The sequence below is a fragment of the Suncus etruscus genome, chromosome 8, assembly GCF_024139225.1.
Source record: "Suncus etruscus isolate mSunEtr1 chromosome 8, mSunEtr1.pri.cur, whole genome shotgun sequence".
Lineage (NCBI taxonomy): Eukaryota > Metazoa > Chordata > Mammalia > Eulipotyphla > Soricidae > Suncus > Suncus etruscus.
In genome coordinates, this window is record NC_064855.1 from 24,174,220 (window position 1) to 25,218,316 (window position 1,044,097).

A 1,044,097-nucleotide genomic window follows, 5' to 3' on the forward strand; every position below is an offset into this window, starting at 1 on the left:
GGCAAATCCCCTACCTCCATGCTAACTCTCCGGCCCCTTCTTTTTTTTATTTATTTTGGGGGGGGGGTCTTTTTTGGGGTCACACCTGGCAGTTCTCAGGGTCACTCCTCGCTCTACGCCCAGAAATCACTCCTGGCAGGCTCAGGGGACCATGTGGGATGCCGGGATTCGAACCACCGTCCTTTTCTGCATGCCAAGGCAAATCCCCTACCTCCATGCTATCTCTCCGGCCCCTTCTTTTTTTATTTTTTATTTTATTTTAATTTTTGGGGGGGTCACACCCGGCAGCGCTCAGGTTTTCCTCCTGGCTCCACACTCAGAAATTGCTCCCTGGCAGGCTCAGGAAGGGGGGAACCCTATGGGATGCCATACGGGATTCGAACCACCATCCTTTTCTGCATGCCAAGACACCCTACCATCCTTTTCTGCATGCCAAGACACGCCCTACCTCCATGCTATCTCTCCATCCCCCCCCCCAACCCTTTTCCTAAACAGCCCCAGCCAACACCTCTGCCATCTGACTTGTTTCTTTGTCCTGGCACCTCTGCCCTTGGTCCGACTCAGTCTTTGTCCCACCTTTTGAGGAAGATAAGATTAGTCCCTTGTCCCCACCCTGCAGGCCAAATTCTGTTGGACAGACAGGTGGTGATGGTCACATGGTGGGCTGACCCCCAGGCCACAATGGGCTGGGTGAGCCCACATAGGAGCAATGCAGAGTGTCCCCCATAGCACCTGGCACCAGCCCTGGGACTGCTGATGCCCCACCTCCATGCAATTCTCTCTGACCCCTGTCTCTCTCTTCTTCATCTAGGTCTTGGGGTGCCAGATCTGTCATCCAGAGGCGCCCTTTCCCCTCTTACCCCCACCAGTATCTGTATGAATGACACAAATGAGCAAATGAATACACAGGAGAGGAGTGTTCGCTCTTAATATGTCCACTGGCCTATGCCTGCCTACCTGAACACACAGGTATAATAGAGTAAATATGGTGGAGGCAATGAATCTGAGGGGAAAGGTGATTTGGGGCCCACACCTGGCTGTGCTCTCTTGGCTTATTCCTTCCTGGCTCTGAGCACAAGGGATCACACCTGGCGGGGCCCTCAGGAGAATATTATTCCGTGCAGAGGGCGGAGCCACCTTAGCCAAGTACAAAGACACAAAGTAAAAAGATTCTGGCCCAGAACCTAATTTCTTCAATTTACCCTATTTAAAGTGGTCGCATAACTGAATGTGTGTGTGTGGGGGGGGAGAGGCATGTTAAAATAAACTTCTTGACAATTCATTATTTGTGGTCTGTATACCTATTACATATGCCTACCTACCCAAGGTCACAGAACAATTTCCTGGTGAAAAGTAGTTTGGAGTGTGAAAAGATCAAGATCCTAAAATCAAAACCCCAAACTTTAGCTCGTCAGATTAAAAGCTGTTAAGAAGAGAAAATATAATGTTGGTGGCTGGCGCTGGCGATCAACGGTAAGATGCTTTTCTTTTTTTTTTTTTTTTTTTTTTTTTTTGGGGCCGGGCGGTGGCGCTAAAGGTAAGGTGCCTGCCTTGCCTGCGCTAGCCTTGGACGGACCGCGGTTCGATCCCCCGGTGTCCCATATGGTCCCCCAAGCCAGGAGCAACTTCTGAGCACATAGCCAGGAGTAACCCCTGAGCGTTACCGGGTGTGGCCCAAAAACCAAAAACAAAAAAAAAAAAAAAAAAAAAAAAGATGCTTTTCTTACATAGATTTGGCCCTGGCTTCAATCCAAAGCTACCGCCCTCTCCCACATATGCACCATATATAGGGACAAGAGAGAGAGAGCAGAGTGGGTAAGGCACTTGCCTTGCACTTGGTTGACCGGGGTTCGATCCCCAGCACCACATGTGCTTCCCCAAGACCTGCCAGGAGTGGTCCTTGAGCACAAAGCCAGGAATAAGCACTGTATTGTGTAGACAGACCAAAGACCCAAGTAATTTATATGCAGACCAATAGTATACCTGGTCTCGTGCATGTTTTTGGGTTGTGTTCATATGTTCCTCTTATGGTTTGGGTTTTACATGTTTTGCCACCACTAGAAAGAGAAGCAAAAGGTTATTTAGGAAGCTTTCATATATTGAATTGATACCATCTGACACCTTTACAGCGGATTTGATAGAGGACAATCTGGGCATGATTAAACAACTCCATGATTCACAGCCTCAATACCTGAAATGTCAGGGTGGAATATTAGCATTGGAATCAGTCATATAGAGCAGCTTATTTTACCGCAGAAATGAGAAAATGAGGCTCAGGGAGGCAGCTTGGCCAGTCACTGCTGGGTCTGAATAAAGGTCTAATTCAGGATAAATGATCCTCCGGGGTTTCAGTCAAGCTCACCTTCTTTCTTATTCTCCCACTAAATAGATGCACAATAGTTAAAATTGTCCTTGGGTGGAAAAGAGAGCCAAGGCAGAGTTTTAGAGGAGCGTCCCTAATACGTGGGGCTAAAGTAGCAAGGAAGGTTTTTATTCCAACTCCCCCTAGTGGTATTTTAGTGGTATTTTATTTAACTACAATGGCAAGAACTGGTACCTGAGATTTTTCAAAGACCCTGAACTCTTGTCTTTTTCTATCTCTGTCTGTCTCTTTTTTCTCCTTTCTCTCTCTCATTCTTGTTTCATATCTATATTCACACAAATAATTACTTCATTAAATAACTGCTCACTTTGTTTATCTGGAGAAACAACTTTATCTTGCCTAATTATTGTCAAGCAGAAGAAACAAAAATTAGCAGCTATTGACCAACCATAACACTTCTTACTTATGCTATCACTTGGAGACTTCATCTAATTAGACTTTTATTTCTTAACTCTGTAATACTCTTCTGTTACTCAATGGTTTTATCTAAATCATTTTAAAATTATCTTAATTTATACAACATATAAGATAAGGGCAGACTATTATGTAATGGAATTTACAGACTTTCTATATTGTTTCAAGTCAGCCCCTGAAGAGGTTGACTGATGGAGGGATGGAGGATGAGGTCTTTCCCCTCCAGCTCGGAGCACGCGTCTGCCACCCCGTCCAGCCGACGGTTCTGAGGTGAAACGGCGGGTAAACAGCTCACAGACAGTCAGGTTTGTAGAAATATTAGCTTTATTTGGTGGACAAGACTGAAGTCCAAAGTCTCAGCCTTAGTTCCAGCAAAAAGCCTCTCGCCTTCCACAGACCTTTGTTTGTTTTTTTAATTTGTTTTTATTTTTAATTATGAGAACAAAGATGCAAAGAAAGAGGACAAGGTAAAGTTACAGTGGAAGGACAATCACTCATAACATAATTCTCACAAGAAGTCCCCTTGCTGATATCTTAACTTTGAACTTTCAGCCAAAGAACATTAAGATGAGTAAAACAGAATCCATGTACAATTACTTTGTCCCTCAAGTCCCCAGATTGTAACACATTATAATATATCTTAACAGCACACAAGGCAATCTAAAGCCATAAAACTTATGTAACTCCTTAAACATTAGAGGCATAGTATTTTTTACATTTCCATGTACATGCATATTAGCTTAAGTTAACCTCAAAATTTTTTTTTTTTTTGTGGTTTTTGGGTCACACCCGGCAGTGCTCAGGGGTTACTCCTGGCTCCATGCTCAGAAATTGCTCCTGGCAGGCACAGGGGACCATATGGGACGCTGGGATTCCAACCGATGACCTCTTGCATGAAAGGCAAACGCTTTACCTCCATGCTATCTCTCCAGCCCCGTTAACCTCAAATTTTAAGTGGTTTTTTTTTTTTAAGGATTAGCGTCAAAGGAGCACAGTAAAAACGGTGTTAGAGTGGTAATTGTTGTTTGCATAGGCCCACCAAAATATGAGGGGAATGGAAAGAAATAACCTTGGCCTAAATACAAAGAGACCCAACCCCTGAAGTTTCCTGGCATAAGACCAACTCTAGGCTCCAGGCAAGCCAGATCGTCCAATCCAAGACATTGTACAGACCCTTGTTTTTATCCCCCAGAATCAGGTACAACCCAATGGTGGGATCAGATACCACCCAATGGTGGAAGCAGAATCAGGTACCACCCTAGGGTGGGGGCAGAATGCCAGGTCACACCCTAGGGTAGGCCACAATCACCGATCAGGGTAGGGTCAGTAACATAATAATCCCATAAAATATTTACATACACAACACTATATGAACTCAGTTTCTTTTTTGTCTGTTTTTTTTGTTTTGTTTTGGGGCCACACTCAATGATGCTGGAGGGATCTCAGGTTTCCCCACGCATGTTCTCCAACACCTTGAATCACCTATCCAGCCTACAAACTCAATTTCTTACTTGAATTAAATCTGAAGTAAATCATTTGGGTGTTTTTTTACTGTGCCAAAATTATCTAGCAGCTACAGCAAAAAAAGTGTGTCTTACTGGGTTTTTGCTCAGTGAACTGCTGCTTATAAAACATAAATATTGGGGCCAGGGAACAGCAGGTAGGGAGCTTGCCTTGCATACTGCCAACCAGATTTTGATTCTTGGGGTCCCCTATACCAGAATACTGCCAGGAGTAATTCCTGAGTGCAGAGTCAGAAGTAACCCCTGAATATCGCTGTCCAAAAATAAATAAAAGGGGAAATGAAATATCCTGCAGATTCTCTCATCTTGACAATGAGGTCACCTCAATATTAATATCCTAGCTTTGTCACAGCTTCTAATAGCTTCCTCTTCCTCTTTCCTTTTGAGTTAGGTGCCTTAACATATTCAAGATCAGGCTGCTGGTGGTCTCCAGCAACTTTCAGGGAAAAAGATCACTTCATCAACTGTCTGTCTACATTGTACTGGCAAATTCAAAGAATGCAACTTGCAGTGCTAAGCTTGAACCAACCAGTAACAAATGTGAGGGCTAGACAGAGCCTCAAAGGTTTCTGTGCTGATGGGGAACTAGTGTCCTCTCCGCTTTCACTTGAACTTGCCCTCTCAGACCTTCTTTCTGTTCCTGTAGCTTAGAGGGGTGATAATCTGGAATCTACTCACAAAGACCATCTTGGACTAGCAGGACATCTTATTCTTTTAACCCTCTGAATGAATTTTTATATTCAATGAACTTTGAACAGTGTACTTTTTTGGTTTGGATTTTGGTTTTGGGGCCACACCTGGGTCTATATTAGGGATCATTCCTGGTGAGCTCAAGGGACCATGTGTGATGCCAGGAATTAATCTGGGTCACCATGTTCAAGGCTTAAACACTATACTATCACTCTGACCCCCCAAATAACATATCTAAACAAGGGGACTACAACTATTCATATTATTTTATTCTTTTCTCTTTCATTGGGCACTCCCATCACTGTTTCTTTTTCCAGAGTTCAATCCCCAGTCAACTGCATGCAAGACAAACACCCTGCCAGCTGTGCTATCTCTCTGGCCCATTTGTTTTGATATTGGAGGTGCCATATTCAGTAGTGCTCAGAGCTTACTTTTGGCTCTGCATTCAGAGATCACTCCCAGTCATGCTCCAGGTCCCAAATGGGGTTCAGGGGATCAAACCTAGGTCAGCCATATGCTAGGCATGTGCCTTACCTCTGTACGATCTCTCTGGCCCTCTTTTTTTTTTTTTTTTTTTTTTTTTGGTTTTTGGGTCACACCGGTGGTGCTCAGAAGTTACTCCTGGCTGTCTGCTCAGAAATAGCTCCTGGCAGGCACGGGGGACCATATGGGACACCGGGATTCGAACCAACCACCTTTGGTCCCGGATCGGCTGCTTGCAAGGCAAACGCCGCTGTGCTATCTCTCCGGGCCCATCATTTCTTTTTAATGTTTTCTTTCTTCTTCTTTTCTTGTTGGAAATTGAGCCCAGGACCTTCTACATGAGATATGTGAGATCCACCAGTGAGCCACATCTCTGATCAGTTTTCTTTCATAAAAAAAAACTTATTTCACAAAAGTAGAGAAACTAGCACAGTGAAATACCATATCTGACCTTGCAGATTTCCAGTGCTGCACTTAGAACAACCTGCCATATATTTCTTGGTGTGAAACGACACTAACAGATTCCTTTATAGGGTTGGCAGTGCTGCATTCCTTCAGAAGACACAGAGGAGAGCTTCACCCTTGCTTTCCTCTCTTCTGGTCACAACACACACTCCTTGTGGGTGGATGACACACGTTTTCTCCACTTCCCAAATAGCACATTGCACCTCCCCTTCCATTCAGTCTCCTCTTGTCTTCATGTTGTTATTATTGTTGTTTTGTTTTATTATTAATATTACTACTTGTTTGTTTGGGGGCACACCCAGAACTAGTCCCCTCTCTGTGCTTAGATTGTGGAATAGGATCACCCACCTTCTGGCCCCCTTCTTTCATGTGCCTGAACCTTACTCATTTGTCTCCTCTTGGTTTAATTACCACTTCCTCCAGAAAGCTTTCCCTGAACTCTGGATGCTGGCTCATAGGACTATTGCCTGACAGTGCCCTCTCCTTACAGGAATCACACAAACCTGCAATTGTTTGGTACTTGCTGGCCTTCTCTGTAATTGGCCCCTATTGGATGCCAGGGATCCCAGCTGTCTCACTTTACTTTGCACACTACTAGGTGCCCTGCCCTATCCAAGCTGTGAAGCAGATCTGTGTGCATTGGAGAAAATTTTTCCAAACTGAACAAGATCCCTCTTATCCTTACTGCATTCATCTAAGCTATTAGTTGGCAGTAACTTGCTATGGCAGCACTGAAATTACCTAGAATATACGGTAATGAATTTGTTAATATAAGACCCTAATAAGAAATGAGCATATCTAATAATATAAAAGCCTGAGCAGTTTATCAAGATAATCTTTTGAAGGGAAAAATAAGGGAGAGAATGTATATACATATACATGTGTATACATACATATGGCTGTAGGTAGAGTAAGAGAAGCTATTATTTTTTTCTAATTAATAATTAACAAGTAATCTAAGTAATCTAAAATCTAAAACAATCCTAATAGATGAGGTAAATAGATCTCAGGGCCAAGAGAGATAATACAGCTGGTAAGACACTTGTTTTGCATGTGATTATTGACCCTGGTTTGATCTCCATACTGCATATGGTCCCCTGAGCACAAAGTCAGGAACAACCTCTGAGTACCACCATCCCTATCCAAAAAGAAAAGAAAAGAAAAGAAAACAGAACTCAAGTGAGAAAAGTCAGGACTTGGGGAACACTCACAAGCAATCACAATAAGCCATTAATCACATATATTTTATCAAAATAAGGGCCTGAGCAATAACACAGCTCAGAGAGCATTTACCTTGAATACAGCCTACCCAGCTTCTATCCCTAGCATCCTATGTGGTCCCCATGCCTGCCAGAAGTGATTTCTGAACTCAGAGCTAGGAGCACTTGTCATGTGTGGCCCAAAACAAAAACAAAAACAAAACCTAAATCGAAGATTGCCAATCCATACACTTAATGAATATGGAATTGATATACTGATCCTAAGAGGCAAATGGAGAAGAAAAATAAAGTCATTAGTAAAGTGAGTTGGGTTTCCCCGAACCCTGTGCTCACCAAGCAGGCTAACTGCTAAGCTCTGAAGGGTCATAGTGGCTGGTAGGTTCTAAAGGGGCCCCCACACTTCCCCAAACTGATCAAGGTTGTTTAAGATGGTTAAAATGCTTGAGCTGGGCCAGAACAATAGTATAGTGGGTAGAGCACTTGCCTTGCACACAGTTGACCAGATTTGATCCCTGGTCTCCCAAATTCTCCAGGAGTGATCTTTGAGCATGGAGTCAGAAATAAGCCCTGAGACCAGGACCAGGTGTGCCCCTCCCCCCAAAAATTAAAAAAAAAAAAAAACAACTTTCAAAACTGTTTGTGAAATGCTTTCCACAGGATACTCGCTTTCATCCTGAGTCTGGATTGGGAGGGGCTGCCCTCATGACTAATGTTTCCGACATTGGCAAGTTGGTCCCGAATTTCCTGGGGAAATCACTTTTCTGGTTACACCTCACTTAAGGGAATTAAGTTCATCCTGCCTCACTGCACCTGGGGAGGACTCCGGGCAGCATTTGCCTCTACCTGGCATTTTGAACCCAGGCCAACTGGTTTTGCTTCCTGGCTGAATAAACCCAGCCATGAAGAGATCAACTGACTGGTGATCCTCATAAGTCACTGGAGCTGGGTGAGGGCTTGGGGAGCCTCTAGACAAGAACTGACAAGCCCATTGGAATTTTCCATAATGTCCTTCCTGGAAGAGCTCCTTATTCCAGGTGCAAATTTGTGGGCATTCTGCAAAAATCTAGATACCCAGGATGCCACATGCGTTGTGGTTACACCTGGAGGGCCAGCAGTAAACTCAGGGCCCTTCCGGGTACATGCCACATTCTATAAGGAAATTTGCCTTCATGTGTTCTACTTTTGACATTAGCACCCCAAAGGTCCCTACAAAATAGTCTCTCAGTCTTCCTGCCTGTGCCTGCTCCCAAAACTTCATGATCATGGGAATGACTTTGAATTTGGCTGCATCACTTACCCAGTTACTTAAGATCCTCTGCTTTTAAGGAGCCTTGAGAGATGTGGGGGTGGCCACACATCTGGGTTTTGTTTTGTTTTGGGGTCACACCCAGATGTGCTTAGGTTCACTCTTGGCTCTGAGTTCAGGGATCACTCCTGGTAGTGTTGAGGGTTCATATGGAACATCAGGGATCAAACACTGGACTGCTGCTTGCAAGGCAAGCTCTAGGTAAGTGCCCTACCCTCTTTCTATCTTTCTTTCTTCTGGAGGGGCACACCTGGAAGTGCTCAGGATTACTCCTGGCTCTGCACTCAGGAATTACTCATGTTGGGGCTTAGAGGACCAAGAGGATGCCAAGGATTGAATCTGGGTCAGCTATATTTAAGGTAAGAACCCTACCCACCCATCATACTATCCTATCCCAGGAGTTCATCTATTTTTGGAGCTGAATAGTATTCCAGTGTGTGTGACAATCATATTTCATTATTTATTATTATTTGAGGCAGAAGCTTGCTGAGAGGTAAAGAGCTTGAGGTCACTGGTGCACAGTTACTTAATATGAAGTGGTGAGAGGAGAAGGGGAAAAAAGCAAGAAGGCCAAACAGGAGTAAGTCCATTTATGTGCAGTTTCAGGTGACTGGTGCTGAAGAGAAAAATGAAATACCTGAGTCTCAAGGCTCTGGGAGATAGCTTGGAGCCCAAGCATTTGCCTAGCCTGCCACAGTCTCAAGGTGACACCTGAACCCTAAGCACAGCTGGGAACACCTTGGCATTCCCTGCCCATCTCCAGGTAGCCAACAACACTGAGCAGCACCAAGTACTGCTGGGAATGGTCTCTGGGTTTCCTGCACCTTCCCCATCTGCACTCCAACTGTCCAAAGATAGTGGGCCAATAAGGCCCTCAGTTCTGTACCACACATAGTCAAGAGGGGGCCGTGATGGCCAGAGATGGAACTCAGGACAGCAGGGTAAAACATTGGCAAATAAACACAAGCCAAATATAATAATTATAATGGCAATTAAAAAAAATATATATATATGACACAGATCTGTATTGACTTTGCTTATGTCCCATTAAGATACGATAATGTTCACACCACTGAGGCTGGCACACATCACAAAGAACAAGAACAGGGGCCAGAGAGATAGCATGGAGGTAAGGTGCAGAAGGTCAGTGGTTCAAATCCCAGCATCCCATATGGTGCCCTGGGCCTGCCAGGAGTGATTTCTGAGCATAGAGCCAGGAGTAACCCCTGAGAGCTGCCAGGTGTAAACCCCCCCAAAAAAAACAAAGAATAAGAATAATCAGTGCTGGTGGGGATGTGGAGAGAAAGGAATTTCATTGCTGTTGGGAATGCTGTCTAGGCCAGCCTTTATGGAAAACAAGGAGATTCCTCAAAAAACTGAAAATTGAGCTCCCATATGATCCAGCTATACCACTCCTAGGGAAATACCCTAGGAACACAAAAATACATTTCAAAAATCCCTTCCGCATACCTATATTTACTGCAGTGTTATTACAATAGCCAGATTATGGAAACAACCAAGATGCCCTTCAACAAATGAATGACTAAAGAAACTGTGGTACATATACACGATGGAATATTATGCAGCTGTCAGGAGAGATGAGGTCATGAAATTTTCCTATATGTGGATGTACATGGAATCTATTATGCTGAGTGAAATAAGTCAGAGGAAGAGAGATAGACACAGAATAGTCTCACTCATCTATGAGTTTTAAGAAAAATAAAAGACATTTTTGCAATAATCCTCAGAGACAAAGAGAGGAGGGCTGGAAGGATCGGCTCACAATCTGGAGCTCACCACAAAGAGTAGTGAGTGCAGTTAGGGAAATAACTACACTAAAAACTATCATGACAATCTTAATGAGTGAGAGAAGTAGAATGTCTGTCTCAGGGACCGGAGAGATAGCATGGAGGTATGGTGTTATGCCTTTCATGCAGAAGGATGGTGGTTCGAATCCTGGCATCCCATATGGTCCCCTGTGCCTGCCAGGGACGATTTCTGAGCATAGAGCCAAGAGTAACCCCTGAGTGCTGCAGATGAGACCCAAAAAAACAAACAAACAAAAAGAATGCCTGTCTCAAATACAGGCAGGGATTGGGAAGGAGGGAGGGGGGCATTGGTGATGGGAATGTTGCACTGGTGAAGAGGGGTGTTCTGTTTATGACTGAAACCCAACTACAAACATGTTTGTAATCATGTTGCTTAAATAAAGATTTTATATATAAAAATGATATGACAATGTTGGTGATTCCATCCATTTTGCTGTGACAAAGACTGGACAGGGCAGTGGACCCAAGTGGAGAGCTCCCCTAGTATATTCTTACTCAGGCCTTCCAGACTTGTATCCCAGGACAAACTTTTCTGGGGTGTGGACCCTCACATTCTCTCACTCTGTGTAAAAAATCCCTCCTCAGAAACTTCTGAGCCCAAGAGAGAGGAGGCTGTCCTCTTTCCAATCTTGGATTTCAACCCTGGACACAAGTTTACACCTTTGACATTAGGAGGCAATTCTCTTCCAAGTGGGCAGGTGTCCTGTGTTCCCTCCCGCCCACTTGCCGGGGCCCAGCAGGGCAGAGTGATTGAGCTTGAGTATTCTTTGTTCCTCTTTCTCCCCTGACTAAGCTTTGTACCTCTCATCTACCTCTGCCCACTTGGACTTCAGTGATCAGAAACGACCTCAGATCAAGACCCCAAGAAGAGGATGTTCTGTTTGCCTCACACAGGCTTTGGTCCTGGCTATTATTAGAACCAAGATTATGCATGGCTAAATTTCTATGTCTACAACCCATTTCCCACCCTGTCTGGAGCTGCAGAAAACTAAGAGTCTGACGGACAGAATACAAGGGCCAGGCATTTGGCTTTCATCTGGCTTCCATATGGTCGACCCCAGTTCGATCCCTGGTATGCATATGATTTCTCGAGAACCTTTAGGAATATTCCCTAAGTATAAAGCCTTCAGTAAGCCTTGGTCACTGTCAACCTCCCAACACCCCCCCCCCCCACACTTCAAAACAAACAACAAACCTTCCAGGAAGATCCTGAATGACATTAGCTTCTTAAACTTCTGACCCTCATCTGCTGGGTCCTAACAAAAGAATGCACATCTTCCAGGCCCTCCTCGTGGCTTTGCTTACCTAACACCCCCTTCTGCATCCTTGGGGAAAGGACTCTTAAGCCAGGAGTGAGCCACAGGCATTGTGGGATGTGGCCCCCAAACAAAGAAAGTTGGAGAAGGACTGATAACACATGTATCTCACAAGGCCCTGGGCTCAATCCATGACACCACAGTTTTTGTTTTGTTTTTTGTTCTGGAGCCACATCTTTTGGTGCTTAGGGATCAATCCTGGTAGTGCTCCAAGGACCATAGTTCAAAGGGTTGGGCACATGCTTTAGGAGTAAAAGGCTTGAGTTTGATCCCTAGTACTACACACACACACACACACACACACACACACACACACACACACACATACACACACACACACACACACACACACACACACACATATATATATATATATATATATATATATATATATATATATATATGTAAGTATGTATATAAATCCATCCCCAAAACACACTTAAGAAAGGTGGGAGCAACCTTCAAGCAACATGGGGGCAGGATAAACCCCATGTGCTCTGAGTGTGATTTAGCAACAGAACCAATGAGGAATACACAGTTGTGCATCTGACACCTGAAAGCCTACAGGGTGCTGTGAGCAATGATCTAGTACACTGCTCCCCCAGTGAAAATGCAAGCCTGTTCCTCGGAATGCAGCAATGACCTCCCTCCCCATCCTAGTCCTGTACCCTGCGACATCCAACATTTAGATGAAAACTTTCTACCTTGTGCCCGAGGCATGAGGCAGAACCCAGATCACTCCCTTCCAGTCCAGATGTGGTGGGGATGGCAGCAGAGACCATTCTGCAGTGGACAAGACCTACAAGTCCTTCCATGGGTCTTCGGGTGACCCCGAGGAATCCATAGAAAACCCAGGGAAAAACTCAATACCCTTCTAGATGACCCCTCCACTGAAAACATTCCTCTCTTCTAGTGCAGGGCACCCCTTCTCTCTCTATTCTGGGATCCAGAGAGTCACCCCACACTGGAAGTGGTTCCTCCTCAATGCTCCAGGGAACTTCTGGCATGGCTGATGGTTCCAGGCTGCTCCACCTGACTCCTCTTCATCTCCTGCCATGGGGCACAGATCAGCTCATCAAGAACCAAGAGGCGAGACGTGCTCAACCCTTCACCACGGCCCCAGAGAAATGGGAGACCTGGTTTCCCAGGAGCGGGTATGCCGGCCCCCACAGTCCAATCCTCCCCTATATAAGTGGGTGTCTCGAGACCTCCTGTCTTCAGCTCCTCAGTGAACAAGACACAACTTCCCAAATGAACAAGACGTTCCTGCTGGGTCTTTCTGCCCTGCTCTGCTGCTTCAGAGGTGCCCGCTAGGTTGAGCCCCGTGGGGCATGAGTCCTTCTGGGCTTCCATATCCTGTCACTTCCAAGAGTGACAGGAGTGGGTCTGAGCAGTGGGGAAACCCAAGGAGTAGATGGGGGGGCTGTAAAGCCTCTCTGCTCAGTGTGTGCCTTTCTCCTCATCAGCAATATCTGGGTCTTTTTCCAGACATGACTGTGAGTAGAAATGGGGGACAGGGGAAAGGGAGAGGAGGGAGGAGGACCTAGAGGACCCCGGGATGACCTTGAATTGCAGCACTTCAGGCAAGATAGGGGTCAGACAGGGCCACTGCTTAGCTGGTAAGGCTGGAGTGAATGTAAGGGAAAGAGAGAAGATCTAAGACTGTCCTGGGGGTGCAGGCCACACACACACACACACACACACACACACACACACACACACACACACACACCTAAGAAAGCTTAAGTTATAGTAGGCCCCAGAAAAAGAAGGTGAAGCCCCGAACAAACAGACCTTTTTTCTTTCTCCTAGGTTACATTCTCTGGGGGTGGGCAAGGGAGTCTTGGAGGCCCTGCTGGATGAAGAGACCCGTAGAACCCTGAAAGAGTTAATAGAGCTGGGGAGGAGCAGAAAAATGGGGTGGCTGGTGTGCAAAGTGCCTGAGGGTGGCTGGCATTGCAGTGTTCAGCAGTGGCAGCTCTGTGCAGAGCTAACTCTCAGGCAAAGGTACGGGTGCCAGCTCAAAAGGCTACGGTAATGCTTTGCATGCGGAACCCTGGGTTGGAGCCCTGACACTGAACATGGCTGAGAGTAAAGGAGATGTGACCCGAAAGACAAAAACTAAAGAAAAATTATAGTTTTTTGTTTTTGTTTTTGTTTTGTTTTGCCAGCGTAGACCCGGAAGAACATCTACATATTAAGGAAGGTAAATATTTTGGTGAGTATGAAGAGGACCTGATCCACCTTGAGTTTCTTGTCTTGGTTTGTCTCATGATGCCATTTCTTTCCGATCCTACTTTCCATTTCCAGCCCCAAACTCCCAGAATCTTCACTCAGCTTCTCTCTGGACTTAGCTGCAGCCCAGCCTCTTTTTGGGCTTAGGGACAGGCAAACTGAAGACACAAAGAGAGAAAGGACAAAGACCAGAGAGAGACAGGCAGATAGAGGACAGAGAGAGAGAGAGGCAGAGAGAGAGAGACAGAGAGAGAGAGACAGAGAGAGAGGGCAGAGAGAGGGACAGGCAAACAGAAGATAGAGAGAAATACAGAGAACAAAGAGACAGGCAGAGAGACAGGCAGACAAGATAGAAAGACAGAACAGAGAGACAGGATAGAGAGAGAATAGAAAGAGAAAACACAGAGAGAGAGAAGACAGAGAGAGGAGAGAGAGATAGCTGACCACTCTGGCCAGGACTCTCTGCTGAGGCCGGAGGCATAGAGCTGACTTCAACAAAGCAGGGAGTGGAGGGTCAGGCCTGCAGTTGCTCTCCCTGCCAACTCTCTCTCTCTCAGAAATCATCCAGTGTCGCTTGTGCCACATCCAGTTTCCCGGAGAAAAGTGCTCCCGAGGTCGAGGAGTATGCACAGGGACCAAAGAAGATGCCTGCATCACTGGGAAGATTTTTAAGAGTAAGTTGAGGGGGCTGGGACTGAGTGCAACAAGGTAGCCTGCAGGAGCCAGGCACATTAGTCCAGGAATGAGACTGGAAACAGGGAGGGACTATGGATGGCCCAGTGGTGAGTACAGGTTTTGATAAGTGGGAGGCCCTGGGTTCATCCTCTGCATGGTAAGGTGTTCTAAGTACATCTGGGAGTGGCCTATGATCCCGGAGCACTACCAGGTGTGGCCACACACACACACACACACACACACACACACAATATATGTGTGCGTGTGTGGGAGGAAAGAGAGTATAGCAGATAAAGCGATCTTGCACACTCCTGACCCAGGTTCAATTTTAGCTACTCCATATGGGCTCCTGAGCCCACCAAGGATGAACCTGAGTGCAGAGCCAGGAGTAAGCCCTGAGCAGCCCCAGATGTGGGCCAAAAACAAACAAAGATGGTGGTGGTCACTAAGTGGTCCCAGGGCAGATTGCCATAGGACAGTATCCAAAGTCTGGACAAACATGGGAGATTGAATTAAGGTGTAATATGTAGAGTCGAACAGTTGATTGGAGGTGGGAGTGGAGAAAGATACCTCCCTGTTCTTGTCTCTACCTAGAGTTCTCTGGGAATGACTTTAAATTGTGGCAGCAGGGGCCAGAGAGGCCTACAGCAGGTAAGTACTATCTCTTAGTAATAATATGTACTGAAAAGTGATCTTACCAAGTTATCAGAAATTATCCCAGTGTGTGGGGTTATTTTATAAGTTTAATCAACAGATATGAGTCCATGAAACCTAATGGTAACATTCTGACATGATTTCTCCACTTTGTCCCTCCCCTTGGCAAACTTCACTCTTACTCAAATCAGTGTTAAGATCTTCAATGGAAATAGAAACTGAGATGCTGGCCAGCCTGAAATTTCCACTGTAGTTTCCTGCTTCAATAATTTTTTATTTATTATTATTATTATTATTATTATTGGTTTTGGGGCACATACCATGGCTCTGCACTCAGAAATCAAACCTGGCAGGCTCAGGGGACCATATTGATGCCAAGGATCTAACCTAGGCCCAGCCCAGGTCATCCGCATGTAAGGCAAACGCCCTACCGCTGTACTATGGCTCTGGCCCCACAAGAATTCACAAGAATTTTTGTTTGTTTGTTTTGGGTCACATCCGGCAGCACTCAGGGGCTACTCCTTGTTCTATACTCAGATATCGCTCCCGGCAGGCTCAGAGGACCATATCGGATGCCGGGATTCGAAATACCATTCTTCTGCATACAAGGCAAAAGCCCTATCGTTTGCTCTCTCTCCAGCCCCCACAAGAATTATTTTTTAAATAAAGAATGCTCTTGCGGCCCCCTTATGCGCTGATAACGCCAAGTGGCATTATTCCTTGTTTGCATGGGCACATTAAAATGGAAAATACTATACATACAAATAAGTTCTTATCTAATAGAGATAGGAACACACAAATCTTGTGGTGCAATGGGACCTGACACCCTGAACATTGACATGATGACCTAGCACAGGCCTCAGAGGTTTGGGCATTTTCCAGTCACCTCTGAACCAGGGAAGCCATCTACAAAACATCCAAAGTTGTCTATGACATCACCTGGAAGCAATCCTCTACCAGGGAAGACCCTACTGCTGCTCTGACATCGATTTACTCAAAAGAGTCTTCCCTTAACACTGAGAAGATTTAAGCAACAACAACGACATGCGTACTGGACAGGGCTTTCTGCATTGCCCTTTAATTGTGAGTTGAAATTAGATGCTGCTCTGCACCATACTGACTTCAATGTAGGATATACAGATTCCAGGACCTTCAATACAGAAACATGATACCAACACCAGAGACTGTGAAAAATATAACTGTATGGGCACTACAGACAATGACCAGGATTGGACAAACTAGTTTGCCTGGAACCTAGAAATGCTCTTATGTCGGGAAACTTCAGGGGTAGGGTCTCCTTGTACTTAGGCCAAAGTTTTCCTTTCCATGACCCCCATACTTTGGTGGGCCCATGCAAACGATAATTGCCACTCTAACATTGTTTTTACAGTACTCCTTTGACTTTAAACCTTTAAGAAACCACTAGTAAAAATATCTGGAACTGCAAAAAAAAAAAATGGTTTACAATAGTGTTAACATATATGCTTTTAGTTACACTAGCATTCTGGGCGATAAAGGAGGGAGATAAGGGATATATGATTGGGAACAGGAATGAAGGAGGACAACACTGGTGGTGGAAAGGCCCTCATTTATTGTCCCTGTGTACCTTAAATATCACTGTGTAAGATTTGTAATTCACTTTGGCCACAATAAAAATTAAAAAAAAAAAAAGAATGCCACCATTGATTTGAGGAGATAAGTCCAGCTTGTAAAATATTTTAATAAATAGAGCCTTGAACCATACAAGGCTGTTTTTCTAGATGGGTGTGGATGGAAAAAAGTTTTCCTTTGTAGAAGCCTTTTTGTGGATGTGTTTCTCCTTCCTTTCGTAGATGATGGGACTCTCTGGCTGACCTTCATGGGTTGTGAAAAGAACTGTGCTAACGTGAATGATGTCAGATGGAGTGTCTTTCTGGTGAACTTCCAGTGCTGCCGGAGCCATGACTTGTGCAACGAAGATCTCTAAATATGACTGACTCTTCTATAGCTCTAATCTTTGAGCCACATTGAAAGGCTTTTTCACCATGAGTGTCTTTCTTTGAAAACACATATCAGGGGCTGGGAGCCTGTACAGTAGTAAGGTGTTTGCCTGGCATGCAGCTGATCTCAGTTCAATTCTCAGCACTACATATAATCCCCTAAGCACCTCCAGGAGTGACCTCTGAGCACAGAGATAGGAGTAAACTCAGAGCACTGCTAAGTGTGGCCATTAAACAAAACAAGCAATTTCAGAAATCAAATGCAGTTTTCTACCTGCTGAGTATATAAGGACAAAGGCCTCAAGTTTTTAAAATTTCTATTGCACTTCTCTACATTTTTTCACAATTCTATAATACTCAGGATAAAATATTTTATCTAATAATTCCATTATCTTCATCATCAACAGATATTGCCACCACGATTTAAAGGAAATTAAATCAGAAGGCCTGCTAAGGCTGACCAGACTTCAAAGAGAGGTGGTTTCCCTGATTAGTGAGGGTGGTATTTCTCAAGCTTAGCTTAGTGATAAGTTGCAAACATTTATTTGGCCAAATAAAAATATCCCTTCTGCTGTGCTAAGTTCTGTTAATAAGATAGATATATTTTACATTGCAAAGAAACAAATGTGAGCCTTTTTTACACAACACCAACAACAAAAAAAAAACCCTATGACTGGCAAAAATCCTGCTTATATGTTCCTTGTATTTTTCAATAAAGTAGAATTCTGATTCTCCCGTACAACTGAGTATGGCCTCTGTTATTCATAATTCGCTGAATCTGTGACACACTTTCCTGAGGGACCCCCTAGAATTTCCTGACATGTCTGGACCAAGAAGACCATGGCAACAGGTATGCTTCTGTTTTACTTCTGAAAAGTAAATAAATTACTTTTCTCCTGAATGAGAAACACATTTTCAGACTGAAGTAATAGTACATAGGGAAGGGCCAACCCCAGTTTTGATCTCCTGCATCTCACAAGGCCCCTAAGCATCTGGCAGGAGTAATTCCTGAATGCAAAGCCTGGAGTAACCCCCGAGCATTACTGGCTCAAACAAAACCCCACCATATTTTCTTAAATCTTCATTTGTCACACAAATGATATTATATTCCCAGAATGTTGAAGCATATGATATATACCTCAGGGAGACTATACTCATTGGTCTGTCAAACAGCTAAGTTGACAAGTTCATCTCCAAGACCTGAACAGGATTTTTCATCCGTGTTCGGTAAGAATTAAAGCTTTCATTGGTTTCAGTTCAGTGTTGACTTCAAATGGGTTGGGGTCAAGAGCTCTTTTCTCTGTAATGACATGATCCCTACTTCATTGAGCATTTAGCAGATTTTGAAATAAAAGAACTTTGCAAATAGAGCTATTTCTCTGTATTTTTTTCAGTCTAGATGTCAGGTGCTGATATGCTGATGTTGCACTTGGTGAATATTCATGGCAGAGCAGTTAGTGAACAGGGAAACTAGATTTATATTTTGAAATCTACAGATCCCAAAACATTATATTCACCTGATAGATGACTAAACACCATGCTGGTATCTACTGTTTAAGCAAAGTCTTTCTGGGATGGAGCAATATACAGTAGACATGGTGCTTGTCTTGCAAGCAACCAGCCTCAGTTCAATGCCCAGCACCATATTTGGTCTCCTGAACAGTCCAGGAGTATTTTAGAGCCCAGATTTACAAATAAACTTTAAGTAACTCCAAGTAATTAACTTTAAGTAATTGGTTGTGTCAAAAAGTAAGATCAAAAAGCAAAACAGAACCCATAAACTACTCGCAAACTCACAAAGAAAGAGAAAGTTAATAAGCCTAATTAGTAATAAAAAGGGGGTGGAGAGGGGACTGGAGAGATAGCACAGCAGTAGGGTGTTTGCCTTACATGCAGCTGTCCAGGACAGATGGTGATTCGAATCCAGGCATCCCATACGGTTTCCTATGCTTGGCAGGAGAAATTTCTGAGTGCAGAGCCAAAAGTAACCCCTGAACACCGCCGGGTGTTCAAAAGTCAAAAAAGGGGTGGGGAATTACTATAGAAACTACAAAAATTCAAAAATAATCAGAGATTACTTTTAGAAACTCTATGCTACAAAATAAGAGAACCTGGAAGAAACGGATAAATTTTTAGACTCCTATAAACTCCCAGTGTTGAGCCAGGATGATCTGGCATATCTCAACTGACCTATAACTACTGAGAAAATGAGAATGGTAATAAAAAACTTATCCTCCCTCCAAAAAGAAGCCTGGGCTACATGAATTCACAAGTGAATTTTTTAAAACCTTTCATAGAAACATACTGTCAATCCTTTTCGAGCTCTTTCAAGAAATTGAAGAAACATAAATACTCCCAAATAGTTTTTATGAAGCTAACATCACCCTGATACCAAAACCAGACAGAGATGCCACAAAACAAGAGAAACAATAGATTGGTATAGTAAAGTGGCAAGCTACAAAATTAGTACATAAAAATCCATGGTGTTTTTATATGTAAACAATGTATCACCAGAGTCATAGCACAGCTGTAGGGCACTTGCCTTTCATGTGTTCAACCTGGGACAATCTTGGGTTCAATCCTCGGCATCCCATATGGTACCCCAAACCTGCCAGGAGTGATTTCTAAGTACAGAGCCAAGAATAACCCCTGAGCACCACCAAGTGTGTGGAAAGAAAGAAAAGAAAAGAAAAGAAAGAAAGAAAGAAAGGAAGGAAGGAAGGAAGGAAGGAAGGAAGGAAGGAAGGAAGGAAGGAAGGAAGGAAGGAAGGAAGGAAGGAAGGAAGGAAGGAAGGAAGGAAGGAAGGAAGGAAGAAAGGAAGAAAGAAAGAAAGAAAGAAAGAAAGAAAGAAAGAAAGAAAGAGAGAGAGAGAAATAGAGAACGAAAGAAAGAAAGAAAGAAAGAGAGAAGAAAGAAAGAAAGAAAGAAAGAAAGAAAGAAAGAAAGAAAGAAAGAAAGAAAGAAAGAAAGAAAGAAAGAAAGAAAGAAAGAAAGAAAGAAGGAAGGAAGGAAGGAAGGAAGGAGAGAGAAAGAAAGAAAGAAAGAAAGAAAGAAAGAGAAAGAAAGAAAGAAAGAAAGAAAGAAAGAAAGAAAGAAAGAAAGAAGGAAGGAAGGAAGGAAGGAGAGAGAGAAATAAAAAGAAAGAAAGAAAGAAAGAAAGAAAGAAGGAAGGAAGGAAGGAGAGAGAGAAAGAAAGAAAGAAAGAGAGAAAGAAAGAGAAAGAAAGCGAGAGAAAGAAGGAAAGAAGGAAGGAAGGAAGGAAGGAAGGAAGGAAGGAAGGAAGGAAGGAAGGAAGGAAGGAAGGAAGGAAGGAAGGAAAAAATGTCTTATGAAAAGGAATGTTCTAAGCAGATTGGTTCATTATAGGAGTAAGGGCAGTCAAGTTAGTTTCAGTATATATGTCTTAAATCTAGAGCATTCAAATGGCAACATTCAACTGAATCCTTGATTTGTTTGCCAATCACATTGTTCTCCTAAAAATCATACTCTTAGAACTGTTCAATACTGAGAATTTCACTTATTTATCTTTAAAAGTGTTTTTCATCATAACCCAGAACTGGAGGAGAATTATGGAAGTTAAAGATTTTTGTTTGTGTTTTGTTTGCAGGTGATCCACAGTGGAGCTCAAGGATTACTCCTGATTCTGCATTCAGGAATCACTTCTGGTGGACACAAGGGACTATATGAGATGTTGTGGATAGAGTCCAGATCAGCTGCATGCAGGAAAAGAGCCCGACCTATTATGCTGTCTCTCTGGCCCCTAAAAATTAAAGTTTTAACTAGTATTGTTTTTCTTGTATATGTCCTCACTTCAATTGGTTGCTGAGTAAGAGGTAGAATATACAGAAAAGGTTGACCAACTGGCCAAAAAGAAATAGATTTTATAAGACTGCCATCCACATTTCTCTCTCACATACATGTATGGTTTTCCCCATCCAAATCATTACAACCAGCACCTCAGTGTTTGAAAGCTTCCTATCTTCCCTCTAAAAGACTGGCAACACAGATCTAAAACAATGTTCTACCAATATTACTTGCCAAACGTGAAGACTACAAATTGACCCTTTAGCCAAATACTTGAGACCAAGTATACTATATTCTTTTCATAATTTTATACATAAAATGTCACCTTACATGCTTATAAAATAATCTACATGTTGTTGTTGTTGTTGTTGTTTTGTTTTGGGGCCACACCCGTCGTTGCTCAGGGGTTACTCCTGGCTGTCTGCTCAGAAATAGCTCCTGGCAGGCACAGGGGACCATATGGGACACCGGGATTTGAACCAGCCACCTTTGGTCCTGGATCGGCTGCTTGCAAGGCAAATGCCGCTGTGCTATCTCTCCGGGCCCAAAATAATCTACATGTTCATATTTGAATACAGCTAACATACTTTAAGCCTTGAATTATCTGTCTTCGTAAGGAGTTATAAAACCTTAATTAAATAATACAACTGAATGATCTGTAAACTAGAAACTATCATTCTAAATTATAACTTCACTTTGCAATCAGTAACGTAACAGGTCTTCCTCCTTCTCCCACCCAGCATTATGTTCCAGGGCATCCAATAGAAGTCTTCTCAATGGCATGCTGGTTCTTTCCTTTGGCACATTTTGGCCTTAATCCAAATCCTCCTCCAAACCCTCTCTCCATACATCTTTTTGAGATAACCAGCTTGGAAACCAAGCAAAAAAAAAAATGCCACTGATGAAGGTTGAATACATTGTATGATCATAACTCAATTATGAACAACTTTATCTGTGAAAAACATATATTATGAACAACTTTGTAACCAGGGAATTTAAATAAAAACAACAACAAACAAACAAAAAATACTGTCTTTCTTTGTCTTTGCAAAGACTGACTCCTGGAGGCAGTCACTGTACAAAATGCTTAAGGTATATCCACAAAGTTCCTAATATGCTCATCTCAGAACTGCCAAGGCATACCTAAGCTTTTAGGGGGGCTCAGCCCACCAGATGTATCCTCAGATTTTCCTGGTGGGTAGAACAAATTTAACCCCCATGGGGTTCCTCAAAAGGCCCTCTGTGAGCCCTTTTATCCCCTGTGTGGATGGTTGAGGAATTTCCAAAGAGATGCCTGGCATTACATTTTCAGCCAGTATTTGACTATCTCTCCTTTGTATATATCAGGCAAAATAATAGCCTCTATCAAATAATTTGGCTTAGAAATTCCAGCACCAAAGTTTATTTGAGAATCCCTTTTTCTGGATATAGCCAGCCCTAAAAGCAAAGACAATTTTTCTCTCTTTTTCAAATATGTCCTTTGCAGCTACAATTTCTGGTAATCAAGGGCATAACCAGAATGCAGATCTTGACTATTGACCCTCCTTTAGAAATAAGGAAGCTCATTCTTGGGAATTTGGCTCCTCCCTTCACTTAATCTCTAAAACAAGAGTCCAGCCTAGAAAGATCAAGTTTCTAGATATTTTCTACTTCCTCCTAATCCTTGAGTGTAATCTTCTCTCTTGTAATTTAGAAATTTTACAGTCACACCCATAGCTTAGGTATTGTTACTGTTATACTATGCTTTGTGATTATAATTGTTCTTTATTTCTGGCTAATTTTACCCCTATAAATTCCCCTGCTCAAAAAATTAAACTTGTTGCACTCTGCTAGAAGAAGTGTTGACCCCACATACTCTGTGTGGTTTCATTATTTCATATTTTATATTTGGCTGCTCGTGCTTCCACTTTCTTCTCGTGAAGTACTATGACCCATGAGAATTGCTGAGACGCAACACGTCTGCAGCACAGAACGACTCATTTTGGGGGGGGGAATTGAGTGTTCTTTTTTGTGGGGGACACACTCAGGAATTACTCCTGGCTTTGTGCTCAGGAATCACTCTTGGTGTTTGGGGTACTATATGAGGTATCAGGATCTACCCAGGTCAGCTGTGTGTGAGGTAAATGCTTTATCCACTGTACTATCTTGCCTGCTCCTTCAACAGAATTTTAAAGTAGTATAGATACATATATACAACTAGAGTTTATTTTGCTTCTTTTTACATTTTTAATAATATCTTTATTTAATCACTATAATTATAAGCATGTTTGTATTTGGGTTTCAGTTATAAAAAAAAAAAAAAGAACACCCCTTCACCAGTGCATCCTTCCCACCACCAATGATCTCTCATTTCCCTCTTCCTCCACCCACTGCCTGTATTCGAGACAGGCGCTCTACTTCTCTCATTCAGTACCATTGTCATGATAGTTGTTAGCATAGTTATTTCTCTAACTGCACTCACCATACTTTGTGGGCCGGTCCTTCCAGCTCTCATCTCTATTGTCTCTGGGTATTATTACAATAGTGTCTTTTATTTTTCTTAAATCCCATAGATGAGTGAGACTATTCTGTGTCTATCTCTCTCCTTATGACTTATTTTGTTCAGCATAATAGTTTCCATGCCCATTCATGTATAGGAAAATTTCATGACTTCATTTTCCCTGAAGGCTGCATAGTCTTCTGTTGTGTATATGTACCACAGTTTCTTTAGCCACTGGGTTGTTTCCAGTCATTTTTGTATTGTGTTTTTGTGTTCCTAAGGTATAAACTTAGGAGTGGTATAGCTGGATCATATGGAAGCTCAATTTCTAGTTTTTTTGAGGAATCTCCATATTGTTTTTCATAAAGGCTGGATTAGACAACATTTCCATCATCAGTGAATGAGAGTTTCTTTCTCCCCACATCCCCACCAGCACTGATAGGTCTTTGTTCTTTATAATGTGTGCCAGTCTCTGTGGTGTGAGATGGTACCTCATTGTTGTTTTGATTTGCATTTCCCTGATGATTAGTGATGTGGAGCATTTTTTTCATGTACCTTTCGGCCATTTGTATTTCTTCTTTGAGGAAGTGTCTATTCATTTCTTCTCCCCATTTTTTGATGAGGTTAGATTTTTTTTCTTATTAAGTCCTGTTAATACCTTGTATGTCATAGATATTAGCCCCTTATCTGATGGGTATTGGGTGAATAATTTCTCCCATTCTGTGGATGGCCTTTGTATCCTAGTCACTGTTTCCTTTGAGGTGCAGAAGCTTCTCAACTTAATATATTCTCATCTGTTTATCCTGCTTGTACTTGTTTGAAGAGTGCTATTTCCTCCTTGAAGATGCCTTTAGTCTCAATGTCATGGACTGTTTTACCTATGTGGTCTATATACCTTATGGTTTTGAGTCTGATATCAAAGTCTTTAATCCATTTGTATTTGACCTTTGTGTATGAGATTAGAGATTAGATGAAGGTCAGAGTTTGCTTTTTTTGCATGTTGCTGACCAGTTGTTTCAACACCACTTGTTGAAGAGGCCTTCTTGATCCATTTTGCTTTTCTTGTCCCTTTATCAAAGATTAATTGATTGTGTGTCTAGGGACCCATTCTCTGAATATGCAGGTTGATTCTTTTGATCTGAGGTTCTGTCTTTCTTCCAAAACTATACTGTTTTAATGACTATTGCTTTGTAGTACAATTTGAAGTTGGGGAAGGTGATGCCTCCCATATTCTTTTTCCTAAGGGTTGCTCTGGCTATTTGTGGGAGTTTATAATTCCAAATGAATTTCAGGAGTGTCTGATCTACTTCTTTCAAGAATGTCATGGGTATCTTTGAAGGAATTGCATTAAATCTGTACAAATGCTTCGGGGAGTATTGCCATTTTATTTTATTTTGGATTTTGGGCCACACTTGGCTGTGCTCAGGGTTTATTCCTGGTTTTTCATATCACTTCTAGATATGGCTCCTAGGGACCATATGGAATGCCGGGGATCAAACCCAGATTTTTCTTGGGTTGGCCGTGTGCAAGACAAACACCCTGCCTCTGTGCTATTGCTCCGGCTCAGAATATTGCTATTTTAATGATGCTAATCCTCCCAATCCATGAGCAGGATATATGTCTCCATTTCTTTGTGTCTTCTTTTATTTCTTGAAGCGGTGTTTTGTAGTTTTCTTTGTATAGGTTCTTTACATCTTTAGTTAAGTTGACTCCAAGGTATTTGAATTTATGTGGCACTAATGTGAATGAAATATTTTTTTAAATTCTATTTCTTCTCTATCATTATTTCTGTATAAGAAGGCCATTGAGGGGCAGGAGAGATAGCATGGAGGTAAGGCATTTGCCTTGCATGCAGAAGGTCAGTGGTTCGAATCCCGGCATCCCATATGGTCCCCGGAGCCTGCCAGAAGCGCTTTCTGAGCATAGAGCCAGGAGTAAGCCCTGAGCGCTGCTGGGTGTGACCCAAAACCCAACCGCCCCCCCCCCACAAAAAAAAGAAGGCTATTGAGGGAACGATGGTACATGGTGCAGCGGTAGGGCTTTTGCCTTGTACATGGCTGACCCAGGACTGACCACAGTTTGATCTCCCAACATCTCATATGGTCCCCCAAGCTAGGAGCAATTTCTGAGCACAGAGCCAGGAGTAAACCCTGAGCATTACCAGGTGTGGCCCAAAAACAAACAAACTAAAAAGGCCATTAATTTTTGCGTGTTAATTTTGTAGCCTGCCACTTTCCTATATGAATCTATTGTTTTTAGAAGCTTTTTGGTAAAGTCTTTAGGGTTTCTAAATATAGTAGCATGTCATCTGCAAACAGTGAGAGAGAGCTTGACTTCTTCCGTTTTTCTTTTTGCAAGCACACATTAGGAAAGAAGAAGGGGCCTACATAAAATAGCTAAATGATTCAGCTTTTAAATTAGTAAATGATCAACAAAATGAACCAAAAATAGAGAGGCAGAAGGAAATAACAAAGCTTAGACCAGAAATCAATGAAGTGGAAACCCAAAAAACAATTTGAAAGATCAAAGAAAGCGAAAGTTGGTTCTTTGAAAAAATAAACAAGAGTTGATAAACCACTGGCAAAGCTCACAAAGAAAGGGAGAAAAAGAAACTTAATAAGCTGGATCAGAAATAAAAATGGGGAGATTACTACAGTTTCTACAGAGAGTCAAAGAGTAATCAGAGACTTCTTTGAGAAATGCTATACCCCCAAATATGAGAATCTGGAATAAATGAATAAATTCTTGAACTATTATAATCTTCATGGTTGAATCAGGATTATCTAGTATATCTAAACAGACCCATCACTATTAAGAAAATTAAAATTGTAATCAAAAGTCTTCCCAAAAACAAAAGTGCAGGCCCAGATAGATTCACTAATGAATTCTTTCAAACCTTTCTTTTTTTTTAATTTTTTATTTTTAATTATGAGAACAATGATGCAAAGAGGACAAGGTAAAGTTACAGTGGAAGGACAATCGCCCATAAACAGAGTTCTCAAAAGAAATCCCCTTGATGACGCCTAAATATTGAACTTACAGTCAAAGAACATTAAGAAAAATAAGACAGAACCCATGTACAATTACTTTGTCCACAAGTCCCCAGATTGTAGTACATTATAACATTTCTTAGCAGTACACAAAGCAATCTAAAGCCATGAAATTTATGTGACTCCTTAAACATTGAAGGCATAGTATTTTTTTTATAATCTTTCAAACCTTTCAAGAGGAACTATATCAATACTTTTCAGGCTCTTTCAGGAAACTGAAGAAACAGAAACACTCCCAAATAGTTTTTATGAAGCTAACATCATCCTGATACCAAAACCAGACAGAGATGCTGCAGAAAAAGAAAACTACAGACCAAATATCCCTGATGAGCACAGACTCTCAACAAAAGATTCTCAACAAAATTCTAGTAAATAGGATACAATGCCTCATCAAGAAGATCATACACATGATCAAGTAGGTTTTATTCCAGGAATGCAAAGATGGTTTAACATATATGAATCTATCAACACACTACACCATATCAACAAAAGAAAAAATAAAAACCATTATGATAGGACCCGGAGAGATAGCACAGCGGCGTTTGCCTTGCAAGCAGCCGATCCAGGACCAAAGGTGGTTGGTTCGAATCCCGGTGTCCCATATGGTCCCCCGTGCCTGCCAGGAGCTATTTCTGAGCAGACAACCAGGAGTAACCCCTGAGCACCGCCGGGTGTGACCCAAAAAAAACAAAAAAAACAAAAAAACATTATGATCATATCAATAGATGTAGAAAACGTATTCAATAAGGTCCATCACCCACTCATAATAAAAACTCTCAACATGATGAGAATGGAAGAAACTTTTCTCGGTATTGTCAAAGCCATCTACCACAAGCCAATAGCAAATATTATTCTCAATGGAGATAAACTGAAAGCCTTTCCTCTAAAATCTGTTACAAGACTTCCCCCTTTCACCACTTCTATTTAACATAGTACTGAAATACTTGGCATAGCAATTAGGCAAGAAAAAAATATAAATATATCAAGGGCATCCAGATAAAAAATTAATGGAAGATTCTTAATTTCTCTGACCAGAGTATTATCAATTCCCTGATAGATGAGGGCCCTTAGAGTGAAAGAAAGAAAGAAAGAAAGAAAGAAAGAAAGAAAGAAAGAAAGAAAGAAAGAAAGAAAGAAAGAAAGAAAGAAAGAAAGAAAGAAAGAAAGAAAGAAAGGAAGGAAGGAAGGAAGGAAGGAAGGAAGGAAGGAAGGAAGGAAGGAAGGAAGGAAGGAAGGAAGGAAGGAGGAAGGAAGGAAGGAAGGAAGAAGGAAGGAAGGAAGGAAGGAAGGAAGGAAGAAAGAAAGAAAGAAAGAAGGAAGGAAGGAAGAAAGAAAGAAAGAACGAAAGAAAGAAAGAAAGAAAGAAAGAAAGAAAGAAAGAAGGAAGGAAGAAAGAAAGAAAGAAAGAAAGAACGAAAGAAAGAAAGAAAGAAAGAAAGAAAGAAAGAAAGAAAGAAAGAAAGAAAGAAAGAAAGAAAGAAAGAAAGAAAGAAGGAAGGAAGGAAGGAAGGAAGGAAGAACGAACGAAAGAAAGAAAGAAGGAAGGAAGGAAGGAAGGAAGGAAGGAAGGAAGAAAGAAAGAAAGAAAGAAAGAAAGAAAGAAAGAAAGAAAGAAAGAAAGAAAGAAAGAAAGAAAGAAAGAAAGAAAGAAAGAAAGAAAGAAAGAAAGAAAGAAAGAAAGAAAGAAAGAAAGAAAGAAAGAAAGAAAGAAAGAAAGAAAGAAAGAAAGAAAGAAAGAAAGAAAGAAAGAAAGAAAGAAAGAAAGAAAGAAAGAAGTTATGGGTGAATGGTCCATTTTTGTCTCAGATTAGATGTCGAATATGAAGACATCCAAGAAGTAAACAAGTTTAGTTAGAGAGCTGACAGAGAGAAAGGTGCAGATAAAGATCTGAGGGCTCTTAACATAAATTGCAAGAACTGCTGGTGCCCCAGGGAATGCCCTGCAACTAGAGTCCTATATAGTCTTTTATCTGCCACCCTCCAGGAGGAAGACAATCTTCAAAGATTTTACCTTAGTTTATTCTTTTCTCACAAATCCCCTTACTAAAGGTTAAAAAAAAAAAAAATCAAACCCTGGGCGGGAGCCATAGCACAGTAGTAGAGCATTTACCTTGCATGAGGCCAATGGGTGTGACACCCACCCCCCAAAAAAAAAGCCAAACCCTTAGGCTTATGAAGTATTAGGTAGGAATTTGTAGGTATTTGTTTGTCATCTGCCCTTTTTCCTCTGACTGATTACTCCTTGGCAATAAATATCCTTGGAGGACAGTCAGAGCTCACTGCCCACAAGATAGTTAGCCTCTGACCCCTTGATGTCACTCTAATGTTTGGGTCTTTTTTGTAATCCTCAGGGTGACCCTGCTTTAGGCCCATGCACCTGGAGCCACACTCCAGCAGCTAGTTCTTCATGTTCTTCACTCTCTTATGTGTGACCCATCAGCTGAGCAATTTGTCCGATTTAATCATTGCTCTGCTCTTGCAGCACATGGTACTTTATACAATGCATGAATGTTCTTCAAAAATTATCTAAAACCAGGGCTGGAGAGATAGCATGGAGGTAAGGCGTTTGCCTTGCATGCAGAAGGTCACTGGTTCGAATCCCGGCATCTCATGTGGTCCCCCAAGACTGCCAGGAGCGATTTCTGAGCATAGAGCCAGGAGTGACCCCTGAGAGCTGCCAGGTGTGACCCAAAAACCAAACCAAAAAAAAAAAAAATCTGAAACCAAACTATGAACATGCTTGTAACCATGGTACTTAAATAAATATATCATTAAAAAATTATGTGTTGAATATATGACCCAATCTCAAAGAAGTTGCACTGGCTCAAGAATGTTAAAAGTGGGGCTGGAGAGATAGCATGGAGGTAAGGCATTTGCCTTTCATGCAGAAGGTCATCAGTTCGAATCCCAGTATCCCATATGGTCCCCCGTGCCTGCCAGGAGCAATTTCTGAGCCTGGAGCCAGGAATAACCCCTGAGCACTGCCGGGTGTGACCCAAAAACCGCAAAAAAAAAAAAAAAGAATGTTAAAAGTATCACCTGGAGGCAATCCTCTACCAGGGAAGACCCTACAACTGCTCTGACATCGATCTACTCAAAAGAGACTTCCCTTAACATTGAGAAGACTTAACAAGAACAATGACCTGCTTACTGGACAGGGCTTGCTGTATTGCCCCTTAATTGTGAGGTGAAACTAGAGGATACTCCACAACAACCTGACTTCAATGTAGGATGTGCAGATTCCAGGATCTTTAATACAGAAACCTGATGCCAACAATAGGACTGCGTGAAAAATAAAACTGTATTGGCACTGCAGACAATGACTTGGATTAAATAAACTAGTTTGCCTGGAGCCTAGAGTTGGTCTTATGCCAGGAAACTTGTATTTAGACCAAGGCTATTCCTTTCTATGACTCCTCTATTTTGGTGGGCCTGTGGAAACAATATTTGCCACTCTAACATAGTTTTTACTGTGTCCTTTTGACTAATCCTTAAAAAAAACCTCTTAAACTTTTGATGTTAACTTAAACTAATATGTATGTGCATGAATATATAAAAATACTATGCCTTCAAAGTTAAGGAGTCACATAAATCTCATGGCTTTAGGTTGCTTTGTGTACTGCTAAGAAATGTTATAATGTACTACAATCTGGGGACTTGTGGACAAAGTAATTGTACATGGGTTCTGCCTTATTTTTCTTAATGTTCTTTGACTATAAGTTCAATATTTAGGCATCATCAAGGGGATTTCTTCTGAGAACTCTGTTTATGGGCGATTGTCCTTCCACTGTAACTTTACCTTGTCCTCTTTGCATCATTGTTCTCATAATTAAAAATTAAAAATTAAAAAAAAAGAATATTAAAAGTGTGATCCCTGTGACCTGAGTGTAGCTCAGTAGTACACCATTTGCCTTATATATGTGAGACCCTGAGTTTGATCCCTGGTACAGAAAAGTAGGATTCCTAGAATCAGGGAGTCTAGTTTAGAGTACACATGCTATTTGTCGCTAGACATGTATATAAACCCCATTATTTGTTAATGACCATTCTGCTCTGCTGTGGGTGGAGAGAATGATCTTGAAGTCCCAGAAGAAACTGTGGGACTGGCTCTCCTTAGGCATGAAACGTAGAATGAGGAAGATTTTCTCCCTGTAGCTGAGAAATCTCTGATTGCTGTTCCCAGACCTTTATTCCTGTACAGGGACTTTGGGTCAGCATGGATAAACGTCTCTTGTTCATCTTCTCCTACTTTTGCTTCATTGTGGGTGAGTCTCTGCCTGAAGACTGGGCTTCAAAGATAGGATCTAGGAACCCATCAAGTACCATGGGGTATAGGAAGGGAAATCAGTATCAGAGCTTCCTCTGCATCAGGGAGATGGTTCAGAAGGCTGGAACATTTTTGGAACACTGTTGGAGTGTTCTTTACCCAGCAGTGCATGACCCGCAGTGTTCAGCTTCGTGTGACTGCAAGAAAGAAAAGAAGAAAGGGAAAGAGAGAGGGAGGAAGGAAAGAAGAAAAAGGAAAGGGAAGGAGGGAGAGGAAAAAAGAGGGCCAGAGAAATTAATGGGGAGGAAGGAAGGAAGAAATTTCTGGGTTAGAGAGACAGAACAGTGGGCAGGCCACTTGTCCACTAACCTGAGCTTCAATATCTGGCACCACACTTGATTCCCTGAGCCCCACCAAAAGTAATTTCTGAGTATAGAGTAAAGAGTAAGCCCTGAGTACTGCCAGGTATGACTCTAAAAAAAAAAAAAAAATAGAAATTCAATGTTCTTTAAGCCTTCATTGCTTATTCTCCAGGTTCTGCTCTAGCTTTCCAGGTTCTGCTCATGTTCTGGCACTCTGCACCAGGGCTTCAAGCCTCTATGGCCCTTTCCTCATAACTGCTTCCAATTTTTTTCCCTACCATTCCCATAACTCAAACCATGGCATTTTCTTAGATCCTACATTCCCCTTAATTCATCTGTATTGCACTTTTTGAGAAAGCTGGTACATCAATTGCGAATAATTTTGCAGGTTATTTTTTTGTTTTGTTTTGTTTTGAGTTTTTTTTTGGGGGGGGCACACCCGGCGATGCTCAGGAGTTACTCCTGGCTGTCTGCTCAGAAATAGCTCCTGACAGGCACGGGGGACCATATGGGACACCGGGATTCGAACCAACCACCTTTGGTCCTGGATCGGCTGTTTGCAAGGCAAACACCGCTGTGCTATCTCTCCGGGCCCTTTGTTTTGGTTTTTGGGTCACACCCTGCAGCACTCAGGGGCTACTCCTGGCTCTATGCTTAGAAATCGCCCCCAGCAGGCTTAGGGGACCATATGGGATGCTGGGATTCAAACCACTATCATTCTCCATGTAAGGCAAATGCCCTACTGCTGTGCTTTCTCTCCAGCCCCAGGTTATTGTTATTTATTTATATTATTATCACTTGTATTGCCACAAGTGATAAATAACCTAGTCTCTCTTTACTGGGAATCTTCATTAAAACAATTGATTGTAGGAGAATAGGATGGTTTGGAATCAGATTTTTCATTTTTAAAATAGTTCAGACACTGTTTGCTTATTTTTATTTTGTTTTGGGGTCACATCTGGAGGTACTCAGGGTTACTTCTGGCTCTGCAGTCAGGAGTAACTCAGTGCACTCCTACTGAGGAGGAGGACCTCCATATGCTTGGAGGACCATATGAAATGCCAGAGAACAAACCTGGATTGGGCATGTGCAAGGCAAGAAACTTATCCATTATTCTATTTCTCCAGGCCTGCAGTCTCCATTACATTCTCTGTATCTGTCATTACTCGCCTGAGAAAAAGGGTGTTTCTGTTTAGACTTTTAGACTCAGATACACAGTGAGAGAAACGTCCCCCAATGATCCAGTCAGTAAATTCTACTTTCCTTTCTCACTTGCATCAAAGAAAGGGTTGGCTTGTTTTCCAATGAAACCTATATTTTGATTAACTCATCCCTCTGACAGTGCCATTGTGCTCTAATTCATGAGATTGCCACTGAGATTTTCCTTGAAGTTCAAAATAACAAAGTATATAAAAACAAGATCAAAGCAGCAAATGTCAGAAGGCCCCTTATAGTAATTCTAGTGTGGGAAAAATATTTGAAAGCATTCACTCTATTCCTACATACCTATCTGAAGTATTTCATAGTAGCTAGACAAGCATTAGCAAAACCATTTAACTTTAGTCAATATTTTTTTGCTTTTTGGGCCACTCCCAGTTGTGCTCAGGGCTTGGAGGACCATGTGGGATGCTGAAGATCAAACTTGGGTTGGCTGCATGAAAGGCAAGCACCTTACCCTGGTTCTTTACCCAGAAAGGCATGGTCCTCGGTGTTCAGCTTAGTGTGACTGCAAAGGAAGAAAGGAATTAAGGAAGAAAAGAAGGAAAGAAAGAAGGGAAGGAATGAGGAAGGAAGGAAATAGGAAAGGAGGAAGGGAAGGAGCTACTGCATTATTGCTGGGTCCCAAAGCCATTTCTTGGTGGATGCAAATGTGTTTTTTTTTTGGGGGGGGTCACACCCAGCAGCACTCAGGAGCTACTCCTGGCTCTACACTCAGAAATTGCTCCTGGCAGGGACCATATGGGATGTTGGGATTCGAACCACCATCCTTCTGCATGCAAGGCAAATGCCTTACCTCCATGCTATCTCTCTGGTCCACAAATATTTGGTTTATATTAGATTAAAAGGCTGAAGTTGGGGGCCAGAGAGATAGCATGGAGGTAAGGTGTTTGCCTTTCATGCAGAAGGTCATTGGTTAGAATCCGGGCATCCACATGGTCCCCCGAGCCTGCCAGGAGCGATTTCTGAGCATATAGCTTGGAGTAACCCCTGTGCGCTGCCGGGTGTGACCCAAAAACCAAAAAAAAAAAAAAAAAGGCTGAAGTTGTTGGTCCCCCCAAGCCAGGGGCAATTTCTGAGCGCTTAACCAGGAGTAACCTCTGAGCATCAAACGGGTGTGGCCCAAAAAACAAAAAAACAAAAACAAAACAAAAAGCTAAAGTTGTGGGGCTGAAGAGATAGCATGCCTTTTATACAGAAGGTCATCCGTTCAAATTCTGGCATCTCAAATGGTTTCCCGACCCTGCCAGGAAAAACCCCTGAGTGCTGCTCCGTGTAAACTCTCCCCGCCCCCCCCCCCAAAAAAAAAAACAAAAGGGCTGAAGTTGGGAACAGGATCCTTTTAGTTCTTGATGGAATTTTTCTGGGATTCACAGAAAGTGAATTGACCCACCACCTGCTATTTATTACCCCCATCACCTTTTTTTTTTTTTTTTTTTAAGTTTTTGGGTCTCCCCTTTCACACTCAGGGGTTACTCTTGGCTAAACGCTCAGAAATCTGTCCTAGTTTGGGGACCATATAGGATGCTGGGGAATTGAATTGCGGTCCGTCCTAGGTCAGCCGCATGCAAGGCAAACGCCCTACCGCTGTGCCATCACCCCGGCCCCTCTATCCATTTTTGAGCCTAGATACTTTGGCTCCTTCTGTGACCTCCTTCTGAGATCTCTCCAGTTCTGTATTCTCCAGCAGTGACCCCGCTCAGATGCATAACATGCCACCTTCACACAGAGGCAGACCGCTGTCGAAGGGGCTTTGGAATCTGTACTACTCAGAAACATGAGAAATGTATGACCTTAAAAATATCCCAGGGTGAGTTCCATGGAGAAGGGTGTGGTGGTGGGGATGGGATAGAGAGGCCTAATCTCTTTAGACAACTCTAAGAAGAAGACTAAAGGAAATGTGCCAACTATGGTGCCTGCCCTTGAGTACAGTCCCTATACTTGCAGACAGATGAGATTTGGGGAAACCGAGACAGGAGACAAGAGGAGATCCCACAATATTATGCTGTTTTTACCTGCTGTTGTGATAACCATGTAACCATGGTCAATTGTGCTCCAAAAGCATTACTAAGTACGTTTACCTAATTTTATTTTATTTTATTTTTATATTTTATTTTTCAACTAACTTTTATTACAGTAAAAGGTCATAACTTTTTGTTTTTGATTTTTGGTTTTTGGGGCCTCACCCAGTAATGCTCAGGGTTTACTTCTGGCTATGCGCTCAGAAATTGCTCCTGGCGTAGGGGACCATATGGGATGCCTTACCGCTCCATACTACCACTTCAGCCCCAAAAGGTCATAACTTTTAATTGACTGTCACTTGTTGGTGTTTATCTCTTTTGTAACTAATTTAAACTCAATCAGAGATCTGTATGAGTAACTGCTCACAGTACAGATCAGGCTTGATATTGTTTGTGGGTTTAGGCAGCTGTCTAGAAGTGTATCCCCAGGGTGAAGCGGCCGCTACTGTATTTCCAAAAAATGAATCAAACTGATGTGATCTCTGGAGACAGCACAGCAGTGGATGCTTACCTTCAAGCAGAACAAAGGAGGAAGCAGCTAAGCAGAGCTGAGGATGAACAGGAAGGCAGAGAAAGATCTGCCAGAGATGGGTGGAGGCCACCTCACCTGGCCTTGGTCCTTGTGGAACCAAGGAAGATCCATCCTGATGCTTAATGGCACTTTTTACGAACAAGACTAGAGTCAGGATTGATTTGTCTTGAAACAACTTAGGCCACTAACTTCTTTTTCTTATTTCTCTTTTTGGGGGAGGCACACTGACTGTGCTCAGGGCTTATTGGTGGTTTTGCACTCAGGGGTCACTACTGGCACAGCTTAGGAGACCATGTAAGATACTGGGGATCAAACCTGGGGTTTGGCCACATGCTAAGCAAGCTTTAACTGTCTTATTCTCTGTTTCCTTCTTATTATAGGTGGTATACTGCTGCTATCTTATATGGTATGTCAGAAATTCTGCAAAGACATGTCCTATGATTTCAACAACAGGACCTATGATCATAAATGCTGTGAAGAAGATTTCTGTAACTATCAGTTCTGAGATCTGATGTTGGCATGTTATTTCCTTACATGCTGCTGGCCCTTGATGTTCTGCCCTTTTCATCCCTGTACCTCCCTACTTGTTATTTTTGCTAGTGCCTCCAGCTTGGTTCCTGCCTAAGCCAGAACTCTCTGAAAAGCTGCCTTTTTTTTTCCATTCTAGGGACTGTTATTACCATACTCTAAGAGCCTTGCTGTCAGAGTCTCAGTTCACAACTTTGGGTATAGTTCAGTCCAGTACAAGCCAGACTATCATGGAACCTTATAATTAAATCAGATAGTTGAAGTGAATTAGAAGTCCATCAACTGAAAATTCACGGTTACAATTTTAAGTTTTCTTTAGTTTCTACCTTCTACTCCCTTTATTGTTTCTGTTTCTTGTGATGCTTGCCAGGGCTTGTTGCTGGGTTGTAGTGCTCATACACACCTGATCATGCTGTGCCCATGGTCCCAAACAGCAGAACCTAGGATGCACTCAAGCATGTGGGGGTGGTGCCAGGGATCAAACTCTTGGCTTCAGTGGCTTCACATTTACAAGACAAGCACTCTACCTCTGAATCATCCCCCAACTCATTTTACCCAAAACTTTAATTCATTGTTACAAGAAACATTTGAAAACAACCCAGATGCCCGACAACACAAGTAGCTAAAGATGAGTAGCTAAAGAAGTTGTGGTACATATAAATTGCGGTACATATACACAATGGAATACTACGCAGTCATCAGGAAAAATGAAGTCATGAAATTTTCCTATACATGAATGGACATGGAAACTATTCTGCTGAGTGAAATAAGACAGAGGGAGAGAATGATCTGTGGAATTTAAGAAAAATAAAAGACATTGTTCCACAAAGACTGACTTCATCATAAGTCCCACCTCAGGATCCGTGCAGATACAGAGACCTCTAGACACAGAGGTCTGAGTGTATCACACAGGACAGGGCAGAAGTCTTCCACACACCACAAAAGCACCACCGGGAAAATAAATGAGCCTGAGCAGAGTCTATAGTTGATCCCATGACAATATACTCCAAGGACGGAGAAACCCCATATTTCTTAGGCCAAGTGAATTCCTCTTTGAATGACCCCAATATTTACTGTGCCAGGGCAGGAGGGAAAAAACAAAAATAAAAAAAGTACAAAACCTCGGTTATTTTTTTTATATATATATTATTTTTTATCTTCATTTTTTATTATTATTATTATTTTTATTTACCTACCTATCTTTGGTAGATTTCTCTGTTTGGGTGTGATTATTGAAATTGTTGTCCCCAGTTATACTTTTTTTTTTTCTCTTCTTTTCTTTCCTTTCTTTATGTGCTATGCCATGTTTCTTATTTCAAGACCATAGCGGTTTTCGTTTTGATTTGTTTTTGTTTGTTTCTTTTTTGTTTTTGTTTTTGTTTGTCTGTTTTTCTTTGTTTTTTTTTTTCACTTGCTTGTTTTTTTGTGGTGCTAATCGATATAGCCGGAATCCTCACTGGATATTTGACACTGCTTTTGGTACGGGGGGAGTGTTTCACCTTCTTTATCTCCTTGATCTCTCAAAGCGTTGATGAGAGCCCCTAGAAGGATTCCGCACATTTGCGGCATATTAGTCTCTTACCCCAGCTTATTTCTTTTCTCTTTTTCAAACAAAACCATGCATCTTGAACTAACTAGTCCTACCTCCAGTTAGAGGGGGAAATAAGGGAGACATCAAGACCAAACAGGTGCAAGACTACTAGGTAGTGGGTCAGATACAGAGGGGACCACATATTCTAGCCGCCCTGAGGGTGAGGGAAGAGGAAATGGGAGGGAGGACAAAAATGGAGGTATAGGTAAAGACAATCTGGTGATGGGAATCCCCCTTGCTTTTATGTAAATATGTACCTAAAATAATATTGTCAACAATATGTAAGCCACGATGATCAAAATAAAAATCATATTAAAAAAAAAAAAGACATTGTTGTAATAATACCCAGAGACAATAGAGATGAGAGCTGGAAGGACCAGATCATGATATGAAGCTTACCACAAAGAGTGTTGAGTGCAGTTAGAGAAATAACTACTCTAACACCTTTCATGACAATTGTAGTGAGTGAGAGAAATAGAATGCGTGTCTCAAAGACAAGCGGGGGGGAGGGGGGGGGGAGGAGGGAGATAATGTTACCTTTGTTACACTGGTGAAGGGAGGGTGTTCTTTTCTATAACTAAAACCCAACTACAAACATATTTGTAATTATAATGCTTAAATAAATATATTATTAAAATAATTGTGCAGCATATTAAAATGTATATATATATATTTAAGGCAAACTGAATTTTAGAAAAACACAAATACTGTAATTTTTTATTTTTTTTGGTTTTTGGGTCACACTGGCAGCAATCAGGGGTTACTCCTGGCTCTACGCTCAGAAATTGCTCCTGGCAAGCTCGGGGGACCATGTGGGATGCCTGGATTCCCACCACCGTCCTTCTGCTTGCAAGGCAAACACTTTACCTCCATGCTATCTCTCCGGCCCCAGTAGATCCATTTTTTGAGTTGAAGTAAATTACTTTATCTTTTTCTTGGGGATGACAGTACCAAGATTCAAACCCAGGGCCCTGCATATGCAAGGAAAATATTTAACTGCCGAGACACATCCCTGGGCTTATTTTAACCATTTAATTAAAATATATTTCAAATATAATAAAAAGTACAAACCTTACTTATATAGCAATTAAAATAGACCATTTGCTTAGTATTATAGCCAGGAGTAATTTCTGTGAGCAGAGTCAGGAGTAAGCCCTTAGCACATTCATTCGGTGCAGCCCCCCCAAACCAAAACATAAAATAGAGTGAATAATAATTTAAGGCCTATTTCTTGTCATTGCAAAGATTATAGTTTTCTTAGAAAAACTGCAGTAGGGATGGGGGTGGGGTGGGGAGGTGGGAGATTTGGGACATTGGTGATGGGAATGTTGCACTGGTGAAGGGGGATGTTCTTTACATGACTGAAACCCAACTACAATCATATTTGTAATCAAGGTGTTTAAATAAAGATATTAAAAATATATCACCTGGGGATCCTATGGGACCTTGAAAAAAAAAAAAGAAAGAAAAGAAAAACTGCAGTGGAGATCCAAAAACTTTCTTTGAAAGTTCTTTTTGAAAACTGCTCAGAGATTTTTCCTGGCTTGTGCTCAGGGATCACTTCTGTCATGACTTTCTCCATAAAAAAAGACCCTGGGTTCTATCTGAAAAGTTGTTCCTACACTGCATGTTAGGCAACCTTTGATCAACGCTGGTCATGAATCCCAAGCTCCATGCAATTCAAGTTTTTCTCTGATTGATTATCCAGGAAACTCTGAACATTCCACTCAAAATAAAAGCTAAAGACATTTTAAAATACACCCATTTACATTGAAATAAATAAAACCTCATTTATCTAGAAAGAAGTAAAATTCCTGGAGCCAAAGCCATAGTACAGAAGGTAGAGCATTTGCCTTGCACCTGGCCGACCTGGATTTGATCCTAAGGATCCCATAGGGTCCCCGAGAAAAGCCAGCAGTAATTTCTGAGTACAGAGTCAGGAGAAACCCTTAAGTACCACCAAATGTGCCCCCCTCAAAAAAAAAAAAAAAAACAACCAAAACCAAGAAGTAAAATTTCCTATATACCCTGAATCTGAGGAATGCAATGCAAATATTTTGCCTTAATATTTTATATAATATTTTCATAAAATATTCTTACTAGAAAGATCTCACAAAAAAAGAAAGATCTCACATACCAGAATTACTCAATACTGTAATAATATTCTGACTTTTCACTGTGAAATATGCACCCTTATTCTGGTGTTTCATTATCCCTTTGGACAAAGAATATATGGGATAGAATTGGGCAGAAAGATTGAGGAGCTGGGTTTTTGGTTAACCCTCTTTATTTATTTAATTTTGATTATATTTTTCCTTGGCCACACCTGACAGTGCTCAGGAATTATTCCTGGCAGTGCTTGGGGGACCATATAAAGTGCTGGGGATTGACTTGGTTTGGCTGTGTGCAAGGCAAGTGCCCTATTCACTGTACCATCCTTGGCTCCTGGGCTATCCCTTTTTTTTTTTTTTTTTTTTTGGTTTTTGGGTCACACCTGGAGGTGCTCAGGGGCTACTCCTGGCTGTCTGCTCAGAAATAGCTCCTGGCAGGCACAGGGGACCATATGGGACACCGGGATTCGAACCAACCACCTTAGGTTCTGGATCGGCTGCTTGCAAGGCAAACACCACTGTGCTATCTCTCCGGGCAGGCTATCCCATTTTAATGCTAATATCTAAAACTACTTTCTACACTTAACAAGATGCTTTAGCTTTCTGCTTAGCCTTTAATATACTGCCTGCCAAGAGCTTAGTATGAGACCACCCCCACAAACACACACACACACACACACACACACACACACACACACACACACACACACACACACACATTGGCCATGAAGCTAGAGGCCTCCTCTTCTTTCAACACACAACACAGCTGTTCTGGCCTCACTGGGGCCACTGCTCTTCCCACAAGCAAAGCAGCCGTACTGGTCAATATGTTTTTTCCTCTTCATTAGTTCTCAGCCCTCTCTAACTTCTCCTAAGGAATAGAATCTGCGCTGTCTTCTTTCCACCACTGTCTTCTCAACAGCTCTTTCTTCTCCTTGGTGTTCTCTCCTAGATGGGTAGAACTTGAGGATGGGGGTGGGAGGACATGCTGTTCCCTATAGTGCACTAACCAGCCAGAGACACACCTATTCCTATCTCTTCTCTCCACAGAAGTGGGGAAGGAGACTGGATTGAAATCAATGAAGCACTGTAATCAGCCTAGCCCTAGGCAGGTGTGCAAAGCTGCAAGGTAGGGAACCACTGTGAGCATAGGATGCAGGGACCATTAGAATAAAAAACAGATCTACATCCCACCCCAAGGAAGTCACCCATCTTTAGCAATGCCTTGAACTACAACCTCAAGCAAGCACTCCCCCGAGGACTGCTCAGCATCAGAACTGAGAGCTGAATGCTCTGGTCCCAGGTGAGTTAGAGAGAGACCAGGACTTCCTTTAACACAGGGCACTTCGAGAGCCCTCAGACAGGCAGGACAAAGAAGGGGTGGCTAGAGTTCACACAGGTGTCTTCTCCACCACATCTAAGTGCTTTGCTCCTAGGACTGTACAGGTGATCTGTACACCCACTTCACATCCTGGCTCCTTTTAACGGTCAGGGACAACATTGATCGCTTTACCAGCATTCCAGCCTTGGAACGGTACCCTGCTTGCATAGATCTCAGTCCAAAAACTCTTTATCCCTCTGCAACCCAATCAGCCTCCTACACAGCCCATTTGCCCACTTTCACTCTGCTCCTTTGTTAGTTTTGTGGGGTACCTGATGAGCAAATACGTGAAACCTCCCTGCTGGGCAGAGAATCTCCATAGTCCAGTGTCTTTGTTCTTTATGCAGAAACAAGACTGAGTTAAAACTTCCCCAGGGGCCCGGAGAGATAGCATGATGGTAGGGCGTTTGTCTTGCATGCAGAAGGACGGTGGTTTGAATCCCGGCGTCCCATATGGTCCCCCGAGCCTGGCAGGAGCGATTTCTGAGCCTAGAGCCAGGAGTAACCCCTGAGCGGTGCCAGGTGTGACCAAAAACCAAAACAAAAAAGGTCCCAAACAATGTCTTCTCAGTTTTCAGGACTGGTATTCTGTCTGACAGGTGAAAATAGGAAGGAAATAAACTTGAAATCTATACTGATTCCCAGTCACTACTTGTCATTTTCTCAACTTCTAGTCCCTGCCTGGTTTCAAACTTCTCAACATTGTAAAAAATATCACCCGTGGAACAAATAACTCCTTCCAAAGGACACCTCTAACTTTTTCTAGGAGCCTCCATACTGAGGATTTTCCTGGACACGAATGTCATTCGCACACTCAAACTTGGTCAAATGAGATATGCCAATAAACCAAAGGTGCATATCTTGGGATGCAGAGGAAATTTGTGAACCTGTAAAAACCCAGGCAGTTAAGAGTTGAAATACCAACCACACTAATTGTGCCACTGGTAAGAATTGATTGTTTTGTTTTTTTCTTTCACTGCAACATTGAACAAAACAACTGTATTTAAGCTTTAATGTAGCTCCTTCCTAAGACAATTATATTAACACTTTTTTCAAAAATCAGTTTGAGAAAGTGTCTAATTTTCTGAATTAGTGAAAAATAGCATATAATTGCTAACAGCAGGGTCTCTAGTGTTAGAGAGATATTGAATAAATCTTATGGTGCCAATGCAAATTCATTTTCTTTGTTGTTTTTTGTTGTTGTTGTTGCTGTTGTTTTGTTTATTTGGGTCACACCTAGTGGCACTCAGGGTCCTAGTTCTGCACTCAGAAATCATTCCTGGCAGTGCTCAGGGGACAATAAGGGATGCCAGGGTTAGAACCTGGGTCGGCCACGTGCAAGGAAAATGTCCTACCTGCTGTGCTCTGGTCCTGCAAATTTCTTTTGCTTTAAAAAATTTCAATCATTATAAGACCCAATTTCTATAGAGGGGTAATAGAAATTAGAGCAGCACCTCAATTTACATTTTAGAAATATCAGTTAGATGCTGGATATTGCTTGGCACAAAGAAAATGATAAAAAAAAAAAAGTATGTGGTGTGTTCTGGGTCACAGAACAAAAAATGCTGAATTATTATTATTATTTTTTGGTTTTTGGGTCACACCCGGCAGCGCTCAGGGGTTACTCCTGGCTCTAGGCTCAGAAATTGCTCCTGCCAGGCTCGGGGGACCATATGGGATGCTGGGATTCAAACCACCGTCCTTCCACATGCAAGGCAAACACCTTACCTCCATGCTATCTCTCCAGTCCCAATGCTGAATTATTTTACACATACATAAAGAATGATAAAGGAGAAATTTTCATAGTTAAAGAGTTTGTTTTGTGACAGTTATTTTATCTTATGCTTGAGATAGGAGTGATGCCTTTATTAATGTTTTCACCTAACTGAGCAAATTGTCAGAAATGCCATATCTAAAAAGGTATTATAAAGCACTGTTTTCAACACTGACATCTCTGACTAATTTAGTAGTAGGTTATTTAAATTATTTTTCCTTTAATTTTTAAGTTACTGAAATACTCTTTTATTCAGAAAAAAATGAACAAAAATGTCAAATACCTATTGAGACTGTTGCAGGAGACATTTGGTGAAATGGCCTTTATTTTAATATGTCTCTTGCTTTTTAGATTCCCAGGCCACATATGTCTATCTTTTCTTTCAAATCCTCATGAATATTCCAAATAACTGTTTTAAGTTTCCTGTCTGTTAATTCCAGTAACTGAATTTTGCAAGGTTTTTAATAATTATTCTCATAAATTTTCTCCAAAATTTATTTTTATAGGTTTATAAATAAACACATCCCAGAAAAGATATGACTCACATTTTAAAACTGGACACCTGATAATATATTAAAGATCCATATAAGGTGCTTGTTTTTTAGATGGTCAACTCAAATTTAATCCCCCTCATCTCATATGGTCATCAGAGCCCCACCAGGAGTGATTCCTGAGCCAGGAGTATAGTCTGAGACTTGAGTACAGCTAGGCATGACTCAAATAAATAAATATAAATAAAGACATAGGTCTCAGAATTTGGGAAGAGCTTCAGAGTAACTTTACAGTCATGAAGAATGTGAAAGCCTTAGTGAGGCAGAGGAGAAAAGCTCTAGATGCTCCCCAAATTCTTCGTTCAAAACTTAAGAACTAATTGGCGGGCCCGGAGAGATAGCACAGCGGTGTTTGCCTTGCAAGCAGCCCATCCAGGACCTAAGGTGGTTGGTTCGAATCCCGGTGTCCCACATGGTCCCCCGTGCCTGCCAGGAGCTATTTCTGAGTAGACAGCCAGGAGTAACTCCTGAGCACCGCCGGGTGTGGCCCAAAAAAAAAAAAAAAAAAAAAAAAAGAACTAATTGGCTCATCCTGGTCCTTTGCTGCCAGGCTTGTGTGTGGCATATAACTGGGCTGCGCCATCCATAGGATTGTAATAATCTCCTCTGCCTCACTAAGGCTTTCACATTCTTCATGACTGTAAAGGAATCACTCCTGGTGCTGCTAGGTGTGCCCCCCCACCAAAACCAAAAGAAAAATAAAATAAAAGATAGGAAAAGTTTGCTGCTCTAGGCCAATGAGCAAATTTGGAATGGCTCCAACAGTGGGAATATGGAAAACAGTTAAAAGGAGTGAGTTGTCTTTGTGTCCTTTTATGTTTGTTTTTTACTTTGGGGCCACATCCAGTGATGCTCAGAGTTACTCCTGACTCTATGCTCAGGAATTTTTCCTGGCAGTCTTGAGGGAACCATGTGGGATGCTAGGGATAGAACCTGGGTTGGTTGTGCACAAGTCAAATGCCCTACTTACTGGAATAACTCTTCAGACACCGTCCTTTTTTCCTCCTAAGTCTGTTAAGCCCCAGTTGGGAATTCCTCAAGAAACACTCTGTTCTCAGACACTTAAAAAGATAGAAAGGATGCCAAGTACTCATGCAGAAGAGTGACTGGTTTATTTTACATATTTCACAAGGTATAAGTATAGAAGAAAGGCTGGGTGGTACATCACAGAAGGGAATGAGCTGAGTGAATTTATCTCTGGGGATTTTGTTGGCTGGGCCACAGGGATGCTATTCTAACACCAATGCTACTTTTTCCCAGCCTATTTGGTTTACTGTTACTCCCCTCTTCTCTTTCCACCATGTTTAGCTTTCTGTTCCCTAACACCTGGTTATTTATAACTGCATCTCATACAGGACAGTTGGCAATGAGAGTATGCTATGTCTAAATAATCTATAGTTTTCAACCACCATGACATCTGCTTTTTTTTGGGTGGGGGTGCCACACCTGGTGGTGCTCAGGAGTTACTTCTGGCTGTCTGCTCAGAAACAGCTCCTGGCAGGCATGGGGGACCATATGGGACATATGGGATTCAAACCAACCACCTTAGGTCCTGGATCAGCTGCTTGCAAGGCAAACGCCGCTGGACATCTGCTTTTTATTGATATCTGCTCCTTTCTTTAAAGAAAAGAAACTAATTCCCCTGCAGGTATTCATCCCAACATAGTCACCTATGTCAGTTAGAACCTACTGTAATAATTCATGCCACTTGTCTCTCCAATCTTAGTTTTCACAAACTGGAATGCCCTTAATTCCCCATTGCTACTTGTGCCTAACACACACACACCTTTTTTTAACCTGAGATTCCCCTAAGAGCTCTACTAGAGAAAAGTGTGTTTTATCTTTCCAGCAAGTTAAAAAACTAGAGTAAGTGATCATCTACCTACATAACCCATAGGCAAAAAAGAGTGTCAGGAAGTGTCATTACTAATCCACATAGATTCCCAAACCAGAGAGGTGGCTATATAAGTGAGATGTTCACAAAATTCTCATATAAGTTCAAAATTATTTTGACCTAGATCTTAGCCTGTCCATAGAAGAAATAATAATGAATTTGAATCTCTCCTTTATTCATGGCAACACCAGGATAAGAAAACCAATCTTCTGTCAGATGTGAGCAAAGATATTTCCAAAATTTCAGGCTCATTTCATCATGAACATCCCTCTGTTTTTTCCTCCTCTGACTGTTGCTTTTTTTTTCACGAATAGCTTGTTTGATCACTGTAACTGCTGATTAGAAGAGAAGGGTGAATACAGGTTTTGGGGAGTCCAAGAGAGAGGGTAAGTTAAACTCCATCAGGAAGGTTGCAATAGTTTTCATGTTTGCAACAGATGACTTCTGTCCTCTTGTTAAAATTTAAAAAGTTCATGTCCTCACAGTTTGTCATACATGACAATTTTGAAAAATGGTACATACTCCGCCCTAAGGAAGCAAAAGAGAGGGAATCCCACTGTAATTGTTCTATTTATTCTCCCATCACAATCCTATTGAGCTTCTCTTCAGATGCTCATTGGGTAGACCCAAATGAGTTACAAGGGTTAATTACTAATTCTGAGATTGGAGTTTTTCTCTGGCTGTTAAGGGACATCGACCCCTATTTTGAGGAAACGACCATCTCTGTCATCTCCTCTACATACCACTCCACTCACCCAGCCTGGTGGAGAGCAACCACCCTCTTGAAGAGAAGGGGGTAGTTGCTTCCCACTCACTCTGTACCCCACACTACCTCTTACTGTAAGTATGTAAATATTCTCCACAGCACACGACTGTTTATACTTCAGGTCGCAGAACTTCATGCCTCTATAGCATAACCCAAGATGGTAGATGTCACATTCAAAACACATTATGGACTCTGATAAACACAGAAAAAGACATGTCAATGATGCATTCTGGAGAAGGGTTGGGAAAATTAACTTGTACAGATATAAGTCAAAGGTTGTATCAACTTCAAAAGGTCAGAGTCCCTGTAAAAATTATCCCTGAGCCTCATAATAATCCCTTAATAGATGACTTTGTAATAGCAGAGACAAGAGAGCAAAGAAGAGGTCTTTAGCCTCCTTACTCTAGAAAATGGACTGGTCTGGAAGGAGAGAAAACTCAGATATCTTACATGCACTCAACCTCAGTTCTATCTCTGGCATCCCTGAGCACTGCCAGAAATTATTTCTGAATGAATAGCTAGGAGTAACTCTGAGCATAGCTGGGAGTGCCCCCCCCCCAAATGAAAGAAAAAAAACTCGTAAAATTTCATGATAATAATGGATTATAGTACTCTCTGAAAGAGAGGTTTATATCTAGACAAATTTGTGTTTATCAAAGAATGGCCATGGTCATACCTCTTATATGTAAATGAAATGCACCTGTCAAGAGAAGAAAAGTTCTTGTCATAATAATTACACATTAATCTGACTAAGCCCCAAGCCAATTTTGAATGCTTCCCCTCCATCAACATCTGTTCATATGAACAAACAACCAGCCACCCTACTATCTCCAGCTGGACTTACCCTTACATGTGTAGGTCAGAAAGATAATTCCCAGCAGAAATAGAACAGACATCTTGGAACTAGTAGGAAGTGCAAGTGTTCTGTGAAAGGTGCTGGCACCTCTCCTACTGTGATCTGTCCTTGAACTATTCAAGCATATAGCCAATGAAAGCTCAGAACAAAGAGTATCTCAATGTTCCCAGAACCAAGTTACTGAGACTCCTATGCTCCTCTAAGCATTTATCTAAGGTAAATGCTTCTAGATCCTTTGCTCTCCCCTCCCCTCCCTTTCTCTCCCCCTCTTTCTCTCCCTTCCCTCCACTTCTTCCTTTTCTTTTCTCCTCTCTTCTCTCCTGTCCTCTATGTTAGATGGATAATCTTGAGCTCTACAGGTAGTCCTATTTCTCTTCCACAGGTTAGTTTCAGAATTTTTTTAGAAAAGGAATTTGAATACTGTACTTTTTAGATCTCTATACTAAGTTACTCTCCTCATTCTTATCTTTGATTTGCCATTGTCTCATAAAGATGAAAGCACCAGGAACTAGGTTCAGGTATAGTCTGAAATTGGGAAAATATTGGAGTACCCCAGCTGTGATATAGGAAAGAGAAGCATCAAGAAAATGGTGAGCACTGGGGGTACTTATATATAGTTTGCCTTCAGGTACTATTAACAGTTTGACTTGTGTGTGTGTGTGTGTGTGTGTGTGTGTGTGTGTGTGTGTGTGTGTGTGTGTTAGGTCATACTTAACTGTGCTCAGGGATCATTCTCAGCCAAGCTTGGAGAACTATATCTAGTGCCAGGGATCTAAGCTGGTCAGCCACGTGCAAGGCAAGCACCCTATCAGGTATACTATTATTCCAGCCTCTAACAGTATCTCTCTTTATGAAATCATTACCAAACACACAGCAAATGCCAATATTCCGGGGAGAAAAAGAGACCAAATGAAGTAGTATACAAACCAACAGCTTCATAGAGGTTTAAAATGGGTTAAAAGGGCCACAACACATGGAACATGACTATTTATGAGGGCCCTGGGGAACAATATTCTAATTTGCCAGCCTGACCAGGTTAGACTTTTATGGAGAAGGGATGAAAAGGACTTTGATGGCTGACCAGGAATTAGCACGGAGTAGATGCAAGGTCTTGAAGAACAGCAAACATCAAAATACAGAAGTCTAACAACATGAACAAGCTGTAATGGAAGCAGGTGGCATGGTTGTTGAGGCTGGTGAGAACAAGAGTGACCATGAAACTCAGCACACAGAGTGACATCTTATTAAGGTGATAGTATCTGAGAAAGTGATCCAAGTGAACAGCATGTGAGTCATGATGCTTAGATGGCTTGGTCTTGAACATGCAGGATTAAATTTCTTGCCACTGTTGGAAAATAGAAACATGTTCAAGAGTTCTTATCCTTAAGATAGAAGAATCGGGGCCGAGAGATAGCATGGATAGCAAGGCATTTGCCTTGCATTCAGAAGGTCGGTGGTTGGAATCCCGGCGTCCCATACGGTCCCCTGAGCCTGCCAGGAACGACTTCTGAGCATAGAGTCAGGAGTAACCCCTGAGCCCTGCTGGGTGTGATCCCCCAAAACAAAACAAAACAAAACAAAAAAAGATTGAAGAATAGAAAAAAAAAAAAACACCTCATTCCTTTATGCTGATACTGAGTTCTAAAATGATCATTTCCATTAAATTGAACTTAAGTTTCTCACACAGAGCAGCTCAACTCTTGGCTCTATTGCTTGGCAGCTACAGTTGAGGGAGTTATGGATGTTGAGAATGATTTTTGTATTAAAGGATTAAATTCAGAATTCTACAATTATTCTTCAAACAAGGAGGTTTTAGGGATGCCAATACTGTGCAGTTGGAAATCTGTGTAGATTTCTGACTACTAATAGCTAATGACTAGAAATCTTAGCAAGAACATAAGAAGTTGGGGCCGAAGAGATAGCATGGAGATTAGGCGTTTGCCTTTCATGCAGTAGGTCGGTGGTTCGAATCTTGGCATCCCATATGGTCCCCTGAGCCTGCCAGGAGAGATTTCTGAGCATACAGTCAGGAGTAACCCCTGAGCGCTGCCGGATGTGACTCAAAAACAAAAACAAAAAAAAATGAACATAAGTAGTTGACTAAAACCTACATTATTTGTTGTATTAAGATAATCATGAGGGACCGGAGAGATAGCATGGAGGTAAGGCGTTTGCCTTTCGTGCAGGAGGTCATCGGTTCGAATACCGGCGTCCCATATGGTCCCCCGTGCCTGCCAGGAGCAATTTCTGAGCCTGGAGCCAGGAATAACCCCTGAGCACTGCCGGGTGTGATCCAAAAACCACAAAAAAAAAAAAAAAAAAAAAAAAAAAGAAAAGATAATCATGAGGGATAAAAGTTCATTTATGGGTGTCAGAGCAGCGGCATAATTGGTAGGGCATTTGCCTTGCACGTGCTGACCTAGGACGAACCATAGTTCAATCCCCCAGCGTCCCATATGGTCCCCCAAGCCAGGAGCAATTTCTGAGCGCATAGCCAGGAGTAATCCCTTAGCATCATTGGGTGTGACCCAAAAACCAAAAAAAAAATTTTTTTTTTCATAGTTGTGTCAGCCCAGTAGTATCACTGGAAATCAGATGAGAAAGTTCCATAGTAATTTACCAAGCACTGTAAGCCTAACCAGTAACACAGAAGGCTCAAATAGCATCAACTGCAGCCTAGTAAATCCTCAGACATTGTTTTTTGTAACGCTATGGAGAGATAGAACAATTATTTCAAATTGACTCTGATTTAAGCTTTGATAATTCCATTTGCCTTTGTGCTGTAACAAATTAATATGAAAGAAATTTGATTGTGTCTACAAGGGGACAGAGAAAATGAGGAGGGAAAATGCAGACACTGGAAAAGGCCATACTGGTGGTGGGATTGGTGTTTGAACATTTAATGTTGTAACAACTTTATTATGTATAACATGGTAAATCTTGAGATTATATTAAAAAAATTTTAAGGAAAAGTTGTGATACAAAAGAAAACTAAAGACTAGATATATAATAGTATTAAGGAAATATATATTTCAAATAACTGTATTGTGGTTGTACTTTTTAAGTCCTTTATTTGGGGCTAAAGGGATAGCACAGTGATAGGGCATTTGCCTTGCATGTGGTCGATACAAGATAGATCAGCATTCGATCCTCAACATCTCATATGGTCCCAAGCCTGCCAGGAGTCATTTCTGAGTGCAGGCCCAGGAGTAAACCCTGAGTACTGCCAGATGTGGTACAAAAACCAAAAACAAAAACAAAGAAAGTCCTTTATTTTATAGAAACATTACATAATTATATATACATATATATATTTTTTGCTTTGTTTTTGGGCCTCACCTGGTAGTGCTCAGGATTATTACTCCTGGTTCTGTGGTCAGAAGTTCTAATGTCCATGCTTGGGGGACCATATAGTATGCTGGGCAATGAACCCAGTTTGGCTGTCTGCAAGGTTCTACCCACGGTACTATCATTCTGACCACAAATTTCAGATACTCGATGTCTGCTGAAAAATAATGTAAGAGACTTGTGGCTAATCATACATAGGTAACAAGACAAGACTCCATAATTCTCTCTGGGCTCTAAGTTAGGAGAGTATCATGAGCTTTTATTATATACAGGTTTGTTGGGGGAGTCTTTAGTTTTTATTAATGAGAAGGGAAAATGGGGGCCCTGGAGAAGGCCATACTGGTGGTGGGATTGGTGTTTGAACATTTAATTATTTTTAGAGAAAACTTTCATATTCTGCATTTTACAAGTTTGGGCTAATTTAAGTTTTCATGACTAAATTTCAGAGATTTCAGGGGGTCATGACAATGATTAAAATCTAGTTTAAGGGCTGGATAGATAGTATATAGCAGGTAGGGTACTTACCCTGAACATTACCAATCTGGGTTCACTCCAGCACCACATATGGTCCCTGGAGCCTTCAGGAATAATTCCTGAGCATACAGCCAGGAGTAAATCACAGGATCAGCTGCCTACCTTACCCCCCAAAAAGATACATTAAAATAAATTAAATCAGGTCTAGATACATTTGGAGGATGGGCCGGAGCGGTGGTGCAAGTGGTAGGGCATCTGCCTTGCACACGTTAACCTAGGATGAACTGTGGTTCGATCCCCTGATGTCCCATATGGTCCCCTGAGCCAGGAACAATTTCTTTTTTTTTTTTTTTTTTTTTTTTGTGGTTTTTTTGAGTCACACCCGGCAGTGCTCAGGGGTTTTTCCTGGCTCCGTGCTCAGAAATTGCTCCTGGCATGCACGGGGGACCATATGGGACGCCGGGATTTGAACCGATGACCTTCTGCCTTACCTCCATGCTATCTCTCCGGCCCCGCCAGGAACAATTTCTGAGCACATAGCCAAGAGTAATCCCTGAGTGTCACCGGGTGTGACTCAAAAAAAAAAATTGGATGAAGTGAACTACCAAAACACAAGGTTAAGCTTACTACAAGATAATAAATATGACAGGAGACAGATTCTTTAAGTTGTTGCATAGAATAAAGGCTTTTAAAGATAAAATTTTAATGTAAGGGATAAGAAATTCATCAGAATGTGTATCTGCAAAGTGTTTTGAGTGAGTCAAGCAATAGAGAAGAAAAATTACAGTATCTTCCTTAGAAACAAGTTTAGGGGCTGGAGACATAAAACAGTGGTTGCATAGCCTTGCAAGGGTGGCAGACCCACAGTCAAGCTGGGTTTGATCCCCAGCACCCCATGTGATTCCCCGAGCCTGCCAGGTGTGATTGGGTCCAAAAACCCAACCAACCCACCCCTACCCCAAGAAACAAATCTAAGGGACTGATTGATCATTCAGTGCCAAAGAAAAAGTCATGAGGTCAAAGATGGTCACAGCTGAAATGAGATATTTGTCCTTGAGAACAGAAAACAACCGTGTCCACTAGAGATGTGTCTAGATGTGTTTCTGCTCTGAGACAGAAGGATAGGGTCATTCAAATTGGCACAAATTGTGATTCTCAGCTTATTCTGTTTCTCCCCATTCCCCCTGCTCCAAAGTGCCTTAGAGGCAGAGCAAAAGTCTGATATAGGGGCCAGAGAGAGAGAGCTTGGAGGTTAGGCGTTTGCCTTGCATGCAGAAGGATTGTGGTTCGAATCCCAGCATCCCATATGGTCCCCGAGCCTGCCAGGAGTGATTTCTGAGCATAGAGCCAGGAGTGACCCCTGAGCACTGTTGGGAGTGACCCCAAAACAAAAACAAAACAAAACAAAAAGTCTGATATACAGAAGGAAATGTGAGATCCAAGTTTTTGAAGAGAATATTAGACGTTGCTTTCTCCCCCACAAACCTAGTCCTGGATGTAACAGTAGGAAACTAAAGTCAGTGACCGGTCCCTGTCTGTTTTTTCTTGGGGGGGTTGGGGTGGGGATGGGGGACACCATGCTTAGAACTAGGAGCCAGGCCAGTGATAAGGATGTTGAATTGGGGGTCTCCTCTTTCTTAGGCCTCCACCTCAGGAATTATCGAATTGCTGGCAGTTTAGTGAAGATACACCCCACCCCTCTCCCTTTCGGTCACACCAGGGGGTTGAGGTGGGTGGACAGGCTATGAGGGGCCACAAGGGGCTTCCCAGAGGTAAAACTCACACTCCAGTCCTTGGAGCCATCGATTGGCTCGCCCAGCCAGAATTAGGATTTTAGAGCAAGACTGTGCAGAGCTGAAGCCTAGTAAGTCTCTAGCAGTCTCTCAAGAAGCCTGAGGCCTAACAGTCTCTAGAAGTCTTTCTAGAGGCCTGAACAAGGATGCAAGGATGCAGCCTGCCTTTACTAAGGTCAATCTAAAAGGTCATGCTCACATCACTAAGGGAGGCACTGTGACAAGCCAAAGAGAACACCTGACGCCAGCAACCTTGGAAGAAAAACATATTTTAGACAGGGCATATTCTAGACACATCCAAGCCAAAGGAAACACTGATGACAGTAACCTTGGGAGAAAAAACATATTTTAGACAGAACATATTCTAAACGTATCCCATGGGTTGGGAGAAGCAATTTTTGTTATCTATGTAGCCAGGTACTAGGGGGGAGTTAGTTATGTTAGGGGATCATTGTTAATTATGTAGCTGGACGACCTGAGGAATCATGGGGACAAAAACTTACGCTGTTATCTGTGTAACCAAAGGCCTTGAGAAGTTTGCTCAGACAAAATGTTTGCTCTATACTTCTTTTTACTTCTCTTTGTTTGCCACTCCTGCCATGTATGATATATGATGAATGATCTGCCCTCTTTACAATAAACCATTTTCTTTGTGTGTCTTGTGCGCTCTTTGTATGTTCTAAACCCATACTCCTTCCACATGTGTGGTGTCCCTGCAGGGGCAGGGAGGCCACACAAGACGACATGACATGAAGGAGGCAGGACAGGCAAGGAGGGACAGAGACCGACTCCACAGAGATGGAGGGGGCGTCACTCTGCCCCTTCCGAAGCCCAGTGACCTCGCAGTGAGGTATTCAGGGTCCTCTCATCCCCCCTCAAAGTTATTTTTTTATTTTATATATATTGTTTTGAGTCACACCCGACAGGATCAGGAGCTACTCTTGGCTCTACGCTCCTGGCAGGCTCAGGGGACCATATGGGATGCCAGGATTCGAACCACCGTCCTTCTGCATGCAAGACAAACACCTTACCTCCATGCCATCTCTCCGCCCCCCTCCCCGCCCCACAGGTTAACTGGCCGAATCCCGGGCTACTTCCCGCCCGCAGAAGTGGACGGGCCAAAGGGAATATACACCAATCAAAATCTACCATTGTGACACGCATCATCCTCTAGACCAATAGGAGGGCCGGTGGGTGGGGCCGAGGGATCTGTTTGGTGCTTGGGATTTAAATCTCCGCCGCCCGACAGTTAACGACACTCGGCGCCGCGTGCGGTCTGCGCCTGCGCTCTTCTGCGCGGAGCTGGGGCTGCGGCTCGGAGCTGGCTAGCGTCTGGCCTGTTGTTGGGCGAGGGGAGCCGAGCCGACCTCGCCGGGCCGGTAAGCGGGCTGAGGGTGGATGGCTCGGCACGCTGGGTCGGTGGAGGAGAAGAGCTCGGGTTCTGAATTGCAATTCCTCTGGGCGCGCGGCGTCCTCAGCCTCTCGGCGTTCCTGCTGCACCCCAAATACTGTGTAAATACTCTTAAATGCTGCACCCCAAATATTGTGTAAATATGCTTAAATGCTGCACCCCAAATACTGTGTAAATACTGCTTAAATGCTGCACCCCAAATACTGTGTAAATACTCTTAAATGCTGCACCCCAAATATTGTGTAAATATGCTTAAATGCTGCACCCCAAAATCTGTGTAAATACTGCTTAAATGCTGCACCCCAAATACTGTGTAAATACTCTTAAATGCTGCACCCCAAATACTGTGTAAATACTGCTTAAATGATGCACCTCAAATACTGTAAATACTACTTAAATCCTGCACCCCAAATACTGCTTAATGCCGCACCCCTTGAGTGCTCGAACCCCCCCCCCCCCCAGGAGGCTTCAGTGGAGCCATTGCCCCTGGGATTATTGTTGTACAGAGCCAGGGCGCTAAGGCGAAAGGCGCCCCCTCAGTGGCCTCCTCGGGGAGACCCTAAGAGCTTGCCTCCCTGCAGGCTGGAGTCTTTGTTGTCAAATGAGATGTTTTTCCTTCTTGGTTACGCCCACCCCCCCTTTTTTTTTTTTTTTAAAGAAAACTTCTTTTGTTCTGTTGTTTAGGTGCTTGAAATCGCAAAGCCCAGTTGGAGGAACTGAGTTCTTGACACCTGACCCAGTTTAAAAATCCTTGCACAGGCTTCGCCCCCACCCAGTTGCAGTCTAACCCACATCTGGGCTCCGGTGCTTTTGCTTCTAGCTTCTCCCTAAGAGTAATGATGATCGACTTTAAAATGGTTAAGAGGGCCGGAGTGATGATTGCACAGTGGTAGGGCGTTTGCCTCTGCACATCGACTACCCTGGACGGACCTGGGTTCGAATCCCATAATGGTCCCCCGGGCCTGTCAAGAGCGATTTCAGGGCGCAGAGCTAGCACTAACCCGAGCTCCGGCGGGTGTGGTCCCAAAACAAAACAAAAAACATAAAAAAAAAAAATGGGTAAGAACTTGACGGGCTGTAGTAAAGTTAATATTTTAATATTTCCAAACACTTATCTCGATACCTTCAAGAAGAAATAAATGGGAGTGTGCCACAATTTAAATGCCGTGTTAACCATTCAAGCCAATCCCATTTAAAAAACAAAACAAGGGCCCGGAGAGATAGCACAGTGGTGTTTGCCTTGCAAGCAGCCGATCCAGGACCAAAGGTGGTTGGTTCAAATCCCGGTGTCCCATATGGTCCCCCGTGCCTGCCAGGAGCTATTTCTGAGCAGACAGCCAGGAGTAATCCCTGAGCATAGCCGGGTGTGGCCCCAAAACCAAAAAAAAACAAAACAAAACAAAACCTTGGTTTTAAGTGTTGTGAACCTTCCTTGCTTCGTCTCTGACCTTACTTTAATAGGAAGTTTTGTGTATTACAGTGAATTTTTAAATTATTTACTACTCACAAAATAGGGCTCCTACCCTCTGTAGTATCTCTTCATCCCCTGGGTATGACTTTTGAGTATGTTTTATGTATGCATTACCTATTTAGAGTTGATATTTTGTTCGTTTGTTTTTGGGCCAACTCCTGGTGACGCTCAGGGGTTACCCCTGACAATGCACTCAGAAATCACTCCTGGCTTTTGGGGGACCACATGGGATGCTGGGGATCGAACCGAGGTTCATCCTGGGTCAGCCGTATGCAAGGCAAACTCCCTACTGCTCTGGCCCCAGGAGAGTTGATATTTTAAATATATTTTTGGCCAGAGTGATAGTACAGGATGGGCAGGATGTTTGACTTGCACTGGCCCACCCACGTTTGATTCCCTGGCACCCAAGATGCCAGGCACCACCAGAGTCAGGAGTAAGCCCTGAGCATCACCAGGTATGGCCCCCAAACCAAAAGACGAATAAGTGAATTTTGGGGTTTTGGGCCACAACCTGAAAGGCTCAGGGATCACTTCTGGGGGGAGGGGTGTGTTGTTTTGGAGACTGAAATCTATGTTTATGCATGCAAGGAAGTGGGAAGTGTCCTTCCCACTGTACTATATCTCTGGTCCTAATAAGTGATTTCTTACTTTTTAACTGGAAAACTAAATTCCAGTCAAGGTACATTGGAACAAGGTAGAGAGTTGAATTCTTCAGTTTGTCCTTAAACGTGTGAGTATATTCTAAATGTGTATTCACTGTGCTCAGCGATTTATTTTTGGGTCACAGCTAAGCAATGCTCAAAGCTTACTTCTGGTTCAGAAATTACTCCTAGTGGTACTTTGGGGACTATATGGGATGCTGGGAATTGAACCTAGATCTGCACAAACAAGGCGAACACCCTACCTACTGTCCAATCATCCCTCCACAATTGTGGCTTTTAAATTTTCAGAAAAATTCTTCAGTATCCTCTCTAAATTAAAACTTAAAATTTGGGCCCGGAGGGGCCGGACGGTGGCGATAGAGGTAAGGTGCCTGCCTTGCCTGCGCTAGCCTTGGATGGACAGCGGTTCCCCGGTGTCCCATATGGTCCCTCAAGCCAGGAACGACTTCTGAGAGCATAGCCAGGAGTAACCCCTGAGCATCACCGGGTGTGGCCCAAAAAACAAACAAACAAAAAAAAAATTTGGGGCCCGGAGAGATAGCACAGCGGCGTTTGCCTTGCAAGCAGCCGATCCAGGACCACAGGTGGTTGGTTCGAATCCCGGTGTCTCATATGGTCCCCCGTGCCTGCCAGGAGCTATTTCTGAGCAGACAGCCAGGAGTAACTCCTGAGCACCGCGGGGTGTGGGCCCCCCCCCAAAAAAAAAACCTTAAAATTTGGGTCTCCTGTTTTTCTTTTCATTTTTACAAATAAAACTAAACTGTGGGGCTGGAGAGATAGTACATTGAGTACTGGGATTTGGCCATACCCAGCAATGATTAAGTATCTGTTACTCCTGATTTGGGTTACTATGAGGTACCAGGAATCAGACTTCATGCAAAGCATGTGTTCAGCACTTTAAGCTACTATTCTAGTCCTAAGAACTTTAAATTTTATTTTTGTACAACCCCTAAACCCTCCTTGGTGCTCAGGAGCTGTGCTTGGAGGTTATTCTTGAAGCTCGGAGGACTGTGCACTGTACTGAACCTGGTTTGCATTTAAATCATACTCTCAAACTCTTGAGCCATAAATGCAAACTTAATAAAAATAAGCTACTGGTCAATTGTTTAAGAAATTCTCTAAATGTCTTTATTTAGATACAGAATTTATCTAAATTACCGAAATAGAAAAAAATGTCTGTAGCTCTCTACCACTAGCAGTTGCCTGCTAGTGAATTCTCTGTGATTAACTGATGCTTTTAACTTCTGTTTCAACACAGGCTCTTTTTGTTGGTTTCTCCAAAATTGTATTTTCTTCCCCTAGAGTCTCTTCGCAGTCCCTCTTGGCTTTTGCCTCTTCATAAAATAAATGTGGGTGCTCTATACGCCCCCTTTGTACAAAATGCTGGATCCGGGATTCTAATCCTTGGCATTTAGGACGCTCCATTAGGGGTTTGTATGTGCGCATTTTCACTCCTTCTACAAATGCACTGGTCTGTTTTATGACAGGGGGTGTAATACTTCTCCATTCTACTTCTCCGTCCATCTTTGGTCCTGTAACATACACAATCATTACTTTACCCTGACAGAATTACCACCAAACTTAAAAAAAAAAATCCCCAAACTGAACTTTATATAATGTTAGTTCTGGCCTCTAGTTTTACTCTTGATTTCCTTGTCATACCTGTCCCACAGGATACTGCAACCGACTCCAGTCCTTGTAGCATACTGTACAACATGTGAGTTTTAACAGCGTGACTGGCCCATAGTTGTTGTAGGTGGGTAACATTGAACTCCTGAACCTCCTGGTCATAGATCCACTTGATGTTTTCAAACTTACAGTCATATAAGACTAGAGGGAATTCTACAGCCATACTATAAAGATAAGAACAATATAAGAAGTCATACCAGGGCTGGAGCAATAGTACAATGGGTAAGGCGTTTGCCTTGTACGTGACTGACCCAGGTTTGATCCCTGGCATCTCATTTGGTCCCAAGCCTACCAGGAGTGATTCCTGAGTAGAGTCAGAAAGTAACCCCTAAGGGGCTGGGGCGGTGGTGCAGTGGTAGAGCATTGGCCTTGCATGTGACTGACCTAGGACTGACCTCAGTTTGATCCCCCGGTGTCCCATAGGCCCCTCAAGCCAGGAGCAATTTCTGAGCCCCTAGCCAGGAGAACCCCCTGAGTGTCACCAGGTGTGACCCAAAAACAAAACAAAACAAACAAAAAAGGTAACCCCTGAACATTGCCAGTTATGGCCCAAAACCAAAAGGATAAAAAAACCATAATTAACAGTTCTTTAAAAATATTTTGTCAATATTGAGTATGTTAGCTAAAGAGATACATGGACCATCTCTAACCTAGTTGGAAGCCATGCAAGAGTTTCTACTTTAGAATAACAAGTCACCTAAAATGAGCTCACTTGGCTTTACTGTATTGTTATAGAAAGCAAGCCAGGGACAGGAGAGAGTACAGAGGTAGGTGCTCTTTAAGGTTACTTGCCGTATTGGTGGCCAACCCCCACTTGATGTTGGCACTACATATGGTCCCGCCAGGTGTGGCACCAAAACCAAAAAGGAAAAGAAGGCCATCTGTTGATGTTTTTCTTGTGGTCTATTTTGTATGGAATGAATTATTTGTTCCATCTGATGTCATTCTTCTCTCAGAAAATGACTTTCTGCCTTTCCCACTACTTGAAAAATCGTAAACTAGTAAAAACCTAAAGGGCACAACTTCTGTAATACAAGAAAGACAAGATTTACTATGAATAATTTGTTCCCTCTTTAAATTCACCAGAACCACAATGCAATTTCTGGGGACGGTTATAAAAATGAATGTTATGGGTGCCTGAATGATAGCACCAAGGTAGGACATTTGTCTTACAAGTGGCTGACCCAGGACAGGCCTGGGTTCAATCCCTGCATCCCAAGCCTGCCAGGAGTAACCCCTGAGCACTGCCAGGTGTGGCCTTCCCCCTACCCCCCAAAAAGGGGAAAGAGATCTATTTTTAAGAGACTTAGTCCAACACTCGTTTTCTTTCCTTGTGGAATGAACAATGAGAAAAGAAAATTGAGAAACTCACTATGTTTTTAAATTTCCTTCCTTGCTATTCCCTTTACTGTTGTTGGTATGTGATTGCACATAAGCCTGCTTGTGACTTACTGAGGTTTGCATTCTTTTGTTTGTTTGGTTTTGGGGCCACACCTGGTATTGCTCAGGTAACAGGTTTGATGTTGCTCAGGGGACCACAGACAGTGCTAGGATAGAATCCAGTTGGCTGCATGCAAGGTACCACCTTATCTGCTATATTTATTTGTCTGGCCTTGAGGTTTGCATTCTGAATGAGGAACATATGATCTTTTGTGTTTATTTGCAGTGGTTACACTTGTTGTCACATCTGTTTGTGATAAGGATACACGCATGGCAGCAAGACAACCAGAAATAACTTGTGGCCATAGTGGATCCGAGCAGAACCTCAAGGGTCATACTTGGCACCAAATGGCTCTATTTACAAGGCGAATGTTCTTAACACTCTACAAACTAGATGTAAAGTTTCATGAGAATCACTGTTAGTTACTTAAATAGTTGTGGAGAGAGGAAGAAATGTGTATTTCACTAGTCATTATAGAATATATTAAAAAAATTCTAAGGGTAATAACTTAGAATTAACTTTTGGTTTGATTTTGCCCCCTCCCCCCCCCTTTTTTAAAACTTACCTGTATTGAGGTTTCTGGGGATTTTTTCTTATATTCAGCAGCTCATCAATAATGTCTGGCTTCTCCAATCCTTGGCCAATCAGAAAGAGAATAGCCATCATACAGCGGACTTGATGATAAAGGAATGCCTGGCCAATCACTTCAAACTGACATATCTGGAAAGGTTCTTGCTGTATCTCATCACCCAGGCTGTGGCCTAGGAGCTGAACTTGAGCAGACAGAATAGTCCTCTGAAAATTTATCACTCCATTGGCTACATCCATCTTACACAAGTTTCTAAAATCGTGTGTGCCAACATACTTCTGAGCAGCACAATTCATGGTTCCAATGTCTAAATCAGCACGTGGGAAAAAATAGCGGTAAGTCCGCTCAAGACAGCTGAATCTAGCACTGAAACTTGGGTCTACAGGGGCCCAGGCTAGTACCCAGATGTCTGGAGGGAGCACCCGGTTGAGAATGTGGGTATAGCGGATCTCTTTAGCAGCATCACTGACTTCATCTTTCAGATTAGAATTCTCTGTATCCCTGCTCTGTGGAAAGTGAGAACGAAGGTCAAGAGAAATTACCTGTGGAAATAGAGACCATGTTTTAGAAATGTAATGATCCAAATCTGTACACCTAGTGTACTCCCTGTGTGGAAAACCTGGTTACTGATCCTTACCTGCCCAAAGGCACTAACGCCTTTGTCTGTTCGTCCACACCGGTGATAGTTGGAGGTCTGTCTGCTTTCAACAAGTCGGGTCTTGGTTAGAGCCTCAAATAGCTTCTCTTCAATGGTATTGCTTGTATTTTCCTGACTGGCAAAGCCATGGTACCCCCAGCCCAGATAGGCGATTTTTAGGGCTATATGCCTCCGACCATAAGCACTGAAATCAAATGCACGCTTGGCTTTTCCAGTTCTTGAAAAACTTTCTCTAACCTTTGAGTCTTTGTTACTGGCTTGTTCTCTTTTAAGTCTTTCTACCTCCTGTTCCAGTTCTTGAATTCTTTTTTGGAGTTTCTCAGTATGGGTTCTGTCTATGTCATTTTCAGCCATAGTAACACAACCACAGGTGTAAAGTAGTCTTCTAGATCGGCTCTACCTAAAAAGACAGTAGAAAGATTTTAAAAAGCTGATGGAATTTTTTTTTTTAGTGATATCAATATTATTCCATTGTGTCCAAATAGTATTTAATACTTGGTTTAATGCTAAAGGACTTTGGCTTCTGCCCAGATACAAAAAGCATTTACTTTATTTTGGACTGAATATCTCCTTGTCCTTTCCTTTCTCCCATCCTTCCTGGTCAGCTTAAAGGAAGAAAAAAAAACAAAAAAACAAAAAAACACCAACAACGAAAAAACTCCAGTAAGCACTTTTGGTTTTGTGGGGATCATAAAAGTGTGAGAAAGTCGTGCTAAGGATTAAACCAGACATATACTCCAGCCCTTTACCTTATTCCTAGTCCCTTCAGCAAGTACTGCTATGGATTTTTTTTTTTTTTTTTTTGAGTAATTAGAATTGAGGCAAACAGTGCTGGAGGTCACTAAGGCTGTATCCCCAGCAGGGCTCAGGGGGCTGTGTAGAGCTAGGTATGAAACCCAGGGTCTCATGGATACAAGGCATGTGTTTTAGCAAAAATCTGAGCTATCTCCTGCCCCCATGAAATCTTTTTTTTTCCAACCCTCCACCACCATGAAATCTTTCCATATGAAACATATTTGTCCACTCTTGAGCTTCTGATACTTTACAATGTTTTAAGCAAAATCTGTGGCATATATACTATTAATATTTGATTCTATTTACAGAGGCTAGCCTGACTGAAGAAAGTTGTCACTGATAACTTCATATTGGAAGTAGAACCCGGACACAAGACTTCCACATAAACAGTTTCTGATGGCAGAAAGAAGGTAATTAACATTGTGATCCTTAAAAAAAAATCCATCTACATTGATGAAAGATCCTCCACACTTAGTCTAGATGAGGTCATTTAGATGTCAGTGCTAAAATTCCTGCTATTTTTCAATAATGGAGGTTAGTAGTATGTTGATAAACTTGGAACAGTGGAAAACAATCCATAATGGTTTTCATAATCCATAATAATTAATTCTTAGGGATGATCATCTACACAGTGCTCTAAGGCTCTCAACTTAATAGCTGATTGAGTCTTCCTCCCCCTTTCCACTTTACCTATAGCAGATGAAATGTTTAAATGTAATTATTAAAACCAGAAGAAGAAAACATTGAATAAATTTCTCTTTTTCTTTTTGGGCCATACCTGCATCTGGCATAGCTCAGGGATTATTCTGGTGGGAATCCGGGTATTCCCATGGGGTGATGTGTTCAAATCTGGGTGGGCCACATTCTTTTAAAATTTTGGAACGGGAAAAGGAATGTCCTAAGTGAGGCACTGTAGCCAGAAAATATAGAAAATAGGGCCGGAGCGATAGCATAGCAATAACGCGTTTGCTTGCAAGCAGCCGACTCAGGACCAAAGGTGGTTCAAATCCCAGCATCCCATATGGTCCACATGCCTGCCAGGAGCGATTTCTGAGCAGATAGCCAGGAGTCACCACTGAATGCCGCTGGGTGTGGCCCAAAAACAAAACAAAAGAAAAATATATAACTACATAAAAATAAAAATGTTTATCCACAAAATTAAGGCAGAAGGCAAGTTCCAAACTAAAGAGGCAAACTTACGGTATTGCCAAAGCAATAGCACATTTGCCTTGCATTCAGTTGACTTGGGACAGACCCCAGTTCAATCTCCAGTATCCCATGTGGTCCCCTGAGCCTGCTAGGATTTCTGAATGCAGAGCCAGAGTAACCCCTGAGCACTGCCAGGTGCGGCCCCCAAACCAGCCAACCAATAAAGAGATCAAATTCACTTTCAAGTGTTTCATAATTCAATCTTTTTGTGTTTTTGTTTTTTTTTTTTTGCAAGGCAAGCACCTTATCAAAACCCTGTCTCTTCATTGGGAATATATTCAGTATCAAAAGTGGATACACAAAATTGTAACTTTTGATTCATCTCTCATTTATGGATATTTAACACATACATATGTTGGTGCAGGTATCTAAAAATAAGACATTCCATTCAATATATATAACATTAAATTTTAACAATAGGATATACACTGAAATTATCAATCAGATTGGCTAGATTATGTCTTATCCATACAGTTTTTTGGTTTGTTTTTAATTCTGTTGGTTTTGTTTTGTTTTGTTTTTGGGTAACACGCCATGGTGCTCAGGGGTTACTCCTGGCTCTGCGCTCAGAAATCACTCCTGGCAGGCATGGGGACCGTATGGGATACGAGGATTTGAACCACTGTCCATCCTGGGTCAGCTGTGTGCAAGGCAAACACCCTATCACTGTGCTAACTCTCTGGCCTGATTCTGTGGGTTAATAAGGAATCTGAATGAAATAGGCTTGCTCATTCTGACAGATAGGTTACTGAGATAATCTTTAAGGTTCAGAAGAGTTGTATAATATGCTCCTTTATCATAGTTTAATTAATACAGAAAATTACTATAACAAACTGCATTTTAAGTTAAAAATGGGAATGGCGGGGCCGGAGAGATAGCATGGAGGTAAGGCATTTGCCTTTCATGCAGAAGGTCATCGATTGGAATCCCGGCGTCCCATATGGTCCCCTGTGCCTGCCAGGAGCAATTTCTGAGCATGGAGCCAGAGTAACCCCTGAGCACTGCCAGGTGTGACCCAAAAGCCACAAAAAAAAAAAAAAAAAAAAAAAAAGGGAATGGCAATCTACAGTAAAACTTCATGTGCAAGTAATAATATAGTTTTTTGTTTTGTTTTGTTTGCCATTGGGCCACATGCAGTGGTGCTCAGAGGTTATTCCTGGCTCTGAGCTCAGAAATTGCCCTGGCAATTTCTTGGGGGACCATATGGGATGCTGGGATAGAACCCAGGTTGACTGCGTGCAAGGCAAACGCCCTACTGCTGTGCTATCTCTCCGGCCCCACAAAATAGTTTTGTTTTTTGGTTTTTGGGCCACACCCGGTGACGCTCGAGTTACTCCTGGCTGTGTGCTCAGAATTGCCCTGGCTTGGACCATATGGGATGCCAGGAGACTGAACCACGGTCAATCCTAGGTTTGTGTACGCAAGGCAGACACCTTATCGCTTGCGCCACTGCTTTGGTCCCAATACAGTATTTTAAAGAAAGACACATGCATAATGGGCAGGAGAATAAATTATCTTAGCTTCAACTTGAAAACAAGAATGGGGTTGGTTATCTGACTAGTTGAACAGGTACTAAAAATTAGTGACAGTGTATTGAGATAAACAGATTTTGCTAAACAACTTTAAATGAAAAATTACTTAAATATAAAGTGTTTGCATACATATATAGTTTGTTGTGGGTATGAGAGCAAATACTAATGTTAAATTGCTTTAGGTTAAGTCTTGTTTTCTTTTGGGTCACACCTGGCAGCTCTCAGGGGTTTCTCCTGGGTCTGTGCTCAGAAATCGCTCCTGGCAGGCTCAGGGGACCATATGGGATGCCGGGATTTGAACCACCGTCCATCTGCATGCAAGGCAAACACTCTACCTTTATGCTATCTCTCCAGCCTCTAGGTTAAGTCTTTATGAGGCTGGAGAAGATATTACAGATGGTAGGGTGCCTGCCTTGCACAAGGTCAACCCAAGTTTGATCCCTGGTATCCCTAACCTTTTATTTTGCCTGCTTGTACATCTCAGTGAAGAGGAGTTAAGAGTACCTGTCACACAGTTTGTGAACACTTATGTGAATGAATAAATGTTACCCACATAGAACCTCCCTGGATACATAAAATGCCCCTTTGGTTTCAGCTGCATAACTAGGAAGTACCATGAGCCCACACAGTCTGAAACTTACTGCCAGAATGCGCTTTCCCTCTCCCGAGAGCTACTAAATGTGGCAAGAACTACTAGGCAGTAGAAAGCAGGAATATAGAATCTGAAAATGAAAGCAGGTAATGGACTCCTAGAGCTGACTTAACTGTTTACACACTGTCCTATACTGATGCTTTTGGGGGGAAGGATTAGGCCATACCTGGTGACACTCAGGCATTACTTCTGGCTCTGCACTCAGAAATCACTCCTAGGAGTTTTGGGGGACCACCTGGGATGCTGGGGATCGAACCTGGGTCAGCCACATGTAAGGTGAACACCCTACCTACCTACTACAGCCCCTCTGGTCTATATTTTACTAAAAAAAAAAAAAATATATATATATATATATATATATATGTGTGTGTGTGTGTGTATTATATATATATATATTTATAGTTGTCTAGTCATTTTTTATTTGTCACAGACAGAAGGAATGAACAATATAGAGCTGGAATTGGACTCGAAAACTGACCAGTGTTTTCTCTTACAGGTCCTACAGTGTAGGGGATGCAATGGAAGAACTCATAGGACATGATAGAGAAAAATGGAACAAAATGGATCTAGAGGAACAAATGTTAGCAGCTGCTACAGCTTTTACCCGTATCTGTGCAAGGCAGGGTGAGGGAGATGTTAGGAGAGAAGCTCGTTCTGTCCAATATGATCCCTACAGTAAAGCTTCAGTCGCCCCAGGAAATAGATCCAGACTTCCTGTGCAAATGCAGTACTCACGTATTGAAAATAACCTCACTCCAGAAATGGGCTCAGAGGCCTCCCAGCGACTCCGCAAGCCAGTGATGAAGAGAAAGGTTCTGCGGAGGCAGCCAGATGGGGAAGTCCTAGTAACAGACGAGTCTGTTTACAGTGAATCAGAGACAGGTACAGAAAGTGGAGGTGATCTCTGGGACTTAAGAGAAAGGCTGATGAATCTGCAGTCCCAGGAAGATACAGAATCCTCAGCTGATGAGTCAGAAAAATTCAGTCTGCCACATGAATACCAAGAAATTTCTCAAGACCAGTTCCTTCACGATCTACGGAAAGGAATGCCCTCTCCAGCTTATGAACAAGACCTGATTGTTGCCAGCCGACCCAAGTCCGTTATTCTCCCGAGACTGGATCAGTTAAGCCAAAACCGGGGCAAGGTAGACCGGGTAGCCCGCTATTTTGAGTACAAACGGGAATGGGACTCCATGAGGTTACCTGGTGAAGATCACAGAAAGGAGCTGCGTTGGGGTGTCCGAGAGCAGATGCTTTATCGAGAACCCCAATCTAAGCCTCAGCACATATATGTTCCAAACAATTACCAGGTACCGACTGAGAAGAAAAGATCTGCGCTTCGCTGGGGTATTCGTTGTGACCTTGCAAATGGTATCATGCCCAGGAAGCTGCCCTTCTCCTTTTCTCCTTCCTAAGTCTTCTTTTTTTCTAAGTCTTTTCTACCTGTTCATTCTACGGGCTGGCTTGGGTAAACTGATTCTTTGTATTTCACTATTTAAAAATTTCAGGAAATAGACTTGTTTATTCAAATAATAAACTTCAGGACTTGTAGAGTAAGAATTTCACACATACTTGTTTTTTTCCCTAATTATATATTATGTGGATATCCGACACCACTGAACTATCAAATTGCCACATTCATACCCAACAACTGCAAGAGAAGTGATGCCCAAAGAAGAAAAGCAGACTTGATTAATAAGAAGGATTGTTGTTCCATAATCTTTTTACCCTTGGCCAATGTGATTTGCTGTTTTTATTAGTGATTCTGTTAATGTTTTGGGATGACACCCGGCAGCACTCAGGTTACTCCTGGCTCTGCACTCAGAAATCATTCCTGGCAGGCTTGGGGTACCATATGGGATTCTGAGGATCTAAACTGGGTCAGCCATGTGCAAGGCAAATGCCTTACCAGCATTCTATTGCTCTGCCCCCGACTGTTTTAAAAATTGCTGAGTGTTAAGCATATTTATTAAGGGATTTTAGATATTCATGTACTTGACCTTATTTTTACTTCCAATTACATCCTTTATATTCTATCGCCAAATAATGAAAACCAAAGGATAAAAAAAACACACATAAATCTGGAGGCAGGAGAGATGACAGTACAATAGGTAAGGCACTTTGCAGATGGCTGAGGGTTGGCTCTATGTTCAGAGATCACTCCTAATGGTGCTCAGGCTATCATATGGGGTGCTGAGGATTGAACCCAGGTTGCCCATTTGCAAGGCTAAATATACCTGCTGTACTATTCCAGCCCTCTTTAAGAATTATTTTAACAAGGTATTGCACTCTATTTGTGGATAACGTGCTTTATAAATATTTTCCCATCATGACTTTGTAAGAAATCATGCCTTCTATTCATTCTAGTTTGGGGGGTCACACTGGCAACACTCAGGTATTACTCCTGGGTGCTCTGCACTTGGCAGTTATTACTAGTGGTGCTCCCAGGGACCATATGGGATGCCGAGAATCAAAACTGGGTCAGGCACATACAGATCATGATGCAGTCAGTATCTTAGCCACTGCACTATCTCCTGAGCTCTTACCTTCCACTTGAAAGCGATACCTACTTTGTATAGTATTTGTACTTCAAACTACTCTCTGGAGTCAGATGTAGACATAAACCTAAATGGGCCACATGCCTATTTGGTTACAATACAAAGTATGAGTTTCCCTCACCTTTAATCAGATGTTTCCTTCTAGTGGTTCTAATTAAAATATGGAATTGCTCAGTTTTTAGCATTTTTACTAAAAATCCTTCCTCAAAGAAAAATGGCTTTGACTGTGACAAATTTCCTCTCCTCTCCACCCAATATTTACGTATCACTGCAATCTGCTCCATACTAGTGGAGTGATAAGACGTCAGATTATCAGTAGTAGTGAATTTTGGGATGGTTATGGAAAATATACAAATCATAGAGAACAAGTTCAGAAATACACACATACAGAGCAAAGAGGAAAATAAGCAGAAATGGCTAGTCACATTACTAGATAGTAATTTTTTTTTTTTTTTTTTTTGGTTTTTGGGCCACACCCGGCGGTGCTCAGGGGTTACTCTTGGCTGTCTGCTCAGAAATAGCTCCTGGCAGGCACGGGGGACCATATAGGACACCGGGATTCAAACCAACCACCTTTGGTCCTGGATCGGCTGCTGGCAAGGCAAACGCCGCTGTGCTATCTCTCCAGGCCCTAGATAGTAATTTTTAAAAATAGTTTTTCTGGGGGCCAGAGAGATAGCACAGTGGTAAGGCATTTACCTTGCACGTGGCCAACACAGGATGGATCCCTGTTAAGAATCCTGGCATCCCATATGGTCCCCTGAACCTGCCAGGAGTAACTCCTGTGTGCCACCAGGTTCAGGGGACCATATGGGAAAAAAAAAGTGGTTTTTTTTGTTTGTTTTGTTTTCTTAGAAAGATAGTAAAGCAGGTAAGGTGTCTTGCATACAGCTGATGCAGATGTGGTCTCTGGCATTCCGGGCACTGCCAGAAGTAATTTTTGAGTGCAGAGCCAGGAGTAAACTAGAGCGTCGCTGGATATGGCTCCAAAACAAAAAAGCAACGGAACAAAAGAAAAATAAAATCATGTTTGATGGGGGTGTTGGATGTTGGTGGGGAGTTGGATGGCTCAACTGACAACACAGGCTTTGTGAAGTACAAAACTGGGTTGATTCCAAACACCGGATCTTACGCTAGCTCCTCCAAAACACATCTAGACCGGCTCCACAGCCTGGTGCCAGGTGTTTTCCCCCCATAAGAAAAATTAAGAGCTTTGTTAGAAGTAATCCTTGTGTGAAGGGCCAGGAGTTAAACTTAGGCTTTGCAGAGTGTGGGCCCCTCCCCGAAAAGAAGTAGTCTAAACCCCATATTCAAGCAAAAACACTGGCTGATATCTCTCTCTCTCTATTTTTTTTTTTGTTTTGTTTTGTTTTGTTTTTTTGGTTTTTGGGTTACACCGGCAGTGCTCAGGGGCTACTCCTAGCTCTACGCTCAGAAATCACCCCTGGCAGGCACGGGGGACCATATGGGATGCAGGGATTCGAACCGCCATCCTTCTGCTCCTTCTGCAAGAAAGGCAAACGCCTTACCTCCATGCTATCTCTCCAGCCCCTGGCTGATATCTCTTTAATATGGATCTCAGTTCATTATTAAAGTCTACACTCATAGTTCAAACCTTATATCTTCTTTTGCGAAGACTGGGCCGCCAGTAGGTCGACTTCTGCATGTAGTTTAACATTCAGCAGCACTGGCTTCGATTTACTAACAGGCCCACAAAAGATAAGCGGGAGAGGAGGACGTTTTATAGCAAACGGAAGGCTTGAGCTTGACTCCTGACTCAGTAAGGCACTTCCTCCAGTAGATTTTTTAATGTCTCAAGGTAAAATGCACACAAACCCACAGGTACCATCACCTCCTAGAAGGTCTCCAATTGACTGCCTGGAGGAAATTCATGAAAATTCAGAAGTATCAACCAGAAACTTTACAATGTTTCGTCTCGAAAATCTTAGGACTCTCTTGAGCAATGGAAAAGTATCTCCAAAGTAATTTGAGAAACGTGGCCAATGGCCCTCGGGTCCTGATATTTAGCTTTATGACCAAACCTTGCGGTCCTGGAACCCTCGAATCGAATTAAATGAGTTTAATTAAATCTAATTAAATTAAATAGAATTAAATAGCAAAACACACACACACACACACACACACAAAAAAAACAAATAAAGCCATGCCAATCTCATCTTGGTTTCCACTGCTGTCAGGAGCTCCAAAAAGTACCAAAGTCCTACTGGGGAGCTAGGGGAGGGAGGGCAGGAAGGGCAGGAAGGGCCAAAGCGATAGAAAACGGGGAGGGAGTTTGCCTTGCTTGCATACAGCATCCCATAGGGTCCCCCTTGTGCCTGCCAGGAGCGATTTCTGAGTGCAGAGCCAGGAGTAACCCCTGAGCATCACCTTGTGGTCCACGAACCAAAATAAAATAATGCAAAAAAAAAAAGTCCTAAAATTCTAGTTCCGTAGGCCACTTTCTGCGTTCCTGAAAAGATGAAGGTCTGGGGAGGAGGTGGAGGGAGCGAGAGAGAACCGTCCAACCATTCGATCGTTCGTCCAGTCCCCTTTCTAGGAACCCACAAAAGAAGTCTCCAAAAAGACTCCATCCTTACCTTCCGGTCGTCGGGCGCGCTGACTCCGAGACCGGAAGTCATCATCTTCCGTCGCCGGCGCTCGCCCGAGGCCTCATGGGATATGTAGTTCGTTCTGTGGGAAATGAAGTTTACGCGCCAGGGGAGGGGAGAGGGGAGGGAGAGGGAAAAACCCAAACCAGAGGGGCCAGAGCGATAGCACAGCGGCAGGGCGTTTGCCTTACAGACCCGACACGAACCCGGGTTCTATTCCCAGCATCCCATCTGGTCCTCCGAGCCTGCCAGGAGCGATTTCTTTTCTTTTCTTTTTTTTTTTTTTTGGTTTTTGGGTCACACCCGGCAGTGCTCAGGGGTTATTCCTGGCTCCAGGCTCAGAAATTGCTCCTGGCAGACACGGGGGACCATATGGGACGCCGGGATTCGAACCAATGACCTCTGCATGAAAGGCAAACGCCTTACCTCCATACTATCTCTCCGGCTCCCCAGAAGCGATTTCTGAGCGCAGAGCCAGGAGGAACCTCTGAGCGCCGCCGGTGTGACCCCCATCATAAAACAAAACAAAACAAACAAACAAAACCCCAAAAAAACATAACCAATCAAGCCATGCCAACCTCATCTCTGTCTCCAGTGCGACCATCATTTCCCTAGCTCCGACCGAACAGAATCTGACCTCTAGAGCCTGTGGAGGCGCCAGAATAAATTCTGATCTGCTCAACTAATATAAAAAAAGATAATGTTGCACGTGTCTGCTAGCCTTAGAGGAAAACTAAGACGAGAAAACGTGGCTTGATTTCATACCTACGTCAGTAAAAAAAAAAAAAAAGGCACCAACGAGAGAGAGAGAGAGAGAGAGAGAGAGAGAGAGAGAGAGAGAGAGAGAGAAGATGAAGAAGGAGAAGGAGAAGGAGAGGGAGGAGGAGAAGAAAGAAGAAGAAAAGAGGAGAGGAGAGAGAAGAAAAAAGAAGAAAAGAGAAGAGAGAGACAGAGGAGAGAGAAGAAAGAAGATGAAGATGAAGAAGAGGAGAGGAGAGAGAGAAGGAAGAAGAAGAAGAAAAGAGGAGAGGAGAGAGACAAAGGGGAGAAAGGAAAGAAGAAAAGAGGAGAAAAGAAGAAAGAGGAAAGAGAAGAAAGAAGAAAAGAGGAGAGGAGAGGAGAGAGAAGAAAAAAGAAGAGAAGAGGAAAGAGACAGAGGAGAGAGAGAAGAAGAAAAGAGGAGAGGAGAGAGAAGAAAAGAAGAAGAAGAAGAAGAAGAAAAGAAGAGGAGAAGAGAGACAAAGGGGAGAGAGAGAAGAAAGAAGAAAGGAGAGAAAAAAGAGGAGAGGAGAGAGGAGGAGAAGAAAAGAAGAGAAGAGAAGAAGAAAAAGAAGAAGAGAAGAAGAAGAAGAAGAAGAAGAAGAAGAAGAAGAAGAAGAAGAAGAAGAAGAAGAAGAAGAAGAAGAAGAAGAAGAAGAAGAAGAAGAAGAAGAAGAAGAAGGAGAAGGAGAAGGAGAAGGAGAAGGAGGAGGAGGAGAAGGAGAAGAAGAAGAAGAAGAAGAAGAAGAAGAAGAAGAAGAAGAAGAAGAAGAAGAAGAAGAAGAAGAGAGAAGAGAGAAGAGAGAAGAGAGGAGAGAAGATTGCTATTACAATTGACATGTGAAAGGAATACAATAACTTCGAAACAAATCCAGCGCCCACAAAGTGACAAACCTGGTGCTGCTTCAGCACCACGGAGAGATCATGATCCAGCGTTTGTGTTTTGTAACTCCGTTCGTGATTTCAGTGAGAAAATTCTGTGGGGCTGGACTCAGCACAGCAGTAGGGCGTTTGCCTTGCAAGCGGGCCGACCCAGGACAGACGGTGGTTCGAATCCGGGCATCCCATCTGGTCCCCCGTGCCTGCCAGGAGTGATGATTTCTGGGTACAGAGCCAGGAGTAACCCCTGAGCGCCGCCGGGTGTGACACAAAAACAAAAACAAAAGAAAATTCTGTGTGTGTGTGTGTGTGTGTGTGTGTGTGTGTGTGTGTGTGTGTGAGAGAGAGAGAGAGAGACAGACAGACAGACAGACAGACAGACAGACAGACAGACAGACAGAGAAGAGAGTGTTGGAAGCTGGGATGTATGTATACCGGTTCACAACCAAGTGGGGAGATGGTACCTCAAGAGAGCCAGTTTTCTCAGAATACATATCAAGTGAAATGAAAGAAAGTAAGCCGGTATGTGGAAAGACCACAGGTACGCACGTAGGAAATAAGCGGAGAAATTTCAACTCTTACGTCCTGCTCACACCGTCGCATTCCAATTCATCCCATAAAACCCAACCACGTCGGCCGTCTCCCTCCCCATACACCCGCTTTTCCTATCGCCGCTTCTGGCCTTGCTACGCCCAGGTCTTGATTGGAGCCAGGATTCTGTCTGCTTTTTCTGGCGTTGGGTGGGGAAAAAGAAGAAGAAGACTCGGCCCCTGCAGAACTGCCTGGGCAGGAGTGCACGGTGGTGCAAGGAAGGGAGGACTCTATTGTCTTGATATAAATGAATGAGTCCTAGAGTTGGTAGGAGGATGGATGGTGAGCAACCCTTCAGAACTGCCAGACCAGAGGGAGGCTGCAGGAGCCTCCCGGAAAGGCTTCACCACTCCCACACCAACTCTAGGACTCATTAATTAAGTATAATATCTATCTATCTATCTATCTATCTATCTATCTATCTATCTATCTATCTATCTATCTATCTAATTGCTCTTGGCAATTGCTCCTGGTAGGCTGGGGGACCATTTGGGATGCCAGGATTTAAACCACCATTTGTCCTACATTGGCTGTGTATGCAAGGCAAATGCCCTCTCTGGCCCCAGAATTGCACTTTTTTTTTTTTTTTTTTTTTTTTTTTGGCTTTTGGGTCACACCCGGCGGTGCTCAGGGGTTACTCCTGGCTGTCTGCTCAGAAATAGCTCCTGGCAGGCACGGGGGACCATATGGGACACAGGGATTCGAACCAACCACCTTGGGTCCTGGATCGGCTGCTTGAAAGGCAAACGCCGCTGTGCTATCTCTCCAGGCCCAGAATTGCACTTTCTTAACAAGACTTTATTTTTGACTTATCTTGAATACATTGAACATTGGCACAGAGAACCAGGATTCTGCCGCCCTGGTTCCCAGAATCAAACCTGTGCCACTGAGCAAATGTTTCTATTTGGAGGTGACTGCAGTAGGTGGTGCTGGCATATAGCTTGAGATTTCCAAAGTGAGGCAGGAGCAGGAGGACAGATAAGGGAAAATCCTGGAAAACTAGAGCAGAAAACTGAGCATGGATGCAAATGGATATCCATTCTTTCTTCCTTGACAGAATTTTTTTTTTTTGTTTTTTTTTTTGGGCCACACCCGTTTGATGCTCAGGGGTTACTCCTGGCTAAGCGCTCAGAAATCGCCTCTGGCTTGGGGGGACCATATGGGACGCCGGGGGATCGAACCACGGTCCTTCCTTGGCTAGCCCTTGCAAGGCAGACACCTTACCTCTAGCACCACCTAGCCGGCCCCTCCCTGACAGAATTTGAAAGAGTTTCCATTGTGTTTGTGCCCCTTCTTTTACTTGTGATGTGGTGTTTGTATGGTGGTCGAGGTGAATCCTGCGTAAACCAGCACTCGCTGTTCCTTTTCTTACCTTGGCACTCAGACTTAAGTAACTGTCACCGACCCTCTTGCATTCCTCCATAGGCAAAGAGCTCCATCTCACTGTCCCCAATTCTTGATGGCCATTGTAGAGCATTAAGGAGACCCATGCTCAACCTCGTTGTATTGCAAGGGCCGTGTCTTCATTAAATCTCTTCATTTGGGGGGGGGGTTGGGTCACACCTGGCAGTGCTCAGGGTCACTCTTGGCTCTACACTCAGAAATCGCTCCTGGCAGGCGTGGGGACTATATGGGATGCCAAGATTTGAACCACCATCCTTCTACATGTAAGGCAAACACCTTACCTCCATGCTATCTTTCCGGCCCTAACTTTTCATTTTTGTCATACTTCTTGGTCAAGTTCTTTCTTTCTTGCTTTTAAGGCTGCATGTATATTATAGCACAGAAGTACTTAATCCTTAAAATGGGCATACTCATGTTTTTGTTGTTAATATTATAGGTTTTAAAAAATAGTACTTCCTGGAAGATTATATGCACCCCCCCCTACCTCCAATATCCTTCTTGGGGGTTGGCGTTTGCTATGGGGTGAGCTCAGACCTCACACATACACATACAAGATGGTTGCTCAACCATGAGTCCCATTCCTCCTCTTACTACCTTTCTGTAGGTATCTTTCTCACAGATCACATTGTCTTGGAATGTAGTTTCCTAGAAAGAAGATAGCTCAAGCCATTGCAGTGCTTGGGCCAAGTACAAGCTTTGCTGTGGGAGTCTGGATTTGGTCTCTCATCACATGGTGCCCTAAACACATCTTGCATTGACCCCAAACACAGAGCTGGGAGTAGCCCCTGATATGGGTGTGACCCAGATACCAAAAATTTACACATGTACCTTTTGTTTTTTAATTTTATTTTTATTTGGGTCATACCCAGTGATGTTCAGTAGTTATTCCTACTTTTTTTGGGGGGGGGAGGGGAGTGTCACACCTGGCAGCGCTCAGGGATTACTCCTGGCTCTACACTCAGAAATCGCTCCTGGCAGGCTTGGGGGACCATATGGGATGCCGGGATATGAACCACCGACTTTCTGCATGCAAGGCAAACGCCCTACCTCCATGCTATCTCTCCTGCCCCATCTCTTTCCCTCCCTCCCCCTCCCTCCCTTCCTCCTTCTCTTCCTTCCTTCCTTCCCCCTTCCTTCTGTTCTTCCTTCTCTCCCTCCCTCCTTCCTTTTCTCCCTCCTCCTCCTTCCCTCCCTCCTTCCTTCCTTTTCTCCCTCCCTCCTTCCTTTTCTCCTTCTCCCTCCCTCCTTCCATTCTTTCCTCCCTCCCTTCCTCCCTCCCTCCCTTCCTTCCCTTCCTTCCTTCCTTCCTTCCCCTTCCTTCTGTTCTTCCTTCTCTCTCTCCCTCCTTCCTTTTCTCCTCCTCCCTCCCTCGTTCCCTTCCCCTTCCTTCTGTTTTTCCTTCTCTCCCTCCCTCCTTCCTTTTCTCCTCCTCCCTCCCTCCTTCCCTTCCTTCCTCCCTCCCTCCCTCCCTTCCCTTCCCTTCCTTCCTTCCTTCCCCTTCCTTCTGTTCTTCCTTCTCTCCCTCCCTCCTTCCTTTTCTCCCTCCTCCTCCTTCCCTCCCTCTTTCCTTCCTTTTCTCTCTCCCTCCTTCCTTTTCTCCTCCCTCCCTCCCTCCCTCCCTCCCTCCCTCCCTCCCTCCCTTCCTCCCTTCCTTCCTTCCTTCCTTCCTTCCTTCCTTCCTTCCTTCCTTCCTTCCTTCCTTCCTTCCTTCCTTCCTTCCTTCCTTCCTTCCTTCCTTCCTCCCACACCTGGCAGCACTCAGGGGTTCCTTCTAGCAGGTTCAGGAGATCATATGGGATGCTTGGATTCGAACCACCGTCCTTCTGCATGCAAGGCAAACCCCTACCTCCGTGCTCTCTGCAGCCCCACATTAATTAATATAGTAAAACAACAGGACTCTGCCATCACCGCAGCCCTGCAGAGGCACGAACTAACGCTTGGCTGGGCGGGGCCAGCAAGGGGAGTGGGGGACCAGCCATCTAGGCGCTCAGCGGAGGAGCGGGGGTCGGGGGCGGGGTCGCTGCGCGGCTCAGCCCCGCCCCGCCCAGTAAACCACGCCCACCAAGGCCATGCTTCCCTCCCCGCACCTGCGCACTGAGCCCGGTGGGCGGGCGCACGGCGGCTCGAGCCGAAAGCCCATTGGCTGCCGTTGCGGCCGGATCTGCCTCGCGCCTGGGGTGTGATGCGCACACGTGCCGGGGGCTAGAACCGCGCTCCTTGGCACTCCACCGCGATGGCGTCGTTACTTTGGGCCGGCGACGCCGGGGCAGCAGACAGCGAGCGGCTTAACGGCCATGTAACCGCCGCCCGGCCGGGGGAGGGCGAAAAAGGCGGGAAGGAGAGCCGCCAGCCATCCCTGGGTGGAGAGAGATGGAAATGGGGTGGAGTGGGGAGAGGAGGGGAAGGAGAAGAGCCCCGCCAGTGGTGCAGGGGTGATGTGAAACTAGGATGAAGATTTGGAACTAGGCCTCAGGCGAGGGGACACCCCTCCACCGGCCCCCCAAACCCCCTGCTGCAGCGCAGAGCTTTGGTTTGAAAGGGCTAGTGAAGATAGATCTACTTGCAAGGCCTTGGAGGGCAAGCAGCTCCCAATTCCCAGGGGGACCCTCACTCCCCTCTCCCCACAATGGACGCCCATTACATGGATCCCCATCTGGTCTCTCCATCAATGGCTTTTCCCATCCCTCATCTTTTATATCGCCTTGTGACTCCCCCCCCCCCCCCAAGACTGTCCTTTTGGCCTTGCAACTTCCTTCACTTGCAGGCCCATCAGAAAGTCTCCCCCATTTTTTTAGAGGAGACTTTTTTTTTTTTTTTTTTTTTAGGTTGAATGCATTCAACCCTGGAGATCTAGTTCTGAAAAAGGAATGCTAGTCAACGCTAATTTTTTTTTTGCAAAGGATAAGAGGATTCGGGTGGGTTTCCCCCAGTCTCTACTCTTAGGAGGAAGGAGCTTTTGTTTGGGCTGCTAGATGGATCGCTCACTTTTCCTAATATTTGGTTGCCGTTTGTGTCTTCATAGTTTGCAAACCTTATCCACCCCCGGAAGGCTCTTCCGGCTATTAAGAGTACGGTCGCCTCAAATGTAGGTGAGTTTCTGCTAAGAATCAAGCAGATTAGCTTCGATTAATTAAAAAAAAAAAACAACAACTTTAGGGCCGGAGCTATATAGAGCACAGTGGGTAAGGCGTTGCTTTGCACACAACCAACGTAGGACGGATGGTGGTTGGAATCCCGGCATCCCATATGGTTTCCTGAGCCTGGTTAGGGGTGATTTCTGAGCACGGAGCCAGGATTAACCCCTGAGCAACACCGGGTGTGACCCCCCCCCAAAAAAAAACACCCCAAAAAGCTTTGCTTTCTGGTGCCTCTGGTTACTGAATACCTTTAACTCCTTTCCTTTAACATCCTGTGTCTCCACTACCTTCCAGTCCTTTTAGTCACTCCCCAGGCAATGCTCACTGTAAAGTCAGAAAAGAAATTAGGATAATGTGCCACAGTTCACTGCTTTTATCTTTACTGTATTATGGTTTTTTTTATCTTCTATCCCTTTAGATAATTTTGTTAATCACATAGAAGATGAAGACGATGATGTGGGTAGGTAGATCATTTTAATTCACGTTGTATCTACTAGCATGGTCCATCTGAAAGAATGGTTTTTGCTTTAAATGGAAAACTATTCCTTTTAAGTAGTTGATATCTGAAGAATTACTAATTCAGGGTGGGGAATACTCTAGAATAAGTTAAAGGTTAGTAGGAATGGCTTAAGAACATTCATCTTGGGGGCCAGAGAGATAGCACAGCAGTAAGGCATTTGCCTTGCATGCAGAAGGACAATGGTTCAAATCCGGGCATCCCATATGGTCCCCTGATTCTGCTGGGGGCTGATTTCTGAGCATAGAGCCAGAAGTAGCCCCTGAGCACTACCAGGTGTGACCCAAAATAAAAATAAAAAAAAAAAAAGAACGTTCATCTAGCAAGAAAATTAGATCAGGTTCTAAATATTAAGAGCCAGGAGTAGCCCCTGAGTGCTGCCAGGTGTGACCCAAAATAAAAAAAAAAAAAAAAAAAGAACGTTCATCTGGCAAGAAAATTAGGTCAGGTGGCAATGATGAGACGACCTTTATTTAAAAAAAAAAGTTTCATTCTTGTGTCATTATTTCTAGAACCTTCCCTTGGAAGATGAATATAGAGCAGTTGTTTAATATACAACGTCTTCAGGAAGACTGATTTTATGCCTGGAATATCCCTTGTTATTTTTTTTCCTTTGTAGTGGACTTGGCAGCAAATTCACTCTTAAACAAGCTAATCCGGCAGTCGTTAGTTGAATCTAGTCACCAAGTCGAAGTCTTACAAAAAGATCCCAGCTCTCCACTCTACTCGGTGAAAACGTTTGAAGAACTTCGTCTGTGAGTATTTTTGCCAGTGATAAGAAACAAAGATGTCCTTTGTGTCCTGGTATTCTGTACTAAATTGAGATGTGCATGGTTGGCTTACAACTAAAGCATAGCTCATGGAGGAACACTATTTTAGCATTCAGATGTTTGTTTACGATATTCTGATGAATATTTACGATGGTAAAATATTTTTAGCTTCTGATATTAAGGGAGATACTCAAGTCAGACACTGCCATCATTGCTATTCTCCATACAGAATTCAGATCCAATGATTATATGACCTATATACTACCCACTCCCAGCTTTAGATGTGACAAGCATTCACCTTCCTACATGTATTTTGTTTGCAATGAAATGAAATGAGTCGTATTCCCAAATGGGCTTGCATTTTTTAGGAAGTTGTCAATTGCTTTGAAGAAAATGTATTTTAACAGGGAGAGTTTCACAGATGAACTTAGTTAGGTGAAGAGAAAATTACATTTTCTAAATGTTAAGAAGCCTGCTTGATTAATAATTGACTGACAGGGCCTGAATGATTCCTGAATGTCAGGCCCTGCATTTGATCTCTAGCACTACCAAAAAAATGTATACCCACTAAATAGTTGGATGCTAGAAAACTAGCAATTAATCTACCATTTAAACATATCCACAATATGTATGCCATTGAAGATGGGAGGCATTCTCTTGGGCCTTACTTAATATCCTTTCTACCAGCTAACATGAAACCCAAGAAGAATATTTTAAAATACTGGCTCTGAAGGATGAGATAATTTCTTCTCCTAGCATTATTATAAAGATCATTATATTAGGCTTTTAACTTTTTTGTTTGTTTATTTTTGGGTCACACCCACCGGTGCTCAGGGGTTACTCCTGGCTCTATGCTCAGAAATCGCTCCTGGCAGGCTCGGGGGACCATATGGGATGCCGGGATTCGAACCACTGACCTTCTGCATGAAAGGCAGAAGGCCTTACCTCAATGCTATCTCTCCAGACCCAGCTTTTAAGTTTTACTTAGCCTAAGTATATAGTGTATAAGGCCCACCTATCAATGGCATTATTGCATATGTTTGGAAGTTGAAGTGTAAACAAAATTTCTAAATACTATTTTTTGGAGTCCTCTAAAGCAGAGCTCAGTGGGCCCAGGGGTCACTTGGGGTGATACTTGCCACCAGCTTGATGGTTCAGTAGTGATGGTTCAGCTAGATGATTGTACCAGAGAAGCCATATCTGGTGACACTTGCAAACCAAGCAGTGTTGGAGATAATTCATGTCCTTGTCTATTTCAATCCAGGTATTGCTGATACCTGAGCCTTCTCCCCAGCCTTCTTTACTACTTTCGAAGCTCAGTTGCGAAATGGCTTAATTTTGAAATGCACATTCAAGATCATGTTTCTAGGGTTACTTAATAATCATAGGCTTTTAAGTGTTTGGTTTTGCTTTCTTTGATAGGAAGGAAGAGTTGCTAAAAGGTATCTATGCAATGGGATTTAATAGACCATCCAAAATCCAAGAGATGGCTCTCCCTATGATGCTGGCACATCCGTGAGTTTCCTAGGTAGTCCTGTTTCCAATTTGATTCATTTCTGTCTTTTGCATTCAGTTTATGCTCAGTGACACCCTCTTCTCTACAGACCCCAGAACCTCATAGCCCAGAGCCAGTCTGGAACAGGGAAAACAGCTGCTTTTGTCCTGGCCATGTTAAGCAGAGTTAATGCCTTGGAATTGTTCCCACAGGTAAGAGGGATGGGCATGCTTGCAGTGCAGATGCTGTTTCAGTCGCCGATGATATCGTTGTAGTGGCATGTTTACTGTGATATGTGATACATTGATAGGATACTGTGATGTTTAGACATTCATAAAATCACAGCGCAGCAGTGTGAGACATAGATGGGAAGTGCAGAGTTGAACTAGTTCCAGCCTCACGATCTCCACTTAACCCACCTACTTTCTTAGTCAAATTAGTAAGTCATTGTAAGTATTTTTTTCTATAGAAAACATCTATAAAGAAAGATATCATAGTCATTTTGTTCATCCTTGAATTTTAATAGTGTCTGGCTTGTAAACCCACTCATTAAATACTGAGTGAATGATTAAATACTTGCTTCATAGGATTATTATGAAGATTTAATGAAATGGGTGTTTTTAGCACTGTGTTTGGCATAAAGTAGGCATTTAATAATGATAGCAATATAGCTGTAAGACTAGCAGAGCTAGTGGCTGTATTTTAGCGCAAGAGGTAAAACGATGAGAGGAAAATGGGGAATTTAAGGTCATGAAAATCAGAGTTAGCTTGTCATTCTAGTCCAGCTTCCATGTGGAAAGTATCTGGTTATCTGTTTTGTTTTGAAATATCGAAAGAGTTTGGTGGTTTTCTCTGTGTGTAACATGGGGTTGGATCAAATGGGAATTATTCTGGAACTAGATGTAATTGCAGTAAGAGGTGTTGGGGATTGTACTCAAGCTGTGATTTGTCTTGATTTCACTCTCCTCTGACCCAGCCTTCCTGCATTCAGTCCTTTCCTCCACCAAAAGAGCAGAACCTGTAACCTGAGTTTCTGTATAAGCCTTTAGAGATGAGTGTATAAAAGTTATTCACAATTTAATGTTCACCTTAGATCTCCCAGCTGCTAAATTTTATTCCATGTAAATAGACATCAGGCCAGTGGCCAATGCTTGTCTCAGTTTAGAGTCTATGCCTTGGTCTATGGATAAAGACCTTGGTTTCCTGCTACTGCTAAACAAGAAATCAGTAAGTGAACATACACAAAGACCTAGTTTATTTGCTTGTGGTTTACTTTTTGAGTCACACCCAGCCATGCTCAGGGCATATTCCTGGTGGGTTTGAGGGAATCATGTATGGTTTTGAGGATTGAACCTAGGTTGACCAGGTGCAAGGCAAGCATCAACCCGCTCGCTGTACTATCACTCTGGTCCCATCCAGTATCATTTTTGTGCCTCTCCCTGCTCAAAACTTAGTTTCCTTTCAAATTTGAATGCTGACTCTTAGAACTTTTCCTTATCACTTCTCCATCTGTCTTTACAGTGCCTCTGCCTCGCTCCTACTTATGAGTTGGCTCTGCAAACTGGCAGTGTGGTTGAGCGGATGGGAAAATTCTGTGTGGATGTTCAAGTGATGTATGCCATTCGAGGAAATCGAAGTATGTACCAGTAAGCCAGTCTTGGCTGTTTAAATCCTGACTTCACCACCACCAAGCATGTAATATAACTTCTCTAAAATGGAAAATAGAATAGCGTTACAGTGTTGCTAGACTGAAACAAAGTGAAAAGTTCTGTGTTCGATGCCTCGCACCTAATAAGGACCCAGTAAATGTTTGCATCATGTCCACATTTTGCAAGATAATGGTGTAGTAGATTCTTCTCTTTAAAATGCAGTTATTGGGGGCCGGAGAGATAGCATGGAGGTAAGGCGTTTGCCTTTCATGCAGGAGGTCATTGGTTCGAATCCCGGCGCCCCATATGGTCCCCCGTGCCTGCCAGGAGCAATTTCTGAGCCTGGAGCCAGGAATAACCCCTGAGCACTGCCGGGTGTGACCCAAAAACCCACAAAAAATAAAAAATAAAAAAAAATAAAATGCAGTTATTATTGTTTTAGATTGTATACTAAAAGTATAAAAAAAAGCAAAAAAATACTGAAAATAAATTAAAAGATGAAAGTGAAAGCTGTTTTTCTTGAACTCTAAAAACCTATTTGGAGAGGGATCGAACCCAGGGGATTGCACTTCACACTAAGCAAGCTGAAGTATATCAGGCCATAAATGTCATTTTATTTATTTATTTTTTTGGCCACAAAAAAAGCAGAGCTTCCTGGCTTTGTGCTCAGAAATTACTCCTGGCAGGCTCAGGGTACCATAGGGGATGCTAGGAATTGAACCCAGATTGGCTGCAGGGAAGACAAACAACCTACCTACTGTGCTATCTGGCCCCATAAGTACCTATAGATACTTTGTTTTTGGGCCACACCGGGTGATGCTCAGGGGTTACTCCTGGCTATGCACTCAGAAATTGCTCCTGGCTTGGGGATCATATGGGACGCCGGGGATCAGACCAAGGATCGTCCTGGGTCAGCTGCATGCAAAGCAAATGCTGTACCACTGCACTATCACTCCAGCTCCTAAAAGATACTTTCATGAACAGCTTTTGCTTTTTTTTTTTAGTTCATATACACATATGAATATAAGTGATTTATTTGTTTATAGATGTGGGAGATCATTTTCTCCTATACTGTTCAAAAATGTGTTTTTGAGATCTTTCTGTGCTAATACATAGAGATAACCTACATCATTCTCGACTAATTGCAAAATAGTTCATAATTTATTGGTAGATGTTTTGGTGATTTTTCCATTAAAAAAGAGCGTGGAGGTAGGGCATTTGCCTTGCATGCATAAGGATGCTGGTTCAAATCCCAGGATCCATATGGTCCCCAGAACCTGCCAGGAGCTATTTCTAAGCGAAGAGCCAGGAGTAACCCCTAAGCGCTGCCGGGTGTGACCCAAAAACCAAAAGAAAGAAAGAAAGAAAATATGGACAGAAAGACTTCTGCAAGGCAACTTTTGGGGTGATAGGACTTCCCAAGAAATTCTCAGGGGCCTCCTCCATTGATATTTGTAGAGTATTACACAGAGCCTAATAGCACACATGCTTTTTTTTTTCTTGATAGACAAAGCATTCATCTTGTTTTTTCTCCCTTAGAGCTCACATCTTGTTTTTTCCTTAAAATAGTACATGTCCTATTTTTCCCTTAAATAGAGCAATTACCCTATTTTTCTCCTTTTACTATTTTCCTCCTAACCTGACAGACACATTATAAGACACATTATAAATATCCCATTCCCACCTGAAATAAAGGGTTGTTGGAGTCATTGCTCCAGCCTGAAATGGCTAATGGAAGGTTTTGAATCTGTAAGCTCTCAACTTGCCCAGGATCGAACTTCACCAGCCTTATTTACTTAGCCAGCCTCATTTACTCTACTTACTTAGCTATGCCTCATGACAGCAGGTTTAGTGCTCAGACCCAGGAATACAGTGCTGCTCAGAAGTCTTGAGGAGGTCATGCAGAATTGAGGGTCAAATTGCTCTTCTTGCTTGCAAAACAAAGCACTACTCTATCTAGTTTCCTTTCCCCCAAGGTGACTTTCCTGGACATGGGACAGAACCAAAATATACAGCTACTAGAAACTTGAAACTATAATGCTGCAAAATAAAAATACAAATCCCCAAGGACCTTCAGAGTTTATGCTTGGAGAAACATAAAATGGCTTAGTTTACTTTAGAATCTTGTTGCATTGCCTAGAATGGTGAACTCTTAGAGGCATCTAAAGGAGTCCTTTAAACTCTTTTTCTCCCCAGTTCCCAGAGGCACAGATATCACCAAACAGATCATAATTGGCACTCCAGGTACTGTCCTAGATTGGTGTTTCAAGAGAAAATTAATTGATTTGACTAAGATTCGTGTGTTTGTCCTGGATGAAGCAGATGTAATGATTGACACGCAAGGTTTCTCAGATCAAAGCATTCGAATTCAGAGGTAATATTTGTGTTCACCCTTTCTTCTAGATCTTTCATTTAGATGAGAAATTTTGTCTGTCTGCTACTTCTGGTTATCTGTATTGCTTATTTTTTCCTGAACTTCTAATCAAGCACCAAGCCACTGGGCTAGGTCATCAGCCTCATTTTTCTTGAACTTTTCTCCCAAGTTCCTCCCTACATGCAGTTGGATTCTGGCTTGGTTATTCTCCAGCCCAAGGGCTCCTGTTGTTCTGTCTTCTCACCTTTCCTTATTGACTGGCTCCAAAAGTCTGTGTTCTAGGTCTTTCTCTTGATTTCTGGTGCACTCCAGAATGCTAGATTATTCTCTCTCTCCCTCTCTCCCTCCCCCTCCCTCTCCATCTCCCTCCCTCTCCCTCTCCCTCCCTCTCTCCCTCTCCCTCTCTCCCTCTCCGTCTCTCCGTCTCTCCGTCTCTCCGTCTCTCCGTCTCTCCCTCTCTCCCTCTCCCTCTCCCTCTCCCTCTCACTCACTCTCTCTCTCTCTCTCTCTCTCTCACTCTCACTCTCACCCTTCTCTTTTGTCTGTCCTCTTCTCTCTCTCCTCTCTCTCTCTTTGGTTTTTGGGTCACACCCAGCAGCGCTCAGGGGTTACTCCTGACTTCATGCTCAGAAATCACTCCTGGCAGGCTCGGGGGACCATATGGGATGTCGGGATTCGAACCAATGACCTTCTGCATGAAAGGTAAATGCCTTACCTCCATGCTATCTCTCCGGCCCCAGATTATTTTTTCTTAATGGTTTCCTCTAAAACAAGTGTGCAGATAATTTATTTTCCAACCCTTACATGTCTAGAAAACTTGTAGTGTATCCATGGATTTGATCCTTTGATAATTGACCTCATAACCTCCAAGCAAATGTTGAAAATAGAAAGTTTTCAATACAATATTCTCAGTTTTCAGTATTTTTCTGCTACAAAACTTAATGGCATCTTGATTCCTAAACTTTTGCCCGTAATTGAATTTCTTTCTGGAAGCTTTGGGAATCTTTTTTCTCCACAGGATTCTGAGCCTGTCAGCAATGTGACTTGCTTGACACTAGACACTAGATACATAGATGGTGTTTTGTGTTCTCAGATACTGTATCTGCCAAAAAGGGTGTGTGTGTTTGGCTACACCTGGCAGTGCTCATGGCTTACACCTGGCTCTGCAATTGGGAATCACTCTTGGCAGGACTTGGGGGGCTTATATTTCCTAGAAAAGTATCCCCGAGTATGCCTGATGTACCATTCTTCCTCTGGCTCTGTGTTCTCTGAGACTTGCAGGCCAAAGATCTCTCATTAATTGCCTGTAGCTACCACTTCTCTCTACAGATCCCAACTGTCAGAGTGTGCTGGAATACCCACCTCCCAGTCACTCCACTTCCCAGGTTCCCAAATGATAGAAGTATCTTTTCCACCCCATGTCTCTGCAGTGGCTTCTCTGCTTATCCTGTGAATAGTGTCTTTACAGCAGGGTTTTTCAACCTTTTTGTGCAAAGGTACACATTTTTCATGAAAAAAAAAATTACGAGGCACACCACCACTAGAAAATATATATATATATATATAAAGTAATTCTCATGCATAGGAATCAAATAAACACCAATAAATTATTTTATAATACTTTATTATGAAATAATCTAATGATTGGTCTATTTGTGATCCGAAGCTGCATGTTACGGATGAAATTGGAATTTTTCCCACGGCACACCAGACTATCTCATGGCACACTAGTATGTCACGGCAGAGTGGTTGAAAAACGCTGCTCTACAGAAACACATGTGTGGACTGTGGAGGTCTGTAAGATTGTTGTTGTGAAAAGGGCATCAGATGATCAAGGGCTCAGATGGAACACAGTGTCCAGGATTCACTAGACTATTGATTGCTAGTATTTCCTGCCAGAACTAGCAGCTGAGTATCTGTCTTTGGAAGCAGTAGGATATCTTTCTGGTCTATTATTTCAAAGCATCAGCTTTTCTATTAAATTGTAATATCTAAAGAAAATGTTACAAATCCTGAGTGAATCACCTAAAGAATTATTACCAAGGGGCTGTGTTCATGGCCTAGGTCAAGAAAGACAACAGTAGCAACTGGATGTCCCTTCCAAGCCCTTTCCAAGACCTTACTCAGCCGCCTGAGGAGTAGCTGCCATCTTGACTGCTGGTTCCACTACATGCTGTGTGTTTCCAAACTTTTTATGACTTGACCCCCCCCTTTTTTTTTGACATTTTTTAGGGCATCGTACACTTTTCATGTTGCATCATTTTCTGTTTCTTGCCCTCTTACTTATATCCAGTGTCTTCTCTTTCTACATAAAGTGGCTACTGGTACTTTTCTCCCAAGAAACAGTACACCTTGCTGTCAAAGAACCGGCCTGTGCCCTTCATCCACACAGATCATCATCTGGATAACACTCGGCCCAATGTCCTGCCCCTCCTGAGACTCGCCCCATCTTCCTATCTAAGCTTTAAACTTGAGCTTTCTGTTAGTTTTCCATTACTTTCCTAAACTTATGGTGATCCCGAGGGGGCCAGACTCATGACTGGCCAGGAGGTTTAGCGTGGTGATATAGGAGCCCCTTCCAAGGCCTTGGTGGCTGAGTGTCGCTATGCTGCCTGCAGTGCTTTGTAAGGCATGGAAACTAACAGACTTCTTCCCCTCTTTTGGCCCAGAGCTTTGCCCTCTGAATGCCAGATGCTCCTCTTCTCAGCGACCTTCGAAGACTCTGTGTGGCAGTTTGCAGAGCGCATCATTCCTGATCACAACGTTATCAAGTTACGGAAAGAGGAGTTGACCCTAAACAACATCCGACAGTATTATGTGTTATGCGAGAACAGGAACGACAAGTATCAGGCTCTGTGCAATATCTATGGTGGCATCACTATTGGTCAGGCCATAATCTTCTGTCAGGTGCTTGGCTTCCCTGCAGGCGGTGGGTGGATGGGTGTGTGTGTGTGGGGGGATGTCTACTAATGTCCCATCAGCCAGGCACTCTGCTCAGTACTTTTTCTATGTTTGGTTAGCCCAGCTCCAAATACAATGAAATTCAGAATGATGCGCCTCATGAGTGAAGTTCAGTGTTGGACTGGCATTGCAGCAGACATTATAAGGGCATCTTTGTATGGTTGGGTGTGCTGTTGTCATGTCCCTGTTTGGGTTGTCTAAAGGGTTCCTAGAGGTGCCCTTTATTCAGCTCAAGGTACTTGCAATGTTCAGAGCCATCACTTGATATTAATATCACCATACTTTCATTTACATACACATATTTTTGGCTGACATTTTTCATACTTACATGGTCCAGTCACTGAAACCAAATTGTAGAATAAAGCTCGGCTCTGCCCTGAACTAACCATGTGACTTTGAACATATTAGTTAATAGCTTTAAGCTTGAAGGGTGGATCTTACTCATTCATTCATTTATTATTTTTTAGTGGTCCTGAGGATAGACTCCTAGGCCTCCCACTTTAAAAGCAAAATTTTGGAGCCATGTTTGGGTCACATCTGGCACTGCTCAGGGCTTGCTCCTGGTTTGTAGCTCAGGGATTATCCCTGAGCTTGGTGACAGTTCTGAAGATTGAATCTGAGTCACCTGTGTGCCAGCCAACTGCCTTAACTTCTAAAGTATTCCTCCAGCTGTTGCTTTTCCAAAATGCAATGCAGTCATTACTACACCCAGCCATGAGAGCAGGTAATCACTGTGCTCATGTTCGAGGAGTGCCCAGCACCCAGTTGCACTTAGCACCCTCAGTTCTCATCATACCTCTCTTGTCATGCCACCACTGGGAAGTGAGTGGAGTCTTCTGCTGCTGGGGGTGGTGAAAGGATGTGCCCCTTAGGCTGAGGAGCTCAAGCAGAGGAAGGGCTCTGTGCCACATTCTAAGATTCCAACAGAGCTGAGAGGTGGACAGAGATAGCCCTAACCCTCTCCTAGCACTCCATCTGCACACACAGCTGCTCGCCTTTAACTCCGATCGCTTTGTGAGCTTCATCTTTTCCATACAGACACGTCGGAATGCCAAGTGGTTGACTGTGGAGATGATGCAGGATGGCCACCAAGTGTCCTTGCTCAGTGGGGAGCTGAGTGTGGACCAGCGAGCCTCCATCATTCAGAGGTTTCGAGATGGGAAAGAAAAAGTTCTTATAACGACCAATGTCTGCGCTCGAGGTGCGTATGTGAGGTGATGGAGAAGGGAGTGTGAGTGGGGCTATGTAGGGATGTGCAGTTTGCACACACAACTCTACTCTGCACAGTTCAGTAAGCTATAATCATGTAGCCCCATAGCTGTCGCCATAACCCCAACAAAAGATTCTAGCTGACCCCAGCCTGGCCTTGAACTTCATGTGGTCTCTTCTTTACCAACTGCCTCGGTACTGCTGACCACCACTCTCTGTACTCTTGTCTTTCATAATGGTATAAAAATCAGATCAAGTAGAGGGTAGCCTTATTCCTTCCCACCCTATTTACCATGATGTTTTAGAGTTTGTCAGTGTTTGTCCCTCAGATCTGTCATTAAAGCCATCTTGATGATGACTTTAATCAACACTGTCTTCCATTGACAAGGTATATCCCAGTTGGTCCATCATTTTACAAGACAGAACCCTGCATTGGTCACACTCTGGTGCTATTTTGAATCAATGGTAATAAAATGTGTAGGTCTTGTATGGACATTTTTTTTATTCCTCAGACAAATATCTCAATGTAGAACTTGAGGGTCATATGCTAAGTGTATATTTATCTTTATAAGAAACAACAAAACTGGGCCCGGAGAGATAGCACTGCGGCGTTTGCATTGCAAATAGCCGATCCAGGACCAAAGGTGGTTGGTTCGAATCCCGGTGTCCCATATGGTCCCCCGTGCCTGCTAGGAGCTATTTCTGAGCAGACAGCCAGGAGTAACCCCTGAGCACCGCCGGGTGTGGCTCCCCCACCCCAAAAAAAAAGAACAAAACTTTCCCAAGTGGCAGCATCATTTTTATTTCGCCTCTCTGTGGGAGAGTTCCCATTGCTTTTCATTGTTGCCAGCAAGGTGCATTTTGCTGCCTTTTAAATTTTAGCCGCTCTATTAGATGCATGAAGTAATTCATATTTGCAACTTTATTCTTTAATGGCTGACTTCATCTCTGGGGTGTATTTTTTTTATTTTAAAAATGCTCACCAGGCGAGGGAATGCCTCTTTCTTCCTCCCTCCCTCCCTCCCTCCCTCCCTCCCTCCCTCCTCCCTTTCTTCCTACCCTAAGAGAAGGAAACAAAATTTCCTGCTGCCTCTCGAATCTTTACTCAGGATCACACTCATGCCTTAATTTCTGAGTCATTCTCAGCACCTGTCACTGAGCACCCTCCTTCCATAGGATAGAGGAGCCTGGAAAGGGGTTCTGCTACTAGGACACCTAACGTTCTAGCTCCTGATGTTATCAGCTCTAGCCACTAGGGCCTTCTACATTGGTGGAAATGTCCTTCTCTTTGCTGTCCAGCTGGTAGCCTGTGCCTGTAGGTGCCTAGTGTGACTTTAGTTGAACTAAGGTTTATTGATTTGGAGCCACACCTGACTGTGCTCAAAGCTTACTTTATGGCTCTGCTCAAGGGACCATATGCAGTACCAGGGAATAAATTGGGTCAAATGCATGCAAGGCAGTGGCTTTAACCCCTGCACTATCTCTCTGGACCAAGGAACTGAAAAATTCAGAATAAGTAAAAATTGAGTTTTTACGCGAATTGTCATAAATGGTGTTCAGTATAGTAATAATGAGTTTCGGTTATCTCCTGGAGCAAAGGAGAGCACAGAATCCAAGAATAGAACAGGGAAGGACAAGAATTGTTTTCTGAAGAGCTTGTTGGCGTTGGGGGACAGAGACATAGGAGGATTACAGGATTCCTAGAAAGCATCGAAAGTGAAGATAGTAACTCAGGTTGATATGAATTTATAGTTTTCCTGGGAAATGGCAAGATGGTGTGACTAGAGTTATATTGTGGATCAGAGGAAAAGATGAGACTTTAGGTGATTGGGAACTTGCTTGAACTTTCTCCATTTGGGCAGTTATGCTCTGAATACAGTGCCCTGAACATCCCCCACCACACACACTGTACAGACCTAGACGACTTTGCAATTGACACTCATCCAGATCATAGATGCATTCCATAAACAACCCCACTGACTGTTTGATGTCCAGTCTGATGTGTTCTAAGCCATGTCCATCAAGTGAGAATTGCATTGGCATGTGAGTGAGTTCGTCTGAGCAGAAGCGGCAGTTCCCTTCATTGTCTTTCCTCTTCCAGGGATTGATGTGAAGCAGGTCACGATCGTTGTGAATTTTGATCTCCCCGTAAACCAAGCTCAAGAGCCAGTCTATGAGATCTACCTACATCGCATAGGGCGGACTGGACGCTTTGGGAAAAAAGGCCTGGCCTTTAACATGATTGAAGTGGATAAGCTGCCTCTGCTTATGAAGATCCAGGATCACTTTAGTAAGTATCCAGCCCATTGACTGCCAGAGTTTATAGTGATGATGCATGATAGTGATGATCCAGGGCTCGGACAGGCCAGGTGGGATCCTATGTCCCTCTCAGGAGGCAGTTGGCCAAAGGATAGGATATGAGAGAAGTGAAGAATTCCGACTCTCAGTGCTACTGTGTTCTGAGATCTGAAACAGATATTCACATCCTACCTTGAGTGAAGAAATAAGGTGTCAGAAGGTTCTGTTCTTGCCCTGCCTTGTCTTCTTGTTTCCTCTTCTGCTGTCCTGGAAGCCCTGAGTGCAGAGTCCTTTACCCCCCTCCAGCCCCATCTACATAGGGTGGGCTCTGCCCTGGAAAACACAGGATACCTCATTTCCCCAGAACCTCCTGGTGTGACTGGGGCAGAGGAAGAATACAAATGGGAGGGCATGTCTGCTGCCTCTCAGGACTGCGGGAAGCAATGGCCCCTTTGCCACTTAGCTCTGGTGTGTGATGTGCTGTACGAGGTTTGCACACTGACAGTGATCTCTCCAGGGAGGCATGCTGATGTCAGAGTAACTGCAGGGATGGGCTGGAGCAGCAGGGGGATGCCCACTTCCTCCTGCCTTAGCCGTCCCCTTTCAGTCTCTCCTTGCTTGCACCTAGACACAGGCTTTTCATTTCCTGGTGCTTTGGGTGCTGTTTCCTTCACATCTGCCACCTGGCCCAATGCTCTCCCTTCTCCATTTAGACATTCCAGGAAGGTGGAGTGCAGTTCTGTTTTAGCCCTGTGATTAGCCTGGCTCCTTTCTCTTTTTTCTCTCCTTGTAGATAGCAACATTAAGCAGCTTGACCCTCAAGACATGGATGAAATTGAAAAGATTGAATATTGAAGAAATAACTGTTATTTTTGAAATACCCTAGTTTGTGAGAATGTCCTAATGGGGTTTGAAGGTAACTTTTTATGTTGAGCCTCTGTGAAACTGTTATATATGGCAGAATAAATGTCTTGATACCCTAAGTTTTAAGACTTGAGGTCTTTTCAAAAGCAAATTGATGTAAAGCACATTATTTCTTTGAATAAAAAAAGTGAAATCATTACATATTCTGCTCTTTCTTACAGGAAAAGTATCTTGATTAGGGGGGTGGGTAGGGGTATTTGAGATAGGTTTGGATTAGGCAGTGAACGCAGTGAGTAGCTTACAAAGCCAGGAGGTGGCAGTAGAGCTTTACTGTTTGGGGATTTTGAGCCAGCACAGAGGGAGTGTTCCACTTGCCTTTCTAGTCCTCTCTCCCAGGCACATCATGTCTTATGCATTGCTTTGGGGGTGAACCCAGATAGGAACCATATAAAAAAGTTTGGAACAGAGGGAACATTTTCAATTACAACAGATATTTCAAAGTATTTTTCTCTTGGGTTCCAACATCTTCAAATAAGAGATTTATGGGCCCGGAGAGATAGCACAGCGGCGTTTGCCTTGCAAGCAGCCGATCCAGGACCAAAGGTGGTTGGTTCGAATCCCGGTGTCCCATATGGTCCCCCGTGCCTGCCGGGAGCTATTTCTGAGCAGACAGCCAGGAGTAACCCCTGAGCAACGCTGGGTGTGGCCCAAAAACAAAAAAAAAATTAATCTCTGGTCATTTTACTAATCTGAAAATATGGGTTTATTTAAGCATCACTTTTTTTTTTTCATTTAATTTTTTTGCCATATCAAAAACTCTCAGGAGTTATTCCTGGTAGGCTTGCTTTCCTGCTACATCTGCCTCTCTCTCTCTCTGGGCTACCATCACTTGTGAAATCCTTTCCTGTCAGTCCCCTCACCACCTGTGACCACCAATAAGGTACTCAGCGAATATTTGCTTTTGTAAATTCTCTTTTTCTTGTTGCTTCTTCCAGTACTGCCCCCCACCTGGCCAACCCTGATGTTTCTATCCTGTATATTTTGTTTTGTGGCGCCAGGGATCAAGTCCAGGCCTCATAAATGCAAAGCAGGTACTCTCCCACTGAACCTTATTCTACTTCTGATTCTGTGAGAGGCCCCGAATGAATAAGCTTAGAAGGCGTCTTAAGATACTTGTTCTCTGACCCAGCTGAGCATTGACTTAGATTTTTCCTAATCATCTAAACTTTGAATTGTCTTAAATAAATGGTCCCTGCTTCCCTTTCAGAACTCCCGTAGACTTCCACGAACCAACATGATTCCCATCTGACAACTTCCCACAGGCTCTGCAAACAGTGCTCATTCCTCTTGCCTACTCTTTCCCCCCCTCTTCACTTCCCTTTGTCTGGCCATCTAGGATGTAGTGAAGCCATCCTGTGTGGTGTGTATGCCCCAGCTGTCTTCACACCAGCTGTTCAACTTGGCAAGTCAACAGTTCTGAGTCTTTTGCAGGAACTGTTAACCCTTATCAGAACTATGAGCCAGTGCACATTGCCCGGCCTGGCCCAGTTCATCTTTCTCAAATTTTCAAACGCTGCCCTCCCCAGGATTAAGTCAATGAAAAACCATGGACTAGCTCAGTGATTCAGGGCCACTGGGAGCTGGCTAGTCAGCTGTGTGTTACTTGGCATCTAATACTAAACCCGATCCTCTAGGTTTCTCTTGGCCAGCTTCCTGCTGCCAGCAATGGAAATTCTTGCTGCTGGCAGGCAGGGCTGGGATTGTCAAGGATTGGTGAGCACTTAGTCCCCCCTGCATGCTCTGCCATTGCTGTTTGGTCCTGTTAGTAAGAGGAAAGCAAACACGTCAGTTATCTGCTAGGGTCTCTGACAGCCCTTCTCAAGAAACCTTATTGCTTTCAGTCCTCAAAATGGGTTACCCTGCCCAGCAGTACTCCATCCCCAAGAGAGCAGCCAGCAATCTCTGCACATGTGATTCATGGTGGAAAATCTTAGTTGATTGCCAGGCCCAGGGGCTGGGTGAGGAGTACCTTTCCAGACATGGGGGAGAAAAGCGTTCATGTCCAGCCTGGTTTTGCTCCAGGTCCTCTTCGAGACTCAATTCCCCACCCTTTGCTTGCAGTTGGAACCCAGAGAAAGAGTACTTGCGTTAGCATGGCCAACATGGTAGGGCAGAGAAAATCACGGGCATACACTGCATATATATGGGCCCCTTTGCTCCTTCCCCTGTTCTATGCAAACCCAGATCTGCAGAGCTGCTGGCCAGCTATGGGGCCAATAGTAGTTTCATTCTGCTCAAATCCTGATGCCTGGCTACAAGTCTTGCCCCTTCCAGAGAGTCTTTCTGTCTTGTCAAAGACCATACTAGCACTGCAGTCAAGGATTGCCAAATACCACGGCACTAGAAGCTGCAGAGAAGACAGCTGCCTCTCCAGGAAAAATCCAAAAGGAACTCTGCTTCATTCTCTCCTTGCTACTACTGCTGCTTGCTGATCCCTGATCCCAGTGCAGCTGTTGGAGTCAGTCCTGGGTCTCAAAGAAGGAGACGGCCAGCTGGGCTCTATCCTGGCTTTGCTGTGGGCCTTGCCCTCTGGGCAGGATGACAGGCGCTGTCTCTGCCCTGGTTGTTTTCCCACACCTTTAGAGACTGGAAAGCTGAGATCAGGTGCCAACAGAGGTGTTCGTGCTCCTTGCAAACATATATGTGGCATCTAGTTTTCAATTAACTGAAATTTCTCACCCATTATTTTGAGTGATTTCTTAGGATTAGAAATGTTAAGTTGGGGGGGCCAGAAAGATAGCACAGTGGTGTTTGCCTTGCAAGCAGCCGATCCAGGACCTAAGGTGGTTGGTTCAAATATCGGCGTCCCATATGGTCCCCCATGCATGCCAGGAGCTATTTCTGAGCAGATAGCTAGGAGTAACCCCTGAGCACTGCCAGGTGTGGCCCCCCCCAAACAAAAAACAAAAGAAATGTTAAGTTGGGGCTGGAGAGATAGCATGGAGGTAGGGCATTTGCCTTGCATACAGAAGGACGGTGGTTCAAATCCCTGCATCCCATATGGTCCCCCGAGCCTACCAGGAGCGATTTCTGAGTGTAGAACCAGAAGTAACCTCTGGATGTGACCCAAAAACCAAAAAAAAAAAAAAAAAAAAAAAAAAAAAAAGTTAGCATCTGAGGTTCTAAAATAAAAAAACGCTTTTTGCCCTTTTGCCAGATAGTGCCAAACTGCTTCAAGAATTTATGACTAAAAAAAAAAAAAAAAAAATAAGAACAAAAAATTTTTTTATGACTATCAGGAAACTGGGGAAATTGGTGGCAAGAAATAAACACTGGTGAAGGGATAGGTTTTAGAATATTGCATGACTGAAACTTAACCATCAACAACTTTTTAACCCAATTTTATGGTGATTCAACTTAAAAAAAATCGATGACTACTGAGGCCAAAGGTAAGGTACTCTAGTCTTGCATGTAGTGGACGGAAGTTAAATCCCCAGCATCCCATATAGTCCCATGGTCATCACCAGGAGCCAGGAGTAATCCCTGAGTATTGTCACATGTTGTCTCAGACAAAACAAAATAACTCAAAAGAATCTATGACTACACTCCACCAATTTCACCTTGTCTTACTAGTAAGCAAGGAATATTTTTGTTTTTAATATTTGCTTGGTAACTTTCTATTTTATTTTTATCTCAAAATTTCAAACTAGCTCAAATCAGGAGTATGTGTTTTATTGTTTGAAAAGCATCTGCTGTGTTATTTGCCTGTGTGTCTTAAGAAGGGAATCTTGTCCTTTTCACGCTGTGTGAAGCATACATGTGGGTTGATTGGCTCAAATAAAGATGGGAACTTCTATTTTTTTAAACTGAAAAGTATTTTCCCAGATTGCCTGTTTCATTTACTTGAGAACTTTTTCAAACAAAATAATATACTTTCATGGTGAAATAGATCCCTATGTGTGTGAGTTTGTGGTTCTCAGATGTGAGTGGTATTCCTAAATGCTAATCAGCTTAATTCTTGGTGGTCATTGCAACATTATCTTCTAAAAGATATCTTTCCAAAATTTATTCTAGTGTGAGGTATATCAAATGGGTCATATTTTCCTTATTTTAAAAAGATCATAACTCTACTACCATTTGTTGAGATTTTTTTTCCACTTTTTTTTTTGGTTTTTGGACCACATCCGTTTGATGCTCAGGGGTTACTCCTGGCTAAGTGCTCAGAAATCGTCCCTGGCTTGGGGGGACCATATGGGACGTCAGAGGATTGAAATGCTGTCCTTCCTTGGCTAGCGCTTGAGACACCTTACCTCTAGCACCACCTCGCTGGCCCTCTTTTTTCCACTTTCTGATACAGCCTTTCTCATATTAAATTTTTTTTTTGGTTTGGTTTTTTTGGGCCACACCGGCAGTGCTCAGGGGTCACTCCTGGCTGTCTGCTCCGAAATAGCTCCTGGCAGGCCCGATGGACCATATGGGACACCGGGATTCAAACCAACCACCTTTGGTCCTGGATCGGCTGCTTGCAAGGCAAACTCCGCTGTGCTATCTCTCTGGGCCCTAAATTTCTATATACTGGAATGCATATAATAGTTTTTTTTTTTTTGTTTTTGGGCCACACCCAGCGTTGCTCAGGGGTTACTCCTGGCTGTCTGCTCAGAAATAGCTCCTGGCAGGCACGGGGAACCATATGGGACACCGGGATTCGAACCAACCACCTTTGGTCCTGGATTGGCTGTTTGCAAGGCAAACACCACTGTGCTATCTCTCCGGGCCCCATATAATAGGTTTTAAGGAAGCTACTTTATTCCAGTTTATTCAACAGTATTATAATGTTAATTATTTTATATATAAAATATACACAAATATATAATGGTTTGGGGCCACACCTAGCAGTACTCAGGGCTGTGATTAGGGCTTACTCTGAGTGGGCTTGGGGAATTATATGGGATGCCAGGGATCAAACCTAGGTCAGTTAGGCATTTGACATAAGTCAAATGCCCTACCTGCTATATTATCATTCTGGTACCTATATAATATGTTTTAAGCCAGGGACCTATTTCCCTTTCTTGACTATACTATTCTCAGATTTGTTTGTTTGGGGTCACATTTAGTATTGCTCAGAGTTCTCAAATGTGAGAACCTGGTTCTGAGCTCAGGGAACTATTTGTTGTGAGGGGGACCAAATCAGGGTCAGCTGCTTACCAGGTAAGTGCCTAACCTCCTCTGTCCTTCTGGCCTCACATTCTCAAATTTAAAAAAATCAATCCATCATTACTAGTTTTATTCTAGATTTATTTTACATTGTTTAGGGGTCATTCCTGGCAGTGCTTGGAGAACCACGCAATGCTAGGGATCAAGCCTAGGGCTCCCCATTCAAAACATGTCCTCCAGACCTTTGAGCCATCTCTCAGGCCCAAGATTAAATTTCAGATCCATTTGATCAAGTTCCTGAAAATTCAGTGGACCTTATCCCTTTTACAAAGATTAATTTTGGGAGGAATTAATAACTGTATTCCCTAGTGTTGAAATACCTGATAGGTCTTTTCTGTCTCAAAATAGTCAGGAGGAGACTTTGGATCAATAGCATGAAGGAAGAGGAACTGCCTGTTCTGGGAGGGTGAGACTTTTGGGGTTCTCCTCAGGGCTATCTCAGGCTGGATCCCCCAATGAGCTGACTTGCCTGCCAGAGAATGAGGGAGGAATTCTAGCCAGCAGAGAGTTCAGGAGAGGGAACAACCAAACCAAGACAAAGTCCCTCCACTCTCCCTCATGTCCCATCCAGCTAGAGATGCCTTTCCTTTGGTCCATCATGTTGGGGATCCCACAATCATATTCGTCTGCTCCCAGGGGGGAAAGTCAGGCCCTTCCCCACCACCCCCACTCCTTGCTCAGCTCCAGTGCCCAACTGGTGCCTCATCCCACTCACCTCACAGAAGGGACAGAACATGTACCTATCCCCAACTTCTGTATCCACCTATACCTGCAGGAGCACACAGGCACACAGAAAGGATCTGCTTTCTGGCCACTTTGGATGAAGTTGACCCTGTTGTATACTCTCTTAGACGGTGGGGAGAAAAAGGACCCAGAGTGATATGATAGCATTACTGGAAAGGCATTTGCTTTACATGCAGTCAATCTAGGTTTAATCCCTAGCACCCATATGGTTCTGATTCTGCCAGGAGTCGTGTAGAATAAGCTGAAATAAGCTCTGAGCATCACTGAATATTGCCAAAAAAAAAAAAATTAGAAGCCCACACCCCCAAATGTAGAAGAGAATGGCTCAAGTGCTTTTCACAATTCTAATTCTAGAAAGCTGTCCAGGAAGTGAGACATTTGCCTTGCATGAGGTTGCCTCATAGGTGACCCCCAGTTTGAATCCCTGGCACCATATATGGTCCCCTGAGCACAACCAGAGGTCACTCCTGAGCACAGAGCCAGGAATAGTTAGTGAGCACTCCCTGGATATGCTTCCCTCCAAAAGTCAGTGTATGCAGTCAAGTGTGCCACTGTGTATGTGTATGTACATATGTTTCTGTGTGTGCACGCGTGAGCACTGTGACAATCCCCTGAGCAAGCCAACAGAGCTCTGACCCCTGAGAACAGTTTGCCAGCACAAGGAGGACAGTGGTCCTAACCAGCGCCACCTCAGTCACAATCAAGGCCACCAAGGAAGGGAAGGCAAGGGGGATATGAAGTCTGCACACACAGTTTGGGGGTCACCATCTACCATGCTGTCGGAGAACCTGTGGTGGAAGAAGGCAATTTTAAAAGATTCAGAAGAAGAGACCAGAGATATAGTGCAACAGGCAGGGCTATTGTCTTTCACACGGCCAATCCAGGTTTGATCCTCAGCATCCCATATGTCTCCAAGCACCACCAGTAGTGACTCTTGAGCATTGCCGGTTTGGCCCCCCAAACCAAAACTTTGAAAGCAATCAGTGAAAGGAGAAGTAGGGGGAAAGGCCCAGATCTCCCTGTCTCCTCCCTAGGGCCCCTTGATTGAGGTTAGGCTTCTTTTTTTTTTTTTTTTTTTTTTTGGTTTTTGGGCCACACCCTGTGACGCTCAGGGGTTACTCCTGGCTATGCGCTCAGAAGTTGCTCCTGGCTTCTTGGGGGACCATATGGGACGCCGGGGGATCGAACCACGGTCCGTCCTAGGCTAGCGCAGGCAAGGCAGGCACCTTACTCCAGCCCACCGCCCGGCCCCGGTTAGGCTTCTTTTATGTCAGAGATTGTTGCCCCTACTCTAGAGCTAGAGTTATGAACAAATTTCTGGTCCTCCTGCAGTGCCAGCTCAGAGTCAGACCAAAATGCTACCAGGCCCACAGCCTGTTAAGGAAAAGCTCAGCTGAAAAGCCAGCATGCTTCCTGGAAGAATTTTTATGAGTCTAAAGTGTTGACAAGTTTGTCGTTCCTCACTCTACTACGCCTCTGCCTGTCCCCGTCCATTCTGAGCCCTTTGCCCTGCTCAGTTTAGGAGGGGACAGCCCCAGGTTTGGTCCAAGGGACCTGGCAGGGTTCCTTGGCTGTGAGAGATTTACACCCCCGTTCTCTGGCACAGACTAGAGTGAGATCACTTAAAACACCCAATCAATGATTCACTTGAGCCCATCAAAATGGAGCTTGCCCCCAGCTGGAGTCCACTGGGACCCCCGAGGCCACGTTTGTGTCTCGTCAGGGGTGCTGAGCTCAGCTGTTCTTTTAAAATAAATGTCTGTCTGAGCTCATTAAAAGCTGGAGGGCAGGAGCAGAAGGCCCTGGAATATGCTTGGTGGAAACATCCCGTCAGGGAAAGGCCCATAGTAAGGAGTTGGAGCTCGTTTACCTGCTTGCTTCTCTCTCACAATGACCTTGGGACATGGACAGGTGGGCCTGCAGCCCCTTTTGGGTCTGCCTAAGCTCCTGAAGGGCGGGTTGGGATTGTCCAGTTGAGTGAAGTCATGTCTTTTTTCTTCTATGCTGTTTACTTCCCACTCAGACAGGCCCATTAAGGCAGGGTGTTCTTAAAGGAAAAAAGAAAAATGAAAAGAAAAAAGGAAAAAGAAATTTAAAAGAAAAAAGAAAAATGACCCATAAAAGGAACATTGGTCCCCGTCCTGGGTGAGCTTCTGGGGCTAAGTCCAGAAAGTTCCTCCTTCTGGCCTAAGTTGGGATTCAGGGTCCAATCACAGCTTTGTCATAATTCAAAGGGTGACAGCTGCCACCAGGGAAGGATCACACCTCCTGGCCACCCATGAGGGAACCTGAGCCTGCCCTTCTCAAGGGGACCTAAGACCCTTTTGGTCCCCAGGGAAGGACAGGTGTGGAAGGACAGCACCTCCCAGAAGCAATGTCTGCATGCAGGTGTGTGTGGTGTGCAGGAAGGGAAGGTGTGTGTGTGTGTGTGTGTGTGTGTGTGTGTGTGTGTTGTGGATGGAATTTGGGGTTTGAAAATAACTGCCCTAGGCTAAGTGTGGGCATTAGACCTTTTCCTGGGAGAGAAGGAGTAAGAAAGGGGAAGGAAAGGAGGAAAAAGAAGATAGAGAGAAGGCAAGGGAAGGAATAAGGGAGGGAAGGAAACAGAAGGAGGTGGAGAAAGGAAGGGTGGAAGAAAGAGGCAAGGAGAGAAGATAGAGGGAGAGAGATATTTCGTAAACACAGAAGCAGAGCAGTGCTCTGCCCCCCATGCAGAAGAGCTAGATTTGATGCAGACTTGACTGGGTTTTTTAAGTGGAGGAGGCTTGCTCCCAAACAGTGCTCTTGGGGGCATAAGGTCCATTCCCAGTGATATTCAGACAGACCAGCAGAGTAGGAGGTTCCAAGACTACACTCGGCAGTGCTTAGTGGACCATGCTGTTCTTGGGATCAAGCTCTGGGCCCTGAGCATAATTTCAGAGTTCAGGCCTTTCTTCTGAATAACACCTGAAAGGGGTTGGTGTTGGCACAGCTAAGGGATGTAAGAGGAACTGGGTATTTCTGAGTTTGAAACTGCTCGTGCTGCAGAATGAGTTTAAGGTGATTTGTGTTTTGGGGCCACACCTGGAGGTTTTCAGCTATTCACTGCTCTGAGCTGAGGGTGGGTCATTCCCTTTGGTGCTGAGACCAAGCATTGTTGAGAACTGAGCTCAGAGCTCTTGTACGCACAGCCTGTTCTTCAGCCCTTCGAACCTCCTTCCTATCCTCACAGGGTACGTGTTTTGGAAGAGGCTCAGGAACCATGGGGATCAAGAAGGAGAAAGAAGGAACTAAAAGGCAGAACCTGTTCTTAGCTGGAGATTTTCCCCATTTCCCCCCCACAAGAACAAACCCCTCCTAGTGCTGGCCCTGCCCTGCTGACAAGTCAGGTCACATGTAGCTAATTAGGAGGAGCCTGGTCTGGGGATGATAAACGGGGCTTCTCATTTCCATGAAGGTTTTCACAGATTATTGGAAACAGCTGTGCCTGGGCGGATGGCTGTGGAGGCCAGAGCTTGGGGGCGGGGTGCAGATGGGGAACACCTGTTAGGAGGCTAATGGGATGGGGGCGGGGAGGGAAATTTTTGCCGCCAGAGTTCTAGTCCAGCTCTTGTCTAGGATGCTGGTTTTTGACGGGGGTACAAACGATTCTAGAAGCGAGTTTCCTGTGTCCAGTGGACTCAGTGGAATAACTTATAAAGGCCCACGGAGGCGCCTGCCATGACTTTTCACATGTAATACCATGAAATTCCTCTTACTAGGTATTTCCTCAATTGTGGTTAAATAGGCATAAGGTAAAATGGACAATCTTAGCTGTGTGTGTGTGTGTGTGTGTGTGTGTGTGTGTGTGTGTGTGTGTGTGTGTGTGTGTGTGTGTGTCCTAGGATCACACAGACAGAGCAAATGCCCCCTGAGCTGCCTCCCCACATCATTTAAAAGAGCTCAGTCTGCAGTGTGAAATCAGTGATATGGTTGGTTTCCCCGCCATCCTCAGATCTTTTCATCTTCCTCACCTGAAATCCGGGCCCATCCTCAACTCCTCATCCTGCTTCCATCCCTGTCACTATTGCAAACACTCTTCTTTCTGTTCCTCTGGCTTCAATTACCCTGTTTCTTTAAGTAGAGTCAGATGGAAAATAGCCTTTGTGTTTCTGTAACTTATTCTCTCTATCTACAGCCTTACATTACATGGATATATGCATAGTATTCAACCCAGGAATAATTTTTCCACTACCAATATTTCTGGTTTGTGGTCTTTCCATACTGAAGTTTGTTGTTGCTGCTATTTTTTTTTTTTTTTTGGTTTTGGGTCACACCCGGCAGCGCTCAGGGGTTCCTCCTGGCTCTATGCTCAGAAATCGCTCCTGGCAGGCTCCGGGGACCATATGAGATGCTGGGATTCGAACCACCATCCTTCTGCATACAAAGCAAACACCCTATTGCCTTGGTATCTCTCTAGCCCCCATGCTGCTACCTTTTTTTTTTAAAAAAAATAAATTCCCACAATTACATATCAGGATCAACAAGGAGTCTTTAAAATTTTATTGTCTCTTTTTTGGTGGAGGTAACCCACTGGGGCTTGAGGTTGCTCCTAGCAGAGCTCTGGGGACTGAACCTAGGGCTGAACTGCAAAGATGTGATAACAACGCAGTCCATGCAGTTGCTTCTTTTTGGGGGGAGCGGGGTGTCATACATGGTGGTGCTCAGGGGTTACTCCTGGCTCTGCACTTAGAAATTGCTCCTGGCAGGCACGAGGGACCATATGGGATATCTGGATTCGAGCCACAGTCTCTCCTGGACCGGCTGCTTGCTAGGCAAATGCCCTACTGCTATGCTATCTCTCCGACTCTTCAAGCAGGCCGGAGAAATATTTACAATCTTCAGGCCTTGCTATTTTCCTTCAGGCTCTCACCCCTGGGCACCCCCTTCTTAAGTGTTGTTCTGAGCAAGAACAACTACATCATACTTTCAAACCAGCATTTTTCCTGAGCAGCCTTCCAGAAATGTTTTGGCCACATGGATTTTCTACTCTATGACTTTCGAGGTGAATATTTCTTTCTGGTTGATGTAGAGAGGGTCTGACTCTGTGTATATTATTATAGTCTTTTTTTTTTGAGGGTTTTGGACCATTCATTGGTGCTCCTGGCTTGGTGCTCAGAGGTGGTCCCCATAATCTCCACCATATAGCATCACTCCCTTCCCAGTGCTACTAAGACCAACTCTTTATTTACTGTATACATTGAAATCTTTCAGTCTATAATTTGTCTCTGGCTTTGTATACATATCTTTTATCCTTCCAAAATGTAAACATTTTATGTCTACCTTCTTTTCTCTATTGCTTCTGGATTTTGGCTATAAAAATCTCCAACCCTAAACTGTATATTCTGACATTATTTTCCTACCCGAAAGTACTTTTAAATATTTAAATTGTTTTAAATCTTGTTTAAAATTGTTTTAAATATTTTCTAATGAAACTGTTTAAATATAGAAAATTATGTTTAAATTACCTTAACTGTTTAAATTTAAATACAATTAAATCTTTTTGTCTTTTTTAAATGTAGGTGTTTTTTTTTTAACTTTTTTTGGCCATTCCCGGAGATAGTTAGGGGTCACTCCTGGTTCTGCACTCAGAAATTGATCCTGCAGGCTTGGGGGACCATATAGAATGCCGGGGATCGAATCCGGGTCAGCCACATGCAAGGCAAATGCCCTATCTCTGTGCTATTGCTCTGGCCCTAAATTTAGGATTAATAACATGTGAAGTATAAAACTTAAACCGTCTTTGTTTTTAGAGACATATGATCAGTTATACCTATACAATTTATTAAATAAATGATCTATTCTCCCACTATCTTGAAAGATCACCTTATCATCTATCCAATAAATTATATGGAATATAGTTCTGAAATGGTTCAATATCTGTCTCAGAGCTCTATTAGTCTTGTCTTTTAACCTTTATGCAACTAAATTTATAGTAAGCTTCATTAAAGTCATTTCTTTGGCTTTTTCTTTGTAGTTTTTGGGCCACACCTGGTGGTACTCAGGGCTTACTCCTGGGTTTGTAATCACTCCTGACCTTGCTCATGGGACCACATGTGGTACGGGGATTGGATTGGGGTCAGCCACATGCAAGACAAGCACCTTAACCCTATATTATCTTTCTGACCCAGGCCATTCTCACCTAATAGTGCTTTGCTGATGTTTTCCTTATCCCATCATACAAATGCTTTCCAGCTGTCAGTCTGTGGATGTCAGTAAGTTGAAGTAGGAGTGAGATAGGAGAGGGGCCTCACCAGGAGAATTTTGTCCCAGGCACCCAGACAGAGGCTAAAGATAGCAGTTAAGTACCGACTGTGTGTGCATCCCTAATACTGGAGCTGCGGGACCAGTCTCCCTTGGGCAGAGAATGGCCCTTCTGGTTCTCGCTCCTCTTCTGCAGACCTCCTTCTTCTACTTTGCCAAAGAGCTTTGAGAGAAAAGCTGCAGGATAAAGGAGTAAGGAACATTTGTCTTTTCCTGCTGGTGGCTGTGAGTTCACAAGGTCACCTCAACACATCTTTACCCCCTTTTAGCAGCTGCCCAACCTGAATGGGAAACAGCAGCTGAATCTGGTTTTCAGTTTTCCCAGCACTTGACGTTTCCTCCTTGCCCCCCAAAATAGGCACAGCAAGGGCTCAGTCATTTCTGCCTCCTCCAGATATGCTCCCAACCTCTGACTCCTTCCTGAATTAGTGATCCCAGGGCAGACAGAACTAGCTGCTGTTCCCTCCCTGCCCTCTCTAGAGTCTCTTACTCTTCATACCTACCTACCAATTCTTTAAACATCTTTATTTATTTATTTGGGGGAGTTTGGGGAGCCACATCTGATGGTGCTCAGAGGCTTCCCTGTCTCTCTGCTCAGGAGTGGCCCCGGCAGTGTTCAGGGGACCACATGTGGTACTGGGGAATTAAACCAGGCCTAGGTGGATGCTAGGCAAGCACCTCCTCTCTTATACTATCTCTCCAGCCTTCTTTTAAAAACATACAGACAAGGAACTGGAGAGATAGCATAGAGGTAAGGCATTTGTCTTGCATGCAGAAGGTCGGTAGTTCGAATTCTGACATCCCTATGGTCCCCCGAGCCTGCCAGGAGCAATTTCTGAGCGTAGAGCCAGGAGGAACCCCTGAGCGCTGCTGGATGTGACCCCCCAAAAAACCCAAAAAACAAAACATTTTTTTGGTTTGGGGGCACACCTTATAATGCTTACGAATACTCTGGGCGCTGTGCTCAGGGACTATACATGGTGCCAGGAGTGAACATAGAGCTCCTGTCTACAGAGCATGCCTCGGCCTGTTGAGCTATTTCTGGTATCTCTTGTCTTATTACACTTTTTCTTGTTTGTTTTTATTTTTAATTTTTTATTTCTTTTTAATTAATTAATTAATTAATTAATTTTAATTATTTATTATTATTATTATTATTATTTGGCTTTTGGGTCACACCCAGCAGCGCTCGGGGGTTACTCCTGGCTCTATGCTCAGAAATTGCTCCTGGCAGGCTTGGGGGACCATATGGGATGCCGGGATTCAAACCGTCGTCCTCTGCATGCAAGCAAATGCCTTACCTCAATGCTATCCCTCTGGCCCCAATTTTTCCTATTTCTTTTTTTTTTTTTTTTTTTGGTTTTTGGGTCACACCCAGCAGTGCTCAGGGGTTATTCCTGGCTCCAGGCTCAGAAATTGCTCCTGGCAAGCATGGGGGACCATATGGGACGCCGGGATTCGAACCGATGACCTCCTGTATGAAAGGCAAACACCTTACCTCCATGCTATCTCTCCGGCCCCTTATTTTTTATTATTATTTTTTTTTTTTTTTTTTTGGTTTTTCGGCCGCACCCGGTAACGCTCAGGGGTTACTCCTGGCTATGTGCTCAGAAGTTGCTCCTGGCTTGGGGGACCATATGGGACACTGGGGGGATCGAACCGCGGTCCGTCCAAGGCTAGCGCAGGCAAGGCAGGCACCTTACCTTTAGCGCCACCGCCCGGCCTATTTCTAATAACAATAAGGTTTTTTTATTGACATACTTGAGGGACTAAAGTTTGCAAGGATATGAAGGTTGTTGGTAGACAGCTCCCCTCCCTCATGCATCCCCAATATGTGTCTACTTGCTTCCAAAGAGCTGGTGACAATGGCCATGTAACCAAGCATCTCCTAAGAACTCTCCCTGGAGTTTTGGAAACTCCCACCTTGCTGCACCAAGAATGCAGCCATGACTGAAAATGAGGAGGCAAGAGGTTTCTTGGTTCCTGGGTTCTCCCATATCCCCAAAGCCAGGCCCACTAAGGCCTTGTTCCCCCAAACAGGCCCCAAGGCAGGGGCCTTTTTCTGCTCGTAGAAGCCCTTTGCTGATACAGGAACCTGCCTCCAGTCTCTAGAGGCCTGGAACCATTATGGTGGGAGTGCACCACCAGCCATTCCAAAATGGTCTTTATTTTTGGCCACACCCAGCGGTGCTCAGGGGTTACTCCTGGCTGTTTGCTCAGAAATAGCTCCTGTCAGGCATGGGGGACAATATGGGACACCAGGATTCAAACCAACTACCTTTGGTCCTGGATCGGCTGCTTGCAAGGCAAACGCCACTGTGCTATCTCTCCGGGCCCCCAAAATGGTCTTCTCATCCATCCTTGTGTCACGTCTTGGGCTCCATCTGGCTTAATAATTATAGTAGCAATACCAGGAGTTACAGCAGGCTGGGACATCTAAAGGTGCAAGAATATTAATTTTTTTTTTTTTTTTTTGGTTTTTGGGCCACACCCGGCAGTGCTCAGGGGTTACTCCTGGCTGTCTGCTCAGAAATAGCTCCTGGCAGGCACGGGGGACCATACGGGACACCGGGATTTGAACCAACCACCTTTGGTCCTGGATCGGCTGCTTGCAAGGCAAACACCACTGTGCTATCTCTCCGGGCCCAAGAATATTAATTTTTTTTATAATCCAATTTAGCTATTATTTTTTGGCCTCCCAAGTGGTATTCAGAGAGCCCCTCTTGGCAGTTCTTAGCCAACTGGGCCCGTGTTTCAATGAAAATGTGGTCCGATGATGCCAGAACCACCAGCACCTCTCTACCACACCCCCAGTAGTTCTTGTGGTCCCCTGTCTATTTGTGATGCTGAAAAATAGATGTGAGTTCATGCCCCCACTCCTGTGTCATCTACTAGCACTCATTTTATTTTTAACGTTCTGGGGGTGTACAACTGGCAGTATTCGGGCTTTTCCTGGCAGTGCTCAGAGGACCTTGTGGAGTCAGGAGCATAAGTGAGATCCCTGCATCAGAGCATGGATTCCCTCTGAGTCTTCTTCCCACCCGTTGGTCCCTTTGTCATCCAGACTTTCCCACAATCCAGGAGGTTTTTAAGGTACCCAAGCTAGTGAGAGGCTCTGACTGGAGGTCTCTCTTGGCCACTGGAGATCATGTCCTTGTCCAAGCTTTGGCAGGGGGCAGGGGGCTGTGACAGTGATAGCTTCCCTGCTCTTGGTGACCTGGAGACCACTGACCTCACCTCCTGCAATTTTTAAGGGAGGTGGGTACACAGATAGCAAAGTAGAGGAACATCAGCTCCATCTTTGCCCAGGAACTGAACGCCCCTAGGGGCCAGCAGAGCTTGGTCTAGTTCACTTCTACAGAAGTACTGGGGTGTCAACCAGACTTCTCCCATCTTAGCTCTGAAGACTTCAGGCGTGTGGGTCAGAACTCAACCACAATGGGCCACCCACTGATGAAGGTAGGTCAGGGGTCAGCTTTGACCTATGACCTGCTATTCCTTGATTGGTGGCCCTAGCTTGACTGGACCCCAAGTCTGCCCTCCCCAGAGTGCCCCCTGCTTTATTCTTTCCCTGGTGCTTTTAGATGGGCAACCGTAGCCAGCTCTGACAGCCCCAAAAGCATTGCCGATAGATGTTCCCATTCCATGTTAAATGATAAAGAGCAAAGAAACAGGGGTGAATGGGGCACTATGAGCCTAGCTGTGAGAGGGCTCAGAGATAAGGCAGCTGGAAGGTACCAGGGAAACTAGTCCTGGCCCTGTCTGTGGCCATGCCTCCTAGCCTCAGCCTCCCTGTCTCCCCTTTGTCCTCCATTCAAGCTCTCCTGCTTTCATCCCCCTCTTTAGCCTTCCTCATTTCCTCCCTGGTCTCCAAGGAGCAGTTTACAAAGTGACTAAGCAGTGACCCAGCTGGACCCTCAGCCCCTCTTGTCCTTTCTACCCTTCCCTCGTACAGCTGAAGGCAGTGGGAACCCATTTCCTCTCCTGGCCTGGGCCATCTACTGCCAGGGTCTCCGGGGTGATGGTCCGTGTCCGGACACAAGGAAAAGTCATTTAATTCCCCAGACTCTACTCTGGCCAGCTGTTTCTGTCCATCCACGCTCTGTTCCTCCAAATGGCTGCCTGGGTGTCAGATCTGGGGTGGACTAAAGTCTGAAAGGGAGGGTTGCAAGTAGGTGAAAAATCAGTGTTGTGAGTGGGAGACAGAAAGACAAAGGAAACAAAGATTACCTGACCCCAAGTTTATCAAGTGTCCCAGCTCTGGCATGCTGCTGTGCAAGAGATAGAAGGTTCTGGAAAGCAGGAAAGGCAGGAGTCCTGGTGCTGGTGATAAGTCCTCCTTTTTTTACTTGTCTATACCCAGTGGTACTTAGAGTTTACTCCTGGCTCTGTGCTCAGGAATCACTCCTGGTAGGCTTGAGGGACCACATGAGATGTTGAGGGTGGAACTCAGATCAGATGTGTGCAAGGCCAACTCTATCCGCTGTGTTATTGCTCCAGCACCTCTTTTTTTTTTTATGGGGCAGGAATCAAATCCAGCATCTCCCTGATGCCAGGCACTACTGCGTGAGTGGGAGCAGAGAAACCTGTTGGGGCAGGTCACGGGGTGAGGCAGGGATGACTTGGACCCCTGAGAGCTGATGCCTGCAGCCCCAAGATGTGTAGGTGTCCAGACCCAGCCTCCCTAATCTTCTCCACTCCAGTCCCATCCTATCCACCCTGCCAGATCCATGTCACTTTTGCACTAGGAACCCCATGACTGACCCTCCCAGCCTCTAGGGTCAGCAAGTACCACTGCTTGGTGCTCGAAGAGCATGCCTTGCTCTCTCTCTCTCTCTCTCTCTCTCTCTCTCTCTCTCTCCTCTTTGTTGTCTTTTCCCTGTTTTAGTTTGTTTGGTTTGTTTTGGGGCCACACCCAGTGGCGCTCAGGGGTTACTCCTGGCTCTTAGCTCAGAAATCACTCCTGGAAGGCTCTGAGGACTATATAGATTGCTGGGTATTGAACCCGGGTCCATCCTGGGCCAACAGCATGCAAGGCAAACACCCTACCACTGTGCTATCACTCCAACCCCTCTCTCTTTCCCTGTGAGAGAAACTTTCACTTATCTACCAAGACAAAGTTCCCTTGCTGGACTGACTGCCCCAAAGCCTGAGGGAGTTTTTCTTGGCCTAACACAGTGGTTCTCAAATAGTGGGGCATGCACCCCAGAGGGGGCATGAGGCTCTGTAAAGGGGGGTGGGTTTGATTTCGGCAAACACTGTCATAACAAGCTAAGCTCTGTGTTTATGTCTCTGTATGTCTCTGGAGCTGAGAGTTGCTGTGTCCTGCTTCAAACCCCGCTTCAAAAAGCTATGCATTGCAAAATGTGCTCATTGTAGCCATTAATCCAGACATCACCTCTGATTGAAAAATCAACTCAAATTATTTTATATATTTTTGTTTTGCAGGTTAAAGTTTTTTTTTAATGAAGATACTATTTACAGTCGTGTAGGGGGAGGCATGAAAAATGTTTTCTTCTTCCTAGGGGGGCATGACAGAAAATAATTGAGAAGCACTAGCCTAACATAACCTGGGATTGTTTGCTTGGTGCTGGAGTCCATCCTTTCCTTGGCACGTGGGGGCCCCAGAGAGGGATGAAGGACTGCATGTGGGCCAGATCAGTGAGACTTGTGTGATTGAGGCAAGACATAAGGAGGGAGGTTTGGCCAAACATGCCTCCTCTGTGGGTCCTGTTGAGCCTTGATTCTCTCTCTCTGGGGAACCCCACAGAGGTCCCACTTGGTGGGTCATGGCCTCTGCAGGGGAGCAGCCCCTCATGCTGAATCAGAGAGGCAAGAGCCCAGCCTCCTCTCGCGCTGAGCTGGCTCATGGGCAGCAGCAGTCACTGGACAGAGGTGGCTTCTCGCTGGTCCCAGAAGGTGTGGTTGGCTGAGAGACTGTGCCAGTGAGGGCTGGGTAGTCCAGTCCATTCTCCCACTTGCAGTGGGGATCCCAGACCCGAACTTGTGGCTCAAGCCAGGTGAATGCGAACCCTTGAAATGAGAAGATAGAGCTGCAAGGTGAGGCGTTCTGGACTGCAGAAGATGGTCCTGGCCAAGAGGTATGAGTGGGAGGCCCTGGGGTCCAGCCCATCTAAGCACCACTGTGGACCCACCAGTGCCCTCAAATACTGCTGGATATAACCCGAACAACAATGAAAATTAAAGGTTTTGGGCTTTTGTTTGTTTGAGGGCCACACCTGGCACTGCTCAGAGCTTACTCAGCCTCGGCATTTAGGGATAACTCCTGGAGAGGCTCAGGGCGCCATATAGGATTCAGGGGATAGAACCTGGGTCAGCTGAGTGCAAGGCTAATGCCCTACCTGCTATACTATCACTTCAGCCCAGAAAAGTGGTTGTTTTTGTTTTTTGTCACACTCAAGATGCTCAGTTGATTACACCTGACTCTGCATTCAGGAATTAATCCTGAAAGTGTTTGGGGGACCATATAGGATGCTGGAGATGGAACCTGGGGTCAGCCTTAAATTCCCATACCTACTGTACTGTCACTCTGGACCTCTAAATTTTTTATTATCTTTTTGTTTTTGGATCACATCTGGTGGTGCTCAGGGTTATTCCTGGCTCTATGCCCAGAAATTGCTCCTAGCAGGGTCAGGGGACCATATGGGATACTGGTAATTTAACCTGGGTTGACTATGTACAAGGCAAATGCCTTTATCTGCCATGCTATTGCTCTGGGCCCTGTTTGGTTTTTTTTTGTTTGTTTGTTTGTTTTTAAGCTAGTCAAATTGAGCAATGGGGGGTTATATACCAACTTTTGTGGTACTAACATTAATAAGTTCTGATAAACCACTGCCATTGGACCAGCCTTTTTTTTTTTTTTTTTTTTTGGTTTTTGGGCCACACCCGGCAGTGCTCAGGGGTTACTCCTGGCTGTCTGCTCAGAAATAGCTCATGGCAGGCATGGGGAACCATATGGGACATTGGGATTCGAACCAACCACCTTTGGTCCTGGATCAGCTGCTTGCAAGGCAAACGCCGCTGTGCTATCTCTCCGCCCCCCCCTTTTTAAAAATTAAGGGGCTTTTTTCTTAGATCTGTGCATCCCATAAAAATACTATATGAACTGGCACGAATGATATTTATAGCAGGGAGGGGTTTGCCTGGAATGCAGCCAACCCAAGTTGGATCCCTGGCATCTCATATAGTCAGTCCCCTGAGCCCACTAGGAGTGATTCCTGAGCGAAGAGCTAGGAGTTACCTCTGAATACCATCAGATGTGGCCCCAAACCAAACCAAACCAAACCAAACCAAAATGACATAAACTCTACATATCACTTAAAATTTTCTAGGAGTCACATGAAAATAAGTAGAAAGAAACATGAAATATTTTATTTTCCTTGACAAATCTAAGAAATTATCATTTCAACAGGTAAAGAAGCATTGCCACCTGGTCCCTACCACTTAGTGTGGGGCAAGTCAGAATCTCATTCTGTGCATTCTGGCCAGGGCTACAGCCTGTTGAGAGGCTGAGGGGTCCCCACTGAGGTCTTCTCATCTGAAAATTGCTTCTCAGGCAAGAAACTGCTGGTTCTCTAGGCCCAAATTCCCACGAGGCTGGAGGTCAGAGGTCTCTGTCTCTCATTGCCTCCATTTGCCTTTGTTCCGGGGTTTCTCTTTGACCATTTTTTCTTGCCAAACTAAAAGAATTCGCTATTGAAGGAAGAAATGTGAGAGAGACAGAGTGGGGGTGGGTCTCACAAACCGATTTACATCTTGGTCTTCATGCAGGCCTCCAGGTGGCTGGCTGCAGCCCCAAATGCTCTCCTAAATGCTGCCCAGCTTCCTTGTTCCTCAGTCAGGGGTCCGGAAATTCCATCAGCAAGACTCAGGGACACCTGATCCTCCACCCATAAATACTGACACTAGCCTGGCTGGCCTGAGGGGAGTGGGTGGGGGTAGCATGAGGGAGAAGGAGGCTAGGCCAGGTGCTGGCGGGGTGGGGTGGGGTGGAGGAGCAGGCTAAGGCTGAGGGAGTCCAGGCGGGCCCCACTACCTACCCCTATAGGGGGAGCAGAGAAAGAGGGGGAGGCATAGAGGGGAGACACAAGTAGTGGACATTGGTATTCTTGGTAACCCTCAGCATAGGAAGGGAGCTGAGAGAGACCTAGGCACCAGAGAAACTCAGGGAGCTGAGAGAGGAGGTCCATGCTCCAGGGAAGCTCAGAGCCAGCCCCTGTCTTCCTTCCCTATTGCCTCAGAGGCTGGCCAGACCCCAACTCCAGCCTGTCCCCCATAACATCCTTCTATTTCCAGCCTGTACCCTTGTCCCTCACCCATCTCCTTTCTTGGCCCCGGTGTCCCTAGAGAATGCTGCAGCTGGAAGTAGGGAATACCAGCTGGCAATGCTGAACCGGGAGAGGTCAAATGCTGTCCCCTCAGGGAATCATCCCCTGCTCATCTCCTCTAGCCAGGACCCCAGGGACAGTAGGTGGCATCAGGTACTGCAGGATCCACACTTATCAAGAGGGGCCCAGCTGTGTGTACAGGTACCCCCACTGATTCCCTCCATGGCAGTACCCACAGTGCATGCCCCCCAGTGTCATGGGCAGCAGGTAGCAGAGTATCCTGCTAGACTCCTAGTGGGTGAGGCCTGGGGCCCCTGGGCAACATGGGGAATAGACCTTGCAGCCATGGCCCTTATGGAATCTGTTGGGATCCCCTGTGTGCAGCCTCAGAAACTGGCAGGCCTATGAGTTTGGGATGGGTTGCGTGAGGGTGAATGTGGTGCCCCTCAGGCTTCAGATCAGACAACTCTTCCCGGATCTACAGATGAAGCTCGGCTTTGATACTCCATTCAGGGCAGCAAGGCCCAACCTGGTTCACCCTCCCACACTCGCCCCAGAGCACTGAGTGCTAAGGAACCAGAGTGCATGTGTCACCCCACCCTAGGCCTACTCTCAAGTTTCCATCCTCCCCCTGACATAAGGGGGTGCTGGCAGGAGGTGCCGCTGCATTGAATGCCAGGGGCCAGAACATGGCAGATTCTTGTGTTGCAGTGGTCAGGCACATGGGAGACAGTGATTCATGATATGGAGCCCAAGAGCCGGGGCTGGTGTCTGCAGGCCTGGACCCAGAGGTCCTCTACATCTTCCATGTCCTGGCCCTGAACCACGTCATGGCCCAACACCCCTGGAAGGGAAGGACACCAGGCATGGGCGGTCACCACTTCACTCCATCCTTGAGGCTACTTGCTTCAACTTCCTTCTTTTTTTTTTTTTTTTGGTTTTTGGGTCACACCCCGCAGCGCTCAGGGATTACTCTTGGCTCTATGATTACAAATCGCTCCTGGCAGGTTCAGGGGTCCATATGGGATGCCGGGATTCGAACCACCAATCTTCTGCACGCAAGGCAAACGCCTTACCTCCATGCTATCTCTCTGGCCCCAACTTCCATCTTCTTACATTGCTTTATTTCTGCTGAGCACCTTCTCCTCAGGGATGCCCATATGGAGTTTCTTCCTGTGAGGCTCCAAGATCCTGGGCCTTGGGATCAGAGATGGAGTTCAGAGGAAACAAAAGAGGAGGTTGGGTATGCTAGAGATGAAATAAGAGATGAAGGCCGTCTCTGTCTTTTGCTATCCTCTCTTTGTAGGCCTGGAGGCCTCCACCACGACCCAGGGTCCACTCCTGCCAGAGGACCACAGAGACTCCAGTAAACATCATTACAGTGACGGCACTGTGAGACCCAGATGGGGTACTCAAGAAGGGTCTGCTGAGGGTTCCAGGCTGTCCATGATGCCTGACTACCAAGGGAATGAAATCACCAGCTGCTTCTGCCCACAGAACATTCGGGGCTCATCCATGTGTCTTGCCCAGGAGCCCTCAATAAAGCAGATGTGGTGATCTTTTCAATGGCAAATGCCAGGGGAGAGGTGGACCCAGGGCCCCAAGGCTCAGGAAGGAATCTCAGGATGAGGCTCTTCAGGCCACTGTAGTGAGTGGCTTCTCTGAGAGCATTTTACTTCCAAAACTCAACTCTGTCCCCCAAGGAGGCGGCCAGCACCGATAGTGGTAGCAGCTGGGTGGGCTGGGGACTGGGCCTGCCTTTTCCCTTTGGTTTAGACTCAGTGTGAAGTCTTCCGAACCAAAGGGACAAAGTGTTCTAGACTCCAGCATCGGAGCCAGCAGTCAAAGCCGAGGCGCCACACACAGCCTCTGGCCACCAGGCCCTGGGTGGGGTGACAGGAGCTGGCTGACTGAGGACTGTAGCTGTTTCAGAACCCAGTGCCAACAGTCAGCATGACTCATTGGCTCCAAGCGCGTGTCTGAAATCTGGGTAAAGCACAAACAGGCGCTTGTGGGGCAGACTAGAATTGGGGACTCAGAGCGGCTTCCATAGGGGATCCAAATGAGAAGAAACAGCAGGAGGACCAACAGATGGTCCTGCGAGGAAGAGGGAAGTGGCACATGAGAAGGAAAAGCAACAAAAGTGAGAAGAAGCATCTGGGTCACAGAACTTTCACCCTCACTAGAAAAGGATCAGAGGTCCTGGCAGGAAAGACCATTTGAATGGGGAAAATAGAAAAAAGGTTCCATTCAGAGCATTAGATGGGAGAACAGGAGCCGAGTCTCCTCAGGGCAGACACAGTGGGTGTCAGGGATACCTCAAGTTTATGAAGTTGTTTTAGTTCTTCGGTAAAAGTAACCCTTTGTTGGGGTGGGGGGATCCTTCCAGTCTCTTCAGGCTTCTCTCCAGAGATGCTTCAGAGGTCTGCCTGCCCACACCACCCCTTGGTCAAGAATTGCCAGAAAGCGGGAACCCCTGCATCTCCACAGGTAGAACTGGAGGGGTTAACTCCCCTCTGGGACAGGAACTGGGGTTCAGGGGAGTGATCAAGATGGAGACTCCCAGGAATGTGCAGAGTGAGGCACACCCCCACACCTTCCCCAGCTAGACGGAACCAACAGGGATATGTGAGCATTTCGCAATTCCACGGGCAGCACCCGAGTACGCAGAATTTTCTTTTTAATATAAAATATCATATAAAACCCGTCAAAGCTACATCTTTTAAAATATGTACAATTCAAAATGTAAAAATACAGCTTTCAAGGACATAAAACATACTTTTCAATATGATCCAGAAAACATGCTTTGAAAGAGCAAACCCAGTTAAGCCCCAGGGATAAGATGAACTTTTCCGGGAAGCCCTGGGGTGGGGGGGTCATCTCAGAGCCAATGACTGGCCATTCACAGACCCCCAATAGAATGCTTTAAAAAAAAAAGCTGAAAGGTATTGAAACAGGCCCATGTGATGGAAGAGAGGAGTGAAGGTCATGCTTCTGGGCAGGATCTCAGAGTTCTAGGAGGAGAAGGAGCATGAGAGACTTAGAAGATCCATGAGGAAGGAATAGTTCAGGTAGGGGTGTGAGGAAGGGGAGATGGGGAGCCAGGTGGTCCCAAAGCCCAAGCCTCAGAGAGCTTTGGACAGCCCAGTTAGTGCCTCCTGGGTGCAGAGCTGTGTCTGCAGAGGACAGGAGCCACCAGCCTTGGCCTGGGTCCATCCAGCATGAACCACAGAGCTCTTGGAGAACAGTGTGGAAAAAATGGAAGGAGCTCCAGATGAGCCCGGTTTCAAAGTCAGGCTCTGTGGCTCGCCCTGGGTCTTGGGGACTTTTAAAACCTGCTTTGGGTTAATGAAAGTGAGATGCCCTGCACAGTGCCTGGGACACAGCCGCTTGGCACAAGTGATGGTGCCACCTCACACCACTGTGCGGCTTCCTAGGGAAGGACGTCAGCAGGGCATCTGCTTCTGGCGACTGTGCAAGATATGGAAGCTCAGCTCAACTTGTATCCACTTAGGGAGAACTCACAAGTCCTTGATATAAAGGCTATAATATATATTTATATATCTCAATATATAAAGGCATTTTTATAAATAAAATACAATAAAAAGGATAACACTTAAAACAGCGTTACTATGAAAATATAAATAAAGCGGTCCATAAAGAGACTGCCCTCAAGGTACTGTCATTTTCTCTTCCTAGTGGACAATTCTGATATTCAAACTCAATCTTAAAAAAAAAAATTAAACAGTTTCTGACTCATGAGACCTCCACCTCAGCTTCCTGAATCGAGGTGACTGCCTAAAAGGTCCCCCATTTCTTCCAGGGATCTTGGGGAAGCTTGGACACCACAGCACTGGCGCACATGACAAACTCTCCCATGCTGTGCCTTGGACTTTCCTTGGTGAGCCACAGAGGTGATGGGTGCACTGGTGCTCTCCGGAATAAACTACATCTGAACAACATGGAGACTAAATCCAGACTACGTCAGGCTTGGACATCAGGAAGAAGCACATGGTTCAGGGCACCCGAATACTTGGCTGTACAATGACCCAGCTGACAGTGAACACATTTCATCTGACAGTTCAATTTCTGAAATATATAGGCAGAGGCCAGTGAGTTCAGTGGCGTTCAGGGAGAAAGTTGATTAATGGAGTATTCAAGTCAATTTCATTGCAATTTCTGGGAAACTGTAAAACACAAAAACCAAAACACAAGAACATTTTTTTCATTTAAACTGGATGGACTTGATTCTACATAAAAAGAATTGTTTTCTCTTTTCTTTCCCCGAAAGGGACAAAAATCCAAAAGAGAACAGTGATCCATTAAAGCTTGACTCAAGCTATTAAACACACTCTCAGTGTGTGTTTTTTTTTTTCTTCCAATATGCGGAGAAGAGTAGGTTTCTCAAGGCTGCATGGATATTCATGTTCCCCGTGGTTTCCGTACCTCTTGAGAGGGACAACATTGTGAAAACAACTGCTGGTTCCCAACTCTACCCCATTCCTACAAATTAAGTCCTTTCTGGCTCATCTGGAAGTGAGCAAAATGCCCAGATGTGGCACCAAGAACAGGACTCTCTACAATGGGTAGAGCATATGCCATGATGGGCCTCTCGTGTTCCCCTTTCTCAAGTTGTTCCTTTCTAACTTTGCTTCATTCCTACTCTTAGAAATAGGCACACAGAGTCCCATGCAACCATTGTATGAGGGACTCCAGTTCTAAAGGAGAAGGGTTTGGAAACATTCTCTTCTCTTGGTCCAGAGCATTTTCTGTGCATTGTAATGACTTCAATCATGTTGGTGAAGCTGCTTAGGAAGTGTGCCTAGAAAATGGAATGGAGCTTGTCCTCATGGGCAGAGTGAGCTAGCAGGTAGCACCACACTTATAAAAGACACTCATCACATTCCTAAGATCGGCCTTTAGAAACAGCAAGTTACAGCCGTGGCTGATTTCAACTACAAACTCTCAGAAAGTCTGCTAAGACAACTGAAAGGCAGTCTTCCAATGGGAAACCTGAACAGCCGAGGAGATCAAGTCCCACTTGGCTGAGTCTGCCCCAGAGCTGACTCCTGGCAGGAGGAATTCCTACTGTTAAGGGGGGTGTCCCTGGAATACAAGGAAAGATACCCCTTCCTCCCCATGACTGGAACTATGTAGGACTGTTTCCTACTGAGGGTAAAGAGGAAATAGGGATAAGAGTTGTAGGATACATTCAAATGACATCACTACTACAAAAAATAAATAATGGGTCTCTGGAATTTGAACTGTAGTCCTTTACACAGTCCATCCTCAGCTCTGTTCTGGACAGTGACTGGCTTGAATCGGGAACTGGCTTGCTGTCTGCACATCCTCAGGTTTCCTGGGGTTGGTGAAGGGCGCCCGAAGGGGTATCTAAAGGAACATCAGGAGACCATGTCTTTTCTGTACAGTCCTTTGAAACGACAGGCAGAATTAGGCGATTCCAACTTAACATTTTATTCTCCGTTTCTGAATGGCCACAATTGTCTTCTGAAAAACATAAAGATTTGGGGAAGCATTATGAAATGATCAAGGTTGACTTTTTTTTTTATAAAAATCTTTAACTTTGAGTAATAAATAAGTTAAAAATATACAAAAGTAGAGCCAGGTAATGTTCCGGAAATGAGGGAGATAGATTAAGTGGTTTAAGATAAAGCCAAACTCTCACGAACAGTTATATAAGTTGATGTGTTAAAGTAAATTCTTTAATGCCCCAAATCTTTTTTTTTTTGTTTTTTGTTTTTGTGTCACACTTGGTGGCGCTCAGGGGTTACTCCTGTCTCTATTCTCAGAAATTGCTCCTGGCAGGCTCAGGGGACCATATGGGATGCTGGGATGCAAACCACTGTCCTTCTGCATGCAAGGCAAATGTCTTACCTTCATGCTATCTCTCCAGCCCCAGCCCCGAATCTTTTTTCAAAATACAGTAATATAGAGCCGGTGAGGTGGTGCTAGAGGTAAGGTGTCTGCCTTGCAAGCGCTAGCCAAGGAAAGACCGCGGTTCGATCCCCGGCGTCCCATATGGTCCCCCCAAGCCAGGGGCAATTTCTGAGCGCTTAGCCAGGAGTAACCCCTGAGCATCAAATGGGTGTGGCCGAAAAAATCAAAAACAAAAAAACCTTAGGGGTGGTGAGGTGGCGCTAGAGGTAAGGTGCCTGCCTTGCAAGTACTAGCCAAGGAAAGATCGTGACCACAATTTGATTCCCCGGTGTCCCATATGGTCTCCCCAAGCCAGGGGCAATTTCTGAGCACTTAGTGAGGTGTAAATCTGAGCATCAAACAGGGATGGCCTGAAAAACCAAAACTAAAAAAATATGAAATATCTTTATTTAAGCACCATGATTGTAAACATGTTTGTGGTTGAGTTTCAATCATAAAAAGAGTACCCCCTTTTAGCAGTGCACATTCCTACCACCAATGGCCCCATCTTTTTCCTCCCCCATTTCCTGCCTGTATTACCATGCTGTTTTAATGATTATTGTTTTGTAGTACAATTTACATTGGGGAAAGTGATGCCTCTCATCTTCTTTTTCCTAGGGTTGCTTTAGCTATTCATGGGTGTTTATTGTTCCAAATAAATTTCAGGAGTGTTTGATCCACTACTTTGAAGAATGTCATGGAGGAACTACATTAAATCTATACAATGCTTTGGAGAGTATTGCCATTTTAATGATGTTAATCCTCCCAATTCATGAGCAGCATACAGGTTTCCATTTCCATGTGTCCACTTATTTCTTGAAGCAGTGCTTTGTAGTTTTCTTTATAGAGGTCTTTCACCTCTTTATTAAGTTGACTCCAAGGTATGAGAGTTTCTCTGGCACTAATGTGAATGGGATTTTTTTTTAATGCCCATTTCTTGCTGTTTTGATAACTATTGCTTTGTAATACAGTTTAAAATTGGGGCAAGTATGCCAAATGTTTTGGAATAAAGACAGACCCTCAGATCAGTGGAATTGGCTTGAGTACTCAGAGAATGTTTCCCACACATACAATCACCTAATTTTTGATAAAGGAGCAAGAAATCCTAAATGGAGCAAGGAAAGCCTCTTCAACAAGTGGTGTTGGCACAACTGGTTAGCCACTTGCAAAGAAAAGCAACCTCAGATCCCCAGCTAACACCATGTACCAAGATAAACTCCAAATGGATTCAAGACCTTGATATCAGATCTGAAACCATAGGGTAAATAGAACAACACATAGGTAAAACACTCCATGACATTGAAACTAAAAGGATCTTTAAGGAGGAAACAGCACTCTCAAAACAAGTGGAAGCAGAGATAAACAGATGGGAATATATTATGCTGAGAAGCTTCTGCACCTCAAAGGAAATAGTGCCCAGGATACCAGAGCCACCCACTGAGTGGGAGAAACTATTCACCCAATACCCATCAGATAAGGAGCTAATCTCCAAAATATACAAGGCACTGACAGAACTTTATAAGAAAAAACATCTAACCTATCAAAAAATAGGGAGAAGAAATGAACAGACACTTTGATAAAAAAGAAATACAAATGGCCAAAAGGCACATGAAAAAAATGCTCCACATCACTAATCATCAGAGAAATGCAAATCAAAACAACTATGAGGTACCATCTCATGCCACAGAGATTGGCGCACATTACAAAGAATGAGAACAAGCAGTGCTGGAGGGGATGTGGAGAGAAAGGAACTCTTACTCACTGCTAGTGGGAATGCCATCTAGTCCAATCTTTATGAAAAACAATATGGAGATTCTGCAAAAAACTGGAAATTGAGCTCCCATACGATCCGGCTATACCACTTCTAGGGATATATCCTAAGAACACAAAATTCCAATACAAAAATCCCTTCCTCACACTTATATTCACTGCTGCACTATTTACAATAGCCAGACTCTGAAAACAACCAAGATACCCTTCAACAGATGAATGGCTAAAGAAACTTTGGTACATATACACAATGGAATATTATGCAGCTGTCAGGAAAGATGAAATCATGAAATTTTCCTATACATGGATGTACATGGAATCTATTATGCTGAGTGAAATAAGTCAGAGGGAGAGAGATAGAAGCAGAATAGTCTCACTCATCTATGGGTTTTGAGAAAAATAAAAGACATTTTTGCAATAATTCTTAGAGACAAAAAAAGACAGGAGGGCTGAAAAGTCCAGCTCATGACATGAAGCTCACCACAAAGAGTGATGAGTGCAGTTAGAGAAATAACTACATTGAGAATTATCATAACAATGTGAATGAATGCGGGAAGTAGAAAGCCTGTCTAGAGTACAGGCGGGGGTGGGGTGGGGAGGAGGGAGATTTGGGACGTTGGTGACGGGAATGTTGCACTGGTGAAGAGGGGTGTTCTTTACATGACTGAAACCCAACTACAATCATATTTGTAATCAAGGTATTTAAATAAATATATTAATAAAAAATTCATGGAGAAAGAAAAAAATGTTGTGAAGATGGCTCAGAGGGCAGAATGCATGTACTGTAATATGGAATATTGTACCATGACTCTCCGAACCACTGGAAGGAATCCCCAAGCAGTGAGCCAGGAGTATCCATCCTGCTGAGTACCTTTGGATATGACCCCCAACAAAACACAAAATAAAAACACCAAAAACACAATCAAAAGGGGCTAGCAGGAAATGATCAATGAGATCAATGAGAATCAAATCAAATCAAATGAGAATAAAATCATCAATCACAGTTGTCGTGTGGATCAAAAAGCAGGATCCATCAAACATGCATGCAGGAAATGCACATCTGATATCAAGACAAACACACATGAATAGCGAAAGACTGGATATTGATAGCTAAAAACAGAGAGGAAAAAACAAGGACTACTCTATAGGATAGAGACACTATAGTTTATATACTCAAAGGAAACTACTCAGCTATTAAACAAGGATGAAGCTGGGCCAGAGCAATAGCACAGTGGTAGAACAGCATTTGCCTTGCACATGGCCAAGCCAGGATGGATCTGGTTTTGATTTCCTGCATCCCATATGGTCCCCCGAGCCTGCCATGAGTGATTTCTGAGCACAGAGCCAGGAGTAACCTAAGCACCACTGCCGGGTGTGGCCCCACCCCAACCCCCTGTTGCTTTTGAAATAACATGAATAGAACCTGGATTGATTAGGATATGTTATTTTTCAGGAAGTAGAAAATCATACTCATATGAGGAATATAACCAAAGTAAACAAATGGGTCAAATACAAGAGAAATAACTCTAGAATGCCTGGGGAGGTCTATGGCAGGGATACTGTAATGTCTGAAACTGGTAGTGGGGGTGGATGGTGTGGTTGGTCACACACACATACACACACACACACACACACACACACACACACACACACACTGTGGTTGGTCACACACAGAGCAAAGCTTTGAAGGGAAATCAAAGGAATCGAATTCAGAGGCGCACAATGCGTCCCTTACCCAGGTCACACTCTGCCATATCTTCCAAGCTATCAGAGCGGATCTCATGTCTGCTGTACTGACAGCAAGTCTGTTGAATGGGTCTTGGTGCCACTTCATCATCCTGGACTTGTTCCTCAGGTGCCTGGCCACAGGTGGGGACCTCAGGGGCCAGACATCCAGGCATCTTCAAGTGAGCCAGTGGCTTCATTTCCAGACCTTCCTGAGGACAAGGTGCTTCCACTGGGACCACAGCAAGGGGGCTGCTGTTGAAAGTGCTACTGGCTTTGGTGAAACACCTGCAAGACAGATACACAGTTTGTGGAGAAATTAATAAATGACACACACAGCAATTTAAACACACCGGAAGATCTTAATTATTTTTAAATAACCAAATGATTCACTATGATTTTAAATACCAAGATGGCAAACAGTCTTGGTTTTTTTGTTTGTTTGTTTTGTTTTTGGGTCACAGCCGGCGGTGCTCAGGGGTTACTCCTGGCTGTCTGCTCAGAAATAGCTCCTGGCAGGCACGGGGGACCATATGGGACACCGGGATTTGAACCAACCACCTTTGGTCCTGGATCGGCTGCTTGCAAGGCAAACGCCGCTGTGCTCTCTTCGTCCGGGCCCCAAACAGTCTTGTTTGATTGGTTTCCCAAGTCCAGGCATATGTGTTTCCCATACCACCAACAAGCAATTAATTCTCAGACCCCAGCTGGATGTTTGAGAATCCAACTCAGGTCTTGTACTATCTCCCTGTGAATAGGAAGTGGGTGCAGTTTGTTAAGGTGACTGTTGCCAAACATGTATCTTCTGACCAAGTGGCTCCCATGCCCTCCACCTCCACAAAAGGACTTTAAGTCTCTAGCTGTTTACAGAACTCAGAGGAATGCTGACTAGATCACTGATGGGGGAGAAGAGGAATATAACCAGGATGTCTGGAGAAGAGAAACCCTGGCTTCTCCTAGTTCTGTGCTCAGAAATTGCTCCTGACAGGCATGGGGAACCATATGGGATGCCAGGATTTGAACCACCATCCGTCCTGGGTCTTCTGCATGCAAGACAAATGACCTACCACTGTGCTATGTCTCTGGCAGTATATATATATATAATTTTTTTGTTTTTTTTGGTCACACCCAGCAGCGCTCAGGAGTTCCTCCTGGCTCTACACTCAGAAATCGCTCCTGGTAGGCTCGGGGGACCATATGGGATGCCGGGATTCGGGATTCGAACCACTGACCTTCTGCATGCAAGGCAAACGCTTTACCTCCATGCTATCTCTCCGGCCCCTTGAATATATTTTTAATGACTACCTTACAATTACTGTCTGCACACTGTTTTATTCAGGGTCTGTTTCTATTACTTATTTGAGTGAGGTTCATATACATGATTATCAGAGGTGCTACTTCCTAACTGTGTTGCCTACCCAGGATTGCACCCCTTTGTTGTGGTATATACACAGACCTAGTTGTTGTGTGGTGGGAACTGCTTGTAGACAGTGCAGTTACTAGGCACAAGCAGTAGGTTTAACAGGATCATGAAGGCACATGTGACAGTACCAGGGACTGAACTTGTGACCCTATGTTTGTAAAGCAAAAGTCTAAGCCACTGAGCTGGACCTTTTTGTGTGTGTATGTGTGTGTGTGTGTGTGTGTGTGTGTGTATGTGTGTGACCACATCCTCTACCTTACCACAAAAGTTCCTTATAATCTTCTTATAAATAATAAAATCACACAATTAAAGTAAGATACAATTGAAACATGATCTCAAAAGGCAAAGCACTTAAGAATGAAGCTTTAGGGGCCTGAGAGATAGCATGGAGGTAAGATGTTTGCCTTTCATGCAGAAGGACAGTAGTTTGAGTCCTGGCATCCCATATGGTCCCCCATGCCTGCCAGGGGCGATTTCTGAGCATAGAGCCAGGAGTAACCCCTGAACACTGCTGGGTGTAATTAAAAAAAAAAAGAATGAAGCTTTAAATGATGGCATTTTCCAAAGGCTTCATTTGCCTTAGTCTACTGTCCACAGTTGTCTCAGACTTTACATTAACAAAATCCTGAATAAAACACACAGAAGAAAAAAAATACCATATATATCTACTTGGCGGCAAAGGTCACTGAGAAGAAACAGGAAGAAAAGGACATATAATTAAGAGACATATCCACACAAGAGAAATAACTTTATAAAACTCAACAAATCACATAGCCTTAAAATACAATATATTTCCCTCCAGCCCTTAGAAGAAACAGTACAAGGATACAACATTCAAAATCCAAGATTTATTCATTTATAGCATTAATTGCTAGCACTTATTAGCACTGAGCATTCATTTCAATTCTGTCCTTTTCATTTCTGGCATTCTACTAATGGATGTATTTTCTTTAGTTTCTCTCCAGTGCATTTTCTTTTTTGTTTTTTGGTTTTTGGGTCACAGCCGGCGGTGCTCAGGGGTTACTCCTGGCTGTCTGCTCAGAAATACCTCCTGGCAGGCACGGGGGACCATATAGGACACCGGGATTCAAACCAACCACCTTTGGTCCTGGATCAGCTGCTTGCAAGGCAAACGCCGCTGTGCTATCTCTCCGGGCCCTCTCCATTGCATTTTCAGACAGAATTTCCTAGTTAATAAACTGACTCCTCTCCACAGTCTGGTCTGTGTCGATCCAATAGGTTTTCTATTCCAGCTGTACTTTTTTTGTTGTTTGTTTTATGGGCCACACCTGGTGACACTCAGGGGTTACTCCTGGCTATGCACTCAGAAATCTCTCCTGGCTTGGGGGACCAGATGGGACTCTGGGGGATTGAACCGCAGTCCATCCTAGGCTAGCTCGGGCAAGCCAGATGCCTTATTGCTTGTGTCACTGCTCTGGCCCCTCCAGCTGTACTTTTTAGCTTTAAAATTTACTTGGTTCTTTTCTATAGTTTGTATTTCTTTGCTGGAATATGCACAGGTAAACCATTTCTTCCTTTAAATCCCTGAATAGATTTATAATGACTGCTTTAAAATTATTATTTGCTCACTGTGACACCTGGGTCATCTCATGGTCTACTTCTGTTGACTCTTTTCTTTTGCTGTTATCACATCTTCAGATTTCTTCACAGCAGAGTCATTTTTCTTGCTGCACCCCCTGTCCCCACTTTCTAATTGTCATATTAGCTTTCATTTAAACTCAATCTATCCTATGACACCTTTTTATTTAAGGAAGGGGGCACACCTGGCTGTACTCAGGAATCACTTCTGGTGGTGCTTTGGGAAGCATATTTGCTGAACCTTACATCTGAGCATGCAAAGTAAGTAACTTATTATTGTTCTGTTTCTCAAGTCCAATACTTTCTATTTTAGACATTTACTCCAAACCAGAAAATGCTCTAAGGTAAAAAGTCTATAAACATATGTCATCCACTGTCATTCAAGGTTATACCTATCAGTTTCTGTCTAGTCTCCCTCTCCAGAACTTTAAACTCTCCAGATTTCCTTATTACTTGCAAAGATGATGATACTATTCAACTTCTAACAAAAGCTGTACCTCAAATATATATATATTAATTTCTAAAACTGAAAGTAAGAAAAATTTGGAGAATACACTTTGCTTTGGACAAGTATGGTTGAAAACATAGTATTGATCAAAGTAGGTTGGTGATGGAATACAAATAGAATTCTTTGGATTTCCCATCCTTGAAACAGAGAAGGAATGTCCTCGAGTCACATGAAAATAAGTGAAAGGAAGGTGAGGCAACTGATACTAGCAGCTCTGTAGGTTTGACTTATTTGAAAGATCAAATGCTGAGAATGAAGATCTGAGCCTGAAAGAGAATAAGATAACTGTAAATTTACAAAAACTCTTCAATTTAAATAAATCGAATTTAAATTTCAAATAGAGAAGCATACTCACTATACTTTTAGTGGAGTTTGGAGATCAGGTGATCTGAAAGGAAAGGAAAACATGTTGAGTATTCAGTTGAGTGCATTATTACCTAATAAGATTATAATTTTTAACTTTTAATAATATTAACATGTAGTATTATGTACCTGATTTAAATAAAAACCTAATTGTTCCCATGCATGCTTTATAGAAGTATCAAGCAAGAAACAGTAGTAGTGAAGAAGTGTGAGGAAGCCCAAACCAAAGCTCTAAGACTAAAAGGATCATGCTTCCAGGAGAGTATGACATCCCTAACTTGTTCTGTTACTTATATCCCTAAATGTTGAGCTTTAACATTTTCCTGGAGATGCCATCAAGGGTGAGCACTTAGAGCCACTAAAAAATGTCCATGTTGAGAGTAGTTAGTCAGAAGGAGAGAGGCAGATACAGAATGATTTCTCTCATGTATGGGATACAAGGAAATGAAGTGGGGATATAACAAGTGCCCAAAGCCAGCAGGAACTGAGTACTGGTCTTCAGTAGGAAGCTTACATAGAAAGGTAGGGAAGGTTGTTGGGGTGGCTATCTGGACAAAAGTGGAAGGAAATGAACGCTGGGGGAGAAAGTGGTACTGGATCTGCTGTGCATAAAAACCTACATTAGTATTATAAACCATGGTGTCTAAAATAAAAATTAAAAAAAAAAGAATAATATTGAAAAGATCTATGCTGGGGCCAGAGAGATAGCATGGAGGAAGGGTGTTTGCCTTGCATGCAGAAGGACGCTGGTTTGAATCTCAGCATCCCATATGGTCCCCAGAGCCTGCCAGGAGCGATCTCTGAACGTAGAGGCAGGAGTAACCCCTGAGCGCTGCCGGGTGTGATCCAAAAACCAAATACCAAAAAAAGAAAAAAAAGAAAAGATCTATGCTATCAGTCTTTTATAGTTTCTAGTTTTGTCTTTTCACTACCTTGATACCTAGGGAAACCCCAATCCCTTGGATGTACTCAATTTTGAGAATCCACAGTCTCTAACTAACTAGAGTAGTCATCTAAACAGTGAGGCAAGTTTGGAAGGAAAAAAGGCCTTTCTGAATTCAAACTACCACTAACAATCATTTACTGAACAACATCCAATTATATAAGTAGTCTTATCTAGAAGAACCCTTTATTTATTTATTTATTTATTTATTTATTTATTATAAAAGTCTTTTCTAGGGGTCAAAGCTATGGTGCAGAGGTAGGGCATTTACCTTGCATGCGGCTGACTCAGGACAGATTGTGATTTGATACCCGGGCTTCCCATATGGTGCCCCAAGCCAGGAACATTTTCTGAGTATATGGCCAGGAATAACCCTTGAGCGACATCAGGTGTGCTGTGACCCCCCCCCCAAAAAAAAGTCTTTTCTAAATGCCTATCTATGTCAGACACTTGTAGGCACTAAAAATACAGAAAAGCTCCAGCTCCCACACCAGAATGGATGGGCAGATGAACATGGGGCTACAATAAAATGTAGATGTTTATATAATAAAAAGTAAGAGCCTCTAGGAGCATTTCAACTTTGATAGGTTAGAGAGAGGTCGCTGACAGAACAGAGCACTTCCCATATTACCACCTAGAGACCAAAGTATGTTTTTCCCAGACTCTTTCATAGACAACTATCTTATACTCATCAACTGGACAGCAATAAAATTGTGATTTCCCAAAACTCAGATATTTTTCTAGTTAGGGGAGTCTATATTCCTACCATAATTTTTTTTTTGGAAAATATTTTGAAATTAATTCCTGATCTCTGACTAGAAATGAATTGTCTGTTGCGGAACAATTCTTCTAAGAACTAAAGACAATAAAAGCCTTTTATTTTAAAACCACTGATGTTATCAGGGATCTACCAAAACATTTGCATAGCTGATACTTCAGAGCAGGTAAATGTAAAAGTGGGTCTCAGCACTTTTCCTGTTGAGGCATTTGCCTGATGATGATGAAATTAAACACTGAGATGCTGATCCAAGAGCAGTAGCTTCAGAAACTGAGCAGGATTTCTGGCAGTTTCCTGGGGCTGGGAAGAGAGAAGCTAGAATCTGCCAAAGAATATAGACTCAGAAAACAACCAAGGGGTTAGTTGGGACCCTTGTTACATTATAAACACAATGGAGAGACAGAAATAGAAATAGACAGGCCTTTACAGTGTCTGAAAACTCAGCACTAAGTCTGCTACACCCATGACTGCACGGTTATGACCGCTAAAGGTGAAAGAAAATATTTTCTGGAGGAAGAAAAACACCTCCAGAGTCTGTGAGTTTTTATACACAATGTCTAAAATTCAATTAAAAAAATTACTAGAGGGGCTAGAGCGATAGCACAGCGGTAGGGTGGTTGCCTTGCATGTGGCTGACCAGGACGGACCTGGGTTCAATCCCCGTTGTCCCATATGATCCTCCAAACCAGGATCGATTTCTGAGCACATAGCCAGAAGTAATCCCTTAGCATCACTGAGTGTGGCCCCAAGCCCCCCACAAAAAATCAGTAGGCATATTAGGAGATAGAAACAAGAAAAAAAACCAAATGATGCAAATGCTGAATAGGGAGGCTGAATTCTGTAAGAGAATCAGACAAAGACATGCAAGGAAACTGGTGACAACACAGAGAATACTAGCAGTAAATTGGAATCTATAGTAATAATTTAGAATTTCTAAATTAAAACACAGAATAACCTAATGACTCAGACACGGGTTAAGAGCAAATGGGCGGAAACAGTGTAAGTTATAACAAACATAAACTGTATCTTTGCGCAGCCTTCAGGCTGAAGCACAGATCAAAAGATGAAAAAGGTAGTTTAAGGGGCACAGTGAAAAAGCTCAAAGTTGTACAACTGGAGTTTCTCTGAAGGAGAGAAAGAGAGAACAGGACAATTATCTTAGATAACAGCAAAGAAATTTCTAATACCAATAAATGCTTAAGTCAGGGATGAAAGAAGTCTATAAACCCTATATTAAGTAAATATAAAGAGAATATCATCTTAATGGAATACTGAAAGCAAAATACAAAATAAAGGAGCAGACATAGTGCAGGGGTTAAGTGCTTGCTTTGCACACAGCTGACTCTGGTCTGGTCCTTTGTACCTGTGCACTAGAAAAGAATGATTACTGAGCAAAGCCAGGAGTAGCTCCTGAACACTACTACATGTGATCCTAAATATAAAACCAAAATGGAAAGAATAAAAGCAGCCAGAAGAAAAAGACCTTGCCGCCTTCCAAGGAATAAGGAATAACAGCCATACAGATGATTTTTCAACAGGAACAACAGAAGCAATAAAATAATGGAACATTATCTTTAAAGTCAAAAATGTAAACTGCCAATATTGATTTCAGTACACAGTAAAAAATTGTTTAAAAGGGAAGATGAATTGAAGGCAGTTTAGACCAGAAAACTGGTAAAACTTGTCATCTTCATACCTGGACTGTGAGAAATACTGAGACTTTTTTTTTTTTTTTTTTTTTTTTAGGGTTGAAGGAAAATGAATAGCAACAGGAAGAAAAGAAATAAAAGAAAGCCTGTCTAGAGTACAGGTCAGTGTGGGGCGGGGAGGAAGGACACTAGGGATATTGGTTATGAGAATGTTGCACTGGTGAAGGATTTATATATATATATATATATATTAAAAAAGTAAAAAAAAGAAAAAATAAGGCCTCCCAATTCTTACCACAGGCTGTATACACTGTGTATACACTGCTGTATAGAAAGAGGAGGTACAGTAAATGCACCCCATATACACCTAAACCCAGGCCCTTTGCCTGGTCTGTATTGTGAATTGGAGACAAAAAAAAAAAAAAAAGAAGTAAGAAAAAAAAAAAAAAGAATGTAATCAGCACTGGCTATAAAACCTTAACTTAGGGAGTAGGAGAAATAGTATAGGTAAGGCGCTTGCCTTGCAAGTGCCCAAGTTCACTTTGATCCTTGGCACTGCATATGGCCTTGGAGCCTTTCCAGGACTGAGCCCTGAGTGCAGAGAAAGAGTAGGAGCATGGCCAGGTATGGCCTCACCACTGCTAACCCAACTCAGTATTTCATCTTATAGGATTTTGGGTCCGGAACAATAGCACAGCAAGGAAAACGTTTGCCTTGCATGTGGCCAACAAGGGTTTGATCCCTGGCATCTCATCTAGTTTCTTGAGCCTGCCAGGAGTAACCCCTGCTGGTTGTGGCCCAAAAACCAAAACCAAACCAAACAAACAAAAAAAAAACCCAAAATCATCATAGGATTTCAAATACTTTTGCAATATTAAATTATACAATAAAGGTAACTTAAGGAAATGCAGTTAAAATGTTCTAAATTACTTCTTGTCTAACAAGTGACAAAACTGTATTAGAGTAATAAAATCATAATGTCCAAAACCAAGCACATTGTAACTTTAATCTAGAAGGACCTCAAAATATTGAATATCAAAACATTCAATTTGTATAGGCATTGTCTTAAACACGTTAATTTACTATCAGGAAGAAGCAATGAAGACTAGTTCAATCTCTAGACAGATAACCGATTTTCCTCAGTATGAAGGTAAAGCATTTATATTAAAGTGAGAATTAATGGGTCCACTTACCACCTGAGACCTTCACATCACAGCGGTAGTTAGTCCTGTTCCTGATCCACTTCAGCTCTAGCCAGGTTTCCTTTTATCTACTGGCTTCAAATTGTAGCTGATTTAAATTTCAATCTTCTGGAGGACACTGGTTGGCCTCAATTTTCTCTTCTCTTCTCTTTCTCTCTTTCTTGGCTTCACTTGGCAGTACTCAGGGCTTATTTTTGGCTCTCTGCTCACTCAGGGGTCATTCTTGGTAGCTTGGGAGGCCAGGTGGGATTCTTGGAATCAAACCTATGCTGGCCATGTGCATGGAAAGCTCCTTGCCTGCTATACTATATTTCTCCAGCCCATGTTGTCAGCCTTTTGAGACACCTCTTAGACCAAAGAGACACTACATAACCAGACACTAACAAAATGCCCATCGTGATGCTGGACAGAAAATTAGTGAGCTTCTGGCTTGATGCCCCTTTTCCCTACATTTGTATAAATACAAGGGTCCTAGAAACCTAAAAGAGAAAACAACGTATCAGGTTAGAAAGAAGAGGCTTGATTTGAAAGAAATAAAAATTAAGGTGAAAAAAACATATTACTTGCCAGAATTTAGAATCTCAGATGCTCCCTAAAAACAAAGGATTATTATTAATAACTTATTAATGTAAATTTAACATGAATAAAATTTTATAATGTTGGCATAAGATAATACTCACCTGCAGATGAGATGTCTTCAATTCTATTTATTTTTTTTTCTTCTCATTTCTTCATTTTTAAAGCAAAGGATGAGATTTTTCCAATAGAATTTATAGATAGCAGCTCAGTTTGCTCAGAAAGCACTTTTGTGAACATAAGTGTATAGGAAAGTACATGGTGGTAGGCAGAGGGGAATTATAGGAATGGATGAGACAGAGTTGGGGGGGAAGGGCTGGGCCAGTCAGAAGTGGGGGGACCAGTCTGGTAATCTTGTCATATGATTTGGATGCTGGGAGTGAATACAAGATGAAACAATTGTGCGTTTTAAGAGAACTTAAGCTTATTTAGCAAGAGAAAAATAGATTTTTTTGTACCTCTCTTTAGAACCTGTTTCAAACAAAAAAAATTCTCATGTTGCTTCTTTTCACTCTGCAATGTGTGACTGGCAGTTCAGAAAAGCAGATCTGACAGTGAAGGTCACAATTTGAGTCTGACTGGTAGAGTGATTTTCTTTCCCCACCCCATTTTAACAGATCAGTCAGGCTGCTTTAATATTTTTAAATACGTTATATGATGAATTATTATCACTAAAAATTAAACAAATATCCACAAATAACTAATTGATGTTAATTTTAGTTTGGTGTCCATGTCTGCTAAGTGTCAGTGTACAAATGTACAAATGATTTTAGGAGGAGTGGGTAGGGTACTTGCATTGTATGTAGCCAACCGGGGTTCATGTCTCTCAAGCACCACCAGGAATGATTCCTGAGTTTGGGGTCAAAAATAACCACTGAGCATCATGGGATATGTCCACATCCCTCCAAAAAAGATTTTAGGTGCTGGAGAGATTGTACAGTGGCTAGGGAACTTGCCTTGTACACAGCAGACCTGGATTCAATTCTTGGCACCATATATGGTTCCCTGAACCCACTAGGAGTGATCCCTGAGCTCAGAGCTAGAAAAAATCCCTGTGGCTCAAAACCCTAAATAAATAAATAAATAAACAAACAAATAAATAGGGCTGGAGAGTTGGCACAGTGGCAGGGCTTTTACCTTGCACATGGTGGACCCAGGACGGACCTGTGTTCGATTCCAGGCATCCCATATGGTCCCCTGAGCCTGATAGGAGCGATTTCTTTTCTTTTCTTTTTTTAATTATTTAAAAAATACGGAACGCTTCATGAATTTGCGTGTCATCCTTGCGCAGGGGCCATGCTAATCTTCTCTGTATCGTTCCAATTTTAGTATATGTGCTGCTAAAGTGAGCACCCAGGAGTGATTCTGAGTGCTCAGATTTCTGAGCGAAGTACCCCTGAGTGCTGCTGGATGTGACCAAACAAACAACCCACACCAAAACCCAAAAAAAAGCCCAAATAAATAAAAAGAGACTTTACCTTTTCAAATGAATTTGAAATTTACCTGGGGGATTATATGCTCAGATACAAGTATAGGACATAGTCTCACAGTCCTACTTTCTCTCTCTCTTCCTGTCTCTCATATATCTGTATATATGTGTATACAAGTATATAAATACTTGGTATATAATACCTATACATATATATTTAAAAATATATAGGACTAGAGAGATAATTAGTCTGGAGCATATACTTTGCATGTAAAATAAGTGGATTTGATTTCCAGCACCAGATGGTTCCTAGAGCATTGAGTCAGAAATAGCCTGAATATTGCCAAGTGTGGCCCAAAAAACAAACTACTGCCCCAAATAAAAAAAGGAATATAAGAATATAGTACCTGTTCCAAATATAACTGGTTATATACTGTAAGTCTCCACTGAGCTCTAAAATTGGCTCTGAAACTACCTTTGTTCAATTTAGGTCTAAAAACTTTTAGGCAAAGCTGAGAGGTGGGTCTGTAGCCTAATTGTCTGCCTGGAACACGAAGCACATGTTCAGCTCTACTCTCTGTGGTCTGGGGCACCACAAGCCATTACCAGCCTCACTGTAGTCAGGGATAAAATAGTGCACATAAAGGGTGCATCTCACTGGGACAAGAGCAGTTCCACCCATACCTGGCATTCATACATTCATGTATGAATCAAAAACTAATGGGACCCAGGTTGAACACCACAGGCACACATATGAGGGACCTGAAATCAGCACTGGCAGAAGGTGGAAAAATTAAACAACTAAAAAGCTTTCCAAAGTACAACAGGAGGGGCCAGGAGTGTGGCCCAGAAGTAAAGCACATGCACTGAATGCATGAGATCTGGGTTTGCTCTCTAGCACAGAAAAAAAAAAATAAAATCAAAAAATATTTTTAGGTAATGTATCCCTAAAATATAGTGGCATTTACACTCAGAAGCCAGTCACCTCAATAAATATGCACACACATATATATAGCAACTCTTAGTAAATGGAACTTTGTGCGTCTTGTTACAAATAAACTCTGTCGTGGTCGATAGCTCAAAGGGCTAGTGTGAATGCTTGCATGCAACCCTAGTTCAGTCTGGAGCACCAAGTGAGCAAAGTGGCAGCTTCTTCCACGCCTACTCCACCCAAATAAATACAACTTTACACAGAAATCCATGCTGTGGTGCGTGGATCAGGAGGGCTGGGACCTGTTTGATTTGTTGAGGAGAAGAGACCTCTCTGACCATCTCTAAGACAGAAAACTGAGCTTCACAATGTCCTGAGAATAACAGAGTCTAATCTCTTGACAACTGAATGTAGGACATGCAAACTGGAATGATGCCTAGTATTGTTTTGGGAAGAATGTGGAGAGCCAGATTCAGCCTCAAACATACTTTAGACGTTGTCAGTAAAATCATACAGCCACTCTGAAATATTTTCTAGAGAAGTATTCCATTTTTAACATGTAGCTGAATGTTTATTAAGCATGATTATGTGAGGAATAATTGATTAGATGCTATACGAATTTTGCACTGCCTTTAAAAAAATATTATCTGGTAGGGCAAGATAATAAAACACAAGCTCTCCATGGATCTCTGGCTGTGCAACACTTCTTTTTATGGGTATGTCCTTGAGACTTCTGAAACAGTCACATTTTGGTGGTGGTTTGTCTTACTATTTGTCAGTTCCGTGTTTCTTCTTGCTGCTCAGTCTCTGTCCCTTAGGGACAAGGTCTTGAATCTGAGTTGCTTCAGGGTCACTATGCAATAGAACTAGGGTGACAATTCCTGTTCTCGCTCACTGCACGCTTTTATGTTTGTTTGCTTTTTGGGCCACATCTGGTGGGGCCCAGGGGACCATATGAAATGCTGGGGATCGAACCTGAGTTGGCTACATATAAGGCAAACACTCTACCCACTGTACTATTGCTCTGATCCCTCACTGCAAATGCAAAGTCAGATGCTGAAACTACCCTGTTGTGGAGCATAAACTATTTTCTGAGAATTAGTTCATTTGTGATCATCACATAATAAATACCAACTGACAACAAATACTGAACAATACAAATACTGAACAAACAACAAATACTGAACAAATACAGACACGTATCTCACCCACAAGAGCTCAAGCAAGATCCTAACCACCCAACCTCTTGGCTAAAGGCCTCATTCCAGAACGAAAGCAAGAAAGGTAAACACCCGCCCCCCATACACACCAGAAGGGACTGATCAACTTAGAAAATGAGACTCAGTGCTCCGAATTCTTTTTTCCCCCCATAAGAAATGGGGCAGATTACCATAGGGGGAGGAAGATAAGACTTTTGAGTTTTCTGTTTTCTCCTTCAGTTTAAGAGCTAGCTCTGAAGTAACTATGTGAACGGGAATAAAAAGGGAGCTGAGTCAACAAATTTATGTGCTGGAGGAAAGAGGTTAGTGTACTAACTATTTTCTTAGCAGTTTTCATATTTACACCAACTGGGCTGATCAAATCTTCAGGCCTGAAAGTATAATTGTTGTGGCATTGTTTCTATGCACATCTTTTTTTGAGATCAGTGGGAAGTTGTAAGTTGGTAAAAAAAAAAAAAAAACACAACTCAACAATACAGACTTTTTTTCTTATTATGCAAGGACTTGAAAAGCAGCTGTAATACCTGTGTTTTTGAGAGCACAATTCCCAATAGTCACATTATCCTCTAGACAATTAACCATAGAACCCTTGTACCATTCTCCCCATTGGATTATATACATTTTTCCAAGCTGACTCTTACTTGGCTATTTCCTGTACAATCTCAGTATCTCAAAGACTCCTAAGGTTGTTTTTTATTCCTTCTTGACCTCCCAGTTAATTCATCTGTAAATTTCATCAGTGTCCTCGCTTCTCGCTTACAAATTATCTAGACTGATGGTAAACCGGCCAGATTTAATGTCAATCCTGTCCCACTAACCTAGCCAAGCAACTGACAGACTCCACTTGATTACAAATCCAGAGCTACACTATTATTCCCTTTGAAGCTGAGAAGAGGGTAGAAAGCTTTGGATCTATTTGATTAGAGTCTGCTTAATTCTTGGGCTAGGAATTTAGCTTAGTGAGTAGAGTGAATAATAGGTTTGTATGAAGCTCAGAGTTTGAGCCTTGATATCTCTCTCTGTCTCTCTGTCTCTCTCTCTCTCTGTCTCTCTCTGTCTCTCTCTCTCTCTCTCTCTCTCTCTCTCACACACACACACACACACACACACACACACACACACCCCAACTGCTTAACTCTTAAAAGCTGAAAAGCATTGAAATGAACCCAACAATCAATGCCTGTGGTTCATTTAGTGCAAACACAGGACCCTCTATCCACTCTTACTCCCTGCTCTCAAATGTTCACACCATGCTATGGTTCTGACCAAAGGCAACATTTTTCTGAATGGACAGTTATTACAGAAATGGAGGGATGATAAAAAGAAGATAAGGTTGGCAACAGTCAATTTCTTTTAGTTTATTTTTTGTTTGTTTGCTTTTGTTTGTGCCACATCTGGTGAGGCTCAAGTTGTACTCCAGAATCTGTACTCAGGGATCACTTTTAGCATATTTAGGGGATCCTATGGGGTACCAGAATTGGACCTAGGTCAGTTGTATGCAAGCAAGTGTTTACCTGCTGTAGTCTAGCCCCTGACTTGTTTTTTCAAAGACTATCCCAAGAAGGAAGCAGAGAAAGAATTATGGAAGTACATTTCCTTAAAGACTTCTGTAGTTTTGAGTGGGGATCAATAGTTACCAGCAAAAAAGAGAGTTTCAGGGGGACCCCCCAGGGGTCTCGAGTGAAGCACCTTAAAGGCATCTGGATACTTTCTTTTCATCTTTTTTTTTATTTGTTTGCTCGTTTGTTTTTGGACCACACTCAGCTAAGCTCAAGACTTACTCCTGGCTCTGTGCATATAGAAATCACTCTTGGTGGGGCTTAGGGAACCATAAAGGAATGCTATGGATCAAATCCACCAGGTCAGCCATGTGCAAGGCAAAGTGCCCTACCTGCTGCAGTATCTCTTCAGCCTAGTAATTGTATCATTTTTGTAAACTGCACCTCCTACATCCCTCATACAAGCCCCAGCCTGTGCTACCATCCCACTGCACCCTTCTCATCTGGCCTCACTACAACTTTTGCCATTTGGGGGGGCTCTGGGGAGGTGATGCCTATTCTCCATTTCAAAGATGAAAGAGCTAGAAGCTGTGAATGTGATGATTAAAATTTCAATGGCTGAGGGGGGCCAAAGCAATAGTTCAATAAATAGGACATTTGCCTTGCAGACGACCACCCAGGGTTCCATTCTGGGCATCCCATAAGGTCCTTAGAGCACTGCCAGGAGTAATTATTGAGCATAGAGCCAGGAGTAACAAATGAACATTGCTGGGTGTGGCCCCCAAACTCCCTCCTCCCCAATTTTTTTCCATGGTTGAGGAGAGATACTTATTGATATTCATCTGAATGATTATTTTGTGTCAACTCCCATAATAGGTGCTGGGAGCCAGATGAGGCCTGGGAGGTAATGCAGACAAGCAGAGACCTGTCTGCCAAAGGCCAGTTCCCAGGCAGGAGGTAGGAGCCATGGTGGAAGAGAAGTCTTTTTTTTTCTCAAGCTAGAGAAGAGCTACCTATGGCCCCAGGTAAAAGAAAAACTCCAAACAGAAAATGCAAGAAGTCACTAACTTAAAAAATCAATAGGAATACACTAGACCACTGCATTAAGGGAAAAACCATACATAGTAAAATCCACAGATACTGGCCCCCATACAAACAAAGAGATGCTAATGGCTTTTAAATGACAATAATTCTTCTTCTTAATAAAAATAACTGTTATTACTTTTAGTTTTTAGGCCACACTGCTGTGCTCAGGGATCACTCTTAGAGAGGTTCAGAGGACCATAGGTGGTATGGGAATGGAGTTTGGCTGTGTGCAAGAAAAATGCTACTTACTGTCCAATTTTCCAGTTCCTAAGTCATTTTAAGAAAATGAGAATTTTTTTGTGAACTAAAGGTAAACCTAATCAGAAAGACACGATTAGCAGCCAAGCAATAAAAATCTGTATGTTGGTGCGATCTTCCTTTTGCCAGCAAAGAATAGAGTTTCAGAGATACAATATTCTTACAGTCATAGATTTAAGCAAAGGCACCATGTATGCCTATTAATTTTTACAACATAGGCCTTCTTGTAATACCATTCAAATGTATCTTGTTTATGTTTTTTTTTTTTTTAGGGCCACACACATACAAGCCAGTGTACTCTTGCTGCCACCCCCCAGTCACACAACCCTCATGTCCAGACCCAGAAATGAGTGCCAAGGCATCATGGCTGGGAAGAATATCATGGAGTCAGGCTGGTGGTTCCTTCATTCATGCCATTTTACTCTGTCTACGTGATTTTGGTCTTCCTGGTCTATCTTGGGGGCCCAATGGAGGTCATACAGCCTTCAATTGAGAAACGCAATGGAGTTAGGCAATACCATTGATTTGTGTTAAATCTAGCCACTTACCACTTACCAGGAACCATCTTTATCAGTACTGTTGCCTTTTCCTAACAAATGTGGTCACATCTACACTATGCTCAGGAGAAAACTATGACTTCAGGGATGAAGACAGCCTTACACATGGCTGACCCTGGATGATCCCCAGCACCCTTATAGTCCCATGAGCCCAACCAAGAGTGATCCCTGAGCACAGAGCCAGAGTAAGCCCTGGATACCACCTCAAGGTGACTCAATCAATACCTTTAAATTTGGTTATGAGCCTATAGAAGTTTACAAACACAACAGGCAAATCTTAGTGCAGCAGATTCTCAAATAAGGTCCCTTCATTCAGCCATGCTACTCTGACACTGATGAGTAAACACTGATTCCTGGCTAGGGCCTCGTCCGTGGCATTTGTACACTGTTCTTTGGGGTTTCCTCTGGGCTCATTTCCCGAGATGTGCGGCTGACTCATGGGCATTTCTCCAGCACTGCAACAGTAGTATGTCAGCGTATGCATGTATGTCTGTGGGTGTATGCATGTGTGAGCATGTCAGGGAGTGCATATGTGTGATTATCATAGGTGTGACCATGTTTGTTCGAGTGTATGAACATGAATGTGTGTACACAGGTGTACCTGTCGGCAATATGCCCTGTGTAACATGTCCTGAATTCGTCCCCTCTGTTCCTTGAGCTGTTGGTATAGGTTCAAACCACTGAAGAAGAATCAGTGGGTTGGGAAATAAATACTAATGACTATTTAATATTTAAAGTGTTTTGAGGTTTGCTTTCCAAGTTGGGGATTTCTTGTAACCGAAACTATGCCTAAGGAACTTATTTCTTGTTTACAGCAATTAACTGAAAGTTAAATTGGTGTTTTATGTATCATTTCACTTAAAATTGCAGTTTCCAAGAACACATCCAAGATCCTAAGTGAGGACTTATAAAATAGGCATTTGCTCTAGCTAATCTAGAAATTCTAAAGTGGTCAAAAAAAATAAAATCTCCAGGAAGTGTCACTGTTTTTGTTCTGCAATTTTCCCAACACATGCTGAAACAATGTGCAGTTGACACAAATAACTTGGGTGGGGGAACTGTAGAAAATCTGAGTACATTAAAAGTATGTAACATTTTATAACAGCATCAAATTTGCAATTCACCACAAAAGATTAAACCAAATAAAATCTATTGGAACAACAACAACAAAAAGAAAATCTGAGTACAATTCACAGTCAGAGATCTGATCTGCAAGGTCGCAATGTGGGAAGGAGCCACCAGCCCATCATTGCCTGAATCCACGTATGTACAGACATTGACATACAAATATGCCCGTGGGCCTCCCTGTTCTAACCTTGCTGGGTAACAACTGTATTTTTTTCTTCTTTCGGTTTTTGGGTCACAACTGGCTGTGCTCAGGGGTTATTCCTGGGCTCTATGCTCAGAAATCACTTCTGGCAGGCTCTGGGGACCATATGGATGCTGGGATTCAAACTACCATCTTTCTGCATGGAAGGCAAATGCCCTACCTCCATGCTATCTCTCTGGCCCCGACAACTGTATTTTTAATTCTAGAGATGATTTGATCTTTTATCAAGTTCTGGTTTTAGAAACTCCCTGAAAAATCTCTTATATTAATAATTTAAAAAATACATAAAGGTGAAAGCCCATTTTCCATAAAAAATATCCTGTACATATTTTAGTTATTTTAAGTACCAACTATAATACAATTTTAAAATAGTAGAGTTTGGGGTTGGAGCCATAGCACAGCGGTAAGGCATTTATCTTGCATGTAGCAACACAGGATGGACCCCCAGTTCAATTCCCAGCATCCCATATGCCCCGACCCCAAACCTGCCAGATCAATTTCTGAGCAAAGAGGCCAGGAATAACCCGAGTGCCGATAAAAAATAGTAGAGTTTTAGAGCTGGGAAGAACTTTTGAGACCTGTAATTCAATACTATCTTATGTAAAAGGAAGAACTAAAATTTCTGGTGGGCAATTTTTTAATATAGCAAAAAAGTTGACCATCAGAATTAATTTATATAAAGCTAGCACAATAACCTTCTGAGTATTTTTTCAGAATTAAATACACACAACCACCATAAAGTCCCATGTCTACAAATTATATTTAAAATGTAAAAGCCCCCCCCCCAAAATAAAAGATTTTTCTATAAAATTACTCTAAATTTTTAAAACTTCTCAAAATAATATTGACTAGCTCAGTAAGAAAAGTTTGGCAACACTGCTAAGGAACAATACTATCGGTATATATCTGATTTTTTTCTTCTCTCTAAAATTCAAACATAATCTCATTCACAGGTGAGAAAATGCAAAGTCTGTATCCAGAGAATTACTCTACAGATTTTTAAAACATCAAACTTCTTAATGTTATTTCCATGAGAAACAAAGTTTTTAATGCTGTCATTAAAGAAACCAAGGTGAAAAGTATAAAACAGCCCAGGATTTATGGCACAGCTGAGGGGAAAAGTGAAAGGAGTTACATAGCCCTCTTCTACAACCAGCATAGTCCCAAGCTTACCTGTTGTTGTTCCGACAGTTCCGACAATTAATACATTCCAGTGGGTCTGTCTGGGGCACTGCAGTGTATATGCTTCCACCCTATATAAAAGGAAGCATAGGGAATAAAAAGAAAGCAGGTAAGATTCAAATCCCACTCATCCAATTAGCCCATGTCTCCAAAAGCTGCCAAAGGTAAATGTCTACATGATTGGGGTTCTTTTTGGAAAGGTTAGGGAACATCTGGCAGTGCTCAGGGGATGCTTCTGATGGTGCTTGGGGACCATGTGGTGCTGAAGATCAAATCTGCACCTTGAATAATCTGTCAAGCACATGAATATGTGGTATATTTTAACCTGCTCCCTGAGCAATATTTGGCTTATCACAATTTACCCATATTTATAAATGAGTTCTGAACAAAATTAAAACAGCTCTCCTAAATCTGAGCTGTGTATTTTTTTCTATGCCCCCTTTCAGCATTTTAAACCATATGGGCCCCAAATAACTCCTATACATCATAATCTCCTACTGATTTTGACTTTTCTATCAGTAGGGAAAGAATCTTATATGGTGGTGCCAGTTGGAGAAACAGGGTGGAAATCTGAATGATGTCACATGATAAACCCATCTTCATTTTCCTGTAATTATTATGATTAGTCTATTTGTTTGACTATTACTAAGTATTAAAGCATATTCTATTATTCCAGATGGAACAGATTTTCAGCCAGCAATGAGATGAGGGGTGCATTAATATTTTGATGTTGCTTTTGGCGGCTGCTGCCTGGCAATTAAGGGAAGTGCCCAGAATAACACATACCTCATACCAGAATGTTCACTTGACAGATATAAAGGCAAGAGATTTTTTCGAAACTGAAGTTAAGGCTTGAGGGAGCCGTGTGATGAGAGGGAACACAGCAGCGCTGTTTCTGATAAGGGTAGACAAGGCCCCACCACTCTTGACCTAGGCAGGAATTTAATGCTACGGAAATGCCAAGCAAGCAGCTATTTTTTTCCCCCAGAACACTTTCCATTTCTCCTCAGCTCAAACTAATAGCAAGAAGTGAAGCAAATCAAAAGTACTGAAAAGTTCCCTGGACATTTCTGATCCAACCAGCAGCAGGAACTTTCCAGAAAACATCAAGAGAAAGATTGTCCCATATTGTACTCATAAACTGTACTCAGTTCATGATGTTAATGTTAATTCCAGAGGCTCTGAAAATAGAGCAAATGGTCTACAGGACAACAATCTAGATGAATCGTGAAACACAGTGAAATTAATCCAGTGGCTTTTATAAATTTTATAAATAAAATCACCAGGATTAAAAAAAAATCTGTTTACTCACACTTAGAAGACTAAGAAAAAAAACAAAACCAAAACCACACCAAAGCCAACATAATCTCTGAATTGGGGCTCCTAAAGGGACAATGACTATATAAAGAGCAACCTATCATTCAAAATAACAACTTAAAATACTGTATTAAAATATTAAAATGGTGCTCACTTCAGCAGCACTTATACTAAAATTGGAACGATACAGAGAAGATTAATATGGCCCCTGTGCAAGGATGACACGCAAATTCATGAAGCGTTCCATATTTTAAAAAAATACTAAAACAAACATCGAACCTATTCTTTCTTACAGAAATAGCACAGGCTGTTCAAACTGCAAAGTCTTCTCCGTTAGTTTCTAGCACAGTGTTAGAAGTTTAGACTAGGATGATGACAAGAGAAGTTTAGAGTGTCTTTCTACACAAAATAATTAAATCATCACACTCTTAGTAATGACATGCACTAAGGCAGGGAAATGTTTTATTTATAGTATAATAAAGCTAGGACATATGACGTCCTAAGAGTTCTAGCTTTAAGATAGCAATGTATACCATGGTTTTGTTCTCTAAAATGTTGTTAAAATATTATAAACTCAAAATATTCAAAACTTCTAGTGGGATCAGGAGCACAGACCTCATAGACTCCAGGACTCAGGTGTAACCCTTCTGTACTACCAGGCATAGCCCTGGAGGCCCTGAGCACAGCTGGCATGACCATGTGGTCCTCCAGCACTGCTGATTCCTAGCACAGAGCTGTTCATCTCTGCTAACTGAGTACCACTGGGAGTAGCCCCCAAGCACGTGGGTTAAATGGACTGGAAGTGACGCTCATCCTGGTGGTCAGACTGCTCGAGAAAACCCTCAACCCCCACCAAAACCTAAATGTCCCCCCCCCAATCTTTTTTATTTTTAGCACATAGGTGTTATGGCAAATATAGATGGAATCAGAACAATGACAAAAACTCAACAAGTACTAATCTGATCAGCTGCACAAATCATCTACTAGATCAAAAAAGAAAAAAAAAAAAAAACCAAAAACTAAGAAAGCAAACTTTGTAGCCCAGGAAACCTCTTTAGCCAGCTGACAAAACATGCTAAAACAACTGAAACTTCTGGGCTCGTTTCAAAAACAAAATGATTAGCTGGTCAGCTTGAAATAGGCTTCTCACTCCTGTGGCTAGAGAACAGGAATACTTATAAAATGCCAAAGTTGGGGCTGGACAGATAGCATGGAGGTAAGGTGTTTGCTTTGCATGTAGAAGGTCAGTGGTTTGAATCCCAGCATCCCATATGGTCCCCTGAGCCTGCCAGGAGCGATTTCTGAGCATAGAGCCAGGAGTAATCCCTGAGCGCTGCTGGGTGTGACCCGAAAACAAAACAAAACAAAACAACAATAAAAAAAAGTCAAAGTTGTATAGATAACTGTGACAAGCAGGTGGGTTAAAGGGACTGGAAGCGACACTCATCCTGGTGGTCAGACACAAATTTGAACTGGATCAGTCATGCCTCCAGGAGTGGGATTAGTGACCGGCAAAGCCCAGCGATTTAATTTAGATTTTCACTTGGAGGCATTGCTTGGGCTTGATGAATCTGATCTTGACAATTAGAAACAAATCTCAGTGCCACCTGCAAACACTGGAGACAGGCCGCTGCTATTAGGACATACACACGCCAACTTGCTGTGTACCTACCACCTCTGTTTCATTCCTAACTTGCTTCCCACAGCTTTGTGATCTGTCTGGTACCCTGAAGCAACTGAGCTTTCTGACTCCTTGCTAATAGAACCCAAAGGCAAATATTAGATTTTTTTTCTTTTTTAGTTCAGGATCAATAACTGAGTCAGTACCTATTCCTGGTATTCCAGTGTCAGTGCTAACTAACTTAAAAATACCAATAAAATGGATTAATCCAGTCATAGTCATATGGCTGTCTAATCTTAGGTGTATAAAGATATGTCTGGATCAAGGGCTTGCCAGTGATACACACTTGCCCATCCCAGCTGGACTTATGAGGTTTCTATATGGAACAAGGTCAAGAACACCACCCTGTCTAAGAACATGTAGGTTATGGCAACTTGGCACTTTGGGGCTCAGGAAAGGATGTTACTTATGACTAAGTCTCTTCACATTCATCAGATGAGGAGGTTCTAATAACTAAGATGTTATTAATCTTACTGTAATAATGAAATCTCTTACATTCACCAAATGATGAGGATGTTCAAAGCCCATGTGTGTCCTGCTGAGGGAGTTTGTGTGGCTGGCGTAAAGACTTCCATTTATGGTCCCATTCATGATCCCATTGACTCCATTAGGAACCTTGTGGTGAAGATGAGAGCAGCCATTGCTGAGGCCCCCATTGCTCCGGAAGCTTCCATGAACATTTCCATTGATGTGGTTGGTGCCAGGCAAAGTGGTGAATTCTACCATCTGCCCGTTCAGATCTGACCCTTGGTAGAGATATCCTGGTGGGTCATATTCTGTTGAGCGAGAACAGAGAAGAATGATATTCTTGCTTAGGAAGTATTATTTATGAACCACTAAGGAACTACTCAAGACATGAAAGCAAAACATTCCCAACGTATTCACTTAGTCTCCTTCTTGTGAGATATTCAGTGAAAGTGATTTCTTTTCCAGGGTGTTGGTAGCTGGGACTCTGAGTTAATTAGGACTCTGTTCATGGAAAGAAAAATTAACCAGAGAGAAATGGCTCAAAAGAGAGTGAATAAATTGTGCTAGCTGAAACTACTATCAAAGTACTGGCAATGGTAAGTAAAAGTGTTTTAAACTCCCACATACCTCAAGGATCTTAAAGAAACTGTTTGAAACAGCAAAAACATTATTTCTTCATGGAAAGAGAGCATGGTATAAATTTCTGGCCTTGTTAGGAAGAACATTTCAAGCACTAACTAGCATTTCAAGCAAGTTGGCTTGCTCAACTCTGACTCTCCATCGAGCTCTTTGCTCACCACCAGGAAGGTGTGGGGTAGGTACAAAAGTGACAGAAAAGTCAGCTCAATTTCTTCCTTTTTTTTTTCTTTTTTTTTTGGTTTTTGGGCCACACCTGGCATTGCTCAGGGGTTACTCCTGGCTGTCTGCTCAGAAATAGCTCCTGGCAGGCACGGGGGACCATATGGGACACCAGGATTCGAACCAACCACCTTTGGTCCTGGATCGGCTGCTTGCAAGGCAAACGCCGCTGTGCTATCTCTCCGGGCCCCTATTTCTTCCACTTTAAAGCTTTGAGACAGCTGCCTCAAAATTCTAATTTCCAATAGACACAGCCAGCAGATATAGTTAGCTAAAGTAAGAAATCCCCAAAAAAGAATAGCAGTTAAAGCTGCCCAGATTTGTGCTTTCAATTTGAACAACTCTTCAGGGACCCTTACGGTCCTCAGACTGGGTGAAGCACATCTATTCCTCCTGTTGAGCTCTGTGCCCAGAGGGGCTCCTGCAAAAATGATGCCTAACTTCTGATATGAGCCAACACTGGATCATTAAGAGCAGAATCTTCGACATTGGCCACTGCATTGGCCCAGCACAGTGCCTGACACACAGAAGGTAACCCAGGAGTATCTTCTGAATGAACAGTGGGACAAGCACTGGCATTCCCATTTCTGAATCATTAGCAAGTTACCAAGAAAAATGTCTTTGACCAGCTTCCTTTTGTTTGGATAATCCAGTATCTACTCTCACAATGGAAGCCAGTTGATAGTAGTCTCTATTTGGAAAGGGTCCAGTCAAACAATTGCCCACCCCTCACCAATCTCCCTGGCCCCTTTCCTGGGAAGCCCCCAGTCCTAAAAGGGAAGTCATGTAATCCAAAAGGCACCCTATATATGAACTGACTGGTAGCCACTAAGGATTTCCCATCCTGCTGGGGGGCTGCTTTTTCTTTTTGATTTATGGGCCACTCCAGGCTATGTTCATGACTTAGTCATGTGCTCAGCGATCACTCCTGGTGGGAATCAGGGGACCACATGTGGAGCTAGGGCTGGAACCTGGATTGACCACAGGGCCAGGCAAGCATCTTTCCCATCAGACTGTTGTTCTGGCTCCCCCTTTGCTTCTTTCATCTCATATTCTAAACACCCAAGGGGAATTTTAGAGAGAGAATGAGGACCCTGCTTGATCTGACTATCCTGTTTCAGAACCGAAGTTCAGACAGGTAGCAAAGGTAGAAAAGGAGGTGGGGATCTGTCTCAAAACCTTAAAACATGGGGCCGGAGAGATAGCATGGAGGTAAGGTGCTTGCCTTGCATGCAGGATAGTGGTTCAAATCCCGGCATCCCATTGGATCCCCTGAGCCTGCCAGGAGTGATTTCTGAGTGTAGATCCAGGAGTAATCTCTGAGTGCCCCTGGGTATGACCCCAAAACAAAAACAAACAAATGAACAGCAACAACAAAAAAAGGCCTTAAAGTAGCGCAATTACCAGGAAGGCAAGGCCAACCAGGAGATGTCAGGCACAGAAATAAGACCATGGTGGCCCAGTTGTTTGTCACTCGGTGACAGTACCTTGGAAAATTCTTCACATCCTTTCTCCCCATCTTGCCTTTCTCAGTACCAATTCTGAGGCATATGCTCCACAGGCCCTGCTGCTTTGGTGGTCTGGCACCACTAGACTTTCCCAGCACTAAGTCAGCTATTTACTTAGAGACCTGCTCAGCTGGGGCCTTGCTGTTTATTTCTCCTGGGCATGTGACACTCCACCAGTTCTAGCTGGCAGGAAAACTGTTGGAAAAAACACCTCTTCTGAGTATGTAAGTGTCTAGTGGGCTTTATACCAGGACACCAAACTGTGAAAGTGCTTGCAATCAATATTCATTCTGACACTATTTCTCCCCCATAACCACAACTTTAGGAAAAGCAAAGAAAGTGTTGGGAATAGGACTCACTCTGAATGGTGCTCTGCTGCCGGCTCTTCCACAGGCACATGGCAATGAAAACCATGAGGATGAGGACCATGATGCCCAACACACAGCCCACAATCAGATACAGCATGTCACTACTTCGGGCAGGGCTGGTGGCAGGCCCTGCGTGCCCGCCACCTCCAGAGGCGCTCGGAGGGGTGCTCAAATCTTTGACGGGATACTCAGAAGCTCCGGGAACACGTTTCACTTGTGGGAATAAAAAGGAAAACATGATGAGAGATTGGATATGGAACCTGAACAGTTTACTCTCTAAAGAGGGCTGGCAAAGGATACGAGCCAGCTTGTTTACACTTGTTACTGAGCTGATCAGACCACTAGTGAGTCACATAAAGGGCCCCAAAGCTAAAAAATCTGATGTGCCAATATTTTTTGCCCACAAGTAATATAGAAGTCACAATATCAGAGAAACAGAGGTACTGATCTAACGCAAACTGCTGGATGATTATCTACTCAACTGTACTTGTGGAGAACTCCCCAAGAGCAGTTAATCTTATTTAAAACAAACAAACAAATAACTATACCAATTCAATTTTTTTTTAAATTTTGTGCCACACTTGGCAGTGCTCAGGGTTGGCTCTGTGCTCAGAGATCACTCCTGGTGAGCTCAAGGGATCATATCGGGTGGGGTCCAGGGATAGAACTAAGTTGGCTGAGTGCAAGTCAAACACCATTTCCGCCATCCCTACAGTTCATCTTACGAATGGGGGAAGAACTGTCGATTCTGTCTGCTCTGCTTAGAGTTGAGTAAAGCTTAATACTGCTTACTTATATTCCAATAATGTGATAAATATTAGAAGATAAGTTTTTGAACTATCAGAATTATTTATTATCCCCCAAACCTCAAGTATAACATTAAATATTTCAAAACCCCCAAACCTTGAAAGTTCATGTAGATACAAAAATTTTCATCTAACTTACTGATATTTTGGATAAAAGCAATACCAAATGCTACGAACAGGGAGGGCTCAAATGCTATTCTTGAGTGGTAGAAGGTTCCGTGGTACAAGCTTTGCATGCAGGAGGGCTGGGTTTGATCCCTAGTACCACATGGTCCCCTGAACACCACCAAGGATGCTGGTCAGGGCTTGATTCCCAAACCGAAACCACTCAAAACAACCCCCACAATCCTCATTGTCTATTTCCAAACAACATACTCTTTGGGCACTAAGTCCCCAGTTTTCAACCTTTTTCCATCTGTGGACCAGAGCCAGTCTATATACACTAGTCCAAAGACCAGAGGTTGAAAACCAGTGCTCCAAATTATACTGAGGAGAGACAGAGCTGACTTGCAGCTCTGACTCAGAACCAGCAGGTCTTGTCTGACACCCCAGTTCTACCACCTGTCCACAGAGACATGATCTTCCCCTTCACCAACCAGTTTCTGCAGTAGGAACTGGCATTCTATAAGAACTCAATAAGTCCATCCATCACAAAACATTTCAAATAGGGCCTGACCCATGGCACAATTTTGGCACCACTATAATCTGCAATCATCCTAGATTTCCTGTTTGGGTACCCACTGAACCCTGAGAGCAAAGTGGTCTTTGAAAAGATCTACTTTCGTGCCCTTTATTTTGGGGTCCAATTTTCCAGCAACTTGGACTACACCACAGCTCAAACAGAGCCATGCTGGGCGGAAGGGAAGCTGTCTTTGAAAGGAAGGGTGTGGATGGATACTTGACTGGGCTCGCAGGAAGGAAACTTCGCCTGCAGGTGGTAGGCTGGATTACACGATGCTAAGGTGCTGCCAGTTCTAAAGAAAACAAACAAGTTTCTGGGGGGTAAGATGGATGTTGTTGATCTTATAAAGTAAGAGGGCAAATTTACTCAAAGGGAAGAGCTTCAGTTTTATTCACTCAATTTGCTCTACTGGTATGGTTTCCAACTTCTTGCTAAAGGTGAGAATGGAAGACCAAGGCTGTGTGGTTATTGGGTGGGTGAGACACACCCATCAAACACCAAAAACTGATGCTAAGGGGGTCTGAAATAGGATCAGATACAAAATAAGGGAGAACCAAAAAAAAAAAAAAAACAAACAAACAAAAAACCTGGAACTCTCCAATCTTTAGTTAGTAGAAATGGCTGGACTTCAGCAATTCAGTCATTCATGAAAACCTTATCAAACTGTAAATGAATCCTGGGTCACACAAGTATCCTAAATATTAACAGTTAATCTAGAGAGGTAAAGCAGAGTCAAGAAGATTGACTTAGAATCAGCATTTGCTAATTAACTCTTACATATAAACAAAGTTATCAAATGTCATATATATGTGCTACTAAAGAAGCCATTTTAAGTATGAGCATCTATCCTTAAAATTCAGTTCTTTAGTTTCCTAATTATCACATCAATCTCAAGCACTGGTCCATATATATTTCTTTTCTCTTCATGGAAAAAAGAAAAAAGAGAAGGAACTTACTAATAATCCTATTAGAAATGAATGAATGTTTGTGTTAACGATTTTTTAGACAGTGTTCTAGCCAACATTTTGTAATGCTGCTGGGTTATTCTAAGCATCTGTACGTAGGAAGTGTTCCTATCTCCTTGGCTGAAGAAGCATCACTGTATTTCAGGCAGTGCTGGGGGAAAAGCAGGAATTCACTCCCTCTCCTACCTTTTGTTTCACAGATCATCACATTGCTAAACTCGCTCTCTCCTCCATCATTGAAGCACTGCATTTTAATATCATAGGAAGTTTCTGGCTGCAGGTGACCAATCATGTGCCACTGTTTTGAACCTAGGAAGAAAAAAATAAAGGTGAGTCTTGCCTATTATACAACACATGTGATGATAGCTTCAAATGAGATTGGAGGGCTGGAGTGATAGGACAATGGAGAGGGCACTAGCCTTGCAAGAACTGGAGCTCAAGTCCCACATGCACTGAGGTCGATCCCTGGCATTGCAAGTAATTTTGGCCCACACTGTAGGAAGTGTGTGTGCACAGTACAGAAGGGTATATCCCCAGCAAGCACCCCAATTAAAGAGATGTGCATTGTCCACAGCCAGCAGGAAAACCGTGACAGGTATATATATGAGCACTGTAGTGGCTCCAGCAAGTACCAAGGGCATAAATTGTGCTTCAACTAAGAGGCAAGCACCAAATGAAAGGTGTGCAAACTTTGATGAGCACAAGTATATGAGCAACACAATCTGTAGGGCAACTCACGGTGGGCACCACAGCCAGTAACACAGCTAGGTGCTTGTTAACACATAGTCACTGTAACAACAGTGACAGGATAGCAATAGAATGAAGGAGCGACAGGGCAAAGGAGGAAGGGGCAGAACTGTAAGCCCTTACCCACTAGGCAATCTTTCTGCCCCATCATTTACAGGTTTTGTTGTTACTGTTGCTGTTGATTTGTTTTTGGGGGGCCACACCCAGTGATGCTCAAGGGTTAATCTTGGCTTTGTGCTCAGGAATCACTCCTGGTGGTGCTCAGGGAACTATAAGGGTTACAGTGCCCCACTGTACTATTGCTCCAGCCTATATTTACAATTTAATTTTATTTTTATTTCTTGGTTTTTGGGCCACATCCGGCAGCGCTCAGGGGTTATTCCTGGCTCTACGCTCAGAAATCACTCCTGGCAGGCTTGGTGGACCATATTGGGATGCCGAGATTCGAACCACCGTCCTTCTGCATGCAAGGCAAATGCCCACCTCCATGCTATCTCTCCAGCCCCTACAACTGATTTTTAAATCAATTGAAGATCCTGATGCATGAAAAAATAAAATGACTTAGAAAATTCTTTTGACTATCATGTAACAACTTAATTGCTTTCCCTCCCCCACTCTAAATTTTAAATGATTTTGAATTGTTGATATACATAAGTTATCTAAAACTTTACTTTAAAGAAAACTTTACATCAAAGGGGAAATACTTTTGTTTCTGGGTTTGGGAAAACAGAACCACGGTTTTCAACTGCTACAGAAGAATTTAGATGTATAAACTTGAAAATAAGGAATAAGCAAATTACACAGCACAGTGAAAACCACTTAAACATGGAGCTGCTCTTTGTATTATGTTTATCAACCAGTGTTGATAAACTGATGCTACGACACCATCCAGAAAGTCCTTGCTGTCAAGAAGCCTGAACACTGAAGTCAAATCATAATGAGATCTTACATGACTAATCAGCATTAACTCAAGGAGAATGTGATTCAAACATCACAGGAAAGCAGTGAAGGCCTGAAACTAGGACATCTAGTATGAAACCGTTTCAGACTCAGGTGACAAAAAGACCCTGAAGCAAGCTTTCTTCCCTCAGCCAGAATTCAATCCAATTTATTCCTGAGGAAGAAACTTCCACCTTCTCTAAACACCCCCCAACAAAAACAGTGAGTGTATTTTGTGAGAGAACCTTATGTAAGGACCTATGAATCTTCTTCCACTACTTTCCTTTTAACTGTCTCTCTCCCTTCTCCATCTGATGACCCCAAAATATCTGAGCTGTCATAAGGGCTCTGTCACTCAATCCTGTCACATTTCCCTGCAGCTTGGTTATCCCCAAACAGCCCTTGGTTCTATCTAGGCCCCATCACTCATCCAACAAATACTAAATTCTACGGTAGGAGTTGGGGGGGTATGGGGTAGGGATAGAGAAGTGGGCAAAAAAGGATCCTTTGCCCACAAACAGGTCAACTTTAAGAGGTAAGCTTTAAGCAAATGATTTTTTTTGTTTGTTTGTTTATTTGGGTCACACCTGGCAGCACTCAGGGGTTACTCCTGGCTCTACACTCAGAAATCACGCCTGGCAGGCACAGGGGACCATATGGGATGCTGGGATTCGAACCACTGTCCTTCTGTATGCAAGGCAAACGCCTTACCTCCATGTTATCTCTCTGGCCCAAGCAAATGATTTTCTACATACATATGAGGAGAAAGGAACCTCGATAAAGATTCAGGATAGAAACACAAGAGGAATTAGGAAGGCCCACAGATAGGCAAGAACTACTTCAATACACAGGAGACAGAAAGAAGGAAGGGACATGGCAGAGACAAGGAGAAGTACAGAGGCTCAGAATATAGGCTGGGGATCAGCAGAGTTCACACACCATATGCAAAATTCTAGATGACATTTCAAATGCGGTACATAAAGGCATCAGCCACTGGCTCAGATGGTTTTGTTGTTGTTGTTGTTGTTGTTTGTTTCCACAAATTTCAGTTCCTCAGCTATATATCTAAAAGCAGCTGAGCCAGAGAGATAGCACAGCGGTAGAGTGTCTGCCTTGCATGTGACCGACCTGGGACGAACCTAGGTTCAAACCCCAGCATTCCATATGGTCCCCGGAGCACAAAGCCAGGAGTAACCTCTCAACACTGCTGGGTGTGGCCCCCCCCCCAAAAAAAAAAAGCAGCCAACACTTCAGAATGGGGCCTTTCTAGTACAAACTTACACAGAACATAGAACTAAGACATTCATTTCTCAAATATAATTACAAATTTTGTGTGCTTTTATATTCAAGTAACTATTTATTTAAACAAAACAGAAGACGAATCTCCCCCCCCACACAGTTTTGTAATGGTTCCTATAACCAAAAATGTAAAGTACTCTATATGAAAAATATAAAAAAATAATTATCTTTGGTAAAAACTCAGAACAGTATCACACACATCTCTTCATTTTCACTCAACCTTAACCTAGATGTTTTTCCTAAGACTTAGCCGCCTCGTGCCTCCTATGTTCCTTTAAGAAGACCTCAGCTTGCCAATGGGACTTACCTTCCACAGTATCCCTCTTGTAGTCACTGTCATTGTCACTGTCTGTTGGTCGGTAATAGATATAAAATCCTTGAATGGGAGTGTTATTGTTAACTGATGGAATGTACTAGAAAAAAAGAAATTGAAGATTTGTCAAACACAAAAATAATCACATCCGTTTGACTTATCTACAAAAAATAAAGCAGTGTACTCAGGAAGGTCCAAGGTATAAAAGTACGTGTAGTTTCTTTGTTTGTTTGTTTGGTTTTTGTTTGTGGGTCACATCTGGCAGCGCTCAAGGGTTCCTCCTGGCTCTACGCTCAGAAATCGCTTCTGGCAGGCTCAGGGGACCATATGGGATGCCGGGATTCGAACCAATGACCTTCTGCATGCAAGGCAAACACCTTACCTCCATGCTATATCTCCGGCCCCATTTTTTTCTTTTTCTTTTTTCTTTTCCCCACCCCCAAGTACATGTACTTTGATAAGAATAAATCACAAAGTGGCAATTCAGTTAACACTGAATGGGAGTTGCAGAGACAGGCATTTTATTTTTAATGTTCCCCAGTTTATAATATGTCTTTTTAGACAAAGATCTGGGCCCTTCACTCCCACCAATGCAAAGTTAAAATGTGGCTGTTCACACGAGCACATCCCAAGCAAAGGAAATTGAGGGTTCTGAGGCCAAACTGGAAAATGTCCTCGCTGTGGGAGAGGGCTTGACTCACCGTCCACTTCAGCATGATCTGTGTGTCACTCACAGCTTCAGTGTATGCAATGTGCGGCCCGGCTATGGGACGGTTTGAGAAACGATTGGGGAACCCCGCCACCTGGTAAGGACGAGATGCCGAACTCCGAAAACTCTCACCGTAATGGTTGATAGCAATGACCCTAAATTTGTATGTTGAACCTGGAGAAAAAAGAAGGGGAAAAAATTGGACTAAAAATGTCTTTCATAAGAATATGGAAGGTAAAATATTCACACAATGACCTGTGGTTGATTATCATCATCTACTATGATGATAATAGTGTTATTTGAAACAAAACTGGTGTGCCAGCAGATTCCACCCACACAAGAGCATGAACCCACTGGAGTAGCTGCTTGGCGCTGAGATCAAGATGGTGAGACCTGGTGAGAAGGGGCTGGGCAAACATCATGAGGGTGAGTGAGGCATGGCAGGGAGGGAGCACTCAGAAAAGAGCACAAGCACACAAACTCATCTGTTCCTAGAACCATCCTATACAATACTGGGGTACTTCTCAGAGCCCCACAATCAGTCCCCTTCCTTTAGAAAGAAACTACCAAATTCAAGCTTAACTCAATGAATACATTTACCATATTTTCCAGCATATAAGTCGACTTTTGAAACGAAAAAAAGTCAACCGAAAATCGGGGGTCGTCTTATACTCCGAGTACATCCCGAAAATTGTTTCGATATGCCGCTAAAAGAAAATCTTCTGGATATTGCCACAAAATGAATTTTCCAACTCGATCCTGTACCAATCACTGCAAGGCTGCTCCAACCGCCTCTCTGACTCAGCCAATCCAAGTAGGCTTTTGATGCATGCAAATTAGACAATGTTCTGCACCAATCACCGAAAGCCTGCTCGGACCGCCTCTCTAACAGCCAATCTAAGCAGGCTTTTTATCCATGCAAATTATACAATGTTCTGTACCCGAATCTACACTGTAAAAAGCCTGCTCAGATTGGCAAGAGTCAGAGAGGAAGTCTAAAATTAGGGGGTCGTCTTATACACCCGGTGGTCTTATACACCGGAAAATATGGTAAGAGCAGGCACTGGGGAGCTGGAGTGATAGTACAGCGGGTAGGGCTTTACCTTGTACACAGCTAACCTGGGTTTGATCTTTGGCATCATCCTATTTGGTCTCCCAAGCCAACCAGGCGTAATTCTTGAGTACAGGGACAGGGGAAAAAAAATCCCTGATACTGCCAGGTGTGGCCCCCAAACAAAACAAAGCAAAAAGAACAGATATATATGTCTGTTATAAGAACAGACAGGAGATATATGATCAGATGTGACTGATTCTACCAAAAACAGGTAAGAGGAAGTTAATTTACTTATTTATATTTAATTGAGTTAGAATCTGGAATTTATAATACTATTAGTGATGCTTCCTCCTACCCAGGATTCCAACACCACACCCAACAGCAGTGTGCACTCTAGAGGCAGACAATTTGTCCACAGACAATTTCTGTGGACAGCATATTCAGAACTGCACAATAATGACAACTAAATCTAAAGATTCCAATGGAATTTAAAAGTTATTTCCAAAATAGCTCAAAAACAAGTCACTGGCCTTCAACTTCTAAAGACAATGTTTTCCATCTGTGAACCACTCCTTAGTGTTGCCCATATTTTTTGAAGTTGCCACTGGACCTTTGTGCTCCCCCATTTCCTGGCTCTGCCTCCATGTTCCTGAGCCCAAACACCACTTTGCACGTGAGCACAGGCTTCAGTTCCCATATGATGTTTAAAAGCTCAAAAGGGGGGATCCTAAAACCAGACAGAGGGGGAAAATAAGAGCCTTCACTTGAGACAGCTACTACCCTCCAATGCTATTTACCCGCTAACAGAAAATCTCAAGATAATGAATGAGTGGGGGTTTCCTCTATGTCAAATTGACAGAGAAGTAGTTGACAGGTAGTTCTTTGGCTAGGAATGCTGTTCAGGGGTAAAGCACCTGTCTTGTATATGTACAGCCCTGGGTTGACTCCCAAAACCACCAAAACCAAAGAAATAACTAAGACACACACATTATATATACAGACACACATTCATAGCCAAACACATACACAAAAGGTGTCACCAATACATCATTCTCAACTGCAAATAAGTGAACACAGCTAAAAACCAGAATAAGAAAGAATGAACTCTAAAGGATGAAGATTTCCACATGGCAGTTATACGACAACTGAGTCTCTCTGAAGCATCTTCCTGATATCAGAAAACACATCTGATACAACAGAGGGGGCTCACAATGGCGCCAGCCTAGATTGCAGTGAAAGGAGAGGAATGGTAATACTAAGAAACAAAAATGCTGGCTCTTTGGTTGGGTGGATTTCAGGGTGATATTTAGTCAACATGTCAGAAAAAAGAAAGGATGCTGAGAAATGTCTTGAAGTCAGCTCTAAGTGGGGATGAAGAAAAAGCCTATGGATTCCTACCTGGTTCTAGACTACGGACTTCCACAGAGAGCTTGGAGGGAGGGATGTCCTCAGCTGCCACCAGCCAGTCGCTGGTCCTCATGCGCTTATATTCCACCTTGAAGGCAGTGATGGGTGAGCCCCCATTTGCCCGAGGGATCCACGTGACATAGACAGAAGTTTCGGAAGCCATGGAAATAGTAGGTCTGTCGGGGGCCTCAGGAACTGAAAACAGAAACATTTATATCAATAACTCGGTGTTGCAGACAAGAATGATTCAAATAAAACTAACAGGGCCTTGCTTTCTTTGTGTTTATTCACCCAACTTTTGGCTTGACTTGAATAATATAACTTTCTGTAAGCAGCAGTGAGACAGCCCCCAAAAGGAAATAAAAGAAGGAAACACGCAGTAATCTACTAACTTGATTGTTAGCTGTGAAAATGGACATAATGAGGATGACTGTATGGCCGTTTTGAATACATGGCTCTAGAGGTGATTATTAAGTCATTATTTCTTGGTGATCTGGGTCTGGCTGCGGCTATGATTTGTATAGTAAGTGTCAAGAACAATATATTATCTTTGCTAAACTTGTAATTTTGCTATCTAAGCTACACAGCCCCACACGGCCCACCTCTGTATATGAGCAGTGACTATAACACTCTGTCTTAATGCACTTCAAGGCTTCAAAACCAGATTCCAAAAAAGCAGAGACAAGTGGTAAAGATTTGGGAGCTGACAGTGTCCGTGACACTGACAGGAGCTTGAGAGAATGCTCTGTAGAAGGAAAGTAAGGAGGAAGACCTGAAGTTCAAGAAGGAAAAATGTTTTCTGAAAGTAAATAAAGGGCTCCAAGAGTCAGTATCTTCCAGTGTTCCACTGTGGAATTACCAAGGGGATGGGACACACCGGCCTACAGATATCCTTTGGAATAGGTGGCAGGTGGGAATGTCAAGAGTAAGTTCACAGCATCACACCAGGACCCTAGTCCTTGGACAGATAAAATGACCCTGCCTGGGTGAAGCTCCACTCAGACCCCCAAGAACTAAAACACTGCAGAGGCCCAAGGCTGCCAGGGCAAGGGGGCTGCAAGCTGCAGAGGCCCACCAGTAGGAACACTGGTAGCTGCGGCAGGCCCATCCCAGGCCAGCAAATTGCTCTTCTGCTTGACACTAGATCACTTGTCAATTTTATACCTGTGAGCCTATTTGGGACACAATAATAATACCATTTCTAGAGCTTGAATGTTTTAAGGACCCATTCTGGGCTATGATTAAATGTGAGAGTGATGAGTCACTGACAGCATTCTACCCTATCTGTCTCACCTGCACTAGTTCCCCAAGCAACACCCTTGTCTCAATACTTCTTCAACCTACAATACAGATACCTCCGAGAGAAGAAAGCAATGCTGCATTGGGATGGAGAACATGGTGGCACTGGAAAACAAATTGCTAAGTGGACAGAAAGAGGAAGGCATTCGAGGTAGACAACTTGGAGTGATACTTACTTTATTCCTTTCAGGTTAGAAAGCAATGGAAACAGAACAGATAGAACAGTTAGTGAATATCTCTCTCTTTTTTACCTCTAAATACTAGAAGAGGAAATATCTTTCTATGGGGACTTCCAGGAGGTTAGAAGTCATTAAAGAAACATGACACCAAATAGGTAAAAAAAAATAAAGGTTATTTGGGTGCGGGACTCAAAGAGCTGGAGTGCATGCTTGACATCTGATCTGACACACTATACAGTTCCCCAAGTACCTTCCCACTTAGTTTGATAGCCCCCTGCACTGCTAGGGGTCCCTCCTCCCACAAAGAAGAAAGTCCCCCGCAGAAAAGAATCTCTTCATTCTAAACAGTACATGGTATTTTGTAAGAACATCATCTGAGGGCAGTACCCACTTTCAGGGTGATCCCAGATAAAATTTGTGAACTTCTGGAGGTACTGTTTCCTCTTAATCTGTAACCGAAATCTGCCACCCTTGTCACAGGGTTGGTGTGAGAGGAAGTAAGTTCCTTCTTAATTCTGCTTGGATCACTCCAAACTCACAATTCCCAATCACCTTCAAGTTCTCCATCTCCTGGAAACTAGGCCCCAGGTGCCCAAGTAACTGTATTTTTGGCTCTCCCTAAAAGTGGCTCGAGCCTCCCTAGTCTGACAATCCTCACTTTCCCCCTCCCCTCGTCCCCTTCTGTCATTTCTCCCTCTTTTGCTTAAATCCTCTAGTTCTTAATAGACATTAAGGGAAAGGTCAGACATTTTTTGAGGGAGAGGGTCACACCCGGCACTTCAGGTGTTACTTCTGGCTCTGTGCTCAGAAATCACTTCTGGCAGACTTGAGAAACCATATGAAATGTTGAGTTCGAACCCGGGTCAGCCATGTGCAAGGCAAACACCCTACCCACTATGCTGTTGCTCTGGCTCCTGAAAGGTCAGATCTTTTAAGTGCATGCCAGAGGTAACCCCTTTCCTTCCCACTTCTCTAAATAATATCACAACCATAACAACCAGTTCAGGGACAACAAACGTCTGATATCTAAATAACAGAATTGTCCTCCAGCCTTGGCAATAAGAAGCGGCGTTGCCTGGAAGGTCTTTTCTAACTCTGCCATACAGTAGTTCTTGTCTTTGAGGTTTGGCTCCTCTCTTCACCCCGTGCTGCCTTCATTCTAAGAGATTAAGAGTCTTCTCGTGCTGTTGGCTAATGAGTCTCTCTGTTCTACAATACTGAAAGTTCTAAGTGGTCTGTATTATCCCCTCTACTAACAATGCTGTGCCAGCTAGTTATTGGGTCCCTGCTGCTCCAGCATTTGGTACAGCATCAGCCACAGTGTATTAAACAGATGGTAACCATTTCTTTTCGGGATGTCAATCTGATTTTCACAAAGTTGGTCCATCTGTAAGTAACCTGGAGCCACTGCAATGTTGCTCAAAGGGCAAGACCATACAAAAGAGTTGGAAATGCTACAGAGACGGAGGGTACCCCAGGTTCTAGGAACTAAGGATCTCATCTTTATTTTTATAGGTTCCCTTGAAACTCTTAAAGGTCAGCTATAAAATTTAAGTCATCCCTAGGTATTTTAAGTTATCAGAATCACACACAAATAACTGTAAAGTTCTAACTGAAAAATTGGTAAGAGTCCATTTTATTTATTTATTTTTTTGGTCTTTGGGCCACACCCAGCGGTGCTCAGGGGTTACTTCTCTGGCTGTCTGCTCAGAAATAGCTCCTGACAGGCACGGGGGACCATATGGGACACCGGGATTCGAACCAACCACCTTTGGTCCTGGATCGGCTGCTTGCAAGGCAAACGCCGCTGTGCTATCTCTCCGGGCCCAAGAGTCCATTTTCTTAAGAGTACGTTTTAAATAGGAAAAAAAAGTCTTTGGAAAATTTTACAGATGTGATTTCCAAGAATTGTAAGACCGACAAGTTATAATAGTAAAACTGAGATTTTTATAGTGTGTAATACATAAAAAACTTCTGGGCTGGAAAAATAGCACAGCAGGTAGGGAATTTGGCTTGCATGTAGTCAATCTGGGTTCCATCCCTGGCATCCCTAGCACTGCCAGGAATGACCCTGGACCCAGGAGTAAACCCTGAGCGGCCCATAAACAAATAAGCAAAAACAAACAACCCCCCCCAACCTTATTATGAGAATCAACTTGCATTTTGATATCCCTCTCTCTCCCTCTCCATTTCCCCCTACACATTCAAGGCTTTCAGTGTCTAAAAAGGGGTCTCAAACTCATGGCCTGAGGGCCGTTTGCAGCCCTCCGTACAACATTTTGTGACCCCGCCCTAGAGGAATCTTTTTTTGTTTTGTTTTGTTTTAGTTGTTTGGGTCACACCCCCAATGTTCAAGGCTTATACTGACTTTGCACTCAAGGGTCACCCCGACTTTGCCTCCTGCAGCCCCCAGGTAAATTGAGTTTGAGACCCCTGGAGTATGAATGTGCCCACAGATGGAAAAATGGATTGAAACACATGGAATATCACTTCACTAGGACAATGAATGCTTTCCATTGGTAACAATGAACCATGAGGGTATTATGCTTAGTGAAAAAATAAATCAGAGACAACTATCACACAATTTCATTTATATGTGGAATCAAAACAAATAAAATTAAGACATAGGACAACAAAAAGTTTGTTGTTGCCAGAGGAGTGTAAAATGGTTATAGGAACGTATCAAGAAGTACAAATGTCCAGTTATAAAACACAAGTCCCAGAGATGTAATGTACAGCCTGGAGACCATAATCGATAGCACGGTATTGCAACTTAGACGCTGCTAATCAGAAAAGATAGTAAGCAGATTTAAATTGTGGAGATCATTCCACAATGTAAACCTGAAATTAAAATAATGTTGCATTTCAGGTAGATGTCAATTTTCTTTTAAAGGAAATTTCATACAGACATAGAAGATGCATGTGCATATTATATAATTTCATTTCCTTGCAGGGAGAAAACAGAAAAATCCCATTTTTTAGTTAAACTTATTACCAGAACATACTGAGTCCAGGTTTATGGTCATGAATATCATTCATGGCCCCATGGATTTAAATTCAAGCATTAAAAATAACTGAATGTATAGAAGGGCCTTGCACACAGCTGACAAAGGTTTGATCCCTGAAATCCCTTATGGTCCCCCATACACTGCCAGGAGTAATTCCTGACTCAGTGCAGAGCCAGGAGTAACCTCAGAGTACTACTGAGAGTGACCCAAAAAGCAAAAATAGGGGATGAGGGAGGTCAAACAGGACATCAAAGAGCTATCTGGCCGAAGACTGAATAATGGCCAAATACTTTGTCCCACTTCCCCACATAATATGAAACAGAACAGTCACATCTGGAAAGAAAAGGAATAAAAGAAGGGAGAGGAGGAAGAGGAGTGCAGGGAGCTCCCTCCCTTTACCTCCACTGTGACGGGACGGGTCTGGAAGAATCACTCCAAAGCTCTCAGCAGCCTCGGGGACCACAGGGTGCTTCGGGAAGCCCACAGGTGGAGAGGACACTTGAGTGTTTTTTGATGATGCTGTTTTTTCTAAAAGGTGAAAAATTTTAAAGGAAGAAAAGATATTTTAAAACCCCAAAGTACTTAGGTCTACTGAACTTATTTATCTGTAGTGTCTATGTCTAAGAAATACTCTGAATATGCTTAGGATATAGTTAGTCAAAAACTGACTTAAAATTTACTTTGGCTTTTTCTAGCAAGTATCTGTGAAGTATTTCTTTCTATTTTGTTTGTTTTTGTTTTTGGTCATACCCGGCAGCACTGAGGGGTTAGTCCTGGTTCTACACTCAGAAATCACCCCCGGCAGGCTCGGGGGACCATATGGGATGCCAGGATTCAAACCATCGTCCTTCTGCATGCAAGGCAAATGCCTTACCTCCATGCTATCTCTTCGGCGCTGTGAAGTCTTTATCAGATTAGTTTTATTCATAGGAACAAGAACACTAGCTACAAACTAAAGTGACTAGAGGCTTTCCAGTGATTTATCCATTGGACCTCCTACTCTACATACTTCATCCTAAAACATAAAAGTCACCATTTATGCTTCTGTTAAATATCTTCACAGGAAGATTGTCATGTTCAGCTTTAAAATTTCAGAAGGCAAAAAGTGAAATTGGGTGATAATTTAAAAATTAAAATACAGGACTAATTATCAGGACTTTTAGGTCAGACTGTAAATATGGTGAATTATTAAAATTAACTCAAAAATACACTTTAAATCCTTGAGGGCTAGATAGATAGTAAAGAGATTAAGGTACATGCATGCCATCTGCTGACCCAGCTACGTGGGCCACTGCAAATAACCCCCCCAAGAAACCTACAGGATGATCCCGAGCACAGAGCCTGAATGTGGGCTGAACACCTCCAACTACCCCTTGTACAAGTGTACTTGTGACATGCTCTGCACATGGGAACCTTGGGTTCTCCCCAATACTCCTTGAACCCTAGGCACTGATGGGTGCAGCTCCCAAAATACTCATGATTTCCCCAGCAGTTGGAGTATTTGGGTTGGTCTCTTTCCAAAACTAATAAAATTTTCTTCTCAATCAGGCCACACTAAAATACTTTCCCACACTCTTCATACCTCTGGTCATGGAAGTCCTTTTCTGCCTTTACACCCAAATTAAAGTGGCATCTTTCCCCACTGATCCTTGCATGCATTCCAGAGAGGGAAAAGCCTTTCATTGTCCTCTGTTGGCATGTTCTCTGCATGTCCTTCAAGTTACTGGCCATATTCTGGTTTCTGCGTATACCCTCGTCCTTCAGCTGCCTGTCCCTGACTCTACAGCCTGAACCATTACTGTAAATAACTCAGCACATCCCTGGGCTCCTCTGCTCAAAAAGCTCTAAGACGTCCAAATGCCCCAGAGCTGAAGTTGACAAGGAATTGAGAGATGGATGCTAGTCTCTCTGGGCTCCCACAACTGGCTCATTTACTCTGGCCCTGTTACGGTGGACTCCTTCATGAGCTAGAGTACCCCTGCAGACCCTCTACCAGAATCTTTACACTCATCTTCTCAGGAGATTCTTTCTCCAGAGAGACATATGATTGTACACTCTCCCTCTAAGTTCTGCTCTGCTATCAACTCTTCATGGAGGCCTTCCCTAACTAAAATAAAATGGAAGCTCTAGCAGGATAAGGAGTCTTGTTCCATGGTCTAAAAGGGCCAATGCATAAAGACATTTAAGTAAATATTAGCTAGACTGGAATGATGGTTGCTTATGGAAATTTAGGTAATTCTCTGAACAAAATGGAAGCTCCATTAGAATGGATTTTTTCTTGGTCATGTCCATGTTCATCACTACCTTTTGATGAATGTATTTCATAGGATCCTCCACATCCCCAGTGGATACTCTGCAGCACAGAGACTGAAAGGTGGCTCACAGGGAGATGGTCCTTACCTTTGCTGGTACGAAAGGTGAGCATTGCTGGCTGCCCTTCACCCACGGTGCTTCGGGCCACCATCAAGACTTCATAGAGACTAGAAGGCTCCAGCTCAGACAAATGGAGCTCATTCTCGCTTCCTGGGACTCGAACTGTGTGCCAGCTGCCCACTACTCCTGTTCCATCATCCAGCTGTTCAGGAGGGGAGAAACCATCAGAGAGAGAGAACAGGAACCTTCCATTCAAATGGAGTAAAAACAATTAGTTATTCAAAGCTGAATTAATTTCAGGTCATGACAGAAAACTATAAGTAAAAGAGACAAAATATGTCCTTCCATTGCAGGAGGAGATGAGTGGCAAGACCACAGGGACTTATACCATGAAAAGACCTTGGGCTCTGCCATTTCCATTAGTGCAGGGTCTCAAGCAAGTCCTCTTCCCTTTCAGAATTTCCATTACTTGTCATTAAAACAATGCTCCTTCCTTACTGACCTTAATAGGAGAATGGAATTGGTTTACCCTGAATAATATAATGCACTAATAAAAGTATGCAATACAAAAATTATAAATGATGACATTTGCAAGTGTATGAAATATATCCATATATTATTCATTTCCAGAGTTCTTGCCTCACTGCCTTGAAATGTTTGATATGTGTCTGAGGAAAAAAAGCTCCAATCTGTTAAGTCTTGATTAATGGAACTGAGAGAGAAGTGTCCATGTAGAAAAGAACAGCCACAAGGCTTGCTCTGTCTAGAATCACTGGGTTAGGGGCCGGGAAGGTGGCGCTGGAGATAAGGTGTCTGCCTTGCAAGCGCTACCAAGGAACGGACCGCGGTTCGATCCCCCGGCGTCCCATATGGTCCCCCCAAGCCAGGGGCGATTTCTGAGCACATAGCCAGGAGTAACCCCTGAGCGTCAAACGGGTGTGGCCCAAAAACCAAAAAAAAAAAAAAAAAAAAAAACATAGAATCACTGGGTTAGAAACACTGCATGAACTTTCAAACAACACCATGCTCATTTTTCATATATTTAAAATATTACTATTAGGGACCAGAGAAATAGTAGAACAGGTAGAGATTTTCCTTACATGTGGCTGACCCAGGTTTGATTCCCAGCACCCATTATGGTTCCTGAGCACTACCAGGAGTAACTCCAGAATTGATGGTGAGAAGTAACCCCTGAACATTACCAGGTGTGGCCCCAAACCATCTTTAATCATGTCTATATTACTATTAAATGCTAGCTACCAAAATACCTAGGCCAAAAAAAGTTTATATATATTTTTATATATGACTTTCTCTTTCCCATTCCATTTAGTCCTTAACTAAGTAAATAAAGAAAGAAAGTGGTGGGGTTTTTCCCCCTCTCATTTTCATTTAATCTTTAGAAGGCAATGTAGTAGAAAACATCATCAAAAATCAGTAGAGGACCTAGGTTTACCTAAATAAATGACCCAATAGAGTAAGACTCTACTACAATAAAGATGACATCTTGAAATGCAAATCATTTTGTGCCCTTGTTTCTAATCAGAAGTTACAGTATTGCTCTCAGAGAGGAAAAGGCTTAAATTTTGTAAAAGCAATTTCTAAAGAGACAGGACATTTTACCTTCCGATACTTCACAAAATAGGCATTAATGGGGTGTCCACCATCCTTCCCTGCCCGCCAGACCAGGCTGTAGGTGTCTGGTGTGTGGGTCTGGGGGGGACTCAGAATGATGGGAGCATCAGGGACCGAGGTGCCTGCAGCTGTCTTCTCTGAGGATGCTGCCTGTACTGGGAGAGAGCCCGGGAAAGCAGTTTCAGAACCATCTCTGTCGTCATTCTCGGTGGCACTAGAAGCTGTGGCCGTGTCTGCTTTTGTATTTGTTTCAAAGGGAACTGTGGAGAGAGGGAAGAAGGGACAGCTTAGGGAATATCACTATCCTGTTGCCTGCTAAAAGTTGCTTCACGGACAATTGGGGCTCGTGGCACGATGGGATCCCTGAAGCAACATTTCCCTGTGGAGCCTTTAGCAGTGACTTCTTCAGGAAGAAGGAAGGAGTGGTGGATTCACGGAGAAACCCAGTCTGTGGCCCAGCAAAGTGGCTTCAAGGGAGTTATTTCCTCTTGCTTATACTGGTGGTTCCCATTTTACTCTAACAATAAGCTAGTTTAACCTACACAGATTTTTAAGTTAAAAAACTTTATGCGGGGATAGAGCCATAGCACTGTGGGCAGGGCGTTTGCCTTGTATGCAGCCAACCTGGGTTCGACCCCCAGCATCCCATATGGTTCCTCAAGCCTGCCAGGAGTAATTTCTAGCACATAGCCAGAATAACCCCTTAGTAACCTCGGAGCACCACTTGGTGTGGCAAAACAAAACAAAAAAACAGAAAAAGTTGTGCTCCAGTTCCTACTAGAAAGTGGAATCTAATGGACCAACCATGCATGCATAAGATCTCTAAGAGGCCTCTTGCTGCCTGGAGTGTGGACCAAAAGGCCTGGCCCTCCTACATATGTGTCACCACTAACTAGTAGCAGGAAAGCTTGGAATGGGAAGAGAGACAGAAAGACACACACACACAAACACACACACCTTTTCTAGCCCTCACCTCCTACATATGTGTCACCACTAACTAGTAGCAGGAAAGCTTGGAATGGGAAGAGAGACAGAAAGACACACACACACACACACACACACACACACACACACACACACACACACACACACACACACACACACCTTTTCTAGCCCTCACAAAGGAGCTATATAAGGTGCAAAGTTACCTGGATGTGCCAGCGCCAGTTACCACCAAGAGGAACTGATAAGAGACCCAGGTACTGTGAAAGCATCAAGCTTGCCCAGTCATAAAACTAATGAGGTGCCTCCTTAAAGACAGTAGATTTCCATGGGCACTGAGCAATGTTGGGGATTTGGAAAAGGGATGTAAGTCAAGTAAGTTTGAGAATCTCTGTGCTAAATAATAAACATAATCTCATTTAATTCTCAAAACAATGTTTGTAGAGCTAGCTCCAGTTCCCAGATGAAGAAATCAAGAATTCTGAGAGAGGAAGTGACAATAACTGGCAGAGGAATGCTGGTAATACTGCTCTTGGTGGGGGAAATGAAGTGGGAAATAGAGTGATCCCATATGGTCCCCCAAGCAATGTTAGAATTAATTTCTGAGCTCAAAACCCGGGAGTAACCTCTGAGCATTGCTGCGCGTTGTCCAACACTCCCACAAGAGAGAAATCTGGGGTTGGGGAGCAAATTCAAAGGGCAATAGCACAAACTTGACATATAGGAGCCTCAACTTCGATCCTGAGTGGGGCCTCAAAACAAAAAGCAATTAAAAATGCCAACATATTAAGTAAAATAGTACTTAAAAAACAACAGGTTTGGTTTCTCTAAAGCAATGGTCCTCAAACTTTTTAAATAGGGGGCCAGTTCACTGTCCCTCAGACCCTTGGAGGGCTGATAGTAAAAACAAAAACTATGAACAAATTCTTATGCACACTGCATATATCTTATTTTGAAGTGAAGAAACAAAATGGGAACAAATACAATAAGTGACCAGTGGGTCATAGTTTGTGGACCACTGCTCTAAAGCATCATTAATCCTGGTACCAAAATTGTCTCCTAGGGGCAAAGCGATAGCACAGTGAGTAGAGTGTTTGCCTTGCATAGAGCTGACCCAGGTTTGATTCCCGGCATCCTATATGGTCTGCAAGCCTGCCAGCACTGATCCCTAAGTGCAGAGCCAGAAATAACCCCTGAATGCCGCTGGGTGTGGTACAAGAACAAAAAAAAAAAAAAGAAAAAAAACTGTCTTCTATTTTTGACTACTTTCAAGGAGGGGAGCAGAGGAAATGAAGTGGTACTTTCTTTTCCGCAGTGAAGTCAGTTCCCTGGTGGAAGGCGGGTGTGTAGCTTGGGTAATGTCTGCTGTTTAGGAGAGAACCAGTCAACAAATGGAGAATCATGTAAGGTCAGTTTTATGTTTGTTTAAAGGAGAGAAGGGTGTCCCAGAAGCATCTCTCAGCTCAAAAAAACAAGAAGCTAGTGAGAAAATAATACAAATGAAAACTCATTAAGTCCACGAAGACAACTTCAAAATATTGATCCTGGCACGGCTGTGTTTGTATAGTGAGTCAGACATGGGCTGGGTGCAAGGCCATCACTGGATCCTCCTACTGCAAGAACAGATCAGGAGCTGTGGGTCCAGAGAATGAGAAAGACACTCATAGGTTCCTTCAGGGACCCTCTAGGCAGGTTCCCTATGCCCTGTCCCCGTGAAGGGGCAACTGACTGAAGAAGCATCTAAAATACACATGACTTAGTTTCTACAAGAGCCTGAGAAAAATTTTATCCAACAGTCTGTGTCAAAAGTCTAAACAGAAAAATCCTTCTTTCATTACTTGGCCTGCAGTGAACTGCTCTCTAATTTTTAAAGGAGGCTCAATAATATGTCATGTACTTGAAAGACACTAGAAAGTTCTTCAGTGCACTTTCACATTTTTTTATTGACTAACTTTTTTTATGTAGGCAACGTGGTTTATGAGGCTTTTAACAGTAACTTCTTGCCATTTAATGTTCTATCTCCAAATGCACCATCAGTTTCAGTGCATCCTCCATCAACGTTCTAGCTTCCCTTCCTCTATACATCCTCCTCCTTAGCAAACTAATTATTTTATTTTATTTTATTTGGTTTTGGGGCCATACTTAGTGATGCTCAGGGGTTACTCCTGGCTATGTGCTCAGAAATCACTCCTGGCTTGGGGGACCATATGGGACGCCAGGGGGATCTAACCACGGTCTGTCCTAGGTCAGCTGCATGCAAGACAAACACCTTACCACTGAGCCACCACTCCAGCTCCAGCAAATTCATTTTTTAAAAAAATGTACAGTGTGGGTTACCTATTTATAACTGTGTACTCTCACATATACACCAGCATATATATGATGTATATATATAATGTATATGTATGTATATTTGAAAGAATGTCTATGAAATAGACATTTGGCATTTTTAAGGTAAGATATTTTTTTCCTATGAATTGAAGCAGAGACTGATATAAACCTCTGTAGGTATTTGAACTCTGCTGGTGTGGCCAGAGAGAATGAACTCAGGCAGAACCAGTCTAGGAATTAAGATGTTCTGGAACCTCAGCTCTGTGATCTGGAAGGGTGCTCTAGGCACCAGGAGCATAGCCCTTGTGACATCTCTGACCTTTGGGACCCTAGGACTCAGACAGAGAGACACATGAAGCCCTCAATGACAGAGGTCTAAAGAAGAGAGTTATGGGGCACTGGTGAAAGGATGTGGACATGGGGCAGGTGGGTGCAGCATCTATAAGCACAACACGAGTGTTACACTACCAAGGACCAGGAGTCCATGATGAAAAATTAGGAAGCAACTGGGGCTAGAGTGATAGCACAGTGGGTAAGGCATTTGCCTTGCACACAGATGATCCAGGTTCAATCCCTGGATTGAACTCCCTGCCAGGAGTGATTTCTGATAGAGCTATGAGTAAATCCTAAGCACTGTCAGGTGTGGCCCAAAAAACTAAACCAAATAAAAATGATAAAACAAGGGGTAACTGAAATAATATCAAATAAAAATAAGGGAGAGACATAGGTAGATGCCAAGACTAAGGACAATACTTGTTTATGATACTCACGTGGCAAAAGGGGAGATCGTTACCCCTTAATTTTTGTGGAATGCTGCAGGAAATGCCTGCAGATGTAAGGTTTGCATATGAAGTCATTTCAAATTAATTTGAACAGTACTGATATTTTATATTTGTGTGTTCCAAAAACTATAGTTTTTATATCATCACCAAAAATCAGTGCAAATTAAGAATTCATATTACATCTCCATTAAAAAATTTATTTTGAGGGCCAGAGTGATAGCACAGTGATAGCGCATGTGACGTATATGCGGATAGACCTGGGTTCAATCCCTGGCATCCCATATGGTCTCCTGAGCCTGTCAGGAGTGATTTGTGAGTGCAGAACCAGAAGTAACCCCTGAGCAATGCTGGGTGTGACCCAAAATAAAAAAAATTATTTTGAGTGTTGGAGATAATACAGGGGTTAAGGCACTTGCCTTATATATACCAGCTCTGGTTCCCAGCACTGCACAGGGCTCCCCTAAACCTCATCAGGAGTGATTCCTGAACACAGAGCCAGGAGCAAACCCTGAGCAATAAGGGGTGTGGCCTCCGAAACTCAAAATCAAAACTAAATAGGGCCCGGAGAGATAGCACAGCTGCATTTGCCTTGCAAGCAGCCGATTCAGGACCAAAGGTGGTTGGTTCGAATCCCGGTGTCCCATATGGTCCCCCGTGCCTGCCAGGAGCTATTTCTGAGCAGACAGCCAGGAGTAATCCCTGAGCAACGCTGGGTGTGGCCCAAAATCAAAAAAAAAAAATCAAAACTAAATAAACTTGAATAAGATAGAGAAACTATATTAGATACTTCTTATGCTTACTCGTTGATAGTTCCTTTATGTCTCTTCACTCTGACTCAAACCCTTTAGAGTTTGAATACCAAAATAATCAAAACGCAAACTGCAGAATACATGCAGTGACATTTTCAGTACCCTGAAAGTCAGTGGCATTAGTCCTCTGCAAAAGAAGTTGTATCTTAGGTTTCCTCCCAAATGAAAGCTTCTGGGGCCAGAGTGATAGAGCAGTGGTAAGGTATCTTCTTGTAGGCGGCTCAACCAGGACGGACCTTGGTTTGATCCCCGGCGACCCATATGGTCCTTCAAGCCAGGTGTGATTTCTGACTACATAGCCAGGAGTAACCCCTGAGCATCACCTGGTGTGGCCCCAAAACAAAACACACACACACACACACACACACACACACACACACACACACCAATCTTAGAGATAAAAACTGAGTTCAAATAAAGCCCAATACGTAAAAATACAGTTTTACATTTCACCACTTTGGGAAAAAAGCAGAAAGAGAGAAAGAGGTTGCTTTCATCATCGGTCTATTAAGATAAGAGATTTGGACACACACAAGAGAACTGTTCACTGGGCATAAAATACTACCAGCAACTCACCAACGGTGAGGACAGCATGGGCCTGCGTGGAGCCATGTTCGTTGCTGGCTTCGCAGGTGAACCTTCCAGCATGCTCCGGAGTGACAGCCTGGATGTACAGGGAGCTCGAGCCAGCCCGGGACATGATGAAGTAGATGGGCTCCAGGTCGAAGCCCCCAGGTCTTCCTGAGTGTGATTTTCGAGATTTAGATCTCAGGACCTGAGCTGGATGGCTGGTTATCAATCCCTGCCGGTCATACCAACGAATGACAGGAACAGGCACGCCAGTGGCGTTGCAGGACAAAGTAACAAAGTCTCCATCTACCACCTTTGTGTTTGCGGGTGCTGTGATTATAACCGGCTTGAGTCCACCATCTATGAGGGAAAAAGGAACTGTCTAGTATTTACTAATGCAACATAAATTTGTTCTCTGGCACGAATATGCTCATTGACATGGGTATGCAGGAGTCAGAGGCATCTTTTCTGATGTTTCTAAGCAGTACTTTACAAGCAGCAACATCAGCTCACTGAAATTAGAGTTCCACAAGGCACACGGGTCAGAGCCCTAATAACCATAGTATCATCATCATCCTCATCTGAGATTTTGCTTTCCATGATTTTGTTTTAGGAAGTAACACTTCCTCTGAAAATGTTATGGACAACTAGATACTCTAAAACTATATCCATAGAACATTTATTTTTCTTTTGGGTATTTAGGGTTACATCAGGCTGTGCTCTGGATCAAAGCATAGGAGTTGGTGCTGTTGCTGCTCTGGGGACCACATAGTACTGGGGATGGAACCAGGGTCAGTCTCATGCAAGGCAAGTACATTATTCCTGAGCACAAAGCCAGGAGCAAGTCTTGAGCATAGTAGGGTATTATAAACAAACAAACAAACCACAATTTTTTAAAGTTAGGCAAGAGCAATAATAGTACAGCAGGTAGGTCTTTTGTCTTGCATGTGGTTGACCTGCATTCAATCCCCAGTATCCCATATGGTCCTCTGAGCCACTGCCAGGAGTAATCCCCTGAGCACAGAGCCTAAGAGTAAGCCCAGAACATCGCTGACTGAGGCCCCAAACTCGAAAAATAATTTTTTTAATAAAAAGTAAACCCCTCGTGCCAGAGAGATAGCATGGAGGTAAGGTGTTTGCCTTTCATGCAAAAGGTCATAGGTTCAAATCCCAGCATCCCATATGGTTCCCTGAGCCTGCCAGGAGCTATTTCTGAGCATGGAGCCAGGAGTAACCCCTGAGCGCTGCCGGGTGTGACCCAAAAAAAAACTAAACAAAAACAAAAACAAAAAAAAGTAAACCCCTCTAGGAAATTGCCTTTGTATGTTGTAGAAGGGAGAGTCTTTCCTTCTTTTCTGATGCTTATCCTGTGTCAAATGATTGAAATGGGAATCTTCCTTGGGGGTCCACAGTGCTGCCTCGGTCAAGCCTGTGCATACAGATGTCTTTTGGCAGAGTCTGTTCTTTTCTGAAAATCTATTTTTCTGTTTCTGTGCTCGTGTGGCACTGCCTCTATTTCTGTAGATTGTTGATGCATTTTCCAAACTTTACTAAGGAAAGTCCCCTGTTGGCTTCTTCACAAGTTTCCCTAACTACTCTTGGCCTTTGCCTCATCCATATAAATTTTAGAGTCAGTATGTCAAGGTTCTCAAAATACTTTTTATGGAGTATTAATTGGAATTGTGCAAATATATAGTACATTTGTGAAAGACCTTACACCTATAATACTCAATTCTCAGTCCAAGAACCTGGTCTAAGAACTTGGATCATTTTAAAGTTACCCATGAAAAAATGGGAGATACTTTGAAAGACAGTTTGTCTGTTAGACAGTTGTAAGGGTAAATTTTATGTCAAAGGACCAGGTTGGAAGTGGTGCCCTAAGAGCAGGGTGTCCCAGGGAAGATTAGCATATGAATTTGGTGGGTTGAGCAGAGCAGATGGCCTCCACCGGAGTGGGTAGGCCAAAGTCAATCTGTTGAGTGTCCCTGAATGAACAAAAGTGCAGAGGAAGGAGACTTCTGTCTGCTCAGACACTGACCATCAGAGCTCATGAGTCCTCCAGTCTTGGCTCAGGTTAAGGTGTGTGCCCTTGAGTCCTCCAGTCTTGGGGGCTCTAGGTTAAGGTGTGTGCCCTCAGAAATCTCTCAACCCCACTCCACATTGACCCCCCTAAACAACTGAATGAACATCATAGGCCCACCCTTTCCAGCAGACAGTAGACATGAAGCATCGCCAGTGCTAGAGCGGATCTCCTGTGTATTTCTCATTCTACCTACTCGGCTTTTTCTCTGGAGACAACTGGCACACGCAGTGGCTGACAGAATGCACCTGACCGCTGACCAGAGAGGGCCTTCCTCACCCATCTGCTACATGCAGTCACAGCTATTCGAATAAAGTACCGCACACTACAGGGGATTCTCATCAGAGAAGGGCTCAAATTTGAAACTCATTTCTTTCCTTCTTTTACACAAACCTTTTATTTATTTTATTTTTCTTGTTTCTTGCTGGTGACAATTTCTAGTACAACAAAAGAAAATAAGGAAAAAATTTTAAAGGCAAATGATCTTCCATTTCACCATGCATGTTTTTATTAAACATATATATATATATGTATATATGTATGTATATATATGTATGTATGTGTATATATATATATATATATATATATATATATTATATATATATATATATTTAATTTGTGAGAGTCAAGGGATTCTCCAGTTCAGTTCTTGGAGTGGCTCCCAGCAATTCTCGGGGGTTGGGGGTTTCCTAAATTATTCATTTATCCCACCTTATAAAAGTTTCTTTCTATTTCTCTTCCTCTAAGCATGCCTAACATGATTCCTGCAAGTACATAAAATGTTTTTTAATTCCACTGGGATAATAACATTGTCTTTCTCCTTTATTCAATATATAGAACAAATATATAGAATAAATGACACTTTCAATTTTCTGACTGATTCTAGTGTTAAATCTTAGGGCATATTTCCTTTTTCATATGTTGATTGGTTTATAATAATTTTATTTATGATTTTTTTTTATCTATCTTCATAAATAAGTTTAGTCTTTAGTTTTCCCTTTTTTTTTTTTTTTGTTTGGTTTTTGGTTTTGGTTTTTGGGCCACACCCTGTGTATGCTCAGGTGTCACTCCTGGCTATCTGCTCAGAAATAGCTCCTGGCAGACATGGGGGACCATAATGGGACACCAGGATTCGAACCAACCACCTTAGGTCCCTGGGTCAACTGCTTGCAAGACAAACGCAGCTACAGTGCTATCTCTCTCCGACCCCCTAGCCTTTCCTTTCTTATGTCATTTTTCTTTGATACTTTTAATGTACTACACTGGACGCAATATCTAAGATGTAGGCTAAATAAAAAATTTCCAGGTAAAGAGAACTACTTACCACTTGCATAATAAATATAAGCACATATTATTATTAACTGCATATACATATTTGGGGTAATATTTTTTGTTTGGTTATTTTTTGGGTCACACCCGGCAGCCCTCAGGGGCTACTCCTGGCACTACGCTCAGAAACCGCTCCTGGCAGGCTCAGGGGACTATATGGGATGTCAGGATTCAAACCACCACCATCCTTCTGCATGTAAGGCAAATGCCCTACCTCCCTTCTATCTCTCTGGCCCCTGGGGTAATATTTTTATGCACGTACAAAGATTTTCAAGAAACCAATTTAAACAAATTTTAATGAGCAATTTGGATGATTAGGAACACAAATTATTTTTCTGCCCAAGACAGCCAAGAATACGCCAATCGAACATAATCTCTAGGGCCCAAAACCCGGTAAGGGCCCCACCCAATAAGGTGGATGCTGATTCCTGCCTCGTAATTGGGCACAGGAGAGCCCTTATAAAGGACTACTGCCTTGCTCCTTGTCTGCTTTACTGCCCAAGACAGCCAAGAACATAATCTCCAGGGCCCAAATCTGTTAAGGGCCCCACCCAATAAGGTGGAGCCAGAGGAGCGCAGCCATTCCTTCTGCATCTTCTAACCCACAAACCCCAGGACAGCACATAGTAAAAACCACTATATAAGTGTTGCAATGAAGAAACAATGCATGACAACACCATGCAGAGAGAATAAAGATGACCTGAAAAGCCTCTGAGATAAGGCATTTAAAGTATTAATATGGAGGATGCTCAAAGAACTCAAAGCAAGCATAGTTCAAGCTGAACAGACCACAGTGATAAAAGTCAGAAAACTCCAAACTCAAACAACAGATCTGAAAAACTTAGTAGATGAAATAAAAACCTCAATGGAAAGCCCTTTCAAGGGAGTAACAGCAGCTGAGGATGGGGTCAGTGAGCCAGAGGATGAGATATAGAACAACTCCATACAGCAGAAGAGATTGGAAAAGAACCTTAAAGCAAATGATCAGACAATGAATAAACTACTCAAAAAAAAAGACTCAAAAAGTCTTTGATAAACTCAACAGAAACAACATAAGGATCATTGGAGTCCCAGGAGGAAGTGTGAGAAGAGGAGGAAGTGGAGTAAGAGGAAGAAGAAGAGGAAGAATAAATAAGAAGAGAAAGGAAAAGCAGAAGATGGAAGAAGTGGAGGAAGAAGAGGAAGAAGAAAAAAAGAAGAAAAAGGATAAGAGGAGAAGAGGAAGAAGAAAAAAAGAAGAGGAGGAGAAAAAGAGGAAGTAGAAGAGGAGGAAGAAGAAGAGGAAGAAGAGAAAAAGGAAAAAAAAGAAAAATAGACTGAAAAAAATTTTTTTTATTTTTTGGGGTCACACCCTGCAGCGGTCCAGGGGTTCCTCCCGGCTCTATGCTCAGAATCGATCCTGACAGGCTTGAGGGACCATACGGGATGCTGGGGATTCAAACCACCAACCTTCTGCATGCAAGGTAAATGCCCTTACCACTGTGGCTAGCTCTCCAGGCCCTGAAGATTTATTTTTAATTTCTCTTCTTATAATAGTGTCTTTGTTTAAACACTGTGATTATAAACATGTCTGTAGTTGGGTTTCAGTTAAAAAATAAAAAAATTAAAATTTTTTTAAAAAAGAAACACAAATTAGAGGTTTCTGTTATATATCTTAAACCATAAGTTTAAAAAATTGTTTTTATTTTAATGAGTGGGGTAAAAATCAGATTGATTCTTCATGGAAATGTCTACCTGCAACCTGAAAGGAACATGGGAGATAAACACAGTTCTGTATGGCAATGGTTTATTTCCTTTTAGCAAAAGTAACTGTTCTTTACTAAGAGCTGCGCCTGCTTGAGGGAGATATGCAGTGCTGGGGACTGAACTCAGGGCTGCATAGATGCCAGGCAGAGAGAACACAGGGATTAAGGTATTTGCCTTGCATGCAGCCAACTCTGGTTTGATCCCTGGCTATAAAAGGCCCAGAGATCACCTCCAGATATGGCAAACCCTCTCACACCCTCACTCCACCCATATTTTTAGCTACAACAAAAGCCATAAAGTATAACTTTCTGAGATCACATGTTCTAAAAGCCTACCTTTTACAACTTTGAGTCTCCCAGTCGACTGCATAAATCCAAGCCCATTATCCGCGACACATTGATACAACCCAGAATCTTCTGTGGTAACACCACTGATTTTCAGCCCACTTCCTGCCATCAGGTGCCGTGGAGAAGAATGAACAGGTTGTGCGTTATGAAACCATGTGCGGTTGGGGGCTGGGTTCCCACGAACATCACACGTAAATTGTACTGTGGAGCCCAGACCCACTGTCTGGTCCTGCAGCCCTTTAGAAACAGAAGCAGGTTCTGAAAATAAAACATACCAGTGAGACTCTAGTTCTCAAGATATATTTTTAAAATTATCACTCACACCATAAAAAAAATATCTCTACCAATACCTGGTCAAAACCAAATGGTATTTGTTGATTCACACTATCACAGTGCTGTGATTTTTTGTTGTTGTTGTTGTTTTTGGACCCACCCAGTGATGCTCAAGGGTTACTCCTAGTTACATGCTCAGAAATTGCTTCTGGCAGGCATGGGAAGACCATCTGGGACATCAGGATTCAAGCCACCTTCCATCCTGGATTGGCTGCATGCAAGGTAAACACCCTACCGCTGTGCTATGGCTCCAGCCCCTGTGCTGATTATTAAGAAAAAATTAAAAAGTGCATTTCAGGGGCCGGAGAGATAGCATGGAGGTAAGACATTTGCCTTTCATGCAGGAGATCATTGGTTCGAATCACGGCGTCCCATATAGTCCCCCGTGCCTACCAGGAGCAATTTCTGAGCCTGGAGCCAGGAATAACCCCCTGAGCACTGCCGGATGTGACCCCAAAAACCACACACACACACACACACACACACAGTGCATTTCAACTTTCCTCTACTAGAGCCAACCATATGTCACGAATATGCCATCAATTATTTTTATAAACTCTCCATGATTTATATGCATGCACGCATACAAATTCTCTTGAGCTTCTCTTAGCAGTTGTCTCAGACACTTGACTTGAAATAAAAGGAGTGTCTTCACTGGATTTCACACTGCACAGAGCCAAAACAGACAGTACTTATTCATAATTCTTCTTAGGATCAAGGCTGCTTTCCTATTAGGTAAACAAAAAAATGTCCTAAGGTATCTCTATCCATTAAGTCCATTTTTTTTCTAAAAAAGTGAATCATTTGGGGGCCGGAGAGATAGCACAGCGGTTAAGGCGTTTTGCCTTAGACACAGAAGGACGGTGGTTTGAATCCCGGCATCCCATATGATCCCCTGAGCCTGCCAGGAGTGATTTCTGAGCATAGAGCCAGGAGTAACCCCTGAGCGCTGCTGGGTGTGACCCAAAAACCAAAAAAAAAAAAAAAAGTGAATCAATTATTTAAATTTAAAGCATAAGTCCATATTTAATTACAACTATCATTAAACTTCATTTGGGAGGGACTGGAGAGATAACAGAGTGGTAGGACTTTTGCGTTGCACACAGCCAATTCAGGATGAAAGGTGGTTCGAACCCCTGCTTCCCATATGGTCCCTCGAGCCTGTCAGGAGCGATTTCTGAGTGCAGAGCCAAGAGTAATCCCTGAGCTCAAAAACAAAATAAACAAACAAAAAACCAACTTCATTTTGGGGAGCCACAACCAGTATTACAGGTGTCTGACCCAGGGCTACTCGATGCTTAGAGATGGCTGCCAGTGGTGCTCAAGAGAACCTCAGAGTACAGTTGGGAACTGCACCTTACACTCCCACTAAGCATGTGCTCCAGCCCTTTGAGCCCATCTCCTCAACCCGAGCACAAAATTTTAAAATTTATTTGCCCATATTGTTAGTATAGTAATTCTAAAGTAATCCCCACTAGGCCACTGATGTAAATAAATGCATGCAGAAAATTTATGGACACTTTACTATGATCACTTACTATCCAAGTGATATCCCTATTTTTCATGAATCTGTTTTGATAAAAGAAAACATCTGATATTGCCACACTTGATAGTAGAGATAGATGGAAGAAAAGTGATTTTGAGATAAAGGGTATGTGTAGATATGAGGGTAGAGATAATGCCAATTTTTCATGAGCCAGTAATAGATAATGTTTTCCTAAAAGGGGAAAATCTGACGATGAATTTTTTTTGAGATGACATTTCTAGATGTTAGGTTACAGTTACTATAACACTGATATTATCCAGAACCCTTTCATCCTATTGATTTCCAGTCTGCTTCTTCCATGTCATAAAGAAGGAAGAGCAAGCTCTACATTCTGAAACCAGGGAATGAGGTTCCTGAAACCATCCCACCCCTCTCACCTCCACATAAATAGTGGCAATTCCACACTTCCTCAGAAAAATGAAGTTTGTTGGGACTGGAGGGATGGTATATGAGTTTAAGGCATATGTTTGTTTTTAACTTTACGTTTTTTTGGGCTACTCCCCCTAAGGTGCTCAGTGGTTACTCCTGGCTCTGTACTCAAAGATCTCTACTGGCAGTTTTTGGGATGCTGGGGGTCAAACAGAGTCAGCTGCATTCAAGTATAGACATACCTGATGTACTATCACTGATTTCCAGGCATGGAAATCATTTACATGATGCACTGAACTCAGTTGATCCCACACACCACATGGTCCCCTGAGCATCACCATCTATGTCCTTAGGTATTTCTGGGTGTGGCTCTGGAGGGCCCCAAGCTCCACCAGGATGAGTTGGTTACCCCTGGCATCATAGGACCTGGTAGCACCACATTCTCTAGTCTTCACTTTTGGAACACCAACCCATTTGGCTGAGGACCACTGAAAAGGAATCCCCCCCAGTTCCCTAAGAACTGTATAAGAGGGCCCCCCACCACACTCCCCCCAAAATAGAGAGGAGACATCAAGACACTTCCTATTCTATACTCACCGTTCCCAAAGAGACTGTCCAGAGCATGAGTGAGACCATGACAAACATGACAAACAAGACAAAACACATCTTACCCAGCACATGAACTGTGTAAGTCGCATGCCTGGCCTCTCCAGACCCATTTCCCAACAGGCAGGAATAGTTTCCAGCATCCCTGGGGTTGATCCGGTCTATTGTGAGGTGTGTGTGTAGCCTTCTCCAGTGGCTGCCCAATGTCACAGCCTGTCCATCCTTCAGCCAGTGCACTGGAGGGGCAGGCACCCCACTCACCACACACTCCAGCGTGACTGTGCTCTGAGCAACAACAGCTAACGCTTGGGCAAGGGTGGGGTGGAGAATATGAGAATTATCCAGAGAAGGACCTACAAAGAGAAGGAAAAACACATGTTTGTGATGATTATGAATATACCTCCCATCTGCTGCCGGGCAAAGCTAGTTGCCCTCCCACCTTCCCACTGATGCTTTTTTTTTTTTTTTTTTTTTTTTTTGGTTTTCGGGCCACACTTGGTGATGCTCAGAGGTTACTCCTGGCTATGCCCTCAGAAATCGCTCCTGACTTGGGAGACCATATGGGACGCTGGGGATTGACCCGTGGTCCCTCCTATGTTAGCGCGTGCAAGGAAGATGCCCTAATACTTGTGCCACCGCTCCGACTCCCCATTGATGCTTTTAACAGGACAAGGTGCTTTTAACAGTTCAGACCTTTCTAGTGCAGTATTAAAATAAAAAGTCTTGTGTGATCCTTTAAAGCTATATTTTTTTCTTTAAAGCTACTTTTGAACTAGCAGCTTGGAAATAGATTTCTCAACAAGCTCAGAGACTTTATTATTCTCTACAAATCAATGCTACCTCAATGACTATCACCTACAACTTAGCTATACAACTTTTATCATTGCTAAATGAAAGAGAACAGATATGTTTTCTTCCTGATACAGCTACCAATTTCATTACCACTGGTAGAAAGGCTCTATAAGGCTATATGGTTTCTCCAAACCTTGTTTTTACTGAGCAAAGGGAATATAAATGAATTCCAACCTGTCATTCTTTTTTTTTTTTTTTTTTTTTTTTTTTGGGTTTTTGGGCCACACCCGGCGGTGCTCAGGGGTTACTCCTGGCTGTCTGCTCAGAAATGGCAGGCACGGGGGGACCATATGGGACACCGGGATTCGAAACTAAGCACCTTTGGTCCTGGATTGGCTGCTTGCAAGGCAAACACCACTGTGCTATCTCTCCGGGCCCCAACTTGTCATTCTTGAGCAAAATTTCTTTCTAAAAAGTCACTTTGTTATAAGAACATGAAAAAAAAATACTATTTTATACTGCATTCATGTATTTACTCTTTTATAAGACTTTCTTCTGATAAACAGAATCTGGAACAGCAATGAAACTGATTGCCCAACTTTCTATCAGAAACACTTCCGAGGAGTCTTCCTTGGTACCTTTCTCCCAAATACTTACGACTCACAAGGAGCTTTCGGCCAACAGGTTCAAGTTTTAATTCATGTGTGACAGGATTGAAAGCTGCACATTTGTATGATCCCTTGTCCTCCAAGGACACATTCAAAATTTGAAGATTTCCTGATGGAAGGATTAAGTAATTCTCTAAAGAAAAAAAGAGAAGGCATTTATGGTTTTTTCTGCTGAAAGAGGACCAGCACAAAATAAATAAGCCACAAAGAAAATCATTCAATAAAGGAAAGTCAAGAAGGAAAAGAGTAAAAAGGTCTCGAATCTCGAGAGAGATGCCAAACTGAAGAAAATTCCAGGTACATGGGTTTGGGGGGCTACAATCTCTAGGGCTTTCTTGGATTGGGAATGAGGAGAGGCTCCCTTACTAAGGGAAGGTCTCTAGCAATATCAACAGACCAGCTTCATGGCTTACCACTGGTCATGAAAGAGAAGCCAAGCCAAAGAACTGTTCCAACTCTACAGGCCCTGGAGTGAGAGGTCAGATACATATCCACATGATACCCTTCAAATTCCACATTAATTATAGCCCAGTAGGAATACAGAAAATTAGGAGGCAAACAGCATAGAAGCCCACCAAGCTCAGTGAGCAAAAATCAGTAACACAGAAAGCTCAACTAGCAACGAACAACTCAGTAAATCCCTCAATGACTTTAAAGAGTCCGTTGTGAGATATAATAATTTTAGTAAATTTTTTTTTACTGAACTATTTTTTTAATAATTCCATTTACTATTTTGTTGTAGCAAAGCAATATGAAACCAATTTATTTTGTGCCTGCCTAGGAGGTAGGTTAGGGGTGGGTGGGAAATGGGGGACAATGGTAGATAGAAAGTCATGGTGGTGGTGGGATTGGTGTTGAAACATGAATGACCAAAATAACTCTGTTATGAACAACTCTGTAAACCAGTGTTTAAATAAAGTTAGAAAAAAGTGTAAGTTTTTTGCACAGAAGCCCTCCTTATCTATGGCTTGACTACTCCTCAGTTTCATTCATACCTTCAGTCAACAGCAGTCCAAAGATAGCATACACAATTTTATTTTAGTTGGAATTCCACACCTGGCAGAACTTGGTAGCTATTCCTGGTTCTGGGCCCTGCTGCATATAAAGCCTATGCTCATCCTGTTGAATATCTCCTCCAGCACAACAATACATTTTGAGACAGATACACATTTACATAACTTTTTATTTTAATTTTTGGGTCACACCAGGCAGCACTCAGGGGTTACTCCTGGCTCTATGCTCAGAAATCGCCCCTGGCAGGCACAGGGACCATATGGGATGCTGGGATTCAAACTACCATCCTTCTGCATGAAAGACAAATGCCTTACTTCCATGCTATCTCTCTGGTCCCTACATAATTTTTATTACATTTATTCTTGTGTATTATTAGTTGTTGTTCATCTCTCACTATGCCTTACTTATAAATTTTTTTTGGTGGGGTGGGGGCATAAAGTTGAGGGGTTGGGCCACTCCCAGCTATACCCAGCTGTGCTCAGAGTTTACTCCTGGTTCTGTGCTCAGGGATCACTGCTGGGAGTGCTGGAGGGACCATATATTACACAGGGATTGAATCAGGGTCAACAGCATGCAAGGCAATGAGCTTAAAAAATTGTACTATCTCTCTGACCCATAAATTCATCTTTATTATGGCATGTGTATTTAGGAAAATATAGCTCCAGAGGGTCTCATATTGTCAACAATCTCAGGCATCCATTGGGATCTTTCTTAGCAAAGGTTAAAGAAACTACTACACTAGAATAACTAAATGAAATCCATCAGAAACATTTTGGTGACAGATTGTTACTGTGAAGAACATTGAAAGCATGAGAAAGGTATCTTAGAAAGATAAAATGATGTTACGCAACTACCTTAAACCAGTCTCTTCCAAGAGATCTAATCATTCTGTCTGTCTACCCCGATCCTCTGAGTCCCTGAGTTTTCTACAGAGAGATCTTCCCTCCAGCCAATGCTGATGCAGGCACAGGAAGCCAGCAATAAAGAGAGTAAAGGCACAGCTCTCTGGCAGCTGGTCTTTCAGAGCACAATCTGGGGGCAGCAGGGAAATGGGGTATATAAACATGCAGAAGCAAATACGTAGAGTATGAGCTACTTTACACATGAGTATACATGAAGATGAGGGTTGGACAGTAGCTCAAGGAGTTGAGCTTGTGCTTTGCACACAGGAAGCCCAGTTGGTATCTGGCAATGCATGGTTCACCCAACATTGCTGGGAATAATCCACAAGCACAGAGCTGAGAGGAGCCCCAGTGACTGCGAGGTGTGCCACCCAACCATATTTTATTTAAAATATTAAAATAGATAAATAAAAAGTAAAGCTAAGTAAAGGGGTTAGAGAGCCTTAAGGCCTATGATGGTACATGGTGGGGGAAGAGGGTCGTAAGAGCTGAATGAGGCAGGATGGATTAGGATGGTGGCTCTGACTGAATAATTTCTATTTTTGGTAATTATTTGTGCATTGTCACTTTCCACTTTAGTCTCTTCCACTTCTGGGAAGAGAAAACCATGTGTTTGGGGGATTTCTATCTCTGCTGACCATGGTTACCAGAGCACAGTGGTGAGTGGTCCCCTGGCACTGCTCGGTGGATGTCACATGATGGCCAAGAAGAATCTTACCTGTAGAATGTCTCAGCCACCTGCCCCGAACTTTAAAGCGCACCTCAGCCTTGGGGTTACTCCTTGGAATCTGGCAGCCAATGAAACCAGTGCTTTTTTCTTCTGCTGTAATAACATGCTTTATGGAGGAACCAAAGTCACCTAAAACTAGAATAAATCAGACAGGTAAGTCACAAAATGGCCATTCAAACTCTTCTTTTTTTTTTTTTTTTTTTTTTTTTTTTGGTTTTTGGGCCACACCCGTTTGACGCTCAGGGGTTACTCCTGGCTATGTGCTCAGAAATCGCCCCTGGCTTGGGGGGACCATATGGGACGCCGGGGGATCGAACCGCGGTCCGTTCCTTGGCTAGCGCTTGTAAGGCAGACACCTTTAGCTCTAGCGCCACCTTCCCGGCCCCCATTCAAACTCTTCTTCCCAGAGAAAATCGAAACGCTGGAAGCAACATCTGCAGCCTGGACATCTGAGTGGCCAAGCCCATTTTCACCAGCAGTGTGACCTTTAGCCCCAGGAAGCAGCTGTGAGGCCGGAAGTCAGTACTCCCAGGAGGACTGGGGAAGGGCACTGCTCCTTAAACATCTGGGAGAGCTAGAAAGCCTAATTGTTCCTATCCTGTCCGGACAATGCATTTGCAATCTAGCCCCACGCCGCAGCTCACTTCACAGTTCATCTTTCCTCAGCTGGTAGCTAATTCAAACTGCGATGATAATACAGTTAATGGATGTGGATCTGGGCCACTGCAACACAGAGTAGCACACTCCTGAATTTTCCTAATGCACTGACTTGGTATCGGTGTGCCTCGGCCACAGATGGAGCGAGCCTGGCAGGGCTCTTTATTTTCCCTGACACAGGGTGCGATCAGCCGCCCACCACTCAGAATCCAGCCCTCCAGCGTGTGGCTTAGAGCTATCCATGGGTCACAGCCCTACAAAAACATTTACTCTTCTCAGTTATGACAAACTCACTCCTCCTGGGGAATCCAGATTCGTTCTGTAAATAGGGGCGCCCTTACAAAGACGGTTTCCATTACTGGAAGCCATCACACTTTGAAAGGCAGATGGCTCAAACTTACTAGGAAAACCACGCATTCCAGATTTTCCATAAGCTCAATGCTCAACATTCCTTTCTTTACAGTCATTTCCCCGTTCCAGCCCCCCCCCCCCACTCCTTTAGCCTGGTTCCAATTAAATAAATTAAAATCACTCAGTAATCAAGATAAATAAAACAATTTGATGGGAAAGAACGATAAAGGACTGTTTGAAATAACCGAGTGTCAAAGTACACAACAGCTTTTTTGGTGGTTGGTGGTGGTTGAAAACCAAGAATTTTTCAAGGCTCACCAAAGACAGTCCACATTAGATAGTTGTCCCGTACAACAAATCGCTTCCATGCCCATGTGATAGATGAAGGCATTAGGAGAGGTTACAGGGTTCAATTTCCCGAGGTGTACATAGCAGGAGTCAAGGTTGGGATAAAAACCCCGATAAGACCTACTCCCAAACTCAGGCTCCCCCCAGTATTCAATTATACAAGGAGTAATTCCAGGAGAAAAAAAAAAGTGATCGGCAAAGAAATGAAACTCACCAGCTGTGGAGACCATTGCGGGGCGACTTATAATTGCACCAACACTATTATTGGCAACACACTGGTAGGAACCCACGAGGGAGGGGCTAAGGGAAAGAAGAGTCAACGTCCCTTGATGAATCTTAATCTGGTCCATGTTTCTATCTAATCTGCTTCCATTATGCAGCCAAGAGATGTGAGTGGTCACAGGTCCAGCCGAGCAGCGTAGCTCTACAGTTCCACTGAGTTTCTGGATGGCTGACAGTGGCTCAGAAATAAAATAAGGTGCCAAGTCTGCAAGAGAACATTCCCCATGTGCAAAGCGGTGGGGACGTGGGAGAGAAGGAGAGAGAGAGAGAAAGAGGACATTAAGTACATTTCTTTCGAAGCTCCATAACCAAAGGCAATTCTTACTAACTTCATCTATAAATGTTATGGTTCTTAGTGCTTGCAAAATTCTAGAAACAGAGCCAAGTAATAGCACAGCCGTATGGCTTTTGCCTTGCACACAGACGAGCCAGGACACACCCGGGTTTGATCCCAGGCATCCCATATTCTTAGGTTACTGATTCTACCCTAATTAATATTTGTACTCCAACCTAGGGTGTAATCTGGTAATGGTATATTGGATTATTCCCTACTTCCTAATCTTCTTCCACCATAGGGTGGGACCTGATTCTTGTCAATAAAAGCAGGGGTCTGAGGAAAAAAACAAACATATGATCCCCCAAGCCTGCCAGGAGTGATTTCTGAGCCAGGAGTAACACCTAAGTAACACCTAAGCACTGCCAGCTGTGCCCCCCCCCCCCCAAAAAAAAAAAGTTCTAGAAACATTCTTATTAAGTCTACTTTGGGAAAACAAAATAAGCAAAATGTTGAATTAGGACTTAGCAATTAGGGTAAAACAGAGGAAAACTTCTCTCTTATTAGACAAAATAATGTATAGAGAAGAAATACAAACTGCTCTTTTAGTAAAGTAGCTTCTAAAAAATAAAATTTAAAGGCTAGAAAGACAGTACGGTAAATCTGGACTTGCCTTGCATTTGGCCAACCTGGGTTTGATTCCCAGCACCCTTGTATAGTTCCCTAAGTCTCACCAGAAGTGACCCCTGAGCACAAAGCCAGGAGTAAACCCTGAGAACCACTAGGTGTGGTCCAAAAAGAAATGGAAATTATTACACATTCAATGTTTCTCAAGAAAGGAGAAGCAGAAGGATGGCAAGTCAAACAGAAATATATGCTTTGGGGAATACAAAGCTAAAAAGGATATTGATTTTAATATTTTCATTTGGAGTTTGGAGTAATTATGGCTATTCCCCCAGGAGTTTGGGTGGAGTTTTTACACTAAAGTATCAAAACAGATCCAGGAATACTGTGGATGTGATGACATAAATAGTTAAAAGGAAAAAACAAAAACAAAAACAAATGTTCTTCACTGAATATTGTTGTTGTTCAGTAAAACAAAAATAAAAGCCACTAAAATAGACACTTAGTCATTTTAGTAATGGGGGGTGGTAGTTATGACATACCTAGCAGTGTTCAGGACTTACTCCTGATACTGTACCCGAGATCACTACTAGGATGTTGGGGTAACATGCAGAGTGTAAAAGATAGATCAGAGGCCAGTTGCACACAATGCAAACAACTAACCCCCCATCCTATCTCTTTAATACCTTTAACAAAGTTTTTTTGTTGTTTTGTCTTTTTTGGGGGCAGGGGGAGGTGGGACCACACCCAGCAGTGCTCAGGGCTAACTCCTGACTCTTCACTCCTGGTGGTGCTCAGAGGACCAGAGAGGGTGCCTGGGTCAGCTTTATACAAGACATTTACCCTACCTGTGCACTATCATGCCACTCCCTTTAACAGAGTATTGAGGGGGCACACTTGGCAGCACAAGAATAATATGTTTGTTAAACCTTTTACATCAACTTTACACAAATCTAAAATAAAAAGAAATGTGTGTGAACCATGTCCTAGGTTTGGCCTTAGAGCCACATTTAACAATAAACACATTTCAGCTTTTCAGCAGTCCGCAGAGGGAGATGATACACCAGGCAGAGTCGTAAGGGGAAGCAGACTTGGGCATCTCTCCTCAAGCTGAGTATCATCACATGCTGATTCCAAAATTTCTCTATGAGGGGATGTAGTCAACATTTCATTCCCACAACAATGTCCAAATTGTTATTTCCTTTATGTAAAAAATCATGCTAGGAATACATCTTTGTATTTTTGGCACATCCAGTAGTACTCAGGGCTTATTCCTAGTTCTACGCTCAAGGAACACTCCTGGCAGGTTCTGGGGACCATATAGGGTGTCAGGGATTGAATCCAGGCCTGTTATATGCCCTACCCAATGTACCATTGTTCTAGTCCCAGGAAAATAATTTTAAAGACAGCAAAAGAATGAGGAGAGTGCATGCTGACTCCCAAGAAGCAATATTTCATGGCCATGAAATGAAGGAAAGTTTTACAAATTTAAAAACTTAGGCAGCGAATTTTTAAAAAAAATATGTCTTGGTCCCGGAGAGATAGCACAGTGGCGTTTGCCTTGCAAGCAGCCGATCCAGGACCAAAGGTGGTTGGTTCGAATCCCGGTGTCCCATATGGTCCCCCGTGCCTGCCAGGAGCTATTTCTGAGCAGACAGCCAGGAGTAACCCCTGAGCAATGCCGGGTGTGGCCCAAAAAACAAAAACAAAAACAAAAAAATATGTCTTCAAAACCATTCCTAGGAGCAAAGCATTATGTTTGGGCTTTGTTTCTATTCTAAGAACAGGAAAGGCAAAGCTTTGGCCAAATCCCTATACTCACCTGAATGCATGGAAGAACACTGGAGGGTCAAGATGACGAAGAGCACAGTCTGCAGGAGCCCAGGGGCTGAATGCATAGCGTCAGATTACAGAAGTGGGCAAGCCAGACTTCCAGAGCAGGGTCCAGGCCTTGGTTCACTGAAAGAAAAGAAAGGAACAGCTGAACCATTTAAGAACTGAAACCTTCATTCTCCAGAGCCATGCAGTGAGCATCAGGGCTCCATCACTGGAACACTCCGCAGAGCATGTCCAATACCAGGCACTTAATGATCTACAGCTCTCCAAGGTACAAACTTATCTCCAAACACTGAAACTCAAGACATTGTCCTTAGTCTTCCAAGGCAGGACACCTCTGAGTGAGTGCACAGACTCTGTCCTTCCAAATGAACACATTCATCTGCTTTTTGTACATTTGCTTATGCACCTCTCATGCAGCTGAGACTCAACACAATCTCACCACACACCTCCTCCATGTCTCCTCCAGCAAGTCATAACAGGAGTTAGTATTATAGAGTTCTGTAACACCCCAGATGGTGTTTCTGCTATATTCATTTACTCTTCACCCAGAAGTAATAAATGGCAATAGTTGAGGTGCTGGGACACTAGTGGTGGTGGAGGAGCGTAACTTTGTACACCTAAATTACACTCTTGAACACTGTTGTGACCATGGTAAATTTTTTTTTTTGTTTGTTTCTGGGCCACATTCAGTGACATTCAGGGGTTACTCCTGGCTATGTGCTCAGAAATCACTCCTGGCTTGGGGAACCATGTGGGACACCAGGATTCACCATTCTAGCCTCACCAGGAGTAATTTCTGAGCACAGAGCCAGGAGTAACCCTAAGCGCCACCAGGTGTGGCCCAAAACCCAAAATCAAAAAAATAAATAAATAAATAAAAATAAAGAACCCAAACTGCGTGATTTTTTCAATGAACAAACTGACATGCATGCAGAAACTCCCTGCCACTCTCCAGTCCCTCTATCCAAATTCCTGCAAGAAGTACATATTGAATGCTTGTCCCAGACTAGGACAACTCTAGAAATCCATCCATAAAAGAATTGAAGTACATAAACAAATACAGACACAAAGGTCCAGTCTACATGGTGAGAGAGAAATGAGACAAGAGAAGAAAATTTGGAGCATCAGTGCTTTCTGTGCCACCCTCCAGACTGGCTCATGTTCTCCCTCGACACTGCCCCTACACTGGGATACCCACCATCCATGACCCTCATTTCTGTTCCGAAACTTAGCTTGTTCCAGAATGCATCAGATTAATTTTGCGTGATTAAATTCTAATACTATGGGGGAAATTAGGCATGTTTCTTAGAGTTAAAAGGAACATCTTAAGAGCCAATCATCTCACTTTTTCCTGTTTATTCCAACTACATTTCTCTTTTATTGTCTTTTTCAATTTGTAAAAAAAATAAATAAATAAATCCTGGGGTCAGAAAGGTGGTGCAAATGGTAAGGCATCTGTCTGCCTTGCCCGCGCTAGCCTAAGACAGACTGTGGTTCGATCCCCCAGAATCCCCCAAGCCTGGAGCGATTTCTGAGCACATAGCCGGGAGTAACCCTGAGTGTCACCGGGTATGGTCCAAAAACAAAAACAAACAAACCAAAAAAATAAAACCCTCAGTAAATGCCCACTAGCTACCAGATACCATGCAGGACTAAAGATGCAAAAAGGAATGACTATGTCTGCAATTTCTCTTACACTTCTGGGCCCTGCCTCCATAGGAAACACAGAATCCAGAACTACAGAAATGACATTTTAGAAATGAAACTTTTTTGTTTTGTTTTACTTTGGGTGCATATCTGGTAGTACTTGGAGAAGTATGCAGTGTGGGGAATTGAACTGAGGCATTTTGCATGCTATAAATAGATATTCCAGTCCTTTACGGTAGCTTCCTAGCCCCAAAACAGAAATTTAAATTTTTTAATTAAAATTTTTTTAATTTTATCATACCACTGATAATATTGGGTAATAAGATAGAGTAAGGCACCTTTGGTATGGCTTTTAATACAGCAAGCCCTCTCTCTCTCTCTCTCTCTCTCTCTCTCTCTCTCTCTCTCTCTCTCTCTCTCTCTCTCTCGGCCTATTTTCTTCTAGGAACCCTAAAATCTACTGGCTGCAAACATGGGGTGTCAAGGTTAACCAGTTGATCAGACTATTTGATTCATGGACTGCATTTAACCTCTTCAACAGATGGGAAGGGCTATTCTGGCAGCATACCATTGGCAGGCACCACCATGTGGAAATCTTGGGTTTATTTGAACTCTCACTTGGTTCAAGGATAAGAACTGACAGTAGTGGTAAGCAGTCAAGGCAAGGTAAACATTCAAAGAACTTGTTAACAGTAGACACTTTTCCTGAGAGAATGAAGACACAAATGAGTGTTTCTCCCTTGGAGTTTGCCAAATCTTTCCTTAACTATTTATTTACCAAGAAGCAGTGAAACAAACCGGTTTCCCTGGTCAACTTTAATCCTAACACATGACCTACCCAACTACTGTACTTTAAAATGTCATATCTTGATATTGCTGCCTCAGAATATTCTTCTCTACCAGTTACTCTGAGCTGCTGTCAGCTGATGGGAGGACTGCAAAGAAATTAGAGCTGTAACAGACTCAAGTTCTCATGCTGTTGACTCAGCGTGGATTTAGTCCTGGCATGTCTGCTCCATTTGGTTAGAGAATTATGGTCCATGAGGACAAGGACCTGGTTCTATTGCCAAGTGGGTCGGGTAGCTTAAAATTCTACTCAACAGCCACCAACAGCAACCCAAGTCCAACTTCTCAGGAAACATGACTGACCACAGGATTAACAGGATAAATGCTGCATAAACAAAGACACTTCCATTGGAACCACAAGAAAACTATTCAGAGGATGTCATTTTCAAAAAGATGATATTTGTCAAGGCCGCAACAATACAGCATGTAGGGCACTTACTTTAATACTATTGAACCAGCTTTAACCCCTGCTACCCTTTATGGTCCCCAAGCCCAACCAGAAGTGGTTCTTAAGCTTAGAGCCAGGAGTAAGCCCTGAGCACTGCCAACAATGGCTCCCTCAAATCTATCTGTCTAAGGAAATGCTTAATATTATTAGTGGAATTACTATATAACTATATATGTATATGTTTCTATAGATAGCAAATTATTTCACTTATTTTTTTTTTTTTGTAGTTTTTGGGTCACACCCGGCAGTGCTCAGGGGTTATTCCTGGATCCAGGCTCAGAAATTGCTCCTGGCAGGCACGGGGGACCATATGGGACGCCGGGATTTGAACCGATGACCTCCTGCATGAAAGGCAAACGCCTTACCTCCATGCTATTTCTCTGGCCCCTATTTCACTTATTTATAGATAATTCTTAAAGTACTTGCCACTCTTATCATTAGATACAGAAATGAAGAGACAAATGTGAAATTTCCCTGCATTGCCCAAGCAAACAAACTATTTTTTTTGGCCAATTAAGTTTACCACAACCGAACACAGTTGCAGCTGCCCTCCACACAGGTGTGTGGCTTAGCACATATGTCCTTTCCTGCCTATAAAACTGTACCTTGGCAAGAGTGAAACCACCTCATTTCCCCTGCAGGGAAGCGGCTATCCGACCCTCTTCTTACTGGTCTGGAAACAGTGACCAGGGAAGGGTCCAGGAAAACAAAAAAGCCCAGCTGCCCACCGTGCTTGCCAAAGGCCATCTGGCCTCTGCTCTAGTAGAATCCACTGTGAGATGGTCTCAGAGAGTAAGCAATGAATTCTCATGGAAAGAAGATGAAATATGGGATGTGTTTGGGCTCTTCACACTGGACAAGTCAGCATTCATTCTTTTATTCATTCTCTTTTGCACACTCTCTCTTTTCCCCCTCCTCTGTCCCTTTCCTCAAAACTTCCAAATAAAATCTGTTTTTATTTTAAAAAACAAAAAAGTATCAGGTAGAGGAGAAATGGATTTGTATCACATTGTCATATTTTAGAACTCAGTATGTCTCTCAGATTTTTAAATTTTAAAAGATATTTCAGAAAAAATGGAGGGGGAGTAAAAAAAATAAAAATAAAATAAATCAAAGATATTTCAAAAAATATTTTTAAAGCAGGCCAGAGAGACAGCGCACTGGTAGGGTGTTTGCTTTGCAAGCAGCCAATCTAGGACCTATGGTGGTTCGAATCCCAGCATCCCCTATGTCCCCTGTGTCTGCCAGGAGCGATTTCTAAGCAGAGAGCCAGGAGAAACCCGAGCGCCGCCATGTGTGATCCAAGACACACACACACCCGCAAAAAAAAAAAAAAAAAAAAAGATATTTTTAAAGCACCCTATGGCATCTACAATGCAGGCAAGAGTTTTTAAAAACCTGAGTTCTTTTTCCCACATATCACACGATGTAAATAAACATTACTTTTAAGAGTAGAAAATCGTGAACAGAAGGTCCTACACTCAATTAAAAAGCTGACATTCAGGATAAGGAGCTCCTCAGAAAGTATGTGCTGACTTTGCAACAGGAACCCTGGGCTCAATCCCCTGCACTATGTGATCCCTTAAGCACTGAGCTAGGAGTAGTCTCAGAGCACCAACAGGCAAGGGCCCTAACAAAAACCACCCAAAGAAACAATTAAAAAAAAAAACCCGGGGGAGTCCAGCAGGAGGAGGTTTGGCAGGCCCACGCCATGCCGGAGGCCTGCTTGACCAGGCCTAGTGGGAGTGCGGGACTTGGGTGACCCCAGCACCCCTCTACCGCCTTGCTCCAGATCTCCAGGGCTTCCCCGGGCCACATGCCTGGGCAAGCCGGTGAGTTGGGTCCCTTGGTGGAGCTTGAAGGTACCCTAGGCCTTCCCCCATTACCCATGCAGCTCCTTAGGGAGGGTCTGGGTGGGGCTCTGAACTTCTGGTCTCCCAGCTTCTTGAAGGATCTCTCCTTCCTGGGAGCCGGGAGTCTAGCAGGAGGAGGTTTGGCTGGCACTGGTAATCTCTGTCCAGTCTATATTTTCAACAGCCACCAACAGCAACCCAAGTCCAACTTCTCAGGAAACATGACTGACCACAGGATTAACAGGATAAAACAAGAAACATTAATAGTACTCTCACAAGAAACATTAATAGTACTCACTATCATTGAATTATGTTTTTATGTATGCAGAATGTCCATTTTGTACTCTGCCCTTTTGCATACCCCTTCATAAGTTCATATTTCTCTTTAACTTCTTTAACTCCTATCATCATTACTCCTTTTTTACCCTTTGTAACTTAAGTACTGTTGAGTCCTAAGTCACAGACCAAAGTGGTGCCCTGGAGTTAACACCTACCCAACTATTTTAAAAGGCATAAAAAGGACACATATCTTTTCAACATTTTATGGGTGTTTTCTTTGATGGCTATAACTTTTGCTGAATACTTTCTTATACAGTGATGATCCCCCCCCCCATGTTTTTTATCTTCTCTTTGTGAACTGCTCAATATGGAATTTGGTGTGAAAGAATCCCTCAGTTTAATACTTATGTTTGAACCAAGTCATGGGTCTTGTTGGAAATGTTCTTATGCCCCCATATATCTGATAGCACCACGTGGCTTTATATCTTGTTTGCGTAGGCACACTAACATGGGAAAATACTATACATACCAATAAGTTCTTATCTAATAGAAATGGGAACACAAATCTTGTAGTGCAATGAGACCTTACACCCTGAACATTGACATAAAGACCTGGCACAGGCCTCAGAAGAATGGGCATTCTCCATTTACCCCCTGATCTACAGAAGACATTTACAAAACATCCAAGGTTGTATATAACATCACCCGGAGGCATTCCTGTACCAGGGAAGACCCTACAGCTGCTCTGACATCGATCTACTCAAAAGAGACACCCCTTAACACTGAGAAGACAACAAGAACAATGACCTGCTTACTGGACAGGGCTTGCTGTATTGCCCCTTAATGGTGAGGTTTGTCTATAACATCACCTGGAAGCAATCCTCTACCACGGAAGACCCTACCACTGCTCAGACATCGTCCTGCTCAAAGGAGACTTCCCTTAACACTGAGAAGACTTAACAACAACAACCTGCTTACAGGACAGGGCTTCCTGCATTGCCCTTTCATGGTGAGGTGAAACGAGAAGGCACTCCACATCATGACTTCAATGTAGGACATGCAGATTCCAGAATCTTTAATACAGAAACATGATACCAACAACAGAGACTGTGTGATAAGTGTGTTGGCGCTACGGACAATGTCTTGGATCGAACGATAACTTGCCTGAGGCCTAGAGCTGGTCTTATGCCAGGAAACTTCAGGGGTAGGATCTCTTTGTATTTAGGCCAAGGTTATTCCTTTCCATGCCTCTCATATTTTGGTGGGCCTATGCAAACAACAATTGCCACTCTAACACCGTTTTTACTGTGCTTCTTTGACTCTAATCCTTAAAACGCACCCACTTAAAATTTGAGGTTACCTTAAGCTAATATGCATGTACATGGAAATGTAAAAAATACTATGCCTCTAATGTTTAAGGAGTTATGTAAGTTTGATGGCTTTAGATTGCCTTGTGTGCTGTTAAGAAATATTATAATGTGCTACAATCTGGGAACTTGAGGGACAAAGTAATTGCACATGGATTCTGTTTTATTTATCTTAACTTTCTTTGGCTGAAAGTTCAAAGTTAAGATATCAGCAAGGGGACTTCTCCTGAGAATTATGTTATGGGTGATTGTCCTTCCACTGTAACTTTACCTTATCCTCTTTCTTTGCATCTTTTGTTCTCATAATTCAAAATAAAAAAATTATAAAAAAAAAAAAAAAACCCGGACCCAGAGAGATAGCACATTGGCGTTTGCCTTGCAAGCAGCTGATCCAGGACCAAAGGTGGTTGGTTCGAATCCCGGTGTCCTATATGGTCCCCCGTGCCTGCCAGGAGCTATTTCTGAGCAGACAGCCAGGAGTAACCCCTTAGCATCGTCGGTGTGGCCCCAAAAACAAAACAAAAAAAACAAAAAACAAAAAACAAAAAAACCCATACATCCAATAGAGAAATATTGAACATATACAAATGTAGGAAAAAGAAATGTGACAATTTTGGCACCTAAGTTATCTTTAGATACTATCAAATTTTGATGCATTTCCTTTATATATATTCATATAATAAATTATAACACATGTGCAGTATATTTTTAAAGCTTGCCTTATTAAATAATGAACATTGTATTTACTAAAGCATCCCTTTATTAAAACTATAATTTATAGAGCTGCATATGCTTTGCAAATTTCCTATGCTATTTAGAAGGTACTTAGCTTACTAAAAATATTGTAATAAAGCACCGTGATTTACAAAGTTAACTTCCTAGTTGAGTTTCAGACATACAGTGTCCCAGCACTGATCCCACCAGTGTCAAATTCCCTCCACCAGTGTCTCCCATAGCTTTCCATCCCCCAGACTGCCATCTTGCCAGGCACCATTTTAAGTTCAGTTGTTAAAGTTTGTGTCTTAGGATTTCAGTGTTGTTGCCTCGTGGTTTGGGTATTTAGTTCTATCATTACATGACCCCTGCCCCCATCCATGTTACTTTTCATCTGTCTTATTCCTCTCCACTCCATTCTATTTCTTTTCTTTCCCTACTCTATAGGAAGTACTTAAATTACTTAGTTGACACTTTATTGGCATATTTCCTAGCATTCAAAATATTAAAGTACCAACCACTCATTCATAGCAACAATTTATTCTCCCTACATTACCCACAAAGTGTATAAATACCTCTATATCCCTAAACTACTAGAGAGAGTACAGTGACCCAAGGGAACTGGCTCTGATGGGTCTCACTCTTTTACATTCCCAGTGGATTCTGGCAGGCACCATTGGTTGGCTCTGTGAACAGCAGAACCATTAGGCCTTATCTAAGATGCTGGTCTCAGAAGAAATCAGCTTGGCTTGGTATTTTTTTGTTGGGGGGGGGGGGTTTTCATCTACTTTCTTCCTGCCCTCACAAGAGATCCTGAAGCAACACAATCACATTAACTTTCCCATTAGTTCTGAGAGGCTAACTGTCTGAGATAAACTTAGTGGATATTCTGCTCCCACAAAACCACCTGATATGCAGCCTCTCCAAGTGAAGATGGGGTACAGGAAACAAAAAATGAAATTGTGCCAGCTACCTAAATGTACAAGTAAGAGGCCAAATAAGAGACACATTGTAAAGCCTGGGAAGGACCCCCCAATTCTGCTGATTTGAGGGCTCCTCCTGAAGCCCTGGCTTGAGATCATTAAAGAAAAGCTGGTAGTATCTGGAGTTACCTTCTGGAAGCTTCTTCCTCCCGACTGGCCATCTGTCTGGTACTAGGGACTGGACTTCATGTACCCCCAGGCTCCGGAGCATTTGTATTGGCAAAGGAAATTGAAGGATGTCTCGGAATAAGAAAGGAAATACTTCCCTAACATTTACTTAACTTATTGTTCAGGTTGTGAACCTAATGCTTTTATAACCCCCTTTCAACATGCTGCCAGAATAATCCTTTGGGGAAAAGTCTTTCCTGAATTTCTAGATTCAGTTCCTTTGTTTTCGAAGCAAGGCCTCTGCTTTCCCAGGGGTGATGGAAGCTAGCTCCAAATTATCCCCTCCCTGCATTCCTATATCAAACATTCTTACACTTCTCTTTTGGGCTTAGGGAATAACTGTAATTAATTTGCAAGCCAAAACTGCTTCAGAGTCAGTATCATTCTTCAAAATAAAAAATACCTTAACTCAATTTCCTCTAAAGAAATCCTGAAAGCATTTTATTGAAAAAAAAAAAAAAGAACTGGTTCTGTGTGAATTTTTAATTTTCTTTCATAAAGTGAACAGTCGGTCCCTATTTTCAAATGGTCAACTTCAAAACATGTTATTTCTCAATAGTTAATTTGTTTTAGTTTTAAAAAAAAAGACAACTGGATTTTCTCTAGTAACTAGAGCGAAACCTAAGCCTGCTTTAAAATGACTAAATATTGGGCCGAGAGTTAGAGAGGTCTTGACCCCAGCCCCCCATATGGTTCCTTGAGTCCCTGACAGAAGTAATCCTTGAGCACAAAGATGAGAATAAGCCCAGAGTATAGCAGGATACTATATTTGGCCCCCAAACAATAATATGTAAGAAAAAAATATATTAAGATGAATTCAGAACAATTTCAAGCAGGGAAGTTAGATTCATGTCTCTTTTTTTGGGGGAGTAGGGTTTTTCCCAATGATGCTGTGGCAAAAACCTGGGATTACCACAAGAAAAGTATGTGCTTAAGTCTCTGAGCTATCTTTCCTGCCCCAAACACACTTTTTTTTTTAATTATCTTGGCTTTAATCATATCCAATCATAAATCTCCTATCATTCTGAATAATGGACTAAATCCATTAATACAGTAACATCATTTCCTGCACAGACTTCCCCATAGCACTCAGCTTGTTTCCAGGAAATAATTCAATCAAGTAACTCTTTTGAGTGTCTACTCTGGACAAGCCCTTGCTTGGCGGAGGAGGAATACATAGTCCTGGACACTCGCTGGCTGCAGCCACACATTGAACAGGGAGTGGGATACTGAAATGAAGGAATGTGTCCAAGTGCAGAGAGAATAAAAAGTGCTGAAATAGCCTGAAGCAAAGAAAAAACACCACTGAGTGAATAGAAAGTGGATGCTTGCACGCTGGGCCCACTCAGGAGTGATGCTTTTCCAGTGACTTTGGCTGTACACGAAACAGATGGGACATGTGCTGGGGGGCAGTGGAGAAAACCCTCAGCCACAGATGCGGCCGACACAATGGCCGCCCACACAGCAACGCTTCCATACAAGAGCTCCCACTTCTGGGGATGGCTTGAGTGAGACAACTTCTTCATTGTTGCCTAAAGCTAAGGAGAAGTGCTTCTATAAAGACACAAAGTCAGAATCAGTTTCTCTCTCTCTCTCTCTCTCTCTCTCTCTCTCTCTCTCTCTCTCTCTCTCTCTCTCTCTCTCTCTCTCTCTCCCTCCCTCCCTCCCTCCCTCCTTCCCTTCTTCCCTCCCTCCCTCCCTCCCTCCCTCCCTCCCTCTCTCTCTCTCTCTCTCTCTCTCTCTCTCTCTCTCTCTCTCTCTCTCTCTCATCCCCATTCACAGGACACTTCAATTCTTTGCCAGCAAAATACCATGGAGGGCCAAGGAGCTAGCTCCAATGGCTAGAGTGTGAACTTTTGCCTTTTGCAGCCCGGGTTCAAGCCCTGACCCTGCATGGTCCCCTGAGCATTGCCAAGTACCCACCTCAGGAAGAGAAAAATATTCTATGAAAAAATGAGACAGCCCAATTGATACTGAGGACCCCCGCAATGCTGTGTGAGAGGCAGATGATGCACGCTCCTCTACTCCATGGCCGCCAGCCTACCCAAGGGAATCATTCTGAGATCCCCTATTGAAAATACATGGAAACAGAGAGCTGTGAAGCAGACAGATACTTCCTGTGGGAAGCAGTCCTCCTTCTTCACACTCAAAGGAGGTTTCTGCAGAGGCTGCCTGACCCTGTTTGTGTTCCTCCTCTGCTGTTAGGCAGAGAAGGCTCATGGCATCATACAGAAGAACAACCCAATTGGATTTCCCTTCAGTGAACTGCCCATCACGTCCACAAATGTGACTTCAATGCTCAGCTGACTTATCTTCTGGTGAACTTAGATTCACTGGTATCCACCATGTTTTGTCCCACCAAAGCCATGGGATTGTTTTTGCTGTGGGCAAGCTCTAGGGATAGGAAAGTCTTGGGGTAGTAGGTATTGTGGGGTAGATGGGAAGGAAAGACAGGTGAACAGCAGGAGGTGAGTGGGAGTGGCAGAAGAAACTGAAGGGGCCCACCTCAGCACTGAGGAAGGCTCTATCTAAGAAAAGATGAATGGAGGTGACAACTAGGTTTGGAGGAGCAGTGTGTGGGGAGGAAGGAAAAGCAAAGGGCAAGGGGGAATCTCATGGAGGGGAGAGAGAATTGCAGGGCACTAAAGCAAGAAAGGGCTGGAGAGAACAGGGGGTCAAAGTGGAAAGAGATGAGGCCATGCTAAAGAGGAGAGGTCAGAACACAAAGTGGCTTCTGAACAGCACTGGGAAAAGATCCAATTTGTGTCTTTGAAAAATTAGGCCGCAGTAGTGGCACAGCGGTAGGGCATTTGCCCTACATACGCTGACCTAGGCCAGACCGTGGTATGGTCCCCCAAGCCAGAAGCGATTTCTGAGCAAAATGGCCAGGAGTAACCCCTGAGTGTCACTGGGTATGGCCTAAAAACCAAATAAAAAAGAAGAGAAAGAAGAAAAATCACTTATGCTGCCCCATAAGGAATGATTAGAGTAAAGAAGGGGAGAAGACTTGAGAAAGAGGACAGAGATGATGCTGCAGAAATAATCAGTGATCCATGGAGATGTCCCACTTTTAAAGCAACGGGCATATTTACAAGAGAGCTGCAAGTCAGAATTGCTAGGACCTGGCAAGTAAATTATTTAGACTGCAAAAGAAGATAGAGTTCAGACAGCTTTGGAATCCATTATCTGTCCCTCTACTCTAATTCCCCAATGCTCAGGCCATAAATAAAGGAATTGGGGCAGCTGTCCAGAGTGGACAAGCGAGGGAGGGAGTGGCAGGTGCGGGTATGACCGAGGCAGGAAATCCGTGAGAAGCAGAGTTTTACAGACTTCACTGTTCCGGGGACTGAGAGGGGATCCTACAATGTGGCAGGAAGAAGTGAGAGTTTCAGCGAGTGCTCAGTTTCAGCAGGGGGTAAGGAGAGAGGCCTGAAGCGCTGGAGACTCTTTAGGGGCAAAGAGCAGACAGAATAGTCAATCCTCTGTAAAGGGGTAGAAATCTTCATTCAAAAAAGCTCATATTGTCAATACTATGAATCTAACAATTCCTAAACAAGAGGGAAAAAAATTTTTTTAAAGAAATGGTTTAGCAGGAACAAAATCAGATACTAACCAACTTCCTGAAACTGAGTTCAAACTTTCAAAAGATTTCACACCATATACCTTTCAAAGGTACTACAGTTTGGGGTAGACACACTGGCTGACTCCTTCCTGATCCCCAAAGCCTTTGATCAGGAACTGTCTTCCTGAGGTCCCCATGGCATCTGAAAAATAAGAGGAACAGCTGGCATCCTTCAGTCAACTCACCAGAGGAGTGGGAGGGTACAGGGGCCTCATGAAGACAGCCAAGGTCAGGAAATGTGCTCTTTTAAGTGCTATTGTCACCAATAAACCATCTATCTTATCATGAGTATATCATTGCTCAGGGGTGGTGGAATTGACCAAGACCTGGCAAATCTTATAAAAACAGAGCTACTAAAAAACAACAACAACAACAACAACAAACAAACAAACAAAAAGAGAGCTACTGGGGATCAAGCAAACACCAGGTCCCATCAACAACCCGGGGTGGCACTTCCTTCTTCCTAGGATCCTGGGCTGCAACCTGACTTGGCCCAAGGGATGGACTTGTTAACAAACATGGACAGGAACACACTTCCGGGCCCTTCCCCCAGGCCTTCCCAGTCTCCAAGCAAACCCATGGACCGTGTGGCCTATGAACACGTTTCCTTTCACTGAAGACTGCCAAAAGCAGGGGAAGAAAATGGAAGTGACTTGGAGTTATGGCACTAAAAAAAAAGGCCAAATGAGCAAAGAAATAATCAACTCCACATGAGCCATGTCAGCTCCAGCACAATGAAAGGGCCCAAGACTAACCCCAGGAAAGGTCACTCAGATCAAAGGTCACAAGCAGAAAAAGGCCAGAGCAAGGGGCTGTCCGCAGCAAGAGGCATCAATGTGGTCCTAATTACACAGCCAAGGAGAAGGGATCTGAGCCAGAGCAGAGTAAGGTTCTAGCCACAATATTGGTGAGTTAAAAATAAAAAGTCAAGTGTTCCTGTTCTACTCTCTTTCAAAGGGACTATTTCTTCCTGCTTCTAGAGCACAGGAAACCAAGAATTATGGAGATAAAGATAATTCTGGCATCCGTAGTAAGCAGCACAGAAGCATAACTTACGTTTGAAATCACAGCTGCATACAAACAGGGAAATTCTAAAAAATGAATCAGAAGAGATAATTCAAAAGACAAAATGCAGCAAGTTCCAAGGGGATCGCTTTTGCAAGCATCGGGAGTTCCTATGGAAAAATAACAGGCATAGATTTGACTACAAATCAAATGTGAAGAGCAAAAATTTTTTCAGTTTGCAGAGACTTGACTAAACTTGAACTATATGAACAATTGGCTAACCCTGTTTTTAGAAGATGAAAAGGCAGAATGTGAAAACAGAGGGAAAGAGCTTGAGATAAGTATAAGTGTCAGGTAATAAAACTAATACAGTTGTTAATAAGCCCAGGGCTTTGTGTAGGCCTTCCCAAATGAAACTAATTTTCCCTGGCAGTTACAAAAGACTCATGGGGTTTGCTCTATTTCATTTTAATAACAAGGAAATAAAGACCTCAAGGAGACACTCATTTCCATAAAATATAGCCGAATGTCATCAAACATTGAGGAAAACACAAAGTAGGAAAAAGACAGTCCATCTCAGAAAAATAGCCCTCGCAGAAAGAAAATAAGTTGTCAGAAAGACTTAACTTGCACAAAGTTGTCTGGATACTGGGACTCTGCAACAGTGATTTTTTTTTCTGTTACCTGCTGAGGAGGGTATTTCACAGAAGCCTGGAACATAGCTATGTTCATTTCCAAGTACCTTATTCTACCCTTAAACATAAAATAACTGGAGATGTCTAGATTTCTTAGACATGCACCCTGGCTTCATTCAGACTAGGGATGGGAACAAGGTAGGCACAGCTCGTGTCCTCAAAACTAGAGTGACTATGCTTTGACAATGGAACTCTTCAAACATGGTCATCAGGTGCCACACCAATCACAGTTCAGGAGCAGATGGCACAGAATCACCTCCACACAACTGCTAAGTTTCAAGAGGGTGAAAATATACACAGGCCTGTATGAAGAAAACTTGCCCTCCCTACCAGCCACCCCCTAACTCCAACAGGCAGTTAAAATGGAAAGATAAGCTACAATACCCTGATAAACTGAAAATAGAAAAACAAAGCAATTAAGGGGACGGTATCTTTGTAAGCAATGCTCAACAGAGTGTGAAGTTTCCATCCAATTGGGAGAAAGGCCACTTTGGCATGAGGTCAGCCTGCCTACCCGAAATGAAGCAGTGCTTGCTGGAACAACTCTGCTAAGCTGAGTAAGTACAAAACAACAGCTGCTGATTGTGACACTACACTGGGCAAAAGGAAAGGAAAAGACTGAAAGACACAATCCAAGGACATTCTGGGACAGGATATCCAACAGACAGTTAAACACTCTGGAAAACCCATAGCAGCAAGCAGACCCAGCCTGGAAGACAGGTAAGCGGTTTCCAGTGATGTCCCCTGTGCAAAACTTTTCTGAAAATTCTTTGATAATTCTTTTCAGTATCTAGAAGCCAGGCATAATAATTCTCCTGGCCACGTTATGATTACAATGGAATCTTCACCCCATATGATCATCACTCTGACATTACCAACCAATGAATTAAGGGGGAAAAAAATCAAAAATACTAATTTTTAAAAGCAATTTTAATTGCTTTTTAATTTTTAAAGATGTTTTAAAATTTTAATTCCAAAAGAAAAGCAAATTTCTGAGGTCCTGCTCAAAGTTCTTCTCCAGCATAGGGCAGGCCTGCTTCTGCTGATGTCCCCCTGCCCCCCACAGCCACTTCTTTCACCAATGTCAATTATTTCAATACACAACATGAGGTGGGGGGTGCTTTTTGGTGAGATTTTGAAGTTATGATTTGGTTCTTACGTATGACCATCTTAAAAACACTGCTTTGCATGTGGAGGCTTGAGTAGAAATGACAGCTGCATACAAACAGGCAATTCTAAAATGTGAATCGGAATATATTATTCAAAAGACAAAATGCAGCAAGTTTCCAAGGGAACCTTTTTTGCAAACCATTTTAAGAAAGTTGTTAGTTGGATCCTCAATATTTCTTCTAAATTTTTAATATCCTAAAATTTCTTTATTCTGGAGGATGATGAGTGGAGTTAGAATCTACAGCTTAGGGGCTGGAGAGATAGCACAGCGGTAGAGCGTTTGCCTTGCATGAAGCCGATTCAGGACAGACAGCGGTTCATATCCCGGCATCACATATGGTCCCCTGTGCCTTCCAGGAGTGATTTCTGAATACAGAGCCAGGAGTAACCCGAGTGCTGCCAGGTGTGACCCAAAAAAAGGGGGGGGGCTGGAGAGATAGCACAAGGCGTTTGCCTTGCACACAGCCAACATAGGATGGACCCTGGCTTAAATCCCGGCATCCCATATGGTCCCAAACCTGCCAAGAGCGATTTTGAGCACTGAGTCAGGAATAACTCTTGAATGCTGCCAAAAAAAAAAAAAAAAAAAAAAGAAATCTACAGCTTGAAATCACAGAAAATTATTTCTTGTTCACTTAAGTCTTAGACAATAAAAATGTAGTGAGGGGGCAAGGAGACCTGAGGGGCAGAAGCATTTTATGCTGGATGCTGCAGGTCTGAGATCAGTGAGTTCAAGCTCAGGGTGACCCTGCACCACCCACTTGCCAAAGTGCAATTCCAGTGGTTTTGTTACGTGGGATCCCTACAAGCAAGTGTACAACCACTGGGAGCACTGGGTGTCAGCACACCAGAAGGAAAGTGAGACCCCCAAGGAGCAGGGATACAAGCAACACAACCATATGCTGTGGTGGCAGAGGCTTCTGGTCACCACAGCAGCAACCAGAAAGGAAGTGGGGAGGGCAAGGGAATGTGGAAGAAATAGAAACATATTTTAAAATGTATTGAGCTGCGGCCAGAGAGATAGCACAGTGGGTAGGGCACATGACATGTATGTGGCTGACCCAAGTTTGAATTCTGGCATGATTTTAGTACACAGAGCCAGCATCACTGGTGTGACCTCTCCATAATGTATTGAGTATCTGTATTTAAGAAAACATGGTAGGGACAAGGAAGGAAGGGGAAGAGTAAAGTTACACCATAAACTTGGGGTAAGGAGACCTTGATGTCATTTCGGGAATCCCACTTCATCAGCTCTTAGAATACATAGAAGCAATAGCATTTATACCTTTTTTAAGTTCTTTTGAAGCATGGTAGAAACCCTAGGGTGTGTGTGTATGTGTGTGTGTATGTGTGTGTGTGTGTGTGTATCAGCTCTTAGAATACATAGAAGCGATAGCATTTATACCTTTTTTAAGTTCTTTTGAAGCATGATAGAAACCCTAGGGTGTGTGTGTGTGTGTGTGTGTGTGTGTGTGTGTGTGTGTGTGTGTTCAGGAGTATTGTCAGGGGTCACCTCTGTTGCTTTCCTAGGGGAACAAGGTGAATCTAGCCTCTACTCCAGGCCTCCCACATGCAAAGCATGTGCTCCAGCCTGAATCATCTCCCCCTGTCCCAGGAGAATATTTAGAATTTTTATTCTAAATATGTATATTCTAAATAACATTTTGTATTATATTTTATATTCTAAATAAAATTTAAGCATTTAAATATCTAATAATTAAAAATGTTTTCAAGAGTGTTTTCAGTTCATCGTTGGTGGTCTAAGTGGATGTATTTCTTTTTCCTCCAGAACATTCATCAGGTAGAACATTTAGTAATTTGTGTGGCTGAAGTTCTGTCTCCACCTTTTCTGTCCAGCTTTCAACCTCACAAGGGCTACATGTGGGAGAAAAATCTATCTGAGCCCTCTTCCATGCTTTCTGCCTCATCTCTGCAAATTCCTGAAACGACTGCTAATGAACAAGGAAAGGGGGAAAAACAGCAAAGGAATCCAAAGTCAACAAAACTGCAGCTCAAAAAATTAAGTTAAAAGCATATAATTCAGCACTTGAGTTTGCAAGCAAAAAAAAAAAAAGTGTTTGTGTTTGCTCAAAAAAAAAAAAAATAAGCCAGATTGAAGGAGGAAAAAAATAATGAGAGAAGATTAGTATACAATTTCATTGTAAGCTGTCCTTCATTTGCTATGCAAGTGAAGAAATGAGAGAAATTTTCCAAGCAAATGTTCTTGCCAGGAGAAAACGCCATCTACCTGATTGCAGTCCAGGTCTCCTGCAGAATGCTGAGAATTTTGGGAACACTTTCAGCTGCAAAAGACCTGGCTCCTTGTGAATTGGTCTTTCCAAAAGGACCGTTACTAATGGCGGGTGGGGAATCCTAACATTCCCAACTTGAAAACTAGTCAATTATCAAACTTTCCAAGAATTTAAGCTACAGCATTTCAGAGTTCCACATAATCAGCTCCTTTTTTTCCTCCTAGAGTCCCTGCCAACCTGCGTGAGTACCTTTGGGCCCAGGAGGCAGGTGTGGGTGTTCCACAGTATCAGATATTAGTTTGTTTGTTTGAATTACATTCTTTGCTTGAGCTGCCTCAGGCTACAAATAAAACATACTACTAATTAAAACAACCAACAGCAGTACCAATAAAACATCTAAAAAGCAGCTTTTAGACTGAGAGAGAGTTTTTAAGTTCTTGCCTCTTGACCTTGGAATATGGGAATGATGAAACTAAGTGAGACAGTTGCCGTTTCTGTTGGACAAGGATGGAAAGTCCACTTGGGCCTGTGGACAGAGAGAGAAACACTACTTGACACTGATGCCTCATAACTACTTGAGCTCAAATGGAGATAGAGAAAATTTAGCATATAAAAAAGTCAAAGAAATGCATTCATGGGGCTGGAGAGATTGCATGGAGGTAAGGAATTTGCCTTGCATGCAGAAGGATGGTGGTTCGAATCCCGGCATCCCATATGGTCCCCAGGCCTGCCGGGAGCAATTTCTGAGCATAGAGCCAGGAGTAACCCCTGAATGCTACCGGGTGTGACCCAAAAACCAAAAAAAAGAAGAAAAAAAAAAGAGAAATGCATTCAATATGAATAATTGTATAATTTGATTAATTAATTATAATTTAATTCACGTGAAGGCTCTCAAATGTTTTTTATTTGGGGGGGGGGTTGGGTCACACCCGGCAGCGCTCAGGGGCCACGCCTGGCTCCACGCTCAGAAATCGCTCCTGGCAGGCTCGGGGAACCATATGGGATGCCGGATTTGAACCAATGACCTTCTGCATGAAAGGCAAACGCCTTACCTCCATGCTATCTCTCTGGCCCCTGGGTTTTAAATATTAACATTCCAAGAAATTTTTCCTGAAAGTTACTATAAAGTAACTTGTTCAGCTTGGTTTCAGGAAGAATAGTCACCATGCAAGAATTGAAATAAAAGAGGAAGAGGGGCTGCAAAGAGAAAAGATCTGTTATCTATTATTGTCAATTCATTATAGAACAAAAAGGCAAAATAAAATAATTCCAGACTAAATTTGGCTTTAGGCAATCATTAAATGTCTTTTGGTTGGGTGCTTCTCATTTTACTCCAAATAAAATAGATGTCTCTCCTTTATTATTTTGTTTTCTTTTTTTTTTTGGTTTTTGGTTTTTGGGCCACACCCGGCAGTGCTCAGGGGTTACTCCTGGCTGTCTGTTCAGAAATAGCACCTGGCAGGCACGGGGGACCATATGGGACACTGGGATTCGAACCAACCACCTTTGGTCCTGGATCGGCTGCTTGCAAGGCAAACGCCAATGTGCTATCTCTCCGGGCCCTTGTTTTCTTATTTTACTTTGAGGTTATACGTGCCTGTGCTCAGGGCTCACTTACACCTGGCTCTGCACTTAGAATCATGCCAAGTAGTATTTGAGGAATTATATGCAGTGCAGGAGATTGATCTGGGATTAGTTATAGGCAAAGCAAGTGCCGAACCCTCTGTACTATCTCTCTGGCCTTTCAGAATACATTTTTTAAGTGACTGGCCCCAAAGAATGAAACGGCAATTAAAAACAAGTTCATTATTTGAAAGAACTATCACATGTTTAAAACAATGAAATATAAAATAAGTAAAAGTACTTTTCTACTACCATGCTCAACACTGACAACCTCCACATTTTAAAGTATTATTTAAAGGACCATGAAGATGCTAGAAGAATTATGGCATTTCCCTTATATGCAGGTGATCCAAATTTGACCCTGGAGCACAAGCCAGAGCAGGATCTGCACACCAATGAATATGGAAAAAAAATTATTTGACAGTTGTATTTGTTTTGTATTTACTTGGCAAATTTTAGTTTTATAAGAAACTCACATCTAGTTCATAATAAAGGGGATTATAATAAAATGACTTCATCAACATTCAAAGTTCATAAGGTATTTTCTCTTGGGGCCAGAGCGATAGCACAGCAGTAGGGTGTTTGTCTTGCACGTGGCTGACCCAGGACGGACCTGGGTTTGATCCCTGGCTCCCATATGGTCCCCCAAACCAGGAGTGATCTCTGAGCGCATAGCCAGGAGTAACGCCTATCGCCAGGTGTGGCCCAAAAACAAACAAACCAAAAAAATATTTCCTCTTAAAAAAAAATCAAGTTACTCAAATATGAGTAGTAAACCCATTAGACAAGATACAGAAACTTAGGTTACTAACTAAACAAGCACACAGCTATTTCTTTTTTATTTTTTTGGTTTTTGGTTTTTGGGCCTCACCCGGTGATGCTCAGGGGTTACTCCTGGCTATGTGCTCAGATTCTCTGAAAACCTGTATACCTGTGAAAAAATGACAATAATAAAGCCAACCTGTAGGGTAGGAGATTTAGATGGAGTTATTCCCACCCTAAAAATAATTTTAATTTAAAAATGAAAAGGAAGGGATCTCTAAAAGAAAGAGGGCAGTAGGCCCAGTTATATTCTGATTCCACAACTCCGGAGCCTTTTCCACTACTAACTCTCCATTGGCAACTTGAGGGCTTGCACACTCCTCCAGGCTCCACAAGGGAACAAAACAGGGCCCAGGGCTGTGGCCCTCTGTTCAGTGAAAGTCTATTTGCAAAAGTCAAGAAATGGAACCAATCTGGGGCTAATACAGAAAACTTACCCACTGGGACGCTGCAGCAATCCACTGCAGTGGAAACCAGTTTGCTAGCATTTGGGCCATGCAGCTATTTTACCATCATTCTCAGACCCCACAGCACAGGCAGATGAGACACAGGCAGAGGAAGACAAGTTCTTGTGCCCCATAAAGGACCCAGGAGAGGGCCTAGGGTTTTGCAGACTCCATGCAGATTGGCTGATCCCTAGTCCTGTAAGACTCATAAATTCTAACTTTGACCCCTAAACACTGGGGCTCCAGAGCCTCTTCTGGCTCACTCCTTAGGATAATTACCTCAAATTTCCAAGTGAGGACCCCCATTAATTCTCAATAAAATAGTTTCATTAGTCTGGAAGCTCGTGATGCTAAAATATCTTCCAGCCCTCTACTCATTTCTATTAAGCAGGATGTGATTGGGAAAAAAACAACATCATTAAAAAAAATAAGAAATGGTCTTTAGGGCTCGGAGAGATAGCACAGCGGTGTTTGCCTTGCAAGCAGCCGATCCAGGACCAAGGTGGTTGGTTCAAATCCCGGTGTCCCATATGGTCCCCCGTGCCTGCCAGGAGCTATTTCTGAGCAGACAGCCAGGAGTAACCCCTGAGCATCACCAGGTGTGCCCCCCCCAAAAAAACAAAACAAAAAAAGAATGGTCTTTAGTTGGACCCCACTATGTGTAAGGTTTGAAGTGTAAGCAAGAGTAGTCAAAGCAATAGTACAGTGGGCAGGACACTTGCCTAGCATGCAGCCAACCGTTTTTTGATCCCCAACATCCCATATGGTGCCCTGAGCACTGCCAGGAGTAATTCCAAAGTACAGAACCCTAAGTACAGTAACCCCTGAGCACCAATAGATGTGGCCCTCAAACCAAATAAATAAATGAAAAATAAAGTGCTAACAAAAACATTTGACACATTGCCAATTACATACAACATTAATTTTGTGGTAGGATGGTATTGTTTTGATAGTAATAAGGAAAATACAATACAGCAAAGAGGTTGTAGCAATATTCAATAGGCCAGTTGCCCAGACACAACTGACTAATCATTTTTGTACAGATTAGAAGCAAAGTGATAGAGGGCCGGAGAGATAGCGCAGCAGAAGGGCATTTGCCTTGCACACAGCCAATTCAGGATAGATGGCGGTTTGAAAACCGGCATTCCATATGGTCCCTGTGCCTGCCAAGAGCAATTTCTGTGTGCAGAGCCAGGAGTAAACCCTGAGCACCACTGGGTATAACCCCCCCAAATAAAAAAAAAAAAAAAGGCAAAGGGATCAAAATGCTTTCAATCAAAGCAGAAGAGTTTCAAATAACTCAGTATCATTAGAAAACAGGAGAATTCCAACAGGTTAAATATTCCAAATCCTGGCAGAGAGATAGTATAGGGCTTAAGCCACTTGCCTTGCACACAGCCAACCTGGACTCAGCCCCCAGCACCCTATATGGTCCCCCAAGTCTGCCAGGAGTCAGCCCTGAGCATAGAGCCAGAGTAAGCCCTGAGTTAGGTATAGCCCAAAAGTCAGAAACAAAGAAAAATTCATAATCTACTAATTATAATTAATATAATTATAAAATATCAATAATTTAATCATAATAGCCAAGTAACCTATTGATATAAAATGTATATCACTATATAATTGATATAAAATCTATTGAAGTCAGAAAGATAGTACAGAGTTAAAGCACTTGCCTTGCACACACTTAACAGACCCTGATTTGATCCTGGGTATCATCACGAGGTGGCCCCATGAGCACCACTGGGGCAGCCCTGGTAGAGCCCAGTATTGTAGACCCAAGCAGTGCCCCTCGGGGCAGCACAGTGAACTGCAGCAGAGAATCCTGGGAGTGTTTTCTGAGCTTCCTGATCACCATTTGGGAGGATCCCCCCCCAAAATATATATATATTAACTTAATAATAACAACTTAATAATTTAATATATTAAAACTATATGATTATAACCCAGAAATAAACATACTAGAGATTCACTATGATAGATACTGTTCTAGAATTGACTTATATATGATAACTAGAGATCTAAACAAGTATTCAATCTTGTTCAGTTTTTCTCCTCAAATTAAAAGGAAAAAACTTGCTGACAAGCCTCATCAATCATTAAGAGAACCTCATTCTGATATTATATAAGCTCTGTCAACTTTAATCAAATTGCTTGCCAGATCATAGATAAGTAATGACTTACTTGGGTTAAGCCCGGCCAGAGTTTTCCTTCTGTAGCATATACATCTCCGAAGTGAAAATAAACAGCCTCACACCTCTTACTGGGAGCTGGACTCTGTTGCTCTTAAACTCAAGCTTCGCCAGAAAGGAGGAGGAGGGGAAATTTTGCCTTTAAGATGACCTCTTTTTCTTTTTTCCTTTCTCAAAGTGGTCATCAAAACCATCTTAGACTACTTTGCTTAAACAGTTAACTATTTTGATATAGACCAGCATAATGTAAGTTAACTATAACTGAAGGCTTTAGTTCTGATATTTTGTTTTAGTCAACATTACATACAGATATAAGAGAAGAGAAATAGTTAACAATTGACAAGAGTAATATTACAAATAGCTCAAGGGTCACCCCTGGCAGAACTTGGGGAACCAGGTACAATAATGGGGATCAAGACAGAGTCAGCCACATGGGAAGTTAGCTCCTAAGCCCCTGAACCCGCCCCACCCCCCCAAAAAAGAAAAAACAGGGCTAGAGTGATAGTGCAGTGGTAGGGTATTTGCCTTGCATGCAGCCGACCCAGGACAGACCTGGGTTCAATCCCAGGCGTCCCAAACGGTCCTCTGAGCCAGGAGCAATTTCTGAGTGCATTGCCAGGAGTAACCCTTGAGTGTCACCGGGTGTGTCCCAAAAACCAAATAAAAAAAAAAAACCTAACACATTGTGGGGGCCAGAGCAATAGCAGGTAGGTTATTTGCCTTGCACAAAGCAGGCCAGGATTCGAGTCCTGGTACTCTAGATTGTTCCCCCCAGGTCCTCAAACTTTTTAAACAGGGGGCCAGTTCACTGTCCCTCAGACCATTGGAGGGTCTGACTATAGTAAAAACAAAACTTATGAACGAATTCTTATGCACACTGCATATATCTTATTTTGCAATGAAGAAACAAAACAGATACAAATACAATATGTGGCCCGCGAGCAATAGTTTGAGGACCATTGCCCCAGAGCCTTTCCAGGAGTGATCCCTGAGCGCAGAGCAGGAGTTAGCTCTGTTCACTGAAAAAAAATAAATAAACCAAACAAAACAAAACAAAAATCCCCAAACCCAAAAAGCCCACAGTGGCTGCTGCCATGGTAACACACAAAAGTAAAATTATTTTAAGGCCTAACCACCATGACAATAGCTCTTTTAAAATTACATCCTTAAACACAAAAGAAATGACAAATAATGACAATTGTGTTTGCTAGTCTAATAGGAAGGCCACAGTTAACAACCCATCCTATAATGACTCAAAATTGGTTTTGCTTAGCCAGTCAATTTTTTTTTAAAACTTTAGCTCTAAAATATACAATGAAAATTATTTGAAAGATCTGCATAGGTCTATAAATGATCAATGCAATTTGATTTGAAGAGCAATATAACCTAAAATCCAATAAAGTTTCAAACAAGGTGGCGAGAGCTTAGAGTTAGAAACTAAGGGTAAAAAGTTTGATGTCTCATTTATTTTCATTTCACAAGGAACTTTCACTATAACTTCAATAACTAGAAATCGAAACACTGGTTTAGAGATTGGAATCACCTTAATCAGATTAGAAATGATTTGGAAAAAAAAATGCTCTTAGGTAGAGATGTGCATTTAGAAGGAGGTGAAAAGAATATTTTAACTTGTTCAAAATATAATCCTCCTTAGCATAGAACAAAATTTGTTAACACTTTTGGGCAAGCATCCGTATTACTTAATGAAAGAAAATGTAAAATGACCTTTCTTAAAAGGTGACCACAATAAGTCAGGTGCATTCATAGCAATAAAACAGTCACAGTATGAGAGAAAACTTCATTAGCATCTATACCAGGGCCACATGTTGAGCAAGAAGCTGGATTCAGGGCCCGGAGAGATAGCACAGCGGTGTTTGCCTCGCAAAGCAGCCGATCCAGGGACCAAAGGTGGTTGGTTCGAATCCCGGTGTTCCATATGGTTCCCCGTGCCTGCCAGGAGCTATTTCTGAGCAGACAGCCAGGAGTGACCCCTGAGCACTGCCAGGTTGTGGCCAAAAAAAAAAAAAGAAGAAGCTGGATTCAAGTGGTAGAGAACATCCAGTGCATATGTGAGATCCGAAGTCTATTCCTAAATGCATGCATACACACACATTCCCTTCTCTCTCTCTCTCTCTCTCTCTCTTCCTCTCTCTCTCTCTCTCTCTCTCCTCTCTCTCTCTCTCTCTCTCACACACACACACACACACACACACACCACACACACCACACGCATGCACGCACCTTTTAAGAACTAGCAACATCAGTATTGACTCATCCAAAGCCAAATACCAATAAAAAAGCTGGTGTTAGATATTTCATCAAATCATGGTAAGGCTAATTTCACAAGGGTAAAGAGAGTCAGACAGGGTAAGTACTAAATTCCATCAGGACCAATTTGAAAGGCAAGAAATCATTACTTTACTGGTGTTTTATGCAGAGTGATAAATAAAACTGTTCCCACAAACCTATACTGTCAAATTCATAATCACATTCCATCATTCCCTCAAATCATCACCATAGCGAGCCAATAATGCCATTGAATTCCATTTTATTGGGTGGGATGGCGGGCCTAGAGATTGCACTCAAGGCCTCATACATGCGCACTGCTGGCCCCTAACTCCATCTAGTAGATGAAAATTGCTCATACCTACTCTCAGAGACACAAGGAACAGTGCAGAACTGTTCAAAAATGGGCAGTTAGAATAACTGAACAGGAGGTGAGAAACAGGCAGTGTGCCTTTCCAGCTCTGTTCGCCCCTAATTATTATTGCTGTTACTCACTGTGTTGTTATTTAGTGACACACACACCCTGAGGCCAAAACCATGAAAATAAGCCAAAATTAATGGGCAAGAAAAATGTTTTATCCCTAGCCTCTGATGCTATTCTTTTCTTTCTTGCTGAATAAAAGGGGGCTGCCAAGCTCTGAGGTCACTAGAGAAATTTCATGGCCAAATAAAGGGAGCATTTGATCCATTTATCCATTACACATTCATCCCCCATGCCAACTTTACCTCTGACCAGGTCCGCATGTACAATGACAGAACATCTATCAAATCATGATAAAATAAAGAAAACCTCATTTTTATTTGGATACTTTACAAAACTGATAACTGTCAGAGACCTCTGAGAGGAGAAAGAAGCCAGAGCACACATTTTTCGACAAGTACAACCCCCAGGAGAATCCCTTTAACGCTGAGTATTGAAAACAATTAAAACAAAACATAGCAACAACTCTTGGGGCTCTAAATCAGAGCTTCCTCAAATAGGGTTAGGTTCGCCATCCCCTTTTTTGACCATCAAACCCTGGAAATCAATCTTAAGGCAACAATAGAAACTCTCAACTACACCTAAGCGTTACTGCAGCCCCATCAGTCAAGCATCATCCCTGGAGGGGGAAGTGTTGTCTATATTGGGAAAACAAAATATAATGCCACACAGATACACTATAATCACATAAAACTGTCAGAATAGTGAAAATCTGTGGCAAGCCTTCCAGCAAAGATGTGACAGTGGACATCCCAGTCTTTGCAGCATTGAACCATTTGTTTTGTTTTGATTTGTTTTGTTTTTCCATTATCTCTCAAGCTCTCTTTCACCTTCCTTACTAAAAGCTGTGGTAACTGCTGACCTGCAAAGGAAAGTCCTTGAGTTCTCTGGACTTGGGAATTGGGTTTGTTTTTTCTTTAATTTTCTTTGGTTTTGTTTGGGGCCCATGCCCAGTGGTGCTCAGACTGTTAGTCTGGTGGTGCTCAGGGGACCCCAGGTCAGGCATCAAATTGTGCAGAGCTCTGCAGACTTTGAGGCTTCTCCCTGTGCCCTGTGCCCCAGTTTTTTAAAAGCCAATTAGTGAGTTTAAATCCATCTATGGGGACCAGAGGGATAGTACAGTGGTAGGGCATTTGCCTTGCATGTAGCTGATCCAGGAAAGACGGTGATTCTAATCCTGGCATCCCATATGGTCCCCAGTGCCTGCCAGGAGTGATTCCTGGGTGTGGTTTAGCAACCCACAACTTGGTGTGGTTCAATAGCATCATCACCACCATTTTTTATTCTAGCCATATTACCCTACTGACTGGCCCTCAATTAGCCCCAATTTGAAGCACTGTTTAGGACACAGATTAGGGAAGACCAGTGGGTTTGTAGGGGGTCCTCAATGCAAAGACAAGAGTGAGAAGGCCAGTTAGATACAAGAAGTCCATGGCCCTTATACTACCATGAAGGTATGATAGACACAGACACCAGTGTTCACTGCTGCTGGAAACAGCTGGGCAGAGGCAAGAATAAAAAGAAGCCCATAGTGGCTACGGCACCAAGCAGAGAAGAGCCCACTCCTGGAGATGTGGTTGTGGGTGGGTGGGGAGCTCAGCCCCCAGAAAATGTCGATTTAAAGGAGAACAGACATACAGTCTGGCCTGTAGTTGAGGAGCATGATTATTAAGGTAGAGTGTAGGAGAGGAATGGTGGAGGCTGCCTAGTGCAGTGAGATTAAGCAGAGTAAGTGAAAGGCAAGGTATGTGATGGTCTAACAATACTCTGAATGAAATGGTGATCAGCTTGGGGGACAGGACAACTGCTGGGTTACCCTGAGGGTGGTGAGGGTGTGGGCACACACATAAACACTGAACAGCACCAATGCCATAGACCTTTCTTCATGAGAAAACAGAAAAGACTTGGGTTAATGAGGACTGTGCCATCCAATCGTCTCAAATATCAATGATGAATAACGGTAGCCTCTATTGATAATTAATTGTAAACTCCAGAAGAAGTCCTCTAGTAATCACTGGTTCTTGGCATTCATCCTCTCCCTGAGTAAATCTCCCCTCCTGAAATTCCAGTGAGAATGTTCGGGTGGAGAGGAGCCGGCTGGGCCAATACATGGCCTCAAGGAAATGCTCAGCTGTGTACCTAACAGAAAGAGAGCAAACACAAGGCTCATAAAGTGCCATCGCCTCGCAGACAGACTCAAGATAATGGAAACACCTGTTTTTGTCTTGAGAAATCCAGAAGAAATATTTGATAACAAGCTAATGACAAACTAAGAATCACATTTGAAGTGGAAAAGGGCAGGGCAGTAGAAGCGGCCCTCATCTCTAAACTATGGCTGGGCCCCGAGAGGCAGTAGAATCGCGGCCTCATCTCTAAGCTATGGCTGGGCCCCGAGAGACAACATAAGGACCATGATGCTCCCCTTGCAAGCAGTTGATGGCAGCTGGTCTGCCTAGCCTCTATGAGGTGCCCCAGACCTCTGGGAGTGACAACCCCAATCACAGAGCACAGAATGAAGTCTGGTGTCTGAATTGCGGTGGGTGGTGTCCCAAACATTCCCACCCACTCATCCCCCCCCCAAAATAAAGTAGGGCTGGTTTTGAGAAATAAAAAAACTATTCAAAGATAGTTAGGGAACCTTTTAACACTTTTTTTTTTTAATTTTCTGTTTGGTTTGAGGGACACATCTGACAATGCTCAGGGCTAGAATATGCTCTGCAATCAGAATCATTTCTGGTGGTGTTGGGGGGACTATATTAGGTTTTGGGGATCAAATGCAGGTCAGCTGTTGCATAGGCAAGCACAAAATTCTGTACATGTATTTCCAGGCCCCTTTTGGATACATTTTCTATCACCACATATTAAGTCAGGGGTAGCTATGAAATGTGGTCATCCGGGGCCGGAGAGATAGCATGGAAGTAAGGCATTTTGCCTTACATGCAGAAGGACGGTGGTTCGAATCCCGGTCATCCCATATAGTACCCCGAGCCTGGCCAGGAGCGATTTCTAAGCATAGAGCCAGGAGTAACCCCTGAGCGCTGCCGGGGTGTGACCCAAAAACCAAAAAAATAAAATAAAATAAAATAAAATAAAAAAGAAATGTGGTCATCCCACAGAAGTCTCTGAAGCTGATTTTAAGAAGGCAAAGACTACAAAGACCTTTTGGATGTCCATGGCTCATTGTCTCACTCAGGGAATACATTCTACAATGTCTGTTGAAAATACCACTAGGACACGTCCTCGCTTAACAAGATCCTGTCTTGAGAAGATCATTCCAAGCATAAAGCAGCTCTGTATGGAAGACAGTTCCATCTTCTGAAACAAATCTGCATTTTTAGCATCCCTAAGGAACAAAACACGAATCATATATCACTTTATCAGCTCGCTCCACTCCCATATAAATCTTGGCCAGCAGTGGTGTGATTTCAGAAGAAAAGGGAGCAACTCACCCCCTCTGGCATCCAAGGGAGCCCAGCCCTGCACAGGGCTGTCCGTGAAAAATGACCTGGTGTCACGAAGCTATGAATAATAAGATTTAATAAAATTCCAAACCCTGAACAAAACAAGGTCTCTGAAGAGAGAAGTGGCTTGTGTTCAAGCAGAGAAAATCCTTCATCAACATTTCCCAGAACAGAAAATATAAGCTATTAATCTCAACCACAACCTCTCAAAAAAAATTTTTTTTTAAAGTACTGAATCATCAACATGATCTTGTGTTCTTGTTCCATGGTTCTGTGAAATAAATTCTATTTCTTATGTTAGGGAAATGCAATAAACAAACTAAACACACAGGCAATGCCTGATAGCAACTGCTAAGGTTAGCAGCCAAAAGTCTTCTCTCTGATATATGCGCACAGTCCCACTCTTCACATTTTTCCTGGAGCCTAACATCCTCGCTCTATTTTCATCCATTTTTGGCATATTTTTGTGGCTTCCTTACTTCCTTTCCTTGTAAAACAACACACACACATACACACATGAATGCAGTTATCAAAGCTCTTGGTTTATGGAAAGCTGGCTGAAGGAAATATTACTTTCAATCCAATTTTAATAATAAAAATTAAGTCAGGGCTATTTTTCTAAAACAGTCACTAAGATTAAATTTTCTAACAATTTTAGGAAGAAATGCTATTTCCTCCCCCCCCCCCCCCCCCCCCGCTCAATGATCATGTGTACAGAACATGCAGGAGAGAACAGAGCGATAGCACTGAGTGATAATAGGGTGCTTGCCTTGCACGCTGCCAACCTGGAACAGACCTAGACAATTCCTGGAATCCCATATGGTCCCCCCAAACCTGCCAAGAGTGATATATGAGCACAGAGCCAGGAGTAACCCTCTGAGCGCTGCCACTGGGTGTGGCTCAAAATCCAAACCAAAAAATAAAATAAAATAAACTGCAACAGATTTCAAAGGACATTATACAAATTTAAGAAGTCTAACTTACTACTCTATACATACTCATAGCTGGATCTCACAGGCATAATGAGCAGGGCAAGAAATCAGATATAGGGTGTAGAATGTTTGCCTTGTTTCTGGCTAACCTGGGTTCAATCCCAGTACCTCATAGGATCACCAGAGCATCTCCAGAAATGATCCCTGAGCGCAGAGCCAAGAGTAAATTCTGAGGATCACCAGGGGGTAGCCCAAAAAAATCAAAACCAAACAAAATCAGATATAAAAGAGCACCTACTCTATGAGCCCTTTTTTATATTTTGACAAGAAGCGAAACTAATCTCTGGTGACTAACCAGAAAAGCTGTAGCCCTCAGGGGCAGCAGCAGGAATCTGCCAAGGTGAAGGCAGAGTTCTCTGTCTTCATAAAAGCACGATTACCATAGGTATATGCCTAAGCAGAACCTTCACCAATTATTCATTTCCTGCATTTAACTTTCTACTTGTGCCCACTCATATCTCAGCTGGGGAAAAAGGCAAAATACAGTCTCAAAGTATTTCTTAAGATTCAACTGCTGCAAAATTAAAAAAAAAAAAAAAAAAAAAAACCTGCAGCAAAACCAGATTACAACACTAATCATGCCAAACCCATCTAGAAATCCCTCCTGGATCAAAATCGCAGACTAACATGTACAGGAGATAAAAATGACATGTATAGAGGTTTTACCATATGCCAACTGCTCTATTTTCATTATCTCATTTAATCCCCACAACAGAGGGTTGGAGAGATTTTTGTTATTATCCCCATTTTCTGGATGAGGAAACCCAAGGCTTAGATCAAGATCACCACTCAAGCTCACATGGAAAAAGAGATGTCCTCTTTTAGAAGAGCTAAAAGCAAGCTCTATATCAACATCTTTATTCTCTATGTGCATTATGATAGTGTACAGATAAAATTCGCCACACAGCAACCTTTAAACAGAACACACAACCTAAGGTCAATAATGAAACCTGTATTTTCCCCTCCTCCCGAGTTAGATGTAAGGCAGGAATTTCACGGTTCCTTTATTCTCTGATTAAAACACACATCACAGGCTCTTAAGAATCGAAGTTCCTCCTTACATTCCAACTGATATGTTGCAGAACAAAATGCTCTTCTAAATGATATCTGACCACTGAAATACATCACACAGCAAAGGGACAAGATAACTGTAAGCCAAGGAAGCACGGGATTCATAACATTCAGGTTAGTCCAATGCATTTGAGTGATCTTTTCAGTTTAGTTATCTACTAGGTCAAGTCTGGAATTAAGGTGAGAAAAAAATTAGACATATTCTCTAGGTGGCTTATTAATTTTCTAACACTGTATTGCACAGAGAATTGGGTAATGGACTGCAGGGTCCAGGCTGAAAAGAACTGTGATACACAGTATGATTTAATCAGGAACAAAATAGATCAAGATAACATAGAAATTCTGCACTGGGAAAGCTAAAGCACTGAAAGTCATATTCATTTCTAACAGTTCTGCAAAGAGAATTAACTAAATACACCATAAACTTAGACCTGTTTTTTTCTTAGAAAGTTTTCCAGAAACAAACTGGGCTAATGCTTGAGAAAATGTCAGTGTCCACAATTTATTTGTCAGGGAGCAGGGGCATGGAGATGGAGGGAGGGAGGCAGGGGAGAAAGACAAACTAATGCTTCCCAAAGATTTTACAGAAATTGTTGTTAGGCACATTTCACTAACTGTGGCTGCTAGCAATTTGCAAAGTGAGTGCCTTGCAAATCAAAAAAAATTCTTAAAAGAAAAAAAAAAACCACCTTGAATGAATTTAAATTCTGCAATACAGATGCAACAAAAATCAACAAAATTCTAAAGAACACAAGTCCAGTAAGACATGCCCAGCTCAAGAAACATTTCATCCCTGCAGAACAATCTGCTGTGTTTGAGGTCTGATTTTGCTCTCCATTTAAGAAGTTATGAAAACAATGCATGGTGCTTCCCAGCTGAGACTCCCTGTAACCCAATTTTACATTTATACCAAGAGATCATTCAAAGCAGACTTACCAAGCCAACAACGTGTGTATGTTTGTGTCTCAGGGGAAAGTCGAGTAGTGTCTTTTCTGTCCTCACAGTGCTGTGCACTTCAGTACAAAAATCCTCCTCCCAGTCCTGCCTGCAAAGTCCTGACTAGCAATGCCTTTGGGTTGGGCTTTTCTCTTACAAGATAAGCTGTTAAGTCATGCCTTGATTTTAGATCTGCTAACATATGGAGTGTTCTTATGTAGCCTCTCTCCACCCCCACAGCCACCCCCCCCCCATCAATGCTCGGCTCCACTCTCTCCCCACACACACATCCACACATACAAAAAAGGCACTGCAGGGCAGAAATTCCTCAGGTGCTCGCTAATGGAATTCCCAGGGTCTTGGAGCCGCTTCGGGGATCAAGAGATCTCATAGCCCCTGCTGAGGTAAGGAGCAGTGAGTCTGTTCTATTTAATCAAATACAGAATGAATTTTCAGCTCTATTCACTAGCTTGTCTCCAGGGCTCTCAAAAGGCACCAGGCAGCTCGAATCACACACATGTGGCTCTTTTAGGCAAGTATAATTAGTTTGATTTTAAAAAGCCACATTAATAATATCACCTCAGGACCATTATTCAGGGGACAGACGACAATGATACTGTATGTTTTAAACCTGACAATGGGGGGAAAAGAGTGCAAACAATGCGTGGAAACTTGAAGGGTTGGAAAAAAAATGCAACAAACCAGTTTTTCATTTCATTGTAATCTAATATTTCTAAAAGCGACATCAAGCACATGCATATACCTTCTCTTTAAAAAAAAAAAATTCCTTGAAGAAACTCAGCAAAACCCTCCTCCCCATTCTATGGAAAGTGAACCAAGGACCTTATACCCCAGAACAAAACATACAAGTGGAATGTTTATAAATAAAGGAGATGTTTACATACAATATTAAAACCTCAATGAAAACAATAAAAGTCTCTCCTTCAACAGCAGTCCGCCGATTTTTTTAAAAGTGCCAATCAAAATACCATGTGAAACCAAGTCCAATTAGTTGTTATTAAATAGTAAGATTATATATCTAAATAGAGACTACCTGATAGGCAGCTCAGCAGCTCCTCTTCACACAGCACATGCTAATAGCAAAGGTGATGGTTAACATAATTACATGCTACAAAAAACACATTTTTCAATTAGTGCTTTATAATTTCCTATCCCCGGCCTGATTACACGAAGAGGTTTAATTCCTAAACGCGTTTTCCCCAGTCGCCTTAGAAAACAATCACCAAATGTTTTAGCTACACCTTTGCCAAAGAAACCATTAGTGAAGTTTTTTTCTTCAACTTCTGCTTTGGCCAAAACTAGAAATGAAATTGTACCCTCCCCCAAGGAAAAAAAAAAAGAAAATTAAGGAAGCATAAGGAAAAAGAAGGGAAAAAAACGAGAGACAGGTGGAAGATGGAGTTGGTCCATTTTACCTGGCGCTTTAGAGGGAAGCCCAGAGACAACAGCTCCCCTTTCTGCACAAAGCTTCTATGTATGCCTTGAGGATGGGTAGGGGGAGTAGGAAGGGGGGGTGTCCCGTCTTAAAGTGAACTTAGTTCCTTTCCTGCAAAACCAAGCCACCTGCCACGCAGGCCAGGTGTAAGACTGATTTAGAAGTTAAGCTCCATCAGTGTGCTCAGGGTCCTCAGGGTGCTATGTGCTCCTCAGCTGCCTGGTCAGAACTGTTTTAAGAACTTTCCTTGGAAGAAGAGGTTGATGAGAAGTACAACCATCAATCAAAGCATCCCAAGTGAGTTACTGCACAAACAATAGCCCTGTACCTCTCCTAACTGATTTTCCTGGTTGACTAAACTATTCAAACAAAGATGGATTTCCCAAATACTCCATCTGAGTATTTGTACAAAAGTTAAACAATATACACTTGTGTGTCTTTTATAGAAGTATAAATGTTTCTGCTCTGCACGCTGCCAAACACACACCCCAGGCACGTCTTTACAAAATGAAACAGGTTTTCTCCATCCTTCTCATATAACTTAGCGTATGAGGCCATTTATTTCCACATGTGCATAGCAGAAACGACAGTTTTTGGAGCCTCTCTGGGTTCCTAAAGAATGCTTTCTAGTTAAGGGCTAATTTTAAATTGCCAGAGTCTGTCTGCTGCTCTTTCATCTTGTGCTAAAAGTTGAATTCTCCACGCACACGCACGCATGTACACACTCAACTAAAATGGATGAACTGCCAAAAAGGAGCTAGAAAATGTCACTGATTCTTTAAGGGTTTATGTGCCCACTAAATTTCCCTGCCACCTCTGCACCTTTGCTGCTAGACACTGTCCCTTAGACAAGCCAAACGTCAGTGGGGACCGGCAAGTGCGTGATCTCAGTGAGGCACAGACTAACAAACAAGTCGTCACCTTCATCTTTACTGGCCATCAGCCTGGGAATCATGCGCACGTTACCTTTCACTGCACCCCCTCTTTCTTAAGCACAGAGAGGCTTGACTTTCAGTCCAGGAAGAGCCCTAAACTCCAGCTCCCCACTGCAATGTAGGCTGGCCCTTAAAACATCTGCAAGACCTTTGCAGGCCAGGGGCAGGCAGGCATTGGGGTTTTGGGGGGTAGTCCTCCTCCACCTGATGTGTGTATGGGGTGTGTATTGGGGTTTGGGGGGGGGACACACATTCCGTTGGTAAAGCCCTCCTCCACCTGGGGTGTGTGTGTGTGTGTGTGTGTGTGTGTGTATTGGCTGGCCCATGAAACACCTGGTTTGGGGGGACACACACTCCGTTGGTAAAGCCCTCCTCCACCTGGTGTGTGTGTGTGTGTGTGTGTGTGTGTGTGTGTGTTGGCTGGCCCATGAAACACCTGCACACACTCCGTTGGTAAAGCCCTCCTCCACCTGGTGTGTGTGTGTGTGTGTGTGTGTGTGTGTGTGTGTGTGTGTGTGTTGGCTGGCCCATGAAACACCTGCAGGCCCGGGGCAGGAGTTGGGGTGGGGGACGACGACACACACTCTGTTGGTCGAGCCCTCCTCCACCTGTGTGTGTGTGTGTGTGTGTGTGTGTCTATTCCAGAGAACAATGACAAAACGAGCGCAACAGTGGGTCTAACCCCCTTGGGTGATTTATGACTCCGAGTCCCAACAAGATGTTGAGAGAGAGAAAGAAAGCAACAAAGGTCGAGAAGCTGCTAAAGGCTGGACGGGACTCAAGAGCACGCTGCGATCCATGCCTGTCTTTAGGGCTGGGCAGAAAAAGGCTTTTCCCCGGAGGAGGAAAAAAATGCAACTCCTGGGAAAATGCTGGAAAGGAAGGCAGGCTCAGGGGGTCCGGGGCGCCCCGGAGTAAAGCATACATTGTGCCAGAAACGTCTGGGGCTTCTCCCAGCGCATAAATCAATCACTGTCTCTCCCTCATCCTCGGGGTGGAGGGAATGGAGGCTGAGGACAGGAGGCGAAGGGACCCTCAATCCCTCAGGCTGCATGCACCTCACCTGCCCTGGCCTTGGGGGGTCATTGTCAAAGGGCTCCCGTTGAGCCACTGACAGACCTCCAGCCGCCTCCTCCTCCATGCACGAGGTGGCTCCAAGCCTGGAGGGTGTGGAGGCTCCCCAAGGGCCTGCACTGCGCCCCCCAAACTCCAGCTCCTCAATCGCATGCCCCCCCACCAGCACCCCCATTCCCAGCCAGCCCCGCACCTCTCACGCAACGCGGCTGGGGGAGCCCCAAGACGTCCGGCACGGCTGCAGGCAGGCAGGCTCCGCGAGCCACCCCAGATCATGCCCTGCGCTCCATGCACCGGGCGGGCGGGTGGACGCGGGGTCCGGGGTTGCTCCTTGCACCGAGCCGGGCGCCTGGGCTGGGTTGCGAGTCCCGGGACCCGCAGAGCAGGGGGGGGCGGAGTCACCTGGCGCGCTCCCGCGACCGCGCCTGTGCGCGTGCGCGTGCCAGTGCGCGTCCCCGGCTAGGCGGACGCGGCGCGCCGGGCGGCGAGAAGCACGCGAGCTGCGGGCGGGTTGAGTGAGGGAAGCGGCCGCCGAGGACGCAGCTCTCCCCGACGGCCCGCGCCGCCTCGCCGCAGGGTGCGCGCGCAGCTGCCAGATCAGCCACGGGAGGGGTGTGTGTGGAAGGAATGGACCGTACCATTCTGCAAAAGGGGGAGCGCGTCAGCTTGGGCTTGCTTCTCGGACCCTGGCCTCTCGCTCTCGCAGAGGTCAACCTCAGAAGCCTCGTTTATTAATGGGGATATGTAGATATAGGCGTTCTGAGGCACCATAGAGGTTCCCCAGATGGCCCGCATTTCTGTCTTGTCGTCGTGACCTCCCCTGCTCTTGAGGCACTTCGGCTCGCCCAGGGCCCGCCCCTCGCGCCTCTACCTTAGAGCCCCCAGTCTGCAACTAAACTAGTCGCTCCTGTCCTGAGGCCTCACCTGGCTCCCTCAGCCTCTGCTCTTCCTCTTTCCTTGCTCAAACGCTCAGCCTTCACCTTGGGGGCCTCCATTCACCCAGAAGCTCCAAGCAGAGCTTTTCAGGGGCTTGGGGGTGCTTACGTCCATCCCCACCCCTGGAAAACCTTAAGCCTCAAGGCTTCTCTGCTGTGCTTACAGAGTTGAGTTCACTTCAGTTGTTCAATCAGCAAAAAATGCAAAATTGATTTGTGCCCCCATCCACCCAGAAGCCCCAAGCAGAGCTTTTCAGGGACTTTTCAGGGTGCTTAGGCCCACCCTCACCCCTGGAAAGCCCTAAGCCCCAAGGTTTCTCCAGCTGTGCTTATAGAGTTGAGTTCACTTCAGTTGTTCAAACAGCAAAAAAATGCGACACTGATTTGTGTTTTGAAAGGTGGTTGTGAGGCCTAACGACACACCTAAAACACACCTGCCACTCGGTCCTTGCTGTAATTATTGTTATTAGCAGTGAACGCCTTTCCTCTTAAACTTATCTCATTATCTGCTATTAGTTTCATTACAAAAAAAAAACGAGCCCTGATGCTACCTGAAGTTGCGAACACTCCATGCTGACATGTGCTGGAGAAATTTGCAGTTCCTTATGGCCCCCTTGCCACTCCTTAATTTTTTTTTTTAACTCGAGTTTCACAGTTGCTTTTTGAAAGCCCTACAGAATTCACCCTCTAGCTTTGCTTTTCTAGTGAGATCCAGGTCTCGATGAAGGCTTTAGGGGCCTAAGGAAGTTAGGATTGGAAGTTAAAAAAAGAATTCTGGCTCCAGTTTGTTCTCCATTGTTCCCTGTTTTCACTTATTCAAACCAAGCATCTGTTTGTTACCGGCTTCAGGAATGATTTTTTCCCCCCTTGGGCAATTAAGCAAGGAAAGTTGAGGTGAAAAGAGAGCTCTGTGTGGACGTGAGGGGGAGGATTTTGCAGACTCTGGTGCCCACCGCCTCCATTCTCCTCCACCTGGGATCCTGGCAAAATCCACCAGCAAATCCTAAAGAACCTCTCAAATACCACTGTGTCTGCTGATGCTCAGAATCAGACCTGCAAAACAATCCTAGTGTTCTCCTATGTCGTTTACTCCCTTTCTGCCTTGTTTGGAAAATGGCGGAAACGGCTGTTCACTAATGAACCACTTGCTTATTCAACATTTCTTATTAAAGCTATTGAACTTTAATATGTCTGCGAACTTTAATATAACTTTAATAGTTGGCAGAGCTCAGTGGGCAGGAGCACACATTTTGCACAAACAGGAACCCAACTTTGAACCCTGGAACCATATGACTATCCCCATCCTCTTCATGAAGCACCACCAGGTGTAGCACTGGAAGTCTCCCAAGCAGCCCCTGATCATGCTTTATATAACCAACATCATATCCCAGGCCTGACATTGAATGGCCTGGCCCAGTTGGTCATATCTCTGGGAGGGGACCCTCAGCTCCCAGAGCACTGCTTAGGAAGGTCTTCCTCCATCCCCCGCAAAAAAAAAAAAAAATATATATATATATATGTATATATATGTTTATATATACATACATATATGTATATATATGTTTATATATGTATATATATATGTATATGTTGTACTACTTTCTGCCACTGCTAGGCAAAGTGGTGCCTAGGGAAATATGAGCTAGTCATCAGCGATGTCACAGGCCTACGGTGATACAGACACATAAATGGGAAAATGCCTGAACTGTTGGGCAGTTCGGTCCTGGGAGAGCTTGGGGTGCTAAAGGACATGGCTCTTAGTCCTGTCTGGATTGGGGGTAGAAGGGTGAAGTAACATCCCAGAAAAGTGGCCCATGCACTTCACTGTAAAGGATAATAGAGGTTGCCAAGTCATGGGGACAGTCTAAGCTGAAGGGACATGGGAGTATAAGGCAGTGCCCAGAGAGGTGACTCTTTCCAGCTCAGGTGTGGGGCCAGGAATAGATCAGGTCAAGGAAGGCCCCACAGAAAGAAACTGATGCTAGACCCTAGGTCATTTCAAGAGGGGGTGATTCAGGGCTTCTAGTAGTGGTTGAAATGCTCAGATTTGTGCTTAGAAAGATCAGCAGTGGTGAGGAGAGATTTGAGGGAGTCACACTGAAGGGTTTAAAAAAAACTATGTAGTGGGGACCAGAGAGATAGCATGGAGATAAGGCATTTGCCTTTCATGCAGAAAGTCAGTGGTTCGAATCCCGACATCCCATATGGTCCCCTGAACCTGCCAGGACCAATTTCTGAGCATAAAGCCAGGAGTAACCCCTGAGCGCTGCCAGGTGTGACCCCCCAAAAAACAACAACAACAAAAAAAAAAAACTGTGTGGGGGCTGGAGAGATAGCACAGCGGTAGGATGTTTGCGTTCCACACAACCAATCCAGGATGGACAGAGGTTTGAACCCCAGTATCCCATATGGTCCCTCATGCCTAACAGGAGCGATTTCTGAGCACAGAGCCAGGAGTAACTCCTAATGCCACCAGGTGTGACCCACCCCCCAAAAAAAAGAGCTGTGTGGGCTACCGAGAGTCTAAAAGTAAAGGTACTGCTGGACCTAGAGTTGATCTAGGTCATGGCCTGAAGGTTCCAGAGCACCTCTGGATGGTCCTGAAGTTTCAGTACTGATCCCAGGTACCACAGGGGCCACTCATTCTTGGGTCTTTACATGCAGCCTTTGTTGGTCAACAATTGCTGGAAGGGACTCCAGGATTTTCTTCAGCACCACTTGAGAGTCCTCCACCCCACCCACCCCCCAAAAATAATAGAAGCTGAAACAGCCAAGGCAATTTAAGAGATCGAGATACTGACCTTGGACTATAGCGAGCCAAACAGACAAGAGGTAAATATAAGCATATGGACAGCATACGGCAGGTGAAGAAAAAAGAAGAGGTGGAACTCAAGATGACATCATCCCTCTGGCTAAAATGGCTGTAGGTCCTGCCCATACCCGTAGGGTCCTCCAAGAAGAAACTGGTCCCTGGCTGGAGAGACAGTGTCAAGGGGGCATAATGGGCTCCATTTTGAAGCTTACATTAGGTGGGCCTTCCAGATTGGACATCATATGACAAATGGGACTTTGGCAGTCGTGGCATCCAGCAGGCTGATCCCATGACATAGAAGAAAGGTGGAACTCTAACAGTATGACCCCAAGGAAGTTCCCAAATTCATTCCTGAGCCTGCAGTAATAACTCCTGAGCTCAAGGTATGGCATTCAGAGGAGGCTGAAGGTGAGCCTGGAACCATCATTAGCAAAGACAGTATAGAAAAGCAGAGGTGGGACATCACTTCCAGGAGTGTGAGTCTGCTGGGGTCTGGCTGAGGTCGAAGACCATGAGTTGAAAGCGATAGACTTGGCCTGCTCCTGTGCTTTCAACAGGTAAGTGTCGCCTCTGGGTCTAGAATAAAGGTGGGAACGCATCCCACCAAATTTTTCAGGGGAACACACAGGAGAATACAGAGTATGAGTAAGAAAATGGTTTAAGTCATCCATTCTATAAACCTGGCTATGAGGTAAAAAAGGGTTGAATGGGATATCAGAGCAAGAAAGAGATACCTGTGAAGTGAAAGAAATGGACAACATAGAACATGAATGAAAGCACCAAGAGATCATGTGAGGTGATTGCCATTTGCAGAGAGGAACATTTTCATCTGGTGTGCTGATAGCACTGGAAGATGCAGTTCAGGGACTGAAGGTTATGAGATGCATGTCCCTGGGCACAGAAGAACTTGGCAGGTCAAGACGTTGAGGGGTTGGAAAGGATGTGAAAAGCAACTCCAAGAACCAAGAGTCCAATCCACAGGAACCAGATGGGAAAGGTGAACAGATATGCAGGGATCAGGGAGTCCTTTCAATGCAGGCTTGATCTGCCGGTTCTCTACTGAATATATATTAAAAGGATTCTCAGAGAACATGGTAGATGAAGAACCATCTTTATTTTTGTTGTTGTTGTTTATAATTACTTTATTTAAGCACTGTGGTTACAAATTGTTCATAATTGAATTTTTGGCATAGAATGTATACCGCCCTTCACCAATGCACTGTTCCTGCCACAAATGTCCTCAGTTTCCCTCCACCCACCTACTCACTTCTGTTTTTGGTTTTTTTGTTTTGTTTTGTTTTTCGGGTGACACACGTTTGATGTTCAGGGGTTACTTCTGGCTAAGCGCTCAGAAATTGCCCCTGGTTTGGGGGGACCATATGGGACGCCAGGGGATCGAACCGCAGTCCTTCCTTGGCTAGTGCTTGCAAGGCAGACATCTTACCGCTAGCGCCACCTCACGGGCCCATCTACTCACTTCTTTGATCAAGATCCCATCTCCTCTTGTGACTTCATTCCCTTCAACTCTTGGAGTTGCAAGTTCATCATAGAGCCAAAATGATTTGAAAATATCTCAAAAGGTACTGATTTATTCTATGTTCATAGTGTCTGGGGGACCTGGCGTGAGTGGTTACTGAGATAGTGTACCTGGAGCAACTTATACTTGGCACATAGCAAACATCAAATAAAAGTTAAATATGATAGTAAGAAGCTAGGCTCTTATAGGCTATGGGCCAATTATTACATTCACCATTTGTCCTATATTTAAAGGAGGATGATGGGCTAGAGAGATGGCACAGTGGATAAAGCATTTATCCTGGATTTGATTCCTGACACCACATAGGGTCCCCTGAGCACTTTCAGTTCAGGAGTAATCTCTGAGCACAGAGTCACATCCCTGGCTGTGACCCAAGCCCCAAAATAAATAAATACATTAAATAAAATAAGAGAAGGCCACTGAGGCTTGGTAACATAAGGATTTTAATGAGGACCCCAGTTTGGCTGGCCTCAGGAGTCAGACTTACAGCAGAAACATGAAGATTCCAATGAGAATCCTCCCTCCGGGGCCGGCGAGGTGGCGCTAGAGGTAAGGTCTCTGCTTTGCAAGTGCTAGCCAAGGATCAGGACCGCGGTTCGATCCCCCGGCGTCCCATATGGTCCCCCAAGCCAGGGGCAATTTCTGAGCGCTTAGCCAGGAGTAACCCCTGAGCATCAAACGGGTGTGGCCAAAAAACAAACAAACAAACAAACAAAAAAAAAGAGAATCCTCCCTCCATCAGCCTCCGCCCAAGGAGGATACCCGACTTACACCAGGCCCTCCAGCTCTTCAAGCTGCCCCCTTGTGACTTCAGACTCTCATGCCCCACACAAAGAATATTTTTATAAGCTTCACCAACAAACTTCAAAAGGTGCCTGTCAAGATGGTAGACTGGTAGGTGGAGGGGGCTATGAGAGGAACCCTAGGGACACTGGTAGAGGGAAGTTGACATTGGTGATGGGATCTGTGTTGGAGCACTGTATGTCTGAAATTCAACTAGGAATAACGTTGTAAATCATGGTGCTTTAATAACATTTAAAATGATTTTTTAATCAATTGAAAACATTGTTTGGGGGGTCGGAGAGATAGCATGAAGGTAAGGCATTTGCCTTGCATGCAGAAGGACAGTGGTTTGAATTCCGGCAACCCATATGGTCCCCCGAGCCTGCCAGGAGCAATTTCTGAGTGTAGAACCAGGAGTAACCCCTGAGCACTGCCAAGTGTGACCCAAAAACCAAAAACCAACCAACCAAACAAACAAAACAAAAACATTGCTTTGAACCTTTTTTTTTTTTTTTTTTGCATTTTTTTGGGTCACACCGGGGTTACTCCTGGCTATGCTCAGAAATTGCTCCTGGCTTGGGGAACCATATGGGACCCAGGGGATTGAACCGCAGTCTGTCCTAGGTTAGAGTGTGCAAGGCAAACACCCAACTGCTTGCACCACCACTCCTGCCTCTGTTTTGTACCTTTTAAGAGTAAAGCACTCAATTCACGAGCATAAGGCAGAGCTGGAGGGAAAGTATAGTGAGTATGGTATCTGCCTTGCATGTGGTTGACCTGGGCTCAATCCCAAGCACCCCCATATGGTCTTCTGAACAAGTCAGACCAAACCAAACAGAAGCATAAGGAATTGCTGGTTTATACACAGCTCTAACCCTCCAGAGAGTCCCTTGGTCTGTAATGCTGGGATCCTTGGCTACCTCAGCCCCTATCATGCCCCTGACACTGGTCACTGTTCTACTCTTTGAAGCTGGGCAGCAACTCCCCAACTTCAGTGGGAAATCCCAAGTGCTGGTGTGGTCTCCCTGGAATGGGAACAGCATCTGGGAGGGACAGATTCTAGTCCTTCCTCCCAACAATGGACTGTCCGGAGACATGATTCCCAGATAGCCTGTCTGAGGACATCCATAATGACCAACCAGGAGTACTGTTGGGTGAGCAGCTCTGTCACCTCTAGCTTGGTGGCACAGGTGGCCAGCAGTGTCAGACTTCACTGGGAATTTGTCCCTAACTGCTCTTCCCCATTTGCTCATATCTTCTGGCTTCAATATACTGTTCTCATACTGTTTGCTCTGGGGCCGAGCAATAGCTCAGCGGTAAGGTATTTGCCCTGCACGTGGTCAACACGAGACATACTCCAGTTTGAATCCCATCATCCCATATGGCCCCCCCACCCCGAGCCTGCCAGGAGAGACTTCTGAATGCAGAGCCAGGAGTAACACCTGAGCACTGACAGGTATGACCCATAAACAAAAAACAAACAAACAAAAAACCCAGCAAACCTTTGTTTGCTCTAAACAGAGAAACTTAGAATGAAGCTCTAGATAAGTGGGACCTGAATCTACACAAAACCAGTTCTAGTGTCTTCAATACTGGGCAGATGCAAGGCTTGGGGTGCTGCAAAGCCCAGGTCTGAGGACCAGCGCAGATCTTAGCAACTGTCCTCCCTTCCTTGGGTTCTCACTTATGAAAGTATCAGTCACACCTGCGCTGTATCTTCTTCTGTTAATGTGGAAAGGCAAAGTGGAACAAACTACAGGGAGGAAAATTCGACAGTGTTTATCCAAAGGGAGCAGGTTTTGACCCTTTGATTCAGTAGCGTCAGCTTTAAAATTTATGTGCCAGACAGTCTCTCACTCCTGTGAAATGTCAGGTAGAAAGCCCATTCCTGTCAGTGTTGTTTATAACAGATGAAAATAACCCTGGCTGGGGAGTGTCACCATTTGGAATTAGAACCGCACCATGGAATACTATGCAGCAAAACAACTGAATGCTTTGTGAGATGCTCTCACTTCAGTGTGAAATCTGACAGAGAGTAGATGGGTGGATTCCAGAGGCAGGCTCCCAACTTTCAGTGACACTGTGAATAACTTTGAGAATGCCAGGACAGTGTGAGGATTCTGATGATTGCTACCTGCTGAAAGCTGTGCATTTGAAAGCGTAGATCCTGAAAATCTTACCGCTCACACTAAAATCAACACAATGGCATCTGTTGATTATATCTGAGCATAATCTCCAGGGCACATTGGCAGGTGGAAAAAATATGTAAGGCACAGGCATGTCCTGTTTTCTAAGACAGAAATTAAGATTCTATTTGCTGAAATTATGGGTTTGGATATTTGGTTTGGTCTGGTAAAAAGAACCATTAACAGAGCCCACAGGGGCTGGAGAAATAATACAGAATTAAGGCAGGACATGCATATATCTGACCCTGGTTCCATCCCTGCACATGCTTCCCTATGCACTGTCATGTGTGGCCTTGGAGGCCCGAAGAGTGCTGAGTGGATAATCACCAGCATGACAGGATTCAAACATGTAAGTGCTCATGCCTTATATTAAACCATAGGCCCATGTTGGCCAAGTATCCCTGAAAGGACCCCAGACCTCCGAATCCCCCCCAAATAAAGGTTTAAGTATTGACTTTACAACTAGCTTGGTGGCAGATGATACCTGAGGATAGAGAAACAGGGAATAGGGATGATGGACCAGAGTGATAATACAGTGGGTAGGGCACTTCAATTTTCTGGTTTGATTACCAGGTGTACCCCCACCACCAAAAAAATTAAGAAAAAAAGGGGGGGCCAGTGAGGTCGCGCTAGAGGTAAGGTGTCTGCCTTGCAAACGCTAGCCAAGGACCGCGGTTTGATCCCCTGGTGTCCCATATGGTCCCCCCAAGCCAGGGGCAATTCCTAAGTGCTTAGCCAGGAGTAACCCCTGAGCATCAAATGGGTGTGGCCCGAAAAACAAAAAAAAAAATTAAAAATAAAAAAAAGAGAAGGGATGAGATGAAACTTTATAGTTCTATGGAAGAGCACATGCATTGCATGTGTGAAACTCTTGGTTCAATCCCCAGCACTGCAAACAAAGCAAATAAAAACCAAAAAAGAAATGCAAACTTTGGAACGTCTAATTAAAATGTTTGAACATATGCATCTGAATGGATGATAATCTTTACACTAATTATTTTGTTTTATTTTGTGTGTGGTAGGAACCACAAACCCCAGGCCTTATGCTTATATAACACATGCTTTACCACTGAGTTACTTTGCCATTCCAAGCCCAAATATATTTATTTTTCAAATTCTTATAGATTGAAGTATTCATTTTCCCTTTCTCTTTGTTGCTGTTATTGTTGCTGTGACTGGGAGTTGCACACCAGGAAATGGCCTTCCCACTCTTCTGCTATGGTGCTCCACAGGACTACTCACTTTAATTCTGGTCCTCACAAATGCTCAGGCTACAGTGCTCACCAGGAGTCGCACACTGCAGCTAAGTGTGAATCCCTCTGGTGGTGGTACATGGGATCATGCTCTGTATTGTGGTTTCAAGGATTCCAAACAACATGTAGGGTGATCTAAGGATCAATCTTGCAAGCTCAGACCAGTGAGGCAGGTGCCCTACCACTCTTGTTACTCTTGCAGGCTCAGGGAACCAACCATATGCAATGGTGGGAATTTAATTCAGGTCAACTGCTGTCTAAGCACTTTATCCACTATACTATTTTCTGGCCCCTATTTTTATTCCTAAACCATACAAACAGATCTTGTTCAAAACAATAAGGATTTAATATGGAGGAAAAAAAAAAAACCTCCCCAAGAATCTAAAAGATAGTACAATGGGGTAGGGCATTTGCTTTGCATGCTGCTGACCCAATATCCTATATGGTCCCCCAAACACTGGCAGGAGTAATTCCTGAGTACCATCAGGTGTGGCCCCAAAACAAATGTGCCCCCTTTTATGGCTTGAATGAGCTCATGCGCATTAAATACAGAACACACAGAGGAATTTGGCCAATAACTTCCTGTTGAAGTGGAGGAGGAAAGGTTTCCAGAAGGAGGAACACTTTTCTTCAGCCTAGTAGTTGAGCAAACTCAGTAATAAGTGGTAAGGTGGGGATCATACCCAAAAGGGCAGTGGGAGGGACAGTGAGATCAAATGCTGAAGACAGGTTTGCCTTGGTTCTGGACAGTAAATCAAATAGAGCAGAGATGGGGTACAGTGAAAAGATGAACTTAACAAATCAGAGTCCTAAGAGGAGGACTTGAGTTGTAGATGGGAACTTGGGACTTTATTCTTTGGGGTCACACTAATAATTAATCTTCCTATTTGTACAATATCTTATGGCCTATGAAAATTTAAGTGTAGAAGAAACTCAAATCTTATTATGGATTTGATAACAACCCAAGTGAATGTTATGTGCCTCTAACATTTTCTTGGGCTAGAAATGACCCCCAGGTGTGGCAAAGATCAAAAGGTATCCATCCCTCTTAGCAAAAGTAAGAGGAATCAGAATTGGTCATTACATTACCAAGATGGCTGAGTTGGTTGTGGGGTTTTCAAATGAAAGAGTCAATTTCACATGTTTTACTCCTGGTCATGGCTTTGGATTTTATTTAATCTTATTTATGTAAGAAAACACATTGATCAAGTTAAAAATGAAAAGGGGAAAGAGGAAAATGACCATTTAAAAGTCAATTGATTTCATTCTCTGCTGAGAGGTTCCAAAGTTCAAAACAACAACTAAATCTCCACAAGAAGTTGGAGCCCGAGGGCTAAACAATAACAGAGGTTGCTTGTCTCCATTTGGATGATTTCCAAATTTATGCAACAAAGTTCCCCTTAAATGTGCAGGAAGTGCTGATTATTTATGATGTAATTTAATATTGACATGTCATTAAATGTCCTGACCCTCCCCAAACCTTTGGAATTTTACATCTTCTGATTCCAGGAGACCTCCTTTCCAGTCTAGAAGGTTGATAATCCACAGTTCTACTCTGCAATACATTTTTGTCTTTCAAAAAGAAATTCCAAAAGGTTGACTGTATTCTCACTGTCTTGTACATTTCCTGAAGTGTGATTGGAAGGATTTCACGGAGAGACAGATTTCTATGGCCTTTTTTTATGCTGAGCAGGCTAAGCCCGGAGACTCACTGCTTAAACCCATTACACACAGATCACCTAACTCTGACTGGGTTTGTGATGCCAGATTAATTTACCCACACACCAGCTCAGGAGAAAATGACTTTACACATCTTTGCACTAGCCAAGAATGTGAAGATTGCTTTACAGAAAGAGAGAGAGAGAGAGAGAGAGACAGGTCTAGAGTTCACAAATAAGAATAGTTTACTTCTAGTCACTCAGTTACATGCCGCAAAGGGACACTATATGGAAAAGCCTAACCTGGAAGAAAGCACACGTTTTGGGAGGATATTTGCAAAAGGGAGCAGCTAACGAATGAGTTATTTGAGGTTGGATGGTCTCATAGAAATAGCACCGAAGATGAGGATTGGGAAACCTGGCCAGCGTAATTTATTCCCAGGGCCCTCATTATTTTCTTGTCTGCTCTGTGAACTTGAGCCAATCACTTCGTCTCAACTAGAGAATTTCCCTTCCTCCTCTTGGGGAGGGAAACTGAACGATAGTTTCAAGGGCTGGCACTGCTTGAGCAAATTCTGCCAACTTTGATGGCTCTAGCAGAGATTGGCACAAAAAGATATTGACATCACATCTTAGCTGCAAGTGGGACTTGGTTTGCCATTCCTTGGGACAACTAACTAGCAAAAGGAGGTTTATGCAAGAGCTGAAGTCTTATGTCTGTCCCATGCTTTATAATCTGAATGAACATGGACAAGTTTTCTCAGCAAATTAGGGGTACATATACTCCAGGACTGAGGGTTCCAGGCATCTCCTGTTCCTAATATAGAGGCCAATACAGAACACTCAAGTGATTGCCAGGTTGTTTTAGACACCCATAGTCTTTATTAGGTCCTTGTCAGGTATGAACAAGCCTTATAGCACCAACAAGAAAGGTTCTTTAAATTAGTGTCCAACTGGATTGGAGGGGACCAACTCAGCAGTTGAGCACTTGTCTTGACTGCATGAGGCTTCGGTTTCCATTCCAGACTAGCAAAATAAATAAATTAGTGGCCCAGGAGGAGATGTTTCATAGATTTGGAGTACACACTTTTTATGTGGTAGCCCTGGGTTCAATCCCACCATTTCATGATGCCCCAAGCACCACTTGGGGTGGCCCCTGAGCACTACCAGTACTTACCATGCTTCATGCCTTTGTTCTTTCCTTGTTCTTTGTTGCTTCCTTAATAACAGAGATAACATTATTTTCTTGGACTGATGCACAGATTAAATAAAATAATGCATGTAACTGATTGACCCAGAAAGCAAAAACTTAATCAAGAATAACAATGACAAGTTTTAAATTTTTTTTGTTTGTTTTTGGGTCACACCCGACAGTGCCCAGGGGTTACTCCTGGCTCTATGCTCAGAAAACACTCTTGGCAGGCTCGGGGGACCATATGGGATGCCGGGATTCGAACCACTGTCCCTCTGCATGCAAGGCAAATGCCTTACCTCCATGCTATCTCTCCGGCCCAAGTTTTAATTTTCTCTTCTACCACCTCAGGGTTCAAATCACTATGATTCTCCTTTTCCTATAGACCAACATCTTCTCTGTTATTTTCCTGAAAGAGAACTGAGCAAACATCCCTTACTGATTTGTGTTCGAGCTTCATCACAGCTCTAGAGATTGCCCTGAGTCCACATGGCTGACTCCTCCAGAATGACAGAAATGTAGAAGACCATCGTAAGGATTAGAAAAGATCATGGTAGATGTGACATGGTCCTTGTTAACAGAGCAAATGTGTGTGTGTGTGTGTGTGTGTGTGTGTGTGTGTGTGTGTATGTGTGTGTGTGTACTGAGCTTAAGCTATCTATAATGACAAGGAAATTTCACTGATTGTTTATTCTCCCATGTTTTCGACATGTTCCCTCTATGGGGTTGGGGGATAAACCAAGCAGCAGAGCACAGGACCTCAAGGACCTGCTTCAGTCTTCAACATCAGCTGCCACCACCCATCAGCACAAGTCCTTTCTGTCTCTTCCTCTCATCGCCTCCACCTTGCCAGACTCTCATACCACCTACCTCTTTTGGCTCCGGGGATGCTGGGTACTCCCTGCTATCTGCTTGGATACAGGATGGAGGGAAGGCTGGATTAGGACCGGGGGAAGACACCAAGAAAAGAGGTGGGCCCACAGACGCTTGCCTTGAACTACATGCCTCATTGCCAATTTGTATCCAGATTTTGGTGCACATTTGTAGTGGAGAGCTCACAAGGAGAGAGAGACAGACACAGAGAGACAGAGAGCAAGGGTCTGGAAGTTATATATCTGAAGGGAGATGTTTATGAGGGTTGGTGGAAATTAAGAATATTGTCGCTTCTGTTCCATTTTAAAGCATTCCTCATTCATATTCTTGTCTCTTGGCCACAGGGGACAATGAGCAGATAGCTGGGGGGGGGGGTGGTGGTAGTGGAAGACAGAGACAGAGATTCTCTCTGGGTTTCTCCAAGCTGGAGAGCCAAACCAGCTATGGGCTTATCAAACATGTTCTCAAGAGAATGACTTCTGTCCATGGTGTTCATAATGGAGAACAGCTTCTTCATTTGTTTGGGGGTCACCCCCAGTGGTTCTTTTGGGTGGGAGGTAGACATGCAGTGCCAGGACTTAAACCTGGGGCTGCAGGCCACAAAGTCTGTGTTCAGGCCTTGCCGAGCATATCCTTGACTGGACCAGAACTTTATAACTGGTTCTCCCAACAAGCCAGGAGGCCCAGTCGCAGGAGCAGACTCAGGTGCAGAAACAGACCCCTAAAGAGAGATTCTGGATTTGGGGACCCTTTGTCTCTCCCACCTGTCAACCCCAGCTTGCTTCTAGCTTTGTTCCTTGTGGTCTGTAGGCCTGACTCAATGCACTATCTCTGTAGACCCCCTAATCCAAAGATCACCCTAGTGACAATCATGCTTCAGGCACCAAAGCCAGCATGCATTCACGCACACATGTACACATAGTGCACATACATAGTGGCCCCAAGCTCCAGAAGAAGCATGTACAGACCTGTCAAAGAGCCCTCCACAGGGCCCTTCCCATCACAGATGTCCCTGCACTCAGGAACAACCCCTTTCACCCTCCCTATTGTATTAATTCCATGCATTTGTCCAAAGCTCTGAAGCAAAACCATGGAGCCAATTAGCTCCTCATGCAGCCCAGTTCCTGCACAAAAGGCTCCCACCTTGATGAAGGGGCTGTGTCTGAGGAAGCTGTGTGTGCCCCCAGGCTCCCCTGTGCTCCCTCAGAGTCCAGGGAGGTGATAGTGTAGTCTTTACACAGAAGACCTAGTAGCATGGAGGTGGGGGTGCCAGGACTCTGGGTCTGCTCCTGTGGAATACAAGATCTGTGCCATCTCTGATGGCACCTTAGAGAACGAGAGGGTCTCTAACACAGGAAGCATTTCAAGACCCTGCAAGGCTTCTTATCTGCAAGCCCTGCCTGTGGCCTGCAACCTGGTCTCACTGTCTCAGCAGCTCAACAGATGCAACCTTGAGTTTGCTCTGGGTCCTTCTTCTTATGCACATTTCAAAGGCTGCCCTGGAAGTGGCCCTATAGGGCAAGCATTTGAGAAAATGCTTCTGATAGCTGAAGGATGTGGCTCTCTCTCTCTCTCTCTCTCTCTCTCTCTCTCTCTCTCTCTCTCTCTCTCTCTCTCTCTCTCTCTCTCTCTCTCTCTCGCTTGCTCGCTCTCCTTTTTCTCTGTTTCTCTATCTACCCTGAAACCATCAAAATTACTTTGGATATCAGTTTTAATCTTTTTTTGCTAATTCTTACATGTTATTCATTGACACTAAGAACCGAGAGGAAACTGGCAGTGATCTCTAAGTGATTGCCTCCTGTTTTGCTGCTTTCCTTGGAGAAACTGAGCAGGATCCCCTCCCACCACCACTTTTATGAGCAAAGGCCCAGACAAGTCAACAAATGCTTCACAAGCCCTTTCCATGTGTTTCAAGCTAGCTGGGCCACTAGAGAAACACTACTTTTTGTCTTTGGGACAGTTGGTCTTTTATTTCTGCTTAAGTCTTGGAGTCATACCCAGAAGTGCTCAGGGCTGACTCCTGGCTCTGTACTCAAAGATCACCCCTGGCCATAATCAGGGAACCATATTCAGTTCCAGGGACTGAATCCGATTTGACCACATGCAAGGCAAGTGTTTTACCTGCTGTATTTTCTCGATGGCCCAAACACCTGTCTTTTGAATGAGATAATTATGTGCTAAGGGCCCTGAGCAGTAGCCTAGCACTCCAACGTTGGAGCACTGGCTTCACATTCAGGAGGCCTAGGTTTGACCATCAATGCATGCTGTCCTCTGAGCACTACCGGGAGGAACTTCCCAGTAGCGCTTATTGGATTTATTGGACCTGTTGTGGTCCAATAACAAACAAGCAAAATGCATCTATGTCTAATCAACTACCACCTAGGCACAGAGTGCCAACACTCTCCAGAAACATGTGACACTGCTCTGATGTACTAGGAATTCTTCCACTATATCTGGGGAAAGGCTCAGAGAGCCCAGTGTGACAATGTTAGAGAGATTAGAGCTAGCCTCTGGGCAAGCAGCTGGACTTCAGAATCCACACCTTTAACCGCAGTTTTAAAAGGCATCTTCCCAAATGTAAAAATGCCATACAAGGCACTGAATAAACACTCATTTGTTATGGTGGAGACAGAGATCTGGGTTTAAGGGACAAGCAAGTGAGGTTTCTGAGGAAGAGAACCACATAGAGGACTGGCCTGAATGGTCACCAGCAGCAGCAGGACGTGGGCTACTGTGGGTCACCTGAGCTGCAAGACAAGCTTCGTCCAGCCTAAGAGTAAGGCAGGCGAGTCAGTGGACAGTTGCCAAATGACAGAAACCATCGGTGCTCCCTCCAGGTTGGCGTGAATATCCGAACAATGTCTCGCACGTAGTAAGCATCACATAAGTGTTGGCTGGGCCGTTACCATTATTGTTTTTGGCTGAACTGCTTGACTTGGGACTGGCTAGCGTTAGGGAGTGGGGGCCTGGCTTATATTATGGTGTCTTAGGTCAGGCATTGAAACACACTGAAAAGCTTTGTTCCTGGCAAAGCAACACTCTGCTCTCATTTCCACCCCACTTATAAATTCTGCAATGGAAAAAGCAGGGCCGGCCCTTAGGGAACTCACAGTAAGGACTCCAGCCACCCCCAGCTGCCCACCCCCACCCTCCAGTTACTCTTAAGCTGTTGGCAGAAGACCTTCAGGCCACCCGGTCCCACCTGGATGTGGCGGTGCCCTGAATAAGCGGGTGATCTCAGGGGGTCCTTTTTGACCCAAGAGAGGGTCTGAGTCTGTGATCCTATAAACAGACCCCTCAGCCCGTGCAAAGCAGGGGAGTTTTCTGTGTATTGTTCTTTGTTCTGAAAAAGCCAGAGCTGTCTGTGGAATGTTAGAGCTGTCACTTGCCCGAGTAACGTAACTCTGTTACCCAGCCGATTCGCAAAGCAAAGCAAGGTCTATGTCTCCAGAGTCAGGGTTTATTTAATAGTCACAACCCTGGCAGTTTTTTGATGGATGAAAATGTTTTGCAAACAGAGCCTGGTCCTGTCTTCTCCATGCTCCTTTCCCCTGCCAAAGGCAGAGGTTGGCAGAAGCAGAGCTAAACTAGTCGAGCTGCCCAGATACTATCTCCCTTTCCTTGTAACTCAAAACATTTATTTTGCAGCAAGTGAATGCAAAATAGAAAGAAGTCCAAGATTTGGGGCATATGCGTCCTGCCCCAGCGCACTACCTGGATGAATAGCTTTCTGCTTTTTGTACTCCCACTCCCACATCTCATAAAAATCCACCTGAGACATAGGCCACAAAGGAGCGAGCTCTAGGGATCAGAGACTAGTCCAGGAATTAAGGTGCTTGCCTGGTTCAATATTCAGCACTGTAAATGGTCCCCCGAGCACTGCTCGGAGTGATTTCTGAGCACAGAGGCAGTCGGATTAAGCTATAAGCACTGCTAGTGTGGACCAGAAACACACATGCAAGCACATTCTAGAATCAATTAAAAAAAATTCAGCCATGCCCCCCAAAGTTAGGAAAATTGCTGAGGGGACTAGCTTTTGTAGGCAAGCCCCGTCTGAGTGATTCCTGCCCCCCTTGCCTTTGCTGATAGACTTAAAGATGGGTGGAAGGGTGCCCCTAGAGCAGACCCAGTTTGGGGCCCACCCAGCAGCCTGGGCAAATTTAGCAGCACTTTGCTGGGACATGCCTGGCAGCCTGCAGCCATATGATGCCACCGTGAGCTCTGCCACCAGGAAGAAGATTTGAGGCAGATGCTGTGTTCAGGGAGCTGCTGCCTGGGGTAAAATCCCAGCTCATCCTCAGTATGTGGCCCCAACAAGTTCTTTCATTTTCATATCTGCGAAGTGGAGATTATAACAGCTGCCCCCCCTCCCGGCTGCTGTGAAGAGCTAAAAGTGCAGCACCCCAAGCCCTGCTATGCTATTGTCATGCTCTTCTGTCGGTGGAGTCTGTATTTGAGGCCTCTCTCTACACAGGAGTCCTTGAGACCTGATCTTGGCCCCCTCTTGCCTTGGCTGGACTGTGGGTCTCCCCAGGAACACTTTCCTTCCTCTCCCAAACACTCCAATGCCAGGTCTACCTGCAGCCCCTCCAGTTCTTCCCTAGTCTCCTGTCACTGACACAAGCACTCTCTGCCCCTTGTCTCTGTTCCTGTCTGTTATTTCAGTGAGAAGGGGAGATGACTCAAAGGATAGCACATGCCTAGCATGAGACCCCAAGTCTGACCCGGTACCATCCAGGTCCCCTGTCCCAGGTACCACCAGTTGTTACCCTGGTGACCCTGACTGCTGCCAATGGTTGCCACATTATTAGGAGTGGACCCTGTTTTGAAAAGAAAAGGAAAGAAATGCAATCATTGTCCAGAGTCTTCCTCTGAGGAAAGGACTCACTGGTGTCCAAGAGATTTTCCACCTTCTAGAATGGTCCCACCCTGGAAATGTCCACCTAGTTCACGTTTTCATCTAACCGGGTTATTGACACTTGGAACCTGGGCATCTTGCTGCTGGGGGCCTGGCGAGAAAGGTGGGACTGTCTGATGCATTGTAGGACTTTGAGGAACACTACTGAATGCCATCAACCAGGGGCCGAAAATTGACTCTTGTTCTCCCTGTTGGGGTAACCTCCAAATATCTTCAGACTTGGCCATGTCCCCTCGGGGAAGAATGTCAGAGATAGTAAATACAGTCTTGTAGAGATGTATTTTATCTGGCAGCCTTGCTTGGGGAGAGAGTCACCACAGGTGATGAGTTCAGAGTCAGGAAGGAAGCACCCCTCAAGTGCTATGCACCCCCAAGTCTCCCCAACCCTGCTCATGTAGAGCAGGGAAGAAAGACCATTTGTACTCCCAGTCTGTGAAGAGATGGGGTGCCCTACCAGGCGCCAGGCTCAGAAAGAGCTTGTTACTTCCCCTTTGGGGTTGCCATGCCCAATCCTGGGCCATCAGCTCTAAGTCGGGGCCAGACCAAACAGTGTACCTCTCCGCGGCACACAGTTCTATACGCTTCTCTTAGTGAAGGCCAAGGGAGGTGAGGGAGGCCAAGGGATGGAAGGAGCCACCGGGGTACTGGGTCTCGCCTCCCACAGCTCGGTAGCCCACGCCCAGGGCTGGAGACAAAGGCGGCGCGGGCTGCTTCCCCAGCTCCCACTGGAGTCCTGCCCTCTTGGCCGCCCCGAGCCTTATTAACAGACCTCAGCTGCTGCCCAAAGCCCTTACCTCACCGGAGAGGGCTCTATTTGCATGAGAATGCCCTCTTTGGGGGAATTATTGCTTAATTAAAGAACAGCAATCACTTTAATTAGCATGTCTCCTTGCGCCCGCACTTTCATGGATTCAAATGAGCTGCTCATTAGATATTGGCACATGGACAAGTCCGGGACCTCTGGCTGCAAAGGGAGGCTCCTTGGGCAGGGGGCCCCAGCCAGGACCTGGGGGTGGGAGGCCCAGCCTTGTCAAGAGCACAACCCCGCTTTGTGAGGACCAAAGCAGACAGGGACTGGGCCAGCACCCAGCGTGGCACCCAGGGAGGCCTGGCAACGCAACTAAAGACCCCTTCCAGCCTCTTGGTTCTTAACCCTCAGCTGGCTGCCCCGTGCCACCGTCTTCCGCCCAGCTTAGGGATTTCTTCTATCCTTTCTCTCACTCCAATCACACACACACACATACACACACACACACACACACACACACACACACAACAGAAACCCCAATTTATCTCAGCATCTCATTGCCACTTCTGGGGTGAAATTTTTTCTTTTAACTGGTAGTCGAGATTGGGGGGTGGCAATAGTGCATAAAGTAAAACAAAGACAAAGATGAAAGCGCCACCATCCTGGTCTGGACTGAACTCTTGCCCCAAACTACACAGAGAACCTTCTAACCACCTCCACATTCAGAAAGTGGATCCAGCAGCCAGTCTCAGATCCCTCAGGATATTCCTAGAAACAGGAAACCCCCAGGTCTCTAGGGCTTCTGCTTCCTCCACTCCCCCTTCCCGGGTGATTGCGACAGTTAATATTTTATAGGCCTCTGAATAAGCACATTCTGTAGATTCCAAGTTAGGGCAGCCTAACTCAACCTTGCCATTTCTCTTGATCTCTAGTAAAGGGGCACTGGCCTCTCCTCCAGAAAAAGCATCTCCCAAATACCTTTCCATTTTCCTCCCTGGTAGCCAATGGAACTGAAATCTGTGGAATCTCCCTTCCCAGGCAATAACCACCCCCCCCCACACACACACATACACATATGTGTGCACATATTCTTCACCCCCAAGGATCAGATCTGTATTTATGATGTAAACAAAGGGAAAATCTGACATTGAAAAAGGGGTATGCTGAAAAAGGGGTACGGTAGTGCCCTGAGACCTCACTTTTTTTTTTTTGGGCCACACCCAGCGGTGCTCAGGGGTTACTCCTGGCCGTCTGCTCAGAAATAGCTCCTGGCAGGCACGGGGGACCATATGGGACACCGGGATTCGAACCAACCACCTTTGGTCCTGGATCAGCTGCTTGCAAGGCAAACACCGCTGTGCTATCTCTCCGGCCCGAGACCTCACTTTTTATGAAGTTGTTTAGCAACCTCAGACTGAAGCATCCCTTTTGCACATTTGCTTGGAATCCTCCAGAGGAGAAAGAATCACCCCAGATCTCCTGGCCTCGAGAGGTCAAGCCCAGAGCCCCCTACCCTCATTTCCAGCTACCATTTCCTGTCTGTGCCCTCTGGTGCCCTATCTGAGTAAACCCAGACACCTTTAGAACCTTTGAATAGGGGAGGGCAAGAAATAGGGAACTGGGAGCTCAAACCTGAAGGATGAAGGAGGGTATAAGTATGAAGTAGGGGTGCCTGGGGAGAGAGGGTCTTGCCCACCTCTGTGCCACCCCCCCCTTGTGGAAAGAGTAGCCAACAAAATCAAAGGTAAATCCAATTCCTGGCAGGAAGCTGAGGCTGAAAACCAGAGGCAGCACAGTGCCTCAAAGGGAGACACCCAAACAAGAGAATGGCTCTTAATCTCCAGAGAAAGCTGAGAACGGGCTGGGGGCTCTGTCCCGGGGTGTCTGCTGGCTTTGTTTCACCGGCCCCGGCAGAGCAGACCGCGGCCCATATTGAACGGCTGGCACTCGAGACATAGACCCCGAGGGGCGGCTGCCAAGTGGGAGTCCCCAAGCCGGCAGCGCTCTCCTCCCTCCCGAGCTTGCAGTAATGAGGCGAAGGGCCAGGACTTCCAGCCGCTGGGTCAAAAGGTTTCTTATTAGACAAACAGCGGGGGGCAGGCGCCTCCCACTCGGGGTTGAACTAGGAATTAGGAACTTCCAGAAAGAGGTGCCCGGGGAAACCAGGAAGACTCCACAGTCTCCTGGCTCACCAGCCCCGCTGCAGATCCTGGATTGAGCATGTGCCCCCCCACCCCATCTTTTCACAGCTCCACGAAGGAGGATTGGGGAGCCAGAGGAAGTCATGATAGGTGGTCCCTTTTTGTCATTTCCCAGGATAATGGAACCTGGGTGCCCTCAGTATTAGGCACAGGGACATATTGGAGGGAGGGTCCTCCTTTCCTCACAGGATGCCTGTCTTGTACAGGCCTCTCAACCGCCTACAGCCTGGGAAACAGTGCCTAGACACAGGAGCTGGGGATGAGACCCAGGCTGACTAAGGGACCCTCCTCTTTGCTCCCACACGTCCCTTCATCGTTGTTCTTTTTTTTTTTTTTTTACTTAATTTCTTGATAGGTAATAGGGTCATGGTAGAAACCAGGGTGGGGATTGCCCAAGGCATTTGCAAAATTCTGTGGTTGTGGGGAAAGAGGCACACAGCTCTTCAGGTCAGAGACTGCAGAGTGGGGACCCACACAGGTTTATTCAACGAGGCACCCATAAATGAAAGGCCTTTGAAAATGCCGGAGCAATAGTGCTCAAGTATGCAAGTGTGCCAAGTGCTTGCCTTGCATGTTGCTGACCTGCTGATCTTGGCGTCACATATGGTCCCCTGAGCACCACCAGGAGTGATTCCTGGGTGCAGTTCATCTCTGGGTGTGACCAAAAAAGGCATTCTTATTCTTGCCCCACTTGTCCACAGAGGAACTGAGGCAGCTGGCAGAGATGCACCTAATAAAATACATATAAATAGAAAGGGGATGGAAGGACAAAGTACAGGAAAAGAAATCAAAATTGTGGAAGACAGGCAAGTGTGCACAGAGATAAAATTCTACGTCTTCACTGCTGGTGGACTTCAGACGGAAACGTCTAGAAAAGGAGTGTGTGTGTGTGTGTGTGTGAGAGAGAGAGAGAGAGAGAGATGAGAGAGATGAGAGAGAGAGAGAGGACGAGAGAGAGAGAGAGAGACGAGATGAGAGGAGAGAGAGAGAGATCTAATATCTTTATGCTCATCGCTCTTTACTAGAATAAAGGAGCTATACTAGCTTTTCAGGTTAAGCAACATTTTCCAGCTGCAGATTTTAGAAAAAACTTCTTGCAATGAATCAATGAATGAGCGTCATATAGGAAGTACTGACCAGACAGATACTGATAGGCTTCCTACAGTCAAACACTCCTAGGCACTGATGCTGGATTAGTTCAGAAATACATAAGATGCTGTGAGAAAAAAATATGAGCACCCCAAGGCAGGCTGTGCAGATCTAGGGGAAAAGCTGCCCCACAGGAGGAGAGGGGCTTGTGTTGTACTTTCTGCACAGGTCGTCTGGTCTTGTTTTGGGGGGTCCCAGAAACAGGCTTAAATGTAAAGAGTCAGGAGCGTCAGGAGAGAACTGAAGCACTCTCTGTGCACACTGAGGCCTGGTTTCCATCTGTAGCATGTATGGGCCCTTGAATGATATCAAACAGGTACAGCTCTGGGGGCCCCTGAGCACTGACCCATCAGATCAGCACTTCAGGAGTCAAATACTATTGGGATGGTCCTGGGCTTTTGAGCACTGCTGGGAGGCCCCCACGAAGAAAGATTTCAATGTCATGGTGTACGTTAAGGATATGCTCTCAGGAAATGTGTCCAGACAAAAGACAGGAAAGGAGAAGATGCCACCAGATAGTGGCTATTGGGCTGTTTGCTGCTGAGAGGAATGAGAGTTTCTCTCGCACTGGAGATTGTGGGGTTACGCAAAGTCTCAGTGCCCCCCTACTTGAGTCCAGATACTAGTTTCCTCTCTCCAGGCTGGGGAATATTGATGGCCAGGCATGGCAGAAGGCATGAATGTGAGCAGAAGCAGGTCCCAGCATGCAAAGAAAGCCCTGGGCAAAGAGGTGCAGGTGCTGGCACTGGATGCAGCCCAGTGGGCCCAGAGCTGAGTAGGCCGAGGAGGAATGGGCAGCAAGGGGTGTTCCTACTCTTCAGACTAGGCACTCTGGGCTGGAGTATTAGCACAGCAGAGAGGAAGCTTCCTTGTGTGGCTGACACCAGGTTTGATCCTGGTATCCATATGATCCCCAAACCCACCAGGAAGTGATCCGTTGAACCACGAGCCGCAAGAGTCAGCCACTGAGCATTGTGTGTAGCCCAAAACCAAGAAATAAACAGATTAGGGATCCCAGGTGACACCCTAGCAGAAACAGCACTGTCAGCTCTTGCTTAGACCTCCAAAGCCTTTATGTATGAACACAAAGGCTTCAAATTCTTGCCCCCTTGTCCACCAGAAGAACGAGGCAACTGGCAAAAAAGCTGCACTTAATAAAATACATGTAAATAGGGAGTTGGGGAAGACAATAAACAAAAGAAAGAAAAGAAAAAATTCACGTAAATAAAAAGGGGGTGGAAGGGAAAAGTACAGAGAATAAATCAAAATAGTGGAAGACAGGCACGTATGCAAAGAGACGAAGTTCTAGATCCTTCACTGATGGTGGTTTCTCATAGTTTCCTAGACAGTGGTTGGCAACCGTTTTTTCAACTGGAGCCCAAATCTCGCCAAAACCACGAATTGAAATTTATTTGAGAGCACACAAGCGCCGCGCACGGACAAGAGGCTAGGAGCAGAGTCTGACCCCTGGAGTGGCCGCTCTGGCACACAGAAGAGCCACATTAAAAGTGTAAAGAGGCCACATGTCCTAGGAGAACCTAGGACCTGTCTCACCCTGTCAGACACTTACTAGGCACTAATATGCCCACTTTAGTTGCACCAGTGGACTTCCTTGTCCCCAATCCCCACTCCCTTTCTGGTGGATGTCACCACATCTGGACTAGCAACTGCCCCTTTGAGCAGCATGGCTTGTGATGCTAAGAATTCTAGCTGTCGGCCGGCCCGGAGAGATAGCACAGTGGTGTTTGCCTTGCAAGCAGCTGATCCAGGACCAAAGGTGGTAGGTTCGAATCCCGGTGTCCCATATGGTACCTAACGTGCCTGCCAGGAGCTATTTCTGAGCACCACAGCCCAGGAGTAACCCCTGAGCACCGCGGGTGGTGACCCAGAAACCAAAAAAAACAAAAACAAAAAAAAAGAATTCTAGCTGTCTTACGCTAAGAATTCGAGGTGAAGTGGAACCCCAACAGTTCTCACACACTGTCAGTGCTGAAAATATGTTTCTCAGCACTAACTGCCTCCAGCTAGACAATCTTACATGTCTTCTCTTATCTTTCAGTGGGTAATGGGGCCATTCCCATGGGTCAGACAATGCAAAGGTCCAAGAAATTAGATGTTTCTCCGTCTTGTGATGGCTGGGATTCTCCAGAGCCTCCAGATAGTGCTTGGAGGCCTCCAGGGCTGCATTCAATGATGCAACATTTGAGGTTCGGGTTTGTGTGCCAGGGATTAGACTGAATCCCTGTACTATCCCAGGCCCTCTAGATCTTCACATCGACCAAGATTTCTAGTAGGAAACAATTCTTGGTTCTTACTTCTTTCCTCGTGGTGCTGGCATTCAAAGCCAGAGTCATACACACAAGAGGCAGGTGCTCATTTACTGACCCATAGCCTTGGGACTTGACTCTTGGATTTTACATGATTCAAATCGTTCCTTCTTCAGCCCCAGAAAGGCTGTTGAAAAACCCCCAAAGAATATTACATGAAGATTCATAATATTCAAAAAATGTTCCCTTCCTCTTCAGAACAAGTGCAGTTACTAAATCAAGCCTATATCTTTCCTTCTGTCCCCCTGAGATTGCATTTATCCTTTTCTGCAAATACGCTTCTGGAGATTTCCAATCCCCAAGTTTGTTGAATTCACCTTGACATGTGCCCAAAGTGCAAGGAAAAATGATATGAACTAAGATCTCACATCTTGGAGAGATTCGACAATGCTTTTGGGCCATAAGTGACCATGATCACCTGCTTTAAAGTCCACTGTGAGAGACAGCAGAAAGCATGAGGTGCATCACACAGCAGCATTGGAATATTGTGTTCCTCCCAAAGCAAGGACTGAGGACCAAGTGTGCAATCACCACAAGCAGGTGTGCAGCCCCAGGGTGATGATCCCTAGTCATCACAACAGCAATAAAGAAAAAAGATGAGGGAAATTAATGAATAATTTAGATACTAGTTAAAAATAACAAATGTTTACATTTTTGGAGGGGCCCATACTCCCAGTTTGGGGGATTGGGAATAAGGAAGAACCAGGGTCTCACTCATGTCAGACATGGTGCTTTGTAGCTGAGCCACAACAGCAGTCAAAAACTTAGAGTTTATGGATCCAGAGTGATAGTCAAAGAGGAAGGCACTTGCCTTGCACACAGATGACTCAGCTTCCAGACCTGATTACCACTTATAGTTTTCCTTGAGCAAAGCCAATAATGACTTCTGAGCACAGAGCCAAGAGTAAATCCTGAGCACAATCAACGTCTGGCCCAAACCACTATACCCCAACTACTTTTTATCATAAAATGTCATAAAAATATCAAAAACTCTATACTATAGACCTGATAAGTTACTTGTCTGTTGTATTACTCATTTTTTTTTCACTAAACCTCTTTAATAAAGGGTATCCTGTTTTGCACATGAGCCATAACTTGTTTGAAAACTGGGTGGACTCCCTTGAAATGTTGAGTAGATAATACCCCTTGGAATATGTGGATACCATTTTGAAAAGTTTGAGCCACAAAGAATGATCAGAATTACCCAAATCTTTACAATGTCCAGAGGGGAATGTTGTGGGAGACTGCTCTAGCCTGCACAAAATGGATGCTATCAACCTTAGCCTCTATCTCTGTGGATAGTTCCACTGAGCTGCATACGTGACTGTCAGCAGGTTCTTAGCCCATGAGAAAATAGGAAATCTTGCAACAACATAGCCCCTTGTACTAACCACAGGGCCATGAAGCCAGGGACAAGATGTAGATAATATTTTCTTATATGTCTCTGATTCTGGTCAAGCTAAAGGTTGCTAGGATCAGTTATTGAGTCATTGAGCCATGCCTCCCCCTTTTTTCTTTCCCACCTCCTTTGGGCTGTGCTTAACAAGACACACTCTATCCTTTTTCCCTTTTTGGCCAAATACCTGTAGTAAGCATATAATTGGTGAAAAGCTTGTTTGAATTGACCAATGCTTGTATGCCCCATAAGTTTAATGTTTAGTACCTTTATTCATTTTTGGTTATGTGCCTATGCTTGGAATATAATTGGATAAGATGGTTTGAAATGACAAATAGTTTTTGAAACATACTTCCCCTTGTGTAAAAATATATATATAAGCGCTTGCCTGCTTAATAAATTGCCTTTGATCAGATAAAAGACTTAGGCCTTCTTTCTAACCTCTACAGATTTTTCCCATAGATATTTCGGATCGGGTCGGCTTCAGTGAACCCACGAATAAGTTGCGGCATTCATCCCCTTCACCCTGCTGGCCGGGGTCCCCAGAAAGCCACAGAATGTGGCCAATAAACTCAGAAAAATCCCCCAACCACACCAACAAATCTTCGACATGGTAGAACATTTAACTTGGAGCCATATTTTGCTCTATGAGAAAACCTCATGGTGATGTGCTCTGAGATTGCTAATTAATCTGATCTATTGCATTATCTTCTGTGACTCTGTGAAATAGCACAGTTTGGGAGAATGATATGTACCAAAGAAAAGAATTCTGTCTTACAAACATTAAGTCTCTTATTGAGAATGGCCAGATACCTGGTCCCCAGTCAGACCACCAACTCTTCTCCTGAATCATGTACACTAGATTGTGTATCACATATCCATTCCATGAAATATTCAACACTAGATAATCTTAAAGCAGATGATTAGGATATATAAATTTCAAATTTAAAAATTTAAAGATAAGAAGAGAATGGAGAGAGAAAAAGTAAAGGAGGGAAGATGGTCAAAGGACCATGTATTAGGATACCCAGATATAATCTCAGCACCCAAAACAAAAGAAGAAAGAAGAGAACAAAGAGAAAGGAAAAATAAAAGAGAAAATAAAGGATGCAGAGAAGTGGACAAGGGTGAAGGATTAAGATTATAATATTGTATGCCTGAAACTCTATAATATATAAAATATATAAATAAAAATAAAATAAAAACTTTGTAGCTTTGTGATTCACAGTGATGGAAATAATTTTAAAATAATATTAAATATTTTAAAATAAAATGAAATAAATTTTTATAAAAGGAAAACAAAAATAAATATACTGTCTTATTCTGGTCTAGTATGTGATTACAATAGTATTCTGGTTTAGACTGTTCTAAATTGCTATTTTCTCTTCCAAGGAAGGATTTCTGTGGACATTGATTCTCATGTGGTAGCCGAGTGCAAAGGAACATCAGCCAGGGATTGGGGCTTTTGGGTTTCCTGTCCTCTCGGTCAGGCGGATGAAAGGCTAGTGAAAACCTCAGAGGACTTGATATTGGCTTTTACCCTTTCCTTCACAACCATAAAGAAAAGCTTGGCCTGAGTTGGAGGTGACTGTGTTCGAAACACACATGCAATGTTGGCCTGGGAAACACAAAATTTCAATTTTCTAAAAAAAAGTTCATGATTTTATCAAATATAATTTTTTCTTAAAAACAAAAAATGACACTCTATATCATCAATACTACTCTCTTCCACCAAAAACAAAACTCATGAAAACAGCAGAGTTGAGTAGAATGAAAACTAACAGGACACAGTGAGGCCTGCCTTAGAAAACATGTGTGAGTTGTGGGACACCAACTGGGTACTGAGCCTGAACCCAGCTTGAACTAGGTGGCACCCAGTTCCTCTGACAAGCCTCCTTACTATCACTGATGGACAGATACAGTCTGGAGACTCCCACAGTTCTCAGAAGGGTCACATCTTGTAAACTTAATTTAGGTCAAGATGAAGGTAGTCTGGCCTAAGGGAATCTTCTCTTTTCTGACTGAACATTGGTGAAATCAATTGCCCTTTTCTGTTTCATCCTTTGAAAACAAAGGATCATCCACCTTCCCTCCCAGGCTGTAAGAGAGCACATGCCAAGGTCCGATTGTTTTCTGAGAAGAGTCTGGTAAAAGAAACCACGATTTTCATCACCAGCAAGGCAGTCATTATAGAGTGAGGAATAAACTAGACTTTCCACGATGGTCAGAATGTGGCCAAGTACAAGACTTTAACCCTGAAGCTAACAGAATGGTATAAGGCAATGTTACTTTAAGAAGTTTTCTTCAAGTTTTTCAAAGAGAAATACTTGTATTAAGTAATGCTTTAATATCTTGTTTTGTTTGGGGGTACCTCCCCGGAGATGCTGAGGACTGCCAGGGCTACACCCAGTGGTGCTATGGAGGCCATTTGGTGCTGGGGATTGAACTGGAACCTTTGCCAGGCAAGTGTCCAGGCCTCTGATCTGTCAGCCAGATCCAACACTGTAATGCTTTGATACCAATATTTGTCAAGAACTATCATATGAAGTTATTGTAGTAAATCTACATTTTTGAAAACTTTTAATAATGCTGTTCATTGTGCTGTTTATTTGGTATCTTTATATTTATTACAAGTGATTTAGATGCTTCTAGGACAAATTGTTTTTGAATCTTTGAATAAAAAGTTTTCCTATTTCAGCTTGCTTTTATCAATAAGCACCAATTTATTTCATTTTTGTTATAGTTGCCAGGAAGCCCAGCACTAAAGTAAAATATTAATCAGAGCTTTTGTTTTCCTCTTCCTCCCCTATATGGCCTTTAATTCCAGCTCCAGCTTTATCTCCATGTGCACATTCGGCATCACTGTTATTTCTACAGTTGCTGCAGCTGAGTGATGTCGAATAATGGCTCTGTGCATTTTACCTGAGGAAGGACGGAAGGAAGGAAGGAAGGAAGGAAGGAAGGAAGGAAGGAAGGAAGGAAGGAAGGAAGGAAGAAGGAAGGAAGGAAGAAAGAAAGAAAGAAAGAAAGAAAGAAAGAAAGAAAGAAAGAAAGAAGAAAAAGAAAGAAAGAAAGAAGAAAGAAGAAAGAAAAGAAAGAAAGAAAAGAAAGAAAGAAAGAAAGAAAAGAAGAAAGAAAGAAAGAAAGAAGAAAGAAAAGAAAGAAAGTAAGAAAGAAAGAAAGAAGAAAAGAAAGAAAGAAAAGAAAGAAAGAAAGAAAAGAAGAAATGAAAGAAAGAAGAAATGAAGAAAGAAAGAAAGAAAAGAAAGAAAGAAAGAAAGAAAGAAAGAAAAAAGAAAAAAGAAAGAAAGAAAGAAAGAAAAAGAAAGAAAGAAAGAAAGAAAGAGAAAGAAAGAAAAAGAAAGAAAAAGAAAGAAAAAAGAAAGAAAAGAAAGAAAGAAGAGAAAGAAAAAAGAAAGAAAAGAAAGAAAGAAAGAAAGACGAAAAAAGAAAGAAAGAAAAGAAAGAAAGAAAAAAGAAGAAAGAAAGAAGAGGGTGGGAAGGAGGAAGGAAAGAAGGAAGGAAAGCGGAAAAAGTAAGGTACGGAGGGGAGGGAGGAAGGAAGAAAGAAAGAAGGAGGGATCGGAGGAAAGAGGGAACAAAGGAAGGAGGGAGGAAGGTTAGAGAAAGGAAGGAGGAAAGGAAGGAGGGAGGGAGAAAGGAAGAGGGAAGAAAAGAGGAAGGGGAGAGCATGTGGTCTGTAAGTCTCTGAGCACTGTTGGGTGAGGTCTTTGTGGTCTCTAACTCTCCTGGGCTTGAGTTTTAGCACTAGCCCTTCCTCCTGCTCTTATACTGAACAACTGGTCTAGTTGGCTAAATATCAAGGGAGTAGATTCTGGGGGCTCTGAGCATTGCTCAGATACACACACACACACACACACACACACACACACACACACACACACACACACGAAATATACATCTTGACCCGCCCAATAATTCCTGCTTTTTCATATCCTCTTCAACTCTTTTTATTAAGCTTTACTTCTATATTTCTAAATGGCCAGCTCATATTACTACTTAATTTGTCGGTGTTAGGTTTTCCCCAATTCCCTTAAAGCAGGTGTTTTTAAAAAAGAGAATTTTTTTCAAATCTCCCTGCCTTTAGCTTCCCTACCCCACACAGCCTGCCCTTTCCCTCATATAATCTAATTCAATTCAGTCTATATCTTTTTGTGGATAGAGAAGCATCCTTCATAGGTAAATTGCAAGTAGATGGTGATTCTTTATCTGCTAAATTTCCCTCCTTCAGTTAAAAATCAATTTGGTTTTGGGGCCAGAGCAATAATACAGCAGTAAGGCATGACCTTGCATAAAGTCAACACAGGACGGATCCTGGTTTGAATCCTGGCATTCCATATGGTACCTTGAGCCTGCCAGGAGTGACTTCTGAGCACAGAGCCAAGAGTAACCACTGAGCACCACTGGGTATAACCCCAAAAAACCCAAAAATAATTAATTTGGTTTTGTTTACATTGGCCTGCCCAAACAAGATCACCAGGCAATGATAGCAATTAAGGACACTTGTAGGAGTTTTACCTGTCTCCTTTTCTTGAAGAGCTTGGTCCTGGGGCCTTGAGTGGACTGTGTGGATGGGGGTTCTCTAGACCCTTCACTTTTATGGTTCTCTCTCCCTTGGAGTCATCTTTTATCTTAATTTATACTCCCCATTGAGAGTAGAGCCTATTCTTCCCAAGACAAAGTACATGAAAGACAGGATTTGGTGACAGCATGTCTGAAAAAGTCTTCATTCTGCTCTCACCCTTGATTGAGAATAGAAGATTCTTGATTGGAAGTAGTTACCTTTTTTCTGTTGACTTCCAATATTGCTGAGTGTCTACTGCACTTGAGACTCCCTTGTATGAACCTGATTATACACAGTGACAGTTTAAGATGGTGGTTCTAGGGCCAGCAAGATTGTACAGTAGGTAGGGTATTTGCCTGGCATGCAGCTGACCTGGTTCGTTCCCAGATTTCCTAGAACTTGATGCCAGAAGTGATCTCTGAGCACAGAGGCAAGAATTAGGCCTAAACACAGCTGGATGTGCCTCCAAAGCAAAACAAAAAAGATGATGCTTTGGTACCCAAAGTTCTGAGGCTCTAAAAGTGATATTCATTTGTAGATACTGTGCTGAGAGTTTTGAAATTTGATTTTTCTCAGGTTAACAATATATATTTGGGGCCGGAGAGATAGCATGGAGGTAGGGCATTTGCCTTGCATCCAGAAGGATGGTGGTTCGAATCCCGGCATCCCATATGGTTTCCCCTGCCCCCCAACCCTGAGCCTGCCAGGAGCGATTTCTGAGAGCTGAGCCAGGAGTAACCCAGGAGTAACCCCTGAGCACTGCCAGGTGTGACCCAAAAATCAAAACAACAAACAAAAATATATATTTGATACTCCCTCCTAATGTTGCACAAGTAAACAACCATTCTATGTTGTATTTGTTTGTTTGTTTGGTCAGGACCATACCAGGCAATGCCTAGGAATCACGAAGGCTCTGTGCCAAGGGTCACTCCTGATAAAATTTAGGACCATATGGGGTGATGGGAATCAAACATACGAGGCAAGCACCCTTCTTTACACCCAGTCATTCTGTTTTCTACCTTTTATGCATATTTAACAAACTGGAAGCTATTTTACACTTTATTATAACATAGACTTTGTGTTCAATTATTTTTCTCAGCTGGACTAATATATCTGTTCTGAGCTCATTTAAAATAGGCCAGATTAAGCTATGATATTCAGTAGCTGAGGGGTATTAAATGCATTTTCAGCTCAATATAGTTTGCTCTTACAATAAAATTATTGAAACATGATCCCACTATGTCAAGGAAGATATACATTCTGTAAGATCTTCCTTTTGTAATATGCCAGAACTTCATGGCACTGTACCTTTGTTCAGGTTTTTTGTTTGTTTGTTTTAAATTTTGGGTCACACCCGGCAGTGCTCAGGGGTTATTCCTGATTCTGCACTCGGAAGTCGCTCCTAGCAGACTAGGATGGGATGTTGAGACTTGAACCACCGTCCATCCTGGGTTGGCTATGTGCAAGGCAAACACCTTACTGCTGTGCTATCTCTCTGGCCTTGTTCAGGTTTTTTTAAAAGTCACTGTCTAAATTGAAAATCAGAAAGACTATTTCATGGTAGGTAGCTTGCCACAAAGAGCAGATAGTGCAGTTAGAGTAAAGAAGGTCTAATATGGAAAGGACATTCATGGCACCCCTTTCTTTTGCAGAAGTAGAAACCACATGTCACAAAAGAAAAGAGAGGGAAGAGAGTGAGAGAGAAAGAGAAAGTGAGGTAAAATGCTTGTCCCAGAGATAGGCACGAGAGAAACTATTGACATTAGTGGCAAAAAATGCACACTGGTAAAGATGATTATACATTGTTGACTGTAACTCAATCATGAACAACTTTATCTGTGGAAAAAAATGTATTATGAACAACCTTGTAACCATGGTGTTTAAATTGTAAAAGTAATTTAAATTGAAAAAAATTCTATAAAAATAAAAATATTGTTATTTTAGAAAGTTAATTAGATAGGTAAATTATTATTTTTTTTGTTTTTTTGGGCCACACCCATTTGATGCTCAGGGGTTACTCCTGGCTAAGCGCTCAGAAATTGGCGCTGGCTTGGGGGGACCATATGGGATGCCGGGGGATCGAACCTCGGTCCTTCCTTGGCTAGTGCTTGCAAGGCAGGCACCTTACCTCTAGCGCCACCTCTCTGGCCCCAAGTAAATTATTTTTTAAAAAGTCACTATCTTATCAGGGAATTAAGTGGGCTCTGAAAATCTATGTCTTTAAGAAGAGGGAGAAAGGGATTGGCCTTAGCTCAGCGGTTACTTCAGCAAGCTTGGCCTTACCATCATCTTTGATGGTTTGAGACCCGCGGGTGCTTCCAGTCCTTTAAAAAGAAAAAGAAAAAAAAAAAAAATAAGAAGAGACGGGGCTGGGCGGTGGCGCTAAAGGTAAGGTGCCTGCCTTGTCTGCGCTAGCCTTGGACCGCGGTTCGATCCCCTGGTGTCCCATATGGTCCCCCAAGCCAGGAGCAACTTCTGAGCACATAGCCAGGAGTAACACCTGAGCGTTACCGGGTGTGGCCCAAAAACCAAAAAAAAAAAAAAAAATAAGAAGAGGAGGAAGAAAGGGGCACGTGATATAGCTGTTAGAGCAGGCCTCTGGATGGATCATTGGTTAGAAACAAACAAACAAAAAAGACTGGGGAGGGATCAGGAGCATGCTTAGAGAAAGAAAACCTGCTTTGCTTGTGAAACTGTTTCAATTTCTAGTACTGCAAGGAAAAAGATACTGGGGACATTTTTGGGGGGGAAGTGATGTTTAAACTCCATTTTATTTATTCGGTTTTAGTAATTCTTTTATTTTGAATGCTTTTTTCAATTTTTGATGATGCTTAAGGGTTACTCCTGGCTCTGCACTCACAAACTGTGTTTGACAACATTCCTATTTTAATTTATATTTTAAAACATTTTGTGGGGGAGAGGGACATCCTTCGTTGTTTTGTTTTTTTTTTTCTGTTTTTTTTTTTTTTTTTTGTCTTTTGGAGAGGGACATCCTTAGTAGGACTGGCTCTGTGCTCAGAGATCATCCCTAGGGTGCTGGGGAGACCATATGTGACATATAGGATTAAACTGAGATCAGCCTTATGCCAGGCAAGTGCCTTAAGCCCTGTACTATCTCCTTAGCCCAAAATCCCATGTTATACGATGGAAAATAGGAGCCCACAAAGATTGATGGTGAAACCCATCCTAAGAGCAAATGCAGAAGTGGAATCACACTCACTGCAACTCTGGAGTGGGAAAGCCTGAATTAAAGAGAGGGAGGGATCAAGTGTGGAACTTGTGGGGAGACGAGGGTACCCAGAAAAAGTAGGAGAGTAGAAAAAGGATAAGAATCCAGGAATATGGGGCCCAGAGAGATAGCACAGCGGCATTTGCCTTGCAAGCAGCCGATCCAGGACCAAAGGTGGTTGGTTCGAATCCTGGTGTCCCATATGGTCCCCCGTGCCTGCCAGGAGCTATTTCTGAGCAGACAGCCAGGAGTAACCCCTGAGCACTGCCGGGTATGACCCAAAAACAAAAAAAAAAAGAATCCAGGAATATTAAGTGGTCAGGACAGGTAAGTCTGAATACTGTGAACTGAGTGAAGAACTTTATAGACTTTTGGGTTTGAGTTCATGGAGGGAAGTGAACACTTAACTAAACACAAAGTCCCTAAGTCTCTGACTGTCCCTTTGTAGTCACTGTGGGTATCCTGGCTGCTGAGGGAACCATTAGTGGATCCCATATGTCCTCTTGGAGCAGACAGCAGGCTTCCTCTGGGATTGCAAGAACCAAGTCACATTGGGGAAATGGAGGCATTTGTTCAGGGACCTGGTTTCCATTTCAGAGAGATTTATTTGTATCTGAGACTCTTCATTTCCCATTTCCACTGAAACTTCTGATTCCTTTCATGTTCCAGAAGACCCAGGCCTGTCCCTTCCTAGTTTAACCGTTCTTGGCCTCCACGCTGGGTCCCAGGTGGAGTGTCAGATTCAGTGAGTCACCCTCTCCATCACTCTGTGCAGCTGGTGGCCTCCCCCACCTTACCCTGCAGCAGGACAGGGCAGACACTGGAGTCTAGAATGGATCTAAATACCACTCATCTGTGGTCAGAGAAAGAGTACAGTCAGGAGAGCACTTGCCTTGCATAGCAGCTGACCCGAGTTCTAGCCCAGTACCTCACATGGTCCCCTGAACCTCATCAGGAGTGATCTCTGAAAGCAGAGCAAGGAGTAAGCACTGACCTCTGGAGTGGTGTGGCCCAAAATTAAAATAATAATAATAATAATAAATAAATAAATAAATATCGGGGCCAGAGAGGTAGCGCAGTGGAAAGGCATTTTGCCTTGCGCGCGTCTAACCTAGGACGGACCACAGTTCGATCCCCTGGCGTCCCATATGGTTCCCCAAGCCAGGACCGATTTCTGAGTGCATAATCAAGAATACTCCTGAGTGTCACCAGGTGTGGCCCAAAATAAAAATAAATATAATAGGGGCCGGAGAAATAGTACAGCGGTGTTTGCCTTGTAATCAGCTGATCCAGGAGCTAAGGTGCTTGGTTCGAATCCCGGCGTCCCATATGGTCCCCGTGCCTGCCAGGAGTTCTTTTTTTGTTTGTTTGTTTGTTTTTTGTTTTTTTGGGCCACACCCGGCGGTGCTCAGGAGTTACTCCTGGCTGTCGGCTCAGAAATAGCTCCTGGCAGGCACAGGAGACCATATGGGACACCGAGATTCGAACCAACCACCTTTGGTCCTGGATCGGCTGCTTGCAAAGCAAACACCGCTGTGCTATCTCTCCGGGCCCACCAGGAGCTATTTCTGAGCAGATAGCCAAGAGTAACCCCGGAGTGCCGCCGGATGTGGCCCAAACCCCCCCCCCCAAAAAAATAAATAAAAATAATAAAAATAAATACCACCTATTTTCTTTCTTTCTTTTTTTTCTTTTTTTCTTTTTTTGGCCTTTTTTGGGGGGAGGGAGGCCACACCTGGTATGCAAGGCAAATGCCCTACCACTTGCTCCACCCCTCTGGCCCTACCACCTATTTTCTTGTTTGGGATCATGTGCAAGTTGTATAAATTCTATTTAAGAGGAGGGTGGTAATCACACCCAGTGGTGTTCAGGACCTGCTCTGGGCTCAGGGTTCATTCCTGGTGGGGCTTGAGTCAGGACTGAACCAAATGCCCTAGTCGCTGTACTATTGTTCCAGCCCAGGTTGTTTAATCTCTTTATTCTGCATATTGCTAACTTACTGAATAAGAACATTTCCATTCTCTCTTCAAAGAATTCTTTCATTGGGCAGGGGAATAGTTCAAGTTCAAGATGTGTGCAAAGACCTAGCTTCAATCCCAAATTCTGCCTCTCCCCTTTCTGCCCATCTTCTGCCTCCTCCTCCCCAGAATCTCTGGAAATGACCCTACAAACACAGAAAAAGAAACTGAGAAATAGTTCTGGATCACAGGCTTTGCATATGAAAGCCCCAGATTCTAACTCCCACAACACAAGGTCGCCTAGGCACCATTGGGTATGGTACCAAAATCTAAACCCAAATTCAAATAAACACGTGAAAGATAGAAAAATGGACTGAAATATGGCTCAAAGGGCTGGAGCACACTTGTATTCAGGAGGCCCAGGTTTAATTCCTATGGTCTTTTGAGCACTTCTGGAAGTAGTTTCCAGCATAGCAGGTATGGTCTCAAACTGAATATATATACACATAAAGAGAGATAATAGAGATGTAAAGAATAGATAGAGGAATGGATAGGTAGGTAGATAGATAGATAGATAGATAGATAGATAGATAGATAGATAGATAGATAGATAGATAGATAATGTTCCTTATATGGTTTCTTATATATCTTTTTCTCAGAGAGGGAACCCACATACAACTGTGAAAACATACAAAGGTTAGTGACCTCTTGCTCCTTTATTGCATCCTGATGTCAAGGCTGATTCCCACCCTGGCTTCTCCTGCCTCTGTTCTTTCTTGAATCTCAATTTTCCTCAGGGCTTCTGGAGCACCATCCTCTCTCCTCCCTTCTGGAAGGATGGCAGCACTGAGAATAACTCATATGGCTTCCGGTACTTTGGCCAAACCTCAGATGCGTGGCCTGGCCAAGGCTACAGTTATAGATTACTGGTTCACTTCCTGTGTCCTTGGGAAAGGCAAATGAGGCTGTTTTTCTGCTCCAGAACCAAGAAAGAAGCCCAGGCAGTCTTCTGCAAAGGTGATGATTCTAAAGAGGAAGTACAAGGTTATGAGAAAGATTTCTCTTTTTAGAGTACAAAGTAATTTAGAGAGATAAAGAATTTGTGTGGAGCTGGGAGATGACTCAGTGACTAAAATGATTGCTTTGCAAGCACAAGGCCATGAGTTTGATCCTTCATACCAGTTGAGGTGACACAACAAGGTGTGTGATGCTTTGCAACTAAAGAGCATGATCCTCAGTGAGGTTCACACCAAGCATGTGTGTGCAATTTCCTGACTAGAGAACATAAAAAATTTGGGATTTATAAGGGGCTGGGTGCAGAGAGACAGAACAGAGATTAAGGCATTTGGAGTCAGCCTTGGTTCAAACCCTGTCACCACATATGATCTTCTGAGCACTGAGAGAGGTCATTTCTGAGCCCAGAGCCAGGAATAACTCCTGAGTATTGCCAAGTATGGCCCAAATTCTGTAACAATGAATTAAAAATATAGGGTTGGGGTGATTTATTTCTTTTGGGGGGGGTGTTTGGGCCACACCTGGCATTGCTCAGGGGTCACTCCTGGCTGTCTGCTCAGAAATAGCTCCTGGCAGGCACGGAGAACCATATGGGACACCAGGATTCAAACCAACCACCTTTGGTCCTGGATCGGCTGCTTGCAAGACAAACACCGCTGTGCTATCTCTCCAGGCCCGTGATTTATTTCTATTCACCTGTGTTGCCAGACTCTTAAAGCTAAAGAATAGGGGTCGAAGTGGTGGCGCAAGTGGTAAGTCCTTGCTCATGCTAGCCTAGGACGGACCATGGTTCAATCCCCTGGCATCCTATATAGTCCCCCAAGCCAGGAGCGATACCTGAGTGCATAACCAGGAATCACCCCTGAGCATCACTGGGTGTGACTCCCAAACAAAATATAGGGCCAGAGAGCTAGCATGAGGATTAAGGTACACGTCTTGCATACACCTGACCTCATTTTGATCCCTGTCATTTCATGGTCAGTCCCTGGAACATTACTAGGTCTGGTACCTGACCACCACCATAGCCCCAGACAGGCTTTGGCCTACTGAATACCATGTAAGAAACAACCTCTCACCTCCACCAAAGAAGAATTTCTCCTTACTGATTATTAGGTTTTGTTTTGGGGACACACCAGTGGTGCTCTGGTATTTTTCCTGGCTCAGGAATCACTTTTATACTCAAAGATCACTCCTGGAAATCTCAGGGGACATGTGGGATGCCTGGAATAGGACCTGGGTCTGTCACATGCAAAGCAAACACCCTACCGATGTACTATTGCTCCAGCCCAGAAATACTTTCTCTTGATTAATAAAAAAAATCAATAAAGGAATGAAATAAAGCCATACAAAAATATAACTAAGTTATACACTTTCTACTAGAAGGATGTTGGAAGAAACACAACAAGTGGGGGCCAGGTTGGACCCTGCCTTCTCCTCAGGCCACTCTCATGCTTATCCTCTCAGTGCAGGAAGGAGGCCCTGAGCCTTAGAATAAGCTCTGTCAATGCAGCACCCATGGCAGTGGGCACTCACATGTTTCATGAGTGTCGTGACCCCGCACTTATTCTCCACCAGGTGAGGGATTGGTAGGCTCAGTGTGGAGTCGAAGTGCACTCACCACCACCCCCAATCTCCTTCCAGCCACTCCTTCTCATTTATATTTATTCATTTTTGTTTTGGATCATACCCAGAAGTGCTCAGGGCTTACTCTTGGTTCTATACTTAGGAATCACTCTTGGAGAAGAACAGAGGATCATATGAGGTGTCATGGATAGAATCTAGGTTGATCATGTGCAAAGCAAGTGCCCTACCTGCTTTACTATCTCTCCAGCCCCAATTTATAATCTTTTCCTTTGTTTTGTTTTTGCACTACACCCAGCTGTACTCAGGAACTTAATCCTAATTCTACACTCAGGGTTCACTCCTAGCAGTGCTCCGGGGACAATAGGGATGCCAGGAATTGAACTCAGGTTGCCTATATGCAAGGTGATCTCTCTACTCATTGTATTATCTCTCTGGCCCCTATATTTTTTTGGGGGGGTTTACACCCGGCAGTGCTCAGGGGTTACTCCTGGCTCTACACTCAAAAATTGCTCCTGGTAGGCTCGGGAGACCATATGGGATGCTGGGATTCGAACCACCATCCTGCATGCAAGGCAAATGCCCTACCTCCTTGCTATCTCTCTGGCCCTATCATATTCATTTTCAACACAAAAGCAGTACTGATAGCTTTGGTGCCTCTGGGAAGCAGTGACACACTTTTAGCTCACAGCAGCGATAGAGGGCAGGGGGGCATAAGCATGTCTGTTCCCCACAGCCCTTGCCTCCTTACACTAGTTAGTCCAATTCCAGGGAGTGAGGAGGCATGTCCAAGACTCTGGTCCCACATGGTGAGGGGAAATTCACCCCTGGGTTCCCTGTCATCGCCTCCTGACACTTCAGGCCCTGAGTGCAGACCACTCTCTGCCTTTGGTGACCCTGCGTGCCTTTCTCTTCCCTTCTCCCCCATTTCTTGAACAGAGCAAAAGACCACCTCCTTCCCAGGTCTGCCAGACTGGGGTCAGCTGGGGCTGGTCAGCTACTGACTCTGCCACTGGTGACACCCAGGAAGGCAGGAAATACAAGGAGGGGAGGGGAGAGCATAAGGGATAATTGGGAGGGCAGAAAGGGGCAAGTCCCAGGACCCCACACGCACAGCTGCCCCCACGACCTGGCTGCTGTGACTGAAGGAAGTGGGCAAGGAGACAGGACTTGGGAAAGAAACAAACCCCCTCCCAAACATTGTTCATCTCCTAAGCGGGGTACAAGCCATTTCTGGGCTGTTGTGGTCAGTTCTGGGCTGCCCACTACCCTCCAGCTGGACTCAGGCTCTATGTCTCCATCTCCATGTCTCACCAGCCCTGGGAGCACCAGCTGCAATGGGCAAGATGCACTGGGCCAACTAGGTGGCACCTGGGGTCAGGTCTGTGTGTGCGGGAAAGGGAATGGACTGGGACTCTCTGCCGCCACCAAGGGCCACAGCGGGCCGGGCTGGTGGGGCCAGACAGCTTGGGGATGCGCAGCTCCCCCCCAGGCAGGGCGGGATATCAAAGCGGCCAGCGCGGGGCATGTCAGCGCCTTTGTGAGTCGCCTCCCATCAATGCATGAAAGCCTCGCTGTACAAACCGCATTCGCCTCGCTCCGGCCTGCATTCCGGATTGGCCACGGCCTGGCCCCAGCTGCATTCCTGGGCTCGGGGAGGCAGAGGGGGCCTGGCCTCTTTGTTCTCCCCAAATCAGTCTCCGCACCATGACTGGCTGATCACATTACCCAGCGGAGGGTAGCCTGGTAGGAGTGACCCCCTCTCAGCAGGCCCTCCCCCGCCCCTCTTCACTCGGCTTCTTACCTGAGCCCCTCTGGAAGAACCCCCAATAAACTGGGTCCTTCCAAAGAGCAGGTGTCTGCCCTGAGCCCAGGGCTGACCGGACCTGCAGGATTCCCTGTTAGTTCTGGTCACAGTGCTCAGACCTGCTCTTTGGCTGCATTCTCCGTCATCTCATGCTGAGATTTCAAAGTTCCCTTCAAAGTGCTCTCTGCTGCGACCCGGAGCACTCCTACCTGGCAGGAACCCAACCCAGTTTGATCCCCAGCACCTCCTGATCCCCAGACATTGTTTGCTGTGTGTGGCTCTCCAGCCCCCCTGAGTTGAGCCAGCCTTGCCCCGGCAGTTCCCAGCATGGCAGAACCTGAGCATCTCAAGGTGGAGGTCAATGGCCTGATGGCTGCATATCACCCCTTAGTTCCTCTGATCTTGCTTGGGAAATTTCTAAAGAAATAATAAATAAGAAGACATCTGTCATCGGCCTATGTAAGCTACTGCCCGCCTAGCAGGAAAGGGGAGCTTTTCTACCTCTCACTCTTATCAGCCCCCATAAGGCAAATTTGGACCTCTGATCTGCCTGGTTTGAACCCTGGCTCTGCCAGATAATTTGTGTGAACAGGGATGACTTACTTAGCCCCTCTGAGCCCTGAGGACAGAAAGATCATAGTGCACCATGGCACTTGAAAGATGCATGGCTCAGGTTTCCTGGCCTGCTCTCTCTTCATCCTCCTGGACCAGGGGCCTGGAGACCAGACTTCGCTCCAGCAATGTAGCTGTGACCTCGCTCGGAATTCCTGCCGCAACAGGAGTGAGCGCCAGACACGAGCAAGCGATGCTGTGTTGGTGGGAATCTTTGAGCTTTATCTCTGTCCCCACAGCAAACTTTCTCACACTCCAGGACAGTGCTTCTGCGTGTCAGTGAATGCATATGAAAGAGAAACCAGCGGGAGTCTCAGCAGAGTGGCCTGGCGGCTCATCCATCTCAGCTACATGCATGTTCTCCACTTGCCATGTGTGAAGAAAATGGAGGAGCCCCAGGAGCACTGGATAGGGGACACCACAGTCCCAGGAAGGGCACCGAAGCCTAAACCTGAGATCTGGAGTCCCCAGGGAAGCAGAGGGGGGGCACAGCTCTGAGTCCTACTGGGAGTAAATGGGAGGGGGTGAATTTCCATATCTGCAGAAACAACCTAAAGCAGCTTCTAAGAAAACCAGAAAGCCACTGGGGGATCATGGGCAGAGGAAGGAGGTAACCCCGAGTGACTGGATGGAGAAAAGAAGGTGACACTGGGGTGAAGAGAGTTCAGGCAGCTGTGGGTGGGTTCTACAGCTTGTTAAACATTCCAGGTAGCCTAGTTTTACAAATAAGAGAAGGGAGGTTTGGAGACACTAAGTCATCTGAGGTCACAAAGCAAGTGAACAGCAGAGTCAGGATTCAAAACAGTAGGTCAGGGGTCCAAGTGAGCCTTCTTGGCACTAGGCATTGGAAAGAGAGGACGGGAGGACCACCCCAGAACAAGTGGGCAGAAGTTTGAGATGTTTAAGACTACAAGCCTGGGGCCAGAGTGACAGTACTATAGTAGATAGGGCACTTCCCTCGTATGCAACCAATCTGGGTTCAATCCCTGGCATTCCATATGGCCCCCCAAACTTTCAAGGGATGATCTCTGAGCACAGAGCTAGGAATAAGCCCTGAACACCACTGGGTGTAGCCATAAGACAAAACAAAGCAAACAAGCAAGCGAGCAAAAACAAAACCAAACAGAAAGCTACAAAGACTGTCCTTCAAACCCTATTTAAAACTGGGGGCCTGGGGCCAGAGAGATAGCATGGAGGTAAGGCGTTTGCCTTTCATGCAGGAGGTCATCGGTTCGAATCCCGGCGCCCCATATGGTCCCCTGTGCCTGCCAGGAGCAATTTCTGAGCCTGGAGCCAGAAATAACCCCTGAGCACTGCCGGGTGTGACCCAAAAACCACAAAAAAAAAAAAACAAAAAAAACAAAAAAAAAAAACTGGGGGCCTGGGGCTGGAGAGAGAGCACAGTGGTAAAGCTTTTGCCTTGCATGCAGAAGAACGGTGGTTCTAATCCTGGCATCCCATATTGTCCCTCGAGCCTGCTGGGGGTGATTTCTGAGCATAGAGCCAGGAGTAGGTTCTGAACGCTGCTGGGTGTGACCCAAAAACAAAAACAAAAAAAAAAAACAAAAACAAACAAACAAACAAAAAAACTGGGGGCCTGATTGTCCTGGGAGGACACCAAGCATGTGCCTCTGTATTACCACAATACCTGAAACCCCAAACAGGCCCCACCCCTAGCCCCCAACACAGCCACAGGATTCATCCTGCTTCTAGGATTTCTTTGCTCCTTCTCACCCCGAGACAGGAACTGCTTGGGAGAACTTTTGTCTTCTAAACATATTGAATCCATTCAATTCCTGATTAACTTTGCTGCCCTGTGTTGAACTAACTGGCAAGCTCAGCTTTAGACAGCAGCAAATAGCACGGCTGAAGTGATTTTGTTTCAGTCAAGGCAACAAGATGGGAGTATTTAATTGTCTGGTCTGAGAATTTTATTGAGCACAAGTGACTAAACCACAGCGCTGGCCTTGGGGAGAGGAGTTAAGTCTTGTAGAAGAATCAGACAGAAAGACAACAAATCACACAGGAGAATGGCAATACCATGCCTGGGTAGCCACAGGGCTGCCCACTGCCCACTACAAAGGTGCCCTCGGGAGGCGTCTGGATGGAGCATTCACGACACCTATCCCCACCCATGTGTGTTCACTGGGGTGTGAGCGGATTAGATGAGATCATGAGGATGGGCCCTAAAGATGCTATCAGCACCTTTCTAAGGAGAGAGGCAGGACAACTCTTCCCACTTTTTCCTGCACAGTCCCTCTGTGCATGGAAACATGCTCACGCATGTGACACACAGCACAGCAGTTGGGCTGTGTGAAGGGGGAGAGATGGAGCCAAGAGGACTCATATCTCCATCTTATTTCTAGCCTCCAGAAAGATCTTGCTGCTCAGCCCTTGGGTCTGTACTGAGCAGACAGTCTGTTCTCATGTCCCCCAGAGCTTTTCCCAGCTGTGTCCTGTAGCTTTTGTGTGATCAGCCACCATGGTCACATGATACGCTGGAGGATCCCACCTTCTGCAGGCAGCCCCTTCTTCTCTGATAGGGGCCACACCAGCTATTGGGACATTACCTGCATTGCCCCACCCAACATTGCTCACATGTCCTGCCACTGAGTCCCAGCCCTGGTCCTCAGAAGTCCCTTCTTACCCTTACAGACAGTGGGAGTCTGGTAACAGTTTCCCTTCCTGGTCTCCATAAGCCTAGGCTAGTGGGGACACATTATACCCAAAGACCACCCCTTCACCACCAAGTCATAGGCTATGACTTGGCCTTGTTTCTTGGCCAAGGCTCCTCACTGGCTGCTTGAAAGGTTTCTGAGACTTGTTTCCATAGAAAGTCAAGGATAAGGTCCCAATTGATAAAAATCACTGTTGGCATTTGAAGCTGCAGAGAAACTGACCTGAGTATGAAACTCACGGCCTCTATGTGGGTTTCATCAGCACTTCCAAGGGGCCAGAATCATAGTACTACGAGGCCCAGGTTTGATCTTCAGCATCCCATATGATCCCTGAGCCCCGAAAGAAGTGATTACTGAGCGCAGAGCCAAGAGTAATTCCTGAGCATCACTGGGTGTGGCCTCAAATCAAAGAAAAATACCACTTGGGACAGAGTAATAGCACAGGTGGGTAGAGCATGCCTTGCATGCAGCTGACCCAGGTTTTAATTCCTGGCATCCGATATGGTCCTCCAAACCTGCTAGAAGTGATTTCTGAGAGCAGATCCAGGAATAATCCTTGAGTGCCACTGGATGTGGCCCAAAAACAAACAAATTATTCAAGGCATCTAAGTTTCAGGACTGCCTGCAGGGACTAGGAATCACCAGGCAGAGACCCTCGCCCCACTGGCTATAAAGACATATACAGGGGATCCTGCTTACTCCTCAAAAACCCTAAGTAGGGAAGGAAGGTTAGGTTAGGGTGACACTTTAGTCCCCGCTCCTTCTGTTCAGGGCCTTCTTGGGACATGAGAAGAATCCCATCATCTGTACCCCTCCCTGATTGCTCCTGTCTTCCGGGATAGTGGGATGCAGTGGAAACGGGACCTGGCAGGACAGACATGTTTCCTCCAAGTCCCATTAGCCTGGGGACAGTTGCCCAGGGTATCAGGTTTCAGGAGAAAAAGAAATCTCAACAGGATCAAACTCCAGGCCACTGGGGATCCCCATTCCTACCTGCTCCCATCCCAAGAGTGGAAAAGACCAAACCAGGTTGTGCACCCGCCACTGTCCTCCCTCTCATCGCCCAGTGGAGTCTCATTGTTGCTTCTGGTTCCCTCCAGCTGACAATGTCCGGTCGTGCTTTGCAGAACAGTCTTGCCTCTGCTTTGGTCCAGCTATTGTCCATCAGTCTCAGGATCAGCCCCTTCCCGAACACCGAGCCTCAAGCCAGTGGCCAGTGGCCCAAGCCACATCAACCCCTGTGTTTGCTGTCCTGGGCTCTGGACCATGACACCACATGTTTATTCTCATGGCCCTTCAATTAAGAATTACATCACCTTCAACCCACACAAACTCCAGGCCCTGTCCCTCCCAAAATGCTGGGAGGGTCTCACAAAATGCTGTCTTCCCTCAAGGCTGTTTGAAGTTACAAAAGTTCTTGGGCTCTGTCCTTAAATGTATCTATGGAAACGCTCATATATGATTATAGATCCCACATGAATTACCTTGTTGACCATCATGTTTTAATCAAACTGATTTCCTTTGCAGACCTAGATGATATTTTCAACAGCACATGGTTTCCCACCTTTAATCTTTTAAAATTATAGTTTGCATAAACATGGTTACAATAGTGTTTAAGTTTATGGTGTTGATGTGTCAGACTCTTCACTCCTCCAAATTGCTCAAAACCCACCACACTATCCTGAAGTGCTCATGATCAGTTATAATCTAAGGCCAAGGACTTGCACTGTTCTATACTGTCTCTTCCTGTACAACATGACTTTGAGAAGAGGTTTTCAGCTGTTTCTTGGCTCTGGAAGGTTAGACCTCAGCATATGCCACATAGGGTCATGGAAAAGATGTCAGGAGGGTCCAGAACCACAGTATAGATATGCCTTGCACTTGGCTATCCCAGGTTCAACTTTCAGCACCCTATATAGTCCCCTGAGTACTGCCAGGAGTGGTTCCTGGGCCCAGAGCCAAGAGTAAGCTGTGAGCACACCAGGTATAGTCTAAAAAGAAAAATAAAGGAAAAAAGAAAATTGGAAACAGAGCAGAGGGGAGGAGAAGAATGTGGAGGGAAAATGGAGGGGAAGGGATTGATGGGAGGGGAGGAGAAAAGATGGGAGGGAAGGGGAAGAGAGGAGGAGAAGTAAGAAGAGGAGAGGAGACAAAGGGAGAGAAAGGAAAGGGCAGGAAGGGGAGAGGCAGGAAGAATGGAAGGAGGAGATTTGAGTTGTTGGGACATCAAGGCTCAAACCCCAACTCTGATGCTTCATTACTGAACAAAGAGGTCATCAAGGGAAACCTGTGTCACCTCGGTTTCCTCATCTGCACCATCACCTCATTCTGGAGAAGGAGAATACATAGTGGCCCTGTGAATGATGCTGCTTACCAGGACGCAACAGCGACAACTATCACTGAAGTCACAGCATCTTGGATCCTTTCCTGCTTCCATATTTCTCTACAGAATCCAGTGGGGACAATGGCCCATTGCCCGTGGCCCTGGGTACAGGACATGAGCCCACATTGCTGGGTCTTACTGTGTCCTCTGCCGGCCGTGTCCTGCTTTTGTTAATAAAAAACAAATGGGTCGCTGTGCTCTGAGCTGTGCCACAGCCCAAATCCACATTCCTGAGGTGGCATGGGGGACACACCAGGGGAGGCCAAGGGTCTGGGGGGAGCACCCCACCCTGCCCTGCAGCACAGCCCTTTCTGTCATGGGGTACTGGGTTTCACAGGGCGGGGCAGGCACACCACCAAAGGTTGAGTCATAGGGAAAGGAACTGGACTTGGTCTGTGGCCTGCGAGGAGCCTAAGGCTTGCGCAACAGGGTAGTGCCAAATTCTGTTGGCACCACTGTAGTGGATGACTGAGTCCCTGTCTGTGGACCTGGGCCCCATCTTGACTGCCCTTTAGTTATGGCTGTTCCCCAGTCAATAATTCCAGGACCCCACTTTTACCTTTACCCCACCCCTGCCCCAGGCAGGGTTAGCAAGAAGATGGCTCCAGGGGTCCCAGAATAGGCTGTGAAGGTTCATTGACTGAGTCTTGCCCGGCCCCAAAGCAACTTGCCCTCAAGCACACTGCTGTCCCCACTGCGGCTTCCATCATTGTCCCCTCATCACTGGTCCTACATTAGTGCTCCCTCTATGCTCCTCTGCCTGTGTCCTGAGGGCACAGTGGGAGGAGGAAGCGCTGACCTCTGGGGTTCCTTGCTAACCCAGGGTTGCTTCTACATCTTCTGGAGAGAAACATCCATCCTAGTGGCTGCCCTGGAGAGGCACTTGAGCAGGAGGGGGTGGTGGGTTCATTGAGTCATTATCCCCACACTTCAGGGTCCCTACTCACCCCCTGGTTGTTTCAACTCCCATCTCACCCAAGCTCCACCCAGCACCAGCTCTTCCCCCTAGCAGGCCCCCAACCCAAACAAGAAGCACATGCAGGTAGGGAGGGTTTGGGGGACCCTCAGGGAAGAGTGAACTCCATCCATCACCTCCCATATGAGTGCAGACCCTTCTCCAACACACATTCTTTCCTATAGTCCCAGGGTCTGATAGCTCTGACTGAGTTCAAAGGGTCCTGACACCAGGAAGTGGAAGCTGGGGGCCACTGAGTCTAGAGGGTCCTGACCCAAGAGGGTGGATGCTGGAAGACCCCACACACACACACACATCCAGAGGGACCCACCATGGGAAGATGCCAACATCCTCCGAGATGCCATGGAAGCACGAGCTCACTGCCCTCTCTGAAACCCATCCATGGGGATCTGAGCCTACAGGAGTTGGGGGGCTGGGTGGGGGCATTCCCCACTGCACAGCAGTTTCTGTATCTCCTTCACACCTCCTAACTCCTCTAAGGGACTTCCCCTTCCTGAAGGACACTCTAGATTCAGCACCATTTCTGGCCTACCTCACCTGTGTGCGGGTGGAAAAGGTGGCTGGAAAGGCCCCTAAGAAGCTTGGGAGAGCAGCAAGAAGGTGCAGGCCTGGGCGCACAGGGCCCAGCGGGAAGTCAGGGCTCAGGAGGGGAAGGACACTCTTTGCCTGCTCACTGTGTCTGTCCCAGACTGCAGCCAGACTGTTCCTGTCAACACCTTCCTGTGACTTGGATCTCCTCTTTCTGACAATCTCTGCCTAGGACCTTGGTCTCCCTAAGTTATGACAAGGTTCTAGCTACAGACAGCACGGATACACAGAAAGTCAGGGTCCACCTCTCTGGTTTGGAAGTTCCCAGTTACTTGCCCTCTGGCCTGCTCCTCAGGGACTGAATCACTTAATACCCCCAGGAACCTACTTTTCTTCACCTCCTTTAAGAGGACCCATAGAGAGTGCCCCCTCTGTTACATATGGACTATTCAGTGTTTCTGAGTTGGTCCAGCACTATCCTTGGGTGGCATTGTCTACTCTGAGGAAGACTCAAATTTGTGTGCTGGAGCTCAGGCTTGCCTTTCCATAGATGCCTTCACATGTTGGTCTGGAGGGGTGTGGGAAGCCTAGCTGAGCCTTCTGGCCACCACCGTCCAGCTTTCTGCCTTTCTTCCCATTCTTAAGGGGCAACCCCAGGATGGCCAGGAGGGGCTGAGGGAGGCCAGCGGAGGACCAAGAAGGACCAAGACAGACTTGGGAGCAGCTACGTCCCGAAAGGAGACAGACAGGCCAGAGACAGAGACAAAGGCACAAAGACAGAGAGATGGAGAGAAGCTGAGAGGCCCAAATTGACACCACATGGCCATAGGCTGGACCCCTGGGCTCTGCAAATAGTCAGCTTCGTGCTGAGTCCGTCACCATGGTGACAAACAAGCAGGAAATATTCCAGATAACTGGAACTGCGGTGGGAACATGTGTTTCAGATAAAACCTCCCCGGCCCCCCAGGGCCCGTCATGTGACTGGGGAGAAGCCTGGTTTGTGCATCACCATCCCAGCAACCTGGGCTAGAGACTTGGGGGTCAGACCGTGTCCTGGAGGCCATCCAGTCAGTTCCATCCTGCCTGGCACCCCTCCTAGGGGGTTGTCAGGAAGGGTTTCAGGGGACATTCCCATGAGGTCCCAGCTAGGCCTGCTGGTCCCTGCTTGGACACTTGTCAGGCCCCTCCAGTTCCCCAGGCCTTGGCAGGAGTCACAGGGCACAGCTAGCTCTGACTTATCTCTCAAGTGGGAGCACTTGGCATCCCAAGAAGCTGGGCCTCTAAGTGGCGCCTGGCCGCCTGGCTCAGGCAGTGGGGAGTGGATGGGCCAAGCCATCGGGGTGAGGCCACAGGCAAGTTCATGCGAGGAAACAAACGGCGTGCTGCCTTGCTAAGGACAGGCCCAGATTGGCCTCCACACCCACTTCCCCGTGATTTCGGAGAAATGGTCAGCAACAGAGAGGAGCTTGGGAATGAGCCACCTGGACCCAGGGCCCTGGACTTGGTTTGGAGCCACCCGGGGATGCCGGAGCCAGGCCTTGACGGGATGGCCCTTCGGCCTAGAGTCCTGAGAGTACAGAGCTGGGCAGGGCTTTTGCTGTCCAGATCTAAGTGAGAACAGCACACTGGAAGCTCAGCCAGCAAGTGCGCCCCCAAGGCCTGATTCCAGGGAGAATGGTGGGAAGGTGGTGGGCACAACCCTCCAGTGCTGAGGCCTTTGGAATTGGCATGATTTTTCCTGCTCTTTGTGAGTTTCTGTGTGGCTGAACCAACAGAAGAAGCTGTGTGTGTACATGTGTGTAGATATATATGTGTGTGTGTATGGGAGTCTGAGTATGTGTAAATATGTGAATCTGTGTGAATATGCATGAGTTGTGTATAAGTGCTAGTGTTAGAGGTAGAAGTAGATGGTGAGGAAAGAAGGACAAGATGTAGTGGTTCTGGGCCTAGCCATTCTGCCTTTTCCAAACACTGAGAAAATACTTGGGCTCAGGGGACTCAGAAGGCTGGAGTTGGGACAAAGTATCCTGCTTCCCCTTTCTCACTATGGGCCTTCAGAGGTGCCTAGTGCACTATAAATTATAGGGGTGCCTTCCCCAGAAGTGGGAGCCCAGGCTCCCTTTCCTCCTCCAGACCCTCTGGCATCTCAGCATTTCAAGTATGGACACAACATGGAGGCCCCAAGCCTTCCTAAAAGATTTTGGGATATATGGCCCTATGACTCCAGGGCAAGGCAGAGTACAGGCAGCCACTGTCCTCTGCCTGCCAGCATAGAGACCCCGTGGGCTGAGTATGGCCTTCTTGCTGTCCCTTTTGGCTGGTACCGAAGCCAGAACACCAACCCTGGCTGCCAGCCAAACCACTTGGGCAGCCATCGCTCTTCCAGAGCATCCCAAAAGGGACACAGAGGGGCAACAGGGAGGGAAGAACCACCCTGAAATACTGCAGCTCTAGCTTCTGAGAAGCAAGGCCTTTATGGGCTACAGGGGAGACAGAGCCAGGTGAGGGACACCAGGAAGCCTCAGCTTGACCCCCACAACAGGAGTCGAAGAGTCACATGAGAGCATATGGTCCCCTAAGTCAGGAGCGATTTCTGAGAGCACAGCCAGGAGAAGCACACTCCCTGAGCATCACCGGGTGTGGCCGAAAAACAAAAAAAGAAAATAGGGATAAAAAGGGATAGACATTTAGATCCCATAGCAGAGTACCCACTTTGAGGCACCAGGTTCCATTCATGGCTCTGCTGGATGTGACCTCCTCCCCCACTCAAAAAATGTATATATCAAATAAAGAGAATGACACTGACTTCAAGAGGGTAACTGCAATTGTGAGCATGAGATCATAGCATAATGGCTGCTATAGTGTGTGTAGAGCATGGCTTGGCACTTACTGGAAAGTGCTTGGTGATAAGTATCATCCTAATTAAACAGTTAATGCCTATCTCATGCCCAGCTCTGTGCTTTCGGGAGGAGACACAAAGATGAGATGGTGTAGGCACTGTTGAGAAGTTTAAGCAAAGAGGAGGGTGGAGTCCCCACTGCCTACCATTTATGATATAGCTAGATGGCCAATTCCTTCTGAATTGTCCCCTCCAGGGACATGAGGAGTGACACATCCTAACTTGCATGTTCAAACCCACCAGGAGAAATCAGGAAAATCTTCCAGGAAGCAGCAGTACATGGGCTGCTCCTAAAAAGACACATAGGAACTTTCCTGGCACACAGACAAATAGAGAAAGGGCAGCACAGGCAGGGAAGGAGCAAGGACAAAGACTCTGGGCCTGGACTAACCTGGCTGGCTCAGGCAGTCTGAACAATGAGGCGCAGTGTTGGTGCTGCTGGAGGAGGAGGAGTGGGAAGGAGAGAGTAGGCCGGCTGACAGACAGAAACCAGACCAGAAAGGATTTTTGTATGCTTTGCTGAAGAATTTAGATTTTTATCCCAAGAGTGATGAGAAGCCACTGAAGAATTTTAAGTAAGAGAATGATGGACAAGATTTGTTTCATTAAAATGTCTCTCGTCAAACAAGAAGCAAACAAAAATGCTATTTCTGGGGCTGGAGCCTTGGTGCAAGCAGTAAGGCATTTGCCTTGCACATGGCTAACTTAGGACGGACCACGGTTTAATCCCCTGGTGTCCCATATGTTTCCTCAAGCCAGGAGCAATTTCTGAACTCATAGCCAGGAGTAACCCCTGAGCATCACCGGGTGTGGCCCCCCCGCCCAAAAAAAATGTTATTTATTCTTTGGGGTTTGAGGGATATTTTATGGGCAATATTGGCCTAGGTTTGATTTCCAGCACCACAGATGATCCCCTGAGCACTACTAGGAGTGATCCCTAAGCACAGAGCCAGGAGTAAGTCATGAGCACTGTCAGGTGTAGTTAATAGTAATAACAAAATATATCTCTTGTGACGCTGTGGATTGTGCCTGGTCAAGACTGGTGGAGTCTGGGGGCTGGGGATAGTAGAGTGGTCAGGGTGAATGTCTACATGTAGCTGGCCCAGGTTCAATCCTTAGCACCATGTGACCTCCTGAGCTGGATGCTGCCCAGAAATCGTGGCACTGAGGATCCCAGCAACACCATATTCTCAGGCCCAAACATAGAATGGCCAGTCCACTTGGCCAAGAATGACTAGGAAATGCCCCCAGGATCCCTGAGTATCACTTGGGAGCCTCCAAGTTAAAAAGATTGAGGTTCCCATTGGCAGTCTTAGCAATTTTTATTAGGAAGCAGAACCATGGGCTGGAAGAGAGCTCAGTGTTGAGCCTCTGCCTTGAGGGTGTAAGGCCCCCAGGTCAGTACTGGCAGTGTGCACTGACCCCCCCTCCTCTTAGCAAGAGCACTGTGTCACTAGATCCGAGTGTCAAACCTCTAGACCCCCGTGAAATGCCAGTAGTGAACCCTAATTTTAAAAACACACAAGGGGGCGGAGAGATAGCACAGCAGTAGGGCATTTGCCTTGCAAGTGGCCAACCCAGGACCAATGGTGGTTTGAATCCCGGCATCCCATATGGTCCCCTGCACCTGCCAGGAGCGATTTCTGAGTGCATAGCCAGGAGTAACACTTGAGCGCCGCCGGTTGTGGCCCAAAAACAAACAAGCAAACAAACAAACAAAAAAGAAATGGTGGTGCCCTTCTTCAAGGTGGGCTCTTCAGAAGGGTCAGCAGCCTGAAGGGTGAAGGGACCCAGCTAAGCAGTCCTACATGGGTCTTAGAGACTTAATGCCTGCTGCAGGCCAGAGTCCTGGTGAAGTCAAGAACATGAGGCCTATAGCTCAGCCGGAAGTGGGCCTGGCAGGATTTTCTTGAAGTGACTATTTTGTCTCAGCCAATTTACCAAAAGGTGGAAAAAAAGAAACAAAGACAAAAACCAGACTATCAATGAAACTATTCCCATCATGTATCATTAGGAGACAGACACTTGTATGTGAATGACGTGTTCCTCTCACTAGAAACTTTGTTGGAAAAATTCAATTTTTTGGGTGACATGTCCTCTTTGAGACACTCCAGGGCAATAAGTGTGATGTCCACATCCTGAATTGCTGAACACAGTCTGCTCAATCACCACCATAACAGCTTCAGGAACAAAATAGTAAGGAGTGGTATCATGGAAACCTGGGTATGGATCTACCAGGGCACCAGTTTGAGGCTAAAATGATCCTGATGAGAGACAGGGAGGTAGCTCACTGGCGAGGCCCTGAATTCACATCCCACCACTGGGAATGATCCTTGAGTACCATCAAATATGTATGCACCCCCTCAAAAAAAAAAAAAAAAAGCCCTGTAGAGGATTAGTGATAAGTGGTCCCAAAACTTTGGGTGTGGTGGGGAGGTAATCTGGGATGTGAAGTTGTGTTTCTGAAACTTAATTCTATAAGCCAATAGCAAACCACTGAAACCAAAACCTGGCCCTGACTAGTTAAGTGGGAAAGCCTAGTACTGTAAGCAATGTCAGCAAGGACTCCAAGAGAGTAACTCGGGTCAGATGATGGTTCAGTTTAGTGGTGAGCGCCTACCTTCCAAGGGCAAAACCCCGAGTTCAATCTTGGCCCCCAAGCACTGCTGGGTGTGACCCCACACTTATAAATAAATCAATAAATAAAACATTAAGGGGTCTAGATTGATAGTTCAAAAGGGTAGGGCTCTAACCTTACATGCAGATGACACAGATTCACTCCTCAGCATCCCATATAGTCCCTGAGCCCAGCCAGGAATGATCCCTGAGTTCAGAGCTAGGAATAAGCCCTGAGTATCACTGAGTATGGCTCAAAACAATAAAGAAATTAAGAAAGGATTTTTAAAAAAGAAAGAATGAAAAAGACATTAAGTGAAGCTACACTTTTTTTATTTTTGTGCTGCACTCAAAAACGTGGAAGGAAGGAAGGAAGGAAGGAAGGAAGGAAGGAAGGAAGGAAGGAAGGAAGGAAGGAAGGAAGGAAGGAAGGAAGGAAGGAAGGAAGGAAGGAAGGAAGGAAGGAAGGAAGGAAGGAAGGAAGGAAGGAAGGAAGGAAGGAAGGAAGGAAGGAAGAAGGAAGGAAGGAACTAAAGAAGAAAGGAAGGATAGAAGAAAAGGTAGGAAGGAAGGAAGGAAGGAAGGAAGGAAGGAAGGAAGGAAGGAAGGAAGGAAGGAAGGAAGGAAGGAAGGAAGGAAGGAATGTCTGAGGGCTTACTCCTGGCTCTACTTAGGGATCATTCCTAGCCGGCTTGAGGGATTATATGGGGTGTTAGGGACAGAACCCAGGTCAACTACATGCAAGGGCCCTACCCACTGCACTATCTGCCTGACCCTTTCAGACACTTTAGTATTATGAAGCTTGAGAAAGGTGTCTCAGGGGCTGATACAGGGAGTAAGCCAATACACATACACATACAAAATACACATAGCCAATTCCAGTTCTATGCCAGCACCGAAGATTGTCCTGAGCCTCTTTAGTAGTGATCCCTGATCATGCACCAGAAGTAAGCCCTGAACACAGCTAGGTGTGGCCCTAACCTTCCCCACTCCAATAAAGGGTTTCTGGAGGTCAGAGAGATAGTATAGTAGTTAGTACAAGTCAGATTGCATTACATGCAGCTAACCCCAGTTTGATTCTCAACACCACATGGTGCCCTGAGCATTGCATGAAATGACTCCTAGTACAGAGCCAGAGAAGACTCCAGCACTGCCAGGATTGGCCTCAACCCCCAGCAGAGAATAGCTTAGTTCTAGGACAGCTCAGTGAGAGCAGAACCTGTGTTGTAAGTTGAGGTCATAAGTTCAATGCTGGTGCATTGGAGTATGTGCCCCAGCCCTCTGAGCCATCTCCCTGCACTCCACTAGCCCAGGGCCAGGATGAAGAGGAAAGAACAGGGCAAAGAGAGCAGAGGGTCTGGAAAATGGTAGGAGCGAGCAGCAATGGCTCCTGGAACTGTAGCATGAAGAGGGTGAGAGGGAGCCAGCCAAGGTCCTCAAAGACAAAGCTGCTACTCTGGAACTCTCCGTGAGCTGGAAGGAGCAGGAGCCAGAACAGCTGTCCCACAGATGGGGAAGAGGCTTTCAACCTGCAGTTTATATTCTAGGAAGAAAATCCTCTTGCTCTCTCTGCTCACACCCCTTCTGGATGAGGGGAATTTCTGTGAGGTTTGGAAAAATAAACAGACTCTAACCATAACTGTCTGAAAGTGCTAAATTACCAGGAAGACATAATGGATTAGGAGTACAAATTAAGCCTAGAGGGTGGTGGCCTGCACTCTGGGGAGCTGAGAATGACCCCCAGAAGGCCTGTCTCCTTCTCTGGGATGAATTGCCTTTGCAGGGCAGCTTGTCTATGGGAGAAAGTCATTGGCCATTCAGTCAAGTTTCTGAGGAGATGAGGCTTAGATTTGTGGGGGAAGGGGTACAGTAAAAGCTCTGAAAAAATCAGCCCCCTTCCCAAATTAAGTTGATGGTGAAACTTTTATTCCAGGGGCCGGAGAGATGGCACAGTGGTAGGGCTTTTGCCTTGTGTGTAGTCGACCTGGGAGGGACCTGGTTCCCATGTGGTCCCCCAGCCTGCCAGGAATGATCTCTGAATGCAGAGTCAGGAGTGACCCCTGAGTGCCACCGGGTGTGGCCCAGAAACCAATCAATCAATCAATCAGTAAATAAATAAATAAATAAATATTCTTTTTAAAAAAGAAACTTTCACTCTAATCAAAAGCTGGAGGAGGGCCAGAGAGATAGCATGAGGCAAGGTGTTTGCCTTGCATGCAGAAGGACGGTGATTTGAATCCCGGCATCCCATATGGTCCCCCAAGCCTGCCAGGAGCCATTTCTGAACATAGAGCCAGGAGGAACCACTGAGCGCTGCCGGGTTTGACCCAAAAAACAAAAAACAAAAAAAGCTGGAAGAAATGTTCTTGCTTTAAAAGGGTGACATTTATCCCTTGTTTGGGGGTGGAGTAAAGGAGCTAAAGACTAAAAACTCTGCTCAGGACATGAAGCTCACCACAAAGAGTGATGAGTGCTGTTAGAGAAATAACTACATTGAGAACTATCCTTACACAGTAATCACGGTGTTTAAATAAAGATAAAAAAAAAAAGACTAAAAACTCAGGGAGGGAGCCAGAGAGACAAAACAATGGGCAAGGCACATGTCCTGCCAGTACTGGGGATGGATCTCCAGTACTGCACATGGTCCTCTGAGTACCAGGAGCGACCTTTTAGCACAGAGCCAGGACTAAGCCTTTAGCACTACTAGGTGTGGCCCAAAAAACAATAATCCCAAACTGGGTGGGGGATAAAGGTTGAGCTAAGACATCCTGGGAAGGTGTCCCAGTCTTCCACTTCCCAAAGGAAGAAACTGAGCTCAGTGCAGGCCACTGCCTGCCAAGCTCCTCCCTTCTCTGGGAGTGACACTGGTGAAAGCTTCAGTCTTCCCCCAGGCCTTCAAGAGAATGCTCTACCTGCAGAGAGCTCTGCTAAGGACCCCATTCCCCCCTAAATTGGCAGGACATTGGCAAAGTCTGCCTGGTTCCAGTCTGGAGGTCATACTGACCCCTGTTCTGTGCTACTCTGGAAAGACAGGGAGGTTCCAATTCTCACCCATGAACCTCAAATAACCCACATTTGAAACAAGCTGAGGATCCACCACTTAGCTACAGCTACCTGAAAGGCTGATCTGAGGACCCACTATACCAGGCTGTGATGCCAATGACATCATGCCAGCAACCTGGGGAAGCCCTGGCCCATGATGCCTTCCTGCCCACCCTGGGGTACCCATAGCTCAGAGCCCACACACTTGTCATTGTTGCTCCTTTCCAGACATTAGAAGGGGCTGGTGGAGCCCCTTGGACATGGTCAACATACACCCCTGGACTCCACCTCTCCCTGGGTCTCATCTCTTCCTGGGTCCCACCTCTTCCTGCAGGTACAACTCTAGCCTCTGGATGCACTTTTGCAGAAGAATGACCCCCATCTCCCACCTCCTATTCAAGCCAGGACTATCTGTGCTCGCAAAAGAAGAAATGAAGGGAAGGCATGGGAAATATATGCTCCCCAAAGGGTGAACTCCCTCCTCCTTAGCATATCCTAAATTATCAGCCTTTACAGCCAGGCCACCAGTCTTCTGCCTGATCTGCAAGAGCCTGGATTTACCCTTAACTGTGACAAGGGGCCGGGAAACGCTCAAAGGGCTTTGCATGCAAAAGCCCAGGTTCCATTCTTAGGAAAAACAAGGGGGCTACAAACAGTTTCTTTTTGTGCTCCTAAAGATTAAATTTGAGGGGGCCGGTGAGGTGGCGCTAGAGGTAAGGTGTCTGCCTTGCAAGCGCTAGTCAAGGAAGGATCGAGGTTCGATTGGCGTCCCATATGGTCCCCCCAAGCCAGGGGTGATTTCTGAGCGCTTGGCCAGGAGTAACCCCTGAGCATCAAACGGGTGTGGCTGGAAAAAAAACAAAAACAAACAAACAAACAAAAAAACAAAAAAGATTAAATTTGAGAAGACACATGAAGGATTACAACCCCGAGAAGCACCTGACCTCCACTCCACCATCCCTCACCTCCTACTCCCCTCAGTTTCTCAAGTGAGGACAGGCCCAGGCCAGCTCTGAGAGGGGGGTACACCTCCCTCACCCTGCAGTCAGAAAGAGTAGGCTCTTATCTCTCCACCTGAGCTGTGGTGAAGGGGGCCCCAGCAGAGGAGCCTAGAGCTGTCTCCTCCTCCATTTGTCTAAAACTGGGGGTGAGGGGGGCACTTGGCAAGGAGCCACCCCTCCAAATGCCGAAGGTGAAATCCATCACCAGGGCCCTGGGTTGAGATAAGATGCAGGAGCATAAATCAGGCTTCCCTGAGATAAGAAGTCAGCCTGGGGCCCCAAAAATGCAGGGTTTCTGCCAGCTGCCCACTCCTGCTGAGCTGCAAAGCAGAGAGCAATGTGAGACTCCGACTCAGGGCAGAGAAGGCAGTGACTGCCTCTCCCCACCTGGGCACAAGACCCAGATCTGGGGATCTCAGCTTAGGGGTCACTCAAGAAAGTCACATGTTTGAGTATCAGACCACTGGGGTTTTGTTTTGGGGGGACAGATGTTGCAATGCTCAGGAGAGTCACACCTAGGTGATCTGAGAACCACAAGGGGAGCCAGGGGTCAAACCAGGGCAGCACCCTCTCTGCTGTGCTATCTCTCCATCCCCTCAAATCCTGGATTTTTTTTTGGGGGGGGGGGGTCATACCAGCAGCGCTCAGGGGTTGCTCCTGGCTCCACACTCAGAAATCAGGGGACCAGATAGGATGCCGGGATTTGAACCAATGACCTTCTGCATGCAAGGCAAGCACCTTACCTCCATGCTATCTCTCCGGCCCCAAATCCTGGTTCTTTTGTTTTTGTTTTTGTTTTTTTTTGTTTTTTGGGCCACACCCGGTAACACTCAGGGGTTACTCCTGGCTATGTGCTCAGAAGTTGCTCCTGGCTTGGGGGACCATATGGGACACCGGGGGATCGAACCGCGGTCCGTCCAAGGCTAGCGCAGGCAAGGCAGGCACCTTACCTTTAGCGCCACCGCCCAGCCCCAAATCCTGGTTCTTAAACCCACTGGGTAATAGGGTTTTTGCAGTGCTGGGATCAAACCCAGTCCATGCTCATCTTCTGCTGCATAATATTGCACAATCTGCCCTCTCTGGGGCTCCGGTTTCCAACAGGGCTATCACACGCATGCTGCTCTAGAGAACTGTTTTTTCCAGGATCACCCTGTTCCCTTCCTGTGTTGCTGCACGAACAGGGAATGGGCACACACCTCTTTGATATGCCAGAGATCACCCTTGTGGCACTGGGATTCCCATTGGCAAGAACAGCACTGCTAGTATTGCACATACATGGCATGTGAGGTGGAACTGGAAATAATGCTCAGGACCTTGTTCTGGCTTCAAGGAGTGTCACCGAAGGAAGTTTCCTTCTCTGGGGAGTGGCAGGGAGGAAAGATAATAATAACATAGCAGGGGCCCTCTGTGTGGACACATCTGTCACTCAAAATCTTTCTTTAAAAGATTCTCCCCTTCCCTTCATTGTTGTCATGTGACACAGGCTGTGGTGTGCCCAGGGAAATGCACAGTCAGTCTGCGCTCTTTTAGCTGTGGTGCTGGGACAAGACTTGAGGCCACCACGCTGGTCATCCATCCTGCTGGCCAGGCCCTCACCATGTGCTTGTTTTGCTTCTCACTTCCTAGCCATGCTGCTCGAACATCATTAAGTTATGGTACTCACCTGCTCACACCCTCTGTGGCAATTGTGCCTGGAAATATCATATAGTGCCAGGGGTCACAGAGAGCAGAACTACTGGATGGTGGGAGTATAGGTAGTGAGCAAAGGGACTAGACTCAAAACTGAAGCTTGCAGGGCAGATATTCTCAGTCATCCGCCGCCTTCCACATCTGCACAGGAGAGGTCTCTCCTCTCCTCAGCTTCAGCATTTGCTTTCATTAGCAACAAAGACATCAGTATTTGTGCTGGTTTGGGGCAACTTTATTCTCTTGGTCCCTGATTTAAAGGTGCTGACAATTGGATGAGTGGGGATGCTTGGGAAAGTTAAGGAGTCTGACCTCAATACTGCAGATACCGAGCACAGGGTAATGATGGCTCCTGAAGGATGGGGATGCGGAACAGGCAAGTACCAAAAGTCTCTGAGAGGTAGGTCAGAGCACTTGGATAGACCAAGGCCATGGACAAAGGGAGCCTTCAGAGCCACAGTAACAAGAATTTGGCAGACCAGACAAGAAAAGAGAGTGTAAGTGCTCAGTTTCTCCTCAGCTCAGCCTCTTGCTGGCCATGTAGGGCATCAGCACCTTGTCTATGCCTTGCCTTGGTTGTCTTGTTTGGAACAAGAAAGTCCGTTCAGCAGGTTTCAAGTCTTCATGTCCTGATGCAGGAAGCTGTCAGCACGCTTCATGCACATGTTGAACATAGTTCTCTGTGGTTGGAGAGATGGAGTGCTGTTACTGGAAGGGATGTGGGTGGAGCTGGCCAGGGACCTGGAATCTCTTTTTCTCTGTCTTGTGATTGCTTTCCTCCTGCCCCCATTTATGCTCAGGGGTATCAGAGAAAGAGTCCCTTGAGCCACTACCCTTTCTTGGCCTAAAACTGACAGCAAGAAGCAGACAGCTGAGAAGATCCGGGACTGACAGAACATGAGTGGATAGACAAATATACAAGATTAACTAGTCCCATTGTATACACAAGAGGCTTTGCTAACACTTGGCCAATTAGCAAACTAATCTAAACAGCCACTGCCTCTGTGGCTCCCTCGCTCACTCTAGCAGCTGTCAGGCACTTGCTGCTGCTCCTCCCGGGAAGCTCCGCTCTGGGCTTCCAGCTCCCTACTTGAATCTCAAGGGCTCTTCAAGAGCAAAGAATGGTGGCAGCTTCCATTTTCTGAGCCTCCCAGCCCCCACCCCCACCCCGGGGAGACCTGTCATTGCTGTGTCCAATATTCCTTCCAAGGCCCCACCTGTAAGAACCCTTACCCAGGGTCCCAAACAGGGACCTCAGAGCACGTCCCACATAGGCTGTTGTGATGTCCAGGTATTATGATGTCCTGACTAATGGCAGAGAATGGAAGTGGACACTGTCCTAGGGGGTGAGATGAGATGAGATTTCAGATAGCAACACCCCCCCACATCCAGAGTATAGCTTGGTGACATCCCAAGGTAGTGCTTCACTTCAGAACACAAGCAGTAAGGGTGAGGAGACAGTACAGGAAATAAGGCCACACACAACTAACCCCAGTTCCATCCCTGGTACCACACATATATAGTCCCTCGATTACTGTCAGGAATAAACTTTTTTTTTGGTTTTTGGTTTTTGGGTCACACCCGGTGGTGCTCAGGGGTTACTCCTGGCTGTCTGCTCAGAAATAGCTCCTGGCAGGCACGGGGGACCATATGGGACACTGGGATTCGAACCAACCACCTTTGGTCCTGGATCGGCTGCTTGCAAGGCAAACGCCGCTGTGCTATGGCAGGAATAAACTTAGTGTACAGAGCAAGGGATAGACTCTGACTACAGCCAGGTGTGGTTCCAAAATCCAATCTCTCCCCCACCCAAAAAAGAAGTATGATATAATAAACTTGTGTTATTCTAAACCCCTGAGGTTTACCTTCATTTGCTCTACAAAAATAGAGATCAGCCAATTTTATTGCTGCATAGCACTTGGCAGAGTCGGAATCAGGGTGAGTGGATGCAGGACAGCAGCAGGGAAGTCAGCAGGCTCTGCAGAAGGCCTGGCGGGAGGACCCCAGAAGAGAATCCTTCCAAGCCTCTATCTTTCCTCTCTTCATCTCCCTCTGACACTTCTCCCCCACTCCAGGCCTCACCACCTCACTCTGCATCTGGTTCCTGTATTTAGTCAGACCCTCTCAATTTTATGCCTTAAAAAAAAAGCTCTCTGAAATATCTGACCCTAGTGAGCTGGAATCATTTCTGATGGAAAGCAGCCTTGTGCACAGCCTCTTCCCGCCCTGCTGAGGAATGTGGTTGCTGCAGAGATTAAAACAGACCTGCAGGCATCTGAGAGTGGGGCTGGTGGCTCTTGCCAGGAATGACCTCAATCTGCACAGCAGGGGCTCCTACCTGTGAGCTTGCCCCAATTCTACAGCTCCCCAAACCCTTCACTGCACTGGAGATCCTGAGTCCCAACTTCTCATTGTAGGCTGATAAGGAAGGAAGACTGCTGTTTAGGGGTCTTTGTCCAAGTGGCTCCAAGTGGCTTGGCAGAATCAGGCACCTTCCAGGGACATCCCATCTTCATTTCTCTCTCTCTCTACCCATCCTCAACTCCATCCTCCTCCTGCAGGCAATGGAGAGGGGTTCATGCAAGTTGGAGGCGGCAGTGCCTCTGAAGATGGTGCCCTTTCGGAAAAATCAAAAAAAGAAGCTCCCTGGATAGACTGCTCCCTGCACAGCTCAGCTTCCATACTGGCCTTGGAGTCAGTCAAGCCCTATTCGGATCCTGCTGCTGCTGGACTATCAACTTCCTGAGAGACCCAGGCCAGCTCAAGGGGCTGAGAACATGCTTCGCATATGAGAGACCCAGGTTGGATTCCCATACTGCAAGGTCCCCTAAGCAATGCCAGGAGTGACTTTCAAGCACAGAGCCTGGAGTAGCCCCCCAAGGACCACTGAGTATGCCTCCCAGGCTCCCCCTAAAAAAGCAAAAGAAACTCAGAGCATGAGTTTCTAGAGTTGACCCTGGCCAACATGCTCTCTCTCCATGCACTGGAAATCTAGACATAATATTCGACTCCCCAAAACTTAATTGCCCGCTGCAGACTGGAAACCTGCCTGTGGAGCCTTGGTGTAGATGGGTAAATATTCCGAGTACTCTGTTCTAGATTTATATTCCCAGTCACGTAGGATGGAGAAAAGTTCCTGGGCTCTGAAAAAGGCCAGGTCACGTTGCACTTGGCCCTCTATGTCCCCTCCCACCAGGCACTGCTGGGGATCCCCTCCCCCAGAGAAAATGGTATGAAAAAAGATCCTAACATGCTGGTTTGCATTTACCAAACCTTCAAGTTTATGTCACCAGGTCCCTAGAAAAAATGCTGACAGCTGCAAATAAGGTTCATCCCAGTCTGAAGGATTTATCCACAGAACTCTCCCAACTACCCTAAACAGCCTTAGGGAGTAACCACAATACTCATCAGTCATCAATCATCAATAGCATTGATGCCTAGCCCCTTCCTGCATGCTTTACTCTAAGATAAATCTGTTTCTCACAGGAATCCCACATTCATTTAACAGATGAATAAACTAAGGCCCAGAGCATAGAGATCATAGCCAGGGAACAAGTTGTAAAATGGGGGAACTAAAGCCAGTTCTGTCCACTCATGGCCCCACTCTCCACTGCCCCTCACTGAGCTCTTGTTTTGTACCTCAACTATATGATTTGTATGCACACACGTGCTTGAATGTGGTGCTGGGTTTTATACATGCAAGCCAGAGGCTCTAATGCTGAGTCGCCTTCATAGGTCACTCTACTAATGATGTGGATCTGAATTGACTGCTCTATGGCCCAAATCTGCTCCCTTGTCCTTTGGATTCAGGGCCACTGGGACCTAACTGGTTCCTGATCTTCCAGTTAAGGGACAGAGTGGGAAAGCCCAGTTCTGGTAGTGGTGAAGGGTGCATGAGTAGGTCCCCTCACTTTTTCATGATGTAATGTAAAAGCGATTAACTGAAAGGCCTTTGGGGGGCACTTTTTGCTCTCTCAATTGTTTGCAGCCTGCACCCGTGAGGGACCTTTTCTGCATTTTTGCTCCACTAGTTATGAGGTTTGAAGCTTGGGTTGGAAGTGGGAAGCATCCACCCTCCCGCAACTTCATACCAATCGGCCCTCTCCTCTGGGCCTTTGTCTAGCCTCCTGCGAATATTACAGTGACCTATTGGGGGTTGGGGTTCTTGGCCCTGCCCCTGCAGCTCTCTGGCCAGTGGCTCCTGCCCTGCCTTGTTCCCAGCACAAGCGGACACTCCAGACTCTGAGTTCCCTCTCTGGGGAGACCCGGCCTGCAGCTGTTCACAGCTGTCCTGCTACTCAGGTAGCAGCAGGAATGGGCAGCATTTCAGCTGCTTCCGGCTCCCTGGGGCTCAGCACACATTCTTGCCAAGAGATGAGGCACCCCAACTCGGCCAGGCAACTATTGACTGCATTCAAACTCCCCATGCACCAAATACACAGGGGTCTCTGCTTCCAGGCCCAAGACAGGAGTACAGTTCTTTGTCAGAAACCTTCAGTTCCTTGGCCTCCACGGTCTCTGCCCCCAGATCCTTATAATACTGCTGTCTCCCCAGCCAAAGTGTTGCATCTGAGTCCTGGACCCCACTTTCCACTGTGTCCCCCAGTCTGAGAGCTATCCCCTGAGACTTTAAGGGTTTTTCCTCTCCCATGTGCCCTGTTACTTTTACAAATATATATATATATATATATATATATTATATATATATTATATATGTAAATATGTGTATTTACATATATATATGTTTTTTTGGGTCACACCCGGTAGGTTACTCCTGGCTCTATGCTCAGAAATGGCTCCTGGCAGGTTCCGAGGGATTTGAACCACTGTTTGTCCTGGGTCTGCCGCATGCAAGGCAAACACTCTACTGCTGTGCTATCTCTCCGACCCCACTTTTACAAATATTTTTAAACTATTGACCAAAATTTACCTGTGTTTGTATCAAGGATGTATTTCCAGAGTGGCTGGAAATGGCTTCTCCTTCTCTCCACCAACACCACTTTTCTGTGGTGGCAGTGTACCAGGCACACCGTGCTGGGTTGCAGTGGGGGGTTAGAGTCCCACATTTCTTGAGCCACACTCAGGATGTTCAGGGGCAATAAGGGTGTGTGTGGAGTGGGACTCACCACATCGCACTCTCAAGCAGGCATTTTAGCCCCTGGGCCATCCCTGAACCCTCCTAAGAGGTCAGTAGGTATGTGACTGTTTCACCCCAATGAACTCAGTCTAATGTCAGGCTCCTCTCCTGGGTGCCTTGCAGACATAGAGTTCCTTGCTCTATCCTCACCCAACATTTCTGCCTGGCCAGGACAGGTCTCCTCCCCTTCCATGCTTCTCCTCCCCTCTCTTCCTCTTTAAAAGGTGTGGTTGAAGGGACTGTAGTGATAGCCTTGCATAAGGCTGAGTCAAGTTCAGTCCCCCACATCCCATAAGGTCCCTGAGTGATTTCTGAGCACAGAGCAAGAAGTATTGCTTGAGCACAGCAGGGTGTGACCCCAAAACAAAACAAAATGTGCAGTGTGGCTGAAGGTTCAGGTTCAGTATTTGAGTAAGGAAAGATGGAGCAGTAGGGTGTCACCAAGCCACTCCCAGCACTACTCTGGAGCCATGCTACCAGCTAACCACTTCTCAGCCCTTCCTCTGTCTTTTTTTTTTGGAGGGAAGTTTACTTGGTGACAACCAGGGATTACTCCTGGCTATGCGCTCAGAAATCCCTTCTGGCTTGGGGGACCATCTGGGATGCTGGGGATCAAACCCAGGTCCGTCCTGGATCAGGTGCGTGCAAGGCAAATGCTCTACCACTGTGCTCCGGCCCTCCTCTGTCCTTTTTAAATTTATTTTGTCTTTTGGCCACATCTGATGGTGCTCAGTGCTTACTCTGTACTCAGGAATCTCTCATTGGAGATGGAGGGGGAGGGGGTCATATGGTGTGTCAGGGATCAAACTACATGCAAGGCAAGAGCCCTATCTGCTATACTAGTTCTCTAGCCCCCTACCCCCATCCTGCTGGCCCTGGGTTAGAGTGTCATTGGCTCTCAGGAAGCCCCACCTAAAAGCTAACAGCCGCCTGAGCTTTTCCTTTTGGGGGGAAGCCTGGGAAGGTGCCAAGATCTAGTCCTGCTACCCAGATTGGGTTGGGAGAGGGGTGTGAATTTTCATGGGGACTGTTCCCAAGTGCATGAGTGGACACCAGGTTTCACTTGGCATCAGATACCGGCAACTTCTCAGACTCAAGCCAAATCCCCAGCAGCCCAAGGGATTTCAGCTCAGGGGCACCAGGGACTGTGTAAGGACAGTGGTCAGGCTGGACCCACCAGTTCTACCAAGGTGAGAGGAGACCAGGCAAGTATCTCTGGAGCACCCCAGCACTGGTCTGGGTTGTTCTCTGTGCAGATGAGAAACAATGTGCAGAGCAGAGTTGACAGCGTTCATGTTTTCCTCCAACACCCCCTCTCACATTCCTGGCAGGCCCCCCTTTTATTAATGTGGCACCCTTCCCAGGACATTTTATGGGCCCGTGTGTTTTCACTTAGGCCCTGATTGGGTTTGATCTGTCTCTCCGCATGAAGAACCTTTAGATCTTGTTCAAGGCCTCCGGATACCCCGCCCCCAGCCGGGACTCGGTGGGGCCAAGGAGGGCTCCTGGGCTCATCTCTTAACCCAGTGCCTGCCTTCAGGTCATACCCCATTGGAACCCCAAAGAATGTGACCCAGGGGGCTGAGTCACCCCAACCTGAAATGCTTATGGCTTGGGCCCAAAAAGCAAAGTTGCCCCCCATCTCCAGGGCACGGGGCCATGCATCTGCCAGGACCAAGGATTTTCACAGGAAAGTGCCTGAGGGCTGACAGCCCCTACACTGAGTAGTCTGAAATGGGGTGCAGGGGAGCAGATTTTACAGAGTCCACTGCTAAAAGCCCGCTGTGCCTTTGGAGAGCTGGCTTGGGGGTGTTGTGGAGGAAGATGCCCAGTTATATTCAGGAAGATGGCTATACTCCTTCCCCCTACCTTTGGGTCCATTCCCAAGGTGCTGGGGTGGAGTGTGGGTGACTGTGAGGGGCTTCCTCTCACCATCAAGCTTTGTCTCATTGTCTGCCTAAATCTTGGCTGCCCTGGCCCTGCCTCCCTCACATACCAACAGCCATGTTGTGACCCTGAGACACTGTCCTTGCCACTCACAGGGTATCCCCAAGGAGTGGAGGCGGTCATGTCTGCAAGGCTTGGAGATGAGAACCTGCATGCCAGAACATGTTTCTGACCATACTGCCCCCCAGAGTGCGCCCAGATTCGCCAAGAAGCTCAGAGCCCCAGGGAAAGAAAAGGCAGCCGTGGGGCCTTTTCCCAAGGGCAACCCAAGCCCCACTAGGCTTGTGAGGGTTCGTTCTAACAGGTATTGCACATCTGGTTCGCAGATGGAGGGCAGGCATGATACAACTGTCTTCCAGATGGGAGGGCGCCTGCCACCCCAAGTGGGACCCACTTTTAGCTGCTCCAGCCAAGGCAATATGGGGCATACCCAGCTCCCTGCCTTCTTCATGAGGGGAAGACATGTATGTCCTGGGCCCGGGGTGCCTTGCCTTCTGACATAGGCTGACCACACCTTCATCATCCCCATCACTTCTAATATCTCCCCAATACAATATGCACACACACAATAAACACACAGCACACATGAATAAAACAGAACACATGGACACCCATAACATACATATATCACTGTGCTTGTAATTGCACATGAGCACATGCCACATGTGTGTATGCACAATGTGGGTGTGCGCACACACCATGCATATAAGTACACACATGATGACACTTCTAGGGGAGCAGAAGAAAACATTAAACAGCTACAGTAGCCATACTGCATGTTGCTCCACATGAGTTCCGGGAGACAGGAAAGCACGTTCCTTCGGGCAAAGTGTGGGGAGGCAGGGGACACCCCAGGCTCTCCCTAACTCAGGTGCAGTGTTTGCTCTGACCCTCAGCTCAGCCCTGCTAGAGGGTGGCTCTGCCTTGCCTGGGGAGGACAGTTATGCTGACATGCCTCTCTGCCTCATTCCTCTGCTTTTGGTGTCAGATTAGACAGACTCCTGCTTTCTGCAACTCATGTGCACTGGCAGAAGGACAGAGCACACAGAATGACCCACCAGCCCCTTTTCTCTCTCTCCTCATGGGCTCCTTGTCCAAGCCTCAGCTCCATGCTCTCTGACTTTCCTGTACTGGCAACACAGGACCCCAGTTCACTGAACATGGAGGTTTTTTGGTTAGTTTTTGTTTGTTTGGGGGGCTACATCCAACTGTGTGCAAGGGTTACTTTTAGCTCCACACCTAGGAATCACTCAAAAATCCTGGCAGGCTCTGGGGACCATATGGGGTGCAGGAGATCAAATCTGGGTCAGCCACATGCAAGGCAAGCACCCTAACTGCTCCAACCCCTGAACATGAAGTTTTACTTTGTAAACTATTTCAGGGGCTGTTTATGCAGTGTTTAAGGGGCATAGGAGTAATTCCTGGTGGCCTGATCTTTTAGGTCAGAGGGTTTAGTACGTGGTGGTGTGGGGCTGCTTAGGCCCAGCTATGTGTGGGTGTCACCAAGGCTACACCCAGCAGTGTTGGGGGACCATGTGGTATTAGGGATTGGATTGTGGATATTGCACATGCTAGCTAGTGTGCATCCCCAAATCTAAGCTCTTCCCCAAACATGGAGCTTTACTTCAAGCCCCACAGCCAACACAACACAAAGTTGTGCTTTTTTCATTTCTAATTTTTTTTGGGGGGAGGGGCTCAAGGGCTACTCCTGAATCAAAGTTCAGGACTCACCTTTTTTTGTTTGTTATTGTTTTTGGGCCACACCTGGTGGCAATCAGGATTTACTCCTGGCTCTGCTCTCAGAAATTGGTCCTGACAGGCTTGGGGGACCATATGGGATTCTGGAGATTGAACTGGGTCGATCCCGGGTGAGCTGCATGCAAGGCAAATGCCCTACCACTGTGCTGTTGCTTCTGCCCCTCAGGTCTCGCCTTAATGGTGCTTGGGGACATTACAGTGACAGAGACCAAAACCAGGGCTCCTACATGCAGAGCCCAGGCTCTAGTTGTCCCATTCCAATTTCCCTTTCCTTCTCTGTTGTGGGATGAACAGCTCTGCCATTTGCATATATCCCCACATACCCTCCCCATACACTTTCTCCTGACACCAGGATCCCAAATACAGAGCCTCAGACAGTGCCCTGGTTACATGTAGGGTGCCAATTAGCAGATTAAGACTACCAATCATGAAAAATAAAATTAATTAATTAATTAATTAAAAAAAGACTTCCAATTATGGAACAGGATATGGGGTCACTGGATGGGACTCCGCTAATCACAAACTGGGGGGTTTTCAGAGAGATAATATTGTGGATAGGGTGCTTGCTTTGCACATGTCTGACTCAAGTTATATATCTAGCACTTCATATGTTCCACCAAGTCTTCCAGGAATGATCCCTAGCAGGAATAAGCCTTGAGCACCACTGGATGCAACTTCCCTAAAAGAATGGGTATGGAAAAAAAAAAAAAAAAGAATGGGTGTGGGGGGTACACTGGGAGAGATGGGTCAAGTAGTAGAGCATATATCTTGCCTAAGCTTGATCCTGATGCCAAATTACCTCCTCCCAGCATTGCCAGGCATGGCTCTATTCCCCCTCCATTGGGTGTGCCCCTTTGAAAGAAAGAGAAGGAAACAGTGATGAATTCAATCATCCCAAGGTTCTTTCCAGACTCAAGGCCTTTCCCCTGGACCTCCTCCCTTCTGGTCCCCACCTCTTTTCCCAAAATGCTAACTACAGAGCTCTGTGATCCCTATCCTCTGTGGAGTCTCCTCCAGCTGCCTCTTCACTTGCAAAACCAGCCATGTGGCCATTGGTGCCATGAGAGCTTCCATCCTGACCATGTAACCATCCAAGGAAGTGTCTTAGTGGTAGGGGTCAGGGATGCTCACTATTGAGGACCAGGCAGATGGCCTGTATATGAAGCTGCACAGGCAATCCTAGGTTGTGTAGTTCCCCCTGAACACCTTCTGGGGTGACCTTGAGCCCTGAGCTATGAGTAGCCCATGAGTGCTGTTGAGTATGGACCCAAATTCAAAAGAAATAACTTTTTAGTGTTTGTTCATTTGTTTTGCTTTTGGGTCATATCCAGGGAAGCTCAGGGTTTACTCCTTGTAGTGGATGGGGAACCATATGGGTTCAATCAAGGATTGAACCTGGGCTGACTGAGTGCAAGCCTACTGCCCTACTCACTGTACTATCACTTCAGCACACCTAAAAAATTAGTTTTTGTTTTGTTTTGTTTTATTTATTGGGCCATATCTGACAGTGCTCAGGGATTACTCCCGGCTCTGTGCTCTGGTATTACTTCTGCTGGGTTTGGGGGAAACATTTGGTATGCCAGGGATTGAACCCAGGTTGACTATGTGCAAGGCAAACACCCTACCCACCGCTTTATCACCCCTCCCCAATTTTTTATTTTATTTGGGGGGGACTTGGGGCCATACCCAGTGGCGCTCAGGGGTTACTCCTGGCTCTGCACTTAGAAAACACTCCTGGCAGGCTCAGGAGACCATATGGGATGCCAAGGATCAAACTCGGGTCTGTCCTGGGTTGGCTGCATGCAAGGCAAATGCCCTATTGCTGTGTTATCGCTCCAGCCTCCCAATTGTTTTGGTTTTGTTTGTTTGTTTGTTTTTGGGCCACACCCAGCAGTGCTCAGGGGTTACTCCTGGCTGTCTGCTCAGAAATAGCTCCTGGCAGGCACGGGGGACCATATGGGACACCGGGATTCGAACCAACCACCTTTGGTCCTGAATAGGCTGCTTGCACGGCAAACGCCACTGTGCTATCTCTCTGGGCCCCCAATTGTTTTTTTTTTTTTAAAAGAAACACATTTGTCACTGAGCTTCAAAGAGTGAGGATCCTAGTTCTTGTTCCTTGGCTAGGCCAAATGGGGCACAAGGACTACCATAAATGGCAGGGAACTAGTGGAGCCAGCAGAGACTGTCAGAGAAGGAGAGGAGAAGGAATAGTGGGGCTTAGGGGCACGGGGCAGGGCCAAGGCTGTTGGATCTGTGAGCAAGAAACAAGTAGCATTCAAAGATGATGCAGAGGACCACATTCACCCGCACTGCCCACCTGGTGTCTGGCTTTGAGTGCACCCTACTCAGGACAGGATATTGGGTGCTTTAGGAAGTCATGGCCAGGAGGGGCTTGTGGAGAAGGAGAAAACCCTCTACATCTACTGCACACACTCACACACTTGCACACATACATGCACAGACATACTCACACACGCCAGGCTCAACCTCAGCAGGCAGATGGCTGTGAATTGTGTGGGGCGTAGAGCGCTGCGTTGGCCGAGAGCCACATTCCAGAGCAGCATCTGTTTCATCTCAAGCCCACGAAGTCTGCGCTTCCAAGTGGAGCCAGAGAGAAAACCTTGGCGCGAGCTGCACATTTCTGAGGGGAGGTGGGGTCGGGGCAGCTCGTGCAAAGCTGGGTCCCAAATTTATGACGCTCTCATTTCCAACTCCCAACTCTTCAAGGATCCTTCCCAGGAGAAAGGGGGGTACTTGATTGACGCCAATCCAGGTCTTTCTCATGGACCCGGAGTCCCTCCAATCCCCCAACCTCTCCCTGACGCCTTTGCCTGCGCTCACATTCCTTGTAAATCCGTGTCCACGACCCAGGGCCATATGGAATATGGGGAGAGAAAGCAGGTGACGCCTGATCTCACCATCCCTTAAAGAGTGTGAGGGTCCCCCCACCAGCTCAGAAAGGGCAGTTTGTCTGGGCTTCCACATCTGGAGGGGATGTGTAGAAAAATCTAGAGTTGGATGGAGAGATTATAGTAGACAAAGCTGGAATAGCTTGAAAGCAGCTACAAAAGGTTCCAGAGCTAGGGGCTGATGAGGTAGTATAGTGGATATAAAGGGAGGGAAGGAAAGGGGGGGGGGAGAAATTAAAGAAAAAAAGAGTGAGAAAAAGTCAGAGAGAGAAAGAAAAAGAGAAATAAAGGAAGAGAGAATGGCTGGAGAGATAGCACAGCAGTAGGGCTTTTGCCTTGCATGCAGATTTAAACAGACAGTGGTTCAAATCCTGGCATCCCATATGGTCCCCCAAGCTTGCCAGGAGCGACTTCTGAGTGCAGACCCAGGAATAACCCCTAAGCACCGCCGGGTGTGACCCCAAAACAAAAAAAAAAAAAAAAAAAAAAACAGGACTAGAGAAAAAGGAAGGCAGGAAAATAGAAACAACACAAGAAAGGGAGGGAGGCCAGAAGGGAGAGAGAGGAAGGGAAGGAGAGAGGAAAGTAGAATAGAAGGTAGGGAAGGAAGAAGGGAAGAAGGAAGTGAAGGAGTGAGGAAGGGATGAAGGAAGGCAGAAAGAAATAGAGGGAAGGAGGAGGAAAAGAAGAAAGAAAGGAAGGAAGGTGAGGAAGGAAGGAGTTCCCAAGATGGAAAGAGCCTGGCAGGGGTCTTCTCCAGTTGGGGAGTGAGGCAGGAGGAAGGGCAGGTTCTGGGGGTTCTGCTCTGTAGGAAATAACCTGTGATGTACTGAGCTCATTCAGCTCCAGTAAGCAACATTTGTCCCCTTCATGTTCTGCCCCCCTGAATTAGCGGAGCCACATCCCTGACTGTCTTTGGGAAGTAGTGGATAGGCCAGGAGGCTGCACCCTGATTCCAGCAGGGGAGCCTGGCAGCCCCCAAGAGGAAGTTCAAAAATAGAAAGATAGGGGCCGGGAAGGTGGCGCTAGAGGTAAGGTGTCTGCCTTGCAAGCGCTAGCGTTGGACGGACCGCGGTTCGATCCCCCGGCATCCCATATGGTTCCCCCAAGCCAGGGGCGATTTCTGAGCGCATAGCCAGGAGTAACTCCTGAGCGTCAAACGGGTGTGGCCCAAAAACCAAAAAAAAAAAAAAAAAAAAAAAAAAAGAAAGATAGTCTTGCACACAGCTGACCCTGGTTCAATTCCTGGCACTCTGAGATCCCAAACTCCCGCCCCTGACTGAGCACTGCCACATGTGACCCCAAGTCCCCTTCCAAACAAACCCATCCTGATTTTACTAGAACTGAGGGTTTTTAGTTCCTTTATCTCCGAGAGCAGGTGGATTTTTTCTGTTTTCTGGCTCTGTGCTGGAAAAACCAAGTGGTACCAGATCTGAAGCCGAGATTTCTACATGCAAAACAGCCCTTTGAGCCAGCTCCCCAGGAACTCTAAAGTAGCCTCAGAGAACCAAGAGGCAGAAGGCAGGGCATATGTGACTTCACATCTAGCAGGTTGGGACATTCTGGGAGTCCAGGGGCCACTGCAGTAGTACTCAGCCCAATGGGCTGAATGGCTCAGTGCTTGAATCCAGAGGACTGCAGGCCTTTTCAGAGCCATCCTGGGGTGCTTAGGGGATCATATAGTAGCATAGATTGCACAGGCACAGTAGGTGCCCTGACCCCTGTGAGCTCCTTAGCCTCCCATGGAGGACTTGGGGTTCAGTTTCCTCTCTGCACCAACTCCACATACTCATTCACTTCAGTTATTGAGGAAAGATATTCAAGAAAAATATGGGATGCATGGACACTCTCAAGGGTGGGGGGCAGAAACAGACTGAAACTCAAATAAAGAGGGCAAAGACAGATTGCACCTCGAATTCAAAGCTGCTTGGCCAGAGACTTCACTAAGGGGGGCAGGTGTAGAAAGGAGTGTCAGAGGGACCTCAAGATAGTGAGGGAAGGGAACAAGGTAATGAAGCCACCAAAGCTTCAAATGGAGCTGGAGAGACAGTACAGCAAGAAGGGTACTTGCTTTGCATATGGTGGACATAGATAGATTCAATCCATGACGCCCCATAGTGTCCCTCGAGGAGTGATTTCTGAATACAGGCCTGGAGTAAGCCCTGAGCACTACCAAGCATGACACCCCCCCAAAAAAAATAAGATTAAAATGGGGGTGGTTTAACTTGAGGCCTTTCCCAGGAGGCTAGATATTCCTACTCGAGGTCTCGGGCCTCTCCCGGAGCTTTTGAGCTATGCCTGCTTGAAACTATGGGGCCTGTGCCCAATTCTGCACAGAAGTTAGGGAGCACTGCATGGTCTCTCCTCTTCCCCTTCTAAAGCCAGGAAGAAGCCTGAGGTTCTCCCTATTCCCTGGCAATCTTATCCTGCCCTTACTTGGTCCCTGAGCTCTAAGACACCCAGGGACCCTCTCTGACCCCCAGTTCTAGCACAAGAGCTTTTCAGAGGGCAGGAAGCCAAAGGAGTCCTGGAACTAGGAAGATGGTCTGAGGCATTTGTGAAGGTGAAGGACCTGCACCCACAACCCAGCCCCCTCCTTCGTATACTCCCTCATATAGAGCTGAGGACTGGGCGACATTCTGCACCCCGTCCCCTGCACACATTCACAAGTTTAGGGCCTGAAAATATAGGGTTGATTGCAGGTCTATGGGGCATCAGGTTGGCCTGGCCCGGCTCAGCCCAGCCCTGAGGTTTAATAAACTCCAAGAGAGGCTTTCAAAGCCCACTTGATCTTCCCCATCAGGCAGCCCCTGTCTCCCTTTCAGAGCCGCGGGGCTGGAAAGAGAAAACCGCTCAATGAACAAGGCATCCAGAAAGCCGAGCCGCGGGGCACCTTCTATGAATTTCTGATGAGCGCCTGACTCCTGGGTCCCGGCCCAGAGCAGTCAGGGATGTTAGTTTAAGTCATTTCGCATGGTTCACTGGCTCTCTGAGGGCAGCTTGTCTCTGGCCTGGCCTCTCTAACAAGCTCTTTTTACTAGGCCTTCTCTGAGCAGAGACCTCAGACAATAGCTGCATTCAAGGGGCAGGGCCCCTACCAGGGCCATCTAGCCCGGCCTGGCCTGTGCCTGCCCACCTGAACCGCCCATGCTGGCCCCACAGGTACCAGGCAACCTCGAAAGAGCTTCCTCCCTTCCTCCTCCTCCTCTCTCTCTCTCCTCTCTCTCTCCTTCATCCCTCCCTCTCTCTTTCATCCTCCCTTCATCTTTCCTCTTATTCCCCCTCTTCCCTTTCTCCTTCCTTACTTCTATCCTCTCTTCCTTCTTCCCTCCCTCCTCCCTTCTTCCATTCTCTCTCTTCTTCCCTTCTTCCTTCCTTTCTTCTTTCCACCACAAAGAGAAGATCCCACCACCTTCCTTCCACATACAGGAGTCCTCCTGTCTCTGCACCTCTTTCCCTCCATTGTCCCCCTCCCACAGGGCCATGAGGATTACACTTCCAATCTTCCCCTAAAGGTAATAGGCCTGAAGGGGTCCCCCAGACAGGCTCATTCATCAGCCTCTGGCCCAAACAAATAAAAAAGCAAAGTGTCCCCGTGGCCCACTCAGTGCTGGGTGAATGAGAGCTTCGCCTTGACTTTGGAGCCTGGAGGATGACCTTTGACCTGGTCACCACTCCACTAACATTTCATTCTTAAGGACCCAACAGCAATAAAGGGCTTGCCTTTGGGCTCCTATGTCTATCCTGTGTCCCACAAACTCCTTCCTCTACCTTCTCTGTCTCCCCTACTTCCCACCAGCCACATTGCCCCCATGTAACTTTCCTCCAGATTTAAGGGGTGATTATTTCCAGGTGATCAGAATTACCTCTTCCCTCCCTTTCTTTCCCTTTTTTCCCTCTCTTCCTCTTCTCTTCTCTCCCTCCCCTCCTCTGTTCTTTTCTTCTTTTATCCCTTCTTTTTAACCACCATGTGATGCCGTCTCTGTTCGTGGGTCTGTACCCCAGGAGAGTGGGGGTCTACCCCAACATTTGCTAACCCTCATGCACTCACTAACAGGTACTCATCACTAGGCACAACCAGTTTTTGAGGCAAGGTCCAAATGTTGGGGCCACCTCAAGTCTTGCTGCTTGAATTCCTCTGCTGCAGAGTAGACAGGGCCCCCTATGGATGAGGGCGCTCCCCAGCCTCACTACACGGGTCCTTGGGATCCATGCCCCAAGCTCTGCAGTGGGTGGGGGGGGGGGGAAAGCAGGATGCTCTTCTGGCTCTGCTCAAGAAAGCAAATCAGGGACAGGAGGAGGAAAAGGAGGAGGCCACATCTGGTGGGAGAGAGGCACAGTGGGGCCAGCTGCAGCAACCCCCCCAGGGATAGAGAAGGGAAGGAGGGAAGAAGGAAGAGCTGGTGTTGTTCAGAGGCCCTGTGGGCAATGAGAGAGAAAGTGTTGGTGGTGGGTGGTAGTAAGGCAGCAAATAAGTGCAGGCATGGCAAAAGAAGAAGAGATACAGATTCCAGTCACGCAAGGCAGGACAAAGAGCAAAGAAGCCCTGGAAGGGACAGATGAGAGCCCTGCATTGGCAGAGGCCGCACAGCTGGAGTGCAGGTGCTGGTCCCAGACATCAGAGACCCCCAAAGGCACTTCCAGCCTCCAGCCTGAGCTGGGGACCCCAACCATGGGGGAGCTAAGGAAGGACACCCCCCTGGTGGATTGAGGGGGGACCCTCTTTTCTCTGCAAGATGGATTGGTAGAAAGTCGTTGCAGGCCTACAGGAAATGGTCCGGCCTGTTCCTTGGGCTCCTCTGCAAATTCTGCTTTTCCTCCCTGCCTGTACTTCACTCTGGCTGTGCCCTGCTCCGTGCCAGGGACCTTCATTCTCTCAGGGACTCCAGGGCCCACTTTATGTGCAGGAACTGGGCTCCACTCTGCTCCCAAAGGGATTTTTTTTTTTTTTTTTTTTTTGGTTTTTGGTTTTTGGGCCACACCTGGCGGCGCTCAGGGGTTACTCCTGGCTGTCTGCTCAGAAATAGCTCCTGGCGGGCACAGAGAACCAAATGGGACACCAGGATTCGAACCAACCACCTTCCCAAAGGGATTTTCAATCTGGGGATAAATGTATTGAGTTTGAGGGTCCCATCTGCAGGGGAACATGGGGAAATTCAACGTCCCCCACCAGGCACCCCAGAGACATGGCCAGGCAGGGGATTGTCGAACCAAGGGAAACTCTGGCTCTCTAAGGAGACAGAGAAGGGTCTCCACCCTCTCAGTCCTGCTCCTACCTCTTAATTGGAACCAAATGTCATGGTTCTGTGGGTGCAAGGGGAACCCATGCCCATCCCCCACCAGGCCCAGTGCCTGCAGGTGTCTGAGGAATGCTAATAGCCTGGTGCATTTGCTTCCCATTAGCCCCCCTTTTCTGCTCAGACCTCCCCACCCCTCCACATGCACATTTCATCAGCCAATTACCATGACCCAACCCTTTGGGTCAGGCAGTCTCTGGCACCCTAACTAACTGTGCACAGATGCAGGGCCTGTGCCCCAAGGCCCCTGAAGAGGGGCATGTCGGAGAGGCACCTTATTGTGGTCATTCTTGAGCCACACCCAGCGGTGCTCAAGGATCACTCCTAGTGGGGCTCAGGGGACTGGAAGGAATCAAATCCTGATTAGCTGTAAAGGCAAATACCCTCCTCTGACCCTCAGGCACATCAACTCATTTCCTGAGAGAGGTGGAAGCCTCCTAGGACACTGTGGAGAAGCTTGAAGTCCCCAGGGGTCTCAGAGACACAAAACAGACTAGATGTGACTGATGGGACAGACCAGGGCAGGGTCCTCCAAAATGTCAAATTCATAGATATGAACCCTGAACTAAGGATCACTGGATACAAAAGGGAATACTGGTGTAGAAATGACTCAGATGGGCAGAAGCCAATCTCCTCTCTCTCTCTCTCTCTCTCTCTCTCTCTCTCTCCCTCCCCTCTCTTTATCCCTCCCCCCCCCCCTCTTTTTCCCTCCTCCCCAAGGAGTGCTCAGGAGATGCAGGGCCTAACCAGAGATTCCCAGTCAAGCAGGCCACAGTTCAGTGCAGGCCCAAGGTGCTGATCAGGCCCCAGGTGATGCTGGGCTCCAGGACTGCACCCAGCAATGCTCGAGGAGCCATGGGTACTAGGAGCTGAGCCTGGGCCAGCAGTGTGCCAGGCATGCTGGGTCAGCCTCCAGTGTTTCCTCTGTGCCTCAAACCAGTGAGGCCCTCATATGTGGCCCCTCACATGCCAGCCTGTCCTTAGGGTGCAGCCCCACCAGAGCTTTATGGTCAGAGGTGAGCTGCACCTCCCTGCACTGTCCCTCCACACAGTGGCAGTGTTTCTGACAAGCAGGTGTCACCATTAGTGTCCTGTGCAAGTTTCCTAGGTGTCACTGTTGTTGTGAAGGTATGGACAATTGTCAGCATCATTGTCCATACTGGCTTATCTGCCAGTATCTTCCTCAGAAAATACTAACGTTCCTCGACCAACTGCTTCATGAAGGGGCATCATCTTGCTTCCATGCTGGGCAACTATTGCCTCATCATCTCACAGTCCTTCTGTAGTCCCTTTGTATGTCACTTGGATTTTCTCCTGCCTTTTCTCCTTCCACTGTACCAAATCTGCTGTTTGACACATCCATCTCTATGACTGTCTTTTTTACTTCTAGAAAGTTCTATTGACTTGATTTAAAAACCACATTTGTGGAGCCAGAGAGATAGCACAGTGGTAGGGTGTCTACCTTGCATGTGGCCAACCCAGGAGGGATCTGGTTTGATTCCCTCAGAATCCCATATAGTCTCCTGAACCTGCCAGGAGCAGTTTCTGAATACAGAGCCAGGAGGAATCCCTGAGCACCACTGAGTATGGCCCAAAAAACCAATCAATCAATCAATCAATAAATAAATAAGTAAAGTTTAAAAATAAAACACATTTGTCTTTTCTCTTTCCAAATATCCTTTCCTGGGTGATCTTGCCCATCTCTGGGGTGTGACAATGCAAAGCAGGGAACCAAGTGAAAGGAAAACCAACCTTTGACTCTGCCCCAGGATGGCTTCCCTGGAGAGCTGGGGCAGGGGATGGGATGACAGCTCCAATACACTGGAAGCCATTAGTTCTTTGGTGGCAGGTTGCTGTGGTGCCACACATTTTAAAGAAGGTGAGAGTGTTGGAGAGACAGTACAGCAGGTCAAATGACTGATTTGCACAAGCCAACCTAGTTTGACCCTTGGTACCATATATAATTCTCTAAGCCCACCCAAAGCGTGGATCCAGGAGTAAGTCCTGAGCACTGTTGGATGTGAACAAAGAACAAGCAAAATAAATAAGTAAATAAAATAAACTAGAGGTGGAATTGTGCTCCTTAGACATAGACAGTCTTATTAACCAACGTTACCTCAATAATAAAACATGTATATGTGTATAGATTCTATTTTCTTCTCGTTCGCATTCCTTTCTCATCTTTTTAGTCATCTCAAGCATTTTGTTTTTAAAGTCTCCTTCAGTCTATGGTAACCTTTTCTGTTATTATGACACTAAACAAATCTAATGCACTGTCTGCATCTCCCTAGATAGATGCACTGTTTCCGCTGTGCTCTGTGATCTCTGATGCTGTTCACACAACTTCTAAGGGGTTCAGTTTTGCTGTGAGAATATGGTGGTTCAGGGCCACATACCCCCAAAAAGAATGCATCTTCTTCTCCTGGTACCCATGATTTTACTGGTTGAGGATCAGGTGTACATTATTTTACTGCTTGGGGAGCAAATTTCCTTTTTTTTTTTTTTTTTTTTTTGGTTTTTGGGTCACACCCGGCGATGCTCAGGGGTTACTCCTGGCTGTCTGCTCAGAAATAGCTCCTGGCAGGCACGGGGGACCGTATGGGACACCGGGATTTGAACCAACCACCTTTGGTCCTGGATCGGCTGCTTGCAAGGCAAACGCTGCTGTGCTATCTCTCCGGGCCCTTGTTTTTTTTTGTTTTGTTTTTTGTTTTGTTTTGTTTTTTCGGGCCACACCCATTTGATGCTCAGGGGTTATTCCTGGCTACAAGCTCAGAAATTGCCCCTGGCTTAGGAGGACCATATGGGACACCGGGGGATCGAACCATGGTCCTTTCCTTGGCTAGCACTTGCAAGGCAGACACCTTACTTCTAGCACCACCTCGTCGGCCCCAATTTTCCTTTTTTTGATGGAATGTTTTGGTTTGGGGCCACACCCAGTGGTACCCAGGGACTACTCTCTGCAAGGTGCTTGGAAGGTCACTGTTGAGGAGCAGTGGAGTGGAGTGGAGCAGTGGAGGTATCTTGCCTATAGTGTTGGGGATCAAATTAGGCGACCTCTGCATGCAGTTCATATATGCAGTTTCTTTTCCTTTTTTTCCCTCTCAGTGTTGGGGTTCATTGAAACAAGACCCTCACTCATACCTGGTCTAGCCATGAGCTCTGCACTGGCCCATGGGGTTCCACCTGCCAGCTGAGCTTCCAGCCCCTCCAGAGGTCCCTGCTTTCTCATCTGCAGGCTTGGCCCTTCAGAAAGGGCAGGACTACCCTGGCAGTTTGTGCCCCACCCCGAGGTGAGGCAGTGAGTCTCGTGGGTAGTCACAGGGGAGGCCAGATGACACAGTGACCCCAGCCTAGGGTCGTGGACGCTCCATCTGCCTCCAGCTCTAGGGGTTTCCTGAGCCTTGCAAAGGGGACCCTGACTCTTAATGAGCCTCTCAAGCTGGTTCAGAAACAATGAATGAAAACCAGCTGGAGGCTGCCCTCCGACCCAGCTAATGACTTGTTTATTATCAGAGCAGCAGTGCGTCATATAAGGGAGTTTCAAAGTGTCACTGATTGGCACAGGGCCAGTAAATAGCACCATATAAATCTGACGGCACTTCCACAGGGCTAGGCCCATGGCCTGGGCCCAGCTTAGGCCAAGTAGAAGGTGCTGGTTCGGGGCCGGAGAGATAGCATGGAGGTAAGGTGTTTGCCTTTCATGCAGAAAGTCATCAGTTCAAATCCCGGCGTCCCATATGGTCCCCCGTGCCTGCCAGGAGCAATTTCTGAGCATGGAGCCAGGAATAACCCCTGAGCACCGCCGGGTGTGACCCAAAAACTAAAAAAAAAAAAAAAAAAAAAAAAAAAGAAGGTGCTGGTTCTCTTTGGGGGGGGCGGGCAAGCAACCTGCTCACTTCCGGCTTCTGCCCAGGACTTTGCTATATGGGACTATGGGAAGGAAAGGATGAGGCACTCCTGTGAAGTTTAGGGGGCTCGGGGCCAACCCCAGTGATGTTGAGGGCCCATGTTCAGGCCTGAAATGTGATTCTACTGAGGCGGTACATTTCTGGGGTCACCAGGGGTCACTCCAGTGGTCTTGGGGCCACTTTCTAGGTTGCACCCAATGGTCCTCTGGGTACTGTGTGGTTCTGGGAATCAAATTCAGATCCTGGAGCTTGCAAAGCACGTGGCCTTGACCACATGTGACCTGGACTTCCTGGCCCCCATGTCTCCAGTTGGGGGAGCACTTGGGTCCACATTTGACAGTATTCAGTGGTCACCCCAGCTCTGCACTCCAGAATCACTCCTGGTAGTGCCCAGGGGAACCATTTGGGATATTGGTGTCAAAATTGGATCAGCTGCATGCATAGCAAGTGCCCAACTATCACTCTGGCCCATGTCTCTATTTTGTATTTATATAAACTGTGCAATTAAATTTCAAAACTTTTTAGAAATTGACTTATATGATCTAGATTTTGGACAGAAGGACCCATCATGGAGTTTTCCTCTTAGCCTTGTAAACGGAGTCCTGCCTCTCTTCTTGTTCTTCTAATATCCCTAGAGCCTTGGGATCCTTCCAGAAACTCTCAACATGTGTCTCCTTTCAGAGGGGAATATATTTGCCCACTGAAACACACTCACTCATAAAGAATGAGACCCAGGCCCTGGAGACAAAGGTGTCCAGTTGTGGTACAGAAGATGAGATAAACATGATCCGGCGCATGCTCTTTTGACAGAGCTCACAGAGTCCTGGGCCTGATCACCACCATTCTCTAGTGTGTGTGGGTGGGGGGAGTCAGAAAGTTTTCTGTCACTCTGCTAGCAGCACTAGAACCCATGCCTTTCTGATGGCACTTTGATTCTAAACCAGTCCACAGTTGCTTCTAGGAAGAGCTGGGACCCTTCGTATCTGTGGTCTGCCGCGAGTTTCTGTGAAGAGTTTTTTCCCCCAGAGTGGCCTTTGCACTGCATTTCAGGTAAGCAGAAACTGGCCTACGAACCTTGGCTTATAGATAAATCACTGCTGGGGGGACGTTAAGTTTACAGAGCTCCATGGATGAAGATCACCAGGAGAAGCTTCCAAAGAAGTGACCACTGTCCTTCACTGTCCTTTGTCAGCTTACCAGCAGTCCCTGCTCAGCCCTAAGCACTCCCACTCTGTCAATGGCTAGTCATTCTGAGGATGAGGCAATGCTATCCAGAGGCCCCTTCCTAGTGGGCATCTGTGCAGACAAGCTTCCAGGAGCAGCCGGCCATCACATCAGACAGAAGTGATTGGAATAATAAGAGAGAGGCCCCAAGATTCAGCTAATGAGGCTTCACAGGGAGCATGGTCTTGGGCAGAGCAGCTGGAGCCAGCAATCCCCAGGACTGTTTCTTAGGGGACAAAGCAGGCTCTGCTCCCTGCACTGAGGTCAAATTGAAGGTGAGCGGGAAATGCCAGGCAATTTAGGAAGTGAGGAAATAGCAGTGTAACAAGCTGCCTCTGCCCCAACATGGTGCTTTGCACCAAGCCTAGCACCCACCTGAGTTAGTCCCACCTGAGCTTCCATGAAAGTGAGCACCATGGTGGACATGAGCACAGGAGGACATTCTCCTAATGGACAATAGTCCAGGGAAACATTCTCTGATAGACCAGAGTCCAGGCAACATTCACTTGATGTACGGGTCCAGGAAACGTCCATGCTGATGGTTAAGAGCCCAGAAAAGTCTCATTGTCCCTAGATGGAGCAAGGCCCATGGAAGGACTGTGATGACCAATTCTTGAGTTTTTCCAAACATCCCACCTGCCTGTGTTCATGCCCAGCTTCTTGCCCCTCAGATGGCAGATGTTCAGGGGCTGGACACCTTGAGATATGGCAGCAGTCATGTGTATCCCCATCCCCACTGCACCACCCGGGGGAGCCTGGAACTTCCTGCCTTCGGTGCCACTGCAGTGGGGGCTGGTGACACAGCTGGGCCCAAACAATAAAGGCTAGGCCTGAGCATGAACCCTCCCAGTCCAGTGGGCCAGCACCACAAAGAGCACTGTGGAGTGCCCTGTCCCCCAAACAAGGTGGAGAGTCTAGAGTCAAAAAGGTGGGACTCTCTGCACAGATCCCACAAAGTACAGAAAGTGTTGAGGAGGAATTGTCCAGTCCAGTGGTGCCCCAGAATGAAATGTAGGAGGCCTGTTCCTGTCCCCAACCCTAGCTTCTCCAGGGGAAGCACCTCACTTCTGTGCCCTCTGCCTGACTGTGCTCTGCAAAGAGGGGGAACCCAGAGAAGTATCTGGAGCTGCTGCAAACCTGAGTCCATCCATCAGGGCCCCCAATCCTGCTCCCCATTCCTGCCACTCTTATCCCTCCTCTGCCTTGAGCCTAAGAAGGATGAGCTGCATCCCCCCACCCCCGTCCCCTTTCTCTCTGCTAACAGGCTCCTTCCCACCCGGTGACCTGAGCCCCAGGGGTCAAGCTCAGAGTAAGAGATGAGAACTGGGACTGACACAGTAATATGGGGGGGGGGGGTCTGCATGTGACTTAAATGACTCCTTTCCCTGCCCAGAACTGCCCCCACCCTCTGCCCAGGCTCCCCTCAGGGCAGGGTCTGTGCAGGTCCCCCTGTAGTCCCCTAGGTACACTCAGACCAGGTCCCTTAGAAAGGCCTAGTCCAGTTCTGCTGTTGCCCCCTCAGTTCCTGCAGCTGGGGAGGGGGGCACAGTAGGATCAGTCTATACTGACCTCAAGTGTAGTGGGGTCCTACCTGTGCCCTGGGAGGGTGGGCTGGGAGTTGGGAGCTTGGCTGTGCCCCACTTCACAGAAGGAAAAACCAGGAACAAAATAATGCATATTTCAGGCTTGGACAAGGGTCCCTGGGGATCCACAGGGCCGATGGTCAGTACTTGCCACAGGCTCTGGAACCTTTCCCTACCCTGGACCTGTCAGTAGGTGAGACTCAGCCCTGAAAAATGGTCCCCAGAAACCTTCCATTCTCTGGCCACTCCCCTCAGAGGGTTGCCTCCCAAGACGGACCCTTAGGGGTGCTGTGAACTCGTGAATGTTGGTGGATGTAGCTTGGGCAGTGAATCCTACTGGTTAGCACTTGGAAGTGAGCGGGAATTCTGTGCCTCAGTTTCCCTTTCAAGGTGAGAGCTGGGGAAGGAGCACAGAGTCTTGCCTTTCAAGTGTGGGACCCCTGTGTGAGCCCCAACACTGCCTTGTTCCCAGCACTTCTGCACATGATCCTCCTGCCTCAGCACCAGCACTGACCCATCCAGTTGGTATCCCCAGGAACAACCCCAGGATCCCTGAGCGGGGAAGGCCCCCAGAAATTAGGTGTGGGACCTCTTGCTGTGTTGGTGGCCAGGACAAGTGTACTCATCATGCAAGGCACTGGGGTACAGGAGAGAGGGGTGACAATGAAAGGTGCAGGGTGGCCAGGTCTCTTCTGGGGTCCCCTCGGGCATGTCTCTCCCTCCATCTTTTCTCAAGAGCAAGAATCCACACTTGGCAAGCTGGGGTCCTCTGGGTTTTGCCCCACTGCTGTTTGGTGCCCAAAACCTCTTTCCAGTATACTCTCATGGTGAGCATTCGGGTTCTGGAGTCCTTGGAGCACCACTATTGCAGTCCTTACAGCTGACTCTGGGGAAAATGTCAGGGTCCCTCTGCATCAGTTCCAAGCTCCCTGGAATGTTTGAGAACTGCGGGGCTTGCAATGAGGAGGATGATAGGTGGATTCAAATCTAGGGCCTGCTGCCCTGAAGCCCTGTGGCCACACTCATTCCTGACCAAACTACCCTCTTGTTGGGCTGTGGGGGATGAGGCCTCAGCTTCCCAGGAGCTTTCCACACACATATACCACAGGAGGGATGGATCCTGCATGCTCCCCATTTTGGGTCCTACAGGTGAACCTGAGTCCTGAGACATGTACGGGGGCAGCCTCAGGGCCCAGGAGATAAGGCAGTGGGAGAGAAGTAAGGAGGGGTGCAGATTTCAGACTCATTACCCGACAGCCCCAACCCCGTTCTGAGCTCAGCACAATTAAGGCCCTTAATCCGGAATGAAAAGCGAATTTTGTGCTCTTCCCGATGCCTCTAATCAGGCCCGACCTGCTCCTGTTTGCTACACAAAGATTCAATTAAACTCTCCTGGAGGTTCCAGTAATTGGGCCCCACAGGGGGTGGTTCTCACAGAGACAGTGCACCTCCAGCTTCCATCAGTTAGCCTGGAGGTGAGGCAGAAGATAGGGGGAAAGGGAGCCCCCAGACACTGCAGGTTTGTCCTAATGGTGAGGAAACATATCCCCTGAACCTTGCACCCACAAATTCTAGTAGTCCCTGTTTGGCCTCAAGAGGAAATGAGCCACCTATGCCATCAGCCCTCAGGCCTGCCTGGTTGCTGCTCAGATGCAACCTGACTGTGTCCCCTGTCACAGCAGTTCCCAGCAGTCAGCACCCCTCATTTAAAGTCAGAACCCCTGTAGCAGAGTGCTCAGGCTCAGTTACCTGGGAGACCCAGGTTCAAGGCCCGGTTTGTGTGTAGTTCCCCCAGTACTGCCAGGAGAGAGCACTGAACACCAAGCTGGGAATAACCCCTACACCTCCAGGTGTGACTCCCTAGGCCCCTCAAATCCTACAGACCCTCCCTTCTGAGAAGACTCACCGGGGTTGGGCAAGTTCCCAGGCCACTGTGAGACAGCGGAGTCCCAGAGACAGACAAACTGGTAGCCTTCTCTCCAGCCCCTTCTCTACCACATCGAGACTGAAATGGAGGCTAGAGCCCCTGGAGGCTCCCACAACTCCCCTCTGACAGATTCTGGGAACCACTTGCCCCCTAAAACACTTTCTCTTGCCAATGTTGAAGACATCAGAGACTCAAGCCTCCAGGATTACAGAGGGAAAGACTTGCCCTGGGTGGGATTCCTATTTTTTTTTTTTTTTGGTTTTTGGGCCACACCCGGCGGTGCTCAGGGGTTACTCCTGGCTGTCTGCTCAATAAATAGCTCCTGGGAGGCACGGGGGACCATATAGGACACCGGGATTTGAACCAACCACCTTTGGTCCTGGATCGGCTGCTTGCAAGGCAAACACCGCTGTGCTATTTCTCCGGGCCCTGGGTGGGATCCCTATGCTGCAAAGGAGAGGAAAGGAAGGAAGGAGAAAGAAAAGAGAAGAGGGGAGGGATAGGAGGCTGGAGCTTCCAAGGGAAGCTGCAGGAGGGGGTTTGTCAAGGATTTATGAGTCTCTGGCTTCTAGTAAAAACAGCTTCTGGCCTCCTACTGGGAGATGCCCTTTTTCTAGGAGCCCCAACCCTGGGCTGCAGGCCTGGGCTTCCCTTGCCATGGTTTTACTTAGTGTGTGGAAGAGAGCACAGAGCCACACAGAGCCCAAGAGTCAGTTCGTAATCCAAGGGTAAGACCAGGGGTGTCCCCTGACATACTCATGGGTGCTCCCTGCCCCCTGGGCTCTCATGGCCCTGACCAGGTCTACTTGTCCATTGCTGTGCTGGGATGGTGGCCCATCAACTTGAGCACCACTGTCTTTTAGTTTTAGTATTTTGATTTGGGCCCATGCACAGTGGTACTGGGGCCTACTTCTGGTTCTACACTTAGGAGTCACTCATGGTGGGCTCAGGGAACTGTATGTGTTATTGGGGATGAAACTATGGAAAGCAAGTGCCTTTACCCATTTTCCTATCACTCCGCCCTCTCCCCCACCTTTGGTTTTGGGGCCACACCCTGTGGCACTCAGGCTTACACTGCACTCAGGAATCACTCCTGGCAATGCTCAGGGGACCATATGGGATGCTGGGAATAGAGCCTGCAAGGTAAGTGCCCTACCCACTGTGCTATCTCTCAGGCCCCTTTTAATAAAGGAATGAAAAGCCCTTAGAAGTATTCAAACCATCTACTATCACTCGGCACTGTCTCAGTTGCAAGATAGTCTTTTCCTTGGTGAGAGAAAAACAATTGCAGGGAGAGAAATAGCCATCTGCATATTCATTCCAGACAGGCACATGCTCTCCCTGCACTCTCTTCCAGCCCACATCCCTGTAGGCTGGGCTCCTTTCGGTGGTCACAGAGGGTTAGTGAGGAAAAGGCAGGTGATTCTCACAGTCCCTTAAAGAAGGTGGTACTCACCTTTTTTTGGGGGGGGCACACCCGACAGCTCTAAAGGGTTACTCCTGCTTTGCGCTCAGAAATCACTCCTGGCAGGTTAAGGGGACCATATGAGATGCAGGAAATTGAACCTGGGTCTGTCCCAGGTTGTCTGCATGCAAGGCAAGCACCCTACCTCTGTGCTATCACTCCAGCCCCAAGATATTCACCTTTTGTGTGATTCTAACCCATTCTTAGCAAGGCTCACTGGGTTTGTGAATTAGTTAGTGGCCTTTGACCAAAAGGACCTTTGTGTCCTTGGAATCTGGAACCTGGAATGGTGGACAGTGTGTTGGCATGTAGGCCTGTTGAATCATCAGTGAGAAAATGAATGTTCGGGGCCAAAGAGATAGCATGGAGGTAGGCATTTGCCTTTCATGCAGAAGAATGGTGGGTTCAAATCCCGGCATCCCATATGGTCCAGTCCCCTGTGCCTGCCAGGAGCGATTTCTGGGCATAGAGCCAGCAGTAACCCCTGAATGCTGCTGGTTGTGACCCAAAAAACAAAACAAAAAAAAGAATGTTCATGTACTTGGAAGATGCCTGAGAGCCACGCATGTGCCACCACCAGCTATCCTCCCTTTGTGTCCCACTTCATCCCAAACCCATGGGCAGGGCACACCCAACAGCCTGAGGCCCGCACTCTTAGGAGAGTCACTTCGCTCTGTGCCCAGCCGCCAACATCAACAGCAACAGGGAGATGGAAAACAGAAAGTCGCTCAGTGCCCAGATGAGGCTCCCGCCTCTGTAATGCTGCTAATGAGTCCCAGCTCAGAGTGTTCGAGAATGTGTCTAAAATTAGCTGTTTTCAATTGAGCAAGAGGGAAAAGGACTCAAGTCAGTCTCTGCTGGGAGCCCAGGAAATGCCAGGAAAAGAAAAAAAGAAAAAGCAACATCTGGAGGAAAGCACCCAAGAGAAGATGCTGGGGTACGTGACTCAGCACCTTCAGAGGTTGACTGTCCCGAAGTCTGTGTAACTTCTAGCTGGATCTGGGGTCCTACTGGGAAGCAGCAGTTGGCGTCTGTCTCCGGCCAACTTGCCGCCTCCACCAGTGTTATTTTGGTTCCCGTCTCCCGTCACTGGAGACGTTGGATGCCTCATAGGTGAACCCCACCCTTGGCAAACTTCCTGAGCATCCCTGCCCAGGAGAGGTGACTTGTCTGTTCCTTCGCTTATCAACCCTCTGGCCATCCCAGAGCAGAGTGGCACACAGTAAGGGAGAGACCCCCAGAAAGACTTTCTCTGGTACCTGGCATGACTGCCTGTGATACTAACCCCAGCGCATCTTTCTCCCAACGGCCCTCTTCTGAGACAGCTCCTGGCTCAGAAAGAGGGTTCCTGAGCCGCCAAAGGAAGTGCCAGTGATGTTCTCAAGACTCTTCAAGCTCAGGCTTCTTGCTGCACCTGACACTACGTGCTTCTTCCCAACAAGAGTGAGGGGCTGGGAGATAGTGTGAAGGGTTGTAGCTCAGGCTTCACGTGCAGAGGCTCGGGTTCTGTCACCCAGCATGGAGCTGAGAGCAGCAGCATAAGCTTTGCTGGATGTGGTCCCAAAAGCAAACAGAAAAGGAGAGTGAGACAGAGAAGCTGCAGCTTGGCCACAGAACATTCGTTTCACTTGCAAGAGGCCCAAGGTTCCAGCTCCAGCACCATGAAATGACTAGAAATAAGTTGAGAGTGAACGTGCCTGCTGAGGCTGCCTTTGTTCTGTTCATCTGGTATCTGGGTTTCCCCAGATCCATCTGGATCCATCTCCAGCTTTGCCCCACCTCCAGGGAGAGAATCATCATTTCTTATCTGCTCCCATCACCACACACACACACACACACACACACACACACACACACACACACACACACACACACACACACACACACACCCCACATACACAGAGTGGAAAGAAATTGGACATTAAAAATCTTTTCAAAACCTTTTCAAAACCAGCATCTCCATGACTCAAGAGTGCTCAGATGGGAAACATGGAAACATGTGACTCTCATTTTCTTTCTGCTACTCAAGGGCACTGCTGGGATCCATGTGATCTGGAGCAAAGGATGCCTGCTTTTCACCCAGCACCACACGGATCCTATACTGGGGAACACAGCTGGTGGCTGCAATAGGAAAGTGACAGTGCCCCCAAACCAGCTCTGTGCTGGCCACTTTCCCCTGCTTTTCAATCTCCCCTCAGACAGAAAAGTAAAGCTCAGGTTCCCAGGCCACAGAGGATATTCTGGAACTCAGAGCTCAGTGACCACAGGGAGGCCACAGTACTGCTAAGACACTGGGGTCCTGGGGCTTCTTTCACTCCAGAGAGAAGCTGAGCTGCAGGGCTCAAGAGACATGGACCTTGTTCAAGCCTGGACACCTCACTGTGGAGATGCAGCATTGGGGTGCTCCCGGAAATCCTCGTTTCTCACACAGAGACACTGTCCAGGCACCAAAGCCCTGATGCCACTCATCCTGATTATCTTTTTTATTGTATGGGGGACTCCCAAGCAATTCTTAGAGGGTAACAGGAGCCACTTCCATATGTACTTGGTCAATCAGCCCTTTAATGATTGATTCTGGGGTATCATGCAATGCTGAGGATCAAACCTGGGACCTTATGCATGCAAGGTATGTGAGTCAGGCCCTCTAGCTCTTGTTCCGCCTTTGATTATCATTCTTTCTGTTGTTTGGTTTTTGGGCTACACCTGGCATTGCTCAGGGGTTACTCCTAGCTCTAGACTCAGAAATCGCTCCTGGCATGCTCAGGGGACCATATTGGATGCTGGGAATTAAATCCGGATCTATCTCAGGTCGTTTGCATGCAAAGCAAATGCCCTACTGTTGTGCTATTGCTCTGGTCCCTTGAACATCATTCTTTTGTGTGTGTGTGTGTGTGTGTGTGTGTGTGTGTGTGTGTGTGTGTGTGTGTGTGTGTGTGTTTTGGGTCACATCTGGTGGCACTCAGGGGTTACTCCTGGCTGTGTGCTCAGAAGTTACTCCTGGCAGGCTCAGGGACCATTTGGGATGCCGGGATTAAAATCGGTGTCCATCCATATTGGCCGTATGCAAGGCAAAACGCCTTACCGCTGTGCTATCACTCCGGCTTCATTGAATATCATTCTTAAAGCCCTTCTGATACAAGCTTGATGGTCACAGTCCAGCATCTTGGCAGGACGCGATACCCCGTGACCAATGACCCCACAGCAGAAGAAAGCGTGTGGGCTGCGTAGCACCCAGAAGGGGCTGCCCCGAGCTCTCTTCCTTCCTAATAACATTTGTCCAAGCAGTGGACTCCAAGTGTTAGGAGAGTTGGGGAGAGATGGTCTGAAATAATGAAGGTTTGGCCAAAGATAGTACAGCAGGAAAGGCACTTGCCCAGAGGTAAGTAATAGACCTGGGTTGGATCCTCACCACCACATCTGACCCCTGAGGCCCACCAGAGTGATCTTGAGTGCAGAGTAGGGGCCAGGAATAAGCCCTGAACACGAGTTGTGATCCCCTCGAAACAAAACAAAAAGACGATGGGGGAAAATGTGTCTTAAAAGGCTGGCACATAGGTTTTGCATACGGGAGGCCTATTTGATCCCAGCACCCCAGGGAGACTCTTGATGCCAGTGCTTGTGGGACCTTTACCTAAAGCATTTCCAAACTCTCTGGTTGGTGCTCTAGTCATCTCTGTGCTGTCACCGCCTCTCAGTGGGAAGTGCTGGTAGCCCTGTGTGAAATGAACTGAAACACTTCAAGCACGAAGGACTCTGTCCAGGGCAACCCTGAGCACTAAACCAGGAGTTTACCCAGCATCACCAGGTGTGGTCCCCAAACAAAATATACAAGTGTTGGAGAGATGGTACAATGGATAAGGCCTTTGCCTTGCATGCAGCCAACCTGGTTTGATCCCCAACACCCCATAAGGTCTTCTGACCCTTACCAGGAGTGATCCCTGAATGCAGAGCCATGGTGTAAGCCCTGAGACTGCTGAGTGTGGCCTCAAAATAAAAAGCAAAACTCAAGCAAACAAGGAGCTCAAGGATGCTGCCTTGACCTGCTGAGGGCCTTTGAAACTTGGAACTGGAGCCATTTCACATACCAGTCCTGGGGCCGTTGGTAAGTTCTTTGAGCTCTGCTCCAGCTGTAATGTGCAGGTGAGCACATCTTGCTGGGGTCTGTGGTGGTCCTCATCCCAACCTGATGCCTCTGCTAGCTCCATTTCCTTGGCCTCCAAGATGGATGATGCTCAACCAAGGTGAGTTTAAGAATCACCAATAAGGGGCAGGAGAGATAGCATGAAGGTAAGGTGTTTGCCTTTCATGCAGGAGGTCATGGGTTCGAATCCCGTCGTCCCATATGGTCCCCATGCCAGGAGCAATTTCTGAGCCTGGAGCCAGGAATAACCCCTGAGCACTGCCGGGTGTGACCCAAAAACCACAACAACAACAACAACAAAAAAGAATCACCAATAAGGGGCCAGAGAGATAGCACAATGGCGTTTGCCTTGCAAGCAGCCAACCCAGGACATAAGGTGGTTGGTTCGAATCCCGGCATCCTATATGGTCCCCCATGCCTGCCAGGAGCTATTTCTGAGCAGATAGCCAGGAGTAACCCCTGAGCACTGTCGGGTGTGACCCAAAAAATAAATAAATAAATAAATAAAATAAAATAAAATTGCCAATAGGGGCCAGAGTGATAGCACAGTGGTAGGTAGACTTTTTCCTTGCACAGGGTCAACTTCAGAATGAATTCCCAGGTTCAATTCCCGGCATCCCATATGGTCCCCAAGCTTGCCAGGAATAATTTCGGAGCACAAAACTCGGAATAACCACTGAGCACCAATTCAGTATTTGCCTACTGCTCTGTCCAGCCCTGTGGAAACTTCCCGGGGGAGCCCATTTCTACCTTGCCTCATCACTGCCAGCTAGACACTGGCATCTGTTGTTAGAAGTCGGTTTAGATATCAGCTCTCTGAGATCATGACATGTCCCCTTTCTGCTCCCCAGACTCCTGTCAGGGGGAACAAAGATGCCCATATCCAGTGATCCCTGGCCTCCTTACCCCCAGCCCCCACTCTGAGGATCCCCAGACTGCAGTGGGTCCCTTCTAGGTCAGGAGGCAGCCTCCCTGGCATCCCCTAGGTGAGGTTTGTGGGCATGGCTGCCCAAAGCTCTGAAGCTCCTGCCTGGCTAGAATAGGCACAGGGTGAAATCAAAGCCAGGGCAGGTGCAGTGGTGTGGACAATACCTGAGGGGACAGTTTGGGGACAGCCCCAGTGGTGACAACCTTGTCCCCGCCCCAGTTCCCATCTATGGGGGAACAGGAGGATGGTGCAGCCCCCTACACACATGGCAGCGCCTAGATGCCTGGAACAAAGCAGCCAGGGCCCCCCACTCCCCTGCCAAGCTGACCCAAGGCAACCTAATAACAGGGCAGGCTGAGTGAGTGCCGAGTGACAAACACGGGCCAAGCAGGACCAGGCAAAGAGACCCCACAACAGCCCGGAGACCCTCGTGACTCTGGATTCAGGGCTGGGCCCTCGTCTACTCTCTGAGTGTCACCATAATCTCCCAACCCCAATCCTCCAAGCATTCTCAGTCTCTTCTGAGTGGCTTTAGGGGCTCCCAGGGTGCTTCTGGGTCTTTCTCCCTGCGCAGTGAGACTGACCCCAGCTTTCCTCTTCCTACTGGGATGCACAACAGCTGCACTTCATTGCTGCGATTCCCCAAGTCAGACACTTGTGAATTCAGCATGGACCCAGCTGAGACATAGGAGCGGGGCTCAAATACCAGACCCCTTCACAGGTCCTGAACCCCTTTTCTGGAGACCCAACCTGCCCCAAAAGGCAAGACCCCCGGGCCTGAGGTGGCAGAATGAGGCTCCTGTCTCCACAAATCTGGGTTTGTGGGAGGCTGAGCCTTCTGGCAGCTAGAAGAGGTGGGGGATTCTTCTGATAGATCTCGGAGTCCTGAGAACGAGGCAGAGTAAAAGCTCAGAGAACCTCTCAGGCCTGCCTCTCAGTCCTGCTGCTGACCACATGGTGTCTGCTCCCACGTGGGGGACAATCTTTTCCCTCACAGGCAGCACCCAAAACTGACCAGGGAATGTCAATTCTTCTAGGGACCTAAACTCCGGGACTGAGAGGAGACTATTGTTCCAGTCAGGAACATGGGACAGGAAGACCAGAGAGAAAGTTCTTGAAAATCCTGTAACTTTAGACAGGAAAAAGGCCAGATACCCCAACTGGCCCAGGAAGAGCTGACCGTAGGTCAGGCCTCGGGGGCGTGCATTATGAGTGCACATATGAGTACACGTGTGTGTAGGCATGTATACTTGTGTGAATGTGTGTGCTTATGAGTGAATGTGTGAGACTTGGGGGGGGGGGGGCGGGTTCACAGATCAAGATGGCCCTGCCCATCTCCCCAATAGGCCTGGGTGCATCCTGGGGGTACATCCTGCCTGGCCATGACCTGTTTGGGATGTAGTGAATCGCATCATGAACGAAACTATGCCCATATAATGTGAAGAATGTTCTTTATTAAAGCCAGATTTGGGGTACTGACATTCTTTATGAATTATAGAGTTGAGAGTCCTCTCAGCCCCTACCGAGGCCCCAGGTGGCAGGGTTCAGGCCAAAGACCTCTGAGAACTTGGTGCTTCCAGCAAGGCCCAAGACCCTCAGAATCTGCCATACCCCAGAGGCAGCCCCAGGACACCTGCCCCCACCCAGACAGGCTGGAGATATAAGAAGCCCCCCTGCCCCAGGACAGATGAAAGGCTCATGATGAGAGCTGGCGGCTCATTGCCCTGACAGGGGGATTGTCTCTGTACCTCACCTCCAGCTCCCTCCTGACCTCCCGGCTCACATCAAAGGGTTCCCTTTCCTCCGGTGCCCCCTGAATGGGCCTAGGTCATCTCTCTTCGCTCCCGGATACTGTTGCTGACAGACAGATGGGAGGGACTCGGGGTGCTGAAAGAGGGCTCCTGAGCTCAGGCCTTGCTGCACCTCACAGCCCCCACAGGTCTCACTGGGTCTGGAGGTCCCAAGCATGCTGAGAAGCCTGGAGGGCCAGAGGCCTGGGGGTAGGGAAGGGATGTACCAAGCCACAAGGCACCCAACCAGCAAATCTCAGGGGCAGACCGTTTTGCACCCCACCCCACCCCCATGGAGGCTCCAGGACCATCCAGAACCACCCAGCCACCTTCTGATCCAGAGGCAGCTTTGCTTTTCTGTAACTGCCTCTGCTAGAGTGACAGAAGCTGGGCAGGAGCTGGACATTTCAGCAGGGCAGAGAAGCGCATGGGGACATGCAGATCAGCAGCTTCAGCAGCTAATAATACTGATTCCACTCCACATGGATCTCTAACGAGATGGAAAGGAATCTGGTTTTACTGCACATTCCCACTGTCTCCCTCTCTTGCCTGCTACCTACTGCCACCAACACTCCATATTTTTTGGTTTTAGGGTCATACCCGGCAGCACTCAGGGATTACTCATTGCTCTATGCTCAGAAATTGCTCCTGGCAGGTTTGGGGGACCATATGGGATGCCGGGATTTGAACCACCATCCTTCTGCATGTAAGGCAAATGCCCTACGTTCCGGCCCCCAACACTCTAGGTTTGCTATTGGGGTGAAATTGAGAAACTGGGGTGCAGGGTTATCTCTTGAACTTTTTTTTTTTTTGGTTGTGGGGCCACATCTGGCAGTGCTCAGGGCTCCTGGTAGTGCTGGGGGATCACATGAGGTGTCAGGGATCAAACCCTGGGTTGGCCGCGTGCAAAGAAAGCGTCCTCCCAGCTGTACTATCTCACTTGAATTCCACTCAGTGGGTCAGCACGAGGGAGGAAAACATAGGGCATTGCTGCCACCAGCTGACAACACCAGAAGCTACAGTTATCCCTCGCCCAGCCAACTCCTGTTCTGCAGCGGCCCCTGCCGCCCGTCCCCCGTAGTGCAGGAACTATGAAGTGCTCCCAGACTCTGGTTCCCTCCCACCATCATCAGCCCCAAATATAAGTCAATGCCAGTCAGTCAGTACTTTCCAAAGGTCACACTTTGTGTCTGTAACCTTGAGAAAAGCAGTTTACTTGAAGTAGAAACAGCTTGATCGCTGGGCCCGACTGTTTATCTGTGGAAACTATGAAACCAGAGGCAATATGGAAAGGGGTATTGGGCTGAGGGCTGCAGCCCTGGTGCAGAGAACCCCAAAGGTGGTACCCTGGGATTTCTTCATTAATGGCTTTCAACTTAGCCCCGAGGTGGACCAAGCCAGCACCATCAGCAGAGAGAGCTGGTGGCTACTTGAGCAAGGAGCCCCAAAACTGGGCCTCCTGTCCCAGAATCACTGTGCTAGGCTGCCCCTACCACCACCTACAGTGAGCTAGGTCCACCACCACCACCCACGACCACCTAGGAAAATCAGGGTATGCTGGGCTCCCCATGTGTGTGGAGTGATGGCTTGTGGCACTCACTGAGAAAGCAGGAGCAGGGGATCAGTGATGTCAGGGATGGAACCGAGAATCCACCTACCATCCCTGCCCTCCAAAACAGTCGAATTCCTTTTCTCCTGGGGGCCGATGCTGGGGTCAAGCGCAGATGACACATGAGGTGCTGGGCTCAAAGCTGAGGCCCCATCAGTCTGATGTGTATATGTGGGTGTTTAATTTTTTAATGTGACTTGCCACAAATGATGAACAGTCATACCAAAGAGAAAGAAGGAGAAAATAACAGTAAAAATGTGATTGAATTGCCAATTCACTGGGAGCTCACACCTAAGTGTTCTCACACTGCACAGCCAGAGAATCTGTCCTTGGCTTTCCCAGAAGGTCCCTGTGATGTGAAGAAGAGCTTGTCTGCACCCCAGTAAGGGGGCATTAAGCACGAAGTAAGGGGGCTCCTTTCTGTACCACATATCCACACAGTCTCCTTCCTAGATCTGGACCATTAGGTGTAAAGTTCCTGAGTCCATGTTCAGAGCTTCAGTATCCTTTCCTGGGTGTCCCAGAGACGAGTTGGGGAGGCACTGGGGGGCGGGGCGGCTCTTCCCAGCCCAGCTGAAGCTCCAAGGAATCCCTCTCAAACTGGCATCCTCACTAGGTGCCCCCTAAACACCGTCCCCCACCTGCTCCTGCTGTGGTTGCTCCAAGCCCAGGCGGTGCAGGGATCGGGTGAAGAAGCGTGGGGGCTGGCACAACAGGCTGAGTTCGCGGCCCTGAGCACCCAGGCCGGGCAGGAGGAGCTGGCGGGCATGCAGGTGCAGGGGCAGGTGGCGAGCCTTGGACTGTGACAGGCCCAGCTTCTTCAAGGTGCCGGCTGGTAGCTTCTGCACTCGGGAGGTGGGGGTGGGGAAAAAAAGAGAGACAAATGATTAACCCTGGGTCTCCCCACTCAGCATGCACAACCTCAAGGACCGCCCCATAGGCTCCCTGTGAGTGAACAGGTAGTGAACTGTCTACATGCAGCAAGGCTGCAGATCCTGGAGCCCTGCAGATTTGTTCACTTTGCTCCCCACCTGTCTGCCAGTTCTGCCCTGCCCGCACTATCTCCAGCCTCCATGTGGTTGTATCTTGGATGAAAGAGGGGAAACTGTCGGAAGGGGGCATCTGTGTAATACAGCAACCTCCAGCCCCATAAATGTGGGATGTGATCTGCCAGCTCCACACCCCAAATTCCTTATGGCTTTGCTCTATTTCCCAGACAGACAGGGGCCCAAGGCTGCTGAGTGGCTGGTGTTGCCGAGTATACAAGGGAAGGGAGAGGTCATGTCTCTGCTGATCTGAGATTCAGTGAGAACAGTGCCTGATGCCTAAAGAGCCCAGAAGGCAGGTCTGCACAAAGCAGCCTCGATGGAAATGCAAAGAAAAGTTCTCAGAACTGGAGACAGTTCAGGGGGGAAGGTGCAGACTTATATCCTATCCCCTGAGCACAGAGCTACGAGTAGCCCCAGAACTCTGTTGGCTATGGCCCCAAAAGAGTACGAATCTGAAACAGGCTGGTTGTTAGTTGGGCGATGTCAGCCACAGTATTTCCTGGAGCCAAAAACCACCCAAGAAACTCAGGGAGCCCAGTAGACTTCCCTTACTGGTCCTGGCAGAGATCTAGGCAGAGAGCAAGTGTGAAAAAGTGGGAGTGGCTCACTGAAAATTGCTGCCTCCAGGCTGTAACCAGGGGCAGAGCCGACTCAGACTACATAGGGGAAAAGGCTGAATGACCTCACCACTGGCATCCAGCAGGCTCCATTAGCTATACCTGGGGCGCTAGGCGATTCCAATGTGAGTACTTGTGATCGCCAAGGATGGGGCAATCCAGCCCGAAGGCCAGGTGGACACGAAGCTGGTGTTTGATTCCTGGAGAGAGAGAAAGAGAAATCCCAAGTGGCACAGAAGCAGCCCAACTGGATTCACAGCTCCCTGAAGCTTGTAGCACTGAAGTACTGGCTTCTGGACCTTGCCAACTGCCTCCCACTGACACAGAAGCCAGAGATAGTCAGGACTGGTGCAGCCTGCTCAGCTTTGCTTCCTTTAAAAAAATTGAATCATATGAATTATAAAGTTTCAAAATTATTATTATTTTTTTTAGGACTGACTTCTGGCTCCACGCTTAGGGATCATTCCTAGAGGTACTCAAGGGACCATATGGGATGTCAGGCACTGAACCTGGATCGAGCATGTGCAAGGCAGATGCCCTCCCTGCTGTGCTATCACTCTGGCCCTGAGTTGCAAAATTATTCTTTTTTTTTTTTTTTTTTTGATTTTTGGGCCACACCCAGTAATGCTCAGGGGTTACTCCTGGCTATGTGCTCAGAAGTTGCTCCTGGCTTGGGGGACCATATGGGACACCGGGGGATCGAACTGCGGTCCGTCCAAGGCTAGCGCAGGCAAGGCAGGCACCTTACCTTTAGCGCGCCACCGCCCGGCCCCACAAAATTATTCTTTTTTTTTTTTTTTTTTTGTGGTTTTTTGGGTCACACCCGGCTCAGGGGATACTTCTGGCTCCATGCTCAGAAATTGCTCCTGGCAGGCACGGGGGACCATATGGGACACCGGGATTCGAACTGATGACCTTCTGCATGAAAGGCAAACGCCTTACCTCCATGCTATCTCTCCGGCCCACACAAAATTATTCTTAATCAAGTTCCAGGGTTACGATGATGTTAGATTACCCATCCCTATCAGTGCTCACATCCCTCCACCAAAGAGCCAGATTCCCTCCGATTCCCATCCCATCTCTCTGCAGGCACTTTATTTTTTCTTTTCTTCTTTCCCTTTGGGTACTTTGGTTTACTCCTTTGCTGAGAGGGCGCCATGCACACTTTGCCTCCGTTCAGTCTATAAAGCTAGAAAAATAGCACAGTGGGTATGGTGTTTGCCTTGTATGCAGCTGACTCGGGTTCGATCCCTGGCGTCCCTGAACCTGTCAGGAGTAACTTCTGAGCGCAGAGCCAGGAGTAACTGAGTGTCGCCGGATGTGCCCCCAGAACAAAACAGACCCCAGTAAGTCCAGAGTGGTTGTGTCCATCTATCATGGTTGTAGTGGCATTCTTTGCCCTATCTCCCCCACTCTCCCCACCCTACCATACACTGTAGGGAGCTTCTAACTAAAGGCCCATTCTCTGGCCCTCAATTCTAGTATCTTCAAGCATTAGTTACTACTCTAGTATGTTCCTTTGTCCCATAAATGTCAGCTCTGAGAAATGATTCTACTTCATGGCCCTGAGCAGTGCTCTGTGACTCGCTGATCACTGTGGTGAAAAATGGACAACAGACTTTTGGCTATTTAATGAAGAACCTAGGCCCTGGGTCTCACTTAGTATACCCTCACCCACCTCCAGCTCATTCTGCTTCCCCCTGCCTTTGTCTCACTTGGGTACCAACACACCATTTCCTCCTTCCTCCCTTCAGCCCTGGGGACTTCCAGTCAGCTTCAGGTCTCTATGAATCTGACTTCACTTAGGGTAATCCACAAGACATCCTTTGCAGGAGAGATAGGATAGTGAGTGCTTGACTTACATGAAGTATACCTGGCATCTCAGATGGTCCCTTGAGCCCATGAGTAGTAATTTCTAAATGCAGAGACAAGAGTAAGCCCTGAGGGGCCGGAGAGATAGCATGGAGGTAAGGCGTTTGCCTTTCATGCAAAAGGTCATCGGTTCAAATCCTGGCGTCCCATATGGTTCCCTGTGCCTGCCAGGAGCAATTTCTGAGCATGGAGCCAGGAGTAACCCCTGAGCACTGCCAGGTGTGACCCAAAAACCACACACACACACACACACACACACACACACACACACACACACACACACACACACACACACACACACACACACACACACAAAAAGAGTAAGCCCTGAGACTAAAACAAAATAAAATATCAAAAAGATAAAAAGAGGGGGCGGGAGAGATAGCATGGAGGTAGGGCGTTTGCCTTGCATGTAGAAGGACTGTGGTTCGAATCCTGAGGTCCCCCGAGGCTTCCAGGAGCGGTTTCTGAGCGGTTTCTGAGCGTAGAGCCAGGAGTAACCTCTGAGTGCTGATGGGTGTGACCCCGCAAAAATAAAAGAAAAAAGGAAAAAAAACGGGACAGAGTGATAGCACATCGGTAAGGCGTTTGCCTTGCACGTGGCTGATCCAGGATGGACCTTGGTTCGATCCCCGGCATCCTATATGATCTCCCAAGCTAGGAACAATTTCTGAGTGCGGGAGTAACTCCTGAGCGTCACCAGGTGTGCCCCCCCCCCCAAAAAAAAAAGATAAAATGACAAAAATATCCTTTGCTGATGTCCAGGGAACTTCATGTTTAGGGTCTCCAAGGGCTGTTCATGGGACAGCCTGTGTGAATCTGGACAGTCCTAAGATTAGACAGTCTACAATCTGGTGCACACCACAAAAACACACGTATACAGTGTGTATGTAGCTTTACGTATATGCACACATACATACATGTGTGTATATGGCAAACCATATATTTTGTTTATCCATTCATCTACTAATGAACATCTAGGTTGTGGTCAACAGGCAAATAAGCATTTGATAGATTGAGAATAGTGAATCTGCAAACAGTGATGATGCTTCTGGGGTACACTGGAAAGACTTGAGGGACTACATGGTAATTCTACTTTCATTTTCTTTGTTTTTCAGCCATACCCAGTGGTGCTCAGGGTTTATCCCTGGCTTTGGCTCAGGGATCACTCCTGGTGGTGCAAGGGGGACCATAAGGGCTGCCAGGGATTAAATCCTGGTCAGCCATGTGCCTGGCAAGTGCCCTCCATACTACTCCAGCCCACTATTTATATTTTGGAGGAACCACTTTGCAAGTTTTTAAGTAGACGTGTTGTTAAGATTCTTCTGTTACTCACTATTTTCACTACAGCTGTGCACAACCCGTCTGAGAGGCACAAGCAAAACAGGTCAGCAGCCGCCCTTTGTCCCATAGTCTTTGCTTATTCCTGCCACCCTACATAGCTTGCCTGTCCTTGCCAAACCGTGGTCCTCTCATCCCATCAACCACTGTGGTCCTCACCATTCACCCTTCTGCTGTTGTTTTCCTCACCCCCTCATCCCGTCCCATGCAGTCCTCATCCATTCCTTATCCCCCACCCTGTGGTCATCATCCTCTCGATCCTCTGTGGTTCTCATCATCCATCCAACCGTACACTATGGTACTTGTCCATCTCCCCATGCCCTGTCGTCATCATCTATTCTCCCATTTGCTGTGGTCCTCATCCATCCATCCCATCCCCCGTGGCCCTCATCCATCCCTCTATCCCTAGTGGTGCTCATTGATCCTCCCAACACCTATGGTCCTCATCCACACACCCCATGTCCACAATCTACTGTGGTCCTTATCCATCCCCCTGTACCTTGTCATCCTCATCCATGTCCCAATCCCCTATGGTTCTCATCTATCTCCTAGTCTATAGCACTCATCTTTCTTCCTGCCCCCTGTGGTCCTTATCCATCCCTGGTCCTCCTTGGTTCTCATCCACCTCCCCTTCCCCCATGGTCCTCATCAATTCCCCCTATTCCCATGGTCCTCATCCATCTCCCCATCCTTGTGGTCCTCACTATGCCCTCATTCCTTTGGTTTTCATTCATTTGTCCCCTGGATCCTCATCTATCCCCCCAATCCCAGTAGTCCTCCTCCATCCCTGTGTCCCATGTGGCCTTCTCTTTTCTAACTAGGGGAATCCCCAATGAGAATACATAGAGGTGCTTGGTCTCTCCCTCCCACGAAGATAGGTGGAGTGTTCTTACCAGTGACAGGTTGCAGCTCTAAGAGGGCAGAGGAGATGCTACTGCTCAGCACCTGATACTGTGTGACGGCTGGGTGAGCTCCCCGGCTGCTCCGCTGTCGCACCAACCTGTCGCCGTCCATACGGAAGCTGGGGGATAGCATCATCTAATGCCAAAGAAGCAGTGGTCAGTGCCCGGGACCTGGGAGGAGGGGCCTGGCCCACAGAGGTACTCACCCACCTTATGGTGCTGCTGCTGGCCGTGCACTTCCTTCTCAATGATGGGGATGTCCACGACGCCTGCAGGGGGTACTGGGGTGTGCACAGTGATGGCCCTAAACCAGACACATAAATGGAGCCACAGTGAGGGGCCACCACACGTGCGACCCAGACTCTGTAGATGTGTTTCAGCTCAAGTCTGGCCAATCTTTACTCAAGCTAAAGGGATCCAAGGACCTCAAAATTTGGCTGGGACTTGACATGGTTTCTACAAACTCTCCTGTTTCCCTACAAAAGGAATCCAAGTGAGGAATGGAATATGGGAATCCCTGGTTGGAAAATTACACTAACAACACAGGGTTTCGTTTCTTTTTCTTTTTCTTTTTTTTTTTTGGCCACCCCCAGTGATGCATGGCCTCACCCAGTTCTCTCATCAGTCCTTCTGTCCCCATTTTTCATTATGAAGGAAATAGCTGGAAGCTGAGAGTGGCTGATATTACTCCATGGGGAAACACAACTGAGAGGGAGCACAGGTCTCCCTTTCTGAGCACTTAGCTATGAAGCTGAACTTCCTTTGCCAGCCCTGATTTCTTAGAATGGTGGGTGGCCCTTAAATGAAACTCAATATCTGTGGATTTTCTTTTATTGTTTTTTAAGCAGAAATGCCCAAGTCCCACCCCCGCTTCACTTGTGAATCATAGGCTCAGGGGGCGAGTCTCTCTAGATCACAATATTTCTGCACAACCTGTAATACAAAAAGAAATAATACCCAACATGTAAAAGAAAATATTTGGGCCAGAGAGATAGGACAAGGATGAAGGTGCTTGCCTTACAGGCAAACCTGAAGTAACAGTCAATAAAAAAAGTGGGCAAAAGAAAGTCTGCTCAGAGAAAGGGAAATTTATACAGCCAGTAAATATGGAAAGTCCTTATCACTGATCTACAGGGAAACAGAAAATAAAATTGCAGGATGCAGCCTGAAGACTCTTCAGCATAGCCAGCATTGCAGGGCCAGGAAGAGCCCATCACATGAGCTGACAGCTTATCTACCCCTGTTTCTGCCTCTTCCAGATCAATCATAGAGCCTCCTCCTGGGTCCTTGTTCATCTGTCAGAGAATCACTCAGCAGGAGACAAAAATGCCCAGAGAGAGCCTGTCACATGCTTAGAGTAAGTGCTCATACCTTGCACAGGAAGGCCTGGGCTTGCTCTCCAAGACTGGAGAGGAACTGAGACTCTCTCCCCGTTCCCCACTTTGCACACCATACAAACAAGCCACACACACATGACCTTTCAATGTTCTGGCAGAAAAACACTGTGACTACTAAGTACTTTGAATGCACGTGTTGCCTATACTCATAGATCTGAGTAGCACCTTCAATGAAGAGGCCATTCTGCTGGACGGCTAGTGCCCTCATTCCTGCCCCTCTACCATGGACATACCAGTACTTCTTCTCTACCTGCCGTGTTCTAAACAGCTCTTGGACTTCATGCGCCATTTCTTTTTCCCAGGCCAACACCATCACACCAGTGGTTTCTTTGTCCAGTCGATGGCACAAATGTAGAGGTTCTGCCTTGTGGCCACGAAGTATCTTTGCCAGAACAGGCAGCACATCAGAGATGCAGATTTGGACTCCAGGGCCACCTACGAAGGGAAAGGCCAGAGGCTGGAGTAATCAAGGAAAGATTCTCACCAAAAACTCAAAACGGGAAAAGGTTCTTCCTGGATTAACCACTACAACTGGGCCGGGCGGTGGCGCAAGAGGTAAGTTGCCTGCCTTGCCTGCGCTAGCCTTGGACGGACCGCGGTTCGATCCCCCGGTGTCCCATATGGTCCCCCGAGCCAGGAGCGACTTCTGAGCGCATAGCCAGGAGTAACCCCTGAGCGTTACTGGGTGTGGCCCAAAAACAAAAAAAAAAAAAAAAAAAAAAAAACCACTACAACTTTCTAGGGGCCGGAGCAGTACAACTTTCTAGGATCTTACTAGTAGCATGTGATTTGGGAACTGGCCCAGAGGTGTGGCCTCAGAGCATATGCCACAAAGAAATTTCAAGTTCCCACCCCCAGCTATTAGCTCAAAATGCACTTTAACAAGATGCCTCTGGGGCTGGAGAGATAGCATGAAGGTAAGGCATTTGCCTTTCATGCAGAAGATCATTGGTTCAAACCCTGGCATCCCCTACGGTCCCCCGAGCCTGCCAGGAGCGATTTCTGAGCCTGGAGCTAGGAGGAACCCCTCAGCGCTGCCGGGTGTGACACAAAAACAAAACAAACAAACAAAAAAAAATCAAGATGCCTCTGTTCTCATTCACATATTCAAGTTTGAGAAGCACCATCCGAGGGCACATGCCTTATTTCTCCAACACGCAAAGAAAACTACTTATATAATCCCCAAAACTTGACCATCAAAATAAAGAGTTCTCACTTTATAAACTAAGGCTCAGAAGTGTGCCAAGTAAACCCTGGAGAAAAGCACCAGAACACAAGGTCACTTGAGGCACTAGAATTAAAAGGACCAGTTTGAGGTGAGTCACTTCTAGCATCAAACACATGTTCCAGACTAGCCACTGGACCTCACAAAGTATTTCATCTTCCACATTCACTTTCCTCATCTGCAAAATATAAATATCTAGAAAATAGTGATCTCATAGAGAATGTGAAGGCATGAAACTATGGTGACAGGCAAAAGAGAAAATCAGGTGAAGCATTTGCAACATCTGATTGAAGTCCTTGACTTTATGCACAGCTTTCTCTATAACGCCTTCCCAGCTTTCTTCTTAGCTAAACGTGCCTCTCAGCTAGCAAAGCCCTTGCCACAATCAAGCTTTTCTGCCAGCAATATGCCAGCAATCTTGCCCATGTTGTCTCTCACAACATGCAATATTTATTCAAAACCAACTGAGGAGCTGCAGAGGGAACACTGTGATTAAGGTTCCAGTCTTACATGCAGCCAAGCCCAATCTGATCCCTGACACCTCGTGGTCCCTTGAGCATTGCATAGTGTTTCCTCCTCCACTTACCAAAATAAATCCAAAATCAATTGAGTGTCCAACAGGTTGAACGTAAGTTTTGCATGTGAAAGGTTCAAGTTTTATCCCAAGGATACCTTGGTCCACCAAGAGCTTGAACTCTAAGCACTAAGCTAGAAGTGACTTTAAATAATACTATGGGGGGCTGGAGTGATAGCATAGCAGTAGGGCGTTTGCCTTGTATGCAGCCAGCCCAGGATGGATCCAGGTCGGATCCCTGGCACCCCACATAGTCCCCAGAACCTGCCAGAATCGATTTCTAAGTGGAGAGCCAGGGCTGCTGGGTGTACCCCCCAAAAAAAACCATGTAAATAATATTATGGCTGGCCCAAAATAAAAAAATATATATATAAATAAATATGTGCTTATTAAAAATAGTTAAATATATAATTTAAAATAAATTATATAAATTCTTTTTTTGGGTTTTGGGTCACACCCGGCAGTGCTCAGGGTTACTCCTGGCTCCATACTCAGAAATCACTCCTGGCAAGCTCGGGGGACCATATGGGGCGCCGGGATTCGAACCTATGACCTTCTGCATGAAAGGCAAACGCCTTACCTCCATCTTATCTTACCTATCTCTCCGGCCCCATAAATTCTAAGGGCTCTGGGATGTTGTTACTCCAATACACATCTTGGGGGATGAAGACAGGACATAACTCAGTGGTAATCAGGGGCAATGCCTGAAGGGTCATTTATGGTGCCAGGGATTTGAACCTGAACAACCACATGCTAGGCAAGCATCTTCACCTCTGTATTAACTCTCTAGCTCCTAAACTTTTGTTTCCCATTAATTGTTGCTTTCCTTTTTCACAGGTTTCAACACCAACAGCCTGCTGAATGTAAATGTAGCCCTGTAGCAGAGCTCACCATGTCCTCCAGAAATAACAGTCTGCCAGTTTTGAAAAGGAATGATTTCACTTTGTCCTCCTAGTACATTATATAGGCTGTACCCACAAACACTGAATCCCTGAGTGAACGCTCGTTCGAAAAGCTTCAGAGAGACCCACAACTACCATGTCAAGAGTGCCCTATTTGCAGCAGAGCTGCAGCAGCATCCTGCCCTTTCACCCACCCGTGAACTCCTTACCGTGCACGGGAACGCCATAGGGCTTATTGATGACCACAAGGTTCTTGTCCTGGTGGATAATCCCTCGACTCAGGGCCTTCGCGAGAACATTGGGGTGGACACGCTGCAGCTGCTGAGTGAATCGCACTAGTTCTTTCACTCTCCGTGTAACGGGATTTGCCGGCACCTACAAGGAAACGAGAGGTGGGGAAGGTCCTGGGAAGTCAGGGTGGTCCTCAAAACACTGGGTAAGGAATTTGGATAGGAGCTAGGCATTATCTATTGTTGTAATATTGTTTTTGCCTGTCATCCCACCTGGATCTTCCAGGTGGGGGTGATTAAGGAATGAAATAAAAAGCTTGTTGGGGAGGCATAGGGAGCTCTTTTGCCAGAACTGACGGCTTGTTCAGTTTGCTTTTTGGAGCTGGCTGCAACTGACAAAAGACTTTCTTTGCTGAACCTTTGGTCCCCTAATCTTTTGCATTCGTTGATTATTTACTCCGGACATTATTATCAAAGTCTCCCCCAAAAGGGGGGACGGAAGAATGGGATTCAATTTATCTTTTTGGGAATCATTCTTTGACTTGGAGACCATCAACAAGGGGTTTGACATCCCCCCACAATCTATATCAATAGCATTACTCATCTATGGGGTTTAAGAAAAATAAGACATTTTGTAATAATTATCAGAGATAATAGAGATGAGGGCTGGAAGGTCCAGCTCACGATAGGAAGCTCACCACAAAGAGTGGTGAGTGCAGTTAGAGAAGTAACTACACTGACAACTAACATAACAAGGTGAATGAATGAGAGAAGTAGAAAGCTTATCTCAAATACAGGCGAGTGGGTAGTAGGGAGGTGGGAAATTTGGGGCATTGGTGATGGGAATGTTACACTGGTGAAGGGGGGGGGGTGTTCTTTATATGACTGAAACCCAACTACAATCCTGTTTGTAATCAAATTGTATTAATAAAGAAAAAAGACTTTCTTCTTTCCTGAATAATCAGAGTTTCTGAGTCACCACACACACAGTATTTAGTTTCGAGCTGGGTGGGTGTCGAGCCTACCGAGACCCTTCTTTCCCATTTCCCCACAATAAGTGTCAGCAGGCTCAGCCCACCCAACTCACTCGCTACCTCCAAGGGGGTAGTGGCTCTTCCAGAACTCACCGACTCTTTGGCCTTCTGCTCCTGTTTCTGGCTTCGAAGTCTCTCTGCCAATTTCTGGGCACTGAGAAGAGTAGAAGCAGCAGCGGCGGAACAGAACGACTTGGCAGCGAGAGCGCCGAGACTCTCCCAACGCTTCCCAGCCACCCGGACCCAGACGTCCATCACGCCCCATATGGGCGCCGCCATGTTGCCGGGAAGGCGTGGGCTAGGCGCGATCACGTGGTGCGAATTCAGCCAGTCACCGTTGTCCGGGGTGGGACCCTAGGGTCACGTGGTAACGGGTGGGCGGGGCCTGGCTCGAGTCACGTGGGGCGGCGCGCGCGCGGAGTGCGGCTGCGCGGGCCGGTAAGCTGCTGCTGCTGTTGCTGCTGTTGCTGCTGGTGCGGTGGTGGCGGTTGGTTGGAGGCGACCCCGGGCGGTGAGTATATGTCTAGGTCGGGAAGCCCAGCGCTGATGTTCGGGCATTTGGGGTTGGGGAGCATCGTCCTGAGAGGTCGCTGCTACCTCTTTAGGGAACGGTTCCCGCAGGTGAAGCCCTCCCCGCCCCCCCATCGCCCACCTGGACGCTCTCATCAGTTTTTGGCCTACCAGATTGTGTGTCCCCAGGGCAGGGCGACCCAGGCCCTGAGCTGTCATGTCCCCTCTGCCTGACTTTTGGGGGTGCACACATCTCGCCTGGGCATCCCTCCCTCAGCTCCCGACCTCTTTTGTTTCCTTCCCCTGGTCACCTGCCCTCCTTCTTCAGGGATGCTGGGGGCCTGGTCCAGTATCCTGGGACCCCAACCTGTGCCCCCTCATAATCAGAGGCAGTCCTCCCCATTCTTAGCCTTCCCCTCTCTCAGCCTTCCCCTCTCTTGGCTTCTCCTCGTACCCCTTCTCTTCCCTTCTCACTCTCACGAAGACAAAGACCAAGTACGTAGGACGCACCCCCACGGACCTTCCCTTCGCCCTTCATTTTTCTATGCCTCCCTCTCCCTCCCCGGAGTTTTGCAAATGCTCCCCCAAAACCTTTCTGGGTCTCTTGCCAGGTGTTGTGCGACCCAACTGCCTGCCGAACTGACTCCCCTCTGGTTTCATGAGACGCGAGGTGTGGGGGTGGGAGAGGTTGAGAAGCGAAACATCTGGGGGTTTGGAGGGGTTATGATATCTTAGGACCCTTCTATCTGTCGTTGGCCTAGAAGCAACTTTGTGCTCCGGTGCTGATTGCAGACAAAGCGATGTTGTTTCTTTTGTTTTGTTTAGTCTTTTTAAGATGGCTTAGAGTGAAGGCTGGAGTAATTTATGGCATTGGGTCTGTCTGCACGAACCCCTCCTGAAAGGGGTGAGTGGGAAAGAACTGTGTTGAATGTGGCCGGGGAAATGGGATTCACCTAGAGAAGACTTCGGGTGGGAGAGCTTGGAGAACCAGGCATCTCTGGAATCTTGCAAGAGGAACTGTGAAAAGGAACCAGGCAGTGGTGTTGCGGCCTTTGATGGTCCGTGAAGTCTTCCTGGGTAGCCAAGGGAAGGCAGCCAGCACGGTGGTGGTATTTCTTCTAGTGCTCATCTTTTCCTTCTGCCCTTTCTTGGAGTTTGGATTGTTCAAGTCAAGATGAACTACTGTTGGCCGCTGCTGTGAAACTCTGAGTCCCTTAAAGCTCATTCTTCCCCCACCTTTTTTTTATTATTATTTTTTATTTGATTGCTGCAGATAACAAACCCAGGGCCTCATGAATGCAAAGTGTGTGCCTTATCACCAGATAACATCTCTGCCCTCTCTGTTTATTTATTTTTTTTTGGGTCACACCCGGCAGTGCTCAGGGGTTACTCCTGGCTCTATGCTCAGAAATTACCACCAACAGGCACAGGGGACCATATGGGATGCTGGAATTCGAACCAACGACCTTCTGCATGAAAGGCAAATGCCTTACCTCTATGCTATCTCTCTGGTCCCCTCTCTGTTTATTTTTAAGCCCTAGATCTGGCACACAATCACCTGAATGGGTGGCTGAAGAGTGCTGTAGACCAATGTGAGGTGTGTCTGAGCATTTTGAATGGTCTTATTTCTGCTGGGTTTTGACCTGTAGAATAATAAAGGTATTTGTGGAGTGGAAGGAAAGCTTGTGGATGATGGCAGATTGTTGGAAGGCAACTGTACCAGATTCCTAAAGATGAACTCCCACTCTGCTTGTTCCCCTATGCCACCGCTTATAAATCCACTGCTAGAACATTGAGTGATCCTTAAAGGTCAGACAGTTTCGCACCAGAAAAATGACAACCTCTCAGTGGGCTGCTCTAGACCCAGACTCTGATCTCACCAGTTAAATGGTTGCTCATATGGCTAATCAGGCTTCCTGGTCTGTGAACCTCCTTTTTCAGGCCTTTTGGACCTCGGGCCTTTGGTTCAGAGCATCATGCTGAACATAAGCCTGACTGGGATTTAGGACTTGGTAGGTTCATTCCAGATCAGGCTTCCTGGTCTGTGAACCTCCTTTTTCAGGCCTTTTGGACCTTGGGCCTTTGGTTCAGAGCATCATGCTGAACATAAGCCTGACTGGGATTTAGGACTTGGTAGGTTCATTCCTGCCTTCACTGACTGGTTCATTGTTGCTTTCCAGAAGTGACATCTATCTGTTCCTGCCGAATGGGCCTTCTGTGACAGGAAACAGACAGAAGAACCAACTCAGATGTCATTGTTACTTTATGGTCTTAGGTTTCAAACTTGCCCCAGGCACATACTACAGTGCTGGGAAAAAAAAAAGGCAGCCATTTATTTCCCCTGGAACTTCTCTCTGTCTCTGTCTCTCTTCTCTCTCCTCTCTCCTCTCTTTCTCTCCTCCTCTTCTCTCCTCTTCCTCCTCTGCTCCTCCCCATCCCCAAGGATGTTTCAAAGTAGCCCAGGCAGACAATCCTTTGCCAACCAAACAATAGTTTCAAAGCTAGAGTAGGACAGGTGGCACAGCAGTTGAAGTGCTCCTCTTGTATGGAGCAGACCCGGGTTCAATTCCCAGACCCTGCCAGGAATGATTCCTGAGTGTAGAGCTGCCAGAACCACACCCAGTGGCAGCCTTTTAAAGTTTTACCTGTTGGAATGTTGTAAGAGAATTAGAAAAAGTCAGAGTTGGTGTGTTTTTGGTATTGCAGTACAGTATAGGCACAGAGGGTCCTGCTCCTTTTATTTATCACCTATAAGTCTAGTCACTTGAAGAAATATAACTACTTGACAAATACACAAATGAATGTGAATTGGAAGTTTTTTTTTTTTTTTCATTTTTAGATAGAATCCTATTAGAGGTTATTCTTTTTCCCACTTCTTCACCAATCTCTAAACTTTTTGTCTGAACTGCTTTGTTGGTGTAAGGAAGAAAATTATAGTGGTGATGTCTAGTGGTGTTTTGGGTTTTTTTTCCCCTTTTATACAGATTACAAAAATGGCTTATTCTGGAAGATTTTGGTGTGCTCCCAAATAGCCACCTAAATGATCAATCATTTGATAATTAGTTTTTAAATATATTTCCCAGTGCAAAAACAAGACCATCTTTTATTTTATACAAGGGCTAATACGGGAGCAGTGTGTAAATAACTCTCAAGTAATGATTTGCTAGTTGCCTATTAACCAGCAATTGTTTTCCTAAAGAGCAGGAAGTACTTGAGCCCTATTTTATGGTTTTACGGGGATTCAAAGGAGAAACCTGCAGTAATTCTCTGGCCTTGGTCTTTAGAAAGTTGCAGCAGTCAGGAGCCTGGAAGTCTGCAGGCCAGCTCTTGCTCAGCTGCAAAAAACTTTGGGCTTCTGCTTAATTTTGTCTTTTTATTTTATTTTTGTTTTTGGGCTGCACACCTGGCTCTGCACTCAGAAATTACTCCTGGCAGGCTTGGGAAACCATATAAGATGCCCCGGGGGGTTGAACCCGGGTCAGCTGTGTGTAAGGCAAATGTCCTACCTGCTGTGCTATTGCTCTGATCCTTATTTTGTCTTTTAAGAAAAGGTTTTTATAACTCTAAGCTACTACTGTTTGAAGATTTCCACTGACAATTAAATATTGCCTTTTTAAAATTTTTTTGTCCATACTCACCAGTACTCAAGGCTTACTCATGGCTCTGTACTCAGTTGTATTCCTGTTGGCGTTTGGGGGACGATATGTAGTACCAGAGATCATCAATACCTGCCCAACCTGTGTACTATCTCTCTGCACCCAGTATTGTACTTTTTTTTTTTTTTTTTTTTTTTGGTTTTTGTTTTTTGGGCCACACCCGGCGGTGCTCAGGGGTTACTCCTGGCTGTCTGCTCAGAAATAGCTCCTGGCAGGCACGGGGGACCATATGGGACACCGGGATTCGAACCAACCACCTTTGGTCCTGGATCGACTGCTTGCAAGGCAAACGCCGCTGTGCTATCTCTCTGGGCCCCAGTATTGTACTTTCTTAACAAGACTTTATTTTTGACTTGTCTTGAATACATTGAACATTGGCACAGAGTACCAGGATTCTACCCTGGTTCCCAGAATCAAACCTGTGCCACTGAACAATCATTTCTATTTGGAGGTGACTGCACTGGGTGGTGCTGGCATATAGCTTGAGATTTCCAAAGTGAGGCAGGAGCAGGAGGGCAGATAAGGGAAAATCCTGGAAAACCACGGCAGAAAACTGAAGATAGATGTACGTAGAGGATTTCCATTCTTTCTTCTGTGACAGCATTTGAAAGTTTCCGTTGTGCTTGTGCCCATTCTTTCACTGGTGATGAGGTTGGTGTTTGTGTGGTGGTCCAGGCGAGTCCTACGTAAACCAGCACTTGCTAGTTGCCGATTAACCAGCAATTGTTTCCCTAAAGAGCAGGAAGTGCTTGAGTACTTTATTTTTCTTACCTTGGTATTCAGACTTAAGTAACTGGCACTGACCCTCTTGCACCCCTCCATAGGGCAAAGAGCTCCACCTCACTGTCCCCGACCCTTGCTGGCATTAGGGGACCTTCAAGGAGACCCATGCTCAGCCTCGGTGTATTGCAAGGGCCATGTCTTCATTTAATCTCTCATTAGTTTCTTGATCACAGCCTTTCAGCCCTTGACCTAGTCTGTTGGTAAAGAGTTCTGAGCCTCACAGATGGATTTTTTTTTTCTCAAAAGTCTGGGAAAGTTGTTCCCTGAGAACAGGACTCAAATGCCAATGCCATAAGGCTCTGGCACTCTGAGGCCAAAGGCAAGCTTGTGCCTGTTTCAGGATGCTTTACAGTCGCTTATTTAATGTTTTCCATTGTACATGCGCTGTGGGAAATAGAGTCACATCAGAGTAGGGGCTGTCACAGTTCTGCTTCTTGGATGCTTTTCTTTTTTTGTTTGTTTTGTTTTTGATGTTGTTTTTTTTGGCCACACCTGGCATGCTAGGGGTTAGTCCTGGCTTTTGGCGCAGAAATCGCTCCTGGCTGGCTGGAATTCGGGGTTCGAACTCAGGTCCCTGGCCGAGTGCAAGGCAAACACCTTATTGCTGTGCTAGGGCCCCCTTCTTGTATATTTTGAAAATGACAGCTTCTATGTCTTTTTTCTTCTTTTATTTATTTATTTTGTTTTTGGGGCCACACTCGGCAGTGCTCAGGAGTTACTCTGTGCTCAGAAATCGCTCCTGGTAGGTTTGGGGGTTGATATAAATCGCTGGGGATTGAACCCTGCGTCCATCCCAAGTCATCTGAATGCAGTGACCTCTGCCGCTGACTATTGCTCCTGCCCCTATGTCTTTCTTCTTATTGTGCATTTTTCCTAATTGTAGATTTCAGGCTTAGGTTTGCTTATATAGAGACTAATGAGCTCCTATGGATACTAAGATTCCTAGGGCCTCCGCCATCCCTTGCCTGTGGGGTGCTTTTGAATGAGATCTCTGGTAGAGCAGAAACCCTGGGATCTAGTCTATGAAAGAGACAGTCTTGTTTACACTGTGACTCTCTCACAAAGTATTTATTACACCTAAAATAACAACCTTCATCATCCTGCCCCTAGGCAGGATGGCTTTCTATTGCACTGTTTTTTCTTTCTTTCTTTCTTTCTTTCTTTCTTTCTTTCTTTCTTTCTTTCTTTCTTTCTTTCTTTCTTTCTTTCTTTCTTTCTTTCTTTCTTTCTTTCTTTCTTTCTTTCTTTCTTTCTTTCTTTCCTTCCTTCCTTCCTTCCTTCCTTCCTTCCTTCCTTCCTTCCTTCCTTCCTTTCTTTTCCTCTTTCTTTCCCTCCCTCCCTCCCTCCCTCCTTCCCTCCCTCCCTCCCTCCCTCCCTCCTTCCTTCCTCCCTCCTTCCTTCCTTCCTTCCTTCCTTCCTTCCTTCCTTCCTTCCTTCCTTCCTTCCTTCCTTCCTTCCTTCCTTCCTTCCTTTTTCCCAGTTGATTGGTTTGACTTTAGAGCTAAATGGCACATTTCAGGAATTAAAGGGCTTCATTCTCCCCAAGAGCCAGGGACCTGTAGGGCCTACAACACTGGCTGAGTTGACTCCAGGCTGGCTCTCCCAGCTGCTCTTCCTCATGCTGGCAATGTCACTTGAACCCTTCACTGTGCTTCTCTCCCCTTCTCTCTCCCTCCAGCTTCTGTGAGGATGAGCACTCTGCAGAGCCAGGGTTTACTCTCAGTACACAGGCACCTGTGTACTTTTTTTCTATTGAAAGAATCTTTGAATAACAGTTGAGAAGTATTGACTGAGATGTAGCTTAGTATAGAGCAAATGCCTCATGTGTATGACCCCTGGCACTACCTTTCCTCTGTCCCCCAAAGGTTGGGGCCCTTCTGTTTCTCACCTATAAAAGAACAACTAGATTTCTGCAATACAGTATTAGTGGAAAGTGAAGCCATCTGATATGTCTTAGAAAGTACATGAACCTAGGGCAGAAGCCTAGGACAGCGAGTAGGGTGCTTCCTTGCACATGGCTGATCCATGTTTGATTCATGGCACCTCATATGGTCCCCCAAGCCTGCCAGGAGTGATCCCTGAGCGCAGAGCCAGAAGTCAGCCATGAGTACCTCTGGGTGTGCCCACCCCAAACAATAACAAATAAAGGATGTGAGCCTAGAAAGCAGAGAAAGGGCTGGGAAGTTGAACAGGGAATGTGGCTCTTTCTTGCACGCACCTGGGCCCAGTTTAATCTCCAGCACTCCATGTTCCCAGAGCATCTCTGCATATGGCCCTGCCTGCAGTACCTCTGGTGTGATCTGGTAATCCAGAGCCTGCCTCTTACTGTGGGACCTTCACATCGAACCACCAGCCTGGTTGGCAAAGAATCTCTAGGAAGACTCCTAGCCCTTCTCAACACTACTTGGGAGGCCTCCCCAAACGTGAAATGGTCATCTTGTCAGAGCATTTCCAAAGTGGCAACAGCAGGATGATATGATGGTGGCGTGGGGAGGAGAATGTATATTGGAAGAGTGTGCGTGGAAACCATGTTACCATGAACAGTGGAAAATGGAGGGACAGACCATGTGGTTGGATAAAAGTCAAAGGGTGTTAGGTCTCAGGCTCCCTTGCGAAATTTAAGAAGCTCTCTGAAGCTCACAGCTACTTAAGTTGAAAGTACCCATTTCTGAAACAGGCATCAGTAGGTTAAAGCCGGGGTTGATTGCTCCTGGGTGCTGTTTGCCCACAGAGCCCTGTGGCAGAGGGAGGGATATAAGCTCTTTTAGGTTTTCAGGCTAACCTGCCCTGAGTTAGCTGATAAACAAACACACCAGTTCCTCCTGTGTCGAGGCTGCCCCTCCCTGTGACCTAGTCCATGTCTCCCTGACTTGGTGAGTGATGAGATTCACCTACAGAATTCTTCAGAAATTTGAGTTCTAGAGGTCAGAGAGATAGTACAGCGGGTAAGGCATTCGCATGCATGTGGCCAACTACAGTTCAAGCCCCGGAACCCCATATGGCCCCCCCAATCTCTCCAGGAATGAGATCTTGGAGCACAGAATCAGGAGAAAGCCCTGAGATTGAATGTAGCCCAGAAGCAAACCAACAGAAAAAGGGAAAGGGAACCTGGAGAAGGGTCCTGGCAGGAAATAATCTAAACCAGGGTGTGAGAGGGGGGGGGAAGGAGAGAGAAAGAGAGAGCAAGAAAGAGAGGAGAGAGGAGGGAGGACAGAGAGAAAAAAAAAGAGAGAAACAAAGAAAGTATCCTGAGCCAGGCCCACCCAGTTGCTTGAGACATTTAAAACAATCTCTGTATTTGGGCAAAACCAAGTTGTAAACAAACAGATACCAGAAACCAGGGATGATCTTTATTTTCAGTGAAGCAAGGTGTAATCTAACTCACACATGTCAGGCTGTGGTGCTCTCACATGTGAGCTGGGGATCACCTGCTTGTGGACATTCTGTTGTTCTGTGGTACTTCCGGGGTTGCTTGGGGAGGAGGGGCTTCTTGCAGTGCTTGGGATCCGGGCACTTGGACCATCAGGGTTGCACCTGGCACAGGTGGTGGTACCAATGATCAAACTCCACTTTGATGCTTGCAGGGCAGAAGCTCTGAGCCAGGGAGGGCCCCCCTGCTTCCCATATTTGTCACATTCTTACAGTAATATTTTTGTTTCCTCACAAGTATTGTTTCCCTTTCTGGAAACCTGATCCTGCAGGCTTGGCCACTCCCCATCCCTCTCTAACAAGGAGAGTTTGTTCTCTTCATCCAATTTTCTCTCCCCTGCTTTCCCCTCCATGATGTATGCTGGCTGTGCCAGGGCCCTGGGACCACTGCCTAGGGAAGTGAGGTATTCAAGAGTTGGAGGTGAGCTGCTTCCTCCTCTTTCAGGGTTTTGTTTTGGGTCTGAGCAGAGCTTCAGTCTCTCAGCTCTTCCACACATCAAAGGGAATAGGTTTCACTTCAGTTTTTATTGGGGAAAAAAGAACATCCTGAGAAGACTGTGAAGTTGGTTTAAGGTAACGGGCACTTTGCCCAAGTGTCTTTCGATTCTTAGTTCCCGGCTCAGAATGGATCCAGGAGCTTGCAGGCTGAGGTCTAGGGCTGTGTTGAGCCACTAGCTCTTGAGTTTGGGCCCTTGAAACAATAAGAAGGAGTGAGCACTTACCAGGAAAACTCACCAGGTTGCTTTAGCACTCAGAGGCCTCTAGTCCATGATAAGAAATAGAATAGGTCATTGAACTGTCCTTTGACCTGTGAGGGCTTTTATGAACCTTGGAGTTTTGAGAGAAGATAACACTGAAGTCTCTCTCTCTCTCTCTCTCTCTCTCTCTCTCTCTCTCTCTCTTCTCTTCTTTCTCTCTCTCCTCTCTCTCCCCTCTCTCTCATCTCTCTCTCCTCTCTCTCCCCTCTCTCTCTCATATCTCTCTCTCTCTCTCTCTCTCTCTCTCTCTCTCTCTCTCTCGTGCTCAGAGGTTACTCCTGGCTCTGGCCCACATTGAAGTCTTTGAAAATTTCAATATGCAGTTGTAGACATCATATGTAACCATTCCACCCTGTTTTAAAGTCAAACAGCATAATCTTTTAAAAGCTTCATGTGATAGCTGTACCCCACTTTTTTTACACCCAACTCCCAAAATGTGTGGCATGAAATCTTTAAGGTTGATGCAGTGAGTGAAGTGAGATATATCTGAGTCACAGGCCAGGGAAAGCTACCATTTGAGTAGCTTTGGGTTGTATCAGCATTTAGTTGGTATTTTAGAATATAATTGGTGGATGGGGCACATGAAGTAAATGGTTGACACCCTGGTTGCCCCGTACTCTATTCAACATTGAGGAAAGGGCAGAGGAAGAGAAGCTGTTTTCAGATAGCAGGAGAACAGGATTTCAGAGCTGTGAAGCTGGAGCCAGACACAGAGGAAAAGGACTGTGTGCCCAGGAAGGGTGTTTACCTTCCTCTTCTTTTTTTGTTTTTATTTTTGTTTTTTGGGCCATACCCGTTTGATGCTCAGAGGTTACTCCTGGCTAAACGCTCACCAATTGCCCCTGGCTTGGGGGGACCATGTGGGACACCGGGGGATCGAACTGCGGTCCTTCCTTGGCTAGCGCTTGCAAGTACCTTCCTCTTCTTCAAGTATCCTCTAAGACCTGCAGCTTCCCTGGGCCTCGCTTGTGTGTTTGGGTTGCACCATGGCACCGAATGCCTGCACATCCTAAATGGACACACTTCCATGGAGAGGGCCCGAGCACCAGGTCCTGCTCACCACAAGGGGGTTGGAGGTTGGAGGTCAGAGGTCTCTGTATGTGTATCTCCACCATCCAGCCCTGAAGTCAGCAAGAGATTCTGCTGCTCTGCCTCAATTCTTGGTGATGAGCCAGGGTGTGTTGCAGAAGATGCAGCATCTATAATGAAAAAGGGCAAATGCCCCTGGTGTCAGTGAAGCTGAACTAGAAGCAGTTCCAGGAATATTATTTATTTGGGGGGGGGGCATCTCAAGCAGTACTGGAGGTTGTTTTGGAATTAAAGCAGGTCAGTGCATGGACCTGTGGGTACGGTGCTGCTTGCTTAGTAACGCTCTTACCACAAAACCTGGCCTTTAACATAATGGAATAGGAAAGTTCAATGATATGTATGTAGCTATTAGCATTCCTGTTATGTAAAACTCTGCAGACATTTGGGGAAATCCTCAAACCGGATACAAGTGCACCAAGTTCAACATCTCTGGCCACATGATACAGAACAGATCTGTAGACTTTACATCGGACTGTGTGCTGTGGTATCTTTTCATGCAGAAAGGAAGGAGGAAACAAAAGAGAAGACTACTCCAAAGCAGGCGAGGGTTTTTATATATATATATATTATATTATATATATTATATATATATATATAGCCTCAGCCATCATCAGTAAGTAGTCACAAAATGTATGTTCAGCATAAAGAAGCTGTCAAGCCTGAGTTGTTTATCCTGTGCGGCAGCACTGGAGATCAAACCCAGGGTCTTGTTTGTGTATACAAGCAAATACTCTTGCACTGTGCCTCATTCCCCACACAATCAGGCTCTAACAACTCAAAATGTCTACTGATCTCTTAGACCTTCATTGAACAGACTGCAGCATACTCAGCCAGATAGGAAGTGTTTGCACTTTAATCTCTGTGTAAACACTTAACAAGAACTGTGGGCCTGGGAGTAGATGATAAGAAAGACAAGCCCTGTATACTCCCTAGAATAGTACTTGTGCGTAGGGAAGAAGTCCAGAATGCTCAGATAAAGTCAAGTGAAGAACCAGAGCCTACATGAAACACTGGGCAGCAGGATCTGGCTGTAGCAGGCACTGTGAAATCTGAGGCTCAGGCATGGGCAGAGAGTGGAGGAGGATGTGTGTAAAGTGGGTTTGTGCTGTGGGTTTGTGAATGCCGGGCAGGAGGAGGCAGAGATGTATTGTAGACAATAGGAGGCATCAGATCTTGTAGCCAGGAGATGCTTCCTTTTATCAAATGCAGGGAGAAGCAGTGAATCATTTAAAACCAAGGCTGGATATAATTTGCAGCTTGAAATCGCATTTGCTACAACATAAACTTATCTCTCTAGTGTAAAGTCCTTTTTCAGTTCTAAATACTGTTGAATTTGAGTCAATTGCCAGGAAGAATTCTTGCATGTGTGAAAGCTGGAATATAAGGGACTTGCCTTGAATGCAGCAAGGGCTATCTATCCCCAGCATTGCGTAGTCCCAAGCTTCACTGGGCAGCCCTGGAGACCCCAAGCAGAAAGTGCTGGGGTGAGTGAGTGAACCTTAGAACCTCAGCCCAAACCACAGTGTTTCTTTAGGTTCTCATATTGAACACTTGGCCCAGAGTTCCTGGGAAGTAAACCACCTTCCACCCCCTGAGCCTAAAACAACCAGAGAAATATTGTGTTCTTGAAGGGTCTGGGGATGTCAGAGTGAACACTGCCACCGGGTGTACCTCTGTATGGCAATACCCACTTGGAAGGGGAAGGATACAGGGAAGGGAGAGTACACCGTCAAATTCTTTTTACATCTTAGATATCAGAAACTTGAGCTATAAAAAAAAAAAAACAACCAAAGAAATGTTGGGTTACTCCTAAACCTTAGCCCCAAGCAGCTCGCTCTGCAGTGAGATCACCACTCTTGGTGACATGGCATGGAATTCGGCTGTCACACCCACTTCTTAAGGGGATCTTTCCTTTTCCTTTGGTTCCTCACAAACAAAAGGGCTTTTTATAGGCCTTGTGTTAAAAATAGTCATGGGGTTTTCCCTTAGTTGGAAATGCAGCTTCTGTTGCTCAATCACCACTTCCTTGCATTTGAGTTCATTCTTTCGGTAAAGGTCTGCATGCTAGTATGAGCCAAGCACTGCTCTAGGATCTTCGGGTAACATTGAGGTACAGTGTGCCCATGTTGGAAAACTTACATTCCAGTGGGAAGAGACAGATGACCAATAGTAAACAGAAGTAGCACGTTTATTGCATGAAGAACAGAACCAGATGTGATCAGTGTATTGTTAGAGAGTGTCTGCCTGGAAAGTCAGGAGCAGTAGAGTCAGTGCAGAGAGCTGATAGTGTGATTTGGGCAGTAGTAGCTTGGTTGTAATTTCCCAACTCTCCTCTCTCCTCCTGCCAATCCTTTGCTGTTGTTGCCATGATCCAAGGGTATTGGGGGTCACACTGTGGTGCTTACTGAGGTGTGTTCCCCGGGGCTTGCACACAGCAGACGCAAGTGGTTGCAAGTGTCATCGCAGCACTGGCCTCACCACCATCCACCTTCCTGGCTGAGGTGCTCAAACACCTCTTCCAGCTGTGATGCAGCTGAACCCTTCCTGGCAATGGGGACAGGCTTACGTTAAGCACTCATGGTCAGTGGGGCAGCGGGGCTGCTGTGATGCGGCTGAACCCTTCCTGGCAATGGGGACAGGCTTACGTTAAGCACTCATGGTCAGTGGGGCAGCGGGGCTTGAACCTGTGACCTTATGTGTCACCTTGGTCCCCACGGCTCAGGTTAGTGTCATGTCACATTAAGGTTAGTGCAGCCACTCAGGAGATGGTAGACAGGAATAAGCACAGAGGGAGGAAAAGCCTCAAGGCCGGTGCAGAGCTAGGCCTGTTGGGGGCAACAAAGAGACCAACATGGCCAGAGGGGAGAAGAACCTCAACTTTCTAAAAAGGGCTTCTCCAGTCACTCTTTTTTGTTGTTTTTGTTGTTGTTGGTGGTGGTTTTTTCGGACCACACCCATTTGATGCTCAGGGGTTACTCCTGGCTAAGCGCTCAGAAATTGCCCCTGGCTTGGGGGGGGACCATATGGGACGCTGGGGGATCGAACCGCGGTCCTTCCTTGGCTAGCCCTTGCAAGGCAGACACCTTACCTCTAGTGCCACCTCGCTGGCCCCTGTTGTTGTTGTTTGTTATTTTGGGCCACACTTGGTGACACTCAGGTTACTCCTGGCTATGTGCTCAGAAATTGCTCCTGGGGCTGGAGAGATAGCTTGGAGGTAGGGCATTTGCCTTACATCCAGAAGGATGGTGGTTCAAATCCCAGCATCCCATATGGTCCCCCGTGCCTGCCAAAGGCGATTTCTGAGCACAGAGCCAGGAGTAACCTCTGAGTGCTGCTGGGTATGACCCAAAAAACAACAACAAAAAAAGAAATTGCTCCTGGTTTAGGGGACCATATTGGATGCCGGGGATCAAACCCGCTGCCCCACTGACCATCCTGAGCAGCTCTGTGTAAAGCAAATGCCCTACCCCTGTGCTATTGCTCCGGCCCCACTCCAATAAATTTTTAAAAACCAGTAAATGTCCGACCCTGCAGTCATCTGTGAATACCAGGCTCATTTCACCTTCAGTTAAGTAATTTAAAGGTAACACATTTAGTTCATGGGCAGCTGTCAAACCAAGTGAGGTGCCCTTTTTCATGGTACCTCATGAAAAAGGAAAATCATGCTTCTATTCTAGTTTATAGATCTCCCAGCTTAAAGACAAAAGGCCTTTTGTTTAATAGAACAGGCCCTAGTTTAGGGAAATCCCTCTATGAGAGTAGTCTGAGTTGTCTCTCTTATTTCTTCTAAGCTCAATAGCTCTGTTACTTGAGTCCACTGGTTTTTTTGTTTGTTTTCTTTTTAAACACTTAGCCCCTTGTCCGGCACCCCACTTGTCATCTTTTTTTGTTTTGTTTTGTTTTTGGGTCGCACCCAGCAGTGCTCAGGGGTTACTCCTGGCTCTATGCTCAGGGGACCATAGTGGATGCCGGGATTCGAACCAAATGCCTTACCTTCACGCTATCTCTCCGGCCCCTGAGTTCCCATTCTTTAGTTAGTACATTGTTCGTGTACAAGCTGGGTTGCAGTGCAGCCAATATGATTATAGGGCCAGGGTCTGCTGAGACCATCTGCAGTGCCCATGGCCAGCTCTGAGGTTCAGAGGCTTCACTGCAGGTCCACCTCAGGTTGGCCTTTAACACTGTTTGCTGGTTGGTTCTTTGACCCAGTGGGATTTTCCATGTGTTCCATGGGTTTCCAGTCTTCTGTTAGGCATGCTGTTCGTTGAGGCTAGTCAGGGACTAACATGGTAAGACTGCCGAAGCACTATGCTATGCAGAGCAGCATGTTGGTCCGCATTCCCTGTGTTGCCAATAGCATGGCGCTATTGGATTGAGTCTTGTCATTGAGTCACAGGCTTAGTTTCATCAATGACTGGCCTTATCAGTCATGGTATTTTGCCTTTGAGCTCTCTCCTGGTTATTGTTTCTGTGTCTCTGAAACTGAAGCAGAGGTCTGGTCACTAAAAAAAGAGGCCCCAAGACATGGGTCTTCTAGCTGAACAACCTGTTTTATTTTCATAGTGGAAAGTGTTTTCAGGTGTGTCTGCTTGTCTGCTTGTCCTGCAGAAGCACTGTGGAAACATGCAGATTCTCCACACCCCACTCCGTCTTAGGAGTATTTCAGAATAACCCCCAAATGGAGTCCCCACCACATTTTTCTCCAAGAAGAGTTTTAGCTGTTCAGGCCCCCACCCTAATTTTGTTGTGTTGCCACCCTAATAAGGCAAGACTTAGCATTTTGTGGCTGGACTTTAGTAGCTGCTGGATATTGACAGAAAGTAGAGTGTATTCAAAAGCAGTCTTATTCCAAAATCCTCCTTTAGTCTAGTGATTTGAGTTTAAGCATCATTAAGTGATCTGAGTAGAGTGTCTCTTGACATTCCTTGTTGTGTCTGCTTCAGATAGTGTGCACCCAGCCATGAACTCAAAAGTAGGAAGTTCATGAGGCTCAAGTGATTTCTTCTTATCATAGTGGTGCAGAACAGGCTCCTTTCCTTTTTGTTAACTTTAATAATAATTGTTTAGAGGCCAGAGAGAATACAGAAGGTAAGGCTTTTTGTTTTTCCTTTGCTTGCAGCAACTCTTGGTTCAATCTTTATCTCCACATCTGGTCCCCTAATCATCAACAGAAGAATTATAAATCATCTGGACACAGCTGGGAGTAGACCCAACACACACACACACTCTCTCTCTCTCCTTCCTTCCTTCCTTCCTTCCCTCCCTCTGCCTCCCTCTCTCCTTCTCTCTCCCTCTCCCTCTCATTAACAGGGTACAAGGAACCATCTTAAGGGTAATGCCTGTCTTGCCTCTGAGATCCTGGATTTCATTCCCGGCAAAAATTGTGAAAACCGATCTGCTTTGAATTTTTTATGCTGCTCTTGGTTTTGGTGTTAATGGGTTTTAGGATCATGTGGCTACTTCTGGAGTAGAGTCTCCTGAGATGTTTAACTTGGTGTGAATTGTCATCACTGTTGGAGTTTTAGAACAAAACATTTTTCCAGAGTTCATGTTTTTTTTTGGGGGGGGGGGAGTCACACCCGGTGGCATTCAGGGGTTACTCTTGCTCTACGCTCAGAAATAGCTCCTGGCAGGCTTGGGGGACCATATGGGCTGCCAGGAATTGAACCACCATCCGTCCTGGGTTTACCACATGCAAGGCAAGCACCCTGCTGCTGTGCTATCTCTCTGACCCCAGTTTTAAAACTTTCTTTTCCCCAACTGGTCAAATTTAGTTCTGTTGAAATCAGAAATTCTGAGAAAATTAGAAAGGAGTGGGATGAATGGAACATCAAGCATTTCTATTTTATTGGAACAAAAAATATCTGCATTCCTGGGGCCAGAGCAGTAATACAGTATGGGAGCAGAGTAGTAGTACAGACAGTGGTGTTTGCCTTCCATGAGTCTGACATGGGTTCGATCCCTAACACCACATATCCACCAAGGGTGGACCTCAAGCAAAGAGCCAGGAGTAAGCCCTGAGCACCGTGATGTGTGATCCAAATATTCCCCCCACCAAAAGTCTGCAGTTATTTAAAGCTTGTTACCTCATGGAGAGTCCCCGGATTCTCCATGTGGGTCACCCCTGGTATTGCCCTCGCTTAGGTGAACCTGCATTCACTCCAGTATGCAGTGTGTCCTCATTGGCATGAGAAAAAGGCAGCTGAGGGCCCTAGCATGTGTGACTCAATGTGCTTTCATGGCAGGAACTTTGGACTCACAAACATGAAATCTTGTTCTTGAGGCTTGATCTTCATGAATATGTCCTGTGTCGAAAGTATCTGCCTGATTATGCTGCTTAAAATATGCAAACACTTGTATGAAATGTGTATAAAATCTCCTTCCTTAGCCACTTGTATTGTTATTTTCAGGGTAGACCTTCTCAGAAGCTTCACAGGAGAGAAAGCAGTGGCAGAGAAGGAATTTCTCAATCTTGGCACGGTAAAATGCAACTTCCCTCACCATTTTTCAATTCCAGTCCAGTTTTCATGGGGATGTTCCATTGTTCCCTACGGGTTGTGGGACTCTGGTTTTCTCGTTAGAGATTACAGAGAGGAGCTGTCCGTGAGCTCTTGTGCCTTCTGTGGGGACTGACTAGAAGAGTGTGGAGTACACCCCTTGATCCATGAAGGTTTTTACGAGCCTGGCCTCACACTGTTCCCATCTGTGTCATTGTCACCTGGTGAAGTGCCAAGAGTATGTGCTGTCATCCTAGCATCTTATCAGTGACTGCTTGAAAGCAAGTATTTTCAGAAAGGTGTGTGACTTGAAAGATCTTCTGACAAAAGATAAAGGAAACTGCTCAAGATGCACCCAATGCTGGCTGTGCATGCTAGGGCCCCTTTTTTCCAGTGTGGTCGGAAGGAAAAGGAGGAAACACATTCTACTCTTGCATGGGAGGACCTAGCTTTTATTTGCGAGTGGAGTCTGACAGACCCAGGGTGAAACTTTTCATTTGCTGGACAATTGCCTCTATATCATGTCCCAGGACCTGCCAGTCCTTTCCCAGCCCCGCAGCTCTGTAGCCCAAATGCATTGGAATGAGCCCCAAAGCCTCAGCTAGGGGGGCTTTATCTTCCAAGTCAAAGGATGACTATCTTATTCTTTGAACAAAATGAAGTGAACACTTTTCCAGGTGTCTTCATTCCCTTGCTTTTAAAAAGAAGGCTAGAGGTAGTGGCCAGCCCCAGCTGATTGCAGCAAAGCCAGTTGCTACTCCTTGAAAGAGAAACGCCATTTCTTAGATTCCTCTGGTGTTGAGCATTTTGATTTCCAGGAGAAAGAACGTCATCCTCTTGACCATTGGGTATACGCCTAGCCCAGCCTCTAGCAGACTCAGCGCCCAGGACTGCCCTGGCCCACGGGAAGTGGTGGGGAGGGAGGGAGGGAGGCAGGCAGTATAGATGATGTATTGGTTTACAGGGCATGTTTTTGTTTTTGTTTGTTTTGGGGGCTACATCCAGTGATGCTCAGGCTATGCACTGAGAAATCGCTCCTGGCTTGGGGGAACATATGGGATGCCAGGGGATCGAACTGTGGTCTGTCCTAGGCTAGCGCCAGCAAGGCAGACACCTTACCGATCCACACCACCACTCCAGCCCCAGGTCATATATTCGATACCTTCAGTGAATGGATTTAGATGTTTTACACCAGGAAGGACTTTCTCAGTATCACTGCAGCTGTGCCTTCCATCTCGCTTAGCATTCAAGACAGTGAGCTCAGAATCCAAGGGGGCTGGGGTACCCTGTGCCTGATTCCCTCCACCTTGGGCTAAATGAACTCAATGAGATTCTGTGACCACCTGCTTTGTAAGGTGGCACCGTTCTCATTTACACATTCTTTTCAGTTAAAAGCAAATATAATCGGGGGTGGGGGGTGGGGGGAATGTCATACTGTGAGCTTGCTGGTTTTTTTTTTTTGATTTTTGTCTTTGGGCCATACCCGGAGATGCTCAGGGATTACTCCTGGCTCTGTGCCCAGAAATCACTCCTGGCTTGTGGGACCATATGGGACACCAGGGATCAAACTCAGGTTCATCCTGGGTCAGCTGCGTGCAAGGCAAAAGCCCTACTGCTGTGCTATCACTTCAGCCCGTGAGCTTGTTTGGTTTATTCCAGCCACCCATCTACCAAAGTATGTCACTCTGAGTTCCCTGGAGCTTGTGGGTTTTTTAAACTAAGGAAGACAAAGAGGTGAGTTTGAAGGCGGACTGGGAGAGGGGGTTTGCTGTTCCCAGAGGAAGGCTTCAGGTGTAGTCTGCAGGCAGTGAGACTGCTGTCACTATGCATCATGAGTCCCCCCTCCCCCCCATCTCCCAGCAGAGGGCCCGTGATGGCATTTCCACAGCACTGCCAATCTTTCTCATTCCCTTTCCACATTTGCTCATGGATCTTTCCTAAACACGTGCCTTGATGTTTCCCTCTTCCTTGTCCACCAGGCACCAAGCATTCTGATGCAGTCCTGATTTGGGACAGATTCCAGAGGAGAAGTATTTTATTCTTATTGAGGACTTGGGTTTTACATGTTGGTAACAAGGCCACCGTTACTTTTTTAACATGTACTTAAGTGTCTGAGTTTTTAGTCTGCTGGACTCTCTTGGCCTTGAAGGATCTCTCTAGTTCAGCAGCATTTGGAGCAATGAGGTGGCAGAAGAGCACTTTGAATCCACAGTATGCAGCAAGTCTCACTAACAGAACCCTCAGATGGAGATTGCCAGAGTAAAGATGGCTGGAGCTCCCTCGTCCTTGCATCCTCAACACTCTGCCACTTTCCTAGTCAGCTTGGAAGTGTTTTTGTTTTCTGGTTTTTGTTTGTATTTTTTTGTTTTTGTTTTTGGGTCACACCCCACAGTGCTCAGGGTATACTCCTGGCTCTATGCTCAGAAATCACTCCTGGCATGCTTGGGGACCATATGGGATGCCAGGATTCAAACCACCGTCCTTCTGCATGCTATCTCTTCGGCCCCAGCTTGGAAGTGTTTTAACACTCACTGCATAAACGTCATTGTAAACCGCAAAACCTCAGTTAGTTAAAGGCATAAAAAGAGTACTAGCTGAATTTCATTGGGGATGAATGCTAACGAGGGGTCTTTTCTGAACATGCTCTGGAAAGAACAAAGTGTGTTTATGCTTCAATGCCATGATGGTGAGATCATTTCCCCTCTAGCATCCAGTGATGGAATAAAAGGTATATTAAAGGCTGCATCTCTGCTCTGATATGATGTGGTCATGCTCAGTTACTTCTTGCTTGGCTCCTCTTCCCAGAGCAGCTCCTAGTGCCGTCAGCCACAGTGAATCCCCTGGGATGTTGGAGATGGCACCATCCTGTAAAATTGCCTCTGTAAGTGAAAAATTCAGAAAGTTTATATAGAGTTCAGGCTCTGATCGAAATGGAATCCAGCAGAAATTATCTTACCAGTTTTCAGCAGAAAATGACCCAAATGGTCTAGTGTTCTGGTGGCAGCATGGTGGGAAGAAATTTGATAGCTGCTGAGTTTAGGCTGTTGCACAGCAGAGCACCACATAGGCAGCAGTATCTAAACATCTCAGCAGCATCGCTTCCAGAGACCTTCCCTTCCCTTCCCTTCCCTTCCCTTCCCTTCCCTTCCCTTCCCTTCCCTTCACTTCACTTCCCTTCCCTTCCCTTCCCTTCCCTTCCCTTCCCTTCCCTTCCCTTCCCTTCCCTTCCCTTCCCTTCCCTTCCCTTCCCTTCCCTTCCCTTCCCTCCCCTTCCCTTCCCTTCCCTTCCCTCCCCTCCCTTCCCCTCCCCTCCCCTCCCCTCCCCTCCCCTCCCCCCCTCTCCCCTCCCCCCCCTCCCCTCCCTCCCTCCCCCTCCCCCTCCCCTCCCCTCCCCTCCCCCTCCCCTCCCCTCCCCTCCCCTCCCCTCCCCTCCCCTCCCCTCCCCTCCCCTTCCCCTCCTTCCTTCCTTCCTTCCTTCCTTCCTTCCTTCCTTCCTTCCTTCCTTCCTTCCTTCCTTCCTTCCTTCCTTCCTTCCTTCCTTCCTTCCTTCCTTCCTTCCTTCCTCACTGCTGCTCAGGGGTTACTCCTGGCTCTACTCTCAGAAATCACTCCTGGAGGTGGCGTCTTAAAAAAAAATTCAGAAGGGGCCGGGCGGTGGCGCTAAAGGTAAGGTGCCTGCCTTGCCTGTGCTAGTCTTGGACGGACCGCGGTTCGATCCCCCGGTGTCCCATATGGTCCCCCAAGCCAGGAGCAACTTCTGAGCACATAGCCAGGAGTAACCCCTGAGCATCAAAAGGGTGTGGCCCAAAAACCAAAAAAAAAAAAAAAAAATTCAGAAAAGAAAAAAAATAATCACTCCTGGCAGGCTCAGGGGACCGTATGGGATGCTGGGATTCGAACCACATCCCTCTGCATGCAAGGCAGATGCCCTACCTTCATGCTTTCTCTCCGGCCCTAGGGACTTGCTTTCTAATTCATAGGAGCATCCTTCACTTTTGTTTTTGTTTTGGGGCCACACCCAGGAGTGCTCAGGGGTTACTTCTGGCTCTACACAGGAATTGTTCCTTGAAGATTTGATGGACCATATTGGAATGCCAGGGTTTGAACTGGAGTTGGTTGCATGCTAGGCAAGGCCCTGTCCCCTGTGTTCTCCTCTCTCTCCAGCCCTCCTTCTTATCATTTTAGACTGTGAGGTTTTTTTTTTTTTGTTTTGGTTTTTGGTTTTTGGGCCACACCCATTTGACGCTCAGGGGTTACTCCTGGCTATACGCTCAGAAATTGCCCCTGGCTTGGGGGGACCATATGGGACGCCGGGGGATCGAACCACTGTCCGTCCTATGGTAGCGCTTGCAAGGCAGACACCTTACCTCTAGCGCCACCTTCCCGGCCCCTAGACTGTGAGTTTTTGTTGTTTGCTTTTAAAGGCTGAGGTTGGGGTCAGAGAGATTGTTGTACAGAAGGTTGGACATAACTAGCAACTCATATGATCCAGGCCACTGCATATTGTCTCATGAGCACCCCCCAGGTGTGGCCCAACTCTTCAGTTTTTAAAATGAGGGGTCAAGACAGCAGCTTGAGTGGTGGCCTACCTTCCTAGTGAAGGCCCTCAGTTGGCAGCTTCCGGGGGTGCCACATGGCACCCAAGCCCTACTGGATGCCACCACTGTAAAAGTACCTCTGATAAAATCAGCCTGAGAAGCTAATCCTTGGCAGGTTTTAAGGTAGTAATGGTGAGTCTAGATATGGGTGAGAGATGTAGGCTGCCTTGGTTTGAATTTTGTGCTCTTGTTGCCTTGATTTTATTGTTGAAACAGTAATGATAGGCTTCATCAGGATTTGAAGATAACTTGAGTCGATATTTGTAAATGGTTCCTAGAATGTGATGTGCACTGTACAAGTTTATAAATGAAAACTCTGGTTCAGTAGTAGCTGAGTTTGGAATTTTTTTGTTTTTGTTTTTTGGGCCACACCCGTTTGACGCTCAGGGGTTACTCCTGGCTATGTGCTCAGAAATCGCCCCTGGCTTGGGGGGACCATATGGGACGTCGGGGGATCGAACCGCGGTCCGTTCTTGGCTAGCGCTTGTAAGGCAGACACCTTACCTCTAGCGCCACCTTCCCGGTCCCTGAGTTTGGAATTTAATAGACTTGAAACTAGGTGACTCCCCACACACTTTCTTTTTACTCAGTACACAGTGCTTTTTACATGTGTGCTTTTGGGGGCCCAGACTTCCTGCCTGGAACCAGAATGGGGTTTGAGCCCATAGTCCACCCTCCTGTAGAACCACCGGGATGCTTATCTCATGGAAAAGCAGCAATTTCTAGGCCCCACAAACTGGTGGTAAAGAGTCATTGCTCAGGAGACTATATCGGATATTGACATTGGTTTTAAGGATTGGGAAGTGGGGTTAGTTGTGAGAGTGAGAAGTTTTTAGAAACAGGCACTATGTTGGGACCAGAGAGATAGCACAGCAGTAGGGCATTTGCCTTGCACGAGGCCAATCTAGGATGAACTGTGGTTCGAATCCTGGCATCCCATATGGTCCCATGTGCCTGCCAGGAGCAACTTTGAGTGCAGAGCCAGAAGTAAACCCTGAGCACCTCCAGGTGTGACCCAAAAACCAAAAATACCAAAAAAAGTAGGGGCCAGAGAGATAGCACAGCGGCGTTTGCCTTACAAGCAGCCGATCCAGGACCAAAGGTGGTTGGTTCGAATCCCGGTGTCCCATGTGGTCCCCCATGCCTGCCAGGAGCTATTTCTGAGCAGATAGCCAGGAGTAACCCCTGAGCACCGCCAGGTGTGGCCCAAAAAGAAAACAAACAAAAAAGTGTAGTAGGCATCGTGCCTTGCTTTTCAGGTTCCTTTTATTTTATTTTACAGTTTCTTCCCTTAAGCTTGGATCATGAATGCAGCTCTGGCTCTAGGAGACAGCTCTGAAACATGGTTAGGTCCTCAACTTGCTAGAACTCATGCGTGTGCTCTCTGTACGGTGTGTGTCATAGTGCTAACCGTGGCTCATGGTGTTTGATCTGTTGCAGAAACTGAATGGCTTCTACAGGGAGCCAGGACTCTGACATAGACTCAAGGTTCGGATTCTTCAGTGATGGCGCACCCCCCACCAAAAAGCCCAGGTAAGGAGGGAGGCCACTGAGGACAGAGTGAATGCCCATCAGTGTTCAGGAAGGAAATTAGGGATTCAATCAGTAGCTCAGTGTTCACTAAGATTGACAATCGTATAACAGTCGGGTTTGATGTTGATTTTTTTGATTCATAAACATTTGAATGGGGGGGGGGGTGTTGGGTCACACCTGGCCGTGCTCAGCTCAGAAGTCACTCCTGGCAGGCACGGGGAACCATATGGGATGCCAGGAATTGAACCATTGTCCGTCCTGGATAGGCTGCTTGCGAGGCAAATGCCCTACTGCTGTGCTATGTCTCCAGCCTCAACATTTATGATTTTGGGATCAGAACTTCAAGGCTGCTAATGCCTCAGTCCTCCTCACTCTGAACTTAGTTGTTTCTTCTCACTTTTTAAACTTGGCTTTTTCAGTACTGCCTTGTCCTGCTATTTCTTTGTCTTTCTTCATCTCTTTCTAAAAGAGGAAGATAAAGGGGTTGGCTTGTTCTCCTGGTCTGTGCCCTGAGAGTGACAGCCATCACATATACCACACACACACACACCCCCAATCCTCACACACACCACACATATGCTCCACTCACTTCTAGATACACACGATTCCCATCCACACCACCCACACACACCTCAGTACGCATACTCCTCACACTGACCTGGATGCCTCAATTTTGCTGAAATCAGCTTTTTGTACCCCCCCCCCTTTTTTTTTTTTTTTTTTTTTTACTGATTGAATTGTTTCCCTCTTCATGTTCCTCCAGCCTGCCTTTCTGGCAGCAGAAAGAAACTTCTAGACCTGCTGACATAGCAGCTGGCCAGTTTAAGTGAAATCACCCTCTGAACCGGGCCAGCAGCTGTGCTGAGATTTGCCGGTTCCTGCTCCATTCCCTTGAGAATTCTTTTCCCTCTCCAAGTCTGGCTCCTCTCTTCCTGGGAACTGCTGTCCTCTCTTCTGGAATACTCTTAACTCTGCTGGAAAATATCCTCATGGAGCCCTGAGTCTCCTTAGTAAGGATGCATAAGAGTAAAGGTTTTCCTCGGGCCTGAGAGATAGCATGGAGGTAGGGTATTTGCTTGCATGCAGAAGGACGATGGTTCGAATCCCGGCATCCCATATGGTCTCCCGAGCCTGTCAGGAGCGATTTCTGAGTGTAGAGCCAGGAGTAACTCCTGAGCACTATCAGGTGTGACCCAAAAATCAGAAAGAAAAAAAAAGAAAATGCCTTTATGCTCCTGGATATGTTCATGATATGATTTGAGTGTGGATATGTAAGTAAATAATTTTCTTTGGGATGAGGAAGTTTTTGCCATGCTGGTGTGTGTGTGTGTGTGTGTGTGTTTGGGATGAGGAAGTTGTGGATATGTAAGTAAATAATTTTCTTTGGGATGAGGAAGTTCCTGCCATGCTGGCGTGTGTGTGTGTGTGTGTGTGTGTGTGTGTGTGTGTGTGTGTGTGTGTGTGTGTGTGTGTGTGTGTGTGATGAGGAAGTTCCTGCCATGCTGGTGTGTGTGTGTGTAAGTTCCTGCCATGCTGGCGTGTGTGTATGTGTGTGTGTGTGTGTATGTGTCCTTAGTTCTCTTCAGGATTTATAGATGTCATGTTTTGGTTTGTTTTCTTTGGTGTGTGTGTGTGTGTGTGTATATCTCTTCTTAGTTCTCTTCAGAACTTACATGTCATGTTTTGGTTTGTTTTCTTTGGTGTGGGGGCAGCTTCCCATATGGTTCTGGGGACCACCAGGTCTAAACTCTATATACTGTCCAGGAGCTCCTGCAATGCTACAGTTGGACCTGGCCTCAGGCATGCAGGCTTGGCATGCACTCCAGTCCTGAGCCATCTCCCTGACCTTCATGAGTGTCAATATTTATTTGTGTATTTGATTTGGGTCTTACCCAGTGGTGCTCAGGACTTAACTCCTGGCTCTCTCTGCTCAGAGATCACTCTAAGTGGTATTTAGGGGAACATATGGGGTGCTGAGATCAATCAAACCCAGGTTGGCTACATGCAAGGTCAATATCCTCCCCGCTGTACTATCTCTCTACCCTCCATAAGTGCCAACTATTTTTTGCTTGTTTATTTTTGTTTTTCAGCCACACCTTCTGCACTCAGGGATTACTCCTGGCCTGCACTCAGAAATCTCTCCTGGCAGGCTCGGGATCATATGGGATGCTAGGGCTCGAACCTGGGTTCGTCCCGGGTTGGCCACATGCAAAGCAAACGCCCTACTGCAATGCTATCACTCCAGCCCCATAAGTGCCAACTTAAAAAAAAAAAAAAAAAAACCTTTGTGAAAATATCATTGTTTATTCTGTTTCATTATTTTATTTTATTGTAAACCTCATATTGGGTGCTTTGCTCAAATGTTCAGGCAGCCTCTATCTATTCTGTTGGAGGGGAATTGCCAAAGGAGCCCCCTGAAGTGGTTGTGAGCACCAGTCAGTGAAAGATCTTCCTGCCAGGACCCTGGTGTCCAGTCCCTGACTGCTTTGGTGGATTTGCCTCCTTTAAAGAAGATAAGTTAGTGGTGTGAGGAACCAGAAATGAAACTCAGCTGGTGACATTTCCCTTTTCATCCAGTAGTTATAATATAGGAAAAGCTGTGCTTCTGGTCTCCACAGGGTGAAGGGAAACACTCGAGGCTCTTCAGCTGTGTCCAGTGAGCAGAGAGAGTCTCCCAGCCCCATCCACAGTTCCATGAGCTGTTGAGAAATGCCTTGTGGCGTCTGTGTGTGCTTCAACACCGTGAGCCGAAACTTTATTGTTTACTTCTGATATCCAGACTCAGTCTTAAATGTAGATTAAACGTGGGCTGTCAGGGCCTGTTTATTCATAGATGTAGCCTCCCCTATGTCTGGGACTTTCTAAAGTTGTTGAAGGAAAGTACAGGGATGGGATACCTGCACCTCCTGGGAAGGCTGTTCTCTAGGTGTTTCCACACAGATTTTCTATGGCTCAGTACTAGTTTTTTTTTTTTTTTTTTTTTAAATTTGGGTCACACCCGGTGGTGCTCAGTAATCGCTCCTGGCAGGCACAGGGGACCATATGGGATGCCGGGATTAGAACAATCCAACCATCTGTCCTGGATCAGCTGCATGCAAGGCAAATGCCCTACTGCTGTGCTATCTCTCCAGCCCCTTGTTTTTGTTTTTTGGACAAAAATGACTTTTTGTTACTCCCCCTTACCTCCCAGTGTCTTAGGAGTAAAAGCAAAAAATAAAGTGATAAACATCTCAAACAGATTTTAATTTTGTCTTGAGAATGAAGGGTGGGGGGTTTAAGCTTGTCCAAATGTAAGTTGAACTTTGTTTTCTCAGAGAAACTTCAGGATAGGACTCCATCTTACCATGGGAAGAAAGCAATGTTTTCACTTTCTTGTCAACATCCTTTATTTGAACAGCTATCTCATTAGTTATTTGCAGTGTGAGGCACCTGTGCTTTCTGATCCTGTTGGCTACTTTTTTTTTTCTTGCCTAAAATATATTTACAATAAAATCTAAGACAAGTTGCCTCTCACATTTGGTTCTCTTATGCTCAACTTTCTTTTTTTTTTCACTTTTCTATTTAGACCGTTGTGAATTACAAGTCCTTCATAGTTGGATTTCAACCAGAGTGATAGTTGAATTAGGGCCATTCCCACCACCAGTGTTGACCTCTCTCCACCAAAGTTCCCAGCATGCATCCCAGACCTCCATCCTTAGTCCCCTGGCCTGTCATTGTAACAGGTCCATTTTATGTTTAGATGATTGTAGTTTGGGTCTCTTGAGTCTTATCCTTGACTTTGTCTTACATTCAATTTTTGTCTCATTCAGTTTCATCTTAATAATGTTTACAGAAACTTGGTCTTAAAATTTTTATTGGCAATTCTTTCCTATCCACTTTCACATGTCTCAGCAACCAGCATTTTATTTGCATGGAATTCTTTCCTCTCTGGGATCCAAATCAAACATATGCTTCAGGAATTTTATTTTGTCTTAAAATATAATTTAGTTAGGAGAACTCAGCTGAAATGTGAGATAACTGGGCCATTTCCTAATTCTAATGGGCTTTCTTAGATTGAGAGCACTTTGGAAGAGAAAATGATTCCATATCCCATTTTAATATTCTGGAAATAGTTTTGTTTTCAAAACTATTTTTCAGCAAGCACTAGCACAATTTTCTGTTCTTTTTTTTTGGGGGTGGGGGCATGTAAACCCAGTGGTACTCAGGGGTTACTCCTGGCTATGTGCTCAGAAATCACTCCTGGCTTGGGGGACCATATTGGATGCCAGGAAATTGAACTGCCGTTTGTCCTAGGTTAGCTCGTGCAAGGCACGAGCCACCACTTGCGCCACCACTCTGGCCCCAATTTTCTGTTCTGTTTTTGTTTTTGTTTTCCCCATCTTAGGGTTGAAGCCACAACAAGTTTTTTGTTTTGTTTTGTTATTTTGTTTGGGGAGGGGTCACATCTGACAATGCTCAGGTCTTACTCCTAACTCTGCACTTACGGATCATGCCTGGAGGAGCTTGGGGAACCATATGCAGTGCCAAGGATTGAACATGCAAGGCTAGCACCCTGCCTACTGTTCTGTCACTCAGGCCCCTATTCCTTTTGTTTAAACTACTTGAGAGAGTAGTGTGGAACTGGCACTTATTTGCAAGTATGAATGTCAGAGCTGGAAATTATCTTTCTGTGACTATTGGGAGCTCCAGATCCTCTCGTTCCACTTTTTCAGAAAACTGCTTCCAAGCTTAAAAATAAAGAAGCCCCAGGAGCTCGTGCTGGTGATCGGAACAGGAATTAGCGCTGCCGTCGCACCCCAGGTTCCGGCCCTGAAATCCTGGAAGGGCTTGATTCAGGCCTTACTGGACGCTGCCATTGACTTTGATCTTCTAGAAGATGAGGAGAGCAGGAAATTCCAGAAGTGTCTCCATGAAGACAAGAACCTTGTCCATGTCGCCCATGACCTCATCCAGAAACTCTCTCCTGTGAGTACTCTGTGTGCTGCCCGTCATGAGGAGATGTATGTCTAACCTGGAGATTTGCAGGACATTGCATTCTTCTGCAGAGTTTGTTTGTGGCTTCTGTTTGAAATCATTCATTGCAGGGTTTGTGTGCACATTGATAAAGATGCTGCTGCTGGATCTACATTCCTACCGGTGCTATGGTTTTTGGTTTTGTTTTTTGGGAGGTAGTTTGTTTTAATTGTTTTGGGACCATAACCAGCTGTGCACAGGGGTAAATCCTATCTCTGCACTCAGAAATAATTATTGGTAGACTTGGGTTCCATGTAGGATCCCGGGGATTGGATCAAACCTGGGTTGGCTGCATGCATGTAAGGCAAACGCCCTACCTGCTGCATTGTCATTGCGTCTACACTGTGGTTTTCACGCACTGTTCCATCACACTTATTCTCCCCCCTGGTGCCTTCCATGTAATCTCAGGAAGATCACTAACAAATTCTTACCCCTTGTAAGGAGGAAGCCATGTCTGTTTTGTTGTTATTTTGGAGGAGGGGGGAATTTGGTTTAGAGGCTATACCCTGAGCTGCTCAAGACTTTCTCCTGACTGCATTCAGGGATCACTCCGGAAGGGATTCAGGGGAATTTTGGGGTGCTGGGTCATGCAAGGCAAGCACTCTAGCCATTATGATTATCTCTAGCAAGGCCACACACAATCAGTTTTTAATTTTTCTTTTTTTTTCTTTTTCTTTTTTTTTTTTTTGGTTTTTGGGTCACACCCGGCATTGCTCAGGGGTTACTCCTGGCTGTCTACTCAGAAATAGCTCCTGGCAGGCACGGGGGACCATATGGGACACCGGGATTCGAACCAACCACCTTTGGTCCTGGATCAGTCATTTGCAAGGCAAACGCCGCTGTGCTATCTCTCCGGGCCCTAATTTTTCTTTTAAAAGCAAGTCATTTAACCTATTTATAAAGAAGTTTATCATTTATCAAAAATGAGTTTTAGTTCTGTTTAGTTCCACTGAGTTGTTTTTAGATTTTGAAGAAAAATAAGAAATTGTCTATTAAATCAAGTAAAGATGTAAAATGTTTCACTGTAGTCCAATATAGGCAAGATAATCTAAGAACTTTCCAAGATGCAAGTGGTTGCTATTAGTATATTATACTGTGATGTTATGCCTTAGTGAATATTTATGTTTATTTTATTTATTTGGGGTTTGGAGCAGGGCCACACCTGGCGATGTTCAGGGATTTGTCCTGGCTCTACTCAGATATTACTCCTAGTGATGGGTGGGGAACCATATGAGATGTTGGGGAACAAATTAAGACCAGCCACAGAAAGGCAAGCATTTTACTCTCATGGTACTAGCTCACTGGCTCCAGATTTTTTGAGTTTTGGGGAGGGAGACCTCATCCAGCTGTGTTCAGTGCTTACTCCTGACTCTGCACTCAGGAACCACTCCTGATAGGACTGGGGGACCATATGGGTGCAGGGGCTCAAAACAGGTCAACAGCATGCAAGGCAAACTTTCTACCTGCTGTACTATCTCTCTGGTCCCCACAGGTTTAATAAAAGAATAATGGAAATAGCATTTTAATTCACTTTATAAAGCTGTGAGGTTCTTCAAGCCCGAATTCTCTCTTGAAGACTTATCTCACTTGTCGGTTTCTCTTTGCTTATTTCCACTCTAGAAGCTTCTGGATTTCATATGTAGTTACAATTTTCCCCTTTCTCTTTAGGTTTGCTAGTAGAAATTCTTAGAAGGTAGTGTAGATAGTACCCTTGAAGTGTTTGGGCTTTTGATAGAACCATGTTAGGGGTTGTTTGGTTTATTATTATCTTCCCCTTATGGCCCAGTAGTATCATATGACACTGTTCTTTTCCCATGGGCTCATTAAAATCAGAAAATATTAGATACTAAGAGGAGTTGTTATCCATTAGGAATGAAAACTCAATAATTTCTTTCTACAAGGACCTTCCACCCTGATCATTTCCACAGTGACTTGACTTAGGACATTGGCCTAAGTCACTTGGACATTGTCCAATTTCCCCTGAACCTTGGGTCTGGCACGGTTCTCTGCACCTACACCAGGAATCGACCCTCTACCAGTACTGACCCTGGATCTGCACCGACTTGACATAGCCCAGGCTCTGCTCTCAACATCAAGAAAAGTTCCAGAGATCAGTCTCTCCCAACCCTGCAGAGGATGGGACAGACCCCTTTCTACCAGGATAGTCCTACAGAGAATGAGAGACCCAAGGCCACCTACCGGCTGATCATGTTGACTTGACCTTCACATCTTTACATCAGCCAAGCCTGAGTAACCTTGATGTGACTGGGATCATAAAGGCAGATTGGCCTAGGGAAATTGGAGATCATCTAGGAATGAATGGAACTTGGCACTTACTTGCCCAAGGATGGGCTAGCACACTAACCTGACAGAGAAAGCTGTGTTTGACACATTTCCTCTTCATCTCTCCTTAGTTGTTGTTAGTTGGTTGTTTTGTTTTGTTTTTTTGAGTTGGTGGGTTTGGGTTTTGGATCACATCCATAGGTGCTCAGGGGTTACTCCTGACTGAGCTCAGAAATTGCGCTTAGGGGCCAGAATGATGGCTCAGGTGGTAGAGTGTTTGCCTTGCGCATGCTAACCTAGGACAGACCACAGTTCGATCCTTGGCATCCCATATGGTCCCCTGAGCCAGGAGCAATTCCTGAGTGCAAAGTCAAGAGTAACCCTTGAGGGGCTGGGCGGTGGCGCTAAAGGTAAGGTGCCTGCCTTGCCTGCGCTAGCCTTGGACGGACCGCGGTTCGATCCCCCGGTGTCCCATATGGTCCCCCAAGCCAGGAGCAACTTCTGAGCACATAGCCAGGAGTAACCCCTGAGCATTACCGGGTGTGGCCCCAAAAAAAAAAGAGTAACCCTTGAGCATCACCAGGTGTGGCCCAAAAAACAAACAAAAAGAGAAATCACTCCTGGCAGGCTCCGGGGATCATAAGGGATGCTGGGAATCGAACTCAAGTCTGTCCTGTTTTGGCTACGTCGTATGTAAGGCAAATGCCATATTGCTGTGCTATCTCTCCAGTCCCTCTCCTTAGATCTTTCTAAGCAGGTTTTGGTCATTAAACACTACCTTGCTTTACTGTTTTCTGTGAGAGAAAGGCAAGAGACCCAGAATACCTGTAACATAGTGTCTTCAACTCAGGCACTGTTTCCAGGATAACTGACTGGTACAAGGGTCAAAGGAGCTGGAATAGGCTCAATCTACCTGAGCTATACCTATGAGGAGGATCGTTAGCAGCATACAAGGCCCTGCAACCACCCCCACTGTCTTCTCAGAAGTTCCTCATAATGGTGTTAGGCCTTCATCATGCACACTTCCCTCAGGACAGCTGCGTCAGAGGCTGAAATAAACCAAGTCTTCCCCTTTCTTGACAAAATTAATACATAAATACAATTTTACCTTACTTTTATCTAACATCAGGAATCAGAGACTAGAGAGAAGTACATGGGAATTAGCCCATGACTTGATTCCGGCACCCCATATTGTCCCAAAGGCCCCCGCTGGGAGTAGTAAGCCCTGGGCACTGCTGGGTGTAGCCAAAAAAATAAAAAATAGAATACTTAACCCCTGCAGCTGTGAATAGTGTGGATTTGTTAGGGAAGCCACAGGCTCCAAAACTAGGACCTGGAGAGACACGGGTCTGGATCAAACATCTATGCAGGAATAATCCACAACAGTGAAAGGGTGCAAGAATGATTCAGGAATTCCAACACTCAAGCCAGGAATCCCACCACACAAGCCTTCTGCTCCTAAGAAGGAATGCAGCTTAGTAGAGGAAGACTGAAGAATGAGCCCCTGCCTTCCTGAATTCAACCCGGGCTTTTATTAGCAATAACCAGACCACACACTAGAGTGGAAAGGAATACCAAGTAGGGAGGGACCCAGTAATCTAATCACCAGAGGCAAACCCTAGGGTGGAGTATGAATACTGAATAGGACAGGACTCAGTAATCTAACATGTATTGTACACAGTAAGACTGTTGGAAGCACTGGCCAAATTTTTTCAAAAGATATAGTAGTCACAGGACCTCTGCCTTACATTATATTTAAAATTTAACTCTGAAGGATTAGTCATCTAAAGAGAAGGGCTCTAGACTTAGTGCTGAGTGTCAGCTTATGCTTGTGAGTCCCTGGGTCAAAACAGATAAACCAAATAGAGGGACTGTTATTGTAACAATTTGGAGGAAACATGCGTGTCTAGAGGGTGGGGCTTTTGAAGCACAGCAATAAAAGGTTGAAAGAAAAACAACAGCTCACTCAAGTTATGAGCTGTTAGATTTAAAAAAAACCAGCCCCTTGGGGCCAGAGCGATAGGGCCGACCTGGAACAGGCTCTGAATTTGATCCCCGGCATCCCATATCGTCCCCAAGCCTGCCTGGAACGATTCCTGAGCTCAGAGCCAGGAGTTACTCCTGAGCGCCGCCAAATGTGGTCCCCCTCCAAAAAAAAAATCAAACAAACAAACAAACAAACAAAAACAGCCCCATTCCAGTGAAGGCTTCCAGGAGGTGACACTATGATGGTGTTTGAGGTCTTGTTTCCAGACTAGAGAACTGTCCATGTCAATGGTAAAAGGTGAAAACTGCCTCTGTAAAATGGCAAAATGAGGAACACAGATGCTTCTCCAAGGGCAGCATACAAGTGGCCACTGAGCCACGAACAGTTCTGGGGATGTCAGGAGTTGGTAGGAAGTTTCCAAATAATGTCACAGCCCCAGAGAGCTGGGTCACATCTCACATAAAATAGGATGAAGACATAGGCCACTTCATACACAGTGGGCAGTGACATGATATGGGGCCTTGGGTGAAACTGCCTGGCAGCTTCTCTAACATGTAGCCAGAGTTACCCTGTAACCTGACAAGGGTGCCCATCATGTTGTGTGCCCTGGGCCACTATTTTTTTTAAGCTTTATTGATTGATTGATTGGGTCTGGGCCACACCCAGAGGCACTTAGGGATCACTCCTGGCTCTGCACTCAAAAATTGCCCCTGGCAGGCTTGTGGATCCCATGAAATGCCTGGTATCGAACTGGGTCCCTCCTGGTTGGGGCTGCATACAAGGCAAAATGCCCTACCACTGTTCAATCTCTCCAACCCCGCTGGGCCACTATTAACTTCCTGCCTCTGAAAATCCTCTATTCTGGACATTTTACCCCAGTGGATCATAAAACAATATGTGGTTGCCCCAGGCAGGGTAGAGGAGAGTGGACAGGAGGATGGTAGTTGAAGGACGGGTTTTTATGAGCCAATCTATGTTTTCAGACAGTGATTATGGTGAGGGTTGCACACCTCTAAATCACTTCAAATAGATGAGCTGTAAATCATGCTAATTATATTTAATTAAGCTTTATTAATATAAGGGTAAATAAGGCTTTACTTAAAAATAAAGTCCAGTCTGGAGAAAATAGCTCTATGTACTGGAGCACAACCTGCATGTAGAAGGGAGGGCCCAGGGTCCATCCTCAGCTCTGCATTGTCTCCTGACTGCTGAGCTAGGCTTGCTCAAGAGTACTGCCAGGCAAGGCCCTCAAAACCAAGACAGAAATAAGTGTAGATTCATTGTTTAAAAAAAAAAAATAATAATAACATTACAAGTAAGGGTGAAAAGGTTCAAGTACCAATGCTAGGAAGTGAGCAGAGTAAGAGGGGCAATATCTGATAGAAAATATGCAATGACAGGGAGAAAAGATCGGTGTGGTCTGTCATCTTGCACTTAGAGACGTTTTGGGTTGTTGTTGTTGTTATTGTTGCAGTGTCAGACTCTGACCCAAGTCTTCCACTTGCAAGAAGAAGAAATCTTTGGACCAGAGAGATAGCATGGAGGTAGGATGTTTGCCTTGCATGCAAAAGGACGGTAGTTCAAATCCCAGAATCCCATATGGTCCCCCCGAGCCTGCCAGGAGCGATTTCTGAGTGTAGAGTTAGGAGTAACACCTGAGCGAAGCCAGGTATGACCTAAAACAAAACGAAAAAAGAAGAAGAAATCTTTCACCCATGTACAATTACACAGGGTCATGTATGTCTTGGTCTTTTTGGAAAACCAAGATCCACTGAGTTACTTGTTTCTCCCAATGTTGACATGTTTCACTGAAATTGCATTCTTTGATATTACCCACCAGTCCTGATCTATGTTGAGAATCTGCCAAAGGGTATGGAAGCTGCCAAACTCATATTGGCAAAGAAAAGTGATCTGCAATTCTGTCTGAAAGCTCCAATTTTCATCACTGGCAGCAGTGACAGCAAACATCATTTGATTCCTTGGAACTGATGGACTCCACGTTATTTTTGCAAAAACATCTAAAGAATAGTCACTTCTGAATAGATGTGGCTTGCCTGTCAGCCATTTTTATTTTTCAGGTAGAAATGATTGTTTGGGGCCGGAGACATGGCATTGGAGGTACAGGCTTATGCCTTTCATGCAGAAGGACTGTGGTTCGATCCTGGCATCCCAAATGGTCCCCTGAGCCTGCCAGGAGCAATTTCTGAGCATAGAGCCAGGAGTAATCCTGAGCGATGCTGGGTGTGTGACCAAAAAAAAAAAAAAAGAAAGAAAGAAATGATGTAATGATGTTTGGTGAAAAGACAATGGTTCAGTTCAGTTTTACAGCTCAAGTAATCAGCATGTGAATAGCTCAGCACAATAGCAAGGAGAGATAGTTCAATGGAAAAGGCATCTGCCTTGCATGCCTCTGACCCAGTTTCACTCCCTAACAGCACAGATGGTTCCCAGAACCATCCAGGAATAATTCCTGAGTGCAGAGCCAGGATCCTTGAGCACTGCCAGGTATGGCCTCCAGACAAACAGAAACAAAAACCAAACAAACAAACAAAAGCAGCAAATGATTTGCTTCAGGACTACTATCATACTCCAGATCTGTCCTGTTTCATAGAGTGTTAAAAGGAAGCATGCTCAGGGTCAGGAGTTAAGTCTCCTGCTTTGCTGTGGGTTCACTCCCCAGCACCACAAAGAGGGGATGAGGTATGCACTCCAAGTTCAGTTTTCAAACTTCAGTATGAGTTTTGCCATTCATTAAGAATAGTACTTTGGGGGCCGGAGAGATAGCACAGCAACAGGGCATTTGCCTTACACAGGGCCAACTCAGGACCAACATTGGTTCAATTCCTGGCATCCCACATGGTCACCTGAGCCTGCCAGGGGCGATTTTTGAGCACAAAGCCAGGAGTAACCCCTGAATGTCACAGGGTGGTGGCCCAAAAACAAACAAAAAAAAGAGCTGCACTATGAAGGGCAGAGAGATAGCACAGGAATTAAGGCAACTTGCCTTGCTCAAGGTTTACCTCAGTCCAGTTCCTGGCACATGAATATTGAGAAGAGTGACCATTGAGCCTAGAGTTAGGAGTAGTCTTTGAGTACCATTGAGTGTGGCCCAAGTCCTCTTATCCACCCAACCCAAAATAAGAATCTTCAGAAGAGGAAGAACAGTGGGCCCTTGCTCTCAGGCTTGGATGGTGATGGGGAGGGGGGGTCTCTCATGGATTCCCAGTGGTGCTTCCTTTTTTTTTTTTTTTTTTTTGTGGGGACCACGTGTGAATCCCAATGCACATGGTCCCCAAGTACTCACCAGGTGTGGCCCTGGAGTTCCCCAGTAACACAGTGGTGACCTCACCATCCTGAGCTGTCATGAACTGACAGCTGAGTATATTGCCAGAAGTTGACCTCTGGGCCCTGGGCGCAGCTTAGGAAGCCCAATAAAATGAAACAAAATACCCTTGGTGAAGAAAGTCAAGATATGGCTTATTTTTGCTCTGTGTGGGATCAGCAGGATGGGGGGTTACAGGACAGAAGGAAATGAAGTAAGCACTGCCTCTGTTATGCCTTAGAGGAGAGTCCAAACATTGGTGCTTGCGGGTTGGCCAGTCTTCAACCGTGGAGTCTCAGGTTTGTTTTCATCCTTTGTCTTTACTAAAATAGGCCATTGGTGGGAAATTGTTATCTGGTTTAAGGCTTGCAGTTAACAGCCTCTCTCCTTCCTCTAATTAATGTGCATGATAGACTCAAGAGAGGAGCAGGTCCCCAGCATGCCCTTTCTTACCTCTTTGGAAGGCCAGATGAGCCTTCCCCACCCATTTGCAGAAATGGGTAATGATTAAGCAGGGTTGGCAGACAGTGTGGCCCCACTGTGTGTATAGAGTGCCAGAAGGACATAAAAGCAACGTCAGATACTCTCCGAGCACCATCTCTTAAGGGCTACTTTAAACCTCTCTCCATGTGTGGGTTCATACACATTGCAGAAGTCACTGATTGTACAGAGGTTCACACACATCACTGTCTCTCCCCAAACTACCACCTCTACCACCCAGAAGCCACCGGCTGCAAATATTTTTCCTATCCCCTCTAGTACTGGTTTTTGCAGAAGCAAGACAGGACTCTGTTTCTTATCATATTGCCCCATGATGAAGATAGTGTCTGAGACAGTACTAATCTGCACTTGCTGGTTCTCCTGAACTGTGTCCTGGCTTTATAAGACTGACTTTCTCATGGGGGTATGTGGGCTTGTCCCAGTCTCTGAGTGTCACTGGCAGCTGAGCAGCTATAACCTTGTACACATCATTTAATTTGTTTGCTATCTGATATATAGGGGGTATGTTCCTGGAAAGGGGATTGCAGAACTGGAGGCCAAAGGAGTTGATATTCTTTTTTTTTTTTTTTTTTTTTTTTTTTTTTTTGGTTTTTTGGGTCACAACCAGCAGCGCTCAGGGGGTTACTCTCTGGCTCTATGCTCAGAATCACTCCTGGCAGGCTCGGGGGACCCATAATGGGATGCCGGGATTTGAACCAATGACCTTCTGCATGAAAGGCAAACGCCTTACCTCCATGCTATCTCTCCTGCCCCAAATGGGTGATATTCTTGATAGACAGTCAAGGGCAACCATGTGTATTTTTTTTCAATAACAAACCTAGAAAAGTGCCTGATGGTCAAGCGTCCTTGGCTATTTCTGTAAATCATGCACTGAGTAGAACCATTCCTTTCTCTGTGTGTCCCATCTGATGGTCGCTCTAACTGTTGTGTTTGGAGTCCAGGTCAGTAGCCTATGGGATTTGGTCATGTGAACAAAGGCCCAATACACATTTTAGCTACATAAATTGGGGGCTATACCCCAGACTTAGCACTCGAGAAGGATGCTTGGTCCTCCCTGCCTGTGAGTAGCCATGCAATGGCATTTGCGGGGGCATTGAAAGAACGGGTAAGTGGGGCCAGCAAGGTGGCGCTAGAGGTAAGGTGTCTGCCTTGCAAGCGCTAGCCAAGGAAAGGACCACGGTTCGATCCCCCGGCGTCCCATATGGTCCCCCCCAAACCAGGGGCAATTTCTGAATGCATAGCCAGGAGTAACCCCTGAGCATCTAACGGGTGTTGACCGAAAAACCAAAAAAAAAAAAAAAAAAAAAGAACGGGTAAGTTCTGGCAGAGAAGTGGCCTCACCTTGCTCACCTTTCTGCTCAAGTTTCCACTCTGAAAATACTGTCTGGTAAGGTAGAAGGAAATATTTGACAGTTTTATGAACTGCCTTGAGAAGTTTGGAATGCACTTGGAAAATACAGTGTGTTTTATAAATCTGCTTCCGTGGCTCTATGGAAATAGATCTATATCTCACTGTTGGGAAGATACACAAAGGAAACCAGGAAGGTAGGGGCCTGCTTTGAAGGCAAACAGAAAGAGCTGGAAACTATCCAGTTTGAGAAGGAAATGCCAGGAGTTTCAGAACTAATTTTGGGGCTGGCAGTACAAAGCAGGCTGGAATACCCGCTTTGCACACAGAAGACCAGAATTCAGACCCTAGCACTCTCATTTCCTGTCCCTCATAGTCCCCAAATACCTCCAGGAGTAATACCATTCAGTACAGAGCTGACAGTGCCCATGAGTGTGGCTCCAAAACCAGAACAAAAAGTAGAACCAACTCTTGCCTTGATGTCTTGGCTATTATCTAATGGCATGGGATCAACTAGGGATCAGATATTTGTCTCAGCTCATTCCAGGAACCACTTTGCCTTGTAAGGTATAAAGCCCAGCTTCCCACCTGGTATTGGTCTTATATTTTCCCTTAGTTATCAAAGATGTTTACATATGTTCAAAATGCAGCTACATGGGGCCAGAGAAAGAGCACTGCAGTAGGGCATTTGTCTTGTATGCAGCTGACCTGAATTGGACCCAGGTTCGGTCCCTGGCATCCATATGGTCCCCTGAGCCTGCTAGTAGCAATTTCTGAGCACAGAGCCAGGAGTAACCCCTGAGCGTTGCTAAGTGTGGACCCAAAACCAAAAAACCTTAAAAGCATGGGCCAGATGGGGCTGGAGAGATAGCACAGCAGTGTTTGCCTTGCAAGTAGCTGATCCAGGACCTAAGGTGGTTGGTTCGAATCCCGGCATCCCATATGGTCCCCCATGCCTGCCGGGAGCTATTTCTGAGCCGAAAGCCAGGAGTAACCCCTGAGCAACGCCAGGTGTGACCCAAAAACCAACCAACCAAACAAACAAACAAAAAAAGCAGGGGCCAGAGAGATGGCATGGAGGTAGGGCATGCCTTGCATGCAGAAGGATGGTGGTTCGAATCCCGGCATCCCATATGGTCCCCCAAGCATGCCAGGAGTGATTTCTGAGCATAGAGCCAGGAGTAACCCCTGAGCGCTGCCGGGTGTGACCCAAAAACAAACAAAACAAACAAAACTAAAAGCAGCTATAGAGGTAGGGCTAACAGTTGCTAATATAAGAAAAAGACAGTTTATTTAGAACTGATTAGTGTTATTATGGATAATAGCATAAGGTCAGTTTTTCACAATCTTTATGATAGATTGCTTTCTTCTGAGCAAATAGTAAAGAAGTTGCATTGCATTGTCCAGGGATAAAATGGGCAGAGGTAGCTTTTCCTAAATCCATACATACCTTGGGTTGGGAAGAGATGCTAAGGGATCTTTAGTTTTATCTCCCCCCCCCCCCCGCCCCCATTGTTGCCCAGATGCAAAATGAAGAGGTTTCTCCCTGGCTCCTAGTGGGCAGCACCACTTTCTCCTTCAATGTTCCTTTAGGGCTGAGATTATTTGCATCCCAACAATAGCACAATAGGTAGGGTGTTTGCCTTAAACACTGCCAACCTTTAATTTTTGAGCTCAGTCAGAAGTAACCCCTGGGCCCGGAGAGATAGCACAGCGGCATGCAAGCAGCCGATCCAGGACCAAAGGTGGTTGGTTCGAATCCCGGTGTCCCATATGGTCCCCCGTGCCTGCCAGGAGCTATTTCTGAGCAGACAGCCAGGAGTAACCCCTGAGCACCGCCAGGTGTGGCCCAAAAACCAAAAAAAAAAAAGAAGTAACCCCTGAATGCAGCCAGATATGAAAAACAAACAAACAGTATACATACATATAAGAGCCCAGAGAGGTGGCTCAGAGGGCTAGAGTGTACTGCAGCCTGAGCCCCTTTCTAACTCTACATGCACTTCCTCTTGCAACACACTATCGAAAAAGAAAGCTCGAGGCGGGTGAGGTGGCGCTAGAGGTAAGGTGTCTGCCTTGCAAGCGCTAGCCAAGGAAGGACCGCAGTTCGATCCCCCAGCGTCCCATATGTCCCAAGGGGCAATTTCTAAGCGCTAGCCAGGAGTAACCCCTGAGTATCAAACGGGTGTGGCCCGAAAGACCAAAAATTTAAAAAAAAAAAAAAAAAGAAAGAAAGCTCATTTAGAGAGCTTAATTTGCTTGCTTTGTGATACTCCATCCTGAACACTCACACTGTGCTGGACATTATGTGTATATACTTGGCACATTTTATCCTGTCCTGATGATAATCCCATGTGGTAGGTAATAATTTCACCCTTATTTAAAGTCCAGTGTATTCACAAATTTACTATGACTGTAATTATAACAAATGATCTAGCAAAACACCAAAGATTTACTTTTCTCTTTTCAATCCCTCCCCAGCGTACGAGTAATGTTAGATCCACGTTTTTTAAGGACTGTTTATATGAAGTATTTAACGACTTGGAGTCAAAGATGGAAGATTCGGGAAAACAGCTACTTCAATCTGTTCTCCACCTGATGGAAAATGGAGCTCTGGTATTAACTACAAATTTTGATAATCTCCTGGAACTGTATGCTGCAGATCAGGGGAAACAACTGGAATCTCTTGACCTTACTGATGAAAAAAAGGTAAGAGAAAGAGAAAAAGCCCAAGGCTTCTTCAAGCTAGGACAGTCCATACCCCAGATGCACTTTTTCTTAAACGTTGGTGTTTATATACTGGGAGGAAAAGGAGTAGAGAAGTTGGGGAACTCTTGTACTACAGTGGGTTCCCAACCTCTCCATTATCCTAAAGATGATCTGTGTCATTCACTGTGTATTAACTTTATGTGAGAAACAAACTTCCAACTTGGAATAGATTCCATTTATGTGATTTCCGTTTTGTTTGCTGGCTCTTAAATAGTCACAGGAACAGTCACTCCCTTTGAACAGCTCCGTCATCAGCTTCTTTTCATCTAAGGACTAAGTGCCTGGCACATAATAGGCTATTGGTAAATATTTTAGTGCTAGAATATACAAGATCTTAAAACTCACTACTGCAACCACTTCCAGGCCATTTCCGACTCATTCACTCTTTGGAAATCAGACCTAGCTCCAGAAGCCAAAGAACTCGCTTGGCACTAGGCATCCATCTAACTGGATGCTTTATTTTCCTTCTTGTTTTCTTCTTGGAGTCTTGAGATTAGGTATTTTGAAGCCACAGTCAGGGTGATATGGAAATATTTAGGTGTTGAATGAGATGTGGAGTGGCAGATCTATCTGAATTCTGAGTCTCTGTGTCTTTGGCCCCTTTCCTGATCCCTGCCTTCCCTTCCAAGTGCCATCTGAACACACCTGTACTATCTCCACTCTAGGGAAGTAGAACTGGGAATCTTGGTGACTGTTCTTATCATTGTCTCGAGTGACAATCCTCAGTTGTGGCCTTTTAAAGAACTCAGAGGTGTCTAAAGAGTGTAATGCTGGGGCTGGTGAGGTGGCGCTAGAGGCAAGGTGTCTGCCTTGCAAGCGCTAGCCAGGAAGGACTGCGGTTTGATCCCCCGGTGTCCTATATGGTCCCCCCAAGCCAGGGGCAATTTCTGAGCGCTTAGCCAGGAGTAACCCCTGAGCATCAAACGGGTGTGGCCCCTCAAAAAAAAAAAAAAAAGACCTCACCACTGTTCATAGCAACAAGACCATATGAGACGTTGGGGGATCGAACTGCAGTCCTTCCTTGACTAGCGCTTGCAAGACAGACACCTTACCTCTAGCGCCACCTTGCTGGCCCCAGTGGTGAGGTCTTGTTTTGATGGTTTATTTTATTTTATTTTATTTTATTGGTTTTTTTTTTTTTGGTTTTTTTTTTTTTTTTTTTTGGTTTTTGGGTCACACCCGGCAGCACTCAGGTTATTCCTGGCTCTATGCTCAGAAATCGCTCCTGGCAGGCTCAGGAGACCATATGGGATGCTGGGATTCGAACCACCATCCTTCTGCATGCAAGGCAAATGCCCTACCTCCATGCTATCTCTCCAGCCCCTTGATGGTTCTTTTCTATTTTTTTTTTTTTTTGTGTGTTTGGGTCACACCCGGCGGTGTTCAGGGGTTATTACTCCTGGCCGTCTGCTCAGAAATAGCTCCTGGCAGGCACGGGGGACCATATGGAACACCGGGATTCGAACCAACCATCTTAGGTTGGATCGGCTGCTTGCAAGGCAAACACCACTGTGCTATCTCTCCGGGCCCTGATGGTTATTTTCAAGGAGAAACCATAAGGCTGGTGGCCATCCACACGAATAGTCAGGCATGGACTTGCCTGTTAGTACACAGTGGACAGTAGAGCAGAAGCCCATCCTTAGAAGCCTGCCGGGATGCTGCCTACTTGTTTGAGCTGTTTGTGCCATGCAGGTCCTCGAGTGGGCTCAAGAGAAGCGGAAGCTGAGCGTGCTCCACATCCATGGGGTCTACACCAACCCCAGCGGCATTGTCCTCCATCCCGCCGGCTACCAGAATGTGCTCAGGAACACTGAAGTGATGGTGAGTGGCGCCTGGGTGTCTCTGTGTGTCTGAAGTGTTTGCTCTCCCTCGACCCCCCCTGTGCTCTGGCATGGCTGCATCTTTGCCTTCCTGGGTAGGCAGGTGGCAGGGTTAACCTTCCCTGTGCCAGAAACTACATCTGTGGCTTTTTACTAGAACCTGATTCTCTGAGGAATACTATGGAGATAGTGATGGACTTGCAGTGAATTCATGTACTTAAACTGCAAAAGTCTAGAAAAAAGAGGAAGATTTGTGAATGCTTACTTACTGTGATGGGCTCTGGGCTCACAGATTAGAAAAATGAATTGTTAAGACTCAGATAGCTGGGGCCGGGCTGTGGCGCAAGAGGTAAGGTGCCTGCCTTGCCTGCGCTAGCCTTGGACGGACCACAGTTCGATCCCCCGGTGTCCCATATGGTCCCCCAAGCCAGGAGCAACTTCTGAGCGCATAGCCAGGAGTAACCCCTGAGCGTCAACAGGTGTGGCCCAAAAACCAAAAAAAAAAAAAAGACTCAGATAGCCAGTGTCAATGCAGAGAAAGATTTGAGTGTTGGGCCTAGAAGCGGAAGACCTCACCCAGTGAGATGAGCCCCTCAGAGACACAGCCCCCCACTGGAATCCTGGTCATTGGTTGTCACCATCCCCTCCCTGCATCCCTGCCAACTGGGGGTAGGTTGCATGTATGCTTGTCTTTGTGGGGTTATTAACATGTGATTTCTCTTCCTGCAAGAGAGAGATTCAGAAACTCTATGAAACCAAGTCGTTTCTCTTCCTGGGCTGTGGCTGGACTGTGGACGATACCACTTTTCAAGCCCTTTTCCTTGAAGCAGTCAAGCATAAATCTGACTTAGAGCACTTCATGCTGGTCCGGAGAGGAGACGTCGACGAGTTCAAGAAGCTTAGAGAAAACATGCTGGACAAAGGGATCAAGGTCATCTCTTATGGGAGTGAATATGCTGATCTTCCTGAGTATTTCAAGCGGCTGACGTGTGAGATCTCCACTAGGGGTAGAACAGGTAAGAGATTCTGAGGGGCCAGAGAGACAGCATGGAGGTATAGGGTGTTTACCATGCATGCAGAAGGACGGTGGTTCGAATCCCAGCATCCCATATGGTCCCCCAAGCCTGCCAGGAGAGATTTCTGAGTCTAGAGCCAGGAGTAACCCCTAAGCGCTGCCGGGTGTGACCCAAAAAGAAAACAAAAAAAAAAGATTCTGAGGCCCCACCCCAGGGTCAGTGAGTACCCTCAGTTTTCTGTGACTCTATGACTGCTCAGGTCCTGGCATCCTCGCCAGATGCTTAAGGGAGAGCATAGCCTGGCTGCAGGTTAGACCAGGGCCCTGTAGATGGCAGGAAAGTGGACATGGGTGCCCCAGCAGCTCAGCAGCAAGGTCAAATAACAAAATAGTCAGCCCCACAGTTATCCATGAAACACAGCATTTAAGTTTCAGAATAAATAGCTCAGTTTGGAATTAAGCACTAAAAACAGAAATAGATTCATGTAGTGCCAGTGGGATGATAATATTAGTAAAGCATTTCTGAATTTGGAATATGTTCGACATTTTAACATCTGTGGCCCAGAAACCCGATATAGCATAGACATTTCCTCGAGAAAAGTAATTGGACAGTTACCCACATACCCATTTGCACAAAGATAGACACATGAATGTTAATATGTGGCATACATACATCATGGCAAAAGACTGAAATAGTCTAAATGTCCAGTTAACAGATTCTGGGTACACCCACATGTGCATTACTGATGAAGTACAGTGAAGCCTTTAAAAGAAAAGTATGTTTCTTGCTCGTGAAGACACATGGCTGAAAACTAGCATGTTTCTGAGATGCGCCCACAGCCATCCCCACCAGCTGTTCATGTCCTTGCTGAAGCCCTTTGGCGTCTACTGGGCTTTACACTGCTTTCAGTTCTGCTTCCATTTAGCACTTCACCTCTGGGATATCTTGTGGTTTTCAGAGGACCACACATGACAGTGCTCAGGGGCTACTCCTGGTTCAGTGCTCAGGTTTTTCGGGAACTATGTGGTGCCAGGAATCAAACCCAGAGTCTCACATGCAAGACAGGTGCTCTGCCACTAAGCCATATCCTATCCATTGTAGGTTTTTTATAAAAAGCACAAAAGGGATTAAAGGTTCATTTTATTAGTGACTCCATGAAAGTTCCCAACAGCCTTATAAAAAATGTCTTGGTATTGAATGGATTGAAGAGTATATGTAGAAACCTTTCAGTGGGACTGGGGAGATAGTGTAGAAGGCGGGGGTGGGGGGTGGGGGGGGGCTTGCCTTACATGCAGACTCAGGTTAGATTCCCCCAACACCACATATGTCCCTGGGCGCCTCTAACAGTGATCCTTGAACATAGAGCCAGGAGTAAATCCTGAGCATTGCTAAGTGCAGCTCTGACACCAAAACAAAAACCTTTCAGTGAATAAAGCTACTCCCAAGGTATGGCCAATTTTCACTCATTCACCAGTGCCAGAGAAATTGCTGTTTTACTCGAGTGTGTTCTTGAAAACTTCTATGTTGGGATGTGGCCAGAGTCAAAGGATTAGACTTCTGCATCCACAAGGATTTAATCCCTAGCACCACCTAGGCCACCATCACTTGCTGGACTGAGATGGGAGGTCCCCCACCCGCCCAAAAAGAAAGTTCTATACAGTATGAATTTTCATATCCACTTGAATGCATCTAGGAGGCCCTTTAGAGGTAATCTAATATATAAAGAACGTTTCCTCAAAGTTTCCTTTCCAAATCAGATTGTTTCCCATAGAATTCTGCTCTGAGAAAAATTGACCGTGGAGATTAGTGATAATCACTGTGACATGTCCTGTGACTGTGCTTAAAAGGACCAAGATTTGTCGAATGGCATCACCATAACCAAAGGCAGAATTCCGAGACTAGCCTCTTTGATTTGTCTATGGAGTCAGCTTTTCTCCCTGGGGGATGTTTACTGCTGTGTTCCCTGTTTCATACTCACGCTGGACTTTTCAACAGGCTTTTTGGGGCAGATTCTCTTTTCTTTAGAAAGACAATAACCAGGGACCTGAAATCACAGTACAGTAAGTAAGGTGTTTACTTGCAGCGGACTTGGGTTCAATCCCCAGCCTCACGTATGGCCCCCAAGTACTGCCAGGAGTGACTCCTGAGTGCAGTACCAGGAATAACTCCTGAGCATCACTGGGTATGGCCATTCCACCCACCCCCCAAAAAAAATCACCAAAAATAATACAAAGGCAAATGACTAAGTATGGCCATTGTGTCTCACTTCCCAGTCCCATAGAATCCTCAAACTCTTCTGTTTCCTCCACATAGTGCTGGAGATCAAACTAAGGACCTCATACATGTTAGAACATGGAGGACAAATGCACTGTCACATCCCCAGCCCTTCTTCCTTGTTTTGAGATCAACACAGGGAGGACCTCAAGTTATAAACAATAGAATAGTTCTGGGCATCTGTTCTTGCACTGACTTCCTTGAGAAAACCATTGAAGTATTATTACAGGGTGATACTCCTTTTGTTTATTTGTTTTTAGGTCACACCTGGCCGAACTCAGGGGTTACTCCTGGCTCTGCACCAACAAAATGCTCTTGGCAGGCTCGGGGAACCATATGGGATGCTGGGGATCATACCTGGGTCTTCTGTGTGCAATGCAAACGCCCTACCGCTGTGCTATCCTTCCGGCCCCACTAGTCCAGTTCTGAGTCTTTCTTTCCATATATAGTTAGTACCTTTTTTCCACACCACTATCTCAGTGCTGACCCAAAAGCACTTCTGCAAAAAGACTCATTTTGGTTTGGGTAGTGATCCTCCAAGCTCAAGTTACTTACTCCCAAACTCAGGGGTCACTTCTAGCAGGACTTAGGACTCCATATCAGATGTCGGGGATCAAACCCAAATTGGTCACGGGCCAGGCAAGCACGCTGTCCACTATTATCCGTCTGGCCCCATGCATAATATACCGTTTCCTCACCATTCAGTAGCCTAACCACAAAATGTTGGTGACGAATGTGTATTTGAAATGTGGTTTGTATAATTGAGGGACAGAATTTGTTTTCAACCTAATCGGCCACAGGATGGCAGGCACTGGATGGACAGTGTGGATCTAGTGCATTTAGTCTGGGATGATTCACTTTCCTGCTGGTTAGATTTGTTTACTTGTATGCCATGCACCATCCTTGATCAGCTGGAGCCCCCCCCATATTGGGCCACACCCAGTAATTAATCATAGCTCTGCACTTGGTAATCACTCCTGGTGGTATTTGGGGACCATATGTTATGCAGAGGATCAAACTCAGGTTGGCCATATGCAAGATAAGTACCTGATGTACTTTCTCTTGGGCCCCTTGAATCCTTTTTTGACCTGAGCTTAGGGAGGGTTGAGAGCAGGCACGTTTTACCCTGTTAATATGTTTGGTGCCTGAGCATTCAAGGACCATCTTCCTTCTCTGGGATGTGTCTAGTACCCTGCAGGATGTTCCAGGGCTTCTTGCCCTCCTAGTCTTAGACTTGTGCTCTCTGTCTCCCCCTGGAGCTGGCTTCCTTTTCATGACTGGTTCAGTCTGACACTGAAGTCTGTTTCCTTCCACAGGGATGATGAGAGACAGCCAGCTGAATGGCTCATCCATTGCACACAGCGAAAGAAGAGGTAGGCCATGTCCTAGTCTTGCCATCGCCTTGGCAGCAGAAAGTGTTATTTAGTTAACACCTGGAAGAATGATTTACCTCTAAAAACATGTCTCCTGTGGGGTTTTCTTATTAAATTCTGCAGCTCTTCTGAGACGTGTTGCACTCTGTGAGCTTAAGCTGGGCTTTAGTATAGTGAGTTTTAGAGGTTTACGCCTCTTCTGTGACCGTCTTTTTCAATCTCTCTCACCCCACAGACTGTAGCACATGAGGGAGTTACAGAAAAGGCCATCGGAGCCCAAGCTGGAAGGCCCTGCCTTGGACAGTGTTTAACAAGTACATCTGCAGAACCCAACGCAGCTTCTAGGAGTACCAAAACCCAGTGGTGGAAAGTTGGGGAGACAGGGGGCTGGTTCCAGCTCAGTCTTTGTGCCCATTGTTTTTGATATCCTGTGTGTTCCCGTTCAAAGAAATCCCAGAGCCAGGCATGGGCCCCACATGCAGCCAATGCACCCAGGCTGGCTGTGCTGTACCCAGTTGGCACCATGATCTTCCTGCTGACTGCCCACTGCTCTACACAAGGACATGAACTTGGGGCCCAGGCGCTGAGGGACCCCAGGGCCTGCTGCGGTTTTGTACTCTACACTTGGTTTTTCAGCTGAGCTCATGGCTTTTTTTAAAACATGACTTGAAGCTCTAGTTTTCTAGCTCTTTTACAGTGTACAGTATTTTACATAATTGTGTTGTATTAAAAGCTTGTTCATTTACTTCCCAGAACACTGGCTTCACTTCTAGGGTCATTCTAAGCAAAAGCAACTTACCAGCCAAGTTACCCAAAGGCTTCATGTTTGTCGTTCTGTTGGAAGTTTTAAACGTTCTGTTCTTTCCCTTGCTCACCAGATGCCCCAAAGCATTCCTTCCAGGAGCCCTAAAACCAACCAGTGTTCAGTGAGATCTTAGATTTCTAAAATCTGTATAAAGTAACTCCGAGGCCTACGAAGCAATTTACGTATGAAATTTATTTTCTTATATAAATTATGTGTTTCTCTGGGCAGACAGCCATCATCTTATCGCACTAAGAGCACATCTGTAATACCAAGCCACAGGACAATCTGAACAGAGGTTCATATTCTTCAATATAGCACTTGTCTACCAGGCACTGGAGAGGACGAGGAAGCCAGGGGCTGCTCGCAAGGTGAAGTGAGGCGGCACAGGGCAACACGCAGGCCCCCCCAACCGCTCTTGTCTCCTGGGATGGGGTAGCGGTAGGCGCATGGAGGGGGGACCAAGCCCAGGGCGACACTGAGGCGCAGAGTTCCCCTTACCTCAGCTCTCGCTCGTCTGTAACACATCACTCTGGACTAACTGATGCTTTGGGGTAAACAACGAGGTTGGGGATCATGAGAATTAGCAGCAATTAAGAACAGGTTGTACACGTCACGGGGTGGTAGATATCCTCTTGGCCACAGGGACCTGAAAGCTTTGTGTCCTAAAAAGGGGCTGCTCGAGACCCCGGGCCCACTCTGGGGAGTGGAGCTGGGACCACAAGCCGCTTGACCTGCTTACACGTCCCTGCAGCACCCGAGTTATAAGAGCTAGTGTTGGATCTTCCAACCATTGGTCGAAGCTGCGAGGAGACCAAGGGTGTAGGCAGAGAGAAGGGAATGCCTACGTTGGGGGCCGGGGGGGGGGGGCAGTGATTGTAACATGATTAGGCGCCATCCTTGCAGGCGCAGGTGGGACAGAGAGGCAGGCGCTCCCCTCACACACTGCCTTTGCAATACAACAAAGACAAGTTGCTCACATACTCTAAAGCACATTCTTGATAGAGGAATCGGGGCTTTGGGGGAAAGCAACGATTTGGTATTGGGCAGGAGCCACATTAAGCCTTCATGAGGGCAGCAACCACAGCCTTGGCATTGAGGCTGCGTAGATCACAGTAGGTCTGCCCTGTGCCCACAAATACGATGGGTTTGCTCGTGATGTAGGTCATGGAAATAGCAGCTCCCACCTGTAGTGGAGAGAAGAGGTCCATCAATCCAGCTGTTCCTGGTCATGACACAGATGCCACAGCCGCCCGCTCCGCCTCCAAGCTCCCTGTCCTCCTATACCATCCCTAGTTACCTTGTCATCGATGGTATCAAATTTGGTAAGGACAATGCCATCAATGAGCCGAGGTGTTTGAGCCATAGAATGGTCAGCCAAAGCTCTGTTGAACTTGACCTAGGGAGGAGAACTGATATGAGGGGGCAGCAGAGCCAACACTGGGGATGGAAGGAAAGGGGGCCCAGCCCTTACCAGCTGGTCCACAGCCTCATTGCCCACTAATGCCTCGCCCACAAACAGCACCAAGTCGGGCGTGTTGACAGTGATGAGCTTAGCCAGGGCAGTCATCAGAGGTGCATTGTCTTGCATGCGGCCAGCAGTGTCCACCAGCACCACATCAAAGCCTTGGTTACGTGCTAGAGAGAGAAAGTGGTCAACCGTGAACCCCCAGGCCTCACTTATTCCCCTGCCTCTCAAGACCTCCCAGCCTTGGGTTCCAGGCTGGCAGCAAGGTCCAGGTGAACAGCCGGCCCTGCCCTTGGCCTTTGGGCCTGCTCAAGAGAAAGGACATGGTAAAAAGGAACCTGAGGGAAATAGGGCTGGAGCCCCAAATGGAGCCCAGTCAGTCTCAAATCCTTGTTCCCTGAGAGAGATTTGGTGTTCCAGAACCCTGACTCTGCCAGTTCCACAGGAGCCTCAGAAGGAAGGGTTCCAGATAAGCACCAGCTGGCCGAGGCACATAGTTACCGAAAGCAATGGCCTCCATTGCGATGCCAGCAGCATCCTTGCCGTAGCCCTTTTCGAACAGCTGCACCATGGTGCGGCCTCCATGGCTCTCGGGCGGGTGCAGGGCACTCAGACGCCGGGTATGTGTGCGCAGCTGCTCCACAGCCCCTGCACGGAAGGTGTCGCAGGCCGCGATGAGGACACTGAAGCCGTTCTCGAGCAACCAAAAGGAGATCTACGAGAGCCAAGAGTGCCCTGGAATCTGATGCCAAAGACCAAGAGGAGCCGGGCTAGCAGGAGTATGGGCAGACGGCAAAACTGACCTTGGCGAGATTGGTAGACTTCCCCACTCCATTCACACCACAGAAGGTGACAACATAAGGGCGCTGGTGGCGCTGGGCATCCATGATGTCCCGGAGCATGTCCACACGGCGCTGGGGCTGCAGGATCTGCACCAGGGACTCCTGCAGTGCTTGCTTTACCGTAGAAGTCACCGCTGAGACGAGGAGACACAACTGAGTCTCCATGAGGTCCCAAGGGCAGACCCCCCCCCCCCCAGAAGACCCAACCCTGGTGTGAGCTAACAGGATCCGCTGATCCGAGAAGCCTGTCAGGGAGTGCACCCACTCTGCTCCTGTTGTCCACGCCATACAGAAGCTCACTCAATCCTAACCACCCAAATCCAAAGGGTATCTATCATAGGTAAAAGTTTGGGAGCCTGACCCATGCCCCACGCCTGGTCAGACTGGGTCCATGTGCCCACAATACTTACTGCTAAATGTCCCCATCACCTTCCCTTCCAGTTTGCTGGCCACAGACTCACAGAGCTGCAAGGCAATGTCTGCCGCCACATTCTTAGCTGAAGAAAGGGGGGACACAGGTGAGCCAATGCAGCAGCGCCACCAATTCAGGATCAGTCCCCCACAACCCTGAGCCCAGCTGTGCCTTAGACTCACCAATGAGGTGGTCACGCATCTTGTCTAGCACGGATTCCATGTCTTTACGGCTCAAGCTCTTGGAGCCCACCAGGCCTTTCAGCATCCCAAACATGCCGCCCAGAGTCCCCTTGGTAGCGCTGCAGGCACAAATAGCCACCAGGGTACAAGTCAGCCTCTGCCATCAGACTACATGCCACCCTCCAGCCACCCTCCTCAACGGATTCTACCGAGGTTTGGCAGTGTTCTGAACGGCCACTTCATCCTCTGAGCTGCTGCAGTCCAAATCCTGGAGTTGCCCCCCAGGTCCAGTCCCTCGGATCTGGAATGAGGGAAAGGTAGACAGTCAGGAATGTTCCCAAGAGTAAGCCCAGGTTCTACTCCAATGGCCTTACTCTATCTCCTGGACTTGGGAACTCTCATCCCTCAGAATCCAAGGTATTGCCCTGCTTTCTGGGTAGGGGCCTGGGTGTCACACCTGGTAGTGCTCAAGAGACCACTGGGGGTGCCCGGAGCTTGAATCCAGCCTGCATGTAAGGAAGGTACTCATCCCTGTCACCCTGACATCTCCAATTCTTCCCATTTCTTTTCTTCTTCTTTTTTTTTTTTTTTTGGTTTTTGGGTCACACCCTCAGGAGTTACTCCTGGCTCTACACTCAGGAATCACTCCTGGCTGCTCAGGGGACCATATGGGGTGCCGAGATTCGAACCACCGACCTTCTGCAGGCAAGGCAAATGCCTTACCTTCATGCTATCTCTCCAGCCCTTTCGTCCCATTTCTTATTGATATGACCTTGACCCTGGTCTCAGGTGCCTCTTACCAAGCTAATGTCCTCAGGTGGAGCGACCTCAGGAGTTCCATTGGTGGTAGGGGCGCTATAGTCCAGGACTTCATTGGCACTGCCACCCAGAGCCCACACACGTGGGGCTTTCTTGCCTTTCTCCTTTGGAGCATCTGACTTTGTGGACTTGCTGCTGAAAGTTAGGGGACAGTTAGCAGGGAGGAAACACCCTCCCAGGAGCCTGAGACCAGCCCTCCTCCACTCCTACACAGCCTGAGGAAGAGGACTGACCCAAAAGCCAGAGCCTCACCTTGACTTGTCCGTGCCACGCCCGTGCTTCTGTATAAACTCTTCTCTCTTTCTGCGAATTAGCTCCTCCTTGGAAAGTTCTACCCCATTCTCAGACCCAGCTGACTTTTCTGTTGGGGCTGCTTTGCTCGTAGCCAAAGGGCCATCAACATCTGTCAGAAAAGAAAGAGAAAGGTACAAATTCCAACAAAGGTGATGGGAGAAATATCTTGGGGATCACAGGACCAGGAGAAGGGAGCAGGGAGAGGTGAGCCTGGGGGAAGAAAAGCAATGACAAAGGGACCCCTTCAGTTCACTGTGTCCCACCACTTCAGACCTACACATGACAGATGTGCATACTCACTTTCCTTCTTGGCCCCCTTGCTCTTTTTGTTGTTCTTTGCTTTCTCCTTGGGCTTTTCATTCGGTCTCTCAATCATGGATTTCACAGGTTTTTTGGCCTTTTCAGAATCTTCATATTTCTTCATGGTGGTGGGAGCACGGATCTTACTGCTCTCCTCTGCTTCCCTAAAAGGAAAGGAAACGGATCAGAGTCCCAAGAAAGGACAATTCAAGCCACTAAAGTCAGGACTCTCTTCTCACTCGTCTCCTCCCTCTTGTGCCGCCCAAGAGAAGGAAAGGTGAGCAACAAGCCTCAGAAACGGAGGATTCTATGGGGCCGAAGTGGCAGCACAGTAGGGAGGGCATTTGCCTTTCAAGGAGCTAACCATGGTTCGATTCCCATCATTCCAGATGGTCCTTCAAGCCTGCCAGGAGTGAGCCCTGAGCACCAACAGGTGTGCCCCCCCCCATGAAACTGATGGGGGCAGAGGGGCCTCTCACCGCAGGAGCCGCAGGAAATCATTTTGGAAATCAAAAGTGCCATTTAGGAGACTTAATGCACTTTGCTGCTGGATCTCTGTGCGATACTTATCCCTAAAGAGCCGGTGCACGTCATCTATCAACTTGTCAACATACGTCAGCGTAAGAATCTTCTGAAAACCAACCTGTGTGAGGAAACAGCCAAAGGATCCGCTGACAGACAGGCCCAGGACAGAAGGGCACCAACTCACCCCTGGGCCTTGAGCCTGCAGGCTCAGCACCTGGCAGCTGTCCCTGACCCAGAACGGCCAAGGAGCTTCTTCCCTTTCCCCTCCACCTTATGTTCACGGGCACAGGCAACCGGGTTTCTCATGCCTATCAGGACACACAGTGCTAAACACATAATCTGTCCCCTCTCCAATGCCCCCAACTCACCACAAACACCAGCTCAAACTGGTTATCTAGCTTATACTTGAGTGTGAGCGCCTCATGGGTGAAGGAGTTGTTCCCTCCCCTTTCCTGGAAAAAGAAAATAACACGGAGTTTCAGTTCGGGCATCTCAGGGCAACCCTGACGGGATCCTAGATGAACTTAAGAATGAATCTGGAGGCCGGAGAGATAGCATAGAGGTAAGGCGTTTGCCTTGCATGCAGAAGGTTGGTAGTTCAAATCCCGGCATCCCATATGGTCCCCCGAGCCTGCTAGGGGCGATTTCTGAGCCTAGAGCAGGAGTAACCCCTGAGCACCACCCAACATCCCCCAAAGAGAATGAAACTGGCACCTCCCCAAAAGTCAGACCTGTCTCCAGTAATACGGGGATGATGACTGGGCCCTTGCTCCCTGGACTTCCACCAGGGAGAAAAAGAGCTAGTAGTCTTGTGGCAGAAGAGAGGAATGAGAGGGGAGGACAGACAGACAGACAGACAGACACACAGCCAAAGAAAGTCGTTCTGTTGTAAACAGCTACTACCAGTTGTCAGCCCGCCACCGCTTTTCGGAGGCGTTTCCCCCCCATTCATCCAATCCGGCCCAGCAGCACCCAGGGATTCGTGAACGGAGGGGACGTGGGTCTAGAGAGGCGCCCGAGCCCGGCTAGAGGCCCCCACTCCAGAAAGCCCAGAGGGAAGAAGAGGGCGCCCCAAAGTTGCAGGACGGAGCAGAGGGGAGTGGACGAGACAGCGGCCAGGCCTCGGTGGTTCGATCTCGGGGGGGGGGGGAGATCGGCCAGTCAGTCCGGAGTTGGGGACCCCCCACCCCCGCGGAGGCAATACCTGCAGCAGCACGGAACGAATCAACGCGTTAACGGGCCCGGTGCACGAGTCGCTCACGCCCTGGAAGCACCAGAGCACCAGCCCGCCCTTGGAGAAGATGGTGAAGAAGTCGAGCATGGCGGCGGCTGGACAAATGGGGCAAAAAAAAAAGACTCCGGGCCCGGCTCCGTTCGGGGAAACTCTCAGGCCGAGACCGCCGCCGCTTCCTGCTGCGCCAGGCGCGGGACACGTCACACCGGCGGCCCCGGAAACTCACTCGGCCGCACTTCCGCTCGGAGCTGCGGGGGTTCCCTGCCCGCTCCCCACTCCCTCCCTCCTCTGAGGGCGCGCTGGAATGACGCTGGCCAATGGCGATGTGGGAAAACGTTTTTGGGCGGGGCTCCGGGTGGCTTCGCGACCAATCACGGAGAGAGGCGTGGCTGCAGCGCGCATTGACCAATGGGCGCGCTCATCAGAACTGCCTTGCGGCGCGGGGATGTGACGTAAAGCGGCGGGGCTGGTCTCCACTTATGGAACATGTTGCTGAGGGCTCTCCGCGGCGCGGAGCTGTGACGTCATAGCGGCGGGGTTGGTCTCCACCAATGGAACATGCAAAGAATTGCCGGCGGCGCCGGGCTATGACGTCGTAGCGGCGGGGGCTGGTCTCCACTTATGGAACATGCTGCGGAGGGCGCTGCGGTGCGTCTCGAGCCGGGGCTTCTTGAGCCGGGGCTTAGGTACTCGCCGAGGAGACACTACTTGGGGTAAATTTGAGGGCAGCGGAGGTTGTCATGCTTCTGGGGTGCTTCTCGTCTCTGGCTATGTGACTTTGAGAACTCTGGACCCCGGCCCCATGCCGGAGTGATAAGGACTGTCTGTGCTTGGAAAGGAGGGCCGGGCGTGCTTCAAAGGACTTTCAGTGCTTCCGTTTGCATCCACAGTAATAGAGCCCTCCAGATCCCTGGTTGCATGGTGTGTGTGTGAGTGTGTGTGTGTGTGTGTGTGTGTGTGTGTGTGTGTAATGCAGCGACTAGTGCTGTGTATCCCTAAAGGAGAAGCAAGAGAGGACGCAACATCATACCCTTGCAATGCCTCAAGTGCAGCTGCAAAAGAAGGCTTAGAGACAGACGTCAGTTCAAAACTGGCTAAGAGTCGAACCTGGGAATGCCCCTCCCTGCACTGCTCATTGCTGGAATTAGTCTTAAGAGTAGAAGTGGGGGCCGGGCGGTGGCGCTGGAGGTAAGGTGCCTGCCTTGCCTGCGCTAGCCTAGGACGGACCGCGGTTCGATCCCCCGGCGTCCCATATGGTCCCCCAAGAAGCCAGGAGCAACTTCTGAGCGCATAGCCAGGAGTAACCCCTGAGCGTCACGGGGTGGGCCCAAAAACCAAAAAAAAAAAAAAAAAAAAAAAAAAAAAAAAAAAAAAAAAAAAAAGAGTAGAAGTGGTGGAACCGGTGGAAATTGAAATCCGCTTGAAGGATAATGCTTCCTGGCTCAGGGAAAATGTGTTTTAGGCACTGAAGAACTGAGCAATGGTTAGGAAGAATAAATATTATTCTTTTATGCAAAGAACTAGTGAAAGCTAGTTAGTGGGCAGTAATCGTGGCTAGGTAAATATAGCACTGATCCATAGAGGAAACCTAGATCAGAGAAAGATTTTTTTTCTTTTTTTTTTTTGGAGGGGGGGCCATACCCGGCAGCGCTCAGGGGTTACTCCTGACTCTACGCTCAGCAATCACTCCTGGCAGGCTCGGGGGACCATATGGGATCCTGGGATTCGAACCACTGACCTTATGCATGCAAGGCAAACGCTCCACCTCCATGCCATCTCTCCAGCCCCCAGAGAAAGATTTTAAGGCTGTTGTAGAGAATTTGAACTTTGTTTTGTTTTTTTTCTGTAACATTAACCATTGAACCCAAATTATCACATACAAGGTATGGGCTGAACCACTGGATCATATCAACCCTATCCCCCAAATAGAGAATAATGGAAGGACTGAGGATATGATTCAACTGGCAGGCACAGCATTTACCTTGCATGTACAGGGTCCTGGATCCATCCATCCCTGCCATTCTGTGACTCCTGAACACCCTCTGATGTGGTTATTACCCTCCCCCCCCCATCCCAGAATAAAATATAGGTACAGGGGCTAGAGCTACAGCACACAAGGGGGAGGGCATTTGCCTTGCACAGTGCCAGCCAGGGTTTGAGCTCAGCATCCTATATGGTTGTCAGAACACTGCCAGGAGTAGTTTCTGAGCACAGAGCTCAGACACCTGACTGCTGTTGTGTGTGGCCCCAAAACTAAAAGAATAAAATAAAATACGCCGGGCCCGGAGAGATAGCACAGCGGCGTTTGCCTTGCAAGCAGCCGATCCAGGACCAAAGGTGGTTGGTTCGAATCCCGGTGTCCCATATGGTCCCCCGTGCCTGCCAGGAGACAGCCAGGAGTAACCCCTGAGCACCGCCAGGTGTGGCCCAAAAAACAAAAAAAAAAAAAAAAGAAAGAAAAAAAAATACGCCATAACTATAAATATCCATGGTATAATGGAAAGCCATTTGAAAATATTAAATTAAATTAAATGTCATTAAATGAATACTTGAGAAAGATTCTAGCTATGTTATAGAAGGTAGATCAATAATACAGGGGTTAAGGAACTTGCCTTAAATTTAGCCGACTCTAGTTTAATCCCCAGCACTGAATATAGTCATATAGTTTCATAAACACCATCAGAAGTGTCACCTGAGGACAGAGTCAGGAGTAAGTCATGAGTGGCCACAAAAACCCCTACTCTTCCCCTCTAAAATAAAGTTTGAAAGTGGCAAGAGGAAAATTAGAACAGTTAGGAGATTTTTGTGTTAATATAGGAGAGAGATTATGGTGGTTTGATCTGGAATAGAAGTGGCAGAAACAGAAAATAAAAGGTACAATTTGGACTAGAAAGAAAACTCAAATTACTGGAGTACACAGGTAGGGCCAGTTTGGTCCCCTACAATGTTTGCCCCCTGACTGTGTAGTCCCATGGTATCTGAGCCAGAAAGGAAGCACAAAAGTCGAGGAATGGGTTTACAGGCACAGTCAATGTAGGAAATATTCACTGCAGAGCTGGATCTTGCTGCATGAGAAGGATGCATAGCTGGAATTCTACTGGGTGCAGTTGGCTGTGGGGGTCAGAATGATGGTAGGGACTATCCACCCTTTCCTGTGCATCTTTCCGGAACCCCCCTCCATAATCTGCTGTCCCTCTTTGACTGTTACTGTGTCTCACAGACTGGGATGGAAGGATATCAGAGATTAAGAAGAAGATCCGGTCCACCCTTCCTGGAGGGGCCTTGGAACACCTGTATGACACCAACCACCTGCCCCCTGAACACTCGGATGTGGTGATTGTGGGGGGTGGAGTGATGGGCCTGTCTGTGGCCTATTGGCTGAAAAAGCTGGAGAAACAGCGTGGTGCCATTCAGATACTCATCGTGGAGCGGGACCCCACGGTAAGGCGGGAGTGGTGGGGGAGACGTGTGGGGACAGGGCCTGCACGGGCTGGTTAAAGAGACAGGAAAGGTCACAAATTCTGCACCATGTTGAGAAATTATCCCAGGTGCTTTCTCAAGCTAGAGCCATTGACATAGGTTTTTGGCTTTTGAAAGCAAATTTCACAACTTTCGTTTGCTCGAGATGGACTGTCCAGCCGAGAGAGGCTGCATGTCAGCAGTGTACCCTGCAGATAGTTGTCTCTGCCCTCTTGGTTCTTCTGTGGCTTTGCCCTCAGGTTGTTTCTGTTTTTCTCTGTTATCTGCCACCAAACTTGTACTTTTTTTTTTTTTTTTTTTTGGGTTTTTGGGGTCATATCCAGCGGTGCTCAGGGGTTACTGCTGGCTCTGCACTGAGAAATCACTCTTGGCAGACTAGGGGGACTATATGGGATACCTGAGATTGAACCTGGACCGGCCATGGGTGCTATCGCTTCAGCCCCACACTTGTCCATTCGTGTTTGTTTGTTTTTTTTTTTTTTTTGGTGTTTGGGTCACACCTGGCGGAGCTCAGGGATTACTCCTGTCTCTGTGCTCAGAAATCGCTCCAGGATTTGAACCACCATCTGTCCTGGAATGGCTTTGTGCAAGGCAAACATCCTTCCACTGTGCTATCCAGCCCCCACACTCGTTCATTCTTAAAGGGGTTCATTGCCAGCCCTTTGTGCTACCTGTCCATTGCCCCCCTTGAACCTCCAAGCCAGCCCTTTTTGGTAGCAACCCCTTCTGTGCTCTGGCAGGAATTTTAAGAACCCCTGGACCACCATAAAGCTTCTTGAGTACATACGTAAGAAGAAGGGTCCAGAAGAATGGCTAAGTGGTTTATGGGTATGTGTCTCTGTGTCCCCCAAGACACTGAGCACCTCTCTCTGTTCTCAGTACTCCCAGGCCTCCACTGGACTCTCTGCGGGTGGAATTCGCCAGCAGTTCTCCTTGCCCGAAAATATTCAGCTCTCGCTCTTCTCCAGCGACTTTCTTCGGAACATCAATGTACATGCATGAGGTTGGGGTGGGGGACCCCCTCTAGCCAGGTATGGGCAGAAGGGCTTAATTCTTAGCAGGAACCCTGAAGAAAAATCTGTCCCAGGCTGTATCCCCAAAAACACCTCTGCCCTTTAGGCTGTTCTGAGGTGCTGTTCTGTGCATACAGGAGCATCTGGCTGTGGTGGATGCCCCCCCACTGGACCTCCAATTCCACCCTTTAGGTTACCTCCTACTGGCCTCAGAGAGAGAAGCTGCACTCATGGAGAGGAATGTGAAAGTTCAGAGGTGGGTGTGCATGAGGGGCACATGCACACATGCATGCAGTAATCCCACAATGAGGGGCTATTTCTGCTGTCAGCATTGTGACCCCCAGGAGTGGCACCAGCTCCCCTACGCCCTATCTAAGTGCAAGGGCTGGAGGCACTGCCACGGTGGGCTTGCCAGATCCTAAGAAACTCCTTGGAATAACTCACAGGCCTGCAAACCCTATCCCTGGGGCGGAACTGGGAACCTGCTGGCTCTTTCTGTAAACCCAGGAGCTCAGGCCCCCTGGGTCTCTGTCACTGCCCTCGGCCCTGATGCAGAAAGGAGACTGTAGAGTGGGCTTGGCGTCTTCCCAAAAGCCCATCACCCCACTGGAGTGATGCCTGGGTCTTGGCAAATGGTATCTTTACTGCACATCCCCACATATCTCACTGGTCACATTGACACCCTGACCACTGAGAACACCCCTGTTTTACATGTGGGGAAACTGAGGCCCAGGGAAGTGGTGGCACCAGGATTTAACGCAGCAGTCTGACTTCAAGTGTGTACTTTAGGGAACAGTGTCCAGGTGAGACAGGTGCACCACTCTGAGGCTCTGTACAGAAAGGTGCCAGTATATGTGGCCATTGGGACCCCAGGGGGTAGGAGAGGAACATGGGGCCCAATGCTGAGACCTGACCAGGTGATTTGGTCTGCATCATTCAGCTAAGGGGAAGCCAGGGCGAGGGGAAAGAACTGTAACAGTTGGGGCCACTTCACTCAGACCCCACCCTCTCCCGCTCCTGCTGACCACACATGCCTTCCTCTAGGCAGGAAGGAGCCAAGATCTGTCTGATGTCTCCTGAGCAGCTCGGGGCCAAGTTCCCCTGGATTAACACACAGGGGGTGGCCTTGGCATCCTATGGTGAGACCCAGGGAGATGCGCCCCTGCTTCCCTCCCCCCGCACCCCTGCTTGCTCTTTTCTGGGGCTTCATTTCCAACATGAAACCTGCTTCTACAGTGTTGGGACAGTTGGGGTACAGGGCAGGCCCATGCCCTCCTAATGTGCCTCCTTTTTTCCTTGCAGGCATGGAGGGTGAAGGCTGGTTCGACCCCTGGAGTCTGCTTCAGGGCCTACGGCGAAAGTTGCAGTCGATGGGCGTCCGCTTCTACCAGGGAGAGGTGACGCGTGAGTGAGGCATAGGGCCCTTAACTTGGGTCACGTCCCAGCTTTCCTACACACACACACACACACACACACACACACACACACACACACACGTTTATTCACTGGCTCTTGTCCTGCATGCGTACACACGCACACACACACGAACACACACACACGCACACACACGTCTGGGATCACATACACAGTTGGGTCACATCCCGGCTCTCGTCCTGCACACACACACGCACACACACACACACACACACACACACACACACACATTTGTTCACTGTCTGGGATGGCCCCTGGCACCCTCTGCCATGATGGCTTCATGACTTCTCTGTCTTTTCTTTCTTTGCTGACTCTCCTGTCCTTGGCAGGTTTCGTGTCTTCCAGTAACCACATGCAGACCATAGACGGGGATGAGCTGAATTTGGAGCGGATCTATGAAGTACATGTAAGTGCTCAGCCTTACCCACTACTGGTCTGGATGAATAAAGGCACAGGGAGAAGCCACCCCATCCCCACACCATGTGCCCACAGGTGAAGATGAACCATAGTCTGGAGTACCAGCCTGTAGAGTGTGCCATCGTTGTCAACTCAGCCGGAGCCTGGTCAGGGCATGTGGCAGAGCTGGCCGGCATCGGGCAAGGGCCACCTGGGACCCTGCAGGGCACCAGGCTGCCTGTGGAGCCAAGGAAAAGGTGAGGGGAGGTGTTCTGGGAGGAGAGAGCAGCGCTCCCAGCCCGTCTACTTGCACACACCCTGGCCTTCTGCAGGTTCGTGTACTTCTGGCACTGCCCCCAAGGCCCTGGCCTGGAAGCCCCCTTTGTCGCTGACACTAGTGGTGCCTATTTCCGACGGGAGGGACTTGGCCACAACTACCTGGGTGGCCGGAGCCCCACAGAGGTGGGTGAAAGGGGGTGGAGTGCCGGTAACACCCACAAGAGGGCCTGACCCAAGGGCATGAATGGGGACCACTTTTCTGGGCTCTGAAGAAGGGACCACTTGGTCCCCTCTGCTGGTAGCCCAGGTAGCTCACATTTTGTCTGCTCTGTTCATCACCCCAGGAGGAGGAGCCCGACCCGGGGAACCTGGACGTGGACCATGATTTCTTCCAAGACAAGGTGTGGCCTCCACTGGCCCAGAGGGTGCCGGCATTTGAGACTCTGAAGGTAACACAGGAGTAGGACTCGAAAAGGGCACCCTTGGCGCCCGCAGCTGTGGGACCCTGGTGGTACCAGAGTCCCGGGCCACTAACCCTGGGTCCATATTCACGCAGGTGCAGAGGGCCTGGGCTGGCTACTATGACTACAACACCTTCGACCAGAACGGCGTGGTGGGCCCCCACCCGCTTGTCACCAACATGTACTTTGCCACCGGCTTCAGTGGCCACGGGCTCCAGCAGGCACCAGCCGTGGGGCGCGCTGTGGCTGAGATGGTGCTAGAGGGTAACTTCCAGACCATTGACCTCAGCGCCTTCCTCTTCAGCCGCTTCTACTTGGGAGAGAAGGTGTTAGAGCACAATATAATCTGAGCTGGTGAGACTGGCAGCAGCTCCCTGTACACATTTTTCCTCCTCCCTTCTTTATCCTCCTCTCCTTTGCCCTCCTCCTCCTTCTCTTCTTCCTTTCCTCCATCCTCCTCGTCCATCTTCTTCCTTCCTCCTCTCTATCCTCTCCTCATCTGTTCTTCTCTCCCTTTTCCACCCTCTTCTTCTCCTCCTCCTGTCTCCACCATTCTTCTTTCCTTCCATCTCCCTCTTCCACCTCCTCCTCTTTTTTCCTTATGTTCCTCCTTCATGTCTTCTTTTACCATTCTTCTCTCCTTCAGCCTCCTCATCTTCTCCAACCTCTTCTCCTCCCTCCAGGTGGGTTCTGCTGCATCCCCGGGCCAGCGTGGTGTCCCCTGAAACTGTTCCTGTGACCCAGGTCAACCAAAAGTTGACCAAAAGTTGCACTAAAAGTGCAAGAACAGACCCAGACCCAGAGTCTGGCTAAGACCACCCCACAGTGGTCCCACAAAATACCAGGAGGTGGGGGATGGAGCAAGAATACAGCAAGAGGGCACTTGCCTTGCAAGTGGCTGTCCCAGGTTCAATCCCCAGCTTCATATGGACTCCCGAGCACTGTCAGGAGTGATTCCTGAGTGCTGAGCCAGGAATAAGCCCTGAGCATCACCATGTGTGGCACAAAAACCAAAAAAAAAAACAAACCAAAAACCAAAAAAAAACACTTTTCGGTCTCCATGACTCAGCTCTGCTTTCTGGTGCCCCCCCCCCCCCCCCAGTCAGGAATATTGCCTGGGCCCCTGAGCAGAGAACTCAGATACCAGGATGAACTCAGACATCTCATCCTGAACCCTGCCCACTCTGATCCGTCAGTCAATAAATGTGCTGCTCACTTTTCAGTCTCTTCTGTGCCCATGTTTTCCTCCACAGCTGCTGTCAGAATCACCGTGATATAGCTATGGGCTTGAGTACAGCCTTCTGGGACCTGCAGAAGTTCTGGAGCAAGGGAGGGGGGCATGGAAAGCCAGTGCCATGTTCCAGGCTTCTGCAGACTTTGTCATCGAGGCCAGGGCTTAGCCCACTGGCCTGGTCAATACTTGTTCAGCCCCTGCCCTGTGCTCCTAGGCCTGCCACACCTAGAGGCGGCAGGAGCAGGCACAGGCCTGCAGGTAGACTCTGCTCCATTCTTCCATGCTCTGGAGCAGACCCACTTCATTCACACACCTCCAAGCAGAAGAGTCACACTTGAGAGCAAACCTACTTCACTCACATATCCCTTCCCATGGGTGGTCACAGTTGAGCACTGAATTTTTCATTTATTATTGGGTGGCTCCCCGTGGTGCTCATGAGATGAAGGCCACTCCTGGAAACTCCACTCCCAGGACTGTGGGCCACTCAGGAGGTGAAAGAGCCTCTTGCCCCCATGGTTAGTCTAAGTCAGCACCAGCCAACACAGCCCTCAGCCGTGCTCATCACAATTGCTGCCTGGACCACTCTGACTTACTTTTCTGTGACATTTATTTTGGGAAGTGAGAGGAGAGAGAGAGAGAGCTGTGTGCTCAGGAGTGCGCAATGTATCCATCTCAGAGGTACATGGACCCCTGGGATGGAGAGACGTACACTTCTCAGGCAGAGGAGTGACCACTGCCCAGGATAAGACCATATCCCCATGTGCTCCAGCAGCTGTGCCCTCGGAGGACCCAGCAACCTCTGCTTCCAGGGCCACCTGCCAGCCAGGCCCCAGATTGCCTGGTAGGAGTCTCTCATCCAAGCTTCTCATTTTCTGCCCCAGTGGACTCAGCAGGTTTAGAGGAGATGCTTTCCTTGGCGCTTGGGTTAAGGCAATGCTTCTCAAATAGTGGGGCGACACCCCCCCCCCCCGGCTTCGTACAGGGGGCCGCATTTGACCTCAGTAAACACTGTCCTAACAAGCTAAGTCCCGTGTTTATGTCTTTGTCTCTGGAGCTGAGAGTTGCTGTGTCCTGCTTTGAAAAGCTATGCATTGCAAAACGTGCTCATTGTTGCCATTAATCCAGACATCACCTCTGATTAAAAAAATCAGCTGAGGGGTTGGAGAGAGAGCATGGAGGTAAGGCGGTTGCCTTTCATGCAGACGGTCATTGGTTCGAATCACGGCATCCCACATGGTCCCTGGAGCCTGCCAGGTTTCTGAGCCTGGAGCCAGGAGTAATTCCTGAGTGCTGCTGGTGTGACCCAAAATCCAAAAACAAACAAACAAAAAAACAGCTCAAATTGTTTATATATATTTTTGTTATGCAGGTTCAATTTTTTTTTAATAAAGATACTATTTTTTTTTTGGGGGGGGGCCACACCCGGCAGTGCTCAGGGGTTACTCCTGGCTGTCTGCTCAGAAATAGCTCCTGGCAGGCACGGGGGACCATATGGGACACCGGGATTTAAACCAACCACCTTTGGTCCTGGATTGGCTGCTTGCAAGGCAAACACTGCTGTGCTATCTCTCCGGGCCCTTAAAGATACTATTTACAGTCGCACAGGAGGGCACAAAAAATGTTTTCTTCTTCCTAGAGGGCATGACAGAAAATAATTGAGAAGCACTGGGTTAAGGGGATAAAGTGAAGACAGCAGAGAGTAGTGTGTAGGGCATCACCTTACATCAGCAGACCCGAGTTCGATTCCCAGCCACACACAAAGGGTGCCCTGACCCCTTCCAGTTGTAATGCCTGACCTCAGAGCCGGGAATAAGCCCTAAACGTTTTAAGTGAATTACAATCAGAGTCTTCCGTCTCAGCTGATTTCAAGGAGCTTAGAGGAACTTGCAGACTCCAGCCCCTCTCCAAGGGCAGCCCTTGCCCAGGGCTGGAGACCTAGCACCTACCCAGCTCTGGGCGGGCACGGAGGAGGGACCTTGGGCCCGGCTTAGACTCTTCCGGGGAGGCCGAGCCTGCCCCATCGGGCAGGGCCCGTCGCCCAACTTCCCCTTGCCGGGGTGGACAGCCGAAGCGGAGTCCGCGCCCACCTCTGCGCCTACACTTGCCACTGCGCCCCAGAAGGTCCAGCCCCCAGTCCCGCCACAGGCAAGTGAGCTCCGGGTCTGAGCTCCCAGGATGGGATGGGGGGCGTGCTGGGGTGCATCTTCCTGTGCTGCGCCGGCTTTGGGGGCAGCAAGAACCCCTCTTGGTTGGGCAAGAATTCTCCATTCCATGCCCTCAGCGCTTCTTCTCTCAGTCTCTCCTGTTTCTTCCAAACTCTAAAGCAACCTTTCTTCAGGTTAAAGCAATCTTTCTTCAGGTTAGACCCGCCGTTTTTGCAGTGCCAAGTACAGGATGAAGGACGTGTGTGGTGGGGGTGTTTGGAGCACCCTCAATCGGAGACAACTCCAGGGGCCACCCCACAGGTCAGGGCTGCTCTCAGAGAAATCATAGCTGGTGGTTCTAGAAAGTAGATTTGTGGGGTTTTGATTTTTTTTTTTTTTTTGCTTTTGGTTTTTTCAAAGCTGAAATACAGGGATTAGAGCTGGGCAGTGGGCATGCAACTGACCCTGTTTCATCCCCAGCACTCCATAGGGTCCCCTGAGCACTGCCAGATGTGATCCTGAGTACAGAGCCAGAAGTAAGCACTGAACACAGTGGGTTGGGGCCCACTTTTATTCCAGCTTTCTCTGTCTCTCTGTCTCTTTCTCTCTGTCTTTCTGTCTCTCATATGTACGAGTGCCTTGATTCACTCCCTGGGACCACAAAAATGAAATGAGTAAACAATATCCCACCATCCTTTTTCTTCTACCTCTTTCCTCCCCCCTCCCCGCCAGCTTCCCCCAACAGCTTCCCTTTGCTCTGCTCTGTGTTCACTGTTTTGTTTTGTTTTTTTCTTTGTGCTGCTCATCATTTTTATCTCCTTAGATTGCACACATGGGTGAAATCAGCCAATATTGTCTTTTCCTTATGACTTATTTCACTTTACCTCGAGCTAATCTCCTGAACTAACCTGCCATCCTGCTTGCAAATGGCAAGATTTCATCATGTTTTTAGAGCTGAGCAGTATTCCATTTAGAATTGCATCCCACCGCCTGGAGAGATAGCACAACGGCGTTTGCCTTGCAAGCAGCCGATCCAGGACCAAAGGTGGTTGGTTCGAATCCCGGTGTCCCATATGGTCCCCCGTGCCTGCTAGGAGCTATTTCTGAGCAGACAGCCAGGAGTAACCCCTGAGCACTGCCGGGTATGACCCAAAAAAAAAAACAAAAAAAAAACAAAAAAAAAAAAAAAAAAGAAAGAATTGCATCCCACCTTGGCCTGGAGCAATAGTACAGTAGGTAGGGAACTTGCCATGCATGCAGCTGACCTGGTTCTATCCCTCCACACTATAAGGTCTCCTGAGCCTACCAGGAGTGATCCCCGAGCTCAGAGCCAGAAGTAAAGTCTGAGCACTGCCAGGAGTGGCCCCTAAACAAAATAATAAATAAATACACTACACCTTTATCAAGTAACTTTCAATAAGAACTTTGTTTCCTCAAAACTGTTTATTGGAAATAACAGTGCAGGCAACACAGGGAAGATATATATTTTTCACGTTGTTTTCATATTTATACTAGATACCCAGAGGTTGATTTCTGGATATCGTATTGTAGTTTTAGCTTCTGTTTATTGGGGGGCCTCCACACCAGGTCCTGTGAAGTTTTGCTGCCACTGCTAGTGATGCTTTGTCAAATCACTCCAGGTGGCACAATGGCTGGCCTGAGGATGTGATGCTGTTGGGATACCAGAGACCACCTGGGCCACCCCAGAGATACTCATGGCCTCCCTGATCACACATCAATGTTTTTTTTTTTTTGGTTTTTGGGCCACACCCGGTGATGCTCAGGGGTTACTCCTGGCTATGCGCTCAGAAGTCGCTCCTGGCTTGGGGGACCATATGGGATGCCGGGGGATCGAACCGCGGTCCGTCCTAGGCTAGCGCAGGCAAGGCAGGCACCTTACCTCTAGCACCACCGCCCGGCCCCCACACATCAATGTTTTGAGGGTCATGCAATGTCAGGGATCAAACCAGTGATTATTGTGTTATTGCCCACCTCACCGCCTTTAATATTTTTGGGGTTTTTTTTGGTGGGGGGGTCACACCCGGCCATGCTCAGGGGTAACGCCTGGCTCTATGCTCAGAAATCGCTCCTGGCAGGCTCGGGGACCATATGGGATGCTGGGATTCGAACCACTATCCTTCTGCATGCAAAGCAAATGCCTTACCTCTATGCTATCTCTCTGGCCCCGTAATGTTTTTATTAACTCACAATGAGATCGAGTTAAAAAGTTGTTGATGCTTGAATTTCAGTCATGTGATGTTTCAGTCCTTCTACCAGTACATTTCCCTCCATCGAATTTCTCCAGTTTTCTTCCCATCCTCCCCCACCCCCATCCTCACTCCCGTCTCTGTCTCTGTCTCTGTATCTCTCTCTCCCCCCCCTCTCCTTCCCTCTCTCCCTCCCTCCCTCTCCTCTTTTTTCCTTTTAGGCACTGTGGTTTGCAAAACTATTGTTGAGAGGGTACTATGCATATCACTTCACCCACTTTCAGCACCCAGTTCTCCAGAGTGATCATTTCTCACTATCATTGTCATAGTGGTCCTTTCTCCGTCCTAAATGCACTGCCCTCTTTGTTTGCCCCCTTCTTTATATCTATTTTCAACTCACATTTCTTTCTTTCTTTATTTTTGTCCTTTACTCTCCTTCCTTTCCCTGCTCCTTCATCTAGGCCCACAGGCATCGCTGTAACATTCTTTCACACAAGAATTTACCAGGGATTAGACTTGGTTTGGGTTTGTTTTGGGGCCCCACCTGAAAGCATCTGGGGGCTTTTCCTGACTGTGCTTGGAGGTTGTTACTGGTGTTGCACAGGGGATCATGCAGTGCTGGAATGGAATGTGGGGCTCCCACATGCACTCTGCCTATCATGCATCTCTTGGGCCCCTGAGTCTCTGAGTGGCGTTTTATACTTGGTAGTGAGGTCATCGTTGTGGTAGTGAGCAGTAGATTTATGTCTCATGGGTATGGAAAGATGTCCTGTAGAGAGGGGAACATTTCTTCCTAAATCCTCTGGACACTTACTCAGAGACACAGAATGTTTTCAGGTCATGGTCACTGTCGTGTGTGTGTGTGTGTGTGTGTGTGTGTGTGTGTGTGTTTTGGGGGAGGGAGCATACCCAATGGTGCTCAGGGTTAATCCTTGCTCTATGCTCAAGGGTCATTCCTGCCAGTGCTCAGAGGATCATATAGGGTGCAAGGGATCAAATCTGGGTCAGCTGCATGCAAGGCAAGAGTCCTGCCTGCTGTTCTATCACTTTGGCCCTCTGTGTGTATTTGTGTCTGTGTGTGTTTGTGTGTCTGTGTGTTCCAGTCTCTATACATATGGCCAGTTTTCCAAAGTGCTTTAACCATTTTACTCACCCCCTATCAATCTGAATTCCTCTTGCCCCTCCCTTCCAGTACTCCCCAGGGCCAAGGCTACCTCTCTGCCTTGTATTAAGCACCAAGAGTAGGGCTGCACAGAGCTTCACATTTGCATTTTCCCCATTACACATGAACAAAAGTTCTTCATTTTCATGTTATCCAGTTTGTTGTCCCCCTCTTTCTCCTGCTATGACTGTGTAGTGTTACTTATGTTCAGTTAAAACTTTAGCTATCCTTGGGCCCGGAGAGATAGCACAGCGGTGTTTGCCTTGCAAGCAGCCAATCCAGGACCTAAGGTGGTTGGTTCAAATCCCGGTGTCCCATATGGTCCCCCGTGCCTGCCAGGAGCTATTTCTGAGCAGACAGCCAGGAGTAACCCCTGAGCACTGCCGGGTGTGGCCCAAAAACCAAAAAAAAACTTTAGCTATCCTAAGATGGGTCCAGGGTGGTGGGAATGGGTGAAAGGGGGTATGGAAAGAGAAATCAGTGGATAAGGCACTTGCCTTGCATGTGATCAACCCAGGTTTGATCCCCAGCTTTACATGGGGTCTCCCAAGCACCACAGGAATGATAATAGTGAATTAAATAAGTTCAGAGGCTATCAGGCATATCATCATACTATAGTTCACAAGATTTGTTATTTTTGTTTTTGGGTGCCAGAAATAGAACTTGTGCCTCAAATAGAGTTATGTTCTACCCTAGCCAACAAGACTGTATTTCAGATTGTTGAGAGGATAGATTTGGATTATGGACTATACCCAGCTCTACTCCCCTGAGCAAATCTTTGGGGACCATCTGGTAATAGGGATTGAACTGGGGTGAGCCTCATGCAAGGCAAGTACCCTAAGCATTGTATTATATCTCTAGCCTGGGAGTAGATTTTAGCAGTTCATCATGTTTGAAAATAAGTGTTTCCCTATGTTAACTGGACTCTTTTGTGTAGTCATTTCACACTACAAAAAAATCTCAAATAATTATGTTAGAACATTTAAATTATGGGAGCAGAGAGATAGTATAGTGAGTAGGGCACTTGCCTTTATGTGGGCAACCCAGATTTGATCCCTGGCAGTCCACATGGTCCCCAACTACTTCCAGAAGTATTTGAGTGCAGAGCCTGGAGTAACCCTTGAACACTGCTAGATGTGGCCCATAAATAATTTTTTTTGAAGTTTTGGGGTTTTGAATCACACCCAACAGTGTTCCTGGGCCAGGCAATACCAGGGATTGAACCTGGGCCTCCTCCTATGTGTCTGCCTGCAGGGCATGTGCTATACCTATTGCCTCTTTTTTTTTTTTTGGCCATTAAGTTATTTTATTTTATTTTATTTTACTTTTGGTTGTGGGGCCCCACCTGGTGTTGTTCAGGGCTTATTCCTAGCTCTATGTTCAGGTTTGGAGGATCAAATGGGGAACCACAGTCGAACCTGGGTTCACCACATGCAAGGATATACCGTTACCCAGGCCCCACCCAGCTATCAATCTCCACTGTTTCCTTTGTTGTTGTTGTTGTTGTTGTTATTTGTTTTGGGGCTATACCTGGTGGTGTTCAGAGGTTATTCCTGGTTCTTCACTCAGAAATTGTTCCTGGCAGGCTCAGGGGACCATATGGGATACCAGAAACTGAACCCGGGTCTGTCCCGGATTGGCCACATGCAAGGCAAATGCCCTACCGCTGTGCTATTTCTCCGGCCCACCTCCACTGTTTTCTAAGTTGTTTTGCCATGCATCATTTTCACCTGATGAAAATTATCACCTGGAATCTTCACAGAATACACAGAATCCTTTGTGGTGATCATTTCACACTACAAAGAAATCTCAAATCAGATAAAGGTACTAGTGGTGAATAATAAAGGAGATTAAAAAGCTTTTCCAAGGCCACAGCTAAGAGAAGGTGAGACTCCTGTAAGATACCCTGGGTGCAGCCTGTGTCTGTGCCAGAATTCCTAACCCTTTCCCGCCTTAGCCCTGGGCATAGCTGAGAGAGTTGAGGAGGGAGGGATGCCCTAATTAGGGGCACACGATCTAGGGAAAAGACTCTGATCCCCCCACTTCCACCCCTTACTGGTTTTCTCTCTCTAACTCAACACCCCAAGATGTGATTATTTGTCTTCCTTCTCTCATTTCAGCCCTTGCACGGGAAACCCCTGGAGAGAGCCACTTGCCCTAGCTAGACACACTAACCCAGATCCCAGATGTACTCTGTACTCTGGGCAGGACACAGCAACACACAGCCTCTCCACTGGTCATGCTGAGCCTAGACTCTGTAAGTCCCACTCAACCCTGCCAGTTCAGGACTGACCTAAAACTGCTTCTGTGCCATCTGGGTCTGCCCACTGGGCTATAAGCTGGGGTGGGTGGGGGCACCATCAGATCAAAAGGAGCACAGTGGGACTGATCCTTTCTATCCTTGGCAGGATGGCTGTTGCATGACATCACACTGGGGCCACAGTCTCCCCCCACATTCCCCATGCCTGGTCTCATGGGGTTGGTTCAGAGCCTGCCCCGATGGCATCATCCTCATCCTCCTCAGATCCTGGCTCCTCCTCCAAGAAACCTCTGGGCAAAATGGCTGGTGAGTAGGGGAGACACCTCATTCTGCTCTGGTTCACATCAGGGGTTCTCAGGGTTCTTACAGCCATAAAAGGGGCTTTAACCCAAACAAGGGGAAACTGCAGAGGGAGCCAAGGGAGTTTGGGGATAACTTACAGCTCTTGTTCTAGCCTTGAAGCATTGTGCAAGGTATTTTCCTCTGAGGCCTCTGTGGTCCTCCCTGTGTTCTACTGAGGCAGAAGTTCAGTAGAGTAAGGGAGCAACCAACTCTGGAAAAGCAAACTTCCTGTCCTGAGTCAAAACTGGGAGGAGGATGGGCTGAGGTGGGTCAGGGAATGACAGGGCTGGCACGGGGAAGGGGAGGCGTGTGCCTGACTCATGTGCATGGGGCCTCAGCCTCTATCCCAGCACCACCAACCACCTTTGGGCTCTAGCAATCTCTCTGCACTGCTGCTGGCATCCCTGGTGCTGCAGGGAAGTGTGATTGTTTTCTAGAACACTACAGCCCATAGCCCAGTGTGTATGATGTCTGGTCATTCCAACAACACATGGAAAGGAGGGAGAGAATAGCCCAGTTCAGACAGATGGCACCAAGGATTAGAGTGCGGGTTCTGTGTAGGAGAGGCCAGAGTTTCAACCCTGGCACCACATGGCCCCCTTGGCCCTGCGAGGTGTGACCATACAACCAAGACAAAAGCCAAGCAAAGTGATAAAGATGTGAGAGGCTAAAAAAAAAAAAAAAGATGTGAGAGGTCGAGTTAAAATCATGTGGTGTATCCACCAGTCTGTGACTCCCCAAGTTTGAGGGGCCTGCTAGCAGCCAGAAGGCAGCAGCTGGTTGATACTCAGTCTGTGCAAATGGCCCCCAAGTTTGAGGATTGTGTCAATGCTTATTGTTGCTTTGGGGGATATGGGGTGGTGCAAGACATGTGTTCTGCCACTGGAGCTTCCTCCCAACTCAGAGGGGTTTTGTCTGGATGATTTGGGGCCACAACCAGCGATGCTTAAGAGATATTCCTGGCTCTGTTCAGGGGGGGGGGGCGGTGATGTGTAGTGCAGGGGATCAAACCCAGGTCAATTACATGCAAGGCTGTACAGCTTCTAGCTGTACTCTCTCTCCTGCCCTGAAAGTGAGGATCTAACTGCCTAAATCTGTGTCACTTGATGCTGAAGTCGTGTTGCTCATTTGGCCACCACCTGGGATTTCTCAGGGTCAATGAGAGACCCACCCGTCTGTGGCTTTCTCTCTCCCCTATGAAGACTAATCCCCATTTATGGAAATGTACTCCCTCACTATGGAGAGCGGAATGGGGGCCGGTGGCTCCTCAGCAGCTTTTCGCAGCTCTTTTTGCTTTATAGCCTCCCAGATGGGGTACTTGTGCGGAGCTCCGGTTAAGAGGGAGCCAGGATAGCCCAAAGCCTCAGTTCCTAGCAGGCTGAGACTTGCGACTTTGCAGGCAGAGGCAGCTGTGAGCTCAGACACACTTTTCTCCCCCCAGACTGGTTCAGGAAGACCCTGTCGAAGAAGTCCAAGAAGATGCCCAGCTCCCCAAAAAGCACCCCCAGAAAGCAGCCAACCTCTGAGGATGGAACCACAGTTCAGGACCTGCGATCTGCCGCCACAAGCACCCCCGAGGCCTCTTCCAGCCCCAGCAGCAGCCGCTGGAGCAGAGACTATGACATCTGTGTGTGCCACAGCGAGGAGGACTTGAGCGCCGCCCAGGAGCTGGTCTCCTACCTGGAGAGCGGCCCTGGCAGCCTGCGTTGCTTCCTGCAGCTCCGAGATGCCACCCCAGGCAGTGCCATCGTGTCTGAGCTGTGCCAGGCTCTGAGCGGCAGCCACTGTCGTGTGCTGCTCATCACCCCCAGCTTCCTCCTTGACCCCTGGTGCAAGTATCAGATGTTGCAGGCCCTGAGCCAGGCACCCAGCTCTGAGGGACGCATCATCCCGCTGTTGGCTGGCATCAGCCGCGACGCCTGCCCTGCTGAGCTGCGCTTCATGTACTTCGTGGACGGTCGGGGGCCTGACAAGGGCTTCCGCCAAGTCAGGGAGGCTGTCCTGCGGTGTAAGTGGCTGGGCGAAGGGCGAGGAGCAGGGGCCACACCCGGGAACCCTTAGCAGCCACAGCAGCTCACAACCAGCAACTGGCTTTGTGGGTTCTATACCCAGTACCCCCAAACAAAAAACAACCCCCAAAACAAAATCAAAATGCTACTTGATTGGGTCCCTTTGTAGATTCTGAACGTCTTGGGGAGATGAAGGAGAGTCAGGGTGTGGTTCAGTGGCACATTCAGAACCGTATAGCAGCATTCAGAACCTGGCACATGATATCATCAGGGCCCGGCCAGTATCAAGGTCTGCACCTCTGGTCACTGGTACTGTTGTCTAGAGCCCCCTGGGTATTGCCACTGCCACCTGGCTGGCTCAGCACACTGGAGGTAGAAAAGCTGGAGGGGCTGGAATTAGGCGATGCTGGGAAGAGAGGGAGAGAATGACCTCTGCAGGATGAGAGTCCAGTCCACTTGATCAAAGGAAGGCAGGCAGGGACCTGTGGTGCTGAAGCTTCTGGTGTGACAAGCCCCATGGTCCTGTCTGGTCTCTTTCAGATCTGCAGACACTCAGTTGACACCTGACACACCAGAGGACGCTAAGAGTGGCATGAAGCTGGGGTCAGTGCAGTGGGCTGTGGCCACCAGAAGAGAAGAATAAGCTCTTTGGTTTCCTGTGACTGGGTACACAAAGGCTGCCTATTGGGGTTCCATCATGGCAGGTGCCCCAAGATGGGCCTGGAGCTCTCAGGGGATCCCCCAGAAGGCCATGGGGATCTGGGGACTCCCCCAACCCCGGAAGGCCTTGAGAAAGCTGGGGATTCCCCAAGGAAGTTAAAGGAGAACAGCCAGATGTCAGGGTAGGTGGTGCTAGAGCACCCTGTGTCTGCTGCTGCCTAATTGGATGCAATACTGGAGTTCGTGTATGGCTCATTTAACCCAGGGAACCTATGCTGGAAGCTTGGGCTGCAGCTACTGCAACAAGGTGTCCCTCTTGTGTGTGGAAGACCCCCCAGTAAGCACCTCAATTCACACTACTCAGCCTGGCCAGGGAGAGGAACCTGTTCCATGACCCTAGAAATCAGACACTGCTGCATTGGCAGGAGGGATCAAAGGCCTGACATCTCACTGGAGTCTGGGTGGAGCTAATCTTTCATGGCTGCTTATATACCTCTGGGTCAATCCCCTTGGCACCTGTGTGCCAAGTAGCAGTTCACCCACCAGTGCACCGAACTGAAACCAACTTCCTGCTCTTAGGCGTGACTTTGGCGTCACTCAACACTTCCTCTTCCCAAGCCCCTTCCTTGTTTTAGAAATCTATTTTTTTTTTCTTTTTAGAAATCTATTTAACATACTTACCTAGCAGGGGAGATACCATGATCACGAAGGTGGTTTCCCCATTGCACTCCAGATGTGCTTACCCCTGCGATTTCCCCAAATGTGGGAAACTCGACTGCATAATTTGTGGTAGTGGGGGACTGCGTTAGCACTCTCCCCTGTAAAAAAAAAAAATCTATTTACAGATATTTATATATACACTTTATCTAAAATTTTTTTAAGATTCTATGATTTACAATACTTTGATATTAATTCCTCACGCAGTCATTCCAACACCAGTGAAGGGTGCTTCACCAGTGTACCCACCTTTCTCTCCCAAAGACCCCAACATATCTCCTTCACACACACACTTTACTCAACTGTTTGGATTAGTTCTCATTATGTTGCCTTTGGATCTTTGTTGTTGCGGTGAAACACAGACTTTAAACCTGGTTTCAGACATTGGGCATTATATTTGTGCCCAGGTGTTCAAGCTGTGATCTTTGTATAGTTTGTTAATGAGATTTTTACATACAAAAAGGCCGAAGAATAACACAGGGTACATATACTCAGACACCTACTGCTTTCTCTTCCCTGCAGGCCCCCTCTGTGCCCAAGGCACTAGGACTTTCCCCAGTCCCTGGGGCACCGTCCTTCCAGCACCTTTACTCTGTAGGGCAGGGAGAGGGCGAATAGAGCCAGAAACACTGAGAATCACAATGTGGTTGAGTCTGAGTTCTTTTTTTTTTTTTTTTTTTTGGTTTTTGGGTCACACCCGGCAGTGCTCAGGATCACTCCTGGCTCTATGCTCAGAAATTGCTCCTGGCAGGCTCGGGGACCATATGAGATGCCGGGTTTTGAACCACCGACCTTCTGCATAAAAGGCAAACATTTGCCTTACCTCCATGCTATCTCTCGGGCCCTGAGTCTGAATTTTTTTCTGGTCATTTTGAATTCAGAAATGATTTATCGTTCCAAATTTTTTATGCCTCCCCCACCCCCCATATTCAGTTCCTTGACCTCACAGCCACAATCTAAAATACTAGATTGTAAATTACTTTCCTCCTCTTCCCATTAGGAGTTAATCACAAGACTGAATTTTAAATTTGGATTGTTCTTAGCTTTTCTCAACCTATTTTATCTGTATGTGTCTTTGGCAACATATTTTCATATAGTTCTCAAGATGAATGGCTTTATGCCATCTGTATTCGCACATTCCCTTTTTTTGTTAAGAGTTTATAATATATATACATGTTGTGCGTGTTACTCCAGTTAATTCACTTCTCGACCCACTGGGTAATAAGACCACCTGATGTAGGACATTCTTTGACAAATGTATGTTTGTTTCCAGCTTGTTGCTATTAATACCAAAGAGCCTATGAACATTTTCATAGGAACAATCCTTTAGATTGTTCTAGGATTTAGCCTAGATGGGAAACAGCTGCATATAAGAAATACTTAAGGGCCAGGCCAACAGCTCAAAGGGCTGGAGCACAGGTGAGAACTCTTAGTTCTACTCCCAGCACCTCATAGTCCCTTGAACACTGTTAGGACCACCTCCCACACCCATCCAGCACTGATGATCCAATCCAAAATTATATTTTCTCTTTTAGCAGAAGATATGTTTTTGTTGTTGTTGTTTGTTATTATACCAGATGTGTTCATGCACTTTCCTGGTTCTGCACTTAGGGATTACTCCTGGTGTGTTCAGGGTACCATCCGGGATGCCAGTGATTTAGCTGGGGCGGGGCGGGGGGGTCAGCTGTGCGCAAGGTAAATGTCCTATTCACTGTACTATCTTTCTGGCACAATACTATGTATTTTTCTAAATTGATTGTACCAATTTATGTTCTGTCATCTGTGTGTCAGATTTTCCTGTTTTTCATAGTCTTGCCAACAGTTAATAAAATCAGTTTAGGAGCCAAAGCAATAGCACAGCAGGGAGGGCATTTGCCTTGCAGGCGACCGTCCTGGGTTCGATCCCTGGCATCCCAAACCTTCCAGGAATGATTTCTGAGTGCAGAGCCAGGAGTAATCCCTGAGAGCCGCCAGGTGTGTCTGCTCTGTCACATTTGGGGTCTGTTCCTGAGTCCTCCAGCCTCCTCAATACTGGCTGGTATCTGTAATAAGCTGCCAACTCTGTTTCTTTTCTTTTCTTTCTTTCTTTCTTTTTCTTTTTTCTTTCTTCTCCAACTCTGTTTCTTTTCTTTTCTTTCTTCTTTCTTTCTTTCTTTCTTTTCTTTCTTTCTTCTTCTTTCTTTCTTTCTTTCTTTCTTTCTTTCTTTCTTTCTTTCTTTCTTTCTTTCTTTCTTTCTTCCTTCCTTCCTTCCTTCCTCCTTCTTCCTTCCTTCCTTCCTTCCTTCCTTCCTTCCTTCCTTCCTTCCTTTCTTTTTTTTCTTTTCTTTTTTTTTTTTTTTTTGGTTTTTGGGCCACACCTATTTGACGCTCAGGGGTTACTCCTGGCTATGCGCTCAGAAATTGCCCCTGGCTTGCGGGGACCATATGGGACACAGGGGGATTGAACCGCGGTCCATCCTACGCTAGCACTTGCAAGGTAGACACCTTACTCTAGCGCCACCTTCCCCACCGGCCCACACCAACTCTGTTTCTTACAGAGTCGCTCTTTAGTTCCTTCTGCACTTTCTTTTATTCTCCCCTACTCTTTTTTTTTTTAGGTCACACCCAGCAGCGCTCAGGGGTTACTCCTGGCTTTACGCTCAGAAATCGCCCCTGGCAGGCTCGGGTATGGGATGCCGGGATTCGAAATACCGTACTACTTTATGCAAGGCAAACGCCTTACCTCCATGCTATCTCTCCGGCCCTCTCCCTTACTCTTACTCTCTCTTTTTTTAATCATACCTAGTGGTGCTCAGGGCTTTCTTACTCCTGGCTCTGTGCCCAGGAATCACTCCTGGTGGGCTTAAGGGGCCATATGAGATGCCAGTGACTGCACCCAGGTCAGCCGCATGCTGTGCTTATTCACTGTACCATCTCTTCACCTGTTCTACAATTCTTTATTCAGTTTGCCAGGTTCCAGGAAAGTGCCTGTTACTTAGGGTCTTTCTTGGAGGGATAAATGTGTCTCTGATATGAAGTGTGAAAATGGTGTTGTGGGCCTGAGAGATGATACAGGGGCTCTTGCCTTGCATGTGGCCAAACCTTGTTTAATTCCTGGCATCATATGGCCCCACCAAGCACTGCTAGACTGATTCTCAAGCACAGAGCTGGGTACACCTCCCCGCAGAGTGTCTCCATTTATTTATGTATTAATTTCAACAAAGCTTTAGAACTCATTTCCCTATTAGTCACGTCTGTTATCATTAATTTCTTTAGACTTTGTGCTGCTAAAGGTATAGTTATATATATATATATATATATAATATATATTATATATATATACACACTATATTTTTGGGGCCACATTTGATGTTTGGGGCTTACTCTTGCCTCTGAGCTCAGGGATCACTTCTGATATGGGGGACATCTTGTGGTGCTAGGGGGATCAAATCCAGGTCAGCATTATCTAATACAAGCATCTCACCTGCTGTTGTTCTATCTCTCTGGCCCCCAAGTTACTTTATTTTTTTAATCAATTATTGGTAGAACTATACCTTTTTGTTTACTTTTGGGTTATACCTGGCAATGCACAGGGATTACTCCTTTAAAAAAAATTTTTTTTTTTGTTTCACACCTGGTGGTGCTCAGGAGTTACTCCTGGCTCTACGCTCAGAAGTCGCTCCTGGCAGGCTCAGGGAACCATATGAGATGCCTGGATTCAAATCAGGGTCCGTCCTGTGTTGGCTGCGTGCAAGGTGTGCTATTACTCCAGCCCTTGGGTTACTCCTATCTCTGCATTCAGATATTACTTCTGGCATTGGTCAAGGGACCATATGGGATGCCAGGGTCAGCCACATGCAAGGCAAGCACCTTACCTACTTTACTATGGTTCTGGTCCACAACTTATTTTTGATCTAATACAAATAACTTGATCATTTATTTATTCAACAGTACTGTGAAGTTTGTTGGTTTTTTTTTTTTTTTTTTTTTTTTTTTTTTTTTTGGCCACACCCGTTTGATGCTCAGGGTTACTCCTGGCTAAGTGCTCAGAAATTGCCCCTGGCTTGGGGGGACCATATGGGACGCCGGGGGATCGAACCGCGGTCCGTTCCTTGGCTAGCACTTACAAGGCAAGACACCTTATCTCTAGCGCCACCTTCCCGGCCCCGTTTGTTGGGTTTTTAATTTTTAATATGTAAAATCTTTATTTAAGCATCATGATTACAACAAGTATGATTGTAGTTGGGTTTCAGTCATAAATAGAACAGCCCCCTTCACCAGTGTAACATTCCCACCACCAATGCTCCCCTCCCAACCCTTGCCTGTATTTGAGACAGGCATTCTACTTCTCCCACTTATTAAGACTGTCTTGATAGTTAATGTAGTTATTTCTCTAACTACACCACTACTCTTTATGGTGAGCTTCATATTGTAAGCCAGTCCTTCCAGCCCTCATCTCTATTGTCTCTGAGGATTATTACAATAATGTCCTTAATTTTTCTTAAAACCCACAATGAGTGAGACTATTCTGTGTCTTTATCTCTCCCTCTGACTTAATTCATTCAGCATAATAGTTTCCATGTACATCCACGTATAGGAAATTTCCATGACTTCATCTCTCCTGATGGCTACATAATATTTCATTGTGTAAATGTACCAGTTTTTTTTTAGCCATTCATCTGTTGAAGGGCATCTTGGTTGTTTCCAGAGTCTGACTATTGTAAATAGTGCTGCAATGAATATAGGTGCGAGGAAGGGATTTTTGTATTGTATTTTTGTGTTACTAGGGTATATCCCTAGGAGTGGTATAGCTGGATTGTATGGGAGCTCAATTTCCAGTTTTTGGAGGAATCTCCATATTGTTTTCCATAAAGGCTGGACTAGACAGCAATCCCACCAGCAGTGAATGAGAGCTCCTTTCTCTCCATATCCCCAAGTTTGTTGGGTTTCTATAAAGACAATTATCTAATATTCAAAACAAAGACATTAATTCTTTGTCTTTCTCTGCTGTCCAGGACTGCCAATAATATAAGAATGTCAATAAAGGGGCTGGAGAGATAGCATGGAGGTAAGGCATTTGCCTCGTGTGCAGAAGGTCAGTGGTTCGAATCCCGGCATCCCATATGGTCCCCGAGCCTGGCAGGAGCGATTTCTGAGCATAGAGCCAGGAGTAACCCCTGAGCGCTGCTGGGTGTGACCCCCCCCCCAAAAAAAAAGAAAAAAAGAATGCCAATAAAGAGCAGAGTGCAGCTCATAGGGTTGACTGCATATACTGCCTGTGTGGGGTCCCAAATTTAGTCCTGGAGGGAGAAGCCCAATGTCACAACATTGAACATTGGTCCAGTGAGTTGAAGATGGCCTGGAGTGCCCTGGGCCCCCATATACTGCTTGGAAAACCCCATATTCACACACATACACACACACTTTTGTTTCTTTTATAAAAAGTTTATTTAGTTATCATGAAATTCAATAGGTTTAACACCAGTGTCTACTTCCCTCCACCAGTTCCCACTCTCCCATTTGCTTTCCACCTACCAGTTTGCCTCTAAGAGGAGCATTTTATGTATATATAGACCTATAGCAAATGTCCTATTCACTGCTGTACCATCTCTCTGGCCCTCTTCTATGTGTATTTAACTATTTTAAAGCAAAATTTAATCTTGAATGACAATTATTTTTCTGGAAAGCAGACTTCAGTCTCTCAAAGCTTCCACCAAAACCACCATCATTTTGGAATGTTTGGATAGATATCAGGCTAGCACACCCAAAAGCACTTTAAAAAACTGGTCCACTGTGGGGTCAAATGATAGGGACAGCAGGTAAGGCTTACCCATGACTGACCCCAGGTCCAATCCTCAGCCACCCCACCCCATATTGGTCTCCCAAACCCATGCCAAAAGAATGATCCTGAGCACAGAGCCAGGAGTAAGTTCTGAGTACTGATGGGCTAGTGTGGGTGCCAAACAAAACTAAAACAGCTGCTTCTGGGGGCTGAAGAGATCTGGATGGGCTGAGCACCTACTCTGCATCTGAGAGCCCAGCACAACCTTGTACCCCAAGAACTACCATAAGAAAACTTGCATACAGACCTGGGAATACCCCCAGAACATCACTAGTTATGATGTTCTAAAACCAATTCAAAACAAACCCAAATACCCTGTTCCCCTAGTGGGGTGATGGCTCCATTAACTGTGGGCTGGAGCATACCCCCCTACATGCTGGAGGCTGGGTTTGACCATACACATTTCATCACTTAGCCAAAGACGAACCACCCAAGCATCTCTGGGTATGTTTCCCCCTAAAAACCTATGTTCCCCATGTGCTCCCCATCTACTAAATAAAAACAAAAAACAGAAGAAGGGTGGGTGAGCAGAATACAGCCAAGGTTTTGGGTGGCAAAATCTCACTTCTCAGGGGTGACAGAGCCACATGCACAGCCATTGTGGTAGTGTCAGAGGAAACCATAATGAGATATCTGTGTGTGTGCAATAAGGCACATGTGCAAGTCAGGCTGGATATGGAGGGGGAAGAAACTGGGAAGAAAAGCAGGTGATGGAAGTGTTTGCCTGCCTGATTCACTTACCTTACCATTCCTCCCCCACTTTTTTGTTTATTTGTTTTGTTTTTTGTTTTTTTGGGCCACACCCAGTGGTGCTCAGGGGTTACTCCTGGCTGTCTGCTCAGAAATCAGAAATAGCTCCTGGCAGGCACGGGGGACCTTATGGGACACCGGGATTCGAACCAACCACCTTTGGTCCCTGGATCGGCTGCTTGCAGGCAAACACTGCTATGCTATCTCTCCGGGCCCCCTCCCCCCACTTTTTTAAAGGGGGCATTCGCTCAAGTGCTGGGATGACGCCAGGTCATTCTGGGGTAGGTAGTTCAAGACAAGGGCCTTGAAGAGATAGATACAGTGGTGCTGGAGATTACCCAAGTCATCCGTTGCAAGCTTGAACCCCCAGGAGACCACTTTGCAGTGTTAGGGACACCACGCAGAGCTGGGAACCAACTAGATCTACTATATACAAGGCTGATTATAAGTGCATTAATCCCTTGTGCATCTCTCCAGCTCTTCCCCCTTCTTTTCTTCAAAAAGCACTGAATCTACAACGGAAAGAATTTAACATGGTAAAATAAAAGGTTCTATAAAATAAAAAAAGAGTGAAATATGACAACAGTCGAGGATGGCTCAAGTCATTTATTTCAGAAAACGTTCCTTCCACGCCACCAGACAGATCAAGGTCAGAATAATTCCGATTAAAATATCTATTATACACCACACACACACACACCACACACACACACACCACATACACACATATGTATATATATTCTAAACAAAGTATCTAAGCACTCCATGTAAAGGATATATCTTCCAGCTCTGCTCGGTGGTTGACTGCAAGGAAATCTCCGCAGTCTCTTGCTTGTAAACAGGTGGTCTTCTGTTCCCTTCCTATATTCTCTGCCTACAGCCCTTGGGGACGACTGACAGTAACCTAAAGAGCGAAAAAAAAAAGCTCATCTAAGGCCTGCGCTCCGGGTGAGGGCGGGCTCCGCCGCGGGGCATGCCGGGAGTTGTAGTCCAAGCCCCACGGCGGCTCCGCCCCATTGGCTAGAGTCCACGCATGCGCACACCTCCTGCCGAGCACAATGGCGGACGCAGAGCTGCAGCCCGCAAGCGAAAGCGCGAATCTGACGCTGGAGAGGCGGAAGCTCCCATCAGGGAGGAAAAAAGAAAAGAACGCGGGGAATGGCACCTCTGGCCCTGTCCGCTTACCAATTTCTCTGGCTTCCCGAGTGAAAAAGGTGCTGAGGGAGGTCCCGCAAGGACAAGATCATCTTCCTACACGGCAAAGGTACCTAGAGCAACACTGGGGAGGAGGAGGCGGATGCCGGCGGGGCGGGAGCCAATCAGGGCCTCGGGGGTGTGGGCGGGTCTTTCCGAGATATTTGGCGGGGAATGCAAATTTAGTGGGCGGGGCGTAGAGTGTGTCGTGGGCACTTCCGAATAGCTGGTTGTGTGGCTATCCTCTTGCTGGAAAATGACAGTTCATACAGAAACCAAACAACAACAACTAACAACAGCTAATGTGTGAAAAAATTTCACCACAGAGAATGACTCAGGTGATTGGACAACCCTAATATGACTGGAGGCCAGAGTCTGTCTTATGCAGGAGAACTTCAGGGATAAGGTCTCTTTGTATTTAGAACAAAGGCTTTTTGGCCCCCAGCCGTCCCCCCTCTTTCTCCCCTGACTCCAGGCCTTCCCTGGGTGCCAGCTCAGATGGCCAGAAGTGGGTTCAGTTGGACTCTTAGGGGTTCTCAGGCTACCCCCATCCCTCCGTACTCCAAGGGGAAGGTGCATGGGGAGGAGGTTGGGCAGATATCTGGCTTCCGGTTTCCCCTTTGATTCTGGAGAGACCAGCTCTTGCCAGGTATGGGGTTGGGGAGGCCCCATGCTGGAGGCCTTCTCCCTAGCCTGGGGTGTGCTGGGAGGCTTGGCAGGCCCCCAGCCATCCCCCTCTTTCTCCCTGGACTCCAGGTCTTCCCTGGGTGCCGGTCCAGGTGGACTCTATCGGGGTCATCAGGCTTTCTCCCCACCTCTCCCTACGCTAATGGGAATGCGCTTTGGTAGGAGGGCAGGCCGTTCTAGCACTGGTTTATGTTGGGACAGTCACTGGAAATTTTTTCTCCTTGGTCTCCTAATGATAGTAATGTATATATATAGTTTACATATGCATAATATCCATCTTGTATTGTGACCTTGATACTTCCCTACAAAGCTCATTTCTAATCTTTTACTGCCTCAGCCCCAACCCTTATTTCCCCCCATCTACCCATGTAGGGCGCTCATGACATGAAGCTCACCACATAGAGTGATGAGTGCAGTTAGAGAAATAACTACACTGAAAACTATCATAACAATGTGAATGAATGAGAGAAATAGAAAGCCTGTCTCGAGTACAGGTGTGGGTGGGGTGGGGAGGAGGGAGATCTGGGAAATTGGTGGTGGGAATCTTGCACTGGTGAAGGAGGGTGTTCTTTATATGACTGTAATCATACAACTACAATCATATTTGTAATCATGGTGTTTAAATAAGATAATTAAAAAAAAAGAACAAGGCTTTTTTCCCCCCATTTTACCCATATTTTGCTGGGCCTATGCAAACAACAACACTTGCCACTCTCACACTGTTATTGCTGTATTTTTTAAACTCTTATCCTTTAAAAAAAAAGAGCTTATTAAACTTTCTGCTGGTGCTTCAATGAATTCATTGTGAGTCAGTTTTCAAAAATATTCTTTCCTTTCTCTTCTATCTCTTTAGTTTTTATTTCAACTTTCTATTTTTTAAAAAAAAACATGTTGCTTTTGGTCTTCCTAAAAATGTATTATTATCAGTTATGTCAACTATGTAATGCATTTTCTTTAAATAAATTAATAATAATTATAATAAAAGAAATGACAGTTCACTCTAGCCTGCCTGGCTGATGGCAAACCACGTGTTCAGTTCCCCTAAGAACGCCTGCATTCTGTCATCCTGGAGAGGTTCCGGAGCTCAAGTCCTTCTCGCTCCTTCTGGCCCTAAACTGTAGGAAGGAAGATCCCCAAGGAGAGGGTTTGTGAATTTGGTGATTCAGTTCCACACTCATACTTACCCTTATGGGCCTCTAGCGAGCCAGGCACATCCATGAATCTCTAGAACCTTGGGGTTTTCTGAGCTGGACAGATAAACAAAACTGGTAATGTTCTAGCCAGCTTAGGTTCTTTTCTCTCTCTCTCTTTTTTTTTTTTTTTGGCCACACCCATATGGCTCAGGACCCTATGGGATGCTGGGCTTCAACCCTGGTTGACAGCATGCAAGGCAAATACCCTACCTGCTATGCTATCACCCTGGTAGGTTCTTGTTCTCAACAGTTGGACTAGAGACGAGGTGGCCAGATGCAGTGGAAACTTGATTTTTTGGGGGCAACGTGGGAAATATTTTCAGTCGATAAATGAACACTTTTTTTTGTTGTTTGTTTTTGGGTCACACCCGGCAGTGCTCAGGGGTTACTCCTGGCTCTATACTCAGAAATCACTCCTGGCAGGCTCAGGGGACCATATGGGTTGCCGGGATTCGAACCATCGACCTTCTGCATGAGAGGCAAATGCCTTACCTCCATGCTATCTCTCCGGTCCCAGATGAACGCTTTTTGGCAGGAGATGGGGTAACCACATCCAGTGATTGCTCAGGGGTTACTCCTGGCTCTACACTCCGGAATTACTCTTGGCGGTGCTTGAGGGGCTATTTGGAATGCCAGAGATAGATACTGGTTATGTGTTAGGCTAGTAGTGCCTTACCCTCTGTACTATCTCTCTGGCCCCAGATGAGTACTTTTGCATTGGGTTGTAGATGTCTACCATGGTTCCTATAGAAGGGCTGGGACAGAGTAGGATTTTCTTCTATATATCCTGGGCTCATTCATAGGATGGGCCTATTCTTGAAATCATTCTCCCTGGTGCTTACCTGCCTGCTGCTCCTGTCACTGTATGCTATGCCTTGAGTAGGGCTGGGCTTATGCCCCGAGTCTTCTCTGTGTGTTTCTTTATAGTCTGCCCTTTCCTTGGCCCTTGCAAATATGGAGCCTACTTGGAGCTAGAGCTATGTTGCCCAAAGTAGATTTTAGTTCCTCCTCCAACACTGACTGTGCATAGACCTTGGGCAAGCCACTCTTTCTCCTGCTCTGTGTAGAGGGATACACAGCCCTGCAAGCCTAGTCCTGTAAGCCCACATTTTTTGGGCTGGGCAAGTGGGGTTCAGGAGTTGTTTGGCACCAGAGAAGGGAGGGAACACCAAGTGCTGGTTTCCAAGGTGGTATTTCTGCACCCAGGTAAATGAGACCTCTGAGGACAAAGACGGTGAGGATGCTGTTGTGATTCTGGAGAAGACACCGTTCCAGGTGGAGCAAGTGGCACAGGTCCTGGCAGGCAGCCCTGAGCTGCAGCTACAGTTCTCCAATGACATCTATAGCACTTTCCAGCTGTTCCCCCCACGCCCACTGACTGGTGAGTACAATGTGCTGGGGATCTTGGTGTCACCTGCAGGGTTTCATGCATGGAAACATGGGACACACTCAGAAGCCGCTTCTGCTTGTGGGAATGGTAGGGTGTGGGGTTTGCTGCTGATCCCCGGAGGAGAGCAGCCAGGGATGTCAGAGAGGAAAACACAGACCACCCTCAAAGGAGCATCAGAGAAACCCCACTCCAGGCAGTGTTTTGAGAGAGCATGGCATCCTCCCCTGCTGGCTAATCAGTGGCACCTGTCCTATGTCCTCACCCTTGTCACTATTCCCATTCATAGATGCCACTGCCTTACTTTTTCATCAGTATAATGGCACTATCAGGACTTGGAAGCTTTGTTGATTTAGTTTGTTTTGGGTGGTTCTGAGGTTCAAACTCAAGACCTCAACATGTAAGGCAAATGCTTTACCATTGAACTGCCTCCCAGCCCCAGAAACTTGAGTATAGGGAAAGTAAAGAGATGGCAGAGAAAACTGAGGCCCTTCTCATAGAGGGGGGACTTGTCCACCACCGTAGCCATACCTCTCCAGGGTACAGTCTTCATTCCTGGAGACACCCGACTTATGTTTTGGTTTTGCTGATTTTAGTTTTGGGATCATACCCAGAGATGTACAGGACTTACTTTGGCTCTGCACACAGGATCACTTTAGGCATTGTTCTGGGAGGATCCTGTATGGCATTGTGGATTGTACTGGGGTTGGCTGCATGCAGTCCTGTGCCTTAACCCCTGAACCATCCCTCTGCCTCCCTGCTTCTAGTTGGGAGCTTTGCCTGTGGCTGAGGTGTGGGGAACTGAGAAGGGTGAGGACTTGGAGATCCAGGCTGAGATTTTATTTGGATTGCAAGTAGTTCCTGATGTCTTGGGATTCTGGAAACCGGTCTTCATGGTGTTTCCCTTCATGGTATTTCCCAGAGTGGGTGATTGTGGGGGGTCGGTGGCACTAGACCTGCCCAGGGTTGTGGTCTCTGTTGCAGGTGGAGGACACTCTCTGTTCACTTAAGTTACATTTCCGTAGATGCTGGAGCTAAGGGATTTTGGTGCAAACTGGGCTATGGAATCTTGGGATCTCTATGGGTAGCTGGATCTAAGGACAGCTTTGTTGGAGCTCAGAGGAGACAGGTTGATCTAGGTAGGACAATGGTCCTCAAACTACGACCCGCGGGCCACATATTTTATTTATTCCCATTTTGTTTCTTCACTTCTAAATAAGATATATGCAGTGTGCATAGAAATTTGTTCATAATTTTTGTTTTTACTATCATCTGGCCCACCAACAGTCTGAAGGACAGTGAACTGGCTCCCTGTTTAAAAAGTTTGAGGACCCCTGATCTAGGAGGTTTTTCTAAGCAGAAAATTTTGTTTTGCTCCTGTACTATTTGCTCCTTGTCTTTTGATTCCCTCATCCCCAGATTTATAGAAGAGTTTGACTTACTTGGTAGCCTGCTACATTCTGTCTTTTTGTTTGTTTGTTTGTTTGTTTTAATGTTTGGATCACACACTGTGATACTCAGGTTACTCCTGGCTCTTCACTCAGGGATCATTTCTGGCAAGCCTCAGGTAACCACATGGAATGTGGGGGATTGAATCCCAGTCGGCTGTGTGCAAGGCAAGTGCCCTATCTACTGTTCATATTCTCAGTCTTGACTTTTATTCTTTTTTTTTTTTTTTTGACTTTTATTCTAAGGCATCCCTTGACATGGAGTTTGGAGCTTGTCAGCAGTGTCAAAATTCACCTGGCCGAAGGCCAGCTCCAGACTGCATTCTCTTGCCATTACTGTACTGCCATTCTTCTTCTTGCTCCAGTCTTCCCCCAAGGAGTCTCACATCCTCCTTTCCGCTGGTTTTTCCATGGCTCTCTCAGATGCTGGTGTAGGACGTGGTTTCTCTTTTCGTCTTCCAAGATTGTGTCAAAATGGATGGTCAGGGGCTGGAGAGATAGCATGGAGGCAGGGTGGTTTGCTTTGCATCAGGACAGTGGTTCAAATCCCAGCATCCCATATGGTCCCCCGAGCCTGCCAACAGCGATTTCTGAGCGTAGAGCCAGGAATAACCTCTGAGCTCTGCTGGGTATGACCCAAAAACAAAACAAAACAAAAAAATCAAATTGTACTCTTAGCTTGCTAAAGGTAGAAAAATGGTCCATAGGGGCTGAAAAGATAGCACAGCAGTAGGGCATTTGCCTTACACGTGGCCAACCCAGGACAGACCCGGGTTCAATTCCAGGCATTCCATATGGTCCCTCGAACCTGCCAAGAGCGATTACTGAGCACAGAGCCAGGAGTAACCCCGGAGTGCCGCCAGGTGTGGACCCCCCGAAAAAAGGTCCCTTGGCTAGATCTGACTTGCTTAATGGTTTAGCAGCTTCTGCTCATTCTTTATTTTTATTTTTTGTGATTATTATTTTTTGGGCCACACCCAGTAGTGCTCAGTGCTTACTCCTGGCTCTGCACTCCTGGATCACTTCTGGCAGGGCTCAGAGGGACCGTATGGGATGTTGAGGATTGAGTCAAATCCTATGCAAAGCAAACGTTCTGTCTGCTGTACTGTATTGCTCTGCACCATGTTCTAGAATTCTCCACCTGCTTAGAGTGTGGTCTGTGGAGTAGCAACATTAGCTCCAGGGATCATGCACATGCTTGGACTTCTGGAGGCCTGGGTTTGATACCCAAATGAAGTCTGATTCTCCTGAGTACCATCAAGCGTGGCCCACCAAACCAAAAAAAGAAAAAAAAATGAGCCAGACAGATAGGTCAGCCCTGGCACTTGCCTTTCCTCTACAAACCCTGGTTTAGATCCTCAGTACCACCTGTGCCCCTGTACCACCAGGGGTCACTCCTGAGCACTGAGCCAGGACTAGCCCAAGAACACCACTGGCTCTATGAAAGCAAAGTGTCAGGCCCCAGGATATAGACTCCAGGATCAGCCCTGCTAGGGAGGGATTTGCCCATTAAGCTTCATAAAGTGCTAGTTGGGGCCCGGAGAGATAGCACAGCGGCGTTTGCCTTGCAAGCAGCCGATCCAGGACCAAAAGTGGTTGGTTCAAATCCCGGTGTCCCATATGGTCCCCCGTGCCTGCCAGGAGCTATTTCTGAGCAGACAGCCAGGAGTAACCCCTGAGCATCGCCGGGTGTGACCCAAAATCCAAAAAAAAAAAACCAACCAGAAAGTGCTAGTTGACCCAATTCTGTTTCTCTCTTTTTTTTTTTCCACCCCCAATTCTGTTTCTTCAGCTCTGGCCTGCCCATGAGCCACCAGCTCCCCTTCTGGGCCACTCTACCAGGAGACTTCAAAGGGTCCCTGCAGGTGCCTGTAAGGGGCCAGGTATGGAGTGAGAAGCAGGAATGCTCAGTCTTTAGAGGGATTTAAATTAAAAACTGCTGTGATGGCTGGTGGGCTGGGCCCTAGAGCTGCAGAGATCCTGCCCACCCAACCTTGTTTGGGTATGAGCCTCCCAAAGAGAGAAGTAATCTCAGTAGTAATTCACACCTAGTTGTAGGGAATATTGGAATCACAGCAGACTCATTCCAAGACCCATAGTGGGTGCTCAAGGAAAGTCCCCAAATCAAGCTGCTTTTCTTTTTTGCCTGTGGTAAATAACGTATGACCACAAGGGGGCAGCATCGTCAAAGTCCCGCTGTGCTGTGCTAGGGCCTCTCAGGTCTGGCATCTCGGATTTACAAACTGACCCATCCTGTATCTTAAAGGAATTCCTGCAACCTCAGCCCTCCAACTGACCCCTGTGCCCATATAGTGATCCCATGAGTTTTTTCTGCCATCGCTGATTATGTCATCAGCTCTCTCCTTGCTTGTCTAGGGGAACCCTCAGTTTCTTTGCTGGCTGCTATCTTGATTTCTTATGGTTTTCCTCTAGTCATTAGCAGATTTCTCCTATTGCATACCCCCAGGACAGGGGTGGTATTTGCTGGAACAGACAGGGTGGGTGGTACATTAGTAACTTTAAGTACTGTTAGAGGAACTTTCTGTGTACTCATTTACCGAAAATAGATTTCGGGGTGTGTGGTGCTGAGTCATTATTTTTTTCCTGAAAAGGGGGCGTTAGGCCAAATGGGTTAGGAGGAGACTGCTCTAGCCTGGAGGTTCTGACTCTGCTGCCCTTCCATATTCTAGTTGGCCACTGTATCTACACTCATTGTTGTGCTGACTCTGGGCATCTGGTGGCAAGACCAGCCTATCTGCTTTATATTCCAGCATGTCCTGAGCAGTGGATGGTCCAAGAAGTGACCATTCCTTGGATGGTATAGGTGGTACAGGGTTCAGCATAGGCCTGCCACTTCAGCCAGGCTTGAATGATGCCTGGCTTTGCCCGGATATGAGCATGTGGGAAATGTCTGTGTTCTCTGAACAAGCAGGAAGTGCCGTGACCTGCTAAGTGTTGGCCTGGCTATGAGTCAGGTGGCTATTTTCATGTGAGTACCAATATCTGTCTTTGTACTTGGGGTGGGACAGCCAGCCAGCAAAGCTGTGCGTGCATGTGGGGTTGCCCAGCCAGGGCCCACAGTCCTCTGCCCTGATAGCTGAGACCTAAGGATGGGCGGTGACAGACTCTGCAGCAAGCTGGCAAGGGATGGGCAGTGCTGAGACTGTTAATAATAGAACATTAACGGACAAGGTATATGCTCAGTTTCTGACCTGTCATTGTGTCAAGAAAAAAACATCATGGTTGTGAAATGAGTGGTGCAGGAAGTGTCTGAAAGATGATTTCAGCCTTTGCAACAGCCAACAGTGTAGCTTTCCCTGACCGGGCCAGGCAGAGAGGGCGGACACAAGAGCTGAGATGGCTCATAGGTAGTGATAGAAGGGAGTGGAAGGGTGGAGTGCCAGATAAATCCATCTACAATTCAATCTAATTTGACAATTTGATCTCACCCACAATGATATATCCAGTTAAGAATAGATGAAGGAGATAGCACAGTGGCGTTTGCCTTGCAAGCAGCCGATCCAGGACCAAAAGTGATTGGTTCAAATCCGGGTGTCCCATATGGACCCCCGTGCCTGCCAGGAGCTATTTCTGAGCAGACAGCCAGGAGTAACCCCTGAGCACCGCCGGGTGTGACCCAAAAACAAAAACAAAAAAAACAAACAAAAAAAATTCCTTTCTTGGGGCCGGGCGGTGGCGCTAAAGGTAAGGTGCCTGCCTTGCCTGCGCTAGCCTTGGACGGACCGCGGTTCGATCCCCCGGTGTCCCATATGGTCCCCCAAGCCAGGAGCAACTTCTGAGCGCATAGCCAGGAGTAACCCCTGAGCGTTACCGGGTGTGGCCCAAAAACCAAAAAAAAAAAAAAAAAGAATAGATGAAGGTGTGGTACATATATACAATGTGATAACTACATAGCCGTAAGGAATGATGCAGTCATGCAGTTTGCTGCAACATGGATGGAACTGGCAGATACTTTGTTAAATTAAGTAAGTCAGAAGAAGGATAATTACTGGATAATATCACTTACATGTGGTATTTAGAATAACTGCATGAAGAAATGCAGAGGTTTAAATGTGAGTTGTCTGGAACACTCTTGGCTCCAGAGTATAACAAGGAGAAGGAAAGAAATTGAGTGGAAGAAGAGAAAAATAAGTATAAAAGGATGGGTTCAGAGGCCAAATGGTCTCAGGTATATTGGTGGTGTTAAAAAAAAAAAAAAGACGGGGCTGGAGAGATAGCATGGAGGTAAGGCGTTTGCCTTTCATGCAAGAGGTCATCGGTTCGAATCCCAGCGTCCCATATGGTCCCCCGTGCCTGCCAGGAGCAATTTCTGAGCATGGAGCCAGGAGTAACCCCTGAGCACTGCCGGGTGTGACCCAAAAACCACAAAAAAAAAAAAAAAAAAAAAAAGACAACTAGGGGCCAGAGGGATAGCATGGAGGTAGGGCATTTGCCTTGCATACAGAAGGATGGTGGTTCGAATCCCGGTGTCCCATATGGTCCCCTGTGCCCCCCATATGGTACCCCATACCCCCTGAGTCAGAGCTAGGAGTAACCCCTGAGCACTCCCAGGTGTGACCCAGAAACAAAACAAAACAAAACAAAAAAGACAACTAAATATCCAAGCCAAAGGCAACAACAATAGAGTCAAGAGACTCAAACTTTGGAGCCGGAGAGATAGCATGGAGGTAGGGCATTTGTCTTGTATACAGAAGAAGGGTAGTTCGAATCCTGGCATTTCATATATCCCCCGAGCCTGCCAGGAACGATTTCTGCACATAGAGCCAGAAGTAACCCCTGAGCACTGCCGGGTGTGACCCAAAACCAAAAAAAAAAAAATGAGAGAGAGAGAGAGAGAGAGAGAGAGAGGAGAGGAGAGGGGAGGGGGAGGGGAGGGGAGGGGAGGGGAGGGGGAGGGGAGGGGAGGGGAGGGGAGGGGAGGGGAGGGGAGGGGGAGGGGAGGGGAGGGGAGGGGAGGGGAGGGGAGGGGAGGGGAGAGGAGAGGAGAGGAGAGGAGAGGAGAGGAGAGGAGAGGAGAGGAGAGGAGAGGAGAGGAGAGGAGAGGAGAGGAGAGAGAGACTTTAACAATCAAAACTTCAGGGGCCTGGAGAGGTAGCACAGCGGCGTTTGCCTTGCAAGAAACTGTGGTACATATACACAATGGAATATTATGCAGCTGTCAGGAGAGATGAAGTCATGAAATTTTCCTATACATGGATGTACATGGAATCTATTATGCTGAGTGAAATAAGTCAGAGAGAGAGAGAGAGAGAAACATAGAATGGTCTCACTCATCTATGGGTTTTAAGAAAAATGAAAGACATTCTTGCAATAATAATTTCCAGACACAAAAGAGAGAAGGGCTGGAAGTTACAGCTCACCTCATGAAGCTCACTACAAACAAGGATGAGTTTAGTTAGAGAAATAATTACATTTCGAACTATCCTAATAATGAGAATGTATGAGGGAAGTAGAAAGTCTGTCTAGAGTACAGGCGGAGGTTGGGTGGGGAAAAGGCAGATTTGGGACACTGGCGATGGGAATGTTGCACTGGTGATGGGTGGTGTTCTTTACATGACTGAAACCCAAACACAATCATTTATGTGATCAAGGTGTTTAAATAAAATATAAAAAAAAAGAAAGGAAATGAAAAAAAATAAAAAAGGATAGATGAAGATAACCAGGATGGAAAATATCAGCAAATAAAAGGAAGTCCGAGGCTGGCCTGCTTACCTCTGCCCAGGCAGAATTGGACCTTCTACAGTGGAAGTTCTGGAGTCTCAGCCCTGCATGCCTAATCTAGACCCAGCCTTTGAACTGCATAATAAAGTCTAACCTTCTGAGTTTTGTATATAAATCGTTTATACAATTCTTTTTTTTGTTTGTGTTTTGTTTTTGGGCCACACACGGTGACGCTCAGGGGTTACTCCTGGCTATGGGCTCAGAAGTCGCTCCTGGCTTGGGGGACCATATGGGACGCCGGGGGATCGAACCGAGGTCTGTCCTACGCTAGCGCTTGCAAGGCAGACACCTTACCTCTTTACACCAGCCCCTTTTATACAATTCTTTTTTTGTTTGTTTGTTTGTTTGTTTTTTTTGGGCCACACCCATTTGATGCTCAGGGGTTACTCTTAGCTAAGCTCTCAGAAATTGCCCCTGGCTTGGGGGGACCATATGGGACGCCGGGTCCTTCCTTGGCTAGTGCTTGCAAGGCAGACACCTTACCTCTAACGCCACCTCACGGCCCGAAAAGATTTTATTTTTAGGCTACACCTAGTGTACTGAGGGATCATTCCTAGAGGGGCTGATTGGTGCTGGGGGAATCAACTTGGGTTGGGCTTTGTGCAAGGTAAGTGCCTTACTTCAGCCTTTTTTTTTTGGGGGGGGGGGGGCACATCCAGCGACACTCATGGATTACTCCTGACTCTGCTCTCAGAAATTGCTCCAGGCAGGCTCAGGGGACCAACCAAATGGGATGCCAGGGATCAAACCCGGGTACGTCCCACATGAGCAGTTTGCTAACAACCTACCACATTATTATCACTCCAGCCCCAACCTCAGCCTTTTTGTAAATAAAGATCCTTTCAGTTTCACTTTTGCTCCTGAGGCTTGAACCCACTTCCGAAGCAGGCCTGTGTGAAGTTTGTGTTTTACTGTGGACTTTATGTGCCTTAGCAAATTATCTGGAACACCTTAATTTCAATGGTAATGGCCCCCTGAGATAAGGTATATAAAGCAGCTTGAAACAGGCTTGTTGATATGTGCAGAAAACTGATAACCTTAGGGCCTTTTGCTTGTTTTTGGGGAGAGGGGGCAGTATTCCAAACCTATTCCTGCTCTGTGTTCCTAGCAGGGCTTGGGGACCAAATGTAGTGCCCGGGACAAATGTTGATTGGTAGATTGCAAGACAAGTGCCTAACCTGCTACACTATGGATCTGGCCCAGGGCCCATTGACTTTTTTTGGGGGGGAGGGGGACCACACCCTGTGGTGCTCAGGGGTTACTCCTGGCTGTCTGCTCAGAAATAGCTCTTGGCAGGCACGGGGGACCATATGGTACAAGGGATTCGAACCAACCACCTTTGGTTCTGGATCGGCTGCTTGCAAGGCAAACGCCGCTGTGCTATCTCTCCGGGTCCAGGGCCCATTGACTTTTAAAGGCAGAAAAACCAAAGGTCCAGGCAAACCAACTGGCAAACAAATAAATAAAAAATAAAAGGTTCAGAGTGAGAAAGATGATATGGTGATAGGGCACTTACATTTTACATCACTGACATGGGTGGTACCCCAGATGATACCCTGAACCTGCCAGGAGCGATACCTGCCTGTAGAATCAGGAATAAGCCTGAACACTGCTGTATATGCCTCCCCCCGCCCCCCAAAAAAACAACAACACAAAAATTCCATGGATCAGGGGCTCCAGCTCCAGTTCCACAGCTTAGCTAACCTTTTTACTTTAGTCTATTTGATCCCAGCACACTTTGTGTGGTCTCTGAGCACTACTAAGAGCAACCCCTTGAGCACAAAACTGGGAATAACTCCCTCTGCAGCACAGCCAAATGTGTTTCAGTTTCTCCCCACTCCCTCCACCAAAATTATAATTCCATGGAACTTGGACCAGAGAGATAATGCAAGGTACTGAATGCAAGCTTTGCATGGAGGAGGCCTAGGTTTGAATCCAGCATCGTTATGTCCCCTAACATTGCCAGAGCCATTCCCCAAACAACAGAGCTGGAGGTATTCCAGTCCCTATCCCAGTTCTGCTGGGTGTGGCCCTCAGATAATAAAATTCATAAACATCCCTTGGGCGTTCCATGAGGCATCCTGTGCATCTTCCCTGTGAAGAAAGCCAACTGTCACCCTTTATTGAGGCCTTTTGCCCTCTTCTGGAGCCCAGGGAGGAGACACTGGGTGAGGATATAACCCAGATATCCAGACCACCTTTTTTGTTTTGTTTTGTTTCGTTTTTTAGAGGGGAGAGGAAGAGAATGGGAGAGGGGAGAGAGGGGAGGGGAGGGGAGAGATGAGAAGGGAGAGGGGACAGGATAGGAGAAGGGAGAGAGGAGAGGGGAGAGGAAGAGGATGGGAGAGGAGAGAGGGGAGGCGAGAGGAGCGGAGAGGAGAGGAGAGGAGAGGGGAGAGGATGGGGAAGGGGAGACATGAGAGGGGAGAGGATGGGAGAGGGCCATTTTAAAATTTTTTTTGGGTCGCATTCAGCAGCGCTCAGGGGTTAGTCCTGGCTCTACGCTCAGAAATAGCTCCTGGCAATCTCGGAGGACAATATTGGATGCCGGGATTCGAACCACAGTCCTTCTGCATGCAAGGCAGACACCCTACCTCTCCATGCTATCTCTCCGACCCCCAAACCACCTTTTTTTTTTTTTTTTTGGTTTTTGGGCCACACCTGGCGGTGCTCAGGGGTTACTCCTGGCTGTCTGCTCAGAAATAGCTCCTGGCAGGCACGGGGGACCATATGGGACACCGGGATTCGAACCAACCACCTTTGGTCCTGGATCAGCTGCTTGCAAGGCAAACACTGCTGTGCTATCTCTCCGGGCCCCCAAACCACCTTTTAAAGAGCCAACTGCTTTCACTGGCTCAGAGGTGGTTGCAGCACTAGAGTGATGCTCCCCATCCGCACTCTTCTTGTTGCAGAGCCCGTCTAGTACCTCAGCACCTTTCTCCCCGTGCCCCTATCACTGCCCAGACTTGTTGCCACCCTGCCTGTCCCATCAGCATCACTCATGGCAGAAAAATCTGGAAAGCAGGTAACTACTAACCACAGAGAGGAATATATTGAGGGACCTTCGTGCACGGGACCTCCTCATAGGCCAGGGGAAGGAAGGAATCTTAGCTCTGCATGTCCAGAAGAGCAAGTCTGCATGTGGGACAGGAAAAACAAGACTCAGAGTACACAGTGGCATGTTATTATGGTTAGATAACATGGCAGAAGAAAACCAGAACACAGCAGTAGACGACTGAGGAATGCAGTTGCTCAAACTGTGAGGCAAAAAAATAAGTGATTAACTTAAGGTCAATAAAATGCTTTTCCTGACAGGGCCGACCAGAGAGAACATGGGGGAATTGTATGCTCTGTTTCTTGGCTTTAGGTACAAGTGCCCTTTTTATTTTTTTAATCCTGAAGTCACACCCAATCATGCACAGGACTTAATCATAGCGCTGTGGCTCAGGGATCACTCCTGGCAAAACTTGGGGACCATATGCAGAGTTGAGAATCGTAGTGGGGTCAGCTGTATTCAAAGCAAGCACCTTAACTCCTTTACTCTGTACTGTGTCTGACCCATGGTGATCTATGATGCATGCAGTTTTTATTTCATGCAGTGCAACTGGACATGCATATCTTTTTTTGTTTGTTTTTTTTTTGTTTTGGGGCCACACCCAGTGATGCTCAGGGTTACTCCTAGCTATGTACTCAGAAATCGCTTCTCGGGGCCGGGCGGTGGCGCAAGAGGTAAGGTGCCTGCCTTGCCTGCGCTAGCCTTGGACGGACCACAGTTCGATCCCCCGGCGTCCCATATGGTCCCCCAAGCCAGGAGCAACTTCTGGGCGCATAGCCAGGAGTAACCCCTGAGCATTACCAGGTGTGGCCCAAAAACCAAAAAAAAAAAAAAAAGAAATCGCTTCTGACATGGGGGATCATATGGGACGCCAGGATTCAAACCACTGTCCATCCTGGATCGGCTGCATACAAGGCAAATACCCTATTGCTGTGCTATTAATCGGCCCTTTCTTTTCTTTTCTTTTCTTTTCTTTTCTTTTCTTTTCTTTTCTTTTCTTTTCTTTTCTTTTCTTTTCTTTTCTTTTCTTTTCTTTTCTTTTTTCTTTTTTTTTCTTTTTTTTTCTTTTCTTTTTCTTTTCTTTTCTTTTCTTTTCTTTTTTTCTTTTCTTTATTTAAACACCATGATTACAAATATGATTGTAGTTGTATGATTTCAGTCATGTAAAGAACACCCCCTTTCACTAGTGCAACATTCCCACCACCAATGTCCCAAATCTCCCTCCTCACCCCACCACCGCCTGTACTCGAGACAGGCTTTCTACTTCCCTCATTCATTCACATTGTTAGGATAGTTCTCAATGTAGTTATTTCTCTAACAGCACTCATCACTCTTTGTGATGAGCTTCATGTCATGAGCTGCACTTCCAGCCCTCATCTCTTTTGTCTCAGAATTATTGCAAAAATGTCTTTCATTTTTCTTAAAACCCATAGATGAGTGAGACTATTCTGCATCTATCTGTCTCCCTCTGACTTATTTCACTCAGCACGATAGATTCCATGCACATCCATGTATAGGAAAATTTCATGACTTCATCTCTCTTGACAGCTGCATAATATTCCATTGTGTATATGTACCACAGTTTCTTTAGCCATTCATCTGTTGAAGGACATCTTGGCTACTGTAAATAGCGCTGCAATGAAAGTAGGTATGAGGAAGGGATTTTTGTATTGTATTTTTGTGTTCCTCCGGTATATCCCTAGGAGTGGTATAGCTGGATCGTATGGGAGCTCAGTTTCCAGTTTTGGGAGGAATCTCCATATCGCTTTCCATAAAGGTTGGACTAGACAGCATTCCCAACCAGCAGTAAAAAAGAGTTCCTTTCTCTCTACATCCCCACCAGCACTGTTTTTTTCCTTCTTTGTGTTGTGTGCCAATCCCAGTAGTGTGAGATGGTACCTCATAGTTGTTTTGATTTGCATCTCCCTGACAATTAGTGATGTGGAGCATCTTTTCATGTGCCTTTTGGCCATTTGCATTTCTTCTTTTTCTTTTTTTTTTTTTTTTTTTTGGTTTTTGGGCCACACCCGGTGACGCTCAGGGGTTACTCCTGGCTATGCGCTCAGAAGTCGCTCCTGGCTTGGGGGACCATATGGGAAACCGGGGGATCGAACCGAGGTCCATCCAAGGCTAGCGCAGGCAAGGCAGGCACCTTACCTCTAGCGCCACCGCCCGGCCCCTGCATTTCTTCTTTTACAAAGTGTCTGTTCATTTCTTCTCCCCATTTTTTGATGGGGTTCTTTTTTGTTTTGTTTTGTTTTTATTTTTGTTTTTTTTGGGCCACACCCAGCAGCGCTCAGAAGTTACTCCTGGCTCTATGCTCAGAAATCACTCCTGGCAGGCTCGGAGGACCATATGGGATGCTGGGATTCGAACCAACGTCCTTTTGCATGCAAGGCAAATGCACTACCTCCATGTTATCTCTCCACCCCCACTTTTTTTTTCTTCCCCCTTTTTTTAAATCTTATTTTGGTTTGGGGCTACATCCAGTGGTGCTTGGGGTCATTCCTGGTAGGGCCAGGTAGGACTAGCACTGGAATCCTGCACGCAAAGTGTGTCTTCAGCTTGTTGAGCTCTCTCTTTCATCCTGCATACATTTGTTTATATGAACATACGTACCTGATTTCACCTTGTTTTCTATGTGCAGTATACTTCATAGTTAAACCTATTGAAAGGACAGTGATATGGCACAGAATATGAGACACTGGGTTCCAGCCATGCAAAATGAATAAGAAGGTTGAGGATCAAGCTCAGTGGACTGAAGTGCCTATATTGCATGGAAACTCAACAGCACGCAAAGACACACCTGTCTTCCCATGACCAGGTCTAAGCAGAGTGGCGTCCAGCCTCCCCTGAATAACTAACTTAGTGATGGGAAGCATCAGGGCCCCAGGAGACCTGACAAGGTCCCACTATGTTCTGATCTCTGCCCTTGTTCTCAAGCTTGGTTTCATGTCTTGCTGAAAGTGAAAGTGAAGAGCTGGCTTCCTCTGGGTCTGGGACATCAGGGGATTCCCCTGCTCATTGTTGCCACTTCTTGGCGCCTTGAGAAGGCTCAGGCGCCAGGAAGAGGTGACAGTGAGCAGGGAAGTCTCCCACTGGGCACCAGATTCAGCTTCGTCAGACAGGCATGACCCTCTCCCCCATTCCTGCATGTCTCCTGCATGTCCTCAACGCATCTCATCGGCCTAGGGGGTTGCAGGTTGTAGCTGAGCCAAAGGGCCAGCAGGTCTACGCCAGAATGTGGCATCTCAGAAAGCACATTCTTTTACATAGATTGCAGAAGTAGGCAAGCCCTGCACGCCTCACCCCAACACTCAGCTTGGGACAAAATGAAGCGGGGTGCTGTGTGTGTCCCAGAGCTGATTTTGGCTCTGTGCTCTGGATGGTTTGCTAGCGAGGCAGCTCTGAGCTAACATTAAGCACAGGGGCCACCACCCTAGCCCTGCTGTGTCCAAAATAAGCAGAGTTGGGTGCCTGCCTGTCACCGAGAGCCTCAGAGAGCTGCTGTGACCAGAAAAGGCTCACTGGAAGGGGCCCCTACTACCAGGCTCTTTGGTGGATTTCCTCACCCCACTGTGCAGCTCTTTCTATTCATCCACAGCAAAGAGACTTAGCCTTTTAGACTTCCCTGGCCTCTATCTTCTCTTTCCACCTGTTGATGGTAAGACTATTTTTGTCTTTCAAAAAGTGTCTTGGAGGGCCCGGAGAGATAGCGCAGCGGCGTTTGCCTTGCAAGCAGCTGATCCAGGACCAAAGGTGGTTGGTTCGAATCCCGGTGTCCCATATGGTCCCCCATGCCTGCCAGGAGCTATTTCTGAGCAGACAGCCAGGAGTAACCCCTGAGCACCTCCAGGTGTGGCCCAAACCCCCACCCCCCTCCCCAAAAAAAAGTGTCTTGGAGATCCTAAGCATAGTCTTTATTTTGTCACTGTAGGCTTTTGGTTTTGCCTCATTTGGGGGGTGGGGAGGCCACACCTAGGGTTGCATAGAGCTCCCTCCTGGCAGGCTTGGGGACCAGACGGGCTACTGGGGAGTGAACCCATGAGAGCAAAGCCATGAGAATTACATGCATGACCAGCTTTAGGTTTTATGGGCCATGTGGACCATCTAGGCTTCCAGCCCTACCTGCCCCCATCTGCCCTTTTGATATGACCCCTGCTGTCTAGCTAAAAGGAGGTCTGTGTGCAGCTTTTAGAAGTTGCTTCTGAGTAGATACCAGTTCAATGTGTTCGCATCACTCTGGTCTCATCTATGTATGTGATGAGTCCAGTGGAGCACCCCTGCCTGGTGAGTGACTGGGAAAGGGTGAGGTTCCTGTCTGCCTGAGGCCATGTCGTCTCCTCTCTCTGACCCAGCACTTCATCCCCCCCAAACTTCTTTCCAGCTTTGCCCATTGGGCCCTTCTTTCTGCATTCACTGCTCTCTGTCTTGGTACCTTGTGTGTATTTATGTCACTGGTGTCTTTTCCCTGTTCTTTTTGTTGTTGTTGTTGTTGTTGTTGTTGTTGTTGTTGTTTTTTGGGTCACACCCAGCAGCGCTCAGAAGTCACTCCTGTCAGGCACAGAGGACCATATGGGATGCCAGAATTCAAAGAACCATCTGTCCTGTGTTGACCACGTGCTAGGCAAAAAGCCTTACCGCTGTGCTATTGCTCCGGCCCCTCTTTTCCCTGTTTTCGAAATAATCTGACTGGCCTGAAAGCTTGTTACTTGGTATGTCTTACCTCCTTCCTTCCTGGAAGCATTGTTTCCAGAAGGCTCTTTCCTGCCCGTACTAATGGCCAGGCGGGTCCAAGCCTTGCCTTAGGACCTTTATTCAGGCTTGCTCTCTGGGTTGGCCCTGCACAGGGCCAAGTGCTGCTCAGGAGAGGTCGGAGGCAGAGCCCTCTGAATTGGTGTCAGGGGGTGTGAGGACAGAACTGAGCTGCTTCCTACCTGCCTCCCCCCTCCCCCATTCTCTAGCATATGTCTGCGGGGTCCTTTCTGTGCGACTTATTTGAATTTCGGTTTCTTTCTCTTTGTTTGTGGTTTTTGGGTCACACCCGGCAGTGCTCAGGGGTTATTCCTGGCTCCAGGCTCAGAAATTGCTCCTGGCATGCATGGGGGACCATATGGGATGCTGGGATTCGAACCGATGACCTCCTGCATGAAAGGCAAATGCCTTACCTCCATGCTATCTCTCCGGCCCCGAATTTCAGTTTCTTGGCAGCTCTTTGTCTTCTCTGGAAGTTTCCAGTAGGTTTTCTTTATCTCTGGTGTTCTGGCATTTAGTAAGACTGTGTCTGGGAAAGAATTTTTTCTACCATTCATTTCTCTGGGAACTTTGAGACCATTTGGTTTAAAGTCAAATCATGAAATCATGGGCTGGGGAAATGGTTTAAAAGCTAGGGCACTTGCTTAGCTGCAGGAGCCTTGGATCTGGTCACCAACCAGCCCCTCCACCCTCATATTCCAACCACTGCTAGGGGTAACTCTCGAGTTGTCAGTAGTGCTGCACTAATGCTGTCAGTTGTGCCCTCCCAAACCAGTACCAAAAATATATGTGTTTTTATTTCAGAAATGCCCTATGCTGGGGTCGGAGAGAGAGCACAGTGGTAGGGCAATTGCCTTGCACTCAGCTGATTCAAACAGATGGTGGTTCAAATCCCATATGGTCCTCTGTGCCTGCTAGGAACGACTTCTGAGCGAGTAACCCTGAGTGGCCAGTTACTCATGGCTCTGCACTCAGAAGTTGAGCCTGGCAGGCTCAGGGAAGCCGGGATTCGACTCGGAGTCTGTTCTGTGTTGGCCACATACAAGGCAAAACTCCTTACCGCTGTGCTATTGCTCTGGCCCCAAAGTTTTATGATAAGTTGGATTATTTTATTTTATTTTATTATTTTTTAGTTTTAGGGACACAGTGGGCAGTGCTCAGGGGCTATTCCTGGCTCTTTAATCAGGAGTGCTCCTGTTTCTGCTCCAGGTGCTGGAGACTCAAATAGGATGAACAGAAAGCAAGGCTAGTGCCTTACAGACCTGTGCATTTTTTGCCAGCAAGTTTTGGGTTGGGGTGTGTGTTTGTGTGTATCCCCCCTCCACCCCACACCCCCCGCCTTGCTTCCTTTTTTTTCTCTTACTGGAAACACTAGAGTCCTTCCACTTCCTTGCTGGGCCCTTGAACTGCCTGCCTTCCTTCCCCTCACACATCCTCTCTTGCCTGACCTCTGCCACATTGACTTTGTTTTTTTTCCCACAGAGGTTTCTGAAGGGTTCACAGGCACAGGAGACCTTTCTGAGTCCAAATTGTGGGAAGGTAAAAGGATTTACCAGGAGTGAGACTATTTAGTGAGCAAAGAGAGTGCACTGGTTAGACACACATAGCAGAGGAGGGATGGAGTCGGGGGAGAGAGGGAAGGAGAGGGAGACAGAGACAGAAAGACAAAGAAAGAGAGACCCATCCAGCGTTTTAGTTTTAGGGGATACTTGTATCTGGGCTGCTAAAGACGGGGAAACTTCTACTTTCTGTAGATTCGTTAGTTAACTGGTTGTGGCGGGGGTGGGGGGAGCGAGGGAGGCTAGGCAGGAGGCATGGACCCATGGTTGAGGTGAAAAGTAAGTTGTATATAGAGTATAGGGTTGGAGCAATAGCACAGCAGGTCAGGGACTTGTCTTATATATGGCCAACCTTGGTTTTATCGCCAGCATTCCTTGAGTACTGCTAGGAATAAGTCCTGAGTGCAGATCCAGGAGTAAGCCCTGAGCATTGCTGGTGTGGCCCCCAAACAAAACAAAAAATATATAAAATATCTGAGCCAACCATATAGAAAGGATGAAAAATACATATAGTAATTTGGGTCAGTTATGAAATGTCCTGAGTCATTCATAGATAGATAGTAAAATAATTTTAACCTAACTCAGGAAAGGAGTACTGTGGTTAATTCTAGGAATTTGGGTGGCAGTAACTAGGATGTGTGTCTTGCAAGGCCAGGTTGACAAGGTCAGTTCTAGGAGCAGCAGGCTTCTGGGGCACAACTAATAATCTTAGCAATAAGTCTCAGCTACCAGACCTTTGAAATGGGCTGTCATCTCTTTAGGGGGCTTTTGCTAAGCCACTTTAGTTTTTACTAAGCAGTGTTTAAAACTTTCTTTCCTTTTCAACTCACTTTAGTTCATTTTCTGAGCATCCTGTTCTCTTGCTTTTAGGCCCAATCATGTTCTCTTCTCTGACTAGGATTATCATTCTACTTAACTATCATTAAGATGGTTTTAGGGGCCGGAGATATGGCACAGCGCTAGGGTGTTTGCCTTGCACTCAGCTGACCCAGGACTGACGGTGGTTCAAATCCCAGCACTCTATATGGTCTCCTGAGCCAGCCAGAAGTGATTTCTGAGTGTAGAGCCAGGAGTAGCCCCCAAGTGCCACTGGGTGTGACCCCCCCCCCAAATAAAAGATGGTTTTAGAAATTACCTTCTGGCCCATTGTTGGTGGCACATTTGTGGACATGCTGGTGCTGGCTCTTCACTTTGGTCATTTTGTTACTTTTCCTCCCCATCAACCTGTCTGGATGTGAATGGGCAGTGGTGGGCCCCTGGGGCCCACTGGGGCTGAGGTCAAGGTTTGTCCAGGCTGCCCTCCTGTTGTGCAGACAGATCCTTGGTTGGTGGTCAGGCCTGCCTGTATGTGTCCTGAGACTTACCTGCAGCCCTCATGTTCTCCGGTTGGAATTCAAAGATTATCTCAGGAGTGAAGTGAGTTGGCCTCATCTTGTCTGGCCTATAAGCTCAGTGGCTTCCACATTCAAAAAGATAGAGCAACTGTGGAGGTAAACAGGAAAGAAACCATCCAACCTTGGTCCCTGAGTTCTGGCAGAGCTTGTCCCCCTGACTGTCCTGCTACTGCCTTATTATTTATGTATTTATTTTTAATTTTTTATTTTAATTATGAGAACAAAGATGCAAAGAAAGAGGACAAGGTAAAGTTACAGTGGAAGAACAATCACCCATAACATAATTCTCAGAAGAAATCCCCTTGCTGATATCTTAACTTTGAACTTTCAGCCAAAGAACATTAGGATAAATAAAACAGAATCCATGTACAATTACTTTGTCCCTCAAGTCCCCAGATTGTAACACGTTATAATATTTCTTAACAGCACACAAGGCAATCTAAAGCCATAAAACTTACGTAACTCCTTAAACATTATAGGCATAGTATTTTTTTTACATTTCCATGTACATGCATATTAGCTTAAGTTAACCTCAAATTTTAAGTGGGTTTTTTTTTAAGGATTAGAGTCAAAGGAGCACAGTGAAAAACGGTGTGAGAGTGGCAATTATTGTTTGCATAGGCCCACCAAAATATGAGGGGCATGGAAAGGAATAACCTTGGCCTAAATACAAAGAGACCCGACCCCTGAAGTTTCCTGGCATAAGACCAACTCTAGGCTCCAGGCAAGGTACTGCCTTATTATTGATGTGGACAAAGACCTTCTGCTCTGGGCGAGTAGCAGCCCCCTTGCCCACCCCACAGGTGCCCGCAGTAACCCTTCCACTTGCTGTTGTCTCCAGCTTGCTCCTTCCTTCCTGCTCCTTCAGACTGACACTTTCTTTCCCCAAGCCTAGTGATGCCCTGGGTTATTCATGTCTCTGTATTCAGGAATTAACTCATTTTATTTAATGTTTTGTATATTATTTTGATTTCTTGGCCACATCCGGCAGTAACTCTAATGCTACCCTTGGCAGGGGATGCTGAGGATTGAACTCCGGTAGACAGCAATGCAAGGCAAATGCCCTACCCATTGTGCTTTCACTAGGACCCCAGACATTTTTTTTTTTGGCTTTTCAGGCCACACCCTTTTGATGCTCCTGGCTAAGTGCTCAGAAATTGCCCCTGGCTTGGGGGAACCATATGGGACGCCAGGGGATCGAACTGCGGTCCTTCCTTGGCTAGCACTTGCAAGGCAGACACCTTATCTCTAGTGCCACTTTGCCGGCCCCATGGCCCCAGAAATTAACTCCTGATGGTGCTCAGGACCATATAGGGTTCTGGGTATCAAACCCATGTCTGTGTGCAAAGCTGGTGCCCTCACCTCTGTCCTGTTGCTCGGGCCCCCTGCCTTCACTCCCTAACTCATTGACTCCCTCCACAGTTGCTTTACCAAGGCAGGGGGCACCTAGAACTTTTCTTGTGGTCTCTGTTTCAGGGGCTGGGTATTTGTGGCTTGGCTTTGTTGGGGACCCCCAGGGAGAGTTCTGGAGTAACTGTAGCTGAGAGTACGGAGACAGATCCTGTGTGTGCACATAGCATGGTGCTGGGTATGGTATGGTCTTATACACATTGACAGGGAGAGGAGGAAGGGCTACACCCTGGACTGGGGCACTCAGTCACCAGCACTGGGTAGTGTCAGAACCTTCCTGGGAGCAGCTTTGCATGGAAAAAAGTCATCCTGAGGGGCTGGAGCAATAGCACAGCAGTAGGGTGTTTGCCTTGCACACGGCTATTCCAGGACAGACTGCGCTTTGATCCCCTGGCGTCCCATCTGGTTCCCCAAGCCAGGAGTGATTTCAGAGCTCATAGCCAGGAGTAACCCCTGAGTGTCCCTGAGTGTGGCCCAGAAACAAAACAAAACAAACAAAAAAAAGCTCATCTTGCAACATTGAGGGAGACCAGGGTGATGCCGGCCTACCACAGTCCCAAACTGCTGACAAGGACGGAGAGTGTGCAGATTGTCCTGGACCTCAGGAGTGTGAGACGGTCTGGGATCTTAGCCAGAGTGGCTTGGCCCTTTTCGCTTCTGCATTCTAGCCCATGAGCTCCCTACAGGAAAGATTGGGCTCATCAGCACTGGCCTTAGGGGTCACTTCCAGTACAGGGCTAGTGCTGGACTTGGAATTACTTTTTGAGAATAAGTATTCTGGAACCACCTGCTTCTTGTTGCAATAGAGTTAGGAGGGAAGGGGGACTGTACATCTCCTCGGCACTCAAAACAAAGCCAGGATTGTCCTGGCTGCATCCTCCCTGTGCTTCCCCTCATATCCTTTGTGTGGACTGCATGGCCATGGAGGACACGGGGTTACTCTCAACCTCTTCAGGGGCTGACTTGCAACAAAAACGCAGCCCTTTCTCACCTGGAGATGTGGGCACTTCACACTGGACTTGATTCGGTATGGGTGGCAAGAGGCAGGTTTCCTGGGAAGCACTATGTGGACAGAGATATGGGGGTGGTGGGTGATGGCCCGAGTCTCTCTTTAGATTTGTGTCTGTGTCTCTGTGTCCATGTCTCTTTTCCCACCGAGTCCGACTGCCTTTGGACTTGGAGGGACCATAAACCCCAACACCCACTCCAACCAGCAGGAGTCTCTCTGTCTCAAGGTGATGCCCACCCTAGCCCCAAACTCTCCACCTATGAATCTGTACCAGCCCCTGAATGCCTCTACCTCTGCTCCTATTCTTCTCTGCATCCCAGGGAAGACTAGCTCACCTGTTTCCATCCCCCAGGATACTCTGTGAGGCCACTGCCTTCAGGGCCTTCCTGGGAGTTGCGCCCCAGAGTGGGGCCAGGCTGGCAGGCAGGACTGCTCCCCATCTCCCTCTCTGTCGCACATGGGACTGCCATCTTGGTTGCCTGCCCCCTCCTGGCACCCACCAGGCAGTGGTGGTGCAGGTAGTGCCCATGAGCCTGGCTCCAGCTCTGGCCATTTGCTCCCATCAGTGGGGAGCAGGAAGTTGCTTATGTGAGAAATCTTAGAGGGAAGGATGCCTGGGGGTCCGCCCTGTCTTAGAACTGTGTGAGAATTTAACTTCCTTAACTTCCATCCTTAACTTCTCTCTTGTGCAGACCCATGGAGTACCTGCAACAGTGGCTCCCTCCTTAGCAGCCAGTAATGCCATTGGTGTCATTGGAGGTACCATAGGGCTTGGAGTCCCTGAGCGCAAAAGAGAGAAAGAGGTGCTTGCTGCCCTCAGCATCTCACAACTGACCACCCTCTGCCTGCCTGGGGATAGGTGATTAGTGGTTTGGAAGTTGCCCCTCAGTGGTTGAGGCTTTCCGTGAGAACCCTGCTCACCCTCTGGCTTTTTTTGTGCTGCTTCCTGAGAGCTTCTAGAAGTTTCGACCTAGCATGTCTCCTGCCAGTGGGCTGTCCCTCCTCTAGGGCCAGAGACTCCTGATCCTCTCCTAGGACACCCCTCCAGACAGTACCCGGGAAAGGCAGTGAAGAGGCCCCAACCCCCCACTCCCACCCCCACCCCCTGACATCTGGGTCCCATCAGTCTGGGCTGGCTGCACTTAATGAAGGAGAGCGAAAGCCACAGCGCGCCACGGGGGTGAGCTCACGGCTGGCCTCGGCATGTCGGGACTCGGTGGAAGGAGCACAGACAGCTGGGCTCTGTGTCTTCGGTTTCCTGTGCCACAGCATTTTCCCCAGGCTTTGGCTTAGTCTGCCTTGGCCAGAGCCCCACCTCCACTTCGCAAACAGGGGAGCAGCGGAGAAGGCCTTTCAGGGTGGCCTTGGGTTGTGATGGGCGGGACAGCATCCCAGAGACAAACGCAGGGGTGCAGGCCTGCAGGCAGCCGCAGCTGGGGTACATGTGTGATGGACTCCACTTCCCAGAGGCATCCGTCTCCCCAAGCATGAAGAGCTGCCCCCCTCAGCCAGGATCTGCCCCCCTCCCTGCCCCACTACAGGGCATTGGCACCACTCTTAAGAGCGGGGACAACCCTTCCTCCCTGTGGTGGGTAGGGGGCTCCACCACACCCCCACACCCAACCCAACCTGGCTGCAGTGCCCCCCCCAGTGATGTCACTGCACAGAACCCTCCAGGGTTGAGGAGGGGCCTCTGTTTTTGGCACATTCTGGGAGCCCTTGCAGCAACACTGCAGAGGGTTTGCAAGCCCGGCTTCCTCCCGCCCGCCAGTCTACAGCCCTGACCTCTCCCTGGCACTTCACTCTGCCCTGTAGTTGTTCCTGCAGCTGTTGCTTGGGGGAGGGTCAGCACTCATGTTTCTCCTGTGAATAGACATAGTGGGGAAAGGTGGAAGTGATACAGGCTTCTTAGGAAAAGTCAGCAGAAGGCCTATGACATCATGGCCATGTGGCATTATGGTCCATGGCACTGTGGTCTGTGGCATTGTGGCCCAGTGGCATCAGGAGGCCAGTGCTCCATGGAGGGGCCCTAACCATCTGACCTGACCAAAAAAGCCTTTAACTCTCCAACTCTCCTTTTTGTGGGTTTTTGAAGCCCCACCCAGCAGTATTCAAGGGCTACCTCCTAGTTAGTGCTAAGAGCTGTGCACAGGGAAAGCATCAGTGTTAGGATTCTTCTTTTTTTTTGGTTTTTGGGTCACACCCGGCAGTGCTCAGGGGTTACTCCTGGCTACAGGCTCAGAAATCACTCCTGGTAGACTCGGGAGAACCTGGGATGCCGGGATTCGAACCAGTGATCTTCTCCATGAAAGGCAAACACCTTACCTCCATGCTGTTTCTCTGTCCCCAGTGTAAGGATTCTAACCCAGGCTTCTATCCAGGATTCTTGCAAGCAGAGCTTATGTCCTACCCCTTGAGCTATGCATGTCCTTGGCCCTTTAATAATTTCTTTGTGTAAATCATCTGTATTTGTTTTAGAAAATACAATTTGGGGCCCGAGAGATAGCACAGAGGCGTTTGCCTTGCAAGCAGCCAATCCAGGACCGAAGGTGGTTGGTTCGAATCCCGGTGTCCCATATGGTCCCCCGTGCCTGCCAGGAGCTTTTTCTGAGCAGCCAGCCAGGAGTAACCCCTGAGCAATGCCGGGTGTGGCCCAAAAACCAAAAAAAAAAAAAAAGAAAATACAATTTGGGGGCCAGCGAGGTGGCACTAGAGGTAAGGTGTCTGCCTTGCAAGCGCTAGCCAAGGTAGGACCATGATTCGATCCCCCGGCGTCCCATATGGTTCCCCCAAGCCAGGGGCAATTTCTGAGCACTTAGCCAGGAGTAACCCCTGAGCATCAAATGGGTGTGGCCCGAAAAACCAAAAAAAAAAAAAAAAAAAAGAAAATACAATTTGGTTTGGTGTTTTTTTTTTTTTTTTTTGAGGGTCATACCTGGCAGTGCTCAGGCCTTAATTCCTGCCTCTGCACTCTGGAACCACTCCTAGCAATGCTTAGGGAACCATATAAGATGTTGGATATTGAACCCAGGTAGGCTACATGTAAGACAAGCGCCCTCCCCACTATGCTATCTCTCTGGACCCAGAAACTAAAGAACACAAACACAAAGTAGGGCGGACCTTGGTTCTGAAGTTCAAGGCCTGTCCCAAGATAAGTAGGACTTAGCTCTGGGATACTTAATATGGGTTTACAATGTTTTTAAAGTCTTGTCTTAAAAAATTTTTTTGATGGGGTTCTTTATTGTTTTGTTTTGATTTTGTTTTTGTTTTTTGGGCCACACCCAGCAGCGCTCAGAAGTTACTCCTGGCTCTCTGCTCAGAAATCGCTCCTGGCAGGCCCGGGGGACCATATGGGATGCCAAAGTTTCGAACCACCATCAGTCCTGGGTCGGCCGCTTGCAAGGCAAATGTCCTACCGCTGTGCTATCTCTCCAGCCCAAGACACAATCTTAAGATGAAGCTTGTGACCACCCTGAGTGTCAAGGACTGTTCAGTTTGCCATGGGGAAATGAAATGGAGTACATGTGGTCTGTGTGATCATAGAGCCCCATGTTCCAAGTCTGGAGGTTGTTATCTCATTGATTTCCTTGATCCAGTTCTAAATTCAGTGAAAGAATAAAGTCATTTCCCAAAAGCTAAGCATCCAGAGGATGAAGATCCAGTCTGCAGGCTCAGTAGAATTTCTCTGCACCAAGAGAAGATGAATTGCTCTTACTTGCTGCTCCAGGATGGAAACTGGAGGGTTAGGCCCAGTGAAGTCAGCCAGCCGGAGAGGGATCCTGTCCACAACGATTGGTCTCAAGTGCTGGTGTGAGAAAACATCGTAAGGGTTTTAAAACAGGCAGTGGTGGGGCTGGAGAGATAGCATGGAGGTAGGGCATTTGCCTCGCATGCAGAAGGACTTTGTTTCGAATCCCGGCATCCTATATGGTTCCCCAAGTCTACCAGGAGCGATTTCTGAGCATAGAGCCAGGGAGTAACCCCTGAGCGTTGCCGGGTGTGACCCAAAACCAAAACAAAACAAAACAAAACAAAACAAATAAAACAGGCAGTGGTAACAGCCCAGGTTGAGTCTACGGGGTTGCCGGAAGAGAGGGGGGCTGAGAGATGTAAGTGAGGGACCTGCTGATACTCGGGGACAGGTGTGGTGCTGCCGTATCCTATGCCTGAAACTATTATTTGCATTTTGCAGGGTTTAATGAATCAGGGATTAAATCCGGATGGGGCGTGCTCTTCATGGCAAGGGCCTTACTCACTGTGCTATCATCTCTCTGACCCTTGAAACTCTATTATTGTCCAGGATTATAATCATGGTTCCAAATAAAAATGGGAGGGGGGAAAGGAGGGATTTTCAAGTGTTCTAGTCCATAGACACTCCTGTGCACATGCCCATCTCTTGGCAAATCTGTGCCCTGATGCTGCCATTCCCACCCTGGCAGCAGCAGCTAGAGCATAATAGAAATGCCAGTTTATGGTCCTGTTAACATATGGGGCTGTGAGAATCGATGTCTTTTCCACATCAGCATGAAAAGGGGTGCCATGGCTGGAGGTCAAGGGTGGGGATCCCCTGGGGCCGAGTGTGGGGTGCATGGCTCAAAGGACTGGAAGACAAGCTTTGCATATAGGAGCCCAGCCTTTGGCTCAAACCCAGCATTACATTGTTTCCAGAGCCCTGTCAGGAGTGACCCCTGAGCAGAGGGCTGAGCCCCTGAGCACAGTTGGGTGTTGTCTAAAATACCAAAAAGGTGGGGGGGGGTGTGGGTAGTGAAGGCAGGTTTATGTGAATAGAGAAATGGATGTGGCAGTGAATTAGTGATGCACTTATAGAAAAACGAGCCAATAGGGGGATGGAGAGATAGTATGGAGGCAAGGCATTTACCTTGCATGCAGAAGATCAGTAGTTTGTATTCTGGCATCCCATATGATCCCCCAAGCCTGCCAGGAGCAATTTCTGAGTGTAGAGCCAGGAGGAACCCCTGAGCGCTGCCGATGTGACCCAAAAACCAAAAAAGAAAAAAGAAAATTGAGCCAATATAGTCATTGGTAATTCCATGTTCCCAAAAAGCATCTTAGCCTAGACATTATTTATGCTTGCGTGGAAGTTTCAGCATCAAATTCTGAGAGTCCCTGATTTGCAGTTCTGCTTAGACCATACTGAGGGGTCCAGAGGGTATACTCGGCACTTTCTGTCATCCAAGTGAGGTGGGATGTGGAAGGGGTAAGTGTGGGGTGAGAGGGGTGAGGTGAGGTGTGTATAGGGTGAGGATGGGTGAACTGTGATGAGCAGGGTTGAGGTAAGGGGTGAGGGGTGTGGAAGGTGAGGCATGTATGAGGTGAGGATGGGTAAGGAAAAGTGAAGTTTGGGGTGAGGAGGGGTGTGTAAAGTGAGGGGTCTGTGGGGTGAGGAGGAGTGAGGTAAAAGGTGTGTGAGGTGAAGAGGTGAGAGGTGAATAGAGGTGAGGTGAAGGGTGTGTGGGGTGAGGAGGGATGAGGTAAGTAGGGGTGAGGCCACACTGGTTGTGAGGAATGAATGTGTAAATAAATGAAGGTATAAAGGCGTGGAAGAGGGAAAGTGAATGAACAATGAATGAAAGATGAAGGTGGGGGGGAGAGGGAGGGTGAGAAGAGGAGAGGAGTGAGGTGGGAGGAGGGGAGGTAGGAAGAAAGGGGAGAGAGGAGGAGGGCTGTTAGTTACCATACCCAGTGGGGCTCAGGGGTTATTTCAGGGCTCTGATCTCAGATATTACTGGCAGGCTTGGGGTATCATACGGGATGCAGGTGATCCAACCGAGGTTGGTTTCATGCAAGGCAAACAAATGCCCTACAAATGTGCTATTGCTCTGGCCCCAATACTTTAAACAAACAAACAAACAATAATAATAAATAAATAAATAATAAAAATAAATAAATAAAGTTTAGTTTGGAAACAAAGAATTCAGCCTTGCAGAGAGGTATTTGAAAATACCCAGAGCTTACCCACCTTTTACAGGAACATTTCTCTGCCTTTGCCATTGCAATGCGTTCATGTGTTCTCTGCACACTCACATAACAGCATGTGGTGACAATTATCATTACTTATCGAAAAGCAAGTTGCCGACGTGCTAACACTTCATTGCTAAATACTGCAGCCTGTGTGTCTGGGGATTAGTCTTAAGAATCTATTGAGGGGGGCTGGCGAGTGGCACTAGAGGTAAGGTGTCTGCCTTGCAAGCGCTAGCCAAGGAAAGATCGAGACCGAGGTTCGATCTCCCAGCATCCCATATGGTACCCCCAAGCCAGGGGCAATTTCTGAGCACTTAGCCAGGAGTAACCCCTGAGCATCAAACAGTGTGGCCTGAAAAATCAAAAAAAAAAAAAAAAAAAAGAATCCATTGAGGCCGATTCCTGTCCGTCCACATACAACTGCCTCGATTCCTTTCCATAGCCGGACTCAGGCCACCTCCATCCCCCAGCCTGGATCCAGTGCAGCCTGCCCTCCTTTGCCTTGTCCTCTGCTCTGTCCCCTCTGCCTCACAGAGCCTCTTGTTTCACAGACTGTTCCTGGAGGGGGTTTGTGCTATTGCTTCATCATTTAGCCAGAATTCCAGGGCCCCTCCCTAGGGCGGCTGCCAAGTGGGTTTGCCCTGTTCTAAGCCGTGTTCTCGCTGGGCAGTTCCCAGTCTCCCGATGTGTTAATGGATAATCTCTGGGCAGGTATTTTGGAGACAGTTTCCTATTTGAATACGGTCTCCTGTTCCCCGGCATATTTTCACGCAAGGGGTCAGGGATTGACTCTTGACCGCATGCCTGTTAAGCACAGCCGCACCTGGACGGCACATATTCTAGAGTTTGCTCACATTCTTCTCACTGGGGAGCACATTGACTTTATTGTTCTTTCCCCCTCTTTGGATCAGTAGTGCTCTTCCTGGGTCAAAAGCCTACAGAGACCAGATCCCACGTCAGTGTATTCAGTAAGTGCTTTTCCAGAGTGCCAATCCAGGCTCTGAGGGCCAAACAGTTCTGACAAAGCACAAAGGGAGACTCCAAAGAAGCTAGTGGGTGTTCTGAGATGAGTGAGAGTTTTTGTGGCCAGGGCTGCCCTGGAGGACACTCACTGGGGCCAAGAAGCGCCTGGCTTGATGCGAAGCTGCCCCATGGCTCACCCACGGTGTGGTGCCCGGGCAAGGCCCGTCCATGGGCAGTGCTGATGTTGTCCATGGAAGCATCCCAAGGGTACAGTGGCTGGAGCTGACATCCAGGGCCTCCTGGTGTGCTGATCATGAGGGAACAGCTTTTCAGGACACAGCCTGGCACTGATGCCAGCATGGATGGGCCAGCTTGTGGGGATGACAGGCTGCTCCCTTACTACCTGCCACTAATGCAGAGAGGAAGGCTGGGGGCTGAATGCTGAGAGGCCGTGTCCCCAGCACCCAGACCAGTTGGGCATCTGGGCAGACAAAACTATGCTTATAGACTCTATAGTTTTCAGTTGGGAAGCACTCGGGGAGTCCCAGATTGAGAGCCCTCGTATCTTCTGCCAGGCCAGGAGAATTAGGCTGTTATACGGCAGAGGTCCTGTCTGTCCTGGCCAGCATTGCCATCACTCAGGCTTGTCTACCACCAGCCCAGACTAACCAGTAACAATGGGCACAGCCCAGTAGAACAGTGGGTTTGCTCAGCGCTGCCTCCATGCTTTCGTGTATGCAAAGAGCACAGTGCAAAGAACCACTGGCCCCCTGTAACACCCTCAGCCCCCATGCTAGGATGAGTATGCAAGGTCGGGACATGGGGGGTGCCATGTGGGAGAGGCTCTGGTTTGAAGTTGTCAGGCCTGACGTAGCGTCTCTGTAGGAGACATTATTCCAGCCTCTGTGTGGGCAGGAACTTGCTCAGTCCTGGGAACTATGCTGGTCCTCAGCTGACAGCCAAGGGGAGCCGGGCATACAGGTCAAAGCATGAGGCTAGAGTCAGGGCCTTTCTGGGGATGAGCCAGTGCAGGCAGGGGCAAGACCAGGCCTGCACAGGTAGAAGCAACAGGTTCAACCCAGGCTGCTTTGGGTACATTGAGGAGTTGTCCAGGTTCTGGAAACAAACTCTGTGACCCCTCACCTCCTCTGTGGAGAACACAGTGAACACACCAAGAGAGGGCTGAGGGTCCTGTAGGTCGTCCCTGGCAACCTTATTTCGCTATGATCAGGAACTTTATGCAGGTACCAGGAAGCAGTGGATCTCAGAACATATATACCAGTGGGCCTGGGCCCTTCGTTCAGAACTGAGATCGGGGGCTGGTGAGGTGGCGCTAGAGGTAAGGTGTCTGCCTTGCAAGCGCTAGCCAAGGAAGGACCGTGGTTCGATCCCCCGGCATCCCATATGGTCCCCACAAGCCAGGGGCAATTTCTGAGCGCTTAGCCAGGAGTAACCCCTGAGCATCAAACGGGTGTGGCCGGAAAAAAAAAAAAAAAGAACTGAGATGGGTGGGAACAGCAGTGGGATAGGCCCTGCTGAGCCCCTAATGGCAGCCTGGGCCACACACTGTCCTTGCAGATGTCAAGGCAACCGTAGTTTACCCAGCCACTGAGAAGCACCTCCAGAAGTACCTGCGCCAGGACCTCCGCCTGGTCTGCGAGACGGGTGCTGACTACAAGAGTGTCACTCTGCCACACCTGGAGACCCAGAGCCTGAGCGTCCAGGTAACCATGTGCTAGAGGTTGGGGACCCTGCAGGGTTCAGGGATTCCCCCCCCCCCCAGAGCTCATCTCCTGTGCAACAGTCTGTCCCAGGGGCTGACATATGTCATACAAACTCAATCACATAGCCCTCTGCACACACTCATATATCAGACTCACATACACAGCTTTCTAGCTCATTCACATAACACACAGACACACAACTCTCTGGCACAGGCATGTATCACATTGACATAATTCTCTGTCACACACATACACATACACAGACACATAAAGCTCTCTGGCACACATATACTACACAGACACACACAATCTCTGGCACATGCATCATCATAAGACTTTTTTTTTCTTTTGGTTTTTAGGTCACACCTGGCAGTGCTTAGGGGTTACTCCTGGTTCTATGCTCATAAGTCACTGTTGACAGGCTTGAGGGACCATATGGGTTGCTGGGATTCAAACCACCATCTGTCCTGGGTTGGCTGCATGCAAAGCAAATGCCCTACCACTGTGCTATCTCTCTAGTTCCAATCATACAGACTTACATAAAACCTTCTCGTGCACACACACATCTCACAGACACACGTAGACTCACATGTACTGCACAGCCCAATAACATACACCACATATACCAGGCGAATGGTGTGCAGTATCTTGGGAGAAGGCTAGAGACAGCCATGCTGGTCTCAGGCCCAGGAGTTGGCTTTGCTCCTCTGGCTCAGAGGGCCAGAGTCCTAGCACCTGGGGCTTCTGCCTGCAGAGCATAAGCTTGGCCCTCTGCCTATGTCCCTCGTGTCTAGACTTGGTCTCTTTCCACCTGCAGCCAGCCAGCCTGGTATAGGTCTGAGTTATCATCTCCCTAATGCACCCAGATACACCACAAATGCATCCACATACCAGTCACACACCACACAGACACCACAAATCACACCATACAGATGCATCACAAAGACATACCATGGTCACATCATACAGACACTCCACACAAACACACCACATATACTTCACAGACACACCACAGTCACATCACACAGACACACCTTGCAGACTCATGGTGGATCCCATTCCCTGGGGGGTTGGGGCAGCTCCTGTATCCCCATATGCAATCCCTGCCCTAAAAGCCTGACTTCTTAGCTTGGACCTGTGCCCGGCTGTGCCTCTGCCTGGAAGGGCCCCAGGTGGCTACTCAGAATTAACCACGATGGATGAGGCTGGTCCTTGCTGACTTTGTCTCTTGAACTTGCACCTTGCTCTTCAGTGCCTGTATTTTCTCTTCCAACAGGAGGCCCAGCTGTGTGGGTGGGATTGGGGGCCCAGTGAATGTTGTACGGAATCCTTCTGGCTTGTCCCTGTCAGCCCCACACAGACCCCTTTCCTGTCTTCCAGAGGAAGGGGTGGTGCTGCCCAGCAACTGCCCAAAGGGCCTCAGTTCAGGGACCATAACCCTGAACTCTTCCACACCCTGTGTGGAAAAGCTGGTGACCGTTCTGGCCTGGCCTCCTGGGCATACCTGGGAGGTGCTGAGTTCTGGCCCCAGCATGTCTCCTCTAATCCTTGTGGCAGCCCTTTGGGAGACACAATAGGGAGGCCAGCCTGACTTTTTGGAGACTGTCGGGGGCGACCTGACCTGAAAGAGTGTCTGTGCCTTGAACTCTGCCCCAATATCCCTTCTTAGATGCAAGCAGATGGCAGCCGGGCCTGTGTGAGTCACCGAACCAGCACCCCAGAGGCCATTTACACTCCACCTCTGAGCCAACAGCACAGCCTTGTCAGGCAAACACCGGAGAGGGGCTAGGGCTTCTGGCACAACAGGGTGACAGCTGAGGAAAGGCAGGGGAAGGGCCGCACTGCCCAAGTCCTCACTTCCCATCTCAACCCCAATGGGTGTTTTCCCTGTCCCCTCTTTGGGGATGTCTGTCCTTTGTCCCCCCGTGGCCTGAAGCCTGGTGTCAGGTTCAGAATGGAATGAACTGAGTAAACTTTTACGTGCTATATGGGGGTTCCCACAATCCCCCTCCTTGTGTAGTCATGACAGACACTGTCACCCACTACTGAATCAGCACCACGTTCCTGTCCCTCTCATGCCCCTCAAGGCTCCCCAGGAGTTTTGTCTTGACCTCACAGTATTGGAGTTTCCCACCACCCCGGCTGTCAGGCTCTCAGGCACTTACTGTGACCTTGAGGTGTAGGTGCCTCGAGCCTCAGAGTCCAAGGTTGCCCAGGGCATGTGAAGCTAGGCTGGGGATGGCCTCGCCTGGACCCTTACAGGAGTTGCCCAATTTTCTGGGCTGCTCAAGGTCAGATTCCCAGAGAGATTTCAGTGGGTAGGGTTGGGGGGTTTGATGGTGAGCTTCGCCTGTGCAGCCCAAGATGGACCCCGGGGGTGCATGACTCTTTTTTTTTTTTTTTTTTTTTTTTTTTTTTTTGGTTTTTGGGTCACACCTGGCAGTGCTCAGGGGTTATTCCTGGCTCCAGGCTCAGAAATTGCTCCTGGCAGGCACAGGGGACCATATGGGGCGCCGGGATTCGAACCGATGACCTCCTGCATGAAAGGCAAACGCCTTACCTCCATGCTATCTCTCCGGCCCCGGTGCATGACTCTTGATGATGTGCCCTTTTATGTTGGGGGGACTCTCACAGTGGAGCAGGCCTGTGGCAGCCCAGCCTGGCCTCCTGCTCCTTCCCCCACCCCCAGTGGCTCTAGGCCTGGGCTAGTTGCCCATGACCTTGGCCATGTTCTGCCTGGCTGGAACTGAGCCATGTGCGTCCCCTCACTCACACACCCTTCACTCTGAGAGCCTGACTTTGTAGGAAGTTGTGTTTGCAGGATGTGCCCCGAGTTGGAGGCCGCTGCTTTGACCTCTGTGCTCAGCCTCCCACGGGCAGCTGTTTCAGAAAGATCACCAGGCCTCAGGGATGATGTGACATCATCTCAGCACAGGCTCCCTGAAGGGTGGGCAGGTAGAGGAGATGACAGACCCCAAGGTGGAGAGAAGGCTAGAAATGGGGTTCATGACTGCTATGTGCTTTGTAACACACCCTGCCGTGTTAGCAGAGACTATGATCCAGGGGTGGGGTCCTCAGTGGACGCTTTAAATCTTTATATATATATATGTATATATATATATAATTTTATTTTTTTGGTTTTTGGGTCACACCCAGCAATGCTCAGGGGTTACTCCTGGCTCTACGCTCAGAAATCACTTCTGGCAGGCTCAGGGGACCATACGGGATGCCGGGATTCTAACCACCATCCCTCTGTGTGCGAGGCAAATGCCCTACCTCCATGCTGTCTCTCCGGCCCCCCACGCTTCAAATCTTGGTTTGCCCTGGGGATTGAGAAGGGACCTGGGGCAGTGCCCCAAGTGCTGACTGCGAGGACCAGTGTCATCGGGGCTGTGGAGAGGGGACGTCTGGGTTTTACCAGAGCACATGCAGGGCTGTGATCTGTTCCCCTCTTCCAGTGGGTGTACAACATCCTGGACAAGAAGGCTGAGGCCGACCGTATCATCTATGAGAACCCAGACCCCGTGGATGGCTTCGTCCTCATCCCCGACCTCAAGTGGAACCAGAAGCAGGTACAGGGCCTTGATGGGGCCTCCCACTCTCAGTAGAGCAGAACTGGCACATTCAGGGCACTGGACACCTGTCTATCTTTGGGGCCTTTAGCCTTTTCTGAGGATGCCCACAGGTGAGTATCCTTAGTCCAGTGCACCCACCCACCCGCTTCTGAGACCCCGAGACCTCTTTGCTGTCTTCCTCCCCAACAGCTTCAGGTCCAGGCTTGCTCCAGTGCCCATTTTCAGTGCTCGCAGAAAGCATTCCCCCCTCACTCCAGGCCTTCGAGGTCCTGATTAGTGCCCCCCCCCCCCAGTTTTCCCAGTTCTCTGGGGCCTCTCTCCCTCTCTTCCTTCCCTGCCTGCCGCAGCTCTGCAGCCTGCACAGTGGCAGAATTTCTGATAGCTGAGCCTGAAAGTTGCCCTGAAGAGCTCAGCCGTCAAGTTTATGTTTTCTTTTCACTCAAGCTTGGGGTGCAGTGCCAAGGGGCCCTTGGTTTCTGTCCTCCCCCACCTGCTCAAATGTTTAGGGGGGTGGGGCTAGGGGCCCAGAGTCTCCCAGAGGACGCACCTGCCTTCTGGCCCACAATTTGGCCTTTGGGGCAAGGCAAAGCCCTGGCGTTTGCTTGTTTTAGAAATGGGGGTTTCTGGGTGTGCTGCCACACTTTGTCAAAAAAGAGGCACTCGGGAACTACAGGGATTCAACTTGGGCTGAGCCAGCTGAGGGGAGGCTGGAAGATGGGGTGCCAGCCCTGGTGTAGATCTGTAGAGCCAGGTAAGGCAGAGAAGCTCAGCTGCACTCAACTGCCCACTCTCCATCTGTTCCTTGGAAGGCCCTGCTCCGAGAAGCTCCTCAGGTTCAGGGACTCCCCCCCCCCCCACACACACACACAGAGGGCACAGCCCTCTCCTCCCAGCCCCAGCCATCGAGGCGCTGAGCTGCGACGCTTCTGTTAATCTGAGCTGTCTCTGGGTAGGCACTGGCTCATGGGCCAAGAGACTGGAAGATGCACCAGGAGGAGGAGGAAGAGGAAAAAGAAAAAGAAGAACGTACTCTGGCTTCCTCCAGCCCATCCCATCCCCTCCTTGCCACTGGCCAGGGAGTGCTCAGTTTGCTGCCTCTGCTGCTGGCAGACAGCGATGGCTGGCGAGGTCTCTCACTGGTTGCCTATTTGACCCCTGCCTTTACTTAGATAATTTCTTTTTTTCTTATTAATATCTTTATGTAAATACCTTGATTACAAATATGATTGTAGTTGGGTTTCGATCATGTAAAGAACACCCCCCCTTCACCAGTGCAACATTCCCATCACCAATATCCCAAATCTCCCTCTTCCCCACTCCACCCCTGCCTGTACTCTAGACAGGCTTTCTACTCCCTCCCCCTTTTTTTTTGGCATTTTGGGCCCAAAACGCTCAGGGGTTAATCCTGGCTATGCGCTCAGAAATTGCTCCTGGCTTGGGGGACCATATGGGACTCCTGGGGATCAAACCGCAGTCCGTCCTAGGTTAGTGCGTAGCAAGGCACCCTCCCTACTGCTTGTGCCACTGCTTCTGCCCTTACTTAGATCGTTTCTCCAGCCTTCTGGGTGGTGCTGCTCTTTGGCTGCCTGTAGTAAGTGGGGTCCCTCCTGCTCTCCCAAGAAAGGCTTTCTGGCAGGGAGTGACTCAGAGAGGGAGTGAGCCTTCATGCTGTAGTGACCAAAGGTGCCATTTTAGTAGGTGCCCAGGAGTCTAGCCAAGTGCCACTGTTAGCTGGGAGTGACAGTGACACATACAGGAGACCCAGAGGCAGTCTTGCCCTACTGTACCTCACTTTTTGTGTTTGTTTTTGGGCCACACCCTGTGACCCTCAGGAGTTACTCCTGGCTCTGCGCTTAGAAATTGCTCCTGGGGCCCAGAGAGATAGCATAGCTGCGTTTGCCTTGCAAGCAGCTGATCCAGGACCAAAGGTGGTTGGTTTGAATCCCGGTTTCCCATATGGTCCCCCGTGCCTGCCAGGAGCTATTTCTGAGCAGACAGCCAGGACTAACCCCTGAGCACCGCTGGGTGTGGCCCCAAAAAACAAACAAACAAAAACAATTGTTACTGGCTGAGGGACCATATGGAATGCTGGGGATTGAACCGTGGTCTGTCCTAGGCTAGCCTATGGCTTGTGCCTCTGCTCTGGCCGGCTGTACCTCACTTTTAAGGTCAGGCCATCTTCCCTGGAACCAGGGAGTCCATCTCCTGGGAGTCCACAAAGGGTTTGTGGGTGGAAATAGAGGTGAGAGAGACCCAGCTGAGCTGCCTCCCTGCTGGGAGTGAACCCCGGCTCCTCTGCCTCAAATCAGGGCAGGGAGCCCAGGTTCCTGAGCCCTGTCAGGGATGAATGATCCCAGCGGTGTGGAGGCTCCATAACACAGCAGGGCTTCCAGCAACCAGATGGGAAATCTCCTTCTCAGAGCTTCAGATCAGGGTGGGGGACGGGAGATTAGGGAGGATGATGTGTGACCCCCTAGGGGTCCTTAAACTTTTTAAACAGGGGGCCAGTTCACTGTCCCTCAGACCATTGGAGGGTCTGACTATAGTAAAAACAAAACTTATGAACGAATTCTTTTTTTTTTTTTTTTTTGGGCCACACCCAGCGGTGCTCAGGGGTTACTCCTGGCTGTCTGCTCAGAAATAGCTCCTGGCAGGCACGGGGGACCATGTGGGACACCGGGATTCGAACCAACCACCTTTGGTCCTGGATCGGCTGCTTGCAAGGCAAACGCCGCTGTGCTATCTCTTCGGGCCCTATGAACGAATTCTTATGCACACTGCATATATCTTATTTTGCAATGAAGAAACAAAACAGATACAAATACAATATGTGGCCCGCAGGCCATAGTTTGAGGACCACTGCCTGGAAGAACTACAGAGCAGTAGAGCTGGGGACTGCTGGATTCCCTCCTCCCCAGCCCCAGTCATTTGGCACTGGGAGGGCCTGGGGAACAGCCCCTTTGCTTCTGGTGCTGAGCCCTGTTGTCTTTGGTTCTTTGCTTCACAGTCATCTCCCAGTTGCATGAAGGGCCTGGGGAGAGGGGAGAGAGAAGGGGATTCTGCAGAGCTGCCGCAACTCCTTGTCTTCTCTCCTCCCTCTCAACTCCTCTGCTCTGGCTTTGGGCAATTCAGGCCTTGCTCGCTCTCCAAACCAGTCCCTTGTGTTCTCCTAGGTAAGAGCCGCTGAGCCTCCCCTGAACGCCCTTCCTCTAAACCCTGCCCTCTCTTCAAGCCCCAGAGCTCTACCTCCAGGAATTCTTCCTAGGTCACCTTTGCTTCTTAGAGTCCTCCTCCCTCCTGGGTTTTGATCCTGTCATTTAATATAATACAGGGAACCCTTGAATGAGAGCTGTTAACGTATTCAAGGGGATTACTATCAATGTATCTTTAAGAGGTGATGATACACCCTCCTGTGACTACTGCCCTAAGTATAAAAAGGTAGAGCCTGCCACAAGTTGGCCCCAGAGGCCCAGTCTCCTGCCACCCTCACCCTCCACCCCCAACTGGGCTTGATAGGCAGCATCAACAAGATGCAATTTGCTTAGCCTCTCTCTCTCTCTCTCTCTCTCTCTCTCTCTCTCTCTCTCTCTCTCTCTCTCTCTCTCTCTCTCTCTCTCTCTCACACACACACACACACACACACACTTCAGGAGATGTATAAAGGCAAAGTTTTTTCTATTTCTGTCTCTGTTTGTATCTCTTTCTCTATGTCTCTCCCCACATTTGGCTAAGTTGCAGGTCCTTACATTTGGCATGCCTGGGTAGGTCCTGGCAAAGGGACTATTGAATCTTTTTTTGTTTGTTTGTTTTTGTTTTTGGGCCACACCCTGGCGGTGCTCCGGGGTTACTCCTGGCTATCTGCTCAGAAATAGCTCCTGGCAGGTACAGGGGACCATATGGGACACCGGGATTCGAACCAACCACCTTTGGTCCTGAATCGGCTGCTTGCAAGGCAGACCTCGTTGTGCTATCTCTCCGGGCCCAGGGACTTTTGAATCTTAACAGGATCAGCAGCACTTCAGTCAATGTTTTGTCGGAGAAGTATCAGAGAAATAGCGCAGTAGATAGAATGTTTGTCTTGGTGTGGCAAGGCAAAGTCCCCAGCACACCGCATACGAGGAACCCTGCCAAGGATGATTCCTGAGTCAGAAGGTAAGATTTCTGAGCCAGGAGTAAGTCCTGAGCACTGCCAGTTATAGCTCCAAACAAACAAAACAAAATCTAAGCTTGACATAAAGAACACCATTTTTTGGTTTGATTTTTGGTTATGTTTTTTGGGTCACACCCAGCAGCACTCAGGGGTTACTCCTGGCTCTTCACTCAGAAGTTACTCCCGGGATGCCTGAGATTAAAGCCGGGTACTTCCGGGTCAGCCACGTGCAAAGCATATGCCCTACTGCTGTGCTATCACTCTGGCCCCAAAACCATTTTAAAAGGAATTTTAAGAGATGTACAGAGAAATGGTACAGCAGCGGGCCACTGCCTGCATGCAGCCAACGGGTTCAATCCTTGGTGTTTCAGATAGTGCCCTGGAACCTGCCAGGAGTGGTCCCTGAGCACAAAGCCAGGGGTAAGCTCTGAGTACCACCAGATGGGGCTCCAAAACAACAACAACAACAACAACAACAACAACAACAACAACAACAAAAATTGTAAGAAAAAATTTTAAGGGGCCAGAGCGGTGGTGCAGGGTATAAGGTGTCTGTCTTGCTTGCCTAGGACAGACCGAGGTTCTATCCCCCAGCATCCCATATGGTCCCCCAAGCCAGGGGCAATTTCTGAACATATAGCCAGGAGTAACCCCTGAACATCACTGGGTGTGACCCCAAAACAAAACAAAACAAAAAAGGAAAAAATTTAAAAGTACAAGAATGGGGCCCGGAGAGGTAGCACAGCGGCGTTTGCCTTGCAAGCAGCCGATCCAGGACCAAAGGTAGTTGGTTCGTATCCCGGTGTCCCATATGGTCCCCCATGCCTGCCAGGAGCTATTTCTGAGAAGACAGCCAGGAGTAACCCTTGAGCACCGTCGGGTGTGGCCCAAAAACCAAAAAAAAAAAAAAAAGAATGGGGCCAAGCCATAACACAGTGGGGCAGGCACTTGCCTTGCATGTAGCCAACCTAGGTTTGATTGCCTGGTTTCCCATGGGAATATGGTCTCTGGAGCCTGCCAGGAGTGATTCCTGAGTGCAGAGCCAAGAGGAACCCCTGAGCACCACCAAGTGTGGCCCTCAAACAAAAAAAATAATGCAGGGCTGGTGAGGTGGCGCTAGAGGTAAGGTGTCTGTCTTGCAAGCACTAGCCAAGGAAGGACCGTGGTTTGATCTCCCGGCGTCCCATATGGTCTCCCCTAGCCAGGGACAATTTCTGAGCGCTTAGCCAGGAGTAACCCCTGAGCATCAAACGGGTGTTTCCCAAAACCCCCCCTCCAAAATAAATAATGCATGAAAAAGAACACTGCAGTCCTGTGCCCACTGTGTCACTCCTGCTAGTTTATGTTTTCTTTTTATGAGAAAATCTGGGCACCTTTAGCCAGAGCATTTGAAGCCTGAGTACTCAGACGTGTAGCTCAGAGCCAGCTGCATCTCTGCATCCCTCAGTCCAGACAATAGCCTTACAGTGGGAAGGGCCAGCCATGGCATCTTGTTGGAGCCTAGTTGCAGAAGTTCCTATAGCACCATCTTTAGCAGTCACAGAATCCTGATCCTTAGACTAGGGAGGTTCTGCGCCAGGGATGTACAGTGGGCAGCAGGGCTGCCTGGCTTTCTCAGGGATTCCTAGTCCGCCCCATGATGGTGCCTGTAGCCCTCTCCATTTTGTCCTGTGTCTCTGCAGCTTGATGACCTTTACCTGATTGCCATCTGCCATCGCCGTGGAGTCCGGTCACTACGGGACCTCACTGCAGAGCACCTGCCATTGCTCAGAAACATCCTCCAGGAGGGCCAGGTGGGTGCTTGGCCAGCTCTCCCATGCCCCAACCCCCCAGGGTCCCAGCCTCCCACTTCGCCCTTCCCAGAAGCCCTGGGTCATCTCTTTGGACACCAGTGTGAGTGGGCACCACAGCAAGAGAACTTGTATGGCCCTGATGGTCCTCTCCCAGTCCTGCCCTGCCTCCTGCCTGTACCCTGCAAGCCCTGTGGCTACTCTTCTGGTGAACTTCTCTTCCCTTTTTTCCTCACAATTCAGTACCCACCCAGGCAGACCATTCTGCAGTATCAGATGGAACTAGGGCAGGTGTAGGGGAAAGGGGAGAAGCCTAGGGTTGCGTCATTTGGACCTGAGGCAGTGACTGACCCAGCCCCTTCCTGACCCATACGTCATGGGGGTCCTGAGATGCATGAAGTTGCTGCTGGCTGTGCCAGGGCTGCTCGACACTTCCTGCCTGCTCATGTCACCCCTCTTCTGGACTTGTTCTGGATGATTCTGGGTGCCTGGCTTTGGTCTCATCTGCTACTGAGCACTGGGAATCCTTGGGGAGTGCCCAATGGAGGCTAGTGTATTCTAGCAGGCCCAGCCTCAGATTCTAAGGGAACCGTGTTCCCCTTTCCACTGGGAATCCAAGGAGCATGTCACAGTTTATCAAGCTGCTCTGGGGTCTCTGGCAGCAGTGCCCCCAGACCCCATTTTCCTTTTCATCCAAACTTAGCTCAGCCCCACCCCTTTCTCTGGTTCCTAAGTTTCTCAAGATATTCCATTCCCTCCTGCCATCTTGCCCATTCCTCAGAACCCAGTCCATGGTGCAGCAGGGGGTGGGAGGTGCCCAGATCCCTGGGGCCCCAGGGAGGAGCTGTATGCTGGTAACACGCTGCCCTCTTCCAGGACGCCATCCAGCAGCGCTACCAGGTGCCGGCCGATCGGCTGCGCGTGTACCTGCACTACCTGCCCTCCTACTACCATCTGCACATACACTTCACAGCCCTGGGCTTTGAGGCGCCTGGCACAGCCGTGGAGCGCGCACACCTGCTGGCGCAGGTTATTGAGAACCTGGAGCAAGACCCTGCCTACTACCAGCATCGCAGCCTCACCTTCGCCCTCAGGGCCGACGACCCTCTGCTCCAGCTCCTGCAGAAGGCCCATGGCAGCAACTGAACAAGGGTGGGGGTGTCCCCAGGGATTATGGGGCCAGGCAGGGAGTTAGCACCCAGTATCTTTTTAAAAATAGATGACTTATTTTGTACTGACTCAGACTGTATGTATGTGTGAATAAATATTGACTTAGTTTATTGAGGACTATCAGGGTGACATGGGCTGGGAAGAGCAGCTCAGTCTGGAGAAGGAGGAAGGTTTTGGGGCGGTGGCCCCGGCAGGCACCTGCAGGACTGCCTCCAAATTGCCCAACACAGCAGCCCTGAGATTGCTGGGATCCAGTGCCCAAGACCCTCCACTTTTTTTTTTTTTACTTTTCTTGTGGAAGGTTGAATGTATCCCGCGATGCTCATGAATGACTCCTGCTCTCTGCTCAGGAATTAATCATGGCAGTGCTGGGAGTCGAACCTGGGTCAGCCACATGCAAGGCAAATGCCCTACTGCTATACTATCGCTCTGATTCCCAACCTTCCATCTTCTGCTCTGTACTGTCCTGTTTCCGGTGCTTCTCTGGGTCCGAGTGTCCCAGTCCCAAGACAGTCACGACAATCGGGGCCCGACAGTGGGAGTCTCTGAATTCATCCCTGGCACCACACAGACTTGAGCACTCTGGCCATGACCCCAAAACATCCCTTCCCTAAAAGTTATTTTTAGGGAGTTATTTTTGAGGCCACTTCCTTTTTCGCTCCTAAGCCTTAAGGTCACTCCTTGCCATTGGAGGCAGCCCCACTGGAGGGCTCCTTTTATTTATTATTTTTAATTGAATTATCATGAGATACACAGTTGTTAATGCTTGACTCTCAGTCATATGGTGTTCTAACACCCATCTCTTCACCAGTGCACAAGCAATTCAGCAAGAGAAACATACCTAGGGCATCCGGATCGGAAAGGAGGAAGTCTAGCTCTCACTATTTGCAGATGACATGATACTATATTTAGAAAAATCCTAAAGACTACAAAAATAAAAGCCTCTAGAAACAATAGATTTATAAAGTGGCAGGCTACAAAATTAATCCTCAAAAACCCAGAGCTTTTTTTTTTATGCAGATAATCAAAGTGCCGGCTAGCTTCTTGTTGCCTGCTAGTGGCAGGGATTTGGCAGGAATCCAGTGACTCTACCGATGGCCTTGTCCTCTTATTTGTTTTCCCTTGAATGATTTGTCTGGCAGAAAGACAAAACACCTCCAGGAACAGCCAGTATATCAAATACAAAACAGATTGTCAGTGAGCACTGTGATAAGGTTATTTGGGAGCAAGATCCAAAGTTTGAGTGAGCAGCTAGGTGTGGAGGAGGGATAGGCCCTGCAAGGGGGAAGGTGAGGGCCTGGAGAGGCTTTTGCCAGTCTGAGTCTGAGGGTCCAGGAGCCTGCAGGGGAGTCTGGCAGGCAGGTCCATGCAGGGAACCCCAGCTCACAGACACAGCACACGGACCTCTCACAGGCCACCAAAGAAGTTGCATTGCTGGTTCCTCCCTAAGGAAGAGGGTGTCTGCTGAGCACAGCAGCTCAGGGTGGCATCCCCTGGCCTGAATTCTAGGGGTGAAGCCCTTCCCCAGAAGCTGTGTACACCAGGCAAGGTTCTGGCTTGGTGCTGGAGCTGGACAGAGGCTGGAAGTCACTCTCTAGAGCTGACCTTTATCCTATGATTCTAGACAGCAGCATTGTTCCCCACCCCCTCCCCAGCCCTCATACCTGCTGCATTGTCAGGGGTGAAGGGAGATCAGGCCTGGTTTGAAAACCCTGTCTCTCAGAAACATTGTCTGATGTGCTCTTGTTTTTTCTTGGGGGAGTGGAGGAGCATTGCTCAGGGCTCTGCTCTGCTCTAGGGGTCTCTTCCTGAAGAGTTCATGGGATGCTCTAGGTCTCTCTCTGCTGAGTTTAGGGGACGAGTTGCTGAGGATGACTCTGGAGCTTCCTGCCCACCAATGCTCCACCCATTGAGCTCCCTCTCCAGCCCTGATGATAGACTCCTGAACTAAGAATTGCCAGCTCCAATGACCCCAAGCGAACAGAGTGGGAGGCATCTGGGAAGGGATTCTCTGGAGCTAAGTCTTGAAGGTTCCTACAGTGCTTGCTCAGAGATGCCTCAGGCTTCCAACAAGACCCCAACATGAGAAAAGGCTTTGTAAGGGATGAGCATGGTGGTGGTGGTGGTGGTGGGGACAAGAATGAAGGAAGAGGTGACAGCTGCCCAGCTGGGCTAGGTTAAGTGAGAAGGGACCCTACATTATTTGTCCAGGGTCAGGAAAAAAAAATCTAAAGATGGGGCTGGAGCCATAGTACATTGCCATAGTACAGTAGGGAGAGCATTTGCGAGCCTGGGTTCTATCCCCTGAATCCTATATGATCCACTGGGCAATGCCAGGAGTGATATCCAAACTCTGCAGGGTATTCCCCTCAATTAAAGACAAACAGAAGGGGAGCAGGGAGTCGTGAAGATGAGATCCCTGAACAGCAAGCTTGCCATTGCCCCTCAGAACCTGCCCACCCTTGTGAGGGGCCCCTCCTAAGAGGTCACATTCGAAATATAGGCCAAGGCTTTTTTCTGTCTCTGCAGGGCTTTGCTGGCTTTGAATGTGCAGAAAGACAAGCAGGCTACCCAAGGGGTTTCCCTCAGCTTCTGCCTTTCCAGATCTGCCCTGCATGAATACACACAGGCTTGTTTGTCTGTCCCTCTGTTCCCACTGAGGTTCCCTTGCTCTTTCCTACAAACTCAACTGGGGTGGAGGCAGGAAGGTGAGGTTGTAGGTTCAACTGCTGCTTTGGAAGGCTTGGGGAGGCAGAGAAGGGGGTATGTGTTCCCCCGAGTCTGCCTTCAGAGAGGAAGAGAGTCAGTTCTGTGCCCCTGGCACCATCTTCCAGCTTTGCTTCACAGCAGAATCCAAGCTGCTGTCCACATGCCTGCTTCTAAGTCAGAATGAGGTACTCTTAAAAGGGATTATGGGGCCCAAGGACAGACAACACCTCCTCCTTGAGGGAGTCACGGGTCAGATAAAGCACCTCCTGTCATGGGCACTGTGCTGCCCAGCATAGGTTTCCTGGGAAACCCAGATCTCCCCTGACCGAACCTCACGGTTCTTAGCTCAGTGGAACAGGCCAACAACTACAGGCAAGGCCCTCTGCCTGGAGACTCTCCAGTGTTCTATGTTGGGGGAGCCGACACAGAGTTTACTCTGGCCAGCTGACTGGCTTACAAAAGGAAGGAAGTGCTTAGAGATATCTGTGCCTCCTGCCCAAGCTCCTCTCCCTTTGCTCAAAATTCTGCCTTGAAGCATGAGAGAGAGAGAGAGAAAGAGAGAGAAAGAGAGAGAGAGAGAGGGAGAGAGGGAGAGAGAGAGAGGGAGAGAGAGAAACTTATTTACTGTTAGTAAATAAATATGAATTAAATCTACTTTGCTTTATTTGTTTATTTTTTGGTTTATTCATTTGTTTGTTTGTTTTGGTTTATTTGGCTTTGTTTGTTTTTTTTGGTTTATTTTTATAGGCCACACCTGGTGGTGCTCAGGGGTTACTACTGGCCCTGCTTTCAGAAATCACTCCTGGCAGGCTCGGGGAACCATATGGGATTCCGGGATTGAACCCGGCTCCATCCAAGGTCTGCCATGTGCAAGGCAAACTCCTTACTGCTGTGCTATCACTCTGGGCTCTGTTTATTTTTTTTATCCCACCAGTAATTGCTCAAGGCTCTGTGATCATGTATCACTCACTCCTGGTGAGGTTTGAGATACCATACGGGATCCCAGGGATTGAACCTGGGTTGCTTGCATGCAAGGCAAGCACCTTAATCTGACTTGGGGAACCGCCCCAGCCCCAAACATTTGTTTTTTAATATTTAATAATTCTGGGGCCGGAGCAGTGGCACAAGCCGTAGTAGGGCATTTGCCTTGCAGGTGCTGACCTAGGACTTACCACAGTTCGATCCCCCAGTGTCCCATATGGTCCCCTAAGCCAGGAGCGATTTCTGAGCGCATAACCAGGAGTAAATCCCTGAGTGTCACCGGGTGTGGCCCAAAACCAAAAAAAAATATATTAGTAATTCCTCACATGGAATTGTGCCACACAAGCTCGCTGAGTACCCAGAAAACTCAGGAAGCCCTGGGGACTTCCAGAGTAAAACGTGGTGCCGAAGTGTCACTGCCTCAGGGACCCGAAGCTGTTTCTAGCAAGAAGAGACACGTGTTAGAACACGAGCATGTGTTTTCTTCAGAAAAACTGGAGAATGAAAGGTAAACCCAGGAAACATTTTGGTTTGATTTTTGTTGGGGCTACGCCAGAGTTCTCAGTCCTTACTCCTGGTTCTACACTCAGGGAGGGCTCACTCACTCCTGGCAGGCTGGGGACTTGGGTGCCTGGGAGACTGGGGCTTGGGGTGGTGCCAGGGTGGTCCCAGAGATTGAACTCTTGTTCACCACATACCAGGCAAATGATGCCAGTGGGAGTTCCCCTGGTGACTTATGTGAAATAGGGAACAGAAAGGCAGCAGCCTCGAGAAGGGAATTTGCCGCTTTCTTCTCTCTACCTCTGCCACCTTTGGAATGATTGAGGAAATCCAGGGCTGATTAAGAGTCAGCCTTGCTTTGAGCCTTGCTCTTTGCAGGAAAGGAAAGGCAGCCCTAGAGCTCACCGAGGCCTCTCAGGTCCTGGCTTTCCCCATTCAGAAAAGAATTTTAGGAGGGGAGGAGCAGTGAAGCACTGAATTAACAACAACAACAACAAAAAAATACTAAACTCGGGGTTTTATGGAGAATTCTGGGGTGGGGGATTACTGAGGAGAGAGCATGACTTCTCCAAAGGTTGAGAAAAACCCCAGTACACCTACCAGTGTAAAGGTCTGAGTCACATCCCCAGAGGGCAGATGTGGATGACATAAACTCAGGCAGCATATGAGTGCACTTTGTTCCAAGCTAGCTTTTTTTTTTTTTTAACTTTATTATTTTGTTTTTGGGTCACACCCAGCAGTGCTCAGGGGTTACTCCTGGCTCTGCACTCAGATATTGCCTCTGGCAGGCTAGGGGACCATATGGGATGCCCGAAATTGAACCGGTTCCCTCCCAGGTCTGCCATATGCAAGGCAAATGCCCTACTGCTGTGCTATCTCTGGCCACCCAAGCTGGCTTTTATAGGGTTTCTCCCAAACTCCTCCTGTGGGCCTTTTCTGTTGTGTATGTAAACATTTTATGGGATTATTATGTTATTGACCCTACCCTGATCGGTGATTGTGCCCTACCCTAGGGTGTGACCTGGCATTCTGCCCCCACCCTAGGGTGGTATCTGATTCTGGGGGATAAAAACAAGGGTCTATGGAAGGCGAAGGGCTTTTTGGCTGGAACTGAGGCTGAGACTTTGGACTGCAGTCTTGTCAACTGAATAAAGCTAATATTTCCACAAGCCTGACTGCGAGCTGTTTACCCGCCGTTTCACCTCAGAACCGTTGGCTGGACAGGGTGGCAGACTCGTGCTCCGAGCCGGAGGGGAAAGACCTCATCCTCCATCCCTCCATCAGTCAACCTTTTCAGGGGCTGACTCGCAACACTTTTCCATCTAGATAAGAGTGCTTTGCTGGGGTGTTCGATGGTCTTGATATTCCTTTTGGGGGATGGGGCACACCGGGTTGGTGCTCAGGGATTACTCCTGGCTCTGCTCTCAGTGACCCCTCCTGGCAGGCTCTGGGGACCATATGGGATGCCTGGATGGAACGTGGGTCTGTCGGTTCTGGGTCAGTCTCAGGTCAGTCATGTGCGAGGCAAACACCCTGCCCACTGTACTCTCAGGTCCCTTGATATTTCTTTCTTGGCCTTTGTTCCTGCTGGAGCTTTTTTCCAAGGAAGTCCAACCTTCTCTTGTTCTGTGCTGATGCCAGTTAAAGGTTTTATCAGTTTATACATTCCTGTCTCTACAAAGTCCTGGCAGTCTTAGAGCTGTGGTTTAATTACTTTCTAAGAATTCACTACCCTGGGGGGTGCCCGTTGCCTTTCTGCCTGCCTGCCAATTCCCAAGAACCCAAATAGTAGAACTATCTTTTGGACCATAGGGGGACATTTCCTAGTGCTGTTCCTTTTCACTGAAGAGGCAGTGGGGGCCGAGGGTTCCACCCTAGCCTGACCAATAGGATGGCAGGCCAGTGACAGCTTAGCTCTGAAACCAGCAGCCATGGCAGCTCCGACCCCAAGGGATTTTTGTGGGCATAGTCAGCACTCAGGAAACATAGCTGCTGTTTTCCAACTCTGTGAAGGACTGAGAAAAAGGATGTAACTGGAGATATTTGGGCCAGACACAAAAAACAACTTCCTGATTGGGAGAACCACGAAACCCGAGAGCCAGCCAGGGCGGCATGGCAACAGCAAGACTTCGAGGCAGAAAGGCCAGTGGTGGACTCTCCGAACCCAATGCTCCGCTCTGTGGTTAATTGATCGTGGCCCGAAATGCAGGCCAGGGCAGCCCACAGGCCTTCTCAGGCCAGCATCCGGTCTCGAGGTTCCTAGAGGGCTTTTCAGCCCAGGCCTTAGGGCAGCTTTCTGACACAGAGCAGGGATGTCCCCTGCCATCGAGAACCCTGGGAACAGCTCCGCTCCCTGGTCCAGCCATAGAAATCTGATAAAAATAGAAGCTGAAATACCATCCTGGAAAGTGCTATTTTTAAAAGCGTCTGCGATGCGGGATTGGCTTTATTTCTTTCTCAAACGGCATCTTGATGTGCCCTGTTCCTGCTGGGCAGGATGCTAACGTGACACATGCTAGGGACAGAAGCCAGAAGCCCACGAGGCGCATTTGTTAAATGTTTCCTTGCCTCCTGCCCCACCCATTGCCAGCCAGGAAGTGCTGTGGGCAGCGCTTCCTGCTCTGCATCACCTGCCAATCCGCTGTCTGCTGCTCTGCACCCCAAACCCCCAAAGAAGCGAGCCAAAGCCAGGTCAAGGGTGGAAAAGAAGAGGAGGGGTACAATTTCAAAGTGAAGAAGATCTAGGACTTAATTTCCCTCTTCTGCAGAGAGCAAGGCTCACAGCCCTTGTTGGTTTTCTATGTTGCCATTTTTTGAGTGGTGAGTCCCTCCCTTAACTTCAAGATTCCAGTATAATCCCCCAAATATTTTAGTTTTGAGGGCCATACCCAGCAATGCACAGGGGCTAGCCTTCATTTTGGGGTTACTCCTGAAAGTGCTCAGAGAATTATATAAGGCGCCAGGGATCAAACCCAGGTCAGTTGCTTGCAAAGTGTGTCTACCCTGTTGTACTATATCTCCGGACTCCATCATAGTGTCTCCTGGTGGGCAACTTGCAGCTTCCTGCTCAGAAAACGAAGCGGGTTCAGTGGGGGCCAGGGAGTAAGGGGTTCATGCCTCGTCTCCATAGGGTCGTGGGTTACAATCCCAGCACCAGAGGGCAAAAATATGACTCATTTCTGAAGAAAATAATGACTGAGTCGAGTCATTGAGAGTTTAACTGAACATCTGAGAAAAACCAGAATCTCATTCCCCTGCCCTGGAGATGAAGCTATCAGAGCTGGAGGGGATGATCCTGCACTTGTGGTCCTGGGGAGAAGTTTGCTTCTGGGTGCCCAGTAACCTGTTTGGGCCAAGCTGGGGGGGTGGGTGGGCGAGGGAGGTGGGGTGGGAGCCTGACTGATGTTTAGTGGTCAGAGGAAGGACCCAACCTGCAGACTAATAGAATAAACGTGCTCACTTCCCCTGCAGGCTCGTAGAATTTGCACAGAGCAAATTCTTACCCACTGCCTGGTTGAATGCCACCAAATGCCCTTTGAATAAACAGTCCTTTTCTTTTCGTTTTTTTCTACTACGAAAACTCAAGTTTGTCTTAAGTGACGGAAGCAAAGGGGAAACAGGTGCCAGCAGTGAAAGTCATAATGTTTTGCATAGTTCAGAACAACAGCTGCAGATGTGCACGTTGTAGACCCAGACGCTGCCAGAGGCCCAGAGGCACAACCTAAGTCCCAGGTTTCCTGCTGGTGTTCTGGAACTGGGAGAAGACTGTCTCCACCCCCACCTTTCCCCCACCCCCAGGCAGTGCTTCAGTTACTTGGTCTTTTCTGCAGCTGAGCCCCCAGGTCAAAGTGGGTATACTGGAATGGTACAAAAGGCATAGAGCCAAGACTTCAGCAGCAAGCAACCTGGGGGCCAGAGATAGTACTGCAGGTGAGGCATTCGCTTTATAGGTAGTCAATCCGGGTTCAACCTCTGGCATCCCTAACAGTAGGTCCCCAGTAGAAATTCCAGAATGTAGAACCAGGAGGAAGCCCAGAGCATCGCTGGGTGTGGCCTCCAAACAAACAAAAACAAAGGAACCAAAATCAGGCCCCATTCACCTGATCACCAGATGCTTTGCAGTGTCAGGGCTGGGGCCAAAGAGGAATGGGACAGATCATTGGGGTGGGGTGGGGGGAACTTGGGGTCACCCACGACTCCACCGAGGTGATAATGTGCAGCAAAGCTTCCACAGAGAAACCTCCTGTCTCCGCCGAGGTGGATATGAAGCCTTTTTTGCTCCTCGCATTAGCCACAACATGGCCATCCGCCTCCTTGGACTGGAGTCCATGGCCAGAGGTAAGGCCCCTGGAGGAAGCGCCAGTTTGTCCTCAGCGCTCAGTATCCCCACGGTGGCCCCCTTGAGCGCAGATAACTGTTGGTGAGCTGACTGAGGGGCATGTGGACCCAGAAAAAAGGGCAGGGGCCATTGGGGCTCCCTCAGGGCGCAGGATGCTGGGGGCCCTGGTGAGGAAGCGAAGCAGCCTCTCCCAACGAAGGTCAAGAGTCCAGGGTACCCTTTGGGGGGCCCAGGGAAAAGCTTAAGGGCCTGTGCCTCTGGTGCCAGGCCCACCCTGGGGCCTGCCTCAGTTTCCCACTGGAGGAAAGGCAGGCTGCGCTCACGGGAGAAGGGAAAGAGCCTTTGTTAGGGATCACTATTCCCGGGCCAGGGGACGAAGGCTGCGCCCCGCTGCATTGCGCCCAGTCCAGATAGCGCCAGCCCGGGCTCCCTGCTCGGCCCCGCGACCCTCGCCATTCCGCCCCGGGGCCCGGCTCCACCCGCACGGCCGCACCCAGCCCTTCCTCCCCGCGCTCGCGCCCCGGCCCTGTGCGCAAGCGTGTCCGGCCCCGGATCCGCCCCGTGCACGGCCCGGCCCGGCCCGGCCCCCGCCTCCAGGCCGGCGCCGCGCCCGCCCGCCCGCCCGCAGCCGGCCCCGCTCCCTGCCCGGGACCCGGCCGAGCGGAGCCACCGCGCCCGCGCCTAGCGGATCGGAGCCGCGCGCCCGCCGCGCTCCACCCGCGCGGGTGAGTACGCACAGCCGGGCCCGGGAGGGAGGCCGCGGGGCGCGCCGGGGGACCCCGCTGCCCGGTGCCCGGGACAGCCCGCGCCTGCCTGCCCGGGGCCGGCGGGAGCCCTGGTGGGACTGGGCACGTGGGCTCCGCGCCGGGCCTCCCCCGCAGGAGGGCAGAAGCGGGGAGCCCTTGGCTTGACCCCGTTTCTTTTCCGCGGGAAGCTAGCTGAGCGTCCTGCCTGCCACCCTGGAAGAAGCTCCCCGGACCATCCGCTTCTCTGCAAAGTTTAGAGCCTTTTCTTGCACCCCTCGCGGCTCCCCAGGATCCTTCAGCATCCTCCAAGCTGGGGTGGCTCTGTCCTGTCCAGGGAGTTGGGGGCACTGCTGGAGCTGACAGGCTCTGCCTGAGAAGTGTGGGTGCAGGACTTGCAAGCGAGGTCACCTGGCAGAGTCTGGCATGCTTGGGGGGAACAGGGGATTGGGGCGTAGGCCAGTGCCTTTACTGTGCAGTGGTAGTGGGAAGGAAAGGGATGGAGTTAGGGTGCTAGGAGGAGGGGTGGCAGAACCTTCGGGTTCAGCTGTGAATTTGGGGCATCTTCGCTGCACCCTCTTGTTATTAGAGGTACCTGGGCGCAGGGCAGGCAGCCCCTCCATTCCTAGTCTTGATGAGGCGTCCGGGCCTGGACTCTGAAGCTTTTTTCTGTGGATGCTGCTCCCCCAGATTCTGTGGGCCCTGCTCAAGGGCGATCACTTCTGAAATGCTGGGATAGACAATCGTGGGTTGCCCAGTGGTGTCTGTGTAACCTTGTGGCCACCCACAGACTAGCACCACCCCATGTCTCCTGGGAAAGCCTGGGTGCTTTCCCAAGAGAGAACATGGGGTGGAACCAAGTTTGGTGAACTTACCCTGGGGAGCCCTGGGAATAAACCCGGGGCCTGGGTTGTACCCTGTGCACTGCCAGCCCAGAGTGGATGTTGGTTAAGTGCTCAGAGATGTCCGCTCGGAGGAGAGGGGTGTGGTACTGCCTGTGAGCGGTGTCCAAACTGTCCCACAATTCTAGAGTGGATTCTGAGAGGGTGCCAGCCACTCGGGGCCAGAAGTGTCCTTGTAGGACTTTTTCCCATGCTCGGAGCTGGCCTGGGAGCCCTTCAGCCTCTGCCTAGGTGCCTGTCACTATTCTCAGTTCCACTCCTCTCTGTCTCCTCAAGCCCCAGACTCCAGTGTCCATTCCTCACTTTGTGGGACCACTGTGTCGGGCTCAGAGCCCTGGAGCAACCAGGGGAACATTTGGGCTGTCAACCCATCAGGCAGCTGGGTGTAGTGTAAGGTGGGGGCTAGACAGGAAAACATAAAGCCCAGGAGTGGGTCACTACCACAGACCACCGTGCCCCCCTTTTCCCAGGAGGGGATTCGGGCTGTGGAGGCCCGCAATGTCCCTTCTTCTCCCTCATTCTACCCAAAGCCGTGACTCACTCGCACTCAAAAATGAGGTTCCTTGGCCCTTCTAAGATCCCAGCCCTTTGGAACTCCCAGAGTCTTGTTTTCTGGGTAGAACTGAAAAAAGTGTTCCTTTCTGGAATTATTACAAATTCTGGAGCGGCTCCTCCAATCCCCAACCCCACACTAGCCTTGGAACTGGGCCCCCTTTCTAGACTTCATGTAACCTGGAATTATCTTGTGTTTATTTTTTTTAGATTTTATTTTATTTTATTTATTTTTTTGGGTCACACCTGGCAGCACTCAGGGGTTACTCCTGGCTCTGCTCTCAGAAATCGCTCCTGGCAGGCAATGGGGACAATGTGGGATGACAGGATTCGAACCAAGGTTGATCCTGGGTCAGCTGCTTGCAGTACAAAGGGCCTATCAATGAATGAAAACAGCCTATCAATGAATGCAAATGGCCTATCTCTATGCTATCTCTCAGGCCCCATCTTGTGTTTATTTTTATTTATTTTGGATTTTGAGTCACACTTGGCAGTGCTCAAGGGATCATGTGGTGTCAGGAATCAAACTCTGGCCCCCCCACATGCAAAGCTGCTCTCTAGTCCTAGTCCTGTGCTCCCTCTTTAGTCCCACCATCCTATGCTGTCTACACCCTGAGGTAGCTGACACCCTCTCCCCCAGAGCCGCATTCTGGAGGCCTGCCACAGAGAGTTTGTTACAGAGCTGAGTGGCTCACAGCTTTGCACCCAGAGCTGTGGCGCCCAGGAGTCGGCACCAGGCTCCTCAGACAGAATGCTTCCAACCAGCCCATGGGGTGCCCACTTCTGTAGACTCCTGCCTCCTGAACAGGACACCCCCCATCTCCCAATCAAAGTTCCTGAGCCACAGGCCAGGTCTGCAGATGGTGCTCAGAGCTGCTTCCTGAACAGCAAGTGCTCAAGCCAGACTTCATGCAGGGCTAGGGTGGGCTGGGGCGGCCTCTATGTTTCCTCTCCCTGCTGACTCCTGACTTCTGACTCTTGCTGCTCAGCCAGAGCTATGGCTTCTCGCCTTGTCCTTCCTGCTCAAGACCTGGAGCCTTGACTTAAGGTCTGGGTGGCCTGGAGGAAATAGGGAGGACATGGCTTGGGGGGGGGGCAGTGTCATGAGCTCCCTTATTGCAAATATGCTCAGTGCTTCTCTCCATGCACAAGAGGTTTGGAGGCTTCTGGGTAGGTGATCCTTGATTACTCTGTGTGTGAATGGGTTGGGGGGAAAGGGGGAGGGAGGGAGGGAGGGAGGGAGGGAGGGAGAGAGAGAGAGAGAGAGAGAGAGAGAGAGAGAGAGAGAGAGAGAGAGAGAGAGAGAGAGAGAGAGAGAGAGAGAGAGAGAGAGAGAGAGAGAGAGAGAGAGAGAGAGAATGGGTGGAACATTGGGACAGAGCTGCAGATCTTTGTGCCCCAGGGACCCCCAGCTTTGCCTTAGAGGTGACACAGTAGTGCTCAGCAGGCCTAGTCTTTGCCCTAGAGAGGAAGACAAGCTAAAAATTCAGAGCAAGATGCTGGCACAGGGAAGGGCCCCAGAAGGGGCAGTCTCATCTTCCTGCCTAAGCTTTGCTGGGGGCCGGCCCAGGATGGTGTCAACAACTAAGAGGCCAATGAGGCCCGTGGGCTGGCTATCACCTTGGGCCTAACTTGCCTTCCTTGGAATGTGCCTTCCCAGATGTGGTAGGACATTCTCATGCCTGGAGTGGGTGTCCTTCCCCGCCCAGGTCACTCCGGGCCTGCGAATAAAAAAGGACTTAGCCAAGTATGACAGCAGTTAGTGTCCACGCTTATCGCTTATCAAAAGCAGGCCCAGTGTGCTGAAAAGAAGAGATACTTCCTCTCACTCCTCATCTTCTCCTTTTGTGTTCAGCCCCTCCTCAGCCTTCCCAGAAACTTGTCCTGAAGAGATAGCAGGTCCAACCTGGAGGACTGACCACTTGGCCAAGGTCACAGGCCAAGGTGGAAGCTGCTAGGCCATAGGAGGACCCAGCCCTGCTTCTTGAGCTTTGTAGTACAGGTCACCCACTGTTCCCATCAGGTTTAGAGACCTGAGTCTTTGCAACAGGCCACAATGTGGGTGACAAAGGTGAGGGTGGGTTTGGTTCTCAACACCCCATAGTGCTACCCTGAACCCCACATACCACCCTAGCCATCTGACTCTGAATCCTCAGGGTCCCCTGGGTCAGCCAAGATCCCCTCCCTCTCCCATCTTTCACCAGTAATCTCTTTCATCTGCCTGTCCGGCACCCCTCCACATAGCTTCGATGCCACATCCTGCCAACAGGGTGCTGTTTGGGAATGGGTGTACCCTTTGGGGTGCAAACACAAGGAACAGGGACAACGTGACTGCTCCAGCAACCCCTGTCCACTGGCAGGAGTGACTTTGCTTCCAACTCCCTCATCTTGGGCTAGCTCAAGACTGGGGAGGGGGGATCCTCAACAACTCCTTTCTCAGTGGGACTCAGGGCTTGTCTCTGTGCCTTTAAGGTAGCTCAGGTGTGGAGAAGGGACAGGCAGGAGGGAATCAGGACCAAGGATGATCAGATGACAGGGGCGCTTGGTGGGGCAGGGGCAGGGGGAGGTGGAGAGACCAGAACCATGTTGGCTTGTTGACACAGAGCCTGCAAGGGCACAAACCTTGCTGCTGATCTAGTTGCCCCTCGGACAGCATATGATCCGACAGCATATGGTCCTCGGACAGCATGTGATCCGGGATTGGCTGTATCCCCTGATGGGGTGGGCTTGGGTGCTGCTATCAGATATTTGGGGGCTAGGGAAGGGCAAGTTCCCTTCAGTGAAGATGTTTACACAGATCTCTGCTGGTCATGAATCTTTGAGGATTTATTAATTCTAATATTGATTGATTTTTGAGATGCAGTTGAGAGACCAGCATCCTGCTTGCTTCACTGCTAGATCCTAAAGGCTAGATCTAGGGTTAGTACAATGGATAGGGCATTTGCATTGCACATGGCAAACCTACATCCCCATATGGTCCCTCTAGCCTGCCAGGAGTGATTTCTGAGTGCAGAGCAGGAGTAACTATTGAGCACTTTCATGTGGCCTAAAAACAAACAAACAAACAAACAAAATTAATAATTATGGCTATATCATTAAAATCTGGGGGTTACTTAAGCCTTTTCTACTTTGAAACACCATTGTGAAAAATTTTTAGGTCTGCAAGTTTATAAAAGAAGGTAGGCACTCTAATGTTTAAGGAGTTACGTAAGTTTTATGGCTTTAGATTGCCTTGTGTGCTGTTAAGAAATATTATAACGTGTTACAATCTGGGGACTTGAGGGAGAAAGTAATTGTACAGGGATTCTGTTTTATTTATCTTAATGTTCTTTCGCTGAAAGTTCAAAGTTAAGATATCAGCAAGGGGACTTCTTCTGAGAATTATGTTATGGGTGATTCTCCTTCCACTGTAACTTTACCTTGTCCTCTTTCTCTGCATCTTTGTTCTCATAATTAAAAATAAAAAAATTAAAAAAAAAGAAAAGCAACAAAAAAACAACAACAACAACAACAAAAAAAGAAGGTAGGCACTTGGGGCTAGAGAGATAGCACAGCAGTAAGGCATTTGCCTTGCACGCAGCTGATCGTAGGGCATTTGCCTTGCATGCAGTTGATCCAGGATGGATGGTGTCCAAATGGTCCCCCAAGCCAGGAGCGATTTCTGAGTGCAGAGCCAGGAGTAGCCCCTGAGTGCTGCCGGGTGTGACCCAACCCCCCACCCCCCAAAAAAAAGAAGGTAGGTACTTGCCTTGCATGCTGCTGTTTTGATCCCCGTCACTACCATATGCCCCCCTGAGCCCTGCCAGGAGTGATCCCTGAGTGTAGAGCTAGGAGTGATCTGTGAGTACTATTGGCTGTGGCCTAAAGAAACCAATAGAATAAAAATGAAATAGGCTGGCCAATAAAATTTTTACTGATGCCAAATCACAAATTTTAGGGGGCCGGAGAGATAGCATAGTGGTAAGGCACTTGCCTTGCATACAGTGGACCCAAGACAGACCTGGTTCGATTCCTGGCATCCCATATGGTCCCCCCGAGCTTGTCAGGAGCAATTTCTGAGCACAGAGCCAGGAGTAACCCCTGAGCATAGCCAGTGTGGTCCCAAAACCAAACCAATCAATCAATAAACTGCTTTAAAAAAAAAATCACAAATTTATCTTCATATCCCCATCTCCACATTGAGATCCTGGCCCTGGATAAAGTCTGGACCCACACAGTTTAAGAAGTGAGGGTCAGATCTGACCAAGAATATGTGCTCAGTAGTTCTTTGTTTGCAAAATCAGAGTTGGGGTTACTTTACTTTTGGGGGGGGTAGGGATGCTCCAGATGTGTTTGGGTGTCTGGGAGCCCCTCTTGGCAATATTCAGCCCAGGCAGGCCGGGGTCTAACTCAGCTTCTGCTGCAAGGCCCAAGCTTCTTCCTGACCCTTGGACATTCCCCCACTGGTCCTCGATGGACCTGCCTATGTGTACCCCTGTTTTTAGGGCAGATGGAGAAGAGGGTTCTTTTTGTTGGTAGCTGTTGTCAGAAGAGCTGGTCTGGTTTTTGTATCTGTGTGTTGTGGGAGACATCAGAGGGTCCCCTGGGGCTGTGACAGGTGGAGTGTCCTGGGGAAGGCATGTCTCTACTGTATCTACCCCACAACCAGCTCCTGCCACCCCAGCAGCCTGAGCTTCCTCTGCACTAAGTGGGCCATGTTCACTTCCTTTCCCTGTCATCAGCCTTTCCTCCTTATTGGGGATCCTCAGGGCTTGCCCCCTCCACTTCTGAGATTTTGGGGAACCATTCGTGAGGAGTCCCTTCTCAGGTATCATGTGCTTAGGGATCACTCCCAGAAGTCCCAGGGGACTTGGGTATCGTACCAATTTTCAGTTGCATGCAAGGCAAGAGCCTTAATCTCTGCCATCTCTCCATTTCCCCTATTTTTAACTTTGACCTGAACAATATTTTTTCTTTTTACAAGGCAGAGGGTCTCCAAGCTGTGTTCAGGGATTCAGGGAGTACTGAGCTCTTCCAGTGACTCAGCCACCAGACTGGGTGTTGGAGGTATGCAGTGCTCTTTGGTCTGAACGCTGCTGTGTGTGTGTGTGTGTGTGTGTGTGGGTCAGACTCAGCCTGAGGCTTCCAAGGTTTTTACTGCTGCTCCTGCATATTGTCATCCACATTTAGTTTCCTTTGAGTGTTTCTTTTACATTTTTTCTTATGAGACTCTCCCCCCCCCCTTTTTTTTTTTGTTTTTGTTTTTGTTTTTGGGTTACACCCAGCAGCGCTCAGGGGTTACTTCTGGCTCTACGCTCAGAAATCGCTCCTGGCAGACTCAGGGGACCATATGGGATGCAGGGATTTGAACCACCATTCTTCTGCACGCAAGGCAAACACTTTACCTCCGTGGTATTTCTTTGGCCCGCGACTCTCTCCCTTTTGACACCCTGTAAGATGGTTCTCACTGTGCCAGCATTGCCTGCCCTACTCTGTTCTTGGGTGCCCTTGGCAATCACCTTTCTCAGTCCAGACCAGCTGCAGTGCCTGCCCCAGACTCCACACTCTGCAGGCTCCTTTCCTGTAGCCCTGTCACCTTCCTCCTGTGCCACCTCTCCCAGTGGGATGAACAGACACAGGGGCATAGGCTGGCCAGTGTTCCTGGGAACAGGGGCAGATGGGCACGTCCCCTGGTTGTAAGGAGCCTCAGATCCCTGCTAGGTGGAGTTTGAGACTTGACACCCCCCATCATCGCAGGCCAAAGTCTTCGCTGGAGTTTCTGGCCCGGCGTTAAGGCTAGCCACTCCTAGTGCCTCCTGCCAGCCTCCTCTGTGCCGCTGCCTCTGCGACAGGCCAGCACCTCCCTCCCTGCCTTTGTGGACTGGGGTGAGGATCCTGATGTTCCAAGAGCCCCACCTACCAGCCTGGAGGGCAGCTGGTGTGAGAGTGGGACATGGGATTCCTGGGAATTTGTTGGTCAAGGTCACTGCAGCACAGCTACCAGCAGGGGAGGGAGGGACACTGGGCTGGTGACATGGCCCCATCCCTTCTCAGGCATCATAGAGTCATCTGCCTGCATGCCTCCTCCTTCAGCCTCCTAAACATGAAACCTCTGAGCATGGCCATTCCCACAGTGAGGGGCTGGGAGGGGCTGGGGATGACCAGGCAGTTCTGCTTCTTCAAGGTCTTTTTTCTGTGATCATGACATGGGGGCCTAGCTTCAAGGTTAGGTGTCCCTCTCTCCTCTAGCCCTTTGCACTCCCTCGCAGCTTTTCTTCTCTCCTTTTCCAAACCTTTTCTTCTCCCTTTCCTTTTTTTCCTGTTTATCACTGTCTATTGACTCGGGGCCACACAGTTTCTCCTGACAGTGGTAACTCTGTGGGGGTGCTCAGGGTAGAGCGCTTGCTGGACCTGGACCCCCCCCCCCCCATTGTTGGGGCTGTGGGATTTCATAGGTGTATAGGTGGGAGTGCTAAGGGTCAAACTTAAGGCCTCACACATGTAAGGCAAGTGCCCTGCCCCAAGGTCGGCTCACCCCAGCCTGACCTAAACCTGCTTTTATTTCTGTGGAGGGATGGACAGAAGTAGGTCTCCCATTGCCAAGAGCTTGGTTGTCTCTTCTGGGATCTGCAGACTGTTGAGCAAAGTGACTCTCTGGCCACTAGATTTGGGGGGCTCCCTTCCCCCACTCTGTCACCATCTTTCTGGTCAGGTGTTTTTGGTGCTGGAGTCGACAGAGAGGTGTAGAGCTTGTGTGAGGTTCAGGGTTCAGTTCCCAGCACCACAAGGTCCCAGCGTACCCTAAGAGCTGGCCTGTGCTGCTCTTCAGCTGAGTCTTTCCCTAAGCACCCTGCTGGGATGGAGGGGTGCTGTCCAGTCTATGTGCTGGGCTGGGACCCATGTCTGTGTGCACACGCATTCACAGCCATATACGTGAGTGCTGAGACAGCTGAATAGCCATGCATATATTTAGGGGTCTGGGGTGTGCCCTGTGGAAGCTTCTGCGCCTGCTTCCTGTCCTGCCTCTTGTGTAGGCCCATCGAGGCCCCGAGTGCTCTTGCCGGCATGAACTGCTTTGTGCCGGCTTTGTCCTGTCTGTGGGCCAGCTGCTCCCTGCTGTGGCCCCATGCGGCGGCGAATGATCCTGGGCCACCCATTCAGCTGCCATGCCCCCACCCACCCCGGTCACTGGAACTAGAGTTTGCCCCCAGCTCCCCAAACCGGAGCTTCCTGCCTGGGGTCTCCGCCCAGCGCAGGCGAAGGGAATGGGGAACAGCTGTGCTGGCCCATTCTGGCTCCTTATGGATCTGCTTGGACAACAAAGCTCCCTCTGTGTTGCAGTCCCAGTACGGGATGGGTGGGTGGCAGCAGGAGGTGGAGATAGGGACAGCAAGACACCGGGATGGCAGAGCTGGAAGGGGAACCTGGGAGAAAGGAGAGAGGCCAGGGCAGGGCTGTGTGGAGACCACTCCTCTTCCTCCTCGGGCTGGGAGACCTTTGTAGGTGTCTGTGTTTTGTCCTGCGGATAATCAGGAGAGAAGTCGGGGGCAGCCTCTGCTGGGTTGATTGAGGCCACCCTGGTGAGGATAGGATTCATGAAGCCACGGTGGCCCCCACAGCGGACATGCATTGATTGAGGCTGCATCAGGACAGATGCATTCTCTCACAGGTCCCTACCTGCCTGCAGGTGCCTTGCAGTGACTTTCAGGGGTCTCCCTGTGTTCCCCTTTCCTTCCAAGGTTCTTCTCACTAGAGTCCCACCCTGCTGTCCCTCTTCAGAGGCCCAGCCTGCTTCTTCACTGCTCCTCACTGCCCACCATCCGGTCTTGGGGAGCTTATCCCCAGGTGCAGGGCGCCCTGGTGACCAGGTGTGCTGCCTAGGCTTGCTCTGTGCTCTCAGGCCAAAGAGCACACATGGGTGTCTGTAAGAGGCCCTAAGGGCTGGGTCTAGGGCCTAGGCCAACCCTGTATTCAGGCCAGGCCAGGCCAGGGTGGCTGGTGGTATCCAGGCTTTTCTCAGCATCTGCTTCTATTTCTTTTCTTTTCTTTTCTTTTCTTTTTTCTTTTCTTTTCTTCCTTCCTTCCTTCCTTCCTTCCTTCCTTCCTTCCTTCCTTCCTTCCTTCCTTCCTTCCTTCCTTCCTTCCTTCCTTCCTTCCTTCCTTCCTTCCTTCCTTCCTTCCTTCCTTCCTTCCTTCCTTCCTTCTTTCCTTCCTTCCTTCCTTCCTTTTCTTCTTTCTTGCTTTTTGTTTGTTTTGGTTTTTGGGTCACACCCGGCAGTGCTGGGGGGAGGGGTTACTTCTGGCTCTACACTCAGAAATCACCCCTGGCAGAATCGGGGGACCATATGGGATGCCGGGATTCAAACCACCATCCTTCTGCATGCAAGGCAAACGTCTTACCTCCATGCTATCTCTCTGGCCCTGTTTTTTGTTTTTTTTTTTGTGTCACACCTGGCAGCACTCTGGAGTTGCTCCTGGCAGGCTCGGAGGACCATATGGGATGCCGGGATTCGAACTACCGACCTTCTGCATGCAAGGCAAATAAATGCCTTACCTCCATGCTATCTCTCTGGTCCCCCTGCTTCTATTTCTTTTTTTTTTTTTTTTTTTCCTGCTTCTATTTCTTGTGTCACCTGTGACTCCTGCTTTTCTGGGTTATACACAATCTCAGCGTGTTGCACAGCTCTGTGGGCCTTGGGTGGGAACCCGAGGATTTTGTTGCAAAGTATCTCTGAAAGGTTGGAACAGCGACTGCTGGCCAGACCCCAGTTCCTGGGGCAGAGTGGCCAGCCGCCTGGGGCCCTGGCTTCCAACTCCTCTCTACAACCTCTCTTAGATGTAGAACCCTGGATCCGAAGCCCTGTGTGATCCAGGCCAAACTGACTGAACAGCCCAGACCTGGCTGGGATGCTTGGTGGTCTCCTGGACACTGCTTGGCTCATGTACTGCCACTTCCCCTAGGTCTGGGCTCCAGGGTGAAGCTGGAATCTTAAAAGCTCATGGCTGGCAGGCAGGCAGAGGCCTTGGACACTTGAGTGTGTGTGTGTGTGGTTGGGCCTGGGGATTGAAAAATGGCACTGCTGCCTTCGCCCAGGGCAAAAGCCAGTGAATGAAACTATACAGACTTGGGACCCCGCTCTGAGGCCCTTTAAATAGGGCTCCTCCTGGCCTTCCTGCCTGTGCCTTCCTGCCTCCCCTCTGCTGTCCTGCACCCACTTCCTCCCCAGTTTTCTGGACTCCCCAGCCTGCTGGACCCCGCACTTCCGTCTGCCTCCCTCCCATCGCCCAACTTTCTAGCCTTAGCTCCCCAGAGCCAGCTAAGCCCCGCCCCTCAGCCCTGCTCCAGGCTCCCTGGCAATGGCTCCAGGGACCAAAGCTGACAAACAAACTGTGGCCAGCAGGAGACCGCAGCTGGACAGCAGCCTCGAGGGATGGGGGAAGAGACTGAGCAGGCTGAGGGGGCCCCGCAGGCCTCAGACACTGTATGTTGGGTGGCATGAGGTGGGCAGGGATTGGGTGCGAGGAGGATGCATGCATCTCTGTGCTGTGTGCTATGCCCTGAGCAGGGTTGGGTGTTGGGAGCCTGTGGCGATGTTTCCCAAAGCCAGGGAGGGTTGAGTGGCCTGAGAAGGGGCTCAGGGTGCACTCTTGGACCCAGGGATGGACCCATCAACCCTTGTGCTAAGATTGCCCTGGCTTTGCTCTGATTTGCCATCCGCTCCTCAGGCAGCCATACAACCCCTTTCCACCCAGGGCCACCTCCCTCAGGAAGTACCTCTGCTCCGCCAGGGGTTTCTGTAGCTGTCAGAGCGCCCGGAGGGCTGTGTACCTGCTCTAGGCTGTTACTGGCTCCTGGAAGAGTCATTCTGATGTGCTCCCTGAAATCCCCAGTTCTCTAAGGCACCCCCCTCCTTTTCTAACTCCTCCTAGAAGTTCAGTAGGAGCCCCAAATCCTCCCCCATCTCCAGCTATCCCTGAGCAAGTTTGGCTGAGGGAGGAATGTGGGGTCCCCGTTAGAAATCTACGCCAGGACAGTTTTCTTGCTGCACCCGGGGCCTCCCTGAGCCGCCTGGGTCAGTGGCTCCATCTCTGGGCTGTGCCGAACTGATCCTTGCCCTGGAGGAGTCCAGATGAGCCCTTGGTTGGAATGGGCACCTGGCTGTGTGCTGCAGGGGAGGGCTGAGTATGGGGTGCGGGGAGATGAGAGGGGGTGGAGGTAGGTTAGGAGGTCCCGCCCTGGAGAGGGAGAGGCTTTGGGCCTCCTCCCACCCTTTTCCTCTCCCCAAGGCCACTGCCCTGCTCAGCTGGTTCCCTCTGTCCTTGCTAGGGCAGGTTGTTTGTGGTGTGTGTAAGCAGCCGTGTGGTCTGGTGTGGTCTGTGCAGCTATGTGGCCCCAGCGGGCAGGAGGAACAGTGAGTGAGACTGGTTTGGGGTGGGGAGCCTCTCCTGGCTGCAGGGAGGAGGCTAAGGCTCCCAGATCTCCTATTCTAGAGGCTGGAGCCTCCAGAGCATGCTTTTGCTCCTGTGTCCCCAACCAAGGCCGGCCTTGACCCTGGGTGCAGTGTGTGTCTACCATGCACTCCAGACTTGAAGTTTCTAGGACACCTTAAAGGGCAAGGGTCCTGGGGGCAGCCGAACTCTCACTTCTGGCTGTGTCATCTTGCACCCTTGTTGTCTCCTTCAGGGGCCCTTTCCTTGTCTGTTGCCTCACATGGAGAGGCTGATACTTCTAGATTGAAGGGTGAGGGGCGGGGGGGGGGGGATAGTACATGAATAAGTAGTTGCCTTATGCACGGGCCAGCCAGGGCTCGATCTCCGGCACCACCTAGGGTTCCCTGAACAGTACCAGGAGTGATCTCTGAGCACAGAGCAAGGAGTCAGGCCTGAGCACTGCTGAGTGTGGCTCCAGAATACCAGTAATAATGGTGGTAACGGTAACAGTGAAGTTGAGAAAAAGCGAGTGAACTTAGGCACAGTAGCCCACGGCAGGACTTGGTAGGGGGAGAGCCCTGCTGCCTTCATGAGTGACCTCCAGAAAATCAACTGCGACCTTGACCAAGTGCCAGCTCCTGGGCTGACCTGTGTCTCCACTCTCCCATTTCCCTCATTTTTTGCCCTAGCACCTCTCAGGTGACTTGCTTTTCTTTCTCCCACCTGACCAGCTTGGGTTTTTTTTTTCTCTGTTCTGTTTGAATCTTTTAACTTCCCCCTTCACCACTTTTCTCTTAGGGGTGATGATGACCATGTCTTTCTTTCCTAGGGCTGCCTCATTCTTCTGTTGTCCCTTCAGGCTCCCTACCCCTGAGAGCACCGTTCTTTACAAGTCCTCTGCTATTACAGTGTTCATACTGACCAGGGCTCCAGCTTTGCTTCCTAACCATCCACACTGTTATCACCTGGGCCTTGGGATGGGCTACTATTCCCAGAAACCTCCAAGGAACCTCAGAATTTATCACTTAGATAAACCTGGTACTCTGGATTTATGAGAATTTATGCCACCAGTGAGTCAAGGTGACTGGCACAGGTGCGTAGAAGCCACACCTTCCAGTTAAAAGGACATTCTTGTGTGCTTTGAAATGGAGTACAGAAAGATCAATAACCTGAACCCACCCAGATCCTTTTACAGAACTACTTTGTTATTTCTTGGGGCTTTACAGCCACACCAGCAGTGCTCACACATCACTTCTGGTGGAACTTGGGGAATGATAACTGGTTCTGGGGATGGACCTGAGATCAGCCACATGCAAGATGTGCTCCTGTGCTCCTTAACGTCTGTTCTCTCTCTGCTCTGCTCTGGGCAGTTTTGAATACTCTGGGGAGAGGAAGGCTCAGTGGCTCTGTTCTGGAACCTTGGCTGCCTGCCATCTTGTATTGCAGAGCTGGCACAGGGGCAAATAAGTGCATGAGCCAGAGGACACTGAGCGAATGCCCCCAAGAACCCCCATACCTGAACGTGCTCACCAGCTGTGCCAGTGACCCTCTCCTACCTTTCCCTGTCCATTCAGGGCACCCAAAAAGTGAAGGACGGGTGTGTAACCACAGGCCAGAGTGACGGGCAGCAATGCATGCTCCATAGCCATGGTATCTCCATGAATTGCTCTTGCCCACATCCCACCTCCCTCAGCACTCCCCAGCTGCTGGGCACTTGAGCACTCAGTTCTGCCTGAGAGAGGTAGAGAGGCTGCCTGGCCCATGCCTTTGCCTTTCTCCTCCTTCTTTGCTCTTAGCAAGAGTTTTTCCCAGAGTCCATCACACTCAGACACTGTAAGCATGAAGTGGAGGGCCAGAGTGATAGGTGGGAAAGACACTTGCATGCAGCCAAATGGGGTTGGTCCCTGGAATCCCATATGATCCACTGAGCAACAATAGGAGTAATTCCTGAGATCAGAGCTAGGAATTTCACCTGAACACCACCGGATGTGAGCCCAAAATAAAATGAAAAGAATGAAGTGGAGGGGCTGGAGCAGTGGCGCAAGTGGTAGGGTGTTTGCCTTGCATGCAGCTAACCTAGGACAGACTGCAGTCCAGTCCTCCAGCATCCCATATGGTCCCCCAAGCCAGGAAGCAAAAAAAAAAAAAGAATGAAGCCACTTGGGTGATGGCTCCAAGGGCTGAGCTGAGCAAACTCTGCATCCAGATCTGCAGGGGTGGGTCAGCCCCACTCCTTCAAATAAAAGGAACAAAATCCTTCCTTCCTTCCTTCCTTCCTTCCTTCCTTCCTTCCTTCCTTCCTTCCTTCCTTCCTTCCTTCCTTCCTTCCTTCCTTTCCCCTTCTGTCTCTCCCTCCCTCCCTCCCTCCCTCCTTCCCTCCTTCCCTCCCTCCCTCCCTCCTTCCCTCCCTCCTTCCTTCCTTCCTTCCCTCCTTCCTTCCCCCTTCCTTCTGCCCTCCTTCCTTCCCTCCCTCCTTCCCTTTCTCCCTCCCTCCCTCCTTCCTTCCTTCCCTCCCTCCCTCCTTCCTCCCTCCCTCCCCTCCCTCCCTCCCTCCCCTCCCTCCCTCCCTCCTCTCCCTCCCTTCCTCCCTCCCTCCCTCCCTTCCTTCCTTCCTTCCTTCCCTCCCTCCTCTCCCTCCCTTCCTCCCTCCCTCCCTCCCTTCCTTCCTTCCTTCCTTCCCTCCCTCCTTCCTCCCTTCCTTCCTCCCTCCTTCCCTCCCTCCTTCCTCCCTTCCTTCCTCCCTCCTTCCCTCCCTCCTTCCTCCCTCCCTCCCCTCCCTCCCTCCCTCCCCTCCCTCCCTCCCTCCTCTCCCTCCCTCCCTTCCTCCCTCCCTCCCTCCCTCCCTCCCTTCCTTCCTTCCTTCCTCTCCTTCCTTCCTTCCTTCCTTCCTTCCTTCCTTCCTTCCTTCCTTCCTTCCTTCCTTCCTTCCTTCCTTCCTCCCTCCCTCCCTCCCTCCTCCTTCCCTCCCTCCCTCCCCTCCCTCCCTCTCTCCCTCCCTCCCTCCCTCCCTCCCTTCCTTCCTTCCTTCCTTCCTTCCTTCCTTCCTTCCTTCCTTCCTTCCTTCCTTCCTTCCTTCCTTCCTTCCTTCCTTCCTTCCTTCCTTCCTTCCTTCCTTCCTTTTGCCACATCTGGTGATGCTCAGGGGTTACTCCTGGCTATGCGCTCAAAAATGGCTCCTGGCTTGGGGACCATATGGGATGCTGGGCAATCGAACCACTGTCTGTCCTAAGTCAGCATGTGCAAGGAAAATGCCCTACCACTTGCACCACCGCTCCTGCACAAGTTCTGGCTTTCTTTTTCTTTCTTTTTTTTTATTAATTTAATTTTTTGGGGGGGCTTTCTTTTTCTTATTGCTCTTATTGTACCACCTGTGCGGTGTCCTGTCACTCTGCCAACAAGCTGCTTTACACTGGATGTGATTAGGACTAGAGAGGCTGTGAGAACAGGAAATTCCCTGTTAGTTTTTGGGGATTAGGGCCGCTCCTGGCGGTGCTCAGAGACTGCTCCTGGCTCTGTACTCAGCGCTCACTCCTGGTGATCTTGGACTTGGCTGCGTGCAAGGCAAGTGCCGATTCAGACGCCCTTTCTTGGGGTATTCAGTCTTGTGAGCTGAGGGTGTGTCTGGAGGGAGAACAGAGTCACGGGTGAGACAGTGTGGAAGGCGGAGGTCCTGGAAGGCCATGGACACCCTGGCTGGAGTGGTTAGGGGTAGGGGGGAGGGTCGGGCAGGCTGCCCAGGAGGTCTGGGCTGGACTCCAAAACTGGGTCCAGATCCCCTAGAATGTGGATTTGCAGTCCAGCCTCCCCAATCAGGACTCTGGGATGCCGGCTGTCACCCTGTGCTCCCACACTGCCCTCATTCCATCCCCATGGCAGGGTGGGAGAGAGGGGAGAGGGGAGCATTCGCGAAAGAAGCCTTATCTTTAGGTACAAGGGGAGTGTGCTTAGGAAGTGTGGGAGGCAAGAGCCCTTTTGACACTCACTCCTTTTCAGTGTGTGGTATCAGCCCAGCCCTGGTTTCTGAACTTCAGCTGGCTTCCGGAACTGACCAGGAAAAGGAGCTGTTTGGCTCATGTGAGAATTCCCCCTGGCTCTCGCCAAGCAATTGGAGTCCTGCAGAGTGTGACTGTCCCAGCCTGTCCCTGCCCTGCCTGACCTTATCTGTTGTTTTTCTCTGGTCCTGCGGCCACACTCAGTGATGTTCACACTTACTCCTGGTTTCTGGGCTTCAGGGAACCATTCTTGGGGAAGGGAGTGCTTGGAGTACTTATGGGATGCTGGGGATTGAACTCTGGTCGGCCTTACCCTCCATCCTGGTCCTCCAGCCTCCCATTACCTGCTTCACCAAGGAAGAAAGAAGGGCTGAGGATGTAAAGTCAGTTCTGCAGAGTCAGGGGGCTAGAGACTGGCAAAGAAGGCTCCTGCCCCAGCAATATTCTATCCCCCATGCTCCAGCCCCAGGACACAGCTTTGGGTCTAGAGAAAACTCTGGGGAGATAGTTCTGTGTGGTTTGTAGGGCCCGTGGGTGGTGAGGTGACAGTCAGGCAGAAGCTGACCTAGGCAGTGCCTGGGGCCTGTGGCACTTGAGAGTCCACTCTTGAGGAGCTGGCAGAGCAGAGGGTGGCATCAGTACACCAGGCCTCAAGGTTCCTGATGTAGCCTCCTGACCCTCAGCTACTCTGGGGCAGCTTGGTGGGGTCTTGAAGACCTCCTGTCCTGACCCTGAGCAGGGAAAAAAGGGCCATGCTGGGAATTGTAAATGCACCTTGTGTGGGAGCCTCTTTACTCAGTCACTTGTTCCCTTTGTTTTGCTTTGGGCACATACCCAGAGGTGCTCCAAGTGCTGCTGCTGACTCTGGGCTGGGGATGGGTCTTCCTGTGTGCAGAGAACATGTGCATAGCTCCTAGCAGTGCCTCTAGCTGGGGCTTGAACCCAATAGCACAGTGGCAGAAGTCTCTGAGTAGGTTCCAGGCTGGGCCTGTCCTGGGATTGTTCCTGTGTGAGGGCCCCCCAACCACCCATTTGGGTTTTTATTCCGGCTCTTTCCCAGGCTCTGGTCCCTGCTCTCACCCAGGGTGGAATTCCAGGCGTCTGCCCCTCCCAGCACACACCAGACGTAGAATTTTCAAGTGGCTCCCTGGCATGGCTTGAGACTGGGCAGCTCAAAAGTGGATTGTGTGACTTTTAGTTCAGGAAGTTGTGGTGTCTGGTGGTTTGAGGTGCAGTGTAGGGGTGCAAGGCACTCCAAGGCATTGCTGTGAGAGCCACTTGTTTGGGGGGGAAGACCTGGTGATGCTCAGGATTTAGTTGGGTTACTCCTGGCTCTATACTCCTGGCAGGTTCCGGGGACCTTATGGATGCTGAGTATTGATCTCAGGTGGGTTCTGAGCAAGGCAGGTGCCCTTCTCACTGTACGACGGCTCCAGACCCTGTGAGAGCATCCCACGTGGACAACCAAAGCGAGGCCCCTGCTGTCCAGTGCTGGTGGATGGTTTAATAGCTCTGTCACTGCCCTCGAGCAAGCCTGGGGCCTGGGTCAGCCGGGTACTATTCTGAACAGTGCTCTGGATATAGCCAGCGAACTGTGTCCAATCCTGGTCTGTGTTAGAAGGTCCTGAGAAGCCCCTAATTGCCTGTAGCTGCCTCATCTTCTCTTTCTCCACTTGCGCTGCACCAGTGATGATCCTTGTTCATTCGTTAGATGGTATTGAGAGCTGGATTGTAGATGGAGGATCTGGTGGGGGATCATACATATGGGGAGGATCAGACATATTGGGGTGGGGTAGACTGTTTGATGAGTGAAGTAGTGAAGGAACAGATCGAGCCTATGTCTGGGGACCTAGAGGAAAGAGAATCAAGGATTGAGCTCACTCAGCCTTTGCAGCACAGAACTCCAAGTTCCATTCACCCTGTATCACAAAGAGGGATCTGGGCACTGAGCGAGGAGTTTCCCCAGGTGCCACTAGATGTGCCCACCCCGAAATAAATAGAAAAGATAAAAAATGCTCTGGGCTCAGGATAGAGCTCAGCAGAAGGACTCATGCCTTTAAACTCAGAGGCCCTGGATTGGATTGTGCAAGGGGAAAAAACGCAATTAAACCATGAGGGGTATGGAATAAAGGTGGGCTGCTTTGTGTATTCGCCAGGTCCGAGCAAAGTCAAGGAGAAAGGCCATGAAGCCATAATTCAAATGGATTATTACCCGTTGCCACAGCCATCCCTGGCTGGCCCAGTGGCTGGATCAGTTACATGAACTTGACTGCCAGCCCCAGTTCCCGAGGGTATATTGTCAGAGCGAAGAGGAAGCCTGGGTCAGCGGACACTGGGGATTCCCGTGTCTTTCCCTGCTGAAAAGGGGCTGTATGAGGGTCAGAAAGACTGGGAAACCTGGAGCTGGAGCGGTGGCGCAGGCAGTGGGTATTTGCCTTGCTTGTGCTAACAACCTAGCACCAACCTTGGTTCGATCCCTGGCGTCCCATATGGTCCCCCAAGTCAGGAGCGATTTCTGAGCGCATAGCCAGGAGTAACCCCTGAGCATCATTGGGTGTGACCCATAAACCAAAAAAAAAAGAAAGAAAGACTAGGAAACCTGTTTCCCCAGGTCACCACAGCCCTGGGACCACTGCCAGGAATGGACACCAACCTGGCATGCTCCAAACATCCACCACCTAGAATTCAGCTGCAGATGCTGAACATGTTGGAAGCATTTGGAAGTGGGGCCAGGACAGCCCCGAAGGAAGCTGGGCAGCTCTTGGAGCTGTAGGCTGCCTCTGCTGAGACCTGGTCATGTTCTGGGAAACTGCAGAGGGCAACTGGGGGGCTTCATGGAGTTGGAGGCTTCTTCCTTCCAAGGATGCAGTAGAGATGGGGACCATGGCACGGCTCTGGGACGGGGTGCTCAGAAAACCCTGAGCCTGAGATCATGGACTCTGGGCCTCTAGCCTCAAAGCCTGCACTCCAGCCCATGAAGCAGTATCTCACGAATTCTTTATCTTTTTTTTTTTTATTTTAATTTTTTGTTTTTAGTTTTTGGGTCACACCCAGCAGCGCTCAGGGGTCACTCCTAGCTCCATGCTCAGAAATCACTCCTGGCAGTCTTGGGGGGACCATATGGGATGCCAGGATTTGAATCACTGTCCTTCTGCATCTTAGGCAAACACCTTACCACTGTGCTGTCTCTTCAGCCCCACGAACTTTTTATTTTACTGATATTCAGAAGTATAGCCTGGCTCTCTCTGTCCAGACTCACTGCACTCATCACCAAGACACTGGAGACCTTGCAAGTTTGCTCATTGCCAGTCTGTCTGACATTTGAAAAGCACCTGCTGTCTTCCAGGCTCCGTAATAACAGAGTCTGTCTTCAATACCCCGGCCAGAGAGGCCAAAGTCTTATGGGCAAGACACAAAAGTGCATAATTACCTGGGCTGAAATTATATTCTGGGATGTGCAGGTACTGGGATAACCCATGTGCTGTAAACAAATCTCTGAGGTCAGAGGATGGGAGCTCAGGCCAGAGGTGAAAATCACATCAGCGGGGGCGATGACTGGAAATGAGGTATCTATCAGTTAGTAGGAGGGGACAGAGGGGACACCACAGGAAGGCTGAAAGGGGACCATGGTGGGTAGAAGGTGAGAACTGCTGTATTCGCTGGCAAGTCAGTAAGGAGGTAATCGGAAATGACATCACCTTGGTGTGAATAACAGGTCGGCACACTCTTCTACGGGGCCCAAAATATGGGTGCCAGGCAGAGCTTTAAACTCATGACCCTATTTTTTTGCCTGAGAAATGCAACCAGGTGCTCAGCATCTGAGCATCTCAGTGCAGTGAAGGCTGAAATGGATGCTTCTCAGGGCTGACTGGAGAGACCATTAGTGACCTCAGCAAGAGGAACTCGGGGAGGGCTCTGTGGCGAGAAGCCCCTGCTTTGGAAGCACGAGGCCTTGAGTTCAATCCTCAGTGCTACCTGTATGAGCTGGAGACTCTGCCATCTGGGAACGCTGCGGCATGCACCTCTGCCCACTGCATCTGGGGTGTGCTGGCACCCCGCCCCCATCTTCCTGTGCTGCTTTTTGGGGCTAGCAGGCCACATCCTTCTGAGGGACCCTGGGGTCACTGTGCCCCAAAGGGCAGAAGCTTCGCTTCCCCTTGGTACCCACAGACCTGCAGTGTGTGGGCCCATGTGCTGGCTCCTCCCAAGTCTCTTTCTGAGGCCTGTTTCTGTCCTTGAGGGCATTCACCCTCTTCCTTTCGCCCACAAACATAGTTCTCAGCAGACATCTGGCCCTCCTGCCCCTGCAGCTCCACCCATGGGTTGGGGTGCTGGTTTCCCGACAATTGGGTGCAGGATCATGAGGGCATACGTTGGGGTGAGTGGCTTGGCACCCACCCTCCCACCCCAACATCTTTCCTCCCCACTTTAAAACTCAACGATACTTAGGGCTTACTTCTGACTCCATGCTCAGCAGCTACTCCTGGTGGTGTCCAGGAACCATATGGATTGCCAGGATCTTACCTCATTTATCCTTGTGCAAGACAAATGCTCTACCCACTGCACTCTGTACCCTTTTCTTCTTTCCAATGGCAGATTGGCTCACCTGAGACAGAAGGTAGTTCTCTGAGCAAACCCTCTTGGCTTGGGGTGAGATGTGCTAGTGAAATCCCTGATGGGGCATCTAGGAGCAAGTCCCAAGACTAGTGGCTCTGCTCAGCACACCTCAGCATTGTGGGAATAAGGATGGGCCAGAACTGAACTGAGGAGTTTTGGGGGCTCACAGCCTCTCCACACTGCTCCTCTTAGCTGCCACATCTGGAACTGCCACATTGGAACTGCTGGGTCACTGAATTCTCCAGGGTACCTTCGGGCCTTGAAATTCATCTCCATGGGGCCGGAGAGATAGCATGGAGGTAAGGCGTTTGCCTTTCATGCAGGAGGTCATCGGTTCGAATCCCGGCGTCCCATATGGTCCCCCATGCCTGCCAGGAGCAATTTCTGAGCCTGGAGTCAGGAATAACCACTGAGCACTGCCGGGTGTGACCCAAAAACCACACAAAAAAAAATAATAAAAAAGAAATTCATCTCCAGGATGTCCCAATCACCAGACGGGAACTGCTCAGCTCTGTGTCTTCCTCCATCAAATGAGGAGAAACTGGAGAAGGAAGCACAGCAATGGGTCTCCTTCTCTGTGCCTTGAGGCCCCCAGGACGGCTTTTGAGGGTGGGCCATGGCTGGTCTCCCATTCCGAGTGTGGCTGCTGTGCTTTGACTTCGGTGGTGCTGGAAGAACGGGGCATTGGTGTAACAGGGACTCCTGTCTCCTAGGTGGCCCGAGGCAGCCAGGATGACAGCTGTCTTCAGGGACCCTGCTACCTGCTGAAAAACATGATCAGCAAGTCCCGTGAGTATTCCTAGGTGCCCCTCACGAGCCCCCGTGTGCTGGAACTAGCGCTATTTTGGAGCCCCCATGGGCTGCCAGGGAGCCTGCTTCCCTTTCATCAGCTGTAAGCCCTGAGCTGGGAAACTTGTGCCATGTGAAGGCACCAGCTGCTCGACCTGATTTGGGGGAACAGTGGTCTTAAACCAGGCAGGCAAGGGGCTCCTTTGCAGAGCATTTGCCTTGCATGCCTGAGGCTGCAGGAATAAGGGGACTAACAGGGAGCTGGTAGGGGTGAGGGTGGCAGAGGGCTGCAGCTAGCTGTCCCGCAGCTTCTCCTCCCACTGACTGCAGGCTGGAAGCTCCTGGCCATGTTGGCTCTGGTCCTGGGTGTCATGGTGTGGTACTCCATCTCCTGGGAAGACAGGTACTTCGAACTGTGAGTCCCTTTTCATGTCTTTCTATTGCTGCCCATAAACCCAGGATTTGAGATGGTACCTTGTGGGGCAGAGATCCCAGGGACTCCTCCCAGAAGACCAGTGGGATATAAGGGTTGGGAGGGGCTCCTGTGGGGGATGCTAGGGTTAAGGATGGGTTGGGTCCTCCTATGTCACTTGATCCTAAAGGGGAACTTGCAGGCATAGAGTACAGGAATTAAGGCACATGCTTTGCATGTGGTCAACCCTGTTAATCCAGCACCATCTGAGCTTCTTCAGCTACAGCACTGGAGTCCCTTGGAGCATGGCCCAGGTCTCTCCTGGCAGTGCAGGGCACTTCCCTTGGGTCTTTGTACTGAACATTTGTGGACCATGAAGCTTTAGAAGCTTTGGCTTTGATAGTGCTGGCAAGGCGGGTCTTTGATGTGACAGGAACTGGAACTGTGCTGCCTCCTAGGTGGAGAAGCATATCCCACCCCAAAAAGGAAGCAAAGAAGAAGTTATGTTAAGGAGGACTCTGCCTGGGGGATGGCGATGGAACCCATCCCTTCTCTCTGTCTACAGCTTTTACTTTCCTGTACCTGAGAAGAAAGGGCTATGCCTGCATGGGGAGACTGAGAAGACCGTATCCCAGCTCTTCGGCAAGTAAGGCCCTGGCCCCGCTGGCGGGACGGTGCACGCTGGGTGGTGTGGATTAGGTACAGTGGATGGGTGGCCCCAAGTGTCTGTCTCCTCTTACTCATGGGCCTGACTTAATCCCTCGCATGAAGAAGCTCTTTCTCCTCCCTCCCGCTTCCATCTCTGTAGCTACTCCCGGGATCAGCCTATTTTCCTGCAGCTAAAGGATTATTTCTGGGTCAACACTCCCTCGGCTTATGAACTTCCCTTTGGGACCAAAGGCAGTGGTACGTATTGGCTCAGGAATTGGCTCCCCTCACCCCACATCTAGTAATCTGTCCCCTCATGGCCTGATAGCCGTGTTTGGGGCCTGGGGAGGGGAGGCAGGCATGGGCACGAGTCGTGCTCACCAGCCCCACATCTGCCTTCTTCAGAGAACCATCTGGTGCGGGTTCTGGCCATTATCAGTCATTCCATTCCTGAGAGCATCCAAAGGTAAGGAGTCACCTGCCCACTCCTTTCCCAGATGGTCTGCCCCTGTTTCTTCACTCTACCATGCCCAGGCCACTGGGAAGCCTCCCTGTCTCTGCTCCCCAAGGGTTCTGTCTCCTTTTCTGCTGATTTGTCTCTGGGGATGCCATTTGCCCATCCCCACAGCAACTGAGCTGGGCATTCGTATTACAGTAGGGCCCAGGCCCTGAGGGGATCATTGTGACAACAGGCAGGCAGAGGGGCTCTGAAAGAGGATTTCCTTTTTTTTTTTTTTTTTTTTTTTTTTTTTTGGTGGTGGTAGGGCTTTCCCAAGCAGTGTTTAGGGCCCAAGTGGAATCAGTCAACCAGACCTGATGGCTCAGTGCTCAATGGTTTTCTTTGCAGAGCTGGGGACCATGACATCATCTCATTGGTGCCCAAGTCATACCCAGAGATAGTAGGAGCACGTGATACTGGGGATCAGACTTGGGGCCTTGGCTGTAAGGCATGCACATCAGTGCTCAGAGTCCCGGAAAGGGATTTCTTATTGGCTGTCTCCACTCCCTTTCTCTTCTCCATCTGTCTCTCTTGTGCTCTTTCCTCTCCCTTGAAAGGCTACCAAGCCAACTCGCCCATAAGTAGGGCCCCGGGAGAACATGCCCAGGGGTCCAGAAAGGGGTCCTGAGCTGGGCCTGGCAGGAGCAGAAGTGAGGGCCCCCCCAGTCTGATTGCCTCCTTCCCATGACAGCCTCAAGTGTCGCCGCTGTGTGGTGGTGGGCAATGGGCCTCGACTGCGTAACAGCTCCCTGGGTGGGGCCATCAACAAGTATGACGTGGTCATCAGGTGAGTCTGGCTACTGCCCACTTCTGGGGCCCTCACGGTTGCTTACCTATCCCAGGGTGAGCTCTGCTGACTGGGGCCACCTTGCCCACCTTCCAGACTCAACAACGCCCCGGTGGCCGGCTACGAGGGTGATGTGGGCAACAAGACCACCATGCGGCTCTTCTACCCCGAGTCAGCCCATTTTGACCCGCAGGGGGAGAACAATCCAGACACTCTCTTCGTGCTGGTGGCCTTCAAGGCGCTGGACTTCCACTGGATTGAGACTATCCTTAGAGACAAGAAACGGGTAAGTGCAGCCCAGGCCTGCCCCTGATGGAGAGAGAGAAAGTTCCTTGGCACCTCTAGGAGCAGAGAGGACAGTCCTGGTCTGGGTCCTTCCATTGCTTCATTCCTGGTGGGTTGCTTCAGCTTCACACAGACCCGAACTTAAGCCCTTTCTTACCCGCTTAGCTTAGTTGGTCCCTCTCTTGCCTTTTATTTTTTTTCCTTCTGGGAGAGACAAACCAGTAATGCAGAGGCAATTCCTGGTGATTCTCTGAGGACCTATGGGGTACAGGAATTGGACCCATGTCAGCCACATAAGGCAGGTGCCTTACCTGGTGTGCTTTCTCTCTGGCATCTCCTTTATAAATGTTTTTTGGGACCCCCTAAGTAGTGCTCAATGGTTCATTTTGAGGATATGGGCTCAGGATCACTGGGGTCACCGAGTGGTGCTCAGGGGCCTTGAGGACCTCACCCTAAGTGGTGCTCAGGGACCCTGCGGTGTTCGAAATGGCACAGGGCCAGCTAGCTGCATATGAGACAAACACTTTCCACTCACCCATGTCTTTTCTCAGCATCTGCTCCTTCACCCCCATCCCTTTGTACTCTGTTTCTGGGGGCCTCCGCCATTATATGGAACCCACTCCTGGCTTCAGGACCACCAGGATAGACTTAATGAACAGTTCACAAGGTGGGAGAAGTAGCTCAATGGGCTGAATGCATTCATGTATTCTTACCAGCACAACATACTAGGAGCAAACCCTGGTGTGTCCCAGAGAAACAATGAACAGGAAATAAACCACAGGGACATGGCAGCAGGGGCAGAGCACATGCCTGACATGTGTGAGGCCTTGAAATTCATCCCCAGCACCTCATGCCCCTGCCCTTGACCAGCATTACAGATGTAGCCCCCGAAATCCAGCACTGCCAAGAACCTCTGTACAAATGAGCAGAAAGGAGAGGCAGGCCTCCATTCCCCTCTCCTTCCCTAGGTGGGAAAGGGCTTCTGGAAACAACCCCCTCTCATCTGGAAGGCGAACCCTGAACAGATCCGGATTCTCAACCCCTTCTTCATGGAAGTTGCAGCAGAGAAACTGCTTCACCTCCCAGTGCAGCAGCCCAGAAAGTTGAAACAGGTGACGCTTGGCCCAGGCCGAGGGAAAGTGGGGGACAGGGTCCTGGGTGGGCATTGCTGGAGCTTCCTTCAGCCAGACGAAGTCTGGAGAACCCCAAGGAGGGTGTGTAGAGGCAATTTCATCTCAGTGGCCAGTAGGCTCACAGCAGATTGAGGGCAGCTTTTGAGAACTGTGGGGGAATCTCCCTAGCAGGGGTTCGGGGAAAGGTGTTTCGGGACTGGAAACTGGTGTTGGAGAATGGTTTTGGTGGATGCTGCTGGATTGAGAAACAGCTGAGGAGCACATAACAGGCTTTTCAGGTGCCAGCGGGTGTGTGTTGAGACTGAGAGGTTAAGGACCTGGCACAGGACCAGTGTGATGTCTGCTTTGCTTCCTCCTGCTGCCTAAGAAACTTCAGAGTTTGCTGAAAACAATACCCAGGGCTGGAGTAATAGGAAATGGTGAGCACACTTGTCTTGTATGCATCCAATCCCTGGTTAGATCTCCAGATCTGCATATGGTCCCCAAAGCGCTGGCAGATGTGATCCCCCCTCAGAACAAGAACAAACAAACAGGCTAGAGAGCATTTATGCATGTGGGATCTTGGTTTGATCCCTAATTGCATGATCCCCTGAAGCACTCAGTCAGGAGAAGCCCCCAAAGCACCACCATGTATGACACCAAAACTAGAAAAAAAAAAAAAAAAAAGGTTGGAGCAATAGGACAGAGGATAGGGCAGTTGCCGTGCACATGGCTGACCCAGGTTTGGTCCTCTGCATCCTATATGGTCCCCAAGCACACCAAGAGTAGTGATTCCTGAGTGTAGAACCGGGAGTAACTCCTGAGCAGCACTGGGTGTGACCCAAAACCCAATAAATAAATAAAGTCCCTAGGGCAATAGTACAGTGGGTAGGGCAATTTGCTGGCATATGGCCAATCCAGATTCAATTCCTGGCATCCAATATAGTGTCTCAAGCACTATCAGGAATAATTCCAGTTGGAAATCGGATTAGGCACAGAGGGGATTTTGCTTCCAGATTCTCCATTTCTGTGTTTACAGGCCCGAGGTCCTGTGTCCCAGCTATGGACGCCCACCTTCATCTCTTAGAGTTGGTTGATCTTTTGCTGCTGGCCCCTACCTTCAGCCATCTTTGTAGGCCCATTCTTGTGTTACTTCTTGTACCCCACCAGTCAAGATGTCACATCCTTGTCATAGCCTGATCCCCAGGACCATCTCTACTCTGGACCCTCTCTCCAGGGTGGGGCTCCTTGACTCTTGTGACCATATTTGTGTGATCTGAGAAATGGAGAGATTGATGACAACTCCATTCTCTCTTACTTTTTAATCACTTTTATTTTAAGGAGGTGGGTCTAGGCTCCCCACTGGCGATTCTCAGCCAACCAGGCTGTTGAACATCTGTGCAGTGCAGCTTCTTGGGCCTTACCCAAACCAGTCTGGTGGGACTGGTAGCCTCCAGGGCTGCCTCTGGCGATGCTCAGGGACTTTGTGGTATTGGGCATTGAACCTGAATCAGTTGTACGATAGGCACAGGCCTTCAGTGCTGCACTGTCTCTTGGTCAGTAGAGCTTAAGGATCTGGGACCACACCTGGTGATGTTTGACCCAGTGGCACAAACATGATGGTTCTATGCTCAGGCTATTCTTTTTTTTTTTTTTTTTTTTTTTTTTGGTTTTTGGGCCACACCCGTTTGACGCTCAGGGGTTACTCCTGGCTATGCGCTCAGAAATCGCCCCTGGCTTGGGGGGACCATATGGGACACTGGGGGATCGAACCTCGGTCCGTCCTACACTAGCGCTTGCAAGGCAGACACCTTACCTCTAGCGCCACCTTCCCGGCCCCATCAGGCTATTCTTGATATTAAGGATTGAACTCAGGGCCTTGCACATGTAAAGCATATGTTCTACTGCTTGAACTATTTCTCAGCCTTGTCATAGCCTAGATTTACCACCATTGGACTTGGTAGGGGGTAGTTCATTGAACTAATAAAGAAACATTGGAGGGAGGATTATGGATCTGTCTAGAGCTGGGGCATGGCAGGGCTTGCTAGAAGGGGATGGACATGGTCCAGCAGCACTTGAGTTGGATGAGATGATGGTCAAGGCCATCATGATGACCAGAAAGGCCAGGCAGGGATTCATGGATGCAGTACCAGGAGAGGTCAGGAAGGAGCGATGGGCAAACCTGGCAGGCGGGAGTCACTCCTGAATGGGAGTGCAATACTTAGGATCTCAGGCTGAGGAGACCGGGCCATCCTGCTGATGCTCTTGGAGATGGATGATGCTGAAGAGAGGCCACAGGGCTGCTCTGAATATCCTTAGCACTGGCACATGGCCCTGAAGCAGGAGAGCCCCAGGTTTCTGAAAGAGATGGGGTTCTCCCTGGAAACAGCAGAGCCTGTCCCACCACGGCCAAGTGGCTTAACACTCATAAGCCTCAGTTTCCTCATGTCTTTATAGGGCTGGAGGAGCTCATGCAGGAGAAAATGCCTGATCTAGTGAGTGTCTGTTGTGGCTTCGGTCTTTGTGTGCTTTGCGATTAGGAGCCCCATTTTCAGGGCTCCCTGAGCACTATGGGTGTGATCCCAAAGCACTGAACCTGGAGTTACCCCATCACCTTTGGTGGGGTCTCCCCCAAACCATGATGCCTTTAGAAAGTAACAGATGTGGGGCCAGAGAGATAGCATGGAGGTAAGATGTTTGCCTTTCATGCAGAAGGTCGTCGGTTTGAATCCTGGCGTCCCATATGGTCCCCCGTGCCTGCCAGGAGCAATTTCTGAGTCAGGAATAACCCCTGAGCACTGCCGGGTGTGACCCAAAAACCACACACACACACACACACACACACACAAAAGAAAGTGACAGATGTGATCATCATCATCACTGCGTGTGTGTCCCCTGCCACTTGCTGATCTGGCCTGTCCAGTGAGAACCACCATCTACAGACAGCTTTTAAATTTCAATCTAGGTGCAGGGAACTGAGCCTAAGGAGCAGAGCACATGCCTGGCACATGTGAGACCAATAAGTTTGAATCCTGGCACTGTGTGACCCCTGAATACCACTGAGTACCCCCCACCTTCTCCAGACATGGCCTGTGGGCATCTCATGGGTGCCCTGCCCTGCGTGTAACAACACACACACAGAGAAAATAGAAACATGTATGATTGATTTCATTTTTATTGAAACTTATTTATAAAGATGTTAGGGAGAGAACACAGGCTTCTCCAGAGGAAAAATAAAGAGCCACAGCATGGTGGAGAGGGTGCTTGCCTTGCATATAGCCAACCCAGGTTCAATGCCTGGCACAGAAAACTTTTTTTTTATGTTTGTTTTTTGAGTCACACCCAGAGACACTTAGGGGTTATTCGGGTTACTCAGGGGTCCCAGCAGCACCCCAATCCCAAGCCAGGAATAGCACTTTCAACTGTGGGGTGTGGCTGGCTCCAGGTTCCTGCTCAGGGTCAAGGTTGTAGAGGAGAGAAGGGCAGGGATTCCAGTCTAAAGTCCTGCTGCAGAGCTGACCTCCCTAACCCTGTCTTCTTTTTTTTTTTTTTTTTTTTTTTTTTTGTGGTTTTTGGGTCACACCCGGCAGTGCTCAGGGGTTACTCCTGGCTCCATGCTCAGAAATTGCTCCTGGCAGGCACAGGGGACCATATGGGACGCTGGGATTCGAACCGATGACCTCTTGCATGAAAGGCAAACGCCCTACCTCCATGCTATCTCTCCAGCCCCCCTAACCCTGTCTTCTATACCTCAGAAACCCACCACGGGCCTGCTGGCCATCACCCTGGCCCTCCACCTCTGCGACCAAGTACACATCGCTGGCTTCGGCTACCCTGATGCCTTCCACAAGAGACAATCCATTCACTACTATGAGCAGATCACGCTCAAGTCCATGGCGGTGAGTGGCCCCTGCAAGGAGGCAGCAGGGACGAGTCTGATAGGAGGCCACAGGGCAGTGGGGCCCTCATCACCTTCTGGCCCCAGATTGAGGGGAGCTGCTGGCAACTTTGTTTGCTCTTTGCTTGTCTCTGCAGGGGTCCGGCCACAATGTGTCCCAGGAGGCCCTTGCCATCAAACGGATGCTGGACATGGGAGCAGTCAAGAACCTCACCTCCTTCTGAGTGGTCCAGAGCCAACCACTGCTCTCTCCTCTGCTGCCTGAGCCCCCCCACCTATGGCTGTGGGGGTATCTGGTGCCATCCTGACCTGCCCCTGCTCCCTGGTCCCCACCCCGAGTGGGGAAGGAGTCCCAGGCCGGGCCCAAGATCAGTTCTCTGGGGGCCAGATCTGGCCTGGTGGAGGTGCTGGGGCCCAGGGGCAGGGCACAAGGCCAAGGGCCACGGCCTCCACTCTCCCGCAGCGGGAGATTATTTAACGGGCTATTTAATTCAGGGTAGGCGTGTGCTGAGGGCTGGCCCTATGGCACCCAGGAAAGGAGGCACAAACAGTGTTGTCCACTTTTTATAGAGACGCACCTGAGCCAGACCCACGAAGGCCCCAAAGCAGGTGTGGAGTGGGTGGGTAGGTGGGTGGTGACTGCCCCCTTGAGGGGCCAGTACCTCCCAACAGGCTTGGGACAGCCTTGATGTGCATTCCATGAAGAAAAAAGAGATGGGAAAGTTATCATTAAACTATTTTTCCTAAAATGGAAGCAGTTATCATGTAGATTGTGTCCTTTCAGGGGTTGGGTAGGGCTGGGGCAGTGGGACTCAGTGCTGGGTGCCTGATCGCACCTGGTCACCAAGGGGCTGCGAGTGTCCTTGCTGTGGACACTCCCCTCCTGTTCCATGTCTCTGTGTCCAAGGGTGACTGGCCCGGGGAAGACTTGGAGGATTTCTATGGGGGCAGCAGAACCCTCACCCCATCTTGCTCCCACATTCCCTTGCTGAGACCTGATGGAGACAGACAAGGGGTTTAGGCTTCCCTCCCAGATTAAGTGGGAGTCGTAAAAAGGAGTTGACACAAAGTCTTGCCAGTGGCCCGGGCTGCCAAGACTGGGCTGGGCAGGGTTCAGGCAGGGCTGGGGGTATGGCAAGTCCCCCAGCCAGTCTCAGGGCCAGGGGATGGTGCATAACAAGCTCCCCACCCCCCTTGTCCCCAAGATCTCTAGTCCTGCGCCAGCTCTGCTGTTTGTTGGTTTTTGTTTTTGTTTTTTTTTTTTTTTTGCCTCTGCTTGCTTCACTAGTCCGCTTCCCAGGCCAGCGTCCCTGCCAACTGGGCCTCCTGCCACCCCACAGCTGCTCTTTTACATCTGCCACCAGGCAGGATGGGGCACCCCTGGGAAGGTGTTATGCAGCTGTGTCTCCTGCTTTCTAGCCTCTAGGATTTGGGCTGCTGGGCTGGAAAAGGAGGGGTGGTAAGAGGGGAGGCAGGGAGGGAGCAGATAGGGTTGGAGTGGCCTTGAGGACACCCGAACTCCTCGATGCTAGGGGAGGAGGATTCTGAAAGCAAGAGGGGCGCCAGTAGCCATGGGGCCCCTTTCTTTTGGCAAAGCTCAGCTTTGTCCTGTTTGTGGGAGGGAGATTTGCTGTGAGCCTGCAGGGTTCTGCACTATTATCTCTGCTGCTTTCCTGGTGTCAGCTCCTACATCTCTGCGATGAAGTGACCATCTCCCCAGCTAAGCCGGGCTGTGAGCCAGACGTCCAGGCCTGGCGCTCGTGCAGGCACTTCAACTTGAGCCAGAATCCAACATCACACAGAGATAAGGGAGACTCCTTAACTCTACACCCGAAGCACACAGACACAGGAGCATGTGACACTCTCAGGGATCACAGACAGTGCCCAAGGCAGTGCTGCCCTGGAGTTGCTGGATGGTGCTTTGTGTTCTGAGAAAGGGGCCTTCATTCTTCCGAAAGAGCAGCCTGCCAGCTTGCTTGGTGCCGATGAAGGCATGCCAGAAAAACGGGTGGGGTGGGGTGGGTGAGAAAGCGCTTGTGTAACTCCCGGTTCTGCCTCTTTCCCCTCGGCTGGCTTCTCTGTCACTAGTGCCTGATCCCGACATTCCTGGAGAACAAGAGGGCAAGGGGGGGGGACCACAGACAGCGGACTGATGGGGGAAGGTCTAAAGAGCCAGATTCTTGGATCTTGCCCAGGCTGCTGGGGATGCGGCCTAGGGATTTGGAATTGTAACAAGCACCCCGCACCAGGGCTCTGAGTCTGGACTCCAGGATGAGGTCACGGGAACGCACTTCAGTGGGTAAAGCCGGACCTAATCCCCTGTGCCCTTGAGCCATGGCAATTAGGGGAGCAGAAGCCGCACTTGCTCCACCTCCATCGTGAGTGCGCAATCCATCCCTGAAGTGCGGTGGGAACCGGGGCGGGCGGGAGTGCTGCGTTCCTCCCTGAGGGGTCCCTAGAGGCGTTGACCTCAGCTCCATGCCCGCTCCGAAGCCAGCGCCTGCCAGGCGCTGCATTCACTGCCCAGGTCCTCCAAGCACTCCAGCCCTTCTCCAGAGGGGAAACAGGCTCGCAGAAGTGATGGTGCACATTAAATGATTTTCTCCATTCACATGGAGCGTAGCTCTACACTCTTGGGGCTTTTTATTTACGTTCGAAGGACCTGAGTATAGCCAATCACTCACCCCCGAGAGACTGTCTGCTACCGGCAGTCTGAGTTTGCAAACAGATCTGTCTTTGAGGAAGCAGCAAGACAAACACAAAACAGCCAGTGTGGGGGGGCTGGAGGGACAGTAGGAGGGCATTTGTCTTGCATTTTTCCTACCTGGGCTTGATGTTTGGCACTCCATATGGTCCCCCCATGTACCATTAGAAATGATCCCTGAGTGTAGAGCCAGGAATAAGCCCTAGACGAAGCCGAGTGTGACCTTAGGCCAAAAATACAAAACAAGGGCCCGGAGAGATAGCACAGTGGCGTTTGCCTTGCAAGCAGCCGATCCAGGACCAAAGGTGATTGGTTCGAATCCCGGTGTCCCATATGTTCCCCCGTGCCTGCCAGGAGCTATTTCTGAACAGACAGCCAGGAGTCACCCCTGAGCACTGCCGGGTGTGGCCCAAACCAAACCAAAACAAAACCAAACCAGGGGCAGTGGTTTTGGGGAACTGCCTCACCACTCTGTCGTTTTACTGGCCAAGGAAGCTGCAGCTGTTTCACAATGAGACTTTAAGGATGATGCGAATATGGTTGAAGGACCATATTCTGTGGACTGTAATGTGTGATCAGAATAATATGTGGGAAAGTAGACATGCTGTCACAGAAAGTACCAGAAGCACATGATGCAGGTGAGATACATTTGGAGGGTTTGCCCAGGTACCAGGTAATATGGTTAGAGAAAAGTCTTTGTTTCCAAATTCCCTTAGCTCAGCAGAGCAGGAAAGGTCTGGGTACAAGAGTCAAAGGCAGGGCTTGTGTCAATCACACAATAGACAATGGATCAAACCATTCTCAGTCCTGGTTTTCAACTTGGAGCCAGACACCTGAGCGCATTGTGTGTGTGTGTGTGTGTGTGTGTGTGTGTGTGTGTGTGTGTGTGTGTGTGTAAGAGAGAGGAGAGAGAGACTTGGAGCAGTGTGTGTGTGTGTGTGTGTGTGTGTGTGTGTGTGTGTAGAGAGAGAGAGACTTGGAGCCAGACACCTGAGCACATTGAAAGAGGAAGTTTCCGGGGCCGGAGAGATAGCATGGAGGTAAGGCGTTTGCCTTTCATGCAGGAGGTAATCGGTTTGAATCCCGGTGTCCCATATGGTCCCCCGTGCCTGCCAGGAGCAATTTCTGAACCTGGAGCTAGGAATAACCCCTGAGCACTGCTGGGTGTGACCCAAAAAACCACAAAAACAAAACAAAACAAAACGAAAGAGGAAGTTTCCTTCTCCTGACCAACACTGAAACAGGAGGTTCCTAAACCAGTGTGTGTGTGTGTGTGTGTGTGTGTGTGTGTGTGTGTGTGTGTGTGTAAGTGAGAGAATGACTTACAGCCACTGTCCACTCCATGTCAGCCACTTTACTTTGTGAGAGAAATTTGGAGTCCTAAGCCTAAATCTAGGAATAACGGAGTTCAGGGGAGATGAACTTTGTGTTTGAGAGGATGCCAGATTTGCAGAGGAGCCCAAAAGTCTGGGAAGTGTTCTCTTTTGAAGTGGGGAGAGAATACTGCCCTCTCTGAGGATGAGCAGAGAGGAGTTGACCCAGATTTTCAGGGGGAAATATACTTTGGGAGGCAGATTTCTATTTCCCAGGAAAGACCAAGGAATTAAGACACCCCACCCTTAACACTGGCAAGTCTTTCCTCAAAGAATCTTGGGAGTTTGGGGAGAGGGTGGAGTTTGGGTGGAGGGAATGAGAAAAGGCTCCGATGTTGAAATCACCCTAGGGGATCAGGGCTGGAATTTCTGAACTCAGCTCTTCCAGAACCTTCTATTATTCTGAGGCTTTCTAAAACATTATTTACATCTCTCACTTTAACATTGAAGGCATGTCCCACCCACCCTTCTTTCAGAAAGTTCTCCCCAGAGTGAGGAGAAATCACCAGCGTCCAGTTAGAGGGTGAGAAGAAGTCAGAGGTACCTGGAAACTGGAAGAATTTGCAAAGATTCTACATCTGGATCTCTGGATCTCTTATCACTGCTGTCCTTCATGCACCATTTCCTCTGGTGCAGTTGCTGTTTGCAACGTAAATCTACCTTCTAGTAATTCTTGGCAGTGAGGTCGTGGCACTTTAATTAATTTTTTTGTACGGTTGTGAAGCAGTTACTTAGTTATTTAGAAAGATGTGAGGGAAGAGAAAGAGAGAACTCTATGTTTAAGAGAGAACACAAGCTTCTCCAGACAAGCCAGATGTTTTCAAGGGAGATCATGGGTTTGAAGAGCAGCCAGATTAATGTTTTTTGAAGTCTCACTTTTTTATTCTTTGCTTTTGATTTGGGCCACAATCCCTGGTGCTCAGAGCCTGCTATTAGCTCAGTGTGGTGCCATGCTCTGGGGACCATGTGGCGCAGGGAATTTAACCCCAGCCTTCCTGCATATGGTCTATACTTCTGTCCATTGAATCATCTCTTTAGCCCTTCAGCCCTAGTCTTTCTTTACAGAGGTTGAAGGTACAGTCTAACTTGGTTCATCTGGACTTGCTTTTGCCAGATTGGGATGACCTGCAAGGGGCGTAATTCTCTACACTCAGCTCCTTTTCTCTTGTTTCATAGGAAGTGACTACCAGCAGCTCCACTTAGTAAGACTACAGTTCTCCCCAAGAAGGCCTGAGATTTCACCTACCTTTTCCATGAGTACTTTTGGTTCAGCATGGAAAAAGGAGTGAAAAGGAATATGGATAGAGGGGGCTGGAGAAATTGTACAGCATTTGCCTTGCATGCAACCACCCAGGTTTCAATCCTCAGTACCTCATATGATCCCTGAGTTCACTAAGAGTGATCTCTGACTTCAGAGCTTGTAGTAAGCCCTGAACAACTCCTGGCTGTGCCTCCAAAGTAGAGGTACTAAAAATGCTGTAAGTAAGTTTCCAGATTATTTTCAGGGGCCACAGGTGCAGAAGCTTTCCAGGAAAGCTCAGGAAAGTTTTCACTGGATCTTGATCATTCCTATCATGTGTGTGTGTGTGTGTGTGTGTGTGTGTGTGTGTGTGCGCGCGCGCGCGTGCTGGGGAGGGGGCTAGCTTATGTGACCAGAGAGGAGCTCAAGAACAGAGTGGCAGGTATAGCAAGGTAGGTTGAGAGCACAATTCTGCAAGGTTTTATGCATGGTGTATGTTTCCCGACCCTTCTTATTTTACTTTATTGGTGAGGGAGGTTCCCAAGAAGTGCTCAGGGCTGGGGGCTCACTCAGCCAGGCCTAAAGACTTGATACTCAGGGCCATAGATGTTGGGGGTCACCCCAGGTGGTGCTGCTGGGATGGAACTTGGGCTGCCCTCACATGTCACATCTGTGCTCTGGCCCTTTGTGTGATTGTCCCCAAAGATTTTTTTTTATTTCAAAGATCTTTTATTGTTTTTGTTTTGGGGTCACATATGTCACTGCTCAGGGGTTACTCCTGGCTCTGTGCTCAGAAATTGTCCCCAGCAGGCTCGGGGGACCAAACAGATGCTGGGATTCGAACCACCGTCCTTCTGCATGTAAGGCAAACGCCTTACCGCTGTGCTATCTCTCCAGCCCCTCAAAGATCTTTTCTTAGATTGTTTTGCATGGGGTCCTGCAGCAATAGTACAGTGAGTAGGGCACTTGCCTTGCATGTAGCCCATTGAGGTTCAATTCCCAGCAACCCATTTGGTCCCCTGAATCTGCCAGGAGTAACACCTGATCATTGCCAGGTGTGGCCCCAAACAAACAAAAAGTTGTTTTTGCAGTATGAGGGACTTTAAACAAAGGCCTCACATATGTGCCCTACCAATGTTATATGTTCTCTTTCCCAAGAAGATGACGGCGGGGGTAGAGGTAGCACAAAGGGCCTTTTGTTTTGTTTTTGGGCCACACCTGGTGACCCTCAGGGGTTACTCCTAGCTATGAGCTCGGAAATTGCTTCTGGCTTGGGAGATCATATGGGATGCCAGGGATCGAACTGAGGTTCTTCCTGGGACAGCCACATGCCAGGCAACAAAGGGCCTTTTGTAATGGAAGTCTCAGTTGGAGAGGGGAGCTGGGCCCAGTAAGAATGACCAGGTACAGAGGTAGAGAATGGCCAGACGGTGAGTCAAGATGTATTTGCCCAGGAAAACAATTCCTTTATCTTTCCAACTTCGGGGATTTACGGAGTCACACCAGGTCCTGCTCAGGGACTATTCCTGGCTCTGTGTTCAGTAGTGACACCTAGCAGTAGTTGCATGAATGCCATACACCTTACCTCCTGTAGGACACAGGTATTAGTCAGGAGCTATTCCTTTTTGGAGTGCCCCCTTGTGGTCGTGGTTAGGACCTGCATAAAAGGCAAACCGTTATCTTTTGTGCTTTTGGTATCTAAGCCAGCTCTCTCTCTCTCTCTCTCTCTCTCTCTCTCTCTCTCTCTCTCTCTCTCTCTCTCTCTCTCTCTCTCTCTCTCTCTCTCTCTCTCTCTCTCTCTCTCCCTCTCTCCTTCCCTCCCTCTCTCCCTCTTCTCTGTGTGTGTGGTGTGGGGAGGGAGAGAGAACTGAAGAGAGAGAGGAAGGGAGAGGAGAGAGAGACAGACAGACAGATAGATCTGGCTTGTGCTCAGGAATGACCTCTAGTGGTGATTACATGAGAGGTTCACAAATTACCTCCTGTACTATGTATGACTGGATTATCTCTCTGGCCCCTTCAAATGGATTCTTTTTTTTTTTTTTTTTTGTCACACCCGGCAGTACTCAGGGGTTCCTCCTGGCTCTACGCTCAGAAATCGCTCCTGGCAGGCTCGGGGGACCATATAGGATGCCGGGATTCGAACTGCCATCCTTCCGCAAGCAAGGCAAATGCCCTACCTCCATGCTATCTATCTGGCCCCTCAAACGGATTCTTTTATTAAAGAAATCTACAGCTTTAGATGCCCTTTCCCTGTTATGGTCAGGCAAGCAGACTGGAGTGGGGTGTTGGAGAAAGTGGCTGGAACCTTTTTGAAAATGAGTAGTGACTACTGGAGAGAGAACTCTCCTCAGAGACTCCAGAAGATGGCCTTTTAGCTTTGCGCCAAAGCTGCCAATGACTGACATGTGGTCACTGCGCCTCAAACCACTGGGAGAAGAGTCTTTGAAAAGGGGAAGTGAGAGACAAAAGGCCATTGAGAGATTGTTGGCTTATGTTTCTCTTTGTAGACACATCACAAAGCTCTATGCAAACTGAGATCATTTTTATTGAAATATTTAGGCTTTTATTTTAATAAAGAGTTTATTTTTAAGGGAAGCTTCCCAGAGAAGAGACTGTCAGGGTGCCCCCGGGACTTGTATTTTTTTTTTTCTGGTGCCAGACACGAATGAAGCCTGGAAAAAGCTAAAGGAACTTGTGAGGGCAGGGTGGGGTGACCATCTTGATGGCAGTTTCAACCCCTCCCACCCTCCCATAGCAGATGGTGCCAGGTGCATGGCTCAGGCCTACCCCTGTGAAAGTGATCTCTAGAATTCACTGGCTCCTCTTCGCTGGTTGTGAGAAATCTCCTAAACAGATTTACTGTTTGCAAGCCACACCCCTTGCCTCCCCTCTTCCATTCCTGGAGAAAGCAATTGTCCAGATCCTGGGTTTCAACAGCCTGTTTCAGGGGCTTATTGGAAGGAATTTCTTGTTATCCTGGGAGCACTTCCTCTTCAAGAAAGCTGAAGGGCTGGTGGAAATCACCCCTGCCTGTCCACACTGATAGTGAGCCTGGGAAGCTGATGCAGGACAGTGGGCAGGCTGCTCTCCCAGGCTCCCTGCCAAGGACGGATTTGAAAAAGCTTAGAAAATTGGAGCCTGGCCTTGGGGTAGAGGCGCAGAGTGCCTCGGGGCAGGGCTGCTTGTGTGGTTCTGGGAGTTTGTGGCTTGCTCAGGTCACTTGGGGACTTGTCCTATCTTTTACACAAATGCAGAACGGGTGCTGGCTCCTTGGCCACCCAACTCCCGTCACTTTCCCTTGAGGAATATGGCCTTGAGTGAGTGCTGAGGGCTGGCAGCGTGTGATGTTAGGACCTGTGACTGTGAGTCTCCAGTAGGTCACTTGCCAACTCTAACTGAGCCCTGGGATGTCTTTGGCTTCTCTGAGCCCAGCCCGTGTATGCACAAGAACACACACACACACACACACACACACACAGACAGGGTATAAAAGCACCATGCAAAGACCTAGCATTCATGTTGGCTCATTCATTCATTGTCAGACCTCCCCTTCTTGTGATTTTTTTTTTTTGTTTTTGTTTTTGGACCACATCTGGTGATATTCACGGGTTACTCCTGGCTATGCACTTAGAAATGGCTCTTGGCTTGGGGGACCATATGGGACACTGGGGGGACTGAACCGCAGTCCATCCTAGACTAGCATGCGCAAGGCAGATGCCTTTACTCCCTGTGCCATCGCTCCGGCCCCACCTCTTCTTGTGATTTTTATTTTCTTATTTTGGTGTTTTTTTTTCAGGGGGTCATTCCCCAGCAGTGCTAGGGGTTACTATCAGCTTTATGCTAGTTTCTGATTGTGCTCAGGGGACCCTGTGGTGCTGGGATCAAACACATAGCCTCTAGCATGCCAAGCATCTGCTTAGCCCGCGAGCTACCTCTCCACTCCTCCAGCTGTCCAGTGCCCTCATTTCTTGCCCATGGGGCCCCAGCTGGTTCTCTCCAGTATCATCCATCCAGCCCCATCTGCATCCTTCTCTCTCACCATGGCATTCCCTGAGACCTCCTTCCTTTGCTGTATCTGTGGCCTGAGTGTGCTCAGTGTCCAGCTCCCCATTTGTCCTCCACACCCCTGAGTCTCTTTTGGCGAGATCAGAACTCCCTCTTTCTCTACTTATTTAGATTTCAGGGAAGAAAGGGTGTACCCACCCATCAGGAGAGCAGTGTGTGTGTGGTTGGCAGGGTTAGGCGGCACATCAGCTGGATGATTCCAGGATTCCCCCCCCCCCCATCCCAATTCCCCAGCAAGATAAGACCAGGCGTGGTGAATAAGCGATCTACTTTCTTGCATCAGGCTGAGGATCCACACAGAATCCACAAGTGGTGATGCCCAATGGTGCAAAGGCTCCCAGGAGCAGGGATGTCGGGTTACTAGACTGCCTACATTTTTTTTTTCTATTCTGAGGGGCCATGCCTGGCCCTGTGCTTGGGTATTCCTCCCCGGAGTTGAAGCAAGGGGCTACTGCTGCAGGTGCCCCAGCTCAGTGAACTGTTTCTCTGGCCCCTGCATCTACATTTCTTACCCTGGGCTTGGGGGCCTGCCAAGGAAAATTGCCAGGGATGTGAGGAGACTTACAACAGCAGGAAGTAGAGTGGGACGGAAAGACCCTGTCACCACAAGCCATGTGTAGGTCTGAGTCGGGACTGTCACGTAATGTGCCGAGGCAGACTCGGTGATGAAACACAGACACCACTTCTAGGGGAAGGCTGGAGAAGAGGATCTAGAAGAGGGAACCTGCAGCTAGTACTGCCAACCAGCACCATAACCCAAACCCAGATCATGTAGCCATATCACGCTTCCTGTCTGGACAGGCTGGTCATAGAGGCATCAGTCTCTTAGGGGCACACATGGTCTCGGGGTGCCCCTGGCACGAAGCAGCTGAAAGAAGGGCCTGGAGAGACCTCCAGGGCCCAGCACCAGGGCCTCTGCAGGATTGAGACACGGTCACTCTGCAGCTCCTTTCCGGAGTCTCATCCTCACACCCGGTTCTTGTCCCCTGCAGCCTCCCCCCCCCAGCAAGCACTGAGCAGGCAGGAAGTCGACCCACCCGCAGGAAGCGGACACTCCTATTAATGGACTGTGCCGTGGGGACAGGGCCAACAGGACACAGGGACTGGGGGGTGTGCTGGCTCCGGGCCCACTCCCTCCTCTCCCTTCACCACCCTCCCAGCCTTAGAGTTCAGCCGCATATGCAGTCTGGACACAGAGGGGACAGAAGACACCAAACGAGGTGGGGGGGGGGCTGGCTCCCGCCGGCATGGGGGAGAGGAGCCTCATCCAAGGTCAATGGCCAAGGTCACTTCTCAGCCTGCTGGTCCAGGCTGTGGAGCTTGGGCGCTGTGAGCTTGTGAGGGGCTTGGGCTCTCCCCAGTTACGCTCCAGCTTCACCCCCTTTCTCCCCTGGATAACGGGGACTAGGGTCAGGGCCTGCACAACACAGACACTGTTCCTTAAAGCCAAGCGAGGTGTCACCAGGCCCTGCCACTCGGCAGGAACGACCGGGCTGTGTGTCCACGCGTGTGTCAGCACCAGGGCCCAGGACTTGTGCTTGATTAGGAATGGGGGGCGGCAGAGGCACTGGGGGCGCGTGTGTGGTGCCGTCCTGTCTTGTCTTGTCCTGTCCTGCCCCGGGGGCCCTCAGACGTGAGTCTGCATCCGCCGCTGCAGAGGGCGGCTGGGGTCGGAGTTCTGCGAGGACTGTGAGTGGTGTGAGGACGAGGCGGAGGCCTTGCTGGCCTTGTCAAACTGCACGTAGCCGTCCTGCTTGCCGCTGCTGCTGACGCTGCTGTCGCACTGTGTGTCCAGGAAGGAGCTGCTGTCGCTGAGCGAGCCACGTTGGAACTCTCGTTCGCACAGCTCGATGGACGAGCTGCCCATGCCCAGCACGAAGCGCTGCCCGTAGTCGTAGAGGCGCGCCTGGCCGCTGAGCGTGCTGTAGAGGTTGGTGAATGACATGCCCGTAGGCACCCCGCTGCTTGCCGGTGGGCCGAAGGTCGGGGCTGGCAACTGGACAGCGAGATGGTGGGCGTCGAGTGGTGCTCCTTGAAGGTGTTCACGCTTGTAGTAGCCGTTGGTGGGGTCCTGGGGGGCGGAGGGAGAGGGGGGCCGCGTCACCGGGCCACCTGGGAAGCCAGGGGAGGGTGAACTGAGTGGCCCTGCCAGCACGGGAGGAGGCCACAGAAAAAACTGGGGGTGCAGGTGGGGAAGGGACATAGGGGAATGGGGTGTGGGTGGGGGAAACATGGGGTCATAGGAAAGGAGTGCAGTGAGGGCAGCCCCTAGAGAGGGCAGTAAGTAGGAGCCCAGTGGCATGCTTGTTTATCATGCTGGTCCAGCCATCCGGGAAGCAGAATGAAGGGTCCCCAACAGGACACAGTTCCAGGTTTACTGGAATCCCCTCACCTCTCACAGGCTCCCTCTTGCCTCCTTAGGGCTTGGGCATAGAGGTGGTTTCCAGCAGAAGTAGATGGGTACATTCCCCCCTAAGAGGACAGACACCTTCCCCCCAATTCTGACCCCTGTCGCCCCAGGCCAGCCTCACCTTCAGGTTCTGAAACTCCTTCTCCTCTTCTTTGAGCACTTCTAACTGCTTCAGGACTGAGTCTTGCTGGAATTCACCCCTGTCCATCTGCAACCAGACAATGGCAGCTTAGTGGGACAGATAGGCCTCACTTCCAGCCCTTCCCCACAACCCCCAGGCCAACTCTGAAGGAGCTCAATTGGGTCAAGCACTGGCATTTGTCACTCCTCCCCTCCATTTCTTCACATCCCCTCCTCTACTCCCCTCCCCTCCCCTCCCCACTGCCTGGGCCACAGGGGATAGGAGAGAGGGGCAAGTCCATGGATGGGCCAGGATGTTGATGACCTCTATCATTCATGCCAGCTGACCACTAAACCCCTGACTCGGTAGCACCCCAGAAGCCTGACTGATAGGCTCAGTTCAGCTTGTGGAGCATTTGCTGGCTGTGGGCCAGCACTGTGAGCAGGATCAGGCCCCAGTAAAGTTAAGAGAACTAAAATAAAGGGCCAGAGAGAGGTAAACAGCCCGGTATAGGCTTTGTCTGAAGGTGGCTCAAATTAGACCTTGAGTGTGGAGTTGGGAGGAGCCCTGAGCACTTCCATCTGTGGCTCCAAACTGATAGGGATTCCATGTCCATGTCAGGTTGAGGGCTGGAGGAGAACGGATTCAGGAGGCCCATAGATGTGGTTCACAACAGAGACTTGAGATGCCTGAGGGCCTTGGGTAGTGCAGGGCCCTGTTAGTCGTGGCCATGACAGGAGTTGGAGCCACATACACACAATCTCGATGTTGACACACATCATGGCCATCACACACATTTTGCATCACATTTGACTACATTGACAGCATTTCTCCACTGTCCAGCATCTGGTACCCCCAAGGCTGCTGCTATTAAATTTATGTCAGCAAAGGAACGGATGAAGTGTTCTTCTCCAAAGTCCCAGAGCCCATGGGAGCAGAAATACCAGAGACCCCACCCATGAAGGCCTTAAGCCCTACGGTCACTCCTTCAAGGGCTCTTTATCCCTGCTCGTGTTGTGGGCCCTGGCTCCTCTCCTGCACTCATGTCTCATCTATCCTTAGCCCTTTATCCATTTTCAGGTTACATCTGTTTCTCTGGACTGAGTCCTTCCCATCCTAGATCCTTGCCTGCCTCTCTGTAGGGGCCAGTGGTGGTGCATGGGGCTGGGATGGGGTAGGGGGGTGGGGCAGCATGCTGCAAAGTCCAAGGTCCCATCTCTGATGTTGAACTGGGGAGAATGGAATAGTAGAGTTCCAATCTGGGGGTTGCCATCTTGGAGAAATACCTTCACAGGTAAGCCAGCCTTGGCCCCTCAGCTTGGTGATGTCCTATGAGGGCACCATTAGACAGGTACGGGAGCTTGACATGTGTGGGGAGACTGTCTTCTGCCTGCCCTTTGCTCTGGAGGAGCTCAGGGTAATGGAGAGGCAGACCCATAATTAGAGAGGAATTTGCCTGGGGTTTGAAGAGAGTCACACACCAATGGAGGAGGGAACATGGGATCTGATTCCTTGTTTTGTTTTGGGGCCCACACCCTGGTGATGCTCAGGATTACAGTACTCCAGGCTCTGCGCTCAGGAATTGTTCCTGGCAGGCTCAAGGGACTGTATGGCATGCCAGGAATCGAACCTTGGTCCATTGCATGTCAGGCAAATACCCTCCCCGCTGTGCTAGCACTCCTGCAGAGAGCTGCTCCTTGAGGACAGTGCGGGCCTCAGGCCTCACAACAGACAGGCCTGGCAACACCAGGGAGACTGAGCAAGCCAAGGCAGGACATGCCAGGTGCCCTGAGGGCTGCGGCTACTTGGCAGGAAGCTGGAGCTAGAGATGAACCCTGAAACAGGGATTTCGGACCCTGCAGCTCCCACCCTGCATGTATGGACTGTGAACCAGGACAGCCCCCCCTATCCCAGACCTTGAGCATCCAAAATCTCACTCTCTTTTTTTTTTTTTTTGTTTTTTTTTTTGGGCCACACCCCGTTTGACGCTCAGGGGTTACTCCTGGCTATGTGCTCAGAAATCACCCCTGGCTTGGGGGGACCATTATGGGATGCCGGGGGGATCGAACTGCGGTCCGTTCCTTGGCTAGCGCTTGTAAGGCAGACACCTTACCTCTAGCGCCACCTTCCCGGCCCCCCAAAATCTCACTCTCCATGGCCATAACCATGAGATCCCTGTCTACTGACTGTGGCTCATTGTTTGCACTTCAAGTCTGGTTCCTGCTTACACACTTGGCAGGATGGGCTGGAGTAGCCACACGTTCGGCCGATGTGGAAAGCACTCATTTGTGGGAGGGGCTCATATGTGGAAGGGGCTCCTTTGTTTGTCTAAGCAATGCAGGTCACTAAGAGTAAACGGGCATCATTCAGGGCCTGAATATCATGTTCCTGGAGAGACAGGTCTAGCCTTAAACTAACAAACCTTGTGTCCACTTGAGCTTCCCACCAAAAACCAGGCCTTTACTTCCAGTGCTGGTGTTCGGGACTTCCACCTGGCTCAGTGCTCAAGTGTTGGGAATCGAACCTGGATTGACCACACATGGCAAGTTCCTTCCCCGATCTGGCCCTGCAGATGGTGGTGCTGCCTCTGGGCATTGCAAAGACCCAAGGTCACTCCGCAAACCCGAAGGCAGCAAGATGGAGAGCTGGGCTCCGAGGGAGCTCAGAGGATGCCTATAGAGTCCAGTCTAGGCTCACCATCAGCTGCTTGATGTTGGGGTGACCTTCTGCATCCCGCCCACTCGAGGGTTCTTTGTGCACGATTTCCACGCGGATGTCATTTTTGGCTGACACCACCCCTTTAAGATCTGGACATGAGACAGGAAGGCAGAGGGTCGAGATTCAGTCTGCAGTCCCCAGGCAGCAGGGCCTGTGATGCTGAACTCCCTACCACCACCCCATCCAATCCTGTCTCCCATTGGCCTGCCCACCCCCTGCACTCAACGGCTTCCCAGCCTTGGCTGTGAAGCACATGCCCAGACAGGACCCAGCGTTTCCAGACTCCTGCTGTGGGAAACACAAGTTCTTGGGATGCTCGAGGCATCATCGCCTCCAGCCTCTCGCTGGCTGGGCAGGGTCTGCCTCATTTCATGCCAGGCTCACACCCTTCCGGAGTTGCTGGCACCTTCTCTCTACTCCCAGAGTCCTAGACCTCACTGCTACAAAGACTGTGAGGTCCTGGCCAGACTCTGTCCAGGACGTGTGGGCCCAGGTCTCTGGGTTCCCATGAGGGCGACTGACCACAGAGGAGAATGGTGGGGCCCCAAGGACCTCTCTAAAGGTTGCCCCTTTCATGTCCCCAAAAGTCATGCCTCTCTGTCGTCCATGGGAAAGTAAGCATTCACAGAGTGGCCATAGCTGAGCTGTGATGTACAGGCTGTCCCATCTCTGATGCCCCAGCCCAGAGTTTAGGGTGGCTGGTGCACGCCTCAGCAGCCAGGGGGCTCATAAAAGCCCGTCACCATCCACCACCCCATCCCTCGCAGGACTCAGATCCTGGAAGTGGGGGCTTGCCAAAGGTTTGGGGGAGATGCTGGGTGGGGGGATCAGCTGATTCCACCCCCATGGTCACCCCCCCACTGTGTCCTGTCAGCTGGGCTGACCCTCGTGGGACTAGAAGTACAGCCCTGAGGCCTATATGGGTCACTTGGGTCATCGTTTGCTGCTGGTGACCAAAGTCCCTGAAAAGCCTGCATGGGGGGGGGGTCCCACTTTCCTGCTTGGACACAGGATTCCAGCAGCCACCCCCACCCCAGCTGCTTCATTCAGACTGCTGCCACCTCCCCCCTGGGCCCGCTCCCTGCGCTCCTGCTTACTTGCTCTCCGGGGCAGCCTAAGCCCGGCCTTTTTCTCTGTCCCCCTCCCTGAGAATCCCGGGTCTCCCTCCCGTACTTCTCTGGGACCGGGCACAGCAGAAGGCCACGATGGTCGCCGTGAGGACCAGGAAGGCCACGCCGGCTCCTACGGCCACCACCGATTGATGACGGCCATGGGCACGGACTCTGTAGAGAGAAGCGGGAGAGGACAGGGGTGACCTGGGCCCTGCAGGATCCCACAGCCCCCACCCTGGGGCCACCCAGGAGATGTTTTAGGTGGGGTGGAGATAGGAGGACTCAGCTCTGAAGAGCTCAGGCGAAGGTGGAGGAACTGGAGGAGACTGGGTGAAGGGAGGAGGTGCAGATGGGAGGAACAGGGAGAGGTGAGGCCAAGGCTTGGGTGCAGCTGGTCTCTCTCAGACACTGAACTAGGAATATTCTAGAATGTGGAGGTGGGAAGCAACTAAGTCATCCTTAGCCTTGGATAAATCACCAATTCTCTCTCTCTCTCTCTCTCTCTCTCTCTCTCTCTCTCTCTCTCTCTCTCTCTCTCTCCTCTCTCTCTCTCTCCCTCTCTCTCTCCCTCCCTCCCTCTCTCCCTCCCCCCCACTCTCCCCCTCTCCTCTCTCTCCTCACACCCACATTTGGCTCAAGGGTCACTCCTGGTGAGGCTCGGGGAAACATACGGGTGCCAGGATGGAACCCTGGTCATTCCTGGGTCATGTATAATGCAAGTTCCCCACCCACTGTACTATCTCTCCGGCTTTCCAGTCACTTCCCTCCTCATTGCTCTGTCTTCCTCTGGCCTTCCCAGGGCCACAGAGAAGGGTGTGGACATGCTTGCAGGACTCAGCAGGTGGGACGTCTTTTGGGGGCTATGGCAGACCTAAGTCTTGGGGTCTGTGGGAGCAAGCTTTCTCCCCACCTACACCCTAACCTCAACCCTCTCTTCAGCCAGCCCGCTGGGCCTCTTAGTACTGCACCTCATGAGAAGGGCCAGCGCCGCTGTGTTCTCTCAGTCTCTCTCTGAAATCTCAGTCACACAGATGGAAAGGGGTGGATAGTTTCAGGGCCATGAGCATCCAATTGAGGGCCTGAGCTGACTACAGAAATTAAAACTCAGAATGGGGGTACAGGGAGCCTAGAGGCTTTCTGAGTCCAAGTCTCCTGTTTGTAGATGCCAGAGGTGTCTTTTGACTTTGTTTAGGGACACAGAGCTCTGGGTGGGGGGTGCCAAGGCCAATCCACTGTCCACCCCACCCTGCCCAACCCCATCCTTAGGCACACCCCCTCCTCCCATCTCAGAGGCTTCATTGACCCTGTCCCCATCTCTCCATCTAAACAAATGGTTTGACTCCCCTTATCCATAAACCGGTGTCAGTGGAGGGACACTTTTCGGGGCGGGCTGTGGTGTGTACACCAGCCCTGCTTCAATGCCCGCAGTTTCTACCTAGGCATTGCCACCCCATGGCACTGCCACCCCTGGCTGCATTTGTCAAGAGTCTTGAGGGAGTCACAAGTCAGTGACTTGTGTCAGTGGGGGGGCCACATCATGAGACAAGTGGCAGCAGAGGGAAATGGGAAGTGAAGGAAAACAAGAGAACTGACCAAGAAAAGAAAAGGGTGGGAAAAGATGGAGAGAACGCATTGAACCATATCCCACTGGGCTGTGGGCTGGTGTTGTTGTTATTCTGGCTGGGACTCTGCCAAGCCCAGTTTTCACCCTGCCCACAATCTGCTGGGTCAAGCCCACACTGAGTGGTTGCAAGACACAGCTCTCGTCCGGACAGAAAGTGTGGGAGAAAAAGGGTTTTGCCTTGGACAAGGGCTGACCCGGATTTGAGCACCCAGTACTGTTTATGGTCCCAGGGAGAATTTCTGGGAGTGATTGAGCACAGTGCAATCACTCATCTCCCACCAACCAAAAAGACAATTAAAGAAAGGAAAGCTCTGCTCTAAAAGCCCACCCAGGCTGGACTGGAAAATCTAGAGAGGACAACCTATGTTGGGTGTGAGCCAGTTCCTGCCCAGGAAACTGTAAATCCAAGGGGACACCAATGCCCACTTTCTGCCACCCGGAGCTTGTGAGTTTCTGTTGCTTTTCTGTCTCAGGCTTAGTACCCCTGGGTTTGTATGAGAGAAAGAGGACCCAGGCCTGCGGGCTGCTGGGAAGAAGGGGACAGTCCCTGTGTCCCTATGGAACCAGGATTTCTCATGGAGCTGAGCACTGTGGGTTGCTATGCTGGCGGCAGCTTACTGTCCCTAGATGCCAGAGCTGGATGTGAGGAGGGAGAAGGGCCCTCGACACTGTGCAGAGAAACGAAGCTCTGAGCCCCCTACTGGGCTCACTCGGATAAGCAAAAGGGTTGCCCCCAGGTCTGAATCTCAAACTCAATTTACCTGGGGGCCGCAGGAGGCAAAGTCAGGGTGATCCTTGAGTGCAAAGTCAGTAGTAAGCCTTGAACATTGGGGGTGTGTGACCCAAACACTAAAACCAAAACAAAAACAAAAAAAGATTCCTCTAGGGCAGTGCCACAAAATGTTGTAACGAAGGGCCCCAAACGGCCCTTGGGCTGACGGAGTTTGAGACCCACTGCAAGGAAAATTTTCTTCCAAAGCCATTTGATGCTGGGATGAAATTTGGGGTTCCCTCTGAGCATTGCCCGCCGCCCGCCCCTTGTTGGGGAATTGCATGCGTCTGCATTTAGCTAGGTTCTTGCAGGCTGCTCTGTGATTTCTTGGAAAGACTGGGGATTGGTGTCACAAAGCCAGTTCTCCAGGGGTGGTGCTTAGGGTTCCAGGCCTTTCGGGTAAAGTTGACAGTCAGGGTCTCTGTTGGGGATACCCTCGAGCCCAGGGAGTGCGCAGAGCTCACTGCTCCTTCTTAGCTGGACTGGGAATGCCTCATGGGGCGCTTGGTCAGGGGGCCCTGCTGGGAGGAGGTTGGGGCTGCTGTAGGTCTGGTGCTGTGGCTAAGTGGTCAGGGCTTGCGGGGTGGAGGCAGGAGGGCTGATGGAGGAGCAGACACCCAGGCACAGCCTTGAACTCTGGCAGTGACCCCTTTACCTGGGCGTCCGCCCCTTTCAGGGGACTGATGACCTCATGGTCCCTGCAAAGGCCGGGCAGGAGGGTAGGGGTCAGTGGGGTGCAGGCCCGGCCAGTGGGAGCACAGAGAGCGGGGAACAGTGCTGGCTCCTGAGAAGGCGGGAAGGGTTATGGGTATATGGGTGGACCTGGGAGCCTGGGGCTCCGAGCTGAGCCGATGACAAGAGACAAGTCCTGGGGTCCCCCTCCCGCTACTCTGACCTCACTATCCCTCCGAGGGGAGGGTGGAGGGAAGAGTTAGCACCCGAGTCCCACCCGCCGGAGGCCTCATTATCTCCTTCCTACCTGCTTCCAGCCCGGCTCCCGACTTCATTTCCGAACCTGTTTGGAAATAAGGCAAGAGTCCACGGCCACGCCGGGCTGGCTGGGCTGGGACGTGGGGCACCCTCCAGGTTCAGGGCTCCCTTCCCCAGCCTGTCTCCAGGGTGTCCCACAGACTCAACTGGGGAACCCATAGGACTCTTAGCAACTCCACGGGGGGATACCAGAGAGAGAAATCCAGTCTGTGGGTGGGAAAGAGGGCAGGGGGCAGGGTACAGAGAAGGGGAAGACACGGAGGGTAAGAATAGGGGACGGGGAGGGTCTGGGGTGATGGGAGGTATGGGATTATGCAAACCATATGCAAAGCATTCTGCAAAGCAACCCAATCAGGGAAGAGGGGAGGGAGGCACCGATATTCAGGGGTGCACTGAGGCCACTGGGCTTGGGGTCTCTGACTTGTGCCAGGAGAGGGCGAGAGGTTCCGGGGAGCAGGGCTGGGGTTCTATCAGGCCTGGCTGCTGCTACTGTCGGATGCTCTGGAAACCCAAGCCCTCCCTGACTACCCTTGTCCATACATGGTCCCTGGGAAATGGACCAGCCCATATCCCCTGCTGCCCTGAGTCCGGCTGCCCAGCTCTGTCCGCCAGGTAGTATTTCCAAGCACAGGAGAGGTGTCTCCTGGGGGTCTTGGCCCTGTGTGTGGTATAGTCAGGCACACCTCTACCCCCGAGCTGGGCCTCTGTAGATATTGCCTAGCTGGCTTTGGCAACCCTGTGTGTTCTGGTCCTGCTGTACCTCAGGGTTGCACCTCTTAGGGGAAATGCTGAGTGAGGGAAACTGCCTGGGAATGGGGGCAGCTCAGCTGGGCCTTGGGTCACTCGGGGCTACTTCCCTGATGTGTGGGCCTGGGGATGCCTCTCTAGCCAATTCTTTATCTGGGGATTCAAGGCTGAGTTAGTTGGGTAAAGGGTGGGGCCCTGACGTGGTCCTACACAAGTCTTGTGCAAGCCAGTGACAGTCCTGCTTAAACTGCCTGCTTCTTACAGGGCCCTGAAGGTCCTGTCTACACTGCTTGCTGCCCCCAGCAGGGCCCCAAAGGTCCTGTTTCCATCACCTATTGCCCCCTTAGGGCCCCAAAGGTCCTGTCTTGTACACTACCTGCCGCCACCCCACAGGGCCCACCTTGCTCCTTGAGCCGGATGATCTCGGTATCAGAGCCGAAGCTATTCCAGGCCGTGCAGTTGTAGATGGTCTGGAAGTCAGCGCGTACGATGTTACTGATGGTCAGCGTGGACATGACGCCCTCATCTGTGCCCACCGTCTCCACCGTGTATCGCCCCGAGGTCCCTGATTCCAGCACATTCTCCTTCCAGGACCAGGCCTGTCAGGGGGCAAGGAGTGAAGAGTGAGGGAGCCTCCCCCAGAACACACGCTGCTCCCTGATCAGACTGGCACAGGGGCTCACAGCCACCTGCGCCGTATACCAGCCACACACAAAACTGCAATATGTCGACACACAGCACAACATGCGTGTAGACACTAGCCTCCATAGAGAAGGTGCTGACGGAGGTGTGATAGGCTGGACACACAGTGGCAACACAATACAGAACAGTTACACACAGAGTAGACAAAGGGACACACACAGCCACTTGTCCTGTCATCTACAACTTCACGACACTCTCAAATGTGTATCTTGCTTCATCACAGCATCAACACAGATTCATATACACATGGAAACACATAACGAGCCGTCACACGGACACAACAAGGAACATGTGCTCACCCTGGCACATTCCACAGACAGACACAGGATACCTGTGTGGGCTCTCACAGCACACATATACATGGCACCTGCAGATTGTACTCAGACCCGTATCACAACACATATCCCAGCCGTGCACACATACCACAACACACAGCTCCACAAACACCCAAGCTTCATGGACCCATGAGTGCCCCCTGATCACATGGGAGTTCCCTTGGGTGTTTCTTGGAATGAGTGGTGGCAGGTGACTCTGCACTGGGCAAGCTCTTCAGGGGAGCAGGCCCATCAAGCCCTGAAGCCGTGCATGTGGCAACGGAGGCACCAGAGTCTCCTACCCTGGGCTCAGGAGCAAAATTGCCCATAAGACCAACTGGTCCAGAGTGAGGGACCGGAGTGAGATGAAGATTCTGAATGGGCTGGCCACACTTAGAACTTTAAGAAGAGGTTGAACACTTGCAGTTCTGGGGGTGGGTTCGATGTGTGCAACTCAGACATCCCCACAATACCCCCAGTTTACAGAATGGCCCTCAGTTCTTAGAACCCTAGTTTCTGGCATGCATGAGCCCAGAGGCTCAGTTTCCCACATTCTGCTGGGTCCCCTGTGGCACAGACCCTGGGCTGCCTTCCATAGGGGCCACCATGGAGACTTGGGGCTCGGGTCACAGGACTCTGACTTCCTCACTGAACATGGCCTCCCTCCCTCAGTGTAGACAGACTGAAGCAGGGGAAGAAGCTGTTTCTCTAGATGCAAAAAGCAGGTGGCCTCAATGGAACACAATGGGAAAAATGGGGAGATAACACCAGGAGTAGCAGCACCAGGGGGCCAGAGTTTGAAGACAATGACAGGGGGGTGAGGACGGGTTTACCCACTTCAGTGCATGCGTTATGTCAGGAAGCAGTTTCTTGCTCTTCCTTCTGCCCCACTGAATGCAGTTTTCTCCAGTGCCCAGAGGTAGTAAAAAATCTTCCTCCACGGAGGGAAGGCAGCTCAGGGTTTGCCATTTGGATGGAGCCTTCACCACTATTGCAGGATCTGAGAAGACGGGCCAGGCCCCTAGGTCCCCTGGCACGCTCCACCCAACCCACCCCGCCTGGAACACTCACGATTCGGTCGGGGGGCGGCGTGCTCCGGATAAAGCACTTGATTTGACCCTTCTCACCGTGGAGGGCATGTTGGGTCTGGGTGCTTGAGATGATGGGGGGTCCTGTGGGGAGATGACACTCATCAGGCACCCTGCCTGAGCTGTGCTCATTGCTTGTATCCATTCACGCACAAAGCAAACATCTGTAGAAGACTTGGCTGGCTTGGGACAGTCAATAATAAAAGGCTGGGAGGCTTACAGATAAGCCAGAGTTGGAGGAAAGAATCCTACCTGGCCTGGGGAGAGCTTTATGCAGGGGGTGTAGGAAAGAGGAAGGGATCTGACCCCCAACACCCCTGACAGTCCTTCCATTTCAAGCCGTTTCCTTATGTGCCACTAGAGGGTGCACTTGCCCAATAAATTGGAGATGCGAGCAGGCAGCGGGAGAAAGAAACCAGGTAAGTTCAGGGTCACCCCTCTCGGAGACCACCTGCTTCCCTGGACACACCCAAACAGGACAGGTGCAGATGGGCCCTGAGGCTGATTCGATGTCACTCACACAGAGTGTGCCCTTATGCACGCCTGTGTCACGTATGAGCACCACGTCTACCTGCACACGTGTTTGAGACATTACATGGAGGTGAGTTTCCATCAGAGTCCTGGGTTCCCCTGGGGTCTCTCCTGGTCTAGGCCTTCTGGTGGAATGGAGACACCCCTTAACTCTGTCCCCTTTCTGGGGAACTTGGACTTGGGGGCACAGGGCTAAATTATGCCCCTTCCTGAGAGCTAAGATGCGAATGGAAGGCGTGAGAGCCAGGGACGGGCAGGAGAGGCAAATGTACTTTCGACTAAACAGAACTCGCAGGGCCCGGAGAGATAGCACAGCGGTGTTTGCCTTGCAAGCAGCCGATCCAGGACCTAACATGGTTGGTTCGAATCCCGGTGCCAGGCCTGCCAGGAGCTATTTCTGAGCAGCCAGCCAGGAGTAACCCCTGAGTGTCAAATGGGTGTGGCCCCAAAACAAACAAACAAACAAACAAAAACAAAAACAAAAAACAGAACTCTCCACTCATGCAGCTACACAACTGCTGCTTTTGAGCCACCTGCCAAGGGGCAGGACAGCCACCAGCCAGCAGACAATTGCATAAACCAGACCCAGGTTACTATGACCAGTAGCTGGAAGTGGGGTGAGGTGGTTGTGGGTTCCCCCAGGGAAGGGTGTTAAGAGGGTAGGGCCCAGGGTCCTCTGAGCCTTTGGGCAGAGGAAGGCAGTGGCTGGCAGCCATAGGGACCTGAAAACTCTTGATCGGGGGCAAAGAGGGAGCACTGGGGTTCCCAAACCTTTCTCCTCTACTTCCCAAGTTGGGAATTACTGGGGGGTGATACTCAGGTGAGCCCCAGGGCTTCTGGAAAGGAACTGGAAGTGAGTGCAGGCAGGTATCTAGTTTTGGCTTTGACTCCGGCACACACCCGGTTTGCTCCCGTATGGGCAGGCCTTCCTGTGAGTCAGAGCAGCTGAGTGGGTCGGCAGTGGGGTACAGCTTGAAAACCCCATTCAGTATGCACCTTCAGGCAAGCTGGGACCCCTTTCCAAAGAGCCTCTCTGTCCTGCAGAGCCTGGGGCCTGGAGCTGCTCTTCCTGGCCCCCCCCATCATGCCACACTGCCGGCAGAAGGACCCCTGTTCTGCTTCCCTCCAACCCCTGTGCCTTTCGCTTCTTGGCCAGGGCGCTTGTGCTGGAAGGATGGGAGCAAAGGAGGGCCCTGAGAGGACAGAGGCTTCCCATCCCTGAGGTGCTATCCCTGTAGGCCCCCTTTGATGCCCCAGATATGCCCAAGCGTCTCTGGTGGGAGGGGACGGGCTGAGTTTCCTTTACCCCCCACACCCAGTATTCTATCTTTGAAGTGTCAGGTCTGGGCATCCTGGGGACCAGTGTGGGCCCGAGGCCCCCCTGAGGGAGCAGAGGGGTGCGCTCAGAGTGAGGCGTGAGTGCATGAGTGTCAGACATGGCAGGAAAAGGCTGCAGCCTGTTGCCATGGATACTCCGGCTGCCAGGGGGGAGGTTATTTTTAGCCTTGAAGTGCCAATTTATTGGTGGTTCCTGGGGACTCAGGGAGCTGAAGGGGTGGGGGCTGGGGGGTTGGGGACAGTGCTCAGATCGGGCAGGTATCCTGTGTGTGCTCATGGCCTCTCCTTCTGGGAGGGGACACAGATGGGACAAGCCCCCAGTTGGATTTGGGCTTTGGAACCGGGGAACAGGCTAAGCTCAGTGCCCATCCTGGGGACTCCTCAACCTCACCTTAGGGACCACTGACCGAGGAGGTAGAGCCTCACCCTGGTGGAGGAGGAGATGTAGAAGCAGGTGACAGCTTAGCTTGGGGCTCTGCATCCTCAAACCTGCAGGACCTGAGTCAGGGTAGCCGGGCCCAGGTATGGGTCTGAGTCCTGTACCAGCCAGGCTGGAAGGCAAGTGCTCCCTATTTTGAAAGTTGGGGGGCCCTTCTTCATGCAGAGCTGATCAATGGGAAGAGGAGGGCAGGACGTTACATCCCCTGGTGGAGAGGGGAGGCTTCCTTGTGGCCCCCCTGGGCTCAGCCCTCCCACTCCCAGCCCTTCCCAGGTCTCACCGTTGACAGTCAAGGTCACTTCTCGCTCCCCAGCGCCCACCCTGGGCACCACGGCTCGGCACACGTACTTGCCGGCGTCCTCCTGCCGCACGGCTTTGAGGGTCAGTGTCTTCTCATTGCTCAGGACCTGGAATGAGGAACCGGTGAGGGCTGGCATGAGCAGGGCTGGGGCAGAGACCCTAGCATCAGTTCCAGGCTCCCCTGTCTCCTCCTGGTGCTGGCAGGGGGTACTCCCTGACCACCTGGAGTCATGCTGGCCGAAGAGAGAATGGAGGTTCTGGAATTACCTCTGCACCCTCGAGGATGTGGCAGGCTGTCCCAGCCTCATGGCAGTGTCTTGGAGGCCCCCTTTTTCCCCAAATAATGCCAGAGATCAAGGTCAGCTCTGAGTTTGGTAATAGGTTGCCTCTCCCTTCTGGAGGTGTGAACCCCAAAGTCCACAGACACTGAGAGAAAGAATGACCTGTTTCACAGCTGCTGTTTTTCTTTTTAATTTTGTTTCATTTTAGGCCATACCCGGTGATACTCAGTCACTCCTGGGGATGCTCAGGGGTAAGGGATGCTGGGGTCAAACTTGGGTCGACCTTGTGTAAGGCAATCATCCTGCCCACTGTGCTATCTCTCCAGCCCCTAGTTTTTATTCCTGTTTTGAGGCTTCACCTGGAGGTTCTCAGGGCTTACTCTGGCTCTGTTCTCAGAAATCACTCCTAGTGGGTGGGATTCAGGTCCCATATCCATATGGGTTCTGGATATGAAACCTGTCACGTGAGCCACATGACAAGTAAGTGCCTGCCCTGCATACTGTTTCTGCAATCCCTGGTTCATGCTATTTTGCAATGGGAGGGACAGGGGCTCCCCAGAAGTTTTCAGGAGGTCTGAGGACAAACACCACAGGTGATCCTCAGCCAAATGGGCATCCGTTCTTCATCATGCCAGGACCTGAGGATGAGGCACTGCCAGTCCCAAAGTGCAGATCCCCCAGAGCTACTAAGGCCTACAAGCTGCAGCTGCTGATGTTTGTGTGATGACATTAATCCCAGAGTTGAACCTGGTTGGGTGCAAGCTGACTTTCTCTCTCCTGGCTCCAGTTAGTGCTGTTTTCACAGGGGCCACCCCGGCTCCTGGCAGTGCTCTAGTTCCTAGGCAGGGCTGGGGATCAAACTCAAGGTCTTTTCCTTCTCTACCAGTATGCCACGTGGCATTGAGGGCCCAGGGCACTTCCTGGCAGTACTGATGGTACATGATGACCATGTGGGTCTGGGAAGCCTCTGTGGTCCCCACATTCACTTTATTAAAATATTATTTTTCCCAGTAGTGCTCAGGTATATTTCTTGCTCCGAGCTCAGGAATCAAACATGATGGTGCTGGGAGAAGCACATGGGAAATCAGAGTTTGAAACCTGGGATTGAACCTGGGGATTGAAAGTGCCTTACCTGCAATACTATCACTCACCCTGCTCCATCTTTACTCAATATATTTTTTTGTTTTGTTTTTTGGGCCACACCCATTTGATGCTCAGGGGTTACTCCTGGCTAAGCGATCAGAAATCGCCCCTGGCTTGGGGGACCAAATGGGACGCTGGGGGATCGAACTGCGGTCCTTCCTTGGCTAGCGCTTGCAAGGCAGAACCTCTAGCACCACCTCGTCGGCCCCTTTACTCAATATTTTTAATTATTTATTTATTTTTTAAAATATTTTTATCTGCCTTTTATTTTATTTTATTTTTTTGGCCACACCCAGTGATGCCCAGAGGTTACTCCTGGCTATGACTCAGAATTTACTCCTGGCTTGGGGATCATATGATCGAACCGTGGTCCATCCTAGGTCAGTGCATGCAAGGCAAATGCCCTACCGGTTGCACCGCTGCTCTGACTCCTTATTTTTATTTTTTATTTTTGAGCCACACCTGGTTGTGTTCAGGAATCACTCCTGGCTGTTTTGCCCTCCTGGGGGTCCTACTTCCTTCAGCTCATGCTGGAGGCTGTGTTCCACTCCCCAGTCCCAGGGGCCTTCAGGCTGAGTGCAGTACTCACCACTCCGGAGCCCCTTTTCATCCAGACGATGGTGAGGGATGGGTTCCCAATCCAGGAGCAGCTGAAGACAGCATCAGAGCCAAGGTCCACCAGCAGGGACTGGGGCTCGGAGGACATGCGGGGCCCAACTGCGGTGGTTGGGGGGGGGAGAGAGAGAGAGAGATATCATGTGTTGAGATCCAAAATAGTCTGGTAGCACCTCCCTTTGCCCTTGCCCTCCTCACTGCAGGAGGAATAGCAGTGGGGTGCAAGGGTCTGTGGGCACATGTGCAGTATGGTGTGTGTGTGTGTGTATGTGTGTGTGTGTGTGTGAGAGAGAGGTATGTGGATGTGTGGACATGTAGGTATGTAGGTGTGAGGCTCTGGGAAGATGTATCAGGGCCACATGTCTTCTAAACACATGAGAATATGCTCTGCATCCATCATGCTCTCTATCATTCCCTCCATTCATCATACCCCATCTATATCCCCCTCCATCATCATCTCCATCCATCATCACCTGTGTCCATCAATCCTTCCTCCATCCTCCCCTCCAATGATCATCCCCTCTGCCCATCACCCCATTTATCCATCATCCCCTCTATCTTCCCTCCATTCATTATCCCTCTATCCATCACCCCTCCATCATCCTCTCCATGCACCATCCCTCCATCCATCACCCCCTTTATCCATCACGCCTCCATCCACCATTTTCTCCATCCATCATCTCCATCTGTCATCCTTTCCATGCATCATCTCTTCCAACATACTCTCCATGTGTCATCCCTCCATCCATCATTGCCTCTGTCCATCATCCCATCCATCCATCATCCCCTCTATCATTCTCTTCATTCTTTATCTGTCCATCCATCACCCCTCCATCATATTCTCCATGTACCATCCCTCCATCCATCATCCCCTTTATCCATAACCCCTCCATCCATCATCCCCTCCATCTGTCATTCTTTCATGCATTGTCTCGTTCATCATCCCTCCATTCATAATCCATTCCATCCATCATCCCCTCTGTTCACCATTCCCTCTGTTCATCATTTCCTCCATTAATTATCCCTCTATTCATCATCCCTCCATCATCCTCTCCATGCATCATCCCTCCATCCACCATCCTCTGTCCATCATCCCTTCCATACATTGTCCCGTACATCCATCTTCCAGTCCATCCATCAGCCCTCCATGCATAATCCTCCATTCATCATCCCCTCCATGCATAATCTCTTCAATAATCCCTCCATCCATCATCCCATCTTCCGTCATCCCCTTCATCCATCATCCTATCTGTCCATCATCCCCTTTGTCGATTACTCCCTGAGGGAAGGGCAGGGGCAGCTACAAAAACATTCATGCAAGGGATGGACATTGGAGGCAATGCTGAGACTGGCCTTGGGTGGGGTGCCTGTTCTCGTAAAGGCCGCTCATAGCGGGTCTTCAGTGCTTGAGCTTCCAGGCTATGCTGAATTCGTGGAAGGACCAGGGTGTAGGGTTGATGAGTGCTTCCTGGACATGCCAGGAGTGGGGCCCCAGGGCTGGGAGCCTTGCCATGTGCGCAGCTGCCTGTGGGGGGGTGCTGCTGAGCCACCCTCTGCTGTCCACTCACAGTAGACGTCCACGGTCCGGCTGATGTTGGTGCTGCCCAGGGCGTTGGTCACCTCACAGGACACGGGTTCGGAGAAATATGTGTAGTCCACGGTGGTTCGGTATACCTCCCCAGAAGCCTCCTTGATAAGCTGGCCCCTCTTGGCCCACCTGCAAGGGTCAGAGGTTGAAAGGTGTCTCAGCAGCCTGGGCAGTCCTGGCGCACTCCCAAACCCTATCAGCCTGGGAGACTCTGGGAGCCAGGTGCACCCCATGGGAGAGGTGGCCAGGGTCCCAGTGCTCCCCTTAGAATATCTCTGGTTGGGGCACACTTGGATCAGTCTGGACAGAGTGGGATGACAACAGGCACTAATGGAAACCCACCCTGAGCTCTTTGGGGCCCTGCTCGACCCCTCTGAGAGCCAGGCTGGGCTCAGGATTGAATCTCTTGCCTGTTGGTGTAGGGCACAGTGGGATCCCAGGGTGAGCTACCAGAGCTGAGGGCGCTTGACTCCTCCCCTCATCTTTCTCCTTCCTCCTCCCTTCCTCAGAACACCATGAAATCATTAGTGAGGACAAATATGGGTTTACTTTTTTTTTCTTGGGGGGGGCACACCCAGCAGCGTTCAGGGGTTACTCCTGACTGCACTCAAGAATTACTCCTGGGGGGCCCGGAGAGATAGCACAGCGGCATTTGCCTTGCAAGCAGCCGATCCAGGACCAAAGGTGGTTGGTTCAAATCCCCGTGTCCCATATGGTCTCCCGTGCCTGCCAGGAGCTATTTCTGAGCAGACAGCCAGGAGTAACCCCTGAGCACCGCTGGGTGTGGCCCAAAAAACCAAAAAAAAAAAAAAAAAAAGAATTACTCCTGGAAGGTTTAGGGGACCATATGGGATGCCTGGTATAGAACCTGGGTTGGTTGTGTTCAAGGCAAATGCCCGACCCACTGTGCTATCTCTTTGACCTCTAAGAACATAGTTCTTAATAGCAACTAAGTAATGCTACATCAGGGCGCCTGAGCTTCTCACCTACCACTCTGGGCTCTTCAGGAATCTGCTCAAATTCTAATTCTTTTTTTTGGGGGGGGGGAGGGGTCATACCCAGCAGCGCTCAGGGATTATTCCTGGCTCTATGCTCAGAAATCGCCCCTGGCAGGCACAAGGGACCATATGGGATGCCAGGATTCGAACCACCATCCTTCTGCATGAAAGGCAAATGCCTTATCTTCATGCTATCTCTCCGACCCCCAAGTTCTAACTCTTATTTCCTGACTCCATTTCCTTCTCATCGGCACAACCCCTCAGACAACCCCTGTTTGAGGCTGAGGCAGAAGAACTGGAGAGGTCCAGGTGATGGCTTCAGACCAGAGTGGGGCTGCTGGCATAATGAGGTGGACAGGGTAGGGCCCTGGGAGGGTCTGAGGGCAGGCATGGGTGAAGGGTCATCCTCTCTCTCTGTCTGGCCTTCCAGGCTCTCTCAGGGCTGTTCTCAGCTTCCCTCAGGCCTCTCCCTATCTCTGGCTGAGTGTGACTGAGTCAGGGTGCAGAATGGTTCTTCCTTGGAGCTGACCCATTTGTTTTTGCTGGTTTTTGTTTGTTTGTTTGTTTTTATTTTGGAGCCACACGAGGTGACTCTCAGGGGTTACTCCTGGCTATACGCTCAGAAATCACTCCTGCTGACAGAGGGGACACCTGGCCCCACCTTAAGTCTGGTCTGTGGGTGTAAGTGGAGGGTCCAGGCCAGCTTTCCAGGACATCTCCAGGAGTGGGGGGGTGTCTTGAGCCTGTCTTGGGGCTCTAACCCCCGAAATTTTGGATGAAGCTGCATGGGTGGGAAGGGGCCCTGAGACACTGGTGCATCAAAGGGTATGGGGTTACGCTGTGTTGCATCTGAGAACCACATGATCCCTGCCTCCTCTGAGAAGCTCAGCCTATGGTAAAGACGAACAGACAGAGGCAGCCACGATTCCAACTGGGTGTAGGCAAGGCACACTGCAGGGTCTCCTTGGGGGGTGAGGACACACAATCACATATATACACTCATACATATATGCATTTACTCACACACACTCATATTCACTGACACATTCACCCACATTCATATACACACTCATACTCACACATTCATACACATATCCAACATACACATATTTCACATATCATGTCTTAACCACATATATTCAAACACCTTCACATACAGACTTCACAACACCCTCAGATACTTCCACCCACACTCCCCATACATACATACATACAATATATATAATGTATATACTTCAGGGGAATTTAGGGCCACATATGAGGCACTCAGGGGCTCTTCAGGAGTGACCCCCTGGTTGTGCTCACAGGGATCATGTATGTTGTCACAGATGGAGTCAGCTTGTAAAGCGAGTAACCTCACGCTCTGCACTATTTTCCGGCCCCTGTAATTATTCTTACCATAAATAGTCGTTTATTTCTGCCTTAGTCTGTGAACTATTCTCTTTTCAGTTGTGCTGGATATAAGAGGTGGTTGATCTCTGGGCCTGCCCCAAGTGGGTAGGTTTTCTGAGCTCCATGCTAGTGCCTGTTCTAGTGTAGAACCAAAGCAGAGAGAGAGAGAGACTCTGGGAAGTCAGAAGATGATGGCAGCCCTGGGCCCAGGGCAAGGGGGTGGCATGAATGGGGCCACACCTGAGCTAGACTCTCAGACCCTGTGGGGCTTCCCTCATGCTGCTGATAATGGGCCTTGCCTCTGGAAGGGGGTAGGTGGGTGGCATCTGTCTCTCTGTATGGGCTGGGGAGGGCAGCATTTGAGTTGCTATTCCTTCCGCTCGGGGTTAGAACAGGAAGACATAACCCTGGGATATGGATGTGCAGAACGGGCCAGTGAGCCCAGATATGGTGGCGTGCCAGGACCACAGTATAGATGCCTTCAGAAGCTCTCACCTGTACTGGGTCACGGCGGGGGTTGGCCTTGGCCGAGCCAGTGAAACGTGACCACACTTGTCCTCCAGCACTGGCTGCGGCTCCACTGACAGGTTCACGAGTGGGGGGTCTGCAGAGAGCAAGCAGCTCCTTCAGTCTTGAGATGGGCCAGGATTTGGGGCAAGAGCCGGAGCAGGAATATCTGGGTGATATGGGGTATAGCCCTCTATTTCCCAGGCACCGAGACTCTGAGTCCCACGCCTACCCAGTGACTGCCCACCAGCAAGGGCCACCCAGCCTCCAGGACAATCTAACTGGGGTCCTAGCCACTTGCCCGAGGGGGCTGACACACTGAGCAGGACCTGCAAGGTTCAGAAGATGGTGCCCAGCCATGGGGAACAAAATCCATGGGCTGAATGCAGTGGCTCTAAGAGCTGGGATGGCTGATGTCTCAATGCAATTTGGTGATGTTCGTTCAACAGAAGCCAGAATTCTGGGTGGGGGGCATAACTGGGAGCCCCACCTACTCAGGTGCGGCGATCCAGGAGCAGAGAGATGGAGTGTCCACCTATTGGGGGCTTCCCCCTTGCTTGCCCCACTTCCGTTCCCCAAGACAGACTTGCATTCCTAGTTGATTCTGGGACTGTGGTGGGCACTCATCTGCAGCTTGCTTATCTGTGATTTCTTGGGTGCCCAGTTTTCCCTGGGGCTCAGGAGAATCATCCCTAGAAGTTTCCATGCTTGCCAGTCCCATCTGCAGTGCTTGCTCCCCAGGCCCTCAGACTCTGTAACTATTGTTGTCCCCCCTTCCCTCCCACCCACACCACACATGTGTCTGTGGCAGGAACCTGCATCCTGACAGGATCCCGAGGTAAAAATAAATCTATGTCTTCACCGGCGATTTGACACTATTTCTCACCCCATTTGTGATGTTGGTGGTGCGGGGTGTTGTGGGAGGCAGCTGTGACGTCGCGATTCCTCCCATGCCAGCAGATGTTTCGACTGAGAGGCTGGCTGGAGTTCCTTCCCTCCGCCTGCAAGAGTGTGTGTGTGTGTGTGTGTGTGTGTGTGCATGCGCGTGCCGAGAGAGGCATTACCACTGAAGCGGGCTGGCAGGAGGCAGAGAACTCCATGGACTCAGTGATTTCATCGCTATATTTGTTTTGCACACTTGGCATCTGGACGCAGAGTCCAGATGTAGCGAGACTTTGGGGGTGTTATGCCACTCTCCCATCTACTCAATCTGGGGCTTTGTCTTCCGTTGGGTGACATAGACAGAGCAAGGGAAACAAACAACAAATGTGCTTTTGCTGAGTCTGGATTCTTCTGGGTTGACTGAGGAAAATGAGCAGTTTGCCGAGGCAGCACCTGTCCGCGCCGTGGTGCCCTGGTCAACAGTCGGGTGCCTCCTGCATGCATAAGTGAAGCTAGGAGACAGCAGGGAGAGAAGTCTGGCGAGGAAGGGAGTGTGGGCTCTGGCACACATCTTCGTGTGGGGCCACTAGCCTGATGGCACCTTCTGGGGGTCTGTTAGTGATGGAAAATGGGGTCCAACCAAGAGATGAGGATTGATGGGTTCTACGTGTCCCATCACGGCATGACCTTGGTTGATCCCTTATTCCCTCTGGGGAGCTTAGCCTCACTTCCAGATCTGGACAGTGGAAGGCATAAAAGCAGCAACAGGATCCGAAAGAGGCAGCACCTTTGAGCCAGGACGAAAGCTGTGTCTTGAACCTTAAGCAGGTTCAAGAAGAATGATGCTTCAGTTCAGGTCCCCACCATCCTTGAGACTCCCTTTGCCAGAATACTCTTGTGCCTGTCTTCCTCCAGGGTAAGGACACGGGACCTAGAAAGCCAGCATCCATCCTGTCTTTCCTTGTGGGAGGCTGATCAGCCCCGAGAGTAACACGCTGCTTTTGGCATTTGTTTGTCTGGTATCTGGGCCAAAACCAACAGTTGCAAGTGCTCAAGGCCTCACTCCAGGAATTGGTGCTCAGGGGTGCTCCTGGCAGGACTGGGGGCCCATAAAAATATGTGGTTCGAGGAATGGAAGTGGTGATGGCTGCTTGTCAGGACAAGTGTCCTACCTTAACCTGCTTGTCCTTCTTAGAGCCCTGGGAGCTGGGCAGTGTGACATGAAAAGTGATGATTGAATGTTCAGGGGACAGGGCATGTGTCATGTCATGCAGGTGAGGGGAGATGTTTCAGCCTTCCTGGGTTTCAAACTTCTTTTTAAGTCCACTGCATGCACCCTTTGTACCTCAGTTTCCCCAGTTCATATCTACTCTCAATGGATGTTAAACAAGAGTAAATTGGGGTGGGAAATGGCAAAGAGGATGCTTTCGTATGCAGAAGTTCTAGGTTAGTTCCTTGTAAAGTTTCCCCTGAGCACTGCCAGGTGTGACCCCCAAACCAACAAACCAAGCAACCAAAAACCAAGTGCATGAGCAGTGCAGTAGGAATAACAACTGACAACAAATACTATTTAGAGTCCAGGCTCAGGAGAAGCTCCTTCTTTGTTCTTGGTTTAAGTCTGTTTTGGTTTCCTCCCCAGGGCCAGGAGTGCCCAAACCAGGCAGGGTACAGGACAGCAATTCCTCCAGGAGAGGAAGCCGACCAGAAGAGACTGCTAGGGGGCCCTTGCCCTCTGGATGCATTTGCTGGTCTGGATGGGCTGGTACCTCACGTGGACTGTCATAGTGACTGATGTCTCCTTCCCCTCCGGGAATGGCCTTGTTGGTAGCTCGACACACAATGGGTCTGGCCATTCTCCACGTCGCCAGGGGAGATGAAGAGAGTACTCCACGATGCTCTCCCCGCTTGCCACTCACGGAGCAGGGTCTGGAGGCAGGCAAAAAAGAAGACCCCGTCACTCAGATGGGGTGCCTGGGCAGGGATTTCCTGTCCAGCTGGACAGGAGTGAGGAGCAGGGACACCCAGAGGGCACAGATAGTGAGACTTGCTCTCTCCAGGTTCCCGGCCAGCTGAGCGCTGAGCTCTAGGAAGCAAAAGGGCAGAGAAATGGTCCAGCCCTGCACAGCTTGCATGGTCCAGAGATGATAAAACCCACTGGGTGCAGCAGGCCAATGCTCTGTGGAGATGTGTATGTGTGTGTGTGTGTGTGCTGTGTAGTGTGTGTGTGTGTGTGCTGCTATCTTGCAGGGACCCCAGACACTTGTCCAGGTCAACACGCGGTGTGTTTGCAGGAGGTGCTGCTCTTTGGGGCTCAGAGAAAGGGCAGGGCTCGGCAAGTGGGCAGAAAATCAATGCATAGGGTTTGTTGGACCTTAGGGGACCCATCTCAACTGGTCAGCTGCTCTTTCCTTCCTTATCCCTGATGATGCCATCACTCCATGAGTGCCCTGGAGCTGGAAACAAGCCCCCCCACAGTGCTTGAGGGCAATATAGCCTATAGCAGGCTAATTCATGTCTCCCCAATTCTGCATGAGTCCCCTGCAGAATGTGGACCTATTTGCAAAGTGGGCTTGGCAGGATGGATTAATTTCCACTCTCACCACCTGAGAGCAAGGTGTTGGACATCCCCACAACCTAGTGAGCAACCACCAGGTGACTAGAAGCAGTTGGAGCAGCTGTGGGCTTGGCTCTTGGGAGTCACTGAATTCAACCCCTCAAATGCCAACAGGTTACTATCATTTGGGGGAGTCAAGAGTTAGACTCAAGCTTTCTTTTTTTAGATAGGACTATTGAGTGTGCTGGGGAGGAGTGTGAAGCGACTATTCTGGGCAATGCTCAAACCTGGTGGATGTGGGTTTTCTTGTTGTTGTTTTGTTTTTTGTATTTTTGGGTCCACCACCTGGCAGCACTCAGGGGTTCCTCCTGGCTCTTCTACTGCTCAGAAATTACTCCCTGGTAAGCTCGGGGGATCATATGTTGCTGCCGGGATTCGAACCATTCTTCTGCATCTAAGCAAATGCCTCTACCACTGTGCTATCTCTCTGGCCCCACCTGGTGGATGTGGGTTTAAGGTGCTCTGTGGGCAATCCTCAGAGTGATTCCTGCAGTGCCTGGGAAGCCAAGCAGTGCCAGGGATAAACCCAGGGCCTCAAGTATGCCAGGCTATCCTGGCCCTTTGCCTCGCTCCCTAGATTTAGCTAATGCTTGTTTTGCTTGTGAGGGGCGAGGGGCGGAATGGGGACACTTCTAACCCCAGGGAGGGGATAAGATTCACCTTCACCAACATAAACATCCTGGACCTAAAATTGGCCCCCACCCCCCTTCTTTTATTTGGGGCTGGAGTTTGTCCAGGGGGGGGGTGCTTAGGAGGCCAGGGGGCCACTTCCAGAGATTCTTGGTCAGCTTGGGTCAGAACTTTAATGCAGGAGATGCTGCTGTTGGGGTCACCTGGGCCCCCACCTCACCATGCTTGAGGCCTCCAAGAGCAGCTCCCAGCCATGCTCAGGGAACTATGGAAGCTGGGGGTCTAACTGGGCTCCAGCCGCATGCAAGCTTCTGCTTTCAGTCCCATACTAAGAAGGTGGCAAACAGTGAGAAGCCGGGGAAGAGAAGCTGGAGGCAGGAGGGCAGGGGTGGAGTAAGGCTGCTCTCAAGGTTACCTTGGGACCCCTGAGGTCTCTGCTGCTCCCAGATCTCTGGGCACTGCTGCAGATGAAGTCTTCTGCAGCCTCAGCCTCTGCGCCCCTCATCATCAAGGAGCCAGGACTAGCCCCCAGACTTCTGGTCCTCTGCTCTGATCTCCCTGATGACGCCACCTTTCTGCAACTGGGATCCCTTCCTCCCAGCTCCCTGGATCCTGCACCCCTTTTCAGTCTCCTGCCCATTATTCTAGTGCCCTGCAGGGTTGCATGGGGCTGTGCTTAGAGATCTATGTCTCTTCCATTTCCTCCCCCACACCTGCCCTTTCCTTGCGGCTTCTGCAATGTTGGGGTCATACACGCTTGGGGGGGGGCATCCACTGCTTCCTTCAGTATCACTGCTCACCCCAGCTGTCAGCACTATCATATGGGCTGCATGGGGGTCACACCCGACAACACCTTCTGCTCACAAGGCAGGTGCGTGAACCCCCGCCAGAGATTTTAGGGAGCTCAGCCTCCTGCAGATGAGGGATAAGGAATAATGGTTTATTTGCCAGATCAGAAACAGACGAGGTAACTAGACCTCACTTCTACCAGGTTGACCTGGAAGCAACCACTACATCCTTTCTGGCCCACCCATCTCCCCAACAGAGTTGAAGGAGTTAAGGGAGCCCCCCAGTCTTCTCCTCTGTCTACAAGAGGGCTCCTGCTTTAGACAGAGCCTGGAGCCTGGCTCTGACTCCTGCCTCTATAAATAGCCGAGTGATAATAAGAACAATTTCCTGGATGAAAATAAGGCCCTGGGGCGGGGAGGAGGGAGGCAGGAGGCAGGATGGGTGACTGTGGGAGCTTCCATCTCTAAGCTGCACTCCCAACCTTCACTGACCCCTAGGCAGTAGGGTCCCCTGGACTGATAAGCTCTGGGTGGTGAAGGGGAGCTGGGCTTGGGGGGTATCTGGACTCCTAATGAGAACTCCAGCTTGCCCCGAACATGGCCCTCCCTCTGCCCTCACCCAGGCTCCTCAGCCTTGGGATGACGGGCGCTGTCACATTTTCTAGGTTGGGAGTGGGTGTTTTTGGGAAATAAAATATCTGGTTATTTGTTCCAACTAAATAGGGGATTGGGGGTGTGTTCATTAGAGAATGTGCTGTTTAGGTCCTGGCTAATAGGGACCCCAGAGCTGGGTTCCTAAGGTCCAGGGGTCTATTGTATGGTCCAGGGATTTCCCTCCTCTTCCTACACCAGGACCCTCAGGACAGCTTGGACTGTCAAAAAATGGGGTCTACAGCCTTAACTAACCTGGTAGGGAAGGGGAAGTGCCCCCCCCCCCATGTCAACACAGTGAGATCTGAGCAAACAGCAGCACAAGGAATCACAGGCCATGACTCTCCTGTGGCTGACGCAGCCTCAGGGTCTAGGGTCCCGATTTTATTCCTGTCTTGCTTGGTCTTGATCTGGTAACCCAAGCAAGGAGTTTTGCACCTCTGGACTCTCAGACCCCCTAGAAGGGACATTTTGGGCTCCTTGGGAGGCTGGCTCAGGTGAACAGCAGCAATGACACTGCCTTGAGCCTGAGTTCAGAGGTGATAGCGTCAAGAGCTTGAAATGGCCTGGTCATGCCCCTGCCCTCTCCCACCCCAAGTCCAACAATCACCCTGGAAAGAATGGGAATTTCTTTCACACTGGAGGGAGTGGAAAATGGCTAAGAAGATTGAGAAGGAAGAGGGAGAGAGAAAGAGGGGGCGGTAGAGAGGGAGAGGGGAAATAGGGAGAGAGGAAGAGGAAGTGAGGAGAATGGACTCACCTTGGAGTAGGTGGCTCCGTTGATGACCTCCCCCTTCTTTAGCCAGATGATGGAGGCGGCAGGCTTGGCGTTGTCGGCATGGCAGGTGAGGTTGAGGGGGTCTCCCGCCCGCAGGCTGATCACGGGCCCCCCTAGGATGATGGGATCATCGGGTGGCACTATGGGGAGAGAAGGGAGGTGAGAAGCAGCACCTCGGCCCCTCAAGACTGAGTGGGCTTTATGGAGGAGGATAGCGGTGATTCTCCTGCAAGAGGAATCTGTGGAACAAGGAGGGCAGCTGGAGCAGCGATCTGAGATAGGCAGGCAGACAGACAGATAGACATGGTCACCCCCAACTGACAGATGCAGTCATTTTTGACCATCAGACAATACAGCAATCCGAAGCAGACTTAATAATCCCAGATAGACAGAACAGTACTCCCAGACAGACACAGCAATCATGGAGAGATAGACACAGCAATTCCAGACACACACAGTAATCCCAGATAGACATATAGCAATCTCAGACAGACACACACAGAGTAATCCCAGACAGAAAGACAGATATAGTAATCCCCAACAGATATAAACAGTAATCCCCAACAGATAGATGCAGTGATTTCAGACAGACACTGCAACCCCTGACAGACAAATGCAGAAATCCTCAACAGGCAGACAGATGATGGGTGCAGGGCTCAGCCAACTGTCCTCAGTATACCCACAGGAAACCCTCTTGCTCTGCCTCCTCTTTCCCAACCCTTTCCTGAACTGTCCCAGCACCTCCACCATCTGACTTGTTCTTTGCCCTGGCACCACTGCCATCTGACTCAGTCCTTGTCCTGGTACTCTGTGGTCTGAATCAGTCCTTGTCCCACCTTTTGAAGAAGACAAAATGAGTCCCCTGTCCCCACCTTGCAGGTCGAATTCTGCTGGATAGACAGGTGGTGATGGTCACATGGTGGACCGACCCCCAGGCCACACAGGGCTGGGTGGGCCCACACAGGAGCGATGCAGAGTGTGCCCCATAGCACCTGGCACCAGCCCTGAGATTGCTGATGTCCCAGAAGTCAGGAAGCATCACTGAGCATGGGGGACAAGCCTGAAGGGTCCTCTGGTGACAGTTTCCTCAATATTCTCCTTGTCTTGACTAATCGTTGGAAAGGGATTAATCAGTCCACCCAGGGTACCCCTATGCCTGGGATGCTGCTGGGCAGGGGAGAAGAACCCCCACACAGCCCACCTCTTCCCTGCTAGGCTGATGCTTGGCTCAGGATCCACAGGCCCCCATTCTATTTCCTGAGGAAAACCCACCAGGCTCCCCACAATTACCACTCCCAGGTGGATGCCCAGTCCTTCCACTGGGAGCAGCAATTTCATTCCAGTGGCTCTGCCCTTCTCTGCCTATTCTAGCCTTAGACATCCAGGATGTGCTGATACCTGCAGATGGGGGATGCCCCTTCCCTGGGTGCTCTTTATCCTGTTATTAGAGCCCCCCCCCCCCCCCCGAGAACTCACAGGAGGCTAAGAGCTTTGGCGGTTGTGCTGTGACTATGCAAAAGGCTGCCCCTTTCTACACATGGGGGCTCCTGCCCTGTCCCTACTGGACTGGTAGCTCTGGCTCACCTGGTATCTGGGTGGAAGGTTCTGGCAAGCTTGCCTCAGGCCAGTTGGGCACTGAGAGGGTAAGGCTGGCCAGTCTCTCCACTGAGGAATCCATTGGGTAGCTATGGGAAGTGCCCTAAATTGGAGGGCAAAGGGCCAGGGCAGCCCTTTACACTCCCACAGCTGCAAACAGGAAAACACAACAGGCTTCTGGAACATTATTCTCTGGGGCCTGGACGGGGGCCTGGATGCTGGTTGTGGCCAAGACAGTGGTTCTCACCCCTGGCTGCATCAAAGACATGGGGGGCACACTGCTATTGCTGTGGCACTCTGATGCACAAATCCCATCTCTGGAGGTGAGATTCAGGGGTCAGGGGTCTTTAAGGGCCTCCCCACTCCCACCCTCCAGAGGATTCGGAGTTGGAGAACCCACACTTGAGGGCTGTAAGTGGGCTCTGTGGTCACAGCTGAGAGATTTGGGACCAATATGGGAGGGGGCAGCCCTTCCTCGGGCTCTGGGGCGGTGATTTGGATGCAAGGATTCGGGGAGCTCAGAGGAAGAGGGAGGGGTGCGGGCCCCACAGAATGGGCGCTGATTACATCTCCCCAAATGAGTGGTTATCACACGGGCTATTCATGCAGCTATGCATTATTGATTGGCCTTCGCCTGGTTGCACGGCAGCTGGGGAGGAGGGGTGCGGAGGGGTGGTGGGTTGGGTTGGGAGGGGGTGTTTAAGGACCCAGCAGGCTGAATAGAAATCAGCAGTCACTCCTGGCAGCTGGATCTGAGATGGAAGGGGGGTACTCATCACCTCTCCATTCAGTCTGGGGCTCGGAGCTGGGCGGCAGGATGGGAGAGAGCTGGGGGCCTTGGTGTGCTCAGAAGATGCATTATTCATCCGAGCCCCTCGCAGGATCCGGCGTTATTATCCTGAGCCACTCTGGAGCTTGGGCTCCTAATTTTTAATCACAGGGAAGGTGGGAGCACCAGCCTTTTGTGATTAATCCGGAGATAAAAATAGTTGGCTGTTTCATGCTTCTTGTTGTCAGTCATGGGAAACGCATTAACCATCGGGTGCCTGAGTCTCTGGAGACACAGAGGGAAGGCAGGGATGGACCCCCAAGCCAAAAGATGGGGGGGTCATTTCTGCCTGAGATAGGGGCTGGCTTGGTGGGGGCAAGAATACAGATTGGGAGCCTTCTCCCTGGCCCTGAGAATTGTTCTGGCATGAGAAGACTTGAACCTCTGGGACTGCCCAGACCAGGGGCCCAGTTCACTGTCCCCCAAAGCTCATAGGGCTGGGTGGGGCTGAGACCCTGACTTGCTTGGTTCAGGGCTTTTGTTGACAATGGGGTCGATTTTCTGGATGCTAGGCCATGATAGTCTGTGGGGCTTTCCTAAAGTCCACTGGGTGATAGCAGGGGTCCTCAGGATACTACAGATACCATCTCAGCTGAAATAGGCCACAGCAGACACTATGATCTCATGGAGGCAATGGACAGATTCTTCCTCTTTTCACAGATCATTCTTGTTTGCTTTTTTGGACCACACCCAGTAGTGCTCAGGGCTTACTTCTAGTCTAGTACTGAAGGGATCTCAGGGATCATTCCTGGAGGGCTTGAGTGTTGCTATGGGGTGCCAGAGATTGAACCCAGGTTGGCCCATATATAAGGCATATGCCCTCTTTGTTGTCCTATCTCTCAGTTCTGTCTTCTGGGTCACCCATACCAGCCTTCAAGTATTAGCTGAGAGTTTTTTTTCAGGCCCACAAGAGGTCTTTCTGGAATCTCCCAGTTGTGAACCTCTGTCTCAGTGTCTGACCTGGTCTCTGGGGAGATCTCTCTGAACTACTGGCATCGCCTCATTTCTTCTGGTCCCTGTGCCAGGTCTGGAGTCTGTAGTTTGCTTGGGCTCTCTTTGCTGTTTACCAAGCCAAGCCTGGCTCAAATCCACTTCTTTCTAAGTTGGCTGGTTGTAGGAAGGTCATATAATCTGATAAGCAAAGCCCTCTTATCAGGGAAGTGCTATCAAAAGGATCCCTCAGGAATTATTATTATTGCCTTCATGATTAGAGGCACCTGGCAAGCACTTAGCAAAGGACCTGACCATGTAAATATTGTTTATTGGGTCCAATCACTCACTAATAACGGGTCATTTTGTGGCTATGCATGAGACATGCGCCAAAGTCCTCTTGTTAGGTCTCACTGTCCTGGGCACAATCACATGGAGAATCTCATTAAAGAGGATAGGATGGGATGCTCCGAGAGAAAGTGGCCCTGAGCTAATTCAACAGCAGGAGAGGGGAGAGCTGGGGTTAAACTCAGCTTGGTTTGCTCCTAGCCTAGTGTTTCAGGTGGTGCTGGGGCTACACTCCACCACGCACAGGGTCTACTCCTGGCTTTGTGCTCTGGAGTGGGTCTTGCTAGTGCTCAGGGGGACTATCTGTGTCGATGGTGATTTGAACAGGAATAAGCTATATGTAAGACAAGTCCCCTTGGCTGAGCTCTCTCCACCCCAGTCCCTGTCATGTTTGAGACTTGAGTCTGAGCACTCACGGGTCTGCCACAGCCCTTTCCATAAACCATCTTGCCCTCCTCCTCCTCCTCATTTCACTCATTTCACAGGGTCCAACCTCATTTCACGGGATCCCAAGTAGTACGACCCGATTCCCTGTTGTGCTTAAGATGTCTGTGAAGGGAGCAGATGATGGTATTGGCTATTTCGAGCCATCTTCAGCCCTCACAGCTCAGATGCATGCCTGCCCTCTCCTGGAGGCTAACTCACTGGTGAAGCTTCCACTCACCAGGGATTGAACCCAGGGATCCTGCGTCCCCACCCTTGGAGAGATCTGCTCGACTGCTCACATCACTTTTCAACTCAGATTCTTCTTGGGTCTAGAAGCAAAGGCACTGCTGTGGGTGGAAATGCAAACGCGGGCCCGGAGAGATAGCACAGCAGCGTTTGCCTTGCAAGCAGCTGATCCAGGACCAAAGGTGGTTGGTTCCAATCCCGGTGTCCCAGATGGTCCCCCATGCCTGCCAGGAGCTATTTCTGAGCAGACAGCCAGGAGTAACCCCTGAGCACCGCCGGGTGTGGCCCAAAATAAATAAAATAAAATAAAAAGGAAATACAAATGGGTATGGCCACCAATGGAAGCAGCGTGGGGATTCCCCTATCACCATTAAACACAGAGCTGGGCCTGAGGTTCAGGGGGGCAAAGTACTGAGTTTGATTTACAGCACTATGTGCTCCTGGCATTGCCAGGTGGCATGCAGCCAGATTGACCCCAATGAGATAACAATAATTAAAAATACAAACACCCAAAGCAGGGTTTGAGACAGTACAGTGGGGAGAGTGTTCTCCTTGCATACAACCAACTCAGGCTTGATTTTCATATGATCCTCTAAGCCAACCAGGAGTGATTCCTTTTTAAAATTAAAAAATTTTTTTCAGGAGTGATTCCCGAGTGTAGCCAGGAGTGACCCATGAACACTGCTGGGTGTGAGTCCCCCAACATAAGACCATGTAAAGCAAATCTATCATTGCTCCCTCTTCTGTGCATTTATCTGAAGGGAATTGGATCAGCACCACAGAGAAATCTGAGCAGGACTGAGGGTCATATACTGGATCCCAGTACCATATAGTCCCCAGAGCTGGAAGCCAGCATCAGCCAGTGGCCTGGGATCCCCAGCTCTGTAAGGCCCGAGCAGCAACCACCCATCTATTCAGAACTGTTATTTATTTATTTATTTATTTATTTATTTATTTAGGTTTTTGGGTCACACACCTGGCAGCACTCAGGGGTTACTCTTGGCTCTGCGCTCAGAAATCTCTCCTGGAAGATGCCGGGATTTGAACCACCGTCCTTCTGCATGCAAGGCAAACGCCCTACCTCCATGCTATTTCTCTGGCCCCCTATTCAGAACTTTTTAGATGTAAAAACATTCCATATGCAGATTTCGCCTGACCTGCATCATCACTCTCCACACAGCAGCTCCTAAAATCCGGGTTCATCCCAATGGCAGAAGGGATCTTTGCTCTATGCTGCAGGGAAGGCATGGCTGGGAGAAGGCAGAAACTGGGGAAGGGCTGACTGGCTCAGTCACTCAGAGCAGGCCCTGGACTCCAGGACACACAGGACAGTGGCTGGCAGATGGACTTGGCCAGCAACTTGTACTGACTGCTGCCCTCTGCTGTTCCTGGCTGGGCACTACAGGCAGGCAGACAGGCAGACGTGGTGGTCCCTGAGCACAAGCCTTGTGGTAGGTGCTGTCTGTGGGTGCAGAATGTCCTGGGAAGCTAGCAAGAACCCCAGCCAGCACATGTTAGGGATGTGAAGAGCGGCTGTGGCTGGAAGGAGCCTAGGAGATGGGATGAAGAGGGAGCAATGTTCCATGTCTGCAGAGGAGGATGGGAACCCTGTGCACAATCTTGAGAGGTGACTGAGATGATGCAGGGAGTGGGATCCCTGGAGGTGGAAAAAATGTGACCTCTGGGTCAGTGGCTGCCACCTCCTGGCATTTCACAGCACCATGCATGCCAGGAGGAGGGGGGAGGCAAAAGGCAATCACTCAGCGTGGCATGTGGAACCCTCCATCTGTTAATCTAAACATCCACACGGCACAGAGTGAATAGGGAAAGGCCCTGTGGCATCCTCCTCTCCTGCTTTGCATCTACCCTATCCCCATCCCAGGGCTGGGGCTCTTATATGTAGGTGCCCAATGGAAAAGAAAATGAGGCAAGGAGTATCTTTCAGGGCAGGGATCAGACATGCAGTTTTGGGGGTGGGTGGGAGGAGGGTTTGTCTACCTGCTGAGTCCGGGGGCAGACCTGGCCTCAGTGCAAAGCATGTGCTCAGCCTCTGTTGGTCTCCTTGGCCCCTAGCCACACACTCTGAAACCCTCATGACTGAAGTGGGGCATCCTGTTTGCTGAAGCTACCAGGCCAGAGAAACCACGCAGGGAGATGGCACAGAGACTGAGAGGTGCTCAGGAAACTTCAATCTGCCCCAGACTTCCCAGAGGGAACAGAGGAGGCTTTGGCCATGGGCCTCCTGCACCTGAGTGCAATGAGCTGCCAGAGCCAGGAGCACCAGAATGTTGGGTTTAGCTTTCTGGGGCACAAAAGGTGAGTGCTCAGGAATAATGGCTGTTGTTTTAAGCTCCTGCGCTTGCTGGTGATTTGTTAAGCAGCAATAGACAACTGGAACAGACTTGGCAGAAGTGGCCAAAGGTGCCTGTGCACAGAACACTGTGGGGTCTTGCGCTGTGTCACATGCTTTCTTTCTGTCTCTATGTGCTGGATGAGAGTGGGGTTTCTCAAGCAGTGCTCAAAGCTTAGGGGGTCACTCCTAGCTCAGTTGGCTAAACTGAGCCGTACAAGTCAATGCTGGGAGATTCTGGAGGTCACAACTGGTGGCGTTAGAAGTGAGGGGTGTGGGTGACAACAGGAATGAAACTGGACCTCACACACGCAAAGTGTGTGCTCCAGCCTTTGGAGTCATCCCCACCAACTCTTAATGTGGGTGTCCTTTGGGATATTGGCAACTGAGGATCAAACTCAGGCTCTTATGCATGCAAGGCAAGGCTTCTACAATGGAGGCATAAAGACTTAGATCACTCACTTTGTAGCTGAGGTTCAGAGCAATAAGTGACCCTTAGATGAAGGAGCCCGAAAGACGATCCCAGATTCCCTGATTTCCAGGCTTCCCGATTCCCAGGCCCCCAGGTGGCATGGCTCACTCCAGCCACTCTTCCGACCTGTGCCTGGGGAAGGGCTGCTGGGGAAAGCCTGGTAGAGCAGAGGGCAGAGTTGGGGCGGACCTGCTATGCAGCAACATGCTGCTCTGTCGTGGACCAAGGCAGAAAGGAGGTCGAGTGGGGGAAGAACGTGCGTTTCCGCCCTTTGCGTTTCCCCTCATTAATCTGAGTCTAATTGGATCACAACATTCCCAGTAAACAGCAGCCTCTCTTTAATAAGCCAGCATTGCCCCGACCCCACGATTGTGCTCCTAATCAGCCCTGATATCAGGGAACCGCGCCGCTAATTGTCGCCGGCCTTGCTGCATGTCAGGTAAGGACGGCAGTGAGAGATAATTATAATCAGATCTAATTAGTAATTATAACGGATCCCGACTAGAAATTGTTTTCAGTTAAATATTCCCCGAGAGGTGCTAATAGTCTCCGGGGCCTGCAGAGAGCCCCAGAAGACAGGGAGGGGCCCAGGAGCAGGCCGATGTTCCCCACCTTAGTTCCCACCCTCTGGCCTTTAGGGAACAGGGTGGGCTTTGGGGGGACAGTACTGGACTAGCATCTACAGGACCTAGGTTCCTGACCCCCATACTTTTCCTGTCCTCACATCAGCTTAAGCCAGTTGTGACTCATGGCTTAGTGTTTGCCCTGCACTGCCAACACGAACAAGCAGAGAACAACTGAAGCAGATTCATACTTGTTCTTTGGGCTCTCTTCCAGGACCTTTTATGGGGGGGGGGAAATCTTCCTTAAACTCTGACAGTGCCCACCCTCTGCTCACACCAAGGCCCAGTTTTCCTGAGGGTCTTAGCCCATGACTCCTGACTTGCCTTCCATACCTTTGTCTCCTGCCTTTGCTAGTAGGATTTTATTTGTTTATTTTTGCTTCTCCCTAGCATGTTCAGGGTACCACACAGTTCCAGGGATCAAACCCAGAGTTCCTGCCTAGTCTGAAGATGTGCTTTGAGCCATCTCCCAGGTTCCCAGAAGTCAGTGCTTTGAATAACCCCACCCTTACTTCTAGATTCCTCACTAGCAAATGAAGAATCCCCCAAGATGATCTGGGTGCTCTGGGTTTAGGGATCTCTACCAGAACCCAGTGGTCGACTACCCATCTCTGGCAGACTTCATTCTCTGAACCACCTGATTAGACCCAGATATTCAGGCAGTTCAGAGTCTCGAGGCCTGTTGGCACTCTCTGTGGCCTACTCTGTAAGGTGGGACTGGGCACTTTAGTGACCACTGGCACTTAGATTTTGTTCATTTTTGCTTTTGCTTTTGGGTCTCTGCTCAGAGTCGCTCATGGTGGTGCCAGGAATTGAACCCGTGTTGGCTGTGTGCAAGGCTCCTCCTGTGCGTTCTCCTTCCTTGCCTATCCTGGTGCTGAAGAAGGCTGTGTAGGGTGAGCCCAGGAATCCCGTGAGCTTTTTCATAATTGTTTCTTGCTAACACCGGCCTGGGAAGAGCCACCCCACTCCTGCCGTGCTAGTGTCTAGTCAATAAATAAGTGGGAAATAAGGATTTGTGAGAAAATAGAAGGCAGTCCAAAAGTAAATTGTGGGCTTATAAACCTCTTAAGAGATATGGAGAGACTCTGAAATGCCTCTGGCTTGACACCATCCCCTTCTCAAAGCCTGGTGGTATCTGAGTCACATCGGAGATAGTGTTGAAGACTATCCCCCCTTGTGTTCCACTGGCACGGAGAAGCTACCAGGCCCTGCACTACAGTAATAACATCAACACCTACCTTGGCCTTAATTATTTTTCTGTCTTGCCAGTGGAGCCCGTTTAATAAGATTTATAGGTGGTGGGGAAGTGGGGTGAGCTGGTGTTCGGCTCTGATAATAGGCCGGGCAGACACCCCCCTCCTTGGGTATCACTGGAATGAAAACATGAACTAAAAGCTTTGCCACACTTAAGTAATAATAATGTCAACATTTCATTTGCCTCCCCCTTAATTACTTTTCTCTCTCACTCTTGCCACCTGAACCTGTTTTGATAAGATTCCTGCACAGATAAACAGCCAGCAGGGTCCCCCTGGTGTGTGTGTGTGTGTGTGTGTGTGTGTGTGTGTGTGTGTGTGTGTGTGTGAGAGAGAGAGAGAGAGAGAGTGTGTGAGAGAGAGGTGTGCAGTGGGGGTGTGTTGTGTTGTGTAGTGGGGTGTGGTATGAGTGTTCTTTATGCAGGAGGCTAAAGGCTGGAGGCTGGGCTTTGTTTATCCTCACACTGCTAGAAGCTTTGAGAATGGCAGCATCTCTCCAGAAATGCACAGGATTTTGTACAAGGCCCCAAACCAAAAGTTGGGGCCTCATTCTCCACCATATCTCTTATGTCCCACCTGCCATGAGTGCTCCAACTTTCACCTGAGTCATCGCAGGAGCCTCTCAGTGAAACCTTCCTCCCAGACTGCCCTCGTGCAGCAGACAGCTGAGCCTTGAAGGAGGGCAATTGGACCTCATCACAGCTCGGCTAGAACCTCTCCAGGGCTGCTCTGCCTCTCTCAGGAAGGGTTTTGCTTCCAGACTCACAGCTAAGCTCTTTCTTCAAGCCTTTGTTCAGAAGTCACCTTCTTTTTTTTTTTTTTTTTTTTTTTTTTTTTTGGTTTTTGGGCCACACCCGGTGACGCTCAGGGGTTACTCCTGGCTATGTGCTCAGAAGTTGCTCCTGGCTTGGGGGACCATATGGGACACCGGGGATCGAACTGCGGTCCGTCCAAGGCTAGCGCAGGCAAGGCAGGCACCTTACCTTTAGCGCCACCGCCCGGCCCCAGAAGTCACCTTCTTACAGAGAACTTTCAACTATTATAGCAAGAAAAGAAACTGAATTCATAATGGAAAAAAAATCTCCCTGTTAAGAAAACCTTGGCTCAGATGCTTTCACTGGTAAATTCTGTCCACTCTGAAAAGAAGAAATAATACCAGCTTTTCCTAATATAAACAATATCAGCTTTTCTCCAGAGAGGAGAATGCTCTAGCTCACTCCACAAATGGGGTTACCATGTTACTAACACCAGACAAAATTCTTATGAGTATAGAACTACAGACCTATCTATATTTATGAGCACAGATGGAAAGTTCTCACCAAAACAATGAGCAAACTCAGCCCAGCAACATTAAAAAAAAGGGATCAGACACTATGACTAAGTGGTATTTATCCCAGGAATTCAAGGTTGGTTAACACTTGAAAGCAATTAATGGAATAAGCCATATTAATAAAGAACAAATCCCTCCTGCCAGCCCCCACAACCCCAGACATCTCATAAAATCATTTCAAAAAACCCAACATAGTTTTCAGGAATAACTCTTAAAAACTTAGGAATAGTTGGACATTTTATCAACCTGATACAACTTTTATCAATTTGATATTTTATCTATCTGATACTGACACAGCAATGTACAAATGTACAGTTGACATTGTCTTTATGGGAGACATGTGCTATCTCCTTAGATTGGGAAGAAAGTCAGGATTTCAGCTTTCATGCTATTTGTTTGTTTTTGGGCCATAGTCAGCAGTGCTCAGGGGTTATTCCTTGCTCTGCACTCAGGAATCATTCCTGGAGGGTTTAGTATGCCAGGGATAGAACCCAGGTTGGCTACATGGAAGACCAACACCCTCCCCACTGCATTATTGCTTTAGTGCCCAGCTCTCTCTTGGTTCAATCTTGTGTTGAAAGTCCCATCAGTTTGGAAACAAAGAGCATCAGATTGAAAAAGTGAAAAAGCTATTTATACATGAAAACAAAATTATCTGGATGTCTTAGAAACTCCCACAAAAAACAGTTCAATATGGAAAAAAAAGAGACCAACAAGGTTTTAAGATCTAAAATCCATGTACAAATGAACTATGAGTCTGTTAGCAATAAATTACTTGAAAATTGGAGCCGGAGAGATAGCATGGAGGTAAGGCATTTGCCCTGCATACACAAGATTGGTGGTTTGAATCCCCTGAGCGCTGCTGGGTGTGACCCAAAATAAAAAAAATTAAATAAAATTTTTGTTCATAATGGCAACACAATGAACAATGTATTTAGAAAAATAACATCAGAAGTTCCATGTTTAAATAAAATAAAAAAATTAAAAATGTAGAGACTGGGGTCAGAGAGATAGCACAATGGTAGGGAGTTTGCCTTGCACGCAGCAGACCTAGGAAAAATGGTGTTTGAAAATCGGCATCGCATGTGGGCCCCTGAGCCTATCAGGACTGATTTCTGAGCACAGAGCCAGGAGTAATCCCTGAGTGCTGCCGGGTGTGACCCAAAAACCAAAATAAAATAAAAAAAAAGTATAGACTATTATAAAAAGCAGTTGTTGCTGGGAAGAATAAACACAATTAAATAAATGGGAATATACTCTATGTTCTTGGACTTGAGATAAAATTTTGTTATGGTATTAACAATATTTAGCTCACTTCAAATTGGTCTATAGTTCTCACACAATTTCTTTTAAAATTTTAGGGACCACTGTACAGACATAGGCAGACTGAATGTAAAATTTATATTAAAATGAAAGTAATTTCAAATAGTTAACAAACCTTTTGGGAAAGGAGAATCTTGGGGGAAACTTAGCACTCTGATAAAGGAACATAATATAAAAGCAAAGTAAACAAAATGGTGTGAACTGATATTTTAGCAGACATGTAATCTCCTTATGTTAATAAGCCAGAGACATTTTTGGTCAGCTGACTTTTGAGAAAAGTATGAAGATTATTCAGTATAAGATAATGTTTTCCACTAGATAATGCTGATAAGCACTGAATAACTAGATGTGAATATTTTGGTTCTTGCTTCACACAGGATGAGGATTTAACTTTAAATGAAGCATAAACTGTAAGGTGTAAAACCTTAAAAATGTTTAGAAGAAACTATAGAGGTCAAACTTTCTTTTCTGAGTTAGCCAGTGCTTTTAAATATGACATTCAAAAGCACAACCCAAAAAATAAAACAAACAGGTTTTGATGAAATTAAAAGATTTTGGATTAAAAATCACTAAAAATGAAGAGATGTCATAAACCAATGGAAAATATTTGCAGAATAAACAGGAACACTAGACTTGTATATAAGGCTGGAGAGGAAGAGAATCAATGGGCTGAATGCAGGTTTTGCAGGAAGGAGGCCTGGGCTTAGATACTACATTGCAAGGTCTCCATGGTATAGGTAGAACTAACCCTCTTAGCACCACTGGGTTTGTCCCTAAAAAAGCAACTACCATAAGAGACTTATATCTGAAATCTATAAAAAAAACTCTTGGTAGCCAGTCAAACAAATAATCCATTTTAAAATGGGCCAAAGCTGTGGATAGACCTTTTGCAGAAGAAAATGTGAAAAAATGGTTAGAGAATGTAGTTCATTAGTAGAGTAAGAGATACTTTGCATATACGAGCCCTTGGATTTTCTCTCTGGCAACTCCCCAAAATACACCAAAACATGCTCAAACTCTAGGGGGAAATTAAAGCCATATTGACAGACAGTAACAAGTATTGACGAGGATTTAGAGAAACAGGAATCCTTGAATGTTGCTGAGATAAACACGATGGAAAATGACTTGGAAGCACATTTAAAAGCCCTGAAAAAAAATGCTGTTTTTAAATGATCCAAGCTCCCTATGAAATCTCCCTATGAGAAATAAAAACACAGATCTCCATCTATAATCTAACATTCCAATACATTTTTAAATTCCACAAACATTTCAGATGCCCACCACCTGATGGCTTTATTCTGGATTGCGGCCACTGTACATTTGCTGAAAATCAAGTTGTCAATGGAAGTGGTGAACTCAATAGCAGTAAAATCGTTATAAAAAAAAAGGAAGGAAGGAAAAAGGCACCTCTCCTGGGCCCTAAATACTCGCTTTGCCCTTCTCCAAAAAACCCCTTAGTTCAATTTTTTTTTTCCTAATTATTGCCTGTGATGCAGCGCCCTCTGCTGGAGGAGGTAATAGAGGGGGAGATCTGGGGCAGGGCTAGATGATCTGGGAGCATCATCTTCGGGAGGGAGTCTTCCTTCCCGAAGTCCTCCGGGAGCCCTTTGCCAAGGCCACATTGGAACATGGGGTCCCACACTCACAAACCCACCTTTCCGTGGACTGAACCACTTAGGTAGTGGGCAGCCGCTTGCAGTGAGAATTCTTGGGCTAGAACAGCCCAACAGATGCAGCGTGTTGAGGCCTTGTGAGAGCAAGGCCTGCCAGAATAAAGCCCCTGAAGACTTTGGCTGATGCACACTCTCCCTTCCTGACTGGAGGACCCCTAGACAGTGAGGGAAGGGATTCTGGAGAGCCCTGGAGCTGGAGGGCAGATGGTTGGGAAAAAGGTCAGCAGAAGGGCAAGGTCTGAGTTCCAGTGTGGTAGAGTCCAGAGGGTAAATGAAGGCAGGCATGTGGGCTCCCTAGGCACCTGAGACTTTCTCAGATCCCAGGCTGCCTGAGCCCCCTGATTCTGGCTCCCTCCAAAAGCATCCAGCAGCTTTCTGCTGTTCAACCCCGACTGGTGCCTGCTCGGCCTCTGGCTGTCCTGAGCCTCATGGGACAGACTCCAGCCTCTGTCCATCCAGGAGGTTGCTCCCAGTAGCCTCTGTTATTGGCCAGGGTCATCCCCCCCCCCATCTCATAACCCTCCCCTTCACACTCTCAGTTCTCCTCTCCTGCCCATTTAGCGCTTTCCTTTCTCATTTCATGCTGTAATGGAGACTCATTGGCAGTTTTAAATCCATAATCTGCCATGAAACCCTTGTCTCAGGCACGGGATGAAGTCAGAGTAGGAGAGGAGGGAGCTATTCTTAGCGCATTAGGGCTCCCCATCCTGCTGGGTCCCCCACCCGCCACCTCCGGCATTCCGGGTCAGGGCCAATTCCAGAGGCCATACCCAGATGCCCAGGAGACTGGGTGCAGGGGAGGAGCGGTTCTCCCACCCCATCTGACAGTTGGTTCTCATTCTGGGGTCCCTACAGAGAAGCGCACCCAGTCCTGCTTACTCTTCCTAGGTTCACAGATCCAGGGGGCATGTGGGGTGCAATCAGTACTTTTGAGTCACCAATGCTTACAACAGAGGGTTCTCTGTCTCTCAGCACAGGGTATGGGTAATTGATTTGCCACACTGTGCAGTGTGTGTGTGTGTGTGTGTGTGTGTACAGTGTCTGTTTAGAAAGCTGCTGTGGGATGCACACCCACATGCTAACAAGGAGCTTTGCAAATGGCCGTGGGTCTGCTGACTGGGACCCTGTCAGGCATCGGGACAGAGGGCTCTGCCATTCTTCCCAGGGTGCCTGGAGACATTGGGGTCACGGCCACACCTGAGAATGCAACTGGTGGGGTGGAGTGAGCCTTGCTGGAAATGCTGATTTGCATGTTGCCATGGTCTGACCAGCACCCTGACTGCCGCTGATCTCCAGGGTCTGAGGAGAGACTGAGCATGGCAACGAGGTAGAGCAGCTGGAGGACTCATTCTCCAGGCCTCAGGGAGCACAGCTCCTTGTCTGATGATCTCTGTCATCCCCCCACACAGAGGGAGCCACTAACTGTGGGGTGTGTCTGCCCACATCTTTCCTGCTCCCGACTTTCCCTGGGAGAGAGGTCGTGACTGGTGGGACCTCACTCTCCCAGGGCACCTGAGCATGAGGCAGCCCCTGGCAGGTGGCCCCCAAGAGTCCAGGTACTAGTGATGGAGAATGCCAGGAGTGTACAGCAGAAGTAGGAGCCGGAGCAGGAGCACAGTGTCTGTGGGTCCCTCTGTGTGGAGGACCCGAGGGATGGGTCATCGGTACCAGACCCAGGGGGCCCTTCATGCTGGAGCTGAGAAGTGATCACTGGAGCTGGCTGGGACTAGCAAGGCCACTTCACCAAAGTGGACTGTGTGGCTTGCCTGTCCCATTCTGCATCCAGCACTCAGCAGCTCCGGTTCAGGTCCTTGGGGCCTTGGCTGTAACTTAGCATGTTTATACCCGTAGCATTATTTGTTACCTGCTCAATCATAGAATTCTCCATATGATATATACATTCAGACCCAAACATTAATCGATTCTTCAAGTACTTTCTAGTATTTTTAATCACAATATTAATTCTAGTTCCCGCCAACAACCTTTTACAACTGTTCCTTAGATAAGAAAGAGTAGGAATTATATAATTTCTTCTAATCAGCTGATGGTATGGCCACACAGACGCAAATACAGCCGCCCTACAAGCCATCCTTTATGACCGAATCGAATCGGCAACGTAGGCTTTATTCTAGTCATAGCATGATTCCTTTTCTACTCCAATTCCTGAGAACTACACCAAAATTTTATAACCAACATAAACCATAATAACCTTCCATTACTAAGCTTAATCCTAGCCGCTACAGGAAAATCAGCCCAATTCGGCCTACGTCTTTGACTACCCTGAGCAATAAAAGGCCTGACGCCTGTTTCAGCATTACTTCACTGAAGTACTATAGTTGTTGCTCTTGAGTTCCCTTCTCCCCATCTTATGTCACACCCCAATGTGAGGCCCACTGGGGAGAATGGTGGCTTCAGAGGGCTCCCCGGGCTAAGGTGGAGAACAGGAATGGGACACATGACCGGTACCACTCCATAACCACATGGCAGATCTGAGGGACCAGGACAGTGGGAAGATGTATCTTTATGCGCTCACACGTGTCATGCAGACACATATATGCATAGGCACACACATGCAATACAGATGTGTATGTGTATATACAAACAATGTGTCTAGGCAGCACTGCACATAGATGAGCAATGTGTATACATAGTTAGATACGCACACATATGCATGTATACCCACAAACATGTACACACAAACATGTCTTTACACACATGTGCACCCCTACCATATATTTGTGCATGGGTCTAGGGAGCATATGTACAAATTTACAGTATGCCTGCAAATGTATGTGTCCCGTGCACACGTACAATGAGTTTCTATGTGCACAAACACAATGTATGTGCAGACACATGTTTCTGGGACGGCCTCATGAACACATGTTGAGCAGCAGCCGAGTGGACCAGCTCTCAAGTCACTGAGCACCTGGGAAGGTGACTCAGAGCCAGGCTGAGAAGCTTCCAGCACAGTTAAACCAAAAGGGTATAGGGGGAGGGAGTAGCTAGAGAAGGGAGGGTGGGATTGCTTCTGGTTGGGGGCTGGGGGCATAGGCTGGCAGCAGGAGTGGGTGTTGGGGGCCAAGTGAGGAGTAGTTCAGGCTGGAACACGGGGAGATAAGGACACATCTCCCCTCCTCTCTCCCCATTCTGGCTTGTCTGCTGACCCTGCTTGGGGTGACTGCAGGGTAATGAACGTGGCAGGAGCAGGCACACAGCACAAATGAGATTCGGCACCTAAGACCAGACCGGGCCCAGCAAACATGCTTCATAAGTAGATAAGGAAATCAATTCTGCTTGTCTTCCTGTGTGGGTGCCTGCAGGATGGGGCCTGCCTGCTGTGCATGCTGGAGGGAGTCTGAGCAGCTGGTTGGGGCCATCGCATGGCAGAAATCCTGGTAATAACACCCAAAGGCATAATCAGGACAATGTTACCTGGCCCGCTGCATGCAGCCTTCTCCATTCAAGAAAGCCCCTGCCTGGGTCTTCAGCAACAGTCTATTGGGAGTGTATTCACCTTGCATGTGGCCAACCTGGGTTCTATCTGTGGTACAACATATGGTCCCTTCACTCTTCACTCCTCAGGAGTGAGCCCTGAGTGCCACTGGGTGTGGCTCCCCACCCTGCCCAGGGGTTTGAGGCCCAGAGCAAGGTAGCTGCCAGGGCCACACAGTCGGCAGCTGCCAAAACCTGGGCCCTTAAGTGCCCTGAGTCTCATCACTTCTCAGAACATGACACAATACAGCACAGCACAGCAGAACATACCACTTCACGTCACACTTCGTGTCCCATGACCACAATACAGAACATAACACATGTCTACACAGCAGTTCCTGTTCCTGACCATCTGTGGGTGCCCTACCCTCTGAGCTGTGTCATTATAAACCCTTCTCCTTTTGTACCAAGTCCTGTGGCCCACACTTAGTGACCACACTGATGATTCCCTAGAAGGTGCTTCCAGGTGATGCTAGGCATGAGGGGTGCGGAATGTCCCTGGGAGACCCAGTGGGGGACATGCAGTTGTCAACCTTCAATACAATGTGGGCAGTGTTGCCACCAAACTGTGTTCCAAAGCTGAGGGGCTGCGAGGGTGGATCAAACCATATGGTGCCCAGGAAAGGCTTCTTGGAAGATGTGAGGGTTGAGGATTTGTGCTTCTGTCAAGAGAAGCACAACCTGGGCAGAAGCACCCATGGGTATAGGTGGCATGTGTGTATGTTTGTGTGGTTTTGTGTGATTGGCAGCCCTGGAGCACGGGGCCTGAGAAAGCAGGGCATGTATCCCACGAGGAGCTAGACCTTAGCTCTAGAAAAGTGGCCTCACCCCTAAACTGCTCAATTGCCCTCACTGATGGAGACTCCTGCCCCCATTTCCAGGACAAGGGATCAGAAGCCAGGACACTGGGTCTGCCTTGCAAGGGGACAGATGATTTGCTGTTTTACAGCCACCAATCCAGGAGCCTAGGTTGGGGCTTGGAACTTTCGGGGGGCCTCTTCCAATGCTGGGAATTCAGGAAGCCTCTGCCCCGTGGCTTCTGCGGGGAAGTAACTGCAAAGGGAACCAGTGGGCTGTCATTTTCTGGGGTTGGGGGACCATGCAGGCTGGGGTGGAACTCAGGGCCTCATGCTTGCCAGGTCTGGCATTGGGAGAACATCCAAGTTAAAGGCTCCTTTGGACTTCATCTGCCACCCTCAGTATTTGGGGCTTGACATCGTTTAAAAGGACACCCTGAGTTATCTGAATAGATGTAGTCTCTGCCGTTCAATAATTCATGCTGATGTAGGAAGCTGTATTTCTAACAGGCGCCCTGAGACAGCAGAGCTATGAAGAGAAGGGGTCAGGAGGAAGAGGGAAAGGGGAGGGAGATTGGGAAAACCCCCTTTAATAATGAATGTGGCCTCTACCGTGCTTCCAGCCTCCTCCCCCCCCACACCTGCTCCACTTTCTTTTTCCAGCGGTCCCTAGTGCCCTGTGAGCTTTGACGGAGCATCAGAGGATTTGACCAGCCAGAGCTCAAGAGGGGCAGGCGGCTCTCTGGCTTATGGGTAAGAGTCTAGCCCCATATTCACGGTTGCACAGGTACATGCTGACCAAATTCTTGCTATCCACTTCTTACCTGCTCTGGGTATCCCACTTTCCTGCTTTTCAAGTTCTGAGACAGCTAAAAAAAAGTACCTTGCAGGGCTATTTGACCTCTGGGCTAAACAGTGTGAGCGTTTTTCCAGCCAGGGGTGTGGGGGTGAGGCGCAGCTGTTTGTGTATGTGAGTGTAGAGGCCTATACATGTGCACATGAAAATATGCACGTGTGATCCTGTGTGTTTGAGCATGTGCATTGCTCTGCATTTGTAGCGTGCATTGCATGAATGTGCATGACTTTAGTGCAGTGCATATGTGTATTTATGCATGCATGTTTGTGCTTATGTGCGCATGTCTGTGCATATGATGGGTGCTGCTCATTATTTCCACATAACAGATGAAGAACCGGAAAGTCCATCCATTTGTCTGTCCATTCATCTGCTCATTTATGTGAAGAGCCTGAATATGATGGAAATCCTCATCTGAGGTGCTGGCTGGGGGCAGCACAGGGCTGGGCCCAGTGTCAGCCTATAGGCCATGACTAGGGCACATGGCAAGTAAGCTGTTGGGAGTCTGGGACTGGAGTGATAGAACAATGGGTAGGGCATTTGCCTTGCATGTAGCTGACCCAGGTTCCATCCCTGGCATCCCATAGGGTCCTCCAAGCCTGCCAGGATTAATTTCTGAGCGCAAAGCCAGGAGTAACCCCTGGGTGTGGCTCAAAAAACAAACAAAAAGTTTCTGGGAGTTTCCTACTTATGTGCCCAGGACTCTTCCTTGGACGGCGAAACTCTGAGCTGGGCCAGTGTGGTAGTGTTTGCCAAGATGCTCAGAACGTGACGGGGCAGTGTGAGGTTTCAGGTTGGCAGGACACTGAGAAGCCTGCCTTCCGACCTCAAAGTGGGCCTCAGCCAAGAAAGAAGTTTCCTTTTCTGTCTGAGTCACCCCCAGATTTCCAGCCCCTATTATAGTACCATTTCATGGAGGCAAGGTCTTTGGGTCCAGACAGATCAATCTGAGAACATCTGATCAACCACCACTTTTAGTAACAGGGAGAGTCACCTGGAGAGGCTAAGTGCCTGGGCTGACATCATACAGCTGGCTAGAGGTAGGACTAGCCTCTGACCTTCAGGCCTGCCATCTGTCCCTCATCCCATGATCCCTAGGACACCCAGATGTTGGCTTCCACCTGGCCCTTGGCAGATGGCCGGGCCACAGAATACTGCTCTGCCAACACAGTTTCTCCTTTTCCTTTTGCCCTCCCTGCAGGACTGCACATCTCCACGCCAAGTCGGGAGCTGGAAACAAAATGCTAATTAGTGTGTCTGTGACTGCAGGCTCGGCTGCCAGTGGTCCCTGTTCTCCTACAGGCCTGCGTCCTCCAGTGCTGTCTGCCGCAAACATGGGCTTTAATAACGCACATCTGTTGGCTGTATAATTTCCCGTGTTTGCCCTCCTCACCCAGTGCTGTGATGGAAGACCCCAGGGGTGTCCCTCTGCTCCAGCCAAAGTGTTTGCTTTGCAATTTTGCCAGAATTCCATCTGATTTGGCTCCCCCATCTTCTGCAGGTTCTAATCAGTCTCTTACTTTATTTAATTAAAAATCTATCTCAGGCAAACACAGACTAAATTAGGAAGCTCTCTCATCCTGGGGAGGTGGGGAAAGCAACCCTCCCAGGGTATGGGCTGGGCCAGCTTCCCAGGCTGAGATATAGGAACACAGGAGATAGGGGCTGCTGGCTCTGATGGTGCCCCAGGTTTCTCTGGGGGGAATAACTGAGTTTCAGAGTTGGGGTGTCAAGGTTCAGACTCAGGCCAGGGCTGAGCTCACTTCTGGATCTCTCTGCTGGGTCCATCCCTGGCTCTGTAATCCCAGCGCCACCAGTTTTGTTTCCTTTCTTCGCACACTAAGGAGGCATCAAGTTACAGAACTGAGCTCTGAGCATGCTAAGTGGTCTAGTGGGGTCTGTTGTCTGGCTTAGTGCTCCGGCCTCTGTCCTGAATACTCAGCAGTGGAGATATTTCACTCTGAGCCGAGCTTCCCAGGCATGGTGCCAACCTAGCCGCTGACCCATCATGGACCTTCATACCAGCAGCTGTGGTGGGGAAGGGGTGCAGTGGAAAAGGGGGCCCCCTGCTTCTCATAGTACTTGTCCAGTATGAAAGGGGGCAGTGAGAAGAGCTCCTAAAATAGACCTTCAATAAGAACTGAGGTCTTTTCAGGAAATTTTGAAGTGGCCACTTCTGGAGATTCTTGGCCAATCACGCTGGACAGTTCAATGTCTAGCCTGGGGATTCAGGGCTGGGGAACACTCTGATTGGCTCAGAAATCCCTGGCCTATGGTGCTGGGAATTATTTAGGGTCCTGGTATGTGCAGTTCTAGCCTGTCCATTGGGCTTCTTTCATGCTCTGTAATGGCTGGTTTTACACACCTTGTTGCAGGCGGACAATTTCCTGTGGGACTGAGGGGTACTTATATGGTAGCATGATGGGATCCGGGGCCTCACACATGTCAGACATCTTTCTCTCCCTGACTCGTCCCTGACTCTGTAGCTAATGATTTTAACAGAAAGTTTGAGTGTCTCAGCTGGTGACTTGCTGGAACCTTGGGGTTCTCTGGGAGCAGGAGGGTCAAGTGCAGAGCAGAGAGGCTAAAACTTTCTACCTGCCCACCTACTCCACCCACATCCACACTGCCTGGACCTCTGGGCTTCTACCTCCAGAATCCCATCAGCTGACAGTGCAATCAGCCCCTTGCTTCTAGTCTTTGCTCGTGTTGGGCCAAGAATTTTTTCTCGGGGCTGGAGAGGTAGCACAGTGGTGTTTGCCTTGCAAGCAGACTCTGATCCAGGACCTAAGGTGGTTGGTTCGAATCCCGGTGTCCCATATGGTCCCCCATGCCTGCCAGGAGCTATTTCTGAGCAGATCGCCAGGAGTAACCCCTGAGGGCTGCTGGGTGTGGCCCAAAAACAAAACAAAACAAAACAAAAAAAGAAAGAAAGAATTTTTTCTCACTTGTCAACATGAGAGGCAACAGGACCTTTGTAGGAAGGTGCTGGTCCCTGATTTTTGTTTCTCATCCAGGACCACCCTCACCTCCCAATCTACATCTGAAAAACTGAGCTAGCATGCATGGAAGTGCATCGAGTCCTGTCCCATTCTCATGCCAATCCCATGGGCAGCTCTCACAGCTTCTGGGGAATAGGAGAATAGGAGCTGGAGAACTCTCTGTGGGTGATTTTGGCCACCCAATTCTTTCCTGTTGGGGGTGCTGGGAAACTCAGGTGGAACTCAGGGAGGCTCAAGGAGGTTCAGGGGGCCACTGTCTTCCCAATTTGCAGATCCTGGCAGAATAGAAACACACACAGGAGGCCTAAGTAGCTGGAGTGAGGCTCAGAGGCTGGAAATTCCCACTTTCTCCTTTCAGTGGGAGAGGGGATGGCAGTGGCTCGACTGGGATGCTTGGCCTGCAGGGCTGCACCCCAAGCCTGGCCAGAGGAGCTGTCTTGAGCTTCCTGTCCACCCACCCCCGCCCCGTGGGATGGACCTTACCCAGCACAGTGAGGCGCGCGGGGCGGGAGCGGATGGCAGCCTGGATGGCCTGGCACTCGTACACTGCGTCATCCTGCAGCTCTGCTCGAAGGATCTTCAGGTGGTGCTCTCCGGATAGATGGTTCCCCACCACTAGATACTGTGGGTAACCTGTGGGGAGACGCTTGTCATAGGGCGGGTGGGAGATGGGACATAGGAGCCCAAGGCTGGGGCTCTTCACAGGGAAGTGGAGACACTCAGAACAAAGCAGGGCGACTGCACCATGGGGTCAGGAACAGGCTTAGGAGATCTAATGGGCTCCCCATACAACATGTTCTAGCTGTTCAGGTCTGGCCAGAGATGCTGTCCAGGCAGTCATATGAGTCTAGTCTCAGCCCACCCTTCCTGCCTTTTGCTGGAGAGGAGATGGGAACAGGAGCTGGTCGGGTGCTGCTCTCCTGAGATGCCCCCTGTCCCAGATGGGGCCCATCCTGTGAGTCTATGGTATTGGGTACTATCACAGCAGGATCTCTTTCTCTCTCTCTCCTCTCCTCTCTCCTCTCCTCTCTCTCTCTCTGTCTGTCTGTCTGTCTGTCTGTCTGTCTGTCTGTCTGTCTGTCTCTCTCTCTCTCTCCAAGCATAAGTGATGGTTTTGCTTGCATTTACCAAATCAGATGGTGGACTGGGACGTGGATCCCCAAAATGGACCTTGGCTTTGGGAAACACAGGCAGGAGTACAGACTGGGAGAAAGGTCTCGCTCTTGCTGCTGCCAGGGAAGGTGGAATGACCAGGGTTCTGGGTGCTGGGGTCCACTCTGCTTGCTCTGCTCTCTCATATCCTCATATTTTCAGAGAAGCTATGGCAACTTGCCTGCTGCCTATTCACTATGGTGGCAATGCTGGGGCACCCCAAGTGGCTGGGAAGCTTGGTGAGAGCACCTGATTCATAATGGGCTCAGAGGAAGTGCTAGCAACAGTGTAGGGCTGCTGCCAGAAGGGAGGAAAGACTGAAGGGCTGCACTTTTGTGGGACTAGGAATCCAGGTCTCCTGCCTTTTTGGTCTGGGTACATGTTTGAGTCCATTTCTGTCTCCATGGTGACTTTGTTTACCTGTCAAATAAAGGTGGTGTGTGTGGGGAATTCTCTTGTCTTCCTGTGGGTCATGGTAGATTTGTGAGATTATTTAAGAAGCACTTGAGCTTCTGAGAAGGGAAAAAATTCTCGATTCTCAGGCATAGACTTATGAATCATCTCCTGTGACTGTGTCTCTCAGCTTGGTAGTGAGAGAGGGTAGAGCGGCGCTTCCAGGGGCCACATGGGGCCACACTGCAGAAACAGGGAGACTGAGGCTACAACATGGCCAAAGGCTGGCCAATAGCCTCAGTTATCACAGAGCAGGGAAGCAGGATAGCAAGAGCTGGGCAAGCCCTTCCTGAATAAAGGTCCAAGTCTTTCTGCTCTCTGTTGGGTCTGCCAGGCATGGAGTCATCTTGATTTTCCTGATGCTCTGGAGAGAAGAGATGCTGGCAGGTCCAGGAGCTCTCTAGCTCCTCTCAATAAGCAGCTCCTCCCTGAAGTCCACCATCCCGAAGACTTGAGTCAAGCACAAACATCCACGTGGCACTGCCTATTTGACAGCCCCTCTAGGGGCCTCCACTGCAACTCCTGCCCAGTAGAACCTCCATCTTGTACCCTATTGGTGAGGACCAGCCACTGGAAATTGGATAGTTCCCCATTGGTCTGGGCCAATACAGAGCCATGCGGGAAAGGAGTGAGGCTTGGTGGTTCTACCTTTCTCACTCCCTGTTGCTCCAGTTTCTTAGGGCAGATGTGTTCAGAGTCTCCAGCACTGAAATATCATAGTCTGCTATAGAGATGCTACTGTGTATCATGTCCTGTCATGTTGCTGTGTGTTATGCTTCACTCCAGATGCTACTGGCCATTGTTGTGCTTCTTCCAAATGTGTTTCTGGGAACATGTGGCTTTTGGCTCAAAATGCTCATTTCTCAACCATCATGTTCCTGAGAGCACCTTGGTTTGCATTCTCTTGCATCTGGATCTCCTGAGAGAAGTGAAGCTACTTTTTCTTGAATGACTTCTTCTCCTTTTCTTCTCCTTGGAGCCATTTTTTTTTATTCCAGGGACAGCTGACTATCCTCCATATCAGTGTATGACCTCTGACCTCTGAGTCAGATTCCAGAACCATATATGGTCCCCTGAGTAGCACCAGCAGTGATCCCTGAATACAGGAGCCAAGAGTAGCCCCCTGAGCACAACCCCCAAATAAAAGTTTTCCAATAAACAAACATTTAACTTCTGGAGTCAACAGTGCAGGAATTAGTGCTTTACAACAGACATCTGTGCAAAGTTGTGTTCAGGGCTCACTGAGCACCAAAGAAATGTTCATTTGTGATTCGCTTTTTGAAAGTACATCCCTCACTGTCCTCTGCATCCTGAACCCAGGGAACCCCAAACCCAACTCTGCCTAGGGGTGAAAGGGGGGTTCAGTCCATTTCCCCTGAAGATAAAACTGTCCAGGAGGGGGAGGGACTGAGTGAGGTCGAGATAGGGTCCAGCCTTTAGGGGACATTTTGGGGTACTCACTTGAGAGGTCCCTGCCCACACCCAGAGCCAGGCCATCTTTGATCCACAGCACGAAGCCTTCATACTCAGGAATGGCGCACAGCAGTGTCACAGGCTGGCCTGACACCACAGCCTGGTCCTGTGGCTGTTGGCTGAAGGAGTACACTTGGCCTAGGGGGAAGAGAAAAGTAATCAGTCTTGGAGAGGTTTCATGCTTCCCCAGTTTCCAGGGCTGAGCAAGGTGGGCCCAGGGACACAGTCTCCCCAGAGCACCTCACTCCTGCCTGAGGCTCCCTGGCAGTATCAGGCCTCCCCTGTAGCAACTTCCACCTCAGTAGCTGGAGCCCAGTCCAGCCCCCTGAACACTAGGCCCTAACACACCATAGAGATACATGTACACACAGATACATGCAAACACATGCCTGCACACAACACACAAATACACATAAAACACATAGACACACATATAATCACATGCACATATGTACCTGCACATACAACCATGAACAACAGGCACACACTTACATATCACATGTATACTTCCATAGATAAGCACATACATCCACAGAAGCCTGTACAGTCAATCACAATTCACAAAGGCACACATGTAGAAACATGCATTTACTGCAATACATAAACACATGCCATATACACACACAGACATACTCAGAGGCACACACACTAACCATTCTGCAACCTAACTTCAGACCCTGTTTTGTTGCACTAGGGTCATATGACATACTTTCCACAGACAAAATTCTCTCACATGGTGTCAACCTAACCCCCGCCCTACAAACACGCCTCCCTCACATTGTCACTCTAACTTCCACTCCAGTGGGAGTATATGGAACTCAGGAACAGTTTATTCTCATGGGAACCCAAAGGTTACAAGTGTCTGCTCCCCTCTGGGCCCCTTTCTTCCAGACAGTGACTCTGCAGCAGCCTGACTCTCACATTGTAACCCCCTCAGCACGAGACGTGCTGAGTCCTTCAGGATTCAGGATTCAGAGAGTGTTTCATTGATCATCACGCCCCTGACGAGCTGTGTAGAATGCAGCAGGCATTGTTCTCAGTATCGGGTAGCAGCTCGCCGATGACTCTATCCTCACAAACACACCTAGCAGGTGCCAGCTTCACCCATTTCCAGGTGAGGACACAAGGCCAAGGAGGTGAGGAGTGTGGCAGCCTGCTAATTACCCATCTACAATGGGAGTCCTCCTCTGGCTTGTTGGAACTCACATGATCCGGTTATCATCTGTCTACACCAGGAGTGCCTCCCTCCTCTAGAGTGGTATAGAACACACAAGTCAGTCTCCTGTCTATACTGAGAGTGCCTCATCTGGATTTGCATAGCACACTTGATCCAGCTGTCTATACTGCATGTCCCCATCACCCCAGCAGGGAGAGCACACAGGATGATGAGAAGGGGGTTCTGTCTAGGCCTGTGGGATGGAATCTGGGCCTTTCCTCAGCTGCCCTATGTTTATCTGGCTTCCCATGCCTGGGAATTACTGTGATTTCCCAGTTATGACACCAGAATTGGAGTAGCTGCTTGGGGACACCAAGTGAACTGTAACTTCTTTGTTTGGGGCCACCTCGGCAGTGCTGTGGGCTGAGTCTGCTCCTCAGAGGTCAGACTTGCAATGCGGTTGGACTTCAGAGCTCAGACCCAGGTGTGGGAGCTCACCAGGGCTGCAGTGAGAATCCGCAGCTGCAGTGGGGACCCAGGACTTCAGTGGGGACACAGGGCTGCACTGGAGGAGACTCAGGCTGCAGTGAGGCTGATGCAGTGGGAACTCAGGGCTGCAGTGGGGACTCAGAATGCAGTGGGAACTCAGATTGCAGTGGAGACTCAGAATGCAGCAAGGCTGATGCAGTGGGAACTCAGGGCTGCAGTGAAGACTCAGAATGCAGTGAGAACTCAGGTTGCAATGGAGACTCAGGGCTGCAGAGGGGACTCAGGGCTGCAGTGAGGACTCAAGGCTGCAGTGGGGACTCCGAGATGCAGTGGGGACACAGAGCTGCAGTGGGGACTCAGGGCTGTGCTTGTGCTAGACCTGTGATTTCCCAGACCAAACCCCCTTCTCCTTCATTCTGATACAGGCAGGAAAGGGCCTGAGCATAGGAGCAGGCCACAAGCACATGACAGGCTGGGCTACCACAGTGTTCCTGGACATAGGCTGTGTCTTGTCTTGGGTCCCAGAGTCCAAGAATCTGGCCACAGGGCCCAGTCCTGGCAGCAGCAGGCCTGACTAAGAGGCCCTGGAGAACTGCTAGTGATTGCTGGCCAAGGCCCTATGGGAGACTCTGTGGCAGGTGTGGGGTCTACGGCCTGATGAGATCGTGGCTGGGCCTCTGAGGAGTCTCATTAACAATCAAATTGGCTTTGAATTGTGGGAGGCAAACTTTTTATTCTGACTTGAGCTTTACAAATTAGATTTCATAGGACATTTTAATCAGCTCCGTGTGCTGTTTTTCCCCTCCTCCCCTCTCTGCCTCTTCAGGTTCTCTGTTGTAATTAGAGTATTTCTGGCACCAAAACAAGAGAGAGAAGGAAGGAAGAGATGAGAGAGGAATGGGCAGCAGGAAGATGGGGGAAAGAGCGGGTGGGTGAGGAGAGAGTGAGCACAGGGGAGAAAGAAGAGCCAGAGGTACAGGGAGGAAGGTGGGGAGGGGAAGAGGTAGGAGTGTGCCTGGCTGTAATTCAATTGCCACCCTGAGCCTTGGTATAGTTCAAAGTCCAACAATGGGTTCAAATGGAATACAGACTCTCTCTGACCTCTCTGATCTGACCTGAATCCTGACCTCTCTGGTCTGGGTGCTTTCCCCATGACACCCTGGGCTCAGAGAAGTTGGGTTTCAATGTCCTGACAATGACTTCAGACCTCCTGAAGGCTGGCAGGATTTGGGCATAGAAAGTGATTTTGTGGTTTTTCCCCTCAGTGTAGTAGAGACTCCTCGCTGTCAAGTTCAGGTTGGGATGTAGCACTGCACTGAGGGATACAAAACAGGAGATGCAGGATTCAGTTGCAACATGAATTGCAAGGCACCAGTCTTATTCCGCATGGGACCTAGTTGCTGGTACAGGATCATGAATAGCACTGATGCTAACCAAACTGACTATCTGCAAACAGCATCAATGCTGTACCGCACTGACCATCAGTGAAGAGCACAAAACTGCCAATGCTATCGCTCCAGTCCCACCAGAAAAATTTTTGATTTTGGTGTTGTGGAAATCACATCTACAATGATCAGAATACTTCTGGCTCTGCACTAAGAAAATCTTCCTGACAGGCTTGGGAACTCCATGGGGTTCTGGGGATCTAACCTGGGTTGGCTCTGTGTAATCACCTTACCTGCATACTATCTCTCCCGCATCCCAAGATACACACACACATGCACATATATATGTGTATATATATACATACATATATATGTTGGTTTTTGTGTCACACCCTGCAGCGCTCAGGAGTTACTCCTGGCTCTATGCTCAGAAATCGCTCCTGGCAGGCTCAGGGGACCATATTGGATGCTGGGATTCGAACCACCGTCCTTCAGCATGCAAGGCAAACACCCTACCTCCATGCTATCTCTCTGGCCCCATCCCTCACTGTCCATGAGGTTTTTCTAGGCTCAGGACCCTGAAAACTGGGGCTCCCACAGTACCTGCTACCAGGGCCCTCAGCTGGAAATGGGCTCTTTATAAATCGAAAGCTGAACTGATTCGAATCTGCTTCCTCTCTCAGTCACTGCTGGACCCGCCATGCCTGCAATCCCTGGGCCCCGCCTGGCTGGCCATGCAGAACACACTCAAATGTCGCCTTCTGCTCTGTTCTCGGTCACCATGGCAGGAGGCTTAAGAATACTTGTACCAGGGATATTTGTCGCCAGATTGCGGCAGGCCTGTCAGAAATGTCTCTTAGGAGAGTCAGAGGAGCTCAGGGAAGGAGGGGATGAGGTCAGGCCATTCAAGTACACTGGAAAGGGGAGCCCCAGAAAGACACACAGATCCCGATGCCCGAGTCTTAAACTCTGTGACTTTCCTGCTGCTCACCACATGGACTAGCAGAAGCTCTGGGAAAGCTCTGGATGGCGTGACCTACTTTAGAGAGCAGAGAAAGGGCAAGAGGATCTGTCTTGGGCAAAGATGGCTCAGTGGGGAAGTCCCTGCCTTGCTTGTGTGGCACTGCCCACACGCACATGACTGATCCATGTCTAACCCCTGTGCATGGCCCAGAGACCCCAAGTCCAATAGCAAGTTGGCACCGACACCAAGTGTATCTAAAGACATTGCATTAGCCACCATGGCCACGGGGTGATGCCAGTGCCTTGACAGCCACTAGAAGAGAGGGTACATCCAATTGTCCTTAGGCCCCTGCGGGGAGGGAGCTGCAAAGGACCCGAGGGTGGGGTCATCCACTGGGTTGAGGGTGTGAAACAGACAAGGAAGTGGGTTATCAGGAACCAGAGGGAGGGCAGCACGACAGGGTACAAGGGAGAATGAGCAGGGAAGCAAGTTGGGTTGTTTTAGGGAATGGGCGTGGAGAGGGTGCAGAACAGATGGGTTTCTGAAGTGACCCTAAAATACAAGCAGGGGAAGTGGGAGAGTTTCCCAGAATTGGGGGTACAAACCTAGAGCATGGAGGGCAGTTTTCCAGGAGGTAGAATCTTCCTGTCACCTTTCCCACTCCTGCAAACTAGCCTTCACCTGCTGCAGTGTCTCACGGATGACCCCTGAATTGTTAGCATAGAAACAGCATTGTTCTCCCAGAGCCTCCCTGCATTTTTGAAAAGTACACAAGCTGCAGACGTCTCTGGTGCCTTCCTATTTATTTATTGACTGATTGATTGATTTCAGGGTCACACCCAGTGGTGCTCAGGGGTTACTCCTGGCTTTGCACTCAGAAATCGCCCCTGGCAGGTTGGGGACCATATGGAATGCCGGAATTCGAACCACCATCCTTCTGCATGCAAGGCAAATGCACTACCTACATGCTATCTCTCCAGCCCCGGCTCCTCTTTTTTATAACTGAAACCCAACTACAAACATGTTTGTAATCATGGTGCTTAAATAAAGATATTATTATAAAAAAAGATGCTTGTGCTAAGGTCCCAGTATGTACCCATAATTAGGAACAAGACTCAAGGAGAGTCAAAGATTTGACTCAGGTTCGTAAGAAGAGGAGGGGGGCCCAGAGCGATATTACAGCAGTAGGGCATTTACCTTGGATATGGCTAACTCGGACTCTAGGTTCGGTTCCAGGCATCCCATATGGTCCCCTGATCCTGCCAGAGGTGATTTCTAAGCAGTCAGGAGTAAACTCTGAGTGCCATCAGGTGTGGGAAAATAAAAGAGGAGGAAATGTGGGGTCCTGGGTTCTGAATAATAAAGGATGCCATTTTGTAAAGGCCACATGGCAGGCTTCTCTTAGATTCTGAACAAGGAAGGATGCCATTTTGTAAGGACTACATACTCAAGCCTATTTCCATTAACACTGCCCCAAGCTACCTGGTCATACCACGTAGCCTATTGGGAAAGGACACAAGGAAGCAGTAAGAAGGTACCCTACACAACAGCCAATCATTTTAAAAATTATCAAAAAGCTAGTACTTCCCTAAATCCCTTCCCTATGTAAGCCAATTCATGACCTTGGGCGGGGTTCATCTCTTGTGAGAGTAGACCCTGACAGGTTAGTTGGAGTTGTTGGTAAATAGATTAAAATTTTGTTCAGCTTTAAAAAAAAATTTATGGAGATAGTACAGGGTTAAGTGCTTGCCTTGCATACAGCTCACTCTGGTTCAAATTCTGGCACCACATTTGGTCCCCTGAGTACCACCTGGAGTGATTTCTGAGCACAGAGTCAGGGGTAAATCTTGAGCACCACCTTATGTGTGCTCATATACTCTACTCATATACTTTATAGTGTAGCCCTTCTGTCAACAGAACCACTAATGGGCTCCACTGTGTAACTTGAGTTGGTTGAGTCCAGCCAGGTACCACTATAGGAATATCCCCAAGGTCCCTTTGTAAAATGTTCAAGGAATCAGGGTTTCATGTAGCTTGATGGGGAGTTTGATGAGAGGAACAGAAGCAGGCCTAGGACTTCGATAAAGGGAAGTGGCTAAAAGACACTGGCCTGAAAGCTCCAGGTCCCATAGGGTTTATGAACCCCGCACTGGGCACCTCCTGCCTCGTATCCAAGCTCTTCTCATGGGTGCTGAGGGGTCACTTCCTGCTGGGAATAGTTGGTCTCAGTCCCCCATCCTGCGAATTTCTCTGCCTTAAGAGCCCAAACACAATCAACTCTTAAATTATCTCTGGTATGGAAAGGAGTGAGGGTGTGAATAACCCACCATGATAGACATTCCAAAATAATGAATAATCCCAAGTAACATTTATTTTTAACTTGGAAATTGCATGTTGGTATTTGCTTGTGAATATGGATGCTCTGATGTTCTGGGAATTTTGAATACTTCCTGATAGATAGAAAAACCCTCCAGGGTCAGAGCCTCTTCCTGCATCCTGCTCATGGGATGTAAAACAGCTATGTGGTGGGTATAGTTCAACCAGGGTGGGACACCCCAACCTTCCCCCATCACTTGCTCTAGGGTTCACATCTCCCTTAGGAGCTGATGAGGAAGAACCGGTCTTGCCTTTTTAAAGGATTCTCATTCCCTTTGGGCCTCATGTAAATTAGAGCCAGAAAGTGAAGCTGTGAGATGTGATCCAAGGACTTCCTTAAGCAATCTTGGTGGAAGCATTTTCTGGCATCTGGACAGTTTGCCAACAGGTAATTGAGAGCTGACTACATGGGTGGGTGTTCTCATTAAGAAAGCTTCTCACTGCTCTGGGATTCAGGCCCTGTCCTCAGGAGGGTGAGGGTTGTTGCCCACAACTAACTTTTGCATAGGTTTTATACAACCTAAAGCAGTCCCCGATATTACTTTATTTAATCTACTCTCAAAGCCCCCTGTAGCAGATTCTCATTAGCCCCCATAGAGAATCCCAAATGCTAGTGTTTAGAGCAATGCTCTAAATGTTCAAGTCCCACTCATTGGTTAGATGGATATTTTGGGTTACTCAACCTTTTCAGGATTCCCCATAGAGGTCATAGTTAGGGCAAGGAAGCTTGTCATTCAACCAGGCAACCGCAAAAAACAAAACAAAACAAAACAACAACAAAAAATATCCCAGCCCAAGGAGCTTGCCATCATTGCCTCTATCTTTTTTCTCTTGCTGCTCATTTTGGGGTCGCATCTGGTAGTGCTTAGACCTTATTCCTGGCTCTGTGTTCAGGGTTCACCTCTGGTGACTGCCAGAGTCAGTCTGGGATTAAACTGCAGTTGACTGAGTGCAAGACAAAAGCTTTAACCTCTGTTCTTGTTTCCTCCAAGGCCCCTCTTGCTTTTGACCATTTAAAGCGGAAACTGGTGAAACCGAGCCTTTGTGCTTGAAGAAGCATCTCAAGAGGAAAGAATGGGTGTGTGTGTGTGTTTGTGTATGCCTTGGGGCATGCCAGGAATCTTCCTGTTTTCTGGGGAGCTGAGGCAGTCTCCCAGAAATCAGCATCTCAGGAGAGGAGTTTGGGGTAGAAAGGGTGGGATAGGGGAGGAATGGCAGCCCAGAAAAGCAGATCTGGCTCCCATGACAGGCTAATTCTATTGACCTCTACCATTCCAAAGGTTAGAGCGCATTTCTCTCCTCAAGGGCCAGCACTCAGACACTTTAAAGACCCTAACACAGCACTCAACCCATTTGACTCTAGCTTCAGGTCTCCATTCCCTCAAAATGGAGGAAAGAGGAGTTTTGGAGCTATGGTGTTTCCTTGTCAGAAAGCAGAACCCCAGCCTCCCTGAGGACATGGGAAGCCACTGGGCCCAGAGCCTGGGATTCCTGCAAACCATACCATGAGGAGATTAATCCTCGGGAGCAGCCTGGGGACTGAGGTCAGCTTGGGGAACAGCTCCCTGAGAGCAGAAGTCTTCCTATCTCAGGCAGAGTCCAGCATTCCCAGCTCTCTTCCTGTCCTTTTGCCTCATGCTAAGACACTGTTTCAAGGAGACCTGGGTAATGGCTTCACCATTTGGCTAACAGGCTCATCACGGCTGCCATTCCCACTCAGCTGGAATCTTGGCCTTTGCAAAAGATCCCGGTGCTGAAAGGCTGTTGCAAGACCACCCCGAGTAAGCCCAGCTGGCACTCTTTGGGGCATGAACCCAGGGAGATAAGGTACTGAGTCTGCTCCACCCCTGTCCCCCAAGTCATCTCTGGGCTATAGGGAGGTGTCATCAGTGTCCCTAATGAGAGACTTACTTCCATCTCACTGGAGAGAGTGGAACGGCTCTAGCTGCCTTCCCTGCACACCACGATATCTGCTACCATTCGGCATTTCGGGGAGAGAATTCATGCCTGTAATTAGTTACTGTATATCACCATTAGTACTCTGCTCGGGATTTACTGGGCAAATAGCATTTAACTGCACAATAACTACCGGTCCTTGCTGCTTATTGGGTAATTTACTAAGGCTGGGAGAATGGAGCAGGAGGGAATGTGAAGAGGAGGCATTGTAACCCCTTGAATCAAAGTTTATGAGTTTGTGTTTGGCATGGAAGTGGCTTCTGGTAGCCAGTTCTCATTCTTGTTTGGCAGAACTGCCAGGCACCCTGCTTTCTTTCTTTTATTTATTATGACAAAGACCTGGGATGGGGGTTTGGAGCTGCCCAGGGCTACCTGGGCTCACAGTGGGTCTCTGGATAGAGGATTTTGGGGGCAGAGCCTGGGCATTGGAAGTCAGGGCTGGTAGTCTGGGCCTCTTTCCAACCATATCAGTTCCTTCAATCTGAGTCAAGGGGGTGGGGGGGGGGGAGAACAAGGGAAGGGTCTGTCCTTGGCTGCTGACCTTATGATGGTCCCCAACCCTCTTTTAGCTCTTCTGTGTCCTGGGGACAGTGCCCTTATTGGACACGTGGCTGACACAGCAGGCCTGTATGAGCCAAGTCTGTTTTTGACTGTGCCCAATCTCAACTCTCTTAACCTACTTAAACCCAGGATGGGGAGGGGGGGGCAGATCACAATGATGAAAAACCCAACGTGCAACATCGCCTTACGCAATCTAATAAATTACTCGGTACCCGGCTGCCAGCTCATACTAAGCCCAATATTGCCTGCAGTAATTATTTGGATCAAATGCAGTTTATCTGCCTCATATTTGTGCTTCTGTGCCCAGTAGTAACTTATAAATGTCATTGTGGTGTTTATTTGTTATAATGAAATTTAATGGCATTGGAAGCCAGGAGCAGAGCTGGTGGGGCAGCAGGTTTAAAACAATCTCTTTATCTCTGGAGGAGGAATGAGTCCAGAAAACAGGAAAATGCCCTGAGCAATTTGATCTGCTGAAGTGGCCAGAGCTGCTTCAGCACTGGAAGCTGCAGTGGGTTGCACTGTCAGTCTCTTCTGCTGTCTTCGAGAGGCATTTTAGAGGTGGGAGGTTTTCAGTATTCACTTTGCCCAGAGTTTTAGGGTGTCAGATCCTGCTAGATAGGGATGGACATGAGAACCCCAGGGACCCAAGTGCTTGGAGAAAGAGATTCACATGCAAGAAAGTCAGGAGGATGAGCCAAGGCAGGTAACGTGGAAGGCATCTCTGCAGGTGGGAATGGCCGAGAAGCACAAGGCAGGGATGGGCCAGAGGAGGGCTGGCAGGGGTGGGAGGCAAGACATCCCCTGCCCCTTGCCTGCAAAATCTCCTAAGACTCAGAGTGGACCTTTTAATGTGGGAGGAAGGGCATGGACTTCAGATAACCCCTAATGCTGCCATTTACACATCATACTCTGAGCCAGGTCTTTTTCCTTCCTGAGACTCACATCCTCATGTGGATGCTTGCTACTTTCCTCAGAGCAACAGTGCTGAGGAAGGAGCTCCAGGGATCATGGGGTTTTGGCATCAGAAGAGGCCAAACCATTGTTGGGGCATGGGTGAGAGACAATCAGCCCTTTCCACCTGCGTGACTCGTAAAGTCCACTTTCAAACAGCTGAGCCTGGATGGACCCTTTGGCCAGCCAATAGACTGCTGCCCTTATACAGAGTGCCAGCGGGGCCAGAAGGGCTATAGGAACTTGCCCAAGGCTTCTGGCAGGATGTGCAGTGAGGCCTGGACTCCTTTCACTACAATCCCCTCTGGGCAACTCAGCTTTTCTTCTGGTCTAGGGATCCTGTGTCCCACTTCCCCAGATCTTGACACTTAAGCATGGGCCAGATGGGGTCTTTCTATCCAGTTCATCTTAATTCTACATTTAGTGCTCACACATGAAATATTCATTTTCTCCTCTCCAAAACATGCTCACAAAAGGCTCCGAGCATCATAAATATGGATGCAAATTATTAGGCATTGTTAGTCTCTTGTGAGCCAATGAAGTTCCTGTCCCAGCACATCACCTGTTCTCATCTCAACACCAGAGAGGACACAACTGAAGGCATTAACCTGGGACACACACAGTCCTGCCTCATGGTTCATGGAACTTTGTATGTTCTTGAAGCAATTTCCAGTCAAACATCTTTCCCGCACAAACACGAAGGAAAGGAACTTTGTGACTCCAACAGGTACCCCTTTTGAAGATGAGAAAAAAAAAATAGGCCAAATGTTGTAATGGGCATGATCACACACTTAGAACTAGAACTTATTTCTAAGAATGTTAATTTTAAGTTTGTTTGGAACCCAAGGAGAAGCTGTTGGAGAAGCTCAGTGCCCTTGCTTCCTGTGAATGTGCATAACATCAGCTGTGGGGGCATTTTATCGCACAGAGAATAGCTACTGTTCTGGCTTTCCAAAGTAGGTTGGTCTCATTCGTATTTTGACAGAACCCATATGATGAGAAGGCAGTAGAGCTGGGCCTAATGCCACTGCTTCCCTATGTAGACTCCATGGAACACTACTGGGCCTAAGCCATGTGCTAGTCAAAATGTCCAGGGGCCAAATAAGTTTGGGAAACACCATAGGCCCATGCCCCCTTCCTACCTTTGGATTCTTTCCCAGGCTCTATCCAAGTGTAAGACTTTTTGCAGGAGACATTTGTTTAATTGGGGCTAGCCCAGACATTCCCCACTGTTTAACCGTGGTGTCTGTAACTCACAGAAATCCCATTAACATGTTTCAGAAATACTGCTTCGGGAAAATGCATGAGCAGAGTGTCTCCTCTCCGCTTTCCCAGGGTGTGTTGGGGAGATGGTAAGCACAGGGTGGAAAACTTTGATCCTCTCGGAGCAGGTGTATGTAGCCACAGCCATTGGAGTGTGCCAGCCTCTTGTACCTACCCGCCCCCCCCCCCCCAAAAAAAAACAGGTGGATTCCTGGGACCCTGGCTAGTGCAGGAGTCTTTATTACAGTGCTCACCTCCCCTGTGAACACTCTAACTGTGTGAGTACTATGGCCCTGTGTGAGCCCCACAATATGATGTGCCACCCCCAATGGGCACAATTAAAAACATGCCCAATAGCCAGCCACTGCAGCAATGGCATCAGCAAAGGGGAGTAGGAGAGAGCTTCATGTTCTCCCCTCACCCCTGACTCCCCATACTGCATGTTCTCGGGGGCCAATGCCCACTAAACACCCTCCCTGCTACTGTCCAGGGATGTCTGCCAGGTCTTGAAGCTAGCTTGCAGGTGTCTCCTGAACTTCTCTTCCAAGGGGACTTGGGAAGTCCCTCAATTTGCCAGGAGATTCCTCCCTCTTTGGGGCCCTGGCATGGAGGTGGGCGTGCTCAGTACTTCAGTGTCCCCTGGGTTGTGGTTGTTTGCTGCCCTCAGTGCAGGAGGCTGGACGACACTCAGGCCAGGTCTTCACTGTCCTCCCCACAGATCATCCCACTTGAGACCTCATTGAAATCTTGCTTCTGGGGAACCTGGGCCAAGAAGAGGAGAGCATCATCCATGTGTTACTCACCAGGACATAGCAGAGGCCCCTTGAGTTCTCTGGTGAGACAGAACACACAGACACTTTCGTGCATCCCTGTACAGAGCAGTGCTAGGCTGATGAAGGAACTAGACACAAGGGGTCTGTTCAGATAATGGGGGTGGGCATGGGTGGAGCCATATGGGTGATGGGTGGGGCCAGGGTAAGAGAGATGGGGCTCGACAGGCCTGGGCTAGGCTGAGGATACTGAGGATGCTAAGTTTCCTCTCTCCTGTGCTCTCAACCCTACCTTCCTGGTCAAACCCTTGTCTATGTAAAGAAGCTGTGGTCTAGCCTTTGCCCTTTCTCAATGGGAGGAGAGAGACCTGGTGCAGTGTTTTGAAGTACTTTCATGAAGAAAGCTTGAGAAGTGCTGCTTCTTTAGTACTAAGAATAGTGATTATTCCTGGTCCATTTGACTTGGAGGTGGGGAGTATTACATTGCTCTATTTGTCCCACACTCTGTGTGCTGTTACGAAAACTGTCACCACGTCCTATATTCTGCCGGCCATTATGTGTATTTCAAACCATTATATAAATGGACATGATTTAGTACTTCTGAATGTCATTAAACTCCTCCCCTATCAGTAACAACACAGTTGCCATAGAAACAAATACATTGGAGGAGTGAAGGCAGAGGGAAATGAGCAGATGGAGTAGGGGAAACCACATCTGCTGGTGGCTGTTTGCAGAGGGCAGGGCCCGGCACAGCCTGGCCACTGTTAAGAAGTGGCGAGTGGCTTCAGGTGTTATAGAGTCTCCTGGGATAAAAGATCTGGGTGAGTCATTGGGGCCAGGGCCTGCTCATTCCAACACATAGTACAAAAACTATTTGTCACTGCAGGCCATTAAGCCCCTCATTTATTCAGATGCTTTTACCCATGGAGAGGGCTGGCAGGAGGTCTCTGCACTGGAATGCCAACTTTGAGGCTAGTTGGGGAAGGAGGAAGGAGAGGCAGAGAGAAGGAAACATTCTTTAGAATACAGGTTAGTTTGAGAGGCCGAAACTTTGTCATTGATGGGTATCAAGTCATGGTGACATGGTGCCACCATGGCTAGCACAGAGAGAAGATTGAACATAGACTCTTGGATTCCTGGCAATGGGGAGAGACATGCTACACCGTGTCCCTGTATCACATACAACAAAACAAAACAACACAGACTTGAGAACAATGGTTGACACCCCTCACAAGGGCCCTCTGAGCAGATGTCCTGGTCTTCTAGATAGTGGGACGACTAAGCACAAGCAGCAGTGCCCTCACCAGGACACTTATTTCCAGGGCTCAGCTCAGATATAAGCTTCTGGATCCTCAGCCACAGCCTGCAGGGTTGCCCCTTCTCCATGGCCCCTGATCACTGCATACCTGGACATAGCCTCTGAGTACCACCCTTGGGCTGGGGTCCTGTCTTCACACAGCGAGGTTCTAGCACAGGGCTCTTGCTTCATGAACTATGTGGGTAAGGATGAGGTTATGTGTGCAGGATGCTGAAGCATGAGGAAAGGTAAGGGCTATCTGGCTTTGAGCCCAGAATCTTCCACGATGAAGTTCTAAACTGCTCTATTTCTGGGCTGAGGCTTATTCTCTCTGCCTCCCAAGCCATAGAGGCACAGAAAGTATAATACTAAAGAGAGATAGGAAAAAAGGGGCTGGAGGCAGGTTAGAGGTGAGGGGTACCTGCCTGCAAGCTCAAGGACCCACATTTCATCCATGATACCACACATTATCACTTCCTACCCCCAGCACTGCTGGATGTGGCCCTGGTTTGCTTGACCAATTATCACTGATGGTAATCCTCAGACAGCCTGAGCACATCTGGGAGCAAAAACAAACATGAGATCTAGGATGCAATCACCAAACACTGTAATGTGCTTGTCAAGGTGGCAGGCAGGGGTTGGTAGGGACTGGGTATCATGGAGTATGGGAGCACTAGCTATGGGAGTTGACACAGGTGGTGGGATTGGTATTAAAATATTATATGCCTTAAACTCAACTATCAATAGCTTTATGAATCCTGTTTTTTTAAGAAAATAAAATATTAAATACATTTAAGTTGAAAAAAAAAAGAAATAAAATATAAAAAGAAAACTAGAACTGGAGTTATAGAAAAGCAGGTAGGAAGGTGCTTACTTGGCATGCTGTTGATCCAGGTTCTATCTCAGACACCATATATGGTCTCCTGAGTACTCCCAAGAACAATTCCTGAGCACAGAGCCATGAGTAAGACCTGAATACTGTGGGGTGTGGCCCAAACAAAAAAAATAAGCAATAAAAATCCACAGTAACCCCACAATATCTATGAAACAGAGCTAGCATCTTCTGAGGGAGGGCAGACAGCGAGGGCAGTGAGGGCTAGAATCAGAGTGCACTGGATTTCCTAGTATTTTCTGTACCTTTATTAAAGAGCCCTGTCTCCTCCCTCTTTCAAAACATAGCCACAACTTATGTCAAGAACTATCATCCCTAGTTACTGTCCATAGGCCTCAATATGGTGAAGGGGACAGAAGAGCCAGGCTTTGGGCTTAGAAGCTCACGTTCAAGTCTCTAGTCTTTCTTCAGTTGTGCCACTCCCCTTCCTGCCTATCAGGGCCTCCTCCTGCCTGATGGTTCACACCATTTTATATTTATTTATTTATTTTTGTTTTGTTTTTGGGTCACACCAGGCAGCACTCAGTGGTTACTCCTGGCTCTATGCTTAGAAATTGCTCCTGGCAGGCTCAGGGGGCCGTATGGGATGCTGGGATTTGAACCATCGACCTTCTGCATGAAAGGCAAATGCTAGCTCTCTGGCCCCGGTTCACACCATTTTAAATCTACCTGTGCCAGCTTCCTGGGGCCACTCCCCAGGGCCATAGATGCTGTAGCTATTCTTTCAGCAGGAGCAGAGAGAGGCTTGACTTACGATACTGAGGGGTCACAGGCCTGTATGCTGGGGTGAGAGAAGGCACCAGGGAGGAAGGTGAGTGACCCATGAGCAGGAGGAGCAGGTACTGTGCAGGACTGGTGGTGGGATGCTCATCAGGGACCAGCAAAGACTTGGCATAAACACTGCCTGAGGCCCAGAAAGGGGTCATGACTGGAGTAAAGACTTTAAAGGTGGCCAGATGAGATCAAAAGTGCCTGGGATGCAGAATCTTGGAAAACATGCCAAGGACATTGATATTTTTCTCAAAATTTGGAAATCTCCCTTTGTAAGAGGGTTGTAACTGTGTCTGGCTGAAGATATGGTTCAGGCTGCAATGAGAACAAGGAAGTGGGAAGAGAGAGATGCAGTGGGCTTCATGTGGTGGCACTTAGCCACTGGAGGGCACTGCTGTCACCCTGATGGGGAGGGAGGTGACCATGACAGAGATGGTGGCAGAGAGTTGAACAGAGGTGGAAGATTCAAGGGCTGTTTGGAAGCTGTTTTTGGAACTAGGTGGGGACTGAATATGGTGTGGTGGTGGTGGTGGTGGTGGGGAGAAAGATAGTTTTAAAAGGAGCCTGGCAGGGGCTGGAGAGATAGTGCAGCAGGTAAGGCACATTTTCTGTATGTGGCTGGTTTGGGTTTGATCCCCAGCATTCCCTACAGTACTCTGAGCACTACTTGGAGTGATTCCTGAGTGCAGAGCCAGGAGTCACTCTGAGTATTGCCGGGTGTGGACCTCAAACAAAACAAAACAAAAAGGAGCCTGTCAGGGGAATCCCCAGTTCATCTTCCAGGTCTCCGAGAGGCAAAGTGAAATGGCCTGGGCACAAGTTTTGCAATCTTCCTTGTGACGACAGCAGAAGGAGGGGGTTGATGATGGTGGGTCCCTTGATTTGAGATGTTAAGAAAATGAAACAGGGGCCCGGAGAGATAGCACAGTGGTGTTTGCCTTGCAAGCAGCCGATCCAGGACCAAAGGTGGTTGGTTCGAATCCTGGTGTCCCATATGGTCCCCTGTGCCTGCCAGGAGCTATTTCTGAGCAGACAGCCAGGAGTAACCCCTGAGCACCACTGGGTGTGGCCCAAAAACAAAACAAAACAAAAAGAAACAACAATTATAAAGTGCCCCAGAAAGTAGAGTCTTGGAATAAATAATAAACAGGACCACTCTACAAAGAACCAGCTTTACAGCCCCAGCAGAAGAAAACACATCAGCAAAATAAATAAATAAAACCAGAAAAAAATGCACCTCCAAACCCCCAATGAACAAAATGACAGGATCCACCAACATCCGGGGACTCAGGTAGGTGAAATGGGTTTGGGGGGCTGCATCCATACCCCCTTTTCCCTGGACTTTCTCTCTGCGCCAAGTCCGGGCCACACCACACATGCTTCTCATTGTCTGCCTCCCTCCCCCAAAGCTCACTCACCACTGCCCACATCATATGATGACCAGCCTCAATTAACTCCCAGGAGCAAGCAGGAACAAGGTGCAGATCTGCTGCCTGGGGCTGCTGAGCCAAGTCTACCACCTCCCACTGCTAGTTCTTTCTGTGAGCAAAGCCTTGACAGGTGATGCTGGGTGGTGTGATTAGGGGTGGAATCGCTGAGCTCAGATGATCAATTTGTGCATTTACTTTATTGGGAGGGGTATACAGACACACCTTGCAGTATTCAGAGAAAGCTACTTTGGGGCTCAGTGCTTAGAATTTGCTCCTGTGAAGCCTGGGGTGGGGGTACTGAGAAAGTAAAAAATCCAGGGGGTCATTTTAAGCCATGACCCTGTATAACTGCATATGGAGGGAATCAGGCTGTACTTCCTCTTGCATCTGAGCTTGTTCCTAAAACTTTTTTGTTTGTTTGTTTGTTTTTTGGTTTTTGGGCCACACCCAGTGGTGCTCAGGGGTTACTCCTGGCTGTCTGCTCAGAAATAGCTCCTGGCAGGCACGGGGGGACCATATGGAACACCAGGATTCGAACCAACCACCTTAGGTCCTGGATCGGCTGCTTGCAAGGCAAATACCGCTGTGCTATCTCTCCGGGCCCTTGTTTTTAAAACTTAAGGATGAAGGGTCAGAGCCAGGCAGTGAGAGGCAGGTAGGGCTGCCGTCCTGGAGAGAACCTCTCCCTGGGAGAAGCTCACCTGAGAAATCATCTCCAGTTAGGGCATGTTAAAAAAAATAGGCTTATTGCCTCCAGGAGTACAAGGGTGAGGAACAAGGAAGTCTAATTTAGGGGAGGGTCAGGCAGGGTTTGTGGGGAGATGCAGGAACTATGACATATCCCTGAGTATCTTGGGAGCCACGAGGTCAGGACCCACTACACCTGGTTACTTTTTAGCTTTTTGGTGCTTGGAACAACACCAGCACAGAAAATGCTAGATACTAAGCATTAGTTATTTTTGTTGGGCCTGGAGAGATAGCACAACGGTGTTTGCCTTGCAAGCAGCCGATCCAGGACCAAAGGTGGTAGGTTTGAATCCCGGTGTCCCATATGGTCCCCCCGTGCCTGCCAGGAGCCATTTCTGAGCAAACAGCCAGGAGTAACCCCTGAGCACCGACGGGTGTGGCCCCAAAACAAAACAAAACAAAAACAGTTATTTTTGTTATTATTATTTGGATTTTGGGCCACACTCAGTGGTACTCAGGGGTTACCTCTGACTCTGCTGTCAGGAGTTATTCTTGGTGGTGCTTAGGGGACTATATAGAAGGGTGGTGATCAAATCCGGGTCAACTGAATGCAAGGCAAATGACCTGCCCACTGTACTATTGCTCCACCCCAGCTGTGTTATATTTGAGGGGAGGCTTTCATGATGCAAACAGACACAGGAGCTCCAGCAGCTCTTATTCAAAGCAGCATGCTCTTTATTGGGGTCACCCTTACCAATAAGTGTTACAGGCTTATTTCTGACTTGGTGCTCAGGGATCACACCTGATGGATTTGGGGGCAGAAATGCATACAGGGGGCGGTGTGTGGCCTGGTCAACTATTTGCAAGGCAAGTTTTCTACCCACTGTACTGTCTTTCTAGCCCAAAAATGATGACGCTGGGGCAGGAGAGATGGCATGGAGGTAGGGTGTTTGCTTTGCATGCAGAAGGACGGTGGTTTTAATCTTGGCATCCCATATAGTCCCCCTAAGCCTGCCAGGAGCGATTTCTGAGCATCGCATAGAGCCAGGAGGAACCCCTGAGTGCTGCCGGAGGTGACCCAAAAACCAAAACAAAACAAAACAAAAAAACAAAAAACCAACAAAACAACCTCCCCCAAATAAAACAAAAATGATGACACTAAGCAAATGAGATAATGCGTTTTCTCTTCACACTTTCTTGTCTGCTTTCCCTGTATTTTCTTCCCATATCCATTTGATACCTGACTTGTGTGAGGTCCAAACAGGACACACACACACATACACACAACCACTTTATTTCTGCAAATGCTGCAGATTCTCTCTGAGAAGCTATTAAGTGCTCCCAAATAGGACAAACCTCTCATGGACGATCACATGCCTCCTTAAACGATCTTTGAATAGTGTTTTCTTTTTATTGCTGCGTGTAGTTTAACGGCACCAATTGCGATTACTCTAGCTTATAATAAACCCCAGATCCATAAAACTCCTGTTCATTCATTATTCTTTCCTTGCTCCTTCTCAAGCTGATATTATTATTACTATTATTTTGGCATGTACTGAGGAAGAGGAAATGGAAGGAGAGAGAAAAATATAAAGGAGATACATTAACAAGGAGAAAAATGAAATAGGGAACCACTTCTCCTTGGATAACAGCCGCTCTACTAGACACTATTAAATAGAACAAATATGCTTTAATACAGTGCAAGTAGGTCTTTTCTATTTATTCTACTTGGAAATATAACCACCCCCACTTTCTCGCTAATGGAAGAAGCAGCTCATTGTCCCAATAGCTCACTAAGGCCAGCATCTGAGAGAAAAATAGTCATTATCATTATTATTATTTTACTATTTTGTCCAATTGTTCAGTTTATCCCAGGATGTGAGTTCAGTGTGGATGGAGATTTCTGTTCTTTGATCTATATCATCATGGCTGCTATTCCAGTTCAATTATTAATATGTGGAAGTTGTAATTATTTTGAGTATCAGTACAAGATAATTGTAAACCATAAAACAGCTCTTTATGCTGGCCGATGCCTCTTATCTGCAGATGGGCAGGAGTTTGGACACATGGCCTTTGGAAAGAGAAACCCATTGATAATACAGCCTTTGGGGTATCAAGGCAGGGCTGATGGGTCCCCACCTTTCAGGTTCCCTTCTCTCTCCCATGCCATTTCTTTTCCAGAGTCAAAATTGGTTTAGCTTGTGTTGCTTGAGTTGCTCTCTCCCACCCTTCTGCTATGTATTTTCCTTGTAACCAGTACACAGGGCAAATTCACTCACTTTCTACCTCCATGTCTCTTTGGCCTTCCAGCAGCAGGGAAAGTGAGTGACTGAGAGAGAAAGACAGTGAATGTGTGTGTGTGTGTGTGTGTGTGTGTGTGTGTGTGTTGGGGCATTTTGGAGGTGTGGGGGAGAGAGGTAGGGCTGAGTAATTGTTCTGATAGTCCCTGGATATTCTTGATGCCTTGGGAGCTGCCTTCTTTGTAAGTATGCTATATTGTCAGTTGGCCTATACAAAAAGAAAGGTTGGGGTAGGGCGTGGAGAGATAGCACAGCAGCGTTTGCCTTGCAAACAGCTGATCCAGGACCAAAGGTGGTTGGTTTGAATCCCAGTGTCCCATATGGTCCCCATGCCTGCCAGGAGCTATTTCTGAGCAGACAGCCAGGAGTAACCCCTGAGCACCGCCGGGTGTGGTCCAAAAACCAAAAACCAAAAAAAAGAAAGGTCGGGGTGGGGAAAGAAGGTATTAGTATCATCCTTATTGGGTATTGAGTCATACCCAAAGGTACTCAGGGCTTACTTCTACCTCTGTTCAGGGATCACTCTTGATGGTGCTTGGGGGACCATATTTGGTGCCAGGAAATGAACCAGGTTTGGACTTATGTAAGGCAAGCACCTATATCTCTGGTGCTGGGATTACTTATTTTTTTGGAGGGCCACACCGAGTGATGCTCAGGGGTTAGTCCTGGCTATTTGCTCAAAAATCAATCCTGGATTGGGGAACCATATGGGATGTTGGGGATCAAACCACAGTCCGGCCTAGGCTAGCACCAGCAAGGTAAAGGCTTTATCGCTCTGCACCACCACTCCAGCTTAAGGAGATTACTTATTTTTTAAGCAAGTCAGTCATAATCACTGTGGAGGAACAGGCATGTGGGGAATGACTCATGCTGCAGAGAAGACTCCAAGAGAACAGGCTTTGTTTGGGCAGCTTCCCATTGTTTAACAAAAAAAATAAAACATAGAATGTCTTGGCCTCATTGTTGCAGAAAGTAAGGCTAACTGTCCTCAAAGGTGCTGAGGTCCTGTCTTATTCCCTTTTCCCTTTGAGAACTCCCTGCCCTCCCCCATTAAGCAGTATGTAGGAGCAATGGCACAGACAATACTAATAGTACCATAAATACATAAATCAACACATACAAGAAACACCCACAATGTCTAAAGGGTGCCTTCTACTTAAGGTTAAAATTGTTAAAGGTCATTTTTTAGGTGGCAGTTTGGATAATACCTGGTGGTGCTCAGGACCAAATTTCTGGCTCTGTGCTCAGGAATCACTCCTTGTGGTTCTTGGGTGTTCATATTATATGCCGTTCCAGAGATGTGTTGGATATGTGTAAAGCAAGAACTTTATCCACTATACTATCTCTTTGACCCTTTGTCACCTTTTAAATCCTTGGCTCTGACTCTTCACACTGTATTTTTCTGCTTTGGTAAATACACACAGACCCCTTGTGTGAAACTGAACAATGGCTTCTGTTCTTGTTACAGGGAATCAGCTTTCAGATGTAATGAGGGCTCAGGGACATAGCAGAAGGTGGTAATCCAATAGGACAAGTGTCCACATGAGAAGAAACCACAGAGGGCTTGCTCCCTCTCCCCTGGGAAGGACATTGTGCACAGACTCTTTGCAATCCCCTTCCTTGACCTCCACTGTACAGGAACCTTCGATCTTGGACCATCTCCAGAGCTGCCTGAACACAAATTCTTTTAAGTTCCCTTAACTCTAGCATTTTAAGGCAGCCCCTGCTGACTAAGCATCCTGAGCCACCTGGACTCACCAGAACGTCATTTTCTCTTTTCCAGACCCTAGGATCCAAACTCAGTTTCCCATTTCTGGGGTCAGATAGTAGAGCAGAAGCTCTCAAGACCAGCCAGCGCTTGACTTTTCAGCCTTCTTGTCCCCTGTGAACCTCGTTTCTGCAGCTAAGGCATTTCTCCTTGTACCATGGACAGAGACTGACTGCTCCTCGCCACAGAGGAGTCGCAAACGCTAAGTGTGCTCTGCAGGAGACAGGCGGGTTGGGAAGGAAAAGGTGAAGTCAGACAAAGAAACAGTCAGGGATGAATGGAGGGAGACTGGCAGGAGGCAGAAGCGGATGTGTGTGTGTGTGTGTGTGTGTGTGTGTGTGTGCGTATGTGTGTGTCTTGGTGGGGGGCTCCCAACCTATAAACTGGGGTGTGTGTGATTTCTTTAGGCTGTTGATTTTTACGCTGCACATGGTGGGGAACAAACACTACTAGTGTCTGAGTGCTGGACTAACACTTGTCAAATTGTCACCCTGAAGGGTGCGGCAACAAACCCAAAATTGACAAAGCACTGGGCCTGGGAGCTCAAGGTGGGTGGGGAATGTAAAATGTTGACCTCTGAGGGTTGGGGAGAAAGCCAGCTGGAGAAGACACAGGAGCTCATTCTGGGGCCAGGGAAGGTTGGTACAGATGCCTGAAGTGAGCGTGAGGCTGCAGAGACCCTAGATCTGGGAGCAGAGGGACCTTTGTGCAGCCTGGAGCTTCGTTTGTCTGCCTTTAATGACTAAATGGCAGTTGTTGAACTCCTTTTGGATCCTAACAAACAGGCTGTGGCGTCTGATGGAGTGCAATCCTGGTGGCACAGAGACAGATGGCTGGGGATGAAGGGATAGACTCTTTATTATGGCAGGCCCCAAAGTGACAGCATTCCTTTCAGACACCAGCCTCTGTGTCAATGGCAATAGCTTCCCCAAGCCTTCTGTGACCCAGCTGAAGCTCAGAGGAGAGGCACAGGACAAAAGGAAGGCAGAAAGGCCCAGAAGGAAGCATGAGGGGATGAAGCCAGGTTCTGAGTTAAGTTCTTAGAGAATGAAAACAGCCTCCTCTGCTGTTGCACTCTTCTGGTGACCTGTTGATTCAATTCATTAGGCACTCAAGAAATGGAAAAGGGGCTGGAGTGATAGTACTGCAGGTAGGATGCTTATCTTGCATATAGCTGACTCAGGCTCAATCCTTGGCACCCCATATGGTTCATTGAGCCCTGCCAGGAGTGATTCCTGAGCACAGAGCCAGGAGTAAACCCTGAGCACCACCAGGGATGGCCTTCAAACAAGAAACAAAAACAAACTAACAAAAGATAGTGGAAAGACTGAAGAGGAGGGCAGAGAGGTTGGGCTTGGTAAAGATGATAAAAATGGATTCACTGAAGTACATGGGTGAACAAAAGTAGGGGCTAAGAGAGGAGAGGAAAAGGGGGTGTCTGAGGAGGTTCTGAAAATGTCTATAAGTCAACTCTGTTTCTGTAGTTCCCCACACCATCAGGGGAGCACTTTTAGCAACTCAGCCACCTCTCCCTGTTCTTCCAGACATGCTATCTTATCGCTTTTTGGCCTGAGAGTGAAAGGGCCCCACTTCTTATCTCCCTTCCTCAACCCACCTTGTCCCCCCTAATGTGAGCAAACTCGTACTAACCTTCATTCATTCTCCGAAATTTTTCCTTGGCCATGTAGCCGAGCACCAGGCAGCGTCCTCTCTTCTGGAGGCCCAACTCTGGAAGAAAACAAAAGAGGGTGAAATGGGGACAGGGTGGCCCAGAAGACCCCACTGGAGGGCATATAAAGTTTACTGCCTTTAGAAGCTAGACTGCTGCCCTATCTAACTAACTTGCATAAAATGATGGCCCAAGATCATCTGATTCCATATTGGATACCCAAATCACCTGAGAAAGGTTGGTGGATCAACCCTACTGAAAGGGGTACTCACTAGCCTTTTCTGAGGGATAAGCAGGCAGGGACAGAGCCAGGAGCTGTCCCCTAGGCAGCCTGGCTGTGGAGTTCCCAGTAAATACTCCCCAATAAGTCATTGTGGCCTTTGACCTTTTAGTGTTGGATATAACTCCCAGATCACATTGGGGTAATATGCATAGGTATGTGGAAGAAAAGGCAATATCCTGCCAGCTAGTGGCAAGCCACAAGGAAGGTTTCATTGGGATAAAGTAGTACTTGGGGGTGATTTGGAGGACAGACCAAAGGTTGAGAGATAGGGAAAGAGAGTGAGTTTTGGGACCTCCCTATTTTGGTCTATCACACACTATCTTATAGACTAGAGGGCTAGGAGAGAGGAGTCACAGACTCTGCTCCCAGAAAGCTTTAACCCAACTAGAAAAATAAGGCAGAACAATTCCAGGGAGCAAATGCAAGCGGCAGTTACTTGTTCTCCTCTGTCTTTGGCAAGGCAAGGCCTGCCATGCACATGAGCCCTGAACTCCATGGACAGGAGATGAATCCTTATGGCTAGAACTCACCCTTGGACCTGACTTGACTTAAGGACTTTATGGACTCTGAAAGCTGAGCGCACCACTGTCTCTGCTCAACCCCAAGAGGTGGCAGCTGGGTCACTGCAGAGCCACATATGCAGACAAGAAAATAAAAGTTCAAAGATATGCAATGACTGCCCATAATTATCGTTGGCTCTCTGCCCTGCCCTCTCAGCTCAGAAACACACAGACACAACAGACAGCCTGCAAACACTGGGCAAAGGGACAAGGGATGATTTTAAGGAGGAGGGATGAAGTGGCATCTCTACCAGGGCCTTGTTAAGCCTTTGGATACCCAGAAGTTCTCTCCATGGTTTCGTGGGGAGGGAAAGTGCCCACCAAAGACATCTCATGGCAAAGCCTCTGCCTCCCTTCACAACAATTGCACCTAGACAATCCCATATCCAGGCAGAGGGGAGACTGGGGTGCCTCTCATGCCCAGCTCTCCATCCATGTCCACCTCCTGTTGCCCAGGTCCACCAACTGTGGGCAGAAAAGTGAAAGGGCCCCTGGGACATAGAGAGGTCACTCTTGTCCTAGAGAAAGACAAAGCAAGAGAGTGGTGTCATAGTGACAAGGCCCAGGAGGTCACTGGCTTTGATCTCCTGATGCTACAGGGACTTATTTGAAGATCAGTGAAGGGCAGAGCAGCAGATCTGAATGTCATCTCTCCAAAGGTGCTCACAGCTCATGCTTCTCTCCACACTCGCTTGTTGGAGTCACGGCTAACCCACCCTCACTTCAAACAGCCTTTACATCTCAAGCACCCAAATTGATGATGTTAAGTTTCCCCATCCAAGGCCTTGGCCCTTTCTCCAGGGGCTCCACTCTGCAGAGGGCCTGGATGGATCAAAGATCCTTTGATGTTTACTCACTCTATTGGTGGATGCTTTGGGACAGCCCCCTTGGAGAGGTGGCAATGCTGCTGACCAGGAGGGGGCCAGCAGAAGTAGCTGGGAGCAGGGCTCTGGCTCCAGCTGACAATAGCCTCGTTTTTTGAGGTGCTATTGAAACCTCAACAGGCTGATGGCAGGCAGTTACCAGCCCATTCTAATTGCTCTGATCCTTCATCATCAGAACAGATACCACTGCAGACGACTGCTATTATAATTCCCATGGACTTTTTATCCTGTCGAAGCACATCCTCTTTACCTCCTATGGAGAAAGCAAATTTGGGTTTCTGGATGGAGCCCAGGAACCAGCTCAGAGGGAGCTTGGAAGAGGAGTAGGAGACAAAAGCAGGGTGAATTTAGGACAATGAGCCTGTAACTCTCCCTGGACACCCCTATGCTTCCAGGGTTCACTCCTGGAGAGATAGAGAAGGCAGACACTTATTGAATCCAGATAACCTATGCTGGCACTTTCTGCCACCATTCCCCAACCCATTAGGTGTCAGGGAAGAATGAAGGGCCCCCTCACCCACACCACCAGGAAGATTCCCAAGGAAAGAAGCCACATATTCCAAGAATAAGAATAAGAACCTCATGGGTCCCAGTTGAGTTTTGCAAATGAGCAGGAAAAGAACTTTCCAAAATGCCCCCCTCCCCCCAAAAACCTGATTAATAAAAGAAACGGAGGATGAGGCAATTTCTCAATGTATTTGGCTCATTTAATTTGACACATGTGGGTTAGTCTTAATTATTTAGGTGGCTACATTACGAGGCGCTAATAAGCATGCGGCAAAAATTTATTAAGCGAGAGCATTTTCCATTGGCGTCTGCTGAGGAGTAGAGAGAAGTCGCTGGGATCCTTGCGAGATGGAGCAGGCTAGCGGGTATGGGAAGTGGGGATGTGGTAGCCAGCCACGCAACAACAACATATTATCAGGGGAGACAGCAGGGCTGTCTGGGATCTGGGATCCAGGTCCTGGGATCTTCCAGATGGAGCATGGTGTGTGGGTGTGGAGTGCAGATGGGATGAGGAGTGGGTTTTTGGGATGCAGTCAAAAGAGGAAACCAAGGGGGAGGTGGGACTCAGCCCTAGACCAGAAGGTACCCCATGCTATGTGGAAGAGATGATGGAACAAAGAGCAGGAACCTTCACCTGCCCACCCTCATACTTGTCACATACTTGTCACAGATGACACGTATAAAATAAAATCCACAAGTTATGAGATCATGCTACGGACCATAATCTCTGATTTCTATGCAGATGGGTCTGAAGAAGCAGGGTAGTGGTGAAGGATTTATAAACCAAGGCAGTTAGAAAAGGATGATCATGGTATCTGTGGCTTTTTGCTTCGTGGTCTCAGCTTCAGCCAAAAGCCAGAACTTATTTTTTTTTCTTTTTTTCCTTTTGGTTTTTGGGTCACACCCAGTGACCCAAAACTCAGAGGTTACTCCTGGCCCTCAGCTCAGAAATCACTCCTGGCAGGCACAGGGGACCATATGGGATGCCAGGAATCAAACCATGCCCCACCACTGTGCCATCTCTCTGGCCCCAGAATTCCTCTTTCTTTATTAAACCAATTCCCAATACCAGGTGGGAGAAGGTTGAAAGAGAAAAAAGTACCTATCTAGGTGGACTTTTATATATCAAAGGAGATTTATGAGAAAGAGGAAGATGCCTTTGTTTTGGGTTAATAGCTGGGTATCATCTTATAGACATGGACTCACTGCAGAGAAGCAAAAAGAGGGGGTCTTTGTGCCAGCAAGATAAGGCTGCAGCTTTGGAGAGAGCATTAGCCACTAGTAGGACAGGTCTAAAGGTGTCAGTGGAAAATGTGATGTGATAGTTCAAGCCACATGGGCCATGGAGCTCAGGTTCTATCCTAGGGCTGCCTTTGACTCAGTTCTTAGGATCAAGCATGGGTATTCAGACCAGGGAAGTGAGGTCCAGCTGTGACAGTATAGGATTGGGGTCATATCTTTGACTCCAAATCCATGTGATGCAATCCTAATGTCAGTACCCTAGAAGGTGACTCCATTTAGAGAGAGAGAGAGAGAGAGAGAAAGAGAGAGAGAGAGAGAGAGAGAGAGAGAGAGAGAGAGAGAGAGAGAGAGAGAGAGAGAGACTGGGGTATAGGTAAAGGGGAGTCATGGCCAAGGAAGGGGTCTGTGAGCACATCTGAGTACTGATGCTCAGGGGGCCTCATGCATAACTGCAGGGATAGGGCAGGGCTTCACAAATCAGGGACAGAAGTAGTTTGCCTCTGCTAGTCTGTGCCAAGGGCCTTTTTCAGGGTGTCTGTCCATCAGCACACATTCTCCCAGCTATGGGGCTACATATCACATCTAGCTCTGCTCAACTCCTGCCATCTCTGTTGCTTCTGCCTGGTTCTGCTTTCTGCTAACATCTCAGCTCTTGGGCAGGCACTAAGCAGGCCCATCCATCATGAGACCACAGCGTCCAATACACCTCTAGAGAACAGAAGTCTGAAGAGAAGAATAGTAAAGATTTATTCATCCTGATGAGTGCATGGTTCTGGCCCTATAGGACAAGTAATAAATGTTTCATAGCCCAATAATACCTGTTTCATAATTTCTGAATCTCAGAGCCTGCTAATTCTAAGTTTATTAAAGAACTATAAACTTTACATTGTTGTAAAGGCCTAATTGCTTGTTCATTGCTTATTTAATATGAGTTAATTATATCAGAACAAAGTTTCTCCCATTCATATTAAGTATCAATTACTTGTTTTAAACTATTGATTTGTATTTAATTAACAATGCTATTACATACCAATTAAGTTCTTATAAGACGACCTCAAACAGCTGTGGTCTTAAATTAAGTTTTTAAAGCAATGATTTATATAAAATATAGCTCCCTTTGCTGCGAGGTGGGCAGGTATGAGCCACTCCTCAATCTGGTGGTGGGGTCTGTGTGTCAAGGACCTCTGGGGTCCTTGCAGCTGCCAGTCCTCTGGCTATTCCCCACAGCTCTGGCCAGCTGGCCTGTAGCTTGAAAGGAGACAGACACTCACTGAAATGTCCTCACCATTTTCTGTCCCTCACCTCCACTCACCTTATGAAAATGAGAGTTGTATTCCTACCTTTCTCTGTAAAGGAACATGCACTTTAGAGACTTGGCACAGCCCCTTAGACTGAGCAGGACAACTTGTAGCAGGCCCTGCTGGACTTTTCAATGGCTGAGCTATAGATGAGATCTCTACTGACCCTACCAGGGTTCACTCCCCTTCCTTCTGGCTTGTGTCTTCTCTTTCTTGATGCAAGGTGGGCTAGCCTACAGCCTCCTCATAGCCTGGGGTTTCTCTCTGTGGACTCAATGCTGTGATTTCTGACAAGGCATCAGCTGACTCAGATTGTGTTTTTCCTCTGTATCACCTGGATACAGGGATAAGGCTGGGTGCCTCTGTCACCCATCAGCTCCCTGGACCAGGTCACTGGCTGCCCCCATCCTACTGGGTTTGAGGGTTGGATGCAGTTCGATGCTGCCCCCTCCATGGACTGGTACCATCAAGGGCGGCCCTTACACAAGGACAAGTGTATGAAGAGTCAAAAATTCCCCATCACAACTGCAGCCTCTGTTTATGACTGCCTTTGTTTCATAGACACAGAGGAGGGGTGCAGGGAGTGCGGGGCTGTGTCACCCCTTCTCTAGTTTACCCCTTTCCTAGTTTCCTGAGTTGGCACTGTTTCCAGGCCTCGAACTCTGGAATCAGTATCTGGAAAAGAAATGTAGAGCTTGGCTGGTGCCCATCTTGTGGGTGGGAGGCCTCATGACCTAGTAGGCGCAAGGCTGAGGGGCAAGAAGAACCAGTGGCAAAGGTAGAAACCCAGTGTGCTGGCTGATCCAGAAACCTGCCTTAAGCCTCACCCCCAACTCTGAATTTTCTAATTAAATCGAATTCACCACTTACTTCTCAGCAAGCAGTGATGCTGGCTCCCGGAGGCTGCTTGTGTTTATTTATTTTATTTGTTTCTTCAGCAATCACTTATGTAGCTGGCCATGCCGCCTTGTTCCACACAGAGCCTCTCATCTGGTTTTAGACCTCCACAGACAAGCAAAAGCAAAGCAACCCACTCCCCTTGATGGGTTGGGTAGAAAGGGGGCTAGAGGAATTAGGTAGGATACCAGAGGGGGCATGGCAGTATGAGGGGTGAGCACTTGCCGGGAGATTCTCTGGGAGAAAAACGTTATGGCAATTGCTCACTGTGTCTTGCTCCAGATGACTATGGAAGGCTAATTCTAGGAAGTTCCCCAGAAGGCCCTTGACCAGCATCCTGAGACCAGGGATATGGATGAGAAAGTGGTTGACAATGACTCCCAGATACATAGGCAGTGGTGGTCTAAAAGGCTCCATAAACATTGCCCCTCATCACCCTGGAGAGCCTGGGAGGACCCCGAAGACCACATTGTCTATCTTGGAGGGAGATGCCAGCAGTCCAGAGCCCCTGACAATTGGACAGAACTCTCTGGGGACACAGATTAGTCATGCTGGGTATTCCTCTGTTTGTAGCAGGATGGGAACCCCGGGGAGGAGCTTTGAGTCTGCTCAGTCTCGGGGCACAAGGGCAGTGGGGTCCGGTGACCTGTGATCTGCTGATCTGTAGGAAACCCTCCCATGCCATGAACCTTGGCCAGTCCCGGGGATGATCTAATACTAGGACTGAGGTGCTTGAGGTCTTGCAGCACCAACGGCACTGTGGTCACAGTTATAGGTGTTCTGGGACTCCAGTGCTACACCTGGTAGGATCTAGGAGGTAGGCATTACAGGGCTGAGATCCCAGCATTCCAATGTGTGCAAAACTTTCCTCCCTGATGACAGCATTGTCTCCTGTTTCTCACCAAAGCATATAGGGGGCACCTATATATATATATATATATATATATATATATATATATATATATATATAGGGAGTTCTGTCAGTGGGTAGCCATTTCTGGTCCAGGACCCCCCCCCCCAGCACACAGGAAGTGACTACTTTCTGTCTTGCTGCTCCTCATGGATGAGATTTTAGGGAGCAGATAGCAGAAACAACCCCTTTTCTTGAGGGCTGCTAAGCATCCTGGGGATTGGCAGAGTGGAGAGCTCTGCCTTGTTTACAGAGGATTAACCCTCGGTCTGGCTGTTGGCTTAGACTCCCATCCTGTGTACATATTTGATCTGGGGCATTAGTCAGCAGTGTCAAAGCATGTCAGAGTGGGAAGGGGCAGAGGACCACCCCTGCTGCTCCTCTCCCTGAGAGGACAGTGCACAGGAGGAGGGGAGAAAACACCAGAGAGAGGAGCAAGCACTGAGGAGGGAGGACAATGCCCAGACATGGCTGCTGAGCCCCAACCCATCCTATTGAGCCAGGGCATTCAGTCTGGGTTGACACTCTGCAGGTCTTCAGGTTCCCAGGTCCTTGGCTGTGTCCAAGCTCTCTTTCTTCTGCTGTACCTACGAGCAGTCCCTCTCCTGTAACCATCACCTTTTCATGCTCTGGGGATCCAGTTGGTTCTCAGTATAAACTCCCAGGTCTCTCCTCTATCATCCTGCACCCTCACTGACCACCTCTGTTCCCAGATTCCCCCCCCCCCTTTTTTATCACAACTCCTGATGGCTTCTGCACAGCTCCACACCTGTCTATTTTATTTCTGGGACCCCTTGTCTCCTTGGACTAAAGCTTTATTTCCATCTTTTTAAAGGACATTTGATGTTTTGTTCATTCATTCAATAGGCCAGAACCAGTGGTGCAGGGGATCCTGAGGTCACAGGGGATGATGTGGGTCTCCGGGTTACACCCTGCAAAACTGGTGGGAGGCAGGAAAGAGATGCAGAGAGGAGGCCAGTTGAGCTGCCGATGGAGCTTGGTTGGGGGAGATCTTTACCACCGAGCTACAGGCTAGAGCTGATCTAGAAGGTTCTTGAAAACATAGGCCACATTCTTTTTTTTTTTTTTTTTTTTTTTGGTTTTTGGGCCACACCCTGTGACGCTCAGGGGTTACTCCTGGCTATGCGCTCAGAAGTTGCTCCTGGCTTCTTGGGGGACCATATGGGACGCCGGGGGATCGAACCGTGGTCCGTCCTAGGCTAGCGCAGGCAAGGCAGGCACCTTACCTCCAGCGCCACCGCCCGGCCCAGGCCACATTCTTAAACTTGTTTTCTTTACCCTTTTATTTTTTGAATCACACCAGAACCCTGTGGTGGCTTGATTTGCTTTTTAACATAGTAAGAAATAATTGAGTTAAATCAAATTCACTGGATACGAGAATCTGCAGCTAATTCCTCCTACTTTGTGTTGCTTTTGAGCCACATCTTCATCCTGACTCCGTTCACTCATCTTTCTCTACTTGTTCTGGTTCGTACTAGTCACAGCAGGAGTTTTCCACATTACTTGCTGAGTGTGTGGAAAACTGGACAGGATGTATTCAGGGAGCACTGGACTGATGTCAGCCCTGGTTAAACCCCTAGAGCAGGGCACACACAAAAAGCCACCAAAGACCAAATCAGCTGTCAAAAAATTCAGGGCAAAGCTTCTAGTTAGGAGGGCTGAGAGGAGGAGCAGGGGTACTGGCATTTATGCAGGGATGCTGAAAGGCTGGAGTAGCCTCCTGGGGGGACTTTGAGCTTTGAGGTTTCCTTTCCTCCATGGATAAATGCAGCTCACCTAGAACTTCTGGACAATCATACATCCTGGGAATCTCCCATGTGGATGGAGTGGGCTGGCTCCATTTCCTGTATCCTGGAGCAACAGAACTGCCTAAAGTCAGGGGGTGCCTGACTCCCCTCTATGAAAGGAAGAACCAGACCTCAGGTTCTCCTACTCTGGTCTCCCCACTGAGCTCCAGAGCCTAAGTAAGACACTTGGCACCAGAATTAACACCCTTATGTGTGACCATCTGGATTTGATCCCCACATCTCACAGAGGCTCCCAAGTCCTGCCAGGAGTGGTTCCTTAGCGCAGAGTCAGTAGTATCTTTGGGTAGGGCCTCTTTCCCTCCAAAGCTCAAAGAAACAAAGAATAAGGAGGCCAGGGGAAGACACAACAGAGGGAGAAGGTTGGGTACCACTTACTAAGCACCTGCACCCCACCTGGCTTCCTGACTCCTAGATTTGTAAGGGGGGACAGAAGACAGAGAGTGAGTGACTAAGCAGCATGTCAAGGTCAAGTCAAGGTTATCTGCAAATGGTCTGACTCCACCATACTATCCAAGCCCAGCTGCCTGTGTGAGTGACCAAATCATTGAATTTCAGTCCTTCAGGTTCCTCCTCTTCAGTTTGGGACTGGCTTCCCTGCACAGACCTACACAGCATGTTCTGTGACCCAGATGTTTGCCCAGTGTCCCCAGCTGCCCTAGCCTCTGCCTTGCCCAGCCTTGAGAACTGTGTGTGGATGTCTGCCTTGGAAGTCATGCCTACGTGAATAGGTGTCCCTGAGCTAGCTGCCTGATGCTACCAGGAGGAAGCACTTAGTGAAGAAATGGCAGAAATGTTCAGTGGAATCTCCCATGAGAGCACATGAAAACAGAGCAAGTCTGCACTTCCTGAATCTCAGGGGGCTAGAAGGGATGACTGAGACCTGGAGCCAAGGTCCCCCTTCACCCCACTCCATGACTGAAGGGGCTGACCACCAAGAATTCCTCTCCTGCACACAGGATGCCTATGGCCTGTACTGAGAGTCTACATACACAGGCCAGAGCTCCCTACTGTTTCTCTTGATTTTCTGTGACGCCCCCAACAGACCATGCACCACAGTAGGGCAAATGTTAGTGTATAGATTAGAAGTTGAGGTGACAGCCTCAGCCACCCAATCAGTAAGTGCTACAGAGACAAAAGGGGACACGGGTGCACTCTTCCTCCACCTTTCAGTTCCTCAGCATGGAATGACTCCCCTTGGGCCATTCCCTGCCGTGTCTCCTCCCCCTGACACACTCATCTGCATATGTCTTCTCCTTCTGACATGCTCATCTGCACACTCAGCCCCTTCTCTGGCTGTGCAGAAGGTGGGGCGTTCCTTGGGAAATATACTCCTTGGGTTGCCAGACGAGGTATTGCTTTCAAAGATCTTCTATAGCTAAACACCAGTCATCTCCAAATCTGCAGGGCACACATAAAAGCCAGGCTCAGGTGCCTCCTGCAGGTGCCAACCTGGCTCGTTGGTCAGTCATGACTGATCAAGTGCCCCCTGCCTCTTAGACAGAGCTGCCCTCCTGCTGCTCCTCACATGGGCACTTGCACCAATGACTAGGGAATGCACTGCATGTTCTTTGGTATCAGACCTGCTATCAAGTCCAGCTCCTCAGTTTTCCAACTGGGCAACATAAGCAAATGATTCAGCACCCCTCTGGGCTGCCTGCTCTGGTTCAGGGCATAAAGCCCAACCCCCTGCCCTCTGCAAAGGAGCTGCAAGGACCGTCAGACTAGCAGATATAGCCAGTGATGGGCCTGGTTATGCCCAGGTGTCCCTGGAGAGGTGCTTGTTGTCCTGCCCATGGCTTGGCTTGTGTGGAGGCTCCTCCCTCACAGTAAGAGAGTGACATTCCCCAGGACTGGCAGGGAGGGAGCCTGCAGCGGAAACTGCTGGGCCCTGCCGCCTTTCAAGAGGCATTACAGGCCATTGTTTTAATCAATACTATATTATTTCCTCTGTGGCATCTATCCCCATGTTTATTATGTGTAAATAGGGTTTTTTCAATGATGTGAATGTGTTAGTTTAATGTAGCTGACATTCAGCGTGAACAATGTGGAGGCGGCCCCTGAGGACCTTCTGGTAAATGAGATGATGGACTTGCCACAGAGCCGTCCTGGGGTGCGGCCTCTGAAAGCTAGAATGCAGGGGGCTTGCAGGGTGTCCTGAGTGTGCCTATAGTCATCTTGTATGTGCCACCATGGTGGAGAGGGATTGTATGCTACAGGCCCTGGGTAGGGTGTTAGGGTGGTCACATCCTGCAGTCGAGAACTACATCCTAGTCTGGCTCACTCCCAAGATGACTTCTCTCCTCTGGCCCTGGACCTCTCTATAATTTCGGTTCTTAGACAATCTCTCTAGGTATGGGCTCCTCAGCACTTTACAAAAGCTTACTGTGAACTTGCTTCTCCGACTGAGTTTCAGGCTTCTGGTTTTGGCCCAGGCTGTCTGGCTAGGGCAGATGAATGGGACTTTCCCCACCACCCCTTGTTGCTGTCCCTGTCCCCTAGTGTGGCACTCTCAGACTATATTATTCTGTGATGCATGGGGTCAGCTCCTCCCGTTGCTTCCATGCTGATGCTGGGAGGGTAGGGAGCATCTCCTCTGACTCCTCCATGGGGATGGAGGGTACCCCATAGCTCTAGGAACTCCCAAAAAAATTCTGTTTCACTGTCACCCGGGGGAAGAGGTTGGGGGGGGGGAGGGAGGCATATTGTTGACTCAGCTGGTGGATTTCATCTGGGATTTTGTTGTTGTTGTTTGATTTGAGGCCATACTGGGCATGCTCAGGTGTTACTCCCAGCTCTGTGCTCGGGAAACACTCCTGAAGGCCTAGGAGAACCATATGGGTTACTGGGGATAGAGCCCAGGTTGGGCAAACATTCTACCTGCTGTGCTATCACTCTGGTCCCTATCAGGGATTTTCCCACCTCTTCTGTTTGCTCTTAATTGTGTTTGGAGCACTCGAGAGGAATGTGTCAGATTTCCCACCCTCTTGTGCAGTGTGGCAGAAGGCCTGGCCTGCCTGGGTGGAGTGTGGAGAGGGAGGGAGCCTCCTCAGGGACTCAGACCTTCCACTGTCCATGGTGCTGGCTGCCCGTTAGCAATGGAAAGGGCCTTCCTGGGCGGTAAGTGGTAAGCGCCATCTGTGCCTCTAACCCTCCCACACCAAATGGGATCAGAATTCGACTCCCTTCACTGCCTGCAAGAGAGAGAGAAAGGAGGGAGGTGTTTTTCTTGGCAAATAAATATGATATCATAAGCCCTGGCAAGATTCCAAGCTGAGTAATGGCCTTCTGCCTTCCGAATTCCCTCTGTAGCTTGCAGCAGGAACATTAGTCTTTCCTTCCTCTTTTTGAAAACAAAGTCTCATTGGAGTGCATCCCTCCCTGCAGGCTTAGGGTCTGGAAAGCACTGACAACTCCAGGCATTTGGCCCCAAAGGGGCTTCCCAAATTTTCTTTGTGAGATAGACCCCTTTAGTAGTGTCCCTGTTTAGAGAGGAGACACTATCGCTTCTTGGCCTTTTGGCTAAGATCAAATGCAGAGGGGAGGCACTGGCCACATTCACGAAGATGCCAGCTGACTCTCCATCCTGATCCCCACAGATTAGAAGCTGGTGATCCCCAGGTAATCCAGTTATATCTGGTGATTCCCTCAGAAATTCAGTTAGATCTGGTGATTCTTTTGGTAATCCAGCTAGAGCTGGTGATCCCCAGTTAATCCAACTAGATCTGGGGATTCCCTTGGCAATTCAACTGGAGCTGAACCATCAGGATTATGTACAATCTCATTTTGCTGAGTCCCTGTTGTTGGATGCAAATTGGGGGTGATATCCTGGGGGTGTTTCTGCTCAAATGAACACAGTCACTAGGAAGCACATGATCCTGAGGCATTGCTGCCATTTGTCTCATGAGATGCCTGAAAGCAGAAGGGAGTGCAGGTGTCATGGCCCTGAGAGGCTAGTCAGCTTCTCTGTCCCCAGCCATTCAGTGTCAAGTAGAAATGAGAGTAGACTGAGGTCTTCAGACTTCAGATCGAATTATGATGATGGCTATATGCCTCTTTGTCTCTCCTGTGGTATGAGAACTTTGAGCCCAAGGGGATCCCCAGATCTAGTTGGATTAACTAAAATGAGGTGGAGAAGAGAGGTCCTGGACCAGCAGCTCAGCAGCTCACATGAGTTCTCTGGCACAGGATCTTGGCCTTCAGGGCTCAATGGGGCTACCTGATCAGTCCCAGAGAATAGGGCCCAAGTACTTGGGGGCAGGTGTGGGGTTGATGACCTCACAGGCTGGGGCAGAAGAGATCAGAGTGTTTTATCCTATGAACTCATAGGGGCGATCTTAGTTCTGGGAGAAATCTCCATCTGCTCACCCCAATTTATGTGCCAGAGGTTTGCCTTTCACCACACATGCACCCGTGGGGTCCTGTAGTCTCCTATGCCTGAGCTGGCTTGCACTATGCTTTCCCCCAATCCCTCTCCAGAATCCCATCCACAGAGCCCTGTCCAACAGCTTCTGGGAGTCCCTAGGAAAGATGCAGGCTCCAAATCTGTGCTGGGATGACCCTGCTAAGGTCCTGCAGTGTCCTTGGCACGAGTTAAGTGTCCATCTCCCTCAATGGAATCTCTCTTCTAAGTGTCCTGCTTTTTGGTAACTTTAATCAGCTGCTGCTCAAGCCCCTGGAACCCAGGTCTGAGGAAACCCCCAAAAGACTGGTCCCTATACTCATGGGCACAGGGGAGTCCAGTCAAGGGACAACCCAGAGTCAGTGTGACAAGTTCCAAGGGCAGCTGTTTCCAGACTCGGCACCTGGAGTGGCTCATGGGAGTTGCTTCTCAGTAGAAGCTTGGGAAGGCAGGCAAATTATTCCAGAAGGAGGCATGCCAAAGGCTAGGCTCAAAGGACTCAGGATCTGCTCAGGGGCATGCAAGCTCAGCTCTAACATCTCAGAGTTGGAGGGCTCAGCACTGTGGGAGATGGGAGTGGATTGAATGCCCCCCCCCCCCAAGAGCAGCAGTCTTCTGGGTTTCCATGTCCCCTTTCCCCAGTCCCAGCTCCACTTCATTTTATCTGAGCTCCCTCAGCCTTTCATGCCCAGGGGGTGGGGACACCCGAACCAGGCAGACAAATCCTGAATCAAGAACCTGCTGTGCTTTATCTAACCGAAGGACTGTAATCTGGGAGACGTTCATTTAACATATTTTTGCCTTCCGAATGGCTTTTACTTTTCACTAAATTGAAACTGCAGCACAATATATGTGAATGATTAGCCTGTGTAATACATTCCTGCAAATTTAGATTAGGAATGATTATGACTTAAGTAAAATAGTGGGACGCAATTCTCATTGCCATCGATCTTTTCTCTTCTCTTTTAGTATTCCTGGAGGTGATTGAGTTTGGGGAAGGAAGGACCTTGGGGAGGGAGGGGTTCACAGTCCCTTGGGAGGGTTTCCAGGAAGGGGGGGGTTCAGGGGAGAGGAGAGCTGGTGTTAAAACTGAGGGAGGAAACACTCTGACTCTGCAAACTGGGCTCTGAGCTGGATCCTGGGTCATGTGGGGCAAAGGGCACAGAGCTGCAGAGGCAGAGCTTGGGCAGAAAGCAGCATTGTAGCTCTGTGACCTTTGCTCCTCAACTGTGAAGAGCCCTGCTTTTCCTGACTCCATGGAACTCAAATGGCCATGTGGTAGTGCCAGGGTGTGCCAGCCCAGAGACTGAAACCCTACTTTGAAGCATCATGGGACTGGGCACAGTTTCTCGAGAAGATCCAGAAGTGGACCCAAATCACCTCTGCTCTCTCTGAAACTCGGCTTGGGGCTTCAGACTCTCCTGGGTGGGTGACTACAGCTTCTGTCCCCCACTCTCAGGCTACTTACTGGGGCCTAGATACAGTTGGGTCTCAGGACCTACATGCTTCACCCTGCCCAATGCTGGCTGTTACTTCTTGAGGACTGGGTCCTGCTTTCCCAAACATCAACTTAGCATATGGCATAAGGCAATGGCAATCCTTTGGGTATCCCGAGACACAGCTTCCTCTTACTCCTGGAGTCTCAGATGGGATGCTGGGAAGTAAACTGTATTCTAGATTTTACTTTGTTTTGGGGCTATACCCAGTAGTGTTGGGGGGCATTCTCTGCTCAGTGCTTGGGGGCTGCTCTTGGCAGTGCTGGGGCTTGTACTTTCCACCCTGGATATGACCCTGATAGCCTGTCCTCCACATTGAACTTCCTGTGCCTTCCTCCCCTAACCATGCTCTTTCCAGGAACCTGCCCTGCTATTCTCTGCTTTGTGCCCTTGGCAAACCCATTTATGCAACTGAATGCACCATTCCTGAGACAGAGCTGGGATACCCTCTCCTCACACATGCAGGGTCCCAGGGTAGATTCCTGGATTCCTTCTGGGCTTAGCTGTGAGTCCTTGGCTGCAGCTTTGTGTCCTGGAACCCCAGATCTATCAAGGATGAGTCTGTATGGTCCAGCCACTCTAGGTCCCTTCCCATGTAACAACCCAGTTCCCCGCTGTCAATCCCAACCACCACCAACTGTACCACCCACTCTGCACTTGACTCTATGGAGGCTGGGAGCAAAGACTCCAGTTGAGAGAGAACAGGCAGTGAGCAAAGGGGCTGGATGACATTGAAATGGGCTGTGAAGGTCACTCTGCTGCTGGTGAGTGATCTGTCCCCATTCGGTGTCCCTGGGAAAATGATGGGAGTCGTTAGGGCCTCGAAGCTGTCTGTGGGGGCTGCTGTCCCAGCTCAAGGAGGCTGAGGACACAATATGCAGTGCCTGTCCTTGGTGGGGCCTGTATATTTACTCATGGGAGTTACAAGGGGTGGCCTGGAGGTCTTATCCCCTTAACTAAAAATCTGGTTTCAGGTTGCAGAGGGGTTACGGGTGGCAAGTCAAAAGGGAAATGAGGGGAGGGATTGGAAATAGTATAGCAAATCAGATGCTGGTTTTGCATGTGGAAGACCAGACTTTGATCCCTAGCATCACATATATCACCTCCAGAAGTGATCCCTAAATGCAGAGAATCTGAGAATCTGTAGGTCTGTAGGTCAATAACTACAAATTAAAAGAAGGAACTAATGAAGAACCAAAGGAAATCAGGAATACCCTTTTATTTTGGTTTTGGGGCCACACCCTACAGTGCTTACAGGTTTCTCCTGGTTCTATGCTCAATGCATTGCTCCTGATGGTGCTTGGGGGAGCATGAGAATCCGGGATGGTGTCCATGTGTCAGCTCAATGAGCTCTCCCTGCTCGAGGACCCCTGTCTTACAGGGTAGTCTCCCCAGTGTTTCCCTCCCCTTCTCATAACTCCTCTTGCCAAAATTGGCAAATCTTGCCAGTTTACTTTCACTTTGTTCCCCCAGGAACTAATGTGGTATCTGGATGTTCAGGCCTCACCATCATCTGAGTATAAAGACAAGGGAACCCCAACATGCAAGTCTACATGGTCTGGCTGGGAGACTATTGGAAGGAATAGCTCTCAAGTAGCACTAGCAGCCAGACCACCCCTTCCCATGACCAGCCCTCATCATGTCCCATGAGACATGATCTGGGCAAGATGATGGTGTTTGTAAAACAAGGAAATCAAAGCTTAAAGTTTTATTATTTTCCCAGGGCCATGCAGCTCCACCATGGCTCCCCACCATTCCTGGGTCCCTGGCTGCCTCCAGCTGAAGGCATCCCACTTCTTTCCTTTTGTGAGAGTTAGAGATAAGTGAAGGAGGTAGTGAGTTTGGAAGCTCTGTGCACACTGAATGAGTCTTGAACCTGAGAAGAAAGGGTTGAACATAGACTTAGCTTGGTGGGAGAGGCCTGGCTGGGAGATGCAAGTGTTAGCCAGAGCAAATGGATGATGGGGCAGCAGGGCCTGGTCTCGACTGACACAAAGCATTTCCCAGGCAGCAGCTTGTGGTACACCTCCCTCCTGCAGACAGCAGCTTTGTTCGATGGTGCACTGGAGGCCACAGGCCAAGGCCTTGGAGGGACCAGTATCCCGAGCTGAGATGCTGCTTCACATAGGTCACTGGGGCAAGGATGTGGAACTGGTCTCGGCGACTCTTTAGAGCTGCCCCCCACAGCTTGCCTTGCAAAAGAATGGCTCACTGGTCACTGCGGTGCCAGGCCACTGAGAAGCAGTGACTTGAAAATCACCTTTATTTAGCAGTGTTATCAGGAGGCTGCAGGGCATCACGATTCTCACCCTGCCAGCATCCTTCATACCCCCCCACCCATGTGCTTGCAGCTTCTTTCCCCGCTTCCAGCCTCAGCCCCTGCAACTCACAAGCACTGAGCACAGGGTGTAAATTGGGCACTGTGGGTAGATCTGGACCTGCTCTTGGTCTGGTCTGTCTCATTTGCTGATTAACTGTGGCAGTCAGGAGGCCCCTTCTCTGCATGACTCAGTCTCTCCCAATGGCCCCTTATCTCCCCCATCAGAGACCTTAAGTTCCCAGTGGATTGTGTCTAGGCGCTGTTCAGCAATAGGATGCCCAGGGGCCATGTGTGGTCAGGGCTGTGTCTATTTCTGTGTCTAGGGGCCAGCTTGGGAATCAAGTGGCCAAGTTCAGTTTTGATTAGGCCCCTGTGATCTTTTATCTTTTTTATTGTTTGTTTTTGTTTTGTTTTGGGGTCACACCCAGAGGTGCTCAGGGGTTACTCCTGGCTCTGCACTCAGAAATCACTCCTGGCAGGCACGGGGGACCATATGGCATGCTGGGATTTGAACCACCGTAGGTCCTGGATAAGCTGTGTGCAAGGCAAATGCCCTACTGCTGTTCTATTTCTCCCGCCCAAATCCCTGTGGTCTTTTTAAAAGGTCATCCACAAAAAAAAGAAAGGTCACCCATGACACCCATCTCTTTAAGGTCAAGAGGAAAAGACACTGAAAGCCAGAGTTCTGAGATGTGAGTCTTGTAGTTGCAAATGTCAAAGGAAGGAATTCAGAGAGGGACAACAGGAAGTCTGTGGGAAGGACAGACTGGGCATGTCTGGGAAGCAAATGGTTTGGGGGCATCATTCTGCACCCCCTTCAAACACTTTCCCCCCAGTCAATGAGGTCTCTCTTGACAAGATGAAGGCTGGGAATCAATGTCTGTATCCAGGGGCAGAAGGGAGAGGCATGCCCCAATTATGCAAAATTAGTCCAGTGCCTACTACCAACTTGAGTTCTGGGGGTGGCCTACTTCACGCACTTTTCTACATCTTCTGTAATTCTTGCCCATTTATTTGCAAATGCTCCATCGTCTAGTGGGGGGACCCACAGACATGGTCCTTATAAAGGACCTCACAATAATTCTGTACCAAAACAAGGACAGGCCTGGTTCTGTACAAACCCTGGGAAAACTGACTTGAGTTTGGTGAATAGAACAGTCTTCTAGAGTCTTGAGGGAAGTGACCTGGCAGAACACCAGCAAATGGGACCAAGATATTGAAGTCTGGGGATGTCAGCCTTGAGGTTTGGGCATCAGAATAGCCTGGATATGAAGCATTTCAGGTGACCAAGCTAGAGTTGGGACTTTCTTGGGGCCACCTTCTGCCCATCAGTTTCCAGGGACAGTGCAGGTAATGGTGAAACCCTAATTCCACTTAGCAAGCTTGAATCTGGTGGAAAAGATACTGCTGGTCTACCAGATGCCCTGGCTTTATTTATTTCCCATCAAGATCCTTGCAAGTGAGGATGCAGCCAAGTAGGCTGCACTTTGACTGTCCTCACTGTTCTGAAGAGATGCAGGAAGCCACAGAGATTTTTATCAGAACCCATGCTGGGCTCTATAGTGCAGGTTGATTCTCCTGGGGCATTTACCTCTCTCATTATTTATTGGATGGTGCTAAATCACACCTAATGGTGCTCAGTGGCTACTCTTGGCTCTGCATCTAGGAATAACTCTAGGCAGGGCTCAGGGAGGCTTTATGTGATGCTGGGGATGAAACTGTAATAGGACACATACACATGCCGTATCTCATATGATCTTTTTGTTGTTATTTTGGGGCCACATCCAACAACGCTCAGAGTTTACTCATGGCTCTGCACTCAGGAATTACTCCTGGAGGTGCTCATGGAACTGTAAGGAATGCCAAGGAATTGAACTTGGTTGGCTCCAAGCAAGGTAAGAGCCCTACCTGCCATACTATTTTCTCAGCTCCCTCTTCCAGCCCCTTTGTCTGTGTCATCTCTCCATCTCTCTTTGCTTTTTCCTTCTCTTTCCTTTTCCTGCTTGAAATATGAGGCCAATGACTAGCATTCAATAGCCACTTACTGTCACAAGGCAGACCAGAGCACCGGTGCTTAGTGGGCCACCTATCTGGCTCTGGACTTGTATGACGGGGAAGAAATTTTAACCTCGAGATTGATAAGGGCCCTGAGACTTTGGGTCTCTGCTATTAACATGGAGAAGATGAATGGACTCTGCTGAGTTGTCTACTCTGTGTTTTAGTGCAGAGACTTGGAGCAAATCCAACATCTCTGGGCTGCTGTTTCTGCGTTGCCACTAACAGGAACAATGATCGCTGTCTGGCCGTGTAAACAGGATCGCTGACTTCGAGTCTACTCGAAGGTTTCCAAGTAGTGTCTCCAGCCACCAGCTCCCCATGGCTAAAGGTCACGTGGCCCGAGGAGGAGGAGTCCCCTCCCTCCCATCATCACGCCAGATTATAGTTCCTGACTGTAGCGAGCTCCCGGTGAGAGGCTTCAATGGTATGTGGGCGGTTACACGGCCCCCTCATGGGCTCTCTTTTCTAGACACACAAGAGCTCTGGCTGGTTGGCCTGGCCTCATCCCTCCTCACTGGGCTCTCAGATACCTGCTGTCAATCTGCTGAGAAGGAGAACTCAAAGAGTCCCACTTTGGCCCCTGGGAGGTGTGGGCTCCAAGAAGCAACTGTGGAAATCCTTAGAAGCTCGATTCATCTACTAAGCCTTCCCTAAAGAGATTCTATGTACCTGCTGCCTTTGCCCCAGCAGCATTGCAGCATTGCTCCTGCTTCCAGGGCTTAGGCTGCACCTGCCACTCCTTTTCCCAACTTCCTCCTCCTCCTCCACTCCCTCCTCTTCCTCCTCTTCGCCTCCTTCCCCTCCTTCCCCCTCCTCCTTCTCCTTCTCTTCTTCTTGTATCTCCTTCTTTTCCTCCTTCCTCTTACTCCTTCCTCCTCTTCTTCCCTCCTCCTCCTCTTCCTCTTTCCTCCTCCTCCGACTGGAGACACCAGTTCTGAGAGCAACCACTTATGAGCATCCCCGAGGGTGGGCTGGCCTTTCTGCCTTGTGTCTGGTGATGGACAGGGCAGGAGGGATCAAATGTCAGGTCTGCATGAAGTTGTACAGGATTGAGGCTCTGCCATCTGTCTGGCACACACACATACACACACATATACACACACATTTTGTTTTGGTGGCCTGGCAGTTGGTGTGCACAAAACAAGAGAAACCCAAGTGGCAAGAACAGAGCGTGTCCTGGTGGGGAACAGAGATGCTTAATCACATAGCCTGGGAAGAGCTGAATTTGGTCATATCCCTGGCCAGAACCTTGATTATCACATGGGAAGGGGACCTAAACCATGGGTCCAACCAAGCCTGGATGACCTGAGTGGATGTGAAATGTCCGGTATAGATGGAGACTTGATGGTCCTTTTTGGGGGCATTTTTGCATAAAGCAGTAGATAACAGATACAGGTTCTTATTAGCTGAAAATGTGGGTGTTACCTTGTCTGTTCCCTCTAAATTCAAGGTCATTGGGTCTTCCTTATCCATGAGTTACTTTTTTTGGTGGATTTTTTTAAATTTTACTGAAACAATAGTAATCTACAGAGTCCTTCATAGTTGAATTTCATATATACAATGAGTCAGGGCCCTTCCCATCACCAGTGTCAACCTACCTCCACTAATGGATCCAGAGTGTATCTTATACCATTACCCTTTGCCCCTTGGTCTACTAGTATAACAGACCCCTTTAAGTTTAGCTAGTTAAAGTTTATGTCCTTTGATTCTATTATTGTTGACTTTGGCTTGGATATTTAGTTCTGCCCCTATTTATTTCCCCACCAATGCATCTGAGACCACTTGGCCCCTGGCCCCCATCCTTTCCTCTTAGTTTGTACAATTGTATGTAGATGTATGAGTTCTCCCCCCACCTCTCTCAAATCCATGGGCTTCTCAAGTTCCTTTGCCTCTATTCCCAAAATAGTTTATCATGATCAATGGAAGAAAGATGCGATGTGGTGGTTAAAAAAGTCTATTGAGGCAATTCCCGGTTTCTATTAGTAACCCAAGTCATTCCAGATTAGTAACCTAAGTAAAATTTGACATTTTGCCAGACCCAAAGTGCCAGACGAGGCTTGACTAGTTCCCTGGGGGGTCTTTGTGGATCTCTGATCCTTCACTTCCCTGACTCACCTTTCAAAGTCGGGCTCAAACTCGCCTGCTCTGAACAAAATGATCTGACTTCTGCAGGGAGAGCTCGACAGCTTCCTACCTGAGTCCCACACCACTTCCCCTCCAGAACAGAGCTTATGCCACATTGTTTTTCATTAGCTGTCTATTCCCTCTCCCCTCTTGCACAGATCCTCTTCCTCAGAAAGCTCAGAAGGCGGTGATGTCTACAGGAAATCATCCAGGATTTCACAACCTCAGTCAGAAGCAAAAAATTTAAAGCCTGGTGTGCCCCCCCTCTTTCTCGACCCCCCCCCTCCGCTGCCCCATGTTCCAGGAAGCCAAAGCACAGAGCAATTTCTCCAATCCAGGAAGCAATAAAGAAATGTATTTATGAAGCAGTCTCTATCGAAGGGAGAGAATTTATGTCTCTTCATGCTCTTTTGACAATAATAACTGATTGCTGTATCAATGCCATACAGTATGATTTAAAAACTCGCCACAACAAGGATCGGTGAACAACTAGCAGAGAAGGAACCCCTCCATTGGTGGCTGCACCCTGGGCTTGCTAATGCCCCCCAGGCACTAGGAACACAGCTCCGGGAGCATCTGCTACTTCTCTGGTTCCTTCCCCAGGCGCCAGGGAAGAAAAGCAATTTGTTTGCTCTCCCGCTCTAAAGATGAACTTCCCATGCTCAATCACACGTTATTATCCCAATGTAAGTCAATTTACCTTCAAATTTGAAGGCTATTTTCTTCCTAAATGGCTAATTATGGGAGATAGATGGCTGTAAACAGAAGCCTTCGATTTCGCCACTCAGCCTTCCCTGCTCCCCAAGGCACCTCAGCAGAGCAGGGGAAATAGGAGCCTAGTTCTGCAGTCTGAGCTGCCCTGAGCCTGCCCTGAACCCACACACCTGCTCGCCCTGTTTGGGACTGATCTTGCACTAGGCCCCATGCACAAATACCCTGTCGCATTTGCATTGTAGACTGTAGGTACACTGCCTCCCAAATGCACCCCATCTTTTTAGACAGCAGTCTGCCCAAACTTCAAGAAGTGGAAAATTCAGAGGAGAGATGCATAGAGCCCCCTACACTTTTGTCTTCTTTCCTTAGTCTTCCTTTTCCCAGTTCCTTGGTAGGCAGGAGATGCCTCTTAATGCCAGTTATCCCCCTTACTCTCTCCTTCCATGATGTTGTATTAAAGGGACCATCAGCTCTCTGATTGAGGGATTTGGGCAGCTGCTGGTAAGAAACTTGGTCACCCCAGGCTGCCCTTTTGATCCTCCCTCAAAGTCACAGGGGCAGGGAGCTGTGGAGGGGTGTGGAGACTTCCTGGCCAGTGCTCCCAGAATAGTCTTGCTTATTTACTCCCTGAGCATAGGGCTCTTGTCCTGATGGAACAAAGAATGTTCTACAAGGTCATCCTGCTGGCCTTTGGAGAGATTCGAAATGGCTCCTCCTGTGTATGGAGAACATGTATGGAAAGTTGGTTCTGACAAGCTGAAGTCCAAGGGTTGTGAATTCTAAGGCCTGTGTGGTTATTTCCACTGATTACCTGGCTTCTGGCCCCTAGCACTTTTCTCCTGGGCCCCTGACGCTGGAATAATAGCAACTAACCTTAACCTGGTTTCAGAGACTGCCCTGCTTTTCACATAGCTAGAAAGGGACAAAACTGGGACCCACACCCAATCTTTAGAGTTGATAGTTCAGAGAGGAGGGCACATGGCTCTGGGAAGCTATAAAGCTAGATCACATAAAATGCCTGGATGAAAGAGTCCACATGCCCCAGCTTGGTGTTCAGTCCGGGAAGCTGTTGGGGAGGGTAGTGATGGAATGAAGGGTAAGGAAGAAGAATAAACATTTTAGAAACTTCCCAGAGAGAGCTGAAGGGCACATGGGATGAAGTTCTTGGTAGCAGAAATCAACCAACAAGCGCTAACCTGGCCTGTCTAGCCACTCAGGTATCACAGCCATCACATTTATGAGCCATCGAAGCTGGATATGAGCTGTGGGATAGGCCAGGACCCCTTCTGAAGCTGTCATTGTCCCCATAGGAGAGATACATCCAGTCCAGCCATTCTGACTGTCCATGAACTTTTCCTTCAACTTAGAAAAGAATGAGGGCCAGACCGATAGTACAGCAAGTAAGGTCTTGCATGTGGCTGACTAGGTTCAATTTCCAGTGTCCAACCTCTGGAATCCATCAAGAATGATCCCTGTGTGCAGAGCCAGTAAGTCCTGAGCCAATAAAAAAAGGGATGGAGTGGGACTGAATGCAATGATGGGTATCTGCAGTATGTGTCCTGCAGAGCTGACCACAGAGGCCTCAGTAGCCCCTGAGGCAACAGCGAACCCCTGGTGTAGGGATCCAGATGGAGAGGCCAGCAGAGCACATCTTGGCAGCATAGTTCTTGCCAATTTTCCTGTGCCTACACCCCTCCACAAAGCCTCTACTCACAGCACTTCCCAGACATCCATGCATGGGTGGCAGGGGCCATGTGCTAGACATTCAGCTGAGCTGGGGGCCCCTGGCATGGGTCTGAGGTGACGCTGAAGGACAAACCAGAGTGTCTCAGCTTCAGTGCTTCCATGTTCACAGCCTCACTATAAGAGGGAAAATGGAGATGAGAAGAAGCCCCGAGGTACAGGACTGGAAGTGTGTCATTCCACGCTGTGTGTGTGTGTGGGCACCACTTTGCTCTGTGGCTGCCAACTCACCACATCCCTGACCTTGCTGATGATGATGCTTAACCTCCAGAGCCACCTCTTATCGCTGGCACAAAGGGGAAAAGAGGCCGAAGCTATCTCCCTCACAGCGGGGTTCAGGAGGAGCAAAGGAGGTGGCTGGCTGCAGAGGGAGAAGCGCTGTCATTGCAAAGTGGCAGTCTGGATGGTCATTACTGCCTCCTGCATCGCCAAAGAGGCATGATCTTAGAGCACCCTGGGGTTGCCCCACCCCTTCTGCTGGACTTCTGACCTTCAGTTGGGTCCCCCATCACCCTCTGCTGATAAGCCCCAGGGGCTCAGAAAGCTCAGACCCCATCCGTTTCCTCATTCCTGATGCAGCCTCAGCGAGGGGTTAATGTGCCACATTGAATGTAGCTGGTCAGAGCCTCTGGGAAGCCCAGTATCCAGGGAGTGGGGTCCTGAAGAGCCTGGTTCCCCACTGCTAAGATTCCAATCCCTCTAGAGGCTCCAGAAGGAGGGTAGAAGAGGCTCAAGGTGGTGCTCCTTCCTGGGGAGTGAAGGATGACAGGAGGGTGGCAGGGAGAGAGACCCACCGCTCTGCAGTTGGGAGCTGCAGTGCCTGAGCTTCATTTCCCATAGCTGGCCCCTGCGTTTCAATAGCATCTCTTGGGGTTAATGAGAGCTGTCGGTTTCGCTTAATAAATACATCACCCTGCTTGGCCAGAGGCGTCTGCGATGCCAGGCTTGGGTTGTGCACCTCTGCCTGACTCAGGGGACTTCGGAAGAAGAAGAGGGGACTGGGTGGGAGCTGCCTAGGAGGGAAGGCAATGCAGCAGAGACCAGTCACTGCATTCTGCCTCAGAACGGAGGCACCCAGGAAAAGGATCACCCTGAGAACATTTATTCACTCTGGTGCACCTTTGGAAGGTAGCCCTGGGGAGAGGCTGACAAAAGGTAGGCAGATTTGGTCCCTTGCAGCCTTTTCTCTGACTGTAGACCAGGTTGAACCTTGGGTCTATGAGACTCACCTGTGACCTGCAGATGAGGCAGGCTTGCTAGCTGAGTGGGGGATCCTCACCCACTGGTAAGCCCATTGGTTCATCCCTCACAGGCAGAGCACTTAATCAGGGTCAACAGGAAGTGCACAAGAGATTCGTTTTGGAGATGGGGTCTCTTGGCATTGCTGGGGGCCCTTAGAGATACATGCAGCCCATTGAACCATATTCCCTGGACCAATCAGCGAAATTCAGAGAACAACCAGCTCAGCCTTGTGTTTGCCAAGTGTGGACTCTGGGGTTTAGGTTCAGATTCAGTCTCTTCCCTGCCAGCTGTGTGTTACTGAGTCCTTCACTTACTGGGTCTGTCTCAGGGACCCCTAAGCGCCCAGGGCTGTGGCTGGGTCAGGACCAAGGGAACTCAGGGTGGGGGGACTGGATGAATTTAGCGTCCAGATTCGAGGTTGGCAGTGAGGAAAGTGGAACCAGGGCATCATGCCCCTCTGAACTCTGCAGGTATAGCCCGGAGTACTAGGCCTGACAGCAATGCCAAATTCAAGGCTGAATCAGAACCTGGGAACTAGAAACTGACCAGCTCAGCTGACATATAGATACCATTGGGAGCAGTTTCCAGTCCCCAAAACACTGCTTAGGGCCCAACCATCTTTGTCTAGACTTGCTTTTTTCTTTGGTCTTGCTCAAATTTATTTTCTAAAGGCGTAGGATGATCAAAACAGGAAGGGATTTTGGGAATGGAAAGGGACCTGATGGAGGAAAACCTCAAAAGATGGGGAAGGGAAGCCATTAGTACCCTTTATAGTTTCCTGGGGCCACCCTAGAGCCTGAGGAGTATAAGGGGACAGTCCTGGGGAACTGTGTCTGTGGATTCCTAGTTCAGGGGGCAATGATAGGGTGACCAGGCAGGGAGGGCTTCACTCTCAGTTGCTTTGCACCTGCCTTTTCTGCTGCAGCCAACTGGACCTCAGAGACAAGGCCAAGGAACTGACGGTGACCAGTGCCTGCCACTGGGGGGAGCCATGTCTCCACAGCTGGGGCTGGACCTGGGGAGCAGCACCCTGCCCAGCAGCTCAGTGTGTGCGGGGCAGATCCATCTGGCAAGGTGAGGGGGTCCATGTCCAGGGGGATATAGCAGGACTCAGCATGGTGAAAGGTCACAGGTACAGAAGATCTAGCAGAGTCCAGCACGGTGAGGGGTTTGTTCTTTCAGTTCTGGAGACAGAAACTGCTTCAGTCCTTAGTGGCCAGAGGCATCAGAGTCCACAGTGGACATCACCTTGGCAACACTGTCCCAAAGCCCTCCCTACCCCTCCTGCCTTCAGGTCACTTTACAGATTTGCAAAGAAAGACACTCCCCTTCCCTCTTGACTTTGGCACTCCCTTCTCTGTCCTACCGGGTACACAAGTATACATATTAAAGAAGGACAAATCAGTCCATTAGACAGGGCTGTCCCCCTCCAACCCCCCAAGATAGTTTTTCTCTAGGCAGGAAGAACCAGGTGGGTTTCTGGGGGTGGGAGCCAAGTGTGGCAGTTCCCAAGAGCCCTGGGGGCTCCTGTTAGTATCACAAAGCTAATGGAGCAGGAAAGAGTTGCTCCTCCTCCAGCCCCAGGCGATGGAGCGGAGTTAAGCTGCCTAAGATCCGCTCATTACAGTGTCTAACCTGGCTTTGCTCTCCTCTTAGCCCATGCCCTTGCTGTCTGGGGGAGGTGTGGGCAGGCTCCCCTGGGCCTTGCCAGCCAGGCATCCTACTTAAGATACCTCTTTTCCCCACCCTGCCCCAATCACAGGCTTTTAAAAAAATCGTGAATATATCTTTTCTTTTTTAATTGAATCACTGTGAAGTACAAAGTTATTCATGATGAAATTTCAAGTGTATAATGTTCCAACACCCATCTGATTGTCAGTGTTCACTTCTCCCCACCACTGTCCCCAGATTCCCTCCTGCCCTTCAAACCTGCCTCTATGGCTGGCCCCCTCTTTCCACCTTGTCCTAGTGTTGCCTTCCCCAACTTTTCCCCCAGCCCAGTCTACAGTCTAAAAGGCCCCTTACTTCTTAATGCCCAGTCCCCAGCTAAGGAAGTGGAGGTCCCAGCCGTGCAGGGAGAGACTCAGCAGAGGATACAAACAGCTAGCTGACCTCACTGCTAGAAGGCACTGAGTATGCATCAGTGTGGGGCTAAATTGAGGGGTGAATGAGAGACAACCACCCACCCAGGGCCCAGGGGATCTTCCAGGCCAGAGAGGATGCTCTGAGCATCTTATGTTCCCTAAACCAAACTGCAGGGGCAGTGCAGGCGGCAGATGCATGGGCCAAAGGGGAATTTCAGGAGAGAAACAATTAGTGTTATAGGTGGACCTGAAAGTTCCACCGGGAAAAGGCTCGAATTACTGCCTGTTCCAGCTCTACATTGAATGGAGATAATTGACCATAGATTGTGTATCTTCGATATGTGCCACCCTGCAGAGGCTGGGACCTGCCAGTCTGCGCAGACTCTTTTCCTCAGCGCTAGCCAGCATCCCCAATAGCTGGGCTGAGCTCTTGCTGGGACGAGTGTTTTCCCCCAGAGCTAGTGATTGGTTGGCCTGGATGGAGTACCTGTGCCATTTCCTGGCTCGTGTGTGTGCATCAACCATGGCTTATTGACCAGATTGTTTGGTGCCCAGAGAGAAAGAAGTGGGCATGCTTTTCTCAGTTTGGACTCTGGGGGAATCAGGACCCTCTGCAGTTCCACTCTCTGTCCCCAATCTTATTTTTCCACTCTAAGCGCCAGAGAGCAAGGGTTATAGCACTTGCCTTACATACAGCTACCCTGGTTTGATCCCAGCACTGAACATGGGTCCCTGAGATCTGCCAGGAGTTAATTCTGAGCACAAAGCTAAGAGTAAGCCATGAACTCTGCCAGGGTATGGACAAACCCAACCAACCCATACCCAACCAAACCAAACCATTTTCTATTCTACTATTTTCTTGTGGTCCCAGGGATCAGAAGACCCAGTTGGAGAATGACCAGCAGGGATGCTGTTGTAATGTCTTCATACTCTTATTTCTGGCCCTGATGTAGAACAGTCTCATAGTGGGTTGTTCTCATAATGGCCTGCAGGCTAGTACTTTTCCCTGGCAGACAAGATCCTAGATATCCTAGATAACCTAGATATCTCTGCCATCTGAGGCCACCTGTCTCCTATGCCCTCTGTACCCTCTAGCCAATCTGAGGACCTCCTCATTTTCAGCCTGTCTTGCTGCCTTCCTCACCAGTCTATGCCTATAGTTACACTCCATAGCCCTTCTCTGCTGCCTGTAGCCACGAGGCTCTCTGAAAACTAGCTGGGTGCTCTTGGACCTGGCACTTCAAAGAGTCCCTGTGCTCTCCTTCTCAGCATACCTCCATGCCCTTCTGTGATTTCCTGTGCATATGGGGGGAGGTAATGCCTCTCTCCCATGAGACTGTGTGGTGGAGGAGCTTATGTGTCTGTCCCCCATGAATATAGTTTAGCCTTGGACAGTTTCTGGGCCACTCAGCAGAGAAGATGTCCCTTGAGAGGGCAGAGCACCACAAGAACAGAGATGGGGCCAAGGCAAAGTGCTCAGAAGGCTTGAGAGAACTGGTAGCTGCCACAGGATGTGGATTTAAACATGACCTTAGGGTCATGTGACTCTGGAAATAGGTGACTCAGAACATCAGAAGTGTTTCTACATTTCTCAACTGTGTCACAAACTAATACTGGAAAATTTCCATTACCCTCAAAATAAGGCCTGTCCCCTTTAGCAATTCCTGTCCATCATGCTCTCCCCATTGATGGCCTCACTGTTCCTTATGTCTCAAGTGGGCAAGCCCTGCTTGAACCTTTCACAGCCTGGGATCAGACCTTTTGTGTTTTCTGTTTGAGTTAACAGTGTCCTTCACACAGTTGGTATCAGTAATTCCTCCCTTTCTAGGGCTGAATAATGCTCCATAGTCTGGATTAGCCACGTTCTATATCTTGGCTGTGAGTTGGGCATCTGGATTTCTAATGTTTGGCTGACAGGAAGAAAGCTGCTATGAACATTTGTATCACGTTTTGTGGTGAGCATATGTTTTCAGTTCTCTTGCAGTGGGGTTGCTGAAGAGTTGGAAATATACAGGCATTTTTCCATCTAGGTGGAGAATTGGCTGTGACATGGCATCTCTGGGTCTAACTTTTGCTTGTTATGGGGGCACACCTGGTGATACTCAGGGGTTATTCCTAGTTCTGCACTCAGAATCCCTCCTGGCAGGTTTGGGGATAATCTGGAAGAGACAAAGATTGAACCTGGGTCAGCCACCTACAAGGCAAGGTGGCTACGTTTTTGTTTGTTTGTTTGTTTGTTTTTGGGTCACACCAGCAGTGCTCAGAGGTTACTCCTGGCTCTGCTCTCAAAAATCACTCCTGGCAGGGTTGGAGGACCATATGGATGTCAGGAATCAAACTGGTCTCTGTCTGGTGTTGGCTGCTTGCAAGGCAAACACCCTACTGCTGTGCTATTGCTCTGGCCCCCAAAGTGGCTACTTGTACTATTATTTTGACCCTCATTGGGCCTAAATATTTTTTGGGTGAAGGGAGGTGGGTTTTTTGTTTGTTTGTTTGTTTGTTTGTTTGTTTTGGGACACACCTGGTGATGCTCAGGGGCTACTCCTGTCTATGGGCTCAGAAATCGTTCCTGGCTTGGGAGACCATATGGGACCCCCTGGAGATTGAACCAGAGTCTGTCCTAGACTAGCATGGGCAAGGCAGATGCCTTATGGCTTGCGCCACCGCTCTGGTCCCAAGGAAGGTGTTTTTTTTTGTAAATTATAACTTACCTAAAAAGATATGACAGGGGAGAGAGAAGTACATGTTTGAGAGAGAACATAGGCTCTCCAGAGAGGAAATAAGTAAAGAAACAGAGACAAACAAACATGATTCGTGTTTAAGGGAGAACATGGGCTTGAAGAGCAAGCCTGGGTCTAACTTTTTAAAGATGTATTTTTTGTTTTTGATTTTTGGGTCACACCAGGTGACGCTCAGGGGTTACTCTTGGCTCTGCTCTCAGAAATCACTCCTGGCTTGGGGGACCATATTGAATGCTGGGGCGGGGGGAATCAAACCGTGGTCTGTCCTAGTCAGCTGCCTGCAAGGCAAATGCTCTACTGCTGCACCATGGCTCTATTCCTAAAGACATATTCTTAAACAAAGGGGGTGAATCCGTTTAGTTTTGGACTTTTGTTTACTTTTAAGGGAAGAGTTCCTTGTGAAATATATTTAAAACAGGGGACTTCTGGTTATATGGAAATGTATAAATGAAGGCATAACAGTCATCTATGGGATTCTCAGACGCAAGGGATGAGCCTGCTGCTCTATGATGCCAGGCAGAGAAGGGCAGCATTTGAAGGTGAGATTCTTTTTTCAAACATCTTCCTCTACATTTTTTGGCTTTTCTACATGGCTATAGGAAATGGATAATTTGACTAATGAGTTCCGATCCAAGTTCTGATTTCCATCTGGGGTCCTCACATTCAGCAGCCAATCAGTTGCCTTAATTTTTCCACCCACTCTGTAATCATCTGATTGATGTGTAATTATTTACCCCCCTGCTTCTACACACACACCCCCATCTCATGTATGCCACACGATGCCAGAGAACCTTCATTTCTCCCCATTTATTTTGTGTGTGTTGGCCACCGCTTGATATAATTATTTTGCAATCATCTCCCATTAGGTGAAAGAATATTGCAGCAGAGAAAGAAGAAAAAAAGGAAAATAAGTGCCTTCCTGACAAGTTCTAATATTTTATGTTTACAAATGGTCTCCCAATATCAGAGCAATAATATTATTTTCTCAATGTGCATTTATTAAAATGAAAGTAGCTCCATCACATTGAGAAAGTAAACCCTTGGTGGTGTTACCTTGGCCAGAAAATATCGTGTATTTATTTCAGATTACATTGCTGGGATTTTAATACTATTCTTTCACACACACCCTACTTCCCACCCCTGCACCCACCTCAAATCTTTATCTAGCAGGAGAGACAACCTGAAGGGTGATTGCTGAAGAAGCATTGCCAAATGCTCAGGACCTTAATTCAGTTTTAAGAATTGCTTTTGGCTCTTGATTTACGATGAGTTTCTTCCCCATATAATCTCTTTGAAAGCTGCCTAGAACTCTCCTGTGGTGGCTGATACTTGGATACCACATTGTAAGAAGAGGTACTGAGGGAGGGGCGAGGAAGACATAGGAAAGAGAAACAGAGTTGGCAGAAATGGGGTGTAAGCTAGACTATTGATTTGTCTTTAGCATCGGGGGTGCCTCTCAGGCCTTCCTTTTCCTACCAAGAACCTTGTGACCTTGGAGAGCTCTGATTTATCTGTCAGAGATGGTTTTATCCATCTAGTTCCAAAGGATACCGTGAGTTACACAGTGGGTTTTTAATTCTAATTGTGTCTTCCAGCCCCAGGAATCCCTAAGACAAATATATTGATGCCTGGGTTTTATACCAGGGGTTTCCTATTATTCAGTGTCCCTGGAAATATACCTTCAATTTACTTATTTAGGTATTTATTGACCATATGCAGTGGAGCTCAGGGCTTATCCCTGATCCATCTCTTCCTCTCAGAATATATTAGTTCCTTTAGGAGAGGTGCAGAGAGCACCTTCTAACATACCTGAGGCTATCCCATCCTCTTAGACCATTCAGGTGCCCTCCAGAGGGACAGTTTTGACCCTTTAGGTAATAGCTCTCATTGAGTTAGGATTCCTTGTGGGTGGAGAATGGAGCACTCTTGTTTGTTGGGGTCTGTATAATCCATTCTCCATGTGAGTGAATCATAAAGCAAGGGCTGAAAAACCTTTGTCCAGTTGTTCTTCAACATATCTGGATTTCTGGTTGGATTTCGAGGTTAGAAATCAGAGTTTTGGGTCAGTGGGGGAGACACAGTTCAGACAATGGGCTCCAGTCATTACCTCAAGGCTCTGGGCTGGGGTGGCAAGTGTCTCCTCCTGAATGAAATGAGTTTCTTTCTAGTACAGGCCTGAGCTGGGGCCATGATTCTTCCTTTCTTTGTGGACCCGTGAGCTCAGAAGACGGACGAGCCGGGGCTGGCAAAATAGCTTTTGTTCCTTGGAGAAAGGCGTGCCGAGAGATAAGGCAGGCTTATTATTTTTAGAGTGGAACTGGGACTGTTTAGCTGAGAAAACAGGGGACTTGTCAGGGGGTGGGGCATGATTTTGCTGTGTGAAAGAGGGATGGAGGACCCCCAGTGCCTGAGGGTGTGGGGGCCACAAGGCTTCTGGTGACTCAGGAAAAGAAGGGATCTCTGTGCCTCTATTCTGGAGTGTCCCTTTTTCTCAGAACCTGTTTTGTGACCTGACATTGTTCCTGTCCCCTTCCTCCATCCCTCTTACCCAGTCCAGCTGACCACATAACCCTTTACTTAGGTTTGTGGCATGTCTATGGCTCTGCATCGTGGTTTTGACACGTACCTTGCCCTGTATTAATCTGTTTCTATATCCCCTCGAGCCCAGCATTGAGGAGGAAGGAGAGTTATTACCTGGCATGGCAGTGGGGGCAGCCAGAGCGTGGGGAGTTAAGTCAGGCAGCTGTACAGCCAGGACCAGGAGGGCAGGCTCTCGGGGAACTTGGGTCTGTGGCACTAAAAACCACTGGCTCCCAGGACCCACAGGCAAAGGTATCTTTTGGGTAGACTAAAGGGTTCCGAAGTTGGATCATCAGGCTGAAGACACACAACTATTTGGATTATCTGGATATGCCTCTGCTATGAGCAGAGACTGGGTTAGTTAGGTTGGCCCCATAGGGCAATAGAAAAAGTGTCCAGGATGCTTGGTGAGGTCTCAGGCAACATATCAGGGGTTTCCCAGCATGGGTTCTGTGTGTGTGTGTGTGTGTGTGTGTGTATGTGTGTGTGTGATGTGAGTATGTGGCATGTGTGATTTGTGTGTGGTGTGTGATGTGTTTAGTTTGTGTGTGGTATGGGAGTGTGTGTGATGTATATGATTGAGTTTGTAGTGTGTTGAATGTATGTGTCTTCAGGGCTGTGCTTTGAATGTGTGTGTATATGTGTGCGTATGTGCATGTATAGTGTTCTTCAGGGCTGTACTAGCAAAGCTTGAGGGACTATAAGGAGCCAATGCCTGGGATTAGCTACATACAAGGCTTGAGTCTTATGTCCCATACTAGTCCTTCCTGACCATGAGGCAGAGATTTTTTTTTGGTGCTTGGGTTACACCTGGTGGTGCTCAGGGATTACTCCTGGCTTTATGCTCAGAAATCGCCCCTGGCAGGGGGACCACATGGAATACTGGAAATCGAACTACCATCTGTTCTGGGTTGGCCATGTGCAAGGCAAATGCTCTACCATGTTCTAACTCTCTGGCCCCTTTGGGTAGAGATTATTTTTAATGAAGGGAGGTTCTTGGTCTGTGGCTGAGTCCACACAACAATGTGTGTGTACATGTGCCCACACCTGTGTGCTGAATGCACATTCCTTCATTTAAAATAGACCTGCTTCCCCATCACTATCATGAGCCACTGCCTGCAGAAGCCAATCACTGAGTTTCTATAACCAGGAGAAACTTCAGCACCCCCTCCCCCAGCCCCCATTTGCAGCTCCACATTCATCCTCTCTCTACCTTCTTCCAAAGCCTTTTCAGGTCTCTTGATCTCTTCTTCCAAATTTATGCCCCACTTTCAAATTTCCCTCTAGGTTCTAATAAATCATCCCAACCCAGAGAAGACAACTTCTGCTTCCTCTCAGGGATGAGAAAGAGGGGAGAGCAGTGGCTGAGAGGGACAGGGGCTAAAGATGTTTTTTTTTTTTCCTTTCTTCCTTTCTTTCTGGATTCATAGATCTTTGGCACTGACCTGCATGTCTGGCTTGAAGATTTCTTAAGAGCAGAACAGAGACTGGTGATGAACTCGAACGTTAGTGAATGCAAAGGGCAAAGTCATCTTAAAAGAATTATTATTCATTTCCCATTGCAGTTAATTTTGGCAGCTTCATCAGGGTACTGTATCGTATCAAAGGGGAAAATGTATTTGATGTACATGTTAATTACTGCTAAAATGTAGCTTCTTAAATCAAGCATTTAATCTTCATTTCACTATTCAGAAGCACTTGGAGTGGGGTGGGAAGAGACCCCTTTTTGATTCGGATGCTTTAACAGGAAGATAGCTTCCTATTTCCTAATTTTTGTTGTTGTTGTTGAGGATTTTGAGGCCTCAGAGGTGTGCAAAAGGTGCTCAGGAGTACCCTTGCTGGTGTTTAGGATACCACATGCAGTGCTTGGAGTTTGGCTGCATGGAAGGCAAGTACCCAACTTCCAACTTCCGGTGCAGTCTTCTTGGTCAATAGTTTCCTCTTTTCTAAACCAAAAGTACTAGACAAAGTAAGTTCTGCTAGGAATTCCCAAGTCAGCTGGAACTGGGAAATGGGGAAATGCAAAGACTCAGGCAGTTCTGTGTCCTTGAAGGCTCCAGAAGGAGCAGAGTGACAATCTAATGGTTAAGTGAGACCTTAAAAGCATGGGAGAGGCTTAAAAGGCAGATCCCTGCAGAAAATACCTCACGATTATTTAAAAGCACAAATTGCCCAAATGATACCACTCTGATACACTTTTTATAAGAACCCTCTTGGACGAATCCCTAATGTGTATTTTTCCCCCTCTAAATGCCACAAAACGATAAAACCTATTGAAATACCAAGTTATTTACCCAGTGATTAAATCAGAGCCATTTATTACAGCGTTCCTAGGACATTGTTTTCTTGGATTTCCGAGGCTGTATTGCCTCAGATAGAACACTTGTTTCCTAATCATCCCTATTGATTTTACTGTATCCCCTTATATTTTTAGATTTGCTTCACTGCCTGGCACTAAATCCTAACCCTTAATGTGCTATATAAAATGAGACAGACAAACATGTTTCTCAAACCTTATGAAGATAGTTTTTTTGTCCAATAAGAGTGAAAACGACTCAGTTTTAGGCTGTTGTGAAGTTGGAGGGGTGGTAGGGGGGAAGGGAGAGCATGGCAGTGCCTGCAACCATCAAATTTGTGACTTCCAGGTTGCACTTGCTCTGTGGCACTGCCCAGGTGTTGGCTGTGCACTGGGGTGAATGTGTGGGCTTGAGTCCTCATTCTGGGTGCTGCTGCATAGATCCACATTACTGATGCTGTAACCCCCCCCCCCCCCAAACAGGTGTCTCTGCCAACCTCTCTCAGGTCTTTGGCAGGAAGTATCCACCTCACATTCTGCCAACTGTGCAGAATGTGACTCCTAGGAGAAATTTTTGAGAGTTCTTGTGCTCAGTCCTTAACTGGCACATCCCCAGGGATACACAGGGGTTCTGGGGCTACTCTTGGTAGATACTTGCAGACTGATGTTTTGTGCCCTGACCTTGTGGTATTAGGGGCTGCCAGGGTTACCCCAATGGTGCTCAGAGATCACCTGGCTATATCCAGAGATATACAGGAGACCACTCAGTGGCAGGGATTTAACTTGGGGGCTGCTTTAAGCAAAGCAGTTTTAGTGTCGTCTCCTGGGGTGTAGAGCCCAGAATGGAGAGGGCAGCCTTTGTCTGTGTATTCTGGTAGTCTGCAGCGGTGGGGACTGCAGAGAGATTCAGACAAACTTATCAGGCCTTTGGCCACTAACTTCCACCCTCCTTACACTTCGGAGAGAAGACGTTCTAGACCTGCAGGAACTCCAGTTCTGTAGGGAGATCCCACATGCTCATCTCTACTGACTTCAATGCATCAAGCAATTCTCTGAGTCCTCCTTCTGCCACCTCAGAAGTAGCTCCTGGGGTGGGTCCCTATCCCCCTCCAGAAATGGAATTCTCCCATATATGAAGTTCCCTCTTCAAGAGAAGGGGGAACTTGAATCCCAATCTCGGGATGACTGCCATCTAGGACCCCTTTCATGTGCATGAGCACTCAGTGAGGCATGAATGACCATAGTGACCTTATGGATCTCCCCAACAGTCCTTGACACTCCTTGGGAGGTGAGTAAGCAGAAACACAGAGTAACTTATCCATGGTCCACAGCCTGCACCCTTCCACAGACCTGTCTCTGTGGGGCCCATGCGTTCTTATTCAAATGTGGCCCCTTGCATATGACTCTAAGACTTGGAAAGGCTTCTTAGGTACTTTGGGACACTGACTTCCCCGTGGGCTGGTGAAATTTCACAGACACAGGAGCAATGAAAGAGAAGAGGGAAGCAGCTTTAGTGAATAATTTAGCAAGAGAGACAAGCATGGGGGGGTGCTTATGATCTGGGCAGGACCTCTCACAGTTTGATAAAAGAAGGGCACAGAATGTGTCTCCTGGCAGAAGGTACATTCAACCACAAGGTTGTCAGTTCAAAAATAGGGACTCAATTGCCAGTGCTCAGCAAATCAGCACAGTCCCTCTGAACCCAAAAGATGGCTCAATTTCTAGAGGGATCAACCTAGCATGTGCAAAGCTGAGAATTGGGACCAGAGTGATAGCGCAGTGGTAAGGCATTTGCCTTGCATGCGGCCAACAATGTACAGACCCTGGTTCGAATCCCAGCATCCCATGTGGTCCCCTGAGCCTGCCAGGAGTGACTTCTGAGTGCAGAGCCAGGAGTAACTCCTGAGCGCCGCCACCGGGTGTGACCCAAAAAAAAAAAAAAAAAAAGCTGAGAATTTAGATCTCAGGGTCTCTTGCAAGCATGACATGATCCTAACTGCCCACCTGCCATCACCAGCAAGGGAAAGTAAAAATAAACAATTATATAGATCTAAAGAACAGACCAGCCAAAGGAAGAGAGGAAGAAGTCCCTGTTTGAACATAAAGCCGGGAGACAAAGACAGGAGGTGAAATTCTAGGTCTTCAAGTAAAGGATAAAAGATAAACCTCAGGTCAGTGGAGCCTGTTCCCCTGTAGGGGGCCTTGTGTGGGATTCAACAATGAAAATCACCCCACTCTACCCCTGGTTGGGAAGGGCCTGGGAGGCAGCTATTTCAGCCCCACAGAGAAAGAGAGAGTGAGTCAGCAATGCCAGAAACAGCCAGAATAAAGAGCATTCTGAGGAGGCACAGGGGTGGGCAGGCCATGCCCTGGCATCATTGCTGGTCCATCTGTGGCTTATGTCACATTCTGAGACCCCTGGGGACAGACAGGCCAGTCTGCTAATAAGGACAACAGTGCTGGGGATCAAATCAACAGAAATGATGGGGAGGGCAGAAGGGCAGATGAAAGATCAGGGAAGGGGGAGCTTGATTCACTCGGAGCAGATGACCTTCTCCTCCCAGTCTCATCAGGAAACCAGCAACCCACCTCTTTTCTTCACACCTGGATTATTTGTACCCAAAAGTTAAGGAGAGCATCATTGGGGCCTGATCAAATCATCTTCACTGGAAAGAGAAAGAACTGGCGAGTGGTTTCTAGCAGTTAATCAAATGCATATTTTGTTACCCAAGTGAGCAGCCTAACCTCCTGGGCCCTCTCCGGGCCTGGGACTCTGTCTCTGGTTGGTCATTCACCTGACAGCTCAGTCTCTGGGGAGGCTGGCGTGGGGCCTGTCACGTAACTCAGCATTAAGTATCCTATTGATTCACTGAAGATCTGCCATGGATGTTAATGGAGACAAATATTGTGGCTGTGATTTTTCAAAGGGCCGAGTAATCCCCCTACATCAGTTACATTTGTCATGATGTCATGAGGGGACCCTCCAGCACTTTGACTTTAGGCCAGCAGAATTGGTGGGTTAGGAAAGGGGTTCTTGGGAACAGACCCTGGGCTGAGGGAGGAAGATGGTTCTGCCTGGCTTACACTTATACATGAGTGGCTTGTGTGAAAAAAATGGGTGAACTGCTTCCAGGAAGGCAGCTTCAAGGAGGAAATTCTATGTCTAAGGAATTGAGTGTGTTCTTGAGCATCTATGGGAAGGAGATTATGGGGTGCCTGGGTTTGCTGAGGGTGAAGAGGAGGAGGTATGGGGTGGAAGTCAGACTGAGAGAGCCTGGGAATATGCATAATTTAGTTACGTCCCAGCCTTACTGCTGGGCAGACTTCTGGCTGGTCCTGGGGGGGTGGCAAGCAGAGACCCTGTCCCTGACATGTGTGGGGCTTTCCTGAAGAGGAAGCTCCCTTCCTTGCTTCTTCAGCCCCATAGTGATGGCCACCTTCTGTCCGGTTGCCACCTGGTTGGTCCCAGCACACGACATCCTCTTCTAATTAACACATCTTGTCGGGTCCAGCAGTGGCTTTTCCAACAGCTCCTAGCAGCTGTCACTGGGACCCTGTGAGGGGCTGCTGTCTCATTATACCAAGAAAAGGGGGCACTGGTGACTGTGTAAGGGGCACAGGCTGGCAGGATTGGAGAGATGTCAGAGAAACAGAGAGCGAGCACGTGGGGCGCAGCAAGGATAAGGCTCCCCTCCTTGATGGGAAGGAGTGTGGCCAGTGGGCAAGGAATTAGGAAATATCAGGAGGTGGATCCCCAGTCTCTCCAACTCAGCACCTAGAAAGACTTGGGAAACACCCATTGTCCCCCAGTTTTTCTGCTGAAGTCCTAATCCTCAATGTGATGGCATTTGGGGAGGTAACTTGGTTTAGATGAGGTCGAAAGGTCAACTTTATATTGGGATAGTTTTAGCTTTATACTTAGAAATCACTTCTAGTGGTGCTCAAGGACCATATGGGGTACCAGGGACTGGAAGTGTGTAGGCACTATGCAAGGCATGTGCTTTGGCTATAGGATTGATGTTATTTAAAAAAAAAAGAGGAAGAGACAACAAATTTTTCTTCTCTCTGTCTTGGTCATTCTGTATTTTTCTCTTTTCATGCACCCACCAAAGAAAGACCATGTAGGGATACAACTAGGAAGTCTCTCTTCATTTGAGAGACTGGGACCCACCCAGCCCAACAGACCATGCAGATTTGCTGATGTGTCCAGTGAGAAAACAGGACCTGACATAGCAAGACCAAGATCTGGATCTCTCAGGAACCTTCAGGCAAAGTTGGTCTCAGTGCTTCTCTCCCAAGACTTGCTGCACTGTCTGGTCAGGCACTTTCTCCAGCCCTTACTCTCCACTTGGATCCACCTCCATTTTCTCTCTCCTTCAGGTCCCCGCAGAAAGATGAAAAGATGCCAGAAAGAAATGTTCTCCTTCCTTTAGCTGCTGGAGACTGGTCAGCTTTGGGGGACAGGCTCCATCCTTTCTAGTCTCAGCAGAAAGACCTTAGCCCACCCCATTTCCTTTGATCCATGGATTGGGAGCTCTGTGCCCTTGAGGAACTCAGCTGGTGGATTTCTGAGTAGACATGCAGGCCTGATCACAACAGTGATAGGCCATCCTGACCATCAGTGACGTCACTCATGAGACTGTCAGTGCACTGTGTCCAACTGAGTTTGTTCTCTCACCGCCTCTCTGCAGGCCTAATTTAAAGTATAGCCTCCCTCTCCCTGGGGCCTGGCCATGCCAGAGACATCTCTACTCCATAAGAAATAGACCAGGGCACTTTCCTCCTCCTGATTCTTCCTATTTCCCAAATACCCCAACTCCTTGGGCATTTGTTCCTCCTCCCTATTGCCCACTCTGAGCTTCTTGCTCCTGGGCAGGGTCTCTTTGGGGCCAAGGTGGAATAACTGAAAGTTTGAGGGTGTGACAGAGCAAGAGAAGTTTCCTAGCCCCACAATATGAATTTTTGGTTATGAACATGGTCAGGACTGGGATGGATAGAAGGAGCTGGACTAATTAGGCCTTATACCCTGAACATTGGCATAATAATTTGGCTTAGGCCTCAGAAGAATGGGCATCGCCCATACACACCTGAACAATGGATACCATCTATGAAAACAACCACAATTGTCTATAACATTACCAGGATCTAAACCTCTACCAGGGAAGACCTACCACTGCTCTGGCATTTACTTACTCCAAAGAGTGTTCTCAACACCCAGACGACTCAGCAAGAGCCTGCTTGCAGGACAGATCGCTCCGCATCTAATGGTATGCTGAAACTAGAGGATGCTCCTCATCAGCCTGACATCGATAAAAGAAATGCACAGAATCCAGAGTCTTTAAATATAAGAATCTGATACCAACAACAGCTAAAGTGTGAAAAAGTTTCACCGGGACCACGGAGAATGACTCTGGTTGGACAGACTGGTATGCCTGGAACCCAGAGTCGGTCTTATGCCAATAAACTTCTGGGGTGAGAACCTTCTTGTAATCAGGCCAAGGATTTTTTTTTGTTTTCCTCATATTTGTCTGGGCCTATGCAAACAGTGGCGATTGACACTATCATACCTTTACTATATGTTTTTACTCTTATCCTTTAAGGAAAAAAAAAACACAATTTACTGAACTTAAAAACAAATAACTGTAGTAGAATGCCTGTTTTGAATACAGGCAGGGGATGGGAAGGGGGAGGGGGGATGTTACACTGGTGAAGGGGGGTGTTCTGTTTGTGATCATGTTACTTAAATAAAAAATATATTAAAAAAAAAGAAGGAGCTGGACTCACTGGTCTGGGAATGCAGGTTGCATGTTAGAACAAAACACTTCTGTTGGATTATTTTTCTTTCCTCTTCTGTGCCTCTCCCTGATCATGCTCCTTCAATCCCAATTTTCTTACTTCTGGCGCTGCTTTCAGGGATGCTCGCTGCATGCTCGCTGCCAAGAGCACGTGCCCATGAGCCCATGTGCCCACAAGGGTGGAGCAGGCCTAGAGGATGCTTTCCGATAGCAGCTGTCTGCACCCCAGGAAGCACAGCGGGAATCTGAGGGCTCAGAAGTGAGTGGCAGCTGCCAGCCACAGGAGCTTCCTGTGGCAAAGCTCTGGGGTGAGGGCTGGGGGGAGGACCAGCTGAGCAACTTCTGGGCCAAAAGGGTGTTTCTTGGGCCTCTTATGATACTTTCCTTTCCAAGTGGCTATGGGGAGTACAGAGCCAAGCAGCTGTGAGGAAGGGCTTTGCACAGCTTCCCAAGTGGGGAGCTGCGGATATGGGCGTGGGAGGGACTGTGAGGCGGGCAAATGCTTTGGGTCTGTGGCTCAGCTCCAGCTCCTTCCCCCACCCATTCCTTGTCACCAGCCTAGGCAGGACCCTAGAGTGAAGTGTCCCCACCTGGATAGGCCTTTTTTTTTCTTCAGAAGAAGAATTCTCTTGGACTGGCCTATGGCTTCACTAAAGCTTAGTATGATGCCCTCTTTCCTGGGTCCCCCACTTCCTAGAGGAGAGTGGGAATCAAGGGGTGAGAATTACCTCTCTTGGAGTCCCAGGGAACCCTGAACTTCCTTGTGGGCATCCAACTTTATATGGGGGGCCTTATAGAAGAGAACCCCATTCACGTCTCATCTGCTCTCTGTCAGGAGCCATGAGCTCGCAGATACATAATTCTTCCTGCTCTGAAGAGTAACACACTGCCACGTCTGGTGGGTGATAAAGGGTCCCCATATCCAGGTAGACAAATTGGAATTGAAAAAGCATTAAAGTGCTTGCTTCTTAAGACTCGTTAAACTTATGCAAAATAATTTTGTAAAATGGACTATAAGCTCTGTGTGTGTATGAATTCATATATGTGCATGATCATTAGAGGTGTGTGAGTGCATTGCATGGTAGATAGAGGTGGGGATCCCTCTTCTCTGGACTGTTCTCTTGCAGGCTTTGGTGCTCTTCCTTTTAGAGAAGAGTTGCGTGATATGTCAATGATTTCATGGGCATGATCTCTCTGATATTTAGTAAAGCTGGAGCAAGCATTAAGTAACGGACGGAAAACAACTTCCTTTTCATCCCTTTCCTCTTTGCTATATTTCCTGTGAAGACTGATAGCAGGAATTTGGTGGATACTGACCTCATACTTGAAAGGACTCCTTCAAGAGAGACATCCCTCCAGACCCCTCAGGTTGTTTCTCCTGGAGACTGGTGCTAGGGGAAGGATTGTTTATCTAGCTTAGTGTCCCCTGCTCCCATCCTCCTCCCAACAGTCTCTTCCAAAATGCTGCATTCAAGGCCTTTCTGATTCCTGATTGGCTCTTCTACCTATCATTCCTGGATGCCAGTGAATTCTTCCACCCTCACTGGACAAAGTAGATGTGCCTGTCTAACCATACGCCATGATCAGCTACTCTCCAAGCCAGCTCACCCTTAACACTCCTTTCTTTTATCACTTCTTAGTGGGGGCCCATTTTTGGGGGGGTCACACCTGGCAGTGCTCAGGTGATACTCCTGGTGTAGCACTCAAGGACTACTCCTAATAGACTGAGGGATCATTTGGGATACTGGGGAAATCAAACCCTGGTCAACCGAGTGCAAGGCCTGCCTGCTGTACTATCTCTCTGGGTCCTGAGCAGGGGTCCTTAAACTGATGTGAAGAAAAGCATGCTGTCTTTCAGTTGTCCTCAAAAATACCAATTTAGCCTCCCCCACATTATACACCCATGCACAAAAGGGTAACCCACTTTTCTTCTTATATCTGACCACACCAGCTACCTCCCCTTCCTTCTGCACTCAGCTTTCTGCTCACCCAGTCTCCACTATAAGCTCCTCCCTTCTTTTTGCTCCTTAAAAGAGCGATGGCTGTGGTCCGAGTATACACATGGCCTTCTCTTGAGTCCTCATCAAATGTGGCTATTATCATAGAATAATGGGTGGATGGGAGAACTGAGTTCATGAGGAAGAGTCTGCAGGAGGACCACAACTGGAAAGTGATGGGATTGAAGTAGGCAAACACCATCTCCTTCCTTCTTAAACCTCAGCACGAGGCTCCAGTCACTGGCACTGAATATTGTTCACATGTAGAAATACTGAGTAGATTCCACTCTATGCTCACAAGTGCACAAGATGAAGAGAGACCAAGAGAGAGAACTAAACTCTGTGTCTGGAGCCAAAGGGCCAACCTGCTGGGGGTGATTTGTCTCAGCAGCAGAGCAGGGTGGAGGGTGTCCCCTGTCACAGCTTTCTCCTGTGCTGACATGATAACAACCCTCACTTAGGGGTGTGCTTTTAGTTTTCAAAGCACTTTCCAATCCATTAGCTCATTTTATCCCCACAACCGTCTGGGGGAAGAGGCAGGGAATTATTATCTGTATTTTGCAAATGAACAGGCTCAGGGAAGTTGTCTCCATGTGGAGGGGAGCATGCAGGCACAAATCCTGGGGTCTCCCTCTTGCTATCCCCCTGACCTTTCTCTTCCCTTCTTTTTAATTCAAAACTGTTTTTGGGAAATGGTTGACTTTCCAGACACCCAGACACCCCTCACCCTGGGGTGATGAGATAAAGCAGCAGTTCTCAAATGCTATTGGGTATCAGTCACAGTACCACAGAGATTCTTGAGGCACCCCATCATTTCCTGTGCAGGATGTTGGGAGGCCTTGAATGAGAAATCCCGGGTGCCATCATGCAAAGTGATGTCTTCTGAGTTTCTCACTTGGATTCATAATTGGGGCTAATGAGACCCCCAATAATGGAAGAGCATCCCTGGAGTGTATCTCCCCAAGAGGAGATTTTTATGTTCACCTCGCCTCATTGTCTGCTTGTTGAGGGGCCCACAGACTAGGGAGAGAACCTCAGGGCTTTTTTGGTGCCCAAGTGCACACACACACACACACAGAAGGAATACATCTGCAAGAAGATTATTAATTCATTGTTCAATTAAGTTATGATCTCTAAAATTATCACAATATTTGGCTCAGAGGAAGGCAGCATTGAATAGCTTGTTCCACGTAATGTGTGAATAATGTAACTTTATTACTTTTCTTGCTGGAGAGTAATTGTGACTGACACATAGGCAATAACAGATTACCTCCTTCCTTCCCCTCTTGCTGCTCTCGGCACCCGCTCCTGTGCCACTGCTCCTTTTTGGCTAAACCTTTTCCTGCCATTAGCCCACCATGCCTGGCTGGCTGCATCTGTTTTGTTCTGCCTATAGGGCTTGTGGTGGGGGGAGCCCTGGCTCTCCTGTGGCCTGTGCTCACATCTGCTACTATTTCCTCTGTCTCCTACAGTGGCCACTGTGAGCTGAGAGCTGGCTAGGCCCACCTACCCTCTGCTGGGAGGGCACTATTCTCACTGTGCTGTGAGAAGAAGAGAGGCCCAAGTGGCCCCTTAGTGCGGCACCTTGTTTCAGTCTGTCTTAATCCAGCCTGGGAAACAGGCTACTGACCAGGAGCCTCAACTCATGTTAGCACCTGGGACAGCTCCTGCCCTTCCTCCAGCCTTGAGGAATCAGCAAGAGACACCTCATTATTTGCCTTCCCCCTGCAACTTGGGGACTAAACATCTTGGAAAGTATCTCTAGCTTTGGCAATCTAACTCCCACACTCTCCTGTCTTCCTTTGGCATGATCCATGTAATTTTGTGTCCCTAATTTGATTCTGTATGTGTTGGCACCACATACCCAGCGGGGGTCTGTGAAGGACAGGCAGGCTGCCTTGCACTGGAGAGGATGCCATCTCCTCTGCTTGGTCATCTCCTACCCCCACATCCCTGTCTTGGAACTTTGAGAGTCTCCTTCCAACTCCCTGGTCACGAACTCACCCCCAGTTGTAGAGAACCAAATCCTGCCTGCTTTGGAGGGCTCTGAGTTGCTGATCTGACTGAGTTTCCTTCCAAATTCCAACTCAGAGCAAAGCTTTCTCTTACACAGAAAGCCTACTTGCATGCAGGCTGTGTTGTCTACACTGCTCTTGCCCCAATTGAGTGGTAAAGGCCAGTGCTTGAGCACGAACAGGGGTCAGAGTCTGTGATAAGCACTTGACACGAATGCTTCTACTTAGTTCTCATGGCAGAGGGAGAGCTCCTCTGTTCCTCAGTGGATGCCTCCATTCCAAAGCTATACTGGCTCATCAAAATAACACATGGATGGACTCCAAGGAAGAGCTAATGGATGAACTAGAACAACTCTTTTTTCCTAAATAAAATTTTTTATTATCACTTAGGTATCATGGTTACAATAGTGTTAATATTTATTTATTTATGTTTTGGTACAGTTACTTCATCTTAACCTCAAGTAAAGTGTTCAGGACCTTCCACCACTGTCTTTACATCACTTCTAACCTGCCACTTCTTTCCCTTCTCCAGTCCCCTCTACTTGGTAATCTCAGGCTAAGGATTTGAATTAAGGAAATAGGTTGTATGTTTATTTATTTTATTTTTAGTTTTGAGCCACAGCTGGCAGTGCTCGGGGGTTATTCCAGGCTCTGCACTCAGAAATCACTTCTGGAAAGCCTCAGGGACCATATGAGTTGCTGGGGGGGGGTCAAACCTGGATTGGCTGCATCTAAGGCAAAGCCCCTTCCCACTGTGTTATCACTCTGGCCCCTATTCCCTTGTTCTTTCTCCACATACCACAGATGAAGATCATCCTACATCTGCCCTTCTCCTCACTTATTTCATTTAACAGTATACCTCCACTTCTATCTAAGTAGCAGTCAAGTGTATGATTCCATATTTTCTTATAGCTGACTGATATTCCATCGTGTTTCTATGCCCCAATGAAACACTTTTATTCACTCATCTGTCATTGAACATTTAAGTTGTATCCAGGTCTTGGCCACTGTACTTAGTGCTGCAATAATATAGGCATGAAATAATCTTTTTGGGTTAATGTTTTTGCGTTCTTGGGTAGATGCGAAGAAGTGAAATGGTCATGTTGTATGGATCTTCTGGTCATCAGAATTTTGAAATGTGTACTCACTCTGTTCTATACTGCTGAACCAGACATTTTCCCCATAGAAGATGGGGTCTCCTTTTGCTTCACATCTCTGTTGGTACTAGCTGAAGACACAGATTAACAGATCCTATGGGGACACAGAACAACTTTGTGGAGCTAGCTGAGCAGAAGGATGAATTAGGATGGAGACAAGGTTCTCTGATTAGGCAGTAAGGGTGACACCTTGGTATCACGGTTTGTCTTCTAAAAAATCACCAAAGGGATTGGGTGTTGTTGGGGGGGGAATAATAGCTTATTATTCCTCATATTCCCCATGGTTTCTCATCCCCTGTGGGGAAACTATTCTGAGGAAAACTGTGGCTCTTTTTCAGGCTAGAGGAGGATTCAACAGGTCTGAAAATCGCTGACGAACTCAGTGCTGGAGGGAAATATTTCCTGAAGGCCTGGAATATCCCTGGAATTAAGTCTGGTCCCCTGAACAGGCCTCCCACAATGTGTTGGGGGGGGGAACAGCCTGCTTAATCCTGTCAGGAGAGAATCACACTGGGTTGCAGCTGTCTCATCTGGGAAAGCTGCAGAGCTGTGCCCTATCCCTGAGACATTCCCTGCACCCCTAGATAGGGCCATGCACAATATTCACAGTGCATAGCGTGTGATTGGGGCTCAACAAGAGAGAACGAATGTTGAACAGCTTCTCTTCATGGGAGAAAGTGCCATATCAGAATTGGGGATAAAAGAATGGGGCATGTGAGCCATGCCTGGCATCTCTCAGTGACTGCAAGTGGGTGGTCTTCCTTCCCTTCCTTCTGCACATGTTCTCATGGCTCTTCCTTCCCTCCTCTCTCCACACATTCTCCTGACTCTTCCTTTCCTTGCCTCTGCACAAGTTCTCATGGTTCTTCATGGTCATTGTCCTCCTTTTCCTCCCACCTGTCTCCCTGGAGAGGGTGGATGGTGGGTGGCAAGCGTGCTACCCCTCCAAGATGACTCGGGCAATGCTTCCCACTCACCCCATCAGCATCCTCTACTTATACTGTGCAGAGCTTAGACTCTGGACGCTATGGAAGGATTTTGTGCTGGACCTGCTGCTTTGTGGGTGGAGAATGGAACTTCCTCACTGTAGGTCTGAGCTGTGACTTCCCTGTGGGCTGGCTTCATGGTGACCAGGAAATTTAGCAATTTACAGCAATGACTCATGTAGTATCCACCTTCTCTTTTGGAAGATCCACATGTCTTTGTTCTCCCTGAATCCTTGGCCTTGTGCAGATGCCACATTTTTAGCTTAGCTCTAGAGGTCAATGTCTCAGCACCCACTTCCCCTTCATTCTCCTGCCTCCTGGCAGTCAGTGCTAAGTGTCTACCCAGGATTTGGCAGATGCGCTGGACTAGCTTTTTCTCTATGAGTAACATAGAGGAGATTATTTCAATTCCTAGAGATTTAAAAGAAAGAAAAAGGACAAAATTTGAATCATATCTAACCTGATAAAAATATGGCTTCATGGTTTCTGGGATGATTCTCCTAATTGGCAGATGGGGGACACATTTTGACCCCATTTTATTTTAAGATTTGCTATTCTTATAGGATATTATGCATTATAATGAAAGAAGGATATATACGTAGAGAAGGACTTTTCTTAGTAGAACTCATATTCAGTGGTTCCAAAAGCCATCGATTGATCTATTTACTCAACAAATATGGAGCAAATATTTACAGAGTGAATGTCTACAATGTCTCAAGCACAGAGTTTTGGGAACAGAAAGAGGGGCCTAAGAAAACTGGCCAATGAACCAATGGTCTGCTCACTAGACAGTGTGAGGAATAGGAGTCTGATGTAGCAGACAGAGAGAGACAGTTTCTCTGAGGACCAGATGAAAATGAAAGATTGATCTGTAAAGAGGATTCAGCTCTTCAGGGCATGGCACAAAGGCTCAGTAAACATGAATGATCTAGCATCTTCACATGAAGTCTCTATCTACCTTCAATATATGTGGGAACATCAGCAAATCATGGAAATGGGGAGCGCAGAGCAGGAGAACTGACTTTGGAGTTTAACACCTGCTTCCAGAACTAGAGAACTCAGATCATTTAGAGATACCATGATCCGTTTTAGGGGAGGATAATCCTAAAACTTGCCAGATTGGAATAGAAATGCTTTGTTTGTTCTTAAAAAAAAAACCTTGAACCCTATCACTTTTCTCTTTCATTCTATTCACCAGCTCCCAATACTGAAAGCTGGTCTGTTTTTTGGTGGCAACCCAAATCAGTCTTGCCTTGTGGAAATCCAGAGATACCCCACGATACCTAACCCTCTTCCTCCTGTCTTCATATTGGGTCTGGATTGAACTGAATCAATCCAGATGATCTAAAGAATTATTTCATGGGGACTGAAGAGATAGTACAGGGGGTAAGGTATTTGTCTTGCCTGTGGCCAATATGGATTTGATCCCTGTCCTGTATCAAACACTATTAGAAGCTATCCTCTAAACCTGAAATATCCCCCAAGCACCTCCAGGTATGATCCCCCAACAAGGGAATTATTTCATGAATGTGGAGCTGTATTGGCACAAAGTGGAAGCTTTCAGTGGAAGGGGTAACATTTTGGCCCAGATGGGCTGGGCAGAGAAGACCCACAGTCCATGGAGTGTGACTTCTCTTACTTCTTTTACTGGCTGGATGGTCATCATGCTCATGAATCAGCCTTGACAAGTAAAAATCCAGACAGTGTTTGAAATTCACTTCCTGGAGAAACCTTGATGAGGAGGCTGCAAGTGTAAGTGTGTGTGTGTGTGTGTGTGTGTGTGTGTGTGTGTGTGTGTATGTGTAGAGCACAAAAGGGAAGCTCAAAAATGAAAGTCTAATTTTAGAGGAATAATGTGAGGATGAAAGTGTCACCATCGCCCCCTTCCAGAGACAGAGGTGCAGTGATGGGAGGTTGATTTATTACCTGTCTCCTTTTCTATACGATATCACCTCTGCCTTGCTCACCACTGCATCCCTAATCTTGGGACTTTGCAGTTTTATATATACGTGTGTGTGTGAGTGTGTGTGTGTGTGTGTGTGTGTGTGTGTGCGTGCATGCTTCATGGATGAATATTCTCAAATACCAGGCATGGAATTTCTCCCTGTTGCAGGGCACCTCAACCCTCAGCCATGTTCCCTTCTCTATGTAACTTTTGTGCTGATAGACCTGGAGACTTAAATTCTGTGGGCTAACTCTGTCCCGTGAGATTTGTCTTCAAAGGCAACTGGCTCTGACACTTATATCTATCTTTATATATTATATTGTCTTACATAATATAATATATAGTTATATTATGTATTAAATATATATACATATATACCTTTATTTTAATTTTTTGTATATTAATGATTTATTTTTAATAATTAGTACATTTTAGCACCATGATTACAAACATGTTTGTAGTTGGGTATCAGTTATAAAAAAGAATACCCTCTTGCACCAGTACAACCTTCCCACCACCAATGCCCCCCATCACCCTCCTCTCCAACCCCCTGCCTATATTCAAGAGAGGAATTCTATTTCTTTTATTTATTTATTTAGGCCTTTGGGCCACACCCTGTGATGCTCAGGGGTTACTCCTAGCTATTTGCTAAGAAATCGCTCCTGGCTTGGGAGACCATATGAGATGCTGAGGGATTGAACCAAGATTCGTCCTAGATAGGTTGTGTGCAAGGCAAATGCCCTACTGCTGTGCTATCTCTCCAACCCCTGACATTCTATTTCTATCACTTACTACCATTGTCATGCTAGTTGTTAGTGTAGTTATTTTTCTAATTGCACTCACCACTCTTTGTGTAGGCTCCATAACCTGGGCCAGTCTTTCAGCCCTCATCTCTATTGTCTCTGGGTATTATTATAATACTGTTTTATTTTTATTAAATTCCACAGATGAGTGAGACTATTCTGTGTCTATCTCTTTCCCTCTAACTCATTTCACTCAGCACAATAATTTTCATGCCCATCTATGTATAGGATGACTTCATGACTTCATTTTTCCTGACAGCTGCATAGTATTATATCATTGTGTATATGTACCACCGTTTCTTTAGCCACTCTTCTGTTTTTGGGCATTTGGGTTGTTTCCACATTCTGACTATTGTAAATAGAGCTCCAATGAATTTTGGTGTGCAGAGGACATTTTTGTATTGTGTTTTTGTGTTTCTAGGGTATATCCCTAGAAGTGGTATAGCTGGATCATATGAGGGCTCAATTTCCAGTTTTTTGAAGAATTTCCATATTGTTTTCCAGAAAGGCTGAACTAGACACCACTCCCACCAGCAGTGATTGTTCTTTGTGATGTGTACCAGTTTCTGTGGTGTAAGATGGTACCTCATTGTTGTTTTTGATTTGCATCTCCCTGATGATTAGTGATGTGGAGCATTTTTTTCCATTTGCTTTTTGGCCATATGTATTTCTTCTTTGATAAAGTGTCTGTTCATTTCTTCTCCCCATTTTCTGATAGGGTATGATATTTTTTTTTTCTTGTTAAGTTCTGTCAGTACCTTGTATATCTTAGATGTTAGCTCCTTATCTGAAGGGTATTGGGTGAATAGTTTCTCCCATTCTGTGGGTGGCCTTTGTGTATATAAAATGAATCTTCATGGATAGATCTAGAGAGTATCATGCTTTGAGTCAGCCAGAAGGAGAGGGACAGATACAGAATGATCTATTTTGTATGTGGGATATAAAGAAACATAGCATGGGAATAAATAATGAAAGACAATAGAACAGGGGCTGGAGTGATACAACAGGGAGGGCATTTTCTTTGCACAGGCTGACAGGGGTTTGATCCCTAGTGCCCCCATGTGGCCCCCCAAACCTGCCAGGAGGGATCCCTAATGATGGAGCAAGGAAATAAGCTCTAAATATCACTGCTGAGCCCCCCAAACAAACAAAAAGACAATACTATATGAGAATTAGTTTACAGAACTGAGATTACCAAGGGTGAGGTGGGCAGTATTTGTGGTGGAGGGAAGCAGACACTCTGTGGTGGGTTGCTGGAACATTGTATATATAAAACCCCATCTTTACAGGTTTGCAGATCATGATAAAGTAGAGTAAAAAACCTTAAAAAGAATCCTGTGAGTTGATTGAATCAGTGCACTATTCAGTGAGGTCCAGGACACTATTTACACCTCTATTTGCATAGTTGGGCCCTTCTCCTCCTCCTTCTAGATAAGCACAAAAGCGCAATGGGAACAAATAACAATCCCTTTGCCTGACCAAATCTCATTTAAAAGTTATTTTTTGTGATTACTATCTTTCTTTAATGGAACCCAGTCCCTTGAGCCTTGAAGAGTAATCTCTGCAAGCTCAATAAACCATCTCCAACATGTCACTTTCTAATCCAGAAGAGTTCAGAAGGCAGATGCTAAACAACTGCCAATCGAATCCCAGGAGTTTTGGCTAGACTCAGGGTGCTGCTGGCTGAGATGCGATGGGCTAATCCCAGCTCTGCTCCCGGGTTTGCTCTGCTAGCTGGTCTGATGGGGCAATTAGTATTCTCCGCAGTGTTGATTTTGTTCAAATATATTGGGTCCATCAATCACCTCCTTTCCAACTCATCTGTCTGGATCAGTCAATTACAAAGTTATTCTGAGCCACTAGGATTCTTGTGAAATAGACACAAGAAGGAGCTAAACTCATTTCGGCTTTGACCTCGGAGGCTGGGCTCTGAGGCGGTTCTGTGTGCTCACACTTCATGGCCATCCAATCCAATCTGGCCCGTAGAAAAGAAAGGCCACTTGCTTAATTGGGAACACTTTAATATAGATATCCATTAACTTATGCTAAATTACAGTAAAACAGCGCTGAAGGAACTTGATGTGACATCTGCATGAATACTAAATAACTTCATTACGATCAGTGCCGTGACAATGAATATGAGATGAACGTGCCCAGAGAAGGCAATTAATCTCCTACCTTCCCAAGCCATTACTGTTTTATTTTTCCCTGTGCTCTCCTAAAAAAATAAAATAAAATAAAACAAAATGTGGCACTGAACTGCTATCATTATGTTCTCAGAGTGACGCCCTGCCCTTTATCATGTGGCTGCTGGCTTAGACACATCCAGCAGTGGCTGTTAAGGACAGTGAGGTGGGGAAGGCAGGCACGTGGGGTCCCACTAAGGTTTGGGAGCAGGGATGTTCTAATGCTCACCCCTACAACTGCACACACATCCCCACTCATCTGGAACCAGCCAACAGGCTGTCAGTTCAGATTAGCAACATTCGAAGCTTTCCAATCTGTTTCTGAAAACACACACACACACACACACACACACACACACACACACACACACACACACACACACACACACACACACACACACACACACACTTACTGAAGCCAGTGGTATCCAATCTAGTGGGTCCCACAGCCAGTTCAAGATACCATGGCAGCTCTGGTGTGCAGAACTCACCCTGTGCTCTGCTGTTTTGAAGTTCTCTGCATCTGGGAGGGGGAAAGTCCCGAGTTCTCTCTGCATCTGGGAGAAGGAAGCCCTAGGACGATGTATGATCCCTAGAGAAGGGCAGGAAAGGCCTAGCCCAGGAGGCTCCTGCTCTGTGTGGCCTTTGTGTCAGGTACCCTGGTTCTGTCCTTAGACGTTGGTCCCTTGCCTGCTTCTACCTTGTCCCTATGCTCTGTCTTGGCCATCAGTCCTCCGCAGAACTCTCTGGGCTTTATATGAATAGCCAGATGCTCCTTTTTGCTGCAGTCTCTTTCCAGGTGAACAGAGATCTGAGTGGCTGCAACTTCTCATGCCCATGTGGCTGTTCAGCAGGCATCTTTCAGACAGTCAATCCCAAAGCAAATGCCCATTTCCTGCTTGCTCACCCCTTCTCATCATCCTTACTTCAGATCCTTCCAGGGATGCAGATCAGAGACGAGGCACGATACCACATTTCCCTCTTCTTTCTCCAATCTGGCTACTCTGTCTACACAGATGGGGAAGGGTTTTTGAAGGTGCCTTAAAATACACGCAGAGACCAACTGCCTCTGCCACGCCTCCTCTACCATCAGGCACAAATCAGGCTGGAAAGTAGCTGTCCCACTCCCAGCCCTGCTTCACAGGCACTTGGAACCTGGGCCTAGATGACTCCAAGTTTAGGCAGCAAGACCCTAGGAAGCAGTATACTCAGGATGCTTGGAACTACAGAGTGGGTGGTAGTGGTTCCTTCCTAGAAAGTTCTAGCTGGTGGAAAACAACCTCATCAGGATTTGGGCAGATAACATGGGCCTCTTTTCTTCTTATAAGGAAACTGGGCTTCCCAGGGTTCTTTTTTCTTGCAGTCAGTGTCATTTCCCTGGTATAGAAGAAATAAAAGTACCCTTACCTCCAACCCTCCCATCTTCCTCTTTGTACTCAGCAGATTATCCATCCCAAGGAAATGGCTGAACCCCTTTCAATGTTAAGTTAAGGATCCTAGAGAACTCAGGGTGAGTCACATTAGACACAGTCATGTGTTGCTCGCCCCTTAGAGACCCCCTCAGAGTCTTGTTATTTGGGCATGCACACTTGTTATTTGGATCCCCTGCTTAGACATGGTCCTGGGGTAGGTCAGTCCTGCAGCTGCCAATGGAAATCAGAAAAGAAGCTTGTTCCTATCCCACCAAAGCAGGGTCCCAGGTCCTGGAGCAGGTACCCTTAGATGCTCCCAGGGTGTCCCATTCTTGCTCCTGGTCCCAGGCCCCTCTGGAAAGGGATGTATCTTCCCATCCCTAGGAGGAGAGGGAAACCAGCTGCCTTGTTAGCATGTCAAGAAATAGACCATGACAGATGCTTTCTCTCCCAACTTCTAAATCCTCCCCGCACCAGTCTCCTTGTGGTTGGTGATTAGTTCTCACAGTTCCCTCTTCTGAGAACAGCGAGAGGTTTTGCCTTTGCCAAGCTTCCCTGTAAAGAGCATGGCGAAGCCTCCGCTAGGCAGAGAATTCGAGGGGATAACTGCAAGTTTGCTCGTGGACTCCAACAGGGCACAGGAGGGGGATGAAATTACTGAGCTCTAGCCAGGTGGCCCAGTCCTGCTAGACCACCAGAATGGGACCCTCTTCCTTGCCTGCCCCTCCTCTACTCTCCCCAAGCAAGCCTGAAGACTGAAGCCAGCACTTGGACTTTCTTGGGTGACCATTGTCAGAATCTGAAAGGAGCCTGGAAATAATCCTGAGGAAACAGATGGATTCTATAATTCCTTACGGTCCTCCTAGGCTTGGGATTTTTTTTTTGTTTTGGGGCCATATATGGCAATACTCAGGGCTCCCTCAGGGGAGCATCACCCTATCTGCACTATCTCTCTGGTCCCCAGCCTTATGATTTTGGAAATGAAAAGTTATCAACCATACATGTAGTTTAGAAAAGGATAGTTATCAAAGGTTCTAAGTGAATGATTTAAAGGTGAACCAAGTATATTTCCTGAGTTCAAGATACCACAATGAAATAGCATAGAAAGTGTATTTAGTGAGAAGGGCACCAATCAAAAAGAACACTGACCAGTACTGTCATGGAACTGGAAAAAAAACAATCAGCTACTGCTAGTTGGACTGTTGATTGGTACAACCTATTTGGAAATCAATATGGACACTTCTCATATCCTAAGAACTAAACTTCTATATGATCCAGAAATTTTATATTTGGACATCTAGACATGTACTCCAAAGGCCCCAAAATTTATTCAGAAAAAACATTTGCACTCCTATGCTCACTGCAGCACTATTCACAATAGCTGAAATCTGGAAAAAATACCCCAGGATCCAAGAACAGATGACTGAATAAAGAAACTATGGTATATCTACACAACGGAGTACTACTCAACTAGAAGATGAAATTACGTAATTTTCCAGTGTGTGGAGGGATCTGGAGTTTATCAAGCTGAGTGAGATTGGTCAGAAAGGCAGGAATTATACCATTCACATATGGACATAAAGAACTTGAGTAAAGAACTAACAAAGGGCCAAACCTGAGGGTTTGTCTGCACACATCTTATGGCAGCAAGATGGTAGGGGAAGAGGTTTTGGTGGGTGCATGTGTCCTCAGATAATGGTGGAGATTATGGGACTAAAATGCTATACACATAAAACTTATCATTAACAGTACTATAAATCACATATATACACAATATTTATATACACAGTTCTTGGCACTTAGTACTTAGTTACTTTAGTAACTGCTAAATAAATATTAGTGGAGCAAATTAGTCATTCATCAAGAAGATGTTAGAAAAACAGAGGAGAGCTAAAAGTGTTTGGAGTGACTGGGTTAAGATTTATGAGTGGGTCAGCCTATGAATTGCTCCTGTAGTGGGTAGAGAATTTTGGCAGGTAGAGATGAAAGTATGAGGGATGAGGTGGGAGAGAGCAGGTCATTCCCCCAAGGAGATGTTAGTTAATCAAAGGAAGGCGGAAGATGTAGGCTCTCCTGGGGTTGGGCAATGCACGATTGCTATGCAAAGGAGTCAGGACTTGATCCTTGGGCAAATACAAATCATTAAGAGATTTCAGAGGAAGGAGATACCACACTTCTGAAAGATCAATGTGGTCATGAAAGGAAGAGGAGCATGTTGAAAATGAATGGGCGGAGACAGGAAGATGAGTTTGGAGGCAAAATAGATTCCCCGAGGACCTTAGCAAAGCCTGTAGGAATCAAAATGAATGAAACTGGTAACTGAAAGGAGGTAGAAGGGGAGCAAAAAGATGGCTAAGCAATGACCCTGAGCACTGAGGGAGAGAGAACCCAGGTGATCACAATGCCAGCTCAGAAGATTGTAGATGTGATAGAACCAGGTGAGTTGCGTTCTAGATGGCAAGTGAGGCATCTTGCAGGGAACCCACGCACAGAATTCAATATCTAACTGGAACTCTGTGTGCTTTAATATTTAAAAAAATCTTTAGTGTGTAATAAAAATACTAGAAATACTAGCCAAGCTACAATCTAGAGTGAGCAAAAACAGGGACTCTCTTTTAGTGCTGAACAAATGTGGGAGGTTAGTGTGGCATTAAGGTGGGTTCTGTGAGCGGTGGGTTCTGAGAGTAGGGCACTGGAAAAACTAGGCCAAAATGCAGAAGGATTTCTCCTTCACCCCCAATTTCACCCCAGACCCCACCCATGATGAGGTGAAGAATTCTTGAGAGTTCTAATAATAGAGGTAAAGTTGTGTGTCATTGGATTCTGACTGAGTACTGTCAGAGAGGAAAGTGAAATTAGTAAAGATGGACAGTCAGACGCTTAGGGGGAATCAGAAGAGAACAGAGAGAGAGAGAGAGAGAGAGAGAGAGAGAGAGAGAGAGAGAGAGAGAGAGAGAGAGAGAGAGAGAGAGAGAGAGAGAGAGAGAGAGAGAGAGAAAGGGAGAGAAAGGGAGAGAAAGGGAGAGAAAGAGAGAAGCCTTGGAGTGGACATGACACCTATGCATTCTGTAGCAAGTATGGGAGCATACAGCTGGGTAGGAGAGTGAGGCAAGGCTGGTTCTGATAATGGAAGAGCATTGAAATATACCCCCTGTGGTCAGAGACTTGAGCCAACTAAAGTGTTTTAGTTTTTTTTTTTTTTTTTTTTTGGTTTTTGGGCCACACCCTGTGACGCTCAGGGGTTACTCCTGGCTATGCGCTCAGAAGTTGCTCCTGGCTTCTTGGGGGACCATATGGGACGCCGGGGGATCGAACCGCGGTCCGTCCTAGGCTAGCGCAGGCAAGGCAGGCACCTTACCTCCAGCGCCACCGCCCGGCCCCCAAAGTGTTTTAGTTTTTAAAGAGACCCCAAACTCTGAACACAGCTCTTTCATGACATTCACTGCAGAGTACTGTCAGCTAGGGTGCCAGTCTTTCTCTTTCCACTGTGTGGCACCTGAGTGCTGAGACCAGTCCATCTGGACAGGCCCCAAGTCTGTGGGGGCACCACGCATCCTTGACAAACATCAGTGGCAGGAACGAACCAACCAATGAGTGAAGTTGGGCATAAACCAAAGGCTAGATCTCTAACTACATTCTGGAGTCTGCCAGAGGCCTTTGTGTTTGCACAGAAAGGATCACAGTGCAAGGTGAAATTCCAGGTTTCTAAGGAAAACATATAGGAAGGTATCTCAAAGCCTTTGTGAATTAAAACCATGAATAGCTCTTCAGGGACCATTTCCCTGCCTCTCCTTCTCTCTCCTTATACTGAATGGCAGATAAAATGGTATCCTTGCCTCTGCTTTGGACCACATTTAATTAAATGTCTACGTTGCCAACTTCCTCATATACCTTGTTTTATTTCTTTTCTTTCCTTCCATGCTAAAGAGGACCAGGGCTAATACTAATGCGTATGCTGTTAAACCTTTTTAATTAACTTCAACTTCTTCCAGAGATTTATGTTTAAACAGTAAATTTTTTGTTGATACTCAAATACATAGGCGGCACTCAGAATGATGTACGAGTACTCTTGTCCTCAAAATGATTCTTCCTGAGTTACCACGAGAGACGTTTTCATGAGCCTCTTTTATTAAAATAATAATACTCAGCAAAGCAATAATGCTTTACCGAGGCAGCTAATTAACCTACCCCCCCTCCCACAGGTCAGCATTAGCATCTGCAGGTTAGTGATATGATCGCCCAGTGGGGTTTTCTTGTCCCTTCGAGTCAGTGCTGAATTGGTCTGGGTTTGTGCTCCTGCATCTGTGAGTAATGATTTTCATTTAAAACACATCTTTGTTCTCGGACCAGGGCTCAATCTATTATTATCGTTATTTATTTTGTTCTTGCTCAGTTCCTTCCCTGTACTGAGTATCAGCATGTCTGATCTGCGGTTGACCTCCAGAAACAGAATTTAACCGCGCCTTAGAAAATCCAATGGATTTCAAACTCTTGTCTAATTGCAAAATCCATTTATTTTTCTGTAAAGCTAAATTTGGGCTCCAAGTGTTTTTAATCATGATCTGTGCTGTCAATTGTAATTGCAACATAGCAACCCTCTGCCAACAAAACCAATCTTCCTACCCAAGTGCCCAGACCATTCTTCATATGGAAGCCACACGCTCCCCCACAAGCCCGTGGTGTTCTATTCCATGTTGTACCATCGATGTGCCAATTACTTCAATTCTGGCATCAGGCTCAGAAGAGGGTTTAATGACCCTCAGTAGTATAAACTGAATTTTTATTCGACAGCAATTTAGTAATGATGATGGCAGTTAGAGCACTCAGAAAGTATTTCTCATTTTCCCACCATGGACAAACAGGAAGCCAGATGATCACTTTAGGCACTTTCCTGGGCAAGCTCAATGGGGACCTCAGCCTGGACACCATTTGCATGATATTGATGAAGCCTGATCTAAATCTTCCTACTCCCACACAGACAGCAAGCAGCCCAGGGCCTAGGGCCCAGCTGCTGAGGTCTCCCTAGAAGCCAGAAGAAGGCCTCAGGCCTTGTACCCCTGTTTTAATGAACCCACTTATTCATTTATCCAACAAGTACTTAATGAATTTTTACAAGGTGAAGACATGTGGCCCAGGAGACTGAGTGGAGTGGAACATGCTCTTTTCCCTGAGTTCAACCCTGAGTTCCAAATGAGTTCAAAAGGCTGGATTACCTCATCTGTGGGAATCTTGAGACAATTCTGCAGGCCCATATCAACTTTCTCCTGGCTTTTCTGCAAAACCAATTCAGAATCAGGTGTCCACCCCCTACCCACTCTGCTGTGGCCCAGGGCCAAGAGTCCTTGATCCAGTGCCTCCATACAGCTTCTTCAAAGGAAGTAAGGGGGTGTCTTGGCTCCTTCAAAAGCTTCCCACTCAGAGCAGCAGCCAAAATGCATTTTATGATTGACTGCTTTTCTCCTGATCTAGCTGCTACCCTCATAAATGACGCCCCCACTTTCATTTTTTTGCTCACCGTGCTTCAGTTTCTTTTGCTTGTTTCTGAAAACAGTAGGAAGCTTCTGTGTTGCCCTTAAAACTTGCCTGTCCTGCTGCTGAGATATATGGCCTGTCCTTAGCACCTGCTTCAGTTCTTGTTACCTCCAAGACATTGCTCAACTGTTCACTTCTTGTGGCCAGGCTACCTAATACTAAGATTGCACCACAATCCTGAGGTGAACCCCTTTCTCCAGAGCCCTTGCCCTCTTGTTTATGCTCCAGAAAACATAGCCCCATTGGACACACTTGTTTCCATCAGCAGAAAGCCATCTCCACGAAGGTGGGGAGACTCATTTGTTTGACTTACTGAGGTATCAAAGCCTAACATATCTTTAATCAATACTAGTTTCCCATAGATGTCTTATATAATGGATTGATTGAAAAATAGAACCTTCCAGTCTTTGAGAAACCAACAAGCAAAGAGGAGCACTATGTCTAAAAAGAAATAGTGAGCTCAAGTTCAAGAAAGCAAGGTGTGCAAAACCATGGCGGCACCAAAGAACATGGCATTCATTGTCCTTGGCTGAATGAGCCTGAAACTCAGGCTCTCAACTCACCTCCAATTCTTGAGAACCCTGAAACTCACCCCCAGTGCTCAAAACCCTGGACTTAATTATGGAGAGCTGTAAAAAGATACAGGCTCTCGTGAAAAAGGAAAAAGATGCTTTGTGTCATGATCCATCAACCAGATCCAGGATAGGATTCAGGAACCATGGGAGCGGGGCAGTGTCTAACTGAGGCTCTTTTAAACTGGGGTGTGTTTCTCACTGTTTCCAAAAGCCCCAAGCCCCCAGACCCCCAAACCCACAGATAAAACCCACTGAAAATCTCATTGCATGTATCCAGCAGGGCACAAATACTCCTGAGGCTTGTGGCTGTTTTTTGCAGTTTGGTGGCAGTATGAAGAAAATGCCAGCCTGGACCCTTCTGCTGACCAATTCTGACAGGTCCTGTCAACCTGGTGCTACTTATCTTGGGGCCTAACTAGATCTTGAGGACAGACCTCTTATTTTGGGAGAACTTTAAAATAAGTGGCAGCAGCTCATGCCTAATTACTTCTGAATAATCTAGGGGATTTATCAGGTTTGATTATAGATGCATAATGAATTTACCAAATTTGAAGGTATTAGGGAGATATTAATTCCATATGAAACCTCACAATTCATTCATGTACCATTTGTTTTCATTCCTTTTTATAATAAGCTAATTAGTTTAAATTATTTGTACTTGTACAGGTCTGGAAACACATATAAGGAATGATTATACCAGAGAACCCAATAAATGGGAAGCTTTGGAGACAGCATTAATTGTGATAAAGGGTTCATAAAGCAGTGGATGTTCAATTTTCCCATTTGGGGTGGTAATAATAGGTCTAATCATGACACCTCCATAAAGTCGTAGAAAGTCCCTAATTAACATTTCTGAATTCAGATATTTAAAAGACGATGGAGGGAATCGTCTTCATGCTAACTGGAGAAAGAGGCAAAAAGGGGGCTTGGAAGTGGTGCTGAAAAAGTAAGGGATACAATCCTTCCAGGCCAGGGTAAGGTAGGGAGGGCAAGGGGAGGCTGGGGTGGGGGCAGGAGGAAGGATGAAGCCACTTCTGGCTTCAAGAATTTGAAAATTCTTCAAGTAGAGCTTAGATTTTGAGAGATTTGAATCTCAGCTTGTTAAAAATATATACCAGGGTGCTCTCACAACTTTTTTTTTTGTTTGTTTTGTTTTTTGGGCCACACCCGGCGGTGCTCAGGGGATACTCCTGGCTGTCTGTTCAGAAATAGCTCCTGGCAGGCATGGGGGACCATATGGGACACCGGGATTCGAACCAACCACCTTTGGTCCTGGATCGGCTGCTTGCAAGGCAAACACCGCTGTGCTATCTCTCCGGGCCCACAACTTTTATTCCTGGTGGGAACATGGTGCCTTCTGGCCCATGAGGCTGGGTTGACATGGGCAGGGCTGGTGGACAGTCAACTCTTTCTTCTGGAGGGGGTGGGAAAAGTTCTAGCCTGGAGAGAGACCCTAATAGAACTTACTGGGAGCCCATATTAGTCAGAACCTCAGCCATCATACCCTGAGAACATTCTGGAGAGGGGACCCACCACCTGGCATTGAACCTACGACTCATACTGCTGTGGAACAATCATTTCCTCCTATTAGCAGCCCTATGCTGTAGACACCACCATCCTCTCTACTTCCCAAGTGAGCTGTGTGGGCTTGTGGTCATGTGATTATCCAAAGGCAGCCTTGGATGAATAAGTGCAAGGCTGGGACTGGGATGTCCAATTCCCAAGCCCCACTAGCTAGTGCAGCCTCCTGTCCCCCTACACCAGGCTGTGATCATAGCTGCCAACATGCCAAGTTCTGTTGTCACCTGCCTACCCTTATCTCCAAATGGAAAAACTTAACAGAGTTAAAAAAAATGGGGGCCAGAGAGATAGCATAAAGGCAAGGCATTTGCCTTTCATGCAGAAGGTCATTGGTTCAAATCCCGGCATCACATATGGTCCCCTGTGCCTGCCAGGAGCAATTTCTGAGCATGGAGCCAGGAGTAACCCCTGAGAACTGCAGGGTGTGACCCAAAAACCAAAAACTAAAAAAAATAGTTTGGGCTACACCTAGCTCAGGGCTTAGCCCTGGCTCTGCCTTCAGGGATCACTTCTAGAAGGCTTAAGGGAACTTATAGGATGAGGAGGACTAAAGCCAGGTAGTCACATGCAAGGCAAGTATGCTCCCCACTGCACTATTGTTCCACCCTTATTTTTGACCTCTTAATTCTAAATTTTAGCCCCAGGAAACCTACCAGATCAGAGGTCTTTATAGTTTCCTGGCTTGTAACAAAAGGATCACTTCCCCATTTTCTTGCCCACATTTGGCAAAGCTCCGTAAGGGTTAATGCAAAAAGAAGTTGTGCTTTGGATGAGATGCCAGTTTAATTTATATTTGATTAAAAAAGTCATTCATTCATGCATTTAGCAGCCGGCATTTGTTAAATGTCTCCTACACTTTTAATTGGGTTTTTTTTTTGGGGGGGAGTGGTGTAAGGGAGAGGGGGCAGGTATAATAAAACTTATGCCAGACACCTTGTTTATAATTTCCTGGGGAAGGAGAGATGAAAAGTTATGCCAACAAGAGAGCGATTGAGTTACCAAGCACCAGAGAGAGGTAAATGATGAGGCAGGTATGGGCACAGTAGGGAGCTGCCCTGGGCCCAGAGCTGTTCAGGAGGCATCTCTGAGGAAAAGGCAGAAGTATGGCCCAGTGAAGAACAGGCAGGCACAAGGTGGCAGTGGTTTAGTCTTGGGGGACATCTATCTATGGACCTGCCAATGAGACAAAGCTGACTCCCAGGTTCCCTGGAGCCTCACATGTAGACACACTTGAATTGCACCCTCAGAGGCTGCATTTCAACAACCAAGTTCAAGAGCATTGGAGGAATAGAAAACCCACTTTTTGGGAAGTGTGTTTTGAGTTGGGGAGAAGGTGGGTAAAAGGAGGTGAGAATGAGACCCCATTTTGCAGGTCCACTGACATTATTGGGGGTGTCATTGCTCAGTACAAGTTGGGACAGAAAGTAGTAAAAAGAAAGTTTTGAATAGTTGGTCCCATCTCTTATCACTTGGCAAAGAACTCTTCTAACACCGTAGAAGAGGACTGTACCATTGGGCAAGGAGCTTAAAGAATCTGCTGTAGATCCAGGAAGAGGCATCACTCCTGCTGGCAGGGTCCACCTTGAGGACAAAAGATGAACATCTTTTCATCCTCCACCACATCATACATAAGCATGGTGCAGCCCTCTCCACCCAGCCACAGAGCACTCCCAGTCTCAATCCTGAATAGAGAGTCTTTGCAGTTCCTACCCTGGCATCTCTTTGTCTGCAAGGGAACCAAACTCACAAACTTCAGCCCTTAGAATCTCCTGGACCATCTTTGAATTTCTTGTTGACTGACACTAGGTAAACAAGTGTGGATTCAGGTTAAATTCAGGCAGGGATTGGGAGTCTCTTACTACTAGAGGCACTGATTTTTATTGCTAATCATATTGTCAAAGCCACTGAAGGATGTATGTTCTCCTGAGCACCCAGGACCTTAACCAGATCAGTGATAGGAGAAGATTCACCCAAGTGGAAGGCTCTAGAAGGCTCTCTGGACAGGACATTTCAGTGTGTGACTGTCCATTCTCCCTAACTCAGCATCCGCCTCTGAAACTCTGATATTGGAGACAGGATTGGCCTTTTGGAGAAGATGCCAAAGAGCTTCCATAGAGAAGAGATTGGGGTGGTGGGCTGACATGAAGGGAGAGCGAAAGGTCTTTGGCTAGAGACAGACACTAATCCCTATCAACTAGAAATACAGTGCCTCAAGATCCCTTTCCCTCTTACAAGATGCTCATACAGCCTGGACCCCATCCCTCTTGACTTCTCTCATGGGTCACCCAGCCTGTTGGGGAAGCCCTGAGCACCTCTGAATCACACACTAATTTTGCCTTCACTTCCAACCTGAAGTCTTAAGGATTTGCTTTCTGGGTGTTTTGCTCACTCCCGATACTGTCACAAACGAGTAGGCAAAAGACCAGGTATCTGTAGGAGGCCATTCAAACACCCCTTGCTCTTTGCTGGCTGGAACCAGACAGCTCCAGGGCCAGTTTTGGATCAAGTGGGAGAAAGCTGATGGGGGGGGGTGTCCAGCTCCCCACCAAGCAAATGTGGCCTCAAATGGTGGCTGCACACCCCCATCTGCCTCTCACTGCTGGAGGCAGTGATTTGGCAGCTCTGCCAAGATTTGGGAGTGTGAGGAAAGGGCTGGAGAGCTGAAGAAGGGGAGAGGGGAAGCGAGGGAACTAGTTACTGGACTCAGAATCATTCCCCCACCCCTGCCCATGTCAAAGCCTCATGCAGGAGCGCATTGGTCGTCGCTTGCTTTTATCTGGAAGACAATATGCACAGTTTCTCTCCAAATTGGGTCACAGCTTACTAAGGCAGGGGCTTGCCAAGGTGCCGGCTGCCTGCCTTCTCCATGGCTTTACAAGGCTCCCTGTGCTGACAAACGCTGCCTTTGTTCTCCTGAAAAGTTGACTCCCTGAAGAATTCATGCTGTCTCTGGCCTCCTTCCCCCTTCCCTTCCCCTCTAGACAACTGTCGTGGAAAGTTGCAATTCCTTCACTTCTCAGATCCAAAGCTCAGCCTCCTCTCTGCCTGCTTCCTTTAATCACATGGGAAGGGCCCCCAGAACCTTCTTGATGAGGATGAGAGTCTTGGGAGATTTCACATAACTGTCACCTCTGGTGGAGGTGGTAATGCTGTTTGAGTCTGAGCAACACTCTGTCTCAGCATTTCTGTGGACTGCAGGATTATGGGGATATCCCAGGGGGCCTGGCCTCCTCCCACTATCTAGGCCAAGTGTATGTGACACTCACATGATTGAAAGTCCCCATCCCAACCCCCCAACATTTTAGAAAGATGGAAGGGGACAGCTCCAAAAACAAACATAGCTCTTTCTTGGATTTGAAGATAACCCACTTGCTCTTCGTGTTCATGTTCTTGAGACTATGGCAAACCGTGGTCACTCTAAAGGTTGATAGGGACAGGGCAGGAGTAATATGTGCTGGAGGTCAATGAGACTTTCCAAGACAGGGGATGGATAGTTGAGTCAGCTCTGGAGGGTCCAGAGCTGTGCTCTGCTCAGGGTTCCAGAACCAGAGGGGCTCAGGGCCAGGCCAGAGCAGGAGCTGGGGAAAAAAGGTTGGGTGTAGGTGGACAGAGGGCTGGATATGAGGTGGGAAGAAAGTTTGTGCCTCTGCTGGCCACACATATGGGGACCTGGGCTCTCTCTCTATGAACTTGAGGCTCCACTTCCTCTTTTGCCAAAGGAAGTTCTGTCCTTTATGAATGCAAGGCATTGAGAGAGCAAGACATCAGGGAAAGCTTCAACAATTGCTCTGTTATGGTGATTCCGTTATGTTTCGGAAAGGAGCTAGAATAAAAGATACCCATAGGGGTTGAAGTGATAGTATAGCAGGTCAGGCATTTTGACTGTTTCAATACCTGGCATCCCATATGGTTCTCCAAGAACTACCAGGATTACTTATGAGTGCAGGGCTATGAGTAACTTCTGAAAATTTCTGGGTGTGGCCCTAAAGCAACTAAAAAAAAAAAACCAACCAAGCAAACAAACAAAAAGAAAAAAAGATATCAGTATTCAAGAGTTCTCAGAAAGCCTTGAATAATGGCTTCTGGGCCATTGCTTTGACTTGCAAGAGCTTTTGATACAAGGAACAATAACAGAGATCATACCAGTAAGGGATGTGGCCTTGGGGCCTGGAAATGGAAGCCCTCATAACTCTGACCGCTCCCCACACAGCAAATTGGAATCTTCATGGAACCCTGAAGCTGAGAGGTGCCTGGTTAGTCATGGTGGTTCAGAATATCTGCTGGCATGTTAGAGACAGGCTGAATTGTTTCCCAGTGATCATCCAACCCACTAACTTTCTTCAGTCAATTGTGGCACTGAGCCTGAAAGACGGGTCAGGTGAAGCCCTGTCAATGCTGGTGGTATCCATATGCCCACCCAAAGTGTGCCCTTAAAAATGAAAAACCAGAGCAACCTATTCTCACCAGACAGGATGGGGAAATCTTGGGCCAGCAGAGGTGCTGGGAGGAGGTGCCCTGAAAGGTTGGAGACCATGGAAAAGAGAAGTGTCCACTTCTGAGAGAACTGGGGGGCTAGGAAGGAGAGTTAGTGGATGTGTCTGAAGATGGGTGTAACCAAGCAGCTCTGATTGCTGCTGCAGAACTCTACAAAGGGCTTCATTGTGGGGGTCTTTGGGTTATATTACTTCACTCTTTGCCTTGGCTCCCTCTTACTTTATTTTAATTTTACTACTATTATTATATTTTTGTTCTTTGGGCCACATCTGGTGTGGTTCAAGGCTCATTCCTGGCTCTTGGATCTCGTATATGGTGTTGGGGATCAAACCCAAGCCAGCTGCTTCTTTTCTCTCCATTGGAACACAGTGGCAGGTAAAGTCAGCAGAGCACAATTCAAGTGTGACCACACAACTGTCTGGTTGGGGGGTCTGGAAGTTAAACAGAAAGGTGGGTGCTGCATAAGTCCAGTCTATGTGACAGCATTCCCTACCTCCAACTATCTGGCCATGTCTAGGAGACCACACTTTCCAGGGGAGAAAGGAGGTGTCCTTTAAGACTCAACAGTTTTCACATGCCACACCCCTAAAATGTCTGTCATGTCTGCAGAAAACTCAGGCAGTGTTCCCTGAGAGGAAGGCAGTACTTACTGGGAGGTAAAACCCTTTTCACAGCTGCACAGTGGTTTTAAGGAGATGTGTGCTAGTGTCCACTGCAGGTCTTATTCCTTAGGGAGACACAAACTTCCTGAGTCCCTGAGCAGAGGTACTATGTTAGCATCCCCTGCTGCCTCCTAATCTCCCAGCTCTCTGTCTGGAGGTGAGTCACAGTTGAATGTCACAGCTTTCCTCATCTATTGGCATCTCTAGAATGAAGGGTCACTACCGCAGTGCCCTCATTTAGCCTCACAACCCCAATAAGGTAGTATTTGATTTGTAGGAAGTATCTGATTAAACAACGTCAAGTAGTTAACCTATTGATCTTTTGTACTTGGCTGAGCCTCCATTCCTGGATAGATGATAATTATGGACTTGGGGGCTCTTGCTGCTGGAATGGGCTCTTCTCTTTGTCTTTAAGGCCTGTTGTTGCCTTCCTCCACTTCCACTTCCGCTCCCAAGCCCTTCTCCATTGATTCAGCCCCCATCAAAAGATAGAGACCCTGAAGATGGTCTCTACTGGAAGGGGACACTTTATGTCATAGGAATCCTCCAGCTTATTGGAGAAAGACAGCTCGCATCAGCAATGGACAGTACTTGTTACTGTGGTTACCCTGAGGGCTGGGGCTGGGGAAATTGTCCAGAGGACAATCCCAGGCAATGCTGGGACATTTGGTCATAATGGCTGGTTTGACCTTACCTTTTGGTCACTCATGGAAAGAGTAGAGTTGGGGGATCCCTATTTGGAGAATCGCTAATTTATTGGCCTTTAATAATCCCATTGCTTTCACCTGCATCACTGCCTGGAGAAGTTCAGAAAATCTGATGATTTTCCATCTTGCTTGCAAGGGTAGACTCGGGGGTGTTAATAACAGTCAGTTGATTTATGTGCTGTCTTTCCTTCGAGCATCTTAACCATGATGGGTTTGTTTATTTTCCCCACTTATTTTAAAATTGGCTCTGTTAAGACTGGGCTGGATTCTCTATGGGTCTTCCCAGAATAAGGAGAACATCTTGTAGATGAGAAAATTCACGTGGGCCTCTAACAATCATGCTCATTCCCCCGTAAGAGGTCAGGAGATAGCAGCTGCCAGAAGGTTCGAGGCCACTGTGGGAGTTGGGCAGGCATTTCTGGCCATGAGGGTGGGAAGAGGATCTGCCAACTTCAGCATCTGGACACTTTACCCAGTCCACCAGGTTGAAGGCTGCCCAACCTTCCAGATCCATGACAAATTAGACTTGGACCCACTGTAGTACTGGTAGCAATTTCAGGAGGTCCTGCACGGTCCAAAATGCCTTTCCCCAGATCCATCAAAAGAGGTTGGGAGGGTTTTCTGAACCCAGCATTTGCAATGGGTGACCCAAAGCATCATAAGCTTTTTGACCTGAAAACCATACTGGTGTTTGTGTAAGCAGGGCCCTAGCACCTGCAGGGAAACATGCTTTCTTGGTCATGCTTGGGTTCAGCAATGGAGAACTGCTTCCTATCAAGAAAGACCAGGAGAAGCTGCTGCAAACTCCCAAGGATGGGTGGTTGGATACTGCAAGGAGCTGAGCTGAGGACTGGGGCCTGCCGGCTCTTGGTTCTAGGGGAATGGTGAGTGTAAAATAACCCCATGTACTGTATTTCCAATCCTGAGTGAACAGGTCTGAAGCAGGGTTGTGTATGAAATAATCCAAACCATGCTAGGGGTGAAACACAGGTATTTGGCAATCTTCTACCTCATCTCAAGAGCAAGCTGCCTGCCAGAACTGCCATCTTTATTAAGTACATAATAATACACTCCTCCAGGTGGGGGAGTAAGGACAGATAGCCCAGGCTATTCTGAGCCAGTTCACCCAGGTTTACATGTAAGACAATTTCTGTTTGGGGTAAAACCAAATTGTAAACAAACAGATACAAAGAAACTAGGGATGATCTTTGTTTTGGATAAAACACAGGAGAGTTGTCCAGTGTGGTCCAGAAGAGGAGCAGTGTGGGTTTAAGAGCAGTGTAGGAGTCACACTGAGAGCCCTGCCAGGATCTGGGATGGGGAGGCACCCCTGAGGGGTTAGGAGGTCCGGTGGGGTGCCAGGGAGGAAGGGACAAGTCAGGCAGTGTGCATAAAACTGACAGAACAGGCTTCCCCTTGGTTTCTCCATATCTTCTTTCCCTAACTCCATGCCTGCTTCCCTTCACCAGTCAGGACCCAATTGATGGGCTCTCAGAACAGGCCAAAGCACAGAGCAGCCTGCAAAGCATGACGCTGCACATGCATGGGCCCATGCTGCCTTCCTGGGTTTGCTTGTGCATTTTTCACAGGCTCTGTGTGTTGGGATTCTTACCCTCCCCACACTTCTCCCCACTCACCCCCATGAGCAGGACTCACTGTGCTGGTGTGTCTTGGAGAATTTCCAATATGGGAGCCCACAGCCTAGAAGAGAAGAGCTGCTCAAGGAAGCCAAGTCCAGGGCTGGGAACCCCAAGGGGAATGTGCATCAGACAAGGAGAGAACTGAGCATCCCCAGGTCCATTAAAGTCATCTGGGCTGTCACATGACTGTCAAGGTGGTCTACATCCAAGTGTCCCACTATTAGCTTATGAAGACAGAGAATGATGAATAATGGTGAAGCCATCCCAGGACAGAACAGATGCACTATGTGCTTCCCTTGGGCTGTGTTCACGCTATCCTAGCAGCTACTGGGGGTGGAGGTCTGGCAGCCAGCTCGGCTTACTTGGCCTCACATATAGTAAAGATGAGCCAACAGGGAGATGATCTGAGCCCAGATGAAAGGCGTGCAAGGCCTAGGCCTCTCTGGACCCCGGCCTCTGAGGAAACCACTAAGGTCTCTGTGTCTGCATCACTCTCTCCTGTCATCTACTGGCTGGCTGACATGCCCTCAATAGACCTCCAAGCCAAACATACTAAGACAAAAGCAACAAAGACAGCACAAAGCCAGAGCTGCCTTCCGGGTAACTGCTTTGGATGGCGCCGTTTTTCTCCTAACATAGACTCCCAAATGACACAGATGCCGTCTCTAGAATAAATAGCAAGCAGCGCTGGGTCAGGCCTCCTGTGGGTTTCTGATAAGTACTGTTTGGTTGTTTGCTGTTTATCACAAAGAGAACAGATACCCTTGTCCAACGGGCTCACGCACTGGCTCTCTGCAAGAAGGATGAGCATTGTCCCGGCCACTTTTGCCATTCTCCCTTTGGTCAAAAATAACAATGAGGATGAAATCAGCTGGGTTGAAAGGTAATTAATGGAATCTCACTCTCTGGGACCAGAACACAGATGTCCAGGAATACTGCATTTCAACTTATATTTGATGCAGGTTTTATGTCACAGTTTTCTTTTCTTTTCAAATGTAAGTGTGACCATTATGTGACTACTGGTAGCTCATCTACACACAGTGCAACAATTATGTGCTGCAATATGGGGGTGTTTCCAGAGCATCCTTATAAGCCAAGAGGCCTGATGACTCTGGGGACCCTAAATCAGAATCATAGAACTGAAGTGAGGGTGCAGGCTTGGGGACAGCAGTTTGGGCCTTGACTGAGGTTATACTGCAGGCTGCTCAACAGGAGCTTGGGGGGTGAGGAGGGGGGTGTAACACGGACACCTGGACTCTCCCACAAACATTCTGCTTTCTTCGACCCAAAGAGGGTGCCCATGTGGGGTTTTTTTTTAGATGGTGCAACATCAGGGAAACAAGTAGAGATGATCTGTGGTGAATGGAGGGAGGCACATGCCCTGATGCAGGTGACAAAGTCCAGAGCCAGCCTGGGAAATATGGAGGTGGGAATAGCCAGTTCAGCCAGGAGGGAGACAGAGGGAGTAGCAGAGGCCACTTGACTTGCTGAGAAGGCAGAAACTCAGGCTTTTCCCCACCCTGAGAGAGGTCTGGCCCATCACAGGAACTGTGTGAGTATCCACCCATCAGCATCAGGTATGTCAGACAAACAGGCAGTGTCCCTTGGAGAACATGATGATGTTGAAAACAGCAAAGTTGAAGGGCCCAGAGAGATAGCACAGTGTCGTTTGCCTTGCAAGCAGCTGATCCAGGACCAAAGGTGGTTGGTTTGAATCCTGGTGTCTCATATGGATCCCCATGCCTGCCAGGAGCTATTTCTGAGCAGACAGCCAGGAGTCACCCCTGAGCACCGCCGGGTGTGGCCCAAAAACCGAAAACAGCAAAGTTGAAAGGGTAGTCTAAGTTTCCCCTTAAAAGCCCCACCCTGCTTCTGCCCCTGATGAGACCTGACCCCACATCTCTTCCTCCTGTGTATTTATTTCTGTGCCAATGGAGTCAGGCACCTGCTTTCCTGGGTGCTGACCTTTCCCTAGCAGACAAAGTGCAGGAGGCATGTTGGGATGCACCATGGGGGTCAGCAGGGAAAGCAAAACAGGCAGTGGATCAAATGAGTGTCCTGTCTGCTGGAAGAGACTACTTCCCCCACCCTTCGTCCACTCTGCGGTTCCTGTGGCATGGGCTACTGGCCAATGCATGGACTGGATGGATCTACCTGTGGCAGCAAGAGCATTACAAGAGCATGTGCTATTGTGTTTCCTGGGGAGACACACCCAGAGCTGGTTCCCAGGGAAGTGAAAAAGACAGGCCAGGGATGCCCAGCAAAGCAGGGCCACAGTCCCTACCCTGGGATCACCAACTCTGACCACCTCATTACCCAATACCAGTTTCGGCATTTTGAGCAGTGAAGGAAGGCAAGAGAATTGGATGCTCCCTTGGGTGCACCTGTAGTTTCTGATCTCTGACCCCTCCCAGATAAAATAATGAGGGCCACCAAGTCCCTTGAGAGGGTTAGGGAGATGGCACAGGTTTGGGTTTGTGTGTGTGGGCTCCTAGTTTAATCCCTGGCATTGCATAGTCCTCCCAGCAGTGCTAGTTTTAATCTTGGACCCCTGGGCATGGCAGAGCCCAAACATAAAGCCACCTGGCTTTTGGATCCCTGAGTACTACTTGGAACCCTCCCATCCTCCCCAAAATAAACTACCAGAAAGTATTTCTTGGTTAGGCTAGCACAGGTGCCCTGGCCAGGAGACTGGAGGGAGTTTGCTAAGTGGTGCGCCTGTGTTTGAGCTTGAGCCCCCGACTCAAGGGAAATTAACCAGACTCTGCCTAGCGTGGGAATTCTGCTTGGCAACCTAATCAAGGCTTAGTTTTTCATTAAAATTTCCATTAATATTGGAGCTGTTTAGAGCATGCTGAGTGGGAAGCTCTGTAACGCACCTTCAACCCACTATTTCAGAGCTGAGGACCAGGCAAGGCTATGTACTTTTCCTGGGGCCATTTGCATTTTCCCACTTGGACATTAGACAGTCAACAAGGACATTTGCATCCTCCCTGCCCAGGGCAAAGCACAATGAGGGCATGAACCTAGGAGAGACAGCAGGTGAGAGAGGAGGCAGGCAGGGGTTGTGAGGGGATGAATCAAGTTCTCTAGGAAGAGACTTTAGCCCCCAGTAGCACTAGGAGCTTCTCTCCCTACCTATCTATTCACCTATCACCTTCTTCAAGGGAGTGGGAATGATCTTAGGGAGAAATCAGGCACTCCCCCTGAGTAGGAACCTCAGTCACCTTCCCTATAGGGTTCTTTCTTTCTTTCTTTCTCTCTCTCTCTCTCTCTCTCTCTCTCTCTCTCTCTCTTTCTTTCTTTCTTTCTTTCTTTCTTTCTTTCTTTCTTTCTTTCTTCTTTCTTTCTTTCTTTCTTTCTTTCTTTTCTTTCTTTCTTTCTTTCTTTCTTTCTTTCTTCCTTCCTTCCTTCCTTCCTTCCTTCCTTCCTTCCTTCCTCCTTCCTTCCTTCCTCCTTCCTCCTCCCTCCCTCCCTCCCTCTCTTCTTTCTTTCTTTCTTTCTTTTCTTTCTTTTCTTTCTTTCTTTCTTTCTTTCTTTCTTTCTTTCTTTCTTTCTTTCTTTTTTTCTTCTTTCTTTCTCTTTCTTTCTTCTTTTTTTCTTTTTCTTTCTTTCTCTCTTTTTTCTTTCTTTCTCTCTTTCTCTTTCTTTCTTTTTCTTTCTTTCTTTTTCTTTCTTTCTCTCATTCTTCTTTCTTTCTTCCTTTCTTCTTCCTTCCTTCCTCCTTCCTCCTTCCTCCCTCCCTCCCTCCCTCCCTCCCTCCCTCCCTCCCTCCCTCTTTCTCTTTCTTTCTTTCTTCTTTCTTTTCTTTCTTTCTTTCTTTTCTTTCTTTCTCTTTTTTCTTTCTTTTCTTTCTTTCTTTCTTTCTTTCTTTTCTTTCTTTCTTTTCTTTCTTTCTTTCTTTCTTCTTTCTTTCTTTCTTTCTTTCTTTCTTTCTTCTTCTCTTTCTTTCTTTCTTTCTTCTCCTTCCTTCCTTCCTTCCTTCCTTCCTTCCTTCCTTCCTTCCTTCCTTCCTTCCTTCCTTCCTTCCTTCCTTCCTCCACCCCTCTCTCTCTCTCCTCTCTCTCTCTCTCTCTCTCTCTCTCTCTCTCTCTCTCTCTCTCTCTTTCTTTCTTGGTTTTTGGGTCACACCCGGCAGCAGTCAGGAGTTACTCCTGGCTCTATGCTCAGAAATCGCTCCTGGCAGGCTCGGGGGACCATAAGAGAGGACGGGATTCGAACCATCGACTTCTGCATGCGGGGCAAACGCCTTGCCTCTATGCTATCTCTCTGACCCCCGGGGGGTCATTTGTTTTATTTTTTTATATATAATTACTTTATTTAAGCACCATGGTTACAAAATTGTTCATGATTGAGTTTCTGTCATAGAATCTATACCACCCTTCACCAATGATGTATCAAAATTCTGAAGCCTTCCTTTTGTCCCTCCTGAGATGGATATAGCTGAGTGACAATTTAACTAAGCTGAGTGAAGCTTAGTGTAGGACATTTAGCTCAGGGACACCTCCAAACCCATGCGAGGAGGTCCTTGACCAAGCTGCAATCGTGAAGCCTGCATAGGTGCAGAGAAGACTTGCCCTGTGGCCCTGCAATAGTCCTTAGTTGAAAAGGTGCTTCACTTATGCAATGGGCCTGATCAGAGGTCTCATCACCTGAGTCTATGAGGAATCCAGTGGCAGTTTCCTAAGATGTTGTAAGCAGAGATGCCCACTGTGCTGGTGGTTGTAATTCATGAGTTGGGACTCCAGGAGGTAATATCTGGACATTTTTATTTTAAAAGGGCTGCACAGAGGTGACTAGAAGGAGGCAGAGCATTTATTTGCCTTGCATCCAACTGACCAGGGTTCCATTCCCGGCATCACATGTGGTCCCTCAAAACCACTAGGAGTAATTTTTGAGAGTAGAGTCAGGAATAATCCCTGAGCATTACCACATGTGGCCCAAAGCAAAACAAAAACAGCTTCACATAAATTCTGCTTTGCTCCCATGGTTCAAGCCCTTTGCTTCTCAGATTATGGTTTACTAGAACTTGAGAACATAGTAGCTGTCAACACTAAATAAATGGAATGGGCTCTTGGTTCCACCAGAACCACCAAAGCTCCCTGAAATCCAGTTCCCATGGGGGAATCTAGTTTCAATTCTCCTGCCAGCTATCTTCTGACCTCTGGGTCAGTTGTGCTTCTGCAAGAAGGGCAGAGAGCATAGAAGTGCGGGCAAGTACAGGGGCAGTGTCGAAAGAAAGTGTGTCTGCATTCTGCATAACCAGATGCTGAAAAATTGAGGGTTCTCCAGCATTAGGGCTCTTTGGGGGCTGCCGAATCTTCTGCGGGTTTACCAAGATGGGACAAATCTAATGAGAGAACAGCAGTGCTTATTGAACAATAACCCATTTCTTTCACTTAGGAACAATGAAGAAACATCTTTCTCACTTCCATGGCACAAGGAAAACAATATTAGTGATTTGTACTGCCTGCTTCTCCGGCCTTGTTACCAACTTGCCTCTTTCCTTGCAGCACACTATTAACTCTTAGGGAGGAATACAGCTCGCTCTTGTGCTCTGGACAGGCTTTTCCCTTCTCCTTTTTTACTGGGACGAGGCTGTGTGTTCCTTCCCCGAAAGAACAAAACAAGACCATGTCTCTGAGTGATCCTGCAGAGATGTTGATGACAGTGGGGGGTCTGGAACAGGAAACATAGGTTGAAAGAGTCCTGAGATGTGAGCTGGGGTTCAGGTAGGTTGGGGGTCCTTTCACTCCTACATGATTCTGATCCCTGAAGTTTATTTATCCTGGGAGATAGTGAGGTGATGAGACCACATTCTGAATATAGCGATCAAATTCTTCAACAACTGCATCTTTTGGAGGCACTTTTCATCTTTTGGGGGGGCCAAGTAATGCCACTTATGGTAATACTTGGTCAATAGAGCAGAATGGTTAAAATTCAGTGTTCAGGCCTGGTGGTGCTTTGCGAACCACGGCCACTCACCCCATTGAGTTCAGGGAATGCTGTGGTGCTGGGGATTGAACTCAGACCTGGTTCCTGTCTGACCACTTTAAGCCTGGAAAAGGTATTACTTGAGCTTAAAAAACAAACAGCCCTCTAAAGGACTGCAGAAATAAGACCTAGCTTCTCAAGGAAATAACGTTGAAGGCTGAAAGTCACAGGAAATGAAAAACAAAAAATAATCACAGGCCATGCTGCTAATGATTTCAGTAAGAGCTAAAACCTGTTTCCAGCATCTGGGATTTTTCACAAACTGTCCAGCTGCAAATATCTTTCAGAAGGGCCATGTGCACATGGAAGTAGATTACGCTTCTAGACAAACATTTCAGATCCCTGCTGTCTAGACTTGAAGTGATTTCTGAGAGTGCAGGCAGTTTGCTCAGAGGTGGAGCATCGGCATTTGATGGCGTTTGCAGAAGGGAATTGCTTGGAACGCAGTGAGATTTTAAGGATGAACTCCCAACTTCTGATGTGAGGAGGAAAGGGGGAGAGCAGAGAGATGCAGCCTCTTCATAACCCACTTCCCCTGGAGGCTCATGATGAGAATGACTTCTGCTTTGTGGAAATGAATTTCCCAGTTGAGTCCCTGCTTTCATTTCTAGGCACCAGTTCAACTCCAGCTGGCCCCAATGTATGAACTTCCCTGGATTCTTAGACCCTCTTTTCAGGATAGCTGGGGATACAATCAGGGGTACTCACCTCTGAGACTAAATGTGCTTGTTTGTAGAAGTGTGCAAGTGTGTGACAAAAGATGCTGATTACACTTAGTACCACCTCCTCCATTGGGACAGGAGTGAGTCACCTGTCACTACAGAAAGATAGAAAGTTCTAAATATGGTGTGATGGAAGTTATTGATGTTTCCTGATCTTGGGACAAAGCTGTTCAAATTCCTGAACTACAGTTTTCTGGAGAGAAATGCTATAGCTTTTTTCTCTGGGTGCGAGACAGAACTGTTGGTTTGACTCATTTGTGTGAGGACAATTGGGTACCCCTATGAGGGCTCTACATCAGGTGATGGACTAGGAAGAACCCATCTTTGCTCTCTGCCTGCTCCTCTTTCCCCATTATGACACTATTCAAGATCAGAGGATGGGGCTCATCCTGGGTTCTCCCTTCCCTTTCCTCACCCCATATAGCATTTCAGTAATTTCTATTGGTATTTGATGGAAGATTATACCCAGAATTTGTTCACATATCCCCACTCTTGCCATTCCGGTCCAAGATATCATCAACCTATGGCAGGGCCCTTACTTTAGCTAGTATAGCTTTGTTTGATGCCTTAAATCCACACTCTATTGAGCAGACACAATGATATTCTAAAACTAAATCAATATTTGGCCAAATTCAATGTCATTTCATAATAAAAGCTATAAAACAACTAGGGATAAAAGAGAAAGCCTATCTCTTCTTAAAATGGGTAGAAGAAAGACCTAGAACCAACACCCACTTAATGGAGTCAGGATACTTCTTTCCTCCACCACTCATTTGTCATGAGCACAGGAGACACTAGTTAGTGCAATATGACATGTAAAAGTGGAGATAGTTTACCTTCTTCCTGATATGACTGACCATGTATTAATCCAAAAATAATGTCTGATGGAATTCTCCTGAGATAAAGATGCCAATACATCAAGCTTTTAGACAATAGCTGAGAATTGTTTTTAATGGGAGGTCATAGTCAAGGTAAGCTTTTTGGCCTTCCCTTGAAGACTATATTTGAGCCTTTATGGAATGTAGTCAATACTTTAACAGAGGAAATAAAAGTTTATGTGCTTAACACAAAAGAAGAGCTTTTGTCTCATATTATCAACAAGCACTAGAATTAGGAACATAAGTAATATTTATGAAATTGGAGAGATAGTACAGTAGGCAAGGTGCTTACCTTGCACATGCCCAACCCAGGGTTTGATTCCCAGCATCCCATATAGTTCCCAAAGCACTGCCAGGGGTGATTCCAGAGTGCAGAGCCAGGAGTAACCTTAAGCATTACTGGGTGTAACCCCCACACAAACAAAAATATTAGTATGTGTGATTGTATCAAAAAAAGTACTTAAGTAGGAAAATGAAAAAACCCTGATAGAGGAGATAAAATCTAAATCACCAGAGAGATGCTCTACTTTTGTAGATAGAAAAAATATTGCTTAATTGTCAATTCTTCACAACTCAATCTATAGATTTAATGCAGCACTCATAAAATTTCAGCAATCTATTTGATATGCAGAGGAAAATGGAATCTAAAATGCACATGGAAAGGTGAGAGTAGTCACCATAATAGGAAAATGGGCAAAGCAAACAAAGTTGTAAGACTCACTACTCAATTTCAAGATTACTTTAAAGCTGTAGTAATCAAGACAGCATGATATTGGTGAAAGAATAGATAAATAGATCAAAGAACAGGTAAATAGATCATCAAATTGACAGCACAGAAAAAGATTTATAATTAATTTTATATATTTTTAAAAGGTATAAGGGGAATCAACAGAGAAAGGACAAATGGTAATGAAACAATCTGGCCATCTTAATGCAAAAAGAGGCCCCAAGATGCTTATAATTATTCCTGAGTAATAAAAGTCAACATAACTTGGGCTATAGATTTAAATGTATAATAGAAACCTACCCATTTCTAGAAGAAAATATAGGAGAAAACTTGTGACCTTGCATTTGTACATAGATAATCAAAAACCAGATAAAAACCAGTGGTTCTCAACTTTTTTTGTTATAGGTCATGGTCCCTGTTTGATCTCTTTTTCTTCTTGTAGTTCCTTTTATCCTGACATGATCACCAAATTAATACAAATTTTACCTACGGAATACACTGGATCTATTCTGTGAATTATTATCCTGGAATACCCAGGATAATATCCTGTGCTTCCTTTTGTCCTGACATGGCATCTAAATTTTTTTACAAGTTTCACCTTTGGAATAGTGTGGGGATTCAGGGGGCCATGTGACCCTCATTTAGGAAATATTAATTTAGGCTTTAAAATGAAAAACTGTCTTGCTAATAACGTCATTTAGACATGAAAAGACAATTTACTCACTGGGAGAAAATATCTGCTCGTCACATATCAGATAAAGAACTTGTATTTAAATTCTACAGAGAACTCAACCTTCAAGAATAAGAAAACAGCAAACCATGGCCACGAGATTTGTGGAGATATGTGGTCAAACAATATATATTGGTGTCAAGTAGGTATATGAAAATGACTAAATATTATTGTCATTAGGACTGAAAATACAATGAGATAATGGCTACTCTGTTAGAATGACTGAGATGAAAGATGTTTCCACACTGAGCAGAACTATAGATTGATGAGAACTTTCACTCATGGTTGGGTGGGATTGTCATAACACCAAACCTTGGTAGATGACTGGGGAAGATGACTTACCAAATTGAAAACACTCTGACCATATGGCCATGTAACTGGACTCCAGGTGTTCCCTAACAGAGCTGAAATCTTACATGTACTCACATAAGAACACGTGAGTGGAACTAGATCCATCAAAGCCTGGGAGCCATTGTTATGCCTCAAGACAGAAACAGAGAAGCAAACATAGAGCAAGTGGTTGCGAACAGTCACTATTCAGCAAAGAAAAGAAATGCGTTGCCAGGCCTCCACAGGGGGCATCTCAGCTGCATCTGCTTAGTCAAGAAGCTGGTCCCCAAACACTGTACATGGTGTTATTGCATTTATGCAACCCTGGAGAGAGCAAAACTACCGCAAGAGAGAACAGATGAGCAGTTCTCAGGGGCTTGGGAGGGGAGGACGTTCGAATATGTTCGGTCTTTGTCCTTGACTCTGGGTGCAGAGCTGGGAGGACACAGTGATATTAAAACAGCCTTAAGAGCATGTAGGAAATTGTCTCTGGTTAGATACCCGACAGAGAAGATCTTTCCTTGTATCAACGGTAATGAGTCCCTCTCTTGTTTGTCACTTAACTATACCAGCAAACCAGCTGGCTAGCCTACCTCCTCCCTTTCACCCAATCACTCTCTTGTGCTTGCCTTGCTTAATTCTCAAACTGTTTAAAGCCGATAATGACTAATCTCTAAAAAAGCAGTAACAGCCTCTCCTTAAACATTGAAAGGAAGATCATAAACTGCTTGGTGCCCTCCTCCTCCAGCCCTCCTTGCTCTGGTGGGGACAGTACTAGTGACAGGCATTATGTGTGGCTGGAGATAGAAGGAGAAATGCCACCAGGGCACCTCAGTGGCCAATGGGAGAACATCTCTGGGTGGGGGACACCTGGCTGGATTTCACCCACAGGCCGAGCTACACTTGTGAAGATGTGTTGGGAAAATCCAAGTAAGGAGAGGTCAAGGCAGCAAGGCATCTGGCTCAGAAGGGTGGAGGGAGGGCAGGCGAAGCAGTGCTGTATGTGCAAAATCCGAGCCGGTCCCATCTGCTCTCAGGTCAGCACAGGCAGGAGGCAGGCAGAGCTCAGACGTGGGTAGGCAGCATCGGGAGGGAAATTTATGGAGAGACCTTTCCTCCTGGTCACTTGGTAGTGCAGCAGCTCTGGAAATGAGATCCAGATGGATAGCATTTGGATAGCTTTTCCTGACCCAGGAATTCATGTTAATTCCAGGGGCCCGAAGGGAAGGAGGGCACATCTAAAGGCAAGCAATCTATAATTGCTTCTGAACATCTCTCCCAAAAATCCATCTGTGCTTTCCTTTCACCCCTGGCTGAAGTCTCGGGCAGAGGTGGGGGGCTGGCACAGAGATGAGGAAGGAGAATCTGATAGTGGCTCAGTGCTCCCCACAATCCAGACACATGCTGCCTTCGAGATTTCCTGCAGCAGAGAAGGAGTTTGGGGTATGGCCTCCCCCTCTAGGCTTCAATGCGGAGGCTGGTGCCTGCAGCTTTTCCAGTATGGGAGGTTGAGTCATCACTGCATGCTTTATAATACTTCTGAAGAAGTGTCAGGTCCAGGATGGACTTTCCTTCCTTCCTATCAGGCTTCAGGGACCCATCACAGAAGGTATGGGGCTCACTGAGCCTACTGTCTCCTAGTAGGAACCCTCCTCATTGAGATTTTCTTGGGGTGACCTACTTCTGACCAGGGCTCTGCCATCATGGTGTGATCCAGGGTGACCTGCCATCTCTTAGGGCTTTCACACTCTCATTTGCTCAAGGAAAGGACTTCTCACTTCCCCTAGGCCAGTCCCAGCCTATATGGAGTCTCTAAGGAAGCTGCCTGGATTGGGTAGATGTTAGAGAAAGGGAGGAAAGGGTCATTCTCTCCTGCGTAATGCCATAGGAATTCTGCAGTCCCAAAAGGACTTTGACCTTCTCTGGATTAAAATCCAAATTGACATCCTCAGAGTAAATAGTGTACAATGTAGTTCTAGGCTATCCAAGTAGGCACTTCCTGAGCACACACTGCATAATTGAGAGGCACTGAGATCAAAGGCAGCAAGGTAGGGTGAGTACCAACTCTAGGCCACTGTTCAGTCCACTCAGTGGCAGTCAAGGCCCTTTCTTGTCTCTTAACCCAAGCAAAAAAGTCTCCCTAGAGACTAACATTTAATTATCTTAGATTTATCATAGCCCTGGTACCTCTTGGGGAATTCCCCAAAGGAAAATATTTTCATTTCTCACCAAGGGCATTTGAGGGCATATTTTTGAGAGGAGAGGGTGGGGGCTTTGCAGTGGGGCTGAGAACTGTCACTTCTAAGTGGATGCCACAAAGCTGTCCCACCTCTGATACTCTCCGTCCTCCTGGGAAAGTGACCCTTGGTGTCAGTGATGCTGAGTAGAGGAAGGAGAAGGGGAGGTGAGCTTTTCTCTGTTTGAATGAAGGCAGGAGGCTAGCAGGTATTGGGAGACTAGTAACTTTTTTTCTCTGTCTTTGGTCCACCAGGGAGGTGCACCTGGCTGTTCTGGGCCACATCCAAATTCACTTCCAAGTTCAGCAGCAGTGAAAGCTCCACCTCAGGGCTTGAGGCAGGTCCATGCCAGCTGGGTTGGCCATCAGAGGGAATGGTAATAACACCACCCTCCCACACTGGCTCTGTTCCTCAGCCAATGCCCAGCCCCACTCTTAAGCTTGACCTACAGACTGGCCTCGAGGAAGCACAGTTATCTGACCAAGAAGCACTTTCCATCTGACCTCCATGTCTTTGGAAATGGAGTTCTGCTTGGCCAGAGACCTGGGCAGGCCCTATTTCCCTGGGCCTTGGGCCTTTCCTACCCACTCTGTAATTACACATGGGGCATATGATTAATGATGCTTCATTCCACAGTTGCCCACAATTTGGGACTTAGGCTGGAAAGGAAAACATTTAGCCTTGGCCTCCATCTGTGTGCACCTGAGGGATGGGGGAGAAGGCAGTGGTGGGGAGGGAGGTTTGATGTCAGGAGGAGGAGGCAACTGCAGCCAATGGTGTTAAACTTTCTCTAGTAGGGCGTCTTGGGAAGGGGGACATAGTGTTACACTCTCCAGCATAGAACACAGAGCAACCTCCCTGCCTACAATTTCTGACTTTGTTGTTCCAGAAACAAAGTTTGGGAGCTGTCCCTGGCTGGCTGGGAGCTGGTCCTGGTGGAGAAAGCTAGTGAAAAGAGGAACACATGAGGTCAGTGGACTGGACACAAGGCTGTGCCAGCCACACCTGAGAATTGGCACTTCCTGGTGCAGGCTCCAAAACACCAGTGAAGCAGGCAATGATCACTCTGGCAGTTACTGGGGGTGTGGTATTAGTGAGGGGAGATGGGCGGCCATGTGCCCTCTCCAGAGACCACAGAGATGCCCTGAACAAAGAAGAGGGAGCTTTTATTCATGGGCAGGATGGAACACACTGTTGGAGGGACAGAAAGAGAGGGGGTATGGCCACTAGGCATTCAGTGTCTGACACTGGAGGGTGAGAAGCTTAGCTTAGTGCAAGAAATCCAGGGAAGAATGAAGCTTGAGAAAGAAAAGGTTGACCTATTTGGTTTGGGACACACTGGGCTGGAGGTTGGTTGCCATGGAGAAAACTCATTGGCCATGAACATCTAGAGTAACTTTCTCTTACCACTGCTCTGTGGATGGGTGCTGGGGCAGGAAGGTTGAAAGCCACAGGTTCACATCCTTGGTCTGAATACTATTTATCAACTAATATAAAGGGCAGGTTCAGGTGTCAAAGTGTTCAAGCACACTTACTCTAGAGCTCTGGAAAGAGAACTGAGATATGACTGGGGTGTTATCTGCCCCAGGTGCTACTCCAGGTTGTTGCAGGCAAGGAGGAATCCTCTTAGACAAAGAGACCAGATGGGTATAGCCTTATCAGGGGAGAAAAAAAATGGGAGGGAAGCAAAAGAGGAAATGCTGTGCAGACCCCAGAAGTGATACTGTTCCTCACTCCTCACCTGAGCCCCAAGGCTGGTGCTTCTTAAATGTGCACCTGTAAGGGATGGAGTGTTGATACAGTGGGTAGTATGATTTGCACACAGCCAACTCAGGCTTGATCCCTGATACCTCATATGTTCTCCCGAGCACTGCCAACACTGACTTCTGAGCACAGAACCAGGAGGAAACCCTGAGCATAGCTGGGTGAGGGCTCAAAACATAAATATAGTACACCTGTATACATGACATTTGTTCTTGATTTTTAGAGGCAATGTGGGTGGAGGTGCCAAGATCATCCTAATATGCTTCCCACAGATGCTATGGAGTCTTTGAGTTCTCAAGTGCAAGAAGCTGTGATGATTCCATATTTTGGCTATTGTATATAGTGCTATAATGATGTCAATGAAGGCAATGACTATTGGAGTGAGGATGTCTACACTGCATTGTGATTTTGATTCCTTGGGATATATTCACAGAACTAAAATTTCTGAGTTAAATTGAACTAGTTTTTTGAAAATGTCCATATTGTATTGCAAAAAAAGGCTGCAATAGTCAACATTCCCACCACAAAGGAATACTATTTGGTCATAATAAATAATAAAGTCCTGCAATCTGCTGCTATGTGGATGGATCTGAAGAGTGTCCTATTGAGTGAAGTCAGTCAGAGGGAGAGGAACAGATTCATAATGTTTATCATATATGGGATATAATGAAACTTCATAGGGGAATATGGCATCCCCAATGGCAATAGGAACAAAGAACAGAAGGAATCTTGCCACTGGGGTGAGGTTGAGAGGTTAGGAGTTAGGAGAGGAAACACTAAGACAATGGAGGAGGGGAAAAGTTCCTGCCACAGAGGCTAGCTGGGGTGGGCAGAAGGGATTGGGGACATTGATAGAGGGTAGTGGACAGTGGTAAAAAGATTGGTCTTGGAACAATGTACACCTAAAGCCCAATCGTCAATATTTTTGCAACTCTGTAATTCATGGTGACCCCAAAATTATTTTAAACAGCTGGCTGAATCACCTGCCTTGCTTCAACTGGGTCAGTGGTAAGTCCCCAGCTCCCATGCACACTTTAGCTGCTTTCCTATCCCACTATGCCCTTTAACTCTGGTTCCAGCTGGAGCCTTATTTTTCTCAACAGCGTATTAAGATGTAGGCTCTACTGCACACAATCCATCCTTTTCATGTGTAAAATCCAGGGATCAGGGAGATGTCTCAAATATTGGGCTGAGTGCATGTTATATATGCATGAGACCCTGGGTTTGATCTCTGACACGAACATCATCCCACAGTACTATCACGGATAGCCAGTTATTTCCATACAAAAACAATGCAATAAAAACCATATGCATTTATGGTTCTTCAGCCTTGTCAGGCGTGATCCCTGAGTGCAAAGCCAGGAGTAAGTCCTTAGTACTGCCAATTGTGCTCCCCCAAATAAATAAACAAACAGGCAAAAGTTTTTGGCCTATTCAGAGAGGTATACCGACCATATTCAGCTTTACCCTCTCTAGCCCTGCTCTGACATTTCCTAGGAATGGGACAGAATGATATGTTGGCAGTTTCCTGATCCCCTTAGTTGCTCACTGGCTCATTGCTGTTGTCTCTCTGGAGAACTGGTGCTGTAAACCCACTTTTATAGGTGAAAGAGGTGAGGTTGGGAGAAGAGGTGAGCAGGCAGAAGTCCCCAAAGCCAAGTTCTGTGAGCTGTGACCCCCTTTAATTGTGGTAACTGCCCAAGGACACATGGCATGGAGGTGTGTGGAGACCAATGACCCTTTCAGGATTCAGGTGATGCCAGTATGGGTGGGCTGGGGCCACTAATCAGGATAGGGGACCTCCATTTCCACCTCTCACAGACTCCTGGTTCAGAACTTGGGGCACGTTCCTCTGACACTGCTTCTCCAGTGGGAGCAGTAGAGTTTGAGCTTCCATGCTTTGGGGAGTCTTGGGATTATTCTAGACCAACCAGGTCAGGCTCTTGCCTCTTGCCACTAACCAGCTCTGCTTTGTCCTGCAATGCAGAAAGACACCCCACCCCAAGCACTAGCACTGAGGTGCCAGAGAATTCAGTTTGTGCTCCATCCACTGTGAGGAACTCATCATCTCATTACAAAGGATAAGACATATTTTTTCAGTATGGTTATATGTGGTAATGAAGCGTGCAGGAAACCACACAAGATAGATGGCAGCTTTCACGAGGGAAGCCGGAAACTTGGTTAACTTAATAGTCTATTTATTACTTTCACTTTCCTGGCTTATAGCAACTGACGGCGAGTACCCTTCTCCCGCTCTGGTACAATTAAAGGGGGCCCCTGTGATTGTGTACATTTAGTTGCCAGCTTGGTTGGGATGGACCCTGAAATTTGGGGGAGATGGAGAAGGACTCAGAGAGGGTATGAGTGGAAGTAAAAATGAGAGAGCAGCATTCTCATAGCATTTTAATCTGCTTCATGTTACCCACCCCTGCCCTTTGGCAGGAGTGTGGCCAAAACTCATTGGGCAGTCAGCAGTGAAGCGGCCACTCCTCACCTTAAATCTGCAGGAAGAGACTTAGCTGGCCAGGTCTTACAGAGAGAAGGGACCAGGCTATCTTGCATAATAGTACTGAAATAGCCCCTCAAAAGTCAGGAAGTCAAACTTCCTACCACCCTACTGGCATGCCAGTAAAGAGCAGGTCTAAAGGCAAAGGTCTGAACAAGGATATCTGAGGAGGAAGCTGAGTTAGGCTTACCAGAAGAAATGATTAATTTCTAAAAGAAATGAAAAGGGCTTCCTCTTCTTTCCTTTTCCACAGGTGGGTATGATGCCATTCTGTGACTATGAGGATGAGAAGGGGGTGGAGGACATTGTGTGTATGTGGGGGCAAGGGGTATATGAGCTATTTATTTTATAAAATATAATGTTTTCACCCAGGTAGCAAGCTGTGGATGGTAGAAGAGTAAAATACAGGGAATGTGAACTCTTCGGCCACTGACTTTTTGTAAACCAATAAATTTCTATCTTTACAAATAAAGCCACTGTCAGAGGTCATTGTATTACTTGTGGTTGAAAAATATTCCTAAATAACCAAAATAATTGCTTTCACAGAGCCCATGCATGGGCCCTTGCTTAGTTCATTTAAAAGCTTTACATATGCAGGCATACTTTAGTATCTCTGATATAAAAAGCAGTACAGAAGAGTGAAGGGAGCAGTAAGGTTGCTTAGCTAGGAAATAGCAGAACCAAGATCTGGACACAAGTCTTCCTGTCTAAACAATTAGGACCAGTAACTTGAGGAACCTCATGGCTGGGTCTTCCGAGCAAAGAGTGGTGTGGGAGAGGCAGAGAAACTGGTTCACCTGAAGGTACTCAGCTTCATTCAAGAGGAAAACCAAAGAATCTATGTTAATAAAGTGCCCTTGAGTCTAACTGTTGATTGGACATAGCACATTGCCTCTGCCAACCACAATGTTAGGCATTATTTCTGGGCTGAAATAAATCAAATGAACCCAGCCACTGACCAGTTGGACAGTGCAAGGGAGATGTGGATGGAGGAAAAAGTGCTCAGGGACAAGAAGCACTCACATTTAAACACCACTCCCAGCCTTGTGGAGCCCCTCAGGGCCCACTTCAAAGTTTCTGTGTCTAGAGCAGGAAAAACAACCCCTCTGCCTGCTTTGTCTATCACAGCAAAAAGCCATTTCTTGCTGACATTGAAGTTCTGAGAAACATTTGGAGTTGTAGATGACTTTGATAAAGGGTCTGATTCTTCCAATAATTTCTCTACCACCTGTCCTAGCAGGAGAAAATAATATGACCTTCCAGTTGTTCTTTGATAAGACTTTACCTAAGGCCAGTGAATTCCTTAAGTCAGGTCCCAGTTTCCCAGGAGCTTCCTCAGTGCTAGTCAGCTTTGCATATCTAAGCCAATAATACCCAATGGCATTGAGATCATTCATGGGAACAGAAATGGCATGAGTCACATGAATGAATGTGACTCATCCTTCTATTTCCTAGTGAAAATACAAAAATAAACCCGATGTACATCAAGACCTCTATCTCAATCTATTCATCCATCCACCCACCTACCCATCCATCCATCCATCCACCCATCCGTCACCACCTTTTATACAATCTTTTACCACATTATCTAACTGTATGTTTCCATCCAGTCATTCACCATCCTAATATCCATCCTCTTATCTCTATTCTGACTATATTTATATGTATATATTCATCCATGCCACCACAGTCCATCCACCATTAGGCCACCTATCATTTTATCTCTATCAAATGTCTATACATATATGTATTCACAGATCCACCCATCTCTGTATACATCCATGCATGTATATGTGAATGCATGTATTTACCTATCCATTTTATCTATGCATGCATGTTTATATGTACCCTAATCTCTCTATTTCTCTACCCTGCAGCCAATGGAAGGAGTTGGTCACATAATTAGTTCTCTCACCCCCTCCACAGGACCATTAATCAGCAGAAAGTAGAATTTTCTTTCTCTCTTACTACCTCCAGGGCAGATACTGTCTAGAGATGGGGGAAAAATCAGAATAAACATATGCAAGAACTGGGGTTTAAACATCCCACAAAGATTAACTTATCTGCAGTAATTGCCTTAACTAGGGGATTTTTAATGCTTTTCAATGTTTTTCAGAAGAGGAAAAATATGCAGAGTGAGTTTTAAAGCAGTCGACAGAGGAGATACACTGTACAAAAAAGAAGTTATCAACTATAAGAAGCCCATAGCTAGGACATTTTAAGGCACTGATTCTAGGGGATTTAATAAGAATGTAATTTGTATAATTAACCATTCATCAATGTCAATTTCATTAAATGAATGCCAGAAATATTACCTTCAGCAGCCCGACCTAACAGGATTGGAATATATTATATGAAAAATGAACACTGAGTGGTTCCCCCTCCTGCTCTGTCTGTCAAAGCAAGATTTGCAAGACTGAGAAATAATTTAAAGGGTAGTAAATGAAACTGGCTAAGGCGAATGTGTGCATTTTGGTAACTAACCTCCGTCATGATGTATGAGAATTTGTGTCAAAACGTTTGCCTGCTGCAATGACTAAAGGGACTTAGAGCTCCCTCCTAGGTGGTAAAACCTGAGAAATAATGTCAGGAGCTTACCAAACACACCCCTGGTCACCACTTATTCTTTCCTCTGGAAGGCCCTTGAGGGTTTAAGCCCAATAGTGGGGGAGGCTTTGTGTCTAGAATTTTCCTACATTCCAGGACACATCCAGAGAAAGTGGATATGGAACTACAGCAGGTATGGAACCCTGGAAAATGATGATGGGAGCCCAGTAGAAGGAAATTGTTCTAAGTTTTATTCATGTTATTGTCTACAGCCATTAGGGAAAGTAGGGGCTAGAGGTAGATAGAGGTAGATAGATGGGCTGTTAAAACATTTATAAATAGGACTTAATCCTAATGTTGCTCAGGAGGGAGGTAGCATTGATGGGATTTGTTTATCAGTATGCCCTGGGGTAAAGTGGGAGACTGGAGTAGCAGTGTGCATGTGTTTATGGGAATATATGCACAGAAACACACAAAAATCAGCCATAAAACTTGAGAGCAAAAGGAGCATGAAACACAATAGGGTACCCATCGATTCCTAGATTTCTCTTTGTGTGAATCTTCCCCTTCTCTCTTCTAATATCAAGGCCCTTCAAGGCCCACAATATTCAATCAGTATGAAGAACATTCCTTTAAGACTCGCACATCCTGAGAGATAAAAACTACACAGCAATTAAATCAAATGTACTTAAAAAATATAATCATGCAACAGAAAGGTTTTTCATCATTTTATAAATGATTAGATTTCAAAAGTCACCCCATAAAGTCCGAAGAAAGACAATATTAGTTTGGGACTCTGAGACCAGATGTCTAGAGCTGACCTACTCTTCACAGCACTTCTAGACTGAATTATTCTGTTATGTCCTATGGGGAGCCCAGCAGCCAGCAAATCCTCCTCTTCCTTGCCTTAGAAAAAAAGCATCTGCAGAAAAAGTTTGGCCTCAAAATTCATGTAAAGTGTGTGTATCCAAATATGGGGTGCTAGCTGGAGGTCCAACCAGACTCACAATTGTGAGCCTCTATTTCTGAAAAAATGTATTCAAAGGTGCTAGCTTTGATCCACCAGCCAAGTATTTTGGTGTTAGTATTAGGGGCAAAGGACAGGCATTGTATCTTCTCTGAAACACTCTTGGTTCTCATCATTCAGATGGGAATATGATATCCTTGAGTTAGGGTCACAGGAGAGGGACAGGGAGGGTCTGTGCCATGCCCCTCAGGCAAGTACAAGAAGGTTGGTTTTCCCCCTTCAGATAAGCAGGGAACCATGAGTTCCTCCTTTTTCTTGGAGAGAAAAGGGAATCTGAGATCACTCTGAGATGCCAGGAAGTTCCCTTGGTACCCTTTTAGGATATGGACATACTCTCATCTGTCTGTCTGTCTGTCTGTCTGTCTGTCTGTCTGTCTGTCTATCTATCTAATAAATATGGTAAGGATTTGGATATATCTAGTGATATGCTGGGGCTATTCTTGGCTTTGTTCTCAGAAATGGCCCCTGGTGGTGCTCGAGGGACCATATGTGGTTCTTGAGTCCTCAGGACAAGGCAAGTACCCTAACCCTTCTGTTACTGCTTCAGATTCTCTTTTAAGAAAGAGGATTAGGAAGAGTTAAAACTCAGGAAGGAATGTCAGACAACTGTCTATTTTTAGAGGAGAATCAGGCCAAGCCCTATGTTCTAGGGCATACAGGTACAGGGACCCAAATTCTCCCAGAACAGGGACAGGGCTGTAAAAAGCATTGTCAGAGCTGTTTTTCATGGTCTGCTGGGTGGCTGGAGGTGGCAGCAGGATTCTGAAAGATGGGGTAGTGTGGCTAAGTGGGACAGACACTGTGACATCAGGACCATTGTCCCTTCTTGCTGAAAGTCCGAGATCTGATGATAGCCCATCCCTGGGTCTCCTGGCCATCAGACCTGGACACCACACAGTAGCATGGATCTTAGTGGAATGCAGGGTGTTCAGCCCATTGCCTGGTGACAAACTCAGACACAAGCCACAGAGCATAGGGACATGGTGCCTCAGGAGCGTGGCTCTCAAGCACAGTGACTGGAAACAAGTGAGCTGATACCAGCTTGAGCAGGGACATCTTGAATCAGGCCACATTCAATACCTCTGGCAGCCTCCTTTTCCTTCTCTCTAGAGACCTTGCTTAGGGTGGAGAAGTGGGCCCATTCAGCCATGCTGACCAGTCCTCCAGCCAGAAGGCCTCCTGCCAGTTTCCTGCTGGCCCTTCTAAGACATCAGGGTCTTTCCAGGGATGGTGGTGCTGGATCCCAAGGACTTTGCTGTCTTCATGCTCCCAGAAGCCTTGCCTACTGATGGCTGGGGTCCAGCCAAGTGTAAAGTCTTGTTAGTGAAGGCCACCTCAGGAGTCTGGAATTGGTGAGGGGAAGGAAGTGTTAGTAGTGAGTGAAATGGTAAATTCCAGGAATCCCAAAGAGGAGCTGGACTGGATCTGGGATTTCAGTGACGGTAACCTTAAGCAGTATCATTTCTCCTCACAAATCCAACAGAAATCAAGAACTGACATGTAAACACTGTAGGATCAGCTTAAAGGGCTAAGTCAGAGCCCTCACCCCACCCCAAAGTAAAAAGAGTCTCCACAAAGGCTAGGGGTGTGGGACTCTGAAAAGAACCTGCCTGCCATCTCCTCTGGCCTGCATTGCTTCACTGGGGTGGTAAGGATGAATGGCTTCTGGCTCAACCTCACTGGACTCTCAGTGATCACAAAGAAAAAAAGCCCTTTGGAGTGAAATCCACTGCTTCCCTTGTTTTCCAAGAAGGCATCATGTTGTCAAAGTGACTTATGGTTATCCTGGCAGGTACTGGAGCTTGTAAAGGCCACCTAATCACTTTGTTTGGGGATTCATTAGTCATCCACACCTTGAGGAATGGAAAAACCTTCATGAGAGAGAGAGAGTTTGTGTGTGTGTGTGTGTGAGAGAGAGAGAGAGAGAGAGAAAGAGAGAAAGGCAGAGAGAAAGAGAGAGAGAGGGTTTTTGTGGATGAGTGGTATGAGTTTATGTCTCTGTGGTGTGTGAAAGTGTGATATGAGAGTGTGTGGGTGAGTATATGAGTGCATCAGTGGTTGTTTATATGTAGATGGGTGTGTGTGTATGCCACTGTATTTGTATATATGTATTTGTATGTATGGGGACTATAGGCTCATGGGCAGAGCAGTCTGGCCCACCACTAGGAGTCTGGTCAGGAGGAATAGAGTATCTTTCATTCTTGGGATATTCTCTCCCTCTCCATCTCTTCTTTCCCTGGTTTCCTCCTCTAATATTCCTCTAGAAGTGGGATGGACAGATTTGGAGGAAACGCAAAGATACAGGACATGGGGAAGATCTTCCAGAAGCACTCACTCAGGGCAGTAAGAATATGTAGCTGGGGCCCTTCAGGTTTGGACCCCATTGAGATGGCCACTCTAGCAAGAAAAACTCTCACACCCACTAAAAGAAGCCCCTGAAAGAAGGCACCTTGTAGGCAGAGTCACTTCCTTTCCTGTTGGGGGAGAGGGAGATGATCGACTGTTCGAGCAACCACCTGGCATGTTATAATGGAGCCACCTCCTGTGTTCTCCTTGGTCAGATAAGTCATGTCTACCTAGACACAAAGGTTATGTCCACAGACAACATGCTGCATGTACACCTGGCCAGAAGGGCCATCCCTTTCTCTTTGAGCTTGCCACACAGGTAAATTTTATTAACTGTGTGACTGTTTAAATACTCCTTCCAGATAGTAAATGAGTCATCTCATTGCAATGGGTCCAGAAAGCCTTTCTCCAAACACCACTGATACTCATTTTCCACTCCACGCTAGGCCAGCCTGAACAAGTTTGAGAACTGGTCCAGGATTTAACAACCTAGCTACCATTGTTTATATCTGTCACATTTGGTGTTGGGTACCATGATTGAAGAGGAAGGAGGTTCCCAATCTGCCCAGGAGTGTGGCAGATGCTCAGCCAGGCTCAGAAGCTCTCTTGGACTCAGCCCAAGCAGATTTGTGCAGAAGATGCCCCAGAATGGGGTGACTGATTCAGGAGTGGAAGAGAGGAGAGGGTTTCCTAGACACATGCAGTGATACTTCCCACCCCACAGCACTGGTGTGATGGTGAGATGGTGTCAAGAAAGGGACCTGCTTCCACCCCCTGCCTAAAAATAACAACATTAATCAATAATCTATATAGAATGAGATTCATCACTACTTACATGGTGACATGCTTTCCTTTGCCCTCCCCTCATCCCCGCCATGGCATGCCTGGCACTGCTCAGGACCATAACTATAATGGTTCCATATAACCTTAATGAAAACCTTTCAGCACAATGGCAGGATTAAAACTCTGGGATATATAGCTTCATCTCATGCTCATCTTCTCTTATGATGTGATATGTTTCCCCAACTGTTGGTGGATCCAAGTCTCTGCATCACTGCATCTCTCTGGGATCATTTATAGGGCCACTTTCTTCTCATACCCCGGGAGCTGAGAGGGAAACCCCACTGGAGTTGGGGGTGCTGTGCTCGCTTTCTGAGAATCAGATTGCTCTGCAGGCAGCGTCTACAGCTTGAACCATGTTGGATAAGGCCTTTATGTGCAAGTCCCCTCCTGCAAGTCCCTCTGACTCTCCATATGGCACAAGCGTCAGCCGTTGCAGTCCCAGTTTCCTGGATTTGTCCTTGGGGAATCTGTGCAAAGCCCCTCCTAAGTGTTTTCTTTCCCTCTGTGGCTCTGCCGATTGGCAAGGGTCTCTGTCTGTTTGCCTCTCTTTGAGCTTCTCTGCAGCCCACCCACTTGCCAATGTTTTCAGATTCTGGCTCTTGTCTAGAGGCACATTTCCAGGTATTATAGAGCATCTCCAATGCCACTGCCAGAGTTATACCAATGGCCAGCTTTTTCTCTTAATCCATCATGTGTTCTCTCATTAGTAAACATTGATGGACGGTGGCAAGCCTCACACTGGGTGCTGGCTGACTACAGAGACAAAAGGCATCTTATTCTCATGAACCTTATGAATTAACAGAAGGAATGGTACACAAAGGGATTCCTGTGTGTTTGCAGGAGAGGGTTGGTTGCTGCAAACACATGGGGAGAGATGCAAGGCTGCTGAGGCAGTGAAGTATGCGAGGGCCAATTTCCCGGGCTTACCACCCTCAGCTAACATTTCAAAATAGGAACACCCCCCAAAAAAGTTACTTGGAGAAGGGCCAGGAAGATAGGACAGGGGTTAGAGGCTTTCCTGGCATATGACCAACATTAGTTCCATTCCCAACACCACATATGGTCCCTCGTGTAAGGGCATAACTACGCATAGAGCAAGAGAAAGCCCTGAGCACCATGGGGTGTGTTCCCAAACCTGGGGTCCTGGGGAGAAGAGGCATTGTTTCAAAGCATGATGGCTCCATGGGACATAGCTTCCCTGTATGGTAAAAAATGAGAGCAACCATGGGAGAATTCACAGGGAGGAGAGGCAGAAGAAAGGCTGTCAGGAGAAGAAGATCATGAAGCAGTCTCGAGAGATGCCTCAGTGGGCTTGGGTTCCTGCATGGTGCAGCAAGTTAAGTGATGTGAGATCTTTCCTTGCACATATGCTGAATCCTGTGTACAGCAGGGAGCATGTGGCTATTTACCCCCTGGTTTTCTTGCCAAAGGGAACTCCCAGAGCTATCCTGATACAGGGACCACTTGCTTCCACAATCCCCTTCAGACAGGCCTAGGAGAAAGGAATTCTCTGACTTTACTCAACCTACAGTTAGTCAGAACACATTTTCACTTTGGAACCATTACATGTTGGAAGCAAGGCAACACCACCCAGTTGGAAGCTCTAGTAGGAAAAGTAGAGCCCAGACAGAGCCAAGTGGGAGGAAGTTCCTGTCCCTTGGAGCTGCCGGTTCTGGAGACAATATGGAGTGAAGGGTTATTGTAGAGTTTTTCTGTTAGCACCAAGCAGGTTGTATATTTTCCTTGGACCTCCTCCATCCTTTCCTTTCTCAGTTTATGAATGAATAGCTTGATTCATTCATGCACACATGCATTTTTAAATTTCTTTTCATTCAACCAACTTCTACTTTTTATTTTTCTGTGTGCTGGGTCTTGTTTGGGAATATAAAGGGAATTTGGGAAATATAAAGATGAATGTTACTAACCTCAATTCCCAAAGTGTTCACTGGTGAGGGCTGGCAGAGCCATGGATAATAGGCCATGGCAGGAGAGGAATGGGGGCCTGAGCTGCTGGGATTGTTTCAGACCCCACTGCCATTAGGGGCTAATCCTTCTCACTCACACAACACCAAAATATAGTACTAATAAGGAGAAAAACATCTGGAAAAAATACAAAAGCATTCATGTCTATTAAAGGAGACCCTGGCCACTACTTCCATCTGAGAAATAAATAATTGTGAAAAATAAAAAAAAAAAACGTGTTTATGGAGGAAGAGGAGGAGCAGACCAGAATTCTTTAGGAGTAAATGCCTTGATTGCTGATCAAAATCAAGAAACGCAAAAACATTTGAGCTTGCAGGAGGATGTAGTTATCAACACTGAAAATTAGTAGTGTGGTAACTTACACCCACCTGCCTCATTTCCACTGCCGGGCTCTTTCATAGCCAGCTCTGGACACAGTCAGGTGATCTCCATGTGCCTTCTCTCACCTCCCTTTCCTGTCGAGACCATGATTGCCTGCGTGGCCCTACATAAGAGCTATTGATTGCAAAGGACCTTATTGGCTTGGAGACAGGCCCTTGTGGAACTGTTAGGAATGAGGACAAGGGGAGCTGAAAATTAAAAAAGGGCCCAAGAAAACTCATGGCAACTGAAGCTAACCATGTTTCGGCTGCTTTTTTCCTTTCTGTTTCTTCCCCCCCTAGGGGTTCTAAATGTCAATTATTGCATTTACCACTGAACAAACTGAAATCATAACAAAGAGTTTTAAAGGGGAAGTGGGAGCCTGATCTTTTTTGGAGGATGATCTGGCCATTGAACCCCAGATTGGTTGGGCCTTTATCTTGGCTGTGTCAGATCATAATTAAACAATAAAGGAAGGAATTGCTGCTTCTTGCTTTGAATGCAGAGTATTGGCTTTCTGGAAGGAGGACAGTGCGTGTTTTGTAAGCTCCATGGCTGTCCCAGTTTTCTATAAGAACAGAAATGGTGTGTGTGTGTGTGTGTGTGTGTGTGTGTGTGTGTGTTTAAGCTCTGTTCTGGTCTCTGTCAATGCTGTAAGACTCAGATAACAGCACAGTAGTTTTCATAAGAAATATTTGCTTAATAACATTGAATGCTAACTACTCTGAGTTCTCTGGGCCCCACACAGGAATGGGAAGATGAGGAGGAAACAAGATCAAGGCAACCAAATGGGGGGCTGGAGATTTTCCCAGTTCCCAATTTTGTGTTTTTGTTTGGTAAACTATGGAGAAGCTATGTAGGAGTATGTATTTGTGTGTATTTGACTGGGAATATAAGTGAGAGTATGTGTTAGCATATTTGAACGAGTATATATGTGGGTATGGGTATACAAGTGCATGTCATAAGTGTGTTTGAGTGCACATGTGTATAAAAGCATGCATGTATAAGCATTGTGTGAGTGTAAATGTTTGTGAGCATTTATATGTATGAGGGCATGAGTACATGAAGGAGAACATGTATGTACATGAGTGTCTGTGTATAGTTGTGATGATTATTAGGTATGATTTGTCTTATTTTTACCAGATGAGAAACTGAGCCTCACTCAATTCTGACAGAAATCACAGCAATATGTGATCTGTGGTTCCAGAAACCAGAAAGAATGTTCATTATAGTTGAGGATTTCCAAATGAACAGGCCTATTCTGCCCGAGGTCTCTGAGATCAATGGGTGGGTTAGAAATTTGCTTTATGTCTGACTTGGCATCTCCCCTTTTCTATCACCCTCTCCCTGAGTGCATGAAGGCCTTCTCAGGCTCCTCAGCCTCCAGAGAGTGTATCCTACATCTAGATGGTGAAGTCTTCACCCTTCTAGGCACCTCATTTTCACAGAGGGAGTTGGTAAAGGGGCCTGTTCTTGGTTTGCAAGAGTCCAGCTCCCAGCTGGCTTTGCTTCAAGGCAGACCACAAGCCCCCATCTGCAGCCACTGTTCTGGTGCAGCTGGGCTTTCAGTAGGACTTTCCTGGGCTTTCCAAGGACACCCCCCCAGATGTCCCAAAGGTGGAATATGGTAGTGGGCTTCATATTGCTGCCCAGAGTAGGGGCACCAGTGGTTATCCTGATGCATTTAAATCTCCATGAACGCCTTTCCTGGACTCAGATAAATTTTCCAGTGGGCAGGGTGAAGGACAGGCTCTGCTGCTGAGGTCCTGGGTTTGCTAAGGATGAGGCCCGAGAAAGTCACATTGACATGAAAAGAAGTTTCTAAAGATATGAAGGAAATGGCATTTCATGACCAGCTGGTATTGCAACCATGCCCAGGGAAGGCACTCTGGGTTTTCCCTTGAAAGCCTGCTACTGTTTCTTCAGTATTCCATGATGCCAGCTGTCCTCTTCTGGACTAGCCACTGAAAACCAAGTGTGGATCAGCTCCCATTAGTTTGTACTCTGCTTTCCAACTTCCCCAGCCAGATGATCTTTAGATGGCCAAAGAGACACAAAGGGTAAAGACACAAAGGAAGGGAGGTTGCCCTGCCTTCATGAGCAGGGAAACGCCTCTCAGGGACTCATGATAGACCACCTGTCTCACGCTATTGTTGAAAATGCACACACCCAACAGTACCAAGTATGGGAGGAAAGGGAAGACCCAGCACTCTTTTCTCTTTACTGGTGGAAGTGTGAAACTAGATAGCCTATTTGGAAAAAGTTTGGCATTATTCTGCAGTTGGACATTCAAACAATTTTTGATGTTTTGGAGTCATTCTGAATGTGTAATTAAGACCCCTCTTGCATGTACACAGTGTTTGTAGAACATGTTCAGTATAGCAGTGATGCAGCAGAGCCCAGAAAATAGACCACTGCAATCTATAGGAGCATGCGTAAATACTTTGTGGTCTGGGTATCTCACAGATGAATAAATCTCAGTTCAAATGAATGAACCACAGCCTGAACAAGAATATGGATTTGTCTCAGTAATAGAATTTGAGTAAAGAAAGCAAGTCTTCAAATAATAAATATAACATAATACCCTTGGTAGAAAGTTAAAATCAATCAAAACCAAAAATATTATTTAAGAAAAATGAGGCTATATAAAATTGTATTGAAAAAGAAAGGAAAGCAAGACCATGGAAAAATAAGATTCAAGGGCTAGAGACAGAAAGAACTATGGGTAAGGATCTTGCCTTGTATGCAGTTGACCAGGCACCACATATATGCTATACTGATGCTACTAGGAGTTATCCCTCCTGAGCACAGATTCAGGAGTAACAACCTGAGTACTGCTGTGTATGGCTCAGGCCCTCCCCTGCCCAATTTAAATAACACTTAGTTATTTTGAGCAGAGAAAAATGTGGGACAGACCACAAATGGACATATACTCTAGGTTTCTTGCTTGTTGGTGATTTAATGAACATTTATTATAATATTAAAATATGACAAAGCTGTATGAAAGGGGTCAGAGTGATAGTATGCAGGAAGTGCATTTGCCCTGCATGGATTAGCCTGGGCTCAATTCCTGGCATTCCCTATGGTCCTCAGATCACCACCAGGAGTAATTCCTGAGTGCAGAGCTAGGAGTAACACCTGAGCATAGCTGGATGTGTCCACAAAACAAAATAACCCCTCCACCAATATATCAAATAACCAGTAACATTAAAAATTTAGACATTCTTATAAAAATGAGCAAAGGAGCTGATTATATTTCTAAAGAAGCTGCACAACTAGCTAGTAGAGCAATGGAGAGTTGACCACTATCATTCAGGATGAGAGACATGTGAATTAAACCCCTGAAAATACAAGTGTTGACAAGGATGTAGAGAAAACAGAACTGCTGTGCATTGTTAATGGAAACAATTAAAGTAATGAGAAAATAATGCAAAAGATCATCATAGAATATATAAAAACATCAAAAGAATACATAGAAGTACCTCATGAGTTAGCAATTCTATGTCTGAGTATATTTCCAAAAGGGTTGAAAGAGGATCTCAAAGACAGTTTATTAGTGTTGTATTTCCAGTGTTCAGGAAGCACTCATACATGAACTCAGGATGTAGAAATAACCTGACTCAGAGAGGAGATGTAGGGAGGAAAGACTTATCTTACAACATGGATAAGCCTGGAAGGTTTAGTGAAATTTTAGCATGTGAAGTACGCCAGTTACAGAAAGACAAATATGCCTGATCCCACTTACATAAGGTCGCTAAGCTAGTCTACTTCATAGAAACAAATTCTACTTTCTATTGGTTACTAGACCAAAAACAAATTGTTAAAAAGAATTAAAAAGAAATTGTTGTGTGTTTCTGAATACCTGAAGGTCTCCTCAGAGGCCTAGGGAGCGCACCCCCCAAAACTGCATTTTTTTTTGGTTTTTGGGCCACACCCAGTGATGCTCAGGGGTTACTCCTGGCTGTCTGCTTAGAAATAGCTCCTGGCAGGCACGGGGGACCATATGGGACACCGGGATTCCAACCAACCACCTTTGGTCCTGGATCGGCTGCTTGCAAGGCAAATGCTGCTGTGCTATCTCTCCGGGCCCCAAAAACTGCATTTTGAAGCTGCCCAGTGAGTAAACTCTGGCTGTGGGGTTTGCTGTCCAATAAGCTGAGCTCTCTGGCCTGCGGAGGCTCTGCTCTGCTGTGCCTTTGTTCACTCTGAGGACTTCAAAGGAAACTTCTCCTGTGCCTGTCTGTGTTTCTGAATACCTGAAGGTCTCCTCAGAGGCCTAGGGAGTGCACCCCCAAAAAACTGTCAACTAGAGGCAGCAGAAGAGCGGCTCCACTTTGCTTCATGGCCGCATACTCTTTCTAGCCAATGAACCCCACCACAACACGCAGGAAAAACCACACTATAAGCGTGACAATGGGGAAACCTTGCAGACAAACACCATGCACAGAGAATAAAGACGAAAGCTCGAATGACCTAATAAATTTCAACCACCTGATTAACCTCTCGGATAAGGAACTTAAAATAGCGATATGGAAGATGTTTGTAGAACTCAAAGAAAGCATAGATTGATCTGAACAGAACACAAAGACAGAAATCAGAAAACTCCAAACTGAAATAACAGATCTGAAAAACAAGGTAGCTCAACTGAAAACCTCAATGGATGGCCTTGCCAGCAAGCAGGGTAACAGCAGCTGAGGAGAGAATCGGAATACTGGAAGATGTGATGCAGAAAAACTCAACACAGAAGAAGAAATTGGAAAAGAATCTTAAGACAAACGAACAGGCAATGGAAAATGGTCTCAAGGAATACGAACAGATGAAAATAGAAGTCTTTGATAAACTCAACAAAAACAACATAAGAATCATTGGAGTCCCAGAGAACCAGGTAGGAGATCTCCAGGAAGAATCAACTGTCAAAGACATCATCAAAGAGATACTCCCAGAGTTAAAGACTACATGCAATCAAATCCTGCATGCCCAAAGATTACTAGCTAAAAGAGACCCAAAGAAAAACACCTCAAGACACATCCTCGTTACAATGACAAATCCCACAGATAGAGATAGAATACTGAAAGCAGCAAGATCAAAAAGGGAAATTACATTCAAAGGAGCATACCTAAGACTTACAGTAGACATGTCACAAGAAACTCTCAAGGCCAGAAGACAGTGGTGGGATATTGTGACAAGACTGAATGAAATGAATGCCTCACCAACAACATTGCACCCAGCCCGACTCACGTTCAGGTTTGAAGGAAGAATACATAGCTTCATGGATAAACAACAGCTCAGAAACTTCACAGATGATAAACCAGCCTTAAAGGAAAAACTGACAGGTCTATTCTAAGACAAGAGAGACCAACAAACACAGCAAAGTTATCTACAAAGATGACATTAAATCCTATGACAATCATCTCCCTCGACGTCAATGAACTAAATTCACCAATTAAAAGACACAGAGTGGCAAAATGGGTCAAAAAGATGAATCCAACCTTCTGCTGCCTACAGGAAACACATCTGAATAGTCAGAACAAACATAGACTCAAAATCAAAGGCTGGAGGAAAATTATCCAAGCAAACAACACCCTCAAAAAAGCTGGGGTGGCCATATTCTTTTTTTTTTTTTTTTTTTTTTTTTTTTGGTTTTTAGGCCACACCCGGTGGTGCTCAGGGGTTACTCCTGGCTGTCTGCTCAGAAATAGCTCCTGTCAGGCACTGGGGACCATGTGGGACACCAGGATTCGAACCAACCACCTTTGGTTCTGGATCGGCTGCTTGCAAGGCAAACGCCACTGTGCTATCTCTCCGGGCCTGGGGTGGCCATATTCTTATGACACCAACTTTATACTAAGAAAAGTGGTAAGGGACAAAGATGGACACTATGTACTAATCAAGGGATACGTACAATAGGAAGAAATCAGACTATTAAACATATATGCACCCAATGAGAAACGAGCAAATTATCTAATACAATTACTGACAAATCTGAAAGAAGAAATCAGTAATAACACAATAATTGTGGGAGACCTCAACATGGCCCTTCAACACTTGATAGGTCAACCAGACTGAAACTCAACAAAACATACTAGCCCTGAAAAGAGTAATGGGAGAAAGAGGACTAGTATATATATATATATATATACTATATATATATATCTATCTATCTATCTATATATATATATATATATATATATAGGACACTCCATCCCAAAAAACCTGGATACACATTCTTCTCCAACGTACATGGGTCATTCTCTAGGATAGAGAATGCTGACACATAAAACATACCTCCATAAAATCAAGAGGATAGAAATCTTGCATGCTACCTTTGCTGACCACAAGGCTCTGAAATTAGATGTGTACTACAAAGGCACAGAAAAGAAAAACTTAAAAAATTGGAAATTAAACACCCTGCTACTGAACAACCAGTGGGTCCGAGATGAAATCAAAAAGGAAATCAAAACTTTCCTGGAAACAAATGATAATGAAGACACAAACTGCCAGAATCTATGGGACACAGCAAAAGCAGTCCTGAGAGGAAAATTTATAGCTCTACAAGCACACATCAGGAAGGAAGAAGGGGCATACCTGAATAGCTTAATGACACAGCTCATAGAATTAGAAAGTGCTCAACAAAAGGACCCAAATGATGCAGCTCAAAAAATTAGAAAATGACCAACAAAAGGAACCAAAAATAGGGAGACAGAAGGAAATAACAAAGCTGATAGCAGAAATCAATGAAGTAGAAAACCAAAAAACAGTCCGAAAGATCAATGAAAGCAGAAGTTGGTTCTTTGAAAAAATAAACAAGATTGATTAAATAAATAAACAAGACCACTGGCAAAACTCACAAAGAAAGAGAGAGAAATCTGATAACCCATATTAGAAATGAAAAGGGGGAGATCACGACATATATTGCAGAGATCCAAAGGGTAATTAGAGACTACTTTGAGAAACTTTATGCTACTAAACATGAGAACCTAGAAGAAATAGAAAAATTCTTGGACACTTATAACCTTCCACATTTAAGTAAGGAGGATGTAGCATATCTAAACACCCCCATCTCTACTGAGGAAATTAAACTGTAATCAAACATCTGCCCCCCAAAAAAGCCCAGGCCCAGATGGATTTCCTAATGAATTTTTTCAAATCTTTCACGAGAAGCTACTACCAATTCCAGCCAGGCTCTTCCATAAAATTGAAAAAAACGGGAACACTCCCAAATAGCTTTTATGAAGCCAACCTCACCTTGTTACCAAAACCAGACAGAGATACTGCCAAAAAAGAAAATTACAGACCAATATCCCTGATAAATGCTGATGCAAAGATCTTCAACAAAATCCTGGCAAATAGGATCCAATGCATCATCAAGAAGATCATACACTACGACCAAGTAGGTTTCATCCCAGGAATGCATGGATGGTTTAACATCCGTAAATCTATCAACATCATACACAACATCAACAAGAAGAAAAATAAAAATCACATGATCATATCAATAGATGCAGAGAAAGCATTTGATAAGGTCCAACACCCATTCTTGATCAAAACTCTCAGCAAGATGGGAATGAAAGGAACCTTTCTCAATCTAGTTGAAGCCATCTACCACAAGCCAATGGCAAATATTATCCTCAATGGAGAAAAACTAAAAGCCTTTCCTCTAAATTATGGTACAAGACAAGGCTGTCTGCTCTCACCACTCCTCTTAAACATAGTACTGGAAGTTCTTGCTATAGTGATCAGGCAAGAAAAAGATATCAAGGGAATCCAGATAGGAAAGGAAGAATTCAAGCTCTCATTGTTTGCAGATGACATGATACTCTAGCTAGAAAACCCTAACGACTCTACCAAAAAGCTTCTAGAAACAATAGACTCATATAGCAAGGTGGCAGGCTACAAAATTCACACACAGAAATCAATGGTCTTTTTATACACCAATAATAATAAGGAAGAGAAGGAAGTCAAGAAGACAATCCCATTCACATTAGTGCCACACAAACTCAAATACGTTGGAGTCAACTTGACCAAAGGATGTGAAGGACCAATACAAAGAAAACTATAAAGCCCTGCTCCAAGAAATAAGAGAGGACACATGGAAATGGAAACATATACCCTGCTCATGGATTGGTAGGATTAACATCATTAAAATGGCAGTACTCCCCAAAGCATTATACAGATTTAATATGATCCCGTTAAAAATACCCATGAAATTCTTCAAAGAAGTGGATCAAACACTTATGAAGTTCATCTGGAACAATAAACATCCTCGAATAGCTAAAGCACTCCTAGGGAAAAGGGAAACGGGAGGCATTACTTTCCCCAACTTTAAACTGCACTACAAAGCAATAGTTGTCAAAACAGCATGGTATTGGAATCAAGACAGACCCTCAGATCAGTGAAATAGGCTTGAGTTATCAGACATTGTTCCCCAGACATACAATTACCTAATTTTTGACAAAGGAGCAAGAAATCCTAAGGGGAGCAGGGAAAACCTCTTCAACAAGTGGTGCTGGCAGAACTGGTTAGCCACTTGCAAAAAAGCGAACATAGACCCCCCCAGTTAACATCATGTACGAAGGTAAAATCCAAATAAATTAAAGACCTTGATATCAGACCTGATACCATGAGGTATATAGAACAACACGTCAATAAAACACTCCATGACATTGAGACTAAAGGCATCTTCAAGGAGGAAACTGCACTTTCCAAACAAGGGGAAGCAGAGATCAACAGATGGGAATACATTAAACTGAGAAGCTTCTGCACCTCAAAAGAAATAGTGCCCAGGATACAAGAGTCACCTACCATGTGGGGGAAACTATTCACCCAACACCCATCAGTAAGGGGTTAATATCCAAAATATACAGGGCACTGACAGAATTTTACAAGAAAAAAAATCTAATCTTATCAAAAAATGGGGAGAAGAAATGAACAGATGCTTTGATAAAAAAGAAATACAAATGGCCAAAAGGCACATGAAAAAAATGCTCCTCGGCACTAATTATCAGGGAGATGCAAATCAAAACAAAGATGAGATACCATCTCACACCACAGAGATTGGCATACATCACAAAGAATGAGAACAATCAGTGCTGGTGGGGATGTGGAGAGAAAGAAACTCTTATCCACTGCTGGTGGGAATGCCATCTATTCCAACCTCTATGGAGGTTCCAAAATCTGGAAATTGAGCTCCCATTCGACCCAGCTATTCCACTCCTAGGGATGTACCCTAAGAACACAAGAATACAATACAAAAACCCCTTCCTCACCCCTATATTTACTGCAGCACTATTCACAATAGCCAAGCTCGGGAAACAACCAAGATGCTCTTCAACAGACGAATGGCTAAAGAAACTATGGTACATATACACAATGGAATATTATGCAGCTGTCAGGAGAGATGAAGTCATGAAATTTTCCTATACGTGGATGTACATGGAATCTATCATGCTGAGTGAAATAAGTCAGAGGGAGAGAGATAAACGCAGAATAGTCTCACTCATCTATGGGTTTTAAGAAAAATAAAAGTCATTTTTGCAACAATCCTCAGACAATGAGGAGGAGGGCTGGAACTTCCAGCTCATTTCATGAAGCTCACCACAAAGAGTGGTGAGTGCAGTTATAGAAATAACTACACAGAGAACTACCATAATTATGTGAATGAATGAGGGAACTGGAAAGCCTGTCTGAAGTACAAGTGGGGGTGGGGTGGGATGGAGGGAGATTTAGGACATTGGTGGTGGGAATGTTGCACTGGTGAAGGGGATGTTCTTTACATGACTGAAACCTAATCACAACCATATGTGTAATCAAGATGTTTAAATAAAGAAAAAAAGAGAGAGAGAAAAAGAAATTGTTAAAGAATTAAAAAGAATTGTTATTTAGTGGGTATCGAGTTACAGCTATGCAAGATGAAAAAGTCCTGGAGAGGTTTCCAACAATGGGAATATACTTAACACTTAAAAAAAAGGATATGATCAGATCAGTGCAATAGTACAGCGATCAGGGAGTTTTCCTTCGAAATGGCCAACCAGATTCTATTTCTAGCATTCCATATAATCCCCTGAGTGTGCCAGGAGTGATTTCTGAGTGCAGAGCCAGGACTAATCCCTGAGCACTGCTGGGTGTGCCCCTCAAACAAAACAAAACAAAGATTCTGAAGCATCTATAGTATGCATTACTTTACTACAATAAATAATTAAAAAGGCAGAAATCAATCTATAAATACCCAATTGCTTCTAAATGCTTAGGAGAAGAACCTATGTCTAATTCTACATAAAAAAAAAACACTCATGCAACTCTTCAAATTCCAATATCACAATCCACCAAATCAAAGAGAAAGACACATGGGCCCGGAGAGGTAGCAGAGCGGTGTTTGCCTTGCAAGCAGTTGATCCAGAACCTAAGGTGGTTGGTTCGAATCCCGGTGTCCCATATGGTCCCCCGTGCCTGCCAGGAGCTATTTCTGAGCAGACAGCCAGGAGTAACCCCTGAGCACCACCGGGTGTGACCCAAAAAAAAAAAAAAAAAAGAAACAAAGAGAAAGACACATATGAACGAACACATAAATTAAGAAAGAAATATTTTTAAAAGCCACTTACAAATGGAAGTTAAGAGCATGTTATGTTTAGTTCAATTTTATCTCCACTCAGATGGTCCTTAAGAGATGGAGCCAGGCCACAAATAGAAAGTTTGGGACAGAATTAGGGTCATGTGATTACGGAGATTTAGCCTTGAGAGGACACTATGCAAAAGGCAGACATGATCATCCCTTCAAAGTTTTTCTACCTTTCTCTGTGCTGTTCTGGGGGTAATGATGAAACCAGCATTTTAATTTATTTTTGATGGAAGATTTCAGTCACTATCCATCTAAAGTACACTTTTATAGACCTCCAACTGTCTACTCCCCACCTCCTGTCCTTGTCCCTTGCCTGGATCCAACTCCTGTCTGTCCACCACTTCCCCCTTCCAGAGCATGTGAAACTGGAGGTCAGAGAGAAGGGCAGAGCCTCGCTCACCAAGTAGCCCCTAGATGCATGGGAAGTGGAATTTGGCAGGTGGTAGCAGGACTGCAGACCTGGCTCCATCCCTAAGGGAGCCACATTTGTTTCTTCCCTTTCAAAGTCCTAGGCAGTAAAGGAAAATTGCAGGGATGGGGAAATAATGAGAAAGGCTCTTTGTTTTCCCCCCAGTCTGAACCCCTAGCTCATCAAACCTTGGAAACGCTCACTGCAAATGGCTGTTCCTGTTTTATTGCTTATTTATGGGAATCTATTTAAAGTGAATTGCACTTTTCCATTGTATCCCAGCGAGGCGAGCCCGCGTTGTGTCTCCCCTGGCTGTGACTGGGGATTCTGTCTGATTGTGTCAGCATCACGCTCCACGACATTTAAAAGTGGGGAAGGAAAAGACTGCAGAGGAAGCAAGGAAAGTGTGGGGAGTGATTGCTCAGCCACTGCTGGCTCCCTGGGCTGAGGGTCGGCTTGGAGGCAGTGAGCTTGCCTGGGAGCAGGGAAGAAACTTCTATTTCAGGTTCAGCAGTCCCATTGGAAACCTCCAGAGTTTGAGTGTAGCTAGAAAATGTTACCCTAAAACAACTATTTGGCTCTTGGAGTAACAATTTTTGGAGGGTGCTACTTGGGGGGGCTATTGGGGTGTGTCTAGTAGGGCTCTGGGGAATCACATGGTGCTGAGGATCAAGACCTGAGCTCTCACATGCACTTCTTTCATCTTTCTAGACTTTCACATTTTATTATTTTAAATATGTAAAAGAGATGATTAAGAGGGCTAATTTGAACAGCAATAATGATAGATTCTCTGTACTATGAATGGACTTGCCTGGGAGAGTTCAGTGGTCTCTGGGATATACCCTGGAATAGGTATCTTAGTATCCAACCCTCTGGGAATGGCTGCTTGGGCAAGGCATGGCGAGGACTGGCATTCCATATTCGTTTGCTTTGCTTGGAAATTGTCAGATGAGGCCCACTCTTTCCAGATGCTCCCTGTCCAAGGTGACAAACAACAGGCCAATCTGGCTGCTATAGGTTCCTGTGCACAAAACTGGGAGGTTACAGTCTGCCCGGCACTGCAGAGACAATGGCAGTGTGGACTATGAACAACCAGCGGTTTCCTGGTGCGTAGCAGATGCTTTGCCTTATCAGAGCATATCATTGCAGGGAGCCTCTGAATCACTAGGATTAGTGCCCTACCATCATCCTCTAAGACTTTAAAAAGTTTGAGGACCCCTGCCTAAGTTTTGGAGCCACGTGACAGACTGGATTCCACTTGACTGGTGAAGTTCTCCCATACTTCGCCTTCCACCCCTCTTATCACTGCACCCCATCTCTGCAGACTCAGTTCACATTTCCTATGACCTCTGGGTCTCCTGGCTGAGAGTTCCTTAGCAGCCAATTGTGTTGATCTTTGAGGAACCATGGACTCTGTGAAGGCTGCACCAGCACCTGGATGTGGCTATGCTCCAGGCATTTTATGTCACTTCCAGTTTCTGGGGTTCATAGAATTATAAGAGGGTTTTTGGGGCAGGGGGAGTGAGGAGAGCAGGGACTAAAGCAGGGGAGGGAGCTTTGGAGAACAGACCTGCAAGCAATGGTTGGCATAGGGTCAAATGCCTATCAGCCTGCATTTTTATAGGGGTCATACCAGGTACTACTCTGGGGACTCTGAGAGAGACCAGAGATCGAACTTAGGGCCAGAGCCAGGCCAGTTAAGCCAGCTCTCCAGCCCCACAACTTTCTTTTTAAAGAATGAGCTTATCTCTAGTGAGTGGTCGAATCCCTAGTCCTTGGTCCTGCCACAGCCTTAAAGGTGAAAGGGATGTTAAGAAAGTTGCTATGGTCTCATGCTTTGTCTCCCATTCACTTAACCTGTTCCCCTTTCTTCTCAGCCTTCCTCCTGGATCACCCAACTTGGCTAACAACCCCATCCGTCAAATTGCTCAGGCTATAAATTCAACATTAACCTCATGTCTTACTTGTTGTTACCTTCTTCTCACCTGCAATCAGGTACCAGATCCTGCCTCCATCCACACTGCCTTGGTTCAGCTGCATGACCCCTGACTTTGATCTCTTATTTTCCTTCCAACTTTGTGACTGATGGTCTAGTCCATCCTTCTCACAACTCCACAGCAGACCATAATCTAATGCTGACATTTCCACATCCAAATCTTGTCTCCTGCTTTCCAAAGCTCCTCACCTACTCTGAAGTCCCAAAGTCAACAAGCCTCACTGTCTAAATCCACCCATGCTCTCCTCATGTCAGGGGTTGGTCTCTGGCATCAGATCCTTGAGGGCTCTAATCTGGCTCAGGCTCACCCATGCTGAGCTGGCATTTATTTTTATTGGTTATACAAGGGCCACACCCACAGTTATTGGGGGCCACAATGGCACTGTTAGGGGATGATATAGTGCTCAGATGGACTATACCCTACCCAACCCTCAATGACCTCATATGTGTTCATGGATTCAGGATAAAGGTGTAAGGAAAAGAAATGGTGGAATGAACTGGAAGGGGTTGGGCAAAATACAGAGGTTCCCTCTGCTCTGCTGTCCACATGTACCACATCATGCGCTGTGCCATTGCCCTTCCCTGTCACCAGGTTGCTTTCTCCCACTTACCCCAGCACTGCAGATCCATGCCCCTAGACTCTGGGCCTTCCTCCCTTGCTCCTGAAATTCTATATGCAGATGATGGGGCTATGAAGGGCTGTGTGTACTTTATTTTCCTGAGACCCCTGAACAGGTCCTGAAAGTGTGGGCCCTTTGTCAAGTGAACTTGACCTTGAGACCCTCTTCATTCATCTAGAAGGAGGAAATATTCCTTCTTGGCTATAGTGCCTGCCTCTGGCATCATGGGCTAACTTGGACTCAATCCTGAAGTTTCTTCTAAGCTTCCCTACATTGAGCCCTGCCAATGAGACCCAATGGACCGTGAATGCTTGAATGTGACATCAACAGTATAAATTACAGGCCTGGGACCTCAGACCAGGGTAGCACAGAGATTAGACTTGGGACCAATCCCTAGAACCCGAATTCAGGGCATTGAAAGGAAAGAAGATGAGGGGTCTTTGATCCCACAGAAAATCATGGCTTGTAAGTGTCCTCTCCTGGGGTACTTCATTTCTTCTGTGTGTCAGCAAAGGCTCCCCAGAAGAAAACAGATCTGCAGATCCCTGTGACCCCCTTCTTACTCTTTCCCACGAGACTCCCTGACTTCCTATGGGCATGATGGAGTTAGCCTGGGGAGGTGGGGCAGGAGCCAGGGAGAGAAAAGGAAGGAGAGATGGAAAGTGATGGGGCAAGAAGGAGCGAGTGGGCCTGAGGAGAGTGTGAGGGCCGAAAAGAGGAGCTGGGAGTGCTGGCGAAGTTTGAACAAACGCCGAGTCAAGCACAATAATAATTTGGGCAAAATGGCAAATGGCACAGCTGAGGAGGAAATAGCATTGTGAATGTAAAAACTCCTAAATGGAGCGCAGATGGGAGGGAAAAGTGTAATCTTCTGGAAAAGCCTCTAATTGTCTGCCCACACTAATAATTTCAGCAAACGCTGCCTCTCTCCCTCCTGCGTATAATTACACCATTCCATCTGTCTATCAGTGGGTTTTTTCACTGCGCCTTACTGCTACCACGTTCTCAGGCGCGCAGAGAGATGAGGGGTTTTTGAAGATTTAAGAATCCTTCTGACACATATCCCGAGGAAAAGACACTCAGGAGAGACAAATCCCTCTCTCCGAGGCCTGTTAAGACTCTATTTTAAAAAGTCATATAATCTCTTCCAATGCTATTACAGAGTCAAAAGGAGGCAGGGCCACAGGGTGTCTCCACTTTGGGGGTTCACATTTGTAGCTTCTATCTCAGACCCATCCTGGGACCATGACTGAGTGTTCACTGTAGATGGGAAGGTATATGAGAGTAGCAGTACCTGGTCTGGAGATACAGCCCTGTGTGTGGAGGGTCAGGTTACAAAAGCATGTGTTGAGGGAATTTCGTGTTTCTAGAGTGGCAGAGTCAGACTTTGGGCCTGAGGAGGAAGGAGGGAGCTGGGAGAGGGCTGCAGTCAATGTGTAGCAAGCATGGTCCTGCAGGTCCGGGGCATGCTGCCCAGTGGGTCTGTCCACACTTGCTCAGAGTGTTTCCAACCTTCTGGCTCCTCTTTTTGCTCTGGCACAAGTCCCAAAGAAAACAGGTGGCAAGTGTGTGTGTGGCCCAATAGGAGACACTCCAGGTTTCAGCCCAAGTTATCACCTCTCCCTGTGAAGGGGGGTTAGATGCCCATCTCTCCTACTCTCCAAGAAGGACTTGAGGGACTGTGACCTTCGGATGTTGTGCTGGGAGGGCTGGACATTTGCCTCTCCTCCCCGCCAATAACTGGACACTAGCTAGTTACAGGGAAGGGTGCGCAGGGCAGATGCAGGAAATTGAGGCAGGATGCCTGAGTGCCTCCTTATAGCTGGATAGGAGTGGAGGAGATCATGGTTAAAGGTGATATGGTAGAATGATGGTGGAAAGAATGGTAAATGGTGGTGGTAGAGATGAATGTAACAAGGTGAAACTCATATACTGACCAGGCCCTGAAAACTTCCACCCAACACCCTCTCACACAATTCAATATCTCAACCAAACCTTTTCCAGAATTACTGAGTGAGTGAATATTTAACTTAATCAATTCACTCAACAAATATTGATCGTGTTCCCGTAAAGTGCTACCAATGATGAACACAATGCCTTTTCAACTTTTGAGGTCAGCAGGGACCAATGGAATCATAATGCGGGGTCATCTATGTCGTTTTAAGTTTCCGAGCTGCCACTTTAAATGAGTGAAAAGAAACCTGGCATGTATTTGGATTAAGATGTTTAATTCAAGCTAACATATCTGAAACATACATTTAATATGTGATTATTATAAAGTCATTGAATAGATTTTGATCTTCAAAATCAGGTAAGCCTATTTATATTTACAGTATTTTTTGTATACTGTAATTGTATACAAACTGTAATTTTGGACTATACAAATAATTTACAATTACAAATTGTAATTTGTAATTACAATGACAAATAATAGACAAAATAATTTGTATACAAATAAATTGTATACAAATATACAATTTGTATATTGTAATAATTTTGTATGATTACAAACAGTAATATATTACAATCACAGCATAAATTGTTGAACCTCAATTTGAATGGTTCACATTTCAAGTGACTCTGGCCACATGTGGCAATGGTTATTGCATGAGACAAGGCAGACCTAAAACATAACAGGGAGAGAATTCTGTATGTGTGATGATGATTATAACAAGTGTACAGTTGTTATTATATTGCAGCCCCCTATAATCTTTCACCAAATAGTTTCACATACATGATGTCATGGCAATTGTGTGAGATAAGGAGAGTCAAAATAAAAATAGATATGTAAAAATGAGATTCAGAGAACCAAAGTGCCTTAACATCTTTCATTGTTTCTCAAGCACACGCAGAGAAACACACATCTCAGGTTAGGATGGCCTGATAAGGCTCAGTGGTAGAGGGGACATCTCACTGGGGTCTCCACAGATGGGAGAGCAGAGGGAAGGAATGAGATGAGACTCCTTGTAGGAGTAAAGGGATTAGAAACATACAGATGTCTTAGAGAACAGTGGCCCAATGACTTATGCAATGGCTAGGTATTAGGGAGGAGCTGAAGGTGGAAAAGGGGTTGTATAAGGCTCTGGATACAGATGGAGGTGTTTGTGCTTCCCTTCACAGGCAGTGTAGACTCAATCAAGATAATTTCATTCAGAAGTCATGAAATTTTTCTATACATAGATGTACATGGAATCTATTATGGCGAGTGAAATAAGTCAGAGAGAGAGAGAAAGACACAGAATGGTCTCACTCATCTATAGGTTTTAAGAAAAATGAAAGACATTCTTGCAAAAATAATTTTCAGAGACAAAAGGGAGGAGTGCTGGAAGTTACAGCTCACCTCATGAAGCTCACCACAAAGAGGGATGAGTTTAGGTAGAGAAATAACTACATTGTGAACTATCCTAACAATGAGAATGTATGAGGGAAATTAGAAAGCCTGTCTAGAGTACAGGCAGGGGTGGGGTGGGGAGGATGGAGATTTGGGACGCTGGTGATGGGAATGTTGCACTGGTGATGGGTGGTGTTCTTTACATAACTGAAACCAAACACAATCATGTATGAAATCAAGGTGTTTAAATAAAAGAAAAAAAAGATCATTTCATTCAGCAAGCATTGGTTGAGTATGTGATGCTGCTACTGTGGCTATGAATGGGGAGTGTAGTGGATGCTGGGATCTCCTGGTTTCCTATGGGATGTATGCCAACAGGTAAAAAGGGATGAGGAGGTAGGTGCAGAGAAGCTTGGTGGGAAATAAGGTTCACAGTACTGTGATGGCAGAGGAGAGGTAAAGGAGTAGATGAGTGGAGGAAGAATTTCAACTTTATTGTGCCTGTAAGAACATGGGCAATGAGTTTATTCAATGGGATTTCTAAAGGTTTGAACTGGAATAATGGGAGGAACAAAGCTACCACAGACCAAAACATTGCTGGTAGTGGATATTTCCTGGAAGTTTTCAGGGCAGTCCCTGATAGTGAGCCACATGGTGTCTTCATAACCCCTTTCTGTCAGTCAGTTTTGAGGATCTAATAGGGAACTGCTTGCTGGTTTGAACATATCAATCTCTAGTGAGGTGCTATTCCTTTCCTCTAGGTATCAATGAGGAAGAAACCTTGGTTAAGGCCCCCACCTCCATCTCCACCTGCTCCCTACTTCCTTTTCTCTTCCTCTTGCCCTCAGGTTCCTGCGAACTCTGGAGGGAGAAGCATTATAGGTTTCTGGCATCGCCTCCCCTCCATCCTGCTCATTAGTACCATAGCTAATGAGTTGTGCATCACCCAAGTTCATTACTCATCTGTAGAATGGGGCTGGGACCCACAGGGCTGTTTGGGGAATTGGAAGAAATACTGCATATGCAAGTATGCAAACTTAGATGCATTCGGCAGCTTGCTGGTGGGAGCCAGAACTGGGAAAGGATAGCACTGCCACGAATCCTTCATGCTTCCCAATGACTGAGATTTTGCTCTTCTATGCAGGAGCGTCTGCCCTTCCCCTCTGCTTGTCTAGACCCCGATTAACCATGACCAGAAGTGTCTTGTGTCCAGACATCCTGCACTCCCATTGTCTGCTATTGCTATTCTTTGCATTAATAATATTGGGACCCAGTGTCCATATCTGTCCTTAGTGAGCTTTGTGACGACAGGGAAAATACTTTACTCAGCTTCACTGCAGCAGTCAGCCACCACCTAGTGCCAGGTACAGGTAGGCTCTTTGGGACATATATATAGGGTCAGTGGAGGGACAGGGTTCATACCAGGGGCACTGCTCCCTATGGACTGGGATCATGCTGCCGCCGGGGATCCGTGGACAACCAGGTCTGACTCCAGCCACCTGGGCCCCCTTCAGGGTTCTAATTTAGGAGCATGGGAACCATCTGATGCCTTCAAACCCTCCTCTCCACTTACTCGGATTCTCACACCTGGGTAAATATGTCCTCCCCATTGCTCAGACAAAGGAGATGTCTTCAGAGTGCAGCCCCTCCTGAGACTCAGCTTGAGCTGTTGCCAGGACACTTAAATGAAGTTTAGGGACCTGCTTCCTCTACTCCTTGAATTCCTTCATGTGGCTCTCTCCTCGGCACCAGCCCTTTCCTTTATGAGAACCTCACATCGAAGCTCTGAGCAAGCAGCCCTTCTGGAAGGTGACTGAGGTCTTGACACATGGCACTGTGCATACATCATGATTCTGCTTCATTAATTCTGGTCATTAGCCCTGGATTGGGCTGGGCCATACATGCCAACTTGCCAGAACACAACCTTCCACCAGCAGGACTCTGACCCTGAGGGGTCAAGGCAGCATCTCTGCAAGATTCCTTTCACCATTCAGCACCCATTTCCTCAGCTTTGCCCTCTCAATAGGCTCAACAGTAAGCCAGCCATGCAGACAGATAGACAGATGCAGAGTGGCAGACAGAGATGACCTGGATTTCTTCTCTAGAGCATAGCATGCACTCCCAAGGCTGGTGTGGGGCTTATAAAATGTGTCCCTTTCAACCCAGCTCTTGCATCAGCCTTTAGCAGCAGCTCACACTCTGTGTCTGGCCATGGAGACAAAGCCCAGAATTAAGGGTTCCAGAATCAGTGCCTTTAACAAGAACCCACAAAAGCCAGCCCAGCAGCCCATTCATCCCAAAATAGTCTCTGAAAGCTGGGGCCTACGTCTGTGTCTCTGGAGAAAGCACACTGCATTGTCAGAGAAGGGCTATTTGAATGAGGCAGCTACAGAGAAATGATCTGCTTGCAATTCAGTCACTTCCCTGAGCTATGGCTCACACCTGGCTAACACAGCCCCTAGACAATGAATGAATCACACTCTGCGTGTATGTGTGTGTGTGTGTGTGTGTGTGTGTGTGTGTGTGTATGTGTGTTTATGTGCAGACATATCCACAGCAAACTTCGAAGTGAACCCAAATGACCATCTCTCCAAACAAATCCCAAATATTCTGGTACCTGTGGTCCTGGAGGCCATAGGAACCCAGTTAGTCTGCTGCTACAAAGGGCATGATAGCTGAGCTGTAGGAGGCAGCAGAGCAGAGAGGCTGCCTTTACTCCAGGGTGTCTTCAAGCTCACAACCTGTCATTCCACAGCCGATCATGTGGAAATTGAGTCTTCTCAGAAATGCATTGGGTTGGGCACTTTTCAAAGCAGTTTCTTCTGTCGGGTTGAGGAACTCTTGGCAGCAGGCTAAATAGCAAAGGGGAGCAGAGGCCTCAGTATTTATTTACCATGGGGGCAGAGCTGGAAGGAATAGCAAAGGAGGAAAGAGAGAGTCTGCCTAACCTGCAAGAGTCTCTCTAGCCAGGGGCAGATCCAGGCCAGACCCAAGAGACAGAAAAAGATGGTTTTGTCTTAGACCAATCTGTGGTTGTGGCTTAGTCTATCAGAACAGGGAACTGAAACATGTAGATCAACTTTGTTTAATTTAATCACTGTTTACAAATTTGCTAATGGGCCATATTGTAGTTAAATCTTTCAGGACATTTGTGTGACATTTAGCTCCTTGCTGGGACACAGTGATGAATATCTCGTCCTTATGTATGGATGTGCATGCATAAATACTTCTCTCTCCGTTAAATGCTAAGACATCAAACTCTTCTAAAATGACACTTGAATAAAATTTTTTGATAGAAATTGCCAAATTATCTCAAAGAGTTGTCACCACATTGTACTCCCACCAAAAGGCATCCTTGAGTTTGATTCCTACACCCTTACAAAGGAGGGCATGTAGATATAATCAAACTTCTCATCTCTTCTATCTAGCAGATTAAAAACAATCAACCATATTTCAGTTTGCTTTTTAAAAATGATTGAAGTGGTTATTCTTTTGATATGCTTATTACTATTTTTTCCCTGAAAATGTCCTTTGCCCATTTTTCTACTGGCTTATAAAAGCTTTCCTTAAATTGAATTTTAAGAATTCTCTTTCATTGAATTATAAGAACCCTCAGATGACAAATGAAAGAAATTAGCCCTCTGTCATTTGTCTTGCCAACAATTTCCCGCAGATTGTTTTTAGCCTCTGACTTTGTACACACACATTCTGTCACACAGCTATGAGAAATATGCATTTATTTCTTTTTCTTCTCACTTTTGTGGGTTTATGTGTATCTTTTAATCTTCATGGAATTTGTTTTTGATATAAGGAGTGAGGAAGGGATCCTGCATAATCTTTTCCTAAATAGCGAGCCAGGTGCACAAAAACCTGTGTTAAATGATTGTTCTTTTGCCTATTGCTTTACCTCTCTTACACCTTTCTTCCTACACATACAATTGAGTCTCTTCCAACTCTATGTCCTTGTCTGGCTCTCTATTAGCAGCCAGGGCCTCAGTGGTGCTAGCCCATGCTTCTTGTGGGAAAGCAGCTCTCTCTGGAACCAGAGCCAACGGCATTCAATGTCAGCTGGTTGAATGATGTGAAATGGTGTGAGACCTTCACTCTATTAAAATCAAGCCCAATTTCTGCTCCCAGGGATATCTCACAGCATCTATTTATTTTCTTTTTGGTTTTTGGGTCACACCCAGCAGCACTCAGGGGTTAATCCTGGCTTTGAGATCAGAAATAGCTCCTGGCGGCATAGGGGACCATATGATGCTGGGATTCAAACCATCATCTGTCCATCTGTAGGCAAACATCCTACCTCTGTGCTATCTCTTTGGCCCCTTCTCACAGCATTTCTTTAGACATTTCTTTCCCTGTATCATTTCTTCCCTAGCAGGAAATTCCTGTCTCTAGCTATTCTTTCTGGAGGAATCCTGTGCCATGTTTAGGAAATCTAGGGGCCCCAGCGGCAATTCTCAATCCACCAGGTCAACAGTTCAGTGCAAATGTCAAGTTCAGGTCATGGTGTGATGGAGAAATTAAGAACACCTCAGTGATGTTCAGGAATAATGTCATCCCAAGAATCGAACCCAGGTTGGTTCTTTTTTTGGTCCATTTTTTGGTTATTGTGATTAGCTACTTCAGAAAGCCTTTTTCTGTGGGCTCCAAATCTCCCTCTACTTGTCTGCTCTGGGAAAAGAGTGGCCTCTCGTTGACCAACCATGCCCATTCATTCTCCTGCCGTCTTACTCACCTGTAGTTTTACATGGGGTAGCTAAGGGAGAGTAAACTAGGAGTCCCCAAGTTAGAAGGTGATTCCTTCTAATGGGTCCTTTAGGATTACTGAGCCATTTGATGATCAAGAAAGCTGGTGACCATCTTCTTCTCCTATTTCCACATATGAAAGGATTGCAAGGCTAGAAATCATGTCCTCCTGAAGACCCTCTTGCTGTCCATATGTTTGGGCTCCTTGCCCTTCTTCCTGGCAATCTGCACCATTCCAGGCCACATCTCAGGCAAAATAAGTGTGTGAAAACAGACATCGGAGAAAGTCCCCATCCCCTCCAATCTGAGATACCTTTCTATACTATGGGAAGAACAATATTCTTCTCCTTTAGCCAGGAGAGATGTCCTTCTTAGGAATTCTATTCATTTTCCTTTTGAAAAACAGGCACATGGGGCTGTAATATACCTTCTTGAATAGCCTCTTTTCTTTTGAGAGGAAAGGAATAGAAAGAGGGTCTATGGTCTCAGGTTGCAAAGCTGGAACCACAGCACACAAAATCAGATGTCATCAGCACCAGTAACAGCCACTTAATGAGGAAACTGCATTATTTGGGGGATGTAGAAAGCCCACATTGGTTCCTTTTTCAGGAGATGCCCCTGATGAGAACTTATGTTCCAGGGTACACTCTTACTTCCCTGTTCATATTCAGCCCTGCTACTCCAAGTGAGTACCTGCTAACTCTTCTCTAGCTTCCCTTTGCTCCACTGCAAACTGTCCATGGAGCCAGGTCTCAGGTCATGGCATTAATTCCAAAGTCCCCCCTTTCCTCTCATCCTCCATTCCTCACACCCAAACTCTCCTTAAATGTAGTGCCATTGAAAGGTTTCTTCTCTCTCAAATTTACTGTCCTGGCTTCAAGTCAACCCAATGGTCTTTGTCCTGACCCAGTTTGGTGGACTAAGCCTCCTTTCAGCACTGGGTTAAATGGCTCCATTTTAGTCAACAGAGAAAGATGGCAACATCTAAATACTGCACTACAGCTGTGTTATGCTCTGTACTTACTTTACTATTAAATAATAATATAAACTGTTAGACAATCTGATGAAGTGTTTTATTATCTCAAAGCAAAAGGATTAGTAAGTCATTAGAGCAATGCCAAGTCTTTTTCCTGGCACACTGAATGCTCCCCATAGAATGACTCTAATTTCACCATTTGGCCTCATCACTATGCCAAGTTGACCTTGGTTCCAACATGGCCCCACTATTCTTCAAAGTAGGGGTAGAATGGTTATGGGGCTGTAGGGTGGAGGCAGTTCCAATGATGGCAGGTAAAGGTAGAAAAACAGACTTTATTCCTAAATGGCCCAAGTCCAGACACAGCTGCTCATGAACACGGGGTTGTTGATATGCCAGCAGCTTAATTGCGTCCCCTGAAAATCCATGTATTGTAGTCTAATTGCTTGGAAGGTGACTGAACTTGGAAGGCAGGTCTTGAAAGAGGTGATTCAGCTAAGAAGAAGCATTAGAGAGAGTTCCAACCCTGTGGGAGCAGGACTATCTCTAAGAGGGCTAAGGCCTACAAGGAGGGAGGCCCTGGGCAGACATAGGGACTGGAGGGAGCAGACCATTTGCTTCAGGCCCAGGAGAAAGGCAGCTCCCACTCATTGCTATTGTGGGAGAACAAAATTCTCTGTGATTTAAGACCCTCAGGTGGGTGATTTAAAATAGACTTAGGATAATGTTCAGGACCCCAAAGAATTCCAAAGTCACAAAGATGTCCATGTCACAGTCCCATGAAAACACATGTTCCATAAAGAAGCTGAAGCTATCCACAGAACCCAAGCATCTGGCTTTCCACCTCTCTCTGTGCTTGCAAGTTAGATGGATCCTTTCCCACCCAGAACCTCCAGAAAGGCCTCCTAGCCCTTGTTCATGGAGCCAATCTGACCAGGGTTCTCAACCAGCACACTCCACACAAGCTCCAAATGTAACTGAGTCTCTTGTTGGCCTCCTGCCCATTTCTTCTGGGCTGAGCCCCCCGCCCCAAATTGTGTACCCTAGAGACCCCTGCAGCAGCAGCCCTGGCTAATGCACCAGGAGCCCAAGCAGGCACTGACCAAAGAGGTGGGTGTCCCAGAGAGTAGTGTGGCAGTCACCAGGGCTGTCTTTTCTACTCAAGCAACATGCAGTTGGGTCTCCATTTTATAGTCTTCCCCACACAGTCTTGCTGCAGTTTCTGACATGGCAGGAAGCTCAGAGCGATGGCAAAATTCCCAAGCTAGCCAGGTCATAAACATTAGCTCTGGGGCTGGAAGCCCAGCTCCTCCAGTGAAGTCCCATGCTTTGATCATGCTCTGTTGTGTCCACCAGCTGATGAGACTGTCACCTGCTGACTTCCCAGGCCTTCCTGTCTCTTGGGTAGACATGGAACCATGGAGCCACCTTGTCTTACTGCTAACTTCTGCACAGCACATTCTACATAAGATCCAGAGACAGTGCTATGGTAATTCACTGGCCATTCAAGTTTTATTTTCCAGTAGTTGTCACAGCTCCTGCAGCCTATGTAGGTGGAAGCTCGGGGCTTGATTTATCTAGATTTCTCTACACCTAGAGTTGTACTTCAGGTGCATTTCAGGGCTTCCCTGGGTCCATCCCACTATGGACTTTTGTCCCCAGGGGAAATGCATTAGTCTTGCTTATAATTCAGTGTCTCTAATCAAGCTTGGGTTGAAGTTTAATAAGAAAGGTGATCCCAAGTCAAACCGATCACCATTGGTAATTAAGAACAGAATGAGTAGGTTCAGCTACTGGCACAAATACGAAATCCACTTTCTAAGTTGTTAAACCTCAATTAATACCATTTTAATAATTAATGAAGCCTTAATGAGTATGTGGTAGCTGTCTCAACCTGATACTTTTTCAATGAGTGGGAAGATAGAGAGGGGGAGAAAGGGGCTCGGGGAACTGTAGGTCCGTGTCCTCCTCAGGGCATGGAGAGCTGTTCTGATGATGGTGGGGAGAACTGGGTCAAGCTCATTTTTCTCTAAGAAAACACTCTGAACTACCCTCATCAAAAGAAACACCTTAATCACCCTCACTTTGAGCGGCCAGGTTTCAACTCTGTGCCAAACTGGAAAGGTGCTTTTAGATTCTGAGAGAAGCTTCTGTCCATTGTCTATGAACTGAGTGGTGGCAGGGAATGGAGCTACAGAAAAATAAACAGCTTTCAATGATGCCCATCACACAACCACAAGTGGGTACGAATTTAAGGTGATCCCACACAAGAAGACTGACTATTTCAAGGGTTCCCACATAGTGTTAGCTGTAAGAAAAAGACAAATGCTAAGGAAGAATTTAGTCTCATTCCTTCATCTCATACTAGTTTGAATTTGGTGGCAGCCAGTCCCCAGGCCAGATGATGCTCTGCTGGCAAAGATCTGGTCTTCTTCAGGGCACAGAGTGGCCTCCACACCTGCCCATGCTCTAGGACCTAGAGTCTAGGTGGTATGCCATCTGCTAGCCTTGGAACTCTCCATGGAGAAAGCAGCCAGTATACTAATAATAGGAGACTCTAGGTACATAGATGTACTAATATTCCACTAGAAATGTTTTACGCTGGGGACAACTGACTTACTCTTTCCTCAGAGCAGTAATACCACCACCTTCCAAACCCCTCTCCCTGCTCCTCCTCAGACATAAAAGACTCCAAAATGGGGCAAGACAAATAGCAACCTACGATCCATGAAGCCTTTCTTCCTTTTAATGTCTGGTTAGTTTATATGTTTGAACATGAACATGCAGCCACCCAAGAGGCAGTCTATTTGACTGTGTGCATGTGTCCATGTGTGCATGAACGTATGGCTATATGTGCTTATGTATAATGCATATGGTATGCATGCTCACACATGCACACATTTATGTCTGCATCTGTGGCTATGGGTATGTGTATACATATGTCTATATATCTGTGTACAAGTTTGCCTATACATATGTGTGTTGGTGAATGTGACTGTGTGTGTGTACATGTGTCTCTATGCATTTGTGCTACTTCTAGGGCTGGAAGTGTCCTCACCTATTAAAGTGACTTCTTGAGATATTTTTATGGGAGGTTGGGGCTGGGAAGTACGAGCCCCTCAGATGATGCTCTGAGGACAGAACCTATCACTTCCTGTAGGCAGAAAACTGCCTGCTACAGGGTGCAGCTGGCTGTGTTTCCGAGGGGCTTGACTGGAGAAATGGAAATGAGGTCTGTATTTAGGACCTGCTCCTTTCCCTGAACCTTTCCCATCCATCTGGTGAGGAAGGGAACAGCTATTCCACACTTTAAAAAAACCAGGATTCCCAGGGCTGTTGCCTTGCATGCATCTGGCCCCAGTTCAATTCCCAACTTTATGGTCCAACATATGGTCCCCTGAGCTTCGCAGAAGTAATCCCTGAGCACAAAGGCAGGAGTAGCCCTAAGAACTGCTGGATATGACTTCCAAACTTAATCAAATAAAGTGGGTGTGCTAGACAGTGCTGCTTGCCTTGTCTGCATCCAACATGGGTTTGTACCTGGGCACCTGAACCACTCCAGGGTCTAGAGCCAGGAGTAAGGTCTAAGTATGGCTGAATATGCCCCCCAAACAAAAAATAAAACAAAAATAGAGACCCTTGGGGGTGCTGGGGGGCTCAAGGGCCACTTCCTGGCATGTCTGGTCCATAAATGCAGGCCTGATTGTTCTGTACTTACACCTGGTGTTTGTCAGGGGGCCACACCGAGATAGTGTGAACTCAGCAGAATCTAACTCTGGTCTTCAAGATTGTGCTCTACCTCTTGTTCTTTCCCTGATGCCAGACTCCCTATGCTCTCAATCTTCCTCTCAAAAGATCCCAGGGCATGCTGGCCAGTTAGCAGGTACCCTCCTATACTGGCCAGGCTAGAAGGCCTCCCAATTAAAATGCAAGTTTTTAGTAAGTGCTCTCCATTCCAGGGCATGATTGACAGTGAAGGACCACATGGACTCATCAGTGTAATCTTAAAGAGAAAAATGATCATGGAAAATGGCTCCAACTGGAAATGAAAAAGCTTTTACAGTGACAGGGAAGAGATACTGTCGGCTGTTTGAGAAAATGCAGTTTGGAAAGACAGGGATACTCTGCAGGTCAGAGCAAGAGAAAGGGGATGGGGCACATAGAATGGTCTAGAAGAGAGAAATGTCAACAGGAGGAAGGAGATAGCTGCAGGTGGAGGAACAGTGGAGAGAGTAGGCACAATGCTGGGTGGGATCATTCAGTAGAGCAGAGGGACAAGAGAGAATATTCAAACATCATTAGAAACAAAGACAGGAGGTGAGGTTAAGGTTTTGGGGCTGAAGTGGGCCTGTAAAACTCTCAGTGCTACTTGTAAGAACTCAAGTGCAATCTGCAGATGTACTAACCAGAAGGGCCCTCTCATGACCCAGAATGCAAGAGGGTTCTCAACTTGGGCACTGAGGAAAGAAGTGGGAGTTGATTGGGGGGGGGAGGGCTGGGCCATACCTGGGAGCACTCAGGGGTTACTGGCACAATCCCATGGCTTTATGTTCAGAAATCACTCCTGGCATATGGGATAACTGATTGAACCTAGGTCCATCCTGGGTTGTCTGCATACAAGGCAAACACCCTACCGCTGTGCTGTTGCTTTAGCCCCAGAAGTGGGAGTTGAGATGCCATGGGAATGTGGAAAAGAATGAGAAAGCAGGGGCCAGGAGAAAATCTATAGAGAATGAGGAAGCTAAGAGGGAGAGAAGTTACATACAAGGGCACAGAACCAAGGAGACAGGTCAGGATCAGAAAGTAGGGAGTGAGGCAAGGAGAAAGGCCAAGATGGATGGGAAGGAATTAGAAAAAAAGATGGGAAAGTCGCAACACACCACCAGATGAGCTTCCCTATGAGTTAAAGGTGCTCTCCTATGAGTAAAAGGGGCATTTTTTTTTGTTTGTTTTGGGCCTCACCTGACTATGCTCAGGGCTTACTCTTGAGTCAGCGTTCAGCAATCACTTTTGGCAAGGCGCAGGAAACCAGACAGTGCTGAGTATTGAACCCAGGTCAGCCATGTTTAAATCACACTGCAACTATCTCTCTAGCTCTTAGGAAGGGCATATTATTACTTCATCTTTGCACCAACCTCACTTCTATATCATCCACCCTCACAATAGTAACTGGTCCAGGCCACAATATTGAAAATCAAAAAAGTTTAAGGTGACTCAGGATCAGTGTCATTCCGGGGGAAGACGAGTACCTGCTTTTGTGGAGGGCTGAATTGGGAACACACACAATTTAGCAGAACCCTGACTTTCACAACAGTGTGCTAAAAAACTCAGGCCTCCAACCACCAGGGGGAACTCTGTCCCCAGCAGAAATGGGAACCAACTCCATGGAAGTCTCAGCCACATCAGGCAAAGAAGCTCTGTGCTCATTGGAATTAGCGGGGCAGGGGTTAGACAAAGGTGGGGGTGTTAGTGGTGATTAAGGAGGTCAGCAGCTGAGAGAGCTGATTCCTATCAGCTGGTTTCTGATTTATCTTGTACCCCATCTAAATGGGATCTGCCTGACACACTTCACTGTTACCTGAGTCGCTTCCTGTGCAGTTTGAGGGCATGCTTCCCTGCTACCTGTTGTCCTTTGCTCTGCTAGGTCGCTAGCAGAGCTGTGTAGCCAGCTAGAGCTGTGTAGAATATAGTCCATTGTAATAAGGGAATGAGCAGGCAAGAGAAGAGATACAGGCTTGAGAAGAGATTCGTAGAAGCCTTTAATCCAAAGCCCATTCAGGCTGGGAATTTAGGGGTGACTCATGAACAAGAAGGACCCACAAAGGGTGTTAGTTTTCTTTACTTTCTATAGAGCTTTGGACTTGGTCTTCAAAACTTTGCTTTTTAGTTTAATTTACAGTGTCCTCTTATTTGAGGGTGGGAAGATGAGAGTTAGGAGGAAGGCTACATCTCTCTCTCTCTCTCTCTCTCTCTCACACACACACACACACACACACACACACACACACACACACACACACACACACACACACACACCACTCACCCAGAGTATACCCTGGGGTTAGTCTTTTTTTTTTTTTTTTTTTAGATCACACCCAACTGCATTCAGGGGCTGCTCCTGGATCTATGCTCAGAAATCGCTCCTGGCAGGCTCGGGGGATGCCGGGATTTGAACCACGGTCCTTCATCATGCAAGGCAAATGCCTTACTTCCATGCTATCTCTCCAGCCCCTGGGGTTAGTCTTAACTCTGTGCTCAGGAATCACTCCTGGTGGGCTTGGTACCATATGTGGTCCTGGGGATTAAACCCAGGTCATTTGTGTGTAAGACAAATGCCCTACCCCTGCTGCCCTATGTCTCTGACCTGCTTTTTGCCCCAATAATAACCACAGCAAAGAGGGTCCTTTCCAACCTGCCCTGTTGGCAGGGTAACAGGGATGCGTGAGCAGTTTGTCTGAAGTGTTCTCAAGTGGCCACTGACCATGACGACACTTCTCACACTTCTGTCGATTCTGTTAAGGGGGCTTAAGCAATCATGTGAGGCAGCTGTGACAGAATGTTCTAGAAGGTGACAATGCCTTTCTCTAAATCTGTTGAATCAAAATCTCTGGGGGTTCTCTCAGGAAACTGGCCCTTTGGAAACCTCCCTGAGATTTCTGTGGTCGATCGTCTTCTACTTTCAAGGCTGCCTGTCCTCAGGGTGGTGTCCAAACACCTTAGCTGAGGTACCCACGTCTTTCTGGGGGTGGGGAGCCAGTGCATAGGAAGGAGTTAGCTTCCATCAGTGTGATACTTCACTCTGAACCACGATGTAAAACAACTTCACTGTGATCACAACGAGTAAAGGTATTTTCTGCCAAGCCTTCGCATCTGAACGTAATGGCAAGGCTGTAAAGCCACCTTGCACTGCTGTGTGGCATATTTAATATCCGTCTTTCTTAGGAATAACAGTGCCCAGAAATTAGAATGGACTTTAGCAGTCAAATAATTAACGCACATCACCACCATCAATGCAAGTGCAATGGAGGAAGCTCTTGCCCTGGGCTAACCTGCTGCATCAGAGCTGTACATGTGCCCCCGGGAAGCTCGGGGACAGAGCGGAGACTTCAGCAGAGCCAGGATTCTGGGGCAAACACTCCCTGAGCCCCTAACAGGCATCGGCAGTAGCGGCACTTTGGCTCAGGGTAGGGCTTGTGGGTCCTGAGACTGGACATGTCTCTGACCCTTCCTGCCTGCCCATCTGTAACTCAGGTTGATAGGACTGCTGCTCTCCTAGTTGGGGGTTTGAGGGGAAGTGAGGAGTGTTCCATACAGAGCCCATCTCTAGAAGGCCATGCAGAAAGGACTGATGGTCAAGCAAAAGTGACCTATCAAATTTCCAGGAGACAATTGATGGAGGCAAAATTAAGAGGGGGTATAGAGGGGTTTTCCTTATAGGACATTGAAGTTTCCTTAAAGACAGTGAGGTCCCAGAACCTCTGAGGGGCAGACTGGAGAGGGGCCTGCTATGACAGCTCCTATTGTACAAACAGCATTGTTTTATTTACCTCTCAAGAAGCTGTGGAGTGGGCATTACAGACTGGAGACAAGACCCCAGGAAGGAAGCAGGAGCTGATTGCCAAATTCAATAGGGGGACCTCACTGTTTCCAGGGACAAGCCCACAGCATAGGGCGGCTGTTAGTCCTAATGGTATGGGAGGCCTCCTCCATTCAGAATCCCAGCCCCATATCCTCCCTAGGTCAGTGAGCCCCTATCCAGGGCCCTTATGCTTCCTTTCTCTATTCTATAATATCTCTCTGAGTTGGGTACAACATTGCCATATGCCTATTTTTTTTTTTAAATAAAGGGTCATTTGTGAACCCCAGCTCCTCTGCTCATAGCTCAAAGCTCTCTATACATTGGAGATCAACAACACCTAATCTCACAAACTCATTTCCCTTTCCTCAGCAATTCCCACTCTCACAGGTCCCCTTTACTCCCTCTCTCTGCTCTTGAACCAGCCCACGCAATCATCCTACACTTCATGACATAAAATCCAATGGTCACTCTTGGTTGCCAGGGTGATGGTCCAACCTGTCTAAACATCTCCCCTTGGTCTTGCAGAAAACAAGCCCTTTGGGGTTTCCCTCAGCCTCATGACTGCTCCATCCCTGTCTCTTAGGTGGGCTCATCCCCATTTTTGTTCTTTCCTTATATGGGGTGATCAACAGCCTTCTTGGAGAGAATCCATATGCTCTTTCATTCTTTCCTTTAATCTTCTGGCTGTCCAATTCATCCATAGGCTGAACACTAGTCCCTGATTTGACATCTCCATGGGGATGAACTTTGTCTTCTGAAATATCACCCCTCCAAAGGCAATTCCTGGTGACCAACTCTTCCCTCTGCTCCTCATCCACCCCGGACCCTCAAAGTCATCCCAGCTGAGCAAAGGTCAGCACTGAGGTCCTCCTGACAGCTTTTTCTCTCCTTCATGACACCTTCATTTTGTCACCTGGAGAACAACCACTTCTAACATTCATCCCAGACATAAATCTTGTGGATGGGGATGGAGCAGGAAGCTCCAAAGCTCCCTCTGCTTTTGGCCGGTCCCCACACTTCCCTTCAGCTTGCTAGAGCTGGACTTGCACTGGATTAGCTCACTGCTCTTCTTTGCCGTGAGCCACCATGAAAGGTGGGGGTCAGGACTGGGCTCCTTCCCCGCTCTGACAACAGTACCCCTCCATTCCCCTCTGCTTCCTCTGCTGCAGTCATGCTGCCATCTCTTTCTCAGAAACCCAGCAGACTTGGAGCCTGGCTCCAACTTCTGACACCTGCTTGCTCTCTTTGGTTTATTTTTCTGCATTGTCTTTGTCCTCTCCAGGAGCATGTCTGCCTCTGTGACATCTGTGGCCATTTCTCTAGCATGAATGTATGGGGATCACGGACTCCCTCTGTCCTGTACCCACCATGGTGCATTTGTGCAGGGCCTGGGAGGTTCCCACTGCCTATTTGCTGAGGGACTAAGATGAAACCCGGTGCCCCTCTGACTTTCCTACCCTCTGTTACAATGCCGCTCACAGAGGGGGCCAGTAGCACAGTGAAGCTTGGCATAAAGGCTGCTTCTGAGTTTATCTGCCAGTGAGCCTCGAGTTTCCTCTAAGATGGTGTCACCAGGGTCACACTTCACCCCACGGAAATATGCCAGGCTGCCGCATGCATGGAAGAAAATGAAAAAGCTAGATGGGCAGAAAGTTGTGACAAACCGAAAATGATGTTCCACTTAGATGCGAAGAGTGTAAATGAGTGTTCCTGCCTAGGTCCAGTCCAGGGAAAAACATTTGTCACCCAAAGCCAGACACGGGGGCGGGGAGGAGGAGGAGGGCTTTGGATAGAGCACTCAATCCAGGGACAGGAACAATAGTGCAAAGGTAAAAGACTGCACATATCTGGCTTGGGCTCAATCCTCAGTATCCCATATAGATCCCCAAGTCTGTCAGAAGTGACCCCTGAGCCAGCGATAACCCCTGTGCACTTCCAGGTGTGGTCCTCAAAACCAAAAATAAAAAGAGGTGCATAGAATCTGGTCCATGTTGCTGTTTGGCATCCCTGAACTTGCATCATGGGTTGGTGGTGGACTCAGCCTCAGTTTCTTCATCTGCCAAATGAGCCCCTCTTCATCAGCCCCTCTTCAGAGCAGAAGGGTATCCCTCTTTCCATCTTTCTAGTAAACTCCCATACATTCTTGCAGGCTAGGCTCAGATCCCTCAGTCCAGCCTGTCTGTCCTCTCACCCATTCACAACTACTTCTCTCTGGGGCTGTTGAATCTACCCATCAGCTCCTTGAGGCTGAACCCTGACCTTCATGGTGCCATGTCTGTGCTGAAAAAGGCCCTGCAAATGATGTTGTCTGGACATCTTAGTGCTCCTACCGAATGGGGGGGGGTCTCCAGAGCTCAGCCAGTATATGCACACCGCAGCTAAGTGTGTCCCTTCAAACATGTGACCCCTGATCATCATGGCCAAGGCCTCCAAGGGAAGGGAGAAAAATGAAAGAGGCAAATTCCCTGTGCCTACCACAGAGCCTGACAGGAGCAATGGCAGCCTCTGTGTTTCAGATGAACAAAAATTATGTGCTTTTTTTGGGGGGGGGTTATTGGTGGGTGTGCTTACATTCCTGCATGTAGCAGGCCTGTTGTTCCTCTGGGTTACCAGGCTGAGCCCCTCTCCTGCCTCTCTTCCTGCCCCCTTGAAACGTTTCTGTAGCAGAAATCTTTGTGTTTGCTTTGGAAGTGCCTCGAGCTGACAGATCTTATTAAGTAAATGCAGCCCAGTTCCCTGGGTTGGGGCAGAATCTAAGTCTAGAGGTTGAGCCTGGCTCAGCTCTGGGGTCCCAGCCAGAGTCCCCTAGGACTGCACCCCTCCCTTGGACCTCCATAGGTCTGCTGTTCTCCCTGGGGACCTTCCTTTCCCAGCCTCCAGCTTCTAATCTCCCTGTCTGCCTACAAAGTAGAGAATTCGATTTTCTTCCCCAAGAAAATCAGATTTGACTGAGCTCAATCTGTTTCCACCATTGCTACCAAGATGCTTACTGTCACTCACAAGGACAAAGGGGCCAATGCAATGGACATGGGGCAAAAACGTGCCCCACATCCGAGCGACACTTGGGGTGAAGACCAGGTGGGGATAGTGGTGGCCACAAGAAGCCTGTGGTGAAGCCTTGAGACCGCCTGGTCACCTGTGCCTCTCAGCTGGACCCCACACTCGTGTGTCCACTATCCCTCATCTTGGCTCTGTTCAGTCCAGGTTTCAGTCCTGAACATCTACTAAGGAGAATGGTTCTCACAAACCATGATTCTTCCCCTTGAGGATGCCAGATAGCATATGTGACACTCAGGGTTGTCTTGTCTTAGAGATCACTGGGCCTGCAAGTGGGCAGAGGCCAGGGACATGCAGGACAGTGCCCAGTACCCCCACACCCCCACAATTGCTAACCAAACCAGCTGGAGCAGTGTTCGGGACACACACTCAGACCATGTGGTTACCTGAAACAGTGGGTGGGAGTGACTGGCTCGCACTATAGAAATCTGAGTTTCGCTTACAGTGGGCCATCACATCAACTGGTTCACCCAACAGGCAGACATTATTGGCTGAATCCAGCAAGAGGGCAAAGAATAAGAAGAAATCTGTAAGGATCCTGTAAGCGGCCCCTGGAGTCCACTCTCAGCGATGACCTGGAGAACTAGTAACCCATGGCCACTAATGTGTCCTTTTCTCTGTATCTCCACACATCTCAGTCAAACATAGTCTTCCTGAGCATCTTCACACCATCTAGGCCCCACCATTTCTAGTATGGGTGTCTAGTTAGCATGGTTGTAACCCTTTCCGATGCAACCCCACATTCCTCAAACATGCACACGCTCAGCTGTTCCCCCAGTGTCTGTGTCTGCTGGATGCCTTGGACTTGTCTCTTTTCCTCATGGCAGGCTTAGAGACCCTTCCAGCAGGAAGGAGACAGGGCGACTGTCAGGGATAGGAGATTCTCATGGAGGGGAGGGAGGGATCTCACACTAGACTGTTTCTGAAGGAGTATCTGAGTATGTTATTTAGGTGGGCTACATGGAGAGGAGGAGGTTTCCCTGGGATTTGGGGAAGAAGTAGGGTAAATCAAGGTTGGTTTCCTAGTTTAGAATAATGTCAACTTTTAGCAGTTCTATGGCAGTTTGGCAAGCTGGAACTCCCCATTCTTGTCCTGGACATAAGCACCAATTGTTGTGAGGTCACCCCGAGAAAGAGAAATCCACAAAAGAATGTGGAACTGGGTTCAGTCTCAGAGAGCTAAGCAGGTTGGGCCTAAAGAGCAACACAATAAGGTCAGTATAGAAGCCAGAGAAAAAGAGACAAGAGAGAGGCTGTCTGGCTAATGGACGCTGCTTCAAATTGGCCACCATTTGCCAGATACACCTCTGATTGGCTGCCATCTATGAGACCCACCTCTGATTGGCTGCCATCTGTGAGACTCTTCTCCATTGTCTGCCATATGGAAGAAGAATGCACAGAGACACTTTGTAGGGGGATCTTTTGATGGAGGATGATTTTGATTTTGTCTAAGGAGCAGGTTCAGGAGGATATTGGGGGCTGATTCCAGGGAGGTGGAGGACAGAAAGGCAACAGAGGGATCCTCTCCCACATCTTCTGGGAAAAACAAACAAAACAAACAGGTGTTAAGCAAACCTCAGAACCCTCAGGTAAAACATCTCCAGTTTTCTTTTGGGCCCCCAAATAATGTGCCTGCTCATTGCATTTAGCGTCAGTGATATCCAGAGTCAAATGAGGGAGATGGGTACCTCTGTTACATCTAGAAGGCATCACCCTCAAGTGCTGAAGCCTCCGAGCTGATTAAACATCAATTCTCTGCATTGGAACCTTGCAATTTGAAAGCCTTTGCTTGAATATAGTGATAGCTGAGCTCTGGACTGCTGAACTTTCAGAACTTTAAAACAAGATGGGAAAAGACTTTCAGAGACAAGGGACTGCTGTTCACTAGCTCTAAGAAAATGCCTCAGATTCAGGACTCCTTAATTTTCTGCCCAGTCCTTCCTTCTATGTGCCACCCTTCCCTCTGACCCCAGTGGAAAGTGATGAGTTGGGAACATCAAACCAGTAGGCAGGGTCTAGATTCTTTTCTTCTCTCTCCGAGCTGTCACTCGCAGTAAAAACGATCATTGATATTCAGCCATTACACTTCCATAATCATTAATATTCTTAAAAGGCTTTTGGAAACACATTTATACAAGGCTACAGGATCAGTTTGTACATTTACTTTCAATTTCAATAACAGCTTTAGCTGGGGTTTTGATGTGTTGTTTACTTTAATTACTGTTCTGCCCCTATCTGTGTCTTGACACAGTGTCATTTAATATTTTATGAATTTCCTTTAGCCCATTTTCCCCCGGATATATGTGATTCTCAGGGACTGTTGATGTGGTTCCATAAAAAACAAAACCAAACAACTGCCACCACCAGCAACCTGCACTCTTAACTTTTCCAAGCCTCGCAGCAAACAAGATGTGGCAAGCTGAAGGTGTCTTCCCTCTAGTGATAATGGGAGGAATAAATAAAGCAGCAGACAGCACTTCACTGAGCTGGCACCGGGACACCAGGGCGTGTGGCCCTGCAGGGAGCTCAAAGTGACAGGTTGGCAACAATACGAAGGCTCTGAGCATCCCAGGAGAAATCAGTTGCTTCTCAAAGGACAGTCTGGCTTCATGAGGAGCCCAGGGCCAGAATCTGCATTTTTCCCAAGGTCTTGGGGGCGATCCCTATGCTTGGTTAGAGTGGCTTCCAGTGACTATGGAAAATCATTGGGAAGGGAGGGGAGGAGAATAGGCACTTCTCTACAAAATTCTTCACAAAATTTTCATAGGTAAAACAAAGCTCCATTTTCAGGTCCTGTGGCCAAATCTTGGGACCATTTCTAAATGGTTTGACTTTTCAAAGACAAGTATGAGTTTTCTTTGAACCATATTTTCTATAAACAACAAACATCTTGGGGACTGGAAAGATAGTACCTTGGGGAGTGTGTTTGCTTTGCAGGTAGCAGACCCAGGTCTGAATCTTAGCAATCCATATGGTCTGTTGAGACTGCCAGGTGTGATCCAAGTGCAGAGCCTAAAGTAAGCTTTGTGTACCACCAGGTGGACCCCTCAAAATAAATAAACATTTTTTTTATTACTCTGGGAAAATACATGACTAAAGATTGTCTCCAACTTAACAATGGGGGACTGGCAGGGCCTTTAGTATTCAGGCTGTGCCCTCGGCATGAAACATAGCAGTTCAATATTTGCCGGATGGTAATTAATAGCACTTAATCTGTACATCTTGAACTTATTTCTCATTTGTTAAGAAATTAAGCCATGGGGCCACCCTCTGTTGACTCCTTCCATCTTCTCCCTTCCCAGAAATGTTCCACCTGATCCCCAGTCATCAGCCCCCGCAACACTACTCTGTAAGTCTCTGGAGCAAAGTTGGAAATGAAACGAGAGGAAAGAGGAAAAGCAGGTGTAACCTCCAGACCCTCATCTGTGGAAGGTTTAGGAGAAAGGGGCAGCATGCAGAGGCCACTTCTCTCAGCATCCTAAGCTCATCTGGGGTCATGCCAGGATCCTTGTTTAAATATTCTTACAGAGGCATCCAGAAAACAAACACCTCAAGGATGACATTGCCCTGCATTGGGAACAAGCTGGATTCTGGGTTTTGGGCTGTAGGAGGAAGGCCCTTGTCCTGAGCCTGGTGCCTATTAAAAGCTGTGCCTGAGGTCTGATGGCTCAGAGGAGGAAACTGAGGCTCTGAGACCTTGGGGAACATGAGATGGGTCCTCACTACCTTCCCTATGGTGGTGACTTCCATATGCAGTCACATAGTCATCATGAGGAAGGACCTAAGATGGTTTTTACATGCTTTATTTCCAGTGTCCTAGTTCTATTTCAGAAATCCAGATACTGAGGCTCACACACACGATTCTTTTTGGGTTGGAGCACACTTGGTGATATTCAGGGATAACTCCTGGTTCTATACTCAGGAATTACACCTGGAGGTACTTAGGAGACTTTATAGGGTATTGGGGAACAAACCTGGGTCAGCTGCATTCAAGGCAAACATCTTACCTGCTGGCATAGAACAATTTCTTGGGTGAAAGGGTGAAGGAAGTCAGGAGTGGGGAAAGTTTCAAAAACTCTCAGTTAGGAGAAACAGTTCATGAGTGCTATCCAATCTGTGGGATGGAATTCCCAGTGTTGGGGGACACCCAGATGCTGACTCTGACCAAGATAGCCTGTTTGTAGGGTCCCACCAGCTCATTTGTTTCCTAGGCTAATATAGTGCTGGTGTTTGCTGGTGGGGTTAGGGGAGAGGGAGAAGAATAAGGAGAAGGAGAAGCAAAGGATGGTCTAAGAGGACATAAGGCAGATGAGGAAGCTCATCTAAAAGTTTCCCACCCCAAGGCTAGAGCTGATCTGGTCACAAGACTCCCCAGAACTGGAATACTCAACAACCAAGAGGGCTACTTGCATCAGATTCTGGGAACATCTGAGAGCTTCAGGACAGCAAATAAAATGTGCTCCATTTTGCCGAGCGAAGGAAGGTTTGGGCAAAAAGGAACACTTAGAATTTTGACACTAGGGGCCGGAGAGATAGCATGGAGGTAAGGCGTTTGCCTTTCATGCAGAAGGTCATCGGTTCGAATCCCGGCATCCCATATGGTCCCCCGTGCCTGCCAGGAGCAATTTCTGAGCACGAAGCCAGGAGTAACCCCTGAGCACTGCCGGGTGTGACCCAAAAACCACAAAAAAAAAAAAAAAAAAAAAAGAATTTTGACACTAAACTTTGATCAGTTTGACGGGTTTAATATTATAGAAATATTTCATTGTTTCAGCAGAGACAAGGAAATCAAATCATGCAGCCAGAGTCAAGGTTTGCAGCGAATCCCTGGTGGGGTGTAAACATGGAGAAAAGAAGTAAGGGAGGAATGAAAGCTGATCGGTGCCCTCCCCTCAAAGTTAAGTTCAGGTAATTGGGTATTGGGTTCGTTAGTTCAAATTGTGTTTTCTAACCCCGATGTGGCTCCTCCTCCCTTTTAGTTAAGTCACTGCACAATTTTCACGATATTATTTTTAAAAAGTGGCATCTAATTATGTTTTCTCTCCACATCCATTCTGAGCAGGTAATGAAAACAATGGAGGGCATTCTCCTGTGATTAATGGGAGAAAATGCAGATGAAGCTGAATGGAAGCCATGGTGCAAAATATGGTTTTATAAATAGGAACAACAACAACAACAAAAAGAATCAACAAACAAAAAGTGCTCTATTGCTAAATTCATTGGCGCAGCAATTCGTTCTACTTCTGGTGCCATAGTCTGAACATTTTCTGGAGAAGAGGCAGCCGGGATGACCCAGATGAGCTCCTGAGATTTTGGGATGCACTGTCTGACTTGGGGTGACACACTGTCTACTTGGGGTGCTTACAGTCTGTCTCCTTAGCCAGGAAGCTGCTATTTACATTTGCTGTTCATTCCTGTGGGCAAAACATCACTTTCTCCCCACATCCCCTTTCATCTTCCGAGAGAAAATGAATGAGATCATCTTCTTAGAACTCAGCTGAAACTCCAATGAAGGGTTTGGGAGGGTGTGGTGGGGAAGGCCAAGAAGGGGCTCTGGGCTCAGGGCACAGGAATAGAGGAAAAGAAAGATTTGGACACATGCACAGTTCTGTCTCTCAAGGTACAAAATAAAGCTTTTCTCACAGAGTAGAGCCTGGTGGGTTTGGCATTAAAGAGAAGTCATAGGAGTTGAGAAAGGCTGAGTAATTGAGCAGAAGATGCACTGAGAGTTTCTCAGAGTTAAACAGGTAATAAAGCTCTCTGAAAACATCACAGAAAAACCTGCTTTGGGGCTATGGGGTTGTGGAGGTAAGAGATGGGGTTGAGAAGATTCTTCCTAGGAACCTTCTGCATACACAGGACAAAAAAATCCACCTTTCTAGTACATGGGCCAATGCTATCTTCTCAACAACAGGAGGAAATAACTCATTTCCAAGTCCAGGTGTCCTTGCTCTGCATGAATTTCTCTTTTCTCTGGCTTCTTTGCTTGAGCACTACCTTTTCTTCTCCACTTAATCTTTCTCATCAACACTTAAGAGATGGTCCTAGCACAGTTCCAGATCCCCAAAGGCTACTCTCCAACATCTCCATAACCATTTTAATGTTACCTTGAATGATCCAACTGTTAGTTCACTAATGAATCTTCTGGCTTCTGAATGGATTTTTGGGGAGGACAGGTTTGGGCCACACTCAGTGTTCATCCCTGGCTCTGTGCTCAAGTGCCCATCAGGCTGTGCTAGGGATGAAACCAAGGTCTGCTGCATGTAAAGCAAGTGCTATCCCTCCTGTACTTTCTCTAATGATGCATGGTGATTTCCCATGAGCTCTGTTATTCACAAGTAACCAGAATGACCTAACTTCCTTGAAGACTTAGGATGGTTCTACGAGAGTGAAAATGGAGGGGGTACTAGTTAGTCTTGTAATTGAATGGATCGTTTTAAAGTCATCTGCACAAGGGATAGCCAGTGGAAACAGATTATGAAAATGGCTTGGAGATGGGAAATAGTAAAATAAAAGGCTACTTGTCCCCCAGGTGACTTCGTCTTTGACCCCACACTTGAGTTCCAGACAGCTGTAAAATCACCCATATGCCTCATTTCCAACCTTGGGTGAATGGGTCTGAAGCAGGGTTGAGCATGAAATAATCTAAACCAGGCTGAGGGTGAAACATGGATAGTATGGCACTCTTCTACCTATATTGTGAGCAAGCTGCCTGCCAGAACTGTCATTTTTAGTGAATACAGAAACCACCCCCCAGGTGGGGGAGTAAAAACAGATAGCTCAAACTATCCTGTGTCAGTCCCACCCAGCTTTACATGTAAGACAATATCTGTTTTGGGGTAAAACCAAATTGTAAACAAACAGATACAAAGGAACCAGGGATGATCTTTGTTTTGGGTAAAACAAGGTGTAATCTAACAGAGGCAGCTTCTCTGTGACATCTCACCTGTGTCAGGTGAGTGGCAGCTAAGCAGTAGTTCTTACATGACTGGAGTGCTAAGGAAGCCAGAGGAATACAGAATAGCAGGCTCTGACAGAATGACACAGAGCAGCAGCCTTTCACAGGAAATACATGAAGCTCCAGCAGCACACAACAGAGCATTAGTCAGACACCAGGAGGAGGATGGACAGTGGTAGGTTTAGGACAGCGAGGTTTAGAACCTGATAATCCATCATGGACATCAAGGTTGATTTTAATGGACTTTGGACTAGAAGGAGCAAGAAACTAGAGTGGACTTTGAGGGACAAAACCATAGGGACATCAGAGGTGACTACTGTGGACTTTGGATCAGATCTAGCATGTAACTCAGACCAGAACTATGGAGAGACCTAAGTGAACTTAAGGGTGGAACCAGGGAGAGACTCATGCAGACCAAGGATAACATACACGGAACCAGCTGGAGGTTGGGGCATGGTTCATCAGGGAACCAAAATTACCTTTGTAAAGCTATTAAATAACTTTAATTTCAGATACATTTGGAGTTTTTTTGCACATCTTTCCTACACCACTCAAGGACTCTACCCAATGAGGAACAAAACCAGTGTTGTGCCCACAGTTTCTTGCATTGCTCCAAAGATCAACAAATGCATTAAGTCTTCAAAGAAAACACCCAAGATCCCACAGCAGGAGACAGAGGATGAAAGAGAGCATTCAGCACAGATAGGAGTTTCAGAAGCAGGAATGAAAACATAAGCTAAAAAGAGACTGTGCATGAGTTGAGCCAGGAAAGCCTCTTCTACAGGGTTGCCAGGAAAACTGTAAAATATAGCCACATGCAAATAAAAAAGAAAAATAAAAAAAAATAGGAGCTGGAAGTTCCAGCTCACCTCAGGAAGCTCACCACAAAGAGTGATGAGGTTAGTTAGAGAAATAACTACATTTTGAACTGTCCTAATAATGAGAATGTATGAGGGAAATGGAGAGCCTGTTTAGAGTACAGGTGGGGGTCGGGTGGGGAGAGGGGAGACTTGGGACATTGGTGATGGGAATGTTGCACTGGTGATGGGTGGTGTTCTTTACATGACTGAAACCCAAACACAATCATGTATGTAATCAAGGTGTTTAAATAAAAAAAATAGGAGCTGGATCTCACACCATTCACAAAAGCTAAATCATAGTGGATTAAGGACCTTAAAATCATACCTCAATTTATGAATATATGAAGGAAAATATAGGTAGAACTCTTCAAGGTATGGACCTAAGAGAGCTTCAACAATCTGAATCCAGTGAGTAAGATAACAAAATCAAAAATAAACAATGGGTCTATATCAATTTAAAACATGTTTCTTTTGCATGGTAAAAGAACTAAAGGGAAACTTATCCTTTTTATTTCACTGAAATAAAAAGATACCCCACTGAGCGGGAGAAACTATTTTCACCAGAAAATACAATACACAATACACCAGAAAATAAGCCCAATATCCAAGATAGATAAAGCCCCCACCAAGCTCAACAACAATAACAACAACAAAATGAAACAGTCTCATAAATTGGGGAAGTAAATGAACAGACAAATGACCAGTAGGCATATGAAAACTGTTCATTCTCATGTATTATTAGAGTATATAGTTTTTGTTTCTTGGGGCCACTCTTGGATGGACTCAGGGTTTATTCCTGGCTCTGTACACAAGGATCACTCCTTGTACCAGAAGTACCATATGGAATACCATAGATTGAACCCAAATTAGATACAGGCAAGGCTCTGCCTGCTGTACTATCACTCCAGCCTCTGAACATATATTTTTCAATTAATGCTTTTGTGTTTTGGGGGTAGATACACTAAAAGTGGAACCCTATTCTTACCTTTTTCAGAGAAGTCCCTATACTAACCCATTATGTAGCCACCAGGAGAGATGAAGTCATGAAATTTTTTTATACGTGGATGTACATGGAATCTATTATGCTGAGTGAAATAAGTCAGAGGGAGAGAGACACACAGAATAGTCTCACTCATCTGTGGGTTTTAAGATAAATAAAAGACATTGAAATAATTCCCAGAGATGAGGGCCAGAAGGACCAGCTCATCAAGATATGAAGCTCATCACAAAGCATGGTGAGTGCAGTTAGAGAATTAACTACACTGAGAACTATCATAACAATGTCAGTGAGTGAGGGAAATAGAAAGCCTATCTCAAATACAGGGGTGGGGTGGGGTGGGGTGGAGGAAGATGGGGGCATTGGTGATGGGAAAGTTGCTCTGGTGAAGGGGGTGTTATTTTTATGACTGAAACCCAACTACAATCATGCTTGTAATCACATTGTTTAAATAAAGATATTATATTAAAAAAATAAAAATAAAATGAAGCTCAGTAAGTAGCTTAGAATCTCAAAGGTAGATAGGAGAGAGCCTCTGAGACCATCTAGCCTGGTGGTTCTCAGTCTTGGGCAAGGATCAGTTCCTTGGAGTTATGTGAAGCATTCAGAATCCTCTAGGAACTAGAAACCCATAACCTGCTCCTCAGTCAACTTGAATGGTGACATTTGGGAATCATGCTTGTAGGTGCGAGGAGGAGCAAATAGACCTCGGAAGCAAAACCGACTGAGGCTAAGAGGCGGAGAGCCGACATCTTTCCCCATTATTCCTAACTGCGTCAACACACACTGCCCTGATGGAGGACTTTGAGGGGGGGGCTGAGATTGGAAAACTATTTAGAACACACGCAGAACTCTTTACAGCAGACTTTCAAATGAACTTCCCGTTTTCCAGCTTGGGCTTCCAGAATGCAACCTTAATGCCGTTCATTTGCATAAACTTTAAAATAAGCCTTTAGAACAAATGTAAATGGATCTTCAAAGAACAATATTATGATGGGTTCAGTGTAAACGACTTGGAAACATATGGACGGTATTTCCTGAGGACTTTGCAGAGTCCTGATGTCTGTGAAGGGGACAATGCTAAGGGCTGGGAGAAGAAGGTGTTCACCAAAGGACTGATACCCTAACCTCTGCTCTCCCTGGGTTTAGGATAACAGATGTCCAGATCAGAGAGAAGTGGAACTGTTGTTGTCTGGTTAGCCATGGGACTAAGGAACAGCTCACTCCCAGGCCACTGGACAGAAAGACCCATGTCAGAACTGGAAGGGACCAGAGCTTCCTCACAAGAGGAAAGCAGAACAGATTCAGAGAGGGCAAGTGCTTTCTCAAGATCACACAGCCAGCAGGTAACTGGAAAGTGTGCCCCCAAGCACCAACCAGGAACATCTAACCTCCAATCTTGTATTTAGAATACATGGCAGGGCTACTAAGCACTCCCCAGACAGACAGAAGCTTGGGGAACCAGGTTCCAGGGAGAAGTTCAGGCCTTCTGAACTTTATTGATCTACTGTCTTGCCACATCACTCATCACTCACACCTTGTGACTAGGCAATGTGGCCCCTTTGAGGAGGCAAGAAAGGGATGAGAGAGATAGTCCAAGAACATCTCTGCATGTGTCTGGCCATGCGCAGGGCTGGCTCAAGGGTCCTCCTCAGAGGCTGAAGACTCAGAAAGGACCTTTCCTGAGAAGAGACTCAGGAAAACCAAGTTAATATGCCCGGTGGCCAGACAGATGGAGAAATGGGATGTTTATAATCCTCTATTAGGACCATCTTACAGTGGGGACCTAAGAGGAGATGCTTCAGGGGAAGGAGGATTACTGGTCAACCTTGGATAAATCACTTCTTCACTGTGAGCCACAACTTACCTTTTCATCAAAGCAGGAGGTGGGACTAGCAGTGGAGACCAATTCCATAATGTCAGTGGCAGGGCCTACCTGGCTGATAATCACCTGGCATTGTAGTCAGCATAGAGATCTACAAAGCTCAAGTGCAGAAATTCTGGTTTTGAAGATTGGCATTGGGACTCTTCACACACTCACAGGCATTTCCTGAAGTTTGAGGATGCTCTGGACTTGGTTAGGTACCAGGAATCTAACTGAGTATGTGACATAGCGAAGCACCAGGCAAGGCCATCAGTGCCCCTAATTATTTGTTACAGAGACCCTGTTGGGTGTATGGCAGGGCAGAGTCCACGCATGGGATTTGAGTCTTTGCCTCACCATTATAGATAGTGATCTATGAGACCTTATTTCTGCTACTCACTTAAATGTTGATATCCCCTGTAATGTGTGTCTGTGTATGTGTGTATGTGTATGTATGTGTGTGTGTGTGTGTGTGTGTGTGTTTAGTTTTTGGGCCACACCCAGTGATGCTCAGGGGTTACTCCTGGCTATGTGCTTAGAAATTTCTCCTGGCTTGGGGGACCATATGAGACACTGGGAATCGAACCAAGGTCTGTCCTGGATCAGTCATGTGCAAGGCAAGCACCCTACTGCTGCACTACTGCTCTGGCTCAATGTGGGGTGTGTGTGTGTGTGTGAGGTTCCTCCATGAGAAAGTGGGAGCTGGAAACACTGCTCAGCTCCATCCTGGAGCTGAGTCTGTCTCATCATAGCAGGTACAGAGACAGACACCTAGGTTTCTATATCTATGTATGTGCATAGGCCATGCACCCACATGGCTCCCACAAATGTGGGAGACCTATACCTGCAAGTGTGTGTGGGGTCTCAGGACATCAGAATATCTGCACCATGGGGGAGACTTTCTTTTGGTTTGTTTTTGTGTCTCAGGGGGTACTCAGTATTTACTCTTTGCTCCTGGAGGTGGATACTGGGGATGGAACCCTTATTGGCTACATGCAAGTCAAACTCTCTACCCGTTGTACTATTATTGCTCCAGTTCCTGAGACTTTTGCACTAAGAAAGCCTATTGAGAGAGGACCCTAAAGACAAGTGGAGTTTTTATAAGCAGAAATAGAGAGGTCAGAGCCCTCCCCACATAAGCTGAAAGTGTACTTTGACCACTGTGACACAAAGCTGAAAAGCTGGCTGGAGGTGGTGAAAAGCTTTGACTGTAGGAAGAGAAGGCTGGACTCTACTTCTAGTTAAGGGACAGTCAACATTGTTTCACTTTTGGAACTCATACCCTGACCTTTTAGGAGCTAGGTTAGCTCAAGGTCGGTGATCTGAGTAAGAAAAGAGGTGTGGAGCAGGAAACAACCTTCCTGGAAAGTTCATTTGGAGCAACTGCACAGTCCAGGGAGGAGAGAAGCTCTGTGTGTGAGTTCCAGGTATGGTGGACTAGAATGGAACCAGCAGGAATGGAAGTAGAGGCAGGAGCTACAGGACTCATAAGAAAAGGAGGATAGAGACCTTAGTTTCCAAAGTGTTTCTTTTAGAAGAATGACACCTGATCTCCTGGTAGAAGTTATTTCTTATGTCCTGTATACCAGGGAGCTGGTAAAAGAGCCTTCTAGACTCCCAAGGTTCATGGAGTTGATGCACTGCTCTTTTTTTTGTCTAAAACAACAGAAATTTATCATATCACAGTTCAAAATCATGGTATTAGCAAAATATACATGCCGCCTGAGGTTCTAGAAAAACTCATCATCTCTCCCTCCTAATTTCTTTTTTTAAATACCTTTATTTAAACACCTTGATTACAAATAAGAGTATAGTTGGGTTTCAGTCATATAAAGAACACCCAGGATGCATTGCTCTTACCCATGACATCACTTGTTCATAATATCACTTATCCATGACATTACTTATCCACGACATCACATATCCATGTCATCACTTTCCACAACATCGCTAATCTATGACATCAATAATCATGACAGCACTAATCCACAACATCACTAATCCACATCACTTATCTACAACATCACTAATCCATGATATCACTAATCCACGACAGCAGTAACCCATGATATCACTAATTCACAACATCATTTATTCATGAAACCACAAACCTATGATATCACTTATCTATATTACTAATCCACGAATCACTTATTCACGAGAGCACTAGCCCATGATATCACTTATCCATGACATTACTAGTCTATAACATCATGGTCATCTCAAGGCCTCCAAGACTGTCTTGGTGCTTGCTAAGACCCAGCACTAAAGTTGTGTTGGCAGCCAGTGTATGAAGGAAGAAAAATAAGTGGAGAAATATTCTGACTGAGTAAAGGAATAAATTCTGCTTAGAAACATCAGGTTGGAGGTAAGGAGCATGTTCTAGGCATATTCTTAGGAATATTCTGGGCAAGATGTTCAGGTGAAACAAGTCCCCTCTGGAAGACTTTTCTGCATCTTTTCTTTTGATGATTATTTTAGCCTACTATCTCTCCCATGAACACTCCCTCTCTTGCTTGCCTTGGAAATGGTGATGGTCCCAAGATTTGTAATGCATTTATTTATCACTATTATTATAAAGTACCTCCTATGTGCCAGAGGCTGAGTTGGGCTGTGAGAAAATGAACCCTAATGTTGTGTCAATGACTTCAATCAAATGTGGTGTGGTAGAGGGATGTGTGTATAAACAGACAACAGAGGGCAGTATGATGTTCAAGGTGGCAAAGAGGGTTTGCCATCATCTCTGCCTGGAGTGCAGTACCCACTTCCTGGGGCAGATGACTGTGACTCAAATGCCCCCATCTTCCAGCTATGACTCTTGATATCTACATTAGAGCTGCAGATACCTTGATGGATATCACTTCTGACCTACCATACAGAAACATCACTGGTTAAATGTTCCAAACTAAACTCCAGCCCCTAGCCACTACCACTAGCAGTCCCCAAGCTTCTTACCCCTGAGATGCTGACCCAGTACCTTTCTCTTTTTCTTTATCCAATCCCTCCCCCTTGGTTCTATCTACCCCCTCCTAATTCATTTCCTTCTACCAGCCACTATTCGGCCCAAGCTCAGAACCAGAGCATTGTGAGGGTCGCCATCACTTCCCACCTCCTTAGTCTTGATCTCAGGGTTCAGTTGAAGCACCTGGGGAACTCATTACCAGCACATCTCCTCGAGTCCTTTGCTTGAAAATGGGGTTAAGGAGGTCCCGGGAAGGACCCTTGAGGGGGTGACTGTGGAGCATACCACGTATAAGAGGCATCTCTCTCCTTCCATCTCCAGCTTGCTCTAATGAATCCTCACTCTGCCAGGCTTACAGCCTGTTCAGTCCAACACCTCCCAGGGGCTTAGATTGTGGTTCAGGTGGCAGATATGTCCCTCCAGGTGCTTGACAGGGTCCCTAGCCCCAGTCAAGTTTCCCCTCCTCAGCACTGGTGGGGACATCCCTGGTAGCCTCTGAGTACTTCACTGGGAGAGGCCCCTAAAACCAAACAAAAACCAAAACAAAACAAACAAAAACAAACAAACAAAGCAGCAAAGTAAAACACCTCCAGTGGTTCTCAACTGTTGGACAGACCATGGAAAGTGGCTCTTCAGAGGATTGGCATCGCTTCAGCCATGTGACTGGCTTGTTTTCTTTCTTTTCCATGCAAGGCCAGTAGTGGGCGTTTAGGTTACATGTGATAGTTTGGGATGTAATGGGACTGAGCTTGTAGACTGGCTTTCTTTCCTGAGCTGAATTTGGAGCTTAGAGTAAGTATGGTGTGTGGCTTCAGGTCTGGTGACTGATACAGCTTGGTCCTGTGAGTGCCGTGGTGGTGAGGATGCAACCAATGGAGGGGCAGAGCACTTGGCCCAGTGCAGTGTCCACCTGCAGTCAGACAACTCTGAGAGCTCTTCTTCCTCCCTTCTTCTCCAATAGGTGCTGTGTTCCCTTGTGCTGTTAGGCCCTTCACAGTCTTTGAAGTCCTGCCACCTCACTACCACTCTTTGCACTGGCCTTTTGAGCTGGAAAACTGCCAACCCCTGTTCACAGGCTGATATTCTGTGGTATTAGGCTCTTCTAGAAGTCACCATGAGCCCCGAGGTGATAATGCTCTCCATTCCTCCAGATGGACTAGGATGTGTCTGCTGGGGAGGAGAGAGCAGGATTCTTCCAGAAGAGGCATGAAGGGGCCTGGTCTTTGTGGAGGGCATTACCCACAATGCCCCATGGAGGCCTAGACTGTCCTTTATCTGGGACTCTCCTAACTTATCAGAAGGCCTTGCATGGTACTGGCAGAAAAAGACCCAGAGGCCTATAAAGATTCTGCCAGCCTGGTGCCTTTGCTTCCTGCAAGCTCTTCTCTCCTGTCGTCCTCTGCATCCAGGAGAGGGCTCCTGGATGCAAAAGACTCTTGCTCTTCATTTCTCGGTCTCCTCTGAGGCAGGCCTGTCTCTGTGGCCCCTCTGAAGGGTGGAACCTGTTCACTACCACTCCCCAGGGACAGACTGGGGGTGCCCTCAAATCTAGGGGTGGGATAGAGCATCTAAGCAGGACTGCTAAGCTCCATTGTCTGAGATTATCACAGCACTGGGGCCAGGTGCAGCTAGAGGCTGTCTTTGGTAAGAGGTTGTCTTTGAGGTGCTCTGAGGGTGCAGGCAGTCTGCCTATTCATTTACTCACTCCCCCTACACTGTCAGCTGCCTGGGCTTCCCTAGTGGGTGACAATGCCATCTGTGGAAGTTGGGAAAGCTGGGAACACTGGAGAGCTTTCTAGGTCACCTGCTTCTCAGCAACCTTGCCACCACCTCTGCAAAGCCCAGATTCAGGACCCCAAAGGTTATTTCATCAATAATTTTGGAGGGGGTCCCCATAGGTCTCCCTGGCTGGTACTACCCAGGCCAAGCAGAGGATAAGAGGATGGCCAAAGGCTGGAGACTCCAGCCATGAGTATCATCCAAATGGGGAGTGGGAGGCAGGTGGGCTGGGATATGTGTCCGGTAGGGTGAGAAGAAGATTCTTCAAAAAGGGGAGGGATGGGTGCAGGGTGTTTTGGGCTGATTGGAGTCCTGCTGGGGCGCTTACCCTGTGACAAAGCAAGCTACTTCTTAAGCTAACAAACATGGACGAAACTAGGGCAAGTATGCCATGGACACTCTGAGAAAGGACCCAAGGCAGCTGTTGCTTCTCCACTGTCAGCGCTGTGTAGGTCTCTTCCATGTACTCAGTGCATTTACCATGCAATTGGTGAGGCTGTCAGTGCTCTTGGTTTAATGACTTCAGGGGAGAAACTCTACTGAGGAAAATGATCAGTCTTTTGTCTCACTGGGCACAAGGCTCTGCTTTCCTTTTGGGCTCTACCCCTTGAGTCTCCAGGACGCAGGGCACATTTACCTCCCCTGGAGCTGGGTCCTTCCCCTGGTCATTTCTCCTGAGTTAACTTTCTCACTCTGGGCTTCCAACATCCCTCTCCATGCTCAAAGCTCTGCCCCTCGGCCTCCTGGCTTTGGAGCTGGTGATTAATTCTCTTCCTTCATTGATACTGTTTCCACGAAGGCATTTATAGGCAGTGATTGTTCTCTCTGAGCTGGATCTTTTCTCAATTTGACTCTCTCGCTCTTTCCTGATACAGCTTGTCTGCTAATCCTACAACATTTGCTGGTGTTTATGTTTGGTTTGAATTTTTATATATCTCTGCTAACCTGCATCCACAAGGGAGCTATTCAAGTGGCCTAGTCCTCTATGCTCCCTGAGAATGGGTCCTCCAACATCCCCTCTTCTTCTCCTAATCTTACTTGCTCTTTTCCTTGGGGTCAACCAGGAATGAGACCCAGAAAGATCACACCGGGGAGAGGAGGTGAGCAGACGGTTCATAATTATATTCCAGGAGCATCTCCAAAGAAAAAAAAATGAATTCTGCATTCAAATACTGTCTCAATTCTGCTCCAAGGAACACACCAAAAGGTCCTTATTTGGAAAAAAATCAATTATTTCTCCAAGATGGAAATAAATAAGGCTCTGAAAAATAGTATTTATTCTTTATTTTATTTTATTATTGTTGGGTCTTTGAAGCCACACCCAGTAATGCTCAGGGTTTACTCCTGGCTCTGTACTCAGGGATCACTTTTGTTAATGCTGGCATGGGAGGGTGCTGAGAATCAAACTTGGGTCAACTACAAGGCAAGAGTCCTATCCACTGTACCATCTTTGTGGCCCCTGTGACAAATAATGTTTATAAGGGGGAAACAAACAGGTCAGAAAGAATGGAAAGGGAACACTTTCACTGGAGCACTTTCAGTGATTCTGTCCTGTGCAGACAAGCTGCAGGGTTGGGATTCTGATCTAGTGTGGCCTTCTTTGGATTGGGTAAATGGACTCTAGAAACTCTACCTAACCCTATAAGGAAGCTTAACCAGGTGGGACAAGAATGCACGATGCCACCATCTCTCTCAGGCCTGGTGTCTAAAGCTACCCTGGGGACTTGATTAGGGACCTCAGTTTCCTCAGTTGTAAAATCAAGATTCTCTAGACTTTGAGGCAACCAATGGATGTTGAAAATAATGGTTTGAGTTGACCCTTGACCACTGTGAGCACAGAGCACATGACCTAGGCTGTTGAGGTAGAGAGCAGGGACAGTGTCTGCCTGAAGTCATCTGGCCCTTCAGAAGCCAGAACTCCATATCGCCCCAAGCTTCTGCCAAGAAGCTGCCCCCCCATATGTCTATGGGTGGGTTCTCCTGGTTCCTGGGAGATCTTCTCTATGGACATGAACTTGATGTGGGACTCTTACACTCCAGTGAAACTGTGAGTGAGGCTGGCTAGGGAGTAACTCACCAACTCCCTTTTCCACACAAGAGAGCCCTCAGCCAAAAGGATTTGTGTGGGTGTGGATTTGCCAGTGAATGTGGTAGGAAGGTCTTTCCAAGGCTGACTCGGGGGTTGGACCAGGCCACTAGTCCACATAGGGTGGGGAATATGTTTCACCAACTTTTTACTGGAAAGAACCTACATTTCCTTGGGTGGCCTGTTGGGTGCTTGGCAAATGCTGCGTCAAATTTTCTCCACCCACCCAGCAGATTTTTCATTGTAGAAACAAGGAAGGGAAGGCTCAGAGTGCAAAAGAAAGCTGGGTTGGGAGCCAGGTTCCTCAGGATCAGTGCTCACTCCCTTCCCTTCCCCTGGATGGAAATGCACTTCCCCAGCACTTAGCAGCAATTCCCGAGAGGCTGCTTTCATTTACACCTGTCTCTAAGGAGCGGGGAACATTGATAGATTTTCATAAATGCAATTAAGTTTGTTATCGTAATATGATCTTGTCTCTGTTCTCTGATGGATGTGTACATGTGTGAGTTGGACTGGGAAATCAATTTGGGTTATTCAGACCAAATATATTTTTGTCTTACGTCAGAGCTTTAGAACTGACCAGGAGGTGGATCAAGCTTGTGCTGAGCATGTGACCCCCTGGAAGAATTCACAGTCTGAGGGGGCTTCACTTTGCTCCTTTGAGCCACTCTCCTAAGACTTCTTTGCTCTGGGAAGACACAGGCTGGGGCCCCAAGTTTGAGCCCAAATATCACATGGCTCCTCTGCAGGGCTGGAAATAACTTCCCCATTCCTCCCCCTAACTACCACCAGTACCATCACATATACACATAGAGACCTATAGAAAGAACTTTCAAAGACACTGAGTATATCTCTTGCCCAACTGTTTCCAGCCAGAGTTTTCCTTCATGTCATCAGAAGGTCTGTTGCTTTGTGAAGCTACATTCCTGTTGCTCCACTCTTTTTTAAATAATATTCTTATTTAGACATCTTAATTATAGACATAATTAAAGTTGGGTATCAGTTATATAAAGAACACCCCCTTTCACCAGTGCAACATTTCCACCACCAATGCCCCCATCTCCCATCTCTCTCCGCCCCCAGCCTGTATTTGAGACAGGCCTTGCACTTCTCTCATTCATTGACATTGTTATGATAGTTGTCAGTGTAGTGATTTCTCTAACTGCACTCACCACTGTTTTTTGGTGTGTTGCTCCACTCTTGATGGCAATGGACAACAGCTGGGGAAACTTTGGTCTCTGCTGAATTTAAGGGAGCTTTAAAAGCAGGGCTTGGGGTTTCATCCCTGAGCCAAGTAAATGCAAATGGCTTAGGATCTGACATAGGGATCACAGTTATCAGCCTTCTGACCCTTTGGATGAGAGAGCAAGACTGTGAGGCCTTAGGGAAGAAGGGGCACCTTTGGCTAAAAAGTTTTAATGTGATCAGTACAGGTGAGAAGGGATCCTTACTCCATATTTCTGTGATGTGAAAAGCAGAATTAATGGTGCTGATTCTAAACAGAAAGATAAAGAGACCGGAGTGCAAAAGCTGAAAGGGTAGCTCAAAAGAAGAGAAATGGAGAGATGGAGATCACTCACGCTAGACATAATGGGCAGCCAAGCCAGGCAGATGGGGACAGCCAGAATAAATATTTGCTTGAGGGTTAGAACAACTGGGCTCCAAGCCCTTTTGTGCCTTAGTGTGTGTCTGCCCTTGATCCACCTTCTGGTGACTAAGCTTCTTTCACAAAGTAGGGACTATGATGCCAACACTTATTTATGGAGACAGTACCTTTGAACACTTCCCAGCCTTTCAACAGTTCATAAGAGCCTAGGAGATCAAACCAGGAGATCAAACTTAGGGTCTTGCATATGATGGTCACATGCTCTGCTTCTGAGTCACACTGAATCCTTTATTATTCTCGTAACTGAGCAGCATGCTGCGGGTCTTGGCCTTTTAAACTACCTTTAAGGACCTCCTCGCTAGTTGTAGATCTCGAAGATGATTCTGGAAAAAGTCAGATGATCTTAGCATTTATGCAATTGCAGTATCTGAGGTGCCAACTAGGTGGGGAGTCAGTGACAAAGCTGGTAGAGTTGGTGTTTTTATTTCGGCGGTAATGAAAATGACTGGTCAAGTGTGACCATGACAGCAGAAAGTACTCCCTGGACAGGGGAACCTGAGAATGGAGTTAGGACGGAAGTCATGGATCCTTTTCAGGTTTGGGTGCAATTTACAAGCACTTGTGATATAAATATCATTGTTGTTCTAGTGATTACTAGCTCCTTTCCTCAACCCATCCCTCAATAGGGTTATTTGACAAAGGAAAAAGCAACCTCACAAATACATGAGTTTAGCCAGCTGTGCCCTGTTGTATGCTTCAGTGTCCTAGGAGGAGAGCTCTCCCAGAGGGAAGTGGGCAGGAAAGCAGAGCTAGTCTTTGTGTTTCCACATGGAATTTCAGGAGGAAATTGGGCTCTGGCAGGTGAAGTAAGGTTGTGGAGGAATTGGTGTGATGCTTGTTTCTTAAACCTCCTATCGGGGTCACTCACCTGATTATGGGGTCAATGTATAAAAAAATGTGTTTTAGAATGACATTTGTGACTGATTATTAGTTACTGATATACAGATTCAGGGTCTTGGAACATTGTCTCTGGTGAGAAGGGGTTGTGAGAAGAAAATAGCTAATGAACTACGGGGAAAGCAAGCCTACTTGTTTTGCCAAGCTGGTTGCAGATTGGAGGGGCAAGGGGTTGCAGTAATTCCAGCTTTCTGGGTTCTTTCAGAGCCTGGGATAAACATGACTCTTTGTAGGAGCAAATCTTGTGTTTTTATAATAGCTTCTCTTGCCCGATCTCCCTCAGGGCACCAAAGGACATGGTGACAGTGCCAGAATCAGTTCTGCCACCCATTGGGCTTTCTAGACCTAGGGTGACCTAGAGTTGAAGAGAACACCACCACCATTCAAGGTATCCACACTTCCAGAGAAAAGTGGGAAGCTTTGGTTATTTAAGAGAAACAATCAACAATAGCTAAAGAAAAAGCTATTTTTTTCTGCATGCTTTTCAAAGAATAGAATGAAACAAAAGACAACTATCTTTTCCCCATGTTTCTAGACAGAATGTCTATATAAGTTCTCTGATATGCCCCTGGTGCAGTTTTCTGATTTCTGGTTAGGGTAGGACACACACACAGGCAGCTGCTGAGACCTAGTGATTCACTATCCACTGGAAGCAGCACCTGTGGAAGCTGCCTCTTAGGATCGGCACCTGCAGGAGAGTGATATAATCCTTCACCACCTGTCTCCCCATCAGTTAAGGGGAGTCCTTATAGTTGCCCTAGTGTGAGAACTCATGTATCTTCATTACATGCCCAGGGATGATGAGTTGGCAGGATCCACAGACAATGTTAAGTAAACTTTAAGGAAACATTTCTGCTCCCCTATAAGACAGAGTTCAGGGTTGCTGAGCTCTTTTTAAGGCCAGGTCTGGGGAACCAGGGTTAGAACCTTCCTTGTCACTTTTTTCCCCTCTAAGTTAACAATGTAAGATCGATGGGAGCTGCTAAACAATTTGGTGGCAGAACATCATAAATGAAGTCTGTTTTCCCTAGAAACTGCATAACCATTTGAATTAATTTAATTTGAAATATCAAATTAAATTAAACTGTAGAATAATCCCCAAGGGAGGGCATATTTCATTTGCAATGTCTTTTGATAGAGTATTCCCTGCCAAAAGTTCTGCTCTGCATCTGGCTACGGATCTAAATTTATTGCATTAGCTTTGAAAAGACTTTTAATAGAAAGCATGATTAAAAGAAAACTTGATGAAAAACTAAACATATTCAGTGTTGAGCACAGTCTTCGCAGTGCCTAGTTCTCTAACTTTACATTCTTAACTCTGTGTGTGTGTGTGTGTGTGTGTGTTTCTAATTCAAAACTCAAAAGTTCAGTTGGAGACAGGTTTTATTTGTGTGGCTCTTGTTTTTGTCCTTATTGCCAAAGCAAGTGAGAAGGGACAGAGAGTATCTGAGAATGGGCAAAGTTTACTAAGTTTAAGAATTGTAAAATCCAACTACAATCATGTTTGTAATCACGGTGTTTAAATTAAAGATATTATTAAAAAAAAAGAATTGTAAACTGCACGATGTCTTTACCAAATGCTGAGGATGGCAATCAATGTCATCTGGGAGGTCAAGAACCAAGAGGAGAGAAATGAAGAAGTTATTGAATAAGGCCTTGAAAGTCATGGCGAGGGAGACTGAGGTAGAGGCTGAGGTGCCCACCTTACATGCGTAGGCCTCAGGTTTGATCCCACGTGCTTGCTACCCAACCACCTCCAATGATCATGAGAAGGGCAATTTTATAACCAACAATTCGCAGAAGCAACACAACCAGATGTGCATGGGCACCCCATAAAAATAATCCCCCCTCACCCACTGCCAATGCTGTAGCCAAATGTTGAATCATTGCAACCCCAACAAGCACCACCACTATATGTATGACATCACAACCAAATGAACTTGTAGCCTCATCAGGAAAACGACATCAAGAATTAGGTGAATTAAAGAAGGAGTGGTGAGCCTTTCCCCTTTCAAGATACATGTAAGAGACAGGCCATCTTGTCCTGCCTGGCCTGATGTACATGCTGGAAGGAGAGGAGCTGATGGTGAATATCTCAGTCTCTGAGAATATAGGTCAGCCCAATCACCATGTCAGAAATGACAGCTCTCTTTTTCCATGGCAAGACATTGAAGGAAATTGCACAGAACAGCTGCCTGCAAGTGGATGTTATGGGAAGGATCTAGTTCTTCCTTAGAAGCAAATACACAGCAGGAGAGGCAGATGCGAGCCCCAGAATTTGCTCGAAACAAGCATTTGCTGGAAACAAATAAGCATGGTCCTCTAACACAGCCTTGCAGAGAGCTTCAATGGTGGCCCCAAGAACCCACATCAGAGAATCTTCATCAAATTTTTAAAAAGCATCCATTTTCTTTGCCAGCACGTGTGACCTTCTTGTTTGTTTAAAAATTGCATTGCAAGAATACTTGGACAAGAAAATTAGCAGTGAATCATAGGCTGGTAGCCTCAAGACACAGTCATAAGTGTCTGAAGGTGAAGCTGAATGGAGCCCCAGGCGCTAGCTGTCTCCTGCAGGCCAATCCCCGTCCCCAGCAGCACTGAAGGGGCAGGAGTGTAAGAATGTGTGCTCTGATGTCAGCCCCTAGTCCTGGAGTGCAGGTAATCATATTTAAAAAGATAAGACCCAGGACAAGAAAAGAGGCCAGCTTCATGAAAATTCTAAGCTTCAATAGTCACAGGTAGAAAATCAATACAATGCTCAATGTCAAATGAGCACTGGACTAGATGAAGCCTGTGCTCTTGCATTAGAAGAGAAGTCCAGTAAAAGTCCCAATAAAACCCAGAAGGGCCTGTAGTAGGAAAGGGTGGCATGACCAGTCCCAAGGGCTGTCAAGCCCATCTTTGTTGCTCCCATGCCCCATGACCTAGGCAGTCAGTTTGTGCTCCTCCTCACCTTTGTCAAAACATGTCTCCATGGAGCTTCCACTAACTCTCCTCCAACATACTTATTGGCTCTTTCCCCACCTTCATACTGACCCTATGTGTTCTCACCACCCCCATGCAAGAGGAATGGGGAGTGGGGAGAGAGACAGACACACAGACAGATGGCAAGAGGGCACTACAGTTGTCTTGACAACCCAACATGAAACGACTCAGCAAATCACATGAAATCACATCCAGTTACTATCGTGGTAAAATAAAATGTTTTGTTAATTGACTAGCAATGGAATTGGGGTCCTTTTTCCATATTATTAACTGAGAGTAGAAGTTTTAGACCTACCGGGAGATTTTAACTTTAACCACTCATTATGTCTTTGGCCAGTAATGCTCATATGTTTAACCTGAATGCATGAATATATACGTATTTATAATTTGATGGAGCTATGCATAATTAAGAACAATGTTCATAATAACAATGATGATGTTCTTTTAGGAAGACTCCTTGGAATCTTCCTGTGGCCTCCATTGCCATGTAAACTGTGGCAGTCTGCTCACCCCACGTTTATACAGGAACTCAGAACAGGGTTGGCCCCATCTACCAAGAAGCCAACAGCACAATAGGAATGCATTAGCTGTGTTGCACTGAATATTCACCATGTTCCAGAAACTCCAGCATTGGAGAAGCTCATCAGAATGAGCTCCAGGGGCTCCCCAGAAGCCGTTGGAAAGGGGAGTTCTCAGAATGAGCCAGGGAGGCCAACAGCTGACTGAGATCAGGAGAGCAAAGCATGGGTCCAAGCCTGGAGAAGAATGGAGCCATCTGCCACCTGGGCTTCAGCCTGAAATGCAACAGGCTCCCCCAAAGAGGAGGAATCCCTGATCTATGAGTGGCAGGGGGGACAAGCCAACAGTGGGTCTTTCCTTTGGGCCAGTCCAGTCCACCTCCCCCACTGGGCCTGTGAATTATCTCACGACCTTAATTTGAGGAATGTGTCCTCTGCATTGGGAGGGGGGAGGCTTCCCCAGGTCTATGCCCAATTCGCAGCCAGCATCCTGGATTCTCGCCAAGAGATGATACACTCTCAAAGAAAAAGTGTTTTTCCTCCCTTGCCTCCAACCATGTTTCAGCAGAGCTGGGTAGGTGCTCAGAGAGTCTTGCTGTGAGAAAGGAATGATGACTAAACTTACAGAGTTTCCTGAATCTAGTGAACCCAGTGAACCCAGAGTTTTGTTCTTGTAGACCCCTCTGGACATAAGACACTGGCTACTTGGGCACTGAAACGGGTAGACACAATTCCCAAGATAGACATGAGGTAGAGGGAGTGTGCCTTGCCATTATGCATGGCTCTGATGCTCCCATTTTTATATGCCATGTTACACACATCATTTCTGAACCTCTCAGAAGCCCATGCATTTCTGAGCATTGGCAATCAAGCATACAGTTCTGGGGCAAGCTGTGAAATCTCTGAAATGAAAATCAATTCCATCTCCATTTCATGGAGACTAATGTGGCATTTACAACATAAACAATCACTTCTGTTAGGGAGGGAAATTAAAAGCTGTGCTACATAAAGGCACAATGTTTAAAGTTCTGGTGGAAATGAGCACTTGGCTTTGAGATGATTACAAAGGGAATTGGATAAGAGAGAGAAGAGAGAGAGCGGAGAAAGAGAAGAGAGAGAGAGAGCGAGAGCGAGAGAGAGCAAGAGCATGCCAGCCCCAATGATTCCAAAGGGCAGAGGTTTCATAACACAAATTTACTAAGACTGAAGCCATTGACTTCAGCTCGAATCTCTGGGGGAAAGTCAAACTGTGCGGATTTCCTATGCAAGAAGACATGGCAATGACAGCCAAGCACCAGACCTTTACTGATAATGTCAGAAGACCTAGGCATTTTCCCTCAAGAAATGTTTCTCTACTTGAGGACAACCTGGGATTTCAGGTCTGCTCCTGGGATGTATCCTTTGTGCCCCTGGTATGGGAATGCAAAGGACATTCTATCAACCATAGTGTGACTACCCTTATCAGAGGGTCCCACGAGTTTCTGTCTGCCAAGCCTTATATTTACAGGCTGAAATAAAATGGAAAGACGGGATGGAAATGTCCGTGGAACTGATGCATAGCAAAGTGCTGGAACTGAGCTTGGCTTGACCTCTAGCTCAGAAACTAAGGGGCAAAGATTCTGATCTCCGAAGAAGAAGCAGCCCCTGGTCTCTCAAAGGGACATTAGAACCCATTAGGGTATCCAAAGGGGCACAGCTCTAAAATGGCATCATTCTCTTCTGCATTGGACTCTAAACAACCATTCCCTTGGCTTCATTTGCATGGGTGGCAAGGAGAGATATAAGCGGTTGCCAATCAGGAGGTGCTCATTTGCATAATGGCTGTGATTCACTAATTAGCCAGGAAGACTTCCAACACAATGGCGCGGGACTGCATTGGGGTTCCAGCTGGGACATTATTTTACTGGGCTCCTGGTTTTGGCTATTAAGACTCTCAAAATACTAGCCAGTCACTAAGTGACTTTTCTATAAAGCTACCCAAGCTATTAAGAGCATTAGCATAAAGGCATCTTTCTCAATTAGCTATTTTTAGAGGGGTTTGGAAATGCTATTTTGCCATCTCTAAGCTCCTCCCCCCAACAACATTGTGTCTGTTGTATTATCAATGCCATGTGTATTTCTATTTTATTTTGGATTCTGCACCAAGTCATTCGTAGTAATACTATTCTAAGAGGTAGTTATTTTCATACTTATTTGAAGAGAATTCAGATGAATTTCTGATCAAGGCAGGCTGCATGAATTCTCTTGCAAGCAAGGGACAGCGTAGAGTAGGGATTGGCTCAAGATGTCAGCCAATCATCCCGTCAGAGGTTTGATTCCCCTTGATCAGAGAAGCAATTTGTTAGACATTCCCTGTCCCCACCCCCAAGTGCTAATCACCTGTTCAAGGTGGAAGATGGATGGGAAACACAGCACAAATTGCTTGCTTTCTTCTCCAAATGCTAATTACGTACCAACATCTACATTCTGACTTGAGACCTTGCAGGATCAGATAAGGAAAACAGTGTCTGTGCTTCCAGAACTATTATTTACCAGTGTCAAAAATAACTATCCTATTTGCATAACTGTGGGGCTCCATGACAATTTCTCCCTCAAATATGCTTCTGTGGCAGAAAAAGCTTTGACCCATAGGAAGTGTGATGTGCTGTTGTTTTTTTTTTTTTTAACCCTTACAAAATGGAATGAAACCTTTTAGAAGGGGCTTGGTAGAGAAGCAAATGGGAAAAGAGTAATGCACTGAGTCAACAGTTGAAAACATGTCTTCACTTGCATTTATTTGGGGTGCATTGGAAGTCAGTGGTCTCCAAAGTGAGTTGTGGATACCTTGGGAAGACATAGATTCTTTTGGGGGGTTGCTTTTGGGGCCATACCTGGCAATGCTCAGGAGTTCCTCTTGGCTCTGCACTCAGGAATTACTCCTGGTAATGTTCATGTTACTATATAGAATGCTGGGGATTGAACCTGTATTGGCCGCATGCAAGGCAAGTGCTCTACTCACTGTTCTTTATCTCTGACCCCAGACATGGGATCCATTGGGGGATAGGAAGAAAGCACTTTTCTCTGAATTATATACTAAGACAATAGAACTTGCATACAGGTACATGATTTACATAGGAATGCATATATTCTTAGTACATATAAGTTAGTTTTTAATGATAGAAAAATCTCTGACAAGCTTCGCATTAGTAGACATACATACTGTGGTTCCAACCATCATGATAGACTGCGTTTATTTGTTTGTTTGTTTGTGGGTCACACCCTGTGATGCTTGGGATTCAAACTAGGGTTGCAGGCATACATTGTAAGTACTGTAACCCCCTGTCCTCTCTATCTGGCTCAATAGCCTGATTTTAGAGAGAATTTCCAAGAAGGGAAATTTATTAGGCAGATCTACAAGCCTGCTGGGAAAGAGGTCATCTAGGAAACCTCCTATAAACATTGGGTACAAATACATCTTGCATTTTAGCCACCTTTCTATTTGGACAGGAAAGAGCGTTACTTTTCTGATAAACAACCCTTATCAATACAGCCTCTCAAAGTGAAGAATTGCAGATTCAGTTCTCTTTGTGGGGAGGATACACATGCAATCAGATAGGATGTTTGCAGAGAATAGTCAGGCTGGAGAAACAGTGGGCAAAGCGAGCAGCTCAGCCAGTCGAGTGTTGAGTAGGAGTCCTGCAGGAACACCCCCATAGACCCAACCCCAGGCCAGGGTCTCTTATGTGGTAGAGTCAGGGTAGACTCTGAGAATTTCCCAGTAGCTGATTTTGCCCTCAGCAAAACTAACCCTCTCCTCTTAGCCTCCTTGCTCCTCCCTACTCATTTAAGCACAGATATTGATTGGTTCAAATGACTCAGATGTGTCTCTGAATCCAGAGGTTTTCTTTCCTTCACCAATTTAGGAGTGCCATGTCTGAGTCTGGGCCCTTCTGAGAACTCTAAGCTGTGATTTCCAGTGAAGCTCTGAGAGTAGATTGACCTTCTCTAGCGGGTTGCCCTGTACTCCTTACTACTTCCTGAATGCTGGCTTCTTCCCAAAATTTCATTCTAAATTGTTTTTTCCCTTTGAAATCCACTGGCAGAAAAACCAAGGCCCTGAAAACTTCCTTGTTACACCTGGAGCTGGACGCTGACATGACAGTGTCAGCAAAGACTTGCACAAAGCAAGTCTGGTAGGAGAGATCAAAATGCAAACCCTGACCAAATAGGCCCATTGTTCTGGTGTAGGCAGAGTTAAGGGCCAGTACTCTACTGAAGGTCTGCTAGGAATTGGGGGGAGAGTATTGTGATCTACCAGAGAAGATGAGGTCTTGATGTCAGAGGATAGATCTTAGCCTACCAGATAATGGTTTTGGGGGAAGGACTTTTTTTTTTGAATCCCCTTATCTGTAGAGTAGAAATGAGAAAGCCCCTAGATGAGGTTGTCTTGAGGAGTGAATCAAGCAATGTGGTAGAAATGTTTTTTAAAAAAAAATCTAGAGAGCTATATGCAGAGAGTCTAGAAATCACTATTAACGGAGGGCCTCGGGTGGTTGGGAAGTTTGTCTACTGGTGATTTGTACTCCTTATGACTCTTATGTGAAGTGGGGCACTGAAGTTCATCTTTCCTCATTCTCATTGAGTCATGGGAGACAGATGGGAAGGGCAATGGAGGAACCCACTTTCTCTGGCTCTTGCTGTCTGAAGGTTCTGTTAGGGCTTGAAATCCCTGGTCATCTAAGAGAGGAAACTCAAGGTAGAAGAAATGGGGTTGACTGGAGCTTGAGGCTAAGCAGAACCTAAAGGAAAAGGTCTGTTAAGCTCCAGGCAGGCCCAGGCAATGGGCAAGTGACAAGGGAATGCTGGCCAGGAGGTAGGTGGCAGTGTTCTCCCCATCCAGGCCTGAAATGATGTGTCTCTCCTGAAAAAAGGAGTGCCCACTCTTCCATTTCTTCTGGAGCAATAGACCCTCCTCATAGCCCTTGTTCCTCTCTCCTGTCCATTAGGTTAACAGTTGACAGTTTAAAGTAAATACCCTGAGGTGTCAAGATTACTAAAAAGGGAAGAAGATTTAGAAAACAAATGCAAGCCCAACTCACAAAGCAGATTATATGGTTCTACTGTTATTACTTTGGGACATAGTCACTCTTAGAGTTAAATAATCTTACAGAAATGTGATTACTGTGTATTTTTGTAATTCACCCACCTTCTGGGAGGTAGGCTACTGGGCTCTCTACTCAGCCCCAGGGAATAAAAGCTGAGTTATGATTGGTGCTATCTCTTCTTGGTTTTATCTTCTTTCCTCTATTCGCTCTTGGGAAGTGCCCCTAAGAGTTTACTCACTGCTTTCAACCTTATTTTCTCATACTAGGTGGGAATTTCTCACAAGGGAATGCCACCTCAACCTCTTAGATTATATGGGTTGGTCCCCTGTTACATTTTAAGTGTCCTAGGAGGTTCTGTGGGGTTCCTGCAGTGGGACCACTTGGTGGGGAAGCTGGACTTTGTTGAGTTGCCAAAGAAGATGCCTAAAGCACAGAAGAAATAGTGTCTGGTTGCTTGTTTTTGGATCATACCTGGAGGCACTCAGGCATTACTCCTGGCTCTGTGCTTAGAAATCACTCAAGGCTGAAGGGACCTTATAGGATGCTAGGAATTAAACCTGGGTTGGCCACATGCAAGGGCAAATTTCCCCCCTGGCTGTGCTATTGCTCCAGCCCCTGTGGAAACAAAAGGTTATTTTGCTAGCCTTCCTTCTGTTCGTCTCTACTTATTTCTGGGCATCAAAGTATTAGTAGAAACTATGACTGCCAGAATAAGGTCCACATACATCCTCCAACTTCCTTTGCAGCTATACACTCAGATCCTGGCCAATAGGACACAGGTAAGGGACTTTGTCCTCAAGAGACACTAGGACCCAAATATGAACACAGCATGAAAGATGGGGAACTAGTTTCCATTCACTGCCACTACCTGTCTTACTGAGAGGCAAGGAAGGAGAAAAGATAAATGAACCCTGGCTTGGTTTACAAGGTTAAGTTGGTTACATGGTTTTGTCAATAGAGACCTTTGCTAGAGCTGAAGGTAGATTCCTGGTCAGTTTCTCCTTCTCCTATCTGGCATGTTCTCTTGGTCAAAGAGATGGGTCATGATGGCATTGAATTTGGGGCCCTCTTTAGATAGGCCTCTTGTTCTCCTTTGTTTCTTTTCTTCCCTTCACTGTGAAGGAAAGCTTCTGGAAATATTCCGACAGCTCTGGAAATATTCTCTAAGCTTTTGAGTTCACATTGGGAAACATGACAGTACAGGAGGAGAAGGAACCAGAGCCCAGGAGTAGTCCCACCTCCCAAATAGTTCCTCCAAGTTTTGCAAAGGCTAGGGGATTAGATTGGGCTGGCAACTGGTGCCATGTTGAAAACATGATAAAGACATCTTCTAGGAGCCAAATGAGGCAGCGAGGCTGGGGAACTTCTCATGATCTTTCCAACCTCAGCATTTCTGACCGGGCTGTGGTGTGCTATGCCCTCTCCAGGGATGAAGAAACAATATCAGGCCATCAGAGACTGTGGCAAGGGCAGACAAGACTCACTCTGGCCCATCACCTCATTTGCCCACCACTGAAATGTGTTCCAGTAGAGAGTGAGTGAGAGTAAGGGAGAAGCACGTCAAGGTAAGAGAGAAAAGGGCTTAGATTCTGGAGCCCCAGAACACACATATACACATATATGCACAGCCATGCCCACAAATATGTCCACATATATGAGGACAACCACAGTTTACAAGGGCTCTTATACCGAGGTGGGGTTCTGGGGAAACCTGAGGGGACAGGCACTCAGATTTGGAATCGCACAATCCTGATAGAGTTTTCAATTTTGGAGCCCTTTTTCTTGGGTGTGAGAAGAGGATGACCCCCCTGAAGTGTGCAAAGGGTCTCCTGAGACACATCTGAGGTACCCTAGAAGCTGGTAAGTTCACCTTCTCTCTCTCCTCACCCCTTTGTGGCTCTGAAACATCAAATTCTGATCAAGGCTCCTGCTCAGTTCTCTGCTGACACCACAAGTCTCTTTCTTTCTGCCCCCTGAACCTTTCGTCTCTTTTCCTGTGGTTTTCCCCCCTCCCACACACATCCCTTTGCCCCCCTCCATATTCTCCCATCAGTCTTTGCAGAGGGCAAAGAAGGGCCTTCTCCAGATGCCCACTGATATTTCAGAAGTTCTAATTAAAAGGAAGATTATGCATGCCATTTGCGTTTCAAAAGGGACTCAGATCAGAACGAATAAAACGATGGCTTCTCCCCAGGCTCCCCAAGACCCCCAGAGCTACGTGGAAGGCTATTTAGGTCAGCGGGCACATTGTCTGCCAGGTTGAAAAACACCAGCTATGCCTGCCCTGGGTTTTGCCCCCTCCCACTTTCCTCATGGACAAGGGGCTGGTCTGAGCCTTCAGGGGAAGTTGTGAGTTTGCCTGTTTCTGTTCTGCAAACAGGGCCCCCCCCCACACCCCACTTGCCCTCTGCCTTATCATACCTTTTAGGCAAGGGCTTTTTCTTCTTTTATTTATACCCAGGTGCCCATCTGTGTCCTTGAAAGGCCCCTCAGCCAAGGATCTTGGGGCTCATTCCCTAAGAAATCCCAGGCAGTCTCTGCTAAAGTTCCTGGGATTATTCATGCTCTCTCCCTCCTTCATCCTCACTCTTTGTATCTCTCTTCCTGCTAAGGTCTCTTCCTTTCTCTGCAAGTAATTAGGCAAAAGGTATGTGCCCTTTGGGTTACACAAGTGGGCCACACCACCCCATCTTGGGTACTGGCCATTCAGAATGATGTCAGGAGCCCCAGGTACTATTTTGATGTTTATTTATTTCATGAAGGCAGATTTCCGGGGTGTAAGAGTGTGGGCTTTCTTTCTGAAAAGGGATCAGTGTGTCTAATAGGAATGGGAGCATCTGGTCTGGATGGAGGAGCAAGCATGCATGTATGTGAGCACATACACGCACAAATATACACACACACACAAACACACACATACAAGTGAACACATACAGAAGGAACAGCACATACACAATACACTGGCCCCCACAAGACTTGTGCCTGGGCCCTGAGCCTGGCACGATGCAAGGATATGGGACAGGCAGGGACTCCAATCAGACTGCTGGCCACCATTTTCATTTTCCAGTTAAGGAGATTCTGGATTCCCACCTATTCTGCTGTTGACTCCCACCCAGTACCCCAACAAAGGGGCTGCCCCCAACCCCCAGATTCATTTCAGCTCTGTGTTACAAGTGGGTTAAAATGAGCTTCTCTCAGGATGCCCTGAGATCTCCCCCCACCCCGAGTCCCCCATCTCCCTGGCCCTCGGTTGGCTGGGAACAGTGGGAGCCCGTAACAGACAGCGTGTCAGCCATTCCTGACAGTCTCTGTGCTCTAATACGAGCCTGCCAACCCCATTACAGTAATGACAGCATTGCAGAATTAGAACGCTCCCTCCTCTGTGGAGAGGGAGCAATGCGGGAGAGGCAGGAGGGCTGGAACACTCTTGACTGAACTGCCTCCTCTTCCCTCCTTCTGTTTTGGCCTTTCCCTTGTGTGTGGGGCGCTGGGGATGAGAAGGAGAGACACATCCAGTGGTGCTCAGAGGGCCTTTCAGTGCTGAGGATGGGACCTGGGGTTCCCTCATGCAAAGCCCTGCACTCAAGCCCACTGAGCTATCACTCAGCACCTCATTTTCTTTGTTTCCCTTAGAAAGACAAACCGCTGGCTATAAATGCAAGCTTGGGGGGCGGGTAGGTCATTCCGGAGTGTCCCCAGTGAATCAAGAATGCTACTCTCATTCCAGAGCATTATGAGCACCCTTTGCTGGTATTTTCAAATCCCTGGGATACGATACTAACAGAATTCACTTTTTGCCTTGGGTTGGGGCAGGGAGTGTAACGCTGATTGGAGATCATAAAGTGCAGGTGATAATTATGATTTTTTAAAGTGATCTGCTAATACTAATTAGTCCCTAGGACTCCATGGAGGGGGTGAGGGAAATGGTCAGCTCCATCTAGTACACAGGAAAACTGAGGTGAGGAGCATGGGGAAGGCAGGAGAAAGAACTCTTCCCATCTGGCCACAAGAGACGAGTATTTCCCCATACCTTCTTTCCTCTGCAGAGCAGAGCAGAGGAGGGACGGGGGGCTTCTACTGATCCAGGGGTGGAGGCGACAAGGAGAACATTTAATAGCAGACTTAAAAGCCCAATTTTATGCTACAAGTGGCTGGTCCATGGCCTGCAGAAACTCCACTGAGTATGGAGGTTAAGAAACAATGCTGGGAGCATGTGCCAGAAGATAGATTTTCAAGGTTCCAGTTGGGAATTGGGTACATGAGCTGCATGGTGAGAGAGAGGACACAGGAGAAGACACTGAGTTTCTGAACCAGTCTCCCTCTCAGAGTTCCAGACAACCAGCACTAGATATATTTAAGATCCATCCACAAAATTATGAATACTGAAGGACAGTATAGAATTCTCTGCACAGAGTGGTAGATGGCAGGTGGCCATCCATTTGCTTGTGGAGGAAAGTCACAGAACTAAACTCTCAGATGCCGATGCAAAACAAGATATCAAAGGCTAAATTATCAGCTAAGAGTAAGTGCTCACCATGTTCCCAACATCTACAAGATGAAATCCAAACAGTCTGCACTATGCCAAAGTCCAGGATATCTCCCCTTAAAATTTAACCATTCTAGGGACCTGACAGATAGTATAGTGGGAAGGGCATGTGCCTTGTATGCATTGACTCAGGTTTGATTCTTGGCTCTCTCAGTCCACCAAAAATGTGGCCCAAAACTAAAACAGAATCCCACAAAAACTTAATAGTTCCACATATCAGCCTTGCCCAACAGCAAATTCATTTTTATCTATGGATACATTTTTATCTATGACTAGGTGTCTGCATCAAGCTATTTATCCATACAGCCAGTCATCTAGGTGTCCACCATTCACCCATCCATCTAGTACCCATTCATCCATCCATCCATATTCCATCTGTCCATTTATCCATCATCCACCACCCATTTATCCACCCATTCTTCCCTTCTTCCCTCTTTCCATTCTACCTTCAATCTATTTATCCATCCATTCATCCATCCATCAGCCCTCCATTCATCTACCCTTCCACCCATCTATCTATCATCCCCATCCCTCCTCCCTTCCTCCCTTCCTACATTCACCTATCCATCTATATGTCCATCAATTGATTGATCTATCCATCTATTGATCCATCCATTCTCTTACTCTTTAAATACTGAGTACCTACTACATACAGGCATAGGTACCTCAAGGTTAGGTTGGGATTTTTATGAACTTATGGTCATGTACATAGAGGAGACAGACAATATAATGAAGCAAAATAGATTCAGATAACAAGAAGTGCAAAAGTATGAACCAGGATAGTGGGTTAGAAAATTGCTTTGGAAGAGGTGGTCAAGGAAGGAGTCTTAAGGGACGTGGCATGTGAGCTGAAACCTGTTCCCAAAATGGAAGAGGATGGAGATAGAGCCAAAGACAGAAATCCCCAGGCAAATAGAAAACAAGTGCAAATTCTTGAGGTGGGAACAGGCTGGATGTCACAGGACAGACATCTGAGAAGCTGCCATAGATGGAGACTGTAGAGCCAGGGAAAAAAGGTAATGTGGCCTAAGTAGAAGGGGCTAGTGTGGTATGAGAGACAGAGAAGAACTTTGGAGAGACACAGCTGGTTTTAAGCAGCACTCAGGGGCCTAGAGTTCTGGGTGCTACCTCCCAAGTAGTACTAGTAGAGTCATGAGGGGTCAAGGATGGAACCAAGGCATGAGCTACCTATTCTGCCATAGCCCAGCTTCCTCTCCCCGTCACCCTCCAAAAGAAGTGTTAAGCAGAAGAAGGAACATGATTCATTCTGTTTCCGAACCATTTAAAATAGTCCATAGTTCTACTTCCTAGAACTACACATTTTAATGACATACTTTCATGCCTGTGCACAGGTGGGCCCCAGGGAATTCCATCCTGCCAGTATTTACCTGCTCTGTCTCCAATGTTGTCTTTGGAAGCCAATTTAGGTGCCTCTTCCCAGAGAACCCTATCCTGCCTGACCTGCGGGCCCACTCAGCTTTCTCATACCTCCACTTCCCTCACATTTTAAACAATGCATAAAGTCTAACCTTCAAACATTCTATTTCCAGAAATCAGGATGGACTCCATGGAGGATGGAAGGAGTTTGTCTAGATAAGAATCTCACAAATCTCATACTAGCTGCTCCAGTAAAAGGAGATGTGATTGGAAGATACTACCATCAAGAAGGGGTGCTCACCCCCATGAAGACCATGTGAGTCCTTTGCTACTCTCATTGAACATCAACCCTGGCAGTTAATGAGAGAAAGATAGATGGTGATTTGCATATGATATTCATGCACTCTGCATATTCTTATTTAACATTGAAATGGATGGACAGACTTCTCAATCTCTCTGTTCTTTTCTCCAGTTAGCAAATTTTAATTAAATGTCTCCTGGAGATCCTGCATTATACTAGGTCCTGAGAAGGAGAAGAATCTAGAAGAGTGAATTCCGACTGGATCCCGAAGCTTCTATCTGCTACTGACTCAGGACTGAACCCTGATCATGTCCTGATGCTGACATAAAAGAGTTGCATGATCTCAGTCAGCTGGCTTCTCCTTCCTGACTCTTGCTTTCCTGTTGATAAACTGAGGACCAAGACACAGATAGCTCAGGATTGTCTTGGCAGTGCTGAGAACTAGTCAGGATTCTGAAAATACCACTTGATTATTGACTTCCTTGCTCCCTGAATGGAGAAATTGCAGATCCCATTAAAAGTGCCCGGCCAGATCTGTAGACATGTCTACCTTCTGGCCCAAATTCCATTCTTCCACTCAACTAGGAGCAGAACTGAGTAAGCTCCTGGCCAGCTTGAGTTGGTGGAGGCATCGGAGGCTCCCCTGTATGTTGTAGTCTGCCAAGAGCCCTCCTCCTCTACACTTGCTTCTGACCCTGTCAGTACAATCCACGCATAGACTTCCTCTCTCTTGCCTGAGATAAGCTCCAGAGAGACCATAAATTGATGCTGCCCTCTGACCCACAGACCTTCTAAAAAAGTCTTTCTGTTGGCTCCCAAGCTCCTCACTTCCTCTTCTTGTCACTGCAGTAACATCATTTTGGGGAAAAGGAGCAGGTGGAGAGAGCTGAGACAGGCTCTATGTGCTGGGATTCATTTGCACTTGGGGATCCAAATAGATAAGAATCATCTGCAGAAGCAATTAACAGAAGCTCTGAAAGAAATTTCCTTGATGGGTATCATTGGGATGGATGGGAAACACAACTGGGTGAGTTTCCTGTGGGGGTTTGAGCTGATGTGCCATGGTTTGAAATGTCCCAAGCCTGTCAGCCAGTCTGTCAGCTGAGTCAGCAAGGCACCCTCCATGCTTATTTGCCATTGGGGCCTTTCCTTGAAGGTGAAGGAAGAAAAAATATTCTGTGGCTCTGCCTGAAGCTGGTCCAAATGTTAATCCAGTCAGGCCAAGAATTGACAATGACCGCATTAGATGCAAGAAGTAGAAGGAGGAACTAGTGCATCTACCAGTGTGACACACTTGACTCATCTACTATGATTGCTTCTTTGTTCCTTTGTTCCTGATGGTCACCTGCATCAAACTGAAACATGTTGAATTAAATAATTAACGATGGAGCTGGATGGAGGTGGATGCCATCCCAGGCCACATGGCTCCGCAACCCCCATTCAGCTTATGGGTCCCAGGTTTAGGTGAACGGCGGAATCAGACTCATCCAGAGACAGGCATCAGGAAGCATTAGCTTTATTCATCCCTATCCACCACATGTGTGTGGCCTATATCATAACCTTATAAGCAGTCATTCTTAGCTAGCCCTGCATCTTAACTCCTTTCAGCCATCTTTCCTTTCACCTCCATGCTGGCCAAAGACCAAAAGGGAGAGAGCCAGCCAAGCCCAGGGCTAGCTAAGAATGACTGCTTATAAGGTTATGATATAGGCCACACACATGTGGTAGATAGGGATGAATAAAGCTGATGCTTCCTGATGCCTGTCTCTGGATGAGTCTGATTCCGCCGTTCACCTAAACCTGGGACCCATAAGCTGAATGGGGGTTGCAGAGCCACGTGGCCTGGGATGGCATCCACCTCCATCCAGCTCCATCGTTAATTATTTAATTCAACAAAACATTCAGTTATTTATATTGGGGGTAGGGAAGGTGACTCCTAAATAGTGCTTAGAAGAGTTGGCTCCCAGAATTCTTGGCCAAGGATGTGGACGGTTCAACACAAGTGCCTGAGGATGCAGCGCTACTCGGGATGTAGAGAAATACGTGAGCAGAGTTTGGTTCTTGGAGCAAATTGTGATGCTAGAATCTATGCACAGTGAATGCAAGGCATTTACTTGATCTCCTGTACTGTCTCTCTAGACCCCTTTAGTTTTGTTTTGGGGCCAAGTCTGATGGTGATCAGTGTTTACTCCTGGCTCTGTACTTAGGGATCTCTCCTGGCAGGATTGGGGGCCCATATGTGGTAACTAGTATCCAACCTGGGTCAGGCCCATACAAGGCAAGCACTTTACTTCTTGTACTATCATTCTCGTAACCAAACTTTACTTTCTAACATGAGCCTGTAGCTTGCACATGTTCCAAGAGTGAAGTAAGTCAGAAGGAAATCATCTAGAATGATGTCTCACATGTACGACATGTAAGATACACAGCAAGTAGCAACAAAGGGCTAGTGCAGCATAATAGAACAATTGATTTATATGACTGAGTTAGTTTGGGGTGTTTCAAAGGGAAGGTATTGGAGTCTTTGGGAGAGGGAGGAGGACACTGTTAGTGGTGTCATGTTGAAACTATATGCATGGGGAACCAGGAAAAGATTATAGTTCCTAGTTGAGTATTTACTCACATTCTGAAGACTTGGCATTGGAGCAGGAGATGAGGCTACACAAATCTGAGCTGGACTATCTAGATGGAGGCAGAAACTTCTCCCACACTCTTAGCTGAGGACTCTATAGTATACACAGGTTCAAGATTTGCTTGAGGCCTTTTAGCAGATATGGAAGGTGAATACTGAAGGCTTGAGTGGTAATTACTGATCAGGGGCCTCCCACCTTCCCAATGAACACTTCCTCCATGTGCCCAATCATCTATCTGTTTCCTGAAGGCTTTGCTTCTTCCTTGGCTCTGCTGAGGATGTCCCAGGCAGGGTACTGCTGTCCAAGGGCACCTGTGTGCCTCTAGGATCAATCTTGATGCTGCCAATAGTGAAAATTATTTGCCAAATAACTGGCTTCTTCTGGAAGGATAAAAATTTTTTCCCATGGGTATCTACACACAACTGTGCTCAGGTATCATGCCTGGCTATGCTCAAGGGATCATATGCAGTGGCAGGGATTAAACCTGGATTGGATGCATGCAAGACAAACACCTTGACTTGCTGTACTATGCCTCAGCCATTTTTTTCATTCTGTTCATTTTGGGGGTCACTCTTCACAGTGGTGCTTGGGGATGGGGTAAAATTTGGGGCTACTGCATGCAAAGTTTGAGCTCCAGCCCTTTGAGGGTCTCCCAATCCCCACCTATCCACAAATTTAAGATAGACCATTACTCATAATGACAAGCCATATATTTGGCCCAGGCTAGACAAGGTCGGATTCCTGCATCAAGCAACTTCTGGGTGCTCAGTCCCAAATTTCCATAGGTGCCTAGGTCATTCTCATGAACAAGAGAATCACCTATGGAGCAGATTTTGGAAGAGCTGTGTGGATGGAGAGTGTGCAAGGAATCGCTAGAGGCATCACTATTCCTTGGCAAATTGCTCAAGGCATTGTGATCTCTGAAAAGTCCTTCTGGGTCTCACTGAACAAGAGTTCCACCTTTGCAATACTGGCAATGAAGGTATCTCAATATCACTTCAGTCCAAACTCTTGATTTCATAGGACTGGGATGGTTTTTTCAGGTGTCAAAGTTTGGCTGAGCCATGGTACTCAGATATTTGGTCAAACATTTTCTGGGTGTTTTGTGAAGGTATTTCGAGATGAGATCAGGACTCAAGTCAGCATAGAGTAAAGCAGATTGCTGCCCAATCTGTTCCTCCTGCGGATGGACCTCATCCAGTCATCTTAAAGCTGGATTGCCACCCAATCCGCTCCTCCCGCAGATGGACCTCGCTATCAGCGGAAAGCTGGAATAGAACAGGGACTGACCTCCCCTGAGCATGAGGGAATTTGGAGGGCAGATGGCCCATGGAATTGAGCTGCAGCTCTTCCCTGGGTCTCCAGTCTGCTGATCAGCCCTGCCAACTCTACATTTGCCAAGCTATGTCTAGAACCTAGCAAATGGCCATGATGGACACAAGTGACAGTTCTTACAGGAGAGCCCTCTGGGCTGAGAAGAACATCCTATTGTGTGTTTGTACATCTGTGTGTACAAGTGTGTGTGGGTTTCTCCACATTCTTTGCAGCTGGAAGACCACAGATATTATTCATCTTTGCTATCCCCATTCTGAGCTCAATCTGGCCCACAGAAAATAATTAGAATTAAGTAAAAAGTGAAAGCCTTTTCTTCCCCTCCCTCCCTCTTTTCCTTCCTTCCTTCCTTCCTTCCTTCCATCCTTCCTTCCTTCCTTCCTTCCTTCCTTCCTTCCTTCCTTCCTTCCTTCCTTCCTTCCTTCCTTCCTTCCTTCCTTCCTTCCTTCCTTCCTTTCCTCCCTCCTTCCCTCCCTCCCTCCCTCCTTCCTTCCTTCCTTCCTTCCCTCCCTCCCTCCTTCCTTCCTTCCTGTCTTCCTCCCTCCCTCCTTCCTTCCCTCCTTCCCTCCCTCCCTCCCTTTCTCCCTTCCTTCCTTCCTTCCTTCCTTCCTTCCTTCCTTCCTTCCTTCCTTCCTTCCTTCCTTCCTTCCTTCCTTCCTTCCTTCCCTCCCTCCCTTTCTCCCTTCCTTCCTTCCTTCCTTCCTTCTTCCCTCCCTCCCTTCTTCTTCCCTCCCTCCTTCCCTCCCTTCCTTCCTTCTTCCCTCCCTCCCTTCTTCTTCCCTCCCTCCCTCCCTCCCTTCTCCCTTCCTTCCTTCTTACCTTACTTTCTTCCTCCCTCCTTCCCTTCCTTCCTTCCCTTCCTTCCTTCCTGGCTCTCTTCCTTCTTGCCTTCCTCCCTCCCTCCTTCCCTCCCTCCCACCCTCCCTCCCTTCCTTCCTTCCTTCCTTCCTTCCTTCCTTCCTTCCTTCCTTCCTTCCTTCCTTCCTTCCTTCCTTCCTTCCTTCCTTCCTTCCTTCCTTCCTTCCTTCCTTCCTTCCTTCCTTCTCCTCCTCCATAGAATTTAGAACTCACACATATAAGGCATATACTTTATCACATCTCTGACCTCAAAAGTGGAATTCTGAAGACCACAAATTATTTGAGTAATCTGGATATCTTCAAAGTTTTAGGCTGTAGGTTCCATTAGTCCACCCCACCTTACTCTCACAGAATATGCTGCTGGACAGGAACTGGGCATGGAGAGGGTTCAAGCGTGGAAGGAGCAGGAAGGGAGACTGGGCGTTAAGAGAGCAGACACCAAGTTTAAATGAGGAATAAAGCGAACTTGCCCCCAGATACCACCTCCTTCTCCTCAGTCTTCATGGGAAAGAAGAAAGGGCAGGAGGTTAGGGGCCAGTGCCATGAGATCCCAACCTTACCCCAAGGGAAGTCAGGCCCTGGGGAAGGATACTCATATATTTTGGGAGAGAGTGACAATGTGGAGTCCTTAGTTTGTTCTAGCTTCCCCTGGGCAGCACTCTAGGGACATGCTGATCATCTCTGTGACTCCAGAATCAAATACAAGGCACCTGTAGTCTAAATTAAGAGCAGGACAACTGACCCCTCTCCCCACTATGTGACAGAGCAGCATGGCACCCCACCCCACACTGCTCTTCTCCTACTGTGTCTGCCTCTGGCTGCTCCTTCACAAGTCTTGAACATCACTTTGTATCCCAGAATGGACTCCTGCTCTCCAGAGCTCCTCAATGTACTTTATCACAATGAAATAAGAAGTGTTTCCCTGTGGACTTTGGATGACCAGTTGTCCATGAAATGGCAGCGTTCATAGCAGTCAGGGGAGATGCAGGCTGCAGCCAGCTCTGGTCCCAAGACATCCCTGAAGTCACCTCCTGGTGTTGTAGAGGAAGCCACCGCCAACCACAGGAGGTGGGCAAGAGGCTGTTCACCAGATGTGCTCACTTAAGGAGCTCATCGATTTAAAAATTCAGATGGATGCTGTGAAACTTGGTTCCTGACAGCAAAATGGGATTCTCCCCAGTCCCACTGAGTTAAGTGCCAAGTTACATCTCTTCCCCACCAGCACGGACATTTGCAATAAAGCATGCTTTGCAGAAGAGAGGTGGGCAGTAATTCCTACCCCAGGGCCCCAGCATGACTCCCCAGGAGATTAATAGGATCCAGGGAAAGCATCATGCCTCCTCCCTTCCTGTGGCAGCTGTGCTCCTTCTTCAGAGCTCCACTGCTCTGTTTCTCAAAGAAGCCCAGAGCAACTCAGTCTGGGCTGGTTTGAGCCTTCAGCAGGAGCTTGGCTTCTTCATCTGAGTCCTCAAGTCCTAGTGTCTGGAATGTTCCAAAATAAAATGCTCCCTAATAAAAAAAATGCCTTTTGTGCACTGGGTGCATGTGATTTCTATTGTTTTACTGTTTACACTGAATTTGGTACTTGGGGGAAATGCTATCAGTTGCATGTTAGAGGACATAGAACAGACTGGACTTGAATCCATGTTTTCTCCAGTCACATCTGGGCAGATGCACTCTAAGGTTCATCACATGGAGGGCCGGATAGCTGGGGCAGCATGGTGGGAGCTCAGTGGCTCCTACAGTAGGCAGTCAGATCAAAATATGGCTTGTAGGGCCCTCATGCACTTCAGGGAATCCCTGTGCACCTCTGAGGGTAGGGGAGCATGACCTCTGGACTGCTCCAGCATGTTTCTAGATATTTCCTCAAAAGCCTCAAAAAGGGCAGCTCTGATGCCCCTGGAAGAGTAGAGGAAAGGACGCTTTTTCTCTCTTTCTCTCTCTCTCTCTGTCTCTGTCTCTGTCTGTCTCTGTCTGTCTCTGTCTCTCTCTCTGTCTCTCTCTCTGTCTCTCTCTCTCTCTGCAGTTTCCTGATGCTATGGGTTGAGACTAGGCAGAACCAAAGTTAGACTATGTGGACTGGTCCTGGGCATCTTTGTAAGCAATAAAACCTCAGCGAATGACTTTTCTGCTGGTGGAAAAAGGCAGTGACAGCTTCCTCTCAGTGTCATTATGAGAGATGCTAGATAAGTACAGTAAAATATATTTTTAGAGAGACATGTGTGAGTAGTGAAGGGCTGCAGGCCAGAGTAACTGGGCCAAGTAGAGAGAACTAAACTGGTCCTAGGCAGGTCTCTGGAAGAGGCTGAGTCTACAATAGGCCCTTTTGAAGCTTGGGGAAAACACTTGCTTTAGGCAAACAAGTCTTAGGGACAAATCAGGGACTTGGTGGGTCTCAAAGTCGATGGTTAAAATGTTATGGCAATCCTAAAAGAAAAAAGAAATTTCCTAGTGGAATGCAGCCCACACCAAGTTCTCTGTCTATGATTCTTCCCTATGAGAAGCCCTTTTAAAGAATCTGGATGATGAATATCCACACCCATCCAGCAGCACTAGCACTGCCAACAGCTGTCACAGCTCCCCAGGATTAGATTATACCTTATTTTTACCCAAAACAAAGATCATCTCTGGTTTCTTTGTATCTGTTTCTTTACAACTTGGTTTTACCCCAAAACAGATTGTCTTACATGTAAACCTGAGTAGGACTGGCTCAGGATAGCCTGAGCTATCTGTACTTTCTCTGTCCTTACTCCTCTACCTGGGGGTGTTCTCTGGACTCAATAAAAATGACAGTTCTGGCAGACAGCTTGCTCTCCATATGAGGTAGAAGATTGCCAGACTATATGTGTTTCACCCTCAGCCTGGTTTGGATTATTTCATGTGTGACAGTGATTCAAACTCATTCACCTGGGGTTGGAAATACAGTGTACGAGGTAATTTTACAACCTAAAGTAAACTCCTTAAGACCAGGAGAGTGATGTGCATATGGGGGCCTTCATGAGGCCTTGGTATTTGGATCTATGATCATAGGTGTCTCAGGGAGTTTCTGGAGAGACCTGGGCATGACGATCTGTGAGAAGTACCAGACTTCAAATGTAGGGAGGGATCTGATCTCTTATTCATAGTGCCCTGGTATAGCAGAATTAATGACATGGCAAGGTGGGCAAACTATGTGCATTAGAACTGGATTCAACTCAAGCAAACTCAAGCAAACTCACTTCAACTTCATTTAAATCAACTTAACGAATATCAACTGAAATAAACTCAAACTCAAGTTAACTCAGGTTAATTCAAATGATCAACTCAAATCAAGGTAACTCAATTCCTATCAATTTTACTCAAATCAAGTAAACTCAACTCATGAGGCCTGTTGTTTGTTGGGGTTTCATCCCCCTAACTCCCAGCTACTTGAGAGAACTGGAACAAGATTTATTTCAGTGTCCTATTAACTTTGAGGCTCTTGCCTAGTAAACACTGATGTGAACAGAAACCCTTTTTATCTTACTTCTTTTTCCTCATTCCTACTACCTGGAACTAGGCTAGAGATATTAAGTGACCTATCTGTCTCATTTGGTCAGTGACTACAACTGGGGGCAATTTTCCCCTTAGGAACATCAGAAATGTTTTGAACATTATATTGGATTATCCTGCATCTGTGGTTGAGACAGGGATGCTGCAAACATCCTTACAGACACAGCACAGTCCCCCATTATCAAGAATGATCTGGCCCCAAATTGATATTGTCTGCCAAGGTGTCTTGAAGTGCTAGAGAACAGGGAGAATTCAATGGGAAGTAGGAATGTTGTGTTAATGAGGGCAACAGTAGGAGGCAAGACTTGACACATAGGTTAAAACCAGAACAAGGTCTTGTACACAAAATGATGAGGTTTTGAAACAGCACAGTTTTTTCTTTTTGAAACAGCAAAGTTTCCCTGGATAACTGAGAAGAGCAGTGTTACATTAAGCCCTTTGGATGGGCTTGGATGGAGGGGACGCATGGAGGTGCCTTTCTCTGCTGTCCCAGGCCACGTGGCTGTACCTCCTTCTCTAGCTGGTGAGTCAGCAACCTCAGGTAGAGGCAAGGAAATCATTCAGACAGGTTCCAGGAAATATCAGCTTTATTTGCCCTGGCCAACATGTGTGGCCTATATCATAATCTTTTACACTGGTTTCCTATTCAGCCCTACATTGTACCTTCTTCCTCAGCCAACTAGCTATCTTGCTTTCTCCTCCATCCTCCATCCAGGCAAATCCCCCTTTGCCCTTCCGGTCAAAACCTTATCTAACCTTCCCCAGGCCCCTCCCAGAAATGGGAGGGTCTTGCAAGTAAAGTTACACGTAGTATCCGGGGGTGGGGCCACAGAGTAGATGAGAGGGAACTCCTTTCATAGTTGCGGTTGTTGCTGTTTTATGTTCTGGTAGCTCAGCAATACACCTAGAAATGCTTGCCCTTCTACTCAGGCTTGAAGGTGCATTGCTGGGGCATTGCTCAGAATCAAGGATGAACTCAATTTTGCATATGCAAATCATAAACTCTACCACTAAACTCTCCCAGTGCCCTTCTATCCCAGTGCTTTCACTTTGCCACACTGCTTCAGTGTTGGATTAGAAAAACAGTTTGGGGGGCCGGGCGGTGGCGCTGGAGGTAAGGTGCCCGCCTTACCTGCGCTAGCCTAGGAGACGGACCGCGGTTCGATCCCCCGGCGTCCCATATGGTCCCCCAAGCCAGGAGCGACTTCTGAGCGCATAGCCAGGAGTAACCCCTGAGCGTTACCGGGTGTGGCCCAAAAACCAAAAAAAAAAAAAAAAAAAAAAAAAAGAAAAACAGTTTGGGGCTAGAATGCTAGTCCAGCAGGCAAAGCACTTGCTTTGCACACAGTCAAACTGGGTTCAACACTCGGTACTCCACATGGTCCCTTGAGTTCTGCCAGGCATGATCCCTAAGTATAGAGCCAAGAAATAAACCCTGAGCACTGTGACCCTTCCCCCACAAAATAAAGATTCTGAGAGCAAAACTAGGATAACATCATGCATGTCCTTATCACTCACAGGATCAAATATGACTCATCTGTAAATCCATAAACTTGGTAAGTATTGCCATAAATGATTTATCCAATGTTAATAATGTTAATGATTTGGTAAGTAAATATATTTACTTTGTGATGACTATTTCTCTGGAAATTCATAGCTTATTAAAATAGTGAGATCCATGAGGACAAAGAACTATCTTTGTACTCCTGATACCTACTGGGTAAATCAAGCATGAGCGAATGAATGAAGCAGTAGGAAGGCAGAGTAGCACAACCGTACAATGTGAAGTGGACTTATTTCCCTCATTTCCCATATTTACTTATTATAGAAGAAGTTATAGGCAACCTAAAAGAATAAAATAAAATGATTGAATTCCTGTGATTCCCTATGCAGTGACACATATATTTAACATTTCACTAGCTACCTTGTCCCCGTTTCTAGGTTGTATATTCATGAGATTCACATTTGCATAATTTTCTTTTTAATTAAAATGGGATCATACTAGAAGCGTACTTTTGATTCTTGCTTTTCCACTTAAGAATATATCAGGAATGAGTGCAAGGGGAGGCCAGGGGGTTTGTCTTGAGACTGTGTTTGCATAGATATCACCCATTTTCATTTTGACTGCATCTTGGAAGAGGAGCTAAATTAGTGTGCACATCTTCTATGCCCATGAATATTCTTCCATACTGTGGCATTTAATGGCTGCAAATTTTGTGGCTGTACCATTGTGCTATAATGAATCAAATCAACCCTCAAATGTTGCAATCTTGATTATTTTTTTATTTTCACTGTGACAACAATGCTGTGGTAAATATCCCTTTAGTTAAATCTTTGCATGCATTCCTCATTTTTCTTTGTTAGAATTTCTATGATAGATACTGCTGAAACAAAACCTGTACATTTTATAGCCTTTGAAAAGTATGGTCATTATGTGCTCCAGAAAGGCTGAACTAACTCACACACAACATATTCTTACAGTGTATAGAGTGTTAACTCTCTCTGAAGCCATCATATCTGGCCCATGTAAATATGAAGACAATCTCTTTCAGTGCCACCAAAAGGAAGACCTGCATCATTTCAGCACAGAAGAACTGGCATTCTTACTGCTCCAGAAGTGACCAGATAGGAGAGCATACTCAGTGTTGAAGCATGATGAGTTATGCTCTATCTGCATGCTCTGAACTGCAGGGAATAGTTTCAAAACACCTAACCCAGTGTCTTGTCCACAGAATAAACTCAACAAATACCTAGCCATCTGTGCTCATCACACTACTGTGGCCTTTATCATCTTTCTCTTTTTATTTTTAATTTTTGGCCACATTCAGTAATGCTCAGGGATTACTTCTGGCTCTGCTTTTAGGTATTATTCCTGGCAGTGCTAAGGGGACCATCTGGGATGCTGGGGATCAAACCCAGGTCAGCTATGTGCAAGGCAACTGTTCTCTCTGCTGTACTGTCACTCTAGCCCCACCTTTATCATCTCTTAATTGCCTGGTTGATTCCTGGCTTGGAAACCTATAAGCCAATTTACCCACCTGCTAGGGTGATTGGTCAAAAATACAAGACAGGCATATTACTTTACAGAAATGCTTTCAGTTGTTCCCACTATTCATACACCAAAATCTCAACCTTTTGGAAAGCTTATAAGACTGAGCTGTTGGAGTCTTTCACTGTTACATTTTCCTTTGCTCTCTCCCCTCACACACCCCAGCACAACTCCATGCCCCACTGGTGGAGGACTTACCAGAATTCAGCCCTTATTTCCTCTGGGATTGGGCAACGGGGAACACACATGTCTCCTTTCCTATCTGGTTTGTCTACAGAACTGTCTCCTGGGAAACCAATGTTCACGTCCTTTTCTACCTGTTCCATCAGAGCAATACAAGCCTTTGCTATATTTCCAGAAAATCGTGCCTAATCATTACTTAGCACATGTCTCCCAGGAATGGTGATGATTGCTTTCATGTGTATTTTAGCTACTAAACTGTATAGAACCAGAATTTTTTTTATCTCATAATTCTCAACACCTAAGAGATCAAGAGAGGGTGCTAATAAAGTACTTCTTGAAAGAATGCATGAATGGAGTAGAATGTCATTGCTTTCTTCCTTCTCTCCTTCCTTTCCTCTCTCCCTCCCTTCCTCCTTTCCTCCCTCCCTCCCTTCCTCCTTTCCTCCCTCCCTCCCTTCCTCCTTTCCTCCCTCCCTCCCTTCCTCTTTTCCCTCCCTCCTTTTCTCTTTTCCCTCCCTCCCTCCCTCCCTCCCTTCCCTCCTTCCTTCCTTCCTTCCTTCCTTCCTTCCTTCCTTCCTTCCTTCCTTTTCCTTCCTTCCTTCCTTCCTTCCTTCCTTCCTTCCTTCCTTCCTTCCTTCCTTCCTTCCTTCCTTCCTTCCTTCCTTCCTTCCTCCCTCCCTCCCTCCCTCCCTCCCTTCCCTCCCTCCCTCCCTCCCTCCCTTCCCTCCCTCCCTCCCTCCCTCCCTCCTTCCTTCCTTCCTTCCTTCCTTCCTTCCTTCCTTCCTTCCTTCCTTCCTTCCTTCCTTCCTTCCTTCCTTCCTTCCTTCCTTCCTTCCTTCTTCCTCTCCATCTGCATATATACCCCCAACAGTCACTGACGTTGCAAATGAGTATGACCCTGACATCCATCTTCTCTTACTGAGATGGTTCAAGGTTCATGAACTAGTCATGCCTCATTGTGCCTCCCTAGAACTAAGCATGAGATGGAACTAAGAACCATGTTCTCTATCACCCTCTGTCCCTTTGAGGGAGGCACTAGCTGGCCGAAGAGGAGAATATAGGTCCTAGGGCAGTGCTGCAGTGGGTCTGAGCAGAGCATGGCTTCCCTGCAGCTCATCTTTAAGTATGGGAGGGAGACTCATTTATTGCAAGAGACCTGGCCAAGACAAAGGACTGAAAGGGATCTATCTGGAGGGGGGAACTGGAAAGGAAGGTGAGTGAGAAATCTGAGCAGGACCAGATTTACACTCAGAGGAAAGCAGAGAGGAAACAGATCGAAGGGATGGAGATGCAAAAGCCCCACCAATAGGTGTGGTGGGGGCAAGGCACCAGGGAGCAACATCTAGTGTAAAAAGCACGGGAACCGTACAGGCAGGCGAGAAGCTTCTGCTTTCTACTCAGTGTAATTAATTACTTTGTGGCTTTAAATAAAACCCAGCGATTTGCGGGGAAGCCTGACAGCATTTCTTTTAACTTAATGTTTGCTGAACCATCCCTTCTATCTCACTTACCTGATGTGGAACATATGCTGGGATCAGAATGACAGAGAATAAATCACCAGATTTGCTTGGCTTCTTTGAAAAATGAATTTGGGGGCTGAGATTTCTCATCAGTATCTATCTTCCCTGAGCAGCCTCGTGACAGAGCACCGAGCTTGGGGGATGTCCTATGGGGGGGGGGGGGGACTCAGGGACCCAGAGGTGCCCAGATGTCCATATATGGCAACAGATCCATCATCTGAGACATGGTCTGGGCCACCTAGGTGTGCTCCTGGGTGCCTCCAGGGTGAGAGTTGAGAATCTTCTGTCTGAAATCTCAGCAGATCAGACAGCTGTGGTATTGACATGATGTTCTTCAACATTAATGGAGCTTCACTCTGCACATGGGAGAGAGGCCAGTGTGGTCGGATGGCGGGGTTCATAAGATGCAGGCTGAGTGCATTCTGGACCTGCATCTATCAACCTGGGGCTGTTCTGGCATCCTCTGCCATGAGTTCAAATGTTCATCCTTATTCCCAGGGTGGATTCACCCTTTGCTACACTTCCTATTGTGTTTTGGCAAATACCAGTTCATGACTAGGCTATTTCAGGGGACAGATAAAAGTTTTTGTTCACTCCAGAGTTTGAAAGATTTGAATATTTAGGCTGCAATAAGGATGGTCCAGAAATCTTATACACCTTTATTTATTTATTTATTTATTTATTTATTTATTTATTTATTTATTTATTTATTTATTTTTGATTTTAGGTCTATACCTGGTAGTGTTCAGGGTCTAGGGTACCTTATAGGGTGTTGAAATCAAACCTAGGTTGGTTTTATAATTACCCAATGTACTCTCTTTTTCTGGTCCTATGGTAATCACTTTTAAACTGAGTATTTTATATTGGGGGGAAGTGGAGTAGATGTGTAATTTGTGTGTGTGTGCATGAGAGAGAAGATATGTATATATATATACATATATATATATACACACACACACACACACACACTTTCTTTATCTGATATAAATCTAACTGGGTTCACAGGAAAGAACAATAATTCTTTGCCTCTACAATTGTTTGACTCCCAACCTTTCTAAGTGCTTGTATAGTGCTACAGATTTTCAGTCTCTATGCTGGTTTCTTTTCCTCATCATGAGGAAGTGAATTTGGCAGGAAGAAGCTTCTAATAATTTTCTTAGTGTCCCTTTACAGATGACAAAGGCCATAGATGCTCATCACAAAATTCTTAGACTACACATAAAAGTATAAGAAAAGAAATGAAAAATGTCTGTTATTATCCTAGTCAGAGAATAATATTGCTAATATTTGGGTGTATTCTGCTTTCTCTGTGTGTGCTGCAGAGAGAAATTATACTGTGTATTCAATGCTGTATCAGGGCTTTTCTCATCCTGAATGTTAAATGATCATAAGTATATTTTCTCCATGTCATTAAAAAATTACTTGGGCTCATTGTAAGGTTTTCTCTAATACTGAAGTTCTGTGTTGAAGGAGCATATATCCTTGCCTGTTAAAAACAGTTGTTCTTGGTGGCAACAGAAGGCACTGGAGGATGTGTTCTAGGATGTGGTTTCTATGTTCTTTGGTTAAAGCCTCTGGCTGAGACACAAAAGGCTTTGGTCAACCTGATCTACTATGTTTTTGTTGTTGTTGTTGTTGCTATTTGTTTGTTTAGCTGTGCTGGGGCTTAAATTCAAGGTCTCACACATGCAATAAAGATGCTTTATAGCTGGGCTATATATAACCTCACTACTTTGGGTGATTGCTTTCCTTGGTCACCTTACTTCACCTTGAGGCCTAGAAGTCAAAGGATTGAAGCAAAAACTTTTTTCTGAAGAAAAATTTTGCTTGCTGGAGCTGCAGGTCCAGTCATGTGCTTCATATGAGCCCAGGGGCACCCCCCGAGCAGCATGTAGAGCAAAACTCCCCCTCAGACATCCTCTTGAATCTCAGGCTCACACATGGGTCTGAAAACAATTTGGCAGAACGTATCAGAAGTCAACAAACATTAAGATTCTTTGACTCAATAACCTTGCCTGGTGAACCCAGTTCTCAGAAAAAAATTCAAAATACATAAAAAACAAACAAACAAACAAAAAACACTTAACAAACTCCAAAATTCTTTCAAAAACCCAAAATAAAAAAATCTAGAAGTGCGGGCCCAGCAAGATAGCACAGCGGCGTTTGCCTTGCAAGCAGCCTATCCAGGACCAAAGGTGGTTGGTTCGAATCCTGGTGTCCCATATGGTCCCCCGTGCCTGCCAGGAGCTATTTCTGAGCAGACAGCCAGGAGTAACCCCTGAGCACAGCCGGGTGTGGCCCAAAAACCAAAAACCAAAAAAAAAAAAAAAATTTAGAAGTGCAATAGCAAATGCAGTCTAAATATTCAACATTGGAGAAGTGGTTAAATAAATTATGGTTTGCAGACTTGATGGAATATTATGGGATCTGTAAAATGATCGTTTATGAGAATTATATAATATGGAAATTGCATATGATAACTATGCTAAATGAAAAAAGGGGAAGGTAAAAATATAAGTAAAGATAATTGCTACTATGTTAAAATATGCATAAGAAAAAGACTCAAATGAAATTCACTAAAATGCCAACAACACTATATTAGACTGGTGGGATTTGAGTTGATTCTTTTTCCTTTTCCTCAATTTTTAGATATTTTTTGATGACATGGTAATATGGTATTCTAGTGGAAGAAATTGTTTTAAAATTATGTCAAATCCTGTCCTCCAATGTACACAAATAGTAGAAAGGAGTTCTGATGTATGCATAACAAGCCTAATAAAGATTATCAATAACAAAAGAATTTTAATAAAAAATTGATAACATAAAAAAAATCCTGGCAGAGAATGGTACAATGATTTTCTAGCTCAGACACTCTCATTTCTGCCAGAATCATTTTGGGGGCTTTTTATCTTAACAAAATGATGTGAGTCTTGTCAGCTTCTGCTGATTGGGGGGAAACTGAACGAGTGAAGGATTTTATGTTCTTTACAGATGGGCAGCTAAGGGGCAAATCACCTATACCAGTGCCCTTCCCACTCCGGGCACCTCCAATGGGTTGGCCCAGCTGTAGGCCTGTGAAGGAATTCTCACAAACAGTGGCCAGAGCAAGGGAAAGCCAATGAAAGAAGCAGGGCACAGAGTCTTTTTTTCTAATCAGCCACCAGGAGCTGCTAATCCCAGAGCTGTAGTCTGGAGGGGAGCTGCACCCCTGCACCTGACTTTTGGTGATGCCAACACAATGGGCTCTGAGCTTCACAGCAAGAACAAGGATCAACCCTGCACAGGGGTTTGGGGAGGCACTGATGGTATTCCTGATGGCGGGGAGAGGTTGAATGCAATTTTAGCTGACCCAGGTGCCACTCAGGGAGAGAATTGCTAAGAGAAAGGACTACAGAGAAACAATGGAGCCAATCAACCTAGAGTTGCATGAAACTGTTGTTCTTCCAAACGTCTGACTATACACATTCTCTGGATTCTCTTATTTTTTTTAAATTAATGTCTTTATTTAAGCACCTTGATTACAAACATGATTGTGGTTGGGTTTCAGTCATGTAAAGAACACCCCCCTTCACCAGTGCAGCATTCTCTTTTTTTTTTTTTTTTGATGTGTGAAACTTGAGGAAAGTATCTACTTGACGTGTGAGGATGCTAACATCACAGGACCCATGCCTAATAATATCTGTTATGCTCAAGATCAAAATCCATCCAAATGCAGAGAACAACAAATCCAGGACCATCTGATCTTTGCCCATCTGCCCAACATACAACAGAAACTTTAGCTGTTGTTCAAAGGAAAATAAGGGAGACCCAACTTTTGGTTCTTCTGTTCCAAAGCTAAAGAGGGGCACAACTTTTGGTGTTGACTTCTGGAACTTCTTTTTATGTTCTCCCACCAGAAGGTAGATGACCGGGTTGTTTTTCTCCCTGGAAAAATGTAAGTATAATGATTGTAAATGGTCCTCTGTTTCTTGGAAGGTCTGGTGGACCTCAAGAATGCGACTCACTTATGGCTTGTTATTCCTTTCCTCTTTCTACCACTGTTGCTCAGATTCCCTTTCCTCACCTAGATCCTGGACTATAGCTCCTTTAGTCTATAGGGCCTGCAGAGGAAACACCCTGACAAGATGATATCCTGAATGTCATCTGAAACGAGACTCATCCATTCATCACCTGCTTCCTCTCCACATTCATTCCATTTCTATTCACTCATTTTTCAGGGTGGGAAAAACACTCAGCAGTGCTCAGTGCTTAGTCCTGACTCTGTGCTCAAGAATTACTCCTGGTAGGGCTTGGGGGCCACACAGAATGCCAGGGATTGAACTTGGGTCAGCTGTATACAAGGCAAGTGCTCTGCCCTCTGTGTTTATGCTCTGGTCCCTCCATTTCTTTCCTTAACCATCTGAAACTTGCCAGAAACCATCCTATTTCATCCCAGGACAGCTCTGGGTAGAGCTACCAGTTTTACCCACATGCCCATTGCATGGATGAGAAAGCTGAAGCCTGGAGAAATCAAAATTACCCAGAACCTATAGGTGACCAACATGCAAACTCTAGAGCTATGCCTGAGTCTGGTCCCCATAAGTCCTTGAGTACACACATGAGTGTGGGGGTGGATCTAGGGTTGAGGTGAAAAAGGAGAAATGCATGAAGGTACCTTCTGGTGTTGGGAAGGAGAGCTGGGTGGGCATCTCAAAGACCACATGGATTTCTTGTTCTGTTGTCTAACTAAGTCCTCATTAGGATGGCTGGGTCTGAGAAAAGCGTAAGGCAGACAAGGATGAACTACCAGGTTTGGAAATAAAGTTGAATGATGAACGGAGGCAATAATGGGTGACCTGCAGAAGGACAGGCCCAGCCACTGAGATTCCCAGAATGGCCCCCCCCCCTTTCTCAGAATATGGTGTAACTGGTCCCAGGATAGACACTTGTGGTGTCTAAAACTCTATTTCTACAAATGGGCGACAAAAAGAGACAAGTTAGGTTTGTCACAGGGCTGTTGGAAGGATTCAATACCATCAACAGCACTGGGAACGCATCTGAGTTCAATGCATGCTTCATTCAAAAATAAAAATTCCCAACAGCGTTGGGGAGTCTGCTCAGTGGTTGATTACTTGCCTTGCACGTGAGAAGCTCTGGGTTTCTTCCTTAGCACCACAAACACAACCAGCAGAAACAAAGAAACACTACAAAGAACACTCTGTAATACAAACAACCTCACTGCTTGATTGATTCTTTTTCCCTTTTGCTTTGGCTGTTACTACCCCAGCCTGAGGTAAACCTCCACAATAGAGGAATAAACAATGACACAGACCACCCCCAATACTAGAAGGGTGGAGAACTCAGCCAGGATCTCAGATGTGCTCAGTGCCAACCAGGCCAGCTTGGGGGCGTGGGGGCAGGCACAGGCGCCCACTGCACCTGGCCCCTCCTCTACCCGCAGCCCAGGGCTTCCCACTGTCTTCTGTTCCTGCTCCCAGAGAAACATTGATGGATGGAAACATCGCCCTCAGAACAAAGCCTATTGTGCTCCCTTTAGAAACGGCCTGTCTGCTTTTAAAAATTATGAATAAAATAATACACCCTCTAAATTGGGTGGTGTAGAGAATTTGCAAATGAGAATGCAAATGAAAATGAGGTCACTTGTTCTGGTTGGGAGGGGAAAAAAAGAAAGAAAATAGTCCCGGAATGAGCTTTTTCTTCTGCTGGAAGGTCAGGGAAAACCATCTTCGGGAACAAAAGACCAGAAATTGCCTCCTGCAACGCTGCTGCATCAGAAGAAAGGCCCGTGTCTGGGAAATCTCCAATGGAGGACACTTTTGGTGGAGGCAGCCCTGACAATTTGGTGTTTATTTGTTGACCTGATGTGATGGAAAAGAGTTGAGGTATTAAATCCCAAAGGGAGGGCAGAAAGTTATTTAAAAAAAAAAAACAAACAACAAGCTCCATTCTTCATCCCAAGCTCCAGCCTAAGGCAGCTTCGATCTGCTGCCCCAGCTCCTGGGGACCCAAGCTCTGTATAAGCATGGGCTCCAGGGAAACCGATGCTCAGCTCTCCTGGTTTTTAGGAGATTAGCAGAAAACTGGATCTACCATGCAGATCTCTTTGCTTTACTTGTCCTTCTTACAAAACATGCCTTTCTAGGACCTTTAGGGAACAAATGACTAAGGAGTCAAAGTTCTCCAGAAGATTCTGAGCAAAGTGATCTGAGAGTGTCCTTTAAACGACATGGACCAGGCTGTGGTTGAGCCCAGCCAGCCTCTCCTCTCCTGGACCTGCCACCAGGCCCCAGATTGGGCTGCAGGAGGGTGGGCTCATCACTGCAAAATTACTTTAGTTCGCTTGGATATGAATGTTGAATCAAGGACCTCATGTGTGCACCAGAGAGGAAGATGGAGGGACAGGACTTGGAGCCGTCTCTGTGACACTAAAAGCAGAGCAGAGGCTGAGCAGAGGGTCCTTGTGGCACATACCAAGATACCTCCTGCGAACAGAGAATCTGGGCCTTTTTAGGCCATGTGCTAGTAGCAGAGAGGGGCACAATTTGAGAGATAAAACAATTTCACGCAAAGCCATAGAGCAGAAACAACAGAAAAGTGAATATTAGCTGGCGCCCCAGGGCTGCTCAGGAGAAGTTCTGATAAGAAGGCAGGTAGAAATGAGGAGGCTCCCTGCATATCTGAGCTCTGCAGTGAGTCATCTGCAATCCAAACCTCAATCAGTACCTAGATGTTAAAAATCATGTTTTTCCTGTTGGAAAAATCGAGAATGTTACATAAAGGCATGAGCACATGCATTTTTTTTTTTTTTTGGTTTTGGGCCACACCCGCTGCGCTCAGAGGTTACTCCTGGCAGGCACGGGGGACCATATGGGATGCCGGGATTCGAACCAACCACCTTAGGTCCTGGGTCAGCTGCTTGCAAGGCAAACAACGTTGTGCTATTATTCCGGCCCCTAGCACGTGCATTTTTAATTGTTGAGTTTCCAAATGTAACTAACAGGCAGGGTCAGAGATTCGGCAGGGAGAGACCAAACTGAATCATAGATTTTGAAAGGTTCTCAACACTGTGAAAATAGGATACTGTGGGGCTACAGTGATAGCACAGTGGTAGGGCATTTGCCCTACACGCGGCTGTTCAGGATGGACCTGGGTTTGATCCCTGGCATCCCATATGATCCCCCAAACCAGGAGCAATTTCTGAGCTCATAGCTAGGAGTAACACCAGAGCATCACTGGCTGTGGTCCCCAAACAAACAAAAATATAGGACACATTTCCTTCTTGTACATTTTCAGAAAACAACATAGGAACATACAATAATGACAAGAAAGTTATGTTAAGCTCCATTGTTTATCATGCCAAATGAGATTCATGTTTTTAAAATATTAAAAATTATTTTTTGTCACATCCAGTGATGTTCAGAAGTTACTTCTGGCTCTGTGCTTGGAAATTAATCCGGGAGATTGCTTGGGAGACCATCTAGGGTGCTGGGGATTGAATTTAGGTTAACTGCATTCAAGGCAAGTGCCCTACCTGCTGTACTATCTATCTGCTGACTATCAAATTTTGTCCAAAAAATGTTTCAGGGACTAGTGGGACATGCTCAGTGTGTCTTTTGGATAATTCAGTCCTGGCTGACAGCCCTTGGCTGCAGACTTTGCCTAGGTCCCCATTCCTTGTGGTTCAATGGGATGAAAATAGAACTAAGAACTTGTACTCATACAGCTACATTATAGTCCCTGTTTTTATCATTGATGGTGTGATCTTGGGCTTTTCAGAACCATCTTTGTGCCTCAGTATTCCCATCCACAAATTGGGTGAGGCAGGGAAATCAAAGATTCCCACATAAATGGCATAGGTCAAAAAGTTTGGAAATAATCAGGTGGTGGGGGTGTGGTGAGGAGGAAGGCTTATGTACTAATGGTAGAATGTCAGCTTGTTCAAACTCTATGGTTAGCAATATGGAAAGTCTCAGAAAAAGAAAAGAGGAGAGCTCCCAATTATGGATGAATATATTAAAAATTTGTGATATATATGTATGTATACACAGGTATACTATTCAGCTGTAAGTAGGAGAAAATCAATCTACTTGTAGCTATGTGGATGGAATTAGAGAATTTCATGCTGAGTGAAGCCAGTCAGAAGGAAAGGCACAGATACAAAATAAGAACCCTTATATGTAGGATGTAAAGATAAATAGTAAGGGGGCAACAAATGGTTAAGGAATTGATAGTCAGTCCAAAGAACTGGACCAGTGGAGGCATGAAAGGGAGAGGCCTTTGGGACATTAGTGGAGGAACTCAGGTACCTCAAGAAAATGTCATATGAAAGAAAAATAATACAAAAGAACAGGTTTCTCCAGGATGGTAGCAAAGATTTGATGGAAAAACAAAAAACAAAAAACAAAAAAAGCAGTGGGCCCGGAGAGATAGCACAGCGGCGTTTGCCTTGCAAGCAGCCGATCCAGGACCAAAGGTGGTTGGTTCGAATCCAGGAGTCCCATATGGCCCCCGTGCCTGCCAGGAGCTATTTCTTAGCAGACAGCCAGGAGTAACCCCTGAGCACCGCCGGGTGTGACCCAAAAACAAAAACAAACAAACAAAAAAAAACCACAAAACAAAACAAAACAAAAAAACCCAGTGGTGCAAATGTCACACTGCATTAGTTTGTTAGAATATAAGAATAGCCACATCTTTTCTGAAAAATAATCACAAGAAATAATGACAAGGTCAAGGAACTACAGAACTTACAATAGGTGGGGATATAGAATGAAGGGCACATGGCTTGTAAAGACACATAGGCAGCTTCTTACAAAAACTCAACAGACGTTTACTACCCATATAGCAGTTGTTTTTAGGTATTTACTGAAATGAGTTGAAAAAATTATGTTTGTGTCAAAGCCTGCACAAGAATGTTGATAGCAGTTTTTTTCCATAATTGCCCCAAATTGGAAGCCACCAAGATGTCCTTCAGCAGGTGAATGGATAAACAAATGGTGGTATAGCCAGATGATGGCATATCAGTCAGCAATAAAGTGAAATGAGCTATTAAGTTAGAAAAAGACAGGGAGGAGCCTTAACTTCAGACTGCTACATGAAAAAAGACTACCTAGTGTCAGATCCTAGTGACTGATATTCTGAAGAGAAGCAAAATTATAGAGAAACAAAACAGTAGAGATGGAAACCAGTGGCTGCCAGAGGTTGAGGGTTGGGGGAAGGGAAGACTGGAGCAAAAGAAATTTTTAGGGCAGTGTATAATCTGGTAGGTCCATGTCATTGTACATTTATTTGACAAAACAACAGAATTCTACAAGTAGTGACTATTAATATACCTGGTAGGCTTGAATAAATAATAGTGCATTGCTGTTTGATTTTCAGTGACAATACATATGCCACATGAGTACCAGGTGTTAATATCAGCAGAAACTGAGGGGTAGGCATCTAGGCATATATGCATCATGTGATGCCCCTGTCAACTGAAAATTGCTCTAAGACTGGTCTATGTATTAAGAAGATAAACTACAGAGCAACCTGAACGACCCAATTCTTTCCAGTCTCGCTCTCCAAGAGAATCAGCTCTTTGAAAGAACAACCCAGTCCAGGTTTCTCTGCACCCTAGGGAGAAGCACACACAAGAATAGGGAAAACACAAATCAAAAACGACAGCACATTTTTCACTCTGAACTATTCCCCATCTGGTTACTTTGCTATTTGTGCTGCCAATAACCAGGTCCTTGGCTATCACATCTTCCTTGAGTTTGCTATTTGGACTAACCTTTACATGGGACATTTCTGTGCAAAAATCAAATGCATAGAGAAAGGTGTCATTTGATTTTTGCTTCTGCAATGAAGCAGGAATGTGGAACATGCTCTTCAGCATTTGAAGGTGACAGGGAGAGGGGTGGTCACAGAGGTATAGGGAAGGAAGGGAGGTGGGACTTTGAATTTCCGATTAGACATGAGTGATGGCATGTCAGGCTGGTGAACACCAAAAACCTGGCAGACAGGCTGAAGAGTTGGGCACCATCTTCATTAGTTCCCTGGCTTCATGCTGTAGTCCAGTTGGCCAGGGCATGTGTTGGAAAGCTTATTGGGTTTCATTCTGCTCTGAAGACCTGTATGCTAAACACTGGCCTTGGTTCACCTTCTGGGGCATTGGAAGGAAGTGGACTTTCTGATCCCATGGCCCTTTACTGAAAATAGAACAGACTGCATAGTTGATGTGATTTGGAAAATCTCATCATCTTTGAGGGTTGAAGTTAAAAGTCTCCTTCCCATGGGAAGTATCCAGCAAGGCCTGGGCTGGGCAGCAGGGACTAGAGATGTGGACTCAGGTTTCTTGAGGGCTATGGCAATGCCGTCTTCCCAGATCTCCTTATTTTGTGTTTTAGAGAGTCTACAGATTCCGGTGCATGGCTCTCCATGGAGCCCCAGAAAATCTTGCCCGAGAGTGAGGTATCCAGCATACAGCAGGTACAGCAAAGATATTCAAGTCTGTGTCTGTGTTTCTGGACTCAGGGGGTCCTAGAAGGACTCTTTAGGGGCAGGAGATGGTGCTTGCAGGAGAGGAAAGGAAAAGCAGCCCCTCTCAGAACTTGTGGAACAAGCATGCTGACTTCAACTTTCTGAATAGTGTCTCTAGAGTTGGGGTTGCTGCAAGGTGTAGGGGGTCCAAGCCAGGGCTTTGATATCACTGATTCAGATGGACCTGTTTCTTCTGCCCTTCACCCTGTGTCATTCAGTTTCTCTGTCATACCAGAAATGGCTATTCTGTGAAATAGAGTTGAAGGCATAGAACATTTCTGGGCAGTTATTTAGTACAGTCTCTGCCACTGAGGGGAACTTGGCACTGTTAGGTGCTTGTTTGCTTGTTTGGGGTGGAGAAGGGAGTGGTACTCCTCCAACTGGGATGGAGGATTCAATGTCTGGGCACAAGGGTGTTTGGGCCACTAGGCCACCTCTCTTGGTGCAGGGACCCAAACTCAAACCAGTTTTGCCTGTGTTCTAACCCTGAATGCTATGCACAGTCGGTATTTTTGTTTTACTTTGTTTTGATATTTGGGCCATATATAGTGCTCAGGATTTACTCCTGCCTCTGCACTCAGGGATTACTTCTGGTGGGCTGGGGAGACCATAAGGGATGCTTGGGATCGAACCTGGGTTGGTGGCATGCAAAACAAGCGCCCTACCTACTGTACTATTGCACTGGCCCTGCACAGGTAGTTCTGATGGGGTGACTTTGCTGGTCTGCAGTGGCCAGTGTCCTGTGGGTCCTATTATTCATGAAGAATCCCCTCACTGCTATTCCCCACACATCAGCCACACCCACAGCCTCCACAGACTTCCAGAATTCAAATCTGGTGGGGTGGTGGGGAAGATTTCAGTTTTACAGGGGCCTTAGTGAGGGCCTTGTCCTAATCTGCCTAGTGACCTGTGGGATGAGGGAAGCTGCTGAGGGGCCCCGCCTGGCACTCTGGCCTCAGCTCCAAGCACTGGAGCTGATGGACTGTGAGGAAAGTGGAGGGTACTATGGTTGGAGGAAACTGTAATTGTAATGGAAATTCAAATCACTCCACTGAACCTGTCTTCTGCTTTCGCATTTTGTCCTTGCAAATCATAAGCACTCAGAGCATTTTATTCCTAAACATCACAATTGGGCAGCTGAAGGAAAATGGAATCAGTGCTGTGGGACTTGGTTGGAACAATTTATCTGCATGTAGGGGTGACTCCTGAGGGCATCGTGACTTGGTTTGCCTTCTCTTCCACTGGGTGCCTGGAGAGGAGGAGCGGGAGAGCTGCGAGATCCAGGTACCTTTCCACTCCCCACTGTGCCAATCTGATGGTTGCGGGAGCCAATTCGATGGCTCATTGCATCCACCACAGCCAGGTGCAGAGACGATATTTCCCAGGGCAGGACCCTTTTGTTTCCCTAATTCATGAGTCCCTGGGGAGTTCTGTAGAGGAGATATATCTCCTTAGACCTAGACTTAGAGATGAAGCACTTTTCTCTCTGGGAACAAGCTAGGGTATTGTTGAGGGACCTCTGGAGCTATATCTGAGGAGATTGGGGGACTTTTCAGTGCTAGTGACCCAGCCAGAATTGGTGCATGTACCTGAACCCTGGTACTTTCTCTGGGATCACTTTATTTTTCTTTCTTTCTTTCTTTATTTGTGGGGGGGGGGGCACGTTCAGCTGTACTCAGGGCTAAGTATGGGCTCTGTGTTTAGGGGCCACTTCTGGTTTGGATATTTTTTTGGGGGTTTTGGGCCACACCGGGTGATGCCCAGGGGTTACTCTTGGCTATGTGCTCAGAAATCGCTCCTGGCTTGGGGGACCATATGGAACGCTGGGGGATTGAACCTTGGTCCGTCCTAGGCTAACTTGGGAAAGGCAGACAGACGACAGACACCTTGCCAATTGCACCACTGGTCTGGCCCAGGGTCACTTCTGATAGGCCTCCGGGGATCAAATGGGGTGCTAAGGATCAAACTTTGATGGGCTGCATGCAAAGCAAGCGCCCTTCCCACTCAATATTTCTCCATCCCTTCATTTTTAAAAATATAAAGAATTGGGGCCAGCAAGGTGGCACTAGAGGTAAGGTGTCTGCCTTGCAAGCACTAGCCAAGGAAGGACAGTGGTTCATCCCCTGGCGTCCCAAATGGTCCCCCCAAGCCAGGGGTAATTTCTGAGCGCTTAGCCAGGAGTAACCGCTGAGCATCAAACGGATGTGGCCTGAAAAACCAAAAATAAATAAATAAATAATTAGTCAGGGAGTGGGGGAGGAGGGATTTGGCGGGCATTGGTGGCAGGAAGATTGCACTGATGAAAGGAGTATACTTTTAATGATGGAAATCCAACTACAAACATGTTAGTAATCACATTGATTAAATAAAAATATTTTTTAAAAAAGAATTATAGGCTCTTTTCTGCACAGCTTCTGGATTTTGGGGGGCCTGAATTTTCGGAGATTTCTTGACATTGACATTTCGGGTCCGTCGTGTTTGGTACACTAAGCCAATTGCTTCTGTGTCTGTGGGCATCCCTGTACTCTTTGTGCCCCATATTTTAGTAGGTAAGGACTGGATGTGAGGACAATTCCAGGGGACCCCACCAGTGACCACAGGCTTACTGAGAACTAGATAAGACAGTGAGGTTTTCTGGCAGAGGCCCAATGTCCAGTACTCATTCAGACACACAGCTAAGACCTTAGTCTAATATTTGATCCCCTGATCTATTTCCCATCTGAAAGATGTGGTTAGAGCACCTCCCCTAGATGTGATACAGGAAACACACACACACACACACACACACACACACACACACACACACACACACACACACACACACTCTAACATTATGCTTATCTTAGGATGTCTTGTTTAATTTTGTTTAAAATGAAAAATTAGAACAATTTTAGCACCTAGCAGAGGCAAAAATAAAACCAGATTCCACTCCACTGGCTTCAGACTTCCTAGTCCCCAATCAGTTGTTATAGCCTGCAGAACTGCTATTTCATAGAGCAATGATGCCCCTCATTGTATGTGGCCAAGATGGTCAAGAATCAGAGACACTGGGGCCAGAATGATGGCGCAAACCTAGGACATCCCATATGGTCTCCCAAGCCAGGAGCGATTTCTGAGCGAATAGCTAGGAGTAACCCCTGAGCATTACCGGGTGTGACCCAAACAAACAAAACAACAACAACAACAGCAACAACAACAAAAAGAATCGGAGGCATACTCAGACTCAACATAACCACTACTACTTTTACCTCTGCTGCTTTCATTGTTTGCCCACAGTTACTCTTTCTAGGTCTGTTCTGGCTTTTGTTTCATGGGAGAAGTTAAATAACCAGTGGTTAAATGGCCTTCACATGAGGTAGAGGGTGGCATGGTGAAGAGAGGTGGAAATTGCCAGCCAGGAATATCCTACAAGGACACAGCAATGGGGCTAAGACATCCCTCTCATGGCACAGAGGGGTGGCAACTACCTGCAAAGAGCTGACCACTAGCCACTCCTTAAAGGGGCTCCATAGAGTGACCAAGTTTTTCCTGCATTTGTTGACATAGAAACACCAAGAAGTTGAACTTGAAGTTTTAGGCCAGGCAGCACACAAGAGCCGTAAGGGGATGAGAAGGGTGTGAAGAGCACAGTTGACTCTCAGAAGCATCCTTGTCCCCAGGAAAAGGGATTCCATTTTAACTATGTGGATTTAAGCTAAGGTTCCTGATGAGTGGTCACTGTGGCAGCACACTACACCAGGACTGAGAGGAAAGTTAATGCCTCTATTCAGTTTCAAGAAAGATGTGAAGACTTTGCAGAGTCAACTCCAACTGGGCTGGGCACGGAGAATGAATGAGATCACCAAATGCAGAACAGAAGGAACTGCATTACTTTGGTATGCCATAACACGGAGTCATGAGCTCCTCATTCTCCCAAGCAACAGTCCTAGTTTTGTGCATCAGTGAGATGGAATTTAAGAAACTTCTCTTGAGATTACATGCTATCCCTCCCACCAACTATGCCCTTGGTAATAAATGAAACATATATTGGGCCCCTGTGAAATTCTCCTGAATGTTACTAAGTGCCCAGACTGAAAGAAGCAGAAAAAACTGATCCTTATCCCAAGGAGGCCCTTCCTCCCAAGACTACTGAGATAAACTTTCCCTACATATCCCTGTGGGCGTCACTGGCTGTCAACTGGCATTCCCAGATAGCTCTGGGGCTTTACTTCTTCCTAACCTGCTTGTTTTATGTTCACATTGTCTCAGATATCCACTACATACACTCAAGGGTAATAGCTCCACTGGGACTTGGAACTAACCTATCTTACATACAGCATTTTTCTCTGTTGTCAAGGCAATGCCTAATAACATTGGATTACAACAGGGTGCTCTGAGAGATGCTTGAGAGTGAGGCAAACAGAAAGGAGAAATAAGTGGCACATGTTTTCATGTGCATGAATGCATATGTCCCTGTGATGGCCAACCTGTAGGTATGGACACACATGAGTATGCATGCAGGGTATGAGTGTCTGGGTCATACCCTTTGGCTGTTCTGTTGTGAAGAGTGGATGAGGGCACAATTTGCATTCTAGACAACAGCCAGCTGTGTGCTAGGAAATAAACCAGCTGACATCCAAATTCACAACTCCTGAGGTCTTAATCCAGGAAGGAAATTACAGTTTATGGAGTGTGTGATTTCTCCACTTGCTGTCAAGAGTCGCTGAGTTCTGTGGAATGCACAAGCCTGGAGATGACCTTTTGCTGGCAGAGGAGAGAGTGGAGAAGCCTATTACAGAACATCAGCTAATTTACTTTGTACCAATAAGTGGCAATTTTCTTTCTTAAATACATAAGGGCAAAGGGAACTGCCTATACACTGAAGGATGCACTCCTTTGGCAAATCCCTGTTTAGTTGTGAAAAGCAGAGCAGAGCAATCGGGTTTGGGCCTGATGGAAAGATGTTGGAGGATGTGAACAAATACTGAAACCTTCATCCCAAGAAAGAGGTCTGAGTGTTTGGCTTGAGAAGAGGAAGATGAGACAATTTATTTATTTATTTATTTATGCCACACCTGATGATGTGCAGAGGCTACTTCTGGCTGTGTGCTCAGAAATTGCTCCTGGCTTGAGGGAGCATATGGGATGCGAGGATCGAACCAAGGTCCATCCTAAGTCAGCCGCTTGCCAGGCAAATACCCTACCTTTGAGCCACCACTCTGGCCCCGAGACGATTTATTTTTGACCAAAGTGTTTTGGCCAAGGAGAAAGAAATGATAAAAAAATATTCTCTGATTACATTTATCCCTTTTCCTTCGACACATAAATATATATATACACACATATATTATTTGTGGACTGAACAAATCATAATTAATAGAGAGATCACAATGACAATGTTTATGAACAGAAACTGGGCAAGTCTTCAGTATTGGAGCACTCTCTTCCCCATAGAGGGTCCCAATATGGACATTAGGGATCCTAAATGGAGAAGTGTTCCCTAAAACCACCTGCAAGTGTTGAGGTGTTTTAGTGGGAACAAGATTCTGGATTTAATTAGGTTTTCAAGGGATGGTGTTCCAGATTCTGTTTGGGGGCTGCAGAGGGATGGAAGTCAGAGAATGTCTATGTGAGACTGATGGTGGGGTGGTCCCAAAAGGATGTAGAGTAAAGAACTGGGGCACAGTTCAGGAGGGTTGTGGGGCTTGGGTCAGTAATGGGTCTGAACCTGTACTGAGTTCTATGTGTGTGTATATGAACAGGTTCATGCCAGAGAATATGCAGGTGGTCTCTTAGATCAAATGAGTCCTTCCATAAATAATAGAGAAAACCATGCCTATAAGGTTCATTCGTGCTAAAGGTTAGAAAAGATTCGGCTCCAGCCTACATAGAGCTGGAGAGGGTAACAGAGGGTGGATGGAAGGGTTTTAGTTACTCAGATGAGGGCTCCTCATCACCAACAGGCACAGACGCCATGTGGAGTTTCCCACACACACCTCACACCATTTTGTTGCAAAGACCAGTGTTTAGGGAAGAGTCCCCTTCAAAGAAGAGAAAATTGAGCCTTTTTAGACCTTCCCTCCCAGTGAGATCTCACTTGTTCTTCACTTGTTCAGTACTCCATTATCTGAAGAACAGTTTATTCAACCCTTCTCTGGGTACAAAGTTTACCCCAGGAAATGGGCATTTCCCATTGCATGAAGGAGTGACAAAAGAGAAGGAAGGAAGAAAATTCAAGGAAGGAAGGAAAGAAGGAAGGGTTGTAATAGGCTTCTCACAGATTTTCAGTCTAACTTCTCTGAGTCCCCACTTAACACCCCACTCCAACCTTCAAGCACCAGAGGTTCTGACTTAATATAATAGTCCAGTCTGCATGATATAGGAATCTGGGAACCTCATGCCCAATGCTCCTTGAGAAATTCTCCACATGCCCTAAGCACTGCCCTTCAACTCCTACAACACATCTGAAAAATCCACACTGAATATGTCATACACTGAATTAAATGCCTGAGTAGCCAAACAGTTGTACAAACATCCAGCCCTTGAAACCCAATTTGAGTTCCAACTACAATGGAGACAAAAATGAGAGGCTGGGGAATGAATAAGATGAAAGCCAGGCTAAGGTCTTCAGGGAAAGCCATTGTCTGGCTTCTTCAGCCTTGATGAGCCTCATGGAGGTAATAAAAACAGAAGTGATATTCTCCCTTCTGCTTTCAAAACAATCTCTCTGTGAATAATGAGGCTCATACGATGGCACCTTCCCAAACAAAAGTTGGCCTGGGATAGCCCCTTGGTCACTTTGGGCATCCTGCAGCAGCTTCTTCCTGCAGGATCCAACATGTAAGCCAGCTTCGAGGAGGTGTGAACAGGGCACACTGCTCAGCACCCCACACACAGCGGGGGTGCAAAATGGGTTACCTCTGAGACTGGATATTGGGTTACAGGACAAGCCCATTCCTGAGGAAATGACTGAGCTAGACATTAGCATATTGAAATTCAGTGTCCTTCTTTCTTGCTCATAATCTGCTTCTACCACTTGTGATGGGCTATCCCAAGAGGTCACTCTACTGACTTTGTCTTTGTTCTGGGTCACACCATACAGAGTGGGCAGGAGGGTAGACTACTGTGTTAAACTGTACCAGTAACCAAGTTCTTAAGAAACAAAGGACATTTTCTTGGGGGGTTGTTGTGTTGCTCAGTGACCCGCTGAAACAGCAGGCTCTCCAGGTTCAGGGCCCTGCTCCTCAAGGCTGCGTCCTATTTGATACTGAGTGTTATAAATCCATTTTAATTGTAACAGCCGCATCATCAGAGCCAAAGGCAGCCAGGCCACCTTATCTGGGTTGCTCTCTAACTGGTTCAAATTAAATGCTGAATTGTATTTTGGGGCCTGCATTTTGTCATGCAAACGAAGAAAAACAACTTGCTTTCACATTTCCACATGCAAATAGAGAGTGAATTGTTAAGACTGAGAATATATTTTGCCATCTCAGTGGTTCTTGAAAAGATAAGGGGCTCTTGGAAGAAGTTCCACCATTTGTCAGCTGGCAGCTTATTAAACACCCCAAATAAATGTTTAGATAGCATTAGAGGGGCACTGTCAAGGTCGGGAGGTTCCAAAATGGACCAATTCTGGCCTTTTTTTTTTTTTTGGAAACTGTTTGCAAAGTCTTTCTTTCCCCTCTCCCTCAAAACAAATGCAATGATTCTGTTTTCAGCCGCCTCCAAAAAATAAAACCAGGCAAGGAGCCAGCACTTGTGTACAGGCCTCTAATAATAAACCCGAAGGCTTAGCTGCTCAGTAGTCATGAGCAACCACAACACAGAGCCTTTGGCTTTGGTGAAACCTTCATTAAGGGGGTTGTGGAGAAGAAGAGGATCTCCCCAAGCCTGCAGACAAGCCCTGACTCACATGGTCTGGAAGATTAGGCAAAGGCTGCAAGATAAACAAGGGAAGGCCGGGGGGTCTGAGCAGCAGGTGGGGCCCTAATATGTTCCAATAAAGGTCCATGAGGCAGAAGAAAACAAAAATAAAGATAAGAAAAAAGTGACTTTGCTCCCAAAGGGTTTTCTAATTCATTGGGCACCAAGGGGAGAAAGACACTAAGTGATTTTGTGCTCAGCAGAATAATATGGGCTTGAAGTCTAAATGGATGCAAAGGCATTGAGAGGCAAGGAGCAGTAAATGAAATTGTCCCAGGGGTGAGACAGGAGAGTGGCTAGATTTGGTTTGATTCTGACACCACCTGGGCCCCATTGCTGGTGCAGTCTTAGTTCTTCCATCCAGCCCAGCTGGGACTGGGGACAAGGATGGGTATCCCTAGCATTGCAGAGACAATCGCACACATCATTAGGTCCCTTTTATTGAACTGTTAGCCCTGAGCTGTCCTCCATCTTCTAAATTAAATGATATCAGCCCTTGTCTGTTGAGCCACTGTCTCTTGATACTCCCATTTAAAAGATGTATTTGCTAATGAATGAGCTCAAGACCTCGATGCTTCCAGAGAGAGGTGGTTAAGCTGTGCAAGGTTATAGACAAAGTACCCGGCTCCTGCCTGTGAAGCCTTGGCCCTCAGGCCTATCTGTAGGAAAGAGCCACCCTAACGTGGAAGAGATGGAACACACCTAAATCTCCCTCTACCTCCTTGCATATCCGCACTTCACAGTTCCTTCTCACATTCAGTTCACTTGAGATTGTTTCTCCAGTTTCTGGGCTGGGAGTAGTTATGAAAGAGAGCTCTTCCTGGGATGCCATGCCTGCCTCCCCCGCTTGTTTGCATCATGACTAGATCTTCATTTCTGTCATTCTTTATGATGGTCCATTGGGCTTGGGAAGGGCAGCGGGTTGAACCACACATCATGGAAATGCTGAGGAGCGGGGGTGGGGGGCTGTCAGCCCCATTCTCTCACTGGACTAAAAGCATGTAATTCGCAACTTCTGTAAGATGGGCAAGTTATCATTTGAAAGTTGTTGCTCTTGAGCATCTTGACAGGCTAACAATACAAAATAAATCTTCTATTCACGCCTCTCCAGTGAGTGATGATTCCAGGAATGTACAGCAACAGCGGAAAACAGAGATAAGTTCCTCATTAGGTTGTAGAAACTTACAGCAGCTCCCAGCAACCATGATTACCATATATTAGCTTCTGGCAGACACACAGGTTGGAGCTTTCTAAGGGGGCTTCTTTCTGGCCAGCTCTTTGGAAATATTTCGTGAAAATCCCTGAGTCCTGCAGGATCCCTCTGGAATCCTCAATTTCTACCAAACTGTAGGAAGTCTTTCTTGTTTTTAGGTTGAATGGCTGCCAAATTCCTCCAGGATGGGCATGAGGAGGGAAACTGAGTCATAATCCCAAAGTGCAGGGTCTCTGGACTTGGCTCATTTTGGGCATCATGGTTAAGGCCTGAGAAGCTGATAGTAGCCAGAGACTTTCTGGGAGAACAGCATCACAGGACAAGCTTGGAAATGCCTCATAAAACAGACATCTGTCTGGAGGAGGAACTGAGAGAGACCCAGCCTTCAAGGGTTACTGAATCTGAAACATCAAATTAATGAAGGAGGCTGAGTGAGAAACAGTAGTTTCCACCTTTGGCTTCAGTCTTGGCTGCAGCCCTGAACATGTGATGGAGGTTGTTTGAAAACCCCCAAGCCCTACAATCTTTCCCCAGCAACTGTGGATGCTGTCGAGAAGGTCCAAGTATGAGAGGGCAGGTGCAGGCCAGTAAGCCATGAGTGTAGTTTGACAGGTTTTTTGCTTGCTCAGTCTGCTCCACTGGGTATGTATGGTCTATGCAGAGACCAGAACAGAAATATGAGATCCTAGATCCAAACTCATTTGGCACTTGGATGCTCAAATAGCAATTTCCTCCTCCTCTGAAGACCATGTCCTCTACTGTGTGAGCTGCTTGCCTCCCTTCCTTCCTGCTACATCTCATGGGAAAATTTGACCCAGACTCTATGGTGCTCTCTCATGTAGCCATGTGGGCCATGTCTGAAATTTCCATGCGCTCAATAGTTTGTTGTTCCCAAGGGAAATGTGTCTACATTGCTTATTGCTGTGTCCCTAGAACCTTGCAAAGTGTTTGTCACTTTGAGAATTCTCAATTAGGGATTGTTGACTGACTGGATGGATGGAAAAATGATTGAGTAAATGAGTAGGAACCAATGTGCATCGGGCAGGAACGATGCCAACTTCAGCTAAGCCTTCTTTGATAGCACTGCATATTACCTATGAACCTCTTCAAGCCTAAACGAAATCAAGTCATCCAAACATCCATTTACAGTCAAGAGAGTTTTTCTGCATCTAATCCTCCCACTTCACTGGGCTGATACTGATGTATCACAGACCTCCCACTGTCACTGGGAAATATGGGTGGGTGCAGGCACCTGAAGAATTGGGGGAACTTTCAGGCTTGTTTTACACGAGAAATACTTATCCTGATGACCACATAGATTTCAAGAAAACACTGGCCACTTCTTAAGCAGTCTTTCTACTATGATCATAAGACATAGAAGTCCTACTCTGGAGCTTTGGAATGATGATGATTGAGTTGCACATGAGCATCATTATCATTGCTTTAAAGTTGCACCAATTGTGAATAATGGAAAGGACTAGGGTGGGACAAAGGTGAGATATTAGGCATTACTGGTGTAGGCACCTGAGCTCCACTAAGAAGCTTTCCACTTTATGATATAGCTCTTCTCAATGGAGGGCAGGCTGGAGAAAAGGAGTGTAGGGAGTATTCTGAGCTTCCTTTCCCACAAGAAAGGAAAGCAGTGTGCCACGTGGCTCAGCTCTGCTTAGGAGAGACACTGTCAAGTGCTACCACATCTTGAGAGCTCTTCAGTCACAAGGTAAATAAATAATCAGATCTTTGTTCTGTCTCTGGGCCTCTGTGATGGAAGTCCAGGTTCTTTTTCTTGAGCTGAGCATCTATTTCCTCTCTCATTGAGATCAAAGCTCAAATTCAGGAGCCAATGAATTGCAATCCACCTTTCCTACAATCCAGATTCTGACTGGGGCACTGTCTCTCTGAGCATGTTTGAGTCATCTCCACTCTCCTACTCAAGGACCTGGTTAGAATCTGCCCACCTCTAAACTTGAACAGCCTCTAAGACTTTAAGAAAAGAGAATGCCTACTCTTTGTGCATTGGCTTATTGGAAGAAGACATTGAAAGTGTTGGCTTAAGTGCTAGTCATCCTTCCCTAGGCCCCAACAAAGCAAGGGGAACTTGAGCATTTGTTTCCACAGCAAAGCACAGCAGACAACCCAGATAAAGTGAAGTCTGGAGCTTGTCAGCTCAGTCACTGAATAAATGCCTTGGGGACACCATAGACTGCACATAGAGGAACCAGGCTATAGGTCCCTGGACAGACGCTGCTCTTTCTGATCTTGTCTCTGTAACACTATCTATATATTTCTACTATCTCTGAACACTTACTTCATTTCTCTCAAAAGTGGGGGTGTGGGGAGGATGGGTGATTTTGTGAAGGTATTAAGCGAAAAAAGAAGACAATTTTGAAACCACAAAAAACCTGTCACAGAGTGAGCATTCAATAAAGGCAGGTTATTATTTTTTATTATGAGATATACTTATTCAATTCCTCTAGGATATGGCTCTTATCAACTCAATAAACAAGAGCCACACAATCTGAGCTTTTAAATGTCTTGTGTAAAATTCTTACAAATCCAAAGCTGACCTCCCCACCAAAGACAAAGAATTAGTGTGTGTTTTTAATATTAATGAAGAACTAACTTCCTCCCTTATTATATATCTGTACTCAAAATGCCACAGCTAGTTTTAGTAATAATTACTGAATTTTTAACATTTATAGAAAAAGAGCACAGACAGTATAGAGATAATTACCTCCATCAGATTCTTAAGAAATAGACAGTTTCCTATAAATATAGAATTTGGTAATTATCATTAGTGCTTCACGTTAAAATTAGAAAGTGGGTAAATAACAAATAAGAACGGTCTTTGTTCATAATTCAAATGTACATAGTTCCATTATCCTAAAAGTGCGCTAACAATAAGGAAACTCGCTTCCCAGTCAGGGGGAAGGCTGGCTGTTCAGTTTCAGTTCTGTGGGGTTGAAGGAGTTGTTCGTTATCTGAAAAACTAATACTCTTATAAAGCTGCTAATTCTGAGGAGCTGGTGCAGATATTGGGGGAGCTGATGGGTGTACAAACTCTGTTCCCCTTTCTTCACAGCCGTGTTCTGAATTAAAGGTATGCAAACTGCTCAGCACTGCCAACTTAGAGACCCAAGTGGAAAAAGTAGGCTCAAACTATGTCTTAGAGAAAGTTGAATTACACATTAAGAGCAGAGCCAGGCTCTACTAGTAAATGAGATTCCATTAAGAGCTCAGGGTCTCAGAGTTGCTCCTTCCTCTTCTTTTTCCCCTGCCATACTGCTGTCCAGTCTGCTCCGTAGAGGCAAGTCAGCTGCTTCATGAAGGCCATGTCCATCCAAGGCTGTCTGTCATGAGAGTTTGGAATCATGATCTATGCTAGTCCCAAAAACAAAGTCAGAGACTTAAAGAAAGAAGGGGATTCATGGAAAAAACAACAACCTGGAAGTGGCCCAAGGCAGATACTCCTTTGAGTCAGCAGCTCAGACCTGCCAGCAACCTGAAGCTTTCTATCCAGAAGCAGGCACATTAGAAATCAGGCACATGCTTGTAAGGTCATGGGAGGTGTGATAAAAGGTGGAACCTGCTGTGGAAAAAGCAGGAGGGCCAAGAGGAAGGGCCTAGAAGGTGTGAGGGATGGACAAGAGAGCCAGCAGGAAAAGCTAGACCTGCTGAAAGGAACAGGGAAAAGGGAAAGGAAACCAAAGATGGCCCATAGCTCAGGGGAATTACTGCCCATTATAGAAAGGGTCAGGTGCTGGAAATGCTGACTCCACACTGCAGAGGGAGGAACTGAGGACTTGCTGCTGAGAAATGTCGAGTCTGGGAAGCAGAAAGGATGGTGACAAGAGCCATTGCAGACCCAGTACTGCCAGGGCCAAAGATTTGTCTCCCAGATTCTGGTGGCACCAGAGGATAGGCCCTTGCTCTGCTCCATAAGACCTGCCTCATCAGGGATCTATTGCTGTGTCTCTGGTCCCTAAATTCAGCAAAGATTTTCATTGCATTCAACTTATTAAGACAGGAGACATGTATTCAACTGTGAACTGCAACCCCACCTTAAAGGCATGGAAGTGACCCTGGTCTGGTCTGTGCTGAGCTCGATACATGTTGCAGAACTGACCTAAATGTACTTGGGAGGGATCTGGCGGGGTGGGGGGGGGTCAAAGTGACAGAGAAGGGCTGCTGAGGAGGAGGGAAGAGTTTTAGAAGCTGAGGCCCCCACCAGCCCAGAAGGAGGAAGTTGATGGCAGTGTACAGGCAAACCCTTAAGGGATGTAACAACCCAGTGCTGGGAAACCAAAGGTCTGGCAGCCTGTGGCCAGATCCACTGTATGGATGGCTGCTGCTACTTGCTACTTATCACTCCTGTCATGGCAGAACTGATAGATAATGCATTCAGGCAGCTGCCCCCAATCAGAACCCAGTTGTGGCTTTGTGCTAGCTCTGCCCACAACAGAAATCTTAGGAGGATCCCTAAGGTGTAGATTTTGAGGTGTTTTGGAGTTAACTAATCTCACCCCGCACAGGCTCAGAGTTGAATTCTTGTACTCTGCAATTTGATGAAGCCTAGACCACCTGAATTTCATCGATCAATGCTAATTAAGTCGGTTATCTCATGTACAGATCATTAAGGTGCTCATTTGAAATTTGTATTCAGAATATGTTCATTCATTCCCATACTCAAATATGGACTCAAATACCATGTTTTCCTCTTTCTTGCTTTTGTGACTATCAATAAGTTACTTAACTCCCCTTGTCAGATGTGAAAACTAAGAGTCAGAGAGGCCAATGCCAACTTTGAGAGGTTCTCAGAAGTGCTGAAGGTCCTCTGTTCCATGTTCCTGCTCAGAGCCAATGCTTTATCAACACTTTATTCTGTGGCCACCATATATACCATGTACAGAGGGTTAGCTGAGCTGTTGGGCCAGACAGCACCGTGTACTCAGGGTGGGGCTGGCTAAAAGATTCAATGGACACTATTGAGCTTTCAAGGTCTGAGATACTACGGGCACACAAAATATTTTTAAAGAGTTCTAAAACATTCCCTCTTTATTTCTCTGGGGACTGAGAGGGCCAATGCCCTGGATGGCTTCATGGCTTCACTCTGAATGGTGTCCCTTTATCACAGAGTTCATTATCACCAGCTTAACTGGATATGAGAAATGCTCTTTCTTCAACTCACAGTGACAGATAAGCAAGCAATCTCAGGGGCTTCCCCAGGCAAGGCTTCCCTCTCCTTTGTTATGTCCAGAGACACTGGCCAGTGGGAAAAAAATCCCCCAACCACACTCATCACCTCTACAAAGATGATAGAAAACCTATTTCAGTGCATTGTTGGGCAGCACAGTGATAGACTTTTTAAGTTTATCTTTATACACTATCCCTGCCTTTTGGAAAGATTGATCTGGCTATCTCTCACATACTTTTGCTTTGTTTTCACTTAGGATCCTCCAGTTTTCAGGAGAGGTAATAGTTAGAATATGGGACCTTGGGGAAATTATATCTTGTGATCCTTATTTTTAAAATGAAAGGCGTAGTATATTGTCATCTTAGAAGGTAGAGCAGGAATGACATCTCCACCAAGCCCTGCCCTCCTAAATCACCCTGTCCAACTTCAGGGAGATAGGGAATAAGCTCTGCTCCAATCAGGGAAATTCAAGTTGCAGATGTAATTGGGGTCACTGAGCAATTGGTTTCCTATTGTTACATCACCAAACAATCCAAATATACTGACCTACAATGATCATGATTTATGCTGTGAGTGAACCCAGGACCTCACATATGCAAAGCACAGAGCTCTACAGAGCCACACCACCAACCTTGACCATTTTATTTGTTTGTGGGCCACACCCAATACTCTATACTCTGTACTGTGGGATCTTTCCTGGCAGTGCTGGAGGGACCATAAGCGATTCCAGGGATTGAACCTGGGTCAGCCACTTGAAAGTGCCTTATCCTTGTGCTCTCTCTGCTTTTGATTATTTTTTCCTAGAATGGACCAGGAATTCCATCAGGTCTTCTTCCATCATCCTGGTCTTCCATTAAGACTTCTTTTGGGGGGCTGGAGAGATGGCACAACAGTAAGGCATTAGCCTTGTATGTGGCCGACCCAGAAGGCACCTGGTTCGATTCCTGACATCTCATATGGCTGCCAGCTTGCCAGGGGCGACTTCTGAGTGCAGAGCCAGAAGTAGCCCTTGAGTGCCGCCAGGTGTGGCCCAAAAACCATCAATCAATCAATAGAGTAAAAAAAAAATAAAAAGACCACTTATGGGTGGTGGTTTTCTGCTCTATGTGGCATTAACTGGGGTCACTTAATTGCTCATCTGGTTTAGAAGGGATAATCCAGAGCAAGTCAAGTGTTTTTACTTGACTTAACAGAAACAGAAAGAGCTGGCTGACCAGCATCCCTTTTTCTGGAATCTGTCCTGAAAACTAACCTGAACTTCAGAAGAATAATTCCAAAGAGATTGTCAGCAGAATTTTTTAATGATAACATTACATCCCTCATATCTTAGAGTTAACAGATGCAAGGGCATCCAATGACCTTGAACCTCAATGGCACAATGGCCAAGCACAATGGACCCATCACACATTCTAGTATTCAGTAGCCATGAGTAGGAAAGCAGCATCAGAGGCTGGAGAAGAAGGACTCAGCCATCACTACACAAGGGAACCATCTCTTGCTTCTTTCCCAGTGCTGGGCTCAGCTAAGTTTTACTGGGTTTTCTCTTTGTGGACTGTGCTAAGTGTTTTCCTATTCGTGGTTTCTTTTGGCTCCTTAAAGAGAAAACATTCTGCTTCAGCCCATGAGACTTTTGGTTATGGAAAATTATGTGTCCAACCTCCAGGGCACTTGCTTTTCAGTACAGGATCATCAAGCCTGGGCTTCATGGCTCCATTTTTCTGACTCTATGCAGACAGAATGGCCTCAGCAGGAATGCAGGCTGGCTTAGAAATTCGAGTCCTGGGAGAGTCCTGAGGCACTGTGAATCCAGGTCAGAATGGACCCCAAATGAGCTCATGTTTCTAAAGTGCTTTGAGCTCCTCAGAGAGCAGAAGCTATTTAACTCTCTTTGGTGGGTCTCTGCAATGGGAACATGCTTTGTCATTGCTAGCACTAGGCAGGGTCCGTGAATAAATAGAGAAAAATCAGTCTCCAGGGTTCTGTGTCTGCTGTCTTTTCAGCCACAATAAATTAATTTTTAGAAAAATGAAACGCAACACAGGAAGAGAAGAGTGTATGTATGTGTAAGTGTGTGTGTATGGGGGGGGGGCTAAATAGCTAACCTGCCCAACTTGGGAGGAAACACAAGTCTTTTCAACCAGTCTGCTACCCCCTCTGCTAAGACCCCTGGGTGTAGGCTGCCTTCAGTAGGGCAGTAACTGAGGGAACAGGGACTGAGGGTGGCTGCGGCTGGAGCTACCTGTAGATATTCTGGTCTCATTAGCATCTCTCTAAATAAAATCAACTTGATGCTGATTAAAGCTGAAAAACCCCACTGGCCCAGCATGCCAAGTGTCTGGCTCTAGGGCCTCTGAACAAATTGTTCTCCCTTTTCATGCTGATCCCTGTGAACTTCCTGCCTGGCAAGGCTTGTCCCATGGGGACTGGACTGGAAATGGAAGTGTGGCTTTTCTCCTGGCACCTAGCTGTCAGCACTATCTCAGCAGGAGGGAGACAAAAAAGCCTTCTCCTCCCACAAGCCAACTCTTGGATGCAAACGAACTCAGGAGCCTACAGCCTTGCATCTGCTTCCAGAAGCCTACAGGGATCATCTACCCAGACCAGTGCTTTCTTCACATCCCAGCACTCAGCTAGGGTAAAGATCATTCCAATCACATATCTGGCTAAGGGAGCTATGGGCCATCAAAAGTCAATGCAATTCCCGCATCCAGTAACCAGTGTGATCTCAGTGGTTCTAGGTAGGCCAGGAAAAAATAGGATTCCTGGACAGGACATACCATCAAAAGGATGCTCAGGATATGAACATGTGACCCCAAATAGGAATTTTAAAACTTTGGTTATCTGGTGATGACATGAATTCCTTCTCAGAATAAAGCCCTGATGTAGAGGATTAAGGGTAGCACTGAAGAGTAATTATGAAAATATTAAAACTAGAACTGCTCTCTTCTTTATTAACACCTTGAATAATACAATTTAGCAAGGGTCTAGCAACTAACTGTGATTTTTAAGTAGTGCCAAACTGAATAATATTTTGAGATTTCTGTTGAAATAGTAATGTCCTATCAACATAGCCGCAATTTTAATTGGTGACAAATCCACAGGTAACTGTTGCTACTGTTGCAGTGGCTGTGTGTATTTATAATTAAGGGGATTTTTAAATTCCTGGTAGAACTAATGAAAATAAAATATGCTTTTTCTACATGAGTTCATTGGTGCTACTGAGATTTCTCACATCACTTGTACATGAATCTCCACATTCACTCAATGTTCTCTTCTTTTATTTTTATTTTTATTTTTTTATTGTGGACAAAGTGAATTACAAATCTTTCACAGTAATATTTAAGGCACATAGTAGTAATGAATTAGGGGCATTCCCACCACCAGTGTTGTCCTCCCTCCACTCCTGTTCCCAGCATGCATCCCTCTTCCTCCTCCTCTACCCCCTGTAATGCTAGTGCAGCTGTTCACCCCATGTACAGCTTGATGTAGAATGGGTATCATTTCTGTTGTCATTGACTTTGGATTTTGTGTTCAAGTCTGATCATTTTTTATTTCCACCAAATGGACATACGACTGTCTGGCCTTGGTACCATCCATTTGAGATATAAGAAGAAATATGGGACAAGTCTGTCTAGGTGCTGTAAGTATCTCTTTGAAAGAAGAAAGGGGAAAGTAAAACAATAAAGAAGAAAAAAGTAAGAAAGCAAAATAAAATGAGACAAGGCAAAAACAAAGCAAAACAAAACAAAAAACCAATAAGGTAGCAACCAAAAAAAAAAAGTACAAAAAAGATTAAGAAGAAAAAAAGTAAAAAAGAGTAAACAACTGGGGTCCAAGAGGTAGTGCTAGAGGTAAGGTGTCTCTCTCTGCCTTGCAAGCGCTAGCCAAGGAAGGACCGAGGTTCGATCCCCAGTGTCCCATATGGTTTCCCCAAGCCAGTGGGCAATTTCTGAGTGCTTAGCCAGGAGTAACCCCTTAGCATCAAATGGGTGTGACCCAAAAAAACAAACAAACAAAAAAGTAAACAATAAACCAAAACCATCTGATATGAAGAAACACATAAAAAAATCAAAAACGAAAAAGAGAGCAAAAACAAGAAAAGAGGAAAAAAAACATTCACTCAATGTTCTCTTCTTACCAACCCTATTTCACAGATAGAAAAATCAGAATACAGAGAGATATTGGTATCAAGATCATACAAGGTCAACAAGTTGATCATGGGCCCTGGTTTCTCTTTCTTCCTTCTGGGGACTATAAAGTTCTTTTGGAAAAATATCATTTGAAAGGAATCTACCATTTGCATTGTTCCTTGTTGGGTTCACTGCATATGGGGTGGGGTGTGGGGTTGAGAGTTAGCATGCCTAGCTCTTTCAGCTGTGCTGGGTAAAAGGTACTGCTGAGCCTTGAACAAATGTGTGGGTCAGGGAAGCCAACTTTGCTCAGAACAGTCAAAACTTAACCTACTTTTGTGTTGCTTCAGTTTAAGGCCACATCTGGAGGTGCTCAGGAGTTACTCCTTACTCTATACTCAGGGCTCACCTTGGTGGTGCGCAGGTAACCATATTGGATGCCAGAGATTGAGTCCCAGGTCTGCTGCATGCAAGACAAACCATTGTACTATTGCCATTGTACTATTGGCCGGATGTGACCCTGGAAGTCCCTAAGTCCTGCTAGGGTAGCTCCGTGGTCCCCAACACTGCAGAGCTGAGCACCTTCACCTTCTCACACTCTCATATGGAACCCTCCAGCTTGATTGACTGAAGGGGGCGGCTGGGAGAAGCCTCAGGCCCTCTGAGTACTTTTGGTTGCCCCTCTCCCCCTTATTTCTCAGGGACATGTCCAGTAATGCTGCACCAAGAAGTGTGCAAAAGGAGGGGACAGCCTTTAAATGGGAGACACTCCTTGGGGTATTAAAGTTCTGGGAACTTCCAATAAATTCACTGATATTTGTTTAATTAGGGTGTCAGGCCATACCTGGTGCTGCTCCGAGGCCCCTAAAAGACCAGGAGGTTCAGACCTAGGGTTCCTGCATGCAGATCCTGTGCCCAGCCCTTTGAGCCAATATCTTGGTTTCCATATTTACTTTTTGAAGGTAAAGGCTGAGTCAGATAAAGCAAGTTAGTTCTTCTGAAAATGTGCCTGGGGGTTATAGGGAGAGGCTGAGGTAGGCTACAGGAAATGGGTGCAGGTCAGGTTGGGTACCAGTTGAGGCCCTGCCCTGAGCACTGTCCTGGGTGCTCCTGGGAAGTTCATAGAAAAACTCCAGATGTGTCCCCCAAGGAGAGGGGGAGGGACCTACTCCTCTGCCCTCTAAAGGAGGGGTCTCAGGCAGAAGCATCCAGGTCTCCAGGTAAGTGGAGACAGCACTGAGGGCACAAACCTCAGTGGTCAGTGTTCACCAGTCTGGTTGGTCAGGGCTGCACTAAGTGAACAAGGTCACTTTTCCGCATGCCAGGGAAACAGGGTCCACATGACAGAGAGGTGGTGAGAGGAAATAATTGAGCTCTTTGGGGATCAGCAGGCTCTACCCATCTCTCTGTCCTCCTCAAAGGACCCTGATAGCCCTGCCATGCTGAGGCCCAGTTCAGAGGCTGGGGAGCTGCTTGCATTCAAGATGTGACTTCAGGGTCAAAGTGACAGTACAGCAGGTAGGCGTTTGCCTTACATAAAGCTGAGCTGGGCTCGATCCCTGGCATCTCATATGGTTCCCTGTGATTACCAGGAGTGATCCCTGATTTCAGAGCCAGGAGTAAGCCCTGAGCACCACTGGATGTGATCCCCAAACTAAGATGTGACATCAAAGGCATCAAGGCTCAAACAACCCCCTACTTACCCATCCTCTGTTTTTCTTGCTTGCTCTGTTGCTGCAAGAACAGGGGCTGTACATGTCAGTGGGTGTCAAAATGTGGCACAGTTTGTTAGGGTAACAGAAGTTCCAGACAGCAGAACAGGTGGGACAATGATCAGCCTTCTCAGGGGTTGGAGTGGTCCAATTCACACTTCACTCTTGCATGACAGTAGCTTTTAGCTGCTGAGTGCTCCCCCATCTTAAGCCCCACACCCTTTTTTTATCTCAGACTGACTGACATTCTTTGGCAAGGCTCCTTGTTCATGTCCTCACTAACATCATCATCATCATTTGTTAAGAACACTAGTATCTCTGCTAGGTTCCTGGGCTTCAGGACCAAGACGGGGAAAAGAAAAGGTAAACGCAGAACTTGCAGTAGACACAGGGGGATAAGAAATGCACATTAAGAATGAGGAGTGGAACAGCATCAGAGAAGCGCAGTGGGACTTTGGAAGTAAAGCTCTTGAAGGCTGCAGTTCTAACAACTCTCAGAAAGAAAAAAAAAGCTATGAACTGAGACTGGGAAGGTGCTCACAATCATTCTCCCTAAACAGGCAGACAGCTCTGCTTTCTCCTTATTACTTTATTATTCTGGACTATAGCTGTCAAGGCACAAAAGGAAAACCCAGAGCTGGAAAGAACATAGGAGTGAAAGTATTTGCTTGCATGCACCCACCCTAGTTTGATCTCTAGCACCGTAGAGATCCTTGAACACTAGCAGGAGTGACCCCTGAGCATAGAGCAAGGAGAATTTTTGAGTACTTCCAGGGGTGGCCCAACACTCCCTCCCCACAAATTCCAAAACCAAATCAAGCCCCAACAAAAAAGGAAAACCAATCAAGGGGCTATGCCATCCAGGTGATACTCCCACTACAATGCAAAAGAAAATAATCACCATCCTGCTACGGGTGAAATCCAGCTGTGGGTTCTCCTGCAAGTTGTTACTGAACTAACAGCCCATGCTAATCACGTAAAGTTGGTATTTTTCCGTCGGTGCATTTTACGAGATAAATTCTGTCGCTGATGTTGGCAGCCACCCACCAAGTCCCACCAGCAGCTGCAAATATTCATTAATAATATTTGGTTTAGGTTCCCACTTGCCACTAACCATCCTTCCTGCTTCATAAGTATGAACAAGGCATCATTGCCAAGTGGTGCCCACAGAACAGAACACAAAGGCAACTTGGACATTTTAAATGGAAACAGATGTTGAGAAATGCCATTATCCCAGGCAGGCAACCATCAATAGCATTAACATTTCTAAGTGATGGCCCTCTGAATTGGACTGCAAGGAGCTCGCATTTACAATTAAATGAGAGACTTATGCTTTAGCATCCTCAGATTCTACAGGTGGTGTGATGACAGTTGTCTTAGTATTTCCACGTGTGTGAGGCTGTTGAGAGCCAACTAATCAGGAATTGGACAGGCAGGCATGGAGCAAAGTGTGGGTACCAGATGCTGTCACTACCTCTTTGCCTCTATGCAGAACTAACTCAGTGTAGTAGGGGAAAAGACTTCCCTACAGCTCATTGCCCTGTGCCAACGGGCTTACTGTGTATGTTACCATAGGCAGGAGTGTAGGGCTTTGGTGGCTTTTTACCATCCCTGTTCATTCATTAGAGTGACCAGAATATGAAAGATTGTGCTATAATGATTGCAATGCTATTTTATGACTGAAGAGCACATCTGCATATGTCTGTACAAATTTGCTAGTGCTAAAGGCTTGGTATTGTGGCTGAGAACATGGGTCATGGATCATACAAAACTGGGACTGAATTCTGGTAGCATTGCTTGCTAGCTCCTGACTCTTCCTCAAACTGTTTGTTCTGTATGGGGGTCTGCATTTATCAAAAAGGACCAGCAATATTTATCTTAGAGCTGTTCATATGTATCAGCTACCTTGTGTGTTCATATGTGTCAGGCTTATGCTCAGTTTTGATATCATCTTTATCTCATCTGCTCACCTTTACCCAAATAGCGCCCAAGGAATGGCACTTTTGCCAACTTTTTCACAACCCCCTTCTTTCCCGAGAAAACTTTTATAATGCAAGTGCTGGTATATAAAATTGGGTCTATAAAGCAAACATTTGCTGATAATACATCAGCAAATTCACACAAACTTTCACCATCCCCACATACAGTTTAGTGACTCCATATGAGGCAATGATCTATGTGAAGAAAAGTTTAGTGTTTAAAAAAGTTTTAAAAGTTGGATTTAAAAGGAGTGTGATGACCAGAGAAATGCCAGATCCAATAAATGCATTAAACCAGGGCCTAACTTTGATTACAGAGCATGGTCCCTATTTAATTAATCTGTGTGTGTCTATCCATTCATTTGTTTCATCATCTATCTATCACCCACCCATCAAACACTCACCCATCTACCATTCTTCTACCCCACCTTATCTATCTGCCCATCCACATTTCCACATACTCACAAATGCAGCCATCCACCCACCTAGACCCCCTCTTCTCTTTGAATAGCAATCCCTGACATTATATGATTTTGATACAGCCTGAAAACATACTCTTGAAACGTACTTTTTTCTTAAAAAAATAAAAGGCATACATTTTTGAAGAACCCAGGTAATTTTAGATACAACAGGGGCACTATCAACTTCTCATGGGACCTTGAGTATACAAGGGGCTGCACAAGCCCAAAATGGTAAAATAGGGAGAAGGGGAAAATGGCATGAAAATAGAGAGCTAACTGGGGTCTGCAGAAAGGATATAAGGTTGGAGAGGGGGTCACAGTAAAAAAGAGTCTGACTTCTGATAATCCTCTTTCTGATACTGCTCAGTACTGGCTGTAGGTGACCCTGAATAATTTTTATAACAAACTTTTAAGTTGAGGATGACATAAGACAAGATTTGTTTTCATTTTTGTTTTTTGAAGAGTATGTCTTGATGTTTCTTGAGACGTTCCGAATGCCTTCCTATTAATGCAACAACCTCAAATTGTAAATTAAGGAGACAATTCCAAGTGATGTTTGGACCCAGGAGGGGGTCCAAAGGACTATGACAGGTACATGTTATTGGCTGAGCATCTAAAATGTTTCATTAAACATTCTAACATTGTTCAGACAGGCTTTTCCTGACATGTCACTGGCTCAAGTGCAGATGATAATGCTCCTTGTGCTAGCAACAATACAATTTACTCCTTACGTTGAATTGGTTGCATGCTATTTAAATTTCAAAAACTCTCAGTAAACATATTTACCCATCAAATATTCATGTATTTTCCCCTTAAAATGAGGCAAATAGGGCCAGAGAGATAGTAAGAAAATAGGGCATTTGCCTCCATGCAGCTGATTGGGTTTGATACCCAGCACCTATGTCATCCATTGAACATGCTAAGAGTGCTCCCTAAACACAGAGCCAAGAGTAAACCCTGAACACTGCGGGGTCTGACTCAAAATCCAAACAAAGAGAAATAATTCAGATCCCAGTTGCAACAGCAAATGGGAGTCTAAATAGTTCAAAGCAGGGAAGCGATTCTCCTGCAAACTGTTTGTACAGGGTCACCATAAATGTGCGTGTCTATGATTGATTCCAGGCTGCCCCCTAGATCCATGCAGAATTAAAAGAGAACAAATCTCTGACAGTCAGGGCTAGGGCTCCATCTATGTGTGCTGTGAATGGGAAGTTCTCCCGGTCTTCATTCTGATCTCAGATAGGCAATGATGGGGCAAATAAGCCCCTTACAAGCTCAAGAACATCATCTTTCGGGGGCTGGAGAGATAGCATGGAGGTAAAGCATTTTGCCTTGCATGTAGAAGGTTGGTGGTTCGAATCCCGGCATCCCATATGGTCCCCTGCCAGGAGCGATTTCTGAGCGTAGAGCCAGGAATAACTCCTGAGCGCTGCCGGGTGTGACCCCAATACCAAAAAAATAAATATATATATTAAAAAAAAGAACATCATCTTTCATGTAAGTGAACCCCATTCCTCTGAGTAGACCTGAGGAGAGCAGGTGCACAGAACAGCCCTTCTCTTCTCTCTGGAGCTGAAACCCTGGAAGCTGTAGGCAGAGTCTAATTCTAGAAAGCAGATTCAGAATCCCAGAGAACTGGAGAAGCTTTGTCCCAGGATGGAGTCAAGCAGGCATGGGAGGAGCTGGTGAAACCCACTATCACTTGAGCAGACTGAGGCTCTTAGAGGGTCCCACTTTCAAATTCCCTGCCCCAGAGGGGCTGACACTGAGCATGAATTTGGGGACATATAAATAAGAGGATGTAAATTCAGTAAAGATTGGGGGGCAGCATGATAAAGACCACATTCCACTATATACTGTCACAGATGTTATGCCTTTTTATTGGTGTAAAAAATTGGGTATGATCATGCTGTAAGCTTTTAAAAAACAAGACTTCTCTGGTATGATGATGTAGCTATGGGGTGCACAATTAAGGGAAGATGGTTTTGGGGTGGGGGTGATGAACTGTAGTGAAATACAATAGAAACCTCTGCCTATTTAGTCTAAATTCTTTCCTTGCACTTCCTGACCAAAAACCTACCGGGATTTGTTTTGGAATGTCTCTCTGGCTCATGGAAGGCACATTCCTTTCAAAGAGGATTTGTTCAGATAGACTTCACCGAGGTGCAAGTTCAAGATATGCTAAAATAACATTCAGGCTCAGCACGAAAACCAGCCAACAGCAAAGCACTCAAAGTCCCAGCCTGCTATACCACCAATAAATCAACCCAATGTGCCTACATGTGGCCACCAGGACACTTTTCTCCTTGCTGTTATACTTATAATAGGGTTGTTCAAGTTTTCTTTTTTGTTGCCTTGAAGCTCGACACCAGTCCTACTGGCATTTGTCACCTGACACTCACTCTCCAATCTCCTACAAACAGCACAAACAGGGAGCAAGTTTGCTGCTATGGGGAACTCCACTGTCCAGTTGTCTCAGTTAAGCAATTTAAATACACAGAAACCCCCAAGGAACAAAATAGGTGTGCACACAAGACAAAAAGACACTGAAATAATCATTAGCAAAGGAGTTCCCTTGTGTCCTGGGAACAACCAGGCCACTCAGCTCAGCTGTAGATAGAAGAGTGAGTGCATCAGGGGACCTCTCTCTGCACCCTCGGATCCTGATGAACTCTGTCTTCTCTGAGGGTACTCAGAGTTCCTATAAGAACTGTAGCAGTGTTCAATGTGGTGGGGCTATGATGTGCTTTTTGGAGACAATCAAATTAGAATTCTGCTGAGCAGAGAATGGGGGACATGCCTCTACATAAGGAATGTGGGTCCGAGTACCTTCTCTCTGGGATGGATGGGCTTCATGTACCCAACAGTGTTGGATTAACCTGGTGGTACCCCATTCAGTCTATGCTTATTACTCATTGGTTGGAAACATCTTTGAATTTAGCACCTTGGATTGATATTTAGACTAGTTCTCTACCCCAGGGTATAATCTGGTTCTTACTAATAAAAACTCCGGGTCCCTGGAAAATGCTCTTCTTGTGTTTCTGGCTTCCCTTCACTGAGCTATCTGCTTCTTAGGAGTGGAAGGCTCACATGTTGGAATTCCTGAAACTGTTTTCACCCCTTCAGTGTGAATTATTTCCTGCATCAATGTTTGCTTTCAGACTCATGTATCTTCAATGTTCTGATCTTAGAACACGAGGCTACCATCACACAACAGCCCTGGCTGAGGATCCCATCCCTTAGGCTGGAGGCATGAACACCATGTGTGTCTCTGCTCATTTGTGCTCACTTGTTTACCCAGCTCTGGATCCTTCCAAATGATGTCCAGCTTACAGTGGCCTCCAGAGACATGGGAGTAAGGAGGAGCCTGCCACATCCCAGGATTTGACTCCTTGAAAGTCTATTTCTTACTTCTACACTTTGGTCTCCATATCCTAAGTCTAAACATTCACTTGTCTCAGTGTCTGCTCAGCCCAATGCAGTCACAGGAAAGAAAACATGGGAGAAACTTCAGCCTCTGCTGTTTAAGATTCTTTTCCAGGGGCTGATAGTATAGTAGGAAGGGCCTTTGCTTGTATGCAGCCTACCCATGTTTGATACCTGGCATACCATACGGTCCCTTGAACCTGCTAGGAGTAATTCCTGAACACAGCCAGGTGTGGCTCCAAAACAAAACAAAACAAAACAAAACAAACAAAATCAAGATGACATTCAAGGTTTCCAGGGGCCTGGGGAGCAGAGTAAGTGGCCAGAAGACTCCAAGTACTGAGTGTAGACCCTGCAAGCAGGAGGCCTGAGCAGACGCCATTAATCCCTTGCACACAGCAGTGAATAGAACCCATCCCCCAAACACCACATCAAGAGTACATGCCTTTGGGTCGGAGCAGTGGTGCAAGCGATAAGGCATCTTGTGTGTGCTAGCCTAGGATGGATGGCGATTTGATCCCCCGGCGTCCCATATGGTCCCCCATGCTAGGAGCGATTTCTGAGTGCATAGCCAAGAGTAACCTCTGAGCATCACAGGGTGTGGCCCCAAAACAAGCAAAAAACAAACCAACAAAAAGGAGTACGTGCCTGAGCATTAATGGACATGACCCCAAAACAAACAAACAAACAAGCAAGAAACCCCAAGAAGTTTCCTTATACATTATGCTTTTTCAGGTAGTAAATAGAAAGTGCAGAATCTGCTGAGGTGGATGACTTGAGGCCATCCTTGTAAGCTCCACTCCAGTGCCTGTGAGTTTGTCCTGGGGCCCATCACATGTAGGTAGGAAGTAACTTCCAGCCAGCATCTTTCCAGGCCTCTGGGGCTTCTTAGGAAGCTCAGAGCTTGAGGGAAGCTTCAGCTCTCTCTGAAGTTCACTCTGACACTCACTTTAATGCTTGCTCCCAAGGGTAAATTGGAGCCTGAGTCATGGAGACAGAGGAAGGGTCTTTTCTTTCCCAAGCCCGAGAAGCTTCTATCTCAACCTCTAGATCTTGGTAGGAGACAAAGAGCCAATGAACTGGGCTGCCAGTCACACAGGCCACTTGGACTGTAAAGAAAGTAGACCCGGGCCCTCCATGCCCGTGAGATGCCTCCTTAAAAGAAGAGTCTCCCCATTTTGTCTGTCAAGGGAGCAACCGGCTGGCATGGACTCAGGCACTTGCCTTGGTCATGGAGGGCTGACTGCCAAAAGCACCCCTGCGTGCACAGCTGGCAGAGTGGCCCCGAGTCTGTGCCGCCACCTCGGGCCTATTAGGAACACAGCGCAGCTGACACATAATTAGAAGCTCATCGCAAACAAATCACGGCTTTGGGGGGTTTGCTCCCTCCTTCTGCCGATGCTGGGAGCTGTGCTGCTCCACCCACACAGCCACAAACACAACAACAAACAGACAGGGCCACGCGCAGGTGCTCCCAGCTGCGCACGCACTGGCCTTCCAAACGCTGCACCGGGTCTCACACTCCCCTACCAGTTTGTATCTCTTGTTCCGGCAGCATTTTATGACCACAGACCTGGCCGTGAATCTCAGCTGAATTCTCCTGCAGCCTTTTATTTATTTTTAATTATTTAAATTAAATGTTAAGGCATCCTCATTTACATAGTCATAGCTGAGTTTCGGGAGTACAATGTTCTAGCACTGTTCCCACCACCAGTATTACCATGTTCCCTTCCGCGCCCCCCAGTCTGTCTCCTTGATAGGCACATTTTTTTGGTTTTAGTTTTTGTTTGTTTGTTTTTGAGGCAGACCCTTTTGTGCTCAGGGGTTACTCCTGACTTCATGCTCAAGAATCATTCCTCACAGTGCTCAGGGGACCCTATGGAATGCAGTAGATTAAAACCTGGGTCAGTCTCATGCAAAGCAAATGCCCTTTACACTGCACTATTGCTCCAGTCCCGGCAGGCACATTTTTAAGTTTTCTTAGTGCAGTCTTTTAATCTCTACGAATGCCACAGCTTGGAGAAAGAGCCAAAGCAAGGAAGAGCTGTGTGGCACTCCCACAGACTGGAACAGGCACTCAAAAGAGTCCTTACCATGCTCAGGGGGGCAATAGCTTGGTTTTATGAAGGAGGTTGTGATACTTGTCCATAGATGCTTAAATGTAGCCCAGGATCTATGGGTGGGGAGAAGATTCCAGGTAGCATGACACTCTGAGCTTTGGAGTAAGTTGTGTCCTTAGTGTAAGTCATATAGACTAGCCAGGAAGCAGAGCAAAGCCATTGTCAAGAGCTCTGATTGTTGCCACAAAGCAAGAAAGAGCACACCACCATGGGGAAAAAATTTTAAACCAAGTAACACTGTTAAATGCCTTTCTGTGCTCAGCCTGGAGGGGCAGTGTCTGAGAGACCAAGGCAAGATGAATGTTCAGGCTCATCTTTTGTCCCAGACTTTAAAGTCAGATTAGCGCCTTGAGGGCAGACAGGGTCTGAGGACCACATTGGGAAGAAGTTGCTCTTGTCCCCCCTCCCCATACAGATCTGATCTTGTCCAATATCTCTACCAGTGGCTCTAGAACTTATAGACTTTAGTTCTGTTGGGAGCTTGGGTAGTGCGGTATCTGTAGGCCTTGGGCCTGAAATCAAGCACGTGTGCCTTCTATGAAGGAATGAGGCATCAGCCCTGTCTGTGGAACTCTGAAGAATGAGCCTTGGGGCTTTTTGTGTGTTTGCACAGCTACCAGCAGACCACACAACACAGTCACTAGAGAATCACACAACACACAGCCAACAGGAAACCACATAACACACAGTCGCCAGGAAAACATGTAACGCACAAGCACCAAGAAACCACATGTTGTGAGAGTTTACTGCTATGGTTCCTCTGTGTTTCACACAGTCCCAAGATTCTGTCCTAGATCTTCCTCCCTGGGTGGACTTTAATTCCTAGCCACAATAAACTTAATGGTGAATGGAATCGCTTTGAATGAGTTTTGAGTCCTAGAAAATTACCAGCCCTGGTCAATGGATTTGGTGAACCCCTGTGAACTTGCAGCAGACACTGGTGAGTGTCTTTTGTGGGGACAGCCAATCTGACACACACTGCGATGACTGCAAGGTTGGCAGCTAGAGAATAAAGGCCCCACAGAATAACTCTTGCATCTGATACCTTTGAGGTTCTTGGCTGGTATAAATTTTTAACTCCCACAAAGCCTTGATAAATAGCCTTTGTTTTCCCGGGCAGAAATCTAACATCTGAGGAGGATCTGAGCCAGGCAAAGATAAGAAAGATGAACAGACACTGAACTTAGGTTAAACCAAATAGTTCAAAAGTCTTTACTGTATTGACAAACTGGTTAAAGATGCTAGCCTGAGATTCCAAGAGGCTGTGCTTTCTTTCTGCTCCTTTTTTAAACCGCCATTTAGCCTATAAAATATATGTTAATAAGGGGCCCACCTCTTCTTTGTGGCTTTGGGAACTCCCAAATATATGACCTTTTTTATTTGTTTGTTTTGTTTTGTTTTTGCTTTTGGGCCACACCCAGTGGTGCTCAGGGGTTACTCCTGGCTATCTGCCCAGAAATAGCTCCTAGCAGGCACAGGGAACCATATGGGACCCCGGGATTTGAACCAACCACCTTAGGTCCTGGATCTGCTGCTTGCAAGGCAAACACCGCTGTGCTATCTCTCTGGGCCCAAATATATGACTTTTTTTCTTGTTTTTTTTATTTTATTTTATTTTATTTTTATATATGACTTTTTTTTTTTTTTTTTTTTTTTTTTTTTTTTTTTTTAAATTTTTATTTTTAATTATGAGAACAAGGGTGCAAAGTAAGAGGACAAGGTAAAGTTACAGTGGAAGGACAATCACCCATAACATAATTCTCAGAAGTCCCCTTGCTGATATATTAACTTTGAAATTTCAGCCAAAGAACATTAAGATAAATAAGACAGAATCCATGTACAATTACTTTGTCCCTCAAGTCCCCAGATTGTAACACATTATAATATTTCTTAACAGTACACAAGGCAATCTAAAGCCATAAAACTTACGTAACTCCTTAAACATTACAGGCATAGTATTTTCTTACATTTCCATATACATGCATATTAGCTTAAGTTAACCTCAAATTTTAAGTGAGTTCTTTTTAAGGATTAGAGTCAAAGGAGCACAGTAAGAATGGTGTTAGAGTGGCAATTGTTGTTTGCATAGGCCCATCAAAATATGAGGAACATGGAAAGAAATAACCTTGGCCTAAGTACAAAGAGACCAGACCCCTGAAGTTTCCTGGCACAAGACCAAGTCTAGGCTCCAAGCAAGCTAGATCGTCCAATCCAATACATTGTCTGTAGTGCCAACACACTTTTATTTTTCACACAGTCTCTGTTGTTGGTATCATGTTTCTGTATTAAAGATCCTGGAATCTGCATATCTTACATTGAAGTCAGGACGTGGAGCATCCTCTCCTTTCACCTCACAATCAAAGGGCAATGCAGGGAGCCCTGTCCTGTAAGCCGGTCGTTGTTGTTGTTAAGTCTTCTCAGTGTTAAGGGAAGTCTCTTTTGAGCAGGTCGAAGTCTGAGCAGTGTAGGTCTTCCATGTTAGAGGATTGCTTCCAGGTGATGTTATAGACCAGCCTGGATGTTTCGTGGATGGCTTTCCTGGTTCAGGGGAGAATGGAATATGCCCTTTCTTCTGAGGTCTGTGCCAGGTCGTTATGTCAATGTTCAGGGTGTAAGGTCCCTCTGCACTACAAGGTTTGTGTGTTCTATTCTCTATTAGATAGGATCTTATTTGTATTTATACTATTTTCCCATTTTAATGTGCCTATGCAAATAAGAAGCAATGCCACATGGTGTTATTGGCGCATATGGGAGCCATAAGAACAATTACAATGATTCCATTGACATGACTCAATCATAAGCATTAAACTGGGGGACTCTTCCACCAAAATTACTTGTTAAACAGCTTAAAAAGAGAAGATAAAAAGTGGTTAGAATCATCACTGTATAAGACAACATTTAGTAAGAATTATAGCTGTCAGAGAAGAAACACAAAATATTCTAAAGAAATACGTGTCCATTTTATGTATCTTGAAACAGTTTGGGGTTGTCATACACAATGCACAGCTTTGGACTGTGATTACGATTCTACACTACTGAAGTTAAAAAGAGAAAACTAGATTAGTGATGTTTGAGAAGGGGTTAGAGAGTTAAGGAGTGAAAAAGAGCTTTGTAGGGGTGTGGGAAAGGGGAGAATACAAAATAAACATTCTGTATACGGAAAACATAACATAAGAATAAGGGATATTCTGAATACATGAAATACATGAAGTACGCGCGGGGGCGTAAGCCCCCGCGCGGTTCTGTAGTTTTTGGATGCCTAGGGAGGAATCTCTCACCCCCTCCCCCCAAGGCCCGATTAACCAGGCGTGGCCCTGAAGACCCGCCTGGTGTGGGGGGAATCATGCTCTCCTGGACAAAGTGGTCAGCCCAGGGTCCTATGGCTAGCTGTCCTGCCCAGAGCCCCCATCATACCAGTCAAAAGCCCACGAAATCCTGGCATGTGGAGTGTTCTGGTCCCAGCCGAGCCTCTGTGGTTTTTGGATGCCTAGGAAGGATTTCTCACCCCCTCCCCCCAGGGCCCGATTAACCAGGCGTGGCCCTGAAGACCCGCCTGGTGTGGGGGAATCTTGTTCCCCTGGACTAAGTGGTCAGCCCAGGGGTCCTATGGCCAGCTGTCCTGCCCAGAGCCCCCAACATACCAGGCAAACACACCAAGAAATCCTGGCATTCGGAGTGTTCTGGGCCCAGCCAAGCCCCTGCAGTTTTTGGATGCCTAGGGAGGAATCTCTCACCCCCTCCCCCCAAGGCCCGATTAACCAGGCGTGGCCCTGAAGACCCGCCTGGTGTGGGGGGAATCATGCTCTCCTGGACAAAGTGGTCAGCCCAGGGTCCTATGGCTAGCTGTCCTGCCCAGAGCCCCCATCATACCAGTCAAAAGCCCACGAAATCCTGGCATGTGGAGTGTTCTGGTCCCAGCCGAGCCTCTGTGGTTTTTGGATGCCTAGGAAGGATTTCTCACCCCCTCCCCCCAGGGCCCGATTAACCAGGCGTGGCCCTGAAGACCCGCCTGGTGTGGGGGAATCTTGTTCCCCTGGACTAAGTGGTCAGCCCAGGGGTCCTATGGCCAGCTGTCCTGCCCAGAGCCCCCAACATACCAGGCAAACACACCAAGAAATCCTGGCATTCGGAGTGTTCTGGGCCCAGCCAAGCCCCTGCAGTTTTTGGATGCCTAGGGAGGAATCTCTCACCCCCTCCCCCCAAGGCCCGATTAACCAGGCGTGGCCCTGAAGACCCGCCTGGTGTGGGGGGAATCATGCTCTCCTGGACAAAGTGGTCAGCCCAGGGTCCTATGGCTAGCTGTCCTGCCCAGAGCCCCCATCATACCAGTCAAAAGCCCACGAAATCCTGGCATGTGGAGTGTTCTGGTCCCAGCCGAGCCTCTGTGGTTTTTGGATGCCTAGGAAGGATTTCTCACCCCCTCCCCCCAGGGCCCGATTAACCAGGCGTGGCCCTGAAGACCCGCCTGGTGTGGGGGAATCTTGTTCCCCTGGACTAAGTGGTCAGCCCAGGGGTCCTATGGCCAGCTGTCCTGCCCAGAGCCCCCAACATACCAGGCAAACACACCCAGAAATCCTGGCATTCGGAGTGTTCTGGGCCCAGCCAAGCCCCTGCAGTTTTTGGATGCCTAGGGAGGAATCTCTCACCCCCTCCCCCCACGGCCCGATTAACCAGGCGTGGCCCTGAAGACCCGCCTGGTGTGGGGGGAATCATGCTCTCCTGGACAAAGTGGTCAGCCCAGGGTCCTATGGCTAGCTGTCCTGCCCAGAGCCCCCATCATACCAGTCAAAAGCCCACGAAATCCTGGCATGTGGAGTGTTCTGGTCCCAGCCGAGCCTCTGTGGTTTTTGGATGCCTAGGAAGGATTTCTCACCCCCTCCCCCCAGGGCCCGATTAACCAGGCGTGGCCCTGAAGACCCGCCTGGTGTGGGGGAATCTTGTTCCCCTGGACTAAGTGGTCAGCCCAGGGGTCCTATGGCCAGCTGTCCTGCCCAGAGCCCCCAACATACCAGGCAAACACACCAAGAAATCCTGGCATTCGGAGTGTTCTGGGCCCAGCCAAGCCCCTGCAGTTTTTGGATGCCTAGGGAGGAATCTCTCACCCCCTCCCCCCAAGGCCCGATTAACCAGGCGTGGCCCTGAAGACCCGCCTGGTGTGGGGGGAATCATGCTCTCCTGGACAAAGTGGTCAGCCCAGGGTCCTATGGCTAGCTGTCCTGCCCAGAGCCCCCATCATACCAGTCAAAAGCCCACGAAATCCTGGCATGTGGAGTGTTCTGGTCCCAGCCGAGCCTCTGTGGTTTTTGGATGCCTAGGAAGGATTTCTCACCCCCTCCCCCCAGGGCCCGATTAACCAGGCGTGGCCCTGAAGACCCGCCTGGTGTGGGGGAATCTTGTTCCCCTGGACTAAGTGGTCAGCCCAGGGGTCCTATGGCCAGCTGTCCTGCCCAGAGCCCCCAACATACCAGGCAAACACACCAAGAAATCCTGGCATTCGGAGTGTTCTGGGCCCAGCCAAGCCCCTGCAGTTTTTGGATGCCTAGGGAGGAATCTCTCACCCCCTCCCCCCAAGGCCCGATTAACCAGGCGTGGCCCTGAAGACCCGCCTGGTGTGGGGGGAATCATGCTCTCCTGGACAAAGTGGTCAGCCCAGGGTCCTATGGCTAGCTGTCCTGCCCAGAGCCCCCATCATACCAGTCAAAAGCCCACGAAATCCTGGCATGTGGAGTGTTCTGGTCCCAGCCGAGCCTCTGTGGTTTTTGGATGCCTAGGAAGGATTTCTCACCCCCTCCCCCCAGGGCCCGATTAACCAGGCGTGGCCCTGAAGACCCGCCTGGTGTGGGGGAATCTTGTTCCCCTGGACTAAGTGGTCAGCCCAGGGGTCCTATGGCCAGCTGTCCTGCCCAGAGCCCCCAACATACCAGGCAAACACACCAAGAAATCCTGGCATTCGGAGTGTTCTGGGCCCAGCCAAGCCCCTGCAGGTTTTGGATGCCTAGGGAGGAATCTCTCACCCCCTCCCCCCAAGGCCCGATTAACCAGGCGTGGCCCTGAAGACCCGCCTGGTGTGGGGGGAATCATGCTCTCCTGGACAAAGTGGTCAGCCCAGGGTCCTATGGCTAGCTGTCCTGCCCAGAGCCCCCATCATACCAGTCAAAAGCCCACGAAATCCTGGCATGTGGAGTGTTCTGGTCCCAGCCGAGCCTCTGTGGTTTTTGGATGCCTAGGAAGGATTTCTCACCCCCTCCCCCCAGGGCCCGATTAACCAGGCGTGGCCCTGAAGACCCGCCTGGTGTGGGGGAATCTTGTTCCCCTGGACTAAGTGGTCAGCCCAGGGGTCCTATGGCCAGCTGTCCTGCCCAGAGCCCCCAACATACCAGGCAAACACACCAAGAAATCCTGGCATTCGGAGTGTTCTGGGCCCAGCCAAGCCCCTGCAGTTTTTGGATGCCTAGGGAGGAATCTCTCACCCCCTCCCCCCAAGGCCCGATTAACCAGGCGTGGCCCTGAAGACCCGCCTGGTGTGGGGGGAATCATGCTCTCCTGGACAAAGTGGTCAGCCCAGGGTCCTATGGCTAGCTGTCCTGCCCAGAGCCCCCATCATACCAGTCAAAAGCCCACGAAATCCTGGCATGTGGAGTGTTCTGGTCCCAGCCGAGCCTCTGTGGTTTTTGGATGCCTAGGAAGGATTTCTCACCCCCTCCCCCCAGGGCCCGATTAACCAGGCGTGGCCCTGAAGACCCGCCTGGTGTGGGGGTATCTTGTTCCCCTGGACTAAGTGGTCAGCCCAGGGGTCCTATGGCCAGCTGTCCTGCCCAGAGCCCCCAACATACCAGGCAAACACACCAAGAAATCCTGGCATTCGGAGTGTTCTGGGCCCAGCCAAGCCCCTGCAGTTTTTGGATGCCTAGGGAGGAATCTCTCACCCCCTCCCCCCAAGGCCCGATTAACCAGGCGTGGCCCTGAAGACCCGCCTGGTGTGGGGGGAATCATGCTCTCCTGGACAAAGTGGTCAGCCCAGGGTCCTATGGCTAGCTGTCCTGCCCAGAGCCCCCATCATACCAGTCAAAAGCCCACGAAATCCTGGCATGTGGAGTGTTCTGGTCCCAGCCGAGCCTCTGTGGTTTTTGGATGCCTAGGAAGGATTTCTCACCCCCTCCCCCCAGGGCCCGATTAACCAGGCGTGGCCCTGAAGACCCGCCTGGTGTGGGGGAATCTTGTTCCCCTGGACTAAGTGGTCAGCCCAGGGGTCCTATGGCCAGCTGTCCTGCCCAGAGCCCCCAACATACCAGGCAAACACACCAAGAAATCCTGGCATTCGGAGTGTTCTGGGCCCAGCCAAGCCCCTGCAGTTTTTGGATGCCTAGGGAGGAATCTCTCACCCCCCTCCCCCCAAGGCCCGATTAACCAGGCGTGGCCCTGAAGACCCGCCTGGTGTGGGGGGAATCATGCTCTCCTGGACAAAGTGGTCAGCCCAGGGTCCTATGGCTAGCTGTCCTGCCCAGAGCCCCCATCATACCAGTCAAAAGCCCACGAAATCCTGGCATGTGGAGTGTTCTGGTCCCAGCCGAGCCTCTGTGGTTTTTGGATGCCTAGGAAGGATTTCTCACCCCCTCCCCCCAGGGCCCGATTAACCAGGCGTGGCCCTGAAGACCCGCCTGGTGTGGGGGAATCTTGTTCCCCTGGACTAAGTGGTCAGCCCAGGGGTCCTATGGCCAGCTGTCCTGCCCAGAGCCCACAACATACCAGGCAAACACACCAAGAAATCCTGGCATTCGGAGTGTTCTGGGCCCAGCCAAGCCCCTGCAGTTTTTGGATGCCTAGGGAGGAATCTCTCACCCCCTCCCCCCAAGGCCCGATTAACCAGGCGTGGCCCTGAAGACCCGCCTGGTGTGGGGGGAATCATGCTCTCCTGGACAAAGTGGTCAGCCCAGGGTCCTATGGCTAGCTGTCCTGCCCAGAGCCCCCATCATACCAGTCAAAAGCCCACGAAATCCTGGCATGTGGAGTGTTCTGGTCCCAGCCGAGCCTCTGTGGTTTTTGGATGCCTAGGAAGGATTTCTCACCCCCTCCCCCCAGGGCCCGATTAACCAGGCGTGGCCCTGAAGACCCGCCTGGTGTGGGGGAATCTTGTTCCCCTGGACTAAGTGGTCAGCCCAGGGGTCCTATGGCCAGCTGTCCTGCCCAGAGCCCCCAACATACCAGGCAAACACACCAAGAAATCCTGGCATTCGGAGTGTTCTGGGCCCAGCCAAGCCCCTGCAGTTTTTGGATGCCTAGGGAGGAATCTCTCACCCCCTCCCCCCAAGGCCCGATTAACCAGGCGTGGCCCTGAAGACCCGCCTGGTGTGGGGGGAATCATGCTCTCCTGGACAAAGTGGTCAGCCCAGGGTCCTATGGCTAGCTGTCCTGCCCAGAGCCCCCATCATACCAGTCAAAAGCCCACGAAATCCTGGCATGTGGAGTGTTCTGGTCCCAGCCGAGCCTCTGTGGTTTTTGGATGCCTAGGAAGGATTTCTCACCCCCTCCCCCCAGGGCCCGATTAACCAGGCGTGGCCCTGAAGACCCGCCTGGTGTGGGGGAATCTTGTTCCCCTGGACTAAGTGGTCAGCCCAGGGGTCCTATGGCCAGCTGTCCTGCCCAGAGCCCCCAACATACCAGGCAAACACACCAAGAAATCCTGGCATTCGGAGTGTTCTGGGCCCAGCCAAGCCCCTGCAGTTTTTGGATGCCTAGGGAGGAATCTCTCACCCCCTCCCCCCAAGGCCCGATTAACCAGGCGTGGCCCTGAAGACCCGCCTGGTGTGGGGGGAATCATGCTCTCCTGGACAAAGTGGTCAGCCCAGGGTCCTATGGCCAGCTGTCCTGCCCAGAGCCCCCATCATACCAGTCAAAAGCCCACGAAATCCTGGCATGTGGAGTGTTCTGGTCCCAGCCGAGCCTCTGTGGTTTTTGGATGCCTAGGAAGGATTTCTCACCCCCTCCCCCCAGGGCCCGATTAACCAGGCGTGGCCCTGAAGACCCGCCTGGTGTGGGGGAATCTTGTTCCCCTGGACTAAGTGGTCAGCCCAGGGGTCCTATGGCCAGCTGTCCTGCCCAGAGCCCCCAACATACCAGGCAAACACACCAAGAAATCCTGGCATTCGGAGTGTTCTGGGCCCAGCCAAGCCCCTGCAGTTTTTGGATGCCTAGGGAGGAATCTCTCACCCCCTCCCCCCAAGGCCCGATTAACCAGGCGTGGCCCTGAAGACCCGCCTGGTGTGGGGGGAATCATGCTCTCCTGGACAAAGTGGTCAGCCCAGGGTCCTATGGCTAGCTGTCCTGCCCAGAGCCCCCATCATACCAGTCAAAAGCCCACGAAATCCTGGCATGTGGAGTGTTCTGGTCCCAGCCGAGCCTCTGTGGTTTTTGGATGCCTAGGAAGGATTTCTCACCCCCTCCCCCCAGGGCCCGATTAACCAGGCGTGGCCCTGAAGACCCGCCTGGTGTGGGGGAATCTTGTTCCCCTGGACTAAGTGGTCAGCCCAGGGGTCCTATGGCCAGCTGTCCTGCCCAGAGCCCCCAACATACCAGGCAAACACACCAAGAAATCCTGGCATTCGGAGTGTTCTGGGCCCAGCCAAGCCCCTGCAGTTTTTGGATGCCTAGGGAGGAATCTCTCACCCCCTCCCCCCAAGGCCCGATTAACCAGGCGTGGCCCTGAAGACCCGCCTGGTGTGGGGGGAATCATGCTCTCCTGGACAAAGTGGTCAGCCCAGGGTCCTATGGCTAGCTGTCCTGCCCAGAGCCCCCATCATACCAGTCAAAAGCCCACGAAATCCTGGCATGTGGAGTGTTCTGGTCCCAGCCGAGCCTCTGTGGTTTTTGGATGCCTAGGAAGGATTTCTCACCCCCTCCCCCCAGGGCCCGATTAACCAGGCGTGGCCCTGAAGACCCGCCTGGTGTGGGGGAATCTTGTTCCCCTGGACTAAGTGGTCAGCCCAGGGGTCCTATGGCCAGCTGTCCTGCCCAGAGCCCCCAACATACCAGGCAAACACACCAAGAAATCCTGGCATTCGGAGTGTTCTGGGCCCAGCCAAGCCCCTGCAGTTTTTGGATGCCTAGGGAGGAATCTCTCACCCCCTCCCCCCACGGCCCGATTAACCAGGCGTGGCCCTGAAGACCCGCCTGGTGTGGGGGGAATCATGCTCTCCTGGACAAAGTGGTCAGCCCAGGGTCCTATGGCTAGCTGTCCTGCCCAGAGCCCCCATCATACCAGTCAAAAGCCCACGAAATCCTGGCATGTGGAGTGTTCTGGTCCCAGCCGAGCCTCTGTGGTTTTTGGATGCCTAGGAAGGATTTCTCACCCCCTCCCCCCAGGGCCCGATTAACCAGGCGTGGCCCTGAAGACCCGCCTGGTGTGGGGGAATCTTGTTCCCCTGGACTAAGTGGTCAGCCCAGGGGTCCTATGGCCAGCTGTCCTGCCCAGAGCCCCCAACATACCAGGCAAACACACCAAGAAATCCTGGCATTCGGAGTGTTCTGGGCCCAGCCAAGCCCCTGCAGTTTTTGGATGCCTAGGGAGGAATCTCTCACCCCCTCCCCCCAAGGCCCGATTAACCAGGCGTGGCCCTGAAGACCCGCCTGGTGTGGGGGGAATCATGCTCTCCTGGACAAAGTGGTCAGCCCAGGGTCCTATGGCTAGCTGTCCTGCCCAGAGCCCCCATCATACCAGTCAAAAGCCCACGAAATCCTGGCATGTGGAGTGTTCTGGTCCCAGCCGAGCCTCTGTGGTTTTTGGATGCCTAGGAAGGATTTCTCACCCCCTCCCCCCAGGGCCCGATTAACCAGGCGTGGCCCTGAAGACCCGCCTGGTGTGGGGGAATCTTGTTCCCCTGGACTAAGTGGTCAGCCCAGGGGTCCTATGGCCAGCTGTCCTGCCCAGAGCCCCCAACATACCAGGCAAACACACCAAGAAATCCTGGCATTCGGAGTGTTCTGGGCCCAGCCAAGCCCCTGCAGTTTTTGGATGCCTAGGGAGGAATCTCTCACCCCCCTCCCCCCAAGGCCCGATTAACCAGGCGTGGCCCTGAAGACCCGCCTGGTGTGGGGGGAATCATGCTCTCCTGGACAAAGTGGTCAGCCCAGGGTCCTATGGCTAGCTGTCCTGCCCAGAGCCCCCATCATACCAGTCAAAAGCCCACGAAATCCTGGCATGTGGAGTGTTCTGGTCCCAGCCGAGCCTCTGTGGTTTTTGGATGCCTAGGAAGGATTTCTCACCCCCTCCCCCCAGGGCCCGATTAACCAGGCGTGGCCCTGAAGACCCGCCTGGTGTGGGGGAATCTTGTTCCCCTGGACTAAGTGGTCAGCCCAGGGGTCCTATGGCCAGCTGTCCTGCCCAGAGCCCCCAACATACCAGGCAAACACACCAAGAAATCCTGGCATTCGGAGTGTTCTGGGCCCAGCCAAGCCCCTGCAGTTTTTGGATGCCTAGGGAGGAATCTCTCACCCCCTCCCCCCAAGGCCCGATTAACCAGGCGTGGCCCTGAAGACCCGCCTGGTGTGGGGGGAATCATGCTCTCCTGGACAAAGTGTTCAGCCCAGGGTCCTATGGCTAGCTGTCCTGCCCAGAGCCCCCATCATACCAGTCAAAAGCCCACGAAATCCTGGCATGTGGAGTGTTCTGGTCCCAGCCGAGCCTCTGTGGTTTTTGGATGCCTAGGAAGGATTTCTCACCCCCTCCCCCCAGGGCCCGATTAACCAGGCGTGGCCCTGAAGACCCGCCTGGTGTGGGGGAATCTTGTTCCCCTGGACTAAGTGGTCAGCCCAGGGGTCCTATGGCCAGCTGTCCTGCCCAGAGCCCCCAACATACCAGGCAAACACACCAAGAAATCCTGGCATTCGGAGTGTTCTGGGCCCAGCCAAGCCCCTGCAGTTTTTGGATGCCTAGGGAGGAATCTCTCACCCCCTCCCCCCAAGGCCCGATTAACCAGGCGTGGCCCTGAAGTCCCGCCTGGTGTGGGGGGAATCATGCTCTCCTGGACAAAGTGGTCAGCCCAGGGTCCTATGGCTAGCTGTCCTGCCCAGAGCCCCCATCATACCAGTCAAAAGCCCACGAAATCCTGGCATGTGGAGTGTTCTGGTCCCAGCCGAGCCTCTGTGGTTTTTGGATGCCTAGGAAGGATTTCTCACCCCCTCCCCCCAGGGCCCGATTAACCAGGCGTGGCCCTGAAGACCCGCCTGGTGTGGGGGAATCTTGTTCCCCTGGACTAAGTGGTCAGCCCAGGGGTCCTATGGCCAGCTGTCCTGCCCAGAGCCCCCAACATACCAGGCAAACACACCAAGAAATCCTGGCATTCGGAGTGTTCTGGGCCCAGCCAAGCCCCTGCAGTTTTTGGATGCCTAGGGAGGAATCTCTCACCCCCTCCCCCCAAGGCCCGATTAACCAGGCGTGGCCCTGAAGACCCGCCTGGTGTGGGGGGAATCATGCTCTCCTGGACAAAGTGGTCAGCCCAGGGTCCTATGGCTAGCTGTCCTGCCCAGAGCCCCCATCATACCAGTCAAAAGCCCACGAAATCCTGGCATGTGGAGTGTTCTGGTCCCAGCCGAGCCTCTGTGGTTTTTGGATGCCTAGGAAGGATTTCTCACCCCCTCCCCCCAGGGCCCGATTAACCAGGCGTGGCCCTGAAGACCCGCCTGGTGTGGGGGAATCTTGTTCCCCTGGACTAAGTGGTCAGCCCAGGGGTCCTATGGCCAGCTGTCCTGCCCAGAGCCCCCAACATACCAGGCAAACACACCAAGAAATCCTGGCATTCGGAGTGTTCTGGGCCCAGCCAAGCCCCTGCAGTTTTTGGATGCCTAGGGAGGAATCTCTCACCCCCTCCCCCCAAGGCCCGATTAACCAGGCGTGGCCCTGAAGACCCGCCTGGTGTGGGGGGAATCATGCTCTCCTGGACAAAGTGGTCAGCCCAGGGTCCTATGGCTAGCTGTCCTGCCCAGAGCCCCCATCATACCAGTCAAAAGCCCACGAAATCCTGGCATGTGGAGTGTTCTGGTCCCAGCCGAGCCTCTGTGGTTTTTGGATGCCTAGGAAGGATTTCTCACCCCCTCCCCCCAGGGCCCGATTAACCAGGCGTGGCCCTGAAGACCCGCCTGGTGTGGGGGAATCTTGTTCCCCTGGACTAAGTGGTCAGCCCAGGGGTCCTATGGCCAGCTGTCCTGCCCAGAGCCCCCAACATACCAGGCAAACACACCAAGAAATCCTGGCATTCGGAGTGTTCTGGGCCCAGCCAAGCCCCTGCAGTTTTTGGATGCCTAGGGAGGAATCTCTCACCCCCTCCCCCCAAGGCCCGATTAACCAGGCGTGGCCCTGAAGACCCGCCTGGTGTGGGGGGAATCATGCTCTCCTGGACAAAGTGGTCAGCCCAGGGTCCTATGGCTAGCTGTCCTGCCCAGAGCCCCCATCATACCAGTCAAAAGCCCACGAAATCCTGGCTTGTGGAGTGTTCTGGTCCCAGCCGAGCCTCTGTGGTTTTTGGATGCCTAGGAAGGATTTCTCACCCCCTCCCCCCAGGGCCCGATTAACCAGGCGTGGCCCTGAAGACCCGCCTGGTGTGGGGGAATCTTGTTCCCCTGGACTAAGTGGTCAGCCCAGGGGTCCTATGGCCAGCTGTCCTGCCCAGAGCCCCCAACATACCAGGCAAACACACCAAGAAATCCTGGCATTCGGAGTGTTCTGGGCCCAGCCAAGCCCCTGCAGTTTTTGGATGCCTAGGGAGGAATCTCTCACCCCCTCCCCCCAAGGCCCGATTAACCAGGCGTGGCCCTGAAGACCCGCCTGGTGTGGGGGGAATCATGCTCTCCTGGACAAAGTGGTCAGCCCAGGGTCCTATGGCTAGCTGTCCTGCCCAGAGCCCCCATCATACCAGTCAAAAGCCCACGAAATCCTGGCATGTGGAGTGTTCTGGTCCCAGCCGAGCCTCTGTGGTTTTTGGATGCCTAGGAAGGATTTCTCACCCCCTCCCCCCAGGGCCCGATTAACCAGGCGTGGCCCTGAAGACCCGCCTGGTGTGGGGGAATCTTGTTCCCCTGGACTAAGTGGTCAGCCCAGGGGTCATATGGCCAGCTGTCATGCCCAGAGCCCCCAACATACCAGGCAAACACACCAAGAAATCCTGGCATTCGGAGTGTTCTGGGCCCAGCCAAGCCCCTGCAGTTTTTGGATGCCTAGGGAGGAATCTCTCACCCCCTCCCCCCAAGGCCCGATTAACCAGGCGTGGCCCTGAAGACCCGCCTGGTGTGGGGGGAATCATGCTCTCCTGGACAAAGTGGTCAGCCCAGGGTCCTATGGCTAGCTGTCCTGCCCAGAGCCCCCATCATACCAGTCAAAAGCCCACGAAATCCTGGCATGTGGAGTGTTCTGGTCCCAGCCGAGCCTCTGTGGTTTTTGGATGCCTAGGAAGGATTTCTCACCCCCTCCCCCCAGGGCCCGATTAACCAGGCGTGGCCCTGAAGACCCGCCTGGTGTGGGGGAATCTTGTTCCCCTGGACTAAGTGGTCAGCCCAGGGGTCCTATGGCCAGCTGTCCTGCCCAGAGCCCCCAACATACCAGGCAAACACACCAAGAAATCCTGGCATTCGGAGTGTTCTGGGCCCAGCCAAGCCCCTGCAGTTTTTGGATGCCTAGGGAGGAATCTCTCACCCCCTCCCCCCAAGGCCCGATTAACCAGGCGTGGCCCTGAAGACCCGCCTGGTGTGGGGGGAATCATGCTCTCCTGGACAAAGTGGTCAGCCCAGGGTCCTATGGCTAGCTGTCCTGCCCAGAGCCCCCATCATACCAGTCAAAAGCCCACGAAATCCTGGCATGTGGAGTGTTCTGGTCCCAGCCGAGCCTCTGTGGTTTTTGGATGCCTAGGAAGGATTTCTCACCCCCTCCCCCCAGGGCCCGATTAACCAGGCGTGGCCCTGAAGACCCGCCTGGTGTGGGGGAATCTTGTTCCCCTGGACTAAGTGGTCAGCCCAGGGGTCCTATGGCCAGCTGTCCTGCCCAGAGCCCCCAACATACCAGGCAAACACACCAAGAAATCCTGGCATTCGGAGTGTTCTGGGCCCAGCCAAGCCCCTGCAGTTTTTGGATGCCTAGGGAGGAATCTCTCACCCCCTCCCCCCAAGGCCCGATTAACCAGGCGTGGCCCTGAAGACCCGCCTGGTGTGGGGGGAATCATGCTCTCCTGGACAAAGTGGTCAGCCCAGGGTCCTATGGCTAGCTGTCCTGCCCAGAGCCCCCATCATACCAGTCAAAAGCCCACGAAATCCTGGCATGTGGAGTGTTCTGGTCCCAGCCGAGCCTCTGTGGTTTTTGGATGCCTAGGAAGGATTTCTCACCCCCTCCCCCCAGGGCCCGATTAACCAGGCGTGGCCCTGAAGACCCGCCTGGTGTGGGGGAATCTTGTTCCCCTGGACTAAGTGGTCAGCCCAGGGGTCCTATGGCCAGCTGTCCTGCCCAGAGCCCCCAACATACCAGGCAAACACACCAAGAAATCCTGGCATTCGGAGTGTTCTGGGCCCAGCCAAGCCCCTGCAGTTTTTGGATGCCTAGGGAGGAATCTCTCACCCCCTCCCCCCAAGGCCCGATTAACCAGGCGTGGCCCTGAAGACCCGCCTGGTGTGGGGGGAATCATGCTCTCCTGGACAAAGTGGTCAGCCCAGGGTCCTATGGCTAGCTGTCCTGCCCAGAGCCCCCATCATACCAGTCAAAAGCCCACGAAATCCTGGCATGTGGAGTGTTCTGGTCCCAGCCGAGCCTCTGTGGTTTTTGGATGCCTAGGAAGGATTTCTCACCCCCTCCCCCCAGGGCCCGATTAACCAGGCGTGGCCCTGAAGACCCGCCTGGTGTGGGGGAATCTTGTTCCCCTGGACTAAGTGGTCAGCCCAGGGGTCCTATGGCCAGCTGTCCTGCCCAGAGCCCCCAACATACCAGGCAAACACACCAAGAAATCCTGGCATTCGGAGTGTTCTGGGCCCAGCCAAGCCCCTGCAGTTTTTGGATGCCTAGGGAGGAATCTCTCACCCCCTCCCCCCACGGCCCGATTAACCAGGCGTGGCCCTGAAGACCCGCCTGGTGTGGGGGGAATCATGCTCTCCTGGACAAAGTGGTCAGCCCAGGGTCCTATGGCTAGCTGTCCTGCCCAGAGCCCCCATCATACCAGTCAAAAGCCCACGAAATCCTGGCATGTGGAGTGTTCTGGTCCCAGCCGAGCCTCTGTGGTTTTTGGATGCCTAGGAAGGATTTCTCACCCCCTCCCCCCAGGGCCCGATTAACCAGGCGTGGCCCTGAAGACCCGCCTGGTGTGGGGGAATCTTGTTCCCCTGGACTAAGTGGTCAGCCCAGGGGTCCTATGGCCAGCTGTCCTGCCCAGAGCCCCCAACATACCAGGCAAACACACCAAGAAATCCTGGCATTCGGAGTGTTCTGGGCCCAGCCAAGCCCCTGCAGTTTTTGGATGCCTAGGGAGGAATCTCTCACCCCCTCCCCCCAAGGCCCGATTAACCAGGCGTGGCCCTGAAGACCCGCCTGGTGTGGGGGGAATCATGCTCTCCTGGACAAAGTGGTCAGCCCAGGGTCCTATGGCTAGCTGTCCTGCCCAGAGCCCCCATCATACCAGTCAAAAGCCCACGAAATCCTGGCATGTGGAGTGTTCTGGTCCCAGCCGAGCCTCTGTGGTTTTTGGATGCCTAGGAAGGATTTCTCACCCCCTCCCCCCAGGGCCCGATTAACCAGGCGTGGCCCTGAAGACCCGCCTGGTGTGGGGGAATCTTGTTCCCCTGGACTAAGTGGTCAGCCCAGGGGTCCTATGGCCAGCTGTCCTGCCCAGAGCCCCCAACATACCAGGCAAACACACCAAGAAATCCTGGCATTCGGAGTGTTCTGGGCCCAGCCAAGCCCCTGCAGTTTTTGGATGCCTAGGGAGGAATCTCTCACCCCCTCCCCCCAAGGCCCGATTAACCAGGCGTGGCCCTGAAGACCCGCCTGGTGTGGGGGGAATCATGCTCTCCTGGACAAAGTGGTCAGCCCAGGGTCCTATGGCTAGCTGTCCTGCCCAGAGCCCCCATCATACCAGTCAAAAGCCCACGAAATCCTGGCATGTGGAGTGTTCTGGTCCCAGCCGAGCCTCTGTGGTTTTTGGATCTATATATGACTTTTTATTGAGCAGTGCATCCCCCACTTGCTCCCTCATTGAAGAATGGTCCAGTTGAATCATGAGCTTCCAGCATACCCTCCTGTTGGCCCTACCCAGGGGTATGAAGCATTCCACTCTTTCCTGATAAAACACAAGGCCCCCCCTCTTAGGAAGCCCTCCCTGATTCCAGGGCCATAAAGACCAGATCTGGCCTACATCCCATGTTATCTCCACTATTCTCATCTGACTATGCTATTCTAGCAACACACAGAAAACTTCTCTATGTGTTGCCCCTGAAAGATGTCAGTAGGGTCTCTGGGTCCCCTGCAGACATACTCAACACCTGGGGTGCTGACAGGGATATGGGTCTAGCTGATAGATGGATAAATAATTGTTGTTGCTGCTCAATGAATGAAAGGAGAAAACAACAACTACTACAACAACAACAATACTAAACAACAATTTTAAAGTAAGTGGACAGAGGAAGGCACAGCTATTTTGGAGCCAACCAACCATGAGGGTGCAAGCCCCAAATCAGATTCCATCAAACATGTGAGCTTTTTGTTAAAAACTTCATTTATTCTGTCATAGAATGGGATTGAATCATGTAATCTCAAAAAGCCGAGGAGACCACCTATGTGAAGACATGAGCTTGGGGTCTGATAAAGGAGAAAACTTCCAAAGCAACTCTGAGGACATCTGCAAAACCTCAGTTAAAAATTAGGGTCCTCATCTAGAAGGGAACTAGTAGGCTGGGGGATGAGCTGGATCCTCTGTCTTCAGGGGACCTGCATCATCAATACAGGGAATTAATTTTTGTCTAAATTTCAAGGTCAGACAGGTCTAGGGGCTTGTGTGACACTTGCTTTCCTACTCATTATTAGGAATCACTTGCAAACCAACTCAGGGAGTATTCTCTGTCTTTCTTGAAAATCAGAGTATCCCAAACTTTTTTGACCTACCACCCCCCTTTTCAGGCAAAACAAATCTGTCATTGGCCCTTTGGAAATCTATTTTCTTTAAGAAAATAAACAGAAAGTGTCCCCAATCTCACCTGAAAGTACTATGGCCCACTGAATAATTCCACTCCCACCCCTGTCCCCCAACATCATCTCCCACCTGGGAAGGATGGCAAAGGAGCAGTGGGCTAAATAAGAGCAATTTATAAAGGATGCCAATGGCCAGACCATCCTCATAGCAAGCAGCAGAGATGAAAGTCGACTTTGTTACAACATAACCAACTCCTCAAGCTTTGTTCATTTCTATCAGACAGCAAGCTGTCATCCATTTACAACAACTTGCAATCTCTGTCCAGAATTATGTCTTTTCTTTCCATTCTCCCCAATCCCAAAAGAATAGCCATTTATAGGAATAAATCTAGGATGTAATCTATAACTAAAGGCCCAGTTGATTTATCATGATCTTGGGGTACTTGGAATTCACATTATTTATGCAACTAATCCTCTCCCAGACCTCTAAGTCATCACCTATCATTTCTCTACCAAATAATAATAATGAAAAAAATATACTCAACTTTATATTTTGACATCATCTGTCTGAAAGGTAATAAGATGCAGCAACTACAATGATTGAAATGAAGGGGAAATGTTATTAATACAATAGAGGTTGCTCCTGGGCCTGCCTTAAATCAATGGGCAGATGCCATTTAAATAACCCATCCTGTCATCCTGTTAAAACACATTGATTTCTCCCTTTTCCCCATTTGTGGTTTGCATCTCTTAGGCTACTTTCTCCTGGCTCATGAATTTGGAGAGTAAACCAAAGGAAAAAGAAACTTCAACAAGAGGACTGGCTGAAATAACCAAGTGACAGCCTGCCCCGTTTAGAAAATTTCTAATAAATCAAGAAGAAAAATAAATCTCCTCTCTGGTGCCACATCTGACAAATTGAAATTAAATTGCACCAACTCTGGGGAAAACCAAGATGACCGCTCTGATATATTCCTCCACTTTAATAGTTAACAGGTGTGAGAGAATATTTGAGTGTTATATTTTAAAAGAATCCCTCTGAACTCTGATCAAAAAATGTGATTCAAAACCCTGATCCCTTTTTCATGTTGAGTATGAATTCAGGGACTAAAAATAAGTGTGGGTACTTTTACATAGAGATGCATATTTTTCTTTAATTCTAAAATTATTATCTAGAGAGAGTGCAGTAAATGGAAGATTTTTGGTGAGCAGTGAATTTTCAGTGTTATCAGCTGTCAGGTTGGGAAAATGTATGGGAGCAATAAAGGGGGGAAATATATGCTCCATAAATAAAGAAGAACGGGACTTGTTTGGCATTATAAAGTTTTAATGCCTTTAGGTGGCAAAAATTCCAAACAAATCCCCTTCCTTTAAATCTTCTCAGGCTCTCTGTGATTGTGAATCTTCATTCCTCTTTCAAAGCCTGTTAGGATGCTCTGTCTGAGGGCACCACCCTTCCTAAGGGGGAGAGGGGACTCTGGCCAGCATCATGAGAAAACTTGACTATTAAGAGTCATGATTGGGACCAGAGAGATAGCATGGAGGTAAAGGCGTTTGCCTTTCATGCAGAAGGACTGTGGTTCAAATCCCGGCATCCCATATAGTCCCCCGTGCCTGCCAGGGGTGATTTCTGAGCATAGAGCCAGGAGTAACCTCTGAGCGCTGCCGGGTGTGACTCAAAAACCAAAAAAAAAAAAAAAAAAAAAAAAAAAGTCATGATTTAGAGAATGTCCATGCAATGTTAGCAATAAAGAGTGCAGGAAAAAAAAAATACTCGGATGAAAGTTCCTTTCTTCTTTCTTTCTTTCTTTTCTTTCTTCTTTCTTTCTTTCTTTCTTTCTTTCTTTCTTTCTTTCTTTCTTTCTTTCTTTCTTTCTTTCTTTCTTTCTTTCTTTCTTTCTTTCTTTCTTTCTTTCTTTCTTTCTTTCTTTCTTCTTTCTTTCTTTCTTTCTTTTTCTTTCTTTCTTTCTTTTCTTTCTTTCTTTCTTTCTTTCTTTCTTTCTTTCTTTCTTTCTTTCTTTCTTTCTTTCTTTTCTTTCTTTCTTTCTTCTTTCTTTCTTTCTTCTTTCTTTCTTTCTTTCTTTCTTTCTTTCTTCTTTCCTTCCTTCCTTCCTTCCTTCCTTCCTTCCTTCCTTCCTTCCTTCCTTCCTTCCTTCTTTCCTTCCTTCCTTCCTTCCTTCCTTCCTTCCTTCCTTCCTTCCTTCCTTCCTTCCTTCCTTCCTTCCTTCCTTCCTTTCTTTCTTTCTCTCTCTCTTTCTCTCTCTCTTTCTCTCTCTCTTTCTCTCTCTTTCTCTCTCTCTTTCTCTCTTTCTTTCTTTCTTTCTTTCTATCTTTCTTTCTTTCTTTCTTTCTTTCTTTCTTTCTTTCTTTCTTTCTTTCTTTCTTTCTTTCTTTCTTTCTTTCCTTTCTTTCTTTCTTTCTTTCTTTCTTTCTTTCTTTCTTTCTTTCTTTCTTTCTTTCTTTCTTTCTTTCTTTCTTTCTTTCTTTCTTTCTTTCTTTCTTTCTTTTTCTTTCTTTCTTTCTTTCTTTCTTTCTTTCTTTCTTTCTTTCTTTCTTTCTTTCTTTCTTTCTTTCTTTCTTTCTTTCTTTCTTTCTTTCTTTCTTTCTTTCTTTCTTTCTTTCTTTCTTTCTTTCTTTCTTTCTTTCTTTCTTTCTTTCTTTCTTTCTTTCTTTCTTTCTTTCTTGTTCTTGGGCCACATCTGGTGGAACTTAAGGGGTACTTCTGGCTCTGTGCTCAGAAGTTGCTCCTGCTCCTGGCAGGCTTAGGAAACCATATGGGATGCTGGGGATTGAATCTGGGTCTGTCCCAGGTCAGCCATATGCATGGCAAAAACCCTATTGCTGTGCTATTACTCCAGTCGACTTACTATTTTTTTTTTCATTAAAAACACCAATGGGGCCTAATAGGTACTGCTCAGGTCATTCTTAGTGATATTCAACCAATAGGCTGGATGGTTCTGTGTTCAGGCTTGGTGATTTCTTATTGCTGGGCCCAGCTGTGTGAGGGGCCACCAGAGCTACTCCCTACAGTGCTCTGGATGCTATGTGGTGCCAGGGATCAAAATTTGGGTGCAAGTATGTATGTACCTCTAAGCTCAGAGTTATCTCTCCAGACTCTTTATCTCTATTTTTAAGAATTTCCATAGTGGGGCCGTAACCCCTGAGCGCTGTCGGGTGTGACCCAAAAACAAACAAACAAACAAACAAAAATCCATAGTATACTGAAAAGAATGATGATTTCAAACCCCATTTATGGATTACCTTGTCTTGTACCTTACTAATTCCCTCTTTTGGCAGGGTGATCCAGAGAAGATGTCCCCTCTAAGTCAGGTGGAAGAGATTCTGTGTTTGCCCTCAGGAATTCAGGTCCTTTCCGGACAGCCAGATAGGATAACTCTCAGGGCCACTATTTGGCTCTGAGTCTTTCTAAATGGATGCATGAGTGTGAAGAGTGGAGTGCATGGACACATTGATGGGTATGAATGAGGGGGTTCATGAATACATGGATGTGAGTGAGTGGAGTATATGAACACATGATGTGAGTAAGTCGAGTGCATAAGTACATGGTTATACATGGATGTGACTTGTTGGTATAAGACAAGGGCCTGAAGGCTGGAGCCGAGGAAAAACTGGGATGCAGCAGGCAGGTAACATGGCTGTTCTGTTGGTTTTCAGAGTGGAAAGAGGGGAGGGGAGGAGAAGGATGCATAAAGGATAGTAATAAGACAAGGCCCAAGGTGTATCTAGACCAGCACAGCCCTGTTTCCAAAGCTGCTTGGCAGCCCCTCTTTGCTTTTTCTGATTAACATTTGGTGGTTAATGAACAGGTGCCCCGGGATGCTGACTCAGCACTTTCCATCTGGGTCCTGAACCCTAGTGGGGAGGACTTTGCTGCCGGGGAAAATGCATCTCATCTCCAAATATTCTAGCAAGTCCTCAGCCATCCCTGGATCATTCTACAGGCTTTGCTAATGTTTTATGTATCATGCTCCTTACATGCTAAAAGGTACATGCACGCATCGGCAAATTTAGGTAAATTATGAATAAATTAAATCTTATCTAAATAAACAAGTGTCCTTTTTTTATTCCCGCATGCTGCCATGAATACATAATTGGGTCTGGCAAGTCCTCTGGAGGCTGCAGCTTCCAGGAGGCTGCGTGGGTCTCCGTGACAGGAGGGAAGGGCATTGGGCATCAGGGTCTCATGGGGGATTTGAGCCATGAACAAACAGTTGGAAGGAAGGAGGAGAGTGGCAGGAGGCACACTCTGGGGACTCAGCTTGAGGCTGTCTGTTGACTCTGGGAATTGTGGCATCTTGCACCGAGTCGGAGACCTGGAGTCTTAGAGAGCTATTCTTCTCACCCTCCTCCACAGTACAGACAGCAGTTCTAGAATGTTCCAGAATCCAGACCTGCTTCTTCCTCATGAATGTATAATTTCTGTAAGAAGCTTCTGCAGTCATAAGTCTTTGCCATAAGCCATAAACCTACAAGTAGTGACACTAAATCTGAGCAGTATGTGGATATGACCTGTATATTGGTTGCTGAGCCTACATAATGGTGGATGCAAGTCACAGCCCACAACCTGATTGCCCTCCACCTGGCTGGAGCCCAGAGAAAGAGCCTTAGATACCCTGTGGCCTTTCTTCAGGCTACTCTCATAGTTCTTTCTTCTCTCTTTTCTGGCTCACAGGACCAGAATTGTTACCCAGCCATGAGGGCATCTTGGAGATAGGCTCGGTGTGCTAGCTTGCTTTGATGACAAAGCAGAAAGCTATTCATTCCTCCATGCACCTCAGACTGTCAACGTTCATGTGTTCAGGGACTCTGATTCCCAGGCCAGACAGCCTCTGACAGTAGAAAGAAGGCCAGACCCCTCTGTGGTAGGGCAGCCTAGAGTGGCCTTGACATATTCCTTCTTCTCACCTGATTCTAGTAGCTTCCACCTGCCCTTCTATCAAGAGCCATTTTCCAGAAGTTAGGGGAAGAGGAAACCCATTGTGTGCCTGAGACTGTTCTCATGAGTCAGAATATATGAATAGAATATATGTGAATATAGAATTTATATGAATATATATGAATAGGCACCAGATGTACCTTCAGATAATCTATCATCAGCTTACAGTCATTACCCAACTCATCATTACTCAGTCCAAAGCCTGAGCTCTATCCCATAGATGAGTTCGTGTGGCATGGTGGCACTGCGAAAGCACCTTAGAGGTGCTAAATCCCCACTCCAAGATGCCACATCTTCTCTCAAAAGCTCTGAGGTGCTTTCATTATGATGCTCATTTTCTAATAAGTGGAAGCCTGAAGTTATGGTGCTGGGCTCATGGTGCTGAAACTTCCAGAGCAAAAGCAATGAAAGGTCGGGGGTTCAATTCTGGAAGGTTTTGGATCAGAATCGATGCCCCTGGAGCATTCCAGAGGATCAGCTGCACTTCCCATGTGCAGTTGAGTTCTAAGCAGGTGAAGTCTAGGGACAAGAAGTCTGCAGGGAAGATTCTCTGGTTTTCTTCTAGAGTCAAATTCACCTCCAGCAAGGCTAACCAGCCCATCATGTGACTCTAGTATGCTTCTTTGCTATTGCTATTGTCTTATTTTTTTAATGGAAAAAACTTCCCTTTTCTCAAATGTTATCAATTTCAATCAAATTATGTTTACAACAGAACCCCCCCAAAAAGGCTGCTGAAATTGCTGTGTATGGTTTTTTCCCCTTGTTTCCCCCCCATCCTTCCACTCAGCTTCTTGAAGAATTAAGGTTTGGTCCTTTCAGATGTAAATGAGGCAATTTGCAAAAATATGTATTTTGGCACATAGGCAACTTGGCTTCCCAAACAAACTGGGGTTTTATTGCTTCTGTGAGCAACTGTCTCCTGAAGTTATCTGGGGCCTTCGTTCTAGCCCTTCGTGGGAGAAGCCAGCTCTCATTTAGAATGCACAGCAGTGCATTCTTGCCTCTCTGCACCCCACTTCTCCTCACTGGGTTTTTAAGTGCCTCAAAAACAGAGACTGAGTCTTAATGTGCTCTTTCCGGGTTTAGTTGATCAAATATTATTTTTACTGTTTCATTGATTTCATTTACTAGCAAAACAATCTTTGCTGCCTCCAAGGAAATAAACACACAGAAGAACATCTTCCTACAGTTCTGCCTCTGTGAGATGGCTCTTTGCTGATCCACCAAGGCTCCACTCCACCTCATACATGTGCACACCCATGTTTCTTGGGGAGTAGAAATCACTCTGTGAAAATAATCTTCCAAACAATTTTTACATACACTTAAACTTTCTTGACCTGCTTCTGAGACCTAGGGACCAATTTTGCAGAAACATTATTTTATGTTCCATTGCAGAGCTGAGAGGGGGGGGGGGCTTCAGATTTCAAAGTTTAACAAAAAACTCTATCTTTTCTTAATGAGATTCATAGTGGGGCAAAAAAAATCAAGATATGGTCACTGGTTTCAAGGTCACTCAACTCAAACCCATTGCTTTGCCCAATAAAACCAGGCACTGCCTTTCCCATGAGCTCCAAGAGCTTCAAGTGGACCCCACACCTCTGGCTCCATGGGAGAGATTCCTTCTATGAAGGAAGGTTCTTTACAGCTCTTTTTTATTGTGGTAAATATACATAACATAAAATTTACTACTTTAATCATTTTTAAGTGCACAATTCAGTGGCATTAAGTACCTTTAGTGTGGGCAAACACCACCACCATTTATATCCAGAATGTTTTTATCCTTTCAAACTGAAACTTGGTTCTCATCAAACATTAACTCCTCATTAGTTGCCTTCCTGCACCCACGCTTCAGTCCCCAGGCACATGTCCCCTTGTAGGGGCCTTGCGGATGCAGAATGGTTCCTGATATCTGCTCATTTTCCTGAGCATTAAACCCTCAAAAAGCAGCTTTGTGTGGTGGAGATCAGCTCCGTCTTGCTTAGAAGGCAATTTTACTGTCAGAAGAGGTCCCATTTCATCCCTCTGTCCATCTGCAGATGGCCACAAGCAGGGCAATATACAATCCTACTGAACCCTGGATTCTGCTATGGGGGTGCAGATCCAGGAGTGAAATTGCTGGGCTATTGCCAGCAATTTAATCTTTGGAGGGCCCTCCTCTCCTTCCCAAGCTGGGGGACCAGGTACTCCCTACCCACCTAGCCATATACCCAGGTTCCCATTTATTCACTGCTGTGATTTTTCCAGATGGCCACCACACTAGATTCCTCCTTAGTGTTTTATAGAAGGGCCAAGAGCAGAGAAATGTGGGCTTGGATGGGGCCCTCGGCTGAGGACTTTGGGCGGGAAGAAGGCAGGTCATCCTGGCCAGTCTTTCTCAGGATCTGGGGCACAGCCTCATCCTGTTTGAGTAGCCCCTGAGAAAGTGATTTTAGTTATTTATTTTACATATGCATGTTCCGTAGCCCAGGTGCTTTGTACAAAGGGGCAGGACAGAGAGCAGCTTGCGACTGACCCCAGACTGTTCCCCACAGCTCTGTCACAGGCATCTCCATCGTGCAGGATCCTCTTTTCCCCCATTTCTCTAGCCACTGGTGGGAGGTGATGGCATCCAGCCCAGAATGAGACAATTAGTCTGCACCTCAGAGGTACGATGTTTCCTTCCCTTCCCTCACCTCTGTGTACCCATGGTTCAGCCTCAGAAATTTTCATAGTCTGAGCTCCCCAGGACCAGATGCCAACATGGGACATTCAGAAGCACCCCAAAACTATCTCTGATGTGGACATTTCCTAAAAGTGCATCAGAGCCTCATTCTTTCTTCTCCACAAGCCTGGGGTTTCCTCAGATCACATTGATCTTTGAGATAAATATTATATGTCAGAAAGAACAGCAATAGCCAGTGTTGGTGGATATATGTGTACATGAGGGGGGAGACCCTCATCTACTACTTGAGGGGATGTTGTTGGGTTCAACCTCCATGGAAAACCATATGGATGTTTCTCAAAATATTAAAAGTTGAACATCCGTCCTATCTAGCCATTTCATTTCTGAGTAACAGCCCAACTCTAAGGGCCAAAAGAAGCTATTTTGAAAGAATATTCCTGCTCCTATGGTTACCCTATCACAAGAATCAAGATCTGGAGACAGCAAAAATAACCAAGAACAGATGACTAGATAAAGAAACTATGGTAGATATACATCATAAACTATTACTCAGCAATAAGAAGAGATGAAATCAGGCAATGTGCTGCCACATGGGTGTCAGCTGAGTGAAGTCAGTCAGGAAAGGGACAGAGAGAATGATGTCTTTCAGAAGTGACAGATAAAGAAACATAGTAAGGAAACAACAAATAGCCAAAGGTAACAGAACCTAAGAGTTGGCTTACAGAGTTGAACTTATCAAGGTATGGTGCAGGGGCTGGATGGGGGGACCCTAGGAGGACTCTATATGCATGAAACATTATCATTGATAACGTAAAAATCATGGTGCTTCAAATAAAATTAAAACCAAAAACCAAAAACCCCTCTGTAACAGAAAAAGCTCCAATGAAGCTCAGGGAACACTTCTCAGCTGTCTTTTCTCCAGAAAAATCACAATGTGCTTTCAGACGGACTGGGGGTTTCTGGGAAATAACACCGAAAAGAAACCAAGTTAACATGCATTAAATCACATAACCCAAACTGGCCTCTGTTAAAATGCAGAAACATAACTAGAATAGAAATTAAAAACTAAAGATAAAATTGCAGAGTTGGGAGCAAGTGAAGACAAGATGACCTTTACTTTTCTTTTTTTCTTAGTTCTTAATGAAATAACTTGATCTTTCTAAGTCTCATTTAAAAATACCTCTTAAAAGTAAAAATAATACTTGGTCACGATATAAAATTCAGGGAAGCAGAAAGACCAAATAGCAATAAACTCCAATACCAATTAGATCATCAATATCACTGAATATTTTCTAAGAATATATTTTGGGCCAGGCATGTAGCGTACATAGTAAAAGCTCATGCCTAGAATGTGTTCTGATTCCTGGTGCCTTGCAGTCATCCAAACACTGATCACTTGGCTACAGCCCTGGTATATGCTGAGCACCATTGAGCCTGAGCTCTAGACTGGATCAGCAACTGTAGGAAAAATGCTCCAGCCCCCAATATTACTGGGTGTGATTTATCCTAAAATATACCAGATTAATAATTAATGAGATGGTGAGTCTTCCAGGGATACAATTTTGTATCCTGAATCTTATCCTCCCCACCCATGCAAACACACAGTATACACACACACACACACACACACACACACACACACACACACACACACACACAATATGATAGCAAAGCATTAAAAATGGAGTTGACCACAAGTGGTGGGAAACTGAGGGTCCAGAAAACAGGGAGAGCTGATGTTTGCACGTGTCTACTGGTTGAGGATACTGGTATACCCAATAAGGCTCAGGGGTTACTCCTGGCTCTGTGATTTGAGCTCACCCCTAATAGGGTTTAGGGGATACACATGCTATTGGGGATCGAACCAGGGTTGGCTGCAGGCAAAGGAAGTGCTTTCACTTCTGTGCCCCCATAAACTCAAATTGAACATTTTTGATAGTTCTGGGACTGAACTCAGTACCTTACACACAAAATCTTACACATGCAATACCTCTGAGTCATACAGCCTGGCCGGCACTGGGGCCTTCGACTATATCCTCACACCTAGTGTATCTGTGGGTTCCTCCATGTACAAAAGCATAAGAAGCCAGTTGAGATGGGGTGTGGAAGATATAAGTAGGGATCCCCAGACTTCCTACTGTCTCATGTCCACATCCCCACCTTCATTCCTGGGAGCTTCCTTTGGCCCATTCCCCTCTCCATCCCTCTGAGAACTATAGACCTTGCTTCCCACTGGCTGGCCCCAATTTACAGAGGAGGGGAATGGCATGAGAGCCTGGAGGTGCTGGGGCCCTCAGCCAAACCCCAGCATTGCACCTGCATATTCATTTTGAGTCTGACCCCTGCTAAACATTCCTTCTCACTCCGGAGTTTCTCTATCTGCAGACTCAGTCTCCAATCTGTCTCACCTGGCTTCTTCCCAGCTGGGCCTCCTGGAGCACATACTCAGGAGTCTTTGTGCAGGGTCCACATTGGGGAGCATGACTTGGCACAAGGCCCTTCCACAGGGCCCTTCCACAGTGCTTTCAGGATGGATCTGGTGCACCCATATCTGACCCCTACCCTATCACAGCCCTTTGTCCAATTCTGCTGAGGTGTCCTTATGTGCTGGTTGAAATAAGAGCTGGTGACCCTGGACAGTGCCTCACCTGAAGGCCTGGCCCAAGCCTGTGTCCTCAGCTTCACTCTAAACAGCCTGAGCATACAGAACTAATGTAGCTGAAAAAAACAGCCACAGACACCCAGCAGAGTGTTGGCTCCAGACCAGGGCCTTACCTAACTCCAACACACCACCTCTATCCTTTGGGCCAGAAGTCTCATGCCTAGAGCAAGAGAAATAGGACTGTGGGCTTGAGCTACAAAACAATTTGATCCATTTCAGTTCTGTGCCATGACAGCAAAAAACACACAACCACCCCCCCCCAAAAAAAAAGAAAACACAAAGCAAAGGTGCTTTTTCTCATTAACCTTCCAATAAAGGCTGTTCAGGAGCCGCCCATTAGCAGAGGCTGCTGGGCCAAATGCAATAAGGCAACAGCAGACATGAGCACAGCCAAATGCATTTCCCCTACTAATCCACCAGGGACCCAGCGAAAGTGCTGAGAGAGAGTTGGTGGTGTGGAAGGAGAAAGGCTGGAACTGCATGTCTGCCAGAGGTGCTGTCTGTCCTCAGCCCAAGAGACAAACGTTTCAGTCTTGACATGCACACACATCCCACACATAAGCACCTGGAGTCCATGTGAATCTTCTTCTGCCATGTTGTGGGTTTTTGCTTTGGTTGATTTTTGGGTCACACCCAGTGTTGTTAAGGGCTGGGTGCCCAGGAAGCCATAAAGCACCAGGGAGAGACCCTGGGCCTCGTGCATGCAGAACTTGTTCAGCAGCCCTTTGAGTGTTCCCCGGCCCCATAAGGAAACTATATTTGGTCGAACCTCTTAGGAGGTGAGGTCAGCGTTGAGAGGTGTGTTTGTGTGTTTTTGTGTCAGGGTCCACACTGGGGAGTGTCACTTGGGACAGGGCCCTTCCACAGTGCTTTCAGGATGGATCTGGTGTACCCCAGATCTGACCCCTATCCCATCACAGCCCTTTGTCCAATTCCGCTGAGGAGTCCCTATCTATGTGCTGGTTGTCTGAAATGAGAGCTGTTGACCCTGGACAGTGCCTCATCTGAAGGCCTGGCCCAAGTCTGTGTCCCAGCTTCACTCTAAACAGCCTGTGTATGCAGAGCTAGTGTAGATGAAAATACCAGCCACAGACACCCAGCAGGGTGTTGGCTCCAGACCAGGGCCTTACCTACCTCCAACACACAACCTCTATCTGTTGGGTTTGTGTGAGAGTACTGAGTTGAGGGAATATGTAGGAATACATGAATGTGTCTGAATGTATATGTGTGTCTGTATATGTATGAGGGAAAATGTGAGAACATGTGGGCACATATGTGTATGAATTTATGTGTGAGTATATATACATGAGTATGTGGAAATATATGTGAGTACATGTGGAAAAAATGTGAGTGTGAGTGTGTGTCTGTGTCTGTGTCCATGCGGTCTCATGTGTGAGTGTGGAGGAAGAGCAGAGCTGGGGTTGGCTGCAGTCGGGGGCATGCACGGAGCCTGTGCAGAGCTAGTGAGCAGCACATTCTGCACAGCAATGCTGAGGGTGAGACTGGCTTGTCATGATTCTATTTATGGCTGGGAGACAGACTGCTCTTCAGCAAGCTGTCAGGTTGCTCAAAGGGGCTGCGGATTCTCCTGGGGAAAGAACTCTGGAGGATGACACCTGCCTGCCTGGGGTTGGGGCTCTGGGATGGGGAGTCCCCATCTCAGAGTCCAGTAGTCTGCTTAAGCATGAAGACTCAAGCTAGGACAGGCCTACAATAGATTTTTAACTGAGCTACCCAGGCATACAGGGTATCATAAAAAGAAATTTGTGAGACTTAACAGAAAGCTTATACTGGGTTCAGAGATGGGGAGGAATCCAGTCAGTTGTCCCAAATGGAAGAGAAGAATGATTCTCTAGAGTCCTCAGGGCAAGACTCTGCTCTACGCATTTCCCTCCTGAGATCCTTTCCTTCACACACAGAGCATGCAGGCACCATACATCACCATCCACACATTTACTCCAAGAGACTAAGCTGTGAAAATCCTCACACGGTCACACAGCTCTAGTGAGTAGAACTGAGATTAGAACTCAGACCATCTGCTTTGGTGTCTACAGTGCTAGCCAAGGTGCTTTGCAAATCTCTCCATGAACAGACTGGATAGCAAGAAGCCATCTCACAGCACAGGGAGGAGGAAGCTGGACAGGAGGGTAGAGAGAAGGCAGACTGTCCCCAACAGGGCTCTCAGCTGGAGAACCCCTTTTTAGAACTTTGCCCTCAAACACACAAGCAAGACTTACTCTTTGGACCCAAACATTCGCACTTCAAACTACACCCTGAGAGGAAGGATTTTAATCAAAGTGGGAAGAGGTTTCTTCCAGCTCCCACAATAGAAAGTGACTCCAAAGGAACCAAAATTGAGGGGAGCAAGGAGAGAAAACCAGGGATCTTGGGGTGGTAGTGGGGGTGCCTGCCAACCCAACCTGGGTATCTTGCTTGGGTTTCCCATGAGTGCTTTTGCCGGCTCACCTGCCTAAACCACTGCTGAATCTCTGCATCTCTGTGGAAAGCAGCCCAATTGCCTCTGGGGCATTATCTCTTAATTCTATTATTAATTAGAATTAATTCTTCTCAGCGCTAACTGTAATTCTCATCTTCTCTGCTCTTATTTAAGGCAGAGCTGGATTAGTCCCCTTCCCTGGAAGCCAGTTAGGATTCATGCCCAGGAGAGCTGTGTTGGGGTCTTTGAGGGCTCTTGGGCCATACCCACAGCACCATGGAGACCTGAGGGCCTCTTGCTTAAGTAGGAAGCATGGGAGGAGGAGAGAGAACTGGAGTTCCATGCAACAAGCTCTTTATGAGCCTCCTGATTTGCCTGAGCTTGTTCTAAGCACCCAGAAAACAGATGGTACGAGCTTGTGCCCTACACTGAGCTCCAGAGCACAGGGTGGGGATCCCATAAATGCAAATGGGGGAATTGTCCAGAGCCTTTAAAAATATAGGAACAGAGGTACTGAGATCCTAGGAAATGAAGCCTTTATTTTGTTGAAGACAGATGTGCTGGGAGAATGACAGATAGTGATGAACTGGGAACACATGGGATGGGAAGAAATTTGCTAGATGGAATGGGGAAATAAGATAGTTTGGATGCCTGCTTTGTGGTATGGAGCCCAGAGGCCTGAGCCAGGTGGGCCTAGTGGTCTCCAGCTGCTCAGAGTCAAGCAGCACTGATCCACTTGCTAGAGTATTGCCAGTTGCACTCCATTCTTTCCCCTAACCCTATAGAGAGTTTGCTGATGAGGAAAGGAGGCTACTCTGGGCAGAGGGGCAAGTTTGAGCAGGGGAAGAGAAGCATAAGGCCTGCCCAGGGGGACTTTTTAACCTTTTCCAGACTCAAGGCTGTGGGAGTATGAAGAGTCTCCAGAGGGTTGTAGGTGGAATGGTGGTTTTATGGGGTCTGGGCTCTGAGACACTCTAACAAGCAGAAGAATAGGCAGGACCAGCAGGACAGCCTTTGTTCATTAGAGATAAGAAATGTGTTGGAAGTGTAAAGAGAGTAACTAGGCAGACATGGGGCCAGCATGCACAGACATTCTGAAGGGAAACGAGGAGTCATGTTGTCCACATTTCACAGACACCCCCTTCCTGCCTGGCTCCATCCTCCCTTTTCAAAGCTAATGTTCTGGGTGCCAATCCCTCCCTTGGCTCTCCTGCTCATCTGTTTGGGATCCTGTATGTAATCACCGGAGAACCTCCTTTGTTTGCCCTTCCATGGACTAGAAAGGAGCTTGATTCCATGAGTATGATGGTTTGTCTTGCTCATAGGACACATGGGCTCATTATGAGTCATGTTGCAACCAGGAAAATGGAGTCCATGCCCGGAGGTCTCCAGGCAGATGGGCCAGGGCCAGAGGCCCAAGGAAGCATTCACAGAACCTATTGGACACTTTGACAGAGATACAAGTGCTATCCAAAGTTGATATAGGAGAGATAAAAATCCCCAACTGACCCCAGTCAACTGATCCGAGAACAAAGCCACAAAGAGCCATCAGGAAGACAGGCCAGGGAACGTATTGGTGCAGGAAATGCTCAGAGATGCCAGCCTTCCCACTTCCCAGGGGACTGGTGAGAATCCATTGCAAGATAACATGAGCAAAATCCTCTGTATGTGTCAGAAAGTAGTTCTGGATGTGTACAATGCTTGCATAATGCCCTCTTATCTATTAGTTATGGAGCATCCACACATACCTACGCATCAATAACTCTCCCTGCCAGGGTCTGCATAGGCAGGACTGAGACTTTTTCTGGTATACAGTCATCAAAAAGACAAGCCCCATATCTGGTATCAGGTCAGGTGATCAGAAACCTTCCTATAGGAATGAACTCAGACATCTTGGAGCATTTAGCGTCCGACCTGGTTTAATATGTGCAAGTGGGGGGAACCAGCTTGATGGGGGCCCTTCCAGAGTTTAAGTGGGAGATGGGTGCTAGTTAGGAGAATGACAAGAAAACCTCCTTGGGACCACCTTGGTCTGAGCAGTGAGTGCTGGGTTCCACACCAGCTTGGCTTTGGGGAAGAGAGAGATGCCTGGGTCACGGGGCTGAAGCAGTGATCCCCTTCTTCTCTTCACCCCTCAGAACTCACCTCCACACAAGAGAACTCTTAGCTAGTCTGCCATCAGAACCACCCCATGCTATTGCCAAGTGAACATCAATACAAGTATAAAAAGTGAATTTCCCAGCCTTGATGGTTCTTCCTAGAAACCAAGCCCACCCTCCATGGTGGGAGTATTGACCAAGATTTCCTGGGGGATCTCTGATTTGCAAACAGAAACTTAGCTGGGCATATGTGAGCAAAGAGTCTCTGGCTTCTACCCCTTGTGGACATAGGGCAGCCCCAGAACTCTGAATGCTCTAAACTGGCTTGGCGGGGGGGTGGGGGGGGGATCATCAGCCACTCCCTCCTTGCCCCTCCCCACCATGAACCTCAAGACTTCACAGCCCTAAACTTCTACATTCTCTGAGGCTGAAAGGCAGAGAAGGAAGACAGTAAGGAGTAAGGAATTAGCCTGCTGGACAGCACGAATCTACACTGCAGGCATTCAAGAAACAGACGGAGGGGAAGCATGGCCTGCAGGTTCCTGTGGTGGCTCCCTGACTGGAGGGCTTGGGTCTGGCAGCCAGCGCGGGAGACCCAGGCTGTGAATGACAGGGTGCTAATCCACAGCAGGGAGGTGAGATGATGGGGGGAGGGGGTCAGCCTCACCTCTTCCTGCAACACCCCTCTGTCTGAGTGGCTGTCACCAGCTTCTGTTGGCTGCCTTCTCCCCCTCACAGAAGTGTTTCTATAGCACCTGGCTGCAGAATGAGATGCACTGTGCTGGGATCCAGCCCAGGATTGGAAGCGAAGGGAGTGTGTGTGTGTGTGTGTGTGTGTGTGTTGTGTGAATGTGTATATGAGAGAGAGAGAGAGAGAGAGAGAGAGAGAGAGAGAGAGAGAGAGAGAGAGAGAGAGAGAGAGAGAGCAGGGCAGAGGACAGGGAAGCAGAGTTAGTGATGCTCAAATCCTCACTTCAAAATCCTCACTTTCAGAGGAGCTTTGCAGAATGTCTTGCTCTCCTACTATACTCATATGCCAAAGTCCCTCTGCAAAGGATGGTTGCTAGCTTGGGAAGCTGCCTTGGCACCAGGGCAATGGGGGCTGACTCAGAGGGATACTGCCACCTGTGGGTTTGCCTGGCAGATATGGGGGGAGGCTGACTAATAACCCTACTCTCTCCCTAGGCACCTGCCTGAAGCCAGATCCTGGCTGGAAGGGACTGACAGATGGTGCCCAAGGGCACCAAATCTTCCCCTGACCCAGCACTCTCAGGAAGCTTAAAGGAGGAATTTATCATTGCCTTGCTACTGGTCAGAAAACTGATGCTCAGAGAGGATCCAGCTGCACCTAAGTTCAAATCCACCCCGCATACCATGCCATGCCAGGATCTATCTGTGACTAGAGGGGTGGGTGCTTCCAAAATGATCTAAAGAGGCTAAGACTGCCCAGGGGTCCTTCCTGCCCTAGGACTGTAGAAAGACAACATCAGACCTGCATAGATCCTGGAGCAAGGTACACCAGTTGAGGTTGTAACTTGGGTTACTAGTGGGGGAGTAATAGCACCTCTCAGGAGAACCACATATGAAGCTGACTGGCACCCACAAATTCTGGTCGCTCTGGTTCCACTCCTGATGAGGCCTTGCCCTGCTTTGATGGGCATATAAGAAACACTCGCTGACACTTAAGTGCATGCTTTACATGAAGTGTCCTTCACAGGAAGTTGAGCGTTTCCTGAATGAGCCACTTTTGGAGGACATGCAGACCGTGAGGTGCTGCGGTGCAGTCGGGCCACCTGCACTAAAGCCTCCCAGGCACTTTCTCGATGACTTAAGGTAAATCAGTGCTTCTCAATTATTTTCTGTCATGCCCCCCTAGGAAGAAGAAAACATTTTTCTTAGCCCCGCGTGACTGTAAATAGTATCTTTCTTAAAAAAAAACTTTAACCTGCAAAACAAAAATATATAAAATAATTTGAGCTGATTTTTTAATCAGAGGTGATGTCTGGATTAATGGCTACTATGAGCACGTTTTGCAATGCATAGCTTTTCGAAGGGGGTTTGAAGCAGGACACAGCAACTCTCAGCTCAAAGAGACACACAGAGACATAAACACAGGCTTACCTGTTACGACAGTGTTTGCCGAGGTCAAACGCGCCCCCCTTTATGGAGCCTCGTGCCCCCTTGGGGGGCGCGCCCCACTATTTGATAAGCACTGGAGTAAATTCAGGGATGGGAGTCAAATGAAATCTCCACATGATACCCTGGAAGCTGGAAAAAAACAGGACAAATCCAGTGCATGTGGCTCCAGAATGCCTGTTCTGAGCACCTAGGACCCCCTTTCTCTGGCAAACACCATCCATGGCCTATTCACTGCCCCCCCTACATCTCTGTTCACCTTTTTCATCTCTCCCACCAGTGGACAAACATATTCAGTGAGCAGATCCTGTGAGTCACTGCCTGCTCAGTACCTGGCACTTTTCTCCCTTCTCCTTAGTCCTCTCTGCTGAGGAGGAATGCAGCAGTGGGCTTACATCTGGGGGGCACAAACACTCAGGGAGAGAAGGAGTGGGTGACAGGACTTGCATCTAGGCACAGAGCCACTGGGATTCGGTCCATTTCCAGGACCAGAGACCTCCCTCTCTTCCACTCCCACCCCAGGCCATGTGGCTAAATATAGCCCAAGCCCAACCCCATTTACTTTCTCCAGCTAAAATGCCTCCCAACTGTTGAGAGCCAAGATTAGAAGTCCCTCTAAACGTCCATGATTATCTCATCGGCTAAAAGCAAATTGATCAAGCCTGTCCTCCCTGCAGACGGGAAGAGTCTCAGGTTATTTGTAGCTCAGTCTGAGTGGCAAGAGGAACTGTTGCAAGGGAAGGAGGCTGCGGGCTCCAGGTTCCTGCTGGCATTCAAAGATGGGTGGGAGGAAGTAATAGGCCTGTGGAGAGGTCTGGGATCAGGCCCATCCTAGTTTTCACTAGAAAACTCAGATGCCAGAGCATCTGTCTGTCTGCAATACTGTACGATCCTGCTTTCGGGGCAAATCCTGCACGCCAGACATCCACACGCCCACCTAGGTCTCTGTAGACTCCACTAGGAATTCCTTTTCAAAGAGTGGGACAAGGCTGTGAGAGAGTTTAGGAAGAAGAGAGGGGGCATCTGGTGTGGGAAAAAAAAGCAAACATCAAGGAGAGAAAGTTTTTCTGTTCTAAAAACTTTAGCAGAACAAAACAATGGGAACCATTAATAAGAAGGCCAAAATCAGGGAGAGAAACTTGTCTAGGTTTCAGGGGATACTTACCTCATCCCACCCACCCCCTTTTTGGGAGGGTCTTTAATTTTAACTTTGTTTTTCTTGGTGAGCTCAAAACTCTTACCTCCACCGGATCTCTGGCTGCATCAGAGCTGAATAATGCAATAGCCAACCCAACAGAGACAACCTCACCTCAGGCAGGAGACTGACTCATGTGCAGGGAAGGGTTCTTTGGCTCATCCATGATTTAAGGCCTGAAACCACGATTCTCCATGTCAGTCCATCTCTGCACCACCAGAGAAGGGAGAACAATACACAAGTTTTCTGTTGTGTGTATAGAACAGTCCTGGGAGAGATGGGAGCAGCCCTGAGCCAGGCATTCTCCCTTGTCTAAAAACCCTTTGTCTTTCTCCTTTGTATAAAGGAGAAGTGCAGGACTATTTGCCCAGGATTTAGGAAAAAAGAGACTGAGAAGAGAGGGATTTATATCTGCCAGGGAGAATCCTGCTTTCTATTTCCCAGGTCCATGGAGGTGTCTGTTTCTAGGGTCTTGCTCTGGCAACCATGTTACACCTCTACACATATCTAGAGATATCCCTCTCCCTGTAGTTGTACACTGAAAACCATTTTTAAGAAAATGGACCCAGTCCCTCTAAGGATTCCCTTTAAAGAATTTCATACCTCAGGACTATGCCTCCCACCAGAGCCGGCACACTGCCCCCCAAATCTCTCTCTTCTTAGCCAGAACACTGCCTCCCAAACCCACAAAATGCCTTCCAGTGCCTCTGGCCCTCATCGTCCCATACACCCTTTCTGCCTGCAATATTTTCTCCTCTCTCACTTCCAAAATGCCCCCACAGACCTAATCTGCCCCAATGCATTAGCCTTTCCACAGCCACACCAGCCCTTTCTGTAACCTCTCTACCATATTCTTCCTCCCCAAATGTCCAGTTTGAGCCAAAGACTAGAGGTAAACAAAAGAAGTGCATGTGTCTGTAAGGTGGCTAATACAGAAGCCTAGAGATGTCACAGTGTCCATATGCCAGCCCTAAGCTGTAAAAGGGAGGTCTGGCCTCTATTAGGTAATAACTACTGGAAGTCATTTGAAGTAGGAGGGAAGGAAGCTGGCTAGCACCTGAACCCAGACTTTCTGGTTTTATTATTATATATTTTTTAATGAGCCTTTAGTCACTGTCTTCACTGACTCCCAGTCCAGGATGACTTTGGAGGTAATTGATTTTCAGGTTTTCGTTTAGTTCCGCAATAAAACCAGGCAGTCCCCAAGGAGACCTGGTGCATGATCTCTCTGATCCCCCTCCGGTTCCCAGCCTCCGAGTGAGACAGGCCAAGGAGCTCAATATAAACTCAATCATTCTTCGATCGGCCAGACAGCTTCCAGACGGGGCCTCCCTTTTTCTCTTTTCAACATGAAAAGCATAAACAAGCCCGTGACCCAAAGAGATCTATGAGGGGCTGGAAGGCGCAGAACCAACTTCTCTGGAACAGAGTGACTATGCAGCAGGGAGGGCACTTACTTTGCGTGTCTCAGACCCAGGTCTGATCCCTGGCATCATAACTGGTTCCCTGAGCAGTGTCAGGAGTGATCCCTGAACTCAGAATCAGGAGGCAGCTCTGAACATGAAGATACCACAATTCTAAGAGTCCTGGGGCAGGCTGACCACCTCTAAGGCATGGGGCACTGGCCAGTATCCATGTCCCAGGAAGGCTGGGAGGACCCTACTGAGGAGCAAAGAGGTCTTGAGGGCACAGAGCTGTCTGGCTTCAGTATCCTGAAATTAGGTGGGGTAAAGGACAATGGGGTCATTTCCTGCTTCCAAGACAGCTTGGACCCTGACATTTACATTGGGCCTAGGAGCCTCGGATGTTATGTTCCAAACAATCAGGCCTGCCTGGCCATGTGGGAGCTGGCTGGGCGCATGTGGGAGCTGGCTGGGAGTGGGGAGGAAACAGGGTCCTTTGAGCCTCCTGGAGCCTAAGAAGATGCTGACACCTAACATTCTTCCCTATCCTTCAGACAGCGGGTGAGCCATCCTAGTTCTTTCCATTGAAGCCAGCTGAGCAATGGAATGCAGGGAACAGCAAGCAGGTGACCCCTTGGGATATTGGAGAGGGGTCATCAGTGTGTGATGTGTGACTGTACATATGTGTGACTGTTTAATGTATTTGTGTTAGAGCATGTGTGAGTGTATTTATGCGTGAGAGTGAGAATAGGAGTGTGTTTCTGTATGAGTGTAAGAATGTAACTGTTGATGTGTGTGAGTACATGTGAGTATGTTGATGTGTGGCTGTGTGTAGGTATAAATATGCTTATTGTGAGTATGTGTAGATATAGAATAGAAAACTACATGTGTTTACATGATAAGAGTATGTGTGTACTTGTATGTATGAGTACATATGTGGATATGATGGTGTTTATGTGTCTTTGTGTTTATAAATGTATTTGTAAGCACACACATGTGCATGTACCTGTGTGAGTGAGTGTCTTGTGTGAGTGTGTTTTTCTGTACGAGTACATGTTTATCTGAGTGAGTACATGTTTATGAGTGTGTGTGTGTGTGAAGAACTCTTTGAGGATTGCCTATTCTGGGGAAGATGGTGCAGGAAAGCAGGAGCATTGCTTCTGACCAGCACTGTCAACCGAGCTCACATGCCAATCCAGCAGGATGCAGAGACACAGGTGAGAGGAAGATGCCTGCATGGCCGCATGCAGAGACATGCTGAGACCCATCTGCCATTGAGGGAGGACCCTTTTCAAAGCCCCCTACTATGATCAATCTGCTGAAGCCCCAGAGCACATCCCTCTAAACCATAGAGCAATCTGTTCCCTATCCCTTGTCCCCAATTCTGTCACTAGGAACAGTTATCCAGAGCACCCCATTCTCCATGCTCTGGCTCCCATCCCAAGACTGTGACCAGCCTATGTTTTGGAGGGACAGTGGGCCATATCTGACAGTGTTCAGCAGCTACTCTCAACTCTGTGCTCTGCAGTTACTCTGGAAATACTCCAGGACCTTGGCTCTGGTATGATCTCTCTGGCCCCAACAACTGTGGTTGCTTGGGTGCCTACGTGCTCTACCTGCACATTTGGTGGACACATAGACCAGCCATGGGCTATTGCTCCTTCCCACCATGGCCACCTCTGCTGAAGGCCAAGGTCAATGTAGCTCCTGCCTAATCACTGGGGCAGAGCATCAAAGCAGCCTGATCCATCAATGGTTACCCACTTCAGCAGGTAAATGAACAAATGCCTCCAGAATCCATAACAGATACATCTTTGTTCAGCCAGTGAACGTGGATATAAATTGTAGCTTTTTAGGAAGATTCTGTCAAAAGTGTAATATATCACAAAATAGTGGATACAAGTTCAAAAGTACATATAATAATATAATTAAGATAGCTTGACAAGAATGTATTTTAAAAGTATAAAATACCTGCAGGTATAATAGCTTCATAAAGTCTGTCAGATTTACTTCTGCTGTGAAGAAATTTAAAATGTTTTACTTTAATGCGATGCAAATGAAGGCTGAAGTATGCATATAACACAGTCCTTAAAAAATAAGTAGAGGGAAAAGAATAAAAGTCAGATTCAGGCCAAACAAGACATTCAACTTTGCAGGTGACTGGATAATAGATCAAACAAACAGATTGGGAGCGGCGCTGGGCTGTTTGCAGAAAACACCAATTTCACATTTCCCTCCCTAGTTGGCTCTGGGAACCTAAGTGTTTTTATTCAAAATTAATGATTCCCTTTGCACATTTTTCTTCCCGCTCAAAAGGTTCGAGCATAATTCTTGTTTAAAGCAAAAAGCAATTTTTATATAATTACTGGCCTGTGGAAAATCTTTCTCGGTGTACTCAAAGTGAAAATGAGGAGAGACCAGCACCACATACAATGGCCTTTGATACCCTCGAAGGCATGCTGGCCTCTAGGTACTGGCCACCTACCTCGGGCCACCTTCTTGGGCCTAAATGCCTTTTCAAGTGAAGTGCTGTTTGCTGAGTCATAAAAGGAAGATATATTTCTTGCTTGGTGTTGGGCCACACCTGAAGGGGTTCAGGGCTTACTTCTGACTCTGCCTGAGGACTATCTGTGGTGTCCAGATTGAACTGGTAGGTGGCATACAAGAGTCTTCAAGCCCTGTCCTATATCTCTGAACCCAGGAAATGACTTTTCTTTTTAGGAAAGGCTCTTAAATATCCAATTCTAAGATAAATCTAACACGCAAAGCCATAGATTGGAGTGCACGGCCCACTTCTTCCCATTATTGTAAATGCCCTTATCCCCAAAGAAATTGCATCTCTTCAAACTGATAGATCAGACATCAGACTAACCCAAGTAAGCCTTTAGCTGGCATCTCTGTGGTCTATATATCTAATGGCCATGGAGACACAGGACTTGCTACCAACCATTGTTAGGGTTCGAGTAGACCACCCAATTGATGCGGAGAGTCAAAGACCATCTCTGATAATGTAAGAGGCAAAAGGAAGTTTATTTGGCTATCTGGGCCCAAGTTTCATCTAACCAGTGGAATATGACCCTGAGTGGAACTAACAAGCAGTTTATAGAGGGTTAACAGACTTTAGCAGGCTAAGCATTTGATTGGTTAATACAAACAGTTTAACTTCCACAGTATACATGATTGGTTCAATTTTCATTTTTACTCCCTTTGTCAATCCCTTACACAGATGTCTCACATCACATCTCACAGATGTCCTAACTCCTGCACCACCGCCCCTTATCTAGTCTGATACCATTTGGGCTGAAAAACAGAACAGTTGTCATAACATGAAGGCCTTGTCCACTCTACGGTTCAAGCTGACATCTCATTTTTTGGGAATTAGCCTGAGAATTCGGGGGGGGGGGCATTTTCTGAGAAGGGAGAGGGAAGGGGTGAATAAACTTACAAGCTTCTACAGGCTTATTGTGGCTGGCTATAGCTTCAGGGTCTCAGGATCTAACAATCCCCCCCACCCCAATACTATGACTTTAATGCTACCAAGCAGTCTCTACCTTTGAGCTGCCATCAGAGAAAAATGACACTGAACTTCATGACCATGTAGAGTCTCTCTCCAAACCTTTAGGGTGCTTACAGCGATGTGAAGACCAGAGAGATAGTACAGTGGGTAGGAACCTGACCTTGCACACAATTGACCCAGGTGCAATTACCACCATAGGATATGCTCCCCCAGGAACCTACCCACAGTGATTCCCAAACACATGTACTCCCCAAAAAGTGTTAGAAATGTTTTTTGCCTTCAAGACACAGGGAAATGCAGCTATTTTCAATTTATAGGATGTACAGGGAGTAAAGGAACTGGCTTGACAGTAGAAAAACAAACAAACAAAAAAATACAACCAACACAGCTTGACAAATGGGGTAAGGGATCTTTGTTACAAAAGGTACCTCTTACCCCAGGTACAAATTCCACACTCAAGCCACTGAGCAGGATGGTTTAAAAATCTACACATAGGCGCAACTGCCACCAACAGCTTGCCCCTCTGAATGAATTTTCAAAGTAAATGCACTTTCCACTGTCCCTTCACTCATTTGCATTCCACTCCACTTGGAGGCTGCAACTCCACCAGACACTTTATTTTCAGGGCAGGTTCGCAAGATGGCAAACAAACAATTTGGGAAGGAATTAGCCATATGGGCCCGGGCAGTATGTTCTTAATGTGGGAACTGGGTCAAGCTTACAAAACGCTTCCACCTATACTCACACTGGCACATTTTCCCCCGGAAGAGGGGAGGGCTTACCAGGGTGCCTTCAGTTGGCTCAGCTCCCAATCAATACTGTGGAGTTCCCGCCCCCACACACCCATGAAACAGGAAAGGCAGAATAGCTCCCGAGCTCACTCTCTGCCAGTCTCTGCAGGGCTCCTGTAGCTGAGCCCAGCAAATGGGAACCAGAGTGCCCAGCCTTTGTACCCGTTTCCGGACATTCCACTGATACTCATACCACTAATATTAATATTGTCCTCTGTCTGCTCTTTTGTGTATTCCTCTGTTTAGGAACAGCCAGTGCCACCTTCGATCTCTGGCCCCTTCTTTACATTCTAAACATCTGGAGTTAGCTGTGAATCTGCACCAACCAGTCATTCCATGACTTTCATTCAGATCCCTCTGTGGAGGGACCCGGACTCTTCTTCACTCTCTCTCTCTCTCTCTTTCATGATTAGGCAATGTGGTATTCAACAGACCACCCCCCTCTCATTCTTTCCTAAGTAACTGGTGGGAGATAAAGTGATATTGGGACCAGCAGTCTCAGTGAGGGTGGACACGAGACAAAACAGACCTGTTCGGGACAATCCATTATTTGTGTAATTTGCTTAAACAAAGCCAAGTGACTTTTGGAAACTCTCCTTCACATCTTGGAAAGCCAGTGTTCCTATCTCTCCTTCATCTCTCTGGAGTTATGGCCATCATATTAATGCAAATAAAGGAATTAGACACAAGAGGTGAGCAAGACCAAGGGTTCTGGGCTTTATCAGATAATTAAGATGCTGCCAAAGTCAAACTAGACTCAAAATAAATGGTTTTTATCCATGAGCTTGAAAGAGACAGGGAACAAGATAAGGTGAGCTTTGAGATGGCATCACTGCTTTCCCACTGCTATTTGCAATCCATTCTCATTATGCCCAATGCATTTGTCTTCATCATATGAGCTCCACAATTACAATATCAAGGGGTTTGTATCTAACATTATAAGTATGATCTATAGAATAGTACAGGAAGAACATAATGACAAAGCATAACTGTTAATGGAAGGAATACTTTGAGAAAAAAACATGACATCTCATGGGAAAATTTGTCCCCTTATCATTAGATGCCAGGAAAAAGGCTTGAAGGTGAAAGTAAATGAAATCTCCAATTCCACAGAGGACAGACAGAGCCAGACTTTGATGAGGGGAGGTGTGTGTGTGTGTGTGTGTGTGTGTGTGTGTGTTTGTGTGTGTGTTTGGGGAGAAGTTATGTACTTCACATAGGAAAGACTCACTTCAAAAGTAAATCTGTAGTCTGTAACCTTCAGTTTTCTGGTTGAAAAATACTGGTGCAATGGACAACCAAGGAATGGATTGGATTTTTCTCTTAGGATAAGGTTTGTTAATTTCTTCATGGACTATGATTTAACACATGTTCACAGGTGAGTTATCCTGGAAGATCAACTAGAGGCAGAATTACAGGCCCCATTATCCAGGCTAAAGATAGCAACTAGAGAGAAAAAAGATGGAAGGAAGGGGCTCTAACAGGGTCAAAAAGTAGCTCAGTGACCATCTGGACAGTTGGCTCTCATGTCCACATAGGCTTGGAGAAATGAGCAGAGAGCTGGTTCCTTTAGAAGCTGTGAATACAAACTCTCTTCTATCTGTTCAGGCACCAAAAGAATGGCCTGGGGTGCCCGGGGCATGCTCAGTAGATACTTTTTAAACCATATAAAAAGTTATAATTATCCCAAAATTTTTATAACTGAGAATCTCCATATTAAAAGTCCAAAGCTTTCAACAGAAGAACCAAAAAAGGAGTTTTTCCCCAAACGTTTTTATTTTTTACCAAGAGAAAGAAGAGGCATGGGAGGGTGGCGTGCAGATGGGGGGAGGGGGTGAGATGGGGAAGCGTCCATCCCAATGCTTATCAGCTCAGGTGTCCTGACTTCCTGTGGGAGAAGTGTCCCTCTTGACACAGTGTTTGCTGAGGGAAGTCCACTGCAGCCCAGGAGCAGACAGGAAAACCCACTCCCTGCAACCCCAAGGCTTCTGTATATCCCAGTCCGGAATGTCTGAACATTCTGGGGGTGTAGGATGTTCAAGGGGTAAGGAAAGTTCAGCGCACCTTCCACATCAGAAAGTCTCAGTTGAGACACTCATGTCTATAAGACACAGAAACTCCCTCCTCCCATCATCCCTGTTCACCCTCCCAGACACATCCCTGCACAGGAGCTCTGGTCCCCTATCCTGCATTCCTGCAAGGAGATCTGATCCCTTACTCCCAAAGAAAAATTAAAATGCTTCAACTGCTATTAATGAAGACCAGAACCAATTTTGACTTGGCTTATTCCAACTGACCTGCTTTCTTCAACCACCCTCACTCCCATCTATGCAAGTGCACCTTGATGAGACGAGCAGCTGGGCTGAACTACTGATGAACTGTTTTAGTTCACCAGGACATGGTAAGAAACCAGAGGGGGCAGAGCCTTAGCCAGGCAGCATCATGGAATGGATAACAGAGAAATCTTGATCACCACTGATAATTTTTGCATGAGAAAGCAGAATATTAAAATACTAGGTGCTAAACAGTTGCAGCATTAAAGATGAATTTCTCCTTAGAGAGTCTGAACTTTTCACTTCACAGCTGAAGGGCTTAGATTCAAAGAGGAAGAGATAATGTAGCCAAGGTCTGAGAGCTCAGTGACCTTGTGTGGGGTTTTGGAGCCACAGCCAGTGATGCTTTGGGGCTATTCCTGGTGCTATGCTCAGAGATTCAGTGCATGAGGGAAACATATGTAGTGTCAATTACAGAAAGATAGCTGTATTTTGGGCAAATACCTTGACCTCTATCTTGAGATTTCCAGCTCCTTGGTGAAGTCTTTTGAAACCTCTGATCCCTCACTTGGCACTTTTCATGGCTCATATATATGTATGGAGAGGGCAGAATGAGATGGGGAACTGTCATGGCATACATAAACCTTTAGGGGAGCTCAGCCTACTAGATGTATCCTCAGATTTTTTCTGGTGGGGAGAACTAAAATAACCCCCACGGGATTCCTCAACTATCCACATAAGGGGAAAAGGCATCCACAACGGGCCTTTTGAGGAATCCTGTGGGGGTTATTTCAGTTCTCCCCACCAGGAAAATCTGAGGATACATCTGGTGGGCTGAGTTCCCCTAAAGGTTTATGTATGCTGTGGCAGGAAACTACAGACAAATGCATATTCTTTAGGTAGAGTTGCTTTTCACACATGATTGTCCTCACTTCAGATCGAATATCCCACAGGTACATCTAAAACTCCCTGTAGTACATTTAAAGTTTACTATAGAGTTAAAAATTGGAAAGTTAAACATTCCCTATAGCTATTAAAATGGTGTATTTTGAAAAGAGTTGTTACAGATGACAAAGGTCTCATCACCTCTCAGCCTGTTATCTAGAAATAGCGATATAGATATAGATACTGAGGCTTCTCTAAGCAAAGAGTCTAGTATTTTTATTCATGGGGGAGGAACAACTGCTGACAATATTTAAAAAAAAACTGTATTAAAAGTTTCTTCTGGGGCCGGAGAGATAACATGGAGGTAAGGCGTTTGTCTTTTATGCAGGAGGTCATCGGTTCGAATCCTGGCATCCCATATGGTCCCCCTTGCCTGCCAGGAGCAATTTTTCTGAGTCTGGAGCCAAGAATAACCCCTGAGCACTGCCGGGTGTGACCCCCCCCCAAAAAAAAACCACACACAAAAAAAGTTTCTTCTGTAACACAAAGCAGAAAAGCCTCTGTAATCCTATATTCATTGCAACACTACTCACAATAACCAGAATCTGGAAACAGCCCAACTGCCCAAGAATAGATGAATAGATAAAGAAATTATAGTATACCTACACCATGGAATACTATAGAGCTGTTAGGAAAAATAAAGTAATAAAAAAAGAAAAGAAAAAGAAGGTCATGAAATTTGCTTATACATGAATGGATATGGAGAACATTATGCTGAGTTATGAGTCAGAGGGAGAGGGATAAATAAAGAATGATTGCATTCATTTGTGGCATATATAAATATATATTTATATATAAAATAAAAAGCTAGTATTTTAGTATTATATAAAGACTATAGAGATGAGGGCCAGGAGGAACAGTCTATGGTAGAAAGCTTGCTTCAAATAGGTGGGGTGAAGTTAGGGCGCAGGAGGAACCTCTATGACAATGATAGGTGGGTGCTGGATAAGAATTGATCCTGAAAGGAGGTAAAGTGATGTGTATAATATACATGATGCACCTTAAATAATAATATTGCAAAGCACAGTGTCTAAACAGAATTAAAAAAGAAAGGGAGAGAAGCCAGAGTGATGGCACAAGTGGTAAGGCGCCTGCCTTGCCTGCACTAGCCTAGGACAGACCGCAATTCAATCTCCCGGTGTCCCATATGGTCCCCCAAGCCAGGAACGATTTCTGAGCGCATATCCAGGAGTAACTCCTGAGCATCACTGGGTGCAGCCCCAAAAACCAAAAAAGAAAATAAAAGAAAAAAGAAAGAAAAGGAGAGAGAGAGAGAAAAAAAATGTCTGCTATAGCAGGAAGCAGGGGGGAGGGCGGGAGAGAAAGTGGGAACATTGGTGGCAGGAATTGTGTACTGGTGAAAGGTGTTGTACATTGTATGACTGAAACTCAATCATGAACAACTTTGTAACTGTGTATCTCACAGCAATTCAATTAAAGAATTTATTTATTTAAAAAAAACTTTCTTTTGTAAGAAAACCCGAGAGAGAAAAATCAATACAGCATGAGAGGACATGAAAAATGCATTTTTAACCCACATTCATTTTCTTCTAACAGTGAGATTTTTTTTTAAGCTTTCTAAAAGGAAGAGTCAATATGATTTGCAAGGGGGAAAATGCAACACAAAACTCAGACACAAAGGCAAAAAACATAACACAAAGAAAACAAAAACACCAAGGATAATGAAGATCTAAAGCTTTGACCTAGTAATTTGAGGCATGGATGAAAAATGGTGCAATCTTTGGTCACCTTTATAATTGGCAGGTCAAAGGGACTATTCAATGTGCTGGGGAACAAATTCTGTTCGAGCCTATTTCCATATTAGAACTTGCAATTCTCCCAACTCCCAGAGAACCAAAGGTTTCCGGGTGTAACTCTGGGGAGCTTCTTTTGGTCTCATTGGAAGAGAAATGGTGTGGCAAAGACTGTGAGGCCTCCTTTATCAGGCTCAGGTGAAAAGGGGGGTGTACAGGTCTAATGCAATATTAAGGATTCTGTCTCTTAATCAGTGTATCTTTCTTTTCTGCAGCTAAGCAATCTTTGTCAATTACAGGGCACAACAACTCTGCAGGCCAACTGGCAATTACAATGGCAGCTTTCTTCTCATCCCTGACAGTAAGAGGAGGGAATGGAAATATTCCGAGTCCAGGAGATGGAAGGAGGGAAAGTGAGCTCATTTCGGAGGTACTGCAGCAGGAACCTATAAGCAGGATGCAGATGGGACATACAGCTGTTATGCAAAGAAGTTCCTGCTCTTCGAGCTGATGTGTTTATTTAGCCTAGTGCTAAAGCCGTGGTTAATGCCAATTTCCAGAGAGGATTAATACAAACTAACGTGGAATTATCGAACCATTGCACACATCTGGAACTGAGCATTTTAAAGGGTTCTTTTTGTGGCTGCCAGCTGCAGTGAAGGAGCAGCTGAAGTCTGGCATTGCTCTTTAGATGGAGGAATAGACATGTAGTTGGGGTTCGAAAGTCCCTTCTGATTGGACCTGGGATTCTCTCTCTCTCCTTTCTGTTCCATTCACAGCTCCTTTATAGCTCTATTGAAATGTACTTCCCAACTTCCTTGTCAGGATCAGCCTGAAATCTCTTCCATTTCTCCCAATTTGCTCTTGGGTGAGTTCTTTTCAATGCGGCCAGCAAAGAATGGACAAATAGCGAGAGAATCAAATGGCTTTGGGCTTCTTTGGAGAGAGAGAGAGAGAGAGAGAGAGAGAGAGAGAGAGAGAGAGAGAGAGAGAGAGAGTTTCATGGCAAAGGTCATATCAAGGACTCAGGGTACCTCATGGTCCAGAGGCTTCTATTTCCAGAAGCCAGAACCACTGAGGTCCTTCCACAGTGGCTGGTGCACTTTGGAGCTTCCATTTATAAAGACCATTGTTGACTTCCCTCCCACCTTTCTCATCTCAGTGATTCAAGAAAGAATCGGGCTCTTGGATGGGAAGAGTTGTGTATTTGCAGAACACATCCAGCAGAAAAGCTAGAGTAGGGAGCACTGGGAGGGCAGCCTGACCTGCCCACTCCTCTCAACTCCCCTGCACCCCATCCTTCCCTGGACAGATGCTGATGCAGCTTCCTACAAAGGCTTGGCTGGCCCCACCTTGGCTGTAGCTGCAAGGTTTTTATCATTGATAGTTACAAAGCTTTCCAACAACTCCAAGTGGCCTCCAGTAGCAGCCATTAAAGCAAATTCTATTTGGAGATTCTGTCGGGGGCTTTCAACCACTGCCCACTTCCATCCACCCACCTCCACCTTTTGCTCCCTCAATATCCAGCTGTTCAGAGAAATCCCACAGAGCGAACATCAGTCAAACCATCCCTTCGTCTGCAGCTCCTGAGTACCCTGCAATCATTCGTGCTCTCTTTCAGAATACCTCTTTTGGTGCCACATCAGAAGAGCTCTTTAAACACTAACAAGAACCAATATTTTAGATTCTACTGCTAGGCGCTGCAGCTCAAGTCACTTCATTGTAAAATTAGATGTCATTGTGAAAAGCATGGATATAAATATAAGAGCAAAAGGCCCTTTTCTTAATGCAGAAACCTAGGTAACAATATTCTATTTTTCCTTGTCGTCAAAAAACGTTCTCTCTCTTTCTTCCTCTCTCGATAGCTCAGCCAATATAATGCATTGCATATTTACACTTAGCATTAAATAACTATTATGCAAAAATACTCCACAGTAATATCCAAGTATATTTATGGAAGCTAAATTATATTGCCAAGTTTATTTTAGACATAGGAAGCCCCTGGGAAGGGATATTGTGTATTTTAAAGAGTAAATGTAAACTATTAAATAGAAAAAGCCTTTGTGGCGTGTAACACATTCTACCTAGGTAAATCACAGAGCAATTACACAGTAAACTTTTCTTTGATGAAGCGCTGAAGTGATGACATGTAATTACTTTTCCAATGCTGCACCGTGTGTTTATCAAAATGTTAATGCAAGCATAATAACAGGCTGCATGTTTGCACCGAGAATGTCAGAGCCATCCAGCTGTCAATCACATCTGAAAATAAAATCGCAAATAAGCAGGCAGCTTGATAACACGAGTGACAGCCAATACTCACTCGGCTGACAATTACTTTGCTCCTGCACCAATCACGGCATCAATGCCACAGACCTAATAGGAGGAGTATGTCTTTGATTAGCTGGGATGGATCCAGGAGGCAGGCATACCCGGGAGGATCATTGAGGGGAGGGGCTCCCAGTCTCATTCCCCCACCTTCCATTCAAAGGATATCTCTCAGGTGCTAGCTAACCAACCATATGCCCAGTTTTTTTGGCATCAGAAAACCTCAATTCACACCAGGCTTTCCAGTCAGACCAGTGGGTGGCATCAGTGCAAACCAGATCTGGCTGCCCTTTCTTCAGTGAAAGTCATGAAGACCAGAATTTTCATGGTGGGACTCCCAGTTATGGTACTTGGCAGAGCTGGTTTTTCTTCCAGTTCTCCAAGCAATTGGGAAATAGAACGAATAAAAAGGTGCCTGGATTGGAAAAACAAGTGCCTGAACTCAACAGAGGCCTCTGCTGAGGCTTGAACTAAGCAGTGTTTGGAGACCAGAAGAATCTGCTTCGGCTTTCCTGGAGGGACAGGGTAAGGTCAATTCATAAAGAGAACTCTGAGGTGGTTATCATAATTTCCTTGTCCTTCGGGAAATTTGGTAAATCAACCTTTCTCCCCTGAAAATTTGGTGTTCACCCTGACTCATAACTTCTTTTTTTTCACTGATGAAAATATGTTTATTTTGGTATATAGAATTCAAGCACATCAATTTTTTAAATTTTTTTATTTAAACAAATTTATTACATAATGATTGTGTTTGGGTTTCAGTCATGTAAAGAACACCACCCATCACCAGTGCCACATTCCCATCACCAACGTCCCAAATCTACCTCCTCCCCACCCAACCCCCCCGCCTGTACTCTAGACAGGCTAATGGCTAAAGAAACTGTGGTACATATACACAATAAAATATTATGCAGCTGTCAGGAGAGATGAAGTCATGAAATTTTCCTATACATGGATGTACACGGAATCTATTATGCTGAGTGAAATAAGTCAGAGAGAGAGAGAAAGATGCAGAATGGTCTCACTCATCTATGGGTTTTAAGAAAAATGAAAGACATTCGTGCAATAATAACTTTCAGACACAAAAGAGAAAAGAGCTGGAAATTACAGCTCACCTCATGAAGCTCACCACAAACAGGGATGAGTTTAGTTAGAGAAATAACTAAGTTTCGACTCATAACTTCTTGACATCCACTGAGAACACATTTCTCTGAAGAAGCCTTCAAATGTATTTAAAAATTGCCAAGCACTTGTTGAAGGAGGAGCAGGTGCTGTACTTCCTTCATGTGGAGACTTAGTGAATGTGTTTATGCCTTTCCCGATGGGGCACCCTTGTAAGTTCATCTGCAGAGAATAACTTGAACCCAAGCTTTGTAAAGATGCTTGCTCCTGCTCAATGAAAATCAGCATGTAAATTGCTTGCATTGATTTGTAGGGAATGCCAGGTAATCAATTCTGCCTTTTGTATGGTTCTAAGCAGAAGAAATGCACTGGTTTTGAGACACCAGGAAGGACTCCCATAGAATGCAAGGTGCATGAAGAAATGAACTCCTTAAACCCTCTGCTCCTCGGCAACATTATTTCCAGGCCTTTTCATGGTTTCTGATGATGCCAAAAGAGGTCATAATGATTAGATCCCATCTTGGACACAGCCTGCAGAGAAGTAGAATGAATGCAGGGCCTGAGTGATAAGTATCATGGGTAGGTAGGTGCTTGCCTTGCACATGGCTGACCCTGGTTTGATTTCTGAAACATACAGTTGAATCTATATACAACACGATCCCTCGATCCTTTAAGGAATGATTCCTGAGTGTAGAGCCAGGAGAAATCCCCCAGCCCTACCAGGTGAGGCCCAGAAACAAACAGAAAAGCTGATCTATTCCTTACTTTGATACTACCCAGACTGCAGGAATGTGCAGAGGGTGGGGGAAGGGGTGCACTGACAGTGATAGATTCTCAATTCTATCAGTTTCCCAAATTGATAGCAAGAAACCTTTAGAATTTTCAGGCACCTAGAGACTCCCCCTTCCCAGATATGGCCTGTAGGACATGCAGTGACTGTGCCAAAGATATAAGAATTCAGCTAAACCCTGAGGCTTGCTGGCTGAGCACATCTGCTCACAACCTAACTTCCATGGATACATATGCTTCTCCCATCAGAACACATACCTGCCCTGGGAGCAATGACTCTCTCTCCTTTGCATGGAACAACGTTACTTCACTTTACTGTGCTTTTCTCATACCCAAAGAGATCGAGTCAGATACTGGTAGACATGAGGATTGTTACCTGTTGCCCAGTATCCTTGAGAAATCAGCAAGAGTAAAAGGTGAATGAGGCCTCTTGGGAAGGAAAAGCAGGTCACTATAGAGGTATGAGAAAGAGAGGAAGAGAGAGATAAGCCTTTCAAGCCCTTGGCAGCCCAATGGCCACTAAAACTTCTATTAGCACTTCCTGTCATGTCTTTTTCTGCATCCCCATTGATCTAAGACCCAGGCATATAAAACTTAGATGCATCTCAAAGGGTATACTTTTGATTCCAATGTACATGGCATAACACATGCTGTACCTTTACCTGAAATTCCCTTCACTCATCTTCCCACCTGCAAAATATTTAGCATGGTTTCACAATGGTACATTAAAACAAAACTACAACCTCCCAAGCAATGTTCAATGAATCCAGGGTTGACTTCCTGTGACACTATATCAACTGGGCTGTACAATGCAATACAGACCTGAGAGTACTGCTTGAACCCAGCATGCCATGGGCCACCAGGGCCATATGTGGTAGAGCCAACGAGAGAGGATCACATGCTACCAGAAATCCTGTCCAGCTGTCCAACTCCTCAAAGTTTCACCTTTCCTTGGTGAAGATTCACTGCATTCACCTTTGCACCCACTACCACATCTCTATATTAGCATTTGTTTCCCCACATTGATCTCTTCTTCTCTTTTATATCATATCTGAGAAATTTCATGGACAAATGTGGCAAAATGGAATCTGTAATTCCAGAGCTAACCCCAGCATGGCTGGTGGATTCATTGAAAGGGGTCTAAAAATGCTGAAGAAATTTCAATTTATGATCCAAAAGCAGAAGCTATGTTTTAAAAAAGGGCGATTACAAATTTAGTCAGAATTGGAACAAGGAGGTGAAGAGGCAGGTTTGGAAGCAGGACAAACAACCCAATCCTCTAAACACTTGGGCAGCTCAGCAAAGAGAGGCTCTTGAAGTTCTGAGTTCCATCTTTTGGTGGGAACTAATGTAGGGACTAAAAGGCCACATGGGGAGAGTGCAGTCTTGCCCTCAGTGATTCTTAGAGTGCTTTTCCACTTTAGCTTTCTATGAAGCATGAGGCCTGCTAAAATGAACAAATAATTGTTCAGGTCAACTAGTTAGAAAATACCATGGCTCTCAGACTGCACAGGATTTGTTTGTAAAGCTTGTTAAACCTCTAGTTACCCATGATTTCTGCTCAAAACTTTGTGGCATGAAATGGGGAACTTGTGCTGTAAACCAGAGATCAGAGGTTTTGGCTCAGCCCTGGGAGGGCCACCCCAGGAGCACTGCTCTTCAAAGTGCTGATCCAAAGATCAGAACTTGGCCATTTGGCACATCTTTCTGTTGTCCTGGAGTCAATCTCACCAGCAGTTTAGCACAATCCAGTAGTGTGAGAAATTGATCTTGGGTGTCAGAGTCCCAAACATAGAGAAACCAAAAAGCCAGACCACTGGGACACAGGATTCCCCCAGGCCAAGGGAGGAGAGAGCTGAGGAAGGCGGAGCAGTTGGCCACAGACACACTGTAGGCAGGAGAATTGCCTCCTGAAAGCTGGATACCACCCAGCACACTTAGTGGAACATACATAGTCCAGTCCAGAATAGAATAAGACTATCAGCTCAATGACATCCTCAGCTCTTTCCACAGACATGAGGATGGAAGGGTGGTTATGGCTGCAGGAGGACAGAGGCTATGAGCTACCTGCTGCAGAGAGGCTGGTGTGAGGAAAAGGCCTTCTTGGGACAGAAGTTGATAAGTATCAAGGCAGGGGTTTAGAGACTATTAGAGATAGAACCAGGCCCCAGGGCCAATGCCATCTCTAGAGTCAGCAGGGAGATGGAACAAAGCTTGGAGCATGATGATTGCCTTTCTATTTGGTTATTTCCCCCTAGGCCTCTGGACATCATAGATGATATGGATAGGAGAAACAGAGTTTTCATGAAATACAAGGGTCCTTCATGGAATTAAAGTTCATGCAGGAGCTCCATACTTTAGAGCTGGGCTGTGGAGATCTCAGGGTATTCATGGGCTGGGACTGCCTTATCTCTGGTTTGGGAGAGAAGCATACCTCATCTTTACATCAGCAGAGAGAATGATCTAGTATGCAGAGGTGCATCGTATCTGCACCCCAACATCAAAATGTGCTGAGAACTCAAAGGATTTCTTCTTTGCTGCAAGCCCAGGTTGGCAACAGAGTTAACTATATCTTCAGAGATTTACCAGGTCAGAAAAACACAGAACCTTGTTCCACGACAGAATCATAAGGGATGCCAAGCTCCAAAATTTGGTAAAGGTCGCACCTTTACCAAAGTGTGACCTTTACGTGGAGCCCTGCAAAAGAATTTTAGGTGTTTGTGAAGGAGGAATAAAAAACAATGGGTATGACAATGATGCAGTGAATTACAGTGTGATCTGAACAAGATTGTCTTCAAAATGTTCAGGCATATTTTATCAAATATTTGGAACTTCTCAGAAAAGTCAGCTTGAAGCTCAGGTCATTCTCAGAGCCAGGCCTCCCTGAAGATCTTGGTTAGGCTGAAGTGCAGAGAGCCCTGGCTGATTCGGAGCCCTTCAGCCTGTAAGTCTTGGGCATGTGCACCAGGGTGCCTTCCAACTGTGGGGTTTGGAACTTTGGAAAGAGCCTTTCTTTTATTTGGTCACATAAATTTCATTTAAAAATCAGCATGTTTAACATAGGATGACTCTGATGCCAGCTCCCTCTGAATTTTCTGAGACTGGGTTACTGAATTACCAAATGCCACCACAAAACCAATGCAGATTAATTTTTTTACCATTGCAGATTTTAAGGCATTTTTTTGATTTTTATTTTTAATTATGAGAACAAAGATGCAAAGAAAGAGGACAAGGTAAAGTTACAGTGGAAGGACAATCACCCATAAACAGAATTCTCAGCAGTCCCATTGCTGATATCTTAACTTTGAACTTTCAGTCAAAGAACATTAAGAAAAATAAAACAGAATCCATGTACAATTACTTTGTCCCTCAAGTCCCCAGATTGTAGTACATAATATTTCTTAGCAGCACACAAAGCAATCTAAAGACATAAACTTATGTAACTTCTTAAACATTGAAGGCAAAGTACTTTTTTACATTTCCATGCACATGCATATTAGTTTAAGTTGACCTCAAAAGTTTAAGTGGGTTGTTTTTCTTAAGGATTACAGTCAAAGGAGCACAGTAAAAATGGTGTTAGAGTGGCAATTATTGTTTGCATAGGCCCACCAAAATATGAGGGACATGGAAAGGAAAAGCCTTGGTCTAAATACAAAGAGACCCTATCCCTGAAGTTTTCTGGCAAAAGACCAACTCTAGGCTCCAAGCAAACTAGTTTGTCCAATCCAGGTCATTATGTGTAGTACCAATACACTTTTATTTTTCACACTGTCTCTGTTGTTGGTATCATGTTTCTGTATTAAAGGTCCTGGAATTTGTATATCCTATATTGCAGTCAGGATGGTGCAGAGTGTCCTCTTGTTTCACCTCACAATTAAAGGGCAATGCAGAGAACCCTGTCTTGTAAGCAGGTTGTTGTTGTCAAGTCTTCTGAGTGTTAAGGGAAGTCTCTTTTGAGCAGGTTGATGTCAGAGCCGTGGTAGTGTCTTACCTGGTAGAGGATTGCTTCCAGGTGTTGTTATAAAAAGCCTTGGATGTTTCATAGATAGCTTCCCTGGTTCATGGGTGAATGGAGGATGCCCATTCTTCTGAGGCCTGTGCCAGGTCATTATATCAATGTTCAGGGTGTAAGGTCCCATTGCACTACAAGATTTGTGTGTTCCAATCTCTATTAGATAAGAACTTATTTCTATGTATAGTATTTTCCTATTTTAAAGTGCCTATGCAAACCAGGAGCACTGCCACGTGGTGTTATCGGAGCATATGGGGGCCATAAGAACAAGTCCAGCAATCCCCATGACATGGTTTAATCATAAGCATTAAATGAAGGAACTCTTCCACCAAAATTCCTTATTGAACAGCTCACAAAGAGAAGACAAGATAAACAGTGGGTATAATCGTCACGGTAAAAGAATATTTAAAAAGAGTTATGCTGTTAAAGAAAATACACAAAAATATTCAAAAGACATATGTGTACATTTTATGTCTTTTGAAATAGTTGGGGGTTGTTAAATCCAATGCACAACTTTGGTCTGTGATTAGAACTGTGTAGTACTGAAGTTAAAAAGGGTAAATGTGAGGTACTGATGGTTGGGGGGTGAGAGAGTTAAGGAGTGATAATGAGCTTTGTAGGGGTGTGAGAAAGGGCAGAATCTGTTGGGGCAGGAGGTCGGTCTTGGTGCCTAACAAATTAAAGAACTGAGGGTAAAGAGGGTTAATTAAGGGGAAGATAACGAATCTGGATTGGGAGATGAGTGAGTAGAGGGGCTCTGGTGTGGAGGAGGGGAAATATATCAGAGGGGTTATATACATTGTATAGATGAATTGTTTATGGATTAGGCTTGACAGTCAGAGAGGACCACTGTATAGGAAGTCACGTCTACATATACACTGATTTTAGAGACCTACTTGAATATTATCCTCCAAATCTAGGGAATTCCATTTTTTCCCCCTAAAAACAGTCGAGAATTAAGAATATTTTGGGGTGTTGTTAAAAAGTATATATGTCGCATTTGCACCCGTGCGCTTTTGAAAATGAATAATAGTAAGAAGAGAACTCCTGAATGGGGTCCAGTCTGGGGTGGGGGGGGGATCTCAGTCCCCTGGACTAAGTGGTCAGCCCAGGGAGCCTATGGCTAGCTGTCCTGCCCAGAGTCCCCAACATACCAGCTGAAGAGAAACAGAAGAACTGGCATGTGGAGTCTTCCGTGTGCAGCCTTGCCTCTGTAGTGTGTGGATGCATAGGGAGGAATTTCTCTCCCCCTCCTCCCCCCAGGGCCCAATTAACCAGGCGTGACCCTGAAGACCCGTCTGGTGTGGGGGGATCTCAGTCCCCTGGACTAAGTGGTCAGCCCAGGGGGCTTATGGCTAGCCTCCTGCCCAGAGCCCCCAACATACCAGCTGAAGAGAAACAGAAGAATTGGCATGTGGAGTCTTCCGGGTGCAGATTTTAAGGCATTTTTTTTTTTTGCAAAAATATTGGAGAGATTGGGGCCCAGAGAGATAGCACAGCGGTGTTTGCCTTGCAAGCAGCTGATCCAGGACCAAAGGTGGTTGGTTCGAATCCCGGTGTCCCATATGGTCCCCTGTGCCTGCCAGGAGCTATTTCTGAGCAGACAGCCAGGAGTAACCCCTGAGCAATGCCGGGTGTGGCCCCCAAACCAATAATAATAATAATAATAAATAAAAAATTAAAAAAATAAAAAATATTGGAGAGATTAAGAGACTTTGTCATGTAGGGCACTTGCCATGCACGCAGTCAATCTAGATGGGTTCCCAGTATCAATGGTCTCCTAACCCCTTCCAGGAATGATCCCTGAGAGCAAAGCCTTGAGCACAACCAGGTGTGGCTCGAAAGCAAAAACAAACCCTAAAAGTCTGATATGATAATTATGTGATGCCTTCTTCCAAGATTATGAATCAGTTTTTGGACTGAAAAAATAAATGGGAGTGATGATTCTGTGGAGAAGCAATTATGTGGTGAAATAAGGTAATCAGTGAAGATGAAGAACAGAATTCTGGAAGAATTTTGCCTTCCATCTCTTTTTCTCTCTCTCATTCTTGCTCTTTCTTCTCTAAACTGAGACCCAGTTTGTGTCACTCTTTTCTTGTCACTGTCCTCAGACTCTGAATTTCAGCTCACCCTGTATTTATGAGTGCAGATACTAGCTCTGTGCTGGAAAGTCCAAGGGAAATTGGGGAGTGACATTGAGATAATGCTGAGAACCCAGAGAAAAGGGATGTGGCCTTGTTGGAGTTCATCCTTGAAATCCTGACAGTTCTGGTCAAAATGCCCCCCCTCCTGAGGCCCTGGAGCCCAAATACTGCATTTATAGGCTTTCCTGCCATGGCCCTGAATCTGATCACCCTACCTATCCAGCACCTAAAAGAGTCCAATGCAGTCAAATGTGGAGGTTGCCTTTTCTTCCTAAATTTCAGCTTAGTTCTGATGCAGACAGTCCTTCAGCCTGAAAACCCAACCCCATTTCAGGGCTCCATTCCCAAACAGGTGCTGGATAATTTAGTAATTAGTATGCACATCGAACTCCATACTGCCTCTGTTGATCTCTCAATTATAGTTAGCCGGGTCCTCTGAAGTTTGTAGTAGTTAATTAGTGCATTATCGAACAGTTGGGCTGGAGAGCCTGGCTCTGCCCTGGGCTGGTGTTCTCTTACCCAGAGCTAGGTTGGTCCTGATTGGGTAGGGCAGGTGGTGGCAGGGTGATACCTTCACAAGAACTGCTGCAAGTAGACACACCCATGACAAGGAATAACGGCCACATTCTTTATTCCAGGCCACCCTCTGAAGGTGACCGTTTTCACAAATGCCTCCAGGGAGAGATGAAAAATCCGCTATGTTCAGAAAAGAGGGCTATTTGCCAGCTATGGTGAACCCACGGAGGAAAACCAGTCTCCATGGACTACCTTGTGTCCTCTATAGGACCCTACTAAAAACGGGGGGCAGGGTCAGGAGTGTAAGGGAGAAAAGAAGTCCAAAGTCTCAGGGACAGCTGAGGAATTGGGGCCTCTGAATAACTGAGGTTCCAGGGTCTCCGAGTATCTCACAATTGCTGAGAACTGCTGGGTTCCATTTCCAGAGTGGCCCTGAAAAGTAGGAAAATTTAATCTTCATTCTTCTTTGAGGCATACAGATAAGCATATAGAATCTAAGGGGCTATGGGGATTGGGGGCTCAGGAGTCAGGAGTGTCCTTAATCACAGTTATGTTCGGTTGTGCTCTAAAAGGGGCCTCTCCTGCCTGTGCCAGTTTTGCTTCTGCACTGTTTTTTTTCCTCATCCATTCGGGCTCTCTGTGTACCCCTTGGCAGCCCAGGGAGGGCTACTGTTTAGCACCTTCTGTCATGGCACATGCCTGGGTGGGCCCACATTGGAGCATGTTCTCATTCCCTAGTCTTCCCTCCATCCCCACTCCAGGGCCCCCACTGCCCTCGTCAGAAAACAGAAAGACCAGAAAGTATCACTTATCATCAATATAAGGTTAAAAGTGAAGCAGAGATTGGAGATGACACCAGGATGGTAGATAGGATGGACCCTGGGCACCATATGTGACTTTTCTGCGACATCAGAGCACTAGACAAAGGTATCATGTGGCCTTCTGTGCATGGTGCAGAGACAGCCCTCTCCAGGGTGGCCTGGGAAAGAGAGGACAATTCTGCCCATCCGGAGGAATGTGGGAGCACATGGTGTTGAGGGTCACACAAGTTCCCTTAACCCTCCATTGTCCTACACTGGCTGGCCAATAGGAGGCACAAGAACAGTGTGTATGTATGCATATGTATGCATGTGTCCCTCAGAATATGCAGAGAGAGGCGCAAACAGATGCACGGCAGAAGTGAAACTGAGGGGTTTGAACTCACTGTGTAGAAGTGAGGAAGAATGAACTCTGGAGTTGGGGGAATGAGGTTCATGATGGCTACCACCCAGACTGGCATCAGAGTATGCATTCAGATATCTCCAGGGTCTGGGGAACAGAGTCCTCCATGATTCCCACCAGATGCATGAGCAAACTTTTCCAGAGGTGCCTGCTGTAGAGCTAGTGAAAGGTAGAGACAAGATGTAACTAAAGCTCATGTATCTGTTTTACAGTGTAACTGGGTATAACTGACTAAAAGTACACTGCACAGATTTAAAATGGTTGATTCATATCTGAGTACATGGTGACCTCAAACCACCTTCAAAATCAAGAGAACAGAGCCTCTCATCTGTGCTGCCCCACCCTCATTCCACAGGCCCAGCTCTGCATTTTGTATTCTAAGTTTGAGTTCGCTTTTCCCAAAGGCTGGTGAGATTCAAGAAGCAGGAACTAGGCTGTCCCAGCTTTTGCATGTGAGCCCTACCTAGGATATCAGGCAGTACTTAGGGCTCATGCCCTGCAGTGCCCAACTGGTTCCATCCCTGGCACTGAGGTATCCTAGAGAATCTCTGCATAGCAGGGCCCCAGCAGCACCACACTTTGTGTCCTCCAATTGAACTGCTGATCTGGCTGGTCCAAAATCGATGGCAGAAGCCCCTGAATACTGCCTGGGAAAGCCAGGCTCCAAAAAACAAACAAACAAAACTCTCAAAAACAAAAACAAAACCCCCAAATTTCTAAATCTCTTTGATTTCATCTCTGAGATGGAGATCCAGAAGTGCTTCCCTACTGCTTATCATGCTTCTTAGCTGAATGAAGGCATCACAGATCTTTGGACTCAGTGCAAGCAATTCCAAAAACAAACAAACAAACACACAAAAACAGAAAAACACTCCTCTTAGAAAAAAGGAAAAGGACAATTTCTTTTTTTTTTTTTTTTTGGTTTTTCGGGCCACACCATTTGATGCTCAGGGGTTACTCCTGGCTAAGCGCTCAGAAATTGCCCCTGGCTTGGGGGGACCATATGGGACGCCGGGGGATCAAACCACGGTCCTGATCCTTGGCTAGCGCTTGCAAGGCAGACACCTTACCTCTAGCACCACCTCGCCGGCCCCGGAAAAGGACATTTCTATAAAGGCTCATTTCCTTGATTCCTCCAACAACTACAGGCAGTGATATTATGCTCAGAGAGGACTCAGACACACACACACCTTGGGGTTTCTGAGCCTGAATCACAAAGATTTTTGCCAGCAGAGGCTGGACCGGGAATGGCATCACTGAGGGCCACTGCTTGGCTTATAGACAAGGAGAACTCACAAAGGCATAAACAATAAAAGAACTTTGGAAGAAGGATGAGAGCAATTTAGGATGAGAGTAATTAGATATCTTTTGCAGGATGTTTGGAAAATTAAATTAGCTTTTTTCTTTTTTTAAATGAAGGTTTAGGGGGTCTCTTCATAAAAATATCGCTGTGAAGGACGGTTTTCTTAATATTCTTTTCCTTTCTTTGCCAGCAGATCCAAGGAAGTGGCAGTTTTAGCCCTTAGCTGTGGCAGCCAATCATTGCCTATAATTGCATTCACTGCATAAATTGTCAATGTCATGAATAATAAAATTAGTTTAAATAAACCCCCAGCCACAATCGCAAATAACAATCCGGAGCAGAATCCCACGTCCCACGTCCCTGCATTCTTGGGGAAAGGGTCAGTGTGATCTCTGTAGTTAAATTATTGAATTAAGATGAAGATATAATTATTAATAGGTGGGGGGGGCAAAGAGGCTCTCATTTACGATTTGAGAACTTTAGATCAAGCACTGTCCCAAGCCTGGACCAGTCTGAGCTGCAAGGAGGGTTGGGAAACAGCAGAGAAGCCCAATGTTCAGTTCCCCAATCTTTCTGTGAGAAGTGAGCAGGGCACAGGCTGGACCTCTGAGCTGGCTTCCCAGTGTCCCTGCTGTGTCTGCCAGTCTTGTTTCCACACCCTCACATCACCTGCTTCTGAAAAAATGTCACCTCACCACACCATAGACTCCTCCCATAGCCTACAGCACTGCCCCTGCCCATGACTTTGTCCCCACTGCCCCATTGCTGCTCCACTTCACCCACACCCCCGGGCAAGCTCCAGGGGGAAGCGAAGACCCCCACACTCCTCACACCCTTATTGCATAAAAGAGGGTTTGCAGAGTGTTTTTAAGAAGCCTTAGAATTTCAACTAGACAAAGCTATTGCACCCCTAGAATGGGGCTTCAGGATCATTTTGTGGTGAACCAGTTTCTAGCAGCTTCTCTTCCTTTTGCCCAAAGATGTTGCCCTATCTAGGTTGAGTAAGAGCAGCCAGGACCCCTGACTAATTCATCTCAGGGTGCTCCTTACCTCCCAGCCTTGGGGCCAACCCCATCAGCAGCTCCATCACTATCCTTCTGTCCAGACTACCTTCCTCCCACAGGAGGTTCCAAAGCTCCAGCCTTTCGAGAACCCCACCTTAGTGCCACCTCTGTCTCATCACCCACTTAATTCCACACCTTTCCATGGCCCCTCCACTGACTTCACTTAATGAGGTTTATTGTTTGTGTTTGGAGACATTCAAAGGCCTGTCACCTGCTCCCAGCCATGCTCAGATCTGGGCCTGGTGGAGAGGTGGGCTTTTGAAGATTCCCCTCATTAATTCCACGCCGCCATCTACGCTCGCGGCACAGGGACGGCTGCATGCAGAAGGCACCGGCAAACATCTGAGAAGCCGCCCGAGTTTCTGCACATGATAAAGGGTTATTAGGCAAAAGCAAGGCGGTTCCTCGCTCCTCGCAACTTTATTCCTGATATCAAAAAGGCTCTGGCATATCAAAATATCACTGTCTGCCTCTGATAATGATTTCCTGGAGCTCCAGACATAGGAGGAACAAAGGCCTAATTTTAATTATCAACAGCTCCATTAAAAAAATCTACAGTTATTGTAAAGGACAGGGGAACCAAAGGAAGGACAGGACTGGAGGGAGAGGGGGAAGCCATGAAGACCTGTTATTAAAATTCTGGGCCCTTGGGGCTGGAGTAATAGCACAGCGATAAGGCGTTTGCCTTGCAGGCGACCAATCTAGGACGAACCTTAGTTCGATCCCCAGCATCCCATATGGTCCCCCCAGCCAGGAGCAATTTCTGAGCTCATAGCCAGGAGTAACCCTTGAGTGTCACCCAAACAAACAAACAAACAAACAAACAAAATCCTGGGCCCTTGACAGACCCCTGGGTTGCAAATGGAGAAGGTGCTCCAACTGATATTCTGTCTTGCTTGTACCAACCACAAATGGCAGGATTCACTTCCAAAGGAGCCAAATGCGACAGTGTGAAATTCAGCCTTGCAGTACACACACACACACACACACACACACACACACACACACACACACGTTCAAACCTGGCACAGTCCCCCCCACAGTCTGATGCTGCCTCATGCAGTCTTTTCTAAGGTGGCCAGGACCCAGGGGACCCTAAAGTAGGGCCTATATTGGGAAGGAACAGCAGGAAGAGCAAGATGCAGACAGATGTTACCATACAGAGGTTCCTGCTCTTTGGACAGGTACAGGGAGGCTGGTGCTGACTAAGATGGGGCAAGGAAGGTGCTTACAGGGCTGGACCTAGTGTCCTGAGCTCCATCCTCGCCAGATTTGAGTACTGGCCAAACCCTCACAGCTGGAATGTACCCCAGGTCCTTGGGCAGCACTCAGGTTTTCTTTATGTCCCTGGCAAGCGGGGCTCAGGTTTTCTGTCCTTGAGGCCATCCACAACTTAGAAACAAGGCTTTCTTACATAAAAAACAAAGACACCAACCCAGACTTTGAATCACATCCTGGTGGTCCTGCCAGAGGAGTTAGGTCCTGTGTTGTCAATGAGCTTTGACTTTCTCCTGGGTTGCCAGTGGGAACTCCTCCCCTCCTCAGAGCCCTACCCAAAGACCACCCTGCTCTTTCTTTTTTTTTTTTTTTTTTTTTTTTTTGGTTTTTGGGCCACACCCGGCGTTGCTCAGGGGTTACTCCTGGCTGTCTGCTCAGAAATAGCTCCTGGCAGACACGGGGGAGCATATGGGACACCGGGATTCGAACCAACCACCTTTGGTTCTGGATCGGCTGCTTGCAAGGCAAATGCCGCTGTGCTATCTCTCCGGGCTCCACCCTGCTCTTTCTGTAGGAGAATGCCATTGCAAAAGATTTTGACTAAGTCTGATAGACATACCTATACCTTGGGGGGACACAGGAAGCAGTAGAAGGGGCCAGAGAAATGGTTCAGGGGTCAGGGCCTGGCCTTGCATGTGGCCAGCCCTGGTTCAATCCTAGACACTATGTGGTACCCTGAGCACCACCCAGTAGTGTTCTGGAGGCCACCAAGGATGGCCTGAGTGACTGCATTCTTGGTCCCTGACTCTGAAGAACTGAAGAAACTGAGAACTGGACCAATGTGTGTGTGTGTGTCTGTGTGTGTGTATGTGTGTGTGTCTAAGTGTGTGTATATCCCTGAATATGTGTCCCTCTCTGTATGTTCCTGCGAGTGTCCCTGAGTTTGTGTGTCCCCATGTGTATTCCTGTATGTATTCCTGAGTGTGTTCCTCTGTGTGTGTTCCTCAGTGTGTATCTGAGTGTGTGTGTCCCTCTGTGTGTGTTCCTGAGTGTACTCATGCCTGTGTATCTGCGTGGGATTCTAGCAGGCTTCTGTGTGGGGAAATACAGCCCCTTTATGTTAAATTTTATTTGTTAAATTTTATTTGTAGTAACAGGATAAAGATATTCTGTCTGAGAGCTTTTTTGGGGGGGAGTGGACTCCCTACCAGTGCTCAGGGACTCAAAGGCCACTTCCAGCCATGCTCGGCCAAGTGGGCCAGCCAGTTAAAAATCTCCAGCAGTGATAAGAAGTTGTTTGGACCCAGGTGTGTTGGGGACTCATCTCAGTGCTGCTAGAGGTCATGTGATGCTGGAGATGAAAGTCGGGTCTCATCTCACAGACATGTGTTCCAGCCTGGTAGCCCCTTCCTGGTTCCTGGCTGGGCTCATATGGTTCCCATATGGTCTCAGGTCTAATTTTTAATTTCTCACCTTCCTGCCCAGGTTCCATAGAACCTGGAATTACCCAAAGAATGAGTGGGACCAGGCCAGTGGCTGTATCTACTTGAAGCAACTATGCCCCTGACAATTGGCAGCAGGTCAGCTGGGGCTGCCACAGAGTCTTGTCATGTTAGCAGGAGAGGGAAAGCTTTACATCCTGCACCACTGCTCTCACACTGGGCAGACCTGGGCTCTTAGAATACAGGGGTTCCCCCATCCTCCACTGCTGGCAATCTGCACTAACACATGGAGAGGGAGAAGGAGAAATTCTCAGCACTCTACATTCCTTCAAACAAGTTGGCTGCCTGCCCTTGCTCCCCGCTCCCCTCAAACCTCTCAGAACAGTTCCGATAAACACCTTCCAAATGGATCCTCTCCTATAATTTCGCTTCCTTTGCAACCGATGATGGGGCAAGAGCGGCTGCCCTGATGTCCATCACACATTCATATTATCCAGCTCAGTGCTAGGCAGCAATTAGCAAAGGTAACACTAATTAGGTTTTACAATGTAATATGTGTCCCTCTAAACTTAAGTCATAGCATTTTAAGCCTCTAATGACTGCGAGGTCATTTTGCTATTCTTCATAATAGCAGGCATGCTAATGAGCGCATTTGGTATGCATGGGGATGGCTTTGTTTCCTCTGGGGCTTATTAGCATTTATTGGGGACACTTTACTTAATTTGTTACTGAGCTCATGCCCTAAACAGAACCAGTGAGCCAGCCACCTGAAAGACTACAAGTTTTAGACTCTTGTGGATCGGGCCCCATGTAAGGTCTGGTTGTCTGCTTTATCGCAAGATAATCATTTGTTTCCCTTGAATCTGAAAACTTTCATATCCTCTTTATCCCAGCACCTCGGTTGGCCAACTTTTATCACCCACTTCTAAATGTGCTCCTATTTGCTCCTCTCTACCAAGAAAAGCTTGTTATTGAGCTGTATTTACGAGCACTATATCAGTCATAACTCTATGTTTTGGTCATGCTGCCAGATGTTCTGACTACAGTTTCCGGAATGGGCATCTGTTTCTTGGACCACACACTCTTGGGAGGCAGAGCATGAGCCCATGAGAGAGTGCACTAATATCTGACCCAAGCCACGAGACAGCTCAGTGTTTTTCAAGGGCCTTGGGATGCTGCTGTGTGGAAGGGGAGTGCAGGTATTGCTACTCAGCATCCAAGAATAGCTCTTTCCCATGCAGCTGGGAAGCCTGACTATGTAGTCATGCCTGGGCAGATAAAATGGTTCCTAAAGAATACTGCTGGAAAGCAGACTCATTTCCCGCCTGCCTCAAAGGGGTTGAAGAGCAATTCTGAATGGAGGGGAGGCTGGGGGAGGTGTCTTGATTCATTCATTAAGTCTCTATCACGGGGACAAGGCACATGAGGGCCCAGCCTCACAAGGTGATATTTCCATGTGGGAAAACCAGAGTTAACAGCCATGTCACCACTCACTCTCTTTCTTTATGGGAAAGGAAATAGAACATCTGGGGTACCATGATGGAAGAAGCCTGGGCCTCATCTACTCTGAGGTCCAGTCACTTCCTCAGGAAATGACCATTCAGTGAGTCCTGAGGTGTCAGTGGGAATTATAAAGACAAATGGGGGAGGGAAAGGTGTTCTAGGCAGAGAGAATATATTTTTTAGGGTCTCCAGGGGGGAAATGTAGCGGAGTTAATAGGATCTGCAGAGTGTGGTTCTGTGTTTGTTTATTTATTGAAGGGAATTAATCAATATACCTTTAATGGATGATGATGCTCTCCCCAGTAATGGCAATTGGATTTGGACATGGCCCCTGGACTGGGACATGCCCCCAGTAACTGACAACTGCCCAAAGTATAAAAAGGTAGAGCTTGGCAGTTGGGGGGGTATGCTAATACTGGAGCAGAGCTTATAAACTTACCTGCTGGGGGGGGGGATAAAAGGCTCAGGCTCACTTCTTCTCCCCCACCTTTGCCCAGGCTGGGCCTGATATATCAGCATGGTCTCTCTCTCTCTCTCTCTCTCTCTCTCTCTCTCTCTCTCTCTCTCTCTCTCTTCCTCTCCCTCCTTAGGTTAAATTGAGGCTGCTATATTTAGTGACCTTAGGTGGGCCCCGGCAGTGGTTGTCCAGTCAGCTTGGAAGTGATGCTCTCTAAGCCATACCACATAATTCAGCTGTCTTCCCCCTCCACAAGGAGCCACCAGAGCACATATCTCCCATCCCCATTCTTGTCTCTATACTTTTGGCTATAAGGCTACACTGGTAGTGATCAGGGCTTACTCTGGCTCCATACTCAGGAATGGTTCTCAAGGGACTCTATGTGGTACCAGGAATCAAACCAGAGTTCACAGGCTCCTTCTGCATTGTACTATCTCACTGGTCCCCTCCTCATCCTTCCTTGATCAATGTTCTTGAGTCTTCTGGGTCTTGCTCCAGAGGAGGAGACACGATGGATGCCACTCTCCAATGTTCTTTGTTCCGCAATAGGGCAACCCCAGAGCACAGGAACGACTTAGGGGTAAAGAAGCCTTATTACCAGGAGCCAAAACTCCCGGATGGAACAGCTGGGAACTGGTCCAGTGTGAGTGCATGCTACCCACCTCCTAACATGGCAATTTCCTCTGGTAGAAGGAAGAAGAAAGCTGAAAGGAAAGAGACAGGGCTAGAGGGGAGAAAGAATAGAACTTCCTGAGAGAGGGTCTGGAGTTGCCCCGGGAGAGGTTCAAGACAGCTGGGGATGGGTCCCCGGGAAGCAGCTCTGACTCTGATCCTGGAAGCCCATATGGAGGGAGCCCGGGTTTCTCCAGGCTCTGGAGTGGGGGTAGGGGGTTGATGCCAGCCTCACACCCCTTGTACCTCCCATGACTGCTGTCTTGGGTCTGAGGTAGACTCCTGTCAGAATCCTTACTTTCATACTGCAGATGCCATCATTGGAGAGCTGACTCCCTGCCCCTTCTCATCACTGAATAGTGTAGAAATTTTGAACTGACAACAAAAGGATTATCCCCTGTTCCTCATTCATCTCAAAGTATTGTTCATTCCACTTGGGGATTACATTTCTCTTTACTTATCTTGCAAATAGTCTTGTATTTCTGTTTCTTTGAAGAGTACGCATGCAGTGTGGGATGTAGGGTGGTAACTGAGCAACAGAGCAAGGGCCTGCTGAAGTCCAGACCTCCATGCATCCCAGAGAACTGCTTTTCCAGGGCAGGATGAGGCTCAGCATCACTGTACAGCTGTCATTAGACCGCAACCCATGGGCTGATTCTTGGCTCACCTGCAAGCAGGGAAGTGCTTCTGAGGAAACTGCAGCAGGTTCCCACAGCCTTTGGACAGTTCAGGAGGCTTCCAGAACCTTTTGAATAGGAGCTGCTCTGTCATTGAATATTGCTTCGTGACTCCCTCACGTCCGACCCCAGGTCTGTGTACACTACAGATCCTTAGACAGTGAGTTTTACAAAGATGGAGGCTCCCTTGGCATCCCAAAACAACCAAGTACAAGAAGAAAGCAGTGCTTCAGGGGTAGGGGTGTGGAGAGATGTGGAAGAATGGCAGAGAACCCATATAACTATGTGGAGAATGTGGGGTGAGTCCATGGGCATTGCTGCCCAGTGCTGAGGTTTGGGAAGACAGAAATAAATGGCTGCAGGAGGTTGGGCTCAGATCATGCCCATGAGTAAAAGTGGCACAATGCCCTCCAAGTCACTAAAGTCTTACATTATGTGTGGACTTAAGTCTTAGCCAAGCATGTTTTCTGCTTGTGTTTTGTTCAAATGCACTAACAAGCTTGCACTCCTCTATCGTGCTTGACCAAACCCTATACTAAGTACTGATCTGACTTACAGTGACAGATTTCCAGCTCAATCCAACAGGGATACCAGGAAGGAGACAAGGAAGAAGCCTTTAGGCTGCTGTATTTACCAGGGGAACTGCCTCACCCACTCTGCTCCTGCTCTTCAAATAAGCCATATGGCAAGCAGGAGAGAAGAAAGTCCTAGTCTGGGCATCCTGGACAGTCATGGGGGAAGATATAGACTCCTATCTGACTGGCAGAAAATGCCCTCAAGATCAGTGTTTGCTCAGGCCAATCCTTGATGAGAGAGTTTAGGAGCAGCCACTCACACCTTCAGAGAAAAGGCTGGAAAAGGAACATAGCGCAGCTATGGGGACTGCAGCAGGTGTTATTTTGCATGGATGGAGACCTAGATCACATCTTCCCAGGCCTCACAGTAATAAATGACTAATTCAAACTAAATGAAAGGCCAGGGAGGTCATTCAGGGTCAGGATCCCATGCCTTACAAGTGTAACCACTTGAGTTTGATCTCGAGAAGCAATTGGGACCCCAGTATGACCCTGGTGGTCAGAACACCAATAGATCCAAACATTGAACTTTGCTACTCAGTTAGTAGAGTATTACAAAGACAGACCTTGGTCCCCCACACCAGTCTGCCATAAAAGAAAAATAAAACTCTTGTTCTCTTTCATCTTGGAAAAGTATTTTTACCAAATGCGCAACTGCCATGTACCTCAGCATAGTCCACCAAGAGCTTTTGACCTTCTTCTGCATTCTCCATCCAGTCACTCCACACTTCTGTCCCAACCTTCTGGCTGGGGGTCCTGTCCTCTTCCTCAAAGGCCTCTGTTTTGTGGTTTGTAGGTGCAGGATTGTTAAGGTACTCCCACTTTTCTCTGCCCATGTCACATAATACCACATCAAAAGGACAATTTGCAGCAAAGCTTATTTTCCAAAGATAGATAATTTGGTTAAATCTCTTCCACTTTGATTTCATCTCCCGTTTCAGACAGGCAGCAAGACCAGGCGTACCAATGAAAGCCCATTTTATTCTCATGAAAAAGGATTTAATGACCCTCTGATATAAAATTGATCCTCGGATATGATGGCATTTGTGGGCTCCTTCGATGGAAACATTAAACTAAGTGAGTCTGCACAGATACATGGAGGGGTGGTGCCCTGCTGCAGCTGGTCTGGGGGCTTGAGAGGCCTGCCTGGAAGGGGGAGTTAGTTGGTGCTTGCTGTATCCAAGTTTAGCCAACCTTCCAGAGATGCTGCATCAATGCAGGACACTGCATAGACCTGCAGCTTATATGGAGTGGTAGGGAACCAGTGAGCTCAGAAATGAACTCTTCCTTTCAGGACTTCACAATGGGGTTCCCTGGCATCTAGCTTCTGATGCTCCTTATTCCTATGTATAAGGTGAGCATCCAAGTTATAGGTTACAAGGGAATTAAAAATAATAGTGAAATGCCACTTTTCCCATGGGCTTATTAAATTAGTAAGAATTTAGAAAAATGTGGAGCAGACTGAAGGTTATTCTTGACCATATGAAGGCATTAGGAGTTCCTTTCCTGCCCAGCATAAACTTACAGTGAGAATTTAACATCTGATTTTAGGATGTACTCAGAAGGATTTGCTACAACTGTCCTTACTTAGATCTCAACTGTCATTATTTAAACCCCAAAATCGTAAATGACATACGTCTTGAGATTTAAGTTGAAAACTAATTGACACCAGATTTCTTAAATGGGTTCTTGGAAGTGGGGAATGGAAAGAGAAGCAAGCTAGAAGAAATTCATCCAAAGTGAACAGAGAGTGGCTGAAGAGATAGCACAACAAGAAGGGGGCATTTGTCTTATACACAATCAACCTGGATTTAATCCCCCACACCCCATATGGTCCCCTGAGCCCTGCCAGGGGTGATCCCTGAGCTCAGAGTCAGGAGTAAGCCCTGAGCATCACGGAGTATAATCTAAAATAACAAAACCAAAAAAGTGAACAGCAAAGGAAAAATCAGAGACAGCATGGATCAGAAAGAACAAACAAATGCTTATCCTGATGAAATGTGCTTAAAGCAGGGCTGGGTGGATAAAGAAATAGACTATTTCTGATCCTGCTCACTTTGTTTAATCAATGAATGTTCACTAGAAGGGGGAACACTCTCCTATTTCTCAGTTTCCAGGGATGGTAGGTGATAAAAACAAAAAGGAGAGTGATTACCCCCTCTGGATGGAAAACAAAAACTCTAAGAAGCACTGTGGTCTTGTTCAATGGAGATTTCGTATAGGCAAGACTCTAATTTCCAGAGTGCATTGACTTTTACACTTGCACATAATGTTCATCTCCAATGCTGATACAAACAAGAGCCTGTCTGAATTGTTTATAGCCCTTTACTCCTTGCAGACAGAATGATAGCTGAGAAGTGGAGGCAGGTCATCAAGGTCATTTACAATTGTAAAAGGTGACCCAGCGACTACTAAGCACAAAATTTCAGATAATAGCCATAGAAATAAATGCCAATTATTCTAACTGGCAGAGAAAACACAGGAACTAAATTCAGTTGGGGGAAGGCTGATCAGCTTCCTTCTTGGAAAGGATCAAGGTGAATAGTTTTCTCCCTTTGTCTATTTGGAAGAATGGAAAGCAGACAAATCTTTCTCAAAGAGGAATCGGCATTTTCACCCTTGGAAAGACTTTCCACCCTTGGAAAGTCATGCCATGCCCAATGAGATCAGCCCACGGGCTGAGGCTTTGGAGGAAGACAAAGTGACTGAAGCTCTGATGTCTAAAGACTGTGGAAGAAGGCTGATTAAAACCCAAGCTTGTGGAGGAGCTGGCCAGGAAGTTTTAAAACATTTGGATGCATCATTTAGTTCACAAAAAAAATCCCCTGGTAAGGTCTAAATTGCACCATGGAAGCCTCCTGGTTGCATTTTATGTATTAGAACAGAGAGAGCATACAAGGAGCTCCTGTATGAGGTACCAGAGAGATGGTGTCACCCAGAGTGCAATCCCTGCTACAGTGCAAAGTGAAGCAAATCAGCTAGTGGCAGAGGCAACACAGTTCTAGTACTTGTGTGATATTTTGTACAAGGTTAGAGCACATTCTCGACCATTTCAATGAGCTACTTTGCATGGTAGATAAGGGCGGTCAGAGATGGAGCTGGAATCCACCATGTCTGTTCAGTGCAGATAAACAACTCACATTCCCGGGGCCTACTTTAAAGTAAATGCATGGATTTTAGGCCTTGCTGCCTCGGGTTCAAGTTGCATACATCAAACCAAAAAGCACTTCTTGCCCTATGGTCAAGGATGGACAAAGGCAGCATGGATGTAGGGCTAGTCATCCCCTTACTGCAAGGATCCTGCTTGCAGGGAATGCAGAGAAGCATAGAACAAAAGACTCCCCTCCCCATCCCCCTGCTAACTACTTCAAGTGTATTGATGCCAACCCAGGAGGCCTCATCTCCATTTTCCCACAATGCACTCTGCTCCCTCTCCATCTGAAAAGGGTTAAACAAAACAGTAATTAAACAGTGATTTCTTTATAAGTGCTGGACTTCTGAGGCCTGTTTTCTCTGTTGGAAAAAAAATAGATTTAAGATAATGGCCCTATTCTCCTCAGAATAAATTAAGCCCAGAGATAAAGAATTCCATTACTAATGCCTTTCAGAAAAACCTGGGCCTCCTTTAAAGTCAAACTTTAAAGTGTAATGCGTGTTGATCTCGTCAAAATCTTGCCTGTAATGATATTTAAGTGACGGGCAAGGGTATCTATGGTTCAGGCAAAGGATTGAGCATAGAGGATTGAGCATAGATCTTTAGGGCTCTTGAGCCTTTGCAGTTTTCTGTATGAGGAACAATGAACAGCCAGGCAGAGTTAAACATGATCCTAAAACATTTGTAAACTGAGTTGAGATACTTCCCACTTTCTGGGAAAGTATAGGATGAAAATAAGCATGAAGAAAGAGAAGAGAGATGAGAGGAACTTGGAGGAACTGCACTAGAAATTGAAGGCACAAATAGGGAGCTCACAGCTGAGCTTGAGTTATAGTTTGGAACCAGTACATGGTCAGTCATGTTATATATCTGGTTGGTTGTGTTTCTGATTTGGGGGCCAGACTCGATGGTTCTCAAGATTTATCCCTGACTCTGTACTCTGGGATAATTCCTGTCAGGGCTCAGGGACCATTATGTGATGTCAGGGATCAAACCCAAGTCATCCCATGCTAGTGCTCTATCTTCTGTACTATGACTCTGGCCCCATGGTCAGATTCATTCTAGGTGTCAGTTCCTTTTTTTTTTTTTTTTTGGTTTTTGGGTCACACCCGGCATTGCTCAGGGGTTACTCCTGGCTGTCTGCTCAGAAATAGCTCCTGGCAGGCACTGGGGACCATATGGGACACCGGGATTCGAACCAACCACCTTTGGTCCTGGATCAGCCATTTGCAAGGCAAACGCCGCTGTGCTATCTCTCCGGGCCCTAGGTGTCAGTTCTTATTGTTTTTCTTTCCCAGAGGATGAGAAGACAAAAGAAATGTCTTCTCTCTTGGGAAGGCAATAGTGTGTGTGTGTGTGTGTGTGTGTGTGTGTGTGTGTGTGTGCGCACGCACATGCGTATGTGTGTGTACCTGTCTGCACAGAGGGACAAGTAGATTCACAATAACTCAAACTTCTGTGTGAAGGATGAGGGGGCATGGTCTGGGACAACCACAGTGCTTTGAAAACCTCCAAATGGGACTGAAAGTCCTTGATACCCCAAACTCATAGCCCTGTTTAAATCCCCACTTCCCACCCCATGACTGCTTAATTATGCAGAAAACTGACAACTTGATTCCCAGACACAAATATGGATTTGCAGGTCTCAATCATCATCCTGAGGTAGCTGTCAGAGTGTAGCAATTGCAAATGGTCTTTTTGTGAGGCCGAGGAAGTTGCTTAAATGGCTGGTATTCATGCTCAGTAAGTGGGAGCCTCAGGTACCAGTCCCACAACTGTACCAATTTTTTGAGTATTGCTAGAAATAAATACTGAGTATAGAGCTGAAGAAGACCCCACAGAGGACATGGTGTGCTAAAAAATGAACAGGCTTTTTCTGACCTGACAGTCTCTAAGAAATGTGTACATCTGGAATGAGTCTAGTCCAAGTAACAGATACATAACCTCAGGGTTTGCCACACGCCATCCTAGGGCTCCCCACCAGGGTGGTTCCTTAATCCCCCAATTTCATTTTGAAACTTCTTTATAGTCTAATCCATTTTCTCTCCCATGAGACACTGGTGTACCCAGAGGGTCTTCGAGGCTCAGGGTGGCTCCTACCTGGCTACATCACAGTTACACACATGAAAACTCACTCCAGTGGAGGCACCACCACAGCAGTGTGCATAATGTTGGGCCTCTTGAACAACCATTGAACCAACCTATTGCAGACTGACAGCCTACTGTGTAGCCCAAGAAACCCCTATGGGCTGAAGGGGTCTGGATACATGTCCCAACAGACCCATTCTTTTGCATCCTCACTATAGAGGAAGAGGTTCTTTCTGGGGCTTAGCATTTCCAGCTTTCTTATTTTCTATAGATTGAACCAATGCATCTGTGGTGTGTGTCTGCAAATACATTTAACCTGTCTAAAACAGGAATGCTTAGGGATGTCTATTCACTACTTTGCAGTGCATATTTCTGCAATATTAGCTTAGGGCTTTTTTTGCTTGTTGTTGCTGCTATTGATATGGAGGAGTTCTGGAGATCAGTCCTCAGAGATCACTCCTGCAGTGCTGAGGATAGGCCCTGGATCAGTTGTGTACCAGCCAGGCAAGTGCCCTAACCCCTACACTGTTGCTGGTTTGGGGCTTTGTAGAAGAAAAGCATTTAAGGGGCCAAAGAGATAGCATGGAGGTAAGGCATTTGCCTTGCATGCAGAAGGTCATTGGTTCGAATCCCAGCATCCCATATGGCCCCCTAAACCTGCCAGGAGTGATTTCTGAAGCAAAGAGCCAGGAGTAACTCTTGAGCACTGCTGGGTGTGATCAAACCCCCCCCCAAAAAAAAGCATTTAAATGAAGGGGCTCTTCAGTCTACATAATGCAGTCAAGCTCTCAGGAGCACCAACATCTGGGTGATGCAAGGCCATACATAGACTGTGTTCCTGTTGCCACGAAGGGGTGGGTATGGCCCTATGGTTCCAGAGACCCCCATGTCCTGGGGCAGTGTGCATTTGAGAAATGGAAAGAGTTGGGTGAACCCCTGGACACAGCACCACACAGCCTTCTGGTGAGGAAGTTCTGGCTGAAACAGACAGGAAAGGCCTGTTACGTTCCATGTGCTCCACTGCATTTATTACATCTCCTCCCACGGCAATGTGGCCCAGTCTTTCCAGGGAGTATTTCCCTTAAATCAAATGAAAGTGGGTTATCAAAATGTGACCAATCTTCAGTTTACTTCATGGCTTCATCTGAATACTAATTTTTAAAGGAAAGCCCAGATTTCTCCAACCTTGTGCAATCAGCGAAAGTAAAAAGGAAAACAAAACAATAAGAAAGGGATCTTCATTCATCCAGGAGCATATTGTACCTCTGCCGGTTGTTTGTTTCTCTAATTACTTCCAAAAAATAGCTTTGGTGAAACACTCTTTTATCAGCAAATAGGCTTTGATGTAAAAAATTATTCTGAAAAACACTGGAAGCCTTGTTGCCAACTTTGACCTATTTAGAGACAAGCAGAGCATCCTTATCACTCCAGATGGAATCTGTGGCTCTCACACACTGTTCTTCCCTTTTTTTACCTTTAAATATTTCCCCCTTCTTCCCCAGGTTAATAATGCAGGGATCACAGTAACATGCTTATTAAGAAGAGGCCACTTCAATTCTACCCTCCACGGATGCAGTGTCTGTGGCAATGTTTAATTAGAGATTAAAATGGAGGAATTGAATAATTGAGGCTGCTAATGAATTTGAAAACTCAGCAAAGCAAGGCACGTCAAGCGTTTTTCCATGACCCTGTTTTTCTTTCTTGAACTCTTTTCTATCTTCCCATGATTGCTTTAGAGGCCTTGACTTGGGAGTTTATTGCTACTCATAACCCTGGACTAAGTGGAAACAACAACAACCAAAAGCTGTCGCCTCTTGACTGAGCTTCTGGAGCCACTTGGGTAACTGGATTTATGACATGTTTGAGGGTCACCACTGCAGATATCTGCTTCTGTTGAAATTGAGCTCTGCTGACACCTCATCACCCCCAAAACACTGCCTAGGCACCACCTTAAGTGATTGTGAACAGAACAACAAAGTGGTACTGACTAGAAGAATAAGAAGATGCTCTTAATCAAAGAAAGCTCATTATTTTTCAACATTTACTGCCAGCCCCTCTACTGAATTGGTGGAGGGGTACCTGGGTCCCCTATGTGGTAGACTGCCATTGGTTTAAAGAGTCTAACATGGAGGTGTGGATCCATTAGTTTTTCCAGAGCAGACAACCCCTCCCTGGGCCCATTATAATTTGGGACATGGCAGAGAGCATCTTTCAAACCTGGCTTGGAGGTAACTTTCAATCAGGGCTTTCTGCAATGAAATGGGAAGCTGGGTTTTAAGACCCAAACGTCCTTTCACATTCAACAATACTAGGGCATTATGGTGATAGTCCAGAGAAAACTGGCTTTGAGAGGATCATCTCCTTAGATACTTCTTTTAATATCATGGCACAACTGTAAGGACTGTCTCATCAATTGGATGCTGCATGTCAGATGATACATTTCAAGCTTCATTTGGTACAAAATCTATGTGGTTTAAAATTCAAGGCAAGTATCTGCAATTTTTATGGCCAAAGGCCCCCACACTTGTGATTATTTGCTGTTTTGCTGCTGCGGGTTGAATGATGCCCTGTATTTACTGCGGCTCCAGCTCTGATTGGACTGAGGAGCCATTGGGATATTATGGCTGATATAAAAGGGACTGGGTCCAGCAGTGACATCAACAGAGCTGACTGCTGGGCACAAAGCCTTTTATGAATAAGAGGTCACTTGTAATAATATTGCCTTAAAGCATCCGTGCCATGCTGTGCCTGATGGTTTCCACTGATGACTTTAAAGTTTGGACGGTGAGAAAGTAATAATCTGCTTTCAAGACTCTTTTAAACCTGAGCCCAGAAAATCTCTTTTCTGCTCCTATCAGGAAGGTGAAGGAAGGGAGATCTGCATACTGTGCATATTTAATCGCCCCTATTTTTAATCCAGTTGTACTTACTATTGCAGACAGCTTTCTGGATTTGTAGCCATCGAGGTGATACCCTCAGTGACAGTGAGGCCCTGAGAATAGGAAGTGACAACATTCTTGGGCATTCTCTAGCCAGATCCAAGTAATATGCCTCACAGAGGAGGAAAAGAAGAAGAGGGTTGAGAGGAAAGAAACTCCTTTAGGACAATAGAGCAATTCAGGGGAGTGCAAGTCAGCCCTTCTTTGGTCAATGCACCTTTACTATCTGTAAGGTGTGAAGTTCCCATGTGTGTTCAGTGTGTGGCCTTGTAACTCTGATGCTGCTGGGTCAGAGAGTTCTGGAAAGCAGCACTCAGATGACCCCTAAAGGACAGTCCCACCTGTGGGCTGAGACATGGATAGAGAAGAGATGCTCTTTGCAGAAAGAGACAATTAGGCAAAGACTCATTTGGGAGAAGGGTGACAACTCCTGCTTATAGCCTCTTCTTTCCTCCTTCATAGACCAGGTTAGTGTGTCCTTTATCTACATGGTCAAAGGGAATCCAATCAGGGCCTTCCAGGTGCATGTGCTCTCCAGGGCTGGAACCCAGCACCTAAGTTTAACTTCCCTTTCCTTTGCACAGGACTCAGATGTGAGACATTCCCTTGTGTCATCTCTGAGCATGTTGCAAGCCACACTGGGTCTCAGGACTAGGACATTCTTTAGGGAGCTGGGAGATTCTTGAGTAGTCAAACAGGGCACCCTTCACCAACCCAAAATTCCCCTGGGCTGGAGGGACAGTTGAGTATTAGATTACACCTTGTTTAATCCAAAACAAAGATCACCCCTGGTTCCTTTGTATCTGTTTGTTTACAACTTGGTTTTATCCCCAAACAGAGATTGTCTAACATGTAAACCTGGGTGGGACTGACTCAGGATAGTCTGAGCTATCTGACCTTAGTCACCCACCTGGGGGTGATCTTTGTACTCAATAAAAAAGACAGTTCTGGCAGGCAGATCACTCTTGAGATGATATAGAAGATTGCCAGACTAGCTGTGTTTCACCTTCAGCCTGGTTTGGATTTTCATGTACAACCCTGCTTCAGACACATTCACCTGGGGTTGGAAATATGACATATGGAGTAATTTTACAGTCCAGGTTCACCAGAGCCCCAGGTTGCCTTGTGCAGTGGTGACACAGAACATAGGGGAGGAAAACAGCAAGGGGGAGTCAGGTTGAGTGGGAATGTCTATGGCAGAGCACAGACAGTGGTCAGGGCAAGTCCCAGTGTTCTAGACCACACTCCAGCTCAGATATACTAGCTAGCCTGGGGGTACAAGGCATGACAGTGTGATACTCCACCACCCACAGGGTCTCAGCTATCCAGTCTCCTCCCAGACACCCCACTCTCCTTCCTTTGAAGATGTTTGTGTGGACCCTCTAGGACCCTCTAGTTGCCTGCTGGCCACAGTGGACATAGGTGCTTCAAAGATGCAGACATCAAAGCTGGACTGGCCACAGGGGTGTCTTCTGGTAGGCGGTGATGGTCCTGGTTTTGCTCCAGAGGAACAAGACAGCGTGGGAAGTGTGGGGATGGGGAAACTGAGGCTCAGAGACAGGAAGTACTGCCAAATACTCACCTCCCAATGGGACAAATCAAGTTCCTTGCAGACATAACCAAAAGAAAGGATTCCAAGATGCCCTATTAATAGACCTAATTCTCCTTTCAGACATGGACAAATCAGGAAAGAAATCTTTATCACCCCAGCCCTCACTTCCAGTCACTGCTTCTGGGAACATGGTACCCACTATCTGGGATCTACTTCACAGGATCTAAAAAAAAACATATCTGAGCATTTACAGCTGCCTATATAAACCGTAAATGTCTCTGTGTGTTTCTGAGGTTAACCTTAGAAAGGGGAAGAAAGCTGGGGAGGGGAACTGGCTGAACCCAATCCCTCTGCACCTCACCTCTTTTCTCCTCTATGGCATGTGCAAATTCTGTTACTGAATTGCTCTGTTAACCTGACTCTCCTCCTCCCCATGGACCCAAGTCTAAGGTGTTTTTGTTTATTATAGCAATTCTTGTTCCAGACATTTAGTCATTTGATAAATATTTGTGAAATCACTGACTCTAAGTGGAAATTCCATCTGGGAGCTTTCACAGTCATAGATGACAAGAGCCAAAGAGAGTTTATGGTCAACGTGTCCCACCTCAGGTTCTAGAACCACCCACCAGTATTCAGACCTGAATGAGCCTCAGCATGTGCCAGTTTGTTTGACCTTGAGAAAGTCACTTAACCTCTAATTCACTTATCTCCATGTGACACAGAGGAAACGACTGTCTCAGAATTGAGAACATTAATTATTAACAGAAACACTTAGAACAGGCACAACACAGGGCAAACATTATAGAAGCATTTGTTGTTACTAAGAAAATCAAGGGCTACCAGAGATAACTCACTCAGCATCATCCTTTCCTTCATTCACCTACTCAAGCAACAGATATCTGTGCCTCCAGTCTGCCAGGTGCTGGGCATTCTGCTAAAAATTAAACAGATGGTGCTGGAGAAACCGTATAACTGGGTGCAGACTCAGGAACTGGGTTCTGACTTCTCCACTTGCCCTCCTGAACTCCAAAGCAAGATAGACACAAGGTTCTATCTGTAGACAGAACTTCAGGCATGTGGCTGTTCAGCAAAGAGGGCAGTGGCTGTGCCTTTGGGGTAGCAGGGGCTCTAAAAGGCTCAGCATGCAGCCCCTACACACACACACCTTTTAAGTAACATGCAACCATGGTGGGCTACGGGCTCCTGTTGTCTTCTAAAGGGCTAGGAGTCTCCTTGGAAGTGACTGAGCACTACTCTTTCTCCTCCAAAAATATCAAAGACATAGTTACTAGCCTCTGCATGGACCTTTCCAGGTGAGACTTGTGGCATTGGTGGAAGTGGCTGCACACAGGGACTGAATGATGAAACATTTGGTTAAAACATGGATTAATCCCTGGGATGGTTTCTCATGAGATCAAGATATATGGTCTGTGATATGAATAGGGCACATATATTTTTATGGCAGTAAAAACTTGCTCGGGCTATGTAAAGTAACCTGTGTAAGCTGGAAGCCGGTAGAAGTGAGAAGCAGAGCCAGCAATGTGTGAAGGTGATAGGGCCAGGGTCTGAAAAGAGGAAACATTTCCAAATTATTAAAATTACCCTGAATAGTCGGATAAAAAGCTGGTGGGTGGAGACACAACCTTAGTACCAAATGACCTTGGTCACTGAATAGAAGGGCAAGGGAAGAAGCAAGAATTCCTTCATCACAGGGGTCTCAAACTCAATTTACCTGGGGGCCACAGGAGGCAAAGTCCTTTGAGTGCAAAGATCCTTGAGTGCTAAGTCAGTAGTAAGCCTTGAACATTGGGGGGTGTGACCCAAACAACTAAAACAAAACAAAACAAAAAAAGATTCCTCTAGGGCAGGGCCAAAAAATGTTGTAGAGGGCTGCAAATGGCCCACGGGCCGCGAGTTTGAGACCCCTGGGAGATGGGATCCTTCGGGGGGCCTCCAAGACCATTTGGTGTCAGAGCTCAGCAAGTAGGGAGGCTTCTTAATTTTATGGCTGGGAATCTGTGTTGGTGTCTGTGGAGGTCAGAGACATTTCAAGGATATGGCAGCCAATGGTTGGAGCCATGAGACACTGGGAGATTTTTTATGTAGGCAGGATCCCACAGCAGTGGAGTCACTTAGAATAGGTGGTTTATGAACAGAAATGCCAGTTTGTTTTGGGGGTTATCCAGCAGTGCCTGTGATTCGAGACCACTCCAAATATGTGGGTCTATTGCTTCAGCGTTTGGATCTAGGAACATTGTGCTACTCAGACTGGGCAGTGCAGGGAGCTTCACCCAAAGGCTTGGGAGATTTGAGATGCTGGGGAATCAAACTTGGAGCATCACATGCCAAGAATATGTTCCTATCCTCTGAGCCAATTCTGGGCTTACAGTAGGGAGTCTAATAACAAATTCTGCTATTCTTGATTAAGCATGGACTAAAGTCCAGATGCCAGGTTGAGGGATTTTCTCACACACAACCCCAGTGGATTCTTGGGACATCCCTGTGAGATCAAGGAGAGCACCCCCTTTGTATAGAGGAGGAGGGTGTGTTCAATAAGAGTTTACAGCTTGAGGTGAGGTGGCCACTGGACTGCAGGGCACAAGCCTGACAAACACTCCATATGCTGGCCCAGTGACTTATCCACTCCTAGGGAACCAGCAGGACACCAGAGTGGGGTTACCCCTCTACACAGTCCCATACCACAGATCCAGTCCATATGTACTGAGTCTGGTTACCATAGAAAGCAGTGATACCCCAGATACTCTGATACCCCAGAGGGCAGGCTGAGCTTTGGGAAGTCTCTCCATGACAAGGTGACATGGCCACCCTCCTTCTTCTGGGCACAAGTCTCAGCAACAGGTGGGGACAGAGAGACTGACAGGCAGTGGTGACCACAGGACAGAGATGTGGTGGTTACACATTTTGGGGTGCACTTATCTCCAATTGGGGAGGGGACAAAGGATGGCAGGCCCTAGGTGAGCACCTGCTTTGATGACTGCACCATTGTCATGCTCAGAAACAGCTTCTCATTTTGAACATCCCCAAAGCATGTATCTCATTAAAATGCCCAGAGGAGATGCTGCAGGCAGAGGGGGAAAGGAGGCAGCTACTATGAACAGGGGAAAGTCTTCTTCCACCTCTGAATGGGTCGGCAGTGCTGTGGCTGTAGAAGGAAAGGTTCATTCAAATTCCTGTAAGAACCTTTCCCTTCATCTCCACGAGAGTGCAGCCCCCCACCCCCACCCCCAGAAATGGGAAGATGGATGGAAAGGGCAGAGGGAGTTTTGGTGGGCACTAGTGGAAGGAGAGGGAAGATGTTTCCAGAAAATTCAATTATTCAGAGCAATTGGGGGAATAGGCAGGACGGCTTGGCAGAGTCAGGAAGGAGCCAACAGCTCAGATCTTCCTTGAGCTCTGCTAAATCTTGAGGTGCAGAGTGACGGAGGCAGTTTTGGATACTCATCAGTCCTCCTTCTGGAAAGACCGAGTAGGATAAAGGGCCACACACACTTGCAATATGGCTGTGTGAGGACAGTCCTCAAGGCAAATGAACTTGGTCCAGAGTGAGGCTGGATCTTAGGAATCTCCTCTCAGCTGACCGTGGGAGTAGCCTGGGCATCTGGCACTGCTCCGGCAAGCAGGGTGGATGGTTTCAGCACTTTGGACAGCTCAGCCCTGAGCACCTCTGACACTGGGCGTCACCAGGCAGAAGCTGGGGCACGTGCCACACACACACACACACACACACACACACACACACACACACACACACACACCCATATTCTCACACGCTCAGACACATCCACACATTCATACACATTCATACATATCTACTTTCTCAGACATACCCTGCTCTCACTCTCACACCCCAATACTAACATACATATGCACACATTCTCAAACACACTTTTATATATACTCTCATATACAGCCACAAATTTGCACACACCATTTCACATACTCAGACACACATGCTTTCCATGCACACAAATCCACATACAGAACATGCCTAATGGTGAGTGTGAGATTCTGCAGGACAATTGGAAAGACACCAAATTGGGAGGTGCAGTTTCTGTTTCCAGAGCATCTAAGGTCACAGGAAACACCAAGAAGAATTAGTGAGAGGACAGCACTAGGGGAGACCTCATGAAAAGATATTGGCAGGAGTATGACATTCAGAGGGAAGGAGGCCAGTAGGATGAATAGATGAGACTGGGAAAGGGAGGACAGGGAGGAGCCATGGCCCCAGGGACTAGAGATTTTCTACACCCCACACCAGAGGGTGCGGACAGAAGGGACGTCCCTCATGGCAGGGTGGCACATACCACTTCACTTTTAATTCTGCCCGCTGGAGGCAAAGATGCTAAGAATCCCACTTTTATGTTTGAATGAAAATATTTCAGTGTACAAATTATCACTTTACAATTAATTATGCAGAGCAAGCAATACACATGAGACCTCAATATTATGACAGCTTGAAAATTTACTGTTTTTTGAACTTAACATGCAACAGTCTTGCCAAATGTATGTCGAAAAGTAACACAAGATTAAACAATTAACATTTTAATTTTGTATATTCAAGGCACATCTGTGGGTCAGTGTAAACATCACCAGCAGCTCCACACACGATGACTTGGCAGGCCCAGGGGGATTCTGACCTTAAAAACTAACATCTTTAATGAGGCCTTTCCTCCCCCTTCTGTCTTTGGGGAGAAGAGGTTGTTATGAAAAAGGTATGATTACACCATATTGGAGTTCACCAGACATCTCAAATGGTTTGGGTTTGATAAAAAAAAAAAGTGAACAGATTTCATTATTTCATTGCTAGAATCTTCCTTCTCGAATCTGTAAGCACCATGTGGTTATCAAGGGGAATTTCATCTGTATGTTTCTGATTCCGTTACACTTAAATCATTAAAAGATTTTTGAAGTCCAAAAACTCTCCCGAGTCTCACTTTTCCCCCCAGCATATTTTTCATTTCTTTTCATAAAATTTAGGAAATTGAATTTTAGCTCTAGATAGAAAGGGAGGGAATGGGAAATAGCAGCTGCCTGTCAGCGATAGCAGTTAAAGATTAAAACACCAATTCTAAAAATTTGTCCCGGGGTCCATTGACCTGATGAACATTGATCCAGCTCCTTGGGCCCTGAGCTCAAATGGGATGATTCTGACAAGGGGCTCAGAAATGCATGCCTTGCTGTACTCTCTGTAGCACACATTTCTATCCAAGGTATGCAAAGACAGCCGACTTGCAGGGAGAGAATGAATTTGGGGAGGAGGCAAAGGCTGGGAGCAGAAGGCCCTTTGTCCAGGCTCCTGCCTCCTCTAGGCAAGGACAAGTGTGACAAGTTTGAAATCCCTTCCCCTGGGAGCCGATGTTCCATTAGTCTCACTGTAGTCAACTCATTCTTTGCTGTGCCTGATGCATTCTGATCTTACCCTTAAGAGCATTTCCCATTTCCCCAGTTCCTTTGACAGATCAGAACCTTATCTTGAAATGGATCATATAATGGTGAGCAAAGACCACAATGCTTCACAAGGGATCTGTGACACTGAGCAGCTCTCTTGGTGTTTGGGAAAGCATTTCCTCTCGGAAGCCTGTATCTAACACAGGGAGATGGATTTTTGTCCAGAGAATGAATGAAGAAAGAAAGTTTAATCACATACAAGATCCGTTTCACATTTCCTAGCCCACCCTCACTCACTGACGAATAATGTTCTATAGATACTATGAACATATGTGAAAGGTATAGCCCACCCTTCACTTATGTGTGAAGTAACTAAGGTCCGGGTCTTAGAACCAGCAAATGGAAATAATGGGATCAACTTCAGGTCATCAAAAAAGTAACACACAGATCTTAGCAGATGCTATTACTCATAGAGTTGATTGTTTAAATCTCAGAAAACACAAACATGTTACTGAGTCCGATGGCTGAAGGTCAGTTCCATAGGACTGGGAGTGTGAATTCCAAGATCTGCATTTCTAATGTGTTTTTGGAGGATGGTGACATCCCTGATCCTAAGATAAAACTTACAAATTGCTCACTCAAATCGTCTTGTCTCAAAAGCAAAAGAAAGGCACACGAGACAAATGGGCACTTAGAACCTTCTCTGAGATCTACGACTCTCTCAACTCATCTGGGCAGTGACAAAGTCAGCCCATGAATTTCACTACAGAAGATTTATTTTCCTCCAAACTAAAACCAATAAACTAGTATTGTTTTAGTAGGGATGGGTGATTTCAAGTTTAGGAAACTCCAACTTAGTGTGAATGTTAGCTGGAATGGTTCCAAACAGGAGTTTTGGTCTTGAACATGGAATTCTAGACTGAAAAAGACCATACTCAGGGCCTGGCCCAACTTTCTCATTCTGACACAAATATAATCCCACAAAGGTGGAGACAGGCACTTTCATGGCCCCATGGCCCAGCTTCTCTCCCTACGCCATGCCTTACCTATGGGTCATTGGCCAGAGATGGGACTTTCTCCAGCCTGCTGTCTCTGGTGGTGTCCCATTCCACCTAGGGATGCAATGATGCATAGAAGCAATCCCATCCCAACCTGAGGTTCCTGGTGACTGCACTAATTTCAGGTAGTAACAAATACTCATCATTTGGTACCTCCCTCTGCACATGTCCTAAGCTTTAGAGTAAAGTGAAGCTTTTGAAAACTGGCTATCATTTTCTTTCCCCTAACCCAAGGTGCCCAGATGCATGTTCCAGGAAATGCCTCTGTAAGTGCTGAATTTTCTCTATTTCACTTGCTGTGTGGTTACAGAGCTTTTAGGGACAGGGCACAATTTAGATCATGGGGCTCATCTCCCATAAGACTCCAAACCAAGCTCTGACATGTTTATTGCTGCCTGGGAAGCTGGCTTCATGCATGCATAGAAATATGAGGCTAGCAAGTGATGATCTCTGTGCCCCTTGAAGGGAGCATGGAGACCCTTGGGACAGCAGCTGAAGGACACACGACTTAAGTGCAATGAATATTACCAAAGCAAAAGAAATGTTTGTCATTTATTTATTCCTAATACTGTTCCCTTCTCAGCCTGTGTCCAGCTCATCTCTAAAAACCATGCTGGTGCAGAAGACACCCAGTGAATCACAAGCAAGCCGATAAAGATGATTTAATAGTAGCCGAGAAGAACTTGCCACACCACAAAACTTCCCCCTTCATTTATTTTGACAATGCTATGTCTCATATTTATGGCAGTTCTGAGGCCATCCAAGTAGGTTTACGGAAAGGAGTAAAGTCTTTGTAAACTGAGTTGCTTAAACAAGAGTTGCTGTTTGACAAGATGAGGAGCTAGTTTATGGAGGAGAAGGCAATCATCAGAGTTTAGCGAGCTAGTCAAATGACTATATTTCTGCCATATAAATATTCTATAGGCAATACAGATGCAATAGTTCAAGATGCAATACAAATAGCCTTCATCACCATCATCAATAACTCACGGCATATGTTAGATAGATATAGAGAACTAAAATGATCTGTCCCCTGCCTCGAAGAAGTTTATAATCTAAGATAGGGGCTGAAAAAACAGAGGGACAGCACTGCCATTCTTCATACCTATGCCCACTGCAGCCATTATTAATCAAGCACAGAGTCTTTCTTCTGACATCTTTTCCCCACTGAACACTGTACCTCATGCATCAGGCAGGTGCTAGTCTTTCCTGTTCTGTTTCCATTGAGAGAGTGGGGCCCTGAGACCCTGTAAAACCACCCACCTATGCCGTATCTCCAACCCCAGGTGAACAAATCTGAATGAGGGTCGTGAATAAAATAATCCAAACCAGGCTGAGGGTGAAACAAGTGCAGTCTGGCATTCTTCTACCTCATATAGAGAGCCAGCTGCCTGCCAGAATTGTCGTTTTTATTGAGTACAGAGACCACCCCTGGGTGGGGCAGTAAGGACAGAGACAATCTCTATTTTGGGGTAAATGAAAAATTTAAACAAACATACAAGGGAACCAGGGAATATCTTTGTTTGAAGTAAAATAAGGTATAACCTAACACCCAAGGTCTTCTTATATCACTAAATGGGGGAAAGATGGACTAGCCAAAGAGAGCATAACTTTATTTTTAAATTTATTTTGTTTGGGGGGGCACACTTGGATATGCTCAGGGTTTACTTTTGCCTCTGTGCCCAGGAATCACTCCTGGTGGGCTTAAGGAACAATATCGATTGCTGGTCATCGAATCTGAAGTGGCATTTTGCAAGGCAAGTGTTCTACCCATTGCACTATCTCTGGTCCCAGGAAACCTAACGTTTGAGCAAAGCTTGAGATCTTCAGACCTTCCAAGAAAGCAATCAAATTGTCAGCTGTAGAGGAAGAGAAGCCCAGGAGCTTTGTGGGTTGGGTTTAATAAAGTTTGCTCCTTGTGGATGCTCAGGAGAGGCAGTGGAGGTGAACAAATTTTGGGGTAGACAGGGCTATCATTAACATCTTTGTTCCTAAGAAAGGAGCTGCCCAAGTTCTTTGGTTAAACGCTGATCAGAAAACTACAGACTGTCTGCACTTCCTCCATTCTGTAGTTCCCATTGAGTAATTAAAAACACTTCTGCTAAACTAGTGAGGTTGGCTCAATAAGCCAAGGGCAAGTTGATGGATCTGGAGGATGAAAATGACTTTAAACCTTGGCAGTTGGAGCTGTGGTGAGGAATAACAATGAGAGGAATGGATAACCAGGTCCTTGAGGCTCCTTGCCATCCAAGGCTTCTTCCACCAAGCAGTGTCTCTGGCCAGAGCAGATAACAGCACTGAGAGTCCAAGAGTGAGTCTCCCCTCAGTGCTCAGTGAATTATGCTGAGCTGGGGAGTCAGAGTAAGAGGGTCAGATGTGTTCTGGAGGATAAGCCCTTCCCCTTTCCTAGGCACCTGCATATAGGACATGACTTTTTGGCTCAATGCTGAGACAGCTCAAAATTCAAGTGCTCCAAAAGACAGGTTAGAGGTAGGGTGCAGACTCAGAATAAAGGGAGACACCAAAAGCAGGCCTGAGTGGGTGTCCTGTGCGGTCCCTGGACTCCAACCTTTCCTCTATGAGCAAAGTCAGACTCCAATTCTACTATATTAGCCAGTGACTATATCAGAAGGTGTGCCCACGTGTTTATGATGGTGTCATTCACTTTTGTTTTGTCATTTGAGCATTTCATCTACATATACAGGTCATACAATACCTAAAAATTGCCCCTATTGTATAGGTGAAAGTTGGAAAGGCAAAACTCACTTTTCAAAAACCCAGAAGGACGTATGTGGTGAGGCTGAAACTTGATTTCCAAATCCATGCCCCTAGGACCCACCCCATGTTGTACTACCATTCACAGACTGCAGTGACTTCATCTGTACAAGGTCTTTTTTTTTTAATCACTGAAGGACGAGTCCCTCAATCCTGGAGATCTGCTGACTAGAGGAGATGATTGTCCGTAGGACTGTAACTATGCTGTCAAGCCAAGCATGGAAGGAATGAGGGAGCTGGAACTCCCCAAGTGCAGAAAACTTATTTTATGGGGCACCTTAAGTCTCTGAAGCTGGAGCTGGACTTCCAGTCAAAGAAATCCTCATGCAAAGACTGACAATAGGCAGTAATTTCTTGATGGGGAGTTGGGGGAACCATAATTGTGAATTTTCCTGTTCTCACATGGCTCTTTTTTTAGATGTGTCCCTTAACTTCATGGAAAGCTCCCCTCTCGGGCCCCTTGGCACTTCCCTATCTTATAGATCTTGGTTTGCTCACTCCAGCACAAGGACCCATGATTCACCATGTTATCCTTTGCACTACACACATTTCTTTTTCCACTTGCTTTACCAGCAAACCTGAAATGAAACTGAAACCCAAGATGACATGACTGGCCTTTGTCTGATCTTAGGGGTCTAAGCTTAGCAATGCTCGAGTGGTATTCAGATTTGTGTGTAAGACCCTGAGCTCCAAAAATGCCTGCCCCCACAGAATCTTGAGGGTGTATGGAACTGCACTCACATGGGCCTGTCACTCCCTGCCCCAGCACAATCCTCTCCATGCTTCTTAGATATTTCACTCTCATCCCTGGGTCTGGAGACTGTACCAGTATTCCCTGGAAAACTGCAGAGAGTAACCCCCCAGATCTGAACTAGGGCACCCCTCACACACCAAAATAAAATACTATAAAATAATATCAAGAATGTACTTAGCTTCACAGATCAGGCCCTCAGATCTTTGAGTATCTTTTCCTTTTGCACCTCACTAAAATGGGGCCCTTGAACAGTTATTCGAAGGTGTCCTCAGGGAATGGGATTGAGGTTGACAGAGAAGGGCACCTTGTGCTTTAGACATCCCTGCTCCCAGCGAATGGGGCTGCTTTAAGTTCTTCTCTCCTGCTGGACTAGGGTTATGAGTTGGTTGTGAGCTACGCCCCAACCCCCTCACTTTGGCTCTCCATGAGTGTGAAGCACTTCCCATGCAGGCAGGGTGATATATGTGTGAGTTTCAAATACAAGCCAGCTCTGCATGGGCATAAGAGCCTACAGTGTGCTCTCTCCTCCAACAGCAGTCACCCATCTCTCATGGACCTAGGATGAGTACCTGCTTCTCTCAAAAATACACTAACAACACAAACCAATACACACAATCAGAAGTGCACTTTAACGTACACAAACAAAAACACAAATACACAGATGTAATCTCTCACATAAATACACTAACAAGTACAATACTTAATTACAGATATACTCATACACTCAAAAATACACACTTCAAGTACACTTTCACATAAATAGACTAACACATGCACACACATACTTATACAAATGCTCTAAAACAAACAGCACAAAAATATACTCATGATCACATAAATATACTTATAAGCACATAGGTATACCCACAAATATGAACAATCACATACATATGTTCTTACGTACATAAAACACAAACACAAATATGCCCACAAATATAAAAACAAAAAAATGCAAGACATGAATTGAACCACACTCACTTGGGCTCTGGGCCCCAGGTTTGCAGAAGTCCCACTGACTGTGTACCCTGATTTTCATGCACGGTGGGTCCCACAGTTTTCCCTGTCAGCATCTTTACATCAATGGCTCCTCCAGTCTATTGGCACTCTTTTGTGTTCCTCCCCAAAAGAATAATAAGTCATTTCAATCACACAAGAAGAAGCTTCTCCTCTGATCACCTGGAAGACCCAGCAAGAAAGGTGGCCTTGACTTTTCCATAGCCCCAACCAAGGAGCAGAGAAGCCATAGATGTGAACTTGCTGTTCCTTATCCCTGTGTGGCTGAGCAGGAGGGGAGGCCCTGTCATCCTAACTATATGAGTCTCATGGTTGCCCAGGGCTGCCCTCTACACTGACTACAGTCCCACCTACCTCTTGGGAGGGGGCCCTAGACTATCTGTGCCCTCCAATATGTGAAGCCCCAGACTCTGCATACAAGTTAGAAAAGTGATTTTGTGGTGCTGATATGCTCTGTGGTTGGTACTTTCTGTTGGGTCTCTGGAGCTCAGGCAAAGGGTGAAGGACAACTTGACTGTAGAGTATGAATGTCATGAGCAAAGCTCTGGCCAGGAAACATGGAGAATGATGGAACAATGAAAGCCCAGAGGCAGAAGTAAGAAATGGAGGTGGAGGCTGAGACAGGGAAGAGAGAGGAAGAAGGGCAGCATAAAAGAGAGCAGAGAACAGGAAGGGTAAAAGGGTTTTAAAGGGGGAGAGGAAGTCAGGATTCAGACACTGATCCTACAGGAGCTTCCATAGAGTGGTCAGGGAGCAGGGGGACACAACACGGAGATCCCGAGACTGAATGTCAGAGAGAAGAGAGAGACACAGACTAGGAAAGGGAGCATGGAAGCAAAGGAGTAGTGAGCTTGCCTGCAGGAACACAGGGAAAGGGTGCTAGAAGAAGATGAAGTAACCAAGACAGGCAAAGGGGGACAAGGGTATAGGCTTGTAGGCAGGTACCAACAGGGAGAGTATGAGATCAGTGTGAGCAGGAGAGCTCCGCATGGCCACTAATGAAGACCAAGTCCATTCACACATGTACATATGGACAAGCATATATAGATACATACACAGAATAAGGGTCCAATTCCAAACACACATGTCCACATGGAGACACTCAAGACATATACACACATGGGTGTATATACACATAAATATACATGCGTAGGTATGCAATACACATACATAGATGTGCATAGATATGCTCAGTCTTATGCATACATGCATGCATGCACACATACACACTTCCCATCTGGAAAGTAAAATCTCCTGATACCCAAACAAGCAAAGCTGAAACCCTGAGACAAACAACACAGACCAATAACAACTGCCCAAAAGGAAGTCACGCCATCTTGCACAAAGCCCCATGCTGGAGGCCCATGACCCAATTTTGTAGCAGATTGGGGAGTGGGGAGTGCCCAGAGTGCTATCAGGGAACTTGCTGCCTGAATGAGTCAGCCAGACCCAGAAAGCCCCAAGCCCAGCTTGCCCAGAGTCCCCTTGAGCCAGAAAGTTCCTGGAGAATCTATTCACAGCTTCAAATTTCCTCTCATCATGCTACACATTTGCCTCAGAGCAATTCCACGGCGAACATAACTCAGCCCAGAAAAATGCCCTCTGTGCTCTCCTGCAGTGCTGGCTCCAGCCAGCTTCTGCAGCACCGGCAATGTCCACAAAGCAGGGCACTGAGTGCGCCTAATTGCATCCGAGGGCTGGGGGAGCCCCCCCCCCCCAATGGCACCACCGGAAGAAGGGAGGAGAGAGTGTCATTTGTTCATTTCTTACATTTTATGGAACACTTCACTTTGCTCTCAGCATAATTATTGTTGTACTTTTTGCTGTTTCCCATTTGCCTTGTTAAAAAAAAAAAGCACACCACACTCCACACCCCCTGCACACTCTTCTTAATGCATTAAAATTAATAACTCGTAACAGTGACCTAATTTGTTTTGAGTACTGTAACTCAGGGCTGTGTGTGTGTGTGCATGTTTTCTCTTCTTCTCCAAGAACTGCAAAACCCTTGACATGTTACTGTGGTAACAAGAGCAACTTGGGGAGCTCCTGAATGAAGCTATTGTGTTCTCTTCAGCTACCCCATCTGTGGTCTCTGGGCTCACCTCTGTCTGTAGAGCTGCTGAGCAGTGCCCAGAGCCCTAAATTCAGCACTTGGAGCTCTCCACATTCAGTGCAGGGAAGATGGCTGCCCTCACTGTTTCCAGCACTCTGTAAAATGGGAGGTCTGTTCCTCACCCTTTTACTCAGCTCTCCAGGGTACCAGGCAGGCGTCGAGCCTCCTTCCTTCAGGTTTCCTCCAAACTCTAGCATTTTCACTCTCAGCCATACTTTGATCTCTCACTCTGCCCTTGTTGCCTTGCTGCTGGGCCCTTGTCCTTGATGGTGGACAAGTTGTAGGGTGCTGGTTTTCCTTCCCAGAAGATAGGCCATTCTCTTCTCCACACTCACCTCTGCTACCTGCAACCAAGGCAGTGGAGGGATTCTAACAGATCAATATGAGAGGTCACTTCCTGTTTAACACCTCCCCCCCCAGAACAAAGTCTGCAACATCTCTGGAACTCTTGACAAGGTTCCACACACCATGCACCCTCCCTGCAGGCCAAAACCCTCAATACACACTTGGCTCCATGACTTGGCCAGCCCATGCCAGATGGTCCTTTTCTCTGGGGTTTGCCCATTTGGCTTTCTCTGCCTGCTCTGTCCCTTCTGAGTACCACACTTGCACATGGCAATGTAACCGAGCTCCCTAGCCCTGTATTCCCAAGGGGCTCTGGGGCCCAATACCCAGTCCAGTGCCTGGCCCTTAGAATGAGGTGAAATTCAGAAAGAAAGACAGATGGGAAGATGGCCATCAGCTATACACAATTTTTCCCCTCTCCTATCAGTCACTCTACAAGTTCTAGTTTACTCTGGAGTATGAAGGAAGAGAAGGAAGATAAATAGTAGAACATCCTTACTCCTTGGTAGCCCAGCAATGAGGTGACCCGAACTGGGACCATGGGTGAGACATCTATTCAAAATGTACCTCGAAGTGATCAGGGTGGGAAAGGTATCTCAGAAAAGGAGCCATTTTCTATGCAATTTTACTCTCTGGAACAGAGCAGAAGGTGGGTGGGTGGGGTTGTGAGTTGGTTATGGAGTCTAAGTGTCCCAAATGTCAGGGACATCCATCAACCTGGACTTAGATTCCTTGTGCTGACTTAAGATATGACACTGGCACCAGCCCCTATTGGTAGTGATGAGGCAGGAAATGGGTCTTGAGCTGAGGAGGTGGAAGAGATGGTGACAGAAGACACAGAGAAACAAGATGTGTACCCCTGGGGTACCATGAGAGTCAGCTAGGTTCTGGACCAAGCTAGGATCTGGACCAAAAAGTTCTGGGGGCTGGAGTGGTGGCGCAAGTGGTAGGGCGACTGCCTTGCACATGCTAGCCTAGAACCATAGTTTGGACCATAGTTTGATCCCCTGGCATCCCATACAGTCCCCCAAACCAGGTGTAATTTCTGAGCGCAGAGCCAGGAGTAACTCCTGAGCTTCACTGGGGGTGGCCCCAAAAAACCAAAACAACAACAACAAAAAAGAAGTTCTGGGGACCTGAAGATGGATGTTTATCACCCATCTGCCCAACCCCAAGGTGGCAAGGAGAGATAGAAAATGGAAACAATGACTCTAGGAATCTCTTGGTATTGACTCTAAAATCCTCAAAGCAAGCTGTGCCCATGGGTACTTCCTGTGAAGCTAGGTGTCCTCTCTGCCTGGGTTTGACCCTATAGAGCCAAGTTTGTGCATCAACTCTTCATTGCCAAAGTTAAAGTCACTTGGTCCCAAAGAAGCAAGAACACGCAGAGGAGGGACAGCAGCTCTGGGCCACATCTGCGGGGCAGTCAAGCAACTTCTTTTGGAGGATCTAGTTCAAGACTGATTTGGAGGAATGGGACATTATGGGGAGCATTCCTGGCCCGGGGGAGGTTCCTAGAACACACTGGAGTGCAAGGTACCTGAGCAAGTGGCTCCTCCTTGGCATGCCCTGGTCCCTGCAAGCATCAGTAGTGAACTTCTCTGGTCTGACCAGCATCCCCCCAAAATTATAACAGCCCCCACATCTAATTTATTGGTACTTGAACGGCTTCTCTGAGTTCAGGAAAAGAGAAAACAAATGAACTCAACCTGCAAATCTGTAATTGCTTGAGATTTTACCTCCCAGCCATGCTTCTCTTCCTAGGGAGTTATTAAAACCCATACAATATGGCCTAATAATTTATTAATAGTCAACATAAATAGATAACAGCTCACATGGCCTTAATAGCCACTGCACGATGAGCAATGAGAACTTGTTTAAAAGTCACTTGGCTTGAGGGGAGGAGTTTCAGCCTTTCAAGTTCATGTGGGGAGGGAGTGACAGAGAGGGATGAAGGACATGTGGCCTTGGGGAATGCTCTCAGGTTGCTTTGGGGCACTATTTCCCATCTTTATTTGCAAGGGAAGGGGTTGCTGGCCAGTTCTTGCTTAATGGAGAAGGATGTTCAAATTCATAGCAAGGGGCAAATCATTTATTCATGGAGAAAATTAATTCCCAAGTAGGTGTAATTCCCAGAAAGGGGTTTCAGTACCACCTCCAAAGGCAGGATTTGGGGGGAAGGCCCCTTTGGCCAACCTCTTGACAAATGCACATGAGTCTACAGAGGGGGTGAATGAGAGCCTGCCTGATCCCCCAGAATCCACTTCCAAAGTCCTCCTACTGTCATTCCTTTTTACAAGCACTTCATAAAACTTCAGATTTGAAAACAAATTTGATACGTGGCTACCTGATTGAAAATAAGGTGGATGGCACAGACTTCACTTGCTGGGGCTATACAGTAAAACGTCCTGAATGATTTCCAAAAAGGAAAAAGAAAGTTGAGAACTAAGCAAATGACTTTAGCAAATGCGCAAGATCCATGTACAACTATTAACACTGTTTCTATGGACTGGCAACAATGCAAATGTGAAACAATGGGGAACCATTCCATTCACAGTAATAGTGAAAATAATAAAACATTTTAGATAAATTTAATAAGAGAAACATTTTATACATGGTTAACTGAAAGATATAAATGAGAATAATGAAAGATGTCTGAAAAGAAGGTAGAGACATTTCACATTCATGGAGTATCGACAGTTTGCTGGCAATTCTTTCCAAAGCATCTCATAATTTAGTACAATGGTAAAAAAAAAACTCAGCACATTAAATTTTGCAGATGCTGACAACCTTAGAATTATACAGAAGAGCAAGGAACCTAAACTAGGGAGGCCAGTTTTGAAAGCTGGAGGCCTTTATATATCTTCATTGAACAACATTCTCTGGGGCTACAGGTTCACTTGCAGGGTGTGATACTGTCATGAGGACAGACAACTGCATCAGGAAAACAGAACTAAACCCTTAGAAATTCAGGATGTTTTAAAAGGTAAATCAACTAGGTAATACTCTTTGGAGCAAATTTGCTGGGGAACCCTTGGATAGTCACACAAAAAATGTGAAGTCAGACTTCTGCATTTATCACACTGATAGACTGGCACATACACATTACACCGATGTTACTACACACACTTGTAGGAAAAATAGAATAAAACAGTCATGGGGTTAGACAAAGTTATTGGATAAACAACAGAAATATCCATGATAAATAAGAGATGAAGAAATTTAGACTTGGGGTTTGAGCAATATTAGTAGGTAGGGAGCTTGCCTTGCATGCTGCTGACCAGAGTTTGATCTCCAGCATTCTGTATGGTTCCTGAGCACTGCCAGGAGTAACAAACTCCAAACAATGGTGAGTGTGTCCCCAAAACAAACAATAACAACAAAAATTTAGACCTTATTAGCATGGGAAACTTTTGCACTCTAGAGGAGTGTTAGGAGAATGAAATGATAAGGGGCTGGAAATATGGTTCAAGTGGGAAAGCATGGTTGGTATATGTGAGGACACCAGAAAGTCCTGCTCTCCAGGCTGATACTTGGTACCAGCAGGAATAACTCCTATAGGGAGAAAAGAGAGAGAAGGAGAGAGATGGAGGAGAGAAGAAGAGAGGGAAAGAAGAGGAGAGAGTAGAGGATGAAAAAAATGAGAAGCCATATACTTGGATATGCTTTTGTAAATTATATAATTGATAAGTAACATGTACCAGAACATATAAAGAATTCTTTTTTTAAAAAAAACTCAATTAAACAAACAGCCAATAACTGAATTTTAAGATGGGAAAATCAAGAGATTGACTTTTGCAGACAAGTTGTAAACTGATGGAAACTGCACAAAACACATTTAATATAGGACAATTATCCACAATATACGAAGAACTCTTAAACTCAATAAGCAGAAAATGAACAATCTCATTTAAAAATGAGCTACAGATAGGAAATTAGAATATGAGAAGATGCTCCACAGAAAATGTCAAGGAGGGGTTTAAAATGAAAACAACAATGAGAAGCCAGTCCGTGTCTAATAGAACAGTCCACATCCTGAACAGCAGCCCAACATCCAACACTGGAGAGAGAGGAGAGCCAATCTAGGGATGTAATTTTTGGAAGACAGCTACCAAAGCAAACATTTCTGACCAGGCAATTCATAGGCATTTTCCTAAATGAGTTGAAAATGGTCTTTCACACAAAAACTTGCACAAATGTTTATAGCAGCAACCCTATTTGGAATAGTCAGAACTTATAAGTGACCGAGGTGTCCTTCAGGAAGTAAAGAAATAAATAATCTTGGCCCATTCAGGTGAAGCATTATAATTCATGACTGGCAATGAACCTCCAGGCCATGAAAAGACATGGAGGAACCTAAATGCATATCCCTAAGTGAAAGAAGCCAGTCTGAAAAGGCTACAGACTTTATGATTAACTAGATGACATTTTGGAAAAGGCAAAACTAGGGAGACAGTAAAAAGATCAGTGGTTGCCTAAGGGTTAGAGTGGAAGGAGGGAAGAACTGGAGGAACTTGGAAGAGTTTTAATTACTTATATTTATTTGGGGTCTGTACTCAGTGGTGCTTGAGGCTGACTCCAAACTCTCTACTCTGATTCCAAGGTCACTATCAATGGTACTCAGAGGGATCGCAGAGGGATAGTTGAATGTGGGTCTCCTGCATGCAAAGCATACACTGTGCCCCTTGAGCTCACTCTGGCCTCAAAAAATATTTATCTATTTATTTGGTGTTTGGGTCATACCCAGTGGTATTCAGGGATTATTCCTGCCTCTATGGTGCCCAGGGATCATTCTTGGTGGCCCTCAGGGTTAGTAGAGGATCAATGCCAGGTCAACTACACTCAAAGCTAATGCCCCATCCACTGTACTATTGTTCCACCCCCAAGAAGATCTTTACCATTTCTTCTTTATTTTTTATTTAAACAGCATGGTTAGAAGGTTGTTCATATTATAGGTTTCTCCCCCCACAGATAAAGTTGTTCATAATTGAGTTACAGTCATACAATGTACTACAACCTTCACCAGTGTGCATTTCCTGTCACCAATAACAATAGTTTTTCTCTCACCCTCCCTGAAGCCTTCTTCTCTCTACAACATGCTTCTGGGGCAAGCATTTTATTTCTCTCTCTCACACAAGATTTTTTAAAGCAGCACAACCGCTCTTTATGATACTATAATGGTGGGTATACATGTCAAAGAATGCATGCTACCAAGAGAGAAGCCTAATGGAAACTAGGGGCTTTGGGTGACAAAGATGTATGGGGCCAGCTTCACTAGAATAAATGTACCGCATGGTGTGGGATGCTATAAGTGTAGGCAATGGGTGTGGAGGTGTGAGGTGTGGGTAGGGGGACAGGAATGATGGAAATTTCTTGTGCTTTTCTGTGAACTTTGCGTACTTTGCTGTGAATCTAAAATTTCTTTTTAAAGTCTATTTTTTGTTAACAAAACTGAAACAAAAAGATATTTCACCAACACACACACATAGCACAAGAAAAGATGCTCAGCATCATTAGGAAACTACAAAGAGAAAAGTCTTTAAGATACAACTGTATACCTGCTAGAATGGTGACCACCAAAGAGATAATAATAGGTGTGGGAGAGGATGAGAAGAAACATTCTTCTTACAGTTTGAGGCTGGGGGACTTAAAATGTTGCAGTCACCTTTTAAAATATGGAAATGTGGCAGTTCCTAAAAATTGTTAAACTGAAACTTACACCAAGACCCAATATTCCATGTCTGGATATTCCACCCAAGGGAAATGAAAATGCCCATCTATAAGATGTGGGCTTTGTGGGCATAAATATTTAAAGCAGTAAAATGTGGAAGGAAACAAACAATGTATCATCAACTGTCTATCCATACAATAAAGTACCTTTTGTAATTATTAAGCAATTCCACTTCAATCTCTGAGCACAGAGCCAGGAGGAGGCCCTGAACAATTCCAGGTATGTCAAAAATAAAACAGAACAAAATAATAATAATCAATAAACAACCAGTAATTTCAGCCTCATGTTACAACATGGATACACGTTGAACATGTACGCGAATTTGCATGTATGATTTGGAAAACATGTCACAGAATCAAACAGCAATACTTGTTACTTCCATGCTACATCGTGGATGAACTTGGAAAACTAACCCATGGGGCTGTTTAACTGACCAAGTGGACCCAGGGATTAGAGCAGCTTTGTGAATGCAGTGAGGATACGGGCATGGGGGGGGGCAGGATTTGCAGAGGGAAAGAATTATTACAGAACAGGATTCTATTCTATTCTATAACATTACAGATGATAACACAACTGTAAAACAACTGTAAAAATTCACACACATACACACACAAACTCATTCAAATGTACATTCAGTGAATTTTACGCTATGTAAATGATACCTCAGTGAAGCTGTTAAAGAACAGTAGACACTGATTAGGGGTGTCAGCAGTGGGCCCACCTCGAGGAGACTACCTGTGATTAATGGAACATCAGCCCATTAGTGGCAAACAAGCCTTTCAGGATTACCCCCTGCTGTGGCGGTTGAGGTGCTGTATTTATCTAGGCCAGAGCCTCCTACTTACATCAAGCAGAGACAATTGAAGGCTGCAAGCTCAATTCAAACATCATCTCTCAGGGTGGAATGAAACAGGGCCACCTCTAGCTTGATCAGAAAAGCCCCAACCTGCCTGCTGATACTGAAACAGTGATGCCCTCCTATGGTTTTAGCAAGGGTTCAAAGGTGGAGCTAAAGGTTCCCAGCCCATGGCTTTGCCTTTGGTCCATGGCTGGGATAAGGATAATAAGACTTTTGTAAAGCACTTCCAATATCCACTTGTGCCAACACCTTGAGCTGCCCAGCCTGGCCCTCCTCAGGGCTCCTGCCAGCTGAGCCCAACTTTGCCCATGAGCTTGGGAGAATGTTTTTGCTTTTCTCATGTGCAGAGGAAAGTCTTCTGTCCTGTCTTCTGTCCTTGCCTTCTCTGGCTCCCAGAATATGTCCGAGGGCTGGCATGGTAAAGCTTCTGAGCCAACTTCACTTGAATCTCCTGGGCAAGTTTCAATGAGGAGAATGAACTCCACTTGTGGAAGCCCTGGGACATTATTGGCAAACCTATTCCTACCTGGGAAGGTGAAATGATCAGCTACATTCATAAGCACCTAAATAAGGCTTTGCAATAATGTCGTAACTCACTCAAGGTCAAATAGTCATCAAGGGTCAGGATGGAGACAATCCAGACTTTTTTTAAAACTTGATTGATGGATTGATTAGTTTTTTGGGCCACACTCAGTGGCGCTAAGGGTTTACTCTTGGCTCTGCACTCAGAAATTGCCCCTGGTAGGCTGGAGGACCTGGAATGGGATATGGAATGCCAGGATTTGAACTGGGTCCCTCCTGGGTCAGCCACATGCAAGGCAAATGCCCTCCTGCTATGCTATCACTCTGGTCCAAATCCAGGCTTTCTGACCCAGTGATTTGACTGTAAACAATAGGGCCTACATGGGGCTGGAGTGATTGTACAGCAGTGAGGGTACTTGTCTTGCACACAGCCAACCTGGGGTTGAAACAGGTATATCCTATACAGTTCTCTGAGCAAGGTGAGGCATAACACCTGACTGTAGAGCCAAGAGTAGCTTCTGAACATCACAGGATGTGGCCACTTCTCAACACCCCAGAGAAGCTTTGAGCATATTATCTCAGCTTGTGGGGGAAGCAGGCAGAGAGGAGTGGAGCACACAGAGCTGCTTGTGCCTTATCCTTCCCTCACACATGAGAGTTTTGCTTCCCCCATGTCCCCCAGCATCCTGGCAAGACCCACCAAGAGATTGCTTTGTAAGAAACAAGTACAGGGTATACAGGAAACATCTTCTCAATGACATTCTTTCTGGGATTGTTCCCAGATGGAGATGGAGGGTCTTTCAAGCATCTTTCCAGCAGGGCTTGGCATTGAGCCAAAGCCCCCTACATGCAGAACATACACTCTAGCTGCTTGGAGCTCTCTCCCTGACCTGGAATGCACCTTTAAGAATGTTTTATCATTTATGTATGTGTCTATTTAATGTTACTTAGGGGAACAATATGGTGCCAGGGATTGAACCCAAGGACTCCAGAATGCAAAACATGTGCACCGGCCAGTAAAGCCATCTCTCTGACCTGCAATGTACCTTCTAAACCTTTCTATTAGTTGTGTATGCCTGTATTTTCCTGCATCTTCTCTTAGTGCTCAGGGAACCATGCGGTGCCAGAGATTGAATCCAGGTGCCAAGTATGCAATGCCTGTACTATATAACCTTCAAGGTAGAGTTTACACCCCATCTGAAGCCAAAATACCATTAAAGATCATGGAGTGGTCCCAGGGCCAGATAAGGGCTCTGAGGAAGTTATTCAGAAAAGCCTAAAGAAATGAAAAATATAAGACTGGCCCCAGAATTTTCACCTCTGACTTCTCATCTCCTCTCACTGCCTTTGCCACCTCCAGTCTCTTTCAATTCTGAAGCTTTCTCCTTGTCCACTCACCTCTAATAAAGGCAGGTAAAAGCAACTCTGAGCAAAGTAAACAGCTCTTGCAATGCCCCTGACTAGCATTTCCACTGTGGCCTTCCCCAAAGGAGCATCAAACATAAATTCCCCCAGCAATTTTCCATCAAAAACATCACTGAATGTGGAGAGCAATAAAAAAAAAAAACACCCTTTTCTAGATTAAAAAAAAAAAGAAGAAAACAATAGTTGTTTCTTGTTCCTTTTATTTCAGCAGGGTTCCAGATAATAAAAAGATTTATAATTAAGCTAGTAGATTTACTTTTTCTATGCTGCCCTAGATTATGAAATAGTATAATTATATGCAATTAAAAAATGAACAGTATTTCTTACCCGAGTGAAGCTTTAAAAGTCATTAGGAAGCCATTAGCTCAGCAGACCTTACAAATGGCCTTCACCACTCTGGACTTCATTTAAATTTACAACAGAGAGAAGAAACTTGTATCCCAGTGTGAATGTGTGTGCATGTTTAAGTATGTATGTGTGAGTTTGTGTGTGAGTATGTGTGTATATGGCTGTGTGTGTGATTGTGTAAATATGTGTGTGTGTGTGTGTGTGTGTGTGTGTGTGCGCGCGCGCGTATGCACACTCAGGTAAACTACCTCACTCCCTCCAGTCAACAATCTTGTGGTTGGAACTTCCTAACTTCCCACTCATGTGGTCCAAAGTGCTACACTCTGGGATCCTGCCAGCCAGAAAGAGTCACATGACCTGACTTCCAACCTCCCCTGTCGTTACCTCTTTGCTGGTAGAATTAGGAACTGTCTCAGTGCTGAAAGGCCCAGCAGAGACCAGCCATGCAATGAAGCCCAGAGTCAGGCACTGGCCCTGCCTCCACCTCTCCTTTCGCAGCCTGAATGGTGCAAGGAACTGACTGCTGCCCAAACAGCCATAGCTTTGGTTTCTGCTCCTCCTAATATTTCCCATGCCCAGACCTTGCCTCATATGATGAACATGATCTCTGAGGATGACCTGGGAACAGCACTCATTGGAGAATTGATCTTGCTAATTCCACCACCATTCATGATTTTATTTCAATAGAGTCTTCGTGTCTGACATGGAATTATAATTATTAAAGATGTCATCGGCATTAAAATAATGAGTCTCACCCACTGGTCCATTCGCTCTCCTGCCTCTGAGTCAGAGTCAGCTTCTACTGCACTGTTGAGGGCAATGCTCAGTTATAGCAACAATAAAACAACAAAACGAGAACTCCCTCCCTCAAGAAACACCCCAATAGATCCTTGGTTCATTGAAGTAGCCATCACTGCTGTGTGCCTGGTGACATCAGAGCTCCTTCAGAGCTACCTCCAGGTCTGGTCAGAAGCCTTGAAGGCCATTCAGGCCCTTTAACACATTGTGATGTGGACCTGGGGAATCAAAAGCTATATGGTGAAGGACTGGGCCTTCCAGCTTCTCTGAGATAGCACAAAGTTGGCAGGTAGAGAGAAGGTGTGAGCTTGGCACACACACGGGACAGGAGAGAAGGCCTATTGGCAGTCCTGACCTTGCAGCCTACAGAGTTTATTTCTGGGTCCAAGACTCCCCAGCCCAGAACCAGATCATAAAGGAAGACATCCTGTATGAGCTGGTAGAGGCCCCTGCCCCAAGTCAGTTGCTCCCATCTGGGCTTCCAGGTGCTCACTCAACAGAATGTCTGAGCTCAGAGCACTGTGGTCTCCCCGCAGCTATGCACCAGTGTGAAGATGGTCTAGCTCCACTGCTAGTACCATACACTGGTTCCATCATATCCATGTAACAAAGCAGCCTCAGAAACTGGTAATCAGAGACAAAGACATGAAACCACCTTGGCTTCAGAGAACCATAGCTAAGCCATGGTGGAAATCCAGGTGCCATGGCCTCCCCTAAAATGGGTCACTTGGGCACCATATGGGACAATTTGTAGGGACCTGCTTTCCTCCATGCTCCATGCTCCATGCTGTGTGCTGGTGGGCATCTGGGTTCTGGTAGAAATGGAGGACCCATTGGAAGGAACTCTCTCAGCTCTCATCACAGAGACTTCTGGGGAAAAGGGTCTCCTGTTTCCGGGCTCACCTGGAGCCCACCTCCTTTTCCAGGCTGAGCTCTAGTTGTGACTTGAACTTAATGCTCCCCTTGAAGTCTCTAAGCTAATTGTGCTTCCCACCCCCACAGCTGTGCCTCCCCCGCCCCCTCCCACCCTGTGCTCAGTGCATTGGCCTACAGAAGTGCCAGGAAAGAGTTCTGATTGGTCATATAGGAGCACCAGAGACAAACTCTGATTGGTCAAGAGTTCCTTTGAGGCCAGAGTGTTAGCACAGTAGTAGGGCGTTTGCCTTGCACTGGGCTGACCTGGGATGGACCTGGGTTCGGTTCCTGGCATCCCGTATAGTTCCCTGAGCCTGCCAGGAGCAATTTCTGAGCTCAGAGTCAGGAGCAACCCTTGAACACCATTGGGTGTGCCCGCCCCCAATAAAAGATCCTCTCTCACCTCACCCCACCCCTCTCCACACCAAGACTCTGGGGACCAGTGTCGAGCTCTCATCTGCTAATGATCAATGGACTCTCAAACATTGAGACTGATCCTCTCCCTCTGGAGATCTCTGGATTGGCTTCTGAAGGTCTAGGGGAGTATAGGAACAGAATGTTCATCTCACCCCTTCCTTCCTTTCCTCTTCTCTCTTATAAAGCCCATTCCCAGAAAAGGATGGAGAATCTATTGTGCTGCCACCAAACCCTCGCCTGTCTCTTGCAATCAATTTCAGCCTTCCTCTGCTCTTCTCAGACAATGTAATACAGTGCCAGGCAGTATCATGGATGAAGGCTGCTCTGCAGACTACCGGGCAAACATAACTATTCTGTGTTCAGCTTGTGGGAGATTCCAGGCACCTCTGCACACTTTGAAGGACAGGCTCATGACTAGACCGACTAAGCCACCCCACAGACAGCTTAAGAGTAACAGACACAGATCAATGCAGCTCTCAACAAAAATGCCCTGGTGGAAGAAATCTGGAAAAGAACTGGACTACAGGGCCAAGGGCCCGGATGGTATATGTGTCTTGTGCAGGTCTGGGAATCCCCTGTCATCTAGTTTTCACTGACATTTCACTGGAATAAACAGAAACAAGGTGGGAAAGAGAAACACTTTAAATTATGGTGGGGAGATAATATGGGGTTCAGTCTTCAATAACGCCTGAGGTGCCAGCTGGGACTTACTATTTGCAGGGCTCACTATGAAGCCAGAAGCTCCCACAAACTGGCCAGAGGAAGTTAGGGGGTGCTTGACCTCTGAGGCCTGCCAGTGGGAAGCTTCAATGTGGGAATGCTAGGCAAGGGCATGGTTGTGACCCGATCCAGGCTCTCTGCCCTCTCAACACCTGTCCAGGAGAGCTTCTCCTATAGAAGAGGCTGGAGTGGAGTCAGATAAAATTGAATTCCCTCCTCTATAGCTCCTGGTGTGGCTAATTCATAGTTGCATTAGCTTTCATTTGGGTAGCAGCATGGGGCATTGTCAGATATTGGCTTGGACCAAATTTAATCTGCAGGCTGAGCTCTGCCCTCTTTCCACTTGCCTCCTATTTGAGACCCTAATGAAGAGACTGAGCTGATTGGTTTGTGGAGTCCAAACTTGAGCATGCAGTGAGGCCCCTTGGTGCACACAGACCTGCTCGCTGTCCACTCCAATCTGGGAGAGATGCGCCTGCGACTCTCGCGGCTCTGAAACAAATTAAATCGCTCTGACAGACTCTGTCTGCCTCGAGTTCTCCATTAGGCTTCGCTTTGGGTTTGCTCACGCAGTGACAAAACTGCTTTGACGCATTTACGATTTCTCAGGGACATGCTGCCACTGTGCCCCCCCCCCCTTTACTGCTGTCTGGAGCGATTTTTGTAATGACAAAACCATCGCCACCCTTTCCATGTGTCCCTGTGCTTGCAAGCTGCTCAGCCACACATCAGCGAGGTGGGCATCATCTATGGACTTCATCTTGAACCATCCTGTCCTGTGCCATTCTATCCTGTCCTGTCCAGAGCAGTGGGGGAGCTTCCTATTTTCTTTTACATACCATCATCCTGGCCTTTTATTCTGTTATGGGGGGCACACTCTGGCAACTCTGCCAGGGTTAAAACTGAGCATGCCATACATAAGCTGCAGCCCAGAGAGCTGCCCCCTACAACCAACCCAGTGCTTCTTCCCTGTCTTTAGAGATCCCTGAGCATCGTGCAACTTCTCCATCTGGATTTGCAATTGGACCAATCTCTCTGTCTATCCCCTCAGACTAGAGACACATCTCAGTTTGGCTGTTAGGGAGACAATGAGCATCTCTCTGCACCCAGGTCTCAGGGGCTTCACCACAGCCCCTTCTTCTCTTGATGACAGATGGAGGCTGTGAATGGGAGGAAGTCTCAGGCAGGGCCAGCACCGAGCATGGCCCACCAAGAGCAAGCAAGCTGGGCATTTACCTTCTGCCCTTCCAGAGCTGCCTTGTTGGGATTATAGATGGCTAGGATATTGGTCTTACCCATCACTGAAGGTCCATTAAGAGCCTTTTAAGCTCTACAACTCCTCCCTTCGTGGGCTGCTGCATTCATTCATCAACCACATATTGAGCACTTGTCACGTGGACTCGTCACTATGGCTTCAGTGAGGTCCAGTGGGGGCCTCTGTAAACCCAGAAGAGAATCAGAACCTCTCATTTTTCATTCCACTGGCCTCTATAGACACATGACTTCTCTTCTGTGCTTCCTGTTCCCAGAGACATACTCCTATCCCACCCACCCATCAGCTTTAAAAAGTCTAAATGCACTGTCAAGGAGGAAATGAGCCATACCTATTCCAAAAAGCAAGGACCTGGGCCACAGTGGCCATGGATAGATGGTGTCTCATGTCCAGAATTCTGAGTCTAGATGCCAGAACTCAATCTGCAGGAATTCCCTTTAAATAATAGAATGAGAAGCTTCACCTCAGAGCATGGCCTCCAGGCTCTGCACCTAGCCAGTGCTCTCCTCACCCCCACAGGGTGGATTTGAATGTTCTAAAAAACCACAGACCTGGGCTGGCACTCTGGTTGGGGACCCAGGTCCTTGCTCTGGACTGCTGATCCCAAACCATGACACCTCTCTGAACTTCAACATGGTCCTCTACTTGCTTCTGTAGAAGATTTCTTTGCTGTACCTTTGACATCTATAGACAACGCAAGATGTTCTTAAAATGACTCGCTACTCTCAGCTTCTACAAATTCACTGCTCTACTTATTTGACAGACCTAAGAACACATTTTAATGGAAAAGGAAGTGCAGGTAGGACAGAGAAGGAACGATATAACAATAATAGTTGGAAATGATCCCTTTAGACAAGAACTGAGTACTAAAAGAAAGTTAAGTGATATGAATGATGCCCTTCAGTTATAGTATTGCAAATCATGGTGCATTAAATAAAAAAGGGGAGAAAAGACAAAGAAGTAGGGTGTCTGCCATAGAGGTAATTGGGGAGGGGGAGCTGAAAAAATTGGTGGCAGAAAATGAACACTGGTGAAGGAATAGGTGTTGGAATAATGTATGACTGACATCCATACATTTTTAACTTTCTAACTTTAAATTTTTAACTCTGTATATCATAGAATTTAATTTAAAATAAATTAAAATAAAATTGTAAGAGAATAAAAACACATTTTACATTAGTCACTACAACAGATCATAAAATATACCCAAACATCCACAGCAGGAAGAGCATGGCCTAGAAATCAAGTGGCTGGAGAAAATAAATGTTCATGTATCCTAATGATGGGTGTAATCATAATGATTGCTATTATCGATTTTTTTTATTATGCCCCAGGAAATACATTAAATGTTCTACATGGGTCCTTGCCCATATTTACTCCTATAATGACAGAAAGTGAATGTCATGGCATGATCATTCAACCCACTATTCTCCAAGTAAAATATAACATATCACATACTACAATGTTACAGGTCCCTGCATGTCTAGGAGTAGAGAGGTTAGAAAGAGCCAGAAATCTAGTCTTCTAAAAGCTAGAGCACACTCTCCTGCAAACTATCATACTGACCATAGTTTGGTGTTTTTGGTCTTCATTAAGTCTTCTTTCAGTGCTCAGTCTGGAGCTGATTGGCTTCTCCTGTCCCATACACCCAACCATGAGCTCTCTTCCCCATTGGGGACTCTACTCATGATACAACTGCTGTCTATTCTCCCTCCTCCACTGCTTCTGATGGCTACCCAATGCTGCTATTTTGTTCTCCCCTTTCATTTTTTTCTCTCTCCTTCACCTCACCTCTAAGTCTGCAAAAGATCTGTGAATTGGTTCAAGCAAAGGACTATTTCTCACCAATCCAACCTACCTTCACCAGTTTCTGGAGCCACCATCTCAAAAACTCCTTTGAAAATTAAAGCTGCATGTGTCCAAGAAGCCAGCAAGCACAGTCACAGAGTGAGGGAATTCTAGAACAATTTTCAACAAAGCTGGTGGAGTAGATACCTTGACAGAAACTGGACAGCCCCTTTCTCACTGGACAACCTGTTGATTGGCTCAGCTTGTGAAAGGAAAAGCATGGAGAGGAACTGAGTTGGACAGCTCAGGCCAAGCCTTCGCAGAGATATCTTCACCTCCAGCTCTCCTTTTAATGTGGGAAACATGGAGACTAAGAACAAAAGTATGCTTGTTGACTGGAAAAGGACCAAAAGTGGAGTCCATAGTCCTTAACATGACAAAGAGGAATCTGGCAAAGTAGATTTCTTCCTACCTAGCAATGTCTTCACAAGTTCATCAAAAGAATGATCTGCTATTTCAGATGATTTGGTGTCCATGACATCTTTGAGCCATGTCTCGAAGGGGCATGCTTAGAAGCTAAATGTGGCTAGAAGATGCCCTCAGGAGTCACAGATTGAACTGGAGAGTAGACCAGCCTCATTCTGTGAAGAAATGTGGTCTCTAACTCCTCAAGATTTCACCTACTGCCACATGGCCACCCTGAATTTCTACACAGTTCATTGTTTCATGAGAGGTATTAAATATAAATTGTTCATTAAAACACATATTATTAGATGTTTAACCACTGTGTAATGGATTTTCTATCCATTGCTTCGTGGTTAACCCTCAATAAATGCTTTTTGTAATCAACTTAAAGTAGAATACATACCATGCTTGAGCTATTTCTCCTTTGATTTAATAAGAAACCAATTCTATATTATTGAAGTTGTACTTGATCATTACAAAAAAATCACCAATAGTTTAAATTTCAAGAATGGCCTAAGAAAAAGTCTCTGGCAGGACTGGTTAGTACAGACATAAGGCATTTGTCTTACAAACGGTCAACTTGAGTTCAATATCTGGCACCATATATGGTCTTCTAAGCACCACCAAGAATAATCCCTGAGCACAGAGCCAGGTCCTCAACACCAAACAAATACAAGAAAGGAAGGAAGGGAGGAAGGGAAGAAGAAAGGAAGGAAGAGAGGAAGGAAGGAAGGAAGGAAGGAAGGAAGGAAGGAAGGAAGGAAGGAAGAAAAGGAGGAAGGAAGGAAGGAAGGAGGAAAAGGAGGAAGGAAGAAAGGAAGGAGGGAGGGAGGGAGAAAGGAAGGAAAGAAAGAAGGAAGGAAGGAAAGAAGAAAGGAAGGAAGAAGGAAGGAAGGAAGTAGAAAGGAAGAGAGGAAGAAAGGAAGGAAGAAAGGAGAAAGGAAGAAAGGAAGGAAGAAGAAAAAGGAGGAAGGAAGGAAGAAAGGAAGGAAGAAAAGGAGGAAGGAAGGAAAGAAGGAAGGAAGGAAGGAAAAGGAGGAAAGAAGGAAGGAAGGAAGGAAAGAAAGAAGGAAGGAAGGAAGGAAGGAAGGAAGGAAGGAAGGAAGGAAGGAAGGAAGGAAGGAAGGAAACTGGTGTGAATATGTCCCCTACACAGAAGGATCTTCAGTACAACAAAGAGCTCAAGACCAAGAACTCTAACTTTAGTTTTTGGACCACATCTGGTGATGTTCAGAGATTGATTACTTCTGATTCAAGCTCAGAAATTACTCCTGGTGGTGCTTGAGAGATCAAACCAAGGGTCAGACCTAGATTAGCTGCAATGCAAGGCAAGTGCCCTAAATGTACTATCTCTCTGGCCTGTATATCTTTTAACCATTGTATTAGTAAGATTTAGGTAGTCTAGAATCTGGGATCTAGACTATAAAGATTGTGTAAAAGAACAAGAGTCATTACTTGGGGGCCTTGATTCACAGCCTCCACCCCTATAGCTTGACACACTAAGGTCCCTTCCCAGGATTGAAAGATTAGAATAGGACTCAGGTTTCCCAAAGGACAGCAAAATCAATCAAGCATTTATGGGTGTGTAAAATACTCAAGGGGTTCAGTTTCATCAGAGCTTTATCCAAAGCTTTACTCCTTTTCTTCAAGGTTTCTTTAGAAACCCATTTCCTTATAGTGCCTGTTTTGCCAGAACAAGGGTAGGACATGATCAAACTTTAGGATTAATACAATGGAGATGCAGTTCTAGCTGGAGTCTAAGAGGCTGGAAGTGGACAGAAACTCAGTGGCCAGAACACAGAGATCTGACCCTCCAAACCTCTACAGTATTCACAGAATCCTTAATCCTGCTGCTTCCAAACACAAGATACCAGGGCTGCAGGAACGGTCAATGAGACCACACACATGAAATTCCCAGAAGAGGTACAAATCAAGAGTTCAAAACAGTTGTTGCTATTGGTTTTCTATTCTATTGGTGTCTATTCTTTCACAACACAGTTTTTATTTGCCCTGAGTCTTTACTACTGGACATAAAGGAATATATATGAATTGGTTAGTTCTCATAGACCATTCCTAGACATGTGTTTGCTGGGGTGCATTTATAATTCTGGGTGAATGTTGGATATTTACAGCTTGGTCTTTCCCTAAAAGCAATGTCTATACAGTCTGCATTAGCTGGGCATCAGAAAGAGAAATCTTAGTGAACAGGTATGTCTCCTGGGAAAAGAGGTGAGTGAGGATTAGCACTGTTACCAGAGGAAGTTCTGTGATCAAGGAGCAGCTGGGCTCCAAGGCCACTTCCTGTGCTTCCATTGTCTACTTCTAACCCTTCCAGAACTGCAGAAATGGCGATGCGCATGAATCTTCGTGCGGCGTGACACAAAGGTATATTTTAGGCTCAGGCTGCTTAGCTTCTTCCTGGGATGTATCCACGCTTGGAGATAAAAGGCTGAGCATTTCCCCATTCAGCCTGTGACAATGGACAGCTGTGTCTTGAGTGGCCTGCTGTCCTTAGACACACAGGAACCCTCTCCGCAAGGGCCCTCTTTTCTGAAGAGCGAGTGGGAAGTCCTGGGTATTGAGGACACATTCCAAAAATAACAGTCAGTGGCCACCACCACTTCTCAGTGGAGGAGCCTTCATTCTGTAGAGGAGAAGGAGGGCTGCTAAGAATGGCAGAAACCACCCACAGATGGTCTGGGTACCAGTTGCATCAACAGATGCATACACAACACAGCCCTGTTCTCTGAAGCATCCAGCCAAGCTCCCATCGAGTTCTCTACTGTGTACATTGAAACCAAAATAAATAACCCAAGAAAATCTGCACATGTCTATGTGTTGGGGGTATAAGAGAAAGCAGGCAATGGGCCCAAGAGGAACTGAAGACATTTAGCTTTTCTCTTCTTCTTGCTTGGTAATTTATGTAAGTTTGAACATGAGATCATTTTCCAGTTTTAGCACAGATAAAGACACCCAAATCCAAAACAACAAGAATAATTTCTATTGGTGGATGGTTAAGATCTTCCAGAATCTGACCCCAAAATTTACCTTAACTAATCACATGTTCTCAGATGCTCCAGTCCAACCTCCAACTGCTAGTCCCTTCACAGGGACATCCACCTTCATCTCTGCTCTCATTTTAACTCTGCCTCCATGCATTGATATGTATTGATGCATCATGAAGATGACAGCTTCCTCCTCCACATGGCACATGTATCCTCTGAAATGTAGCTGGAGCCACCTTTGACAGTTCGAGCTCATCAGTACTAACCATGCTTCTCTCTCTCTCTCTCTCTCTCTCTCTCTCTCTCTCTCTCTGTCTCTCTGTCTCTCTCTCTCTCTCTCTCTCTCTCTCTCTCTCTCTCTCTCTCTCTCTCTCTCTCTCTCTCTCTGCTTTTTTGGGCCACACCCAGTGACGCTCAGGGGTTACTCCTGACTATTCGCTCAGAAATTGCTCCTGGAATTGGGGAACCGTATGGGATGCTGGGGGACCGAAACACGATCTGTCTTAGGTTAGCACTTGCAAGGCAAACGCCCTACCACTTTCACCACCGCTCTGGCCCCGGACCATGCTTATCTCCCATTGATAGATGGAGATGAGGAACCACCACCCCATTCCTTATCTGTCTCTAGCATGCCAGCACAAGTTACTAGGAGTTTGTTCTAAACCTTTGCATTGAGTGCCTAAAGTCCTTAATAGGAAAAGTGCTGATGCAGACCTGGGCTGAATGATCTCTTCGGGGCATAAAAATGGAGCCTCCCCCAAAAGGGACACTTCTGAGAGTAGTCCATTAGGGAATTCCTACCTATTATTACACAGAGGTAGAAGGAAGTTGGAAAGTATCACATTCAGGCAAAGACAGCTTCTGGATGTCTAAGACAAGTACTACCAAGTAACACTATGAGTCTTCCTACTAATCACTTTTAAGAAAGTTCTAGAATCATGTTCCCAGTCAGCTGGCATTGGGATGGGTATGGACAGACATGTTTTCTCTCTACTACCTGCTCTGAATCCCCTTCCCCCAGTTCAGAATAGAGGCCATCTCTCCCATGTGAGCCAGATGTAGAAGATCTGAGCTGTGACTGAGTTGGGAATTGAAAGATGGGTAAATTTTACAGAAATGGAAAAAATAGAATGTTGCCTTCCTTTGAGAAAAGTGATATCTTTCTTGGACAGCTTTAAGCTTAAATATAGTTACTCTTTGCTTGAATAAGAACCATGGTGTGACAATAAACATAGACCCTCTGCAAAAGAGGAAGCCTACTACCTCTATAGATAGATTGTCACAATAAGAAGTGAGACAGCTCATGACTAAGTGGATGTCAAGGGTAGAGTTTGAAGCTGGGCACGTTCCAATTTAGATAAGACAGAAGAAATGGAAAAGATATGACAATCTTTGGGGGCCCACAAGGTAATACAGTGGATAGGGCCTTTGGCTTTCAGGCAGTCAAGCTGAGTCAAATCCCAGAATTGCACATGCCCCCCCCCCCAAGCTCTATCAGGAGTGATCCCTGAGTGCAGAGCCAGGAGTAATCTCCCAGCATAGCTGAGTATGGCCCCCCAATGAAACAACCTAACAGAAAGAAATCTAAGAGTCTAGAAACCTGAATCTAAAAAAAGCAAAGAGGATGCATTAGCAGAAGTGCTCTGACCATTTGATAATAAATTATGATATTTTTAATTAGAGCACAAGCTTCAGAGGAGTAGAAATTATGGCTCACATTTTCCAGTGTATTGCCCTGAGCATAAGGCTCTCAGACTCAGTGCAGAATTGAGAGGAAGAGCTGCCCGACAGTGCTTGGGAGCAGAAGAAGAGAGTTCTGGCGGGGGGTCTACTCTGAGGAGTGGTGCCTTTTTTTTTTATTTAACCAACTTTATTACATACATGATTGTATTTGGGTTTCATTCATGTAAAGAACACCACCCATCACCAGTGTAACATTCCCATCACCAATGTCCAAAATCTCCCTCCTCCCCACCCAACCCCTGCCTGTACTCTAGACAGGCTTTCTATTTCCCTCATACATTCTCATTATTAGGATAGTTCAAAACGTAGTTATTTCTCTAACTAAACTCATCCCTGTTTGCGGTGAGCTTCATGAGGTGAGCTGTAACTTCCAGCTTTTTTCTCTTTTGTGCCTGAAAATTATTATTGTAAAAATGTCTTTCACTTTTCTTAAAACCCATAGATGAGTGAGACCATTCTGCGGTTTTCTGAGAGGTGCCTTCTTAGGAAATGCCTCCAAGAACAATGGAAGCTGCTGAAGAGTGAGGGGTGACTTGTGAGGGCATGGAGTTTGGAGGCCAAGGTCCCCAAGAGGAGCACACAACTTCTTCTCCATCTCTTAAAACTAATAACCTAGGGGCCAAAGAGGTGGCTCAAGTGATAAGGCGTCTGTCTTGCCTGCTCTAGCCTAAGACAGACCACGGTTCGATCCCACCAAAAACCCAAAAACAAAAAAAGACTAATAACCTGTCATCTGGAGATCACTGTGCCAATCATTATGCCACACTGGGGGCAGATCGACCTGAGGAAACACCCAGCTTTTGAGTGCTGGAAGGAGGACAGGAGCCACAGATCTACATTCCAATCGACCTGCTGAGAGGTTGAAGAATTGGCCCAGGGTTCCCTGTCCTTCCTCTCACCTTACTAACATTAGAGCAAAACAGAAACAAAAACAGAAACAAAACCATCCTGGCTGAGAAGCAACTCAACAGAATACAAAAGAAAGCAAAGGGAAAACTTTATTGGGACAAATGTGGCTATTGACCTGCAGATACATACAACATGAAATGGTGAAGGGAGACAGGATGCAAGAAGGTTCAGAACAAACAACTCAAACATGATGATGATTCAAAGAGCCTCTGACAAGGATCAAAGGTGAACTAAATAGTTGTTTCTGTAAGTGTAGACACATGTGCACACAGTCCAACAGTCACTTGACCATGGGATCCCCCAGTGACTGAACATGAGAATAGAATAGACTGAATTCCATGGTTTCTGCCTCAAAATCTCCCCACAACTATTCTGATATATTTCTTTTATATTAATTCTTCAGTGACTTCCCCTGGCATTATTAGTTGTTTGGGTTTTTCTCTGCCTGTTTCTGGCTTATTTATGGTCACTTGACTTCAAATCTTTCCTGCTCCCTGGTCTTTCTTTGCTGAATCCATGTTTCCCAGCATCACTGGCAAATTGTGTCTAAACACAAAATATGGGTCATGTGTGTGTGCACCTGGGTGTATACGCATCTCTGCATGTGTACATATGTGTGTGAAGGTGTGAGTGCATACAGATATTAAATGCTCACCCAGGACTATAATCACCTTTTACCTCTTTTGTTATTTCTTCAGTCCCCAGAGGTAGGCAGTTGCAGTCCTGTTGTCATTTCTCTCATGAATGGAGATTCAGACATACCTGTACTTAGAGAAGACAGGAGAAGATTTGGGGTCTCTCTCCTTCCTCCCTCCTACCACACCACCAGAACCTTGCAGCCCTTCCTACAGCCTTGCTCTTGAGGCAGGAGAAAACCCATTTCCTCAACTCTGCTGGAACCTTCTAAGACAGTTGGTCTGGAACAACCCTCTCTATCTGGGGAGCCCTGAAAAGTCAACCAGTGGGTTCTTAGAGGTAGTTCATTCTTCAGGAATCAAGTGAGATTTGACACCAGTGTCCTCTCCCATTTGAACCAACAGCCATGAATAGTACCCACCCCCTCCATCCCAAAACTCTCTATTCTCTCTATTCCAGGATCCAGTCCAGCCTTCCTGGGTGATCACTACCAGGGAGTCAGCCCATCTCTCCAGGAGTGGAGCTGGGGGCAGGAGATGGCACTTTGGCTTTCCATGTCATCAGTCTGCCTGATCATGCTTGAGGAAGATGCCTTGAATATGTTGCCCATTCTGAGAGGTCGCCAGGCACTGGAATATGGCTGCTTGCCACCCTGGCCATGCATAACTTACAGGAGACTTTGCAGCCAGGTGGCGCTGCTGGATGCACAAGGTGTTCACTGAGTTCTTACTGCTACCCTGGGTTTGCAGCCAGAATTAGGTGAAGAGGCCACCAGAATAATGTAGTTACCAAGGGGACAGAAAAGTAAAGGAGTTGGTTTTAACCCCGAAAACAAGCATTCCACTAGCAAACAGCAATCACTTTGAAAGCAATTGGCAGAAAGCTGGCTTAATTCTTGTTCTGGAGCTACCCAGAGCTGCCCACAGTTTTTAATTAATACACTGGGCTCCCTAACAAAGGGGAGGAGGCTGGAGAGCATTAACAGTTTTACTTATCCAAGTAGAGGAAAGTTACTTTGCAAAAAATGCTCTAACCATCCATGAACCCTGGAGTGATCCCTCCTTCCCTGTATGTAAAGATTGGGGGGTGGTCCCCAGAGGGCAGGCATGCATCCTGCTAGCCACTCTGCCTGATCTGCCCCTTCCTTCCACAACACACTTACTCATCCCACAAGATAGTCAGGAATAGCTCTGATGCACAGAGCCATGCAGCTTCCACACTGAGTGAGCGCAGTTCCAGCACGGAAGCTCAGTGAAGTGTAAGAGCCAGCAAGCCCTTCCACCCTGAGTTCACAGTCAGAGGTTGGCAGTGGGCAGTCCGGAAAGGGCCTTTATCCAATTGGTCTGGCACACTGCTCTGGAACTTTTAGCTTCCAGAATCTTGGTGTCCTTGAAGGGGCAGAGCTTCCGGAGTGGAAATGTGGTAGGAGATCGGGGAAGCACAGAAAGCAGTAACCCTGTTCCCTGCTGGCCTGGGCAAGTAATCAGGCATGTGCTGAACACATGAGAACTGAAGAGCCAATTGACTCAGAGCAAAGCCCAATAGAGGTTCACCATCCAGGGAGACATTGAAGTGTCTCCATCTTCTTCACATCCTCAGGAGTGTCTAGGGGGCAAGATGAGGAGACAAGGGACAAGTCTGGGTATAGAAAAGGTCCATGCATCTAATGAGAGACATCCTCAAAGTCTAAAAGGCAAATCTGTGCAAACGGAGGGGCCATAGACCACAGGAAGATAACTGACAATAAATGCATCTGGGAAGGAGTAATCTCCACAACTGAAAAAAAAAAAACGAGCAAAGGGCATGGACAGACATTTCTTCTAAGTAGGTAGGTGAAGGGTCGACAGGTCCCAAGTTGCAGAACATCACTAGCCACTAAGAAGATGCAAATTCAGCCACAATAGAGTCGCCACCTCATGCCTGCTCAACCATTGGCAAAAAGACAAGCAATGCTGTGCTGGGAATGAGGCAGGGCAAGAGAATTGTTGCCTTGCAGTAGTGAGGTGCACTGGGGTAGCTGCTGGCAGAATAACCATGGGAGAACCCTAAGAGCCCAAAGACACTATTTCAAAAGAATATTTGTGCTCTTATGTTCATCACAGCTCTATTCAAAAGAACTGAGATGTGGAAACAGCCAGAGTGTCTAAGAACAAGTGACTAAATAGAGAAGTCATAGCATAGATACACTATGGAATACCACTCAGCTATGAGAAAAAAAAAAAAGCCAGGGATCCATTCTGGGCTCCAAGCTGCCTACTCTGATGGCTTCAGCTCTGGATGGTGCTGGCATGTTGCCTTGGAAGCATGAGTTGAGCGCCAACAAGGGCAAAGGGCAAAACAATCCCAAGAAGGTGACATAGGAGGATGGGTCAGAGGGAGAGGAGACCAAGTGTTCATGAGAAGCACATACTTTCATTTTGTCACTGAGCACCATTTGTACCATTTGTATCACTGTTTGAATGCCAGGATCTCTCTGAGGCCACCTCACAGACTCAGCAGCCTCTCGACTTTAGCACTCACCTATGTTCATTCATTTTTCTGTTTGTTTTACCAGTCAGTACCACATTCACTCACTTACTCAATAACTCATTAACTCATTTACTCACAAGTCATTCATTCATTCACTCACTCAACAACTCATTCATTAATTCAGTCAACCCATCAATCAGTCAGCCACTCACTCATTAACTCAGTAATTCACTCATATAGTCAGTCAGCAGCTCACCCACTCATTCAATTGGATAGTCAGTCACTCACACAGTCACTCTGTCAAGCAGCCATTCAGTCAGTCATTCACTTGGTCACTCAGTCATAAAATGCGGCCACTCAGTCACTCATGTAGTCACTCACTCACTTATGGCCTCCCGCCCTCAGCCTATCAGCCTTTGCTGGGAGCCAGTGAGACCCTGGGGCTTTCTAGACCCTCTCTACACTGGGGGCCTGCCTGCCTCTCCCTCCTGTGGTGGGATCTTTCTCTTCTGGTTAGCAGCTCCCGTGTCAGAGTCATTCCATCTGACAAAGTCTCTCCTCCTCTGAAGCTCCCTGTCTCCTCACATCTTCATCAGTGCATTTCCACATGCCTAAGCATTTTAATGGCATATGGTTCCAGGGGGGCCACTCCAAATGAGAGAAAATTAGCAACTGTGCTTATTGGACTAAAGCGAACGGCTGGCGGGGAAAGTTTTCTTCAAAAATGCCGTGGAAGGAGCGGCTGCCTGAGGAGGCACGCATGCCATAAAAATGATGATCTTTCTGTGAGGGGTGGGTACTGGGGGAGGGGGCTCCCCCATGCAGCGTCGTTCCTTGGGAATGCGTCACAGTCATTAATTTGTTTAATTTATTTTTTTGCATCTTTGCAGGCAAGGCAGCGCTCGTGTCAGCCGGGCCTACCCATCAGAACAAATTGCACTTTAGAAATATTTGAGTGCTTTGCTTTTCTATTAGGCAGAATAAGGAACCACAATGCCGGCTCTGGCCCAGTGCCTTCTTGCCCAGGATCTTCCAGCACTTTTCACACTTGCAGCCAAGCCAGGGGGGGGGGGGCTCATGCCTCCATAAATTTTTGTCTTCCTGTGTGCCCTAGTGAGTTCATAGTGGCAGACCAAACCCTTGGCCACTGTAGATTTGCATGCTGGGAGGAAAGCCTCAGACTGGTCTCCCTACTTCCAGCTAGTAGCTCAAACCAGGATTTAGAAGTTCTTTCTCTTTCTTAGAAAGGCCCACATTTGCAGAGCAGCAGACAGCAGGAAAAATGGTTCAGCCCTGCAGATCAGCCATGCAAAAAAAAAAGAGGAAATGCCACTGAAAAATGACAGTCTTTCTCCAGATGTGGCCATTAAGGGTCAGGCTGGTGAGGGAGATGTCTAGAGAGGAACAGAGGGTTAGGCTTGGCCCTCACATGGCATGCCTGTGGCTTTTAGACTGACAGTTATAATACTGGTGGTTATAACTGGGTGAGAGACCAGTGGTGTTCTACCTTTCTACACTGCAGGCAGTGGTTGAAGAACACTGAAGGTTCATTTTAGTCAGAAATGAACTGTCAAATGTTAATTTTTGGAGGTTGTTTCTCAGGCACAATGGCAATGCTTATAACTTACTCCCGACTCTGCACTCAGTGTTCATTCCTGGTGGGCTCAGGGGACCATATAGGTTTAAGTGAACTGAACCCAAGTCAGTCATGTGCAAGGAAAGTGCCTCATCTACTGTACTATTACTCTGGCCCAAATGTTATTTTTATTGCAACACCTGTGCAAGGCTTCCCAGAGAAGGTTGCTGCTTGCACCCATCTCACATGGTGCCCAGCATTACCAATGCAGCTGTGAAGGTATTGAAGGGGACCCTGAGGTTTAGATTGGTGACCACAGACCTGGGTGCAGTACCAGCTTTATGCTCACTGGCAGATGATTATGGAAAACAGCTACTCCCTTGCCCATAGAAGGGGTGAGAAGAGAGCGGCCAACCAACCATGGACTCACTGTGTGATCTCCAATGTATGGTGAGTCTACTGGTTGCTGCTTCATTTATCCAACACAGTGAAGACAGGCTTCAAACTCTTGCAGCTTCCTTAGGTTCCCAAGGGGACTTTGCTGGGAGAGTTCAAGGAGATAATGCATGGAGAGTGCAGTGCCTGGCACTTAACCAACGTTAATAGGCCCCTTCTGATAGCTGAGGCTTAAAGGTAAAAAAATAAAGCAGCAGGACATTGGGGAGGGTGGAGAGGAAAGAATAACTATGTGGTTGTGATCATTCATCAAGCACCAGGACAGAGGATGGGAAGTAGGACAGTCCCTAGGGTTGCTCAGGGTCCAAGTGCATTCTGCATGGGCTCCTGTGTAAGGGAAGAACTTCTCAAATGGGAGCCATAGGAATCTCTGGGAACCTGGGGGACTCCATGGAGGTTATAGGTGAAATTATATAAATGGGGAGTACATGGTACAATATTTGTCCTGTGCAGAGATTCTCACATATCTATTTTTCTTTCCTTTAGTTTCCAGCAAAGTGCTTGGTAGCTCTCAGATACTTAATATTGTTCTGAGAAGGGAGGGAAGAAGAGAGGAAGGGGAAAGAAGAAAGGAAAGGGAAAAAAGGAAGGAAAGAAGGGAAGAAGGAATTAATGTAAGTAGGAAGAAAGAAAGGAAAAAAGTAGGAAGGAAAGAAGGAAGGAAGAAAGGAAGAAAAAGGAAGAAGGGAGGGAAGGAGGAAGAAAGTAAGGGAAGGAGGGGGAAGAAAGAAGGTGGAAAGAAAGAAAAAAAGATGGAACGTAGGCAGAAAGGGAAGAAGAAAGGAAATAAGGAAGGGAAGAAGGAAGGAAGAAAGAAAGGGAGGAAGGAAGGAAGGGAAGAAGGAAGAAAGAAAGAAGAAAGGAAGGAAGGCAAAAAGGAAGGAAAGAGGGGCCGGAGAGATGGAATGGAGGTAGGGCGTTTGCCTTTCATGCAGAAGGATGGTGGTTCGAATCCTGGCATCCCATATGGTCCCCTGAGCCTGCCAGGAGCAATTTTTGAGCACAGAGCCAGGAGTAACCCTGAGTACTTCTGGGTGTGACCCCCCCCTCCAAAAATAAAAGGAAGGAAAGAAGGTACGAAGAAAGGGAAAAAGAAGGAATATAAGAAAAAAGAAAGGAAGGTAGGAAGAAAGGGAAGTAGGAAGGAAGAGGAAGGAAGGAGTGTAGGGAGGGAGGGAGGAACTAATAAAAAGGAAGGTATGTAGGAAGTAAAGAAGGAAGGAAAGTGGAAAGAAAGGGAAGGAGCCTTTCATAGGAAGGAGCTTCAGGGGAGTATGGAAGAAGACAGAATCTCTGAGAAGACTTTCCTTTCATAAAGTAAAAGAAGAATCAGTAAAAGAAATTTATGTAATTTCAGAAATAAATAAAAATTTCCCATTCTCCATGAACAAATCTGAATAAGGGAAACTTAGGCAGTTATCTTCCCATATTGGCATTCTAAGGACCTAACTATCCTCGTGGGGTAGGTGAGTTCTATGTTGTTTTTGTTTACCATTTTTGGAAAACACAAGCCTGAAACCCAGAGACAAACCCAGTCTTTGCAAAGATTGGGGTGTGTTTCAAGCTCTCCCAGCTCAAGCTACTGCCATCCATGGGACAGCACAGAGCAAAACTCCTGAAGTTCCATTAATCACATTCATCATGATGGATCTGATTTGAATTGCTTTCTAGGCGGCCACTAAGTATCCAGAGAGCAGACTGCTGAGCTGGCTCCTGGATGGATGGATGGAGATTATGCAGCCCAGGACACAACAGGAGGCCAGATGGGAGCTCAGTAAGCCTGAGAAGTGCAGACTGCAGAATCCCAGGGTGGGACCAATCCAAAACCCACCCACCTCACACACCTTTCTCAATTCACTTCTCTCAACTACTAGGAAATAGCTGCACAGATAAAAATACAGGTTTTTAAAGCCTGGATTACTCGCAAAATAATGGAGAAGAGAAGGTCAGTTCATTGGAGGAATCCAACCTTTCAATATTTAACCTCTTAAGCAGAATTGCTACTGTTAGCATCCCTTATTGAGTGTGCAGACACAGGCATCCATGCATCCATACATGTGCAGAAGCACACACAGATGCATGCACCATCTTTGTAAGTTTGGAAGCACTGCTGCTTGCAAATAGGCCCATTAAAAGTCGATAAATCAATGGGAAACGCATAAAAATTGTCTCATTTATCATAAGACATGTTGGACAGGTTTTTGAGCTTTACATACATTTATTCTAAAATCTGTTTATCTGTGCAACATTTCAGGACAAAACACTTTGTGATGAACCATTCCCTCCACTTGAATCTATATGGAAAGCAATTAAGTCCAACTCCCCAAGACAAGAGGCTACAAACACAGCTGCCACACAATTGATCTGGCACTTCAAGGCTGCTCTGCTCCCTCTAGCAGTTCATTTCCCCAGGCACTCCCACAAACCAGTACCCTCCTCTTAAGAATGTGTCTGCTGTGTCTTCCGCGCAGGAAGATTCCCTGACCAAGGTCTGAGGAGAGGGATATGTTGTGTTGGCTGAAGTCTAGACTTCCTAGCAGTTCCAACCAACATAATAAAGCCATTCCTAGGTACAGCCTGCAGAGGGCGCTAATACTTAGCATGTCCTGGGTACCATCAGCAGAATGTGTGGGTCACAGGGGAGGGCGGGAGGCAGAGAGAAGATGCCTCTGGAGGGCAAGAACATCCTAGAGAAAGTTCCAGATCCTGAGCACCCCATCTCCCATGTGTCTGTATTATCTTTTTGGGCAGGTTGTATCCAGCTGCGGAGCCTCAGCAAATGCCAGAACTTCCTTTAGACAAAGAACCTAGAACTATTGTTTCTTTTCTTTTTGTTTTTGTTTCTGAGCCACAGTTGGCTGTGTACAGGGTCTGTAATCTGCGCTCAGGGATTACTCCTGATAGTGTTTTTCCCTGTCACACTTATACAAGGTGTGGGGATCAATACCCCATATGATCCCCAGAGCCCCACCAGAAGTGATTCCTGAGCCAGGAATAAACCATCCCTGAGCACTGCCATGTTTGGCAGTTGATTTATCAACCTTTAATGGGCCCATTTGCAAAAACCATGTTCATGGGCCCAGGTGATTGAGCTTAAAGTCAAGCACATTCCAGGCATATAAGAAGCCCAAAATTTAGTCTGTAGAATCTTCCAGTACACCAATGTGGTCCTGCCTCTCCCAAGCACCACTGGGGAGTGACCCCTATATATACAAGAGCATGAACACAAATCTTTTAATGCAAGTGGTTTCTGAATGACTAAATCTGTACAGGTGCACCAATATATGGAAACCATACAGACCCGGACTGCCCGCAGGCTTGGTCCAAGCTGATCTAGGCTTTGGACAGAGCTTCACAGGTCAAGCTGAACTTCACTGCTTACCCTTAACAGGTTTGGAGGAAGAGCAGATCTGTGCAGACACAGGCTCAGAATGCATAGATGAGACCCCTGATCCCTGGAATCTAACTCTCAAATATTCAGTGACTGCAGAGATTATAGAGTTTCATTGACAAAAACCCTACCAAGAGTTTGCTTGCTTAACCACTCCCACCAAGTCCTCCTTGTGCAAAGAGCCATAAGAACTGGATCCAACTTCATTACAAGACCTTAGAGTGCCCCCTCAGCATTTTAGCAGAACCCTGGAACTGCCCCACCATAGCACACCAGTTGGTATTATCAACATGGACAAAAAAGGACTTATTAGAACAGAATTAAGTGCCAGACGGGAGATTGGCAGCACAGATGAAGAAGATCTCCAGGTTCCGCGGGGATGTTGACTTTTTATCAAGGTCAACACTGAGATTTATTGACCTGAGAGGTAAATATTGATGAAGGCTCAGGAGGTCAATATCTGCCCTCAGGCAAAGTCAATCTTTCCTGAGGCACCCCCACCACTCCATCTCCCCCCAAATATCTGTATTCAGTAGATTTAGTTGCCAGAATGAACTAGCTGGGGCACAGATGAAGATAACCTTTTCATCAGATGGCCTAGGGCAGCAGGAAGCAATATTACCACTAAGCACTTGGTGTTTGAAGCCCTTTTTCAGCCTTCAGATTGCACCATCTTTTGCACGAGGCATGAGAGTGTTAAGCTCCAAACTCAGCAGCTGTGTCATGAGAGTCAAGAGAAGACTCAATAATATACCTGAGGCCAAGAGGGAAATCAGCACAATAAGGGAACAAGTGGTTTTGGGAGCACTGGAAAGGGACGTTGACAAAGACTATCAGGAGAGTTCCTGGTGATACTACCCAGTTCAACTGACCAGAGTTCACTCATTTCCTACTGCTGACCTCTGTGCGGACTGATCAGTTGCTGTGCTTATTTACAGAGGTGTTTTGGGGAGGTTGATTATATTGCATAAGTTCTATCCTTTAAATTATGATACTCAACTCTTTGATTTATTTATTAGTGTTTGGTGGGGGCCAGAGTTGGGCCATACCCGGCCATGTGGGAATGTACTCCTGACTCCAAGTGTTGGAGGTTTAGTCCAATCAGTGTTGAGGGACCAGGCAGCACTGTAATAGGAAGAGAGTGGGCCCTAATAATATAAACAGGGAAGGAGACCATCTGGAACCCAAACTGGCCCAAAGGCAAAAGACTTTGTAAATACAGGAGCCTGGAAAATCTTTCACATGCAGATTTCCAGGCTCCAAAATCCCTCGACCCCCTGGGAAGAGGAAAAGTTTCAATGCTGGAACAAAAGCCATGAAGATATATTAAAGATAACCATTAATTACAAGCTCCCTCCCTTTGCAACCACCTAAACAGGTTCAGGATGGTGGTGGGTGCAGCAGTTTTTGAAAACTGTAAATAACAAAGATGAACATTTCACCTTTGGGGCCTCACCTGGTTTCTCTCTGCACATTCTCTGTCTCAAGGAGCTTTGCAGCAACTCACTGGGTGAGTCTCTTGAGCATGAAACTCTTCTCTCATTTTTCCCCAATAAACTTATTTAACTATTAGTTTCCTTCATGAAATACTGTTTTGTGAGGGCATGCAGTGGACTGGAGAAGACAGAACTTAAGGAGAAAAGAGGGACTATTTTCCTTGCTCTGAGAAGAGCAATTCCATGCTCCAACCTGAGATCCATCTACGGCTCTCCTTTGAGAAAGCAGGTGGCAGAGATTGATTCTCAGGACATACAGATCAAGGGGACTCAGGCACTATTAGACAACTGCTACATGTTGCTGGGGAGAAGCAAGTCATGCAGATACTCATAGCAGATTCTATGAGACCAAATTCTTCCAGATACTTCTCACATAGCCAAGGTGGGTAAGGACGAAACTGTAGACTCCGCTCTCGAGGCTGCCACCTCTCATCTCCCCACTTCGCCCACATCAGATATGAAAATCAGTTCACCTGCATGCAAGCATGTACTCCCCACCCAAGAGCCATCTCCATAGCCCTAATAACCAACTCTTAAGAATGAAGAGTATGTGGATGATGACAGAGAAAGCAGAGGCCTGGCTGATTCTTCTATCTGCACAAGAATTAATCTTCTATTTTCACATCAGATCCTGCTTCTCAAGAATGCCTAGGTTTTGCAGTTGGTATTAGAATCCAAATATGGAAAAACATCTCTCCGGGGCCAGAGAGATAGCATGGAGTTAAGGTGTTTGCCTTTCATGCAGGAGGTCATCAGTTCGAATCCCGGCGTCCCGTATGGTCCCCCGTGCCTGCCAGGAGCAATTTCTGAGCATGGAGCCAGGAATAACCCCTGAGCACTGCCAGGTGTGACCCAAAAACCACCACAACAACAACAACAACAAAAAAGAAAAACATCTCTCCATACCAATATGCAAGTAACTGGCATCTGTATAAATGGATCCAATTAACTTTTCCTTTGTGTTGTTTCAAATTTGGATTTTGAATATTCTCAAGCTCTAATAATTTTCTGCTAATGGAGAGAAGAGGGACAAAGATGATCCTAAACACTGGCAAACGCAACATCAGTTCCAGCTTCACACCCAGACAGGGTGTGAAGGCAGGGAAGGAGTCAGGGTAGGACCATGCACACTTCATTTGATTTTGAATAAAAGTGTTGATGTGAACATATATTCAGGATGAGTCAAGGTGGGGTTCAAACAAAGTAGGCAGTATCAGGTTCCATGATGCTCTGGGACTATAGTAGTCCATGGCACCAACATGACAGGAACATGACAAAAGTGTCCTTGGACATGGTATGTTTAGGAATTTCACTATTGACTAACAGAAGACATTGGCAAGAGCTAGCTGGTGCAGAAATACGGGAAGCAAGTCAGAGTCCCTGGGACCAGTCAGAGCAGAGAGGCTTCCACCTCCTAGTTAGTATTCAAGGCCACTATGATTCTCAGGTCTCTGGGTAAAAGGTGCCCTAGCCTGGACTCACAAGGCCTAGTTCTGCCCACTGTGATCTCATGCCTACAGCATGTGTGTGTGTCCCAGCCAGGCTCTCAGTTCTGCCTTCTGTCTTCATCTTATATTTCTACATTTCTTATTTCACTGTCACCTCCTAAACACTACAGGATGCAGGAATTTCAACAATATGCAGCAGAGGAAAAAGGAACAGGGGACCTGCACAGGTGAACTCTACTGTAATCGGGGACCCAATCAGCTCTTGACTGCTTCCTAGGGGGTTGTGATGCTGGAGCCTAGCACTGTGAGACTTCATCTGTACCTCCTTGCCCTCATTCTACAGCATGTTTTTTTGCCTATGAGCACTTGACTGGCTCTCTTGCACAATGGGAACAACAACATTACCTTCTTCAAGCATCTGGAAGCTGAGATGAGACAGTTAATCTAAATATTACGGGACCCTTTTTGATGCGGAGACCTCCAGGAGCATAACAGATGCTACTCCCATAGAAGCCTGTGGAGTAAGTGGGGGGTCTTGCAGCATGTCTAATGCTAAATGCAGAACTCCAGAATGCTTGAGGTAGCAGGACTCTGGGAAGCCTCCTTTCTACCCACTGCTTCCCATTCACTCACACACTGGACCATGAGAAAAGTTTGAAATGCTGCAAGGCAGCAGCTCATGCAGCTTTGGGCTCATGGAGCTTAGCAGCTGGAGCGGCTCACGCACTGGGAATGCTTCATGCACCTTTGCATCTAGAGCAGCTCATAAATCTTTGAACCCAACACAGATCACATATCTTTGTGCATACAGCAGCTTATGCATTATTTTTTTGTGTGCACCCAGTGGCTTGTACATCTGTGCCCTGGCCTGTCATTAGGATGGGTCCCTGGGCCACTCAGCATTTCATCCTGTGTGTAAAACCATCTTCTCTCTCTGGTCACCTTTCCTAAGTCCTGTCAGTCTCCAAAAGCTCTTTCTTCACTCTCCAAAGAACACAGCAAATTCCAGAGACCTCAGAATCAGGATGTGCATGCAATAGATATGATCCAGGTGATATGATCCAGGTGCTCTCCAGAAGGGATTCCTACTAGAGATGTGTTCTAGAGTTCTACCTGGAATCCTGCTTCTACAAAAACCATCTGTTTGTGGTGAACTACTCCCAGTGGTTCAAGGGACCATGCTGGCTCTCTAACCTCGTTTTCATGCAATACCTGTACTCCATTTCCACCTGTGCTCCTTTCCCACTTCAGGATCCAACCAGCTTACATCGAACAATGTAGTCCTTATTAAACTTATCTTTGTTATGCCCTTTTCCTTCTGTATTAGTTTCTCTTTCATATATCATTTAGTCTTCATGGTAACCCACCTCATGGACAATGACCAAGGATAAAGAAAAGCCAGGACTCATGTAACAAGAATGAGGAAACAACCACTCTCACCCATATTTGGGGGCCTGAGAGATGGTGCTGATGCTAAAGCAACTGTCTGCAAGCATGAGGTCACCAGTTTGTCCCCTGGTACCACCCTTACACACTGCTCCTCTGTGATCCCGAAAGTCAGAATGACTTCTAGCCACACTGTGTGCAAAGTACCATAATTACAATGAACCACAGTGAGCATGAGAACTGAGACTATAAGCATTATCCACAATACCCCCATCTGTAGAGGGGCAGAAATCCATATTCTAGGGACTATAGACCTGGATACTTTCCTCTGTAAGAGTAATGCTGGTTCCCAAATGGGGGTTAATTAATCCTTCACCTTTTGTTCTGGATAACTGGGAATTCTTGACATGCTGGGGATAGGGCAGGGCTCCTTGGAGACTCTGAAAAAACAAGGAAGCATTCAGTGCAGTGACCCCAGAAACATGGTCTAGGGTTCTTGCCCAGAATCTTGACACCCAAGCCAGTAACAGAATCCAGACACTTCTGCTCAGACTGACTCCCCCACCCCATTAACCTGCCTCACCCTGAAAAAAACTTCACTGCATTCTGAAAAGGACTTTGGGATACTCCAAAACAAGTGAACTGTTTACAAGCCAAATTGTTGGAATCTGTAAAGTCATGGGGATAAAGAAAGTTCTTTTCATTTTGCTTTTTAAATTAGTTTGGGAGTTGGTGTTCTTCTTTACATAATTACAAGCTGACAAACATGCCTCTGTATTTTTTTTAATTAACAGATATTTGTATTCAAGTTCTTCAAATTACACGCCGCAGCCTGCACATTACAGGACAGCTGCCATGCTCCAGATGCGGGCAATAACCAGAACACGGTAATGGAGAAGAGGCACAAGAAATGGAGGGAGGAGGAAGGAACAGTAAATGCAGCGGGATGAAGAGGAGTCATTTGCGTCTGTGTGTTTGGACTTTTTCATGGAGATGAATACCTTACATGCCCCTCACCCCAATTTCCAGCTCTGTCTGAACATTTGGGAGGGAGGCCGTCTGGGTCATTTATTGCTACTGCCAAATACTCACTCGCGCCTTGTAAAAGCAGATTACAGATGAAATGGGGCACACATAAATGTTAACGGTATACGGAGAAACTATTCAAATTGCTCCTGTTTACAAGCACCCTATTAAATGCGCCAAGTTCCTCCCGAAGAAAGCAGGGCTACAATGCACATGCTGTCTTCTTTATTGATTTAGTCCATTTCTAAGATGCCTCCCACCCACCTGGCTTCCTCTGGCCCCAGAGCAGGCTCTCAGGATCTCTGATATTGTGCACGGCAGGTCTTGGAGACGAAACAGGTGGCAGGAAGGAGAAACATTTTTGCTAATGACCTGTTGGCATACAGAAGGACTACATCTCTCTGGTTTTTACAAAAGGAGGGTGGTGACCAGAAGTCTGAGCTTCCATTCTAACAGGTCAGCATTACATGTTGTTTGACAATCCAATCAGACAATCTCAATAGGTTTTGACTATGAAGGGAAGTTCAGGCTTTGGGCACTAAAAAGAGAGAGCCAGGGAGAGAAATAGACACTCCAACTCTGATCTGACAATCAGGGCCATAAGAGTGAATCTCAGCTCAGAAGGTAGAGGGCATTCAGGAACCAATGGGGCTACTTCAAAGTTAGGGTGGGTGGTAGTATGAGGGGTAATTTGTTTCATTTGTTTCCTGGGCACAAGGGAAGGAGAGGAGATTGATCTCTGATCTTCCAAACCATTAGTCTTCCAGAGGGGTGGGGTTGAGGTAGGTACACAAGGAAATGTATGGGGAATTATGCAGAAAGTGGTCAGCTCAAGAAAGATGGCAGCTAAGTTGGATGGGGTGGGCATCCTATGAAGACAGAGAGGAAAGCAGAACCAAGGAGAGTGAGGAAGGGTAAGCTACTGTTGAGGAATGGGGACATCTCAGAGTGGTGGGGCAGTGGGGGTGGGTGACATTCAGGGCACACTAAGACACCCCCTCCCCATGCAAAAATAAATTCATCCAAGGTAGTGGAGAAGAGAGAGCATGTGATAGGGAGAATCATGGTGTTGGTCTAGCTGTTCCCCCATTATTGAAGGAACAGGGAAAATGTGGGCAATATGTTCATGAGAGCAATCAACACTGGTTCCTTCCAGGGTTTCTGGGATGGGTGGAAGCAGGGATATGAGATGAATTTTCCATATTTTTCTCTCCTACCTTCTCATTAGCATGAACTTCTCAGAACCTGCACCATGCAAAGGCCCAAATACTTCATCAGAATACATGTGAGGGATTAATATTGCTTGCCAGAGAAATCAAGGAGCAGGAGGCAAAGAAAGTTTTGTGCTAGTGTGACAAATCTGTGCTAAGATAACACAGTAGTAGGAAACGCTGGTCGAAATGAAGCGTTGAGGCAATGATCACAACAGCCAAGCTCTCTTCGGTTGGCAGCAGCACCTAGAGGCAAAATGAGAAATGTAACCTCCTGGGATAGTCACCATCTTATTTTGGGATTATATGCATTTGAGAAATTGCTCTTCCTGCTTTTCACTAATTACAGCTCAGTTGATTCCATTATTTCCCACATGCATCCACATTTCTTTTTGGCTTTCTCTTTTTTTTGTCTGAGCTGTCCAGGCTGTTTTCTTTGTCACTCTTTACTTCTCTCATTATCTGAGAGAATTATTCTAATTACTATTAATAATTAAAAAACACAAAGCTGAATGATATAGTTGTATCAATCAAGTGGGAAGCCAGAGACTGAGACAAAGTTAGGCATAAAGAAACAAGTACCCCTCATATACACAATGGAATATTATGCAGTCGTCAGGCGAGATGAAGTAATGAAATTTTCCTATACATGGATGTACATGGAATCTATCATGTTGAGTGAAATAAGTCAGAGGGAGAGAGATAGACACAAAATAGTTTCGCTCATCTATGGGTTTTAAGAAAAATAAAAGTCATTTTTGCAACAATCCTCAGAGACAAAGAGAGGAGGGCTGGAACTTCCAGCTCACTTCATGAAACTCACCACAAAGAGTGGTGAGTGCAGTTAGAGAAATAACTACACTGAGAACTACCATAACCATGTGAATGAATGAGGGAACTGGAAAGCCTGTCTAGAGTACAGGTGGGGGTGGGGTTGGGGTGGAGGGTGATTTGGGACAAGGGTGGTGGGAATGTTGCACTGGTGAAGGGGGGCGTTCTTTACATGACTGATACCTAATCACAATCATGTTTGTAATCAAGGTGTTTAAATAAAGATATTATTTAAAAAAAGAAACAAGTACCCCTCAAAAATTCTTTAAAGTGCCCTGGTACTATTTCAGAGAGTCAGGAAAAGTAATGTATCACTAGACTTTCCTCTAAAGAAGTTGCTTTTTTTGTTTGTTTGTTTGTTTGTTTTTGTATTTGTGCCACATCCAGTGATGCTCAGAGGTTACTCTTGGCTATGAGCTTAGAAATAGCTCCTGGCTTGGAGGGACTATATGGGATGCCAGGGGATCGAACCGCAGTCTGTCCTAGGTCAGCCGCGTGAATGGCCCTACCGCTGTGTCAATGCTCCAGCCCCAAGAAGTTTTTTTTTTTTTTTGGTTTTTGGGTCACACCTGGCAGTGCTCAGGGGTTACTCCTGGCTGTCTGCTCAGAAATAGCTCCTGGCAGGCACGGGGGACCATATGGGACACCGGGATTCGAACCAACCACCTTTGGTCCTGGATCGGCTGCTTGCAAGGCAAACGCCACTGTGCTATCTCTCCGGGCCCAAGAAGTTTTTTTTAAACTAAGGATAAAATGACAGAAATGGTCTTAATCTTGCCTGTTTACTCAATTATTAAATTGTTAACGAGTTTACAGGTGTTGCAAGAGCATGTTTTCTATTATATGTAAAGTTATAAAGTTACAGCATTGCGAAATACTGAGTTAAGTACAATTTTATGAGTTGGCCAAGGAACACTTTAATTTAGAACACTAATTCCATGGAAACAAGGGTTGCTGAGTTCCAAATCAATAATATTTAAGGAACAGTGGAAATTCTTACGCATTAGAAGCTGATTCCCTCAGGGACACCTAAACAGAGAGTGGTGTCTGGTGACCTAATGGTCTGCTCCCCCCAGCCCACACACCCTGGCTTCCAATCTTCCTAATCACCCTCCTTCGTAGTAGCTGCCCAGGGCCCAGGTCATTTTACAAACTGAAATATTAGACAAAACATTGTTTTCACTCTTGGCGATAATTTATTGTCTATCTCCCCAACCTAAGAGCTCTCTGCCTTCCTCCCTATATCTTTATTGTCCTTCTAAGAAGCAGATTCTTACTTAAGAGGTTTTTGACTATTTATGAGTAGAATATATTAGCTACCTGTCTGGTGACATAAATCCTAGAAATGAAACTGAGGACATGTCACAAAAAGCTCAATGCTTGAGAAGCAAAACCATTAGTGGAAAAATCATCCAGGTGAGTTTCTGAAGCCTGACCTCATGGGGCTGCTGAGACCATGCATTCAATATTCCATTCTGCCCGTGACAACCAGAGGAATAATGATCTTCATTTAAAAACACTGTAACTATCATACATGGCTGGGACATTTACAGGAATTCACAGCTAAATATGACACAGGGTTTAGGTGAAATTTTTTTTGGTGCTCTCTTTCCATATTGTTCTTCGACCTTGAGGTATCCTTGAGAATAATTTTTAATTTTTGCATTGAATGGGGGTAGGATCATGTTACCTTAATGCAGCAATTTTCAAAATGATATGGAGAGGCTGGAGAGATAGCACAGCTGTAAGGCGTTTGCCTTGCATGTGGAAGGACGTTGGTTCAAATCCCGGCATCCCATATGGTCCCCCCGAGCCTACTGGGGGCGATTTCTGAGCCTAGAGCCAGGAATAACCCCTGAGCATTGCTGGTGTGACCCAAAAATCAAACAAAAAAAAATGAAATGGAAAATTACTGGAGTATCAGCTCTCAAAGAAAGGATGGGAGTGTGTGTGTGTGTGTGTGTGTGTGTGTGTGTGTGTGTGTGTGTGTGTGTGTGAATCCTGAGCAAAGTACAGGCATTAGAAAGCAGTGATTTTCCACCTTTCCCCACCAGGGCCAGCACACCTCCTAGCCAGCCCTACGGCGAACACCAGGGTAAAGGAAGGCACTTGTTGTTCATCAAAAAGGGCACAGAGTGATCTCTACCATCTTCTGAGAGTCCACTTTGTGAGGCTTGCAAGAGAGGAGTGGACCCCTACCACTTACTTTAGAGGTTCAGATACACTTGCTCCATGTGGCTCCAGCCCAGGCACTGTGCAGACCAGGGGGCCAGCAAACAGATCCAAGAGTAGTGCAAACCCCATCAGCTCTGGATAGGAAGACAAATGCAAGGTACAGAAACTGTCTAGTCCTCTTGTCCTCTCATCCTCTCTCCCACCAGGATAGCCAAAACATTGCCTTGGACATGACACAAAAACTCGCTCCCCTGGCATCTTGTATTTGCACCACTGGGTACTCCACATAAATGCGGACTCATCAGCATCCCCCACTGAATAAAACTCCAGGGTAGCATCAGCTAGAAGCTGTTCTAGAACCTGATGGAGGTGGCACATCACCTGTGGGCACTTCCTATTCACAATGCTGGCCCACCAGGAAACAGCAAGCAGCCCTGTAGGGTAGCTGAGGGTCCCTCCATTATGCAGGGGAGTATACCGAGGGAGGGGCCATGACCACCTACTTTGGTGAGGCACACACAGCTCCCTCCACTCTGGACAAAATTCTAGCATCTGGTTTTCCCAGGACAGACCCCAGACAGAGGTCCATCCTCCTGCACGATTGGTGGCAGCAGTTAGCTGGACACCAAGGTTAGCCTTGAGAGCTGAACACCAGGGTCAGTCATGACAGCTGGATTCCAGGGTCAGCCATAGAGCTAGCTGAACTCCAGGGTTAGCTGTGAAAGTGAATGCCAGGATTAGCCATGAAAAGTGGACATCAGGATTGGCTGTGAAAGGTGGAAGCCAGGGTTGGTCAGGTAGCTGGCAGGAGCAGGAGGTCTTCCAGGGTGTTGAGGCATTATTTTGAAGCCAGTTCATTGACTCTTCTGGAATTTTCACTTTCTATCACCCAGATGGACCCTGCAGTTGCCTCAGAGATCCCACAGGCCAGAGTGCAGGCAGTGGGAGTCATTACCTGCTCTATTCCCTTGTATCTCCTCTGTTCTTGCCTCCACAAATATCAGGGCAAAGTGAGTGGGAAAGCAGGGGCAAAGGAATGAGGACATCCTTCATTCCCCCCATTATCTACCTCAAAAGGGGCAGAGTAGCAGGAACAGAGATCTACTCTCCAAAGTCAATAGAAAGGGAATTTCTATTTGTCTAAGGGCCAAACCTGTGGAGACTGGAACAATTTCACGAACAACTTATTTCACTGCTGACTCTGGAATAGGGGTGGGAGGCAGAAATTGAATCCTGAGGCCCATGTGCAGAGCTGTTAGTCACAGGCTCCTGACTAACAAGCCACATGCTCCTCCAGCACAAATACGTGATTCGCTTTTACAAGGTAACCTCTGAGAGAGAAGGCAGTTTCCAAGGTCTCCTGCTTCCCCACAAAACCAGACCCATGTGGCCAAGTTCAAAGTGACTCTGTGACTCCACCAATTTTGAGGGATCCAAGGGCTGCTCCAGCTCCTGGCTGGCGGGAGTGAATTCAGGTACATGAAGCTGTGTGGAGGTCAAGGGCTCTGACAAGGTCAGAAAACCCAGGTTATCGGTGAGCTGGGGTCAGTAGCTTCCCTGTGGTGAATGGGAAGCTCCAGATGCTCCCACAATTCCAAGGCATTGGGGTTTGAACCCAGCTTCATTACGTATCAGGGGTTCATATCAGGGGTACATAACCTGAGTGGTTCTTTCATTCTCAGACATCCAAGTTCTATTGTTTAAGAACAGAGCTAGTGGCCAGTGAGGAAACAGGTATTGTGGCAAGGAAGGGCCGGGTACACGCTTGTTCCATGCATTCACTGGGTGGTGTTTGATTAAAGAGAGGACAATGGCCTTCCCCATGGGACACCGTCCATGAAGATCTGAACCTCTGTTCTGTGGCACTGGGCATAGACCTGGCTCCTGAGCATCCCTGTTTGACTACAAGTTCCCTGAGGGCAGAGACCACAGTGGCCAGCACTGTGCTTGCACCCGGCACCCTTCAAACTAGCATCTGAGCTATGAGTTTCAGATCACAGATGCTGCCACACAGGAGCTCTCACTCTCACTCCTTTTTATATTTCTTTCTGCTCTACTTGTCTGCTCTGTTATCTCTAAACTGAAGCTATGTAGCTTTTACCCCAGTGTGCTAAGTGAATTATTCCTTCAACTGAGTTTTAAGAACATGAAGAGAACAGTGGGCACACTCCCATGGCTTAAACTCTTGTCCTTCCACATTGCCTTTTAGGCATTATCCCGTCTCCCAACAAAGGGGGTTGTTTATGGCAGACTGGCTGTCTACTTCATTGTGAAGGTCCTTGATTCTGGATGTTTTATTCTTCCACCTTCTTGTTAAATCCCTGCTGATGTTTGTCCACTGATGCCTGCAGGCCAGACAGCATGTTCAGAACTCAGGGAATGGAGATCACTGAATCCCCTTCGTTCCCTGATAGCAGGAAGATGAGCAGAAACTTTGTGAGTAGGGGTCTGTCCAGGGCTGATAGTCACAATACTTGGGGAGATCTGACTTTTGATTTTTCTCCTCCAGGCCCCAGATCACTGGGATGAAAAGCCCCTGCAAAACTGCTTCCTGTGTAATTTCCTGGAATCCCCCTGAACTTAATGAGGTGGAAGCTCTGCAAAGTGAGGCATTGAAGCTTCTAGAATACACAGTTGAAACATGCTACCCAGGCCTTGCTTTTCCCACTGATATATATCTCTGCACCCTTTTACCCCTTCTCCTAGTACAGACTCCAGGAACCACACAGCTCTGGTTCTCCAAGGCTCCACCCACAGCCCAGGTCTTGGTTAGGAGATCTTTCAGCTCAGTGATGCCTCTTCAGGTGGAACAATTCATCCCAGATGTGTCCACACTAGCATGGGGCAGGAGAGCTAGGGAACTTTCTCAATTTGGACACAGTCTTGCCATGGAGAGAGCCAGAGTACAATCTTGGTAGTCAAGTCACATGGCCTTTGCACTTGGGGTTTCAATGAATAAAGCCCCTTCAAGCAAATCTCTTATGAACCCCTGACAGATAAAGCAGTTGTTTTATCAACTTTGAATCAAACAGTACTATTGTTGTACAGGCACATTAGGACTAGGATAGAATGCAAAACCCATAAAAAATATAGCTATTAGGGACTATAGAGATAGTACAGAGTAGGTTAAAGCATTTTCCTTGCATCCTGCTGACCAGGATTCAAATTTCCTAATAACTACCATGGTTCACTCCTGATCCAGGAATAGCCCCTGAGCCTACTGGGTGTGGTTCTCAATCAAGAAATTAGGATTAAAAAATCAAGGATTGGGATAGAATGCAATGCCACTCAAAAACATAGATATTAGGGACCATAGATATAGTACAGAGAAGGTTAAGGCATTTTCCTTGCATCTTGCTGACCAGGGTTCAAATTCCCTGAGCACCACCATGGCTCATTGCTGATCCAGGAATAGCTCCCGAGCCTGCTGGGTGTGGTCCCCAACCAAGAAGTAATAATAATAATGAAATGAATTTAAAAATAAAAAATGAGGGGCTGGTGAGGTGGCGCTAAAGGTAAGGTGTCTGTCTTGCAAGCGCTAGCCAAGGAAGGACCGCGGTTCGATCCCCCGGCGTTCCATATGGTTCCCCCAAGCTAGGGGCAATTTCTGAGCACTTAGCTGCCAGGAGTAACCCCTGAGCATCAAACGGTGTGGCCCAAAACAAAACAAAACAAAACAAAATGAGATGCTGGCATGACTTGCTCTTAGTAAACATGAGCTGATTTCTAATCCCATAAAGATTTTCTGTGTAATCAAGAACCAATCAATTAATCTCTTTCAGATATACACCCTTTATTCTGAGAAAAAGTTTCATGTCCACTGTTTCCACAATTTATTTTTATTTACTCCTCCATGTTTATTTTAATTATATTTGGGGTGAGCTTTTTTATTTAGGGGGGCTATACCCAGCAGTGCTTGGGGGCTATTTCTGGATGTGTGCTTGGAGGTCACTCCCAATGGTGTTTCGGTGACTATGCAGTACTGGGAATTGAACCTAGGACTCCTTGAGCCGTCTCTCTGGCATCTGCGCCTCCATTTCTTTTTAAATCAAGATATTTTCCCAGCTGCTACTATTTTCTAATATTTTTTGACTGCTGCTTACCCAGAACAATTCCAGGATTCAAGACCCCAGGATGTTAATTTTGTTGAATCTAGCAATCAGGTTTGTTTTAAATGTCTGATGATCAGCATCATGAGAGCTAATGTTTTTGAGTTCCCTCACGTTTGTGGCACAGGCACGGAATGTTGAGCTGTTCTATCTCTGTCCAGATTTAGGACACAGAAGTTGATGGCTTCTGTTTTACAGGAGGTTCATTCAGTTGCTATACTGTCATGGGTAAGTTTTGCCACGAATCTGTCAAGTGGCATAGCAGGCATGGAACCCCTGACCTGAAGTTGGCAGTGGTCCTCCACATCCTCTCCTGCATTGCACCCTAGCTCTGGTTCCAGTTATTTCCCACCAAGACTGTATCCCTCAAATGCTAAAGGTGCTACAAAAATATAACAGGAGGGGCCGGAGAAATGGCATGAAGGTAGGGCATTTGCCTGGCATGCAGAAGAATGGTGGTTCGAATCCCGGCATCCCATATAGTTCCCTGAGCCTGCTAGAAGCGATTCTGAGCATAGCGCCAGAAGAAATCCCTGGTGTGACGCTAAAACAGGAGGGCTGGGAGGTGCCTGAAGGGCTGATGCATATGCTGTAGCCTGGTGTCACCCCCAGCACCACTCAAATTAGATGTGATTTGGTCCCTGGATGTGATCCCCTAAATTAGAAAAGATGATCCCCCAAAGAGAAATTGAAGACAATTCTGAGATGGATTCACATTTCACTCATTTCTTAAGAACTGTATCCAAAAAATCTCTTCCTGCCCTTTCCTAAGGTTCTCCATGTAAGCTGATTTCATTTTAGGCATGTGTGTTCCCTAGTCTGTAACCTCACCTTCTCCTAGAAGCTCTCAGGAAGGGGCCATCTCCTATCTGGCCCAACCTAGCTTCTGCACGAGCAGACTTTGACCACAAGATTTTTTCCTAGATGTCTCTGTGCTGCTCATCCAGCACAGGATGGTGCCAGCGGCATCTCCATAATGCTCAGTTTCAGAGCAGCCAGATATGTCCTCTCATCTGGATATTCCACAAACCTGTCCAGATACCATCATAGAACCTGGCTCAGGGTCTAGCTACACCAAGATCCTGAATCTGTTACCAACCTTCACCCCACCCTTCATTCCCTTCCTCCTTCCTTCCCGCCTCCTTCCCACCCTCTTCCTTCTCTCCCTCTTTCCCTCCCTCCCTATACCTCCCTCTCTTCCTCTATCTCCTTTTCTCCTTCCCTTCTGCCCTCCCTTCCTCCCTCCCTCCCTCCCTCTCTTCTTCCCACCTTCCCTCCCTCCCTTCTTTCCTCTCCCTTTCTCCCTTCTTTGCACCTTCCCTTCCTCCCTTTACTTCCTCCCTCCCTCCTTCCTTTCCTCCCTCCTTCCCTCCCTCCCTCCCTCCTTCCTTCCTTCCTTCCTTCCTTCCTTCCTTCCTTCCTTCCTTCCTTCCTTCCTTCCTTCCTGCCTTCCTTCCTTCCTTCCTTCCTTCCTTTCCTTCCTTTCCTTCCTTTCCTTCCTTCCTTCCTTCCTTTCCTTCCTTCCTTCCTTCCTTCCTTCCTTCCTTCCTTCCTTCCTTCCTTCCTTCCTTCCTTCCTTCCTTCCTTCCTTCCTTCCTTCCTTCCTTCCTTCCTTCCTTCCTTCCTTCCTTCCTTCCTTCCTTCCTTCCTTCCTTCCTTCCCTTCCTTCCCTTCCTTCCCTTCCTTCCCTTCCCTCCCTTCCTCCCTCCCTTCCTCCCTCCCTTCCTCCCTCCCTTCCTCCCTCCCTTCCTCCCTCCCTTCCTCCCTCCCTTCCTCCCTCCCTTCCCTCCCTTCCTTCCCTCCCTTCCTTCCCTTCCTTCCCTTCCTTCCCTTCCTTCCCTTCCTTCCTTCCCTCCCTCCCTCCCTCCCTCCCTCCCTCCCTCCCTCCCTCCCTCCCTTCCTTCCTTCCTTCCTTCCTTCCTTCCTTCCTTCCTTCCTTCCTTCCTTCCTTCCTTCCTTCCTTCCTTCCCTCCCTCCCTCCCTCCCTCCCTCCCTCCCTCCCTTCCTTTTTTCCTACCCCCTACTATTTCTGTTCTGAGCTCCTATCTACTATAGAGGAAATTTTACCACTATGTGGAATGCATCTCTGCCATATGTCACCACATAGATGACTATGGCACATTCCTTGAATCTTATTTTTCCTCACTCTGACTGTTGGTGTCCTGGTCTATCTGCCCTTTGGCCCTAAGAGTAAAATGAGAAAACAAAGCAACAGGGACTGGCCAGAAGTGGACCTACACTGCCAGGGAAAATGTGGCCAGTGATCCATTATAGAAAACAAAGTCCCTGTGGCCACTGGACAGACTCTCACTTCTGACCGTAGAATTCTTGTAGCCGCTGGACACACTCTCTCTGAAATAAGCATCATTCCAGAATTCAGAGATGCCCCCCCATAACCGTGTCCAAACATAGCAACTCCCCTGCAAACATGCATCTCGCTCCACTGCCAGTGCATAAGATCACTTCTGCTTTAGGACAGTGCTGGGGGAAGACCGAGAGGGTGAAGGAAAGGAATAGAAATGAGAGGATGAGTTTATTTATTTTCCAAATAAATCAGCTAATCTGTTTAACATTCATATTAAAGTTGTAATCACCTTTGCACACATTAAAATACAAACTAGCACCAGTAATAGGCCTTAAGAACAACATTACAATAGCTATTAACATAGAACAGCTACCTTATCAACTTACAACATCCCTATAAAATAATAACTGCTTCCAGAATGGATTCACAGAAACTCATTCTCCTGGAGCGCTGGAGCCTGACCTGAGTCTGGGGAAGCAGGGCGCTTTCTGCTTTTGGGGGCTGGGCACCTCCACTCCACAGGGAGCCAGAGCCCACAGCTTCCCTTTCTGCTTTGTTCCATAAATTATGCATCCCACATGTCCCTGCCCGCACAATCCCTCCCATCTAGAAACTCTGTTTCCCCATCTGCAAACAGAAAAATGGGGCTTCTCTGCATGTTTATATGAAGGGTCAGTTAAGAAGATTGTAGACCAGGGATCAGGCTCTGGGTCTCAAGATGTCACTTTTCATGAACACACTAAACTCCTGCCACTCGCCATTATTGGGCGATCAGGTGATGGTGGTCTCAGGACTGCATGAGCAGGACCAGTGGCATGAAGGGGGGGCAGGTGGGCTCAGAAGAAGGGCTCTGCTGCTGAGCCCTGAAACATGGAAGAACATATGGTAAGATGAACGGGAGAGGGAGCACCCGCGAGGTGTATGCTGAAGCCAGGTCAGCATGAAGATATGAGACTTGAGGGCAGAATATGGACAAAAGTGGCTGCTGGACACTGTACTATGATGGGAGTGGAAGAGCTCAAATTCCACCCATGCAAACACCTGTTCTCCCTCTCCAAAAATCCCAAAAGATTCCTCAGTAGTCTCTGGGACTATGGGGCCAGAGAATCAGACTGTCTGATTCAGCTGGCCAATGGGTCTCCAGGAGTAGCCCCTGCAACCCCTGAGCACTAGTTGGGAGTCAAAAGATAAACAAAAATCAACTCTCCAGAATCTGACTGCTATGAAGATAACTCCGGCAAGCTGGAGGAATCTCTTCTCTCCTAGAATAGAGGATGGACGTATATTTGCATATCCTGGGTGTTATGTACCAGATATGTCACAATAGAGCTAGGGAAAAGATGAACCTGTGTATTTTAATATTTATTAATTTTAATTTTAAAATATGCCCTGTGTATTTTAATATACTGTCCTTGACCTGTATCTGCTTATTCTGTGTATTATGTACAGGACTTGCCACAATAGAGCTTGAAAACAGGAAGATCTATCTTAATACAAGACAAGAGGGCAGAGAACAAGCCTTTACAGCACTGCCCTGATTTTTTTGGAACCTAAATATGGCACTGTCTGTTGATGTGAAAATATGCATGGAAGTATATCTGCATGATTTTGATTTTAACCCCCTGAATCAAGGTGTCCACACCAGGTGCCTGGGATGAACAAATCAGTAACACCAACTATAAAGAGAAGCCAGAGTGAAGAGAAGGGCCAGGAAATGAAAACTCACAGGTACTGGGTGCCTCAGTAGTGCAGTCAGGAAAACCTACCACTAGGAGGCCCATGAGTGCACCCACTTTCCAGAGTCAATTGAAAGTGGGGGAGCAGAGCAAACCTTGAGCACCATAGGCAGAGTGAGCCCTGTTTCTGGGGGATTCGCAAGGTTGGGGTTAGCCAATTTGCAAGCTAGAAGGAGAGTACTGAGAATATAGTGAAGAAAGATAGAGAAGAAAGTGAAGCAGAGCTCAAGAGCCATGGGGACCCCATGTGGGAGCTCTAAGGGTTGGAGGGAAAAGGTGGACCTGCAGGCCATAGGAGAGAAAACAGAGAAAGAGCACAGGTGACATTTGTGGACAAGAGGTCTGGGAGCACTGGGCGCTTAGAAGGGGAGTAGGGCTCTTGTTTTAGATCTAGAACTGCAAATTGTGGGGTTCTTTTGGTTTGAGACTGGACCCACAATGAAAGTTGGGTCAAATCACTTTGTTTAGCTGAATTAGAAATGACAACGAGGAGCCCGGAGAGATAGCACAGCGGCATTTGTCTTGCAAGCAGCCGATCCAGGACCAAAGGTGGTTGGTTCGAATCCCGGTGTCCCATATGGTCCCCCGTGCCTGCCAGGAGCTATTTCTGAGCAGACAGCCAGGAGTGACCCCTGAGCACCGCCAGGTGTGACCCAAAAAAAAAAAAACCAAAAAAAAAAAAAAAAGAAGAAGAAAAAAAGAAATGACAACGAGAAGCAAACTCTTGGGCAAGTGACAAAAAGACCAAGAGCACATTCACAAGAGCACTGGGAAATGGTCAGGTGGGGGTGGGTGGGTGAAGAAGTGAACTTGGAACTTGGAAATAGGTCCTAGGGGGACAAAATAAGTCACCTGGGGAGAGGCATGAATGAAGTGCAGGTGCTAACCTAGCTCAAATGGTCATGAGATGTTGTTCTTTTACCTCAGCGGGAGGCAGCTCAGAAACAGGCCGATGACTATGGAGTGGAGTGACCCCCCAGTGTGGAGACAATGGCAGCTGAGTCCCTATGGGGTGCCCTGATGGGAACAAGAGCTCCTCTTGATGTGGATAAGTTGCCAGTTGAAGGCCATAGGCTATACAGTCACACCCCTTAAGTGGCCACATGCCTCAGGCCTACCAAGAGCACATAGAGTGGCTTCCATAAAAGGGAAGGAAAATGCCAGGGATGGGGTAGGGCCAACAACTCTGGTTCTCCAGTTCCTAGCAGAGCCACTAAGGAAGCTTCACAGTGGGCCTCCCTGGGGTGGGGAGGTGTTCCCCATCTTGGACAATCATCCACACAGCCCTCATCTTGACAACGTTACCCAAGTGAACCTGTGTCTGAACTACAGGGGGGCAGCATGTAATGTGCTCACTAAATAGCACTAGGCTCTGGGAGGCAGGATGCAGGCTGGTGAGGAGCAGGGTGCAGAAGTGAGACTGGTGGAGATAGAGAGAGAGAGAGAGAGAGAGAGAGAGAGAGAGAGAGAGAGAGAGAGAGAGAGAGAGAGAGAGAGAGAGAGAGAATGGTGGAGCTGGGCGCTTGCTCCGCCCTGCAAGGGAGCCCAGCCAGCCTGGCAGCAGTGAGACGCCTCATTAATATTCAAATATATTCAAGTCATTTCAATTTGAATTCTATGCATATTAGCAGATAGAACAAAATGCAAATATATACAAATTCATCCATATGAAGAAATAAATAGGGGGAGCTCTGCATAATGGGATTATAATCATTCTCGGGGCATGGCTCTCTCCTCTAATTCTCCAGTGCCCTGAGGCCTCAGGGCTGTCTGGGAGACCCCCCCCCCACTCCTTTCACTTGAATTAGGTTTGAGTATTTTGCAATATTATTGAAGGAGACACTTCTTGGCCCAGAAGGGTCTCTTGCCCCATGCTCTGTGGTTTAGGGGTGAGAATGCTAAAGGGCAGAGCCAGGAGCCCAGGAGCTGACCTTGACCATGGCCCTTGCTTGGCCCCATCACCCCCCAGCCTGACAGTCCTAAGGCAATGGTGCAAATTGAGAGCACCCAGCCTTTCTCACCTCCCCAGCAGAATGCTAAGAACGTTCAAGAAGAGCGTGGCTCTTTAGACCTCAGGGATGCCATATGGTGGCCTTTCATGACAGTGGCCCACAGTTAAACACAGAAGCCAGCCTCCAGCTGCAGTCCACAGCCCCCCACCATCCCTCTCTCTCATGCTCTTTTTCGGCCAGATCCTCACTCTGCCTACTCAGCCCGGCTCAGAGCAGAGCAGAGGGAGAAAGTCAGAGTGTGGCCTGTGAACTGGCACCCTGGCAGTAAATGTCTATTCTAATTTCCCTGCCCAGCTGTGCCCTAGGCACCCAGATTCTCAGCCTTTCTGTAGGCAGGAGGTGGCAGTCAGGCTCTGCCCTTCAGAGAAGAGTTCCCATACTCCATGCTAATGAAGCCAAAGTAAACTGCTATTAAGAATCATTTAGTGAGGTTTAACTACAGAATCTAATAGATGTTCCCCCTAATCTCTCCCCCACGGGACCCAATGATACTTGCATCTCATAGGAACTCCACTGATTCTTGTAAGCATACTTCATAGCAGGCCAAGGTGTGGTGTCGCGCTCCATTTCATCCTCAGCACCTTCTGCATGATTATCCCAAAGTAATTTGTGAGCATGAATGGAAACTGAGGCACAGACATCTCAAGGTAAACTGGGAGGTGTACTTTGTCCTCAAATAGAGAGGCTGCCCAGCTCCTTCATTTATTTAGTCTATAGTCTGTGGGGAACAAAACAATGAGACTCCCAAGATGCCCAAGTGCTTGGATGTGTTGCTATATAAAGTAAAGGGAAAAGGGGAGCTTTGTGGCAGTGATGAGAAGATCCTTGGATGAGGAGATGACACTGGAAATCTGAGGGTGATAAATGATGGAAATGCACCAGAAGGAGGCAGAAGGTAAGATTCAGGGGTTGAAGTGTGGAAGTGGTGGGACTGCAGGGATGTGGAGAGGAGCCACAAGCCAAGGAGTGCAGGTGGCTTGGCTGTGGGAGGGGAAATGGAGCACCTGTCTTGCACCTGGGTCTGAGATCAGCAGGTATGACAGACACATGCATCTCCTCCTTCTATGCCTGTCACACACCTGTTATTGGTTCAACACTGCTACTCTCAGGTGCCAGGTAGAGTTGGCCTGGAACACCCTTGGCTCCAGAACAGGGCAGAACTGTTCCCAACACCCAAAGCAAGTCCCAGCATAGCCATTTCTCGGCTTAATAATCCAAGGGAACAGGAGGATCTATAGGTTGTCTCTCTTTAGAGAACAGATAAGGCCCAGTACTTCCAGAGCCCCAGGTGGTGCTGGTGTCACTGGTCACTACATCAAGTCCCCAGGGCTTCGGCTTCTATCTACAGTGATTCAGGAAGAGCTTTACATGGTCTAAAGAGACGGTCTGCTGGGCTGATCTGTTCTGACCTTGGATCACTCCACCCAATCACTGTGACATCACACACATGCAAACAGACAACCCTCCACCCTGATGCTATATGCAGACCCCCTGACCTCACACATAGACCTCACCCTGATATCACAACACAGATCCCTGCCCTGACATCATGCACAGAGCCCCCATCCTGATGTCACACTCTGACTATCGCTCTGACATTACATGCAGATATGGGGAGTCCAGTAGTGGGGACGTCAGCCTCGAGGCCGCTAGCTCAGGGCTGCAGTGCTGTGGGGGGAGCCCAGCCCCTCAGCAGTTCTATCCCTCCCCATCTCTCCAGGGCTGCTGCTCCTTGCACTGGTCCTGACTGGAACACCATGGGAGTCACCCTGCTTCCCTGGGCTGCCTATTCTTTTTACTGGGCCTGCCTGGAGCGGAGATTTGGTGCTCCACCTGGTTTGCTGTGGAGCTCCTAGTGCCTTTTCCCACGTCAGTCTGCACCTGCACTCCTTCAGCTTCCTCTTCCCACTCATGCACCACTCAAGATGGAGATGTGGGGAATAGCCTTGGGTGGAGAGGAGCTCTGTCAAATACCCCTGGAATCCACAGACAGGGCAGACCCCAGGAAGAGGAGAGAAGAGAGACAGAGGTTCAGTTGTCATGCCCCTGGGGTTCACCTTCACCTCTATTTCCCGAGTCCTAGAAACATGACAAGGACTACCTCGGACTAGACAGGACGCAAGAACTTGGATTTATGCAATTGTTCAGTGAGGGTGGCTCCCTCCAAGAGTCCGCACATATGCAGAGCAGGGTTTGCAAGTGATATGGGCTCTGCTTTTCTGAGGGGAATCCGCTGCTACAAACCCGGGGCCCACCAAGCACAGGGTCTGCTCACATTCCAGCTGCACCCAGTGCATGATGGGAGCACAAGGGAGAGACTGGGGCTGGCACCGCAATGGGAGGCAACCCCAGAAGGCTCCTGAAAGAGGTCCCTGGGGGAGAGAGAGGAGTCCACAGGGCAGGTGCTAGGGTGAACTTGTGCTGGACATTTTCAGAAATGAAGCCAGTGGCCCTAGAGTGAGCTGCTCGGAGCTGTTAGGAGAGGGAATGGGGGGGGTAGTGGGACTAGAGATCAGACCTCTTTACCCCTCAGGTTGCCCTTGAAGAACTTGAAGGATGGGTCCATGGACAATGCTGCATTCCTGGCTCACCCCAATACTTCTCAACTCTATAGGGTGCTGGCAGAGGCCTCATCCCTCTTGTTTGCACCAGAATAAGATGCAGCTACCTGAGCCCTGGACTTCGGGGTGTCATTGAAGGGCAGGGGGCAGCATATCTCCCACACATGTCTCAGGCCACGTGATCTCTCCATTTATCTTTCCTTCTATCTGTCCAGCTACCCCCCTTCTGCCTTCTATCCTTTCTGTTGTCACCTGCCATCCTGACACCATGGTTTCTGGAAGCCCCTTAACCTAGTCTGGCCTCACTCTCCCACCTGCCTCCCCCATGGGCCAGCTGAAGCCCAGTGATTCCTGCAGACACTGATGGACCTGCAGGCCCAGAGGCTCAGAGGGGAGGCTCGAAAAGACTTCTCATGACCTGAAAACACAAAGCGACAGCGAGCAGTTCACAGCGACCTGAATATCAACGTCTGTGCTTGCAGTGACCTTGACGACTTGCAGAAAACAAACAGCCAAGAAGTCTGGTGGTGGATGATTTCCCACCCGAAGATTCTTGTCCCCAGGCTGTGCAGGAAGGACCCTCATAAGGGCACCCAGGAAATATCTCAGTGGGTGGGAGGACCAGGTCCCATCCTCAGCACCAATGGTCCCCTAAGCACTGGGGGAGAGACCCCAGGCACTAAGCTGGGAGCAGCTTAGGTGCACAGGCAGGTGTGATTAAATACAAGAGCATCAGAGCATTAACATCAAAAACAATCTTGAATGGGTGCCCTCATGAGTGTTTTCTCTCCTGATGACCCACAGGGGCCCAATATGTTCTTGGGGCAGGACCAGAAGTCACACTCCAGACCCTCATGTTATAGCTGCCCAGGCCACCCAGTCCTGTGTGGTACTTGCTGGTTACAGGTCTGGTTTCCAGCATGGGTGGTAACCCAAAACTCTATTCTCATGGTCCACACACACCATCTTTTTTTTCCCTTCCAATCACTGTGATTTGTCATTTTAGCACCCAAAGGTCTTTGGACACACCTGCCACTCTAAGAGAGGCAGAAGGAGAGTCTAGTGTCCTGGACACCTTTCCGTGGACAGCACCCTTTGCTGATGATGCTCAGTTATCCCCAGACTCTTCCTGAGGGAAAGGGTTTCCATCCATTAAAGGAAGAATCCAGGCTAGTGGGTTGTTGTTTTGAAACCCACATTGGTTTCCCAAGTATAAAGCTTGTGAGGGATAGAAAAGCCGCTAACCTGTAGAGAAGCTTGGGAGGAGGAGAAAGAACAAAGGCTGGACCCGGCCTTTCCGAATATTAATGGCAGAGACTGGGAAGGCACTAGCGTCACCAGAATTTACCCCTGAAGGGCCAAGTAGCAAGGGTTTTTGAGGTCTTCATAGGAGTTTTTGAATGCTAGGTCTATTAGATGTAAGAATGGGAACTTCAGATAAGTTAGGTCATCTGCTCCTGCATCAGTAGTTTTTATTAACAACCTTGCCTTTTTGGGGTTGCTTGGAGGGTTAAACAGAATTTAATGAAAAGCTCAGCCTCAGCAAAGGACCAAAGGGAGCCAGGCACATCCTCTTTGACAATAGTGGAGAGAGAGAGGCCCCAGGACAGTGTGAGAGGACAGCTGGGTGTGAGGCCTGCCTGGGCATGGGAGGGGAGTCACCCCTGTAGGGTCCAGGCTAGTCTGTAGCTCTTTTACCCTGTCCCTGCTGCAGAAGAATCGGGGTTCCAGAACCATGCACAAAGCCTTGTCTCTGGCCTAGGATACTCAAAGGGAGACCAGACTTAGATCCAGCAGTAACCTGGACTGGACTACCAACCTCCCCACAACTCCCAAGTGCTCCTCAGGGAGCAAAGGTCTGTGCATGAGACTGGGGGTGGGTGTAGCTACTACTAAGAATGTAGCAGGGAGTCGTGGTGGAGACCAGTGTAGGGAGCGAGGGCTTCTTTTAGCTGGTGCTACCCTCCAGAGTCTCACTAGACCCCATCATGATTCTAGTGACCTCAGGCCAAGGACAGGGGTAACCACTAGGTGCTCCAGAGGACCTCCTTTACCTGCTTTCCCACGGCCCTGGGACTCTCCTACCTCTTACCTGTCATGCTCATGTGTGCCTGTGTTCCCAAATCCAGGAAGCCCTAACCAGTAAGTCCCTGTAGAAGCCCCTGTCTCCTGTGGCCACCCAGGTCTCTGCTTTCCCAGCCCATAGATGACTCCTTGTCAACCTGCTTCTGCATCTAACAGTGCCAGTTTCATTTCAGAAGTGAGGCTAGGTCAGGAGAGCAGAATAACGATGCTTCATTTCAACGCAAGAAGAACCAGCAGTGGATGGGGAACCTTCTGATGAGAGAGGGCCTGGGGGGACCCCACATAACTGAGGTTTCTCAGTTCCCTCTCCTCAGCTGGTCCAAGCTTTGATCCTGCTGTAATGGCAATCCCCTGTATCTTGCCACCTTCCTTCCAGGCACTGCCCTGGTCAACGGGGTCCCCGTAACCATCTGCAGAGAATGGCTCTCAGCTGATCCCCCACTGCCTCCTCCCTACCCTCCTGCCCTCTACCTGCCTCTCTCTGGGCTGGCCCTGCTGGAATGACCCGGGCTAGGAAGGGTTGTCACCTTATCAGAGCAAAGTCTCCAAGCAACACTCACTCCTGCGCTGTTGCAAGCGCTGCTGCTGCCACCATCAGGCCGAAGCAAAAACTGCAAGATTTCTGGGGTTTTGGGGGGTTCTGGGGAGCCTGGAGGTCCAGAAGGAACAACCCAGAGGCCTTCTCACATTGGGGCTGAGCCCCATGCTAGAAAAGACGTTAGAGCTCAGCTCCCAGCTGAAAAGGACTCCTCCAAGCATCCTTGAATGAGACACACAAGTCTCAGGTTTGGGGGTGGGGTTGAGAGTGGGGGTGAGGGTAAGGGTGAGGTGGGAGTGGAAGGGCCACTTGTGTTCCAGGTTCCAAGAATAAGGAGCTTGGGTTGGGGCAGCTGCATCCAGGCTCTCTGCTCCCATGTCACTCTAGCTGTCATTGCTCCTGGCACTGCCAGGGGTGACAGGTGAGGTGTCATCTATGACAGGAGCAGTGACTGTCAGGGGCTGGAGCAGATAGATGTGATATTTTCTTTCCAGACTTTGGAGGGGGGTCAGGGTGCCCACACAGTTAGTCAAGATCTCTAAAGGAGGACAGAGTCTCCTTTGCCCTTACCCGGGGCCTCATGCACCTGTACAGACACTGCAATCTCTCCTCCCCACCTCAAGCTTTACCCCAACATCTCAGCTTCCCTGGCCCCATCTCAGCTGCACACTCAGGGATCCAGCAGATGTCACTGTGGGGAACCTATGAAGACAAAACACCCTGGCTTATGTTTTGTGACAAAAGACACAGGAGGAGTTGCCCATTCAGTGGTCCTGGGTAGCTATTGAGCCCCAAAGTCTAATACAGCATGGCTGGAGCAGGAGGGACTCTCCCTCCCTATGAAACTATGTGCAAGGATGAGCTCAGAATAAAGACAGCTTTATTGTGGGGCCACTGTGCCCAGGCTGGTTCTCTGAGGCTCATGGGCATTTCAAAGCCTTGACTCTTCCGAAGTACTGAGGTTCCCAACCAGTCAGGGCTGGTGTGGACAGGGATATTGGGCCTCCCCATCTTCTGGGAAAGCACCAGTATCCAGGGAGAAGTGGGCTGGGCTGAGTGGCTGTGGCCAGCATATACCCCCCCAAGGTCAATGATACAGACCCCACCTCTCACAGTGCAGTCATTCCGGTCACATATGAGGACAGAGCCATGGGCAGTGCCACCAAACATCTGCCTGGTGTTACCTCGGAAGTGAGCTGGAGAACTGCACCTACCAGCCAAAAAATCTATCAACCAAGATAAAGAGAGAGTTATGTATCAAGCCTGTTCAAGGAATACGAGAGCTGAGAGAGCCTGTCTATTCTGCAGCCACGAGGTAGACACGGGCATTTTCAGTCTTGACACTTTGATGCCACTTTGAGCCACAGGCCCCATCCTCTGATCCCCTACAGGCAGCAGGGTCAGTGATTACTGGGAATGGCCCCTATTTTACTTCTTCCCTGTGCTTGTCCTTCACTCGAAAATGCAAGGATCCTCAGCACGGGAGGCTTGTAAACATTGCTGACACTCTGAGGTGTGTGGTTTAGCGTGTAACTGTTTTCCCCAAAGCTAGTTTAGCTTTGCTTTCTCTGGAGGAAAGACACCACCAGCACAATGTCCCCAGGCATCGTTTGCTCATCTCATCTTTGTCCTTGTTTCCCCACTCTGCTGTACTCTTCTTGTTCAGCTTCTGGGGAGGCTACTGAGACTTTTTAGGAGACCCAGAGAAAGACTGGCCCTATGTGCAGGTCTCCAGCTGACTGCTGTCCCTTGTGGACTGAGCCATCTTGTTTTGGACAATTCGGCCAACCATACCCCATACCCAGCCCCCTAGGTTTTTGGTACCTTTTGGTACCTGCCACCCATTCTGCTTCCCTTTGCAGGGTTCAGTTTAGGTCAATGCCTCCTTCCCTGTCCTCAACAGGAAGACCAGGAGAAAGAACAAGGGCATTTCTATCCAATTCTGCCTCTTCTCAAGGCCCCACACAAAACACAAGGACCATGGACAGACGGTTCCTATGAGAACCAGAGACTCATTTTTTGTCACAAAACCCATGAGACACAGGACTACAGAGGTGCCAGTTACTCACAAAGATATTCACAAAGCTCTGGCTGGATTCTGATCTCATACCTAGCTCAGCACACATGGCCACTCATAAGCATGTCTCACATAGATCAGGTCTCCCTAGCCTGGCACCTCAACACCTGCTCACTTTAGATTGGCCCAGAACCTGGGGCTTCTGAACTCCATACTCCTGGCCTTTGGTCTGGTCTTTGTGTACTCCAAGCACAGACTAAAATGTTCTTCAGATGTTTCAGCACCTGGAATTCTCCTGGCTATACTTACAGCCTGCTCACCTCACCTGGGAAGCCCTTCCTGCTGCTCTTGGATGCTCTGGCAGCTGAGTCCCTCTGGTGGGGGCCAGCAGCCCACTAGACAGAGCACCATGGTGTAAAAACTGAGTCTCAGCCATCCAAGTGCTGGAAACCCCGGGAGCAAGCCCAACACACTGTTGGTTCATGTAGAGTCCAGGGCTAAGTTTTGGGTTCACAGATGCCACTAGACAGCAAAGAATGACCACCACAAGTGTGAACTTCAGAGAACAGATTCAAAGGGGCCCCCTGGGGGCAGAGTGCCATCAAAATGGGAACTTTCATGTTCCTCATGGGGATGCCCGGAGTCAGCTTCAGAAAGAAAGAAGAGAACTTGAAGTACCTGGCCAGTGAGCACAGGCCAAGAGAACAGAGCAGGCCTTCTGGATTTTTCCACCAATAAGTATACCGCTTTTAGGATGGGGAAATACTTGTCCTGGGGTCCAGTGCTACAGATGTAAAACAAAGCCTCTGGTAAGTCGACTTCACTCTGCCGGAAGACAGTAACATGGGGTTGTGACTCAAGAACATTCCTGACTTCTGTCTGTAAGATCCCTCACATATATACATATATGTGCACTCCTATGAATACAATACACATGTGTACATGCTGGTACATAAGTGTATGTGCATGAGTCACAGTCGGAAGAGGAGTGTGACCCTCACAGCTACTGAGGATAGGCCTGCCTGAGACCACTTGCTTACCTCCATCCCCAGATGAAATGAGTGAGTTTGCACCTTGCTCTCCCGGGGCCCCCATTAGAGCCACATCCGACTAAGTGACTAAGTGCAGGAGCAGCAGCTCCCCTACTGCTGCCTAGCCTGCCGCCTTCACCCCCCCATTCAGAACTGAGGGAGAGCTGGCATCTCAGTCCTCCCAGTAGTGCTCACTGTGTGCACACGGAGAATGTCTGTTTCCAAGCAGCGTCTGCTAAATTGCTGCGACAGAAAGGAAACATTTATCCAATATTGACATTTACTGACTTCTTGAGGACACCACCAGGACTCTGTACAGGGAGAGGCCGAGGGAGTGCAGGCTCCCCAGATACCCCCCCCCCATAGGCCAGGCAAAGGTGAGGAAAGTCCAAGGGGGAAGAGTGGAGGCAGAAGAGATGCTGGTGACCCTTCGCTCAGTGCTCAGGCAGTGACAGAAAGAGGGGATGGAACCCCGTAGGGGCATTTAAGTCAAGGTCATAAGGGCCATGGGACACCTGTGTTCTTAATTGACCCTTGTGGCATCTGTATTCATGCCTGGTCGTGTGGTCTCTGTGTTAATACCTGGCATATACCCCAGGATAGGGACACTTGTTTATGGGACCAGTAGGTCTCAGCTCTGAATCACCTCCACCTAGATAGAAATCAAGTACCACTGTCTCCTAAAGAAGGAGGATACTTGGCTGGGCATGGGGTGCTGTATGTCTAGCTCCTGTGCTGAAAGCAGGATGAGATAAGAATCCCACAGGAACAGAGGCGTCCCCCAGAGTAGTAGGGCTGCACTTTGTGATGCTGGTGTGTGCACAGACCTGGAAACACAATTGGGTCCCCGTGGCTCTGGATGGCTCTTCTTAGAGGCAAAACCAAAATGCCCCGACATGACATGGCAGCAGGAAAGTCAAGTGAAATGCCAGCAGGAGGAATTCGGTGCTTTCAGTTTTGAGGATGATCCTGATTCCAAAAGCCTGTGCTGACTTGTGCCCTCCACACCATTGTCACCTCTCAAGGTTGGATTGGGGTATAGGGGAGAGATGCCACCATCTATGTCAGGGAACCTGTCCCCTCTTGCCCCCTTCCACCTCAAAACCTTAAACCAAAAGATCTGGGGCTCAGCCCCACCCCTCCATTGGTGGGCAATTTTATTTTCCTCTTTCGTGTTTCCAAAACAGTTTATCTTTTTATCTCCCTTGGAAGAAAAGTACTCTGCAAATCAAAGGTATCATTAGTATTGTTATTATTTTGCTATTGAAATCTCTTGAATCTGCTTCGGATTATTCATGTGCTTTTTTGGGTCTGGAACATAAAGCCTTCGAAAGTCACCCCCACTGGGCCGAACAAAAAGGGAAAAATTGCATCTTCAGGCCTCACCCCCAGCTCCGCCTGGGCTCCTGCTGGCCTTGGCGCCTGGCGACATGGGCAGAACTCAGGAGGCTTCTTCTTGGTCCCATGCCCTGTGCCCCACCACTCCTGGCTGTGCCATCCAGCCCTGCCGCCCGCAGTGAGGCCCCAGGGTGGCCTGTGAGAAGAGCAATGGAAAGGCGTGGACCCCATCTGCCTCCCTCTGGGGGGCTGAGCCTCCCTCCTCAATAAGTCTAGGCGGCAGCTGACGGCTCCCCTCCGGTAGTGAATACACAGACACAGACACGGCACCACCCACCCCCACACTGCTATTGGGGTCCCCACACCCAAAGGGTGGGGAAGGATGAGGTCCCACACCCTTGGCAGCCAAGCTGTGACCTTCTGGGACAAAGGCAGTCTTTCTTCCTCCCCTACACAAGGCATCCCACTGCATGGGGTACCAGGGGCTACAGGCCAGGAGGCTTCCTGCCCCCTTTCCTGTTTTCAGACATTTCTGGGTGTGGGGAGGGTTTCTGCAATTGCTCATCCCTGATTTCCTTTTTTCAGCACCTGTTTAGCTCAGATCCCTTGTGAGCCTATTGAGTTGCCCCACCAGAGTCTCTGTCACCCACTCCAAGAAAGCGCCTTGCAAGTTCTAGACTCTAGCTCTTGTCATGCCCTACTGCATATGACCCCAGAGCCACTCTCCCTGCACCCTTCACTGCCCCTCTGCAGCTCCTGTGGGCATCCATGAGTGATAACAGACCCTTTGGACCATTTCTGCCAGCAAGTCAGGAGATCAGGTGGCTGACCATCTCCTAGGGGATGACTAGTCTTAAAGTCAGGTGTCACTGGTAGGTACAGGCACGATTCCCCAGCCCTTTCCCCACATACTCAAAGAAGCAAAAGCAAAACCAAGCAGAGGTCTGGGTGCTCCCAAATAAGAACTTTTGCACTCCCAGATTGGCTCTGTGGGGCAGTCCCACTGGGGATCTAGAGGTGGAGAACTGGGGGAAACTCCCTTTTCCTAGCATCAGGAAGTACAAGTCTGGCTCAAAAGTTGACAGGAATATGCACCCACTGGCACGCCTTTAAGGGCCCCACACTCCAGACCACAGGGAAGAAGTCAGTCAGTGCTATGCCCCTTGGAAAGGAGCCGCATGAGCCTGGTCTGGGGATGTCAGCTTCAGTGGGGCATATACCTGGGGAACACTTTGGAGCAGAGAACAGGGGTAGAGAAAGGCACAAAGCGAGCTTGAAGTTGAGGGCTGGTAAGAGAATCGATTCCTCTCACCGGGCACTGAGCAGGCTCTTCTCTAAGAGAGGTAAGTGCTGGTTTTTGCCTGGCTCATCTCAGAGCTTATGACAATTGGGCAGGGCCTTCCTATACTATAGGAACTAAAACAAAACAAAATAAAAAACAATTCCTCTAGGGCAGGGCCACAGAATGTTGTACGGGGGGGCCGTTTGCCGTGAGTTTGAGAACCTTGCGATAAAGGGACCCCAAGTACCCACACAACATCCACAGTTCCCTGCCATCTGGCTGGGTTTTTCGGCTGCCCTCCTCAGAATGAACTGGAGTATACCATACGGAGGGTCTGGTGCCTGCACAAATCCAACCTGGGCATGATTCCCAGCACCTCATATGGTCCCCAAGATCTACCAGGTGTAATCTCTGAGCACAGAGCTAGGAGTAAGCCCCAAGCCCTCCTGGGTCTAGCCAAAAATCAAAATAATAAACAAATAAAGACAGAATATGAAACATTTGGTCTTAAGTGGTACTCAAAGAGCTGTTACTTTACAAGAACAGGGAAACAGCTGATCACAACATTCCTTACACATCTATGTCACTCTCTAAAGGGTTAGAGAGCAAAACAAAGGGGAGTAACTGGGCAAAGTAGAAGAGAAGGGGAAGGAAAGGGACTCCAAGAGGGTCCCTGTTTGAAGGGTCCCTATATAGTTCTCTCTATAAGGGTCCCTCCTTATGCAGGATGAATATGTCCAGGAGCTGGAGCATAAGAACTATGTCTCCAAAAACACCCCCCCCCAAAAAAACAAAACAAAACAAAAAACACTGAGCAGACACCTTTCCCTCAACCCCATCCTCTGTTGAGGGCCAAGTCAGGCCCCAAAGAATTGAATTGGCTATCTAAGAACAGGGCTACCTCAATCTGGCTACAGGTCCTTGAAAAGCATCCCAGGAGAAAAAAACATTATTGAAGAGCATTGTTAAAGAGGGTGCTAGGGGTTAGCTTTGGTCAGGGCATGACTGGTGGACATGAGACCCTTTGGTCACTTGAGAAACATTGGCTCCAATCATAGACCAGGCATAGCAGTGAGTGTAGAGACGGCCGTGAAGATGCAGGGAAGATTCCCACACTCCATCCACAGGAAACAACTGCCACATATAAAATCAGAGCCCAGTGTAGGTACAACGGGCCACAAGCAAAGCCCTAACCCCTGCCCCAATTGACTCTCCCAGGCTTCAGTTATAGAACATTTGAGCAGCTGGCAGGACCCAAAGTCTGGGTTGTTGGGACAAGCTCGAATCATGTTGATCTCCCTACCCCTCCGACCTCGCCCTCAGAGGTGCATGCCCTGTGCCTTCTCCATTAGGTTGGGCAGGCAGTGCCAACCAAACCCAGGACATTCAGGAGCTAGAAGGAACAATGGAAAGAATGAAGCGGTTTGTGGTTTCTTCCTAGAGCTTTCAGGGTCCGGCTGGAAAGAGCTGAGCTCTTAACCTCCATAGGCAAATCTTTAAAGATTCATAGGAGGCTGTCCAGAAAGAGCTACAGAGGAAAAGAAGCAAAGTAGAAGATACACATGCCAAGATTCCAGAGTCATACAGACATCCACAGGCTTCTCAGGCCCAAGACTCTGCAGGGCCCAGTTTCTAAGACCTTCTAGCCAATGACTCTAATATGAGCATTAAGTTCCTGGGCGGACTGGGGAGAAAGGGAGTGAGTGAGTTTCAGGTCTGTGTGTATGATCCCAGCAGACGCACACCCCGAGATCAGGCAATCAATCACACAGAATGGCAACAGAACCCAAACTGTTTCTGCACCAGCATGGAGAGATAGTTCTTATTCATTCAGTCTGGGAACTCCAGGAAAGGCAATTTATCTTCTCGCGGCTGGAGGGATCCACAGAGCCTCAGAAGCACATGCGGAACAGGAGTGCCTGTCCTCACAGCACAGCCATTTCCAGGCTGGACTAGATGGCTGCAGGGGGTAAGGGGTCCGGAGATGGACCTAAGGTGGGCTTGGACCAAGTTTTATCAGGGCAGCCTTCTGCTAGCCATAGGGGCCCAGGAGAAAGGCAGCCCCATCAGGGTTCCGGATTGCTTCTTCCTGAATGCTATTGCCTGGCACCGCGGGCTCTGTTTTCTGAAAAACTTTTACCCTTCATTTAATCAACAGATGGATGTGCTCTGTTGTGGATTCTCTCTCTCTCTCTCTCTCTCTCTCTCTCTCTCTCTCTCTCTCTCTCTCTCTCTCTCTCTCTCTCAGAGCTATGCTGGCTGGCACCAATGCAGCCTTAGATGGCACAGGCAGCCTTTAGCATGCCAAGAGGGGGAAGGAACCGAACCAATTTTCTTCTCCCCTTCAAACTCAATTCCACAGGTGACTTTCCATGCCTTTGGCCAAGCCAGCTCTCAGAACCGCACTCCTGATTTTTCCTCCCCACCTCCACAGCTCTCAGCCCGAGGTGGGGATAGAGGGAGGGCAAAACGAGGGAGGGTCTCTCAATGGCAGGGAGCCCCCGGAGGTGCTGACAAAGTTTTTGCAGGGAGGTCGGTTGGCACCCCTGCCCCGCTAGGCTGCAGAGAGACACAATCCGCACCAGCGGGGGGAAAATGCATTGTAGACCATGGATCGGGGCTGTGTAGGACTCAGCATTCATTCTCACTCAAGCCCCCGGTGCAATTCAATGAAACTCGCGGCAAGCTTTTCCCAGTCATCACAGATCACCCCCACAGTACCACAGTACATGGCTAACTGCAGCCCCTTCCCAGCACATTCAGGCAGACCCGCGGGAGCTTGAAACAGGCCACCTCCACGGAGCGCTCCCTCCCTGCCCGCATCTCCTCCACCGGGGAGAAAGAAGGTGGTGGGCAGAAGTTCCAGCGGCAGATTCCCTGGACCCTGCGTGCTGCCCACCCCAGGAGCATAAAGAACAAATCCATGTGCACGGGAGCCTCTCTGAGCTCAAAGCTGACAAGTGAAAGGAGAAAAAGCCAACCCCCTTCTCCCCCACTCCCCGACCCCCGCGCTCCAGCCCCTTCCTTCCATGGGGGAACACGCATGGTACCATTTTGTGGCAACCCTTGGCAAGGCCGAGGAAGCATCGCCAGCGCCCCTCGGCGGGCCCCAAGACGCGCACCCATCCGTCCGAGTTGTCCCAGCCAGCCAGCCAGCCAGCCAGCCAGCCAGCACCCCTGGCTCCGGTGCTCAGCGCCCCGCACCCCGCAACTCAGCTCGGCGCCCCGACCATCCAGTGCAGAGTCTACTTTTCTTTGCAACTCGGCGGCAGCCACCGAGAGCGTGGGGTCCTACCTTGGTTGAAAAGGAAGAAGCAGACGAAAAGCAGAGCCAGCTGGAGAGGGCTCATTCCGCAGCGCCAGGGGCAAGTTGGCCTTGCAGCGAGTTTCTCTCTCTCTCTGTCTCTCTCTTCCTCGGCTGGCTCGCGGGGTTCGGCCTCCGCGCTGCTTTCGGGGTGCCCCGGGCCCTCCGCTGGCTCGGTGTGGATCGGGGCAGGTCTCCGGAGCTCTTGGGGGTGTCCCGGGTTGCAGCTGCCAGCGCCGATCGGTCAGTCTGCTGCTCGAGCCGCCGCGGGAAGCCAAGCCGGGCTAGCCGGCCAGGAGCTCATCCATGCCCGGCTCCGGGCGTCCCGGGCACACGGCTGGCACGGCTCGGCGGCTCCTCCCACCGCCAGCAAACGAACGAGCGAGCGAGCGAGCGAGCGAAGGAGCGAGTGACGAGGGCGCCTTTCGCGGGAGCTGCGGGCGGGGAGGAGAAGGAGGGGAAACGGAGCATAATTAAAGAGGAAACACTGGCCCTGGGAGGGGGTGCACTGGGCAAAGCGGAGGACGGAGGTGGGGGTGGCTTTCCGTCATGCAGCCGCCCCTCCATTCCTCCTTCCCTCCCTCCCGCCCCCCCAACCCAACCCAGGAGGGAAATTCAGCCTTTGTCACCGTTATGAAGCACCACCGGGCCGCTGGCAAGGGGAGGAGGCGTGCCCCGGACTTCGTGGGGGGTGCACACGATGTCGGGTGTTTGGAGAGAGAGAGAAGTTTAAGGCCGACCACATGCCGGCTGCCAACGGGCAATAGAATAGCCTCGGGGCTGCACCGGATTCTTGGAACCGGGGGGCTGCAAGCGAGCGAGCGGGGAAGTGGAAAGCGGGTCGCTCGCTCTGCTTGGCTCTCCGGCCACTGTGGGTGCAAGGGGATCAGGCAGAGATAATCCTATTCTGCATCTCTGCATCTCTGAGACTTCCCTGGGGATGCTTGGGGTGTGGGCGCTAGCAATGAGCAAGTCCTGAATGTGTCCGACCTCACCTGGCTTGGCATTTGTCTATGCAAACCCAAAGAAGGCACACGCAGAGTAGTGGCGGGAGCGCATCATTAATTGGGATGATCGTGGGCAATGCCAGCCCTTTGCCAGGGGATGAGCGGGGTGGTGGGAGGCAGCCCAGGGTAGCTTTTTCTCTAAATGCAGTGGCTCCTCCAGCGAAAGAGGCCAAGGTCATGGGCAAGCAACCTTCAGGTCTGTTTTACCTGAAGCCCCTCCCCCAGGACCTCTAAGTCAGGACTTGATGCCCAGCATTTTTTTTTTTCCAGATGGATGAGGCCGGAGAAATTAGGCGCTGAAGGAAAATAAAATGATCAGCACAGAGCCTTACCTCCAGGGCTCGCAGTTCCGTGTGGAAGCAGAGTATCTATCTAAGAAGCCAACTAGGAGGATGGTCGCCAGAGAATGGGCAGCCTGCTTCAGGGAAGCTTAGAGAAAAAGGCAATCCCTCCCTCCGTCCTGTTTCCACTAAGATCAATGCCTCTTTTTTAAGGCCACTGAGTCCAGAGCCTGTCTGAAGGGCCCCTTGCACCACCTTTCTTCCTCTGGGATTCGAGTTGCGGAGGTCTTAGCTGACTGCTGGGCACAGTCCAGCACATCCACGTGGGTATGGATGTTAACTTAGAAACAACCCACATCCCTGGGTATTATGAACGGGGAAGAGCAAAGGAGGGGGCAGATGTGAAAGTGTGAGCCAGTAGGAGCTGACATCTGGGAGCTGACATCTTAGATCTACAAATTAGTAGGTGTCTGTTGTGTTAAACTTTTCTATTCTTAACGTAATCGTTTATTTAAGTTTATTTAACCATATCCCCTAGAGGCTGTTAAACATATCAAAGGGCAATCTGTAAGCAAGCAGGGTGGGGGGCCGGGAGAGGGGGAGAAAAAAATGATGCTGAGGAGCAGAAGCCAAGAGGTGAGGCGCTGGGCCCTGGAGAAAAACAAGGGTCTCTTTTGCGGAGGCTAGACAGGGATCCAGCCTCTCTCGTTGGCCCAGGCCATGTGCCACAACAGAAGCAGCAAATTAGGGCCAGAGGCAAAAGATGGGAACTGATCCAAGCAACATCTGCCCAACAACATATGAAGAGGGAAAGTGGGCGTGGGGTGGCACAGGCCAGTGACTCACACAGCAAGTGCTCTCATCACACCTGCAGAGCTGGGAGCCGGCCCATCCGAGCCAGGACCAGCAGAGACTAAATCTATGTGACAGGGCCAGTCCCCCTCCAAAGCGACAGGTCAGCCTGCAACTAAGCACCAGCCTTCAATCTGTTGCTTAATTTTGATGGCTAATTCCTGTGTGGCCCAGGGCCCAGATTCGCTTAATTCAGCCCTGGAGAGAAATATAATAAAAATCAGGGGCACGCGGCTAGTGAATTGTGCGGAATGGCAGAATGAGGTCATGACAGGCATGCCATAACACACAAACACGACACAATGTCACGTTCAAACCACATGCGCTCACACTATATCTTCACACAACAAGCTCAAACAACACACTAATCCGCACATGATATTCACACACACACACGCATGCCACAAACACTGTGCGCTCACACCACACAGTTTGCACACACCACAAACTCACACAATACGCACACTCAGATCACACACTCTGCTACCACACACACTCAAGCAACACACACCAAACACCTACCGACCAACTCAAGTGCACTCACACAACTCACTCTCACACCACCACTCACATCAGACATCACAAACCACCACACACACACATTTGTACCACACACTCAGACCATTCATATTCATAACATGCCACACATTCACACAAACACACATACTTGCATAGTCACACCAGACACTCCAACTCACACAGTAACTCAAAGTCACTCATGTCACACACGCACACACACACACACACACACACACACACACGCACACACACCACCCAACCTCTCACAATCACAACACACACTCACTGCTGGCCAGGAGCTGATGGATAGGGACACTGCAAACCGGACGACCTGACCATCCCCTCCCAGGTTCCTCTGACCCTCCGTAAACCCCACGAGCCGCTCCGTTGCTCCTCCCGGCGCCGGGGGGCGTTGGACCCGGAGAGCAGGACACGCCACAAGGTGGGCGGGACGTGGGCGGCTGTGGGGCAGGCGCTGGCGCCAACCCTGCCGGCGGCGCAGCCACCTCCGGCCCTGCGGTCGCTGCCTCACCTCCTGCTCTGGGCTCCGTCCAGCTCCGGGCGGGCGGGCGGGCAGGCAGGCGGCACCTGATCCGGAGCCCCGGCCCGAAAGTCTCGGTGCAGGGGACGGGGCAGCGCAGGGAACGATGACCGGAAAGCGGGCGCGGAGAGCCGCCGCTGGAGAAACCGCTCGGTTCCTGGGTTTCTGCAAGGCCGGGGTCCCCTTTGCCAGCCGGGTCCCTGGCCAGCAGATGGCACCCTCTCCAGCGTTTCTCCCGCTGGCCCGGTGCCCGCAGGCCGAGCCTGCCATCTCCAGCACCCGCTCTGCAGGCCTCATAGTCCTCGGAACCGTCCCCCCCCGCGACGCCCTGGATCCTGGAACCAGGGACAACCAGGACTGGCTTGACCCCGCTACTCTGCACCTGCTGCTCCTGGCCAAGACATTTCCCCAGGGCTGGAATCCCCGCACCCCACAGTTATCTGGGCTCTGGAAGTCTGGCAACAGGTGCCTGTGGATGGCTGGGCCCAGTTTAGACACACCCGCCATCAGGCCCAACTTGACCCTTCTCCCTACTGAACACTCATGGATGCAGGTCCGAGAATAGCTCCCGCCTAGTGTTCCTTCCTCGTGCAAAGGCTTCTGCTTTGCTGGGCTACTTAGTGGAGAATGATAGCAGGAATTCCTTTTCCTCTTCCTGGGGAGTTTGCCCACTGCCCTAGAAGAAGACCATAAAGGGACTTAAACAGAACGAAATGCAAGAACCATCTCTCTGACCCTCTGATCAGGAGAGGTCCGAAGTCCTTCTAGGGACCTCTTCAACCCTCCACCTGGCTCAGGAAGCAGAGCCTGCTCCATTCCTTAGCTTTCTCCCAATGCCGCTTGTGGTCGTCTTCCCCCCCCCCCCCTTCCTGCCATCAGAGCATCAGTGCCACAAGGGGCAGAAAAGGGGTTGGTTTTTTTTTGGGGGGGGGGGGGCATCACAGGCAGAGAATTTTCTGTTTAATACCTCCTCGCAATTCTTTGCTGCAGATGCATTATAAACCACATTTCCTTTCAGTTTTTCATATATCCATATCCTGCCAGGGCTTTTAAAAACCTCCATGTCCAGGGATTTAAACACATTTCGCACGAGCCCCTCCTGGGACATTGGGCAATCTGGACTCTCGGTCCTGGTGAAGTTAATGAAGGCTCCGAGCGCCTCAGACTTCCAGAGACCAAATGGCCTACAAGGCTTAGCTCAGGCCGTGGCCAGGCTGCTCCAGACTGTTCCAATCTTTCAGTCTTTTTCATTTTCCATTTCTTCGAGCAAATTCCTGATTTGCAACCTGTTAGGTGGATTATGAGACCTTAACTCCTCTCCACTATCTGTAAGAGAGTGAAGAGCCCAGAGCTAGGTGTGTGGTTTTGAGAGCATCTGCTTCCCAAAAGGCAGGCGAGTTAGCCTCATTGATTCTCCCAAGACCAGGTCATAGAGAGGGTCTGGATGCATGCTTGATCCCATCCAACTCTGGCATGCATACAGTGCATATCTTTTTTTTTTTTGAGGGGGGGGTCACACCTGGCAGCACTCAGTGGTTACTCCTGGCTCTGAGCTCAGAAATTGCTCCTGGCAGGCACAGGGGACCATATGGGGATGCCAGGATTTCAAACCACCGTCCTTCTGCATGTTAGGCAAACACCCTACCTCCACGCTATTTCTCCAGCCTCTGGTTACCTTCTTTCTCTGGATCCTGGAAGAGGGTCCAGAAAACAAAGGGTCAGAGACCTCTTCAGTCTCCTGCTGTGCCCCAGTTCCTTCCCTGAAAGGCAGACAGCACAGACACCTATGGTCTGAATAGATAAGAGAGGTTTTTACCTAGTAGCCCCCATGCCACTTCCTTGTTTCCTGAATCCAATTGAACTTCTTCACTGTGCTATTAACCCATTGTCAAGCATCTGGAAAGTGCCCCTGCATCATTGCTGGCCTGTATTTTATGGGACTGGGTAAAATGAATCAAGCCTATATATAGTTTGCAACATGTGGAACACACTTTAAGATGCATCACTGTAGAGAAATGAAAGATATTTTTATCTCTCTGGCATCACCCTGAGCACCCAGCAAGACAATTCTCTGCAGCACCATTAAGAACAAAAGACCTGTTTAGCCTTGACACTCAATGAATGCAGGCCACTGGATACTTCAATTCTCTCTCTCTCTCTCTCTCTCTCATCTTCCCCCTTATCTCTCATCTCTACTCTCTCTCTCCTCTCTCTCTCTCATCACACACACACCACACACACACACACACCAGGCTTGTATTGTGTAGAATGGACAGGGAAGAAGGAGGTAGGTGGGGGGGCCCCAAAGCTCTGTCTCAGCATGGGCTACACATAGAGGCTGGCACCTTCTCCAGGCCCAAGGCATAACACAAAAAACAAGCTAAGTCCTCAATCTCCTTCCGCAGGGCTGGACCAATCTGTGTCATTCTATGGAATATGCCATGTGTGCTTTATGTGTATATGAATAGGCTAATTATGTGGAAAAATATTGGAAGATCAAGTGAAGTTCCAGTTTATGACTCATTTTGTGGTATTCAGTGTCCCTCAGAAATTATATCACATTTCTTTCTCTCCATCATTCTCTTTTACACCACCCCTGTGCAAGACTGCAAGAGTGCAAGCAGCACACACACTAAACACGCACACAGACATACACACTGTGTTGAAGTTATAAATTAGCAAACCTTTCCAGCAGATGCCTTCTTACTTGAAGTCCCAATAAGCTGTCTTCCCAGATAATAAATTTTCATTTTCTATATTGCACTTGGCATGTTCCTCCCCCTCCCTCTATTTCTCCTTCCCTTCTTTTCTTACTTCCTCTCTCCCTCCTACCCCTCCTTCCTTTCCTTATAAATCACATTTTCATCTGCTATCTTAAATTAGAAGTGCCCATAAAGCCTTTCTTTTTCTTCTTTCTTCTGGAGGGTGGAGTCCCCTAGCAGTGCTTTGATACCCAGGGCCCCGTCCCAGCCTTACTCAGCCAACTAAAACAAACGGCTCAGGGCCCTAAGCATAGTGGTAGGGTATTTGCCTTGCATATGCAGTCAATCCCCAGTGTTCCATATGGTCCCACAAATCAGAAGCCCTATTTCTGAGCGCATAGCTCAGAGTAACCTCTAGAGCGTCAGTGGATGTGGCCCAAAACCAAAACCAAATCAAACCAAACCAAACAAAACAAATGCTCAATGTCCAGGACTGAGATACATGAACATGATTCTTCTCTGTTCCAGAAGTGCCTGGGACCACCATAGCTTTTGCTAGGGCCCTCTAGAGCTACACACCAGTGAGGCTGGGATGTGAGGGTGCATGAGATCTTGGGGGATAAAATCCAGTCATACATGTATTTTTTGCTATTGTTTTTTTTTTTCCATCCATACCAAATGGTGCTCAGGGATTACTCCCTGGATCTATGCTCAGGGCTCATGGCAGGGCTCCGGGTACCATGTAGAGGTTGGCACCATGCAAGAAAAAATGCTCTATCATGGTAGTATCCTATTTCAGCAGCATGCATGTAAACCTGTACCCTGACCCTGTACTATCTTCCTGTGCTCTAAAGACTTTCCTTAAACTCAAAAGTTTGAGTGAAGAAGAAGCAAGTATCTTCATTTATTTTAATGGAAAAAAGGTAGGATCTCTCATATAACCTGACTAAACTCACAGCAGATAATGTGGAACCTCAGACATCGACACCTGCAGAAATAAAAACAATAGTTGGTGCAAGGCACAGTGGCATGTTGTGGGCAGTGCAACTCACTCACCAGAACGCCAAAATGCAAGTGAACACACTATAGCAAACTCAGGTCTGGTGGGAGCTATAGAAGATGGGCTACAGGGGCAGCCAGTAGCAGGGCCCTGTTCTAGGAGCTCACAGGACAGTAATTCAAAGCTATGGATGAGATGTTGAGACTGGGCACCAAGGAAGGATTTTGCTGGAAACCCTCTTGGATCTGGTGTGCCTGGCTGCCAGAACTATTGCCAAGAGGAAGGCAAAGGGAGGGTGTGCTTTGTGGCTCCACTATTGCTAAAGAAAACTTTGCTTTGGGTGGGGTGGGTGGCACTCTGAAATGCTCTGGCCCGCGCCTCGGTCTGTTTCCGATCACTTTCCCGGTGCTGCTCAACATGGAGGTTCATTGGCAGGCAAAACAATGTCTTCACCCCTAGACTCTCTAATCAGACCAGGTCTTTTGTGAAAACAAGCAAAGTGGCTAGCATGGAGTTTGAAATGTGAAGATCTCCTGTAAAAATATACAGGTATAGTGGCCTGGAGAGATAAGTCCAGGGCTAAGGCCACTTGCTATCCCTAGTCTGATGTTCTGCATACCAGATGGGTTCCCTGAGAGCCACCAGGAGTGATCCCGAGTATTGTCATGTCTGCTTCTCTCCAAAAACAAATATACAAAACAACGTGCATAGTCACTTTTATAAAGTGATTGAGACTTAGAAAGCGAGGGTCAGTGTGTTTCTAGACGAAACTTGACATACTCCAACTTCAGTGCTAATTGTTGGCCAGCAGAGGGCCCCTCCCAAATATTCTGCACACTCTGGGACTCTGACAGGCTTTCAACCCCTCTGGCTGAACACAGATTCCTAACCATAGGTCCTAAATCTAAACACAGAGTCTCCCAAACACAGAGGCTCCAGAACACAAATTCTCTGAACATACCAACCCCTTTTGAATGCAGCCCCCTTGAATGCAGTGCCCGTTTGCAGATGTACAGATCCTGTCTCCACAGTCAAGTTTGCTGTTTTTGCCACGTGATTTGGTTTGAGATTCAGCTTTGTGATCTTTTACCCATGTAGAAAATGTGGATTGGTCCCCAAAGAAAGTATAATCGAACATTTGCATCCCTGAATTATAGGACGTGACAGACAAACCCATAGCTCTTTCTGCCTAGCAGCCAGTTCCCCCCTCCTCAGCCCACCGCTTTAGTGCTTCACTTTCTCTGTTTGGAGGATGGAAACTGTCACTTTCACTTCCTGCACTTTCTTACAGGATTCCCTCCCTTGCTGCCTTCCCTCTTTCAGTCATCCCTTGGCCTAAAGAAATGTTGCTCACTGCTCAAGCATCCATGGAATGTTATTCTGTGAGGCATATCTTATGCCTCACCTCTTCTCTCTTTCTCAATCAAAATGAGTATCACATTCATCTATATTTTCACAGTATTGGAGGAGAGGGGAAAGCCATACCTCGGGTACTTAGGAGCTGGCTCTCTACTTGGAGGACCAGGCAGTTAACAGTGATCGAACCAGACTCAACCCTATGCAAGCATCTTAACCTCCACACTATTTCTTCTGCCCTCAACAACATTCTTTAAATTGTTTTATAATATAATGATCAATAAGATCATTATTTATGTGTTGACCTCCTAAGTATATGTGAGATTCTTCAAGGTCAAGAACTATTTTCTTTGACATCTAATTAGTACAGATCCAAGAATGTATTACTCATGATGGGAATAAAAATTGTATGGTTGCATTTAATATTTATACATATATAATTTAACATAAATGAGATTTGGACAAACTCTTGCCTGTCTTTCTTTGTGGACAATGTAATGCTGAGCTGGTATTTTATTGTAATTATCATTGGATCATTGGATGCCTTTTAGATTCCACCTAATCCAGAAATTCTGATACATCTTTCCCCCCCCCCCCCCTGTAAGTGGGTGCACATGAAGAGACAGAGAAAATATTCTCAATATATTTTTGAACCCAAGTCAAGCCTAGCCTCTAGCAAACGTGAACAGAGAAGCCCCTCAAGCCTCATAAATCCCAGAACACAATATCTCTAGGCTCTCTGGTATAAAGGAACAGTTAGAAAATACTGATTGTTCATGCTACTACCAACACATGAAAAGAGAACATGAAATGACAGTCCGATGAACATTTATTTAAAATGAATGAGGAAGATCAACAGTCATGTTCATCATATCTATCCTACATTGCTTTGTTTTGATTTTGGGGGAACCATATCTGGTAGTGCTCAGGGCTTATTTCTAGCTCTGTGCTCAGGGAATGACTATAATGGTAGCTTAGAAGGGCACAGTGGGGATGCTGCAGATTGAACTTGCGTTTAGCTATATGCACGGCAGGTGCTTTGCTCCCATGATACTATCTCACCAATCCTTTTTTATTTATATAAGTAGACTTTCTTTGTATGGGGGCCACACCCAGCAGCACTCAGGATTACTCCTGGCTCTATATTCAAGAATCCTGCAGTGTTTGAGGAACCATGTGGGATGCCAGAGATTAAATCCTGATAAGCCCCATGTGCCAAGGCAAATGCCTACCCTCTGTACCATCTTTCCACCCTATTATTTATTTATTTATTTTTAATTCGTGGCTATACTCAAGGGTTACTCCTGGCTCTGCAGTCAGAAGTCACGCCTATTTGACTTTGGGACCATATGAGATGCTGGGATCAAACCCAGGGTGGCCATTTACCCACTGTACTATTGCTCCAGCCCCACATTTGATTTTTTTTTAAATAAAAATATCGTGTGGGGCCAGAGCAATAGCACAGTGGTAAGGAGTTTGCCTTGCACGTGGCCAACACAGAATAGACCCTGGTTCGAATCCAAGCATCCCATATGGTCCCCTGAGCATGCAAAGAGTGACTTCAGAGTGCCCCATGTGTGACACCAAAACAAACAAACAAACAAACAAACAAACAAACAAATAATAATTTAGTGTAGTCTATTGCAGTGGTTTCCAGGTAGGGTTCATGGGCCAACAGCCCAGAACCCACCAATAATATGATAGAAATGCCAATCTTCAGGTCTCACCCCAGATCTTCAGAGTCTTAGGGCACAGCTACTTCTGTGACATATTCAAGATAAGCACTACTCTCGAGAGAACTCCCAGGCTCCTTCAATCAGTACCAACAATGATTGAGTTTGGACCTATCTGTCTCCTGTCCCTCTTTCTCTCATCTCAACAATTTTTTTTGTTTTTTGGCCACACCTAGCAGTGCTCAGGGGTTACTTCTGACTCTGCACATAGAAATAGCTCCTGGCAGGCTCAGGGAACCATATAGGATGCTGGGAATCGAACCTGGGTTTGTCCTGGTTTGGCCATATACAAGGCAAATATCCTTCCACTGTGCTATCTCTCTGACCCCTCACCAAATTATTTTTAAACAAATCCAGGGATCATAGCCTTTTACCCATCGGTATTTCAGTGTGTGACAAGGACCTTTAATGCAGAGGGAAATTATACTTTCTAGTACATATGGGAATGGCCATTCATCTTTTGATAATTTAGTCTTAGAATCCACTCAGCAGCCTGACCATAGTAGTTTTTGTAAACAACAACAATAACAACAAAAACAGTGCAGTTAGATAAAGCAAAGACACTTTTTCTTTATTTATTGTGTAACAAAAGGCTGGACCCCATCTTTCTGATGGGGGCATTGGAGAAGCAGGTTCATTTAAGCCTTATCAAAATGACATATGGTCCCTGTCTGGACAGGCTCTGACATAGATGGATGCTCTATGGTCATTTCAAGCTGCAAATACATGTTCAAGCAGCAGGCCTGATGGCTTTCCAGAATCTGGACCTATCGGTAGTCTCTATCCACCTTTTTTTTTTTTGCCTACTCTTCTTTCTGGTCCATGTGCTATTGCATAAAAATTGACCCACATTACAAAGCCACCTCTGACCATGTGCTGTTAGGAACCTGAGAAGCACAGACAGTGTCTCTGGAGACCTTTCTCCTTCTCAGCTGAGAATATTGAAACGTTCAAGCTAGCCAGCCAGTCTCCTTCTTGGAGAATGTCATTCCCTGGTGTCCTCGAGACTCCATCAGACTCTGCAAAGAATTGTTAGGCAGAGACACCCCAGAGAACCTTGGCTCCCTCCTTGGATATCTGTGGCATGAGCTGACACTTGCATGGAGCATGATGTGAGAGCACTATCTGCAAAGTGTCAGAAAGGGGAGGGGATCAATACACTTAATTTACTTGGAATAATTCATTACCTAACTGTATTTTTCAGTGAGGGCAGACAAATTCCGCACGAAACTACTCACCCACCTAGATCCAGAAAAGTACCACAAATCCATCTTTCGAAGGAGATGTAAAACTGAGTCTCTTGCTTTGGTTAATGACTCCCTGGCCCTTTCTTTTGGGAGAGGGGGTATTCATTCCACCAGCCATTTGTCTGAGTGGGAGACATGGTGCATGTTATTACCCCATCTCACAGTTTACACTGTGGCTTGTTCTCTGAGCATGTAGCCTGCTCAGGGGCTTTCCATGTGGGGACGGCATTTACCTCAAGAGGAAGCAGAGAGAAGAAATGTTTCTAGCATGTAAGGGACAGTGGTGATTACTCTGTCTGTCGGAGGATGAGAATGAGAAATGAGAAGTAGAGGAAGGCAACAAGGTCATAGTGTCTCTTTGAGGTCAAATTCAATAGGACTTTTCAATGGCCTCCCACCCCTCCATCCATGGACTGAGTCAAAAGTGATTTGCAGGTGTGTCAGTATCAGCGATAGCTCATACACACTATATATTGGGACAAAATGCATGAAAAAGTTCTTCCCTTCTTAAGATACAACCATCCCTGGTAAAGGCTTAATAAGGCCAGCCTAATGGCACTGCATTGACACAGGTCAGAAAGGGGACAGGAACCAGGAATCCCAGTTGAAGCAACTAAAGGAGCTTGGGGAGGAGAGATGTGATTATAAGGCGCCTCTGAATAAGTATGCTATTATTACCTAATTACAAAGTACCGCTTTTGACTCTAACTACCTGAAATTTAGAGATCACTTAGCAATGGCTCTCTACCTAGCTCTGGCGCACTCCCAAAGGGGAAAATCCAAGTAGAAAACACTGGATCCTTGAGGGACTAAAAAAGTTCTGAGAGATCAGCCCAAGATGGTCAGGAGGTAGAGTTCCTTGACATTAGTCAAAATGTCTCAGCATTAGGTCTCCATTTTGAGTTTTTTAACAATAAGGAAAAATAATACATCTCTCCTCATCCCCAGTCTCATGGCTTGTCAATGAAGAAAGGGAAGACAAAAAAAATCAACAAAATAAACAAAAAAAAAACTGAGAAAGAAACAAGAAAAAAGAAAAAGAGAAAGAAATAAAGAAGGAACAAAAAGAAAGGGAAGAAAGAAAGGAAGGAAGGAGGGAAGACCAAACTGTAAATATTTTTGTATTTTTCTTTAAAACAGGCGAAGGTCCAGGAGTTAGTATAATAGCATACACCTCATTGGGTATCACAGTTCCTGGAAGACTTGCTAGGTTCAGTCTTAGAATCCCCTTCACTCTGCTAGTGTGACCTGGGTAATTCCCAGCACCTCAAGGTTCTTTAGCCAGGGCTCTGCACCCTGAACTATCAGCACAGTTGATCAAGAACCAATTTGGGGAGCTTGCCTTCTTGAGCACCTCTTGAGAGATTCAAAACCAATTAAAGTTGGAGCAATCAGTCCACAAGCATGTGTGGTAGGCCTCCCTTTCTCAGGAGGCACTGCAGGGGCTACAAAAAAAAAGACATTATGGTCCCCATTTCTAAGCACCTTCCTGCAAGGCAAGGACACAGTGCAGGCTGAGGATTATTCCATGTGGCAAATGTGATAACCATTTAAATGTTCCTGGGACACATATGTCAGTACCCACTTGGCATTGGGTGCTATAAATAATTGTAGGAACACAGATGTGGAAAGATGAACTTTCACATCCACCAGTAGCTGGTGATAGCTTGGAGGAAAATGAAGGACAATGACAGAAGCTTTTCTGCTCATCTAGAGTAACCAGCCATAGAGAAGTCCTATAAGGGGGAAGGGAAGTGTCACCTAGGAGGAGAGCAGCAACAAGTTCATGAGAAGGCTCCTCTGGGCATTGGTAGCAGGGCATGCCAGGGGTAAAGATTGCCACAAGCCCAGGTCAGTTTGAGAAGCAGATCCCTATGCACCCTTTCCTGTCCCCTTCTTGCTCCATCTCCCAGAACACAAGCCACAGCTATTTTCCCCAGGACATCATGGTGATGATAGAGAAACTATTAATCCCAATTCTGATTTCATTGAAACCAATTTTACTTGACTGACTCAACCCTCCTGTGGAGGATGATTCATTCTTCTCTATTTTAATTTGGGACCAGGAAGCACAGCAACACCCCAAGATGATGAGTTTCAAATGAAGGGATCTCCAATTTTTAAACTTTAAAAAGAATGCTGTTTTCTGTGGTAGAAGCAAAGGGAAAGAGAAGATCTAAGAAATGGTCCAAAAACTGATGCTGCGTGGGACTCTACATATCACTGTAAGCAAAAAGAGGGGGAGATAATCTCATTTAAAATATGTCAAATCCCACAGATGCATGTGGAACATAAAGTGGCCATCTCTTCTCCTGACTCCACTCCAGTCCCCAAGAGAACTTCTCTGAGCATGCAGTGTGGAGCCCAGTCTCATATACATGAGTCTATACGAATAAATATGGGACCAAGAGGCCCATGCACAGAACTTCATGCACAGAAATAGGCCACTTCCAAGCAGAATGTGTGTCATTCTGCAATTCTGTTTCTTAAATTTATAATACAGTTCTAAGATTTTTTTCAACTGATAACTTTCTTTAATATGTCTCATGAAACCTGATACTAATCCTGGACCTTCTGGTTTCCAAAGAAAGGCTTTGTCAATGCTTTTCTGATGGTCAGAGAACGGATCCATAGGGGAAAGGTACAGGTCTGGGGAAAGAGGCCTGCCAGGTCTCCAGGCATCCTGTGTTCCCAGATTACTTGTTGTTTTGTGATGGATAGTTACTCCTCCCCCAATTTTCTACCTATCTCACCTGGATGGTGAGACCTTCCCACAGTTGGGAGGGGTCTGTGGTTGGTAATTAAGGTGTTTCTTGGGGGAAGGGGAGACAGTTCTGACACAGGAAGGGTGCTTGCAGGGCAGCTGATGGAGGTTGCTTAATAAAGCTTAGCTTAGAGGTCATGTGAGGAATATGCACATGGTGGTTAGGACTTTGTAATAAAATTGTATGTCTCCTGAAATTTCAACTGACTGTCTGTGGATTATTTCTTTGCCAATATTCTAAATCTACAAACCTGTAGGCTAAAGGGGCTGCAGGAGCTGGGCTGAGCTGAGAAAGGCCTCGCCATCCACCACTAGAACTCATTAATTAATAATTAGTTATACAACAATGGATCAGGTATGGAACCTGAATAGGGGAGGTGCTTTGCCACTGTGCCATACTCAAGGTCCAAAGGGAGTCATGCTTTTTTTATTTTGGTCATGAACCACCCCCACACAGTGCTCATAGGTGCATGCGATACTTGGGATGGAAGCCAGGAATTCTGTAGGCAAAGTCTGAGCTCAGTCCTTTGAATGGACTCCTTCACCTCCAAGTTGTAAGCCTGGCCTCAGTTGAGGGATCTAGACAAAGCTCTTGAAATTTTTTGGAGAGAGTACCAGCCTCATGTACCAAAGCCATTCAGCAGCAAGTCTACATTCATTTATTTATCACTTTCAATGTGCAAGAAAGTTCATATGCATTAGGGGTATCTTCCTACCACTGTTCAAAGGAAGGAAGGGAGGTAGGGTAGGAGAAAGAAAGGATGGAGGGAGGGAAGGAAAGTGAAAGGTAAGGGGAATAGAACAAGAAAGAAAGGAATGGGCCGGGTAGGTGGCGCTGGAGGTAAGGTGTCTGCCTTGCAAGCGCTAGCCAAGGAAGGACCGCGGTTCGATCCCCCGGCGTCCCATATGGTCCCCCCAAGCCAGGGGCGATTTCTGAGCACATAGCCAGGAGTAACCCCTGAGCGTCAAACGGGTGTGGCCCAAAAACCAAAAAAAAAAGAAAGAAAGGAAGGAAGATGGAAGGAGAAAGGAAGGAGGAAAGGAAGGAATGGAAGTGGTGGAAGGAAGGAAGGAAAAAAAGAAGGAAGGAAGGAAGGAAGGAAAGAAAAAGGAGAGAAAAAAGGAAAGAGTAAAAAGAAGGAAGAAAGATGCTGCAGACAGTGGGTTAACACTGCAGGAAGGGTGAGCAGAGCCTCTAATGCCTACAGGATTTGGACCTACATTCATCCTCCTCTAGCCTCTGCCAAGCAAGCTCATCACTCCAGTTCCCACCACTCAGGCATCTGCTCTGAGACAAAGAGATTTCCCCTTTCAAAACCTTTGTCCTGGCTGGCCAAGAAACTATGGAGGGAGAGTTACTTAGACTTTCTTTAACCAGATCCTTGCTTGTAAAGAGACACTTCTGTAGATGCTTCCTGGAGGACCAAGGCCCTCCATGCTTGCTGGTAAGAGCAACACAGGATGGTGGTAGCAGGTGGTGATTTGGAAGCTGGCTTCCAATGTAGGCAGAAGAACCAGATCTATGGGGATGTCCCACCCTCCAAAACGGTGATGATGATGAGAGAACCTGACCCAGAAGCCTCCCTGGAACCAAGGATAGAAACTGATTGCAAGATCAATTAGGCTCCTGAATTGATTGGCTGGATTGCGATGGAGAGGAAGGAATTGTGGCTGGCTGATCTGAGGGTGAAGAAAACACAGAGAAAAGACTGAGAGCTCTTCAATATTACAAAGATTTCCAATAGGTTTGGGGAGCCGCTGAAGTAGCGTGGCCTCATCTAACACCCTTAGGAAGCTGTAGATGCAGAAGCCAACAATAATAAAAATAGCTTTGATTCATGTCACACTCTCCCCCTCACCAACCCAAGGCATGTTTGTAGTGTGGTTGCAAGTTTATCATTGTAATGCCCTTGCTCTGTGCAGGAGCAGGGCACAAGTCTTCTCCTCTGGGGCGGAATGGGGTCTGATTGCAAGAGCAAGCAGGCTTGGCACTTAGAAGCAGGCTAGCCTCACAGCTCTGCTACTGAGGGACAGACAGAGAAGTTGGCCCTCTCCCAACTACTTTCCAACTTCAGCAGGCACTCTGAGAAATTCACTTCCATCTCTTTCTTTCTCATGATATACCCCATTCCTCCCTGGAATCTGACCCAAAGCTTGAAGATTCAACATAAAAAAAAAAAAAAAAAAGAGGAATGGATCCTGCTTCAGATTCCCCACAGATACGATGCTTGCTGAGAATAAACCAGGATTCCCAGACATTTGCTTACCTGCTGGCCTCAACCAGTTTAAAAAATCTCAGATCTCTGTGCCCTTCTGACTTCACTATGTCTTTTCTTTAAAGCCTCCACTCCATTTGATTGGGGCTCCAATCTGAGGCACAATACCTTTCCCCGATCTTGTCTACAAACAATGGGGGCATAACTGGAGTATTTTAATCCTGAGATGATGTCCCAAAGTATTTTTCAAATGCCGCCAATACAGCACTCTTTAGGAAGCATCTGACACTATTAATTTCAGCCTATTTCCTGAGGTTTGCAGGAAACTAAAATGTAGAAAGTGCTGTGGCAAAAAATTAAAGCTTCGTGGGAGGAAAAAAAAAAAAGAGGGAAGATTTGACAAGAACACGTGGCTTCAATAGGACAGCCTTGCAGAGCGCTCCACTGCTCTATCTCTCCTGCCATTGACATATGTGCGGGGAAAAATAGCTCCCGTTCTCACGTGCAGCTCGAGACAGGGAAGGGGCCATGTTTGTATGCTGTGGGTATAGGCAGAGGGGCCATGTACACAGGCGCAGACCAAGCACGGGCTGGTGACAACTCCTCAAGGTGGCCAGACTTTCCCACATAAGCAAGTTGCCCCCATCATTTAAAAAAAATGCAATTTAAAAGCAATCATATCAGTTTGCCTCCAAACCTCAGCTAATTTTGTACTCTTTTAATTTTTTACATTTAAAAAGTTAACCTTTCAGGCTGGAGAGATAGCATGGAGGTAAGGCATTTGTCTTGCATGCAGAAGGACAGTGGTTCGAATCCCAGCATCTCATATGGTCCCCTGAGCATGTCAGGAGCGATTTCTGAGCATAGAGCCAGGAGTAACTCCTGAGTGCTGCTGGGTGTGATCCCTCCCCCCCCCAAATTTTTTTTTTTTCACCTTTAAGGAACCTGAAGAGAAAGTACAGCAGAGGAATGGTCCTTGCTTGCAAGCTGACCTGAGTTCGCATCTCTGGCACCTCATCAGAGGCCCACCCCTGATTGGCCTAGAGTGTTCCTCTGAGCACAGAATTAGGAATAAGCCCTGAGGGCCACTAGATGTGGGTTCCAAATGAACCCATCGCTTCCCACCCAAAAATTGACCTTTTGGTCAGATGCTTTCTTTCTTTCTTTCCTTCCTTTCTTTCTTTCTTTCTTTCTTTCTTTCTTTCTTTCTTTCTTTCTTTCATTCTTTCTTTCTTTCTTCCTTCCTTCCTTTCTCTTCTTCCTTCCTTTTTTCTTCCTTCCATCCCTTCCTTCCTTCCTTCCTTCCTTCCTTCCTTCCTTCCTTCCTTCCTTCCTTCCTTCATTCCTTCTTTCTTTCTCTTTCTCTGTCTCTTTCTTTCTTTCTTTTCTTTTCTTTTCTTTTCTTTTTTTTTTGGTTTTTGGGCCACCCCCGGTGACGCTCAGGGGTACTCCTGGCTATGCGATCAGAAGTCACTCCTGACTTGGGGGACCATATGGGACACCGGGGGATCGAACCATGGTCTGTCCTAGGCTAGCGCTGGCAAGGCAGACACCTTACCTCTAGCACCACCGCTTTCATTATAAACTTTTCTGAAAGGTTTATAATAATTCCTTAAATATAATTCCTGCTAAGCTCCCCAGTTGCAGTCATCCTTTGAGCAAGTTCTATCTGTCTTCCCCAGAAAGACTTTCCTCTCTGCCTGCTTTGGTAAGGCATCCTAGACCTGGTCTTCACTGGCTCCTGCTCAGAGCCTCTTCCTGCTTCTCTCCAGTCAGTGGGTGCAGGCCTTCTCCTCACACACAGGGTTCCAACCCGTGTACTCTGAGATCTTATGCCCCGAGTTCTCAGAATCCTCAGGGTGACCAAATGAGTCTCAAGTGGTTCCCCACAAAGCCTGTAAAAAAGAGTGGGTGCCCTGGTTTTGCCAACAAAGACCAGTTCTATGGCCCATTTGTACTCAGACACTCCCTCCTGACCACCTCTCTCTGCTTGTTGCTCACGGAGAGAGGCACTGGCGAAGACAACAGAAGGAGTGAATCATGGCGGAAGTAATGGGGGCCTGTGAGGTGGGACCCTCTGAGGAAGTGTTACATGAAAGCCAGTTCCTAAGAGGCTGAGGAAAGGCAGAGAAAGGAAAGGAGTCCTGACAAGCTCCTCAGAGAGACATCCCTTCCCCCCAATCCTTAAAGTTCTTCTAGGCGCTTTCTGTTACAGCTCAAGTGAGACTTTGTCTTTTTTCTAATGTATAGGTGCAAGACATGCCCCAGTGCACCCTAGAGAGTGTGAAACCCATTATGATTTGTTGTTGTTGAGAGGAGGTGTGGCAAGGAGGTGAGAAGCGGCCGTCCCTCACTTGGCTGGTTTTATAGACAGCGAGTCAGCTGTAGCAAGCGTGTATGCCTGTGTCTCGTGTCTCCTCCACCAAGGCTCATGCCAGGTGGCCTCTGCTCGTCTGATTTATTTCCAATAAGAAATTCCTCAGAGAAACTGAGGAAAATTGAGGCATATTTGCAAGGTTGAGTGGAGCCCCAGGGTCAGGGTTAGGGAGAAAATACTGGGGCCCCTTCTCAAGAAGGGGTGTTATTGGGTCTGAATGTTTACTATAAGGACTTCTCAGGATCGTGGGGTTGAATCCCTGAGAACTCACATGCACTGAATCTGATGGAGCAGCTCTGGGCTGTGAACCTTGCTATCTGGGAGCCTTGTGACTTATGCCACTGGAGCAAAAAGTTGCATGCCCTGGGGAACACCATGTGCCAGCACCAATTGTGGGAACATGAAAGAAGAATTAGCTTAGAGAGCTTCTGGGCACATCAACCATGAGAAGTATTGTGCAGGCATCACAGCAAAAGGGGTGCCAGGTTTAGAGCATGCTGCCGGGTATGGCGTTGGTGCTCTGGCCTCCCAACAGCAGCTTCATCAGATGGGAGCAAAAGTAGACCCTGAGCAAAGCGGGGGTCTAGGGTCCACTTCAGTGATGTGGGGTCACTAGGTCGAATAGCTCAAATTTAAGATCCAGGTATACTCAAGCAGGGATCAGGGACCTTCCAGACTACCCAAGGGATGCAGGGGTCAGGGGTGCTATGTGCCTGAGTCAGGGCACATGTAAAGTGACCCCTGTTATATATTCTGCACCCTTAAAATTACTTCTGCAAAGAAAGTAAAGGTGTGAAAGACAGTGTAGAGGGGAGGGTCTGAGAGACCTTGGGGGAGGTGCCTTACCCACAGTCAGCCCATTTTGATCTCTGGCTCCTTATAAGTTCCCCTGAGTACCACCAGCTCTGTGTGACACCCCTCAAGAAAACCCTAAGAAAGAAGCTATGTTTTTAGTTGTGAGGCTTCCTCCAAATCTGCCTGTTTTCATTATTCTCCAGACTCCCCCAGGAGGAGGCATTGTGAAAAAAAATCTGGGGGGGGGGTGGTGCAGTGTGAGTGGCAGGATTAGAACCAGCAACTCTGTGGTCAGTTCAGCACGACTCACTGATGTCATCTGAATCAGCTTCATTGTGGAGAGCCAGACAGAAAGGGTACTTGGTGAATGGGTGGATTCTTTGGAGTGGCTTTAGGATCCCGGAAGACTGTGGTGGCATAGATGTCAACACACCAACTTGCCAGAAGTCCTAGTGTCAGGCACTGGTGGAGGACCCTGGCCACAGTCTTACCAGGGGCCAAGAGCTGGGAGCCTTCCTGGAGCTGAAACCTGCCAGTGACTTTAGCCCATCGATCTGAGCACAGCAGACAGTTCTCAGAAGCTGAACTCTGCCTTGTCAGACACCCAGAGGCATTTGCTAAACCAGACACAACAATCGGAAGTGTGTGTGTGAGCAGTGGGAGGTGCGAGGTGGAGAAATGGGGGGGAGCCTGTCTGGGGTCAGAGTTTGAGCAAAAGCTTCGAAGACTAAAAGCTGATGGAGCTGTTGCTGTTTTCAAGCCCAGATGTCTGCAGAGGAGGTGACTCCTGCATCTCTGGTTTGATAGGAGGTCACAGTCCTGGCTCCCAAGCAGTCCACTCTCTGCTCTTTGGTTTGGGGCTCTGGCTCCTTTGAGCAAGTTGTGCTGACCTGCACACCCTCAGGGAATGTTCTTGGGGTTTGCTTTCCATGAAAGTGTCCCAATTAGAGCTGGAGGGTACAGAAAATAGAGCCTCAAGTGAGTCATGATGACAGAGCTCTGACTGGTGATGGGATTGTTTAGGCTCCCAGGTGCCTTTTGTGAACATCTCCTCTCTGAGATGTGGAGAAAATCACTCCTGAAGCTGGACCTTCTGAAGTCACTCTGGGCAGCTTCTTTGTTTTTCTCTTTTCAGCCAGGCTGAGTTTAAATCCAGGGTGACTGCAAGGAGATTGTCCATTATCAGCCTAGAGACCCTCTCTAATGATCATTGTCGAGATTTCCTCTATGAGAAAGAAAACTGGGAAAGGTAGAAACTTGAGGCTTTTCAGTGCCTGATACTTTAAAGCCTAGGCAGAAATGCTGGACACTGGGGCAAATGTGTTCCTTTAGAAATTATTCTGGGTTTCTTTCCTGCTGCTCCAGATTTAGCTGCTTCCTGATTTCCAGAGATCACTCACCAGTTTCTGATTCTTATGTGATCATCAAATAGCAATTTCAATTTTTATTTGTTATTTTTGCTTTGTCCTATTTATTTTGGGCCATACTTGATGGTGCTCAGGACTTACTCCTGGCTCTGTGCTCCAGGATCACTCCTGGCAGAGCTAGAGGGACCATTTGGGCTGCTTAATATCCAATCTGGGTTAACTGTTTGCAAGGCAAGCACTGTATCTGCTATACAATCACTCTGAGTCCCCAAACAGCCTTTCTTTACCTGAGTTTTTCACTGAATACTAGGGAGACATTTTGCATGATGTCTGCATCTAAGGAGAGGGTCAGAGGCTGGAGCATATACCCTGATTAATAAATAAATGAAGAAAAGGGGACAATTCAGCAGCTGGAAGAGTGCTGTATGGCTGGTATTTTACACACATGGGATTGTCAAATGAAATTAATTAAAATCAAAGGAAGTTTAAAATGGATTCCTTCATTCATACTGTCTTTGTCCAATTGCCCCCTGATGACACATAGCTTGAGGTGACTGCATCAGGCAGTGAAGAGCTTAGAAACTCTTCATAAACATCTCTAATGTTACAAAAGTTCTAGGTCACAGGCGTGCCCCACCACTTTTCTGTATCAGTTTTAAAATGGCCATGTATTATGGTTGGGGTGGGAAAGTCAACATTCCTTAGCCACAGAAATGGCCCAATAACATATTGCATTTTTGAAAACAGCAAGTAGGAGGTAACTTGCCAACTTAATTGGCTTCCCACTTGAACGAAAAACCCTGATGAGAAATTAGGCAATGTAGATCTGAGCTGGAGAGACAGTACAGGGACTCATGTACTTGCCTTGTATGTGACTGACCCAGGTCTGATCCTCAGCACTGCATATGGTCTCCAGATTCTGCTAGGAATGATTTCTGAATGCAGATCCAGGGGTCAGCCCTGAGCACTGTGTAGGGCCCTCAAACAAAACAAACAAAAATGTAGAAATTTTAAAAACTAAAAGTACCCCATGTGGAAATTCTATCATCCAAGATGACTATGTTTGGAGATGGGACAAGCCAGGAGATAATACAGGACACTGGTGCCTATTGAAGGGAACATCCCAACCCACTCTCTACCTGTGAAGGCATGGGACCAATCACTGGGAGGAAGGGGCAACCAAGCTCTGGGCATGCCACAACCGGGTCTGGAACTTGTTGCTCAGAATAACAAGAAGATATATTTCAGTTGTGTCACCCACCCCGGCTTGGCATTGAATGATGGCAGCTGGTGCCTGGCATGCCATGATGACCTTGTATTTGCGTTGTTGTGATTAATAACGGCTAGCATTTGTACAGCACTTTCTCAGGTGATCTTAGGTATCTTATTTGCTTTTCCCCCAGCACCCCAGGGAACAAGAATGAATACTGTGATTTTACAGATGAAGGCAAAGAGGCTTGAGAACTCATAGATAATAAAAGGTCACACGGAGTCTCCGCACCCAGCCCAGTGTTCTGCTGTTCCCAAACATGCATCATTCTGGGAGCTCTGAGCTTGCCCAGCTCAGCCCCCAGGGCTCAGTCCCAGCTGTGTTCACACTGGAGTCTGCAAAGCAGAAATAACAGAGAGTCCAGGAACATGGAAAATCATCATGCAGAATTCACCCAGGTTTCATCTCCAGATTATTAGGAATATTTTTCTAACTTTAAACAAAAGGATATTATAAAAAATATGGGAGAGATCTATAGAAAATTGAAATAGCTAATAAAAATGTTTCCCTCTTCCCACCCCACTCCCCATTTTAGATGTGGTGGCAAGTTTTTGGGTTCATATGTACTATTGGTCATGGTGAACTGAGACCCAAAAGCAGTGTCTCCAGGGTTGGGGATTTTAGGATGACCCCAAAGATAAAGTCTTGTCTCAAGCATGCAAGATAGTCATTCTGGGATATATTTCAGGGGCTCCCAATATACATTTATAAAACGTGCAAAGCTGCTAGTAAAAGAAAAAGAAACAACACATTAGAGAGAACCACAAGAGGTCATTTTTGCAGCCATTCAATTAGGAAGAGAATTTAGATGTTGTCTAATATCAACCCCCCAAAGGAGCTGTCATAGCCGTAGACGGGGGTGCAAATGAATGCAGCCTCTTTGGAGAACAATTTGTTGATATCAAATAAAATTGAAGATTTGCTTGGCCTATGATCCAGGAATTAACTTCTAGTTGTAAATCCTAGAGAAAAATCTTGCCCTTGTAAACAAGCAGATATGATCAAGAATATTCATGGTTGTCTTATGTAGAAATACAACAAAGTAGAAATGAGCTACAAGACCACTAATTGTGTCATTAGAAGGAGAAAGTGGGGTCCCTGCATAAAAAAATAATTTCCTAGCAGATAAAACAAAAGGAACGTGCATAAAAAAGAACAGCATTTGGCTGAGTCAGTGGCAGAGCTCACGCTTGGCACATCTGAAGCCTGGGTTCGGTCCCCCGCACCCTCTAAGAATAAATGTATCAACATAGCACTTCTCAAAAAAAAAATGATGTCAAGAGAAAAGGGCAAGTCACAAAAATATGTGCAGATGATCTCAATTATATAAAAGTTAAGGACAAATTAATATTATATATCATTTGAAGATACAGAAATGGAAACTATATGTAACATGAAGATCAAATTCAGCTTCCAGAGGATAATTACCTTTGAGGAGGGAGCAGAATAAATGAGCGAGCTCATGAAGTTTGCAAATGTTAGCTTTAAAAAATTATTTTTCCCAATTGGTACTGAAGAGATAGTATAAATATGAGGGGTCTTGCCTTGTACATAGCCAACCCAGGTTCTATCTCTGGCACTACAATAGTCCCCCTAGCCCTGCCAATAGTGATTTCTGCGTACAGTAACCAGGAATAAGTCCTGAGTACCACAAGGAGTGGCCCCAAACCAGAAAAATAAATTGTCTTTTTTTCTAAAACAGAAACATCACTCACACACACACACACACACACACACACACACACACACACACACACACACACACACACACACACCAGTTTATTCATTCAATTTATTCTGGGTGGTACAGGTATTTAACTGTTAAATGAGACTCTGCCTTTGCCTGCATAAGGATTTCCTTATTCAAAACCTCATAACATGGTGCAAGCTTACAAGTACCTGAGGTATAGCACAGTTTTCAGAGCCCCGAGCAAGCCTTGCTATTTTCCAGCAAGAAGAGAATCAGGAAGAGGGGCTCTTACTGATTAAAATGTGCAAAGCTGCTAGTGAAAGAAAAAGAAACAACACGTTAGAATTACAAGAGGTCATTTTTTTGTAACCATCAATTAGAGAGAGAATTTAGAAGTCATCTAATATCAAACCCCCAAAGGGAGCTGTCATAGCTGTAGTTGGGGGTGCAAATGAATGCAACCTCTTTGGAGAACAATTTGTCGATATCAAATAGAGTTGAAGATTTGCTTGGCCTATGATCCAGGAATTAATTTCTAGTTGTAAATCCCAGAGAATCCCCACTGATAAGAAGCTCCAGAAAGTTAGGGGGTGGGTGTATATGTGCTGGAGTGGAGGCAAAGCCCTGGGGCTGTGCTAACCAGATCAGGAAGGACAGAAAGAGATGGTTGTCTGTTCCTGTGGGAAAGTCAGAATAGCCTTGCCTCTACCCTAGTCCCCATCCCTGGGTTACCTCTTCCTTCTGGATCAGAAGCCTTGCTCTGACCTTTGTCTGGACTCTTAAAACTCATTGAACATATCGCAAACCTGAGCCAAAGCAAAATCTTGATCTCCTTTTTAACACAATTAAATTTAGACTCAGACCATTATTTTCATGGGTCTCCAGAAAGCTTGGCATTGCTAAATGCAGTTTGTTTTATGGGAAGAAAATGAACACGGAATTTAATTAGTGTTCTGTGAGTCACACAGTTGACACACAACTTAAAAAATGAGAACAAACAAACAAAAGACCCCTTCTCCACAGGGCCTCCCCTTGCCCACTGCCCCACTTCTGCCTACTCAGATTTCTAGGCTTTCCAGTTTCCAGAAACAAGGTGTGATTATGTGATTAGATGCTCCAGGTTTTAGTCATCTTCTCAAAATATGTTTTCTCTAGATGCTTAGCTGTCAGCTGACTTAACCGCTGGAGTGAAAAAAATAAACATCCTTTGAGCAATTATAATGTGTTAGATGCATCCTGTCTACTTATTTAATTGGAACTTCTTTGACTCATAACAAACAGGTGTAACCATTACTATTAACCTCATTGCAGAATTAAGGCGACTGAATCCTAGAAATATGAAGTGATTTGTCTGTGTAGACAAAGCTGGAACACTAAGTAAGCAGAAGCATCGAGGCTGTAAAGGGACAGTCTTGGGACCTAACTCTGGATTTTCCATGAATCATGTGACCCTCTTCAAATGAAGGTGGCACCTCAGTGTTACTCATAGTGGACATTCTCCCCCACTGGGACACCAAACTAACTGATGCAGAGGGTGGTGGTAGCCTCGAGTACAACTAGGGATGCTTTCTATGTGTTTGCTTAAGAAAGGCAGATTTTCAGAGGGGGTGTTAGAACTTAGTTTGGGAATCTCTACACTGGATAATGTCGAAACCTTCTTATGATTCGAAAGTCTTTTTCTGTGTCTCTTTATTATACAAAGAGCCTAGAAGATAGCTATTTTTATCATCTCTTATTTCTTTTTCTGCTTCTCTGTGGACGCGATTCAAGAAATATGGCAATCAATTGCAAAAAGGGCAGTGAGCTAATGATGATGATGATGATGATGATGATGATAATAATAATAATAATAATCTAAGCAAACGAGAGCTGAGTGAAAGTGATTTCTCCAGACAGACTCCTGCCTGCCTGTACTCTAAAATATGGCCACTCTGGAAAGCGTCCTGCATTAGTATGATTGGTGAATGGCTGCTAAATGCGAAGTATGGGGTATTGGAAGCAGGTTTGTGCCTATGAAGAATTGCCAAAGAACTTGAAACTGAACCCCTGTGTGTTTCTGAAAGGTCTCAAATCTAGCATGTGGTGTCAATGTCTTTTCTTTCACCCTTTGACCCACAATGCCAGGCTGAGCCCAGAACTTTGGCTGGCGGATATATTTTAGATGTGGAAGAAGAGTCTTCCCTTTTCTCCACTTACTTTATAATGGATTTAACTTCCTGAGGTCCTGAGAAGAGGTGAAGGTATATCCAGAGGTAAGGTAGACTCTCAACAGTTCAGGGATCCTTGATGAAGGCCTTAATTAATATAGGTGTAAGACTCACCTAAAAGGAGAGCAGAGAGAAAATAAATCAGCACACACAAATATGGTTCATAATTAGAACTCATGTGCACAGACAGTGTAAATGGCAGTTTAAAGATACTGCAGTGACATTTATCTGAAAGAGGAGAAACACTAGTTTAAAAGGTTCTTTGCCCCTAGATTTAGAGTAGCAATAGTCACAGTTGCCCAGTGTAGAATCAACCCAAATGGGAACCAACTGACAATTGGATAAAGAGGCTGGGACCTATACATTTGGGGAGAACTATTCTGTCACTTCAAAAAGGGAAACTGTGCCCTTTGGGACAAGTTGGATGAATCTGGAAGTGCTTATGCTCAGTGAAATAAGCCAGGAAGAGAAAGATACCTACATTGTGATTTTACTTACACATAGAATATGACAAAATTACCCAACAAAACAAGCTTGTAGACTGTGAAAACTTGTTGGTTGGCAACAGGAAGGAAGAGGGAAAGTGGGGAAATGGACAGAGAGATACTTGGAATGTTGGAATGATTCTGGGATGCTGGTGATGAGTGGTGACAGTCATATACACATCCACACAGTGATGTGATGCTAAGCCACTGAAATTTCATAGTATTTTAAAACAATGATAAATTATTGGGGACAAATACAGACAGAATCATTAAATCACTTAGGGTAGAAATTTGGCTCTGCCATTTTACTGCTAACCTTAGATTTTTCTCAACTATAGAATCTACCTCTTAGGACCACTAGGAGGACCATATAAAGAAATTCCTGTAAAGTCCTAATCCTGAAAACACAGGACATTCATTTTTTTTTGTTTTTCTTTTTTATTTAAACATCTTGATTACATAAATGATTGTGTTTGGGTTTCAGTCATGTAAAAACACCACCCATCACCAGTGCAACATTACCATCACCAATGTCCCAAATCTCCCTCCTCCCCACCCAACCCCCACCTGTACTCTAGACAGGCTTTCTATTTCCCTCATACATTCTCATTGTTAGGATAGTTCACAATGTAGTTATTTCTCTAACTAAACTCATCCCTGTTTGTGGTGAGCTTCATGAGGTGAGCTGTAACTTCCAGCCCTTCTCTCTTTTGTGTCTGAAAATTGTCATTGCAATGTCTTTCATTTTTCTTAATAGATGAGTGAGACCATTCTGCATCTTTCTCTCTCTCTGACTTATTTCACTTAGCATAATAGATTCCATGTACATCCATGTATAAGAAAATTTCATGACCTCATCTCTCCTGACAGCTGCATAATATTCCATTGTGTATATGTACCACAGTTTCTTTAGCCATTCATCTGTTGAAGGGTATCTTGGTTGTTTCCAGAGTCTTGCTATGGCTAATAGTGCTGCAATGAATATAGGTGTAAGGAAGGGATTTTTGTATTGTATTTTTGGAACACAGGACATTTAATGATGGTTCCGGTTGGCTCAATCCAGTCTTCAGAGGAATGTCCCTGAAAGCTCCAAGCAGGAACGATGCTTTTAAGGTGCAGGTGGAAAGCCACCAAATGCAGATGGAGACTAAAGAAGAGCTTGGATGTTGTTACAATGCCGTGGCTAAGTGGTCTCTGAGTCTTGACAGGATGTTGTTATTAAATATTAAAGGAAGAGGCTAAAAGTAACAGCATTCCAGGGGTGACAAAAGGTGAGTGACTAAAGAAAACACAAGAGTCGTGAATAAAAGATGGTCCCTAGTTCTGGAACTGCCCTACAAGAGCAACGAATAACACTTGTTGAATTGATAGAAGAGATGGTTATAGAGGAAAATCTCATTAATCCTTTTGAGAGCAGAGCAGCTCATTCAGCTGGAATCCCTCCGGTGGTAGTCAGAAATACTCATCCTCAAAAGAGAAATGCCCACATTCAGTATTTAAGGACCCCAGACATATTCCACCAACTTTATGTGTGTACTGCTCACCCCTTCTCTTTCTCAACTCCCCTATGGCAGTACTGTTGCTTTAGTATTTTGCTTTGATGTAACCGAAATGGATGCATTTGACTTTATCCAAGGAGTAATCGATGATAGCTCTATGATGATAGACTATAGGTCCTGGTCATCTTTTATGAACTACACACTGAGATGCAATTATTACCTGTTAGAATAGAACTTCCTGCCCACATCGCTCCTAAAATCATCCTGGTGCCATCACTGTTACCTATGTATTTTGTAAAACATGATTAAAAATGAACACTAGAACCCTAATAAGCACCAATCCAGTTCTCTGATAAACACAGAATAGCAAAATGATCAGAAAGCTAAAATAAAGGATACAGATAGTGATTCTCAACTTGGAAAGGAAGAAGTATAGGAAAGCTATGGCAGGTAATGGGCTGCGACATGAATAAAGAGGTGTTGCAAAAACATTTCAAAGAAAGCTTGGTGAAAATACTAGCATAAAAAATGAAAGTTTGAAAAATTAATAGTATCTTAAACTGAAAAAATTCAGATGCTGAATATATTTTGAAGGCAAGTAAGTCAGTCTCACAATTTTTCCATAGGTTCTCAGAGAGGCCTAAGAGAAAAGGCGAGACCATAATTTTGCCATCAGGTTTGACCTGTGCCTTGGGGCTGGCTCCTGTTAAATGTCACTCATGAGACAGGGACAATGTGGAGGTCTAAGCTTTGGGTAAGGAAAGATTAAAAACCATTTTTTATGACATTCATCTGGTCCAGGCCCTACAGGAAGCACTCACTGGGTAGTTAGCGCCGCTCTGCTGGTGGGAGTATTAACTGCTATTCCCACTTAGGAAGAGTATGAGCTCTGAGATGTTAATATTTACCAGATGCTGCAATGACAAGGTGACCTTAGTACCCAGTGACCTTGTCAACACCTTTCACCATGCACTAGAATTAAGATGAGAATAGAAAGCAACTCAACACAAATGGTAGCAGGATCTGTGATGTATCATCACCAACAAAACTATGTGGTGAACAATGAATAATGTCTAGAAGCCCTGGGGAATCTCACAACTCCAGTGTCACAGTGAAGCAGGGAGGCAGGTACATGCCCTGCATATAGGATCCTGCCTACATAAATAGTGAGACAGGTCAATAAGCACTACCATGGGGAATTAGGATGGTGCTCTTCTGGGGAAGAGAAGGATGAATTACTGGATGGAGTAGAAGGTGTACTTTGGGGAATGCTTCTAGAATGTTTGTTCTATGTTCTGTGCTACCGAATGAAAATGTCCATCTATCAAGCTGAATCCTTAGCATAGGAGCACTTTCATTAATAATATATGAACAACAAAAGTATTCTGTGTATTTGAACTTCCAGGTAAAGTTGCATATTTTGGGGAAGGGGATGCTAGGGCTGCCATTGCTTTGTAATCATAGGGTTTTGCTTCCTCTCCAAAGATTTAGCTCAAACCAGAAGAATAAACATTTGTATAAATAGGATGCTTATCATTATGGCTTTATTGGCATTCTAATTAGGCATTTGTCCTTTAACTCCATTCTAATTAGATCAGTGAAAGATCCAGAAATTCTAGGTTGTTGCATTTGTCTCTTGACTGTATTTTTTTTTAAAGGAGATTATATTTATGAATGCCAGGTGGTCTTGACTTGGAGATGGCCACATTCATGGCAGCCAGAGGCAAATCTTATTATGCTAATAATGAAACTAATGCTGACAGACAGGGAGAATGGGGATAAATTAGTCCCTGATCCTGTACCCTTTCTGCTGAGTATCTGTAACAAAATAGGCTCCTAGAACTTGAAAACCAGCCTTGAATTTAAGTGCACCAACAAAAAGCAAGTTAAAGTCCTTGCTAATTTTACAAGGCAGTCTCAGGCTTCCTCTCACATGTGTGTGTGTGTTTTTCCCTTTTACTGCAACTAGTATATAGTGATGCCATAACTCTCTTTAATGGCTACTAGGAATAAACATAATCTGGATTCAGTGAAACTTATCCAATAAGGCTGAAGTTAGACTCTGAAAAAAAATAAAGAGAGAGGTCTCCTGGGTACTGGCCTACCTCTAGGCCAGATTGGAACTGTTGTCAAGAATGGGGTCACCAGAATGGAGTTGGGGGTAGCAGGATAATAGGGAGGGTTTACTCTCTTCCTTTGTTTCTTCTCATCCTCCTGGACTCAGCTCCATGGTTTCAACTACTTCATTTTAGGTTTGCATAATTAGGTGTTAGGGAACATCCTTTAAAAAATAAAAGAATTTCCTTTCTCTTAGATACTTTTAGTTAATTGAGGATTGGTAATTAGAATCCCATTTTCTCCCAGAGTGAGCTCAAAGGCATTTGAGTAGAAGTGTGTATTTGTGTTGGAGATTTCTATGGAGATTTCAACTCAAACCTACATACTTTATAAACATGTTTTGCAGATGTTAGTCACAATATATCATTCCTAATGCAAAAGCTGAAGAAGGAAAGCCTTACATATTAAATAACCTTTCAGAGAAGACATCAATATGTGAGCAAGTGTTTCCACTAATCCCGAGCTATTATCCACCATATCTTAACCTAGTTATGATCCTTTCTCTTGTTATCAGTATGCTTCTTTCTAAAACCTTGACTCTGAGTTTGGGACTGACAGTTAATATACCTGGCCTCAAGGCACCTGCCTTGCCTCTGGCTGATTCTGCCTCAGTCATTGTATGGTCCCTTGACCACTTCCAGGAGAGATAACTGAGCACAGAGAGAGAAGTAAGGCCTGAGCACCATCAGATGTGGCCGCCATATGAAACCAAAAGAAGTATCAACAAAAAGACCTATTCCAAGCTAGTCCCTGGATATTTATGGAGACCTTGCTCATTCTCATGCTGGCCCACAGACACACACACTCAGCCCCCACAAATTTTCATGCAATTGGTCTTCTCCGAATCTTCTATAATGATACTGAGGCTAAAAAAGATGAAAGAAAACATATCTCAACAGAGGTTCTCAAACTTGATCTTGACTTTGAAAAGCCAGATTTCTGGGACCTCCCACGCAAACTTCTGATTTAACTTGGATCGACCTGGGACATTTCACATTAGCTATGTGCTTGACATTAAGAAAGGAAAGGAATAATAAACTGGCTCTATTTTAAAGGTATTCAGCTTTACACAGAAAGATAAACATACAAAATAATAGGAGGTAAAATTAAGTAGAAATTATAGAGTGGAAAGAAGGGAAGAATTGGCTTTAAAGGTAGAAGTATTCTAGGAAATGTTTCCTGAACATGAAGCTATCTGACTTAGATTCTGAAGGATAAAGAAGAGTTTTCTTTAAGACAGAATAAATACAGTGAACATAGTTACAATTACTTAAATTAGTTTAGCAGGTGAGTTGGCTGCACAGGTATAGAGGCAAGCCATGCCTTGGCAAAAAAATTTGGACTTTATTCTGTAAATAAAGGTCACGGAATCCTAAATTTATGCACTTAGATTGGACAACTCTGACAGCATGGTGGAAGGGATCAAAAGGATAGAAACACTATTCAAGGTGAAATCCACTCAGCCATTGTGGAAGTAGTTTAAATTGGCAAGAATTTGGACAAAAGTGCTATTGGAACCTTTGAAAACTAAAGGACAATCGGAAATAGATTTTTAAGAGACCAAGATCCTTGGCAAAAAGAGAGTCTCAGAGGAACCATCTGCCTTTCAGCTTACCTGACCACTTCACATCATTTCATTCACACCTCCTCTTCATTTAGGATTTTTAATTGCACAGTGCTAACCTGGCCTGGTAAGACTTCTAGTCTGCTTCCCCCAAACCTAGAAGGTTTCTCAGGCACTTGTTAGAAGAAAAGTAAAACAACTTGGAATATTTCTCTCCATCTGTTCTTTGAATCGTTAGCTGCCAGCTGCTAACTAGGTGTAGCATCATTTAAAAGCTTTCCCCCAAAGAACATCTTGAGCTCATGATCTGACTGACTTTACAGAATTCCATTTGTACCTAAAGACATTAGAATAGCATCTCTAAAACACGCACGTTTTCGAAAAACTGCAAACTGAGCAATTCATGAATAGATTAATGGGTTGAGTTGTTTTTTTTTTTTTTTTTAATCACAAAAACGAAATTCTCCTGAAAATAAAATAAATCCATCTCAGGTATAGTGTGTAAGACATTTGGGCTTATAAATAGCATAAAACTTAACACAAACTAGGTTAGGCCCCAAGAGGAGTCTAAGAGCTTGTGTATTTGGACGAAGGCAGGACTACTCTACATGAAGGTTATCAAGTGTCCACCTTCTGGCCCTCTTCTCTAGGTTGGCCCCATCCTTAGACTCACCCAAAATGCAGGCAAGAGCTCTGATCTCTGCTCTAGAGCCATGTCTGGTTTAGGACTCAGGTTAAAATAAGACATGGGCAGGTTTTTTAAAAGCAGAATCGATCCCCAATAGCAGGGACTGAGAACGATGGAGAAGTTGTGTCACAGAGAAAATTCTTAGTTCTAAGACCAGAAGAGAGAGTAGATGAAAACAGAAAAGAACAAGAATACTATACCAGGAACTCCAAAAATTGCTGGAGGAGCATGAAATTTGGGCTTATTTGAATTTTAAACTTTTTGGCAGCTCAGAAGAAGAGGCACAGGAGAGGTGTGTGCCCAAGGCTTGAATGAGTGTGCAACTGGGTAACAAAAGCTATTGTCAGAATTGGGGAGAAAGCTGAAAGCGGGTCCCTCATACCACATTGAACACTGCTGGCAGCAAGTCCTGAGCACCATTTTAGGAGTGGTCACTGAGCACCACTGGTTGTGAGCCCCCCAAAGAAACAAACAAAAAGCTTTTTTGCAACTTTGTGCCCCTTTGTTGCCTCCTTTGTAGGAGGAGAAAGCAAAGCAAAACCAGAATGGCTTGAAGCGTCTTGTTTGCAGGGTGGGGCAACCCCTGCTGAGAGAAGCCCGCTGATAATGTTCTTCTACCTGGATCTGGCCAAGACAGTGTCCTCTACTGGACAATGATGGCTAGTGGCACCTGCCCAGTTGAATCTGCTGGACACCCTGAAGCCCCAATCCTTTCCTCTGACTCCCACAGTGACAAATACACCCCGACCCTGATGAGTTTCTCTGACAGGTCAAATCAGGCCCTGCGAAGCTCCCACAACCTGATCAAGGACCCAGAAGGGCATGGAAAAATACGATGAAGGTGTACGAGCTGGCTCAGGGCTCAGGAAAGTAGTGAGAGATGAGATGAGAAGAAATATTTATGGACCAAGTGTGGTACAGTCACAAGGCTAAAAGTTCCAAAATAACATACTCACGTTTGTTTCACCCACAGAGCTTCACAATCACTGCAGAGCATTGCTACAGCCAGCAGATACGGTCATTTTCCAGGCTGGTCACTGTAGCTTAAATGACAGCAGAATGCGCAACTGGGAACTGTTTCAAAGTTAAAACTATGGTGGCCAGGCAGACCCAATTAAGCTTCTTTCAGCAAGATGGAGATTGGCCCCGCTATCAGGTCAGACACGAGGGTGCTTCATATGATACTTTAGGACCCTCATACCATGTGGTCATACAAGCATACAATAAAATGCAGAGGCATTTAGCCCTCTTACTTGCTTTATTGCTCTTTTTTTATCAAACAAACTCAGTGCTAATTTCTAACATTCAACATTTATGGACTTCCAGGAACTCATAAATGTCACATCAGGCTGCCTCTTGGTGAATTTTTAATCAAGGGAGGAGAATTTCAGCTACAAATAGACCAAGAATCAAGAGGCCCAATATTGATCTGGCAAAGTGGCACTTAGGAGCCTGAGGTTGAAACAGTTTGGATAAAAGGATTCTGGGCTCTCCAAGGCCTGCAAGACACCCCCTCCCAAACCCCCATCAACACCAGGTGAGTATCAGATGGCCCCATTAGAACTACAAATGGCAGCAAGTAATAGATGCTGTCCAGGACACCCGCACTCGTTACTGGAGGCAGGAAAAGGGAAAGCTGAAACTCTGGCCTGAATATTATGGTCAGAAATTCCATAGAAGACACTCCAGTTACAGAGCTCATCAGAATCTTCTTCCACCAGTGGTAGGGAGCAGTTTCTGGGGTAACTGACCAAGGCCAAGGCTAGGCCTATCCTGCATGGTATCTGGCCTCAGGTATTGAACTCTGAAAGGTACCCCAGAAGCATCTTTCTGGTCCAGGATCACTCAATCCCATGGATTACTGCCTTTCCCTTGTGCCCGGCTGTGGGTCACTAGTCTGGAGGCCTGTGGGATTAATATGCGTCACTATAAATAACTTCTCAGTAATGGACTGTCATCCAGGGCCTTTATGGAAAGGCTTGACTCAGGAGTAAGAGTTTTAATGATCATCATTGAAATGAGATGAAAAGCTTTGGTGTGGGTATTTTATTTCTGACCCATGCGAGGACAAGTTCCATCATATGTCAAAACAATTATGCTGTGTCTAACGTGAGGGACAGGAGGCCATAGCAACTCTCAGGCAGTCCCCAGAGAGGTCTCCATGTGAGTGACAGGCCACATGCTCTTTGCTGCTGCTGGGTCCTTTGGTGCTGGAAGAACCTCAAGTCACAGATGGAGCTGTGCCCAGATCCTTTTGTGCTGAGCCAGGTGCTCCCTGACCCCTTTCAGCTTCATCCAGTCTGGCAAGGTGCTTTGTGCCCTACAGATATTTTCATCCTGTCCAGAAAGAGGTTCTGTCACCGTCTTTCCCAGGCCACACAGACAGAAAGCAGGCACCTTCCCCCATCCCTCGCCCATGTCTATGACTTGGCGGCACGCTCTATCCCTCTTGCTGGATGAAATAATTCCAAATGGCCCCAGTCTAAGCCCATGAACAGAAAGAGAGAATGGAGGGCCAAGGCCAAGGCAAGAAGTGACGGTGGTGAAACTGAGTTCTCAGCAGCTGCTTTAGTGCAGCTCAAGTCATGAGGGAAGCCTGTAGGCAAGTTAGTGGAGCATCCTGGAAGCTGGCCAAGAAGGGAATAGGTGCACTTTGCTGAATGAGGAGCTTGGTGCACTGTCTTAGTCTAAGAAGGGGCTTGATGCATTGCCTTTGCGTTACTTCTGGTCTAATCAAGAACTTCCAGTGTTTCCTTTAAGGTAACCAAGTATAGATGAAGTAGGTTTTCTACAAGGAAAAGCTCCAAGCACCCCGCCCTCCCCCCCCATCTACACATCATTGACCAAATCCAGCTCCTTCCTTTTTGAAAAAAAAAATCAGGTACAGCTCCAAGGAAAGATTCCTGGACCACTACAGTGTCTTGAGAAGCTGAGCTCTGATGTCATCCCAGGTGCCTGAAGCTACCCTTTCTCCCTAGAGACAGAAACCTCAGAAGCCGCAGCAACCATATGCTTCAGCCATTATCTTCTCAACCTCCGGGCCCCAGACAATTAGTTGGAGGAGCTTTGTCCACGTGGGCCTCCAGTCCTTACATCTCCCCAGCTGAGCCTGTGCCAAGCTGGTTTGCAAATGAACACACAGCATACCTTTGTTCCTGCAGCATGTCACTGGTTCCCACCTGGAGACAGCCCCATAATCCTCCTGTGCAAAAATAACAAGTCCCACATAGGATTGCGTGCCTGGTCTAATTACACGTAACAAAACATCTCCTCTCAGGAGAAAAGGAGTGTTTGGGAGTAAATTAAGAGATGCAAAAACCACTGTGAGCCATGCTGATTAATCCAGTTCTTGAGCAATGGGGAAGGATCCTTGAGAAATGGGTTGACTGTTGGATGGTAATTATATGCCCACTATGGGGCTTTTGTGTGCAGGGGAGAGAAAGGGTGACTGGGATGGGGGACTGCAGAGTTGATTCAGTCACTGTGGTGCGGATGGAATGAAAATTGCTCCCCCAAACATTATTACTGATGAAATGGGGTACCCCTGGGAGCTCACCTACATGAGTTCCCAGTACCTCTCCTGCAGTGTCAGATGGGGTGGGCATCTGGACTCTTCGGTCTTTATCATGCTTGGTCCCTATGCATTGTAGATTTATTTAAAGTTGCTTATTACTTGCAGTACCACGCTCAGAGAACCACTCTGGTCGCCAGTCTATGGGGACTTCGCTGATGAAAGCAAGACAGAACAAACACATTAGAAAAACAGGGAAAAGAGGCCAGAGACATAGCATGGAGGTAGGGCATTCGCCTTTCATGCAGAAGGTCATTGGTTCGAATCCCGGCATCCCATATGGTCCCCCAAGCCTGCCAGGAGCGATTTCTGAGCATGGAGCCAGGAGTAACCCCTGAGCGCTGCCGGGTATGACCCAAAAACCAAAAAACAAACAAACAAGAAGAAAAACAGGGAAAAAACACACTTACAACTAATTACAATTACACAATTACACAGAGACTGTGTGTGTGCCTGAAGGGGGAGGAAGCCTGGGGGGAAGGGAACAGTCCTGAGCATGGACACAGAACTTCATGGCTGATGCAAGATCAGTGTCTACCTTTTTTGGTTTTGCTATTTCCCAGCAGATGCCTCACCTCCTTGGGCCTTCATGTACTAGTCTATGATATGGGATGAATCATTATTTCTGTCATCTGGCCTTACGTATGCTAGCAAAGATTTCTTCTATAGGAAAATAAACGTGGAAGTATCTTTTTACACTGCCACACATGATTCAGATGCTGATTTCTCCTATTAGCACAGTGTCTAGCACATGGCAAGCACCTAATACATGTGATCACTGATGGGTGAGTAGACATATGCTGAAGGGTGAGAATGGAGTTATTTAAAACACATAAAAACGTAGGGATATTTGCTTTAAGGCATGGATTTTTTTTTGCATGAGAATAGCTGATGGGAATGTGGTGATATAAAAGGAGAGAGAATATACCTAGTCTAGCTCAGGAATAGACCCATAATTCTTGTCCCTTGCATATGTGGCAAGGGATGCTTGGGGGAGGGTAGCATGTGAACAGGTGGATTGGATCATGCCCCCTGACCCTGACTTGTCACAGTGGACTTGCTATAGGAAGATTTATACACAGCAAACATTCCAATATGTCCAGAGAAGGAGGAGTTTAAAGGTCTAAGTCCAGAGATGTAAATCCCCAAATAACCTGTAAACCCCTCTTTTACATAGAAGCCCCCAAGCCCCCCCTCTTTTCATATATACACTTCTACAGAGTTGTAATCCCTAACGATGAGGAAAAATACATTTTCACTGTTATAGAAGGAGTTTTTGTGAGAAAAGAGCTGTGTTTTGAACGCTTTAATATACAGAAATTGACACCCATCCACTTCGGCATTCAAAAACCCTCTCTCTGGAATAGAATAACAATGCCTTTCCCTCTAAATTTTCCTTGCATCCTGTCATGAACTGCTGTTGAGAAGCAAATCCTTCTGTTGCATTCCTTTATTTTTACCTACCCCTCCCCACTTTGTAAATCGTTTTCTTTCTCAAAGAGATTAACGTGTGGTAAAAGCTGCTAAGTGACTAAAAACTGGACCCTCTGAGTCAACAGATTTGCCCCCATGCATCTTTGAGTCAGAGCTGGTAATTGTTCTTGACAAAAATCCAGCATTTGGGGGAATTTTTTTATTCTCTCCCTATAGTAGGGCATGCAGGCATATTCCATAGTGATTGGCAATGGGCAATGTTGTCCTGGTGCTGAGCCAAGCTCATCATCTTGTAAGTGTCCTAACATGGAGCCCATGGATAGGACAGATGTGACACGTTCACATCATTGTATAGTTGGTGTCCCTTTGTATTTTTGGCCAAGTCATTGGTATGTGTGCATGCGCACGCGTGTGCGCCCCCCCACCCCCCCCACACTAACCATGTTGGTGTTCCTGTGTTTCTAAGAATTCCCTAGAATAATTTCTTTTTTTTTGGTTTTTGGGCCACACCCAGTGACACTCAGGGGTTACTCCTGGCTATGAACTCAGAAATTTCTCCTGGCTTGATATGGGATGCCGGGGGATCAAACCGCGGTCAGTCCTAGATTAGCATGGGCAAGGCAGACACCTTACTGCTTGTGCACTGCTCGGGCTCCCTTACAGTCATTTCTATATAAGGTGACCACTCAGTCCCTGGGACTGCAAACCAGGAGACCTAGGGGGCAGAGCATATTCAAATCTGGATCCTGCCCTTGCTCTGTTGGGATCTTGGAATCAGTCACTTTACCTGTCCAAACCACAATCTCCCATGTTTAGAACAAATTGTTGGAAGATACAGAGGCATAATCACAGAACGTGGACCCAAGAGGTTTTCAATAGGGGGAGCATCTTCTGCACTTGGGAGGCCCAATCTTGATACATGGCACATGGTTCCTCAAGAACTGCTGAGAGGACAGAACAGAGTAGACCCCAAGCACCACTGGTGTGGATCCTCCAGAGAAACAAAGAAAAGAAAGCAACCTGGGATTTGATCTAAGAATTTCCTTCACAGGGATTTGCAATTTGTTGGGTCTGACATATATGTGGGTCAATTGTGTATGTTTTTAAAATATAAATAAAAATATTTTGTTGAGAAATGCTCGGTTCTTAACCTTTGGTCCCCTTCCCCAGTACCTTCTCTCCTACAAGCTTTGAGAATTTCAAACTGAGCATGCTCAGAAAGAGCATTTCGTGTGTGCAGAGCCCTTTCTGAACAGGCCTAGTATTCCTGGGGGAGCTGAGTTAGGGTGTAGATCTCCAGCTCAAAAAACTCTGGGAAGCAGATAAACAGTTCTATTAAATATATTTAATCAAGAATTGGTCAACTGGGGCCGGGTGGTGGCGCTGGAAGTAAGGTGCCTGCCTTGCCTGCGCTAGCCTAGGACGGACCGCGGTTCGATCCCCCGGCGTCCCATATGGTCCCCCAAGAAGCCAGGAGCGACTTCTGAGCACATAGCCAGGAGTAACCCCTGAGCGTCACAGGGTGTGGCCCAAAAAACCAAAAAAAAAAAAAAAAATTAAGAATTGGTCAACTGGGTAGCCATTTGGGAAAAGACAAAAATGGGTCCATATTTCACACTATTGCCCAAAATATACCCCAAATGGATCAGAGAATTAAATGTAAAAAATATTTTGGGGTGGTGGAGAGATAGCACAGCAGGCAAGGCATTTATTTACCTTGCACATGGCTGAGATTCCAGGATTTGATCCCTGGGATCCCATATGATCCCCCAAATCTGCCAAGAATGAATTCTGAGTGCAAAGCCAAGAGTAACCCCTGAGTGCTGTGGGTGTGGCCCACCTACCAAATTTATTTATTTATATTTTGTTTTTTGGTTCACAACCAGTGATGCTCAAGGATTACACTTGGCTATGTAATCAGAAATAGCTCCTGGCTTGGGGGACCATATGGGACACCGGGGGATTGAACTTCGGTCCGTCCTAGGTCAGTCTCTTGCAAGGCAAAAGCCCTAATACTCAAAAAATAATAAATAACCCCAAATTTTTTGCACAGCAAAATCAAAACACAATCAACAAACATGGAGAATGGGGTCAAAATAATAGTATAGTGGGTAGGGAGCTCAATTTGCACATAGATGACATAGGTTTGATTCCTGGAACCCTAATATAGTCCCCTCGAGCACCACTGGGAATAATTCCAGAGTGTAGAGCCAGGAGTAATGCCTAGCATCACTGGGTATGGCCCCTCCCCCCAAAAATAACTTTTAACAAAAGAGAGAGTACAAATGGTATATATATGTAAGATAAAGGGATAATATTCCCTAATACATCACAACATGTGAATATCAAAAGTGGAAGTTCAAAAAAATCTGAAACATGAGCGAGCACAAGAGGCTTCTTCAGAAAACACATATGAAAGTTATTTAAACATAAAAGCAACTGCTTATAATGTTTTTAATGGTATGTCCCTGGGGCCAGGGAGATAATTTAAAGTGGTGGATCATATACTATCCCCAACAACAGAGCCTGGAGTAACCCTCAAGCACTACCAGTGTGGCCCCCAAAACATGGATATCTCAGTAATAAGATCCAATAAAAATAAGAACAATAAGAGCAATGCAACATTGAATTATCCTTTGATATTGTGTTCACCTATAAGATTCACAAGATCACAAAGGATGCAGAACATATTTTCTAGAGGCTATAAGGATATAGATGCTCTTACATATTTCTGGAGAGAGAGAGAGAGCCAAAGGGCCAGTTTGTGTCGAAAAGAAATCAGAAAACTCAACAAGACCACACATTTATATCTTGAGTCAGTTTTTATTTTTGTTGGGATTTACCCTAAGATCCATTTCCACAAATAGGAGCCACTTGTGATAAGGTTATTTATAGTGATGTGATTTGTTGTAAAGAAAACACTGTAATGAATAGAAATGCCCTTTGAGAGTCAATGGTTGAATACAAAAGAGAACACCCAACGTGGCAAAGCATGAAGTACCTCTTCACAGACCAATCTGGAATTGTTTCTGTGCTATATTGTTAATAGCAAAGGGAGGGGAAGGGGAGAGAATTCACTGAGGATATTGTGTTTTATATCAAAGAAACAAAAATATATGTCTTCATTTTCATGTGCACAACAAAAATTCGGAGAAACGTGAACCAGCATCCTAAAAATGGCTGCTGCCTTTGGGGTGGAGGGGGTGGAAAGAATGGGGAGGCAACGACATTAGGGACTAGACTTTCTTGAGTACCTCTTTTCATAGAGTTTTGATGTATAAATCACATAAATGTCTCCCGTATTTTAAAAGGAAATGAAATCTGTAAGGAGGAACATAAAGCAAATCTTAAAACTGAATACAAAATGAAACAAAGGAAGTCAACCACATATCAATTGGAGAGCATAGCCATACAGAAAATAAATAATTAATCTGCAAACTCGTGGCTGCAACTTTCCAACTCCATCTTCCAAGCAGGGTTTTGAAAAAGAGAGCCATAAGACACCTTGAACAGAGTGAGCACACTTATAGATTGCGAGGGCAGTGACCTAACAATTCCAATCACTTGGAATGTGTTATAGGACTGAGTAAAATGGGTTTAATATGTGGATGGGGGTAAGAACTGGGGAGAAGAGGATATATTGATATGAGCTGGGAAAGGAGGAGGAGAGATCCTGCAATGTTGGCTTTGAGCTAGAGAAAATAAGTCTGAATTCAGACTGTTCCACTATAAAGGCCAGCAATAATAAATTTCGCTCACAATGAGGTCATCTAGTGCCCAGCACCTGGCACCTATGTTGCTCAAGATCAATGGTCCTCTAGAAGAAACTCCTCGGCAAAATGGCTAATTAAAGCTCTGAGTCTTAGCTCTTTGGTTATGCAGGGTATGGTCAAGGAGTGATGCAGAATTGCCAATAGGCACATAAGCTGGCCTGGGAGTTTTCTCATCAGCTGAAGTGGAGAGAGGGGAGCATCAACAAATATACTGATGGTAAGGAATTGAAGAAATAAACTAAATGAGTTCAAAGTAACATTCAGAAATTAACCATTAACATACCGTATTTTCCAGCGTGTAAGACGACTTTTGAAACAAAAAAAAGTCAACCGACATTCGGGGGTCATCTTATACGTCCAGTATATCCCGAAAAATGTTTCAATATGCCGCTAAATGAAACAAACAAACAAAAAAATCAGGCCTCAGAGTTTCCAAGTTTCTTTCTTGGGGGCTCCCAAACTGTACTCAGGAGATCTGGGGGCCACTTCTGGCGAAACCCAACTAACCGTGTTGGTGGTTCAGTGCTAGGGTCCGAGGATGGGGTGTTGTTTGGTTGGGGGAGATTAACTGACGCCACCAAGGAATTGCCAGAAAAGGTGCCTATGATAAGGGACCAATCACCGCAAGGACCGCCTCTCTAACTCAGCCAATCCAAGCAGGCTTTTTATGCATGCAAATTAGACAATGTTCTGGACCCGAATCTACGCTGTAAAAAGCCTGCTCAGATTGGCCAGAGTCAGAGAGGAAGTCTATTACAGTATAACCTTTGAACCTTTGCTTGTTGTGATTGGCTCACTGTGGTACATACAGTTGCAGCACAGGAACGTTCTGTCTGATACAGCGAATATAGGCCTAAACCTATGTTTTAACTGCAAAATTAGGGGGTTGTCTTATACACCTAGTCGTCTTATATGTTGGAAAATACGGTATATGCTTAAAAAAAAAGTGGTGAAACTCAAGGCAAGTCTATAATTCAGTTAACCAGAAGGGACCAATTGAAATTCTTTGGTTTTTGAGAAAGTACAGTAAAAGTAGGTCTCATTGAGGAGTTGCCAGATTTGGGAACATTGACTCTCTATATGTCATGATTTTGCAATTTCCTGTGGGTGTTGAGATTCCAAGAGAAGGTGCTGACAATGGAAGATGTAATAGGATCCTGGTGGGCTGAAGCTTCAATATTTTGTGGGATCAACATATTGAAATAAAATGGCACTTTGAGATGGCTGACATGTAAAGGCTACATCACCTGTGGAGCACTAATCCCAGAAAGATCTAATCTGAATTAAGTAGACACAGACAAAAATATTTAGGGTACTATACAAGAAACAGTGATACAACACCAAATCCCATACCATGAGTCAACAAAATATCAAGCTGAGGGAGTAGAGTGATAGTACAGCAGGAAAGGTGCTGGCCTTGCATCTGGCAGGCTGGCCTGGGTTTGATCCCTAATTTCCCACATGGTCCCCTGAGCCCTGCAGAAGTGATTCCTAATCTCAGTGATAGAGTGACCCCTGAATACTGCTGGATGTGACCCACCTGAAATAACCGAAACACCAAGCTGAACCAAGAAAAAAAAACTATCCTTGATTTGACAAACCGACTAAAGAGACAGGATCTTGATAGGACCATTGATTAGGAAGAAGAAAGTAAAGAACATTACAAAGACAAAGAGGAAAATCTCTACTGCATCAGTAGATGAAATATTATTCTCCTTATACCTTGGGATGTTAAAAAAAAATCACAGAGTAGCTTATCTAACAATGCCAAATCCTTAGGAGACACTGACGCAAGTATTCCAGGGGCCAAATTTGAAGAAATCTAAAATTTGTAACTGCTTTAGCAAAAAAAAAAAAAAAAATTAAGAGAGAGTTCAAGAGCAAAATATGAGCAATTGGTAAATCAAGTGAAAAGAAAGCCACGTGTGCATTCTTATTATACCTGCCATCTTCAACAACTTTTTCAACAAACATTTGACAGAAATATACATTGCTGACTCAGGGTCCTGCATGCATTCTCATTTTCCTGCACCTGAGTTGGAATTTCATCCATTTCAGCTCAAGTCTCCCTACAATCTCCATGTGCTGTAGCAAGGGTTGCCTGGGTCTTTGTGGTTCTCTGAAGGAGGCTGCAGACACAGCACCCCAGTGCTGCCATCTCTATGCCCAGCAAGGACCCTTAAGGAAAGCTACTTACTTCATTCCTGAACAAAAGAGTAGGGCGAGGGGGCCAGTATAATAGTACAGTGGGTACGGTGCTTGCCTGTTGCCCCATTTGTTGGGTCCCATTTACTCCTTTGTTGATTGTTTGTGTACCCACAAAGAGCTCCCAGAATAAGAAATTGATTCCCATCCCCTTGTCCCCTTTTGGGGGGGAGATCTTGGTAATATTTATCCGCAGCAAATAATCCACACAGACAGGTGGGTTAAGGGGTAAAAGGTTGGGCGAAGAGAGTCCTTTGTCAATCTGCTGCTAGCTCCAAAACACACTTTGAGATAGCCAGCCAACTCTGGCAAAAGACCCTGAACACCTCTCTCCCAAACTATTTATTCGGCTCTCAACAGAGCCCCCACCTGGAAGGTCAAGGTGGAACAACAGGCAAAGAATAATCTTATGGAAATATTTTCATATACAACACTTGCCTTGCACAATGCTGACTGGATTCAAGTCTTAGCATCCCACATGGTCCCTCAAGCACTGCCTGAAATGATTCCTAAATACAGAGCCAAGAGTAATCTCTAAGCATCAGGCATGACCCAAAAACAAAACAAAGAGTAGAGAGAAGTAAAACTTCTGCTGCCCAAGGCTTGCTCAGTCCAACCTCATTCCATTGAACTAATGCTTGAAAAGGGGCACTGGTATAGCATGAATTTCTGTTCCAGGATAAAAGCTGCCTGTCTTCTTCCCAAATGGGTGGGGTGGGGGTGAACAGGCATGCAAATGGGTTGATTGTTTTCAGGAGGAGAGTTTGCCCATGTTACTTGGGGACAGATCCATTACTATTCATTACTATGGAATATTCTTTTTTTCTTTGGTGTTTGCCTCATTTTTAAATATAATTTTTATTTTGATTGTAGTGGTTTACATATTGTTGACAATAATATTATAGGTACATATTTACATAAAATCAGGGGGGTTCCCATCACCAATTTGTCCTCCCTACACCTCCGTGTTCGTCCTACCTCCCATATCCTCCCTCACCCCCGGGGCTGTGAGAATATGTGGTCCCCTCTGTACCTAGCTTACTACTTAGTAGTCTTGGTCTTGGTGTCTCCCTTATTTCCCCCTCTAATTGGGAGGAAGAACTACATTGTTCAAATTATGTGGTTTTATTTGAAGAAGAGAAAAGTAATAAACTGGGGTAAAAGTCTAATACGCCGAAAATGGGCGGAATCCTTATAGAGGCTCTCATTGTCGGTTTGAGAGATGAAGGAGAAAAAGAAAGTGAAACACCCCAACAGTACAAAAAGAAGTGTCAAATATCCAGTGAGCACTCCAGTGATACCAATAGGCACCACAAAAAAAGCTATGGTCTTGAGTTAAAAACATGGCAGAGTGCCTAAAGAAAGAAAAGAAAAGAAGAAAAAAAAATATAAATATAAATGGGGACAACAACTTCAATAACAACATCGAAACAAAGAAATCGATAGAAAAATAGATAGGTAAATAAAAATAAAAATAAAAATAATAATAAATGAAGGAAAAATATATAAAAGATAAAAAATGTTTTGTGCTTTTTGCCTTTATTTTCCCTCCTGCACTGGCACAGTAAATATTGGGGTCATTCAAAAAGGAATTCACTTGGCCTAAACGTTATGGGGTTTCTCCACCCTTGGGGTATATTGTCACGGGATAGACTCTGTTCAGGTTCATTTACTCTACCAGTGGTGCTTTCGTGGTGTTTGAAAACTTCTGCTCCATCCTGGGTGATGAAATAAGACCACTGTATCTAGAGATCTCAGTATCTGCACAGGTCCAGGAGTGGGAATTATGATGAAGTCTTTCTTTGTGGTTCTTCTAGAAGTTCTGTTCCCTCAGTGTCATTTTAATCCATCTTCTGTGGTTGGTGGTCTTGGTCTTTGCACTGATCCTAGGATGGAACCTCGGATAGCGTCTTTCATTGTGTTTCCTGGAGCCTCATTCTGTTGCAATTGTCTCTGCCGGACCTTTGGAACTGGAGATCATGGTTGTTGTGTGGGTCATAGTTCAAACCCTAGACTAGGTCTTTTTTATTGGTCTCAAGATATATTCAGTCCAGTCATGGTTCTAGCAGCCAGTCATCTGTAAATCGCGATCTTGGCTTTTGGACCGACCAAAGGGTGACAAGTCTTCTGATTTTGTCTTATCGTTAGCTGGTGAGGTAGGATAACCTGTTCTTAGGTCAAGTTGATCCCATTTTCTTTGTTGTCAGGATATCAGATTAGAGCTGGCACTTGTTGGTGGCCCATTGGTATTTAGGATGTCCCAGATGGGATTTGTTTCCTGTAGCTGTTGTGAACAACTGTGTCAATTCTATGTCTGGGATTCAGGGTTCAAGGCTGGACGGATGGTATTTAATCACCTGAGGTCTAAGTTGAGTCCGCGTGACATATTTTCAAGGTGGGAGATATCCCTGTATTGTAAACAAGTATGAGTTCTTATCTCTAGTAGATAAGAGCTCTTTTTTATATGTAAGATTTTCCCCTTTTTTTTAGTGTGCCTTTGCAGGGAGAAATGGTGCTACTTTATATTGTCAGTGCATTTGGGGGTGGACAGAGAAGAAAACAGAAACAGGTCACACATCCAAACAAGATAAAAATAGGAATAAAAGTATATGTGCTCACATATGTATATGTAGAACAAACATTTAAAAAATGAATTAACAAAATAATTAAAGGAACCATGTGATGCATGAGACTACCTTACTTTTGGGGAAAAGCAGGTAAAGAGTTGGTGCAATACCGGTCTTATACTTATGTTGGAAGTATAGGTTTCCTCATTGTCTTTTGGGATTTTCTTGTGGTGTGTGGGTTCCCAGGCACCTTTTCGTCACTCCCGCTGACCTTCTTGAGATTGGCAAAGGATTTGCGGCAGGGAGGTCTTGTAAGAGTTCTTGCATTGGGGTTACTTTTAGAGCTAAATCCGGTTTCAAGTAACAGTCCACGGTAGGGGGATTTGGTAGGGAGGGCCGTGCAGCATAAGTCCGCAGGGGAGTTGGTTGCCATTTTTTGCGGGGGGGGGGCGAGAGTGAGTTTGACTGGGTGTCCCTTCGCTTGGGTGCTGGGTACTGGTTCTTTGGGATAGGAGGTCAGTCTTGATGCCTAATGGATTAAGAACTAAGGATGAAGAGTTTTAATACGGTGGGAGGTCTGGATGGGATTGAGGGGTGAAGGGATAGTTGGATTTCCAAAGGGGGGGAAGGGGAAAGTATATAAAAGGTGTAGGAAAGAAGAAAAGAGAAAATACATTAGAAAGAAAGGGAGGAAAGAAAAAAGAAAAGAGAAGAAAAGGAAAGAAAAAGAAAAAAGAAAGTAGTGAGAAGAGAGGAGAAAATAGCAAGGGAATGCTAGTTTGCTTGAATGTGTTTGATGAGTAGGGCCTGTAGTATAAGTCTGTATGTCACAGCTGCTGCTTTGGTGGTCTGACTGGTCACATGCTTCAAATCCTAAAAGAAGGTATAACCTAGAGATAAAGTGTATGTTAAAGAGTTTTCTCGGGACATTCTCGTAGTGCAAGATGGGTATGGTATCTCATGGGACTGAACCCCGAGATGTCATTACTATGGCATATTCTAATAACGAATCTACATCTTCTATCTGCCCAGTAAAGCAGCCAATCTATGCATCCACACACCTGCCAATAGACACAGGGCTGTCTGCATGGTGCTCTATTCAGAAGCTGCAAGAACAGGTAAGGATTCCTAGACCTGCATCCCAGAGTATTCTGTAAATGTTCTGAGAAGGAGGGTCATTGCTCCACAATGTGAAGTAAATGTACCCTCAGCATCTCACATGCAAGGAAATCAGGCAAGAAGATTTGGGAGAATGGTGGGATCCCACACTCACACCCACCTGTAAAATCCATTTTCCTTTCGTGTCAAAGAGGGAAAAGCAGGGACTGAGTTGCACAGCACAGAATTGGGGGAGTGAATCTAAATGCTTCTTTGGGTTCCCCTTTCTCTATTCTCTCCAACTCTTTACTTGGGGTGGGGTAACAACCCCATTCTTATCTGTCTGGTAATTTCCCAATTTGAGGACCAAGGCTTCTGGTTCACCAAAAATTCCCTCCCAGGCAAATGAGTTCTTTGAGTCACTGACACAAGCCAGGCCTGGATGCCGAAGGATCTTAAATGAAGGCCAGCCAGGCAGAAAGTTTGGTCTAAGAAACTGAAAATGGGTGCAGAGGAGACATAGCCAGTCAATGAGGTTTTGGGGGTGCCAGAGGGCTTTTTCTTCCTCCACTCTCCCTCCTTTCAGGAACATTCATCCTCACCATAGCTGTATCCAGACTCTACATTTTCTTTCTCAAGCCTTTCTCAACCACTCTAACTGAAAGTGATCTTGCCCAACTGAAAGACACAGTGCTTATTGCCTGTGTTTCCTGTAGCACACATCAGCTTTCATTTTAAAATTAGGAAGAGCCTCAGAGAAATATTGGGGAAGCCAGACATGCTGTTTCTCATGTATCCAGAATAAGTTGGTTATGGCTCTTCAGGTCTAGGTGAGATATGGGAACATATGATATGGGACCTCTCTAAGGCAGACATGGTGATATGCTGGAAGTTTGCAAAGTCCGTGGAGATCATCTATCAGAGGCAAACTTCAGTCTGGGGGCAATTGCCCCCAAACTGTCAAAGTATTTAAGGACACAGCTGAGGCAGGCTGAGCAGAAAGAGATATGGGTTCCTAAGGGGCCTTTTAGGAGAAACTGGCACCTTAGAGAGCTGGGGAAGAAGATGCTGCTAACCCTGTAGGTTGGGCAGAGCTGAGATCATTTAGGTGGAGTGGATGAGACAAATTCTGTGACTGATGGTAGTTACAGAGAAAATCATCCCTGGCTCTTATTTGTCTTCTGGGAAGTCTCATCCCATGGATTGGACATGGTGAACAATGAACACACATCTGTAGGCTGATTGAGTGGAGATATTAAGCAAAAAATCAGGAAGATTTCTGACTTGGTTATCCAAGAGACTCTTGTCACTCAGATTTCTGGAAATATATTTCTATGTAAAACTATAAAATAAAGAACTTAAACAAATAATGCCTCATTTCCAAACTGAAAAATGTTCCTTAAATCTAGCATGTGTCTGAAGGCATCCAAACCAGGATGTCTTGGTCTTAGGAAACACCATTATAGACTCTTCTCTTTGGGAGGCAAGAGGTCCCTGGCGTTAGTAGAAAGGTCTTAGAGGAAACAGCCCATGATATCTATGGTCTATTTTCTTTGATTCTTTTTTAAATTTATATTTGAACCACCTATGGTGCTCAGGGTTTACTTCTGGCTATGTACTTGGGGATCACTCCTGGAAGGACGCTGGGAACCATATGGGATACAGGGAATCAGACCCAGAGCAGCTGCAAGGCAAGTGTCCTACCATTTGTTCTATTTCTCCAACACCCCTTGTTATTTTAATGTTGATCAAAAATAAAATCAAACCATAACATGGACCTGCCTTTTTTTCTCAGATCCTCTATGCCAATATGTGTTCACAATGTGCGTGCGCACGCACGCACACAGCACACACACACACACACACACACACACACACACACACACACGAGATGTGTGCTTGTTCCATCTATGCTGCTATATTCTGTCTATGTTGCTTTAATTTGCTTTTCACCATCTGATGCTCAATTTCTGCAGAGTAGGTGGTGAGGGCTTACATGCAGATTTGACTCTTAGGCCATGGTTACCTGCCCCCACACCCTTGAGAGTCCTGGACTTGAAAAGAAGCAATGAGTTCCCCTGGGTTCCAGTGAATCACTCTGACCTCCAATAGCTTGCCCCTTTTCTGGCCTTGCTGGGAGGGTTCAAAGACAGAGAACTATAAGGAATTTTCCTTCTATCTTGTCATCTGTGCCAGAAATTTCCCCAAGCTCCTCCTCAATTTGTCCTCTCCTATGAGGGCCACATGCCCACATTCTGTCTGTTGGGTAGTTCCAGGCTGTAAGTCATCTGAAAGGCTCATGTCCCAGGGAAAAGACATCCAGGTTCTGCACTATACTGAGATGGAGGGAACCAATCCACATTGGGTGTCATCCTGAGATTTAAGCCTGAGGGAATTCTGGTAGAGTATACAGCATCTCAAAATGGATCCCAAGGGGCCGGAGAGATAACATGGAGGTAAGGCATTTGCCTTGCATGCAGAAGAACAGTGGTTCGAATCCCGATATCCCATGTGGTCCCTCAAGCCTGCCAAGAGTGACTTCTGAGCATAGAGCAAGGAGTAACCCCTGAGCACTGCCGGGTGTGACCCAAAAACCAAAAAAAAAAAAAAAAAGAAAAAGAAAAAGAAAAAAAAAAGTGGATCCCAGACCCTTGAAGTTACTGGAATCTCCTTAACTGTGAAAAGGGAGAAGCGTCCATTTCTTCTCCAGGGGTCTCTTCAAACAGTTCACCAGAGCCTTTGAAATTAGAGGAAACAAATGGAATGGGGTCCCCTGGGCATGAATATGGATCCATGTGACTCTCCTCCATCTCTCAAATGCCCCATTCAAGCTCATTCATTTCTTCTACAAACTCCTCCCAGAACTCAGTGCCATATAAACACTCTAGATTTTTTCCGTGCTATGAGGCATTGCAGATGACTCGGTATAATCAAATATGCCATTCCACATCTCATTTGTAATTTTACAATTTAGCTCTCTGCACCATTTAAGCACACATAGAGCCTCGAGAGAAGTTCTTATTTTTTTTGCTAAAGCTTTTAGATGTGAGCTTTGTGCTGATTTTGGTCTTTGCTGTATCTAATCAAATTTTTCCAAAGTTTATCATTAGGAAAGGCTTTATAAAACTTAAAGAACCAATGGGTTGGAGAGATATCATAGCAGTAGGGTGTGTGCCTTGCACACAGCCGATTCAGGACAGATGGTGGTTCAAATCATGGCATCCCATATGGTTCCCTGTGCCTGCCAGGAGTGATTTCTGAGCATAGAGTCAGAAGTAACCCCTGAGCACTGCCAGGTATGACCACCACCAGCCCCCCAAAAACTAAAAAAAAACCATAGAAATAAACCACAGCTTTTTAGATTCAGAGAGTTGCATGCAATATGCCCAAGCAAAAGGCACTGTTTTTATCTGCTCTGGCCATAATATTTATGTTGTTAGCCTGGTTCTCTGTAGGACATGCAGACAGTGGCCCAATCAAGAATGGGACCATTTACAACCCACAATTCATGTCTCCTTTTCCCCTTACCCAGTGTGAGAAGATGTCATTTACTATTTTCTCAGTGAGGAAATCAAAGCTCAAAGAGGCTATCTGAATTTAAGGCCCAATTTCTTAAAGCTGATTTTTGCTGGTTTTTTTAGTGTACACATGTGCAAGTGTGCATATGTGGATGTGTGTGTGTCTTTGGGACACATCTAGAGATTATTCTTGTTTCTGTGCTCAGGAGTGACCCCAAGGTGCATGCCATCTTACGGAGACTGATTGATCCAGGTTTAGTCCTATATTAAGCAAGTGTTCTGCCTCTGATTGATCTCTCTGGCCCCTATGAAAATGATTTTAATAATAGGCTACTTTGATTTGTGTAAGGTCAAATTAAGACCCCTCCTTTTGTCATTTATTTATTTATTTATTTATTTATTTATTTATTTATTTATTTATTTATTTATTTATTTATGTCAAACCCAACAGACCTCAGAGTTTTTTTCTTGTCTCTATGATGAGGGGTCATATCTGACAGTGTTCAGGAGACTATTTGTGGTACCAGGGATTAAATCATAGTAAATCACATAAGGCTTTATTCTTGCATTATTTCCCACCCTCAAATTCAGATCATTGAGTTTGTGGTAGGACATTTCTTCTGGTGGCTATCCTGCATGGTCCCTGAGCTGAGGTTTGGGAGACAGGATTAGTGCCTGTAGGTTCCACTGACCATTTGGCTCCTGAATTCATCAGTCCTGATGACAGCCAATCTCACATGGTCCCTACCATACTGCTTGACCTCCAAGTTGGACTCTCTTGGTTCTAATCTCACATGGCACAAATTATCTGTAACTTTTTAAAATGAAAATTTGGTCATGATGCATTGTAAAGGCTCCACTTACTGTAATCTAAGACCAGGTGAACAGGTGCCTCAAGAATAAAAACGACAAGACAGACATAAGGGAGAAAAAAAAATTGAGCCAGGGAATTCCCAGCTTCACGGATTGAGAGTGTTGACTGTCCTCCCTGTAATATTTTTTATTGACCAAACTTAATATGCCTTATATTTATCACAGCACTATTTACAATCATGTTTATAACCTATGGGGTTTAAATATTTATTTTTTTAAAATAATAAATAAAATAAGTAAAAATAATTGCTAAAAATACTACAATGCATTTTTGCTCATGCTGGGGAAAGCAACCAAAAGAAGGTAACTCCTTATTTTGATTTTTATCTTATTTTATGTTGCTTTTTCTCCTTTCTTCCCCTTATTGCTGTCACATCGCAGGGGACCACATGTCATGAGGACACCAAAGGAAGCTCACTAGTAACTCTAGGGACCACAAGAATTGTGCAGTAGGAATTTTGGTAATCAGAGTTCAAGCTCATGGACTCAGGCTTGCAAGGAGGGTGCTCACAAAAACCAAGTCACATCTCTGAGCCCTGAAGGTCACTACCTACTGACCGTAGAGATGGGCCTAGCCTGGGCCACTGAAGGTTTCTCTCTTGCTCCCCCATGTTAGGCCATACCCATCTCTCCTCTTGTCCTTCCCTTTCCCAAAAGTTCCTCAGGTAATCAGCTGTATAGCAACAAATTTGCACAATGCACATTATTAGTATTTACTCAAACCTTTCAGATCTGAGGAGTAGAAAAGCATTTGCTTTGCCTTACACCAACTTCCAAAATCGCTCCCATTGGCAATAAAAATGGGCCCAGCCCAGCGCAGCCCTGGGTTTTCCTCCACTGTCTCTTTACCCTTTTGGCAAAGAAGTGAGCAGACTAGTGGGGTACTGACCAGATCCTGGCTCCGATGTTGTTGCCAGGAGTTTGAAACATATGCATCACTTCCAGGACATTTAGGAAAACACCCTTTCCTTTATCATAGCCTCCAAGAGTCTGGAATAACCAGGTGTCCTTGCAGCACCCACTATTGGCACCCCAAGACTCAGTTCTCAAGAACCCGGACCATCTCACCACCAAATTACCTTTTATGGAGGAAGGACGATTGGGGCCACACGCTGTAGTGCTCAGAGGCTATTGCTAGCTCTGTGATCAGCAGTGACCCCTGGTGGTGTTTAGGGACCATATGCGGTATAGGGATCATATGTGGTACAAATTTGATATTTGGCTCAAGGTCACAGCAGCTGCATGTAGGGTAAACACTGTAGCCCCCCAGACTGTCTCCCCAGAACCAAACCCTATCATCTTTCCTTCTATTTTTTTGGACTCACTGTTGCCTTCTTTCTATTCCATTATCTTCTGTCCATAATGTTCAATCTTTTTGGATCCCTTTGCAGCCAGCTCCAATTAAGAACAAAACCAGTTTGCAAATTGCTACTACGACCAGAAGCAGAAGCTTGATTTATATCACATGATTTCCAGCAGAGGTCCCAAACTGACCCCTTTCCAGGAAAATATATCATTCAGTACAACCCTGGAAATGTGCCTTCTTCCAGCAGACAAACAAAAATTCCCAGTTGTGTCACTGATCATTCAGGATCCCTAATGGGACAGAGAAACACCCAGGATAGAGCTTCTCAAACACACTCTTGTGAACTTGATGCCAGTCTCCAGAAATTCCCTGCCAGCCTGTGGTAAAGTTCCTGCCACTGTCACAGGATGTTTTCTGACTCTCATTCAAAAAGTGGTGCCAGCCCACCAGTATAAAGGGATAGAGACCATTGTGGATGAGTTTCTATGATGGTAATAACACATACGATGATTAGCCCAGTCACTGAGGTGAAGGTGAGAGGGGAATTCAGATTATAAGTGAGGGTGCTGGGGTTTGGAGATAGTTCACCATTGGCCCCGATATCCCAATAGAGGGACAGACACTGTTTAGGAAAGTAAGTTTAGTCCCCTGACCCATGTGCTTGGATGCAACACAGGACCTGGGGTTGGGGATGGCGGTGACCAGGCATGCCAAGAAATGTAGATGAATGTTCCAGACTTGAGGGTTCTTAGGCAAGAAGGGGTCCTGTGAGGGAGAAAGGGTTGGGAAAAGAAGCAAGCAGGAGCTGCTCCTACAGCCTCAGCCAGGCTCATTACTCTCCCAACCAACTCCAGGAGTCTCTGAGGTACCTGCTGACCAGAAACCAGTGAGAGAGAAGCAATGTGCTAAACTGGTGCCCTTGGAGGCAAGGCCTCCCTAGAGAAACGATGTCAGGAGTGGAGAGTCTACTTCTGCTGAGTCACGAAGGGGTTGGGGATGGGGACGGGGTGCTCTTCTTTCTGGGAATAATTGGAAATTGTTCTCCAGGGAGAATTCCAGTGTCCCCTCAGGAGTGCCTAAATGACATGAACACCACGGGGCAAAATCGGCCAATTAAAACTCACAATGCACCAGAGCTGTTGCTCTATCACTAGTATTTTATGTTCATCTACCACTGGGTTGGGGACAGGGAGGACTGCGGAAAGGATGGCCAGGGCTACAGTCACCTTGAGCAGTTTCAGAAGAGGAAAGACCTGCAGTCCAGAGGTCAGGGGTGCAGACCTTGCATGTACAAGGACCAAGTCTGTCCCCTGCACCTCACAGTCTCCTTAGCTCTCCTGGGAAGGCCCCAATAGCCCCGAAGCACCAAGCACGGAATCATCTTGGCCCAGTTAGCTGGGTATGGTTGGAAGTGACTCCCAGAAAAAAATAGAGGAAGAACAGGGGGGGTCTGTGACAGCTCAGAAGTTCAAGCGCCTGCCTTGAAAGTGTGAGGCAATGATCTAATCTCAGGGGACACCACATACATGCTCCTGGGGATCCATGTGACTCTGTTGTCTCTGTGGCACAGTATGTCTGGCTGTGCCACCACCAGCCCAGTGTGGTCCCATCTGGCACTGCCAAAATAGGAACATGAGCATGGCATGTGCAGGCTCTGGGGCTGTGTGTGCCACCAATAAAACATGCAAGGACCAGCTTGTGTGCAAACTGTCACCATCATCGCCACAGAGCAGAGGCGAAGTACCGGTGAGAAGGAAGAAACTGAGGCAGAAGGACAGACTGTGCAGAGGCTGGCACCATGAGAATGGACAAGGTCTCAAAGCAGCCTGAAGGATGGGAGTGTGGTGGTGTCCAACCGAAGAGAGCAGCTCAGTGGGGTTCCGTATTAAGTTCCAAATAGGGGGATTAAAAGTCAGGCTCAAAAAAAAAAAAAAAAGAGTCAGGCTCACCACCCTCCTTTCTGGAAAGCCCTGCAGTTCAAATGTCAACTGTCATGAGCTGATGTATGTTTTGGGTCCCTCCTTGTTGTAGAGATCCCGAGAGATGAGAGGACAGATTTGGCTTAAACCATATTGTGGTAGAGCATCTAGACTGCAAGCAGCTTCTAGAGGAGGTGGAGTCTCCTCCAAGTCAGCAACAGGAGGTGAGAGGAGAGAAAGCTACACATGTGTAAGTGGGTGATGAAAACCAGGAGGGAACCAGAGAGGTGGCCCAGGGGAGGTGCTTGCTTATCTGGGATGTGGCTGAGATTCAATTTCAGGCATTGCGGGGGACCCCAGACACTCCTGAGCACCCACTGGGTATGGACTCAAGCACCTTCTCCTCCCTCATACAAAAATAATTAGGAGAAAAACAAGGCTCTGTGAGTAGGAGAAGTGGAAAACAGGTGCCTTAGAGGGGGCTGAGTGGCACCACTCCTGCCCTGCATGTTGAGAGGCCACAGTTCAGCACCAGCAAGCATTGTGACCCTCCCTGTGCTCCAACACACCATAGCCAACTTTGTGGGCCACCATCGCAAGTCATGGCCACGGCAGCAGAGCAGGGAACAGAAGAGGAAGCTGTAGACCCTGGAACAACTTCTGACAACCCACGCCAGGTGCCTGTTTCATGGTAGGCAGTGGGTTCCTGCAGAGTTTATGCCACAGTGACTCCTGACACGGCATCTAGCCTCTCCAGACTGGCTCCAGAGGGGTGCTCTGGGGTCACTTAGTGCCTTGCCTTAGTTTTCCTGAGGTCATGAGACTGGTGGGGCGGCTGTGTAGGTGACAATATGTTTTGTTTTGTTTTGGAGGAGGAACCACTACAGCAGGTAGTCCTCAGGGTTTACTCCTAGCTCTGTGCTCAAAGATCACTCCTGATGGTGATTGAGGGACCCTGTGTGGTGCCAGAGATCAAACACAGGTCAGTCATGTGCAAGGCAAGAGCCCTACCAGCTGTGCTATACCTCTGGCTTGACAAAATTATTGTTGCAGAAAATTTCCTGCATGGGAGGTAACTTGTAAACACAGCTAATCAGAGCTGTCCTGTCAATGAACAAAACTGCCCACAGCCTGGACAAAACCAAGGTCCCTCACTCACAGCCTAGGCAAGGCCAAGGAGGTGGACTAATAGTTTTGAAAAATCCAAGGTCATTTTACTCACTGTCTGGGCAAAGCCAAGGTCACTGACTCACATCCTGGATAAAGCCAAGGTTACTTACTCACAGCCTGGGTGCCTCTCTAAATCATGAATCTGTTCCCCAACCCCACAGGGTCTGGGTGGCTGGAGTCCCCTCAAGGAGTCTGACTCCCACACTCCTCCCACTCTCAGCCATGAACTTTTCAGGTACAGGCTTCAGCAATTCTAAAAACCACCGATATTCCTTCTGATTCTGTGTGCATGCCCCATCCTGCTTCAACAAACATACCTTTACATCGTGGCTATTTAGCACCATCCATGTATTTGCCAAGGATGCCAAGGAGCAGGTATGGTCCCTAGAGCTGTCAGAATATAGATTTTAAGTCAGTGACCCCAGAAACCCGGGAGCCTGGAACAACTTCTGACAAGTCTTGAAAGCTGTGTGCACAGCAGCAGCGGAGAAAAACAAAGTCCGGGGCTGGGGAGCAGATGCTCCTGGGGGGGGGGGTGGGGTACATGGGTGAGGAGGGATTAAACTTTAGGAGAGAGAAAAGAATCTGATCTGCTATGTGAGGGGTGCTTTTGGGTCGTGCCTCAGCTGCTGGAGACCCACTATGTTACATCCAGGCTGCTGGGGCTCAAAGTCAGGGCCACACAGTACTGGCTAGAACCTGTATTGAGCTCCAGCCTTCTGAGCTCTGCCCTCCTGCTGCTGCTGCTGCTGCTGCTGCTGCTGCTGCTGCTGCTGCTGCTGCTGCTGCTGCTGAGAAACCCTTGAGTTATCCCTAACCCTGTAGTCCAGCCTCCCAATCCCAGCATGAAGGCACCTGCTTAACTGGGCCATAGCCTTGATCAGAACTTGCACTGAGGTGGATCAGAGGTGCCCATACAACTCATTCTGCGATGCCTGGAAACCTGGCTGGTGTGAAGGGACCAGAAAGATCTCCCCAGCTGCACCCAAGGTGACTGCTAGCCCACTGCACACACCCTCCTAGCCTCGAAAGACTGAGGCCAGGCCAGTCCTGTCACCTTGGCTTCCCTCTCTATGGAGATAGTAGTAGTGCACACCGGGGAAAGAAATCAGGTGACCAAGTCACCTAATTGGAATGAGCTAGCTCAGTTGCCTCCCCTGCTGACAACTCCAAGTGCTAGTGATAGGGGGTGATCACTGATCTTATTATTCTCATGGTGGTAAAGTGTTTCCAGCCTCACACTGAGCTCATGGTCAATCCTCTTGTCTCCCCTCACTGAGTGCTGCGAGAAATAACCCTGAGCAACACCCACAGATGAGGCAGAACACACACACAGCCTGGAAGTTGGGGCGATTGCTGTGTTGAGGAGGCTGTGTATGATTCTGGTGTGAACTGCTGGGGCTGGGTGCATCAGCATAATTTCTTCCCAGGGCCCTGTACCCCCTGGTTGCCCTGTGAGCTTCCTGGTTGTTCCCTCCATTATGGAAGATCCTGCTGAGAGGAGTACTGGGGAAGGAGAGAGACTTTGCTTTGGGAACTCAGGGCTCTGGGGGAACAAGTGAAAGTCTGGGCAGAGGGTTTAGAGCATGCAATGGAGAGATGAGAGACCTGGTGTAATGCAGCTCAGAAAAATCAATAAAGGGCTTGGAAGGGATATAGGAAGGAAGGGAGGAAGGAAGGAAGGGAAGGAGGGAGGGAGGGAGGGAAGGAAGGGAGAGAGGGAGGGAGGGAGGGAGGAAGGAAGGGAGGAAGGAAGGGAGAGAGGGAGGGAGGGAGGAAGGAAGAAAGGAAGGAAGGGGAAAGGGAGGAAGGAAGGGAAGGAGGAAGAAGGGAGGGAAGGTGGGAAGGGAAGGAGGGAAGGAAGAAAGAAGGGAAGAAGGAAGGAAGAGGGAGGGAGGGAGAGGAGGAAGGAGGGAGAGAGGGAGAGAGGAAGGAAAGGAGGAAGGAGGAAGAAGGAAGAAAGGAGGGAGGGAGGGGGAAGAGAGAGGGGAAGGGAGGTGAAAGAGGAGAGGGGAAGGGAGAGAAAGGAGAGAGGAATGGGAAGGGAGGGAGAAAGAAAGGGTGGGGGAGGAGGGGAGAAAGGGGAGGGAAAGGAAGAGAAAGAAAAAGGGAGAGAAGGATAAGAGGAAAGGGAGGGGATAAGAGAGAGGAAGGAATGGAGGAAGAGAGGAAGGGAAGGAGGAAAGGAAGGGTAGAAGGAAGAAAGAAGAAAGGAATAGAGGAAGGAGAAAAGTAAGAAGGGGAAGGAAGGAAGGAAGGAAAGAGGCTGAGAAAGGAAGGAATGAGGTAGGAAGGAAGATGGACAGAATGAAGGAAGGATGGAGGGAGGGAGGAAGATCAGGCTCTTCCCAGGCCAACCTCCTGGCCCCACCATGAGTCCATTGTTATCTTGAGCTGGGAGAAGGGTTGGTGTTGGTAGCGATGATGTATGAGAGATGGGCAGGTGGCACTGCCACATTTGTCCCTGCATCCTACCCTATACCCTCCACCCCTACCTGCTCTTCCTCCTCCAAGGTCATCACCCAGAAGCTCCTATCAGCAAACAGATGTCTGCTGAGGCATGTCGCGGAAATACTTTTATCAAGGCAACAGCTGTAGCCCATTTTATTCTGCAGATCCTATTCAACTTCTCCAACACTGACAGGCAGAAATGTGGCTGCCATGTGAAAGGGAGCATGGCTCAGCAGTCTCAGCCTCTTCCTAGGATCAGAGACCATGACTGTTTCTTCCTCCTCCCCTCCTCCTTCTCCTCCTCCACCTTCCACTTAAGTGCCAGGTTGCCATTAGCAGAATTGCTGTTCCTTCCTATGTGGTACAATGAGACAGAGGCCTTTCCAAAGTGCCTTCACTTTCTGAGCCCAGTCATCACGGGGAGGTGGGGGGGGGCAGACAGTCCCCATGGCCTCACTGCCCAGGTGTCCTCTCTTTCCTGCCTCCAGCCCTTGCCTTCTCAAAGCACTTCTTTCCCTGGTTTTGGGCAGGGGGCCCTGCCCTATGGTTCTTTGACTGAGGTTTGAACAGGACACCAGCTGGTTTTCGGGACAGAGATGGGATCTCCTCCAGGTTGAGCCACTAATTGGCTTTGAAATTGGACAATCCATTTTCTTTGTTTAGAAGGTGGCTGTGAGGCAGGTAAAGGCAGGCACCAGATTTTTCCAGAGCCTTACAAGGTGGCAGGTCACCCCTGGAGCTCTCCTCTGAGATATGGCCTATTCCTCCACTCAAGATTACAGACCTCTCTCCAGCAAGCAGCAGCCAGATTTCTAGGTGGATTTTTAGGGAAACAGCTAACTTAAAATTTTCATTTGAGAGAAATATCCATCACTTTACTTCTCTGCATAACAGAAAGAAAAGTAGAGCATTGCCATAAAATGGCCCTCTGTCTTGACACATGCATGACCCTCCAAGGAAATCTTTCTTGCCAGGAATACCCCCACAGGCCTGACCAATTACCCAGAGTTCCTAGTTGGCTTCTCTAGTTTGTCCACGATAAGGGTCTGGAACTTGTTTATCTCAGAAGGGTGCAACTTTCCTGGAACTGGTCTCAGGTTGTCAGAGGGAGGGACTCAAGCCTGACCAGCCTTTGATGGGTGATCTGTTCATTGGGCATTTTATACTGAGCCCAGCAGAAATTAACACCTTCATTTACAGCAGTGCAGGGATTTCAAGGGTTACAAGGCTGAAAAATTCATTTGGTTTGGGCAGAGGTGGGGGGTGGGGGCAGGAGCAATGGTAGTGGTGGGGGGTGAGATTATGTGTGTGCTAGTTCAAAACACAGGAAAGTCAGGGCACGTAAATGTTCTGGGCGTCTTTCCCTTACCGTTTCTGAGCACTTCCCTCCTACCCACTTGCTGAAGTGAAGAATATTCAGGCTCTGCCCCCTTACCCCCTATACTCTCAGAGGAGAGAGTACTGATTAAGGTTCAAGGCCTGCCTCTCCTTACTAGTCTCATTGGCCACTCCTATGCCCCAAAGGGACGGCATTTGTCAGACAGAATGCAGGGTGGGTGCTGAGTTAGCAAAAACAACAGATGTCCAATCCGGGCACTTAGCTTGCCCTCAGAGAATGCTCAGCAAATTACTTTCTTAAACACTGATTTTAATTTCTGGTGCTAAATGGGAATGATTAAAAAAGATATATGCATTAATCCCAGGATGAAGCAGTCCCAAAGGACATGAAAAGCTCAGCGCCACTTGTCTTTGCTAACTAACAGACACCTACCATCACAGCCTATGCAAATTTACCCCGCGGACAGAATTTGAGGTACATGCAAAATCAGAACTGCTCATTTCAGCGGAACACAAGGACTAGCTAGAGAGAGCAGTGGAGCTGGAAGTAACAGAGCAACCCAAAGAAAGAAACAGTTAAAAAAAAAAAAAAGAGCACATAAGTTACAGGTGATGTTCCTGGAATTTTATTTTTTTCTTGCTATGAATGTCCACCACCCTCCTAGGACATGATGATACAAGTTTAAATAAAAACTCCAAGAAAATGGACTGGAGAGATAGAGCAATAGTGAGTAAGGTTCTTCTTGCCTTGCACTCAATTCAGTTCAATCCCTGGCACCTCATATGGTCTCTGAAGCACCAGCAGGAGTGATCCTGAGCACAGAGTCAGGAGTAAGTGCCGAGCACTACAGATTTAAACCACAAATCTAAACCAACCAACTGAACAAAACACTGTAAGTATAAAAGTACTTATATGGGGCAAGTCCATATTTGTGAGAATAGCTAAAAAAAACACTAAGAAATACCAGAGTTCATCTGTGAACAGTAGAAATACCAACTTGAGTTTATTTCTCTGCCCTCTATATATTTTGATTTCTCAGCTTTTGCCCACAATAGTATGAGTTCATGATTTGATAAAAAGCAAACCTGCTGTCTCTTTCTACATGCCTCATTGTTCATACAAGGGAACACATATCCTGGTGAATGGGTAGTAGGCCCCTCCACAGGCGAGACACACTTTCTCTGAGTGAGAGAGCTCAGAATCAACAGAGAGAGCAGGACAGTGTGTCTGCCCAGAACACCAGGCGCCTGTGAGATGCCAGAGGTCTGTTGGCTTCCAAGTTCTGATCCTTTCCTCTGGGTCCTTTACACATGGGCCGGTCACTGAGCTTAGGACAGATCCCATCCCCTCTTCATTATGGATTGAGAGAGAGAGAGAGAGAGAGAGAGAGAGAGAGAGAGAGAGAGAGAGAGAGAGAGAGAAGAGAATATCATAATCTTTCTCACCCAAAGGACTGCAATAAAGGAGCATATGTATCAACTAAAAAAAATTCCTTGGCAACAAAAGCTTTTTAATTGAACACGGTCTCTCCAGCCAACTTATGTAAATTCGATCTCAATTTTGGGCGTCTATTTTGAGCACAGAGTGAAGCGGTATGAATCTTGCCCTAAAATTGTGCTCAGCAGAAGGGGTGGCACCAGATGGATGCCATGTTATGGGAGCCTGTCACCCGCTAACAGCGATGGGGAAATCACAGGTTACATTTGCCATCCCGCTGCTGGAGGTGCCTGGGCAGTGGGGGGGGGGAGCGGCGGGCATGGAGATCGCTGTGACAGCAACAGGTGTCCTGGAAATGCTGAAGAGAGGGCAGAAGGAATGCAGCCAGACATAGTGCTCCTGTCTCCCCAAACAAGCCCAGGGATTGACTGTAGTGGGGTTTGGCTCCATTGTGGAAGCACTATCAGTTGAGAATGGTAGGCAGGGGGCATTGCTGACTCCACTTTACATGGGGAAATGTAAGAGAGTGATGCCCATCTGGATGGGCAGATTGGCGTAGAGGTCCAGGAGCATCTTCAGAAAATTTCTGAGCAGATACCACCCAGTGGTGGAGGTGGCTTTAGTTACATGGCCACACATCTGCAGGTAGTCAGCAGCATGAAGGGTGTGTCAGGCAGGATCACTGGTCTGTAGGTAACTTCCCACATCTGCTGGGAGGACATTTCTCTCTCTCTCTCTCTCTCTCTCTCTCTCTCTCTCTCTCTCTCTCTCTCTCTCTGTCTCTCTGTCTCTCTCACACATACACACACACACACACACATACACACACACACACACACACACACATTCCCCATGAGGGCCAAGGAAAGGCAAATGAAGTAAACACATTTATTCCCCATGCATAATCCCCCTCCACAAGTCATGTTGATTCTCTTTTTTTTCTGCCCCCCACCCCATCATGTTGATTCTTTAGGCTGAAGTCAATCTTCAGTATTTCTTATTTCTCTCTCCTTGTCCTCCTGGACAGGCTCAAAGAGAGCTCTGTGGGGAGGGGAGGCTCTGGTTGTGATCCCCCATTTAGGACCTAAGCCTGGGGGTCTGAGCTGGATAATACAGAGGGTGATAGGATCACCTGTTGTAACAGCAGGAGTATTCAGGAAACAGGAAGTGGGGCCACAGAGCTTAGAAGAGGTCCTGGCATAGAGCAGGCATTTAAAGCTGTTATTAAGTGACAACCAGGAGGTTTAGGTGAAGATAAGAGAGACTACAAAGTTCGTGAAAATAAGGTGGGGTGGGCATCAGGCAAACTTTCTCGGCTGCCTGTGGGTACAAGTTCATGCAGCATCCTGGCCAAAGGTTATATAAGTGCTTCTACATAATGTAAAGTGCTATCTCAATGGAAGGATATAGGGATGGATGGATTAGTAATTGAGGGAGTAGGTGGATGTCTGGGTGAGTGCATGGATAGTTGGGTGGATGGATGGATAGATAGATGGATAGATAGATTAATAGATGATAGGTGGATCAGTGTATGGGAGGATGGATAGTTGGGTGGATGGATAGATGGACGGATCAGTGTGTTGGTAAGTGGATGGATATATGGGTAGATTGGAGGACATATTAGTGGTGTATGTGTGGGTGGATGATGTTGACAGAAGTTATGCATTAATACATTATATAAAGTATATATGCATATCATGTTTTATTGCTACAGTTCTTTTTTTTAATTATTTATTTTGGGTCACACCCGGTGTTGCTCTGAGGTTACTCCTGGTTTTGTGTTAAGAAATTGCTGCTGGCAGGCTCAGGGGATCATATGGGATGCCAGGAATCGAACGCAGATCTGTCCAGGTTGGCCATGTGCAAGGCAAATGCCCTACCACTGTGATATATCTCTGGCCCTACTTTCTTATTTTTATCAAACATTATATGAATCCAAGCTTCAGGAACTATATACTCTCTCCAAATACACAGCTGTCTTCAGGGTCAAGAGCTTTGCAGGAATAAGAGGATGAGAATATTAATATTCTATTAAGAGTGTTTCATTCTCATATTAAGGAATGACTGACAAAGATTCCCTTTGCTACATGTACACACACAGGAATTGGACAGGTGCTTACATTGCAGTCATGACCTTCTAAGTCAAGTCCACATTTGCCACTACAAACATGTATCCTGTGATGAGAACTTTGAAGATCTGATCTCAGTAACTTTTTCAAATGCCACCCAACATGAAAAGCAGCAGACACCATGCTGTGCTGACATCCTGGAACACCTGGCCACTTTGTTGGGTGACAGAGTATAGAAGGCCACAGAACTGTCCTCAAGAGATGTGGGGCTAGAAGCTGACAAGAGTGAGAAGTGAAAGTGTGCTTCTGTCAGTAAAAAAGGTGGGCCACTGGTGTCACTAAGATTTCTTGCTTATCTCTTTGCCTGAGGTATGGTGGTAAGTGGCAGGCACAAGGGTTCCCTAACCTGGTCACTCCAGATTGTAGAGGGCTCCCTGATCTTGGTTTGCTTTGGTGAAAAGTAAACTTTGGTTTTATGAAAAATGTTTCTATCTAAATGACTCAATTGATCCATGACAGATAATTCTCCCTCAATCCCTTTTTCCTCCCTCCCTCTTTTACTTTCTCTTTTCTTCCTTCCTTTTCCTTTGCTTTTCTTTCACAAATTTTTTTTTTTGGTTTTTCGGGCCACACCCGTTTGATACACAGGGGTTACTCCTGGCTAAGAGCTCAGAAATCACCCCTGGCTTGAGGGGACCTTATGGGACACCGGGGATCAAACCGCGGTCCTTCCTTGGCTAGCGCTTGCAAGGCAGACACCTTACCTCCAGCGCCACCTCACCGGCCCCTCTTTCTTCTTTTCCTTCCTTCCTTCCTTCCTTCCTTCCTTCCTTCCTTCCTTCCTTCCTTCCTTCCTTCCTTCCTTCCTTCCTTCCTTCCTTCCTTCCTTCCTTCCTTTCCTTTGTTCCATGCTTCCTTCCTCTTTACCATACATATTTAATGATCTAAAGACTAATTTTTATTTGGGGGAGAAAATGAATGCCATTAAGAAATTTATAGTCAAATTAAAATTAATAAATACCCTTAATAACACATGATGGGTATGTTTTTATTTGGACATAGGAACAAAAATGAAATATCCTTCATATTATTAGTTACAAAAAATATTAAAAGAGGTTCAAGAATGGCTTTAAGCTTGTGGGAGGGGGGCATAGATCATACAGGAACTCTGCATGTGAAGTACCAATGAAGACACCATCTGTGGTACTTCCTGCTTTCCGAGATACTTTAAGGAAGCACCAAGAAGATGCCCATGAAGCATTTATACTGCCAAGCTCATAAGAATTTCAAAATACTAGTCAGTGGTAGTGGTCATTGAGTAATGACCTCCTATCTTACTCACTGCTCAGGGAAGCTCTAAGTGTCTAGTAGGGGCTAGACACTCTATTAAGCTCTAATGAAGCATATGGTATAGTAGAATATATTGATCTGCAAATAATTCATGGGTAAAACTTTAAAAAGAGGAAAATGAAAAGGTAGTAGTCTAAGAAAAAAAAGTGCCTTAATGTCCACGCTGTCAGTTTACTTTCAGGAAAGGAACCTCAATGAACAAGACATAGGGAAGGATGCTACATAGGGTAGACTCCTCTTACAGTGCTTGCTATCATATTAATTAGCACTCTAGATGTGAAATTTATATTTATCCTAAAATTTAGCAAAGTTCACCCCTCCCATTGATGAAGTCCCTAGAAATTAGAAAACCTTTTCTCTCTGATATCCTGGGTCAATTTATTTATTTACCTATTTTTTTCTTTATTCTTTTGTTCTTTTTTCCTTTTAATCTATTTTTTCATCTATCTATTTTTTTAATTAAAATATTTTTTAGCACTCTGGCCTACCCTATAAGGGTTAGGTCTCCAAGCACAACCTATGAATAGTTCTCTAATGTGTGTCTATAAGTGTTTGTATGCAGTGGACTACTCTATGTTTGCCTAATCTATATTGTAAACAATCCATGCCTATATAGACCCTGTTATATATTATCCCTCCACCTCTGTTCAGAACTACTTCTATTCTCTCACCTCCTCAATCCTAATCTGTTATCTCTTCCTATTTAACCCTCTTCACCCTCAGTTCTTAAATCCTTAGGAACTGGGATTGTCCACCTGCCCCAGGAAGTTGCCACCTGGCTACCAAAGCAAAAGGACATCCTCTCAACCCCGCATCTCTTACCCCGACAAGAAGCTGCAACCACCACCACTGCTGACAAAACCCATGTGACCCTCTTTCTCCCAATCCCACCCCTCAATGTGGACTATTGACTGCTAACAGACTCAGCTCCAGAAGGATCCCCAGCTCAAGGATACTATCTAATCTCTTACTGCTGCAAGTCATTTCTCAGACTTAATAAGACCACAGTGTATGATGAAACTGTGCCCTAAATCTCCCCCCAAGACTATATCAAAAGGCTTAATGGGGATAGCTATATTTTCCTTGTATGTTTAATTTATTAATATTATACCTTTTAGTGTATTTATTTCCAAGTATAAAGGTAGTCTGCTCCATCTCTTCTTTTGTTTGTTTGTTTTTAAATTCTAATTTTTATTTTTGCTTGTTTTGATTCTATTTAGTATGAAATCTAGTAAAATAGTCTGGCTTGGAATAAAAGCTCAGGTCAAAACCAGGAGCAGGAATGTATAGCTTGTCATTTTTACCCTCAAATGTACCAACAATATATTATGACATTATTTTTTATTTTGCATAGGCACACTAAAATGAGGAAATCTTATGTATGGAAACAAGTTTTTATCTACTAGGGATAAGAACCAATAAATTTTATAATACAGGGGCACCTTCCACCCTGAACATATGTCATGGGGACTTGATTTAGACCTCATGTGATTGAACATCAACCACCCAACTCTAAACCCCGGATTCCAATCTTAGAACTTGCACAGCCCTTACAGCAACATCAGGAAGTAAACTGCTCCCTAATACCGTTCTGGTACCAACTTGCCCAGGGTAGGTTTATAAAACACCCTGTCAATGAGGAAACAACATCAACTTGTTCTAAGGGCACATTACCCTACCTCATCACCCAACAATGAGATGATATCAGAAGATAATTCATCCTTTGATCTTTCATCCTTTGGATTTTGTGCAAAAACCAAGATCACTAAATATAGAAAACTGACTACAGCAACCATGACTGAGCAGAACTTTTGGAACCATAAAGACTTTATCCTAGACTTTGTCCTAGGATCTGTGCAAAAAACAAGATCTCCAATTACATAGGACTGACTTTGACAACCACAACTGAGCAGAACATTTCCTGGAACCACAAAGACTTTGGGGTTCAGCAATGAACAATGAACAATGGAGCCTGCAGTCGGGCTTATGACAGTATGCTTCAATGGTGGAGACATCCTGTATCTCTTAGGCCAAGGAATTTTTTTTTCTAATTTCCCTAATACTTGATGTGCCTATGCAAAAAAAAAAAAAAAAAAAAAAACAAAAAACAAAAAGCAAAAACAAAAACAAACAAAAAAACCTCACCATACCAGCCCCCTCTTTTTTTTAATTAATATTTATAGCTTCTAGACAGGGGTTTCCGCCCTCTTTATTTTTTAAATCAGAACTATAGAACATGAATCATCTTATTCTGCCTCATATTTCTACGTCTTCCTACAAACTAAGAAAAAAAATGTGTATGGTACCAGGGGCAAAGCAGTCTCATGAGCATTGAGTGGAAATAAAAAAATGACCAGTCTTAAATACCCAACTCAAAGCTATTGACAATAGAATCAAGAGACCCAAATCACAACAAGCCATACACAAAAGGGACTGTTATACTAGCACTCCAGAAGGCTAGGGGTGGAAGTATGGAATGCATGCTGGAAACAGTGGCGGAGGGAGGACATCACTGGTGGTGGGAATTGCCCTAATTCACTCTGTGTACCTTAAATATAGTTATATATTTAGACTTGTAATTCACATTGGTCTCAATAAAAATTAAAAAAAAAAGAAAAGAAATGCTTACAATAATTAAAGCAATCTGGAAAGGGTTTTCAGGGTTGTCTTTGGTATGCATAAGCCATAAGAGAAAAGGAAAGGCAAGTGAAGGAAAGAATCAGCTTGGCAGCTCCAAGAAATTCTTAGAGAATGGAAGATCACAGTGGTTATCAGCTGTAGATAAACTTTTTGAAACAAGTTCCCTGCTGCAAGGGGCTTTTTTTATTATTTTTTTTTGGTAAATATCTTTTTTTAATACTATCTTTATTTAAACACTTTATTTATAAACATGATTATGATTAGGTTTAAGTCATGTAAAGAACACCCCCCCCCCTTCACCAGTGCAACATTCCCACCACCAATGTCCCAAATCTCCCTCCACCCCATTCCACCCCCTGCAAGGGGCTTTCAAGAGCTGCCCAATGGTGAACTGATCTTCATTCATTTGTAGGAGGAATCATGGATGTTCTACCTCTCTGGGCATCTCAAAACACACACATGCCTCCGAGGGGAGCTCCTGAGGGTGCTGCTGGCTTCCTACACCTATGAAGAAGCTCAGCTGCAGGAGGAAGGCTGATGGTGTTCATCTCCATTCCTCCCCCACCCCCAGTTCTCACCCAATTCTGCCACTTTTGTGAGCGGCCATCGACTGTGTCCCTGTGTGTAAATATTACAATGATTTGATGACCAATCATGGCCTGTGTTCTCCAGAAACAGGACAATTCTACCCCTTGGGTCAATCTGGGAACTCACTAATTGGATGATTCTCTGGGGGTATGGAATTCAGGAGCAAACACCATTTTTGTTTATTTGTTTGGGAGGAGTTGTCCAAGTCAGTGCTCAGGGCTTACTCCTGGTCTGGGATCAAGAACCAGTGTTGGTCGCAGGCAAGGCCTCTCTGTCCTATCTCTCCTGCTGCCTAATGGCCTCTTATCAGTAAGCCAATATGTGGTTCAAACTGCCAGTGACTGCCTCTGGTGAGTGAAGACTTGACAATCCCCAGGAGGTGCTCAGGGCAGGATTTTCTCCTCACCCACCTTTTGGGCAGGGTTAGCTTAAGAGCATTCCCTTCCTCTTACTAACTTAGTATGTAGAAGTCAGTGACTGGTGACCTTCTCACTTCCCTAGTACCCCTGAATGCACAGGGGGGAATAGAAAAAGGGGCACCCTTTTTAGCATCTGATCCAGCCCCAAGAACACAGTCAGCTCCCCAAGTTTTCAAGTGGTGAATTAATCACTCTACCCTGCAGACATCCAAATCCACACCAGTCCCTGCTTTCAGGGGCTGAGAAAACCAGTGTAGCTCACTTCCACCCTGCTGAGGACAGGCTCCAGGGTTCCTGTGGTACTGATGGCACCTTTTTTTGTTGCTCCCCAAGGGCTCTGGAAGATCTGGATCTAGCCAACCAGGAAACATGTTTACTCTGTAGCAGCAAAAGCCATCTCTGGCTCCCTGCCATAGGTGCCCATCCAAGGTACATAAACTCCTTTCCTTGAAAGCTACCTTCTCTGAGCAGAACCCTGGGGCCCCATGTGCACTGGAGGCCCTGGGGAAGGCAGGTACTCGAGACAGTGGGCACAAACACAGCTGCAAGCCCCAGTGGAGAACCATCTCTTAGTAGCACATGACTGAAGGCAGTGAGCCAACACTCCTGAGAGCGGCTTCTACGAGGATGAGGCCATTGTGGGCTGGCCAGAGGAGCAGGAGCTGACCCCTAGGGAGGCACTGGGGGGAGAAGGAGGCTCAGCTCCTGCACCTGGTTCTCTCTCCCTGGAGAGTGCAGTTGCTCCCGAGCTGAGCAGTTGCTCTTGGCATGAACACCTTATGGTGAACAGAGGAGACCCACGACCAGTATTTAGAAAGCCCCAGCAAGGGGAGGAGAGAACACAGCAGTGTAACCTAATGTCAAGTTTTGGCTCTGGGACATGTTAGTTGTGTTCTCCCAAGTAGATGACACAGAAATATAACACATGAATCGCACCAGAAATCAGGAATTACAAAATATATGGCAATGATGCAAAGGAACAGCTAGATTCCTTCTTTCTTTCCTCCCTCCCTTTTTCTTTCCCTCCTTTCCTCCTTCCCTCCCTCTTTTCCTCCCTCCCACCTTCTCCTTTTTCCTTATTTACCTTTTGATCATTCATTTTCTGAATAGGGGCCACATTTAACACTGCTCAAAGGTAAGTGTTGATTCTGGCCTTAGGAGCTTCTCCCAAATGGTGTTCAGAGATCATGTGGGGCTGGGAATCAAATCTAGGCCCCCTACATACAAAGCCTTTGCTCAGTCCATTGAGCCATATCCCTGGACTAACTACTTTTTCTTTTTTCTTTCAGTGCCAAGACTGAACCCAGGTATCACATGCTCCACATTACTATGCGGCAGTAAATTCTCCTTGCTTCTCTCCACTAACTCATGCTCCTGACCCAGCCTTACCTCCTCTCTGCTATTCTTTGATGAAACCCTTCAGGACTCAGGCATTGTCCCTGGGTAAAAGGCCACTAGGGTTTTTTATTGATCTTGTTATTGTCCCTTTGAGGGTGGATGTTGGCTGGGGTCTTGCTCAGACTTAACTCGAGGCCTGGAGCAAGGCATTTGAGCACTTAAAGTGACATTTCTACCCTATTAGATGCAGCTTTTAGTCCCTTGTGCTCACAAAGTCAATTTTTCTGCCACTTTCCTAATTCCCAACATACCTCATGGCCTTCTCTTCCAGAAGCAAAATCAACAAATGAGGGGTGATGCCTACAGAACCCCCTACCACTGAATCCTGTCTGAGGAAGTGATTCATTATCCCCCAACAGACTTTATCTCACTCTTTGTTCTAGCCTCTTGCACCCCAAGTCACTATGCCTATTTGTATCTCATGGATTACATTCAAAACAGGTGCATACATCTGGAGACCAGCTGATACAGACCCAAGAAGCTTGGATGAAACCCCCAGGTGTCCAAACCCTCCATGGGGTGAGGTCTAGGAAGATAGAGTCCTCATTAATGAAAAGTTGACTCAAAGTCTGGCTTGAAGACCCTCATCACTCCATGCAGACAAGAAGAATTCAGAATTTTGTTTCAAAAACATTTGACGGGGCCAGAGTGGTGGTGCTAGAGGTAAGGTGTCCGTCTTGCAAGTGATAGCCTAGGATGGATCTTGGTTTGATCCCCCCCCCCCTTATCTGGCATCCTATATTGTGCCCCCAAGCCAGGAGTGATTTCTGAGCACATAGCCAGGAGTAATCCCTGAGTGTCAAAAAATTGTTGGTCCCCCAAAACAAAACAAAACAGATTTGATACAAGTTAAGAAGTTTCTGCACTACAAAATAAATGATGGCCAGGATTATAAGGGCACTCCACAGACTGGGAGAAAAATATTTACTCTCTACTCATTGGATATAGTCAAGATAAAAAGCAAAAAAGAATCAAAAAATTAAAAAAGATATATAAAGCACTGATAGAACCTTTACAAGATATAAAATACTGTTAAACAATTGGGAGAAGAAATAAACAGAAATGTTCTCAAAGAAGACATACAGATGGTCAAAAGGGACATGAAGAAATGCTCTTTGTCACTCATCATTGGGTAAAAGCAGGTCAAAAAAGTTGGATATCACCTCACACCAACGTGGTTGATACATATCAAAAAGAATAGACTCAACCAGTGTTGGCACAATGTGGGGAAGAGGGATCCTCATTCACTGCTAGTGAGAATATTTACTGGTCTAGTCTTTTTGGAAAATAATATGGTTACTTCTCAGAAAATCAAAAATTGACCTTCCATATAACCTAGAAATTCCACTTTTTGGTCTTAACCTCAAGGGCCTAAAAACCTCTATTCAGAAAAGATGTTTGCACTCCTATGTTTAACACAGCATAATTCACAGCAGCCCAATCTGGAAACTATTCAAGTGTCCAAGAACAGACACCTAGATAAAGAAACTGTGATGTGAATACATAATGGATTACTACTTGGTATAAGAAAAGATGGAATCATGCAGTTTGTGGCTACATGAATGGATATGGATATAGATATGGATATCATGCTGAGTAAAGTTATTCAGAAAAAGTGGAACACAGAATGGTTTCCTTCATATGTGTGTCATAAATTGTATGGCAAATTATGGTGCATAAAACCTAATGTAAAATTAATTTGAAGGGCTTAAGAGGTAATACAGGGCTTAAGGCACTTTCCTTATACACAACTGACCAAGATTCAATCCACGGCCCTCTAAGCTACACCAGTGATTCCTGAGTACAGAGCCAGAAGTAAGCCCTGAGCACCACTTACCAACCAATTTCAATTAAAAAAAATACCACAGCCAGATTTGAAGGAACAATAATTAAGTCATGCCCCTTTCAGGAGAATGGTGTAGCCTGGCTTGGCAATACCAATGGAGCTGTGTCCTTCACTGCTGAGAGTGGGACTCAGGGGGAAAACAGAAAAACAAAAGTGCTAGGAAGGAGAGAAATGGAGGAAATGGTTAAGGGAAGCTATAAGAACAGACCTAGAGGTAACATAGGGCCAAGAGCCAGGGACCTTGAGCTTGGAAGGGCTGTAGAGATGAAGAATCTATATCTGTCCAAACCACTGGTCCTTCACTAAAGGAAGCATGGGCTCCACAGCACAGCATTCAGTCCCAGATGTGTCTGTTAGGGGGCTGGGGTTGGGGATGCCCTGGAACATTGATGAAGACCTTAGGTCATGAGGATGGGAAGGAGATGGGGAACAGTGTATGCCCGAAACCTATTGTCTACAAATTTGCACATGCTTTCCTCTGTTAAAAATTTAAATCTAGACAAAACCACACTAAGAGAGCTAGTCTTTCATCTCTGGGCCTGGTGTGAACTCACACATCCTCTGTCTCCATCCCAGTGCCCATCACACCTGCTCTGAGAGAGACCAGCTGACATTTGAGTCAGGCCTCAGGTGACAGATGAGGCCAGGGGACAGATCTCAGCATGCAGCTGGGAGGCACAGAGCTGTGAAACCAGCACAGGAGACTTGCTGTTCCTGCTGTCCTGGCTGTCTCTGGCTTCCTATTTACACACCTCAGCAGGGCCTTGTTAGCAGGGAAGGGTAGAGTCTGAGGGTAGAGTCTGCTTGTTTAACTGCAGGGAAAACTTCCAAGTCAAAAACTTGGGGAGGTCTTCAGGTCTCTTCCAAAAGAAGAAAAGCAAATGAGGAAGGCAGCCTATAAAGTTAGTTCCTCAAGGCCAGTGTCCAGGCTCATGGTGGTACTTACCCTATTCGGAAGTAGTTAATATGAGCCAGGGGCCCCCAACTTTCTGCACCCTTGTAGAATTCCCTTCCCCTTTACCTTCCAGGCAAACAAGATTGGACTATAACCTCAGCTCTGCTCACAATTCACTCTGTCCCCTCCTCTTAAGATCCATTTCTGACTCCCTTTCAACTGGGAGTGAATGCAACCTTTTGGGAACTTGCCAATGAAAAAGAGCAAGATTCCCAGCAATTTTAGAGGCCTACAAGAAGAATGGCCATAGGTAAGCTATGGAAAGGAGAGTGGAGAGAGTCTGAGACACAAAGAGATATATATAAGAGAGAGAGACCAGAGAGATATCAAAGGGCTGAAACATAATGCTTTGCATGCAGAAGTCCAGATTTGAGTCTGGCAATGCAAGCCCCCTTTTTCCTATCCCCATTCCATTTCTGGTCCCAAAACCAAAAAGAAAAAGGGCAAAGGGAAACAGAATGCTCATTTAGTGCCATACATATATCACCTTGTGCTAAATTCCAGGCTCCAACATACTTAAACTCCTGCTTAAGGAAGTGGCATGCTGTTCTCATTACTATAAGGAACATGAGATGTCCAGCCCAACTAGTCCAAAGACACACTCAGCAGGCACATAAGGAACCTGGTTAGATCTCAGGTCTGGTAGGTCCTGGTGGAGTCCAAAGTCAATCCAACAGCTGGAGTGACTCGCCTTTTCCAGAATCCACCTAGTCTATAGCCCTGTCTCTGTTCCATGCCATCTCTGCCCTAATCTGTGTCTGCCTCGAGTCTGTCCCCAAGTCATCTGCTGCATGTCAGCTGATTTTGACCTCCTAGCTTGGTGGGAATCAGCTTTAGGAATGTTGTCCCACCCCTGTCTAGGAATATCCCCATCCCAAGGCCAGGCTAGAAGTTGATATTCTATTAAGTTTGCTTTTCCCCTTTGCCTTTCCTCATCAGCAACTCTGGGGTCAAGAGAGAGAGAATATTGGAGGTTGACCTCCACCCCCAGCACTGACCCACCAATGCTTAAAAGCTCTATACCCAATATGATCCCCAATGCTTAGAAACTCCATTCCCGATGCTTAGACTTCCAAACCCAGAACCCAACTTCCAGTGCTTAGAGATTCCTTTCCCAATACCTAATCCCAATGTTTAGAATCTTTATCCCAAACCCAGTAATCTACAATGCTTAGAAACTTCAATGCCAGACCTCAATGCTTAGTTCTTCACTCCAGTGATGACCCCAAATACTTAGACCAATACCCAGGAACAACATCCAATGCTTAGAAACTCTTCCAGTTTCTACCAGTAGTACTAGAAACTACCCCAGGACTGACCCCAATGCCTTAGACTCCAATACCAACATTGATTCTCAATGCTTAAATCTCCACCCCAGCACCTGAACCCTCCAGTGCTTCTTCTCTGATAATTAAGGAAAGATAATGTTCACTGCCTACTAGCAGCAAATGGGGGTTTTAAAAAACGTGGTGGAGTGTCATGGAGTTAACCCAGCCTGTATTATTCATGTAAGTAATGTGGCTCCTCTCAAATCCTCCCTTTGATTGGAGCCCTTTGCTTAAGAGGGAGGCCAAAGAGAAGTTTCTTTGAAATTCTGGAGGGTCCCTGATACTCTGAGCTATTGCTATATCCTGCATCTGTATCTACCAGCTCCCACCCTGATGAAGGGAAGTCAGTGGTGGAAGTGGGGTGTTATAGTGAACAGCTCTTTCTTCCTCATCACTTTCTCTGGTTCTTGGCCTTCAGGGTGGGTCGGGGTACACAGTTATTTATCTCTCTTACTCCTTCTCCTCTAAGCAACTTCCTGTGGGCCACCTGAGCACCATCCTTCCACCTTGTCAAAAAGGAAAGTGGCAACCATGTAATTATGACATCCTGGGGGTAATTTTAACTATAAGTCATTATTCTAAAACAACCGATGCAATCCCCATTTGCTAGCACAAAGAGATGATTCTCACTAGCCTGAACTCACTGTCAAACATGCCAGGAGAAATAAAAAGGTGCTAATGCAATATAGCCCAGAAATAGAAAATAAGATTAGAGGCAAAGCTTAGAGATTGTAGGTGGTGGGAGAGGGTGGGCTGGGGTGGGGGAATAGCACAGGGTTTAGTTACCAGCAGAAATGTCAGATAAAAAGCCTCCGGGGTCATTAAAACCGGAACCTTCATTAAGTCAAGTGGATAAAATTAAAGGGTGTTTGGTGAGGAGTTAATCTTTCTTGAAAGTTTGCTGCCTCTGAAGGGCATTCAGGGCTGATGATGAGGTCAAGGCGGTGGTAGGCCCAGCAGTGGAGAAATCAAGATATTGGAGTTCTCTTTCTTTGTCATCCTCTCCAAGAGCCTGTGGGGGTAGTGGCTGCTTGCCAAAGGCCTATTCAGCTCTGGGCTGCTGCAAAATCAGTCACTTGCATCTTGAACCCCAGCCCTGTGCAATGATTCCACGCTACCAACAGTCTGAGCCAATTAGAGCTCTGCTAGGCCTGGTGGTAGTGGTGGGGAACCTGTCTTCCTTCAGTGGAGACCTGGAGAGCTTTAGGCCTCCTGGCTGTGGAACTTTCATAGGAAAACAGCAGAAAGGCAGCCAGCCCTGGAAGTCAGCGGAGGTGGGGACTGGGCCCCTGGAACATGTCTGGCTGACCTGTCCGGGCCTGATGTGTAGCAGCAGAGGGAGCACTAGGTGAAAGGTGTGGCAGGGCAAGCAGGTGGCTCAGGGGAGAGGCTGGAGGCCACTGGGGATGATCAGGCCTAGCTTTCAGCAGTACTGGGAACCCTCCCACTTGGTTGGCTTCTTTCCTCACCATGTTCACAGATCTCTGCCTCACCTCTTCTATCCCTGGTGCAGTTCATTCTACTGGGTACCTTTTCATCAGCTGGTTGTCACCAGAAATCTAATAAGTGAATTCCCTCAATGTCCTTCAGTTATTAGAGTTTAAAAGGTGTTAAACAGCCCTCCAGGAATGTTTATCATTCTAGAAAAACATTTATCTCCATTTTCCTGTGATAAAACATGCAAAAGACAAAACTTACTATGGCAACCCCAGGAGTGATTCCTGAGCACAGAGCCAAGAAGGAATAAACCTTGAACACTGCTAGGTGTGACCCAAAAAGCCAAAACAAAAAACATAAAAATAATATAGGGGCCGCCCCCAGCAATGCTCAGTGGGTTCCTAGGGGCCTTTTCTTCTGATCCCCACACCCAGCTGCAGTGTAAGGGTTCCTTACTTAGGATGGGATGTTGGCCCCCCATGCTTGGTGCTTTTGGGCTACTGAGGCCACCCTCACTGTGCTCAGAGGAGACTGGGGTTGCACCTGGAAGTGCTTGGGGTAGCACATGGTAATAGAGATTAAACTTGGACCTCACACATGATTCATATCCTTAGCTCCACTAACTGGTTTGGTTTGGTATTCAGGCCATACCTGTGCTGCTCAGGGCTTAACCCTGGTACTGTACTCTAGGATCACTTCTGGCAGGACTCAAGGGAATATGGAATATCAGGAAGCAAAAGCAGGTTGACCATGTGTGAGGCATATGCCTTAGCTGCTATATTATCTCTCCCTGTTAAGTTTTTGCTTGTTTGTTTTGAGGCCACATCCAGCAATTCTTAGGGCTGAATCCTAGATTGTGCTCAGAGATCACTCCTAGTGAGGTGGGGAGAGTGCATATGAGGTGCCAGGAATTGAATCTGGGTTTGCTGTGTGTAAGGCAAATATCCTACTCATGGGTTCTATCACTCCAGCTCCCATGTTAACAATTTCTAAATGCACAGTTAAGGGTACATACCTATGTTGAACATTCATCACCAATTACCCTGCCTCCAAGAATTCTTTGCCTTTTGCAAAACTCAGACCTTTAACAGTAGCTGTCATCTATCTCTATTCCCAGCAACTCCCATCCCCCTACCACTTTCCTCTCCTTATGAATCTAATGTGAGTCTGGGAGCATTTTCTAAGTGGAACCAGATGTTTGTGTCTCTTATTGCTGGCTTAACACACTTAGTGTAATGTCTTCAAGGTTTGCCCGTGGTGTAGGAAAGGCATTTAAACTTCTTTTTTAGGCTGGAACAGACATTCCATTGTGAACATTTTAATGTGAGCAAGGGCTGTTTGCTCTTCCTTAAGTTCTATGCTTAAAGCTGGGTGTATCAGGCTCTGCACTGATCTTGGGGAGGGCCGGGAACTGGCCCATATTTATGCTTGAAACAAAAGAGTTTCCATCTATATTTAGCTGGTTTCTGGCACCACAATATGCTCAGAGGAAGATGCAGAGGGCCAGGAGGCCTTGTGGTCATGCAGAGGAGGTAAGTTGGACTTCGGAGACTTCTCCCACTCACCATGCTTGGAGCCAGAGGGGGATCGGTCCTCAAGCTCTGCATCTGCTGTGACCTCAACTCTAGAATATTTGCCGTGTACATTATCATGCCTACCAAGGAACTGGAGAGACTGCAGTGGACAAGGTCCATGTTTAGTATGAGCTGAGTCAGGTTCACTTCCCAGCACTACAGGTTCCTGAGCATCACAGGGCATGGCCACATAGCCATGTATGTAACAAATGCTCACTGCAATCCTGAACTACCAGCAGCCTTGAACTCACATGGGAACATGTGGATAAGTCACAGATCAGGGTTGGGAACAAGCTCAAGCAGCAGAGCTCATGCTTTATGTGGTTTAGGTCCTGAGGTATAACCATAGCATCACATGGTCCTCTCCTGACCTCCACTGGGGTGCCCAGAATGGCCCCTAAGCACTCCTGGGCCAGAACTGAGCTAAAATGTATGTGCCATCAAGTAAGCATCACTAGGAGGGAGCTTGGGGACCCAAAAACATTGATAGGAAGCTAGTAAAATGCAGTTTTGTGTTCACTATTTCAGAGTTAGTCTCTGCATATCCGCACATGCTGGGGATGCTGACATTCAAGCTTCAAGCTAAGCTAGACCTAAGAGTGTAGAATCCCAGTCCAGGTCCTGTGGGTCTCTGTATATTTATTTTCTGGAGAAATAATAGCACAATAAGTGCTCTTTGCCCACATGCTCAAGAGATCAAATGACTCCATAAATGGGAGAAAATTTAGGCCTGGGAGATGCATTGTGTTCCTCTCTTGGTGACTGGCTTGTCTCTTACCCCTTAACCCAGGATATCCTCTTCATCTGTGCCTCCAAATTCATCTCTTTCTCCATGCCAGCTCCTAAACCCTCTTTGAAACAACATCAAATTTGCTTGCTTTTATCCAAACAGCCAAGAGTCTCTGGATTCATATTATTGCCTTTTAGTGTGAATCTCTTCACTGTTTCCATTTCTTTTTCCTTTTTATTTTTTTGGACACACATTTGCTGTGGCACCCAGAACCTGGTGCAGAGGAGATTAGCATGGTGCTCTGCCACTGGCCAGGCCTCAGAAGAGTGCAGCTTTCTGTTTATCTGCTAGAAGCAGATGCTTGGATTTTATCCCAGGGGGAATTTATCAGGGTGCCCTGAATTCCTTCCTTCCCATATTTCTCCCCAAGCCTCTATACTCTCTTTCTCTCTCTCTCTCCACACACACACACACACACACACACACACACACACACACACACACACACACACACACACACACACACACCTACACATCAGCCATGTCAATGCTGTTTTCAGCTTCTGGGAAACTGCTTTTCGTTCTGGGCTTTTCATTTTGGATGGTTCTGCAGTTTGGTTCTCTTCATGCAAAGCACATTCTCAGGCTGGGTGACTGGACCTCCTGGGAAGTGGTTCGGGCTGGTAACTGTTTTGTTTTTCTTTCTGTCCTGGGCAAATGATTTTCCCCCAGTTCTCCTTGGCCTTTCCATACTCAGAGCAACACCAGTGTTTCCCTTGTCTTTCATTCAGGTGCCCATGCTAGGATGACTTGCAGGCCTCAGAGAAAGAATCATTGCTCATTTGCTCCAATAGTGAGTTTTTCAGTCTTTTGAAGCATTTATGCATTTGGATTGCAGGGGTGCCCAATGTGGGAAGAGAGTGAACAGGTTGTTAAGCAATTGATTCACGAAACCATTGATTCATGTTTTCATCCCCATGAATGGCTACATGTTAATGAGTGGCTTTGGTGCATCATACACCTGTGTTATTCCTATGTGCTTTCATAAATTTAGTGCATATTTATTTTAGTGCATATTATTTTGCTTTAGACCAAATTGTCCTTAAACAACTGCTGGTGGACAAAGACATTCTCTTTGCTTTCAAGGACCTTGGGTTTTCTGAAAGGGGTGATATGCTATCATGCAATTTTAATACACAGTTGAAAGTAATATGGACGGTGTATCAAAAAGAGACACACAGGAGCTAAGTGGCCCTAAAGTGACTGAATCACCTGTCGTAGGTGACTGGATGGGTGGGGATGTGGCCAGTGTGTGTGCTTGCCAGGCTTTGAGTGGGTCAGGCAGCAAATGAGGGAGTTTCTTTTTGGACTGATTTATTTAAGAGACATGAATGCTTTACAGAAAGCTACACTGATTAACCAGTGCTGTGTTTTAGGAGTATCACTCTGGTACATATTAGAAATCTGGATAACTAGTGGCAGAAAATGAGTTTAGAAGCTCCTACAGTGCCACAGATGGTAGATGAGAAGTGATGTGGGGCAAAGACAGGTAAAGACATTTCAGGAACCAACACTGACCAACTCAAAAATGTGTTGACTTGCAGAGAGCAAGGCAAGGAGGTATAGGAGAGTGTGGTCCCTGAGCCAAGAGGGGTTTCTAACTGATGCAGAAACTGTGTTAAGAAGCTCCCCTCTTAGGCAGGAGGTGGAAGGATGGGTGCGGTGGATTAGTATGGGGAATTTGAGTGCTGGAGGGAATATTAAAATGGAGAATTTTAGCAAGTACTGAGAATTTAAAATGATTCTTAGGACTGATGTTAAGATAGACCTTAACTTGGTCATTATGTTTCTCTAGATGAGCTCTGAAGCCTTCTAAAATAAGTCCACCGTCAAGAAGCACATATGACAATGGGTTGAAATAGGTGGAGGAGGCTGTTTATATTTAGGAAACAGAAAGTGAATGCACAAAGATATTTGTGTTCCCTAGCCAGCATGAGCTCATTGCTGTTTAGAGTAACATGCACACACTTCCAGATGATGGGGACCCTTAGCTTCGCAAGTTGGAAGAAAACCAGAGAGGGGGTGTCCCAGGCACCCAGGCAGAGACAATATAAATAATGGGAAATACTCATGCATCACAATGAGAATGGGTAGACAATGGTTGGTTCCACAGGTGACAAAGGTATATTTATCTGAGTGCTGGCACGGGCAGACCTGTGCAGGCAGAGCACCAAGCATGGACAAGAAAAGGACGAGAAAAGCAGGGAACAGACAAGAAATAGGACGACAGGGTTTCTAGAAAGACAGCAATAAGTGGCTTCACTGTGCCTTAGACAGATGTCTACCCAGCTGAAAATGTTCTTGATTGTTCTGTTGATTCTTCAGATCCTTAACTTGGGTTCTGATCTTTGATTAGATGCTGCCTGGTATTTTGTTTCATTTCACTCAGCTAATTTCGTTGCATTTTTAGCCCCGAATCCTTTTATTAGGCAGGAATTGTCAGGTTGCATTGGTTCTCATTTTCATGGCCTGTCAGTGAGACTCTCTCAGTAATTAGGCTCTTGATGAAATTCACTTGAAATCAAAAATACTGGCCTGAATATTTATCTTGTTACAACCAATATACTGAATGATTAGACTGTACTCTATTACCAGGTTTTTTTTGGGGGGGGGGAATAGGGGATGGGCCACAGGTGGCAGTGGTCTGGGCTCACTCCTGGCTAGGTACTCAGGGATCATTCTTGTAGGTGCTTGGGAGGATGATTTATGGTGCTGGGAACAGAATGGGAGCTAGCTGCAGGCAAGACAAGTGCCTTTGCAACAAAACACTCAGCTTCTATTACCAGTCTGAATGATTCCCTTTAAAGAGAACGGCTGTGTGCCACCTATTTTTCTAGGTTAGGTATCTCCCCAAACTTTATCAAATGCACAAACCACAATGGGCATAGGGAAGATCTATTTTAGCGACAAACGATCATTATGAGCAACAAATAGGATAATGGGCTCCATTCTCTACAATGTCCCACTAGTTTCCTTCCATTATATTCTACCTGATTTCATTTCTCTCCCACATATGCCTTTTTATGAAAGTTTAGTTAACATTATTATATTATCACAGCCTGTTCTCAATGAGGAGGAGCTCAGGGGATATATCTGTAGTCCCTGCTTAAATGCTACTATGAAAAGGATGATAAGAAGAGAGGGCGAGACAATGTGTCCTATAGATTGAACATATGTGCTTTCCTCCCACATTTATTATTTTTTATTCACTATTTTTTTATTGAACTCACACTCTGTGCCTACAAGAATGGTCACCCTCCTTTCCTCATTTCCTTTCACCCTCTTTTCTTTTCTTCATGCCATCCTTAATTATAAATCCACATGTTAAAGATTCTGGGCCTGAAATCTCATTCCAGTTCATAGAAAAATGAAATTCAAAGAACCTTGATTTTCTTTTCTCCTTTCAGAGACTTTTAAATGAATTCATAGCTGATTTCCCTTGTGGCATGCCAGGGGGCATATAGTCACATGGTGTGTGTGTGTGTGTGTGTGTGTGTGTGTGTGTGTATGTGTGAAAGAAAGGAGAAGGGAGAGACAGAGAAAGAGACAGAGGTAATAAAACAGAAACACACAGAGACACTGGGTGGGAACAGGCCTTTCTTCATAGAGTAAGGAAGAGGTATAGTATTTCATAGTTGGCTGAGTAGTAATGGAATTCTTGTCTTGGAAGCAACTTTTCTGGATTCTTCAGATTATGAAACTGACATGTTGCCCCACAGTGCTAAGGATGCACTTCTGGACCCTGAACTGATGAAGATACAAATGCAACCCTGCATACTGATGGCACTAAAGCTGGCACATGTAGCATTCAGAGAATCGTGCACATCCATATGCACTCACACACTTCATACACTTACATACATGCATTTACACATACACACAGTCACTCACATTTACATGAACTCACATACACACACTCATGCACACATTTTATTTCAAAATGCACATATGTCTCAATTGGCACTGATACACAATACTAACCCTTCCCTTAGAAATTTCAAAAAATAATTTGGGAGCAGTTATCTCAAATAGTCATCTGGAAGAATGAAAGGCCCAATGAGAAGATGGGTACTTAGAATCCCCTTTCTCTTACTAGTGGGCTTAACCCCCCTTTGGGAAGGTATCCTGGTTCCTGTCACCCCCTTTGTGCCTGGAAAGTCATGCTAAAGTGCCTGTGCTGGTCTCTTCAGGTCAGAAGATGTCTGCCCATTCTGTCTTGGTTCTCACACAACCCTTTTACCAAGTGATTCTCTTAACACCATGTTCTGCAACCATGTGATTTGGTTGGGTGTCCACTGCCATCTCTTCTTGCCCTCCTTGGGAAGTCACTCCCTGCAGCAGCTTTCAAAGTGCCAGGAAGTTCCAGAGGGGCTGATTCAGCACCCCATCTCTGGACAGCTCCACAGCCTACTTCTGGCCCCTCCTCTCCTTGCTTCTGTTCTGGTTCCAGTCTGCCTTAGGCTCTCCTCCTGTCTGTATTGGCCTCTGGGGGAGCAAAGAGCCGGCTGAAGACCTCAGCTTCTCATTCTGACTTTCGTCCAAATCAATTAGTGAAAAGAAATGACACATCCAATCTAGGACTTATGGGGAAGCACCTGCAAGAATTAAATACATATTGATATTTTACTGCTGATCCGTGAGATGTGCCATGCACATCTCATAGACATTTTCAGGGCTGCCCAGAAGACAAGACAGCCCCACCTAAGTCTTCTGTTTCTCTCCATGGCAAACACCCTTCCTCTTTCTTATTTTCCTGACCTGCCAGGCCAGGATACAGAGGAGGTTTGGGGTCTGGGTTGATGGGAACTTTGCCACCAAAATAACTCATAAATGTAGCCTACCTGCTATCACCCTCCTAACTCTTTTGTCTCCCTTACTGACCATTTCCTAATATTACCCCTGGTAATTGGGACTGTGTAAATGGCAGGAACAATGTACCAAGTACCAAACTTCTATACTGATGTGGAAGGGTGTGTGTTGGGAATAGGGATTTGGAAGACTTTCCCCTTACCAAGAGATTCCTTTTATACTTTGACCTGCTCTTATTTTCTGCTCTTATTACTCAGAAAAACACTCAGCTACCTGTTACTCCTGGCAGGTCCAGAATCAAATGAATCATTATTTTTCTGTGGCCGACTCAAACTAATGCATTCCAGAGTTCCCACTTCTCACTGTGATGGTCTGGGAATGAACAAACTGGCTAGATGTCCCTCAACCAGTGGGATACGAATGAATGTAAATGCATCACCCATGGAGCTGGTTGCCTGAAGAAGAGTTTCTGGTGTTTCAATGTTCACATGGGTGGACCAGAGAAGAAGATTGGATTTGTTCTCCATGGTCAAGTAGAGGAAACATTGGGATTGGGGAGTGGTAAGAAAGGAAGGCATTTTTAAACAGATTTAGTCTGGATGGGAGGAAGAATGTTTAATTGAAGGAAGACTGGGGAGAAAGCATCTTTAGGCAAATGGACTGAAAACACCCTCACCCCCTATTACACATACAGACATAGGCCATTCTGCTAATGGGTTGGCTGAGGAGTTTATTGGGGTTTCTTTCTGCTATAATCCCAACCACTCAGACTGAAGAACACATATAACCATTTATTCATAAATTGAGGCCTAAGGATGGAATTTTCATTCCCTAAAATTTTAGGCTGACATGGGGCTTTTTCTGATGACCTAGATGTAAATCTCAGAGCTCACAGGTGTGTCTGCCAGATACCTGGGCTGAGAATTGGGGATCGAGGCAAGATCTGCCCCCTGCCAAGAAACTCTGTTCATCTCCCACAGCACTAGTTTTCCAAAGTGAGAGATCAAAGTGCATGGCCACATTTGAGAGCAATTAGCTTTTGTTCCCACACATTTTCACTCTCATAGAATCTTAAAGAATCCCAAATAAATATTTTCAGAAAAGAGAGCAAATTTGTATAACTTAACTCAAGAAATGCAAACAAGTGTAATTAAAGTGAATACCCATAAATAAAGTAAATACGTTAGTTGGAAATGAATTAATTAGTGTTTAATTACTATCAATTAGTAAAATCACTACAGAATTACTTGTAGAATAGATTGATTCTCTTGCTCCTATTAATAATTTCCATCACTAATTGTATGCAATTATATTTTCTTTTCTTTGGATGCATCTTAGCAGAGTTAATGGGAGGGAAAAAATAGCACAATGAACAATGAAAGAAACGTGTTTTTTTTTCCTTGTTCACTAAAAAAGGAAAAGATTTGAAAAAGATCTGTTGGGTGTCAAAAGCCAACTGCAGGATCAAAGATACATCATGCATGCCTGTAATTCAGTGTAGGCATGTTTCTTCCCTGTGACAGCCCTAGCTGGGTGATGTTCAAAACAAGATGGAAAGAGAAATACTTGTGTGTGCATGCACCTCTCTGGGCCTCGATTTCCTCCTTTCAAAAGGAAGAGAAAAGGGTAACTACCTCTGAAGATAACTGTGGGTGCTGAGATTAGAGTCCAGTGCTTTGGATCTCTATCTATAGAGCTTTCCACATCACAGTAGACACATAGCCCTCGGGTGAGCCAAGAGCCCAATAGGGCGCATTATGTTGTGGAGGGAAGAGCCTCTAGGAAGAAAGGAAAGGGTGAGGGTGGGTTCTAGCCTGGTGGTGCTATTTAAAGCAATACTGCAGGAGGGATAGTGGGGCAAAGTGTTTTCTGCCCAGAACCTGTCCCAATCTCCTTCCCACCTTCCTAGGTGCTCTTGAGATAAGTGGGTTCCTTTGTGCAAAGACATTGCTATGACTTTCATGATCTGGACTTCCCAGTTCAGATATCTGGGGTGCTGGGGACACCAGGCAGAGTGTTGGTGTCTGGCTCTAAGTCTGGAGCTCGGAATCCTCACCATACCCAGTGGCCATTGTTCCTCATTTTCTCTCTTCTCTGCAAGCACATTGTGAATGTGTGACCCTAAGCAGTGTTATGAAAATAAGCAAGTATGGCAATTTGGTGTGTATGTGGGAGGTGATGTTCTTGCATACAGAGCTGTGAGACATGGCTTCCTCATGGGCTCCCAGTGAGATCATCTGGGGGGGGGGGCATTCCTGTGCCCCATTACGACTTCCAACTCCTCCAGTGCAATGAAATCAGTGCTTAAAAACTGACCAGGCTGAGCACAAGGCAGCTAGCAGGATGGACGCTGGCTGAGGAAAGAAGCTCATTTCTGGGCCCTGGGCAGCCATTCTTCTGCCTGAAAGCCAAAACCAGGGTGACCAACTTTGGAAATAAAAGAAGATAAAAGCCTCTTTGTTCCTTCCAGTTTTAACTCAGGATGGTTGTTATCTTAGAAAAGCAAAATAGTTGGGTCTGGCCTTAACACTGAGACTGACCCCAGGCAAAATTGCTAGGAGCTAATCTCTTTAGTGTCTTTTGTTAGTTTAAGTCTTACTGTTAGTTCTTTTATTTGCCCTTTTATTCATCTAACATAACCACATATCCATTTTATTTATCCATCTATCCATTCAGTTACTCATCCATACATCCACCCATTCATTCAGTGACCATCCATACATTTCATTCATTTATTCATTCATCCATTTGATTCATCCATTTACCCTCCTTTCCATCCTTTTATCCACCATTCATCTAATTCACCTATGCATTTATCTATCAATACACCGAGCCATCCATTTATCTTTTCACTTATTAATCAATATTTATAAGTTTATGAGGCTAGGGGACATATTCCTTGCCTTTGGAGTACCCCAGAATTTGTGCAAAAATACTCTCTGGTATATGCATTGTATTTATCAGAAAAGGGTGAAATAGGTGGGGGCCCATTTTTCACATCAAGGAAAGTTCCAAGAAAGAGCCCAAAGCAAGAAAACCAACAATGTTGAGTGATATCACATCAGAAGATTGTATCAGAACTGAGACTACTCAAAAATTGTTCAGTCACTTCCTATTCACTTTCCTTCTCTTTATCCTTGAATCAAAATTTTCCCATTTTGCCTGCCCATCCCCACTCCCCAAACACCTTTAGCAGAAAGGCCAGTTGGCCCACTGATGAGCTCTGTTATCTGTATAGTAATGTGATGCTTGAGGATAAGTCAAAGACCTTTATCAGGCAGGGAGGGAGCTGGGGCTTGGCTTGCAGAGAGCTTGGGTTGGCCTGTTCAGAGCCATTATTCCACAGAGGTAGACTTGGGGGCACAATTGCCAGAAATGTTGTACTGGGGTAGATGCCCAGCTTGTGTTAGGCTTGAGGAGGCCGAGTCCAGAGTTGCATTGCCTGTCAGGGGGAGCTACTGGGAGGAGAAGAAGCCTTATTCTTCTCTTCCCTTCAGGGCAGGCAAGAAGATGGGGCTCCCTATTGGTAGTGAAGTTGCAAGAACCTGCTCTCAGCTTCACCCCAAGAAAATGAGCCAGGGCAAAGGCCTCTCTAGCAAGATTGAATTTCACCACCTGGAGCACAAAGCTTCTGCTGAGTCAGCTGCCTCTCAGGTCTGTAATTCAGCCTCTTCAGGTAGAGACATTATCGATGGTACTTCCCCTCCCATACACACACTACCCACACCCAGACCCAGTCATTTCTTGTGAGACCCCTAAGCTAGTTTCAAAAGTTCTACTGCTCAGGCCCTGATTAAGGTAATCATGCAGCAGTGTCCTGACAGATGGTCCAGGAATAAGGTGGGCCAATCATTTGCCTAAATCTGGTTGGATTCCAGTACTAAGCCTTGCTGGTGGCACCTCTGAGGAGACCCAAACCATCAGGGTGTTCCAAGTGATTGCCAGCACCATAAGACCTAAGCAGTACCCCACCCAGTGTCCATTTGTCAAGAATCCCCAGAAGAGACTTCCAGGTCTCTTGAGCATCATTGGGAGGCCACCCCCTCAAATAAAAAGTCCAACATAATCCGGGGTATTTGTTCATAGGAGATAAATTTGGGCATGTGTGCATACATAGGATCATACACACACCACACACACACACACATTTAGACACACACATACACCTCAGATTGCCAGACTTGGTTACTTCCACAACACCTGCAGATTGCTAAATTCACATATTCACATTATGGCTGCAGAGAAGTGATAAAATGGAACACAAAGGCCACGGACTATGGTGAGGATATTCTGTGCTTCCAAAGACTCAGCGCTGGGCAGCAAGGCTCTGCATGGTGTCCTCAGCACTCCAGATACTGGAGTAAAGCAGGTTGTGTTGAGGACAGGTTGTTGGTTAAGGTGCATCACAGCACTCATCAATCCAGAGTGTCTTCTAAACAGAAGTTGTCTAAATTTGGGCCTCAAGGAATGCCAAGCTCAGAAGAGAGATGAGATTGAGGGCAGTCAAGAAGCTGAATCAGAGCTTTCCATTTATCCCCAGTTTGACCTGATGGAGCTGCCTGAGCCAGTCACAATCCTTCCACTATTGTAAGGAGGTCCATGAAACCCATAATATTATATGGGTATGAAACTATAATAATTAGGTTTTTTTTTTCCTTAAATGAGTTTGTCCAAAGAATGTGGGCTGGGAGTGGGTGGAAGGGGACTTTGGGATGCTGACCCTGGGGGCGAGTGTGAAGTGGAAAAATAGTATGCTTGAAACTCTATTAGCAACAGGATTATAAATCATGATGTGAATTATTAAAAAATAATTTCAATAACTTGAAGTTATTTAAATAATTTGAAATTATTTAAATTTCAAATCCAAATTTGGAGAGGAAAAAAGAGGCAAGACTTTGAATGTCCCCACTGAGTTGGAACTGAGAAAGGGGGCTGGGGCTGAAGTCCCTGGCTTAGCTCATGCTGGACCCTTAACAATGGGGCTGTGCCTCAGTTTTTTTTCTGTAAATCAGAAGAGGCTCAACCAAGTTGACCTGATGTCATCTCTGTGAGCCCTTCTGGTCTGAGTGTCCCTTTTCCCTCCAAGAAGCAGACAGTGGGAGGCTTCAGAGCATTCAGGTGGTGAACTGGGAACAGGTCCTTACTCAGACCTTAGGCCTAGCCACTTGGACCACCTTCCCTATTTGTAGCTTCCCTAAGAGGAGTCCTTCTGCTTTCACTTTGTTTTCTGAGCCACTCAAGCAAGTCCCTGGGTTCACTTCCTACTATGTGTGGCCTGCTGTATGGCTGTGTGCTGAGTGCTGTGGCCACCATGTGACAGTGCTAGGGCTTAGTACTGTTAGGGAGCATTAGGGCTACCCCCAATTATTGATCGGGAAGGGTGGGCAAGTAGTGTCAGGGGCTAAGGGGCTAAAGGCAGGTGCTATGCCCTTTGACCCATCTCATGCAGGGTCAGTTTCAGGAGCCTTTTCTGGGGGCAGCTCTCCAGAGCCAGTTCCAGAAGGGTGACACAAGTCTCCCAACTGTCCTTGCTACTTCAGTCCAAACTCTGTCACCCATGTTCAGGGTAGGGAAGTACAAGAGATTCGGAGAACCAGCCTGAGAGCCCAGCTAGTGTGAACCTAGAACCTGGCCCCTCAGTGCCCACCGTGTGTGACCTTGCTCTGCAGCCAGTTGTGGCATCTGTGAAGCAGCCATGTCTGAGCTAGCCTGATCTGAAGATGGCCAGGAGTGGAGGGATGGGAAGGAAGGGGAGAAGAGGAGAGGGCAGGAGAAGAGATGAGAGGGAAGGAGAGGAGGGGTTGGAAGAGTTGAAGAGAGGAGAGGAGGGAAGGAAAGAAGAGGGCAGGAGAGGAGAAGATGGGAGAATAAAAGAGGAGAGGATGAGAGAGGAAAAGAAAGAAGAGAGGATGAGAGAGGAGAAAAGGGGAAGAGAAGAGGGGAAGAGAGGAGAGAAAAGGGAGGGGAGGAGAAGAGAGGTCAAAAATGGAGAAGAAGGAAGAGATGATGGGAGAGAAGAGAGAGGAGAAGAGAGCTGTCCTGCAGAGGAGATGAGCAAGTGTCCTCAGAGTCCATTCTTTAAAAATAGACCAGCAGTTAAGGACCTCCCCCTGCATGGTTTCGGAGTCCAATGGAGGCTGAGACCAAACTTGAGAATTCAGTCTTGAGAATTCAAAGCCCAAACTTCACCCATTGAGCTTTCTTTAAGGCCTTGAGACAGGGATTTTTTGCAACAGTTGCTTTTATAACTATTAACAGGCAATTCTGCAGACTGGGCCCATTTCCTCAGGCTGGGGCCAGTTTATTTCCCTCTCCACTTTCCCAGGCTTGGACTTCCTGGGACTCCTGCACCAAACCCACCCTCTCCAGTTGCCTAGGGTACCCTGTCTCCAGCTGCCTCCTCCACCCCTACCCAGTGTGAATGGTCACTTTGAGGAGCCAACAACCCTTCCACACCTGCATTGCCTGGCTCCCAAAGTAATTACCAGCAGGGCCCTGATAGAGGACATCAGTCAGCACTGGACAGAAGTGGCCGTTGTCTGTGACCCACCTCGGGGCCTGTCAGAAATAGAAATCATATTCCCGAAAAGGCCTGTCCTCCGAGTGCTGACCCAGCAAAGTGATGCAGGTTTTAATAAGGAGCCGAATTCTCGCCAGGGCAGCGAGCTGGCTGGGTGAGGACTTGGAGCATGCCCGCCATGCTGGGGGGTTGAAAGATGTTCTCGCGCAGCCCCCACTTCTTCCTGTTTAAGAGAGACATGGGAGGAGAGTATCTAGGTTTCCAGAAGTCAGTCACAAGGCTGCTCATCAGAGATAGGACCAGTCTGTGATAAGCAAGGAAAAATGTTTGAGAAACCACTTACCCTGTGACCCCGGGTCCCCAGCTGTCCTGCAATCTTTTCTGCCCACCTTCCCTAAAGCCCCGATTCTCTAGCGGTTGCACCCACTTCTCTCCCTCAAAGGGAGAGGACTGTGGTTCAAGGACTGTGGATGTCAAGGCCAGAGAATGAATCCTGCCCAGATAACTGAACTGCTTGTTCATTGATTTGATGAAACTTCTCAGAGCCTCCTTCCCTAGAGAAGCCTGGCTGACAGGTCAGAGCTTTACCTCTTTGGGGGACATGTGTAGCTTAAAAACAGATCAAAGCAACTCCAGGAGAAGCTCAATTAAACAGGATGGTGGGGTTCCAGGCAGCCAGCTTGTGAACTTTCCGTCTCCATCCCCCCCCAAAAAACCCAATAGCAAGGGTATTTGGTAGCCGCTGCCTGAGTGTGGGGGGAAACAGAACTAGGCTTAGCCTGGCACATTTGCAAAGAGCAGCTGCGGAATTGAACACTGCCGAGGCCTCCTCCCACGGGGGAAGGGTGCGGAGTCCTTGCGTTTGGGCGCCCCTGAAATCATTCCATTTAAATGCAGATTGGGAGCGAGCCTGCTCAGAACGGTCACTGGGAAGCCCAGGCGGAGTTGAAACGGTAATTTCCTTAAGAAGAAAGGGAGCCGTTCAGCTCTTTCCCACCTGGCACCGACAGCTATTCCTCTTACTGTCTTACTTCCCTCTCAAGCCCCCCCCCCCCCCCGTCTTCACCTCCTTACCCGTACATAGGTAGGTTTCTCCAGCCCCCATCACCCCAGTCGGTGCCGGATCGTCGCCTTTAATTATGCAAATCCCCCTGTATCCCCAGCCTCTTGGCTCAGCCTCCTTTCAAAGCAAAGATCCCGCTCCCCGTCTCCAGCTTATCCCTTCCCTTCTGTCTCTTTTCTTCACCCCTCCGAGCCCTTTTCTATCCGTCCCCAGGTAAGATGAAAAGCCACTTTGCTGGGAAATTAACAGAAGGCGGCCGAGATTATGAAAAAGATCTCTCCCAACTCAGGATTTTTTTTTTTTTTTTGCAAGACATATTTGAACCGTCTCTCCACTCTCAGCAGCAAGGCGGAAGAAATCCAGAGCGTGAGGCTCAGAGAACCTGGGCCCTACGCTCTATTCTTTTCCTTGCCTGTAACCCAAGGAGCGGCTTAGGTTGGTGATTTTCACAGTAATTCGGAACTTGTCAAGTTCCTATGAGGCTCCTCTGGCTTTTAGAAGCCCCATCGAATCTGGGCACTATTCAGGGAGATGATGGGTGCAGTGGGGGGTGAAGGGGCTTAGTCTTAGACCCCTACTGAGATTTGCCTCTGAGGTCTCAGCTGGTGTTTACCAAATGGGTGTTGTGGCCTCCCACCTCCAGGACACTGGAAAGATCCAAGGAGGCAGTAATAGGCCCCAGGTGCAGTTTTGGGGTTCTTTCTGCAGAGTTACTTAAATTAACCAGTAGATTTTCATTTTCATTTTTTTAATGAGAAATAGTCTGGGGCCCTAAGCTGGAGCTCTAAGCTCCAGACCTCATGGTCTGCTCTATTTCACTGCTCTGCCTGCTGCCATCCTCTATTGCGGCAAGAACTAAAGCTCATTGCCTGAGAAATTTCAGCTGTGCCACTCCAAAGGCACCCTTCGCTCTCCCAAGTTCAAGGCCTCTGAGGACTCTAAAAAGAAGCTATGAATCTGCAGGACATAGACCAGCTCCTCAAATTGTGTTTCTCTGGGCCCCTGTGGTCCCAAGCTCTAATGGGGAGGCCTAACATTGGAAACAGAAATAGAGCTGGGTGGTTCAACTATGGGAGAGGCTCTGAGAAGGGCAAGATCCAGAGCTCCCATTCCTAATCATGGCAGAAGGTGCTGGAGAGTTCTCATTCCATTGCTGCCTAGGTAGTGCTACTCTTGTCACAGGGATTCTCCGACCTTGATTCTGAATCTCTAAAGTCTACACATGCACTTCTCAATCTTGGTCCAACTGTGGCCCCTCCCAGCCCCCACATACACACATTGATGTCATTTTCATCCATGGTCCCCTTGGAATATCTTGGGCATACATATGGCCCTTGCTTGAGAAACTCTGGTCTACTTGATTTTACTCCTTTTCTACTCTGATATTCCCTGGATCGAAGTAATAGGTTGGTGAGCGTCCATGTGTGTGAGACTGTGTGTACATGTGAGTCAATATATGTATGTGTACAAGAGTTGTGATTGTAAGTGTGTATGTGTGATTATATGTGTATATGGGCATATATGTGAGAATATGTGTGTGAGAGCGTACCTATGCGAGGATGCCTATATGTGAGAGAATGCATGCATGTGAGTGTGTGATTTTTATACATGTGAGAACACATATGTAAGTATTGTATGCTTGTGAGTTATGTATGTATGCAGGAACATATGATAGTATATATTTGAGAGTGTATATACATTTGAGGATGTATATTATGCGTGAGAGTAAGTGTGGGGGTGTATATGTGTGGGAGTTTGTATGTGTGTGTGTGTGACAGTGAGTGTGTGCATCTGAGTGAGTGTCTACAACAAACTCTAAGTTGCCGCTGTCAGGGAAGAGAGAGAATTTCCCTGTAGTTTCTTAGCACCGAGCTGAGTCTCTAGATTGAACTGATGAAAGAGACTCATTGAAGCACAGAAGCACATTTTACTGAATATTTTCAAATGCTCAGGGGAATCTCCATGGGGAAAATGAAGACCTGGAAAGGCAGTTTGAATTGAAGCTTCTGGACCTTTATAACCAAGTAAGATAAATTGTGGGGAGAAGTGATAGAACCCAAGATAAAGGGGATAAGCATCTAGCGTACCAGTGGCAGATTGTGGGAAAGTGAGTAGGAACTTGGGGTAGCTTATTGGAAAATGAAGGTTAAGTTGGTGGTTTGTGCCCATCCCCGGGGGATCTGCTGCCCAGTTTAGGTGGCAAAGCTCCTCCCTCTCTTCATATGGGGTCAATACCCGCTTCTGGGAAACAGTGAGACTGATGTCATGAAGAAGCAGTGATGAATAGTGCTTCATGTACTTGCTATTCTTAATTGCCTGAAGCTCAAAATAAGCAATCTGCCCACGTGGCATCTTTTGGGGTGGCCTGTTTTGAACTTCTTCCCTCTCCCGGCAGAGTACAAAGGACTGAATAGAGAAAGGAGCCAGAGAGAAAAGGCCCCAAGATTAGACAAGGGCTAGCTTTCTACAGATCTTTTCTTCCTTTCCCTTCTCCTCCCCTCTGTAGCCAGAAACCCAACCATCTGACTCTTGTACGAGAGAAAGGGGATGGTGAGGCTCTGAAATGCTTATTTAGATGGTGCCAACCTATCAAAAGAGCATTTGACACAAATGTGGTATCTAGTTACCATAGATCTCATTCAAAGACTGTAACGGAGAAAATCAAATAATGAATCATTCAGGGAGAAGCAAAGGATCTTGTCCATTCTCATTCTTTTGTTCCCTTTGCTCTCTCAGGAGAGAAAAAAAATAGATGGGAAATGAGAGAAAGATGTAAGAGGGCATAGCAGAAAGGAAGAGGGGGGCTCACAGAAGAATGAAGAGGAGTTCTGGGGGATAAACTACACAGTGAACTATTATGAACTACAATGAGGCTAGAATGGATATGGGGAGGCTTTTTTAAGGATCTTCTTCTGTGCTTTTGCTTTTTTTTTGTTGTTGTTGTTGTTGTTCAGGGGCACATCCAACTGTGCTGGGGGGGGACACACACTCATTTCCTGGCTCTGCACTCAGAGTTTACTCTTGGCATGACTGGGGCTACCTGATGTGGGGTCAAAGATCAAACCTTACTATTCTAAACTTCTCTCTGACCCCAGACCCATTCTAAAAGCAAAGAGGAGAAAAGACATGGATCCAAGAGATTGTACAGTGGGGAGGACTTATCTGGTATTAGGCTAACACAGGTTTGATCCCTGCCATCCAATACTGTCTCTGGGCCTGCCAGGAGAAATCCCTGAGTGTAGAGGTAGGAGTAAGTCTGATTACAGTTGGATGTGACCTCTAAATCAAAAAAGCAAACAACAACAAAAGAATATGGAAATAAGTGGAAGTATACCAAAGTCAAACTTTCTGCCACCCCATTTTGTTGAGTTGGTCTTTTTGCTAGATGAATCTTTGTCCAGGTGGGTATTGAGGTGAGTCAAAGGGGACAACAGTGTTTTGGGGACACCCCAGGAGTGAGCCACCCTGAAAACTCTGTTGCTACCCCAGACTCCACCTAATTTCTTGATTTCAGGCAAGATGACTTTCTACTCAAAGCATCAGAGTCAAGGAGGACACTGGCAACAATACAAAGCACCCTGAAGCATTGGTGTAAGGAAGAAGTGGGGGCAAGTATGAAAGGGTTGATTGAAGACAGGTTCTCAGTAAATCAGGGATATCTTCCCAATTCCAAACCAGAGGAAGAGTCCAAGGTGAGAAGGTGCAAGATGTACCATTGCAATGGAGATGATCTACCACCGTCAACATAAGTGTTTTCTAGACACAGGGCCCAGGATTTCCTGTAGAAGTCAGACCCCAGATGTTTTAGTTCCTGCACTGAAGGGAGAGCCAATGTCCCACAAATAAAAGCCTGGAAAACTGCAAGTGATTGGTTGATGCCACAATGGGAGAGTTTGTAGTGACAGCAGGAGCATGGCCCAGAGTTCTACCATGGAGTTCCTGGGAGAAGAGGTGAAACATTCTTGCAAGGTCTCCATAAAAGGCCAGAGAGAGCACAGGGAGCAGAGGGAGGCAAGTTCTACATATACCTGGTTCTGGAGTCATATAATTCCCCCAAATTTTACCAGGATATCTCTAGGTCCCTGAGTACCACAGGAATGCCTCTGATATCTGCAGCACTATAAGACCCAAGCAGCACCAGGTCTCCAGGACACAGTGCACAGTGTCTAGTCCAGGTAGCTAAGTATCACTGATGGTGGGCCCTGGGCCTCTGACTGTTTCTCAGGAGCACCCCAAATCAAAATATGAAACAAATCAAAATACTCCTGGTTGCCAGTTCTCATTCCCTCTTCTGAGGCTGGGGAGAGAGATGGCCGCTATATCTCAGGGCCATGCTTATTTACAAGGAGCAATCTATGCACCCCATGATCTCTGTTAACCCTGGGTTGGAGGCACTGGCAGGAAGGGGGTGTCCTCCATGAACTTGAAGATTTAATCTGGGCTTTCTCGGATCTTTGACCTTTGGTCTCTAGTGTGGGCTTTCTCTCTCCTTCTCCTCCTCCTCCTGCCCCTGGGAAGGTCTGTTGGAGAGTACCAGACAGAGCAGGAACATTGAGATGGGTTTTACTCATCCTCTTCCTCTTGCTTTTCTTTCTATGCTCTTTCATGTGGGTTATTTATATATCCACCACTGAATTATCAACATATTGAAATCCATGGGCTATATTCTGCCTGATTCACTACTGCCTGATCACTACTTCCTGGAGGATGTTAGGTTTCTCTTCTCTCCCTTCCATTCAGAAGCTGCTTATAGCTCACATCCTTCCATACATAACTCCTGAAATAGCACCCAAAGGCCTCCGATCCTCCATGCTGCCCCATCCCTGCAGAGCACCTGCACAGACTTGCTCTGATCCTCAAGTGTGGTGAACTCTGGTCAAGTACTGGAGCTCATTGCAGGTTACCTGTGTGCTTTATACTCTGGTCCTATCCATCAGACTGTACACTAGCATTCTGAGTGGCCTGGGAAATCACTCCATGACCTCTTGGTAAGTAAAGTCTGATTGAATTCACAGCATTGGTCTCAATCAAGGGGAGTTTTAAGAGCTAGCTTCAGGGAAGCAGTCTGAGCAAACATTCTGGAGGCAAAGAGGGTCAGAGCTAGGATGGGGCAGCCATGTAGAGAGAGAAAGAGGGGCCAGCTCCAACTTGCAGTGGACTGAGCTTGCTGAAGGGAGATAAGGTTTGCCCATAACTCCCACCTGCTTTTCTCCAAGTAAGCTGATAGGAAGTTACAGCCTCTGGGAGTGTAGAGAGATTGCTTATGGGCCTGTGGCCTGAAGTATAGATATTCTTTGCCAGCAAACAGCCTACATGGAAGGACATCTGTCTTTCTGTTGATTTTCTAGAATTTTTGCTTGATATATGCAGAAAGAGGTCTTTGCATGTAAAAGAGTCGAGAATTATAGAGTAGCCAAGAATGCTGCAGACCTGAGAATGATTTAGGTTCTATTTGCTCATAGTTAGCTCTGGACACCCCAGCAGCTACTAGGTCTTAATATTTCTCAACATCCCAACCAAATCTCCCTTTGAACAAACTGACTGTTTCAACAACACCTGCATATTGTTAACAGGCAATGCACACATCATAACAGGCCTCTTGTCCTGGATTTTGACTTCATGGTGTGGTTTCCACACATTTTTTCTCTTGGCTTGCTTTCTGCTATGGGGCCCACTGTCCACTGTCTACAGAAAGTCCCCCGGGAAGCTGATCCTTCTCAAAGGGAAGAGCTAAAAGAACCTGAGGAAACCAATCCTTCACTAGCCTCTCCAAATTTCCCTCAAATCTTCTAATTTGGACTGTCTCCATTATGTGTGTATCTCTCTCTTAAAAGTACTAGGGAATAGATCAGGATAAGCGAAGAAGGATGGTCAAGAGCAAACCAGGCGAACACTCTGGTGCTTCAGGCTATTTCAGTCTTGTCTGATACCCACTGTAGAGCATACATTGGATTTTTGAGTGAGAGGGAAGTGGATTTCCCTTATTGTGGGAGGCTCTTTTCTGATTTTCAAAATTGGGTCATGAAGTCAAACCCTCTACTTATCTGCCTTTGTATATTCTTTTTACACCAGATGAGGTTTGATGTAGAAGACTTTGATTAAAGAGTCTTTGCACTTGCTGATTCAAAGTTTCTTTGTTTCTTTTGCAGAGATGATGTCGATGTCCCCTATGGACTTTAGGATGAAAATGTTCTTTTTGCCCTCAAGCAATAATGGGTTTTTCATCGTCAACATTATTATTATTATTTTATTTCGTGACAGAGAGACAGGGGGAACGCCTCTCCCCCGCCCAACCAGGGCCTTGGGGCTCCCCTTACCACCCCTAAGGCGGGAGGCCCTGCGGGTGCGGTACTGTGGGCCACCTTTGCAGCTCCTGTTGACCCGCCCACTCGCTAATGGAAGAACCAACGCAGAAGTTCACAGGCAGAAATGTGCCCTCCCCCACCCCGAGGCCAATAGCTGCCGACCCAGACATCTTGGGGCGCCAACAGCTACTCAAGGGGACATTATCCAATGCTAGGACATGCATGTGTCCTTGAAAAGAACTCAAGGGCAATCCTTATTCTGAATCTCAAAGACAAATCCCTTGAATTCTTCTTCCAGCGACATAGCGATGTAGCATTTGTTCACAATTATATCCCAAAAAGGTCTATTTGTGGTATTGCAATAAGGATCAAGAGTACCTGGCCCCAAAGTCTGGCATTTTAGCAGCATTTAAAGTCCATACCTTAGCTCAACTACCTGGGTATAGCTTTAGCTATTGAATTCTTTCCCACACCTATTGCTTTAATTTTCAACATGAACATGTTAGATCCCCCTCCCCGAAAAGGATTGCTACCACATATATTTCTTGCAAAACCTTTTGGGGCATGAGGTTGGATGGAACCTCATACCTTCATCAGCTGCACCTCTTTGGCAATTATCCACTCAGCATCAGCCATGTCTATGAGCCTTGTTTATGCAGGCCCACTTCTGGTATTAACATTTAGCACATGAGAAAGGTCAAGCTTTTTACTTGCTATGCCAGAGAACCATGGGGCAGCATAAGCTATGTACAAAAAGCACAGGGTATGTGTTAGATGCCCACATGCATGAACACACACATTTCCACACATGGTCATAGACACACTACTGTCAATTGTGAACATCACCATCTCTTGGGCTTGCTAAACAAATTTCCTATGTTCTTTCTGGCATTGCCTAGTGCAAATGATCTGAGAAGAGGCACCCTGTACCCATTCAGCTTTCAGTATCAAATTTCATTGTCCAATGTCAGAAAACTGAGGTTAGAAATACAAATGGCCAAAAGACACATAAAAAATGCTCCACATCACTAATCATCAGGGAGATGCAAATCAAAACAACTATGAGATACCACCTCACACCACAGAGATTGGCACACATCACAAAGAATGAGAACAAGCAGTGTTGGCGGGGATGTGGAGAGAAAGGAACTCTTATCTACTGCTGGTGGGAATGCAGTCTAGTTCAACCTTTACGGAAAATGATTTGGAGATTCATCCAAAAACTGGAAATCGAGCTCCCATACGATCCAGCTATACCACTCTAGGAGTATACCCTAGGAACACAAAAATACAATACAAAAAACCCTTCCTTACACCTATATTCATTGCAGCACTATTTACCATAGCAAGACTCTGGAAACAACCAAGATGCCCTTCAACGGACGAATGGCTAAAGAAACTGTGGTACATATACACAATGGAATATTATGCAGCTATCAGGAGAGATGAAGTCATGAAATTTTCCTATACATGTATGTACATAGAATCTATTATGCTGAGTAAAATAAGTCAGAGAGAGAGAAAAACACAGAATGGTCTCACTCATCTATGGGTTTTAAGAAAAATGAAAGACATTCTTGCAATAATAATTTTTAGACACAAAAGAGAGAAGGGCTAGAAATTACAGCTCACCTCATGAAGCTCACCACAAAGAGTGATGAGTTTAGTTAGAGAAATAACTACATTTTGAACTATCCTAATAATAAAAATGTATGAGGGAAATAGAAAGCCTGTCTAGAGTACAGGTGGGGGTTGGATGGGGAGAAGGGAGATTTGGGACATTGGTGATGGGAATGTTGCACTGGTGATGGGTGGTGTTCTTTACATGACTGAAACCCAAACACAATCATGTATGTAGTCAAGATGTTTAAATAAAAAATATATAAAAGAAATGAAAAAGGGAAGATTAAACTGAATTCCTTGAATGTCATATAGGCAAGAGACCCAAGTAGAAGAAAGTCTGTATCTCTCTGGCTTCCATCAGGTGTCAGAGTAGATATGTTTTATGCAAGCCTGCCATTCTCATTAGATAAATAGGACACTTATGTTTCTGAACTTGCAATGATTCACCACAATAGAGGCTTGCAGAGATGGGAAGGAAGCCATGTCCAGGGAATCTATTCCTTAGATGGCCAGGAGCTCTTTGGGCATCTAACCTCATTTGATTCCCATTTATAGACTCATATTAAGGTAGTGTGGTTTTCTGAGCCACACCTATGCCTCATCAAAAGTATTGTTACTGAAGTCAACATGTGTGAGAAAGGAGAGAAATAGAGAGAATGAGAGAGAGAGAGAAAGAGAGAAATAGAGATTGCTGGTTTGCTCAGTGCATGGTCTGTTAAGATGGCTGGTGTCTCCTAGTCCATTCCAGCTGTTCAGAAGCAGGACTTGAAAAAATGGTCTGATTGAAATGCTGACTGTACATCAGCTAGGCAGCCAGCCCCATACAATTAACAAAAAAAAAAAAAAAGGGACCCTCCCTGCTTTCTCTACTGTTCTTATTTTTTCCCAAAACTCTTTCTTCCCTTCCAGAAAATAAGGAAATGTGCAGAGAAGCAATTAATTTAATTACATATGTGCTGGAGTAGGGGAGAACTAGTCACAAAGAATTTTCAAGTTCCAAAATTGTCTAATAAAAACTCTCCAACAACGTCATAATTTTTGGAGGAAGTTAAAATTTTATAGAGTTTGGTGATAAGAAAAATTCTCTAAAAGTGAGTGTTCTTAATCACTACACTGTCACTTTGTAAAGTAATTGTGGGATTAGGAATAATTATACTCTAAAGAAGGAAAATGAAACAATCTGCCTTATAATATTTTAAAATAGAATTATGATTCTGGTTTGTTCTATAAATCAAAAAGAAGCAAAGCAGAAACTTGTGGGTGATGTAATAACCTAAGATCTTAGAGACTTAGGTTTAATGTTTAAGGTGCTGGATGGTGGAATTCAACTTAACTGTGGGAGCTTGCCCATGGGAGAAATGGAGGAAGGGAAGAGGCAGAGCTTTGTGAACCAGATGTGCAGAGGACAAGAATCCTGTTGAATGGAATGCCTGATCCCAAGAAGTTGTGGTTACCAGTAAAAATCATGAATGTGATGAGAAAGGACCTCAGTGCAAGAAGAGTCTGGTTTATGGCCATGGTACGGGTTACTTATTCCCTCCACCCACATCCCCGGGGACTCGGCTGCCTGGCTTTGCTGTGAAAGCCTGGCTTGGGGGTCCAATATCTCTGCTCTAGGGTTCAGTGCAGGAGTCCTTTTGGCCAGCTCCCTCCCACCAAGAGACATCCCAGTTACCATTTATGAGAGGAACAGTGAAATCGTGGTATCTGGGGGCGGGGCATCTTAAAGCTTCTGCTATTGTATTAACGACTTTATTGGTGATACAATAATCATCACGAATATAACTGCGAATGAACTCTCTTTTCCTCTTTCCAATTCTTTTTTTTTTATTTTAGGTCTCCCACTTGCTTTATATTTTTTGATAACTTTGCTTCCTGTCATCCTGAAACAAATGTATTATGATCAGTTATGTCAACTATGATACATTTTCTTTCAATAAATTTATTAAAAAAAACCAAAAAAAATCATGAGTGTGAGTGTAATGATAGGCTACTCACAACTTATAGATCCTTCTAATAAAATTCTTATATCTATGTTATTCCCTGCCTAGCTAAGATGACAACTGCATTAGAGTCAGGTTTTATTGTTTGTTTGTTTCTTTCTTTTTTCTTTTTTGGACCAAACTCAGTGGGGCTCAGGCATCCTGGCTCACACTCAGAAATCATTACTGTCAGGCGTAGGGGTCTATATGCAAGCTGGGAATTGAACTGGTTGGCCACATGCAAGGCAAATGACCTACCTACTGTACTCTGGCTCCACTAATTAGGTTTCTTTAGTGAAAAAGGACCCATATAGATGACATATAAATATATTTATAATTAATATAATATAAATATATTAATATAATATATTTATAATGATGCATAAATATATCTATATTTATATGTATAAATATAGATGATAGAGGAATGAATGAAAGGTGGCAGGATAAAAGAAAGATAGGTGTATAGTTAAATGGATATCTAGAAAGATGAATGAATAGATAGATAGATAGATAGATAGATAGATAGATAGGTATATGAACAGATGGACAACCAATGCATAGATGAAGGATAGCAAATGGCTCAAGGTTGACAAAATAAAGAATGGATGGATAGATGAACAGATGGATGGATAGAAGAATGGGTAGATAGAAAGATGGATGGACAGATAGATGGGCAATGCATGGATGGATGAATGCACAGATGATGGATACATGATTAAAGAGATAAATGGAACTTTATGGAGTCTCAGGATTCTCAAAGTCTGGCTGTTCAATGCTGAACAACCAGGAAAGAAGGTGATATAATTCAGTCTGAGCTCAAAGGCCCAAGAAATGGGAACCTCATTGCAGAAGATGATTATACCAGCTTAGAGGAGAGAGGAAATTCATCTCCTCCTCCCTAGACCTTTGAGTCTGAAATGATGGAATGATACTCTCATTAAAAAGAGAGTTTCTTGGGGCTGGAGTGGTAGCACAGCAGTAGGGCATTTGCCTTGCATGTGGCTGACCCAGGCATCCCATATGGTCTCCTGAGCCAAGAGCAATTTCTGAGTGCAGAGCCAGGAGTAACCCCTGAGCTCTGCTGGATATGGCCTTCCCACCCCCCCCAAAAGATAGAGAATTTATTATATTTTTTTAACTTATTCAAATGCTAATGTCTTCCAGAAACACCTTCAAGATATCCAAACACACCCAGAAACAATATTTTTCAGCACTCTGGGATTCAAGTTGACATATCAAATTAACCATCAACAACAAGTTACAGTTAGAAAGAATCTGGAAGTCATCTAGGGGACTCTATGTAGAGATATAAAAAGTCCAGTTTGTTCTCCTATTGTAAAAATGACTTCACAAATATTATAGGTAGAATGCCTGAAAATACAAACAAAACAACAAACCCTTTTTCAGTTCTCACCACCCTCTAGGGAATATCAGGGCAATTTAAAGGTTTCATTCTTCTCCTCTCATGCTAGGATGTAGCCTCTGAAAACGTCCCCAAGTGCAGTGCTGATGTATTGGTAAGAGTGAAGAGGCTGAAACAATGATTCACAAAGTCAATGACTAAGGGTTAAAAGTGGACAATGGGCCCATTGACCGAAGGCCTGGCAGGAAATAAAGATAGCATAGGTATTAAGAGAATAATAGCAGAATAGTAATAATAATACATTATGTCTACAGTTGTGACACAAGAAACATTCAATGTATTTATAGAGCTAAATAAAAGACAGACCAGGTCCCACGTTTTGATTCCAAACAACCTTCTCAGTTGGATTTTGCCTCTGCCAAAGGATTATTTTGAAAAGAGCTATTATTATCTCTGATTTATCATGCTGCACTGGGGGAACTCATACTTTCCACAAAGACAATTATGAATTCTCATTGGAGGCTCTTAAAGGAGCCTATACCTGCTTAAGGGTTCAAGAGGATAAGAAGTTTTAGTGGGTGCTGGGATCCGGCCTGTGGGATCTATCTCACGTGACACATCCCATGGAACAGTCAATGGGTCTAAGTCTATGAGCTGTATCCTAGGGGTTCCCAAACCATAGAATCTGATTATGGGATCTGATTATGAAATATTGGATCTTGGATCTTAGATCTTAAATCTTGGATCTTCCCCAGTGGAACATGGTCTGTGTTTCTAACCAATGTGATCTAACTCCTGGGGCCCACCATGAGACCCAACGATGGTGCCATTTCCTGCTGGGACTGCCAAGAGCCACATACTCTTCCGTTCTCATATGATGCTCAGAGGAGAAACTCATATTTGTGGTGAATTCCTTGCATAAACATATGTTCATCACCTCAGTTGGGGGCAGGAAGATCTGAACTATCATTAAAAGAAAAACCAAGCTGGCAGAATTCTGGGTACAATCCTTCATTTGAATAGGAAAACATCTGAACAAGCCTCCTGGTTCAACTGTGTTTGGGTGGAGGTCATTAGAAATTTAGAAAAAAAATGTTATTGTCTGTGTTAGATAAAGATTTTGAGACGGGAGAGGACTAAAAATGCAGTGGATTGTAGGCAGAAGTTGTAAATAAACAACGGCAAGAACTCCATCTAATCTAAAGCACTGTTTTAGTAGATGTTAATAACGGGAAGAGCAAACAGACTACTCACTGTTGATACTAGCCAATTTATTATTTTAAACATTTATTAAGATTTAGCAATGTCCAAATAATTTTAAGCAGTTATTAAATATTTTTTGTTATTATGTATACAAGAGTACACATAAATAGACAGATATTTTCATCCATATTGTGTCTCATTATATCTAGAAGATTGTATAGATTTCAAAAACAAACATAGAGATCTAAACTATAGCTCCTTGAGCCAAGTATAGATGGATAAAGATGACTGTGTCTGCCAGCTCAGTCGCCAGACAGTACAGTGGACTTGTCTAATTAAGCACAATTGCTGATAAATCAATTCTTCCCCTTTGTAAATCAATTCTTTAGACAATTAGAAATTAGACAATTTAGACAATTAGAATTTGTGTGTGTTTTAAATTTTAATTCTATTGCACATTGTTCTGATTCTAAGTTAATTCTCTGCAGCCTTTTTAGATCAGGCACAGTTTTGATGAAATACAATTTTTTTAATGTGATGGTGGTTTATTCTGCAACCAAATAATCCAAGATCTAGCTGTCCATGTCTTCACACAATTCAAGCACAGATTGTATAGAAGAGCTCCTCAGATGCTTGGTTTAGTGGACCCCACCAGTCCCCATGCATGACTTTTAATCATTTGCTTAATGGTTTCTTGGATATACTATTTATCTCTCAAGGAATGCATGCATTTTCATTGCTGCTTATTAAATTCCTCCTGAGTCTTTAGACACAGCTCAAAGAGCACTTCCCTGATTCCTCATGAAAAGGTGCCTCCTTTTTGCTCGAGTCTGCTTTTACCTCTCTCTGGCTTTGACAGGTGCTTTGCCCAGGGATCTTTGAAGAGTGAACTGGAAACCACTGAGCTGAAGGAAACTCAGATTCACCAAGTGAAACCAAAAGAGGTTTGCCTTTCACCCACAAGTGGAAAGGGTGCATGTATTAGGGTTCCTTCCTCCTAGGCCTGGGTTGTATGGGCTATCATCACCTGGGGGAGTGTTTCTATTTTCCCACTTGCAAATCTTCATCTTCAACAGTTCAAGAGCAAAACATCTGCTCCCAAGTTGGGGGCAGCCTGTTCTCCCACTGACAAATGCAGCCAGCACCTCTTTATGCTTAGTGGAGTAGGTGGTGGGTAAATGGCATCTATGCCTTTTCCACTAGGAGCAACTACTGTCTCCTGAGCCATCAGCCCATTGAGCCTCCTGCTGACACTGTCCAAGTATCCCACAAAAGCTCTGGGCATGAAATACTAATACCCTTAGAACCTTGTGACCACAGTTGTGGGAAACAGATTTAAAGATAGTTTCTGGCTGTAGAGCATAAAATTCTTAGTGAGTGGTGTTTTCCTGTTACTGGGCTGCCATGTCCAGAAAGAGAAATGGTTCATGAAATTTCAATGCTACTCCTGCTCAGTTTTACCCAGTCTACACCTTATGAGGTCTCAGAAGTATCTATTGTTACCTGCCTGTTTGTTGCAGAGGAAGTTTCCTGCGTTGAGGAGATGTACATCTCTCCATCTGCCACTGTATTGTATTCCCAGTTCATACCATGCTGAGGACATAGGCTGGGCACAACAGATTCAACTGAGCTGCTCAGGAGGGTCAAAAGACATCACTCAGTAGCCATAGAAGCTGTCAAACCACTTACAGTCTTACACACTTTTCAGGGATATGTTTTGTCTTATCTTTTCAGTTGACATGACCTTTATTCTAAACATGTTACTTTTTGCTGGGACACACAAAATCACCTTTGGTTGAGTGCCTCTCTTTAGAGTGCAAAGCTGTCACCTATCCTGCCATTTTTTGTGGTGGTTTTTCTGATGTGCCACTATGTGACTCCAACCCCAACTCTCAAGATGTTTTGAAGCCCCTAATTCAAGGGGCCTCATACCTGTTTATTATGGCCTCATTCACTCCAAAACTTGTGCTAGTCTTCTCACCTGGCTCATCCTTGTCCGAGTTAATCTTCTCAATGTCACCTATGGTGTCTGAGTCATATTGAAGGATCATAGCTCACCACGCCTTTTGGAAATCTTCCCAGAAACCCACTCATTGCTACCTTTGCTCTTAAACTTCAGCTTTTCTAACAGGTTAAACTTGTGTCAAATTGTCTCAGGGTTATCAGTTTTTATTTTTGTATTTTTCTATTCTAGTGCTTCCCAAAGTCAATTTCCTAGAAGAACCGACCCAGGAGCTTCTACTCTAGAAAACTGGTGGGTTTTCTTTCCACTGAGATCTTTGTCAAATGAAACAATGTTAGAAAGTTCTGAAGGAGTTCCAGAGTCAAGTAAAGTATTTTTAATTCAAATGAAGCTTCTGGAACATATTTGCTTCTAGAAACCTTTCCATTGTAGCCCGTTTTCTTCTTTCTTTCTTTCTTCTTCCTTCTTTCTTTTTTTCTTTCTTTCTTTCTATTCTTTCTTTCTTTTCTTTCTTTCTTTTCTTTCTTCTTTCTTTCTTTCTTTCTTTCTTTATCTTTCTTTTCTTTCTTTCTTTTCTTTCTTTCTTTCTTTCTTTCTTTCTTTCTTTCTTTCTTCTTTCTTTCTTTCCCTCTCTTTCCTTCTTTTTTCCTTCATTTCTTTCTTTCTCTCTCTCTTCCTTTCTTCTTTTCTTTCTTTCTTTCTTTCTTTCTTTCTTTCTTTATTTCTTTCTTTCTCTTCTTTCTTTCTTTCTTTCTTTCTTTCTTTTTCTTCTTTTCTTCTTTCTCTTTCTTTTTCTTTCTTTCTTTCTCTTTCTTTCTTTCTTTTCGTTTCTTATCTTTCTTCTTCTTTCTTTCTATCTTTCTTTCTTCTTTTTCTTTCTTTCTCTCTCTCTTCCTTTCTTTCTTCCTTTCTTTCTTTCTCTCTCTCTTCTTTTCTTTCCTCTCTCTTTCTTTTTTTCTTTCTTTCTTTCTTTCTTCTTTCTTCTTTTCTTTCTTTCTTTTCTTTCTTTCTTTCTTTCT

The 1,044,097-nt window shown here is 46.7% G+C and overlaps 15 protein-coding genes, 3 non-coding genes and 1 pseudogene across 22 annotated transcripts; 12 read left to right on the top strand and 7 right to left on the bottom strand.

The window, feature by feature from the left end:
* Positions 1-12,880: 12,880 nt before the first annotated feature.
* PATE1 (prostate and testis expressed 1) lies at positions 12,881-17,159 on the top strand. The gene is made up of 3 exons (XM_049778424.1): positions 12,881-12,932; positions 14,422-14,538; positions 17,026-17,159. Exons 1-3 carry the CDS (start codon positions 12,881-12,883, stop codon positions 17,157-17,159), a joined length of 303 nt encoding a protein of 100 aa, XP_049634381.1.
* Positions 17,160-30,722: 13,563 nt separating this feature from the next.
* Positions 30,723-35,411, top strand: PATE3 (prostate and testis expressed 3). Its single transcript, XM_049778425.1, has 3 exons — positions 30,723-30,771; positions 34,041-34,163; positions 35,287-35,411. The coding sequence occupies exons 1-3, from the start codon at positions 30,723-30,725 to the stop codon at positions 35,409-35,411; spliced, it is 297 nt and encodes a 98-aa protein (XP_049634382.1).
* A 9,716-nt stretch (positions 35,412-45,127) lies between these two features.
* Positions 45,128-53,137, bottom strand: PATE2 (prostate and testis expressed 2). Its single transcript, XM_049778426.1, has 3 exons — positions 53,005-53,137; positions 45,569-45,694; positions 45,128-45,264 (listed from the first exon to the last, which is right to left on the bottom strand). The coding sequence occupies exons 1-3, from the start codon at positions 53,135-53,137 to the stop codon at positions 45,128-45,130; spliced, it is 396 nt and encodes a 131-aa protein (XP_049634383.1).
* A 3,482-nt stretch (positions 53,138-56,619) lies between these two features.
* On the bottom strand, positions 56,620-60,290 carry PUS3 (pseudouridine synthase 3). Its single transcript, XM_049779036.1, has 4 exons — positions 59,874-60,290; positions 59,213-59,778; positions 57,180-57,370; positions 56,620-57,049 (listed from the first exon to the last, which is right to left on the bottom strand). Exons 1-4 carry the CDS (start codon positions 60,246-60,248, stop codon positions 56,742-56,744), a joined length of 1,440 nt encoding a protein of 479 aa, XP_049634993.1. The 5' UTR covers positions 60,249-60,290; the 3' UTR covers positions 56,620-56,741.
* Positions 59,452-65,640, top strand: HYLS1 (HYLS1 centriolar and ciliogenesis associated). Its single transcript, XM_049779037.1, has 3 exons — positions 59,452-59,571; positions 60,998-61,099; positions 64,579-65,640. Exons 2-3 carry the CDS (start codon positions 61,086-61,088, stop codon positions 65,495-65,497), a joined length of 933 nt encoding a protein of 310 aa, XP_049634994.1. The 5' UTR covers positions 59,452-59,571; positions 60,998-61,085; the 3' UTR covers positions 65,498-65,640.
* Positions 65,641-75,115: 9,475 nt separating this feature from the next.
* Positions 75,116-90,147, top strand: DDX25 (DEAD-box helicase 25). The gene is made up of 12 exons (XM_049778427.1): positions 75,116-75,178; positions 75,905-75,971; positions 76,438-76,479; positions 77,156-77,291; positions 78,729-78,821; positions 78,911-79,013; positions 80,323-80,437; positions 82,647-82,824; positions 85,494-85,731; positions 86,824-86,986; positions 89,096-89,284; positions 90,086-90,147. The coding sequence occupies exons 1-12, from the start codon at positions 75,116-75,118 to the stop codon at positions 90,145-90,147; spliced, it is 1,449 nt and encodes a 482-aa protein (XP_049634384.1).
* Positions 90,148-115,937: 25,790 nt separating this feature from the next.
* On the bottom strand, positions 115,938-219,778 carry CDON (cell adhesion associated, oncogene regulated). Its single transcript, XM_049778912.1, has 20 exons — positions 219,610-219,778; positions 184,576-184,712; positions 181,788-182,060; positions 180,206-180,352; positions 177,561-177,704; positions 176,177-176,464; positions 173,246-173,515; positions 167,762-168,115; positions 162,310-162,581; positions 160,717-160,891; positions 158,716-158,844; positions 153,822-154,025; positions 151,362-151,543; positions 150,655-150,760; positions 147,549-147,671; positions 144,901-145,122; positions 142,203-142,483; positions 138,701-138,780; positions 120,187-120,464; positions 115,938-116,252 (listed from the first exon to the last, which is right to left on the bottom strand). The coding sequence occupies exons 2-20, from the start codon at positions 184,649-184,651 to the stop codon at positions 116,095-116,097; spliced, it is 3,762 nt and encodes a 1,253-aa protein (XP_049634869.1). The 5' UTR covers positions 184,652-184,712; positions 219,610-219,778; the 3' UTR covers positions 115,938-116,094.
* LOC126016662 (small nucleolar RNA SNORA51) lies at positions 127,718-127,854 on the top strand. Its single transcript, XR_007498447.1, has one exon. It is a non-coding gene; the product is annotated as a small nucleolar RNA SNORA51 (small nucleolar RNA).
* On the bottom strand, positions 130,464-130,570 carry LOC126016879 (U6 spliceosomal RNA). The gene has a single exon (XR_007498564.1). It is a non-coding gene; the product is annotated as a U6 spliceosomal RNA (small nuclear RNA).
* Positions 140,173-140,279, top strand: LOC126016995 (U6 spliceosomal RNA). The gene has a single exon (XR_007498674.1). It is a non-coding gene; the product is annotated as a U6 spliceosomal RNA (small nuclear RNA).
* A 94,383-nt stretch (positions 219,779-314,161) lies between the features above and the next one.
* RPUSD4 (RNA pseudouridine synthase D4) lies at positions 314,162-325,030 on the bottom strand. Its single transcript, XM_049778905.1, has 7 exons — positions 324,845-325,030; positions 323,697-323,862; positions 321,020-321,221; positions 319,600-319,693; positions 319,381-319,525; positions 315,377-315,474; positions 314,162-314,450 (listed from the first exon to the last, which is right to left on the bottom strand). The coding sequence occupies exons 1-7, from the start codon at positions 325,028-325,030 to the stop codon at positions 314,232-314,234; spliced, it is 1,110 nt and encodes a 369-aa protein (XP_049634862.1). The 3' UTR covers positions 314,162-314,231.
* Positions 325,031-325,202: 172 nt separating this feature from the next.
* Positions 325,203-372,052, top strand: FAM118B (family with sequence similarity 118 member B). Of its 2 annotated transcripts, XM_049778907.1 has the most exons (9): positions 325,203-325,262; positions 341,387-341,456; positions 347,512-347,604; positions 352,317-352,569; positions 364,537-364,764; positions 366,517-366,645; positions 367,375-367,660; positions 371,251-371,307; positions 371,543-372,052. In XM_049778907.1, exons 3-9 carry the CDS (start codon positions 347,519-347,521, stop codon positions 371,554-371,556), a joined length of 1,053 nt encoding a protein of 350 aa, XP_049634864.1. In that variant the 5' UTR covers positions 325,203-325,262; positions 341,387-341,456; positions 347,512-347,518; the 3' UTR covers positions 371,557-372,052. The 2 variants fall into 2 exon arrangements, with proteins under 2 accessions (XP_049634864.1, XP_049634863.1); XM_049778906.1 differs by lacking the exon at positions 371,543-372,052 and having other exon boundaries at positions 371,251-371,439.
* Positions 372,053-372,289: 237 nt separating this feature from the next.
* On the bottom strand, positions 372,290-378,404 carry SRPRA (SRP receptor subunit alpha). The gene is made up of 14 exons (XM_049778900.1): positions 378,156-378,404; positions 377,320-377,403; positions 376,906-377,069; positions 376,427-376,590; positions 376,085-376,235; positions 375,814-375,964; positions 375,223-375,314; positions 375,014-375,132; positions 374,830-374,916; positions 374,381-374,553; positions 374,079-374,292; positions 373,584-373,747; positions 373,410-373,508; positions 372,290-373,296 (listed from the first exon to the last, which is right to left on the bottom strand). Exons 1-14 carry the CDS (start codon positions 378,270-378,272, stop codon positions 373,168-373,170), a joined length of 1,908 nt encoding a protein of 635 aa, XP_049634857.1. The 5' UTR covers positions 378,273-378,404; the 3' UTR covers positions 372,290-373,167.
* A 334-nt stretch (positions 378,405-378,738) lies between these two features.
* On the top strand, positions 378,739-385,784 carry FOXRED1 (FAD dependent oxidoreductase domain containing 1). 3 transcript variants are annotated; one of them, XM_049778902.1, is made up of 11 exons: positions 378,739-378,898; positions 381,406-381,626; positions 382,545-382,655; positions 382,816-382,934; positions 383,723-383,817; positions 383,981-384,082; positions 384,442-384,518; positions 384,605-384,765; positions 384,841-384,970; positions 385,132-385,236; positions 385,344-385,784. In XM_049778902.1, exons 1-11 carry the CDS (start codon positions 378,814-378,816, stop codon positions 385,596-385,598), a joined length of 1,461 nt encoding a protein of 486 aa, XP_049634859.1. In that variant the 5' UTR covers positions 378,739-378,813; the 3' UTR covers positions 385,599-385,784. The 3 variants fall into 3 exon arrangements, with proteins under 3 accessions (XP_049634859.1, XP_049634860.1, XP_049634861.1); XM_049778903.1 differs by having other exon boundaries at positions 378,880-378,995; XM_049778904.1 differs by lacking the exons at positions 378,739-378,898; positions 381,406-381,626 and adding an exon at positions 382,018-382,111 and having other exon boundaries at positions 382,520-382,655.
* An 8,659-nt stretch (positions 385,785-394,443) lies between these two features.
* On the top strand, positions 394,444-397,458 carry TIRAP (TIR domain containing adaptor protein). Its single transcript, XM_049778911.1, has 3 exons — positions 394,444-394,561; positions 396,039-396,605; positions 397,147-397,458. Exons 1-3 carry the CDS (start codon positions 394,495-394,497, stop codon positions 397,164-397,166), a joined length of 654 nt encoding a protein of 217 aa, XP_049634868.1. The 5' UTR covers positions 394,444-394,494; the 3' UTR covers positions 397,167-397,458.
* Positions 397,459-397,939: 481 nt separating this feature from the next.
* LOC126016772 (uncharacterized) lies at positions 397,940-398,087 on the top strand (annotated as a pseudogene).
* Positions 398,088-405,612: 7,525 nt separating this feature from the next.
* On the top strand, positions 405,613-448,851 carry DCPS (decapping enzyme, scavenger). Its single transcript, XM_049778428.1, is given in 7 exon segments — positions 405,613-405,780; positions 405,782-405,818; positions 408,782-409,009; positions 437,911-438,056; positions 441,515-441,628; positions 447,464-447,574; positions 448,448-448,851. Coding segments are annotated over 7 exon segments (1,074 nt in total). The 3' UTR covers positions 448,718-448,851.
* Positions 448,852-457,911: 9,060 nt separating this feature from the next.
* Positions 457,912-487,671, top strand: ST3GAL4 (ST3 beta-galactoside alpha-2,3-sialyltransferase 4). Of its 2 annotated transcripts, none has more exons than XM_049778909.1 (11): positions 457,912-457,996; positions 479,201-479,276; positions 479,607-479,691; positions 480,254-480,334; positions 480,497-480,594; positions 480,742-480,802; positions 481,527-481,622; positions 481,719-481,908; positions 482,876-483,019; positions 486,775-486,918; positions 487,055-487,671. In XM_049778909.1, the coding sequence occupies exons 2-11, from the start codon at positions 479,261-479,263 to the stop codon at positions 487,139-487,141; spliced, it is 1,002 nt and encodes a 333-aa protein (XP_049634866.1). In that variant the 5' UTR covers positions 457,912-457,996; positions 479,201-479,260; the 3' UTR covers positions 487,142-487,671. The 2 variants fall into 2 exon arrangements, with proteins under 2 accessions (XP_049634866.1, XP_049634865.1); XM_049778908.1 differs by having other exon boundaries at positions 457,919-457,996; positions 479,607-479,679.
* Positions 487,672-496,998: 9,327 nt separating this feature from the next.
* On the bottom strand, positions 496,999-938,993 carry KIRREL3 (kirre like nephrin family adhesion molecule 3). The gene is given in 22 exon segments (XM_049778913.1): positions 496,999-498,256; positions 498,258-498,287; positions 498,289-498,348; positions 498,350-498,370; positions 498,831-498,917; positions 501,528-501,637; positions 502,722-502,806; positions 502,809-502,831; positions 506,036-506,071; positions 507,194-507,392; positions 508,881-508,981; positions 511,486-511,612; positions 513,519-513,646; positions 515,113-515,261; positions 518,018-518,126; positions 520,683-520,752; positions 520,754-520,837; positions 524,355-524,512; positions 546,402-546,551; positions 548,985-549,134; positions 571,666-571,743; positions 938,903-938,993. Coding segments are annotated over 22 exon segments (2,340 nt in total). The 5' UTR covers positions 938,958-938,993; the 3' UTR covers positions 496,999-497,926.
* Positions 938,994-1,044,097: the final 105,104 nt, after the last annotated feature.

Coding starts and splice junctions, on each gene's coding strand:
- PATE1 (XM_049778424.1), top strand. CDS start 12,881: ATGAACAAGACGTTCCTGCTGGGTCTTTCTGCCCTGCTCTGCTGCTTC. Junction 12,933..14,421: donor CCTGCTCTGCTGCTTCAGAG/GTGCCCGCTAGG, acceptor TCTCTCTCTCAG/AAATCATCCAGTGTCGCTTG. Junction 14,539..17,025: donor CACTGGGAAGATTTTTAAGA/GTAAGTTGAGGG, acceptor TTCCTTTCGTAG/ATGATGGGACTCTCTGGCTG.
- PATE3 (XM_049778425.1), top strand. CDS start 30,723: ATGGATAAACGTCTCTTGTTCATCTTCTCCTACTTTTGCTTCATTGTG. Junction 30,772..34,040: donor CTACTTTTGCTTCATTGTGG/GTGAGTCTCTGC, acceptor TGTATTCTCCAG/CAGTGACCCCGCTCAGATGC. Junction 34,164..35,286: donor GACCTTAAAAATATCCCAGG/GTGAGTTCCATG, acceptor TTCTTATTATAG/GTGGTATACTGCTGCTATCT.
- PATE2 (XM_049778426.1), bottom strand. CDS start 53,137: ATGCGTGTCACAATGGTAGATTTTGATTGGTGTATATTCCCTTTGGCC. Junction 45,695..53,004: donor GGCGGAGAGATGGCATGGAG/GTAAGGTGTTTG, acceptor TGTGTTTATCAG/AGTCCATAATGTGTTTTGAA. Junction 45,265..45,568: donor TTACATACTTACAGTAAGAG/GTAGTGTGGGGT, acceptor TTGCTTCCTTAG/GGCGGAGTATGTACCATTTT.
- PUS3 (XM_049779036.1), bottom strand. CDS start 60,248: ATGGCTGAAAATGACATAGACAGAACCCATACTGAGAAACTCCAAAAA. Junction 57,371..59,212: donor CCCCAGAAACCTCAATACAG/GTAAGTTTTAAA, acceptor TTATCTTTATAG/TATGGCTGTAGAATTCCCTC. Junction 57,050..57,179: donor TGCAGTATCCTGTGGGACAG/GTATGACAAGGA, acceptor TGTATGTTACAG/GACCAAAGATGGACGGAGAA.
- DDX25 (XM_049778427.1), top strand. CDS start 75,116: ATGGCGTCGTTACTTTGGGCCGGCGACGCCGGGGCAGCAGACAGCGAG. Junction 75,179..75,904: donor GCGAGCGGCTTAACGGCCAT/GTAACCGCCGCC, acceptor GTGTCTTCATAG/TTTGCAAACCTTATCCACCC. Junction 82,825..85,493: donor CAAAGCATTCGAATTCAGAG/GTAATATTTGTG, acceptor CTTTTGGCCCAG/AGCTTTGCCCTCTGAATGCC.
- CDON (XM_049778912.1), bottom strand. CDS start 184,651: ATGCATTCAGCCCCTGGGCTCCTGCAGACTGTGCTCTTCGTCATCTTG. Junction 182,061..184,575: donor GTGTTCTTCCATGCATTCAG/GTGAGTATAGGG, acceptor GTTCTCTTGCAG/ACTTGGCACCTTATTTTATT. Junction 147,672..150,654: donor CAAGAGGGATACTGTGGAAG/GTAAGTCCCATT, acceptor TTTTCTTCCTAG/GTTCAAAACAGTGGCACATG.
- RPUSD4 (XM_049778905.1), bottom strand. CDS start 325,030: ATGGCGGCGCCCATATGGGGCGTGATGGACGTCTGGGTCCGGGTGGCT. Junction 321,222..323,696: donor CTATGGCGTTCCCGTGCACG/GTAAGGAGTTCA, acceptor TTCCCTTCGTAG/GTGGCCCTGGAGTCCAAATC. Junction 314,451..315,376: donor GGAATCGCCTAGCGCCCCAG/GTATAGCTAATG, acceptor TCCCGAGTGCAG/AAGCTACCAGCCGGCACCTT.
- FAM118B (XM_049778906.1), top strand. CDS start 347,519: ATGGCTTCTACAGGGAGCCAGGACTCTGACATAGACTCAAGGTTCGGA. Junction 352,570..364,536: donor TCATCCAGAAACTCTCTCCT/GTGAGTACTCTG, acceptor ATCCCTCCCCAG/CGTACGAGTAATGTTAGATC. Junction 364,765..366,516: donor ACCTTACTGATGAAAAAAAG/GTAAGAGAAAGA, acceptor TGTGCCATGCAG/GTCCTCGAGTGGGCTCAAGA.
- SRPRA (XM_049778900.1), bottom strand. CDS start 378,272: ATGCTCGACTTCTTCACCATCTTCTCCAAGGGCGGGCTGGTGCTCTGG. Junction 377,404..378,155: donor TTCGTTCCGTGCTGCTGCAG/GTATTGCCTCCG, acceptor TTCTTTTTCCAG/GAAAGGGGAGGGAACAACTC. Junction 376,236..376,426: donor CAAGGGGGCCAAGAAGGAAA/GTGAGTATGCAC, acceptor CTTTTCTGACAG/ATGTTGATGGCCCTTTGGCT.
- FOXRED1 (XM_049778902.1), top strand. CDS start 378,814: ATGCTGCGGAGGGCGCTGCGGTGCGTCTCGAGCCGGGGCTTCTTGAGC. Junction 384,519..384,604: donor AGCGGATCTATGAAGTACAT/GTAAGTGCTCAG, acceptor ATGTGCCCACAG/GTGAAGATGAACCATAGTCT. Junction 384,971..385,131: donor GTGGCCGGAGCCCCACAGAG/GTGGGTGAAAGG, acceptor TCATCACCCCAG/GAGGAGGAGCCCGACCCGGG.
- TIRAP (XM_049778911.1), top strand. CDS start 394,495: ATGGCATCATCCTCATCCTCCTCAGATCCTGGCTCCTCCTCCAAGAAA. Junction 394,562..396,038: donor ACCTCTGGGCAAAATGGCTG/GTGAGTAGGGGA, acceptor TTCTCCCCCCAG/ACTGGTTCAGGAAGACCCTG. Junction 396,606..397,146: donor CAGGGAGGCTGTCCTGCGGT/GTAAGTGGCTGG, acceptor GGTCTCTTTCAG/ATCTGCAGACACTCAGTTGA.
- ST3GAL4 (XM_049778909.1), top strand. Junction 480,803..481,526: donor ATTCCTGAGAGCATCCAAAG/GTAAGGAGTCAC, acceptor TTCCCATGACAG/CCTCAAGTGTCGCCGCTGTG. Junction 486,919..487,054: donor TCACGCTCAAGTCCATGGCG/GTGAGTGGCCCC, acceptor TTGTCTCTGCAG/GGGTCCGGCCACAATGTGTC.